Source organism: Hyla sarda, chromosome 3, assembly GCF_029499605.1.
Source record: "Hyla sarda isolate aHylSar1 chromosome 3, aHylSar1.hap1, whole genome shotgun sequence".
In the NCBI taxonomy this organism is placed as follows: domain Eukaryota; kingdom Metazoa; phylum Chordata; class Amphibia; order Anura; family Hylidae; genus Hyla; species Hyla sarda.
In genome coordinates, this window is record NC_079191.1 from 204,934,608 (window position 1) to 205,801,486 (window position 866,879).

At 42.4% G+C, this 866,879-nt stretch overlaps 2 protein-coding genes, 1 long non-coding RNA gene and 1 pseudogene across 7 annotated transcripts; 2 read left to right on the forward strand and 2 right to left on the reverse strand.

Moving 5' to 3' along the window:
* Nucleotides 1-103,565: 103,565 nt before the first annotated feature.
* Nucleotides 103,566-365,106, forward strand: MYO6 (myosin VI). 3 transcript variants are annotated; one of them, XM_056565911.1, is made up of 33 exons: nucleotides 103,566-103,703; nucleotides 166,209-166,353; nucleotides 172,636-172,705; nucleotides 176,645-176,718; nucleotides 179,904-180,033; nucleotides 181,870-181,975; nucleotides 187,844-187,899; nucleotides 191,075-191,172; nucleotides 193,177-193,341; nucleotides 200,304-200,384; nucleotides 211,349-211,529; nucleotides 214,253-214,397; nucleotides 238,556-238,713; nucleotides 250,376-250,467; nucleotides 261,433-261,505; nucleotides 263,798-263,925; nucleotides 266,313-266,408; nucleotides 271,650-271,820; nucleotides 276,188-276,226; nucleotides 278,935-279,028; nucleotides 292,225-292,355; nucleotides 292,524-292,601; nucleotides 298,787-298,916; nucleotides 306,899-306,989; nucleotides 317,520-317,670; nucleotides 326,821-327,029; nucleotides 327,131-327,209; nucleotides 331,590-331,750; nucleotides 350,294-350,397; nucleotides 354,946-355,077; nucleotides 357,216-357,242; nucleotides 361,677-361,895; nucleotides 363,562-365,106. In XM_056565911.1, the coding sequence occupies exons 2-33, from the start codon at nucleotides 166,237-166,239 to the stop codon at nucleotides 363,759-363,761; spliced, it is 3,786 nt and encodes a 1,261-aa protein (XP_056421886.1). In that variant the 5' UTR covers nucleotides 103,566-103,703; nucleotides 166,209-166,236; the 3' UTR covers nucleotides 363,762-365,106. The 3 variants fall into 3 exon arrangements, 2 of the variants coding, with proteins under 2 accessions (XP_056421886.1, XP_056421888.1); XM_056565913.1 differs by lacking the exon at nucleotides 357,216-357,242; XR_008891253.1 differs by lacking the exons at nucleotides 292,524-292,601; nucleotides 298,787-298,916; nucleotides 306,899-306,989; ... (7 more) ...; nucleotides 361,677-361,895; nucleotides 363,562-365,106 and adding an exon at nucleotides 275,927-275,963 and having other exon boundaries at nucleotides 292,225-292,270.
* Nucleotides 115,993-154,383, reverse strand: LOC130362037 (uncharacterized). Of its 2 annotated transcripts, none has more exons than XR_008891254.1 (3): nucleotides 154,356-154,383; nucleotides 124,456-124,535; nucleotides 115,993-116,110 (listed from the first exon to the last, which is right to left on the reverse strand). It is a non-coding gene; the product is annotated as an uncharacterized LOC130362037 (long non-coding RNA). The 2 variants fall into 2 exon arrangements; XR_008891255.1 differs by lacking the exon at nucleotides 115,993-116,110 and adding an exon at nucleotides 123,395-123,479 and having other exon boundaries at nucleotides 154,356-154,380.
* LOC130363272 (U2 spliceosomal RNA) lies at nucleotides 193,992-194,101 on the forward strand (annotated as a pseudogene).
* A 9,218-nt stretch (nucleotides 365,107-374,324) lies between the features above and the next one.
* On the reverse strand, nucleotides 374,325-863,687 carry IMPG1 (interphotoreceptor matrix proteoglycan 1). Of its 2 annotated transcripts, XM_056565914.1 has the most exons (18): nucleotides 863,620-863,687; nucleotides 834,651-834,739; nucleotides 703,663-703,884; nucleotides 661,406-661,572; nucleotides 657,381-657,409; nucleotides 650,477-650,547; nucleotides 635,557-635,645; nucleotides 631,038-631,187; nucleotides 615,839-615,897; nucleotides 610,059-610,079; nucleotides 607,731-607,963; nucleotides 597,845-597,927; nucleotides 553,014-553,752; nucleotides 437,636-438,621; nucleotides 433,365-433,584; nucleotides 418,083-418,293; nucleotides 391,184-391,270; nucleotides 374,325-375,744 (listed from the first exon to the last, which is right to left on the reverse strand). In XM_056565914.1, exons 1-17 carry the CDS (start codon nucleotides 863,625-863,627, stop codon nucleotides 391,225-391,227), a joined length of 3,423 nt encoding a protein of 1,140 aa, XP_056421889.1. In that variant the 5' UTR covers nucleotides 863,628-863,687; the 3' UTR covers nucleotides 374,325-375,744; nucleotides 391,184-391,224. The 2 variants fall into 2 exon arrangements, with proteins under 2 accessions (XP_056421889.1, XP_056421890.1); XM_056565915.1 differs by lacking the exons at nucleotides 834,651-834,739; nucleotides 863,620-863,687 and adding an exon at nucleotides 769,816-769,855.
* Between the last annotated feature and the right edge of the window lie 3,192 nt (nucleotides 863,688-866,879).

Below are 866,879 nucleotides of genomic sequence, written 5' to 3' on the forward strand. Positions count from 1 at the left end.
CCTTTAATGATTGGAGGCTTAAAGGGGTATTCCAGGAATAAAAAAATAAATGTATATATCGACTGGCTCCAGAAAGTTAAACAGATTTATAAAGTACTTCTATTAAAAAATCTTAATCCAATAATTATGAGCTGCTGAAGTTCAGTTGTTCTTTTCTGTTTGGCAACTGTGCTCTCTGCTGACATCTGTGCTTGTCTTGGGAACTGCACAGAGTAGAAGAGAGTTTTCTATGGGGATTTGCTTCTACCCTGGACAGTTCCCGAGACAGGTCTCATCAGAGAGCACTTAGACAGAAATGAACAACTCAACTTCAGCAGCTCATAAGTACTGAAAGGCTTAAGTTTTTTTAATAGAAGTAATTTACAAATCTGTTTAACTTACTGGAGCCATTTGTTTCTTTTTTTTTTTGAACACCTAAAGAGTAAAACTGGTTGTTCTGAGCTGCTGCAGCATCTCCTCCTCTCTTCCACTCCTGCCCTCCTTTATCTGATTCATGTATAGGGCTCAGCTTCCATCCCTGTATGTCAATCAGTTATAAAGAGTGGGGAGGTAGATAGGGGGAAGGAGGGGAGCTACTGCAGCTCAAAACCACCAGTTTTTGATTATTCAGCTGCTAATAAAAAACAGTGATCAGCACAATTAAAAGGTATGGGTCATTTTATCCTCTATCATCTATATGCTGGGATCTGCAGCTTTCTACCTGACACATTCCCTTTAAAAAGTGTTTTAGGATGAATGAAGAGTTTTGAAAACTATGATTTCTTTCAGAAACACCCTCTTATAAACCTCCAGCACCCTCTTTTTTTTTTTATTAATATATTTGAAAGAATACCTGGTGGAGAAAGAAGCTGTTCCTGCAGGTAATTTTATCTGACTAAAATTATAGTGATTTGCTGCTATATACATTTCTCTGTATGAAAAGGCACCTACTGCATGTGGATGCAATTGGCTCTATTAACAGTGCGTGTGTATAGTTTCTAGCATAGAAAGAGATTCAAATTTCATAATAAAATATCATTATAAAAACTATATGCATTTTTAAGACCTTTATGCCAAACTATGGTGTTACTGGCATGTACCAATAAGGTGGATTCTGTAACCCATAATCCATTTGGTGCTGGCTTAACTGCGGTACAGGGTCAAAGGGAATTCCTGGTCATCACATTTAAGATCTTGCAAGAAGGAATGGACTTTGCTGCATGAGGATCCCCACATGGTTTACATTATATCTATAGATCATTGGTAGGAGTGCTGATGCTGTAGTAGCATAGTTAAGTACACCGCCAAGCGTAGTCAGTAGGAGAGCAGTCGGGGTGCAACAGCCCAGAGGATAAAATGTGAGTGAAAGGATAGAGGTAAGAATAGAACAACTTTTATCAGACAAATAATCCAGCATCAAAGTAATTATTAATCAGGAGTCAAGCTAGAAGGCAAATAAGTAGGTTGCCAGGGCTAAGTTCAACTTCAGTTGCCGGTTGCCTCAGCCACCTGCTGCAGCAGAAGGCAGGAGCAGGCTTGGAGGAATCCTCAGATTTACTTTGCAACAAGACATAGTTATTAACAGAGACAGGGCCACTTCTTGGAACCAGAGTTGGGTTTTTATAAAAAAAAAAAATAGTTAATATAAAAATACCGTATTTTCCGGCTTATAAGACTACTTTTCAACCCTGGAAAATGTTCCCAAAAGTCGGGGGTCGTCTTATACGCTGGGTGCTGCAGTCGGATGGGACTGCTGGCTGCAGCACGCGCCCCGTTGCCCCCGCGCCCCGTTGATCTTTTCGGGACACAAGGATGTCCCAGTTACCTTTCTGCGGTCCCGCGTTTACTTTAAAAACGCAGGGGCCACCAGGAGGTAGCGCATGCAGGGACGTCCAGTCCGGGGAACTACTGCTATGGCCTATAGGCCATAGCAGTAGATCATGACCCCGGAATGGAGGAGCGGTGGTCGGAGCACTGAAGTGGAGCAGTACACAGACATACAGCCTCCAGTCATACACTGTATATGGCTGAAGGCTGTATGTCTGTGGGAGCCACTACCTACCAAATGTGGGGGGAACTATACTGCCAACCTAATGTGGGGGCAGAACTATGCTGAAAGCCTAATGTGGGTAGTCACTAGAGCGGTAGTCTTATACGGCGAGTATATCCCAAATTAAATATTTTATCTGTAAAAGTTGGGGTTCGTCTTATACGCCAGAAAATACGGTAGTCAACTGTAGTAAACATACAGTGGGGCAAAAAAGTATTTAGTCAGCCGCCAATTGTGCAAGTTCTTCCTCTTAAAAAGATGAGAGGCCTCAACCTCAACTATGAGAGACCTAATGGGGAAAAAAAAAATCCATAAAATCACAGCAAACCTACACCTACAAACCAGCAAGATTTCTGGCTCTCGCAGACCTGTAACTCCTTCAAGAGTCTCCTCCGTCCTCCACTTGTTACCTGTATTATTGGCACCTGTTTGAATTTATCAGTATAAAAGACACCTACCTGTCCACAACCTCAAACAGTCACACTCCAAACTCCACTATGGCCAAGACCAAAGAGCTGTTGAAGACACCAGAAACAAAATTGTAGACCTGCACCAGGCTGGGAAGACTGAATCTGCAATAGGCAAACAACTCGGTGTAAAGAAATCAACTGCGGGAGCAATTATTAGAAAATGGAAGACATACAAGACCACTGATAATCTCCCTCGATCTGGGGCTCCACGCAAGATCTCATCCCGTAGTGTCAAAATGATCACAAGAAAAGTGAGCAAAAATCCCAGACCCACACGGCAGAGAGCTGAGACCAAAGTAACAAAGGCTACCATCAATATCACACTACGCTACCAGGGACTCAAATCATGCAATGCCAGATGTGTCCCCCTACTTAAGCCAGTACATGTCCGGGCCCATCTAAAGTTTGCTAGAGAGCATTTGGATGATCCAGAAGAGTATTTGGAGAATGTCATATGGTTCAATGAAACCAAAGTAGAACTTTTTGTTAAAAACTCAACTCGTCGCGGAGGAGAAAGAATGCTGAGTTGCATCCAAAGGACACCATACCTACTGTGAAGCATGGGGGTGGAAACATCATGCTTTGGGGCTGTTTTTCTGCTAAGGGACCAGTACGACTGATCTGTGTAAAGGAAAGAATGAATGGGCCATGTATCATGAGATTTTGAGTGAAAACCTCCTTCCATCAGCAAGGGCATTGAAGATGAAACGTGGCTGGGTATTTCAGCATGACAATGCTGAAACAAACCGCCTGGGCAACGAAGAAGTGGCTTCGTAAGAAGCATTTCATGGTCCTGGAGTGGCCTAGCCAGTCTCCAGATCTCAACCCCCATAGAAAACCTTTGGAGGGAGTTAAAAGTCCGTGTTGCCCAGTGACATCCCCAAAACATCACTGCTCTAGATGATATCTGTATGGAGGAATTGGCCAAAATACCAGCAACAGTGTGTGAAAACCTTGTGAAGACTTACAGAAAAAATGTGATCTCTGTCATTACCAACAAAGTGTATATAACAAAGTATTGAGATGAACTTTTGTTATTGACCAAATATTTATTTTCCACCATAAATTTTTTATAAATCAGACAATGTGATTTTATAGTTTTTGTTTTCTTATTCTGTCTCTCATAGTTGAGGTATACCTATGATGAATTACAGGCCTCTCTCATCTTTTTAAGTGGGAGAACTTGCCCCACTGTAAACACAGTAGAAATCTCAGTAGCACCAAGCTAGTGCCAAGACACAATGGAAATACATATTGTAGATATAGAATATTTTGGAATAATTAATGCTATATTTGCTTTACATATAAACGTAAGATGTCCAGTGGAAGACAACTTATCCCCTATCTGCAGGATAAGTGTCTGATGGCGGGGGGTCAGACTGCTGGGACCCATTCCCCCCCCACCAGCGATCTCCCGTATGGGCCCCCCGGCTCTTCTCCTCTGACGTGAGCGTCGCACCCAAGGTGTAGGTCGATACACGCCCCCAGCATTCATTTCTATGGGAGAGGCAGAGACACAACTTTCCTCTGTCTCCGCATCTCCCATATAAATTAATGGAGGGAGCGTGTTTCGACCAAAGTCCGTGCTGGGTGCGAAACGTCATTTCCAGAAGCAGAGTCGGGGCCCTTGTACAAGAAATTGCGGGAGATCCCAGCAGTCGGACCCTTGCAATCAGACACTTATCCCCTATCCTGCGGATAGGGAGTAAGTTGTCTTTCACTCAACATCTTCTTTATAGTTCTTAGCGCACATTTTGTGTACCTATAGATGTTATAGTACATTCACTCATACCATATCTGCTGCAAATATGCTGCTAAATCAGTACAAATAAATAGTTGAACACAGCATGAAATCTGTAGTATCAACAGATACGGTATGTGTTAATGTACTTTTAAAGTGACCTCATTAAATAGAACCCTAAAACAGACCTATATCTTCTGGTGGTAGGCCTCCACATGAACTCGTAGAAGGTTGGATCCAGCCATATTTAACTTTAAATAAAACCAGTCTAGAATTATGCGTAGTCTCAGGCCCTTTCTCTTCTAGTGGGGATGTATGTACCACAAGGTTCCCGTTTGAGTGGCAGTCTTATGCTCCCATTTATTTGCGAGCAAAAACTTCCTTGTAATCCACATACTCTTTATAAATTCAATATCAGTCCTCTTCTAGGCTCAAATTCCCAGGAGTAAAACTCTTTGAGATCTCATTCTGTACGTCTTATCTTTATTAGCTGATCCCATTTAATAAAAATCATTGCATCCCATAGTGTTGCCTTCCCTACTATACTTGTTGCCCTCTGAGGCCCCTTCCATTCTCAAAGATAATCCACTCATATGGTGAACCATTCAGAGCTGCAGGCTTTCTCATGTACTTTGTAAACTTAATCCTAATACTTCCATATTGCTTCCTTTTCAGGGTAATACCTTGTTTTGAGGATTCTTTTACATTTCCTCTGTTGGATGGTTAACACTTTTATTATATTTAACTTAGACACTATGTAGATTCAGTATTGTGACTCATTCTGCTTAAAATCATCCCTTGGACATCGTTTCAGCCATGGCTAAACACATGTTTCCTCCATAAACTACTCCATAAACGTGATCTGAAGTTTTTATCGGTACGATTTTTGTTTTGATCGAACTTTTTGATAACTTTTTATTCATTTTTTGAATGGTATAAAAAGTGACCAAAATACGCTTTTTTGGACTTTGGAATTTTTTTGCGCGTACGCCATTGACCGTGCGGTTTAATTAATGATACATTTTTATAGTTCAGACATTTACGCACGCGGCGATACCACATATGTTTATTTTTATTTACACTGTTTTATTTTTTTTTATGGGAAAAGGGGGGTGATTCAAACTTTTATTAGGGAAGGGGTTAAATGACCTTTATTAACACTTTATTTTTACTTTTTTTTTTGCAGTGTTATAGGTCCCATAGGGACCTATAACACTGCACACACTGATCTTTTACACAGATCACTGGCGTGTATTAACACGCCTGTGATCAGTGTTATCGGCGCTTGACTGCTCCTGCCTGGATCTCAGGCACGGAGCAGTCATTCGTCGATCGGACACCGAGGAGGCAGGTAAGGGCCCTCCCGGTGTCCTGCAAGCTGTTCAGGACGCCGCGATTTCACCGCAGCGGTCCCGAACAGCCCGACTCACTAGCCGGGATACTTTCACTTTCGCTTTAGAAGCGGTGGTCAGCTTCTAAAGGGTTAATACCGCACATCGCCGCGATCGGCGATGTGTGGTATTAGCTGCGGGTCCCGGCCATTGATGAGCGCCGGGACCGACGCGATGTGACTGCGTCCTTAAAGGGTTAAAGTGGACTGCATTGCAACATCACAGATAAGGCGAGACTTACTAAGAGATTTTCCACCACATGGCCACCATATTATAATCATCTCCTTCTGTTAATGTCTGGAGAGAGTTGCTTATGGGCAGTTCTCCGATTCCTTTTTCTTGAAGGTGAGGATAATAGTGTGTATTTTGTGTATGCTCATGTTTGTCACTGACGTATTATTTACAGTGCTCCCACAAGTTACAATATTAATTGGTTCCAGGATAACCATTGTATGTTTAGACCATAACTTTATGGAAACGTGGGAATTGGTTCTAAAGCCCTGAAAATGTCATAAAAAAAAAGAGGAAAAAGGGATTACAGAAAAAAAACTAAGTAGATAACTAATGCAGATAAAGAAAGTCCTTACCTATAAAAGTAAGAAAGATCTGCTGGAAGCTGAAAATTAATCACAGTCTATGTAGAGGACAGGAGCTTCTTCAGGGTCCACACGCTGTCCAAAAAAAGTAAAATGGAGCTGCCCTCACCTGGTGTCCAAAGGAGCAGCTAACCCTGGCCCAGGTAAAGAGTAGTACAGAACATGTAATACCTCCCTGTACTGTAGGGGGCACTACCAGACATCCAGTCAGTGCATGTACTTCAGTGATACAGGTGTTTTAACATTGAAGTGCCCATTCTGATTGATAACAGTTCTCCCAGCCATTGACATGTTTTGTAAATCAGGACTGTTCGTAGCATTGTATGTTGAGCCTGGTTTCAAGTTACAATTATCCAGAAAAGACCATTGTATGTTGAAAATATTGAAACCCGAGGCCATTGTAATTTGAAGGACCACTGTTTATTGCTTTATTGGTGGCTAATATAAAAAAATAACCTAGAGAAGATGGGAGGAGTACACGACCAAGAGGGACTTTTTCGGAGGCAAAAACACCTCCAAATTTTCAATGCAAGAAAGCAGAGTTGAAACTCAAAATTTTAACCAATAATGGTATAGTCTGTACTGGTGCATGTGGTAGTGGCTGAAATGGAAAAGCATACATAAACAAAAATGACAGCAACACTCTGCTAGCACTAAGACATGAATAAACATTAAATATATTGGTTAAATTGATCCTAGCCAGATCCAACTTGCCCTGGATCCATTTTGGAGACCTATTCCCAGAGGATGTTGATCTGTTTAGTGTAGGATCATATCTGTCCTGGAATATTTGTGAGGCCTTGTGCCAAGAGAGGTTATTCAATTTTAGTTAAGTGTTCTGTCTTATGAGGCTACTGAAGCCCCCTTTTCCTCCTCACCTCTTAAAGGGGTACTCCGGTAGAAAACTATATATTTGTTTTAAATCAGCTGGTGCCAGAAAGTTAAACATATTTGTAAATTAGGAAAAAAAATGGTAGAGAGGCTCGTATTAACCTAGTGACCAATGGCTCGAGCTACCCAAATAGCACCTATACCCACGGTGCCGAAAAAGGGGAGAAATACAAATTAAAGAAATTGGGGCTCAGAGTCTTGAATATTGGATTAAATTAAAACATTTATTAAATATGATATAAAATTGTACATATAGGTATTATATACTGCGGATCACAGGGCCCTTGTGATCCCACAGTAAACTTTGTAAATATTTAATCCTTGGCAATTTAATATATAATGTTAAAATACAATAAGTATAATAAACAAATAAAAATACAACAATAAATAAGTGTCCACGTATCTATAAGGATGATCGGAATTGGTGATTTGTGAATAGTGGTAATATAACAGTTTGAGTTGCTATTTTCACAAATATTTGTATCCAGTTGGAAGAGAAAGTGGTTAAAGTCTTGAATAGAATACAGCAAAAATGAATGGTAATTGTATCAATTTGTATATACTTTTGTATCAGGTTCCAATCCTCTGTGCAGAGGGCTCGCAGCTGGAGACACTGCTGTCTCCTGATTTATGCAGCGGCAATATGACAAATGAATAATAAAGTCGCAGTGTTTTGTAATACGTTCTAATCCTCTGTGCCGAGAATTCGCTGCTGGAGACACTGCCGTCTCCTATATATGCAGCGGCAATTTTGAATGTAAAACAGCGCTCATGAGATAAATTCCGATCCTCTATGCAGAGGGCTCGCAGCTGGAGACACTGCTGTCTCCTAGAATGCAGCGGCAGTATGATGTAAGGTACAATGCTTATGTCTTATAATCAAAGTGGGTACCTTATGTGGTTAGCGCTGGTCGTCAGGCGGGTCCTGGTCCATGAATGGAGGACCTTTCTTCAGCAGCAAAGATAAATATGATCTAATGTGATGTGTGATCACATTTATCTTTGCTGTGGAGGAAAGGTCCTACGGAGGACCTGAAACACGTCCAGCTTTAACCACTTATTCTAAGTGCCACATTATCTTTATCAAAGACTACAGCTTTTTCAAAGGATTCACCATATCTGTCAATCAACCTCTGACAGTATGTGCTACTTCCCACCACGAGGAGACCGCCGGCCCAGCATTACTGCCAGCAGGACAACTGCTGCAGTACCCATAAACGGAGCCCACTTCTGCCGCTGCATACCTGAGGCTGCCGAGCCTCCAGCAGCGCACCCTCCATACAGGGACCAGGACCCGCCTGACGACCAGCGCTAACCACATAAGGTACCCACTTTGATTATAAGACATAAGCATTGTACCTTACATCGTACTGCCGCTGCATACTAGGAGACAGCAGTGTCTCCAGCTGCGAGCCCTCTGCATAGAGGATCGGAACTTATCTCATAAGCGCTTTTACATTCAAAATTGCCGCTGCATATATAGGCACAGAGGATTAGAACTTATTACAAAACACTGCAATTTTATTATTCATTTGTCATATTGCCGCTGCATAAATCAGGAGACAGCAGTGTCTCCAGCTGCGAGCCCTCTGCACAGAGGATTGGAACCTGATACAAAAGTATATACAAATTGATACAATTACCCTTTTTGCTGTATTCTATTCAAGACTTTAACCACTTTCTCTTCCAACTGGATACAAATATTTGTTAAAATAGCAACTCAAACTGTTATATTACCGCTATTTACAAATCACCAATTCCGATCATCCTTATAGATACGTGGACACTGTTACGCCTAGCGCTCCGGGTCCCCGCTCCTCCCCGGAGCGCTCACGGCGTCTTTCTCCCTGCAGCGCCCCGGTCAGTCCCGCTGACCGGGAGCGCTGCACTGTCTTGGCCGTTGGGGATGCGATTCGCACAGCGGGACGCGCCCGCTCGCGAATCGCATCCCAGGTCACTTACCCGTCCCGGTCCCCTGCTGTCATGTGCTGGCGCGCGCGGCTCCGCTCTCTAGGGCGCGCGCGCGCCAGCTCTCTGAGACTTAAAGGGCCAGTGCACCAATGATTGGTGCCTGGCCCAATTAGCTTAATTGGCTTCCACCTGCTCCCTGCCTTTATCTGACCTCCTCCCATGCACTCCCTTGCCGGATCTTGTTGCCTTGTGCCAGTGAAAGCGTTTAGTGTGTCCAAAGCCTGTGTACCTGAACTTCTGCTACCCATCCTGACTACGAACCTTGCCGCCTGCCCCCGACCTTCTGCTACGTCTGACCTTGCCTCTGCCTAGTCCTTCTGTCCCACGCCTTCTCAGCAGTCAGCGAGGTAGAGCCGTTGCTAGTGGATACGACCTGGTTGCTACTGCCGCAGCAAGACCATCCCGCTTTGCGGCGGGCTCTGGTGAATACCAGTAGCCTCTTAGAACCGGTCCACTAGCACGGTCCACGCCAATCCCTCGCTGACACAGAGGATCCACTACCTGGAAGCCGAATCGTGACAGACACTTATTTATTGTTGTACATTTTTATTTGTTTATTATAATTATAATATATTTTAACACTATATATTAAATTTCAAGGATTAAAAATTTACAAATTTTACTGTGGGATCACAAGGGCCCTGTGATCCGCAGTATATTATACCTATATGTACAATTTTATATCATATTTCATAAACGTTTTAATTTAATCCAATATTGAAGTCTATGAGCCCCAATTTCTTATATTTGTAAATTACTTCTATAAAAATTTTTTAAAAATCTTAATTCTTCCAGTACTTATCTGCTGTATGCTCCAGAGGAAGTTCCTTTCTTTTTTAATTTATTTTCTTTCTGACCACAGTGCTCTCTGCTGACACCTCTGTCCATGTCAGAAACTGTCCAGAGCAGGATAGGTTTGCTATGGGGATTTGGTCCTGCTCTGGACAGTTCCTGACATGGACAGAGGTGTCAGCAGAGAGCACTGTGGTCAGAAAAAAAATTTATTCAAAATGAAAAGAACTTCCTCTGGAGCATACAGCAGATAAGTACTGGAAGGATTGAGTTTTTTTTTTTAAATTATATGTAATTTACAAATCTATTACATTTTCTAGCACCAGTTGATTTAAAAAAAATGTTTTCCACCGGAGTACCCCTTTAAGAGCCATAACTCTTATTTTTCCATCAGTGGAACCATATGAGGGCTTGTTTTTTTGTGGGACAAATTGTACTATTTAACCCCTTAAATGTGAACTCTCATTAAATTTTTTTTTGCTATTGCACTCCTTATGGTAAATAAAAAATCTTTCTAATGTAGAACATAGAAAACTTCGCACCAGGACGTACATTTACATCCGTGGTTGTAAAGGGGTTAAACTTTTATTAATTGTTACATTTTTTTAACTCTTTATTAGTCCTCTTAAGGGACATTTAGGAAGAATCATTAGATTCCTCATACAGATCAATGTAGTTCCATAGAACTCCATTGATCTGTGTGCTCTGTGCTCGATTGATAAAGCCTAGTCCAGCCAGGCTCTATCAATTACAGAGCCACAGCAGCCACAGGAGAGGTAAGCCCTCAGACTACCTCAGCAGTGGATCGCTCCCCCACAATCACGCTTCGGAGGCAATCCACCCTTACTGTGGACAGGGACTGTTTAAAGGTCCCTTTAGACGCCACTGTCAGCTTTGATGGAGGAGATCTAAAGGGTTAATAGCTAGCCCCAGCAACTGCTGCATTTCGGCTATTAATGTGGCCCTCAGCTACAGGAATCAGTTGATGGCCACCCCAGTATGGCGCGGGTTTGAGTCAGGAGCATGCGTGTATACACATCCATGGTCGTTAACAGGTTCATTTTATCATAAAATTGCTGCAAAATAAAAACAATACTTCTGGGGTGAAATTGAAAACAAAAGGAGTACTCTGCTGAAAACATCTTATCCCCTTTCCAAAGGATAGAGGATAAAAAGTTAGATTGCGGGGGTCCCACCGCATTCATGACGTCACGCCGTGCCCCCTCCATTCATGTCTATGTACATAGCCATCACGTCTCCTTCCATAGACATGAATGGAGGGGGAGTAGCAGCTGCTCATTGCCAGACATCGGGCATGGAGCGGAGTTCGCTCTGTGCACCAAATGACAGGGGTGCTGCAGCGGAGATCGCGTGAGTCCCAAGCGGCGGGTCCCCGCAATCTAACATCTTATCCCCTATCCAAAGGATAGGGGATAAGATGTTTTCAGCAGAGTAACCCTTTAATGGATATAACCATCATAGATTTTATTCCCCTTTACTTTATCTTGAAAAACATATGTCATTAATAAATATTATTTTCCAGTGGTTTTAGGTATACTTATAAGACCAGAATAGTCAGCAATTAAACACTGTTGTTTGTCATATCTGTGATTTGTGTATTTTCTAAAAAAGTACAAAAAAAACAACAGGGTGTGCATCCTCTAACAATGGGGATTCTCAAATTTTTGCCAGGGCTTGTACAAAGTTGCCTAAAGCAACTGAGAAGAGAACTGGGTAACATGTTTTCCAAAGAACTGCATGATGGATATATGTGTAAACGTAAGGAGCAGAACAACAAAAGTGACAGTGTCGCCAGGTCCGTTAAACGATAGAAACCCTTGGCACTGCTGACAAACAATGATTTTCATGTCTACATAAAAGATGAGCATGTGCCCATTTGTTGGCTGAAAGCCGAGCAATGATCAGGACTACATTTGTGTGTAACAGTTTGTCCATTTGATCATGAGCCTGTGTAAAAGAGCCTATATTAGTCCTTAAATAAATTGGTGTTTACATAGATCTTGGCCTAATTTAAAGCAATTGTTTTCAACTATGTGGCAATGATTGATAGAACAGATAAACTTGTCTACTGTTTTAAGAAAATGCCTCCATGCAAGCCTAGACTTACACTCAAGACTGTATATAGTATAAAGTAATCTTTTTGTGTTCTTTTTTTATTCTAGTTTTTTTTCTATACATATGTTCTGTAAGTTGAGCGACAATACTTGTAAGTTGTTTTCATTTGGAAAGGCTATCACTCGTCCCAGTGGCTATCCCATTTAGAGCTTCTTGAAGATGCATGCCTTTCTGCTCAGGCAAGGCTATCAGGTAGCTGGATAATTAGATGTTCCTGTTATATTGTCTTTCACAGAAGGATAGTATAACCTTTAGCAATTCTTGTAAAAAAAAGTTTTAGATTACAATACATAAAAAATGCATGCACCTCTGGTCAACATTTGCAGAGTGCTTTCAGAAACAGAAGTGACATTTAAGAATCCCCTGAGATGCTTGACTGTTCAAATACTATATATCTGTAGATATTTTTCACAACAAAGTCAATTACGTCACGTGTTTGTTAAGGAAACTTACAATGGTTTTGTGTAAGGTCTGGGGAGGAATTTAATGCTTGGTTCTTTTCTAATTAAACCAAACGCTAGTAAAATGTATTGGTGCCAAAAGTAAGGAAGGCAGAGCTGGTTATTACAATGTAGACAACTAAAGTTTAGGGGTTAATCATAGAGAACTATAACTATATTTCTGGGATAAGTGTATAGAATATGCAAACTAAAACAATATCCAACCAGTAGTAATAGAATGGACGGCAACTCACTTTGTTCCATGGCTTCTTTATTCAGCAAGGATCGGTGCAATAACAAACAGGCCCAATGTACAGAGCGACGTTTCGCGAACGCGAAACGTCGCTCTGTACATTGTGCCTGTTTGTTATTGCACCCATCCTTGCTGAATAAAGAAGCCATGGCTCAAAGTGAGTTGCCGTTCGTTCTATTTCTACTGGTTGGACATTTCCATTTACTTGCTGTGGGACTGAGCACCGCTTTCACAGGCTGTAGAGGAGCAGCGGTAGCAGCCTAACTCTCTTGTGTAGTGCCAGCCTAACCCTCTTGTGCTAGTAAAACAATATCCAAACTGCAGATAGATTTGTATATTAAAAATTTTCTGCAAAGTTTCACTTTTTGGAAAACCGCATACTAAAGATTTTTTTATTTCTTTACTTTTTTTTTTTTTTTTATCAAAAAGCGGTCAGAAGCAACAATACATTTCTTTTTTTTAAACTGTAATTTTTATTAGGATTTACAAGTATACAAGTCCATAACTGAAAAAAAAAAAAAAAAAACAATTATATAGGAAGCAACATAAGGGCAAAGCACAAAAGAATCAACAAAATATCAGGCAGATACAGGCTAACAAGGAATGCAACCTAGTAAATATACTGTAGAGCATCCCGCCGTATGCTACGGTACCGGGGTATGAATAAGAAACAGTCATTCTTCTGCCATTAAGCGGAACTAAAAGGCTTCGCAAACCACAAACAAAGGAAGGGTAGGGTGGGAACAGAAACAACAATACATTTCTAGTCATTTTCCATGCTATTTGTTAAAGGGGTTTTCCCGTCTTAGTTTTTAGACACCAATAGCCCCCCAAAAATAAAAAACATACAAATTTGTTCCTGTTGTCTAAAGTCCTTAATTCTTGTTTGTTGTTGTCTGCTTGTTGCCTAGGTTTACGACCGTCACTGCTAACTTGCAGTGATGGCCGCGCTTGAGCAGAGCCACATAGTGCGTTGTGGCATGATGTGCGCTTCAGACCCTATCCATCCCCTTCCTTTATAGACTTTAATTAGAGGGGTCGGCATTGCTGAAGAGAGGTAAACCCAGTAATGGAAATACCCCTTTAATTTAGTTCATTGAATAAATAATATTTATCCCAAAATAAATCCCCTATTTTTTTGTGTATAGTGATGTCAAACATGTACATTGAATTATATATGACGGCTATATCACTTAAAAAATATCTCTTCCTTAGCTTTCCAAGTACAGAAAGTGTTTAGAGTAGGCACACAAGCAGATAGAGCCAAGGGAAGAGACTAAAACTGGTGCCCGGGAGTGAATATTTTATGCTTGATGCAACATACATTCTACTTGACAGGAACATATTAATGCCTGACCATCTGATGTCAATGCAAAATACATTGGGAGGAATTTGTCAATAACTGTGTAAATAAAGTTTTTTATCTTACCCTTGTTTGCCCTGGTGTGTACATCATGTGTACTTCTTCCACATTTGTTTAAGGAGGTCCCCGTTCTTCTTAAAAATAACTTAGTTGAAGTCCGGTTTCAAAGTGGCCACAAAAATTCTGGGATCAATTTAAAAAAAGACGCAGTTGATAAATCACTGACCACTACAAAACGCTAACCATGCCACAATACATTCAAGTTGTTTTCTTGAGAGTCTAAATGAGTTGCACAAAAATTTTGAGACTATTTCTCAATTTTTTTCACCCATTTGCGACAATTTACCACAAAAAAAAAAACAGTGTTAAACCTATTAAACAGCCACTCCATTCTTCGCACACAGAGTGTGGAATTTATCATTGGTTCTAGCTTGTTTTTTTTGGTTTTTTTTTTGGTAAATCTCATGCCCGCTACACTTTACAGCTAAGTTTAACTTAAGTCTAACTTTGTTATTTATGAGGAACATGCACCTATTTGATAGTTGTGGGGAAGTACACATGACATATGCCCAAGGGTAAACAATTTTTTATTTTCACAGATCCCCAGAGCTTCTTATGGGATAGTACTTCTGACACGCTGAGCGTTCGTGTACAGTAATTAGCAAGATGCAGTTTTGCTCACCTTTTGTGGTTGTGTATCAGACACAACCACCTATTGTAGCATAAATGACAGTGCAGCTGCCTGGGTGTCAGTGGTCAGAAGCTTCTCACTGATCAAAGGTTCATCTAGACGAGGGTGCAAAAGGGTCCGGGTACCATCGGTGTGATCTGTTCTCAATAAGGTTGCAGTATGCAATATGTAGTAAATCCGTACATTTATTAAATAAGTTAATATACAACAGATGCGTTTCTAGACTTGAACGGTCTCTTTCTCAACCTTTACAAAGGCGTATATTTTCAGTAAACAGTGCTCAACATATATACTTAAAAGGGCGCTAAAAACACGAAGTGATTGACAGGTCTCAAAGCTATGTCGTCACTAACTGTTTAGAGATGCAGGGTAATGACATGCAGTGTAAACAATGTTCATACAAAATACAATGCAATGTACTTCTTTTAAAAGTCCTAAGTCACAACACTGACTCTATCAAAGCAGTAAAATCTTTAGCAATCAGCGAGAAGGGAGCGCAACCAGAACAGATTCTATAGAACGAAAATCACCAATTGCATGCATGTGCCCGGTGAGAATACTTGATTCTACATAGACATAAAAATTCTTCCGGAATCTAATTGCTCATAAGTGGTGTCTCGTCAACCAAACGGTTTACACGCATTTGCCATTTATACACATGCCCCTGATGGAAATAAATGGCTTTACGAGGACATGTGACTTACTCTGCAATTTATTAGATGGTTTCTGCGCATGTGTAAATTCTAAGATGTCTAGGATTTTCTGCGGAAGGGAATAGACTACACCAGATACAGATATTTCTGCCAAAGTTGGGAGGTATTTGAATGGAATTTTAGCAAAAGTATATCTACACGGGTAATCCCCGGACTGTATTAGGCAATTAGGTTCTCCATAGATTCCCAGGAGAAGTCCATAGTGCAATAGGATGAGAGATTTTTTTACATTATTAAATAGACTGAAGTTAATACTTGTAGTTGGAACATTCAACATTAGATATTTTGAATGGGACTATTACTTATATTTTACTGTTAGTGAGTTTGAGGGCATCATGATGTTTGGATAAGGGATCCAAAAGCAATGTACTCCAATTTATAGTTTTTTTTATAATTTTCCATTCGCTACTCCTGGTGGTTCGCAAGAAGCGGGATGTTAAAGTAGAAGATGCAAAGAGTTTTCATGAATAGGTGACAACAACGATATAGGGCTAGATGTTCTCGATCCAGTCATTCAGATCATATGAATATAATTAGAGATGAGTGAATCGAATGCGAATATCGCCGCAATTCGCTTCATTAAACTCCATTTACTGCGGTGCAAGCTCCAGGGTATCTAAAATGGCGGATCCACAAGTCAGGACATGGGGCTGGGAAGGGAAGTAGGTGGTATGACCCTGAATCACATGCAGGATACAGCCTATCAGCAGCCAGTCACCCCTGGGATGTCACAGCCATATATAATCGGCAGCCATATTGCGGCCAGCCACTTCATTCATTACACTGCAGAGAGATAGGACAGACAGCCTGTGTGTGTTGCAGCAGAGAAAAGCGCATTTCAGCAGAATTAAACATCCTCCTAGTCACATCAGCGTTCTCGTGGACGGAGAGCATTGTTTTTTTCACTGAAAAGGATTTTTACTGCAGCTGCAGGCATTAACCTCCCAGTCACTTTCTTCGGCATAGTATTACAGAGAGGGGCAGATAGATTTGTGTTGCCTTACACATTTCAACAAGCTGCCTCAACTTCATAAACCTTAGCAGAGGAGGCATGAATCATTTTTCAGCGCAATTCAGTGTCTTTGTTCCACAAAAAAAATCATTTACTGGTTATACTGGTCTATAGACGGTAAAATACCCAGCAGTCCATTCCTAATAGTCTTTGACAGAGTTCAATTTTGTGTTTAGTACACAGATTTTTTTTTGCTGCAGCACTGTTGTGTACTGCTGGTGTTTTACAAAACTACGTTTTTTTAAGGGTACTGTAGCGCATTTTTCTGCCCTCATAAGTGCATACCGCATACATACATCTAAGTAATGTACTATTTTTTACCTGTTAATCTGTCAAGGGCCTACATACTGTGAAAGCACAGCCAAAAGTAATCACGGGCTGGTGTTTTACAAAAATGCTGAGTTTTTAGGAGTACCGTAGCGCATTTTTCTGCCCTCATCAGTGCATACCACATACCTACATCTAAGTGGTGTACTATTTTGTACCTGTTAATCTGTCAAGGGCCTACATACTATGAAAGGACAGACAAAAGTAATCATGGGCTGGTGTTTTACAAAAATACAGAGTTTTTAGGCGTACTGTAGCACATTTTACTGCCTTATAAGTGCATACCGCATACGTACACCTAAGTAGTGTACTATTTTTTACCTGTTAATCTGGCAAGGGCCTAGATACTGTGAAAGGCCAGACAAAAGTTCACACCTGCTGCTGTTCTAGACAAATATTGTTTTAAGCGTAGTGAAGCGTATTGTACTCCCCTCATATACGCACTAAGTATGTCAGGCAGAGAAGTGCCAGGATGTGCACAGAGGAGTGGCAGAGGCCTAAATCCTTTAGGCAGAGGTTGAAGCAGACTAGGGGTGAGTGGCAGCAGGAGTTGCAACGAGAGGCCTGAGCTCCCGTTATCAGCTAGTGTTTGTCGATTGGTCAGCCACTTCATCACAAGTGACATCTGACACCCCCAGTCAACAGTCGGTGGGTTCCTCAGACACAACCCTCAGTTGGCATGGCCCGGGAGCAGTCCCTGTCCTCCCATTGCCTCTGATCTATGCTGTTCCCTCCCCTACAGAAGTATATTATGTTGTGGGTTCAGCTCCACTATTGACTGAGGACGATCTAATAAAGGACAGTCAGCAGCTACTGCCTAGCCAAGAAGTGGAGGAGACATCTGCCACTTCCCCCGCTAGGTGGGCAAGTAGTGATGAGGAGAGTGACGTGGGAGGTGGTGTTGCCAGGGTCCTGAAGCAGACACTGTTGAGGAACCTGAGGAGGACATCAGTGACGTGCAGACACTTGTTGATGAAGATGAAGCCGGTCGCAATCGGGAGCCGGGTGCAGAAGGGGCTTCATCATCATCAGGAGGAGAGAGTTGCAGGTTGCCCATGAGGCAGCAGATGAGCCAGCAAGGCGGTAGTATGGTTGGCAGTCAGCATGGTGGCAGAAGTGGAAATTCTGGAGCCAAATGTGGCCGGAAGAAACCACCTGCTTCACATCTGCCTACCTTCCCGGGAGATAGTGGAACAGGCATTCCTGGAGACGGTGGCAATAGCAGTCAATTGCTGTGGACTGTTGGTGGGAAAATCAGCTACTCGGCAGTTTTTCATCAAGCATCCGGAGGAGGTTCACATAGCCACATGCAAGATATGTCGGCAGAAGGTGAAGCGTGGCCAGGGTCCCAATGTTAGCACCACAGCCCTGCGTCAACATATGCTTCGCCACCATAAATCGGCCTGGGAGAACCGTGGCTCCGATGAAGTGGTCCAGCCTGCTGCATCACCCAGTGGCCCTGTGTGTCATACCCTCCTTCTGTCACTCCAGATGCTCCTGCTCCTCCTACTTTTAATCATCCATTCTGCCAACAATCCATCGGCGAAACAGTATGCGCCCACTCATCTAACGGCACAGAAGCTGAATGTGCTCCTGTCTAAGTTGCTGGTGCTGCAGTCCCTCCCTTTTCAAGTGGTGGACTCTGCACTTTTCAGAGAACTGATGGCTTGGGCCGAGCTGTCATTTCTTTGCGAAGAAGGCAGTACCAGCCCTGCACAATTTTGTGGAAGAGAAAGTGGTCCAGTCCTTGAGCCTGTCAGTGTGTACCAAAGTGCACGGCAGCGCCGACATCTGGAGCTGTAACTACGGTCAGGGACAATACATGTCCTTTATGGCTCACTGGGTGAATGTGGTTCCTGCACAGCCACAACCCCAAGTTGGAGAGGTCACACCGCTTCCTCCTCCACGCTCTCAGGCCATTGGTCCTGTGACAGTGTGAGATTCCGCCTCCTCATCCTCCACCGTGTCCTCAGCATTCACTGCCCAGACAAGTCTCAGTGGCCCTTCAGCATACCATGTGTGCAGGGCACGGCGGTGTCACGCTATTCTTCACCTGGATGCCTTGGCGAAAAGAGTCACACAGGGGAGGAACTGCTAAAAGTCATTTTTAAAGAAAAACTGAAATTGGGAACCATGGTGACTGACAACGGGAAGAACATCTTGCATGCGCTGCGACTGGGAAGGCTGAGCCATACGCCCTGCCTGGCACACGTGTTCAATCTCGTTGTGAAGCAGTTCCTGAAGTGTTTCCCCAATTTTCAAGATATCCTAACAATGGGAAGGAAACTTTGCATGCACTTCAGCCACTCGTACACTGCGAAGCACACCCTCCTTAAGCTGCAGCGTCAGAACGGTATCCCCCAACATAGTCTGATTTGCCACACATTGGAATTCCACCCTCCATATATTGGACCGACTGTACGAACAGAGAAAAGTCATTACCGATCTCTAGATGATCCAAGCAGATAGGGGTACTCCCCTGTGTAACTTCAATGTGAACCAGTGGCAGCTCATATGTGACACCTGCCGTTTGCTCAGGCCCTTTGAGGAAGCCACATTATAAGTAAGTCGTCAGGATTACGAGATGAATGACGTCATTCCACTGCTTCATTTCTTACGACATGTGTTGGAAACGATGGCTGGTCAGGGCTCTGGAGACGTGGCGCTTACATTTCACAGCCACATGTGCCCTGTGGGGGCTGAACTGAAGGGGGAGGGGCACAGTGGAGCACAGTTTAGGTTACTCCATATGGGCAGTTTTTCTAGTAATCTGACAGGAGAGCAGGAGCAGCCAGAGGGGCTAGAGGGTTATAAGGAAGGCTAGACAGAGGACCCAGACACACCGTGGCAGTATGCAGTGGAGATGGAGGCAGGGAGTCCCTCCGAGTCACTGGCGCAAATGGCACAATGTATGCTCACTTGCTTGGTAGTAACAGCCGAATTGTCACCATTCGGTAGCGGGATTACTTCTGGATTTCCACCTTATTGGACCCTCGCTACCACTGAGAGGGAGGACAAAGTTACATACTACAGAGGCATCCTATGAAGTCAGTTGGCCGATGCCTAACTGCGTCATTGTCCATCCTCTCACAGGTCTGAATCGGGGGGGCCCCCTGCGCTCACCTTCCACTGCCATGGCTGCTGGGGAGAGGTGGCAGGAGCAGTACCAGCTTCATCAGCAGCAGCCTGAGTCTACAGTTGCTGATGAGTAGCTTTCTTCACCCGCATAGAGAAGCAATTCATCAGCAGCAGGTACACCTGGAGCAGGACCTGATCCAGCAGGTGGTGGCATACCCTGACATTCCCATGCCAACACACTTTGAAGATCCGCTGGACTTCTGGGCAGCCAAACTTGATTTGTGGCCACAACTAGCAGAGTTTGCCTGGGAAAAGCTTTCCTGTCCGGTCAGTAGTGTGCCATCAGAGCGGGTGTTTAGTGCGGCGGGGGCAATAGTCACCCCAAGGAGAACTCGTATGTCCACGAGAAATGTGAAAAGACTTATCTTTGTGAAGATGAATCAGGCATGAATCATCCAAGATTTCCAATCACCAATGCCTGATGCATGAGAGTAGATTAACCATGGTGCCACACCAACACTTCACAAATATGGATAATACCGAACAGATTTAAGGTGCTGCTCCCCAGTTACAAACATTCCTCCGCATCAGACCTTTTTTCACCCACCTTCGTCACCGGGTACTGGTATTGCCACCCACCGTACCACTCTGTCAACGGGTCACTATCAGGACTCCTGATGCTGTAGCCACCTCCAAGCTGTTTCATTCAGCCACTATATGGTCTCTTCTTATGCTTCAGCCACCTCCAGGCTGTGCCATTTATCCAACATATGGTTTAGGCTGGGTTCACACCACATTTTCAGCCATACGAGACCGCATACGCTGGGAGGAGCTAAAACCGGGCGCTCCCATATCCCTGCGTATGCCGCCCGTATGTAGTTCATTTCAATGAGCTGACCGGAGTGAAATGCTGACTCCGGTCGGCTCATTTTTGCCCCATATGCGGTTTTCCACCCGACCTAAAATCAGCCCCCAGCAGTATGCAGTCCTGTATGGCTGAAAACGGGGTGTGAACCCAGCCTTACTGATGCTTCAGCCAGCTCCAGTCTGTGTCATTCAGCAACTACATGGTTTAGTGATGCTGCTGGGCCTAGGACATTACCTATATTTTTGTTTATGGTGACACTAGGTACCATACATCCTTAATGGAAATTTCAAAATTCATCTTTTATTCTTAGAGATTGTGAGGCCCTATTGTCTCCTCATCTGCCACCAACTACAGGCTGTGCCATTCAGACACTATATGGTCTCCTCATGCTGCCACAAACTCCAGGCAGTCATTCAGCCACTATATGGTCTCCTCATACTTATGCCACCTACAGGCTGTCTCATTCAGCCACTATATGGTCTCTTCTCATGTTTCAGCCAACTCCAGACTGTGCCATTCAGCCACTATATGGTCTCCTCCTACTGATGCCATCTCCAGGCTCTGTCTTTGTGCTGCCCTGTGACTCCTTGTTAGATTTGGCCTTTGTACCCACATGCCAAGGCCCGGGACACTAATATTTGGGAATTAACAGTTCAATTTCAATTTAAAAATCTTACATTTACAAATCATAAATTTCAATGGTCTCCTCATGCTTCTGCCAACTCCAGGCTGTGCCATTCAGACACTATATGGTCTCCTCGTGCTTCAGCCATCTCCAGGCTGTGTCATTCAGGCAATATATGGTTTACTGAGGCCTGGGAATAAACATTTTGTTATAGTAGCACTAGCTACCCAAAATCTTCAGTTTAAATTTAAGAATTCATCTTTTAATCTTAGGGATGGTAAAGCCCTTGTGTCTACTCATGTTGCTGCTAACTCCTGGCTTGGCCATTCAGCCACTATATGGTCTCCTCCTACTGATGCCATCTCCAGGCTCTGTCTTTGTGCTGCCATGTGACATGTGACTCCTTGTTAGATTTGGCCTTTGCACCCACATGCCAAGGCCTGGGACACTAATACTTGGGATTTAAAAGTTCAATTTCAATTAAAAAATCTTAAATTTACAAATCATAAATTTCAATGGTCTCCTCATGCTTCTGCCAACTCCAGGCTGTGCCATTCAGACACTATATGGTCTCCTCATACTTCAGCCAACTCCAGGCTGTGTTATTCAGCCAATATATGGTTTACTGATGTTGCTGGGCCTGGGCCTGGACCTAAAAAAAAAATATGGTAGTGCCAGCTACCATAAATCTTCAGTTTAAATGTCAAAATTCATCTTTTAATCTTAGAGATTGTGAAGCCCTAGTGTCTACTCATGCTGCTGCCAGCTCCAGGCTGTGTTATTCAGCCACTATATGGTCTCCTCATGCTGCCAACTCATCCACACTGTATCATTCAGCCACTATATGGTCTCCTCATGCTGCCAACACCTCCATGCTGTGTCATTCAGCCACTATATGATCTCCTCATGCTTCAGCCACATCCAAGCTGTGTCATTCAGCCACAATATGGTCTCCTCATGCTGCCAACACCTCCACGCTGTGTCATTTAGCCACTATATGGTCTCCTCATGCTGCCAACACCTCCACGCTGTATAATTTAGCCACTATATGGTCTCTTCATACTGATGTCACCTCCAGGCTCTGCGGCAGTGATTCTAAAAGCGATGCCTGTAATCTGCATGTCGTACTGAATAACAGTATTATTTCACTACCCCAGCAGACTCCATATGCGTGTTAGAACACAGCAAAGTGTTCTACACCCCTATTGAGGCTTTCTGTCGGCCAGAAATAGCCGTTTTTAATATAGATTCACCGCAAATAAATTAGGATTGAACCAAATTTTTTCAAAAAATTCATCGAATCGGCCGAATCGAATTTTTCAAAAGTTCGCTCATCTCTAGATATAATGGTCCTCATTTACTAAGCTAAAACCCACTAGTTTTTGTCAGGTTTTTCCAAGTTATTTTGATGCACATGTCTCAAACACTGTGCGACAGGAAAGTCCAACTAACCCGACATTGCATTGTGAAAAGCCAAAAAGGGGGCATGGTCTGTCACAAAGTGGGTGTGGCCATCCCAAAAAGGGGCGTGGTTTCACAATCCAACCTATTTACTATTGAATTCACAGAAAATCCTGTCAATAAATGCTGGAAATTTCCACCTAGAAAAAGCTGGTCAGCATAGTTTCCCCACTTGTAAATCTGTGAATCTCCATAGTAAATAGAGAGGAACCCTACAAATCTGAAGCAACATTTCACACTAGTAAAAACCCTACCCTCTTAGTAAATGAGGCCCAATGTCTTCATCTTGAAAATCCAATATGATTCCCTTTTTTTAGGCTTTCGAAACTATCTTGTACATTTTCAGGTATCTGCTCAGGAGCTGTGACTGTGAAAGCTGTGAAGTCACTGTTGTGGGTTTCTGTGGCATGGTGTGATACACTATGCTTGGCATAATTATGGAGTACATTTTGGCGATGACTGTTCATCCTATTTCTTAGCTGCTGGGTCGTCCTTCCAATGTATTGTAGTTTACAATCACACTCTGAGGTAAATCACAATAGTGGATGTACAGTCCAGTCTGGTATTTATAGTGAAAGATTCCCCTGTGTTTTTACTTGTGTAGGATGCGGCTCCATGGTTTATGCTGCCACATAATTTGGATGGTTAAGTGCCACATTTATAGCATCCAAATGGGTTTCTTCTAGGGGCACCCCAGGTGTTCTTCAAGGAATTTTGTCTTTTCGTGGCCTTTCGTGCCTTTGTTGGAATTAGTTTACTTAGAATAGGGTTCAAATTGAGTATGTCCCAATGTTTTTCCATTGTCTTTTTAATTTCCAAATAGTCCGCTGTGTAGTTAGTAATAAAGTTGTACTTGAAACCATTGTTTTCCTGTTGTTTCTTCTCTCCTTCTTTTTCGCCATTTGTCTTTTTTCTAATGCCAGGTTCATTTGTTAGTGCTCTCCTATATGCAAATTCTATGTTTCTTGGATAGCCCTTTTTGACTAATCTCTTTTTAATAGTGTGACTTTGGCTAACGAAGTACGATGTTTTGGTGATGTTATGCCGGATACGGTGAAACTGGCAATAAGTAATGTTCTTTTTCCATTTTTGAAAATGCCAGTTCTTAAAATCTAGCAGACTATTATAGTCCACACTTTTGAAATACATTTTCGTGACAATCCTCATATTCTCCGAGAACTATTCCAGATCCAAGTATTCAATTTTCATGCTAGAGCATTTTCCCGAAAAGGATAGGTTCCAAGAGTTTATATTAAGGTAATCTGTGACCGATGCAAAATCTTCCTCGATGCCACTCCAAATAAACAGGAGATCATCTATGTATCTCTTGTAGAACACTATATGTTTCTTCCAGGGGTGTTCTGTGTACATTATTACCTTAATATAAACTCTTGGAACCTATCCTTTTCAGTAATATGCTCCCGCATGAAAATTTAATACTTTGATCTGGAATTGTCCTCAGAGAACAGGGGGATCGTCACGAAAACGTATTTTAAAAGTGTGGACTGTAATAGTCTGCTAGATTTTAAGAGCTGCCATTTTCAAAAATGGAAAAAGAACATTCCTTACGGCCTCTTTCGCCATATCTGGCGTAACTGCACCAAAACATTGGACTTTGTCAGCCAAAGTCACACTATTAAAAAGAGATTTGTCGAAAAGGGCTATCCAAGAAAAATCATAGAATCTGCATATAGGAGAGCACTAACTAATGAACCTGGCAATAGAAAAAAGACAAATGGCGAAAAAGAACAACGGGAGAAGAAACAACAGGAAAACAATGGTTTAAAGCACAACTTTATTACTAACTACACAGCGGGCTATTTGGAAATTAAAAAGATAATGGAGAAACATTGGGACATACTCCATTTAGACCCTATTCTAAGTAAACTAATTCCAACAAAACCAAGCTTCACGTACAGACGAACTAAAACTGTACAGCCGTCTAAAAGAAGGGGCACAAAAATACCTAATTCCTTGAAGAACACCTGGGGCGCCCCTAGAAGAAACTCATTTGGATGCTATAAATGTGGCACTAAAACATGCAAATTATGTGGCAACATAAACCATGGATCCGTATCCTACACAAGTAACAACACAGGGGAATCTTTCACTATAAATACCAGACTGGACTGTACATCCACTATTGTGATTTACCTCAGAGTGTGATTGCAAACTACAATACATTGGAAGGAACGACCCAGCAGCTAAGAAATAGGATGAACAGTCATCGCCAAAATGTACTCCATAATTATGCCAAGCATAGTGTATCACACCATGCCACAGAAACCCACAACAGTGAGTTCACAGCTTTCAGATACCTGAAAATGTACAAGATCGTTTTGAAAGCCTAAGAAAACGGGAATCATATTGGATTTTCAAGATGAACACATTATATCCATATGGTTTAAATGAAGGTATCAAGAATATCTAGCCCTGTATCGTCGTTGTCACCTATTCCTGACAACTCTTTGCATCTTCTACTTTAACATCCAGCTATTCGTGAACCACAAGGAGTAGCGAACAGAAAATTTATTTAAAAAATACCTTGGAGTACATTGCTTTTGGATCCCTTATCCAAACATCATGATACCCTCAAACTCACTAACAGTAAAATATAAGTAATAGTCCCATTCAAAATATCTAATGTTGAATGTGCCAGCTACAAGTATTAAAGGGGCAATCCACTGGAAAAAATTTTTTTTTAAATTAACTGAGGACAGAAAGTTGAACAGATTTGTAAATTACTTATATTAAAAAAAGCTTAATCCTTCTAGTACTTCTAAGCTTCTGTATGCTCCACAGGAAGTTTTTTTCTTTTTGAATTTCCTTTTCTGTCTGACCACAGTGCTCTCTGCTGATACCTGTGTCCATTTTAGGAACTGTCCAGAGAAGGAAAGGTTTGCTATGGGGATTTGCTCCTACTCTGGACAGTTCCTAAAATGGACAGAGGTGTCAGCAGAGAGCACAGTGATCAGACAGAAAGGAAATTCAAAAAGAAAAGAACTTCCTGTGGAGCATACAGAAGCTTAGAAGTACTAGAATGATTAAGATTTTTTTAATAGATGTACCGTATTTATCGATCAAGAACTGTAGTGTCCACTCACCGCCCAAGGCCGACCGCCCACACACCTGTGCTCTACGGACCGGCTGGTCCCGCCCCGGCTCCAACAACACAGCAGAAGTACAAAGTTGTCCGGCACCAGGTATGTTTAAGATCACTTCTTTATTCATGCCATAGCAAGGTAGCACATATACAGGGTAGAATAATCTGACGTGTTTCGCTCTCTCTTGAGCTTAAACGTAGACTAAATTCCTTAACCAAACATGCAATTAAAATAGTCACTGACTGGTCACATGATAAAATACCTACATAGGTAGTGGTTACATAAAAAACCCGACATGGAATAACATCTGTTAGTATTACAGCATGGATTAGGACTCACCAAATCACGTTTATTTCTTATTAATTTTTTGGTGCGTTACCTGTATAGTGTGAATAGGGTGAAAACAATATGCATGTAAGACATATGGCAATTATATGTAATAGATGGATATAGTATTAACAATATTAGCAATATTAGTATAGGTATCATGTGTTGTATATTATGAAGCTACGCGCATGATACATCTATTGTAAACTGTGCAATTATGAATGTGATTCCACATATCTCATAAATTGCCATATAGCAATATTATAGCTAATAGATAAATTTATGCCGCGGCAAAAATGCCAATTCCGCCATATCCCAAATCATACTTAATAAGAGATGATATACACGCACTGTAGCTATAACTATGTAGACAGTCCAACTATACATGTACACTTGTCTTATATGAATCAATGCTATTTTTATAGACATCTTCACACTATCAGGTATCTGCACATAGTAGGATCACCCTAATTCCACTCAAAACATACAAAGAGATATATACATAACATACCCTAACTTCCATATCATAATTGAGTATTTCATGATTTTAAGTTTACATCCTGTGGCCATATATGGGAATCTGGTTCTCCTTTTTTATGTACAAGTAGTAATTAAATCTAATCTCTTGTTCATTCCTCATGGGTATCTGGTATCGAGGAGGAATATCCAGTACATCTCTCTGTTGAGAAGACGTCTTTTTGAATCACCTCCTCTAATGCCTGTATTAACTTCCTCTATGCCAGATACCCGCAGGAAATCCAGATTACCTGCATGCACGTCACGAAAATGTTGTGACAACATGGATATACCTACTCCTTCACTACGGCTGTCTGAGATATGTCTCCTAATCCGTGTTTTTAGGGAGTTTGAGGTACACCCCACATATTGTATGTTGCACATAGTACATGTAACTACATAGACCACCATAGTAGTATTACAATTTAAATACTCACGAAGTTGGTATGACTTTTTTGTTACACAGGATACTATCTCTTTAGTATGATGCATATATTTGCATGTAATGCACCGGCTATGTCCACAGCCCCAGTTTCCTGTAATGTTTAGCCAAAGTGGTAACAAAGACTGTTCTTTTCTGTTCATGTTTGAAAATCTTAGTTTTATTCCTTTTCCCAGTGTAGCTAATGAGCTGATCTCTGTTAACTCCCTTCACTCTTTCTTGGGCTCTATTTAGACAGTCCTCCGTGTAACCTCTCCTCAGAAATCTGTTTTTCAGATCCCCTATCTCTTTTTCTAGCTGTACAGGATCAGAGCAATTCCTTTTGGTCCTACACATCTCCCCAAAGGGGATGTTTTGGACCACATGTTTAGGATGGCAGGAGGATGCCATGAGGACTGAATTTGTTGCTGTCTCCTTTCTATAGGGGACAACAACAATCTCTGACCCTCTGCTGGATAGGGTAATATCCAAAAAATTAATAGAGGTGTGACTAAAATGGGCCGTAAATTTAAGGTTTAGATGATTATTATTTATGTAAGAAACAAACTGAAGAAATTGTTGTTCTGAACTTCCCCAAATAATCAACAAATCATCTATATAACGCCCTACCCAGCAGATATTCTCAAAAAATGGATTACTGGGTGAGAACAAAAATAATTGTTCCCAATAAAACATAAAAATGTTTGCTAAGGAGGGTGAATATTTCACAACCATGGATGCTCCCCGGGTCTGAAGGAAAAAATCGCCATCAAACATAAAATAACTGTGGTTTAACAAGAATTCTGTGGCGATGGCGATAAATTCCTTCAGGCCCGGGGAGTAACTGCTGTATCGATCCATATGAAATGAAAGGGCTGTAAGGCCTGCCTCCCATGGGATGGAAGGATATAATCCCACTACGTCGCAGGTAGCCCAAGACATGTTATCACTCCATTTTTTCTGATTAAGGATATTGATGACATGCTTCGTGTCTTGTAGGTATGTGGGAGTGACTTTTGTGAGGGCATAATGGCAGTCTCAAAGAAAGCACCATCATTGGGCTCCTCTTTATCTCCAAGCTTATTCAGAAGAGGAACAAGGAAAAAGAAAGAACATCAGAATTGGCTAAACATTACAGGAAACTGGGGCTGTGGACATAGCCGGTGCATTACATGCAAATATATGCATCATACTAAAGAGATAGTATCCAGTGTAAGAAAAAAATCATACCAACTTTGTGAGTATTTAAATTGTAATACTACTATGGTGGTCTATGTAGCTACATGTACTATGTGCAACATACAATATGTGGGGTGTACCTCCTACTCCCTAAAAACACGGATTAGGAGACATATCTCAGACAGCCGTAGTGAAGAAGTAGGTATATCCATGTTGTCACGACATTTTCGTGACGTGCATGCAGGTAATCTGGATTTCCTGCGGGTATCTGGCATAGAGGAAGTTAATACAGGCATTAGAGGAGGTGATGCAAAAAGACGTCTTCTCGACAGAGAGATGTACTGGATATTCCTCCTCGATACCAGATACCCACGAAGAATGAACAAGAGATTAGATTTAATTACTACTTGTACATAAAAAAGGTGAACCAGATTCCCATATATGGCCACAGGATGTAAACTTAAAATCATGAAATACTCAATTATGATATGGAAGTTAGGCTATGTTATGTATATATCTCTTTGTATGTTTTGAGTGGAATTAGGGTGATCCTACTATGTGCAGATACCTGATAGTGTGAAGATGTCTATAATAATAGCATTGATTCATATAAGACAAGTGTACATGTATAATTGGACTGTCTACATAGTGATAGCTACAGTGCGTGTATATCATCTCTTATTAACCTCTTCAGGACGCAGGGCGTATGGATACGCCCTGCATTCCGAGTCCTTAAGGACCGAGGGCGTATCCATACGCCCGTGGGAAATCCGGTCCCCACCGCTAGCCGGTTGGGGACCGGAGCCGGATCCCTGCTGAAATCATTCAGCAGGCACCCTGGCACATCGCCCAGGGGGGTCCTGAGACCCCCCCATGTCGGCGATCGGAGAAAATCGCATGTCAATTCAGACATGCGATTTTCTCCAATTCCGGGCTGATGGGGTCTCTGGTGACCCGATCACCCAGAAAATAGGGCTGATCGGAGTTGTCAGCAACACCCCCGATCAGCCTAAAGGATTGGAGTGAGATCGCAAAGCTGCGATCTCTTCCTATCCCCTGCCATTACTCAGAACGGAGTTCTGACCAATGGCAGCGCAGGACAGGGGGTTGCCATGGCAACCCCCCGTTCTGCCCGCCCCTGGATGTCGAGGGGCTCTGGGAAGAAGATGGAGGCCGTACCTGCAGGAGAAGATGCCTGGGGACCTGGGATCTTCGCTGGAGCCTGCAGGATCCTGATCAGGTAGGGAATCGACAGTGGGGGGGGGGGGGGGGAATTGAAAGTGAAAGTAAATCGATCTTTACTGTGGCAACCACTAGGGGGGCCAAACTGCAACTCCCAGCATGCCCAGAGAGCCAAAGGCTGTCTGGGCATGCTGGGAGTTGTAGTTTTGCAACATCTGGAGGGTCACAGTTTGGAGACCACTGTTACAGTGGTGCCCAAACTGTAACCCTCCAGATGTTGCCAAACTACAACTCTCAGCATGCCTCGACTGCCCAGGCATGCTGGGAGTTGTAGTTCTGTAACATCTGTCCCTTCAGATTTAGCAATTTTCATGACATTTTTGAAAATTGCTGCTCTACTTTGAAGCGCTCTAATTTTTTCAAAAAGCAAAAGTATGTCCATTTTATGATGCCAACATAAAGTGGACATATTGTGTTTGTGAAGAAAAATAGAATTTATTTGGAATATCCATTTTCCTTACAAGCAGAGAGCTTCAAAGATAGAAAAATGCAAAATTGTCAAAATTTTCATGAAATTTGGGGATTTTTCACCAAAAAAGGATGCAATTAACGCCAAAAATTTACCACCAAAATAAAGTAGAATATGTCACGAAAAAACAGTCTCAGAATCAGAATATTCGGTAAAAGCGTTTTCGCGTTATTAATTTGTAAAGTGACGGTGGTCAGAATTGCGAAAAAGGGCTCAGTCCTTAAGGTGAAAAAGGGCTGCATCCTTAAGGGGTTAAGTATGATTTGGGATATGGCCGAATTGGCATTTTTGCCGCGGCATAAATTTATCTATTATCTATAATATTACTATATGGCAATTTATGAGATATGTGGAATCACATTCATAATTGCACAGTTTACAATAGATGTATCATGCGCGTAGCTTCATAATATACAACACCTAATACCTATACTAATATTGCTAATATTGTTAATACTATATCCATCTATTACATATAATTGCCATATGTCTTACATGCATATTGTTTTCACCCTATTCACACTATACAGGTAACACACCAAAAAATTAATAAGAAATAAACGTGATTTGGTGAGTCCTAATCCATGCTGTAATACTAACAGATGTTATTCCATGTCGGGTTTTTTATGTAACCACTACCTATGTAGGTATTTTATCATGTGACCAGTCAGTGACTATTTTAATTGCATGTTTGGTTAAGGAATTTAGTCTACGTTTAAGCTCAAGAGAGAGCGAAACGCGTCAGATTATTCTACCCTGTATATGTGCTACCTTGCTATGGTATGAATAAAGAAGTGATCTTAAACATACCTGGTGCCGGACAACTTTGTACTTCTACCATATTTATCAGCGTATAACACGCACTTTTAAAACTTAAATTCAAGGCAAAAATCTTTTTGTCACAGATTTAAAGTGGCCGCTGCAGCGGCTGCTTGTTAAGGATTAGCAGCCGCAAATGTTTTCCAGCGGAGTACCCCTTTAACTTCAGTCTATTTAATCATGTAAAAAAATCTCTCATCCTATTGCACTAGGAACTTCTCCTAGGAATCTATTGAGAACCTCATTGCCTAATACAGTCCGAGGATTACCCCAGTAGATATACTTTTGCTAAAACACCATTGAAATACCTCCACACTTTTGCTGAAATACCTGTATCTGGAGTAGTCTATTCCCTTCCGCAGAAATCCCTAGACATCTTAGAATTTACACATGCACAGATACCATCTAATAAATTGCAGAGTAAGTCACATGTCCTCGGAAAGCCAATTATTTCCATCAGGCACATTAATGGCAAATGCGTGTAAACCGTTTGGGTGAAGAGACACCGATTATGAGCAATTAGATTCTGGAAGAATTTTCATGTCTATGTAGAATCAAGTATTCTCACCGGGCACATGCATGCAATCGGTGATTTTTGTACCTTTTTAGTATATATGTTGCGCACTGCTTACTGAACATATACACCATTGTAACATTGAGAAAGAGACCGTTCAAGTCTCAAAACGCGTCTGTTGTATATTGGCTTATATAATACATTTACGGATTTACTACATATTGCATACTGCAGCCTTATTGAGAACAGATCATGCCGATGATACCCGGACCCAATTGCACCCATATGTGGGGATGAAGAAATGTGCACTTTGGGGAGGAGACTTTTTACAACTTTTTTCTTAATTATCTGTTATATTATTTTAAGTGTATTTATGTATTTATACATTCATTCATAAAATTATTATTATTTATTTAGTTTTCAGGAAGTACCACTGGGGCTTTGATTCCACAAGGATTCCTGGCAGAATTTCCACATGGAAATTCTGCCTGGATCTGCTTGATGTTACTAGAGTGCCATGGTTTTGCATAGAAAAATAGATGAAGTTCAGTGAGGAAATTTTACCGTGTGAACTCAGCCTTACATAAAGAATCTTTGTGATGTCATTATTGTTGTCATGGGGTTCCCTAGCATCTGTATAAATGCAGAATTAGTACTCTATTTAGGAACTCTGGGGGACATTTATCAATATGTAACTGTGTGCAGCCACTTCACTTTTGCTGTGTTTTAGGCTTATGTGCCCCAAAATTACCAAAACGGTGCACAGACTTTGATACATTTTACACAAATGAAAAATCACCTCAGAACTTGCTTGTAGGATGTCATTTTTCTAAGGCAAAGCAGAAGTGGTATGAGTTTGCGTCTTTTTTTTTTTAACGTTTGCACATTATCTTTGCGCCTTTTTAAATTAATAAATCTTGTCCACGGTCAAGAATAAACTACTGCATTTTACAGTTGTCTATTTTGAAAATATGCAAAAACTAAGTTCGCAAAAATTTTGTGCCAAATTTCAGCCAATAAAATGTCAGGAAGACAGTGATCAATCTCCCCCACAGTGCTCACTACAAGTGCCTAGTCTATTGTTTTCTGTGACAGGAAACTGATCATTCTTCTCCAGTCTCCTATACAAATGCATGCTCCGCACAACACACCCGAATGTGCATGTGTAGATAAAGGGGTATTCCGGCCTTATACATCTTATCCCCTATCGAAAGGATAGGGGATAAGATGTATGATCGCAGGGGTCCTACTGCTGGGACCCCCCACAATCTCGGTGCAGCCCCCCCACATTCTGTGCCAAGTGCTGCCTCCGAGACATGATGCCACAGCCATGCCCCCTCGTGACGTCATGTCACATTCATGTCCATTCATGTCTATGAAAGGGGGTGTTAAGGCTGTCATGCCCCATCCCACAGTAATGAATGGAGGGGGCGTGGCGTGTCATCACGAGGGGGCATAACCGTGACATCATGTCTCGGAGGCAGCGCCTGGCACAGAATGCCTGAGGCTGCACAGAGATTGCGGGGGTCCCAGAGGCGGGACCACTGTGATCAGGGCTACTCCACTGGAAAACATTTATTTTTAAATCAACTGCTGCCAGAAATTTAAACAGATTTGTAAATTACTTCAATAATAAAATCCTAATCCTTCCAGTACTTATTAGCTGCTGAATACTACAGAGGAAATGCTTTTCTTTTTGGAACACAGTGCTCTCTGCTGACATCACAAGCTTAGTGCTCTCTGCTGACATCTTTGTCCATTTTAAGAACTATCCAGAGTAGGAGAAAATTCCCATGGAAAACATATGCTGCTCTGGACAGTTCCTAAAATGGACAGAGATGTCAGTGGAGAGCACTGTTGTCAGGATGTCAGCAGAGAGCACTGTGTTCCAAAAAGAAAATAATTTCCTATGTAGTATTCAGCAGCTAATAAGTACTGGAAGGATTAATATTTTTTAATAGAAGTAATTTACAAATATGTTTAACTTTCTGGCACCAGTTGATTAAAAAGGAGTACCCCTTTAAGGTGCACATGAGAGGCCAGCAACTATATAAGCCAATTTAGGTGTGGCTTGTAGTCTGCCTCCCTCTTCCCATTGTATGTGTGCTCAGCCACGCTGGAGGGTACCTGAGAGGAGGCTGTGAGTCGGCCTAATGCTGCCGTATTTGCCCACTGGCCCCTGGTTTTGCTTATCATGCACAGGTAGGTTAGTGTTAGGTCCCGTACCACTTGATAAACCTTGGTGTTGGTGTGCGGGCTCAGGTATGTCCTTCATTCAAGGATATACTGGCTAATGTCTCAATTTTAACATCAGTGTTGAGGGATAGCCAATGTCATTGTCTACATCTACCACAGTAGTGCACCTAAATTCCTGTATTATTCTAATTGTTACACAACCACACTGTCTATCTGGTATAGGATCCTATTGTGGCACTTGTTGTTGTTGCTGGCATCCTCCATTGTATGAATTTTTATGCTGGGGATTGCCCCTAGCAACAGACCACAAGGGCAGGATCTGCTCCCCCAACATAAATGCACAACTGCACCTCCATCCATTTGAGACCACGTTTTTGTTGTTGTTTAACCCTTTAAGGACCCAGCCAATTTTCACTGTAGGACCCGGCCATTTTTTGCAATTCTGACCACTGTCACTTTAAGCATTAATAACTCTGGAATGCTTTTACCTTTCATTCTGATGCCGAGATTATTTTTTCATGACATATTCTACTTTACGTTAGAGGTAAAATTTTGTCGATACTTGCATAGTTTCTTGGTGAAAAATTAAAAAATTTGATGAAAAAATTAAAAATTTTGCATTTTTTTTTTTAACTTTGAGGCTCTCTGCTTATAAGGAAAATTTATATTCCAAATAAATTATATATTGATTCACATATACAACATGTCTACTTTATGATTGCATCATAACGTTGACATGTTTTAACTTTTGGAAGACATCAGAGGGCTTCAAAGTTCAGCAGCAATTTTCCAATTTTTCACAAAATTTTCAAAATCAAAATTTTTCAGGGACCAGTTCCGTTTTGAAGGGGATTTGAAGGGCTTTCATATTAGAAATGCCTCACAAATGACCCCATTATAAAAACTGCACCCCCCAAAGTATTCAAAATGACATTCAAAAGGTTTGCTAACCCTTTAGGTGTTTCACAGGAATAGCAGCAAATTGAAGGAGAAAATTCAAAATCTTCATTTTTTACACTGGCATGTTCTTGTAGACCCAGTTTTTGAATTTTTACAAGGGGTAAAAGGAGAGAAATCTTCCTAAAATGTGTAGCCCAATTTCTCTCGAGTAAGAAAATACCTCATATGTGTATGTCAAGTGTACGGCGGGCGCAGTAGAGGGCTCAGAAGGGAAGGAGCGACAATGGGATTTTGGAGAGTGAGTCTTTCTGAAATGGTTTTTGTGGGGCATGTCGCATTTAGGAAGCCCCTATGGTGCCAGAACAGCAAAAAAAAAACACATGGCATACTATTTTAGAAACTACACCCCTCAAGGAACACATCAAGGGGTACAGTGAGCCTTAAAACCTCACAGGTGTTTGCCGACTTTTTGCTAAAGTCGGATGTGTAAATGAAAAAAAATATTTTTTTTCACTAAATTGCTGGTTTTCCCCCACATTTTATATCTTTACAAGGGGTAATAGGAGAAAATTACCCCCAAAATTTGTAACCCCATTTCTTCTGAGTATGGAAATACTCAATGTGTGGACATCAAGTGATCTGCTGGCGCACTACAATGCTCAGAAGAGAAGGAGCGCCATTGAGCTTTTGAAGACAGAATTTGGTTGGAATAGAAGTCGGGGGCCATGTGCGTTTACAAAGCCCCCCCGTGGTGCCAGAACAGTGGACCCCCCACGTGACCCCATTTTGGAAACTACACCACCCACAGAATTTAATAAGGGGTGCAGTGAGTATTTACACCCCACTGGCGTTTGACAGATCTTTGGAACAGTGGGCTGTGCAAATGAAAAATTACATTCTTTGACATCGTTCGAGCGCCTTTGTGCTGAATCGCACCCTTCCAAGGGTCAAATTAAGATACTATACACCCTCTTTTTAGACAGCTTTGCCTCTCCCCCACTTAGATTTAGATCCTCATGGGAATCTGAATTGGGACACACGATTAGCGATACAGACTGGCACAGGGCGATATCAGTTTGTCACAAAATGATGATTTCCTGTAGAACGCAAGAGACCAACTACAAAGTGCTGACCAGATGGTATAGAGTCCCATCCTTATTGGCCCATATATATCCTGGGGTCTCGGAGATGTGTTGGAGATGTGGAGTCAACAGTGGTACTATGACCCATATTTGGTTCACCTGCCCATCACTTGACTCCTATTGGACGGACACTTTGAAACTCATGTCCAAGCTAACCTCCCACACACTCCCCAAGACCCCGGAACTGACTTTATTATCCATTCTACCCCCATCGCTTCCTAAATATTCGACCCGCCTTCTACACTACGTGTTGATGGCTGCCAGATCAGTGATCCCCAGGCTATGGAGATCTCCCAGACCTCCAACCCTCTCGTCCTTGCTCCAAGAAATATCACATATTTGTAGAATGGAGGAACTGATGGCGGTCTCGGAACAGCAGATTGACAAATACCAGCATATCTGGGGTCCTTGGCTTGCCTTTATGTCATCTGGGGAATTTGAGTCTTTTCACTTGGAGGCATAATGTGATACACCTGTGCTCAGCTGCCAATCTCTTCAGTACTACCCTGGTGGCCGCGGATCTGGAGGTGGCCGGTCCTGCCAGACTCATGAGGTACGTCCTTCTCTAGCTCGCCTGCTTCCCTATTCCCTCTTCTCCTTCTAACATTCGTCTTACCTTCTTGTTCTTGTTCTACTTTTGTCCATCTGCCCTTTCCCTTCCCTCTCTTCTCTTTTGACCTGTGTGACTGTGCTTATACCCTCCATAACTTGACGGCCCTTCCCTACACCTGGCCTACGCCCTTATTGAGATTTACATTCCAGTTATTGTTGTTTTTTTTTTTTTTTTTTTCTCATGTTCTCTCTGAATTGCATTGTTATATTGAATATAACCATTGTCATGCTGTGAGAAACTCCTCTATGATATTGAACTGGCCGTCCCACGAGCGCATCGAAGAGAGTCACTCATACCATTCTTTCTTCCTGTAAGATGCTTTTGTTGTTTTAGTGTCTTGTATGCTATTTTTGAAAATAAAAATTTTACTTTGAAAAATTACATTCTTCATTTTCACGGACCACTATTCCAAAAATCTGTCAGACACCTGTGGGGCGTAAATGCTCACTGTACCCCTTATTACATTACGTGAGGGGTGTAGTTTCCAAAATTGGGTCATATGTGGGGGATTCCATTGTTCTGGCTCTATGGGGGCTTTGTAAACACACGTAGCCTTCAATTCCGGACAAATTTTATCTTCAAAATCCCAATGGTGCTCCTTCTCTTCTGAGCATTGTAGTTCGCCTGCCGAGCACTTTACATCCACATATGGGGTATTTTCTTACTCAGAAAAAATGGGGTTACAAATTTTGAGGGGCTTTTTTCCTATGTTTCCTTGTGAAAATGAAACATTTTGGGTAACACCAGCATTTTTGTGAAAATTTTTTTTTTTCATTTTTCCATCCAAATTCGTCAAACACCTGTGGGGTGTAAAGGCTCACTATACCCCTTGTTACTTTCCGTGAGGGGTGTAGTTTCCAAAATGGGGTCACATGTGGGTATTTATTTTTTTGCGTTTATGTCAGAACCGTTGTAAAATCAGCCACCCCTGTGCAAATCACCAATGTAGGCCTCAAATGTACATGGTGCGCTCTCACTCTTGAGCCTTGTTATGCGCCCGCAGAGCATTTTACGCCCACATATGGGGTATTTCTGTACTCAGGAGAAATTGCGTTACAAATTTTGGGGGTCTTTTTTTTCCTTTTAACACTTGTGAAAATAAAAAGTAAAGGACAACACCAGCATGTTAGTGTAACATTTTAATTTTTTTTACACTGACAGGCTAGTGTAGCCCCCAACTTTTCCTTTTCATAAGGGGTAAAAGGAGAAAAAGCCCCCCAAAATTTGTAACACAATTTCTCCCGATTACGGAAATACCCCATATGTGGCCCTAAACTGTTTCCTTGAAATACGACAGGGCTCTGAAGTGAGAGCGCCATGCGCATTTGAGGACTAAATTAGGGATTGCATAGGGGTAGACATAGGGGTATTCTATGCCAGTGATTCCCAAACAGGGTGTCTCCAGCTGTTGCTAAACTCCCAGCATGCCTGGACAGTCAGTGGCTGTCCGGAAATGCTGGGAGTTGTTGTTTTGCAACAGCTGGAGGCTCCGTTTTGGAAACACTGCAGTACAATACATTTTTCATTTTTATTGGGGGGACAGTGTAAGGGGTGTATGTGTAGTGTTTTACCCTTTATTATGTGTTAGTGTAGTGTAGTGTTTTTAGGGTACATTCACACGGGCGCAGGTTTACAGTGAGCTTCCCGCTAGAAATTTGCGCTGCGGCGAAAAATTTGCCGCAGCTCATACTTGAAGCAGGAAACTTACTGTAAACCTGCCCGTGTGAATGTACCCTGTACGTTCACATGGGGGGGCAAACCTCCAGCTGTTTCAAAACTACAACTCCCAGCATGTACTGACAGACCGTGCATGCTGGGAGTTGTAGTTTTGCAACAGCTGGAGGCACACTGGTTGGAAAACCTTCAGTTAGGTTCTGTTACCTAACTCAGTATTTTCCAACCAGTGTGCCTATAGCTGTTGCAAAACTACAACTCCCAGCATGTACTGATGGCTGAAGGGCATGCTGGGAGATCTAGTTATGCAACAGCTGGAGGGATTGCAACTACAACTCCCAGCATGCCGAGACAGCTGTTTCGGCATGCTGGGATTTGCAGTTTTGCAACATCTGGAGGGCTACAGATAGAGACCACTGCACTGTGATCTCCAAACTGTGGACCTCCAGATGTTGCAAAACTACAAATTCCAGCATGCACAGACAGCAAACAGCTATGTGGGCATGCTGGGAGTTGTAGTTTTGCAAGATCTAGAGTGCTACAGTATAGAGATCACTGTGCAGTGGTCTCTAAACTGTAGACCTCCAGCTGTTGCAAAACTGCATCTCCCACCATGCCCAGCAGCTGTCTGGGCATGCTGGGAGTTGTAGTTTTGCAACATCTGGAGGGCTACAGTCTCAGACTGTAGCCCTCTAGATGTTGCTAGGCAACCTACCGGCTTCCGTCGGATCCAGGGAGCCGTCCTCTTCTGCTGCACGACATCGCCGCCCGCGCCGATCCCGTCCTGCAGCTTCCACTGACGGGTAAGTGGATCTTCGGCGTTCGGTCCCCGTCGTTTCCCCATCCTGCCCCGCCTATTGTGGGTGGGCAGAACGGGGAAAACGAAAGTAAACCCCCCCGCCCCTGATCTGCTATTGGTGGTCGCGTCTAGACCACCAATAGCAGAGATAGGAGGGGTGGCACTCTGCCACCTCACTCCTATGGCTACAGGGGGATCGTGGGTGTCTTAGACAACCGCAATCCCCCTTATATTTCGGGTCACCATAGACCCGAATGACCCAGAATCGGCGCAAATCCCAAGTGTGAATTCACTTGCGATTTGCGCCGATCGCCGACATGGGGGGGTCTGATGACCCCCCTGGGCATTTGCACAGGGTGCCTGCTGATCGATATCAGCAGTCACCCCGGCCCGGTCCCTGCCCGGCGCGCGGCGGGGACCGAAATTCCCACGGGCGTACAGGTACGCTCTGGGTCCTTAAGACACAGGTACAGAAGGCGTATCCATACGCCCTAGGTCCTGTACGGGTTAAAAACTACAACTCCCAGCATGCCCAGACAGCTGTTTGCTGTGTGGGCAACAGCTGGAGGGCTACAGTTTGGAGATTACTGTGCCGTGGTCTCTAAACTGTGGCCCTCTAGATCTTGCAAAACTACAACTTCTAGCATGCTCACACAGCAGTTTGCTGTCTGGGCATGCTGGGATTTGTAGTTTTGCAACATCTGGAGGGCCACAGTTTGCAGATCACTGTGCAGTGGTCTCTAAACTGTAGCCCTCCAGATGTTGCAAAACTGCAAATCCCAGCATGCCCAAACAGCAAACGGCTGTCTCGGCATGCTGGTAATTGTAGTTGCGTACCTCCAGCTGTTGCATAACTACATCTCCCAGCATGCCCTTCAGCGATCAGTACATGCTGAGAGTTGTAGTTTTGCAATAGCTGGAAGCACACTGGTTGGAAAATACTGAGTTAGGTAACAGAACCTAACTGAAGGTTTTCAAACCAGTGTGCCTTCAGCTGTTGCAAAAGTACAAATCCCAGCATGCACAGTCTGTCAGTACATGGTGGTAGTTGTAGTTATGAAACAGCTGGAGGTTTGCCCCCCCCCCCCCCCCCCCCCATGTGAACACGGGCGGGTTTACAGTAAGATTCCTGCTTGAAGTTTGAGCTGCGGCAAATTTTTCGCCGCAGCTCAAACTCCTAGCAGGAAACTCACCTTAAACCCCCGCCTGTGTGAATGCACCCTAAAAACACTACACTACACTACACTACACTAACACATAATAAAGGATAAAACACTACATATACACCCCTTACACCCCTTACACAGCAGCTGACTGTCCAGGCATGCTTATAGTTTAGCAACAGCTGGAGGCACCCTGTTTGGGAATCACTGGCGTAGAATACCCCTATGTCCACCCCTATGCAATCCCTGATTTAGTCCTCAAATGCGCATGGCGCTCTCTCACTTCGGAGCCCTGTCGTATTTCAAGTAACCAGTTTAGGGCTACATTTGGGGTCTTTCCGTACTCGGGAGAAATTGCACTACAAGTTTATTTTTTCCCTTATGAAAAGGAAAATTTGGGGGCTACACCAGCCTGTTAGTGTAAAAAAATAACAAAATTTACACTAACATGCTGGTGTTGCCCCATACTTTTTATTTTCACAAGAGGTAAAAAGAGAAAAAGACCCCCAAAATTTGTAACACAATTTCTCCTGAATACAGAAATACCCCCTATGTGGGCCTAAAATGCTCTGCGGGCGCACAACATGGTTCAGTGAGTGAGAGCGCACCGTGTACATTTGAGGTCCAAATTGGTGATTTGACATCGGTTCTGACATAAACGCAAAAAAAAATAAAAATACCCACATGTGACCCCATTTTGGAAACTACACCCCTCATGGAACGTAACAAGGGGTATAGTGAGCTTTAACATCCTACAGGTGTTTGATGAATTTTCATTAAATTTGGATGGGAAAATGAAAATAAAAAATTCACTAAAATGCTGGTTTTACCCTATATTTTTCATTTTCACAAGGGAAAATAGGCAAAAAGCCCCCCAAAAATTAGTAACCCAATTTCTTTCTGAGTAAAAACATACCCCATATGTGGATGTAAAGTGCTCTGCGAGCGAACTACAATGCTCAGAAGAGATGGAGCGCCATTGGGCTTTTGAAGAGAAAATTTGTCTGAAATTGAAGGGCACGTGTGTTTACAAAGCCCCCATAGTGCCAGAACAATAGACTACCTCCACATGTGACCCATTTTTCGAACCTACACCCCTCATGTAATGTAATAAGGGGTGCAGGGAGCATTTACACCCCACAGGTGTCTGACAGATTTTTGGAACAGTATGTAATATTTCATTTGCACAGCCCACTGTTCCAAAGATCTGTCAAACGCCAATGGGGTGTAAATACTCACTGCACTCCTTATTAAATTCTGTGGGTTGTAGTTTCCAAAATGGGGTCACATGTGGGGGGTTCCACTGTTCTGGCACCACAGGGGCTTTGTAAACGCACATGGCCCCTGACTTCCATTCCAAAAGCTCAATGGCGCTCCTTTTCTTTTGAGCATTGTAGTGCGCCAGCAGAGCACTTGACATCCACATATGGGGTATTTCCAAATGGGGTTACAAATTTGAGGGTCATTTTCTCCTATTACCCCTTGTAAAAATGTAAAATTTTGGGAAAAAAATTCATTTTACTGAAAAAAATATATTTTTTCATTTACACATCCAAAATTAACAAAAAGTTGTCAAACATCTGTGAGGTGTTAAGGCTCACTGTACCCCTTTTTACGTTCCTTGAGGGGTGTAGTTTCCAAAATAGTATGCCATGTGTTTTTTTTGCGACATGCCCCACAAAAACCATTTCAGCAAAATTTGCTTTCCAAAGGCCAAATGTGACTCCTTCTGTTCTGAGCATTGTAATTCAACAGCAGAGCACTTGACGTCCACACATGGGGTATTTCTATACTCAGAAGAGATGGGTTTACAAATTTTGGGGGTCATTTTCTCCTATTACCCCTTGTAAAAATTTTAAATTTGGGGGAAAATTAGTATTTTAGTGAAAAAAAAATCATTTACACATCTAACTTTAACGAAAAGTTGTCAAACACCTGTGGGGTGTTAAGGCTCACTGTACCCCTTGTTACGTTCCTTGAGGGGTGTAGTTTCCAAAATAGTATACCATGTGTTTTTTTTTTTTTTTTTTGCTGTTCTGGCACCATAGGGGCTTCTTAACATGCATTAACATGTAACATGCCACCCAAAAACCATTTCAGAAAAACTCACTCTCCAAAATCCCACTGTCGCTCCTTCCCTTCTGAGCCCTCTTGTGCACCCACAGAACACTTGACATACACATATGATGTATTTCCTTACTCAAGAGAAATTGGGTTACACATTTTAGGAAGATTTCTCTCCTTTTACAATTGGAAAAATTCAAAAACATGGTCTACAAGAACATGCCAGTGTAACAAATGAAGATTTTGAATTTTCTCCTTCAATTTGCTGCTATTCCTGTGAATCATCTAAAGGGTTAACCAACCTTTTGAATGTAATTTGAATACTTTGAGTGGTGCAGTTTTTATAATGGGGTAATTTATGGGGTATTTCTAATATGAAGGCCCTTCAAATCCACTTCAAAACTGAACTGGTCCCTGAAAAATTTAGATTTTGAAAATGTTGTGAAAAAATTGGAAAATTGCTGCTATACTTTGAAGCCCTCTGATGTCTTCCAAAAGTAAAAACATGTCAACTTTATGAAGCAAACATAAAGTAGACATATTGTATATGTGAATCAATATATAATTTATTTGGAATATTCCTTTTCCTTATAAGTAGTGTTGCTCGCGAATATTCGCAATTCGAATATTATTCGCGAATATCGCATATTCGCGAATTCGCAAATTTCGCAAATATAGCGCTATATATTCGTAATTACGAATATTCATTTTTTTTTTTTCTTCACAGTACACATCACAGTGATCATCCCTCTCTGCTTCCAGCTTGTGTGGTGTAAAGAAGGCTGTAATACTACTGTGTGAGACTGGCGTGCGAAACTTCGCGTATGCGAAAATTAGCATATGCTAATGTTCGCATATGCGAATTTTCGCGTATGCTAATTTTTGATGTGTTAATTTTCACGTATGTTAATTTTCGCATACGCGAAGTTTCGCATATTCGAAAATAAAACGAGAATATAACGAATATGCGAATATTCGCGAATATATGACGAATATTCGTCCATATATTCGCGAATATTCGCGAATTCGAATATGGCCTATGCCGCTCAACACTACTTATAAGCAGAGAGCTTTAAAGTAAAAAAAAAGCAAAATGTTAAAAACGTTATCAAATTTTGAAATTTTTGAAATTTTAGAAATTATTGACAAAGTTTTACCACTAACATTAAGTAAAATATGTCATGAAAAAACATTCTCGAAATCAGAATGAAAGGTAAAAGCATCCCAGAGTTATTAATGCTTAAAGTGACAGTGGTCAGATGTGCAAAAAATGGCCAGGTCCTACACTGAAAATTGGCTCGGTCCTTAAGGGGTCAAAAATTGTGATTCTTCCAGTACTTATCAGCAGCTGTATGCTACACAGGAAGCTATTTTCTTTTTGAATTTCCTTTCTGTCTGACCACAGTGCTCTCTGCTGACACCTCTGTCCATGCCAGGAACTGATAAGTACTGGAAGGATTAAGATTTTTAAATAGATGTAATTAAAAAATCTGTTTACCTCTTTGGCACCAGTTGATTTAAAAAACAAATGTTTTCCAGCGGAGTACCCCTTTAAAAAAGAAAGATTTTGCTGGATTGAATTAAGTACCTCATTAATTCCCCGACTTTCCACCAACATATAATGTCGGTGGTGAGAGTTGTTGGGTGCGTTTTGGATTTCTACAGCTTGACCCTATTGTTGTGGGAGAAATAAGCAGCCACAAGAGCTGTCGGGCTCTGGCTTAACCCTCCCTGTAAAGGACACATGAACATTCGACAATGCTAAACATTAATGTGTTTGAAAGAGATAACTGCCGGCCAAACAAATGCGCAAATGACAGTTATTGCAAATGTATGGTCACCTTTACCTACTTTAACCTAAAGAGTAATTTGCCCTCACTTTTTATTCAGTTTAGTGTTTTAGTTCAGCTTCCAATTATAATACCAAAATATATTTAAAGTGGTACTCTGCCCCTAGACATGTTATCCTCTATCCAAAGGACGTATAGGGGTTGGACCCCCTGCGATCTCTGGGCGGGCAGCGCGGCGTTCTGAAGGTTGACGCTTGGGCTTCTATGTTTGTGACATCACGCCCGCTCCATTCATGTCTATAGGAGGGGGCCTGATGACTGTTGAAAACAAGATGTCTAGGGGCGGAGTACCTCTTTAACCCCTAGAGAACCTGTGACGTATATGTACAGCACTGCCGTCTGGTCCATGGCACACAGCACTTTACATTTACGTTGCAGCACTGTGTCACTCTTTTCGTAGTGCTATCAGCATCTGGCCACTTACAGCTGATGACATCAACGATCATGCTGTGAAAAATGTGAAAAGAAAGATCTCACCCCATGGTGTCAAAATGATACGAAGAATAGGGAGCAAAAATCCTGGAACCACACAGGGGGACCTAGTGAATGACCTGCAGAGAGCTGGGACCAAAGTAACAAAGGCTACCATCAGTAACACACTATGCTTCCAGGGATTTAAATCATGCAGTGCCAGATGTGTCCCCCTGCTTAAGCCAGCACATGTCCGGGCCCGTCTGAAGTTTGCTAGAGAGCATTTGGATAATCCAGAAGAGGATTGGGAGAATGTCATATGGTCAGATGAAACCAAAGTAGAACTTTTTGGTAAAAACTCAACTCGTCGTGTTTGGAGGAGAAAGAATACATTCAAAGAACACAATACCTACTGTGAAGCATGGGGGTGGAAACATAATACTTTGGGACTGTTTTTCAGCAAAGGGACCAGGATGACTGATCCGTGTAAAGGAAAAAATGAATGGGGCCATGTATCTTGAGATTTTGAGTGAAAACCTCCTTCCATCAGCAAGGGCATTGAAGATGAAACATGGCTGGGTCTTTCAGCATGACAATGATCCCAAACACACCGCCCGGGCAACAGAGTGAAAGCATAAGAAGCATTTCAAGGTCTCAACCCCATAAAAAACCTTTGGAGGGAGTTGAAAGTCCGTGTTGCCCAGCAACAGCCCCAAAACATCACTGCTCTAGAGGAGATCTACATGGAGAAATGGGCCAAAATACCAGCAACAGTGTGTGCAAACCTTGTGAAGACTTGCAGAAAACGTTTGACCTCTGTGATTGCCAACAAAGGGTATATAACAAAGTATTTAGATGAACTTTTGTGATTGACCACCAGCAGCTCTGTCACGATGCCGGCTGGCAGGTAGTGGATCCTCTGTGCCAGAGAGGGATTGGCGTGGACCGTGCTAGTGGACCGGTTCTAAGTCACTACTGGTTTTCACCAGAGCCCGCCGCAAAGCGGGATGGTCTTGCTGCGGCGGTAGTGACCAGGTCGTATCCACTAGCAACGGCTCACCTCTCAGGCTGCTGAAGATAGGCGCGGTACAAGGGAGTAGACAGAAGCAAGGTCGGACGTAGCAGAAGGTCGGGGCAGGCAGCAAGGATCGTAGTCAGGGGCAACGGCAGGAGGTCTGGAACACAGGCTAGGAACACACAAGGAAACGCTTTCACTGGCACAATGGCAACAAGATCCGGCAAGGAAGTGCAGGGGAAGTGAGGTGATATAGGGAAGTGCACAGGTGAAGACACTAATTGGAATCACTGCGCCAATCAGCGGCGCAGTGGCCCTTTAAATCGCAAAGACCCGGCGCGCGCGCGCCCTAGGGAGCGGGGCCGCGCGCGCCGGGACAGGACCGAGGGAGAGCGAGTCAGGTACGGGAGCCGGGGTGCGCATCGCGAGCGGGCGCTACCCGCATCGCGAATCGCATCCCGGCTGGAAGCGGAATCGCAGCGCCCCGGGTCAGTGGATCTGACCGGAGCGCTGCAGCGGGGAGAGTGTAGCGAGCGCTCCGGGGAGGAGCGGGGACCCGGAGCGCTCGGCGTAACAGTACCCCCCCCCTTGGGTCTCCCCCTCTTCTTAGAGCCTGAGAACCTGAGGAGCAGACTTTTGTCTAGGATGTTGTCCTCAGGTTCCCAGGATCTCTCTTCAGGACCACAACCCTCCCAGTCCACTAAAAAAAAAGTTTTCCCTCTGACCTTTTTAGAGGCTAAGATCTCTTTGACAGAGAAGATGTCCGAGGAGCCGGAAACAGGAGTGGGAGGAACAGATTTGGGAGAAAAACGGTTGAGGATGAGTGGTTTAAGAAGAGAGACGTGAAAGGCATTAGGGATACGAAGAGAAGGAGGAAGAAGAAGTTTGTAAGAGACAGGATTAATTTGACACAAAACTTTGAAAGGACCAAGATAGCGTGGTCCCAACTTGTAGCTAGGGACACGGAAGCGGACATATTTAGCGGAGAGCCATACCTTGTCTCCAGGGGAAAAAACGGGAGGAGCTCTTCTTTTCTTATCTGCGAACTTCTTCATGCGTGATGAAGCCTGTAAGAGAGAATTTTGGGTCTCTCTCCATATGATGGAAAGGTCACGAGAAATTTCATCCACAGCGGGTAGACCAGAGGGCAAGGGGGTAGGGAGGGGGGGAAGAGGGTGACGGCCGTACACCACGAAAAATGGGGATTTGGAGGAAGATTCAGAGACTCTGAAGTTATACGAGAATTCGGCCCATGGAAGGAGATCTGCCCAGTCATCCTGGCGGGAGGAAACAAAATGTCGCAAATAATCACCCAAGACCTGGTTAATTCTTTCTACTTGTCCATTGGACTGGGGATGATATGCAGAAGAAAAATTTAATTTAATCTTGAGTTGTTTACAGAGAGCCCTCCAGAATTTAGACACGAATTGGACACCTCTATCCGAGACGATCTGCGTAGGCAACCCGTGAAGACGAAAAATGTGTACAAAAAATTGTTTAGCCAACTGAGGCGCTGAAGGAAGACCAGGAAGAGGGATGAAATGTGCCATTTTGGAGAATCGATCAACGACCACCCAAATAACAGTGTTGCCACGGGAAGGGGGTAAATCAGTAATAAAATCCATACCAATCAGAGACCAAGGCTGTTCGGGGACAGGCAGGGGATGAAGAAAACCAGCGGGCTTCTGGCGAGGAGTCTTATCCCGGGCACAGATAGTGCAGGCTCGCACAAAGTCCACAACATCCGTCTCCAGAGTCGGCCACCAATAGAAGCGGGAGATGAGTTGCAGAGATTTCTTGATGCCCACATGACCTGCGAGATGGGAGGAGTGACCCCATTTGAGGATTCCGAGGCGTTGGCGTGGAGAAACAAAGGTCTTTCCTGGAGGAGTTTGCCTGATGAAGGCAGGAGAAGTGGAGATCAGGCAGTCAGGTGGAATGATGTGTTGCGGAGAGAGTTCAACTTCTGAGGCATCCGAGGAACGAGAGAGAGCATCGGCCCTAATGTTCTTATCGGCAGGACGAAAGTGAATCTCAAAATTAAACCGGGCAAAGAACAGAGACCACCGGGCCTGGCGAGGATTCAGCCGTTGGGCAGACTGGAGGTAGGAGAGGTTCTTGTGGTCGGTGTAAATAATAACTGGAAATCTTGATCCCTCCAGCAGATGCCTCCATTCCTCAAGTGCTAATTTAATGGCTAGAAGCTCTCGATCCCCGATGGAGTAGTTCCTCTCCGCCGGAGAGAAGGTCCTAGAAAAAAAACCACAAGTGACGGCATGCCCGGAAGAATTTTTCTGTAGAAGAACAGCTCCAGCTCCCACTGAGGAGGCATCAACCTCCAGTAGGAAGGGTTTGGAAGGGTCAGGTCTGGAGAGCACGGGAGCCGAAGAAAAGGCAGACTTGAGTCGTTTAAAGGCGTCTTCCGCTTGAGGAGGCCAGGACTTGGGATCGGCATTTTTTTTGGTTAAAGCCACGATAGGAGCCACAAGGGTAGAAAAATGTGGAATAAATTGCCTGTAATAATTGGCGAACCCCAAAAAGCGTTGGATAGCACGGAGTCCGGAGGGGCGTGGCCAATCTAAGACGGCAGAGAGTTTGTCTGGATCCATTTGTAGTCCCTGGCCAGAGACCAAATATCCTAGAAAAGGAAGAGATTGGCATTCAAACAGACATTTCTCAATTTTAGCATAGAGTTGATTGTCACGAAGTCTCTGAAGAACCATACGGACATGCTGGCGGTGTTCTTCTAGATTGGCCGAAAAAATTAGGATATCATCCAGATATACAACAACACAGGAGTATAACAGATCACGAAAAATTTCATTAACAAAGTCTTGGAAGACAGCAGGGGCGTTGCACAGGCCAAAGGGCATGACCAGATACTCAAAGTGTCCATCTCTGGTGTTAAATGCTGTTTTCCACTCATCCCCCTCTCTGATGCGGATGAGGTTATAGGCGCCTCTTAAGTCCAATTTAGTAAAGATGTGGGCACCTTGGAGGCGATCAAAGAGTTCAGAGATGAGGGGTAGGGGGTAGCGGTTCTTAACCGTGATTTTATTAAGACCGCGGTAGTCAATGCAAGGACGTAGGGAGCCATCTTTTTTGGACACAAAGAAAAATCCGGCTCCGGCAGGAGAGGAGGATTTACGGATAAAGCCCTTTTTTAAATTTTCCTGGACGTATTCAGACATGGCAAGAGTCTCTGGGGCAGAGAGAGGATAAATTCTGCCCCGGGGTGGAGTAGTGCCCGGGAGGAGGTCGATAGGACAATCATAAGGCCTGTGAGGAGGTAGAGTCTCCGCTTGTTTTTTGCAGAAAACATCCGCGAAGTCCATATAGGCCTTAGGGAGACCGGTTACTGGAGGAACCACAGAGTCACGGCAAGGGTTACTGGGAACCGGTTTTAGACAGTCCTTGGAACAAGAGGGCCCCCAACTCTTGATCTCCCCAGTGGACCAATCCAGGGTTGGGGAATGAAGTTGAAGCCAGGGAAGTCCAAGGAGAATTTCCGAGGTGCAATTGGGGAGGACCAAAAGTTCAATCCTCTCGTGATGAGATCCGATGCTCATTAGAAGGGGCTCCGTGCGGAAACGTATGGTACAGTCCAATCTTTCATTGTTTACACAATTGATGTAAAGGGGTCTGGCGAGACTGGTCACTGGGATGTTGAACCTGTTGACGAGAGAGGCCAAAATAAAATTTCCTGCAGATCCAGAGTCCAAGAAGGCCACAGTAGAGAAGGAGAAGGCAGAGGCAGACATCCGCACAGGCACAGTAAGACGTGGAGAAGCAGAGTAGACATCAAGGATTGTCTCACCTTTGTGCGGAGTCAGCGTACGTCTTTCCAGGCGGGGAGGACGGATAGGACAATCCCTCAGGAAGTGTTCGGTACTAGCACAGTACAGGCAGAGGTTCTCCATGCGGCGTCGTGTCCTCTCTTGAGGTGTCAGGCGAGACCGGTCGACCTGCATAGCCTCCACGGCGGGAGGCACAGGAACAGATTGCAGGGGACCAGAGGAGAGAGGAGCCGAGGAGAAGAAACGCCTCGTGCGAACAGAGTCCATATCTTGGCGGAGCTCCTGACGCCTTTCGGAAAAACGCATGTCAATGCGAGTGGCTAGGTGAATAAGTTCATGAAGATTAGCAGGCATTTCTCGTGCGGCCAGAACATCTTTAATGTTGCTGGATAGGCCTTTTTTAAAGGTCGCGCAGAGGGCCTCATTGTTCCAGGATAATTCTGAAGCAAGAGTACGGAATTGTACGGCATACTCGCCAACGGAAGAATTACCCTGGACCAGGTTCAACAGGGCAGTCTCAGCAGAAGAGGCTCGGGCAGGTTCCTCAAAGACACTTCGGATTTCCGAGAAGAAGGAGTGTACGGAGGCAGTGACGGGGTCATTGCGGTCCCAGAGCGGTGTGGCCCAAGACAGGGCTTTTCCAGACAGAAGGCTGACTACGAAAGCCACCTTAGACCTTTCAGTGGGAAACAGGTCCGACATCATCTCCAGATGCAGGGAACATTGGGAAAGCCACGGCAAAACTTAGAGTCCCCATCAAATTTATCCGGCAAGGATAGGCGTAGACCAGGAGCGGCCACTCGCTGCGGAGGAGGTGCAGGAGCTGGCGGAGGAGATGACTGCTGAAGCTGTGGTAGTAACTGCTGTAGCATAACGGTCAGTTGAGACAGCTGTTGGCCTTGTTGCGCTATCTGTTGTGACTGCTGGGCGACCACCGTGGTGAGGTCAGCGACAACTGGCAGAGGAACTTCAGCGGGATCCATGGCCGGATCTACTGTCACGATGCCGGCTGGCAGGTAGTGGATCCTCTGTGCCAGAGAGGGATTGGCGTGGACCGTGCTAGTGGACCGGTTCTAAGTCACTACTGGTTTTCACCAGAGCCCGCCGCAAAGCGGGATGGTCTTGCTGCGGCGGTAGTGACCAGGTCGTATCCACTAGCAACGGCTCACCTCTCAGGCTGCTGAAGATAGGCGCGGTACAAGGGAGTAGACAGAAGCAAGGTCGGACGTAGCAGAAGGTCGGGGCAGGCAGCAAGGATCGTAGTCAGGGGCAACGGCAGGAGGTCTGGAACACAGGCTAGGAACACACAAGGAAACGCTTTCACTGGCACAATGGCAACAAGATCCGGCAAGGAAGTGCAGGGGAAGTGAGGTGATATAGGGAAGTGCACAGGTGAAGACACTAATTGGAATCACTGCGCCAATCAGCGGCGCAGTGGCCCTTTAAATCGCAAAGACCCGGCGCGCGCGCGCCCTAGGGAGCGGGGCCGCGCGCGCCGGGACAGGACCGAGGGAGAGCGAGTCAGGTACGGGAGCCGGGGTGCGCATCGCGAGCGGGCGCTACCCGCATCGCGAATCGCATCCCGGCTGGAAGCGGAATCGCAGCGCCCCGGGTCAGTGGATCTGACCGGAGCGCTGCAGCGGGGAGAGTGTAGCGAGCGCTCCGGGGAGGAGCGGGGACCCGGAGCGCTCGGCGTAACAAGCTCCCTGTGTACCTGTACCGTTGGACTTTTACTTGTTGAATAAAGTCTTCAATTTTCTACAGAGCCTGCGGTAAGTGCATACTTCTTATTTCTTCTAATAACATACCTCATATACATGGGTATTGTCTCCATCGAGCTTAGTGTACAACCTGTTTAGCCATGTGATCATTTCTCAGATCCATGGAGATCTATTAAATGATACCTAGCTCTAAAGTGTAGCGTAGCATTATGTCATTATTGACAAGTGGCTTTTAGTTAAGCGAGGTGCTTTGACCTCACAACTCTTTTTCTGTCAGGTTTGTAACTGTAACATCACAAGTGGATTTCAGTCAGGTAAACTAACAAGTGGTGTAACCTTTACTCATCCCAATACACAAGGTTATAGTGCGGGTGAATCAGATTACTATGAAGTATTATGTACCAGGCACCATGATCAGGGTGTATTAGCCGGCACTGCCAATCAGGAAATGGCTGGTGCAATGGAGGTGGGATCAGGCATACCCAACATCCCTGCCTTCATGCCCTCTACTCTGATATGCCCACCCACCTCATGAATATTAATTAATTAAAGCATGCTTACGAGCTGAGTACACTTCATATCCAGTGGGTCCCGGTTGCTATCAGCAGCCAGGACACACAGTTAATGCTGGACATTGCCAATCGGGATGATGACCAGCATTAACCCTTTAGATGCCCCAATCAAAGTTGATCGCAGTGTCTAAATGTGGGAGTTAACGGTGGCGGTTAACTCAGTGGAGCTGATATGGACATCCGCGGCAAAATCACGAGTCCAGATCTGCTGAGTGGACAGAGGGAGGGCCCTTACCTGCCTCCTCACCATCTGATTGGTGCCATTTTATTGGACTTCACTTTTTTTCGGCATGTAGGCAGCCCGAACTCCCACCCTGGACCCCCTACAAGGCACGCCCAACAGGTCAGGGTTTAGTGCAGTAGCAGGAAAAAGAGACCGCCAGAGGGAAACGTACTATAACGATAGCAGGACAGCAAAAGTTGTTAAAGGAACCCTGTGAGAACCGCTGGGTGACTGCTGGCAGAGCAAAAGTATCTGGCCTCCACCCCGCCTGATATGTTTGAGAAAGCTGGGCCAATGATACAGAGGGACAGGAGAACTAAATCACATCGTTGAAGAAAGGAAAGCAGGAACAGGGTGACATTACCAGGGTAAATTGTATACAAGAACAGTGGAACAGTATAACAGCAGAACAGTAGAGGGTCACATATACAGAACATCAAATGGCAGTAATCCCTCAAGGCAAAAAACAGAGCAATCCCTCAGGATTGTAAGAAAATAGTAATAAATTACTATATGTAAATACTACATCAACTGAAACTACCTATAAACGGTAGACCCCCCCTGCTACCGAGACAGAGGAAGACATGGAGAAAAACAAAAGCGATACTCAATCTGGAGAGGATGATCGGCTGCTTCTGCTACAGCTCCCCCACTGACTTGCGCCATTTCCTGGAGTCACCTGGAGATCTTGTATGGCTGCTTCAGTATCTTGAAGAGTGATGGGATGGGTCACCCTGGTCTCTGGGTGGTGGAGAGTGGTGAGAGGGAGAGCAGGCAAGATAAGTTGATTCTCTCAGGAGTTCCTTCAGGGCATCCTCCGCCGCAGCCGGAGTCTGATAGGAAGAGAAGGATCCATCTGGATGGAATTCCTTCAAAGTAGCTGGATACTGGAGCTGAAAATGTTGCTTTGCTTTGGACAGTTCAGTGCAGACTTTACCATTCTAATTAATTAATTGGTAAATTCCTTGGTTAAAGTATTTGGTTACCCACAAACAAGCAAGATTTGTTTGGCTCTCACAGACCTGTAACTTCTTCTTTAAGAGTCTCCTCTGTCCTCCACTCATTACCTGTATTAATGGCACATGTTTGAACTTATCAGTATAAAAGAAACCTGTCCACAACCTCAAACAGTCACACTCCAAACTCCACTATGGCCAATACCAAAGAGCTGTCGAAGGACACCAGAAACTAAATTGTAGACCTGCACCAGGCTGGGAAGAGTGAATCTGCAATAGGCAAGCAGCTTGATGTGAAGAAATCAACTGTGGGAGCAATTATTAGAAAATGGAAGACATACAAGACCACTGATAATCTCCCTTCATCTGGGGCTCAAAGCAAGATCTCACCCTGTGGTGTCAAAATGATCACAAGAATGGTGAGCAAAAATCCCAGAACCACACGGGGGGACGGACAGTGGGGGGGGGGGGCACCTAGTGAATGACCTGCAGAGAGCTGGGACCAAAGTGACAAAGGCTACCATCAGTAACACACTACGCCACCAGGGAATCATGCAGTGCCAGACGTGTCCCCCTGCTTAAGCCAGTACATGTCCGGGCCCATCTGAATTTTCATAGAGAGCATTTGGATGATCCAGAAGAGGACTGGGAGAATGTCATATAGTCAGATGAAACCAAAGTAGAACTTTTTGGTAAAAACTCAAATTGTTGTGTTTGGAGGAGAAAGAATGCTGAGTTGCATCCAAAGAACAATATACCTACGGTTAAGCATGGGGGTGGAAACATCATGCTTTGGCGCTTTTTTTAAGCCAAGGGACCAGGACGACTGATCCGTGTAAAGGACAGAATGAATGGGGCCATGTATCGTGAGATTTTGAGTGAAAACCTCCTTCCATCAGCAAGGGCATTGAAGATGAAACATGGCTGGGTATTTCAGCATGACAATGACCCCAAACACACCGCCCAGTAAACGAAGGAGTGGCTTCGTAAGAAGCATTTCAAGGTCCTGGAGTGGCCTAGCTAGTCTCCAGATCTCAACCCTATAGAAAACCTTTGGAGGGAGTTAAAAGTCTGTGTTGCCCAGCGACAGCACCAAAACATCACTGATCTAAAGGAGATAAGCATGGAGGAATGAGCCAAAATACCAGCAACAGTGTGTGAAAACCTTGTAAAGACTTACAGAAAATGTTTGACTTCTGTCATTGCCAACAAAGGGTATGTAACAAAGTATTGAGATCTAGAGAGAGGAAAAGAGGAAAAAAGGACCAAGAACGGCACCTCGTTTATTACCCTTGATATTGTGGGTACAAATTAAGTGTGGGAAACCCACGGGTCTTATAGGTGGCCGCTCACCTGAGCAATATTTGGTATGTGCATATCACCCCGTTGCAGAGGGGTGCTCACTGATGTCCAAGATGCTGCTGTGCCGTAGGTTGCAGGAAACAAGTAGCCACTTGTCCTGATAGAAATTCACAATGCAAAGGAGAAAAAAGACCTGTGGATTCAAGGCACTGCCAGCTTGGTCATCAGATACTGGATTAAGGTGAGAGAGATCCTTGGATATTCATAAACAAGGTTGTTTATTGATAAAAGGTACAGACAGATGACACATTTTGAGGGGAGTCCCCCTCTTCCTCAGATGAGGTATACATGTGCTCAGGATGGGTAACATATTTAAAGGGAAAAATTTGCACCAAAATACACAAAGGAGGCCAAAGTGGGATGGCTTACATATCATACACAAAGTACATGGAACCAAACAATAATATTAAAACAAACATTTAGCCACAAATTCTAGTCATTTAAAGAAAAGTTAGAATGATCTAAACTGTAAAATTATGTTACAGACATGTAATAATAGCTGCGATTGTCAGCATGATTGTACGCTGTATACAGATGAAGATCCTGATGCTTGTGAGCCGGCGTATCTGTCACTAACAACGCGTTGCCAAGAGAGGCCTGTCACATGTCTTGGTAAATCCAATAGTGGCACGGGACGTGTTAAGCTTCGTGCCGTGTACTGCAAGCAAACTCTGCGGTTACCGGCAGCAGGGGCGCCAGGCAGATCTTTATGCCATGCTGGACCAGAAACAAACAGAAGCCAAGATGGTAATAGCTATTTCGCGCCGCTCCTGGCGCTTCTCCAAACTACGCCTATTCAGTGACATTGGCCAGGTAAAATACCTGCTGGCCAGGTACGTCACTGGAGACATTCACCATAAGCAAAGGGAATTTAACCCTTACGTGTTTAGATACATACAGGTGCAAATAAACTTATATACAAAACATACTATAGTCCTGATACAACAGCATTTCTATTAATAAGCTAATACTGGAGCAAGGAGCAATAGGTTATATAAAAGCACTCATGTCTAAACGGTCATTTAGACCAAAACTACCCTGCGCTTTGTTCTTATAATCCATTTACCTTCCCGTTGCAATAGGGCTTTTCTCCTATCGATACCTCTTTTGAACTCAAAACTCTTGAGTTTTCTCAAGTCCCAGAAATGACATGGCCTTCACATTTCCATTATGTTCCTCTCTTATGTGGGTGATCAACCTCGGCGATTCTTTGTTTGTTCTTATAGAGTTAACGTATTCCTGATATCTTATGTTAAGAGCTCTTATCATGCACCCTATGTAGAACTGTTTGCAATCACAGACTATGGCATAAACCACATAGTTGCTTCTGCAGCACATGCCATCTTTAAATTGCACTACTCCTCCTCCTAGACTAACATTTTTGTCGGTACAGAGGTAGGAGCACCAGTTGCAGGTTCCACACCTGTAATTCCCTGGGCTCAAACTCTTCCCCAGCCATGTCTCTTTCTTAGTATTCTCTTTAAGTTTACTCATCACTAATATGTCCTTAATGTTTTTACATTTTTTGAATACTACTAGTGGGTCACTATTTGTATATTCTTTAAGGTCTGCATTGCTCTGTATTAAGAACCATTTTTTCTCTATGGATTCTTTTATTTGTTTGTCCATTGGCTGTATTTAAATGAAAAGCAAAAACTGAGATTATCTTCTTGTTTGTTACTGAACTTTTGGGTGGACCTGTTCTGATGCCTATTTTCTCTCTTCTTTGTTTGTTGTTTATTTTTCTGCAGTAATTCTCTACAATTAACTTTTCCTGCTTTTCTCATTGCTTCTTTTAGGATGTGTATTGGGTAACCTCTTACCAGTAACCTTTGTTTAAGTTTTTCTGCCTGTGTAAGGTAGTAACATTATCTACTATTTATTCTTTTTAATCTTAAAAATTGCCTTTGTATGTTCAGGATGGTAGCTATTAGTGCAGAAGTTTTGTGTATCTTAGGGAGCAAATACCAGTGGGCCTCACGTGGATTAGAAGGAAACAATTTCTCTGCCATTCTTTTTGACAAAATGCCGTTTTCTACATAGTGCCTTTGGAGGGTCTGCAACTTGGTGGTCAGCTTAGGTGTGGGGTTATTGATTAGTTTACAATAGGATTTCTTATCACTGAGTTGGCATTCTGCTTCAGCTAAATATTATTCCCTTTTCATTATAACGATGTTCCCTTTATCTGATTTTTTTATTATTCTATCTTCTTTTTTCTCAGGGTTTCTAGAGCCTTCATTTCATTCTTAGTTAGATTTGAGGGGGCGGGAGGGTATTTTAATGCTTTCATGTCTTCAAGAACTCTTCTATAGAAGACATCGATGTTATTACCTGTCTGGATAGGTGGGCATAAGGTGGAAGCCATTCCTCATGACTAACAACCGGACGGTTCGAAACGTGTCGGTGTTTCTACCCAGCTTTTAATCTCACTTTTTCTTCACCACTTGGATTTTTGCTTAATGACTTAAATTAGTTTGGACTTTTATCTATATTTTGGGAGCTGGAGTTCTGCACATCTATTTTTGCTTTTGGTCTCACTTCCTTTGGACCCTTGCCGGGTCTTTATGCCCTTGTGCCTTGGAGAAAGGAATACCTGAATTGTGTCTTGTCTTACCATGTACCATGTCTGTCTGCTTCGTTCCCTGACCACGCACCTTTGCCGCTTGCCCTCTGACCTTCTTGCTACGTATCCTGACCTTGTTGCTTTGCAACCTGCCCTGACCTTCTGCCTGTTCTTGACTACGAGTTTGTCTCATCCTTCTGTGTCATGCTTCACCTCAGCCGCCTTAGTGGACAAGACGTATCAGGGGTAGCGACCTGGGAGCCGCCTGCTGCAGCAAGTCCATCCTGCTTTGCGGTGGGCTCTGGTGAAAACCAGCGGCTCCTTAGACTCCGCTCCCTGGTATGGCTCAAGCCATCATCCACACATGGTACAGCGGATCCACATCTCCAGTTGTAACAGTAAGATCCGGTTATGGATCCCGCCAAGGTGCCACTGCATATTGTCGAGGACCATTTCTCCCATGTGGCTCAGCAGTCACAGCAGTTAGCCCAACAGGCCCAGCAACTAAATCAGCTGTTTACCATAATGCAACAGCTCCTTTCCGTTCAGCAGCAGCAGCAACAACAGCGACAACCCGCTCCTGCGGCTCCTTCAGGGAAAGCAACTCCCGGGGCATCCCATGGTCCCAGGCTTTGCCTGTCTCTGCCTACCAAGTATGAATTGGACAATAAATTGTGCAGAGGCTTCGTCACCCAGTGCTCTATGCACGTGGAACTCAAGTCTGACCTGTTCCCGTCTGAACAGGCTATAGTGGCTTCTGTCGTTAGCCTTCTTTCCGATAAGGCGCTGGCCTGGGCTACTCCTCTCTGGGACAAAGGTGATCCAGTGATGACCGATCTGCAAGCTTTCCTTTCGGAATTCTGCAGTGTCTTTGAGGAGACAGCATGTTCTTCCTCAGCTGAAACCTGAATCCTGAATCTCCATTAAGGGGATTCCTCTGTAGGTGACTTTGTGGTCCAATTCCACACTCTTGCTTCAGAATTGGATTGGAATGACGCAGCCCTGTGTGCCACCTTCAAGAAGCGACTTTCTAGCAGGGTAAAGGATGCCCTGGCCACTCGGGACCCACCATCTTCCCTGTCTGAATTGATTCTGCTGGCAACCCACATTGATGTGCATTTTGCCGAAGCAGTTTTGACTCCTTCAAGGGCAAAACAATGACTTACAGCTTCTTCTCTAAAAGATTTCTCCTGCTGAAAGGAATTACACCATTGGAGATTGGGAACTCTTGGCGATTAAGCTCACTCTGGAAGAATGGCGTTACTTGTTAGATGATACAACTAATCCTATCAATATCTATACAGACCATAAAAATCTTCTTTACTTACAGTCCGCACAACGTCTGAACCCCCGGCAGGCCAGGCGGTCACTTTTCTTTTCCCGGTTTTATTTTCTCATTCATTTTCAACCTGCACACAAGAACGTCAGAGCGGATGCCCTCTCTCGAGCTTCCGATGTGGTGGGACAGGAACCTATACCTCGTCATATTGTTCCTCCAGATCGATTGGTTTCGACAGCACCAATCAACCTTCAGCAAGTTCCCAACTCGCCTAAGGAATGAGGTGCTGAACAGGGGACATTCTTCTATATTGGCCAGTCACCCTGGAATACGGAAGTCAACTTTGTTCATCACCCATCAATACTGGTGTCCGAATATGTAGAGCGCTGTTGCTGACTATGTCCGTACCGGCGCAATTTGGGCTTGTGAAAAGACGCCTCGACGCAAACCGGTGGGTCTCTTACAGCCTTTGCCCATCCCAGAGTTTCTGTGGACCCACATTGCCATGAATTTTATCACTGATCTGCCGTCCTCCTCCAAATGCACGGTTATTTGTGTTGTCATTGAACGTTTCTCAATGATGGCTCTTTCCGTACCTCTGTCTGGACTTCCTTCGGCTCCTCAGTTGGCAGATCAATTTTTCCGACATATTTTCTGCATGGTCTACCACTTCACATTGTCTCTGACAGAGGGGTTCAATTCGTTTCCAAGTTTTGGCGGGCCCTCTGCTTTCACCTCGTACCTCGTACCTCAATTGGACTTTTCATCAGCGTACCATTCGCAAACCAACGGCCAGGTGGAGTGAGTGAATCAAGTTTTTGGAGAGTATCTTCACCATTTCATTTCTGTCTGGCAAGACGACTGGTCCAATCTGTTACCCTGGGCTGAGTTCTCTTACAATCATCATGACTCTGAGTCTACAAGTACCTCTCCATTTTTTATTGTTTACGGTCATCATCTTCATCCTCCTCTACCTCTGCCCGCTTCTTCTGGAGTACCAGCAGTTGATGTTTTGGTTCAGGACTTTCAATCTATTTGGCAAGAAACCCCATGTTTTTTAGCTTTCGCCTCCTCCTGCATGAAGTCCCAGGCTGACAAGAAGAGGAGGTCTCCACTAGTCTTTCCCCCCGGAGACAAGGTTTGGCTCTCTGCAAAGTATGTTCGTCTGAAGCTGGGCCCGCGGTTCTTGGGTCCTTTTAAAGTCCATCGCCGCATTAATCCGGTTGAGTACAAGTTACATCTACCTCCTTCTCTGCGTTTCCCGAACTCCTTACACGTCTCCCTCCTCAAGCTGTTGGTCCTTAACCAGTTCTCTTAGAAGAATATCTCTCCTACTCCTGTTACCGGGTCCTCTGATGTGTTTGAAGTTCAGGAGATTCTTGCCATCAGGGGGAAATGGTACTTCCTGGTCGATTGGAAGGGTTTTGGTCCTGAGGAGAGGTCCTGGGAACCTGAGGAGAACATCTTAGATGGGGATCTGGTGCTCAGATTTCTCCGGCCTAAAAAGAGGGGGAGACCTAAGGGGGGGTACTGTTAGGGGTCGTGCCGCGATCAGACATGCTGGCTGTGGACGCACTCCTTCTCCCCTGCCCGGCATGGTCGGTACTGCGATTCGCATCCTGCGATGCGAATCGCACTCAGCCCACTGTTCCTTACCTCCCCGGTCGTCCCCATATCTCCTCTGTGCTTCCTGCTTGCCAGCTCTGTGAAATTTAAAGGGCCAGTGCGCACTTAATTTGTTCTTGCTGATTCCTTGACCCTATAAGTGTAAGCACTTCCTTTTGACCCTTTTCGGATATTTGTGCCCTTGTGCCTTGGAGAAAGAATTACCTGAATTGAGTCTTGTCTTACCGTGTACCATTTCTGCCTGTTTCGTTCCCTGACCACTCACCTTTGCCCCCTGCCCTCTGACCTCCTTGCTACATATCCTGACCTTGTTGCTGTGCAGCCTGCCCTGACCTTTTATCTGTGCCTGACTTCGAGTTCGTCTCATCCTTCTGTGCCACGCATCATCTTGGCTGCCTTAGTGGACAAGTCGTATCGGGGGTAGCGACCTGGGAGCCGCCTGTCGCAGCAAGCCCGTCCCACATTGCAGAGGGCTCTGGTTAAAGCCAGCGGCTCCTTAGACTCCGCTCCCTGGTATGGCTCAAACCATCATCCACACAAGGTACAGTGGATCCACATCTCCAGTCATAACATCCATGTGTCTGAATTTAAATTTGTTTTAGTCTTGACAAGGCCACCTACACTGCTCATAAAAATAAACACTAAGATAACACATTATAGATCTGAATGAATGAGCTAATCGTATGAATACTTTCATCTTTACATAGTTGAATGTGCTGACAACAAAATCACACAAAAATTATCAATGGAAATCAAATTTATCAACCCATGGAGGTCTGGATATGGAATCACACTCAAAATCAAAGTGGAAAACTACACTACAGGCTGATCCAACTTTCATGTAATGTCTTTAAAACAAGTCAAAATGAGGCTCAGTAGTGTGTGTGGCCTCCACATGGCTGTATGACCTCCCTACAATGCCTAGGCATGCTCCTGATGAGATGGCGGATGGTCTCCTGAGTGATGTCCTCCCAGACCGAGACTAAAGCATCTGCCAACTACTGGACAGTCAGTGATGGAACGTGGCGGTGGTGGATGGAGCGAGACAGGATGTCCCAGATGTGCTCAATCGGAACCAGGTCAGGGAATGGGCGGGCCAGTCCATAGCATCAATGCCTTCCTCTTGCAGGAACTGCTGACACACTCCAGCCACATGAGGTCTAGTATTGTCTTGCATTAGGAGGAACCCAGGGCCAACGGCACCAGCATATGGTCTCACAAGGGGTCGGAGGATCTCATCTCAGTACCTAATGGCAGTCTTGCTACCTCTGGCAAGCACATGGAGGGCTGTGCAGCCCCCCAAATAAATGCCCACCACCAATCCGGTCATGCTGGAGGATGTTGCAGGCAGCAGAACATTCTCCACAGCATCTCCAGACTCTGTCACGTGCTCAATGTGAACCTGCTTTCATCTGTGAAAAGCACAGGGCGCCAGTGGTGAATTTGCCAATCTTGGTGTTCTCTGGCAAATGCCAAACGTCCTGCACGGTGTTGGGCTGTAAGCACAACCCCCACCTTTGGACGTTGGGCCCTCATACCACCCTCATAGAGTCTGTTTCTGACCATTTGAGTGGACACATGCACATTTGTGGCCTGCTGGAGGTCATTTTGAAGGGCTCTGGCAGTGTTCCTCCTGCTTCTCCTTGCTCAAAGGCAGAGGTAGCGGTCCTGCTGCTAGGTTGTTGCCCTCCTATGGCCTCCTCCACATCTCCTGATGTACTGGCCTGTCTCCTGGTAGTGCCCCCATGCTCTGGACACTACGCTGACAGACACAGCAAACTTTCTTGCCACAGCTCGCATTGATGTGCCATCCTGGATGAGCTGCACTACCTGTGCCACTTGTGTGGGTTGTAGACTCTGTCTCATACTACCATTAGAGTGAAAGCACTGCCAGCATTCAAAAGTGACCAAAACATCAGCCAGGAAGCATAGGAAATGAGAAGTGGTCTGTGGTCACCCTCTGCAGAACCACTCCTTTATTGGGGGTGTCTTGCTAATTGCCTATAATTTCCACATGTTGTCTGTTCCATTTGCACAAAAGTATGTGAAATTGATTGTCAATCAGTGTTGCTTCCTGAGTGGACAGTGTGATTTCACAGAAGTTTGATTGACTTAAAGTTACATTGTGTTGTTTAAGTATTCCCTTTATTTTAATTTTTTTTGAGCAGTGAATAAGACCCGCGGGTTTCCCACACTCAATTTGTACTCACAATATCAAGGGTAATACACAAGGCACCGTTCTTTTTTTCCTCTTTTTCTCTCTCTAGATACCTTTGGCCGTTTGCAATAACGTGCCATGACCGAGGTGACTTGTGTTACCCACCCTACATTTGAAACAATGGATTTGAAGAACACAAGGCTCAACAAAAGATCTATGATGTTCGACTAATACCGCCGAAAGGACCATGGGTCTCACCACAGGTACTGTTATCCCAAATGACTTTGAAAAGATGAAGAATTTATTCTTTGAATTAGAAAGACTCTCCACGGAGGAGATCCAACATCAATTGGACAGTTTTGTTCTTAAGGTTTATATTGCAGAGAAAATGATACCGAGAGGCTTGACACTGAGATCTGCTCCATCTTTTAAGGAAGATCTGTCATTTTGTAATGATTGGGAACAAGCCCTGGAATTTTGCTCTTCCACCCTTATTAATCTCCTTCTAGCAAAAAGAAATAAGGTTGTAGATGCTGTCTCTGATAAAATAGATGGTTGTATTTTTGCTTTATAGAAATTTCAACACCTACCCGAGTATAATGAATGGCATTTGGTGTACATCAGAAATTAGAACATGAAATAATGCAGAAAAAAACTCAATAAACTAAACAGGGATCGATCTGACCAATAACATCTAATTCTGGTCGAAAAATAATCAGCCAGCTTCCTCTGGGCAAAATTCACAAAGAAGGAAGCTGCATTTTCGTGTCCAGAACAATGATTCTTCCAGGGCTTTCAGATCATCCAAGACTTCCTCACACTCTCATAACCCAAACTATCACAACACACCCCAACGTAGATCTGCTAGTAAATACCATACCACTACCATTACTCCTCATCATTCCAATCGTCTTGCCACACTACAAAAACCCACTGGACCCATTTCCAACATCTCGCATAGAGCCCCAATATCCTGTCCTGCCGGTACCAGTTCATAAGGAGATCTTAGCCTTAACACCTCCATACCACACAATAACCGTATCAAACCACATACCAAGTTTGTCACTGACCCACCTACCACCACAACCCATGTTCCTCATCCACCTCAGGAACTCCTTGATTTTGTCAAACAATTTTCCAGCCATGATTCCCCCAACAGTCAGCTCCCGTCTGGCCATTTTGGTTCTGACTTCCAGTCTTTCTTTGAAGACTCTTTACTCACTGCACACCGAGTCCCCTGCCACGGTGAGTGAACGAAGCGCCGAACATCCTTTTTTCACTCCCACAGGGTCCAACCACAATGGTCCTACACTATCCCCTTCATTAGATCCATCTATTCTAGACCTAGCTACCTCACATAATGCCACCATTTTTAAAGATCTACCCTCCAACATGATAAAACAACCATCACCCCCGATAGAATCACCTACAATGGAGAAGATTTACATTGCACCCTCCTTAACAACAAAAAGAAAAAAATGCAACAAAGGGGATACAGGGGAGGAAGGGGAAGGGAGAGGAAAGACATGAAAACAAAACCCGACAGTCTAGACACTGTCAAAATATTTAACCTCTCTTCTTATGTGCTTAATTATATAGAAATTAATTATTACAGCTTTTGGCTTTTTATGTTCCTGAACCATTATATCAGAAAACTCAGTTAAAAGATTTTTTGTTCTGAAAGACCAAGAAGGGGATAAATCTAACCCAATTAATGAATAATCTAATAGCCTCTACCCCACTGCCATACATACTGACCTTAAACCTAGATCCAGTTTCTATCCAATACAATCCAAGGGTAACTTTATAGAAACATTCTCCAGCCTCGTCTCTTATGACCTGGAGACCCTTACTAAATCTAAACATAAATTCACTAATAACCTCTCTAGGTCTGAATCCGAGGCCTTAAAAAAACTATCTAATAATATGTTTCTATGTTTGATCTCGAGTCCCATTTAAAAGACACTGACTTTATTGATTCAGTTTTAAAGGCATAATCAAAGGCAGGGGGCCTACTGGTGACACTGGACATTATGTCACTATATACAGTCATCAATCATGATAATAATATTGATGCAATAGCACATTTTTCGCAAAATTATCCTAATATGCCACAAGCACAACGTAACTTTATGCTTAAAGGTCTCGGGAACATACTCACAACTACTTTTTTGAGTTTTGAGTATTTTGAGTTTCAGGGACAAATATATTCACAGCATACTGGGACCGCAATGGGGTCAAAAGTAGCACCCAGTTTTGCTAATCTGTTCGTTGGTTTATTTAAAGAAAGTATTATATATCCTCTTGTTTTATTCAAGAACTGTTTGTTTTACAAATGTTTTATCGATGATATATTTTTTACTTGGGATGGACCTCCAGATCTTTTAAATGAATTTTTACCCCATATTAACACTAACTCTTTCGGTTTACATTTTACCCATACTGTTTTTACCAACAAAAAAGTCCTGAGAAAAGGCTGTCAGCACCACTCCACTCCCACTTGTATTTCTCAGGCTCAGAATTTTAACCCTGCAGGTCTGTGCGCTCTGTAGATCCTTCGGTGCCTGTGTCTAAAGTGCAGTGTGCGCATATAACTTCTTAGAAGAAACAAATGACACGGCACCCGAACTTGCTGCTTTATTGCCACTAGCAAGGCGTACAATGAGGATGCACTACACCAACAATGCAGTTGTTTCACGCCACAAGGACGCTTTATCAAGGTATGCTGGGAAGGGGAGGGTGTTCCAACCACTTAACCCTTAGTGCAAGATATACAATCTTACATAAACATAGATAATACATATAAGTGATTGCAAGGGAGAAATCACACATTCACAATTGTTACAAAAACAGTGAAAGCATTCATCGTCACAAAAATGAAGATACATTATTCCTGTCATATAATCCTAGTACGCCAGTAGCTTCCAACCGGATAATCCATCTGGCCTCCACTTGCAGCAATCTTGTATGTCTGTCAAGGTTGCTGTCTGTGTTGTGAATCCACTGTAAACCAAAAAAATGCAATCCAATTACTTCCCCTCCATGATGTTCATTCATGTGTAAAATAAATCGTGGGGATTCCTTTCCCGTTCATAATTAATTGAAGTGTTCCCTTCTCCTATTGAAGAGTGTCCGGATGGTTTTGCCTCTGTAAAATTTCTTACAGGGATAAATTAATGAATAGACTATGAAATCTGATCTACAATCATTGACCATGTGAGTGACCGGACCTAATTGTATACATCGGGATGTATCTAGATGTTTGCAAAACGAGCAGTGTTTGCAACGATAGTTACCTTTCGGCAAGTCTTGTTGCAGTCAGTTCATATTGGGCATGGATAGGCGGTTTTTCACTACTTCATTCCGCAGGTTTCCTTTTCTCCGAAACAAAACCAGCAGGCGTTGTTACGTGAGGTCAATTAAATCCCCATCAGCCTGTAAAAGATGCCAATTTTTACTTATGGCCTGTTTCACTAATTCTGCTGCTGGACTAAACTCAAAGGAAAAAATTGCTTGTTTCAGATTCTCTTTTCTTTTTGGTCTCCTACTGGAAAAAATCAAATCCCTGCGTTCCTGTTTTATGGCCCTATCGAAAGCCTGTTGAATCGACATCTCAGGGTATCCTCGGGCTCTCAGTTTATCCATCAATTTACAGGATTGCTCAAAAAAATGCATCATCTTTATTGTTTCTCCTCAGCCGGAGGGATTGTCCATATGGGAGGGCTCTAGTTACATATGGAGGGTGATAACTAGCTGTCAGTTTTTCATACCCTTTCACATTAAAGTCCCCATTTTCTAGGATAAGCCCAATAGCCAAAAACTGGACCATATCCCCCCAAAAAATTAGCTGTGAACTGCATATTAATTTCATTTTTATTAATGTAGTTCACAAAGTCAAAGAACTGATTTTTGGTGCCTGTCCAAACTAACAGGACGTCATCTATGAACCTGGTCCAGTGCCTGATGTATTTGGCTAATTGGTTACCAGGTCCATAGATGACATGCTTCTCCTACAGTACCCATGGTCGTGCACGTCCGTTGGGCATACCAAGCGAAAGGCATTGTGGTCCAATATGAATTTCACAGCTTCGCAAATAAAACTTATACATCTCTCATCTTTCCCTGTCCAAAAACTTCTGTACTGCCAAGACAGCATCCCCATGGCGTATGTGAGTGTAAAGCCCCACAACATCAATTTTGGCTACGCTACACTCTACAGTAAGGCTTTAGTGTCCGCTAAATAGGATGGGACAGAATTCAACAAGGGTCTCAGGAACCAGTCCACAAATAGGGACAGGGGTTCAGTAACTGACCCGCGGCCAGACACAATGGGTCTGCCCGGCGGGTCCCTGAGACCCTTGTGGATTTTAGGGAGATGATACCAGTTTGGCTTTGCTGGTCGCTTGGGGAACAATTTCTCTGCTAGATGACCAGAAATGACACCATGTTCTACCCCCTTCCGCTATAGTGTTTGTAGGTGGCTCTGATACAGTGCTGTAGGGTCCTTGTTTAATTTTTCATATGTCATTGGATCGGATAATTGGCGCATAGCTTACTGGATGTATGATGACCTATCCATCACCACTATATTACCCCCTTCGTCAGTGGGCTTTACAGTTGTTTGATTGTTGTTTTTTAACCACTTCAATGCTGATTTCTCCTCAGCGGATAAATTATCACTAGCTGTAGGATAAATAAGGCTCTTCACATCAGAAATTACACTATTGTAGAAGTGGTCCAAACTGGAGCCCGGTGACAAAGGGGGAAAATAGCTGGACTTTACACCTCCCATGAACATAGATGTCCTCTCCTCCTCATGTACACACTCTTCCTCTGTAAGTAAGACAAACAAATCACACACAATGCTGCGATTCTCAATGGAATAAAGGGGGTTAGCTGTAAAGCCAAAGGGGTCAATTTTGGCTGGTGTTTCCCCTGAGAACTCTGTGTCCCTCTTATTAGGTGTTTTATTTTTAAATATCTTATGAAGATTTAATTTCCATAGGAATTTAGCTAAATCTGTTTCAAAATTGACCTAATCGAATCTATTGGTAGTACAAAATTAAGGCCCTTACCCAACAGTGATTCTGAAAGTGTAACACTTGAAATGTTGACTACATTACTTCCCACATGTGAACTAACCTGTACTGATGTCCCGGAGCTATGAGGCACAGCGTCTCCTACTGTCTCGAGGAGACCTGTTTCCTCTTGGCCCCAGCCCCGACCAGGGTATGCTCTTTTGCATTGTCCGCCCTGGCATGTCCGTCGCCTAAAGGGCCAGGTATAGTGGTGAGATTGGTACCATCTTGCACCCCTTGTTTTGATGGAATAGTTCTTCAGTCCTCTGTATTACTCTAATTTGATCCGGAATCTGTGGTCCAGTAGTCAGGTTTCTGTCTCTGTTGTCTGGCCCTGCGCCGTTGATTTCTTGGTCTCCTGGGGCGTTGCTGCTGTTGATCCTTCCAAGAGAACATTTTATCCAAATCAAAATGAAGTTTGTACCTTATGAATTTGTCCCTTTTCCTCTCCCTTAATTAATTTTGGATCGGGATCAATTTAACATCCAATTTGCGTGAGAAGTTGGTCCACTGTAATTCCGTTAAAGGCGTGAATGTAATACGGTTCTTGCTTTTTCCAAGTCAGCTTGTACCATCACATATTCCAGATTGAATCTATCCAGGACAAGCCTGAACAGGTTCATTGCATGTTTTAAATGGGCCTGTTGCCACTTAGCAATGAATGTTTTATCCTCCTGGTATTGTGAAGCCTCTTTATATGCCCTTAAACCTTGAGGTGACCTTCAACATAAGATTTTAAAGTGCTGACAGTCCAAAAAATTCAGAGCTCAAGTACTCGATACAGTAAACTCGTCGTTCAGATTGCATTGAGAAAAAAAGGTGGTGATATCCTCTCGGCCTGCATCAAGGGCACTAGCAGATGACGCGCTCGTGCCTGCTGACGGCGTTTCATCCAAACTTGAGCCTTCCATTCAGCCGGTGGGTGTGCCAGACATGAGAAGAAATCACGTTCAATAGCGTCCTGAGATATCCAGTTTTGGATATTGAGATTATCCTAGAAAATGGGGACATTAATGTGAAAGGGTATGAAAAACAGACATTAACTAATGCACGGTGGACGGTGGTTACAGGCTTCCATTATGGGTAAGTGAGGATCATTGAATTATTTATTATTGATTTACTTTGGGCTCATTCTCAATACTTATCATGTGATAGAGCAGTTAGCTTCACATTCATTATACTGGGGCCCTTTCTGGACCCCTGGTTACTTCTTATTGAATAGGAGCTATATTACATCATTTCCGTACCCCACTATATATATATATATCCATTGTGATTATTATTTTTACTGTACCTGATCCACCTACGTGTTTCTTGGTTGTATCTGAGACATCTCATTTTGTATTGCTTTATACATACACATCTGGTATTTTATCCTTATTGAAATTAGTCACAAATGTGTGACGTTTTTTAACTTTTTGGATATAATAATAAAATTTTGCATATTTATCAGTAGCAATTGCTCTATGTTTGAGTTTTTTCTCTCCTTTTGCATAAAATAGTCTATGGAGCTATACTGATTTACTACTTATAGACCCCTAGCACCTAGTACATATCATGAAAAACAGAGTCCAATTTATACCTATTTGGTGCAGTTTATTCTTTTTGTGTTTAATTACCCTTTATTCTGTGGTTTCCACAGCTGAAAAAGTTGGGTCAGAGATGGATTTTAAAGCACGTGAGTTGGTGTGGCTCACTCAGATTAATGAGGTGTTCAGTGACAACCCTGTGATTTTAAACAGGGACGGTGGTTACAGGCTTCCATCATGGGTAAGTGAGGATCATTGAATTATTTATTATTGATTTACTTTGGGCTCATTCTCAATACTAATCATGTGATAGAGCAGTTAGCTTCACATTCATTATACTGGGGCCCTTTCTGGACCCCTGGTTACTTCTTATTGAATAGGAGCTATATTACATCATTTCCTGACCTCACTATATATATATATATCCATTGTGATTATTATTTTTACTGTACCTGATCCACCTACGTGTTTCTTGGTTGTATCTGAGACATCTCATTTTGTATTGCTTTATACATACACATCTGGTATTTTATCCTCATTGAAATTAGTCACAAATGTGTGACGTTTTTTAACTTTTTGGATATAATAATAAAATGTTGCATATTTATCAGTAGCAATTGCTCTTTGTTTGAGTTTTTTCTCTCCTTTTGCATTAACTAATGCATTGCTGAAATATACTAGTTATCAACCTCCACATGTAACTAGAGCTCTCCCCTATGGACAATTCCTCCAGCTGAGGAGAAACAATTCAGATGATGTGTTTTTTTTTTTGGAGCAATCCTGTACATTGATGGATAAGCTGAAAGCCCGCGGATACCCTGAGATGTCCATTCAACAGGCTTTCAATAAGGCCATATAACAGGAACTCAGGGATTTGATTTTTTCCAGTAGGAGACCAAAAAGGAAAGACAATCTGAAACGAGCTATTTTTTACTTTGAGTTTAGTCCAGCAGCAGAGTTAGTGAAACGGGCCATAAGTAAAAATTGGCATCTTTTACAGGCTGATGGGGATTTAATTGACCTCACAAAACAATGCCCGCTGGTTTAGTTTCGGAAAACGCAAAACCTGCAGCATGAAGTAGTGAAAACCCGCCTATCCATGCCCAATATGAACTAGCTGCAACAAGACTTGCTGAAAGGCAATTACCGTTGCAAACAGTGCTCGTTTTGATTCGGCCGATATTCGATTCGGCCGATTTGCCAAATGGTTCGATCCAAATTTATTTGTGGCAAATATATATTAAAAATGGCTATTTCTGGACTACAGAGAGCCTCAACAGGGGTGTAGAATACTTTGCTTTTTCTAACACGCATATGGAGTGTGCTGGGGTAGTGAAATAACTGTTATCTAGAGATGAACAAAGGCTTGGCAAACCGAGTTACAGGAAGATGATATTTGTGGACAAAAGAAGCATCAATCACCTGCCCATCCAGAATCCAAAAATGCTGTGGCGCTAAAGGAAGACTTGGCAGAAGCGAAGACTTGTACAGAAATGGTCAAGCGAAGAGAGGTGGTATTCACACCTAGGGACGCCTCTCCTACGTGCCCTAGGTGCAAGCATCTTCCCAGATACTGTGGATGAACAGAACAGTCTTTGAGGAAGTGCTCCGGGCTAGCACAATACAAATACAAATTCTCACTGCGTCATCGTGATCTCTCCTGTTGCGTAGTCGGGAACAATCCACTTGCATAGCCTCTTTGGAAAGAGGCACAGGAAACTGTAGAGGTGGACGTTGAAACACGGGTGCCAGGCGAGGATATCTCCGTGTTCGAGCAGATTCCCTCTCTAAGCCAGTTCTTCCTGCCTCTCAGCAAAAGGCACATCAATATGTGTGGCCAGGTGGATAAGTTCAGTCAGAGAAGAAGAAGGATCACTTGCAGCCAGGGCATCTTTAATCCTGCTAGACAGTCCTTTTTTTTTATGTGGCACACAAGGCCTCATCATTCCATGCTAGTTCTGAGGCAAGAGTGCGAAATTGAACCGTGTAGTCACCAACAGAAGAATTCCCTTGACAGAGGTTCAGCAAAGCCATCTCAGTAGAAGAGGCACATGTGGGTTCCTCAGAGACACAGCAAAATTTTGCCAGAAAAGCCGTCATGTTGGAAGCTACCGGATCACCGAGGTCCCAAAGGGGTGTAGCCCAGGCCAGGGCTTTTCCAGACAGTAGGCTAATAACAAAGGTCACCTTAGCAAATTCCGTGGGAAACAGTTACGACATGAGCTCTAAATGCATGGAGCACTGTGTAACGAACTTGGAATCACCGTCATATTTAGAGGGTAATGGTAGACGTAGATGGGAGCCAGAAGACACTGCAGGAGTGGGAGGAGGGAGTGGGACAGGTTACGGTGCTGCTGCTGTTGCAAGGACAAAAGCTGTTGTATCATAGCAGACAGTTGAGTAAGTTGCTGCGCCTGTCGTGCCAGTTGCTGAGACTGACGTACCACAATGGCGGGAAGATCTGCGACTTCAGGCAGGGGTACCTCAGCGGGATCTATTGCCAGATCTTACTGTGACACTCATGTTTCAGAAGACAGGAACTCCGGTGGATGTGGATCTGCTGGACCTGTGTGGCAGATGTCTTGGACCGTACCAGGGAGCGGAGTCTAAGGTGCTGCTGGTTTTCACCAGAGCCTGCCGCAAAGCAGGATGGACTTGCTGCGGCAGGCAGCACCAAGGTTGCTACCCCTGGCATAGCTTGACCACACAGGCGGCTGAGGAGATGCGAGGCACAGAAGGGAAAAAGCACCTCATCGTCAGAAGATCAAGGCAGGCGGCACAGTAGCGTAGTCAGGACGTAGCAGGAGGTCAGTAGGCAGGCGGCAGAGAAGCAGCATCAAGTCACAGAGCAAAGGATCAGATACACGGCAAGACAATACTCAGGAATGCTTTTTGTCAGGCACAAGGCAACAAAGATCCAGTAGGGAAGTGAGGAGGGTGTAGGAATTTATCAATGAGCCACAGGTGAATTACTCTAATGAGTGCACTGGCCCTTTTAATCCTAAAGCTCACACGCCCTAGGGGATGGGGACATGCGCGCCGGAGCTGAGAGGCAGAAGTGGGGGCAGGAGAAGCACCAGGTGAGTGATGGACTGGAGCTCGCATACAGGCCCGTCCTGCGATGCGAGTCCCAGCCCCGCCGGCAGCAACAGGTAACGGGACCATGCCCTTATGGCCAGCGTGTGCGGCCGGAGCACATAACGTAACAACAGGTTTAAAATAATACACTACTTAGATGCAGGGGCGGATCCAGAGTCGAGTCTCGGGAGTGGCACTATTAGAGTATTTTGTGTTGGCGGACAGAAAAAAAGATTACAGAACTTACAATATTATTAAATGTATCATACAGTCCTAACCTTGTTTAAGACTTTTTGGCCATGCTCACATGTCAGAATAATAATCAAATATACCAATTGCCACAGAATGGGAAAGTGCTAAAGAAATTTTTACCATTTAAAACTACAGCTCCCAGTATGACCTAAGCAGTGGTGAGGGGATGCTGGGAGTTGTTGTTTCACCCATCATAACTGCAGAACTTACAAGTAACTCCAGCTCCGATGGGACATAGTGAGGAGAATACAGAATGATATCAGTGATTACAGATGACCTCTTCTCTATAGTGAGGAGAATACACAATGATATCAGTGATTACAGGTGATGTCTCCTCTATAGTGAGGAGAATACACAGTGATATCAGTGACTACAGGTGACGTCTTATCATTGTGTATTCTCCTCACTATAGAGAAGACGTCACCTGTAATCACTGATATCATTGTGTATTCTCACTATAGAGAAGACGTCACCTGTAATCACTGATATCATTGTGTATTCTCCTCACTATAAAGAAGACGTCACCTGTAATCACTGATATCATTGTGTATTCTCACTATAGAGAAGACGTCACCTGTAATCACTGATATCATTGTGTATTCTCACTATAGAGAAGATGTCACCTGTAATCAATGATATCATTGTGTATTCTCCTCACTATAGAGATCAGTGATTACAGGTGACGTCTTCTCTATAGTGAGGAGAATACACAATGATATCAGTGACTATGGGTGACGTCTTCTCTATAGTGAGGAGAATACACAATGATATCAGTGATTACAGGTGACGTCTTCTCTATAGTGAGGAGAATACACAATGATATCAGTGATTACAGGTGACGTCTTCTCTATAGTCTTTCCTTATCTAATTCAGCTGGTACATACCGCTACGATTTGTTCCAGCTAAATATTCTATCTGCAGAACTTGATGCCCAGACGTCTCCTCACTATGTCAGCGCATTCTGATCCTCTATATGAAAACGATAATTATTATAATACTGCCAAACACTGTATTCTTTGAATATAATACTGGCACACACCCTCTGAATATAATTCTGACACACTGTACCCCCTGAATATACAACACACTGTACCCTCTGAATATAATACCGCCATACACTGTACCCTCTGAATATAATACTATCACACACTGCACCCTCTGAATATAATACTATCACACACTGTGCCCTCTAAATATACTACCACACACTGCACTCTCTGAATATAATACTACAACACACTGCACCCTCTGAATATAATACTACCACACACTGTGCCCTCTAAATTTAATACTACCAAACACTGCACCCTCTGAATATAATACTATCACACACTGCACCCTCTAAATATAATACTATCACACACTGCACCCTCTAAATATAATACTATCACACACTGCACCCTCTAAATATAATACTATCACACACTGCACCCTCTAAATATAATACTATCACACACTGCACCCTCTAAATATAATACTATCACACACTGCACCCTCTAAATATAATACCATCACACACTGTACCCACTGAATATAATACTAACACACACTGTGCCCTCTAAATCTAATACTACCACACACTGCACTCTCTGAATATAACTTGCTGTGCAGTGCACCCTCTGAGTAAAATACCGTAATGTATTGTGGCCCCTAAAAAATGTACCACCCCAGAAATTCCTCATAATATACACTATACTTCTGAAAGGCAAAACACTCTGTGCCTTCACATATAGTAATAATGCCCCATCTTGTGCCCCTACATATATTAATTATGACCCGTCCTGTTCCCCCCACATAATAATGCCCCCTGTGCTGTGCCCTTCACATATAATGCCCCCATTCTTTGCCCCTCACATATAATGCCTCCATCATGCGCCCCTCATATATAAAGCCCCCATCATGCGTCCTGCACATATAATGCCCCCATCATGCGTCCCGCACATATAATGCCTCCTGTGCTGTGCCCCTCACATATAATGCCCCCATCATGCGCCCCCACATATAATGCCCCCTGTGCTGTGCCCTTCACATATAAAGCCCCATGTCCTGTCCCCTCAGGGGGCATTATATGTGAGGGGCACAGCACAGGGGGCATTATATGTTTGGAGCACATGACAGGAACATTATATGTGAGGGGCACAGCACAGGGGGCATTATATGTGAGGGGTGCATGATGGGGGCATTATGTGTGAGGGGCACAGCACAGGGGGCATTATATGTGAGGGGCGCATGATGGGGGCATTATATGTGAAGGGCACAGCACAGGGGGCATTATATATGAGGGACGCATGATGGGGGCATTATATGTGAGGGGCACAGCACAGGGGACATTATATGTGAAGGGCACAGGACAGGGGGGCATTATAAGTGTGGGGCACAGAACAGGGGGCATTATATGATATAATGCCCCCCTGTCCTGTGCCCCACACATATAATGCCCCCTGTGCTGTGCCCCACACATATAATGCCCCCTGTGCCCCACACATATAATTTATATGTGTGGCACAGCACAGGGGGCATTATATGTGAGGGGCACAGGACAGGGGGGCATTATATCATAAAATGCCCCCCCTGTGCTGTGCCCCACACATATAATGCCCCCTATGCTGTGTGCCCCACACATATAATTTACATGTGTGGCACAGCACAGGGGGCATTATGTGAGGGGCACAGCACAGGGGACATTATATGTGAAGGGCACAGGACAGGGGGCCCCCCTGTCATGTGCTCTTCACATATAATGCCCCCTGTGCTTTGCCCTGGAGACCCTCATTAAATATTCCCTTTTCTCTGACCCCCCCTCCCCCCCTCCTAACAATGGCGCATATCCTGTTTCCCTAATCCCTGAGCATACCTTTACTTACAGTATGCAGGCAGCGGGGACGGGTCCTCCAGGCGCCGGCACAATGATGTGACGTCATCGTGCCGGCCTTTAGTGGATCTCATCCCCGCAGCTCACACGCTGCTACAGTACGCTTCAAAAATTATTTGAGTAAAACACCAGCCAGTGATTACTTTTTGCTATCTTTTCACAGTATCTAGGCCCTTGACAGATACAGATTAACAGGTACAAAATAGTACACTACTTAGACGTATGTGGTATGCACTTATGAGGGCAGAAAAATGCGCTACAGTACGCTTCAAAAATTATTTGAGTAAAACACCAGCCGGTGATAACTTTTGTCTGTCCTTTCACAGTATCTAGGCTCTTGACAGATTAACAGGTACAAAATAGTACACTACTTAGATGTACGTATGTAGTATGCACTTTTGAGAGCTGAAAAATGCGCTACAGTACGCTTCAAAAATTATTTGAGTAAAACACCAGCCGGTGATTACTTTTTGCTGTCCTTTCATAGTATCTAGGCCCTTGACAGATTATCAGGTACAAAATAGTACACTACTTAGATGTACGTATGTGGTATGCACTTATGAGGGCAGAAAAATGCGGTACAGTACTTTTAAAAAAAACATATTTTTTTACACCAGCAGTACACAACAGTGCTGAAGCACAAAAAAGCTGTGTACTAAACACAAAATTGCACTCTGTCAAAGACTATTAGGAATGGATTGCTGGGTATTATGCCGTCTACAGACTAGTATAACCAGCAGATGATTTGTTGTGGAACAAAGAATTGTTGGACCTGTGTGGAAGATGACGTGGGCCGTACCAGGGAGCGGAGTCTAAGGTGCCGCTGGTTTTGACCAGAGCCCGCCGCAAAGCGGGATAGACTTGCTGTGGCAGGCGGCACCCAGGTCCCTATCCCTGATACAACTTGTCCACACAGGCTGCCGAGGTGTAGCGTGGCTCAGGAAGGATAAGGCCAGCTCGTAGTCAGGTCAGGCAAAAGGTCAGGGCTGGCAGGACAGGAGTATGGTCAGGGACATGGCAAGGTGGTCAGAGGCTGGCGGCACAGGAGCATGGTCAGGGACGTGGCAAGGTGGTCAGAGGCTGGCTTGCACGGGAGTAAGGTCAGGAACTAGCAGGAAGGTACGGTACATGGATAATCAGAACACACAGGAAAATGCTTTCTCTAAAACTCTAGGAGACACAAAGATCCGGCAGGGGTCAAGGGGAAGGCTGAGCCTTTATAGGGTCAGTGCCCGGCAATTACCAAACAGAATGCACAGGAGCGAGGAGAGGTGAGTAGGGGGAGGGGGACACGGGATTGCCTGCATAGCGGACTGCATCACCAAAGGGGGGCAGAGCCAGGCACCTGCGGCTGAGACACCGGACCACAGGAGCACCCATAACAGCAGGGGAGCACCTGCGACCGGGACACCGGACGGCAGGAGCGCTTGTAACAATATTATTGCCCCCAATAGATTGAGGTCCTCCAAAACGGGTAACTCTACTACTTTTTTATCCACTACTGGTTCTTTTAAGTGTGGTTTAACGAAGTGTAAATGTTGCAGTAGCATCAATAACAAATGTAAAATTTTTTTTCCAATAGTACAGGTGAAACGTTTAATATCAAGTCCTCTCAATATGATATATATTTGCTAGAGTGTCCATGCGGGCTACAGCATGTTGGATGTACCACCAGATGCTTAAGAGAGAGGTTAAACTAACACAGGAGTAATACAACTAATGGATTCCTTCTCACAGTGTATCTAGACACTTTACGCAGCACCATAACCAGGACTTTAGGTGTATTACTCTTACTCCTATTGAAGGTGTGCCCAGGGCCGTTTGAAGGAATTTGGGGGCCCTAAGCAAAATAGACATGGAGCCCCCCCCTCCACACCTTACCTATGCAGGACCATATAGGAGGTATATACCCCCTTCCCCCAGTAGGCAGGTAGTATCACCAGATTAGACCCCCCCAGTAGACAGGTAGTACCCCCAGATTAACCCACTCCCCCCCAGTAGGCAGGTAGTACCCCCAGATTAACCCCCTCCCCCCAGTAGGCAGGTAGCATCCCCAGATGAATCCCCTCCCCCCAGTAGGGATGTTATGCAGTATCCCCAGATTAATCCCCTCCCCCCAGTAGGCAGGTAGTACCCCTAGATTAGACCCCCCCCCCCGGCTGGTACCTCTGCTGCTGCAGTTGCCAGGAATTCAGGGCAGAACCTTCCCCAGTCCCCAGATAAGGGCTTGCAAAGCTACGCGTAACATGCGTTAATGATGTTCGCACACGTCCCGCTCTCAGAATACCTAGGACCGGCTTTAGTCTCTGCCTCCCGCTCCAGGCTCTCACACTGCTGGCCCGCCCGGCCGACAGGGCGAGCTGCCGAACCTGGATAGGGGCAGGAGAACGGCCCAGCACAACAAGCATCGGCTCTGCTCGGGGCCCCAGGCCAGCTCAGGGCCCCAAGAAATTGCTTGGTTTGCCTTTCCTGTAGCGACGGACCTGGGTGTGCCTAAAGTTAACAAACTTCGTATTAGGGAGAACTTCTGGATATATAAACTCCAGACTTTGGTACCGGTAGGGCTTATGAAATGATGGAATGTACGTTCTGATTTTTTTACATAGTATGCCTTTTTATCTGCATCTGCATTCTTTTTATATGTTTATATATTGTGGGAATCGTACTCCTTTTATGCATTTATCCTTTTTTATGTCATTCTTTTTTATGTCATTCTATTCACCTGGGACTGTTTGTTTTATGAATATTTATTGACCTCTTTAGGTATTTCCTTCTAGACAGTTTTTTATCTTTCCATTTATATACCATTTTTCCCCAATGATTTATTTCATTTTTAGACCTATTTATCCATTTTTATTCCCCTCAGATTGTAGTTATCTATTCATTTATTTAACTCCCCACTTTTATTTTCCATATCCCCGTTTTTATTGACTAGCACCTATTTATTCAGATTTATATATTATATACCGTATTTATCGGCGTATAACACACACTTTTTAGGCTAAAATTTTTTGCCTAAAGTCTATGTGCGTGTTATACGCCGATACACCCCCAGGAAAGGCAGGGGGAGAGAGGCCGTCGCTGCCCGCTTCTCTCCCCCTGCCTTTCCTGGGGTCTAGAGCCCTGCTGCCGGCCCTTCTCTCCCCCTGGCTATCGGCGCCGCTGCCTGTTCTGTCCCCCTGACTATCGGTGCCGGCGCCCCATTGCCGGCGCCGATAGCCAGGGGGAGAGAAGCGGTGCCGACAGCCAAGGGGAGAGAAGGGGCAGCGGCACCCATTGCCGGCGCCGCTGCCCCGTTGCCTCCCCCCATCCCCGGTGGCATAATTACCTGTTGCCGGGGTCGGGTCCGCGCTGCTTCAGGCCTCCGGTGTGCGTCCCCTGCGTCGTTGCTATGCGCTGCCCCTTCTCTCCCCCTGGCTGTCGGCGCAGCTTCTCTCCCCCTGGCTATCGGCGCCGGCACCGATAGTCAGGGGGACAGAACGGGCAGCAACGCCGATAGCTAGGGGGAGAGAAGGGCCGGCAGCAGGGCTCTAGACCCCAGGAAAGGCAGGGGGAGAGAAGCCGGCAGCGACGGCCTCTCTCCCCCTGCCTTTCCTGGGGGTGAATCGGGGTATACACGCGCACAAACGCACCCTCATTTTACCATGGATATTTGGGTAAAAAACTTTTTTTACCCAAATATCCTTGGTAAAATGAGGGTGCGTGTTATAGGCCGGTGCGTGGTATACCCCGATAAATACGGTAATATTAATCCCACATATTATATTTACATACTATTTATTAATACACAGCTGTCATAACAGGTTACTATTTCCTACCTATATATTATGGCCAGTACGCTATACCACTATCCATTCCTTTGTTGTAATTCCATATGTCTGCTATTGCTCCTTGTTTATACCATACAGTGAGCGATTAGCCGAACTGAGACGCTTCGGCACTGGCCCCGATACAGCTGATCGGAGTTTGCTTGCAGTACACGGCACGGAGCTTAACAAACCCCGTGCCGCTATTGGATTTAACAAGACATGTGACAGGCCTCCCTTGGCAACTCGTCGCTAGTGACTGATATGCCAGCTCACAAGCATCAGGACCTTCATCTGTATACAGCATATGATCGTGCTGACAATCGCAGCTATTATTACCTGTCTGTAACATCATTTTACAGTTTAGATCATTCTAACTGTTCTTTATCTGACTAGAATTTGTGGCTAAATGTTTTTAATATTATTGTTTGGTCCCATGTACTTTGTTTATGATATGTAAGCCATCCCACATTGGTGACCATGCCCCCTTTGTGTATATCAATGCAGAGAGGAGAAAAAATGACCCTTACAATGGTGCTGCTGGTTCAAGTAAGAAGTGAAATCCAAGCCCGGAGTATTTTCAAACACCCAGGGTGTTTGAAAATACTCCTGGCTTGGATTTCACTTCTTACTTGAACCAGCAGCGCTTTTGTAAGATTCGTTTTTTCTCCTCTCTGCATTGACTTCCATCAGGATTGGACAACTCCTTTTCCTGGGACCCGGGCTCAGCAGCTGGCTCTCTTCTTCTTCTTGGTAACCCACTGGTTGGGTTGATATGAGAATTTCCTATTCACTTAAGGTGAGCGGCCATTACCTAAGGGCGACTCTCGCTTAGTGACGGTGCCCGTCGCAACACTGCCATTTGTTTTAGCGGTAAAACACGAGGCGGCCCCCTTTGGTCCCTTTTTTCTATTTTCAGGTGCGCCCTTTGTGTATATGGGTGCCAATTTTTACCCTTTAAATATGTTACCCATCCTGAGTGCATGTATATCTGATCTGAGGAAGAGGAGGACACCTTTCGAAACAAATCCTTTGTCTGTACCTTTTATCAATAAACAACTTTGTTTATGAATATCCAAGGATCTCTCTCACCTTAATCCAGTATCTGATGACCAAGCTGGCAGTGCCTTGAATCCACAGGTCTTTTTTCTCCTTTGCATTGTGAAAGTAATGAGATTGACCAAATGAGTATAGAGGTTATTGACCAAATACTTATTTTCCACCATAATTTGCAAATAAATTCTTTAAAAATCAGACAATGTGATTTTATGGATTTTTTTTCTCATTATGTCTCTCATAGTTGAGATATACCTATGGAAATTACAGGCTTATCTCATCTTTTTAAGTAGGAGAACTTACACAATTGGTGGCTGACTAAATACTTTTTTGCCCCACTGTACTTAACCCCTTAAGGACTCAGGGTTTTTCCGTTTTTGCACTTTAGTTTTTTCCTCCTTACCTTTTAAAAATCATAACCCTTTCAATTTTCCACCTAAAAATCCATATTATGGCTTATTTTTGGCGGCGCCAATTCTACTTTGCAGTGACATTAGTCATTTTACCCAAAAATGCACGGCGAAACGGAAAAAAAATCATTGTGCGACAAAATCGAAAAAAAAACGCCATTTTGTAACTTTTGGGGGCTTCCATTTCTACGCAGTGCATATTTCGGTAAAAATTACACCTTATTATTATTCTGTAGGTCCATACGGTTAAAATGATACCCTACTTATATAGGTTTGATTTTGTCGCACTTCTGGAAAAAATCATAACTACATGCAGGAAAATTTATATGTTTAAAAATGTCATCTTCTGACCCCTATAACTTTTTTATTTTTCCACGTACAGGGCGGTATTAGGACTCATTTTTTGCACCGTGATCTGAAGTTTTTATCGGTATGATTTTTGTTTTGATCAGACTTTTTGATCACTTTTTATTCATTTTTTTAATGGTATAAAAAGTGACCAAAATACGCTTTTTTGAACGTTGAAATTTTTTGGCGCGTACGCCATTGACCGTGCGATTTAATTAATGATATATTTTTATAGTTCGGACATTTACGCACGCGGCGATACCACATATGTTTATTTATTTATGTTTTTACACTGTTTTATTTTTTTTATGGGAAAAGGGGGGTGATTCAAACTTTTATTAGGGAAGGGGTTAAATGACCTTTATTAACACTTTGTTTTTACATTTTTTTTGCAGTGTTATAGGTCCCATAGGGGGTAAGATGTCAGATCTCCAGGGTCCCGCTGCTGGGGACCCCGGGGATCGCTGCTGCAGCACCCCGCTATCATTACTGCGCAGAGCGAGATCGCTCTGCACGTAATGACGGGCAATACAGGGGCCGGAGCATCGTTACATCACGGCTCCGCCCCTCGTGACCTCAAGGCCCGCCCCCGTCAATACAAGTCTATGGGAGGGGGCGTGGCGGTCATCACGCCCCCTGCCATAGACTTGCATTAAGGGGACGGGCCGTGATGTCATGAGGGGCGGAGCCATGAACTTAATATTTGGCTGCACACCCTTTGGAAAAAAAATAACTGAAATCAGTCGCTTCCTATAACCATGAATAAGCTTCTTACACCTCTCAGCTGGAATGTTGGACCACTCTTCCTTTGCAAACTGCTCCAGGTCTCTCTTATTGGAAGGGCGCCTTTTCCCAACAGCAATTTTAAGATCTCTCCACAGGTGTTCAATGGGATTTAGATCTGGGCTCATCTGCTGGCCACTTGAGAACTCTCCTGTGCTTTGTTGCCATCCATTTCTGGGTGCTTTTTGACGTATGTTTGTGCTCATTGTCCTGCTGGAAGACCAAGATCTCGGACGCAAACCCAGCTTTCTGACACTGAGCTGTACAGTGTGACCCAAAATCCATTTGTAAACCTCAGATTTCATGATGCCTTGCACACATTCAAGGCATTCACTGCCAGAGGCTGCAAAACAACCCCAAAACATCATTGAACCTCCACCATATTTCACTGTAGGTACTGTGTTCTTTGTAGGCCTCATTCTGTTTTCGGTAAACAGCAGAATGTTGTGCTTTACCAAAAAGTCTTGGTCTCATCTGTCCACAAGACATTTTCCCAGAAAATTTTTGGCTTACTCAAGTTCCTTTTGGCAAAATGTAGTCTTGCTTTTTTATGTCTCTGTGTCAGCAGTGGGGTCCTCCTGGGTCTCCTGTCATAGTGTTTCATTTCATTTAAATGTCAACAGATAGGTCATGCTGACACTTGTTACGCCTAGCGCTCCGGGTCCCCGCTCCTCCCCGGAGCGCTTACGGCGCCTCTCTCTCCGCAGCGCCCCGGTCGGTCCCGCTGACCGGGAGCGCTGCACTGTCATGGCCGTCGGGGATGCGATTCGCACAGCGGGACGCGCCCGCTCGCGAATCGCATCCCAGGTCACTTACCCGTTCCCGTCCCCTGCTGTCATGTGCTGGCGCGCGCGGCTCCGCTCTCTAGGGCGCGCGCGCGCCAGCTCCCTGAGACTTAAAGGGCCAGTGCACCAATGATTGGTGCCTGGCCCAATTAGCTTAATTGGCTTCCACCTGCTCCCAGACTATATCCTACCTCTGCCCCTGCACTCCCCTGCCGGATCTTGTTGCCTTAGAGCCTAGTGAAAGCGTTACTGTGATTATCCATACCGTGTACTTGACCTCCTGCTTGCCTTATTGACTACGATTCTTGCTGCCTGCCCCGACCTTCTGCTACGTCCGACCTTGCTTTGTCTACTCCCTTGTACCGCGCCTATCTTCAGCAGTCAGAGAGGTTGAGCCGTTGCTAGTGGATACGACCTGGTCACTACCGCCGCAGCAAGACCATCCCGCTTTGCGGCGGGCTCTGGTGAAAACCAGTAGTGACTTAGAACCGGTCCACTAGCACGGTCCACGCCAATCCCTCTCTGGCACAGAGGATCCACCTCCTGCCAGCCGGCATCGTGACAGTAGATCCGGCCATGGATCCCGCTGAGGTTCCCCTGCCTTCTATCTCTGATCTCACCACGGTGGTCGCCCAGCAAGCCCGACAGATCGCCCATCTAACCCACCAGCTGTCGGAAGTGTCCACCATAGTGCAACAACTTCAGTCGCAACTTCTGCTACAGCAGCAACCATCTCCTCCGCCAGCTCCTGCACCCCTTCCGCAGCGAGTGGCCACTCCTAGCCTCCGCTTGTCCCTGCCGGACAAATTTGATGGGGACTCTAAGTTTTGCCGTGGCTTTCTTTCGCAATGTTCCCTGCACTTGGAGATGATGTCGGACCAGTTTCCTACTGAAAGGTCTAAGGTGGCTTTCGTAGTCAGCCTTCTGTCTGGAAAAGCCCTGTCATGGGCCACACCGCTCTGGGACCGCGATGACCCCCTCACTGCCTCTGTACACTCCTTCTTCTCGGAAATTCGAAGTGTCTTTGAGGAACCTGCCCGAGCCTCTTCTGCTGAGACTGCCCTGCTGAACCTGGTCCAGGGTAATTCTTCCGTTGGCGAGTACGCCATACAATTCCGTACTCTTGCTTCTGAACTATCCTGGAATAATGAGGCCCTCTGCGCGACCTTTAAAAAAGGCCTATCCAGCAACATTAAAGATGTTCTGGCCGCACGAGAAATTCCTGCTAACCTGCATGAACTCATTCATCTAGCCACTCGCATTGACATGCGTTTTTCTGAGAGACATCAAGAGCTCCGCCAGGAAAAAGACTTAGATCTCTGGGCACCTCTCCCACAGTCTCCGTTGCAATCTACGCCTAGGCCTCCCGCCGAGGAGGCCATGCAAGTGGATCGGTCTCGCATGACCCAGGAGGAGAGGAATCGCCGTAGGGAAGCTAATCTTTGTCTGTACTGTGCCAGTACCGAACATTTTTTGGTGGATTGCCCTATCCGTCCTCCACGTCTGGGAAACGCACGCTCGCACCCAGCTCTGGTGGGTGTGGCGTCTCTTGAGTCTAAGTCGGCTTCTCCACGTCTCACGGTGCCCGTGCGGATTTTCCCTTCAGCCAACTCCTCCCTCTCAGCCATGGCCTGCCTGGACTCTGGTGCCTCTGGGAATTTTATTCGTGAGTCCTTGGTGAATAAATTCCGCATCCCGGTGACCCGTCTCGTCAAGCCACTCTACATTTCCGCGGTCAACGGAGTCAGGTTGGATTGCACCGTGCGTTACCGCACGGAGCCCCTCCTAATGTGCATCGGACCTCATCACGAAAAAATTGAGTTTTTGGTCCTCTCCAATTGCACTTCCGAAATTCTCCTTGGATTACCCTGGCTTCAACACCATTCCCCAACCCTGGATTGGTCCACAGGGGAGATCAAGAGCTGGGGTTCCTCTTGTTTCAAGGACTGCCTTAAACCGGTTCCCAGTACTCCCTGCCGTGACCCTGTGGTTCCCCCTGTAACCGGTCTGCCGTCCTGCCATAAGAAGTGCCTCTCCCCCCCTCCCAGTCCAGTCAGGCAAGCCTCGGTGCCTCCTCATGGCCCCCGTCCTGGTGTCACACTGCCCCGTGCCAGGCCTCGCCCTCTGCCCTCCCTCCCCATTCCCACTCCTGCTGTACTGCCTGCCGTTGAGGAATCCCTCCATTCTTTCCCGGTGTCCTCATCCCAGGGGAGGCAGTTACCGGACAAAGAGAAGGGGAGACCTAAGGGGGGGGGGTACTGTTACGCCTAGCGCTCCGGGTCCCCGCTCCTCCCCGGAGCGCTTACGGCGCCTCTCTCTCCGCAGCGCCCCGGTCGGTCCCGCTGACCGGGAGCGCTGCACTGTCATGGCCGTCTGGGATGCGATTCGCACAGCGGGACGCGCCCGCTCGCGAATCGCATCCCAGGTCACTTACCCGTTCCCGTCCCCTGCTGTCATGTGCTGGCGCGCGCGGCTCCGCTCTCTAGGGCGCGCGCGCGCCAGCTCCCTGAGACTTAAAGGGCCAGTGCACCAATGATTGGTGCCTGGCCCAATTAGCTTAATTGGCTTCCACCTGCTCCCAGACTATATCCTACCTCTGCCCCTGCACTCCCCTGCCGGATCTTGTTGCCTTAGAGCCTAGTGAAAGCGTTACTGTGATTATCCATACCGTGTACTTGACCTCCTGCTTGCCTTATTGACTACGATTCTTGCTGCCTGCCCCGACCTTCTGCTACGTCCGACCTTGCTTTGTCTACTCCCTTGTACCGCGCCTATCTTCAGCAGTCAGAGAGGTTGAGCCGTTGCTAGTGGATACGACCTGGTCACTACCGCCGCAGCAAGACCATCCCGCTTTGCGGCGGGCTCTGGTGAAAACCAGTAGTGACTTAGAACCGGTCCACTAGCACGGTCCACGCCAATCCCTCTCTGGCACAGAGGATCCACCTCCTGCCAGCCGGCATCGTGACAACACTGATGCTTCCTGAGCCTGCAGGACAGCTTGAATTTCTTTGGAACTTGTTTGGGGCTGCTTATCCACCATTCGGACTATCCTGCGTTGACACCTTTCATCAGTTTTTCTCTTCCGCCCACGCCCAGGGAGATTAACTACAGTGCCATGGGTTGCAAACTTCTTGATAATGTTGCGCACTGTGGACAAAGGCCAATCTAGATCTCTGGAGATGGACTTGTAACCTTGAGATTGTTGATATTGTCAAGTCCTTAGACAGTTCTCTTCTCCTCTTTCGGTTGTCCATGCTTAGTGTGGCACACACAGACAGACAATGCAAAGACTAAGTGAACTTCTCTACTTTTTATCTTCTTTTAGGTGTGATTTTTATATTGCCCACACCTGTTACTTGCCCCAGGTGAGTTTAAAGGAGCATCACATGCTTGAAACAATCGTATGTTTCCACAATTTTGAAAGGTCAAATAATTTTATCCAGACAATTTTTGGTGTGACATTATGTCCAATTTGCTTTTTTTCCTCCCTTTTTTGGTTTAGTTCCAATGCACACAAAGGTAATAAACATGTGTATAGCAAAACATGTGTTACTGCAATCCTTTTCAGTGAGAAATACTTCATTTTCTTGAAAAATTTCAGGGGTGCCAACATTTACGGCCATGACTGTATAAGCACTAAGAACTGAAGCAAATAATTGTAAGCACATACAATATTAAATGGTTTAGTAAAATAAAAGGGCAAATATATTAACAAAAGTACACAAAGCAACAGTGTCGCGACCACACGCTCACCTTTACGCATGTTTCGGCGAAAACACACCTTTTTTCTGACATGCTTCCAAAGCAACAAGCAGTCACAATTCACTAGTAGATCATATCAATAATTATTTACAACACGTCTATATTAACAGGCAAGGGAGACCGATTTTCTAGTGAAAATAGTGACATAATGAATAGGTTGTAACCTTAACCTTAATTTATTAGCACGCAAAAATGAATAATGTTCCAGGGACAGGACCAAAGTATATATATATAAAAAAAAAGAAGAAACCTTTCAGCATATCCTATGTTTCTTTACAACAAAGTTTACCTTCAACTCCGAAAAGGGCGCATTCCTGACATCAATAACTAATCTAGCAGCTAAAGGAGACCACTGAGCCATATTCCATTAGCCATATGTGCCTATAATGTTTAAAAGAGTGGTTACTATAGTTCAGCCTTAAACCAGCTGGCTTATATGACAAAGTGTATCCTAGCACCATCACGGACATGATTGCACAGCATTTTTTTCTTCCATTCACGAAAACACCTGCTTTTTGTTGCCTGAGGGTATATCTTGCTTTACATAGGTAAGAGAATCTGAACAACTCACCTTCTGCTGGTATCAATGAAATCAACCCACACTGTGCACATTTGCATGCATTGCTGTCTTGTATCTCATTTTCTGTATAAAATCAATTAAATAATAGTTTATTTCTCTTAACTATCAATGATAATTCCACAATGTACAGACAAAGGGGATCCTATATGAATTAATATTTGCATTGACTTTTTCCCCGTCTCTCACCTTGGAGGACTGAATTCTACAGTGTGCACTTGTCTTCATATTGGTGCTATGTTTAAGGGGTACCCCAACGATCTCCCTGCTGTACTCGGCATTCATTTAGAGCGTCAGGTGCAACACCGGAGGCTCATGATGTCATGGCCATGCCCCGCTCATGACATCACGTCCATGCCCCCTCAATGCAAGTCTATGGGAGGGGGTGTGATGAATGTCACACCCCTTGCCATAGACTTGCAGTGATGGGGCGTGGTCGTGACGTCATGAGCAGGGTGTGGCCATGACGTCATGAGCCTTCGGTTCTGCACCTGACGCTCTAAATGAATGCTGGGTGCAGCAGGGAGATCGTTGGGGTACTTCTTTAAGGGTCACTGACTCTCCAAAATGTCTAAAGAAAGTGAAGGGAGAAAACATTAACCTATTATCCTTTCATATTCTTTACAACTAGCAAAAAAATGAATTTCAAACAAATTGATTCATCCAATAAATCTTAGTGACTGGCACGTTTTGGAGAGAGGTGAGCTAAACGCATTGAAAAATTGAAATAGTAAGAAAATAACAGGTAATTTTTTTCCTATTGTATTCTATAGCACATAAGAGAATCATTCAAATGGAGAAATCTATTTGCTCATCTCTGAATAGGAACTTTTAGGAATGTAACAAAAAGAAACTGGAGGAAAAAATGTCCTCATCTATATTCAAGCTAAATGCATCTTGGTTTCTATGGACTACTTGATGGTTTATTCTTGAAGTGTACCTGTATTTAACCCCATTGAGGACCAGGCCCATTTTGGCCTTAAGACCAGACCAATTTTATTTTAGCATTTTCGTTTTTTCCTCCTCGACTTCTAAAAATCATAACTCTCTTATATTTCCATCCACAGACCCATATGAGGGCTTGTTTTTTGCGTTACCAATTGTACTTTGTAATTACATCACTTATTTTACCATAAAATGTACGGTGCAACCAAACAAATATTATTTATGTGGGAAAATTGAAAAGAAAACCGCAATTTAGCAAATTTTGGAAGGTTTTGTTTTCACGGTGTACACTTTCCGGTAAAAATGATGTTTTCTTTATTCTGTGAGTCAATACGATTAAAATGATACCCATGTTATATGCTTTTCTATAATTGTACCGCATAAAAAAACATCTCAAACCATTTTAACAAAATTAGTATGTTTGAAATTGCCCTATTTTGACCACCTATAACTTTCTCATTTTTTCGTATATGGACCGGTATGAGGGCTCATTTTTTGCGCCATGATCTGTAGTTTTTATCAGTACCACTTTTGCTTAGGTTTTACTTTTTATAAATTTTTATACATTTTTTTGGGAATAAAATGTGACAAAAAAGCATCAATTTTGGACTTTTTTACATTTTTTTTACGCTTATGCCGTTCACCTTACAGGATGATTAACAATATATGTTAATAGTTCAGACTTTTATGCACGCGGCGATACCAAATATGTGTATTCATTATTTTTATTACGCTTTTTTGGGGGTAAAATGGGAAACAATGACGTTTTACTTTTTTATTGGGGGAGGGGATTTTTCAAAATTTTTTATTTGACATTTTCTTACTTTTTTTTTTTTTAGCACTGCTCAGTATATAGGTGATCTTCTGCTCTAGTCTGCTTGATCTCAGACTAGAGCAGAAGACCCTGGGAGACGGCCGGAGCCAGGTGAGGGGATCTCCAGCCGGCATGCTGGATGATCGAATCCCAGCGGCAGCGCTGTGGGCGATCAGATCATCCGTGCAAAGTACCGCACTGCCGCAGATGCCATGATCTGTATTGATCACGGCATCTGAGGGGTTAATGGCGGACATCCGCGCGATTGCGGGTCCCTGGCTGCTGGGCATGACGCGAGCACCGCTCCGGTGCTCGCGATCATGTCGGCGCGTAAATGTATGTCATGGTGCGTTAAGTACCACGTCACCATGACGTACATTTACGTCCATTGTCATTAAGGGGTTAAAAATAAACGTTTGATTTGTCACAGAGACCTGTGGAAAGTTTTGATTGGTTGGGGTCTCCACTGATGAAAAAATAAGCCGGAAGACGTGTGCGGTAGCATGTTTTACTCCCCAGCTTGCAGAGATCTCTGTCCTGCAGCCAATTTAACCCTTTAAGGACGCAGAGTTTTTCGGTTTTTGCATTTTGGTTTTTGCACCTTCTAAAAATCATAACGCTTTCAATTTTGCACATAAAATTCAATATGACGCCACCAATTCTACTTTGCAGTGACATTAGTCATGGCGAAACAGAAAAAAAATTAATTGTGTGACAAAATTGAAGAAAAAATTTTGGGGACTTCCGTTTCTACGCAGTGCATTTTTCGGTAAAAATGACACCTTATCTTTATTCTGTAGATCCATGCGGTTAAAATTATACGCTACTTATATAGGTTGGATTTAGTCGTACTTCGGAAAAAAATCATAACTACATGCAGGGGTGTGACCCAGTTTTAAACACCGGGACCGGGCGTAGGGCATACAGGTACGCGCCCTACGTCCTTAACATGTTAAAGGGGTACTCCACCCCTCAACATCTTATCCCCTCTCCAAAGGATAGGGGATAAGATGTCTGATCGCAGGGGTCCGGCTGCTGGGACCCTGCAATCTCTGGTGCGACATCCCAGTCATCCAGTGCACAGAGCAAACTCCACCCCATGACGGATGATGGGCGACCACAGCTATGCTATGTACTAGCCATCACGGCCCCTCCCATAGACATGAATGGAGCTTGGCATGATATCACAAACACGGAAGCTCCAAGCTTCCGTGTTCAGAACACCGTGGTGACGGCCCAGAGATTGCGGGGGTCTCAGTACCCAGACCCACGGCAATCAGACATCTTTTCCATTATCCTTTGGATAGGGGAAAGGATGTCTAGAGGTCGATTACCCCTTTAAGCACATGGGGCCGTGCAGAGAGGCTGGCTGGCGATTGCTGCATATATCTCTATGGGTGAGCCGAAGATAGCCGAACGGCTCTCCCATAGAGATATGGTGTAGCGGCCCTCGCTTAGGACAGGGGTTGTGATGCACTTCCCGGGGAGAGCTGGGGCTTCATACAGGAGATCGTGGGAGGCCCCAGCACTCAAACCCCCTGCAATCTAAAAATGACCCCCTAATCTGCGAATACGGGATATGTTTTTTTTTTTTGCATGAGATATCTCCTTTAAAATATCCCAGGATTGTGGAAGAATTAAGTTTTTAAAACCTTCTCCACTTGCATAGAGCTGAAAATTGTTATTGTGAACCACGCCAAACAGCTGCATTCAATTACAAAAGCGGTTTTGGCATGAAGATAGGGAAGTTAGGGGATTAGTTGAAGAAGATGTATCCATGGCTGCTGCTTCTTATTTCAGTGCAGAGTTGTCATACACAATTGCAAGTATGCTGGATTTTACCATATAAAACAAGTTTCCCTCCCAATATAAACCTATGACAGAATCCATCTTTAAATCCCCTAGATTTATCAAAATGGCTCATGCTGTTTGATATATCTTGTGTACTTATACCTCATTCTAGTAGCCCCTAGCAACCAATCAGATTGCTTCTTTAGTTTTGAAAAAGGCCTCAGATTTTTTATTTATTTTTTATATATTTTTATTAAATTGTTGTCAGGAAAAGACAACAGTAGTATTGTTTGTCGAGTGGAGACAACAAATGTAACAGTATCAACATCAGGAAATATAATACGGAAAACAGAGGTATAAGTGTCCCTCATGGTCGTACCATATCACTTAGAAGTGCCTAGATCAATCACAAGGGCGTCGTGGACAGCACTCAGCGAGCAGGCCCTCTCTGATTTTTTTTTGTTATGAAGAAGCCATATGTGAATGGACAGTACAGAGATCTTTCTGGTGATCTTTTTATACCTAGGCCGGTAACCATGACAAGGGGGCATCCTGTAAGTCTATAGGAAAGAAGGTTTCACCATCATCACAGACAGAGATTCTTTACTGTAAGAGCAGTGAGACTATGAAACTCTCTACCACATGATATTATGATGTCTGACTCAATAAACAAGTTCAAGGGGGGGGGCTGGATGTTTATCTGGAAAAATATTACAGGTTACGGATACTAGATTTATGGGGATAGAACGTTGATCAAGGGATTTATCGCGATATTGGAATCATGAAGGAATTTTTTCCTCTGTCATGGGGCAATTGGCATCAGCCTCAAAGGGGAGGGGGTTGCCTTCCTTTGGATTAACACAGTAGAGTATTTAGGTTTGAACTTGATGGACTCTTTTTTTGCTCACATAGGCACAGAAATTGTAGCTATTGTTACGCCGAGCGCTCCGGGTCCCCGCTCCTCCCCGGAGCGCTCGCTTCTCTCTCCTCGCTGCAGCGCTCCGGTCACATCCTCTGACCCGGGGCGCTGCGATTCCGCTGTCAGCCGGGATGCGATTCGCGATGCGGGTAGCGCCCGCTCGCGATGCGCACCCCGGCTCCCGTACCTGACTCGCTCCCCGTCTGTCCTGTCCCGGCGCGCGCGGCCCCGCTCCCTAGGGCGCGCGCGCGCCGGGTCTCTGCGATTTAAAGGGCCACTGCGCCGCTGATTGGCGCAGTGGTTCCAATTAGTGTGTTCACCTGTGCACTTCCCTATATCACCTCACTTCCCCTGCACTCCCTTGCCGGATCTTGTTGCCTTAGTGCCAGTGAAAGCGTTCCTTGTGTGTTCCTTGCCTGTGTTTCCAGACCTTCTGCCGTTGCCCCTGACTACGATCCTTGCTGCCTGCCCCGACCTTCCGCTACGTCCGACCTTGCTTCTGCCTACTCCCTTGTACCGCGCCTATCTTCAGCAGCCAGAGAGGTGAGCCGTTGCTAGTGGATACGACCTGGTCACTACCGCCGCAGCAAGACCATCCCGCTTTGCGGCGGGCTCTGGTGAAAACCAGTAGTGGCTTAGAACCGGTCCACTAGCACGGTCCACGCCAATCCCTCTCTGGCACAGAGGATCCACTACCTGCCAGCCGGCATCGTGACAGTAGATCCGGCCATGGATCCCGCTGAAGTTCCTCTGCCAGTTGTCGCTGACCTCACCACGGTGGTCGCCCAGCAGTCACAACAGATAGCGCAACAAGGCCAACAGCTGTCTCAACTGACCGTTATGCTACAACAGTTACTACCACAGCTACAGCAGTCATCTCCTCCGCCAGCTCCTGCACCTCCTCCGCAGCGAGTGGCCGCTCCTGGTCTACGCCTATCCTTGCCGGATAAATTTGATGGGGACTCTAAGTTTTGCCGTGGCTTTCTTTCCCAATGTTCCCTGCATCTGGAGATGATGTCGGACCTGTTTCCCACTGAAAGGTCTAAGGTGGCTTTCGTAGTCAGCCTTCTGTCCGGAAAAGCCCTGTCATGGGCCACACCGCTCTGGGACCGCAATGACCCCGTCACTGCCTCTGTACACTCCTTCTTCTCGGAAATCCGAAGTGTCTTTGAGGAACCTGCCCGAGCCTCTTCTGCTGAGACTGCCCTGTTGAACCTGGTCCAGGGTAATTCTTCCGTTGGCGAGTATGCCGTACAATTCCGTACTCTTGCTTCAGAATTGTCCTGGAATAATGAGGCCCTCTGCGCGACCTTCAAAAAAGGCCTATCCAGCAACATTAAAGATGTTCTGGCCGCACGAGAAATTCCTGCTAATCTACATGAACTTATTCACCTAGCCACTCGCATTGACATGCGTTTTTCCGAAAGGCGTCAGGAACTCCGCCAAGATATGGACTCTGTTCGCACGAGGCGTTTCTTCTCCTCGGCTCCTCTCTCCTCTGGTCCCCTGCAATCTGTTCCTGTGCCTTCCGCCGTGGAGGCTATGCAGGTCGACCGGTCTCGCCTGACACCTCAAGAGAGGACACGACGCCGTATGGAGAACCTCTGCCTGTACTGTGCTAGTACCGAACACTTCCTGAGGGATTGTCCTATCCGTCCTCCCCGCCTGGAAAGACGTACGCTGACTCCGCACAAAGGTGAGACAGTCCTTGATGTCTACTCTGCTTCTCCACGTCTTACAGTGCCTGTGCGGATGTCTGCCTCTGCCTTCTCCTTCCCTGCTGTGGCCTTCTTGGACTCTGGATCTGCAGGAAATTTTATTTTGGCCTCTCTCGTCAACAGGTTCAACATCCCAGTGACCAGTCTCGCCAGACCCCTCTACATCAATTGTGTAAATAATGAAAGATTGGACTGTACCATACGTTTCCGCACGGAGCCCCTTCTTATGAGCATCGGATCTCATCACGAGAGGATTGAACTTTTGGTCCTCCCCAATTGCACCTCGGAAATTCTCCTTGGACTTCCCTGGCTTCAACTTCATTCCCCAACCCTGGATTGGTCCACGGGGGAGATCAAGAGTTGGGGGTCCTCTTGTTCCAAGAACTGTCTAAAACCGGTTCCCAGTAACCCTTGCCGTAACTCTGTGGTTCCTCCAGTAACCGGTCTCCCTAAGGCCTATATGGATTTCGCGGATGTTTTCTGCAAAAAACAAGCTGAGACTCTACCTCCTCACAGGCCTTATGATTGTCCTATCGACCTCCTCCCGGGCACTACTCCACCCCGGGGCAGAATTTATCCTCTCTCTGCCCCAGAGACTCTTGCCATGTCTGAATACGTCCAGGAGAATCTAAAAAAGGGCTTTATCCGTAAATCCTCCTCTCCGGCCGGAGCCGGATTTTTCTTTGTGTCCAAAAAAGATGGCTCCCTACGTCCTTGCATTGACTACCGCGGTCTTAATAAAATCACGGTTAAAAACCGCTACCCCTTACCCCTCATCTCTGAACTCTTTGATCGCCTCCAAGGTGCCCACATCTTTACTAAATTGGACTTAAGAGGCGCCTATAACCTCATCCGCATCAGAGAGGGGGATGAGTGGAAAACGGCATTTAACACCAGAGATGGACACTTTGAGTATCTGGTCATGCCCTTTGGCCTGTGCAACGCCCCTGCCGTCTTCCAAGACTTTGTCAATGAAATTTTTCGTGATTTGTTATACTCCTGTGTTGTTGTATATCTGGACGATATCCTAATTTTTTCTGCCAATCTAGAAGAACACCGCCAGCATGTCCGTATGGTTCTTCAGAGACTTCGTGACAATCAACTCTATGCCAAAATTGAGAAATGTCTGTTTGAATGCCAATCTCTTCCTTTTCTAGGATATTTGGTCTCTGGCCAGGGACTACAGATGGATCCAGACAAACTCTCTGCCGTCTTAGATTGGCCACGCCCCTCCGGACTCCGTGCTATCCAACGCTTTTTGGGGTTCGCCAATTATTACAGGCAATTTATTCCACATTTTTCTACCATTGTGGCTCCTATCGTGGCTTTAACCAAAAAAAATGCTGATCCCAAGTCCTGGCCTCCTCAAGCAGAAGACGCCTTTAAACGACTCAAGTCTGCCTTTTCTTCAGCTCCCGTGCTCTCCAGACCTGACCCTTCCAAACCCTTCCTATTGGAGGTTGATGCCTCCTCAGTGGGAGCTGGAGCTGTTCTTCTACAAAAAAATTCTTCCGGGCATGCTGTCACTTGTGGTTTTTTCTCTAGGACCTTCTCTCCAGCGGAGAGGAACTACTCCATCGGGGATCGAGAGCTTCTAGCCATTAAACTAGCACTTGAGGAATGGAGGCATCTGCTGGAGGGATCAAGTTTTCCTGTTATTATCTACACCGACCACAAGAACCTCTCCTACCTCCAGTCTGCCCAACGGCTGAATCCTCGCCAGGCCCGGTGGTCTCTGTTCTTTGCCCGATTTAATTTTGAGATTCACTTTCGTCCTGCCGATAAGAACATTAGGGCCGATGCTCTCTCCCGTTCCTCGGATGCCTCAGAAGTTGAACTCTCTCCGCAACACATCATTCCACCTGACTGCCTGATCTCCACTTCTCCTGCCTCCATCAGGCAGACTCCTCCAGGAAAGACTTTTGTTTCTCCACGCCAACGCCTCGGAATCCTCAAATGGGGTCACTCCTCCCATCTCGCAGGTCATGCGGGCATCAAGAAATCTGTGCAACTCATCTCCCGCTTCTATTGGTGGCCGACTCTGGAGACGGATGTTGTGGACTTTGTGCGAGCCTGCACTATCTGTGCCCGGGATAAGACTCCTCGCCAGAAGCCCGCTGGTTTTCTTCATCCTCTGCCTGTCCCCGAACAGCCTTGGTCTCTGATTGGTATGGATTTTATTACTGATTTACCCCCTTCCCGTGGCAACACTGTTATTTGGGTGGTCGTTGATCGATTCTCCAAAATGGCACATTTCATCCCTCTTCCTGGTCTTCCTTCTGCGCCTCAGTTGGCTAAACAATTTTTTGTACACATTTTTCGTCTTCACGGGTTGCCTACGCAGATTGTCTCGGATAGAGGTGTCCAATTCGTGTCTAAATTCTGGAGGGCTCTCTGTAAACAACTCAAGATTAAATTAAATTTTTCTTCTGCATATCATCCCCAGTCCAATGGACAAGTAGAAAGAATTAACCAGATCTTGGGTGATTATTTGCGACATTTTGTTTCCTCCCGCCAGGATGACTGGGCAGATCTCCTTCCATGGGCCAAATTCTCGTATAACTTCAGGGTCTCGGAATCTTCCTCCAAATCCCCATTTTTCGTGGTGTACGGCCGTCACCCTCTTCCCCCCCTCCCTACCCCCTTGCCCTCTGGTCTGCCCGCTGTGGATGAAATTTCTCGTGACCTTTCCATTATATGGAGAGAGACCCAAAATTCTCTCTTACAGGCCTCTTCACGCATGAAGAGGTTCGCGGATAAGAAAAGAAGAGCTCCTCCCGTTTTTTCCCCTGGAGACAAGGTATGGCTCTCCGCTAAATATGTCCGCTTCCGTGTCCCTAGCTACAAGTTGGGACCACGCTATCTTGGTCCTTTCAAAATTTTGTGTCAAATCAATCCTGTCTCTTATAAACTTCTTCTTCCTCCTTCTCTTCGTATCCCTAATGCCTTTCACGTCTCTCTTCTCAAACCACTCATCCTCAACCGTTTTTCTCCCAAATCTGTTCCTCCCACTCCTGTTTCCGGCTCCTCGGACATCTTCTCTGTCAAAGAAATCCTAGCCTCCAAAAAGGTCAGAGGGAAAACTTTTTTCTTAGTGGACTGGGAGGGTTGTGGTCCTGAAGAGAGATCCTGGGAACCTGAGGACAACATCCTAGACAAAAGTCTGCTCCTCAGGTTCTCAGGCTCTAAGAAGAGGGGGAGACCCAAGGGGGGGGGGTACTGTTACGCCGAGCGCTCCGGGTCCCCGCTCCTCCCTGGAGCGCTCGCTTCTCTCTCCTCGCTGCAGCGCTCCGGTCACATCCTCTGACCCGGGGCGCTGCGATTCCGCTGTCAGCCGGGATGCGATTCGCGATGCGGGTAGCGCCCGCTCGCGATGCGCACCCCGGCTCCCGTACCTGACTCGCTCCCCGTCTGTCCTGTCCCGGCGCGCGCGGCCCCGCTCCCTAGGGCGCGCGCGCGCCGGGTCTCTGCGATTTAAAGGGCCACTGCGCCGCTGATTGGCGCAGTGGTTCCAATTAGTGTGTTCACCTGTGCACTTCCCTATATCACCTCACTTCCCCTGCACTCCCTTGCCGGATCTTGTTGCCTTAGTGCCAGTGAAAGCGTTCCTTGTGTGTTCCTTGCCTGTGTTTCCAGACCTTCTGCCGTTGCCCCTGACTACGATCCTTGCTGCCTGCCCCGACCTTCCGCTACGTCCGACCTTGCTTCTGCCTACTCCCTTGTACCGCGCCTATCTTCAGCAGCCAGAGAGGTGAGCCGTTGCTAGTGGATACGACCTGGTCACTACCGCCGCAGCAAGACCATCCCGCTTTGCGGCGGGCTCTGGTGAAAACCAGTAGTGGCTTAGAACCGGTCCACTAGCACGGTCCACGCCAATCCCTCTCTGGCACAGAGGATCCACTACCTGCCAGCCGGCATCGTGACAGCTATTAGCTTCTCTCCCCATTCATTCTAGTGATCGGTCAGGATCTTGGTGCCAGATACCATTGGATACCTTTATAGGTCTTGTGGGGTCCATGCATGTCTTAAAACCACCAAATGAAGCACGTTAAAGAATGTACACGTGACTTGTGATTTATACATTACTTAGATATCTTGAAAACTACAGTAAATGGGGAAGATTTATCAAAACCTGTCCAGGGAAAAGTTGCCCAGTTGCCCATAGCAACCAATCAGATCGCTTCTTTCATTTTGCAGGGGCCTTGTTAAAAATAAAAGAAGCAATCTGATTGGTTGCTATGGGCAACTGGGCAACTTTTTCTCTGGACGGGTTTTGATAAATCTCCCCCAATATCCTTTAAGCTGTTGGTATATCAGGAGTCAAGTATATGTTCTTAACCCAACATTCAGACAACTGAAATCAATTAAAAGATATTTAGGCTTTTCTTGAACACATCTTATTAATCTTTGCTCTGGTATTCATTTCCTGCCACAGGCAACCACAGTTCCCAGTGGACATGTCTTCTGGAGAGCTTTCTCTGTGAAATATATGACACCACATGTTGCAGGAAAACACTGTACACACTACAATGACAGCAGAAAGGGAAAACATGATTAACACAGTAGTTGTCCCATTACTTAAGATGTCCAAAAGAAATAGGAGGCTCCAGAGCTACATTTCAAGTGTCATAGCAAAGGGTCTGAATACTTAGGTCCATGTCACGATGCCGGCTGGCAGGAGGTGGATCCTCTGTACCAGAGAGGGATAGCGAGGACCGTGCTAGTGGACCGGTTCTAAGACACTACTGGTTTTCACCAGAGCCCGCCGCAAAGCGGGATGGTCTTGCTGCGGCGGTAGTGACCAGGTCGTATCCACTAGCAACGGCTCACCTCTCTGGCTGCTGAAGATAGGCGAGGTACAAGGGAGTAGGCAGAAGCAAAGTCGGACGTAGCAGAAGGTCGGGGGCAGGCGGCAAGGTTCGTAGTCAGGGGAGATAGCAGAAGTTCTGGTACACAGGCTTTAAACACACAAAACGCTTTCACTAGGCACAAGGGCAACAAGATCCGGCAAGGAAGTGCATGGGAGGAGGATAGATATAGTCAGGGACCAGGTGGAAGCCAATTAAGCTAATTGGGCCAGGCACCAATCATTGGTGCACTGGCCCTTTAAGTCTCAGGGAGCTGGCGCGCGCGCGCCCTAGAGAGCGGAGCCGCGCGCGCCAGCACATGACAGCAGGGGACGGGAACGGGTAAGTGACCTGGGATGCGATTCGCGAGCGGGCGCGTCCCGCTGTGCGAATCGCATCCCCAACGGCCATGACAGAGCAGCGCTCCCGGTCAGCGGGACTGACCGGGGAGCTGCAGGGAGAAAGACGCCGTGAGCGCTCCGGGGAGGAGCGGGGACCCGGAGCGCTAGGCGTAACAGTACCCCCCCCCTTAGGTCTCCCCTTCTCTTTATCCGGTAACTGCCTCCCCTGGGATGAGGACACCGGGAAAGGATGGAGGGATTCCTCAACGGCAGGCAGAACAGCAGGAGTAGGAATGGGGAGAGAGGGCAGAGGGCGAGACCTGGCACGGGGCAGTGTGACACCAGGACGAGGGCCATGCGGGGACACAGGGGCTTGCCTGATGGGACTGGGAGGGGGGGAGAGGCATTTCCTGTGGCAGGCAGAGTCCTTAATGACCTTAGGGGGACCGGATACAGGAGGAACCACAGGGTCACGGCAGGGAGTACTGGGAACCGGTTGAAGGCAGTCCTTGGAACAAGAGGGGCCCCAACTCTTGATCTCCCCAGTGGACCAATCCAGGGTTGGGGAATGGTGTTGAAGCCAGGGTAGTCCAAGGAGAACTTCAGAAGTGCAATTAGGAAGGACCAAAAATACAATTTCCTCGTGATGAGGTCCGATGCACATTAGGAGGGGCTCCGTGCGGAAACGCACGGTGCAATCCAACTTGGCTCCGTTGACCGCGGAAACGTGGAGTGGCTTGACAAGACGGGTCACCGGAATGCGGAATTTATTCACTAAGGACTCCCGAATAAAATTCCCAGAAGCTCCAGAGTCCAGGCAGGCCATGGCTGAGAGGGAAGAGCTGGCTGAAGTAGAAATCCGAACAGGCACCGTGAGACGTGGAGAAGCCGACTTAGCATCAAGAGACGCCACACCCACGAGAGCTGGGTGCGAGCGTGCGTTTCCCAGACGTGGAGGACGGATTGGGCAATCCACCAAAAAATGTTCAGTACTGGCACAGTACAGACAAAGATTCTCTTCCTTACGGCGATTCCTCTCTTCCAGGGTCAGGCGAGACCGATCCACTTGCATGGCCTCCTCGGCGGGAGGCCTAGGCGCAGATTGCAGTGGAGACTGTGGGAGAGGTGTCCAGAGATCTAAGTCTTTTTCCTGGCGGAGCTCTTGATGCCTCTCAGAAAAACGCATGTCAATGCGAGTGGCTAGATGAATGAGTTCATGCAGGTTAGCAGGAGTCTCTCGTGCGGCCAGAACATCTTTAATGTTGCTGGATAGGCCTTTTTTAAAGGTCGCGCAGAGAGCCTCATTATTCCAGGATAGTTCAGAGGCAAGAGTACGGAATTGTATGGCGTACTCGCCAACGGAGGAATTACCCTGGACCAGGTTCAGCAGGGCAGTCTCAGCAGAAGAGGCTCGGGCAGGTTCCTCAAAGACACTTCGAATTTCCGAGAAGAAGGAGTGTACAGAGGCAGTGACGGGGTCATTGCGGTCCCAGAGCGGTGTGGCCCATGACAGAGCTTTTCCAGACAGAAGGCTGACTACGAAAGCCACCTTAGACCTTTCAGTAGGAAACTGGTCCGACATCATCTCCATGTGCAGGGAACATTGCGAAAGAAAGCCACGGCAAAACTTAGAGTCCCCATTAAATTTGTCCGGCAAGGACAGGCGGAGGCTAGGAGTGGCCACTCGCTGCGGAAGGGGTGCAGGAGCTGGCGGAGGAGATGGTTGTTGCTGCTGTAGCTGTGACTGTACTTGCTGTAGTTGTGACTGGAGTTGCTGTGTCATGGTGGTCAAGTACGACAGCTGGTGATCTTGTTGGGCGATCTGACGAGCTTGCTGGGCGACCAGCGTAGGGAGGTCAGCGACAACTGGCAGAGGAACTTCAGCGGGATCCATGGCCGGATCTACTGTCACGATGCCGGCTGGCAGGAGGTGGATCCTCTGTGCCAGAGAGGGATAGCGAGGACCGTGCTAGTGGACCGGTTCTAAGACACTACTGGTTTTCACCAGAGCCCGCCGCAAAGCGGGATGGTCTTGCTGCGGCGGTAGTGACCAGGTCGTATCCACTAGCAACGGCTCACCTCTCTGGCTGCTGAAGATAGGCGAGGTACAAGGGAGTAGGCAGAAGCAAAGTCGGACGTAGCAGAAGGTCGGGGGCAGGCGGCAAGGTTCGTAGTCAGGGGAGATAGCAGAAGTTCTGGTACACAGGCTTTAAACACACAAAACGCTTTCACTAGGCACAAGGGCAACAAGATCCGGCAAGGAAGTGCATGGGAGGAGGATAGATATAGTCAGGGACCAGGTGGAAGCCAATTAAGCTAATTGGGCCAGGCACCAATCATTGGTGCACTGGCCCTTTAAGTCTCAGGGAGCTGGCGCGCGCGCGCCCTAGAGAGCGGAGCCGCGCGCGCCAGCACATGACAGCAGGGGACGGGAACGGGTAAGTGACCTGGGATGCGATTCGCGAGCGGGCGCGTCCCGCTGTGCGAATCGCATCCCCAACGGCCATGACAGAGCAGCGCTCCCGGTCAGCGGGACTGACCGGGGAGCTGCAGGGAGAAAGACGCCGTGAGCGCTCCGGGGAGGAGCGGGGACCCGGAGCGCTAGGCGTAACAGTCCATGTGTAATTTAGAGGAGAAGTATCATACAAAACGTGCCGCTTCCGGGGAGAGCCAAGGCTCTGCACAGGAGATCACAGGGGGCCCCATTGCTCGGACCTCCTCACGATCTAAAACTCATCCTCTATCCTGTAGATAGAGAAAAAGTTTTTTGTATGACATATCTCCTTTAAGTTTTTGTATTTTGGAAAAATTTGTAAAACTTTCTAAAATTCTATTTTTACATTCATATTGTGGGATACTAAGTGCAGAATGCTGGTAAATAAGGTTGAAAAGAAAGAAAAAGGTGTGTTAAGGTGAACTTATGACCATACTGTGTTGATCCAGAGGAAGACAGAAGACCCTTATAAGGCAGATGCCAATTGCCCTATACAAGGGGATGCATTCCTTCCTGACTCCAAAAAAGTGATGTCTCTGGATTATTTACTGTAAGACTACAGAATTCTTTGCAGGGGTGGATGAGAAACTATCAGCTCCCTACTTCCTCATTCACTTCAGGCCTGCAGCCTACACGATAGAGTTAGAGTAAATATACATTTTGGACAAATTTTGATGCAGTATCCAAAGGGACAGATTTACCAAAGAGCGTGCACCATCTTAAAGGGGTATTCCAAGAATTTTTTTTATTTGACTATGCTACAGGGGCTGTGAAGTTAGTGTAGTTCATAATATAGTGTCTGTACCTGTGTGTGACGGTTTTCTCACAATTCTTATGTGATTGTCACCCCACTATTTATTTTTTCCAGCATACAAAATGACAGTTGTCTCAGATTTTTCCCAGCTTGCAATGCGGCCGAGACCTGACATCACTAGTCAGCTGATGACAGGGAGCCTGTCTGCTTCAATGGGTAGAGCAATCAATCTGCAACTAATGCAACAGCTGGAGGCACCCTGATTGAAAACCACAGGTCTTTTGTTTCAATGGGTGGGGTGGCTTATGTGTGGCAGGGAGGAAAATTGCATTGTGGGATTTGTAGTAAAAAAAAAAGTCAAACAGGAAATACCAGTTCACATAAAGCTAGCCACAGTGTTATAGTAATCTCACAACATAGCCATTTAGCCCCAAGACTAGCGCAGATCCTTCCTAAGCATGTCCATTACTGTCTGCCAGGTACATACTAAAATCACCTTATGGTGGAGAACCCCTTTAATAAAATTAATACATCTTGAGTGTCTAAAACACCACTAATGGTGACAGTATTGGTAAATTCACATGGCTGTGACCAGATTTACCTCTATGCCCTCTTTTTTCTAAACTAAATTATCTAAAAGGGGTACTCCACCCATAGACATCTTATCCCCTATCCAAAGGATGGGGGAAAAGATGTCTGATCGTGGAGGTCCCGCTGCTGGGACCCCCGGCAATAAGACATCTTATCCCCTATTCTTTGGATAAGGTATGAGATGTCTAGGGGCGGAGTACCCCTTTAACCTCTACAGGACATTTGGTGTCCATGGTTGCCTGTGCCTTAATGCATCATGACGTATGTTTATGTCATGCAGTGTATTCTGTGCACAAAAGCTGTGCTCGTTTCACAGATGGTGAGGGACGGCTGCTATCAGCAGCCGGGACTCACTACTAATGACAGACATCAGTGATCATGCCCTAACTCCCTCCCTGCCATAAAAACATTTTCTAATAGCTTTAACCACTTAAGGACCGCCCTGACGCCCTGGAACTTAAAGACCAAGGGCGTACCTGTACGCCCGTGGGAATTCCTGTCCCCGCCGCTCGCCGTGCAAATCCTTGGCGGCAGTCAATTCAGGCCGGCGATCTGCAGCAATTCCAGGTCATACGGGTCTCCGGTGACCTGGGAAAAGGGGGAGCGGGGATGTCCAAGACACCCCCGATCCCCCTGAAGGGGGGTGCCACCCCTCTTATCCCTGCTATTGGTCCGTCAGAAACGACTGACCAATAGCAGATCGAGGGCAGGGGAGTTAAAGTTCGGATCCCCTGTTCTGTCCAACCACAGTAGTTAGGGCAGAACGGGGGAACTATGGTGTGACCGGCAGCGGTGGAGGTCCCTTACCGGCGGCGGACGGTGATCCTCTCCCTAGTGCGGCGATCCTGCTTACTACGGAAGCCGGTGATTTGTTGCCTAGCAACATCTGAAGGGCTACAGTTTGGAGACCACTATACAGTAGTCTCTAAACTGTAGCCCTCCAGATGTTTCAAAAATACAACTCCCAACATGCCCAGACAGCTGTTTCCTGTGTGGGCATGCTGTGATTTGTAATTTTGCAACAGCTGGAGGGCTACCATTTGGAGATCACTGTGCAGTGGTCTCTAAACTGTGGCCCTCTAGATCTTGCAAAAATACAACTCCCCGCATGCCCACACAGCAGTTTGCAGTCTGGGCATGCTGGGATTTGTAGTTTTGTAACATCTGGAGGGCCACAGTTTGGAGATCACTGTGCGGTGGTTTCTAAACCGTGGCCCTCTAAATCTTGCAAATCTACAACTCCCAGCATTCACAAACAGCAAATGGCTGTCTCGCCATGCTGGGAGTTGGAGTTGCGTATCTCCAGCTGTTGCATAACTACATCTCCCAGCATGCCCTTCGGCGATCCGTACATGCTGCAAGTTGTAGTTTTGCAACAGCTGGAGACACACTGGTTGGAAAATACTGCGTTAGGTAACAGAACCTAACTGAAGGTTTTCCAACCAGTGTGCCTCCAACTGTTGCAAAAGTACAACTCTCAGCATGCACGGTCTGTCAGTGCATGCTGGGAGTTGTAGTTTTGCAACAGCTGGAGGCTTGCTCCCCCCCTCCATGTGACTGTACAGGGTACATTCACACGGGCGGGTTTACAGTGAGTTTCCTCCTTCATGTTTGAGCTGCGGCAAATTTTCCGCCACAGCGCAAACTCCTAGTGGGAAACTCACCGTAAACCCCCACCACTGCGAATGTACCCTAAAAACATTACAGTTCGCTACACTAACACAAAATAAAGGGTTAATGTGAGTGGCTACTCCCTCTAAGCTGTGACCCAGCTTTCCCAGACACAGCTATGTGGGTGACTCCTCAAGCTTAGCTGTCACACAGCTTTCCCAGACACATCTATGTGGGTGACTCTTCAAGCTTAGCTGTCACACAGCTTTCCCAGACACAGCTATGTGAGTGGCTACTCCCTCTCAGCTGTGACCCAGCTTTCCCAGACACAGCTATGTGAGTGGCTACTCCACCTCAGCGTGACCCAGCTTTCCTAGACACATTTTAGTGGGTGACTCTTCAAACTCAGCTGTGATTCAGCTTTCCCAGGCACAGCTATATGGGTAACTACTCCCTCTCAGCTGTGACCCAGCTTTCCCAGACACAGCTATGTGAGTGGCTACTCCCTCTCAGCTGTGACCCAGCTTTCCCAGACACAGCTATGTGAGTGGCTACTCCCCCTCAGCTGTGACCCAGCTTTCCCAGACACAGCTATGTGAGTGGCTACTCCCCCTCAGCGTGACCCAGCTTTCCTAGACACATTTAAGTGGGTGACTCCTCAAACTCAGCTGTGACTTTAGCTTTCCCAGACACAGCTATGTGGGTGACAACTCCCTCTCAGCTGTGACCCAGCTTTCCCAGACACGGCTATACGGGTAACTACTCCCCCTCAGCTGTGACCCAGCTTTCCCTGACACATTTATGCGGGTGACAGTGTGACCGCCCGCAGGTGAGCCGCTGTCAGCCCCGTGCCCCGCCCTGAGCCCGGCCATGGAGGAGGCGGGCCGGTGACGTCACCGTGGCAGTTCTCCGGTACAGGGCGCAGAGGCTGTGCAGTGCTCCGGGGGTCAGAGTGTAAGCGGGGCGGCTCTGTGTACCTGTGCGCCCGGCCTGGTGTCCGTGTAGCAGAGCCGAGTGAGGTGAGTACCGGGATGAGAGACTTGGGTGACTGGACTGTTGACTGTGTCTTCTCCTCCATGGCCGGGGCACCCCCTCCCCACTCCCGGCTCTTTCTCCTCCCACTGTGATCCTGCCTGGACCTCTCTTCCTGGATCCCTCTTCCTTCCCTATGGGATCTGCTGGGATCTCTCCTAGCGCCATGACATCAGTGCTGGCAGTGCCCTCTGAGCCGTCCCCCACTGCCAGGGAGAAACTTAGGAAAGTGCCACCTGTTGAGTGCTGCAGAGATGGGCAAACTGTGCTCCCCTGGCACTGTCATTTAACTCTTTCAGTATTATAGTAATAGTAATGTTACCTACCTGTGGCCTTCTACTGTCAGGCCATGATTGAAGTTATAGTTTTAAGAGCCACAGGTTGGGGAACACTGAGGTTTACATGATCTACCACTGCTGAGTGCCACTTCTGTGCCCTTATAGATGCCCTCATAGATCAGATGAGTGCTAGGCATTTGCCTACAGGTCCATCAAACTTCAGAACATAATAAAAACAACCAAGCTTTAATATTTGGGTTTAATAGGGACATTGTCGACAGATTGTGATTGATCTCTCTAGTCATGTCACCCTAGATCAGTGTTTCCCAAGCAGGGTGCCTCCAGCTGTTGCAAAACTGCAACTCCCAGCATGCCCGGACAGCCTTCGGCTGTCTGGGCATGCTGGGAGTTGCAGTTTTGCAACAGCTGGAGGCACCCTGCTTGGGAAACACTGATCTATATACGCTGTGGGACATATAAGATCAGTTCTTGGCTCGCCTATGGCTGATGATACTTAACAATCCGAATTGTGGGGACATCAATGATTGACTAGAGGTATCAGAGTACAAGTGACAGCCGATGTCATTCTTCTCCACTTGTATACTAATTAACAGCCCATAGTCATCGTCCCCACCCCAAGAAGCTGGTGACGGTCCTATACATTGTGACAACTTCTCACGTATAGTTTCTAATCTCACCGGGGATCCATCATAGAACAGTATGGGCCTACATTTAAAGCCTTTATTCCATCCTAAAAAGAACTATTTATTTGCTTCTATATACTTTGTTTTCTATTGTACCGATTTGGAACATAATATTTTGGTGGGGTTTATTGTACACATCTCTACACCATAGTAGGTCCCACTGTTTTGTATTGTGTTTTTAAAGACTTTTAAGTTCTGACACGTAAACGAAGCCTTCACTGAGGGGGTTAAATTTCATCATATAGTACAAACAAGGGACACATTTTCAATAAATACAACAAATACAGATTTTCCAGGACGTCATGTACTCCCAGTGCAATTTTGTGTGGAGTCCATATGGGCAAACGTGGTATTTCTGAAGCTAAGTGTCTACAAGTAAGGGTTCACACCACGTTTTTCAAGTACGGATCCCGTGTACGTTTTCATTATAGAAAACGTATGAAACCGTATTGAAAACGTATACATAGACGAACAATGGAAAACGTATACATAGACGAACAATGGAAAACGTATACATAGACGAATAATGGAAAACGAATACATAGACGAACAATGGAAAACGTATACATAGACGAACAATTGAAAAACGGATGCATCCGGTTGCGTACAGTTTGCTTGCAATACGTTTTTTTTCCCGTACTCAAAACCGTGGTTGACTACGGTTTTGTGTCCGGGTTAAAAACCGTATTGCAACCGCATATATATATATATATATATATATATATATATATATATATATATATATTTTTTTTTTAACATGGACGTCAATGGGAAATGCACATGTATACGGTGCCATACGGAAACCGTAAACGGTTTTTACTTTGCACATTTGCATCCTAAATTTTAACATATAACATTTTTTAATTTATTTTAAATAAAATTTTCAAAAATGTATTTTTTTACATTTTTTTTAAATTATTTATTTATATTATTTATTTAATTTATATACCGCCTACCGATTCCGCAGCGCTTACAATTATGGGGTACAAACAAAGACAAGTATCAGACATAAAATTATTAAAAACGGACAGAACCGTATGCGCTTTTAAAAATAGTATACAGTTTAAAAACGCATACGGTTTACTTTTTCCAATACGTTCCCATACATTTTATTTATTTTTTTGGCCATATGGTTTTATTTAGAAAAACTTATTGAAAACAGTATGGCAAAAAACGTGGTGTGAACCCAGCATGCTTCTAGGGGTAAAGAACTCAGTGTGCAAAAAATAATAATAAAAAACCTCTCAGGGTATGTTCACACTACGGAATCTTGACGCTGAATTTCTATCGGGAGTTCTGCTGGGAGATCCCGCGGCGCTAATCTATCATTGGTGGGAAAAATTCTGCAGTGGAACTTCACACACCCAAAGAGTGAACGCGTTTATTCTTCTGGTGGAGTGGCATGTAGATTGCATAGCAGTCAGTGGTGACGGTGTAGGTCCGCGTGGTTCTAGTGCTGAAGGATTTTAGTGGCTGTCGCTTAGATGGGATCTGTGACACGGAATATCTACGGGTGGAGGGAAATTCCGTAGTGTGAACATACCCTTTTAAGTTGCAGGCATAATGATATACAAGAGGGCATCCTGCACTTCTATAGGTTTTGTGTAGCTTGGAGGGTGTAAAGTGGTTATACCGTATGTCATTTTACATGAGGCTTTTTATTATTCATAAGTCATTTGTGCCCCTTTGCTATTAAGCTGCCCAAATTTGTTGTTTATTGGATGTTGCTGTGCCCGCAGGTGGCACATAATGACCTTTCCCTGCTGTATTAGTGAGTAGCTGGTGGACTGTACCAGTGGAGACAGGGAAGATGATGGGGGGGGGGGGGTATTAATCAAAGGATTTAGACAGGTTTTTTTCCCCGTCTAAAACTGTCGCACAGAAAATCTGTCTAAATACGTGCAACTTTTTCGTGACTTTTTCTTTAGAGGATTTTTAGAACATGATGCATTCTAGGCTATTTTAGATGGAAAAATGCATTGGTGCTGAATTAAACAATAGCGACTTTTTGGCGAAAAGTTGCATCGCGCGAAAGTACGCTGAAATGTCAGACCATGCTGAAGCAGGTTTAAATACAGTCTAAACTGTAGATCACGAAGTCCGTGCGCAGGATTTACCAAGAGCCGTCCGCCTTTTGATAAACTAGGCCAGGCATAGGCAACCTTCGGTACTGCAGATGTTTTGGACTAGATCTCCCATGATGCTTTGGAAGTATTTTAGCTGTAAGAGCATCATGGGAGATGTAGTCCAAAACATCTGCAGTGCGGAAGGTTGCCTCTGCCTGAACTAGGTGCACAATAGACCAGCCTTACGCTATGTAGGTTGGTCTATATTGATGCGGAAATGAGATTTAAAGGGACACTGTCGCCATGAAAATGCTATTCAGTCTACACACAGCATGTTATGGAGAAGGAGGCCCGGTGTGGATTAATACTTAGCTTTGTTAAAGATTTAGTAGAACTTGTAACTTACTGATTTAAATCTCCTCTGGGCTTAGGAGTCCACTGGGTGGTCCTAATGAGTGATTGGCAGCTTTCCTGTTTGACACTGCCCACTGGACTCTTAAAGGGGTTGTCCATCCGAAACTAACTTATCCCCTATCCACAGGATAGGGAATAAGTAGCTGATGGTGGGCGCTCCGACTCCTGGGACCCCAACCCCCCCCTCCCCGCAATGGGATCCCGGCTCTCAGTGAAGAGAACGTGTCGTGGATAGGGGATAGGTTAGTTTTGGCTGAACAACCTCTTTAAGCATAGAATATGCAGGGATTCTAATAAATACCTTACAAAAGCTATATATCAATCTGCTCAGCTCCACCAGCTCTATACCACGCAGGTGGTAGTGTGGAGTGCATGGCCAGTGTGACAGGTTTCCATTTAGGCTTCTTTCACACTACAAACATCCGTTTTTAAACATCCGTATGAAGTTCCGTCTGAAAACGGCAGTAACAAAATCCTATACGTCCGTTAGAAAATCCCATTATAGTCTATGGGATTTTCTAATTGCCGTTTGAACCCGTTATTGATAACGGACGTTATTTTGTGACGGAAGATAGTAACGGGAGAAATAGTTCATGAACAATTTTTCCCTTCACAAAATAACGTCCGTTATCAATAATGGACTATAACGGGTTCAAACGGCAATTAGAAAATCCCATAGACTATAATGGGATTTTCTAACGGACGTATAGGATTTTGTTACTGCCGTTTTCAGCTGGTTTTCAGACGGAACTTCATACGGATGTTTAAAAACAGAGAATTTTGTAGTGTGAAAGAAGCCTTAGCACTAGTGTATAATTAACCCTTTTATGGTGCGCACATCTACTTAATGTTTTTTTTATAGCCTTATTGTGTTACAAAAGTTTTTTTTATTGGTGGGGCTAGGTGTTTAGACCCCACGTGGATGGAGGTGGGAGACACTCTTTGCACAGGCTTCTATATATAGCGATCTCTGTTGGTCTCCTGACTGCTTAAAAGTTTTGACATGTGCCCCTTAAAATGTTTTTATATATTTTATTTTATTTTTGATGACATGAGCACTACCTGCCCTTAATTCACATTTCTCTCCCAGTGAATTAAGTTTACTTTTATCAAGTGCAATATGCATGACTAATATTCATTGCTCACTTGGAAGTTATTGGCCTGAATGGGATGTGCATTTTAATACAGGATTGGTTCTTCTGCATTCTTTGTAATATCGGCCTAGCCCTGCCCTAGCTTTTACTGTTTGTTACTATCTTACTTCATTGTCACCTGCTCCCAGTACTGTAGATATGCAGCTTGTATATCTACATATGTATATACATCTATCAATTGTAGATATGCAGCTTGTATATCTACATATGTATATACATCTATATTACCGTATATACTCGAGTATAAGCCGAGTTTTTCAGCACGATTTTTCGTGCTGAAAACACCCCCCTCGGCTTATACTCGAGTGAACTCCCCCACCCGCAGTGGTCTTCAACCTGCGGACTTCCAGAGGTTTCAAAACTACAACTCCCAGCAAGCCAGGGCAGCCATCGGCTGTCCGGGCTTGCTGGGAGTTGTAGTTTTGAAACCTCCGGAGGTCCGCAGGTTGAAGACCACTGCGGCCTTCAACATCATCCAGCCCCCTCTCACCCCCTTTAGTTCTGAGTACTCACCTCCGCTCGGCGCTGGTCCGGTCCTGCAGGGCTGTCCGGTGAGGAGGTGGTCCGGTGAGGAGGTGGTCCGGGCTGCTATCTTCACCGGGGAGGCCTCTTCTAAGCGCTTCGGGCCCGGCCTCAGAATTGTCACGTTGCCTTAACAACGACGCAGATGCGTCGTTGTCTAGGCAACGGCTCTATTCCGGGCCGGAAGCGCGGAGAAGAGGCGCCCCCGGTGAAGATAGCAGCCCGGACCACCTCCTCACCGGACCACCTCCTCTCCGGACAGCCCTGCAGGACCGGACCAGCGCCGAGCGGAGGTGAGTACTCAGAACTAAAGGGGGTGAGAGGGGGCTGGATGATGTTGAAGGCCGCAGTGGTCTTCAACCTGCGGACCTCCGGAGGTTTCAAAACTACAACTCCCAGCAAGCCCGGACAGCCGATGGCTGCCCGGGCTTGCTGGGAGTTGTAGTTTTGAAACCTCTGGAGGTCCGCATGTTGAAGGCCGCAGTGGTCTTCAACCTGCGGACCTCCGGAGGTTTCAAAACTACAACTCCCAGCAAGCCCGGACAGCCGATGGCTGCCCGGGCTTGCTGGGAGTTGTAGTTTTGAAACCTCTGGAGGTCCGCAGGTTGAAGACCACTGAGGGCGAATGATGAGAAGAGGATGATGAAGGGGGGTGTGTGGGATGATGAAGGGGGGGGGTGTGGGATGATTACAAGGGGATGATGAAGGGGGGATGTGTGGGATGATAAGGGGATGTGTGGGATGATGACAAGGGGATGATGAAGGGGGGATGTGTGGGATAAGGGGATGTGTGGGATGATGACAAGGGGATGATGAAGGGGGGATGTGTGGGATGATGACAAGGGGATGATGAAGGGGGGATGTGTGGGATGATAAGGGGATGTGTGGGATGATGACAAGGGGATGATGAAGGGGGGATGTGTGGGATAAGGGGATGTGTGGGATGATGACAAGGGGATGATGAAGGGGGGATGTGTGGGATGATGACAAGGGGATGATGAAGGGGGGATGTGTGGGATGATAAGGGGATGTGTGGGATGATGACAAGGGGATGATGAAGGGGGGATGTGTGGGATGATGACAAGGGGATGTGTGGGATGATGACAAGGGGATGATGAAGGGGGGATGTGTGGGATGATGACAAGGGGATGATGAAGGGGGGATGTGTGGGATGATAAGGGGATGTGTGGGATGATGACAAGGGGATGATGAAGGGGGGATGTGTGGGATGATAAGGGGATGTGTGGGATGATGACAAGGGGATGATGAAGGGGGGATGTGTGGGATGATAAGGGGATGTGTGGGATGATGACAAGGGGATGATGAAGGGGCGATGTGTGGGATGATGAGGATGTTAATGACGGGTCTGGATGATGACAGGGGGGGATGAGGTATTTCCCACCCTAGGCTTATACTCGAGTCAATAACTTTTCCTGGGATTTTGGGTTGAAATTAGGGGTCTCGGCTTATACTCGGGTCGGCTTATACTCGAGTATATACGGTATATGTGTATATATATATGTGTATATATGTGTATATATATATATATATATATATATATATATATATATATATATATATATAGGAATATGTTACAGAATATAAAAAGCTAATCGGGATTAATGCCAAGCCAGAACTCTCTCTCCAGAAGGAAAGAGCACCCATCTGCAGACAGCTGTCTGCAGATGGGTGCTCTTTCCTTCTGGAGAAAGAGAGAGAGAGAGTTCTGGCTTGGCATTAATCCCGATTAGCTTTTTATATTCCATAACTGGAGCTAAGCTGATACCAGGGAACATCGCCTGAAAAGGTGATGTAATGAGCTGATTTGCATATTCCCCTACCCAGAATGCCTGCGGAGTGCTTAGTGGCCCTTGAAAGCTCCGTCACACCAGGAGTGGTGAACTCTCCCTGAGTTAAATACTCATCCAGTTATATATCTATCTACATATGTATATACGCTGATACTTTTTATACGCTGATCCTGCTGTTTTTTATTCTCTGTCATCTATTTGGCTTGAAAGTGAAATGACTCTCCAGTGTCACGGTATGTTTTGGAAGCAGGCGTCATTGTTTTTGGTAAAGGGGAACGGTAGGGATTCTCACTGAAATGTTTAGTACTCCTTGTACTGACAAATTATAACCAAGCCCAGGTTCTGCCAGTGACTCCTTTGCATTTTTTAGCTGCAAGGTTATGCAAAGATCACAATTATTGTAAAAATAGAAGGCATAGTCTATCCAGTTTGTGCACACCTAGTAACCTCGCCCTATTGAGATAAACTCCTCACTGCGTATCATCCCTTTACAGGTGTGACCGTGCCGGGGAGTTCTATTTTTACTCCAGGTATTAAAGGGGTATTCCAGGCCAAAACTTTTTTTTTTTTATATATCAACTGGCTCCGGAAAGTTGAACAGATTTGTAAATGACTTCTATTAAAAAATCTTAATCCTTCCAATAGTTATTAGCATCTGAAGTTGAGTTGTTGTTTTCTGTCTAACTGCTCTCTGATGACTCACGTCCCGGGAGCTGTGCAGTTCCTATGGGGATATTCTCCCATCATGCACAGCTCCCGGGACGTGACATCATCATTGAGCAGTTAGACCGAAAACTTCAGAAGCTAATAACTATTGGAAGGATTAAGATTTTTTAATAGAAGTAATTTTTAAATCTTTTTAACTTTCCGGAGCCAGTTGATATGTATAAAAAAAATGTTTTGGCCTGGAATACCCCTTTAAGCAGAAATGCCATAGTAAAGGTGGCAAGACACCCTAGCTCAATGCTTTCCAAACAGTGCCTCATGCTGCTGCAAAACTACAACTCCCAGCATGCCCGGACATGCTGGGAGTTGTAGTTTTGCAACAGCGTGAGGTACTCTGTTTAGAAAACACCTCCCTAGCTGTAAGCCAAACTAATTTTTTTTTTTGGGGGGGGGGGGGGGGCGGGAATGCATGTGAACAGCTTGATCCTTCGCTCTCCAACATTTGCCATGTGGGGAGAATCCGGACCCCCATAAACTTTATCTGTTTAACTGAAATTGGTAGATTCAGTCAACATTTCTCTACTCGTTTTAGGGTCCGATCGGCTCAATAAAAGAAGAGCAGGTCGGGTACGAACGGCAATGTGAACTTACCTTATCTGCTACCAGCACAAATCTGTAGCATTTCTTTCCCTCATGACTTTTTCACAGCTTTTTATATCTTTCCAGGGCAGATTTGATCAATTTTGGCTATTGGAATTTTTTTTTTTTATTTCAGTGCTTTCGCGGTTGACCCAGTGGGATCATAAATGTCAATATTTAATGGTTTAAACAATTCAATATGGGGCAATATTAAATATTTTTTTTATTTGAGAACGGGGAAGTGAATAGATTTTTTTTATTGAGGAGGTAACCTTTTCTTTACTTCCCTATGGGAATGTGACATAGGGGGATATGTGACAGGGGAGGGGGGGATGTGACATGGAAAAAAGATGGTGGGGGTTGATTGTGACGGGGTGAGAGAATGTGCCGGGGGGGGGGGGGGGGGAGGGGGAGGGATTGTGGCCTGGGGAGAGAATGTGATATGGGGGAGAATATGACGGGGGGGATGTGATATGGGGAAGAGAATGTGACATTGGGGGGAGAATGTGACGGGGGCTAGAATGTGATGGGGGAGGGGGGGTTGTGGTCTGGGGAGAGAATGTGATATGGGGGAGAATATGACAGGGGGGATGTGATGGGGGGAAGAATGTGACGTGGGGGGGGGGGTGAAATGTGACAATGGGGGGGGGAATGTGACAGGGGGAGATAGAAATGGGCAGTGGGCATAAAATAGATGGATAGGTGTGAAATGGGGGGGATTTCACAATTTATATCGCATCGCATATTGAAATCGCAATATTTAGGCCCATAATCGCAATGGCTCATTTTCCCCATATCGTGCAGCCCTACTTCCAGGTATGGCGCAGGCCTGGCTCCCAGGTGTGTGTCGTACTACTACATCCGACCCATGATGTAAATGTATGTCATGGGTCATGAAGGGAGAAAACCTGCTTAGGAACAATGGGCATATTGGGGGAGATTTATCAAAACCTGTGTAAAGGAAGAGAGGGGCAGTTGCCCATGGCAACCAATCAGATCTCTTCTTTCATTTTTGAAGAGGCCTGTGAAAAATGAAATCAAGCTGAATGGTTGCTATGGGCAACTGCGCCATTCTTCCTCTACACAGGTTTTGATAAATCTACCACATTGAGACCTCTGACCACTGCTTTACCTAAAATGGCCTAGGAAGATGGCTGCCTCAACTGGATGTTCTCCTCTGCTCCCTCCGCAACACAGTGTGAGGACACAGCTTCCACTCAGCCCGAGGTGCCATAACACTCCCACCTTTCTCCCAAAAGAGCTGCCTTGCGATGGGTCTGGAAGCTGCAGTGTTCTATTATTTAAAGGGGCTGATGAAAACCTAGATGCCAAGAAGAAACTCTCAATCACCATGGCGACCTGGTGTCTGGGATTTGCCGAGCCCTAGTAGTATGTTCACATGCAGCATAAGGGTATGTTCACACTACAGTGTATGAACGGAATCAGCCTGGCAGGCGGCGGGAGGACCGCACGGCACTGCGCCATCACCATTGACTGCTATGCAGTACTTGCGGACTTCCGCCCAAAGAATGAACATGTTCTTTCTTTGCACGGAACAATTTCAGCGGCGGAATTGTCCGCCGCTTAAATTCCGCAGTGTGAACGGGTCTCGCGGAGACCCATTCACACTAATGTTAAGTTCACACCGCAGAATTCCGCGGGGAATTCCGTAGTGTGAACATACCCTTACTGTTGCAGAAACTTCTGAGACTGGCATGTAGAAAACCATGTGCCTGAAGCAAAACAACCCCATTCAGATAAATGAAATGGATTTTTCAGTCCCAGAAAGCTGTGTAATGAATCTGCCACATGTAAACATACCCTTAGACTATGTTCACAAATCTTTGTTCGGGCATTCCGGGGACTACAGGCAACAGCATAACATGCAGGTGCTACGACCACACGGGAATGCGCCATCTCATAAATGGCTCTGCATTCCGTGCGAAATCTGCAGAAAGATTGGACAGTTTCATTCTTTCTGCGGACATGGAAATCAGAATTTTTGTGGCCAGAAGCATCTGGTGCATAGATTCTGCCATGCGCAGCAGAATCCCATTGAATAAAATTCCGCATGGAAATTCACGACCATGGCCTATTACTCAGCCAGTGTCCTTAAAGGGGTACTCCTGTAGAAAACAAATTTTTTTAAATCAACTGGTGCCAGAAAGTTAAACAGTAAATTACTTCTATGAAAAATCTGTCTGACCACAGTGCTCTCTGCTGACACCTTTGTCCATGTCAGGAACTGTCCAGAGTAGGAGCAAATTTGTTCAACTTTCTGGCATCCGTTGATTTAAAAAAAAAAAAAAAAAAAAAAAAAAAAATGTTTTCCACTCAAGTACCCCTTTAACCCCATGAGAAAACAGCAGGTTTGGGCCTTGTAGATACAGCCAATTTTAACTTTTTTTTTTTTTTTTTCCCACTTTTTAAAGCATACCTGTCATAGTGCAAAAAAAAAGAAAAAAGTGATATGTTACTCAGGACCCAATCCTGATCATGTGCATATAATTTTTAGGAGTCTCGGACCTATATATCCAGAGATATAAGCATTTATCTGCTGGTGAGTTACTTTTTCATTGTGCAGGCTGGAGGGGGCGTGTCAGTCTGTCTCCCTCACAGGAGCAAGCCTGTGCAGTCAGCCAATCAGTACTCTCTACTCTGTAACCCTTTCCTCTCTGGTTTTATGCTGTGTCATGTGTCAGAGGAAGATACTTGGAGCTTGCCTGCAGTAATCAGAAGACATTATGGTGAATTCATAACAGGATAAAATGTATAAATATAAGAATAGATCTTTATAAAATTAGTGCAAGGATTTTTTAGATAAAAGTACAGCATTTTTATGAATACATGTTCTATCTGTTTTATCTTCTCCTAGTAAAGCTGGATGCTAATCAGCATAGCTGTCACTATGTGTGTCATTCAACTTTCACAGACTCCTGAATGTCTGATCAACTTCTTTGTCATTCAGGAGTCCGAGAAAGCTTTGACTATTTCAGCATGCTGGGAGTTGTAGTTTAGTAACAACTGAAGCTGCAATGTTTGTAAATAACTGTGTTAGAGCAGTGTTGCCTCCAGCTGTTTTGAAACTACAGCTCCCAGCATGTCCACACATCCATTATCTGTAGTTTTGCGTACACAATAGAAATCTCCTATACAGGATACCGGTATGCTTTACGGCCGGTATCCAGTATGCTGTAAAATCTAGACTAGTCTGTCTCGCTAAAAGACAGGCGACCCCTAGTGGTGGCTATTTTGAGCTGGAATTTCAGGTGAAAATTATTTTTTTTTTTAACAGGTGTATAGTGTGAAATGTCATATTATAATGAGTCCTGCAATATATGAAAAGTTTTTAACAATGACAGTGCCCCTTTAAGAGCCGTACTGTAACTCTTATTTTCCCATCTACATACCCATATGAGGTCTACTATGAGCATTTGCTCCTGCTCTGGACAGTTCTTGACATGGACAGAGGTGTCAGCAGAGACCACTGTGGTCAGACAGAAAAGAATTTCAAAAAGAAAAGAACTTCCTCTGTATTATACAGCAGCTGAGAAGTACTGGGAGGATTAAGATTTTAAAATAGAAGTAATTTACAAGTCTGTTTTGACTTTCTGGTACCAGATGATAATAATAATAATAATAATAAAAAGTTGTTCTCCACAGGTGTACCCCTTTAGTTATGGAGGGGCATGTCCTCTTTTGTCCATATGGAGCAGTGTTTCCCAACCAGTGTGCCTCCAGCTATTGCAAAACTATAACTGCCAGCAAGACACATCCATGAAAACAACAACTGGGAGTTGTAGTTTTGTACCAGCTGGAGGCACATACGTTGGGAAACATGGAGAGGGGGTTTATAGAAATGTATCACAAGGCTGGACAAACCCTAGAAGCCAGGTAGTTAATGTGTCTGGAGATTTGCTGCCGGCATTCATCTCTGTAGGCTTTGTGTTTTGATTTAGTTCATATTATATCAACTTGACTCCTGGAGTGGACAGTGTTATAGAGTGTACAGTAATACACTGCTGGATTTCATGGTTTGTTTAGTTCCTCCTGGAAATGAATGGCGCGTATCCATTGCTTCCTGTCCCTTGCTCATCCCCAGGATCTCTGGAATTCTTGTTTCTTTGTTTCCTGTGTAGACTAAAACAAGGAAGGTACAGTATATAATTCATGAGCATTATTTACTTTATTTTGCATCTTGTAAACTGCAATGACTGCAGAAGTCGTGTATACCGCTACATAGTAACTCATTGACAGCAAGCAGTGTTCTGCATTGTCCAATCAACACTATGATCTTTAATATTTCATTATTTAATAAAGCATTTTATGAAAAGGATTTTATCATGGTATTGACAGTAAGGCTGCTTTCACACAGCCGTCTAGACCCTTCCCGTTCTTCTCCCCTAAAAAAAATAAAAACGGACAAAAAAAAACTGTCCGTAACGGATGCAAACGGATGTTATCTGTTTGTATCAGTTTGGATCCATTATTTTTCAGTTAATAAATCTCAACATTTTTTTTAAATTTTTGTTCTGAGCATGCTCAGAAGTAAAAACGGATCAAAAAATGGATTGAAAAAACAGATGCAAACGGATGACATTAAAGGCTCATCCGTTTTCCATAGACTTCAATGTTAAATTTACTGGGTTTTTTTGACGGAAGAAAAAAATGCTGCATGTGCCGTTTTTTCTGCTGTAAAAAAAAAACGAAATGAGGGCAGACAGGTACAAACGGATGTAAACGGATTGTAAAAAAATCCCATTGACGTGAATGGGATTTAAAAAAAAAACAAAAAACATTTTTAATCCGTATACGGCCTGCAAGATCGGAACCGAAACAGGGATAAAAAAAAAACGGGGACAGACAGCCATATTTTTTCTGAGAATACAGAGACAAAATAATAATATAGGCCCTTTAATGATGCAGAACGTAAATGTACGTCCTTATGAGGCGGTACTTAACCCACCAGGATGTACATATTTTTAAAATCAACTTTTGCCAGAAAGTTAAACAGATTTGTAAATTACGTCTATTAAAAATCTTAATCCTTCCAGTACTTATTAGCTGCTGAATACTACAGGGGAAATTATTTTCTATTTAGAACACAGTGCTCTCTGCTGAAATCATGACCACAGTGCTCTCTGCTTACATCTCTGTCCATTTTAAGAACTGCCCAGAGTAAAAGAAAATCCCCATAGCAAACATATGCTGCTCTGGACAGTTCCTAAAATGGACAGAGATGTGAGCAGACAGCTCTGTGTTCCAAAAATAAAATAATTTCCTCTGTAGTATTCAGCAGCTGATAAGTACTGGAAGCATTAAGATGTTTTTAATAGAAGTAATTTGCAAATCTGTTTAACTTTCTGGCGCCAGTTGATTTAACAAAAAAATAAATAAATAAAAAAGTTTTCCCCCGGAGTACCCCTTTAAGGACGCAGGGTTTTTCAGTTTTAGCATTTTTGTTTTTTCCTCATCATCTTCTAAAAATCATAAGACCTTCAATTTTTCAACGATAGACCCATATGAGGGCTTATTTTTTGCGCCACCAATTGTACTTCATAATGCCATCAATCTTTTCACCACAAAATTTACGGCGAAACCAGAAAAAAAATATTTGTAGGGCAAAATTGAAAAGGGCTTCCAATTCTATACAGTACACTTTTCGGTAAAAATTACACCATATATTTATTCTGTAGGTCCATACGGTTACAAGGATACCTAATTTATATAGGTTTTATTTTACTTTACTACTTTAAAAAAATTATATCTACATGCACCAAAATTAGTATGTGTAAAATTGTCATCTTCTGACCCCTATAACTTTTTAATTTTTCCATATATGGGGATTTATGAGGGCTCATTTTTTGCGCCATGATTGGAAGTTTTTATCGGTACCATTTTTGTTTTGATGGGACTTTTTGATCGCCTTTTATAAATATTTTTTTTTTTTTAGGGTATACAAAGTGACCAAAAATACACAATTTGGGCCTTTGGACTTTTCTTTACTTGTACGCAATTGACCGTGTGGTTTAATTAACATTATATTTTTGTAGTTCGGACATTTACGCATGCGGCGATACCACATATGTTTATTTTTATTTCAATTTTTTTTAAATAAGGAAAAGGGGGGGGGATTCAAACTTTTATTAGGGAAGGGGTTAAATCACATTTATTAACAATTTTTTTTACACTTTTTTTTTTTTTTTGCAATGTTATAGCTCCATAGGGGACTATAACTTGCAATACCTTGATTGCAGACACTGATCTATACAAAGCCATAGCATTGCATTGATCCGTGGTATCGGTGCTCGGCTGCTCCAGCCTGGATCTCAGGCACGGAGCAGCAGAGTGACGCTCGAATGGCGGGAGACAAGTTAAGAAGCCTCCCGCTGTCCTCTCAACTGTTTGAGACGCCGCAATTTCACCGCTGCAGTCCCAAACAGCCCACTATGCTAACTGGCAACGATTTTCTCCTGTTTTAGACGCTGTGGTAAACTTTGATCGCGGCGTCTAAAGGGTTAATACCGGACATCAGCCCGATCGGCGATCAAAACTGCTTGGACTAACTTTGCAACGGTACAAAGGCCTGAGGTATCCAGCGTGGCAGGACTAAGGCTGGGTTCACATCACGTTTAATGCAATACGGGACCGCATATGACTGGGGGAGCTAAAACTGGGCGCTCCCATGTCCCTGCCGCATGTGGCCCGTATGTAATGTATTTCAGTGAGCCGACCGTAGTAAAAAGCTGACTCCGGTCGGCTCATTTTTGCCCCATATGCGGTTTTCCCACCGGACCTAAAACCGTGGTCTACCGGGAGCGCCATGATTTTAGCTCCCTCAGCCGTATTCGGTCCCGTTTTGCATAAAACGTGATGTGATGTGAACCCAGCCTAATACTTGGAAAAACAAGAGGATCTGCAGGAAGAACGATGATCTGAAAAGAACACTTTCAGTGCCTGGGAAAAACTCTGGGTGGTCCCAAAGGTTTAGTTTGTTATCCAACAGACTAAACCTTTGGAACCACCCAGAGTTTTTCGTTCCATGCCAATATGGTATCTCAGTGACAAGTCTGTTTCAAATCGGCAGGCACTTTAGCCATTTTAGAAACAGTGGCGTCCACATCGGAGGATTTTGTGGCTCGTGTCTTGACAGAACTTGAGCACTGCCTAAACATCTGCTGTATCTTTAATGGGAATCCCTTCTGTTGTGTATGATAAAACTTAGATGGATAGGGCATATCTATGTCAATAATAGTGTTCTATAATTTAGCATCATCCTTTCTTAGTCTCCCTGTATATTGACACTGACGGACTGCAATGGGTATATACAGGGCTCAAGTCCTGCAGGAACGCGTGGGAATTGAGTTCCTGCACTTTTTCCACAGCAGGAACACTGTTCCCATTAGCATGAGTTCTGCTGGACCAGCCCTTCAGTGGAAATCTTGGGTGAGTTCCTGAACTTTTTTTTTTCCCAGGACTTGACCCCCTCAGTATATAGATTACTATAATGTAACATACAGAATCAGTAGAGCAGCCTCTGTACAGCCTTTTTGTCTTTTGCTTTCTGGACAGCTGTTTGTCACATATTGCTGAGTTAGCATTCCCTTAGTGTCTGCTGGGGTGTCAGTAGTGTTCTGCATCTCAACTCTTCTTTGTATTATGTTTTCCAAATAAAACAACTATAATATAGACCACTGCCCCCTCTCTTACAGCTTCCTCAAAACCACAAGATTGGCTAAGTTACAGGAGAGAAAAGAATTGGAGCATGTTCTTCGGCGCTGACTTTTCCCTCCCATAGCTTTGTATGTCACTGCCACTGTAAGCTTTCCATCTGTTATTGTGTTTTAGAATATAATTATATATTATGGCTCAGTCCTCTGCTTTGAAATCCAACATGAAATACCCAGTTCTGGCAGGTAAGTACTAAAATCACCTTATGGTGGATAACCCCTTTAATGTTCAGTAAAAGCAAAAGAGACTTTTAGGGTGCGTTGAGACGCTATTACTAGCAGCTGGTTTCACGCTGTGAGTTACGCTACCATTGATTTAAATGGGTCCGAGGACAGTCCGCAAATCTGACTACTGTATTGTGGACTTTCTGTGGACCCATTCAAATGATAGCGTAACTCGCAGCAAGTGTCCCGCAGCGTGAAACCCGCTGCTAGTAATAGCGTCTCAATGCACCCTAAAAGTCTCTTTTGCTGTTACTGAACATTAAAGGGGTTATCCACCATAAGGTGATTTTAGTACTTACCTGCCAGAACTGGGTATTTCATGTTGGATTTCATTCTCTAAACTACAAATCCCATAGTTCCATGTTTGAAAGTTTGAGGTCATTTTCCTTCTTCCCACACATCAGCCACTACACCCATTGAAACACAGTGGTTTTTCAACCAGGGGGACTACAGCTGTTGCAAAATTGAAGCAGGATAGGCTCCCTCTGATCAACTGACTAGTGATGTCAGGTCTTGACACATTGCAACCTGGGAAATCCTGAGACATGAGCAATTTTGTATGCTGTTAAAATATATTGGGGCGATAATCACAGAAGAATTGTGAGACCACCGTCACACACAGGTACAGACACTATATTATGAACTACACTAACTTTACAGCCCCTGTAGCATAATCAAATAAAAAAAATCCTGGAATACCCCTTTTAATATCTCCAGATTTCTAGGAGCAGCAATCTTTGGAATGAGCGACTGTTTCCTGAAGGTGAAACTCCGTATTCATGTCCTTCTTCCCCATTGCCCTCCTAAGTTATTTTGATGTTCCACATTTCCCCATATACTTTATTTGTTCAGTTTACAGAATTATAGTTCCCTTTTATAGGCTTTGTATAAATATAGACACCACTTGTTCTGCTCTTTAAAGAAAACCTAGTATAGCCTGGTAGAAACATACACAGCGATAAGTTAAAGGGGTACTCCAGTGGAAATTTTTTTTTCAAATCAACTGGTTCCAGAAAGTTAAACAAATTTGTAAATTTATTAAAAAATCTTAATCCTTCCAATACATATCAGCAGCTGTATACTACAGAGGAAGTTAAGTTGATCTTTTCAGTCTGACCACAGTGTTCTCTGCTGACACCTCTGTCCATATCAGGAACTGTCCAGAGCAGGAACAAATCCCCCATAGCAAACCTGTCCTGCTCCGGACAGTTCCTGGCATGAACAGGGGTGGCAGCAGAGAGCACTGTGGTCAGACAGAAAAAAAACTACTCAACTCTGGAACATACAGCCAGGGATGTGGAAATCCTGTCGCCCGAAGCCTGGAACATGCAGTTCCCGATGCCGGGCAGGTACATTTTTCATGCTTTTAGCCCTTCTTTGGGTAAGCAGTGCCGGACTTCTAATTAATAAGGCTGCGCTCAGGGTGTGTGGAGTAGGCTCCTGAATCAGGCCCATTCCATACCCGGCTTACCCCAGCTGAGTGATGCTAATTGATGTCGCCACGGCTGACTATTAACCCTTTAGATTGCCACTGACAAAGAAAACCCCCAAATTAGCAAAATTGCATTTTTATTTAATTTTTTCAATTTCACCTGACAACTTTTTTTGCTTTTTTTTTTGTTTAGGAGCATATGTTATGGAAAAATGAAAGGTGTCATTACAAAGTACAATTGGTCCCACAAAAAACAAGCCCTCATGATAAAATAGCTGAAAAAATAAGGGATATGGCGATTATTGGATGAGGAGAAAAAAACGAAAGTGCAAAATCTAAAAAAATAAAGACCTTGTTTACAGACTATTTTTGTTAAAATTATTTTGTGTACCAGGACAAGTGGATCATCATGAAGGACAAGTTGACTGTTTTTTTTTTCCCACTGCAGTACCCCTTTAAAGGGGTATTCCAGGATTTTTTTTTATTTGACTAAGCTACAGGGGCTGGGAAGTTAGTGTAGTTCATAATATAGTGTCCGTACCTGTGTGTGACAGTTTTCTCACAATTCTTATGTGATTTTCACTCCACTATTTATTTTTATCAGCAAACAAAATGACTGTTGTCTTGGATTTTTCCCAGCTTGCAGTGCGGCTGAGACCTGACCTCACTAGTCAGCTGATGACAGGGAGCCTGTCTGCTTCAATGGGTGGGGGGATCGCTTGGTGGGAGAGAGATCAATCTGCAACTAATACAACAGCTGTAGGCACCCTGATTGAAAATCGCAGGTCTTTTGTTTCAGTGGGTGGGGTGGCTGATGTGTGAGAGGGAGGAAAATAGCATTGTGGGATTTGTAGTCAAAAAACATAAGTCAAACAGGAAATACAAATTCACAGCCACAGTATTATGGTAATCTCATGACATGCCATTTAGCCCCAAGACAAGCGCAGATCCTTCCTAAGCATGTCCATTACTGTCTGCCAGGTACATACTAAAATCACCTTATGGTGGATAACCCCTTTAAGTGCTTCTGGCCCTTAGTTTCAGTGTGTGGCTGGAGTCTCAACACTTTAGTCCCCATCAATCAAAATGTCTGACGTTTTACTATGACATATCAATAATTTGTTAAAACAGTATGTATCCTTGAATAACTAAACCTCTTGTAGCTGTAGTCAGTTTGAAACAGACATTGTCTTACATGTCCGCATTATTTCAGCCATACATCTGCTACAATGTGCTGACTTCACGCCCCCTCCCATAGACTTGCATTGAGAGGGCGTAGCCTGACATCATGAGAGGACGTGGCCGACCCCCACAGTGCCTGCACAGCATTTGGAACTAAATGTTAAGAACGCAGCCAGACAGCTGGGCAGTGGAGTACCCCTTTAAGGCCTTGTCTTAAAGGGGTATTTTGGTATATCACCCATGATGTATAACTTACTGATATAGGGTCATCACAACTTGATACTGGATTCAGCATGTTTTTGCTTGAAACACCCCTGATACGACTCGTATAGTCCTTTCGTATTCACTGTAGTGGTGGTTCAGCTGCTCCCGACTCCTCCCTCCCAAAGCAATTATCTGTTGTCTCAGGAGCCTTGGCTGGATCTTGCCTCTGTCTTTTTTTTTTTTTTTTTTGGGACATTTAGGGAAGAATGAAGTGTGTTTTACAACATGCTGCCTTGTGCTGAACAGTGTCACAGGCAGAGGAGCAGTCAGGAAGTTACTACATCACCGGCTGGCAAACAATAATTCCTTTTTCTTATTTTACCTTTTTATACAAAGCAAATCAGCCGACAAACAAGCATTCACTCTTTTGTCAGCAGGGTCGGCAGGTTTATTGTACAGGGCAGTAACGGCCTATTCGACCACTAATTGCCCCATGAAATAAGACACCAGGTACAAACTGCTAATTTCCCAGGCTTACCTGCAAATGCCAGACCAGATTTTTAACATGACTTTATTTTGTGTTTGAAGATTCACTGTTATACCACATACAGTCATGCCAGTATAGTACTAGTAGGGGAGTCCAGTGGAGAAGCTGATCTGGTATCCAAGACTCTTACTAACACAACTTTGGATTTTAGACACTCTCCTTTTTCTTCTTTATATATTTGTCACCACCCTGCTTTACATAAATAGCACAAAGTTCAAGAGATTAGATTTGTTGTTGCATATTAAAGAGATCCTTTCATAATAGTGTCCTAAATCTGCTTTTAAAACAGGTCTAGAGCCAATCTGATTCCTGAAGTAGTCTAACTAGTTCTTGGGGTCTTTTATTATTTCTCTACCCTGATTTTAAAGTTGACCCTGTACCTTATTTGACAAAATTCAACCATTGTGTTAATCCTCAATTAGCGTACCATGTTATGGGGTTGCCATGTCTTCCTACCTAAATCTTCTTAAAGAGGAAAAGCAACAATGCTGCTCCTGTCCTCATATCCCGTTTCCCATGTTGTAATGAAGTGCTCGCCCATCTGACAGATTTTCAGACCGTCAGATGAAGATCCCCCCCCCCCCCATATCTCGGGATCGAGGGGACGGGGGTGGTTTGAGTAACACACTTTTTAAAAGGTGATTACCTCCCCTCCCCCCAGCCAATCTGCACTTACTAAAAACACAGCTATATTGATTTGTTCACAGGTCCACTTTAACAACATTTAGAGCTATACTTTACAGCAGGACCTGTGAGCATAGATCACAATAGACTGAACCTTTCCAAATCACATAAATTGGAAATGTTATGTGACCTTTTGAGAGGTCATTCAGCAGCAATGGGGAGGCTGAGCTCTGCTGTGAATGGTGGTGGATCCAGTGTTATCTCTCTACTCCCACTGTAAGCCTGTCTCTCATGAGAAGAAAGACTTTACTAGGAAATGATCTCTACGTAACAGAAATTCTCGACTTAGTTTTAGGCTTAGTTGTCAGTAGGAAAATTGAAAACTTTTGTGATTTTTATAAAATATAGATAGAAAAATTGAAGAAGGAAAAAAATAAAATACAAAACATCACCAAACATTCTTAAAATAATATATGGTTAACATAAAAATCTGATTTAAAAAATACATTCTTTTTTATGACATTTTTCCCATTAAGCCCACCATTTCTTTCTTCAGCTGTATCCGAACATACTGCTCAGTCGCTACGTTATACTGCTGCCTTTAACTTGCTTAGATTGGTGCTGTAAATAAACACAAGCATAACAGAAAGTTAATCCATAAAAAGATTATTTCCGTTCAACAGACAAAAAATAGTTGATGTAGAGATTTAATCCTAAAACATAGCACAGTGGTACATGCTTGTAAACATGTTATTTACCCGTTTTATTTATTTATTTTTAATATTTACCATAGATGTACAGGGAGTTTAACCAACAGATTTTTACCTTTTACTCGGAGCACATACTGTGTATTTCACACTGTGGATGCGCCAACTGCAGTCACAAGTGAGATCTCTCTTGGGATTGGGTAGCTCTGTGTGTTTGTTCATAGCAGTGGATTTCCTGCTGCGCATCTGCTAAGAGCAGCCACTGTGTCTGCAGCAGGATACATGGGCGGACACACAGGGCTACCCAAACGTAGCAGGGAGCTCACTCTTGTGTCTGCTACCAGTGCTTCCGCAGAGTGAAATATGATGCAGATGTTCTCCATGTAACCTGAACCTAAAGAAACAATAGAGCTAAAAAGTGTTCTTATAGGAAGACGGTGGATGAGTTTTGACGATTTGGAGAATATGTGTAGTTCTTGTGTTTCTCGCAGGTTTGATGATGATGTATAGAAATCCAGACAAATTACCATATACAGATAAACCATTCCAAAAGATCACCTCATTGAGATGCCCCCAATCCAGACCCAAATTTTCTGTGATGGATTATTAATCTTATATATTGGGTGATCTCTCATGAAGACTGCTGCCTTTGTTTTTCTTGACAATTGTTTGACTTTATACTCTCGTCCTGGAAAGCACCTGGCCATGAATCCTGATGATTTGTGTATTTTATCTCTGTGAATATTGTAGGAGTGAGATCACTGCCTTCACATCTGAAGAAGAGGTTCCAAAACCTCGTAACACGTAATGATGTGGCTAATAAACTGATCTTTGCTGTATAAGAAGTCTCCTGCCTGATGGAGCGCGCTGACTAACCTAGTATATTCCTGTATACTACTTTTCCTATTGTAGGGGTGAGGCATAGGCTGGTACTTAAGAAGAAAATGAAAGGAACTCATTCATCACTGAACGGTTTTGCATGGGTCACTCCCAATGGCAGGATGAGATAGGTTCACTAAACTATGTGAACCCTAACAAGCCATCATAAAAGGGGTGTGATACTCTAAGGCTATGTTCACACAGCGGAATGTCTGTGCGGAATTCGGCAAAGATATACTGGACGGATGCTTTTCTGATGCAGCAGGAGTTACATTATTATTAATGATGATAATAATAATAATATAATAATAATAAATAAATATATATATATAATTTTTTAAAAAATTTTCTTGAATTTTTCTAAACAAATAACATCACAACACAGAAATAGTGTAAAAGAAAAAAGAGAATTTCCATTTATCAAATAAGATTTTTTTGGTTCAGTTATATGCTCCATTTTGGTGTATATCACTGTTATAATTCAAATATGTCAACATTGCTGGGATACAGTGAACTAAGGAAACTAAAAAATGCAGAGTTACATTAATTTTAATGGGATTCTGCTGGACTGTGCACATGGGCGGAAATCCCAATTCCGGCGTCTGCAGAAAGAATTAACTTGTCTATTCTTTTTGTGGATTTTGCTTGGAAATACATTGCTGTCTATGAGACGGCGCATTTCCGAGCTGTCCTAGTGATCACCAGACCATTCAAATGTACGGAATGTCCATCTGTGTTTTCTGGGCGGACAGTCCGCACATTTATCACAGTCTGAACCCGACCTGAGGCTTTTTTTTTTTTCACTTGGGAGACTGTTGACCAGTGCTGATCAGTTAGATTGCCCTTTACAAGGCAAAGTTGTTACAAGAGGGGCAATTGACTGAAGATGATCCCAGCGTCACCTGACAAGTAAGCAGTTGCTGATTTGTTGGCTTAGCTCTTTTAAGAAGTTATGTAACATGTTCTATAGTTTAGTCATTTGGATCCAATATTTTTTTCCCCCCAGAAAATATGAAACCTTATCATACATTACCGGCCTGAACTGTTGACAGAAGGTAGCAAAATCCAGGGATTTATTAGTTTTTCTCCAGTCCTGGCCTGATATTCTGGTGATCATGGAACCACTGTATACTTTGTTTTCAGTTCTTTTCAGGCTGGGACATTGGTTATCTTCACACCACACTTGTATTTCTAAGCCCTAGGAGATCAGTTGTTTATAAAGCTAGCGGTCAAGGTGTTTTTCCACCTGAATAAATCTACCGTATTTTTCGTCATATAAGACGCTCCGGCATAAAAGACGCACCCAATTTTAAAGGATAAAAATAAAGATTCTGAACCAAATACAATGTAAAGTATAGGACAGTGATCTTCAACCTGCGGACCTTCAGATGTTGCAAAACTACAACCCCCAGCATGCCCGGACAGCCGTTGGCTGTCCGGGCATGCTGGGAGTTGTAGTTTTGCAACATCTGGAGGTCCGCAGGTTGAAGACCACTGGAGGAGGTAGTTCTCACGTGTCCCCCGCCACTCCGGACCCGTCACCGCTGCCCTGAATGTCGCTCCATCGCTGTCGCCGTGTCCCCGGGGTGTCCCCATTGCTCCGGAACGTCTCTGCTGCCCGGTATCCTCGCTCTCCATCGCCGCTATCACATCGCTACGCACGCCGCTCCTATTGGATGACGGGACGGCGTGCACGACGACGTGATGGCGACGAAGGAGACCACCGGCCATGCAGGGGATCCCGGCACGGAGCAGACACTGAGGAGGCAGGTAAGGTCCCTCTTGGTGTCCTGTAAGCTGTTCGGGACGCCGCAATTTTAACTGTGGCGGTCCTGAATAGCCCAACTGAGCAGGCGGGTTAGTGTCACTTTCGCTTCAGACACGGCGGTCAGCTTTGATCGCCATGTCTGAAAGGTTAATACAGGGCATCACCACGATCGGTGATGTCCTGCATTAGCCGCGGGTCCCGGCCGTTGATGACCGCAGGGACCGCCCCCCAATAGGACAGGGTTTTAATGTGTATTTGCCGTATAAGACGCACCAACTTTCCACCCCCCCCCCAGTTTTGGGGAAGAAAAAGTGCGTCTTATACGGCGAAAAATACGGTACTTCTAGAAATAATGATGTCAAGGTCTATTACTATAACAATTGATTCTAATAGAAAGCTACTTTGTTGTTTGCAAAACTTATTGTTCAGGCTTCAACATCTTTTCTCAGTGGTTAGTGTTGTAGACTTGACTTTACTATTGACCAAACTAAATAATTTACACCATTTGAACTATATTGGAAAAGCCACTGGTATTACAGGGAATTTCTTTTTGCAAATGTCACTTTGCTGCCAAATGTACAGGATTTAGGAAATAAAGCTGAATATTGTTTCTTGTGCAAATTTATACAGTTATAGGCAGCTTCAGGCAGGTTTGACATAGATGTATTACGGTCATATTTTGACCGCCATTCCCATCTTGACCTTGGGTCCAATGATCTGAAATTGAGAGGTGCCTGTCTGAGTCATCAGACCTGGAGTCAGGCCGGAGCTTGTGGCCATAATACGCCTGGATGAAACGGACCTTTGACACTCATACAACCCCATCAGGCGCAAACGCTAGAAGCCTCATAGAGTACACTTGTAGATGTTTGGACTGAAGAAGAGTAGAACTTCTTGTTTATCCAAAGAATACAAGAAGCATATATGCACTCACCGCACAGTTGGTGTCTAGGCGTTCGGATGTCTGGGATTACGGGGTCGGTGTCTAGGCGTTCAGATGTCCGGGATTACGGGGTCATCCGTGCAGACGCTTGTGTGGAGCGCTCAGAAGCAACACCGGCTGTTTGGCACGTCAGTGCATACTTCTTCTAGCCTCTAGGAGGCCGGAAGAAGTAGGCACTGATGTGAGAAACGTCCGGTGTTGCCTCGAAGCGCTCCACACAAGCGTCTGCACGGATGACCCCGTAATCCCGGACATCTGAACGCCTAGACACCAACTGTGCGGTGAGTGCATATATGCTTCTTGTATTCTTTGGATTATTGATACTTGATCTCAGTATATACACCCCGCAGGTGTCATTTGTATTGGATCGTGAGGGATACTGCTGTTGCGCTAAGAAACATATGTTTAATCAAGAGGAATTTGATTTATTACTACATAGTGGCCTTACCTTTTCTTACTATTAACTTCTTGTTTATGTTCGCATACATTGAGTGGCTACTAGATATCTGTTGTCAACAGGGTTTCCAAATGGTGGATAAGTATTGCCGATGTAAAGCTTTAACATAGCTTTAACACATTTTTTTTTATTTTTTTATTTTTTTTATTCTCAGTCTTCATAAGAAGGTTTAGCTGTTGAAAGAGAGAGAGAGAGAGTTTTGCTGCACTTTCTTAGCTTTTTATTATAGTACAGCTAGCCATGAGGAATAACTAGTCATGCTATGTGGTTATGGCTGCAGACTGCTGAATTACAAGAAACGGGCAGACAGTCTGTAATCTCGTAGAAGTAGCTGGCATTCACTACACAGCTTTCTTGTTGTACATACCAAAGCGTCCAGCTACAATTGTACTACAAACCCTTCATTGTGCTTTGGGGGTTTACTGCTGTTCAGCCCTGAAGGCAGATTACATTTCTATTTGATCATTACAATAATCATTTAAAGTATTGAAAATGACTATGTAAACTGAAGAAAGGCCGCACATAGGGGAAGACCTCATAGTTCAAGTGAGAGGGGACTGACCTTACTCATTTCGGATAATTGAGAGATTATAGAGTGAGAAACAAATGTGTGGATTGTTGTCATCTGATGTCCTGCCCTCCTCCTACCATCTTTAGTATCATTACAATACAGGGGTATGGAAATAAAAAAAAATAAAAACTAAAATGAAAATCCACTTGTCCTGGTAGACAAAATAATTTTAATCAAAATAGTACGTACATTTTGGGGTTTTCTTTTTTTTCGCTGTTCACCTTGAGTTGTTGTTTTCTGTCTAACCTTACACATTATTTTAATAGGGCCTGAATATACCAATACCAAATATTTTTTTTCTTCTTTAAAAAAAAAAAAAAAAAAAAATAATTATTCCTGAACCCCTATAACATTTTTATTTTTCCGTATACCAGGCTGTATAAGGGCTCAATTTTTGGGCCGTAATCTGCTGTGTGTATCGGTACCATTTTGATATTGATTGGATTTTTTTAACACTTTTTACTTCATTTTTACTGGGATATGATGTTCTAAATAGAGATGAGCGAATTTACAGTAAATTCGATTCGTCACGAACTTCTCGGCTCGGCAGTTGATACCTTATCCTGCATAAATTCAGCTTTCAGGTGCTCCGGTGGACTGGAAAAGGTGGATACATTCCTAGGAAAGAGTCTCCTAGGACTGTATCCACCTTTTCCAGCCCACGGGAGCACCTGAAAGCTGAACTAATTTATGCAGGAAAAGTCATCAACTGCCGAGCCGAGAAGTTCGTGACGAATCGAATTTACTGTAAATTCGCTCATCTCTAGTTATAAACATAAAAAACCTCAATTCTGTGATTTTTTTTTTTTTTTTACGTTAACGCCATTGACCGTACGGGATATAAAATATAATTTTGTAATCATTCGGACAATTATGCACATGCCAATACTAAATGTGGTTTATTTTTATTATGCTTACATATTTTTATGTGGAAAATGGGAAAAGGGGGGTGATATGAACTTTTAATATGGAAGGGGTTAATGGGTGTTTTTTTTTTTTTTTACTTTTTTTTTATGCACTTGATTAGGAGGAATCATTGATCTGTGTTCAGTTGGTTGGGCCTTCTCAAGGCAGGCTCAATCAAATGCAGATCTGTGGGAGCAGCCATGAATGCAGAGGTAAGCCCTCCGGCTACCTCAATAGTGGATCCCCGCCGCTGCGGGGGTGGAGGGATGGTTGGGGGGGGGATCTTAATCTCTGATGAGCAGTTTGCACTGTGCGATACTTGATCTTAAAGGACATCTGCAGCATGATTAACACTTATCCCCTGTCCACAGGATAAGGGATAAGTGTTTGATCGCGGGGGGGTGCGACCGCTGGGACCCCCTGTGATCTCCTGTACGGGGCCGCTGCTGTCCTGTGCAGGGGGCATAGCAGCCGCAGCATGACGTTGAAGCCAGCACGCCTCCTCCATACATCTCTATGGGAGAGGCGGGGAGGCAGCGTTCGTGCCTCCCCATCTCCCCCATAGAACTGTATGGGGACGGGGAGGAGACGGGGGCGTCACCGTCGACCTCTAGATTGACGCTACGTCACCATGAGTGCTAATGGCGGCGCCCCGTTAGGGAGATCGAGGGGGGTCCCAGCGGTCGGACCCCCACAATCAAACACTTATCTTCTTGTAGATCTAATCCTTCCAATAGTTATTAGCTTCTGAAGTTGAGTTGTTGTTTTCTGTCTAACTGCTCTCTGATGACTCACGTCCCGGGAGCTGTGCAGTTCCTATGGGGATATTCTCCCATCATGCACAGCTCCCGGGACGTGACATCATCATTGAGCAGTTAGACAGAAAACTTCATAAGCTAATAACTATTGGAAGGATTAAGATTTTTTAATAGAAGTAATTTACAAATCTGTTTAACTTTCCGGAGCCAGTTGAGATATAATATATAAAAAAAGTTTTTGCCTGGAATACACCTTTAATTATTTCAGCAAAGCAATCTATCTGAAACTTCTTCGCCCGCACTGTCCCATTGACAGAAACAGAAGTAGGACTTTGCTGCATCGGGAATTTCTTAGATGATGATGGTATGAACCCAATTTAACTCCCAGTACTGCAACTGAGCATGTGCAACCAGAAAGTGAAAACTAAACTACAGGTTTAGCTACAGTGAACTATAAACCTTACATTTTGGGACAATTAAAGAAGTTATTCAGTGCTAAGAAATGTATCCCCTATCAGGGGGTCCAAATGCTGGGACCCTCCCCTGTGATCTTCCGTACGGGGCCTGTCCCGACTGGGCTGCTGTGTCTGTGACAGACTGCAGGTCAACTGGCACAAACATGCCCTCTCCATTCATCTCTATGGGAGAGGCGGAGACACAGCGTGTCTCCGCCTCTCCAATAGAGATGAATGGAGGGCCGTGTTTCGACCAGCTGACGTGCTGGGTACGAAACACGCCCCGTACAGAAGATGGCGGGGTCCCAGTAGTCGGACCCCCCACGATCAGTCATTTATCCCCTATCCTACATTAGGGGATACATTTCTTAGCACTGGACATCTTTAATTATCATGGATTATGTGAGTATTTTTACTTTGTATAATAGGAAGTCATATATTGTATACTGATATATACCCCTTTAAATTGATTGTTCAGAAAAAGAAAACCAGAGCTAACTTTTCCAAAAACAGTGCCACCCCTGTCCTTAGATTGTGTGTGGTATTGTAGCTCAGTTCCATTAAAGCGAATGGAGACAAATCGTAGTACCACACACAACCTGAGAACAGGGGTGTCGCTGTTTTAGAAGAAATTAGCTCTGGGTCTTTATTCCTGGACAACCCTTTAAACTAATGTTTTTTTAGGGGAGCATAGACCTGTTACATGGCACTATATGGCAGCATATAAAGTACCTCTGAATTGCCTCCTTTGGCTGGCTTTACTGCATACTGTACCTGTGGTCAGCTTCCTTCTTATATACAACCCCCAATTGGGTGCACTGGTGCTTTAGGCTCCCCCCTAAATGTCAGAATGTTGGGTCATTTGCCATATTTGTGCCATTATTTTCCTGTTCTTAGTTTTGGTGTAGCAGGAATACTAAAGACTTGGATTCCGTATGAAGGGCTTTGCTGTAGCACTTCTAAGTGTATTTCTCCTCTAAATAAGGTTCTCTGCGTGTGTCGTAATTACAGTCTAAATGGAAAATGCAGTAAAGCTGCGCAGCGCTGGCCAAAGCCGAGTATTTCACACCATAATTATGTGGCATCTAGAAGAGACTCATTGTTATGTAGGAAATGTATGGCTTGTTAAGCGGAGTACTTCTGGATACGCTATAATTGTTTTCAATTGTCGCCATGAGTAATCTAGGCTATTCACTGCCTTAGCTTCAGTATATAAGAAATGCGGGGAGTGGGAAGAGTATACATTTTCTTTTTCATGCAAAGTGCTTTCATTTGGTCAAAAGATGTATTATTAGAACGAAGGTATTTTCTGGCTGTACATACCTAGAAAAATGTCATTTTCTTGCTTTTGGGTCACTTCCAATGTTTGTTTCAAATTAGCTGTTGCCAGAAAGTTATACAGGTTTGTAAATTACTTCTATTTAAAAATCTTAATCATTCCAGTACTTATCAGCTGCTGTTTGCTTCACAGGAAGTTGAGTAGTTCTTTCCATTCTGACCACAGTGCTCTCTGCTGCCACCTCTGTCCGTGTCAGGAACAGACTGGAGCAGGAGAGGTTTGCTCTAGGGATTTGCTCCTGCTCTGGACAAATCTTGACATGGACAGAGGTGGCAGCAGTGAGCACTGTGGTCAGACTGGAAAGAACTACACGACTTCCTCTGTGTGAGAGCTGCAGCTTCTTCGCGGTTTACATAAGGTCATACTTGCAATCCGTGTGCTTCTTGTAGTCATGGTGTAAAGTACTGCAACGCTGTTCCATTCAACTCAACAGGAGAACGCTACTAATAGTACAAAAACTGCTCTAGAAGCTGAAGAACCCCCACCGATCTAATATTGGTAACCTGTTCGGAGGGTTGTAAAAAGCTGTCATCTGGGTAACCCTTAAAGGGGCTATATGAGATTAGAAAAGGATGTTTTTCTTTTCACGAGTTTTCTTTTAAATTGTTTTTTTTGATTTTCAAGAAATAACATTCAATTTTACAACACAGAAAACAATGTAAATAAGATTTCTATGTATCATGTAGTAAATGAAGCTATGTACTACATTTTTAGTGCACTTTGCTTTATCTTAATATGTAGCATCCCTATTTTGGTACAAGGAGAGATAATAAAAAATAGCAATTATAAAAAAAAGGAAAGCAAACAAAAGGGTAGTAGCAATAAAGAAAAAAAAAAAAAAAAAAAAAGAATCATCCGGGCAAAGAGCAGCACCCGCATTCTATGCGGGGCTGCAACTCCAGTCTCGGCAAGCTCCTTGTTTCCGGGACTGGGGACACGTAACGCCACACCCCCCTCGTTATGTCACACCCCCTCCATTTATTTCTATGGAAGGCGGCGTGACAGACATGAATGGAGGGGGCGTGGCGTGATGTAATGAGGGGGCATGGCGTTATGTCACGTCCCCAGTACTGGAACCTAAGAGCTTTCAGAGACTGGAGGTTCAGCCCTGCATAGAATGCGGGTGCTGCACAAAGATTGCAGGGGGTCCCAGTGGTGCCCCCCCCCTCCCTTTAGATAGGGGATAAGATGTCTTTGGCTGGATAACTTTTAAGAACTGGTCTGGAACTTGCATCCATACCAGTTCTTGTCAAGGGTTTTCCTCAGATGTTTTATTTTATTATTATTATTATTATTAGTTTTTTATACCGTATATACTCGAGTATAAGCCGACCCGAATATAAGCCAAGGCCCCTAATTTTACCCCAAAAACCCAGGAAAAGTTATTGACTCGACTATAAGCCTAGGGTGGGAAATACATCATCCCGCCATGTCATCATCCAGACCCCCGTCATCATTCCCCCCCCCTTCATCACCCCCCCCCCCCTTCATCATCACCACCTGTTAATCCCTTCATCAGTGGTCTTCAACCTGCGGACCTCCAGATGTTGCAAAACTACAACTCCCAGCATGCCCGGACAGCCATTGGCTTTCCGGGCATGCTGGGAGTTGTAGCTTTGAAACCTCTGGAGATCTGCAGGTTGAAGACCACTGCAGCCTTCGTCATCATCCAGACCCCCCTTTTGTTTTCTACTCACCTCCCCTCGGTGGGAAGGAAGGATGAGCTGGCCCGGGCCATCTATGCTGCAGGGACCGTCCGGTGGGGAGGGTTAGTCGTTCCGGGCTGTCCATCTTCCCCCGGGAGGGACAGTCCCTGCAACATAGATGGCCCGGACCAGCTCACCCTTCCTTCCCATCGAGGGGAGGTGAGTAGAAAACTAAAAGGGGGGTCTGAATGATGACGAAGGCCACAGTGGTCTTCAACCTGCGGACTTCCAGAGGTTTCAAAACTACAACTCCCAGCATGCCCGGACAGCCGATGGCTGTCCGGGTATGCTGGGAGTTGTAGTTTTGCAACATCTGGAGGTCCACAGGTTGAAGACCACTGAGAAGGGATTGACAGGCGGAGAGTTCACTCGAGTATAAGCCGAGGGGGGCATTTTCAGCACGAAAACTCGGCTTATACTCGAGTATATACGGTATATAAAGAATAGTATTGAAAGAATATATAAAGTCATTTGTGACAGATTGTGGAATAAAGTGTTTCATCATTATCTGTTGTATATTATATTTTTCTTTACAACTCAACCAGTTGAATGTCAATGTCACATGTTCAAATATTTCTAAGAATAATTCCAAGATGTAGAAATTGTGAACTCTAGGAACGTATCCTGGGGGTAGAAAAACACATGATTGAAAGACCAAATCTGGGTGGGAGGAAAAAGCAAAGATCAGGAGAGAATAAACCCTACATGTGTAATCCAATACTACTGCTTTATGTAACATTTGCTGCTATTGTCTCATCTCATCACCCATTTATTTCAGGAGAGGACTGTCAAAGCAGGTTGTCTATCCTGTGGATTGTATTATGGCTATGTGATACCTGGGACACAATGGCCGCAGGCAGTATTTGCCGTGTGCTTTTACTGACAAGGACATGTCATTTTGTCATATTTGACCATATAATAGCAAAGATTAGGATTCATTGAAGGGACAGTGAGTGGCTTAAAGGGGTACTCCGGTGAAAACCTTTTTTCTTTTAAATCAACTGGCTCCGGAAAGTTAAACAGATTTTTACATTACTTCCATTAAAAAATCTTAATCCTTCCTGTACTTATTAGCTGTTGAATACTACAGAGGAAATTATTTCCTTTTTGGAATGCTCTCTGATGACATCACGAGCACAGTGCTCTTTGCTGACGTTATTATAATAGTAATAATAAGTCTTTATTTATTGTTGTCCTTAGTGGGATTTGAACCCAATTTTTTTAATAGATATAATTTACAAATATGGCCAAAAAACAGAGATATCAATGTCCGGCACAGCTGCTGACCACCGATAGGACCTGGATCTAGGATGAATAGGAGTAGTCCCCGAAGCTAAGGTAGTGCTCTGACTTGTAAGACGAGTCAAATACAATGTGCAAGGAGAAGGTGAAAAAAGTCGGCAGACTCACCAAGGCTTCTTTTTTCAGGGTTGCTTCTTTATTAAATACTCACATATAAAACTTTGTGCATAGGGGGAGAGAGGATCACATGGAGGGGGATATTCAAATGAATACCCCCCTCCATGTGATCCTCTCTCCCCCTATGCACGAAGTTTTATATGTGAGTATTTAATAAAGAAGCAACCCTGAAAAAAGAAGCCTTGGTGAGTCTGCCGACTTTTTTCACCTTCTCCTTGCACATTATAATTTACAAATATGTTTAACTTTCTGGCACCAGTTGATTTAAAAGAAAAAAGGTTTTCACCGGAGTACCCCTTTAAGCTGGTGACATGACATGAGTTGTTAGAAGTGCATGTGGCTTGAATTCAGTTCTTATTTGATTCTTTTTTGGTGTAATGTTCTGTCATTCAGTTTTGTATGAGACATGTTTTCTCCTAAATGTTTTTCCCAAATTTTCAGTAAGGAATGTACAGAATTCCAGGCAGAGACTAACCCCCACTCAGTTGTCACTGGCAATATTTTGTTTGCTCTCCTCCTACACATGGCTTGTCCAGATTATTAGCACATGCATGAGGCCTCAGTCTCTGTCAGTGACATTCCTGATGTAAATGGAAGAATATGGTTAGTACCTCTGCGGGGAGATTTTTTTCCCTTCTCCTGAGACCTTTTATAGGAAATAACACTGTTTACTGCCCACATGACATAATAATAATAATAATTTTATTTATATAGTGCCTACAGATTTATTTATATAGCGCCTACAGCCATTGGCTGTCCGGGCATGCTGGGAGTTGTAGTTTTGCAACATCTGGAGGTCTGCAGGTTGGAGACCACTGGCGCACAGTATAGAGTTCCAGCGCCCGGCGGCCCCCAACAAAGAGGAGGAGGGCAGTGCTTGCGGGTGACATATGTGAGTAGTACCCCGCTGGGCTGATCATTAATTGGGGGGGGGGGCAGAACAGTGCTGGCGGGTAACATAGGATTAGTTCCCCGATGTGGGTAACTAATACATTCCCGGGGGGAGGGGCCAAACCAGTATTGCGATATGGGGGAAAATTCATATCGTGCAGCCCAAAAAATGTGGTATTCGGTATGAACCGGTATACCGCCCAACCCTATGATCAGCTATAGTCTATATTGGAACCTGGTGGTTTTATGCCTACATGGAGGGCACCTCACACAGGCTGTAGATAGGGAGTAGAGCATGCAAAAGAGAAAAGCTACAAAGACTGTGTGTATAGAAACAAAACTGGCCCAGCAAAAGACTCTGGAAGTCTGAACCAAGGACAGGTTGCAAACTAACAGGTGAGGGTCCTCTGCACTCTCAGAATGGGTTTATAATAAGAATTTGATATCTTGACTCAAAGCTTTATAGTAACGCACATACATTTACACACACTAGACAAGCAGGAGGACATTAACCGAGATGACAGGACATGTGCCATTCTAGCTGTAACATAGAGCTGAGAGCATGCTGCAGTGACTTGAGCCAGAGAAACATTCATTCCCAGTGCGGGTTCACACAGAGTATTTTGGTCTGTTTTCTTTTAGTCAAAGCCAGGAGTGCCTATGGCGATACCACTTAGAGTACTCCTGTGGAAAACTTATTTTTTTAATTTTTTTTTAAATCAATTGGTGCCATAAAGTTAAACAGATTTGTAAATCACTTCTATTAAAAAATCTTAATCCTTCCAGTACTTATTAGCTGCTGAATACTACAGAGGAAATGGTTTTCTTTTTGGAACACTGAGCTGTTTGCTGACATCATGACCACAGTGCTCTCTGCTGACATCTCTGTCCATTTTAAGAACTGCCCAGAGTAGGAGAAAATCCCTATAGCAAACATATTCTGCTCTGGACAGTTCCTAAAATGGACAGAGATGTCAGCAGAGAGCACTGTGGTCATGATGTCAGTAAAGAGCTCTGTGTTCCAAAAAGAAAATAATTTCCTCTGTAGTATTCAGCAGCTAATAAGTACTGGAAGGATTAAGATTTTTTAATAGAAGTCATTTACAAATCTGTTTAACTTTCTTTCCATCCAGCTAATGTTTAGTTCCCTCTTTGTAATGCGTCAATATGCTATATACGGTTATATATGCTGTTTTATTGTGTACAGTTTCAGGTTATACCAGAAGATACACTCCTAAACGATAGTTCAGTAAACATTGGGAAATGGTTTTTATAGCAGCCATCGCATTCTTCATGTATTATTGGTGAGTAAAGGGTTTTCAAGTCTATACAAATAGAGTATTGTTCAGCTGGTGGGAGCACAGAGACAAGTAGTGCGAGCCCTTCTGAATCAATATGCAGGCCATTGTGCTCTACATTGTGGCCAGTAGATGGCCAGGTGCTTATTTTAGTGCTGGGGACCTTTTTGCGAATAGCATGGGACAGATAATCGGAGAACTACCGTACATCTTGTAAGCAAAATGTGAGATTTCTACCAGAATGTCTTCTTTGTCAACTCATGAGCTCAACCATCTTTCTAAAGATGTATGGCCATAGCCTATGCGTAAAATGACCGATAAATGTTCTATTTATTGGTACTTCAAGTGTAGGGTCAGAAGGAGATATATATATGTTGGGCTGAATGCTTGTCATATGTGTTTTTCAGGCCTTATACAGAAACCATTTGCGCTGTCCTTTGGTGTTCAGTCACTGGTAAACCACACTTGGTCCATTTCCTAAACATCTATTTTATTTTTGTGTGGCCTGCCATGAGTTTTCGTCTAACACTAAAAACAGTATACACAGGGGTGGTGGTGGTGGTGATGGTTGGGGGGGATGATGTGGGATATCAAAACTTGTGCAGAGGAAACATTGACCAGTTGCCTATAGCAACCAATCAGATCTCTTCTTTTATTTTTGAAAAGGCCAATGAAAGAAGCGATCTGGTTGCTCTAGGCTACTGGTCAACTGTTACTCTGCACAGGTTTCAGTACGTTCAGGAAATTGACCAAATATAGTCACTGGTAGACTGTGTTCACTGCATTAAACTCTTGCATATACTCACTGGTATAGGTTGTCATACATTTTTGCTAACATTTACACTGAATGTATTGTCTGAACGTGATGTAAAATGGGCTTTTAGATGGGTTTTTCGATTCTTACGAATGGGCCTAGAGTTGACATAGGACATGTATGTGCACTTCTGTCGTCTTCAAGTTTCTAGTGTTTTCTATGTATGCTAAGGTTGTATGGGTATGCAGAAATGAAATATGTTGCTTGACATGGCTGTATTGGTTTTCTTTAGGGAAAATAAAAGTGGTTTCCCATCTGACAAAATGATCCCCTATGTACAGGATAGAGGGATAGAGCTGGGGCCCCTGCAATCTTCAGGGCCACTCCTCCCATAAAGAAGAAATAGAGCAAAGATGCACATGATTGATCCACTGCTTTATTCCGACGCTTAACTGTGGTCTCCGTTCTCATAAATGTGGGGGCCCCTTGTGGTTGGACACCTGCAATCTAGAAAATGGGGACCCCAGTTTATCCTGTGGATCGGGGCTAACTTTGCCAGATGGGAAAACCCTTTTAAATTGTAGCAGATTTGTTGCTGAAATATTTGTTAAAAATCTGTTCCCTACATCTGAATATAGTTGCCTCGGCAGCATGGGATTTTTACCATAGTGAAGCTGTCATTTCCTCCTAAACTTTGTCCACATTAGAGATGAGCGAAGTTACAGTAATTCGATTGGTCACAAACTTCTCGGCTCGGCAGTTGATGACTTTTCCTGCATAAATGAGTTCAGCTTTCAGGTGCTCCGGTGGGCTGGAAAAGGTGGATACAGTCCTAGAAGACTCTCTCCAAGGACTGTATCCACCTTTTCCAGCGCACCGGAGTACCTGAAAGCTGAACTCATTTATGCAGGAAAAGGCAGCAAGAGAAGTTTGTGACGAATCGAATCATTGTAACTTCGCTCATCTCTAGTCCACATCGTGGAAAAATATTCCTCTAAAATTTCACTGCTGCACCGTGCACACAGAAATTTGTGTGCTGGAAGCATCTTGCACGGAAAATCAAATGCTGCAGAAAGAATGGACATGTTACTCTTTCGGCCCAATCCGCTTGGAATTACATTGCAATCTATGGATACTGCGTATATCCAAGCACCCCTAGGACATTCTGCAAAAAATTATAGCATGTGAACAGTTTAGGGTGCATTCAAACCATGTTTTCAATCTCCATAGAATTTCAAAACAGCCTACTGCCGTAATGGTACCCGGACATGTGGCATACCCCAATCAATTAATTGAGCCGAATGGTGTCCCCTAATGAATCCGGTCAGATGTTTTTCTGACAGTATCCAGTGTTTGGCCCGGGCTATTTTACATAATTTTTAATCACTTGTGAAATTCATTCTGAAACACATACATGCCTGTAGTTCGTATGCAGAGAATTTATGTATTTTTTTGTTTTTTATTTCATGCTGACTCCACAACTCATGCAGTCATGTAACCCAGCCAGGTGACTGCATCAGCCATGGTCCCAGGTGGGAGCGTGCATGGAATTTTCTAGTTCATTATCTAGATTAAAGGTCTAGTGCTGGACCAATTCCACCGAGACAGTGTATACACAAGTCATTGCAGAACAGTGACGGCAATTGTTGTGGCCATAATTCTAAAGGGAAGTCCTCTATCTTTCTAGACAAGTTCCATTTTGCTTTTATCCAACAGCCCCTCTAGTGATATGTTTAGATTTACAGCAAGTTTGTCCTTCATATATATTAGATCTACCCATCTGTATATGAAACCACTTACCGGAAAACACGTGCCATAAGAATATCCTTGTGGTTTATGTTTCAAAACCTTATGGGATTATTTTGTTCTTAGGTAACCAATAGTATAGCAAAAAGGTCTAAACTACAGTGTTATCAATAGGCAAATGCATCCAAATTGTAGGATGCCTAAACATGCATGCATTTAGCTTTTTGTTTTTTTTGTACTGATATGGACTTGAGAACATGCCCCCTATTTACAGCTGCACTTGGCTATGTTCGAAAGTCCCATAGAGTGTGAATGGAGTGATGGTCCAGTAGGCTTGCATACACTCAAGGGGTGGCAAGTGGCCTCTGTTCTTGTGAATCAACCAGTCAGACCCCCACCAGTCAACCAGCTTTTTTTCCTAGCCTTTGGATAGGGTTAACATTTTCTCTGGGGATAACCTCTTTAATTGACAATTCTAGGGAGAAATGCCATTAAAATAGAACTGCTTTTCTTATGTCCAGCATGCATAGCTATTGCTACTTTGGTAAGTCATAGTGAGGGTTAAACATTCTCGGAATTGTGTGAATTTCGTTTGAGTCATCAACATTGCCAATGTTTTTATGTCTTTATGTATTGAAAAAATGGGACCAGTAGTTGAATTGTGTTCTGATGTATTGTAACATCAATATATTACTGCATTACTGCAAATTCCAGGACCTTCTCCATTAAAGTGTCTATAAAGAAACTTTTGAGGAGCCTGTTACATAAAAATATCACCTCATTCTTCATCGTGATTAATTGTATTGACTTGGTGAGGAGTGGATTTACCATAGTTGTCATTGATTAGTTACTTTCTAGAAGGTTCCTTCATAACCATTAATCACCATAGACAGACAAACTCATTATTACTGGAAGTAAAGACGAAATTTCGTTTTTTTTTCTCCCTATTACCAAGAGATGAGAATGTGATCCAAGGTGTTTAGCGCTAATAGTCATGGGCATGCACCATCAGAAATGTGTTAAGTCATGGACTTTCTGACATTTACAAATGACTCATCTTGGGTAATTGGTTTTTTTCTACTTCGTGTTCCTCCCTTTTGTTTTATGCATCCTAGAGAGGAAAATAACTATCATCCGTACAGCTATTATCCTTTTGGTATAAGGTCACTTGTGGAATGCTGGGAATAGATAAATAACAGAACATTGCTTGTACAATATGGAATAGTTAAAGGGGTACTCCGGTGGAAAACTTTTTTTATTTATTTATTTATTTTTTTTTTTTAAATCAACTGGTGCCAGAAAGTTAAACAGATTTGTAAATTACTTCTATTATAAAAAATCTTAATCCTTCCAGTACTTATTAGCTGCGGACTACTACAGAGTAAATTATTTTCTTTTTGGAACACAGAGCTGTCTGCTGAATCACGAGCACAGTGCTCTCTGCTGACATCTCTGTGCATTTTAAGAATTGTCCAGAGCAGGAGAAAATCCCCATAGCAAACATAACCTGCTCTTGACAGTTCCTAAAATGGACAGAGATGTCAGCAGAGAGCACTGTGCTTGTGATGTCAGCAGAGAGCTCTGAGTTCCAAAAAGAAAATAATTTCCTCTGTAAAATTCAGCCCCAAAACTCTGATGGAGGTTATGGACTTTGGCTATCATCCATAAAGCTCCTTCAAGTGTGTTATGTGTTTATGGAGACTAGTGTTGCTCGCGAATATTCGCAATTCGAATATTATTCGCGAATATCGCATATTCGCGAATTCGCGAATTTCGCGAATATAGTGCTATATATTCGTAATTACGAATATTCGTTTTTTTTTTTTTTTTTTCTTCACAGTACACATCACAGTGATCATCCCTCTCTGCTTCCAGCTTGTGTGGTGTAAAGAAGGCTCTAATACTACTGTGTGAGACTGGCGTGCGAAAATTAGCATATGCTAATGTTTGCATATGCGAAATTTCACATATGTTAATTTTCGCATACGCGTATTTTCGCATAGGCGAAAATAAAACGAGAATATAACGAATATGCGAATATTCGCGAATATATGACGAATATTCGTCCATATATTCGCGAATATTCGCAAATTCGAATATGGCCTATGCCGCTCAACACTAATGGAGACCTTTGTATGCTGCCATATGGAAGAGAATAAAAGGGTTCTTCTAAAAATGTGCTTGCTTAAACAAAAAATAAATTACCTTCCTTGGTACTTGTAGCCCCCCGGTATTGCTGCTTCTTGGTGCTGGGGCCCTATTTATCGTAATGGGTCAAGTGTCATTTGTACACCACTGCTGTCATTAATCGCCAAGATCAATGCCGATCAGGCTGTCTAAAGTGAAAGTAAACAATGCTGTTTAACCTCTTCAGGACACAGGGCTGCCTCGACTGCCCAGGCATGCTGGGAGTTGTAGTTCTGTAACATCTGTCCCTTCAGATTTAGCAATTTTCATGACATTTTTGAAAATTGCTGCTCTACTTTGAAGCCCTCTAATTTTTTCAAAAAGCAAAAGTATGTCCATTTTATGATGCCAACATAAAGTGGACATATTGTGTTTGTGAAGAAAAATAAAATTTATTTGGAATATCCATTTTCCTTACAATTAGAGAGCTTCAAAGTTAGAAAAATTCAAAATTTTCATGAAATTTGGAGATTTTTCACCAAAAAATAATTAACGCCGAAAATTTACCACCAAAATAAAGTAGAATATGTCACAAAAAAACAATCTCAGAATCAGAATATTCGGTAAAAGCGTTTTCGCGTTATTAATTCGTAAAGTGACGGTGGTCATAATTGCGAAAAAGGGCTCAGTCCTTAAGGTGAAAAAGGGCTGCGTCCTTAAGGGGTTAAAGTGAAAGTAAACATTGGGGCCTGAGGAGCTAAAATGGTGGCAGTGGGTGCCCTTACCTGCCTCCGGCTGCCGGATTGACGATTCAGTGGTGCAGCCTGAGAGCTCAAGGCTGTATCAATGGAGTGCCAATCTCACTATTCGATGCTATACGAAAGCATTGAATACTGAATGCAATCTTTTATTTGCATATAATAGTCTCTTATTGGGACTTAAAAGTGTAAAAAAATAATAATAATTAAGTCCTTCTAATATATAAAAACTCTCCTAATAAAAAAATAATAATTATTAAATTACTCTTATTTTCCAATTTTACAAAAATAATAATAATAATAATAATAAACTTATTTGGTATCGCCGTGTGCATAATTATTCAAACTTTTAATATAATATTTCGTTTTTTGTATTGTATTTTTTTATGTTCACATTGTTCACCAAGCATCAAAAATTATGATTTTGGTCACATGATATATCAGAAAAATGTTATAAAAAGTGATCAAAAAGTCCAGTGAAAACAAAAATAGTACTGATTAAATCTATAAGGGATAAGATGTCCAATCACAGGAGTCCCGCCACTTGAGACCCCCACAATCTCTGGCCCAACACCCCCGTCATCCGTGCACAGAGTGAACTCCGCTCTGTGATGGATTACTGGTGACTACAGCTGTCACGTCCCCTCCATTCATGTCTATAGGAGGAGGCGTGATGACCTCCCATAGACATGAATGGAGGGGGCGTGGCGTGACGTCACGAACACTAAAGCTCCAATCCAGTGGTGGGCAGACATCTTATCCCCTACCTTTTCGATAGGGGATAAGATGTTTTTCAGCGGAGTACCCCTTTAAGGGGTTAATGGACTGCACGATAATTGAGCTGTCTATAGGCTCATTAAATAGTGCCTGTCAGCCTGATTTATGGAGGCCTGCAAGATCACCACTCAGTAATAGAATATGAAGCTCCTTATAAACAGAGATTTTTTTTTTTTCCTCTAGATACCCCTTGATACCCCTCTGGGAACAGAAACGCACACAGGATACAAAGTCCCTCCCCACCTTCTTTTCGCCAGCATTTTCTTGTCCTTACAATGCTGGGCTCTGAGGGGTTTATCCACATTTCCGCTTGTGGAATCCCGCCTTAAATTAAAGCTCATAGACTTCTATGGGATTCCGTACTCCCATTCACACTTCGCAAGCGGTGTTTCTAGTGACACTGCTGTTTTTGACAGCTTGCTTTAGCCTATTTGAGCATACCCTTAGAGGATGTCTCTAGAGCCTCCATGGAGAGGTTCAAGGCATCAGGGCCTTCTGTAGGAGCTACCAATAATTTTTGCTGCTGTGGTGTGTGTGTGTGGCACTTGGTGCTTTCTTCTAGTCCTGCTTCTGGCTGTAAAAGCTGTCAGCCCCCTCCCATAGACTTGCATTGAGGGGGTGGGGCTATGACATCACGAGCTCCCGGCGCAGCTCCAGCGTTCGGAACAGTTTGTTCCAAATGCTGAGCAGCGGAGTACCCCTTTAATACAGTATTCTAATGGCATTTTTTTTTTTTTTTTTTTTTAATTTGTCTCAAGGCACTGTAAAAGGTTCCTTTTATTGTTAGCGACTGACTGTTTACTAATCATGCATACAGACAGACGTGGAATAATGCTGGAATGGTACTGCTATTGACAAATACGTTTGGCTGTACAAGAAGCTTGGGAAAATAAACAGTGGTTAATCAGTTGGAAAAATAGGTCTTGCATGCTGAATCTTTTTCTGTGATGTACTGTGGGAGTCTGGAATTGTAAATTCTAGATGCAACCATATAGTTGTTCATGCTCCACTGGCCAACTGGTAAACAGTAGGTAGACTATTTCCATTCTTTCATTTAGCATTCTTTCATATAACATTTAGCATCTGGGCCTAACCATACTGTAATTTTATTATGTTACATCATCACGCAGCTGCATAATCTTAAAGGGGTAGTCCAGTGGGGAAAACTTATCCCCTATCCTAAGGATAGGGGATAAGTTTGAGATCGCGGGGGGTCCGACCGCTGGGGCCCCCTGCGATCTCTCTGTACGGGGACCAGGCTCTCCGGCCAGATAGCGGGTGTCGACCTCCGCACGAAGCGGCGGCCAACATGCCCCCTCAATACATCTCTATGGCAGAGCCGGTGTGAGGTGGTTTTTTGCGCCCCCGTAGATCCATGCGTCCGCTCCTCCCCCAGCTCTCCGAACATTTCCGAAGCTGGAACTGGGGGAGGGCAGAGCAAGGGGAGAGAGAAGGTTCACGCCCCCTTCCTCATCTCCCCTCCCTGAGCTCAGCTGGACGCAAATCTCCACGGCACGCCCCCTCCCCGAGGACCTAGATCGCCACGGCAGGTCCCTCCCTCATCTCCCCGAGCTGAGGACGTAAATCTCCACGGCAGGTCCCCTCCCTCATCTCCCCCAGCAGATCTCCACGGCAGGTCCCCTCAAAGGAGGACATACTGTATGGGCTAAAGGGGGACAAAGGAGGACATACTGTACGGGCTATAGACTGCACAAGCTAAAGGGAGACATACTGAGCTCTATGTGTAAAGGGGGACCTACTGTACATGCTAAAGGGGGACATTTAGCCCGTACAGTATGTCCCCCTTTATACATAGAGCTCATTGGGAGCACTGCTCTACGTCCTCAGCTCGGGGAGATGAGGGAGGAAGGGAGGGACCTGCCGTGGCGATCTATGTCCTCAGGGAGGGGGCGTGTCGTGGAGATCTGCGTCCAGCAGCCGAGCTCAGGGAGGGGGCGTGAACTTTCTCCTTCCCCTTGCTCTGCCCTCCCCCAGTTCTATCTTCGGAAATGTTCGGAGAGCTGCGGGAGGAGCGGACGCATGGATCTACGGGGCGCAAAAAACCACCTCACACCGGAGATTGCCGAAGGCAGCGCTTCGGCTCTGCCATAGAGTTGTATTGAGGGGGCGTGTCGGCCGCCGCTTCGTGCGGAGGTCGACATGCCCCCTTCCCGCAGGCTGTTGGGGCTCCGTACAGGAGATCGCAGGGGGCCCCAGCAGTCGGACCCCCCGCCATCTCAAACTTATCCCCTATCCTTAGGATAGGGGATAAGTTGTTCACCAATGGACTACTCCTTTAAATTAATTGTCCAAAAAATGTAAACATGGCCAGGCTTCCTGCTTAAACAAAAAGAACTATACTTACCTCTCTTCATCCCTTCTGCCATGTTCCACTTCCTGGTGCTTCCACTTCCATGACCTCAGAGTGCCACTCATCCAATCCCTGGCTGAGTTGGGACACTGCTGTGGCCAGCAATTTCCTGAGCAGCAATGTCTCCCTTCTACCCAAGCTCCCGGGGAACGTCACCACCTGGTGCCCAATGCTTCACATTGCTGCTAGGTCAATAACTGGTCACAGCGGACTCCTGACTCAGCGGCACTTTGGCGTCCCAGGCCTAGGACTAAGAAGTGGTATGTGGCAGAGACCGGGAGCAGCAGTACTGCAGACTCCAGGTGACAGTGGGAGGTAAGTATAGTTTGTTTATGTTTAAGCAGACAGCCATGTTGAACTAGTTGGCAAAGGCAGCTCTGAACCATCTGTGTCGGGCATGCATTGTTACAGCATATGTGGCTGGCCTAGACTGTTACAGAGTAAATCTCTGTTTCGACCAGGCTATAGCAGTTGCCATTTGAAGCTGACACATTTTGTAATGTGAGAACTCTAAGGCGGACACACCTTGTTGCCATGCTTTGTGGGATATTGGGGTCAGGAAGAAGACTTTTTGCTCCTGCATGGACTTTTGTTCTTTTTTAAGAATGGTTATCCTTATATGCTGTAGATTATTTTAGTTTCGGCTTACATATGTTTATGTAAGATGCAAGATAGCCCGCTCCAGATATGAATCTATTCCCCAACATGATTCACACTTAATTGTAATACGCACTGCAGTCTATTCAGAATAGTTCTGTGGAAGCTTAATTAATGCTTTGTGTCGTAATTTAATCGGTGTAGACAGGATATATTATAAGACACTGTACTGAGGCAACCAAACGTGTTTTGTAGCATCTATGACTGGTTCTTAACCTTGTTGGAGGTACTGAACCCCACCAGTTTCATATGCGCATTCACTGAACCCCTCTTAATTGGAAAAATAAAATATGATTTTTTCAAATTCAAAACATAGGTATATAATATATTTATACATAGGTGAACAAAACCATCAAGAAAAAAGAACAAAACCATGAAAACATGATTTTCACACAAAAACATAATGAATATTTACTGAAAATCAGTGTGATCGCTGTTGTCTTTCAGAGACCAGTTCAGAAATGCGCGGCTTTACCTTGGCAAGTGCCACTCTCATGTCATTTTCACAACAATGGCAGTGTTCCCCCACCTTAGGCGGGCAGTGTTCCCCCACCTTAGGCGGGCAGTGTTCCCCCACCTTAGGCGGGCAGTGTTCCCCCACCTTAGGCGGGCAGTGTTCCCCCACCTTAGGCGGGCAGTGTTCCCCCACCTTAGGCGGGCAGTGTTCCCCCACCTTAGGCGGGCAGTGTTCCCCCACCTTAGGCGGGCAGTGTTCCCCCACCTTAGGCGGGCAGTGTTCCCCCACCTTAGGCGGGCAGTGTTCCCCCACCTTAGGCGGGCAGTGTTCCCCCACCTTAGGCGGGCAGTGTTCCCCCACCTTAGGCGGGCAGTGTTCCCCCACCTTAGGCGGGCAGTGTTCCCCCACCTTAGGCGGGCAGTGTTCCCCCACCTTAGGCGGGCAGTGTTCCCCCACCTTAGGCGGGCAGTGTTCCCCCACCTTAGGCGGGCAGTGTTCCCCCACCTTAGGCGGGCAGTGTTCCCCCACCTTAGGCGGGCAGTGTTCCCCCACCTTAGGCGGGCAGTGTTCCCCCACCTTAGGCGGGCAGTGTTCCCCCACCTTAGGCGGGCAGTGTTCCCCCACCTTAGGCGGGCAGTGTTCCCCCACCTTAGGCGGGCAGTGTTCCCCCACCTTAGGCGGGCAGTGTTCCCCCACCTTAGGCGGGCAGTGTTCCCCCACCTTAGGCGGGCAGTGTTCCCCCACCTTAGGCGGGCAGTGTTCCCCCACCTTAGGCGGGCAGTGTTCCCCCACCTTAGGCGGGCAGTGTTCCCCCACCTTAGGCGGGCAGTGTTCCCCCACCTTAGGCGGGCAGTGTTCCCCCACCTTAGGCGGGCAGTGTTCCCCCACCTTAGGCGGGCAGTGTTCCCCCACCTTAGGCGGGCAGTGTTCCCCCACCTTAGGCGGGCAGTGTTCCCCCCCCCCCCACCTTAGGCGGGCAGTGTTTCCCCCCCCCCCACCTTAGGCGGGCAGTGTTTCCCCCCTCACCTTAGGCGGGCAGTGTTTCCCCCCCCCCCCACCTTAGGCGGGCAGTGTTTTCCCCCCCCCCCACCTTAGGCGGGCAGTGTTCGCCCAAATTATGTAGGCCAGTGGTCTTGAACCTGCGGACCTCCAAATGTTGCAAAACTACAACTCCCAGCATGCCCGGACAGTCAACGGCTGTCGGGGCATCCTGGGAGTTGTAGTTTTGCAACATCTGGAGGTCCACAGGTTGAAGACCACTGATGTAGGCAGTGTTCCCCCACAGACATTCAGCCTCCAGCCATAAACAGTGTATGGCTGGAGGCTGTATGCCTGTGTACTGCCCACTTCAGTGCTCCGACCACTGCTCCGGCTATAGCAGTAGGTCTCTGGACCGGTGGTCGGAGCACCGAAGATGACGTGCCGCTGGTCACTTACCAAGCTGGCCAGCGCATGTCTTCCTCCTCTATCCTCCGGTCCTCGTCGCCTTCGTTTCCATGGGCGCACGCACGGGACGTCAGTGACGTCCCGGCGTGCACTATGTCCCAGCGGCCCTGCGTTTTTAATCTTAAGGCGGGGCCGCAGGGAGTTAATAGTGATGGGGGGAATTGCCCCCTCGCTACAGGACGGGCAAACACCGGCTCTGCTCGGGGCCACAAGCAACTGCTTGGTTTGCCTGTCCTGTTGAAACCTCCCCCGCCGAACCCCCGAGACTGACTCACCGAACCCCTGGGGTTCGATCGAACCCAGGTTAAGAACCACTGATCTATGAGATTACTAAATCTTTCAACCTCCCAGTTTATATTTAGAATACCGTGAGATAATTTTAATTTGATATCTGACAATCCAAAGAGTCTGATAAAACTGCTCATGTTAGGCTGGGTCCACACTACGTTTTGTCCCATACGGGAGCGCATACGGCAGGAGGGAGCTAAAACCTCGCGCTCCCGTATGTGACCGTATGCGCTCCCGTATGCCATTCACTTCAATGAGCCGACCGGAGTGAAACGTTCAGTCCGGTCGGCTCATTTTTGCGCCGTATGCGCTTTTACAACCGGACCTAAAACCGTGGTTGACCACGGTTTTAGGTCCGGTTGTAAAAGCGCATACGGCGCAAAAATGAGCCGACCGGACCGAACGTTTCACTCCGGTCGGCTCATTGAAGTGAATGGCATACGGGAGCGCATACGGTCACATACGGGAGCGCGAGCTTTTAGCTCCCTCCTGCCGTATGCGCTCCCGTATGGGACAAAACGTAGTGTGGACCCAGCCTTAAATAGTTTAATACTAGAAGCAGAAGACACCTAACTGTACATCAAAGACCAAAACTGAGACATATAGGTAATAAAGACCTATTGTGCAGCATAAAAAGAACACTTCAACAACTGTTGTGACGTCTATCCATTGGTTGAGTCTAACATTGCAGCTCTATTTTATTTTATGAATCCCCCAGGTGCTGAAACTAAAAAAAACAAACCATATTTACCCATCCTTCTTCCCTGCCGACCAAAGTTGTGCCTGTCACTGGTCGAATAGGTGACCAGCCTCAGCCAATGATTGGCAGAGTGGGCATCTGCTGGTTAGTCGGTGGGACATTGAAAGCATGAAGATACACAGAGGACTGGGGTGTTTGTCCCCTGGACAACCCTTTTACAGTGACATATTGTCACAATGAATTAACCAAATATAACATAAGAGAAGGGAACCTAACCATACACATACCAGCTTTTAATTTATTATAGAATTTAAAAAATTAAAAATAAAATTATCCTCTTCTTATGTCACCCACATGGAAAAGTAACTGAGTGCTTAAAGTTGGCTAAGTTTACATGATCTTTTTTCCTCCCCACCCATTAAAACATAAATGAGCTGCATCCATACAAAAGACCTGTGGTTTTCAATCAGGGTGCCTACAGCTGTTGCATTAATTTTACACGTGTGTATTAATATGGTTGTCTCTTCATTTCAGTTGTATATAGACTGTTGAACACTTAGTAGAAGTTTTTGGGCATACTTGCGCCTTGAATTGTCTGCAAATTGTGTGTTTTCACTTTAAGTACCTAAGCAATGTTTTTTGTTTTGTTGATAGTATGACTACACTTTTTTATTTCAAGGTTTATTGTGTGTTCTCCTGAGGTGTGGCAGAGGTTGTTGTTGTATACGCCATCAAATCATAGTGTATTGTCCAGCAATAATTGTAATTTACATACTTAGGTTTCTAGAAAGCTTGCTTTATTTGCTTCTACATCATTACTGGTTAAAGGAGTTGTCCAGTAGTAAAAGGTGTTATGTCATCAATCCCCACCAGTCACTGGCTCAGCAAGCATTTCTGGTGTGCCTAAAGGGGACCAGAAAGTGGAGATCAGAAGGGACTCCATTAGTGTCGGAATAGCAGTGGCTCCTATGTTTAGTGCTTACTTATTTTTTTGAACTAGTATTGTCATTGACCAGTTTCTCACAATCATGAGAAACATTCGGATTTGAAAGCTACAGTTTTTTTTTCTTTTTATTCCAATAATTTTCATGTTTTTTCTTTTTCTTACATTGGGATTTAGTTTTGTGTAAATTTACTTTATATTATCGTAAAAGTCAAAATAGGTGTTTTTTTTTTTTCTTCTAAAATTGTTGCCATTCTGTATCTGTCAAATTATTATTATTTTTTGATCAAAGGGGATTCCCCCACTCTTATCTTGTCATTGTGATTCCAATGACCCAATCAGACACTGTCGAAACGCTCCACAGATAGCCTTGGGGACCTAGAGAGGAGTCCAGGGTTGTCCTCTTGGTCTTTTTTTCTACAAAATACTGTTATTGCATTAAAACAGGATTTATTAAGAACTACCGAAAGATTATAATTACTAAAAGTACAGTGTTCTGAATGCTTGATGGGGGCTAGCTGTGTGGCTTATTTCACTAACTAAGCCAATGTCCCCCCCCCCCCCCCCTTTTTTTCCCCGGAATAAACTATAAATATGTAGTAAACATAGATTGCAAACACAATGTGAAAATAGCCAGAGTTTTTCTTTAGGGTTACCTCCACTTCACAGACTCTACAGTGTTCACACCACCAAACTTATCAAAAGACATCAAACAATAATAATTACCCAAACAACTACAAGATCTAAAAAAAAATCTGTATTGGGAATTAACTTTATTTTTATAGGGTTTTTACATGTTGCAAAAAAAAATCTCAAATTTGTATTTTAGTATTCAGTGGTTTATCTTGAATTGTATGCATATATTTAGTGTTTTTTTCCCCAAATGTGTACCTTTTGGATGTGATTTAGAAATGTATTTATGGACTTTGTATATTTTCCCCAAAAAAAACAGGAAAGGATCATAGAAGAGGGGTAGTGTAGGAAAGTCTTCCTTTTGGAAATGCTTTTTTTACTTCCTTGCTGTGTTTCCTTTCCAGTTTTGGTGAAAACACCTGGAGGGAATTGCTTTCTTTCTTCTCTCTTCTTGGATCCAGGCCAGTTTCTGACCAAAAACATACTGGCCCTGATTTACTAAGAGTGGAGTATTTACTAAGGTTTCCCTACATTTTGCACTTTTCCCTACATTTTGCCTTTTTTACGCATGTTCTGATCTGTGGGATTTTCCTCAGCTCAAATCCAACACATATTCTGTGGAAACCTTAGTAAATATGTTGGGATTTTGTGAAAATGTCTGGGCCACGCCCCCTTTTTGGTAGCCCTTTTCCTGACTACCACGCCCCCCTCCCATAGACTTGCATTGAGGGGACGGGACGTCACAAAAAGGCGGGGCCGTGACGTCATGATACCCCGTCCCCTGTATCGCCAGTCATCAGCCACGGAGCAAACCTAGCTCCAGGCTGCCGATGTATGGGGGTGCAGCAGGAGAGATCAGGCATCTTATCCCCTATCCTATGTCTAGGGGGGGAGTACCCCTTTAACTGAGAGTCAGCCGCTTCTACACAGCTGATTTTGTGTTGAATCTGCTAATAGGGCCTATGCATATCATAAGACCACTTTTGATGGTTATATTGAAAAGAAAAAGCAGATGCCGGTGCCGATGCAAGCACCCTTGGCAATCAGCTGATTGGCACAGGGAATACACAATTTATGAAAGTAGAAGCTTTGGCTCTATATTGTTGGTAGTTATGATTCGGATAGGTGATAATAGTTTTTTTTTTTTTACATGACACTTGTCCTATTTCATGCTATATGTTGTTATATGAACAACCTCAACTAAAGAAGAGTTGTGTGAACATGCAGAAGTATCTTTTATGTGGTTTTCAAAGGAACGCATTTCAATTAATTTAACTGTGTTAAGTTATTGTTCTGTGTTTTTACACTACTTATGTCTCTTCTCACACAAGGAACACAAAGACTTTAATTGCTGTAAAAAAAACAAACAAACATTTAAAGCGTTCATCTAAACAAGCGATTGTACATGGTTAGAAAGGGCTGTGACTGCAGAAAGAGCAGCTTGAAAGAACGTGTAATTTACATCTGCATTCTGAAATCACTGCTGATGTGGAGAATGTTTTTCTGACATCATTGCCAAAATACCAGTAAAAATGTTAATAAGACAAAGGAAGTCCACTGAAAGTAGTGCTGGGCGGTATTCCGGTATGAACCGGATACGTTTTTTTTTTTTTCTCCCACGATATGGATTTTTGCCCATACCGCTATACTGGTCGGGCCCCTCCCCCACCCTCGGGAAGAATTGTAGAGCCCAGCGCGGCTAATCCATTTACTGTGTCCCTGCGAGCACGATCAATCCCCACCGCTAGCGGGGTCCCTGTGCCCACTAGCGGTGTCAAATGTGCCCCCGTGCGAGCGCTACCATCACCGCTAGCGGGGTCCCTGTGCCCACTAGCGGTGTCAAATTTGCCGCCCCCCCCCCCGTGAGTGCTACCATCACCGCTAGCGGGGTCCATGTGCCCACTAGCGGTGTCACAAGAATTCCGAACGTGGCTCTGTTCCCCGTCCCTGTCGGCTCTTAGGGTACGGGAACAGATTTACTGCACAGGCGCAGCACTACGCAAATAGCGTAGGGCTAACGTAGGCAGCGCTAGGAGCCTAGCGCTAGCCCTACGCTATTTATGTAGTACTGCGCATGCGCAATACTAAGTTAGCTGCGCGCAAGGCTTTTAAATCTGTTCCCGTACCCTAAGAGCTGACAGGGACGGGGAACAGAGCCGCGCTCGGAATTCTTGTGACACCGCTAGTGGGCACAGGGACCCCGCTAGCGGTGATGGTAGCGCTCGCGGGGGGGCACATTTGACACCGCTAGTGGGCACAGGGACCCCGCTACCGTGATATTAATTTTAGGCCATATCGCCCAGCACTAACTGAAAGTGTTTTTTCCCAACTTATAAAGTGATGGCATATTGCTAAAATGTCCTATCACTTGAACGATGCAGGTCTGAACTCCCACAATCCAGAGGACGCACTGTATGCCCCTCTGCTTTTTCTTTGTACAGCGGTGGCACCCCAACTGTGCGCTGTGGAAGAAAATGATGCCAGCTGCAGTTACCTGTACAGCTGGGATCAAGGATGTGTAGTAATGTGTGGTAAACCACACCTTTATTCTCGTCAAATTTTTAGTTGTTGCTGTATAGAAATGAGGGAACCCATATACAAAAGCGATCTGGGATTATTTATATTTGTTATTTTTTTGTTTATATAGTGCAGCAAAGCTTCACTAATGTAAAGTTTCATGTGCTTACCTGTTTAAGGCTGCTTTCACACTATGAGCATTCATCCGTTATTAAACGTCAGTTTTCTGTGTAAGAACGGACGTTTAATAACAGATTAAATAAAGGGTGCTAACGGCTGAATAAATATTCATCCGTTAAGACCCGTTATCCCTCATGTATGTCCAAACACCTCTGCCTACAGACTCCCACAGCCGGGACTACTACTACTCCCATCATCGAACAGACTTGTTTCCATGATGGAAGTAGAAATTCCCTGGCTGCAGGTGTCTGCAGTCAGCTGGGGAGGCTACATTAGTGTTTGTACTACTACCCCCATCATGGAACAGACTCTGTTCCATGATGGGGGTTGTAGTACAGGGGCTGAGGGATTGATTGCACTGGGTTTCACTTCTGAGACCCAATGCAATCAGAAGTTATTAAGCAGGGGAGCGGGCGGCATTCTCCACAACCTTGCGATGTATCAGTGTGTTTTTAACTCTCATTTTTGAATCCCCCGGGGGGAGCCCTGAATGGCCGGTACTGAGGAGCCAATCAGGGCTCTCAGCGAGAGATTGAAAAATGAACTTTGGGATTAGCAGGGGCCATATCTATATGAAAAGCTCTGTGAGGGGCAAGATATATAGCGCTGCAGAGGGGGCTGATATATAGCCTATATATCTAGCCCCCCACCAGCGCATTAGATAGGACCCCTGCCTGCGCATTAAATATATACCCCCCCGCCGGTGCATTAAATATATACCCCCGCAGCACATGTATATGCTTCTATATACCTATGCCACTGCAACGCTATATGTGAAAAGCATTCTAGCAGCAGCATCGGCCGCCCGATGCTGCTGATAGAAATACTTTTCATACATAGTGCTGTAGTGGCATATGTACCATATATACTCGAGTATAAGCCTAGTTTTTCAGCACGATTTTTCGTGCTGAAAACGCCCCCCTCGGCTTATACTCGAGTGAACAAAAAAAACGTTTTTGGCTTTAGCTGTGAGGGAATGGTCCCGGACGTCCATCTCCACCTGTCAATCCCTTATCAGTGGTCTTCAACCTTCAGATGTTGCAAAACTACAACACCCAGCATGCCCGGACAGCCATCGGCTGTCCGGGCATGCTGGGAGTTGTAGCTTTGAAACATCTGGAGGTCCGCAGGTTGAAGACCACTGAGAAGGGATTGACAGGCGGTCATGATGAAGGGGTGTTAATGACAGGGGTCTGGATGATGACAGGGGGGGGGGGGGATGATGTATTTCCCACCCTAGGCTTATAGTCGAGTCAATAACTTTTCCTGGGTTTTTGGGCTGAAATTAGGGGCCTCGGCTTAGCGCTGTGGGGGCAGATAATGCTATTCTTCTATATACATATACCCCTGCCGCCGTATGAATGAAAAGTATTTCTATTAGCAGCGCATAGAGCCGGCTCCTGGCACAATGCGCTGCTAATAAAAATTAGGCTCATTTTGACTTGTTTTAAGGACATTACATCAAAGTTGGATCAGCCTGTAGTGTGGTTTTCCACTTTGATTTTGAGTGTGACTCCATATCCAGACCTCCATGGGTTGATAAATTTGCTTTCCATTGATAATTTTTGTGTGATTTTGTTGTCATCACATTCAACTATGTAAAGACAAAAGTATTTCATACGATTAGTTCATTCATTCAGATCTAGGATGTGTTATCTTAGTGTTCCTTATATATATAATCTCAAGATCCCATATACATAGCAGGCGCAGCAGGGAATGGTATGAGAGCTAACAGTAGCAATTTGATAGGTGATGATGTCATCCTGTAGTTTGCAGGAAGTCAGCTGACTGTCAGACCGATTCCCCTGATATACATCCGGTTTTACTTTTTTCTTTTATTTTTATGGTTAGAGCATTAAAATTGAGCATTAAAATTAATGAGTTGTTCCTGGGTGAGGCACATTGGTGACTCTACATTGCTTGCTATTTTTACAGTCCTAATAAGATAACTAAATGAACAATTTTTACAGTATTTTACAGTATTTATGCCACATCCAAATCCACACGGTGACCAGTGCCAGAAGCCGTTGGCTCCAGTCACTGCATTGTGGCTGTGCCAGGGTACTGCATCCCATCTCTTGTTCAGTGCAACTACAATTTCTAAACTTTAATATTTAATTGAGGGACAACTTCTTCAAGTAGTTCTGGGGATGTCTGAGTTCTAACGCCTTCTTTTTCCTATGATAAATATGCTGATAAATAGGACTCTACATATGTACATTTGGCTCTCACATTCTGTGCGCTTGTGTCTCAGTTGGTGCGGTGATATGATCCTATTTGCTTTTTTTCACCTTGTAATGTTTCCACTTTCCTATTGACTTAATGAGTTGATTCAGCAGTGAGGAGCTCAGCTCAGTAATAGTAAGATGATCGTTCATAGATCATGTATCCCAGGCCGGTTATGTCTGCCCCTGGGCACAGTCATCACACGTACCGTAAATGGATTTGCTGAATTCAGCCTTTTTAGTTTACTTCATATTGCGTATAGTAAAATAAAGTTTAAATAGATATTCACATTTAACATTTTTCTTTTGCTGCTTTCTCCCCTTCTAATCCAGTTTACAAACTTACAACTGGAGTTTCCAGATTTAATAGTCTAAATCTATGTGTGTATGTATGTATGTATGTATATATGTATAAAATTCAATGTGTCTATGTATGTATATATGTATGTTCCATCATAACTTTTAAATGCAGCTAAAACTGTGTATAGGTAGCTGCAACCCAACAATAGGGACAATAGTATTACTGCCAGACGAGTACTAATGTGAAAAAGGTTGCGTATCCCATACAACTTGCGAACAATATATAAAGTGGGGGTACACTTTCCTCAAGTCTGGGCTTGATTGTCACCAAATAATGGGTGTATATAAAATATATGTAAAAAATGATGTAGATCCAGTGAATTAATTTAAAACAATGTATTATTACAATGATAGTGCTTGTGGTGTCCTTTTGTAGGGCCCTTACATCGGACTCACTACGATAAACAAGATAGTGAATGTATAAAATATTCATACAATGAAATAAAATAAAATAGACATAAAATATACAGGGTAAAGAAGTGCTGGTATCCCAGTGTGGCAAATAGTCTGTAGCGCTTAGATGTATGTACGGAGATCGTGCCTTGTATGGTTTATTACAAGTAGTCTGAGTAGCAATGTCTTTGTATAGCTCGTATGTGGTCAAGATACTGCATGCGGCAGCGTGTTGGTAAGGGGTTAAAATCATTGCGCTCTGCGGTGCTTGGGGTTTCCTTGTGTGTATCCTACTCTACCCTGGCTGCACAGGGATAGAGATTGGTGAGTGTGATATAGACAGTCTCTTAATTGTAATCCTGTGGGTGCATGAGACTTCGCTCTGCAGCGCTGGAGGCCCCTCAAATGTGGATCACTCTACCCCGGTGGCACAGGGAAAGTTTTGAGTGGATTTGGCACACTGTGCCTCTTACCAGCAATGTTCTGGAGCCTGGTCGCCGGAAAAAAGTTTTCCCCGGGTGAGACGTCCGCTGGCAGGTGTGATGCGTACAACCCCGGAAGCGTGCTCCGGTAAATTTCTTGTGATCCAGTCAATGATGGTAAAGATCTTCGGGTTTTCCAATACTGGGGTACAGGTGATAGAAACTAGACGTGTATCGAGGTACTCATCTACATCTTTTTTAATAGCAAATCAATTAAATCAAATCAAATTTGCTATTGAAAAAGAGGTAGATGAGTACCTCGAAACGCGTCTAGCCTCTATCACCTGTACCCCAGTATTTGCAAACCCGACGATCTTTACCATCATTCACCAGATCGCAAGAAATTTACCGGAGCACTTTTCCGGGGTTGTACGCATCACGCCTGCCAGCGGACGTCTCACCCGGGGGAAACTTTTTTCCGGCAACCAGGCTCCAGAACATTGCTGGTAAGAGGCACAGTGTGCCAAATCCCCAAATCCACTCAAAACTTTCCCTGTGCCGCAGGGTTAGAGTGGTCCACATTTGAGGGGCCTCCAGCGCTGCAGAGCTAAGCCTCCTGCACCCACAGGATTACATTTAAGAGACTATCTATATCCCACTCACCAATCTCTATCCCTGTGCCTCCAGGGTAGAGTGGGATACACACAAGGAAACCCCAGCGCCGCAGAGCGCATTGGTTTTAACCCCTTACCAACACGCTGCTGCATGCAGTATCCTGACCAGATACGAGCTATACAGAGACATCGCTACTCAGACTACTTGTAATCAACCATACAAGGCACGATCTTCGTGCACACATCTATAAGTGCTACAGACTATTTACCACACTGGGATACAAGCACTTTTTTACCCTGAATATTATATGTCTATTTTATTTTATTTCATTGTATGAATATTTTATACATTCACTGCCTTGCTTATCGTGGTGAGTCCGATGTAAGGGCCCTACACAGGACACCACAAGCACTATCAGTGTGATAATAAATTGTTTTAAATTAATTCACTGGATCTACATAATTTTTTTATATATATTTTATATAAACCCATTTGTTGGTGACAATCAAGCCCGAACTTGAGGAAAGTGTACCCCCGCTTTATACATAACTTTTGGCTTGAGATCTTTTGATGAAATTTGGTACACGTTACTTATATATCAACTACAAATCTAGCATACAGCTTCACCTGCACTATTAGCCTGTGACAACAGGTTAGCGCAGAAGACGCTGATGTCACATTCCCTTTAAGCACAACTATTTTCTCAGGTTCTAACTCGCGATCTGTTACAGTAAAAAAGTTTTTTCTTTTTTTTTTCCCTAAAGTCCCATGCAAATTTATGGGACTCCAGGAGCATCATGTAACTCAAGGGCTGTAGAGATTGCCCGGGACTTTTAAACATTCTGCCAACTGTCTGGCAGGCAGGTGCAGAGAATAGTTAGTATGTGGGTCTTGATATAAGGATGGAAGCATTATTGTTGCTTTTCCTCTCCCACTAGGACACCTCCCCTTACCACTAACCTGTGTTCTTCTTGTTCCCCTGTATATTTTTCCAAACATAGTGGCTCTGATTTACTAAGAGTGGAGTGCGCGTTTCTTTGTGGGTTTTAATTCCCTACAATTTATTTTCCATGGTATTTACTAAGGTTTCCCTACATTTTCCACTTTCCCTACATTTTTCTTTTTTTTTTACACCTGCTCTGTAGGGTTTTCCTCAGTTCAAATCCACCACATTTTATGTGGAAACCTTAGTAAATATGTTGGGTTTTTGTGAAAATGTCAGGAACACGCCCCCTTTTCCCGATGGCGCAGACAGAATTTTGGGCGCAATGTGACAGAATCTGGCTCACAACCCGACAAAACATGTCGGGTTTGCAATAGTAAATGAGGGCCAGTGTGTTACTAGGAGAGCACTTATATAGTTTGGCAGTAGCAGTTTTCCAAAAACACCAGAAAAAAACCTAGCCTAAAGCTTTTAAAACAGTTTGACAGGGTGGTAAAGAACATATTTTGTGTATTCATGCCTGCTAGTACTGGCCTTTCTGCTTTCTCATATATTCACAAATAAAAATGATGTTTAGATCAACTGCTTAAAACCAGAAACCCAAATTTCTTCTTTGATTCCTTGTGTCTTGAAATATTGTACTCAGTACTTTGTGGATTCTGGCTAGTTGGATTTCAATGCGGATTTAGTGTAAAAGGATTTAGGTATTTAGATGTTGCATATGACTTGGATAATCTCATCTGTTTAGTATTGTACTGAAATGTCTCAATTTTAATTAAGAATGCAACTTTTTTTTTTTTTTTACATATAATTCTAGTATTCAAAGTTTAGTTTCCTTTTTTATTTAAAATAATAAAAATAACAACAATAATTGATTTAATAATTGGTCTACAGTGCCAGTGCAGAGACCTATGGGGTTACAAGGTTAGAGATTACCAGATACCCTAAGATTGTGTAGTCTGATCCTGCAGTCATATTGCCATCCTCTTTTCCCTAACTTATTGCTTACCATATGTTTGTAAGAAGTAAGGGATGTGGGCAAGTGAATATGCAAAGGTGGACCTTTCTTTAAAATCAGTCTTGTTTTTTTTTTTTACATCTTCAGGTTTTTAATTGCAATAGTTTAATACACAACCAAGAATGGATTTGAAATTGAAAACCTCAATGTGTGTGAACTAGGGGTGTGAATCGGCAAGAATTTGAAGATACAATTCGAATCGCGATACCAGTGTGGCGATTCGATATATCCTGATATATCGCGATACCGTCTAGGTGACGATACATCGCGATATATCTCGATTCTGTCTCAAAAACAATGTCTTTTACACTTTTATTAAAACTTTTTATTTTTTTTTATACACTTTATTAGACTTTTAGGAGGAATCATTAGATTCCTCAGACAGATGAATAGAGTTCTATTGAACTCCATTGATCTGCGATCCATTGATAGAGCCTAGTCAAGCCACGGGACAGCAGCCACGGGACAGCAGAAAGCAGAGGTAAGTCCTCCGGCTACCTCCACAGTGGATCGCCCACCCGCGATCACACTGCGGGGGGGCGATCCACCCCACTAGCCCAACAGGGAGCATTCACAGATCCTTTTAGACGCCGCTGTTAGCTTTGACAGTGGCGATCTAAAAGGTTAATAACCAGCCGCGGCGATTACCGCATGCTGGCTATTAGCGGCGGCCCCCGGCTACTGAAAACAGCCGGGGGCTGCAGAGTATGGAGCAGGCAGGAGTCCGGAGCCCGCTCCATACAGACTGCTGAGCGCCGCATGCTTGATATTAGCGGCGGCCCCGGCTACCAAAATCAGCCGCGGGCTGCAGAGTATGGAGCGGGCACGAGTCCGGAGCCCGCTCCATACACCCCTCTGAGAGCCGCATGCCGGATATTAGCGGTGGTGATGCATCAGCACCCCCCGGCTACTGAAATCAAACGGGGGCCGCAGAGTACGGAACGGGCACAAGTCAGAGCGCCGCCGCGTCAGATCCGGCCTGCCCGGCTCCACAAATGTGGAATTTGTATCTCCTGATGCCCGGGACATACTGTTCCGGGCGTCAGAAGATACAGGTTCCACATCCCTAAAAGGATCGATTCAAAAATATTTTGAATCAATTCAGTATCGCCAAATGAAAAATCACGATAATCGCGCAAATCAATTTTTTTCTTCCATCCCTAGTGTGAACACCTTTTTAGGCCGGCTTCACTCTATGAAATTTCCTAGCAGAATTCTGCTTGGAAATTACATAGAAGCATAGAATGTGTCGGCAGATAAGAACCATTTGGCCCAGCTAGTCTGCCTAATATTGTGAATACCATGAATAGTCCGTGTCCCTATCTTATATAAAGGATAGCCTTATTCTTATCCCATGCAGGCATTAACTCCTTTACTGTATTTGCAGCTACCACTTCTGCAGGAAGGCTATTCCATGTATCCACTACTCTCTCAGTAAAGAAATACTTCCTCATATTACTTAAAAAGTACCTGTCACCAAACTTTTCCAATCTAACTCAGGCTATGTTCCCTAACTACTCCTAACACCCCTACCACCCTTAAACAAGTTTTCAGAGCTTTAAAAAGCTCTGTATCATGCCTTTGTTCTTGCTCACATAGTGCAATCTCACAGCAGGAGAAAGGGGGTGATTCCCAGCAGGCATGACATCACTGAAGCCTGCTGAGGGACCACATCCGCCCTCACATGGTTGCAGTGCTGTGATGAATAGAAAACCCCAGGCTCTGTGAATGCTTCGGTGAGACTGTATGCATGTTTCATTGCAGCTTTCAATAACGCTCTTTGCAGCTTTCAGTTAGATACTGTGCAGCTGTCAATCAAACTCAGTGCAGAGAAGCACTTTCTGAGTTTTGTCTCCTGCCAGGCCCAGAGGAGACCAAATTCACTGTATTAGGGCAGGGAACAGAACAGCACCTAGTGGCTGTTCTTTTTGTTACATTTTAAACATTTCTGTTGATAATTTTTAAAAGCAAGTGAATGGGAAAGTGTCTGCTAATTACACAAGGGACACTATATTACATGTTTTATTTGGTGACCGGTATTCTTTTACCTTTGCCCTTCTAATTTAAACCTATGTTCTCTTGTGGTAGTTTCTCTTTTTTTTAATATAATCTCCTCCTTTACTGTGTTGTTTCCCTTTATGTATATAAAAGTTTCTGTCATATCCTTTCTGTCTCTTCTTTCTTCCAAGCTATACATGTTAAGGGCCTTTAACCTTTCCTGGTAAGTTTCATCCTTCAATCCATGTACTAGTTTAGTAGCTTCTTTCTGAAATATATATTTCCTTCTGTAGATACAGTCTCTAGTACTGCATACAATACTCTGAGGTCTTACCAGTGCTCTGTACAACGGAGCACTTCCCTCTTTCTACTGCTAATACCTCTTCCTATACACCCAAGCATTCTGCTAGGATTTCCCTCTGCTCTATGACATTGTCTGCCTACCTTTAAGTCTTCTGAAATAATGACCCCTAAATCCCTTTCCTCAGATACCAAGGTTAGGGTTGTATCACATATTCTTTACTCTGCCCTTGGGGTTTTACGTCCCCAGTGCATTATCTTGCACTTATTCGCATTGAAGTTTAGCTGCTAGAGTTCTGACCATTCCTCTAGTTTACTCAAATCCTTTTCCATTTGGCATATCCCTTCAGGAACATTAACCCTGTTACATATCTTTGTGTCATCAGCTAAAAGACAAACACCAAACCATTGAGACCTTCTATAATATCACTGATAAAGATATTAAACAAAATGGGTCCCAGTTCAGATCGCTGAGGTCCCCACTGGTAACAAGACCTTGCTCTAAATATAACTCCTTTAACTACAATCCTCTGTTGTCTGTCGCTGCTTAATCCATTCTACAATGTGGGAGTCCAAGCTCAATGACTGTGCAGTTTATTGATAAGTCTTCTATGTGGGACAGTGTCAAAAGCCTTACTAAAATCTAGACATGCGATGCCTACTGCACCTCCTCCATCTATTATTTTAGTCACTTAATCAAAAAAATCAATAAGATTTGTTTGACATGATCTCCCTGAAGTAAACCCATGTTGTTTTTCATTTTGCAATCCATGGGATTTTCAATGTTCCACAATCCTATCCTTTAGTAGGGTTTCCATTAATTTCCCCACTATCAGGCTTACTTGCCTATGGTTGCCTGATTCCTCTCTATTACCTTTTTTTTATGAATGGGCACAACATTTGCTAATTTGCCATCTTCTGGGACAACTCCTGTTACAGTGATTGGTTAAATAAATCTGCCCCTGTGACTTATTTGTCTTAACTCTAGACAACTGACTTAGAACTTCTTTCTCTGTAAAGATACATGCATCAAACGATTTATTAGTCTTCCTCTCGAATTCAGAGTCCCGTTGCTGTCAGTGGGATTCCGCTGCACAGTGCACACTATGGGGGAGATTTATCTGAACATGTGCAGAGGAAAATTTGACCAGTTGCCCATACCAACCAATCAGATTGCTTCTTTCATTTTTAAAGAGGCCTGTGAAAAATTAAAGAAGGGATCTGATTTGTTGCTATTGGAAACTTGTTAACTTTTCCTCTGCACAGGTTTAATTAATCTCCCCCTATGAGTTTCATCCTTCTGGCAGAATCCAATTCATTGTTGGAAGTTCCGCTACAGACCTTCTGACTCGGGAACTAAGCAGCAGAATCCCACTAGAAGCAATTGGAGGCTGCTTCAAGAGGAATCGGCTGAGAATTTCCTCAGATTCTAAGTGGAATCTCCATATCGTAAATGAGCCTTAGAGCTCTAATGAAGCTGCAATAGTTTTATGCATGAGGCGTTAATTTGGTGCTGCAACTGTCCATAGTGGTCTGAAGATCTACCTTTAGGCTCGGGTTAACACATAGGGCTTTTTCACAAAGTAGAATTTAATTCAGGAAAAATTCCATGGGCAGTAGGCTCTAACTCATGTTCATTCTTTCTGCTGAGTCTGGAATTCGAAATTCTGTAACAGATGTTTCTGCGGCAAAAATTCTGCCGTGTGTACAGTATAGCAGAATCCAATAGAAAACAATGGGTGACCGCTGAATATTTCCTCCAGAAATTTCCTCAGAAATTCTGCCATATGAATGGGGTGATGGGATTTTCATCATGATCAATATTTTTATCCAGTGGGATAAACACGGAAAAAGTTGTACATCTCTTTTTTTCTTTTTTCTTTTTTTTTTTTTTTACTTCTGGTTTTGGCTAAAAAGATAACCTTGCTGCAGAATGACAAGTGTGACCATTGATTCTGCCTGTTCTGGTATGTTTTTCTCTTTGTTAAACACATGGGGGTGGTGTGACACGCTAGGGCTTGAGATCCTCCTGTGTTTAGCAATTATATTGTCTCTCGCAGAACCGTTGAATAAGTGAAGCCTTACATAGTCTTTGTAGGTCATGTTTAGACTTTGTAAATCTTGGCAATAAAGTATAAAAATGTGTCTGCTCTGATTAATGGAAAAGGCCAATTGGTAACTCTCTTGGCCAGGACAGTTAGTGCATAAGATATAAAATGAGAGATAAGATGTGTTATGGCCGGAGTACCCCTTTTAACATTTGTTTTTATTTATTGTGTGAATCCGGTTTGTTTATATCATAATTTGTTTCTAAGTGGCCACGTGATGACCCATAAGGCATCAACTATAAGTGACTAGAATTCCAAGTTCAACTGTTGCAGAAATGATGTTCACTCCCTGTTTTACTTAGGAGAAATGTTGTATCTACATGGTGTGATCATGGTTACTACATGTGGTGTGTTTATTGTTATGCCCTATATGGAACAGGGGGAGTCAATTTTCTTACAGCCGCCTTTCCCAAAACGGTTAAAACTGCAGCCAGGACAAGACGATATGTGTTATCTTGCAGTGTTTGCAACGTTGTAGTGCTGCAGCTCCCAATGACTGTGTTTGAGCCACACTTACACTTCTTTTGTGTGAGGGTTTAATTTCTGTTTTAGTGTATGACTCAGGGTGGCTTTTTTCACGTTTGTTTACTTTGCTTACAGTATAATAATATAGTAATAAATGTGGTTAATAATACTGAGGTGATGAAACACCTAATCATTAATCACTGTAAGTGTTGGCTTTAGTGTATGAGGTTTGTGTTTGTGAACCTCTCCCAAGTCTGGTCAGACTGAATGTGGTAACTTGGCTGTGATGTTACACTCCAGTATTCTATACACATGGTTTTTTATGATGGAGTCCTTTAAAAACCTATAAGAAAACAATGCTGTTGGGTGCATTTGGTTGCCATATCCACACAACTTTGCTGAAATCTCTTATTTCTAAAAGTGTCATTGCTGGCGATACAGGAACACTGTTAATGCCCATCCTGTAAGAGGTATCTTGCATTTTTCGCCTGGCTAACATTCTGCAGGCTCCATCTCGTACACTGCATACACACAGAAAACGGGATATTGTTCCCCTACCTCTCTGTAGCAAACCCTTAGAAACAACCGCAGCAGGGAGGACATTATAGAGCAGTACTAAAGTAGTCTAAACTGTGAATTCAACACTGGGGAGGAAGACAAGCCTGTCATATCTCTCTCTTTTCTTGTAGTTTTCTCCATGCACTCCCTCCTTTTTCCTCGCCTTCAATTGTCACTGTAACTTGATCCCTCAGTGAAACTGAAAGCCCATCTTCACTCTGTTCCGTGGTTCCCCATTAGTGTTGAATAAATAAGAGAGGGGTGGACTGGAGAGGATATTAGCCTGATAAGTAATATTTATTCATGCACAGTTGTTTGCAATGACAATTTATGGTCCTGTAATAGTATATGAACAAATAATACCACATACGTCTAGGTGTACTTACATTATCATTAATATAAGTAACTTCAATAATAGAGGTCTTGTTTTCTTTTTAGTCAACTGTGAGAGCAGTGGAACAGCACCATGGAGGACGGGAAGCCAGTTTGGGCTCCTCACCCAACTGATGGCTTTCAGCTGGGTAACATTGTGGATATTGGACCCGATTCCTTAACAATTGAACCCATAAATCAAAAGGGAAAGGTAAGATTTCTATGGATTCTGATAGTGAATGCACAGCTTTTATAGATTACATTGCTCTTAACATTTATGACTCAAAGATAATGCCAATAAAGCTTTTGTCTTGTAAGCACCCCTATTTATGCACAAGGCCTCCTAAAATCAGCATAAAGTCAGCATTAAGTAAAAGTAAGCTGGGCTTGGCTTATGACTGGGATGGCCAGCACTAGGCTGTTGTATAGGTTACCCTTAGGCTAAGTTTCCACTTGGTTTTTTTTTTCTCACAGTTTCTTTGGAAAACTGCCACTGCAGTTTTTGAGCCAAAGCCAGAAGTGTATTCAAAAGGAATGGGACATATAAAGAAAGGCCTTACACTTCTTCTCCCTTATTGATCCACTTCTGACTTTGTCTAAAAAACTGCAGTGGCGGTTTTCCAAAAACTGCCAGAAAAAACAAAGTGGAAACTTAGCCTTAAAGAGAATCTGTCAGCTCTATTTGCTGCTAAAAGCTGCAGACACCGTTGGATAGCCGTAAGGGTATAAAACCAAACTGTATCTTTCCTGGTGACATGGGGGTTGCCAAACTTTTAAAATAGCATTTTTATTTTTCAGTCAAGGAGGTGTGGCACAGCTACTCAGGGGTCACACCTGGCACATCACCTTGTTCACAGTCACCTCCAAGTCGCTCTTCAACTGATGTACAGGGCTCTTAACATCAGTCAAGGAGGGGCTGGAAGGTAAAGGCAAGTTAAGAGACATGCCAAATGTGGCACTTAAAGGGGTACTCTGGTGGAAAACATTTTTTTTTTTAAATCAACTGGTGTAAAAAAATTAACCAGATTTGTAAATCTTAATCCTTTCAGTACTTATCAACTGCTGTATGCTACAGAGGAAGTTCTTTTCTTTTTGAATTTATTTTCTGTCTGACCACAGTTCTCTCTTCTGACACCTCTGTGCATGTCAGGAACTGTCTGGAACAGGATAGGTTTGCTATGGGGATTTGCTCCCGCTCTGGACAGTTCCTGACTTAGACAGTGGTGTCAGCAGGGAGCACTGTGGTCAGACAGAAAAGAAATTAAAAAAGAATAGAACTTCCTCTGTAGTATACAGCAGCTGATAAATACTAGAAGGATTAAGATTTTTTAATAGAAGTAATTTACAAATCTGTGTAACTTTCTGGCACCAGTTGAATAAAAAAAAATAAAAATAAAAATAAAAATAGTTTTCCACCAGATTACCCCTTAACCCCTTAAGGACTCAGCCCGTTTTGGCCTTAAGGACTCAGACAATTACATTTTTACGTTTTCATTTTTTCCTCCTCGCCTTCTAAAAATCATAACTCTTTTATATTTTCATCCACAGACTAGTATGAGGGCTTGTTTTTTGCGCGACCAGTTGTCCTTTGTAATGACATCACTCATTATATCATAAAATGTATGGCGCAACCAAAAAACACTATTTTTGTGGGGAAATTAAAACGAAAAACGCAATTTTGCTAATTTTGGAAGGTTTCGTTTTCACGCCGTACAATTTATGGTAAAAATGACATGTGTTCTTTATTCTGAGGGTCAATACGATTAAAATGATACCCATTATTATATACTTTTATATTATTGTTGCGCTTAAAAAAAATCACAAACTTTTTAACCAAATTAGTACGTTTATAATCCCTTTATTTTGATGACCTCTAACTTTTTTATTTTTCCGTATAAGTGGCGGTATGGGGGCTCATTTTTTGCGCCATGATCTGTACTTTTTTTTGATACCACATTTGCATATAAAAAACTTTTAATACATTTTTTATAATTTTTTTTTTTATAAAATGTATTAAAAAAGTAGGAATTTTGGACTTTTTTGATTTTTTTTCGTTCACGCCGTTCACGGTACGGGATCATTAACATTTTATTTTAATAGTTCGGACATTTACGCACGCGGCGATACCAAATATGTCTATAAAAAATGTTTTTTACGCTTTTTGGGGGTAAAATAGGAAAAAACGGACGTTTTACTTTTTTATTGGGGGAGGGGATTTTTCACTTTTTTTTTACTTTTACTTTTACATTTTTTTACATTTTTTTTTTTACACTTGAATAGTCCCCATAGGGGACTATTCATAGCAATACCATGATTGCTAATACTGATCTGTTCTATGTATAGGACATAGAACAGATCAGTATTATCGGTCATCTCCTGCTCTGGTCTGCTCGATCACAGACCAGAGCAGGAGACGCCGGGAGCCGCACGGAGGAAGGAGAGGGGACCTCCGTGCGGCGTTATGAATGATCGGATCCCCGCAGCAGCGCTGCGGGCGATCCGATCGTTCATTTAAATCGCGAACTGCCGCAGATGCCGGGATCTGTATTGATCCCGGCACCTGAGGGGTTAATGGCGGACGCCCGCGAGATCGCGGGCGTCGGCCATTGCCGGCGGGTCCCTGGCTGCGATCAGCAGCCGGGATCAGCCGCGCATGACACGGGCATCGCTCCGATGCCCGCAGTTATGCTTAGGACGTAAATGTACGTCCTGGTGCGTTAAGTACCACCTCACCAGGACGTACATTTACGTCCTGCGTCCTTAAGGGGTTAAGGACCAAGGTACGCCTTTGGTCCCTGGTACTTAAGGACCAAGGGCGTACCTGTACGCCCGTGGGAATTTGGGTCCAATCGCGACCCTGCTGGGTGGCGATTGGGGCCGGCGGGGGTCTCTTACCTCTCCCTGGTCAGGCTGGGGTCCCCTCTGGTGCGGTGGTGGCAACAGGAGCAGCAGGATCGGTGGCAACAGCGGCAGCGGTCCCGGCATCAGGATACAGCAGGAGGTGAGGCCTGTTCACCTCCTGATGCTGCTTAGCAACAACTCTCAGCATGCAAAGCCAAAATGCATGCTGGGATTTGTAGTTTTACAACAGCTGGAGTTCCAACTACAACTCCCAGCACGCCCTTTGGTAGTCTGTGCATGCTGGGGGTTGTAGTTATGCAACAGCTGGAGGCACATTTTTTCTATGAAAAAGTGTGCATCCAGCTGTTGCATAACTACAACTCCCAACATGCACATACTACCAAAGGGCATGCTGGGAGTTGTAGCAGTGTGCCTCAAGCTGTTGCAAGACTACAACTCTCAGCATGCCCTTCGACTGTCAATGCATGTTGATTGTTGCAGTTTTGCAACAGCTGGAGACACATTGGTTGTGAAACAGAGTTTGTATCCTAACTCAGTTTTTCGCAACCAGTGTGCTTCCATCTGTTGCAAAAATACAACTCCCAGCATGCACTGAGAGATTGTACATGCTGGGAGTTCTAGTTTTGCAACAGCTCGAGGCGCACTGGTTGCGAAACAGTGAGTTAAGTAACAAACTCTCAGTGTTTCACAACCAATGTGCCTCCAGCTGTTGCATAACTACAACTCCCAGCATGTATGATCTGCCAGTGCATGATGGGAGTTGTAGTTTTGCAACAGCTGGAGGTTGGCTCCCCCCATGTGAATGTACAGGGTACATTCACATGGGAGGGTTTACAGCGAGTTTTCTGCTACAAGTTTAAGATGCAGCAAATTTTCTGCCGCAGCTCAAACTTCCAGCGAGAAACTCACTATAAAACCCCGCCTGTGTGAATGTACCCTAAAAACATGGCGCTCTCTCGCTTTGGAGCCCTGTCGTGTTTCAAGGAAACAGTTTAGGGCCACAATTGCGTTACAAATTTTGGGGGGCTTTTTCTCCCTTTAACCCTTAAAAAAAGGTAAAGTTTGGGTCTACACCAGCATGTTAGTGTAAAAAAAATATAATTTTTACACTAACATGCTTGTGTTGCCCCATACATTTAATTTTCACAAGCGGTAAAAGGAAAAAAAGACCCCCAAAATTTGTAACACAATTTCTCCTGAGTACATAACTACCTCATATGTGGGCGTAAAGTTCTCTGCAGGCGCACAACATGACTCAGGAGTTAGAGCATGCCATGTACATTTGAGGTCTAAATTGGTGATTTGCACAGGGGTGGCTGATTTTACAGCGGTTCTGACATAAACGCAAAACATTACCCAGATGTGACCCCATTTTGGAAATTGCACCCCTCACGCAACGTAACAAGGGGTATAGAGAGCCTTAACACCCCACAGGTGTTTGACGAATTTTTGTTAAATTTGGATGGGAAAATGAAAAAATGCTGGTGTTACCCTCCATTTTCCATTTTCACAAGGGAGAATAGGAAAAAAAGCCCCACAAAATTTGTAGCCCCATTTCTTCTGAGTAAATATGTTGATGTAAATTGCTCTGAGGGCGAACTACAATGCTCAGAAGAGAAGGAGTGCCATTGGCCTTTTGGAGAGAGAATGTGTCCGAAATTGAAGGCCCCTATAGTGCCAGAACAGTGCCCCCCCCCCACATGTGACCCCATTTTGGAAACTACACCCCTCATGTAATGTAATAAGGGGTACAGTGAGCATTTACACCCCACAGGTGTCCGACAGATTTTTGGAACAGTGGTCTGTGAAAATGAAAAATTTAAGTTTTCATTTGCACAGCCCACTGTTCCAAAGATCTGTCAAACGCCAGTGGGGTGGAAATGCACTCCTTATTAAATTCTGTGAGGGGTGTAGTTTCCAAAATGGGGTCATGTGGGGGGGGGTCCACTGTTCTGGCAACATGGGGGGCTTTGTAAACGCACATGGCCTCCCACTTCTATTCCAATCAAATTCTCTCACCAAAAGCTCAATGGCGCTCCTTCTCTTCTGAGCATTGTAGTGCGCCTGCAGTGGACTTGATGTCCACAAATGGGGTATTTCCATACTTAGAAGAAATGGGGTTTCTCCAATTATCCCTTGTGTATCATTCTATGCGTAGCTGCGTCTGAAGTTTTGGAAACCTCCGGGCGTCCGAGAAGGGGACGTGACGTCATGCCACGCCCCCTCCATTCATTTCTATGGGAGGGGGCGTAACGGACGCAACTCCCTCTCCCATAGACATGAAGGGAGGGGGCGTTGCGTGACGTCATGTCCCAATCTCGAAAGCCTGGAGGTTTCCGAAACTTCAGATGCAGCTAGGAATAGAATGCGGGCTGCTGCAGGGCGATCACGGGGGGTCCCAGCGGCAGGCCCCCTGTGATCAGACATCTTATCCCCTATCCTTTCGATAGGGGATAAGATGTTTTTGCCCGGAATACCCCTTTAAAGTAACAGTGGTCAGATTTGCAAAAAACGCTCTGGTCCTTAAAGGGGTTCTCTGGTGCTTAGACATCTTATCCCCCATCCAAAGGATAGGGGATAAGATGCCTGATCACGGGAATCCCGCTGCTGGGGACCCCCGTGATCTTGCACGCGGCACCCCGTTTATAATCAGTCCCCGGAGCGTGTTCGCTCCGGGTCTGATTACCGGCGACCACAGGGTCGAGGGCATGTGACGTCACACTCCGCCCCTCAATACAAGCCTATGGGAGGGGGCGTGACAGCTATCACGCCCCCTCCCACAGGCTTGCATTGAGGGGCGGAGCGTGACGTCACACGGGGGCGGAGGCGTGACGTCACACGCCGTCGGCCCTGTGGTCGCCGGTAATCAGATCCGGAGCGAACACGCTTCGGGGACTGATTATAAACGGGGTGCTGCATACAAGATCACGGGGGTCCCCAGCGGCGGGACTCCCGCGATCAGGCACCTTATCCCCTATCCTTTGGATAGGGGATAAGATATCTATGCACCGGAGAACACTTTTAAGGTGAAAATGGGCTTGGTCCTTAAAGAGTACCTATCACCTTCTAACTTTTCCCTAATCCCCCCTCCCCATCTATCCCTGACCCTGACTAACTCTATCCCTGCATTTATTCTGCTTTAAAAAAAAAATGCCCCTTTTTGGAGGTCACGTCCCCTTTTCCTGACACCCACAGCCCTTTTTTGGGTTTTCAGAGTAAAATGGAGAGTTGGATTGGATGGATATTTTGCTTGCAAATTCTGGCGCACGAAGCGTGCAACACAATTGGGATTCAAAATACGAGAAAAAACTGTCGGGATTACTTCAGTTAAAGGAGTATTCCAGGAATAAATAAAACAGGCATTTTTTTCTTTCAAAGATAGCGCCCTCCTTGTCTCCCCTTTGGGTGGGGTATTATAACTTGGCTCTATTCATTTCAATGGAACTGAGCTGCAGATCCACACCCATCCTGGAGACAAACAGCAAGAGGTCTTTGAAAGAAAAAAAGGCCTGTTTTTTGATTCCTGGAATACCCCTTTAATGACCCCATGGTGTTGAAAGTTCTAATGTGATTTGGCCTTGTATATGATATATACTAGATATGCTAACGGTGAGCATTTATGTTTTCATAGACATTTTTGGCAGCTATAAATCAGGTTTTTCCTGCTGAAGAGGACACCTCTAAACATGTGGAAGACAACTGTAAGTATACATGGTTTCTCCTTTACTTACACTTTACAAGTATATTCACACTTATTCAGTGCTTTGTTGAGGAAGTAGCTATTCTATAGCAGCTGGTTTAGCCAGTGTATGACAACATGGTCTTTTAATACATTGGTTTACTAAGGCTCTGTGTCTAAAAGATTACCTGTAAAGGGTTTGGGTTTTTGTACTGAGTCATTTGCAGTAAATTCTTGTAGAATTATTTGTGCAGACGGGGATGTTTAACGTTAATAAGCCAATGAGCTGAATAAATTGCTTAACGTTTCCTGGTTAAGTTACCTATTAACAATGAATTGGTCTTTATAACTAGTGACTCTATAACTATAATGTATCTTCATTTAAAAGGCAGATACTGTGCATATTCCTGTTCCTCTATCTACTGTATGTGACGTAGGTCACTGCAGAAGTTATTTCTCATTGAGATTATTAAAAATACCCCCCCCCCCCATATTTTACTATATAGCTTTGTGCAGTGAGGACAAGCAGGGCTCTGTACACTGAGGACAAGCAGGGCTCTGTACACTGAGGACAAGCAGGGCTCTGTACACTGAGGACAAGCAGAGCTCTGTACACTGAGGACAAGCAGGGCTGTGTACACTGAGGACAAGCAGGGCTGTGTACACTGAGGACAAGCAGGGCTGTGTACACTGAGGACAAGCAGGGCTGTGTACACTGAGGACAAGCAGGGCTGTGTACACTGAGAACAAGCAGGGCTGTGTACACTGAGGACAGGCAGGGCTGTGTACACTGAGGACAGGCAGGGCTGTGTACACTGAGGAGAGGCAGGGCTCTGTAAACTGAGGAGAGGCAGGGCTCTGTACACTGAGGAGAGGCAGGGCTCTGTACACTGAGGAGAGGCAGGGCTCTGTACACTGAGGAGAGGCAGGGCTCTGTACACTGAGGAGAGGCAGGGCTCTGTACACTGAGGGAGAGGCAGGGCTCTGTACACTGAGGGAGAGGCAGGGCTCTGTACACTGAGGACGAGGCAGGGCTCTGTACACTGAGGACGAGGCAGGGCTCTGTACACTGAGGACGAGGCAGGGCTCTGTACACTGAGGACGAGGCAGGGCTCTGTACACTGAGGACGAGGCAGGGCTCTGTACACTGAGGACGAGGCAGGGCTCTGTACACTGAGGACGAGGCAGGGCTCTGTACACTGAGGACGAGGCAGGGCTCTGTACACTGAGGACGAGGCAGGGCTCTGTGCACTGAGGACGAGGCAGGGCTCTGTGCACTGAGGACGAGGCAGGGCTCTGTGCACTGAGGACGAGGCAGGGCTCTGTGCACTGAGGACGAGGCAGGGCTCTGTGCACTGAGGACGAGGCAGGGCTCTGTGCAGTGAGCCTCTGTGACATGCTCCCAACTCACACAGCAGGATGATTGACAAGTCTGAAGACTGCACAGAGCCCTTGTCCTGTCCTCACTTTCTGTATTTGGGCTCCTTACAGAGACACACAGGCAATAGCTGCAAGGACAGAATTTTTTTCACTCAAAAATACACAAATTCTTTTAACAATATCAGTGTATTGTAACTGTACCAATATGAAAAATGTAATATTTTAAGATTTGTAGTTTTGTTTTTAGTTTTGTTTTTATTTATTTTATTTTTTCTCTAGTAAATTTTTAAAAGATTAAATATTTTATTTCAAAGATAAATTATTTGTCGTTTCCTCATGTTAGACTTTCTTTAAAGGGGTTGTCTGCCAAAATCAAATGTGTGTCTAGTAGGGCTAAACATGGGCTAAACATGACAATTGCAGGCCAGAACACAAAAGGGCTCCATTTTCTCCAAGTCCAATCTCTAAGACCTTAGATGTAGGTGGATAAAGGTAACTGCAAATAGAGCATAACACGAACTTAACCTATCAATAAACCCACTTTGAGACCATTCCTCCTGACCATGTACTACTAAGACAAATGATATGTGGTGAGAATATTATCCAAAGTATAACATTCTAAAGGGGAAGAAGGGAAGAAAAAAAAAGGGGGGGGGGGGCAAAACTCCAGGGGGGAGATTTATCAAAACCTATGCAAAGGAAAAGTTGCCCAGTTTCCTGTAGCAACCAATCCAATTGCTTCTTTCATTTTGCAGAGGCCTTGATAAAAATGAAGGAAGCGAGCTGATTGGTTGCTATGGGCAACTTGGCAACTCTTCCTCTGCATATGTTTTGATAAATCTCCCCCAAGTATCAGAAAGAAAGCAGATAGCATCAACAAGAGAAAAAGAAGACCTTGTACTCTTCGAAGCCCTTAATTATAGTCCAAAAGATTGTGTCTCTGCATTCCTAGACCCATAACTTTTTTTTTTTTTTTTTTTTCCAGTCAATGTAGGTATGCAAGGGCTTATATTTTTAAGGACAATATGTACCATTTTGGGGTACATGGGACTTATTGATGTGGAACTCGTATGATTGCATTGTGGTTGTTAAATATAACCTGGTCTGACCATGGAGAGAGTGAGCTCTTTGTTTGTATAAAAAACATAATTTTTTTGTAATCTTAAACATAAAACAAGAAATCTTCATATAAAGGTAGTCCTCAGCATAAATAATGTAGGAGGGTTATGTAGGCATGTCCATAAATCTTGTCTGACCAGCTGGGATTTCTTCATAAGTACTTCATTCAGCATGGTGGATCCATCTTGAAATGTCCATCAAAATGGCCACCTCTGTTAGCTTCCTCCAGCTGTCATCCTCCTTGTGCTGGAGGGCTGTACAGGTATTTCTGGAGACCTTCGTCCATTCCTCCGTTCATCCTCTTGGCTTTCTCTGGAGCAACTTATGCTCAAATGATGGGTGTGTCTATTATGATTGAAGGTATCCTAATTGATCAGGTGTCTACTATCCATAAATATACCTATATGGTTTATTAAAAGTATATATCTCCTAGTGGGTTGGCTGATTATATATTTAACTTGTGAGTGTATACTAGAGATGAGCGAACTTACAGTAAATTCAATTCGTTACGAACTTCTAGGCTCGGCAGTTGATGACTTTTCCTGCGTAAATTAGTTCAGCATTCAGGTGCTCCGGTGGGCTGGAAAAGGTGGAAACATTCCTAGGAAAGAGTCTCCTAGGACTGTATCCACCTTTTCCAGCCCACCGGAGCTCCTGAAAGCTGAACTAATTTATGCAGGAAAAGTCATCAACAGCCGAGAAGTTCGTGACAAATCGAATTTACTGTACGTTTGCTCATCTCTAGTGTATACATTATGTCATAGATACACTATTTCCTGATTGGATACTATGAATTTACAAATATGGTACTTCTCTGAAGTTGCAACGTGACTGTTCTCCTGCTACATATATACTGAAATAGTATATTGTGTGTCATGATGCCTTTCTATAGACATGATATCCTTTGACAACTGGTGAGCACGTGGCACATACTTAATAACCTTGGTTATTATGTGATATTGAAAAATGACATACTTTTTATCAGTGGTGTATTTATTTAACCGCAGTCCTTTTTAGAAAAGGTTTCAGTCATAAGGGACCTTCATCAGATCAAGATGGCTGCGGAGGAACGAGACCATGAGGCCCATAGCCGTGTTATTTGGCGTAAAGATGTGACCCATAGTCTCTGAGAGCCACCAAGGACTATAGGTTGTATCTTTATGCCAAATAACACGGCTATAGGCTGCATTGTCTCGTTCCTCTGCAGCAATCCTGATCTGATAAAGGGCTCTTATGACTGCAACGTTGTCTGATATAGGATTGCGGTTAAATAAATACACCACGTTGCAAGCGTACAAGTGCCAAGTTTCTTTAATATATGTTTGCATGGGGTGGGACCCTACTCTACTTTTATTTTACAGAGTAGGCCTCATTTAAGTATCATTTTTGATGTGGGTTCTTGGATGGCATTGAATGAGGAATCTGATATTAAACTAATAATTCTCTGTCTCTCTTGTTGCAGGTTCCTTGATGTACCTCAATGAAGCTACCCTTCTTCACAACATTAAAGTTAGATACAGTAAAGATAAAATATATGTAAGTCCATTTTTGACCACAAGTAATTTCAAGTGAATGCCCAGGGTGACTACAGTGTGGTTTAGGAACTGTGGGCAGGTTGCCAACCTTTTTTTTGTTTGCCTCTTGTTTACTTTACTCCACAACAGACAAGTGTCCAGCATTCAGGGAGTCTATAATACCGGTCCCTCTTGTAGAAGGGCCACGTATTCCATCTGTGGGTAAGAGAAATGTATGATGGTTATTTTTTGTATCAGAATTCTCTGGTGCTGATTTCTGACTGTAGAAAACACCATACGAAGAGTCTACTTGTTTTGACTTTTTAGGTGTTATGTTGTTCATGTGTGGATCTGCTATGAGCTCTGTGATTTTGGATAATTCAAGGTTGGTATCTAGTCTAGTGTAATCATAGAGCAGAAAATGGAATTTTCCAACCTATTCAAATCCTTAATGTCTTTAAAAGTTGTGTTGGCCAACAATAAAGTTGATATAAAATTGTCAAATGTTTTTTTAAGGTGACTGTCCAGTGTCAAATGTATACCAATGTAGTATTTTGTTTAGATGGCTTCATTCCCTTCTTCCTTGTTTCTAAGCGTACAAAAAGTCTCCTTTAACACCTCCTGGCTCAGATGACAGACTTAATCTTTTATACTACTATCAAGTTACCTAATTGTGCTTAATTAATTCTGACCAAATTACAGAAGTAATCTTGCCATCTGCCAAAACAGTGACAGCTGCAATATAGGTTTAACACTGAGCGTTTCCTAAGAGAAATAATTGTAATTGACACCTAGTGACCACGTTTTACCTTCCCTTCTCTTTGCATCTGCTTCACCTCTTGACTACAGGGTTAATAAATTGCCTAATTAAGGTCCGGTTTTACTTGTTCTTTACATTTTTGGAAATTCTGGGTTTGAAGTTCTCAAAGGGGTACTCCGGTGGAAATTATTATTTTTTTTTTTTTAATGAACTGGTGCCAGAAAGTTAAACAGATTTGTAAATTACTTCTATTAAAAAAATCTTTACCTTTCCAGTACTTATTAGCAGCTGTATGCTACAGAGGAAATTCTTTTATTTTTGAATTTCTTTTTTGTCTTGTCCACAGTGCTCTCTGCTGACACCTCCATGTCAGAAACTGTCCAGAGCAGCATAGGTTTGCTATGGGGATTTTCTCCTGCTCTGGACAGTTCCTGACATGGGAATCGGGTGTCAGCAGAGAGCACTGTGGACAAGACAAAAAAAAATTCAAAAAGAAAAGACTTTCCTCTAGAGCATACAGCTGCTAATAAGTACTGGAAGGGTAAAGATTTTTTAATAGAAGTAATTTACAAATCTGTTTTAACTTACTGGCACCAGTTGATTTAAAAAAAAAAAAAATTTCCACTGGAGTACCCCTTTAAATTGTTAGTTATTTTATAGAGATTGCATTTGTTTATTGTTACATTCATAGTTCTATACTCATATAATTTATGGCTTTCATATTGAATTAGAATTTTAGTTGTGAAATTCTAGTTTATTTTAAATTTATACCTAAAGCATACCAGTCATCATTAACAAAACAAAACGAAAAAAACTACTGCAGCTATACTTGTTAAAGATCATGTCCAGCCTTTTATCTGTCTGTTTTCCCTTTTGAGTGTAAGCACTGTTCTCCTGCATAGGCATCCTCCTGTATTTGGTGGGTGTCCCCAGGCACTGGTGATGCTTGCCCTCACTGCTGTAAACTTCCTGTCTCTTCGTTGACAGATTGACATCAGCAGCCAATCAGCCTCATCCCCCCCCCCCCCATACAGCTCTCCTCTCTGTTTACCTCTGAAGTAGCTACACAGAGAAGGAAATATAGAAGCCTGCTACACACACACAGCTCAGCCATACATACTCAGCTCTAATATACACACAACTCCACCACACACACTCGCACACACACACAGCTGAGTCCTACACACACTGAGCATTGCTGCACATATACAGCTCAGCCATACACACACTCAGCATTGCTGCATACATACAGCTCAGCCATACACACACTCAGCATTGCTGCGCACACACAGCTCAGCCATACACACACTTAGCACTGCTGCACACGCAGCTATAATACATTGCTCCAACTATCCTCCCCCCACATCTACCATGTTTTCAATAGTTATGAAGAACGGCTGGAGGGTTGTCTGTGAGGTAGATGGCAGACAATGCTCACAGCTGCTCTGCCTCTCCCCTCAGTAAAAGCAGAGCACCCTTTTCCCACACTGTGCCTCTCTGCTCAGTGCTAAGCCCGTCCCCCACTTCCTGTGTTCCGACTGTGCAGGAGCATTGCATAGAAACAGGTGGACAAGAGAAGTTTACATAGTTTGGGGACTCCTAGTGGACAGAACTTTAAGGACAGTTTTTCCCGTAAAAGTTAAATATTTAATTTGAAAAAATATAAACAAAAGCACGGACCAGAAAACAAAGTTGCATTCTTGGTATGATAGAAATAGGTACAAAAATCCAGCTCCACAAAAAATATTATAGTAAAATGTCCAAAATGTATTCAAACATGATTAAAAATATTTTAATCGTGTTGAAATAAATTTTGGACCTTTTACTATAATATTTTTCGGGGAGCTGAATTTTTGCACTTTTTTTTTATATTTTAAGCAAAAAAAATTCAAAATTGCTTCATTTTATATAGCTTATGAAAAATTTAAAAGTAGTTTATGGTGATGCTGCCCATTTAAAGGTAAAAAAAGGTAAGCATATCCTTCATTTTATTCGTAATAAAAAGGCTTGTCAGGTTGTGAACTTAGATGTTCATGGCGTTGTCCAGAGAATAAATTAAAAAAGCTCTAGTTAGGATGAAAAAGAATAGGACTTGTACTTACCTGCTGCCAATCCTTCTCCGATGCTGGTCCCCCATTGCCAAGCACTTCCTAATCGTTCTTCAAAACAGGAAATGCCCATAAGGAGGCTGAGGTGTGTCATCACCGCTAGGGGCAGTAATTGGCTTAGTGTGCATTTCCTATGTGTTAGGAGGAGAGCAAGAAGCAGAATTGCTCCAATAGGGCAATAGAGGATTGGCAACAGGCAGGTGAGTACAAGTTTATTACCCTGAACTCTAAATATACAAGCATTTCTCTGGACAGCTCCTTTAATAAAATATTAAATAAAAAATATATATATTTATTATAAAAATTTTGATTTTTCTTTTCTTTTTCTTTTTTTCTCAGACCTATGTGGCCAACATTTTAATTGCAATAAATCCATATTTTGATGTCCCAAAACTTTATACATCTGACTACATTAAAATGTACATGGGGAGATCACTGGGAGTTTTGCCACCACATGTATATGCAATAGGTATGTATTATTTTTTCTTATTAATGTTTATTTTATGTTTATGTGATATATTTGGTCATTTTGTGTAAGTATTTAGGGAAAATGTCTTCTGAAATAACCTTTTTTGATACAACCAGCTCTGGTTTACTTTGAAACACTGGAGTTGGCAGTGGGGCAAAAAGGTCAATTGGGTGGTCCCAAGTAGCTTTTCCTTTTTCCTTAAATGATTTCTTAAAACATTATTGGTTAAAGGATATCTGCAATCAGTGTCACCTGCACTAACCTGTCGGTGCAGACAGGTAGTGCATGTGACACTGAAGACAAACGTACTTACCGTATATACTCGAGTATTAGCCAACCCGAATATAAGCCGAGGCCCCTACTTTCACCCCCAAAACCTGGGAAAACGTATTGACTCGAGTATAAGCCTAGTGGGGTAAATACATCATCCCCCCCCCTGTAATCATCCAGACCCCCCCTGTCATCATCACCCCCAGTCTATATCCTCCCTGTCATCATCCAGACTGCCCCCTCCGTCATCATATAGGCCCCCCTCGTTGTCTACTCACCTCCCCAGTTCTCTCGGTCCTGTTGCTCAGTAGCTGCAGGGACCGTCCCCATTCCGGTGGGGGGGGGGGTAAGCCGGTCTGGGCCATCCATCTTCACCCTGAGGCCCTCTTCTCCGCTCCGGGCTGGCCCCAGACTAGTGACGCTGCTGGGACGTCTGTGCGCAGGGACGCCCCTGAGGTCACAGACGTCTGCTGCCCACAGACGTCTCTGTGCAGCGGCGTCAATGCAGCGTCACTAGTTGGATGGTCCCTGCAGCAAAGATGGATGGCCCAGCCAACCCCCCCACAACAGTATATTTTATGTTTTTTTCACTCTAGTATAAGCTGAGGGGGGCATTTTCAGCACGAAAAATTGTGCTGAAAAACTTGGCTTATACTCGAGTATATACGGTACCTTGCCCTGTTTCGTGCTGTCCTTTCTCTGGCAATATTGTTCGGTATCTTCAGCTCCAGGGCCGACTATGAGCATGGGCGGTGCTTAGGGACGTCACTGCTGCTGTTTGCTAGCAGCAGGACCCAGCAGATAAGTCACTAAGCTCCGCCCATGCTCCAAGTCGGGCCCGGAGCTGAAGATACTGAAGAAAATTGCCAAAGAACGACAGCACGGAACGGGACAAGGTAAGTACCGTTGTCAGTGTCACCTGCACTACCTTTCTGTACCACCAGGTTAGTGCATGTGACACTGATGACAGATTTTCTTTAAACTTTATAGGGTTCGTCTCATCAGGATAACTCTGATCAATGTGCCCTTTTAAGGAATCTAGAAGTCATTGAGCAAGAGGCAGTTTAAAGATAATGTCCAGTGCTAAGACATTTATCCTATATCCACAGGATAAGGGATAAATGTCTGATCGCGGGAGGTCTGACCGCTTGGAACCCTGCAATCTCCTGTATGGGGCCCTGGTTTGGCCTTGGCTCTGTGTTGCTCCATCCATGCCAGCAAGTCGAAACGCCCCTCCATTCATCTCTGTAAGAAAGGGGGAGGCACAGGAGCACGGTGTCTCCACCTCTCCCATAGAGATGAATGGTGGGGGCGTATTTCTACCAGCTGAACTGCTGTGCGAAATGTCACACACAGAAGCTCAGTCTGGGACCCGTACACGAGATCGCGGGGATCCTGCTGATAGAGGGTAAATTTCTTACCACTGGATGTCGTCTGTAAGGATAAAATAAAACCGCAGTGCCATTGTACCATTGTCCTTAGAAATGTACTTAATGAAAATAACTTCTGTCAGTTGGAATTGCTGAAGCATATAAGTGCTGCTTATTACAATACGTTTTGTTTCAGCTGATAAAGCCTTCAGAGACATGAAGGTTTTGAAAATGAGCCAATCAATCATCGTGTCGGGAGAGTCAGGAGCCGGCAAGACAGAAAATACAAAATTTGTGCTAAGGTCTGTGTACAGTAACTTAAATGACTATTTCAACTGTGCTTCTACTGTGCAACTGAGCTTCTAATATTTCTTATTACATTGAATATGTTATTTCATATCTTATTTCTTATTAAGTGTTTGCACATGAGCACAGTTGTCTGCTAAACTTCAACACCTTAAAGGGGTACTCCACCCCTAGTCATCTTATCCCTCTAACCAAGTATAGGGGATAAGATGTCTGATCACAGGGGTCCTGCTGCTGGGGATCCCCACGATCTCTCCTGCAGCCCCTGAGTTCATCAGCTCTCCAGAGCCACATTTGCTTCATGGCCTATGACTCACGATACAGGGACGGGTGGTTCATGACGTCATGGCTCCACCCCCTCATAATGCCCTACCCCCTTAATGCAAGTCTATGGGAGGGGGCGTGACGCCCCCTCCCATAGACTTGCATTAAGGGGGAGGGGCACAACGTCGCGAACCACCGGCACCTGTCATCAGCCACGGAGCAAACTTAGCTGCGAAGAGCTGATGACTCGGGGGGCTGCAGGAGAGATCACGGGGGTCCCCGACAACGGGACCCTGCGATCAGACATCTTGGATAAGGGGTTGAAGTTTAGCAGACAACTGTGCAAACACTTGAGGGGCTAATAAAAGTAACAATAAGAAATAATATATGAAATAACATACTCAATGTAATAAGAAATAGTACAGATTTTTTAAATAAAAAAAAAAGATTTTGCTTACAACTTTCCATAGTATTATGGAAAATGATGCAGTCTTAATGAAGATATGCAAACCCATCAGCCAAAAGCAATATATGTTAAAGGTGTTCTCTGGGTTAAAATGTCATCATAAAAAAAAAAAAATATATTGTCGCTTCCCTGGTGCCTCCGGTTTTGCGATCCTGTCGTCTGCAGCGACCCTCTTTCTGCTTTTTGTGGTCAACATGTCTGTCACTCTACGACTCAGATAATCGCCGGTCGCAGTAGTGGTCCACTTCGCCCGATGATAGGCTGAGCGACCTTATCTTGACCTAATCTTCTTCCTGGTCCCTGTGCCCAAAACCTCACAATGCCACTTGGGCAATCACCGTCCGAGGCAAGACATCGCTGCAGCTGATGATTAGCTGAGCCACAGTGTGATCGGTTGACCACAGGAAGATGTTCTCTGCGGAGAACCGGAGCGCGATCCCACAGGCACCAGTACAGTGACTGTACGTAAGTTCAGTTTGTTTGTTTGTGTTAATACCGGCCTTCTTGCCAATTTTAACTGGTTAACGACCATGGAAGTGTATACTCGCCCATGTGCCATTAACCGAGTATGGCACGGGCTCCTGACTCGAGCTTGTGTCATACCGGCCGGCCCTCAGCTGATTCTTGTAGCTGAGGGCCGGCGTTAATAGCTGACATGCGGCGATCGCCGCGGCCGGCTATTAACCCTTTAGATCACCGCTGTCAAAGTTGACAGTGGCGTCTAAAGAACCCTGTAAATGCTCTCTGGTGGTCCAGTGGGGTGGATCGCCCCCCCCCCCCCCCCCGCAGCGGTCGACCCTCTGTGGAGGTAGCAGGAGGGCTTACCTCTGCTTCTGTGCAGGTCACGGCTCTCGCATTGATAAAGCCTGGCAGGACCAGGCTTTATCAATGGAGGGCAGATCACACATCAATATGGTTCTATGGAACCACATTGATCTGTATGAGAAATCTAAGGATTCCTCCTAAAAGTCTCCTGAGGGGACTCATAAAGTGTAAAAAATGTAGTTTAGTAAAAAACAAAAAAACACATTAACCCCTTCCTTATTAAAGGTTTTTAACACCCCCTTTTCCCAAATTCTATATAGAAAATATAAAAACATAATAAAAATAAACATATGTGGTATCGTTGCGTGCGTAAACGTCCAAACTATAAAAATATAACATTAATTAAACCACACTGTCAATGGTGTAAAAATGTATAAAAAAAATTTATCAAAAAGGCCCATCAAAACAAAAATGGTACAGATGAAAACTTCAGATCATAGCGCAAAAAAATTAGCCCTCATACATCCCGTATGCAGAGAAATAAAAAAGTTATAGGGGTCAGAAGAGGACAATTTTAAATATACAAATTTAGTTGCATGTAGGGTGAGCTGGTCCGGGTCATCTATGCTGCAGGGACCGTCCGGTGGGGATGGTTAGTGGTTGCGGGCTGTCCATTTTCACAGGTGGGGGGGGGGGGGTGCCTCTTCTCTGCGCCCGGCTCCGGACTAGTGATGTTGCCTTGACGACGACGCACAGGGACGTTGCGCATGAACGTCCCTGTGCGTCGTCGTCAAGGCAACGTCTCTAGTCCGGGGCCGGGCGCGAAGAAGATGCCCCCCCTGTGAAAATGGACAGCCCAAAACGACTAATCCTGCAGCATAAATGGCCCGGACCAGCTCACCCTAACTTCCCGCCGAGGGAGGGGGGGGGGGTGAGTACAAAACAAAAGGGGGGTGAAATAGGGAAAATGGGACAATTTATGTTTTTATTGGGGGAGGGAGTTGGCCGATGTCTGTCCGGGTATGCTGGGAGTTGTAGTTTTGCAAAATATGGAGGTCCGCAGGTTGAAGACTGAGAAGGGATTGACAGGCGGAGAGTTCACTTGAGTATAAGCCAAGGGGGGCGTTTTCAGCACGAAGAATCGTGCTGAAAAACTCGGCTTATACTCGAGTATATACTGTAAGAAGGCACATAGAAAATGTTAAAGGCAAATATCTTTTTAAACACCAATATAAAATATTTATTTTATTTGAACATTTAGGCTCAACAATATTCTTAAAAAGTGAACAGTTTTTTTTTTCCCCTTGGGAGAGGGGCTCAGTCCACTACTCTCTTTAGATACCAAAAATACTTTACAGGGTGCACTGGGACTTCCTTCATACACATCTATTAATAAAGTATGCCCTTTTTATGTTTATCCTAGGTGTTTATTTCTTAGTATATTATAATGGTTTTAATTGCTTTAAACCCCCTTAATGGCGCAGGACGTAAATGTACGTCCTGGTGAGGTGGTATTTAACGCACCAGGACGTACATTTACATCCTAAGCATAACCGCGAGCATCGGAGCGATGCCCGGATCATGCGTGGCAGGTCCCGGCTGCTGATCGCAGCCAGGGCCCCGCCCGTAATGGCGGACATCCGCGATCACGCGGATGTCTGCCATTAACCCCCATTTTAATGTCCGTGATGCTGCAGATGCCGTGATCTGTATTGATCACTGCATCTGCAGCATCACGGTCATTAAAATGGATGATCGGCTCGCCCGCAGCGATCCGATCATCCAGCACGGCAGACGGAGGTCCCCTCACTGCCTTTCTGGCGTCTTCTGCCTTTCTGGCATCTTCTGCTCTGATCTGCCTTCCCTGTCCCATACATAGCACTGAACAGTATTAGCAATCGAATGATTACTATAAATAGTCCCCTATGGGGACTATTTAAGTGTAAAAATAAAAGTAAAAAAAAGTGAAAAACCCCCTCCCCCAATAAAAACGTAAATTGTTCCATTTTCCCTATTTCACCCCCAAAAAGTGTTAAAAAATATTTTTTAGACATATTTGGTATCGCCGCATGCGTAAATATCTGAACTATTAAAATAAAATGTTAATCATACTGTATGGTGAAGGGCGTGAACGTAAAAAAAAAAAAAAAAAAAAAAAAAAAGTCCAAAAAAGCAGTTTTTTTTTTTTTTATAACATTTTATTCCCAAGAAAATTTATAAAAAATGGATTAAAAGTTTTATATAAGCAAATATGGTATCAATAAAAAGTACAGTTCACGGCCCAAAAAAATGAGCCCTCATACCTCCGCTTATACGGAAAATTGAAAAAGTTATAGGTCTTCAAAATAGGGTGATTTTAAACGTACAAATTTGGTTAAAAAGTTTGCGATTTTTTTAAGCGCAATAGTAATAGAAAAGTATGTTATCATGGGTATCATTTTAATCGTATTGACCCAAAGAATAGAGAATACAGGTCATTTTTACCGTAAATTGTACGGCGTGAAAATAAAACCTTCCAAAATTCGCAAAATTGCATTTTCTTTTTCATTTCACCACTCAAATAGTATTTTTTTGGCTGCGCCATACATTTTATGGTAAAGTGAGTGATTGCATTGCAACGGACAACTGGTTGCGCAAAAAACAAGCCCTCATACTAGTCTGTGGATGAAAATATAAAAGAATTATGATTTCGTGAAGGCAAGGAGGAAAAAACGTAAACGTAAAAATAAAATTGTCTGCGTCCTTAAGGCCCAAATGGGCTGCGTCCTTAAGGGGTTAATATTATGAATAGAACTCAACAAGGGGTGCCTTCTGTCTCAGAAAATTTACTAATTGAAACATCCGCCCAAATCCTAGCACCAAATGCCCATATAACCAATATTAGGGTGACCATAAGGTTCATTCACTCTTTATATTGAGGATACGGTCATTTATTGCACATAAAAATAGTGATAAATCATTATTCAACATCTTCCTTATGTAAATTAATGAATAAAAATGCCAAATACTATGCTAATATCCTTTCATATCTGGAAACACAAGCTTACCCATGTTTTCAGTGAGATTATGAAGGTATGATCTATGGAAGCAGAATAATAGCAGATAGCCCCAGGGAGATAATCAAATTAAAGCATCCCTATTACGCTCAGTCAAAGATCAATGTAATAAATTCTCTAGACTAAATGTGTTTTTGGTACCTAAAGTTAATAAAATGCATAATCTCCATAACATTTTTACACTTACTGATGCTTTCTTTTGAATTTCTTAAACTATAGCAATCAGATTTTTTCAAAATGAAATAAGCAATCTGATTGGTTGCTATGGGCAACTCAACAACTTTTCCTCTGGACAGGTTTTGATAATCTCCCCCTTTGTCCCTAAGCCACTCCTTTTATCTTGGCTGTGTGCTTAGTTGGGTCATTGTCGTGGTGGAATATGGACCTTTGCCTAGTCTGAGGTGTAGAGCACCTTGGGTCAGGTTTTCATTAAAGGGGTACTCTGGCGGAAAACAAATTAGTTTAAATTCAACTGGTGCCACAAAGTTAAACAGATTTGTAAATGTCTTTGCTTTCAGTACTTATCAGCTGCTGTATACTACAGAGGAAGTTGTACTTCTTTCTGGAGTTCTTTTCTGTCTGACCACAGTGCTCTCTGCTCACACCTCTGTCCGTTTGAGGAACTGTCCAGAGCAGGATAGGTTTGCTGTGGGGATTTGCTTGTACTCTGGACAGTTCCTGAAATGTACAGAGGTGTCAGCAGAGAGCACTGTGGTCAGACAGAAAAGAACAACTCAACTTTCTCTGGAGCATACAGCAGCTGAAAAGTACTGGAAGGATTGCAATTTATAAATAGATGTAATGAACAAATCTGTTTAACTTTCTGGCACCAGTTGATTTAAAAAAAAAAATAAAAAAAATGTTTTTCCACCGGAGTACCCCTTTAAAGCTTGGTGAGTAGGAGAAGTGTCTGACCCTTGGTTTGGAGGAGAAGAGGCATCTCTGCTGAATGGTTAATCTCCAAAGCAGCATTTAAGTTTTTATTTTAAAAACCTTGGCCCAGATTTATCAAAAATTTAGAAATTTTCTCCAGCAACCAATTACAGCTCCGCTAATGAGCTCTGGTAAAGCGAAAGCTGACCTGTGATTGGCTGCAGTGAGAAAATCACTCCATTTTTTTCTCTCCCACATTTTGATAAATCTGAGCCCTTATGTCTTTCCCTTACTCGGTGTGAATTGGGCACTGCTGCACCCTGGCAAATGTCTATGGGGGTTTTATCACAATATTCATAGCCTTTCCACAGGAGTTTTGTCATTGTGTTTCAGTTCTTATAATTTTTGTTTTACATTTTTCAAATGATCTGGTTTTACAGGTATCTGACTGAATCCTATGGTTCTGGACAAGATATTGATGAGAGGATTGTAGAAGGTATGTTACTTGTTCTTCATTTATTGGCAGTATCCTAATAAGTCTTGTACCTATTTTGGATGTGGAAACAATGGTAATTGCCATAAGCCAACATTGTTTTTACAGACAAAGAAGTGTATAGTCCAGCTCACTCCCTCAGCCCGTCGCGCCAGGACCGGCGTGGGCAACGCCGACTGAAACTGACAAGAAGAAGCAGAATGTCCAGCGCGAATGTAAAGGAACTGGATGTTTATTCCAATAGCCAGAAAGACACGTGGAACATGACAAGGTGACGCGTTTCGGTCCTAAGGTTGGACCTTAGTCATACACAAAGGTTGGGACCGAAACGCGTCACCTTGTCATGTTCCACGTGTCTTTTTGGCTATTGGAATAAACATCCAGTTCCTTTACATTCGCGCTGGACATTCTGCTTCTTCTCAACATTGTTTTTAGTTACTTTTGTGAGGGATTTTTGGTCTCTATACCTTTGTTATAAATGAATCTGTGATGAGAAGGGTGGACTTTGAACAAGCACATGTAGATGTTTTCAAATAATACATTTGTGAGCACTTGGTCACTCAATATACAACCCCTTGTTTCATGTATGTACGATGCATTTGGAAAGTTTTCAGACTTTTTTTTTTTTTTAAATATTTTGTTATGTTGCGACCTAGTGCAAAGATAAAGACAAAATACATTTTCACCCATCTTTTAGCACTCAATACCCCATAATGAGAAAGTTAAAACAGAATGTTAAAAATATTAGCAAATTATCAAAACCTGTCCAGAGGAAAAGTTTCTGAGTTGCCCATAGCAATCAGATTGTTTCTTTGATTTTTTCAAAATGAAATAAGCGATCTGATTGGTTGCTATGGGCAACTCAACAACTTTTCCTCTGGACAGGTTTTGATAATCTCCCCCTTTATCCCTAAGCCATTCCTTTTATCTTGGCTGTGTGCTTAGTTGGGTCATTGTCGTGGTGGAATATGGACCTTTGCCCAGTCTGAGTTGTAGAGCACCTTGGGTCAGGTTTACATTAACCCCTTAACGACGCAGGACGTATATTTACGTCCTGCGCCGGCTCCCGCGATATGAAGCGGGATCGCGCCGCGATCCCGCATCATATCGCGTGGGTCCCGGCGCTAATCAACGGCCGGGACCCGCGGCTAATACCACACATCGCCGATCGCGGCGATGTGCGGTATTAACCCTTTAGAAGCGGCGGTCAAAGCTGACCGCCGCTTCTAAAGTGAAACTGAAAGTATCCCGGCTGCTCAGTCGGGCTGTTCGGGACCTCCGCCGTGAAATTGCGGCGTCCCGAACAGCTGATCGGACACCGGGAGGGCTCTTACCTGCCTCCTCGGTGTCCGATCGACGAATGACTGCTCCGTGCCTGAGATCCAGGCAGGAGCAGTCAAGCGTCGATAATGCTGATCACAGGCGTGTTAATGAGAGATACTTATCAGCTGCTGTATACTACAGAGGAAGTTGTACTTCTTTCTGGAGTTCTTTTCTGTCTGACCACAGTGCTCTCTGCTCACACCTCTGTCCGTTTGAGGAACTGTCCAGAGCAGGATAGGTTTTCTGTGGGGATTTGCTTGTACTCTGGACTGTTCCTGAAATGTACAGAGGCGTCAGCAGAGAGCACTGTGGTCAGACAGAAAAGAACAACTCAACTTTCTCTGGAACATACAGCAGCTGATAAGTTCTAAAAGGATTAATTTAAAAATCTGTAGAACTTTCTGGCACCAGTCAAAAAAAAATAAAAATAAAAAAAAAAGTGTTTTCTACTGGAGTACCCCTTTAAAGAGAACCTATGCTGGGAAGTACAGCAAAGACAGTATTGTACCCTTCTACAGTTAAGTGCTACTGTACAATCCTGTCTCAGAGTTCTACATGTATTTCTTTCCAGCTCATGGCTTAGTTTGTTCTAATATGCATTGTCAGCTGTGAGACCTTATATAAACAGGGGTGTGTGTGTCAAAATCTTGTCTAGTCCACCGAATTTACCACAGGGGACTCCGATCTACGTGTAGAAACATCTCAGAGTAATGGGAGGCCCCAGTGCTAAATTTCAAATGTCATACATAGCAAAGGGTCTGAATACTTATGTCCATGAAATCTGCAAAAATGTCTAAAAATCTTTGTGCACCATGGTCTTTCCTGGGAAATAGACAAAATAATGTTCGAATGTGAGTTTTTCTTTGCTAATTTTGACAGTGCTGATTCTCTGACAATTGCAGTCGACAGACATTCTCTGCAATTTAACTCTTGAATGTCTCTAATTTAAATCTTAACTCCCTTTCCAGAGTTTATGCATGCATGAATATAAAAGTATACAAAAAAGATTGCAACAGCACTCTTGGTCAAAAAATGGAGGCTCATAGCGCACGTTTTGATCAAAACGTGTCACCCCCCCCCCCCCCCCCCCCATCCACCACGCAGAGGTGGCCTCATTTCGGAGGGGACCCTGACACTTATTCCACTCACCTCTGCTGGGCTTATAGCCTCTGAATGGGTGACATGCTGGATCCACTATCAATAAAAAAAAACCTCCTGTGAATAGGGAGGGGTGCACGGCTTTTAAACAAAAGGCACATTTCCAGTTTCCCTAGTAAAACTTTAATATTACCCCCTATGTTACTGTTCGTGATGAACATGATCATTTCTCAAAGTGATTTTATTTGCTTCTTTTTATAAAAAGACCTTGTTGTTTTCTAATGCCCGTGGTGTTCCTTGCTAGGTTAGCAAGACACGGAAGAATCAAAGGAACTGGGTTGTAGATGCAGGGCTTAAAATTAGTCTTTGTATTGTAAGATATGCTGAGTTTCAAGCTGAACACTGACTCACCCAGTCATTTCTGTGTTCCTGCTCGCTCAAAGGTTTACACCGAGGACTCTGTAAAATACAGCTTTCTCCGTGTCTTTGCAAAATTAACTTTTGTTCTATACCGAACATTACCCCAGAAGGAAGATGAAATATTTCACTGAAAATAAGTAGTTTGGTCACTTTTCAATTTACATTATTACACAAATGTAAGTTCTAACATGATTGGGCAAATGTATAGTCCCGTATAAGGGGTTTGGGGGCTATTTTTCTATATATGTAAAATTATAAATGCAGAAATATAAAGTATGCTATCAGTTATATATTTTTCTTGCGGTTATCTGAAAAATCCTATTTTTTACCCAAACAGCTAATCCCTTATTAGAAGCCTTCGGAAATGCAAAAACTGTCCGCAACAACAACAGTAGTCGCTTTGGAAAATTTGTAGAAATTCACTTCAATGAAAAGGTAGGATTTTTTTTTTTTTTTGCTTGGATTATACTATGGTTTGCTTAGATAGGGTAACACATAAAACCTCAAAGATTTGCTGTACAAAGGCACTGCCACTTTAAGAAACTTTTGACATGTTGTAGAGGCATGATTGGGAAGGGTCTAAGTATTCAGACTGCCACCAGTAGCAAGACAAACTTACCTAAAAAAATGAACTCTTAGACCCCAACCACTTTTGTCATGTCTCTACTACATGTCAAACATTTTTAAAAAGAGACAAGTGCTGGGTCCATTTTTTATATATTTTTTATAGTAAAATTATATACACTTTTGACATTTTAGATGCCATTTATCTTTAGACTGTTTATTTGTGTCTAGAAAAAGTGCAAAAAGGCGCAAGCAGGGTTTATTTGCGACTTTTGGTTTACACATTTCTGCTGATTTTGAGTTGCAATCCACTAATTTTGGCAATACACATGATATGGAAGGGTTTTATGAACTGGCACAAAGCCACTGAAAAGTCTCTAAAACTACACCAGCCCAGACTTGGCTTAGCTTTTTGGTGTATGTGAAGAGAGAAATTTCAGAAAATGTGACCTGCACAAAATGTATCAAATGCCCTGCGACCAATTAATACATTTGGTGCTCCTACACATTACCAGCACACACACAAAAAGAAAACAAAAAAAGGTGTAGAAAAATGCTTCACTTACACATGATAAATAAATATCCCCATTGTCACACACCCCACATTGTAACAAGCTGTCTTTAAAGGGGTACTCCGCCCCTAGACATCTTATCCCATATCTAAAGGTTCCCCGCGATCTCGGCTGCAGCACCCCAGACATCCGCTGCACGGATGACTGTTGATGTGGGGCGGAGGCTCGTGAAGTCACGGCCACGCCCCACTCGTGGCGTCACGGCCACACACCCTCAATACAAGTCTGAGAGGGGGTGTGACAGCCGTCACGCCCCCTCCCATAGACTTGCATTGAGGGACGTGGCTGTGACCTCACGAACGGGGCATGGCCGTGACGTCACAAGCCTCCTGCGCTGCACCCGATTCTCTAAACGTGCAGGTGCAGCAGGGAGATCGTGGGGTCACCAGCGGTGGGACTCCCTCGATCTGACATCTTATCCCCTATCATTTGGATAGGAGATAAGATGTCTAGGATAGGAGTACCCCTTTAACATTGAAAGTTGTCTCTGTAGTACACGATTACTTTTGCAAAACTGAGGCAAATAATTGACTACAGTTTTGCTTTGTAATCCTTGGCACTGTTTAAGAGTCACTTCTTGGCTTTCACCCAGAAAGGTCGCACAGCACCTCTTGTAAAATCACCACAGTAATAAATGTAGGTTTCACGTACAACTGATAAAAATGCTGAAGAAGATGAGATTTAACTGTTTTCCACCTTTTCTGTGACCTTTGTCCTGAATTAGCTTCTGCAGTTTGAGGTGGAAAACTTTTAACATTGTCAAAACTGATCTCATGACCTACCCTTTCCCAATAAATAGAAAACAAACAATATGTATGTTCCCAAGTGTCCCATGTATAGGTTTGTAATCGGCGAAAAGGTTATCCTAGTGCTGAGTGAGCTTTTAAAAAGGAGCCAACTTTGATGAGAGTAACCTTTTTCTATAGAGCGACACCAGGCTACAGTTTTCTCTGGCATCAGTGAGCTCTGTGTACGGAGGCTAAGCCTTCCATGCTCGCTTTATTTTTCAGCTTTGATTGTTTGGACAGGATGTAGAAGAAAAATAAATTCTTTATATGTTCCATGAAATCTGGAGAAAAATAACAAACTTTTCATTGTAATGAATATATATTGTATCTCTTTTATTCGATGCATTTACATCAGTGACAGAGAGAAGTCATACTTTATTGTGACTTTTTAAATATTTATTTTTCTTAATTGTTGTAATATATATATATATATATATATATATATATATATATATATATATATATATATATATACATATATATATATATATATTTTTTTTTTTCTCTTTACCTAGTATTCCGTAGTAGGAGGATTTGTGTCTCACTATCTTCTGGAGAAGTCTCGTATCTGTGTACAAGGACAAGATGAGAGGAATTACCATATTTTCTACAGGTTGTGTGCCGGTGCACCAGAGGAGATTCGTCAGAAGCTTTTTTTGAGTTCTCCTGATAACTTTAGGGTATGTATAACATATATTACTTGTGACTTTTATTCCAGCTTTTGGAAATGCATAGGTGTAGTTGTTGTCCATAGGACCCCCAAAGCAATTCTTTGAAGTCCAGCACCTCACCTTGCGCATCTTGTACTGGTGGCTAGCATACTGAGTAGGTGGAGTGCACAGGTGAATAGCGCTGTTAGGGTATATTCACACGGCAGAATTTCAGAACATGCGCACCAGTTCCGTGTCCGCATTCATTTGGGTGGTTTCTGGCTTGTGCTGCTTTTGTGCAGAATATGTGCAAATTCAGTTGCGGAATCCATGCAGAATCAGCTTGCTGAAATTCAGAAGAGTGAATGGGAGTGTGGAATCCCATTGAAGTCTATTGGGCTTTAATTTGAGGCAGAACCTGCATGCGGAATCTGTGCGGAGTTCCGCATGTGCATTCAGCCTCAAATTAAAGCCCAATGGACTTCTATGGGATTCCACACTCCCATTCACACTTCTGAATTTCTGCATGCGGATTCCGCACCAATTCCGCAAATCCACACAAGCCAGGAACCACCCAAATGAAGATGGAAACAGAATTGGTGCGGATGTGTGGAAATTCTGCCCGTGAATAGACCCTTACTGTATGGTTATTGTGATTTTACTCCACTAAATACTTAAGTTTTGCTTCTCGGCCTTTTGGCTTAGATCAAGTGTAGTATCAGTTCTGATCAGTTTCATGCCTGTAGTCCAAACAGCACCTGTGTGGAGCTGGCGGGGATGGGTGCTGCATGGTAGGGGGCAGGTGTACTGGGCGTTCTGGGGCTAGTGCCACGAAACCAGCTCAATGGCTGCCCCGATGAGACCTGCTCCCTCCGGGTCTCGCCATGAGGCTGGGAGGGTCTAGAGCCGAGGTACTTTAGTGCCTCGGAGTGGTGACCCCGAGGTGCTGAAACTCACTGGGTGTACTGGCTCACTGAGTTGAAGCACGGGCACCATGATCTCTTCACCTTTGTGGCACTCACCTCTTGATTCCCGGCCTTCTGGCTAGGATCAGAGAATTTTTTTATAGATCCGGTCGGATGTCCAGGCAGTATATCTGTGCACATTCACTTATTTCTTTCCTTTTGTCACTGTGTCACTTTTTGCGTGTTGTGTCTCCACAGGATTGTTAGGATGCGGTATCCCTTCTGGGTGCCCCTCTTAGCGGTCTAGGGGAGGTGTGTGTGGCCATAAGGTTCCGCACCTCCCTGCAAAAACCCCGGGTACTCCTGCATGAGCAGGGTACCGACCGTTAATGGCTCCTCGGGCAGATTCCTTGGCTTACGCCAAAGGGGATGCCGGGAGCATTTGTGCTCCCTTAGTAGCGTCGGCAAAAAGGGATATTGAACCTGGAACCTCGCAGATACCTTTTGGTCTGGAGGTGAAGGGTAAGGTTTGTTGGGGCGGGGTCTCTCTCCTGTCGGAGAAGGGCTTGCGATAGACCGCATCCTTTGTGCACGTTACTTTAGTGTAAAACGTTTCGCGCTTTTTCGAGAGCACATTCCTCGGATCTTAAAAAAGTACAAGTCTCTTTAGGCAACTTTTTCATAATTGTTCATTAACTAACCATTCTATGTTCTTCAAATGGAGACATGGATTAAACAGACAGTGGTATTAAAGATATATATTACTGTTGTCAGTAGTATAGATCTAAGATGTTATATAGCAAACTGTGTTGTTTTTTCATAATGCCAGTAAGGAGGTTTGTTTTTTATGGCAGGAAAAACTGCGGAACAATAGAGTTTAGGGCTGATCAGACTTTTTCAGAAGGCTTTAACATTTTAGAGGCTCAATAAAAAATTTAAAAAATTCAGACATAAAGACATAAATCTAAGACAACTTAAAAATGACTTGGCTTTAGCTTTTTTATTGTTGGTATTTGCTACCTGCCTCCTGGTGTTTGTCCAGTCCTACAATATTGATTAAGTGATTCTATAGCCTTCCATTTCTTGTCTTTAACTTTTGATTGTTTTTCAATAGTTTCTAAAGCTGCATTTACACATAGCAATTTTTCAAAGCACTGGCCGATGTTTGTCAGTTTAATATCAGTTATGTATTCATTTGCATGCAGAAGTTTGACTATAGCAGCATATTTTACATTTAATGCCATTAAAACCATGTGGGGAAAGAGACCCGGGAGAACACCCAACTCAAGGAGAACAGCTGCAAGGCTAATACAAGCAATATTGCCCTTATTAAACATTTAAAAACTATAGTTTTTCCACTTAGTTACTGGGAATTTGTTGCTGAGGTAAGAAAACTAAAAGAAAAATCTTACTTGTTTGGTCTGCATTCTAGTTGTGTGCTTCCCAGAGGGCACTGGTTAAAAGAAGGAAAATGTAAAGTACCTTTATTCCCAAATGGCAGTTCACCGAAGTATATCAGGTCCCCATGACTATTACTGTCTACACAGAAAACAGATGTTCATTAAATCATTGCTTCTTTCTTAATTTTATTTCTACACCCAGGTCACTACTATTTCCTTTATATCACTTTTTGACTGTTGTAAAAGAGCTCTGCCTGAGCTGTCATGTTCCAGAACATCTGTTTTTGGAGTGCAGACAGCGGTAGTCAGTAGGATCAGATATACTCGTTGGGCTGGCAATTGGGCACTGTTCGATAAGTGACCCTTACATTGTCGTCCTGCTGATGGAGTTCACCACCACTGATTAGTCATCTGGAGAGCAGTCAGGTTGTATCAGCTAGGCTCAGAACGCTTGATGTGTGCTCCGAGCTCTCTGAGAACATTACTCTTACAGAAGTGTCTGATGGTGAAGGAAAAAAAACGACCTCTTAAATGATTCAAATTGAAATGAAACCTCTTTGACGTTGTGTCTCGGTGGGCCAGAGACTGAAAACAGAAATGTCAGCTCTATTGAAACTGCAATTACTTTTCAAGACAAATTGGAGCCAGGCTTATGAATGAGATGTTTTACTTTCCAGTGCAGTAGAAATCTCTGGTGATTCATAATAATCTATTCTTCTTGCATGTAGTTAAAGCCCAAAATTAGAGTTTGCTAGGTGTATCCCCAGGAATAATGTGTTGATTCCCACCTTCCATTTTATTACTGTTCTTTAACACTTGGATTCCTGCAGAACCATGCTGGCTGAGTTATGGTTTTTATTGTAGATTCTTCACTGGATTTTAAAGATTAGATCTGTTTCTGACAGCAACATCTCCAGCAGCTGCTCAACGATTAGCTAAACCTTAAACCAATTTACCTTGCTCAGTCCTTGTGAACTCCCACAAGCGTATTTCCTTGGGACTGATAAACCTGTATGAGTAGCAGCTTTCATTCTGCTGATTTCAATTGAAGCCATATCCATTGTATAAGAAAAGTTGCAATGCTGATATATTGGATTTGCAGTTTGTAAGTTTTTAGTCTTTTGACTAATTCCCAGTGCTTGTACTATTTTCTGTGTTTATTCCAATAATAGGATTATTAGAGAATTGCCATTGCTTTGCCTTCTAAGCTATAGACATAACATTACATTAGCCATTTATTGCCTGCTTGCGTGTGAAAAAATAAAGTGGTGCATCAGACAGGGACACTGCAACCAGGAGATTTAGTAGAAGCACCCATCTAAAATTAAGCAGCTCATACATGTAGGTCTACTCTTCTGAAAGCTACTGTGTCATGTTGGGCTATTAACAGTCTGGTGATGTTGGGGGAGGGTTTGACTGGTAAGTTGTCTTCTTCAACACCTTTCTTCTCTAGAGATGTGGAAATCCTCTCGGGACATGCAGTTCCAGGTGCTGCGCAGATTAATTTTTCAAGCCTTTAGCCCTGCTTCGGGCAAACAGGGCCAGACCTGAAAGCCCCCTACAAATACGGCGGCGCTTAGGGTGTATGGAGCGGGCTCCTGACTCGAGTCTGCTCCATACCCGGTGGCCCCCGGCTGATTTCAGTAGCTGGGGGCCGCCGCTAATAGTCAGCATGCTGCAAACAACCCTTTATATTGCCACTGTCAAAACTGACATCGGCGTCTAAAGGGACATGTAGATGCTCCCTGGTGGGCCATCCACTGTAGAGGTAGCCGGAGGGTTTACCTCTTGTTCCCTGGTGTCCGTTGGATTGACCAGGCTTTATCAATGGAGCGCAGAGCGCAAAGATCAATGCAGTTCAATAGAACTGCATTGATCTGTATGAGAAATCTAAGGATTCCTCCTAAAAGTTCCCTAAGGGTATGTTCACACTGAGGAATTGGGGCGGAAATCAAGCAGAAATGTTCTGCCTCAAAATATTGTTACTTTTCCACAAGAACTCGCAGAGATTTCACGTGGAATTTGGCGCGGAATTGGTGCGGAAATCGCGCGGAAATGCAGGTTTCATGCGGAGGACGAGTATCAAGTATTTCTATTCATAAATTTTTTTTTCTTTCATGCGGAAATTCTGCGCGAATTCCACGCGGAAATGCTTCTGACTCAAAAAAAATAAATAACCTTGATCTCTATGGGAGAACGACACTGATTCCGCCTGAAAGAAAGCACATGTTCTTTCTTCAAGCGGAACAGACTTCCTCGTCAGAATTCTGCTTGAGGAAATTCCTCCATGTGAACTGAGGGGCAGAAATTCTGTACAACTCTATGGGGATGTCACTGCTGAATTATTTGGAGAGGAAAAAGCGAGCAGAATTACTCGTGGAAATTCCTCTCCAATTCCTCAGTGTGAACATAAGTGTAAAAAAAAAAAAAAAAATTTAACAAAAGTGTATGACACATATTAACCCCTTCCATATTAAAAGTTCAAATCACCCCCTTTTCCTATATAAAAAAAAACATGAAAACATAAAAAAATAAACATATTTGGTATCACCGCGTGTTTAATTGTCTGAACTATTAAATTATAATGGTATATATTCCGTACGGTAAATTACATAAATGTAAGAAAAATACCAAACCCCAGAATTGCATTTTTTTTTATAACATCCCAGAAAAAAAGAAAAAAGCGATTAAACCCCTTAAGGACGCAGCCCTTTTTCACCTTAAAGACTGAGCCCTTTTTCGTAATTCTGACCACCGTCGCTTTACGAATTAATAACTCAAACGCTTTTACTGAATATTCTGATTCTGAGATAGTTTTTTCGTGACCTATTCTACTTTATTTTGGTGGTAAATTTTCGGCGTTACTTGCATCCTTTTTTGGTGAAAAATCCCAAAATTTCATGAAAATGTAAAACATTTTGCATTTTTCTAACTTTGAAGCTCTCTACTTGTAAGGAAAATGGATATTCCATATACATTTTATTTTTATTCACAAATACAATATGTCCACTCTATGTTGGCATCATAAAATGGACATATTTTTGCTTTTTGAAAAAATTAGAGGGCTTCAAAGTAGAGCAGCAATTTTCAAAAATGTCATGAAAATTGCAAAATCTGAAGGGACAGATGTTACAGAACTACAACACCCAGCATTCCTGGGCAGTCTAGGCATGCTGAGAGTTGTAGTTTGGCAACATCTGGAGGGCTACCGTTTGGGCACCACTGTAACAGTGACAAACTGTGACCTTCCAGATGTTGCAAAACTACAACTCCCAGCATGCCCAGACAGCCTTTGGCTGTCTGGGCATGCTGGGAGTTGCAGTTTGGCCTTCCTAGTGGTTGCCACAGTAAAGATCACATTACTTTCACTTTCATTCCCCCCCCCCCCCACCATAGTTTACCTACCTGAGCCAGGATCCAGCAGTTTCCAGCGATGATCCGGGGTCCCCAGGCATCTTCTCCTCCAGGTACCGGCCTCCATCTTCTTCCCACGATCCCCTCGACATCCAGGGGTGGGCAGAACGGGGGTTGCCATGGCAACCCACTGTCCTGCACTGCCATTGGTCAGAATCAGTTCTGACCAATGGCAGGGGATAGGAGGAGATCGCAGCACTGCGACCTCGCTCTTATCCCTCAGGATGATCAGGGCTGTCCCTGACAGCTCCGAGCAATCCTATTCTCCAGGTGATCGGGTCACCAGAGACCCGATCAGCACGGAATAGCAGAAAATCGCATGTCTGAATTGACATGCGATTTTCTGCGGTCGCTGACATGGAGGGGACTGAATGCTGAATGGCGTGGACCGGAATTCCCATGGGCGTATGCATACGCCCCACGTCCTTAAGGACTCGGATGCAGGGCGTATGCATACGCCCGCCGTCCTTTAAAGGTTAAGAGTCAGATCAATACAAAAATGGTACCGATACAAACAACAGATGATGGAGCACAAATTTAACCCACATACAGCCTGATATACGAAAAAATAAAAATGTTACAGGGGTCAGAAAATGGCAGTTAAAAAAAACATTTTTTTTTTTTAATTAGTAAAATGTGACAAATGTATTTGGTATTCCTGTAATCAGGCCAAACTAAAGTATTAAAATACCATGTTAGCTTGACCACAAGGAAAATTACATAAAAAGGAAAACCACTAAATTTGCTAAATTTATTTATTTTTTGTTTAATTTCAATTTCACCTCGCCAATATGTATTTATTTTTTTTGTTTTGGAGCATATATTATGAAAAAATAAAAGGTGTCATTACAAAGTACAATCAGTCCCACAAAAAAAAGCCTCATATGGGTCTGCAGATGAAAAAAATAAGAGTTATGGTTATGATTGGGCGAGGAGGAAAAATCGAGAGTGCAAAAATTTAAATTGGTCCGGACAAGTGAATTTTCATGAGGGACAAGTAGATTGTGCTCCCGTTTTAGTCCCTTGGGCAAGTAGTGTATTTATTTTTTTTAAACAATTTCCACACCCCAGCTTCTTCAACGTCCTTTTTTCTACATAGAAATCAAAATCTCAAAACCACCTTTGGCAAATAATATGTCTATTAATACTAAGTGATGATATATGCTGGGCAAACCCATCTCAATATCAACATATACAATGCATGCTGCCTGTCTTTTTGTGTGGATGTGTTGAAGAGATTTCTTTATAACTGCTTATTTTTTTATTTTCACAGTACCTGAATCGTGGATGCACCAGGTACTTCGCTTCCAAGGACACGGATAAACAGATTCTTCAAAACCGCAAGAGTCCTGAGGTATTATACATAAATATATTCTGTAATCATATGGTATACTGAAGAGTTTACTTGTAGTGACTGTCCAGTGTGTAAAATAGTCATTTATTTTAACTTTTATTGGACTGCTAACATTTGGATGGGACTTATGTCTCATTTCTAGTATAATAGTGTTTATTTTACACAATAAATAAATAGTAAGGTCATATTCATATATGTCTGGCCATCCAGCCTTGTTGCCATCCAGCATGTACAGAGGGGCAAAAAAGTATTTAGTCAGCCACCAATTTGGCTCCCACTTAAAAAGATGAGAGGCCTGTAATTTTTATCATAGGTATTCCTCAACTATGAGAGACATAATGAGGAAAAAAAATCCGTAAAATCACATTGTCTGATTTTTTAAGAATGTATTTGCAAATTATGATGGAAAATTTGTATTTGGTCAATAACAAAAGTTCATCTCAATACTTTGGTATATACTCTTTGTTGGTAATGACAGAGGTCTAACCTTTTCTGTAAGTCTTCACAAGGTTTACACACACTGTTGCTGGTATTTTGGCCCATTCCTCCATGTAGATCTCCTCTAGAGCAGTGATGTTTTGGGGCTGTTGTTGGCAACACAGACTTTCAACTCCCTCCAAAGGTTTTCTAAGGGGTTGAGATCTGGAGACTGGCTAGGCCACTCCAGGACCTTGAAATGCTTCTTATGAAGCCACTCCTTCATTGCCCGGACAGTGTGTTTGGGATCATTGTCATGCTGAAAAACCCAGCCACAAGCCACATTTAATCTTTAATGCCCTTGCTGAAGGAAGGAGGTTTTCACTCAAAATCTCACGATACATGGTCCCATTCATTCTTTCCTTTACACTAATCAGTCTTTCTGGTCCTTTAGCAGAATAACATCCCCAAAGCATGAGGTTTCCACCCCCATGCTTCACAGTAGGTATATTGTTCTTTTGATGCAGCTCAGCATTCTTTCTCCTCCAAACACAACGAGTTGAGTTTTTACCAAAAAGTTCTACTTTGGTTTCATCTGACCATATGACATTCTCCAAATCCTCTTCTGGACAAACTTCAGACTGCCCCGGACATGTACTGGCTTAAGCAGGGGGACACGTCTGTCACTGCATGATTTAAGTCCCTGGCAGCGTAGTGTGTTACTGATGGTAGCCTTTGTTACTTTGGTCCCAGCTCTTTGCAGGTCATTCACTAGGTCCCCCTGTGTGGTTCTGGGATTTTTGCTCACTGAACTTGTGATCATTTTGACACCAGGGGGGGGAGATCTTGCCTGGAGCCCCAGATCGAGGGAGATTATCAATGGTCTTGTATAGCTTCCATTTTCTAATAATTGTTCCCACAGTTAATTTCTTCACACCAAGCTGCTTGCCTATTGCAGATTCAGTCTTCCCAGCCAGGTGCAGGTCTACAATTTTGTTTCTGGTATCCTTCGACAGCTCTTTGGTCTTGGCCATTGTGGAGTTTGGAGTGTGACTGTTTGAGGTTGTGGACAGGTGTCTCTTATACTGATAACAAGTTCAAACAGGTGCCATTAATACAGGTAACGAGTGGAGGACAGAGGAGACTCTTAAAGAAGAAGTTACAGGTCTCTGAGAGCCAGAAATCTATCTTGTTTGTAGGTGACCAAATACTTATTTTCCACCATAATTTGCAAATAAATTCTTTAAAAATCAGACATTCTGATTGTATGATTTTTTTTCTCATTATGTCTCTCATAGTTGAGGTATACCTGTGATGAAAATTACAGGCTTCTCTCATCTTTTTAATTGGGAGAACTTGCACAATTGGTGGCCGACTAAATACTTTTTTGCCCCACTGTAGGTGCTGGTTCAAAAAACTGCTTGTTGCTTCTAACATTCCTATCTGTGAACCTGACCTTACTAAAGGCCTGTTTACACAGGCCAACGGGCTCCCAATGAAAAGTGCTGATTTTACCTAGCCTTCACAAGGCTTGATAATTTGTGGGGCTGGGCCGAACCAATGATCGCTACCATTTGTAAGGCCCTAAACTTCAACATTCTCAGCCTCACATCCCCTGTTCACACAGAGCAATGTGTGGCCAATGACAAGTATTTTCTTAGCTACACACAAGATCCAATCTACGAATTAGAGTTTTTTCATTTGTCGGCCCGTTGCTGGCTCTTTTACATGGGCCGATTATCAAGAATGAGTGTTCCTAGGAATGGGCCAATTGTTCGGCTGATAATTGGCTCATGTAAAGTCCAAAGTTGGGATTCTGCACTCTTCAGTTTCAGAGTTTTTAGTCACAGGTCGTGCTGGGCAATTCTGTTGCACCACTATACCATGGTATAGAAGCTCTTAATTTGATATCAGATTTTATTCATTCCTTGCTAACTATAATATATATATATTATCCTTCTTATGTAATAGTTTTTTTTCTCAGGATCAAACAGTATCTTTACAAAGGGTCTCTGAATACCTCTTAGTCATAATTCTGTTATACATGATTCAGTTTCTATACGTTTTATATAAATGTGAATAATAAAGTAAATCTATAGTAATCTCATATTTAAAGGGGTTGCCCAGTATTAAACACTGCTTCTTTTTGCAAAAACAGCTGTGCTTCTGTCCGCAGGTTATGTGTAGTACTGCAGTTTAGTCGCATTCACTTGAACAAATTGTTTTTATTGGGTTTTCAAACATAATCATTGTTAAAGGGGTTTTCCATCGTAAGGTGATTTTAGTACGTACCTGCCAGACAGTAATGGACATGCTTAGGAAGGATCTGCGCTTGTCTTGGGGCTAAATGGCTATGTTGTGAGATAACCATAACACTGTGGCTAGCTTTTTGTGAACTAGTATTACCTGTTTGACTTTTCTTTTTTGCCTACAAATCCCATAATTCCATTTTCCTCTCTCCCACACATCAGCCACCTCACCCATTGAATCACGAAAGACCTGTAGTTTTCAATCAGGGTGCCTACAGCTGTTGCATTAGTTGCAGATTGATCTCTCTCCCACCAAGCGATCGCCCCACCCATTGAGCATAGTCAAATAAAAAAAGATTCCTAGAATACCCCTGTAAGTCACAATGAATATATATATAACATAAGAGAATACAGAATAACCGAAAGGAATGGCATGGTTATTATCCATAGGTCCATTGTTGGGGAGTTATATCAGTACCATAGAGGATAAGAAAGAAAAAAATAATAGAACAAGAAATAAAATAAAATAAAAGTAACTCTTTAATTTCCAAAGCTGTAATCCATGAACTGTGCTTCCAGCTTTTGGCTAAATAACAGGGAGCTAAGCTGCAATACCAGACACAACCTGTGAACAGGAAAGGTGCTGTTCTTGCAAAAGAAAGAAGCAGTGTTTTTCTAATACTGGACAACTCCTTTAACTGCAAAGGCTAGGAGCAGAAGTCCAAAAAATAAAAGATAAGGAGATGAAGTCCTTTCATATCATGAATCTAAGCCCTTTGGTGATTGTGTTATTTATTTATTTATTTTTTTTTTTAACAATACGAAAGGTTTTAAACATGGGAGATAGCTGAAGTATATACTGCTTTTTTTTCTAGCCAACATTCTCTTGGATTGAAAAAGTAAAATTCTCATCCTTGTATGTAGAGTACACTCTGCTGGAACTCTGTTAGTGGGATTGAAAAGACTCCACGGTTTCTTTGTAGCAGCGGGGCCTTGGTACATGTGTTTCCAGTGTCAGATGTTGACATTGTGTGTTTTTCTCAGGTTGTGTTCCCAGCGCTCAGCCTATAATTAAAGTGTTGCTTTTTTCTTCTCGCACCTGATCCTTTTCCAGTTAAGAGACGTGTCAGTCATCTTTTGATGTAACTCCTATGCATTGCTTCCCTGTCGGCTGGAGATGTAAGAGAGCTTTGTATGTCCTTGACCTCCATGGCTTTCTTTGGTCCAGGAGTGTTGCCTGTGTTTTGCCTCTGAATGATAGTGACATTCAAGCTCAGTGACACAGATTCATTGATTGATCTCGGTAATATAGCTTGTAAATGGAGGCAGCAGTTGTTTTTCATCTAGTGCTTTAAGCCATTGCTGGCAGCTTAGGAACTGAATAGGCTTATAATAGGTGAATTAGTAAATTGTCAATTAAATGTTAAGGAATTTCTTCCTGGTGGGAGCTTAATACAGTATACTCATTTTAGAGCGCTTCCAGTGTCCAGGAATGAAGTCACTGTTAGAAACTAGTCTTAGGCTGGCATTGCCCCTGAACATAAAGGACGCATAATGATTTGTGCCATGGCCAACTATTGGGCTTCTCTGTTTTGTTGGTTTTCCAGTTTTTCGATTTGCAGTCTACATTTATTTTTCTAATTTTTATGTTAATGATGTGTTACAATTGAAGTAAAATGAGAAAGTTACTACCGTAAGTAGGTGACTGGAAAATGGGATGTCTTTGTTCTGCTGGAAAGAGCAACATTTTGTGACGGTGACTGGTCCAGGAAGAGATTCCTAGTACACTCATTGCACCCCTGTTATGCCAAAATGCCCCCCAGCAGTATACCAAAATGCTCCGGAGGTTAAAATAAGGGAAAACCTCACAGTAAGGTTTGTGTGACATGCTGCAGATTTTCTGCAGTGGAAAATTCACAGCAAACCATGCAGATTTTGGTGGATTTGCCACTGCAGAGATTGAAACAAATATTCTATTTTTATGTATGAATTTTTATAAGTTAAAAAAAGCACAATAAAACACACCACCTTCAAATGTGATGTGGATCTCAACTTTATCCCTTTAGAAGTCAGTAATGAAAATATCATATACATTGGGTCCACTGTAGATTTTTAAATCTTATCCACTTAGCTACTAGTGTATTTGCTTCAAATTTTCTAGATAGAATTTCTTTGTTGAAAACCTGCAGCAAATACACCATGTTTGACATTTACCCTGAGAGGTTTTCACATCTCTTGTACAGTTCTTTCTTCGATGGATTCAGGCACTGGGGTTCTATGCCAGTAAAAAGTCACAAGCCCAGTAGCCATATACACGGCCAAGCATACCTGTTGCAATGTAGATAATAACATTATATGTACATTTGTAATATACATTGGTTAACTAGAAAATACTGAGGGGCTTTGTGCACGGAGGGCAAGCGAGGCTCTGTGCACTGAGGACAAGCGGGGCTCTGTGCAGTGAGGACAAGCGGGGCTCTGTGCACGGAGGACAAGCGGGGCTCTGTGCACGGAGGGCAAGCGGGGCTCTGTGCACTGAGGGCAAGCGGGGCTCTGTGCACGGAGGGCAAGCGGGGCTCTGTGCACTGAGGGCAAGCGGGGCTCTGTGCACTGAGGGCAAGCGGGGCTCTGTGCACTGAGGGCAAGCGGGGCTCTGTGCACTGAGGGCAAGCGGGGCTCTGTGCACTGAGGGCAAGCGGGGCTCTGTGCACTGAGGGCAAGCGGGGCTCTGTGCACTGAGGGCAAGCGGGGCTCTGTGCACTGAGGGCAAGCGGGGCTCTGTGCAGCAAGGCTCTGTGACATGCCCCCAGCTCACACAGCAGGCTGATTGACAAGCCAGGAGTCTGCACAGAGCCCTGCTTGTCCCTCCCACACTTCCAATATTTTGGACACAGCTGCCGGGACAAGACAGAATCTTTTCACCCAAAAATGTTCTCTATATTTTTAACCAATGAATATAGCAAATATACATATAATGTTATTTTCTGATTTTAAACGTTTTTGCAAATGACTGGTGTGCTTTAAAGAGAATGGGGGAGATTTATGGAAAACTGTGTAGAGGAAAAGTGGAGTAGTTGCCCATAGCAACCAATCAGATTGCTTCTTTTAATTTTCAGAGGCCTTTTTATTTTTAAGAATGAAAGCAGCAATCTAGTTGCTATGGGCATCTGCTCCTCTTTTCCTCTACATAGGTTTTGATAAATCTCTCCCAGCGTGTTAAAGGAGCATTCAAGCGCAAAATAATTTATCTGCTATCCAAAGGATAGAGGATAAGTTATAGATTGCAGGGGTCCGGGCGCTGGGCCCCCCGGGATCTCCTGGACGGGTCCGCGGCAGTCTGCAGGAAGTGGATGGTAGGACACTTTTCAATATTGTGCATTTTTTTTAACTATAAACATCAAAGCTGTTTTCTTTTGACAATCCATTTGGTGCTATATATGTTGGAAAACACTTGAATAGTGGAGACATTTTCAGGTTGCAGTTTGAATTTTCCCCTGACTAATGTACATTATACTTTATGATTTAAATGCCTAAACCAATGTAACTAGGCCATGGAGCGGAGTTTCCAGAGCTCTTGCTGTTAGTTTACTTGGCAATAGGCTGAATATTGTACATGTAAACGCCTGCTCTGAAGTGAACGGTGCAATTAACTCTCCAAATTGCTTTTCTTGCCTTTCCCTTATAATATCAGGAAGACAAGGTATATGAACGTGTATCCTATCATTATTTTTAATTTAGCCTTGATGTGGTGTAGACAAGCGTGGGGTGACTTTTCCAATGCATGATGTCTATGAGGAAGCCACTTTCTATTTTTTCAATCTCTCTCTCTGTTGATTTCTAATATTCTCTGTCTTTTCCAAGACTGTTGCCTAATACAGCATGCCTAAACTATCTCATAGGAGTAGAGATGAGCCGCTCTGCATGCATATTTGTTTTATGGGTGAATAAGTTCTTGAATATACATAGAGAACAAATTAAAATGTCATTAAATCCTAGAGATTCCATATGCCCATAAAGCAAAAATCATTTAGCTGACTTAGTGCCTCTATTTTCTTATTTTTATTTCTTGTGTTACTTATTATTATTATTTTATTATATAGGTACTTGTTTCTATTGTGATGCCAAAAATGTCAACACCTATCGCTTTTGCTGGTCATAGACAAATACTTTTTCCCATCCTAATGGTCCAACCTATTCTTAGAATGTATATGATTTATTACACATTGAAAGACAATTCCCACTGTAGAATTACCGTGGATTTGTTATAATGCCTTCCCATGTTATTAAATCTTTTTTTTAGAAGTGTAACCCAAACTTTTATTTGGAAATTACCATTTAAATTAGTATTGGCAGAAGAAAGTCTATGACTAGCTTTACACATGCAAAGACAGCCATTTTCAAAGATAAAACAGTTTGTCATTTTACTAGAAATTAATAATATATCGAATCACTGCAACAACATGATGAAACTCTAGACTGTTATCCAGCTGCCTGGATGGAGGATGCTCTAACTTTAGATCTCTCCCTCTTACAGTTCCCTTAGTTCTGCTGGTATTGTTAGAAATGCATTAAATGAAACCTCTGACCATGAGAATTGTATCCAAATCTACTGGCTTCATGTTATAGGGCACTAAGAGCTGAGCTGTGTAGCTGGTCACTTAGTAGGACCGCCCACTGGACTCCTAAAAAAAAAAAAAAGTGACAGGTTTTACTGAATCTCTTACCACAATATGATATACCAATCTGCTCGACTGCTTCTGCTTTATAACATGATGCTGTTCAGTGTGACTGCTTTGCTTTAAAGTCTAACTACATTTAATGCCATGATCAAACTCCCCATAGGTATGCTTGCAGAGGTCATGGAAAGTGAGATTTGGAGAGTCATTTGGTGAGGTCCTCACACTGTATAGATCAGGGGTACTCATCTACTTTTAGTAGGGGTCCGCTTTTCCAGGTCTGCCATCCGGTAAAGGTCCGAGCTAAACGCTAAGACCTGGTTCACACCTCGCGGCCGCAGTGACGTGCCAGAAATTGGCGTTGCTTGTTGTAGAACATAATTAGAACTTACTGTGCCCCTGGTATAATACTGCCTCACACAGTGCCCCTTAATATATAACTACCACATACTGTGCCTCTGGTATAATACTGTCACACACTGTGCACCTGAACACTATACTGCCACATGCTGTATACCTAAATAGAATGCTGTCAAACACTATGCCCCTGATATAATACTGCCACACACCTGTCCATGAGTATAATACTGCCACAAATTGTGCCCCTGGTTATAATGCTGCCTCACACTGTGCCCCTGAGTCTTCCAAATACTATATTGCCGATATGCCCTGAAGCGAATTATACCTCTGTGTCCCTTAAAACAATGAATGAGGTGCCCCCCCCCCCCACATGAACTCTCCAGCTGTTGCAAAACTAAAACTGCCATCATGCAGACAGAAGAGCATGATGGGAGCTGTAGTTTTGAAACAACTGTAGAGAAAAGGTTGGGAAATTTCTGTTATACACATACTTCCAGGACCTGACTGGGAGCAAAAATAGACCCAGGCATATTGGACTATGCAGCCCATTTTTGTTTTTTAAGGTGGGTGTCGCAGAAGTCAGGCACCCATTAAAATAAAATAGGCTGCATACTCTAAAACCACCTCGGTTTAAGTGGCTCTACAGATGTTGCAAAGCCTCAGGCATTATGGGAGTTGTAGTTTTGTAACAGTTGGACAGCCACACATTGGGGTACAGTGTCACCCATCATCACTGCAGAAATTACAAGTGACTCCAGCTCTGATGGGACAGTCAGGAGAATACACAATTGTATAATGACTCACAGGAGACGTCTTCTCTGTTGTCTTTACTTTTCTTCTTCCTCTGGTCCTTGTCTTCTTTCAGCTCCATCTTCTCTGCAGAGTCTGATGCCCTGACATCATTGGTTACTTTGTTAGTAGATCCTCATCCTCTGTATAAATACAATAATCATTATAACCCTGTCAGACATCATGACCCCTAATAATAATACTGCCAGATACTGTTTCCTCTGTCAGAATCCTAACCTAGTACTCCCCCAGACCCATTTTCCCCCTCCTCCTTTAGACCCCTAAGAGCTTCTTCATACTGTAGACATTGTCGGTGGAATGTCCGCTTGCTGCAGGCGCCACCAAAGCCATTGGCAGTAGGACTGAACGGATGTGTGCTATCTCTATAGATGACAATGCAGTCTGGTTAAATTCGACCATCAGAATGGACGTCCACCCAAAGAACGAAGAAGTTTGTTTACGTCAATTCTGCTGGAGGAATTCCACTGTGGCGATTCTACAGTATGAAAACAATAGGACTCTGCTGCAAGCAGATTTCCGCTGGAGGAATGTCCTTAATGTGGATGGGCCTTAAGTCCCCCCAGACCCCTAGGTCCTCTTCCAGATCCATCTTTTCCCTCCTCCTTCAGATTCCTCCAGACTCCTCTGCCCCCCTGACACCTAAGTCCTCCTCCAGACTCATCTGCCCCCCCAAGACCCCTGCATCATCCTTCTTTACACTTTTCTGTCCCCCCAACCCCTCTATCCCCTTCTGCCCTAATACCCCCACCTCCAAACCCCTTCATCATTCTTCTTTACTTTTCTGCCCCAAGATCCCTTTATTCCCTTCTGCTCTAACACCTCCAAGACCCCTGCATCATTCTTACTTGCACGTTTATCCCCCCAAAACCCTTGCATTTTTACCTTTATGCACCCCCAGACCCCTATAACCCCTTCTAACCCTAACACCACCACCCCTGCCTCCCAAGTCCCCTGCATCATTTTTACTTTTACTTCACCTCCATCCTCTGTTATTTTTGAAAATTAACCCATCTACTTTCAAACCAAGGGGATCCTCCTTAAAGGGGTATTGTAGCAATAAATAGGTATCCTCTATTTTCAGGGTAGGGGATAAGTGATTGTAGGTGGGGCCTGACCCTTTTGTCGCCCATCCCCACCCCAGTTGATTTTTACAGTGAGACCCAACTCTTCCTGCTGGATGAAACAGTGGGTAAGCACACACTCTATTTTTTTTCTGTATGGAACTGTAGATGGCGAAGTACAACATTCAGCTATCTCTGCGGTTCCATAGAGAATAAATGTAGTAGCTGGGTGCGTGAGAGAGTAGAGCAATTGATGTGGGTCTGAATGGTTGAACTCTCTGTGATCAGACACTTATTCACTATCCTAGTGTATAGGGGATAAAGTTTTTTTTTTTCTCTGTAATAACTTTCACTTTGCATTAGTTTCTTGTAAGTTGATAGGACTGTATTCTCATGAATATACATTCACAAAATGGCTGTCTTTGATGTGTAGATGGTGAAAACATGTTTAATATTTTGTATTAAATAGTTGTCGCAAAATTTTAAGCAAAAGAAAATGTTTTCTTCTTTGTACAGAATTACTTTTGTCTATAGGCTGCCTTTGGTATCGCAGTTCTATGAAGTAGAGCTGTAATACTAGGCACAGTCCATGGGCAGGAATGGGCAAGTCACTTATTTTAGTGAGGCAAACTTTTTTTAATTTTTTTTACAGAGTGGGGATACTTTTAAAATACAAAAAAAAAAAATCCACTTTCCACTACAGCTGCCAGTTCCACTGCTCCCGGCTTCTGCTTCTCGACATATTTTTTTTTATTTTATATATTGTCTTATGTGCGCTTATTTAGTCGCAGACAGTGGTAGCCTACCTATCTAGCTAAGCTGACATTTCCTTTTCGGACTAAGCAGGGAGCAGCAGGCAAAGGTTACCCTCAAAATGGCAGCTGTGGTGGATCGCGGAGGTAAGTATGCTTTGCTCTTTATTGTGCCCCATCTCTATTAAAAAAATTAATAAATAAAAAGTTACCTCACTGGAATACCTATTTTAAAGCATCACTTTTATTTTCTGTTTCCCTTTCCCTGCTTCATTGACAACCTGCTGGAAACGGAGCCCTGTTTCCAAATCTCACATATGGGCACAATTTGTATGCACAGATCAGGAACTAGACTTGGAGGCTAAGCCCTGACTGTCAGTCAAGCAAGGACAGGGATGGGAGGGGGAGTGAAGAGGGATTCTAGGCCTCAGCATTTCAGGGGCTTGGGAACACCTCTTTGACTCTTGGTACCAGAGAATAAAAGCGTTTTTTTCTAAGTTATGAAAGTACATAATACAAATATAAGATACCGGACAGATTCCCTTTAACTCTTGCAAGTACAGTTCCCTTTTCTGTAGCACACTCTCTGATTTAGATTATATTCTTACCATAATTCTAATCTACATTTCTATTTTGTAGTACCTAAAACTTGGCTCCCTAAAGGACCCGCTCTTAGACGATCATGGAGATTTCAATCGGATGTGCGTTGCCATGAAAAAGATTGGCTTGGATGACACAGAGAAGCTTGATCTTTTCCGAGTGGTTGCCGGTGTCCTACACCTTGGAAATATTGATTTTGAAGAAACTGGGAGCACCTCTGGTTAGAAGACATTTTCTTCTATTATTCTATCAGTGTAAATGTCATCTGAAAGGCTGCGAGTTTGATTTGAGTCACAAAGCACAATGTTCTTTTAAAAAGGAAGGGAATAAAATGTTCTTTAAATTATATGCGGAAATTTCCCTCAGATAGCACACCAAGGACAAGGTCTGAAAGTGAAATGAACTTTTTTGTCTCTTCCCTCTAGAAGTAAACGGAAAGGGTGATATAATTACAAGTAAATGAAAGCGCCATCTGCACATTTGATTTGTAAAGGTCTTTAGGAAACAATAAGAATGCACTGTTGTGTGACTGCTGCAATGCAGGTGTACTGCTGAGCGGCTGCTTTCACAAGTCAGTGGTTGAGGTGACAGATGGGCACCCTTAGAAGAGTCATCTTGCAGTGTCCCTTTCATTGCTTAGATCTTAACAGATAAAAAAACACTCTCAATTCTCACAATAGAGGGTTAAATACTGCCAGTAGAGTCTGATAACACATATATATGGAGAGAGAGATTGAAATATTCATTGTTACTATGGACAGGAGAAGATCCATGACAAGGTTATGGAGTCAGGTTCTTGCCTTGTTTTGTGCAGTTTGGGTGGCAAAAGATAGATTATTTAGTTGTTACAAGAGCTAAAAGAATTATTAACCATTCTACTCAGGGACTCATAAAAAAATAAAGTTGTGTTTGATGGACGCATGCTGTAATATGCCTTCAAATGGAGTTTTTCCCCAAGTCAGATGTGTACCTCGGTGAAAGTTTTATCACTTGCTCGCTGGGGGATTTAGATGGTTTTAAGGAGAGAAGGCAAGGGCAGTGTGAAGCACAAGAAGAATATGTAATTCTATGAGAGATCCAAGTGTGAGGAGGAGGATCTTCTGAACAGCACTGAGATGATTTAAAAGCATAAGCACGTCTTGTAAGGTGCACCATGTGAAGTGTTTGTGCTGCATTTCAAATGACTCCAGGTTTCCTGTGCAATACAAATCTTATGGGCATAAAAACTTGACTTGCTTCCATTCTATCTCTAGTTAAACTGGACTTTACATAATTTAGTTTATAACTGGATTGTGCTTTCTTTTAAAGTAAGATATTTGATGTTTTTCTGCATCTTTTACTTAGTCTGCAGGGAAAAACTCATAGTATGTGAAAGCAGACCTGTCATTAAGGGTAAACATAATAGCACATCTCATCTGGAAAGTCCTTTTCAGTGCTGAGATATGAGCCTTTTCGTTAATATGTAAATAAGGCTGAAGTGCTCCAGGATCTTTCACAGAAATAGCCCAGAGTTAACCCACCCATCTCCTCTGATTTGCTACCCCCATGAGGCATGCATACGCCAACCCCCTTTTAATTGACAGTGAACAGGGAGACTATGAATAAGAGTTGGTGGTCTGGTTACCTTGGGCTCTCTGTACTGGGTAACACCTTCTGGGCACATGAGCATTGTTTATATATTAACAAAAAGGTGTATATCTTAGCACTGGAAAATACTATTAAATAAAATCCTGAGAAAAGCCCTTTTTAGCCTTGTTCTTATCCCAGAAAAACCAGAAGGTGCAATGGACTAGAGGAGCAGTTGCCCATAGCAATTGCAGCTGAAATCTTATGGGCTGTGGGCAGCTACTCCAATTTTCCTTGCCTTCCCATTTAGCTTTTTCCCCAAGCATATGTACACTGTAGTTAGTTTATTAGATCCACCAACCTAGTAGCACTTTGTTGTAGCATAGATTCCACCAGGTGTGGAGATCACTCTGTATGAATCGCTCTATATGGCCCATGTGGACTTGAGAGCCTCTCACAGTTTCTACACACTAGATGGCGGTAGTGATGAGTTCTGAACAAGCCTATTTTTCCTCTTCTCAAAGATGTTCTAGAGGATTATGATCTGGAGACTTTGAACACCAGAGAAGCAATAAACACAAAAACCATGATATAGTTGCATGGAAATCATCATATTCGCAGGTTATGAAATATTGGCCTTAACTAGTCGAGCACCAATGACCGTGTATTATTCAAAGTTGTCACTGACGCACAGACAACTTGCCTACTTGGGTGTCTCTTATAAAAATGGCCTTTTATTGTATAATGCAAGATTGTCTCCAGGCAGTTTTGCTCTTATTTAAGATGAATGACTCTAATTTTTGCTTAATATTGGTGGATCCAAATGGAATACATAGTTTACTTTGATTTTTATAAAATATAAAAATCTTTCAGGATCCCTACTAGAAAAAGCAGAGACCTGCCTTTATATTACATAGATGACCATTCATCTAGATTGTGAGCCCCATGGGGTCTATGACTGGTGGGTATAATGCACTGACATATGAGCAATAGGAAATAAATCTGATAGAAGGCAAATGCTTTCCTCTTATGCCTGCTTGTAAAGTGTTTGCTACTTTGTATGGGTGTAAAGTTTTTTTTTTCTTCCTGCTCTGTTATTCCGCGCAGTGTTGAAGCACCTCTCTGCCATTTACATACTCTATTCTTCTTCTCTCTAGAGCGCAGTACACATCTACTCATTTAGTTGTTTTCCAGCTGCTTGCTGTTTTGTGATATACAGTGTTTTTTATTTTGCTAAAAAAAAAAAAAAGATTAAAAGATCAGGCTATATAGATTGGTTCTTTTGGACAGATCCCTGTGAGCTAGGCTAGATGCCAGGCGCTGTTAACCAGTACAATCCCTGTATTTTACTGACTCTTTTATGCTATTGAACACCAGGTGGCTGTACGCTAAAGAACCAATCAAGCAAATCATTAGAATACTGCTCTGCGCTCCTCGGTCTGGATGAAGATGATCTGCGAGTCAGTCTAACCACACGGGTCATGCTCACAACAGCAGGGGGCACCAAAGGCACAGTTATCAAGTAAGATTGTTTTCCTTCTAATTCTTTTCAACCCTTCAACACAAACAATTAAGTGACTGGCAATATTTCTCCAGAACAACATCTACCTCCTGGATAAAAATGCTGTGCTCCTTGAAACCCTTCTTTTCTTATCGCTTTGCTTTGTAACAGCTGACGAAATGTGAGATACAAGGCTGGCAATATTAAATCCAATTGAAATGATGGGCTACCCTTACCTGCACCAAGCTGCACTGTATAATATGTCTGTAGAAGGTTACACTTTATTCTGTACACATGACCTAGTAATGTAACACAGTACGGTCTAGATAGCCGAATCTTCTCTTACTTTGTGGTACATGATACTGTCAGCCATTGACACTGCTATGTGGATACTACTGGAGTACGCTCTTATGCATTAACCTCTGCTGCTAAATCACAGCTAGATTTCCAAGGCTGCTTCTGAAGGTTTACAGCGTGACTGCTATAAAATGCTCAAGTCTCTAATACAAGAGTGGCGTGACTCCGTTCAGACATTGCAGTTTGATTTTGATTGCTTGTTTATTTCTCCCGTATCTTTTTATGCTTTGTTCTTTTTAGTTACTCGGATTTTCTCCTGCATAATGATTCAGATAGATGTGTTCACGTTTTATGTGTACATGTGAATATCTGCTTTCATTGGGTTCTCTTTTGAAAATGGTGTGAATTTTATGGAAATGTGTTCCCTTTTTCTAAAGAAATACTTGAGGTTTGTTTTCTTTATAGCTGTTTTGCGCTGAATAGCAAGATACATCTAAATGAGTGATTTCAAGGATGTTCTTCTAAACAAGTGTTGTTATCTTGGGCAGTGCTGACCCCTGAAATATATTACTTTGTTTTTAATGGATCCTGTTTGTAGGAGTTAGACTTAAGAGGATTTATTTTCATTGCAACCCTATTATTGCATCTCTCTCACTATTATGTGTTATGTAATTGCTACTTATGCAATTCACATATAGGCTTGTGAAAGGAGAGGTTATGCTTTAGAGTCACTGGAAAGCTCTTCTAATATATATATATATATATATATATATATATATATATATATATATATATAATATTATTTTTTATTTATTTTATATATATATATATATATATATATATATATATATATATATATATATAATATAAAGAGAGATACGCACATATTTTATATTGGTTACATAGTACAGTGGAAAAAAGATACATGTCCATCAAGTGCAACCAAGAAGGTGAATAAAAGGGAGGGGATGCGATATTATATTTATACATGCACATTATTGTTAGTTTGTATTTTACCCTATTTTGATGCCACAACTGTTCCAGCAGTGACCAGTTACTGAGGTAGACGGTTTCATAAATCTATAGTTCTTATGGTAAAGAAGGCTTGTTGCCCCCGAGAGAAGGCTTGTTGCCCCCCAGAGATTGAACCTTTTTTTTTTTCTCCAGATGGAGGCAGTCCAATCCCCCCCCCCCCTTATTTTTTGAGCGTTTTTTTACCTGGAACAGTTTTCCCCATATTTTTTGTATCAGCCATTTATTTATTAAATAAGTTGATCATATTCCCCTTAAACGTCTCTCCTCAAGACTAAACAAAATTGATTCTTTTAATCCAAAGGATCAGCTCACCTGGATCCAAGGTGCACGAAAATCCTCAATATGAAGACCATACAAGTGGAACAACAGCCAGTGCCTGTTAAAACTTGAGATTTATTGGAATCTTTAAAAATCCATGTACTGTGGGGATCGAAAGTTTAGGCACCCCAGGTAAAAATTAGTATTAATGTGCATAAAGAAGCCAAGGAAAGATGGAATAATCTCCAAAAGGCATCAAATTACAGATTAGACATTCTTATAATATGTCAACAAAAGTTAGATTTTATTTCCATCATTTACACAAAATAATAGAAAACAAAAAAATGGCGTCTGCAAAAGTTTGGACACCCTGCAGAGTTAATATCTTGTACTGCCCCCTTTGGCAAGTATCACAGCTTGTAAACACTTTTTGTAGCCAGCCAAGAGTCTTTGAATTCTTGTTTGAGGTATCTTTGCCCATTCTTCCTTACAAAAAGTCTTCCAGTTCTTTGAGATTTCTGGGCTGCTCTTTTAAGGTCTATCCATAGATTTTCAATTATGTTGAGGTCAGAAGATTGTGAAGGCCATGGCAAAACCTTCAGTTTACGCCTCTTGATGTAATCACCCATGGATTTCGAGGTGTGTTTAGGATCATTATCTATTTGTAGAAGCCATTCTCCCTTTGACTTTTTTTTGCTGAAATATTATTGAATCCATTTTCCTTCTACTCGTGAGATGTTCCCTGTGCCACTGGCTGCAATACAACCCCAAAGCATGATTGATCCACCCCCATGCTTAACAGTTGGACAGAGGTTCTTTTCATTAAATTCTGTTCCCTTCTCCAAACGTACCTTTGCTCATTCCGGCCAAAAATTTCAATTCTAACCTCATCGGTCCACAGAACTTGTTTCCAAAATGCATCAGGCTTGTCTATATGTTAATTTGCAAAGTTGAAACGCTGATTTTTGTGGTGAGGATGTAGAAGAGGTTTTCTTCTGATGACTCTTCCATGACGACCATATTTGTACAAGTATCTCTTTATAGTGGAATAGTTTACTACAACTCCAGTGTCTGCCAGATCTTTCTGGAGGGATTGTGCAGTCAAACGTGGGTTTTGAATTGTTTTTCTCACAATCCTGCGAGCTGTTCTGTCTGGTATTTTTCTTGGTCTTCCAGATCTTGCTTTAAAGGGGTACTCCGCCCCTAGACATCTTATCCCCTATCCAAAGGATAGGGGATAAGATGTTAGATCGCCGCGGTCCCGCTGCTGGGGACCCCGGGGATCGCTGCTGCAGCACCCCGCTATCATTACTGCGCAGAGCGAGATCGCTCTGCACGTAATGACGGGCAATACAGGGGCCGGAGCATTGTTACGTCACGGCTCCGCCCCTCGTGACGTCACGGCCCGCCCCCGTCAATACAAGTCTATGGGAAGGGGGCGTGGTGGTCTTCACACCCTCTGCCATAGACTTGCATTAAGGGGACGGGCCGTGATGTCATGAGGGGCGGAGCCATGACGTCACGCTGCTCCAGTCCCTGTATCGCCCGTCATTACGCACAGAGTAATATGCAGTAATGATGGCGGGGTGCCACAGCGGCGATCCCCGGAGTCCCCAGCAGCGGGACCGCGCCGATCTAACATCTTATCCCCTATCCTTTGGATAGGGGATAAGATGCCAGGGGCGGAGTACCCCTTTAACTTCCACTGTTCCTGATGACTGTAATTTCTTAATTACATTCCGAACAGATGATATTGACATCTGAAAACGTTTTGCTATCTTCTTATAGCCTTCTCCAGCTTTTTGAGCGTCAACTATTTTCAGTTTCAGATTCCTAGACAACTGCTTAGAAGAACACATGGTGCTGAATGTTGGGGCAAGGTCAGATGAGTCTGGGCATTTAAAACCTTTGAGGTTGACATCACCTGGTCTTCCCAGATGATGATTGAGAACAATCCATGACACTGGCAGGTCTCAGCTTTGCAAAGGGGGCAGTGCATGCTATAAATTCTGCAGGGTGCCCAAACTTTTGCAGACATCTTTTTTTTGTTTTCTGTTATTTTGCAAGTGTAAATGATGGAAATAAAATCTAACTTTTGTAAATCTGTAATTTGATTCCTTTTGGAGATTTCTCCATCTTTCCTTGGCTTCTTTATGCACATTAATACAAATTTTTACCTGGGGTGCCCAAACTTTTGATCCCCACTGTAGACAGCAGTGAGAGAACAAGGAACAATGAAGTCCAGACAATACGAAGTAACTCTCCAAGTTATTGTCTGGACTTCATTGTTCCTTGTTCACCCACTGCTGTCCATTTGGATTTTTAAAGATTCCAATAAGTCTCAAGTTTTAACAGGCGCTGGCTGTTGTTACACTTGTGTGATTGTTTTAATATTTGCTCTTTACTAAGATTCTCTTATTATACCTCTTATTAGTTTAGTTGTGTGTCTTTGTACCTTTTCCAGCTCCACAATGCTCAAAACTAAACAACATATTCCAGGTGAGGCCACACATTAACTTGACCCTAGAGTATGGTCATCAACGCCCAGTGGCAAAAATAATCCCATTAAATAGGGGTAATAATGGAAAGGCAGTTAAAATAATTTGCATGGAAGACAAAAAAGGTGATACAAGTATTTTAAGTGAATGTAGTTGAACTGCAGTACCATACATAGCTTAAAGAGGTGCTGTTTTAATGGAAATAAAAACATTTTTACTACTAGTGTCAAAATTAATTAAATCATCAAGACATGTATTGTTTTGTTGTCTATTTTTTTAGGGACCACTGTATCTGCCTTTAATGGTCACTGTCATTTCGAAAAACTTTTTGACATGTCAAATGTTTTGATCAGCAGTAGTCTGAGTGTTCAGACCTCCACCGATCAGGAGAATGAGCCAGGAGAATGTCGCAATCAGTGCGTCACGTTAGCAAAAACACACTTGCAATGTAAGTCTATGGATTGGTGGAAGTCTGAACACTTAGAACCCCACCGATAAAAAAGGGACAGGTACACTTTAAAGTATTGCTGTCCCTTGATCAAAACTTTTGACATGTCCATGACATGTCAAGAGTTGATTTGTAGTCAGGGTCTAGGTGATGAGAATCCCACTGATCCCTAGAAAAGTGGCGAGAAGGACTCCGCTAATCACTTCTCTGTCTGACTGGTCTATGCTGCAGGAAATAGATTATATAGAAAGTCTATGGAGCTTTCACCTGCAGTGAGCAGAGTAAGCTTATTGCCAACCTTTTTGGATTATTACTGCATTCATTCACTGAACAGTGTTATCCCACTGACATTTCCTTATGTCTTGTTCCAACCCTGCCTGTACACTAAGCATTTAGACAGGTATTTCCTGAGCAATATATCTTTCATGGTTGATCAGGTTGTCATTTTGGACTACAATGTCATAGGTTAGAACCACAATTGCCATTTAATCTCATGAGCTGGGCCTGATCTTGACTTCCATAAGTGGAATGAAGATCTGTCATTCAGCACATGTCAACTATAGCTCATTTTTGATTATCTATTATGTTTGCCCTTGTCATGAAAATGTGCTTATTGTTGAAAGACCATGGTCTGTCAACTTTCTAGCCATATATTCTAATAAGCATAAAGTTCCAACAGGACAGGGCTGATAGGCTGTCACTCCATTGCAGGAAGGTGAGGCAAGCAGCAATGTGGGCACTTGCTGCTCATTCACATATAGGAAAAAATGCAAATAGCTCGACTTACAAGCAGAAGTTCACGTCTATAGGTGTGCATTAAAGGTGCTTTTCATTTCTACCTTGTGTTTCGGTCCTGTGTGCATCTAACTTCACATTTTCAGTGTGACCTGTGGATCTCGTTGTCAATTATGTGGAGAGCAGAGATATGTATGAAGTTCTGCCTTCAGGTTTCCTTTGGAACATGTTATGCACATCTGATTTAGCCCTTAGGCAGTCTTGGATGGGTTGTCAGCGGTTGTTTGTATGTTTTCATCCAAGCTGATGGGTGAAGTGGGCTTAACATCATTCAGTTGGTCAATAAGGGGGATCATAACTTCCTACATCTTGTGTAGATGCAGAAAATAATATGTATTCTATTTGTAGTAAAATAAGGTAGGACCGGCTTAGTTAGAACCATAACATTATTTGGGACCTTGTTGGATAGATACACTGTACATAGTGCCACGTTTAATCAAAATATAACTAACTGGTGTGTGTCTCATGGCAGATTTCTCGTTCCACAGACACCATCTTTAGCTAATTCCTAAAGGAAGGTGCTATTCCTAGAACAATAAAACAGGCTGCCATGAAAAGTTTTATAGTTAGCCTTGTGGTCAGTCCATCAAATTTCCTCTACGTTAGATAAAAAAGTGACACAGCAGATAGTAGCAGCTGTATACCGTATTTTTCGCCGTATAAGATGCACTTTTTCTTCCCCAAAACTGGGGGGAAAAAGTTGGTGCCTCTTATACGGCGAATACACACCTATCGCGACGGTCCCTGCGGCCATCAATGGCCGGGACCCGGGGCTAATACAGGACATCACCGATCGCGGTGATTCCCTGTATTAACCCTTCAGACGCGGTGATCAAAGCTGACCGCCGTGTCTGAAGGGAAAGTGACACTAACCCGGCTGTTCAGTCGGGCTGTTCAGGACCGCCGCGGTGAAATCGCGGCTTCCCGAACAGCTTACAGGACACCGGGAGGGACCTTACCTGCCTCCTCGGTGTCTGCTCCGTGCCGCAATCCCCTGCATGGCCGGCGCTCTTCTTCGACGCCATCACGTTGTCGCGCACGCCGTCCCGTCGTCCAATAGGAGTGGCGTACATAGCGACGTGATGACGGCGACGTGATGACTGCGACGGAGAGCGTGGATCCTGTGGAAGAAGACTTCTGGAGCTTCGGGGACACCAGGGGGACGCGGCGACAGCGATGGAGCGACATCCCGGGCAGCGGTGACGGGTCCGGAGCGGCAGGGACACGTGAGTATTACCTCCTATACCAGTGGTCTTCAACCTGCGGACCTCATGCTGGGAGTTGTAGTTTTGCAACATCTGGAGGTCCGCAGGTTGAAGATCACTGTTGGGTTCAGAATCTTTTTTTTTTTATAGGTTTTGCACCTCTAAAGTTTGGTGCGTCTTATATGCCGGTGCGTCCTATAGGGCGAAAAATACAGTATTTATAACTTCCGAGATATATAGCTGTATTACATTTTACCATATGCAACCACTTGACTACTTTTTCTGCAGTGTTCATAGCTTGTGTGGTTAGCCTTAGTTAAATGCATTTTATATGGTCTGTATCCTTAAATCGCTTACTTGTGTCGGTCTACCATGTGAGTATAAACTATTAGCTCTGGGATATTTAAGCACAGGCTATTAAGTTTGGGATTTTGGAGTTATGTTTTCTCATGATTTCCCAGCGAAGTGTACTGGCGTTTCTTTTCTGTATCTATACTTTTTGACCCTTTTGTCATATATATTTTTTTAAATCCTGACAGCCTAAAGGGTTTATTTTGCAGTGTGAAAATATAGCTGAAATTGCTGAGCGTTAGGCATACTGTAACCTATGAAAGCTCCCTTTAATTCCCAAGCAATGATCTTCTTATAGTAGATGTTGGTTTATGTGCAGCAAAAAAAGAAACGGGTGAAATGACACTTCTGGTGCTTATCATATTCTTTTCACATTACCCGGTGTTGCCCGGTTTTTCCTACCTAATCCTTGTGGGAGGGGAAAAGCAACATTAGAAGATAACCTTTATTAACCAGACTAAACAATAAATGTGGACAATTTATTTGAGTGTAAAATTAATTGTATAAAAGTAATTAGAAGTTGTATAAGGGTATGTTCACACAGTGTAAAATTTATTTTATGCGTTCATTGTTGGCCGTTGTTGTGGTTCTGTGTTTGTAATAATGTTCACAGCTACATTTATTGTGGTAATCCGGTCGACTACACCAACCTATGTAGTTTTAAAGGGGTTATCCAGGGAAAAACCTTTTTTTTATATATCAACTGGCTCCAGAAAGTTAAACAGATATGTAAAATACTTCTATTAAAAATTCGTAATCCTTTCAGTACTTATGAGCTGCTGAAGTTGAGTTGTTCATCTCTGTCTAAGTGCTGTCTGATGACACCTGTCTCGGGAACTGTCCAGAGTAGAATCAAATCCCCATAACAAACCTCTTCTACTCTGTACAGTTCCCGAGACAAGCAGAGGTGTCAGCAGAAAGCACTGTTGCCAGACAGAAAACAACAACTCAACTTCAGAAGCTGATAATTATTGGAAGGATTAATTTTTTTTAATAGAAGTAATTTACAAATCTGTTTAACTTTCTGGAGCCAGTTGAGATATAATATATGATTTTTCCTGGAATACCCCTTTAAGAATTAGAGTGTGCAACTATGGCCTCCGATCATGTACTTTAGCAAATACCCAAAATGTCTGACAGCCATATGGTCAGTGTAAAACCAAAATGGCTGCCAAACACTTAGAACTCAGGCCAGAGGCACAGGCTAAATATTAGGGCATAAATGTGTTTTCTAACACCCCAAAACACTGATAAATTTTATACAGCTATAAGATTATTTGTACCAAGTATTTTGGCAGCAAATGTCTTGTACTAGCAGTTTAACCTCTTAATGACCACTGAGCTGTAAAGGGTGGATGGCGCGGGCTCCTGACTACAGCTCGCGCCATACTGGGTGACCCTTTGCTGATTGCTGTAGCTGAGGGCCATTGCTTATTGCCAGCATCCGGACGCATAGATATTAACCCTTTTAGATTGAAACTTTCAAAGCTGACAGTGGTGTCTAAAGTGACCTCTAATGCATCGCTGATGGTGTAGTGGGGTGGATTGCCCAAACCTGACCACCACCTCAACCCCCCAGGGCACAGTGCAAGCATGGGGAAGCGATCCACTGTTGAGGTAGCCGGGGGGGGGGGGGGAAATGTTACCTCTCCTCTCTATCCGTCCATGACTCCGGGATTGATAGAGCCTCTCTTTAGCAGGTTCTATTAATTAAGCCCAGAGCACACAGATCAATGCAGTTCTATAGAACTATATTGATCTTTGAGGAATCTAATGATTCCTTCTAAAAGTCTCCTAAAGGGACCAACAAAGAGCAAAAACAATTTTTTTATAAAGGTTTAACCCAGATACATTAACCCCTTCCATCTCAAAAGTTTAAATCACCCCCCCCCTTTTTCCAAATTCCATATAACAATATGTAAACCTAATAAAAATAAACATATTTGGTATAACTGTTAAACTTATAACTGTTAAAATGTAACATTATTTATCCCGTATGGTGAACCTTGTAAACGTAAAAAAATACCAAAACCCATGAATAGCGTTTTAGGCTTCTTTTACACTCCTGTTAGAACATGGCAGCATGACGGCTTTCTGGAGAGCCGGGCAGAATAGCGGGAGAAAAATGACTGCATGTGCCATCTTTTTCTCCTGCTATTCATAACAGCGCACGCACTGCACTCTGAATGGTGTAAAAAGGAAAAAAATAATAATAATTTGCTAAATTTCTTATATTTTTCAATTTTGTCTCACATAAATAATTAATTTTCCCTTTTGGAGCATATGTTATGGAAAAATGAACAAAGATATTACAAAGCACAATTGGTCTCGCAAAAATTAAGCTGTTATATAGGTGTGATATGGCTATTAAAGGTTAGCAATGTTCCGGTGATGAGGAGCAGCAATAGGTCTTTGTCCCCTCCTCCCCATTTCAGAAAGTCAGGAGAGTGTCTGCCTAAAGGCCTGCATTAAAATCTACTAATGCCCCCACCCAGTTGCCTAGTCTCCACCTACTCTCCCATCAAGCCAGAAGAATCTACCGTACGGATGATTATAAATGTAAAAACATAAATAATAATTTCTATATCCATAACAGCTAGAATGCACAAAAACTGTGATGGCCAAAGAAATTACGGCCGCATTTTTGCTCAGTACTATCAAAAATACACGTTTAGAATGAAATACGTCACTAAATTTTACACTGTGAGCGTAGCCTAACATGATTTGGAGTCCTGCTATAGTCCCCTATGTGTAAGCCCCATATTTGACCGCAAGAATGTCCTTTACTTATATTGTTTGTAAACAGAGTTGTCTTGAGTCGACTGAAATAACAATTTGCTGGCAGGCAACGCTTGCTTTGGGAAACATGAATGCTCACCAATGCTCTGTGCTGGTGGATGTGAACTTGCTGTGTAACTCATTAACTTGCTTTTCTGTGGGTTTCCCTTTTGTGCCTTTGGGGACAAATAGTTGTTAGAGTTGGAAGTTAATTAGCAGTTCGCCTCTTCCCTTTTGGTTTTCCTCATCTTTGCTACCCAGAGAATATTGATAATATGAATTGCAAATCTCCATAAATTCATAACATTTCAAAGCTTCATTGGCTTTTCATCAGCGATTTTGCATAGTTTTATCCGCTGCTTCACAGATTGGAGCGTGGACAGTTTGAAGTGTGAGACCAGACCGTACGAAACTTGTTTTCTTCTCCCCTCTTCTAAGACATTTGTCGTTTTCTGTGTTATAATCTGAAGAGCAGATATAAACTACATTTACCAATTCTCTTTAATCGCTGCTCTTTTATGTTGTATATTGCAGAATACAAACATACTGAATCTTGTAAATGTTTCCAGGCCACAAAAGATACAGTCCCGCTCTTTAGGGTAAAATACTGAAAATGGAAAAAGACTTAGAAGAAGCATGTAGAACCCAAGTCTCAGATAGTACTGCCAGATCCTTACATCTTGTGTGCTGCTAATTTACTTCTTAATAGATAAACTTAAAGAGAGTGCAAGAAGTTAAGTTTAGTGGGATTTAATGGTTGGTTTACGCAGGATGTAATGGGATTGCCGTAAAATGCATGAACAATAATCATTTATTTTCCCACCAGAAATCTCTTTAGTTTCTTATGTTGTCTGTTTTTGCCCTATAGTGGGCATTGCATGAGGCCAAATACAACAGAGGTGAAAGTTTATACTCACCCCTTGTAATGTCTCAGCATCTCCCAGTTGTATTTCACATTCCGCCTTATTACACTGGAAACTGCTCAATCTTTGCAGCAATTTACCCTGTAGTTTTTATTCCTCTTCTCTTTAGAAAGTTATTGCACAAAAGAAATTGAACCACAGCGTTTGATTTGCTCTTCACTCTTGTTTGCTCAGATGGTTTTCACAGTTTTGTATTTACCCTTAGTTTCAGTGAATGGAAACCTTTTAAAGCGTACCTGTCACGAGGTAAAAAAACTATTTGTTCCAGGCTTACTCTTTAACTGTTGCGGATTCCCTCTGTGTATTTAAATCCTGGTTTTGATCCTTTTATGGCTCCTTACTCCCTTGTCTTTGTTACTCACACTGCATGCGGTTCACTGAAAAGGGGGTGTTCCCGGCCTCACTTCTCAGAGCTGGCAACTGTCTGTGCTTTACACTGAGACTCGTGTCACATGCCCCCGACTCACAGAGCAGGCTGATTAAAAAGCCGGCATGAGGTGCAGAACTGCATCCTAGGGGACAGGCATAGCTGGGCAGGATGCAACTCTGCACCTCTCTCAGCTCCCTCCTCGTACCTCCCTTAGCTCCGCTCCCGTACTCAGCTCTCTCCTCTCATCAGCTCCGTTCCCCTACGCAGCTCCCCCCTGGCACTTCTTTCAGTAGGAGGGATGTAGATCTACACAACCCCGCACAGCATGACAGGACTGATGTAGATCTTCACACAGCCCTGCTCCTGTCATGGGGATGTAGATCTGCACAGCCCTGCTCCTGTCATGGGGACGTAGATCTATGTCCCCATGACAGGAGCCTGACTGTGCAGATCTACGTACCCATGACAGGAGTGGGGCTGTGTGAAGATCTACGTCCCTCCTGCTGAGGGAGGTGCAGAGTTGTGTCCTATCTAGCTCTGCCTTCCCCTCCCCTCGCTGTGTGTTTGGCAATCTCCGGACAGCTGAGGGGAGGAGCGAACACAGAATTGAATAGGACGCAAATCTGCACCTCACACCGGGAGCCTGCACAGAACCCTGCTTTCCCCGCCCCCACACTTACCAAGACATGCTGGCAATAGCTGAAGGGACAAGACAATGTTCTGGACAGTGGCCGGGACTCCTAGTGATAAGAAGTGTAGAGCATTTTTTCACCTAAAAATATACACATTTTTATCCATTGTATGGTACAAATATACATTCATTGTTATTATCTACATTATATGAAATGACATTTCCCGTTTAATGGTTTAGCATACTTTTGACATTTTGTATACAATTGTCAATTGCATGCTTCCATCTTTTGTGGAAGCGGTGTGGGTTGGCTCTTTTCTGTTCCAGCATGGCAAAACACGGTTCATAAAGGCACAGATGGGTAAGTTTGGGATGAAAGAACTTGACTGGTGCGCACAGAGCCCTGATCTCAACACTATCAAACAAATTATAGGTTGCGAGTCAGGTCCTCTCGTCCAACACAAGTGTCTGACCTCACAAATGCTATTCTGGATGAATGGCAAAAATTCCTACACACTCTCTCCGAAATCTCTTTGTGAAGTCTTCCCGAGTGGAAGCTGTTACAACAGTAAAGTGGAGACCAACTCTCTATAATATCATCTATGAATTTAAATTAGGATGTCATAAATAACCCCTGTAGGTATATTGTGTAGGTGTCCCAATATGTTTGTCCATTTAGTGTACTGTGCGCTTTATAGCACCTACAGGTATATGTGTGTGCATACATTGAAATTTGACAATGCTGATGCCTCTCTGCAGTGATTCCACCTGTAGTTTGGAAGCGGAGATGTCAATAGCTCTGCAGTTTCCATTGAGATTGTGCTGCTTTAAACACCGCACAGGCAGTATTTTCTAGTACAATTGCTTTCCCTCTTTCATGTCAGTATGACATTATCCATTTATCATACATGTTGAGCTTTTGAACACCCCCTAGAAACAGGAAAAGAAAACAGCACAGCATGCAATCCTTTATTCTCATTAAATGTACAAGATTAATTGCCAGAGTAAAATAAGTGCTGGAATGCAGGACAATGAATGTATATACGGCTATGTAGGGTTATAAAATGTTTTGGTGAAATTACTGTAGCTGCAAAGTTGTCCTCTGTGCGGTCTTAGTAACGTTTAAAGCCAGCCGTATTTCTCGTAATTCATTATGTGACAAGTATAAGTGACAGCAGCCTTATAAGTATAGAGAGGCTAGTGTACCTTGACAGTGTCTCCTGATAAGCACAGATCAGTAGGGCTAATCCCCAAGGTTTATGTTGATTCACTGAATGTCCTTTTACATAATACAGGATGACAATGTCATGCAGGTAGCTACACTATCAATAGGTGATACAGAATCCAGCAAAAAGTATGTAAGATGTTACTGCCTGTATTCCAGGGATTGTGGAGAGTGTATTCACATCATGTGCTTGTTACATTTCTGATTCATTTTGTGTTGTTTATATATTCATAGAGTTAAGCAGCTGCCTTGGCAAATATTAGCTGTGTGGATGAACTTTTCTGTCCTGTACTCGACTCGTAAATTGGCTTCATAATTATCTTATAAACGCTATACCAATAATACGCTACACAGTAGAATGGAAGCTGTCTCCTGGCACATGCCCACTAGGTCTTCACTGTGCCAGGTATGTCTGTGTCTGCTCAGCTGGGACAATGCAGTGAAAGGAAATTCCGCCACTTGGTCATTTAATTGTTTTTCTTAAATTGAATAAGAATTATTGAAGATGCCAGACAAATTGACTGGTCTGTCTGAGGTAAATGCTTGGAAGATTTTCTGACAGATACCTCTGCTCTATTCTATATTATATTAACCAAGAACACATAACAAAAATAGCGCTTCCTTGTGTAGAACTACTCGTAAAGGTGAGATTGGATATAGGAAACACTGACCTTTTTAAGTTGTGCAAATTCCAACCAAATATTGTTCAGCAATGTCCAGCCAGGCTGCTGCTCCTCCCCAAACATGCTCCAAGTAATAATGAATCCAGTAACCACCAACACCTCCTCCTCGGGGATATCTGAGCGCCACCACGTAAAAAAAATCCCCAAAATAAATCAAAGATAAAATGAAGATTAAACTTACGGTTTATGAAAAGTACAACACGTTTCAGTGCCGTTCCAGCTTCTTCCTCTGGTACCCGAGGAAGAAGCTGGACTGCCTTTAAATTTGTTGTATTTTTTTTAATAAACTGCACGTTTTATTATTTATTTATTTATTTATTTTATTATCCATTTTGTCTATTTTTACACGGTGGGACTCAGATATCCCCGAGCTGGAAGTGTTGGTGGTTACTAGATATATTAAATAAAGAAACATTTGGCCTTCATCCAGTCAATCAGGGTCTGTGGATACATATGTCAGCTGGGAACAGTATGAAAGTACGGAAGTTTAATGGTGTGTTCACACAGTCAAAAACTGCTGTGGAAAAAGCATGTCATCAGTGTTGATTTCATTGTTTGAAAACCACTTGGTTTTTTGAACATTCCCTCCTGTAGTTGGTGGGAGATGGAAAACACATAGTTTTTGGTGCCAGTTTTGGTACAAATAGATGTGTGGTAAAAAAATAAATAAATAATAATATACAGTCATGGCACCCCTGAAAGTATTTCTCACAGAAAAGGATTGCAGAAACATATGTTTTGCTTTACACATGTTTATTCACTTTGTGTGTATCGGAACTAAACCAAAATAAGGGAGGAAAAAGCAAATTGGACATAATGTCACACCAAACTCCAAAAATGGACAAAATTATTGGCACCTTTTCAAAATTGTGGAAAAATTTGGTGTGGATTTTTTCAAGCATGTGATGGTCCTTTAAACTCACCTAGGGCAAGTAACAAAACTCACACCTAAAAGCAGATAAAAAGGAGAGAAGTTCACTTAGTCTTTGCATTGTGTGTCTGTGCGTGCCACACTAAGCATGGACAACAGAAAGAGGAGAAGAGAACTGTCTGAGGACTTGACAATATCAACAATCTCAAGGTTACAAGTTCATCTCCAGAGATCTAGATTTGCCTTTGTCCACAGTGCGCAACATTATCAAGAAGTTTGCAACCCATGGCAGCTGTAGCTAAAGTCCTGCAAGCTCAGGGAGCATCTGTCGATATTTAAATGAAATTAAACGCTATGGCAGGAGACCCAGGAGGACCTCACTGCTGACACAGAGACATAAAAAAGAAAGACTACATTTTGCCAAAATGAACTTGAGTAAGCCAAAATCCTTCAGGGAAAACATCAGATGAGACCAAGATAGAGCTTTTTGGTAAAGCACATCATTCTACTGTTTACTGAAAACGGAATGAGGCCTACAAAGTAAAGAACACAGTACCTACAGTGACATATGGTGGAGGTTCAATGATGTTTTGGGGTTGTTTTGCTCCCTCTGGCACTGGGTGCCTTGAATGTGTGCAAGGCATCATGAAATCTGAGGATTACCAATGGATTTTGGGTCGCACTGTACAGCCCAGTGTCAGAAAGCTGGGTTTGTGTCCGAGATCTTGGGTCTTCCAGCAGGACAATGACCCCAAACATATGTCGAAAAGCCCCCAGAAATGGATGGCAACAAAGTGCTGGAGAGTTCTGAAGTGGTCAGCAAGGAGTCCAGATCTAAATCCCATTGAACACCTGTGGAGAGATCTTAAAATTGCTGTTGGGAAAAGGCGCCCTTCCAATAAGAGAGACCTGGAGCAGTTTGCAAAGGAAGAGTGGTCCAATATTCCGGCTGAGAGGTGTGAGAAGCTTATTGATGGTTATAGGAAGCGACTGATTTCAGTTATTTTTTCCAAAGGGTGTGCAACCAAATATTAAGTTAAGGGTGCCAATAATTTTGTCTAGACCATTTTTGGAGTTTGGTGTAACATTATGTCCAATTTGCCGTTTTTTCGCGGTTTTTGGGTTTAGTTCCAATACACACAAAGGGAATAAACATGCGTATAGCAAAACATATGTTACTGCAATCCTTTTCTGTGAGAAATACTTCATTTTCTTGAAAAATTTCGGGGGTGCCAACATTTATGGCCATGACTGTGCGCGCGCGCGCGCACACACACACACACACACACACACACACACACACATATATGTATGTATGTATTTTTCAGCCTTTTATTCATTTGTTTTTAAGTCTAAACGACTATACATGTCAGTACGAGTATTCATTAAAATGTGTATAAAGATTTTACTCTGATGTCAAAACTTGACTATTTTATGGAGAGGTTTGGTGTTATCAAAGTGTTCCTCACCTCTTCCTACAAGAGTAGTCTGTTAGGCCCTGTTTACTCTGTTATTACATATTGTTTAAAGGTACTGTTTTTCCCAAGATCAGAATAAAGGTGTCATTAAAAAGTGTTAATGTTTTCATCATGTTTTCATACACTTTATACTAAAAGCAGGAGCCATATGGATCCTGTTCTTAAACAGAACAGAAAAGTGAACCTCTATCATTTGTGTGTTATAGTTTTGTGCCTCAATTGCTGCAGAACATCACATCCTGAGACGTAGTTTACATGTGGTATTTTGGTCAGTAATCCACTTTGTCTTTTTTGCTCTTGCCTAAAAATACTGATAACTATTAAGTGTGAACCCAGCCTCACCCATCAGCTGCTGCAGACCTTCTTTATGAAAAGGATGATGATATTTTAAATTGATGAATGATGGACATGAAGCTCCTGGTTTAAAGGCTTTTTCTGGATCAGCACATGTCTGTATAATAAGGAATAATTCTCTACTTCTAATAGAAGTATTAATATTGAGTTCAGATGGTTCACCTTTTCACTAGGGATCTTATGTTTTTATTATTGGCTCAGTGTTTGTGCTATGATTTGAATAGTCTTTCAGGATTTATCAGGTAAAGCCTGTCATCTCACTGGCTGTGCTTGGTACTGTGTAATGGTATAGTGCTCTGCAGTAGGCTTGTTAAAGTAAGGCTAGATCTCGCTATTGCTACACATTTGTGTTATTTTGCCTCAAAAAAAGTATTAAAACTTAATGTCAGTACAAGATCTACAGCTTTTCAGACACCAACCTCACCAGACAGACCTCCGTTGCTTAAACGGGACCTCTAGCTTTTCGTTATAGTTTCTGAGGCTTTACTTGACAACTTAATTCTGCATGCTGTGCTTTGTCCTCCATTTAAACAAACCAAATTGCCCAGAGGTGAGGCTGAGGTAATCCTAAACAAAGCCCCAAGCCCCAAATCATCAGGAAAACCTAGACGATTGGGTTAAAAAACCCTATATATATAAAAAAAAAAAAAAACTCCCAAGTGTATTATAGTAAAACTTCACTTTTATTGAACATATATTAAAAGTGCTTCAAATTATGTGCATTAAAAATACTATATTTTTTAATATAGCGAAAAATGGAAAAAAAACTGAACAAAGGGGGCATTATCTAAGTGCCGTTACTGGGGTCAGACAGTTACTTGAAATGTGCAATCGTTAGGTGAGATTAGCACACTCACCTTTTGTTGTTGCGTAGTCACAACACGGGTGATCGCATGAAAGAGTGTGCAATGCACTCATAAAAATCTCTGTGGCCGCCGTGCATCGGTCCTGATCATCTGCAATGTCGGTCAGGTCAATAGTTGCTCTGATGCTGGAAGAGGACTACAAGGTGTCCGTTCTAGCAGGAAAAGATGATGCTGTACTGGGCGCCTGGGAGAAGGGAGCTTTGCATTCCATTAACGAGTTACTTGAGTAAAACACTTCGTCAGACGAGTATGATAAAGGTTTCCCTTTTAATAAAATGAATAAAAAGTAAAGTAATATGACAACGCATTTCGCATTCAGGTCAATGCACTTCATTTGAATCCCTTTTTATGATATCTTCAATAAAAGAGAAATTTTACTATAATACACTTGGGGAGTTTTTTTTTTCTTCCTATATAGGGTATTTTTTATTCTGTCATCTACGTTTTCCTGATGGGTTTGGTGCTTTGGCCACCATTTTAACAGAATCTGCGACAGAAGGTCCTAAATGAAGCACTGATGCAGATGTGGACCTTCCCTTAGTGTGTCAAACTGTCTGTATTACATAACTAAACATAACCGGTTGACGTGTTGCCATGAGATTACCTTAGCACAACTGTTTCAGGTCGGTAACTTCAAACTTCTGATAAGATATTGAGCCATGTTCACATATGCATTGGTCGACCGCGTTTTTGCCTACGGTCGGGAAAACGCAGCCGACCGGAGGCTGCGGTCCACTCCGGTCGGCTCATAGACATGCATTAAATACGGTTCCCCTATACGGCTGAGTGTGGGCGCCGTGATTAAGCCCCGCCCACCCCTCCTCCCAGCCGTATACGGGAGCCGTAAGTACAAAACGAGGTGTGAACCCAGCCCTCTGTTCACCTGGGAGCAGAAGAATGTAAAACAAAACTGCAGTCTGATTTGCTGCACAATAGACATCAATGGAGCTTGATAAACCCCATTGACTTTAATGGGGTTCATTGTGTTTCTGCCATGGTGTCTCTCATTTTACTAGATTTGACTGGACAAAATAATACTGCTTGCTGCTTTTTTCACTTTTTAACAGAATCTAAAACAGAGGTCCCCGTCGGACCATCACAGATGTAAACCAAGCCTTTAACTGTTTTCACCTGTGTGGGTCTTTCATAATTTCCTTTTGGTGGGTCTCTTTTTTTTATTTTTGACCAGATTGACAATGAATGCTATTTTTTAGGAGACATTTAGCTGAATTAGTGACATTATACTTGTGGTTTTGTGATTTGGTTCTATGTGATTTTGACTTTCATTTATTGCCAATCTCTCCGGCATTTGATATAACTGTATAAATATGTGTTCGGCACATTTTTGTCATACCTCTCCGACCTGTATATAAAGAACGGATGACTGTCACTTGTAAGAGTTGTTTCCATTCCTCCTGGGAACATCCTTTACAAATGTGGTAATTGTGTATCAACCAACATTGATCTATAAAGTAGTAACAGATACTCCCTGGTCTAAACAGACTATAATTTCACCTAAACGTGCCTTGAATGATAGGACCTTGTAGGCCTTCACTTCTGGAAATTAGCATTCTAAGAGGATTAGAGGATTTAAAAGGCCAGAAGCATTAAATAGCACTTTAGTTTTCTCTAACAAATAAGCTAAAAACATAAAGTAGGACACACTAGGGGTAATTTTAGCCTTCCAAGGATCTTAATCCTCCCAATAAATCAATCATAAGGTCTGTGGGGGAGATTTGTCAAAACCTGTGCAAAGGAAAAGTTGCCCATAGCAACCAATCAGATTGCTTATTTCATTTTTAACAAGGTCTCTACAAATTGAAAGAAGCGATCTGATTGGTTGCTATGGACAACTCAGCAACTTTTCCTCTGCACAGGTTTTGATCTCCCCTATGACCATAAATAAACTGGTCCATCATGTACTGCAATGGCAATTTCTATAAACTTGTCTTACATGAACAAGTGCGTAGCACTAAGGCGTTCATGAATTTCTTTCATAAAAGTCTAGTGTTATGTAATTTTTCCGGTATCTGTCTTGAACCTTGTGTTATTTATTTTTTGAAGAATATCCACAGGAGATTTAATGGAGATTATGAGAAGCACAGTTTTTCTGCTTCCATTATTAGAAAAAGACTCTTGCATGGACTGCCAAATATGCATCAGCATTGCAGCATGTTGTATGTTGTACAGCAGGCCTATCTGCTTCTTATGTTGCATGCTACACTATGACAACCTTTGGCAAGTCACAGAGAGATTTTGTGGACTTAACATATGAAACTCACTATATGTACATTCGACACCACAAATGCCAAATGTGGCTGCTGAAATAGTTTTTGGCTCAACATGCAGCTACCGAAAACCTAAAAGGTCACAAATATGTCACCTGTAATTTGAACATAGTACTTTATGTAACATGTCACACATTGACCACAGCCTTGAAGCCCCTACAGGGCATATTTAGTAGAAGTGCCAAGTGACTGCATACAGTTTTTCATAATGACTGTTTTTTATGGAACATAAAGCTGACCATACACGAGACAAAGATTGGCCAATTTTGGCCATTTTGAGGGTTTGGAAAAAATAGGGGCATGCCACTTGTTTTAGGAGCTCTTTTACCACCCATGTCATTTTTTATTTTATTTAGGTATTTTTTAGGTAGCACACTCTTTAATAATGCATCTATGGTTTGTTGTCAAAGGGTTTTTCCAAGTGGAAAAATTATCCCCTATCCACAAGATATTGGAAAACTATATGTTGACTGTTGGGTCCTACTGAGATCTCAAGAATGGTATCCAAAGTCTCCTGTTAGACTTTAATGGCACGCCACCACCACTATAGTCCTTTTCTATGGGAGCTGCTGGAGATTCTGGAGAAAGTGTTTGCCTCCCATAGATAATGAATAGAGCAGTGTTGCACATTCACAATAATTCAAACTGGAGACTTGGAACCATGTTTTCGAGATCTCCAGCATCCTCATCGGTCAGACCCTCAATGATCAGATAGATATCCTCTTTTCTGTGCATAGTGGATAACTTTGCCAGTTTAAATAAACTTTCTCAAGGGTAGCTGTTTTGAAGGAGTAAATGGGGAAAAAGAATTGGGTATTATGTCAGATTCAATGGGCCCTTTGATTTGGCAAATGTAAGAAAATCTTTTCTCACTTTAAAGTTTTATGCATTTTTGTTTCTGCTGCTTTTTCTTTTTGTATTATGAATAAAACAAAGAAAAGAAAAGTCATCTGTCTGTATAGTCTGGCATATGAGCCAAATGAATCAGGATAAGCCATGAATGTGTCATAAGCAGAGCCGCGGCTTCAGCATATAGACAGTGAACGGGTCCGGAAGCAGATGGCTCTGTTCATTGTGGGAGTTGTGCTGCAGTACCGTTGCGCCACCACACTATGAAAGAAGGCAACTGCTTTTAAGCCCACATTCATGAATATGCTGGAGATGGTGGTCTGCCAAACTGCTGAATGGTGGGGGGTGCCTGGTGTCAGCACCCTGCCGGTCACACATCGAAGGCCTATCCTGAGGATCGGACATCAATGCAAATGCTAGATAAGAAAAACATAGCTGCTTTCTTTCAAAATCACCACCACACCTGTTCTCACAGTGGCCCCTCATTTACTATTACAAACCCGACATGTTTTGTCGCGTTGTGCATCAGATTCTGTCGCATTGCGCCAGAAATTCTGTCTGTGCCAGAATTTGCGTCAAAATTTGCGCCAGAATTGAAAAAACCTTGGCGTGACCACATGACTTCCGGGAAAAGGGGGCGTGTTCCTGACATTTCCACAAAAAACCAACATTTTTACTAAGGTTTCCACATAAAATGTGGTGGATTTCAGCTGAGGAAAACCAGACAGATCAGAGCATGTGTTAAAAAAAAAAAAAAAAAAAAAAAAAAAGCAGTGTAGGGAAAAGTGGAAAATGTAGGGAAACCTTAGTAAATACCGTGGGAAATAAATTGTAGGGAATTAAAACCCACAAAGAAACGCGCACTCCACTCTTAGTAAATAAGGGCCATTATGTGTTGCATTGCAGCTCATTTTTGTTAAAGTAAAGGGAGCGAAGTTTGTTGTACCAAATACAACCTGTAGACAAGTTTTTTTTTAGAAGAACATGCCCTTATTTCTTTAATCCTGCGCATCCCTATTTAAAGTTTGTTGTTAGATCACAATATATTTAGCTACCAGTACCAGGAACATCTGGATTTAGAGGGGATAGCGGTTATTTCCCGAGCTCAAATTGATGCAGGGACATATTTATGCATAGGAAAGGTATTTAGCTTCAGCATATCTCTGTGGGGCATAATAAATCTTGTAGATTAAGAGTATAACACAAAGATTTCTCTGTACAACCACGGAACAAATGTATTATTGAAGAGAAATGCATGAAACGTGCTGAAAAGAAAGTAAACAGATCAATCAGTTACACAATGAGCATCCAAATAATAGGAGGCGCTGCCAGGGAAAACATTTGATTCTCTTCTCGGTAAAACAGTTCACAGACAGATTTAAGAAGTTTAATACTTCTCCAGAACTTTATGAACCTGTTGGCTCAGGTGAAGTATGGCCATCTGCTGAGCATTTGGACAGGTTTTCTAAATCATAATATGGGAAGATCCAATTGTAAAATGTAATACAATATGAACTTTGCAATTGGTTATATTTTTATTGCACCAGGGTTTTTTTTAAAGTAAGAAATGAAGCAACTTTGCAAATAGTCTTTATTAGAAATCAGGGCTGTGGAGTCGGTAGATAAATCTTCCAACTCCAATTCCGACTCCGGAGTTTTCTGTGCTTCCGACTCCCCGACTCCGACTCCTCTGTATTAATATGTGAATGTATTTTATACATTCCTTGAAGGAAAGAAAGGCAACATACATGTCATTACCACAGGACTACTGGCTGGGAAGCCAACAGTCTACTGTATTGAACAGTTTGTGTGCTGATCTGCTGCTGAAGGTAGGGCAGTGGGAGGATCCAGGAAGGGGCATTTATTATAAAACATGATTTCCCTAGTAGAATCCCATAGTCACGTTTAAAGGGGTACTCCGCTCCTAGACATCTTATCCCCTATCCAAAGGATAAGGGATAAGATGTCAGATCGCCGGGGTCACCACTGCGGCACCGCACTTTCATTACTACACCGAGAGAGTTCACTCTGTGCATAGTGATGGGTGATAGAGGGGATGGAGCAGCGTGACGTTATGGCTCCGCCCCTCGTGACATCACGGCCCTCCCTCTTAATGCAAGTCTATTGCAGGGAGCGTGACGACCCCCACGCCCCTTCCCATAGACTTGTATTGAGGGGGCGGGCCTGGACATCATGAGGGGCGAGCCGTGATGTAACGATGCTCCGGCCCCTGTATCGCCCGTCATTACGCACAGATTGAACAGGTTCAGTATCCACTGCGCAAAGCCACTTATTTACATATTTGCAATGGAGGTTAATAAAACGGGTATTTTAGTAACCAGACTGCGGATCCGGGTAAGTGATACCTCATTGTAATCTATAACCCTGGGTATTGGATTTAGTGTGGGAGACCCTGTTGTCAGTTTCCCTTTATTCACCCCTTGCTCCACATCTATTGTTCCCCCCGGGGAAATGTGTCATGTTTTATCTTTGTTTGAAATCTTGGATTATACAGTATGTAGTAGAACATAAAGAAAGGAGGAAGAGGAGGACAATGTTTAGTGCTGATGCTGCATCTTTTCAGCATTTTTTTTTTCTCACCATGGAAGAACAGGAAATATTGGTTTAGAATCAGAAATACACGTGTTTCTCTGCATCCCATATTTGTGGAAATGTTATTTATCTACTAAATATCTAGGACAAATTAATCTATATAGAAACAGTATTTCTTTTTTTTAAACTGTTTAACATATTTATTAAAAAATATCCTAAAAGTGATAAATTAATATATTAACAGTGTGTAGCAGCTGCAGATTTACTATATTGCGGTGGGTATAAATAGTTTGTAATGTGACAGTTTAATAATCATTGAGGACATTTTAATAAAGCGCATCTCTTGGTATTTATGTAGCTGAGAGACTTGTCATTTCTGTTCTACAAGTATAGCTTATTGGGAAAGCTGGGGATGTTTCACCACAATGTCTGTGTGTGTGTGTGTATATATATATATATATATATATATATATATGTGTGTGTGTAACACAGTCCTCTTGTCTGTTTTAGGCTTGAGGGTCTTGAGGGTCTTTCAGCTTACCTGCAGCCCTAGATCTTAAAGGGGTATTCCGGCCAAAGACATCTTGGAGATATTATCCCCTCTCCCTCCCATAGACACGCCATGCCCCTTCCTTTCATGTCTATGGGAGGGGGCGTGACGGCGGTGGGCCCCCGCGATCAGACATCTTATCCCCTATCCTTTGGATAGGGGATAGGATGTCTTTGGCCCGAATACCCCTTTAAGCTAGGTGCAGTACCCACACCCACAGAGGCTTAGGGCATATCTTGTTGATGTACCATTAGTGTCACATTTATAAAAACTCTTTTAATATTCACATTTTCTTTTTTGTGCATAGATGCTTCTCTTTCTATTAGTGCTAATGCAATAACTTCCTGTTGAGCATAGGGACAGCTTCTGGTTATACTCAGCAACCAAGAAGCCAATCTGCAGTGTATTGCATTACATATATTATTGTCTCTGAAGTTTCTAAGACTTTCCTTATGATATATGCAGTGTCCACAGAGTATTCCTTCAATCATTCATATGGCAATAATAATACACTGATTCCTAACAGTAAAAAGTTTCTTCTATATTTACCATGCAAATTTGGCACCATTGGTCACTGAAGTCCACAATCACTTGTTTTCACAAAGTGTCACCTCAATGAATGGTGATTTACTGTTGTGGTTGAGCTGAGAAACACAGTGGGAATAGTGGGTGTCATTGTACACCCAAGAAATCGATTATAAACATTTAGAAATTTTGATATACTTGCCCATTTGCCCATTAAATCAAAGGCCAAAAAAAAAAAAATTCCAATACATATTGGACTATTTATAGTTCTCTTCTCTGTCAAGCCAGTAAATTGTGATTATTAATGAGCTCTCCTCAGAAAATGAATTAATCTTTTTTTTTTTGTAGGGTGCCACTGAAAGTGGAGCAGGCAAACAATGCTCGAGATGCATTGGCAAAGGCAGTGTACAGCCGTCTCTTTGATCATGTGGTTAACAGAGTAAACCAATGCTTCCCCTTTGAGAGTTCTGCCTTCTTTATTGGTGTTTTGGACATTGCTGGCTTTGGTAAGTGGTTGTGTATTAATATGTATGAATAGCATTACATTTGTTAAACTGTTATGAAATAGGCTCTGTTTACACTGGAATTTTTTATGCGCTGTTTAGTTCCATAGTGTTTATTTTATTTTACTTTTTTTTTATTAAACTCTTTTTATTGAGAAGTGAGTAGAGGCAAATACAATGTATTCACAGGTCATCGTTACAAGCGACGGGAATAATAACCATAGCAAGAGTCACAATTGTCATAGTACATAGTCAGTTAAAACAGAACATGCAGGGATATAAAACCCAACAACGAGTTCAAACTAGAACATAAACATGAACAATAACAAAACTCCTTCACATCACTGGTGTACAGAGTCAGGATGACCTATCGGAGACGAGGCACTGCCATCCCACAGGTAAAAGGATTCCCTATAATACCACAGAACAGGGAAAAAAGGTGGAAAGGAAGGAGAAGACAGAGAAAGAGGTAGGATAGGTACAAGATTAAAAAGGGGGGGGCCAAGGGTACCTGAAGACATCAGAGGCAAATGCTGAAGGTAAGTACTAAGTAAGAGGAGATTTACACCAAGTTCCCCACACCTTATAGAATTTATCAGGATACTTCCTATGTTTGAAAACCAGTTGTTCAAAGGTTATAATGTCATTAGCCAGTTTCTTTCATTGGGAGAGAGGGAAGGGGGTCCATCAAGCGTAAGGCTATTGCCTTCCTTGCCAGGAAGAGCACTTCTTGAAGGAAGATCCTCATGTGATGTTGCCAGGATTCCTCCAGGAGGGCCCCAAAGAAACAGATCAGGTGGTCTTATGGGACCGGGATAGAAAATAAGAGGAGAATTGGGCATTGAGAGCATGGCCAAGCTGAAGGTACCTTTAAAGTGCTTTGCGGGGAACCTGAAAGTGTTGGACTTGACTTGAGTAAAATACTTCAGGGTATAGTCCAGGAACATGTTGCCCAGTTGTGTAACCCCATGGCCTGTCCAGAAGGGAGGGTCTAGAACATCAGTCAGGCGGGGGAAGCGGGGATTGTCACACAACGGAAGGTCAGCCTGAATGTCATTTAACAAAGACATGGTCTGAGACTGCCGTCAGACCTGGAAGGGCAGTAAGGATTCAAGACCCAAAAAATTAGCCAGGGGATGCTTGGCATTTGGCAAGCGATCCGTAGACACTTAATGCTGGATATAGCTTACTTGTCAGGAAATAAGCTCTAAAGTTAGGGAGTGCCATCCCGCCAGGTCTTTAGGGCATCGCAAGGTGGACCTACTTGCCCCCCAGATAAAGGAAGGGAGTCAAGAAACTTGAAAAAGGTGTCTGGAACTGGGTTAGAGGAGTGTTCCAGGAGATAGTCTTACCTAAATTCCTCTGTCATCTTAACTAAGTTTATTCTGCTGGCCAGCAGCAGGGCACTCCATACCTTGAACTTATCTTTAACATAGGAGAGGAAAGACAGAACATTAATTGGGAGATCACTGCATGCATCCCTATTCCCAGGTATTTAAATTGGGTAACAACAAACAGCCCACAGAGGACAGAGGGCCAAGGTCACAGTCATAACGGCTTATAGACTTACTTCGCCCAATTAATTCTCAGGCCTGAAAAATCCCCAAATCGATCAGTGACAGAGATGGCGTTGGTCACATGGGGTTGGAGCATAAATAATTCCATATCGTCCGCATAAAGACCAAAGCGATACTTCCTCCTGCCCAAGAAAATACCATAATTTGCCTGGTTCTGCCGGAGGAGAAGAGCCAGGGGCTCCAGCACAAAATAAAGCGGCAACAGGAGGCAACCCTAGCACGTCCACCTACCCGGGTAAAGGGTTCACTGTTACCTGGGCCTGGGGGGATGAATATAAGATTGATAACGACTTAGTAAATTTAGGGCCAAAACCAAAATGCTGAAGAACCTCTCGCAAATAATCCCACTCTACAGAATCAAAAGCTTTGGCTGCATCCAAGGAGGCCAAAGCCCAGGCAGTGCTCCTCCAATGCCACACCCATCTGAACCGCTACCTGCACCCTCCTTATATTCTTTGATGTGGGCTTACCAGGATTAAAGCCCATTTGGTCCCCATGGATAATAGAAAGAATAACCTGGTTCAGCCTACTGGCCAGCACTTTTGTTGGATTTTATAGTCTACATTAACCAATAAGATCGGCCTGTAGAAACCACACTCAAGGGGATCTTTATCTGGCTTAAGAAGAACTACATTATTAGCAGCATACCAAGTGGATGGAAGATACCCTGTTTTAAAGGCACCTCCAAATGTGGCTTTCAGGGGAGGCCTAAAGAAGGGCAGCATATTTCACATATACCTCTGCAGGGAGGCCATCAGCACCAGGCGCTTTGCCATTCTGCATTTCCGCAACCGCCTCAGAAATCTTGTCTGCAGTGATAGCGGAGTCCAACAGGGAAGGTATAATATGAAATTGAATGCCGTCTAAGTTCCATACTTAACAGAATTTTTTTTCCATTAACTTCCCCTTTGAATTTAATTGGATTTTTCTACCTGTAGACATCAGTTAGCCTCCCCTATCCATCCCTAAATATGTTGTTTTTGGAGGACAGAGTAGCATCTACTATGTTATTCTGCCCAATAGGGTAAAAAAAAGTTTATGCCTTTGTTTGAACCCAAGCTGGTACTATACCTTTTAGATAGCTTTTTGTAGAACCCTACCCTTCCCTTGACCCACGAGCTCATCCCTGATTCTCATCCATAAATATGCAGTCTAGGTCAAGCATTTTTGCTTATAAGTATGTTCCCATCTCAAGATCCCCTAGTCATAGGATAAGGTATAACAAGCTGATCAGTGTTAGTCTGACTACTGGGTCCCCACCAATCTCAAGAACAGGGACACGATTTGTCCCTGGAATTAATGCTACACTGAACTTGGGAGTTTCTGGCAGCTCCATAGAGAATAGATGGACTGCTAACTGAGTATGTGTAGTGTAAATGATATATTCTGATGACAATTGTGTCCCCCTGTGACCGATGAGGGTTGCAGCCCCACAGGTCAGCGTGTTATCCCTTGATCTAGAGATAATAGTTTGAGATGGCAATTCCCATTTAATTTGACAATAAACGTAAGTTAGCTGTCTGCTGAATGCATGTTTCCCAGGAGTCATTTTATATCCCCCTTCCCAAGACAAACAATATGTATAGGGCAGGGGGTGGATATGAGGCAGTACGTGTAGTAAAGACCAGCATATACAAAAGCTGGCTGTGCATTTTAGAGACGTGACAGCCAAACAAGGTCATCAGTTCTTTCTTAAGATCCTTCCACACACATGCATCCTCAGCTCAGTGAGGGTTTATGTAGTCTTAATGGGGAAAGTAGAAAATGTATCAACATGTTATCTCCCCTGAGAACAAAAGGATCAAGCATGTAAGAATCCAAAATGCTCAATCCTTCTTTACCGTGACATCTGCTGTTGGGTGAGGCCACCATACTCATTACATGATTGTCCTATCCTGCCAAAATTGAAATTAGTCTTTGCCTGCTACCAAATTTTAGGCCTGTCCACTTATTTTCTTCTCATTTTCTTCTTATAAAACTGAACCCAAAATCAAGTTATGTAATGTATCTCAGCTATGTAAGGGAATTTTAGGAATTCTGGTATTGATCATCTGTATTGATGAGCTAGACTAGTATAAGGGTGTGTTCTCACGTTTATAATTTTTAAAACAGTTTTGGAAGCCAGTGCCAGGAATGGACAAAAAAATGGAGGACATGTGCAAAGGAAATATGGAGGCTTTTAACCCCTTAAGGACGCAGGACGTAAATGTACGTCCTGGTGAGGTGGTACTTAACGCACCAGGACGTACATTTACGTCCTAAGCATAACCGCGGGCATCGGAGCGATGCCCGTGTCATGCGCGGCTGATCCCGGCTGCTGATCGCAGCCAGGGACCCGCCGGCAATGGCCGACGCCCGCGATCTTGCGGGCGTCCGCCATTAACCCCTCAGGTGCCGGGATCAATACAGATCCCGGCATCTGCGGGAGTTCGCGATTTAAATGAACGATCGGATCGCCCGCAGCGCTGCTGCGGGGATCCGATCATTCATAACGCCGCACGGAGGTCCCCTCTCCTTCCTCCGTGCGGCTCCCGGCGTCTCCTGCTCTGGTCTGTGATCGAGCAGACCAGAGCAGGAGATGACCGATAATACTGATCTGGTCTATGTCCTATACATAGAACAGATCAGTATTAGCAATCATGGTATTGCTATGAATAGTCCCCTATGGGGACTATTCAAGTGTAAAAAAAAAATGTAAAAAAATGTAAAAGTAAAAAAAAAAGTGAAAAATCCCCTCCCCCATTAAAAAAGTAAAACGTCCGTTTTTTCCTATTTTACCCCCAAAAAGCGTAAAAAAAACATTTTTTATAGACATATTTGGTATCGCCGCGTGCGTAAATGTCCGAACTATTAAAATAAAATGTTAATGATCCCGTACGGTGAACGGCGTGAACGAAAAAAAATAAAAAAAAGTCCAAAATTCCTACTTTTTTAATACATTTTATTTAAAAAAAATTATAAAAAGTGTATTAAAAGTTTTTTATATGCAAATGTGGTATCAAAAAAAAGTACAGATCATGGCGCAAAAAATTAGCCCCCATACCGCCGCTTATACGGAAAAATTAAAAAGTTAGAGGTCATCAAAATAAAGGGATTATAAACGTACTAATTTGGTTAAAAAGTTTGTGATTTTTTTTAAGCGCAACAATAATATAAAAGTATATAATAATGGGTATCATTTTAATCGTATTGACCCTAAGAATAAAGAACACACGTCATTTTTACCATAAATTGTACGGCGTGAAAACAAAACCTTCCAAAATTAGCAAAATTGCGTTTTTCGTTTTAATTTCCCCACAAAAATAGTGTTTTTTGGTTGCGCCATACATTTTATGATATAATGAGTGATGTCATTACAAAGGACAACTGGTCACGCAAAAAACAAGCCCTCATACTAGTCTGTGGATGAAAATATAAAAGTTATGATTTTTAGAAGGCGAGGAGGAAAAAATGAAAACGTAAAAATTAAATTGTCCTTAAGGCCAAAATGGGCTGAGTCCTTAAGGGGTTAAACAACAACACAATATTTGAGTTGCATTTGCCCCAAATGCAGGAAAGCTTAATGCCTTATTTGGGCATCAGAGTACAAAAGTGTGCAGGATGATACAACTCGGCAGATGACATTGATTTTTTGGCATTCCCTGTGGCATTCAGCAGAGTTGTATCATTCTGCAATGATTTGTGCTGTGATGTCCAAATATAGTATCAAGTTTTCACGCATTTGGATTGAGTACCATTGAAATACTGTTGCTTCTTGAAACCTACCGTATTTTTCACCCAATAGGACGCACCGGCATATAAAACCGCACACCCAATTTTAAAGGTGCAAAATCTTGAAAAAAAAAAGATTCTGAACCCAACAGTGATCTTCAACCTGCGGACCTCCAGATGTTGCAAAACTGCAACTCCCAGCATGCCCGGACAGCCGTTGGCTGTCCGGGCATGCTGGGAATTGTAAATTTGCAACATCTGGAGGTCCGCAGGTTGAAGACTACTGATATAGGAGGTAATACTCACGTGTCCCCGCCGATCCGGACCAGTCACCGTTCGTCACCACTGCCCTGGATGTCGCTCCATCGCTGTCGCCGCGTCCCTGTGGTGTCCCTGACGCTCCGGACGTCTTCTTCCCCGGGATCCACGCTCTCCGTCGTCGTCATCACGTCGCTACGCACGCCACTCCTATTGGATGATGGCGTGATGACGTAGAAGGAAAGCGCCGGCCATGCAGGGGATCCTGGCACGGAGCAGACACCGGGGAGGCAGGTAAGGTCCCCCCCCGGTGTCCCGTAAGCTGTTCGGGACGCCGCGGCGGTCCCGAACAGCCCGACTGAGCAGCCGGGTTAGTGTCACTTTCCCTTCAGACACGGCTGTCAGCTTTGATCGCCGTGTCTGAAGGGTTAATACAGGGCATCACCGCGTTCGGTGATGTCGTCTATTAGCCGTGGGTCCCGGCCATTGATGGCCGCAGGGACCGCCACGATAGGTGTGTGTATTCGCCGTATAAGACGCACCAACTTTTTCCCCCCAGTTTTGGGGAAGAAAAAGTGCATCTTATACTGCGAAAAATACGGTACTTTTCACTATGAATTGAACACCTCCCTGTTGCTTAGGTTCCTTTTGGATTAAAAAAATGTTAAATCCATTACTGGCTTGTGCTTCAAAAATTGTATAAAAAAGCCTGAATGTGAAAACACACACTTTAACATCCTTTATAAACCAATTTATTTATTAAGGATTTCTTAACACCTCTTCAGGTTGCAGCCAGTGTATATGTTTTATACCATTGTATTGTTTGGTTAGTATTTGCTAGTTCATTTTCTAAATAAGTCCACAAAATTCTACCAGCAAGTAGCCCCCCTGAGGTAAACACCCTTTTGACAAATGGCTTTCATGAGGAGGCCTTCTGATTCCTCAGCCGGTGTTGTTTCAGTGGCATCTCTTGAGTATCCTCTCTGCTTTGTGACTCATTTGTCTTCCGTCCATGTTGTATTTCCCCAAGTACATTCTCTTCCAGCTCTCATTCCTGCTCTAATGTTATGCTGCCATTTTCTCATTCATGTCATTCTTTCTATTGCATTTTTTCAGTATCTTTATTTATAGTTTCAATTTCATGAAGTGCCACCAGAATTGTATTTACCTCTCTAACAAGTTGTCCTTTTCTAGACATACCATTTAGCAGAAGCTGAGAATGAACATCTAGTTTTCTTGGTGTAATTTCGAGAACTGATATTTAGGTAGTGAAAGCTATGTTACAGAACACTGCCGCAGCTCTGGGTACTTCATCTCTAGGACAGAAAATAGTATTTTGGGTATACTCAGTAAGAGAAATCTTCTAAGGGGATTTGCATTTAACCAATACTTTTTACTGAGCATGTTTAGATATTAGAAATCTGAACATATATAATATTGTAAAGTGCTCTTTTTTTTTACGATTGCTTTGAGGGGTCTTAAATTTCTGTTGGAGGCATCCATCAAATCCGAAAGCAATGTAAGGGACTGTTTGTCACTTGCAGTAACACATTTTGCCTATGCCAGTGCCATTTGGGGTTTGAGGAAAATTTTGTTTTGTAACCAGTCTAAAATAAATAACTAGAGCAACTTTGCTGACAGCCATGATTGAGAAATATACCGTAGTTCCATGCAGACCTGTGTGTGAAACCCTGTGTGTGTAACCCACTGTCATGTGTGTTAAAGGGAACCTGCCAGAAACCACAGGCAGCATGAAACAGACATGCTTCCACATTACAGCAAACTAGGATTCAGGGCCCTGTTACATGCGTGAGGAGATCTTGTATGTTGGAGCTCAATTACAGAGCCTATTATAAGGCCTAAGGTGTACCTTAAAAAAAAAATGCATGGAGTGGGCATGTCAACCACCGTCACTCTGTTTATTTTATAATTAGATACTGGAAAGAAGGGTAAATGTAACACCCCTCAAAGACATCTAGAAGGAGATTTATCATTATCTTCTTCAAACGTATGGCTTTAATATGATAATTTGTTTTAACTTTCTTTTGCTTACATGCAACCTATTTATCAAATAGTTGTACGACCTTGATAAATCACACGCAAGCAAAACCCGAGAAACCCACATATAAAAGCATTTTTTAAAGCAGAAAAGTTGTCCCTTCTGTTAATAGCTGGATGGGGGGGGGGGGGGGGGTGGCTTACAACCTGCAGGGCACTAAATAGCTGCACTCCAACTATCCCGCAACAACCCATCCATCCTCTTCAGAAATAAAAAAAAATATTAAAAGCATACTATGCCGCACCATGAATATCCATACTCTGGAGGCTTTTTTGTTTAATTATGAGCCTCCATTTTGTGACGGTGGGCTGAGCGTCGCTGCGTTGAGGCCGGAGTTTACTTCAGGAGGGGAGACAGCGCAGCACCAACAGGCACATAAGCAATAGTGAAGCCACAAAAAAAATGAAAAAAAGCTTGGTACGTTACCCACCCCAAAATGCGCATGAAGCTATGTTACAATGGATGTTTTTTTTTTTTTTCTAAGGAAAATATTTAGTGCCACATATGGGTTATTTATGTAGTCTGTAAAAATTCTTACACAATTATTTTGTGCCTTATTCTATTTTAACACAACATTAATTTTAAAATTTAGTGGGTACGCCAGCGTGTATGTGTCCTAAAATTAACAAGGTGTGCAGTGTGTATTTTCAACCTTAAAATTAATAGTTATTAGTTATATAATACATTTTTTTCTATAATTAACATTAATGTTGTAGCTTTGTTTCATGATGCAGAACAAGAACAGTTGTTAAAGTGGGTGTTAATTTCCTTTTCTGCAGACGTATGCACTTTCTGTAAGCCAGGTTGGACCTGGAATACATATGCCACTTTTAAATGAAGATGCAACTTTTTTTCTTCATAAATAGCGACTATTGCATTTGATAAATACATGACCACTGCAAAGTAAAAAAATAAATATTACTACGTGAGCAGATTTCAGAAATGTGCTTTGGAATAAGCAAAAATCAAAAAGTCGCAGCATGTATAGAAAAGTCGCACTTGCGCAAGTACGTGCAACTATTTTACGCAAAAAAAAAATCTACTACAGAGCTTGATAAATCTCCTTCCTAGTTGTTACCTGATACACTGGGCCCCTGGGACAACCCAAACCAATAGAGCATCTAGCCAGACTCCTGCATCATTGAGTGACTCTAAGGGGGTTTTCTATTTAAGTTCCTAATTTCTAAACCAGAGAGCAACTTCAAAGAGTCTTTCTTTCTGAAGGACTTATCCTACATAGACCACACATTTGCATGCATACTTTGTAATGCTCCATTTTTCCTATGAAGGTGCTGCAGGGAAATTGAACCCTTTCTACCAGGTTTCCTGGCAGATTACAGCTCATCACTTGATCACAGCTCAGATTCCAGCAGGTTGATATTTTGTGATCAGCCCATTTTAAAGTGACCCTTCTTACAAGTGGAGAACTCCTTTAATGAATTGTGTAACAGTTGACAATGAATAATAAGTTTATTTTGATAAATCCAGAGCACGTTTCTTAAATAACATCTTCTTGCTATAAAAAAACTTTTGACATCTCCTAGAGACCTGTCACAAGTTTGATTTGGTCAGAGTCTGAGCGTTCAATCCCCAACTAATCGCAAGAACAAGTGGGGAGAGAATCATGTGGCCCAGCGCTTCTCTCACCGAACTTTATGCTCTGACTTGGGAGAAAATGTGCTTAGCCCAGTCTTCTATCATCCCGTTCTAGCAATGGGTGTGGTCTGAACACTCACACCCCAACCAATCAAAACTTTTGACATGTCTCTACAACATGTCAAAATATATATATATTTTTTAAGCTTTATCTAGAGATCATGCCCATAATTATTTTAAACTGATATAAAAAAGATCATGAATTTTAAACTTTTACAAGTGTTTTTGGTGGTATTTTTTTCTGTTGTTATGCTGGATTTAATCTGAGTTAAACAGTTTCCAACAGGCAATGGGGTTCATTAGATACACTGCTCAATAAAAATAATGGGAACACTAAGATAACACATCCTAGATCTGAATGAATGAACTAATCATATGAAATACTTTCATTTTTACATAGTTGAATGTGCTGAAAACAAAATCACACAAAAATTATCAATGGAAATCAAAGTTATCAACCCATGGAGGTCTGGATATGGAGTCACACTCAAAATCAAAGTGGAAAACCACACTACAGGCTGATCCAACTTTGATGTAATGTCCTTTAAAACAAGTCAAAATGAGGCTCAGTTGTGTGTGTGGCCTCCACATGCGCGTATGACCTCCCTACAATGCCTGGGCATGCTCCCGATGAGGTGGCCTCTGTAGTGCAACTTGGCGTTGGTGGATAGAGTGAGACATGATGTCCCAGATGTCCTCCATCGAATTCAGGTCTGCGGAACGGGTGGGCCAGTCCATAGCATCAATGCCTTCCTCTTGCATGAACTGCTGACAAACTTCAGCCACATGAGGTCTAGCATTGTCTTGCATTAGGTGGAACCCAGGGCCAACCGCACCAGCATGTGGTCTCACACGGGGTCTGAGGATCTCATCTCAGTACCTAATGGCAATCAGGCTACCTCTGGCAAGCACATGGAGGGCTGTGCGCCCCCCACCCCACACCATTACTGTCCCACTGCCAAAATTGTCATGCTGGAGCTTGTTGCAGGCAGCAGAACATTCTCCATGGTGTCTTCAGACTCTGTCACGTCTGTCACATGTGCTCGGTGTGAACCTGCTTTCATCTGTGAAGAGCACAGGGTGCCGGTGGCGAATTTGCCAATCTTGGTGTTCTCAGGCAAATGCCAAACGTCCTGTACGGTGTTGGGCTGTATGCAGGGCTCTGGCAGTGCTCCTCCTGCTCCTCCTTGCACAAAGGCAAAAGTAGCGGTCCTGCTGCTGGTTTGTTGCCCTCCTACAGCCTCCTCCATATCTCCTGATGTACTGGTCTGTCTCCGGGTAGCGCCTCCATGCTCTGAATACTACGCTGACAGACAAAGTAAACCTTCTTGCCACAGCTCGCATTAATGTGCCATCCTGGATGAGCTGCACTACCTGAGCCACTTATGTGAGTTGTAGACTCCGTCTCATGCTACCACTAGAGGGAAAGCACTGCCAGCATTCAAACGTGACCAAAATATCAGTCAAGAAGCATAGGAACTGAGAAGTGGTCTGTGGTCACCACCTGCAGAACCACTCCTTTTTTGGGGATGTCTTGCTAATTGCCTATAATTTCCACCTGTTGTCTGTTCCATTTGCACAACAGCATGTGAAATTGATTGTCAATCAGTGTTGCTTCCTGAGTGGACAGTGTGATTTCACAGAAGTGTGATTGACTTGGAGTTACATTGTGTTGTTTAAGTATTCCCTTTATGTTTTTGAGCAGTGTATATAAACCACATTTACCAGATGAATGACAGAGATCAACATTTTTGCCCATTCTGGAAGTATGTGTCATGATTTGCTGGATGGAATACTGTGGACCTCCTTTGTGTGTACTATACATTTTAATGTAAGCTGTCTACAACTACAACAAAAACACCTAGGAAAGAGACTGAAAAGTCATTAAAATGCTGTATGTGAATCCAGCCTTTAAAAGGATTGTCCCACAAAAAAGTTTATTTAATCGATGTCTCCAGGCTGTATAATAAAGAAAAAAACAGCTTCTACTCACCTCCCAATGTACCGGCTAAGTGCCGATGTGACGTGCTGTCTGCAGCTCCGGGATTACATAACATTTTCACTAGATAATACCTTTAATGTTTAACCAACTTTTTTACTGCACTTGCTAAATGCACATTTTGTGTTGTACAGGGAACAGTTACACTAGTGCCACATACAAAAAGAAAAAAATATATGATCTATTCTTAATCAAAAAGTGTTTTGTTTTCTAAGTGTGAGATATGAATAAGATTGTACAAACCTCATTCCCGGACAGGTTTTTACATTGCGTAAACTGAAGTGAAAAATGAAGCCGCTCTAGTGACGCAGAAATAATGTGCGTGCGATCGATTTGATTGTTTTTTTTCTAATTATTATGAAAAACGATCCCACAAACCTCATTGTTTCTCTTCTCGCTTTTCAGAATACTTTGAACACAACAGTTTTGAACAGTTTTGCATTAACTACTGTAATGAGAAGCTGCAGCAGTTTTTTAATGAACGGATTTTAAAAGAGGTAAGTGAATGAAATGTTACCTGGTGAACAGAACACCAGAAGCTTTTGTTAGCATTTGTTAGCTCTGGAGACGCTTCAGTTTATGGTAGAACGTGTTATGTTTGCCCAGTATATGGATAGTATTACTGTCGTTTATTACCAATAGTAAATCACTGCCATTATGTATATGCACACCATGCTTTTTCTTCTGTATCATTTATTTTTGCGCGTGTTCATTTTCTGCCTCTTTTCGCCGTCCCCTGTGAGCGCTTCTGCTTTCCTACTAGGACCTGCTTGCTTTCTTAGTGTGACACCTATCTATTACCTCACACTATTTCCCCTTTTTTATATACTCTTGATTTGTTTTTTGCTCTATTTTCCTCTTGTCTGCGTTTCTTTACCATTTTGTGCTTGCTGTCTGCTTGTCCTGCCGAACATCCTACCCTTTTTTACTTTCTGCCACTCATCCCTATTCTTTTGAGTACATTGTCTCCAACATGGTTTTTATGTACAAGGGACATGTATTATTACTTTGTCAGCACTTTGTAAGTCTCACATAATGTTCGCTGTTGTACTGGAACCTGACAGTGTCAGAATTTTCGAATCGGATCTCTTAGCTGTCATGTCTGTCTATTAAAGGGCTATTTTCAAGGCATTGCATATGTTGGGGAATGCGCATAGATTTTGATACCTTGCTGTAAACATCTTTGCCATCTTGAAATCACTGAGGCAGTGACACATTTATACAGCTGCTTTAACGGATAAATCAGACAAATGTCATGTAAGGCTTTCTAGAATTCATTCAGTTAGTCACTGCTGATGGATAGAAATCTCGGTGCGGTAGGAGTTTTAAGTCCAAAGCTAAAAGATGAATTTCTGCCTTTTAGTCAATATGACAACTTTGCTGATGAATAAAATATGAAGTAAATAGGAATTCAAATTTATGTTCAGTTTTTAACTATACTTATTTGTATGTTCAATGTCACTGCACTGCAATAACTGCTTGTATTAAAGGGGTATTCCAGGGAAAAACTTATTTATTTATTTTTTTTATATCAACTGGCTCCAGAAAGTTAAACAGATTTGTTAATTACGTCTATTAAAAAATCTTAATCCTTTCAATAATTATCAGCTGCACAGAGTAGAAGAGATTTGCTATGGGGATTTGCTTCTAAACTGGGCGGTTCCCGAGACACTCGAGACAACTTAAACAGAAAAGAACAACTCAACTTCAACAGCTCATAAATACTGAAAGGATTAAGATTTTTTAATAGAAGTAATTTACAAATCTGTTTAACTTTCTGGAGCCAGTTGATATATATATATAAAAAAAAAGTTTTTTCCTGGATAACCCCTTTAACTTGTTAATTTGTAATTAAATGAATTCCAATAATTAAATAATCAAATTAAATTAACTTGTAATAACTCCCACAGGGGGAGGCAAGAGTGGGGAACTTGTGCGCGCACCCCCCCCCCCTAAAAAAAAAACAAACAAACCTGGATGCTTCTTTTGTATACCATCGGTAATTTTGTGTCTCTATGGGTGAGTTCCTGGCAGTGCCTGAGTGACTACCTGTGCTCACTTCAACCATCTTATGCTATTGGGCTCCAGGTGAAGGGGAAGGGTGAGCTCATCCTTCATAGACAGCTTGACTTCTTTAAAAATGTTATTCTCTGTGAGAGCCTAGCGCTGGCCATGACTCAGTCTCACTCTAGCCTATAGGCTATGGTGCAGATGGCAGTGAATGATGTTTGTGCCACGCACGCCAGTGGCAGACCAGCAGGAAAATTGCAGCACCGACACCACGTCTGCCCCTCGAGTCACAGACAGTCTTACACACCGCTGATGGTCTCCACTCCAAATCTGCTTGCAACCCGCTGCCACTGCCATTTATTTTGGATTAGCCAAGCAGCCAGGCCTGCAGGAAAGTCAGTGCTCTCAGACTCTAAAGTACATAACTGGATGGATAAGGTCAAAATGATGCAAGCCTGAGCCCATATACATTTATATATTCATTCTTAGACTCATCCTCATCCTTTTCCAATGATGAACAAGATGTGTATTCATTACTGTTGACATAAAAACAGATTTCAACATATAAATCAGGCAGCTTGTTCTATTAAAGGGTACCTCTCATCAAATAAACTTTTGATATATTTTAGATTAATGAATGTTGAATAACTTTCCAATAACTTGTTAATGTAAAATATGCTTCTTTCTACTGTATTTTTCCCGATCAGTCCTGTCAGCAAGCATTTCTGACTCATGCTGGAGTCCTAAACACTCAGAGCTGCCAGCCTGCTTTGTTCACAGCCAAACAGACTGTGAACAAAGCAGGCTGGCAGCTCTGAGTGTTCTCCTTTGTGAACAAAGCAGACTGGCAGCTCGTAGTGTTTAGGACTCCAGCATGAGTCTGAAATGCTTGCTGCCAGGACTGGTAGGGAGACCCCTAGTGGTCATTTCTTCAAAGTGGAAAATTAAATAGAAAGAAGCATATTTTTTTAATAACATGCAATTGGAAAGTTATTCTGCATACATTAATCTATAATATATCAAAAGTTTTTTTTGATGAGAGGTACCCTTTAAGCTTTTGCATCAGGTTTCCCAACCCCTTGTATGCCTGCGCTTAGTGTAATCCTGACTATGCCCCTCCCCTTCATGACATTGTCAGGAAGAGGTGGAGCATGGGTGACATTAAAATTATGCCCCCCCACACCCACCCCCCTGAAAAAATGTCTGTGGATTTGGTTTTACAAAGTCTCTTTCCAGAAACCACTTCCTGTATGGGTGACTACCATTTAAGTGGCCCAGATTTACTATTGCAAATGTGCCAGAATTTGCGTATAATATGCACCAAAATGTTTTTGACACTTTCGAAAATAGGAGCATTGCCTATATGCACTAAAATGTACCAGAATTTTGGTGCAGGATTGTGGTTTGAAGTATGCCAACTAAAAGTTGGTAGAAGCTTAAACCAGGTAGTCTACAGATTTCCCAGCGTTATCAATCAGTCTGATACACTGCGATAAATCTGCCACATTTGAAATCTGTCTAAGTTTCCACTGTGAAAAGAAGAGACAGTTAAATCTGGGCCAATGTATCTGGAGTGGTTACAGGAAATTCTATTTACTGTACAGTGATCCCTCAACTTACAATGGCCTCAACATACAATCATTTCAACATACAATGATCTTTTCTGGACCATTGTAACTTGAAACCAGACTCAACATACAATGTACAGACAGTACAGATCGGTGAAACGTGTCACTGGCTGGAAGAACCGACCAATCAGAATGGGCATTTCACTGGTAAAACCCCTGTATTCCTACAGTGCATGCACTGACTGGCTGCCTGGTAGCGCTCCCCTACAGTAAAGGGAGGTATTACATGTTCTGTACTACTTTTAACCTATGCCACTGTTAGCTGGTCCTTTGGACACCAAGTAAGGGCGACTCCATTTTACTTTTTTAGGACACTGTGTGTACTGTATAGGACCCTGAAGAAGCTCCTGTCCTCTTCATGGACCAGTGTTTCCCAACTAGGGTGCCTCCAGCTGTTGCAAAACTACAACTCCCAGCATGCCCGGACAGCCAAAGGCTGTCCGGGCATGCTGGGAGTTGTAGTTTAGCAAAAGCTGGAGGCACCCTGGTTGGGAAACACTGAAATAGACAGTGATTACAGCTCCCAGCAGATCTTTCTTACTTTTATATGTAAGGATTTGCTTTATCTATATAAGTTATCTAATTATTTTTCTTTAATTCTCACTTTTTCCTATTTTTGGATGACATTTTGTGGCTTCAGAACCAAGTACCAGGTTTCCATAGCGTTCTGGTCTCAACATACGATGGTTTCAACATACAATAGTCGTCCCAGAACCAATTAATATTGTAACTTGAGGGACCACTGTATAGCATTCTGCACCATGGTTGTAGGTGTTTTCAGTATGTATGTGTTTGCTGAGAGCCTTTAAGAAGACACATGAATACATTCTCACAGGTTTCATACAGGCCTTAAAAGATGTTATGTGCCTATTTAGTACAGCTTAATCTATTATTAGAGAATATGTCTTACCTGTGTTAGCTGATGTGGCAGGCATGGGTTAGGCTGCATTTTGGATGTAAAATCACTTAAAGGGGTACTCTGCCCCTGGCATCTTATCCCCTATCCAAAGGATAGGGGATAAGGTGTTAGATCGCCGCGGTCCCGCTGCTGGGGACCCCGGGGATCGCCGCTGCGGCACTGCGCTATCATTACTGCACAGAGCGAGTTCGCTCTGTGCATAATGACGGGCGATACAGGGGCTGGAGCAGCGTGACATCATGGCTCCGCCCCTCATGACATCACGGCCCGTCCCCTTAATGCACGTCTATGGCTTGGGGCGTGACGACCGCCACGCCCCCTCCCATAGACTTGTATTGACGGGGGCGGGCCGTGACATCACGAGGGGCGGCGCCGTGACGTAATGATGCTCCGGCCCCTGTATTGCCTGTCATTATGTGCAGAGCGATCTCGCTCTGCGCAGTAATGATAGCGGGGTGCCGAAGGGCGATCCCCGGGGTCCCCAGCAGCGGGACCCGGCGATCTGACATCTTATCCCCTATCCTTTAGATAGGGGATAAGATGTCTAGGGGCGGAGTACCCCTTTAAGTGGTTCTGTAATGCTGCCTAAAGTTTCCATGAATCCTCTGGCTTTGCGTGTAGTGTTTGATCACTGCACCTAGTAATGAATTAGTCTGCTAGTGCTGGAGATCACCCAAATGAACTTATCAGACTCATAACCAGGTTGAAGTTAGTTCACTTCATAGTGTGTTTTGTTTTTTGCCATGACGAGAACAGTTTTTTTTTTTTAGAACGAAAAACACTTTCAGACATTGGTCAGCAATAAGTAATGGAGAGCTGTGCCAAGGTCACTGTGCAGTAGGAACAATTGCATATAGTTCCACCCATTGTATCGGGTGTAGTAACTGTGTGTTTTCAAATCTTAAATATAATAGAACAGATGTTCAGATTTACTGTTTGTTCAGTATGCTCATATGAAAAGTATGTACCATAAAATGTTGTTGCTTTCTCATTGTCATTCATATTTAATAGACAGTATATACATTGGATTACCTGAAGGCATATTCACTTACCAGAAAGGCAAATATTGTTCATTTCATGCTATGCCTGCTATTAGTATGATGCCTTGTGCTGATGTCTCATTTGTAACTGCTCGTGATGAATGATTATTATTAGCATATAGTCATGGGGTATGGCAATCTTATGGGAAACATGCAAAACGCATTCTGTCAAATCTAAAGACACTGTAAAAATCATGTGGCTAAAGCGGATAGTGAAATATAAGAGCTGCGGTTTGGATGGATTGCTCTGCTTTAGTTGCTTGTTTGCCTGCTGTACTTTATAGAAGCCTTAGCTGCACACACAGGCTATTTTTGCTCGCTGTATTACGTTGGGGCTTGGATATTGGGAAGCGATTGGCCACTGCACAATGCCCGGAAGCTGGTTGCAGACACAAATGTAGTTAGACAGAATCTACCTGTGCTCCAGAAACGAAACAATCTGTTCTGTGCCCATTCAGCTCAGGGCAAGAATAATACGTAAATTATTAAAATGACAATACATGGGGAGCAGCATTTCAAGAACGCTAGCCTTGAAATGATTTTATTCTAGGAGCTTATATTATACAGCAGTATTAAAATTTCATATAAACTCTATGGCATGCAAATGCAATGAAACTCTGTGTAATTTCACAAAGCAGAGGCTGGAAGTCTTGAACTCTGGTAAATGATAGAATTATATGTGTATGAAATACTGTGGATGACAAGTAGAGTTACAGCATAACCGTATGCAATATAGTTTTTTTTACAGCAGGTAAACTAGATAATATAACAATTACCATTTGTTTTGCTTTTCACATTCCATTTGTGCTTCCATTGCATGTAAATAGCTGAGCAGCCTTTATTAATATTTATTTGGTTGAATCTCTGGTATTTTTCCTCATGTCTCAGTGAAAAACAAAAAAAAAACCTACATTATTTTTTACTTTTATGCATTTATGTTGGTGAGATGACTTTCTACACATTACCATTTGCCAGTTATTACAGCATTGTTTTCACAATGCTGCCGCCACCACCAGTCTTGGTATATTAAAGGGGTATTCCAGGCCAAAACTTTTTTTTATATATCAACTGGCTCCGGAAAGTGAAACAGATTTGTAAATTACTTTGATTAAAAAATCTTAATCCTTGCAATAGTTATTATCTTCTGAAGTTGAGTTGTTTTTTTCTGTCTAACTGCTCTCTGATGACTCACGTCCCGGGACGTGACATCATCATAGAGCAGTTAGACAGAAAACTTCAGAAGCTAATAACTATTGAAAGGATTAAGATTTTTTAATAGAAGTAATTTACAAATCTGTTTAACTTTCCGTAGCCAGATGATATATAAAAAAAAAGTTTTTGCCTGGAATACCCCTTTAAATTGCTAAACAGTGTGACATCTTGACCCTGCAAGAAGAAAGGCGACTTCAGATTTTGTTTTGTCCCTTTTCAACTAGAGAATTTGCCAGCAGGACTCTCTTGTGAATCAACAAATAGGTGGTGGTCATTAGACATAATGGCCCAGATTTATCAAACTGTGTGAGAGAAAAAATAGAGTGATTTTCCCACAGCAACCAATCACAGCTCAGCTTTCACTTTACCAGAGCTTGTTAGCTGAGCTGTGATTGGTAGCTGTGGAAAATCACTAAATTTTTCTCTCACACAGTTTGATAAATCTAGGCCAATATGTTGGGTACAAGAAGTTTGTATCAGGGAAGAAGTTAACTTGTCTATAGCATACATGGCTAGTCTGTTTTTTAAAATCCAGATCACCGATGGACTTTGTCTGACCAGTGGTCTAAATTAATTGGTTCATCAGTTATTTGAAGTAAACATTAAAGCTAGGCTAATGTATTGCCATAGGTTGTAACTTCATTGTGTCTGCATGTAATTTTAATGGGGTGTTTATATCTGAGAACAAGGACTCCTTGACCGATGTGAATTTTGTGCAGCTGTTGCAGGTGCTTGTGTAGGTATAAACAGCCAAGGCTGCTCTTATGGACATTGTCCCAGATGGGGAATACCCCTTTAGGGTAGGGTCACACACAGCATATATATGCTGAAGAAAATCTACCAGGCAGCGGGAAATAAGCATTGTATTATGCTATGAGCAAACACACAGAGCTTCCCTGTGTGCATACTGAGACTTACTGCGTATTTTGTGTTGCCTGGTTGATTTTTTGCAATGTGAAATACACAGCATATAGGCTACGCGTGACCCTACCTTCAATGGTAATCTATAAGCTCTAGATTATACTCTGCAGCTGCAGACATGAGCAGATAAAAAGTAAGTCTTCAAGCTGATGGCTGTTTGCAATGTTATAAAATAAAGTTTTACTTCTAAAGTTTCAACTCGTGATATTGAGGCCAGCTTAAGCTGCAACATTATGCTTCCTCCCTCCCCCACCCCTTCTTGTCATGCTCATTGATGTACAGGGCTCAGTGCTGTAAGCCAAACTGTATACATTAATCATATTGTGCAGTAAGGGGTGGGGAATGTTACAGTTCATACTTGAGCTTGGAAGGAAAACATGATTTTATAACTTTGCAAACTGCCTTGAGCTATGAGAAAGATTTAATTTGTTTATCCTCATATCAGCTATCTGCCCTGAGCATGATATAGATCTGAGAAACTTCCCTGTAAATCTGTCCCAACATACTTTGGTGCCACTTTCACACTTCCTCAAATTAAAGGGGGTGATTGCCAAACTAGATCAGATGCATTTTATGGTAAATCTGTCATACATTGTTACCGTAGATGCTTCTTAAAAAAGGGGTTGTCTTAACATGAACATAAACAGTGTATTTGCTGGACAGTGCTGTGGATGTATATGATATTCATTTATCTAGAAACATTTTTGAGCACCAGATACATACTTTATTGCCAACATTTCTCTTTAAAGATTTTATAGTACCTGTAAAATCAATTTAGGCTTATTTCACACTGCCATTAGTGCACTGTAGTGTGACGGCCGCCGGGAGAGCCGGGCAGAATAACGGGAGAAAAATTACTGCATGTGCCGTCTGTTTCTCCCACTATTCATAACGGCACCCAGCGGCCCCCATAATAGTAAATGGGAGCCGCCGGGAGCTGTTGTTTGCCGTTGATCCCCATCATGAGAACGGACGTTAAAGTCAGGAAAAAAAAGACTTTGAAAGCCGTTCTCAGCGGGGAGCAACAGCAGTGTGTAAGGGGCATTATTTGTTTCTTATGATTGGTATAATGTCTACCATGTACTATCATTAAAATAACAAAAACCTGAGAAATTGTAGCTATTTGTCCTTCAGGAACAGATGTGCATTAAAGATTATTAAAGATGTATTAAGGGTTCTCAGCTGTGAACATGATTTTCATTTCTGCAGAGATAAAGGGGCTTTATCTTATCCCTTTATTATTGAACACATATTATTTTGACGTTTGGCACATGACTAGAGACTAGTAATATCTTTGGTGTTTATTTGCCTGTGAATGGTTCAGTTGGCTTGTTGCTAGTTGACGTAGGAACTGTCAAAGGATGATCAAGGGAACCATCCTGGACTTTTCAGTGGACAATAAGAATGCTCTCTCTAAATACAGTACTATTTATTTGTAGATTACTCCTTAGAATAAATCTCTGAAGATGCGGATACATCCAGCTGTCAAGGAGTCTTTAGGGTAATGCTTCTTGGGAAAAACGGCAAAGTAGCTCTCCTATTGATGGAAGAAAACTGTGCCTCTTATTCCACCTGTAGCAGGCTAACCTAGAAGCTATTATGTATTCATAGAATAAAACCATGAAGTTTTATATGAGATATTGTAGTGCTGGGTCTTGGTGAGAAAGAATACACATTTAAAATAGGACGCATTAACTCTCAAAACATGTACTGCTGCACCACAAATATTCTAGATCTAGTCAGCTGGAATTAAACAATGTCTTGGAAAATGTTTTCAGATACATAAGTTGTTCTGTACTGAATAATTTGCAACATTTAGTGTGAAACCTTAAAGCAGTTTACAGGATAAAATAAAAAATGTTATTGTACAGGTTGGAATATATATAAATATATATGTTTAAATGTATATATATCCCATTCGGCCCACCTAGTCTGCCCAATATCTGAATACTATGATTAGTCCCTGGACCTATCTTATATGAAAAAGCCTTATGCCTATCCCATGCAGGCTGATACTCCTTTACTGTATTTGCAGCTACCACCACTACATGAAGGCTTTTCCATTCATCCACTACTCTATACATAAACCTTTGCCCCTCTAATTTAAAACGATGTCCTCTTGTGGTAGTTTTTCTTCTTTTAAAATTTACTCCTCTCCTTTACCGTATTGATTGATTCCATATTGAGATATTTCATTTTTCCTTTAAAAAAAAAAAAAAAAATGTAAATACGTTTAAAAAAAATTAAATAAAAAGTGTAATTTAATTTCCTCCTCCTTAAACATTACACCGCATATTGAGATATATTTGTATATTCCAACCTGTTCAACATTCTTTTTCAAACCTGGAAACTTTTTTATATATTCCAAATGTTTGTTACTCCAGCGTGGCTGCACTTTGGTGTTCCCCTCCATTCTGCTGCTACAATGTTACTTACGTTTTTCACGTGCCCTTTTAGCCGGTCACAGTGACGTCTGGATCCCGCAGTCGTATGCTGGTACAGCACATATTGCCATGTAATAGCATACATGACATCATTACTGCTGGCCTGTGGGGGAACACTGAAGCGGCAACAGATTTGATGCAAATTTCATATAGCCACATATCTTCATCCTTAATCCTGGCTTGACTGCAAGTCTAATGGCCCACGCTGAAAATAGTTTTCAAGCTGTCAGGCCGGGACTCATCGCTGTAATAAAACACAGAAATAGCAGTGGTGTTATGCTCATCTGAAAGTGGCTTAAAGGGGTACACTGCCCCTAGACTTCTTATCCCCTATCCAAAGGATATGGGATAAGATGTCTGAACGCGGGGGTCCTGCCGCAGGGGACTCCCGCGATCTCCCTGCTGCACCCGGCGTTCGTTTAGAGTGTCGGGTGCAGCGCCAGAGGCTCATGACCTCACGGCCATGCCCCCTCAATGCAAGTCTATGGTAGGGGGCGTGACGGACGTCAAGCCCCCCCCCCCCCCAATAGACTGGCATTGAGGGGATGTGGCCGTGACATCACGAGCCTCTGCCCCGGATCGCCAGTCATCCGGCACGGAGCAAAGTTCGCTCCTTGCACCGGAAGTCTGGGATTCCACAGCCGAGATCGCGGGGGTCCGCAGTGGCGGGACCCCCGCAATCAGACATCTTGTCCCCTATCCTTTGGAAAGGGGATAAGATGTCTAGGGGCGGAGTACCCCCTTAAATGGAGTTCTCATTCGCCCTATTTATGTTACAAAAGCCTGAAAGACACAATAATATTGACACTTTCTTGCATGGTGGAAACAATCATGATGTTTGTACAGAATACAAGATAATGATTGTTGATTTTACTCTGCACTACAAAGCAGCATAACGGTTAATACATTTGTTCACCTTATTGTCAAGAAGAGAAGATGAATTTTAACACAACTATGTGAGGGAAGATCCCCTTTGATCAGATTAAAGTGCCTATCGGGCTCAAGACTTTTCTTTTTGCGCTGCTTGGTCTCTTGTAACGTCCGTGATCAAAAGCATTTGTGAATCTTTTCTAGAAGTGTACAGATGTGCCAGCTGTTACCAGTCTCCACTGTCTGCTAGGATTTTCAGACTCTTGGGTTTGCCTTTTCAATTATATTGTTATCAAAAAGAAAACTTGAATATAGGTTGAGAATGATGCTGTTAAACATTGGATTTCTACTTTGAAGCCTCCTTTCTCTTTTTTTCTTGACTAAAGAATAATACAGTTGTATGTGTTTCTGTGTTTAGGAGCAGGAATTATATCAGAGAGAAGGCCTTGGGGTAAATGAAGTGCACTATGTGGATAACCAAGACTGTATAGGTAAGTGCATATATTCTCCAGATTAAAGAGCTTATCCTGCAGGAGGTTTTTCCTAACTATGCCCATAGTGTGGGATTTAAAAATAATGATAATAATAAATTAACCTGTACTTACCTCCATTGCTCCCGTAAAGCCTTTGGTGTCTTGCTCCAGTCCTCCAACGCGATTGTCTTCCTTAAATGCAGCATTACTATCATCCCCAGGAAGCACCCAGACCCAATGTGTCAAACTCCTGCTCAGTGAATCGCCAGTCAAGGTGGAATATCGCTGTTGCCAGCGATTCACTGAGCTGCAGTTTTCGACACATTAGGCCTTAGTGCTTCCCAGGAATGGCAGTCATGCTGCAGTTCAGGAAGACAGTTGCATAAGGGAACCAGAGCAGGACACTGGAGGCACCATGGGAGCACTCGAAGGAACCTCTTCTTTACTAGATAACCCCCTTTTAGTCAATGACCACTCTATGTGAAATATTAGCTGGTTTATACAAAGGGACTATTGGTGGTTTAAAAAATGTGAACTTTAAGAGGATCGGTCAGCCTAATATATGCTGCTCTGTGTAAAGGCTTTACATCTAGTAGCCAAAAAGGCACAAGCAATGTGACTATTGATTAATAGGAGTACTGGAACAATGGAGTGGACTCATGAGGAGAGCACAACCTTCTGTTGTTGGTTAACAGTCAACCTAAGGACCGGTGGGATTGAGCCGCTCATGAAGTCAACAAACTCATAACTATCAGTTTGTTGTGTTTTTTTTCAATCCTTCTATTAACTAAAAGGCACTATATTTTAATGCCATTTTGGCTACCAGGAGTACAGACTTATAGCTGTAAGATTGGCATATTTGAATGGCAAATTCCCTTTGCATACTAATCAATACGTAAAATAAACAGGTAAACACAAAATGGCAAATCCCACTATAGATTCTCCTGTGTACAAATGCTCCCAATGCCATCCATATCATCAACCACATAGACAACTATACAAAAAATGGAGTCCCTTTACTGGAATCAATTTAAGATGTATATACTTTATATGCGACAGAAGTTTGAAACGTGAATAAAAAGGAGGTAACCCTTCTCAGGCGAGAAAGAGGTGGCACCCCACACTTACACAAAAGTATACATATATATATATATACAGGACCATTTGTCTCACAAAATCATAATGAGCAAATAGTGCACAGTGGCACAACTGAACAAATGCAATAACATACAATGCCAGTATTGTTTAGAACTGTAGGAGTGACCCAACCCGCATTTAGCTCTGATCCTTTGTCCTGCAGGTACTACTCAATACAACTCTAACCACAGACGCACAAACGCAGAACAGAAAGGAATCACACTCACCCTGGATGAATGAATCTTGCGGCTTTTATTAAAACTTAATATACAAGGTTCTAACATAGCAGGGAGGGACCGGGTATGGTGGGAGGGAGTGGTTAGGCAACAAGCTTGTTTCGCGCCAAGTGACGCCTCTTCCGGCCTCTTAGAGGCCGGAAGAAGCATCACTTGACGCGAAACAAGCTTGTTGCCTAACCACTCCCACGCACCATACCTTCTAAGAGGCCGGAAGAAGCGTCACTTGACATGAAACAGGCTTGTTGCCTAACCACTCCCTCGCACCATACCCGATCCCTCCCAGGGTCTGTGCTGTCATGTTGGAACCTTATATATGAAGTTTGAATAGAAGCCGCAAGATTCATTCATCCAGGGTTAGGTGATTCCTTTCTGTTCTGTATTTGTGTTTTTGAATATTGCTATAGTGGATACACACCTCCTGTACGCAGTTACAGCTCTATCAGTGCCCACAAGTGAATGGTGGATATATTACCTGGACGTTGCTCGTGCTTCTCACCTGTTGATGCAATACATCTCTAACATGACACATCTTGATAAAATGTTGTTTAAACTCACAATTCAAGCTAGAACAGTTTGGATTCCACAGCAGTATTATCCTATAATTCCAGTTGCACATCTTGTCTCTAACTTCCCTGTTTGTGTGCTAGAGGCGCTCTTAGCGTGTTCTGCCGACACGTCTTCCTCATATAGATGCTTTCAGTGTACTGACTGGAATAGTTAAATGCTGCCTTGGTTTTAATTTCCTCCCTCGGTTCCAGAGACAGATGTGCGATTCTCTTTCCAGAGATAATTATCTGGTGACAGAATTGTTAAAATCTTAGTGTTTTTTTAACATTGCTAATCCCGGTAACATAGGAACTTTGTTGCACGGCTGTGTAAAGAATGTCTTGTTTTTGTCACCTCCAAAACTGGTTGTTTTTTTTTTTTATTTCAGATCTGATTGAGTCCAAACTAGTGGGTGTCCTGGATATACTGGATGAAGAGAACAGACTCCCTCAGCCTAGTGACCAGCACTTTACATCCATGGTTCACCAGAAGCATAAAAACCACTTCCGCCTTACGGTAAGACATCCCTTTGTGCCACTGAAGCAACGTCTTTGACCCAGATCAAAACTAGATAAACGTAAATATGATGAACTATACTTATCTTCTATAAACTATAGGATCATCTTGTAACAAACTCTGCATAAAACAGGCCAAGAGTACACCAATGACGCTTTTTGGTTGTGTCATCCTAACATGCAAGTGAATAGTCTCATTTATCTGCTTTTAGTGAATTTAAAAACAGTATGATCTGGATGGTTTGTAAATTTTGGATCCAACAAGCTGCAAATTTCAAAGGTTTTCTGCGTTCTGTTTTTATTCTCATGAAGAGAAAAGGAGCTAGTGTAAAAGCGTGCAGCTTTTAAGAATGTTACAGTCTATGTGCTCTGTTATTTATTCTGGCATTTAGCTGTGCCCATTGTCACCCCACTGGTATCAAAGCATTTAGCAATAGCCGCTCGGTTGCTCCTATTATTTATGTAGAACATTACATACACTGGCCCTTATTTACTTGTTGTGTAGGTTTCTTTGTGGATTTTAATTCCCTACAATTTATTTTCCACAGTATTTACTAAGGTTTCTCTACATTTTCCACTTTCCCTACATTTTGCTTTTTTTTTACACATGCTCTTATCTGTAGGGTTTTCGTCAGCTGAAATCCACTACATTTTATGTGGAAACCTTAGTAAATATGTTGTGATTTTGTGAAAATGTCGGGAACACGCCCCTTTTCGGTGACCACGCCCCTTTCCCAGACAGTCACGCCCTTTTTTGAGGGTTTTCTTAGCAAAATGGAGAGTAAGTCGGGTTTTTTCAATTCTGGCGCAAAATCTGTCGCAGACAGAATTTGTGGCGCAAATTCTGGCGCAGACAAAATTTCTGGCGCAGTGCGCCAAAATCTGGCGCACAACCCAACAAAACAGGTTGGGTTTGCAATAGTAAATGAGGGCCATTGACTTCACTGACCTATTTCAGTTGGGCCTCCAATTTAAAGTGAACTTTCATAATTTTCATGATGCCTGAACCACAAGTCACCAGTGTGGTTCCCAGTGGATTTTCCCTCCTCCACCAGCTTAGATTGATAGATCTCTTCCTGTACCCAAACAGGGACACATCTGTCAATCAAACCTGGTGGGTGGGTAGCAGAGGACAGGGACCACCCAAGAATGTGTGGTTCAGGCAGCATGAATGTGAGGTCAGGTACCTTATAATAGTCAAGTAGCTAGGTAACATACCCTGACAGTGCTACCCTCATACAATACATGTGCCTCAAGTTAGCCCTAACCAGGGAGTCACATTTTTTAACATGCACCTTGTCCAAAGATCAGGAGCGATGTGGGTAACAAATACATATAAATATGTTATAAATAATGGTGGCCAGCATTTCCTAAGGAGCGGATATAATTACTATAATATTTACAGTTGGTATTTGCTATTTCTATTTTATTTTTGATTTATCCTATTGATTTATATAGTGCTGACCTATTTCACAGCAGTATACCAAGTTTGTTATCATTTGGGGGAAAATTTTCCCAAATTAAAGTAAATAAAAATATGCAGCTGGCATATTGACATTCACCTTTCCTTTACTTACCTTTTCAATCCATATTTAATCTGTGCTACTTAGCTTCAGGGAGCAGTCAGACAAATAAATTTCTTTTCTTTGAAATTCAAATTCTTTGTATAGGAAAGCTAAGCTGTGTTCATAAATCTGAAAGTTTTGTGCGTGGGTGAGCTGAAGTGCTTCTATTTGGTAATTTAATTGTGTGCGGTTTGTCCTTAAAATGTTCCAGTTCCTGTGTTTATGATAAACTGCTGTGTATAGATTTCCTTTTTATGCCTCTCATGAGCCTTATCTAGAGATATAAGCACTATACTGTATGTTCCGCCAACATGGCGAGCGGACATCATTGCGTTAACTTTTTATCTATGCAAAACAAATTACCCTACATTCCTGATTTTTTTCAGCATCGATAAAGAATAATTTCTAGACTTCAGTCTAAGATGCTGCTCTTTTACTAATGAAATGTTCTCAGAAAGCGCATGCTGGAAAAGCACAGGCGATTTCAATTTGAGTCTAGGCAATGAGGGATTGCACTCTCGTCATGTTAATATTGGCCAGGCACACAATTCACCTGACCATAAAGATGCATTTTAGGCCACGATCAGCCTGATAAATATGCATCAATGCTTTGTTGTTTTACCATTGTCAGTGATGAATACTAGAGCTGATACCATCTATCAGCCGTCTCCATTTTTTATGATTTGCCCATGCAGACAGCATTTCATTTTGCAACACTGTGTCACACACAATTCATGAGCATAAAGTTATCAATGTCTGTATCAAGCTGGTGATGAAACAATACAGCGCCATTCAAACATTTTTTTTCTTTTCTTTATTGCAGATTCCCCGAAAATCTAAACTAACTGTCCATCGAAATATCCGAGATGATGAGGGCTTTATTGTCCGTCATTTTGCTGGAGCTGTGTGCTATGAAACGGTAAGATATATATATATATATATATATATATATATATTTATATACACAGTATAGATTTCCTGATTCTTGTGAAGCATTGCTTAGGTGTTACAACAATATCTTAAATGGTCAACTAAGTTGCATAAATCTATAGGAAAGTGAATATAAGAATATATATATATATATATATATATATATATATATATATACACATTTATAGCATCAGTGTCCCTTTACCACTTACCAGACTCATTCCCACCTTCCTCCCCTCTACTAAACTTACTCTAAAAAAAAAAACTACTTTTTAACCCCTTAAGGACCAGGCCCATTTTGGCCTTAAGAACCAGGCCAATTTTCATTTTCGCATTTTTTTGTTTTTTCTTCCTCTCCTTTTAAAATCCGTAACTCTTTATTTTTTCACTTTGTTGTTATTATTTTGTTGTTTGCGCGAACAATTGTACTTTATGACATCTTTCATTTCGCCATAAAATGTATGGCGCAAGCAAAAAAATATTATTTGCAGGTGAAAATTTTTCAGAAAGCACAGTGCGTTTTATGGTAAAAGTATCAGGTTTCTTAGAAGTCTATGAAGAAAGGAAGGAGGTAGGGGATTTAGCTGTGGAGTAAGGCAGAAAAGACAGAAAAGACACAAAGACCCTGCTGAAAGCTATGGTTATATCTCACCCTGGGTATGCTCCATACTTCTATATAATGTCCTCCATGCTGCTGCTTTAGGCGGTGTGCTATAGAGATGTAGAAGAACAGGATCGCCTCTTTTGTGTGGGTGCAGTGTATGGGAGCCATCATAAAATCTAGCGCCACCCAATAGTTCAGGGAAAACTGAACTTTAGTCTGTAGAGCGGAAAACTGGTGAAAAATGCATTATACAAGTTATTTAATGCCTCGGCAGAAATTGTGCTACTCCTCATGTACACACACACACACAACAGCTTATTATGAAATGTTTGTTCAAAGGTTAGTGACCATTTAAGTTCAGAACCACATATTAAAGGGGTATTCCAGGAAAAAACTTTTTTTTTTATATATATCAACTGGCTCCAGAAAGTTAAACAGATTTGTAAATTACTTCTATTAAAAAATCTTAATCCTTTCAGTACTTTTGAGGTTCTGAAGTTAAGGTTTTTCTTTTCTGTCTAAATCCTCTCTGATGACACGTGTCTCGGGAAACGCCCAGTTTAGAAGCAAATCCCCACAGCAAACCTCTTCTAAACTGGGCGTTTCCCGAGACACGTGTCATCAGAGAGGATTTTAGATCTTTTAGTCACATATTTATATGGTATACTGAAGTACAGCTACAGTACAGCTACAGTACAGCTATAAGCATTTAGTAAGTTTTGTAACTACTATTGGCACACAAAGTTTATGAAAATACTGGATATCAACGTCTAGGCCAAATCCTGTCTGATGACAGCACATTCATGTCTCATCAGTGATAGGAGTTTATCATAGTTTCTGTGTTTTTGTTTGTCCACCTTGGCTTGACCATTGTTTTCAACGGGATAGATTTTTATTTTTGGTTGGGGCGGGGTGCTTGTCCTGGCCATAGATCAAGTCGCTTAATTATCACTTTTGCCTTGCAAACTTTGTGTCAGTCTTAAAACTTTTACCCATAATGCTACATGTAGGTAGTTTAAAGCATTTAAGAATATAATTAGGAGCTCAGGATTTTATATATATATATATATATATAATATAATATATGTGTGTGTATATATAGGTGTGTGTATGTATGTATATATATATATTGTCTTACCGGCTGCAATGTATATTACTGACCGCGCCATGTTTGTGTTCTACCATATATCACTAAAAAGCTATATGAAATCTGTTGTATACCCACTGATTAATGGCACAAATCCTAGTATCTACTGAATGTAATAGAGTGATAAACACTGACAACCGTAAAGGCCACAATGATCTTGTTTATTATAAAAGTGGCTAACCCTTACAGGGTTTAAATCCATACGTGTTCCACATAGAAGTGTATAGTAATTGTTATTTGCTTACCTTCACCCCTCCTCTCCCATTTTTTCCCGTCTCTTTTGAACTTCTAATAGAAGATCAGATGTAACACTTAGAATCCTGGTAAAGGAACCTGATGCATGTGATAATCTACTGGAGATCAGGGTTGGGACTTGAGCCTATACAGGCAGCATGTTTGTCACGTCTCGGACCTGAATGATTCTAGACAGAAACACTGTGTCCTGCAGAGGAGCACGTACAGCAATCATAAGAAATATTGTCATAGCTGAAAGAATCACACTCTGCAAAGAGAGTGACAGCAAAGAACATAATTTTAACTCATTTTGTTGCAGCCTAATGAAGCAGTACCTTCTGTATCAGAAAAAATTACCATAAGTTTATAATTACTTTCTTTTACCATAATATAACCAAATTACTTCCAATAGGTTATATACGTATGACTTTATATGACTACAATCAAAAATATAACATGAATGGTGCTGTAGATGTTAGATAAGGTAGAGGGTAGTGTCTAGAAATAAACCCCCTACAAAAAGGACGATTAGATGAAAGGTTCCCCTGATCTTTCTCAAAATGCTAAAAACTAAAACACATAAGCTTGATACGTTTGTATTCCTTATACAGTATGTAAATAAACCTAATCATCCCAGTGGCTGCTGTTAGGGATTGAAGTTATTTAAAGGGCTACTCCAGAGGGAAAAAAAAATCTAATTACCTGGTGGTAGAAATAATTATATTTGTAAATTACTTCTATTTAAAAATCTAAGACTTCTTTCACACTGCCGTTGTGACACGGCAGTGTGACGTCCACCATGGAACCCGGAGAGAATAGTGGGAAGAAAGATACATCATGCAACTTTTTTTCCTCCCACTACTCCTGTCAGAAAACAACAGCACCCAACTGACCCCATAATAATAAATGGGATCTGTCGGGACCCGTTGTGCCCCATTAAGATAGCGTCCGTTAAGGCACAAAAAAAAAGTGCCTGATGGACGTTTGCCGACGGGGAATAATGGCAGTGTGAAAGGGGGCTTAAATGGGCACCGTCAGATACAAATACTTTTTCTATGTTGGCAAAACATTTCTATCTTGGCAAAACATTAACCTTTCTAATATACTTCATAAGAAAATGTTATTTCTTTTTTATAGAAATTATGGCTTATAAAATTATGGCTTTGTCCATGCTGAAGCACAGGCATGGACAAAGTCCAGTAAGTGAGGGGGGGCTAGCACTCCTCTGTGCTCTCTCCTGTCTGATAGGACTCCTCTGTGCTCTCTCCTGTCTGATAGCAATCCTCTGTGCTCTCTCCTGTCTGATAGAACTCCTCTGTGCTCTCTACTGTCTGATAGTACTCCTCTGTGCTCTCTCCTGTCTGATAGTACTCCTCTGTGCTCTCTCCTGTCTGATAGTACTCCTCTGTGCTCTTTACTGTCTGATAGTACTCCTCTGTGCTCTCTCCTGTCTGATAGTACTCCTCTGTGCTCTCTTCTGCCTTATAGTACTCCTCTGTGCTCTTTCCTTTCTGATAGTTCTCCTCTGTGCTCTCTCCTGTCTGATAGGACTCCTCTGTGCTCTCTCCTGTCTGATAGGACTCCTCTGTGCTCTCTCCTGTCTGATAGTACTCCTCTGTGCTCTCTCCTGTCTGATAGCACTCCTCTGTGCTCTCTCCTGTCTGATAGTACTCCTCTGTGCTCTCTCCTGTCTGATAGCACTCCTCTGTGCTCTCTCCTGTCTGATAGTACTCCTCTGTGCTCTCTCCTGTCTGATAGCACTCCTCTGTGCTCTCTCCTGCCTGATGGCACTCCCTTGTGCTCTCTCCTGTCTGATAGTACTCCTCTGTGCTCTCTCCTGTCTGATAGTACTCCTCTGTGCTCTTTCTTGTCTGATAGTACTGCTCTGTGCACTCTCCTATCTGATAATACTCCTCTGTGTTCTCTCCTGTTTGATAGGACTCCTCTGTGCTCTCTCCTGTCTGATAGCACTCCTTTGTTCTTTCCTGTCTGATAGTACTCCTCTGTGCTCTCTCCTGTCTGTTAGGACTCCTCTGTGCTTTCTCCTCTCTGATAGTACTCCTCTGTGTCTGTGCTCTCTCCTGTCCTATCAAACAGAAGTGTTAGCCCACCTTCACTTACTGGACTTTGTCTATGCCTGTGCTTCTGCTTGGACAAAACCATGATTTTATAAGTCAATAAAATGAACTAAAATTTTCTTATGAAGTATATATTTTTGCCGAGATGTACAACATGTAAAAAGTGTTTTAATCTGACAGTGCCCATTTAAGCCTTCCTGTACACATGAGCTGTTTATGCTCCAGGAAGTTGTGTAGTTCTTTCTAGTTTGACCGCGGTGCTCTCTGCTGCCACCTGTGTACATGTCAGGAACTGTCCAGAGCAGGAACAAACCCTCATAGCAAACCTCTCCTGCTTTGGACAGTTCCTCACACAGACAAAGGTGGCCACAGACTAAAGAGAACTACACAACTTCCTCTGGAGCATACCTCTTTAAGCACTGGGGAATTAACCAGATAGTAGCAATGGGATCATTGGAGCTTTCTTGTGTGCAGTTTTCACCACCATTTAGCAAAAGGACACGTGCCATGATCCAAAAAATAAATAAATAAAATAAAATTGAAAAGAAAAGTGACAAAGATCATGCAATTCTGACATTTCACTCACATTTCCAACACAGTCTCTATGTGTTGAAAAAAAAGAGAGTGCAGGGATTTTATAAAAAAAAATAGCAATTAGCTAGGAAGCCATATTTTTTTTAATACATATATGCCATTAACCTAGAAGATCCTCCTACATAAATGGTACCAAATCTTTCAGAAGAGCACCCTTGGTCTAGACCACATATTAGGAGGGGACCACCCATCTAGACCATTTTTACTGCAGTTTTGGATGGCCATCATAGAAGGTTCACAATGTAAATGTATTTGTATTTCTGTATTTATTATATAGGTTTATTTTTTAATATATTTTAATATATCCTGTTGTTTTTTTTTGTATACTAAATAAAGCAGATCCATTGTATGCTAAATTATATAGAGATTATAGGGAATGTATATACTGTGCTATTTTACTATACTCCTTGTGTAGTATAACTGGTGGGGTTGTGAAGGAGCCTCACTACTGCATTAAATGCATTATGTATGCATATAGGTTACTCGTATACATTTTTAATGCCATCCAATTCTATCTGGATTGAATTATGGGTAAAAGGCCAGTAGTTTGAATATCTTTTCATTTCCCTCTAGACACAATTTGTGGAGAAGAATAATGATGCTCTGCACATGTCACTGGAGTCCCTCATATGCGAGTCCAAAGATAAATTTGTAGGGGAACTGTTTGAATCCGCCAATAATCACAAGGATTCCAAGCAAAAGACGGGAAAGCTCGGTTTCATCAGTGTGGGCAACAAATTTAAGGTATGTTACATAACCTAATAAGATTGTGTTACTCCAAGATTACAGATAATGAGAATCATAGTCCAATGTCCCCTCATATGAATGTAGCGGTGGTCAAGCATGCATGCTACCTGACACTTCCACTGCATCCCTAGCACATGTCACACCTCAACAAACACACTGGGGGAGACTTATCAAGACCTTTTTGTAAAGAAAAAGTTTACCAGTTGCCCATAGCAACCAATAGGCTCACTTCTTTAATTTTTGAGAGGCCCTTTTGAAAATAAAAGAAGCAATGCTATTGGTTGCTACGGGCAACTGGTCAACTTTTCCTTAGGCTGTGATTGTAAATGGGTACTCTGCTTCCATACTTACTTCCACACACACGTATGGCAATATGCCCCAAATGAGTTACGCACACCCCAAAACACACCAAACACTGCCACTACGCATCACAGCACATGGACACCACAGTCCAAACGCAAGTTCTTAATCTGTGCCCTCTCTAGCATTAAAACTGTAACATGCACAAGCCACAACTTCCAGGATTTGTAGGAGAATCAAGACAACCATATTAAAATTTTTGGCTTTATTATACAAAAGTACAATGCAAAAGAAATATAGAAAAGGATATACAGAATTGTGCAAACAGTAGTGAAATAATGGCAGTTCAATACTTTACGGTGTTTGGACCCTAGTCCTAGTCTGTCTATGGGTATGGAAGAAAACAATACTCTACAAGTCCAATTTGATTGGAGTCCCACAATGCATCACCAGTTTTGGTACTGGGCCACAATTTTATGCTTTCCAGCAGAGGGATTGGTTGGAAGGCGTTTCCACTCCCTTTTTGGTCAACCCACACGGAGGGTGCTTCATTACTTATACCAAATGTCACCTCAAGAAAAAAAAATCTGATCTGTTGTATAGCTCTCAGTGCCGAACCATTTGATGTGCTCTCTCAATGCTCAGGGTCAGATGTTATTAGGTGGCATCATGTCAAGTAGTAGATCTTCGGATTATGTAATCTTCTCTGGAGCAGGCTTTTTAGTGGTGTGCTCCTGAGTCCTTACCAGCCTCGAACCATTTTGTGGCTGGTTATCATTTTCCTCTTTTATGTCCAACTTTGTCAGGCCTTTATTTTTTCCAAAACACTTGTTTGGACTGTTCATAACAGGGACTAAGTCGGCATCATATGACATATAGACACATCTTTGCTTCTGCATTACAGCCTCAAATTCTGGCCCAAAAGCTGTCAATGTAGGTCATCATAGCTATGGTCGGACTTTGACTTGTTGCTGTATGGATGCCTGAAGGCTAGAGTCTAGAGTACAAATAGCTTTGCCTTAGAGAAGAACTGCATATAGTGTACTTAAAGGAGAACTGGCACAATAAAAATGCAGTCCGATTTGCAGGCATCATGTTAAAGAATGTGAAGAGCTGTTTAGATTGATGTATAGTTTTGTGGGAAAAGATTGTCATTGTCAATATAAATTTCTGCACCTTTTGCACTGAGTAGTCATGTAGGTAAATATATATATATATATATATATATATATATATATCTTCATCTTTAGATAAGAGCAGCACATCCCAAAATGTTCATAGGCAGGTGGTGCATGCAGTTGTAGGATGGTGGTTAGTCAATCCAGAATGAATATCCAAAATAAATGCAGCACACTGGATGAAGTCAAATGAAGTGGTGGTTTATACAAATAAATACACCTTGGAATAAATCACCACTTCATTTGACCTCATCCTGTGTATTGCATTTATCTTGAAGATATATATATTTAACAATGGGATTCTCTCATAAAGTCAGCTTACCTTTTCCAATAGAACCTATCATAGCGATCAGCTGATCACTTCAGATTTGATTTCTCACACATCCGAAGAGAAGATGTGAGCACTGGTTTACATGCTGCCCATTCAAATAAATTCCTTGCCCATGATGTTGAGCCACACTTAATAGTGTATATGGAAAGTGATTTACTCTTGAAAAGGATAGGGACTTTGGAGTACAACTCATTTTTGGCTTGGCATAGTCCTATTATGAGCCTGATCCTCTACAATGAGCCTGATCCTGTATTTCATAATTAAAGCTATGTAAAGACTATTTTTGTATTGAAAAATCAACAAACTGGCTGCATTGATAGAAGGTTTAAATAGATATTGAAAAGAGAGATTTTAGAAAAGAACATTGTATAATGTATTTTTCATAGCTATTGTGATTTTCTTGCGTTCAGAAGTGCCCAGAAGAGAAAAACCCATCTTCATACCTATTGACACGTCAATAAAACTTTCTAACCTATTCTAAATGTGGTATTTGGAGATGTGGTCTACATTTGTAACTAATGTACTTCTCATTATCTCTATGTAGCTAATATTAGATTATTGGCTATAACCGTACATTATAGCTTATTTTGGGAACGGGAAAATATCTTATATGTTTACAGTAATATCCAGTCTTGGAGATAACATTGCAATTCTAAAGCCAGGGGTTTATTGTTGTACACCATTGTGTTACTTGTACTGTGGAATAAACAATCAAAACTTAGAGGACCTGTGGCCACCCCCCCAAAAAATTTGATTACATCATCATTCAATACCTTAGGGTGCCCTGATCATACGCCTTTTTAAAATTTCTAGATGTGCCTGTTCCTGAGACATAAGGGTTTATAGTTTGTTTGATGATTCAGGGAGTCAGTCAGATGGGCATGAACTTAATAATAATGGGAATGAGCTAATGCGTGGGATTATACAGTCAGGGATGTGTATTAGGCATACATGCACCTCAATGTACAACATTTACACCGCTTGACTGTATAATTCCACCCATCACTTGATTACTAAAGTCACTCCCATTACTAAAATTAAATTCATGCCCATCTGACTGATTCCCTGAATTGTCAGACAAAGTATAAACCCTCATATCTCGGTAACAGTAGGGCATATCAAGAAACTGTAAAAAAAAATATTGTGATCAGGGCACCCTAAGTTATTTAATGACAGCAATTATTTTGGGATTGGCCATGGGTCCTCTTTAAGAGCACTGTTAAAGGGGTACTCCGGCCCTAAGACCTCTTATCCCCTAAGATGCCTGATCATGGGGGTCCCGCTGCTGGGGACCCCCAGAGTCTTTCATGCAGCACCCCGCTATCATCACCCTCCGGAGCGAACATCGCTACGTGTCTGATGAATCACGATCACGGGGCCCGAGTATTGTGACGTCATTCCCTCGCCCCTGTGTGACGGCACGCCTCGCCTCCTCAATGCAAACCTATGGGAGGGGGCATGGCAGCTGTCACGCCCCCTCCCATAGGCTTGAAGTGAGGGGACGGAGTGTAATTTCACATGGGGGCAGAGCCGTGATGGCACGATTCTCCGGCCCCATGATCGTGATTCATCAGACCCGGAGCGATGTTTGCTCCGAAGCTGATGATAGCGAGGTGCTGCATGAAAAATTGTGGGGGTCCCCAGCGGCGGGACCTCCGCGATCTGGCATCTTATCCCCTATCCTTTGTTCAGGACCTGTGGTAGTTTTATCTTTATATCCTATGCTTGTAAATGGCCATTGGATACCAGATATCTGTAAGAAATCCCCTTCTTATTCTCCTAAACTTTTCTTGTATAAAGATCGTACTGATCAAGCACACTTGCTGTTTTTAGTTCTACGTACCAAGAAGGTCAGGAATGGATTACAGCACTTTATATCCATTACATCTAAAGGAGTGCAGCAGTACATGGGGCTAGTTAGATGCTAATGGTATAGATAGATCACGACTTTTGAGAAACAATTTCTTACTGGGATCTATTGGAGTTACTGACACAAATCTTATCACGTTTGCACTACTAGCAGCTGCATCCTTTAGCAATTGTGCAATTTGCCAAATTTTTTATATTTATTTTTTTGGGCAAAGTGGCATTAAGCTGTGCAGATGTACACGGGCACCATTCACACTACAGGATGATGAATCCTAATTACTTTTAGCCATTCAGAATTCACTGGCACATAATGAGCACTATGTCCTTGTCCTCATTTCCACAGACCAGAAGCGCTGTATTTTATTGTTGCAGTTTTTCCTGTCTGTGTCTTTTTTCTGTGTAGTGATTCTATGCTTTCTTTACAGAGCATAGTTGTAAGTTCACCTATTCAGCCCTTAAATAGTGAGTAGCACATCCCGCATTCCACATCAACATTTTGTTTCTGACCAGCTTTCGTAATCTTTTGTTTTGACTGCTCGCACATATGTTTAACGCCATGTAAAAAGATGCACTGCGGACTGTTGATGCATGCAATCTGTCACCATGCTGCATGCGTGTATAGTGTATGAGGCTTCAGCCCCCATGAGCTGTATCTAATCTTTTTTCTTTTTCTTCTTTTTTAATAGACCCAGCTGAATCTGTTACTTGAAAAACTTCGAAGCACGGTAGGACGATTCAATATTTACTTGTTCTTACATTGGTTACTGTTTCTTTCAGTTCACTTGTAAAATCATCCATTTTTGTCCTTACAACCACATTTCCACCTGCCAAGTGTTACTGTGCCCTGCTAACATGGTTTGATAATGTCTTTAGAAGCCTGATAATCTGCCAGCAATGTGTCTCTATGAATACACCAGTAACACTGATAAGCAGCTGCACCGGATAAGCTTAAAGTAGGTCTGATAGCCAATGGAAGCACAAAATGGAAGAAGATAAAGACGCAAGCACTCAAAGCCCCTGCTGAACATGTTATGCCAAAGAATACCTATGCTGTTCAGGACACTGTGACCGCTGGCCTTAGCTGTGATACATGCAGTGGAGCATTACATCTGTATTCGTCTTTATATTTAACTTGTGTACTAAAAATGGAGAAGTCTTATAGTATAAGGTCATTATATATACACCGTATATACTCGAGTATAAGCCAACCCGAATATAAGCCAAGGCCCCTAATTTCACCCCAAAAACCCAGGAAAAGTTATTGACTCAACTATAAGCCTAGGGTGGGAAATAAATCATCCCCCGAGGCATCATCCAGACCCCAGTCATCATCACCATGTCATCATCACCCCCCCTTCATCATCACCTTGTCATCATCACCCCGTCATCATCACCCCCCCCCCTTCATCATCACCCCTCATCATCCCCCCCAGTGTCATAATCACCGCCTGTCAATCCCTCAGTGGTCTGCAACCCGCGGACCTCCATCGGCTGTCCGTGCATGCTGGGAGTTGTAGTTTTGAAACATCTGGAGGTCCGCAGGTTGAAGACCACTGCCTGGCCTTCGTCATCATCCAAACCCCCCTTTAGTTTTCTGCTCACCTCCCCTCGGTGGGAAGGAAGGGTGAGCTGGTCCGGGCCATCTATGCTGCAGGGACCGTCTGGTGAGGGGGGTTAGTCGTTCCGGGCTGTCCATCTGCTCCGGGCCCGGCCCCGGACTAGTGACGTTGCCTTGACGACGATGCACAGGGACGGTCCCTGCAGCATAGATGGCCCGGACCAGCTCACCCTTCCTTCCCACCGAGGAGAGGTGAGTAGAAAACTAAAGGGGGGGGGGGGTGTCTGTATGATGATGAAGGCCCGGCAGTGGTCTTCAACCTGTGGACCTCCAGATGTTTCAAAACTACAACTCCCTACAACGGATTGACAGGCGGAGAGTTCACTCGAGTATAAGCCGAGGGGAGGGGGGGGGGGCGTTTTCAGCACGAAAAATCGTGCTGAAAAACTCTGCTTATACTCGAGGATATACAGTAATGGAAGACTGTTATACATATAACGCAAAAGTTTTTTTCTTGTTCAGACGAATTTTAAACCCTCTTAGAACTTAGCAGCAAGATGCTATACATTGTAGCAAGTATCACACTTTAGGTGGCCACATGAAGCAATTTTAAATCCCATATTTTGCCAAAAGTACAATGTGTTAACCCAATTACTTTTTGCCTATTTTGTTACTGTTACTGTTACAAACTGGAACTCAAATATACTAAAATAGACTTCTACCATTTGATCAACACAACTTGCATAATACTTGTTTGGTGATCTCCTTGGTCTTCATGCTGCTGTTTGGTCAGTAATGGTTTATTTGTACTGAGATTACATTCCAGGCACGTGGAACCTTTTTTTCTAATTATGTATGACTTGGAAATGTGACTTGTAAAGGCAATTGGTCATACCAGCTCTTTGTTAGGGGTTTCACGGTAAAGAGAGTGAATATGTATGCACTTGAAATCTTTTTAATTTTTATTTGTAAATAATTTTGAAATCCCTCTGCTTTCAAAGCATTTTGTTGGAGCAGTGCATAAAATTGTAATTACATTTATTTGGATGTGTGTTTATACCATTACAAATATTAGAAAATCCAAGGGGGTGGGGGCTGAATACTCATGAGAATATGCTGTAAGTGACAACACCAATGTACTGTATTGAATCATGTACAAGGATGTTGGGGATTTTAGAAGGGTTACCAGTCTCAGACATCACTACCTGGCATGTAATTTACTATTTAAAATCAAGTAATCCTAAAATGTAATATATATATTGGCGTCATAGGGATTATTTCTTAGCCAAAGTGTTCCTTACAGTTCAATAAATTCCAGTATAATACAAAACAGCCCCGATATAATGCTTTTTAAGCGTCTTCTACAGAGGATTTTCTTGAATTCCATTTTCTACCATTGCAAGGAATCCAGAGTAAAATTTTTGGAATTGTAGAACACGCGAGTTGAAATTCCACCTTCCATTCTGTCCAAGGACATGTATTCTCTGCTTACACTGGTAACATTTTGTCAAGTAAGCATAATCAATAAGGCATTAGGATTTGAAGGACGCCCATCATTCTTTGTATTACTTGTATGCATTTAAAGTACATTTGTCTTGTTTTTATGTTCTCTTTAAACCGCTTCTTTTAAGATCATTATCAGTGTATGGGAAATTAAATAAAAGCCAAAGATTTGCATTATTAAAATGCTGAGCGGTTAAGAATCATCTGCCATCTAGATGTTTTTTTCACGTTTTATTTTAGTTACTAGTAATAATATTGCTTGTGTATACTTTCAATGTGCTGACCCAGTTCTTACTTTGTTTATTGCTTGGTGCAGTCGTAAAATAACTGTACCAGTGTTCTTATACAAATTATTTACTGGATTTCCCACAGGGATCCAGCTTCATCCGTTGTATCAAGCCCAATTTAAAAATGACAAGTCATCAGTTTGAGGGAGCGCAAATTCTGTCTCAGCTTCAGTGCTCAGGTAATGTTTTACTTTAATACTATGTTTGATATGCATGTATTTAAATAGATACCTAGAATACATATGGAGTCTAGAAACAAACTGTACTGTATATAAAGAAGAAAATAACACTAAGGCTATGTTCACTCATGGTAACATTTACTGGCATATTTTTTATACATGCACATTTTTGTCTACAAAAAATGTCCTTTAACCCCTAGAGGACGATGGGCGTACATGCACGCCCTGCTCCCCGTCAATGAAGCGCTCTCAGGAGCGGAGAGTGCTCCATACCCTGCGGGTCCCACCCGCTATTGCTAGCCAGGTCCCACAGTTAATGCCAGAGATTGCTGATGCCCGGCATTAACCTTTTAGATGCCCCAATAAAAGTTGAATGCAGCATCTAAAAGTTCTAAAAATGTTTGCTGGTTAGCGCAGAAAGCTGATCGGGACAAAAATTGCAGGGTCTTGATAGGCTGAGCGCACAGATGGAGGCCTCTTACCTGGCTTCTGTCTATGCGTTAAGAGCTCCAATAGTGCAGGCAGCCTATACTATGGCACAGTATTGCTACAGCGTTTGCAATTGAGAGACTGCATGTAATAGTCCCCTATGGGGACTAAAAAAATAGTGGGAAAAAATGTTAACCTCTTAAGGACCCAGGACGTACGGGGACGTCCCCGCACCATGGGCTTTAAGGACCCAGGACGTCCCCGTACGTCCTGGCGTTTTCCGGTCTCTTCCGCTCACCGGGCAGAGATCGGAACCGGATGCCTGCTGAAATCCTTCAGCAGGCATCCAGGGCAAACGCCGAGGGGGGCCATGTAGGCCCCCCATGTCGGCGATCGCCGCAAATCGCAAGGAAATCGCCCTTGCGATCTGCGGCGATACCGGGCTGATCGGGTCTCTGGGACCCGACCACCCGGTAATTTCGCATGATCCCGGCTGTCACAGACATCCAGGACCATGCTAAAGTATAGGAGCGAGGTGGCAAGCCTGCCACCTCCTCCTATTCCCTGCGATCCGTCGGTTAGTTAACCGACCAATCGCAGGAGGGGGGGGGTTACTTCCTCCCGCCCTGCCCGGCCTCTTGAAGTCCGGAGAGGACGGGAGGAAGACCGGAGGACGCAGCGGGGGACGGGGGAGTGCTGGGGATCGGCCCCGGTACTTACCTCGTCCCTGAAGACCCGGATCCAGACGATGAAGACGGCGGCGGCAGGTGAGTAGATCTTCAGCCGCGGTCGGGCCCTTTACAGTAATGCACATCGCCGTAAAGCGACATGCATTGCTGTATTGGGACCCTGTAAACTACAACTCCCAGCATGTCCAGACAGCCCTTGACGTCTGGGCATGCTGGGAGTTGCAGTTTTGCAACTTCTGGAGGTCCACAGTTTTTGGACCACTGTGCCCTTCCAGATGTTGCAAAACTACACATCCTCAGCATGCCCTTACTGTCCAGGCATGCTGGGAGTTGTAGTTCTGTAACATCTGGCCCTTCATATGTTGCAGAACTACAACTCCCAGCATGCCTGGACAGTTTTGGCATACTGGGAGTTGTAGTTTTGCAACATCTGGAAGGGCACAGATTGGGAACCACTGTATTAGTGGTCTGCAAACTGTAGTCCTCCAGATGTTGCAAAACTACAACTCCAAGCATGCTGGGAGTTGTAGTTAGGCAACATCTGGCTCTAAAGATGTTGCCGAACTACTACTCCCAGCATGCCTGAGAATGTTTGGTAGTTGTGGTTTTGCAACAGCTGGAGGCACACTGGTTGGGAAACATTGTTTCCTAACTCAGTGTTTCCCAACACGTGTGCCTCCAGCTGTTGCAAACTGGGAGTAGTAGTTTTGCAACAGCTGGAGGTACCCCCTGTGAATGTACAGGGTTCATTCACATGGGCAGGGGCTTACAGTGAGTATCGGGCTGCAAGTTTGCAATGCAGCAAATTTTGCGCGGCAGCTCAAACTCTCAGCGGGAAACTTGCTGTCCTGGCACCATAGGGCTTCCTAAATGCGACATGCCCCCGAGCAAAATTTGCTCTCAAAAAGCCAAATATGACTCCTTCTCTTCTGAGCATTGTAGTTCACCCATAGTACACCTCAGGTCAACTTATGGGGTACCTTCATACTCAGAAGAGATGGGGTTACAATGTTTGGGGGGTATTTTCTGCTATTAACCCTTGCAAAAATGTGAAATTTGGGGGGAAACACACATTTTAGTGAAATTTTATTTTTATTTTTTTACATATGCAAAAGTCGTGAAACCCCTGTGGGGTATTAAGGCTCACTTTATTCCTTGTTACGTACCTCAAGGGGTCTAGTTTCCAAAATGGTATGCCATGTGGGGGATTTTTGCTGTTCTGGCACCATAGGGGCTTCCTAAATGCAACATGCCCCCCAAAAAACATTTAAAAAAAACGTACTCTCCAAAATCCCCTTGTCGCTCCTTCGCTTCTGAGCCCTCTACTGCGCCCGCCGAACACTTTACATAGACATATGAGGTATGTGCTTATTCGAGAGAAATTGGGCTACAAATATAAGTATACATTTTCTCCTTTTTCCCCTTGTAAAAATTCAAAAATTGGGTCTACAAGAACATGCGAGTGTAAAAAATGGAGATTGTGAATTTTCTCCTTCACTTTGCTGTTATTCCTGTGAAACACCTAAAGGGTTAATACACTGACTGAATGTCATTTTGAATACTTTGGGGGGTGCAGTTTTTATAAAGGGGTCATTTGTGGGGTATTTCTAATATGAAGACCCTTCAAATCCACTTCAAACCTGAACTGGTCCATGAAAAATTGTGAGTTTGGAAATTTTGTGAAAAATTGGAAAATTGCTGCTGAACTTTGAAGCCCTCTGGTGTCTTCCAAAAGTAAAAACACTTAAATTTTATGATGCAAACATAAAGTAGACATATTGTATATGTGAATAAAAAAAAATATTATTTGGAATATCCATTTTCCTTACAAGCAGAGAGCTTCAAAGTTAGAAAAATGCAAAATTTTAAAATTTTTCCACAAATTTTGGGATTTTTCACCAAGAAAGGATGCAAGATACCACAAAATTTTACCACTATGTTAAAGTAGAATATGTCACGAAAAAACAGTCTCGGAATCAGAATGATAACTAAAAGCTTTCCAGAGTTATTAATGTTTAAAGTGACAGTGGTCAGATGTGCAAAAAATGGCCGGGTCCTGAGGTGTAAAATGGCTGGGTCCTTAAGGGGTTAAATGGGTATTCCAGGAAAAAACTTTTTTATATATATCAACTGGCTCCAGAAAGTTAAACAGATTTGTAAATTACTTCTATTAAAAATCTTAATCCTTTCAGTACTTATGAGCTGCTGAAGCTGAGTTGTTCTTTTCTGTGTAAGTGCTCTCTGACGACACATGTCTTGGGAACCGCCCAGTTTAGAAGCAAATCCCCATAGCAAACCTCTACTACTCTGTGCAGTTCCCGAGACAAGCAGAGATGTCAGCAGAGAGCATTGTTGCCAGACAGAAAACAACAGCTCAACTTCAGCAGCTGATAATTATTGAAAGGATTAAGATTTTTTAATAGAAGTAATTTACAAATCTGTTTAACTTTCTGGAGCCAGTTGAGATTTTTATATATAATGCTTTTTTTTCCTGGAATACCCCATTAATAAATGTGAATAAGCCCCTTCCTTAATAAAAGCTGGAATCACCCCTCTTTTCTCATTTTTCAAATAAAATATAGTAAACAAACATAAACCTATGTGGTATTGCCGTGTGCAAAAATCTCCACGCTATTACTGTTACTAGTGGGGTACCAGAGGATCAGTTTTGCGTCCTATTCTATTTAATATATTTATTAATGACCTTGTTGAGGGATTGTACTATAAAGTAGCAATCTTAGCAGATGATACTAAGTTTTGTAAAATGGTTTACACAATAGAGGACAGTGCACTGTTACACATGGATCTGGATAGGTTGGAGGTTTGGGCTGGGAAGTGGCAGATGAGGTTCAACACTGGATGCGGGTCACACTGGAGACGACTGACATGGAAAAGGACTTTGTTAATAGTAAACTTAGTTAATAGTAAATTTAACCTCTTAAGGACGCAGGGCATACCTGTACACCCTGCGCCCTGTCCCTGTCTATAATGCGGGGTCACGCTGTGACCCCACGTCATAGCGGGTCGGTCCCGGCGGCTAATGAAAGCCGAGAGCCTGGGCTAATAGCGTGCGGCAACGATCGTTGTGCTGCGCACTATTAACACTTTTGATACGGCATTCAAAGTTGATCGCCGCGTCTAAAGTAACAAGAATACACTCCCAGCAGCTAAGTTGGGCTGATCGGGACCATTGCTGTGAAATAGCGATGTTCCGATCAGCTAGAACGCGAGCAGAGGGTCCGTTACCGGCCTCTGGCGCGTCCGATCGTCGATTTATTGCTCCAAGCCTGAGATTCAGGCTTGAGCATTCGACCATTGATAACACTGATCATTGCCATGTTAATGCATGGCAGTGATCTGTGTAGAAGATCAGTGTGTGCAGGGTTATAGCCGCTAGAGGGGGCTATAACATTGCAAAAAAAAAAAAAGTTTGAAAAAAAGCTAATAAAGATCATTTAACCCTTTCCATAATAAAAGTAAGAATCACCCCCCTATTCCCATTAAAATTAAAACTGTTTAAAAATAATCATGTGGTATTTCCGTGTGCGGAAATTTCCAAACTATAAAAATATATCGTTAATTAAACCGCACGGTCAATGGCATACACGCAAAAAAATTGCGTATTTTTGGTCACATTTTGTATCATGAACAAATGAATAAAAAGCAATCAAAAAGTCTGATCAATACAAAATGGTACCACTAAAAGCATCATACCGCCCCATATGCAGAAAAATAAAAAAGTTATAGGTTATATATTAACCCCTTAACGACACTGGACGTAAATGTACGTCCTGGTGAGCTGGTACTTAACGCACCGGGACGTACATTTACGTCCTATGCATAACCATGAGCCTCGGAGCGATGCTTGGGTCATGCGTGGCAGGTCCTGGCTGCTGACATGCTCAGATGCCGTAATCAATACAGATCACGGCATCTGCAGCATCGCAGTCACTAAAATGGATGATCGGATCACCCGCAGCGCTGCCGCGGCAATCCGGTCATCCAGAACGGCTGACTGAGGTCCCCTCACCTGCCTCCACTGCCTTCCACGGGTCTTCTGCTCTGGTCTGCGATCGAGCAGACCAGAGCAGAAGATAGCCGATAACATTGATCACTGCTATGTCCTATACATAGCACTGAACAGTATTAGCAATTGAATGATTGCTATGAATAGTCCCCTATGGGGACTATTGAAGTGTAAAAATAAAAGTAAGGTTAAAAAAAAAAGTTAAAAAATTGTGAAAACCCCCCTCATTTTCATACAATAAGTTTGGTTTTACTACAAAAACACTAACAAAACCTATATAAATTGGTTATCGCTGTATTTGTATGGATCTACAGAATATTTTAAGACATTTTTCTTCAATTTTGTCCTACAAATATATTTTTTTGTTTCACCTTAGATTTTGTAGTAAAACCAGTGACATAATTACAAAGTACAAATGGTGGCACAAAAAGCAAGCCCTGAATATAGGTCTGTATGTGGAAAACCTTATGGCTATTAGGTTAGGAGGAAAAAAACTAAGTGCAAAAATGAAAAATCGCTGCGTCCTTAAGGGGTTAAAGAAAGTTGCCTGTTTTTCCTCCTATTTTTGTTAAGAAAGGCTGTCATAGGGATACTGGCAATAATGGCTTTTAAGAAACTCTGACCTAAAAAAAAAAATTTGTATTTTTTTAGATTTTTGAAAGCTGTCTAAGGGACTTTATATTGAAACTCCATCTTTCATTATTGTTTCACATTTCCTTGAGTTAATATCAGTTGGGGGTGACTGAGCAATGACCATTACTGATCACCAAAGCTTAGAGACTCACAACAATACAACTTACAGTTCTATTCCACATAATAAGATTTTCAGAAACACATACGGAATAGAGAATGCTCAGTTATATGTGATAGTGTTCAGTGAATGTCCCAAACCAGCTCTCAAACTTTACTATGTAACTCTTCTGGTCATATACCTTTTGGTCAAATGCTCATAAATTGTCAACAGTAAAATCTGTAAAACAATGCAGCGCCAAACTGAGACTTATTGTGAATTTTATTGCAAAATTTAACTTCAGTAGGGAAAGCATGCAACAAATCTACAATTTGTGGCATGAATTAATAAAATACGGATTGCAAATTCGTGTAAGGTGTAAATCCTAAAAACAACATTATCTTTGCTGCTACTGTATTACCCTGCAGATTTTTTTGTACTCCCAAAGGGGGAGATTTATCAAAATCTGTCCAGAGGAAAAGTTGCTGCATTGCCCATAGCAACCAATCAGATCGCTGCTTTCATTTTGCAGAGGCCTGTTCAGAAATGAAAGTAGGGATCTGATTGGTTGCTTTGGGCAACTCGGCAACTTTCCTCTGGACAGGTTTTGATAAATCTCCCCCAAAATGTACAGCAGGTGTGTCTAGCATGCATTTACACTTTAAGGAGTACTACACTATATATATATTATATATATTATCCTTATCTTGTCTTTCACAGAACAATAGGGTTGGGTGGAAAAAAATTTAAAACACCCAACCTTTCTTTCTAGCAAAATCATCTAACAGTGGTAGTCCACAATACACTTTAGATGCCGGTGTAGGTGTATGGGCATCTTTTTAAAAAATTACATTTAACCCTTGAATCCTGTCCAATTTTTTTTTTTTTTAAGATAAGTTATAGATCATGGGGGGTCCAACTGCTGGGACTTCCCGCGATCTCCTGAACGGGGCCATTCCGACCCCCGCATGAATCTACGGGCGACATGCCACCTCCATGTTTCTCTATGGGATACATGGAGGGGGCGTGTTGGCTGCCGCTCCATTTGGGTCGGCACGCCCCCTTCCAGCAGACTGCCGGGCCCAGCAGTCGGACCCCTGCGATCTTTAACTTATCCTCTATCCTTTGGATAGGGGATAAGTTAAGTTTTCACTACAGAACTCCTTAAAGGGGTACTCCGGTGCTTACACATCTTATCCCCTATCCAAAGGATAGGGGATAAGATGCTTGATCGCGGGAGTCCCACAGCTGGGGACGCCCGTGATCATGCACGCGGCACCCCGTTTGTAATCAGCCCCCGGAGCGTGTTCGCTCCTGATCTGATTACGCTCGACCGCAGGGCCGGCGGCGTGTGACGTCACGCCTCCGCCCCGTGTGACGTCACGCTCCGCCCCTCAATGCAAGCCTACGGGAGGGGGCGTGATGGCTATCACGCCCCCTCCCATAGGCTTGCATTGAGGGGCGGAGCGCGACGTCACACGCCGCCGGCCCTGCGGTCGACCATAATCAGACCCGGAGCGAACACGCTCCAGGGACCAATTACAAACGGGGTGCCATGTGCATGATCGCGGGCGTCCCCAGCGGCGGGACTCCCGTGATCAGGCATCTTATCCCCTATCCTTTGGATAGGGGATAAGATGTGTAAGCACCAGAGTACCCCTTTAAGGACAAGCTACCTTGGCATGCCATAATATTTGTCATAGTCCCCTAACCATAGGAAAAAAAATTTCCTCTCATATATATTATGAAAATAGGGTCTGCGCTACAAATGCTTTTTAATGTTTGTGTATAATCAGAGGTGCATAGGTGTTTTATTTATTGTGTCCATACCATTGGGACAGAGGTATAGGAGAAAAAAGCTGCGATGACGCTCCCAAGGAAATAACCCGAAGTCGTGGGTATTGGTGAAAAATAAATGAATAATTTATTCTTACAGCATAAGAAATCAAAGAAAATAATAAATATAAAGCAAGATGCGTTTCGGGAGTCACAGCTCCCTTTTTCAATTGCAGGTGGTTCACCAATACCCACGGCTTCGGGTTATTTCCTTGGGAGCGCCATCGCAGCTTTTTTCTCCACCTCTGAATTACTCTACGGACTCTCCTCTGGGCTCCGTCCTCATGCTGCTGGCCTGCATACCAAGCTACCATCACCGGCAAGGAATACGCTACCCCCACCTGGGTACCCACCTACACCGGCTAAAGACCTACACCGCACCCGGCGCTGCCTCCGCTTTTTTCCCTCCATTTATTGCTATACCAATGGGACGTCACCTGTTCCTCTAGTCAATATCTACTCCATCTTGGGTGCCTTTTGTAAATGTTTGTGTATTAACTGATACATCTCAATAAATATGTATTTTTTTTTTATGACAACTTTTCATAGAGTCTATTTTTGTAGGTAAATGTCACACAGACATGTCCGAATTACACATTGGTCGGGTTCTCGGTGAACCCAGTGCTGAAACCCCCTCTGATCCTTAGCTATAGCACAGTGGAGAGCATGGCTGTTCATTTGTGCATTCACTCCCCAGCTCGCTGTCAATCCGACTCATTGCATGAGACAGGCTCTGTTATAAGTCTGTAGAGTCCATCTCCTACAATCCGTAGGACTGGGTGGCAAGCATTAGAATGAAACCCATAGCTGTACGCTTCACTTGGCTACATCTAACAATCGGAGGAGGTCTCAGCCCTTAGACCTCAACAATTCAAAACTTTTGACATTTCTGTGCGACATGTCAAAGTTTATTTAAATGGACATAAGGCTGTAATTTATTTTTACTTCAGCTTCTCCAGCTGCAACTTTTAGCGCTAGCTTTGTGTAGTCATAAATAAGTTATATGAGGCATTAGATTCTGCTGCAAAAGGTGGCTCTACCTAGGGTGTGATTAGTTTAAATGCTTCTTCTACATTCTTTTTAACGTGCCGTTTTTGTATTTTTGCTGCAGAATGAACTAATACCTTTTCCTAAGGAGAGCTGCTTGGCATTGCAGTCAGTGTATCATGCCTCACTGTCACATTCCCTCTACAGGATTTGTTTCAGTTTAGTTAAGCTGCAGATGAGGGGATGACATCAAAAGGAATAATACTTGAGCCCCAGGCAATTTATTTCCATGCCGTTTACCTGCATTTGAATTAGAGCTTCATAGCAAAGTCATTTCTGTTGATTTTAAGCTTGCCATGAGTATTCTTTTGGCGTACCGATCACATTCACTCATTAGACTCTCCGATTCGCTTTAATTAAAATACAATTTTTCGGTGAGATGTTCTTGTGATTTCATATTACTAGTTTGATCAAGGAAACCATCCTTAATCCCAGAACTTGGGCATTTAATGTCTGAAAAGTACTTAGTTAAAGGGAATGTGTCATCAGAAAGTGACCTATTGTTTCAATCAGGTTTTCATGTGAACCATATTATTTTTAAGAATGTTTTGTGATGTTCTATCTAATTTTTCAGTTTGCTATCAATATTTTAAAATAATCCTGAAATCTTGCTGTTTACATTCTGACCACTAGACCTAAAACTACGCAGAGACTTCCTGTTCTGTACAGATTATTTCCCAGCAGGATCCCCTTTATCAACACAGACAGGATTACAATGAATGGTGACACCAGTTTATAGATAAGACACCATTCACTATAGCTAGAGCTCAGCATCCCCCTCCCTGTAGAATGACCTCTAAAAAGGTCACAGAGAATGACCAGTAATGTTCCAATTCATGTCAGTGTAAAAACTTCTGTCTGTTGCTGCCTGTGCCCATGGGGCCTACTGTAACGCATATCTTTTAATGCTTTTTAAAAACAGCTCAGGAAAGATGGAAGCCCCCTAAATAATTTGCAAAAAATGAAATAAAAGTATTGCAATCGAATAGAAGAAACAGAATGAAAAAAAAAGAACAACATGTTTCAGTAATTGGCTCCGATTACTAAAAAAAAACAAAAAACTCTGGTGATACATTACCTATTTGTATTCTACTTTAAAAGGAAATGTATCTGTTCCATTTAGTGCATTTTGTAGTCTTAGGTCATAGTATTTTGCTGAAGAGATACAAAATTATCAAATTCTGTTCACACTTGTGTTACAGGTGTTTAGTAGGCTAGAAAGAAGCTTATCTTTTAGAATGAAATAATGATGATAGTAACAATTTTAGCAGCATGTTTAAATACAGTTAGTCAGTGAGAATGAAAGTTTAACCATAGAAACATTAACTGTCAATGACATTGGATTCTCACTATCTTTGTTATGGGCACGATAAGTAAATGATGCTTCCAATGCCATCACTAAGCAACATGACTGTTCATTTGTGGTTTAAGTGACATAGATTTACTATTCCAAATGCACCAGTATTATTGGTTCATTTGCATCAAAAGCTGGAGTACAGGCACAATCTAGCAGAAAGTGGGCATGGCTTTGGGGGCAACACAATGGGGCAATATTTTGGCACAAAATATTGGCATAAATTAAGTCAGGAAAAATCTATTATAACACTACCCAAAATATAAGGTTAATAACCCCCAGTGTAATGCAATCTGAAAGTAAACCCCAAAAATGAATTCTTACACCAAAACTGTAGTCATTAAAAATATATATTAAAGCACATTAAAATAAAGAACATGATTAAAAGACATAGAGGGGGATTCATCAAGACTTGTGTAGAGGAAAAGTTGCTGAGTTGCCCATAGCAACCAATCAGATAGCTTTTTTTTATTTTTCAGATGCCTTTTCAGAAATGAAAGAAGCGATCTGATTGGTTGCCATAGGCAACTGGTCGTCTTTTCCTCAGCACCAGTCTTGATGAATTTCCCTCCTAGTACATGAATATGGCAACAAGGTATACAAATAACACAATCAAATGTGATATGGGCAGTATAGTAAGCGTGCTAAAAATACGTAGAAGTGATTCATAGGTAGGACAGACTCACAGACAGGGTCAGACAGGTAAGAGAGAGGCAACAAACCATATACACTAGCCGCAATGTAACCCAGGAAAGTAAATAGAAATAGCAAAAGAACATGCAGGACCCATATAACATAAATAGCTAAGGTAAGAGCCCACCATACACACCACTTCTCAGACCCCTGACATGTTTCGCTGACCCCTTTATCCAAGGGAGATGCCAAACCCACACAGGGTTACATTGGGGTTAGTGTATATAGTTAATTGCCTCTCTTACTTGCCTGACCCTGTCTGTGAGTCTGTCCTAGCTCACTTCTACATATTTTTAGCATGCTCACTACACTTACCATGTCACATTTGATTGTGTCATTTGTATATAGAATAAGTCAACCAATAGGTTGTGTAAAGTTACAAAATCGAGTCCAAAGATGCACCAAAATGATTAAATGTGTAACATTCTTAAATTTTATGGTATTGGTTTACAATATAAGTATTCTGTAGTTTTAGTCATTCTCAGTGTTATCCTATTCTATGTAAAGTGAGCGGTTTATGGTCCAAAGTCAGTGGGTACTGCCATATACTGTACAGGTATCCCAGGTGTCTATTCTAAGAAGTAAATATAGGTAACTAAGGGCCATATTACACAGGGGATTATACGCCGTATAGGACGTTATGACCCTGTAGGGTCAGCTGATTGTGTAAGCATTGTAATAGGCTTTGTAAACCAGAGACGAGCTACTAGTTTGGAGCTTGTTTACAAACAGGCCTGGACCATCTAATAGTGTCCTTGGTTCTGGGGTTTGAAGGGGGTTGACAGCTGCTTGCTGCATTTTTTCTCTGTAACACCTCTTACCATCACAATATTATGTATGCGTTGCCCATTTTCCATCTGCCAGGGCATTATAAAAGGTCTACAATGCATGTTACTGAGCTTCAGCCAGACTTTGTGTGACATTCCCCTTTACTGAACTCTTATCAGACTGACATTGAACAGAAGCACCGACCGCACACCTTCCTTTTTATACTCCTCGTATTCGCCTTTAGGTAGCAGTGAGAAAGAATCGGCATAGATTTCCAGTCACTTGTAAATTGCGTGCTGTCATGTCTCAGGGTAGATGGCTTTTGCTTATAGCCAAGAACTTTCTATGACATCTTTGACATCTTAACTTTTAAAAAGCACATGTAAGCAAGTAAAGCTAAAACTGCTGCTACTGCACTCATTGCTGTTAGTCAGGCATTGGATTTATTGATTATATGTCAGTTCCCCAGAGATACAGGGGACATGATACTGTGCAGGGAACAACTTCTAGATGACATTTTACTTTTTCTGTAGAATAGAATCTCAGCTGTGTGTCTTGGGTAAATAATGTATTTCAGTTATTGTTACTAATAGAATAAACGGATTCATTTTGTCAGTGCAGAGGCAACGTGAAGAACATTTAGACATCGGTGTTGGCATCACACTATGTCCTAACATGTTCCCTGTCATATAGTCTACCTAAGCACCTGTTAGATTGCCAAAATCCAACCTGTCGGATGGGAAAGCAGCTTGCTTCACTTTCAGCCAACCGTCACATATGAGATGACCTGAAGCAATGGCAACTTATTCCATCCGATTATGTGCGCTAGCATTTTTATTTGACTTGGGCTACTTCTTTCCAAATGTGCCGTATCCTACGGTTATGTACTTTAAATTCAAGATAAAAACAGATCATTTACTCTTCAGGGACTTTTACTATTAAGAGAGTCTCTGGCCTCTTCTGAACTGTCTGCTTTAGTAAATACTTGCATTCCCTGTGAAAAAAAAACATTTAAGGCCATCTTTTGTTATAGCTCTGTATTGTGCCATTCATCTTTTGTTCTTATTAGATATGTATGACTCACAGGGGTACTCCGTCCCTTCACATCTTATCCCCTATCCAAAGTATAGGGGATAAGATGTCTTATCCTGATGTCTTATGCCAGGGTGGCATGCAGGAGATCACGGGGGTTCCCAGAGGCGGGACCCACGCAATCAGACAACTTATCTCCTCTCCTTTGAATAGGGGATAAGATGTCTAGGGGTTGAGTACCCCTTGAATTGCCAAATGGGTGTTGACAGTTTGGAGCATGTTGGGAGAATTGTCCCAATATGCACACCTAGTTACAGGAGCCAATGTAACGAAAGATTTAATTTTTTTTACACATACAATATAGAAACGTTCTGGGCTGCAATTCTATATATGAGAATTTATTCCTAAATACTGTTTCATAGCAAATTACTCTTAATATTTCGAGTGGCACAATGGTTTCTTGTGTGTTTGTTTTATGATTAATCTATCTTTTTTTTTTTTTTACTGTGCAGTTTCTTCATAGTACAAGCTCAGCATAATGAACAACCAAAGAAAAAGATAATATATATGATTTTTTTCTCTCCCCCTCAGGAATGGTATCTGTGCTGGACTTAATGCAGGGTGGCTTCCCATCTCGGGCCTCATTCCATGAACTCTATAACATGTACAAGAAGTATATGCCAGAGAAGATGTCTCGTCTAGACCCCAGACTTTTCTGCAAGGTATATCTCTTAGTGCAGAGCAATTTAAATTGTAACAAAAATTCTTTTCATGCTGTGTAAGATCATCTGCTAAAAAAACCTCATGTTTTAATAATTTATTGTTCGCTTTGAAGACTATTTTAAGGGGTATAAATTCAAGCCTATTAATGTGTTTCTTTTATGTTACAGGCTCTGTTCAAAGCCTTGGGCTTAAATGAAAATGATTACAAATTTGGGTTAACTAAGGTGTTTTTCAGGCCTGGCAAGGTAAGTGTCGGAGTGAGATGATTCCAGGATAAGGGTCCACACTTGCATTCATGTGATGTATTATTAAGCTTATGTTATTAACATTTCTTTAGTTTTTACCTTTGAATATTAGAATGTTCTTGTTAATGTGTATGAAGTAGTAGTCTTCATGATGGTACTTTGAGATTTCCTTGTAGAACTAGCAGAAACAGGTGGAACTTCAACTAATTTAGTGAACAAAGTATACAAATATTCTAAAAATACAGAGTGCACTACAGAATACACCATATACCCCTTGAGAAAAATACCATTGAAATGCATATCATAGCCCTTTTGTAAAATAACCAATATTTACTAAGGGTCCTCTCTGGCTACCCTAGGATGCATCAATGGTGCCCGTCCACCTTGCTACTATTGGCATGGACATCCCTCTCCTTTAGACCCTCCCTCCATATGCAATTCCCCATTGGTCAGCTATTGATTTATATCTTCCTTTCCCCCCTATTTCATTTTCTCTTATTCCAAGATGCTTGCTACCTATCTCCCACTTAATCTAGACCCCCTCCTGGCCAAAATGTAGGCCCAGCTTCAATCCTGGTCTAAACTCCCTCTGCCCCTGACAGGTATGGTCAATATCTTTTAAGATAATTTATCTATCTAAATTATTGTATCTATTTCATGTCACTATTGGTATACCCCCAAACGTTTTTTAAACTTCTACTTGCAGCGAAAACCTCCGAGATGCAGTCTGGCTCTTCAGGTGCCAAATGCCTAGGTGGTCTAATGGACACTATCTCCAATGGAGCTACTGCCCCTTTAAGGGCCCTCATGAGATTTTCTGGGAGCTTCACTGGCTCACCATAGATCTGCCACTGCTCCCACTTTTCTTGTTCCCATTAAAATGGCAGCTGGAGTCGGGTTTGCGATGTCTAAGCAATTTCTGCATTCTGCTACCTATCCTAGAGCCCCTTTGTAGGCAAATGCACACTTGTCTTATTTATATAATTTGTACAGCAAAGTGGAGAGGTTTTGCAGCTCACAACTAGGGAGTACTGAGGTTAACTGTCGGGCTCTGTACCCAGAGTGCCTTTAGATAGACAATTAGTGTAATGACCATAGGGGTGACAGTCCTCAAGTTCTCTCTTGTGGGATGTGTGTGGTGTAGGGAAGGGAAATGGAGGGGTGGGAATGGGTTGAGGGATGTGGGTAGGAGAGGGAAGATAAAAGAAAAGACAGAGGCATAAGAGATCACTTGGCCACTAAGAAAGAGTGCAAAGATTATTTATTGTAAACTGTGGGATGGGTTAGTGTGTAGATGGACTGCAGGGCCCTTGCGGCCAAATTCCCACTATCAAATAGACTTGGAGTAATATATATAATAATATAACACTACAAGTACAAATAACACACTTGTAGGGTAATATAAAAATGTAAAAACATGTCCCCTTTAAAAAATAAAAATAAGCATGGTATAAAAAGGATATCATTTCATAAATATCCAGACAGTCTTAAAATGCGCTCAGGGCTTGTGGGGCAACCTGTAAAGGAAATGGGCATTTGGTGCCAAATAAAGAAAGTCTAGAGATGCTACACGTGTAGCAGTTATTGTATGCCTGTGGGAATAAATAAATACTAGATACAGTTCCAATAGTGCAGTAGTATATATAGGGTGCCACTATGTAGCAATTTGTACTTACCGTATTGCTGTGGAGAAAAGTATTCTGTACAGTTCCAAAATAGTGCTGTGTACTCCTATGCAAGCGGTTATAGCAAGCAGCGTGATAATGCTCTGTGATGTAATCCTGGGAGAGGTGTAATGATATAGTCATATGGGGACTATGTCCCCGCTCACCCGTCCTGTAGTGTGGTGCGATTTTTCCTTCTCTTGTTCTCGATCTGCAGTGCTACAAACTGTACGAGACAGCTGCCTGTAAGGGTAGACCGTCTCTCCCAGCGAGCGTAGGTGGAGAGCGGAGGGCTGTGTTCTCTGCAGCCTCATGGAGGAGAGGTGTGTGTGTGTTGCGGCGGGAAGCAAACTCTGGCTCACTCTGATAGCGTAGTAGATCCTCAGCTGTCTGGATATGATGTTGGTGATCTGGGGATGTTGGGTTCTCGGGCTAGACGCATTTCAGGGATATTTCCCTTTCTTCAGTAGCTCATGCTAAAGAAAAAAAAGTTTATTCTAGAGACTCAGCTAATTTTACATTATTTTTTTTTATTACTGTTAGATTGAACAAATGATCAATTCTCATAATATTATATGAAATCTGAACATTGTCGTACCATCAATAAAACCATGGTATGCAACTCACTGTTGCTAGAGTTAATCTAACCAGTATCAACAAATATAATACAGGATACAATCAAAACTAAAATAAACAGATGTAATAAACAGATGCTTTGCTCATATAGATTAAAGGCTCAAATTTTAAAGCGATTAGTAGTTTGAATAATTGTATTTATTATGACACTTTAGGAAAAAAGTAAATGTAGACCATGACTTTTCACAGGCTTTCATCATTTGATGGATCAATTATTATTTTAAATTATTTCACTAAACTCTCCCCCTTACATTGTTTGGAGTACTTCTTCCTTGTAAGTAAGTTTTTGCCAACTTTCACACAGCTGTAGTTTTGTCTGCATTTTGTATCAGCATTTGTAAAAACCAAACCAGCCAAAACAAGGAGTGAAAAACACTGTGAAAAACAATAATGGAAAGTTTTGCACCTGTTCTGTTTTGTTGACCACCTTTTAATCTTTGCATACAAATACTGATGCAAAAGGTCCAAGTTCTGGTTACCAGGAATTAAAACTAAGATACTCTGCACCAGGGGCGTACCTAGAGCATTTGGCACCCGGGGCGGACCCTTTGTTTGGCACCCCCTTCCCCCCCCCACACACACACACACACACACACGCACCCCCCCTTAATTACACCCCCTCCCTCCCCCCTTAATTACAACCTCTCCCTCCCATCCCCCCAGGGGCTGACAATGATCTGGGCCCCCGGACCAAAAGAAAAAGGCAAGGGCCCCTGCTAGTCTCTGCAGCTCGTCAATCTTCTGCCACGCTCCTATTCCACCCAAATCCCACACACAATAAACTAAAATGTATATATGTAAGAAACACTTTAACGTAGGTAAATTTCTATGACCAATAATACTGGTATACAAGGAGTAAATATATACCACCACACAATAACTGGATAATACCGCCATATTGTACTGAATAAAACCACTATACACAGACCAGTATTCTATAAAGAATCTGTATACAATATAAGGGATTATATACAGGACCATATGGCGGTAGATAACAGCTGTACACAGGATGTGTATAAGATTTAAGTGATTACAGTTACATTTTGGGACTCACAATTACGTCTTTTCTGATCAGTGGCATCCTCTTTCCTTTTCTTCTCCGTCCAGATAAGACCGCCATGTGGATCTCTTAACATCTGCAGGAAAAACATGTTAGACTCTGCATTTTTTCAGAGCCCTCTCCTCCTCTACACAATCTTTCCATCTATAGGCCCACAAACTGTAATAATGCCCTCCTTGGTGTCCTGCACAGTAAAAGGGCAGGTAGGTAGGTAGCCAGGTAACCCCCTCTTTCCCATAGGCATATGCAGAGTTACACCCCCCCCTCTTTCCCATAGGCATATGCAGAGTTACACCCTCCCCCCTCTTTCCTATAGGCATATGCAGAGTTACACCACCCCCCTCTTTCCCATAGGAATATGCAGAGTTACACCCCCCCCCTTTCCCTTAGGCATATGCAGAGTTACACCCCCCTCTTTCCCATAGGCATATGCAGAGTTACACCCCCCTCTTTCCCATAGGCATATGCAGAGTTATACCCCCCCCCTCTTTCCCATAGGAATATGCAGAGTTACACCCCCCCTCTTTCCCATTGGAATATGCAGAGTTACACCCCCCCTCTTTCCCATAGGTATATGTAGAGCTACACCCCCCTCTTTCCCATAGGTATATGTAGAGCTACACCCCCTCCCTCCCTTCCCCATTGGTATATGCAGACCTACACCCCCCTCACTACCTTCCGCCTAGGTATATGCAGACCTACACCCCCCTCCCTCCCTTCCCCATTGGTATATGCAGACCTACACCCCCCCTCCCTCCCTTCCCCATAGGTATATGCAGACCTACACCCCCCTCACTACCTTCCGCCTAGGTATATGCAGACCTACACCCCCCTCCCTCCCTTCCCCATAGGTATATGCAGACCTACACCCCCCTCGCTCCCTTCCCCATAGGTATTTGCAGACCTACACCCCCCCTCCCTCCCTCCTTTCCCCATACGTAAATGCAGACCTACACCCCCCCTCCCTCCCTTCCCCATAGGTATATGCAGACCTACACCCCCTCCCTCCCCCTTCCCCATAGGTACATGCAGACCTACACCCCCCTCCCCTCCCCATAGGTATATGCAGACCTACACCCCCCTCCCCTCCCTCCCTTCCCCATAGGTTTATGCAGACCTACACCCCGCCTCCCTCCCTTCCCCATAGGTTTATGCAGACCTACACCCCCCCTCCCCTCCCTTCCTTCCCCATAGGTATATGCAGACCTACATCCCCCTCCCTTCCCCATAGATATATGCAGACCTACACCCCCCTCCTCTCCCTCCCTTCCCCATAGATATATGCAGACCTACACCCCCCTCCCTTCCCCATCGGTATATGCAAACCTACACCCCCCCTCCACAAAGGTACATGCAGACCTACACCCCCCCTACCCTCCCCATAGGTATATGCAGACCTACACCCCCCCCTCCCTTCCCCATAGGTATATGCAGACCTACACCCCCCTCCCCTCCCCATAGGTATATGCAGACCTACACCCCCCCTCCCCTCCCCATAGGTATATGCAGACCTACACCCCCCTCCCCTTCCCTTAGGTATATGCAGACCTACACCCCCCCCTCCCCTCCCCATAGGTATATGCAGACCTACACCCCCCCTCCCCTCCCCATAGGTATATGCAGACCTACACCCCCCTCCCCTCCCCATAGGTATATGCAGACCTACACCCCCCCTCCCCTCCCCATAGGTATATGCAGCAGACCTACACCCCCCCTCCCCTCCCCATAGGTATATGCAGACCTACACCCCCCCCTTCTTAGGTATATGCAAGGTTAAGAAAAAAAGAAAAAAGGATGCTCACCTGATATCCCACACAGCGATCTCCTCAGCTGCAGGGGCCCACGTCTTCTCTCCTCCACAGTACAGGCGCCGATGAGTGACGTCACCGGGGCCTGTACTGCGTGCTGTGTGGGGGCGGAGGTCACGTCTCCTCTGTGTAGCTGCAGATGCGCCTCACACAGAGGGGACGCCTTCTCCTGTATGTGCGTGTATCGCGCATACAGAAGAAGACACCGCTGTCTGCTGGGGATCTGGGACGAGTGTCCCGTATCCTCAGTAGTGGTGGCCCCTGGCACCCCCCTTGTGAGTGGCACCCGGGGCGGGCCGCCCCCCCCCCCCCTTGGTACGCCACTGCTCTGCACCAGTGGGTTAGGGCTGAACACTGGTTTATGTGAAAAGCAAGATTTAATTACTGGTAAGGGACCTCTCTTGCTAAGTTGAGGGTATCATATAGCTACAACTAGCTTGCTAATAGTCAAGGAGCATGGTTTTTGTATAGTAGACAGACTAATGTGTCTGCTTGAGACTGCGAAGTTGGCCGGCTCTGAGTCCCACATAAAAGGCTTCTCTGCCAGCCAGCACCAGTCTGTGTACTGCCAAGGGGCAAGAACCATGACTCTGCTACAGATAGGTACTTCTCCTTTTGGAGCAGTTTCCGATTCGGATAATAATTCCTGGTCATTTAGCTGCTTCTGTTTTGACCTTGCTCAGTGCCTGCTGCTCGTCAGTTTGTAGCCAACATCTCCACACAAGTAAGTGGCAGCACAGCCAATCTCTGGCTGAGACACATCAACGTTGTGTCCAGTGATCAGCAGAGGGAATCTTACTCCTGGAAGAGAGCTATTTTATAAAGAACCGTGGTCAGATATAAGTTAATTATTCTGTTTTAGACTTCCTTTTTACTGTCAACTTGCCTAAATGTCTACTTTCCTCCATCCAGTGAGGCCTAGCAATGCAATATCTATGTAAAGGGAAATCATCATCTTCATTAAGATCTTTTTTTATTCTTGCTTTTTCCTGAGACACTTTTTTACTTTTATTTTAGTTTGCCGAATTTGATCAGATCATGAAATCTGATCCAGATCATTTAGCTGAACTAATAAAGCGTGTCAATCACTGGCTTATCTGCAGTCGTTGGAAGAAGGTCCAGTGGTGTGCACTCTCCGTCATAAAATGTAAGTGAATCATGTGTGGCAAGGCATAAATGTGCATTCATAAGGTTAACTTTTTCTATTTGTATTCAGAGGCATGGAAATGTTTAAAACCTATTTTATTTCCTAATCCCCTCTAGATTGTGTAAAGTCATGAGTGGTGCCCAGCCTAGTGCTTATATGAATGTCAGTACATATTAATTGTCTAAGTGCTTCCTTACTTTTTAGTGGAAAGGATTTGTGTTTTATATGTTAAACAAAACTAAATTGACTGAACTTATTTGAGCCTTATCTGGTTTCTCATTGATTGTGTAAGGAGTATGCATGGATTGCATGAGCCAAACACTAACGAGAGACGCACACGAACATCGCTAAAAGGCTTATTTAGTCAGTTATTTCTGCCACCATCATAACTTCATTATTCCCTTTATTTGTTTAATCTTTACACATACTTATTTTCAGGCAAAATAAGACATTCCTAAAGGGTCTTTTACATGGGGTGATCATCATATTGCACCATGTAATAGACTTGTTTTGCTAGCCGACAGATGAGCACTAGGTCTTACATTGCTGGGGTCCTAAAAATCATTGTTGGTCGGCTACACATCTGCTTGTGTAAACAAGGGATGTGTGTCTAACGGCATTCTTTAAATGATCATGTTGCCCTGATGGCACAATAATTGAGCTGTGTATAAAGCACCAATTTGCTAAATCAGCACTTATATTGCTTATGGCTCCGTCCATCTAAAAAGACAGTTATGGTGCCCATACTAAACTTGGCCAAACCGCTGCCACTCTTCACCGACATGGTGTCGGTGGAAAGCAGGGTCGGCAGCAGTAACTCCTGCACGTCCTCTGTTGGTGGAGAGTTGGGGGGCCCCCATGCTCCTTAAACAGTTGGCAGAACTCACTTGTGCCTGTAGGTTTAGCCAATATTTGTTCACTGAAAGGTAAGCCAGCACCAGAGCTGACTGGAGGCGTCTTATCCCTATACTCCATAAAGACAACACATAAACATTTGGCTGTTCCAAATCTTTATGTGTATGGGGAACTTAGAAGAGATAACTAGTACGGGGTGAAGAAGGAAGACCCTTCTGATGTCAGGCGCTGCTTATCATAAAGAAAATGGTTTTCAAGTCAGGAATAATGTTCAAATCCAAAGTGGACTTAATTTGTGGGTTCGTTTGTAGTACAATAAAATAATAAAAGGACCGATGACTCGTTTCCGGGTGCACTCTCCCCTTCCTCAGATTTGTATGAGCCCAATTTGAGGAAAGAGTGAGTGCACCCCGAAACGAGTCATTGGTCCTTTTATTATTGTACTATACTGCAAATAAATGTCAAGTCAACTTTGGATTTGAACATCCTTCCTGACTTAAAATCCATTTTCTTGTGATAAGCAGCGCCTGACATCAGAAGGGTCTTCTTCACCTCTGTACTACATTCTACAGGACAGGTTGCCCCTCTCCTGCGACTTGGGCTAAGCAGCTTTTCCACAACATTTGATATCCCATTCATAGGCACATTTTATCACATTCAAGGTGAGCAGCCATCTTACATAGGCTTCTTTTTGTGTTGAACGCCAGGGTTCAACGTGTTGTCCTCCGGTCTTTTTTTTTTTTCTATTCTCATACAGGAATAGATAACAGTCTGACAAACTGACAGTTATTGACTGCCCCCCGCGATTAAACATCTTATCCCCTGTACTTTGGATAGGGGATAAGATGTCTAGGGGCGGAGTACCCCTTTAATGCTGCCAAGACTTTAAATGGATTAAATAAATAAAAAAATTTTAAAACAAAGACTTATTTTTCAAAATTATGTAACTGGTACTTATGTCCCAAATTGCATGCAAACCTGTATTCTAAGGATGATGGTATCAATGAGAGTGTAGTGCTGCCAGTTCGGTGGCTTTTTCTCCAGAATACCTCGGAAAAGGTTAAGAAAAAGAATTGTGACCATTCGAATTGGTTTTAGTTGCCGTAGAAGACTATAGTTTATGAAGCCAGCACTAGAGATTATTGTGCAGTAGATTTTAGTTTTTTGTTATAAAGCATGGCATGCTTATTGTATTTTCCTTTTATATCATGTCATTGCAGGCAAAGCTGAGGTTGTCAAAGCTGCAGGGCTGAGGCATGATAGGTTATGAATATATGGCTTTACATAATACTGGAAGGAAACCTGTTGCATTAACTAAATGAATTATCATGTAGCAAAAATGACAAAATCAGCTCTGCTTCTTGTATATTTTATCATCTTGTATATTCACATAGAAGATTTATCCTTCTTTTCAAACGTATGGCTTTTATATGACAATTTTTTTATAACTTACTTTTGCTTACAGCGACCTATTTATCACATAGTCGCACGACCTTGATAAATAAATCGCACATAAGCAAAACCCGGGAAACCCCCTTACAAAAGCATATTTTAAAGCAGAAAAGTTTAATAGCAGAAGTTCTTTATCTACCCTTTATTACCAGTAGCGTTACTAGAGAGTGACGGGGAGTGGGGGCATAGCGCAGCGGGTGACACCCTGACTTATTCTGCCTGGCACTAAATAGCTGCACTCCAACTATCCTGCAACAACCCATCCACCCTCCTCAGAAATCAAAAAAATATTAAAAACATACTATGCCGCACCATGAATATCAGTACTCTGGAGGCTTTTTGTTTAATTTTGAGGCTGCATTTTGTAACGTTGGTGGGTGGAGTCTTGTGTCACTGCGCTGAGGCCGGAATTTACGTCAAAAAGGAAGACAGCGCAGCACCAACAGGCACATAAACAATAGTGAAGCCCCCGCCCCCCCCCCCCCCCCCCTTCAGAGAATTAAAAAAAAAAAATTGGCTCAGTATGTTACCCACCCAGATATGTTGCGTGTGGGGGGTCGATGTGACTTATGTTAGCCGTCTGTTTTGTGGTTTTTGAACCCGTCTATGGGTAGGTTCCGCTTTCATGAGGAATAGTAATGGGAGGGTGGGGTGCCGGCATAATGCACAGTAATGGAGGGTACAGTGGTGGATTAAGAGGGGGGGGGGGGGAGGTGCAATTGCACCCACTCCCTTGAGATTGCTGCCCCCACCCCCATACTCTAGCATGGTGGAACTTCACCATTCTGCTACACCATTAACCCAACTTTCTCATGCTGCTTGCACTTTGTTTGCAGAATTTGAGGTGCGGGTCGCGATCCATAGCAGAGTGGCGCAATGATGTCACATAATCGCGCCGGCGCAGGGAGATCACATCAGTATCCGAACAGTAAGCGGTTTTCTAGGCTGGCTAATTTTCGCTTTTGTAAGATCCTGCAGTAGAGTGTGTGTGTGTGTGTGTGTGTACATTAACAGAAAAAGAATCCCAGGCACAGTACAAGTAAGAAAGCTTTAGAAAACACAGGGGCACTGTATGGTACACACTGTCTTATGAAAACTTAGTGGCACATAAAAGGGGACATTTATTGTGAGGGAAACATGGCAGGGGGCATTATAAGTGGGGGGCACATGATAGGGGGCATTATATGTGAAGGGCACATGACGGGGGCATTAAATGAGAGAGGCACGTGACAGGTGGGCACCTTGTCATCTGCCTCTCTCATATAATGCCCCATGTGCTGGATCCCTCACATATAATGCCCCCGTCATGTGCCACTCATTATAATGCCCCATGTATGCCAGCATGTACGTGTCCTAAAATTAACAAGGTGTTCAGCGTGTATTTTCAACCTTAAAATTCATAGTTATTAGTTATATCATATATTTTTTCTTTAATATAGTAGCTTTGTTTCATGATGCAGAACAAGAACAGTTGTTAAAGTGGGTGATAATTTCCTTTTCTGCAGACGTATGCACTTTCTGTAAGCCAGGTTGGACCTGGAATACATATGCCACTTTTAAATGTAGATGCAACTTTTTTTCTTCATAAATAGCGACTATCACATTTGGTAAATACATGATCACTGCAAAGTAAAAAAAAAAAAAAAAACATTAGTACGAGAGCAGATTTCAGAAATGTGCTTTGGAATAAGCAAAAATCATCTACTACGGAGCTTGCTAAATCTCCTTTATAGTTCGTACTTTTATATTATGAAGAGTATGCATGCTAAATTTGGCTCTGACCCCCAGTCATCTTTTTGCATAGCTAGTGATGGGCCCTGGGGCTCTATCTATGCTGGACATTTCTCTAACACCTGAAAGAACATTTCACTTAAATTGTCTGCACAGATAAAAATCAATTTGCAAACTTTAGAGTTTTTGTAATGGATCCCCAAGAACTAATAACAAGCAGTTATATGATTTGCTCTAGGCTTAGTTGTAACTCTGTTCCAGCGCTGAGATCTTTGTCCATTTAAACACCTCCATACAGCATAGTGGATTTAATGTATATATTGACATCTATGAGTTGTTTGAAGTTTGGCCTGTATACACACATGTAGTTGAGTGACCTAGTTACAGACTTAAAGGGGTACTCCCCTGAAAAAAAATTTTTTAATCAACTGGTGGCAGAAAATGAATATTAAAAAAAATATATATATTAATCCTTCCAGTACTTATCAGCAGGAAGTTCTTTTCTTTTTGAATTTCTTTTGTCTGACCACAGTGCTCTCTGCTGACACCTCTGTCCATTTTATGAACTGTCCAAAGCAGGATCGGTTTGCTATGGGGATTTTCTCCTACTCTGGACCATTCCTAAAATGGACAGAGGTGTCAGCAGAGAGCACTGTGGTCAGACAGAAAGGAAATTCAAAAATAAAAGAACTTCCTCTGGAACATACAGCTGCTAATAAGTACTGGAAAGGTTGAGATTTTTAAATAGAAGTAATTTACAAATCTGTTTAAGGCTGGGTTCACACTACGTTTTCTCCCACACGGGAGCGCATACGGCATACACGCTCCCGTGTTTCATTCATTTCAATGAGCCGGCCGGAGTGAAACTTTCGGTCCGGTCGGCTCATTTTTGCGCCGTATGCGCTTTTTCCCCGGACCTAAAACTGTGGTCAACCACGGTTTGAGGTCCGGTCGTAAAAGAGCATACGGCGCAAAAATGAGCCGACCGGACCGAACGTTTCACTCCGGCCAGCTCATTGAAATGAATGACACATGGGAGCGCATACGAAGGCATACGGGAGCGCGAGGTTTTAGCTCCCCCCTGCCGTATGCGCTCCCGTATGGGAGAAAACGTAGTGTGAACCCACCCTAACTTTCTGGCACCAGTTGATTTAAAACATTTTTTTTTTCCAGTGGTGTACCCCGTTAGGCATTTTGTTTTAGGGTTGAATTAAGTATTCTGTATGTATCTCATTTGGGAATATCATGTGAGTTGCCTAGATTGACACAGATAGGAAGTCTCCGAAAACCTCCCATCTGCGGTTGACAACTGTCCTGTTGGTCTCCAGTACTTTTCCCCCCTTACAAATAAAGGGTGTGGAGCACTATTTTACTGAGGTGTTACAATGACATGTACATATTTACATATATATTTAAAATGTGTGTACAGATCCCGTTCTCTTGCACCTGCAAGGATAGATCTTTATAGGAAAGCAAGAACATTTCTAACCAATAGAAGCAGAATTTCACCTTCAGGTTATACCCCGGGTGATTTTATTTTTACACAATGACTTACATTTAACACTTAACTTTGATTTTAAGTCTCTTCACTTCTCTCACATGTTGTGTATAAGGAAAAGGGAACTTTTTGGGCCGATGGGCCCCAGGGTTGCACTTGAACCTCTGAACCCTTAAAGGGGTTATCCACCATAATGTGATTTTAGTACATACCTGGCAGACAGTAATGGACATTCTTAGGAAGGATCTGCGCTTGTCTTGGGGCTAAATGGTTATGTTGTGAGATTACCATAACACTGTGGCTAGCTTTTTGTGAACTGGTATCTCCTGTTTGTTTTCTTTTTTTGACTACAAATCCCATAATTCCATTTTCCTCCCTCCCACACATCAGCCACCCCACCCATTGAAACATAAATGAGCTGAATCCATTCAAAAGACCTTTGGTTTTCAATCAGGGTGCCTACAGCTGTTGCAGTAGTTCCAGATTGATCCCTCCACCCATTGAAGCAGATAGGCTCCCTGTCATCAGCTGACTTAGTGAGGTCAGGTCTCGGCCGCATTGCAACCTGAGAAAAATGCTGGTAAAAATAAATATTGGGGTGAACTACACTAACTTTACAGCCCCTGTAGCATAGTCAAATAAAAAAAAATCCTGGAATACCCCTTTAATACACAGGGTAGAAATGAAAAGGTTGGATGCCTCTTGCTTTCAAAGTGGACATTTTATTTTTTTATACCTCACAAATTTACCTGTATATAGCATTTTTGCTATATAAAAGTTATTTTAAGCTGCTTGGGGAATTTTCGAATTGTCTACTGTTAAAATGATCTTGTACCTCTGCAGTATTCACGAATACCTTTGCCAACTACTAAATATGATTAGAGTGGCTTAGACCTGTGCAGCCAAAGTGTATTATGGGCGTATGGATATGCAGGAATAGGAAGCATATTAGTGCTCTTCCCTGACAGCTGCAACCATTCAGCTCCTGTAAAAATGCTGAGCTGCTGGCATTGTCCAGAAGATGTCTGCACTGGCCATGGTTTCCTATTTTCTTCTATCATTTTACCGTATTATTAGGATTATTTTTAGCTCTAGAAATTCCACAGTAGTAATTTCATTATGCCGGACAAGAACGTGTAATTCTGTAACTAACCAAGCAGAAAATTTGTGTGGAAATGTTCTTATTTCAGCAAAGTCAATTCACTAATATGAGTTTTGTTCTGTTTGTTTAATAGATTCATAAAAACTAACCAAAAGCTGTTCCACTTCTAGGCATGTAGAATTTACACTTAGTAGACTTAGTGCTAAGATTATAGCTTTTTGTGTACACACGAACAGTGATCACTTTATTTCCCCAGTGTACCTCCTGTCATATGTAGCTACCAGCTTTCAGGAAATGTATATCTTTTCCAGGGAAAGCTGGGTGAGATATGGGCAAATACAGGTACTTGAAAGCCCTAGCATACCAAAGCTGCTAAGGGACTTTGGTAAAGAATGTTTTTGACCCTGTATTTTTATGAAATGACAGGCAGTTTGGTACAGGAGGGGGGGGGGGGGGGGGTCATTCCCTTCCTGGCAAGTCCTTGTCTTCATTATGGTCCAAATACTGTTTGTTACTGGGCTTTTAAAAGCTGTAACTAAGTCTGCATTCTCTGATGGGAGTTGGAATCCTGAGGTCTTCAGACTCAAAGGGGGACATTTTAACATGTGTGAATGAAACATTTGACTATTTTGTTGGGTGGCTGGTAGTAAGTCATTTGTATAGAAAGGGAAGATTTTTTAGTGCTTAGACGAGAAGAAAATGCACTATTTAAACTATACCTCATTGCCACTGTATCTGTCAGCTGTTTTGTCATAATTTGCTCTCCGGAGCTCATCTCCCACACTATATTTTGGTCTCATTGAACCCATCGATTGGGAGTCTAATGTGAGCTGCCTAGGTTGACACAGATTGATATTCCACAAAAACCTTCCATAGTTCCATATGGAGGTGACATCTATTGGTTTCCCTCCTGTGTGCTCACATCCTGTATGAGTTTAGAGAATACTCTTAACTAGCACCTATCGACTTGTATATAATGGAATATCAGCCCTAGTATTAGGGAGATGTCTACCCATGTTAAATGAACTTTCCAAGGGTGGGGGGGAATAGTTACTCTACTGAGAAAAGAGAGTAGAATTCTTTAGAAATGTTAGTTCAATATGAAACTGGATAGATTCTAAGGAAATGAGATTCGGGGGGGGGGGGGGGAGTTGAATTTTTTTACTGATACATATTTACTATGTCAAGTGTTCCTTCAACACATCACATGCAAAGTATGCATACATTAAATGTAAAGATAGCCTTACAGACCTTACTATAGATTATTGTTACTGTTTGTGTGCTGATGACTTCATTTGCAATAAATTCTTATTGAAAATTCTTTCCCATTTTTCCTTTTTAAAGTGAAAAACAAAATTGAATATCGGGCCTCCGCTTGCATTAAAATGCAAAAGACCATTCGCATGTGGCTCTGCAGAAAGAAACACAAACCACGGTAAGATTGAAGGCTGCATACCGAATGAATCCATTTTCTCCTTCGCCCATCACAATATATTTCTTTATTTTCACCAGCCTGATCCTCCACGTACTCACAATCACAGATTGATTTGCAGACATGTAGGACCTGAACAGGTGTTCAATACCTACGTGAAATGAGACGGCTATTAAGAATTTCTAGATTGAGCAATTCATCCCAATCAGTCGACAGAGTTTTCCTTAGGAAACAACATAAACCTAACGCTGTTATCATCTTGTTTTTACATTTTAACAACTACTTTTATTGTAGCAGATGCCATTTCTTTTGTGGCGCAGGTACTGGAACATTTCTGTTTGCATTTCTTTTATTGTGCTTCCTAAAATTAATCATGAGGATAAAGTGCCAGACATTTGTCATTTCTATAGTAATCTCTTCTCTGATTCATTTCAAAGCAGTCAATAAGCAGCCACCATAGGGGGAAAAATGGTTCCTAAGGTTGTCTTGTTTAAAGGGGTTTTCCGGCCAAATACATCTTATCCCCTATCCAAAGGATAGGGGATAAGATGTCTGATCATAGGGGGCCCGCCGCAGGGATCCCCACAATCTCCGTGCATTTTATGGGGCTGCGTCTTTGTTTCCAGGACTGGAGACGCAACGCCACGCCTTGCCCCTGATGTCACGCCTTGCCCCTCCATTCATGTCTATGGGAGGGGGCGTGACGACACACCCCCTCCCATAGACATGAATGGAAGGTGCATGGGTCATGTCTCCAGTCCCGGTAACATAGAGGTTTCCGAGACTGGAGACGGCCCCCCGTGATCAGACATCTTATCCCCTATCCTTTGGAAAGGGGATAAGATGGTTTTTGGCTGGAATATCCCTTTAAACCAATGGCTAAGGAGCTGTTGATTACTGTATGACCTGATTTCTGTGACCTTTTCGAGCTTCACTTATAAACTCAGCTTTTTACCTTATTTTTTCCTTTTCTTGTTGCTTTTCAATCCACTGACACAGTAGTGGCTTTACAGGGCAAATAGTCATAAATAGATTCTTTAAACCTGCAGAGCACGTTTTACAACCCTAGTGTAAAGACCCTTTCAACTTCAGCTTCACTGACCAATGTGAAGGGAAGCTATGGGACCTAGTTTTGAGGTTTTAAGTACAGCTACAGTGGAATTAAAGAGGTTTTCCCATCATATAGAGATGGCATCTGTTTAGATATGTGGTAACTATCTGATGGCTAGTGCACAGCCACAATGATCCCCGCAGTAGACGTTGTGGCCGCAGCACAACTTTGCTCTGCTCCAGTTCACATTTCCTATGTATTCCTAAGCTGTCAGTAGTGTTGTGCAGAGATACAGCTGACTGCACTGTACCTAATCTTGCAGCCCTAAGGATTTTTTTCTCTGCACCACCAAAGAAACATAGAATGTGTTGGCAGATAAGAACCATTTGGCCCATCTATTCTGCCCAATAATCTGAATAAAATGAATAGTCCTGGCCCTTTTGTATATAAAGGATAGCCTTATTCCTATCCCATGCATGCATAAACTCCCCTCATCTCCCCCTCCAGGTGGTCACAGGTGTGCATGAGAGAGATAGGCCACACACCCTCATCTCCCCCTCCAGGTGGTCACAGGTGTGCATGAGAGAGATAGGCCACACCCCCTCATCTCCCCCTCCAGGTGGTCACAGGTGTGCATGAGAGAGATAGGCCACACCCCCTCATCTCCCCCTCCAGGTGGTCACAGGTGTGCATGAGAGAGATAGGCCACACACCCTCATCTCCCCCTCCAGGTGGTCACAGGTGTGTATGAGAGAGATAGGCCACACCCCCTCATCTCCCCCTCCAGGTGGTCACAGGTGTGCATGAGAGAGATAGGCCACACACCCTCATCTCCCCCTCCAGGTGGTCACAGGTGTGTATGAGAGAGATAGGCCACACACCCTCATCTCCCCCTCCAGGTGGTCACAGGTGTGCATGAGAGAGATAGGCCACACACCCTCATCTCCCCCTACAGGTGGTCACATGTGTGCATGAGAGAGAGAGGCCACACCCCCTCATCTCCCCCTCCAGGTGGTCACATGTGTGCATGAGAGAGAGAGAGGCCACACCCCCTCATCTCCCCCTCCAGGTGGTCACAGGTGTGGATGAGAGCAAGAAGCTCCTACACAGCTCCTCATCTCCCCTCCCCCCTGCTTTGTCTTGTGAGGGCGCAGTTCTGCACTGAAAGAAGACAGAGAAGATGTATGTGAATGGATGACAAAGTGCACGGCTTGGGGATGTAGGGGGAGATTTATCAAAACCTGTGCAGAGGAAAACTTGCCCAGTTGCCCATAGCAACCAATCAGATCGCTTCTTTCATTTTTAGGAAGGCCTGTGAAAAATTAAACAAGGTTGCTATGGGCAACTGGACAACTTTCCCTCTGCACAGGTTTTGATGAATCTGACTGCAGGGGAATAAATCTCGGACTGGGGATGATTTCTGTGTGTGAAGGGGATGGGGGGACACTCCTGAATGATACATGCTGGGAGTTGTAGTCTCTGTTATGTGTGTGTGTGTGTATGCTAGTGTTTACAAACCAGTCTGCCTCCAGCTGTTGCAAAACTACAACTCCCAGCATGCCTGGACAGACTTTGGGCATGCTGGGAGTTGTAGTTTTGCAACAGCTGGAGGCACACTGGTTGGGAAACACTGTCCTAGCCTATTCAGCATACACATTATGTTACACCACTGTTTCCAAACCAGTGTGCCTCCAGTTGTTGTAAAACTACAACTACCAGCATTCCCTGACAGTCTTTGGGCATGCTGGGAGTTGTAGTCTTGCAACAGCTGGAGCCACACTGATTGGGAAACACTGGCCTAGCCTATTCAGTATATTACAAACAAAGTGCATTGTTTTCCAACCAGGGTGTCTTCAGCTGCATCAAAACTACAACTCCCAGCATGCCCGGACAGCTTTTGGCTGTCCAGGCATGCTGGTAGTAGTAGTTTTGCAACACCTGGAGGCACCCTGGTTGGGCAACATTGGTGTATGCCCTACAGAGGTGTGGTGAACTACAACCCCCAGGAGACTAAAGAGGCAGCATGCTGGTGTTATACCACAGACTGAAGACTCCTGAATGACACATGCTGGGTGTTGTAGTCCCTTTTGTGTGTGTATGCCAGTGTATCCCAACCAAGGCTGATTTATATTATAGTGCTGTGTATAAAGGGGCCGACCCGGGAAAATAGTAGGATGGGTAAAGGGTGGAACAAACAAAAAAAAAAAAAAAAACAGGAGCCGCCCCAAACCAGCAAGGCATTTGGCATGCTGGGATTTGTAGTTTTCAGCACAGCAAGGCACAGGAAGTAGAAGCAAACATAGGAAAACAAAGTGGGGGATAAAAAGACAACAAAGAATGGAAATAGTGTAGCCTAAACAACAAGAATAGAAATGAAACAAAACAAATAGGGTAAGTCAAAAACGGAAAAACACATTGACCACCGGAGTACCCCTTTAAATTGTATCTGTCTTTAACAAAAACTTTGTATATAATGTAGATAACACCATTATATGTATATTTGTAATATACATGGTTAATAAATGTATATATTTTTGTCCCTCTAGCTATTGCCTGTGTGTCTCTGTAAGGAGTCCAAATACAGGAAGTGTGGGTGGACAAGCGGGGCTCTGTACACTGAGGACAAGCAGGGCTCTGTGCAGTGAGGACAAGCAGGGCTCTGTGCAGTGAGGACAAGCAGGGCTCTGTGCAGTGAGGACAAGCAGGGCTCTGTGCAGTGAGGACAAGCAGGGCTCTGTGCAGTGAGGACAAGCAGGGCTCTGTGCAGTGAGGACAAGCAGGGCTCTGTGCAGTGAGGACAAGCAGGGCTCTGTGCAGTGAGGACAAGCAGGGCTCTGTGCAGTGAGGACAAGCAGGGCTCTGTGCAGTGAGGACAAGCAGGGCTCTGTGCAGTGAGGACAAGCAGGGCTCTGTGCAGTGAGGACAAGCAGGGCTCTGTGCAGTGAGGACAAGCAGGGCTCTGTGCAGTGAGGACAAGCAGGGCTCTGTGCAGTGAGGACAAGCAGGGCTCTGTGCAGTGAGGACAAGCAGGGCTCTGTGCAGTGAGGACAAGCAGGGCTCTGTGCAGTGAGGAAAAGCAGGGCTCTGTGCAGTGAGGAAAAGCAGGGCTCTGTGCAGTGAGGACAAGCAGGGCTCTGTGCAGTGAGGACAAGCAGGGCTCTGTGCAGTGAGGACAAGCAGGGCTCTGTGCAGTGAGGACAAGCAGGGCTCTGTGCAGTGAGGACAAGCAGGGCTCTGTGCAGTGAGGACAAGCAGGGCTCTGTGCAGTGAGGACAAGCAGGGCTCTGTGCAGTGAGGACAAGCAGGGCTCTGTGCAGTGAGGACAAGCAGGGCTCTGTGCAGTGAGGACAAGCAGGGCTCTGTGCAGTGAGGACAAGCAGGGCTCTGTGCAGTGAGGACAAGCAGGGCTCTGTGCAGTGAGGGACAAGCAGGGCTCTGTGCAGTGAGGGACAAGCAGGGCTCTGTGCAGTGAGGGACAAGCAGGGCTCTGTGCAGTGAGGCCCTAGCAGGGCTCTGTGCAGTGAGGACAGGCAGGGCTCTGTGCAGTGAGGACAAGCAGGGCTCTGTGCAGTGAGGACAAGCAGGGCTCTGTGCAGTGAGGACAAGCAGGGCTCTGTGCAGTGAGGACAAGCAGGGCTCTGTGCAGTGAGGACAAGCAGGGCTCTGTGCAGTGAGGACAAGCAGGGCTCTGTGCAGTGAGGACAAGCAGGGCTCTGTGCAGTGAGGACAAGCAGGGCTCTGTGCAGTGAGGACAAGCAGGGCTCTGTGCAGTGAGGACAAGCAGGGCTCTGTGCAGTGAGGACAAGCAGGGCTCTGTGCAGTGAGGGACAAGCAGGGCTCTGTGCAGTGAGGGACAAGCAGGGCTCTGTGCAGTGAGGGACAAGCAGGGCTCTGTGCAGTGAGGGACAAGCAGGGCTCTGTGCAGTGAGGCCCTAGCAGGGCTCTGTGCAGTGAGGACAGGCAGGGCTCTGTGCAGTGAGGACAGGCAGGGCTCTGTGCAGTGAGGACAGGCAGGGCTCTGTGCAGTGAGGACAGGCAGGGCTCTGTGCAGTGAGGACAGGCAGGGCTCTGTGCAGTGAGGACAATCAGGGCTCTGTGCAGTGAGGACAATCAGGGCTCTGTGCAGTGAGGGCAGGCAGGGCTCTGTGCAGTGAGGGCAGGCAGGGCTCTGTGCAGTGAGGGCAGGCAGGGCTCTGTGCAGTGAGGGCAGGCAGGGCTCTGTGCAGTGAGGGCAGGCAGGGCTCTGTGCAGTGAGGGCAGGCAGGGCTCTGTGCAGTGAGGGCAGGCAGGGCTCTGTGCAGTGAGGGCAGGCAGGGCTCTGTGCAGTGAGGGCAGGCAGGGCTCTGTGCAGTGAGGGCAGGCAGGGCTCTGTGCAGTGAGGACAATCAGGGCTCTGTGCAGTGAGGACAATCAGGGCTCTGTGCAGTGAGGACAATCAGGGCTCTGTGCAGTGAGGACAATCAGGGCTCTGTGCAGTGAGGACAGGCAGGGCTCTGTGCAGTGAGGACAGGCAGGGCTCTGTGCAGTGAGGACAGGCAGGGCTCTGTGCAGTGAGGACAGGCAGGGCTCTGTGCAGTGAGGACAGGCAGGGCTCTGTGCAGTGAGGACAGGCAGGGCTCTGTGCAGTGAGGACAGGCAGGGCTCTGTGCAGTGAGGACAGGCAGGGCTCTGTGCAGTGAGGACAGGCAGGGCTCTGTGCAGTGAGGACAGGCAGGGCTCTGTGCAGTGAGGGCAGGCAGGGCTCTGTGCAGTGAGGGCAGGAAGGGCTCTGCAGTGAGGGCAGGCAGGGCACTGCAGTGAGGGCAGGCAGGGCTCTGTGCAGTGAGGGCAGGCAGGGCTCTGTGCAGTGAGGGCAGGCAGGGCTCTGTGCAGTGAGGGCAGGCAGGGCTCTGTGCAGTGAGGGCAGGCAGGGCTCTGTGCAGTGAGGGCAGGCAGGGCTCTGTGCAGTGAGGGCAGGCAGGGCTCTGTGCAGTGAGGGCAGGCAGGGCTCTGTGCAGTGAGGACAATCAGGGCTCTGTGCAGTGAGGACAATCAGGGCTCTGTGCAGTGAGGACAGGCAGGGCTCTGTGCAGTGAGGACAGGCAGGGCTCTGTGCAGTGAGGACAGGCAGGGCTCTGTGCAGTGAGGACAGGCAGGGCTCTGTGCAGTGAGGACAGGCAGGGCTCTGTGCAGTGAGGGCAGGCAGGGCTCTGTGCAGTGAGGGCAGGCAGGGCTCTGCAGTGAGGGCAGGCAGGGCTCTGTGCAGTGAGGGCAGGCAGGGCTCTGTGCAGTGAGGGCAGGCAGGGCTCTGTGCAGTGAGGGCAGGCAGGGCTCTGTGCAGTGAGGGCAGGCAGGGCTCTGTGCAGTGAGGGCAGGCAGGGCTCTGTGCAGTGAGGGCAGGCAGGGCTCTGTGCAGTGAGGGCAGGCAGGGCTCTGTGCAGTGAGGGCAGGCAGGGCTCTGTGCAGTGAGGACAATCAGGGCTCTGTGCAGTGAGGACAATCAGGGCTCTGTGCAGTGAGGACAGGCAGGGCTCTGTGCAGTGAGGACAGGCAGGGCTCTGTGCAGTGAGGACAGGCAGGGCTCTGTGCAGTGAGGACAGGCAGGGCTCTGTGCAGTGAGGACAGGCAGGGCTCTGTGCAGTGAGGGCAGGCAGGGCTCTGTGCAGTGAGGGCAGGCAGGGCTCTGCAGTGAGGGCAGGCAGGGCACTGTGCAGTGAGGGCAGGCAGGGCTCTGTGCAGTGAGGGCAGGCAGGGCTCTGTGCAGTGAGGGCAGGCAGGGCTCTGTGCAGTGAGGGCAGGCAGGGCTCTGTGCAGTGAGGGCAGGCAGGGCTCTGTGCAGTGAGGGCAGGCAGGGCTCTGTGCAGTGAGGGCAGGCAGGGCTCTGTGCAGTGAGGGCAGGCAGGGCTCTGTGCAGTGAGGGCAGGCAGGGCTCTGTGCAGTGAGGGCAGGCAGGGCTCTGTGCAGTGAGGGCAGGCAGGGCTCTGTGCAGTGAGGGCAGGCAGGGCTCTGTGCAGTGAGGGCAGGCAGGGCTCTGTGCAGTGAGGGCAGGCAGGGCTCTGTGCAGTGAGGGCAGGCAGGGCTCTGTGCAGTGAGGGCAGGCAGGGCTCTGTGCAGTGAGGACAATCAGGGCTCTGTGCAGTGAGGACAATCAGGGCTCTGTGCAGTGAGGACAGGCAGGGCTCTGTGCAGTGAGGACAGGCAGGGCTCTGTGCAGTGAGGGCAGGCAGGGCTCTGTGCAGTGAGGGCAGGCAGGGCTCTGTGCAGTGAGGGCAGGCAGGGCTCTGTGCAGTGAGGACAATCAGGGCTCTGTGCAGTGAGGACAGGCAGGGCTCTGTGCAGTGAGGACAGGCAGGGCTCTGTGCAGTGAGGACAGGCAGGGCTCTGTGCAGTGAGGACAGGCAGGGCTCTGTGCAGTGAGGACAGGCAGGGCTCTGTGCAGTGAGGACAGGCAGGGCTCTGTGCAGTGAGGACAGGCAGGGCTCTGTGCAGTGAGGACAGGCAGGGCTCTGTGCAGTGAGGACAGGCAGGGCTCTGTGCAGTGAGGACAGGCAGGGCTCTGTGCAGTGAGGACAGGCAGGGCTCTGTGCAGTGAGGACAGGCAGGGCTCTGTGCAGTGAGGACAGGCAGGGCTCTGTGCAGTGAGGACAGGGCTCTGTGCAGTGAGGCTCTGTGACATGCTCCTGGCTCACACAGCAGGATTATTGACAAGCCAGGAGCCTGCACAGATCCCTGCTTGTCCTGCCCTCTCTTCCTGTGTTTTGACTCCTCACAGAGACACACAGGCAATAGCTGCAGGGACAGCATTTTTTTCACCCAAAATGTTCAATTTTTTTATCAATGTATATTACAAATATACATATAATAGTATTATCTACATTATATCAAAAGTTTTTGTAAATGACAGGTACACTTTAAATCAAGAAACGTTTATTATAGGGTTTATATACTGTCAGTGAACAGACCATAAAATGGACGAGGTGTCCATCTAATGGTAAATGACAAACTGAAAAAATACAGTCTTAGGGTGCGTTCACATGTGCATATTTTTGCTACAGATTTGCTGCTGCAGATTTTGCTGCCCATTGACTTTAATGGCAGTTAAATGTGCTGAAGCAAATCTGACACAGATCTGCAGCCCTTAGGGCTCGTTCACACGGGCAGATTACCTGCTACCGTTTAAGTCAACTGATTTTGCTACCGTTGACTTCAATAGGTCCAAAAGAAAATCTGCAAATCTTCCTCTATTGCGGATTTTCTGCTGACCAATTGAAGTCAATGGTAGCAAAATCTGCTGCAGATTTTCCACAGCAAATACACTGCGGAAATTCTGCACGTAATCCGCCCGTGTGAGCGAGCCCTTAGGGTGCTTTCACATGTGCGTATTTGAAGTCAATGGGCAGAAAAATATGCAACATATCTGCAGCAAAAATACGTTTGTGTGAACGTACCCTAAGGGTCCATTCACACGGGCGGATTACCTGCAGAATTTCCACAGCGTATTTGCTGCAAAAAATACGTAACTGATTTTGCTACCATTGACTTCAATAGATCCGAAGGAAAATCTGCACAGCTGCCTCTAAGGCTGGGTTCACATCACGTTTTTACCAATACGGGACTACAGTTTTAGGTGCGGTGGGAATACCACATGCGGTGGAAAAATGAGCTGACCGGAGTCTCAATGATAGAACAAGTAGCAGAAAATAAGCAGCAAGAAATAAAGAGCAGCAGATCAGCTGCGCAAAATCCGCACAATAATCCGCTAAGGGTATGTTCAGATAGGGGGATCCACAGTGTATTTTTCTCTGCGGATCCACCGACGCTGGACCTCTATAGGGTGCCTCAGATGTGCCTGCTTGGAGTGGCAATACGCCGCTACGAGCATACACTGCAATGCGCGAGTTGCCGTGCGCATGCGCAGTATACTCGCACACATTGCGGCTGCTCTCTGCCTAGCTCAGGGAGAGCGGCCGCGATGTGTGCGAGTACACCATGCATGCACGGCGACTCGCACATCGCAGCAGTGTGTCTGCTCTTAGCGGCGTGTGTCTGCTCATAGCGGCGTATTGCCGCTCCGAGCAGGCACATCTGAGGCCCCAACTAGGGGTCCATCGTCGGCGGATCCACAGCGTATTTTACCGCCCGCCTAAACGCACCCTAAGGATACATTTGCGCATACGTATTGTGCTGCAGATTTGACTTCAATGGGTAGCAAAATCTGCTACAGCAAATCTGCAGCACAACATATGCACTTGGGAACATATCTTTACTGAGCAAATGAAAAATCCCATTGACCCTATGAGACCCTTTTGTTTTAGGGATACCCCACGTATCTTACCATGGAGATAGATATGGGTGGTGTATCCTAATGATTTGCTCCAGTCCTACAGCAAACAAACCTCAAGGATTCATTGAGTCCCAGTGACTGTTGAATTGTAAGGACCTGTTGATAGAATGGAAAGCTATGGCAGTTCACATAAGGGATATGCTGTATTAAAAGGGCGTGTGTCTGGTGCATTATGTGACTGGCACAATGTTCTCGTTAACTCTGGTTGGCCATCTCTGTGTTGTTGTTCTTCCAGTGCTAGGCTTTATACTGATACTTTATGGATACATCTGGTGCTTTCCTTCTCAGGACTTACGATTTTGGCTTTGATAGGGAGACACAGCTACATGTTGCATATAAACCTGCCATCTCCAACGGTGTATATGACTCTTTACATGGAATATTTCAGCTCTATATCATGCTCAAAGCTACAGACATGGGCAGATAACTAATAGGGAGATAAAAAAAAATGATTTATGTCTCTTAAAGGGAACCTGTCATCAGATTTTACCATATTTAATGGGTAACAATGTATTATTTAAGGGGTACTCCACTGGCCAGCGTTCGGAACATTTAGTTCAGAACGCTGTGTGTGTGTGCTGCGGGGGTCAGCCACGCCCCCTCCCATAGACTTGAATTGAGGGGGCATGACCTGATGTCATGAGGGGGCGTGGTCAACCCCCACAGCGCACACACAGCGTTCGGAACTAAATGTTCCAAACGCTGGCCAGTGGAGTACCCTTTTAAGGGTAAAATAATTTTTTCACATTTGCTCAGGTCCTGCAGCCGGTCCTTTCGCATGAAGAAGGTGAAAGGGGATAACGTGTCTGATGGCGGTCCAGCCGCTGGCGAACTCCATTCTGTGCCGGATGACTGCCGTCGCCCCCCTCCGCTCATGTCTATGGTAGGAGGGGTGACGGCTATGTACTAGCCATTACGCCCCCTCTCCTAGACATGAATAGAGGGGGTGTGGGGTCCGGCCCTGAGATTGTGGGGGTCCCAGCGGCTGGACCCCTCTTTGGATAGGGGATGACATGTCTAGGAAACAGGATTTATATGGTATATAGACAGACAAATAGATAGACATATGTTAACTAAGATTCACTATTTGTGGTTTCATACGCATGCTCTAGCTTTATATTCTTCACCTTTAAAATCTGATTTCCTTTTTCGCGTGCAGAATTGATGGTATGATGAAGGTGCAAACACTGAAATCCAGGCTTATCAAATTCAATGAAGTTGTAAATGCTCTTAAGGAAGGAAAGCCAGAGATGAGCAAACAGGTGAAGGACCTGGAGTCATCCATTGACGCTCTTCTCTTTAAGATAAAGGTGAGTTTGACAGCAATAGTGGATCTGTTCTCTTCTCCCAACACTTCACATTCTGCATGCTAAAAATGTCATTATGCAAAATAGACTTGCATGAGGAAGGAAAGAAATGAGTATTTTTCACACTTCCTGCCTCAGATTCTTTGGCAGGCTACTTGCAGTCTGTAATTGTGCAAAAAGATGTAAATTTCAATGATGCTGGTAAAAAGCCTCATCACAGATAATATGCCTACTGTGCTTGGAATCATTCTTGTTGGTGTGGGTGCCTCGCAAAATTTGACGCGCTGTCACTTTGATTCCATTGCAGAAAATAGTCTTTGGTTAATCACAGCTTCTATGAGTTTATTTTGTACTAGGAAATGATATTCTTAGTGTTAGTGGTCTCCCAGTGCACCTTCAATTTTACAGACTTCTGCTCCAATGCATTTTTTTAAGAACTGAGGGAAAAGGTAAATTTGCTTTAGATGTTTAACTGTTTCATAGTAAAGAAGTTTTACGTAGTCTGGCCATTTTTTAATAAATGCCAGTATGAGCCATTTGGTCTCCTGTGTCTTACCATTGCTTGCTGTAGTAGATCTTGACACCCTGTCTATGTTAGTCTTGACTCCCCTGGTATTTGGCAAAGGTTGAACATTTCTAATCGAGGGTCCGTGATCCGGAAAGGTGTCTAACCCAGCCACAATTCAGCAGGCAGAATGCTCCACTACCGTATTGGATTTTTTTTTTACGTTTTCAACCTATAACAATTTAACATGTAACACTCCTGGGTTTGCTGTAAAAGATAAAAATCATAGATCATCATTACTGTCTGGTCCACGATGATAGATAATGAGATACAGGTTGGCAATAGTGGATAGCCATTTAGCCATTTGTGTTTTTTGTCACGAGATGAATGAGTAGACATGACTTCTTTTCTATACTCTTGGAGTGGGGTAATGCATTGCTAAGATACATCTAGTGTGCCAGATGAGGATTTATGGAATGGAAGACACAGTCATCCCTTACACAGCTGCAAGTGAAGCTGCTGGCAGATCTCTAGAACAGCTGTGCTTGTTTTCTACTTTTCATTGAAGCAACGTTACACCAAAACTGATTGCATACATGCAATTTGACATAATGCAGGATTCTAATTGCTAACGAGCCTAATCCCATTTATAAGCCTTCATCAGTGGAGAAGGAAGTAGATCGAAGTCCGCTTCCCCCTCCACCTGCACTGCTCCCATTGTCGTCTCGTCTTTTGTAATAAAAAGAAAGGTTTCTTCCTCTCATCTGCAAACTGGATTGAGGTTTTATTGCACATGTTAAAGAGGCCTTCCCAAAAAAATGTAAAACTGGCCATACTATACTGGTCATCACTGAAATGGAGACAATCAGCTGTCATTTTGTCATAATTAGAAATTAGCGAACTTACAGTAAATTCAATTCGTCACAAACTTCTCGGCTCGGCAGTTGATGACTTTTCCTGCATAAATTAGTTCAGCTTTCAGGTGCTCCGGTGGGCTGGAAAAGGTGGATACAGTCCTAGGAGACTCTTTCCTAGGAATGTATCCACCTTTTCCAGCCCACCGGAGCACCTGAAGGCTGAACTAATTTACGCAGGATAAGTCATCAACTGCCGAGCCGAGAAGTTTGTGACGAATCGAATTTACTGTAAGTTCGCTCATCTCTAGTCATAATGTTAAAGGGGTACTCCGGCACTTAGACATCTTATTCCCTATTCCGGCGACCACGGGGCAGGCGGCGTGTGACGCCACGCCTCTGCCCCCGTGTGACGTCACGTTCCGCCCCTCAATGCAAGCCTATGGGAAGGGGTGTGTACGCCCCCTCCCATAGGCTTGCATTGTGGGGCGGAGCGTGACGTCACAAGGGGGCAGAGGCGTGGCGTCACATGCCGCCTGCCCCATGGTCGCCGGTAATCAGACCCGGAGCGAACATGCTCCGGGGACTGATTTTAACTGGGGTGCTGCGTGCAAGATCACGGGGGTCCCCAGCGGCGGGACCCCCGCGATCAGGCATCTTATCCCCTATCCTTTGGATAGCGGATAAGATGTCGAAGCGCCGAAGTACCCCATTAAGTGAAATACCACATGTACTATCAAATGCAGAAACTAAAAAAATATTTTTTTAATCCAGGCTGGCTCCTGGTATTATTTTAATGACTCAGAAATTCCACTTTTTTTTTTACCCATCATAATATAAATAATTTTCTTCAAATGGAATACTAAATTTGGAAGAGTAAACAGATAATGGTTGTAGTGGCCCACCACCAACCATTATCTGCTGGGGTTAATGAAGAGGTGGGGTTTCGTGTTCCCAATGACATAACTCTTTTCGGAGGGCTTGTTCTTCATAGTTTTCATAATGATGAGAGATACAGATTGAATCTGAAATCTGACTTGAAACAAAGGATGCAAGTATGGTGGCTGGTTAAAAGACAGCAGAACTGGACTTCACCTTTGACAGTTGCCTTTTCTGGCTCCTATCAGTGGCGCCAAGTACTCAGATACCCCCAGTAGGGTCAACTTGTGTAACAATGAGATAGTCACAAGAACAAATATATCAAAGCACTGCAAGCAGTTAAAAAATAAGAATATGAACTTACCAAAAGATGACCAAATCCAAATGGATGATGGAGATTGCAGTCAAGAATGAACCAGTTGAGTAATCCCAGACTACAAAAATGGAAACCAACTAACTTTCCCTAGATCTATCTCTAAATACTGCTCTCAACACTGATACCACTGACCCCCACTGTATGTGAAAATATTCTTGATAAGAGTACTGCAAAACTAACCCGAAAACAACAAAAAAACGGGGGCCTCAAGGACCCAGAGACGACCAAAAAAATAATATAAATAAATAAACAATGCTGATCAGTACCGAATTAAAGATCAGATGCCAAAAGAACAATCTAGGTAATAAAACAGCAACTACAGATGCTGAAACAATGGCAATATTAAAGAGGACCTAGAACCAACTGGACTGACTAGGAATAAAGCTAGGCTAGAACAAAATACTAGAGTTATACTGTGATTTGCCCATAGAAATCAACTACAGCTTAAAATGTATATAGTAGTAAGCTCTTTTAACATGAAAGCTAAGCTGTGCTTGGTTACTCTAGACAAATCACTCTAGTTTTTATGTCGGACAGATTGATAAACCTGGAACCCGGTTTAAATGCACAAAGCATGCACTGTAATCCGCACCAATCTGCAAAAGCCAAGGAGAGTTTGGCTTACCAGAAACACCTACTGTAAACTAACTGAGCAGCATGATCACCTGAACCACACTAATCGATCAGCCACCGGGCAGTTAACAAGAAACTGCCCCAAACTAAATGTTTTACACAAGTAGTCGAAACAGCAGGGCAATTCCTGCTGCTGGTAACAAAGAAGAATATAAAGAGAAAAAGAGCAGAATTAAATTTTTATGTTTTGCATATTTTTTACATTTAGGCTACCTTCACAAGACATAAAGCTTTAAAAGCTTCCCTGTTCAGCAGACTGTAGTTAGTAGCTCACATTTTGAAACAAATTCATTTGGCTGGCCCGCTGGCTGGCTTGTCATTTTGGCTGATCTTGAAGGTGGTCCCTTAGCAGCGCAGGTGCACTTTGATCACATTAACAGCATCCAGCATGTGACACATAATAATGTAATCACTGAGCCATACAGAGCGGTACATGAGAACCATTCACATACTGATGTTTTATAATATGATTAAAGACAAAGCGATCCTCTCCTAGATAACATACACTAGGGAGGAGTTTGGTCACAATGCTGCTGTACTACATTACTACTTGGGAGTTTCAGTAAATACAGTTTAATTTCAAAGAGGCGAATGAAAAAAAAAAAATAATTCCAGATCTATTTGTTTTTGCATAAAGATTTAGAATTAAAAAAATTGAAATTTTTATCCCTGGATTACCCATTCAGCACTATTTCAGCACTATAGGCATCTTCTAAAAGGAGTGCAAGCTGGAGTTTCTACTGATATATGTAGCCTGCCTATGGGGAACTGGGCTGTAATCTGTTGATGAGTTATGGATGCTATGTATCTGCACTAGTTTTGGACTGCAGTCAAGTGAAAGTATATTGAAGGACTATTCCCATACTATAGTACCATGCTATGATATGCCATCATTTTATGATTGGTGGGAGTCTTCACTAATCCTGAAAATGAACAGCCCACAGTGCTGATTCAGCACTGCTATCCCTTAACCCCTTAACGACAATGGACGTAAATGTACGTCATGGTGACGTGCTACTTAGCGCACCATGATGTACGTTGACGCGCCGACATGATTGCGAGCACCGGAGCGGTGCTCGCATCATGCCCGACAGGTCCCGGCTGCTATCAGCAGCCAGGGACCCGCCGGTAATGGCGGACATCCACGATCGTGCGAATGTCCGACATTAACCCCTCCGATGCCGTGATCAATACAGATCACGGCATCTGTGGCAGTGCGGTACTTTGAATGGATGATCGGATCACCCGCAGCACTGCCACGGCGATCCGATCATCCAGCATGGCGGCCGGAGGTCCCCTCACCTTGCTCCGGCCGTCTCCCGGGGTCTTCTGCTCTGGTCTGAGATCAAGCAGACCAGAGCAGAAGATCACCGATAATACTGAGCAGTGCTGTGTCCTATACATAGCACTGCACAGTATTAGCAATCAACTGATTGCAATGAATAGTCCCCTATGGGGACATAAAAAGTGTAAAGAAAAAAAAAGTAAGAAAATGTAAAATAAAAAAGTTTAAAAATGTGGAAAATCCCCTCCCCCAATAAAAAGTAAAGCGTCCGCTTTCCCATTTTACCCCCATAAAGCGTAAAAAAAAATGAATACACATATTTGGTATCGCCGCGTGCGTAAAAGTCAGAACTATTAAAATATATTGTTAATTATTCCATACGGCGAACAGTGTAAACGTAAAAAAAAAAAAAAAAAAGGCCAAAATTGCTGCTTTTTTGTCACATTTTATTCCAAAAAAAATTAATAAGAAATTCATAAAAAGTAAAACCTAAGCAAAAGTGATACTGATAAAAACTACAGATCATGGCGCAAAAAATTAGCCCTCATATCGCCTCATATACGGAAAAATGAGAAAGTTATAGGTGGTCAAAATAGGGCAATTTCAAACATACTAATTTTGTTAAAATGGTTTGAGATTTTTTTTAAGCGGTACAATTATAGAAAAGCATATAACATGGGTATCATTTTAATCGTATTGACCCACAGAATAAAGAAAACATGTCATTTTTACCGGAAAGTGTACAGCGTGAAAACAAAACACTCCAAAATTTGCCGTACATTTTATGGTAAAATAAGTGATGTAATTACAAAGTACAATTGGTGACGCTAAAAACAAGCCCTCATATGGGTCTGTGGATGGAAATATAAGAGAGTTATGATTTTAAGAAGGCGAGGAGTTAAAAACAAAAATGCAAAAAGAAAATTGGTCTGGTCCTTAAAGGGGTACTCCGGTGAAAAACGTTTTTTTTTTAAATCAACTGGTGCCAGAAAGGTAAACAGATTTGTAAATTACTTCTATTAAAAAAACCTTAATCCTTCCTGTACTTATTAGCTGCTGAATACTACAGTGGAAATTCTTTTCCGTTCGAAACACAGAGCTGTCTGCTGACATCATGAGCACAGTGCTCTCTGCTGACATCTCTGTCCATTTTAGGAACTGTCCAGGGTAAAAGGAAATCCCCAAAGCAAACATATGCTGTTCTGGACAGTTCATAAAATGGACAGAGATGTCAGCAGAGAGCACTGTGCTCAGGATGTCAGCAGACAGCTCTGTGTTTCAAAAAGAAAATAATTTCCGCTGTAGTATTCAGCAGCAAATAAGTACAGGAAGGATTAAGGTTTTTTAATAGAAGTAATTTACAAATCTGTTTAACTTTCTGGCACCAGTTGATTTAAAAAAAAAAAAAAAAGTTTTTCACTGGAGTACCCCTTTAAGGCCAAAATGGGCCTGGTCCTTAAGGGGTTAAAGGAGACCTGTGGTCAACCCCAAAAAACAGAGATTTTACTGTCATGAAATAGCTTAGGGTGCCCTGATCACACAACTTTTTTTTTTTTTTACATGTTTTTGATATGTGCTTCAGATCTTGAAATATGATGGTTTATAGTTTGTCTAACAATTCAGGGAATCCGTCAGATAGGCGTGAACTTAATTAGCGAATATCATATGATGGGCGGGACAATACAGTTAAGGGGGTGAATGTATTACATTGCAGGGCGTAGATGCCTAATACTGTAAAATCCCGCCTATCAACTGACATATACTTTTATTTTAAGTTCACACCTGTCAGGCAAACTATAAATCCACATATCTCAGGAACAGAAGGGCATATGAAGAAACTGTAAAAGGTCAGGGCATCCTATGCTATTTAATGACATAAGATCTACATTTTTTTGAGTGTTGGCCCCAGGTACTCTTTGTCTTTCCCTATGCAGTGACTCCTGACCAACAACTGTGCAGAGGAGTTGTGGCATATCCTCATTAAAGGGGTAGTCCAGTGGTTAAAAACGTATCCCCTATACTAAGGATAGGGGATAAGTTTGAGATCGCGGGGGGTCCGACCGCTGGGGCCCCCTGCGATCTCTCTGTACGGGGGCCAGATAGCGGGTGTCGACCACCTCACGAAGCAGCAGCCGACACGCCCCCTCAATACATCTCTATCACAGAGTCGGAGATTGCCGAAGGCAGCGCTCCGGCTCTGCCATAGAGTTGTATTGAAGGGGCGTGTCGGCCGCCGCTTCGTGCGGAGGTCGACGCGCCCCCTTCCCGCGGGTTGTCGGGGTTCCGTACAGGAGATCGCGGGGGTCCGACCGACACGCCCCTTCACGCCTCCTTTAAAGAGAATGGGGCTAGCTTCAGTTCCCTGAACAGTTGGTAGCTGTCAGTTCAGCCCCTTTTATACCCATGATAACGTTAACATTTAATGAAGGTTTGTATAAAATAAAAAAAAACTTTTCTAGGTGCCCGGTTATCATGGATGGAGACCCTCCTTGGCATTCTTTCCAATTAGGGATACTAGAAAGCCAAGAGCAGCTTAAATGACTGGATCACTCCTCCATTACAGGGTCACCCATTTGTATGAAGGGACTGGTTATGTGACATCAGTTGACTTCCTCATGTTTGAGAAGCCAGACCCATCTGAGGGCAGTCCTGATGGGTCAACACCTACAATATAATGTTTTTTTTGAGCTACAAGGCTACAAAATTATATTAAAAAAACGTGATTCTTCAAACTATAGGCTTAGGTCCTGTATAATTGCCATGTACTGTACGTTTCTACAACATGGTTGTTATTAATATAAGAGTTCTCTGCAATGCGTCTTTCAGATACTCATGTCAGTTGTTTGTGTGGCCAAGATTTGTATTTTTAATTTGCTTTTGATTTTCATTTAGTTATGGAAAAATAAACCAATATTGAAGAAAGTAAATAATGGGATGTGTTTTTCTCGCACTATAATAAGCTGTCATTGCAGCTACTATAGATTTGTATGTGGCTGCAATATAACATTCTTGTCAGACGCTTCGATCTAGATTTTTGTTTTTTTTACTAGAACTAAAAAGTCTGCATACATTTATTTTCTGTATCACAATAATCCTTCACAATGTCATAAGTGTTGCAAAAAGTCAGTATTATCAACTGTAGTTAGTGAGGAGTTTTAAGTGTTTGTTTTTCCTTGATATATACTTTCCTTACTATACCTAAGGCTTGTGGCCTACTCACATTTTAGGAGGTCTCTGAGTTCACCCTTCTTACACACCATGTTTATTTAGTAGATTTATTTATAGTTTAATTTATTTACTGTCTGCAATAAGCTTGCTCTGATGTTTCGTACTTTGGGTAGTCTTTTCATTCGAATATATACAATCATCTGTGGAACAAAAACCACCTAGAATGAAGGACACTTGGGACTATAGCATTAAATAAGTTTCATCCCAGCTAGGGGCACAGGAGCCATATCTTAAAGGGGAAGTATCATGCCCAAAAACATATCACCTATCCACAGGGGGGACCCCCACAATCTCCTGTACAAGGCATGGCTCTCCCTGGGAACAGGGGTCGTCATGCTTTGTACGGGGGTCTACACGCCTGTTCCTGGAGAGAGCTGGGGCCCCGTACAGGAGATTGCAAGGGTCCCCAGCGGTCTGACCCCTTGCGATCTAAAACTTATATATATTCTGTGGATAGAGGATACATTTTTGGTTATTATAGATCTCCTTTATTGACTAGTCCCATGCTTGTGAATTACTATTTTACTGTAGGGGTATGTTCACATGTACAGGATCTGCTGCATATATATTTTTTGAAATGTTGTAGAAAATGCCTTTATAATACAGCGAGTGGCAATGGTGCTGCTGTGTTGGGCTAAAACATGCATGTCATGCTCAGGATCCATGGGTACCCAGAGATGAAAGTTCCTTTTAAAGGGGTACTCCGGTGAAAACCCTTTTCCTTTTAAATCAACTGGTGGCAGAAAGTTAAACATATTTGTAAATTACTTCTATTAAAAAATCTTAATCCTTCCAGTACTTATTAGATGCTGAATACTACAGAGGAAATTCCTTTCTTTTTGGAACACTGATGACATCACGAGCACAGTGCTCTCTGCTGACATCTCTGTCCATTTTAGCAACCATGCATAGCAGATGTATGCTAAGGGCAGCATGGTGGCTCAGTGGTTAGCACTGCTGCCTTGCAGTGCTGGGGACTTGGGTTCATATCCCACTAAGGACAACAATAAATAAAGCATTATTATTATTATAATAACGTCAGCAAAGAGCACTGTGCTCGTGATGTCATCAGAGAACATTCCAAAAAGAAAAGAATTTCCTCTGTAGTATTCAGCAGCTAATAAGTACAGGAAGGATTAAGATTTTTTAATAGAAGTAATTTACAAATATGTTTAACTTTCTGCCACCAGTTGATTTAAAAGAAAAAAGGTTTTCACCAGAGTACCCCTTTAAATATGAAGGGATGTGTATACCCCTTTAAATGCGTTTCAGTAATGAACTGAAGGAACAGCAATATCAATTGTGCCCACTGGTCAACTAAAATACCAATATAGTGTATGTCAAGTTGTATCCTACTTCTTGCCAGTCTAAATGTTCTGAAATTATTTTTTAGAACACAATAATGACCCGTGACCAGATTGAAAGAGAAAATGACGCTCTTGTGAAGAGCTCAGGCCGGCTCCTTGATGCCTTACAGAAGAAGAAGAAAGAAGAGGAAGAAGCTGAACGCTTGCGTCGTATTCAGGAAGAGATGGAGCGGGAGAGGAAAAGACGTGAGGCAGAAGATGAACTACGAAGAAAAGAGGAAAATGACAGGAGACTGTGAGTCATAGCGTTAAGCAGGCTAACAGTGACTTCTATAGTATACTTTACCTGCACTGCTCATACTCTTTACTCCATCCTATGTTTTTTTGTGAATGTAGAAAAGCTGAGATTGAGGCAAAAAGAAAACAAGATGAAGAAGACCGGAAAAAGAGGGAAGAGGAAGAAAGGAGAATCCAGGTTTGTAGGAAATCATTAATTATAATTAAAAAGTTAATAAAAAATATTACTGTCCCATCCATTACTCTTGGCTGTTCTTGAGTGGCTATGTGGTCTTGATTTTTCATTGGTATGCTTCATTTAACTATAAAACATTCTCTTCTCATTTCAGTCTTTATTGGTCCTTTAGTTATTGCTTCCGCCTCTTATCCCTATAAATAACATGCTGAATGGAGACGTAGTCCCATTCCGCATTGAGCTGTACATGCAGCCTGAATTTAGCACTGATTTTCAGATGTTCTTCATGTATATTCTGAATGCAGGCCACTCTTTATTCAATATCTTTTCTTTTTCCTTACCTTCTAACATCACTTCTCATGTTTTGCCTGCATTGATAGTGTGGGCTAACACTCTATCACATTTCAGATTCTGTTTAACAGTATCTGTGTCTAAGAAATAACAAGTATTCACTCCATGTGAATGTGCTCCGACTACACTGGTAAGAGAAAAAAAGAAGGAAGGACGAAATTATTCTATCCAGTTTTTTTTTCTATAATTCTAAAATTACCATCCATTTGGTCTATTTAAATCTATCGGTTTTTAAACACATCTCTCTTTTTTAACAAAGCATGAACCATTTTTAATTGGTCCTTTGTTTAATTCACACATGGATCATGGCAATAAAGCTTTTGCATAATCATTTGTTGTGCAAAATTCATAAATTATTCATTGGTCTTTTACTGATAGTATCATGTCATATCATATCATCATGCCATGATGTAACTTATAGATCTTGAGTCGTGATGTTGGTCTCACACCATTCCCCATTATGTCCTCAACAGTCCTGTCATATTCTCTTACTGTGTGCACTATGTTTCTGTCATTAGATATCCTATCCCACCTACCCACTCCACATACTGCTCTACCTCACCCAAACCCAGTTACAAGACGGTATCTTTGGTGTTCTTTAGGTATTGGGATAAAGCACCCATTTACCCTCCTAGATCTAGTAGCCAAATCGGATCTGTTCACATGGTCCATACTCTCTCAATAAAATACTGTCTCAAAAAAACGGTCTCCAAACCATCTAAAAAAAAAATCCACACTTTATTCTGCCCCCCTCATGCTTCATACGTACATCAAAATTACAGCACAAGCCGTTTCCAAGCTTTCTCGTCGTTCATCTCCTTCACCTTTCTTGCTGTCCTTGTGTTCTCTCATTCATTATTTCATCATCTACTGTAACTAAATTGCAGATGTCAAAGGCACTGAAGCTGACTGAATCTAGACCCTTGAGTCATCAGAACTCAGCCCTGACTTATTACTCCCCAGTTCCAGCATATGTCTTTAATCCTCTGCTGGAAGGAGACAATTGTTTCGTAGCACTTTTTCTTATCCTTTAGGCAAAGATCATTATAAACCTTCTGCTGTTTCTGTCTCATCTCTCTTCACTGTTTGGCCTTTGTCACCTACTGTCATTACGAACTTCATCTATCACCTGATCCTGTACAAATCGGTAACTTATCAGCATTTTCTTAGTCTTTAGCTGAATATAGACATGATATAACTGTTGGTTGAACTCCTGTTCAGTCGACAGCTGTATTTTCTCTGCTCACTCCCACAATAAAATCCATATATACATTCAGACTTCTTGAATGCCACTTCTGCTACTATTATTTTTTACATTTCTGTGTGAATAGCATATTTCTTCCAATAGATTATGACCAAGACATTATTAGAAATAGTGTTTACTCTTTGAATAACAGACACCATGGCTATACTGGTAGATTATCTTTAAGGTGTACTCAGTTAGAAGGGAATATTTAAAGGGGTATTCCGCCCCTAGACATTTTATCCCCAATCCAAAGGATAGGGATAAGATGTCTGATTGCGGGGGTCCTGCTGCTGGGGACCCCCGTGATCTCCGTGCTGCACCTGGCATTCGTTTAGCGTGTTGGGATCAGCGCCAGAGGCTCATGACTTCACGGCCACGTCCCGCTCGTGACGTCATAGCCATGGCCATGAAATCACGAGTAGGGCATAACCGCGACATCACGAGTATTTGCATCGCCAGTCATCCAGCATGGAGCGAAGTTTGCACTATACATTCCCTTTTTTTCTCTCTCGCTCTCTATAGATATATATTGCGTATAATGTCAGCCATTGTCATTCTGCAGCACCAGCCTACTTTACTGCTGTCTTTTATAACATGCAGGAATTCATTAATTCTTATCTACTTCCATCCATCAGCATCAGAAATAAGACATGTTCAGTAATGGTGTAGCTAGGAGTTGTCACAGTCATTTTCTGTGTGTAATCTTGGTAGAATTAACGTTTGTGCAGCGAGAGATTTCAGGTGTTTGATCAGGATAATGGTGTATGTAAAACTACTAATGTGTGATCTATGTCTTACTATACAAAGTGATACAAAATTATTTGCTTTATGTTCCTTTAAACTGCAGAAAAAGAGCAATATGCTACACATTTGAGTTTGTATCCTGTTATCATTCCAAGTAAATATATCTGATTATTTCCATTCCATAGACATTGAAAGCCAAATTGCAAACCTGAATTTTTTTATGTTTGCAACAGATCTCTTAACACAGCTTAGAAACCTTTAGCCTACGCTTGAATTTCTCTTGCTCTCATTGCTCATTCTAGTTGAGGGCTAAATTATGATATTTAAACATTTAGCCTATGGGTTATTCTTACCTGTGACTAATTTTCACTGTATTAGGTACTTGGCTGATTTTCAGCACCACCCCAAAGGGTAAAGCTATAATTAGATATGGCAGACTGTGCTGCATGATAAGCTGAGATTTATTTCACGCTGTGTCTCAGTGTCTGTATACATCGGGGGACTCTCCAATGTATACCTAGTGGCAACCATGGGTCCCATGAAAAAAAAAATTTAGTCAGGTGGCAAGTAAGTACAAACCCAACATTAAAACAAAGCATCTGTGTTTGTATGTGTGTGTGTGTGTGTGTATATATATATATATATATATATATATATATATATATTTATGTATATATTCCATAAGTACATAAGGCACTGCCACTTAAGAGAAGCTTTTAGCATGTCAAAAGTTTTGATCGGTCAGATGTTCAGACCTCCACTGATCATTAGAATGAACCAGGAGTCTATGGGTTTGTCTCAGTTTGCATGCACAGAGAGAAGGAAAAGAGCATGACTGAGCTCTTAAGAGTGAGAAGCTGAATTCAGTGTTCTCACTACTGTTATTGAGCCTCAAAGAATCCCCTCTGTGGTTGTGCACATGGTTTGCAATATGATATGTGAGCAGAAAGGACAGCAGCACAGTAAGGAAGGGGTTACACTAAGCACTGAATTGCTCTGATGATAATTATGATGACAAACCTGCAGACTTAAAGAAGGGGGGAGTGGGGATTACATTCAGGAGGTAGCACTGTCTGCATACAGCAGCAGTAACATATCTGCTACTTACAAAGGGGACAGCTGCCTAAAACATTTTGGGTAGTAGGAGATGAGAGAAAAACCTTGCTCTACCTTTCAGGTACAATGTGATTCCTATGGAGGAGGCAGACAGGCTTGCAGGGTCGTGGTATTTCTCTTACTAGATACGACTTACACCTAACAGGCGGTTTGCAGAGAAGTGAGACACAGAGGGGAACATTTATCATGCCTGCACAGTGTTTGATGGAGATTTCAGCAAAGGCTCAGACAGTCTGGGCCATCAATTCATATGGGCATTTGAGATGCCGATCTTGATAAATCCCCCACTTAGTGGCCAAGATTTTATAGCAAATTTTTTAAACTGAGGATTTGTAAATTAAGTCATTTATACGTATGTTTCTGAATTAAGGAAAGTTGTTAAAAACGCAACAATTTAAAGAGGTATATATACAGAATTAGGAGAAATGGCAAAATTGATGTTGATGGTGTATATCTGGTATTGCAGTTCAGCTCCATGAAATGAAGGCGGCTAAGCTGCTGCACCACCCCCAGTCTGTGGACAGGTTTGACACTGCTTTTTCACTATGAAATAATGAAGATGATGATGGTGAGAAATGAGGCACTACAGTTTATTATAAAAACTCTGCATTTCTGTCTATGAGGATCTTCCTATCTGTTAAAAATCCTCTTTTGATCACGTATCAGACAGATGCCATTGCTTGCCGCAGGGTATGTCTTGATTAAAACAGCAGTGGTGCTCTTGTATTGGCAAGGACATAAGCAATATGAATTGTGTTGATATCGTTCAGGCATCCTCATGCTGTGTACGCACTGATTATGTCTACTTTGTCTCAGGGTTTGTAGTATCCTATATACATGTAGATCTCGCAGGAGTGGTATAATTCTGACAGTTCATGATTATTTTGTTGACATAATGGCCTATTGTTTTATTAACTTACATACAGGCAGAGGTGGAGATGCAGCTGGCCAGAGACCGTGAGGAGGAATCTCAGCAGCAAGCTATACTCGAACAAGAGCGTAGAGATCGCGAGCTTGCTATGAGGATAGCTCAGAGTGAGGCTGAGCTCATCAATGAAGAGTTTGGTCCAGACGCGGCACTGCGCAGGTATCCACTCACATGTCATCCTGTCTTTTTTGTTGAATACTTAACACATTTTTGTGTTTTTTTGTTTTTTAATAGATTGTGACATTTTTCTCGAAAATCCACTTTTTATTTATTAAAAGCAAAATTATCTTAGCATGTGAGCAACAGTGTTAAATGTATGCCATTGCACACCACTCTTAACCTTTTTATGTTCTTGAGGCTCTTCACATGAAAGCTTTTATAAACTAGCACAATGGAAATCCAATGTTTTTTTCTTTTCTTTCATTATTATTATTATTGATTGGTGGTTATGGTCAACTCTAGTTCCTCTTTGAACTAGTCTGTATACATTGTCCTTAAGTCTTCACTCACAAAGGCTCCCCTTTCTTCTTACCCACTCTCTTAATTCTTTTTTTTATGTAACCCATATCACTTTATATGGTTTCATAAAAAAGATGAGAGAGGCCTGTAATTTTCATCATAGGTATACCTCAACTATGAGAGACATAATGAGAAAAAAAAATCCATAAAATCACTGTCTGATTTTTTTAAAAGAATTTATTTGCAAATTATGGTGGAAAATAAGTATTTGGTCACCTACAAACAAGCAAGATTTTAAGATCTTTAAGAATCTCCTCTGTCCTCCACTCGGAACCTGTATTAATGATACCTGTTTGAGGTTGTGGACAGGTGTCTTTTATACTGATAACAAGTTCAAACAGTCACACTCCAAACTCCACTATGGCCAAGACCAAAGAACTGTCGAAGGACACCAGAAACAAAATTGTAGACCCGCACCAGGCTGGGAAGACTGAATCTGCAATATTCAAGCAGCTTGGTTTGAATAAATCAACTGTGGGAGCAATTATTAGAAAATTGAAGACATACAAGACCATTGATAATCTCCCTCGATCTGGGACCCCACGCAAGATCTCACCCCGTGGTGTCAAAATGATCACAAGAATGATGAGCAAAAATCCAAGAACCACATGGGGGGACCTAGTGAATGACCTGCAGAGAGCTGGGACCAAAGTAACAAAGGCTACCATTAGTAACACATTACGCCGCCAGGGACTCAAATCATGCAGTGCCAGATGTGTCCCCCTGCTTAAGCCAGTACATGTCTGGGCCCGTTTGAAGTTTTCTTGAGAGAATTTGGATGATCCAGAGGAGTATTGGGAGAATGTCATATGGTCAGATGAAACCAAAATAGTACTTTTTGCTAAAAACTCAACTCGTCATGTTTGATGGAGAAAGAATGCTGAGTTGCATCCAAAGAACACCATACCTACTGTGAAGCATGGCGGTGGAAACATCATGCTTTGGGGCTGTTTTTCTGCTAAGGGACCAGGACGACTGATCCGTGTAAAGGAAAGAATGAATGGGGCCATGTATTCTGAGATTTTGAGTGAAAACCTCCTATCAGCAAGGGCATTGAAGATGAAACATGGCTGGGTCTTTCAGCATGACAATGATCCCAAACACACCGCCCGGGCAACAAAGGAGTTGCTTCGTAAGAAGCATTTCAAGGTCCTGGAGTGGCCTAGCCAGTCTTCAGATCGCAACCCCATAGAAAACCTTTGGAGGGAGTTGAAAGTCTGTGTTGCCTAGTGACAGCCCTAAAACATCACTGCTCTAGAGGAGATCTGCATGGAGGAATTCGCCAAAATACCAGCAACAGTGTGTGAAAACCTTGTGAAGACTTACAAAAAACATTTGACCTCTGTCATTGCCAACAAAGGGTATATAACAAAGTATTGAGATTAACTTTTGTTATTGACCCAGTACTTATTGTCCACCATAATTTGCAAATACATTCTTAAAAAATCAGGCAATGGGATTTTATGGATTTTTTTTCTCATTCTGTCTCTCATAGTTGAGGTATACCTATGTTGAAAATTACAGGCCTCATCTTTTTAAGTGGGAGAACTTGCACATATGGTGGCTGACTAAAAACTTTTTTGCCCCACTGTACACTATAGCTCGTTCGATGAGCAGTTATTCATCCACAAGGAATAAGCCACTGCTAGACCAAGCAACAGTCAAGTTACAATTTCATATCCTTGATCCTTTTTTACTTTGGCCTCTCCTGCATCTCCTCTTGGAGGGCTAGTGGGACCACGGAGAACAATTGTGCATTCAAATTAAATGTGGGTTCAGCGAGTGCGTGGGCAGTTCTCCATTCACTCTGTATGGGGCTTCTGAATATTTTAGTATTACGTGTTACATTTTATGATATTTAAATATTTCTAATGGCCCTACAAATTAAAGCTGGAATGGAGGAAGATTTCCCCCCCAAATGAATCATGGGCACAGCGGGTGCGCTGCCAGTGCTCCATTCATTTCGTACGTGTTACGTTTAATCATATTTTCACATCTCTAATGGGTCCTACAATTTAATGCTTGGCTCATTATCTAGTTCTAATACTTTTGCTTTGTATTTAGTTATGGTACTTTTGAAAGTGACTTTGTTTAACAATCATTGAAAGTTCCAGCAGTTCTGTTTGAAATCATTTCATTCACATTATACAGAGCCTGGAGCCAGTTTTTGGTGAATATATTAACCTTATAGCATTATCTACTCTGGATCTCCCAGTACAAAGCAAAGATGGTTTAATCTCTACACTTCTTAACCCCCTGCTAGTCTTGATGAAAGCACCGAAGGTATATATAAGCTTTTGCGCACCGAAGGGATTCATTTAGGTGGAATCTAGTTTAGTGAGATTCACGCTTTTCATCCTGTTCACTTTATTTCCACTTTTGACGTGATTTATATGTTACGGCTGCGTTGTTGTCCTTGGAATATATCAATTTCTCTGGGATTGGGTAGTGAACTGTAATGAGTGGAACTTGTTTCCCGGTCTGTACCTTTGTGTTTAATTAATTCGCTCTGTCACCTTATTCTTTGCTGGGGTGACGGTGCAGTGACTCATGATAGCGCATGCACAATGTTACAAATAAATAGTTATTTCTTGCTCAACGCAGGTAGCTTTCAGATAAGACTTCGGCACTCATTTGCCCAAGATGTGATGACTGCAAATTAGTTTTTCTTTTATGCTGTATAATTTTGGCTTTAATTACTCTGTTTTCACTTTTTTGTTATCATCTCTGTTTTGAGCATGAGCTTAGCAAGATGACAAGCAGGGCTGTGCAACAGATTGTATTGCCGCTCCCTTTTTCCCCCCTATAGCGCACAATACTATTTTTTCAGGTTAGAGAAGTAAAATGTCAAAAATTTGACCCTGCTTTTCCTTACAGGCTTGCTAATGTCCATTAAACACAAAATAGATGCATAATGTAGGTAAAAGGCACAGAGGTATAGTCCTTAGACGGTAATGCAGACATAGACGAAATGTATACGGCTTCAGCTTATTATCCACAGAGATAAACTTATCTGTTTGCAAATCATCCTCATAAAAGAAATCATGGCAGGAAGAACCATGTGCATATTAATGCGTCTTGTTTATGGCATGCTGCAAAGGGGAAAGTCGATTAGCAAGCCATTAATATTTATAGTTCTTAATTTGCCCGCACCTCATTAGCAACTTTTCTGAATTAACAGATCTGCTGTTCATCGTGACTTTATGAGTGATGTATATTCTGGGTCTGTACTTTCTACTATGACGTATGTGTTCTATACAGATAGTGGTTTATTAAATGCATTTCATGTGTGAGAGAACTAATCTCTTCCCAGAGGATATAAGACCTGAAAGAAATACATGTTGGCAGATGCTGCTTTAACTTAAAACAAGGTCACTGAAATTGCAGAGAACAAAGTCTTTTTTTTCTTTTGCAAGTATCCAACCATTTCCTAATATAATTCCACTATAAACTCATTTTCAACACTTATCCTAATTTGTGGCATGAATATTTGAAGCTAAAACACTAGCCATTTGTAAAGCAAATATCTGCCCTTTTAAAGATAACACAACTATGCAAAGCCTAAGACGTAAACTCAAGTCCAGTTAATTTTAACTATTTTTCTTAAGCCGTATATTTCACCAGTTACCTCCTATTGCTTTCTCCTCGGGGATTGAAACATATAGATAACAGGTCATACAGTGTGATATGCTGTCACACAAGCAATTAGTTGCGTAAAGAAATATGTTCTAAAAATACGTTCTAGCACATTGGCCCTCATTTACTAAGAGTGGAGTGTCGGTTTGTGTTTTTGCAAGTCCTTTTTTTTCTGATGCTGTTTACTAATCGGTCACCCAATTTCCCTTTCTTTCTGTCGCAGGTTTTTTTTCTGTCACACAAAATGTATTCTGTGCAACAGAAAAAAGTCTCTGCAAATTCTGACTACATTAGTGCTTGTACTACTACCCCCATCATGGAACAGGGTCTATTCCATGTTGGAGGTAGTAGTACAGGGGCTGAGGGATTGATCGCACCGGGTCTCACTTCTGAGACCCGATCCGATCAGAGGTTATTAAGCAGGGGAGCGGGCGGCATGTTCCGATCCCCTGCAATGTACAGTAAACCTTCATTTTTTTATTCACCACCAGGAGCCCTGAATGGCCAGGACCGAGGAGCCAATCATGGCTCCTGGCAGGGTTTCAATATAGAAGCGCTGTGCTGGGCAAAGATGTATAGAATCGCTGGGGGGGGTATATATCTGGCCCCTCCAGCATTTCTATATATCTTTTCCCCCTGCAGCGCTATATCAAACTTAGTGGCCGCTGCGCTTGAATAAATGTACTGCCCTCCCAGCGCTATTATATATCTATACTGACCCTCCGCTGCGCATATACTGACCGCCGCTGTGCATATTAATATTCATGCTCTCCCTCCCCTGGCTGCCAATGAATGAAAACTCTATTAGCGGCGGAGCGGATATATATGGATATATGTCTGACCCTCACATCATACATATACAAATGCTGGCTCACCGCTATGAATGACAAGTAAAGCAGTGCAGGGAGAGGAGGCTCGCGCTGCTGCTCCTAATAGTTTGTCATTCATAGCGGTGAGCCGGCATTTGTATATGTATGATGTGAGGTTCAGACATATATCCATATGTCTGACCCCCACAGCATGATATGCAGCTGCTGCTCGCTATGAATGACAAACTCTTAGCAGCGTGAGCGGGCAGAAGCCTTCCGCTCCCCCGCTAATAGAGTTTTCATTCATTGGCAGCCAGGGGAGGGAGAGCATGAATATTAATATGCGCAGCTGGGGGGGGGGGGGGTCAGTATATATACAAATATGCGCAGCGGGGGTCAGTATAGATATATAATAGCACTGGGAGGGCAGTACATTTATTCAAGCACAGCGGGCACTAAGTTTGATATAGCGCAGCATGGGGAAAGATATATAGAAATGCTGGAGGGGCCAGATATATACCCCCCCCCCCCCAACGATTCTATACATTTTTGCCCACCACAGCGCTTCTATATTAAAACCCTGCCAGGAGCCCTGATTGGCTCCTCGGTCCCGGCCATTCAGGGCTCCTGGTGGACTGGTGGGGAATTTAAAAATGAAAGTTTACTGTACATTGCAGGGGATCGGAACATGCCGCCCGCTCCCCTGCTTAATAACATCTGATCGGATCGGGTCTCAGAAGTGAGACCCGGTGCGATTAATCCCTCAGACCCTCTTCCATGCTGGGGGTAGCAGGATTCACTCCGTTTTGAGGAATTTACCGACAGCTCTGAGTCGGTTTTCTGTGAAGCAAAACTCACAGGTTTTCCTGTGAGTTTTCTTCATACTCAGAGTGTTTTTTCTATTTTTGTCAGGAACATGCCCCTTTTGTCGGGAAAAACGCCCCTTTTGTTGTTTTTTTACTTTTACTTTGTCGGGTTGTGTGCCAGATTCTGGTGCAAATTCTGGCACAGACAGAATTCTGGCACAAAACCCGACAAAAAGTATCGGGATCCTGTTAGTAAATGAGGGCCATTGTGTGTGTATATTAAAGTCCCTATAGAATCCAGAGCTAAGACTATGAATATCATGCAGCCAACAAACAGGAATAGACCTCTGTAGTGGATGCTTTTGTAAAACTTACATTAAGATTTCCGCTATGAATCCCCACCACAATAACAACTTGAATGTTCCATACATTCTTTCGACACTACAGTACTCCTGTTATTCCAGGATCTCATTGATCACATTTGTAGCATTTGTAGTTCTGTTTTTTTTGTTTTTTTTAATGCTAGTCCCAAATTTTCAAGGGCCCATGCACAAGGCTACTAGTCTTTGGTTTTGGTTCAGTAATACAGCCCCAGCAGGCTCATATGGGTTACAGTAATTCTGCAGACAATCTGCATTGTGTATTTATTCCATTAAGGTTACAATTCTACACTTTTAACAGAGGGAAAAAAAATTCTCGTCTAAACTCTGGTAAACTATTGGATCCCTAACTCACCGCATTTAAGTCAATGGGATCCGTCAGGATCGGGTGGTGACCTGGTGGTGTCAGTTGTGCACCGACCCGTTTTGGGGCTGTTCGATGGGAAAAAAAAGGAGACAAACTGAACCAGAACGGGACGGAGCACAACAGCAATGTGTATCTAACCTAAGGGGGTCTGTAACAATTATATGTTGTTTTTGTGGATTTGACATCCTACTGAAGCACTTGCCGTAGACCTCTTTGTCATTATATACTGTACCTTAATGGTTAACAACCTTTATGAAACACATAGGGAGACATTTGTCAAAACCTGTCCAGAGCAAAAATGAGTTGCCCATAGCAACCAGTCAGATCACTTCTTTCATTTTGCAGAGGCCTTGTTAAAAATTAAAGAAGCGATCTGATTGGTTGCTTTCGGGAACTGGACAACTTTTCCTTTGGATAGGTTTTGATAAATCTCCCCCCTAAATTCCCATATGCTCAGTTTAAATAGGTACTTTTCATTAACATTGTGGGGATTTGTTAATCTGATTTGCTGGCCAATTTCACTCGGAGTGATATGGCCACATGTAACCATCTGCACTATGGCTATAACTATTACACTGTATCGAACTTCCTTCTGGTCTGTACATCTACTGGAACACTTCATAACTATATCTTTATTTCTTCAGCATTAAACCAGAGCTCACTGTGCCCTGTGCCACCGATGCCAAGTAAGAGATGTCTCATACACACATTAATTTTTAATCACCTGAGACCTGCATGTGTGATTTCAACGTGTAATGGAAATTTAAAAGAAGTAAAAAAAAAAAAATCAATTCAGATGAAAAGGCAATTTGAGAATTCAGAAAGTTCCATTCACATTAAAGGCTTGGTGGGGGTTCTGGAAATAATTATTAAAGAAAGGCTTTCTTAATTATTGCTAATTTTATTTTTGCTAATCATGTTATCCTGTAAAAGACTTGAAAAGATTAAAGTGAGCTGGAAAATTATAATCCTTTGCCGAGTTCCAGCAGAGATCATTATATATTGAATCAAAGCACAAACGGCACATGAAGGGAATGATCAAATCCGAAATTGCCAAAATCTGGTCGGTAAAGCATTTAAACTAATGTCGTTTGTCTTCTGTTTTCAGGGCTGGTGGAGGAAAGACCAAAATGACAATGTATGTTTTTTATTTGAGACCCTGAGATTGAAATTTTTAGATATTTTTTGTTCACTGTGTATATTCTATAGATTTATGTATCTATATAGAAGGATATTTTTGTGAGTTATTGTTGCAGATCACGAATGTGTCATCACCTACATGTAAGGCTTCTTTCACACTGACGTTGCACCCTGTCAAGAACGTCCGTCAAACTATCTCTCTCTCTTTTTTTTTTTTTTCCTGAGTTTGACAGGAGTCATTTTGAATGGGTGCAATGGGCAACAGTGGGCCCGATGGACTCCATTCTAGTTAATGGGGTCCCTCGGGCACCGCTGTTTTTCAGCGGGAGTAGTGGGAGAAAGAGACAGCGCAAGCAGTATTTTTTCTCCTGCTATTCCCCTGGGCTCCCCCGACGGCCATCACACTTCTGACTTCTAACAGCAGTGTGAAAGAAGCCTTAAACTGTAGGCAGGTAAATCTTTTAGATTTGTATGAGAGAATCTATGATATGTAAATTAGGTTCCTAGCTGTGTCTGCTTCCCCCTCTCTCTTCTATTAAATGTATCAGCAGAGAGAGAGAGAGAGAGAGAGAGAGGAAGTTGTACATGGCAGATCAATATGAGGAAAAGCAGAAAATCATCCGAGTGTTCAGGGAGGGTAGATTACACATACTGAGTGTGAGTGTAGATTGGAAGGAAAGCACACACATAGCTGTTTGCAAAGTGAATGAGGAAATCCCAATATTCCTCACCATCACCACAAGGAAGAGGAAATCCCTCATGGTTTTTAGAAGTTGAAACAAGTATAGGGGTGTAGCAATGTTTATTCATATACTTCACTTATACTAGTGAATGTAGCAGTATCCTGAACACACAGACCTCACATCCAGTATGTACAGTATTACTAAATTAGATATACCCTAAAGAAAAAGTCTGAAACTAGGAGCAGTTTGCAGCCTGTAATGAATGCAATCTGACTCTTAGTGCCACCATTTTAAAGTAAATATAACTATCAATGTGTGTAAATATATATATATATATTTTTTTTTTTTTTTGTTAAAGGGTTTTCTCTTTTCTTATAGATGACCTATCCCTTTAATATGATATCTATATCTGTCTGGTAGGGATGTAACCATGGCATCTGCATATGCAGAGAACTGAGCTGGAAGCAGACATTTAGTGGCCATGTTAGATTACTGCAACTCAGCTTCCATTTACTTCATTAGAAGCTGATTGCAGTATCTCATAACAGTCTCTACACAATTTACAGAGCTGTCTGCTGTTCTCTGTATGTGCTGCCGCTCTGGCAACCAGCTGCTCGGTGGGTATGTCTGAACTCCACCTATTAGATATTAATGACCTATCCTGAGGTTATCTCATAATAATAAAAAAAAAAAAAAAAAGAGTCCTGAAAAAAACTTTTGGTTTCAATAGCTTTTAAAATGAAACATCCAAGGTGATGTGTAGGTCCTTAACACCGCCGGAAATGGCATTTATATGTTGCTGCACCAGAGAGGAGAAGTTGCCAAAACTAAGACCCCTTCTCAGATAACTGCTACTGCTGGACTACGTATTCTAGTGTAAACAGTGATGGCTACATCAGCTAGAAGCTTGTACGCTGTGTAGTGTCAGCATCAGGATACTGCAGCTCAGTTCCCATTAACTTCAATGGTAGCTGAGCTACAGTACCCGGCTGGCACCACCAATACACAATAAACAGAGTCAAGGCCTTTAGCTCATGTACATTGTGTATCCAGGCACTGCAGTTCACCTAAAAAGCTGAACTAATATAGGCACGCCACCGATGGCATATCTTGAGCCTAGGCCACTAATATCTGGAATTGGAGAAACCCTTTACAGAATTATGTACAGAGTGCATGCAATGGCTAAACAAATCAGGTTGTCTTTTATATGCATCCTTAAACAATAGCTGCAGAGATTTGAGTGATGTATAAAAAACAAAAAATAAAAATAGGGCAGTTGTTTTGGTAGCTTTTCTTTTACACGGAACATGTTGATATATTGCCTGTGGCTTTAGGGATTCAGAGTTAATTGTCCCAACCGGCAGCATACAGCAGGTGAAATAAGTATTTAACACGTTTTCCTCACTAAATATATTTACAAAGGTGCTATTGACATGAAATTTTCACCAGATGTTGGTAACAACCCAAGTAATCCATACATAAAAGGAAACCAAAACAAATAAACTCAGACATTTAGTTATGTGTAATACTGTGAAATGACACAGGGAAATAATATTGAACATGCTTACTGATAATTTTATAAATCATGAGATTTGTCTTGTGACACCTTGGCAATGAGACCTTTTTGTAGGCTGTCAGTTGGGATTGAACCATCTGATATTAATTTGCACTGACAAGCTGTTTTGATTGCTTTTTAATTACTGATAGATTTTAGCTGTTGTCTTTGCTTTCCATGCCTTTTACACCTCCCTCTCTTTATGCGTTTAATACTTTTTCCCTGTGTCATTTCACATTATTGCACATAACTTAATTTCTGATCTTATTTGTTTTGATTACTTTATGGATTACTCGGGATGTTACCAATATCTGGTAAAAATTTCATGTAAATAGCACCTTTGGAAATATATTAAGTGAGAAAAATGACAATGTGTTCAAAGTGCACAGCACTGTTCCTCCTGCAGAGCCATAGCTAGCTCTTTTTGCTCCCATGGCAAGAGCAGAAAAATGCTCCCCCTCAGTACTTCCAACATACGGTCCCTTGTAAAAATACATCAACCGTCTCCTCTCAGCCCCATGTAAATATACAGTCATGGCCGTAAATGTTGGCATCCCTGAAATTATTCAAGAAAATTAAGTTTCCCTCACAGAAAAGGATTGCAGTAACACATGTTTTTCTGTACACATGTTTATTCCCTTTGTGTGTATTGGAACTAAACCAAAAAAGGGAGGAAAAAAAGCAAATTGGACATAATGTCACACCAAACTCCAAAATTGGCTGGACAAAATTATTGGCACCCTTTCAAAATTGTGAAAAAATAAGATTGTTTCAAGCATGTGATGCTCCTTTAAACTGACCTGGGCCAGGTAACAGGTGTGGGCAATATAAAAATCACACCTGAAAGCAGATAAAAAGGAGAGACGTTCACTTAGTCTTTGCATTGTGTGTCTGTGTGTGCCACACTAAGCATGAACAACAGAAAGAGGAGAAGAGAACTGCCTGAAGACTTGAGAACCACAATTGTGGAAAAATATCAACAATCTCAAGGTTACAAGTCCATCTCCAGAGATCTAGATTTGCCTTTGTCCACAATGTGCAACATTACCAAGAAGACTGCAACCCATGGCACCGTAGCTAATCTCCCTGGGCATGGGCAGAAGAGAAAAATTCATGAAAGGTGTCAATGCAAGATAGTCTGGAAGGTGGATAAGCAGCCCCAAACAAGTTCCAAAGATATTCAAGCTGTCCTGCAGGCTCAGGGAGCATCAGTGTCAGTGCAAACTATCCATCGACATTTAAATGAAATAAAAAAAACGCTATGGCAGGAGACCTAGTTGGACCCCACAGCTGACACAGAGACATAAAAAAACAAGACTACATTTTGCTGAATTTAACTTGAGTAAGCCAAAAATCCTTCTAAGAAAATGATTTGTGGACAGATGAGACCAAGATAGAGCTTTTTGGTAAAGCACATCATTCTACTGTTTACCGAAAACGGAATGAGGCCTACAAAGAAAAGAACACAGTACCTACAGTGAAATATGGTGGAGGTTCAATGATGTTTTGGGGTTGTTTTGCTGCCTCTGGCATTGGGTGCCTTGAATGTGTGCAAGGCATCATGAAATCTGAGGATTACCAATGGATGTTATGTCCCACTGTACAGCCCAGTGTCAGAAAGCTGGGTCCAAGATCTTCCATCAAGACAATGACCCCAAACATACGTCAAAAAACACCCAGAAATGGATGGCAACAGAGAGAGTTGGAGAGATGGAGAGTTGGAGAGATGGAGAGTTCTGAAGTGGCAGCAATGAGTCCATATCAAAATCCCATTGAACACCTGTGGATAGATCTTAAAATTGCTGTTGGGAAAAGGCGCCCTTCCAATAAGAGAGACCTGGAACAGTTTACAAAGGAGGAGTGGTCTAACAATCCGACTGAGAGGTGTAAGAAGCTTATTCATGGTTATAGGAAGCGACTGATTTCAGTTATTTTTTCCAAAGGGTGTGCAACCAAATTTTAAGTTAAAGGAGAACTCCAGAATAGGAAAATTATGGTCCATACTGCCAGCAGTAAAAAAATAAATAGGTACATACCTTCCTTCGCTCCCCCAGTGCCTCTGGTAACCGTATCCGGCCTCCACCGCGATCCTCTTCCTGGTTGCCGGTGGTCAGCGAGTCATACTGCACTCAGCGAATCACCGGCCGCAGCGAAGTTCCGACTCGGCCGGCAATAGGCTGAGCGGCAGGGTGACGTCACGCCATTTTTGGAGTTTGGTGTGACATTACGTGCAATTTGCTTTTTTTACTGCCTTTTTTGGTTTATTTCCAATACACACAAAGGGAATAAACATGTGTATAGCAAAATGTGTTACTGCAATCCTTTTCTGTGAGAAATATAAAATTTCCTTGAAAATTTTCAGGGGTGCCAACATTTACGGCCATGACTGTATATAATTTCAACATACACTCCAATGCAAAAATACATCAGCCCCTTAAAGGGGTATTCCGCCCCTAGACATCTTATCCCCTCTCCAAAAGATAGGGGATAAAATGTCTGATTACAGGATTCCTGCCGCTGGGACCCCAGCAATCTCTGTGCAGCACTCGGCGTTCATTTAGAATGCTGGGTGAGGGAGCGTGGTGTGACGTCACGACCCCCACCGGCCGCACCCAGCGTTTGGAACAAAATGTTCTGAACGCAGGGGCAGCGGAATACCCCATTAAACATACTGTAAAAACATCACTCTACTCCCTCAGCCCCACCAATAAACAGTCCCATGTAAACAGTCACACACAAATAGCTTGTCCCTCCTCTGCTTATACGCATACCCTTGCTGCACCCCGTGGATTTTCTTCAGATGAGATTCCAATGAGCAGCGCTGAGTAAATGCTTTGTTGCAGATGTCATATTTATATGGCCGAATATCTCCCCTCAGCCCCTTCAACATACAGTCCCATGTAAAAATTGATCACCCCCTCCAAAATACAGTCCTATATTAAAATACATGACCACCTCCCCTGAGCCCCTCTGACATACAGTCCCATGTAAAAATACATCACCCATGTTTCCAAAGCAGTGATGTCATTGGTAGCCATGGATAGCACTGACACATTTTATTACAACTGGTTTTATGCCTGAAGCATTATAAATCGTTTCTATAGATAAAGACTGAATTTACCTGATCTTTTCCTAGTTGCCGCAGATAAGAGGACAATTACACAAGAAAGGAATATTTCACTGTTGAAGTGATGACCTTTTTTACTTTCCTCCAAATAACCTTTTACCAAAGTACATGCCATTGGAACTGCTGATGGCTTTTTCATCACTAGAGCCAGTCAGGCATCACGCGAGTGTAATGACAAGCCTTGAACTCTGAACTCTGATTCGGTGGATGTATTTAACATAACTTTGGGTCATATATACTGATACTGGCATAGTGCCTGTATAGTATTAGTGTAGTGTGGCTCAGCACTGTTTGAGCACCTTCTTGCACTGGAGAGGTTAATGTATTTCATGGATGGTCCTTTATACATGTAGGTCAAGATGTCAAACAGGGAGTATGAGACTGGCTCAGGAGCAGCTGCCATCTTACTACTCCCAACATACTTTACCAATGGAATAGTAATATTTGGGAGTCTATCAATATTTGATGCATTTGCTGAGGACCAATGATAGTTATTTGGGTAATTTGTATTCCTCAGTATAGATGTTGTATGTATAACTCTTTTTATTGCTATGTCGTTGTTCCATATTCTTTTTTTATTCACTTTTTGTTTTGTTAACCATTTCTTCAGGGATGAAATGGCCAAAGAAATGTCTGATATTTTGTCTAGGTTGGTAAGACTATCAATGTGGACATGATAATTATACAAATATACACATTAATTCAGTAATTTTGGCACAACTTTAATGTTACCTAATTTCTTGATTTTGATTCCGTTCACACATTGTAAAATCAAAGCCAAAAAGCGGCAGTAAAGTAGATATAAAAAGCGACCGTTTTATCTAACAATGTGAATTCAATGTGTTCCTTTAAAGTCTATGACATAGTGTCTCTCAGTGCACGAATAATATATTTAAAAAAAAAAACGTATTTTAAAACAATGTTTGCACTGGCGGCCGCTTTCTTTTAGGCTTTCTTAGAGCACATTATTGGATTATACAGTATAGTATTTCTTTTTTGTTTTCTTTTTGCACTGTGTGAACTTAGCCTTAAACATTAAAAAATACATTAAATCAATGAAACTATATGTAACCGTGCTTTGATTTGTTCATTACAAAGGAACTCAAAACCTAGAAATGAATGAGGATGTTAAACAAGAAATAATAGGTGGCATCTCTGTATGTCAGTTTTCTGCATTTTCTGGATACTCTCAAAGCAAATAGTCTTGTAGAATTCTGCAGGGACCACAGTGGTTAATCTCCGGTGGATCTGTTCCATCTTTGCCCAGTAACTGACTATGGGGCTGAACTTTACCAAGGGGGACAAGCTTACCTATCCTAGCCTATATACATCTAAAGAGTCAAAAACTACTACTTGGTTACAAGTTAAGGGGACATATAAGTGTGGCCACAGAATTTGCTGTACATGTTGTTACATAGAGAACAGTTCCACATTTAAAGTAGTATTGTGGATAGGAGATAAGTTTTAGATTGCGGGGGGTCTGAGCAATGCGGCCCCCTGCAATCTCCTGTACTGTATGGAGCCCCGGCTCTCCTCCACAGCGGCACGTCACAACCCTTCGCACGAAGCGGGGTAGCCACGCCCCCTCTATATAGCTTTATGGGAGAGCCGAAGATTGTCGAATGGATACTGCAAACAAGGGGGCTCTAGCCAGACCCAGGACAGTGAGGAGGGGGAGGGAAGCATGCCTGATTTCCTGAAACATGGAGAAGATTTCTTTATGTATACCTCAGTTTCAATTGTACTATGAAACACAATAGGTGCAAAGGAAAGGAGAAGATTAAGGGAGGAATAGCTAGGACATCTTATTATTTCTGCACATTTTCTGCGTTTAGCGTTCCTTTGAATAGCATGCTTCTAAAAAAATACATTTTAAATGAATAAAAAAATGCACCGCAAAAGCATCACTACAAATGTGAAAAATGTATGTTCGTCTTGTTTTTTCTGTTTTTTTGTTTTTTCCATTTAGAATTATTGGTGCAATTGTGTGTGTGTGTGTGTGGATATATATAGAAATTGTGTGTGTGTTATACAGAAACCTTCTAGAAACTTTGTTCTTAAAGGTAGGTTGAACATCTGTTAAACCAGGCACAAATAACTCCATACATATAAAAGCCATACATGTCTAATGACCCCAGGAAAAGGGTAACCAAGCTTTCATTGTAGAACCCTCTTTCACACTGATTGTTTATGTAATGGCCCACAGCACCATGCATGGTCAAGGACTAGCAGTTGTCAGAGGAAGCTTTATATTACACCAGACTTTCCATTGGTTGGCTGAAATGATTGATTGTTCGTTCACTCAATGTACAGTTGTTTTGGTTGAATAATCCTCTTTCATCAATTTTAATGTGTATAGCTACCTGCCGAAGATGTGCAATTTTAGTATGGTTTTGTTTATGGATAATTAATATTTTCATTAATTTAAATGAGTTTTAATATTTTAATCAAGTCATAAAATGCTTGATACCTTAATTTATTTTTTTGAAATAATAATCATAAAAAAGTTTATTACGGACTTGAATAATTGAGGCGCTTGTTGTGCCATACAGCTCTTCCTTAAAACATTGCACTATGTATGCTAATTTAATTATGTCTGTATTCCCATTTCGGTGCCATACTGCGAGATACAGAACAGAGCAGTTGTTTGGGCTAATAATAATATAACAGGATTTACATTGCTCATTATGTAGTGTTTAGCAGAGATTGTTGTTGTGTTGTGCACAAGACAGGGCATGACATTGACATGAAATATCGGAGTAAAGTTCAATTCGGTGCTACATTCAAAAAGCGCGATCTCTATGTTTTATTATTCTTAATGAGTGCATCCCATTGTGTCTTTTGTTTTAAATAATACAAATTATTATTACTGGAAAGTGTTAAAGGCAAAATGATAGCTACTGGAGATAATCATGTTAATAGATTATGTCAGCTAAACCACTGCTACCATTATTCAATAGCTGCATTAGGCAGCAAATACGGTACTTGGTAACGCTCGGGCAAATGTGGAAAATTTTATAATAGCTTATAATATATGAATTTAAAACATTCAAAATAAATGCAAAATAATTACACAAAAATATATGTAATGAATCCATATGTTGAGATGGTTTCTGGACCCTTTTAAATCTCCATTATAGGGGGACTACAAAGCTTATAGAGTAATTTATTACAGTCAGAATGACTTACAGGACATCTGTACTGCATGAATTTTACATATTCCTGTGCCCAGGCTGCAAAAATAAACTTTAACTCACCTTCCTCACGGTCCTTCATTGCGGTCCTCTTGCTGCTTCCTGGGGACGGTAACGTCACAGAGCCGTCGGTGTATCACCGGCCGCAGCGATGTCCCGCCTCGGCCGGCGATAGGCTGAGCGCACTGTCATGTAAGGAGCTGGACAGAGATCCTTACATGACAGTGCGCTCAGCCTATCACCGGCCGAGGCGGGACATCGCTGCGGCCGGTGATACACCGACGCTCTGTGACGTCACCGTCCCCAGGAAGCAGCAAGAGGATCGTAGCGGAGGACCGTGAGGCCGGTACCAGAGCAATGGGGGAACGTAGGAAGGTGAGTTAAAGGGGCACAGGATTATTTAAAATTCATGCAGTACAGATTTCCTTTAAAACAGGAATTTTATTCCGTTTGTCATAGGTAGGTAGATTTTATTGCGTTTTCAATATACTTTTGAACCTGAGGAATTGAATTTTGTTTTAGTTTTCCTCTGAAATGGGAAAAATGCTGCTTCATTTCAAAGGTTATCTTATTAGTAAATTGGACAAGGAGTGATTCTGCTACAGGTTGGCATGACATTTTCCACCAAAACACTTGAAGTCAGTTATGAATCAGGGATATGCTCAATTTGACACTTTTTTACTTGTACAGGTTTTAGCTATTCCTACTATATATAGCATGGATAGATTTAGTACACAGGATACATATAATAAGGGTAATTCTAATGACCCTTTCTTGTGATTGATGCTTAAAGAACTCTTGATTACATTTAAATGTAAATATTTTATTTTCATGGTACTAAGTAAGTTACAAGTTGCATAACCTATTAATCTCCATTTATATATATATATATATATATATATATATATTTATGTAAAACTCAACATGTGTGTGTGTATATGTTCCAGCATCACGTCCAAACCGCTGAAGATATTAACATGAAACTTGGCACACATGTTACTTATATGTCAACAACAAACATAGGATAGGTGATTTGACCCTTACTCACCCCTATTTGACAGGGTTGGGGTTTTGTTTAAAGTCCCATACAAGTCAATGGAAATATATGTTACTGCATAACTTCCAAACGGCTGGAGATATTTCGATAATACTTGGTCACATGTTACTTATATGTCCACTTAAAATATAGGATAGTTAATTTAACCCTTAACTACCCCCATTTGTGAGGGTCGGGGTTTTTGTTTAAAGTCCCATGCAAATCAATGAAAATGTATGTTCCCACATAACTTCTGTACGGCTGGAGATATTTCAATACCTGGTACACATATGACGGGTCGGGACAGGAGGTCGGGATAGGAGGACAGGATATGGGGTTGGGATATGACAACTAGAGATGAGCGAACTTACAGTAAATTTGATTCGTCACGAACTTCTCGGCTCGTTGATGACTTTTCCTGCGTAAATTAGTTCAGCCTTCAGGTGCTCCGGTGGGCTGGAAAAGGTGGATACATTCCTAGGAAAGAGTCTCCTAGGACTGTATCCACCTTTTCCAGCCCACCGGAGCACCGGAAAGCTGAACTAATTTATGCAGGAAAAGTTATCAACTGCCGAGCCGAGAAGTTCGTGACGAATCGAATTTACTGTAAGTTCGCTCATCTCTAATGACAACAATATATGAGGAAGGGATATGAAGTCAAAAGCTTCCTCTGTTGATTTTCCTCCACAACAAGGATTCGGAAGGAAAAACATGGCAACGCTGTGTACTCAGCTAGTAGTCTATATAGATAGACTATATAGGACATATATAAAGACTATATAGGACATATAGTCAGATCAATATTTTTTATATATATTTTTAATGCAGTTTTTATTTTCTTGCTCGACCTCCAATTACTCACTAATTTTACAATTTGGTTGACTATAATAATTCTTTATTTAATAATTAGTCTTTATTTATATAGCGCACACAGATTCTGCAGCGGTGTACATTCAGATTTGTCCCTGTCCCTGTTGGGGCTCACAGTCTAAATTTACCTATCAGTATGTTTTTGGAGTGTGAAACCCACACAAACACTGGGAGAACATACAAACTCATTGCAGAGGTTGTCCTTGGTCAGATTTGAACCCAAGACTCCAGCTCTGCAAGCAACAGTGCTGACCACTGAGCCACTGTGCTGCTCAATTATCAATACTTAGGTATCAGTACTTAGGTTGTCAGCGTACCTAACTAAAAAGTTAAGTAGGCTCAAGCTTTTTTGCTAAATGGGCTTGGGTGTGAATCCAAGGCTCATGGGTGTGATAAGGAGCTCTAAAACTCTAAAGTATATATTTCGGAGTACAAAGTAAATATTTGTCGTTGTACTGCATCTGCCATATTGCAGATTTCTATTCTCATGTAGTTTCCAAAAGCTTTTTATTGTTTAGCCTGTAGTTGGTATTTAGTGTCATTTATTGTATAAAATAACTTGTGTATGGTGTTGTTACAGAGGCGTGCAAGTCCAAGCTACAAAATCTGCTGCCAGCGTCAAGAAGTATGACTTAAGCAAGTGGAAATATGCAGAGCTCAGAGATGCGATCAATACTTCATGTGGTAAGTCGACAAAACCAGCTATTAAAAGAAAAGCAGCGAGCAATTAAAAGTGCGCACATGGAGTAAAGAGACGAGACGGCTGCTGTGGGGAGAGTGCACAGCTCTTAATTGTTATAATTCGGCAGGAGAACACAGCTTTAGGTGACCAAATGACCCAGTTCTCTTGCTAGAAGTTAAACAGTTACCTCCTTTAGATTATTTTCGGTTAGTAGATATATATTTTTTACAGTTAAACAGTAGCATTAAAAAAATATATACAAAACTATCCCACTAAATAAAATATCCAATTCCAAAGAACAATAAACACTATCATTCCCATTACAACTTGTACAGTCAGTTTACAAGTTGTAATGGGAATGATAACATTATTGACTAAATAGAGATTAGGTGAGAGGGAACTGTACCATACATCAGAAGGGGACTGGGACAGTGTATTGCTAGCCTTTGGATACAGTATACAGAGACGGCAGTTACCCAGGAGTAAGGTAGGTAGTTATTCTGGAATGCGCACTTTTAGGCATGAATCACTCTAATGTAGGCTTGTTGTGCCATAGTGCTTGTATAGTTTAATGACGGATAGCACACTATTGTTGTTAACTATGTTAAATGAGCGGTCAATAGAGACGTGCGATAATGGCCTTTAAATAAAAGGAATTTTATTGTCAAAAATGACCTAATCTAGTTCACAATAGAAACAAAATTCTGAAATGTTACCACTAAGTTGCGACCACTAAAACTGATAAATCCTGCTGCAATAAAGGGGTATTCTTAGATTTTTGGATCTTTGAATGTGAGCCAGCGGCAGCAAAGTTAGTCTAGTTACTAATATACTTTACATACCTGTGTTTGGTGGTTGATATCAAATTTATTTGTCTTTCTTTTTACCAGAAGTTTGCTTTCTGCAGCCTATAAAATTAGTGTTGTCTCTGACCTTTCCCAGTTTGCTGTGTGGCCTGAGACAATGCATCACAAGTCAGGTTTTAAAAGGGGGTTTGGCTGCATTGTCTGTTGTGTATAAATCCAGCCCCCTGATAATATTCCCAGCGAGCATGTGCATGTATTCATCATCAGGCCAATCCATAGTTTGTGTGTCAGATTGTGCTGTGTTGCAATGGGTGGCGCAATCCAAGTGTGGGAGGGAAAAAAGTCACCTCCAACCTTGAAACAAAGCTGAGGATTGTAGTCCGAGGGAGGCCACAGAAACAGGAAGTAGCCATTTTCAAAAACAAGTCAATTGTGTGATGGAGGACACAGAAACTGCACAAGGACTTTTCACAAAACTCTCCAAAAATTATTTTTTTAATGGCTATTTCAGGTTTGTTAGATTTACCCTGTGCAGCAAAAGAAGGATTCCCTGCAGGAACAGTCTTATATGGGACATGATGAACAGTGTAGGAGATGTGCAGCTGTGTAAAGTTGGAAGTAGAAGAAGCAAAGTACCAGTCACAACTACAGCTGTAGTACGGAACATAATGGACAAGGCTGGAGATATATGGCTATGTCAGGCTTGTTGTAGTGACAGCAGGGGTAATAGCAGCTGTACCAGCTTTACAGTATGGAACTTGTTCGACAAGGCAGGATATGTGTGCCTATGAAAAGCTAGTAGTAGCGGCAGAATTACACTATGGGACATGACGGACAAGCAGACAAAGGCAAATTCTTTTTTTCATCGGTGCAATGGGGAATGTAGGAAGGTGAGCTAAAGTTAGTTTTTTTTTTTAGTTTCTGCAGCCCGGGCACAGGGGGACTTAAAAGTTCAATATACATGCTTACAGTTCTGTATACAGATTTACTCAACTTGATAAGTGAGTAAATATTTTTTCTTTTAAAGTGAATTGTTCCGAATTGAATGTCATGGTGCAATAAATAATTTACTACGCAGTTGTACAAAACAGCTAGGAACATTCATATACACTGCTCATAAAAAAAATGGAACACTAAGATAACACATCCTAGATCTGAATGAATGAACTAATCGTATTAAATACTTTCGTCTTTACATAGTTGAATGTACTGACAACAAAATCACACAAAAATTATCAATGGAAACCAAATTTATCAACCCATGGAGGTCTGGATATGGAGTCACACTCAAAATCAAAGTGAAAAACCACACTACAGGCTGATCCAACTTTGATGTAATGTCCTAAAAACATGTCAAAATGAGGCTCGGTAGTGTGTTTGGCCTCCACAGGCCCGTATGACCTCCCTACAATACCTGGGCATGCTCCTGATGATTTGGCGGATGGTCTCCTGAGGGATGTCCTCCCAGATCAGGACTAAAGCATCTGCCAACTCCTGGACAGTCTGTGGTGCAATGTGGTGTTGGTGGATGGAGCGAGACATGATGTCCCAAATGTACTCAATTGAATTCAGGTCTGAGGAGTGGGATGGACTAGTCCATAGCATCAATGCCTTCCTCTTGCAGGAACTGCTGACACACTCCAGCCACATGAGGTCTAGCATTGTCTTGCATTAGGAGGAACCCAGGGCCAACCGCACCAGCATATGGTCTCACAAGGAGTCTGAGGATCTCATCTCAGTACCTAATGGCAATCAGGCTATCTCTTGCAAGCACATGGAGGGCTGTGCGGCCTCCCAAAGAAATGCCACCCCACACCATTACTGACCCACCACCAAACCGGTCATGCTGGAGGATGTTGCAGGCAGCAGAATGTTCTCCACGGCGTCTCCAGACTCGTCTGTCACGTCTGTCACATGTGCTCAGTGTGAACCTGCTTTCATCTGTGAAGAGCACATGGAGCCAGTGGCGAATTTGCCATTATTTGTGTTCTCTGGCAAATGCCATATGTCCTGCACGGTGTTGGGCTGTAAGCACAACCCCCACCTGTGGACGTCGGGCCCTCATACCACCCTCATGGAGTCTGTTTCTGACCGTTTGAGTGGACACATGCACATTTGTGGCCTGCTGGAGGTCATTTTGCAGGGCTCTGGCACTGCTTCTCCTGCTCCTCCTTGCACAAAGGCAGAGGTAGGGGTCCTGCTGCTGGGTTGTTGCCCTCCTACGGCCTCCTCCACGCCTCCTGATGTACTGGCCTGTCTCCTGGTAGCGCCTCCATGCTCTGGACACTACGATGACAGACACAGCAAACCTTCTTGCCACAGCTCGCATTGATGTGCCATCCTAGATGAGCTGCACCTCCTGAGCCACTTGTGTGGGTTGTAGACTCTGTCTCATGCTACCACTAGAGTGAAAGCACCGCCAGCATTCAAAAGTGACCAAAGCATCAGTGAGGAAGCATAGGAACTGAGAAGTGGTCTGTGGTCACCACCTGCAGAACCACTTCTTTATTGGGGATGTCTTGCTAATTGCCTATAATTTCCACCTGTTGTCTGTTCCATTTGCACAACAGCATGTGAAATTGATTGTCACAGTGTTGCTTCCTGAGCGGACAGTGTGATTTCACAGAAGTGTGATTGACTAGGAGTTAGATTGTGTTGTTTAAGTGTTCCCTTTATTTTTTGAGCAGTGTATATTGTGAATCGGCAATCTCTAGTGGACGTGATCTCTCAAAGGATTTCCCTTGAACTCAGTGTTGTTATCTCACCCTTTTTCTCACTTCATTTGAGAAAACACTTGACAGTAGTCTACCATGTGGGTGTGAGTCCTGTGTTGATACTTACTGTAATGAGATCATTTCAGTGGCATAGTGACTTTGCAGCCGTCTTATGGTTATACATGTGATAATTTCTTGAAAGTTACTAGTATGGTTCAGGTACAATTTATATTATTTTCACACTGCTTCTGGCATTTAAGGTAAATGTATCCATAGAGCCTCATGTAACAATAAAGTCACTGAAATTATATTGGGGAAAAATTCCATAGCTTATTTGTGAACATATTTTTTCAGATAGCATCAAATATTGTTCATCTGATACTTTTATGTGTAGCTAGCAAACAAGAAAATCCTTCAAGGAGTCATAAGATCAAACCAGAGGCTGAGAGAATGTGGACATCAGTTAAAAATAAGGCAAGTTTTATTCCCAGCATGCAATGCTTCATCAGGCGGTCTGCCACAAAACGCGTTGCATGCTGGGAATAAACTCCTTATCGCTCCTTGGAGGATTCTCTTGTTTGCTAGCTGTTCTGTATCAATGGGAAGGCAGCATTGAGGAGTTGGATTACATGTTACACATGGTCCAAAATTCTGCGTGGCCCTGCACAACCAACTGTGGTAAGGGCATGCTGTCACTGAGCATTTACCTTTGCATATGCAGTATTACACTATTGAGGGCTCTCTATTTCTGTTTAACCTCTACGTGTAGTCCTCATAAATGCATCCACAGGATAAAAGATAACAATCTGATCAGTGGGAGTTGGTATCGGACCACCGTTTTCAGTCCGGCAACAAAATCAGTTCATTCAAATGAATAGGGTGCTGCACGGGTCCAGCAGGGATAAGGCCATTTTTCAAATTCTTCCACTGGATCCAGCTGCCGTTTCCCCAAAATGTAATGTAATTAAGCCCTTATATGGTAGCATTAACCAAAATATTATCATTTTTCTCCCATAAATGTTGTAAACAGATATTGAGTTGCTAGCAGCATGCAGAGAGGAATTTCACAGGCGGCTCAAGGTTTACCATGCCTGGAAGTCCAAGAACAAGAAGCGCAATGCGGATACTGACCAGCGTGCCCCTAAGTCGGTTATGGATTACGGTAAGCCTAGACTTAGTAATTATAGTCTTTGTATATAAATATATATAAGCATAGTTACTGTTCCTACTTTATTTACACGTGCTGGGTCATGGAATTAGACTTCTACTCTGAATAAGTGTTTTCTTAATCGTTTTGTTCCACTTGTGAAAAGCCAAAATCAATTTCTGTTCTAAATACTTAATCCTTGAGGATAATACTTCTCATTTCCTTTAAACACTACTTCAAATAGTTTGTGCTTCTCATAGAAATACCTGTAACTGCTGTACGAGAGGTTTTTTCCAGGTTAAATTTCCCCAATGAAGACTTTAATCCTTACTTAAAAGATTGAGCTAATTTGTATAGATAACCATACGTAAAAAAAAAATGCCTCACATCTTCTGAACAAATTAATCTCTGCCAGCTTATGCCATGTTTGGGAAACTATTAAAGAAGTGTGATATCTTTGGGAGGGGGGGGGGGCTATGTGTATTCATGTTTGTATACACATTGGAATTGGTTATTAGCTATAAGTTCTATGCATGGACAACTGGACGACCCTGCATCAATGTTGAATGTAAATATATGCAGCATTAGTAATGAAAATTTTTAACAATTACTCCCTTAATATTGTACAGTGGTCCCTCAGGTTACAATATTTTCAACATACAATGGTCTTATCTGTACCGTGGTAACTCAACGTGCCATACTCAACATACAATGCTACGGACAGTCCAGATCTACAAAACGTTTCAATGGCTGGAACATCTGACCAATCAGAATGGGCATTCACTGGAAAAACACCTGTATTACTGAATTCCTGTCTGGTAGTGCCCCCTACAGTACAGGGAGGTATTACATGTTCTGTACTCCTCTCTATCTGTGCCAGGGTTAGCTGCTCCTTTGGACACCAGGTACAGGCGGCTCCATTTTACTTTTTTAGGACATTGCTTGTACTGTACAGGACCCTGAAGAAGCTCCTGTCCTCTACATAGACAGTGATTACAGCTTCCAGCAGATCTTTCTTACTTTTATATGTAAGGATTTGGTTTATCTGTATTAGATATCTACTTATCTTTCTTTAACCCTCACCTTTTCCTATTTTGGATGACATTTTGGGGGCTTCAGAACCAATAACCAGGTTTCCATAGAGTTATGGTCTCAACATACAATAGTCATCCTGGAACCAGTTAATATTGTTACATGAGGGACCACTGTACTGCATTTAAGACTTTAAGGAATTTAGGAAGGACTTTTCGATGTATGTCTTAGGAGATCAGCATCTACCTTTTCACAAAACGACATCTCATTGCAATGCAAGCTGGCTGCAGAAGGAGCCTCAACTCTTTGTCCTACTGTATCTGTAGTATACGTCCAGGAGTACTAAGCCCTGTCTACCAGCTAAAAATGGAACAGATCAGCAGAAAATTAACCCTTGAGTTCTCTGCAGGACTGTTTGTAGGATTTTCTGCATGTTCCTGAAGCAGATGTTGTATCTCCTGTCTGAGTAAAATTCATTTCTAGGCTTAGCATTTCTTTGAATTTGGAAAATCTCTTGTAGTTACTGGTGGTAGAAAAAACAAGAAGGCACTCAACTTGTTCATTTACCATAGTGCCCATAATAAACCCTATCATTACTTAAATAGTACTCACAGAATGCTTAATAGGGTGCCCACTTTTGGACCACTTATCATGAGCTGGGATCCAGTTGTGTGTCTATGCATCTAAAGAAGAAGATTCATGTTATTTCCCAAAAAAAAACAAAGAAGTAGAGGCGTCACCCCAAAGCTTCAGTGAAGGAACAGACTGGTTTATTCCCCCCATCAAATGAAAGTACAGTGACCATATAATCCCACAATGGGATCTTTCTGCAGCTTTAGAAATATCCTATTGAGATTGAAACTTTGCTGTACTTTCACTCGATGGAAAAATAATCCAGCAATCGGGATGCTGGCACAATTTTTTTTTTTTTTTTTATATATACCTCTCTTGGACCCTGGGTCAGGTCTTGGGAGCTGAACACCCACCATTGGACTAGAAGTCCCAGCACTGTAACTTTTTCTTCTAACTGTTGTAATACATTTTATGTGTGTTAATGTCTCCACATTATTTTATCTCATATACATAGCATGTTTTCAATTCCAAATAATATTTGTTTACAGATTTTGCTCCATTTATGAATAATGCACGTAAGTAAGGAGAAGGTGAAACGCTAACCTGAGAGGAAAAGGTGTTCATGCTTTTTGCTACTAACTAACATGGTGTTTGCTACAGTTGTGGAAATCAGTAAAACCTTAACAATATTGGCAGTGGCACATCTATTAAGTCCCATCCATGACATCAAGCCTGAGTAACCTTAGCAAATAAGATCAATGGCAACACATAAATGTTAGAATCTATTATAATACCTACATGGTGCTGAAAAACCACCCAGTGTAGTGATGTTACTTTACTATATGCAATGTACCGTATGTTGCTTATACACTGCATGTAAAGTCATAGGCAGTTAGGCGAAGGATGCCCATGTTACCCTGCAGGGCATATTTCTTTGTTTCACTACAACGAGCATAAAAATAGACCAAACATAGTGACAACGTAGACCTTGTTAGGTCAGTTAAGTTCTATTGTCGTACTGTTTTATACATCAAAATGCCCTTAAGCGGTATACAACCTATACTGGTGGCGTATGGCCAAAATGTGATGTGACGCTCCCTGCTTTGCCCCTGGTGGTGGTTCTTTTCTAGAAGCACATTATGTGCATCCTAATTCACAAGTCCATATCTTACCAGCTGCTAGGGTATTGGGATTAGTTACAATCCTAAACTGCCTAGGCTACTATTCAAGACACATAGGAATTATGTGACTTCATATGCTGATTTTTCCACTCGGGAGAATATTGTGTGCTTTTTTTTCACACTTTTAAACATTATGAAATGCAGCATTAGTATCACAAATAGTCAGTGCCATTTTACATAGTAAGAATGTCGCTTTTTCCAATAAAAGTATATACAGGACATCTGCCGGGTATGTTGTCTACAGGAAGGTCCACCCTAAAAAACCCAAATGTCAAACATTAAGAGACATAACTGTAGCAAACTGCTTTGATAAGATAAAGGTAACCATAAGGTGGTGCTAACAGTCTCGAATGGTGTTGTGGGATATAGAATGCAATCTTTCAGCCGCCATGTGACATGCTTAGAAAACTTTGCTTCTCCCTGAAACCTTTATAGAAGTTACACCCTTATTCTTCAATACGTTTCTCATATATATGTGCAGTATATCATGTTTGACTGCCATTTGGTCATTAAAGTGTACCTGCCCTAGGGACATGTCAAAAGTTTTGTTTGCTCGAGTTCTGAGTGATCAAAAGAAGAAAAAGTAGTGCTTCTCTCCTCACTCTGTGTCAGGGAGACCATGATGGCCCCATAAACTTACATAATGCGTCCATCCTGGTTATGGAACCCTAATCCTGGAGAGAATGTATTTAGTGCCCTCTTTTTCTCCTGACTCGTTCTCATGATTGAGGTCTGAACACCGACCAAAGCTTTTAGCATGTCTCTGTTTTTTTATGACAGTGCCCATTTAACAAAGATAATATATTTCCAGCCATTATACCTATGCCTGTTTGTGAATGGCATAGAGTCAGTAATCAATTGCAGATGTTTTCCTAGATCATGATCACATGGCCAATTGCATTGATATTCGTCTATAACAACTTGGCATAAAGGGTAACATCATGTGACTCTTTGGGGTGTATTATGCATTCATTATTAAAGAGAAGATGAAGATTGTTCTTTAGCGCTTATGGGAGATGGTTGCTTTTACTTTATTACAAATACTGTTTTTTTATCAAGTATCTGAAGAAAAATAGTGTTAGGGTATTATATTACATGACTGGTAAAGCTTTTTATCTAGGAAATAAGATGAAATCTTTGCAAAATGCTGAGAAATATACTCATGAGAACATGTAGTAAGATTGCATTGCTTCCTTCATGACAAGTAAGCCACTGTTTGGCTAGAGCTCCATAATGACATTTGGTCAAGCAACAGCTGCAATTTCACTATAACCAAAATTCCCAATAAAACCCTGGCTTAAATATTAGGGAAATCACAAATAAAATGTGGATAATTCTGAGAAAATTTAATAACCTGCCCCTGTCATTGAGGACTGTTTTGAACAATACTGACATCATTTACAGCAAAGAGAAGTTCTTGCAAGGTTTCTCATGAAGACCAACCACTGTGCCACTTTCCATTCATAGAATATAGGTGGCCATGATTGTTGGTAAACAGTCGTTAGGGGGAAAGGTACAGCCCACATAGCCCTTCATGGCTATATATATATATATATATATATATATATATATCTATATCTATATCCAAAAAATTGCAGCACTACTTTACCACAGTAGACAGGTGCCAGCCCCTCAGGCTCGATCATAGCCAAATGTAGATAACATCAAAAATGGTACAGCACTCCAAATATCCAAAAAAAGAACTATTTATTCCACATGTCAAACAGTGCGACGTTTTAGCCCCTCAATGGAGCTTTTTTCAAGCATGCTTGAAAAAAGCTCCATTGAGGGGCTGAAACGTCGCACTGTTTGACACGTGGAATAAATAGTTCTTTTTTTGGATATTTGGAGTGCCGTACCATTTTTGATGTTGTATATAGCTAGCAGTATATGAGGGAGTTACCATGTAGTTCCGCTTATATAATTGACGTGACTCTGAATTGGAGCTGCACTTTATCTCTATGGAAACAAAAAAAAGTTTGCAAAGTTTGTGAAAAAGCTGACATAAATCTGTCATATTCACTGTACACACAGTTTGTTCATCTTATGCTATGGGAAGATTGTCAGCCCACATTATATCTGTAGATTGAAAACTGAAGTTAAAAAAAAAAAACTTACCGACTCCCCAAAGAAAATGTAATAACTTGGTAGCAGAATTCATTACAACTCTGTCAGCAAAGTTCTGTTTTCCTTGCTTGTATACCAGCTCCTGTATCGGACACGCTGAATAAATACTAAAGAAGCTGTATATTAATATGAATGGACTGTGCTCATATCCTACACTTTAGGTAGATACTAACCAAGCCCGACCCTGCTTAGCCTCCGAGATCAGACGAGATCGGGCGTGTTCAGGGTGGTGTGGCCGTAGGCCGAGTACTTACCAGGCCTGACCCTGCTTAGCTTCCGAGGTCAGATAAGATTGGGCCTGTTCAGGGTGGTGTGGCCGTAGGCCAAGTACTAACCAGGCCCGACCCTGCTTAGCTTCCGAGATCAGATAAGATCGGGTGAGTTCAGGGTGGTTTGGCCGTAGGCCACATCACCCTGAACACGCCCGATCTCGTCTGATCTTGGAAGCCAAGCAGGGTCAGGCCTGGTTTTAGTACAGTTTTGGGTCTTCAGCATGTGTAGCTAACAGTCCCAATATGCTATGAAAGCTGCAGGTATAGCATATATGCACATCACCATCGCCACGGGCTAAACAATGGTAGATCCCAGAGGTCAGAATGCTGAAAAATGTTGTAATCTCATGTAACATGCATTCCATTTAAAAAATGGTCATACAGTAAAATATCCATTGTATTTAATGTTGATGTTTTCCAGTTTGGGTCTTGTCAAAGATACTAATACCCCAACATTTGCTGGACACTTAATATTTCCACAAGTTATTTGCATCCATGACTTGTTTCATAATGGATAACACTTCAATGTGAACTTTTTTCGACAGTTAAATTGTTTCAATATATACTATTAAATTGAGCTACATATAAATGAAGCTATATATTATATATAAATATAAAAACAAATATAATGAATACATATTAATTAAGTTATATATCAATTAAACAGTTATAATTTTTACAATTTTTTTTTTTTTTACCGAACTGCAACGAATATCAACACTACGTAACTCCTGTTTTGTAAACATTTACATATGTCTTAAAGGGACTTCTGCTTCTGATATACTCATTTCTCTATGTAAGTGAAGATCTGACATCAGGGACGAAGAAGAGATCACGGTGTCCTGTCAGTTGTCCCATTGAAGACTTTAACAGTTTCCCATCCTTAACTACTTACCGGCAGCCATTTACTATTAATGTACCTTTAAAGGGAAACATGAGCAGTTCCAATTGTCCTTTTGCAGAAACAGAATTCTATTTCACATATTCTTAAACCTCTAATTGAGCCTCATATTATTCCGGCCAATATTGTGAGGAAGTACTGAGCCATGTAATGTAATTTCAACCATTTTTAAAGTACACCATTTTTCATATTCAGACTTGAAAGGATGGCACTGCAATAAAAGTACCATAGCTGATATTCCATAATAGGACTTGCTCTGCTTTAGGCAGTAATACCTGTGAAAGGCCAAAGTGCAACGCAGGCTTATTATCCTATTTCTTTTTTTATTCCACAATGGTGGTCATTTCAGAAACAGACATTTGCTGTATGCACTGGATAAATGTATCACATATTTTAGGCTATACATTGCAGAAAAAACATCTGCACAGTAGTTGGCAGATTTAAAAAGAAACAGGACAAGTTTAATTCCTTTCAAGCAGCTACACCGCATAGGAGAAACATATGTAACTATGTATTTTATGTGTACAGCTCAGCAGAACCCAGTGGTGCAGCTGCCTGCCAGACAACAGGAAATTGAAGCAAATCGGCAGCAGCGATATTTCCGCATTCCATTTATTCGCCCAGCTGACCAGTACAAGGAGCCTCAGAACAAGAAGAAAGGATGGTGGTATGCCCATTTTGATGGTCCATGGATTGCCCGTCAGATGGAACTTCACCCAGATAAGCCACCCATCTTGCTGGTGGCTGGTATGTATTAACTATTTATATGTTCTTTTATTACTGATGAGTATTAAATATGAGTGAAGTGATATACAGTAAAGACTCACATCTATACTGGCAGTATACCGAGAGATACGTTTAAATGGTACCTAAACATATGCTTGGGTAAACTAATAGACTAACATTAAGTATAATTTATCTAGGTCTTTAATATTTAATATTAATACAGTGGTAGAATAACTGGGATTATATGATATAGAAAACAAGTACATCAATGGAATGCTTTGTATTTAATACCTGTGTAATGCTGCATCATGTGAGATACTGAAAACACTCAAGTCCCTGCTTCATACACTTTAGTAGAGCAGAATTCAGTCACACATGTTTTTGACAGCAGGAAAGCTTTTGCTTTAAAGATACAAAGGCACTCCTTTATGTGTAGAAGATATAATCTTAGTGTGCCAGCTGTTGTCAAAACTGGCTTTGGTACCACATATAAGACAGGGATCAAATAAATACAACACACAGTGGTCCACATTTACTGTACTTAAACTGTCTAATTCTTAGACAGTGTAAACTTCAACTAGACGGCTTTAAGATTCTGCCAGATTAATCATGGTGTGCACAGTGTTGCATCTGAAGCCACACCTATTTCTCTGAAGCCACACCTATTTCTCTGAAGCCACACCCATTTTGCAGAGGCCATGCCATTTTTCAGACGCTGGGGAAATGTGTCAAATAAGTATTTACAGTGTACTTGTCATGGGGGAAAAAAAGCAAATGCTCCAGACATACTCTTTAACTGGTGCTGATCCATTCTTTAATTTGGTCTTAAATCCTGGTTTTCATCCTTTCATGGCTCTTAATTCCTTTGTTTATGTTGCTCGCAGGAGGTGGACAGGGGGCCTTCCCTTGGACAAGCATGACACTTTACCTTGCATCTCATGTGGGAAATTTCTCTCTCCCTCCTCAGAGCTGACAATTGGCTGCTCTGTGCAGCAAGGCTCTGTGACAGGCCCCCAGCTCAACAAGCTAGGAGCCTGCACAGAGCCCTGCTTGTCCCTCCCACACTTTCTATATTTTGTCTTTGCACAGAGACACAAAGGCAGTAGCTGCAGGGACAAGACAATGGACCCCTGATAAGATGTATGGAGCATTTTCTCACCCAAAAAAATACAAAATTTTTGACCAATGTTTATTACTAAAAAAACATAATGTTATTGTACACATTTTAGAAAAAAAAAAAAAAAGCTTTTGCAAATTACAGTGCCCATTTAATATGTGGTGCAAGTCACATAAGACAATTTTTTGGTGCAAACTATGCCTGATTTCAGACATGTTTACAATGGAATATCTGCCCTGGTGTGTTGAAGTGCGCCATAATTATAAGTGCACTAAGCGTGCTGTTCTTCTGTATAGAAGTGAAGAGAGAAACAAACACTGAAGACACTCACAAATGGAGTGCCAATCCAGAACAAAGTAGACATTTGGCATTATAGAGCATCAAAGATATTGCTTTACAACAATTTACATGAGCCCTGAATCACAGGATTGTATTATCCCTGAATCAGTCAAGACATTTTCCCATCTGGAAATATAGTAACTTTTTTTTAAGTGAAAGCTTAACACCTGGAATTTTTTTAGACATTTTTTATTTTTTATTTTAATGATGTAAACATTTTCCTAATTTCAGGCAAAGATGACATGGAGATGTGCGAATTGAGCCTTGAAGAAACTGGTTTAACAAGAAAACGGGGAGCAGAAATTTTACCCAGACAGTTTGAAGAGATATGGGAACGCTGCGGTGGAATTCAGTACTTGAGTAACGCAATTGAAAGTAGACAAGCCCGGCCAACATATGCTACTGCAATGCTGCAAAACCTTCTTAAGTAGCTGTGCCGGTGAATTTATTGTTGCACTAAGAGATTAGTACATATGGGCTAAAGCAAAGGGAAACCAACCTCTGTCAGAGAGGATCTAGGCATTCCATAATCGTGTAATAGAGAAGTTATAATATAAAGTGAACAGGTTTTATTAATTGCGGGTTTTATTAATTCATACTTTTTGAAGTTTGATGTAGTAGCATTATAATGAAGTGGTCTGTGGCCCTAGCAGGCTCTTTTGTAGTTATATTTTTTTTATTTTATTTATCATGCATCTTGATTTGTGAGGCCTTATCTTGGATAGATGTTTATTGTCTTATCTTGATCATGGTAGTAATGTTTTCCACTCAGAGGCAAAGCACAATACCCTGTGCAACCTGATTCTAGGGCATCACATTGTTACATGCTGGTGAACCCTCCAGGATAATGGAGATTGACATAAAAACAGACACAGTGTAATGTAGGACATCTATATGTTCCGAAATACCATTCCTTGGACTGTTATTGTTTGAACTTGAAACCATGAATGTTTTTTCCCTTGATATGAAATCCACGGCCTTTAAGTCTGTTGCCTACACTACCATTTTATTCTCCTTTATTTAGAGGAACAATTAACTTAAAAGAATAATTTTATTAATATGGATATTAGTTTGTGTTTATTTTTCTGACTTGAATATGATGAATGGAGATCCTATAGGCTTGATAAATATGCACATGCATCAATGTATATGTGTATGTTTTACTGCACTGAGATTGGAAAGTAGTTGGATCACTAACTATTTAAGATTATAGATCTTAATTCTTTTTAACTATTTTAATGCACATGTGCATGTCCCCAATCCAATGTTATTCATATACCTTTATAATACATACATTGACCACTTAGCCCATTAAACTGATACACTCTGTAGACATTCCATTTTCTCAGTTGTTATGCTGAGGTCTAGATATTGCTGTATAGCAGCCATGATATGACTGTTTATTTATAAACATTTAATACTCTTTTAGTGTCTTGTCTGATAAAAGGAATAAAAATGTATTCTTGTGACTTCAAATGCATCACTGAAGTTAATTTTTGTGTTCCATGTGGTGTGAAAAATAATTTGGATTAAAACCTTTTGTTCTTACCTGTCCTCTCTCCAACAATTGCAATCTGGTCCTCTAATAAATGATAAATGTTAGTTATTTCATAGGATTCTTAGTCAGTTTCTGCATTTACATATTTCTATAAAGATTTCCGATGCTCCTTAGCCTTTTCTACTGCAAGTGCATTTAATTTTGACAACCTGAGGTTAACTGAGATCTTTCACTCTGCTTATTAAAGAAGTACTGCAGCACACATTAATTGCCACCCATATACATTAAAATAAGAAGTTATATGTGTCCCATGTACTTGTGTTGCATTCATTGCACCATTCGCCTGTACTCCGTCCCTCTGTGTCACCCGGAAGTTCAGTAATTCTGAATAGTAGCATTTGTTTCAAACCCATAGAGAAGCTGTTACGCCGAGCGCTCCGGGTCCCCGCTCCTCCCCGGAGCGCTCGCTACACTTCCCTCACTGCAGCGCCCCGGTCGGTTCCACGGACCCGGGGCGCTGCGTTACTACCTCCGGCCGGGATGCGATTCGCGATGCGGGTAGCGCCCGCTCGCGATGCGCACCCCGGCTCCCGTACCTTACTCGCTCCCCGTCAGTTCTGTCCCGGCGCGCGCGGCCCCGCTCCCTAGGGCGCGCGCGCGCCGGGTCTTTGCGATTTAAAGGGCCACTGCACCGCTGATTGGTGCAGTGGTTCCAATTAGTGTTTACACCTGTGCACTTCCCTATATCACCTCACTTCCCCTTCACTCCCTCGCCGGATCTTGTTGCCCTAGTGCCAGTGAAAGCGTTCCTTGTGTGTTCCTTGCCTGTGATTCCAGACCTTCTGCCGTTGCCCCTGACTACGATCCTTGCTGCCTGCCCCGACCTTCTGCTACGTCCGACCTTGCTTCTGTCTACTCCCTTGTACCGCGCCTATCTTCAGCAGCCAGAGAGGTTGAGCCGTTGCTAGGGGATACGACCTGGTCACTACCGCCGCAGCAAGACCATCCCGCTTTGCGGCGGGCTCTGGTGAAAACCAGTAGTGACTTAGAACCGATCCTCTAGCACGGTCCACGCCAATCCCTCTCTGGCACAGAGGATCCACTACCTGCCAGCCGGCATCGTGACAGTAGATCCGGCCATGGATCCCGCTGAAGTTCCTCTGCCAGTTGTCGCTGACCTCACCACGGTGGTCGCCCAGCAGTCACAACAGATTGCGCAACAAGGCCAACAGCTGTCTCAACTGACTGTTATGCTACAACAGTTACTACCACAGCTCCAGCAATCATCTCCTCCGCCAGCTCCTGTACCTCCTCCGCAGCGAGTGGCCGCTTCTGGAATACGACTATCCTTGCCGGATAAATTTGATGGGGACTCTAAGTTTTGCCGTGGCTTTCTTTCCCAATGTTCATTACACTTGGAGATGATGTCGGACCAGTTCCCCACTGAAAGGTCTAAGGTGGCTTTCGTAGTCAGCCTGCTGTCTGGAAAAGCCCTGGCTTGGGCCACACCGCTCTGGGACCGCAATGACCCCGTCACTGCCTCTGTACACTCCTTCTTCTCGGAAATTCGAAGTGTCTTTGAGGAACCTGCCCGAGCCTCTTCTGCTGAGACTGCCCTGTTGAACCTGGTCCAGGGTAATTCTTCCGTTGGCGAGTATGCCGTACAGTTCCGTACCCTTGCTTCAGAATTATCCTGGAATAATGAGGCACTCTGCGCGACCTTTAAAAAAGGCCTATCCAGCAACATTAAAGATGTTCTGGCCGCACGAGAAATCCCTGCTAACCTACATGAACTCATCCATCTTGCCACTCGCATTGACATGCGTTTTTCCGAACGGCGTCAGGAGCTCCGCCAGGATATGGACTCTGTTCGCACGAGGCGTTTCTTCTCCCCGGCTCCTCTCTCCTCTGGTCCCCTGCAATCTGTTCCTGTGCCTCCCGCCGTGGAGGCTATGCAGGTCGACCGGTCTCGCCTGACACCCCAAGAGAGGACACGACGCCGCATGGAGAATCTCTGCCTGTACTGTGCTAGTACCGAACACTTCCTGAAGGATTGTCCTATCCGTCCTCCCCGCCTGGAAAGACGTCCGCTGACTCCGCACAAAGGTGAGACAGTCCTTGATGTCTACTCTGCCTTCTCCTTCTCTGCTGTGGCCTTCCTGGACTCTGGATCTGCAGGAAATTTCATCTTAGCCTCTCTCGTCAACAGGTTCAACATCCCGGTGACCAGTCTCGCCAGACCCCTCTACATCAATTGTGTAAACAATGAAAGATTGGACTGTACTATACGTTTCCGCACGGAGCCCCTTCTAATGTGCATCGGATCTCATCACGAGAGGATTGAACTGTTGGTCCTCCCCAATTGCACTTCTGAAATCCTTCTTGGACTTCCCTGGCTTCAACTCCATTCCCCAATCCTGGATTGGTCCACTGGGGAGATCAAGAGTTGGGGGCCCTCTTGTTCCAAGGACTGCTTAAAACCGGTTCCCAGTAAACCTTGCCGTGTCCCTGTGCTTCCTCATGTAACCGGTCTCCCTAAGGCCTATATGGACTTTGCGGACGTTTTTTGCAAAAAACAAGCTGAGACTCTACCTCCTCACAGGCCTTATGATTGTCCCATTGACCTCCTCCCGGGCACTACTCCACCCCGGGGCAGAATCTATCCTCTGTCCGTCCCAGAGACTCTTGCCATGTCTGAATACGTCCAAGAAAATTTAAAAAAGGGCTTTATCCGTAAATCCTCCTCTCCTGCCGGAGCCGGATTTTTCTTTGTGTCCAAAAAAGATGGCTCTCTACGTCCTTGCATTGACTACCGCGGTCTTAATAAAATCACGGTTAAGAACCGCTACCCCCTACCCCTCATCTCTGAACTCTTTGATCGTCTCCAAGGTGCCCATATTTTTACCAAACTGGACTTAAGAGGTGCTTATAATCTCATCCGCATCAGAGAGGGGGATGAATGGAAAACGGCATTTAACACCAGAGATGGACACTTTGAGTATCTGGTCATGCCCTTTGGTCTATGCAACGCCCCTGCCGTCTTCCAAGACTTTGTTAATGAAATTTTTCGTGATCTACTATACTCCTGTGTTGTTGTATATCTGGACGATATCCTGATTTTTTCTGCCAATCTTGAAGAACACCGCCAGCATGTCCGTATGGTTCTTCAGAGACTTCGTGATAATCAACTCTATGCCAAAATAGAGAAATGTCTGTTTGAATGCCAATCTCTTCCTTTTCTAGGATACTTGGTCTCTGGCCAGGGACTACAAATGGACCCAGATAAACTCTCTGCCGTCTTAGATTGGCCACGCCCCTCCGGACTCCGTGCCATCCAACGTTTTTTGGGGTTCGCCAATTATTACAGGCAATTTATTCCACATTTTTCTACCATTGTGGCTCCTATTGTGGCTTTAACAAAAAAAAATGCCGATCCCAAGTCTTGGCCTCCTCAAGCGGAAGACGCCTTTAAACGACTCAAGTCTGCCTTTTCTTCGGCTCCCGTGCTCTCCAGACCTGACCCATCTAAACCCTTCCTATTGGAGGTTGATGCCTCCTCAGTGGGAGCTGGAGCTGTCCTTCTACAAAAAAACTCTTCCGGGCATGCTGTTACTTGTGGTTTTTTTTCCAGGACCTTCTCTCCGGCGGAGAGGAACTACTCCATCGGGGATCGAGAGCTTCTAGCCATTAAATTAGCACTTGAGGAATGGAGGCATCTGCTGGAGGGATCAAGATTTCCAGTTATTATTTACACCGATCACAAGAACCTCTCCTACCTCCAGTCTGCCCAACGGCTGAATCCTCGTCAGGCCAGGTGGTCTCTGTTCTTTGCCCGATTTAATTTTGAAATTCACTTTCGGCCTGCTGATAAAAACATTAGGGCCGATGCTCTCTCTCGTTCCTCAGATGCCTCTGAAATTGAACTCTCTCCTCAACACATCATTCCTCCTGACTGCCTGATTTCCACTTCTCCAGCCTCCATCGGGCAAACTCCTCCAGGAAAGACCTTTGTTTCTCCACGCCAACGCCTTGGGATCCTCAAATGGGGTCACTCCTCCCATCTCGCAGGTCATGCGGGCATCAAGAAATCTGTGCAACTCATCTCTCGCTTCTATTGGTGGCCGACTCTAGAGACTGATGTGGTGGACTTTGTGCGAGCCTGCACTATCTGTGCCCGGGATAAGACTCCTCGCCAGAAGCCCGCTGGTTTTCTTCATCCTCTACCTGTCCCCGAACAACCTTGGTCTCTGATTGGTATGGATTTTATTACTGACTTACCCCCATCCCATGGCAACACTGTTATTTGGGTGGTCGTTGATCGATTCTCCAAAATGGCACATTTCATCCCTCTTCCTGGTCTTCCTTCAGCGCCTCAGTTGGCTAAACAATTTTTTGTACACATTTTTCGTCTTCACGGGTTGCCTACACAGATCGTCTCGGATAGAGGCGTCCAATTTGTGTCTAAATTCTGGAGGGCTCTCTGTAAACAACTCAAGATTAAATTAAATTTTTCTTCTGCATACCATCCTCAATCCAATGGACAAGTAGAGAGAATTAACCAGATCTTGGGTGACTATTTACGACATTTTGTTTCCTCCCGCCAGGATGACTGGGCAGATCTTCTACCTTGGGCCGAATTCTCGTATAATTTCAGAATCTCTGAATCTTCCTCCAAATCTCCGTTTTTCGTGGTGTACGGCCGTCACCCTCTTCCCCCCCTCCCTACCCCCTTGCCCTCTGGTCTGCCCGCTGTGGATGAAATTTCTCGTGATCTTTCCACCATATGGAAAGAGACCCAAAATTCTCTCTTACAGGCTTCTTCTCGCATGAAGAGATTCGCAGATAAGAAAAGAAGAGCTCCTCCCATTTTTTCCCCTGGAGACAAGGTATGGCTCTCCGCTAAATATGTCCGTTTCCGTGTCCCGAGCTATAAGTTGGGACCACGCTATCTTGGTCCTTTTAAAGTTTTGTGTCAAATTAATCCTGTCTCTTACAAACTTCTTCTTCCTCCTTCTCTTCGTATCCCTAATGCCTTTCACGTCTCTCTTCTTAAACCTCTCATCCTCAACCGTTTTTCTCCTAAATCTGTTCCTCCCACTCCTGTTTCCGGCTCCTCGGACATCTTCTCTGTCAAAGAGATTTTGGCCTCTAAAAAGGTCAGGGGAAGAACTTTTTTTTTAGTGGATTGGGAGGGTTGTGGTCCAGAAGAGAGGTCCTGGGAACCTGAGGACAATATCCTGGACAAAAGTCTGATCCTCAGGTTCTCAGGCCCCAAGAAGAGGGGGAGACCCAAGGGGGGGGGTACTGTTACGCCGAGCGCTCCGGGTCCCCGCTCCTCCCCGGAGCGCTCGCTACACTTCCCTCACTGCAGCGCCCCGGTCGGTTCCACGGACCCGGGGCGCTGCGTTACTACCTCCGGCCGGGATGCGATTCGCGATGCGGGTAGCGCCCGCTCGCGATGCGCACCCCGGCTCCCGTACCTTACTCGCTCCCCGTCAGTTCTGTCCCGGCGCGCGCGGCCCCGCTCCCTAGGGCGCGCGCGCGCCGGGTCTTTGCGATTTAAAGGGCCACTGCACCGCTGATTGGTGCAGTGGTTCCAATTAGTGTTTACACCTGTGCACTTCCCTATATCACCTCACTTCCCCTTCACTCCCTCGCCGGATCTTGTTGCCCTAGTGCCAGTGAAAGCGTTCCTTGTGTGTTCCTTGCCTGTGATTCCAGACCTTCTGCCGTTGCCCCTGACTACGATCCTTGCTGCCTGCCCCGACCTTCTGCTACGTCCGACCTTGCTTCTGTCTACTCCCTTGTACCGCGCCTATCTTCAGCAGCCAGAGAGGTTGAGCCGTTGCTAGGGGATACGACCTGGTCACTACCGCCGCAGCAAGACCATCCCGCTTTGCGGCGGGCTCTGGTGAAAACCAGTAGTGACTTAGAACCGATCCTCTAGCACGGTCCACGCCAATCCCTCTCTGGCACAGAGGATCCACTACCTGCCAGCCGGCATCGTGACAGAAGCAATAGGCGTCCATCATAGGCTCAAATCGTCATCAGCTACCCACGATGCAATGGAAGGGTTTTCCCTCCCTGTCACCCTCCTGCTCCCTCCAGACGAACCACCCCTCAGTATAAATATGTATGAGCTCATTGAATACTCAGCTGCGATACGCTGAGTAGCAGAGCCACTGTATTGCCGCCCCCATCTCACCCTCCCGAGCAAGCGGTGGCTCTTGGGAGATGTAGTTTCTGCCACCGCTGCGCTTACTTATGTGTCCTGGATCCTTATATGCCGGTAACGGGGGAACGGCAGCAGCCAGACATGATCCGAGCACAGCGATGTGGTGGTGAGGCAGACCTGCATCGCTGGTGGGATTTCATTTTTTAAGGTAGGGATGTCACGTATCTCCTTTAATGTCTTGCATAACCATCTCATATATTTTTTACTTTATGGCAACAGCTGAACTATTTATTAAAAAAAGTGACTGCACCAATACTTTATCGTCTTATCCCTTTATACTTTAATCTTTTACAGCTATACCCTTCTTATCTTTTTGTACAGCAGTCTGGTATTGTATTTAAGGTGCCTATACACCTTATACTAAAGTGGTGGTGGTGGGTTCGGTCAACTTTCCACGATGTATGGCAGCCTACTGATTCTTCAGTGACAGAGGATGTCAGTGAAGATGAGGGTCAGATATGTTGAATTTGTATCACCCAACCCTTTTGGGGAGGAATGAGCTGGCCCTATTGGGGAAACATGAGCATTTAGCCGTACCAAACATTCATGTGTATGGGGAAGCTGGCTGACAGTTATTGAAAATATATGGCCATGTTTAGTTTATCACCAATAATGACATCCACATGTTGTTGACTTACTTAAAAGAGGTTATCCAGGAATAGAAAAACAGCTCTCTGTCTGTCTCCAAGTTGGGAGTGGTTCTGCAGCTCAGTTCCATTGAAGTGAATGGAGCAAAGTTGTAAAACCACACCCAACCTGGAAAACGAAGTGGAGCTGTTTTTGAAAGAAAATAGCTGTGTTTTTCTATTTCTGGTTAAGCCTTTTAATAGTGATTAATTCTTAAATATTATTTTTTTCACAAATGCTTAATAATGGCTTAGGTAAATCAGCTTTTAACATTTTGACACTAGTGATTGGTAGTCATAGGGTAATGATTTTGAATGTAAAGAACAGAAAAGTTCTTACAAATGTTGCTCTAGACCATAAATGGGTGTCTCATTGTGTATAGGTGACAGGTGACTCTAATGACCTTTCTAATTTACAATCCATATTTAAATGAAAGCGGAAATATTTATAAACAGTTTAGAAAATAAGACAGATGACTTTGAAGATGACCTGCACGGTTTTCAAAGGAGGGTAAAAACACTAATTAAATTGCTCCTTAACAACAGACTTCAAGGAGACGTGAACATTAAAAGGTTCTATGGACCATAAACTTGAAAGTGTGTGTCCACTGTATTTCTGGGTAAATCTAAAGCCCGACATTAAAATAGTGAGTCTGTCATCACCTAAATCAGCCTGACCTTGGAGATAATTCCTCAGCACTGGATCGCTTTTGTGTATTTTTATGTTCCAGCTGAAAAGCTTTCCTCATAAATGTAGTGAATTGTTAGAAAACACAAAGCCAAATACAAGTCACTTAGGAGAATAAAGCTGGCAAAATATTTCAGAAATGGCAAAGGGGTGAACTGGCACAAAACTGCTGTGAATCAAAGTCATTGTTCTATTTAAGAAAGCAGAATCGTTGTATGAAATGCCAGAAAACCAAAATGGCATGGCATCATTTGGAATGGTCCAGAAGTCTGGATTTTTTTAAACATCACATTTATTGAGGACAAATGGTCACATATAATAATACAAAGTAGACTTCAACCAAGAAAAATCAGATAATTCTGAACGTAATAGTCATGATTTGTAATAACAACCAATATATAGGAAAAGGGCAAACAGCAATAAATACAACAAAACGTAGACAAAGAAAATACACGCACAGAGTCCTTCCTTAATAGGAGAGCATCAGCAGGTGCAATGCAAAATGTTCTGGCTCATCGGATCATAGGTTCTGTTGATGAAAAAAATCACAGCTCTCCTGGTGCAGAATATATTACTACTTTTATTTACGCGAGTGTGAATCTGGACCTTTTTTTAAGCCTTTAGAAAAACCCAGTTGGGTAGAAACTTTTCTCATCTTATTCATATAACTAAACACATCAATTTATTCTGTATCTGGAGTGCTGTGATTTTTTATCATCATACAGACAGCAACCATTTATCAACTAAGAAGAAACTGTGACCTCTAAAACCGTATTTATTCAATCACAAAACGATAGAAAAAAGGAAAATCAAGTGAGTATACTGTGTGTGTATGCTGGGGATGGGGATTTCTACATTGGTATATTTAAGTGAATGATTCAAGAAGAATGTAAACCAATCTGATATGAAAGCATAATTATAAAGATGTTTCTAAACAGAAATAGAGGGGGTCTTTTGTACTTCTAAACACAGGCTAAACACTGTAGACTGGTGTCATAGAGTGCACAAGGGCTCACTTTTTTCATACATATTACAGCTGAAAAGTCCCAGCCTGACTGCAAATCTAATGACCTAAATTGACAGCTTTAGGCTAGGTTCACACTGTGGAATTTCTGGGCAGAATTTCTGCTGGAGATCAAGCCGGCGGCACTAGAACCGCACAGACTACACTGCAGTCCCCATATATGTCAATGCATTTCTGAGCAGACATCCCAAAATATCCACCCAGAAACGCATTGCAGTCTATGGAGGCAGCAATGCAGTCTGCTCGGTCCTAGCGCCGCCGGCTCGATTTCCGGCAGAAATTCTGCCCAGAAATTCTGCAGTGTGAACCCAGCCTTATAGACAAGTATGATGCTCTGAAAAGAAAATGCAGTTTTGCTAATTCTGGTTGACTTTGCTCTCACACAGTGGACTGTATAGTAAAACAGACATGTTAATAAAAAAAATAATTAAAAAATCACCCAATTCTGACCACTGTAAGGTTTTTAATGTTTTTCCGTATACAGTGCTGTATCGGGCTCTGGTGGAAATAGTTTTTTTTTATTTTATTTTTTTATTATCTGGTGCCAGAAAGTTAAACAGATTTGTAAATTACTTCTATTAAAAAATCGTAATCCTTCCAGTACTTCTCAGCTGCTGTATGGCTCAGAAGAAGTTATTTTCTTTTTGAATTTCTTTTTCAGTCTGATTACAGTGCTCTCTGCTGACTCCTCTGTCCATGTCAGGAACTGTCCAGAGCAGGAGAGGTTTGCTATGCAGATTTGCTTGTGCTCTGGACAGTTCCTGACATGGACAGAGGTATCAGCACTGTGGTCAGGCAAAAAAGAATAACTCAACTTCCTGTGGAGCACATAGCAGCTGATAAGTACTGGAAGGATTAAGATTTTTTGATAGAAGTAATTTACAAATCTGTTTAACTTTCTGGCACCAGTTGATTATAAAAAAAAATTGTTTTCCATCAGAGTACCCCTTTAAATTTTATAAGGGCTAATCTGTACCATTGGTACCATTTTGGTGTAGATTGGACTTTTTGATGCTTCTTCTAAAACGTTTTCTTTTGGTGTATGATGTGACCTAAAATCTGTCCCTGCATCATTTTTATAATATTTTCCCCTATCCTGAAGGCCTTCAAGTTCTCCCACAGAAAACCCCCCTCCATCCTGTCAAACACCTTAGTGGCATCCAAAGACAGAATGGAGTGGAAGACCCGCATGTCCCCAAACTACAGATTACAGTATAATCTATGAAGATTGTTTTAAGCCATCCGGTCTGGTATAAACCCATTCTGATCACTATGCACTAGTTAGGGAAAGGACCCTGGTGAAAACTTTGTTAGTATTCAGTAAGGATATCGGTCTGTACGAGTCTATTTCCAAGGGGTTCTTATCTTGTTTTAAAATGTAATATTATTCTTGCTTCTGTCATGGACATAGGAAGACTGCTTTCCTCAATGGATTACAACAAAGTCCTACACAACAAGGGAAGTAGAAATTTACCATATTACAGAATAATCTTAAAGGGCAGTCCATCGTTCCCCGATGCAGTATTTTCCTGAAGCTTTTAACATAGTTATGGGAAGATACATTGCTGAGTGCAACAGAGTCTTCAAGTGGTAACTGTTCTGACAACGCCTCCCACCTTGAGACCACCGATTGCAGCTCAGCAATACTCCAGAAAATAAAACGGATGGCTTCAGTTTCTTAAGACTTTGACCTGCATGTATTATACCGTCTGGGACCCGGATGCAGACAGTAGCATAAGATGACATAGCTGTGCCAGCACTGTGTGCTCAGCTGTTCCTTGTAGTTTCAATATCTCTAAAAAGGTTTATGCTTTCTATCTCTAGCATTTGGTAAACCTTTTTTAAGGGGATAGAGAGCATTGCGAACAGAGCGCGAGCATCTACACCTTGTGTATAGATTTAAGCTAACAATGGTATTTTATGAAATGGGGGGGGGGCTACCGGAAAATAGATTTTCTAACAAAAGAGAGCCAGGAAGATAAATAAAATATATTGAGAAAAATCCTTAAAATTCCTGTAAATTTTGTAAATAAAAATAATAATGCATAGTGACAGTTACACTTCAAGAATCTCATTTCCCACTAATAAGGAAAATACAGGCCAGGATGATGTTCTCCAGTCATATTCTTTAATACATTTCTCTTTGTCCACAGGCTCAGGATGTCATTTGCGTAGGATTGCACATTTCATTCTACATTTCACACATCTATCTTCTAATTAAGAGACATAGAAGACTAAATTCTAAGGGAATTATTCTACTCTTGGAAATGTGAGAGGGTCTTCAGTTTGGTAGCTTCACAGCACAGAAATGTTTTTCAGGCTTATTATTTCAGAAATCGATATCTGTGGACAAATTGGACACAGACAGAAAAGGTTTGTTAGGAATTAGGTGGTAAAATGACAGGTTAGACTGAGTTGTAGGAATTAATAAGGACACAATGTTCATTTGAGTTTATTTTATTTATTCAAATGTGTGAATCTCCACATTTCTGTAAAATGTTTTAGATTGGCTTTCTCTGTAGTCTGATAATGATGAATATTTTGGTGGGCACAAATGGTAGGCTAGAACAAAACATTGAATCATGGCCCAAAAAAACAAGCTCAGAAGAGCCAGCACGAGACAGTGGCACAGCACTTTCTTATTGCCCCTTTGGTTTAGCAATTAGGTTTTACAGCAGTCACAGTTAATTTGATATTGATAGCATATCTTGGCCTAATGCTACCAATGGTGTCCTATATTAATGATTAATGGCATATCGATATATTATAGGAGTATTCCATTTTTTTTTTTTTTTTACTTTTCAGTATTTTGCCCCTGATGCAAAGTTATATCTTAAGCACATTTACTTGCATTACATTTGTGGGGTGGATTAACCCCTTTGTGATTTCATGGTCCCCCCAGGTTCAGCATTCCTCTGGACTGTGGATGACGGTTTTCTCGAGCCTTTCCCGAGATCCTGTTTGACTGGAGACAACAGCTGATGACAGGGGGCTTTGCTTCTTTTCTTCTTGCTTGACAAGCCAGCCCCCCTGATGTGTGCAGTCCAGCTTTATGTGCTGCCGAGCTGGAGTTCATTGCGTTCCCCCACTGTCTACAGACTGCTGAGATCATATGACAGCTGGAGGAGCATTAAACTCCGGCTCAGGGGCACGTACAGCTGGATAGTACATGTCATCTGGGGGCTGGCTTCTAAGGCAAGAAGCCAAGGGTGGGGTATGGGTGGTGTCACATAAATAGACAAAAAAAAGGGGGGCGATCCACCCTACACATATAACGCAAATAAAATGTGCTTATCAGATACCTTCAATGTGAGAAAAATCAGAGCACTCGCCCTGAGTAGTAGCCTTTTCATTTATTTCACAGTAGCAACAGCATCAGACTGACAGAGAGAAGTGGGGGAGATTAGGCGACAGACTGTATCATACTCACAGCGCTTTGTCAGGCCTTAACAATGACGTTTGTCTGAAGCTTATTTTCTTATCGTGGAAGCACCTGTACCTGATACTGAAAAGTAAAAAAAAAAAAAAACTGGAATACCCCTTTAGATATCATTAATATGTGGGTGCAATACGAGGATAAAAAAAAATTTATTATATCCCATTGAAGTGCACCTAGGAGTGATGCCACTTTTTTTTTTTTTTTTTTTTCACATATCCCTGCCTTCCACTTGAGACAATGGGAGAGCAGTTTTGACAACTAAATCGGCTCAGGTTCCATGTCCAAAACCGTGTGGTTGTAAGCCATGGGAACATGCTATAAGAGGATACTGCTCTTCCCCAAGCATAGTGAATCTTTGATTCTTATAGCTAGTATTATTGGTTATATCAACATCTATCTCATATTAATATTGCCTAGGCATATACCATGTCTTTACTGTTAAAAAATTAAGTTAAAGGGAACCATGAGAACATAAGGAAATTGAACCAAGACATTGGAGACACTTATACTGTATGTTCATATCAGTTAATGGTCATTTTTAACAATTTGTGGCAAACAAATAAATGAATAAAATTCCCATATACCACATGGAAAGTGTCAACCTAGTTCCAGTGGTGAGTTTTTAGTGCATGAGGGTGTTGTTCAAGTTCTGCAGTACATGACCTTAGCCCAAAGTTAGAAAGATATATCATGAGAGATGCAACCACAATGGGCCCTAAGTCCCCATTTACTTTTGGTGGATTAAAAAAAAAAAAGCTCCTGATTATGTAGGATACACACAGATGTAGGACTCCGCACAGAACAAGTATAAGGTGTTGTGGAAGAAGTCCTGTACCTGTGTATTCATCTCATGTCCATAACTAAATTCACACAATGAAAGTTTCTATTAAACATCAATTGAAGACTATAAGGAAGTACATTACTTGCTGAAACGGAGGTGTGTTTCAATACTTTTGTCCATTTAGTATATCTTGTCTTGGTACTGTTATGGGCTAGGCCCCCACTGATCATCATAAGACATCCACAAGAGAATCTGTCAGCTCTTTATGGTGCATAGAGTGGACCACAGTGTTTTAGGGTATTAAATCAAAAGGGACATTTGCCTTTTTGTGCTGCATTCAGATGTCAAAGTGGAGTGCCAATTTGGTGCAGTCCCTCTGCTTGGCAGGTCTTCTTGCTCCTCCTCCACTCCCTGCCCCTCCTTGACTAACGTAAGGGCTCAGCTTACAGACAAGCCTTGTACTGAAATCACGCCCCTATGCCATGGATGCCAGTAGTGTTGCACAAGATTCCTGGCTGCAGTGGCAAAGCCCGGTGAGTGCAGAGGGTGCGGACCACATCGGGTGACACCCTGACCCAGGTGGGTCAGACCGTTCGTGTCACTTGCTGTTTCTGTGAGCTAGAAACTAGATTGAGCTCACAGAAACCATATAATTAATAATGAAATTAAATAATAATACCCACCCGAGGAAAGAAGGAAGAAAAATGCATTTTAAAAAAGCATTCCATTTTTGCCCATATATTGCTACCTCATCCTCACTATTCCTGCAGTGTAATTTGAGTCATCCTAGCTGAGCTTTATTCATACATTTCATTATAACAGCTGGGAACAACAGCATGACAGCAAAAATAACATGAATCTTAGGATTCAGAGAAAGGGGCAAAGATAAACCCCCCTCCAACCTCTTTCACTGCAAAAACCAGAGGCATCATGGGAAATGTAATCAACAGTAGAAGAGCAATATCAGAGGGGAAAAATGAAATCAAGATGACAGACAATCCAAGCATGTCACATCAACTAAACTAGGTATACACAATGCATACTCAGGAGTCTACTTTATTATTTAATAATAACCTAAAATATCCTAAAACTATTGTACTTAATCTTGCACTATTATGTCCTGCATTTTTGAAGGAATCAACAACAAAGGGGTTAGAGATGAGCGAAGTTACAGTGATTCGATTCGTCACAAACTTCTCGGCTTGGCAGTTGCTGACTTTAGCCTGCATGAATGAGTTCAGCTTTCAGGTGCTGTGGGCTGGAAAAGGTGGATACAGTCCTAGAAGACTCTCTCCTTGGACTGCATACACCTTTTCCAGCGCACCGGAGCCCCTGAGAGCTGAACTAATTTATGCAGGCTAAAGTCAGCAAATTTCCAAGCCGAGAAGTTCGTGACGAATCGAATCCCTGTTACTTTGCTCATCTCTAAAAGGGGTCCATACAGAATATGCCTAAGATCAAAGTCATGTCACTTCTAGAAAAAAAAATGTGTTGTCCACTTCCCAGTCCAAATGAACTATATCTCAAATAAGCTCAATCTTGCACATTTACTTTGGTATTAAAGAGGTAATTTTTTTTCTATAAACCTTGTTCTTTGTCCTTCCTCATATACGTGCTATATATTTTAGATGTCGGGTAATGCAAAAGTTTTAAAGTCTTTTATATGATAACTTTTTTCTTTCATCATTTCAAATTTTTGATGAATGTTTATTTTTATATCCATGAGTACCTTGTGTTGAGCTGTGGCAGTATTATCCCTTTCCTTCTTATAGATTACATTTTGATTTGTGGTATCATGATCCTTTGCCATGTGGTGTTTCTTTTGTTTTATTTCCTAAAAAGATGCTTCTGATGTGAGCGTAATACATTTTGGGATAATAGCAGTTTGCAAGCATGCAGAGCAAATGACAGTGTTCTGAAAGTCATTACTGGGCAGCTGTCATGTCAGTGCTGGGTGCTGATAATAATACTCAATGGCTAGCTATATAATATATATAATATATATAATATATAATGGCTAGCTACTGCAGTGTTTACAGTCTACCTTCAGTGCTATATAAAGTTCAACACGTGTGTGTTTCAGATAATACACAGTTCAGATAATACATGAGACTAGGATATACAAGTATATACCATTGGCCACATAGCTGGCATGGTGCCCCTGGAGAGTGGGGTTCAGCCCAGACTGTCTGCATACCCTATTTTAATGATTGATGGCAACTTGTATAAGTTTTAGCACCAAGTTTTTGCTAAACTATGCATTCAGAAAATTTTCCAACCCTTTTATCTTTTTTTTGTTATGTTACAATCCCGTGCTAAAATAAAATAAAAATATACTCCATGAAGGCACAGCTGACAATGCATTTCTTTTGTGCTAAAAGTTTCCAAGTACACAGTGGTCTCCACAATTCTTAAAGGAGAACTCCAGAATATAAAAATTGTCTCCCATACTGCAGGCAGTAAAAAAAATAAAGATGTACATACCTTCCTCCGCTCCCCCAGGGTCTCCAGTAACCGGCTCTCAGCCAATCACCAGCCGCAGTGAAGTCCCGACTCGGCCGGCGATAGGCTGAGCAGCAGTGTGAGAATGCTTCAGGACACAAAATCCTTCACTACACCGGCACCTGCTGCCGAGGCTGAAAACGCCACACTGCCGCTCAGCCTATCGCTGGCCGAGTCAGGACTTCACTGCGGCTGGTGATTTCTGGGGGCACTACCTACTGGGGGCATTACCTACATTGGTGCACTACCTACCTGGGGGCATTATTTACTACCAATTGGGAGGACATTACCTACCTGGAGGCACTACCTACCTACTTTTGGCATTACCCACTACCTACATACTGGGACATTACCTATGACCTACCTACTGGGGGAATTATCTACCACCTACAGGGGGAATTACTTTCTACATACCTAATGGGGGCATTAAAGGGGTACTCTGGTGGAAAACATATATATTTTTTTTTTATTAATTGGTGCCAGAAAGTTAACCCGATTTGTAAATGACTTCTGTTTTAAAAATGTTTATCCTTCCAGTCATAACAGCTGCTGTATAATACAGAGGAAGTTCTTTTCTTTTTTAATTTCTTTTCTGTCTGTCCATAGTGCTCTCAGCTGACACCTCTGTCCAGAGCAGGAACTATTCCCCATAGCAAACCTCTCCTACTCTGGACAGTTCCTAACAGTTCGCCTTGACTACTGTAACTCTTTACTAATAGGCCTTACTTTCTCCAAACTCTCTCCTCTCCAGTCCATCCTTAATGCCGCAGCCAGACTCATCTTCCTCTCCAGCCTCTACACCAATGCCTCCTCCCTGTGCCAGTCACTACACTGGTTACCAATTCAGTCCAGAATACAGTACAAAATCCTCAGTCTCATACACAAAGCTCTCCACAATGCTGCACCTCCCTACATCTCCTCTCTCATCTCTGTCTACCATCCTACACGTTCTCTACGATCTGCTAATGACCTCACACTAACATCTTATATAATCCGAACTTCTCACTCCCATCTCCAAGACTTCACTCGTGCTGCACCGGTTCTCTGGAATGCTATCCCTCAGACTCAACAACAACATCCATAGTTTCAAACGTGACCTAAAAACACATCTCTTCAGACAGGCCTACAACAGTCTCTAATTGGCCTCAACATATCCTCAACATATCCCCACACCTCTTGTTTGAATAGTTATTGTGTAATTTTATGTCTGATACTTGTCTTTGTTTGTACCCCATAATTGTAAGCGCTGCGGAATCTGTAGGTGCTATATAAATAAATAAAATAAAAAAAATAAACATGGACAGAGGTGTAAGCAGAGAGCACTGTGGACAGACAGAAAAGAAATTCCTCTGTATTATACAGCAGCTGATAAGTACTGGAAGGATTAAGATTTTTAAATAGAAGTAATTTACAAATCTGTTTAACTTTCTGGCATCAGTTGATTTAAAAAAAAAAATGTTTTCCACCGGAGTACCCCTAATGACCTACTGGGGGCTTCTATAGGGGGATTCCCTATCTACCTACTGAGGGAATTAACTAATATGGGTGGGAAAATTACCTACCCACCACCACCCAATCCCCCTACCCTTTCCTTCATACTATGTAGGGTGCCGGGGGGGGGGGGGGGGGCATTTTGGGGCACTGAGGGAAGGGAACAGGTATGGAGTGTGCTAAAAATTAAGTGTTGGGCCTTAGATGTTTGATGTTTGCCAGACACGTCTTGGTTGGGAAAGACTTAATCACAGTCCTTTTTTTGTACTGGTATTAATAATATTAGTAATATTGGTCTCAGTTATACAGGATATAGTCAGTAACAGTATGGTGGTAATAAGTAGGACATTTCCTCTTTCCTTCCTTCCTCACTGAACTGAAGGGCTCTTGTTTTTCTTGTCCTGTGTTTTATAGGTTTTTCATAGATAATGGGGAAAATAGAGGGAGGGCCCGGGAGGTGTACTCTGGGATGGGCTATGGGGGGGGGGGGGGTCAGGTCTTGAGCTGTGTAAGGAGCCTTAAAATTTTTGATGGCAGCCCTGGAATCCAGGTCAGACCGTGACCCTAAGCACACAGTCAAATAACACTGAAGTGGCTTACGGGCAACGCTGTTAAAGGGGTACTCTGGCTTGGTCCCAGTTGAATATTTCTGGAGAGACCTGAAAATGACTGTCCATCAATGGTCCCCATCCAACTTAACAGAGTTTGTAAGGATCTGCAGAGAAGAATAGCAGAAAATCCCCAAATCCATGTGTGCAAACAGGGGTGTGGAAATTTTATAAAAAACTACTTGTCCACGGGACTAAAATGGAGCAAAATCTACTTGTCCCTCATGACGATCCACTTGTCCGGCCAATTTTCGCTTTTACGCGCTTGTTTTTTCCTCCTCGCCCTATAATAGCCATAACTACCTAATATAATGACACCTTTTAATTTTTCAATAACATATTCTCCGAACCAAAAAATATATATATGTATTTAGGGAAGTGAAATTGAAATAGTAAAAGATAATTTTGCAGATTTGGTGTTTTTCTTTTCTGCGCCATTTACCTTGTGGTTGAGGTAACATGTTAGTTTTATACTTTAGGCGCCTGATTACAGCGATACCAGATTTGTATCGTTTACGTCATGTTTTACTAATTCTGGACTTTTTCTAAAAAATTTTTATTGCCATTTTTTAACCCCTGTAGCTTTATTTTTTTTTCCGCATACCAGGCTGTATGAGGGCTCATTTTTTGTGCCATAATCAGTTTTTTGTATCGGTACCATTTTGGCATTGATCTGACTTTTTAATCGCTTTTTAATTTTTTTTTTCTGGGATATTATAAAAATTGAAAATCTGTGGTTTGGTATTTTTTTACATTTACCGTACGGGATACATAATGTTATATTTTAATAGGTCGCACAATTACACACGAAGCGATACCAAATGTTTATTTTTATTATGTTAGCATGTTTTTATATAGGAAAAGGGGGTGATTTGAACTTTTAACATGGAAGGGGTTAATGCAGCGGTCTTCAAACTGTGGCCCTCCAGATGTTGCAAAACTACAACTCCCAGCATGCCCGGACAGCCAACGGCTGTCCGGGCATGCTGGGAATTGTAGTTTTGTAACATCTGGAGGGGCACCGTTTGAAGACCACTGGGTGTCTTTCAAACTTTTATTAAAACTTATTTTTTTTCTTTTACACTTTATTAGACTTATATGAGGAATCATTAGATTCCTCAGACAGATGAATAGAGATCTATTGAACTCTATTAATCTGTCTGCTCTGTGATCCATTGATAGAGCCTGGTCCAGCCAGGATCTATCAATGACAGAGGGACAGGAGGTAGCAGAGGTAAGTCCTCCGGCTACCTCCATAGTGACCCGCAGACAAAAGGCGTGTTCTTACCTTTATACTAATGCATCCCATCTCCATCTTAATCCCCTTGTGCTATTTTTCCCCCTCCGTCTTAGTCCCCCTGTCCCACAATTCCCACCTCCCTCTGATTCCCTTTTACCATTATTCCCCCTCCATCTTTATCCCCTTGTGCCATTATTATCCAATATGGAACAAGGGGATAAAGATGGAGGAGGGGGAATAATGATACAGGGGGATTAATATGGAGGGGGGGGGGGGCTTTGATAATTCCCCCCTCCCTCTGATCCCCTTTTGCCATATCAGATAATAATAGCACAAGGGGATTAAGATGGAGGGGGGGGGGGTAATCAACCCCCCCCCTCCTCCATATTAATCCCCTTGTGTCATTATTCCCCCCTCCCTCTGATCCCCTTTTGTCATTTTCCCCCCTCCATATTAATCCCCTTGTGCCATTATTATCGGATATGGCAAAAGGGGGATCAGAGGAAGGGGGGAATGGTGCAAGGGGATTAAGATGGAAGGGGAGAGGGGAGTAATAAAGCACAAGACATAAAATTTCAATACCTTGTGCTTTATTACTCCCCCCCCCTCCGCCATTATCCCTCTCCCCCTCCATCTTATTGCCTTGTGCTCCGTCCCATACAGTCCCCCCCCCCCCTCTGTGCCATACAGCTGTTTACCTGGCGTCCTGTGGTCCCGTTGCCTGCTGCTTCACGGGATGTTCCACAGGGCCGCACTGACGTGTGACGTCCCCCTGCGCTGTGTGGCAACTCCGCGCAACGTCAGGGGAGGCCACACGTCTCCCTGGCAACCACGCAGCTCACTCACAGTAGCCCCGGCCGCATCTCTGGCCGCGCTACTGTACAGTGAGCTGCCGCGGCGATGCGCTGACAAATACTGGCCAATGCATGGCCGGTATTTGTCAGCGTTTTCGCGTACCCCAGGTTGAGAACCCAGACTTTAGACGCCGCTGTCAGCTTTGACAGCGGCGATCTAAAGGGTTAATAGCCAGCCGCGGCGATCGCCGCATGCTGGCTATTAGCGGCGGCCCCCGGCTACTGAGAACAGCCGGGGGCTGCAGAGTATGGAGCGGGCAGGAATCCCGAGCCCGCTCCATACATACTGCAGAGCGCTGCATACAGTCTCCCCGTGCAGACGGGCCTCCTCCCCTCAGCTCTCCGAAGCTACAGCTGGGGGGAGTGAAGTCAGAGGACGCAGGTCTGCACGGGGAGAAGTAAGCCACGCCCCCTCATCTCCCCCCGCACGTCTGCAGAGCAGGGGAGAGAGAGACATACACAGCTTCTCATCTCCCCTACTCTGCTTCGGATCTGCAGTCTGTATGGAGCGGGCTCCCGACTTCACCTGCCCGGCGCTTAAAACTGCTAGTCCGGGGCGTCGGGCGATAGAAATTCCACATCCCTGGCAAACCTTGTAGCTTCCTACCCAAGAAGTCTGGACGGTGCAACCGCTGCCAAGGGTGCCTCAGCTAAGTACTGAGTAAAGGGCCTGAATACTCATGTCAATGTAATATTTTAGTTTTTCCACTTCTAATAAATTAGTAAAGGTTTTTAACATTTTCATTTTGTTATTATGGTGTGCAGTATGATGAGGGAAAAATTTTTTTTTTTTACTTTTATTAAAATTTTATCCCAAGGCCGTATCATAACAAAATGTGAAAAAAATGGATGGGTCTGAAGACTTTCTGAAAGCACTATATTAGTGTTAACCGGCAGCAGAAGGAGCCATTCCCATCTATGCCCCATATAATACAATATTTTGTATAGTATGGTGCTCATACATTTTATTACATTTTTCCTAAATTACAGTAAATTCTTATCGAGATTTAAAATACAAATATTAACTGAACCGTAACAGCAAAATGCATAGAACTTAACAATAAACCATGTAATAGCAACATAATGTGGAATGGAATTGCCCAGACTTCCCTTGTAGGAAATTGTAACACAACATACCGTAATATTTATCTAGAGCATGTGACAACCAGCCTATTTCCATTCCCATAATGGAAGCAGAAAATAGACTGATATAATCTATATTAGGGAACACATTCTTCAGTGCGGGGAACGAATAGTCTACATCCATCTAATAGCAATAACACAATAATGGCACATTATCAACCAAATGCTACAGTATTTGGGGGCAGCTATGTGGAGGTCTTGTATTTTCTTTTGACATCATCCTTAATGTTCAACTAAATATGTTTGGATCTGCGTTATTCTCAATTATATTAATTGTATTATATTTTGTATTGTATATTTTCTCAATACACTAAGCAGCAGCTTGAAATTGAGATGTAGGAGGACGGTTGTCGCTAAACTGACACTTTGGATTTTATGTGGCCACATTTAGCTTGCTCAATGTTTCGAGAGGAAGCGGAGATTTCATTAGGGAGCAATTTCAGCATCAAATACATGGCACAGCAGTTCATACTTTATGATGAGGTTCTCATTTAACTACTTATTGGTTATTAACTACTCATTTGTTAGGTCAGGAGTCAGTGGGGGAGATTAGCTAATCCTAATACTCATTGTAGACTTAGACTAGGCAATTTGAAGATGCTTAATATTTATCATGGTGGCAAATGATGTATGATTAATTTGGTGCATCCTAGTATACACCTATTGATTAGCTATTTTGAGACAATATTTTGGTGCATGTGGATGCATTTCAAGCCACACACACTTTTTGCTAAGGCGTAATCTATTTTCTCTTAAGCCATGTCAGGCACAAAAAAGTGTCTTAAACAGGACGTCATAACACAATTACCCCCAAGGGATAAGCCAGAGATTCCATGCCCATTAACCCTCCTGATGACAGCAGGGCTCTGCTAAAACATGTAGAGCGGGGCATGTTTCATGCTTTTTAAAGAATCTGTGTTATGTGTGAAGAGGACTGCAGCCTCCTCTATACAAACACCTGTATAGAGAGTATCCACATATTGATCTTGTATATGAACCAGTGCAGAAACCCTTCTTTTTAAACTATATTCAGTGATTTTAATTTTTTAACATATGCTATTAAAAGCTAAGGTTTAGGAAACTCCTATTATAAAGAATGTTGTGCCCTGGGTATTTGAAATAGTAAAGATGACTGTGGCCCAAAAAAAAATAATAATAATTTAGATATTTACTGTCATTAAAGGAGAACTAAAGGAGAATATAAAAATTGTCGCCCATACTGCCGGCAGTAAAAAAAATAAAGATGTACATACCTTCCTCCGCTCCCCCGGGGCCTTCGGTAACCGGCTCCGGCCTCCGCCGTTATCCACTTCTTGGTTGCCGGTGGTCGGAAAGTCTTACTGCGCTCAGCCAATCACTGGCCGCAGTGAAGTCCCAACTCGGCCGGCGATAGGCTGAGCGGCAGTGTGACGTTTTCGGCCCCGGCCGCAGGTGCCGGTGTAGTGAAGAATTTTGTGCCCTGAAGTGTTCTCACACTGCCGCTCAGCCTATCGCCGGCCGAGTCGGACTTCGCTGCGGCTGGTGATTGGCTGAGCGCAGTATGATTCATCCGACCACCGGCAACCAGGAAGTAGATCGCGGCGGAGACCAGAGCCGGTTACTGGAGGCCCCGGGGGAGCGGAGGAAGGTATGTACATCTTTATTTTTTTTACTGCCGGCACTATGGGCGACAATTTTTATATTCCGGAGTTCTCCTTTAAAGGAGATGTGTGGCACAGACTTTTTCTATTCCCTCCTGCCCGGGCAGCAAAAAAAAAGAAAAAACAAACTTTCACTTACCTCCATATGTTCTTACGGAGCTCTGTAACAGCTGATCGGTCGGCTGGGCTGTCTGCTTCCTACTTCCTTTAGCCCGGTACGTCACACGGCGCTTCAGCCTATCACCGGCCGCAGCGATGTCCCGCCTCAGCCGGTGATAGGCTGAAGCGCGGTGTGATGTACCGGGCTAAAGGAAGTAGAAAGCAGACAGCCCAGCCAACCGATCAGCTGTTACAGAGCTCTGGCAGAACATATGGAGGTAAGTGAAAGTTTGTTTTGTCTTTTTTTGCAGTCCGGGCAGGACGGAATAGTAAAAGTCTGCGCCGGACATCTCCTTTAAATAGCTTAGGATGCCTGGATCAGACACCTTTTAATAGTTTCTTCATATGCCCTTCCCTTCCTGAGATATGAGGCTTTATAGTTTGTCTGACAATTCAGGGAATCAGTAAAATGGACATAATCTTAATTTTAATAATGGGAGTTAATATCCAGTGAGGGGTGAGGTTATATAGTCAGGTGGTGTTATTGTTGTACATTGAGGGTCGTGTATGCTTAAACAATCCCCTCACTGTATAATCCCGCTCTTTAATCCCATTATTAAAAGTAAATTCACACCTGTCTGACTGATTCCCTAAATTGTCAGAGAAACTATAAGGCCTTATGCTCTTCTGTTCTGAGATATATCAAGAAACTCTTAAAAGGTGTCTGATCAGGGTATGCCTAACCAATTAAATTATAATATGATCTAAAAAAAATTAGGTTGGCGACAGGTCCTTTTTAAACACATTATGCATGTTTGGTACATTTAGTTTAGAGAAATCTCCTCTAGTCTGTTGTATTACTCCCACAGGATTGGGTAGAACAACTCCAGATTACAGTATGAGAGTAATCTCATGTCCATCTACTCTAAGCATTGTAAATGTTCATATATCTTTGTGGAAGATCATATAGTTGGTTTAAAGGGAAGATTGGATAGTTGGCTTAAAGGGAAAAGTTTCATGCTGCCTAAATCAGGAGCCGTATATATAACACAGACTTTCTTATGACAATGAACTATGATTTATTCCAAAATACTGTGGCATTTTAGAGAAATATTCGTTTTAGGACCATCAGAGAACAGGGTTCCAGGTGACTGGGACAGTTTCAGCTAGGTTTATATCCTGACGGGCTTGATTGACAGGTCTCTTCCTATTGAGAAGAAACTTTTAGTCTAGCCCAGCCGTGTGGAGAGTTGCTGGATTGGACTACATCGGTAACTTGGAGTCCTGTTCCTGGACATTTTTTTTTTTTTTTAAAGACTCTGAAGGAGGCATAAAACTGGTGACCGAGACCCCAAGTAAGTAAAAGATCCTAAGTAAAATGCTGCATTATTTTCCTGTATAGGAGCAACATATTAGATTAAATCACTGTTTATCACTGCAGGCAGTATTCTTGAGTTGTCGCTCCGGTCTGCCCACCCAGTATTTTGACGTATTGATCACAGACATTGGGTGGGCCTAAGAGGCAGCCCATCGATATTGCAAGCTACTGAGTATATGCTCACTCATTAGTCTGCACTGGTAAACAGTGATTTAATCACATATGCGGCACTTACACAGAAAAGCAATACAGCGTTTTAGCCAAAGTCGCTGTCACAGGGTTGTGGCTGCGCTAAGGGCTATATAAATCTGGTGACAGATTCCCTTTAAGGGTCTATTCACACGTACAGTATTCTGCGCACATTTGATGTGCAGGAATTCAAGCTGTGTTCAGTCATTCAGTATATATTGAAATCTAGCAGAAAATCCTGCGCATCAAATCTGCACAGAATACTGTACATGTGATTAGACCATAAAACTAGAAATGAAGCCAGAAATGAGGCTCGGATTTACTGGGGTAGTCTCAACTCAAGCAAGAAGGTTCAAGTTATGTCTACCACTTTTCTACAACCATTGGTGGAATAAAGGAAACACTTCAAAGGAATGGCTGGTCCCTATGGAGGTCCTATTTGGGGTTGATATACCGCCTTTTCATTAATTTATTAATGTGGAATTTAAAGTAGGACAAAGAACGGAGCACTATCCTAGAATGATCTTGCAGATACTTTTATTCCGTCTGGAACATATACGCAGCAAACAGCTCTGTGCATATTGTGCAGAAACGCCACCCCTGAACTACAGCTGTCGTATGTATTCTAGATGTATATTGGATATATCAGGTTATCCAGTATTCCAACTGGATATTGACACTCACAGGGCTGCTTGATTAAAAAACAACCACTATGCCCCCTCTGCAAGAGCTACGTCCTCAGGAGGGAAATGGCTACATTGCACTACAGTCTACTGGATAACCTGATATATCCATTATATGTCTGGGGTACATACCCAGTAATAATAAGTACCGTATTTTTCGCCATATAAGACTCACCCAATTTTAAAGGATGAAAATCTAGAAAAAAAAGATTCTGAACCAAATACAATGTAAAGTATAGGACAGTGATCTTCAACCTGCGGACATCCAGATGTTTCAAAACTACAACTCCCAGCATGCCCGGACAGCCGTCTGGGGTACATACCCAGTAATAATAAGTACCGTATTTTTCGCCATATAAGACTCACCCAATTTTAAAGGATGAAAATCTAGAAAAAAAAGATTCTGAACCAAATACAATGTAAAGTATAGGACAGTGATCTTCAACCTGCGGACATCCAGATGTTTCAAAACTACAACTCCCAGCATGCCCGGACAGCCAACGGCTGTCCGGGCATGCCAGGAGTTGTAGTTTTGCAACATCTGGAGGTCCGCAGGTTGAAGACCACTGGTATAGGAGGTATTACTCACGTGTCGCCGCCGCTCCGGACCCGTCACCGCTGCCCTGGATGTCACTGTTGTCGTGTCCCCGTTGCTCCGGAACGTATCTGCTGCCCGGTATCCTCGCTCTCCATCGCCGCCATCACGTCACTACGTGCGCCGCTCCTATTGGATGACGGGACGGCATGCGCAACGACGTGATGATGACGAAGGAGAGCGCCGGTCATGCAGGGGATCCCGGCACAGAGCAGACACCGAGGAGGCAGGTAAGGTCCCTCCCGGTGTCCTGTAAGCTGTTCGGGACGCCGCAATTTCACCGCGGTGGTCCCGAACAGCCTAACTGAGCAGCTGGGTTAGTGTCAGCTTTGAATGCCGCGTCTGAAGGGTTAATACAGGGCATCACCGCGATCAGTGATGTCCTGTATTAGCCCCGGGTCCCGGCCGTTGATGGCCACAGGGACCGCCGCAATAGGACAGGGTTTTAATGTGCATTTGCCGTATAAGACGCACCAACTTTTCCCTCCCAGTTTTGGGGAAGAAAAAGTGCGTCTTATACGGCAAAAAATACAGTAAATGTCATCTATATCGCATAGTGTCTTTGCTTTTCAGAGTGTTACTACCATTGGCTTACTATTAATAGGCTTAATAAAACCTAAGCTTTAGGGTGGAGTTCTGAATATAGGGTCTCGGGACCCTGGGCTTTATGCCTATCATCTGTTATTGGTATAAGAACCGGCTGTTAACCCTTTCTAGGGGAATTTGGATTTATATATCATTTACTGATTACCAACCTTTTTCCTAACTTTCTTGAGCAGAGAACCACGTGGACTATAAATAGAGTACATGTGTTTTATGTGTAATGTAGTTGAGTATTTCAAAGGACTCCTATTTTGCTTGCTTACATAAAACGTTTCCTTATTAACCGTGCACACCTGCAAAGTAAATGAACAAGTGCAGCTGGTTTTATTTCCCAAGGAAACCCTAGAAATATTCAGATCCCAAAGCTTAGGACCAGGCTGACGATCTGCATGGGGAATGTCTGGAAATGATGAATTAGCTTTTGTTTCTGTTGATATTATTTGACAAAATCCTATTATTATCTCCTTTGATTCACTTTTGGGAGCTGGACAGAAATGTGGACTAAATCAGAAAATCCATTGTATAACCAGCACTAACCTGTGACCACGTTCTGCAAGTGTAGGGCAAGAAAATTCTCTTCATTGTGCGCTCCTGATATTTTCTGGTATAATGGTGACTGGCAATCTGCAAGATAGAATAAGATGCAAAAGGAAAGAAAACCTTAATAGCAGCTTCAAACAGAGCAAGCAGTCATAACAAAGAGTCTGTAAAACATAGAAAGCGGCGGGGTTCCTGGAGGGAGGCCTTTCTGGCAACATGCATGTGGGATGCATTAAAGGCAAATTACCATTGTGCTATATGAATCTTAGAATGGAGGGGAATTAGCAGCGATGATGGCTAAGCTACCTATGCTCTCATATGTGATTACAACCTAGTGGAAGAAAGTAACGGCAAAGCGGTTCATCTTCTAGCTGCTTTTACCTCCGCACACTGTGCTGCGTGTGTTGAGGTGTGTGTGCTCTTCTGTGGTCAGTAGGTTTGTTGGGAGTGTTCAGATTGCCATCATGGTAAGGGTTAATTTTTCCAGGACTGAAGCTTTTCACATTAACTCTATAACAAAATAGTTCACACTTGATGAGTATGTATGGCATATGCAACCCTGGCATACTTTAATATGTGAAGTAAAATAAATCCGGCGGGCTTACTCCGACTGTGTCTTGTGGTTGGATCCTCCATACATTTTCCCAGCAAGTCTGATAGCAATAAAGGCAAGGAATATGGCACCAAATAACACAGCTACCATAAAAAGGCTTAGATTCTGAATAGCAGCTGTTGAACAGTGCCTCCCACTGTGAAACCGGGAATTACCTTTAAGACAACTGAAATGGATAACTGCTGTCAATGATAAAGCATACTTAGTGCATCCTCTATACAATATGGGTCTTAGGCTACGTTCACATGGGCGTTTACTTCTGCCCCACTTTTCTCCCATCACTGCCCCCTTAACTACATTACTACTAACAGATGCAAACTGATGCAAAAGGATGACATTCTGTGGCACTCTTAGTATGAAAAGTCAGCCACCTACGGACTCCTGCAGCCGGGACTACTACTACTCTTATCATGGAACAGACATGTTTCCATGAGGGGATAAGTAGTTCCTGGCTGCGGGTGGCTGGGGAGGCTACAATAGTGCTCGTACTACTACCTCCATCATGGAATAATGTCTGTTCCATGCTGGGGGTAGTAGTACAGGGGCTTACTTCTGAGACCTGTTGCGATCAGAAGTTATTAAGCAGGGCAGCGGGCGGCATGCTCCGCTCCCCTCCAATGTATAGAGTGTTTTTACTTTAATTCTTAAATCCCCCGCCGGGAGGCCTGTATGGCTGGTACCGAGGAGCCATTCAGGGCTCCTGGCGTGGTTTTTAAAATGAAGATTGTGAGTGCGTAGCGGAAGCAGGCCATATGTATATTAAAAGCGCTTTGGGTGGAAAGATACACTGATCAAAAAAATAAAGGTAACACTAAGATAACACATCCTAGATCTGAATGAATGAACTAATCGTATGAAATACTTTCGTCTTTACATAGTTGAATGTGCTGACAACAAAATTACACAAAAATTATCAATGGAAATCTAATTTATCAACCCATGGAGGACTGGATATGGAGTCACACTCAAAATTAAAGTGGAAAACCACACTACAGGCTGATCCAACTTTTATGTAATGTCCTTTAAACAAGTAAAAATGAGGCTCAGTAGTATGTGTGGCCTCCACGTGCCCATATGACCTCCCTACAACACCTGCGCATGCTCCTGATGAGGTGGTGGATGGTCTCCTGAGGGATGTCCCCCAGACCTGGACTAAAGCATCCGCCAACTCCTGGACAGTCGGTGGTGCAATGTGGTCTTGGTGGATGGAGCGAGACATGATGTTCCAGATGTGCTCAGTCGGATTCAGGTCTGGGGAATGAGCGGGCCAGTCCATAGCATCAATGCCTTCCTCTTGCAGGAACTGCTGACACACTCCAGCCACATGAGGTCTAGCATTGTCTTGCATTAGGAGGAACCCAGGGCCAACCACATCAGCATATGGTCTCACAAGGGGTCTGAAGATCTCATCTCAGTACCTAATGGCAGTCAGGCTACCTCTGGAAGCACAAGGAGGGCTGTGCAGCCCCCCAAAGAAATGCCACCCCACACCATTAGTGACCCACTGTCAAACCAGTCATGCTGGAGGATGTTGCAGGCAGTAGAACGTTCTCCACGGCATCTCCAGACTCACATCTGCTCAGTGTGATCCTGCTTCCATCTGTTATCAGATCTGAGGAAGAGGGGCTCTTCCCTCAAAATGTGTCCTCTGTCTTTTAACTATGTTGTACCAATAAACAAACATGTTTACAAGAACCTAAGGTATCTTTTGACCTTATTTCATCATCTGACGACCAAGCTGGCAGCGCCTGGATTGTACATATCCTCTTTATCCTTTCCTTTGTGATTTCTTCAGGACAAGTGACTACTCGTTTTCTGCAACCTCCGACTCAGCAGCTCCTTGGAAATCAGTGAGTGCCCCTGTACGGGTTGATATGAGCTATTCTCTATTTACTTAGGTGGGCAGCCACCTATAAGACTCGTGGGTTTCCCACTCTAGTTTATGCCCCATTTACCAAGGGTAATACACTAGGGGCAGTTCTCTGTCTTTTTTCCTTCCATTTCTTTCTATCTTAATCTGTGAAGAGCACAGGGCGCCAATGGCGAATTTGCTAATTTTAGTGTTCTCTGGCAAATGCCAAACATCCTGCACAGTGTTTGGCTGTAAGCACAACCCCCACCTGTGGATGTAGGGCCCTCATGGAGTCTGTTTCTGACTGTTTGAGTGGACACATGCACATTTGTGGCCTGCTGGAGGTCATTTTGCAGGGCTCTGGCAGTGCTCCTACTTGCGCCAGGGCCAGATTAAGGCTGCCTGGAAGACAGAGCACTTCATTATGATGCCCCCCCCCCCCCCCCGACAGTTCCCCCGCATTAGGTTGTAGTTCCCCCACATTAGGTGAAGTATAGTTCCCCCCCATTAGGTGCAGTATAGTTCCCCACATTAGGTGCAGTATAGTTCCCCACATAAGGTGCAGTATAGTTCCCCACATTAGGTGCAGTACAGTTCCCCCACATTAAGTTGGCAGTATAGTTCCCAACATTAGGTACAGTATAGTTCCCCCCACATTAGGTGAAGTATAGTTTTCCCCACATTAGGTGCAGTACAGTACCCTCACATTAGGTGCAGTACAGTTCCCCCACATTAGGTTGGCAGTATAGTTCCTCCACATTAGGTGCAGTATAGTTCCTCCACATTAGGTGCAGTACAGTTCCCCCACAGACATACAACCTTCAGCCATATACAGTGTATGGCTGGAGGCTGTATGGCTGTTTAATGCCCCAGTGTTCCAACCACCACCACTCCGGTCCAGGGTCACGATCTACTGCTTTGGCCTATGGGCCATAGCAGTAGGTATCGGGACCGGAGAGGAGCGGTGGTCGGAACACTGAAGATGACGTGCTGGCGAGTGGTGACTTACCATTCACGTGTCCTCCTCACTGCTCCGCTCTGCTCTTCTATGGACACACGCACGGGATGTCAGTGACGTCCCTGCATGCGCCACCTCCTGGGGGCCCCTGTATTTTTTAAGTTAACGCAGGGCCACAGAGAGGTAACAGGGACATCCTTTTGTCCTGAAAAGATTTTTCGGACACAGGGATGTCCCGATGGTGACGGGGGCCCCCTGTGGGCATGGGGCCCGGAGCAGGCGCTCCATGAGTGCCAATGATGATCTGGCCCTGACAAAGACGGAGGTAGCGGTCCTGCTGCTGGGTTGTTGTCCTCCTACAGTGTCCTCCATATCTCCTGATGTACTGGCCTGTCTCCTGGTAGCGCCTCCATGCTCTGGATACTACACTGACAGATACAGCAAACCTTCTTGCCACAGCTCGAATTGATGTGCCATCCTGGATGAGCTGCACTACCTGAGCCACTTGTATGGGTTGTAATCTACATCTCATGCTACCACTAGAGTGAAAGCACCGCCAGCATTCAAAAGTGACCAAAACATCAGCCAGGAAGTATGGGAACTGATAAGTGGTCTGTGGTCACCACCTGCAGGACCACTCCTTTATTGTGGGTGTCTTGCTAATTGCCTATAATTTCCCCCTGTTGTCTGTTCCTTTTGCACAACAGCATGTGAAATTGATTGTCAATCAGTGTTGAGTAGACATTGTGATTTCACAGTGTGATTGACATGGAGTTACCTTGTGTTATTTAAGTGTTCCCTTTATTTTTTGAGCAGTGTATATAGCGCTGCAGGGGGTCAGACATAAATAACTATATATCTAGCATCCACAGCACATTTATAATATTCCCCCCGCAGCACATTTATAAAGATATACCCCCCCGCAGCGCATTTATAATCTGCCCCCTGCAGTGCATTTATCATGATATGCCTCCGAAGAGCTATGTGTGAAAAGTATTCTATCAGCAGCACATTAAGCCAGCGGCCGACCGGTGATGTAAAGTTTTCTACGATCTGTAGATAACTAAGAACGCATGCGCAGCACTCCGCTTACAGCGTAGGGCTAACGTAGGCAGCGTTAGGAGCGTAGTGCTAGTGTAGCAAGCAGAAGTCCGTACAACACTGCCAGTGCATGCACAGTTTACTACGGACTCCGTGTGCGTAGTTAGAGTAGGTAGCATATTGTAGCTGGAAGGGATAGAGGGAGACCAGCGTAGCTAGCTTAGATTGCAGCATAGTTAGCGTACTTAGGTTTTAAAGTGAAAGGAGGTAGGTTAGGTTTTAAAGTACAGAGAGTACAACTTCCAGCATGCCCATGCAGCCGAAGGATGTCCAGACATGCTGGAAGTTGTAATTTTGCAGGTTTTAAAGTGAAGGAACTACAACTTCCAGCATGCCCAGACAGCTAAAGGCTGTCCAGGCACGATGGGAGTTGTAGTTTTACACATGTGTAGAGTAGTTAGTGTAGTGTAGCATAGTTTTAGACAGTTGTAGTTAGCGTAGCATACTGTTAGCGCAGTTTTACACAGGTGTAGCGTAGTTAGTGTAGCGTAGTGTTAGTGTAGTTTTACACATGTGTAGTGTAGTTAGCGTAGCGTAGTGTTAGTGTAGTTTTACACAGGTGTAGCGTAGTTAGTGTAGCTTAGAATTAGCATAGTTTTACACAGGTGTAGTGTAGTGTTAGTGTAGTTTTACACGTGTAGTGTAGTTAGCGTAGCAAAGCACTAGCGAAGTTTTACACTGGTGTAGCTTAGTCAGTGTAGCGTAGCATTAGCGTAGTTTTACACAGGTGTAGCATAGTTAGCAAAGCGTAGTGTTTGCACAGTTTTACACATGTGTAGTGTAGTTAGCGTAGCATTAACAAAGTTTTACACAGGTTTAGCGTAGTTAGTGTAGAGGAGCATAAGCGTAGTTTTACACAGGTGTAGCGTAGTTAGTGCACTGTAGTGTAAGCGCAGTTTTACATATGTGTAGTGTAGTTAGTGTAGCGTAGGTTAACACAGGTGTAGCATAGTTAGTGTAGCATTGGTGTAGTTTTACACAGGTGTAGCGTAGTTAGTGTAGCGTAGTGTTAGTGTAGTTTTACACAGGTGTAGCGTAGTTAGTGTAGAGTAGTGTTAGTGTAGTTTTACACATGTGTAGTGTAGTTAGCGTAGCATAGTGTTAGTGTAGTTTTACACAGGTGTAGCGTAGTTAGTGTAGCTTAGAATTAGCATAGTTTTACACAGGTGTAGTGTAGTGTTAGTGTAGTTTTACACATGTGTAGTGTAGTTAGCGTAGCAAAGCACTAGCGAAGTTTTACACTGGTGTAGCTTAGTCAGTGTAGCGTAGCATTAGCGTAGTTTTACACAGGTGTAGCATAGTTAGCAAAGCGTAGTGTTTGAACAGTTTTACACATGTGTAGTGTAGTTAGCGTAGCTTAGTTAGCGTAGCATTAACAAAGTTTTACACAAGTGTAGCGTAGTTAGTGCACTGTAGTGTAAGCGCAGTTTTACATATGTGTAGTGTAGTTAGTGTAGCGTAGGTTTACACAGGTGTAGCATAGTTAGCGTAGTGTTAGTGTAGTTTTACACAGGTGTAGCGTAGTTAGTGTAGCTTAGAATTAGCATAGTTTTACACAGGTGTAGTGTAGTGTTAGTGTAGTTTTACACGTGTAGTGTAGTTAGCGTAGCAAAGCACTAGCGAAGTTTTACACTGGTGTAGCTTAGTCAGTGTAGCGTAGCATTAGCGTAGTTTTACACAGGTGTAGCATAGTTAGCAAAGCGTAGTGTTTGCACAGTTTTACACATGTGTAGTGTAGTTAGCGTAGCATTAACAAAGTTTTACACAGGTTTAGCGTAGTTAGTGTAGAGGAGCATAAGCGTAGTTTTACACAGGTGTAGCGTAGTTAGTGCACTGTAGTGTAAGCGCAGTTTTACATATGTGTAGTGTAGTTAGTGTAGCGTAGGTTAACACAGGTGTAGCATAGTTAGTGTAGCATTGGTGTAGTTTTACACAGGTGTAGCGTAGTTAGTGTAGCGTAGTGTTAGTGTAGTTTTACACAGGTGTAGCGTAGTTAGTGTAGAGTAGTGTTAGTGTAGTTTTACACATGTGTAGTGTAGTTAGCGTAGCATAGTGTTAGTGTAGTTTTACACAGGTGTAGCGTAGTTAGTGTAGCTTAGAATTAGCATAGTTTTACACAGGTGTAGTGTAGTGTTAGTGTAGTTTTACACATGTGTAGTGTAGTTAGCGTAGCAAAGCACTAGCGAAGTTTTACACTGGTGTAGCTTAGTCAGTGTAGCGTAGCATTAGCGTAGTTTTACACAGGTGTAGCATAGTTAGCAAAGCGTAGTGTTTGAACAGTTTTACACATGTGTAGTGTAGTTAGCGTAGCTTAGTTAGCGTAGCATTAACAAAGTTTTACACAAGTGTAGCGTAGTTAGTGCACTGTAGTGTAAGCGCAGTTTTACATATGTGTAGTGTAGTTAGTGTAGCGTAGGTTTACACAGGTGTAGCATAGTTAGCGTAGCATTGGTGTAGTTTTACACAGGTGTAGCGTAGTTAGTGTAGCGTAGTGTTAGCGTAGTTTTACACAGGTGTAGTGTCGTTAGCATAGTGTAGTGTTAACGCAGTTTTACACAGGTGTAGTGCAGTTAGCATAGTGTAGATTTGACGTAGCGTAGACAGGTGTAACGTAGTTAGCGTAGCATTAGCGTAGTTTTACCCAGGTTTAGCATAGTTAGCGTAGCATTAGCGTAGTTTTACACAGGTGTAGCGTAGTTAGTGAAGTGTATTGTTAGCATAGTTTTACACAGGTGTAGTGTAGTTAGCATAGTGTTAGCACAATTTGACACCAGGGTAGCGTAGTTTTACACAGGTGAGACATAGTTAGCTTTGCGTAGGGTTACCATGGTTTTACACCAGTGTAGCATAGTTAGCGTATCGTAGTATTAGTGTAGTTTTACACAGGTGTAGCATAGTTAGCGTAGCATTAGCAACGTTTTACACAGGTGTAGCGTGGTTAGTGTAGCATAGTGTTTGCGTAGTTTTACACATGTAGTGTAGTTAGCATAGCGTAGTTTTACACAGTGTAGCGTAGTTAGTGTAGCGTAGTGTTAGCGTAGTTTTACACAGGTGCAGCGTAGTTAGCTTAGTGTAGGGTTACCGTAGTTTTACACCAGTGTATCATAGTTAGCAGTGTTAGTGTAGTTTTACACCAGTGTAGCATAGTGTTGTGTTAGCGCAGTTTTATACAGGTGTAGTGTAGTTAGCGTAGTGTAGTGTTAGCGCAGTTTTACCCAGGTGTAGCGTAGTTTTACACAGGTGTAGTGTAGTTAGTGTAGTGTAGTGTTAGCGTAGTTTTACACAGGTGTAGTGTAGTTAGCGTAGTGTAGTTTTACACCAGTGTAGCATAGTTAGCGTAACATAGTGTTAGCGTAGTTTTACACCAGTGTAGAGTAGTTAGCGTAATGTTAGCGTAGTTCTACACAGGTGTAACATAGTTAGGGTAGTGTAATGTTAACACAGTTTTACAAAGGTGTAGTGTAGCTAGCTTAGTTTTACAGGCAGATAAAAATGCAATTTACAGAGTGTAGCGTAGGGTGTAGCTTGGCTTAGTCATACAGTGAAGGGGCTACAACTCACAGCATGCACAGACAGCCAAAGGTGGTCCAGGCAACATGGGAGTTGTTGTTTTGCAACAGTAGCAGAGGCAATTGCACTCTGCAACATTAATGTAGCAGAGGCCATTACGCTCTGCTACATTAAAGTAGCAGAGGCCATTGTGCTCTGCTACGTTAACGTAGCAGACGCGAGTACGTCCTTGTACGTTAAAGTAGCAGACGTGCTGAGTGTGCCCTGAGCTGCGCTAGTTAATTCATTAGGGGTATACAGCCATCTATATAGACATGATCAGAAGGCCACTTACCCACCTCCGTTCCTGCTCCATCACTAGACGTGGAGCAACACAGGAAGATGACAGAGCTGGGACAAGGATAGTAAGTTAGGGGGGTGAACCCCCAAAAATGTAATAACCCATTTTTTTTGTGTGTTTTTCTTCTCTTCTCATTTCAGATATGCAAATGCGGAGGACTACGACGATGACCTGCAATTTTTTTTTCATAAAATGGTTAACGAGGGCTGTGGGGGGGAATGTTTTTCTTAATAAAAATGTTTTAACTTGTGTGAGTTTTTTTCTATTTACTTTTCAGGCTTAGTAGTGGAAGCCGTCTTATAGATAGAGTCCATTACTAAGCCAGGGCTTAGCATTAGCCCCAAAAACAGCTAGCACTAACCGCCAATTATTACCCCTGTACCCACCGCCACAGGGGTGCTGGGAAGAGCTGGTACTAACAGGCCCAGAGCGCCAAATATGGCGCTTCTGGGCCTAGGCGGTAACAGGCTGGTATTATTTAGGCTGGGGAGGGCCAGTAACAATGGTCCTCGCTCACCCTGGTAATGTCAGGCTGTTTGGTTGGTATCTGGCTAAGAATGAAAAGACAGGAAATCATGTCATATATAAACAAAATAAAACGTTTGTGGTTCCCTGTCTTTTCATTCTCAGCCAGATACCAACCAAACAACAGTCCGACGTTACCAGGGTGAGCGAGGACCATTGTTACTGGCCCTTCCCAGCCTAAATAACTTGTTACTGCCTGGGCCCAAGAGCGCCATATTTGGCAATCTGGGCCTTTTGGTATTGGCTCTTTCCAGTACCCCTGTGGCGGTGGGTACTGGGGTAATAATTGTGGGTTAGCGCTAGCTGTTCTTGGGGCTAACGCTAAGCCCTGGCTTAGTAATGGACTATAAGATGGCTTCCACTACTAAGCCTGAAAAGTAATTGAAAAAAAAAACCACACACACACAAGTTAAATCATTTTTATTAGGAAAAAACACTCTCCCCCCCCACACAGCCCTCGTTAACCATTTTATTAAAACAAAAAAAAATTGCAGGCCATCGTGGGAGTCCACCAAATCCTCCAACGTAGTCCTCTGCAATCACATATCTGAAACGAGAAGAGAAGAAAAACACACAAAAAAAATGGGTTAGTACATTTTTGGGGGTTCTCCCCCTGAAGAGCCTAACTTACCACCCTTGTCGCAGCTCTGTCATCTTCCTGTGTTGCTCCATGTCTAGTGACGGAGCAGGAATGGAGGTGGGTAAGTGGCCTTCTGATCATGTCTATATAGATGGCTGTATACCCCTAATGAATTAACTAGCGCAGCTCAGGGCGCACTCACCACTGCTACTGGCAGTACTCGCATCTGCTAGACTCTTTGATGTAGCAGAGTGCAATGGCCTCTGCTACTGTTGCAAAACTACAACTCCCATCATGCCTGGACATGATGGGAGTTGTAGCCTCTTCAATGTATGACTAAGCTAAGCTACACCCTACGCTACACTCTCTAAACTGCGCTTTATCTGCCTGAAAAAATAAGCTAGCTGCGCTACACCTGTGTAAAACTACGATAACACTACGCTACGGTAACTAACACTACACCTGTGTAAAACTACGCTAACTGCACTACAACTTTCCCTTATCCCCTTACACCCTTCCCTTCAACCCCCTGGTTGGACTTGATGGACGTATGTCTTTTTTCAACCATACTAACTATGTAACTATGTAAAACTATGCTAACACTATGCTACGCTATCTACGCTACACCTCTGTAAAATTACACTAACACTACGCTACAGTAACTATGCTACACCTGTATAAATCTACTCTAATTACGCTACACTGGTGAAAAACTGCGCTAACAGTACACTATGCTAACTACACTACACCTGTATAAAACTACGCTAACACTGCACTACACTAACTACTCTATAGATGTGTAAAACTACAACTCATATCCTGCCTGGACAGCTTTAAGCTGTCTGGGTATGCTGGGAGTTGTAGTCCCTTCACTGTAAAACCTGCAAAACTACAACTTCCAGCATGCCTGGACATGCTTGTAATCTCTTTACTTTAAAACCTAACCTACGCCCTTTCACTTTAAAATGTAAGCTACGCTAACTACGCTACAAACTAAGCTAGCTACTTTGTTTCGGTCCAAATTTATTCAAATCTCTATTAAAAAACGCTATTTCTTGCTTACCGAGAGCCTCAATAGGGAGTGTGCTGTGTAAGTGAAATAATACTGTTATTCAGTATGAAATGCAGATTACAGGCATCACTATGCCAGAGCATCTGGATGTGGCAGCAGAGTCGGGAGACCATATGGCATCACAACTGAAGAGATTAAAGAGATATCTGGCTAAAATATACTCGTTGCCTTCTAACTGCTGCTGGAGATGTGGTAAATAAGTAGGTACATTGATGCACATTTGGTGAACATGTGATTACATACGTCCTTTTTGGTTGAATATTAAATACCTACTTGATCAGCTCCTTTCTATCCCCTTTAGTTGGGGCCCTGAAGTAGCTTTGTTATTTTTGACCCTAGAAAATACTCCTATAGACCATTTGGTTGTCATCTACCATGTCCTTACTGTGGCAAGAATCTCCATTGCTCGGTGTTGGAAATCGGTAGACATTCCGGAGATCGCAGTTATTAAAGTTACGGCTCACCGCAATCTATGTTGGAGGGACTCATTGCGAGGCAAGGGGGCCACGATGGACAGGAATTGATAGATGGAGTAAGTGGGCTGAGCTTTGTTTTTCCTTGGTTTCTATTTGGGCTCCCTATTTTCCTCTCCAGTTTTTCTTTTCTTTAATCTTTATTTTTTCTTTCTTTTTTTCTTCTTCTCATATGCTTCCCATTAATTTGTATATTATGACTGTTATTTGCTCCTTGAAGTAGGAGTTGTAATTTTACGTTATTCTTTTTAAAAATTAAATAAAACATAAAAAGAAGAGATTTTTATGTAATTTTTATTTAATTTATTTAAAAAATGTTAAAACATTTTTTGAGGACCCATAATGGTGAGCATCCAGCTGGCGGTCTGCCGCAAGACGAGCTACCAACTGTTCCAGCCCCTTCCTCTCAGCACCCCCCCAACTGTCTTACTACATTTAATCAGTTCTGGTTCATTGTTATCGCACCAACTTGTTTCATTGGATTCTTGTGGTAATATGTTATGACAACTAGAGAGGAGTGAATTTTTAAAAAATGTGATTTGTCTGATTTGATTCACTCATCTCTATTGAGGACCCATTGGAGGGCAAGTCTGGTATCTGCAGCCGCAGGCTTGCCAATAGTGTATAATTGCTGCAGTGTATAAATTTCTGTAGTGAAAAAGCTTGTACTTGTATCTTAAAATTGAGCTGGTGTTCCGCTACGAGGCCAGCTACCGCCTTTCCCTGCCCCTGCCTCTCAGCGCACCCCCATGCTCTGAGTGTCCACTTGAAAAGGGAGAGACTGCAGTACCAGCTCCTTGGACAGGAACACATTCAGCTTCTGTGCTTTGGATAAGTGGGTGCATAAAGCTAGAAGTGGCTGCAGTGAAAAAGCTTGTATTTGCATCTTAAAATCGAGCTGGTGGTCCACCTGTTCCAGCCCCTGCCTCTCAGCAGCCCACAGACTGTGAAAGTGCGAATGTTTCATTTAATTAGATAGGGTTAATTGTTATCGCTCCAATATGTTTCGTTGGATTCTTGTGGTAATTCCACAGGTAATATATGATGTTGACAACCATAGTGCCTTAGTCTCGAATAGATTACTTTTTTTAAATATTTTTTTTTAATTTAAGATTCTGATTAGATTCAGTTTAAGATTAAGTTTAATGTCCCAGGTGCTTGAAGAGTTTACTTTGAATCAATACTGTATGACCACGAAACCCAATATAAAAAGGAGTCACATGGCGGTACAATGACAGAGCCTACAAATGGCAGCAGCCCGACAAGACCTTAGGGCCTCACAATAGAAAAGATTAAAGATATTTTGTAAAATTTTAATCAAAGATTTTTTTATTTTTTATTTAAGGTGCCAACAGCATAAGGAGACCATACACAATGACACAGCCTGGAGGTGGCAGCAGCATGAGGAGACCATAATGTGGCAGAATGACACAGCCTGGAATTGGTGGCAGCAAGAGAAGACTATATAGTGGAAGAATTACCCAGCCTGGAGGTGGCAACAGCCTGACGAGACCATAGGGCCTCATAATCGAAAAGATTATAGATATTTTTCAAAATTTAAATTGAAGATTTCAAATAGATTAACATAAAAATGTTTAATTAATGTGCCAGCAGCATGAGGAGACCACATGGCCATGGTGTGTCTGGGTCCTCTGTCTCATCATCTTCCTCATCACCCTGTAGCTCCACAGCCTGCTCCGTCTCCACCTCTCCTGTCAGATGACTATAAAAAAACACCCATTTCTCAAAACCTTGCCTGTGCTCCACTGTCCCCCACCTCCTCCAGTTCAGCCCTCACAGGGCTTATGTGGCCTCGATGTAGGCGTCACGTTTCCAGTGCCCTGACCAGCCATCGTTTCCAACACGTGTTGTAGGATATGAAGCAGTGGAATGACGTCGTTCATCCCATAATTCTGGTGACTGACTAATAATGTGGTTTCCTCAAAGGGCCTGAGCAAACGCCAGGTGTCACGTATGAGCTGCCACTGGTTGACATTGAAGTTCTACAGGGGAGTCCTCCTATCCACTTGGATCATCAAGAAATAGGTGATGACTTTTCTCTGTTCGTATAGTTGGTCCAACTTATGGAGGGTGGAATTGCAATGTGTGGAAACGTCGCAAATCAGACTATGTTGGGGGGATACCGTTCTGATGCTGCAGCTCAAGGAGGGCGTGCTTTGCGGTGTACGAGTGGCTGAAGTGCATGCAAAGTTTTCTTCCCATTGTTAGGAAGTCTTACAGATGGGGGTAACACTTCAGGAATTGCTTGACAACCAGATTGAACATGTGTGCCATGCAGGGGGCATGGCTCAGGCTTCCTTGAAGCAGCACAGACAAGATGTTCTTCCTGTTGTCGGTCACCATGGTTCCCATTTCCAGTTTTAATGGAGTAAGCCATGATTTGATTTGTTGATTAATTACTTTTAGCAGTTCCTCCCCTGTGTGACTCTGTTCGCCAAGGCAAACCATGTGAAGAACAGCGTGACCCTGCCGTGCCTTGCACACATGGTATCCTGGCGGGGCATTTATATTAAAATGATTAATTAAAATTAATCAAGTTATTTATTATTAATTTTTTTATGTAATGTGCCAGCAGCATGAGGAGACCACATGGAGGCACAATGACACAGCCTGGAGGTGGCAGGAGCATACGGAGACCATATAGTGGCAAAATGACCAAGCCTGGAGGGGGCAGCAGCAAGAGGAGACGATAGGGCCTCACAGTTGAAAAGATTAAAGCTATATTTTCAAATTTAAATTGAAGATTTTAAATAGATTACCATAAAAAATGTATGTAATGTCCCAGCAGCATAAGGAGACCATAGGGCCTCACAATTGAAAAGATTAAAGATGACTCTTCAAATTCAAATTGAAGATTTTAAATAGATTAACATAAAACATTTTATGTCATGTACCAGTAGCATGAGGAGACCACATGGTGGCACAATGACACAGCCTAGAGGTGGCACCAGCATGAGGAGATTAAAATGTGGCAGAATGACCAAGCCTGGAGGTGGTAGCAGCAAGAAGAGACCATATGGGGACATAATGACACAGCCTGGAGGTGGCAGCAGCCTGACCAGACCAAAGAGCCTCACAATTGAAAAGATTAAAGATATTTTTTTAAATTGAATGTGGCCATGTTAACATCCTCTGGTTACTTGATGAAAAACTGCCACACCACAGAGTAGCTGATTCCCCCCCCCCCCCCACAGTCCGCACTTACTGACTGCTACTGCCGCTAACTCCAGCACATCAATTATGTCCTCCTCGGGTTCCTCAACAGTGTGTGCTTCAGGAACCTGAACGTTCCCAACACTACCTACCACGCCATTCTCCTCATCACTACTTGCCCGCCTAGTGAAGGAAGCGGGGGATGTCTCCTCCACTATTTGGCTGGGCTGTAGCTGCTGACTGTCCTCTAGTAGATCATCCTGACTAAAAAGTGGAGCTGAGCCCACAGCATAGGATACATCTATAGGGGTGGGAACAGCATAGGACAGAGGCAATTGGAGGACAGGGACTGCCAACTGATGGTTGTTTCTGAGGAACCCACCGACTGTTGACTGGTGGTGTCAGATGTCACTTGTGATGAAGTGGATGACCGAGTTAACCAGTCAATGAAAGTAGATGGGTTGCTGGTCGAGACACAACCGCTAGCTGATACCAGAAGCTCAGGCCTCTCGCTGTGACTCCTGCTTCCACTTATCCCTAGGACGCTCCACTGCGCTTAGAACTTCAGCAGGTGTGTACTTTTGGCTGGCCTTTCACAGTAACTAGGCCCTTAAGACTTTAACAGGAACAAAATGTTAGACCACTTAGATGTATGTATCTTGTATGCACTTATGAGGGGAATTCAATGCGCTCCAGTACGCTATTTGTCTAGAACAGCAGATATCACTTGTGATGAAGTGGATGACCGAGTTAACCAGTCAATGTCAGCAGATGGGTTGCTGGTCGAGACACGACCACTAGCTTATACCAGGAGCTCAGGCCTCTAGCTGCGACTACTGCTGCCACTTGCCCCTTGTCTGCTGTGACCTCTGTCTGCGCCTGATGAATTTAGGCCTCTCCCACTCCTCTGTGCATGTCCTGGCACTTTTCTGCCTGACATATTTAGTGCGAATATGAGGGGAGTACAATACGCTCCACTACACTTAAAATATTTTTTCTAGAACAGCAGCAGGTGTGTACTTTTGGCTGGCCTTTCACAATAACTAGGCCCTTAGGACTTTAACAGGAACAAAATAGTGCACCGCTTAGATGTACGTATGTGGTATGCACTTATGAGGGGAGTTCAATGAGCTCAATGAGCTTAAAACTGTATTTGTATAGAACAGCAGCAGGTGTGTACTTTTGCCTGGCCTTTCACAGTAACTAGGCCCTTAAGACTTTAACAGGAACAAAATGGTACACCATACGCTTTTAGTGCTCTGCTCACCCTAACTGGCTGACTATTAGCTTTTCAATTGTTGTACACACCAGTGCTGCAGCACACAGTCACTGTGTACTACACCCAAAATTGCACTCTCTCTCTCACTCCCTTACCTATCAGTGCTTCTAGGCTGGATTTGGGCTTGAGGTAAATCACTGCTGTAATACACCCACAATTGCACTTTCTCTCTCAATCTCATTCCCTTCTCTATTAGTGCTTCTAGGCTGGATTTGGCCTTGAGGTGAATCCCTACTGTAATACACCCACAATTGCACTTTTTCTCTCAATCTCTCTCCCTTCCCTATCAGTGCTTCTAGGCTGGATTTGGCCTTGAGGTGAATCGCTGCTGTAAAAAGGCTTTTCTGTGCAACACACTGCTCTCTATCCCTCTCTCTGCAATAGAACGCTAAAGTGACTGGCCGCAAGATGGCTGCCGATTATATAGGGCTGTGACATCACAGGGGTGTCTGGCTGCTGATAGGCTGCATGCTGCATGTGATTCAAGGTTATCCCGCCTTGCCGCCTTCTCAGAGTTCCTTGCCCCATGTCCTCACATGTGGATCCACCATTTTAGATGCCCTGGAGCCTGCACCGCACTAAATGGAGTTCAATTAAGCAATTTGTGTGATTGAATCATGGCGATATTCACATTCGTTGCGAATCAGATTTTTCCTGAAATTAGTAACTAATTTGGATTTGTCAGATTCGATTAGCTCATCCTTAGTCAGAAGTAACAACGGATATTATAAACCTGGTGCAAACTAATGACATTAATGGCTCATCCGTCCGCCATAGACTTCAATGTTAAATTTATAATATCCATTTCAATTCCGTTATTTTTGATGGGAGAAAAAATACTACTTTTCCCCTGTCAAAAAAAAAAAAGGAACAGGAAGCAAACGGGTGATAAAGGATTGTAAAAAAAAATCCCATTGACATCAATGGGATTATTTTACAGCAGTTTGCAACCTATTTGAAAAATGATCAAATGGATTGATAACTGCCATTTATTAACGGGGGGAAGACGGCCGTGTGAACGAGCCCTACGGCCTGTTTCACGCAAATTTATTAGGCGAGGTTCAGACTGCGGAGTCTCCAGACGGAAAATTTCCGCCTGGAGATTCCAAGTGCGGCCAGCTAGGATTGCGCAAAGTCTATTGGGGACTGCAATGTGTTCCGTGAGTATTTTCGCCTGAAGAATGAGCAACACCAGAGTGGATTTTCTGTTCACAAATTCTGCTTCAAAAATTTCGAAGTAAGTAATTTTAGTAAGCAGAATTTCTGTCTTCAATTTCAAAGTGGAATTGTAGGAAGAAATTCCGTAGTATGAACCTAGCATTACAGGTGCATTTATAATGCTGTCATTAAATGTTAAGCTTGGACAATTGCCCATAATAGGGGCACAAAATGCACCTGCATTTTGCCTGTGTGAAACGAGCCTTAGGGGGAGTTCATGGAATGGTCAAAATTCATGCCGACATGCATTTTACTGAAAATCAGTGTGTTTCTCAAGCTGAATGTTGCTGGCTGTGTGGGTTTTGAAGGTAAAACTTTGGTTTACCTTAAAAACTGTCCAGCTATTAACAATCTGACTATACAGTAAAAGTTGTTCAATAAACTTTCAATAAACTTTTTTATATGTTATATTTCAGAATTTGATAACAATACAATAACTATGGGTTATTAATCAAGTTTATATTTCAAACAAGCTTGGCAGTATGAATGTGATCTCACCCCAATGTTTAAGTTTTGATTCTACTGTTTTGTTTTGTTTATAGTTTACTAACTAATAGGCCAGACATAGTATCCGAAGTGACCACAATATAATAAGTTTTAATGTACTGTATATATCTTATAAGAGGATGTCAACTAGTGGGGCTACAAATACATTAAACTTGTAGAAAGGCCAATTGTCACCAACTAAGGGAGGTCCTCAGTGACGTAGAGTGGGACTTTGTCCTCGATAATAAAAGTTCACAAGCTAAATGGGACATTTTAAGAGCATCCTTAATAGATCTTGTGGACGACCTATACCCTATGGGAATAAACGTGTTAGAAATAGAAGACCAATTTGGTTAACCAAAACAGGGATGTGATGAATGATAAGAGGAAAGCATTTAAACTACTAAAATAAGAAGGTAATGGAGAAGCGTTAAAAGGAACAGAATAAATTCTGTAAACTAAAAATAAAATGATAAAACATTCAGATAAATTTATACTGAAAAGGACTTTGGGGTACTCAATTGTAGTGTTTAATCTGTATAAGTCATTAGTCAGACCGCACATGGAGTATTGTGTCCACTTTTGGGCCCCTGAATATAAAAAGGACATGGCTGAACTGGAGAGGGTGCAGTGGAGGGCGACAAGGATAATTAATGGTATGGGAGGATTATAGGACCATGACATGTTATCAAGCTTGGAGTTATTCAGTTTGGAGAAAAGACATCTTAGGGGCGTTTTGATCACAATGTACAAATATATGAATGGACTGTTCTTGTGATCTTTTCATACCCAGGCTGATAACCATGACAAGGGGGCATCCTCTACATCTAGAGGAAAGAAGGTTTCACCATCATCACAGACAGAGATTCTTTACTGTAAGGGTGGGTTCACACTATGTTTGTAGTGTACGGTTGCTGGATCCGGTTGGGAGGGGTGAAAACCGGCCGCTCCCGTATCCTAGCCGGATCCAGCCCGAATCCCATTCATTCCAATGAGCCGACGCTGACTCCAGTTGTCTCATTTTTGCCCCTTATACGGTTTTCTGACCGGACCTTAAATCATGGTATACCACGGTTTTTGGTCCAGTCTGAAAACTCGCATATTCGCAAATATTGCAAATATAGCACTATATATTCGCAATTACGAATATTTGCTTTTTTTTTTTACATTACACATCACAGTGATCACTGATAATCCCTCTCTGTTTCCATTACTCCCCCTTGCTCCTATTTACTCCCCCTTGCTCCTATTAACTCCCCCTGCTCCCATTAACCCCCCCCGCTCCCATTAACGCCCCCTGCTCCCATTAATCCCGTTGCTCCCATTAACCCCTGCTCCTTCTTCCATTCACCCCCTCCTGCCCCTGCTTCCATTAAACCCCCCTGCTTCCACTAACCCCCCGCTCCTTCTTCCATTCACACACCCCCTCCCACGCTTCTGCCCCTGTGTACATTCAAACCCCCCCCTGCTTCTGCCCCTGCCCGTTTTCATTAAAGATCCCCACTCCCCACCCTCACCTGTGCGCTGTTCTGTACGTGGGCTGCCGGGAAGTGTCCCACATCACCGCTGCAGTGATATGGATGCTTCCCTACCTGACTTCCGGACACAGGATCCTCTCTTGCAGAAGCATCCAGCGCATTATGCTGACGCTTCCTCCAGGAGGGAATTTCAAATATTAAATAAAGAAAAATAAATGTTTTGGCCACCGGAGCGAGCAGTACCCCAGGCAATGCCGAATGGCACATCGTTGTGTCGGGGCACCCCGGTTGGGAATCACTGGTGGAGAGGATGTAAATGATCTGTACAGCAAAGTTATAAACAATCCCAAAAAATAGGGATCCCAGTAAATGAGGATTTACAATTTTTCTCATAATCCCCTAAAAAATTATTCAAGTCAAAGTAAGAACTGTATATACCACCAAATTGGGCCATATGGTTAGAGTGTTAAGGAAAAAACAAAACATTTAAAATAAACATATTACATGGTGATGGTCTAAAATCGACATGTAATATTTGCATAATTCCTTTGGGTGGGCCCTTAAAGTCTAACACTGAAGGGAACTAGGATAGAATGTTTTTTTTTCTTCATTTGTTCTGTATAGACAGAATAACCTGCTATGCTATTCAGTGCACCAGAATATAATTTTTTTCCTTACAAACTCAAGGGCTGATGTATTCAACTCTACAGCTTATACTATAGCATTATACGTTATAATTAAGTCGATTATACATATGACAAGAGGAAGAGCAGATAGAGATTATTTAGAGACCTAAATAATTTAAGGAAAAAAAATCTTCTTATTTAGTGCTCTTCTACTACTCATAGAATTTCATGTTTGCCTGTTCCGTGTGTAGAAAATATAACATAAAAATTTTTTTTTCAGGAATAAAACATTGATAGCCTATCCTCAGAATAAAGTTCTATAGCCCCTTTCAAATTTTCTTTAAAGGAAAACGGTCACCAGTTCCCCCGCACTATAACGCGATACATTGGGCTATATTGCGGCTGAACAGGAGACCGATGCAGGGTCTCGGACTGCTATACCTACCTGCAGTCCGGAGCCCAGATCCTTCAAAAGTCCCCCTCTTCCAGCGCTGACTTGCTCTCTGGAAGGGGGCTCGCCAGCTGGATTTAAATATTCATAAGCGCCGGTCATGTGAGCGCTCACGTGACCATCGCTTATAGAAACATAGAAACCTAGAATGTGTTGGCAGATAAGAACCATTTGGCCCATCTAGTCTGAACATTTGAATCCAGCCGGCAGGCCCGCCTCAAAGTGCATGTCAGCACTGGAAGAGTGTGACCTTTGGAGGATCGGGGCTCCGGACTGCAGGTAGGTATAGCAGTCCGAGACCCTGCATCGGTCTCCTGTTCACCCACACTATAGCAGTGTATATTATAGTTTACGTTTCTTGGATTTGATCATTTGTGAATGTCTAGTGAAGTGCTAATGACCTTTGAAGCGCCATACACCAGTAAAAGTGTTTCCGTGAGGAGAATCTTACCCCTTTTACCTAGTTGATAGGCCTTTCACAAGCTATGCCAGATCACCCTGCTCTGTACTGATGAGGAGAAACACCCCAAAACACTGTTGTCTGTGGGTGGGTACTTTCTCCTTCTGGAGAGATGTCTGTCTATATACCCTAATAAGGTAGGTAAATAAATTCAACTTTTGGAATTATTATAGTTTTTTTGCTGATCTCTACTACTGCAATCACTAATATAATCAGACTGTGCAGAATGGTCTTGAGTTGCTGTAATTCTGTAGGATTCCAGGGAGAAGTTGACCTCTGTTACCAATAAGCGTCGTGCAGTATATTTCAAAAATATATTTTGAATGCTTAACCTTAGGGAACATAATTGCCCTTTTTAAAGCCATAATAATCATGTACACAGAGCTGAAATAATAAAAGTTTTCTGCTCCCTCAAGACATTTCTTATACGATGTAAGTGGTTGGGAAAGAAATAAAAGACACGGAAGCTCTAAGACTTATTGTTCTGCTATTTTCGATAGCCTGTTCTCTATAAATCAAGCCTGTTTACTGGTAGCAGTCATTGCAATTAATGTTTAAAGAGCTGTATATGCCATTTGTTGTATTTTTATTACAGAGATTACTGGAGATTTTGAAATGAAAAAGGACAGCTGCGGAGAAAGGTCAGCAGAGGAGCCACCGTGCAAATAAATGATATAGCGCTAGATATGAGGATTTGCTTGTTCTTTCTAATATAACACTGATAGTAAGCCAATAGAAATCATTTTATTTTAATAGAGTGAAATGGTTGTGGCATACTAATGGCTCTGCTGTAGGTGTTTATCTATATATGCCGCCTTCCTTAGTTATGATGAAAAATTAGCACATTTTCTCTTATATTGTGCTTTATTGCTGTGAAACCTTTAAAGCATTAACAGGAAAGAAGTTATCTAGAAGACTGTGTGAGCTGCCAGTTAGACAGATAATGAGGAATGGGGACTCGGGAAGATTTGAGCTATGCTACCTGTTTTAATACTATTTGCAAAGACTGTGCAGACAAAATGGACAGCTAATTGATAATAGTTCCCTATGGTTGGATTTTTATTGAGTCTGAGACTTGAGACTCTTTAGAAAGAACATGATTTCTACCTTACGACTAAACTGAACCTGTCATTACTTTACCTGAACCACAAGTCATCGGAGCAGTACCTGGGGACTTCTCCTTGCCCTATTAGCCTTAATTGATTGTCTCTCTATATATCCAAATAGGGAGAAATCTATTAGTCAAGGCTGGTGGGGCGGAGGGAAGCTGCTAGGGACCACCCTGATGACTCCTTTTCCAGGCATCATGAAAGTGATGACAGGTTCATTTTAAGTCCCTGGGGTGTCCTCAATACTTTTGAGAGTGAAGGACGGAACATCAAGTGATTATATTTAGTTAAGGGGTAATTTTGTATGCCCAAGATATTTGTAGAACCGCCAAGGGTGGGCATATTATATATATATATATATATATATATATATATATATATATGTATATATATATATATATATATATATATATATGTATATGCAGCTGCACAAGGGTCCATTGCTGCTGTAATAAAAAAAAAATTCCTCCTACTGTCTGTTAAATTTGATGGAAGGGATTATAATAACTATTAGTGAATTGTGGTATACTAGTCATGAGAGTAGGTCAGGAGCTCCTGACAAATTACACTCATTGACAAAAGATAAAAATGTTGGATTGCTGCAAAACCTAGCATGCAGTTATCTCCCAGGCAGATTTGTAAAGGATTACAGGTATGGTCTGAAATGACACTGGCTTTTGCCACAAGAGGGCGTAAAAGTGCTTCACCCGCTTCCCTATAAAAAAGGACCTTGGACTCTCTTTTTCCGAGTCTCAGTGGTCTGCCCTTTGCCGTTGGGCTCATTCCTCCTCCATCTCAAGCAGGAGGCAGGTTTTAAAATCTTAACCCAATGGTACCTTGTCCTGACTCGCCTTCACAAAATGTTCCCTGCTACTTCTTCTCTTTGTTGGAGGGGTTCTGGTCAGATTGGATCCCTTCTCCATGTGTTCTGGGAGTGCACATTTCTTTCCTCTTTTTGGAGGGAAGTTTTGGAAGCTAGCCTCTTCGTTTACAGACTTTGTTCTATCTTTCACCCCTGCCTTCTTTCTCCTTCATCATTCTGACATTCCGTCTTCGACTTACCGCTTTACTGTCCTGCGTCATCTGATCAATGCTGCAAGAGCCTGTATCCCAGCCCTGCGGAAGCGTCTAGCACCCCCCTCTGTGCACCAGTAGATCCTGAAGATTCTGGACATTGAACGAATGGAGGAGCTTGCTGCACCCCTGCATCACCGGACGGAGCGTCACTCTAAGACATGGTTTTACTGGTCCTCGTTTCAAGAAACCCCAGAATGTTGCGCGACTGAGTCCTGTTTTCATGCTGTTGAGAACCCCCCCCCCTTTTTTTTCTTATACATGGTGTCTTGTTTGTTGTTGTTCATAGTCAGTGTGTTTTACTGTAGCCCTTTTGAGGGTCTTTTACTACCCACCATCCCCCTCCCCTGTCACCTATTGCTGTGACTTGTTCCCATTTCCCTGTTTCATTTGTTTCCCTCTACGTAGGGGAAGTTTTGTGATATACCGTATTTATCGGCGTATAACACGCACTTTTTAGGCTAAAATTTTTAGCCTAAAGTCTGTGTGCGTGTTATACGCCGATACACCCCCAGGAAAGGCAGGGGGAGAGAGGCCGTCACTGCCCGCTTCTCTCCCCCTGCCTTTCCTGGGGTCTAGAGCGCTGCTGTCGGCCCTTCTCTCCCCCTGGCTATCGGCGCCGCTGCCCGTTCTGTCCCCCTGACTATCGGTGCCGACAGCCAGGGGGAGAGAAGGGGCAGCGGCACCCATTGCCGGCGCCGCTGCCCCGTTGCCTCCCCCCATCCCCGGTGGCATAATTACCTGAGTCGGGTCCGCGCTGTTGCAGGCCTCCGGCGTGCGTCCCCGGCGTCGTTGCTATGCGCTGAACTGCGCGGCGCATGACGTCAGTGCGCCGCGCCGTGCATAGCAACGATGCAGGGGACGCACGCCGGAGGCCTACAGCAGCGCGGACCCGACTCAGGTAATTATGCCGCCGGGGATGGGGGGAGGCAACGGGACAGCGGCGCCGGCAATGGGTGCCGCTGCCCCTTCTCTCCCCCTGGCTGTCGGCGCCGCTTCTCTCCCCCTGGCTATCGGCGCCGGCAATGGGGCGCCGGTACCGATGTCAGGGGGACAGAACGGGCAGCGGCGCCGATAGCCAGGGGGTGAGAAGGGCCGAGAGCAGCACTCTAGACCCCCGGAAAGGCAGGGGGAGAGAAGCAGGCAGCGACGGCCTCTCTCCCCCTGCCTTTCCTGGGGGTATATCGGGGTATACACGCGCACACGCGCACACACGCACCCTCATTTTACCATGGATATTTGGGTAAAAAACTTTTTTACCCCAAATATCCTTGGTAAAATGAGGGTGCGTGTTATAGGCCGGTGCGTGGTATACCCCGATAAATACGGTACTTATGTTTGAAAATTTAAAATAAAGAATTATTTAAAAAATAAAATAAAAAAACACTCCAAAAACTAAAACTAATTACATTTTACACAGTTAACAGACCTCCACAAATTGCCCATCACCTAGGCTGTTCAGCCTAGACAGACCACAGTAGAGAGGATGGTTTGATCCCCTAACAAAATGAATAGCTCCCACAGTTTCCTTGTCCACCATCTAGAAACAGGTAGCACCTTCATTACACATCCATGTCTTTGCCTGGACCCTTTTCAGGTGCTTAGCAGAAGGACATAACTGTATAAGGGGCTCTTCTTCTGTGTCACAATGAGCTTCTTTCTATAGTTAACTAGATTTCTGGCAACTCCACTACTCCACCTCCCGGGATTTCTCCAGTTCATCTCTTGCTACCAATTCCTTCTCTTGTATTGACCTGGTATTGGGTAATGCAGCCTCCCTTACTTATACCACAGGTTAAATATTGGATATCTAGCACATAGAACATTTTTTCCCACTGCTCACTTTGGGTTCCCTGATGGGGACTTAGTGCGCTCTGGCGCAATCATCAGGATGTTAAGGCAATGTTAGACTTTGAACCTCCTGGTAATTGGGATGCTAACATGGGATATGCAGAATTTGGGACTGTCTACAAGGTCTTTAAAGCCTTCTCTAGTTGGGTTACCTTTAGAGCTATTTTGTCTTATAGGCAGGGCCTTGGCCAGTAGAAGACTCATGCAGAGGATGCCTTAACCTCCACTGAGTCAGAATACTTAAGTACGGGTGACTTAGCAGACCTATCTGTTTTTATGGAGAGACAAAGGGCATTTAGTCAATTGTATACTGAACTTACTAGGAGGATGGTTTTGTATGCTAGACAGCGGAGACAAAAGCTGTAAGACGAGAACAATATCAAAAGCAGAGGAACAGCATCAGGGCAATGTTCCAACAAAAGGAAGGTACAGTTTAGAATGAAAGACAGATGAAAGATCACGAGATGAAATGGATAACTAGCAAGAAGCTCTACAAAGAACACTGTCACACTGCCATATCTGATGGAAAGGAACAAAAATGTATTGTAAACAACATACCAATGGTTGGAAGAACAAAAAGAGAATAATCCACTAAAGATTCCAAAGTTGGTCAACTTTTAAATATAAAAGCTGTCCATTCAGAAACAGGGAAACTTATGAAGATTAAAAATTTTATCACATTAAATCCTGTGTCCATATTCGATTATAAACAGTATGACAATGAGTATACAAAAGCCTGAAAAAATGTCAGCAATTGGGTTATACTCCACTAGAAGCTAACCATGGAGTGATGTGTTTTAGCAACAGCTCAGATTTGTATTTCCGAGGGGCATGTAACTGTGGCAATTGTCACCATGTTTTTACCCTATTAGGAATTCTGTACCCTAAAATAAAGTGGCTTAAGTCATTTAAATGCATTTATTCAATTGACCATATTTTCTGCATCATATGAAAATATTAGATTTTTCAGGATTTCTGTGTATGGTAGTGAATAATTGAAACATAATAAACAGGTAACAAGTATACTGGCACAGTTCCTAAATACAAAATGTTAATATTTTCAGTACATTTCTGTGAATATTTAGTTGCAAATAAGCCATACATATAATTGAGGTTATTTTTATGTTAGGAGCAACAAATGAAGCAATCTCTTGGGGTCAAAGTCCAAAAGAAGCACGGTCATTAGCTCACCCCAGATGCAGCGCACAATGCCTGCCAAGAGCTCGCTGCATGCTCAACATAACTCTGCAATAATTATGGTAATGTAAAGATGGAGCCAAATGAGAATTTTATGCCAAATCTGCCCGTATGAGCAATAGAGGATACAGTACTTTAAGAAAACTGCACATGCTGAACAAATAGTGCAGGATATGCAATACAGAACCTAATGATGGGTCCATACTATCGTATTCTTTTGCTATAGATTCCTTGAATTGATGCTGGTAATTGCCGTTGATCCAGTTTGATTATTCACACTGCATTGTCTATTATATAATCATCTTTTGAAGATTTATTTTGACCGTAAAGAGGTACTCCGGTGGAACAACTGATGCTAGAAAGGAAAACAGATTTTTAAATAACTTCTATTAAAAAAATCTTAATCCTTTCAGTACTTATCAGCCGCTGTTATGCTCCAGATGAAGTTGTATAGCTCTTTTTAGTCTAACCACAGTGCTCTCGGCTGACATCTCTGTCCATGTCAGGAACTGTGCAGAGTAGGAACAAATCCCCATAGCAAACCTTTAAACCTTTCCTGCTCTGGACAGTTCCTGACATGGACAGAGGTAGCAGCAGAGAACACTGTGGTCAGACAGAAAAGAACTATACAGCAGCTGATAAGTACTGGAAGGATTAAGATTTTTTATTAAAAATAATTTACAAATCTGTTTAACTTTCTGGCACTAGTTGATTTAAAATAAATAAATAAATAAATGTTTTCCACCAGAGTAACCCTTCAAGACCTAAATAAATGTTTAGTTTTTGAACCATTTTTAAGGCTGTCATTTTTCTGTTCATTTACATCTTACATTTTACAATAGCTTTATTTTTCTAAGTTGTTATTATTACATATGTTTTGGGGGCTATTCTGATGTTTATTTGTGAAAATTATGCCAAATTTTCTGTGTTTTACAATACATTATTTTCCAGACATATGTTAATGCATACCAAACATTAACAGAAAGTATTTATGGTAGGTCTGGGTCGGTGGAGGACCAATGGATACACCAAATAAATGCCATTGCCAGTACAGAAGACTTCAAACCCCTCTGTCACTGTGGAGTTTTTGCTGTCAGTCTAGTACTCATACTTATGGGAGGCTAATTGTGATGGGAGCATCTGCTCTTCTGGCCCTTTGGTGGTACTTCTGTGGTTAGCATAATGGTAAGACCTCCCACTCTTGCTCTGTATCGAATTTTATGCTACGCAAAATAATGAAATAATTGCCATGGACCCTTAGGTGCTCCACGTGTAAATGAAAATGTGGTGAGCAGTGGGCTTTAAGCAATTTTTTAATTCCATATGTTGGTGGGCATCATAATCAATCTAAGGGCAATCATGTTCTTAACTTCAAGATACATCCTACAGGGTGTACACAGCTGTACTATACTGATCACAACATATAGCATTAAAAAATAATAATCGTGAACCCAAAAATTTAATTTTACCTGCAAACAGCCCCTTTTCCATCTTCAATTTGACATTCTTCACCCTCCGAGCAATAATTGGGTTCCAGCTCACAAATACTTTGGCATGGCAGTCCATCAGTACTCCTAAATCCAGGCTTACATACACAGGATGCGTCTTTTGTATGTGAGTTTACTAAGCATTCTGAAAACTCATCGCATGCCATGAACTTGCACAGGTCAGCCTGGTCAGCTGAAAAAACACAGGAAACATTGTCATAATCTTTGGGTTTTTTTTTGTATACCATCTGACAACCTTTCATTGACAACTTTGTTCTTGACTTATTGACAGTTAAAAAGTAGATTTCATAAAATGATATCAAAAAGCTACATTATAAAAGTTTAGACCATACAGTAATTATTTATGTGTTATATTGTGATATCATTGTGATATCTAAAATAATTTAAATGTGTCCCAGGGTGGATACACATTTATACAAATCACCAGATGATATAGTGAAAGGGTTTTTTCAGAGTATATATTGCCTACCCATCAATGTATGTAGGAGTCTAAGCCTTATATACTCTGCCAATCTGCATAAGTAAGGAATTGTGGTGCTCCAGCACAGTGGAACATCCATACCAGGTATGCCTAGTACTGCAGCTCAGCATCAATTGAACAGTCATTCCACATACAGTTGTTGTTCATGGATGCACATTGAAGGAGACATGAAGAGCACATTGGCCCTTGTTGAAGGGGGTAAGTCAGTCTGCCTCCAAACCTTACTGCACACACAGGGCTGCAGCAGGGAAACCCTGTGTGTTTGTTCATAGCAAAATGTGCAGCATATTTCCTGCTGCCCGCCGGATTTCTTGCAGTGTGAAATACACTCTGTATATGCTGTATGTGACCCTACCCTTAAGGTATTTGTGGTTGATGCATGCTTTTGATAAATCGGGTTATCCAGTAATAGAAAAACCAAGCTAATTCCTTTCAAAAAAAGAAAAAGAGTTGGAGAGGCTCTTGTCAAACAAACCACCAAATTAACCCGGGCTACCCAATTTTGACACCTATACCCAAGGTGTTAGATGAGTGAACTGATAAATAAAATGTAAATTGGGGCTCAGGGTTTAGGACAAATAGGACAAGGTGTATGGTATGTATAAATATATTTATTGAGGTACTAAAAATATAGATAATATAGTAGGATAGTGGCTTCTGCGTCTCACAGGGCCCTTGTGAAGGCGCAGCACCAGCTATAAGTACTTAAAATATTTAAACAAGTATAATATCTAAAATATATAAAATTGTATTATAATAAAATGTAATAAGACCACCATATAATTATCCATATAAATATTTATAACTGCTGAAGAAAGGACTGAGACCGCCCTGAAACGCGTCCAGCATCCCTAAGAATAATTAATTAGACCACCAATATACCTGCTTATACAACTCCAGTCCATTAACCAGCCGCCTGATACCGGGAAAGATAACTGTCAATCACCCGGCACCCGACACAGGAGAATCACGCGCCTCATTGCCACAAGGACACCACCGGAGTCACAGTATACACATCTACAAAACCGCTGTAGGACCACTACCTGGAGCCCACTGTCATCAAGCATTGCCACCGTGCGAGACGGCCGAGTCTCCGATGATGCGGCTTCACGCTATGAGAGCCACCCAGTGACCGCGCTACTGAAGGAGATCGCAGCATCCCCGCGAAGTCCTGCATACCTGAGCCCGGGAGTGGTGAGACACAAAGTATCTAGTGATATGACTGCATTGTAACATTGCAACAGTTACAGCATACAAGTGTGTAACTTGTCTATCATCCGCCGGCCTATTGCTATTAAGTGTGAACATATTCCAAACCTGCACAATTGTGAGGCATTGTCGCGGCTGGCTATTAATGAATGGTTGCCATGGGTTACTAATACATAACCGAACTCTGGGAAATTGGTACTATTGCCGGGCATCATCATTATATAATTACATGGTTACCAGTGGTTATTAACCTTGAATATTGACATTTGAACTAGAACTCTTTTGTGGTTGCTACTGGTTACAGCCATTTGAACTGGAAGTTGATGTATTTGCATACATTTTGGAGAGAGGAGAAGACAATTGTGGATGAACTTGTACTCTCCTATAAAGACATTCCTCCTGTACAATTAGAGACTTTATGAGAATTATGTGGTGGTCTTATTATGTTTTATTATAATACAATTTTATATATTTTAGATATTATACTTGTTTAAATATTTTAAGTACTTATAGCTGGTGCTGCGCCTTCACAAGGGCCCTGTGAGACGCAGAAGCCCCTATCCTACTATATTATCTATATTTTTAGTCCCTCAATAAATATATTTCTACATACCATACACCTTGTCCTATTTGTCCGAAACCCTGAGCCCCAATTTACATTTAATTTATCAGTTCCTTTCAAAAAAAGCTCATCGTCTGTCTTCAGGTTGGGTTTGGCATTACATCTTGGCCCCATTCACTTCAATGGAACTAAGCTGCAGGACCACACCCAACATGGAGATAGACAGGGAGTGGTTTTTGAAAGAAATTAGCTCTGTTTTCTATTGCTATGTAACCCATTTAAGTGTTATCCTAATTTCCATCATAACTACATTAGGTTACACTTATGAATGGTGAAAACAATCTTCCTTAAGGGTCTATAAGGACTTTTACTTGTCTGATAGTCTGGTGTGTATAAGCTCCTCTCTAACACAATCAGACCAAAAATACTTTACTGTTACATTCTTGTTATAGTGCCCCCTGGTGTTTATTTCCCCTCAGACACCTAACTAATGTGTCCAGTGTAGATGACAATAGGCTACTTCTAGTGCATTGATTCTTATTGACCTAGACAGTAGCAAGAATTATTCTGCTACCAATGAACAAGAAGATCTTTGCAGGGTGACTGAGCCATTATGTGTGACTACTGGCACTAGGCATATTAGGTGGATGTTCTGAGAGGTTCTGGAAGCTGTTAGGTAGCCACAGCTTGAAGACAACTGTCTTAGGTACTTTAGAGGTTTAAGGAGTCAGGGATGTATGATTCTACTTGGCCTTTATATTTCCACATAAGTCAGCTGCAAATTTTGTTTCAGATTCACCGTAGATCCCATCTCTATTGACAGAATGTGGTGGAAAGAATCACAAATCCAGAACATAGTGGGCATGCTTATGGATGCAGCAGCTACAGCAAAAGTATTTATCATTTTCTAACTCTTTTAAGTGCTGCCCCCTCCACTCTGCTGCCCAAGGCACGGGTCCACTGATGGCTAATGGTAAATACAGCCCTGCACATACAGCTGAAACTCAAAAAATTACAATATCGTGCAAAAGTTCATTGTATTTCATTAATGCAACTTAAATGGAAAGGAAGATCCAAAATCTCCTGGTAGACGGATGTGTTGACCCTGAACTTAATGAAGCACAGTAGACCAACACCAGCAGATGACATGGCTCCCCAAATCATAGTAATTGGGGGGGGGGGGGGGGGGATTTGAGGTTTTCATGAGCTGTAATCATAATCATCCCAATTATGACAAATCACGGCTTGTACTATCTTGCTTTGCATGTAATGAGTCTCTCATATATTAGTTTCACCTTTTAAGTTGCATTACTGAAATAAATGAACTTTTGTACGTTATTCTAATTTTTGGAGTTTCACCTGTAGGTAAGGAAAAGCCATCAATGTGTGATCATTGGAGGTCTGACTATCATGACCCCCACACAGCAGCAGAAAGAAGGGGCTGTGGTGCTTCATTGCATTTAGGTGTAGCAGCTCATCCATCTAAATGCCTCCTCCTGGTACTGCAGTTAAATCCCGTTCATTTACATGGTCGCTCAGGCCATTTGTTCTGCTAAACAGTTATGTTCCATGGATCAAACCCCTCATTGCTCATGCTTTAATGGGCTACTCTAACTAGCTTTAAGGGGTCCAGGGAAAGCAACTGCATGAAGGTCCTGGGGCCCAAAGCCCCCTCTGCAACAAAAAGAGACACCAATTTCATAAATGAAACATAGTAAGTATGGGGGTGGGGGTGTTATTATTTTCTTTTGGGACTCAGGAGGTTAAAGTTACATGTTTGAGCCTAAGGACAGGCCGTCAATATGTTTTCCAGGAAAATCCTTTTAGAAATGACATATCAGAAGGTTAAAATGTTGTATTGTCAGTATAATCCTTATATTTATATAAGAAAAATGTAGAATTAACAACGCTTTCGAGATATTTTTGAAGTTGCTGTGGCTCCACTTATATAAGAAAGCAATTCTGCATGCAAAGTCAAGGCCTAATACTTTATGTATGATTATTTAATATGGTTTTAAATGAATATTTAGAATTATAGTATTGCTATGAGCAAGCATAATAAAAAAATGCTATTAAGCGGCCAATTTGCCGGAAGAAACAAGGTACAGAGACAAGCGCTATTACAATGATGAATCGGATTGTGATATTCAACCTTGTTTTGAAAAAAACAGATCATCAAACAAATCCTATATAAACAATGAAAAGAACATTTTCATATTGTAAAGCTGCTGGAGGTGTCTGCGTATATTGGCATATTTATGTTGTGCTACTATAGCTGCCCAGTGATTATATTTCCCCTAAAAGGAATATCGACTTTAATTTATGATTTGTTTTGTTTTCTTCTATGTAGAAGCGTAACATAATATATGCAGCGCTGGTACTATTACTTTGTTTGGTCATCTTAAGCATTGCTGCCATCTTTAACAAATACTGTTACCCTGCTTCATTTTCCAATAAATACACTGCTCAAAAAAATAAAGGGAAACCTTAGTAACACAATGCAACTCTAAGTCAATCACACTGTCCACTCAACACTGATTGACAATCAATTTCACATGCTGTTCTGCAAATGGAACAGACAACAGGTGGAAATTATAGGTAATTAGCAAGACACCCCCAATAAAGGAATGGTTCTGCAGGTGGTGACCACAGACCACTTCTCAGTTCCTATGCTTCCTGGCTGATGTTTTGGTCAGTTTTGAATGCTGATGGTGCTTTCACTCTAGTGGTAGCATGAGACCGAGTCCTCAACTCACACAAGTGGCTCAGGTAGTGCAGCTCATCCAGGATGGCACATCAATGCGAGCTGTGGCAGGAAGGTTTGCTGTGTCTGTCAGCATAGTGTCCAGAGCATGGAGGCGCTACCAGGAGACAGGCCAGTACATCAGGAGACATGGAGGAGGCCGTAGGAGGGCAACAACCCAGCAACAGGACCGCTACCTTTGCCTTTTTGCAAGGAGGAGTAGGAGGAGCACTGCCAGAGCCCTGGAAAATGACCTCCAGCAGGCCACAAATGTGCATGTGTTCACTCAAAGGGTCAGAAACTGACTCCATGAGGGTGGTATGAGGGCCCAACGTCCACAGGAGGGGGTTGTGCCTACAGCCCAACACCATGCAGAACGTTTGCCATTTGCCAGAGAACACCAAGATTGGCAAATTCGCCACTTGCATCCTGTGCTCTTCACAGATGAAAGCAGATTCACACTGAGCACATGTGACAGACATGACAGAGTCTGGAGACACCGTGGAGAACATTCTGCTGCCTGCAGCATCCTCCAGCATGACCGTTTTGGCAGTGGGTCAGTAATGGTGTGGGGTGGCATTTCTTTTGGGGGCCACACAGTCCTCAATGTTCTTGCCAGAGGTCGCCTGACTGCCATTAGGTACCGAGATGAGATCCTCAGACCTCTTGTGAGACCATATGCTGGTGCAGTTGGCCCTGGGTTCCTCCTAATGCAAGACAATGCTAGACCTCATGTGGCTGGAATGTCAGCAGTTTCTGCTAGAAGAAGGCATTGATGCTATGGACTGGCCCACCCGTTCTCCAGACCTGAATCCGATCGAGCACATCTGGGACATCATGTCTCGCTCCATCCACCAAGGCCACGTTGCACTACAGACTGTCCAGGAGTTGGCGGATGCTTTAGCCGAGGTCTGGGAGGACATCCCTCAGGAAACCATCTGCCCTCTCATCAGGAGCATGCCTGGGAGGACATCTCATCAGGAGCATGCCCAGGTGTTGTAGGGAGGTCATACGGGCACGTGGAGGCCACACACACTACTGAGCCTCATTTTGACTTGTTTTAAGGACATTACATCAAAGTTGGATCAGCCTGTAGTGGGGTTTTCCACTTTGATTTTGAGTGTGACTCCATATCCAGACCTCCATGGGTTGATAAATTTGATTTCCATTGATCATTTTTGTGTGATTTTGTTGTCAGCACATTAAACTATGTAAAGACGAAAGTATTTCATACGATTAGTTCATTCATTCAGATCTAGGATGTTTTATTTTAGTGTTCCCTTTAGTTTTTTAACTCCTTAAGGATGAAGCCCATTTGGGCCTTAAAGGGAACCTTTCATCAAAAAAACTTTTGATATATTATAGAATAATGTATGCATAATAACTTGCCAATTGCATGTTATTAAAAAATATGCTTCTTTCTATTTAATTTTCCACTTTGAAAAAATGACCACTAGGGGTCTCCCTACCAGTCCTTTTTTTTTAAATAGATTTCAGACTCATGCAGGACAGGACTGCAGCCGGGACACAGAAAAAATCCCTGGCAGTGAGCAGTGGTGAGTTTGTCTGTGTTCCGGCTGCAGTCTGAGATTTAGGACTCCTTCATGAGTCTGAAATCTATAAAAAAAGGACTGGTAGGGAGACCCCTAGTGGTCATTTTTTCAAAGTGGAAAATTAAATAGAAAGAAGCATATTTTTTTTAATAACATGCAATTGGAAAGTTATTCTGCATACATTAATCTATAATATATCATAAGATTTCTTGATGAAAGGTACCCTTTAAGGACGCAGACAATTTTATTTTTACATTTTTGTTTTTTCCTCCTCACCTTCAAAAAATCATAACTCTTTTATATTTTCATCCACAGACTAGCATGAGGGCTTGTTTTTTGCGCGACCAGTTGTCCGTTGTAATGCCATCACTCACTTTACCATAAAATATATGGCAAAACCCCAAAAATACTATTTGTGCGGTGAAATTAAAAAGAAAACCGCAATGTTGCTAATTTTGGAAGGTTTCGTTTTCACGCTGTACAATTTACGGTAAAAATGACATGTGTTCTTTATTCCTTAAGTCAATATGATTAAAATAATACCCATGATAACATACTTTCCTATTACTGTTGCGCTTAAAAAAAATCGCAAACCTTTTAACCAAATTAGTACGTTTAAAATCCCCCTATTTTGAAGACCTATAACTTTTTCATTTTTCCGGATAAGCGGCGGTATGAGGGCTCATTTTTTGCGCCGTGATCTATACTTTTTATTGATTCCATATATGCTTATATAGAACTTTTAATCAATTTTTTATTAATATTTTGGAATAAAATGTTATAAAAAAAGCATCTATTTTGGACTTCTCTCTCTTTTTACGTTCACGCCGTTCACTGTACAGTATCATTAACATTTTATTTTAATAGTTCAGATATTTATGCATGCGGCGATACCAAATATGTATATAAAACATTTATGAACACTTTTTGGGGGTGAAATAGGGAAAATGGGACAATTTACGTTTTTATTGGGGGAGGGGGTTTTTCACATTTTTTTTTAACTTTATTTTGTTACTTTTTTTTTACTTTTATTTTTACACTTTAATAGTACCCATAGGGGACTATTTATAGCAATCATTCGATTACTAATACTGTTCAGTGCTATGTATAGGACATAGCACTGATCAGCATTATCGGTCATCTTCTGCTCTGGTCTGCGGGAAGGCAGATCAGAGCAGAAGACGCCGGGAAGGCAGCGAAGCCAGGTGAGGGGACCTCCATCTGCCGTGCTGGATGACTGAATCGCCGCGGCAGCACTGCGGGCGATCCGATCATCCATTTTAATGACCGCGATGCTGCAGATGCCGTGATCTGTATTGATCATGGCAGGGTTAATGGCGGACATCCAGGGGATTACGGGCGGGTCCCTGGCTGTGATCAGCAGCCTGGACCTGCCGCACATGATCCGGGCATCGCTCCAATGCTCGCGGTTATGCTTAGGACGTAAATGTACGTCCTGGTGAGTTAAAGGGGTACTCCGGTGAAATTTTTTTTTTTTTAATTCAACTGGTGCCAGAAAGTTAAACAGATTTGTAAATTACTTCTATTAAAAAATCTTAATCATTCCTGTACTTATTAGCTGCTGAATACTACAGTAGAAATTCTTTTCTTTTTGAAACACAGAGCTGTCTGCTGACATCACGAGCACAGTGCTCTCTACTGACATCTCTGTCCATTTTATGAACTGTCCAGAACAGCATATGTTTGCTATGGGGATTTCCTTTTACCCTGGACAGTTCCTAAAAATGGACAGAGATGTCAGCAGAGAGCACTGTGCTCGGGATTCAGCAGACAGCTCTGTGTTTCAAACGGAAAAGAATTTCCACTGTAGTATTCAGCAGCTAATAAGTACAGGAAGGATTACGAAGGATTTTTTAATAGAAGTAATTTACAAATCTGTTTAACTTTCTGGCACCAGTTGATTTAAAAAATAAAGTTTTCCACTGGAGTACCCCTTTAAGCACTTAAGGACCTAGGGCGTATGGATACGCCTTGACGTCCTGGTACTTAAGGACCCAGGACGTATCCATACGCTCCCTCCAGATGTTGCAAGACTACAACTCCCAGCACGCCCAGACAGCTGTTTGGGCATGCTGGAATATGTCGTTTTGCAACAGCTGGAGGGCTGCAGTTTGAGACCACTATACAGTGGTCTCTAAACTATATCCCTCCAGATCTTGCAAAACTACAACTTCTAGCATGCCCACATAGCTGTTTGTTGTCTGGGCATGCTGGGAGTTGTAGTTTTGCAACATCTCGAGGTCCACAGTTTGGAGATCACTGTGCATGTCCAGAAAGCAAACAGCTGTCTCGGCATGCTGGGAGTTGTAGTTGGGTACCTCCAGCTGTTGCATAACTACATCTCCCAGCATGCCCTTCGGTGATTAGTACATTCTGGGAGTTGTAGTTTTGCAACAACTGGAGGCACACTGGTTGGAAAATACTGAGTTAGGTAACAGAACCTAACTGAAGGTTTTCCAACCAGTGTGCCTCCAGCTGTTGCAAAAGTACAACTCCCAGCATGCATGGTCTGTCAGTACATGCTGGGAGTTGTAGTTTTGAAATAGCTGGAGGTTTGCCCCCCCATGTGAATGTACAGGGTACATTCACATGGACAGGTTTACAGTAAATTTCCTGCTTCAAGTTTGGGCTGCGGCAAATTTTTCGCCGCAGCGCACACTCCTAGCGGGAAATTCACCGAAACACGCCAGTGTGAATGTACCCTAAAAACACTACACTACACTAACACATAATAAAGAGTAAAACACAACATATACACCCCCTTACACTGTCCCCCTCAATAAAAATTAAAAACGTCTTGTACGGCAGGGTTTCCAAAATGGAGCCTCCAGCTGTTGCAAAACAACAACTCCCAGCATTTCTGGACAGGCACTGACTGTCCAGGCATGCTGGGAGTTTAGAAACAGCTGGAGGCACCCTGTTTGGGAATCACTGGTGTAGAATACCCTTATGTCCACCCCTATGCAATCCCTAATTTAGTCCTCAAATGCGCATGGCGCTCTCTCACTTCGGAGCCCTGTCGTATTTCAAGGAAACAGTTTAGGGCCATATATGGGGTATCGCCGTACTCGGGAGAAATTGTACTACAAATTGTAGGGGTCTTTTTCTCCTTTTACCGCTTGTGAAAAGGAAAATTTGGGGGCTACGCCAGCCTGTTAGTGTAAAAAAATAAACATTTTTACACTAACATGCTGGTCTTGCCCCATACTTTTTATTTCCACAAGCGGTAAAAGGAAAAAAAGACCCCCAAAATTTGTAATGCAATTTCTCCTGGGTACGGAAATACCCCAGATGTGGGCGTAAAATGCTCTGCGGACTCACAACAAGGCTCAGGAATGAGAGCGCACCATGTACATTTGAGGCCTAAATTGGTGATTTGCACAGAGGGTGCTGATTTTACAGCGGTTCTGACAAGCGCAAAAAAAAAAAAAAAACACATGTGACCCCATTTTGGAAACTACACCCTTCACCGAATGTGACAAGGGGTATAGTGAGCCTGAACACCCCACAGGTGTTTGACGAATTTTCATTAAATTTGGATGGGAAAATGAAAAAAAAATTATATTTTTTCACTAAAATGCTGGTGTTACCCTATATTTTTCATTTTCACAAGGGAAAATAGGAAAAAAGCCCCCCCAATTTGTAACCCCATCTCTTCTGAGTAAGAACATACCCCATGTGTGGATGTAAAGTGCTCTGCGGGCAAACTACAATGCTCAGAAGAGAAGGAGCGCCATTGGGATTTTGTAGAGAAAATTTGTCCGGAATTGAAGGCCACATGTGTTTACAAAGCCCCCATAGTGCCAGAACAATGGACCCCTGACACATGTGACCCCATTTTGGAAACTACACCCCTCACGTAATGTAATAAGTTGTACATTGAGAATTTACGCCCCACAGGTGTCTGACAGATTTTTGGAACAGTGGTCCGTAAAAATGAAAAATTTTATTTTTCATTTGCACAGCCCACTGTTCCAAAGATCTGTGGGGTGTAAATACTCACTGCACCCCTTATAAAATTATTTGAGGGGTGTAGTTTCCAAAATGGGGTCACATGTGGGGGGGGTCCACTGTTCTGGCACCACGGGGGGCTTTGTAAACGCACATGGCCCCTTACTACCATTCCGAACGAATTCTCTTTCCAAAAGCTCAATGGCGCTCCTCCTTTTCTGAGCATTGTAGTTAGCCAGCAGAGCATTTTACGTCCTAACATGGGGTATTTCCATACTCAGAAGAAATGGGGTTACAAATTTTGGGGGTCATTTTCTCCTATTATCCCTTGTAAAAATGTAAAATTTTGGGAAAAATTGCATTTTAGTAAAAAAAAAAAAAATTTCATTTACACATCCAACTTTAACGAAAAGTCGTCAAACACCTGTGGGGTGTTAAGGCTCAGCGCACCCCTTGTTACGTTCCTTGAGGGGTGTAGTTTCCAAAATAGTATGCCATGTGGGTATTTTTTGCTGTTCTGGCACCACAGGGGCTTCCTAAATGCGACATGCCCCCAAAAAACCATTTCAGCAAAAGTTACTTTCAAAAAGCCAAATGTGACTCCTTCTCTTCTGAGCATTGTAGTTCGCCCTCAAAGCATTTTACGTCCTAACATGGGGTATTTCCATACTCAGAAGAGATGGTTACAAATTTGGGGGGGCATTTTCTCCCATTACCCTTTGTAAAAATGGTAAATTTGGGGGAAAAACTGCACTTTAGTGTGAATTTTTTTCCATTTACACATCCGATTTTAACGAAACGTTGTCAAACACCTGTGGGGTGTTAAGGCTGCTGGACTCCTTGTTACGTGCCTTGAGGGGTGTAGTTTCCAAAATGGTATGCCATGTAGTGTTTTCTGCTGTTCTGGCACCATAGGGGCTTTCTAAATGTGACATGCCCCCCAAAAACCATTTCAGAAAAATTCACTCTCCAAAATCCCATTGTCGCTCCTTCCCTTCTGTGCCCTCTACTGCGCCCGCCGAACACTTGACATACACATATGAGGTATTTCCTTACTCGAGAGAAATTGGGTTAAAAATTTTGGGGGCTTTTTCTCCTATTACCACTTGTAAAAATTCTAAAACTGGGTCTACAAGAACATGTGAGTGTCAAAAATGAAGATTTTGAATTTTCTCCTTCACTTTGCTGCTATTCCTGTGAAACACCTAAAGGGTTAACACACTTACTGAATGTCATTTTGAATACTTTGAGGGGTGCAGTTTTTATAATGGGGTCATTTGTGGGGTATTTCTAATATGAAGGCCCTTCAAATCCACTTCAAAACTGAACTGGTCCCTGAAAATTTCTGATTTTGAAAATTTTGAGAAAAATTTGAAAACTGCTGCTGAACTTTGAAGCCCTCTGATGTCTTCCAAAAGTAACAACATGTCAACTTTATGATGCAAACATAAAGTAGACATATTGTATATGTGAATCAATGTATAATTTATTTGGAATATCCATTTTCTTTATAAGCAGAGAGCTTCAAAGTTAAAAAAATGCAAAATTTTCAATTCTTTCATCAAATTTTGGAATTTTTCACCAAGAAATGTATTGACAAAATTTTACCACTAACAAAAAGTAGAATATGCCACGAAAAAACAATCTCGGAATCAGAATGAAAGGTAAAAGCATCCCAGAGTTATTAATGCTTGAAGTGACAGTGGTCAGATGTTCAAAAAATGGCCGGGTCCTTAAGGTATATTTGGGCTGGGTCCTTAAGGGGTTATGTACCACCTCACCAGGACGTACATTTACGTCCTGCGTCGTTAAGAGGTTAAGCAGTGTACTTTAATAATGTGGGGGTTTTTTTTGAAGAAGAAAAAGCCTGCTCAATAAATTCGCATTTCTATGTTAGAAAGTTGTATTATTTCTAAGCAAAAGTTTTGTTTGCATTAGTGGCACATTAACCAAAAAGAACAGTTCATTGTTGAAGAATCATGTGAAAAAAGCATCAGCAATACATTCCAGATTTTTTTTTTCTTACGTGAGTTAGGATGTTATAAAAATAAAATATAAACCTTTTTAAGGCTATGTTCACACGGCCATTGTGCTCCAACCCAATCAGCGTCCGTACATCTCTTTTTTTTTTACTTTTTTACCAATTGGACCGCTGGGTCCAGACAGATCCTGTTGATTTGAATGGGGTCCATCGGTTGTCTGGTATTTTACAGGAGTTGAGCAAAGAAAAAATATTGCGTCCTTCCTATGGATTGGGAGTTGGAGCTCCCTTTATCGGAGCACAACGTCTGCATGAACAAGCCCTAATCCCAGGTCCTTTTTAAGCTGTATTTAAAAACAATTGTTAAACTACTTTCACACACATGCCTTATGGCATTTTAGCTATAACACTGTGATCTCCATTGGTTCAACTGAAGCAGATTTTGATAACCATAGAAATAGGCAGGTTTCAAAGGTGAGAATGTTGTAGCTGAAATAAATATGCTAAACTGTGCATATATTACAACAATGCTTCCAGCATAAAGGACTAAGTAATTTCGAAAATGATATTTCTATTTGCACATTTTCTACTTTCTGACATATAATAGAAAGAGATGCCATAGAGAATAATTAATTTAGAGATGGAATTTGAGCACCCAGGCTATTATAACCATATCCTATTCCTTACCATTGGGATTTGATGCATGAGAGCTGTACTGTGTACATACAATATCTTACGTAAGTGAGCCTCTCACATATTTGTAAAAATTAAGTATTAATATTTTATTATAACTTTTCGTTTGACAACACTGAAGAAATGATACTCTGCTACAATGTAAAGTAGCAAGTGCACAGCCTGTATAACAGTGTTTAATTTTGTATCCTCTTAAAATAACACAACACACAGCCATTAATGTCTAAACCTTGTCAACAAAAGTAAGTAAACCCCAAAGCGGAACTGTCCAAATTGGGCTCATTTAGCTATTTTTCCTCGCTGATGTCATGTGACTCATTAGTGTTACAATGTTACAAAGTCTCAGGTGTGAATGGAAAGCAAGTGTCTTAAATTTGGTGTTATTGCTCTTACACTCTCTAATACTGAAAGTTCAACATGGCACATCGTAGCAAAGTACAGCACAATTTATGATGCTCATAAGTGCATCATAAATTGTGGTGTGCCTAGTTTCTATAGAATTTGGATTAAAAGGAGTGGGATTCCTACTACGGCACCCCCACCGTCTAGACAAGAGAGTGACGTAATTTGTATACATCATAGCAAAGAACATAAAAATGGCCTAGGCTCTAAGAAGATTGCTAAGACCATGAAACCATGTCATGTGGTCCAAGACCACATTGAGACCAAGACCAAGAGACCAAGATAAACTTATTAGTTTCAGATGGTGTCAGTGTGGCGACAACAAGCAGTCAAGCATGATGATGGAAGTGTCATGGTCTGGGGTTGCACGAGTGCTGCTGGCACTGGGGAGCTACAGTTCATTGAGGTAACCAGGAATGCCAACATTTTCTGTGACATACTGGATCAGAGCATGATCCTGTTCCTTCATAGACTAGGCTACAGGGCAGTATTCCAACATGATAGCAACCCAAACACACCTCCAAGACAACCACTAGAATTCCAACATGGTAACAACCCAAACACACCTCCAAGACCACCACTGTCTTGCTAAAGAAGCTGAGGGGAAAAGTGATGGACTGGCCTACCATGTCTGCAGACCTAGACCCTATTGAGCATCTGTGGGGCATCCTCAAATGGAAGGTGGGGGAGCGCAAGGACTCTGTGATGTTGTCAATAAGGAGTGGAAGACTCCAGTGACAATCTGTGAAGCTCTAGTGAACTCCATGTCCAAGAGGCTGTGCTGGAAAATAATGGTGGCCACACAATACATTGACCCTTTGAGCCTAATGTGGACATTTCCACTTAGGTGTGTACTCACCTTTGTTGCCAAGGATTAGACATTATTGTCTGTGTGTTGAGTTATTTTGAGCAGACACAACATTAAACATTGTTATACAGGCTAAGCACTCACTACATTGTAGCAGAGTGTCATTTCTTCAGTGTTGTCACAGGAAAAGATATAATACAATATTTACAAAAATGTGAGGGGGGGGGGACTCACTTATGTGAGATATTGTATATATGGTACAATCTGGCTAAACCCTCAAATTTCTTTAGTATTATGTAAATGATATCATGTGTTTGCAATTGTGCCTTCAAGGCAGATGTTGGGGGAAGGAGTGGGCACATTGGATTTTGTCATGCCAGATCCTGTGTTCCCATGAGAATTAATCTACTGCCAGCGCTATCTACAGTTGCAGTTTATCCCCCCCCGACCCCCCCCCCCCCATCCCCAGCCCATCCCTAATAAAATATCAGGAGTCAGAAATAATTTCAGAGCCTTTGTTCCAACAATGAAAGTGAAGCAGACATACAGTACAGTAATTCACCTCTTATTCCAGATAGTTACAGCACATGCCATATTCCTGACTGGATTATATCTTGAAAGGCAGACATTATAGAGTTAAAAAATACCCATTGTTAAGACTTTGATAGAACTGCGGATTTTAAGCCCATTATTCCATTGTCGAGTTATTTTCAGTGTCAGCCTATAAATCTTTTATTTGCTTATTTTAAAGGCACATTGACAAGAAGGTTACTACTGTCTTTCACTTACTTCTTACCAACACGAGATTTAGGACATTTTCGGTACGTGTATTGTCTTACCTGGCTCAATGTCAAGTGAATAACTGTCAATCTGTAAATTTAGGAGCTGTGCTGCGGCATTACAAAAATCCTCCAAAACACATTGGACAGCCTTGGTGACATTATAGGGCACGGACTTGGAAAATTTCAGCTTGCTGTTAACAATCACACTCCCTTTTTTGAAGTTCAGGATTTCAAGGTTCCTAAATCCTGTGAGATTGGTTTGAAGATACGGAAGCAGCTGCAAGAAAGAAACACTTGCATTACATAAACACAGTCTACACTGTCTGTATTTTTATATTCCTTGTTGCTTGTCAGTTTAAAGGCCAATTCATTTTCTGTACTATGGTTTTGGTGCACATAGATGTACAGACGGAGAATGGCAGGATACTAGAAAATACACAGTCATTCTTGAAAATTTATTTTTAAAAAAAGCATATATACCGAATTATAAATGGGGAAAAAAGTGTGAGAAATGATTTACCAAGGCACAGTCGAGGGAAAGATTTATCAATACGATGAATCAATTTAGAAGATAAGAAAAATGGCCTTACTGACACTCTATTTATCAAGTGGTAAACTTGGTGCAAATTACTAGGAATCTTAGACACATATGTACTCCTTCTTTAACCTCATAGAAAAATAGAATAGAAACATAGAATGTGTCAAGAAGAAAGTCTGCTTAATATTCTGAATACTATGAATAGTCCCTGGCCCTATCTTATATGAAGGATAGCCTTATGCTTATCCCATGCAGGCTTAAACTCCTTCACTGTATTTGCAGCGACCACTTCTGCAGGAAGGCTATTCCATGCATTCACTACTCTCTCAGTAAAGTAATACTTCTTGATATTACGAAGCAAAAGAGAAGAGCCCGTTCGGCACTATAATTTCAGAACTGCTGGAGGTACATAGGATAGGGTGTGTAGTTGGGTCTTGTGTTAAGGTGCAGGTGGTGCTCAGGCTACTTGCAGTATTCAGTGGATACAATATTCATGAGGAGAGAGAGAAATGAAAAGCCGGCCACTCACCGATATATTCCTTCTTCAAGCTTTTATTGCAGCGACATAATACTCACATATACGGGGGTGTGTACAGACAGGAAGAGCAGGGGGGTACAGAGGCGACAAGCTCCGTTTCGCATACTCAAGTGTGTGAAACAGAGCTTGTCGCCTCTGTACCCCCTGCTCTTCCTTTCTGTACACACCCCCGTACATGTGAGTGTTATGTCGCTGCAATAAAAGCTTGAAGAAGGAATATATCGGTGAGTGGCCGGCTTTTCATTTCTCTCTCTCCTCATGAATATTGTATCTTCCTGATATTACTGCAGATACCTTTGTACCTCTAATGTAAACCTATGTCCTCTTGTGGTAGTTTTTCTTCTTTTAAATATACTCACCTTCTTTAGCATGTTGATTATATTTATGTATATAAAAGTTTCTATCATATCCCCTCTGTCTCTTCTTTCTTCCAAGCTATACATGTTAAAGGGTTACTCCGCTCCCCAGCGTCCGGAACATTGAGTTCCTGAACGCTGTGTGCGGGCTTCCGTGTTCACGCCCTCCCCCTCGAGACGTCACGGCCTGTCCCCTCAATGAAAGTCTATGGGAAGGGGGTGCGGTGGCCATCATGCCCCCTCCCATAGACTTGCATTGAGGAGGCGGGACGTGATGTCACATGATGGGCGTGACATCACGAGGGGGCGGGCGTGAACACGGAACCCCGCACACAGCATTCAGGATCTCAATGTTCCGGATGCTGGGGAGTGGATTAACCCTTTAAGCTCCTTTTACCTTTCCTGGTAAGTTTTATCCTGAAATCCAAGTACTGGTTTGGTAGCTCTTGTCTTAACTCTCTCCAATGTGTCTATATCCTTCTGGAGATACGGTCTTCAGTACTGCGCACAATACTCTGAGGTCTCACCAGTGCTCTGTACAGTGGCATCAGCACTTCCCTCTTTCTACTGCTTATACCTCTCCCCATTCATCCAAGTATTCTGCTAGAATTTCCAGCTGATCTATGACATTGTCTGCCTACCTTTGCGTATTCTGAAATAATGACCCCTAAATCCCTTTCCTCAGAAATTGAGGTTAGGGCTGTATTAAATATTCTATTCTCTACCCTTGTGTTTTTACGCCCCAGGTGCATTATCCTGCACTTTTTCCCATTAAATGTCACTTGCCGGAGTTCTGACCATTCCTCTAGTTTACACAAATCATTTTGCATATCCCTCCAGAAACATCCACCTTGTTCCAAATCTTTGTGTCATCAGCAAAAAGACACATCTTACCATCGAGACCTTCACAATATCACTGATATTAAACAAAATGGGTCTCAGTACAGATCCCTGAAGACCTTGCTCTGAATATACTCCATTGACTACAACCCTATGTTGTCTGTCCCTGAGCCACTGCCTTATCCACTCAACAATATGGGAGTCCAAGCTCAATGATTGCAGTTTATTGATAAGTCTTCTATGTGGGACAGTGTCAAAAGCCTTACTAAAATCTAGTCACCTGGATCTTGCACTCAATGTGACCAATAGTCAGGTTGGGCAGGAGTGGGGCAGTTTTAAGAGCTCAACCCGTAGTCACACACAACAAAAATACAAATCAAATAGATTCTTCCATGCTCTCTATGCCCCTCACTATTTTATTTCCCATTCCTGTGCCTTTTGTGCATACAGAGTGTGGACTTTAAATTTGTATGCTTACAAATACCCCCCCCCCCTAGGCATTTGATAAGATGTCTAATCGCGGTGAAGTACCCCATTAATACAAGAATACCCACATGACAGCCCACATAGACCTGAGGAGCAAGCAATGCAAATGCCTCCTCATAGGGTCTCTCCTAAAAGAAGTGTTACAGCCAGTCACCTTACTTAACTTCCTAAAATAACAGAAAAATAAAAGCCATGAGCTGGATGGTTTCTACTGGGCAACACTGACACTTTTTATGAAGGTAACCCATAGTGCTCTACTATAACATGTTTGATTTAGCTAAAAGAGACAGGAGACCATGCATCGTTTAATAGTAGCCAATAGATTTCATGATTTTCTAACATTAAATTAAACATTATACATTAAATTGCTACCAAAATTGGTTATATAGAGCACAGGCCATTTTTCTCTATGTTACTTATTTATCACTATTGTATTGAAGTGTCATTACATTGCAGCACTGCAGACCCCACTTTATACCTTATGTGCTATTATAAAATTGAGCCTGATAGAATAAAAGGCCTACTAAGAAATTTCACACACCATCCATAAATATGTACAATCAAAGGTCATTTTCAAATATCATATGAAAATGGATTTTTGGTCAGGCTCCTCAGAGAGAAATACTTTGATCAATAGAAAATTGTATTTAACAAAAGGAAAATTCATTCCCCTATGTAAAACAACTCTAATGTTTTAAAGAGACTATATCAGATAACATTTCATCAAGTTTTATTTATAACATTTTTTTTTCTTCATGGTTTTTATGACTGGAATCAGACTGAACTCTGAAGCCAGTTACTGAAGGCGGGTGTCAGCTGCAGATAGTAGCTGGCACCTAATGAGTATTGAGCCCACTCCTTAGGCTAGATTCACATTGCCATTCGCATCCGACCCATTAAGGGTCAGATCTGCATTTTTGTTGTTGTTGTTGAGCTCATCGGGCACTAAAACGGGTTGGATGCAAACGGCTACTATCGGGTCCCGACGGACCCCATTCTCTTGCATGGGGTCTGTTGGTGATCCAGCAATTTTACAGGAATTTACCAAAGAAAAAAATAGTGCTTCTGGCTTGATTGCCGACAGAACTCAGAATAGCGGAGTCTGACAGCAATGTGAATGAGGCCTTAAAGAGGACTTGTGTCCACTCATAAAATGAGTTGCAGTTACCAATAAATAGCTTAGGTGGGCTGTTCATATACCTGGTTAGGTTTGATGACTGGGGTAAATTAGATTTACCGATTTAATCAGTGAAAGTAAACTTAAGTTAATTCTATCTACCCTTTAAAGTATGGGGTTTTAGACTTAAAAAAAAAAAAACCTCAACCTCAAAAGTTAGTAAAGTTCATGAGTTATCATTATTCCTATATATGATTTTGTAAATGTCATTTAACATGCCATTTCATTTTATTCTTTTTACAATGCCAAACCTGGTTCTTATCAGCTCTCGGGAAGAATTCTACAAGAAAGACTTTAACTTTTCTTGATAAAAACAACTAAATTGTAGCCTAAATACATTACAATCCTGATAAGTGAATACAGTTCTCGTCCAAGTAATGAATGTTTACCCACCAGGTGAAGGAATTGCTGCTCAAGTGCTCTGTATTCTGGGGAACTTTTATTGAATAGGTCATCAGAAAATGGCATGTTAGTCACCCGGAGGCTAAAGAACACAACAAGCTCTTTTCCCTTGTCAGCAGAAGGCTCTGTGTTAGATGTTAAATGTTCTATTGGAGAGAGCACTGTAGGATTATCCCAGTGTGATGTAGAGGCTTTTTCTTCCTTTTCCTGTGCACTGTCTATGACTTCATTGTCTATCTCTTCTTCGATACTATGGACGCCACTTCCTGTCACACTCGTATGTGTGAAACTTGATTCTAGGACAGTAGAACTAGAAGAAGAAGGTGTCATTAAGTCTCTATCATTATTATACTGATAAATGCTTTGAGTAGTGCTTGGAATCAGGTCTTGTATAGTTTCTTCAGTTGTTTCAGCCATTTCAGGAGATGTGATTTCAGGTATTCCTGGTAATCCCAAAGTTGTAAGTTCAAAGGCTGATCCTGCTTCTTCTGAAGATTCAGCAACATTTGGAGTGGGTTTTCCCACAGTTCCTCCTTCTCCTACAGTAGATTCTCTAACTGCTTCAAACCTTTGAGTAGTTATGTCAAACAATTGTATTGACTCCATAGTTGTTTCTTCTATAACCCTGTCAGTTGTTTCTTCAGGTAACCCAAATGCTTCTTGAGAGGAGTCTTCAGGTAGTTTAATACTAGGGGCAGAGCTACTCTCTTCATGGATATGAGGAGCTTCAGAATGTGATCTAGTCACAATATCTGACTGCAATTCAAAAGTTGGGGAAACAAATACTATATCTGAATCTACATAAGCAGGCAAAGTTTTAATAGTACTCATGAAAGTCGGCTCTGTTGTTGAAGTTTCGTCTTCTGACAAAATGAGGTTGACATTTACTGAGGTGAAAGTGTCTGAAGTGAGGGAAGGGAAATATGTTTTGTCGGTGGGTAGAATTTTATTCATCAAATCTTCTACACCAAACGTATCTGTAATAAGGAAATACAAATATGATAAGCATGTTAAGTTTTTGCATTTAAATAAAGAAATGTTAACAAAATTAGGGACATTTTTTTGGCTCAGAATCACCATCCACATCAAGTATCAATGTACACACATTTACTCACAAAATTACCACTATGTAAATCAATAATGATGTAGACATTGATAGGGATTGTTATTAGGAAAAACTTTTATTATGCCAATATTTGCTGTTAAGTACATTAGTGAAACCCTAAACCCAATAATTACAATGTCACAAGTTCTGCTTAAAGTGTCAGGTCTGTAAAACAGGGATCAAGGAATGCGATATAACAATGGGGACCTGTTACGATTCCTGGTACTCACTACCCCAAATTATCTAAAGGAGATGGTCTTGTTTGGGAACTTAATCCTATGAGCCCTGTAATTCACCTAGGTTCTAGGGTGAGTCCTACCTAAATTGGTCTTCTAAGGCCTTCCTTAACTACCTCCTATGATTGCTCAACCCAAAAAATTGGACCAGATGAAACTATGATAGTATGTAGATCAAAGTACCTACAGATAAAAAAAAAATCACTCACGGTACCACAAAATAACCAAATGATTCATGTATAGCTATGGTCATGTGTCCTCTAGGTAGACATAGGGTTCCTTAGGAGATCTATTGAAATAAACAACCCTTAAACAAAATAAGCCACACATGCAGATGGTTGAATGTACCAATTAACTTAACTGGTAGTGATGCCACAACGGGACAAGTGTCGATCATCAGCACAGCAAGTTTGCGGTCACACAACAGGAGTTTTTATCTGTACTTGCCCCATTTATGATCTGCGCTCATCCTGTTGTGATTATAACTTGTGGATTCTGTAGATTTTGGTCAGCCTTTCGGTAGCAAACTGCATTATTTACTTTGTGGTGGTTTAACAACATTTGCTATTTTAGCAGAAGTTGAATGGAGAGGACATATTGATAATTAATTTTGCTGTCGGGATCATGGTCTAGAGCAGTGTTGCCCAACCAGTGTGTCTCCAGCTGTTGCACAACAACAATACCCAGCTTGCCCGGACAGCCAAAGGCCAGCTCTATTGTTGAAGTTTCATCCTCTGACAAAATGTTGTTAACGTTTACTGAGGTGTAATTATCTTAGGTGAATTGTGCAACAGCTGGAGGCACAATGGTTGTGAAAAGCTGCTCTAGAGGATCCAAAATCAGTGATGGTTGGAGGATTTACCTGATCAGCTCAAATTACAGTCAGAAAACTGTAAAATCTATGACGTATTGTAGTACTCATCATGAACACTAGATGTCAGTACAGTAGACACTTCTGTATTGCAAAGCAGGAATATCTTCCTTTACAGCATGCTGTAAACATTTCATCTGTCACACAGTATAAAGTTTGTGTGTGTTTGCACATTGACATTTAATATTGATTCTTAACAGTGAATATAACAAGGTTTTTTAAGGTGCTGTTAGCTCAATACTAGAAATGTATTGACTAAAAACTTTTTCTTTTTTGAATTTTCCTTGTTTCCATTAGAAAATAACCTTTTCTATCACATACAATTAGACATTTGCTGAAAATCCAGACTGTTGTCACTTTGTGTCTTTACCAGCCTAATCCACTGAGACTAAGCACAAAGACGTGTCCAAGCTATAATTTAAGATGTCCTTTTGCTTCCAAAAGTTTTCTTTTTTTTCCAGAAAAATAATGATGCAAACACCAAAATCAATCTCATGAATATTTAACATGCTGTTTGGTAATACAGGTTAACTTAAGAAATCATACAATATGTATTTAATCAAGTGGATAAGCTGAGGACAGACGGAAGCAGTTACATTTTTTTGTGAAATCCATAATTCCATAATTTCTGTTATATTGAAAAGTATAAGCACAATATCATTTGTGTTTCATAAATGCAACTGATTTTAATATGTTTGATTTCTTAAAGGGACAGAATATCAGTGATACAAAGTCAATATGGTAAAAACGTATACTAGAAATGTAAAAAAGAAACAGTGGTTGAATGGTTGGACATAGATAGCAGAAGGTCTTGTGCAAAAAAAGTATTTAATTGGGTGCTGTAAAAATGAAAAACTTGATTTATATTGTACATCTTGCCAACACATTTTTTCTAATTTACTTTATTAAAAAATCTCTCCTTTTTATAGAAATCATGGCTAATAACAAAAAGACAACTAGGGGTCCCCATACCATCCAGAACATAATCCTGTCCAGCTGCAGCATTATCTTTGTCCCAGCGTAAGTACAGGCTAAGACAAAGTTCAAAAAGTAAAGACGGGACTCGCTCTGTGCTCGCTCTGGAGCCTGAAAACAGAGATGAGGGGGTTACACACCAGCCTGCAGGGATTGGATAAAGAGACCAAGCACTGCACAGCAGACTCAGGGAGAAAATGAATGCAAAGTGAGTGAGGGCGGTCTCAGTGCTTGCATCGGTCACGTCCCTTCCTGAGCATTGGATGTCAGAATGAGTGAGCAGCAGAACAGAGCTGTTTGCGAGCCAAATACAAAATCTAGACACATGAAAAGGACATGTAAAAAATCTACATGACCTAGTAAGTAACGATATATGGTGATATAAAGGCATTATTTTCTGTGATATGACAGGTACACTTTAAATTCCTTACTGTTCAAATCCTAATTTACTTAAAGTGAGGGGGCCATGTTTCAATGTAAAGTTATTCAACACAGCATTTGGACCTATTTGAGAAAATAAATTATACAGCTCGGCAAAATTATGGAATCACCATATGTTCACTCAAGTTTTTTTTCTTATTTCGTAGCAAATACAGTATATCACAAATATGACACATAACAGTGCCTGTGTAATAGATGAACATTCTGGCTTCAGGAAACATTTTAAACAAATGAAAACTAACTATTCTGTAATGCCATATGTTTTTCCAGATCAAGTAGAGGAAAAAAAAAATAGGGAAATACTTAATACTGCGTTAAATATATGGAATCAAATTGTAAACTGCATTTGTAAACCAAATACTGGAACCACAGAAATCTTTTGGTACTTGGACTGTGCGGACGTACGCAGTCTTCATTGACAGCAATGCAGTCTGTCCTTTCTTTTGGCAGAGTCTGAAATTTGAGTTTGCTACACATAAATATATATATTTATAAATATATAAACATATGTATATGGCACATTCAAACTGAGGGGCATTGGTGGAACTATCGTTCACAACACTTTTCTACGGGGGTGGGGTATCGGTCAATGAGTTCTCACATGTATGTGTGTGTGTGTGTGGGGGGGGGGGGATTTGTTAGCTTATCTTGTCTCAGTTCTGTGGATGCCCATGCCTCTATAACACTGAGCATTGTTTACTACAACAAGAATTAACCCTTACAACACAGCAGAGATTGGTTACAGAGAAGCAGTGAGAAGGTAAATTCCCTGAGACTGCAATAAACTAGGCACTAACAATGAACAGCCCCCTTATATCCCTACTGTTTGTTGCCTGATTTTGGTTGCTGAACAAAAGGTTCTGATATTAGTGTCAGGACCTCGTGTGCTAGTGTGGGTTGTTGCCCCTTTTCCTCCTTTCCCCTAGCACCTGGGTGCAGCACACGCCATGCACCTAGCCAGGATCTGTCCTAGGCTCGATAATGTTTTGGGGCTGCTTTGCTCTGACATGTGGTCTCTCCATCCATTGAAGCAAAGACAGGCTCCCTCTAAACACCTGACTAGTGATGTAATGTACCTGGCCGCACTGTAACCTGGGAAAACCTGAGACAAAAATGATTTTGTATGCTGTCAAAAATAAACATTTGGGCAAAAATCACAGAAGAATTGCAGGACCACCATGAAACACGGGTACAGACACGATATTATGAACTACACTAACTGTACAGCCCCTGTAGCATAATCAAATAAGGAAAATCTTCAAGACCAGTTTCTTTATTTCATTCTTTTGTAATAATTGTGTTGCATCACAATTCAAAAGTAATTTCAAGGGATATTGTGGGTGTTTCAGTCTTTGAAGAGTACCAACATTTTTGTCCACGTCTATGACTGTATTTGATATAATGTATAAAAAGTTAAAGGGGTATTCCAGGATTTTTTTTTATTTGACTATGCTACAGGGGCTGTAAAGTTAGTGTAGTTCATAATATAGTGTTTGTACCTGTGTGTGACGGTTTTCTTACAATTCTTATGCGATTTTCACCCCAATATTTATTTTTATCAGCATACAAAATTACTGTTGTCTCAGATTTTTCCCTGGTTGCAATGCGGCTGGGACCTGAATCACTAGTCAGCTGATGACAGGGAGCCTGTCTGCTTCAATGGGTGGAGGGATTGCTTGGTGGGAGAGATATCGATCTGCAACAGCTGTAGGCACCCTGATTGAAAACCACAGGTCTTTGAATGGATGCAGCTCATTTATGTTTCAATGGGGGGGGGGGTGGCTGATGTGTGGGAGGGAGGAAAATGGAATTGTGGGATTTGTAGTCAAAAAAAGAAAAGTCAAACAGGAAATTCCAGTTCACAAAAAGCTATACACAGTGTTATGGTAATCTCACAACATAGCCATTTAGCCCCCAAGACAAGTGCAAATCCTTCCTAAGCATGTCCATTACTGCCTGCCAGGTACATACTAAAATCACCTTATGGTGGATAACCCCTTTAAGAAACATCTAGTCAGAGCTGGTGCAAGGATTTTTGCACCCCTAGGCAAACGCTAATTTTGCTGCCCCCTTGACTTCACCCATTGGCCCGTCCTTCGACACGCCCCGCCTTACTACTGGGGAGACACACTGTGACAAACCTCCTCCTCATGTAATATCCTTACTACTGAGCTGACACACTGTAACAAACCTCCTCCTCATGTAATTACCTTACTACTGGGGTGAAACACTATATCAAACCTCCTCCTAATGTAATTACCTTACTACTGGGGTGACACACTATAACAAACCTCTTCCTAATGTAATCACCTTACTACTAGGGTGACAAACTGTGATAAACCGCCTCCTCATGTAATCACCTTACCACTGGGGTGACACACTGTAACAAACCTCCTCCTCATGTAATCTCCTTACTACTCTGGTGACACACTGTAACAAACCTCCTCCTCATATAATCACCTTACTATTGTGGTGACACACTGTAACAAACCCCCTCCTTATGTAATTACCTTATTACTGGGGCGGCGGGGGCTGACACGGTGGTGCTTTAGGGTGAGCTGGTTGAGTAAGTGGTTCGGATGCTGGCTGTCTAACTTTATTGTGAAGGGCAGAGTGGTGCCCCCGTCAAGAGGGCATTCTAGGCAGCTGCCTATTTTGCCTATAGGCAGAGCCGGCCCTGTAGTTAGTTGTAAAGAGCCTGTACTTACAGGGAATATGCAGCAGCTCATATGGTACAGTATGTCTGCAATGCATGGTTTTTGTGTGGTTCATAGTTTATTTTGTGCCTAAACTTAATATTATTAAACTATATTCAAGTAAAATTTGGATTAATTTAGAGCAGAGAGATTTTCTGGACTATGAGATTTTCACACTCTGGTTGTCTCATCTATATTAGTTTTATAATACTTAGATTTTGTGCTTACTGTTCATGAATTATTAAGAGAAATTTTATATGAAATATCAACTACAAAATTGCTTTTCCCTAATGGCCCAATGCCAATATATAGAACTTGGCTAGTGTTTCCTTTCAAACAGTATATCGTCGTACATGTTTTGTCCTTTTCTATCTATAGTTATTTATTGAAGATTTCCTAATTTAAGCAGTTTCTATAGCAACAGCCTGCATGGGCCCTTTCCAGCACATATGGTTCCACTGACAAAACTAGGCTTACTAATAACTGTAATACTACCCCTGCTATTTTTTTGTCATGTATTCCCTCCACCCTCTTGTCTTCTCTGCCTTTTTTGCTTTTATTCTCTCTTCTCTTCTTATGTTGTTTTCTATGGCTATTGATACTTTGTTAAAGGTAATGCTAAGCGTCCTTTGTTGGGCTGACAAAACTTTAATATAAAGTGAGAACACTCCTGTATATTACTGTCAAAAATTGAGAGCAGAGCAACACAAAGAATAAAAAGTTGTTAGAGCCTTATTTACTCAAGATAGAAAAGCATTCGAACACAGTGCTCACTATAACACTACAACACATCCATTTTTCTAACTGATTTGTCATATATGTAGAGGCCTATAAAAGCACAGTACTATAGTCTTATAAGAGGCTTCCTACAGGACAAGCCCACATGAATTTATAACCAATGCACATGGCTCTGTACAACCTTTCAGACTTCTGTGGGGCCATTCTGTAACTATTGCTACTTCTAAATTCATATTGAGGTATTTGTATTTTTTCATTCTGTTTAAATTAAACGGAATAACATAGTGACATTCCCCGGGGATCTGGGGAACAGTAAAGTGGAACGTCACTATCAAACGCGTGCACGTAAAGATGGACATACAGTAAAAATCTAGGATAGAGCAATGACTCTTGCCCCCCCCCATACTAAACTGCAGACATCTGTATGCCTGTAGCCAGGACATGCCAGGAGCCACACAAGATGTCAGTGTCGGGATGTAGGTGTTCGAAATGATGTCACACATCATACAAAAATCCATCAGAATGGAAGAGGCGACAAAAAGTTTCAGCTAGTAGAGGTAATTTTTCATTTTAGCTTGAATGGCAGCATTGATATTTAGGAGGGGGGGGGGGGGAATAATACATAAAAACAGTGAGATATAATTAATCTACCAAAAATGTTGAGGTCACCCAATTCACAATAATCCCAATATCACCAGGGAACTTTTTTTTACGACAAATGAGGAAACTTCACTTTTATTTTAGGCTCTTAAAATTAAAAACTAAATTCTGCGTCAATTTCACAAACCACCACCATTACCGGAACCCCATGAGGGGAAAATTTTAATATGCCTGCTACTCACATAGGTCACATGAGCCCATATACACGTCCTGTGTACAAACAGGTGTCAGTTCATGATCAGTACACAAGTACAAAGTAAATTCACATTAGCAGGAGTATGCCTTAAGGATAGATGCATCCTACGATCTTAGTATTATTGCAATCTTAGTGCACCTGATATTGCTCTTGATGCACATTTGTCCCGATCCTGGACCAATATACGCAGCCATCCAAGTAAGAGACTGCACAGTCAAAAATTACTGTAGCAATTGCATAGTCCTAGGAGGACCAAGGTGATCAATTATGGCACTTATACTCTTCAAATGACGTACAAAAATCTTCCACAGTGTAATTCAAATGGACTCATGCAATTAATGAGGGGGGGATGTTATAACCTTATTTCTGATGTATAAGCAATCACCAATTCATATTGCACAGTCTGTAAATACTGCAATCACCACTTAACATCAGTGGCATCTCCAGCATTCATATTTTTTTTTTACATTCGGTTTATTGAACAGGGGAAAAAAGACAATAAAACAGTGAACCATAACAAACGCTCCGCACAAGCCTAGAAATTAGGTGACAAGATCCCTCGCAGGGGAGAATATAATACAATAACATCAAGGGAATGTAAAAATATCAGCTCAGAGGAAGAACATACAGTATTGGGGCACATTATTCCTGAAACATAGTACCTAGAAATACTGGTCCACAACAATACTTAAGAGTATCCTGAGCGAAGAATCATTATAAGTCACAGTAGAACGACCCGAATCAGGAGAAAAAAAAAAAAAAGAGAAGAAGTAGAAAGAAAGAGTGAGGGGAGAAAAATAAAAATGAAAACCAGGCGGGAACCAAGAGGGGGGGGGGGGGGGGGGAGAAAGCAGGGCAACAGGACGAATGAAAAGGGGGCAGTGAGGAGGGAGTGGGCATGAGTGCATCTCCAACCAGGCGCGGAGATGGGTCTGACGGCCAAGTGAGCTAGATGATGTTCCGAGTTGGGCAATGGCTCCGTCCGCACCCAAGACTGAAGCAACCGCAGCTGTCCAGCCAGGTAATACACATGAAAGTCCGGGAGGGCATAGCCCGCCCGGTCCTTCATACGCTGAAGAGTAGTAAGCTTCAACTTGGAGCGAGAGTTGGCCCAGATAAACGCTGGCAATAGAGAGTGAAGCGATTTAAAAAAGGACATAGGAACAGGAATGGCAGCATATTCTAAAACATAGAGGCACTTAGGCAATATGATCATCTTGATCAAGTTGATACGCCCGGGGACCGATAGCGGTAAAGAGCTCCATATTTTAAACTTATCTTTAAGTACAGTCAAAAGTCCCTAGTCATGTCTCTATGAATTATAATACCCAAATACTTAAACTGTTCGACCACCTGGAGGCCAGCAAAAACAGTGGGCCACCCAGAAGGTCGAAGAGGGAGCAAGAAAGACTTGGTCCAATTTATCCTAAGGCCGGAGAATGTACCGAACCTATTAATCATAGAAATAGCCATGGGAAGGGAGGATCGAGGGTCATCAAGAAAAAGGACCATGTAATCAGCATATAACCCGATGCGATCCTCCCTACCTCCATAGACCACACCCTTGATGGACACATCATGCCTAATTTGTATAGCTAGCGGCTCAGCCGCAATAGCATACACGAGGGGCGAGAGGGGGCAACCATGACGGGTGCCCCGCCCCAAAGTAAAAAATGAGGAGCAAATCCCATTAATACAAATCTGGGCCTTAGGGTTAGTATATAGGATTTCAATCCATCGAATTAAGTTAGCTCCAAAGCCGAATTTCTGCAATACAGCCAGGAGATAAGACCATTCGACTGAATCAAAGGCCTTGGCTGCATCAAGCGAAGCCAAGGCCCAATCCTCATCCAACGCACATCCCAACTGCACTGCCGTCTGAACCCTCCTAATATTATCTGAAGTGGATCTACCTGGCATCTACCCGGATTGATCTTCATGAATAATGGACCACACTCACTACCTTATTGAGACGTTGTGCCAGTATTTTGGTAAGTATTTTATAGTCAATATTCAGTAAAGAAACTGGCCTATATGACCCGCACTCCAAGGGGTCCTTGTCGGGCTTAAGGAGAACCACTATGGTGGCCTCACATAAAGAACCCAGCAACGATCCCACGGCGAATGCATGCTCATACATGGCTTTAAGACTATGCGTGATATGGGGTAGGTACCTGGAGTAGACTTCCAATGGAAGCCCATCAGGACCAGCCGTCTTCCCCCTGGTCATGGCAGCCACCGCCCCCTCTATGTCCTCAGTTGTGATGTCTCTGTCCAAGTCTGTCCTGTCCTCTAAGGAAAGTCGGGGAAACGCAATCTGAGCTAAAAAGTCAGTCAATTCGTCAGTCGAGTATGCAACCCTAGAACGGTATAGGTCAGCATAATACTCAGCAAACCTGGAGGCTATACTGTCGGACGTAACCAAAACCACACCCCTCGATGAGAGAAGCCTGAGTACAGATGGGGGCGCCCTATCCTGACGTACCAAATGGGCCAGCAGTTTGCCAGAAGAAGAATTGTTTGGAGAAAAACTATTTATGATTCATTCGCGCATTGAGATGTTGCATATATACTCTGCCCACAGCGAGCCAAGCTTCCCTATGGGCATCAGTAGGATCTTCCACGTACCTGGCCTCCAAGTCGGCACACTGCTTAGCCAGGTCCTCCTCTCTACCAGAAGCCTCTCTTTTTAGATAAGATATAGACGACCTAAGGCAGCCACGCAAATATGCTTTAAAAGTCTCCCATAGAATCCCCGAGTCGTCAGTCTGTACCCCCAGAAATACCTGCAGTTGGTCAGGGATCCGGTCTACAGGATCTAGAAGCTGCAACCAAAAGGGATGCACTTTCCATCGCCTATGGGTAGAAACGGATGGGAGAGAAATGGTTAACAACATAGGAGAATGATCTGAAATCGCCTGGGAGCGATAAGACACCTCAGAAACCAATCCCACCAATGCTGGAGAGCCATAGGCAAGGTCTATATGAGAAAGGGAGTTATGACTACTAGAATAACAGGATAGCCTTCCCAGGAGGTGACACCTGGAGGGGATCAAATGTGTTTCCTGTAGACATATGATCTGCGGTTGTAACCTCCGTACGTGTGAGTAAACTAGGACTCTCTTCTTGGGAGCACCCAAACCCCTCACATTCCAGGATAACACACAAAATTCAGCCAAAAGAGGACATAAGGAACATGTACACAGGATAAGTAAGTATCCCAGCCCCCCTCATCCCCCACCCCCACACGGATCACAATATAGAAATCCCCCATAAGAAAAGACATGTGCGGGCCAAAACCAAAAACCCATAACATAACATAACAAAACAAGTACCCGCAGATTCTCGCGGGTGGGCATAAACAAGACTCAGTCCAAAGGACAGGCGACAGTACCCAGTTCGTAGGTGGTACAAAGGTGGCTCTATATACGGGGAACAACCAGAGATGTTGTACTATGAAACGTAACCCCATCCTCACCACAGGGCAAACTCTGGACAGATAGTGAAGCAGGGAATAAAGGGGAATATGCAATAAAGGAAATAAGGGCAGCAGCATGGGACACAACAGGTAATACTCAAGCATTCAGGAGTGGGGAAGCTCCTCTCCTCCTGCGCAGCCAGTCCAGTGCTTCCACCGGGTCATTGAAGAACACTGCCCGATCCCCATCCGATACCCTCAAGCGTGCGGGGTAAGCCATCGAATAGAAAATCTGAAGCTCCCGGAGTCGTGCTTTGACATTCGCAAAAGAAGCCCTCTTTTTCTGTAGGTCTGCGGAAAAGTCTGGGAAGAAGGAAACCTTGGAGTTGTCGTAAGTAATATCTCCCAGTAATCTTGCCTGCCGAAGGAGTAAGTCCCGATCATTACAGTTCAGAATGCGTGCTAAAAACGGCCTAGGAGGGGCCCCAGGTGGAGGTGCACGGACGGGGACCCGATGGGCCCTCTCCACGGTAAACGCCACTGAGAATGGTGTTGCAGGGAACAACTCACGGAACCAACGCTCTGCAAACATGGCGGGCGACTGTCTTTCGGCCCTCTCCGGCAGCCCAATAATGCGGACGTTGTTCCGCCGCAGCCTGTTCTCCAGGTCATCATTTTTCTGCTTACAAAGGCATAATTGCGACTCTAGAGAGGACAGCGCGTTCGGGAGAGGTGAAACCGTGTCCTTCAATGTAGAGATGCGGTCCTTGGCCTGAACCAGGCGGCCGCGCACATTTTGCAGATCTTCGCGCAGCAGACCCACGTCCACTTTCACTTCTTCCAACTTTCCGGTGAGCGTCGTTTGGCAAGACGCAATGGCGTGGAGGAGTTGCTCCGAGACTTGCTTCAGGGTGAGTTCGGAATCTGCATCCTCAGAGCCCTCAGCGCCCTGAGGACTCACCTCCATCCCCTCAGAGTCCGTATTGGCGCAGGCCTCACTGCCGGCGCCATCTTGGATAGGGCCTCTGGCAAACTCCTGCAGCTTTTCTACTGCCGATTTGTCCCGTTTCGGTTCTGATCGGTCCTATTGGTCCGCACCATGTTCTGTGAGAGCCCAGAGGAATGTTCTGGGGACAGGATACTGGTCAGGATAAGGAAATCTCCGGTTCAGAGCGCGAGCTGCCTCTACATGCGACAGCTCATTCCGCTGCTCAAGCCACGCCCCCTCCAGCTTTCATATTTAGGGGGGGCACATGGGGGGGCAGTGACAAAAGTGTGTGTGGGGGGAGGATTTTAAAATCTGTGTGTGTGTGTATAAATGTATATATATATATATATATATATATATATACACACACACACACCTTGCAGAACATGTTTAATAAAAAAATAAAAAAATAAGTTTTTTGCAGACTCCCTCTGCAAACTGCACTCTCAGGTAGGTAAGGTGAAGCCGCACTGTCCGCTTGCTCTGCTCCCCCTTTCTTGCTCAGGTCCCCCTTACTTGCTCTGCTCTCAGGTCCCCCTTACTTGCTCTGCTCTCTGCTCCCCTCTACTTGCTCTGCTCCCCTTACTTGCTCAGCCCCCTCCTTACCTGCTCAGCCCCCACCTTACTTGATCCGCTCCCCCTTACTTGATCAGCCCCCTGCTGCTCCTTACTTGCTCAGCCTCCTTTGTTTGCTCAATCCCCCTTACTTGCTAAGCACCCCCTTATTTGATCAGCCCCCCTATTAGTTCAGCCCCCTTAATTGCTCAGCCTCCCCTGTTTGCTCAACCGCCCCTTACTAGCTCAGTCCCCCCTTACTTCCTCTGCTCCTCCTTACTTGCTCTGCTCCCCCTTGCTTGCACAGCCCAATTACTTGCTCAGCCCACTATTAGCTAAGCCTCCTCTTCCAGCTCAGCCCCCCTTATTTGCTCAGTCCCCCCCTTATTAGCTCAGCCCTCCTTACTTGTTCAGCTCCCCCTTACCTTACTTGCTCATCCCTCTTATTTGCTCAGCCTTCCCCCCTTATATACTCAGCCCCCTCTTATTAGCTCATCCCCCCCTATTTGCTCATCCCCCTCTTACAGCTTCCCCTTATTTGTTCAGCTCCCTCTTACCTTAATTGCTCAGCCTCCCTATCTTATTTGCTCAACCTCCCTCCTTTATTTGTTAATCTCCCTTTACTTGCTCAGCTCCCCCTTAGCTTACTTGCTCATTCCCCCTTGTTAGCTCAGCCCCCTTAAGTTATTTGCTTAGTTCTCCTTTATTAGCTCAGCCCCCCCTTACTTGCTCAGCTTTACCTTACCGTACTTGCTCAGCCCCCCTTATTAGCTCTGCCCCCCTTATTTGCTCAACCTCCCACCTTATTTGTTCAGCCCCCCTTTAGTTATTTTTCTCAGACCCCCCTTATTTGCTCAGACCCCCAAGACCCCCTTACTTGCTCTTCCTAACTGCTCATTACTGTCCTAACCGCTCTTGGCTCTTCTCACTCTACTCCCCTTTCCTTGCTCAGTTCTCCTTACTTTACTTACTGCTCTTGCTGTGTTTTGATCTTCAGGTTCTAACTTCTTCTCACTGCTTACACTCTATCTCTTCGCCGTCCAGAATTTGCACTCCCGCTCCTCTTCCTCTATTTCTTTCCGCTGAGTCCAACTGCCAGAATGCACGGGTTGCGCGAACGTGACCCTGGCGCCGCTCAGCCACATCAAAATAATCAACCGCGAGGTGAGAGGGAGAGGAAAAGGAAGCAGTGCTCCCTAGCCGCACCGGTGTGGCTGCAAGAATCAGGGGCAGACTGACAACACTCAGGGCCTCCGGACCAAAAAATGCAAGGGCCCCCATATATATATATATATATATGTTAACGTAGGTAAGATCATTTTCAGTGGCCAATAATACCAGTATACAAGGAATAAATGTACTACCATACAATAACTGGATAATACCATCATACTGTACCAAATAAAACCACTATATACAATCCAGTATTCCCCTATACAGTGCCCATTTAGCGGTAGATACCAGCTGTATACAGGATCTGGATACCATATAAGTGATTATATACAGGACCATATAGAGGTATATACCAGCTGTATACAGATCTGTATACCACATTACAATTACATTCATGGACTCACAATTATGTCTTTTCTGATCAGCGGCATCCTCTTTCTGTTTCTTCTTCATCCAGCTCAGACTGCCATGATATCTTATTTCAGCCAAAACTTCATTTCTTCAGCATCTGCGGGTCAAACATGTTAGACTCTGCAGTATTTCCAGTGTTCTCCATTGCCGATCCCCCTTTGCCATTTCAATTTCCAACTCCCCCCCCCCCCTTCGATAACATTTCAATTCCCCCTCTGATCCCCTCTGTGCTATTTCAATCCCCCCCTTTTTGATAGGGGATTAGAAGGGGGGGGGGGAGGGATTGGGAATTGAAATGGCACAGGGGGATCAGCGGGGGGATTGGAAATTTAGGTGACCCCTCTGATCCCCCTGTGCCATTCTAATTACTTCCCCATCCCCCTGTGCTATATCATTAAACCCCCATGGGCCAATTAATTAATTCCCCCTCCCCTTCCTCATGGGCCAATTCATTAATAACCCCTCCCCCATGTGCCAATTCATTAATCCGCCCCTCCCCTCCCCCATGTGCCAATTCATTATTCCCTTCCTCCCTTCCCCATGTGCCGATTCATTAATCCCCCCTCTCCTCCCCCATGTGCCAATTCATTATTCCCTTCCTCCCCTCCCCATGTGCCGATTCATTAATCCCCCCTCCCCTCCCCCATGTGCCAATTCATTAATCCTCCCTCCCCTCCCCATGTGTGAAATTCATTAATCCCCCCTCCCCAATGTGCCAATTCATTAATCCCCCTCCCCTCTCCAATGTGCCAATTCATTAATCCCTCCCCTCCCCAATGTGCCAATTCATTTATCCCCCCTTCCCTCCCCAATGTGCCAATTCATTAATCCCCCTACCCAATGTGCCAATTCATTCATTCCCCCCTCCCCTCCCCAATGTGCTAATTCATTAATCCCCCTCCCCTCCCCAATGTGCCAATTCATTATTCCCTCCTCCCCTCCCCCATGTGCCAATTCATTATTCCCTTCCTCCCCTCCCCATATGCCAATTCATTATTCCCTTCCTCCCCTCCCCATATGCCAATTCATTAATCCCCCCTCCCCTCCCCCATGTGCCAATTAATGAATCCCCCCTCCCAACCCCAATGTGCCAATTCATTAATCCCTCCCCTCCCCAATGTGCCAATTCATTAATCCCCCCTCCCCTCCCCAATGTGCCAATTCATTAATCCCCCCTCCCCAATATGCCAATTCATTAATCCCCCTCCCCAATGTGCCAATTCATTAATCCCCCCTCCCTAATGTGCCAATTCATTCAACCCCTCTCCCCTCCCCATGTGCCAATTCATTATTCCCTTCCTCCCCTCCCCATGTGCCGATTCATTAATCCCCCCTCCCAACCCCATGTGCCAATTCATTAATCCCCCTCCCCAATGTGCCAATTCATTAATCCCCCCTCCCCAATATGCCAATTCATTAATCCCCCTCCCCAATGTGCCAATTCATTAATCCCCCCTCCCTAATGTGCCAATTCATTCAACCCCTCTCCCCTCCCCATGTGCCAATTCATTATTCCCTTCCTCCCCTCCCCATGTGCCGATTCATTAATCACCCCTCCCCTCCCCCATGTGCCAATTCATTAATCCTCCCTCCCCTCCCCCATGTGTGAAATTCATTAATCCCCCCCTCCCCAATGTGCCAATTCATTAATCCCCCTCCCCTCTCCAATGTGCCAATTCATTAATCCCTCCCCTCCCCAATGTGCCAATTCATTTATCCCCCCTTCCCTCCCCAATGTGCCAATTCATTAATCCCCCTACCCAATGTGCCAATTCATTCATTCCCCCTCCCCTCCCCTATGTGCTAATTAATTAATCCCCCTCCCCAATGTGCCAATTCATTATTCCCTCCTCCCCTCCCCCATGTGCCAATTCATTATTCCCTTCCTCCCCTCCCCATATGCCAATTCATTAATCCCCCCTCCCCTCCCCCATGTGCCAATTCATGAATCCCCCCTCCCAACTTCCATGTGCCAATTCATTAATCCCCCCCTCCCCTCCCCCATGTGTGAAATTCATTAATCCCCCCCTCCCCAATGTGCCAATTCATTAATCCCTCCCCTCCCCAATGTGCCAATTCATTAATCCCCCCTCCCTAATGTGCCAATTCATTCAATCCCTCTCCCCTCCCCATGTGCCAATTCATTATTCCCTTCCTCCTCTCCCCATGTGCCAATTCATTAATCCCCCCTCCCAACCCCATGTGCCAATTCATTAATACCCCTCCCCTCCCCAATGTGCCAATTCATTAATCCCCCCTCCCCAATATGCCAATTCATTAATCCCCCTCCCCAATGTGCCAATTCATTAATCCCCCCTCCCCTCCCCAATGTGCCAATTCATTAATCCCCCCTCCCCAATGTGCCAATTCATTAATCCCCCTCCCCAATGTGCCAATTCATTAATCCCCCCTCCCCAATGTGCTAATTCATTAATCCCCCCTCCCCAATGTGCCAATTCATTAATCCCCCCTCCCCTCCCCAATGTGCCAATTCATAAATCCCCCCTCCCCAATGTGCCAATTCATTAATCCCCCTCCCCAATGTGCCAATTCATTAATCCCCCCTCCCCAATGTGCTAATTCATTAATCCCCCCTCCCCAATGTGCCAATTCATTAATCCCCCCTCCCCTCCCCAATGTGCCAATTCATAAATCCCCCCTCCCCATGTGCCAATTCATTAATCCCTTCCCCCATGTGCCAATTAATTAACCTCCCCCTCCCCTCTCCATGTGCCAATTAATTTATCTCCCCCTCCGCTCCCCCATGTGCCAATTCATTAATCCCCCCCTCTCCCCCATGTGCCAATTCATTAACCCCCCCCTCCCCCATGTGCCAATTCATTAACATCCCCCCTCCCCTCTGTGCCATTTCATAAAAAACTCACCTATAGCTTCTGCACCTCAGCTGGTTCTTTTTCCTGCTGAATGCTTGTAAAGGGCGCGCGTGCTGATGAGTGACGTCATTGCGCGCGCCGACGCAGTGACCCTGACGTCCTGCGCATCTCGGCTTCCTCTAGAACAGAGCATACAGGTACGGTTGTCATAAATTTCAGCTGTATGTGCGGAAAGCCATGCATACAGCTTAGAGATGTTCTGCAGTCCCGGGTACCAGGGCATCAGTTCTAAACTCTTCTGCCTCAGATCCCCAGTTGGACATGCTGTGGATGGGGGCCCTGGGCAACTGCCTGCCTGGGGATCCGGGACAAGTGTCCTAGAACCCCAGTAGCAGCAATGGGCCCTTAACCCGGCCAGGCCCTCGGACAACTAAGTTTTATTCTAATTAACAATATAACTTAGTTTATTTTAAATTGGGGGGGGGGCATGGCCTGATCTAGGGGGGGCCCTGGCCCCCTCTGGCCCTCCCCTAGCGACGCCAGTGCTTAACATTGCACTGTCCATATTGCACAATCCATTTAGAATATTTGTGTGGTAGTTGCACACTCCACTATACATTATCACAGGGGCGGACACAGACGGCAGAGGGCCCCTGTGCAAAGAATGTGCCTGCCCCCCCCCATATGTCTATTGTTCAGGAACACCCCCCCCACTGTTATTAACCCCCCCGCTCTCATTACCCCCCCCTGCTTCCATTAACCCCTGCTCCTTGCATTCACCTTATCCTGCCCCTCCTTCTATTACCCCCCTCATGCTTCCATTCCCCCCTCACTGCTTCCATTGACCTCCCTGCTTTTTCTTCTATTCACCCCTCCTGCCTCTGCTTCCATTCACCCCCATTGCTTCCATTCACCCCCCCACTTCCATTACTTCCATTACCCCCTGCTCCTTCCATTCTCCCCATCCTGCCCCTCCTTCCATTCACCACCATGCTTCCACTACCCCCCTGCACCCATTAACCCCTCCTGCTCCTTCCATTCCCCCCCACTGCACTTCCATTAACCCCCCCTGCTTCTTTCATTCACCCCATCCTGCCCCTCATTCCATTACCCTCCCTGCTTGCATTAACCACCCCCCTGCTTCCATTAACCCTCCTCCGCTTCCATTAACCCCCTGCTTCCAGTAACCCCCTCCCCCTGCTTCCATTAACCCCCTCCCCATGCTTCCATTACACATACACCCCCACTTCCCTTAACCCCCTGCTTCCATTAACTCCCCCCCCTGCTCGTTCCATTCACCACATCCTGCCCCTCTTTCCATTCTCTCCCCCTGCGCTTCCAATATACACACACACACACACACACACACATTTCCATTAACCCCCCCCCCTGCTTTCATTACAATCCCCCCCTAATTCCATTAACCCCCTGCTCCTATAATTTAGGTAGATAGATAAATAAATAGATATGAGAGATATATAGATAGATAGATAGAAAGATATTGGATAGATAGATAGATAGATAGATAGGACATAGATCAGTGTTTTCCAACCAGGGTGCCTCCAGCTGTTGCATAACTACAACTCCCAGCATGTCTGGACTATAGTTTTGAAACAGCTGGAGGCACCATGGTAGGGAAACACTGATCTATGCCTAGTCTACCCATCTATCTATATATCACAGTGCTTACCAACCAGTGCGTCTCCAGCTGTTGCAAAACTACAACTCCTGGCATGCTGGGAGTTGTAGTTTTGCAACATGTATGCAAGTTTGCAGTGTTTTTCAACAAAAGTGCCAAGTCCTAACCCGCTCATCTTTATAAAGTTACCTACTGTTCACACAGCCCACGGCCCTCAATTCACCGGGATGCAGTGTAATCAGAGACAGGGGACACATGATGCCAGGGGTGAAGAGGAGCCGAGGCAGTTGTTCCTCATGAAGTTATCGGGGGATGAAGCACGGCCTGATGCAGGGACAGGTCTGAGGGCTTGGAGCTGACTTCCTGCCTGTGCAGGGCGCGTCTACTCCCACCAGCCCCTCTGCTCTTAAAGCGACAGTTACACTAATGGGGGGGCCTCCCTCTCAAGGCCCGGGCCCAGCGTACAGATACCTCTATAGCTATGCCACTGACGGTGGGCCCCCTTACTTGCTGGGCCCTTGTGCAGTTGAACCTGCTGCACATATGGTTTGTCCGCCCCTGCATTATCACTCCGCTATACATTCTGTTCTGTTAATCCTTGATTCATTCAGTAGTACTTTATCAGAATGTGTAGTAGTCCACAATGCTTGAATAAAATGATTATAGTTATGTATCCTTGAGATATTCTGGAGGTCCTACGCATTTCCTTTGCCATCAGTCATCAGGGACCATTCATCTTGGCATTTAATTATTTTATCTGTACTGCAACTATGTGTGCGTGCAGCTTTAGCGGTGGCCGTACACTAGACTAAGAGCCCGTGCTCTTTTTTAAAGGACAAACCCGCCCCACATGACATACCTGATCACCTCTGACCCCATCTAAAGCGCTGTCAGTTTTGGGGTTTAGGTGTTCGCAATGATGTCACACATCATGCGTAAATCCATCAGAATGGAAGAGGCAGACAAAAAGTCTCAGCTAGGGGAGGTACTTTTTAATTTTAGCTTGAATGGTAGCATTGTTATTGGGGGGGGGGGGGGGGGATTACTCATTTTGTCAGCCAAAACATTATAATTTTTTTGTCAGCCAAAACATTGCTGACATATTTCTATAAATGACAGATTAAACCCCCAAAGAACTCTTTATAGGACTCAATCAGAACTACGATTTAGTGAAGAGAAAGGAACATTCAAACCCACCTATGACTAGGGGATATCCCATTGCTAGGCCTTGACCACTCAACACCTTTCCCCAGAAAAAACGACACACACTTGTTGCTGGTATAAGGCCACAGCAGACCAAATCTATTGAACAGTAACAATTTAAAACATTGTCACAATAAAAACCCCTGTATGAACATCATACACCCAAATAACCAATTAACCAAACTAGTCATAACATTTTACACCTGCCAGGAGAAGGACTTGAAGGCATGGCTAAAACCAGGGGCATCCTACTTTACCCCTCACTTACATCACCAGGCCCAGGAGCACCAGTTTCCGAGAGCCACACCCATCCCTGGGGCCCCCTGTGCCTGCAGGGAATTCACCACCAGGCTGGGTGCCATCCCCCGCCCACCTCAAAAACACCTTCCCAGCAGTCACAATGTCCCCTCGTGCCTCTAAATCCCTCCCTGTTACCTCTGCTGCAACAACGAGCAAAACAACCCAAGACAGGGTGGGCGGAACTTCTCCTATGGCCACGTTCCAACTGACCCTTCCTTCCCCCTTTCACTGCTCTTTATACCCCCTCTCTCGCTCCTCCCCCTTTCTCACCCTTGACCCTCCTATTTGCCTGCTCGTCTCCCTCTTTCGTGTGCCCCTCCACTCTGATTCTCGGCGTTACAGGGCTCCATGTTGTTTTCATTGAGAATTTCTAGCCCTGGGCCATGTACTCTTTTCAAAGATTCATCTCTTGCTCCAAAAAGTAACCCAAAAGTGTATCCATACATTATGGTTCCCTTTGTACAACCATCACTGCAATCTGATAACAACACTGCAAAACATATTCCTTTACAATTACTTTGTGATTCTGGTGCTATGAAAAGTAATACACTATAAATAAGTAGTGCAGCTCTCTGGACGAAAAGATCCAATATATACATATATATGTCTGCAGCAGCAGTGAGCCAAGCAAAATTGCAGTATACTCAACAACATAAAACACCAGTCCCTGTCGAATCCTATTTCAACCAAGGAAGGCTTAGAAAGCAAATTCTTCTTGCAGCATCAGTTTGAATTAGCAATGCAATGTACCATATGTTAAAGACAAGAATAAAGAGAATATTTATGGACGTGTTATAGATAACAGAATGGATTACGTTTTTCCAGTGTTTTTTACTTTTTACGTTTAATACTCATATTCATTCTGCTTTTATTTTTTGTGTGAAAACTCAACGAAATGAGACTAACAAAATAAACTAAGTGTAGATATAACATTCAGAAAACAGCAAGGGGCATGTGTGGGTGATAATGAATACGGAGATAATCATAATTTCAACAATGCCCTTTAGGAATACATTATTATAATTCTTGTGAGACCTTAGCCATGCAAATATGTTTTGTGTAAGAAATTAGGAATGCTGCTGAATATTTCATTTATATTCTGAGATGTGAGTGGGATTCATTGTGTTGTATTAATTGGTTTACAGGTTCAATATTAAATAATATTCTGATGATCTTTTTAGGTGCAGCCATTCCTTTATAGGTGTAGCCTGAGAGTAACAGCACAATGCAGTGTACTAAATAAATTGTATGGAAAATATGGTCTCATAGCCATCATCTATTTAAAGGGGTACTCTGGTGGAAAACAAATGTTTTTATATCAAATGGTGTCAGAAAGTTAAATAGATTTGTGTATTACTTCTATTTAAAATCTTAATCCTCCCAGTACTTATCAGCTGCTGTATACTCCAGAGGAAGTTATGTAGTTCTTTCCAGGCTGACCACAGGGCTCTCTGCTGACACCTCTGTCCCTGTCAGGAACTGTCCAGAGCAGGAGCAAATCCCCATAGCAAACCTCTCCTGCTCTGGAAAGAACTACACAACTTTCTCTGGAGCATACAGCAGCTAATAAATACTGGAAGCATTAAGGTTTTTAAAAAGGAGTAAGTTACAAATCTGTTTAACTTTCTGGCACCAGTGGATTTGAAAATATTTATTTCCACTGGAGTGCCCCTTTAGTTTGCTATTGCAGTTTAAGCCCTTGCACACAGGGCCTTCAACCCTACTTGTGTCCTTTTTGGGGAGCAAATTGAACGGAGCAAATGTGTGTATACTTTCCAGTTTTAAGGATTGTAAAGCCAAGACTATGTTGTTATATACAAAGATTTTATTTTATGGGATATTGTTGAGTGTCAGGACTATAAGGCTTGAAACGATCACTGGGAATGATGATCAAATATTATGGCAGCTATGTTGTTGTCAGTATTAGTGTTGAGCGGCATAGGCCATATTCGAATTCGCGAATATTCGCGAATATATGGACGAATATTCGTCATATTCGCGAATATTCGCATATTCGTAATGTTCCCGTGTTTCTCATGTGCGAAAATTAGCTTATGCGGAAATTTGCATATACAAAAATAACATAAGCGAAAATTCGCATATGCAAAAACTATCATATGCAAATTTTCGCATATGCGAACATTCGCACGCCAGTCTCACACAGTAGTATTAGAGCCTTCTTACACCACATAAGCTGGAAGCAGAGAGGGATGATCACTGTGATGTGTACTGTGAAAAAAAAAAAAAATACGAATATTCGTAATTACGAATATATAGCGCTATAATCGCGAATATTCGCGAATTCGCGAATATGCTATATTCGCGAATAAAATTCGAATTGCGAATATTCGCGAGCAACACTAGTCAGTATGCATAGTGGTCAGCCATATTAGCTAAAAGGTTTGGTTAAGCTCACATCTTCACGAGCCTTCTTAACATGTGTTTCTGTTCAGACTTTGCAAGTTTGAGAGGCACCTTTTGTCATCTTGGATATTTACGATCGGTAGATAAGACAAGGGGGATTAATTGGGAATTGAGAAACGCAATCATTAACCCCTTAAGGACCAGGCCATTTTACACCTTAAGGACCAGAGCGTTTTTTGCAAATCTGACCACTGTCACTTTAAACATTAATAACTCTGGAATGCTTTTAGTTATCATTCTGATTCCGAGATTGTTTTTTCATGACATATTCTACTTTAACTTAGTGGTAAAATTTTATGGTAACGTGCATCCTTTCTTGGTGAAAAATCCCCAAATTTGATGAAAAAATGAAAATTTTGCATTTTTCTAACTTTGAAGCTCTCTGCTTGTAAGGAAAATGGATATTCAAAATATATTTTTTTGGGTTCACATTTTTCACAAAATTTTCAAACTCACTATTTTTCAGGGACCAGTTCAGTTTTGAAGTGGATTTGAAGGGTCTTCATATTAGAAATACCCCATAAAAGACCCCATTATAAAAACTACACCCCCCAAAGTATTCAAAATGACATTCAGTAAGTGTATTAACCCTTTAGGTGTTTCACAGGAATAGCAGCAAAGTGAAGGAGAAAATTCAAAATCTTCATTTTTTACACTCGCATGTTCTTGTGGACCCAATTTTTGCATTTTTGCAAGGGGTAAAAAGGAGAAAATGTTTACTTGTATTTGAAACCCAATTTCTCTCGAGTAAGCACATACTCATATGTCTATGTTAATTGTTCAGCGGGCGCAGTAGAGGGCTCAGAAGGGAAGGAGCGACAAATGGTTTTTGGGGGGCATATCACCTTTAGGAAGCCCCTATGGTGCCAGGACAGCAAAAAAAAAAACACATGGCATACCATTTTGGAAACTAGACCCCTCAGGGAACGTAACAAGGGGTAAAGTGAACCTTAATACCCCACAGGTGATTCACGACTTTTGCATATGTAAAAAATATATATATTTTTTTTACCCAAAATGCTTGGTTTCCCAAAATTTTGCTCTGGGGGCATGCCGCATTTAGGAAGCCCCTATGGTGCCAGAACAGCAAAAAAAAAAAAACACATGGCATACCATTTTGGAAACTAGACCCCTCGGGGAACGTAACAAGGGGTAATGTGAACCTTAATACCCTACAGGTGTTTCACGACTTTTGCATATGTAAAAAAATATATATATTTTTTTACCTAAAATGCTTGGTTTCCCAAAATTTTTACAATTTTAAAAAGGGTAATAGTAGAAAATACCCCCCAAAATTTGAAGCCCAATTTCTCCCGATTCAGAAAACACCCCATATGGGGGTGAAAAGTGCTCTGCTGGCGCACTACAGGTCTCAGAAGAGAAGGAGTCACATTTGGCTTTATGTAAGCAAATTTTGCTCTGGGGGCATGCCGCATTTAGGAAGCCCCTATGGTGCCAGGACAGCAAAAAAAAAAAACCACATGGCATACCATTTTGGAAACTAGACCCCTCGGGGAACGTAACAAGGGGTAATTTGAACCTTAATACCCTACAGGTGTTTCACGACTTTTGCATATGTAAAAAAATATATATATTTTTTACCTAAAATGCTTGTTTTCCCAAAAATTTTACATTTTTAAAAAGGGTAATAGCAGAAAATACCCCCCAAAATTTGTAACACAATTTCTCCCGAGTACGGCGATACCCCATATGTGACCCTAAACTGTTGCCTTGAAATACGACAGGGCTCCAAAGTGAGAGCGCCATGCGCATTTGAGGCCTGAATTAGGGACTTGCATAGGGGTGGACATAGGGGTATTCTACACCAGTGATTCCCAAACAGGGTGCCTCCAGCTGTTGTAAAACTCCCAGCATGCCTAGACAGTCAACGGCTATCTGGCAATACTGGGAGTAGTTGTTTTGCAACAGCTGGAGGCTCCGTTTTGGAAACATTTTTATTGGGGAGGGGGGTTGTATAGGGGTATGTGTATATGTATTGTTTTTTACTTTTTACTTAATTTTGTTTTAGTGTAGTGTAGTGTTTTTAGGGTACAGTCGCATGGGCGGGGGTTCACAGTAGTTTCTCGCTGGCAGTTTGAGCTGCGGCAGAAAATTTGCCGCAGCTCAAACTTGCAGCCGGATACTTACTGTAATCCTCCGCCCATGTGAGTGTACCCTGTACGTTCACATTGGGGGGGGGACATCCAGCTGCTGCAAAACTACAACTCCCAGCATGTACGGTCTATCAGTGCATGCTGGGAGTTGTAGTTTTGCAACCGCTGGAGGCTCCGTTTTGGAAACAGTGGCATACCAGACGTTTTTCATTTTTATTGGGGAGGGGGGCTGTGTAGGGGTATGTGAATACGTAGAGTTTTTAACTTTTTATTTTATTGTGTGTTAGTGTAGTGTAGTGTAGTGTTTTTAGGGTACAGTCGCACGGGCGGGGGTTCACAGTAGTTTCTCGGCAGCAGTTTGAGCTGCGGCAGAAAATTTGCCGCCGCTCAAACTTGCAGCCGGATACTTACTGTAATCCTCTGCCCATGTGAGTGTACCCTGTACCCTGGGGGGGGGGGGGGGGGCGGAACATCCAGCTGTTGCAAAACTACAACTCCCAGCATGTACGGTCTATCAGTGCATGCTGGGAGTTGTAGTTTTGCAGCAACTGGAGGCACACTGGTTGTGAAACACCGAGTTTGGTAACAAACTCAGTGTTTTGCAACCAGTGTGCCTTCAGCTGTTGCGAAAGCTACAACCCCCAGCATGTACGGACAGCGGAAGGGCATGCTGGGTCTTGTAGTTATGCAACAGCTGGAGGCATACTACTTTTGCTGGGGATGCTGGGGATTGTAGTTATGCAACAGCTGGAGACACACTGGTTTGCTACTTAACTCAGTGTGCCTTCAGCTGTTGCAATACTACAACTCTCAGCAGTCATACAGCCAACGGGCATGCTGGGAGTTGTAGTTATGCAACCACCAGATTCACCAATACAACTCCCAGCATGCACTTTAGCTGATTGTGCAAGCTGGGAGTTGTAGTTATACAACAGCTGAAGGTACACTTTTCCATAGAAAGAATGTGCCTCCAGCTGTTGCAAAACTACAAGTCCCAGCATGCCCATAAGGGAATGCTGGGAGTTGTGGTGGTCTGCCTCCTGCTGTTGCATAAGTACAGCTCCCAGCATGCCCTTTTTGCATGCTGGGAGCTGTTGCTAAGCAACAGCAGGAGGCTGTCACTCACCTCCAACGATCCAGCCGCATCAGGTCAGTCCCTCGTTGCCGCCGCCGCCACTGCTCCTGGGGCCCCGATCCCAACAGGGACGTCGGGGATCGGGGTCCCCAGCACCCGGGGTGCACGTCCCGCACCCGCTCACGTCCTCCGGAAGAGGGGGGAGCGGGTTGCGGGAGTGACACCCGCAGCAGGCGCCCTGATTGGTCAGCCGGTAATCTGGCCGACGAATCAGGGCGATCGTGAGGTGGCACCAGTGCCACCTCACCCCTGCTGGCTCTGGCTGTTCAGCCAATAATTCCGGGTCACCGGGTCACTGGAGACCCGATTGACCCGGAATCCGCCGCAGATCGCTGGACTGAATTGTCCAGCGATCTGCGGCCATCGTCGACATGGGGGGTCATCATGACCCCCCTGGGCGATATGCCCCGATGCCTGCTGAACGATTTCAGCAGGCATCGGGCACCGGCTCCGCTCCAGATGGTTGCGGGGGGCCGGTAAAACACATGACGTTCTCATACGTCATGTGTCCTTAAGGACTCGGAAATGGAGACATATGAGAACGTCATGTGTCCTTAAGGGGTTAAAGGCCAAGGAAAAATCTTCCACAATGAAGCCAGGCCTTATCTGGGATGCCCATATGGTGACAAGACAATGACTACCCATGACGACACCCAGATTTCCCGGTTGCTGCAGAAGCTAATTCTCACATAAACTCGGTAAGACACAAAACATTGTTTTCCAGTTGAATAATTATCATGTGGATCAAATGATAATATTTTAAATTTGGCGATTTGTTTTCCCTGGAGATTGTAGTCTTAGGATGAGGGGGATTTCATATTCTACCTGCAGAAGAATCTTTAATCCTCATCTATAATAAAGCACTGCATTATTGCTTAGGGGGGATTTATCAAAGTTGTCTATTTCCCGCATCAATATAGACCCATCTACAGAGCGTTATTTATCAAAAGTCGCACAGCTCTAATACTTTCCACTTTGAACGATGGTATCCAAATAGGATCTAGCACGATTAAGTTAACTATGTTTGCGGATGACATCTTGATATTTATGAATGCTCCGGGCCGATTGCTGGAAAGGGTTCTACGTTTCCTTGACTTCTTTGGGAGCTTTTCTGGTTACAAAACTAACATTCACAAATCCAAACTGCTTCCACTGGACATTTCTCCTCCAAGATGGCTGCCGCTAGTTGTAGATCTGGGAATCAAGATAGCTTCATCCTTGATCACTTATTTGGGCATTCATGTAGGCAAAACCCCTGATATTCTTTATCCGCCCCTATTTAATAAAATATTAGCGGAACTGAGAAAATGGATGAATTTACCTCTTACTTTTATGGGACGCTGTCATTTGCTCAAAAGGATTAGCTTTGCTCGTCTCCTATATCCCCTTCAAACTTTGCGCCTCCTGCTACGTCATAATGATGTTCGTATGTTGAACTCAGCCTTTACCAAATTTATATGGGCGCATTGCGCTTCAAAAACTCATGTTAGGTAAATTGGAGGGGGGGTCTAAATTTCCCGAACCTGAGGGGTTACAACCTAGCATGCTTATTTAGGTTTGTTGCGCATTGGCTTCATGGCACTTCCTTCCATGCTATTACTGACATAGAGGGCGAGTTGGCATCTCCCTGGAAGTTGTCAGCTCTGCTTCATACTCCATATGCTGAGCTACCCCTTGTTGTGAAGCGATCGGCCTTGTTGAAAGACACAGTGGTGGTATGGAAGGAGGTTTGTAAACTTTATCACCTCCCGTTCCGGATGTCTAAACATTTTCCCCTTTTAGGACACCCCCATATCCCAACAGGTATCTCCAGAGACACATTGATGCATTGGAAAGACAAGGGCCTGTGTACAGCGGGTGACCTCATGGACAGTACCACTAAAAGTTGGATTCCCCCGTCGACACTCCTAGTCAAATTTCAACTCCCATCGACACACATTCCCTCTCAACCAAATTCATTCCTTCTGTAAATCCAGACTGCGCATTCTGGATAAGGAAGCCCCTACACATGAAATAGATACGCTTATTGGCACATCACCCAGGAAGTTGTCCATTTCCTCCATTTACCCGATGTTAAAAAGAGTCCTTTTAAAATTCAGCCCTGACACCCTCTTTTCCTTCTGGCACAAATTGATACCTGATGAGGGCATTTCGGAGTGTATATTACAGGGATGGCATAAGGTACGCAAATGTGTCATCAATTAGAGGTGGCGAGAAACGTATTTCAAATTGGCCCATAGGGCATTATGTGGCTTTAATAAACTTCCCACTCCGAATTTCCCCATCAGGATCACGGCCTGCCCGAAATGCTCGACACCACTCTCTGACACCTGGCATGGAGTATGGACTTGCTCTTTCACACAAACTTATTGGCGTATGGTTCTTGACTATGTACATACTATATGGGACATCACTCTTCCCTTTCACACCTCGATCCTTGTTGTTCCATCAATTCAGACCACCGGAAGAGGTATCACCCTCTCTCCCGAACATACCCCAACTAGTTCATGTTACATTGTTAGTGGCACTTAAGTGCCTATTCGCATCCTGGCTGTCCTCCTCGACACCTACCCACGATATGCTATTATCCCAGCGAAAATTATTCTGCAATGTTGACAGGTTAGATACAGAGCGACATAAGACTACACACACACAAGTTCTTTGAGAAGTGGGAAAGGTTTATTACGACTGCTTACTCAGCGACAGAAATAGAGGACATAGTGAGGCCGTTCAGACACACGGAATGCCTTGGGGTATTGGGAGACTCTCTAGGGGCTTTATGACTTCCAGATTGATACTCACCGGGGCATGACCAGTTTACAGGACTTGTTTTTCGTATAAATTCATCTATATTTTGTCGACCTGTTGCTCAGACATTGCTAATTAATCCATGACAAGTAGTATTGTTGCTCGGACGACAGGCTGCATTCGGGTGGGAATGCTCTTAGTTCCCTGTGCTGCATAGTATCTGTGTCACACTCAGCCTTCTTTTGTAACTGATTCTCTTGCTATCATGTATTTGAGTTCTCTTTTTGTACACTGTTTAGTTATGAAAATAAAAACTTCTGCACACAGACTTCGGGATCTACAGTTTAGACTGTATTTAAACCTGCTTCAGCATGGTCTGACATTTCAGCGTACTTTCGAACAACGTGACTTTTTGCCGAAAAGTCGCTATTGATAAATTCAGCACCAATGCATTTTTCTGTCTAAAGTAGCCTAGAATGCATCATGTACTAAAAATCCTCTAAAGCAAAAGTTGCTAAAAAGTCACACATATTTATACTGCGACTTTCTGTGAGACAATCTTAGATGGGGGGAAAAACAGTGTAAATCCTTTGATAAATAACCCCCATAGACTTTTGAGAGCTTCTGAGCTTTCCTTTCAAAATATAGTGTACAGTACAGATCCTGTACTATGTCTTAGGATGGAGTTTAATTTATACTTTCATTATATATATACATATATATATATATACATACTATATATATAGCTATTTGACCGAGGGCGGAGACAAATTTGCGAGCTAAGTGCCTCACTATTTCATAGTTTCACATTTGCATCTATTACACCATAGCTGTACAGCTCTCCATGTTTTAACTGCATATTCATGTTGCACCTATATCCTTGTGCTGGCAGTGTGCTGCTGCATTCTTCTGTTGCTGTATATCTAGCCTAGTAGCGTGCACCTGTAGGCCAGGTCCATATAATAGTTTGGTATCAACTAAAGTGCTGGCTGACATATTCTTTGTCTGTATTGCACATACGGGGGAGTGGCTACCTCCATGTTGGCCTTGCACCCCACCCACCTCTATCAGGTGTGTATATAAGGTGTCTTGGATGTTCCAGATCCTGCCATGCTTACTGAACTGTTCACACAGAGGCATATTCACAGTGTAGGGTCCGTCCCAAGGAGGCCACCTTATCGTGGTGGGACGGTCCAAGCTATTTGACCGCCGGCGGAGACAAATTTGCGAGCTAAGTGCCTCACTATTTCATAGTTTCACATTTGCATCTATTACACCATAGCTGTATAGCTCTCCATGTTTTAACTGCATATTCATGTTGCACCTATATCTTTGTGCTGGCAGTGTGCTGCTGCATTCTTCTGTTGCTGTATATATATACATATATATAAATTAGATATTACCCATTCCAGGTATCATATGATGTGAGGTTCTCGATTCCAGAGTAATTTACCTATTGTCTGTATAATATCCGAACTAACCTTGTCACTTATTTTATATTGTGACATAGTTGCTAACTTCTGATTTGTTGTTCTGTTATGCAGTTAACTAACATTAGCTTATCATTTTTATTATTAACAATCTTTATATCTAATTGATATTCATTTATCACACTATTAATCAGTGTGTTTAATATTTACTCATTAATGTTTATTATTTATAACCAATAAATCTACATATTTTTATAATACCTGTGTATTATATTACATTGCAAAACTACCTTCCTAGGGTAATAGGCCTCAAAAGAACTTAATATATCTGAGGAATAGTTGACTCAGATGTGCACTGCATTGGTTATTTTTTTTGGCAACCAGGTCATAATATTTATAAATTTTGTTGACCTTCGGCCATAGGTCATTAATAGAGTTATAGCTACCCGCTAAGTGCATTTGCCCAATATTTGGGCTAGAAAAGACCAAACTTGATCTGGGTTTATGTAACATATATGGGAAGATATTATTTCATTATGGTCCCTCATGCAATTTCTAAAGTGCCCTGTAAACCATAAGCTTTGACATCACATGTAATTCACATGTAATAAAAAAATGGGTGTTGGGGGTGGTAGGGAAATTAAATTATCGGTATAATGTTGGCTTGTATATAAAATCATATTTCATTTTAGTTATCTGTGCATATGAAACATTGGCTACTATGAAGACTGCTATTTTACGAATTAATGAATATATTTCTTTGTACAATGTTGTATATTATGGAGATACTGTTATGTATTGTCTGTTATGTATGTTTGGTGCCACTAGATGGCTCTGTAGCCGAGAGTTCTGAAGTAGTGTAGCAGTGTCAGTTATTATCTTGTTTGTCTAATATGTTAAAATCTCTTTGGTTTCTTGTTCAGTCCTAATTTTGTTTTGACCAGGAAAAGACATAAACTAATGCTGTTGGTTTGTATGAATTATCAACAATAATTAAGTACAAAATATAGCAATTGGCGACAAGGATGGGATCACTGTGTGTAATAGGATTATACAGAGTTCATTTGGATCAGAAAAATACTTGATTTCAGTTACTATCCTGCTTAGTTTATACAATACTACAACTATAACATGGCTGTCATTGGTCATTTGGAGGAATTTGATGTTTCCAACCCATCTTTCATGTTGTATTTAGAAGCAAATAAGGTATCTAATGCTATTCAGAAGCAAGCCATGTTGCTGAGCGTCATAGGCTCCAAGACATATGATATCGCTTGTTCTCTGATGTCCCCTAATAAACCCAGTGACTATTCTTATGAGGAGATTATTACTTTGTTAAAGAATGATTTTGCTGCTACCCCATATAAAACTGTGAGGCGTATCCATTTCAACAAAAGGAATCAGTTTCCCGATGAAGGCGTCGCAGCTTATATCGCTGAACTGCGCAAATGATTAGAAAACTGCAATTTTAAAACAGTTTAGAGTCACTATTAAGAAACCGACTTGTGTGGGGAGAGATGAGGCCTTTCATTACTAGCCAAGCCAAACCTAACCTTCACTACAGCGCAAGAGGAGGCGTTGACTTATGAGGCTGTACATAATTCACATGTAAATCTGCTGCATAATAAAGAGCGCAGTGTTACATCAGCTCCAAAAAAGGGTTACTGATTCAGCTGTGGTGGAAATCACAGGCGAGATCAATGCCATTTTAAAAATGCCATCTACCACCAATGTAAACAGTGAGTGTGTAGCCAGGGGCAACCGATACCAAGATACAAACATGTAAAAGAGAAGTAATCACACAATTCAGCCCATAAGGTTCATATATCTGGTGATGTTCCTGAATTAGATGACAGTGACAGTGAATTTCCATGACTTTAGATGACTCTGAATTTGTCAATATTATAGAAACTCCAAAAAGGTGACATAAGAAACATACTGAAGTAACATTGACTGGAGTAAAATGCTAAATGGAGGTGGATTTTGGATGCCAATTTTCATTTTGTACATTATGGCCAACAAATAGTCTTTCTATAGTATTGTGTGATCATAGACTTACAGAATATAATAGTCAGGAAGTGGAAATAAAAGCAGGTGTTATGTCAATGTGTACTATGGAAAATAGAAAGGAAATATGCGATTGTTTTACTAGGAGTAGATTGGTTTGAACCTCTACGTATTCTGTTAACAGGAATACACCACGTGAAAGTGGACTATCTGCAGGATATCATTAAAGGCGTTTATGTTGTGTTTGAAGAAGGTCTTGGAGAATTCAAAGGACCACCAATATATTTTAAACTAGATCCAAATGTAACACCGATACGCGTGAAACCATGACCTGTTGCATTTGCTCTACATGCAAAAATAGATGCAGAAATTGATTGCTTGGTGACACAAGGTTTATTAATTGGAATTACACACCCTACTTAGGCCACACCTATTGTCCCTGTACTAAAACCAAATGGTGAAGTCAGAATTTGTGCCGATTATAAATGTACAATAAATAAAGCTCTACAAGATCACACATACCAGATCCCTGCTGTCAGTGAGATACTTAGTACCTTAGCTAAAGGAAGAATATTTGCTAAATTGGATCTAGCACAAGCTTAACAGCAACTAGTTGTAGATGATTTGGGCTGCTGATATAACAATTATTATATACAAAGGAGCATTTAAGGCCACCCGCCTGCAGTTTGGAGTTTGTATTGCTCCAGGACTTTTTCAAAGTTTAATGGACGACCTACTAGCTGGACTTTCAGGAATTGTTCCCTATTTTGATGATGTCCTAATTGCAGCAGATTCAATAGAAGTATTAGCTGATCAGGTAAGGACAGTATTACAGAAATGTAAAGATGTTGGATTAAAACATAAAAAAGAAAAATGTGTGTTTGGAGTTACTTGTGTCAAATTCATTAGATACAAGGTTGATGAAATCTGGAATTTATCCAACAGACAAAAATGTCAAAGCAATTCGTGAAGCCCCAATTCCCAGAAATAAAACATAATTACAAGCATTTTTGGGTCCTGAGTTTTTATCATTCATTTCTAAAAGATAAAGCTGTTGCTGGACATTTTCATAGATTGCTGGACAGGGGCATTGCTAGTGGGAGGGCTAACAGGACTATAGCCACGGGTCTTAAAGGCATATGATGCTTAGCTCCAGTACCGGCCAGGAAGAGGCATCAACAATGCTGATGCTCTGAGCCGCTTACAAATACAAACTGCTGATTTTTCAGCACCTGCCATGTCTGAAATTCTTACACTGGAATCACGATCAAACCCACCATTACAAGCTATTGAAATTGCTCGTTTGACTGCTATAGATCCAATTTTGGCAAGAGTATTGAACTGGGTTTGGAAAGGGTAGCCACATTCAAAACTAAATGAATTGAAACCTTTTGAATAAAAGCAGCATGAACGCTCTGCCTACAAAGGTTGCCTCCACTTGGGTAACAAAGTGGTAATTCCCAGAGCTGGTGAAACCCATTTTAATAAAGCTCAGCATGAAGGACATGCTGGAATTGATAACGTGAAGGCTTGTTAAGGCTCTAGCTAGAAGTTATGTATGGTGGCATAAAAATATAGAGCAATGGGTAAAGAAATGTACTGCTTGTCAAACCACATGCCATTCTGCAACAAAAAAGCCGCGTCACGTTCTTGGGAAGTGACCAGAAGCCCATGGTCTAGATTGCATATAAACCCTGCAGGTTCAGTTGAAGGACAGACATTTTTTCTTGTTGATTCCTTTTCCAAATGGGTAGCAGTTGTGCCAGTATCCTCTGCCACCGCGAATACTGTCATACAAGTTTTAAGAAGGTTGTTCGCAACACATGGATTACCTGATACAATTGTGTCAGACAATGGGCCACAATTTAAATATTTAGAGTTCAGAGTATTTATGGAAAACAATCTTATTCACCATGGTACAACTGCTCCATTTCATCCATCTTCAAATGGACAAGCAGAGCACATGGTTCAGACTACTAAAGATGGTTTAAAGATAATTGTTATGAGATTGGAATCACAGACTGTCAAATTTTCTACTACAACAACATTATGTGACCCCATGCTCCAGTACAGTATGCAGCCTTGTAGAAATACTGATGAACAGGAGGATCCAAACTTGTCTGGGCAGACTTCATCATGATCTCACATCTGAATTGCAAAACAAGCAGGATGCCAGACTATCTCAAAAATGCAACTCCTCATCCATGCAGTGTTTTCAGGAGGGGGATAGTGTCTATGCTAGAAACTATGCAATGAGACCAAGATGGATACCAGCAACTGTAGGAAAAACTGCAGGATCTGTGACTTACAAAGATAGAACTACTGATTGCCATATTCTATGGTGGCACATAGACCAACTAAGAAGCAATGAGGACAAGTGTGTCTCACCTGCTACTGAAGGGGAGCCAGCACATAGGGCACCAGCAGTTCGGAGTGATGGCCTGCACCCCACTGACCCTCCCCTTGTCCAACAAGAAGAATGGGTGGAGCAGTCTTCTCCACCATCAGATGAGCCTGAGGATAGTGAACCACTTGTGATTGACACTTCAAAAGAGACTTCTTCTTCATGTTCATCGGACCGTCCAAAACGGGTTATTAAGAGGGGAGTATTGGTATGTATTATCTGTTGATTATTGTCTGTTATGTATGTCCAATGCCACTAGATAGAAAAATAGAAAATGGCTGTACAATAAAGAAACTGCTGAACAACCCTTATAAGCTTAACCACACAGACTTTTTCTCTGCAGAAGTTGATCTCAAAGATCAACAACTTGGAGGACCCAAACCAGCAGATCATGTCAAACTAATCTCGCAAAAGTACTAGATGAAGTTGGGGCTGTAGATATTGCCATTCTGGACTTCAGCAAAGCTTTTTATACAGTTTCCCATAAAGAACTGATAGATAAGTAAGTGAAATGTATTCTTAATCCCTGGACAGTTCAGTGGTTTTGCAGTTGGCTAAAGACAGCAGAGGGTTGCTATTAATGGTGTGTATTCTGAGCAGTTAATGGTGTGTATTCTGAGCGGTTAATGGTGTGTATTCTGGAGTGCGACTGGGGTCTGTTCCGGTTGCTTTTCTTATGAATATGTTTAGAATTGATGTAGGAGAATATTTGGTTGATAAATTCAGTTTTTTGATGACACAAATGTCTACAATAGGTTCATATTTCAGGGGGTGTCTGACATGTCAAATCCTTCTGCGGAGTCTGCTCGGAAATGCATTGTCGTCTTTGGAGACGGTGCACATTTTCCTAAAAATTTATGCTGTGTGAACGAAGCCTTAGGGAAAGAGACATATGTTCATTATTAGGGGGTTAGAAAAATAATTCAAATGATAATGACAATTATCAATAAACTATTTATTGCTGCTTGTTTATAGTGTTGCTCGCGAATATTCGAAAGCGAATTTTATTCGCGAATATCGCATATTCGCGAATTTGCGAATATTCGCAAATATCGCACTATATATTCGTAATTACGAATATTCGTTTTTTTTTTTCTTGTTTTTTTTTCACAGTACACATCACAGTGATCATCCCTCTCTACTTCCAGCTTGTGTGGTGTAAAGATTAGGCTCTAATACCACTGTGTGAGACTGGCGTGCAAATTTTCGCATATGCGAAAATTAGCATATGCTAATGTTTCGCATATGGGAATTTGTGTTTATGCTAATTTTCGCATGGGTGAATTTTCGCGTATGCGAAAATAAAACGAGGGTATTACGAATATGCGAATATTCGCGAATATATGACGAATATTCGTCCATATATTCGTGAATATTCGCGAATTCGAATATGGCCTATGCTGCTCAACACTACTTGTTTAGTGATAGCAAGGACCTGTCTGGTCATCTAATCACTGGCTACAGATATGTCCCATCTTGCCCATTGACTGGCTGAGCAGGATGGTCCTACTTAAAATTTAAATACTGAAATATCACTTTAACTCCTTACACTCCATGGGCTGGATGCTCTGCACTTGGCCTAGCAAGAGTAGGAGAAATTTGAATTGCATTGAGTCTGAAATGATTTTGACAGCCAAATCCAAACAAAACCTCTCTAAATGAATCTTAGGAGGCTCACTTGTCTTTTTATCCCTCATGTCATTAGGTGCCATTCTAAATTCTGATATTCTGTACATGAATCTTTAGCAAATCATTCGAAAAACATATATCAGTAAACCTGACAGATGTTGCCTTGAATGGCTCCTTTAAAGGGGTACTCCGGTGGAAATCTTTTTTTTTTTTTTAAATCAACTGGTGTCAGAAAGTTAAACAGATTTGTAAATTACTTCTATTAAAAAAATCTTAACCCTTCCAGTACTTATTAGCAGCTGTATGAATTTCTTTTTTGTCTTGTCCACAGTGCTCTCTGCTGACACCTGATGCCCGTATCAGGAACTGTCTGTCCAGAGCAGGAGAAAATCCCCATAGCAAACCTATGCTGCTCTCGACAGTTTCTGACATGGTCAGAGGTGTCAGCAGGGAGTACTGTGGACAAGACAAAAAAGAAATTCAAAAAGAAAATAATTTCCTCTGTAGCATACAGCTGCTGATAAGTACTGAAAGGATTGAGATTTTTAAATAGAAGTAATTCACTAATCTGTTTAACTTTCTGGCACCAGTTCATTTAAAAAAAAAAGTTTTCTACCGGATTACCCCTTTATTGGGATTTATCTTATTTTTGTTATATAAAAAGAAAACAAAGAAGAAAAAAAAAAGAATCCAAACTGTTCCTTTGGTCTAAGAAATACAATATTTTAATGGAATTTTGGATTTCAAGAGTTGTTAATTTCAGTATCGGATAAATATACTTGTTTGTTGCCGGTAATTGATATATACTGTTTAAGCAGCGGAGACAAAACACCAGCTGTCTCATGGGAATCAGGAAGACAAAGAAAAGCTGCTGAGCTTATAAAGCTGCAAACACTTAGCAATGTGTGAAAGTAACAGACTCTATTTCATGTATATGGGAAATGCATTATTTACAACAACAATGAACAGTTGGAGAAGCATTGTTTGTGTCAGTAATTGGTTAAAGGATGACAATGTAAAAAATACAACCATTTAACCCATTTGTTTCATTTTAAACATGTTGTTTTGTAATAAATTATGTGCAGTATTATAGGTACCTGTTATATTTATGTAAATAAAGCTATATTTTGACACGTTTAAACTAGTGTTGCGTGCGAATTTTCTAAATGCAAATTTTTACTGTGAATATCGGCACTATGCGATTTTGCGAATATTTAGAATATAGCACTATATAGCGATATATTATGACGAATATTTGTTTTTTATTTTTCTTAAGAGTACACATCACAACAATGATGAGTACTGTGTAAAAAAAGTGATAGTTAGTGTTAGCTAGGGTAGGTTAGTTTAGCAGATAGGTTCTAGTGTAGGGTATAGTGTTAATTAGTTGAAAGATATAATCGCGCATGCTCACTATACGAATTTCATTACGATTTTCGCATAGGAAATAAAAGTCAACGGACATAGAGAATATGCAAATTTCGCGGATATAGGACGAATATTCATCCATATATTTGCGAAATAACGCAAATTCGAATATGGCCCCTACCGCTCACTAGTTTTAACACCATACAGCTTTAAAGCGTATCTGTCATATCATAGAATTTTTTTTATATATGTTACTTATTAGGTCATGCAGATGCTCTACATGTCTTTTTTATGTGTCTGGTAACTGTATTTAGCTCACAAATCCCTCTGTTCTGCTACTGACTCATTCTGACACCCACTGCTCAGGAAGGGACATTTCCAAAGCAGCACCGAGCCCCCCCTCAACCACCATGTATTCACTTCCTCCCTGAGTCTGCTGTGCAGTGTTGGGTCTCTTCATCCAATCACTACAGGCTGCTCTGTAACCCCCTCCTTTCTGTTTTCATGCTGCATTCTGATAGGACAGGAGTGAGCACAGTGGAGTGCTAGTCCCACCCTCACTTCCCAGACTTTGTCCCAGCCTGAGCATCAGTTAGGACAAAGATGATGCTACAGCCGGTCTTTTTTTTTTATGAAACATATTAGAAAGGTTAATGTTTGGCATGATGTACAACATCTAAAAATTTTTTGATTCTGACAATGCCCATTTAGGGTAGGGTCACACATTTTGCTGCATATTTGCTTCTATGTATTTTCCTATCCATTGAAGTCAATGGGTAGCAAAATCAGCTTCAGAAAATTTTGACTATATGACTAAAATAAAATAATAAATATGGCTCAAATGTATCAATCTGTCATAGACAAAGACTAGAGTGATTTGCCCATTACAACCAATCACAGCCTTTTATATCTTAACAAGCCCTGGTAAACTGAAAGCTGAGCTGTGGAAAATTCCAGAAGTTTTTGTCTCGGACACTTTGATAAATATGTTTAAATATCAGCGGTTGAATATTTTGGCTTCCCCATAAAAACAAATGGGAAAATCTGCAATAAATCTGCAGTGTTTTCAAAACCGACATGCTGTGGACTTAAAATCCACACCACAGGTCAATTTTAGTAGTTATTTGTGCTTTATATCTAGCAGTGTGTGGATGGGATTTTTCACATCTTACCCACCATGCTGCTACTGTACCTGTGGTGGATTTTCTGAATGAACATTTCTTTAAAATCTGTAGAAGATATGCTAACCTGTGTAGGGGACCTGTTATTCATTTATTCCTGTCACTTGGCAGATTTTATTCCTCCATCCTGATAATGCAGTAGGGGGGTCAGGAGTAGATAGGAATGCAACTAGAAGGAGGGGGCACAGGAGGCACAGCACAGGGAGCACTGCAGAGAAGATTCCAGGTCATGACTTGCTGATGGACCTCTGCAGGCTACTGTGCAATGAGTCTTCCCCTTCTCTGAGACCTAAAAGCTGCAGAAGAAAGTAGGAATGGAGAATGTGCAGAATTTAAACAGTACCTATCATCAACTAAACTGGGGGCGTGGCCCGGCAGGCGCGACATCATCAGAAGCCTGGCGGAGTACAATACTATAAATTATGCTTCTACCTTGAAGAGCTGCGCTCCACAGACTCTCGGCCAGCACACGCTGGCTCTCCTTGTCAGGAGGATCCTGAAGACGCTGCTGGCCGGCTGAGTCAGGAGCGCGCCCTGCAGGGATGCGCGCACAGCACTCGCTCCTGCCTGTCTGATTGACAGGCAGGGAGCTGCGCTGAGTATGTGATTTCAGACTCAGCCGCCAGGCCGCCATGAGTCCGAAATCACTAAAACGGGAACTCCTAGGGAGACCCCTAGTGGCCAAAAGTTCAAACACAAAAAACACAATAAAAGGATAAAAAAAAATTTAAATAGAACCCAAATGGAAAAATAATCTATATTTATTAAACTATAAAATAAAAAAATAAAATTTGATGAGAGGTACTCTTTAATTGAATTCTTTCATGTCCTCCATTCATAGCTGTATGAGATGGCCGGGTTCCCCTGAAATTGCTTCCCCTGAAATTACCCTGCTCACAAACTATAGAAAATATTTGCTGATTTTTAGCAGTGTCATGACGGATGTTAACACGGATTTCATTAGCATGTATGTTTTTTGATATGGAAAACCCACAGATTAAAGGAGTACTCCAGGATATAAAAAATTATTCCCCATCCTAAGGAAAGGGAATAGGTGTCCGATCGTGGGTGGTCCGACCGCTGGGACCCCCGCAATCTCCCGTACAACACCCTGTCTCTCCTCTGCATGAAGCTGCTGTGGCCGACACACCCCCTCCATGCATCTCTATGGGAGAGCCAGAGCGCTGCACTCAGGTATCTTCAGATCTCCCATAGAGCTGCATAGAGGGGGCATGTCAGCCACAGGTTCATGCAGTGGTCAACACAGCTTTTTTTATGCAGAGAGCCTGGGCGCTGCGCGGGACCCCCTACAATCTGACACTTATCCCCTATCCTTAGGATAGGGATACATTTTTCTATTCCGGAGAACCGCTTTAACTCCACTGAATGACAATCAGGAATAGAAGAAGATATGGATAGCTCACCTGTGCAAAGCTTGGACAGGAGCTATATGCAAAAACAGATGACGATCCAGTGCACCACGGAATTAATAAAATTCTTGTTTTTACTGGATTTTTTTTAAAGGACAGAACAAAAGTCTTAAGAAAATGAGTAAAAATCTTGACACATTTTGGGGGTTTGCCTCACAGTCATAAACTTATGACGTTTAAAAAAATCCCAATAAAGACAAGAATTTAATGAATTCGGAGGAGTGCTGGATCTTTCTGTTTTCACTGAGTGAATGACAATGGAGATAATTAACATGAGGATCTGCTGCATATCCAGAATATAAACTCAGATTAAAGCCTTAGATATCTCTTGTGGATTTTGTAGTAAAATATGCGTCAGATTTATGATTCTAACATATAGAAACATAACCTTATGGTATCCAATTTTAGAGTAACACTGGGAAAAAGGGAAAAACTTGTTTACTGTTTGGCAAGACTGACAACTTTCCCCATTAACAAACGAATACAAGATCACCCTTTGTGGCAGGACAAAGCAGAACTTATGTATGGAGCAGGCTTAGCCCCTATGTCCAACACACATCCTTCGTACATATATAACAGATGTCCCCAAGGGGTTAGGTAAAAAATAATAAATACAAAAAAATGGGCCTCAAAATCAACCTCAAACGAGATGCCTAAATACAGAAACATGACCCCAAAATTAAGTTAGACCACATCACATCAAAAGATACCCCCATCTTTCTCCCCCATACTTACCCTATAGCCTTCTTCTCCCTCTCAGACTGTTCTTTATGGGCACCCCTCTTTTCCCCGCAGATTGTTATCATATCTTATTGTTAATTATGCTTTTATTTCCCTCTACAACAGCTCTCCTCCTCCTCCTGTCTGATGCATTCAAGGAACCTTGTGTCACCAAAGGCCCTGCAGGCCAGTTACAACTGTAGAGTAGGATCCCCACAAAGCTATTATTATTAGCCGATCCTATGAAAAGACTATCAATAAGTTCTGGAAAATCAATTGTGTACTACTACTTATAACAACAATAATAATAACAACTAAAACAGTATATTAAGACACCCAGAAGAGGGATATTAGGTTAAAAAAAAAAAAACGTGAAAACCCAATTATGACAAAAAAATATCCAGCTTTCTATATCATTATTATAGTATTGGATACTTTATAAATAAAATACTGTAAGGTAATTTGACCTTCTGGATAAAGTATATTATAGAAAAATGTGGAAAAAGTAGCGTAAAATTAGGAAAGTGGGCTGATTATAAGATAAGGATACCGTGAAACAAAGAATATAATCCATAACATCATCAAATCATGAGATGTGCTGGTAGTCCTATATGGTACATTACCTACCGTAAATATTTTTTTTAACCAAAAGAAGATATCAAATTCAATGAAGACAGAAGTAGCAGACTTTAGTAAAATTGAATTGAATATACTATTATAAAAATCAATTTCTTATATGGACATCTAAAATATATCCAAAAGGCTTAGACCTGAGGGCACATATTGCACCAGACATTCCAAAACAGCATTTCAGGGACTAATCGCTGCTGAGAATTGGATTCAATTTATCAAGTCCAGCAGCTTCTTTAGCCATTACTGAGCTGGTAACACAGATTAAATAGTCTTCTCAATATAGGAAATCCTTATAACATTCCCTATAGGAGGTACTGAAAATATAAAACACTGTAAACCCATTTTGACCTAGTCCTTCATTTAAGAGGAATACCTGGACAGATACATGAAAACGTTTCTAACAAGCTGCATCGCTCTCTTTATGGACAGATTTTTTAACCGAAAGATTACAGAAACTGACAGTTTGTTCACCCACACTTAACCTAATATATTGGGTTATAGTGCGGGTGAACAGCTTTAAAGAGTACCTGTCATCAAAACATATTTTCTAAACCAACTCAAATGATATTCCCTAACTCCTCCTAACACTCCTCCTGCCCTAAAAAAAATTTCCAAGCTTTTAACCCCTTAGGGACTCAGCCTATTTTCTTTTCAATTAAGTTTTATTGAAAATTAAACATGTAATATCAGGGAGATGTACAATTCAAGATATCATTTTAAGAAACTGTGTAGAACAAGAGAAAACAATAGGAACACAAGTTCCTGAGAGACTGGACATAATAAGATTATAAAGAGGTTAAATGTTGAAATAGCATACAATACTGTAGAATATGTGTGGAATATGGATATATTCAGAGCTAAAGTATGTCGAGTCTGGTCAGCAATGCTATAGATATACCGGTTAAAACATTTTTTATTTGTGGGGTGAAATAATAAAATAAAAAAACGCCATTTTGTAATTTTGGGGGCTTCCGTTTCTACGCAGTGAATATTTGGTAAAAATGACACCTTATCTTTATTCTGTAGGTCCATACGGTTATAAGGATACCCAATTTATGTAGGTTTTATTTTATTTTAATACCTAAAAAAATGTTAAACTACATGCACCAAAATTAGTATATTTAACCCCTTAAGGACCAAGCCCATTATAACCTTAAGGACCAGGCAAATTTCATTTTTGCGTTTTCGTTTTTTCCTCCTCGCCTTCTAAAATCCATAACTCTTTTATATTTCCATCTACAGACCCATATAAACGCTTTTTTTGTGTGCCCAATTGTACTTTGTAATAAAACCTCTCATTTTACCATAAAATGTATGTCAAACCCAAAAAAATATTTTTTTAGGGAAGAAATTTAAATGAAAACCACAATTTTGCACATTTTGGAGGGTTTCGTTTTCAAACTGTAGACTTTACAGTAAAAAAGGACATGCGTTCTTTATTCTGTGGGTCAATATGATTAAATATACACATGGCTAGATACTTTTATATTTTTGTACCGTTTAAAAAAAATCTAAAACTTTTTGTACAAAATCAGTAATCTAAAATCGCCATACTTTGACCTCCTATAACTTTTTCAGTTTTCCGTATATAGGGAGGTATGAGGGCTCATTTTTTGCGCTATCATCTGTACTTTTTATTGATACCCCATTTGCATATATAAAACTTTTAGATCATTTTTTATAAAAATTTTTTGGAATAAAATGTGACAAAAAATCAGCATTTTTGGACCTTTTTTTTTTTTACGTTTATGCCGTTCACCATACGGGATCATTAACATTATATTCTGATAGTTAGGACATTTACGCACGCGACGATACCAAATATATTTATTTAAAAAAATGTTTATGCTTTTTGGGGGTAAAATGGGAAAAACTGACAATTTTCATTTTTAATTGGGGAGGGGATTTTTAACTCTTTTTTTTACTTTTTATTTTTAAATTTTTTAACTTTTTTTTACACTTTTTATGTCTCCATAGGGGTCTATCTATAGCAATCATTTGATTGCTAATACTGTTTAGTGCTATGTACTGATCAGTATTATCGGCTATCTTCTGCTCTGGTCTGCTCGATCTCAGGCCAGAGCAGGAGACGGACGGAGGGAGGTGAGGGGACCTCCGTCCGCCACTACAGATGATCGGATCACCGCGGCAGCGCTGCGAGCGATCTGATCATCTATTTTAACTTGCGCATTGCCGCAGATGCCGTGATCTGTACTGATCACGCCATCTGAGGGGTTAATGGCAGACATCTTAATGATCAGGGATGTCGGCCATAACCGGCGGGTCTCCGGCTGCTGCTAGCAGCCAGAACCAGCTGTGTATGACGTGAGCACCGCTCCGATGCTCGCACTCATACACAAGACATAAATGCGAAGTACCGCCAAACCAGGATGTACATTTACGTCCGTGGTCGTTAAGGAGTTAAAATTTGCATCTTATGACCCCTATAACTTTTTTATTTTTACGTGTACGGGGTGGTATGAGGGCTCATTTTCCGTGCCGTGATCTGTAGTTTTTATAGGTACCATATTTGTTTTTATGGGACTTTTTGATCGCTTTTTCTTAAAATTTTTATGGTATATGAAGTGACAAAAAATGCACAATTTTGGACTTTGATATTTTTTTACATGTACGCCATCGACCATGTGGTAAGCTGATGGGGACAACGCGATTTTGTCGTAATAGTCATGATCAGCTCCGCTGAGCTGCCTGGATTCCTTTACTTTCGTTTTAGACGCCGCAATCAAATTTGATTGCAGCGTCTAAAGGGTTAATGCCAGGCATTGGCCCAATCGGCCGTGCCCGGCATTAGCTGTGGGTCCTGGTTGCCTGTAGCAACCGGGACCAACCGGGTTTAATCAGTTCTCTGCTGCTGAGAACGGTTTAAACCCTGTGAATGGGGCCAGGGTGTACAGGTATGCCCTGAGTCCTTAAGGATCGGGGATGCAGGGCGTATGCATACGCCCTGTGTCCCCAAGAGGTTAAAAGCTGTGTATCATACCTTTCCCCTTGCTCACACTGTGTGAGCTCCCAGCAAGAGAAAGTTGGAGTTCCCCAGCAGGCGCAACGTCATTGAAGCCTGCGAGAGCTGTGCCATGCCGCGCACGCACTTGAGTTTGGTCTCCTGCCAGGCCGAGAGGAGACCAAACTGTTTGACTTGTGGCAGGGAACAGAACAGAGCCACCTAGTGGCCGTTTTTTTCAATCACATTAGAAACATATAAAAGTTGAGAATTTTAATAGCAAGTAAATAGCAAAGTTTCTTATAATTACATAAGGAACAATATATTTAAAGTTTAGTTTGGTGACAGGTACTCTTTAAAAAGAGGAGTTACTTACAATGATCTCTGTAGTACTTGCAGAGTTCTGGTCATTTATATATCCATTCCTATTGCGCTGCTGTGCACAATGGAGACAAGGAGCTGGCTTGCCAAGCTTCCCTGCCTCCTCAATATTCCCCTCCTGTCTCACCCCCCTTGCTTAATATGCAAATGTCTTCACTCTCACATCACAAGGATGAGAGAATTTGCCGGTTGGGGTGAGCACTCTGCTCTCTGAGCATAGCACAGGTGTCATTGCCTCGCTACACCAAAAAGGCAGCAGTGCCAGCACTCTGCTCAGAGAGCAGAGCACTCTCCCATGGCAGACATTTGCATATTAATCACAGGGGCAGGCCGTATGGGGAATATAGAGGAGGCAAGGTAGCTCGGCGAGTTGGCTCCTTGCCTCCATTGCCCACAGCAGCACAACAGGAAAGTATATTGAAATGTCCCGAACTCTGCAAGTACTACAGCGACTAATGTAAGAAGCACCTCTTTTTAAAGCTGTTCACTCGTACTATAACCCAGTATAATGGGTTTAGTGCAGTTGAACAAGCTGACAGTTTCTCTTTAAATAATTTATTTAGGATTAGAAAAAATATATCTACTTTATGTAATGACTTATCCTAGTTTTGTCTGAAGGGTTAAAGTTTTCTAGCTTCTGGCCTAGCTTGTGTTAGGTTGCTGTGGTTACACCCTGACCTATCCATAGTTCAGTCTCGCTTGCCTGTCAGATACCTTGTATGACCACACCTGCCACACTGGCCAAGTGTACAAGCCAGTAAAGGCTTAAATAAGCCTTTACTGGCTTGTACACTTGGCCAGTAAAATAATTCTGTTTCTGTAGCTTGAATCTGTGTCCTCCTTTTTGCATTTTTTGCTTACTATATATTTTGTGACCCTGGCATTTGTCTTTGGATATTCTATTTGGTTTGTGTCTTGACGCTTATCTGTTCACTTGGTTCCGACTCGGCTAGTTGACAATCCTGTTTGTTTGTCTCCCGTGAAGTATTGTGTAGTGTGTATTTACCTTTTTGTATTCCTGATAATTCCCTGACCTGTGACTGAGTTTTCTGTAGTTTGTTATTTGGACAAGACACTCCAGGCACTTAGTCAGGCAGGGACCGATATGCAATAGGAAGGGACAGGGGCTGTGGGAATAGGGCCTCACTATTTCCATATGTGACACTTTCCTTTTTTTTTTTTTTTTTTTTTTTAAATGGTGCCATACCTGTCCTGAAGATATGTTTGGTATTACAACTTTACTCCATTCAATGAAATTGACCAGCATCACCACTAACAAACTGCAGCTATCCTTTCCTAATCCTGCAGGATCTGATTGACTTCTTATTAAATACTGTACTGTGCTGAAATTTCCCTTACAAATAACATAAAGTACCTTTAATCCACATGTGCATTGTAACCTGTTATAGTACTCATTTGTTTGGTTATGTAATGTTGCCAAGAAATCTGCCTTGACAAAATGATTCTAACAAGGAAGTCATTTAATGGGGTGAACAGTGTCACCATTATCTGTTCTACAACATTTACACAAATATTTTATTTTTTTGATTACAAACAGCAACTGTAGAAAAAAAGTGTATAAGACTAAACACTGCTATGTTACAAGATGAGTTATATAAAAAGGGTTGATCATTTTCAATTGTTCTGTTGTTGTGTAGTTCATGAATTCATGAAAGTAAAATGATGAGAAAATATAATAGAAAAAACTGCTAAAAACAAGGAATAAAATGTTTAACCAAGTCATGACCGAACAAATCAGCTTTTCTCTCCATATTTTTTACCATTCCAGACAGGAAAAATTCAATCTGAAAAACCCATCATTCTCTCAGTCCTATATTATTATAATATACACGTAGCAATGACATGAGTAATAGTGATTTCTGGAAACAATGCAATTCCTCCAGACTTCTGCAGCTTGAGGAGACAAAGCATCAAACATAATAATATATGCAAAAAGAAAATGAGAAGATGGAAATAACTGTCTTACACGCAAACGCTTATAGCAGACAATGAGATGGAGCCCCCGTTTTCCTGACACTTCATTTGTTCCTTCCAGAAGTGCAATGAACTCTCTTGTATTGTATTGTATAATAATAAAATACTCACAATACAAGTCATGCTACTGGTGGGGTCAATATCCTGTCTACAGCTGAATTGCTTCAAGCACAACTTCCTAAAAATGATATTGTAACAAGACCACCGGCTACACACAGCTACATTACAGTTCTTGACTGAAGATCTGGTCTCCACAATGTAAATAAAACTAAAAAGTGACAAAGGAGAACTGTAGTGCAATATAACATCACCTATCCGAAGGATTGGGATAAATGATAGATCGCAGGGGGTCCGACCGCTGTCCCCCCTCGCGATCTCCTGTATGGGGCCCACAGCAGTCTGCAGGAGGAATCCGCAACAGACACGCCCCTTCATGAATCTCTATGGGATATATGAAGGGGCGTTCGGGTGCCGCATCATGCGGGGACGGAACACCCCCTTCCAGCAAACTGCTGCGGGGGTTCAGGGGTTCCCAGTGGTCGGACCCCCTGCTATCTAGAACTTATCCCCTATCCTTCGGATATAGGACAAGTTATATTGCACTACAGTTCTCCTTTAACCTACTACTGCTCTTGAATGGAAATATGAAGTACAAAGTACACATTATATCATGACTGTGAATGTTCAGCACAAGAACCAATCATACACAGTGGGACGTTGCCAAATGCTGCAAATACAATATGCAATATACAATTTATACAGCCTGTTAGCTGCACAATGAAAATAATCCCTACCGTATAAATGATCTCTAAGGTTGTACCACATAAGCGGCAAATCATTTTTAATATCATGTTGATACAATGTTCCTGGGGATTTGATTATAGGACTTTGAGAAAGAAGTGATTAATATACAAATATCCTAAATTATATAGTCTCTTACCATCACAAAACAAGTTGTATGAAGCATTTCATAATCTTATCACTTGGGTAGGAGGCGGCTTTAGTAATCCTATGTAATACTTAAACAGTGTAAATGTAAATAAGTCAGTGTGAGGATGATTAAAATAGGCACTTACAGAAAAACTTTTGATGTGTTGTAAAGCATGCAAAAACAATAGGTTTAGCCATTGCTTTCATTAGAAAATTTTCAGTATTTCATAGTGAAAAAGCCAGTCAAACTGCCCCCTCTGCCTCCTGGAATGCATTCAGTGCTTTTGTCTACACTGCTTCGTCCTGGACTCCGGGACGTTTTGTAGGGGGGAGGAGCTGTACACACTGCAGAGACTCATGTGAAGAGAAGCGGAGGGAGAGGGGCAGGAAGCCTGCTGCCGACTTTCACACAGCAGACATCAATGAGAGAGGCAGAAACATGCATTGCAGATGAAAAAGTAAGTGTCCAAGCATGTGTGTGTGTGTGTGTGGATATATATATATATGTGTATGTGTGTATATCAGTGTGTCTCTCTAATGTGTATGTGTAAGAATATATGAAGCCAGTGTGTGTGTGTGTGTATAATAAAGGGGGACTACAATCATATCCTCCAGCTATTTCAAAACTAAAACTCCCAGCATGCCTGCACAGCCAAATGATGTGTGGGCATGCTGGGAGCTGTAGTTTTGCAACAGCTGGAGGCACCCTGGTTGGGAAGCACTGGACTGAGGAGAGGGAGGGGGAGTGGTTATCACAGTGAGTACCCGCCCCCCCGCTTCTGGTAGATAAAATTAAGGTATTTCAGAAATAAAGCTAATTCTGGGAGAAATGTAGGTCACAGACACATACAAAGTACATGTACATGATCAGGATGAGATACTGAGCAACATATAACAGTTTAGTTTTTTTGAGTGATTTGACGGGTACGCTTTAAATATATCTGTTGCTCAGACCCAAGCCTGATGTATGTGTCTGTCTAGTAGATTAGCGCTCATTTCATTTCTTTTAATGCTTACCTGTCGTTTCAACTCAGTTTACATAGATAAATTGTACAAGCCAGGGGTCTCAAACTGTGGACCTCCAGATATGCAACATCTGAAGGGCCACAATTTGAGACCACTGGTACAAGCAAATATAGAGAAAACTTTGTAATGCATCTTATGAGACAAAAAAATAGTAAATAAATGTTTCCCCTCTACCCCCCCCCTCCTGCCAGAATGCATTTATTTCACTATTAATACCAGAAACTCTACATCGTCTGTCTCCATCCTAGTACATTCAGGGATCAAATTACAAGCAATAAAAGGCTATGGAAAGGAGGGGAGAGATGGTAGAGGAAAGTGCCTGTGAACATACCTAGCAGCATGGCAGAAAGACAGAGAGGGGCATATTTAAAGGACTTACTTAACTCAAGCAGTCTAAAATTGTGCCATATTTTTAACAGTGACTTGAAAATGTGGTACATTTTACACGGTGAGCTCAGTCTACACCACCTCTAAGGTGGTACAAGGAATGTCTGTTTTTTTTTTTATGAGGCCATGCCCTTTAAAAATTTGGGGTGTAGGGTGCAACAAAACAGCATTCTTTGGAAAATGTGTTCCGCACTGGGGAGTGAAAGACAGATCAGAGTCAAGTATAACTCCAAGACAGCGAGCCTGCTGCCCGGGAGTTATGGTAGTACCACATACCGAGATGGAAATGTCAGGGTTAGGTACAGTATCAGTTGATAGAGAAAAAACAAAAAGTTCTGTTTTAGAAAGATTTAGTTTCAGATATAAAGAGGACATGATGTCTGAGACGGCAGAGAGACAGTCATTGGTATTCTGTAGAAGTGCAGGGGTGATGTTGGAGGAAGAGGTATAGAGTTGGGTGTCGTCAGCATAGAGGTGGTACTGGAAACCAAATCTACTGATTATTTTTCCAATGGGGGATGTGTAGAGTCAAAAGAGTAGAGGACCCAGGACCGATCCCTGGGGAACCCCGACAGCAAGGGGAAGAGGAGAAGAAGTAGAGCCAGAAAACGAGACGCTAAAGGAGCGGCCAGAGAGATAGGTGGAAAACCAGGCGAGAACAGAGTCCTTGAGACCGATGGAGCGGAGACTACTGAGGAGGAGCTGGTGATCCACAGTGTCAAAAGCCGCAGACATATCCAAGAGAATCAGTAAAGAGAAATTGCCATTTGATTTGGCCGTCAGAAGATCGTTAGTGACTTTGGTTAAGGCCGTTTCTGTGGAGTGAAGGGAGCGGAAACCAGACTGTAAGGGGTCAAGGAGAGAGTTCTCGGAGAGATAGCGGATAAGGCGGGAGTAGACCAAGTTTTCCAGGAGTTTGGAGATAAAGTGGAGATTTGAGACGGGTCGATAGTTGGCTGCACAGGACGGGTCCAGAGATGGTTTTTTCAATAGTGGGGTTATGATAGAGTGTTTGAAGGAGGAGGGAAAGACCCCAGAAGAGAGGGAGAGGTTAAAGATTTTAGTTAGGTGGCAGCTGATAGCAGGAGAGAGAGACTGGATGAGGTGTGAAGGCATGGGGTCACTAGAGCAGGTAGTGGGGCGGGCGGAGGAGAGGAGCCTTGAAACCTTCACCTCCGTTACAGGCTCAAAAACTGAGAGTGATGAAGATGAGACGTGGCTGGGAATTGGAAACTAGTACTGCTTCTCATGTACACAGGACAGCTTATCCTGAAAAGTCACCTGAAATGACAGGTAGGTTTTATTAAAGAATGGACATTTCCATTCTTGGAGCAGAATACGTCCTGGCTAATACTGGACATCACCGATTGCAGTGATGCCCGGCATTAACCCTTCAAACACGGAGATCAAAGTTGATCGCCGTGTCTAAAGTGAAAGTAAACGTTGTCGGTTAGCTCAGTGGTGCTGTTCGGGACCGCCGCAGTGAAATCGAATTTCACCGCGGCGTCCCGAACAGCTTGCAGGACAGTAGGACCTGCCTCCTCGCTGTCCGATCGCCGAATGACTGCTCCGTGCCTGAGATCAATGCAGGAGCAGTCGAGTGGCGATAACTGATCAATGCCATGCTATTGCCTGGCAGTGATCAGTGTAGGAAATCAGTGCGTGCATGGGGGCTATAACATTGCAAAAAAAAAAAAAAAATGAAAATAAAGTGTTAAAGGTTAGTGCTTCTGCAAATTTACTGATTAGCTGCTGGGTACTACAGAGGAAATTCTTTTCTTTTTGGAACACCATGCTCTCTGCTGAATCACGAGCACAGTGCTCTCTGATGACATCTCTGTCCATATTAGGAACTGACCAGAGCAGCATATGTTTGCTATGGGGATTTTCTCCTACTCTGGACAGTTCTTAAAATGGACAGAGATGTCAGCAGAGAGCACTGTTCTCATGATGTCAGCAGAGAGCTCTGTGTTCCAAAAAGAAAAGAATTTATTCTGCAGTATTCAGCAGCTAATAAGTACTGGAAGGATTAAGATTTTTTAATAGAAGTGATTCACAAATCTTTTTAACTTTCTGGCACCAGTTGATTAAAAAAAAAAAGTTTTCCACCGGTGTACCCCTTTAATAAACGTGATTTAACCCCTTCCCTAATAAAAGTCAGCCCCCTTTTCCCATAAAAAACTATGTAAATAAAAATAAATATAAACATATGTGATATCGCTACGTGCGTAAATATCCATGCTATTAAAATATATCATTAATTAAACCGCACGGTCAATGGCGTACACGTAAAAAATTCCAAAATAAAGTGACCAAAAAGTCCAAAATAGCGTATTTTTGGTCACTTTATACCATAAAAAAATAAAATAAATAGCGATCAAAAAGTCCAATCACAACAAAAATGGTACCAATAAAATGGTACCAATTCCTCATATGTGAAAAAATAAAAAAGTTATAGGGGTCAGAAGAGGACATTTTTAAACATATACATTTTCCTGCATGTAGTTATGATTTTTTCCAGATGTACGACAAAATACAACCTATATAAGTAGGGTAACGTTTTAATCATATGGACCTACAGAATAAAGATAAGGTGTTACTTTTACCGAAAAATGCACTACGTAGAAATGGAATCCCCCAAAAGTTACAAAATGGTATTTTTTCTTCAATTTTGTTGCACAATGATTTTTTTTCCATTTTGCCATGGATTTTTGGGTAAAATGACTAATGTCACTGCAAAGTAGAATTAATGGCGCAAAAAATAAGCCATAATATGGATTTTTAGGTGGCAAATTGAAAGGGTTATGATTTTTAAAAGGTAAGGAAAAAAAACTAAAGTGGAAAAACGCTATGTCCTTAAAAGGTTAAGGACTAACAGAAAGCAACTCCATCTGATGGGTTTGGACTTTAACACCACTTGATCCCACTCATCTCAGCAACTTGGCTCCTGGGCTACCTTCAGCTCATGTATTGCATTCATGCTATCTGCTGCCTGCAACTACTTGCTCTGCCCATAGGGTGCAGATGCATTCTTACATGAAATAATTTGGGATCAACCAGGACTCTCCAAGAACCAACTTTCAGAAGGTCATCAATCACCACAGCACTCCACAATTTGGACTTTTTAACAGAGTAGCAAGAAAAAAGCCTTAGTAAGACACACATGAAAGCCCAACTGGATTTAGCAAAAAAACACCAAAAAATTTCGGACTGTGAGAAACAGTATTCTTTGGTCAGGTGAAACACAGATTGGAAGAAACCAGGCACTGCTCATCACCTACCCAATACCATCCCTACAGTGAAGCATGGTGGTGGCAGCATTATTCTGTGGGGGTGTTTTTTAGTGGCTAACACAGGGAGACTGCTCGGAGTTGAGGGAAAGGGGAATGGAGTATTGAGATTCCAAATAAAAACCTGATCTAGAGTGATTTGTACCTCAGACTGGGCCAACGGTTTATATTTCAACAAAACAATATCCCAAAACACCCTGCCAAGACAAAACAGGAGTGGATTAGGGACAACCAGAGCCCTTAGTTAAACCCAGTTGAACATCTCTGTAAAGACCTGAAAATGGTCCCCCATGCAACCTGAGAGAGCTTGAAAGGATCTGCCAACAAGAATGGCAGAAATTCCCCAAATGTAGGTGATGAAACCTTAAAGGATATTAACCTTCCATGCCCGGGCTGAAAAATGAAACAAAACAAACTGTAACTCACCTGCCTACGTTCCCCCTGCGGCTGGTGATATGCTGAGAGCAGCGTGACTCACCGACCCGCAGGAAGTGGAAGAAGACAGGGATCAGAGAACGAGACACCAACATCGGGGCAATGGGGGAATGTAGGCAGGTGAGTTACAGTTTGTTTTGTTTCATTTTGCAGCCTGGGTAAGGGTGGGTTCACACTACGTTTTCTCCCATACGGGAGCGCATACGGCAGGGGGGAGCTAAAACCTCGCGCTCCCGTTTGTCACCGTATGCGCTCCCGTATGTCATTCATTTCAATGAGCCGGCCGGAGTGAAACGTTCGGTCCGGTCGGCTCATTTTTGCGCCGTATGCGCTTTTACAACCGGACCTAAAACCGTGGTTGACCACAGTTTTAGGTCCGGTTGTAAAAGCGCATACGGCGCAAAAATGAGCTGACCGGACCGAACGTTTCACTCCGGCCGGCTCATTGAAATGAATGACATACGGGAGGGCAAGGTTTTAGCTCCCCACTGCCGTATGCCCTCCCGTATGGGAGAAAACATGGTGTGAACCCAGCCTAAGGAGGGTTAACAAAAAAAAGCGTCATAGTACTCCTTTAAATCATCATACCCAAGAAGACTGAAGGCTGTAGTTGATGCAATATTTTAGTTTTCCCTCCTCAATAATATACCAAAGATGTCTAACATTCTATCTTCACTTGTCATTAAAGGACAGTGAGTGCAGAATGATTATTTTATTTTTTTGGCACAAGGCCGCAACATAACAAAATTTGAAAAAATATACAGTCTGAAGACTTTCCAAATGCATTGTATTTAAAAAGGAATATCAAAGATTCTAAATGTTCTTTGCACTGTCATTGCAAACTTCCTCACTAAACGGCAAACATTTGATTTCTTGCTTTTTTTTTTTTTTATATATAATATCCAATTGACTATTGTGTAGTAGCACAAGGCTAGCTGTGGGGTAGAATAATTCACAAGGACACTTTTAGAACTGATTGGATAACTACTGTACAATAATGTAAGTTTTCAGCAGGTTTACTATCAACTTTTTCTGCCCTGTTGTTTGTAAAGATCTAAATACATAGAATATTATGTTACACGGATCGCAGAGAAAAAAAACAACAACAAAAAAAACAGATCCTTAAAGTGTCCCTGTGAATTAACAAAACTTTTGACTACTCACAGGGAAATGTCAAATGTTTTGATCCGTCGGGGTCTGGGTGCTCACATTAACATTGTGAGAAGCAATAACAATTACTGCATGAAAACGAAACCTTTCAAAATGTGAAAAATTGCATTTTTTTAAAATTTTCCCACACAAATAATATTTTTTTGTTTGCACCGTATATTTTATGGTAAAATGAGTGATGTCATTACAAAGGACAACTGGTTGCACAAAAAACAAGCCCTCATATGGGACTGTTGATGAAAATATAAAAGGGTTATGATTTTTAGAAGGCGAGGAGGAAAAAACAAATATGCAAAAATAAAATTCCATGTGTCCTTAAGGGGTAAATGTCTGGCTTGCTGCAATCTCCATCTATGGAGCCTGTCTCCTGCAGGAGATTAGAGCAAGACAAGGAGTGAAGCGCACACCAGAGTGCTTCTCCCCAATCATTCTAGAGATTGATGGGGGTCTAAACACATAGAAACATAAACTGTGTCAGCAGAAAAGAACCATTTGGCCCATCTAGTCTGCCCAATAATCTGAATACTATGAATAGTCCCTGGCCCTATCTTATATGAAGGATAGCCTTATGCCTATCTCTATCTTATATGAAGGATAGCCTTATGCTTATCCCATGCATGTTTAAACTCCTTCACTGTATTTGCAGCGACCACTTCTGCAGGAACGCTATTCCATGCATCCACTACTCTCTCAGTAAAGTAATACTTCCTGATATTACTGCAGAAACCTTTGCCCTTCTAATTTAAAACTATGTCCTCTTTTGGTAGTTTTTCTTCTTTTAAATATGCTCTCCTCCTTTACTGTGTTAATTCCCTTTATGTATATAAAAGTCTCTATCATATTCCCTCTGTCTCTTCTTTCTTCCAAGCTATACATGTTAAGGTCCTTTAACCTTTCCTGGTAAGTTTTATCCTGCAATCCATGTAGTAGTTTAACACCAAACCCCATCTCTCAAAAGTTTTGTGAAATAACAGAGACATTTTCTTATTTTAAAACAAGTGAAGGACAGCTCCCGAGCCCAACCGAGAGACACCAAGGTTTACCACTTTGACACCAATACCCAATGTGCCCAAAAAATGTAGACAAGAGGATTGTGGTCCTGTAGGTGGTTCTCGGGAAAGCATAGAATGTAAAAATGCTTATTAAAAAAATAAACTTGTAATTTGTCCAAACACAAGTTACCCTATTAATCTTGTGTTTGGACTAATTAAAACTTAAATTTATATATATGTATTTTTTTTTACATTCCATGCTTTCCTAAGAACCACCTAAAGGACCACAAACCTCATTTTGTACGTTTACATTTTAATATTTGCTGGTGAACATGCAGTGCATACAATTTTACAATAAGTGGGGGTCCCAGAGGTCAGACCTCCACCAAACATAAAGTGAAAGCATATCCTAAAGTGCCCCTTGAGGGTGCAGTGCTGTTTAGTATCCGCGCCCCATCACCTCCTGACAGCTCATTTTGCTGTTAGTAAGTTCTAGATTATTTTGTAGTTATTGCTTGCCAATTCCATCACCTCAACGCAATGCAACACTTTTTACTAATTCTAGGCACATACATAGAAGCAGAAACATGTTCCAATCTTTAATCCATTGACTTCAATTCTCTCCCCTTGTCAATCTCGTGTTAATCTCCCATGATGTAGAAACAGTAATTACATTTTCCACTTTATATTTCATTGCAAACGTTATACATTCAATAAACTCCTATCTGGGTTTCATTTACAGTATCTTGTGCTTAAATTGACATATTTAAGGTTCTTTCTCTTCAGCAGGCATTTATTATCTCTGTAGATATATCACCCACTGCTTTTTCTATAAAGTACTTCTTATTCATCTACATCATTTAGATAGCAATCCAAATAGGAAATGTATACAACAGTTCAACAAAGAGTCAAGGATGGAAATTAGGTATATACTGTACTGACCGATTTTTACTGTTGATCCAGGTTTTTTCCCCTCTTAAGTCAATGTGATAAAAAAGTAGTTACAGAAATGTACATATCAATTCCCTTTATGACTCCTGACACCGTTTGCCAATCTCAAATAAGGAAAAACACACTGAAACCATATGGACATGTTTGCAAATCTCTCACTACAATAAACTGCACACTGATAATACTGTACACCACAAAGCACATTAATGCAGGATTTCATATTGACTATTTCAATGCTTTTGTATTTCCAGATGTCTAAAATGTAACCATCAACAGTTTAGACAATAATGTTCTCAATATGTAAATAGAACCTCCGTCTTTAACTCTAGAGATATCAACGAGGGACAATGAGAGAAGTAATAATAATGCAGTTTCCTTTCTAATGTGATGTTTGCAATAAGAAAGGCATATTCTAGTATGCGCAAATAAATGTTACTTTCAATTCAATGAACAGTGATTCCGTTTTCTCACTCTGCTTGCTGACCTTTAATAGGAATCTGCACGGCTGGTTCAAGGATTTTTCCCACCCAGGTGAAAGCTAATTTTGCCACCCCTTGACCCTGCCCCGCCTAATGGGGTGACACATTGTAACAAACCTCCTCCTCATATAATCTCCTTACTACTGAGGTGACACATTGTAACAAACCTCCTCCTCATGGAATCACCTTACTACTGGGGTGACACACTATAACAACTTCCTTCTCATGTACAGGTGACACACTGTTACAACCCTCCTCCTCATGTAATTCCCTACCTGGGTGACACACTGTAACAAACCTCCTCCTCTTGCAATCTCCTTACTACTGGGGTGACACACTGTAACAAACCTCCTCCTCATGTAATCTCCTTATTACTGGGGTGACACACTGTAACATGCCCCCTCCTCATGTAATTACCATACTACTGGGGTGACAAGTTGTAACAAACATAAATAAAGAAGCCGCACACCAGCCCCCATTAGCTGTCAGTAGTGCCATCATTGTCCTCTATAGCCCGAGCAGTGGCGAATAGTGAAGATAGGGTTGTGATGTCATGAGGAAAAAGACATCAGCAATCATGCCTGTCTGCCTCTGAGGAGAACATCGCAGCTGAAAGCAGTACTCCTCCGTGGTGGACAGATGTGATTGCTCTGGAGCGGGAGGGGGTAGGGGCGGATGTATGGAGGTGCGTGCGCTGTCAGGATGCTGGTTGGACCTGACCTGTCTGTCTGCCTCAAAGGTGGCACTGCGCTCCTCCAGCAGGCTGAAGAATGTAGATTATTATGGTACTGGGGCGGCAACGGGGGTGCTGGCTGGGCGGGTGCTTCTGATGCTGGCTGGCTACTAACTTTCTTGCAGAGGGCAGAGCTGCGCCCCCATCAAGAGGGCGCTCTAGGTGGCTGCCCATTTTTCCTATAGGGATAATCAGCCCTGGGAACCTGCATCATTGACATCCGGTAGATAAAAATCTGACTTGGTCACATGATCAAACAAGTGTGTGGCTCATTAGAAGACATAACTTTAATAACTGTACTGTAATCACGCCTATAACTTTGTATGCATCACATGACGAAGTAAACAATATAGGTCCAAATGAAATAACAGCTGGGGACCGCCTCTAATGGCAGACATCAGTGATCACGCTGACGTAAGCTATTAACCCCTAGATGCTGTGATCAAAAGTGATCAAAACGAGAATAATAAAAACAAAAATGCTAATATGAAAATTAGCTGTGTTCTCAAGGCCAAAATGGTCTGTGTCCTTAAAGGGGTACTGCACCCATAGACATGTTAGCTGTCACGCCTCCTCCCATAGACATGAATGGAAGGGCCTGGCATGATGTCACGAACAGGGACACTCCAGGCTTCCATGTTAATGAACGCCGCAGGGCCAGCCCGGAGATTGGGGAGGTCCCAATGGCTGGACCCCCCCCCCCCCTGCAATCAGACATGTTATCCCCTATCTAAAGGATAGGGGAAAACATGCCTAGGGGTGGTGTACCCCTTTAAAGGGTTATAAACACTTTTCTGTTTTGTTTTTTTGTATATGTATCATCTAAAGAAAATTTATGTGCTACAGTTTTGACTGGCAAATTTGCCTCTTCCGATATCAGAGCTGAGAATATATCTCTGCACAAGTAGGAAACTTAGAGTTCAATAATCTAGAAGAGTTGGAGGACAATCTCTGTGTCAGCTATCTCTGCCCTTTTTTCAATTTTTCCCTCATATAAACATGTTGTGAAACTTTGTTGGTTTCCAAAACAGGGTGAATAATTTCACAAATCACTCCTATTGTAAACACATTGAAAACCACACCCACTGTAGGGAAAATGAGCTGAAAATGGTCAAAAGGGTAGAAAACAGGAAGAATATTAATGAATAAATTAAAATGCATAGTACATGAGGCCCTATGAGTCCCCTCAGATGCTTGGTACTAGCTATCCTCAATAGTTCTCAGTAGATACTTTTTCACTGTTGTTACTTAGCCACTTTTAGATACTTGCTGTGAAGTCAAGTTTGTGACAAAAGCAAAATTCCCTTTAGTTACACAGGACAAAATGGTGTTGTATAACTTTACTGTACAATGTTCAAAGCTTCTGTGTGCTATGGAATAAAAGAGGTAGACATGGCTTTGTCACACAATGGAACCATAGGCCTCTCACTCATGCAGTTCTTTAGGGCTGGATTTCCGAACTAAGCAAAAGTAATTGCTGAACGAATTTGGGCAAAATAAAGAGGCAACAATAGGCTGTCTAAAGTCCGGATTCATAGATTATTTTGCAGAAAATCAAATAGAAGAGTTTTCAATAGTCTAGTCAATGTGTAATGGCTGTTAAAAGAAATTGCCAGATAAAAGCCACTGTTAAAAGCTGACACCAATTTGATAGAAGGTCTTGTTATTGGGATGTTGTAAGTCAAATTTTTTTTTCTACATTTAAAGTAATTGTCATGTTGTAGGAGATCTCCAGCTAAAATCTTCCAAATAAAAAAAAGATTACTATTCAACATTGGCATTTGTAAGCTTTCACCTCTGCTGCTTATCGGAAGCTAGCTTTCTTTTGCTCTACATTTATTTCATAATTCCCAGTCTAAACCAAGTATATACTCGAGTATAAGCCGACCCGAATATAAGCCGAGGCACCTAATTTTACCCCAAAAACCCATGAAAAGTTATTGACTCGACTATAAGCCTAGGGTGGGAAATACATCATCCCCCCATGTAATCATCCAGACCACCGTCATCATCCCCCCCCTTCATCATCACCGCCTGTCAATCCCTTCATCACTGGTCTTCAACCTGCGGACCTCCAGATGTTGAAAAACTACAACTCCCAGCATGCCCAGACAGCCATCGGCTGTCCGGGCATGCTGGGTGTTGTAGTTTTGAAACCTCTGGAGGTCCACAGGTTGAAGACCACTGTGGCCTTCGTCATAATCCAGCCCCCCTTTTGTTTTGTACTCACCTCCCCTCGGCGGAAAGTAAGGGTGAGCTGGTCCTTGCCATCTATGCTGCAGGGACCGTTCAGTGGGGATGGTTAGTCGTTGCGGGCTGTCCATTTTCACCGGGGGGGGGGGCCTCTTCTCCGCGCTTTCGGGCCCGGACTAGTGATGTTGCCTTGACCACGATGCACAGGGACGTTACGCATGAACGTCCATGTGCGTCGTCATCAAGGCAATGTCACTACTCCGGGGCCGGGCCCGAAGCGCGGAGAAGAGGCCCCCCCCCCCCCGGTGAAAATGAACAGCTCGCAACGACTAACCATCCCCACCGGACGGTCCCTGCAGCATAGATGGCCCGGACCAGCTCACCCTAACTTTCCGCTGAGGGGATGTGAGTACAAAACAAAAGGGGGGCTGGATGATGACGAAGGCCACAGTGGTTTTTAACCTGCGGACCTCCAGAGGTTTCAAAACTACAACACCCAGCATGCCCGGACAGCCGATGGCTGTCCGGGCTTGCTGGGAGTTGTAGTTTTGCAACATCTGGAGGTCCAGGTTGAAGACCACTGATGAAGGGATTGACAGGCGGAAAGTTCACTCGAGTATAAGCCGAGGGGGGCGTTTTCAGCACGAAAAATTGGGCTGAAAAACTCGGCTTATACTCGAGCATATACGGTATAAGTGCAGCCTGACTTGTGACTATCTATTAGCTAACTCTATTGATTCTGAAAAAAGTGGTCCCTGTATTTATAGTGCTGAAAAGGGGCCCATTTCACCTCAACACCAGAAGGACCAGATAACAGATCTCATTTTATGAATTTTATTTCCAATCATAGAATTTGTGTGGTTATAGTATACTAATATTATAAATTTAAAGCATACTTGTTATTTCAAAAGATTTTTTTTTAACTGGTATTCTTGGCCTTGGGGACACCGGAACTTTTCGTGTTTACGTTTTTTCCTCCTCGCCATAACACTTTTATTTTTTCAACCAGTCCAGTAAAGCCAGCACTGCACAGACCAGCTGAGGACACACTGCAAATGCACGAGTACGAGAACCCACGGCAACTGTCTCGCAGTAAGTGGTGCTCAGTCCAGGACAGCAGAACAGAACTGTATGTAAAGTAGATGTGAAAAGATGGCACTCACCAAAAAACGAAGTCTTTATTCTTCAGTTGCAGAGGATACACATAAGGTTAGGGGGTCATCTTCCGCAACTGAAGAATAAAGACCTAGTGTTTTGGTGAGTCTTTTCACATCCACTTTACATACTTTTATTTTTTCAGCGACAGCGGCGGGACCCCCACGATCAGACATCTTATCCCCTAGTCTAGGGCCCGAGAACCCCTTTAACTATAACATCTACGGCGCAACCAAAAGCACATTATTTATGATGGAAAATTGGTAAGAAATCTACAATGTTACAATTTTTAGGGTTTTTTGTTTTTGCACAGTACACTTTATGGTAAAACTCTTTATTCTATGGGTCATTATGACTAAAATGATGCTCCTCGTTACACACATTTCTGCTATTGTACTGCTTTAAAAAAAAATTGTATGTTTCAAATTTCCCTATTCTGACCCCCTATAACTTTTTTATTTTTTCGTATACGGGGCGATCTGTAGTTTTATCAGTACCCACTTTTGCCTACATGTGACTTTTTTGATTTTTATTATTTTTTCTCTGGGATGTGATATGACCTTAAATCAGCAATTTTGGACTTTGGTATTTTTATATGTTAATGCCGTTCACCGTATGGGATCATTAACATAATATTTTAATACATTGGATATTTCCGCACGTGGCGATACCAAGTATGTTGATCTATTTTTTCCTTTTTTTTAATTTCTACTCATGTGACAATATCAGCTACAAGGGTTCTATTGATCACGTAAGCCAACATGTTGACGGTATCAACAGTGTATGAAAAAAACACAACTGTATTGCTATACATACTAATGCAGGGCTCTCATGCTGACAATTAGGTTTATGATATAAAGTAGGGTTATATATACCCCAACAATTAGGCTTATTTGTACACCTGTGAAATTTAAAAAGAGATAGGTGGCCCAACCAGAGAGAAAAATAGAGATAGTGCCAAATGTGTACTGGTGACAGTAAGGTTGTGTATCCTATACAACCCATAGGATAAATGGATTGAAAAAAGAGGGTACACTGCCCTCAAGTATAGATATATATATACACTGTTCTCTATTATTACTATAAACATCAGTAAAAAGATTTAACCATTATTTCGTTATGTATTATACTAAAGAACAGTATACATAAAAGACCAAACTTCAGGACAGTGTACCCTCTTTTTTCATTTTATTTGTACACCTATAAACACTCACAGTACTGTTGTGCACCACAGTCAGGAGTGAATGATTATGCTTGATATAACACAATTCCTGATTAGTGTACTTCCATTGTGTAGGAGACCTAGGAGCTGCAATCTAAAACTGTCACACTCCAACATGTTTCACCACTAACACTGTGGCTTCCTCAAGAACAAGCTGGCAACATGTTAAATATTCTATTTAGTCATTTATTAGGGCTGATGCATGAGTCATATGTGCACTCCCGGTAGGTTGGCATACAGAGTCTCTATAAGTCTTATAAAGCCATAGATACAAAGTATGTTGCTTTAGGTTTCCTCCATGCAGCATCACATAACAATGCTTTTAGAGTAGAGTATTTCTATTAACCACATGCCTTGTTTATTTTATTCACAGATTCAGATAGAATCTGTGAGAAAACACCTCTTTGTTTCTATGCAGGGCCAGCTCTTGCCATAGGCAAAATAGGCCGCTGCCTAGAGCGATCCCTTGATGAGGGCGCTGCCTGTGTCCACAGTTTTTTTCTGTCAAGTCGGTGTCACTGCAGTTGCTCCTCTATCCGGCTGTCAGGAATTCAGCACTGTCACATCACATACACAGTCATTATTATCACATACACATAATTATTATCACATACACAGTAATTATCACTGTGTATGTGATGTGATAGCGCTGTGCGCCTGATGGCCGAATAGAGAAAACAGAGCAGCGCCACTACTGCACGCCTCTCCATTATTATTCAGGGCTCAGTCCTGCAGGACTGACCCTAGAATTCTGCTTACTCCTCCCTCTGTCTCCTCCCCCCAGGCCGGGTTGACTTAAAGAGGTACTCCAGTGGACAACGTTTTTTTTTTTTTTTTTTTTAAATCAACTGATGCCAGAAAGTTAAACAGATTTGTAAATTACTTCTATTTAAAATTCTTAATCCTTCCAGTACTTATTAGCTGCTGTATACTACAGAGGGAATTATTTTCATTTTGGATTTCTTTTCTGTCACGACCACAGTGCTCTCTGCTGACACATATGTCCATTTTAGGAACTTTCCAGAGCAGGAGAAAATCCCCATAGCACACATATGCTGCTCTGGAGAGTTCCTAAAATGGACAGAGATGTCAGCAGAGAGCACTGTGGTGGTGACAAAAAATATATCCGAAAAGAAAAGAGAAAAACATATAAATATCAACACAAGATATCCATAGGAAATATATATATATATTATTTCTGCTTTTTATATATCTTCCTATGGATATCTTGTGTTGATATTTATATGTTTTTCTCGGTCTCTCCAGCACATGTGACAATCTGTAACTCCACCCACTGATGCCTTGGAGCCATTTTGTCAGTGTATATAAGAGAGACTGAGATGTATGTATGTCAATCTGTGGACGAGGGATTTTATCCTCGAAACGTGTTATTTTATGCTTAGTGTCAATAAACTAAATTGATACTTTTACCAATATACAAGACTTCAGAAATTTCTTCTGGGAACTCCAGCTGGACCAGCACCATATCCAGTGCATTTCTCTTTCTTCTTGTGGATCGCCTTTACAGGTTCTCACCGTGGATGCCAGTTTAAGCACTGAGGGGCATCATCTAGAGCTCTCCCCACGCCAGGGGTGATACATATGAACCCAAGCTACTACTAAGGTGAGAGTCCATTTGTTACTTGTGACTTGCCATCTGGACTCAAACCCACGGAGTTACAGTGTGTCACCCCAGTAGTAAAGAGATTACATGAGGAGGAGGTTTGTTACAGTGTGTCACCCCAGTAGTAAGGAGATTACATGAGGAGGAGGTTTATTACAGTGTGTCACCCCAATAGTAAGCTGATTACATGAGGAGGGGGTTTGTTACAGCGTGCCCCCCCCCACTAGTAAGGCGATAAAATGAGGAGGTGGTTTGTTACTGTGTGTCACCTCAGTAGTAAGGGAATTACATAAGGAGGGGGTTTGTTACAGTGTGTCACCCCAGTAGTAATCTGATTACATGAGGAGAAGGCTTGTTACAGTGTCTCCCTCCCAGTAGTAAGGTAATTACATGAGGAGGAGGTTTGTTATAGTGTGTCACCCCAGTAGTAAGGAGATTACATAAGAGGGAGGTTTGTTACAGTGTGTCACCCCAGTAGTAAGGTAATTACATGAGGAGGAGGTTTGTTATAGTGTGTCACCCCAGTAGTAAGGTAATTACATAAGGAGGGGGTTTGTTACAGTGTGTCACCACAGTAGTAAGGTAATTACATGAAGAGGGTTTTTTTTACAGTGTGTCACCTTAGTAGTAAGGTAATTACATGAAGAGGGGGTTTGTTACAGTGTGTCACCCCAATAGTAAGGTCATTACATGAAGATGGGGTTTGTTACAGTGTGTCACCCCAGTAGTAAGGTAATTACATGAAGAGGGGGTTTGTTACAGTGTGTCACCCCAGTAGTAAGGTGGGGCATGTCAAAGGGCGGGGTCAAGGAGAGGTAAAATTAGCTTCTGTCTAGGATGGCAAAATTCCTTGCACCAGCCCTGTTTCTATGTATAAAGTTGCAGGCACATGTAGGTACAGTATGTGCACAATTAGATATAACTGCTCCACTCCCCATCTTTTTTCCGATCCCGAGGACAAGAAAGAGCAGCAAGAAATAGTGCCCATTGTCCAAATAGATGGATCCTGCCTGAATGATGCCGGTTATATGAGCTGCTGAGGAATGATTAAAAGCAGATCCTAAGGATGGACCTTTGTTTTCTGAACCTCCCATAATAATTCAAAAAAAAAAGGTAAAACTATTGGGGAGAAAACAGGACAGCAAACCTTTATATCATCCCGCAGCAATGGGACATTTGCATGTTTATCTTGTGTTAAAGGGGTACTCCACTGGCCAGCGTTCGGAACATTTAGTTCCGAACGCTGTGCCCGTGCTGCGGGGTCGGTCGTGCCCCCTTGTGCCATCACACCACGCCTCCTAAATGCAAGACTATGGGAGGAGGCGTGATGGCCGACCTCCGCAGTGTGCGCACAGCATTTGGAACTAATGTTCCAAACGCTGGCCAGTGGAGTACCCCTTTAACTGCAATAATATCATAAAAGATAATTTGATTTATCACCCATTAAAAGGACACACAAATAGTGTAAAAGGATTTTTACCTGTCATATGTTAAAAAGGGTATGTCAGTAGAACGTGATTGTCTGAGTATAAATCGGCAATTAAACACATGTTGGCTAGTATAACACAAGTTATAACAGAAGGTACTGGTACCAAATATGGCGAAACTCTCATTGCACAACACTTTAATGAACATGGACATAACATCACAGATCTTATATGGCAGGTTGGGTTATAGAACATCAGACACCTTAGTAACTCGAGGTAGGAATGAGAATTGTAGTTTCAGATTATACTTTAAAAAAAAATTTCTATTGTTCCGCAATTTTTTTGAGAATTTATAAAAGTAATATGCGCAAGTACTTGTAAGTAAAATCTACTGGTTTGTTTCAGATGATGTATTCTTAGTAAATGTCTCATGATCCCAGTTGTCAGTGTGCATCTGGTGCAAAACAACTTTTTTTCATATCAACTGGCTCCACAAAGTTAAACAGATTTGTAAATTACTTCTATTAAAAAATCTTAATCCTTCCAGTTTTTATCAGCTGCTGTTATGCTCCAAGTTTTTTTCTTATCAGCTGCTGTTATGCTGTTATGCTCCAAGTTCTTTTCTTTTTGAATTTCTTTTCTGTCTGACCACAGTGCTCTCTCCTGACACCTCTGTCCATGTCAGGAACTGTCCAGAGTAGGAGCAAATCCCCATAGCAAACCTCTCCTGCTCCGGACAGTTTCTGAAATGGAGAGAGGTTTCAGCAGAGAGCACTGTGGTCAGACAGAAAAGAAATTCAAAAAGAAAAGAACTTCCTTTGGAGCATACAGCAGATGATAGAAGTAATTTAAAAATCTGTTTAACTTTCTGGCACTAGTTGATTTGATAGGAAAGAACACCAAGGTCATACAATTACGCTTTATTGGTATACATTAAAATCACTAGTGGCCCCTATAACTTTACACTGCTTACATACCAATGATAGTCACATTAAAGCAAAATCCAACGCGTTTCATTGTATCGCATAAACAAGTGGCACAACTCATCAGGGACTAATGCCAAGTGGCAATTTTATAAATTCATGTCACTTATCTCACAGACAAAAATTATCATGTTAAGAAAGCAAGGAGGTACTGATAAACATCAGGTATATTGTAATAACGTGACCCAAGGTAAATGTCCGTATTATTGGTAGTTTGGACAAAGTATTTTATCCCACTAATGGATAGGCCGTGGTATTGCTGTATTAGGTGCAGGTCAGTTGCAGACAAGGAACTTAATATTTAAACCTCTATTTTTAGGAGATAATGTTCCAGTATGATCCGATCAGGGGTCTCAATAAAGGATGATAACCTCAGTGCCATCCAGTATAGGGTATTGGAGCCCAAAGGTAGCGTGGCCAGAGTGATGGTGATTTACATGGTGTCCAGTGGTAAGTGGCTCCTAGCTGGTGATTTGAATTTTTTTTACCCACGGAGTACTCCTTTAACCCCTTAAGGACCGGAGGTTTTTCCGTTTTTGCATTTTCGTTTTTTGCTCCTTGCCTTTAAAAAATCATAACTCTTTCAAATTTACACCTAAAAATCCATATGATGGCTTATTTTTTGCGCCACCAATTCTACTTTGTAATGATGTCAGTCATTTTGCCCAAAAATCTATGGTGAAGCGGGAAAAAAAATCATTGTGCAACAAAATTGAAAAAAAAAACGCTGTTTTGTAACTTTTGGGGGCTTCCGTTTCTACGTAGTACATTTTTCGGTAAAAATGACACCTGATATGTATTCTGTAGGTCCATACAATTAAAATGAAACCCTACTTATATAGGTTTGATTTTGTCGGACTTCTGGAAAAAATCATAACTACATGCAGGAAAATTAATACGTTTAAAATTGTCATCTTCTGACCCCTATAACTTTTTTATTTTTCTGTGTATGGGGCGGTATGAGTGCTCATTTTTTGCGCCGTGATCTGAAGTTTTTAACGGTACCATTTTTGCATTGATAGGACTTATTGATCAATTAAATGATATAAAAAGTGACCAAAAATGCACTATTTTGGACTTTGGAATTTTTTTGCGCGCACGCCATTGACCAAGCAGTTTAATTAATTATATATTTTTATAATTCGGACATTTCCACACGCGGTGATACCATATATGTTTATTTTTATTTTTATTTACACTGTGTTTTTTTTTTATTGGAAAAGGGGGGTGATTCAAACTTTTAATAGGGGAGGAGTTAAATGATCTTTATTCACTTTTTTTTTTCACTTTTTTTTTGCAGTGTTATAGGTTCCATAGGGACCTATAACACTGCACACACTGATCTTCTATGTTGATCACTGGTTTCTCATAAGAAACCAGTGATCAACGATTCTGCCGGATGACTGCTCATGCCTGGATCTCAGGCACTGAGCAGTCATTCGGCGATCGGACAGCGAGGAGGCAGGAAGGGTCCCTCCCGCTGTCCTGTCAGCTGTTCGGGATGCCGCGATTAGCCGCGGCTATCCCGAACAGCCCGACTGAGCTAGCCGGGAACTTTCACTTTCACTTTTGGCCGCGCGGCTCAGCTTTGAGCGCGCGGCTAAAGGGTTAATAGCGCGCGGCGCCGCGATCGGCGCTGCGCGCTATTAGAGGCGGGTCCCGGCTTCACTATGACGCCGGGCCCGCCATGATATGACGCGGGGTTACTGTGTAACCACGCGTTATATCAGAAGAGCAGGACCAAGGACGTACCGGTACGTCCTTGGTCCTTAAGGGGTTAAGGGGGGCAGTCACTGAAAGGCTGTGCCATGACCTGGCAACAACAGTTTATGTAGAAGCTTCTGCTAACTATGCTTTAATCACTTTATCAGTCTTTGAAGATGATTTCAAATTGATAGAGAGGAATAAAGGGGAAGAAGAAAGTTTGAAAAACATTGGAACTGTACAGCGTACAGCTGAATGAGATAGCCCTTGCATGTGTGGTAGCTTGGGAGTGTAGGGAAGGTAGGGTTTAGCTGTGCAGTGATGAAAGGGTGTTGGATTAACCCTTATCTGTCGTGATGCCAGGGTGAGGGTTCCTCTCTGTATATATATTCTACCGCCACCACTCCCAGGAACGATAGGGAGAAATGAAGGATTGTCCACAACCGGAGTTTTAGTAAACTAAAGATAACTTTACTGCAGATTTTATGCAGGTTAAACGTAGTTTACAGAGGACCGGACAGGTTTGGTTTGGACCTTTTAGGGAATAAGCTTGAAGGATTTGCTTTACGCTGTTCCACTGGATTTAGTGGTATTGTTTAGGTCCAGTAGTCACGTAGGATTAGGATTGCGTTAGACTGAACTCATGGTTTTGTATTCGGCTGAAGTTAGCAGGCTTCAGGCCTAGATTTGTCTTAAAGGTATACACGGAGGTTCTCTCTCTCTGCTAGTCCGGAACCCAAGAGAGCGAGGATTGGATAGCAGCGCCCTTATATCTAAAGGGGCAGGTTTCAAGCTTATTGGTCCCCCAGACCTGTCAGTCCTAATACAAAGCATTGTGGTACATCACGTGACATGAACACCTGACCTGGAAGGTCCTTAACCTTAGCAGAACAATACAATTATTAATCATGTGACCTAAGGTCCTGGAAGTAACGTTTACACTATACAATATATATAATATATACATAAAATTAAAGAAGGAAGAGGCGACTAATGGTTATCCCACTAAGAGCATCCTATCAGTACGGAGGACTTATTATACAAGGTACAGTATGCATACAGTATCGGGACACCACACAGGTGTATTTCCTTATTAGAATTATGTATGACATGTAAAATGCCACAATGGTGGGCGGACATTGCTGCTATCTGTACCTCTGTGCTGAGTATTTTAATAAAAGCTAAGCTTTAAATACATATTGTGCCTTGGACTTTTCAACAGTATGTACTGTATACCAGCATTGGTCCTGCAATGTCCTCACATGCCTTGGGTATGGTAGTGGGAATGCAGAATCTTAGCAGCCAAGCGATAAATAGGAAAAGAACATAGTTCTCTACAAGTGAGATATCAAATTGAATCCCAACCAGCAGAAAACAAGGTGAGATGTGTGCGAAGCCACATGAAACCAAGGTAATTGCATGTGCATGTTTGTTAATCTGGAGAGACGCTCGGGGGTTATTAACTATGGAGCTGTTGCACTAGGTCAGAAAATGAAAATAAAACATTAGTAATATCTGACATCTAGTTGCTGAACATTGCCCATTGCACTGAAAAACACAGTTGAGGACTACTTAGGTATTGTGTCTACTGCCCAGCAGCTTCTGAAAATTTCATTTTTTTTCTATTCTTTTTACTTAAACAAAAACCGGGGAATTACTTTCAGCAGGTGATTAACGGTACCCGTGGGGATATTTTCCTATTTCCATTTTAGGGAATTTGTTTATGTTTTCATTTTAAAATGGATAAAAAAAACAGATGGTGTGAGCAAGCACCTAATAAAAAATAAATATGTTTATGCACCATTCACAGCAAAAAATTCTGCATTACTGACTCCAGTCTACAATATTTATTGTCAGCAGAGCCTTAAAAGGTTTCCATGCCTCAGTGCACACAATTTAACTGGTCCCCCATCTAATACACTGGCTTCTCAATACCGTATTGGAATACCAGTATGTTTCTGTACATTGTTACCTTTGCATAAAAAATGCATAGGTATCTGCTGGGGAATACTAAGAGGCATTCTCAAATAGCCAAGAACTTACTTAGGCTCTTGACAGTATAAAACCTTGACTCCTAGTAAAGAATAATGTGGAAAAACAAAGAATTTCCTCCCTTTGTTTATATTTTTAAATTCCCTTATCAGTATAGAATAGTTTGTGGTACCCATTGGGTTAATTAGCCAAGGTCCGAGTTTTACAGTGAAAGAACAATCCCCCTCCAATGGGAGATTTTATACATCACCCCTGCTCCATTCTCAAGACTCTATTGACACCTAGAATTAAGTGCAAGCAGAATCTACAGGTCGTTGACTAGGTGGCCTTGACGTGGCGAGTGGGCCTGTACTTTTTGATCAAAATGTATACTAGCAACCTGTTCGTTTTTTAAATTATGCTGAGAAGCAAGTAGATCAAAATACAAATGGTGGATGTGCGGCTATGTTTCTCTATTTGTATTGTACATTTGTAGTCTCTCCCTTCTTCCATGGCCAGCACTCCGCTCCACCCATTTGGCCCAGGCATTTTTAATTAGCAGGAGACTGCATAAGGGTTTCCTCCTAGCATTCTCCCAGCCCTCTGGCAGGGAGTACATGGTAGGTTTCACACTGGTGTGGTTCTCTTTGAAGGCCATTGTTTCTGTGATGCTTTGTCTGTGGGGTGGTGCAGCCCAGAGCCAGGGGCTTGGTTGGGCAGCAGTGGGGCATCCTGGCCACTGGGTCGTCCCCCTGTGGGCATGGTGTCTCAGAGGCCACCCGGCGCCACGCCAGTGTTAGGTTAGGGACCTACTCTGACTAGGTGGCCTTGATGTGGCGAGTGGGCTTGTACTTTTTGATCAAAATGTATACTAACAACCTGTTAGTTTTCTAAATTATGCTGAGAAGCAAGTAGATCAAAATACAAATGGTGGATGTGTGGCTATGTTTCTCTATTTGAATTGTAGAATCTACAGGTCCCCCCTCTCTCCATATTTTAATATATAGCTGTTACTACTACGATTATGGATCAAGCTCATTGTTAGGGCTGAGTTGATCATTTTATGAAATGGGGCCCTTTTAGTGAATTATCGCTTTAACCAAGCTTTATGTATGGAGAGGTGTTTTGAGTCATTAGTTAGTATAAACCAAGCAAGGTATCAAGATACAAAAACAAAATGAAATATTTAAAATGAATCTGCTTATCAACTTCATGTACACTGAGTGTTCTGTATACAATACAAAATGATAATTGGGAGAAAATTTTACATTTACTTACCAAAATCACTTCTTTCCAAGAGTCCTATGGCTGCACAGATAACATATGGGTTAAATTGATATCTCGTTTTTCCAGGCAGAAGAAACAAAATGAATGGGCAATTAATCAATTAAGACAATTAACTCCCCTTTAGCTACCTTATAAATCTCCCCTTAACACATAGTATACCGTGAATGCATGCAGCAATACATTTTATTAGGGTGGGGTTCTGTGCTGCCTATGGACTCATGGAATGAAGAGATTTCAGTAAGTAAATCTAAACTTTCCATTTCGTCCTACAGCAGCACAAATAATATATGGGATATGCAAGCAATAATTAACAGGGTAGGTAAATTTGGATGCTATTGATCTGACTCTGAGAACGTATTAATAGCTGTTCTACCTTGCACTATTGGCACCAATTGACTAATATGGACATAACTTTCTGAAATTTTACTGCGCTGCAACTATATTTCAACTTGAATGTCATAATGACAATTATATATCTCAACAGTATATTCACTATATTTTATTCATCATTCTGAGTAATTTAATATTGATCCAACATTTTAAGAGATTTTATTCAGATGTACATATTGTTTTATAATATACCATCTAGTGTACCGTCCCTGTAGCAACGGCCCTGCTCAGAGACTTGGTTACATCTCAACATTGCATATTTTACAAATAAAGCATTCAATATACCAGCTATATCTCCTGTTCTTACCCTTGTCACAATATTCCCAATATATTTACCAACAACCACATATTTTATATTCTAAATGTAATATTTATATTAATTTGGCCATCTATGCCTTGAGGTCTGATCCTTTTAACTTCATTGGCACTACGGGTATAGTGTAACTCAGTACCTCGGCAAAGATTGTGCAAAACTATTAAACTATTTAGTGTGTAGCTTCCCAACCTTTTATACCAAGTTCCAAGAGGCCACTGGTAACTTGACTGGGGGACACAAATTCTTTATAGCTCTGAAGAAGCGTCCGGGGATCAGGCTGTTGGAGAATCTTCCGTCAAAGAGGTAGTTGATTGCTGAGAAATGGACTTTAAGTGTGTTAAACTTCAGACCCTTGTTAAAACCTTCTTGTAAGAATTTAAGGAGATCTGGCAAGGAAGGTGTAGAGATCTCCCTTTGTGAACAGCATGAGGTTCGCCAATCTTGTATAGACCTTGATTGATGGAAAGTCTCAGAGAGGAAATTAAAAAATTCAAACCTCATCCGAAAATTCCCTTTCTTTTAGGGTTCTCCTGTCAGCCTCCAGGCTGTTAGGTGGAATTTCTGCGGGTTCGGATGCAGAATGTCATTTTGGCTGAGCAGATCCGAGTGCATTAGAATTGCTATGTATGAGCCCTTCGATAGTTCAAATGCATGCTGAAACCAAGCCCTCCTGAGCCAGAAGGGCAGCATGACTATGGCTGTAGCCCGCTGCAGCTGGATTTTCTTCAGGACTTGAGGGACTAATGGAAACAGAGGGAATACATAGACAAGTCTGTTCCTCCACCTGATGGACAGCCCATCCAGAAACTCTAAGCAATCCCTTTGCACCAGTTTCTGCTCTGCCTGGGCAATCATGGATCTGCATTCCTCCATCAACATTGTGTTCCCCTGTAACATCTGGCTCTGGCCGTACATGAAAAATTAAATGACTCTAGTTGGGCTGGAGCTGCTTGGAGCTTACCTGTCATCTGGGTGTGGTTCTTAGCTCTTCTACCTATCACGAAGCTGTATCCCTCATCACCTTTCTATATAAACTAGGAGCAGTGATCAGTCCAGCATCCATCAAAGGTTATACCTTAGCTGAAACCTCCTGCTTACTCAATACCTACTTGTTTATTGATCTTTGGCTTTTCCCTTGACTCCTCTCTTGCTCTGTGTTCCTGTACTCTGCTATCTCCTGGTACCGACCTTGGCTAAACTGACATTGATTTGACCATGTGTGTCTTAGTGTATCTCTGTTAGTTTGTGTGCCTCCAACTGTTTTTTTATTTTATTATTTTGACAACGCTGCCCCAGCACTTAGCAGGGAGGGTTTGTCATCATGGTTTTCAATCTGTCACTTAGGGCAGATAGGCAATAGGTAGGGACAGTGGCTGTGTGTGAGTTAGGGCCCATATGTGACATCCCCCTGTTTGTTCATATAAAAAACCATGGAAAGATTGTCCGACTGTACCAGAATCTTCTGGCCCTGGATCAGGCATGAAAAGTAAACCAGGGCTTAGTACTGTGTGTTTAGGGAAGATTTATGAGGTAGCTAAGGGGAGTTAATTGTCTGAATTAATAAATTAGCCATTCATTTTGTTTCTTTTGCCTGGTAGAAGGAGATATTAAGTTAACCCATATGTTATGGGTGATGCCATAGGACAAAATGGAATTGTAAATATTATTCAAATAGTAATCATATAAATTGGGTCCTCAACCTAAAACAGTAACAATCATGTAAGACAGACACAACCATTTAAGCCAAAAATGACACTGTTAATGTGACTTAAATATAAAAAGTTATTATAAGGAATAAAAATGTTATCACAGTGTCACAATCTATACTTGCCAGTAATATACCTCCCAAGTAACAATGTGACCGATATTAAATGTATGAATATCTGTGGTTTTAAGCATGTAACAGGCAATGAGTGTGGACCTTTTATATCACCACACCAGTTTGGCTTTGGGCTACTTTCAAGGGCATTGTAGTTTTTAGGTTTTCATCTTTCACAGGGTTGTGACCTACTGTCATTTTTAATGAAAAACATTCTAATCATTACTTTACTTCTGCTCTGTTGTGAATAACAATTAGGCTCTGTCGCCGAATGCACCAGCCATCCTTACCATTACTGCTCCGTCCATTACATGTCTGCCCCTATAGAAACATGTGACCATATACACAACTCTGGCTCCTCCATAGGCATCCACTGTGGGCAAAAAACTAGCGCAGGCATAGGAGAAAGCAGAATGCATATGCTCACAAGCTCTTCCATAAGAAGACATTCATTACTAGGGACTACCAGGCAGCTCACTCTAAAAGTGGTCCCAGTGTTGGTGGCGGCTGGCCAGGGAACCAGAAGACACCAGTTGTATCCATGGAGTGGTCAGGCAGAAAAAAGTCTAAGTTCAGGCCAAGGTTGTAGGCAGGCAGCATGTCAGAGACCGGCAGAATGGTCATGGCAGGAAGCTCAGGTTCATGGTTAACAGTCTAGTTCATATACATAAAAATCAATACAATATAGATGGTCATACAGAGGTTCAATCAGGATGACAGACATCAAAATTAGAGTACACAAACAGACAAGAACAACGTCACTACTCTGCTAAGGAATCTGTTACTCTGGCAAGGTGTACAAACTGGGGCTGCCTTTTATAGATAGCACTGAGCAGTGAATGGCAGGGAACTGGCTTTAGGTGTGTTTGCTGGCCCTTTAAAAAGCTGAGCCAACCCATCACACCCTATGAGTGACTGTGACATGTGAGCCACTGGCTGTGTCTTCTGGGATGTGCCGCACCTCAAAAGGGATAAGCTGCTGGCATTACAAAGCATTTTGCCAGTCCATGACACTCTTACCACTGAAAAAGTGTGTGTGTGTGTGTGTGTGTGTGTGTGGGGGGGGGGGTGCAGTTAACAACTAACTTTGGGGTGAAACGGATCAAAGTTAACTGCCTGGCACTTATACCCTAAGTGCCAGTTAAATTAAATACAAGAATGGAAGAAGAAGTGCAGTCCTCAGGTGTTCACCGGGGGATATCTGTGTATGATGAGGGTAATGTGTAAGCATAAAAGGGGGGGGGGGGGGATGGATAGGAAGAATAGGGGGAGGGGGAAAAAAAGAAAGGGGAGGGGAATAGGAAAAGAGCAGAGGAAGAGGGATATTGTGTGGGGAAAGAAGAGATGAAAAGTGAAAAGGCTCAAGTAAAGTGAAATTAAATTATTTATTTAAATGAACGTTTGTAGTGAAATATTTTGGGAGCTTCGCTGGGCCCTAGCGACCACCCACCTAGTCACCTGTTACAATAAAAAACAAAATTGCTCAAGAAAAGATAAAAGACATGCAAATGTCCCCCCCCCCCCATGTTGCCAGAAGTATGGGAGTCAGGTTGTCACCAATTAACAATACAGTCAATGTTAAGTAGGCAAAGATTCCTCCTCTATTAAATAGATGGATCTCTCGGCTGGCCGGGAATGGAGTGCAGTGCCACCTGCATCCCCGGCTAATTATTCACAATCACAGCAGGTCTCATGAGTGAGACCCAGTGCGATCAACAACTTTTGACATGTCTGATTGATATGTCAAAAGTTTGTTTTAATGACAGTAATGTTTTAAAGGGGTACTCCGCCGCCAAACATCTTATCCCCTATCCAAAGGATAAGCTGCAGCACCCCAGACATCTGGTGCAGAGGCTCGTGATGTCATGGTCACGCCCTGCATGTGACGTCACGGCCATGCCCCGCAATGCAAGTCTACAGGAGGGGGCGTGGCCGTGATATCAAGAGCAGGCACGGCCGTGACGTAACAAGCCTCCAACACAGAACCTGATGATCTAAACGAACGCCGTGTGGAGCACGAAGATTGCGGGGGTCCCCAGCAGCGGGACCCCCGTGATCAGGCATCTTATCCCCTATCCTTTGGATAGGGGATACGATTTCTAGGGGCGGAGTACCCCTTTAAGCCTATGAGTGTCACCCATGTATCATTCCTTCTCATCAGGATAATGTTGGGAAGCATGAGTGTTTTTTTCTGTAATGTTAAATTCTATTACCTATGCTTTTTAAATGTGGAATGTAGAGTAGAAAATGATTCCTATAAATGCACTGCATACCTAGCACATTAGCCGGTTTACATACACAGCTTCCAATGTTTTGTGACATCTTTTCACTCAAGTAGATTTTTCCTCCCAAGCTTGCATACCCTGACAGATCATTCTGTCAGACACAAAATACAGTCTGTCAGTTTGTATCTTGCTTATAGGTTTGATGAATGTAATAAAACTCATCATTTTCTTCAACATGCTATCGAAGCCAACATTGCATATTCTCATTTAATTCTGGAGTCGAATGAGATTGTTGCTCTATGCATTTCTCATGCAGCTAAAGTGACTGGTCTTGTGGCAAGGAGAATATTCCTACAGTTTGTTTACCATGGCTGCTGTTACACAATATTGAATTCTCTGAATTTGTATTATCTCCAGGCTCTTATCTTGCTCAGGTAATCTACAAATTTATACAAAGTTTATTTATTACATATTTTAGGGCACTGATTCAACAAATACATTCCCATTCATAAAAAAGATGGATATGCTGTAAGGCACACTTAAATGAGTCCAGCACCTTTTTTTTGGTTTAAAGACTATGGTCGCCTATGAAAAACATTTTTTTATTCTTGCTTTGTGCTTATGGTGCAAAAAGAAAAACACTTTTTATATGGGTCTTTGGTGGCAGAACTTTTGTTTTTGTGAAAACCTTATAGGAGCCTTTTCATATATTTATATGGGGCTTTCATGGGCTTATGGATGCCAGCATTAATCTGCATCTGTGTGGATTTATAAATGATACACACTTCACATTTGAAGCGAATTGAGAAATTAAAAACATTCATTCTCTGCAGCTCCGCTCAAAGTACTTAAAGGGGTACTCCGCCCCTAGACATCTTATCCCCTATCCAAAGGATAGGGGATAAGATGTTAGATTGCCACGGTCCCACTGCTGGGGACCCCGGAGATCGCTGCTGCAGCACCCCACTATCATTACTGCGCAGAGCGAGATCGCTTTACACGTAATGACGGGCAATACAGAGGCCGGAGCATCGTGACGTCACGGCCCGCCCCGTCAATACAAGTCTATGGGAGGGGGCGTGGCACGCCCCCTGCCATAGACTTGCATTAAGGGGAGGGGCCATGATGGCATGAGGGGCGGAGCAATGACATCACGCTTCTCCGGCCCCTGTATCGCCCGTCATTACGTACAGAGCGAACTCGCTCTGTGCAGTAATGATAGTGGGGTGAAGCAGCGGCGATCCCCGGGGTCCCCAGCAGCGGGACCGCGGCGATATAACATCTTATCCCCCATACTTTGGATAGGGGATAAGATGCCTGGGGCGGAGTACCCCTTTAAGCAGCTATGGACCCGATCAGCCCTGAGCATGCTGGGAGGTGTAGTTTTGCAACATCTGGAGGTCCGCAGGTTGAAGACCACTGGTATAGGAAGTAATACTCACGTGTCCCCGCCACTCCGGACCCGTCACCGCTCGTCACCGCTGCCCTGGATGTCGCCCTCCATTGCTGTCGCCACGTCCCGGGGTGTCCCCGTCGCTCCGGAATGTCTCTGCTGCCCGGTATCCTCGCTCTCCGTCGCCGCCATCACGTCGCTACGCATGCCGCTCCTATTGGTTGACGGGACGGCGTGCGCGACGACGTGATGAAGATGAAGGAGAGCGCCCGCCATGCAGGGGATCCCGGCACGGAGCAGACACCGAGGAGGCAGGTAAGGTCCCTCTTGGTGTCCTGTAAGCTGTTTGGGATGCCGCGATTTCACTGCGGTGGTACCGAACAGCCCGACTGATCAGCCGGGTTAGTGTCACTTTCGCTTCAGATGCAGCGGTCAGCTTTTATTGCCGCGTCTGAAGGGTTAATACAGGGCATCACCGCGATCGGTGATGTCCTGTATTAGCCGCGGGTCCTGGCCATTGATGGCCACAGGGAACCGCGATATGACAGGGTTTTAATGTGTATTTGCAGTATAAGACGCACCAACTTTTCTTTTTTTGGTGAAGAAAAAGTGCGTCTTATACGGCAAAAAATACGGTAATTGGATATTGAGTGCAGAATGATAGGGGAAAACTTTTTTTTAACTTTAGCACAAGGTCACAACATACCAAAATGTGTTAAATAAGTAGAGGTTAACTTAATTAAGTTAACCTGATTTGTGGGAGTAGTCTGGCCTTTATATACCCACCTGATCCACACAGGTGCTGTCAGCAGCGTGCAGGACGTCCCCACCCTCCCTTCCCCTTTTTTCTACAGTCACTATCTGGGTATCCCCTTCTTTAGAATGCCCTTCACGGCAGGCCAGGCACACCCCAGGCCTAATTATTCCCCCAAGTGGTACTCTACTCATGGTACATGTGACTTGACCACAAATAGAGGTAGATAATATATATGTAGAGTGAAGCAGCACTCTGAAATCTCAATATACTTGACTGGGTGCACAACATTCTCAAGACCCTGGTCAGAGGCTCAAAAGACCAGATGGCAAACAGAAATACTTGCAGCACTACCAGATAGGTGAAGAAAAATCAAACCATGCACTTTATTCCATGTAGAAATGTTTTTGTGATGATCAACTGGATCTCCCCGTCTTTCTCAAGCAGTCTTAAGATAGATAGATACAATAGATAGATAGATAGACAGACAGAGAGATATACCCAGTGACTTACTATATAACAGGGTCCTCAGATTATGCTGGGGTGTCTGCTGTTTTAATATGATAATATTTAATATTATAAGTATAATAGTCCTGCATGTAGTGCTATTCTTCCGATCATGTATTGTACCCTATTTAAAAAAATCCCCCCCCAAAATTTTTTTGTCTCAATCCCATCTTTCATAGACTGTAAACTCTTGCGAGCACCTATTTGAATATTTAGTTGAATATTTACTTGTGTGTAATATTGTAATGATACTGATACATCTCTTTATTTGTACCCCCAAAACTGTAAACTGTTTTGGAATCTGTTGGTGCTATATACATTAACAAATAAATAAACAACTGAACATTATTATTATCGTCAACACCAGCGTCAAAAATTACAAAATTTGGGAAAGAGGCTGGTAATGGTACCTCCCTTTTATTTATGCACACAACCTGAATATAACAAAAGTGACTAGAGAACATAAAATAGAATCTCTGCCATATTTCACAAACTTAAACAGTTAACAATAAGTGGAAAGAAGCCATGTCAGTATGGATTCTCTACTTATTTACAGGCTTTATGGAGATGATTCATGTAACTGCGGAGTAAAGCGGCACACAGTAATTATGTTTACTACTGGACCCAAAGGAAGGATTAGCATGAGGGCCTCCTAACGGTACTTAGTACTTTCTTTTAGGCAAACTAACAAAGGTGAAGTATAGCTTAGTTATTTCCAGTTAAAGGCAGTTGCCTTTATTCCTTCATGAAAATATGAAAGCAGCATTTACCATGCAAATTAATGCGTTTAGATCTGCTCAGTGCTCAGAGACTGTAGCCGAATCTACTGTTAATCCAATATAACTCCCATGGACAGTGTAGCTTAATTTCATCTTCACAGCCAAAAGGTTCCTACCCAGAGAAATGCTAAGTGGGGAAGATCCATCATCTACATAAGATGCACGGCATGTCATTGTAAGGAAAAAGTTCAAGGCGTATTAATCTACAAGTGTAAAGTATAATGTATGCAGAAATAGAGTGTTGAGGCAAGTTTATTGACTGTAGCTTTGACAATATAAAGAGTTCTAAGAAGAGATTGATAGCACATTGATTTTATATTTCATCAACGCTTGATCAACGGAGGTCTGGCAACCACTAGATTTCCTCTGTTTAAAGGAAAATTCCAGCCAAAACTAACTTTCTCCACAGGATAGGGGATAGAGGAGTTCTCCTTTAATAGACTGGAACCCTCTGCTAAATAGGGGTTATACTGCTATTACAGTGGTCTCCAACCTGCCAACGGCTGTCCGGCATGCTGGGAGTTGTAGTTTTGCAACATCTGGAGGTCCGCAGGTTGGAGACCACTACCCTATTACTTCAAGTGACACATAAGGTGGGGATCAAAAGATTGGGCAGGTAAAAATTTGTATTTATGTGCATAAAGAAGCCACGGAAAGATGGAAAAATCTCCAAAAGGCATCAAATTACAGATTAGACATTCTTATAATATGTCAACAAAAGTTAGATTTTATTTCCATCATTTACACTTTCAAAATAACAGAAAACAAAAAAAATGGCGTCTGCAAAAGTTTGGGCATCCTGCAGAGTTAATATCTTGTACTGCCCCCTTTGGCAAGTATCACAGCTTGTAAACGCTTTTTGTAGCCAGCCAAGAGTCTTTCAATTCTTGTTTGAGGTATCTTTGCCCATTCTTCCTTACAAAAGTCTTCCAGTTCTTTGAGATTTCTGCGCTTTCTGTCATGCACTGCTCTTTTAAGGTCTATCCATAGATTTTCAGTTATGTTGAGGTCAGGAGATTGTGAAGGCCATGGCAAAACCTTCAGTTTACGCCTCAGGATGTAATCCCCCATTGATTTCAAGGTGTGTTTAGGATCATTATCCATTTGTGGAAGCCATCCTCTCTATAACTTCAGCTTTTTCCCAGATGGCATCAAGTTAGCATCCAAAATTTGCTAAAATTTTATTGAATCAATTTTCCTTCTTCTCGTGAGATGTTCTCTGTGCCACTGGCTGCAATACAACCCCAAAGGATGATTGATCCACCCCCATGCTTAACAGTTGGACAGAGGTTCTTTTCATTAAATTCTGTTCCCCTTCTTCTTTAAACGCACCTTTGCTTATTCTGGCCAAAAAGTTACATTTTAACCTCATCGGTCCACAGAACTTGTTTCCAAAATGCATCAGGCTTGTCTATATGTTCATTTGCAAAGTTCAAACGCTGATTTTTCTGGTGAGGACGTAGAAGAAGTTTTCTTCTGATGACTCTTCCATGAAGACCATATTTGTACAAGCATCTCTTTATAGTGGAAAAGTGTACCACAACTCCAGTGTCTGCCAGATTTTTCTGGAGGGATTGTGCAGTCAAACGCGGGTTTTGAATTGTTTTTCTCACAATCCTGCAAGCTGTTCTGTCTGATATTTTTCTTGGTCGTCCAGATCTTGCTTTAACTTCCACTGTTCCTGATGACTGCCATTTCTTAATTACATTACGAACGAAGGATATTGACATCTGAAAACGTTTTGCTATCTTCTTATAGCCTTCTCCAACTTTGTGAGCGCCAACTATTTTCAGTTTCAGATTTCTAGACAACTGCTTAGAAGAACCCATGGTGCTGATTGTTGGGGCAAGATCAGATGAGTCAGGGCATTTAAAACCTTTGAGATTGACATCACCTGGTCTTCCAAGATGATGATTGAGAACAATCCATGACACTGGCAGGTCTCAGCTTTGCAAAGGGGGCAGTGGGTGCTATAAATTCTGCAGGGTGCCCAAACTTTTGCACATGCCATTTTTTGTTTTCTGTTATTTTGAAAATGTAAATGATGGAAATAAAATCTAACTTTTGTTGACATATTATAAGAATGTCTAATCTGTAATTTGATGCCTTTTGGAGATTTTTCCATCTTTCCTTGGCTTCTTTATGCACATTAATACAAATTTTTACCATGGGTGCCCAAACTTTTGATCCCCACTGTACAGCCAGCTGGCATATGGATAATGAACAGAACATTGTTGTCACGATGCCGGCTGGCAGGTAGTGGATCCTCTGTGCCAGAGAGGGATGGCGAGGACCGCGCTAGTGGACCGGTTCTAAGCCACTACAGGTTTTCACCAGAGCCCGCCGCAAAGCGGGATGGTCTTGCTGCGGCGGTAGTGACCAGGTCGTATCCACTAGCAACGGCTCACCTCTCTGGCTGCTGAAGATGCTGAAGATAGGCGCGGTACAAGGGAGTAGGCAGAAGCAAGGTCGGACGTAGCAGAAGGTCGGGGGCAGGCGGCAAGGATCGTAGTCAGGGGCAACGGCAGGAGGTCAGGAACACGGACTAGGAACAGACAAGGGAACGCTTTCACTAGGCACAAGTGCAACAAGATCCGGCCAGGGAGTGCAGGGGAAGTGAGGTGATATAGGGAAGTGCACAGGTGGGAGCCAATTAAGCTAATTGGGAAGATTGGGCCAGGCACCATCATTGGTGCACTGGCCCTTTAAATCGCAGAGACCCGGCGCGCGCGCGCCCTAGGGAGCGGGGCCGCGCGCGCCGGGACAGGACCGAGGGAGAGCGAGTCAGGTACGGGGGCCGGGGTGCGCATCGCGAGCGGGCGCTATCCGCATCGCGAATCGCATCCCGGCTGAAGGCGGGACCGCAGCGCACCCGGTCAGTGGATCTGACCGGGGCGCTGCAACAACGAAGATGAGGCGAGCGCTCCGGGGAGGAACGGGGACCCGGAGCGCTCGGCGTAACAGTACCCCCCCCCTTGGGTCTCCCCCTCTTCTTGGGGCCAAAGAACCTGAGGAAAAAAAACTCAATTTTTCCGTGATGAGGTCCGATGCAAATTAGGAGGGGTTCTGTGTGGAAACGTACGAGACAGTCCAATCTTTTATTGTAAAAACAATAGATGTAGAGGGGTCTGGCGAGACTGGTCACAGGAACGTAGAACCTGTTGATGAGAGAGGCCAAAAAAAATTTTCCTGCAGATCCGGAATCCAAGAAGAGCATAGTAGAGAAGGAGAAGGTAGAGGCAGATATCCGCACAGGCACAGTAAGGCGTGGAGAAGCAGAGTTGACATCAAGAACTGTGTCACCTTTGTGCGGAGTCAGCGTACGTCTTTCCAGGCGGGGAGGACGGATAGGACAATCCTTCAGGAAGTGTTCGGTACCGGCATAGTACAGGCAAAGATTCTCCATGCGGCGTCGTGTCCTCTCTTGAGGTGTCAAGCAAGACCGGTCAACTTGCATAGCCTCCGCGGCGGGAAGCACAGGAACAGATTGCAGAGGACCAGAGGAGAGAGGAGCCGGAGAGAAAAAACGCTTCGTGCGAACAAAGTCCATATCCAGGCGGAGCTCCAGACGCCATCCGGAAGAACGCATGTCAATGCGAGTGGCTAGATGAATGAGTTCATGTAGGTCAGCAGGAGTCTCTCGTGCGGCCAGAACATCTTTAATGTTGCTGGATAGGCCTTTTTTAAAGGTCGCGCAGAGAATCTCACTATTCCAGGACAACTCGTAAGCAAGAGCACGGAACTGAATGGCGTACTCGCCAACGGAAGAAACACCCTGGGCCAGGTTCAGCAGGGCAATCTCGGCTGAAGAAGCTCGGGCAGGTTCCTCAAAGACACTTCGAATTTCCGAGAAGAAGGAGTGTACAGAGGCAGTGACGGGGTCATTGCGGTCCCAGAGCGGTGCGGCCCATGACAGGGCTTTTCCAGACAGAAGGCAGAACACGAAAGCCACCTTAGACCTTTCAGTAGGAAACTGGTCCGACATCATCTCCAAGTGCTGGGAACATTGCGAAAGAAAGCCACGGCAATACTTAGAGTCCCCATTAAATTTGTCCGGCAAGGACAGGCGGAGGCTAGGAGTGGCCACTCGCTGCGGAGGAGGTGCAGGAGCTGGCGGAGGAGAAGATTGCTGGAGAAGTTGCGACTGAAGTTGGTGCGAAATGGTGGACATTTCCGACAGCTGACGGGTTAGAAGGGCGATCTGTCGGGCTTGCTGGGCGGCCACCGTGGTGAGGTCAGCGACAACTGGCAGAGGAACTTCAGCGGGATCCATGGCCGGATCTACTGTCACGATGCCGGCTGGCAGGTAGTGGATCCTCTGTGCCAGAGAGGGATGGCGAGGACCGCGCTAGTGGACCGGTTCTAAGCCACTACAGGTTTTCACCAGAGCCCGCCGCAAAGCGGGATGGTCTTGCTGCGGCGGTAGTGACCAGGTCGTATCCACTAGCAACGGCTCACCTCTCTGGCTGCTGAAGATGCTGAAGATAGGCGCGGTACAAGGGAGTAGGCAGAAGCAAGGTCGGACGTAGCAGAAGGTCGGGGGCAGGCGGCAAGGATCGTAGTCAGGGGCAACGGCAGGAGGTCAGGAACACGGACTAGGAACAGACAAGGGAACGCTTTCACTAGGCACAAGTGCAACAAGATCCGGCCAGGGAGTGCAGGGGAAGTGAGGTGATATAGGGAAGTGCACAGGTGGGAGCCAATTAAGCTAATTGGGAAGATTGGGCCAGGCACCATCATTGGTGCACTGGCCCTTTAAATCGCAGAGACCCGGCGCGCGCGCGCCCTAGGGAGCGGGGCCGCGCGCGCCGGGACAGGACCGAGGGAGAGCGAGTCAGGTACGGGGGCCGGGGTGCGCATCGCGAGCGGGCGCTATCCGCATCGCGAATCGCATCCCGGCTGAAGGCGGGACCGCAGCGCACCCGGTCAGTGGATCTGACCGGGGCGCTGCAACAACGAAGATGAGGCGAGCGCTCCGGGGAGGAACGGGGACCCGGAGCGCTCGGCGTAACAATTGTAATGTGACAGAGGGTACACACATGTTTTAAAGTGTGCATTTTTCTTTTTGAAATACACTTTAATAAAGCTTGTGGGATTCTTTTATCCTTAGACACTTATTGTTTCATTGTGGGAGGCAGCTTATGGTTGACAGATACATCATGTCAATTTAGGTTAGAATCTAGGTGGGAGACTTATCAAAAACCGGGTAGAGGAAAAGTTCACCGGTTGCCCATAGCAACCAATCAGTTTGCTCTTTTTAAAAATGAAAGAAGCAAGCTTATTGGTTGGTAAGGGCAACTGGGCAAATTTTCCTCTGCAAAGGTTTTGATAAATCTCCCTCTAGGTATTTTTTTTTTTTAATTAGCACTAGTTGATGCATGATGGATTAAGATTATCTGGGAGCCAAATCTGTTCAGTGCATTGTAGAATTTATCATTTCATCATATTTTGCCTGTCAGTACTATCCAGAAGCTAGCCTTGACTGCCCCTATAATGTGCCTGGACACAGAAGGGTGTCCAGTGCGGAAGTGCGGAAAAGTCATGCATAAAACCTCAGGTTTATTGAAACAGAGTTAATACAGATAGCGTGATTTTGGTTACACGTTTCAGGTGTTACCACTCTTAGTCATACTGATAAAGTGCCTGCTATGTAAAATGGGCCTTGGTTAAAATAAGTTGCTTAGAACATCTAACATTGCTTAACTTCAGGAGAAATGTAAGTATGAAAAGGTAACATCAACATCTGAACCATGAAAATCCTGGCTTAGCCTAGGAGAAGCTCTGTTATGAAGTGCCGCGTTAGATTGGTGAATGATCTAGTTAAGGTCTTTTGGCAGCTTAAGTAATGGAGTCTTCAACTCTCAGCTACCTCACTAAGTAAATATGCCACATTGTAGGGATGCATTGTCTAGTATTAGAACCATTTTTTTGGTCTCTATGCTAGCAACACCTCTTCGTGTAATGTTGAAGCTCACATTTATTATCAAGATGTCAGACTAATTGGGACATAAAATTGGTATCAGCTATCGCAGATCAGTTGTATATTTTACAAATCCTTAGGCTTTGATATCTAATAACATAGAGGGTTTGTGTGTATTTATAAATTAGAAATTTATGGCTGAAATTTGAATTGAAGCACTAGATATGTCTAGATATGTCATTTGTAATAACTAATAAAACCCATTTCTATGTGAACAGGTGGAATGGCAGATTTAAAGATACACCATAATAAATTGATGTAAATCTTCCATCTCGAAGCAGTGAAATTCAATCTTTGTTCTAGTGACAGTAACATCCAATAAATATAAACCATAGCTGCAGCTGTCCTCATAATCAGATAGTCCTACAGGTCATACACTGGACATATTACTGCTTTTAGAGCATTTCACATCTTTAGACCTTTGCTGCTCACTCTTACTCAGTGACAAATTAAATCCAACTTAATCCATCGTTGTCACTGGTGCTCCATAAAAAAGTATTATGCTATCTTTAGGGTCTTAATAGTGATCTGATGCTGGAGATTGTATGTATCTTAAAGGGCAAGTTGCTTTAGCTATAGTACATCTAGTCACTTGGCAGACTTGTTATTCATTACCAGTTTAGAGCCATTTTGAAACATTGGAAAGATCTATGGTGAGCCAAAGGTCACATGGTTTGTCATTGATTAAAAAGAAGGATGTTTGCTGTCCTAGTAGATGTTAGAGGTAACATGACCACAGACAAGGAAACAATTTAAAATTTTCTACTAAAATAACAAGATTGGGTATTAATAATGTAAATTAAATATATTCCAACACCACGTAAAAAAAACTAAACAAGAAAACAATTAAAGCATTTTTTTATTCAGTGGAATTGCTACACAGCCTAAAATGCTGTAATTATAAACTTATGGTGCTGTTTAGACAAGTGTGAGAAAAGGTGACCAGCTATCTAAGGTTTATGGGAGTCTCTCGACACTCACCTGATGATAGGCGTTAAGGGACACAAATGACAGAGCATGTTGAATTCTAATATTTCTTATCCCTTGTTTACATGAGAGATAAGCCAGCGTATAAGTAGCGTATATCTACCTCAATGTTAAGGGGCACAAAATGTCATATATGTTTGTCCCAAAGCATTAGAATATTTTTTTTCCTAAAGGATAAAGATGTTAGCTTTCGAATGGCCAATTTTAAATTCACATTTATGTTTTAAATTCCTTTGAGTAAACTATAGTATTAAATTGATATTAATTTCTATGGCAATCTTGCTGTATGTATTTCCATCATAACGTCACTTATAATCAACACAGCGGCAGAAAAACAGAAATAATAATGTTATGTCTCTTCAAATGTAGTGATGCAAAATGGAGGAACAGGCCAAGTCATACAACCAGCTGTGTATCAACCCAAACTTTATGATTTGTTAGGCCCTGCAGGTTGACCTCTATAGAGGCAGTACACATGATGATGCTTTGGGACGATATGTTGCCAAGTTAGACAATAATTAAGCAAGAATATTATGTACAATATCATTGTCTACATGGTCATTTGCTTACCAAGGTGATGTGGTACTTAACCCCTTCCTGCAAATGGAAATATATTTACGTCCATTGCGGGCTCCCGCTGTATGACACGCACTCAGCAGGTGAGCTTGCATCATACCCAGTGGGTCCCAGTTGCTATCAGAAACCGGGACCCACAGCTAATGACGGACATTGACGATCAGGCTGATGTCTGGAATTAACCCTTTAGACACTGTAATCAAAGTTGATCGCGGCGTCTAAAAACGGTTAACTCCATCCCCAGCTAGCTCAGTGGGCTGAACGGGACTGCCGCAGCAAAACAGCAGCATCCCGATCAGCTGAGAGGACGAGGGGAGTTGGCTTACTTTTCTCCCAGCCATCCAATCGGTGCTCCAGGTTTTCAGCCAGCTTTGCTAGGCTGAAGCAATGTAGCACTGATAACAATGACCAATGCTCTCCTATGGAGAAGCATTGATCAGTGTATGCAAATCTATTTCTAGAAATTTTTCTAGAAAATGAAGTATTTCTCACAGAAAGGGATTGCAGTAACACATGTTTTGCTATGCACATGTTTATTCCATTTGTGTGTATTGGAACCAAACCAAAAAAGGGAGGAAAAAAGCAAACTGGACATAATGTCACACCAAACTCCAAGAATGGGCTAGACAAAATTATTGGCACCCTTTCAAAATTGTGGAAAAATAAGATTGTAACAAGCATGTGATGATCCTTTAAACTCACCTGGGGCAATTAACAAGTGTGGGCAATATAAAAATTACACCTGAAAGTAGATAAAAAGGAGAGAAGTTCACTTTGTCTTTAAACTGTGCGTCTGTGTGCCACACTAATTATGGACAACAGAAAGAGGAGAAGAGAATGAGGACTTCAGAACTAAAATTGTGGAAAAATATCAACAATCTCAAGGTTACAAGTCCATCTCCAGAGATCTAGATTTGCCTTTGTCCAAAGTATGCAACATTATCAAGAAGTTTGCAACCCATGGCACCGTAGCTAATCTCACTGGGCATAGACAGAAGAGAAAAATTGATGAAAGTTGTCAACGCAGGATAGTCCAGATGGTGGATAAGCAGCCCCAAACAAGTTCCAAAGATATTCAAGCTGTCCTGTAGGCTCAGGGAGCATCAGTGTCAGCGCAAACTATCCGTCGACATTTAAATGAAATGAAACTCTATGGCACGAGACCCAGAAAGACCCCACTGCTGAGACAGAGACATAAAAAACTAGACTACATTTTGCCAAAATGAACTTGAGTAAGCCAAAATCCTTCTGGAAAAATGTCTTGTGGACAGATGAGAGCAAGATAGAGCTTTTTGGTAAAGCACATCATTCTACTGTTTACTGAAAATGGAATGAGGCCTACAAAGAAAAGAACGCAGTACTTACAGTGAAATATGGTGGAGGTTCAATGATGTTTTGGGGTTGTTTTGCTACCTCTGGCACTGGGTGCCTTGAGTGTGTGTAAGGCATCATGAAATCTGAGGATTACCAACGGATTTTGGGTCGCACTGTACAGCTCAGTGTCAGAAAGCTGGGTTTGCTTCCGAGATCTTGGGTCTTCCGGCAGGACAATGACCCCAAACAAACGTCAAAAAGCACCCAGAAATGGATGGCAACAAAGCGCAGGAGAGTTCTGAAGTGGCCAGCAATGAGTCCAGATCTAAATCCCATTGAACACCTGTGGAGAGATCTTAAAATTGCTGTTGGGAAAAGGTGCCGTTCCAATAAGAGAGACCTGGAGAAGTTTGCAAAGGAAGAGTGGTCGAACATTACGGCTGAGAGGTGTAAGAAGCTTATTGATGGTTGTAGGTAGCGACTGATTTCAGTTATTTTTTCCAAAGGGTGTGCAACCAAACATTAAGCTAAGGGTGCCAATAATTTTGTCCAGACCATTTTTGGAGTTTGGTGTGACATTATGTCCAATTTGCTTTTTTTCCTCCCTTTTTGGGTTTAGTTCCAATACACACAAAGGGAATATACACGTGTATAGCAAAACATGTGTTACTGCAATCCTTTTCTGTGAGAAATACTTCATTTTCTTGAAAAATTTCAGGGGTGCCAACATTTACGGCCATGACTGTATGACCCCCTGTCTAAAATCAGACAAGTACTTGATCATATTAGCCAAGATACCCTAAAGGGTGTAGTTTTAAACATTAGTTTCTTTGCAAAGGCGACATGGTGCCAAAAAAACATTCCAGTAAAATCTACTGACACGTGCCATGTACCCAAATAGCAGTTAATGTTCACGATCACAAAAGCCACTTCTTAACCTGACAGAACGAGTTGTCCTTGGTTCCACAAGCTGGGCACCACACATTGGACTTTAAAATGACATATCTGTAGAAAATTGCAGTCTTCTCTGCAGTTTGCTGCAAAATAATATCTGGAACAAACCAGTGAGCTCAAAATATTTACTATATTTCTGTATAAATACCTTTGTGAGTTTAGTGTCACTTATGAGGGTTTCTGTTATTATTTAATATCAAATAACTGCAATTATGTGTCATTATAAATCACCATATAAGGCCTTAAAATTGATATCGGCAGTCTGATATTGATTATTTTATTATCTACACACAAGATCCAATAAGCCAATGACCACTGGCCATTTTCCAAGGGACAATTGCTGCAAATAAGCATGTAAAAGGGCCTTTAGGTGTTTCTAAATTTAGGGCACACAGCACAATAGCTGTATTTTCACTCTGGCACATGTTTGGCAAAACATATTTGACAATGAGATGAGATATCTGTGGCACAGTTACAGTGTATTGCTGTTCTTTGAAGACAAATCATTGGGTTCTTTTTCTCCTACTACCTTGTGTGAAAGTGAGAAACAAGCTGTTAAAAAAAATAAATCTAAGAAACACCTGAACGGTCAAAATGCTCATAACGCACATGGATCAATACTTTTAGGGGTGTAGTCTTCAAAAAAGGGTTACTTCTAGGAGGTTTTCACTGTATCCACCCACTGCAACAATTCCAAAACTAAAAATGATAATTTTAATAATTGTGATCTAGACTACGGGGGATGGAAAATCTTGTAAAGTCTGCTTGTGTTTTGTGCTGTCCCCAGTAACTTGATCTTTGAACGTGTAATTGTTTTGTTTGTTTTCCCTGCAGCAAAAAGTACTTATTTGTGTTCCAAAAATGCCCCTCTTCTGCGCCAAGAAAAGCTGGCTTTTCTTAAAAAAAAATAGCATAGGTTTAGGTCAGGGGTAGGCAACCTTTTGGTAGTGCTGTGCCCACTGAAGGCATTGAAGTTGCTTGCTGTGCTGTCAATATGGGTGTGGCTTCCTGTGGGGGGGGGGGGGGTGGCTTTTCACAGGGTGTTTTTTTTCCCCAGAATTGTCCCTATATATTGTTTTAGCTGTAAGGACCTTTCAGTGAGAACAACCATTTTAACTCAGACCTATATAATATCAGACCTCAAAATCAGTCCTCACCATAGTACAGACTCCAGAATCACCACCCACTATAATACAGACCCCAGAATCAGTCCCCACCATAGTACAGACCCCAGAATCACCACCCACTATAATACAGACTCCAGAATCCCCACCCACAATAATACAGACTCCAGAATCAGACCCCACCAAAATGCAAACCCCAGAACCAGACCTCACCATAATACAGACCCCCCCCAAATCAGACCCCACCATAATACAGACCCCCAAAATCAGACCCCAACATAGTATAGTCCCCAGAATCAGACTCCACCATAATACAGACCCCAGTATCAGACCCTAGTCGTGTTGTGCAATAATATATATACAGTTACATTAACTGACTCACAATTCACATCTTTTATGATTGGTTTCGGCCTCTTTCCTTCTGTTCTCCTTCTGGCTCAGGCCACCATAAGGACTTCTTCCTGCCAAAACCCATCACTGCAGCATCTGCATGACAAACATCTTAGTTTCTGCATTTTTCCAGTTTACTTCACAGAAGTGCAGAATTCAGTGGAGTTTATTTCATTCCAAACAGTGTTACAGAGAAGGCTACATTTCAGCTATCTGTCCTTACCTTTGTCAAGCACGAGAGGGGAGGAAATGTGGTCTGCTCTGTAACACTGTTTTAAATGGAATAAACTCCACTGAATTCTGCACTTTATACTTTGGTGAGCTACAATTTTCCTTGGATATAGGTAGGTAGGTAGCCAAGTAGGTAGGTAGCTATGCAGGTAGGTAAGTAGATAAGAAGGTATGTTCATAGGTAGGCATAGATATGGAGGTAAGTTCATAGGTAGGTAGCATGGTAGGTAAATGGGTAGCTATGTATTTATGTAGGTAGGTACCTGGGTAGATAAGTAGGTAGCAAGTAGGTAGCTAGGTAATTAGGTTGCTATGTAGGTAAGTAGCTATGTAGGTAGGTAGCAAGGTGGCTAAGTAGGTGGGTATGTAGCCAGGAAATTAATAAGGTAGGTAGCCAGGCAGGTAATTGTGTAGGTAGCCAGGTAAGGAGGTAGCAAGTGCTCCTCCACATCCAAATCATCACCTCCCTCCCCATCACCTGCACCCCCGCTCCCCATCACCTGAACCCCTCTCCCCATCACCTGAACCCCCTCCTCATCACCTGAACCCCCCTCCCCGTCAACTGCACCCCGCCTCCCCCCCTCCATGTCACCTGCACCCCCCTTCCCGTAACCTGATACCAGAATCCTGGGCCCAAAGGCCCAAAGCATAAAAATCCCCATAGAAAACTGTCCCTAAAACTTTTATCATAACTCTATATAAAATAATGAATGGTAGAGTGACAAAAAAGTGATCTAAAAACTAGCTGTCATCACAGTTTTGTATCGATATAATAGATCCAAACTACACAATGTGAAATTGTAGGATATAAACATTGGAGTCTGCAGTACACCAATGTTATTGACTGTGATGGCTGCTTTAAAAACACTTGCCCAGCCCCCCCCCCCCCCCCATGCCTCAACGTCTTCAGGAGGATCATGAGGCAAACACTTCTAAAACATGGCCGAATGCCGTGTTTATGAATTTCTATCCAATGCCAACAGTGAGCATCCCATTAAGGATTGCCAATCAAGATTCTTATGACAACTCACCTATGTGTATGTTGGAACCTGAGGGTTAAAGGTTTACCTGTTCAAGACATTCAATAAAAATTGCACATCCATCATACACCATCTGGGTCTGGCTATTACGAAATCAAGGTGCGCCACGCAGGTCTGCAAACTTTAACTAATATCGATCAAGGTGGAAGCTCTGCACATGTCCACAAATTTGTTCTCATTGCGGTTGCTAAATCGCTATAGTGCACAGGCGGAGCTTCCTGGCATGCGCATTAGAGTGATTCAGCAATCAATATTAGCTCAAGTCTGCGGACATGCGCAGCACACCTTGATTTCATAATAGCCAGACCCAGATGGTGTATGATAGATGTAACATTTTCTTTGGATGTCTTGAACGGGGATTATGGGTAGAATATCATGGTTACACATGCCAAGAAACACATTTGACCTATTTCTGATAAGAAGATGGCTATAAAAAATTTTTTACATGGTGATTATGGCTGAAATATCATTGTTACACATGCCATGTGTCAGGATCCGGACTGGTATGCAGCAAGGACACTGGAGGTGGATCCTCTGTGTCAGTGAGGTGATGGCGTGGGCCGTACCAGGGAAATGGAATCTAAGGGGTTACTGGTTTACACCAGAGCCCGCCGCAAAGCGGGATGGACTTGCAGCGGCGGGTAACCCCCAGGTCGTTCCACCCGATAGCGACTCAACCCCACTGACAATTGAGACAGATGCGGTACACAGGGACAAGGCAAGTGCAAGGTCGGACGTAGCAGAAGGTCAGGGCAGGCAGCAAGAGTCGTAGTCAGGGGCAACAGCAGAAGGTCTGGGTACACAGGCTTGGGAACACACTAAACGCTTTCTCAGGGCACTAAGGCAACAAGATCCGGCAGGGACAGGAAGGGGAAGTGGGTTTATATACAATGGGATTGACACTGATTGGGCGCGTCTTGCTACGCGGATCGCATCCCCGCCGGCAGAGACAGTATAGCGATCCCGGTCAGCGGGTCTGACCGAGGCGTCGCGAGCGCTCCGGGGAGGAGCAGGGACCCGGAGCGCTCGGCGTAACACCATGTAATACACTTGACCTGTTTCTAATAAGAATTTGGCTATAAATATTTTTTTACATAGGGATTATGGGAGGAATATCATGGTCACACATGCTAAAGATCACATTTGACCTGTTTCTGATAAGAATATGGCTATAAATATGTTTTTACATGGGAATTATGGGAGAAATATCATGGTTACACATGCCAAGTAACACACTTGACCTGTTTCTGATAAGAATATGGCTATAAATATTTTTTTTTACATGGGGATTATGGGTGGAATATCGTGGTTACACATGCCAAGTAACACACTTGACCTGTTTCTGATAAGAATATGGCTATAAATATTTTTTTTTCAATGGGGATTATGGGTGGAATATCGTGGTTACACATGCCAAGTAACACACACGACCCATTTCTGAGAAGCATATCGGTATATTTTTTTACATGGAGATTATGGTAGGAATATCATGGTTACACATGCTAAGGAACACATTTGACCTATTTCTGATGGGAATAGGGTTTTAAATATTTTTATAGGTGGATTATAGGTGGAATATCATGGTTACACATTTTAACACCTTAATAACCATGGACGTGTATACACATCCAGGCAGAATGCACATTCGCGCACCAGGATGAGTATACACGTCCATGGTTCTTGTGGGTGCTGCCCAGTGCACCCACGAGATAGCGGCAGTTTAACCCTTACAGCTGTGGTCGGAAGTGACCACGGGCTGTAAGTGTTTTGACATAGGGAAGGAGCTCCCTCTGTCCCCCCTGCAGCACCCTGCAGCGCAATCGCGGGGTGCTGTGTGTGATCCCCGGCCGCACTGCCGGGACCGAAGTAAACTTCAGAAGCGACCATGAGCTGTAAGAAGGGGGGCTCCCTCTGTCCTCTGTCTCTCTCCTGTAGTACCCTGCAACGATCGCAGGGTGCTGCTAGTTACCTGGGCAGCCGAGGGTCTTTACAAGAACCCCCCGGTCTGCCACGGTTATTGCCTGTCAGGACATGCTAGAGGCACATCCTTATATGCTGCCTGCTAGTGTAAAACTGTCCGGCAGCATATAACTGCAATGCTTTGGAATACTAATTCCAAAGCATTAAAAAAAAGTGTAAAAAAATAATCTAAAATAAATAAAAGTGTAAAAGAAAAAAAAGTGTAAAAACAATAAGTGTAAAAAAATGTTAAAAGAAATGTTAAAATAAATGTTAAAAAGTGTAAAAAAAAAAAAAAAATAAATAAATAAAAAGACATTTATTAAATAAATATAATGAAAAAAAAAAGCATAATGTGTAGGATCACACGGCACACTTCCGCAGCATATTACATGCTGTGGATGGCTGGCAGGAGTCACAATTATGAGCTTCCTACTGCGGCTGGGTAGCTTTGTGTGTCCACTCATAATGGCGGATTTCCTGCCGGCAGTCATGAGTGGACACACTGAGCTACCCATCTGCAGCAGTGATCTTGCCCTTGTGACTGCTGGGGGTAATCGCGGTGTCAAATATGCTGCGGATGCGCTCTATGTGACCCTATACTGCATCTCGTTCATACTGCGTTTCAGCAGTATGTTAGAGGTATCCGTCAGCATCACGTCTGCTCTATCTAGTGATAGTTATGAGAACTGCAGTCAATAATCCCATCATCCCACTATACTGTTTAGTATGTCCCCATGGGCCTTTGTGCCCAGGGTTTTGGTATTTGATCATAAGTAGAATCCCTGGTGATCTTGGGAATTTTGTTTGTGGAATTCCTTGTAACCATACCCCTCCCTCTCACCTGCACCCCCCTTCCGCCATCACCAACCCTTTCCTGCTGATGCCAGAATGATTAAATTTTTTTTTACTTTTGCTCACCTATATCGCAGGCCAGGATCTCCTCGGCAGCACAAGCTGGCTGCATTCTTCTCCCACTACAGTGCAGGGACTGATGAGTGATGTCATCGGCACCTGCGCTGCATGGGGGCAGAGTTCACAGGTCTCCTCTCAGTGAAGCCACATGTCTTGCGGCTCACCTTGAGAGCAGGCTTTAGCTGTCTGTGCGTATGCACACACAGCTAAAAGCGTCACTCGCTCGCCTGGGAATCCGGGACAAGTGTCCTGGATCCCCATTAGAAGAGTGAGCGCATCTCTGCACAGAGCCAGCTCCGTGTGCCACTCAAAAGCACCCCATGTGCCATGAGTGGCACGCGTGCCAGGGGTTGCCGACCCTGGGTTTAGGTTTTCTGAGGGTAATGTCAGGTTTCTTGACACAAATTTTCAATAAAAACTATACACATGTGCTGTGTGCCACAAAATTGGCGCAAACCATAGCAAAAAGTTCCATGAAAAAGCTTTATTTATTCTCCCTTATAATTGCAAACCCTTTTTCCCAGGAGTCCAAAGTCCCATGCCATATGTCTATACCATATGACTCTATGTATGTTTGCTCACACTTCATATGTTTTGCCTTTGGGCAAGTCAGCTGTAAGTTTGCATGCTTTTTTTTTCTAACCTAATGTATTTTGCTGGGAGACTAATGTTAGAGATGACATAAGATGCTGTAGGGACTGTGATGGGAAAAAGGAATAAAATATAGTAGTTCATTGTACATTCTATTCTATAGCTGGGAAAAAAAATGTTCTTACTTACTGAGTTTATGAATCAGCCCCTATATATAGATATTGGGTTGATAACATTAACAGTTGGAACTTTGGAAAGAAGTGGTCTAATAATATGATGATGCCAATGGCTACAGTAGAGAAAGGTATAGAGATGTCACAACCAATTTAAATAGTAGGGAGAATTGTCAATTAGCGCAGAGACTGTCAGGAGGCATTCTAATAAACAAGAGGCTGTTAAAGAAACTTCCAGAAGAAGTAAAAGGGATGGTGGTAGAAAATATGAGGGTGGGAAAGTAAAGCAGGAAAACAGAAAGTAATTGTTTATATAAAATTGTAATCTGGATTATTATATTAATAATAATGATTATTATTATTATTCAAAAATGTCAACTAAATAATATTATGAAAACAGCTGATATTGCTTGAAAACTGCATAAGCCTTAAAGTAAATCAATGCACTGTACTGTACAGTTAGTATTGTAGGAATGTTAAAACATAATAAGAAATAAGAAAGTTATACATTTTAAGTAGAATTCTTTTAATCTAACTTTAGTGGGACCTGAATAATAGATAATAGCATAGCACTGAAAAGTCATAACAAAATATATGGTGACTAGTAAAAGTACAAAACACTTAAAAACAAAGATAAAAATTAAATGTTAAAACATAATCAGGTACTTTAACATTTCTTTTTTAACAAAATTGATTTTTCGAGGTTTTTCCTAGTCTTCTGCTTTTGGTGGTTTAAAATTGCATATTTTTTTAAGCTCTGTGTTGAAAACAAGAGTAATTCTATCATATGCTGGATTAAAGGCATTTTGCTTTATATTGTAAAACTGTTGTATAGAAATACTGCATGTTCTATCAGAGTGCACATCTGCACTGTGGCTTCAGCTTATTGTGGAGTGAAGGATCCAGTGTATGACTAAAACTAGAGATGAGCAAATTTTTTGAAAATTCAATTCGGCCTATGAAAAACGGGGCTACATAGAGCCTCAGTAGGGGTGTAGAACACTTTGCCTTGTTGTAACATGCATAGAGAGCGAAAAGGCTTGTACTTGTATCTTAAAATCGAGCTGAGGCCGCGAGGCCAGCTACTGCCTGTCCCAGCCCCTGCCTTTCACCCCACCCCCATGCTTATGACTGAGTGTCCCGGGTGCCCGAAGCATTTACAAAATACTGTCAAACTACAAGATCAATATAACAAGGATATCACATGGTGGCAGAATGACAGAGCCTAGAGGTGGCAGCAGCATGACTAGACCATAGGGCAGCACTATGATGGAGCCTGGATGTGGTAGCAGTATGAGGAGAACATATGGTGGCAGAATGACACAGCCTGGAGGTGGCATCAGCAGCATCAGGAGTCCTTAAAGTTACCAGGTGACAGAGTGGGATGGTGGGTGTTAATACCAGGGACGAAGGTGGGTGAAAGAAGGAGAACTTGGCATCAGATGTGTGATGTGAGGTGGGTGGCAGGATCAGAATAGTAGCTTAAGCAGGTAGGCAGAAGAAAACGGTCTATTTTGTTAGTATTGGTGTTCACAAGTAAGTATTGAGGATATGCATTACGTAAAACTTTTAATATTATTCTTAGGAAAAAATATATGGACCCATATTTTTTTTTAAATCTAACAAAAGGAAAGGTGTGCAAAAAACACCATGTGCCACCTACACCACCAAGTATTGATGCAATGCAAAGACTTCCAAAAGGTGAAAGGGAACAACGTATGGTGCATTGTAACTGGTGTGGGTAAAAACTTCTCCTGTAAGGCGCTACTCTCGCACTATTAATTCCCTTCTTGGCAAGTGTTACTCGCCCTCTCCCTATTTCCCCCTAAAAACCCTGCATTTCCCAGGGTTTTTAGTTGGAAATGGGGAGAGGTTCATGTGTGGGAATGCCTTTTTTAGGATGAGGAACCCACCCCACTGTTGACTGGAGGTGTCGGATGTCACTTGGGATGAAGTGGATGACCGAGTGGACCAATTAATCACGGCTGCTGGGTTGCTGGTCGAGGCACGACTGCTAGCTGACACCGGAAGCTCAGACCTCTGAAGCTGTGACTCCTGCTGCCACATGCCCCTACTCTGCTGCGACCTCTGCCTGCGTCTGATGAATTTTGGCCTCTGCCACTCCTCTGTGCACGTCCTAGCACTTCTCTCTCTGACATACTTACACACCAGCTGAGTGCGTATATGTTTCCCTTATGAGAGGAGGACAATACGCTCCACTACACTTAAAACTGTATTATACTACAAAAACAAGTGTGTAGCTTTGGCTGGCCTTTCACAGCAACTAGGCCCTCATAACTTTAACAGGAACAAAATCGTACACCATGTAGGTGTACGTACAGTTTACACCTATGAGAGGAGGACTATATGCTTCGTTACAAACTGTATAAGGCTACAAAAACAAGTGTGTAACTTTGGCTGGCCTTTCACAGTAACTAGGCCCAAATTAGTTTAACAGGAAAATATATAAAGGGCACCACGTAGGTGTAAGTACAGTTTACACTTATGAGAGGAGGACTATGCGCTCCACTACGCTTAAGATTTTATTAGACTACAGAAACAAGTGAGTAGCTTTGGCTGGCCTTTCACAGTAAGGAGGCCCAAATTAGTTTGACAGGAAACAAAAAAAACATAGACCACCTATGTACACACAGGTTACATTTATGAGAGGACAATACGCTCTGCTACGCAACCTGTATTAGGCACTGAAATCAGGTGACTATGGCTTTTTATGCTCACCCTAATTGGCCCCTGTTAGCTTTAGAGTTGTAGTACACACCAGTGCTGCAGCGCAGAGTCGCTGTGTAGTAAAGCCCAGTACAGTATTATTATGCACTAATAGCAGATGACAATGACTTTTAGTGCTCAGCCTAACTGGCCCCTATTAGCTTTAGAGTTGTTGTACACCCCACTGCAGCAGTACAGAGTGGCTGTGTAGTACACCTAAAAGTGTACTTTCTTTCTCTCCCTTCCCTGTCCCTTTTCTGCAGTGATTTGGGCCTGTGGTGAATCGCTGCTGTGAAGCTGTTTTTCTGTGCAACACTCACACACTGCTCTATCTCTCTCTGCAATAAAACGCTCTCTCTGACATAAAACGCTGGAATGGCTGGCCGCAAGATGGCTGCCGATTATATAGTGCTGTGACATCACAGGGGTGGCTGGCTGCTGATAGGCTGCATGCTGCATGTAATTCAGGGTCATCCTGCTACCTTTGTTCCCTCCTTCCCAGGATTCCTTGCCCCATGTCCTCACATGTGAATCTGCCATTTTAGATGCCCTGGAGCCTGGACCGCACTAAATGGAGTTTAATGAAGCAATTTGCGCAATCGAATCGTGGCGATATTCGCATTCGTTGTGAATCGAATTCTTCCTGAAATTTGTAAAGAATTTGGATTCGTCAGATTCAATTCGCTCATCCCTAATCACAATATAATGAAGTGTAATGTGAGCTAACTAGTGAGAAAGCTGTGGCTAGTGATGTCATGAACAAAACATTTCTGGCAAACCGGGCAAACCGCCATTGACTTCAATGGGCAGGCGAATTTTAAAACCCACAGGGACTCTTTCTGGTTACAATAGTGATTTAAAAGTTGTTTCAAGCGGATTAATACCTGGACCGTGGCGTGCTGGAGGGGGATCCATGGCAAAACTCCCATGGAAAATTACATAGTTGATGCAGAGTCTGGTTTCAATCCATAAAGGGCATACATCACCTATTATTCCTAAATTCTTTGGAATAACGTGCTTTAGCCCCCTTTAGGCAGCACATAGAGCCCCCCTTTAGGCATCACATAGTTAGATCCCCCCCCCCTTAGGCAGCACATAGATTTCCCCATATTAGGCAGCACATAGTTAGAGCCCCCAATCAAGCAGCACATAGGTAGAGCCTCCCTTTGGGCAGCACATAGAGCCCCCTTTAGGCAGCACATAGTTAGATCCCCCCTTTAGCCATCACATAGTTAGATCCCCCTATAGGCAGTACATAGATTCCCCCATGTTAGGCAGCACATAGTTAGAGCCCCCTTTTGGGCAGCACATAGAGCCCCCCTTTAGGCATCACATAGTTAGATCCCCCCTTTAGGCAGCATATAGATTTCCCCATATTAGGCAGCACATAGTTAGAGCACCCTTGCCCCAACACTGTGTGCTGCTGTAGCAGCAGCCAGAAAAATTTCTGTTTGTTTCCCAGCCAGAAAGTGCCCTAAAACATTGCGGCTTGAACCATAGTTGGTGGCGGATAAATCATGCAAGTCATCCTTGGTCGCCATCTTACCCAGACGGAACGTGATTGGTCAGATTCTTCAAAAAAGAGTTGCCGCCGATGCCTCTTGGAATCCTCCAAAGGGAAATACACGTCTCATCCCTGATTGGTCGCCGCCCGGACCTGCCCAGCAGTAATTGGTCGAATTCTTCAAAAAAGATTTGCCGCCGATGCCTCTAGGTATCCCCCAAAGAGGAATTATACGTCTTTAACCTGATTGGTCGCCGCCCGGACCTGCCCAGCAGCGATTGGCTGAAAGATTTGAAAGACATCCTGCCGCCACCAGCGGCAAAGACTTGCAACCTGAACTCATACGTGCCCTCTCTGATTGGCTCACTCGAAATCCCGAACAGCCAATCATAGTTAAGCCTACCATCCCCATGCCCATGTTTGGATGACATCCCTTCACCGACTATTTCCTATGACAGCGTAACTGTACACAGCCATGTACGGCACGTTCCTGATTGGTCGCCCTCATACCATCCAGCAGCGAGCGACCAATCAGCTTCAAGAGGCCCCTCTTCATTCAAAATCCACCGCGGCAACCCTGCACAGCGTCACCAGGTTTACCCAATGCGCAGTGGAAGTGATATACCTGCCCTGACCATGCTTTGCAGACCAGGTATCAGTGGTCAGATGGACCCTTGCCCCAACACTGTGTGCCAGACATGCCATTACTTCCTGTTGCACAATCGAGTACCGGTTGGGGATTGCCTTTTGCGCAAAGAAATTTTGGCCGGGTACCTTCCACTGCGGTGTCCCAATAGCTAAAAAAAAAAAAATTAGCTATTTTTTTTTTATTTCTTTAAATTTTTTTAACATTTAAAAAAAAAAAAAAAAGTAAATTTTTTAAAAGCTAGCGGGCTATGAGTTCAGACAAGCCAGCTGTCAGGCGCCGGGCTAGGGGGTGACCTTGTGACATTGGCATCTTACGCTCAAACGTGTCCTTGACAGACGTAGAGTAGACGCTGTAGGCCTGACACACACGCTTGCAGACAACTAACTGCTATTCAATCTATTACAGTCAAAATTTATTTTTTTTAGTTAAATTTACACAACTTTCACACCACATATGATTTGCACTAGTGTGACAATGAGCCCAGCAGGCCCAAAAACTCCCAAGTGTGAAGTGAACTGACTGATTTAATTTCACAGCCAAAAAAGGTATATTTTTTTCAAAATTACACTACGGTCACCCCAAAAATGATTTGCACTAGTGTGACAATGAGCCCAGCAGGCCCAAAAACTCCCAAGTGTGAAGGGAACTGACTGATTTTATTTCACAGCCAAAAAAGGTTTATTTTTTTTCTAATTTACACTACGGTCACACCACATATGATTTGCACTAGTGTGACAATGAGCCCAGCAGGCCCAAAAACTACCAAGTGTGAAGTGAACTGACTGATTTTATTTCACAGCCAAAAAAAAGTATTTTTTTTTCAAATTTAAACTACGGTCACACCACATATGATTTGCACTAGTGTGACAATTAGCCCAGCAGGCCCCAAAACTCCCAAATGTGAAGTGAACTGACTGATTTTATTTCACAGCCAAAAAAAGGATTTTTTTTTTTTAATTTACACTATGGTCAGTCACCCCAAAGATGATTTGCAATAGTGTGACAATGAGCCCTAAGGGCCAAAAGACTCCCAAGTGTGAAGTGAAGTGACTGATTTTATTTCACAGCCCAAAAAGTTTTTTTTTTTTTTTTTACACATTTTACACAAGTGTCACACCAAATGTGATTTGCACTAGGGTGACACAATTTGCCCTGCAGGCAAAAAAACTGGCAACTGTGACTTGAACTGACAGTGACTTGTTTTATTTAACAGCCAAAAAAGGTATTTTTTTTAATTTGCACAACTGCACACCAAATATGATTTGCACTAGTGTGACAATGAGCAAAAAAGCTTGCCAGCGGAGTTCCCCTTTTAAGCAGTGGTCCCCAACCAGGGTGCCTCCAGCTGTTGCAAAACACACGGACTGATATATTTCAGCCCTTTGAATACTGTAGTAGTTAGTTGCTTTAAAGAAAAAAAGCTTGCCAGCGGAGTTCCCCTCCCCAACCAGGGTGCCTCCAGCTGTTGCAAAACACACGGACTGATATATTTCAGCCCTTTAAATACTGTAGTAGTTAGTTTCTTTAAAGAAAAAAAGCTTGCCAGCGGAGTTCCCCTTTTAAGCAGTGGTCCTCAACCAGGGTGCCTCCAGCTGTTGCAAAACACACGGACTGATATCTTTCAGCCCTTTGAATACTGTAGTAGTTAGTTGCATGAAGGAACTTAAGTTTTATTCTGGAGTACCCCTTTTAACCAGCGGTTCTCTCCCAACCAGGGTGCCTCCAGCTGTTGCAAGGACTGATATTTGAGCCCTATAAATGGCTTTTTTGGGTGCTGTCCTTAAAGCAGATGTTACACTAGTGCTTAAGGAGTAAACTGGACCCTGAATACACCAACTAGCAGCAACCTAGCTATCGCTTTCCCTATACATTAGGAGCAGCTTCTCTGACCCTCCACTTCCTAAGCCTGCAGCATGCCGAATGAGGGTAAAATGGTGTCCGTGCAAGAGGTAGGAGGGTCTGGAAGGGAGGGACTGCGGCTGATTGGCTGTAATGTGTCTGCTGACTCTGACTCACAGGGTCAAAGTTTACCGCAATGTTAAAGTATAGGGGGCGGATCAAACTTGACATATGTTCACCCGGCGAGGCGAACGCGTACATGCTAAATTTGCCGGGAACTGTTCGCCGGCAGACAATTCGCTACATTTCTAGGGCTGACTTCTGTCCCCTGCTCTGTCACGACACAAGCAATTTGCTGTGTGCTAAAACATTGCCCCCTAGACAAAACAAGCAAGAATAAAAAAATTATTTAGCAAAAACCTTTTTTTTCTAACACCAATGGATTTTTATTACATTTTTTATTCAGTTCCTGGAAAATCTCTTTCAAGTATGGGGATTGAGATCTATAGGGATGTGCATGACATACAGCACAGCTATATTCTATGACTGACCGAATTTCAGCATCCATTAACACGGAAATACAATTCAAGGTATTGTTCTTTGTAAATGTTGCAAAATGTTATTGAAAGAGAAAAATAGTAATACGTTATATGAATCTATATGTATGTTTAACAGTCAGCTTATTTTCCAACTGCTTATTACATTTGAAGGCTTATTATTTGTTGTATCTTGTTATGCTTTTTTCAATGTCTTTTTATACTTTGCTTTATGTTGCATTTTTCTATTTTCTTTTATCGTCCTTTGAATATCTGAAGAATTGTATTTTAAAAGTCTTACACACACTCATACATTCCCAAGAGATTTGGCAAACTTATTATAAGAGTCAGGCTGACCATTGATGACACCTTTTGACTCTGATAACATAATTCAAAGCAATATCTGCTGTGAACCTCTGCACTTCTGGGAAAGTGGAGGTCATGCACAGTACTTCTTGCACAATACATTTGTTTGGAACACTTTAATGTCAAAAGTTTTTTTTCTTTATGAACTGTGCATGAAATGGGTTACTTCCCTTGACTCTGCACATCTTCTGCTCTTTCATTTCACATACAGCATTGTTATATATTACTAGCTGAGTATCTGGCGTTGCCCGGTTTTTCCTTCCTAATCGTTGTTGGGGAGGAAAATCAACAAAGGAGGAAGCTTTTGACTTCATATCCCATCCTCATATATTGTTGTCATATCCCAACCCCATATCCCGTCCTCATATCTCAACCTCATATCTCGACCTCATATCCTGTCCTCATATCTCGACTTCCTATCTTGGCCTCATATCTCGTCCTCATATCCCAACCTCCTATCCCATCCTCCTATCTCGACCTCATATGATGTCCTCATATCTTGACTTCCTATCCTGACCTCCTATCCCAACCTCCTATCCCGACTTCCTATCCCTTCCTCATATCCTGACCTCCTATCCCGTCCTCCTATCCCTTCCTCATATCCCTACCTCATATCCCATCCTCATATCCCGACCTCCTATCTCGACCTCATTTCCCATCCTTCTATCTCAACCTCATATCCCGTTCTCATATCCCGACATCATATCCTGTCCTCATATCCCGTCCTCACATCCCGTCCTCACATCCCGTTCTCACATGCCGTCTTCATATCCCGTCCTTATATCCTGACCTCATATCCCGTCCTTATATCCTGACCTCATATCCTATCCTTATGTCCCATCCTCATATCCTGTCCTCAGGTGGGACTGATTTGTGATAAAGATATTGTAAGCTGAAAATAGAAGGGGACATGGCTTTGTGGGACTGGGCGTGATTTGCAAGCCAGACCGATGCACAAAAAGGGTTGATAATAAAAGGGATGGGGCTTAAAAAGTGGCTGTGTCTTTGTGAGATGGGGTGTGGCTTGCAAGCCGGATTTACACATTCACCAGGAGATGCAGAGCGGAGCTTGTGGAGTAAGGTACCAGAAGTCTCATATACTTGCATGGGACTTGAAACAAAAACCCATCTTTTATATAAGGGTGTATGTAAGGGTTAATTTAATGATCATATCTTTTTATTTGACATATAAGTAATATGTTTACCAGGTATTATTGAAATATCTCCAGCTGTACAGAAGTTATGTGGAAACATAAATTTCCCATTTATTTGCATGGGACTTTTAACAAAAACTCTGACCCTCACAAATGGGGGTAGTTAAGGGTTAAATTAACTATCCTATATTTTAATTGGACTTATAAGTAACATGTGACCAAGTATTATAAAAATATCTCCAGCCATTTGGAAGTTATGCAGTAACATATATTTCCCATAGACTTATATGGGACCTTAAGCAAGAACCCCGACCCTGGCAAATGGGGGTGAGTAAGTGTTAAATCACCTATCAAATGTTTGTTGCTGACATATAAATAACATGTGTGCCAAGTTTCATGTTAACATCTTTAGCCGTTTGGACGTGATACTAGAACATACACATACACACATACATATACACACATGTACACACACACATACACACACATTGAGTTTCATATATATAGATTATGCTGCTTGCTCTTACAACATTTTATGTTACATTTGTGGCCTTCTCTGTTAACATTTCAATTCTTGGCACTTTAAAACAAAAATCATTGTACTATGAACCTTTGATTTCTTTTTTTTTTTATATTATCGTGATATAAACTCTTTGACTAAAATGAAGCAATTAAATAAAAATTCGGTACTTCATAACATAGGGACCCATAACACTTTATAAACAGCCTATTCCATCTTCCTCCTCGTATCCAAGCCTTATTTCATCTGAGCTTATTTCACCTTTGTTAAGTTTCTATCTTTATTAACTCACTCCTCCCGATCTATGGCCACAACTTCCCTTTTGCTATTAGACAATTCTTCAGACACTCCTATCTATCACACATACAAAAATCTACATGTCACCAATACTTGGTATTTTATAGACAGTCTATAGCCTACTTTGTCATCAGTTTCATCACTCTTCTGTCCCAATTTGCCTGCCAAATGTTAATATAAGATTCTCAAAAGTGCCCTGGATAAAGCAGTGCCTCTTACACTCTAAACCCTCTAAAGAGATGGTGGCAGCCGTGGCACATCCCTCAAACCTGTTTTCCTCAACAAAGCTTTATGCGTGCTGAATGACTATGGGGTAAAATTTCAATGACCCTTTCATACTTTGCACTTCCTCATTAGTTTGAAAGTGCAGGCATCTATCACAGATCTCTGTACAGAACACCAGTTCACTTATTTAAAAGGTAAAAGGGTACTACCATCAAAGTTATTCCCTAATCACAGGATAGGGGGAAATAAGCTGATTGGTGAGGGTCCGACCACTGGCCCACCACAATCATGAGAATGGAGAAAAATTGTTCTCCAAATAAATGAAACATGACACGAATATTATTATTATTTATTTGTTTATTTATTTACATAACTCCCTTGGTTTCTCGTTTCAATCTCCATAGGGCTTCATGACAAAGAACTGCCTCATAGAAAAAGAACTAGATAGAGAATGAAACTTCTTGTTTCAGCATCTACTTAACTACTTAACCCTAATATTCTATCTAAGTGTTTTGTACCCCTTTCTGGTCAAACATGAATTCAGCAGAAAGGCCCACCTAGAATACAATTTAAGCTCCTCCTTCTTACCCAAAAAGTTCTCAATTTACATTTTTAACTCCTAAACCTCTTAAGGACCCATGAAGTAAATGTCCGTCCTGAGTCCGCTCCCATTCTATAACGCGGGGCCACGCGGGGCCCGTGGCTTATAGTGCGCGGCACTGTTCTATTAACCCTTTAGACGTGGCGTTCAAAGTTGAATGCCGCGTCTAAAGTGAAAGTAAATCGTTGCCGATTAGCTCAGGGGGCTGTTCGGGATGTCCGTGGTGAAATCGCGGCATCCTGAACAGCTGTAAGACAGCAGGAGGGTCCCTTACCTTGCCTCCTGGTGTCCGATCGCCGAATGACTGCTCAGTGCCTGAGATCCAGGCATGAGCAGTCAAGCGGCAGAATCATTGATCAATGGTTTCCTATGAGAAACCATTTATCAATGTAAAAGATCAGTGTGTGCAGTGTTATAGCCCCTCTATGTGGGCTATAACATTGCAAAAAAAAGTGAATAAAGATCATTTAACCCCTTCCCTAATAAAAGTTTGAATCACCCCCCCTTTTCCCAATGAAAAACTGTGTAAATAAAAATAAACATATGTGGTATCACCGCATGTGGAAATGCTCGAATTATAAAAATATTTAGTTAATTAAACCGAACGGTCAATGGCGTACGTGCAAAAAAATTCAAAAGTCCAAAATAGTGTATTTTGGTCACTTTTTGTATCATGAAAAAATGAATAAAAAGCGATCAATAAGTCCTATCAATACAAAAATGGTACCACTAAAAACTTCAGACCACGGAGCAAAAAATCAGCCCTTATACCGTCCCATATGCGGAAAAATAAAAAAGTTATAGGGGTCAGAAGATGACAATTTTAACTCCTTAACGACGCAGGACGTATATTTACGTCCTGCGCCGGCTCCCGCGATATGAAGCGGGATCGCGCCACAATCCTGCATCATATCGCGTCGGTCCCGGCGCTCATCAACGGCCGGGACCCGCGGCTAATACCACACATCGCCGATCGCCGATGTGCGGTATTAACCCTTTAGAAGCGGCGGTCAAAGCTGACCGCCGCTTCTAAAGTGAAACTGAAAGTGACCCGGCTGCTCAGTCGGGCTGTTCGGGACCGCCGCGGTGAAATCGTGGCATCCCGAACAGCTGATCGGACACCGGGAGGGCCCTTACCTGCCTCCTCGGTGTCCGATCAACGAATGACTGCTCCGTGCCTGAGATCCAGGCAGGAGCAGTCAAGCTCCGATAATTCTGATCACAGGCGTGTTAATACACACCAGTGATCAGCATAGGAGATCAGTGTGTGCAGTGTTATAGGTCCCTATGGGACCTATAACACTGCAAAAATTTTTTTTTAAAAAAGTGTTAATAAAGGTCATTTAACCCCTTCCCTAATAAAAGTTTGAATCACCCCCCTTTTCCCATAAAAAAAAGTTACAAAATGGCGCTTTTTTTTTCGATTTTGTCGCACAATGATTTTTTTTTCCGTTTCTCCGTGAATTTTTGGGTAAAATTACTAATGTCACTGCAAAGTAGAATTGGCGACACAAAAAATAAGCCATTATATGGATTTTAGGTGGAAAATTGAAAGGGTTATGATTTTTAAAAGGTAAGGAGGAAAAAACGAAAGTGCAAAAACAAAAAACACTGAGTCCTTAAGGGGTTAAAGGTATACATTTTCCTGCATGAAGTTATGATTTTTTCCAGAAGTACGACAAAATGAAACCTACATAAGTAGGGTATCATTTTAATCGTATGGACCTACAGAATAAAGAGAAGGTGTAATTGTACCGAAAAGTGTACGGTGTAGAAAAGGAAGCCCCCAAAATTACAAAATGGTGTTTTTTCAATTTTGTCTCACAATGATTTTTTTCCTGTTTCGCCGTATATTTTTGGATAAAATGACTGACGTCATTACAAAGTAGAATTGGTGGCACAAAAAATAAGCCATCATATGGATTTTTAGGTGCAAAATTGAAAGAGCTATGATTTTTTAAAGGTAAGGAGGAAAAAACGAAAATGCAAAAACGGAAAAACCCCAGGTCCTTAAGGGGTTAAGGATCAAGCCCATTTTCACCTTAAGGACCAGGCCAATTTTTGTTTTTGCACTTTCGTTTTTTTCCTCTTCTCCTTCTAAAAATCATCAGCTTTCAATTTTGCACCTACAGACCCATACGTTAACCACCTAAAATAGCTACTCAGCAACACAAAAATATGCAAACAATCTATAAAGCTTTATTGAAAGTACAGTTTAAAAACAATGTAAACATATGTATGCACAATTACACTAACAGAGAGCGCACTGAAGAGGGTGTATATAAACCCTAACAAAGAAATAGTTCAAGATGTAAAAGCATACAGTACACATGAATGAGGAATAATCACTAATGTAGAGCCATGTACCACCTGCATTTACCCCAAGGTACGTTTCACGCTATTTCGTTGGGGTACGTTGGGGTAAGTGCAGGTGGTATATGGCTCTACATTGGTGAATATTCCTCATTCATGTGTACCGTATGCTTTTACATCTTGAGCTATTTCTTTGTTAGGGTTTATATACACCCTCTTCAGTGTGCTCTCTGTTAGTGTAAGTGTGCATACATATGCACTTGTTTGCATCTATGCTCCCAATGTGTGTATCTGTATCCCCTGCTTTTTACTCAGTTCTATGCACTGTGTCTATGCATTGTTTTTAAAAGGATGTTTTTCTATGTACTTTCAATAAAGCTTTATCGATTTTTTGCATATTTTTGTGTTGCTGAGTATCAACAGTATTTTAGGTGGTTAACGTTTTGGTTGTCCCAGCAACCTACAACATATTGGTTCATGTTTTGGTGATTACCTACAGACCACCAATTGTACTTGGTGTGACACCAATTGTATTTTGTAATGACAAAAAGCATTTATTAACAAAATCTAGTGCAAAACAAAAACATATATATTTGTGGGGTGAAATTGAAAAAAAAAAGTCATTTTGTAACTTTTGGGGGCTTCCGTTTCTACACAGTGCAATTTTCAGCAAAAATGACACCTTATCTTTATTCTGTAGGTCCATATGGTTACAACAATACCCAATTTATGTAGGTTTTATTTTATTTTACTACTATAAAAAAAAAATCCTAACTACATGCACCAAAATTAGTATGTTTAAAATTGTCATCTTCTGACTCCTATAACTTTTTATTTTTCTGCATACGGTGCTATATGAGGGCTGCTCTTTTGCCCCGTGGTATGTAGTTTTTATCAGTACCATTTTTGTTTTGATGGGACCTTTTGGTCCCTTTTTATTAATATTTTTATGGTATATGAAGTGACCAAAAATGAACAATTTTGGACTTTAGTATTTTTTTTTTTACATGTATGTCATCGACCGTGCGGATTAGCTAATCTTATATTTTAATATAATATTTTATATTTTAATAGTTCAGACATTTACCCATGCGGCGGTACTACATTAGATTATTTGTATTTTTTATAACATTATTTTATTTAAAAGACGGGAAAAGGGGGGTGATTTAAACTTTTAATAGGGAAGGGGTTAATTCACTTTTATAAACTTACATTTTTTACAAATTTTTTTTTTTGCCCCAACACGTGGACTAAAACATGCAATCTTTTGATAGCATACATTGATCAATGCTATGCCATAGCATAGCATTGATTAGTGTTACAGGCGATTTGCTGCTCTAGTCTGCTGCACAGGTTTGGAGCAGCAGATCACCGAACAGATGACAAAGCGGCAGGTGAGGACCCTCTAGTCGTCCAGTAAGCTGATTGGGACATTGCGATTATGTCGCGATAGTCCAGATAAGCTCCGCTGAGCTGCCGGGACAGTTTCACTTTAATTTTAGACGCTGCAATCAACTTTGATCGTGGTGTCTAAAGGGTTAATGTCAGGCATCGGCCCGATCGGCGGTGCACAGCATTAGCCGTGGGTCCTTGCTGCCCATAGCAACTGGGACCCAACGGGGTTTAACCCGTTCTCTGCTGGTGAAAACGGCTTAAACCCCGCAAACGGGACCAGGGAGAACAGGTATACCCTGTGTCCTTAATAGTGTTGCTCGCGAACATTCGCAATTCGAATTTTAATCGCGAATATCACAGAGTTAATGCACTAGTCATAATTCTCTATACCATTAAAAAAGGGAGGGCTCAATTTTCACATATGCGGAAAACCAATGTAGAGGAAGAGTTGTGCAGCTGCCCATAGCAACCAATCAGATTGCTTCCTTCATTTTTGAAAAGGCCTCTGAAAAATTAAAGAAGCGATCTGATTGGTTGCTATGGGCAACTTAGAAACTTTTCCTCTGGACAGGTTTTGATATATCTCCCTCTATGGGGGAGATTCATGAAGACCAGTGTAGAGGAAGAGTAGTGCAGTTGCCCATAGCAACCGATCAGATTGCTTCTTTCAATTTTTGAAAAGGCCTCTGAAAAATGAAGGAAGCAATCTGATTGGTTGCTATGGTTTTGATAAATCTCCCTCTATGGGGGGAGATTCATCAAAACCTGTGTAGAGGAAGAGTTGTGCAGTTGCCCATAGCAACCAATCAGATCGCTTCTTTCATTTTGCAGAGGCCTTGTGAAAGAAGCAATCTGATTGGTTGCTATGGGCAACTCAGCAGCTTTTCCAGGAAAGTAAAGTTAAACCACAGCACTGTAACACTCTGCCCCACCCAGGGACTCAAACCTGTGCTGTGGTCTCCCATTCCACTGTGCTGCCAAGACGGTACTGCTTATCTTACATGCCGCGAGATCCCCATAGACCACAATGGGCCTATTGGTTTCAGTGGACAAAAAATCACAGAGTTAATGCACTAATCATAAATTTCCCTATACCATTAAAGAAGGGAGGGCTCAATATTCGCTAATATGCGCATATATTTTCGCATATGCGCAAAAAAAAGCAAATATAACGAATATGCAAATTTCACAAATATATGACGAATTTTCGTCCATATATTTGCGAAATATCGCGAATTCGAATATGGCCTATGCCACTCATCACTAGTCCTTAAATGCCAGAACATCAGGGCGTAAGGTACCCCAAACACACATCTTTATATTCAGGCCTACCACATTCCTTTCTCTAACTCTTCATTTCACTCAATTCCCCAGAACTTGATACTGTTATTTAACAGTATATTGCTCAATCATGCATTTCACATCTGTACATACAGATGTGAAAAGGTAGTAGTGTCCCAAAGGTAGTAATATCCTTACTAGCTTTCCTTACTACTATCTTTATAAAAGATTTCTGACCAATTGTATAAAAAAAAGGTGCCTTGGGGCATATATTTTGTTTTCATTTAGTATTAACACACTAATTAAGTTCATAAACCATCTTATCCTCAATAGAGGCCAAAATGTTTCCAAACAAAGGTTTGGAATAATGTGGTAGACTGCACTATTTTATATTATGCTATTGTATCATGCAGAAATAGAAAAGGCAGACATAATGCATTTTTTTTTTTTATCATAGCAGCCAACTGGTGATGGATCACAAGCACATATTAAGCTTATGCATAAAGAGCTTTTTAGTTGATTTTCAAGACTTATATGTTAATCGTATGCAATAATAGCATTTGGGTGACAGAATGTAAAGTGTTATCTGTCACCATAGATTATAATGGCACCAAATTTAACATATTTCTCTTATAAAGCTGCTAAAAAGCTCATGACATATACATTACACAAAAGCCATTAAAGTCTATGGGTGATGAATACCAATGTTCGGCATCCATCACAGCCTTCATCAGCAGTATTTCTTGGGTTAAACACTTAACCTAAACAGAAACATGATGTGAACAGAGCTTTATAGGGCTCAATAGCATGTATAAGTGCATGTTTGGTAAAGAACTGGCACTTAAATTGTTAAATACAAAAATTGTATAAAGGATCAAGGTACAATCCCTACATGTCAATAAAAAGTGACTAATGAAATGACCAATGGCAATGAGTGTTCTAAGGAAGAGTTTATCCAACTAAAAAAAAAAGCCCTTATCTACAGATTAGGAGATAAAAAGTAGATTTTAAGGGATTGACCTCTGGAACCCCCAATGACCACAAGAAAAGAGCAATGAAGTGCAGCAGGTGTACGTGGCCATTGCTCCATTTTATTTTATGGAGCTCCCAAACATTGATGAGTTCATAAATAGTGGGGTTCCCAGAGGTCAGACCCCCACCAATCAGTTTGATACCCCACTATGCTATGCAAAAAGGAAGAACTTTTTGAGTTGGGAATACCACTTTAGCTAAACAATGAATGATATATAGAGCATTTGACAAAGGCAGAGCTTGATGGATTTTTTTTAACTATATCACAGGGATGCTAGGACATTAGAAAATAATTGTTTTTGTATAGTTATAGTCAGGTTGGTGACCAAGTGACCAGAAGATTAAGCTACCTGGATCCAGAATGACTGCCTTTAGTTGAATTATAAGAGTGGATGTGGACTTCAAAAGGTCAGTGGGTTACCGCAGCACTGACCAGGGATAGGCACGTCAGGTGAGTAGAAAGAAGGATTTTATTTAAAACAATGCAGCGCGTTTCACCGCACTTGAGCAGCTTCATCAGGCATTGGTCAGCGCTGCGGTAACCCACTGTCCTTTGGAAGTCCACATCCACTACTGCTTGTTTGGTTGGGAGGCTGCAGACCGGGCCCTACTACTCACTCATGCTGACCATTGTTGTGTGTGAGTTCACACAACCGCCTGTGGTAAGGGTCTTTTCCATTTAATTGTTACCCTCACCCGGGCGGTTTTACGCTATGGAGCGCTCTCTTTTCTTTTTATGGTTGAATTATGTCATTCAACAGATCAAGCAATACTAATAGGTCTGTCAGAGCTTGCATGCCATATGCTGTATATGTTGTTACGAGGAATTAAATAACTGTTTTAATTTTGATTTAAATACTTTCATTTGAAGCTTCAAACATAAGTTATTTAGAGAGCCCTGGCATCTTACAACTAGAAATATCTGTTTTTGAACCAGAATGGCAAGTATTTATTCTCCCTTTTTGTTTCTCCTTAATGTTGACTTATTTGCCACATTAAACATAAAGATGTGTAGAAAAATATATACAATCTCATGAGTAGTCACAATAAAAATGATATGTCTCCAGATAATGATATACTCCTACCACTAAACATTTAATAACATTCATATTGGTTTCTATAATCCATCATGTAATATAACTATTTAAGATGGCAGGTTGTCATTAACTTTTAATTCTTTTTAACTTTTATATCTATCATTTACATGTGCGCGCTGTGTTGTGCATTCGATAAACGTGCACAGGGTTGATGCGAGCAGCAGAACATTTCAGATTTATTTGCTATTTGGAACAATCAACCAGATGCACAATACCAAAAACAGTATGTCAGCTGAATACTATAAAAGTCAGTGAACGTGTATGGAATCTTAACTAAAAGAAGCCAAATGCATCTTTTCACATTGTGTCCTTAACCCCTTCTTATTGTATATAGTTTATGATTATTTTATTAATAAACTATTTCAAAATGTGATTCCCTTGGTGAAAAGATGTTTATGGAGAAAATAATTACTCCACAGGAGTCCTATAGAACAGTCTGGAGAACTTTAATGAAGCTAAAATAAGAAGTATTTCAGCAACAATGCATAACTAAGGTGAATGGACACAATAAGGTAGAAAATCTCTAGAAAAGACGGTAGATAACATCACGTAGGGAATTGGGTGGCTGAAGAGAATGAATTGCTTAAAGTGGTTATCCAGGATTAGAAAAACAAGAGCAAATTTCTTCTAAAGGCAGCACCATACCTCTTCTCAGCTTGTGTGTGGTATTATAGCTTGGTTCCATTCACTTCAATGGAACTGAGCTGCAATACCACACACAACCTGAGGACAAGCGTGGTGTTGTTTTTTAAGGAAATATACTTTGTTTTTCTAATCCTGGATAACCCCTTTAATTCTAACTGATTTTTTTGGACACATAAGGCACCCCTTTAAAGTTTAACATTATTTTCCATACCATGGAACAATTTATTTTTGAAAGAGCAGTTCCTGTGCTCGGAGCATACTGTTGTATATTTGGGAGGCCATCAATTGTACATGGGCATCTCTGTGGGTTATGTAAACAGCATACTGCATGGTGCTATGCTGTTTACGCAACTCCTATTAAAGTCAATTGGAGTTGCACAAAATGTATAAAACAGCCTGTTCAGCTGTTTTCAACATCCTGCTCACCTCTGGTAGCTGCAAGGGGGTTAGACAGGGACATGTGGTCCCTTAATCTCAGGATAGACCTGCATCTATCAGAAATTTAGAACATTACTGTCATTAAAAAGAATTTTGACATGTCAATGAGATGTCAAATGTTGTTGATCGCACTGGGTCTCACTCTTGAGACCTGCTACCATTATTAGTTGAGTAAGCAGGTGACATTGAGCTCCACTCCCAGGTCAGGAGATCCTTACATTTCTCTCCATAGAAGTCTATGAAGGGAAATGTTCAGATCTCTTGCCTGCAAAGGGAGCAAAGCGCAATGCCCCTGCTTTCCTGGCTAATAACTCATATGAGGGCTTGTGTTTTGCGGGACAAGTTAATCTTTTTAATGGCATATATCTATAAAAAAAAAATTTGATGGTAAAATGGAAAAATGTGATTCTGTCATTTCTCGTTTACATTTTATGTGTACACCGTTCACCATACAGTAAAAATAACATTATTGATTTATTCTGTGGATCGGTTCGATTATAGAAGTACCAAATTTAGATTTTTACTATATTGCCATAATGGAAACATAAAAAAAAAATGATAATTAATGTCACCACATTGCAATATCTATAACTTTTTAATTTTTTTATGGGAAAACGTATTGTTTTTATTGGTAACATTTTAGCATATGTATAACTTTTTGCTAATTTTCCTGCCTTTTTGGGACATAGCTTACCAAAATACCGCAATTATGATGTGTTTTTGGTGTCCAACTTGTGGGATTAATAATAAATAAATTCTATTGATCGGGTCCTTACGGACATGGATATACCAACATTTTTTATTTTATATATTTTTTTCCTAATCCCTCAAGGGGACTGACAGCAATCACCAGATCCCTACCGTAATACACTGCATAGTATACTAGTGTAGTGTATTATGCCTTTCAGCATATATACCTGGCCATGCTGCACTGCATGGCCCATTACACAGACACCCATGGCAGGCCTGGGGACTTTTACAAGACCCCCGGCTGCCATAGCTGAAGAACAGGGCACTAGGGATTACCAGAATTGTGATTCAGGAGGTAAGCTGTGCAGGCGACCTTCACATGCACAGTCATGATGTGTCCTTAGTAAGTTAAGGGTTACAGTAGGAGCCCTACTATAATACTTGCAGCTGAACCCCTGCATTAGGCACAAGGAAGTGATGCACAAGCTTTTTCTAGCCTGCTATGAAAACAAAGCTCGCTCGAATAAGTACCCTAACGACTGCCATAAAAAGGTGTAATGGTGGTCATAAAGAGGTTAAGAATCACAAATTCATTTTCTTCAACCTGCAGACATTTGCAATATTATGACTATTTATTTGGGTTTCTAGAAACAAAACAATAAGATCCATCTCATTTTTACTTACCGTCTTCTGGAAGACCTTCTGTAAAGTATGATTCTGTAGAAATATAGGAATCTTCAATCTTTTCCAACACGCGCTGACCTGGAGGTTCCATAGTCAGTTCCACCTTCTCAGTAGAAAATTGATCTTGGCCATCCCCTGACGTGTCTATGAGATTGTCTGTATTGAATATGTGTATAGTGGTTGTATTATATACATATGCATTAGTAGTTGCTAGACTTTCCTCACTCCCTTTGAAGAGATCATCTATCAATCGACCTTCTGTATCAGGTATAAAAGTAGAAAAGGGTATAACACGATTGTTTGTCTCCACAGATGAGGGTAAAAGGCCAGTCCATATATCGGATGTTTTCTCACTTGATGTGTCTTTGACATTATTTTCTAGCATTGATTTTAGTTCATCTTGACTTTCTTTACCATTGGCATGTGGAGTATCAAAAGGCACGTTAAAACCTTCATTGACTTTATTGTCAATATCTTTATTAAACTCCTCCAGTGATTGAGTTTGAAGATCGACATCTGCTTCATATTGGAATGAAGTAGGTGAAATATCATATTCTTCTAAGGAAGATACAGTCCTAGGTATACTAACATGGTCCGTAGGAGCTTCTCCTGCATCCTCATCTGTACTGGTCCCTTTGACTGGTATGAATGTAGTTACAGTGAATCCATAGTCTGTTTCCTGTAGCACAACTTCTGTGGTGGGATTATCAGCTTCAACTTTAGGAATTAAATCATTGTCCTAAGAAAAGAAAAAAAGATTAACCTGAATAGTAAACCTTCAAAATAATGTAACATTTACAGTTATTACTTCTCTTAATACTGTAATCTGTTACTTCACAGTTTTCATATTCCAGATTTTTTTGGGGGGGATTTCACTCGCTCCATTTTTTTCCCATGATCAAATGTTCCTGAGGCTGAAAAAGGATTACAAGACTAAAAATAGGTTGAACTTTTGGATACGTACACAAGAATATAGCTTTTTTTTTTTTTTAGAAACTATTACACAATATGATATTTTTTTGCTACAAATATATTGTAGACAGTGAGTCTACTAGAGTCTTATGAAATGCTTAGACTGTATAACTGATGAAGCCTAAATAAGCAGTATAACAGTATTTAGTAATAATGCTGATAAATGGACTAGAGCAAGTGGAAGGCTCTATAGGAAAGGTGGACTTGGATGAGTCAGTATCAATGAATTGCTGTGTTGTGGAGCTGTCTTGTGCATCAGGAATATAAACATTTTCTATACCATGGTGCAGTATATTTGTAAAAGAGCAGTTCCTGTTAATGGAGCAGGGTTATCAAAACACAATATGGTCATTAGAGATGAGCGAATTTTTGAAAAATTTGATACAGCCACTTTGCCGAATTTTTATAAAAAAAAAAAAGATTTGATCCGAATAAATTCTCGGCAAATTTTTATTAGTGATGTATTTTAATGATGTGTTTAATAAAGTGTGTGTGTGTTTCACTTTTTTTCTCTTTTTTTTAACATTTTATAGGTAGTACTACTACTCCCAGCATGGAACAGACTGTTCCATGATGGGAGTAGTAGTACCTGTGCTAATAGACAGATCGCCCTGGGTGTCACTCCTGACACCCACTGCGATTGTCCTGTACAATGTATAGATGCAGGCGGCTTTCTCGCATCTATATAGGACAATCGCATCGGGTGTCAGGAGTGACACCTGCTGTGATCTGTCTATTAGTACAAGTACTACATCTCCCATCATGGAACAGTCTGTGAGTAGTAGTACTACTTAAAAAAATTTACAAATAGAGAAAAAAAGGGAAACACACATATACACACACTTTATTAAACACAATATTAAAATACATTACTAGTTAAAAAAAAATTATTATAAAAAATATATTATTTTAAGATTTAAATGGCCCCTTTCTACATTTTTATTATTGCCGGCTACATTTTTAGGTCCCTGCTTGCCCACATGAATTGATCCCTGTTTAAAAATGAACATTAACTTTTTATTTTTTATTTTTTTTGTGGCTTTATAATTTTTTATGCACCCAAGAATGGAGTGTACGTGTTACGCCGAGCGCTCCGGGTCCCCGTTCCTCCCCGGAGCGCTCGCCTCATCTTCATTGTTGCAGCGCCCCGGTCAGATCCACTGACCGGGTGCGCTGCGGTCCCGCCTTCAGCCGGGATGCGATTCGCGATGCGGGTAGCGCCCGCTCGCGATGCGCACCCCGGTCCCCCTACCTGACTCGCTCCCCGTCTGTTCTGTCCCGGCGCGCGCGGCCCCGCTCCCTAGGGCGCGCGCGCGCCGGGTCTCTGCGATTTAAAGGGCCAGTGCACCAATGATGGTGCCTGGCCCAATCTTCCCAATTAGCTTAATTGGCTCCCACCTGTGCACTTCCCTATATCTCCTCACTTCCCCTGCACTCCCTGGCCGGATCTTGTTGCACTTGTGCCTAGTGAAAGCGTTCCCTTGTCTGTTCCTAGTCCGTGTTCCTGACCTCCTGCCGTTGCCCCTGACTACGATCCTTGCCGCCTGCCCCCGACCTTCTGCTACGTCCGACCTTGCTTCTGCCTACTCCCTTGTACCGCGCCTATCTTCAGCATCTTCAGCAGCCAGAGAGGTGAGCCGTTGCTAGTGGATACGACCTGGTCACTACCGCCGCAGCAAGACCATCCCGCTTTGCGGCGGGCTCTGGTGAAAACCTGTAGTGGCTTAGAACCGGTCCACTAGCGCGGTCCTCGCCATCCCTCTCTGGCACAGAGGATCCACTACCTGCCAGCCGGCATCGTGACAGTAGATCCGGCCATGGATCCCGCTGAAGTTCCTCTGCCAGTTGTCGCTGACCTCACCACGGTGGCCGCCCAGCAAGCCCGACAGATCGCCCTTCTAACCCGTCAGCTGTCGGAAATGTCCACCATTTCGCACCAACTTCAGTCGCAACTTCTCCAGCAATCTTCTCCTCCGCCAGCTCCTGCACCTCCTCCGCAGCGAGTGGCCACTCCTAGCCTCCGCCTGTCCTTGCCGGACAAATTTAATGGGGACTCTAAGTATTGCCGTGGCTTTCTTTCGCAATGTTCCCAGCACTTGGAGATGATGTCGGACCAGTTTCCTACTGAAAGGTCTAAGGTGGCTTTCGTGTTCTGCCTTCTGTCTGGAAAAGCCCTGTCATGGGCCGCACCGCTCTGGGACCGCAATGACCCCGTCACTGCCTCTGTACACTCCTTCTTCTCGGAAATTCGAAGTGTCTTTGAGGAACCTGCCCGAGCTTCTTCAGCCGAGATTGCCCTGCTGAACCTGGCCCAGGGTGTTTCTTCCGTTGGCGAGTACGCCATTCAGTTCCGTGCTCTTGCTTACGAGTTGTCCTGGAATAGTGAGATTCTCTGCGCGACCTTTAAAAAAGGCCTATCCAGCAACATTAAAGATGTTCTGGCCGCACGAGAGACTCCTGCTGACCTACATGAACTCATTCATCTAGCCACTCGCATTGACATGCGTTCTTCCGGATGGCGTCTGGAGCTCCGCCTGGATATGGACTTTGTTCGCACGAAGCGTTTTTTCTCTCCGGCTCCTCTCTCCTCTGGTCCTCTGCAATCTGTTCCTGTGCTTCCCGCCGCGGAGGCTATGCAAGTTGACCGGTCTTGCTTGACACCACAAGAGAGGACACAACGCCGCATGGAGAATCTTTGCCTGTACTATGCCGGTACCGAACACTTCCTGAAGGATTGTCCTATCCGTCCTCCCCGCCTGGAAAGACGTACGCTGACTCCGCACAAAGGTGACACAGTTCTTGATGTCAACTCTGCTTCTCCACGCCTTACTGTGCCTGTGCGGATATCTGCCTCTACCTTCTCCTTCTCTACTATGCTCTTCTTGGATTCCGGATCTGCAGGAAAATTTTTTTTGGCCTCTCTCATCAACAGGTTCTACGTTCCTGTGACCAGTCTCGCCAGACCCCTCTACATCTATTGTTTTTACAATAAAAGATTGGACTGTCTCGTACGTTTCCACACAGAACCCCTCCTAATTTGCATCGGACCTCATCACGGAAAAATTGAGTTTTTTTTCCTCAGGTTCTTTGGCCCCAAGAAGAGGGGGAGACCCAAGGGGGGGGGTACTGTTACGCCGAGCGCTCCGGGTCCCCGTTCCTCCCCGGAGCGCTCGCCTCATCTTCATTGTTGCAGCGCCCCGGTCAGATCCACTGACCGGGTGCGCTGCGGTCCCGCCTTCAGCCGGGATGCGATTCGCGATGCGGGTAGCGCCCGCTCGCGATGCGCACCCCGGTCCCCCTACCTGACTCGCTCCCCGTCTGTTCTGTCCCGGCGCGCGCGGCCCCGCTCCCTAGGGCGCGCGCGCGCCGGGTCTCTGCGATTTAAAGGGCCAGTGCACCAATGATGGTGCCTGGCCCAATCTTCCCAATTAGCTTAATTGGCTCCCACCTGTGCACTTCCCTATATCTCCTCACTTCCCCTGCACTCCCTGGCCGGATCTTGTTGCACTTGTGCCTAGTGAAAGCGTTCCCTTGTCTGTTCCTAGTCCGTGTTCCTGACCTCCTGCCGTTGCCCCTGACTACGATCCTTGCCGCCTGCCCCCGACTTTCTGCTACGTCCGACCTTGCTTCTGCCTACTCCCTTGTACCGCGCCTATCTTCAGCATCTTCAGCAGCCAGAGAGGTGAGCCGTTGCTAGTGGATACGACCTGGTCACTACCGCCGCAGCAAGACCATCCCGCTTTGCGGCGGGCTCTGGTGAAAACCTGTAGTGGCTTAGAACCGGTCCACTAGCGCGGTCCTCGCCATCCCTCTCTGGCACAGAGGATCCACTACCTGCCAGCCGGCATCGTGACAGTACGTTTTATACTATTCTGCCAGAGCAGAGAAAATCATTAGCTGCAATGGTCACAGGTTAAATAGGTGGATATCCACAATTAATTTGCATAATAAGTAGGGCAATTGACTGTGCTCATGTGGTTTACCACATATTTAACCTGTGACCTTTGTAGCTACTGTTTATTGATAATGATTATTTCAGCTCTGCTTAAAAAAAGGCTGTGTGAAGTCCCAGTACAGGATATCATTCCACAGTCCTATCAGCTTGAGTGCCTGTACATCCTCAGGGCTCACCTGCAGTGTTCCCCCATAATGTAATTAGTTGTACATTGAATGTGAAAGACCTTTCATATGGTCACATAGTTATTAGTCACATGATAATGGTGGTCACATGTTACAGTCACATGTTTTGTTACCCAGAGAGCACCAGGTGACCATATGACCTGCAGCTAGCCTATGAGCTCCTTGCACAGCCTCCCTTTATAAGAGGGGGAGGTACTACAATCTCTCTCTCTTGTGTTTAACTTTTTGCTGAGGTCAAGTCCCGTCCAGACATCTCAGAGCCAGTGTCCAGTACATCTGGAGGCCTCAAGGCTAAATTGCAGCCACAGACCTTTAAGTCAAGTCCTCTTTGTCTGCTGTCACTATCTTCAGTCAAGTCAAGTCAGTTATAGTCAGCGGGGCTGGGCTAGAGTCTGTCAAGTCACTGCAAGTCCCAGCAAGCTATGAGGTCCCTCATGTTACTGGTCACCTCTCTGGGAAACTTACTACCCTGTAAAGACTGTTATACTTGTACAACTTCAGTAAAGCTACCGTTAACCTTAACCTGGCCTTGGACTATTATTTGCCCCTGCCTAACCTAGGTGTAACGGGATTACCTTCGGGTGGTTACATAGGCAAATAGTGCCCTGGTGTCACGAACACTTAGGGGTTAACACCATCTACCCCTAGGCAACACCACCTGCCCCTCCGTGGCTCACAACATCTGCTTTGTGGATTTCAATAATTTACTTATGCATCACAAAAATAAAGAAATAAAAGATAAATAAAACTGATACTGAGGCCATGCCTGAATTTGTAGGCAACACAATTTAAATGTTTTCAAAATGAAATAATTTTTTATTAAAAAGCAGTGAAAATTTTTGTGAGCCGGACAGGGAACTGAGAGCCCCCGCCAGCTGATATTAACATAAAAAGCAGACTGTGAAAATGAATAGAATACTGTACTATAATATAGTATTACAGTAAAGGTTGTGGAAACAAAAGGGCAAAAAGAGGGGTGCACACCTTGTGAAGAATGCAAAGACAGTGACAAACGTGGATGAATAAAAATGGCCTCTAACCATAAGGTGTTATGCTCAGGGCACAACACCTCGGAGAGACATAGGTAAAAATGCGGACAGTAAGCAGCCCAGGTCCCTACGGTGATCTCAGCAGTCCACTGGTCAGCAATTCAACATACTTGGTCCAATGTTAGGACACAGGACAAATGGGACATCTGGATCAGGTGTTTCACTGTAATCTTTTATTGTTAAAAACATGCAATGCAACAATACAGCATTTCCAGCCAGAACCGGGCTCTTCATTAGGCATAAACGAAAGAAACAACGTACTTGGTTTATATATGTTACAGAATATTCATTCTGGGTTAACTTCAAAAAAGGGTGAATGCAAACAGATAGTTGTTGCAAAACGCCATTAGATGAACCAATTAGTAAAATCAGTAAAAGCAACAAATAAAAATGCAATTTAAAGGACTCCCATAGTTGTAACATTAAAGGGGTACTCCGGTGGTTGAGATTTTTGGCTATATTGCATCTTCTTTTTTAATGGTCATGTTTTTTGCAATGGACATGTATTATATTTTTGTGTAGCATGTGTTTTTTTTTCTTACCTGTTTGTGGGCCAGGAAGTTTATAGTTCTGTGTTGGATTTCTTACTGTCGTCCACAGCGTTGGCCATGTTAGGATTAGGCTGTGGACAACGCGTCAGAGATTTTTTTCTCTGTTCTTTCAGAGCCCAGAGGACGGTGGTCTGCATGAGAGAAAGAAGCCACGCCCCCTCATCTCCCCCTCCCAGAGGATGCAGGTCTGCATGAGAGAAATAGGCCATGCCCCCTCATCTCCCCCTCCTGGAGGACGGAGGTCTGCATGAGAGAATGAAGCTAGAGCAGGGGGAGAGAGAGGACGTACACAGCTCCTCATCTCATCTCCCACTGCTCTGTCTTCTGAGGATGCAGGTCTGCACTGAAAGAAGACAGAGAAGATAAGAGTGTTATCTGAAGGGGAAGATAACAAAGTGCACGGGCTGGGGATGTATAGACTGCAGGGGAATAAATCTCGGACTGGGGATGATTTCTATGTGTGAAGGGGGGGGACTCCTGAATGACACATGCTGGGAGCTGTAGTCCCTTTTATGTGTGTGTATGCTAGTGTTTACAAACCAGTGTGCCTCCAGCTGTTGCAAAACTCCCAGCATGCCCTGACAGCCATTCAGCATGCTGGGAGTTGTAGTTTTGCAACAGCTGGAGGCACACTGGTTGGGAAACACTGGTGTGTGCCCTATAGAGGTGTGTTGAACTACAACCCCCAGGAGACTACAGAGGCAACATGCTGGTGTTATACCAAAGACTGAAGACTCCTGAATGACACATTCTGGAAGTTGTAGTCCCTTTTGTGTGTGTATCCCAGTGTATCCCAACCAGGGCTGATTATATTAGTGTGCTGTGTATAAGGGGGCCGACCCAGGAAAATAGTAGGATGGGTAAAGGGCGGAACAAACAAACAAAAAAAAAGGAGCCGCCCCAAACCAGCAAGGCATGTGGCATGCTGGGATTTGTAGTTTTCAGCACAGCAAGAAACAGGAAATAGAAGCAAATATATGAAAACAAAGTGGGGATAAAAAGACAACAAAGAACGGAAATAGAGTAGCCTCAACAACAAGATTAGAAATGAAACAAAACAAATAGGGTAAGTCAAAAATGGAAAAATACGTTGACCCCCAGAGTACCCCTTTAACCTCTTCAGGAAGCAGGGCGTATGGATATGCCCTGCATTCCGAGTCCTTAAGGACGCAGGGCGTATCCATACGCCTGTGGGAATTCTGGTCCCCACCGCTTGCCGGTTAGGGACCGGAGCCGGATGCCTGCTGAAATCGTTCAGCAGGCATCCCGGCATATCGCCCAGGGGGGTCATTATATCCCCCCATGTCGGCGATGGCCGCAGATCGCTGGACAATTCAGTCCAGCGATCTGCGGCGATTCCGGGTCAATCGGGTCTCCAGTGACCCGGAATTACTGGCTGATCGGGGCCGTCTCTGACAGCCCCGAACAGCCATAGCCAGCAGGGGTGAGGTGGCACTGGTGCCACCTCACGATCGCCCTGATTCGTCGACCAGTTTACCGGCCGACCATTCAGGGCACCTACTGCGGGTGTCACTCCCGCAACCCGCACCGCCCCTCTTCCGGAGGACGTGAGCGGGTGCGGGAAGAAGACCCCGGGTGCTGGGGCCCCAGGAGCGTCGGCCGCGGCGAGGGACTGACCTGCAGCGGAGCAGCAGCAGGAGGTGAGTGACAGCCTCCTGCTGTTGCTTAGCAACAGCTCCCAGCATGCAAAAAGGGCATGCTGGGAGCTGTAGTTATGCAACAGCAGGAGACAGACCACCACAACTCCCAACATTCCCTTATGGGCATGCTGGGACTCATAGTTTTGCAACAGCTGGAGGCACATTTTTTCTATGGAAAAGTGTACCTTCAGCTGTTGTATAACTACAACTCCCAGCTTGCACAAACAGCTAAAGTGCATGCTGGGAGTTGTAGTGGTGCATCTGCTGGTTGCTTAACTACAACTCCCAGCATGCCCATTGGCTGTTGAGAGTTGTAGTTTTGCAACAGCTGAAGGCACACTGGTTGTGAAACTCAGAGTTTTTTTTACCTAACTCAGTGTTTCACGACCGGTGTGCCTCCAGCTGTTGCAAACTACAACTCCCAGCATGCACCGTATATGCTGGGAGTTGTAGTTTTGCAACAGCTGGAGGCACACTGGTTGTGAAACACTGAGTAACGTCACAAACTCAGTGATACATAACCAGTGTGCCTACAGCTGTTGCAAAACTAAAACTCTCAGCATGTACAGTCTGTCAGCGCATGCTGGGAGTTGTTGTTTTGCAACAGCTGGATGCCCCCCCCCCAATGTGAATGTACAGGGTACACTCACATGGGCGGAGGTTTACAGTAAGTATCCGGCTGCAAGTTTGAGCTGCGGCAAATTTTCTGCCGCAGCTCAAACTGCCAGCGAGAAACTACTGTGAATCCCCGCCCGTGTGACTGTACCCTAAAAACACTACACTACACTAACACAAAATAAATTAAGAAGTAAAAAACACTACATATACACATACCCCTACACAGCCCCCCTCCCCTCCCCAATAAAAATGAAAAACGTCTGGTATGCCACTGTTTCCAAATGGAGCCTCCAGCTGTTGCAAAACAACTACTGTCACGATGCCGGCTGGCAGGAGGTGGATCCTCTGTGCCAGAGAGGGATAGCGAGGACCGTGCTAGTGGACCGGTTCTAAGACACTACAGGTTTTCACCAGAGCCCGCCGCAAAGCGGGATGGTCTTGCTGCGGCGGTAGTGACCAGGTCGTATCCACTAGCAACGGCTCACCTCTCTGGCTGCTGAAGATAGGCGAGGTACAAGGGAGTAGGCAGAAGCAAAGTCGGACGTAGCAGAAGGTCGGGGGCAGGCGGCAAGGTTCGTAGTCAGGGGAGATAGCAAAGTTCTGGTACACAGGGTATAAACACACAAAAACGCTTTCACTAGGCTCTAGGGCAACAAGATCCGGCAAGGAAGTGCAAGGGAGTAGACTAGATATAGCCAGGAAACAGATGGGAACCAATTAAGCTAATTGGGCCAGGCACCAATCATTGGTGCACTGGCCCTTTAAGTCTCAGGGAGCTGGCGCGCGCGCGCCCTAGAGAGCGGAGCCGCGCGCGCCAGCACATGACCGCAGGAGACGGGAACGGGTAAGTGACCTGGGATGCGATTCGCGAGCGGGCGCGTCCCGCTGTGCGAATCGCATCCCCAACGGCCATGACAGGGCAGCGCTCCCGGTCAGCGCTGACCGGGGAGCTGCAGGGAGAAAGGCGCCGTGAGCGCTCCGGGGAGGAGCGGGGACCCGGAGCGCTAGGCGTAACAGTACCCCCCCCCCCCTTAGGTCTCCCCTTCTCTTTATCGGGTAACTGCCTCCCCTGGGATGAGGACACCGGGAAAGGAAGGAGGGATTCCTCAACGGCAGGCAGAACCGCAGGAGTAGGAATGGGGAGAGAGGGCAGGGGGCGAGACCTGGCACGGGGCAGTGTGACACCAGGACGAGGGCCATGAGGGGACACAGAAGCTTGCCTGGGAGGGGGGGAGGGGCATTTCCTGTGGCAGGCAGAGTCCTTAATGACCTTAGGGGGACCGGATACAGGAGGAACCACAGAGTTACGGCAAGGGTTACTGGGAACCGGTTTTAGACAGTTCTTGGCACAAGAGGACCCCCAACTCTTGATCTCCCCAGTGGACCAATCCAGGGTTGGGGAATGAAGTTGAAGCCAGGGAAGTCCAAGGAGAATTTCCGAGGTGCAATTGGGGAGGACCAAAAGTTCAATCCTCTCGTGATGAGATCCGATGCTCATAAGAAGGGGCTCCGTGCGGAAACGTATGGTACAGTCCAACCTGGCTCCGTTGACCGCGGAGATGCGGAGTGGCTTGACAAGACGGGTCACCGGAATATGGAATTTATTCACAAAGGACTCCCAAATAAAATTCCCAGAAGCTCCAGAGTCCAGACAGGCCACGGCTGAGAGGGGAGAGCTGGCTGAAGTGGAAATCCGAACAGGTACCGTGAGACGTGGAGAAGCCGACTTGGCATCAAGAGACGCCACACCCACGAGAGCTGAGTGTGAGCGTGCGTTTCCCAGACGTGGAGGACGGATTGGGCAATCCACCAGAAAATGTTCAGTACTGGCACAGTACAAACAAAGATTCTCTTCCTTACGGCGATTCCTCTCTTCCAGGGTCAGGCGAGACCGATCCACTTGCATGGCCTCCTCGGCGGGAGGCCTAGGCGCAGATTGCAGTGGAGACTGTGGGAGAGGTGGCCAGAGATCTAAGTCTTTTTCCTGGCGGAGCTCTTGATGCCTCTCAGAAAAACGCATGTCAATGCGAGTGGCTAGATGAATGAGTTCATGCAGGCTAGCAGGAGTCTCTCGTGCGGCCAGAACATCTTTAATGTTGCTGGATAGGCCTTTTTTAAAGGTCGCGCAGAGAGCCTCATTATTCCAGGAAAGTTCAGAAGCAAGAGTACGGAATTGTATGGCGTACTCGCCAACGGAGGAATTACCCTGGACCAGGTTCAGCAGGGCAGTCTCAGCAGAAGAGGCTCGGGCAGGTTCCTCAAAGACACTTCGAATTTCCGAGAAGAAGGAGTGTACAGAGGCAGTGACGGGGTCATCACGGTCCCAGAGCGGTGTGGCCCATGACAGGGCTTTTCCAGACAGAAGGCTGACTACGAAAGCCACCTTAGACCTTTCAGTAGGAAACTGATCCGACATCATCTCCAGATGCAGGGAACATTGGGAAAGAAAGCCACGGCAAAACTTAGAGTCCCCATTAAATTTGTCCGGCAAAGACAGGCGGAGGCTAGGAGTGGCCACTCGCTGCGGAAGAGGTGCAGGAGCTGGCGGAGGAGATGGTTGCTGCTGCTGTAGCTGAGACTGAATCTGCTGTAGCTGAGACTGGAGTTGCTGAGTCATGGTGGTCAAGTACGACAGCTGGTGATCTTGTTGGGCAATCTGTCGGGCTTGCTGGGCGACCAGTGTGGGGAGGTCGGCGACAACAGGCAGAGGAACTTCAGCGGGATCCATGGCCGGATCTACTGTCACGATGCCGGCTGGCAGGAGGTGGATCCTCTGTGCCAGAGAGGGATAGCGAGGACCGTGCTAGTGGACCGGTTCTAAGACACTACAGGTTTTCACCAGAGCCCGCCGCAAAGCGGGATGGTCTTGCTGCGGCGGTAGTGACCAGGTCGTATCCACTAGCAACGGCTCACCTCTCTGGCTGCTGAAGATAGGCGAGGTACAAGGGAGTAGGCAGAAGCAAAGTCGGACGTAGCAGAAGGTCGGGGGCAGGCGGCAAGGTTCGTAGTCAGGGGAGATAGCAAAGTTCTGGTACACAGGGTATAAACACACAAAAACGCTTTCACTAGGCTCTAGGGCAACAAGATCCGGCAAGGAAGTGCAAGGGAGTAGACTAGATATAGCCAGGAAACAGATGGGAACCAATTAAGCTAATTGGGCCAGGCACCAATCATTGGTGCACTGGCCCTTTAACCCCTTAAGGACACAGCCCATTTTCACCTCTAGGACGCAGCCCTTTTTTGCACATCTGACCACTGTCACTTTAAACATTAATAACTCTGGAATGCTTTTACTTATCAATCTGATTCCGAGATTGTTTTTTCGTGACATATTCTACTTTAACATAGTGGTAAATTTTTGTGGTAACTTGCATCCTTTCTTGGTGAAAAATCCCAAAATTTGATGAAAAAATTGAAAATTTTGCATTTTTCTAACTTTGAAGCTCTCTGTTTGTAAGGAAAATTGATATTCCAAATATTATTTTTTTTGGATTCACATATACAATATGTCTACTTTATATTTTAATCATAAAATTGACATGTTTTTACTTTTGGAAGACACCAGAGGGCTTCAAAGTTCAGCAGCAATTTTACAATTTTTCACAAAATTTTCAAACTCGCTATTTTTCATGGACCAGTTCAGGTTTGAAGTGGATTTGAAGGGTCTTAATATTAGAAATACCCCATAAATGACCCCATTACAAAAACTGCACCCCCCAAAGTATTCAAAATGACATTCAGTAAGTGTTTTAACCCTTTAGGTGTTTCACGGTAAAAGCAGCAAAGTGAAGGAGAAAATTCAAAATCTTCATTTTTTACACTTGCATGTTCTTGTATACCCAATTTTTGAATTTTTACAAGGGGTAAAAGGATAAAATTTATACTTGAATTTGTAGCCCAATTTCTCTCGAGTAAGCACATACCTCATATGTCTATGTAAATTGTTCGGCGGGCGCAGTAGAGGGCTCAGAAGCGAAGGAGCGACAAGGGGATTTTGGAGAGTACGTTTTTCTGAAATGGTTTTTTGGGGGCATGTTGCATTTAGGAAGCCCCTATGGTGCCAAAACAGCAAATAAAAAAAACATGGCATACCATTTTGGAAACTAGACCCCTTGAGGAACGTAAAAAGGAATAAAGTGAGCCTTAATACCCCACAGGTGTTTCATGACTTTTGCATATGTAAAAAAAAAAAAAAAAATTTCACTAAAATGTGTGTTTCCCCCTAAAATTTCACATTTTTGCAAGGGTTAATAGCAGAAAATACCCCCCAAAATTTGTAACCCCATCTCTTCTGAGTATGGAGGTACCCCATAAGTTGACCTGAAGTGCATTACGGGCGAACTACAATGCTCAGAAGAGAAGGAGTCATATTTGGCTTTTTGAGAGCAAATTTTGCTCGGGGGGCATGTCGCATTTAGGAAGCCCCTATGGTGCCAGGACAGCAAAAAAAAACGACATGGCATACCATTTTGGAAACTAGACTCCTTGAGGAACGTAACAAGGGATAAAGTGAACCTTAATACCCCACAGGTGTTTCACGACTTTTGCATATGTAAAAAAAATAATTTTTTTTTTACCAAAAATGCTTGGTTTAGCAAAAATTTTACATTTTTAAAAAAGGTAATAGCAGAAAATACCCCCCAACATTTGAAGCCCAATTTCTCCCGATTCAGAAGACACCCAATATGGGGATGAAAAGTGCTCTGCTGGCGCACTACAGGTCTCAGAAGAGAAGGAGTCACATTTGGCTTTTTGGAAGCAAATTTTGCTCTGGGGGCATGCCGCATTTAGGAAGCACCTATGGTGCCAGGACAGAAAAAAAAAACACATGGCATACCATTTTGGAAACTAGACCCCTTGGGGAACGTAACAAGGGGTAAAGTGAACCTTAATACCCCACAGGTGTTTCACGACTTTTGCATATGTAAAAAAAAATATTTTTTTTTTACACTAAAATGCTTGTTTTCCCCCAAATTTTACATTTTTACAAGGGATAATAGCAGAAAATACCCCCCAAAATTTGTAACCCCATCTCTTCTGAGTATGGAAATACCCAATAAGTGGACGTGAAGTGCACTGGGGGCGAACTACAATGCTCAGAAGAGAAGGAGCATCATTGAGCTTTTGGAGAGAGAATTTGGCCATGTGCATTTCCAAAGCCCCCCGTGGTGCCAGAACAGTGGACCCCCCACATGTGACCCCATTTTTAAAACTACACCCCTCACGGAAGGTAATAAGGGGTGCAGGGAGAATTTACACCCCACTGGCATTTGACGTATCTTTGGAACAGTGGGCTGTGTAAATTAAAAATTTTATTTTTCATTTTCACAGACCCGTTTCAAAGATCTGTCAGACACCTGTGGGGTGTAAATGCTCACTGTACCCCTTGTTACATTCCGTGAGGGTGTAGTTTCCAAAATGGGGTCATATGTGGGTATTTATTGTTTTGCACTTATGTCAGAACCACTGTAAAATCAGCCACCCCTGTGCAAATCACCAATTTAGACCTCAAATTTACATGGTGCACTCTCCCTTCTGAGCCTTGTTGTGCGTCCCCAGAACACTTTGCGCCCACATATGGGGTATCTCCGTCCTCAGGAGAAAATGCGTTACAAACTTTGGAGGCTTTTTTTCTTTTACCGCTTGTGAAATTTTAAAGTATGGGGCAACACCAGCATGTTAGTGTACAAAAATGTTTTTTTTTTTACACTAACATGCTGGTGTAGACCCCAACTTTACCTTTTCATAAGGGGTAAAAGGAGAAAAAGCCCCCCAAAATTTGTTAGGCAATTTCTCCCGAGTACGGCGATACCCCATATGTGGCCCTAAACTGTTGCCTTGAAATACGCCAGGGCTCCAAAGTGAGAGCGCCATGTGCATTTGAGGCCCAAATTAGGGATTTGCATAGGGGTGGACATAGGGGTATTCTAAGCCAGTGATTCCCAAACAGGGTGCCTCCAGCTGTTGCTAAACTCCCAGCATGCTTGGACAGTCAATGGCTGTCCGGAAATGCTGGGAGTTTTTGTTTTGCAACAGCTGGAGGTTCCGTTTTGGAAACACTGCTGTAGGATACGTTTTTCATTTTTATTGGGGGGGAAGGGGTGGTGGTGGGGGGGGGGGGGCAGTGTACGTGTGTATATGTAGTGTTTTACTCTTTATTTTATGTTAGTGTAGTGTAGTGTTTTTAGGTTACATTCACACTGACGGCGGATTACACTGAGTCTCCCGCTAGGAGTTTGAGCTGCGGCTGCTGCAGCTCAAACCTGAAGCAGGGAACTCACTGTAATCCGCCGCCAGTGTGAATGTAACCTGTACATTCACATGGGAGGGGGGGGGGGGCAAAACTACAACTCCCAGCATGCACTGACAGAACGTGCATGCTGGGAGTTGTAGTTTTGCAACAGCTGGAGGCACACTGGAAAATACTGAGTTGGGTAATAGAACCTATTACCTAACTCGGTATTTCCCAACCAGTGTGCCTCCAGCTGTTGCAGAACTACAACTCTCAGCATGTACTGATTGCCAAAGAGAATGCTGGGAGATGTAGTTATGCAACAGCTGGATGCACGCAAGTACAACTCCCAGCATGCCGAGACAGCCATTTGCTGTTCCTGAATGCTGGGAGTTGTAGTTTTGCAAGATTTAGAGGGGTTCAGTATGGAGATCACTGACAATGGTCTCTAAACTGTGGCCCTCCAGATGTTGCAAAACTACAAATCTCAGCATGCTAAGACAGCAAACTGCTGTCTGAGCATGCTGGGAGTTGTAGTTTTGTAATATCTGGAGGGCTACAGTTTAGAGACCACTGTCAGTGATCTCTAGCCTGAACCCCTCTAAATTTTGCAAAACTACAACTCCCAGCATGCCAACACAGCAAACAGCTGTCAAGGCATGGTGGGAGTTGTAGTTTTGCAACATCTGGAGGGCGACAGTTTAGAGACCACTCTCTAAACTGTCGCCCTGCAGATGTTGCTAGGCAACAGACTCTGCACACGCGGCGTCATACTCACCTCCACCGCCGCCGTGATCACAGCCGCCGCCGGGTAAGTGATCGCCGCCGCCGCCGCTACTGCACGGTTCCCCCCGCTGTGCCCGGACACCGATGGGCGGGCATAGCGCGGGGAACCGAACTTTAACCCCCCCGCCCCCAGTCTGCTATTGGTCGGCCGCTCCGCCGATCAATAGCAGGGATAGGAGGGGTGGCAACCCTGCCACCTCACTCCTATCTCTTCAAGGGGGATCGAGGGTGTCTTGGACACCCCCGATCCCCCTTATTTTATCGCGGCGCCGCGATTGATGGGCAGGGGGAGAGCGCTCCCCCTGCAAACACCATAGATGCCGTGATCAGACTGATCACGGCATCTATGGGGTTAATGCTGCCGGGACCGGCGCGATCACGGCCCCGACAGCTGCGGTGGGACTCCGGCTGTGATTGACAGCTGAGTCCCACCCGCGATCTCCTGCGCTGCCCGCGGCAGAGCAGGAGATCGCTTGGACGTATGCATACGTCCATTTGCGCGAACGTGTAATTCGCCTGGACGTATGCATACGTCCAATAGCGGGAAGGGGTTAAGTCTCAGGGAGCTGGCGCGCGCGCGCCCTAGAGAGCGGAGCCGCGCGCGCCAGCACATGACCGCAGGAGACGGGAACGGGTAAGTGACCTGGGATGCGATTCGCGAGCGGGCGCGCCCCGCTGTGCGAATCGCATCCCCAACGGCCATGACAGGGCAGCGCTCCCGGTCAGCGCTGACCGGGGAGCTGCAGGGAGAAAGGCGCCGTGAGCGCTCCGGGGAGGAGCGGGGACCCGGAGCGCTAGGCGTAACAACTACTTCCAGTATTGCCGGACAGCCGTTGACTGTCCAAGCATGCTGGGAGTTTTACAGCTGGAGGCACCCTGTTTGGGAATCACTGGTGTAGAATACCCCTATGTCCACCCCTATGCAATCCCTAATTTAGGCCTCAAATGGGCATGGCGCTCTCACTTTGGAGCCCTGTCGTATTTCAAGGCAACAGTTTAGGGTCACATATGGGGTATCGCCGTACTCGGGATAAATTGCGTTACAAATTTTGGGGGGTATTTTCTGCTTTTACCCTTTTTAAAAATCTAAAATTTTGGGGAAAACAAGCATTTTAGGAGAAAAAAATGAAACACGTGTGGGGTATAAAGGTTCACTTAACACCTTGTTATGTTCACCGAGGGGTCTAGTTTCCAAAATGGTATGCCATGTGTTTTTTTTTGCTGTCCTGGCACCATAGGGGCTTCCTAAATGCGACATGCCCCCCGAGCAAAATTTGGTCTCAAAAAGCCAAATATGACTCCTTCTCTTCTGAGCATTGTAGTTCGCCCGTAGTGCACTTCAGGCTAACTTATGGGGTACCTCCATACTCAGAAGAGATGGGGTTACAAATTTTGGGGGGTATTTTCTGCTATTAACCCTTGCAAAAATGTGAAATTTGGGGGGAAACACATTTTTGTGAAATTTTTTTTATTTATTTTTTTACATATGCAAAAGTCGTGAAACACCTGTGGGGTATTAAGGCTCACTTTATTCCTTATTACGTTCCTCAAGGGGTATAGTTTCCAAAATTGTATGCCATGTGTTTTTTTTGCTGTTCTGGCACCATAGGGGCTTCCTAAATGCAACATGCCCCCCAAAAACCATTTCAGAAAAACTCTCCAAAATCCCCTTGTCGCTCCTTTGCTTCTGAGCCCTCTACTGCGCCCGACGAACACTTTACATAGACATATGAGGTATGTGCTTACTCAAGAGAAATTGAGCTACAAATTCAAGTATAAATTTTCTCCTTTTACCCCTTGTAAAAATTCTAAAATTGGGTCTACGAGAACATGCGAGTGTAAAAAATGAAGATTGTGAATTTTCTCCTTTACTTTGCTGCTATTCCTGTGAAACACCTAAAGTATTAAAACACTGACTGAATCTCATTTTGAATACTTTGGGGGTTTAGTTTTTATAATGGGGTAATTTGTGGGGTATTTCTAATATGAAGACCCTTCAAATCCACTTCAAACCTGAACTGGTCCCTGAAAAAAAGCGAGTTTCAAAATTTTGTGAAAAATTGGAAAATTGCTGCTGAACTTTGAAGCCCTCTGGTGTCTTCCAAAAGTAAAAACATGTCAATTTTATGATGCCAACATAAAGTAGACATATTGGAAATGTGAATAATAAAAAAAAAAATATTTGGAATATCCATTTTCCTTACAAGCAGAGAGCTTCAAAGTTAGAAAAATGCTAAATTTTAAAATTTTTCATCAAATTTTGGGATTTTTCACCAAGAAAGGATGCAAGTTACCACAAAATTTTACCACTATGTTAAAAAAGAATATGTCACGAAAAAACAATCTCGGAATCAGAATCATAACTAAAAGCATTCCAGAGTTATTAATGTTTAAAGTGACAGTGGTTAGAATTGCAAAAAACGTCCGAGTCCTTAAGGTGAAAAAGGGCTAAGTCCTTAAGCGGTTAAAAACACAAATCAAAATAACAGTTCCCATAAATATATCTATCTGAAAACAAACAGAAATGTAAAAACAAAGTGGGCTCTGCTAAAAGACACAGAATGGGTCGAGATGACAATTTATTGCCTAATAGGTTAATATCAACAAAAGACAAATTGTTGTAGAGTTGAAGGCAAAAATGTAGTAACGGGACCGCAAGGATAGCGAAGCTCCGCTATAGTATGCAAGTGATCGTGCTGCAGAAGGTTGCACCCTTAACCCAGAGGATGTTCTATGTATCAGTATTTGGAAGCAGAGCATCTCCGCCATGATCAATGCAAAGAAGAAAAAGACGCGGAGCAAGATGCTCTGCTGGATAAAAAAGGTAATGGAAGGGAATAACGACTGCTGGAGAATCCAAAACGGCCCCTAAAGGATCGTCTTAGATATACAATATTGAATTACAGGACAGAAAGAAATTGATATCCTTATGACGGGCAGGGGATATGAGGGAGAAGCAACTAAAAGATAGTGACAACGAATTGGCGATACTAGATCAAAACAACTAAACATAGATCAGATAGCCAATAGGTTAGTACTTATCTTGAATTTGTGTGAAAAGTATTAATGAGAAAATGTATATATAAGATAAAAGAAATCTATAGGAAAAAATTTGGAAAAATCACAATCTGACATAAATGAATGCATGGTAAATAAGGGAATATACATGGTAAAAAAGGACCAACAATATACATATAAGCCAAAAACCATGAGAAAAACGGGGCATTAGAAGTCGATATGTATTAGCAGGCCAATATAAAACTTATATGGTAATCCATAGATAAGTAAGTAGTAAATGGGAAAAGGGGAAAAAAATCCTATATAAGGTCTACAGTCTTGAAATAGATGCAGCAAATGGATAAAACAATTATAATTTTTATTATTATTATGTCCACCCCATTTATTAACATTACTTAATATCTCTTATAATTATTTTATCCATTTGCTGCATCTATACATATATATATATATATATATATATATATATATATATATATATATACGCATATTTTCTCAGTAATCATTTTTTCACACACATTCGTATTAAGGTACTAACCTATTGGCTATCTGATCTATGTTTAGTTGTTTTTATCTAGTATCGCCCATTCGCTATTACTATCTTCTCCCTCATTTCCCCTGCCCGTCATAAGGATGTCAATTTCTTTCTGTCCTCTGTCATTCAATACTGTGAATCTAAGACGATCCTTTAGTGGCCGTTTTGGATTCTCCAGCAGCCATCATTCCCTCTGCAGTACATTGCACATTCCATTACCTTTTTTTATCCAGCAGAGCATCTTGCTCCCCGGCTTTTTCTTCTTTGCATTGATCACGGCGGAGATGCTCTGCTTCCAAATACTGATACATTGAGCATCCTCTAGCTTAAGGGTGCAACCTTCTGCAGCACGATCACTTGCATACTATATCGGAGCTTCGCTATCCTTGCGGTCCCGTTACTACATTTTTGCCTTCAACTCTAGAACAATTTGTCTTTTGTTGATATTAACCTATTAGGCAATAAATTGTTATCTTGACCCATTCTGTGTCTTTTAGCAAAGCCCACTTGTTTCTGTTTCTTTTCAGTAAATATTATAGGAACTGTTATTTTAATTTGTGTTTTTAATGTTACAACTATGGGAGACACTCATTTAAATGCATTTTTATTAGTTGCTTTTACTGATTTTACTAATTGGTTCACTAATGGTGTTTTGCAACAGCTAGCTGTTTGTGTTCACCCTTGAATGAGGTTAACACGGAATGAATATTCTGTAACATATATAAACCAAGCACGTTGTTTCCTTCGTTTATGCCTGATGAAGAGCCCGGTTCGGGCTGGAAGCGCTGTATTGTTGCATTGCTGTTTTTATCAATAAAAGATTACAATGAAGCGCCTGATGCAAATGTCCCATTTTTCCTGTGTCCTAACATTGGACCACGTATGTTGAACTGCTGACCGGTGGACTGCTGAGATCACCGTAGGGACCTGGGCTGCTGACTGTCCGCATTATTACCTATGTGCTCCGAGGTGCTGTGCCCTGAGCATAACACCTTCTGGTTAGAGGCCATTTTTATCCATCCACATTTGTCACTGTCTGTGCATTCTTCACGAGGTGTGCACCCCTCTTTTTGCCCTTTTGTTTCCACAACCTTTACTGTAATACTATAGTACAGTATTCTATAAATTTTCACAGGCTGCTTTTCATGTTAATATCGGCTGGCCAGGGCTCTCAGTTCCCTGCACCGCTCACAAAAATTGTTCACTGCTTTTTAATAAAAAATAATTTTGTTTTAAAACATTTAAATTGTGTTGCCTGCAAATTCAGGCATGGCCACAGTATCAGGTTTACTTCTTTTAGTTCTTTATTTTTGTGATATATAAGGAAATTATTGAAATCCACATAGCAGACTTTTATTAAGCTGAAATAATCATTATCAATAACCGGAAGCTACAAAGGTCACAGGTTAAATATGTGGTAAACCACAAGAGCACAGTCAATTGACCTATTTATTATGCAAATTAATTGTGGTTAACCACATATTTAACCTGTAACCTTTGCAGTTAATGATTTTCTCTGCTCTGGCAGAATATAATAAAATGTAGACTCCATTCTTGGGTGTATAAAAAATTATAAAGCCACCCAAAAAAAATAAAAATAAAAATGTTAATGTTAATCTTTATACAGGGATCAATTTATGTGGACGGGCAGTGAGCTAAAAATGTGGCCGACAATAATAAAAATGTAGAAAGGGGACATTTAACCCCTTAAGGACCCGGGGTTTTTCCGTTTTTGCATTGTCATTTTTTACTCCTTACCTTTAAAAAATCATAACACTTTCAATTTTGCACCTAAAAATCCATGTGATGGCTTAATATTTGCACCACCAATTCTACTTTGTAATGACATCAGTCATTTTACCCAAAAATTTATGGCAAAACAAAAAAAAAATCATTGTGAGACAAAATAGAAAAAAAAAAAAAAACGCTATTTTGTAACTTTTGGGGCCTTCCGTTTCTACACAGTACATTTTTCAGTAAAAATTACACCTTCTCTTTATTCTGTAGGTCTATACAATTAAAATGATACCCTACTTATATAGGTTTTATTTTGTCGTACTTCTGGAAAAAATCATAACTACATGCAGGAAAATTTATACATTTAAAATTGTCATCTTATGACCCCTATAACTTTTATAATTTTTCCGCGTATGGGGCGGTGTGAGGGCTAATTTTTTGCGCTGTGATCTGAAGTTTTTATTGGTACCATTTTTGTATTGATCGGACTTATTGATAATTTTTTCATGATATAAAAAGTTACTAAAAATACACTATTTTGGACTTTGGAATTGTTTTTGCATTGACCATGCGGTTTAATTAATGATATATTTTTATAATTTAGACATTTCCACACGTGGCGATACCACATATGTTTATTTTTATTTACACAAACTTTTATTAGGGGAGGGGTGAAAGGATCTTTATTCACTTTTTCAAAAGTTTCTCATAGGAAACCGTTGATCAATGAATCTGACACTTGACTGCCCATGCCTGGATCTCAGGCACTGAGCAGTCATTCTGCAATCAGACAGGGAGGAGGCAGGTAGGGACCCTCCGGCTGTCCTGTAAGCTGTTCGGGATGCCACAATTTCGCCGCGGCGATCCTGAACAGCTCCCTGAGCTAAACGGCAATGATTTACTTTCACTTTAGACGCGGCGTTCAACTTTGAATGCGTGTCTAAAGGGTTAATAGAGCACGGCACAGCGATCAGTGCCGCGCGCTATTAGCCATGGGTCCCGGCCATGGCCCCGCGTTATAGAACGGGAGCGGACTCAGGACGTACAGGTACACCCTGGGTCCTTAACAGGTTAAATGTAAAAATAATATATTTTTTACAATTAATTTACATTTTTTTTTCTATTAGTAATGTATTTTAATTTTGTGCTTAATAAAGTGTGTGTGTATGTGTGTTTCACTTTTATTTCTCTATTTGTAATTTTTTTAGGTAGTACTACTACTCCCAGCATGGAACAGACTTCCATGATTGGAGCTGTAGTACCTGTACTAATAGACAAATCACAGCAGGTGTCACTCCTAACACCTGATGCGATTGTTCTTTCTATTACAGAGATGGAACGACTTTCTTCTGCGCTCGCATCTCTTCACTATACTCCAGCCGGCCAGTGATGTGAATAGAATTCACATCACTTATTCATATTTCCCGCAGAGAGCTGTGATTGACCAGTTGGCTGGAACCAATCACAGCTCTCTGAGGGAAATATGAATAATAGGTATAAAGTATATGCGGCATATACTACAGTGGGACCAGATAAGAGTGGCTGGCCGCTCGCATCTATACATTATACAGGACAATTGCATCGGGTGTCAGAAGTAACACCCACTGCGATCTGTCTATTAATGCAAGTACTACAGCTCCCATCATGGAGCAGAGTGTGCTTCATGTTGGGAGCATTAGTACCTGCAGTTGAGGACAGATCACAGCAAGTGTCACTCCTGACACTCAGTGCGATCATTCTATCTATTGCAGAGATACGAGCGCAAGAGAAAGCCGCTCGCATCTATACATTATACAGGACGATCACAGGGGTGTCGCTAATGAAGAAATTCGTTATTTCGAATTGAGTCGAATTTCGGATTCGGTCCGAATCAAATTTTCATGAAATTTGGAATGAATTCGACTTCGTCAGATTCGATTCGCTCATCTCTAAATGCCATCAAGTCATACAAGGGCAAGACTTTATAAAGCTGCTTCAAGGACATTTTTCTTTTGTTCTTTTGAAACTGAATAGTTTTATAAGTCAGACATATATTGTTTTGTAAGTCAGACTGGGTGAACATCTGAAGAGTGATTCTATTCATACATTCATACAAAACATAACATTTTATTATGACAGAATCAATTCTCACCTTCCCCATCTTCCTTATATTTTTTAAATGTTTGTAGAATTAAACCTTCTTGTTTGTTATAATGCAATTGTCTAGATGTCTTTCAGATGAGCTTTACATGTAAGAATGTTTAGATGAAAACCTTGATGGAATCCTGACAAACTCCATTATAAATTAATAGCTCCCATCAGTCACTACTGTATTTGTTGTATGAAATAAATGGAAGCCATCATGCTAGTGTGAACATAGCCTAAGGAGATCTCCTTTTCAATCAAAACCAGTTAAAGAATAGGTAATATTACTTGAGGGAGTTGTGTGTTGCTGTATCTTTGCACATAGATAATATTACATAAGAACTATTCAAATACATTTCCGACCACATAATGCTGAGCGAGGATCAATTTATTTTAGTAGTTCTTTTCTCTGGCTAATAGAAGTTAACCTTACCAGGGATGCCCTGCTTTATACAGTGAAGTAGAACTGCAACCCGTGTGCCCCTTCAACAGCACTATCCCGTCATGTCTTCCTGGTGGCCACATCATATTGTTAGTCAACCACTTTACTGTCAGGATGATCAGTCACAGTGGCAAATAGATGCTATTTGAGCCCAGTTGCAATTTTAAGATTATTCTCTTCCTCTCCTAAATGTCAGCTACAGACACGTTTGGTTTCAGCTATATGCATGCTATCGTGTTATATTTCTGTATACTGACTTATACTGTCTTGTTTCTTTCCATTCCATGTCTGATCCTAGTCCTTATTTCTGGTCTTATTAGTGGTCATACTTTTCTTGTCCTCTTTGTTCCAACGTGGCCTGCTCCTGGATTCTATATTGCTGTGTTCTCCTAGTTCTGGTCTGCCACATCCTGACTACATTTTAGTTCTGACCTTCTGATTCTGACAAGAAGATCCCTGTTTGTCAATGCTCAAGTCCATGTTCCAGTTTGTGACCATATTTCAGTCCTTTAACTGCCCATATCTTCCTTTTTGGTTCAGTTCTACCTCCACATCCAGTCTTGTTTTTGTCTTGTTATTGATGCTTTATGTGGCTGCCAACTGTTGACTATTCTGAGTCCACAAAAGGGATCCCTTAGATTATGCAATCGAGTCTAGCCAGTGCACAACTGGTTGTGACCTCAAGTACATAATAGTACACAGAGGTCATTAATCCAAGCAATGTTATGTGAGCAAATTCTCTGCCTGTAAACCACCATGATCTTGCTGAACTGGTTATGAAACGAGTCAGTTATGTATTTATTTCTGCCTCATTGCTCTCTAGGTGCAGTAGTTATTTCCACAGTTATTTTGCTTCTGTTTTGATCCTGAGGTGTCTGTGCAAGTAATTGAACTAGTACTGCTCTACTTATTCATCTGACTACTATCTAGAAAATCCTGTTCATGTTGAATCTGTATGTCAAGTCTTGTTGGATCCCCTGCTGATTGTCTTATATGCCCACAACTCCCACACTTATCAACTTCTGCAAAAACACTCTGCATTTATTTGTGGGTTCCAGAAAGACACACTTCCAATCCTTGTCTCACGAAAAGTTGTCTCAAGAAGGAACTAGTCTCAAGAAGGAACTAGTGTTGAGCGGCATAGGCCATATTCGAATTCCCGATATTTTGCGAATATATGGGCGAATATTCGTCATATATTCGCATATTCGTAATATTTGCGTTTTATTTTCGCAAAAATTAGCATAGACAAAAATTTGCATATGCGAAAATTTGTATATGCAAAAATTTGCACGCCTGTCTCACACAGTAGTATTAGAGCCTTCTTTACACCACACAAGCTGGAAGCAGAGAGGGTTGATCACTGTGATGTGTACTGTGAAAAAAAAAAATTATATTCGTAATTGCAAATATATAGTGCTGTATTCGCGAATTCGTGAATATGCGGTATTCACGAATAAAATTTACATTGCGAAAATTCGTGAGCAAAACTAGAAGGAACCCAAGGGAAAGGATTGTTGATAAGGGGCTACTCATGGCTTTGGTCTTAAGGTACAGGACATGTGGTAAATAGAGATGAGCACATTTTTGAAAAATTCGATTCGGCCTATTGGTTTGATCTGAATTTATTTGCGGCGAATTGCTATTAAAAACAGCTATTTTGGGGCAACAGAGAGCTTCAATAGGGGTGTAGAACACTTTGCCTTGTCGTAACACGCATAAGGAGTGTGCTGTGTTAGTGAAATAATACTGTTATTCAGTATCAAATGCAGACTACAGGCATCACTTTTAGAATCACTGCCACACAGTTGCACAATGACAGAGCCTGGTAATCGGAATGAGCAAACTTTAAATCATTTTGTGAGGACCCCTTGGAGGGCAAGTCTGGTGCCAGCAGCTGCGGTAATTCCAGCTCCAATAGTGTATAATTGCTGCAGTGTATAAGTTGCTTCAGTGAAAAAGCTCGTACTTGTATCTTAACATCGAGCAGGCCAGCTACCGCCTGTCCCAGCCTCTGCCTCTAAGCGCACCCCTATGCTCATGACTGAGTGTCCATTTGAAAAGGGAGGGACTACAGCACCAGCAACTTGGACAGGAGCACATTCAGCTTCTGCGCCATTGGATGAGTGGGCACATACTGCTATTAGTTACTGCAGTGAAAAAGCTCATACTTGAACCTTAAAATTGAGATGGCAGTCTGCCGCAAGGTCAGCTACCACCTGTCCCAGTCCCTGCCTCTCAGTGCCCTCTCAGACTCTCTCCTAGGACTGTATCCATTTTTTCCAGACCCCCGGAGCACCTGAAAGCTGAACTAATTTATGCAGGCTAAAGTCAGCAACTGCCAAGCCGAGAAGTTCACGGCGAATCGAATTACTGTAGCTTCGCTCATCTCTAATCATATGATTCTCTAAAATATTAAGCCATGCACGTGTACACGGCTGGTACTGAGAAACACGGCTGGTACTGAGAAACTGCATATGAAACTGTGAATGGGGCATTCAATCAGTTATGGTTTAATTTTCTCGCTCCAACCTGTTTCTTTGGAAATAATATATGACGACTAGAGATGAGTGAATTTTTGAAAAACTTTGATTTGTCCAATTAGCCGAATTTTCCGAAAAAAATTGATCCCTGGATCAATCTTCTGTCCCTATAGATCTAGAATCCATAACCTGTAATGTTATTATTCTCCAAAAATGCATCCAGCCCGCTTTTAAATTATTTTACCGAGTTCACCATGACCCCCTCCTCAGGCAGAGAATCCCACCTTCTCACTGCTCTTACAGTAAAGAACCCCTGTCTGTGCTGGTGTAGAAACCTTCTTTCCTCTAACTGTAGACAATGCCCCCTTGTAATAGATACAGTCCTGGGTATAAATAGGTCATGGGAGAGATCTCTGTAAGGTCCCCTGATATATTTATGCATAGTTATTAGGTCTCCCCTAAGCCTTCTTTTTTCTAAAATAAATAACCCTAATTCTTAAAATCTTTCTGGGTACTGTTGTCCTCCCATTCCCCATATTACTCTGGTTGCCCGTCTTTGATCCCTCTCCACCTCCACCATATCTTTCTTGTACACTGGTGCCCAGTACTGTACACAGTATTCTATGTGTGGTCTGACTAGTGATTTGTACAGTGATAGAATCATTTCCTTGTCATGGGCCCCTATTGATGCACCCCATGATTTTATTTGCCTTGGCAGCAGCTGCCTTACAATGGTCACTACAGATACATTTACTGTTAACTAAGACTCCTAAGTCCTTTTCCATATCAGTTGTCCCAAGTGTGCTCCCATTTAATACATAATGCCAGCCCAGATTTTTCTTCTCCATGTACATAACTTTTCATTTATCAATGTTGAACCTCATGTGCCACTTCTCAGCCCAAACCTCCAACCTATCCGGATCCATTGGGAACAGTGCACTGTCCTCTATAGTGTTTACCACTTTACAAAGTTTAGTATCATCTGCAAAGATTGCTTCTTTACAATTCAACCCCTCAACAAGGTCATTAATGAATATATTAAACAGAACAGGACCCAAGACTGACTCCTGTGGTACACCACTAGTAACAGTCACCCAATCAGAATAAGTACTATTAATAACCACCCTCTATTTCCTATCACTGAGCCAGTTACTTACCCACTTGCACACATTTCCCCCAGCCCAATACCTCTAATTTTATGCACCAACCTTTTATGTGGCACCGAATCAAATGCTTTGGAAAAATCCAGATATGCGTCATCCAGCGATTCCCCCTGTCCCAGTCTCCAGCTCACCTCCTCATAAAAGCTGATCAGGTTAGTTTGACAGGACCGATCTCTCATAAAGCCATGCTGATATGGAGTCATACATTTATTTTTATCAAGATATTTCAAAATAGCATCTCTTAGAAAACACTCAATTTACACACAATGGGGGTTGAACTAACAAGCCTATAATTCCCGGGGTCACCTTTTGACCCCTTTTTAAATATTGGCACCACATTTGCCATGCACCAGACCTGGGGAACAGTCCCTGTTACTATAAAGTCCCTGAATACTAAAAATATGGGTCTGTCTATTACATTACTTAAAGGGGTGGAAAACTTTTTTATAAAAAATCAACTGGTGCCAGAAAGTTAAACAGATTTGCAAATTACTTCTATTAAAAAAAATCTTCATCCTTCTAGTACTTAATAGCTGCTGAATACTACAGAGGAAATTCTTTTCTTTTTGGAACACAGAGCTCTCTGCTGACATCATGACCACAGTGCTCTCTGCTGACATATCTGTCCATTTTAGGAACTGAAATAATCTCCTCTGTAGTATTCAGCAGCTAATAAATACTAGAAGGATTATGATTTTTTTAATAGAAGTAATTTACAAATCTGTTTAACTTTCTGGCACCAGTTGATTTAAAAAAAAAAAAAAGTTTTCCACTGGAGTACCCCTTTAATTCCTTTAGAACACGGGGGTAAATGCCATCTGGACCTGGCATTTTGTCTATTTTGATTTTTTGTAGGCGGCACTGTACTTCTTCCTGGGTTTGACAGGTGACCTGTACTGGGGAGTTTACCTTATCTCACTGTGTTTAACCTGGCATTTAATTTTCCTCTATGAATACAGTGGAGAAGTGTTTGGAGAAGTGTTTAATATATTTGCTTTATCCTGATCCCTGTCTATAATTTCTTCCTCAAGGGCCTACACTTTCATGTTTAACCTTTTTGCTATTTATATAGTTAAAAAACATTTTGGGGTTAGTTTTACTCTCTTTGGCAATGAGTCTTTCTGTCTCTATTTTTTCGGCTTTTATCAGTTTTTTTTAACATATTTTACATTTTTTCTCTATAGCTTTCTAATACTTCTTAACTACCGCCCTGTTTTAGTAGTTTAACCCCTTAGGGACTAAGGCAATTTTCATCTCAAGGACTCAGCCTATTTTCGTTTTTACATTTTTGTTTTTCCCTTCTTCCTTTTTAAAAATCACAACGCTTTAAATTTTGCACCTACAGACCCATATAATGGCTTGTTTTTGCATCACCAATTGCACTTTGTAATGACATCACTTATTTTATAATAAAACCAAAGAAATATATATTTGTGGCGGTAAATAAAAAAAGGAAACGCCATTTTGTAAATTTTGGAGGTTCCCGTTTATACGCAGTGCACTTATTGGTAAAAATGACACCTTATCTTTATTCTGTAGGTCCATACAGTTACAAGGATATCCAATTTATATAGGTTTTATTTTATTTCAATACTTAAAAAAATTATAAACTACATGCACCAAAATTAGCATGTTCAAAATTGGCATCTTCTGACCCCTATAACTTTTTTATTTTTCTGTGTACGGGGTGATATGAGGGCTCATTTTTTTGTGCCGTCATTTTTAGTTTTTATTGGTACCATTTTTGTTTTGATGGGACTTTTTGATTGCTTTTTATTAATATTTTTATGGTATATGAAGTGACCAAAAATGCACAATTTTTTTACGTGTACGCCACTGTGTGGTTTAGCTAACCTAATATTTTAATAGTTCGGACAGTTACGGATGTGGCGGTACCTCATATGATTATTTTTATTCTTTATTACATTATTGTATTAAAAAAATATGAGATTTAAACTTTTAATAGGGAATGGGTTGATGAACTTTTATAAAAACATGCAATCTTCTGATTGCATACACTGATCAATGTTATGCCATTGCAAAGCACTGATCAGTGTAACCGGCAATCTGCTGTTCTAGCCTGCTGCTCAGGCATGGAGCAGTAGATCACCAATCGGACAACAGAGAAGCAGGTGAGGACCCTCCCACCATCCAGTTAGCTGATCGGGACATCACGATTTTGTTGCGATAGTCCAGATCAGCTCCTCTGAGCTGCCTGGATTCTTTTATCTTACAGTGTGAATTTAAGATATTTTAAAAAGTCTCCCATTTAGTGTCAGTATCCTTGTTTTTGAGGACATAATCCCAATTTACATCATTAAGGGCTTCTCTGAGTTGATCAAACTTTGCCTTCCTAAAGTTCATTGTTTTGTGGCCCCTTGAGAGATTTCCTTATTGAAGAACAAGTTATAATGTATTACATTATGATCACTATTTCCTATGTGTCCTTCTACTTGCACATTAGTTACTCTGTCAGGTCTGTTGGCTAATATTAAGTCCAGTAGGGTGCCCCCTCTGGTCGGGCCCTGCACCATGTGGGACAGATAATTGACTTTAGCTATAGTCAGAAACCTGTTTCCTTTATGAGATTCACAGGTCTCAGTCTCCTATATAAGGATAGTTAAAGTCCCCATTATTATCACTTCATTCTGATTTGCTGCCTTGTTTATTTGCCTCAATAATTAATCTTCTGCTTCTTCCATTGTGTTTGGTGGCCAAATTTCTTATATTTCTACCCATAATGACTCCACATTATTGTTTCCCTCCCAAATATCCTCCCGCAGTGCAGCCTTCAGACTCGATTTTACATATAGACAAACTCCTCCCCCTTTGTTTTGTCCGATCCTTCCTGAATAGACAATAACTCTGTATGGTGACCGCCCAGCTATCATCCAACCAAATCTCTGTTATTCCCACAATGTCATAATTTTCCTTAGACATCAACCACTCCAGTTCCGATGTTTTATTGGACATACTTTTGGCAGTAGTCAACATGCAATTCAAAGGTGTATGTTTTTTACTATTCTAACCCCTCCCTCTGCTCCATCCCCAGGTACATTAATAATTCCCCCCTCTCTATCTACACTATCTCCACCTCTACATTGTAGCTTCCCTCTTCAGTCCCTAGTTTAAACACTGGGGTAGTGATGCAATACTGTTAATCAGTATGACATGCAGATTACAGGTGTCGCTTACAATCACTGCCAAACAGCGGCACAATAACAGAGCCTGGTCATTGGAATGAGCAAAATCCTTTTTTGAGGACCCATTGGAGGACAAGTCTGGTGCCAGCAGCAGCAGTAATTCCCACTCCAAGAGTGTATAATTGCTGCAGTGTATAAGTTGCTGCAATGAAAAAGCTCATACTTGTATCTTAAAATCAAGCTGGTGGTCCGCTGCAAGGCCAGCTACCACCTATCCCAGCCCCTGCCTCTCAGCACACCCCTATGCTCATGACTGAGTGTCTAGAAAAGGGAGTGTCTAGAAAAGGGAGGGACTGCACCAGCAACTTAGACAGGAGTGGGTGCATACTGCTATAAGTTGCTGCAGTTAAAAAGCTCATACTTGTATCTTAAATCGAGCTGGCGGTCTGCTGCGAAGCCAGCTACCGCCTGTCCCAGCCCCTTCCTCTCAGCGCCCACCCCCTGCTCATGACTGAGTGTCCCGGGTGCCCGAAGCGTTTACTTAGAAAAAATACTGCCTAACTACAAGATCAATATAACAAGGGGATCACATGGAGGCGCAATGACAGAGCCTAGAGGGGGTAGCAGCCTGACGAGACTATAGGGCCTCACAATTGAAAAGATTAAAGATATTTAAAAAAAAATGTAATTGAAGATTTTAAATAGATGATGAACATAAAAAATTTAATTTAATGTGCCAGCAGCATGAGGAAACCAAATTGCGGCAGAATGAAACAGCCTGAAGGTGGCGGCAGCATGAGGAGACCATATAGTGGCTGAATGACACAGCTTAGAGATGGTGGCAGCATGAGGAGACCATAAAGTGGCTGAATTACACAGCCTGGTGGTGGCAGCAGCATAAGGAGACCAAAGGGCGGCAGAATGACACATCCTAGAGGTGGCGGTAGCATGAGGAGACCATATAGGGGCTTAATGACACAGTCTGGAATTGGCAGCAGCATGATGAGACCATACAGTGGCTGAATGACACAGCCTTGAGGTTGCGGAAGCATGAGGAGACCATATAGTGGCAGAATGACACAGCTTGGAGATGGAGGAAGCATGTGGAGACCAAATGGCGGCAGAATGTCACAGCCTGGAGGTGGCACCAGCATGAGGAGACCAAATGGCATCAACATGAGGAGACCAAATGGCGGCAGAATGACACAGCCTGGAGGTATCACCAGCATGAGTAGACCAAATAGTGGCTGAAAGACAGCCTTGAGGTGGTGGCAGCATAAGGAAACCGTATAGTGGCTGAATGACAAATCCTGGAGGTGGTGACAGCATGAGGAGACCTTATAGTGGCTGAATAACACAGCCTGGAGGTGGCAGCAGCATGAGGAGAGCATATTGTGGCTGAATGACACAGCCTGGAGGTGGCAGAAGCATGAGGAGACCATATAACGGCTGAATGGCACAGCCTGGAGGTAGGGGAAGCATGTGGAGACCAAATGGTGACAGAATGTCACCGCCTAGAGGTGGCACCACCATGAGGAGACGATATGGCGGCAGAATGACACATCCTGGAGATGGCAGCAGCATAAGGAGACCATATAGTGGCTGAATGACACAGCCTGTGTCAGGATCCAGACCGGAGTGCAGGGTATGTAGGGGTTGTGGATCCCCTGTGTCAGGGAGGTGATGACGTGGGCCGTACCAGGGGAACGGAGTCTAAGGGGTTACTGGTCTTCACCAGAGCCCACCACAAAGCAGGATGGATTTGCAGTGGCAGGTAACCCCCAGGTCGTTTCCCCTGGTAACGACTCAACCTCCCTGACAGCTGAGGCAGGCATGATACAAGGGGATGAGACAGAGGCGAGGTCAGACGTAGCAGAAGGTCAGGGCAGGCGGCAATGGTTCGTAGTCGAGGGCAACGGCAGAAGGTCTGGAAACACAGGTTATGGCACACACAAAAACACTTTCACTAGGCACTAGGCAACAAGATCCGGCAAGGACAGGAAGGGGAAGTGGGTTTTTATATGTTTTCACTAAAGAAACAGATGGGAGGTGATTAGCACTGATTTGGAACAGATTGGGCCAGGCACCAATTAATGGTGCACTGTCCCTTTAAATCTGAGAGACCCGGCGGCTGAGACAGAGGACGGGGCAGGTAATCAGAACGGGATGCGACCCGCAAGCGGACTAGTGCCGCCATGCGAATCGCATCCCCACCGGCAGCATTGTAGCAGAGTGAGAAACCGGGGCGGACGCCTTGAGCGCTCCGGGATGGATGCGGGACCCGGAGTGCTCAGCGTTACAGCCTGGAGGTGGCGGAAGCATGTGGAGACCATATAGTGGCAGAATGACACAGCCTGGAGATGGCAGAAGCATGAGGAGACCATATGGCGGCAGAATGACACAGCCTGGAGATGGCAGCAGCTGCATCAGGAGTCCTGAAAGTGAGCTGGTGACAGAGAGGGGTGATGGGTGGCAATACCAGTACCCGCTGACGAAGGTGGGTGAAAGAAGGAGCATCAGATGTGTTGCATCAGGCGGAGGGCAGGATCAGAATTGTAGATGAGGCAGGTAGGCAGAAGAAACCGGTCTCTGTTGTCAAAGTGTTGGTGTGCACAAGTAAGTATTGAGTATATGCATTAGCTAAAACTTAAGTTTTAATAATATTCATATGCTCCGTTGTAACAGGTGGGGGTAAAAACTTCCCCTGTAAGGCCCTACTCTCACCCTATCAATTCCCTTCTTGGCAAGTGTTACTCGCCCTACAGAGGGAGGTCTCACACAGGAACCTCTCCCTATTTCCACCTAAAAAACACTGCCATTTGGTAGTGAGGAATTGGAACGAATGGACTTCAATGGAAATAATTGGCTCACACAGCGCTGATTGACCAGGACACGATGTGGAGGATAAAAGTGGACTTTAATAACCAAGATGCAAAGCGCTTCGCTGCGTATGGTCAGCTTCCTCAGGCATGACATGATAGACACAACAACACAATTATAAAGGTAAAAGTTAACCCATTAACTGATCAGAATAAAAGAAAAGGAGAATTAATGCCTTATATGACTAATCCAATAGATCTAGGAAATTGCCATAAAAGAAGTGAAAACATGCTGCATACAATAAAAATACTAAAAATGATACTGGAAATGACAATCTATACCAATACTATAGAATACAATAAAATGAAGGCTGTATTCAGCATGTTTTCACTTCATTTATGGCAATTTTCTAGATCTATTGGATTAGTCATATAAGGGATTGATTCTCCTTTTCTTTTATTCTGATCAATTAATGGGTTAACTTTTACCTTTATAAGTGTGTTGTTGTGCTTATATTGTCATGCCTATGGAAGTTGCGCAGTGAAACACGTTGCATTTTGGTTATTAAAGTCCACTTTTATCCTCCACATCGTGTCCTGGTTGATCAGCGCCATGTGAGCCGGCTATTTCCATTTAAGTCTATCCATTCCAATTTCTTGTCATTATTCACCGGAGGGCAGCAGATGACCTAGCAGCTTTTGTGCCTTCATCATTGTTGTGTATTAATCTACACAACCACCCAGGGTGAGCAGTTACCATTCTTTTGCTCACACTGGGTATCATCAATATTACCCAATGGAGCGCTTGTTCTTTTACTTCTAGAGATTTGGTAGCGAGGGTCCAACAAGGTGGAGAGCCAGAAGTCATCCCACTGCCGAATGGTGACAACTCGGCGGTCACTAAGCAAGCAAGCAAGCATGCACCGTGACATTTGTGCAAGTGACTTTGAGGGACTCCCTGCCTCAATCTTCACTGCATACTGACACGGTGTGTCTGGTTCCTCTGTCTCGTCTCCTTCATTACCCTGTAGCTCCTCTGGCTGCTCCTGCTCCTCCTCTCCTGTCAGATGACTATAAAAACCACCCATTTCGCTACACATTGCCTATGCTCCGCTGTCTCCCTTCTCCTCTTCCAGTTCAGCCCCCACATGGCTTATGTGACCGTAAGATGTAGGAGCCACGTCTCCAGTGCCCTGACCAGCCATTGTTTCCACCATCTGTTGTAGGAAATGAAGCAGTGGAATGGCGTCGTTTATCCCGTAATTCTGGCAACTGACTAATAATGTGGCTTCCTCAAAGGGTCTGAGCAAACGGCAGGTGTCACATATGAGCTGCCACTAGTTGACATTGAAATTACACAGTGAAGTAGTCCTATCTGCTTGGATCATTAAGAAATCGTTGATGGCCTTTCTCTGTTCGTATAGTTGGTCCAACATATGGAGGGTACAATTCCAACGTGTGGAAATCTCGCATATCAGACTATGTTGGGGGATGCCGTTCTGACACTACAGCTCAAGGAGGGTGTGCTTTGCGGTGTACGAGTGGCTGAAGTGCATGCAAAGTTTCCTTCCCATTGCTAGAATGTCTTGCAGATGGGGGGAACACTTCAGGAACTGCTTGACAACCAGATTGAACACATGTGCTATGCAGGGTGCATGGCTCAGGCTTCCTTGACAGCACAGACAAGATGTTCTTCCGATTGTTGGTCACCATGGTACCCATTTCCAGTTTTTGTGGAGAAAGCCACGATTCCATTTCTTGATGAATCACTTTTAGCAGTTTCTACCTTGTGTGACTCATTTCGCCAAGGCAAACCATGTGAAGAACAGCGTGACACCACCGTGACCTTCACACATGGTATGTGGAGGGGCACTGAGACTTGTCTGTGCTGTAAAGGCTGAGGACACGGTGGAGGATGAGGAGGCAGAGTCGCAGGACCAACGGCGAAGAGCCACTGTCGAAGGAACAACGGCCAAAGAGCAAGGAGGCGGAAGCGGCGTGACCTGCCCAAGTTGCTGGTGTGGCTGTGTAGGAACCACGTTCACCCAGTGGGCCATAAACGGCATGTATTGTCCCTGACCATAGTTAGAGCTCCACACGTTGGCACTGCCACGCACTTTGGTACACACCGACAGGCTCAAGGACTGGCCCACCTTCTGTTCAACATATTTGTGCAGGGCTGGTATTGCCTTTTTCGCAAAGAAATGACAGCTTGGGACACCTTGGCTAGGCACAAGCCATCAGTTCTCTGAAAGGTGCAGAGTCCAACACTTGAAAAGGGAGGGACTGCAGCACCAGCAACTTGGACAGGAGCACATTCAGCTTCTGCGCCGTTGGATGAGTGGGCGCATACTGCTGTCTCTTGGACATCGCTTTGCTGATTGCTGCCAGAATGACTGACGAGAAGTAGGAGGAGCAGGAGCATCTGGACCGACAGAAGATGTGTATGACAGACAGCTCCCTTCGGCTGAAGTGGTGGAGCCTTGGCTGGCAGAAACAGGAACCAGCATGCCCACCGGCAGGACCACCGCATCGGAGCCAGGGTTATCCCAGGCCACTTTATAGTAACACTGCATATGTTGATGCAGGGCCGTGGTGCCAACATTGGGATCCTACAAAAAAAAACGAGAAGAGGGGTCTCAACCCATTGACCCAATTATGATATACGGCTGCTACTCAGTGATAGAAAAGCCAAACTTAAAAAGAACAAAGAAACAATGAAATATGGCAGCACATCAGAATTATGATAGTAAACAATGTTTTATTATTACAAAGCACATTCTGTAAACAATACATTTATTGCACTCATAGAAGGAAAGCATAAAAACTATTAAAATTGGCTCACTGAAAGCCTAAGAACAACCCTAGGGAGGGGCCATGAACCCCCTCTCCTAGATAATGGCTCCCGCCCTCTAAGAATTTATTAAGTAGCCATACTCCATGCAGGAATATACATAATATATCATAAAGGTGGTACACACACTATAGGAGTGAGAAAGTGGGGAACACAATAATGAAATGCAAATAACTATTACAAAAAAGTCAGACAGTATAAATCACAACTCCTTATCCCCACTATACAACCACATTTCTATTAATACTTGCGGTGATGTGAGTGCATTGAGGCAGCAAGTATCCCAGACTGAATGGGGCAATCACATGACAGTGGGAAAGGCAAGGACGGGGCCACAAGGAACCCCACGCGTTCCGTTGCTACCAAGGTTACTTCCTATGGGGTGTATAACATTGGGACCCTAGCCACGCTTCTCCTTCTGCTGACACATCTTACATGTGGCCATGTTAACATCCTCCGGATGCTTGCTAAAAAAAACTGCCACACCGCCGAGTAGCTGATTTTCCCTCAAACAGTCTGTACTGATTGACTGCTACTGCTGCCGACTCCAGGAACCCCTGTTCCACTACCTCCCCAATCATGCTACCACCTTGCTGGCTCAGCTGCTGCCTCACGGGCAACCTGCAACCCTCTTCTTCTAATGATGATGAAGCCCCTTCGGCACCTGGGTCCCAAGTGCGATCGGCTTCATCATCATCGAGTTATGTCTTCACATCACTGATGTCCTCCTCAGGTTCCTCAACAGTGTCTGTTTCTGGAGCTAGAATGCTCGCAACACCACCTCCCATGCCACTCTCCTCATCACTACTTGCTCGCCTAGCGAAGGAAGCAGCGGATGTACTTACAGGTTACATATGAGAGGAGGACAATACGCTCCACTATGCTTACAACCAGTATAAGGCACTAATAGCAAGTGACTATGGCTTTTAGTGCTCACCCTAACTGGCCCCTATTAGCTTTAGAGTTGTAGTACACTGCAGTGCAGCAGTACAGAGTCATTGTGTAGTACACCCAAAAGTGTATTTTCTCTCTCTATTTCTCTCTCTCCCCTGTCACTGCTTGTCTGCAGTGACTTTGGCTTGTGGTGAATCGCTGCTGTAAAGCTTTTCTTTTTATCTGGAACACACATACTGTCTGCTCTCTCTGCAAAAAAAATGCTGAAATGCCTGTCTGCAGCAATGGCTGCCAATAATATAGGGCTGTGACATCACAGGGGCTGGCTGCATGCCACCATGTGATTCAGGGTCATCCCTCCATCACACCTTCCCAGAATTCCTTGCCCCATGTCCTCACATATGGATCCACCATTTTAGCCCCCAAGCCTGCAGAAAATGGAGTCCATGGAGCAATTCTTTAAAACGAATCACGGCAATATTCAAATTCTTTACGGATAGCATTTTTTATTAAATTCGTAATGAATTTGGATTCGTCTTATTTGATTTGCTCATCTCTAGTAGTAAACTAGATTTGAGAAACAAAATGTTAAAGGCACTGCAAGGGTTAATGCATCAAAGTGGAATGCGTGAGGAGCCACTGGAATCAATATCAGTCTATTAGTACAGGTCAAGGAGGGTGCTCAATGTCTATTATAGTCAGGCAATAAATGTCCAGCAAAGACAGGAAAAGAAAGACACGGCAACTCACCCGGTAGACGTCTGTAAATGTATGATGTATTCTGGCATCGGACCAAAATCAAAGCAAATAAGACACGCTACAGCATAGGAAGGGGGAGAGTGGCAACATCCGTTTCACGTCAAATTACGCTTCTTTCGGCCTCTCCTTCTCCTTGATCTACGTGGGTTTATCTACCTTTGTGATGGAGGTGAAAGTGGGAGGGACAACTAACATCGGGACACCAGGTGAGTGGACAATGATCAAACTAACAGCAATGATACATAGATCAAAGGTGCAATTCAAAGAATCATAAGAAGGCACTTAAGTCATTGCGTTCGTCAAGCTCTAATGGACCTAAAGCACAGCATCTACTAATCCAATAATTTTCTTGTAGAAAACGAACTTCGACAGGTGCAGAACTTCTCTTGTTCTCTAGCCTTTCAATGCCTGCAAATTTGAGGCATGAGGGGTCAGAACTATGGACTTCCCTCATATGTGTTATAAAACGATTTACGCCTTTGATGTTTTTGAAAAGATGTCTTTTGGTATTGCCGATGTAAAAAAAAGCCGCAAGGGAAGATGATACAATAAACGACATGTGTGCTACGACATGTAATAAATTGTCTGACAGAGATAGAGAAACCGCCCAGTCTGAATGAGGGTATAGCAATATTCTGTTTGCAGAACAAACAATTCCCACAAGAGAAATTGCCGATAGGTGATACTTTATTATGCCAAGTCGAAATACTTCTATTATGTATTTATTTATTTTTCTTGCGTTTAATAAAATCTCCAATTGTGATGTTTTTTTTATATGTAATAATTGGTTTATTCATGGCTGTCTTGTGGAGGTCTTCATCCTGTTCTAAAATGTACCAATTATTTAAAATGGCATTTTTTATTGCAAAATTCATTGGGGTGTTATCAAATGAGAAAATGAACCATTTGTTCTCTTCATGAGTATGATGTACTTTTTGTTTTAATAATGACGAGCGATCGATGGATTCAGCTTTTTCATATGCCTTCTCAATTACTATATTTGGGTATTTTCTACGGCAAAATCTAGATTTTAATTTAGAAGCTTGTTGAATATAAAGCTGGTGATTGTTATTGACTCTTTTAAGATGTAGGAATTGGCTGCATGGAATACCATCTCGTACATGACGAGGATGAGAACTATAATAATGTCATAAAGAGTTCTTGACAATTTCTTTGTGGTAACAATTCCATTATGTTCTATGCCAATTTGTACGTCTAAAAAGTCCAACTGCTGATCTCCAAAAACAGAAGTAAAAAGCACAGTGAATTTATTGTTATTCAAGTAATCAATGAAGTCATCAAATTAATTTTTTGCACCTTCCCAAACTATAAAAATGTCATCCACGTAACGCAAAAACATTTTAATATTCGCGGAGAATGGGTTAGTGGTGGAAAAAATTAAATGACCTTCAAAAGTGGGCAAAAAAATATTTGCGTAGGTGCAGGAGACGGGCGTACCCATCGCCGTCCTCTGCACCTGTCTGTACCATACTTTGTCATGGCAAAAGGTGTTCTGAGACCGCACGAAATGTAGGGAGTTGGTGACAAAAGTGACAAAATCAAGACTCTTGTCTGTTTTAGACAGGAAAGTGTGCATAGCCTCTACACCTGCATTGTGTGGGATACGGGTGTAGAGACTTTCAACATCAATCAAGGCCAAATGGTAATTTCGGCCCCTGTCCTGCCAGTGGAAGTCATCAAGGGCCGAAATTAGCTCTTCTGTATTTTGAAGGTATGAGGGGATACCAGGAAGTAAGGGGGACACTAGCCATTCTAGGTAACTAGATAAATATTCCGTAATAGACCCGATTCCTGCCACAATGGGGCACCCAGGAGGATTATCGAGGGATTTGTGGACTTTAGGTAGTATGTACCACTTGGCAGGAACTTGGGCCATCGGAATAAGTTTTAAAGCAGTTTTTTCATTTATTAGACCTTTCTCAACCTGTTTGTACAGGAGAGCGCGAAATGAACTTAAGATTTTAGCAGTAGGTTTCTCTTTTAATTTTTCATAGACAGTATTATCAGTAAGATGTTTTTGAACCTCAAGATTGTAAGCTTGTTGGGTCCAAATGGCATTAGCCCCCCCCTTATCAGATTTAAGAACCAACAATTCCTCGTGGGCAGCCAACCAATCTAACGCCTGTCTTTCAGGTAAAGATAAATTAGGATGTACTTTAGGATAAATTAGCAACTTAACATCACGCAATACAGCATGAGAGAATAGATCAATAGAACCTCCTGAAGCTATTGGAGGGTTAGTGAACATTTATATTTCATCAAAACAGGCAAAGTCGTAAATCGTTTTATAACACATATGAGAGAAGTCCATAGTTCTGACCCCTCATGCCTCAAATTTGCAGGCATTGAAAGGCTAGAGAATAATAGAAGTTCTGCACCTGTTGAAGTTCGTTTGCAACAGGTCCATTAATGCTTAACGAATGCAATGACTTAAGTGCCTCTTATGATTCTTTGAATTGCATCTTTGATCTATGTATTATTGCTGTTGGTTTTAATCATTGTCCACTCACCTGGTGTCCCGGTGTTAGTTGTCCCTCCCACTTTCACCTCCGTCACAAAGGTAGATAAATCCACGTAGATTGAGGAGAAGGAGAGGCCGGAAGAAGCGTCATTTGACGTGAAACGGCCGTTGCCTCGTCCCTGCACCTGCTCCACTCTCCCCCCTTCCTTTGCTGTAGCATGTCTTATCTGCTTTGATTTTGCTCTGATGTCGGAATAAATCATACATTTACAGACGTCTACCAGGTGAGTTGCCGTGTCTTTCTTTTCCTGCCTTTGCTGGACATTTATTGCCTTACTATATTAGACACTGAGCACCCCCCCTGACCTGTACTAATAGACTGCTATAGACTCCAGTGGCTCCTCATGCATTCCACTTTGATGCATTAACCTTTGCAGTCCCTGGAACATTTTCTTTCTCAAATCTGGTTATATCTGCTGGTTTTATTGACCATGACCATGCAAGCACAACAAGATCTGCTTAGATCTATGGAATTTGAGCAATCTATAGCCACCATGGACACTGCCATCTCAGCGGGGAGAGTGGATGCAGGGACATTTTTTCTTTCTTGCAATTCAAAAGATGAATTACAACTCTTGAGCCCTAAAGCTCTACAAAATTTCCACCTTAGCCGAGAAAGAAGTCATTTGGACAATTAAATCGCTGACTGCTTACAGTGAATGTAACCGCATTCCTAGGGGATTGAGGTCATACAAACCTCCTTCTCAGTTTGCAGACGATCTGTTTCTGAAAGAATGGCAAGATGCACATCTTGTTCACTCTGCGGTTGCAACAAATAGTTCTTGATAAAAATTGACGAGATTACGAAAGAATCACTACTGAACTCTGTAAAGCCAAGCTGGAATTGCGTACGCGCCTTAATGAAGAAGACTGTAATCATTTTTCTACCCAGATTGCTAAGAACATTTCTAAACTCCAAGCCGAAATCAGAGACTAAAAAAGATAAATTTGTCCGTGACAAAAAGGATTTTGAAAAAAATTTCGTCTTTAATTGGTCCAGGGCAAGCCAGAGGAAGCCAAACTTGTCTAATAGAAGAAAAATTCTACCCAAGAAAAAACGCACTACCGATTTTTTAACAACTGAGCCAGACAGCAGAATGTCGGATGATGCCCCTGAATCTACAGGACTTCCTATTCCCCCACCTACTCCTGTCCCTTTAGGAATTGCATTAGGCGTGGATGGGGCAGGTCCAAGTCACCCAAAACCTTGTTATCCCAAGAAACGAAAAATGTGTCTTGGCAGAACCTTTAGATTTTTCTAATGTGATTAATTTAACTAATATTTCTTTGTCACTAGCCTGCTTATCTGTATTATCTAAGGGTTTAAACTTTGGTATAAAAGAAGAATTTGCATTTGAGAGATTTGAAATTGATTTACACAAAGCTTTACGTAAGATTAACCTCCATAAGATTTTTACACATGTTCACAAAAATAATGAACATAAATCTGAAGGTGAAACCCCATGTGATGTTGCCTCTTTGGGGTTCCATCCAGTTCACCCCACAGGATAATGCCTGTGTCCAAATGTTAGGTGAATTACTTATGGAGAAAGATTTTGTTCCCCCCCACACACATATAGAACAGAAACCGTTCTCTGGTGGGAATCCTTCAAAATGTATCCCTCCAATAGCTTCAGGAGGTTCTATTGATCTATTCTCTCATGCTGTATTGCGTGACGTTAAGTCGCTAATTTATCCTAATGTACATCCTAATTTATCTTTACCTGAAAGACAGGCGTTAGATTGGTTGGCTGCCTACTATGAATAATTGGTTCTTAAATCTGATAAAGGTGGAGCTATTGTCATTTGGACCCAACAAGCTTGCAATCTTGAAGTTCAAAAAACATCTTACTTATCTTTTTTGCCCACTTTTGAAGATCATTTTATTTTTTCCACCACTAACCCATTCTCCACGAATATTAAAATGTTTTTACGTTACGTGGACGACATTTTTATAGTTTGGGAAGGTGCAAAAAATAAATTTGATGACTTCATTGATTATTTGAATAACATAAATTTGATGACTTCATTGATTATTTGAATAACAATAAATTCAATATGCTTTTAACTTCTGCTTTTGGAGATCAGCAGTTGGACTTTTTAGACATACGAATAGGCATAGAAAGTAATGAAATTGTTACTACTGGTTACCGCAAAGAAATTGCTAAGAACTCTTTATTATATTATTATAGTTCTCCTCCTCGTCATGTACGAGATGGTCTTCCGTACAGCCAATTGCTATGTCTTAAAAGAGTCAATAACAATCACCAGCTTTATATTCAACAAGCTTCTGAATTAAAATCTAGATTTTGCAGTAGAAAATACCTGAATACAGTAATCGAGAAGGCATAGGAAAAAGCTGAATCCATCGATCGCTCATCATTATTAAAACAAAAAGTACATCATACTCATGAACAGAACAAACGTTTTTTTTTTCTCGTTTCATAACTCCCCAATGAATTTTGCTATAAAAAAAATGCCATTTTAAATAATTGGTACTTTTTAGAACATGATGAAGACCTCCACAAGACAGCCATCAATAAACCAATTATTACATATAAAAAAAAAAACATCACAATTGGAGATTTTATTAAACGGAAGAAAAATAAATACATACATAATAGAAGTATTTCAACTTGGCTTAATAAAGTATCACCTATCGGCAATTTCTCTTGTGGGAATTGTTTGTTCTGCAAACAGAATATTGCTATGCCCTCATTCAGACTACACGGTTTCACTATCTCTGTCAGACAATTTATTACATGTCGTAGCACACATGTCGTTTATTGTATCATCTGCCCTTGTGGCTTTTTTTTTACATAAGCAAGACCAAAAGACATCTTTTCAAACGTTTTAGGGAACATTGATATTCTATAAAAACAGGCAAAGGCGTAAATCGTTTTATAACACATATGATGGAAGTCCATAGTTCTGACCCCTCATGCCTCATATTTGCAGGCATTGAAAGGCTAGAGAATAATTGAAGTTCCTAACCTGTTGAAGTTCGTTTTCTACAACAAGAATATAAATGGATTAGTAGATGCTGTGCTTTAGGTCCATTTGAGCTTAACGAACGCAATGACTTAAAGAGGTACTGCGGGTAACTAAATCCATAGCCCATTCTTTCCCTCTCACCAACCTATGTATTTGTCTAAATATCATTCATTAGCTATATACAACAGTTTTCCTCTTTCAGCTGTCACTTACATGCAGGAAGTGTGAGAAAAATTCATTTTTTAGATCCACGTTGTCTCCTCAGTGAGAGCAGCCCCTCCCATCAAGACAACACCACCTGATCTATGTCTGATTTCTGATTGGGCTAGAGCTCTGGCTGTACAGCCACCCCTCCCCTCCCTGTGTGAGGAGCTTGTGAGAGGAAAGATTCCTAGTCACAACTGAGCACATAGCTGCTGTTTTTCTTTTGAATATGCTGCCATTCAGAACACAGAAAAACTCATAGCAGGAGGCATTGTTTAAAAGAAAAGACATGTACAGTGGCCCAGATTTATCAGACTGTGTGAGAGAAAAAGTGGAGAGATTTCCCCATATGCAGCCAATCACAGCTCGGCTTTCACTTTACCTCAGCTTGTTAGCTGATTGCTGTGGGAAAATCCCTCCACTTTTCTCTCACACAGTTTGATAAATCTCCCCCAGTGTGTGTGTGTGTGTGTGTGTGATCTGCATTGTAAGCCTGCACACAGATAGTGAAAGCAGTTGGCTGGCAGCCATTACACAGAACTCCACTGAATTCTGGGAGTTGTAGTTTGTGCTGCCGGTAAGGAAAAAAGTATTTAGGAGACAACAATTGCCACAGGAGCTGCCAAAACCACATGAATAACTACAGGGGACAAAGAACAGGTATTGTGGTGGCTTTGGGGCATTTTAATTTTTCTTAACTTCCCTGGAGTAACCCTTTAAGTGCGTTCTTATGATTCTTTGAATTGCACCTTTGATCTATGTATTATTGCTGTTCGTTTTAATCATTGCCCACTCACCTGGTGTCCCGGTATTAGCTGTCCCTCCCACTTTCACCTCTGTCACAAAGGTAGATAAACCCACGTAGATCGAGGAGAAGGAGAAGCCGGAAGAAGCGTCATTTGACGTGAAACGGATGTTGCCTTGTCCCTGCACCTGCTCCACTCTCCCCCTTCCTATGGTGTAGCGTGTCTTATCTGCTTTGATTTTGCTCTGATGCCGAAATAAATCATACATTTACAGATGTCTACCAGGTGAGTTGCAGTGTCTTTCTTTTCCTGTCTTTGCTGGACATCTAGTAGTAAACTATTATGTATTAAAATCATGCACTTACCAATTTAGTCTTAATATTGGATGTTACCACTGTGGTTGGAGGAAGAATGTCACTTTCTGCCGGATCTAATGACAAATCAGGGTCTATTGAAAGAAAACAGATTTATAGTATGCAAAAGATTATTCATTCAGTTTACATATGAATACAACTAAACTTATCACTGGAGGAATTTAAATAATTACAGTATTACAATATATTATTAAAAATGTATAACTGTTGGAAAAGTTGTATCTACTATATATACTCTATGTACACACCAATCAACTATAACATTAAACCAGGTCAAGTGAATAACAGTTCAAGACAATAGCACCTGTCAATGAATGGGGTATATTAGTCAAGAAGTTAATTGTCAATTCTTAAAGTTAATGTGTTAGAGGCATGAAAATAGGTCAGCAAAGAGATTTAAAGGGATACATCGGTGGAAATTTTTTTTTTTCTTAAATCAACTGGATTTGTAAATTACTTCTATTTAACAATCTTAATCCTTCCAGTCCTTCAGCTGCTGTATACTGTCACGATGCCGGCTGGCAGGTAGTGGATCCTCTGTGTCAGAGAGGGATGGCGAGGACCGCGCTAGTGGACCGGTTCTAAGCCACTACTGGTTTTCACCAGAGCCCGCCGCAAAGCGGGATGGTCTTGCTGCGGCGGTAGTGACCAGGTCGTATCCACTAGCAACGGGTCACCTCTCTGACTGCTGAAGATAGGCGAGGTACAAGGGAGTAGGCAGAAGCAAAGTCGGACGTAGCAGAAGGTCGGGGGCAGGCGGCAAGGTTCGTAGTCAGGGGAGATAGCAGAAGTTCTGGTACACAGGCTTTAAACACACAAAACGCTTTCACTAGGCACAAGGGCAACAAGATCCGGCAAGGAAGTGCATGGGAGGAGGTTAGATATAGTCAGGGACCAGGTGGAAGCCAATTAAGCTAATTGGGCCAGGCACCAATCATTGGTGCACTGGCCCTTTAAGTCTCAGGGAGCTGGCGCGCGCGCGCCCTAGAGATCGGAGCCGCGCGCGCCAGCACATGACAGCAGGGGACGGGAACGGGTAAGTGACCTGGGATGCGATTCGCGAGCGGGCGCGTCCCGCTGTGCGAATCGCATCCCCAACGGCCATGACAGAGCAGCGCTCCCGGTCAGCGGGACTGACCGGGGAGCTGCAGGGAGAAAGACGCCGTGAGCGCTCCGGGGAGGAGCGGGGGCCCGGAGCGCTAGGCGTAACAGTACCCCCCCCCTTAGGTCTCCCCTTCTCTTTGTCCGGTAACTGCCTCCCCTGGGATGAGGACACCGGGAAAGGATGGAGGGATTCCTCAACGGCAGGCAGAACAGCAGGAGTAGGAATGGGGAGAGAGGGCAGAGGGCGAGACCTGGCACGGGGCAGTGTGACACCAGGACGAGGGCCATGAGGGGACACAGAGGCTTGCCTGATGGGACTGGGAGGGGGGGAGAGGCATTTCCTGTGGCAGGCAGAGTCCTTAATGACCTTAGGGGGACCGGATACAGGAGGAACCACAGGGTCACGGCAGGGAGTACTGGGAACCGGTTGAAGGCAGTCCTTGGAACAAGAGGGACCCCAACTCTTGATCTCCCCAGTGGACCAATCCAGGGTTGGGGAATGGTGTTGAAGCCAGGGTAGTCCAAGGAGAACTTCAGAAGTGCAATTAGGAAGGACAAAAAATACAATTTCCTCATGATGAGGTCCGATGCACATTAGGAGGGGCTCCGTGCGGTAACGCACGGTGCAGTCCAACCTGGCTCCGTTGACCGCGGAAATGTGGAGTGGCTTGACAAGACGGGTCACCGGAATGCGGAATTTATTCACTAAGGACTCCCGAATAAAATTCCCAGAAGCTCCAGAGTCCAGGCAGGCCACGGCTGAGAGGGGAGAGCTGGCTGAAGTAGAAATCCGAACAGGCACCGTGAGACGTGGAGAAGCCGACTTAGCATCAAGAGACGCCACACCCACGAGAGCTGGGTGCGAGCGTGCGTTTCCCAGACGTGGAGGACGGATTGGGCAATCCACCAAAAAATGTTCAGTACTGGCACAGTACAGACAAAGATTCTCTTCCTTACGGCGATTCCTCTCTTCCAGGGTCAGGCGAGACCGATCCACTTGCATGGCCTCCTCGGCGGGAGGCCTAGGCGCAGATTGCAGTGGAGACTGTGGGAGAGGTGTCCAGAGATCTAAGTCTTTTTCCTGGCGGAGTTCTTGATGCCTCTCAGAAAAACGCATGTCAATGCGAGTGGCTAGATGAATGAGTTCATGCAGGTTAGCATGAGTCTCTCGTGCGGCCAGAACATCTTTAATGTTGCTGGATAGGCCTTTTTTAAAGGTCGCGCAGAGAGCCTCATTATTCCAGGATAGTTCAGAAGCAAGAGTACGGAATTGTATGGCGTACTCGCCAACGGAAGAATTACCCTGGACCAGGTTCAGCAGGGCAGTCTCAGCAGAAGAGGCTCGGGCAGGTTCCTCAAAGACACTTCGAATTTCCGAGAAGAAGGAGTGTACAGAGGCAGTGACGGGGTCATTGCGGTCCCAGAGCGGTGTGGCCCATGACAGAGCTTTTCCAGACAGAAGGCTGACTACGAAAGCCACCTTAGACCTTTCAGTAGGAAACTGGTCCGACATCATCTCCAAGTGCAGAGAACATTGCGAAAGGAAGCCACGGCAAAACTTAGAGTCCCCATTAAATTTGTCCGGCAAGGACAGGCGGAGGCTAGGAGTGGCCACTCGCTGCGGAAGGGGTGCAGGAGCTGGCGGAGGAGATGATTGCTGCTGAAGTTGCGACACAATGGTGAATACTTCCGACAGCTGGTGGGTTAGATGGGCGATCTGTCGGGATTGCTGGGCGACCACCGTGGTGATATCAGAGATGTAAGGCAGAGGGACGTCAGCGGGATCCATGGCCGGATCTACTGTCACGATGCCGGCTGGCAGGTAGTGGATCCTCTGTGTCAGAGAGGGATGGCGAGGACCGCGCTAGTGGACCGGTTCTAAGCCACTACTGGTTTTCACCAGAGCCCGCCGCAAAGCGGGATGGTCTTGCTGCGGCGGTAGTGACCAGGTCGTATCCACTAGCAACGGGTCACCTCTCTGACTGCTGAAGATAGGCGAGGTACAAGGGAGTAGGCAGAAGCAAAGTCGGACGTAGCAGAAGGTCGGGGGCAGGCGGCAAGGTTCGTAGTCAGGGGAGATAGCAGAAGTTCTGGTACACAGGCTTTAAACACACAAAACGCTTTCACTAGGCACAAGGGCAACAAGATCCGGCAAGGAAGTGCATGGGAGGAGGTTAGATATAGTCAGGGACCAGGTGGAAGCCAATTAAGCTAATTGGGCCAGGCACCAATCATTGGTGCACTGGCCCTTTAAGTCTCAGGGAGCTGGCGCGCGCGCGCCCTAGAGAGCGGAGCCGCGCGCGCCAGCACATGACAGCAGGGGACGGGAACGGGTAAGTGACCTGGGATGCGATTCGCGAGCGGGCGCGTCCCGCTGTGCGAATCGCATCCCCAACGGCCATGACAGAGCAGCGCTCCCGGTCAGCGGGACTGACCGGGGAGCTGCAGGGAGAAAGACGCCGTGAGCGCTCCGGGGAGGAGCGGGGGCCCGGAGCGCTAGGCGTAACATATACTACAGGGAAAGTTATTTTCTTTTTTAATTTCTTTTCTGTCTTTCCACCATGCTTTCTGTTGACACATCTGTCCATTTCAGAGACAGAGACTGTCCAAAGCAAGATAGGTTTGCTATAGGGTTTGCTCCTGCTCTGGACAGTTCCTGACATGGACAGAGGTGTCAGCAGAGAGCACTGCGGTCAGACAGAAAATAACTACTCAACTTCCTCTCTAATATACAGCAGCTGATAATTACTGGACGATTAAGATTTTTAAGTAGAAGTAATTTACAAATCTGTTTATCTTTCTGGCACCAGATGATTTAAAAAGCAAATGTTTTCCACCATTTAAGTGACCCCTTTAAGTGACTTTACCAAGAGCCAAATAGTAATTGCTTGTTTAATGGGACAGAGAATCTCCAAATACCTGTGGAAAAAATTGTTAAATAATGCTCTATGGGTGGAAGGGAAGTCAGAATCAGGAACTGGGCAATGTTCTGCTGGGAAACCATAGGTCCTGGTATTTATGTGAATGTTACTTTAGCATGTACCCCCTACCTAACATTAGCCAGATATGCCCCTTAATGGCAACATTATTCTCTGATGTCAATGGCCTCTTTGATCAGTATAACGCGCCCTATGCGCATAAACTTTACAGGAATGGTTTGAGGACCCTGACATATAGTTCAATGTGTCGACTTGACGTCTTAATATATGGCTTAAATACCTAAACTGAGTGTATTTTGTAGGTCCAAGGGTGAGAAAGAAGTCCCCTGTTGAAGGAGGTTGCATTGTTGTGGCAGGATGGGGTATCAAACAATTGTAATAATATTAGTACTGGGGACCTTGTGATTAAATATAGGAGTAATAATGTCGAAAATTATGAAAAATGTCTTTATGTGTATATAACTATGGTATATATGTTTCTTTGCCTATGCATTGCAGATAGATAGATAGATAGATAGAAAGAGATAGATAGATAGATAGGTTTCTACTTCATATGTATTGAGTTTCCTGATTTTATTTCTTTATTTATTTTTATTGAAATCATTGAAAGTACATAGAAACTAACACAATCTGTGCAATCTGAATGGGTATGGTCATCAGGGATCGCTATATTTCCTCAAGGTACCTGTAATAACTGTTCACCAGGTTTCAGGAAGTGCATATGCTATTTAGAAAAAGTTGGGTGAGATTTTAGGAATCAAGGAAATTGTTAAAATCCCTGTTGAGATTTAGCTTGCTAGGGAATTTAGTAAATCCTGTTAGAGGGCCAGGATTTTTATGGAATGAAAGGCAGGTTTCCTGGGCCAGTCCAGATTTTCAGGTTGGCCTTAAATTAACACAATGTCTAGGCCGATTAATACAAGGCTAACAAAAGATGTAACCAGGTCTGCACTGAAGGGCTGTCTGATGAGAGTTTTTTCCTGAGAAGAGAAGACTCAATATGGAAGATTTATTTTGTGTGAGTAGCACAATTTTAATGACCATTTTGTTGGGTGGCTCGTAGTAAGCCACCTGTACAGAGAGGAAACATTTTGTGTAGTTAGCGTTGTACAGGCAGGATTAGTTTCATATTCAGCTGGCAGAATTCCCATTGTTTTCACTATGATTCTTCTTCTCTGTGCACACTGTGGAATTTCCACAGTAGACTTCTGATTGCGGAACAGTTGTCACCAAAAGAATTAACATGTTTATTCTTTTGCCAGAATTCCATTTAACTGCATTGCCGTCTAGGGAAACAGCGCACATCCACACAGTGCTATCATCGATGATTTCGGCAGAGCCAGCTCCAGACAGAATCTCTGCCCGGAATATATCCCGCTCTCCTACTGCGGTTTATGTTGCACTCCTCTTCCTGCTTTCCCGTGGTCAATACATCATGCAGTGGCTCAGCGATGTTTCTCCTCGGCCAATGTTTGGCTGAGCAGCAATGTGACGTACTGAGCCCCAGGACCGGTCTTCCTTAATTCAGGAGTAAATATGTCACATTGCTGCTCAGCCAATCACTATCAGTGGCGGGGCATTGCTGCGGCCAGCGATTTGCTCAGTGCAAGATTTTGACAACAGGGAACCAGGAAGAGGAGCGCATTTGTAAGTAGATGTTTATTTATTTATTTTTTTAAACAAACAGAATGGGAATGTTGCTTTGCTTGGGAGCATAATTCAATCCAATTCTACCCTGAAATATTATTCACAATGCGAACACATTTTCCATGCCATATAAAATTGAGAATGGAAGACTGAATTTACAAGATCATTCTAAATAAATATCGGAATTAAGGTAAGAGTATTCTTTTATTGATACTTATCCTAGATATCCAGGAGGTTTGGAATTCGAGTAGTTTTGAGCAATCTTGTTTAAATGGACACCTTCATTTGCAAAAAATGTGTCATATAATAGAGATAAAAACATTATACGGTAGATTTATCAAAACTTGCGTAGAGGAAGAGTGGTGCAGTTGCCCATAGCAAACAATCAGAATGCTTCTTTAATTGTTAAAAAGGGCAACCAGATTTTAATAATTTCCTCCCTATATGTATATTTGTAATATATTTTAGTTAAAAAAAATTGTTAATTTTTGGGTGAAAAAAAAGGCTCCAAACTATCCAGTACACTTTCTTGTCCCTGTAGCTATTGCTTGTGTGTTTTGCCAGGCAGCTGTACCTAGGAAAAATACAGGGAGTGTGGGTGGGACAAGCAGTAATTTGTACATGCACCTGGCTTGTAAGTCAGCCTGCTGTGTGAGCCAGGGGCTTGTCACAGGAGCCTCAGTGCACAGAGCAACCAATTGTCAGCTCTAAGAAGTGATTGAGAAAGCTCCAACGTGAGATGTGAGGAAAAGCAAAGAAATGCCCCTGCCGACAGGACCAGCACCAAGTAAAGGGGGGAGTTTTAATTTATTTTTATTTCGTGACACAAGATGTAGTAGATTAGTGTTGTTTGTTTGTAACATTAGTGAACATATTGTTAGCAATTTGATGCCCAAATATGTAAAAGGTTCATATATTTTCAATCTTAAATCTTCTTGCATCAGTCAAATATGCATTCTTTATACTTATAAATGTATACTGTTTGCATGTCATAATGGACTAGCAACATAATGGGTGCAAGAGTTACTGACAATTCATGTCCTGGGATTATTTTAATCAGCAATGACTTTAATCTGTTGTATTTTCATAAAACTGACTACTTAGGATAATATGTAAGTGCTGGTAATGCTTACAATAATTCAACAATTGTTTATATTCACATTATGTGTGTGTGGATGCTAGATAACTAAATGTTTAAACAGATCCAAGTTTTATTGTATAAAAATAAGAAAACTATTTTTAAAGGTCAACTATTTTATGAGAAATTCTCTCTGGAAAGAAAACTTTTGTTTTCTTAGAGGATGATTTAAGAATTAGGTTATTTTTGTAATAGTTATAGTATTGCTACCAATACAATTTGTGTTAGTAGTCTTAAGTGTTTAGAATTATATTCGGTCTGTTTAATTAGTAAACAGTCAGATGTATTATGTTAATAGACTGACCTCTACAATCACCAGGTTTACTTCAAGAAGTGACTGCAAAAGGTCAGTATGACTATAAATACTTAATAAGGAGTTGTTGACAAAAGGTTAGTTTGAAGAACTAAATACAGAGATTTAACAAAACCTATGTAGAGGAAGAGTGGTACAGTTGCCCCAATTTTTTTTTTTAAGTATTTAAAATATAGAAATATGAATAAAGTTGATGTTAATAAGTTTCTATGGGCAACTGAACTGCTCTTTCTCTACAAAGGTTTTGAGAAACCCCCCCCCCCCCCCCTTAAATTTTGGTCAAGTATTCCAGGCAAAAACTTTTTTTATATATATATCAACTGGCTCCGGAAAGTTAAACAGATTTGTAAATTACTTCTATTAAAAAATCTTAATCCTTCCAATAGTTATTAGCTTCTGAAGTTTTCTGTCTAACTACTCATTGATGATGTCACGTCCCGGGACGTGCATCATCAGAGAGCAGTTAGACAGAAAACAACAACTCAACTTCAGAAGCTAATAACTATTGGAAGGATTAAGATTTTTTAATCAAAGTAATTTACAAATCTGTTTAACTTTCCGGAGCCAGTTTATATATAAAAAAAAAGTTTTGGCCTGTAATACCCCTTTAATTTTACATAAAAAAAATGTATATATATGTCACGCCGAGCGCTCCGGGTGCCGCTGCCTTCCCGGAGCGCTCACGGTGTTCCTCTGGCTGCAGCGCTCCGGTCGGCATTGCTGACTGCGAGCGCTGCTCTCTGGTCCCCGGAGGGGACGCGATCCGAGGCACGGCTCGTGTCCGCCCTCGGATTGCGCCCCGTCTCTCTCACCTCTTGCCCCCGTCTGCTTCCTCCCGGCGTGCGCGGTCTCGCTCCCTAGGGCGCGCGCGTGCCGACTTGCTTAAATTTAAAGGGCCAGTGCACCACTAATTGGTGCCTGGCCCAATCACTCCCTAACGTATAAAAACCCACTTCCCCTTCCTCTCCTCGCCGGATCTTGTTGCCTTGTGCCCTGAGAAAGCGTTTTACTGTGTCCCAAGCCTGTGTACCTAGACCTTCTGCTGTTGCCCCTGAATACGAACCTCGCTGCCTGCCCTGACCTTCTGCTACGTCTGACCTCGCCTCTGTCTAGTCCTTGTGTACCGCGCCAGTCTCAGCTGCCAGAGAGGTCGAGTCGCTACTGGGGAACACGACCTGGTAGTTACTGCCGCAGCAAGTCCATCCTGCTTTGCGGCGGGCTCTGGTGAACACCAGTAACTGCTTAGAACCAATTCCCCAGTACGACCCGCGTCATCGCCTCTCTGGTACAGGGAATCCACCTCCAGTGTCATCACCAGCCGCTAGCCCGGATCCTGACAATATATATATATATATATATATATATATATAACTCAATGTGTGTGTGTGTGTGTGTATGTATGTTCCAGCATCACATCCAAACGGCTAAAGATGTTAACATGAAACTTGGCACATGTTACTTATATGTCAAAAACAAACAAAGGATATGTGATTTAACCCTTACTCACCCCATTTGGCAAGGGCGGGGTTTTTGTTTAAAGTCCCATACAAGTCTATGAGAAATACAGTATATGTTACTGCATAATACTTGATCACATGTTACTTATATGTCCACTTAAAATATAGGATAGTTAATTTAACCCTCAACTATCCCCATTTGTGAGGGTCGGGGTTTTTGTTTAAAGTCCCATGCAAATCAATGGGAAATGTATGTTCCCCCATAACTTACAAATGGCTGGAGATATTTTAATACCTGGTACACATATTACAGGTCAGCATATGAGGACAGGAAGGGAGGTGGGGATGGAGGTTGAGATAGGAAAACAGGATATGAGGACGGGATAGGAGGATGGGATAGGAGGTCGGGATAGGAGGACGGGATAGGAGGTCGGGATCGATAGTCGCGATAGGAGGTCGGGATAGGAGGTCGGGATAGGAGGACGGGATAGGAGGTCGGGATAGATAGTCGCGATAGGAGGTCGGGATAGGAGGTCGGGATAGGAGGTCAAGATAGGAGGTCGAAATAGGAGGTCGAGATAGGAGGTCAAGATATGAAGGCAGGATATGAGGAAGGAATAGGAGGTCGGATAGGAGGTCAAGATAGGAGGTCAAGATAGGGGGACGGGATAGGAGGAAGGGATAGGAGGTCGGGATAGGAGGACGGGATAGGAGGATGGGATAGGAGGTCGGGATAGGAGGTCGGGATATGGCAACAATATATGAGGACGGGATATGAAGTCAAAAGCTTCTTCCTTTGTTTATTTTCCTCCCCAACAAGGATTAGGAAGGAAAGACCGGGCAACGCTGGGTACTCAGCTAGTATATATATATATATATATATATATATATATATATATATATATAATTTTTTATTGTAATTTTTTTTAAATTATATTAAAAGCACTTATTGTATGCCTTATAAGATATTGTGGCTCCCAAAGATTACAGTCATCACATTATCACTTTGTTACATTTTAAAATTAACCTGTCTTCTGATTATATGGCTTCTGGAAATATATGTCATGTAGTTGTTTTATGTCGATCATTTATATTATATATGAGGAACTTTTTTAATTTGTTTTTATTTTATTTAAGATTTTGGTTTTACATAAAATACAATAAACACACTTTAATATACACATTTATTAAAACCGGATCCTGGGAACCTTTTTTTCCTTAAGGAACTCATTACATATTCTACAGACAGGAAAAGATCTCAATCTGTCTGTTTACTCACCATCTGAAAACATGAGCGTTTGTAGGTCCACAGCCAGAGATCGATCATCTTTCAGTGCTATGGCAACCATCTGCTGTAGTTCTATCACAGAGTATGACATTTCTTCTGCCTTTTCATTGTTACCATTTTCAACTTTGTTAGATGCGATAGTAGGTGTCTCATCAATTTTATTTTTAGATTCTGAGTTACCTCTTTCAAAGACCACAGCATAGCGCACTACAATGCTATCAGATCTGCAGCATGGAGAAAAGCAAGTATATTGAGTATACGGAGTTGGCTTTACATTCAATTGCTCTTATCTCTCTTCCCCAAATGTTCGAGTGTAGCGATACAACAAAGAGTGGACTCAAATGCAGACATTACATATTCTAAATAGCAACCACAGCACAAACAATTATGGCATTGTTACAAACTCTTCAAATGACACAATAACTATTTCATTTTCCTGCAGGTCTTGTGTGACTGTGAAAACTTCTAATTGATTTACCATACAAAAGTGTCTGTAAAGTTTTACTTTCTTACTTTTCATAGTTATTCTCTGAGCTACTGGAGAATCTGTTTAAAAATGACTAGAAATTTTGAAGTATTCATTTATATTGCCCATATATTAGTAAATGAGAGGTGAAAATTAAATGAAAGTTTTACAGTACAGTAATTTATCAAATGGTGAATGGGGGTATAAAGTTGCAAATTATTGTGCGATGGTGCTTTTGATAAAAAATTTCTGACTTTTTGGTCCCTTTGCACCAATTATTAAATCAAGTAGCATATGTTTTCGTATTACAACCCACATATCCATAAAATATACACAAAAAAAATTAAATATAGACAATATCTGTTAACCTGTTTTGAGTATATTTGTTTATTTACCTGCACAAGATCTTTTTTAATGACAGATGGTTTAATTAATTTATAATAAGATTATTAGACAAGGTTTCTACACAAATTTTTTTTTTTTGCCACTACAGTTTTTGAGCCAAAGCCAGAAGTGTATTTAAAAGGAAAGGACAATATAACGAAAGGACTTATACTTCTCCTTCCTACTGGATCCTCTTCTGACTTTGGCTAAAAAACTGGAGTGGCAGTATTCCAAAAAACGCCAGAAAAAAAACCTGTGTGGAAACCTAGCCTAATGGAGGCATGAATTATTCTACAAATCTGTGCTGACTGTGTCAGATGTATAAGTGGCCTGTTGGTCAATAACGTGTCCACTATAATTGGTTTACTTTGTGAGAATGAACTGATAATCTCTCTTCCCTGTACAGACCAATTTTGTGGTTACATGACCCTATCCTATTGTTTAAACGTGTTGTTATATTATAGTGGTGATTAATGCAAACTGGGTTCAATTTTTTTATTTAATAATTTCAGTTAGGATTTTTTTTGACTATATCACATGTAATTCATTTGCAGTTTACTGTGAGTCAATGGGTAGCAATTGGCTCTGGATTTCACACAACTATATCTGTGTTGTGAAATCTCATGTGAACATTACAATTAATTTGCGGCATCTCTTCTGCTGCTTTTCACAAATGACCACACACACTGTGTGAGACGCCTGTCTTGATAAATACCCCCCTTACTCTTGAAATGTACATATTCTTGGTAGTGTCTATTTTTGTAGTCCTCAATTCTGTATGCATCTTAAACAGGGCAGTAATATTAATGAGGTGACTATATGCAAATCCTTCACAAATTTTTTGTTGAGAACATTTAAATGTGGGGAATGTAATTCCACATAACTGCTCAACTATTTCTCTAGAGGACAACCTTAGAAGCAGCAGTATAGAGGAAATTACAGAGCAGAATGTAATTCCACATATCTGCTCAACTATGTCTCTAGAGGGCATCCTTAGAAGCAGCAGTATAGAGGAAATTACAGAGCACCACTAAGCAATGGCAGTGGAATCTGTGAATCCAGCACTGGGGACATAGGTATATGATTTTCTAGAGCCTTCAGCAATGTATTCGTGTGTGTGTGCCTCACCCTCTTGTCTGCAGCTAACTCCCTTTCCCCTCTTCACAGACTTCTATGGGCCGCATGTAAATGACCCCTCAGTTGGTATTGATTTAATTCTAGCAGTTCTTCAGAGATAATAATGAGTTTAGGTAGGGAAAGGAACCTTCTTAAGTGAGAAACAAGCACACCATGATATGTTACAAAGTTTGCTGAAAAGGTAGTTACTATTTTATAAAAAAAAGAAATCTAGTGTTTGGTTTATGTGCATCTGTGTATCTAAAAAGGGTTCTGGGACCTCGATAAAAAGTAATATTTGAATACATTTTATAACCAAAAAAAAATTGAAAGATTATGTCAAATAAATTTACCCATCCTTCTGATTCTTCTGTCTTGATTTTCCAGCAAGAAAAAGAAGAAAAAAAACATTTGTGAAATTCCCTTTGCTACTACTGGGTCACATTTTGTAAAGCTAGGCTCACATCATATTTATCCTTTACATCACCGGTATCCGCTGGCATCCAACCAAGAACAGGACACTGATGTATACTGTGGCATACTTCAGTGGATCCCATTAATTTCAATGGCACGAACATAGCTACGCGCCACATTAATGTCCCTTTAAACTAGCATTTAGAAGCCTCCAGCTGTGCCTTCCTGCTCGTAGCAGCAATCCGCCGCTACGAGCAGACACACAGTGTTCTACGAGTTACTGTGCGCATGCGTAGGGTACTCACATGCATTGTGGCTGCTCTTGGTCTAGCTCAGTAGCAGGGGGAGCGGCCGTGATGTCTGCGAATACCCTGTGCATGCACATGGCGACTCTCAGATTGCTGTGTGTCTGCTTGTAGCGGAGGATTGTCGCTATGAGTAGGAAGTCACAGCTGGAGGCAAACTGTAGGGTTCGTCATTGGTGGATCAGCATCGTAAAATACGCTGTGGATCAGTTCTGTGTGACCCTACACTAAAGCTAGGTTTCTACACAGTTTTGTTCTGTTGTTGTTTTTTTTTTTTTGTGGAAATGTACCACTGCTGTTTATGAGCCAATAAGTGGACCCATGAGGAAGGAGAAGTAGAAGAAGTAATTCCTTTACATTTCCCTTCCTTTTGAATACACTTCTGACTTTGGCACAAAAACTGCAGTAGTAGTTTACCATAAAACACCACAATAAAATCCTGTGTGGAAACCTAGCCTCATAGTGAAATATCCCACACAGTGCAGCACTTCTTACATTAAGCAGGTGTAGGTGTTCTTCCTAATAAAAAGACCTTTCTAAAAGCTTTATGTCCATTACAGTTACCTTCACACAAGTCACAGAGCATGCCTCATCTGCAGACTCCTGTTCTCTTATATGAAACCCCATGCAGAGGGACAGTGAAGCAGTTGCCATAGCAACCAATCAGATTGCTTATTTTATTTTTAAAAAGATCTCTTAAAAATTAAAGCGAGAATCTGAGTGGTTGCTATTGGCAATTATACCACTCTTCCTCTTTAAAAGGTTTTTATTAATATCCCAAAATGTATCTATCTACTTTACATCTCTACATACATATTAATGTAATGTTCTTTAATGTGAAGAACCTCACATATAGGATGATTAAGTTTCTGTTATACCGCATGCTGCAAGTGGAAATTATTGCTATATGTGTATCATTACATTAAACCCAACCCTACTGAACTGTGACACCTGCCTATTTGTGTCTGTTTGTTTGCTCGAAGACTGTTGAAGGGTCCCATTACTAACAAAATATAGGTGAAACATTCCCTTTAATACCATGTTTAGGGACACAATGTTCTGTGCACATACTGTATCCCCTGCAGTTGTAATGCTGTGGATTTGATGCTGCATTCATCTATTCAATTTGTATAAATTTTACAGCACGGAATCTGCAGCAGCAAATCCACAGCATTTACAATGTGGGCAAATGTTCAGTACCCTTAAAGGGGTTATAAACCTATTAAAAACATATCCCCTTGTCACTGGATAGAGGATACATGTAGAATCGCAGGGGACCCCTGCAGTCTCCAGAGCGGGTCTCAAATCTCCCGACTAAAAGCTTTGGCCCCGACCTCCAGTAGTGCCCAGTCTTCGTATGTCTCAGAAGGTGAAGGCCAGAAAGTTCAGCGGGAAGAGTCAAGTTCAACTCTGGAGATAGTTAGGAGCCCCAGAAGGCCGCAATAAGACAATTATTCTGTCAAAATAAAGCATTACAAACTTTCTAGAGCAAGACGCTATCTGAGCAACCATTATCCTTTCTGGGTCATACATGAAGATGAAAGTAAATAGGACTCTCCTCACCTTCTTTGGGGATTTACAATTTAAACAACCCCTTTTAGTTTCTAATGCAACACCTATGTGCAAGAATATTTGTGTATAGTGTGATATGCCCCTCTCCTTATTTTTACTATACTTTTCAGACCCAACATTTGCAATCGGCCATAGATTAGAAAAGCTTCTCATCATTACTGTAATAATTCCATCCGTTTCAGTAAAACCAGTAAAAACCAGGCTGTACAGTCCTAACACTTGCAAAATAGCTGCCACAACAAAATAGAAAATGGCAATATCTGTGTAAGTAAATAAATACAGAATGACAAAATGTTTGCTCTCACTCTGAATCCCTAGTATATAGCTGGTATTATTGTTTTATAATTTTTTTTGGGTGAAAGTCATCTAATACTTAAGCAGATTAAGCTGTAATGAAGCCAGTTACACATAATACCGTATTTTTCGCCGTATAAGATGCACTTTTTCTTCCCCAAAACTGGGGGGAAAAAGTTGGTGCGTCTTATACGGTGAATACACACCTATGGCGGCGGTCCCTGCGGCCATCAACCGCCGGGACCCGCGGCTAATACAGGACATCACCGATCGCGGTGATGCTCTGTATTAACCCTTCAGACGCGGCGATCAAAGCTGACCGCCGCGTCTGAAGCGAAAGTGACAGTAACCCGACTGCATCGGGAGGGACCTTACCTGCCTTCTTGGTGTCTGCTCCGTGTCGGGATCCCCTGCATGGCCGGCGCTCTCCTTCGTCATCATCACGTCGTCACGCATGCCGCCCCATTATCCAATAGGCGACATGATGGCGGCGACGGAGAGCAAGGATACTGGGCAGCAGAGATGTTCCGGAGCGACGGGGACACCCCAGGGACACGGCGACAGCGATGGAGGGCGACATCCAGGGTATTGCCTCCTAAAGTAGTGGTCTTTAACCTACGGACCTCCAGATGTTGCAAAACTACAACTCCTGGCATGCCCGGACAGCCAACGGCTGTCCGGGTATGCTGGGAGTTGTAGTTTTGCAACATCTGGAGGTCCGCTGGTTGAAGATCACTGTGACCTATACTTTACATTGTATTCTAGATTTTCCTCATTTAAAATTGGGTGAGTCTTATATGCCGGAGCGTCCTATAGGGCGAAAAATACGGTACTTCTCTGAGTTTTTACATTATTGTATAAGAGACCATAACACAACTAGGAAAGAAAGCAAGTGCAGGCTTTATCACCCATGTATTTATAAAGCTATAATGAGAGGGTACTACTAGATGTCATACCGGTACAAGATATTAATTCATTACCATATTACTGGCCAGGAGACAAATCACTCAGACATGCATATTAATGTTCCCTTGAAACAGGACATCTACTTTCCCATGGGATGTTAAGTACATCGAACATTTTTTATGAGGTGTAGGTCACATTTTGATTCGGGAGCTCATTAAAATTGCCCTGAAATCACAATGACCTAAATAATTTAACATAGCTTGTTAGTTATTTTATGGGCGGCCTTTTACACAGACTATTAACATTGTGAGAATACAATTTAGCTTTATTTGCTTATGTAATCTTTAGCAATTAATTGGTTCATAGGAGATGCACACTTTGTGTTTGTTGTCAGTACTGGATGCCGGTGGGAAGGTTAGTAGAACTTCTGAATACTATATAGTAAGCAGGTCAAAGAATAAGGGTAAATAACCAGTTGTAGCTCAGAGGTTTATTTAAAGGGGTTCTCCACCATAAGGTGATTTTAGTATGTACCTGGAAGACAGTAATGGACATGCTTAGGAAGGATCTGCACTTGTCTTGGGGCTAAATGCCTATGTTGTGAGACTACCATAACACTGTGGCTAGCTTTTTTTGAACTAGTATTTCCTGTATGACTTTAATTTTTTTTTTACTACAAATCCCACAATTCCATTTTCCTCCCTCCCACACATCAGCCACCCCACCCATTGAAACATAAATGAGCTGCATCCATTCAAAAGACCTGTGGTTTTCAATCAGGGTGCCTACAGCTGTTGCATTAGTTGCAGATTGATCTCTCTCCCACCAAGCGATCGCTCCACCCATTGAAGCAGACAGGTTCCCTGTCATCAGCTGACTAGTGAGTCAGGTCTCGGCTGCATTGCAACCTGGGAAAAATCTGAGACAACTGTCATTTTGTATGCTGTTAAAAATAAATATTGGGGTGAAAATCACATAAGAATTGTGAGAAAACCGTCACACACAGGTACAGACACTATATTATGAACTACACTAACTTTACAGACCCTGTGGCATAGTCAAATAAAAAAAAATCCTGGAATACCCCTTTAAGTGTACCTGTCATTTTCAAAAGCTTTTTATATAGTGTATAACATTGAGAGGAATTTATCAAATCTGGTGTGAGTTTGGGCCATTATTCGTCGGCAAATGTCACAGAGAAGTGGCAGCCGTGCGCAAATTGTTGCAAATGTTGCATGGACCTTATTTCAGTTGTCGCATAGAGCCATTTCGATAGTTCTATAGGGTAGGGTTGACCTGCCCTGTGATAACTTCTAAATCTGTCGCACGTGATAAATTAGAGACCACTGCACAAAGTGCTCTAAATAAGAATACATCATGGTCATGAAATTTAAGTGTTTTAAATAAAATGATGCAGAAAATGTCACACAGGGCCAGCCTGTGACTTTTCATGCGACAAATTTAGATGAAAAAGAGGGTTAAAGAGAACGGGAACCTGTCACCATTTTTATTCTGCCAAAACTTAGGGCAGCATAAAATTGGTGCACGCAACATGATCCTGGAATGCTATGATTTACTCGGTTATTTCAGGAAATCATAGTTTAAGGCTACGTTCACACTTGGGTATTTTTGTTGCAGATCTGCTGCAGAATTTGCTGCCAATTGACTTCAATGGATAGTAAAAATCTGCTAAGGCAAATCTGCAGCAGAAAATATGCACATGTGATCGCACCCTAAAAATGCCAAAGGGCCCACATGCACGGAATGGCGCATGTCTTTCTATCTTTGTATAGGAAGATATGTGCCAGGCAATGCTGGTGGGGTGGAAAGCAGCCACTGGGACCCACCTCAATTACTAGTTACCTAGGTCCAGGCAGAATTTTTAAACTATGATTTTTCTGAAAGGCCACAAGCTTTTATGATTAAAGGGGTACTTCGGCGGAATTTTTTTTTTCAAATCAACTGGTGCCAGAAAGTTAAACAGATTCGCAAATGACTTCAATTAAAAAAATCTTAATCCTTCAAGCACTTATCAGCTGCTGTATGCTCCAGAGGAAGTTGTGTATTTCTTTCCAGTCTGACCACAGTGCTCTCTGCTGAAACTTCTGCCCATGTCAGGAACTGTCGGGAGCAGGAAAGGTTTGCTATGGGGTTCGCTCCTACTCTGTACAGTTCCTGAGATGGACAAAGGTGACAGCAGAGAGCACTGTGGTCAGACTGGAAAGAAATACACAACTTCCTCTGGAGCATACAGCAGCTGATAGTACTGGAAGGATTAAGATTTTTAAATAGAGATAATTTACAAATTTCTATAACTTTCTGGCACCAGTTGATTTGAAAACAGTTGTTTTCTAACGGAGTAACCCTTTAAATCATGGTATACTGTTTTCATGCTACGTTTCAGCAGCCTCTCGCCGCCATTTTCAAGCATGAAAATGGCAGCGAGAGGCTGCTGAAACGTAGCACTATTTTTGTAACACTGGGAATGGAATAAACCACCTTCTCTTTTTTTGGAAAAACTCCTGTGTGCTGTGGAATCATTGGATGTTAGATAGATAGATATATAGATAGATTATACACACATACACGTATGCACACATATGCATATATTGTTATAGTGGGTATTAATATATTTTACTTACCTAAACCGTAGAACCTGTATTTCCTTAAACCCTGGAAGCTTCTTAAATACATTTTCCATCTTAAAAACAAAAACAAATATGTCTGTTTAATAAACTAGTATCAGTAATGTAACATCAACATTAGAGGTATGGTTCACACATCAGTGGTTTATATATTTTATTAATGCACCATTTTTTTCCACTATATGAAAGTGCAATAGTTTATCAGCTTTTCAGTAGCTGAAGAACTATCTTATATTTGATGCGCTGTCCATGTAGTCATTAAAACTAAGTAATACAGAGCGCCAGACGATCAATAAAATGTGAGACAGGGCAGGGGTCAAGAGTCATGACAACACATTATAGAGACTGGTATCTGCCAAAGTAAATGTACTAGTATGTTTATTGTAGTCATTGATTTCTGTGCTTCTATTGATTTCTAGCATATTCTATATCATTATTGTTCTATATGTAAAACTTATTTTTCTCTATGTAAAGTTAAGTAAACATAATTATACTAGGAAAGTTGAAAAGAGCATTGGATTTCACATTTTTGTAGGTGGTTTTCTAACATTTCGCAATCAAATTATAGGTCATGCAAATCTGCTGTATAAGGTACCGGAAAGTCATTCACTGTTTGCTATTTATATATTAAAGAAGCATTCCGGGAAATCATTTTATTTTTTTATAGTTTAGCATAGGCTATTATTAGAGTATAATGTAAAGGATCTTGTGTTTACCTCTTTTAGCTGATGTGGCAGGCATGAGTTTTCAGACATGTTTGTATAGCTTTACAAAGAAATGGGGTGGAGTGTAATCTCTCAGGTTCCCCAACTGAGTCGCCTGGTTAGACTCCTGAAACCAGAAGCCTTAAAGGGGTACTACGGTGAAAAACTTTTTTTATTTTTTATTTATGAACTGGTACCAGAAAGTTAAACAGATTTGTAAATTACTTCTATTAAAAAGTCTTAATCCTTTAAGTACTTTTTAGCAGCTTTTTGCTACAGAGGAAAATCTTTATTTTTTTTATTTCTTTTTTGTGTTGTCCACAGTGCTCTCTGCTGACACCTGATGCCCGCATCAGGAACTGTCCAGAGCAGGAGAAAATCCCCATAGCAAACCTACGCTGCTCTGGACAGTTCCTGACACGGACAGAGGTGTCAGCAGAGAGCACAAAAAAGAAATTCAAAAAGTAAAGAATTTCCTCTGTAGCATACAGCTGCTAAAAAGTACTAAAAAGATTAAGATTTTTATATATAAGTAATTTACAAATGTTTAACTTTCTGGGACCAGTTCATTTAACCCCTTAAGGACCAAGGACGTACCGGTACGTCCTGAGTCCTTTCCCTTTATATAACGCGGGGCCACGACGTGGCTAATAGCGCGCGGCAGGGATGCCGTGTGCTATTAACCCTTTAGACGCAGCGTTCAAAGTTGAACACTGCGTCTAAAGTGAAAGTGAAACCATGCCGGTTAGCTCAGGGAGCTGTTCGGGATCGCCGTGGCGAAATCGCGGGGTCCCGAACAGCTGTTAGACACGAGGAGGGTCTCCTACCTTACCTCCTGGTGTCCGATCGCCGGATGACTGCTCAGTGCCTGAGATCCAGGCATGAGCAAGCAAGCTGCAGAATCATCGATCACTGGTTTCCTATGAGAAACCAGTGATCAATGTTAAAGATCAGTGTGTGCAGTGTTATAGGTTCCTATGGGAGCTATAACACTGCAAAAAAAAAAGTGTAAAAAAAAGTGAATAAAGATCATTTAACCCCTCCCCTATTAAATGTTTGAATCACCCCCCTTTTTCCATTAAAAAAAAAAACAGTGTAGATAAAAATAAAAATAAACATATGTGGTATTGACGCATGTGGAAATGTCTGAATTATAAAAATATATCATTAATTAAACCGCATGGTCAATGGCGTTCGCGCAAAAAAATTCCTAAGTCCAAAATAGTGAATTTTTGGCCACTTTTTATATCATGAAAAAATTAATAAAAAGTGATCAACAAGTCCGATCAATACAAAAATGGTACCGCTAAAAACTTCAGATCACGGTGCAAAAAAATTAGCCCTGATACTGAACCATATGCGGTAAAATAGAAAAGTAATAGGGGCCAGAAGATGACAATTTTAAACATATAAATATTCCTGCATGTAGTTATGATTTTTTTCAGAAGTACGAAAAAATCAAACTGATATAAGTAGGGTATCATTTTAATCATATGGATCTACAGAATCAAGAGAATGTGTCATTTTTACCGAAAAATTTACTGCGTAGAAACAGAAGCCCCCAAAATTTACAAATTGGTGTTTTTTATTCAATTTTGTCTCACAATGATTTTTCTTTCCATTACGCCGTAGATTTTTGGGTAAAATGACTGATGTCATTACAAAGTAGAATTGGTAGCGCAAAAAATAAGCCATCATATGGATTTTTAGGTGCAAAATTGAAAGGGTTATGATTTTTTAAAGGTAAGGAGGAAAAAACAAAAGTGCAAAAACGGAAAACCCCTTGGTCCTTAAGGGGTTAAAAAAAAAGTTTTCCACCGGAGTACCCCTTTAACAGCTGAGACTCATAAGTGGGTCGGTGTCAGTTTACACAGCATGCACTTTTGATGCGTTTTCTTTTTCGAGGAGAAAGTGCAAGATAGTCCAGCGCAGATCTTGTGCAACAAGTAGATTTATTGTTTAAAAGCCAAAGACAGGAGACATGTAGTAATGCGTTTGAGGTGCCTTAGCTGCACCCTCAGTCGTGCATGTATGATAAATCTACTCGTTGAACAAGATCTGCACTGAACTATTTCGCACTTTCTCCCTGTTGTGCATGTGCTGCCTCGCACCGAGTCCGGGTTGCGGATAGGCCGTGGGGGTGAGCTGAAGCATCCGTTCCTGTATGCATTTTCTTTTTCAAAGTGCATTAAAAAAATATATATATTATTCCAATGAGAAGAAAGTAATTTGACCTGTAATCACAACTGAGGCGTTTTATAAATATCTGATCTGATTTTCAGAAAATTCTGAAATAATTCACACATTCAATTTAATGAGCACACTTTTTGCAGTAAATTTTGAAAAATCCCAGCAAAAATTGAAAAAACACAGGAAGAAATTTAACCTCAGGAAAGGGCTATATCTACTTTATATCTGGATTCCATAGAGATAACAGCAGTATACAGATCTGGGTGGGAGGGGATGGAGTCTGTGAGCTAGCAGAAATGATCTGATAAGGGAAGATGTCATCCTGTAGTTCAGCTGACCCAAGACTATTGACAGTAAGCTAAGAAACTTTGTATGAGTCAAACTGGTGATCACATGATCAAGTTGGAGTAATGAATCACATGGATGCAGCTGTGTTGGAATGGTAAAAATTGCGCTGCATGACTAGTGATGGTGAGTGAGCATGATATCGGCAAAAAAGAAAAAGCTCAGAGTGCTTCTTTAAACATGAGAGGAGAAATAGGTTACATATGGATTCAAGTCTAAGTATAAATAGTTGTCTTTCTAGTGCCTAATCCGTAGCTAAACAGTAGTATTACATATTTTTCTTATGATATTCAGTAGAGAGAAGGGTATGGGTTAATATGGCAGACTCATAACATAACTATGGTCATTTCATGCGGGGACGCTCAGACCGTGCTTCTGTTAAAGGCATTGTGGTTAAGTTAAAGGGATTGCCCAATGACGGCCAAGCACTCAGCGTGTCACTGTGGATATGACTTATCCAAACCCCAACATGCAGTTGTTGGCCATACATTTCCCTGTAATAGCCACTAAATGTGAGAGGTAGGATCACTTTCTGGCCATTCCAAGAAGCATGTAATAGGCAGCTTGGGACACCAAAGTGAAGGCTGTTCTCCGTTTACAGCTCTCTGCCCTCGTCTTAGTGGGGACCTCCTTCTATGAAATCCTTCAGTCAGCATATAAGGCAGTTTGCAGGAAATGTATAGTGAGCTATAGCTTTCTCCAATAAATTCATCTGCTCAACTGACGGCTTCTGCATGATAAAATTCATCAATTATTTATTAGATTCTATTGTCTTGAGACAAATGTCTTAAATATTAAGTGAAGCACTGCTTCGAGTGATGTAAAAGCACTGCAGAATATGTTGGTGCTATGCAACTAAAGAACTATTATTAAAACATAGGCAGTTATGGTTTGTTTCCTATGGTTGCCTTATACAGTATATCCTTCTTTCATCTACCAAAATAGTGTCTTATGTTTGGCAATTTGATCTGTTTAAAGAAGTAAAGTATTGATCCTGGTTCAATATATAGTAAGAGGGTACAGAGATCATGCCCAGCAAACACAGCTGGGGACCCCTGTGATCTCAGCTGTGGCACCCCAGACATCCGGTGCTCAGAGCGAACTTCGCTCCATGCCTGCCAGATGACTGGCGATGCAGGGGGGGCAGAGGCTCATGACGTCACGGTCATGCCCCGCTCATGATATCACGGCCCTGCCCCCTCAATGCAGGTATAGGGGATGGGGCATGACGGCCGCCACGCCCCCTCCCATGGACTTTCATTTAGGGGGCGTGGCTGTGATGTCACAAAAGGGGTGCGGCTGTGATGTCACAAGCCTCTGGCACTCCTGCGCTGCACCCGATGCTCTAAACAAACGCTGGGTGTAGCAGGGAGATCACAAGGTACCCAGCGGCTGGACCCCCCGATCAGACATCTTATCCCCTATCCTTTGCATAGGGGATAAGATGTCTAGGGGCGGAGTACCCCTTTAAAGTTTCAAACACTGTCCTCTGTTGTTAGGCTTGGTTCACAATGCACACTGACTCCATTTAAAGGGGTTGTGCGCTGCCCTGCAGTTCAGAGCTCCGCTCACAGCGTCCGGAAGTTCATTACTCCAAACGCTGTGTGCAGGCTTCCGTGTTCGCGGCCGGCGGGCGTGACGTCACGCCCGGCCCCTTTGTGACGTCTCGCCCGCCCCCTTGTGACATCTCGCCCACCCCTCAACGAAAGTCTATAGACTTTGGTAGAGGGGGCAGGCGAGACATCACGAAGGGGTCGGGCGTGACGTCACGCCCGGCGGCCGCGAACACGGAAGCCCGCACACAGTGTTCGGAGTAATGAACTCCGGACGCTGTGATCTGAGCTCCGAACTGCAGGGCAGCGCACAACCCCTTTAAAGCAAGCACCAGGAAAGCTTTGGCACATGGCCTCCCTTCTTGACTTAAAAATTGACACCATGCAGTATACATGTTATTAACATGACATGCTTCATAGCTATATGTCAGACATACACAATAGCCATGTGTCTACTATATTACTATATGTTGGACATATACTATAGGTATATATTGTAGCGACTGTATTACTACTATATGTTAAACATGCACTATATGTTGATCCAATGTAAGAGGACATCTAATGGACACTGCTAACGCGGTGTGAACCTAGACGTGGTAATAACAGGTACACGAAAGTGCACACGCTATGATTTTACCTTGTAGACATCTGTGATGGATATTTGTTTCAATTCATTTTTAGAACAGAATCCTAAATAGTGTTTTGTTTGTTTGTCTAGCAAATGCTAAATTTAGAATGAATAGTTTTCCGACATTGTACGCAACCTGTTACCCAGGAGAATTATTCTGTAAGCAAATAGTAAGAAAAAATATCCTCTTTGGTCCAAATACTTCCCTCTAATATGCAAATATTTTCCAGCAGATGCCTGCTAATGAACTACAGTAGCATGTCATTAAAAGAGCTGAAAGTTAACAAGAAGGTTTGTATAAATATTTACATAAATAATTTATATAAGGTATTATTTATGCAAAATCAAGTTTACTTTCTTATGAGTTACAGACATACTGAAAAACAAACATAATCTTAGATAGGTTTGACAAACAAAAGTATTAGGGTGTATTCAGACATGGCGAACTTATGCTGTGGAGTTGTACTGAATTCTTAATTAAAAAGTTAGGTGGAAACTTTTATTTAAAAATGGGGCTGCATATCTGTTTCCAGTTGTAGGACAAACAATGTCCTAGATACAGTGAACAACTGCCTGTGAGCACGACTGCACCGGGATCTGCCAGTAAACGGCACAGCTCATAACTGGTCCATTTTTTTTTAAACAATTTATGTATATTATGATTAAAACTCAGCAGAATGTAAATATTTCTACCTTGTTGTATTGATGTGTTCTTCCTTTGAGTCTGTTTTAGGCTGCGTTCACACGGCCGTCTAGACCCGTCTCGTTCTTCTCCCGTCAAAATAAAAAACGGACTTAAAAAAAAAACGGACAGTAACGGATTAAAACGGATGTTATCCGTTTGTATCCGTTTTTGTTCAGTTAATGAACCCAAAAATTTTTTTTTGTTCTGAGCATGCTCAAAAGAAAAAACGGATGCAAACAGTTGACATTAAAGGCTCATCCGTTTTCCATAGACTTCAATGTTAAATTTACTGTATCCGTTTTTTCTTCCATTTGTGTGCCTTTTTTGCGCCGTCAAAAAAAAAAATACGGAAATGAGTGCAGACGGGTGCAGACGGGTGCAAACGGATTGTAAAAAAATCCCATTGACATGAATGGAATTTTTTTTAAACCTATTTAAATCCATTTACAGCCTGCAAAAAAGGAAACAAAACGGGGTTAAAAAAAACGTGGACTGACAGCCGTGTGAACGCACCCTTAAGTGGGCATGTGCTTTTTTATCTGGTATGTTTATTTTTCCTTGCCATGCGCAGTATTACCAACTTGCTGGGAAACAAAATTTTCTGGTTATCAGTTTGCCGGATGACATTGTTGGGCCCATTCAATAATTGATGCTGACAATAGGACAAAATCTGCAGGTATGGGATAGCATCAGGCTGTTATTATCATATTGAGAGAAGCCAATGGGCTGGTACCAGTGATTGATTGATGTGGGCAGAACTAACTAAGCAGCGGACAATGTAAAATAGAGCCTGCTAACAAGGTACAGTATTTCCTCCTCTTATATTCTCATTGCAGCCAATTCTGAGTGGACACAAAAAAGGTGGTACCTCTTAACAAAGGACTATTGTGTTATTGACTTCCAGGTGGAGACTCTGTCTGAAGCAGGTGCCAATGAAATCCATCAGCGTTGGGACTGCACAGTCATGCGCCATCATCACCATTAATAGCAATGCAGTCATGTCAGAATTCCACCCAACAAATGAACATGTCTGAAATTCTGAATTTCCTAAAATCCTGCAGTGTGAATAGTGCAGTAGAAACCCATTCAAAACAATGGAATTCTGCAGCAGAACTTTCCAGATGGAAATTTAGCAGTGTGGACAAGCCCCTAGTAGTAAGCAGATTCTGTTGCAAAGTTGCAATCAGAGAAAGTCAGACATGAAAACTAGTAATGTTCTGACCAAGAAGACCCACAAAGGCGCGAAGCATTTCTCACTAGGTGAGTGCACTCCGATTCTTAATTGAAAGGCAAACTGTGGTAAAGGGTAGCCTTTCTGGAGATTGAGAGTTCCAGGTAGGGACTGCTGTATAAGTCTGTACCACTTGTTAATACAGCATTGTATTTAACTGCAGATTTACGGTAAGTCATTCCAGGGTTCCCATTTTATAGGCAAAGATGGACACAGATAGCAGACCTGGAGCCTATTTATAGGCGCTCGGCAGCCATGGACATCTACCGTCACCCCATGATATTGCTAAAAGGGCATCCCCGGGGTGACAGAGGGAGCTCCCTCCATTTGTCTAATCTCTTAGATGCCATAGTTGCTAATGATCACAGTATATTAGTGGTTAAATAGCTCAGATCCAAGTTATCTCTAAGGGAAAACTTGGGAGTGCACACCAACGCTATATCACCATTTTTGAAAGTGGGGGTTCATTGATCAGATGATGACATATCCTTCTAATATGGCATTACACACAAAATGTGAAAATCGTTTTAGATTATAATAAATGGTAGAAAACAGAAGATTGCATTGACCCATCGGAGATAAAAATGATATCTTATTCGATGCTTGTTAAAACATGTAGAGTTGGGGGTAGAGAGATGCGGTCAGCGTGAGCTGACTGACCGGCCTCGGCCGGTCAGTCAGCTCATGCTGACCGCCACTCTCTACCCCCAACTCTACATGTTTTAACAAGCATCGAATAAGATATTGTTTTTACCTCCGATGGGTCAGTGCGATCTTCTGTTTTCTACCATTTATTGTACTCAATATTTCTGGACTTATGATTAGTACCCCCAGGAGTCTTTCCATTCTCAGCGCCTTCCTACTCCACACATCAGTTTATTAACCCCCACCTATCTGCATTGGTGCCTGCCCAGTTTTTCTCAGCCACAGTAATCGTTTTAGATTATAATAGACTAATCTCACTGTGAACCTCACACCTTGTGTACATGGTATGTTGTGTGCTTGAAGCCTTTTATGGCCGTTTACAGAGACTTCCAGCCTAATATAGAGGCACACTGCTTCTTTGCACTGCCATACAGGCTCTGTCATATGCTGTATGTACCAACATATTCTCCCCCAGAAGTATTACTGATGAAACATGGCAAATTTTTTCCCTGGTGGACTAGAACTAAATTTAACTTATCTCTAAGGGAAAACTTGGGAGTGCACACCAACGCTATATCACCATTTTTGAAAGTGGGGGTTCATTGATCAGATGATGACATATCCTTCTAATATGGCATTACACACAAAATGTGAAAATCGTTTTAGATTATAATAAATGGTAGAAAACAGAAGATTGCATTGACCCATCGGAGATAAAAATGATATCTTATTCGATGCTTGTTAAAACATGTAGAGTTGGGGGTAGAGAGATGCGGTCAGCGTGAGCTGACTGACCGGCCTCGGCCGGTCAGTCAGCTCATGCTGACCGCCACTCTCTACCCCCAACTCTACATGTTTTAACAAGCATCGAATAAGATATTGTTTTTACCTCCGATGGGTCAGTGCGATCTTCTGTTTTCTACCATTTATTGTACTCAATATTTCTGGACTTATGATTAGTACCCCCAGGAGTCTTTCCATTCTCAGCGCCTTCCTACTCCACACATCAGTTTATTAACCCCCACCTATCTGCATTGGTGCCTGCCCAGTTTTTCTCAGCCACAGTAATCGTTTTAGATTATAATAGACTAATCTCACTGTGAACCTCACACCTTGTGTACATGGTATGTTGTGTGCTTGAAGCCTTTTATGGCCGTTTACAGAGACTTCCAGCCTAATATAGAGGCACACTGCTTCTTTGCACTGCCATACAGGCTCTGTCATATGCTGCATGTACCAACATATTCTCCCCCAGAAGTATTACTGATGAAACATGGCACATTTTTTCCCTGGTGGACTAGAACTAAATTTAACAGAAAACCTTGCAAATTTGTGGTAATGGAGTTTATGGAGACAGAGTTCCCATATTGGAGCTACCGCAGATATACAGATCTGTCCTTCCTTATCTTAGCTCTTGGCTCAACATATCCCAAGGTGAATGACTTTGTTTATATTATTTGAGTCTCTAAAAGACCATCTAGAGGTGATGTGTTTTGCAGCTTGTAAAGGGTTTTGTTGGAATGTTGCGATAATGTATTGAATTTGTATCACAACATATTGTAGTCTAATGTTTGTTTCATCTGTACAGTATGTACACACAGGTGTCATTATCTACCTTATTTTTGGCATAGAGTGCCACTTCAGATTTGTATGGTATATTCCCGGGATAATGGCAAAAATATTTTATGTATATGTGTCTCACCATTACAAACCCATTTGTTGGGATGAAGCAGAGAGTTTGTGTGGCTCTCCATTAAAGTTTATGGATGTTTTGAAAAGCGGATCCCAGACATTAACGGCATTTCTTTTAACTATGCCATATATGTCCTAAGAAGAAATACCCTTCATAAATATATTTGGTCTTAACTTAGCCATAACTGTCCAGGCACCGATGGTAACTACAGTAAAATCTCCCTTAGCAGATACCTCCGTTTTTTTATTCCCCGACAGAGTCCTATAAGACTTAAAGGGGTATTCTGGTGGAAAACTTTTTTTTTTTTAAATCAACTGGTGCCAGAAAGTTAAACAGATTTGTAAATTACTTCTATTAAAATTTTTTAATCCTTCTAGTACTTATTAGCTGCTGAATACTACAGAGGAAATGGTTATCTTTTTGGAACACAGTGCTCTCTGCTGACATCACGAGCACAGTGCTCTCGGCTGACATCTCTGTCCATTTTAACAACTGTCCAGAGTAGGAGAAAACCCCCATAGCAAACATATGCTGCTCTGGACAGTTCCTAAAATGGACAGAGATGTCAGCCGAGAGCACTGTGCTCGTGATGTCAGCAGAGAGCTCTGTGTTCCAAAAAGAAAACCATTTCCTCTGTAGTATTCAGCCACTAATAAGTACTAGAAGGATTAAGATTTTTTAAGTAATTTACAAATCAGTTTAACTTTCTGGCACCAGTTGATTTAAAAAAAAAAAAAAAAAGTTTTCCACCGTAGTACCCCTTTAATGTTTTGGCACCCTCCGAATAGGGGACACTCCCAACAGTGGATGCTTGCACACCTAATAGGGGACAAAACACTCCCAATAGGGCACAAAACACTCCCAATAGGGCACAAAACACTGCCAATAGGGGACAAAGCACACCCAATAGGGGACAACCAGGCTTACAGGGCTGCTGTCAGAGGGACACAGCCAAAACCCCAGTACGGAGCCTAGGCTCAGGGAGCCCTGGCCCCTGCTTCACTCCCCTGCAGCAACCCCAGCATAGAAGCTGTTTAAACAGTGGTCCGCTGTTTGAACAGTCCACCAGCCACATCATTCGCCACCCCCCCCCCAGATTCCCCTGCACTACTTTATTCCCCCTGTGCCAAATCATGCCCCCTTTATTACCCTCTGTGCAAATTCATCACCCCCTCTTTACCACTCCCTGTGCCATTTCATCCCCCCTGTGCCATTTCTTTCCCACCCTTTTCTCAGCTGTACCATTTTATCCCCCCTGTGCCATTTCATTACCCCTTTATCCTCCTTTGCCACTTTTCCCCCTGTGCCAAATCATCCCCCCCCCACCCCTTGTGCCACATTACTTTTCCCCTTACCTCCTCCCCCTGTTGTTCTTCTTACCTAGTCAGCCGGAACAGAACCTACAGAAGATAGCGGGACAACAGACATTAAACGGGATCCAGTAAGTATGGTTGCCACCAGTGTCACCCGCACTACACACATGTACCAGCAGGTTAGTGTGGGTAACACTGATGACAGTTTTCCTTTAACAATAAGATAATTTTATGTTGCACTAATCTCCTAATCAAAGTGATTTTTATAAGGAAACACTGTCAAGAATGCATGCATCGAAATAGTCCACATGCAAAGTGCCAATCCATGTCTCCTGCACAATTGATTCTTAAGCTCACTTAAGACCATTAGGAATGGCAGTGATATTTTCAGAAAGGAAATTCTGGTTGATTTACATCAAGGTAAAAACTAGCAGTTACAGTTTTGCATGCAATACATTAGGTTGTTAATGGACCAATAATTCCAGATGGCTTTTAGGCCCTCTGGAATAAGTACTACAATCTGCAGAAGTGAAAATATTCTAATGGGTAAAAAGACTGAAGGCTTGTTGTGCAGATTTATAAATGACATTCTGCAAGAGAGAGTTTGTTTTTTTCATCAATCATTTCAATAGCACGCATCTGTCTTACTGCTTTACATGTCGCCTTTCTATTGCCCTGTATACAGAGCTATCACTCATCGCTGCTTGTTATCATTCACAAAAAAATAAAAATCATCAGCGTGACTGGTGGAATGCGGCCAAGTCTTATCATGTGGCCTACGCTGGAACCACTGGTAACCACTGAGGCAATAAGAGATAACAGTGCATTTATGACTTTGGGATAATTCTTTTTATGAGTGTAATTATACAATCTTAGAATAATATAACCTGATTTATTAGCTATTGTGATATTTTTATCGTATTAAAACATGTGAAGTGACCTATGCTGTGTAGAGATATTCACAGTGTAGAGGATAACCAGAGAAGCTAATGGAATCTCCCCAAAACAATACAGAATTTATACAAATATTGCCCTTGGTTAGACTTCAACCATGACCTCCAGTGCGTCAAAACACAATGTTGACCACTACTTTAAGCACACAGCTTTGGTTTGACCTTAATGACGCAGCGATTTTTTATTTATTTTGTATTTATTTTTTTCTTCCTTGCCTTTTAAAATCTATATCCCTTAAAAAATGTTACCTACTGGACCATGTGAGGGCATTTTTTATGTAGGAACAATTGTACTTTTTTAAGGCATCACTCCTTTTACCATAACATCTATAATGAGGCCCCAATAAAATTATTAGTGAATTTGAAATATTTGAAAATAAATAAAATAAAATTTGCTACTTTTAAAATGACATGTTATCTATAATCTGTAGGACGATAAGATTACAGAGATACCATATTTGTATTGGTTTTGTATTATTTTACTGCTTTAAAAAAAATGATAACTTTTTGTAAGAAAATGAGTATGCTTAATATTGTCCTGTTCTGATGCCTCTAACTTTTATATTTTTCCTTATAAGTCGGTGTATAAGAGCTCATTTTTTGTGGTGTGGTCTGTTGTTTTTGTTGGTATTATTTTTGTGTAGATAGGACTTTTTTATCCCCCTTTATTTTCTGGTATAAAGTGAACAAAAATCAGCAATTCTGGACTTTTTTTTTTTATACATTTACGCCACGTATCACTAACATTATTTTTTAATAGTATGGACATTTCTGCACATTCATTGATACAATTTAGTTATACGCCGACGCGTTTCAGGCCACAAGGCCTTTAGTCATGGCATGCCATGACTAAAGGCCTTGTGCCCTGAAACGCGTCGGTGTTTGAGGACTTCCAGCTATGCAGTCTTGCACTATTGTCCTTGTGTTACATTGTTTGCCTGCCATAGAATTTTTACTTGGATCAAAATAAGGATACTTTTATTCAGTGCTGGCTCCACCCTTCTTCTGAAATCTGCTTTGCTTCAGAGGCTGGCCGTGCACGTGTGGGATCAGGTGAGCTGATACAAACTCTTTTCTAACCTCTAATTTACAAATCTGTTTAACTTTCTGGAGCCAGTTGATATAAAACATTTTTTTTCCCTGGAATACCCCTTTAACCCCTTAATGACAATGGATGTAAATGTTCATCATGGTGACGTGGTACTTAACGCATCATGACGTACATTTATGCGCCACCATGACCGTGAGCAGCGGACCGGTGCTCGTGTCATGCACAGCAGGTCCCGGCTGCTTTCAGCAGCCAGAGACGTGCTGATAATGGTGGACATTCGCGATCGCGCGGATATCCGCCATTAACCCCTCAGATGCCGTCATCAATACAGATCACGGCATCTGCGGCAGAGCGGTACTTTGAATGCATGATCGGATCACCCGCTGCACTGTGGCGGGGATCCGATCATCCAGCATGGCAGCCGGTGGTCCCCTCACCTGTCTCCTGCTGTCTCCTGGGGTCTTATGCTCTGGTCTACAATTGAGCAGACCAGAGCAGAAGATCACCAATAACACTGATCAGTGCTATGCTCTATGCACAGCACTGAACAGTGTTAGCAATCAAATGATTGCTATAAATAGTCCCCTATGGGGACTCTTAAAGTGTAAAAAACTAAGTAAAAAAATTTAAACTAAAAAAGTAAAAAAAAATGGAAAAATCCCCTCCCCAAATAAAAAGTTAAATGTCAGTTTTTCCCATTTTACCCCCAAAAAAGAAGTAAAAAAATAATTAATACACATATTTGGTATCGTCGTGTGCGTAAATATCTGGACAATTAAAATATATTGTTAATTATCCCATATGGTGAACGGCGTAAATGTAAAAAAATAAAAAAGGCTAAAATTGCAGCTTTTTTTGTCACATTTTATTCAAAAAAAATAATTTATCAAAAAATGTATAAAAAGTTAAACCTAAGCAAAAGTGGTACTGATAAAAACTACAGATCACGGCACAAAAAATTTGCCTTCATACCGCCCCATATATGGAAAAATGATAAAGTTATAGGTGGTCAAAATAGGGCAATTTCAAACATACTAATTTTGTGAAAATGGTTTGAGATTTTTTTAAAGCGGTACAATTATAGAAAAGCATATAACATGGGTATCATTTTAATTGTATTGACCCACAGAATAAAGAATACATGTAATTTTTACCAGAAAGTGTACAGCGTGAAAACAATACCTTCCAAAATTTGCTAAATTGCGATTTTCTTTTCAATTTTCCCTCATAAATAATATTTGTTTGGTTGCGCCGTACATTTTAAGGTAAAATAAGTGATGTAATTACAAAGTACAATTGGTGACTCAAAAACAAGCCTCATATGGGTCTGTGGATGGAAATATAAAAGAGTTATGATTTTTAGAAGGCTAGGAGGAAAAAAACGAAAATGCAAAAATAAAATTGGTCTGGTCCTTAAAGGGGTACTCCGCCCCTAGACATCTTATCACCTATCCAAAGGATAGGGGATAAGATGTCAGATTGCCGGGGTCCCGCTGCTGGGGACCCCCGGGATCTCGGCTGCGGCACCCCGCTATCATTACTGCACAGAGCAAACTCGCTCCGTGCGTAATGACCAGTGATACAGGGGCCAGAGCATCATGACATCATGGCTCCGCCCCTCGTGACATCACGGCCAGGCCCCTTAATAATGCAAGTCTATGGGAGGGGGCATGATGGCCGCCACACCCCCTCCCATAGACTTGTATTGAGGGGACGGGCTGTTACGTCACAAGGGGGTGGAGCCCTGACATAATGATGCTCCGGCCCCTCTATTGCCCGTCATTACGCACGGAGCAAGTCTGCTCTGTGCAGTAATGAAAGCGGGGTGCCGCAGCCGAGATCCCGGGGGTCCCCAGCAGCGGGACTCTGGTGATCTGACATCTTATCCCCTATCCTTTGGATAGGGGATAAGATGTCTAGGGGTGGAGTACCCCTTTAAGGCCAAAATGGGCCTGGTTCTTAAGTGGTTAAGTCAAGAACACCATCATTTTTGTTCAGACCAGTTTCATTATTTTGTGTTCTAAATCGATTTAGAATGTCTGATTTTCATCAGTTAATTTTCAGTAAATTTTTATTCCTTATTACTTTTGTTAGTTTCATGTTATTTTAGGGAGCATTGTTGGTTATTCTGTCTTTAATGGAAAGGTACCAACAATTTTGTCCCCGTCTGTAAAACATGAAGTGAAGAAAAACAACACTTACCTGAAGCTGAAAATCTTTGGCAAGTTCTTGATACTGAGGTGAGCTTGGATCACTTAGTTCAGTTGTAAATTCTTGGTTCTTGAGGGTAACTGTGAACTCTACAATCTGCTGCTTTGGCTGTTCCGGTACTAAGTTAGTGACTTCTGTTTCCTAAAAATGAAAAGTGTTTATAGTTTATTTAAAAATATCATTCCTCATAGTGTTAATATTCATGAATTTATTTATGTGCTTAGTGTAAACGGGAGAGATAGAGAATTCTTACAAATAAAGAGGAACGCTTAAAAACCTTCAGTGATCTGGGCTCCACTTTTCTAATCAATCAGTTGGGTATTTTGTCCATCAAATTTTGGGACACTTGCTGCAGGTGCCCCCATAGGACAGGTGAAAAATATTTGATTACTGAGTGTCCCACCAATGAACCCTCAATGATCATTCGAATGTAGAATATTAGTCCAAAGTGCCTTATTCCTCTTATACTATGTAACCACGGTCTACATGGCTGGTGGACCATAAAACCTTTGGTGTCTAACGCAAACTTCAGGACAAGAATACTGTTTGTCTATAAATACTTAAAGGGGTACTCCAGTGGAAAAACATTTTTTTTAAATCAACTGGTGCCAGAAAGTTAAACAGATTTGGAAATTACTTCTATTAAAAAATCTTTACCCTTCCATTTTTTTTAGCAGCTGTATGCTACAGAGGAAATTCTTTTCTTTTTGACTTTCTTTTTTGTGTTGTCCACAGTGCTCTCTAATGACACCTGTTGCCCATATCAGGAACTGTCCAGAGCAGGAGAAAATCCCCATAGCAAACCTATGCTGCTCTGGACAGTTCCTGACACGGACAGAGGTGTCTGTGGACAAGACAAAAAAGAAATTCAAAAAGAAAAGAATTTCCTCTGTAGCATACAGCTGCAAAAAAGTACTGAAGGGTAAAGATTTTTCAATAGAAGTATTTTACAAATATGTTTAACTTTCTGGCACCAGTTGATTTAAAAAATTCCCAACTGATTTAAAAAAAAAAAATTCCCAACTGAGTACTTTAAGCAACAAACAGTGACACCTGGGGAAATTTGCTATGGAGGCAAAGATAGAGATATTTATCCAGAAAACAAAAACTAGAAACAGCATTTCACTAGAAGAACCCGATACCACCTTGCCACCATAGATCATACTATGAATTCCACTTTGTACCAGTGGTGCCAGAGGATAATGTTAGGCCATCTGTCAGAAGATTGAAGTTTAAAGGGGTACTCTGGTGGAAACAAGTAGGAAACAAATGTTTTCAAATCAACTGGTGCCTGAAAGTTAAACAGATTTGGAAATTATTTCTATTAAAAATGTTAATCCTTCCAGTACTTACCAGCTGCTTTATAAAACAGAGAAATGTGTGAATTTCTTTTCTGTCTGACAACAGTGCTCTCTGCTGACACCTCAGTCCATGTCAGGAACTATCCAGATTAGAATCATATCCCCATAGAAAACCTCTCCTGCTCTGGACAGTTCCTGACACAGACAGAGATGTCAGCAGAGAGCACTCTGGTCAGACTGGAAATAACTTTCCAAATTTCTCTGTAGTATACAGCAGCTGATAAGTATTGGAAGGCTTCAGATTTTTAAATAGAAGTGATTTACAAATCAGTTTGATTTGAAAACATTTTTTTTCCCCCTCCGGAGTTCCCCTTTAAACAAAGCTGGAAGTTGTAACATGACAATAATTCCTAAATGTATCACTAAAAGGAATCTTCCAACAAAATACATTGAAGATTCTTGAATCACCATGTCAAATCTTGGATCTAGGTCCAGTCAAGATTTATGGGAGATTTACTATTCCGCACATAAATTCTACTTCTCCCAGTTCCTTTTTGCTGGATTTCCTGAGAGGCACACGCTTTTCAGTAAATCCATTGGCTCAGTGGCTGCCGTTACACCTAAAGCAGAAATAGATACCAGCTCTGAGCTGGTGTGAATTTCTATGACTTTTGGTGTCACAAATTGGCATTAAGCTGTTTCCACTTTTATTTATTTTTTGTTGTTGTAAAAATGCCCCAAAAACCTCCAGATTGGTCACATGGCATTTTGTATGGGCAAAAACACTGTAGCCAGATGTTAGCTGCAATTCAATAGGAAATTGCAAAATGCTATAGTTTTGTTTGTTTTTTTTTTGTTTTTTTTAAACACAGAATGTTGATGCTATGGCCCTTTTCCAGCAAAATCTTGGCATTTTTCTCCCATAGAAGTCAATGGGAGTGAAAAACCTCCATATAAAAAGCCATGCGGGTTTTGCATTGGCATTTTTTCTGGCATTTTTTTCTTCTTTTTTGTATTTCTCTTCTCTTTTGTACTTAATAGGTAAAAAAAAAATGGGCACAGGCATCTTATGATAATTTTGTTGGGCACTATGAAAAAACCCCAGAAATGGTACCTAAGACCCTAAGATTCATTGATAGCTAGGGAACAAATTCTGTATGTAGAAAAAGGAAATTTTATTTTAGGTGGAACATAAGAAGGGTTTTTGTGAGCGGGCAATTGTGAAATTTCTTTAGATTTCTTAAGATATAAAAATAATAAATGATTAAAGCTTTATGTGTTTTTAATGTTTAATTAATTCTATGATGTTCATTCTGGGATTGTAAACCTAGGGTATAGGTTTGCGGAATGTGGGTGGTTGTATATATTTTTTATTGTTTCAATAGACACAGACTAAGTGGAGTCAGATCCACTTGTGTAGGTGTGACAATGGAACCCAATGTAGCAGATCGTACCAGTATGGGGTGCTCTTTTTTGGGAAATGCAGTCCACCAACAATAAAATAGAAGAAGACAAGAAAGGCACTCCGCCGTCTGGCAAAGAATCGATGTTGTTTATTGTGCGACCAAAAACATACAGGAAGGCAGCATCGTGGGAGAGGGACGCAGTCCCTCTCCCACGATGCTGCCTTCCTGTATGTTTTTGATCGCACAATAAATGACACCAATTCTTTGCCAGATGGGTGAGTGCCTTTCTTGTCTTCTTCTATTTTATTTTTTATTGTTTAATTTCTTGTAAAACATTTTTTGTACATTTATTAGTTATTTTCCCCTATTTTGTACATGTCATTGTTAATTTTTTATTTAATCGGGATGCAGGTATTGTGGTTGCGATGGGAGAAGGACAATAAGAAGGGATAGGTACTGGGCAATAAAAGGACTAAAGGAAGGATATAATAATAATAATAATAATAATAATAATTATGTAAGGACATAATAATAGTATGAATGTTCCCTGTACCTGAAACCACAAAAAAATGGCTAAAATGCAATTATTATACAAACAAACAAAATATGATAATAGTATGATTTTTTCCCTTTTTTTATGTCTTTACATATAATTATTATTATGATATTCTTCCTTTAATCCTCTCCTGCATCTTTTTTTTTTCTTGTGGTATCCAACAAAATTCGAAAAAGCCACCTCCCAAAGGAGGAAAAAAGGCGTAAAACCCCAGAAAAAACTCCAAAAGGCAGGAAAATTTAGCGGCAGTTTTTATGGCTTTTTGGAGACTGCTTCTTTCAATGAAAATAATAGCAAATATTAAAGACTAGAATGCACATTTTCCACCACTGCATAGTTTATTGTCTTCAGTTTAAGTTCCACCTTTAAAGCATTGTATAGTATATTCTATTAATTCATCCTTGCTATTCCTTGGAAAGTTCATATCTGAAATAGGACGGTATCTATACAGTTCATACTAATATTAACAAATAACTATACAAGGCTCTGTTCATACTACTGAGGGCAGTTCTGTCATATTTGATGGGAAGACTCATTGAGCATGCAAACATTATTATTTTTCCTGACAAAACAATGAACACCAGAGTGAAGGCGTCGGTGTTCAGCTCCCGGATGCCCTCATTTCTGTTTTTCTGATCTCATGATAACACATAGAAATTGGAAGCTTCACAGTAGTGTCTACTGAGCCTTATAGACAGAGAGGGAGATTTATCTAAACCTGTCCAGAGGAAAGGTTGCCCAGTTGCCCATAGCAAACAATCAGATTGCTTCTTTCATTTTAACCGGTTGCCGACAAAGGACATACCACGCGGCCCCAGCTGATTCCTGTAGCTAGGGGTCGGCGTTAATACCCGACACGCCGTGATTTCCGTGGCTGGCTATTAACCCTTTAGATCGCCGCTGTCAAAGTTGACAGCAGAGTCTAAAGGGACATTTAAATGCTCCCTGGTGGTCCAGTGGGGTGGATCGCCCCACCCCGCAGTGCGATCTCGGGGGGACGATCCACTTCTGCGGTATTCGGAGGGCTTACCTCTCCCTTCCCTGCTGGCTCCTGCGCTCTGAATGATAAAGCCTGGCAGGGCCAGGCTTTATCAATCGAGCACAGAGCACACAGATCAGTAGCCATAATAAAAATAAACATATGTGGTATCACCGAGTGCAGAAATGTCTGAACTATAAAAATATGTCATGAATTAAACTGCACGATCAATGGCGTACGCGCAAAAAATTAAACCACAAAGGAATACCTTTAAGAAAGGCTTGGTGTCATTTATGATTTCATTCAATAGTGTATCATTTGTAGTAACAAAGAAAGTTGGTTCAGACGGAGGGAAACCTGTAATGTAAAAGAGATAAGGTCACAATTCTTCTGTGTTCTCTTTGGTGTAAACATTTCATAAACTTATTAAAAAAATCAGCTTTATGCCTTCTTTACATGTTTTTTACTTGTAAAAAATGGTTTGAAAAAAGGGCAAGAAAATGATGCTATACCTAGAGTCTGTAGTGTTTTCAAAATCATACAGAAAGGCCAACATGCGTCCCAGGAATAAAGAATACCTACCTTTATGGTGAGTTTTATATATTACTAATGATTTTAATAGAAAAAAATACTGGAAGAGCAGCACAACCCAGGAAAAGTGCAAAAAATAGGAGGGTGCAGGCAACTAGTTGGGCCCGGTTAGAGACCCCAATCCAGATACAGCAACAAGAGATAGTCGCAGCACTCCAAAACGTTGAAAAAATATAAAGTGGCTTTATTCCATCATCACAAACACAGGTGCATAAAACTGTATAATTGTATTATATCAACCAGATATTGTATAAGCTGGGATAGTCAATACGTTTTCAGGGATGTAACAATGAGTTATGATAATTAATGGTAAAATCATATGGTATTGTATAGTCATACCTCATCACATTAGCAATGAATGCTTTAATACAATTATACAGTTTTATGTTATAACCGAGTGATACTCTCTTGAAGGCATATGCAATATTAATATGTACTTCTGTATTACCTTTTTTTTTTTTATTTTGGTCCTTGTGTTAAGTTGGGGAAACTTTCTGTTTGTAATAATTCTGAAAAATTTCAATAAAAATCATTTGAACCACAAATACAGGTGCAACGTTTCGGATGCTAGTGCAGCCTTTTTCAAGCATGCTTGAAAAAGGCTGCACTGGCAGCCGAAACGTTGCACCTGTATTTGTGATGATGGAATAAAGCCACTTTATATTTTTCTACTTTTTGGAGTGCTGTGACTATCTCTTGTTGCTCTATTGATTTTAATAGATTTAATCTAATGTGTGGCTGTGACTTTTTTGAGTAAAAAAAGGCTGCAATAAAAGCATTTCTTTTTTGGGTGTTTTTCCCCCAAAAAATGCTGCAGCCAGATCATTGCTGTAAATGGGTACTCCGGTGGAAAACACTTTTTTCTCTAATCAACGGGTGCCAGAAAGTTAAACAGATTTGTAAATTACTTCTATTTGAAAATCTTAATCCTTCCATTATATATCAGCTGCTGTATGCTTTAGAGGAAGTTGTGTAGATTTTTCTATTTGACAACAGTGCTCTCTGCTGACATCTTTGTCCACATCATTAACTGTCCAGAGCAGGAGAGGTTTGCTATGGGGATTAACCCCTTAAGGACCTAGGGCATACAGGTACACCCTGGCTCCCTGGTACTTAAAGACCAAGGGCGTACCTGTATGACCATGGGAATTATGGTCCCTGCCGTGCCCCGTGCCGTCTTAAGACCCACCATGTTGGCGATCGTGCAAATCGACTATTAATTCAGACTGGCGATTTGCGATTCCGGGCTGATCGGGTCTCTGGTACCCAATCGCCCAGAAAATAGGGATGATCGGAGCTGTCAGAGACAGCTCCAACCATCCTAAGGGATAGGAGCAAGTTGGCAGGGGTGCCACCTCCTCCTATCCCCTGCAATTAGCCGGTTAATGACTAACTGGCGAATCGCAGGGCAGGTGCAGGGGATGACAGTTCATTTCCCCTGCTCTGCCCACCCCTGGAAGTCCGGGCAGAGCAGGGAAAGATGGCAGCGACAGCTGCGGGGGCCAGCATGGCAGGGGGAGCGGCGGCAGTTACCTGATCACCGGCGCAGGCAAGTGGCTGCAGCGGCAGCGGTGTCAGATGCAGCAGTGAAGATCGCCGTAAAGGGATTTTCACTGCTGCTTCTAGGTGTTTCAAATCTACAACTCCAAGCATGCCCAGACAGCCTTTGGCTGTCTGGTCATGCTGGGAGTTGTAGTTTTTCCTCATCTGGAGGGCCACAGTTTGGAGACCACTGTGCAGTTGTCTCCAAACTGCCCTTCTAGATGTTGCAAAACTACAACTCTCAGCATGCTCAGACAGTCCAGGCATACTGGGAGTTGTAGTTCTGTAACATGTGGGACTTCAGATGTTGTAGAACTACAACTCCCAGCATGCCTAGATAGTCTCAGCATGCTGGGAACTGTAGTTTTGCAACATCTCTAAGGCTACAGTTTGGAGACTACTATACAGAGGTGTCCAAACTGTAGCCCTCCAGATGTTACAAAATTACAATTCAATGCATGCCGAGACTGTCCAGGAGTGCTGGGAGTTGTAGTTCGGCAACATCTGGCCCTTCAGATGTTGCTGAACTACAACTCCCAGCATGCCTGGAGTTGAAGTTTTGCAACATCTTGAGGGCTATAGTTTGGACACCACTATAAAGTGGTCTCCAAACTGTTCTCCTCCAGTTGTTGCATAACTATAACTCCCAACATGCCATTTGGCTGTCTGTGCATGCTAGGAGTTGTAGTTTTGCAGCAACTGGAGGCACACTGGTTGGGAAACTTTGTCTGTTACCTAACTCAGTGTTTCACAACCAGTGTGCCTCCAGCTGTTGCAAACTAAAACTCCCAGCATGCACTGACAGACCGTACATGCTGGGAGTTTTAGTTTTGAAACAGCTGGAGGCACACTGGTTGTGAAACACTGAGATAAGTAACAAACTGTCAGTGTTTTGCAACCAGTGTTCTTCCAGCTGTTGCATAAATACAACCCCCAGCATGAACGGACAGCCAAAGGGCATGCTGGGAGTCGTAGTTCTGTGACAGCTGGAGGTTCCCCCCCCCCCCCATGTGAATTTACAGGGTACATTCACACGGGAGGGTTTAGAATGAGTTTCTCGCTGCAAGTTTGAGCTGTGGAAAATTTTCCGCTGCAGCTCAAACTCCCAAAGTAAACTCACTGTAAAGCCTCGCCCATGTGAATGTACCCTAAAAACACTACATCTACACAAAATAAAGGGTTAAACACTAAATATACACATACCCCTACCAGTTACCTCCCCCCTCAATAAAAATAAAAATGAAAAACATATTGTACGGCACGGTTTCCAAAGTGGAGCCTCTAGCTGTTGCAAAACAACAACTCCAATTTTTGCCGGACAGCTATTGACTGTCCAGGCATGCTGGGAGTTTTGCAAAAGCTGGAGGCACCCTGTTTGGGAAACACTACCGTAGGGAAATTTTGGTATTGGAAGAAAGTCTAATTCTTGCATCCGGGTATGTCCCTATGCAAATTCCAAATGTAGGTGTCACGATGCCGGCTGGCAGGTAGTGGACCCTCTGTGCCAGAGAGGGATTGGCGTGGACCGTGCTAGTGGACCGGTTCTAAGCCACTACTGGTTTTCACCAGAGCCCGCCGCAAAGCGGGATGGTCTTGCTGCGGCGGTAGTGACCAGGTCGTATCCACTAGCAACGGCTCACCTCTCTGGCTGCTGAAGATAGGCGCGGTACAAGGGAGTAGGCAGAAGCAAGGTCGGACGTAGCAGAAGGTCGGGGCAGGCAGCAAGGATCGTAGTCAGGGGCAACGGCAGAAGGTCTGGAAACACTGGCAAGGGACACACAAGGAACGCTTTCACTGGCACTAAGGCAACAAGATCCGGCAAGGGAGTGCAAGGGAAGTGAGGTAATATAGGGAGTGCACAGGTGATAACTCTAATTGGAACCACTGCGCCAATCAGCGGCGCAGTGGCCCTTTAAATCGCAGAGACCCGGCGCGCGCGCGCCCTAGGGAGCGGGGCCGCGCGCGCCGGGACAGAACAGACGGGGAGCGAGTCAGGTAGGAGAGCCGGGGTGCGCATCGCGAGCGGGCGCTACCCGCATCGCGAATCGCATCCCGGCTAGCAGCAGGATCGCAGCGCCCCGGGTCAGAGGACGTGACCGGGGCGCTGCAGCGGAGGAGGTGAAGCGAGCGCTCCGGGGAGGAGCGGGAACCCGGAGCGCTCGGCGTAACAGTACCCCCCCCCTTGGGTCTCCCCCTCTTCTTGGAGCCTGAGAACCTGAGGAGCAGACTTTTGTCAAGGATGTTGTCCTCAGGTTCCCAGGATCTCTCTTCAGGACCACAACCCTCCCAGTCTACTAAAAAAAAATTTTTTCCTCTGACCTTTTTGGCAGCCAAAATCTCCTTGACCGAGAAGACGTCCGAGGAGCCGGAAACAGGAGTGGGAGGAACAGATTTGGGAGAAAAACGGTTGAGGATGAGTGGTTTGAGAAGAGAGACGTGAAAGGCATTAGGGATACGAAGAGAAGGAGGAAGAAGAAGTTTATAAGAGACAGGATTAATTTGACACAGAATTTTGAAAGGACCAAGATAGCGTGGTCCCAACTTGTAGCTAGGGACACGGAAGCGGACATATTTAGCGGAGAGCCATACCTTGTCTCCAGGGGAAAAAACGGGGGGAGCTCTTCTTTTCTTATCCGCGAACCTCTTCATGCGTGAAGAAGCCTGTAAGAGAGAATTTTGGGTCTCTCTCCATATAATGGAAAGGTCACGAGAAATTTCATCCACAGCGGGCAGACCAGAGGGCAAGGGGGTAGGGAGGGGGGGAAGAGGGTGACGGCCGTACACCACGAAAAATGGGGATTTGGAGGAAGATTCAGAGACCCTGAAGTTATACGAGAATTCGGCCCATGGAAGGAGATCTGCCCAGTCATCCTGGCGGGAGGAAACAAAATGTCGCAAATAATCACCCAGGATCTGGTTAATTCTTTCTACTTGTCCATTGGACTGGGGATGATATGCAGAGGAAAAATTTAATTTAATCTTGAGTTGTTTACAGAGAGCTCTCCAGAATTTAGACACGAATTGGACCCCTCTATCCGAGACAATCTGCGTAGGCAACCCGTGAAGACGAAAAATGTGTACAAAAAATTGTTTAGCCAACTGAGGCGCAGAAGGAAGACCAGGAAGAGGAATGAAATGTGCCATTTTGGAGAATCGATCAACGACCACCCAAATAACGGTGTTGCCACGGGAAGGGGGTAAATCAGTAATAAAATCCATACCAATCAGAGACCAAGGCTGTTCGGGGACAGGCAGAGGATGAAGAAAACCAGCGGGCTTCTGGCGAGGAGTCTTATCCCGGGCACAGATAGTGCAGGCTCGCACAAAGTCCCCAACATCCGTCTCCAGAGTTGGCCACCAATAGAAGCGGGAGATGAGTTGCACAGATTTCTTGATGCCCGCATGACCTGCGAGATGGGAGGAGTGACCCCATTTGAGGATTCCGAGGCGTTGGCGTGGAGAAACAAAGGTCTTTCCTGGAGGAGTCTGTCTGATGGAGGCAGGAGAAGTGGAGATCAGGCAGTCAGGTGGAATGATGTGTTGCGGAGGGAGATCAACTTCTGAGGCATCCGAGGAACGAGAGAGAGCATCGGCTCTAATGTTCTTATCGGCAGGACGAAAGTGAATCTCAAAATTAAATCGGGCAAAGAACAGAGACCACCGGGCCTGGCGAGGATTCAGCCGTTGGGCCGACTGGAGGTAGGAGAGGTTCTTGTGGTCGGTGTAGATAATAACAGGAAATCTTGATCCCTCCAGCAGATGCCTCCATTCCTCAAGTGCTAATTTAATGGCTAGAAGTTCTCGATCCCCGATGGAGTAGTTCCTCTCCGCTGGAGAGAAGGTCCTAGAGAAAAAACCACAAGTGACAGCATGCCCGGAAGGATTTTTTTGTAGAAGAACAGCTCCAGCTCCTACTGAGGAGGCATCAACCTCCAATAGGAAGGGTTTGGAAGGGTCAGGTCTGGAGAGCACGGGAGCCGAAGAAAAGGCAGACTTGAGTTGTTTAAAGGAGTCTTCTGCTTGAGGAGGCCAGGACTTGGGATCAGCATTTTTCTTGGTTAAAGCCACGATAGGAGCCACAATGGTAGAAAAATGTGGAATAAATTGCCTGTAATAATTGGCGAACCCCAAAAAGCGTTGGATAGCACGGAGTCCGGAGGGGCGTGGCCAATTTAAGACGGCAGAGAGTTTGTCTGGATCCATCTGTAGTCCCTGGCCAGAGACCAAATATCCTAGAAAAGGAAGAGATTGGCATTCAAACAGACATTTCTCAATTTTGGCATAGAGTTGGTTGTCACGAAGTCTCTGAAGAACCATACGGACATGCCGGCGGTGTTCCTCTAGATTGGCAGAAAAAATTAGGATATCGTCCAGATATACCACAACACAGGAGTATAATAGATCACGAAAAATTTCATTGACAAAGTCTTGGAAGACGGCAGGGGCATTGCACAGTCCAAAGGGCATGACCAGATACTCAAAGTGTCCATCTCTGGTGTTAAATGCCGTTTTCCACTCGTCCCCCTCTCTGATGCGGATGAGGTTATAGGCGCCTCTTAAGTCCAATTTAGTGAAGATGTGGGCACCTTGGAGGCGATCAAAGAGTTCAGAGATGAGGGGTAAGGGGTAGCGGTTCTTAACCGTGATTTTATTAAGACCGCGGTAGTCAATGCAGGGACGTAGGGAGCCATCTTTTTTGGAGACAAAGAAAAATCCGGCTCCGGCAGGAGAGGAGGATTTACGGATAAAGCCCCTTTTTAGATTCTCCTGGACGTATTCGGACATGGCAAGAGTCTCTGGGGCAGAGAGAGGATAAATTCTGCCCCGGGGTGGAGTAGTACCCGGGAGGAGGTCGATAGGGCAATCATAAGGCCTGTGAGGAGGTAGAGTCTCAGCTTGTTTTTTGCAGAAAACATCCGCGAAGTCCATATAGGCCTTGGGGAGACCGGTTACTGGAGGAACCACAGAGTTACGGCAAGGGTTACTGGGAACCGGTTTTAGACAGTTCTTGGAACAAGAGGACCCCCAACTCTTGATCTCCCCAGTGGACCAATCCAGGGTTGGGGAATGAAGTTGAAGCCAGGGAAGTCCAAGGAGAATCTCCGAGGTGCAATTGGGGAGGACCAAAAGTTCAATCCTCTCATGATGAGATCCGATGCTCATAAGAAGGGGCTCCGTGCGGAAACGTATGGTACAGTCCAATCTTTCATTATTTACACAATTGATGTAGAGGGGTCTGGCGAGACTGGTCACTGGGATGTTGAACCTGTTGACGAGAGAGGCCAAAATAAAATTTCCTGCAGAACCAGAGTCCAAGAAGGCCACTGTAGCGAAGGAGAAGGCAGAAGCAGACATCCGCACAGGCACAGTAAGACGTGGAGAAGCAGAGTAGACATCAAGGACTGTCTCCCCTTTGAGCGGAGTCAGCGTACGTCTTTCCAGGCGGGGAGGACGGATAGGACAATCCCTCAGGAAGTGTTCGGTACTAGCACAGTACAGGCAGAGGTTCTCCATACGGCGTCGTGTCCTCTCTTGAGGTGTCAGGCGAGACCGGTCGACCTGCATAGCCTCCACGGCGGGAGGCACAGGAACAGATTGCAGGGGACCAGAGGAGAGAGGAGCCGAGGAGACGAAACGCCTCGTGCGAACAGAGTCCATATCTTGGCGGAGTTCCTGACGCCTTTCAGAAAAACGCATGTCAATGCGAGTGGCTAGGTGAATAAGTTCATGTAGATTAGCAGGAATTTCTCGTGCGGCCAGAACATCTTTAATGTTGCTGGATAGGCCTTTTTTGAAGGTCGCGCAGAGGGCCTCATTATTCCAGGACAATTCAGAAGCAAGTGTACGGAATTGTACGGCATACTCGCCAACGGAAGAATTACCCTGGACCAGGTTCAACAGGGCAGTCTCAGCAGAAGAGGCTCGGGCAGGTTCCTCAAAGACACTTCGGATTTCCGAGAAGAAGGAGTGTACTGAGGCAGTGACGGGGTCATTGCGGTCCCAGAGCGGTGTGGCCCATGACAGGGCTTTTCCGGACAGAAGACTGACTACGAAAGCCACCTTAGACCTTTCAGTGGGAAACAGGTCCGACATCATCTCCAGATGCAGGGAACATTGGGAAAGGAAGCCACGGCAAAACTTAGAGTCCCCATCAAACTTATCCGGCAAGGATAAGCGTATCCCAGGAGCGGCCACTCGCTGCGGAGGAGGTGCAGGAGCTGGCGGAGGAGATGACTGCTGAAGCTGTGGTAGCAACTGTTGTAGCATAACGGTCAGTTGAGACAGCTGTTGGCCTTGTTGCGCAATCTGTTGTGACTGCTGGGCGACCACCGTGGTGAGGTCAGCGACAACTGGCAGAGGAACTTCAGCGGGATCCATGGCCGGATCTACTGTCACGATGCCGGCTGGCAGGTAGTGGACCCTCTGTGCCAGAGAGGGATTGGCGTGGACCGTGCTAGTGGACCGGTTCTAAGCCACTACTGGTTTTCACCAGAGCCCGCCGCAAAGCGGGATGGTCTTGCTGCGGCGGTAGTGACCAGGTCGTATCCACTAGCAACGGCTCACCTCTCTGGCTGCTGAAGATAGGCGCGGTACAAGGGAGTAGGCAGAAGCAAGGTCGGACGTAGCAGAAGGTCGGGGCAGGCAGCAAGGATCGTAGTCAGGGGCAACGGCAGAAGGTCTGGAAACACTGGCAAGGGACACACAAGGAACGCTTTCACTGGCACTAAGGCAACAAGATCCGGCAAGGGAGTGCAAGGGAAGTGAGGTAATATAGGGAGTGCACAGGTGATAACTCTAATTGGAACCACTGCGCCAATCAGCGGCGCAGTGGCCCTTTAAATCGCAGAGACCCGGCGCGCGCGCGCCCTAGGGAGCGGGGCCGCGCGCGCCGGGACAGAACAGACGGGGAGCGAGTCAGGTAGGAGAGCCGGGGTGCGCATCGCGAGCGGGCGCTACCCGCATCGCGAATCGCATCCCGGCTAGCAGCAGGATCGCAGCGCCCCGGGTCAGAGGACGTGACCGGGGCGCTGCAGCGGAGGAGGTGAAGCGAGCGCTCCGGGGAGGAGCGGGAACCCGGAGCGCTCGGCGTAACAGTAGGTCTCAAATGCCATGGTGCTCTCTCACTTCGAAGCCCTGTTGTATTTCAAGGCAACAGTTAAGGGCCACATATGGGGTATTTTCGTAGTCAGGAAAAATTGCCCAACAAATTTTGGGGGGCTTTTTCTCCTTTTACCCTTTATGAAAAGGTAAAGTTGGGGTCTACACCAACCTGTTAGTGTAAAAAAAAGAAAAATTATTACACTTACATGCTGGTGTTGGCCCATACTTTTTATTTTCACAAGAAGGAAAAGGAAAAAAAGACATACAGACAGAGTACAGAAATACCCCATATGTGGACTTAAATGCTCTGCGGACGCACAACAAGGCTCAGGAGTGAGAGCGCACTATGTACAGTTGAGGCCTAAATTGGTGATTTGCACAGGGTTGGCTGATTTTACAGCGGTTCTGACATAAATGCAAAAATATAAATACCCACATGTGACCCCATTTTGGAAACGACACCCCTCACGGAACTTAACAAGGGGTATAGTGAGCCTTAACACCACACAGGTGTTTGAAGAATTTTCGTTAAAGTTGGACGTGAAAATGAAAATTTTTTATTTTTTCACTAAAATGCTGGTGGTATCCCAATTTTTTCATTTTCACAAGGGCTAATAGGAAAAAGGTCCCCCAAAATTTCTAACACCATTTTCTTAATATAAATACCCCATATGTGGATGTAAAGTGCTCTGCGGGTGAACTACAATGCTCAGAAGGAGAAGAGTGCCATTGGGCTTTTGGAGAGATAATGTGTCTGGAATTGAAGGCCATATGTTTTTACAATGCCCCCATGGTGCCAGAACAGTAGACCCCCCTCCCCACATGTGACCCCATTTTGGAAACTACACTCCTCATGTAATGTAATAAGGGGTGCAGTGAGCATTTATACCCCAAAGGTGTTTGACAGATTTTTTGAACAGTAGTCCATGAAAATTAAAAATATTTCATTTGCACAGCCCACTGTTCCAAAGATCTGTCAAATGCCAGTGGAGTGTAAATGCTCACTGCACCCATTATTAAATTCTGTGAGGGATGCAGTTTCCGAAATAGGATCACGTGGGGATCCACTTTTCCGGCAACATGGGGGCTTTGTAAACGCATATGGCCCCCCCACTTTCATTCCAAACAAATTCTCTCTCCAAAAGCCCAATGGCGCTCCTTCTCTTCTGAGCATTGTAGTTCACCCACAGAGCACTTTACATCCACATATGGAGTATCTTACTCAGAAGAAATGGGGTTACAAATTTTGGGAGGATTTTTCTCCTATTACACCCTGTGAAAATGAAAAATTTTGGGTAACAAATAAGGCTCACTGGACCCCATGTTACATTCCTTGAGGGGTGTAGTTTCCAAAACATTATGCCATGTGTTTTTTTTTTTTTTTTGCTGTTCTTGCACAATAGGGGCTTCCTAAATGCAACATGCCCCCCCCCCCCCCCATTTCAGCAAAATTTGCAAATGTGACTCCTTCTCTTCTGAGTAGAAGTGCACTTGACGTCCATACATGGGGTATTGCCATACTCAGAAGAGATATGGTTAAAAATTTGGGGGGGCATTTTCTCCCATTACCCCTTGTAAAAATTAGGGGGAAAAAACTGCATTTTAGTCAAAAAGAAACAATTCATTTACACCTCCAACTTTAATGAAAAGTCATCACACACCTGTGGGGTGTTAAGGCTCACTGTACCCCTTGTTACGTTCCTTGAGTGGTGTAGTTTCCAAAATAGTATGCCATGTGTTTTTTTTTTTTTTTTTTTTTTTTTGCTGTTCTTCCTAAATGTGACATTCCCCAAAAAAAACATTTCAGAAAAACTCACTCTCCAAAATCCCATTGTGGCTCCTTCCCTTCTGAGCCCTCTGGTGCACCCACAGAGCACTTGACATACACATATGAGATATTTCCTTACTCGAGAGAAATTGGGATACAAATTTTAGGGAGATTTCTCTCCTTTTACCCCTTGTAAAAAAATGTGACATTCTGGGTCTACAAGAACATGCGAGTGTAAAAAATGAAGATTTTAAATTTTCTCCTTCACTTTGCTGCTATTCCTGTGAAACACCTAAAGGGTTAACACACTTTCTGAATGTCTTTTTGAATATGTATGGAGTATTTCTAATATGAAAGCCCTTCAAATCCACTTGAAATCTGAACTGTTCCCAAAAAAATTCAGATTTTTAAAATGTTGCTGAACTTTGAAGCCCTCTGATGTTTTCCAAAAGTAAAAACACGCCAATTTTATGATGCAAACATAAAGTAGACATATTGTATATGTGAATCTAAATATAATTTATTTGGAATATCCATTTCCTTTATAAGCAGAGAGTTTCAAAGTAAAAAAAAATGCTGAATTTTCAAATTTTTTTATCAAATTTTGGAATTTTTCACCAAGAAATGATGCAAATATCGACAAAATTTTACCACTAACATAAAGTAGAATCTGTCACGAAAAAACTATCTCGGAATCAGAATGAAAGGTAAAAGCATCCCAGAGTTATTAATGCTTAAATTGACAGTGGTCAGATGTGCAAAAAATGCTCAGGTCCTTAAGGTGAAAATGGGCTTGGTCCTTAAGTGGTTAGAGGGGAACTCCGGTGGAAACAAGTAGAAAACAAATTTTCAAATCAACTGGTGCCTGAAAGTTAAACAGATTAGTAAATTACTTCTATAAAAAAAATCTTGACCCTTCCAGTACTTATTAGCTGCTATATAAAACAGAGAAATTTGTGAATTTCTTTTTTGTCTGACAACAGTGCTCTCTGCTGACACCTCTGTCCATATCAGGGACTGTCCAAAGTAGAATAAGATCCCCATAGAAATCCTCTCCGGCTCTGGACAGTACCCGACACGGACAGAGGTGTCAGTAGAGAGCACTGTTGTCAGGCTGGAAAGAACTTCACAAATTCTCTGTAGTATATCTGTAGTATGCAGCAGCTGATAAGTACTGGAAGGATTAAGATTTTTAAACAGAAGTGATTTACAAATCTGTTTAACTTTCTGGCACCAGTTGATTTGAAAACCTTTTTTCCCCCACCGGAGTTCCCCTTTAATTCCTGCTCTGGACAGTTCTAACACTGACAGAGGTGGCAGCAGAGAGCACTGTGGTCAGACTGGAAGGAACTACACAACTTCCTCTGTACTATGCTGCAGCTGACACGTATTGGAAGGATTAAGATTTTTAAATAGAAGCAATTTACAAATCTGTTAAACTTTTTGGCACCAGTTGATTAAAAAAAAAAAAAATGTTTCCCAGAATTCCCCCTTCAAGCCAATAGTGAATAGAGAATATACTACAAACGAAGCTGTTGGTGTGGGCTTTTTGGGGACTTTAGGGAAGATTTATCAAAAACCAGCGTAGAGGAAGAGAAGTGCAGTTGCCCATAGCAACCAATCAGATTTTTTCTTTCATTCCTAAAGAGACCTGTGAAAAATGAAAGAATAGATCTGATTCGTTGTTCTGGGCACCTGCACCTCTCTTCCTCTACACTGGTTTGACAAATCTCCACCTTTGTGTTTTTGCGAAGTGCAGCCTGCTCTATATGCAGTGATTTTTTTTTTACTTTTCAGATTATAATTTATAACGCAAGTTAAAAATGAATAAAAAAAATCCCTTAAAAAAATGATTTGTAAAAACAAAACAAAAAACTGCTGTGTAATGATTTTGAGGTGATCCTTTCAGCTGGGTGTTATGACTGAGAAAACGGTGGATAGCATCAAATTTCATCTGCCCAATGTTCATTCCACTCTCAGGCCATGTTCACACATAGAAAAAAAAGAGGCTAAAACCGGTTCATGCGATCAGGACCTCAAGTACATGTGGCTGTTTTGTTGCAGAGATTTCCATGACTATTACATTCGTGTGAATATGGCTAGCTGAAATCCATGCCTAGAAACAGCCACTGCGGAAATAACACCCTTCAGATGGATGGAAGGACTTTTCAGTCATATACATTTCTGCAGCGAATCTGCCACATGTGAACATTCCCAACCCTGTGATGGTGCGTGAGTTCAGATCCCTTCTGTCATTTTAGAAAGGAAATGACAATTCGTAGACATACACATTGACAAAATAATACATGATATTACGGTAGATCGCCCTGTTAGAGGGTTGAAGCTATTTTATTTGACTTTAGTGTATTGTGTTTAATAATAGCAATTTTCTATGATATATTTGTCCGATGACAGGTTCCTCATTTCTGTTATTCATTGCAGTAAACATTGGTGCCTGATCAAAAGAAGCCAAAAAAGGATAAATAAAAAGATGATATAGCTGACGTGCCAAAATGCTTCACATTGCAAAATATGGAATTACTACATTTTAGTGGCAATATTAATGGCCCATCGACATGAGAGCGAAGAATTTTAAATGTCTATTACAGGGGCGGGCTAGAGCGGGGAATATTGAGGAGCTGTCAATACAACTAGAAGACTAAAGACCTATAACTTCATTAATTCAAGTAAGTGACCCCTCATTTTAAAGGGGTACTCTGGTGGAAAACTTTTTTTTTTTTTGACTGGTGCCAGAAAGTTAAACAGATTTGTAAATTACTTCTATAAAAAAAAATCTTAATCCTTCCAGTACTTGTGAGCTGCTGAATACTACAGAGGAAATTATTTTCTTTTTGGAACACAGAGCTCTCTGCTGACATCACAATCACAGCGCTCTCTGCTGACATATCTGTCCATTTTAAGAACTGTTCAGAGTAGGAGAAAATACCCAAAGAAAACATATGCTGCTCTGGACAGTTCCTAAAATGGACAGAGATGTCAGCAGAGAGCATTGTGGTCATAATGTCAGCAGAGAGCACTGTGCTCCAAAAAGAAAATAATTTCCTCTGTAGTATTCAGCAGCTAATAAGTGCTGGAAGGATTAAGATTTTTTAATAGAAGTAATTTACAAATCTGTATAACTTTCTGGCACCAGTTGATGAAAAAAAAAAAAAAAGTTTTCCACCGGAGTACCCCTTTAATGCTATTCACCAGCACTATAATCCAGTATCACAGTGGCTGTTTTTTTGCTGTGATTTTCCAAAATTGTGGTAAAAATGTTGTGCATTTTTACTGTGATTTGTGCAATTGCAGTGAAACTGTGACTTTTTGAGATTTCATGAAGACCACAGCAAAAATGCTAAAAAAAAAAGCGCTGCAAAAACATATTGTGTGAACACAACTTCAGGGAGTGGCATAGCCACTATATATCCTGAACTCACTGAGATAGCAACAGCAGTATACAGAAAGGGGCTAGATGGGGAGGGGTCTGTGAGCAGCCAAAAGAGAGGTTCTGATGTCATCTTTTATTTTACAAGAAGCCAACTGACCCAGACCCAGGACAGACCACTTCCTCTAACACATCAAACATTGTGATTTTCTGTTGTCAATCTGGTAATCACATGACCCAGTTACAGTAATGAAACCTATGGATGCAGCTTTACAGAAGGGCCTGTACGACTAGTGATGGTGAGTGTGCATGATATGGCCAAAAACAAAACCTAGAGTGCTTTTTTAGCTATAGTAGCAAATTAAGATTAGAAAATGTTATTTCCTAATTGCTATATTAGAGCTAAGGGTATGTTCACATGTCCAGGTTTTTAATTTAAAATATTGAATTCAAAAGATTTTTCAATAAAATGTAACACTTTTATAAGGTACCATATTTATCTAAGAGCTTTGTACGGTGAACAACTGTCCTGACCTGGCGCATGCTGTCCAAGAATGTCCTGCTCTGGAAATATCCCAAGTGTTTTATCAATTTGGCAACTGGGACATTTTTTAGAATCACGCCCTAGTGATCCATCAATATAATGGACTGTGCTTAAATAAGCAATATTTCCAATTGTCATTAAGTATTCTACAGTAGTAGCTGACAGCTGCCATAGATTATCTTGGTTCAAGAGGTAATTAGTCGTAATTGCATAATCATGAACATTAGTACTGTAAATGGTTTAAGAAGACTTACCAGTCGTGGATACGGGAGGGTCCTCAATTACTACTGGAGAGAAAGTGGCTTCTGTGTTCCTCTCATCCTTCCTAGATAATAAGGTGCAATGTCAATCAGTTCTGGGAAACCTAAAAGAACCACACACGGGACTCTAATCTATTGCGAGGGATAAACCTTGATTGGAGAAAAAAGTGTCCTTTCCTCATGTATAGGATGTTTATTTATCCTACTGTGAACATTAGGTGGATGAATTACTCCTACTTCAGACACCACTAGGGCTCTGTCCTGGGAACTCTACTCTTTTCCAGACAACTCATAGAATCCCATGGCTTTTAATACTTCTTTTATTCTAATGATGCTAAAATATACCACTCTGTCCCGAATGTTACCTCTCTTCTTTTTCTCCAATGTTCCAATGCTCATTATTTATCCCCCATCACAGTTGATGGCTACACCCTTTTCTCAGTCCCACAAGTCCTCAGCCTTGGGATAACTTTGTCATGTGTTTGATGCCACATCCAAACCCCTAGGACTTCCTGCCACCTTTACTTCAAATACATTTCTAAAGTCCGCTCTTAACTCAAAGGATATATATCTTGCCTAAAACAATTCCTCTTTCTGCCAGATAAGGGATAAGTGTTAGATCTCCTGCACGGGCCCTCTGCTCCCCCTCTGTAACAGGGCGTGCCGACCCCCGCACAAAGCCGACATGGAAACTGCATCCCTCATGTAATGTAATAAGTAGTGTTGAGCGGCATAGGCCATATTCGAATTCGCGATATTCGTCATATATTCGCTAAGTTCGCATTTTCGTAATATACAAAAAGTATCATAAGCGAAAATTTGCATATGCGAAAATTTGCATATGCAAATATTAGCACAAGCGAAAATTCGCATATGGGAAAATTAGCATATTCAAATTTTCGCATATGCGAAAATTCGTACGCCAGTCTCACACAGTAGTATTAGAGCCTTCTTTACACCACACAAGCTGGAAGCAGAGAGGGATGATCACTGTGATGTGTACTGTGAAAAAAAAATATTCTTAATTGCGAATATATAGTGCTATATTCACAAATATTCGCGAATAAAATTCACATTGCGAATATTCACGAGCAACACTAGTAATAAGGGCTGCAGTGACCATTTACGCCCCACAGGTGTCTGACAGACTTTTGGAACAGTGGTCCATGAAAATGAAAAATAAAATTTTTCATTTGCTCAGCCCACTGTTCCAAAAATCTGACAAACGCCAGTTGGGTGTAAATGTTCACTGCACCCCTTATTAAATTCTGTGAGGGATGTAGTTTCCAAAATGGGGTCACATGTGGGGGGGGGGTCCACTGTTCTGGCACCATAGGGGCTTCCTAAATGCGACATGCCCCCCAAAAACCATTTCAGAAAAATTTGCTTTCCAAAAGCCAAATGTGACTCCCTCTCTTCTGAGCCATGTAGTTCACCCGCGGAGCATTTTACGTCCTAACATGGGGTATGTTCATACTCAGAAGAGATGGGGTTACAAATTTTGGGAGGCATTTTCTCCTATTACCCCTTGTAAAAATGTAAAAATTGGGGAAAAAACTGCATTTTAGTGAAATTTTTTTTTCATTTACCCATCCGACTTTAACGAAAAGTTGGCAAACACCTGTGGGGTGTTAAAGGGGTACTCCAGTGAAAAACCTTTTTTTTTAAATCAACTGGTGCCAGAAAGTTAAACAGATTTGTAAATTACTTCTATTAAAAAATCTTAATCCTTCCTGCACTTATCAGCTGCCGAATACTACAGTGGAAATTATTTTCCATTTGAAACGCAGAGCTCTCTGCTGACATCATGAGCACATTGCTCTCTGCTGACATCTCTGTCCGTTCTAGAAACTGTCCAGAGTAAAAGGAAATCCCCATAGCAAACATATGCTGTTCCGGACAGTTCCTAAAATGGTCAGAGATGTCAGCAGAGAGCACTGTGCTCTTGATGTCAGCAGAGAGCTCTGTGTTTCAAAAATAAAAGAATTTCCGCTGTAGTATTCAGCAGCTAATAATTACTAGAAGAATTAAGATTTTTTCATAGAAGTAATTTACAAATCTGTTTAACTTTCTGGCACCAGTTGATTTAAAAAAAAAAAACGTTTTTCACCGGAGTACCGCTTTAAGGCTCAATGGACCCCTTCTTACGTGCCTTGAGGGGTGTAGTTTCCAAAATAGCATGCCAGTTTTTTTTTATAATGCTCTGGCACCATAGGGGCTTCCTTAATGAGACATGCCCCCAAAAACCATTTCAGCTAAATTCACTCTCCAAAATCCCATTGTCGCTTCCTTCCCTTCTGAGCCCTCTAGTGCACCCACAGAGCATTTTACATCCACATATGAGGTATTTCCTTACTCGAGAGAAATGGGGTTACAAATTTTGGGGGGATTTCTCTCCTTTTACCCCTTTTAAAATTTCCAAAAAATGGCTCTACAAGAACAGTGTAAAAAATGAAGATTTTGAATTTCCTCAGTTTGTGAGCTGGCAGCGCGGCGTGCTGGTCAAAGAGTTTTAAGGGGTTAAATCAGATACCCAGTTATTGTTAGCCACTAATAGGTTAAGTTGTAGGTTTCCTTTGTCAATTTGACAGAACTCAATAATAGGAATAATAGGAAATGATACTCAATATTGCTGAGCATGCTACAATTGAATAAAAATGTTTCAATAATATCAACCATGACCTCCTGTACATTATAGACCAATATACAATAAATCAATACAATATGTAATCACTGTGTTCCTAATAATTACATATGCCATCCATGTGTTTTGCAGCAAAGGTAAAACTACATTATAACCTTTAAAGCTTTGGTGACTGTCCCAATATTTTTTTAAAGGGTCTCAGTTATTACCTAATCAATCATATGGGAGGTGGTAAGTGACAGCACAAGAGGGAAGGAAAAAAACTAAAACGGAGATTGTGCATGCTTGGACACTGCCTTTATATAGTAATAAAATTATAACAATGTTATCCCTTTTTGGTAGACAGCATGGGTAGATACTATATGCGGTGACCGAATAACCTATGAGACTTCTGCTCCTGCCAATGACTTCACAGGTAACCCGCCTGCTGCTACACATGTATACTGCTGAGCATAGGAGCGCTCAGCAGGTGCAGTCAACCTAAAATGGTGAGGAGGACCTCTGGAACTCTGCGACACCTATTGCTACACCATTGGATTCTACACTAAACATCAGCTAAGCAGAAATGTATTTATAAAAACATAACCTATCATTTTGAAATCAGCCGTTGGCTGTCCGGTATCCTGAGAGTTAAAGTTTTGCAACACCTTTAGGGCCACAGTTTGAGACTAGAGACTTAGAATTTTAAAGGGGTGCTCCACTGGAAAAAATTTTTTTGTTTTTTAATCAACTGTTGCCTGAAAAGTTAAACAGATTTGTAAATTACTTTTATTTAAAAATCTTAACCCTTCCACTACTTATCAGCTGCTGTATGCTCCACAGGAAGTTATTTTCTTTTTGAATTTCCTTTCTGTCTGACTACAGTGCTCTCTGGTGACACTATCCATTATAACAGTGATGGAGAACCTATGGCACTCGTGCCACAGGTGGCACGCCAAGCCCCCTCTGTGGGCACGCGACCATAGTTCGCTATCAGCCTATTCGGGACATCCCTGTGTCCCGAAAGATCTTTTCAGGACACAAGGATGTCCCTGTCTACCTCTCTGTGGCTCTGCGTTAACTTTAAAAATGCAGGGGCCGCTGGGAGGTAGCGTATGCAGGGACGTCACTGACGTCCTGTTCGTGCGCCCATAGCAACAGCAGAGCGGTGCAGCGAGGAGGAGGACATGCGCGCACGCATGGTAAGTTACATGTATGTTGTACGTCATCTTCAGTGTTCCGACCACCACCAGACCGGAGGAGCGGTGGTCGGAACACTGAAATGGGGCAGTACACAGGCAGACAGCCTACAGCCATACACTGTATATGGCTGAAAGCTGTATGTCTGTGGGGAACTATACTGCACCTAATGTGGGGAACTACACTGCACCTAATGTGGGGAACTATGCTGCACCTAATGTGGGGAACTATACTGCACCTAATGTGGTGGAACTATACTACACCTAATGTGGGGGAACTATACTGCACCTAATGTGGGGAACTATACTGCACCTAATGTGGGGGAACTATACTGCACCTAATCTGAGGGACTATACTGCACCTAATGTGGGGAACTATGCTGCACCTAGTGTGGGGGAACTATACTGCACCTAAAGTGGGGGAACTATACTGTACCTAATGTGGGGAACTATACTGCCCCTAATATGGGAGAACTATACTGCACCTAATGTGGGGAACTATACTGCGCCTAATGTGAGGAACTATACTGCACCTAATGTGGGGCATTATACTGCACCTAATGTGGGGAACTATACTGCAACTAATGTGGGGAACTATACTCCAACTAATGTGGGGGAACTATACTGCACCTAATGTGGGGGAACTATACTGCACCTAATGTGGGGGAACTATACTGCACCTTATGTGGGGGGACTATACTGCACCTAATGTGGGGCAACTATACAGCACCTAATGTGGGGAACTAAACTGCACCTAATGTGGGGGAACTAAACTGCACCTAATGTGGGGTAACTAAACTGCACCTAATGTGGGGGAACTATACTACACCTAATGTGGGGGAACTATACTGCACCTAATGTGGGGGAACTATACAGCACCTAATGTGGGGAACTAAACTGCACCTAATGTGGGGGAACTAAACTGCACCTAATGTGGGGGAACTAAACTGCACCTAATGTGGGGGAACTATACTACACCTAATGTGGGGGAACTATACTGCACCTAATGTGGTGGGAACTGCAACCTAATGTGGGGGGACTTATACTGCCAACCCAATGTGGGGGAACTGTGCTGCCAATCTAATGTGGGGGAACTAAAACCTAATGTGGGGGAACTATACCTAATCAATTTAAAAAAAAAGTTTGGATCATTAAACCTCAGTATTCTGATTTAATTGCTGTGCTGGCACTTTGAGGGAAAAAAGTTGGCGTGCATTACGGTTTGGGCACTTGGGCTGTAAAATGTTCGCCATCACTGCATTATAGGAACTGTCCAGAGTAGAAGCAAATCCACATAGCAAACCTATCCTGCTCCAGACAGTTCCTGACAGGGACAGAGGTGTCAGCAGAGAGCACTGTGGTCAGAGAGCACTGAGGAGCATATAGCAGCTGATAAGTACTGGAAGGATTAATATTTTTAAATTTAAGTGATTTACAAATCTCTTTAACTTTCTGGCACCAGTTGATTAAAAAAAAAAAAAAAAATCCCATGGGAGTACCTCTTTAACCCCTTAAGGACTCAGCCCATTTTGGCCTTAAGGACTCAGACAATTTAATTTTTACGTTTTCATTTTTTCCTCCTCGCCTTCTAAAAATCATAACTCTTTTATATTTTCATCCACAGACTAGAATGAGGGCTTGTTTTTTGCGCGACCAGTTGTCCTTTGTAATGACATCACTCATTATATCATAAAATGTATGGCGCAACCAAAAAACACTATTTTTGTGGGGAAATTAAAACGAAAAACGCAATTTTGCTAATTTTGGAAGGTTTTGTTTTCACGCCGTACAATTTCTGGTAAAAATGACATGTGTTCTTTATTGTGAGGGTCAATACGATTAAAATGATACCCATTATTACATACTTTTATATTATTGTTGCGCTTAAAAAAAATCACAAACTTTTTAACCAAATTAGTACGTTTATAATCCCTTTATTTTGATGACCTATCACTTTTTTATTTTTCAGTATAAGTGGTGGTATTGGGGCTCATTTTATGCGCCATGATCTGTACTTTTTTTTGATACCACATTTGTATATAAAAAACTTTTAATACATTTTTTATAATTTTTTTTAAATAAAATGTATTAAAAAAGTAGGAATTTTGGACTTTTTAAAATTTTTTTCGTTGACGCCGTTCACCGTACGGGATCATTAACATTTTATTTTAATAGTTCGGACATTTACGCACGCGGCGATACCAAATATGTCTATAAAAAATGTTTTTTACGCTTTTTGGGGGTAAAATAGGAAAAAACGGACGTTTTACTTTTTTATTGGGGGAGGGGATTTTTCACTTTTTTTTTACTTTTACTTTTACATTTTTTTACATTTTTTTTTACACTTGAATAGTCCCCATAGGGGACTATTCATAGCAATACCATGATTGCTAATACTGATCTGTTCTATGTATAGGACAGAGAACAGATCAGTATTATCGGTCATCTCCTGCTCTGGTCTGCTCGATCACAGACCAGAGCAGGAGACGGCGGGAGCCGCACGGAGGAAGGTGAGGGGACCTCCGTGCGGCGTTATGAATGATCGGATCCCCGCAGCAGCGCTGCGGGCGATCCGATCGTTCATTTTAATCGCGAACTCCCGCAGATGCCGGGATCTGTATTGATCCCGGCACCTGAGGGGTTAATGGCGGACGCCCGCGAGATCGCGGGCGTCGGCCATTGCCGGCGGGTCCCTGGCTGCGATCAGCAGCCGGGATCAGCCGCGCATGACACGGGCATCGCTCCGATGCCCGCGGTTATGCTTAGGACGTAAATGTACGTCCTGGTGCGTTAAGTACCACCTCACCAGGACGTACATTTACGTCCTGCGTCCTTAAGGGGTTAAAGCTTTGGCTCTTCGGGGGATGCGGTGGATAAAGACTGTGCATCATCTAAATTCACTGAGTGAATGGGAACAACTCTTGTCACTACCAACCCACAACATTCTGACATCTATGGCCACATGCTTTTATTGAACTATTCTTTTAATCAATTCTAAATTCGATTAGTTTCTTGCAGTATTTATCAATTGTATAGTAATCAGCTGTTAGGTATCTTAGTTGTGCCGATTACTTACTTTTCAGGGATTTTCTTCTCTTTAACTCTCTAGACAAGAAGAAAATATATGTTAGTCTTCATTTTACCGAAATTCTTACCAAACCACACCACTTGATGACAGGAAGTAGGAGTGTTTGCGCTAGACATGAATTTTACCTTTAAACATTGGAATAACCTTTTATTGTGCTTACTTTGGAAATGATAGAATTTTGTTTACTTAAACTAAGCAAATTCCTGCTGGTAATGTTGTGGATTACAGGTTGCTGCCTGAAATATTACACAACATTCTCATTTGAAGAATAACGTATCCATGCAGTAAAAATATTATTACAGAGCTGTAAAGTGGTCAGCATTTTCCCCGCTGTGCTTTAAGAACTTTCCCTTTTTGCATTTATGTGCAATTATTCATTGTAATACTTAAAGTGGATTGTTTTTCCTGAAAAGGTCCAGCATTAATAATATGTATGTGATGGATGAAAATGGTGTACTTTCTACTAAGCTGAAAAGAGTATAATTTCACTCAGCAGATGTTTACAATAATAACTGAAAAAGGGAAAAATCTGTAGCGTAAAGGCAGTATGCTCTTGTCGCTTGTCAAATAAATAAGGGGTACTCCACCGGAAAACATCTTATCCTCTATCCAAAGGATAGGGGATAAGGTGTCTGATCATGGGGGTCTCGCCACGGGGGTTATCTCATGAACAGTAGCCGTGTTTGTGACGCCATGCCACGCTCCCTCCCTTCATGTCTGTGGGAGGGGGTGTGATAGCTAGTACACCTCCTCCCATAGACATGAATGGAGGGGGCATGGTGGCTGTAGTTGCCAGTCATCTGGCATAGAGTGGAGTTCGCTCCATGCACCAGATGACAGGGGTGCTCCAGCGGCGATCACGGGGGTCCCCAGCGATTAGACATTTTATCCCTTGGATAGGGGATAAGATGTTTTCTGGCAGAGTACCCTTTTAAGAACATGTGCCCTAGTGTGTTGTGTAAGTCATCAAAGGTAGGCTTCGATCCTCAATGGGTAGAAATGTTTGGACATTTCATATACACAATGGGGGACATTTATCATTGTAGGTGTAGGTGAAGCTTTTTTTCACACCTTTTTTATGTGTGCTGATAATGTGTAGGTGTACCAAATTTATTAAATGAATACATTTTGTGCAGATACATATTTCCTGGAATTTCTCTGGTCTATTCATTGTGGAAAATAGAAGAAGCGCACGGCTGTGCACGAAAACGGCTGTTAGCTTCTGAGCACCCTCATCCATTCGTCTCCCAGCACAACGGATAATCCGGAACACTGATTCCCACTAAACCGGTGAGTGCAAGTGATTTTTCTTTTCAGTCTATGCACAATTGTATTAGCAATCTGACCCACTTAGCACCCCGCAGGGAAATAAAAATGTAGCAGCTACGGCCACTGACACCACATCTAACGCTCCAACATCCAGCAATACATTAACATAAGGAAATAAAAGCAGTGCCCTCCAGATGTTCTACAAATCTATATATATATATATATATATATATATATATATATATATATATTTACTGTATATATGGTAATTTGAAGAGGTTCGCAGGGGGTTCCACAGAGCTGTATTGTGTTCCCTTTGAAAATCCTTTTTATAGAGGTGTAAAAACCTTCTTATGTAAATGACCTCTGATCATACAGTATGCACAGAAGAGAATTATTATCAGTGACAAGCTACAATAACTGCATGGACATAAACAATCGAGAGATGTCAATGTGAAGTATCCTGCTACGCACAATAATTGGATACATACGGTACATACTGGAGTATTTATGAGTCATTGTTTGCTGCTGTGTTTACAAAAAAGTCACAATCTCACTGTCACTAAAGATGTGTTCAAAGATGATTAGTAAATCTACTGTATATTCACATGGTTAATTTTGCTCAACGCTATGCAATGCTATGCATAAACTAAACAAAATATCAAAGGACACCAAATCACTTTATGGATAAAAAAAAAAAATATATAACTTTAGCTTCATAGCCAAAAATGGTTGCAGTTATTGTTCTTCCTAGTATTAATGAGGTATTAGGGAGAAAACCAAAACAATTTAGGCCGATGCTACATAAGGAGCCTGGAGGACAGCATAGAGTAAAGTATCTCAGAGTGGCTTGGTTTCAGGTCACCTGCATTCCTTCCAAAATATTACAGGATATGTAGAAATAGCAACCGGAAGGGGCGTAAACTGAAGCTCCTATGCCAAAACTGTTTCAGAGTCCTCCACCTACCATGTGCCATATACAATTCTTTGGAGAATGGGTAGATAAAGATGGGGAATTGTGTAGAGTGCTCCTGCTGTCAAAGGACGGACTCAAAACGGCACGGTAGCACAGGACAATTTATTGAAATGTTTTTAAAGGACAACACATTTCGGCTCACATGCGCCTTCATCAGGTCCACAAGAGAATACTAGCAATGCGTCCTGAAGTGCCGGCTGTGCTGGAGTGGCTATCCCACTCCAGCACAGCTGGCACTTCAGGAAGCATTGCTAGTATTCTCTTGTGGACCTGAAGAAGGCGCATGTGAGCACTGAAACGCGTTGTCCTGTAAAAACCTTTCAATAAATTGTCCTGTGCTACAGTGGCATTTTGAGTCCGTCCTTTGACAGCAGGAGCGCTCTACACAATTCCCCATCTTTATCTACCCATTCTCCGTCTATCATTCCGTACCCTAAGGGACACGGATAGGGGAGATAGAGCTGCACACTGCATCCACTCATCTCTACCCACACCTCCCAACAGTGTTGGACTTACACTGTTGCATCCCCTCAGCAGGTCGGTACAGCACATTAGGTGAGGTGGTGGGTCCCCCCCCCCATTCATTTCCTCACAAACAGCATACGAGAGAGCGCCCCGCTGTTATTTCTTTTCTTCTGTCATATACAATTTGTGTGTCCTCTAATGTGAATTAGGGGTCTGTGGGCTCCAAGGTAACATGGCCTCAGCTACAATTGCTTCCTTTGCACCTGTTATAGCTACACACCAAGCAACCAGTTGTGTGACTTAAGTTTGGCTAAACTCTAACGTTAGACACAGTCCATAGATAACAGCGATTCTGTGTCTTGAAAAAAGGTATACTCTTATTTCCTATTACCAAAGAACCTCTTAGTATTATCACTACTATACTAACAGTAGAAAAGGAGGAACAGTGCATAGTAGTCTCTGTGCCATTCCCTATCTCATTCACAACCATTAATCATAATTTTCTATTATCTGGAGAACCTTCTTAAGTAGTTTCTTAAATGAACAATCCCCATGTGTACTTTATCTATTCCTCTCTCAGTAGTAAATGGATTAAATAAAAAAGATTTGTCGGTATTATCTCCTGAAGCATGAATGCTGGTTAAGTGATTGTTGACAAACATTGTTTTCACATTTTCTGTAAAATTAAATTCTGAAATTGTCTCAGTCGTAATGCAAAATGAAAAATCCCCATTGGCTGTAGCTTTTAGCCCTTTTAGAACTCTGCCCATAGGCTTCTAAGCTTGAGTGGACATTGTTCTATAATCCGAACTTCTCACTCCCGTCTCCAAGACTTCACTCGTGCTGCACCGGTTCTCTGGAATGATATCCCTCAATCCCTCAGACTCAACAACAACATCCATAGTTTCAAACGTGGCCTAAAAACACATCTCTTCAGACAGGCCTATACTATTCTTTAATTGGCCTCAAAATATCCTCAATATATCCCCACACCTCTTGTTTGAATAGTTATTGTGTAATTTTATGTCTGATACTTGTCTTTGTACCCCATAATTGTAAGCGCTGTGGAATCTGTAGGCGCTATATAAATAAAATAAAATAAATAATAAATAAATAAATAAATTGTTTATTTTTTACACCATCTTATTTGCTTTCATTTACAAAAGAATGTTGGATGAAATAGAATGCAATAGAGTGGCACTATATCCTTTGCCCTACAAATACAACATGAAAATGCTTAACAGGGGCTTCTAGGCTCCAACAATGTAAATCCACCCAGTGATAATTGCTACATGTACTATACCTGTTGAATAATATCCAGATGTTCTTGAGAATTGCTAAAGTTCTTTCCAATGTCAGATATGCAAAAGGATTCTTGTTGACATGCATCAACCCAGGTCTGGTATTCTTTAGTTTGAGGAATTCGATCCATGAAGATTCGAAAAGCTTCCCATACTGCTTCCTGGCAGACTAAAATAAAAAAAAGCACTGTTATGGCTTTATATCACAATTTATTATTATCTTAGTTAGGAAGCATAAACAGACATATCCGCACTCATCACTGGGTTCAGCACAAGACGTTCCTACGTGGAGACGGCCACGGGATCAGAGCGACGGCATAGTTTTGTGCGCTCAGAGGCGATAACCGGCTATTTCGCGCACTTGCGCTTCATCCGGCCTCATGAGGCCGGATGAAGCGCAAGTGCGCGAAATAGCCGGTTATCGCCTCTGAGCGCACAAAACAATGGTGTCGCTCTGATCCCGTGGTCATCTCCATGTAGGATCGTCTCGTGCCGAACCCGGTGGTGAGTGCGGATATGTCTGTTTATGCTTCCTACCTATGATATTGCTAGCTATCCTTTCCATTTATCCTAGCACCACTACCCGGCCAGAGTCTGTTTGATTGGCTCAGCTGTGCTTTTCTACCTTGCTAGATACTTTGTTCCTTTGACTCGGTGTTATCGTTTGGCGGCGTCCACATTTTCTCTACCTACACGTATGTATTATTATTATTATTATGCGTATTAAGGTTAAAGAAATCTGACAAGTAAATAAAGCAGGAATTTCAATATAAGTGGACTTTCCATGATTGAACCTATAGCAGCTGGTATGGAACATTTCATATGAGTAAACCGATTCAGATTCTTTTGATCAGACTGACCCGCACCCTGAGGAGAACTGTTGATGAGGAATAAGTCCTAAAGCTTATACAACCATAATAAAGCAGCTGTAGAATGGGCTGCCAGATGCATCTTTAAGATGTACACCCAATAGTGCACTGTTCCTTGGGGGTGAAACCATGGGGCAACATTTTTGAAGATAAAGACTACATTCTACAGTTTTGCCACTTCAGAAGGGCAATGGTAACATTGTATGTGTAAATACCTTAAAGGGGTATTCCAGGAAAAAAACTTTTTTTTTTATATATCAACTGGCTCCAGAAAGTTAAACACATTTGTAAATTACTTCTATTAAAAAAATCTTAACCCTTTCAATAATTATCAGCTGCTGAAGTTGAGTTGTTTTCTGTCTGGCAACAGTGCTTTCTGCTGACATCTCTGCTTGTCTTGGGAACTGCACAGAACAGAAGAGGTTTGCTATGGGGATTTGCTTCTAAACTGGGAGGTTTCCGAGACACGTGTCATCAGAGAGCACTTAGACAGAAAAGAACAACTCAACTTCAGCAGCTCATAAGTACTGAAATGATTAAGATTTTTTAATAGAAGTCATTTACAAATCTGTTTAACTTTCTGGAGCCAGTTAATATATATATATATATATATATATATATATATATATATATATATATACATAAAAGTTTTTTTCCTGGATAACCCCTTTAACAGGGGTTATTACATTTTTTGGGGAATTTAACAACAGCATAATTGCTATTATGTGCCTGACTTCTGGCTCAATTTACACTAAAACAAGCACCTGGTGTACATGCCTTGCAACCCACATTTGTTATGTATGTATAGATATTTTTTGCACTTCTGTTAATGAGGCATGTCTTAGCGCAAAAGGGTGGGTTGATAAACTTGGTGCATCTGTAAGGTGGTTTACATAAACACCAAGTTTATCAAACAACCTTTATCAAACAACCTATGCCACTCTTTATTTCTAGACTGCCTTGTCTAATTTTGCAATACTGTCTAAATATTATACAGTGTTAGTAAATCTGACTCAAGCTGGTTTTACACAGGAGTATTATGAATGCGTTTTGTCGTCTGTATGACTCTGTTCTTAAAGGGGGTTTCTGGAGAAACATAAAACTTCCTTTACTTTCCCCCTCTTACATTTACACAATATGGTGTTGCAGTCTTCCCCTGAGATCTGTGATTGACTGAGCAGGGATCAGGAAATAATTGGAAGCTGCCAGAATGGGAGCAGAGCTGGACCAGAAAATGTGACAGTGGGTGTAGCGGACCAAGAGGGAGGTAAGTATGCAATATTTCATTTTTGGGAAGAGAGGAAGGAAATAACATTCTTTTAATGTGTATTTGTTCTACAGACTTACTTCAGCTGTATATAATGCAATTCAACAAAATAAGTCCTAGAGTATTAAAGTTGTTATAAGTAAGCACTTTCAACACTCTTGTTTGGTTTCATAGACATTAAAGTAGTGTTCCCATTGTGTCCTTGAATGAATGGAACATATTGCTTGCACATTGCTAGCTATCCGTTCATTTCCTATGGGATGTCCGAACATTGCTCAGCTCAGCTGTGAATGGGGATAACTATGGGAGATGGGGATATTCCTTTAGGGCCTCTTCACACTACAGAATTTCTGTGCTGAATTTCCATGAGGAAATTGTGTGCAGATTCTGATTCTGATCTCAATGGGATTCTGCTGCTTAGTTTACACTATGGAAATTTTTATTGGGGAACTTCTGGCACAGAATTGGATTCTGCCAGAAGATTGAACATGTTTAAAGGGGTATTCGAGGGAAAAAGCTTTTTTTTTTTTTTTTATATCCACTGGCTCCAAAAAGTTAAACAGATTTGTAAATTACTTCTATAAAAAAATCTTAATCCTTCCAATAATTATCAGCTGCTGAAGTTGAGTTGTTCTTTTCTGTCTGGCAACAGTGCTCTCTGCTGACATCTCTGCTTGTCTCAGGAACTGCACAGAGTAGAAGAGGTTTGTTATGTGGATTTTCTTTTACTCTGGACAGTTCCCGAGACAGGTATCATCAGAGAGCACTTAGACAGAAAAGAACAACTCAACTTCAGCAGCTCATAAGTACTGAAAGGATTACGATTTTTTAATGGAAGTAATTTACAAATCCATTTAACTTTCTGGAGCCAGTTGATATATATAAAAAAAGTTTTTTTCCTGGAATACCCCTTTAATACTCTGTTGAAATCTGCACCAGAGTGAATAGGATGACGCGGCATATTGTGGATTCTGGAGAAGGCTGACACTTTTTTTTTTTAAAGGGGTTCTCCGGTGTTTAAACATCTTATCCCCTATCCAAAGGATAGGGAATGAGATGCCTGATCGCGGGAGTCCCGCCGCTGGGGAGCCCCGGGATCATGCACGCGGCACCCCGTTTGTAATCAGTCCCCGGAGTGTGTTCGCTCTGGGAGTGATTACCGGCGACCACAGGGCGGCGTGTGACGTCACGCCTGTGCCGGCGTGTGACGTCACGCTCCGCCCCTCAATGCAAGCCTACGGGAGGGGGAGTGATAGCTATCACACACCGCCCACCCTGTAGTCACCGACTGATTACAAACGGGGTGCCGTGTGCAAGATCACGGGGCTCCCCAGCGGCGGGACTCCCGCAGTCAGGCATCTTATCCCCTATCCTTTGGATAGGGGATAAGATGTTTAAGCACCGGAGAACCCCTTTAAATATGGAAGAAGAAATCAAAGCAACTTTCAGACAAGAATTGAGAGTCAGAATAGTCCTGAGGTAATTAAAAAAACACAGTTCTGGTTATTCTCATTTATTTGAGAGAGAACTTTAACTCGGATAAGTAAGAATTCTACAATAAAAAGTTAAAAAGCTATTTTCTTAAAATTATATTATATCTCACAATCTTATTATTTTTTACTTGGATCCATACTGGGAAAACCACAAGTGGATTATTAGTGAAGAAAAATAATTTTTTTTTTCTGCTTTAACAATTTTTCCTGTCTGTTTGTATAAAGTATAGTTGCAATAGATAGTTGCTATGTATCAATACAAAATACATTCATGTCTCAAAGGCCTATTTGATGCAACTGCAATGGTTATGAAATGAATACATTATACACTGCATCATTAAAGGGATACTGTAGGAATAAAAGTAAAACATTCCAATGATACTGGAGGGAGTCTTTAAGAATCTAAAAGCAATGATTTCTTGTCTGCTCTATTTGTTTATTCCAGTTGCTTCTTAGTGATGGACAATGTGGCCCTTGAGAGTTAATTCTAGATCTCCACATTCAGCAGTATCACTCCAGTGCTGGTAATGTGTATTAATATGTGGTGCCGTCACTTCTGCTTCCAGCTATTGAAGAGTAGAAGATGGCTGGAGACAGTACAGGAAGGTGGATTATAAGTAACATATTTAATAATTCATTACTGTGTAAGACAGGGGGCGGGGGGATCAGCAGGGGACGTGTTGTTTTTCTATATAGAATGATCTCTCGAGTACACTGGCGATAAAGGTACGGACCAGTTTATAATTAAGAAATCAAGTGCAACTAACCCTTCCAAATTGTCTCAGTCTTCAAACACGTTGTCATTCTATTCAAAACAAATTGAACTTTATCAATGTGATCAACAATACAGTTCTCCCATAACAAAGGCTTGACAAGTTTCAGCTCACTTTCTCAACTTAAAACTGAAACAATTGTCAAGAAAGAGAGATTTGGACGTCATGACTTCCCGTTTTCAGTTCAGTACACAGAACAAAGCTAAATTGTAAGCTATCAGCTCAAACTATAAACAATCCCAGTCATATCAAGAACTGAAAGGGTCCATTTGCCTTCAGAAAATAAAGCCTATACATGTCATTGTGCACATTTTTTTTAATTTACTTTATGTATTTATTTCTTGTGGTTTTCCCAAGAAGATTAATAAAAAAAAATGGTCAGCATATACTAAACAACAGTTCTAAAATGTAGGTGCATGCTGCCATGACTGCAACAAAATGTACATACACAAAAACTACAGCAGCACACTACAAACACAGATATATGTGTATAATATGAAACATGTGAATTGCATTTGTGCTATAGGAAAAATTAGTGCACTATTTGATCAAATATAATAATAAGGGGACCTCATCAGGATGAACCTTATTATGTGTAGGGTCCATCTTAATGAGGTCACCTTACCATGGAAGATGGTACAATATTTGATCTAAGAACTTTTTTTTTTTATAGCAGTAATGCTATGATAATTGATTTATATTATACATATACCTTAGCTGACAAATTTGGGCCATTTCTGCAAAAGTGTTCAGTCCATCCATGTTCCTAGAATGGCATGTGAGCACAGGCCTCTTTAGCTCACCCTACAGTATTTTTCTGTTACCCTTGGGTTTTTCCTTTAAGGGGTACTCTGCCCCTAGACATCTTATCCCCTATCCAAAGGATAGGACATAAGATGTCTGATCGTGGGGGTCCCCAGGCACCTCGGACATCTGATGCACAGAGCGAACTTCACTCCGTGCTGGATGACTGGCGATGCGGGACGGAGGCTCATGATGCCACGGTCATGCCCCCTCAATGCAAATCTATGGGAGGGGGCGTGCCGGCCGTCGTGCCCCCTCCCATAGACTTGCATTGAGGGGGCTTGGCCATGACATCACGAGCAGGGCGCAGCCGTGACGTCAAGAGTCTCCGGTGCTGCAGCTGATGCTCTAAACACCGCCGGGTGCAACACCGGGTGCAGCAGGGAGATCAGACATAGGATAGGGGATAAGATGTCTAGGGGTGGAGTACCACTTTAACTTCTTCAGGATTGTATGTTGTGCTCTTAATATCATTTTAAGTAGATGCCCCCTCCTAGGGAGAATAGCAAAGGTCCTGAATTTTCAATTTTTTGTTTCTTTTATCATGGATTGATATACACCCAGATTTGTAGCAAATGTAGCAATTTCCAGCTTTAAGGCTTATTTACACGAGCGGATTTTGCTACGTATATTAGTGTGGATTTTGCTGCAGATTTCCACCTGCTTATATTATACAGCTTTTTTTTCTGCTGCTTATTTTTTGCTGGTAATTCAATGATAAAATAAGTAGCAGAAAATAAAAAACAGCAGATCAGCTGCGGAAAATCCGCACAAAAATCTGCTCTTCTGAATGAGACCAATGAATTTTCTGAAAGTTGTTTACTACCAGGCATAGTTGGGACTAATGTTCTTAGAGAAGAACAGACATGTTATGCTGGGTTGACAAATATCAGGCGTCCGGCATAGTTTCCTTCCAGCGTGTTAGAACAGACTAGGCCAAAGCGAATTCCACAAAAATATGACTTCGACAAAACCGGAAATTTGGACCAGAATATCACTTATTGCTGTGAATAATAAATTGGAACCCCATGATGTCTTTAGTGTTAAAAAAAAAAAAAGGCCATAATACACCCAGTTCACCAAGCCTAGATAATTTTTTGTTTAAGGAAAAATTCTAAGTTTAAATAACTCCAAATTCAAGTTGATATGTGCATTAACATACGCTCTAAGGTGAGCGCTAGACATTCGCTAGACTTTCCCCACAGTACATAAGTACTAAGGCTGAAACACAAGGCACTACTCTCCGTTTTTTATTAAGTTATTGATTTTGTCATTATTATCTCTTGTGGCGGGATATTCAGCACTGGTATTAAATGTTCTCCACTGCCGCTTTAATGTTAACATATATTTAGTTTACTTCACTGATGGGAATCCATTGTGCAAATTCTTTCTGGGCTAATTATTTTTTTATGGATTCTCTGCCACATTTCTCTACTAAGTCTTATTGTAGCAGAACAATGCGCAAAAGGATGTAATATTTACAAGTTAGAATTACAAGAATGTTACACTGACATGTCTAGCTTAAAGTAAATCAGGGCGGGCACCTTATGACCCACTCATGAAACATCTTTTATTAGGGTATGTTCCCACCTACTGCTTATGCAGCGTATTTCACGGTGTGCAAAATGGTCTGCGCTGCGTGAAATACGCTGTGTAAGCAGTCGGTGGGAACGTACCCTCAAGGTGGGTTATTTTGGACGTACTTGGTTGGATTGTAGAAACTATGCTCCATCTCTTTTATTTTCTTTCTACATGCCAGTTTTATATTGTTGGCAGCTCATATTAACCCCTTCATGACCCAGCCCATTTTCACCTTCAGGACCTGGGCATTTTTTGAAAATCTGACCACTGTCACTTTAAACATTAATAACTCTGGAATGCTTTTACTTATCGTTCTGTTTCCGAGATTGTTTTTTCGTGACATATTCTACTTTATGTTATTGGTAAAATTTCACTGATATTTGCATCCTTTCTTGGTAAAAAAATCTAAAAATGTCATGAAAATTTTGAAAATTTAGCATTTTTCTAACTTTGAAAGTCTCTGCTTGAAAGGAAAATGGATATTTCAAATTAATTACATATTGATTCACATATACAATATGTCTACTTTGTGTTTGCATAAAAAAAATGACAAGTTTTTACTTTTGGAAGACACCAGAGGGCTTCAAAGTTCCGCAGCAATTTTCCAATTTTTCTCAAGATTTTCAAAATCGTAATTTTTCAGGGCCCAGTTCAGGTTGGAAGTAGATTTTAAGGGTCTTCATATTAGCAATACCCCATAAATGAACCCATTATAAAAACTGCACCCCCCAAAGTATTCAAAATGACATTCAGTAAGTGTTTTAACCCTTTAAGTGTTTCACAGGAATAGCAGCAAAGTGAAGGAGAAAATTCTAAATCTTCATTTTTTACACTCGCATGTTCTTGTAGACCCAATTTTTGAATTTTTACAAGGGGTAAAAGGAGAAAAATCACCCTAAAATTTGTAACCCAATTTCTCTCGAGTAAGGAAATACCTCATATGCGTATGTAAAGTGTTCGGCGGGCGCAGTAGAGGGCTCAGAAGGGAAGGAGCGACAGTGGGATTTTGGAGAGTGAGTTTTTCTGAAAGGGTTTTTGGGGGGCATGTCCCATTTAGGAAGCCCCTATGGTGCCAGAACAGTGGACCTCCCCACATGTGACCCCATTTTGGAAACTATACCCCTCATGGAATTTAACAAGGGGTGCAGTGAGCATTTACACCCCACTGGCGTTTGACAGATATTTGAAACAGTGGACTGTGCAAATCAAAAATTTTATTTTTCATTTTCACAGACCACTGTTCCAAAAATCTGTCATACACCAGTGGGGTGAAACTTCTCACTGCACCCCTTATTACATTCCGTGAGGGGTTTAGTTTCCAAAATGGGGTCAAATATGGATATTTATTGTTTTGCGTTTGTCAGAACTGCTGTAACAATCAGCCACCCCTGTGCAAATCACCTCAAATGTACATGGTGCACTCTCCCTTCTGGGCCTTGTTGTGCGCCCCCAGAGCACTTTGCGCCCACATATGGGGTATCTCCGTACTCGGGAGAAATTGCATTACAAATTTAGAGGGTCTTTTTTCCCCTTTTACCTCTTTTGAAAATGAAAAGTATAGGGCAACACCAGCATGTCAGTGTAAAAAATTTCTTTTTTTTACACTAACATGCTGGTGTAGACCCCAACTTCACCTTTTCATAAGGGGTTAAAGAAGAAAAAGCCCCCCAAAATTTGTAAGGCAATTTCTCCCGAGTACGGAGATACCCCATATGTGTCCCAAAACTGTTGCCCTGAAATACGACAGGGCTCCAAAGTGAGAGCGCCATGTGCGTTTGAGGCCTGAATTAGGGATTTGCATAGGGGTGGACATAGGGGTATTCTATGCCAATGATTCCCAAACAGGGTGCCTCCAGCTGTTGCAAAACTCCCAGCATGCCTGGACAGTCAATGGCTGTCCGGCAATACTGGGAGTTATTATTTTGCAACAGCTGGAGGCTCCGTTTTGGAAACAGTAGCGTACCAGACGTTTTTCATTTTTTTGGGGGAGGGGGGCTGTGTAGGGGTATGTGTATATGTAGTGTTTTTTACTTTTTATTTTAGGTTAGTGTTAGTGTAGTGCAGTGTTTTTAGGGTACAGTCACATGGGCAGAGGTTCACAGCAAGATTGCCGCTGGGAGTTTGAGCTGCAGCGCAAAATTTGCACCATCTCAAACTTGCAGCACTCACTGTAAACCTCCGCCCATGTGAGTGTACCCTGTACATTCACATTGGGGGAGGGGGCAAACATCCAGCTGTTGCAAACTCCGAGCATGCCCTTTGGCTGTCCTTGCATGCTGGGACTTGTAGTTTTGCAACAGCTGGAGGCACACTGGTTTGGAAACACTAAGTTAAGTAATAAACTTTCAAGTGTTTTGCAACCAAACTTAGTGTTTCCAAACCAGTGTGCCTCCAGCTGTTGCAAAACTACAAGTCCCAGCATGCATGGTCTGTCAGTGCATGGTGGGAGTTATAGTTTTGCAACAATTGCAACAGCTGGAGGCACTGAGGTAGGAAACGGACAATGTTTCCCTACTAGTGTGCCCCCAGTTGTTGCAAAACTACAACTCCCAGCATGCCCAGACTGCCCAGGCATGCTGGAAGTTGTAGTTCGGCAATATCTGAAGGATCAGATGTTGCCGAACTACAACTTTCAGCATGCTTGGGCAGTCTGGGCATGCTGGGAGTTGTAGTTTTGCAACATCTGGAGGTCCACAGTTTGGAGACCACTGTATAATGGTCTCCAATCAGTGCTCTTCCAGATGTTAGAGAACTACAACTCCCAGCATGCCTGGACAGACTGAGCATGCTGGGAGTTGTAGTTTTGCAAGATCTGGAAGAGCACAGATTGGAGACCATTATACAGTGGTCTCCAAACTGTGGACCTCCAGATGTTGCAAAACTACAACTCCCAGCATGCCCAGAAAGCCAAAGGCTGTCTGGGCATGCTGGGAGTTGCAGTTTTGAAACTCCCAGAGGCAGCAGTGAGATCGCTTTACGGTGATCTCACTGCTGCCAATGAAGATGCCGCCCTGCTGCCGGAAACTCACCTCCGGGACGCAACACCGCCGGGACCGCCTGGAGGACGTCGCTCCCGCCGGGACCGCTCGGGACACCGCATGGACGGGTAAGTGACGCCGGGGGACGGGTCAGGGACACTTAGCAGAGCGGTGTGTGTCCCGATCCCCGTGATCGGGACACACACACCGCACTGCTAAGTATTCTGATAGCAAAACTCTGCTATCAGCTAGTCAGATTTGACCAGCTGATAGCAGCGATCGCTGGGGGGGGGGGATGAAACCCCCCGTGGTCACATGGTAAGATGGCTGACTATCAGTGATAGTCACCATCTTACCGGGCGCTGTGGGATGCCGCGAGTAGTGGCAAAAATGTTCATGACATACCTGTATGTCATGGGTCGGGAACACCTTGCCACCCATGACGTACAGGTATGTCATAGGTCGGGAAGGGGTTAAAATAGCTTCACAGTGGAAATTCCCTCATCTACGTGTATTGGGAGCCCCTACCATTAAAGTCAACGCCATCCTAATAAATAAGAAACTTTCTTCAATGTGTGTGAATACCAGTTTGATAAGGTTTAACAATATGGAATACTTTTTCCTATGCTCCTGATTTTTCTTGCTATATATCACTATAGCATTAGGATTACATTGTAATTTCCTTTACAATTTAATGAGCAGGATGGTCTTTTTGTACCTTTATATTGTGTTAAGTGTATTATATTTTTATTGTTATATTAAATTATATTAAATAATAATATTATATATATTATATTGTATTATCTCTATATATTTTCTGTATGTATATTACTATATTGCTAATTTTGTACATGTAATTAGCACCTACTGCTATATGTTTTTTTTAGCAAGGCAGCGTCATGGACGAAGGCTTGAACGTGCCGAAATGCGCGTGGGGGTGACACTGCCTTGGACCCTGTGAGCTGTCTGCTGTCCATATCTTGCACTTGCACACTGCACTTTTTTTGGGTTGGTATTCTTTTTATGTTTACTCTAGCACTTCTTGCATTTAATTTGCACACCACTTCCAGTCCACCTTACAGTGCGACTTATGTATATCTTGCCATCTAATTACAGGGGTTAGTGCAACATTAACTATAGTTACCTTCCCTAGTGCAATAATTTCATCACATTTTGCCTTTACTTTAATCCATGTGACAGCGCAGGTTCCAGGGCAGTGTTTTGCTTTTTCCCATGTGTTGTTATGTTCCTCCTTTGCACATTATGTGCCTGTTTTTATGAATTTTTGTAATAAAGTTTATAATTAATTTGATATGACTCCAATTTTGTTTTTGGGTGTATAGTTTCAGTGGGAGTCTTAGCACATGCTGCTACACTTTGGGGGTCAATACAGTAATTAAAGAGATAGTGTATGAGGGTTTATATGTCACCCCCCTATTTCTTTCCCCCTATTTATTAAGTGTTTGTTGGTTTATAAATATTTTTTAGTTCGTAAAATAAAAGGAAACCTATATAAATTGGATATCCTTGCAACTGTATGGACCTACATAATAAAGATAAGGTGTCATTTTTACTGCAAAGTGCACTGTGTAGAAACGGAAACCCCCAAAATTTACTAAATGGTCTTTTGTTTTTTTCAATTTCATCACATAAATATTATTTTTTTTGTTTCGCAGTAGATTTTGGTATGAAATGATTGGTGGTATTACAAAGGAGACACAAAAAACAAGCCCAAATATGGGCCTGAGGGTGCAAAATTAAGAGTGTTATGATTTGTAAAAGGGAAGGAGGAAACAATAAAAGTGCAAAAAACAAAATTGGCCTAGTACTCAAGGACTAATGTTCTGGCACCTGTTGATTTGACATTTTTTCCACTGAATTACCCCTTTAAATAATGTTCGTCTGAAGCTAAAACTACTTTTATGAGACTACTGTGTGCACAGACTGTACAATCGCTTCTACTCCACCTTTAGGAGTAAAACCTTTCGCGGTAATCATTACATCCTCATATTTCTTTCTCTTACATCTGATTATAAGACATATATCATTTTTGCATTGCATTTCTTATGTTATATTCAGCAGAAAACTTTCTAGTTGTCAAACTAAATCTATTGTCTTGTCACTTGTAGCATTTTACACTATTTACACTTGGGAGATCTGATGTTTTACTCATCCCCTCACATCACATCATTGTATATGACTCTAAAGAGCTTATCTGTCCTTGTCAAAACAGAACTCTTGAGAGGGCAAGACAAGTCACCATTGATAAGTGATCTACATGCATTTTAGAAAGTCACCATGGAACGGCAGGCTGACTAAATGAGAGATGCTGCTACCAACACAACACTGCACTGAGATTTACTATATATGAAGAAAAAAGTCTTGAAAGTTAAAATGCAAACCAGTTCTAAAAGAAAAAGAATTTCGATTGAAGCCTATCTGTTATGTTGACCATTAAAGGTGTATTCCACTGGAAAAAAATTTTTTTAATCAACTAGTGCCAAGTTAAACAGATTTGTAAATTATTTCTATTTAAAATTCCTAATCCTTCCAGTACTTATCAGCTGCTCTGTTTCACAGGAAGTTCTTTTCTTTTTGAATTTCCTTTCTCTCTCACCACAGTGCTCTCTGCTGATACCTCTGTCCATTTTAGGAACTGTCCAGAGTAGGAGCAAATCCCCATAGAAAACCTTTCCTGCTCCGGACAGTTCCTAAAATGGACAGAGGTATCAGCAGAGAAAGCACTTTGATCAGACAGAAAGGAAATTAAAAAAAGAAAATCACTTCTTGTGGAGCATACAGCAACTGATAGGTACTGGAAGGATTAAGATTTTTTAATAGAAGTAATTTACAAATCTATAAGGAAAAAAAGGGGGGGTACCAAATGCCTCTAGACTAATACCATAAAATGGTACATGATGATGAAATTACAGAAAAAATAATAAATGATAAATCGGACTGTGCTTCACTTTAAATGATGTACAAATTTAATATAAAAATACAAATAGGACATAAAATAAATAATACAAATCTAATACAAAAATGCCTCCTACCACAGGGCCCTTGTGGGGAGGTGAGATAATTAAATACAAAACATATATTAAAAATATTTTTGTAAAAATTATAGCATGTGAATTACGTTCTACCGCTATCTCAATATATTGTAAACCGACATAGTATACTTTTGTGCGGTATACTCCGTTCCCATGTGATTTAGAACAGTTCACAAAGTGATATAGTTACCAACTCCTCAAGGTGGTTTTGGCTGGACGTCCGAGAGATAAATATATGAGGACTGTATTTAGCGCTAGCGTGCGCTTACGGTGACGGGCCCGGATGCCACAGGCCAAAAAGGTCACCGGTCACGGAGTAATGGCAGGCTCGATGGCAGATGCAATGGAGGCTTTATCCAGCGCTGGCATGCACTTGCGATGACGGGCCCGGTTGCCGCAGGCCAAGGAGAAGTCACCGATCACGGAGTGGCTCCGGAGATGTAGATATACTCGGAGATATATGGATCTTGCTCCGGAAACAGGGAAAGGAAAGCCTCGTGGAAGATCTCTCGGCGTCTGGTGGAATGGCGGATAAGTTGTAGCCAGGTGTACAATCAGCAGGTGATGGAGTTGTATCGGAGATAGATGATGGCGGTTTGTAGATTGCGGTAGTCATGCGATAAGTATTTCTTTCTCTAGACGCGTTTCAGGGTACTTTATATATGACCCTTTCCTCAGTAGAGATATCTTTAACAGTGAAGCTCAAAGTCCTTTTATACATGTTACCTGTCTAATTGTTACAGGTGTGTTTCTGTTTAGATCTTCCGCAAATAGCGGAGTGGAGTGGGAAAACATGGAGTTGTTTCATCTTAATAAAGCAGTGTTCACATTTAGAATCAGTATATATGCGTTCTTATTTAAATATAGTGTCATATATATTGTAAACATTGGAACAATACATATAACATGCAGTAAAGTGTACAGATAAAGTGTATAGTACTGAGATAGAAAACAAAAAGATAATAAAAATAAAAATAAATAAAAACGAAAATAAGAATAAAAATAAAACTAAAATAAAAATAAAAATAAAAAAATAAAAATAAAAAATAAAAAGTAATAATTAAATAAATAAAGAAAGATAAAAAAGAAAATAAAAATACGAAAAAGAAAAATAAAAAGATATAAAATAAATGTAAAATAGGTGTATAGATAAAATAAAATGCTATAGATTTACATGGAAGTAATTAGTGTACAAGAAGGTTGAAGGATGGCCAGTCACGCAGAGCAAAAATAGAGTGGGTCCGACCTCTCCATGGGGGCTCCCAAGTTTGAAAAAGGGGGGGCCTCCATGGGGAGAGCGGGACACACTCTACAGAAATCCAAAAAGTTCAAAATTCGAGTTCAGGCCATTCGGCTCTAGAGAATTAAATTCATAAATCTTCTGACTTTCAGCCTTAGACATTTTAACGATGAAGCTGCCTCCTCTCCAATCTTTCTTAATAGTTTGTAAGCCTGTATAGAAAAAAGTGGTAATTTCTTTATTGTGAAATTTTGCAAAATGGGCTGATAAAGGGTGTTTTAGGTTTCCATTTTTTATATTTGTTAGATGTTCAGCAATTCTAGTTTTTAATGGTCTTTTAGTTCTCCCAATGTATTGTTTCATACATCCACACTGTATCAAATATAGTACTCCACTTGTGTGGCACGAGATGTGTTCTTTAATGATCCATTTAAAGTCAGTAGTACATGATGAAATTTCTGTAGTTTTTTTAGGGCCCTTCACTTTCATACAGTTGGGGCATATTCCACATCTGAAAAAGCCTTTTGTGTTTAGCCACGTCTCAGACATATTGTGAATTTTTATGGGTGGTTTTATACTTGGTGCAATCGTTATCCCCAAATTGGGGGCCTTTTTATATACAATGGGGGCTCGGTCTGGCAGCAATCCTCCTATATCTTTATCTTGTTTAACCATATGCCAGTGCTTATTGATAATTTGTTCAATTTTTTTATATTCATAATTATAAGGTAAAATTAATTTAATTGAATGTTCAGTGGATATAGTGTCTTTATCTTTTGGTGCAAAAAATTTGGTTCTATCTAGAAGTTTAACATGATTAAGGGACTGGGTTAGAAGTGTGTCCGGATAGTTTTTATCCTTGAAAAGAGAAGTCATATCTTCTGCTTCTTCCAAAAAAGTATTGTTCGATGTACAGTTACGTTTTAAACGGCGAAACTGTCCTTTAGGGATATTTGTAAGCCAACTAGACAGATGGCAGCTTGTATAGTCGATATAACTATTTTTCGTAGTAGGTTTCTTATAAGTATTGCAATTTAATCTGGTTTTATCCGGGCTCACTTTAATCTCTAAATCAAGGAAGGTGATGGATTGTGTACTAATGTGTGAAGTAAAATTGAGAAAGTGACTATTAGTGTTTAGATTGTTAATAAATAAATCTAAATCTGTGATAGACCCATCCCAAATTAAAATAATATCGTCAATGTAACGTCTCCAGAGCACCAGATTTGCGCCAAGGTGGGGGGTGATGGTGTCCTCTTCCCAAGATGCCATAAACAAATTAGCATAACTTGGCGCAAATCTGGTGCCCATCGCGGTACCGATTAACTGTAAATAATAATCACCATTAAAATAAAAATAATTGTGAGTAAGAATAAAATTAATAGCTGTGAGAATAAATTCAATCTGTGAAGGTTTGTGATTGTGTTTAAGTAAAAATTTCTGAGTTGCTGCCAGACCTAAATTGTGACGTATATTTGTGTAGAGGGATGATACATCCAAAGTGGCTAAAATATGATTGTCAGACCAGTTGAATGATTCAATAATTTTGACAATTTGGGTGGTATCTTTAATATAAGATTTGGTGCTTTGTACCATATCTTGTAAAAATTTGTCTACATATTGGGACAGGTTTGAAGTCATAGACCCGATCCCAGATATGATAGGTCTACCCGGAGGGCTAATTAAGCTCTTATGTGTCTTGGGTAGACAGTAGAAAACAGGAAGTCTCTCATGAGTGCTCAAGATGAATTTATATTCGTTGTCATTGAGGATATCTTCCTCTAAAGCTTTTTTACAGATATTTAATAATTGAGCACTGTATTCTGCTGTGGGATCCTTTGTTAATTTTTTATATATCATATCATCATTCAACTGTCTTTGACATTCATTTATATAGTCTTTTGTATTTAAAATCACAATACCTCCCCCCTTGTCGGCGGGACGTATTGTGATTTCGTTATTGGCCTGTAGTTCTTGAATTGCTTTCTTTTCTGCAGAATTGATATTAGATTTTTGTTTGTGGCTATATTTTAGTTGCCTAATATCTTTTTCTACTAGATTTTTGAAAGTCACAATATCTGGACCCATCATATTTTTTGGATAGAACCAAGATTGTGGTTTAAGATTCGTGTGTACAAATTCCGTAGGTTTGGGTTCATATTGAAAAGGGTGTTTGATAAAGTATTTTTTTAAACAAATAGTTCTAATAAATTTTTCAAGACCGACATATGTGTCGAATTTTTTTAAGGGATAAGATGGAGCAAATTTTAAGCCCTTATTCAACAATTTAGTCTGGGCAGGAGTTAAAGTATGATTGCTTAAATTGATAATGACATTGTCTATTGGTGTGGATGTGTCTTTCCTATTTTCTGAGGTGGTTGTGATAGATTTTCTATTTCTAAATTTTCTTCGTGTCCTCTTTTTTTGGGGGGGTTCGGTGTTGCAATTGGTTCTATGTGGTTTTTCCCAGGTATGGGATGCATCTCCACTGTTACAGTCTGTGTTCTCTGTGTTGGTCCTGTTGGTTGTGATCGGTGTGTTTGATACTGGTTGTGTCTGTATGGAGATTGTGGATATTTTCTCCACTTGGGGGAGTAGTGTTGTGTTTGGTATGTGTAGTGAGATTGGTGATGGTTGGTATAAGGAGGATATTTTTTCCTGGTGTATGGAGATGGGTTTTGTGTGTAATTGAGATTGGTCTGAGGGTGTTCTTCCCCAAAAAAATGTTTTTTATCTGTCAAGGGGCATATCTGTTCTGAGTATTGATATTATAAGTGGTTACTTTCTCAGATGTGGCTGATCTAGAAGGTTTAATCGTGGTTTGCCATAGGAGTTTTTTTGTTTTTCTGCTGATAATTTCTTCTTCTAATCTATCCAATTTTTTACATAAATGTTCTTGTTGTTTAAGATATTCCGGGGATTGGTCATATTGGTCTAGTAGTATTTTAATTTGATTGATTTCATTATCTTGGGTAACTATAAGTTCTTTTCTTCTTTCTATGACCAATCTGACCAGTCCCTTAGAATACTCTTTGAGGGTTTTATCCCATTTAGAATTAAACTGTTCGCTTTCTAGGTCCCCCGCAGGGGTTTTGTTTAGATATAAACCCTTTGGGATGTGGTCTATCTCTAGTAAGTGGGACAAACTTTTAATTTCCCACTGGTTTCTTAATCTGCGTGACAAGACATTCTCCAACCTTTTGAAATTTTGAATTGTCTGTAAATCTATACCTTCATCTGGTTTTATAGAATTTTTGTCAATATTTGAAAATGTAAAATTATCTATTGATTTTTTCTTATTCTCTAAATGTGACCAAATGTTCATCATGAAATAGTGGAGCACGTTCACAAAGGTGTAATAAGATTAAATCGAAAAAAATGGGGTATGTGCAGCTCACAATATAAATTAATCGAGGCTAAATGGAAAGTATTTACACCAAAAAATACTAGTACAGAATAATATATAAGGAAAAAAAGGGGGGGTACCAAATGCCTCTAGACTAATACCATAAAATGGTACATGATGATGAAATTACAGAAAAAATAATAAATGATAAATCGGACTGTGCTTCACTTTAAATGATGTACAAATTTAATATAAAAATACAAATAGGACATAAAATAAATAATACAAATCTAATACAAAAATGCCTCCTACCACAGGGCCCTTGTGGGGAGGTGAGATAATTAAATACAAAACATATATTAAAAATATTTTTGTAAAAATTATAGCATGTGAATTACGTTCTACCGCTATCTCAATATATTGTAAACCGACATAGTATACTTTTGTGCGGTATACTCCGTTCCCATGTGATTTAGAACAGTTCACAAAGTGATATAGTTACCAACTCCTCAAGGTGGTTTTGGCTGGACGTCCGAGAGATAAATATATGAGGACTGTATTTAGCGCTAGCGTGCGCTTACGGTGACGGGCCCGGATGCCACAGGCCAAAAAGGTCACCGGTCACGGAGTAATGGCAGGCTCGATGGCAGATGCAATGGAGGCTTTATCCAGCGCTGGCATGCACTTGCGATGACGGGCCCGGTTGCCGCAGGCCAAGGAGAAGTCACCGATCACGGAGTGGCTCCGGAGATGTAGATATACTCGGAGATATATGGATCTTGCTCCGGAAACAGGGAAAGGAAAGCCTCGTGGAAGATCTCTCGGCGTCTGGTGGAATGGCGGATAAGTTGTAGCCAGGTGTACAATCAGCAGGTGATGGAGTTGTATCGGAGATAGATGATGGCGGTTTGTAGATTGCGGTAGTCATGCGATAAGTATTTCTTTCTCTAGACGCGTTTCAGAGTACTTTATATATGACCCTTTCCTCAGTAGAGATATCTTTAACAGTGAAGCTCAAAGTCCTTTTATACATGTTACCTGTCTAATTGTTACAGGTGTGTTTCTGTTTAGATCTTCCGCAAATAGCGGAGTGGAGTGGGAAAACATGGAGTTGTTTCATCTTAATAAAGCAGTGTTCACATTTAGAATCAGTATATATGCGTTCTTATTTAAATATAGTGTCATATATATTGTAAACATTGGAACAATACATATAACATGCAGTAAAGTGTACAGATAAAGTGTATAGTACTGAGATAGAAAACAAAAAGATAATAAAAATAAAAATAAATAAAAACGAAAATAAGAATAAAAATAAAACTAAAATAAAAATAAAAATAAAAAAATAAAAATAAAAAATAAAAAGTAATAATTAAATAAATAAAGAAAGATAAAAAAGAAAATAAAAATACGAAAAAGAAAAATAAAAAGATATAAAATAAATGTAAAATAGGTGTATAGATAAAATAAAATGCTATAGATTTACATGGAAGTAATTAGTGTACAAGAAGGTTGAAGGATGGCCAGTCACGCAGAGCAAAAATAGAGTGGGTCCGACCTCTCCATGGGGGCTCCCAAGTTTGAAAAAGGGGGGGCCTCCATGGGGAGAGCGGGACACACTCTACAGAAATCCAAAAAGTTCAAAATTCGAGTTCAGGCCATTCGGCTCTAGAGAATTAAATTCATAAATCTTCTGACTTTCAGCCTTAGACATTTTAACGATGAAGCTGCCTCCTCTCCAATCTTTCTTAATAGTTTGTAAGCCTGTATAGAAAAAAGTGGTAATTTCTTTATTGTGAAATTTTGCAAAATGGGCTGATAAAGGGTGTTTTAGGTTTCCATTTTTTATATTTGTTAGATGTTCAGCAATTCTAGTTTTTAATGGTCTTTTAGTTCTCCCAATGTATTGTTTCATACATCCACACTGTATCAAATATAGTACTCCACTTGTGTGGCACGAGATGTGTTCTTTAATGATCCATTTAAAGTCAGTAGTACATGATGAAATTTCTGTAGTTTTTTTAGGGCCCTTCACTTTCATACAGTTGGGGCATATTCCACATCTGAAAAAGCCTTTTGTGTTTAGCCACGTCTCAGACATATTGTGAATTTTTATGGGTGGTTTTATACTTGGTGCAATCGTTATCCCCAAATTGGGGGCCTTTTTATATACAATGGGGGCTCGGTCTGGCAGCAATCCTCCTATATCTTTATCTTGTTTAACCATATGCCAGTGCTTATTGATAATTTGTTCAATTTTTTTATATTCATAATTATAAGGTAAAATTAATTTAATTGAATGTTCAGTGGATATAGTGTCTTTATCTTTTGGTGCAAAAAATGTGGTTCTATCTAGAAGTTTAACATGATTAAGGGACTGGGTTAGAAGTGTGTCCGGATAGTTTTTATCCTTGAAAAGAGAAGTCATATCTTCTGCTTCTTCCAAAAAAGTATTGTTCGATGTACAGTTACGTTTTAAACGGCGAAACTGTCCTTTAGGGATATTTGTAAGCCAACTAGACAGATGGCAGCTTGTATAGTCGATATAACTATTTTTCGTAGTAGGTTTCTTATAAGTATTGCAATGTAATCTGGTTTTATCCGGGCTCACTTTAATCTCTAAATCAAGGAAGGTGATGGATTGTGTACTAATGTGTGAAGTAAAATTGAGAAAGTGACTATTAGTGTTTAGATTGTTAATAAATAAATCTAAATCTGTGATAGACCCATCCCAAATTAAAATAATATCGTCAATGTAACGTCTCCAGAGCACCAGATTTGCGCCAAGGTGGGGGGTGATGGTGTCCTCTTCCCAAGATGCCATAAACAAATTAGCATAACTTGGCACAAATCTGGTGCCCATCGCGGTACCGATTAACTGTAAATAATAATCACCATTAAAATAAAAATAATTGTGAGTAAGAATAAAATTAATAGCTGTGAGAATAAATTCAATCTGTGAAGGTTTGTGATTGTGTTTAAGTAAAAATTTCTGAGTTGCTGCCAGACCTAAATTGTGACGTATATTTGTGTAGAGGGATGATACATCCAAAGTGGCTAAAATATGATTGTCAGACCAGTTGAATGATTCAATAATTTTGACAATTTGGGTGGTATCTTTAATATAAGATTTGGTGCTTTGTACCATATCTTGTAAAAATTTGTCTACATATTGGGACAGGTTTGAAGTCATAGACCCGATCCCAGATATGATAGGTCTACCCGGAGGGCTAATTAAGCTCTTATGTGTCTTGGGTAGACAGTAGAAAACAGGAAGTCTCTCATGAGTGCTCAAGATGAATTTATATTCGTTGTCATTGAGGATATCTTCCTCTAAAGCTTTTTTACAGATATTTAATAATTGAGCACTGTATTCTGCTGTGGGATCCTTTGTTAATTTTTTATATATCATATCATCATTCAACTGTCTTTGACATTCATTTATATAGTCTTTTGTATTTAAAATCACAATACCTCCCCCCTTGTCGGCGGGACGTATTGTGATTTCGTTATTGGCCTGTAGTTCTTGAATTGCTTTCTTTTCTGCAGAATTGATATTAGATTTTTGTTTGTGGCTATATTTTAGTTGCCTAATATCTTTTTCTACTAGATTTTTGAAAGTCACAATATCTGGACCCATCATATTTTTTGGATAGAACCAAGATTGTGGTTTAAGATTCGTGTGTACAAATTCCGTAGGTTTGGGTTCATATTGAAAAGGGTGTTTGATAAAGTATTTTTTTAAACAAATAGTTCTAATAAATTTTTCAAGACCGACATATGTGTCGAATTTTTTTAAGGGATAAGATGGAGCAAATTTTAAGCCCTTATTCAACAATTTAGTCTGGGCAGGAGTTAAAGTATGATTGCTTAAATTGATAATGACATTGTCTATTGGTGTGGATGTGTCTTTCCTATTTTCTGAGGTGGTTGTGATAGATTTTCTATTTCTAAATTTTCTTCGTGTCCTCTTTTTTTGGGGGGGTTCGGTGTTGCAATTGGTTCTATGTGGTTTTTCCCAGGTATGGGATGCATCTCCACTGTTACAGTCTGTGTTCTCTGTGTTGGTCCTGTTGGTTGTGATCGGTGTGTTTGATACTGGTTGTGTCTGTATGGAGATTGTGGATATTTTCTCCACTTGGGGGAGTAGTGTTGTGTTTGGTATGTGTAGTGAGATTGGTGATGGTTGGTATAAGGAGGATATTTTTTCCTGGTGTATGGAGATGGGTTTTGTGTGTAATTGAGATTGGTCTGAGGGTGTTCTTCCCCAAAAAAATGTTTTTTATCTGTCAAGGGGCATATCTGTTCTGAGTATTGATATTATAAGTGGTTACTTTCTCAGATGTGGCTGATCTAGAAGGTTTAATCGTGGTTTGCCATAGGAGTTTTTTTGTTTTTCTGCTGATAATTTCTTCTTCTAATCTATCCAATTTTTTACATAAATGTTCTTGTTGTTTAAGATATTCCGGGGATTGGTCATATTGGTCTAGTAGTATTTTAATTTGATTGATTTCATTATCTTGGGTAACTATAAGTTCTTTTCTTCTTTCTATGACCAATCTGACCAGTCCCTTAGAATACTCTTTGAGGGTTTTATCCCATTTAGAATTAAACTGTTCGCTTTCTAGGTCCCCCGCAGGGGTTTTGTTTAGATATAAACCCTTTGGGATGTGGTCTATCTCTAGTAAGTGGGACAAACTTTTAATTTCCCACTGGTTTCTTAATCTGCGTGACAAGACATTCTCCAACCTTTTGAAATTTTGAATTGTCTGTAAATCTATACCTTCATCTGGTTTTATAGAATTTTTGTCAATATTTGAAAATGTAAAATTATCTATTGATTTTTTCTTATTCTCTAAATGTGACCAAATGTTCATCATGAAATAGTGGAGCACGTTCACAAAGGTGTAATAAGATTAAATCGAAAAAAATGGGGTATGTGCAGCTCACAATATAAATTAATCGAGGCTAAATGGAAAGTATTTACACCAAAAAATACTAGTACAGAATAATATATAAGGAAAAAAAGGGGGGGTACCAAATGCCTCTAGACTAATACCATAAAATGGTACATGATGATGAAATTACAGAAAAAATAATAAATGATAAATCGGACTGTGCTTCACTTTAAATGATGTACAAATTTAATATAAAAATACAAATAGGACATAAAATAAATAATACAAATCTAATACAAAAATGCCTCCTACCACAGGGCCCTTGTGGGGAGGTGAGATAATTAAATACAAAACATATATTAAAAATATTTTTGTAAAAATTATAGCATGTGAATTACGTTCTACCGCTATCTCAATATATTGTAAACCGACATAGTATACTTTTGTGCGGTATACTCCGTTCCCATGTGATTTAGAACAGTTCACAAAGTGATATAGTTACCAACTCCTCAAGGTGGTTTTGGCTGGACGTCCGAGAGATAAATATATGAGGACTGTATTTAGCGCTAGCGTGCGCTTACGGTGACGGGCCCGGATGCCACAGGCCAAAAAGGTCACCGGTCACGGAGTAATGGCAGGCTCGATGGCAGATGCAATGGAGGCTTTATCCAGCGCTGGCATGCACTTGCGATGACGGGCCCGGTTGCCGCAGGCCAAGGAGAAGTCACCGATCACGGAGTGGCTCCGGAGATGTAGATATACTCGGAGATATATGGATCTTGCTCCGGAAACAGGGAAAGGAAAGCCTCGTGGAAGATCTCTCGGCGTCTGGTGGAATGGCGGATAAGTTGTAGCCAGGTGTACAATCAGCAGGTGATGGAGTTGTATCGGAGATAGATGATGGCGGTTTGTAGATTGCGGTAGTCATGCGATAAGTATTTCTTTCTCTAGACGCGTTTCAGAGTACTTTATATATGACCCTTTCCTCAGTAGAGATATCTTTAACAGTGAAGCTCAAAGTCCTTTTATACATGTTACCTGTCTAATTGTTACAGGTGTGTTTCTGTTTAGATCTTCCGCAAATAGCGGAGTGGAGTGGGAAAACATGGAGTTGTTTCATCTTAATAAAGCAGTGTTCACATTTAGAATCAGTATATATGCGTTCTTATTTAAATATAGTGTCATATATATTGTAAACATTGGAACAATACATATAACATGCAGTAAAGTGTACAGATAAAGTGTATAGTACTGAGATAGAAAACAAAAAGATAATAAAAATAAAAATAAATAAAAACGAAAATAAGAATAAAAATAAAACTAAAATAAAAATAAAAATAAAAATAAAAATAAAAAAATAAAAATAAAAAATAAAAAGTAATAATTAAATAAATAAAGAAAGATAAAAAAGAAAATAAAAATACGAAAAAGAAAAATAAAAAGATATAAAATAAATGTAAAATAGGTGTATAGATAAAATAAAATGCTATAGATTTACATGGAAGTAATTAGTGTACAAGAAGGTTGAAGGATGGCCAGTCACGCAGAGCAAAAATAGAGTGGGTCCGACCTCTCCATGGGGGCTCCCAAGTTTGAAAAAGGGGGGGCCTCCATGGGGAGAGCGGGACACACTCTACAGAAATCCAAAAAGTTCAAAATTCGAGTTCAGGCCATTCGGCTCTAGAGAATTAAATTCATAAATCTTCTGACTTTCAGCCTTAGACATTTTAACGATGAAGCTGCCTCCTCTCCAATCTTTCTTAATAGTTTGTAAGCCTGTATAGAAAAAAGTGGTAATTTCTTTATTGTGAAATTTTGCAAAATGGGCTGATAAAGGGTGTTTTAGGTTTCCATTTTTTATATTTGTTAGATGTTCAGCAATTCTAGTTTTTAATGGTCTTTTAGTTCTCCCAATGTATTGTTTCATACATCCACACTGTATCAAATATAGTACTCCACTTGTGTGGCACGAGATGTGTTCTTTAATGATCCATTTAAAGTCAGTAGTACATGATGAAATTTCTGTAGTTTTTTTAGGGCCCTTCACTTTCATACAGTTGGGGCATATTCCACATCTGAAAAAGCCTTTTGTGTTTAGCCACGTCTCAGACATATTGTGAGTTTTTATGGGTGGTTTTATACTTGGTGCAATCGTTATCCCCAAATTGGGGGCCTTTTTATATACAATGGGGGCTCGGTCTGGCAGCAATCCTCCTATATCTTTATCTTGTTTAACCATATGCCAGTGCTTATTGATAATTTGTTCAATTTTTTTATATTCATAATTATAAGGTAAAATTAATTTAATTGAATGTTCAGTGGATATAGTGTCTTTATCTTTTGGTGCAAAAAATGTGGTTCTATCTAGAAGTTTAACATGATTAAGGGACTGGGTTAGAAGTGTGTCCGGATAGTTTTTATCCTTGAAAAGAGAAGTCATATCTTCTGCTTCTTCCAAAAAAGTATTGTTCGATGTACAGTTACGTTTTAAACGGCGAAACTGTCCTTTAGGGATATTTGTAAGCCAACTAGACAGATGGCAGCTTGTATAGTCGATATAACTATTTTTCGTAGTAGGTTTCTTATAAGTATTGCAATTTAATCTGGTTTTATCCGGGCTCACTTTAATCTCTAAATCAAGGAAGGTGATGGATTGTGTACTAATGTGTGAAGTAAAATTGAGAAAGTGACTATTAGTGTTTAGATTGTTAATAAATAAATCTAAATCTGTGATAGACCCATCCCTTAATCATGTTAAACTTCTAGATAGAACCACATTTTTTGCACCAAAAGATAAAGACACTATATCCACTGAACATTCAATTAAATTAATTTTACCTTATAATTATGAATATAAAAAAATTGAACAAATTATCAATAAGCACTGGCATATGGTTAAACAAGATAAAGATATAGGAGGATTGCTGCCAGACCGAGCCCCCATTGTATATAAAAAGGCCCCCAATTTGGGGATAACGATTGCACCAAGTATAAAACCACCCATAAAAATTCACAATATGTCTGAGACGTGGCTAAACACAAAAGGCTTTTTCAGATGTGGAATATGCCCCAACTGTATGAAAGTGAAGGGCCCTAAAAAAACTACAGAAGTTTCATCATGTACTACTGACTTTAAATGGATCATTAAAGAACACATCTCGTGCCACACAAGTGGAGTACTATATTTGATACAGTGTGGATGTATGAAACAATACATTGGGAGAACTAAAAGACCATTAAAAACTAGAATTGCTGAACATCTAACAAATATAAAAAATGGAAACCTAAAACACCCTTTATCAGCCCATTTTGCAAAATTTCACAATAAAGAAATTACCACTTTTTTCTATACAGGCTTACAAACTATTAAGAAAGATTGGAGAGGAGGCAGCTTCATCGTTAAAATGTCTAAGGCTGAAAGTCAGAAGATTTATGAATTTAATTCTCTAGAGCCGAATGGCCTGAACTCGAATTTTGAACTTTTTGGATTTCTGTAGAGTGTGTCCCGCTCTCCCCATGGAGGCCCCCCCTTTTTCAAACTTGGGAGCCCCCATGGAGAGGTCGGACCCACTCTATTTTTGCTCTGCGTGACTGGCCATCCTTCAACCTTCTTGTACACTAATTACTTCCATGTAAATCTATAGCATTTTATTTTATCTATACACCTATTTTACATTTATTTTATATCTTTTTATTTTTATTTTTCGTATTTTTATTTTCTTTTTTATCTTTCTTTATTTATTTAATTATTACTTTTTATTTTTTATTTTTATTTTTTTATTTTTATTTTTATTTTAGTTTTATTTTTATTCTTATTTTCGTTTTTATTTATTTTTATTTTTATTATCTTTTTGTTTTCTATCTCAGTACTATACACTTTATCTGTACACTTTACTGCATGTTATATGTATTGTTCCAATGTTTACAATATATATGACACTATATTTAAATAAGAACGCATATATACTGATTCTAAATGTGAACACTGCTTTATTAAGATGAAACAACTCCATGTTTTCCCACTCCACTCCGCTATTTGCGGAAGATCTAAACAGAAACACACCTGTAACAATTAGACAGGTAACATGTATAAAAGGACTTTGAGCTTCACTGTTAAAGATATCTCTACTGAGGAAAGGGTCATATATAAAGTACCCTGAAACGCGTCTAGAGAAAGAAATACTTATCGCATGACTACCGCAATCTACAAACCGCCATCATCTATCTCCGATACAACTCCATCACCTGCTGATTGTACACCTGGCTACAACTTATCCGCCATTCCACCAGACGCCGAGAGATCTTCCACGAGGCTTTCCTTTCCCTGTTTCCGGAGCAAGATCCATATATCTCCGAGTATATCTACATCTCCGGAGCCACTCCGTGATCGGTGACTTCTCCTTGGCCTGCGGCAACCGGGCCCGTCATCGCAAGTGCATGCCAGCGCTGGATAAAGCCTCCATTGCATCTGCCATCGAGCCTGCCATTACTCCGTGACCGGTGACCTTTTTGGCCTGTGGCATCCGGGCCCGTCACCGTAAGCGCACGCTAGCGCTAAATACAGTCCTCATATATTTATCTCTCGGACGTCCAGCCAAAACCACCTTGAGGAGTTGGTAACTATATCACTTTGTGAACTGTTCTAAATCACATGGGAACGGAGTATACCGCACAAAAGTATACTATGTCGGTTTACAATATATTGAGATAGCGGTAGAACGTAATTCACATGCTATAATTTTTACAAAAATATTTTTAATATATGTTTTGTATTTAATTATCTCACCTCCCCACAAGGGCCCTGTGGTAGGAGGCATTTTTGTATTAGGTTTGTATTATTTATTTTATGTCCTATTTGTATTTTTATATTAAATTTGTACATCATTTAAAGTGAAGCACAGTCCGATTTATCATTTATTATTTTTTCTGTAATTTCATCATCATGTACCATTTTATGGTATTAGTCTAGAGGCATTTGGTACCCCCCCTTTTTTTCCTTATATATTATTCTGTACTAGTATTTTTTGGTGTAAATACTTTCCATTTAGCCTCGATTAATTTATATTGTGAGCTGCACATACCCCATTTTTTTCGATTTAATCTTATTACACCTTTGTGAACGTGCTCCACTATTTCATGATGAACATTTGGTCACATTTAGAGAATAAGAAAAAATCAATAGATAATTTTACATTTTCAAATATTGACAAAAATTCTATAAAACCAGATGAAGGTATAGATTTACAGACAATTCAAAATTTCAAAAGGTTGGAGAATGTCTTGTCACGCAGATTAAGAAACCAGTGGGAAATTAAAAGTTTGTCCCACTTACTAGAGATAGACCACATCCCAAAGGGTTTATATCTAAACAAAACCCCTGCGGGGGACCTAGAAAGCGAACAGTTTAATTCTAAATGGGATAAAACCCTCAAAGAGTATTCTAAGGGACTGGTCAGATTGGTCATAGAAAGAAGAAAAGAACTTATAGTTACCCAAGATAATGAAATCAATCAAATTAAAATACTACTAGACCAATATGACCAATCCCCGGAATATCTTAAACAACAAGAACATTTATGTAAAAAATTGGATAGATTAGAAGAAGAAATTATCAGCAGAAAAACAAAAAAACTCCTATGGCAAACCACGATTAAACCTTCTAGATCAGCCACATCTGAGAAAGTAACCACTTATAATATCAATACTCAGAACAGATATGCCCCCTTGACAGATAAAAAACATTTTTTTGAGGAAGAACACCCTCAGACCAATCTCAATTACACACAAAACCCATCTCCATACACCAGGAAAAAATATCCTCCTTATACCAACCATCACCAATCTCACTACACATACCAAACACAACACTACTCCCCCAAGTGGAGAAAATATCCACAATCTCCATACAGACACAACCAGTATCAAACACACCGATCACAACCAACAGGACCAACACAGAGAACACAGACTGTAACAGTGGAGATGCATCCCATACCTGGGAAAAACCACATAGAACCAATTGCAACACCGAACCCCCCCAAAAAAAGAGGACACGAAGAAAATTTAGAAATAGAAAATCTATCACAACCACCTCAGAAAATAGGAAAGACACATCCACACCAATAGACAATGTCATTATCAATTTAAGCAATCATACTTTAACTCCTGCCCAGACTAAATTGTTGAATAAGGGCTTAAAATTTGCTCCATCTTATCCCTTAAAAAAATTCGACACATATGTCGGTCTTGAAAAATTTATTAGAACTATTTGTTTAAAAAAATACTTTATCAAACACCCTTTTCAATATGAACCCAAACCTACGGAATTTGTACACACGAATCTTAAACCACAATCTTGGTTCTATCCAAAAAATATGATGGGTCCAGATATTGTGACTTTCAAAAATCTAGTAGAAAAAGATATTAGGCAACTAAAATATAGCCACAAACAAAAATCTAATATCAATTCTGCAGAAAAGAAAGCAATTCAAGAACTACAGGCCAATAACGAAATCACAATACGTCCCGCCGACAAGGGGGGAGGTATTGTGATTTTAAATACAAAAGACTATATAAATGAATGTCAAAGACAGTTGAATGATGATATGACATATAAAAAATTAACAAAGGATCCCACTGCAGAATACAGTGCTCAATTATTAAATATCTGTAAAAAAGCTTTAGAGGAAGATATCCTCAATGACAACGAATATAAATTCATCTTGAGCACTCATGAGAGACTTCCTGTTTTCTTCTGTCTACCCAAGACACATAAGAGCTTAATTAGCCCTCCGGGTAGACCTATCATATCTGGGATCGGGTCTATGACTTCAAACCTGTCCCAATATGTAGACAAATTTTTACAAGATATGGTACAAAGCACCAAATCTTATATTAAAGATACCACCCAAATTGTCAAAATTATTGAATCATTCAACTGGTCTGACAATCATATTTTAGCCACTTTGGATGTATCATCCCTCTACACAAATATACGTCACAATTTAGGTCTGGCAGCAACTCAGAAATTTTTACTTAAACACAATCACAAACCTTCACAGATTGAATTTATTCTCACAGCTATTAATTTTATTCTTACTCACAATTATTTTTATTTTAATGGTGATTATTATTTACAGTTAATCGGTACCGCGATGGGCACCAGATTTGCACCAAGTTATGCTAATTTGTTTATGGCATCTTGGGAAGAGGACACCATCACCCCCCACCTTGGCGCAAATCTGGTGCTCTGGAGACGTTACATTGACGATATTATTTTAATTTGGGATGGGTCTATCACAGATTTAGATTTATTTATTAACAATCTAAACACTAATAGTCACTTTCTCAATTTTACTTCACACATTAGTACACAATCCATCACCTTCCTTGATTTAGAGATTAAAGTGAGCCCGGATAAAACCAGATTAAATTGCAATACTTATAAGAAACCTACTACGAAAAATAGTTATATCGACTATACAAGCTGCCATCTGTCTAGTTGGCTTACAAATATCCCTAAAGGACAGTTTCGCCGTTTAAAACGTAACTGTACATCGAACAATACTTTTTTGGAAGAAGCAGAAGATATGACTTCTCTTTTCAAGGATAAAAACTATCCGGACACACTTCTAACCCAGTCCCTTAATCATGTTAAACTTCTAGATAGAACCACATTTTTTGCACCAAAAGATAAAGACACTATATCCACTGAACATTCAATTAAATTAATTTTACCTTATAATTATGAATATAAAAAAATTGAACAAATTATCAATAAGCACTGGCATATGGTTAAACAAGATAAAGATATAGGAGGATTGCTGCCAGACCGAGCCCCCATTGTATATAAAAAGGCCCCCAATTTGGGGATAACGATTGCACCAAGTATAAAACCACCCATAAAAATTCACAATATGTCTGAGACGTGGCTAAACACAAAAGGCTTTTTCAGATGTGGAATATGCCCCAACTGTATGAAAGTGAAGGGCCCTAAAAAAACTACAGAAATTTCATCATGTACTACTGACTTTAAATGGATCATTAAAGAACACATCTCGTGCCACACAAGTGGAGTACTATATTTGATACAGTGTGGATGTATGAAACAATACATTGGGAGAACTAAAAGACCATTAAAAACTAGAATTGCTGAACATCTAACAAATATAAAAAATGGAAACCTAAAACACCCTTTATCAGCCCATTTTGCAAAATTTCACAATAAAGAAATTACCACTTTTTTCTATACAGGCTTACAAACTATTAAGAAAGATTGGAGAGGAGGCAGCTTCATCGTTAAAATGTCTAAGGCTGAAAGTCAGAAGATTTATGAATTTAATTCTCTAGAGCCGAATGGCCTGAACTCGAATTTTGAACTTTTTGGATTTCTGTAGAGTGTGTCCCGCTCTCCCCATGGAGGCCCCCCCTTTTTCAAACTTGGGAGCCCCCATGGAGAGGTCGGACCCACTCTATTTTTGCTCTGCGTGACTGGCCATCCTTCAACCTTCTTGTACACTAATTACTTCCATGTAAATCTATAGCATTTTATTTTATCTATACACCTATTTTACATTTATTTTATATCTTTTTATTTTTCTTTTTCGTATTTTTATTTTCTTTTTTATCTTTCTTTATTTATTTAATTATTACTTTTTATTTTTTATTTTTATTTTTTTATTTTTATTTTTATTTTTATTTTAGTTTTATTTTTATTCTTATTTTCGTTTTTATTTATTTTTATTTTTATTATCTTTTTGTTTTCTATCTCAGTACTATACACTTTATCTGTACACTTTACTGCATGTTATATGTATTGTTCCAATGTTTACAATATATATGACACTATATTTAAATAAGAACGCATATATACTGATTCTAAATGTGAACACTGCTTTATTAAGATGAAACAACTCCATGTTTTCCCACTCCACTCCGCTATTTGCGGAAGATCTAAACAGAAACACACCTGTAACAATTAGACAGGTAACATGTATAAAAGGACTTTGAGCTTCACTGTTAAAGATATCTCTACTGAGGAAAGGGTCATATATAAAGTACCCTGAAACGCGTCTAGAGAAAGAAATACTTATCGCATGACTACCGCAATCTACAAACCGCCATCATCTATCTCCGATACAACTCCATCACCTGCTGATTGTACACCTGGCTACAACTTATCCGCCATTCCACCAGACGCCGAGAGATCTTCCACGAGGCTTTCCTTTCCCTGTTTCCGGAGCAAGATCCATATATCTCCGAGTATATCTACATCTCCGGAGCCACTCCGTGATCGGTGACTTCTCCTTGGCCTGCGGCAACCGGGCCCGTCATCGCAAGTGCATGCCAGCGCTGGATAAAGCCTCCATTGCATCTGCCATCGAGCCTGCCATTACTCCGTGACCAGTGACCTTTTTGACCTGTGGCATCCGGGCCCGTCACCGTAAGCGCACGCTAGCGCTAAATACAGTCCTCATATATTTATCTCTCGGACGTCCAGCCAAAACCACCTTGAGGAGTTGGTAACTATATCACTTTGTGAACTGTTCTAAATCACATGGGAACGGAGTATACCGCACAAAAGTATACTATGTCGGTTTACAATATATTGAGATAGCGGTAGAACGTAATTCACATGCTATAATTTTTACAAAAATATTTTTAATATATGTTTTGTATTTAATTATCTCACCTCCCCACAAGGGCCCTGTGGTAGGAGGCATTTTTGTATTAGATTTGTATTATTTATTTTATGTCCTATTTGTATTTTTATATTAAATTTGTACATCATTTAAAGTGAAGCACAGTCCGATTTATCATTTATTATTTTTTCTGTAATTTCATCATCATGTACCATTTTATGGTATTAGTCTAGAGGCATTTGGTACCCCCCCTTTTTTTCCTTATATATTATTCTGTACTAGTATTTTTTGGTGTAAATACTTTCCATTTAGCCTCGATTAATTTATATTGTGAGCTGCACATACCCCATTTTTTAATTTACAAATCTGTTTAACTTTCTGGCACCAGTTGATAAAAAAAAAAAAAAAAAAAAAAAAAAAAGGTTTTCCAGGGGATAACCCCTTTAAAAGATTGAGTTTTGTATTTCTCATGAATGTATTCTGCATATTCAGTAATCAGGGTCAGACTGGCCTTCTGGATGGGCATCGGCTGTGGGCCACTCTCTTATTCCCTCCCTGGAAGGCTATTGTACTTCTCTCCCCCTCTTTCCTGACCTCTCTTTGCATGCCGCAGGGTCTTAAAGTGCTTTAGTGTTTCAGTGTGTATGCATGAATATGTGATTCTGGTACAGAAGTATGAAAATGTGTCATTGTTTATGTATTACTATATTATGTTTGGAGTTTGTTGTGTCTAGGTGTTCCAGTGTGTATACATTAAAGGGGTACACCGCTCCTAGACATCTTATCCCCTATTCAAAGGATAGGGCATAAGATGTCTGATTGTGGGGGTCCCGCCGCTGGGGACCCTGCAATCTCCCTGCGGCCCCTCCCACAGACTTGCATTGAAGGGGCATGGTCATGACATCATGAGTGGGGCGTGGTCGTGACATCATGAGCCTGTGCCCTGCATTGCCAGTCATTTGGCATGCCCTAGATGTCTGTGGTGCTACAGCCGAGATCACGGGACCCACGGGATCAGACATCTTATCCCCTATCCTTTGGAGTATCCCTTTAATATATTATGCTGGCACTAAAGAATGCTTCTTTGTTTATTTAATACTATGTTATACTGGGACTTGTAGTGCCATGGTGTTCCAGTGTGTATGCATTCATATATTATGCTGGAACTGTAGCATGAAAATGTTCCAATATTTATTTATTACTTGATTATGCTGGGACTTGCAGTGTCTTTATGTTACAGGGTGTATACATAATTATATATTATGCTAGTACTAAAGTATAAAAAGGCTCTATTGTATATTTTGACTTGGTTATGCTGGGACTTGTAGTGCCTTGGTGTATGCAGTCATATGCAAAAGTGTAAGAACCCCTGACAATTTCCATGATTTTCATTTATAAATAATTGGGTGTTTGGATCAACAATTCAGATCAGCAGGTATGCAAATGCACATTTGGATAAGCCAGCTTCATATTGAAAGAAGGCGCTTGGACTGATGAAACAAAGATAGAGTTATTTGGTCATAACAAGGAGCGTTATGCATGGTGTCAAAACAACACAGTGTTCCAAGACTTCCTACCCACAGTAACATTTGGGGAAAGTTCCATCATGCTGTAGGACTGTGGGGCCAGTGCCGGTACTGGGACTCTTGTTATAGTTGAGGGTCTCAATGGTACTGGGAGTCTTGTTATAGTTGACGGTCTCAATGGTACTGGGAGTCTTGTTATAGTTGAGGGTCTCAATGGTACTAGGAGTCTTGTTATAGTTGAGGGTCTCAATTGTACTGGGAGTCTTGTTATAGTTGAGGGTCTCAATGGTACTGGGAGTCTTGTTATAGTTGAGGGTCTCAATGGTACTGGGAGTCTTGTTATAGTTGAGGGTCTCAATGGTACTAGGAGTTTTGTTATAGTTGAGGGTCTCAATGGTAATGGGAGTCTTGTTATAGTTGAGGGTCTCTATGGTACTGGGAGTCTTGTTATAGTTGAGGGCCGCATGAATTCCTCTCAATATCAGCAAATACTTGAGAATAATGTAGAGGAATCAGTCACAAAGTTGAAATTACGCCAGGGCTGTATACTTCAACAGGACAAAAACATTAAAAAAACACTGCGCAAAATCTACTCTGTCATTTATGCAGAGAACAAGAACAATGTTCTGGAAAGACTATCCCAGTCCCCAAACCTAAATATCATTGTCAATCTGTGGTGTGATGTGAAGCTGCTGTCCATGCTCAGCAACCAAGAAACCTAACTTAACTGGAGATGAAAGGAGGAATGGTCCAAAATCTCTTTATCCAGAATAAAAAAAAATACAGGAGTATTTTATTCCTATTTTAGGGACGTATTTTGCTTTTCATTTTACAATGTTTAAACATATTCATCCATAGTGCACTGCTTTGTAAAGGAAAGAGACACAGTTTTTTTCAGGCAAGGTGATATATATGGTCGTGTCAGCAGTCAATGTCATGTGTGATATAAATGAATATAAGATATATAGTCAGGCTACATTCCCCACATCTACTTCTAACCTCCAAGCGAAGAAACATATTTCACATTCAACACATAACATGTGGGTACAAGGGTTCTGAAATGTCAGGGCTGAATTGCAAGAACATTTTCTGAATCTCTCCAATAATGGTTTCAACAAGGACTGCATAAAATTACAATTATGTACAACTAAATATAACATATAAACTGGATTTTTAGTAATACCATATGGTAAATATTCAAATGTCTGAGAACAACTATAATATTAAAGACTTGAAGGGGTACTCTGGCCTTAAGACATATTATCCCCTATCCAAAGGATAGAGGATAAGATGTCTGATCGTGGGGGGCCTGCCGCTGGGGACCCCTGTAATCTCTCATGCAGCACCCACCTGTCTCAGCTGCAAGGAGCGATGATCGCTCTGTGTCTGAAGATTTACGACCACAGGGCCAGAGTATCGTGACGTCACGACTTTACCCCCTTGTGAAGTCACACCCCCTCAATGCAAGCCTATGGGAGGGGGCGTGACGGCGGTCCCTAGGGGGTATAGTAAGTATTTTAACACCATAGTTTTTTGGCACAAATTATTACAACGTCAGAGTTAAAAATGATAAATTTGCTTTTTTTCACCATTGCATCATTTGTGGGACACATTTTTTTGTACATCGCTTCTGAAATGGAGGAAATGCACCCTAAATTTTATCACACTGTTCGTCCACCTTAGGCCATATTTGGTTGCCTGACCATCTGATAGGACCCAGAAAAAGAGGAGCGCCCTTTGGCTTTCAGGACATCCTTATATGAATTATAGATCCCACTCCAAGCTTGCAAAGGATCGGAGCTGGCATAACAATACCACACCCCCACAAATGACCCCATGTGGACCGCAAGATTTTTGTCTCAGGAATAAAAATGGATTAGCTGGACCAGGGACCACGCTGATTGGTCGTAGTCCCTAGTCATACTGCATTTCTGCAGTATGTAGGAGGTGTCCATTGGAGTCATGTCAAAAAAGGCATGCCAATGTATATTGTAGCAGTCTCATTTGGAAATGAATGGGGCTGCTACTGTATATGTCGGCATCACTTTTTTGACATGATGCTGAAGGGTACCTCTAACGTACTGCAGAAACGCAGTATGTAGAGCGCATCTGCAGTGTATTTTACACTGCGAATGGCCCACCAGCAGTCACAAGAGCGAGCTCACTGCTGCAGATGGGTAGTTCAGTGTGTCTGCTCATAAGTGCCGGCAGCAAATCTGCTGCTATGAGTGGACACACAAATTTACCCAGCCACAGCAGTGAGAGAACTGTTGTTACTATCGGTGGGGCATTCGCAGCATGTTATACGCTGTAGATGTGCTCCGCATGACCCTACACATTATGTATTTAATTTTTTTATTATTTTAATTTATTTACTTATTTCATAAATGTATTTTTATTTTTTTACACTTTTTTTTTTTTACACTTTCTTTTTTGAACACTTATTTTTTCAACCTTTTTTAATGCTTTGGAATACTTAGTGTTCCGAAGCATTGCAGTAATATGCTGCCTGTCAGTTCTATGTCCTCAGACAGGCAGTTACCAAGGCAGACCTAGGGGTCTTTGTCAGACCCCGGCTGTCCAGGTAAGCAGCACCCAGCAATTATTGCGGGGTGCTGCTGGAGAGACAGAGGGAGCCCCTCTGTCGGGACCGAAGTTTACTTCAGCCCTCACCTGCCGAGGATCACACACATGCCAGGGATCCCGGGGTGTTGCAGGGGTGACAGAGGGAGCTCCCTCCCTCTGTCAAACCACTTACAGCTTGGGGTCGCTTCCGACTGCGGCTATAAGGGTTAAAACTACCGGGACCAAAGTTAACTTTGGTCCCGGCAGTGTGGCAGGGTCCAGGCTGTGTGTTACAGCCATGGACATGTATATTCGTCCTGGTGCGGGAACGTGCATCCCCCCCCCCCCCCCCCCGGACGTGGCCATGGTCGTTAACGGGTTAAAGCATTTGACAGGGATAGATTTATTTATTTATTTATTTTATTTTTCGCAGTATAGTTGCATAAAGCTATAATTTTAAAGCAAATGAAACATCAATCCTGAGTTAAATGTAGTCTTTGCTGTTGATTAATGTTCTATGCTCCTATTTCTGTTGTACGTAACCTTTTTATTGTGGTAAATGGTCCCATCTGTGTATGGGGCCTATTTTATTATCAAATACCTCCTGACACAATAACATTTTACACAGTAGTAAAAGTAAACAGAGGTTCTTTGATAATGCTGCACTGCAGTAAATATGTCAAGGTTGTACAAGAAACCATGCTATTATGTAAGGGGGAAGAGGGGCTTCTGGAATGATGCAGACCTTTTGTAGTTAAATAAATGTTATTTTCTTCAAAAGTGACATGTAAGGAGACTGAAGTGGGGAATTATAAAAATAATATGTGCCTTTTGGCCAACAGTTGTTTTTATATCTTTATACACCTAATGTGTTATCTTGCAGTAGAGAGTGAAACATCTATATACAGTGGGGAAATAAGTATTGAACCATTTTTCTCATTAAATATATTTCCAAAGATGCTACTGACATTAAAGGGGTTCTCCACCATAAGGTGATTTTAGTATGTACCTGGCAGACAGTAATGGACATGCTTAGGACGGATCTGCGCTTGTCTTGGGGCTAAATGGCTATGTTGTGAGATTACCATAACACTGTGGCTAGCTTTTTGTGAACTAGTATTTCCTGTTTGACTTATGTTTTTTTTACTACAAATCCTAAAATGCCATTTTCCTCCCTCTCACACATCAGCCACCCCACCCATTGAAACAAAAGACCTGTGGTTTTCAATCAGGGTTCCTACAGCTGTTGCATTAGTTGCAGATTGATCCCGCCACCCATTGAAGCAGACAGGCTCCCTGTCATCAGCTAGTGATGTCAGGTCTCAGCTGCATTGCAAGCTGGGAAAAATCTGAGACAACAGTCATTTTGTATGCTGGTAAAAATAAATAGTGGGGTGAAAATCACAGAAGAATTGTGAGAAAACCGTCACACACAGGTACAGACACTATATTATGAACTACACTAACTTCACAGCCCCTGTAGCACAGTCAAATAAAAAAAAAAAAAATCCTGGAATACCCCTTTAAATTTTTCACCAGATGTTTGTAACAACCCAGGTAATCCATACATACAAAGAAACCAAAACATATAAGATTGAAATTAAGTTACGTGTAATTATAGGAAATGGAACAGGGAAAAAGTATTGAATACATGGGAGAGGCAAAAAGACATGGAAAGCCAAGACAACAGCTGAAATCTATGAGCAATTAAAAGGCATTCAAGCATGCTGGGAGTTGTAGTTTTGCAATATCTGGAGGTCTGCAGGTTGAAGACCACTGTTAAGAGGTAATACTCACGTGTCCCCGCTGCTCCGGACCCGTCACCGCTCGTCACTGCTGCCCTAGATGTTGCTCCTTTGCAGTCGCTGCGTCCCCGTGGTGTCCCCGACGCTCCGGACGTCTTCTTCCCCGGGATCCACGCTCTCCGTCGCCGTCATCACGTCACCGTCATCACGTCGCTACGCACACCGCTCCTATTGGATGACGGGACGGCGTGCGCGACGACGTGATGACGTCAAAGGAGAGCGCCGGTCATGCAGGGTATCCCGGCAGGTAAGGCAGGTAAGGTCCCTTCCGGTGTCCTGTAAGCTGTACGGGACGCCGCAATTTCACCTTGGCGGTCCCAAACAGCCCGACTGAGCAGCCGGGTTAGTGTCACTTTCGCTTCAGACGCGGCGGTCACCTTTGATCACCGCGTCTGAAGGGTTAATACAGAGCGTCGCCGCGATCGGTGATGTCCTGTATTAGCTGCAGGTCCTGGCCGTTGACGGCCGCCGGGACCGCCGCGATAGGTGTGTATTCGCCGTATTAGACGCACCAAGAAATGCGTCTTATACAGCAAAAAATATGGTACTTGTCTTAATGGCGAAGAGATCTATCTTCGGGGCATTTCACAGGCCAGCTTACAGACTCTGAGCTACACGACCTTGTTGGGGATGGTTGAGGCCCACTTCTGCTATAGCACCAACAGGCTGGCCTCATTGACTCTATTTCCTACCTTGTCTCACAGAGAATCAATAAATAAAATCACCTATTATAAGAAGTGAAATTACTTTTCCCCTTATAACTAACAAAACATAAAATAAATGTTTTTTTATTGTGCGTAACTGAGGTCACCATTGCTAACAGTAAACCATGAGAATTATCAGTCCAGCATCCAAGGGAAACATAGAGAATCGCTGCTGCTATTTATCACGTTTTTCCTTAACATCATTCTCTCTTACATCATTATATAGAACTTTGTTTGGAACATTATACCTCATTTTTGTTTCATTTATTAAATACTTTTTAGCTAGGTGCTTTGCTTGGTCACTAAAATGTGATATTGCATCAATTGGTCACTGAATCGTAATGAAAGGCAACCTGTTCTATTTGTGGAGGGCTCATTGGTTTTCATGTGTCGTAATAAAAGGAAAAGTGGCTTTATTGTGTATTGCGCTCAATCAATCAGCTGTTTAGTATAGAAAATCAATTGTTTGTGTAATTCTGTCATTTCTTTATGGTTTGACTGTGTGGAATAAATAACATTTTGTTTTATTAGTTTAGACATTTATAGATTCTACAATAGCAGTTCTGTTTATTATTTCAAATGTTTGTTTACATGGTAAATGGGAAAATGGAATGTTTAATAATTTATATATATTTCTTAAATGTTATTACATTTGGTTTTCTTTCTTTCTTTCATTTACAATGTACAGTACACTGCAGTATATTGTGCCTAAGTACATCTTACTCCTACTCCATGTCCTTGAGCCTAATAGAAGTACTAAAATGGAGTACCTACATGAAGGCTATCAGGCTTCCAGTTCCAATGACTAGCGCCCCCAGCTTATGTTACGGTTAGAGGTGAAAGTGATCATGTAAAGGCTCCTCCTCCCTCTAGCTTTGAGAAAATGCCTGGAATCGGGGTATTTAAGCTATTTAGCTATTTAAGATAGGAATAAGTTCTCATCATCTTGTCCCCCTCAGGCGGTTAATGAATTTGTGTTTTGCAGACAAATATCTGTGTTTTTCTAATAGAACACAGTTTCTAATCTTTTAACAATATGGTAGAGACACCAGAGTTTTTTGTGCCACCTATTTATTATTTTTTTAAATATTTTGATATTAGAAAAGTAGCCTGAAGTCATTTGATTTTAATACTTAAATGGGTACTCCACCCAAAGGATAGGGGATAAGATGTCTGATCGCGGGGTCCCGCCAATGAGACCCCCGTGATTTCCGTGCAGCACCCGGCATTCTAAACAGTATGTTTAGAACACTGAGTTCCCACGGCGGGAGACGTGACATCATACCGTGCCTCCTCGTGATGTCATGTCACGCCCCCCTCCATTTATGTCTATGGAGATCGCGGGGGGTCCCAGCTGCGGGACACCTGCTATCAGACATCTTATCCACTATCCTATGGATAGGGGATTAGATGTCTGTGGGCGGAGTACCCATTTAATATATTCTTATGGAATGTGTTTACAGCCCCTGGCATTAAGCCTCCTACATATAACTTCGGTATATTATGGTTCTATACAACTTTAGAGATTATATAATATGGCACTCATAAAGTTTTCACAGTCTATGTACCTTCAATTTCACTGTACCTTGTTCCACTGTGCTATGTTACATCTGATGCAGTATTATTTACCTATTTAGTATTAGTGCTTTGTTACATATGATGTTTTATTTATCTTCAGTATTAGTGTCCTGTTATATCTGATGCAGTATTATTTATTATTATTATTATTAGTAGTAGTAGTAGTATTAATGCAATGTTACATGTGATATAATATTATTCATCTTTAGTATTAGTGTTCTGTTACATCTCATGCAGTATTGCTTTGTTACATCTGATGTGGTATTATTAGTAGAGGTGCACCGAAATGGAAATTTCAGAACCGAAACGAAACCGAAATTAAAAAAAATGTCCGACCGAAACCGATACCGAAAATGACTTCTCCCCGTCTTCTGGTAAAATGCAGCGCTCCGCTCATTAGATTAGATTAGATTCCCCCACATTAGATTGCCAGTTCCCCCACATTAGGTCGGGAGTTCCCCCACATTAATAGGCAGCTCCCCCACAATAGTAGGCAGCTCCCCCACATTAATAGGCAGCTCCCCCACAATATTAGGCAGCTCCCCCACAATAGTAGGCAGCTCCCCCACAATAGTAGGCAGCTCCCCAACATTAGGTCAGCATTTCCCCAACAATAGTAGGCAGGTTCCCCACAATAGTAGGCAGTTCCCCCACAATATTAGGCAGCTCCCCCCAACAATATTAGGCAGCTCCCCCCACATTTGTAGGCAGCTCCCCCCCACAATAGTAGGCAGTTCCCCCACAATATTAGGCAGCTCCCCCCACATTTGTAGGCAGCTCCCCCCCACAATATTAGGCAGCTCCCCCCCCCATTTGTAGGCAGCCCCCCCCACATTAGGTCAGCAGTTCCCCCACAATAGTAGGCAGCTTCCCCCCACCCCACAGACATACAGCTTCCAGCCATATACAGTGTATGGCTGGAGGCTGTATGTCTGTACTGCTGCCCCCACAGTGTTTCGGTCACCGCTCCTCCGGCCCAGGGTCACATCTACTGCTATGGCCTATGGACCATAGCAGTAGGTGCCGGGACCGGAGGAGCGGTGACCGGAACACTCAAGAAGATGACGCGCCGCCAGTCACTTACCAGGCCCCGGCCAGCGCGCGTTCTCCTGCGACGATCCTGCGGTCCTCCTGCGTCTCTATGGTTGTATGCACGGGACGTCAGTGACGTCCCGTGCGTACGACCATAGAGGCGGAGAAGTGAGGGACCGAAGGAGGATCGCAGGAGGACGCTGGGGAATGGTGAGTGACCGGTGGACATCCTTATGTCCCGAAAAGATTTTTCGGGACACAGGGATGTCCGGGATAGGAATACTTCTTTTCATGTGCCCGGGCCGGCTCCCGTGTGTGGCTGCTGGCGGGGGCCGACCAGAGCATATAAAAACTAATACTGTATACTAAAAACCAGGGGGCCTCCAGCTGTTGTGAAACTACAACTCCCAGCATGCCCAGACAGACTTTGCCGGTCTGGGCATGCTGGGAGTTGTAGTTTCACAACAGCTGGAGGCCCCCTGGTTTTTAGTATACAGTATTAGGTTTTACATGCTCTGGCTGGCCCCCACCTGCAGCCACACACGGGAGCCGGCCGGGCACAAAAAAAGAAGTATTCCTATCCCGGAGAGCGCGCGCCCCCAGATGTTGCGCCTGGTGCGGCAGCCCCCCCCCCCTGCACCCCCCACGTTACACCTCTGCCACTGGCAGTGTTTGTAACTTGTGCTGTGGGCGGGCAGGGGAGGTGGGTCATTATCGGCACATTTTTAGTTGTTTCGGCATTTCCCCGAAATAGCAATTTTTTGGCCGATATGTATCGGCCGCCGATATATCGGTGCATCCCTAATTATTAGCTTTAGTATTAATGCTATGTTACATCTGATGTGGTATTATTAGCTTTAGTATTAATGCTATGTTACATCTGATATAGTATTATTTATCTTTAGTATTAGTATTATTGCTATATTACATCTAATGCAGTATTGCTCAGCTTTGGTATTAGTTCATCCTTTAATATTGTTTCTAGGGGAGAATAATGCCTTTCCTTTTGACCATACGTCAGCAAACAATGAGTTCTGTCTGTAGTATGGAGCCATTGTGTCTCTGTCTGGTTCCTTCATGAGGCTAAGGAAGGTGTTTGTATTTACCTCGGAGTCTGTAATACGCCAGGTGACTTGCAATGATTTGCTTCACTGATTCTTGAGGACAAACTTTAACTCCCATTGGAAAAACTATTGATCTTTTTGTCCTCAGTCTCTTCAAGTCAACTAGCCGTTTCATTGTTGAAGCTCGAGACATCTTCTTAAATATATCTGGTTGTAAAGGAGCTGATGCAGCACTATTTTCATGTTCAGATTTCTTCGCAATTTCTGCAAAAAAAGATATATTTGTTATTGTTACTTTCAGAGATAGATTGAAAAGCAATCAATATAATAGTTTTCCAACATTTAATCTTTGTTCACACATAGTTTGTTGTAATGTATTTTGAGTCGTAAAAAAGCTATAATTTTTCCACTGAATTACAGTGAATTCAGTGGGAAATTGCTGCGCATTTATCTGTCTATAATACAAGTATATTTTTGAGCCTCAAAATACAACAACATGGCCTTATTGAACATTAGGAGAGGTAATACTTTTTGCTGACGTGTTAATATTCTTTCACCAAACTTTTGACATTTTTTGGTTACATTTTAGAACTTTAGAAGTGACCAGTTCTTAAATATTCATGTTTAACTGGAATGGTGGTTCACATGCACCAAGAAGATCTTGTCCTAAGAGAGGCCTTTAGTGGCGTACAAGCCTTAGACTTTCTATGAACAGAAAAACATGAAGTAGTACAGCACACAGCTATCAAACTTCTGCCTCTTCGCTCGAGCATCAAACAAAAGAATGGACCAGGTTTACTATTGTTGTAGGATTTTTCCCTATTTGGAGTTTAGCCAACTGTGTTTTTTCACCAAATGTATTAATTTGGTGCACATCTCGGAATCATTTGGGTGCCCTGATAAAAGTGGCTTCAGTCGGGTTTAAAAAATCCGATAAAAAAATAATAATAATTCTACAAAAAAAATAAAAAATCAGCAATTTCCCTTTCCTACATAATTCTGTTTGATTTTTCTATCCACTAAGATTTATTTCCTCAGTGATTACCGTATTTTTCGCCCTATAGGACGCACCGGCATATAAGACGCACCCAATTTATAGGTGCAAAATCTAAAAAAATAAAGATTTTGAACTCAATAGTGGTCTTCAACCTGCGGACCTCCAGATGTTGCAAAACTACAACTTCCAGCATGCCCGGACAGCCGTTGGCTGTCCGGGCATGCTGGGAGTTGTAGTTTTGCAACATCTGGAGGTCCGCAGATTGAAGACCACTGCATAGAAGGTAATACTCACGTGTCCCCGCCGCTCCGGACCCGTCACCGCTGCCCTGGATGTTGCTCCATCGCTGTTGCCGTGTCCCCGTCGCTCCGGAACGTCTCTGCTGCCGGCCGGGTATCCTCGCTCTCCGTCGCCGTCATCACGTCGTTATGCACGCCGACGCACATACGCGACGACGTGATGACGAGGAAGGAGAGCGCCGGCCATACACGGGATCCCTGAAGGGAGAAGACACAGAGGAGGCAGGTAAGATCCCTTCCGGTGTCCTGTAAGCACTAACTCGGCTATTCAGTCGGGCTGTTCGGGACCGCGGCGGTCCCGAACAGCCCGACTGAACTGCCGGGTCAGTGTCACTTTCCCTTCAGATGCGGCAGTCAGCTTTGATCGCCGCGTCTGAAGGGTTAATACAGGGCATCACCGTGGTCGGTGATGTCCTGTATTAGCCGCGGGTCCCGGCAGCTGATGGCCGCAGGGACCGCCGCGATAGGGGTGTATTCGCCGTATAAGACGCACCGACTTTTCCCCCCCAGTTTTGGGAAACAAAAAGTGCGTTTTATACGGCGAAAATTACGGTAAATATGTTTTGGCATTGATCAATATTGAATTGTTTTTAGACCATCTCACCATCATGCACTTGGGCACTTGTCTAGGTTCTCTGGCAAATTACCCCTAATGATAGTAGTCTGTACTTGGAGCTAAAACTAGGCCAAGCTGTAAAGTTTTTAATGTCTACATTTTTTTGCCTTTAGTAATAAAAATAAACAGAGTATATTTGCTGTCACCAAGAAGAATTGCTCCAAAAGAAAATGAGCAAAACATCACCTCCCCCTATGGTGCCACAACATAAGGAAACCTATGACTAAGGACTTTTTGTCTGAAACACGTCAGTTGTTTTTATGATCGTTGCACTTTTTTGTATCCTGTGCTTGAATAAGTATATTTTTTATACTTTGGACTATATCCTCGTGGAGCTGAATGCTTTGCTTTTCTTCTCTAGAAAGAAACCTCCATCCAGTTTCTAAAGGTTTAAGTGTATGTTTATTAAATGTATTATCTAGTTGAGGCTAAAAAGTGTTAGCTTTTATTGGAAACAATCTAGAAATGCCGTAAGCAGGTAGTATAATATTTTAATTTATATGATATTTTCTGGTACGTTGCTCTTCTGTCATTGGGGCTTGAAGCACTTCAAAACTGGCATACAATGCAAGGCATGGTGGGATAGATAATTTTACAAGCTGCCAAGAATAATAACAGTTTGCTGCCTGAGGTACAAGAAAATAAATAGTATTTTAAATCTTCTGTTTTAAACATCAGTGTTATTTGATATGAATGTTGTGACTTTATGAAGTCTTTCTTTGCTATCACGCTCAATTCTTCAGGACTTCTTTATCAAGTTATCAAGTAAGGAAGCAAAAACTTCTATTTGTCCCCCTCGCCTACTTGCATATCTAAGGTGCACTGATGTGAACGAGCTTATTTATTATAATTTTTTTACATTTTCCTCTTGTATTGTTTGGTCATTGTGATAAATACTTTTTGCACCACATAAAACCGAATATATCACACTCTCCTTATTGAATGTTGTGAGAATGACATCATGGTGCTGGGCGGTATACCAGTTCATACCAATTACCGAATTTTTTTTCCTGCACGATATGAATTTTTCCCATACCGCAATATCGGTTAGACCCCTCCCCCTCAAATGAATGAATTATCAGCCGCAGCACGCTGTCCCCACATCGGGGAACTAATCATATTTAGCCCTCCAGCGCTCCTTCTCTACACCCAATCATATGTGACCCACGAGAGCTCCTTCTCTACCCCCCACTCATTCGTGACCCGGGAGCGCTCCTTCTCTCCCTCCCCCAATGAATTATCAGCCGCTGCCCTGTACTGTACTCTGCATTCCTGTGCCCGGGCTGCAAATATTAAAAACATACTTTCACTCACCTTCACCTACGTTCCCCTGTTGCTCCGGTAACGGCCTCATGCTCTTCCTGGGTATGGGAATGTCGCAGAGCCGTCAGCCTATCACCGGCCACAGCGATGTCCCGCCTACTCCGGTGGTAGGCTGGCTTATTACATGACAGTGCGCTCAGCCTATCACCGGCCGAGGCGGGACATCACTGCAGCCAATGATAGGCTGACGGCTCTGTGGCGTTCCGATCACCAGAAAGAAGCAAGAGGATCGCAGCAGGGGACCGTGAGGCCGGTACCGGAGCAATGGGGGAATGTAGGAAGAAGGTGAGTTAAAGTTTGTTTTTTAATATTTGCAGCTCGGGCACAGGAATACAGAGTACAGTACAGTGCAACGGTCACATATGATTGGGGGGGTAGAGAGGAGGGGGGATACCGTTAAATACCGTGGAACCGCCATAACTTACAAAAATACTGCAATACACATTTTGGGTCATACCGCCCAGCACTTTGACATCAGCTAAAAACAAGTCACACTGGTCCAGGATCTTACACAATACAGAAGATAACTCTATTTTGAACCTTTCGCCTAGGATCTTTTTCTTATGGATTGATTTACAAATAACATATTTGATGTTTTTGATGATATGTCCTGTGTGTGCAATGATAACAACATTTTTAAATTATGGATCTATCTTTTGAGGCCGTATCGACTGGTGTCTACAGTGAGTAACCCATGATCCATGGGTAAGTAGCAAGAAATATAGTGGAACACTTAGGGACCAAGTTTGGGATGAGTATGAAGTGGAGGGCACTACAGTGTAGATGACATCCCCATCTTGACTGGTGTATTTTAATAACCTTCTTAAATCACAGAAAATTGTATCCATCATATGTTTACATCAACATTAAATAAATGCTTTAAACCTGTTACCTAAGTACTCAAAGCAGAGCCAGAATGTAGGTAACACCATTGAAACACATTTGCATCTCCTAAATGTCAATGTTTTTAACTATATAAAAATATATATTGGTGATTTTATGTGAAAATAATGCATGCTGGATCTTTTCCCTGTGATTTTCTAAATAAGTTGACCCATGGGTTCTTCTCTGTGCACTGTTTTATCACGTGGATGAAAATAATCAAGATTGTGTGAGCTGGGCTTTCTTATTGTTTAGTTTCAGCATTATGATGTCCCATTATGTATTGTCAATACACAGTCAGATGGGAAATAAGAACATACAACATCACTATCTATAATTTCTCTGTGCCGGGAAAGTGGTCCCTGGGGTTCTAGACATTAGAATTGTGTCCGACACTTGAGTCTCAACCATGCTCTCCAGGAGAATGCAAGCCATCCCGAAGGCAGTCTAATCATAAGTGAAATTTAGATTTTATTTTATTTCATTTTATTTTCTAGCTGGAAAATATTTGTGTGAAACTACTGTAATATTTCTGATGGGAAGCCCTGCCTTAACCCCTTAAGGACCAAAGGTTTTTCCGTTTTTGCACTTTCGTTTTTTCCTCCTCACCTTTTAAAAATCATAACCCTTTCAATTTTGCACCTAAAAATTCATATGATGGCTTATTTTTTGCACCACCAATTCTACTTTGCAGTGACATTAGTCATTTTACCCAAAAATCTACGGCGAAAGGGAAAAAAATCATTGTGCGACGAAATTGAAGAAAAAACGCAATTTTGTAACTTTTGGGGGCTTCTGTTTCTACGCAGTAATTTTTCGTTAAAAATGACACCTAATCTTTATTCTGTAGGTCCATACGGTTAAAATGATACCCTACTTATTTTTTGCTTGATTTTGTCTTACTTATGGAAAAATCATAACTACATGTAGGAAAATGTATACGTTTAAAATTGTAATTTTCTGATGAAATGTATATGTTTAAAAATGTCCTCTTCTGACCCCTATAACTTTTTTATTTTTCCACGTACAGAGTGGTATGAGGGCTCATTTATTTGCACCGTGATATGTAGTTTATATCGGTACCATTTTTGTTTTGATCGCACTTTTTGATCACTTTTTATTCATTTTTTAATGGTATAAAAAGTGACCAAAAATCAGCTTTTTTGGACTTTGGAAATTTTTTGCGCGTACGCCATTGAACGTGCGGTTTAATTAATGATATATTTTTATAGTTCGGACATTTACGCACGCGGCGATACCACATATGTTTATATTAATTTTTATATGTTTTTTTTTTATGCAGTGTTCACTGCACACACTGATCTTTTACACTGATCACTGCAAAGCCATAGCTTTGCATTGATCAGTGTTATCGGTGGTCGATTGCTCAAGACTGCTTCTCAGCTTACATGCCTGGACCGACCCGATATGACACGGGGTCACCGCGTGACCCCGCGTTATATCGCGGGAGCCAGCCAAGGACATAAATATACGTGCTTGGTCGTTAAGGGGTTAAACTACCCATAACAAACTCAGTATATATTGGTTAATCAAACCAATGTTTTGTCAACAAGCTGTGATATACAGTATGGGCGCCTGCTGTCCATTGTTGTTGAGGAACATTATTTAAATTGTTTTCCAGTATGCCCTATACTTTATCCTGTAAAGAGATATTGGTGTCTTTCTCTCCTCTATCACATGTACGGTATAACAAATAATATTTAACAGCACATATCTTACATATCATTTTAGTAGAAATTTTTTAGAAACTAAGAACGAGATAGTGTTAACCAGGCTCTATATTTAAAGGAGTACTCCATTGGAAAACATTTTTCTTTAAATCAACTGGTGCCAGTAAGTTAAACAGATTTGTAAATTACTTCTATTTAAAAATATAAATCCTTCCAGTACTTATCAGCTGCTATTTGCTCCACAGGAAGTTCTTTTCTTTTTGAATTTTCTTTCTGCCTGACCACAGTGCTCTCTGCTGACACCTTTGTCCATGTCAGGCACTGTCCATAGCAGGATAGGTTTGCTATGGGGATTTGCTCCTATTCTGGACAGTTCCTGACATGGTTAGATTTGTCAGCAGAGAGCACTGTGGTCAGATAGAAAGGATATTCAAAAAGAAAAGAACTTACAAATTTACAAATCTGTTTAGCTTTCTGGTACTAGTTAATTTAAATAAAAATGTTTTCCGGTGGAGTAACCCTTTAAAGAGGTTTTCCAGAGAAAATAACTCAATAAACAGGTTCAAGGGGGCCTGAATATTATTATGGAAAAATATAATATTACAAGTTATAAATACTAGATTTATGTGGATGGAACAGTGATCCAGGGTTTTATTCGGATCGCCATATTGGAGTCAGGAAGGAATTTTTCCACTGTCATGGGGCAATTGGCATCAGTCTAGGTTTTTTTTTGCCTTCCTCTAAGATCAACATAGTAGGGTTTTAGGTTGAACTTGATGGACTTTTGTCTTTTTTTTTACCTTAAAAAACCATATATGTTTTTTTTTAGAAGTTGCTCATAGTGGCAGTAAAAAAATAAAACATGTACTCATCTGTAGGTTCTGTTCTGATGAGGATGCAGCTTACTTCTGTGGCCAGTGATTGGCTAAGCAAGCACTTCCTATGTTTTAAAGGGGTACTCCGCCCCTAGACATCTTATCCCCTATCCAGTACCCCTTTAAGGCAGAGAACTGGCACCACACTGGCAGAAAAAAGCATCAGTAGGGGATCAATGTCAGCTCATATACATTTTTTTTAAATTTCTTTTCAATGCCACCCTGAGAACTTTGTATGTTAAAGGGGTACTCTGCCCCTAGAGCCTCTAGACATCTTCCTTTGGGTAGAAGATAAGAATGCTGATCATGGGGGGTCTGGCCGCTCCCATTGACATGAATGGTCATGACCACGGCCACCCAAAGCTGGCGTGAACATATTGTTTAGAACACCGGGGTGCCGGCTCAGAGATTGTGAGGGGTCCCAGAGGCTGGACCCTCATGATCAGACATCTTATCCCCTGTCCTTTAGATAGAGAATAAGATGTCTAGGGGCAAAGGACTCCTTTAAGGGTTATGATATGTTTTTAATACATTAAACTTTAAATGGAGATTTTCAAAAAGTGTTATCTAGTGACTTGGGCTGTTTCAAAATCTGGCACATCCTTCACTGTCTTCTGTAAGCTCGGTGCACCTCATCATAGGGGAGTCTATTGGGAACTGATTCTGCGTGTTAGGAAAATAACACTGGGCTCTCCCCGATTGTGCATTGCCTGTTTATGTCTTTGTTTCTTACTGCCTTATTCTTTATCAGTTAAGTAAATATATCTTTCTTCTTAGCTATAGTGTGAGGACCTATTTGTTCTTCCAATCTTTGAATCCTTTTAGAAGTATTTTTTTCTAGAGATATTCCCATTTAATACGGTAGTAGAGATCGTAAAGGATAAACTAAAACATGGTCGAAACCCGCAATAAACATTTGTTTTCAAATGAAGTGATATACTGAGTAAGAGGAAGAGATTGTGCATGTAAAAAATAGATGGACAAAGAAGACAGATACATGAAGATAAAGGAATTAGGAAGATGGAGAGAGAATGAATCCCAGGCTACTGCAGCTAGATAGTGATGGATGACAAAGGAACGGATGAGAATGGCTTTAGCGAATGAGAAAAGATTAACACACAGTTAAGTTATTTCAAAGACATTCTCTCCAAATGCTTAAAGGGTTCAACAGATAAATGCAGGTTATAGTCATGTGATGTACAGGTTTTTATTTGGCTACACTAAACTGAAGGTAATGAAATGCAATTTTTTTTTTTATAAAAGAGGTAGAGAAAATCATTAAATGGGGGTTTCTTATTTTCAATTTAATTTTGTTTTACCCACAAAGCAAATTTTTGTTTTTTGTTTTTTTAATTAAATAAATACAAGCTTCATTAAAAATATATATACACCCCCTTCTCTCTTTTCTTACCCCCAGGTCCCCACTTCTTGACTCCACAGTCTCAGTCCTTATTCCTTCTGGCGTTGGGTAAGCAGTACCATTCCTGTCTGTAAGGTATCTGGCAGGAGGTACTGTGTTGGACAGTACTGCTTGTGTATACTCCCTTTAACTCCTCCTTCCCATCCCCTGTGGTTTCTAGTACAGTGTCCTCTCCCTCTTATCACCTGTTTAGTGTTCCCCTTTAGGACTGTGACACATGCCTGAATGATGTCTTAAAGGGGTGCTCTGCCCCTAGACATCTTATCCCCTATCCAAAGGATAGGGGATAAGATGTCAGATCGCCGGGGTCCCGCCGCTAGGGACCCCCGCAATATAGCAAGCTGCACCCACCTGTAACTGCTTCCGGAAATGCTGGAGGCTCTCAGGCTAATTCCTCCCGACCATGGGGACGGAAGATCGTGATGTCACGACTCCGCCCCCGCGTGATGTCACGCCCAGCCCCCTCAATGTAAGTCTATGGGAGGGTGCAGCTTGCTATATTGCAGGGGGTCCCCAGTGGCGGGACCCCGGCGATCTGACATCTTATCCCCTATCCTTTGGATAGGGGATAAGATGTCCAGGGGCGGAGTACCCCTTTAAATACTTCTATTGAAATGTGAGATGTAACCAACTGGGAGCTGCAGTGCACCCATAAACAACACAATCTCCCAATAGCCTATGCATTCACACAGTAAACAATAGAGGGGCATCAATGGAAAAGTTATTTAAAGAAGAGGAAATAGTATAGAGGTGTGGAAATATAAATAAAAAAAAATGAAAGTTACCTGCAATCATCACTAACTTTACATAATGGGCTAGCGTTGAGAGATTACGCGATATATTGTTAAAGGGGTATTCCAGGCAAAACCTTTTTATATATATATCAACTGGCTCCGGAAAGTTAAACAGATTTATAAATTACTTCTATTAAAAAATCTTAATCCTTCCAATAGTTATTAGCTTCTGAAGTTTTCTGTCTAACTGCTCAATGATGATGTCACGTCCTGGGAGCTGTGCATGATGGGAGAATATCCCCATAGGAACTGTACAGCTCCCGGGACGTGAGTCATCAGAAAGCAGTTAGACAGAAAACAGCAACTCAACTTCAGAAGCTAATAACTATTGGAAGGATTAAGATTTTTTAATAGAAGAAATTTACAATCTGTTTAACTTTCCGGAGCCAGTTGAAATATAAAAAAAAGGTTTTGGCCTGGAATACCCCTTTAATAGTGGTACATTTCTTTTTACTTCTTAAAACAGAAATTTTAATGTAATTGTTCTTCCTTTAATACATTTAATACACTTATTCATCTTTCATCCTCAAATATTTATTCATTCAACTTTCTCTTCAAAGTGGTTATCCCAGATTAAAAAACAGTTGATTTCTTAGAAAAACTACACCACAATTGTCTGCTGGTTGTGTGTGGTATTGAAGCTAAGTTCCATTGAAGTGAATGGAGCCAAGTTGTAATACCACCCACAACCTGCGGACGGGAGTGGTGCTGTTTTTGAGAGAAATTAACTATTACTGGACAACTTATTTCATCATTTTGCATCATTTTAAAGATATGTTAAATTTATGTATAGTTCAGAAACTGTAGCTTTCAATAGGGTACTGTACCTGCTCCTAAAACTGATAGTGTCTCCCATTCTTTATACACCACTGTGCCATATTAATAATCAGTACACTTTTCAGATGAGTCTGCACATAGCTACATTGGTACAGACAACATTTAAACAACTCTACAACCTTAGCAGCATCTGTTGTTAAAACAAATGTCAGCAAAGGTTTTACCACTTGACTAGGTTCACACCTTTGTTCACACCTTGTTTGGTGTGAAGCTTTAACATACAGTCTGGGTAAGCTAGATCTCCTTTTAACAATCGTTTAGCGTGAATGCACTTTTGCCTTAGTTATATGAAAAAAATGTAGCTGGCAGTTGACAAATACACAGCAAGTGAATGGAAGATAAACCTACATCTATCTGAAGATACAAATATTAAAATAGATACATTTTTTAAGACTTAAAACTATACTCTGAAAAGGCTGCTTTCACACTATAAAATTCATTCGTTAAAAGATCCGTTATAAACGTCCATTAGAAAAGCTTTAAAAATGGATGTTAACCCCTTAAGGACCAACCCCATTTTCCCCTTAAAGGGGTTATCCAGGAAAAAAATAACTTTTTTATATATATCAACTGGCTCCAGAAAGTTAAACAGATTTGTAAATTACTTCTATTAAAAAATCTTCATCCTTTCAGTACTTATGAGCTGCTGAAGTTGAATTGTTCTTTTCTGTCTAAGTGCTCTCTGATGACACATGTCTCGGGAGCTGTCCAGAGTAGAAGCAAATTCCTATAGGAACTGCACAGAGCAGAATAGGTTTGCTATGGGAATTTGCTTCTACGCTGGACAGCTCCCGAGACACGTGTCATCAGAGAGCACTTAGACAGAACAACTCAACTTCAGCAGCTGATAATTATTGGAAGGATTAAGATTTTTTAATAGAAGTAATTTACAAATCTGTTTAACTTTCTGGAGCCAGTTGATCTAAAAAAAAGTATTTTTCCTGGAATACCCCTTTAACCCCTTAAGGGCCCAGGACGTACTGGAACGTCCTGGCACCCTGGGCTTTAAGGACCCAGGACGTACTAGTACGTCCCGGTGTTTCTCCGGTCTCTGCCGCGCCCCGGGCAGAGATCGGAACGGCTGGCCGGCTGAAATCTTTCAGCAGGCTTGCTGTGCATATGCCGAGGGGGGTCCCGGGACCCCCGGATGTCGGCGATCGCCGGAGATCGCTTGCGAATTCACGCAAGCGATCTTCGGCGATTCGGGTCATTCGGGTCACTTGTGACCCGATGACGGCGAAATACAGGGTGATCAGGGGTGTACCATACACCACCAATCACCTGCCGTTGCTGGGGAGCGGTGACAATACTGTCACCGCCCCAGCAACGCTACTATTGGCCAGCGATCGTCTGGCCAATAGTAGCGCGGCAGAGGAGGGGTTAACGGTCCTTCCCGCCGCTGTACCCGCTCGCTGCGTTCAGTCAGCGGGTACAGCAGCGCAGAGAGGACCGTGGATCCCCCCTCAGAGCTCCGGAAGCACAGGTAGGTTAAAAAAGTGTCAATAAAAGTTATTAAAAGTAAAAAAAAAGAAAAAAAAAAGTAACCCCCCCTCCCCCCCTGACCCCCTAATAGGTCCCCAAGGGTCCTATTAGGGTCTGATCCCTGACCCCGGGCCCTATTAGGGGTTCAGGTAGCTGCATGTGCCATCCGTTTTTTTTTTTTGGCGGCAGCTTTTTTTTTTTTTTTATTAAAAAAAAATCCCCCAGGGTCCTATTAGGGTCTAATCCCTTACCCCGGGTCCTATTAGGGGTTCAGGGAGCTGCATTTGCCACCCCTTTTTTTTTGGCTGCAGCTTTTTTTTTGTTTCTAATAACGGTGTGTGGTTGTAAATCACACACCGTTATTATATAAAGTTTACACCAAGCACCACATACACACTTCCCCGCCCTCCCCCCCCCGCCACTGTTCCCCCCTCCACTGTAGAAAAAAGGCGATGGCCCGCCGGGCATTTTCGGTAGCGGAGGCTTACGCTTTTTTAGCCTCCGACTCCGAATCTGCCAGTGAGGACGATGAAGATCCAACTTTTTTGTGTTCTTCATCGCCCTCCTCATCATCTAGTAGTGATGATGAGCCCCCTGCACGGCGGCGGAGACGCCGCCAGGCGAGGCCACGCACCCCCCATGAGAGTGACCCAGTGGCTGACACTAGTACGAGTGGCAATGCCGCTCGTAATAGGAGTCCAGCCCCCCAGACATGTGCACCGGAGCCCCCTTCCGATGACCCTGTCTGGAGCCCCCCAGAGGATTATCAGCCACGGATTCCTGAGTTTGTTGGCGACTCAGGAATCCGGATTGACTCGGCTGGCTTCACTGATCTGGACTTTTTAAAGTTTTTTTTCAGTGACAGCCTGGTCAATCTAATGGTGGAGCAAACAAACTTGTACGCCCAGCAGTTCATTGCCCACCACCCCGATTCCTTTTTGGCCAGGTCCAATGAATGGTGCGCCATTGATGCAGCGGAAATGAGGACATTTTGGGGCCTCTCGCTGCATATGGGCCTGGTCAAAAAACCAAGTGCTCGTCATTACTGGAGCGGGGACCCCGCTTTACAGTATGGCGATGACACGGAAGCGATACGAGGCAATTCGGAAATGCCTGCATTATGCAGATAATGAGGCATGTCCGCCCCAAGGTGATCCCACCCATGACCGGCTTTACAAAGTGAGGCCGGTCATCGATCACTTTGGGGCCAAATTTTTGGAGGCCTACGTACCGCTCAGGGACCTCTCGGTAGATGAGTCTCTCATCAGTTTTAAGGGGAGACTCATCTTCCGCCAGTATATTCCCTCGAAGCGGGCGCGGTATGGCGTGAAGCTCTATAAACTCTGCGAGAGTACCTCCGGGTACACTTGCAGGTTTAGAGTGTATGAGGGACGAGATTCCCGTATTGAACCTCCAGATTGTTTCCCCACTCTGGGTGTTAGCGGGAAACTCGTTTGGGACCTTTTGCACCCATTGCTGGATAAGGGTTTCCACGTATACGTGGATAACTTTTATACCAGCATCCCTCTCTTCACATCCCTTTCCGCCAGATCCACGTCCGCTTGTGGGACCGTGCGGAAGAACCAGAGAGGCCTCCCTCTAAATTTGGTCCAGATGCCTATCCCCAAGGGTGAGTCCCGTGCCCTGACCCATGATAACCTGTTGTTGGTGAAGTATAAGGATAAGAGGGATGTCCTTATGCTCACCACTATTCATGGGAATGGCAGCACCCCTGTCTCTGTGCGAGGTACCGTGAGACCGGTCCTCAAGCCCGATTGTATTCTGGACTACAATCGGTATATGGGGGTAGTTGATCTCTCAGATCAAGTCCTCAAGCCATATAACACCATGCGGAAAACACGGGCATGGTACAAAAAAGTTGCGGTCTACTTGGTACAGGTTGCCATGTACAACGCTTTTGTACTATCCCAGTACGCTGGCAACACAGGGACATTGCTCCAGTACCAAGAAGAAGTCCTAAGGTTCCTGATCTTTGCTGACCGGGAAAGATCAGGCCGGACTTCCCAAGGGTCTGGAGTTATAGGCGCCAGGATCGTCCCAGGCCAACACTTTCCAGGTGTGATCCCCAACACAGGAAGGACGGGACGATCCCAGAAAAAATGCAGAGTGTGTCACAGGAAGGGGAGACGGAAGGACACCACGTATCAATGTGACACTTGCCCAGATAATCCGGGCCTCTGCATAGGCTGCTTCAGGGAGTATCACACTTCCATGGAGCCCTAAATTTTCCCTTTTCATTTGAATTTTCCATAATTTGACCAATGTACCAAGTCCAGAGTACATTCCAAAATTTAACCCCCATAAACCACTAAATTGTCCCAAAAAACCTGAGAAAAAAAAACCTGATAAGACCTCTGGGGGAGTTTTTTTCAGAAATGGGTCATGGGTCACTGAGTCACTATCATCCAGGACTTTTTATGTTGCCTGAAATGCGCAGCGCTCTCTCTCTACCTGAGCGGGTGCACATTTGAGGCAACAGATTAGGGACGGCCACACACATCACATTCCCAGAATGATGATTCAGAGCATGGGGTTTGGGGCGGGCATATTTTTTTTAGTTTTGGCTATGCTCTGGGTCATCATTCTGGGAATATATCCTTTTTTTAAATTATGATTTATAATTTTCTGGCCCACTGTACCCCATATTTACGGGCCTCTGTACCCCACCTGTCTACCCCAGCTATGGCCCGTTGTCCCCCATAATGTTCCCCTATTTTAGGGCTCAGTGCTCCCCCCCATTAATGCTCTTTGAGGGGGGGGGGTCCCACATCCTGGCTCCATATCAAGCTCCAGGTCCCTGACTGCGCTCCCACTCAAGCAAGACCTGCTGTGCACCCGCCATGCCAAGTTCATCAAAAAATAAGGTATGTCCTTACTCCAAATAAATGTATTTACAAATTGTGGGGGGTCTTTTCTGCTATTAACCCTTGTAAAAATGTAAAATTTTGGGAAAAACCCACATTTTAGTGAAAAAAACTTAAAAATGTTGACATATGCAAAAGTCGTGAAACCCCTGTGGGGTATTAAGGCTCACTTTACCCCTTGTTATGTTCCTCAAGGGGTCTAGTTTCCAAAAAGGTATGCCATGTGTTTTTTTTTTTTGCTGTCCTGGCACCATAGGGGCTTCCTAAATGTGACATGCCCCCCTAGCAAAATTTGCTCTCAAAAAGCCAAATATTACTCCTTCTCTTCTGAGCATTGTAGTTCACCCATAGTGCACTTCAGGTCAACTTATGGGGTACCGTCATACTCAGAAGAGATGGGGTTACAAATTTTGGGGGGTCTTTTCTGCTATTAACCCTTGCAAAAATGTGAAATTTGAGGGGAAACACACATTTTTGTGAAATTGTTTTATTTATTTTTTACATATGCAGAAGTCGTGAAACACCTGTGGGGTATTAAGGCTCACTTAATTCCTTGTTATGTTCCTCAAGGGGTCTAGTTTCCAAAATGGTATGCCATGTGTTTTTTTTTTTTGCTGTCCTGGCACCATAGGGGCTTCCTAAATGCGACATGCCCCCCTAGCAAAATTTGCTCTCAAAAAGCCAAATATTACTCCTTCTCTTCTGAGCATTGTAGTTCGCCCATAGTGCCCTTCAGGTCAACTTATGGGGTACCGCCATACTCAGAAGAAATGGGGTTACAAATTTTTTTTATTTTTTCTGCTATTAACCCTTGCAAAAATGTGAAATTTGAGGGGAAACACACATTTTAGTGACATTTTTTTATTTTTTTTTTACATATGCAGAAGTCGTGAAACACCTGTGGGGTATTAAGGCTCACTTAATTCCTTGTTACGTTCCTCAAGGGGTCTAGTTTCCAAAATGGTATAGCATGTGTTTTTTTTTTTTTTTTTTGCTGTTCTGGCATCATAGGGGCTTCCTAAAAGCAACATGCCCCCCAAAAACCATTTTAGAAAAACGTACTCTCCAAAATCCCCTTGTCGCTCCTTTGGTTCTGAGCCCTCTACTGCGCCCGCCGAACACTTTACATAGACATTTGAGGTATGTCCTTACTCGAGAGAAATTGGGCTACAAATATGAGTATACATTTTCTCCTTTTACCCCTTGTAAAAATAAAAAATTGGATCTACAAGAACATGCGAGTGTAAAAATGAAGATTGTGAATTTTCTCCTTCACTTTGCTGCTATTCCTGTGAAACACCTAAAGGGTTAAAATGCTGACTGAATGTCATTTTGAATACTTTGGGGGGTGCAGTTTTTATAATGGGGTCATTTGTGGGATATTTCTAATATGAAGACCCTTCAAATCCACTTCAAACCTGAACTGGTCCCTGAAAAAAAGTGAGTTTGAAAATTTTGTGAAAAATTTTAAAATTGCTGTTGAACTTTGAAGCCTCTGGTGTCTTCCAAAAGTAAAAACCCGCCAATTTTATGATGCAAACATAAATTAGACATATTTTATATGTGAATCAAAATTTTTTTTATTTTAAATATCCATTTTCCTTACAAGCAGAGAGCTTCAAAGTTAGAAAAATGCTAATTTTTCAAATTTTTCATCAAATTTGGGGATTTTTCACCAAAAAAGGATGCAAGTTACCACAAAATTTTACCACTATGTTAAAGTAGAATATGTCACGAAAAAACAATCTCGGAATCAGAATGATAACTAAAAGCATTCCAGAGTTATTAATGTTTAAAGTGGTCAGATGTTCAAAAAATGGCCGGGTCCTAAGGTGTAAAATGGCTGGGTCCTTAACCTCCTGAGCGGTATTCCCGAGCGTGACTCGGGGTTAATTTTCCCTGCCAGGATCGGTAACCCCGAGTCACGCTCGGGGTAGAATTGCAGAGTTCCCGGCCGGGCTGCATGATATATCGCAAAAGCAATGCGATATAGTGATGCAGCCCCCGGGAAAACATGCGATTATCTGCTCTGGTCGGCTCCCGTTGCGGGGGCCAGCCAGAGCAGGTAAAGAAAAATACTAAAAATCAGTGTTTCCCTACCAGGGGGCCTCCAGCTGTTGCAAAACTACAACTCTCAGCATGCCCGAACAGCCAAAGGCTGTCCGGGCATGCTGGGAGTAGTAGTTTCACAACAGCTGGAGGCCCCCTGGTAGAAAAACACTGAGCTAAGTGTAAAAGGAAGAAGTAGCAAAATAAAAAAACCTTTTGCTCACCTAGTCCCGGTCCCTGCAGATGCCGTTCCCCTCCGTGCGGTCCGGGGTGTCCTCTCTTCACTATTCATCTTCTAGGACCTTTCACTTTTCAGCCAATCACCGGCCGCAGTGGTGTAAAGCCTGTGATTGGCTGAAGGGGAAAGGGCTTGTTCTGCAGGAAATACACTAGGTTTGAAATCTACCGGCAAACCTAGTGTATTAGCTGCAGGACAAGGTGACAAGGGGGGGAAGAATGTGACAAAGGGGGGAATGTGACAAGGGGGGAATGTGACAGGGGGGGAATGTGACAAGGGGGGAATGTGACAGGGGGGGAATGTGACAAGGGGGGAATGTGACAAGGGGGGAATGTGACAAGGGGGGAATGTGACAAGGGGGAGAATGTGACAAGGGGGGAATGTGACAAGGGGGAGAATGTGACTGGGGGGGGAATGTGACAGAGGGGGATGTGACGGGGGGAGGGGAATGTGACATGAAGGGGGGATGTGACAGGGGGAGGGGAATGTGACATGAAGGGGGGATGTGACAAGGGGGGGGGATGTGACAGGGGGAGGGGAATGTAACATGAAGGGGGAGAATGTGACAAGGGGGGGGAATGTGACAAGGGGGGAAGAATGTGACAAGGAGGGGGGAGAATGTGACAAGGAGGGGGGAGAATGTGACGGGGGAGATGTGAAATGGGCGGAGGGAGATGTGAAATTCAGTTAAAAAAAATTGTACCGCTTTTGGTACACATTTCCAGACAGAATCATACCGCCAGGGAGGTTAAGGGGTTAAAGACCAGGCCAATTTTATTTTTGCATATTTGTTTTTTCCTCCTCGCCCTCTAAAATCCATATCTTTTATATTTCCATCTACAGACTCATATAAGGGCTTGTTGTTTGCGTGACCAATTGTACTTTGTAATGAAACTTCTCATTTTACCATAAAATGTTCGGCGAACTAAAAAAAAAAAATTTTAGGTAGGAAATTTAAATGAAAACCAAAATTTTGCACATTTTGGAGGGTTTCATTTTCACACTGTACAATTAATGGTAAAAATGTCATGTGTTCTTTATTCTGTGGGTCAATATGATTAAAATGATGCCCATGGCTAGATACTTTTATATTTTTGTATCACTTAAAAAAAATCTAAAACTTTTTGTACAAAATCAGTAATCTAAAACCGCCCTATTTTGACCACCTATAACTTTTTCATTTTTCCGTATATAGGGCAGTATGAGGGCTCATTTTTTGCGCCATCATCAGTACTTTTTATCAATACCACAATTGCATATATAAAACTTTTATATAATTTTTTATACATTTTTTTTTATATAAAATGTGACAAAAAAGCTGCATTTTTTGACTTTTTTATTTTTTACATTTACGCTGTTCACTGTACAGGATCATTAACATTATATTTTGATAGTTCAGAAATTTACGAACGCGGCAATACCAAATATGTTAATAAAAAAAATATGTTACGCTTTTTGGGGATAAAATGGGAAAAACTGGCAATTTTCAATTTTTATTGGGGGAGGGGATTTGTTTTTTTACACTTTTTATGTCCCCATAGGGGACTATCTATAACAATCATTTGATTGCTAATACTGTTCAGTGCTATGCATAGGACATAGCACTAATCAGTATTATCAGCTATCTCCTGCTCTGGTCTGCTCAATCTCAGACCAGAACAGGAGACTCCGGGGGCAGGGGAGGGGACATCCGTACGCCATTACAGAGGATCACATCGCAGCAGCGCTGTGAGCGATTCGATCATCTATTTTATCATGCGCATTGCCACAGATGCCATGATCTGTACAGATGACGGCATCTGAGGGGTTAATGGTGGACATGTGGCCATTACCAGCAGATCCCCGGTTGCTGATAGCAGCCATAACCTGCTGTGTATGACCCAAACACCGCTCCGATGCTCGCAGTCATACACAAGACGTAAATGTACGTCCTGGTGCACGAAGTACCGCAAAACCAGGACATACATTTACATCCGTGTTTGTTAAGGGGATAAACTTCCATTACAAAATCCCATTCAAGTCTATGGGATTTTTGATTATCCATTATGACCCGTCATTAATAACGGATGTTAATTGTGACGGAAGAAAAAACAGCACATGCACTAATTTTTCTTCCGTCACAAGAAACGGGCAGATTAACGGCCCTAATTTTTTACATTGAAGTCTATGGCAAAGGGATGAGCCTTTATGTCATCTGTTTGCACCTGGTTTATAATAGCCGTTATTACTTCTGAGCATGCTTAGAAGAGGTGACATCAGCAGACTCCTGCAGTGCTGAGGGACTACTATTACTCCCATCAGGGAACAGACTTCTTTCCATGATGGGAGTACTAGTTTCCCTGCTGCACCAGTCTGCGGGTGGCTGGGGAGTCGACATTAGTGTTTGTACTACTACCCCCATCATGGAACAGGCTCTGTTCCATGATGGGGGTTGTAGTACAGGGGCTGAGGGATTGATCGCACCAGGTCTCACTTCTGAGACCTGATGCAATTAGAAGATATTAAACAGGGGAGCGGGCGGCATGCTGTGCTCTCCTGCAATGTACGATGTATTTACTTTCATTTTTAATTCCCCACCGGGAACCCTGAATGGCGGGTACTGAGGAGCCATTCAGGGCTCCCAGCGGGGTTTTCAAATAGAAGCGCTGCAGTGGGGAAAGATATATAAAATCGCTGGGGGTTATATATATGGCCCCCACAGCGCTTCTATATATTTTGCCCCCTGGAATGCATTCCCCCTGCAGCGCATATATATGTTCCCCCCGCAGCACATTTATATATGTACCCCTCCGCAGCGCATGTATATGTTCCCCCGGCAACGCATTTATATATGTTACCCCCCGCAGCGCATTTATATGTTCCCCCTGCAGCACATATATATGTTCCCCCCGCAGCGTATATATATATATGTTCCCCCCGCAGCGCTATCATATAGCCCCCGGGTGTGCTATGAATGAAAAGTATTCTACAGCAGGCATCGGGCCGGCGGGATGTGCTGCTGAAAGAATACTTTTCATTCATATTAGCACTGCGGCGGCATTTGATTATAGAAGTGCTGTGAGGGCCAGACATATGGATATATGTCTGACCCCTGCAGCGCATCTATATACAGATGCCGCTGCAGCGCAAACGGCAAGTATTCTTTCAGCAGGACATCACGCCGGCCCAATGCGCTGCTGTAGAATACTTTTCATTCATAGTGCTGTGGCAGCATTTGATTATAGAATCGCTGTGGGGGTCAGACATATGGATATATGTCTGACCCCTGCAGTGCATCTATATACAGATGGTGCTGCAGCGCTATGAATGACAAGTATTCTTTCAGCAGTACATGGCGCTGTAGAATACTTTTCATTCATAGCGCTGACAGGGGCTTATGATAGCGCTGCGGGGGAACATATATATGCACTGCGGGGGGAACATATATATATGCACTGCGGAGGGAACATATATTAACGTGCTGCGGGGGGGAACATATATAAGTGTGCTGCGGAGGGGCAAGATATATAGAAGGGCTGTGGGGGCCAGATATACCCCCTGCGATTCTATATATCTTTCCCCACCGCAGCGCTTCTTTTCGAAAACCCCCTCTGGGAGCCCTGAATGGCTCCTCATTACTGGCAATTCAGGGTTCCCGGTGGGAAATTTCAAAATAAAATAAAAGTCCTTGTACATCGCAGGGGAGCACAGCATGCTGCCCAGCTCCCCTGTTTAATAACTTCTAAGCGCATCGGGTCTCAGAAGTGAGACCTGGTGCGCTCGATCCCTCAGCCCCTGTACTACAACCCCCATCATGGAACAGAGGCTGTTCCATGATGGAGGTAGTAGTACAAACACTAATGTAGCCTCCCCAGCCACCCGCAGACTCACGCAGCTGGGGAACTAGTACTCCCATCATGGAAATAAGTCGGGTTCATGATGGGAGTAGTAGTAGTCCCAGCTGTGGGAGTCTGTAGGCAGAGGTGTTAAAATGGCATACATGAGGGATGTTATAACGGGTCTTAACGGATGAATATTTATTCAGCCGTTAGCCCACATTATTTCATCCGTTATTATACATCTGTTTTTACACAGAAAACGGATGTGTAATAATGGATGAATTCTCATAGTGTGAAAGGAGCCAAAGATTCTTTTTTTTTATTTTCCAATTGTGTAATTTTTCTTCTTTTTTTCTTCTACATGTTTATGGGGTGACCATTTTGCCTGAGCTGCTTCCCTAACTGTGAACATTACTGCTGTCAGAACTTGGCTCATAGACATCTATGTTGTGGCTGTGATATGCATTAGTTATTATTCCAAAAATAGGAGGAAGCTAGTTGTCTCTGGCTGAGTTCCAGTGGTATCTGCTGCCAATTTATTATACAGTACCATTCATTGTATTTTTGTCAGTAATAATTATGACTGCTGTAAAATTTGAGAGACAAGTGTGAAAACTGCAATATTAAAAAGAATAAAAAATAATAATTAAATTTATTTTAACAATAAGTAATTTTCCTATAACATAGCTCAAGAAATTCTTAGCTTCTGTCTCCTGGGGGCTTCTCAGCTTAGTTTCTGCCTTTCTTTTTCTAACAATTTTATTTTATTTTTATTATTATTATTTTATCAAAGCATAAAATAAACAAAAAAGCAATGAGAGAAGTCAGGAGTTGCAAGATGAAGTAAAGAACACAACCAAAAATCTTGTACAGATTTCACCCACAAAATCTAAACTGTAGATATTAGAGGCTAGGGACGCTGTCAGGCACCATGGGGAAAAAATGAAGCCATAACAGCATCCAACATACGCAGTGCCACACCAAGGCCATTCTGGTGGGCCTATAGTGCGCCAAACTAAGTCTCTGGCATGGAAGCCATGTTCATCATGGAGGGAATGCAGAGCCCTAACATCAAGTAGAAAAACATAAGCACACATGTAAAAGAACCCTTCAGACAAAAATCAGACTAAAAGACAGGAAACTGTTGTTTCTGGATTTTAAAGTTTTGCAGTGTTTATCTGGGCATTTTTAACCATGTTTTTTTTATTTTATTTTTTACTTTTGATCAAAATACAACCATATGTTATGTTTAAAGTCTATGTTGACATAAAAAATTAAAAAATATACAGTATCCATGATGGGTGGTATTATATAGTCACGGGTGGGGGTGTGTCTGGCATACTTGCCCCTCAATGTAAAACATTCCTACCCCTGACTGTATAATCTCGCCCATCACCTGATAATAACTTTCTTATTAAAATTAAGTGCACGCTCCTCTGACTAATTCCAGAATTGTCTGACAAACTATAAATCCTCATGTCTCAAGAATGAAAGGGAATATCAAGAAACTGTAAAATGGTGTCTGATCAGACCACCCTTTAATGTCAGTAAAATAATAATTTTATAGGCTGACTACAGGTCCGCAGGTCCTCTTTAATGTGGGAAATTAACCTCTTAAGGACTCAGGGCGTACCTGTACGCCCTGAGTCCGCTCCCTTTCTATAACGCGGGGCCATGACCGTGATCAGTGCCGCGCTATTAACCCTTTAGACATGCCGTTCAAAGTTGATTATCATGTCTAAAATGAAAGTAAACTACTCCCGGCTAGCTCAGTGGGCTGTTCTGGATCGCTGTAGCGTAATCGCGGCGTCCCGAACAGCTGGAGCACACAAGGAGGGTTCCTACCTTCCTCCTGTGTGTCCGATTGCCGAATAACTGCTCAGTGCCTGAGATCCAAGTATGAGCAGTCAAGCGGCAGAATCATTGATCAATTTTATCCTTTGGGATAACAATGATCAATGTAAAAGATCAGTGTGTTTAGTGTTCTAGCCCCCTATGGGGGCTATCAAAAAGCAGCTAGAGCTGATTTAAAGGGGAAAAAAACAGCTGTAAAATTAACAGCATTTTTGCCTGTTTTTTTTCCAGATAAGTTAGTGTGTAGCTCCTACCATGCAACTATGTCAGACCCTTCAAGTCTATTCACACGTATGGTATCCTGCGCAGATTCAAATATGCAGCATCAAATATATGCAGGCTACTATAAGTGTGAATAGACTCTTAATAAATCTTTCTTTGCAGGTTACCATTGACACTTAAATTTGTGTGGTCATTGGGGACATAAGTAAACCACCATCGGTATAGCATAGTGAGGTAACATGATACAGGAATACATTTCTGTATATTCTAGTCATTCTTTCATACATTTCTGCATAGTAATAGAAATGAAAAAAAAATTCACAACATAATTTGATCATAAACAACCAGTAAATGGGGACTTCCCAGAGGAGTGGTGTAGTGAAGATGTTTTTTGTTCTCAAGGCAGCTTTTCTCCTTTTGCTTCAGGCAGTGTAGGTGAAGAGTTTTTATCGCTACTGAAATTAATTAATAAAACTATCTCCAGACAATATTCACAACAACTCAGAAAACATTGATTGCACATTGAACACATTGTTTCTTTTCAGCTATATAATGTTTATGACTGATCTGAAAAAGCCCAGTAGAAAAATTTTACACAAATCAATATATAGTATTTGGTTTGTTAATTGAAAGCAATTTTCAATTTATTTACAAATTTTTGATACTGTACTTGCTTGTTTCGTTATTAAGAGTATAAGACATGAGTCCTTCCATTAACTTTCCACCTCAATCTGGCAGACTGCTGCCTCACCAGACAGGACTTTGATCGGGGAACCCCTGTTCTTGACATACATTTCAGAGTGGTTTTAGGAAAAGACGAGTGATTTGGGCTAAATATAGGGAACATAACCCTTTTCCCGAAAACAACGCCCGTTTTGTAGTTTTTTTTTTCACTCTGAGTGATTCAGATTCTGTCGAGTATCAGTGCTTTGATTGGCTGCTATGGGCAACTGGTCAAATTTTTCCTATGCACAGATTTTAATCTCCCCCATAGTGTGGTCTGATAAGAGAAAACTTTTACAGTTTTTATGCCATAATACACACAGTGGGGGAGATTTATCAAAACCTGTCCAGAGGAAAAGTTGCTGAGTTGCCCATAGCAACCAATCAGATTGCTTCTTTAATTTTTCACAGGCCTTTTCAGAAATGAAAGAAGCAATATGATTGGTTGCTATGGGCAGCTCATCAACTTTTCCTTCTTTGATAAATCTCCCCTCCCCCCCAGTGTTTGGTGGAGAAATGGCACTGCACATCTGTAATGACTCATCCATGTTTGACGTGGAGGGTTAAACTTTCTTTAGCTCTGACTTGGTTGGGTTGCTATGACTATGCAGTTTACACCTGTCTTGCTGGCTATTTAAACCTGCAGTATGTTTTCAGACACTGCCAGTGAAAGACTTTATTTTAGTAGCTAGCAATGTGTTTGTTATTCAACTTTCTGGTTTTGATCTTTGGCTTGGCTTTTGACTATTCTCCTGTTATTTGCTTGTTACAGCGTCATCTCCTGGTATAGACTTAGGCTTGTTGATACTGACTTTATGTTTGTTGTCAGTGTTTTTTGTTAGTCTTGTCTATTCCTACTGTTTATTTTTTTGACCTATTCTGGACCAGCATGTAGCAGGCAAAGAAATATCTTTGTGGTTGTGGACCTGTTACCTAGGACAGGTACACGGTAGGAAGAGATAGATGCTGTGGGTAAGCTAGGGCTTCACTTATTCCTTGCCCAAAACATGACATTACCTTAAAAACACCATATCAAGTGAAGTTTAAGAGTTTGATGGAAACATTATTGTGTGGAGCTGCTTTTCAGCAAATAATACTGGCAAACTTTACATCAGGAAGGAGGAATGGGCAAATTTCCTGAGACATTCTTAACAAAAATTTGCTGCCATCTACAAGGAGGATGAAGAAGAAAGGAGGGTGGATATTTCAGCAAGACATTGATCACAAACACAGAGCTAAGGAAACTTTCAAATAGTAAAGAAAGAAGATAAAGCTGCTACAATGTCTCCAATCACCTGGCTTATAGGGGTAGTCCAGTGTAAAAAAAAATTTTATCGACTGGTGCCAGAAAGTAAAACAGATTTGTAAATTGCTTCTATTGAAAAATCCCAAAGGGGTACTCTGTCCCTAGTCATCTTATCCATTATCATTTGCCTGATCGCAAGGGAAGAAGTCCAGCCACTAAGACCCTCTGCGATCTTCGTGCTGGCACACTGGTGTTCTGAACATTTACCGGCTGTAGGTGGCCGTGGTCATGATGTCACGACATGCCCCCTCCATTCATGTCTATGACCACTTGACCACAGCTGTCACACCCCCTCTGGCCGCTGAGACCACCGCAATCTCCAGGCCGGCACCCCTGTGTTCTGAACATTAAGTTCAGAACACCAGCTATAGGTTACGACACGCCCCATAAGAAGTCTAGGGGTGGAGTACCCTTTTAAGCCTTCCAGTACTTTTCAGCTGCTTTTTTTTATTTCAATAGTCCTCTCCATTGGAATAAGCTAGAGATGAGCGAATTGAATTGGACGAATCAGAATTCATTCCGAATTTCATGAAAAATTTGATTCGGACTGAATCCGAATTTTCACTCGATTTGAAATAACAAATTTCTTCATTCACTCAATTTTGTTATTACTCTAAGGCTAGGATTCCACTGAGTTTTTACAGTAAAAACATGTTTTTAACAAAATTTTTATTTTCTATAACAACATTTTTATTAATGTTTAAACAGGGACCAATTTATGTGGGAGGGCAGGGACTTAAAAATGTAGACGACAATAATAAAATGTAGAAAGGGACCATTTAAATGTAAAAATAATATATTTTTTTAGAATTCATTTTGTTAAACTTATTAGTAATGTATTTAAATAATTGTTTAATAAAGTGTGTGTGTTTCACTTTATTTTCCTTTATTTTTTTTATTTTTTAGGTGGCACTACTACTCCCAGCATGGAACAGACTATTCCATGATGGGAGTAGTAGTACCTGTACTGATAGACAGATCGCCCCGGAAGTAACTTCTGACACTCGTTGCAATCCTCCTGTATAATGTATAGATGTGGACGGACGGACGCTCTTCTGCTCGATCCTGCACTATGTTCATGCAAAGTTCTTCACATCAAAGATTCATATTTCCCGCAGAGAGCTGTGATTGGCCAAATGGATCCAGCCAATCACAGCGCTCTGTGGGAAATATGAATAATAGGTGCATATACGGCAGTGCAGGGGCACCTGCTGTGATCTTTCCTTTACTGCAGGTACTACTGCTCCCAACATGGAACACACTCTACTCCCTGCTGGGAGCTGTAGTACGTGCATTAATAGGCAGATCGCAACAGGTGTCACTTCTTACACCTGTTCTGATCTGTCTATTAATGCAGACACAACAGGGACTAATTATCAAGAGGGATATTATACAGTATATATTTTCACTTTACTTTTTTAGCCCCATTTATTTTATAATTTTTTGGGGGGCATTTAGATGTGCTGGCGTGATTAATTTCTGGGGTCAGAGATGAGACATGGACATTGACATCAGTAATATGTATAATACAGTGGGCAAAAAAAAAGATTTACCAAAAATCCATACATTTACAGAGGTCTTCTATCAGAAATTAAAGATCCTTTAAATTGTTGTTTGCGTGGGGCAGACGTCTGGGACAATAATGTATGTATGTAGTTAATGTAATTGGAAAAGACAATGTTATTGTCATTATACAGTATGAGCTGGTTTTAATTGACAAATTACTGAAAATCTTTTCTTTCAATTCAAATGTCTCTGCTCTGTATGTGAAAAATCTTTTATGTAGGGGATGATGGGAGTTGTAATTCCTGAATTCCAGTAAAGTAGTTGCAGCAGGACCGGCAGGGAGTCTATGGCCATCCTGGGGCTGTATGAATGAATGAAAGAAATAAAGTTTTGAAATATACAGTAGCTGCTCTAATTAGAGAAAATTAAGATTAATTGAATAATGAGACCACGTCCAATTAAGATCAAATAGGTAATAGAACATCAAAGGACTGTAGGTCAAGTGGTTTAACCTTCATTGGCTGTTTAATTATTCACTTAAGGTCTTTCCCTCCGACTTCCTGTTTTTCATTCATCTGTCTGCTGTGTGAGCGAAAAAATAATATATATATACATATGTGATTTATTTATATATATATATATATATATATAGACATATATATATATATATATATATATATATATGTGACAAATACATTTTTATATATATATATATATATATATATATATATATATATGATCTAAAGTGAAAGTTTACATCTTCATATATCTACAGTATATATTATTACATATTATCCATATCCATACATATATGCTGGGTCCTGCATCAGTATTGAGATGCTCTGTGGGACCCACCGACAGTCAGTTTGTAAACAGTCCGTGGGTACCACCGATCCTGCAGCATATCTGACCTGGGTTGAAGGAAGGAGACCCGTACCCACAGACAGTTTGCAAACATATATTTTGCACTGTTTGCAAATTGACTGTCGGTGGATCCCGCAGCATATCTCAATACTGTTGCAGGACCCAGCATATCCATATTCCATGCACCATATGGATAATATGTAATAATATATACTGTAGATGTATGTAGATGTAAACTTTCACATTAGATCATAAATATATATATATTTTTCCATATATGTATATATATATATATATATATATATATATACACATATAGCTATCCATATATCTCTATCTCTCTCTCTCTCTCTCTCTCTCTCTCTCTCTCTCTCTCTCTCTCTCTCTATATATATATATATATATTTATATAACTATATATATATATATATATATATATATATATATATGAATATATATATATTGTCACGATGCCGGCTGGCAGGAGGTGGATCCTCTGTGCCAGAGAGGGATTGGCGTGGACCGTGCTAGTGGACCGGTTCTAAGTCACTACTGATATTCACCAGAGCCCGCCGCAAAGCGGGATGGTCTTGCTGCGGCGGTAGTGACCAGGTCGTATCCACTAGCAACGGCTCAACCTCTCTGACTGCTGAAGATAGGCGCGGTACAAGGGAGTAGACAGAAGCAAGGTCGGACGTAGCAGAAGGTCGGGGCAGGCAGCAAGGATCGTAGTCAGGGGCAACGGCAGGAGGTCTGGAACACAGGCTAGGAACACACAAGGGAACGCTTTCACTGGCACAGTGGCAACAAGATCCGGCGAGGGAGTGCAGGGGAAGTGAGGTATACATAGGGAGTGCACAGGTGAACACACTGATTAGAACCACTGCGCCAATCAGCGGCGCAGTGGCCCTTTAAATCGCAGAGACCCGGCGCGCGCGCGCCCTAGGGAGCCGGGCCGCGCGCGCCGGGACAGGACCGACGGAGAGCGAGTTAGGTACGGGAGCCGGGGTGCGCATCGCGAGCGGGCGCCACCCGCATCGCGAATCGCATCCCGGCTGGAGGCGGTATCGCAGCGCACCCGGTCAGTGGATCTGACCGGGACGCTGCGGGAGCGAGAGTGTAGCGAGCGCTCCGGGGAGGAGCGGGAACCCGGAGCGCTCGGCGTAACATATATATATATATATATATATATATATATATATATAGAGAGAGAGAGAGAGAGAGAGAGAGAGATTTATATATCATATATGTATATATACTATTTATTTTTATCGCTCACACAGCAGACAGATGAATGAAGAACAGGAAATAGGAGGGAAAGTCCTTCATTGAATAATAAAACCACAGCCAATTTAGGTCAAACCACTTGAACTACATCCCTTTGATGTTCTATTACTTATTTGACCTTAATTGGATGTGGTCTAATTATTCAATTAACCTTAATTTGCTCTAATTAGAGCAGCTACTGTATATTTCAAAACTTTATTTCTTCCATTCATACGGCCCTAGGACAGCTATAGACTCCCTGGTGGTCCCACTGCAACTACTGTACTGGAATTCAGGAATTACAACTCCCACCATCCCCTACATAAAATATAAAAGATTGTTTGCATACAGAGCAATACAGAGACATTGGGATTGCAAGAAGAGTTTTTCAGTAATTTGTCAATTAAAACCAGCTCATACTGTATAATTACAATGGCATCTTCTTTCCAAATTACATTAAATATATACATACATTATTGTGACACCTGTTGCGATCTGTCTATTAATGCAGGTACTACAGCTCCCATCATGGAGCAGAATGTGCTCCATGTTGGGAGCAGTAGTACTGGCAGTAAAGTAAAGATCACAGCGGGTGTCACTCCTTACACCCGCTGCGAACATCCTGTATAATGTACAAATGCGGGGCATGGCCTCTCTTCTCTGGTCCCCTGCACTGCCGTTTATATACCTATTATTCGTATTTCCTGCAGAGAGTTGTGATTGGCTGGAACCATTTGGCCAATCACAGCTCTCTGCGGGAAATATGAATCTGTGATGTGAAGAACTTTACATCGCAGAACATAGTGGAGGTTCGAGCAAAAGAGCAGCTGTCTGCCCGCATCTATACATTATACAGGAGGATCGCAACAGGTGTCAGAAGTGACATCCGTGCGATCTGTCTATTAGTACAGGTACTACTACTCCCATCATGGAACATTATGTTCCATGCTGGGAGTAGTAATATTACCTAAAAGATGTAAAAAATAAAGTAAATGTCACGATGCCGGCTGGCAGGTAGTGGACCCTCTGTGCCAGAGAGGGATTGGCGTGGACCGTGCTAGTGGACCGGTTCTAAGCCACTACTGGTTTTCACCAGAGCCCGCCGCAAAGCGGGATGGTCTTGCTGCGGCGGTAGTGACCAGGTCGTATCCACTAGCAACGGCTCACCTCTCTGGCTGCTGAAGATAGGCGCGGTACAAGGGAGTAGGCAGAAGCAAGGTCGGACGTAGCAGAAGGTCGGGGCAGGCAGCAAGGATCGTAGTCAGGGGCAACGGCAGAAGGTCTGGAAACACAGGCAAGGAACACACAAGGAACGCTTTCACTGGCACTAAGGCAACAAGATCCGGCAAGGGAGTGCAAGGGAAGTGAGGTAATATAGGGAAGTGCACAGGTGAAAACCCTAATTGGAACCACTGCGCCAATCAGCGGCGCAGTGGCCCTTTAAATCGCAGAGACCCGGCGCGCGCGCGCCCTAGGGAGCGGGGCCGCGCGCGCCGGGACAGAACAGACGGGGAGCGAGTCAGGTAGGGGAGCCGGGGTGCGCATCGCGAGCGGGCGCTACCCGCATCGCGAATCGCATCCCGGCTGGCAGCGGGATCGCAGCGCCCCGGGTCAGAGGACGTGACCGGAGCGCTGCAGCGGAGGGAGTGAAGCGAGCGCTCCGGGGAGGAGCGGGGACCCGGAGCGCTCGGCGTAACAGTACCCCCCCCTTGGGTCTCCCCCTCTTCTTGGAGCCTGAGAACCTGAGGAGCAGACTTTTGTCAAGGATGTTGTCCTCAGGTTCCCAGGATCTCTCTTCAGGACCACAACCCTCCCAGTCTACTAAAAAAAAATTTTTCCCTCTGACCTTTTTGGCAGCCAAAATTTCCTTGACCGAGAAGACGTCCGAGGAGCCGGAAACAGGAGTGGGAGGAACAGATTTGGGAGAAAAACGGTTGAGGATGAGTGGTTTGAGAAGAGAGACGTGAAAGGCATTAGGGATACGAAGAGAAGGAGGAAGAAGAAGTTTATAAGAGACAGGATTAATTTGACACAAAATTTTGAAAGGACCAAGATAGCGTGGTCCCAACTTGTAGCTAGGGACACGGAAGCGGACATATTTAGCGGAGAGCCATACCTTGTCTCCAGGGGAAAAAACGGGGGGAGCTCTTCTTTTCTTATCCGCGAACCTCTTCATGCGTGAAGAAGCCTGTAAGAGAGAATTTTGGGTCTCTCTCCATATAATGGAAAGGTCACGAGAAATTTCATCCACAGCGGGCAGACCAGAGGGCAAGGGGGTAGGGAGGGGGGGAAGAGGGTGACGGCCGTACACCACGAAAAATGGGGATTTGGAGGAAGATTCAGAGACCCTGAAGTTATACGAGAATTCGGCCCATGGAAGGAGATCTGCCCAGTCATCCTGGCGGGAGGAAACAAAATGTCGCAAATAATCACCCAGGATCTGGTTAATTCTTTCTACTTGTCCATTGGACTGGGGATGATATGCAGAGGAAAAATTTAATTTAATCTTGAGTTGTTTACAGAGAGCCCTCCAGAATTTAGACACGAATTGGACCCCTCTATCCGAGACAATCTGCGTAGGCAACCCGTGAAGACGAAAAATGTGTACAAAAAATTGTTTAGCCAACTGAGGCGCAGAAGGAAGACCAGGAAGAGGGATGAAATGTGCCATTTTGGAGAATCGATCAACGACCACCCAAATAACGGTGTTGCCACGGGAAGGGGGTAAATCAGTAATAAAATCCATACCAATCAGAGACCAAGGCTGTTCGGGGACAGGCAGAGGATGAAGAAAACCAGCGGGCTTCTGGCGAGGAGTCTTATCCCGGGCACAGATAGTGCAGGCTCGCACAAAGTCCCCAACATCCGTCTCCAGAGTCGGCCACCAATAGAAGCGGGAGATGAGTTGCACAGATTTCTTGATGCCCGCATGACCTGCGAGATGGGAGGAGTGACCCCATTTGAGGATTCCGAGGCGTTGGCGTGGAGAAACAAAGGTCTTTCCTGGAGGAGTCTGCCTGATGGAGGCAGGAGAAGTGGAGATCAGGCAGTCAGGTGGAATGATGTGTTGCGGAGGGAGATCAACTTCTGAGGCATCCGAGGAACGAGAGAGAGCATCGGCCCTAATGTTCTTATCGGCAGGACGAAAGTGAATCTCAAAATTAAATCGGGCAAAGAACAGAGACCACCGGGCCTGGCGAGGATTCAGCCGTTGGGCAGACTGGAGGTAGGAGAGGTTCTTGTGGTCGGTGTAGATAATAACAGGAAATCTTGATCCCTCCAGCAGATGCCTCCATTCCTCAAGTGCTAATTTAATGGCTAGAAGCTCTCGATCCCCGATGGAGTAGTTCCTCTCCGCTGGAGAGAAGGTCCTAGAGAAAAAACCACAAGTGACAGCATGCCCGGAAGAATTTTTTTGTAGAAGAACAGCTCCAGCTCCCACTGAGGAGGCATCAACCTCCAATAGGAAGGGTTTGGAAGGGTCAGGTCTGGAGAGCACGGGAGCCGAAGAAAAGGCAGACTTGAGTCGTTTAAAGGAGTCTTCTGCTTGAGGAGGCCAGGACTTGGGATCAGCATTTTTTTTGGTTAAAGCCACGATAGGAGCCACAATGGTAGAAAAATGTGGAATAAATTGCCTGTAATAATTGGCGAACCCCAAAAAGCGTTGGATAGCACGGAGTCCGGAGGGGCGTGGCCAATCTAAGACGGCAGAGAGTTTGTCTGGATCCATCTGTAGTCCCTGGCCAGAGACCAAATATCCTAGAAAAGGAAGAGATTGGCATTCAAACAGACATTTCTCAATTTTGGCATAGAGTTGGTTGTCACGAAGTCTCTGAAGAACCATACGGACATGCTGGCGGTGTTCTTCTAGATTGGCAGAAAAAATTAGGATATCGTCCAGATATACAACAACACAGGAGTATAACAGATCACGAAAAATTTCATTGACAAAGTCTTGGAAGACGGCAGGGGCATTGCACAGTCCAAAGGGCATGACCAGATACTCAAAGTGTCCATCTCTGGTGTTAAATGCCGTTTTCCACTCGTCCCCCTCTCTGATGCGGATGAGGTTATAGGCGCCTCTTAAGTCCAATTTAGTGAAGATGTGGGCACCTTGGAGGCGATCAAAGAGTTCAGAGATGAGGGGTAAGGGGTAGCGGTTCTTAACCGTGATTTTATTAAGACCGCGGTAGTCAATGCAAGGACGTAGGGAGCCATCTTTTTTGGACACAAAGAAAAATCCGGCTCCGGCAGGAGAGGAGGATTTACGGATAAAGCCCTTTTTTAGATTCTCCTGGACGTATTCGGACATGGCAAGAGTCTCTGGGGCAGAGAGAGGATAAATTCTGCCCCGGGGTGGAGTAGTACCCGGGAGGAGGTCGATAGGGCAATCATAAGGCCTGTGAGGAGGTAGAGTCTCAGCTTGTTTTTTGCAGAAAACATCCGCGAAGTCCATATAGGCCTTAGGGAGACCGGTTACTGGAGGAACCACAGAGTTACGGCAAGGGTTACTGGGAACCGGTTTTAGACAGTTCTTGGAACAAGAGGACCCCCAACTCTTGATCTCCCCAGTGGACCAATCCAGGGTTGGGGAATGAAGTTGAAGCCAGGGAAGTCCAAGGAGAATCTCCGAGGTGCAATTGGGGAGGACCAAAAGTTCAATCCTCTCATGATGAGATCCGATGCTCATAAGAAGGGGCTCCGTGCGGAAACGTATGGTACAGTCCAATCTTTCATTATTTACACAATTGATGTAGAGGGGTCTGGCGAGACTGGTCACTGGGATGTTGAACCTGTTGACGAGAGAGGCCAAAATAAAATTTCCTGCAGATCCAGAGTCCAAGAAGGCCACTGTAGAGAAGGAGAAGGCAGAGGCAGACATCCGCACAGGCACAGTAAGACGTGGAGAAGCAGAGTAGACATCAAGGACTGTCTCACCTTTGTGCGGAGTCAGCGTACGTCTTTCCAGGCGGGGAGGACGGATAGGACAATCCCTCAGGAAGTGTTCGGTACTAGCACAGTACAGGCAGAGGTTCTCCATACGGCGTCGTGTCCTCTCTTGAGGTGTCAGGCGAGACCGGTCGACCTGCATAGCCTCCACGGCGGGAGGCACAGGAACAGATTGCAGGGGACCAGAGGAGAGAGGAGCCGAGGAGACGAAACGCCTCGTGCGAACAGAGTCCATATCTTGGCGGAGTTCCTGACGCCTTTCAGAAAAACGCATGTCAATGCGAGTGGCTAGGTGAATAAGTTCATGTAGATTAGCAGGAATTTCTCGTGCGGCCAGAACATCTTTAATGTTGCTGGATAGGCCTTTTTTGAAGGTCGCGCAGAGGGCCTCATTATTCCAGGACAATTCTGAAGCAAGTGTACGGAATTGTACGGCATACTCGCCAACGGAAGAATTACCCTGGACCAGGTTCAACAGGGCAGTCTCAGCAGAAGAGGCTCGGGCAGGTTCCTCAAAGACACTTCGGATTTCCGAGAAGAAGGAGTGTACAGAGGCAGTGACGGGGTCATTGCGGTCCCAGAGCGGTGTGGCCCATGACAGGGCTTTTCCGGACAGAAGACTGACTACGAAAGCCACCTTAGACCTTTCAGTGGGAAACAGGTCCGACATCATCTCCAGATGCAGGGAACATTGGGAAAGAAAGCCACGGCAAAACTTAGAGTCCCCATCAAATTTATCCGGCAAGGATAAGCGTATCCCAGGAGCGGCCACTCGCTGCGGAGGAGGTGCAGGAGCTGGCGGAGGAGATGACTGCTGAAGCTGTGGTAGCAACTGTTGTAGCATAACGGTCAGTTGAGACAGCTGTTGGCCTTGTTGCGCTATCTGTTGTGACTGCTGGGCGACCACCGTGGTGAGGTCAGCGACAACTGGCAGAGGAACTTCAGCGGGATCCATGGCCGGATCTACTGTCACGATGCCGGCTGGCAGGTAGTGGACCCTCTGTGCCAGAGAGGGATTGGCGTGGACCGTGCTAGTGGACCGGTTCTAAGCCACTACTGGTTTTCACCAGAGCCCGCCGCAAAGCGGGATGGTCTTGCTGCGGCGGTAGTGACCAGGTCGTATCCACTAGCAACGGCTCACCTCTCTGGCTGCTGAAGATAGGCGCGGTACAAGGGAGTAGGCAGAAGCAAGGTCGGACGTAGCAGAAGGTCGGGGCAGGCAGCAAGGATCGTAGTCAGGGGCAACGGCAGAAGGTCTGGAAACACAGGCAAGGAACACACAAGGAACGCTTTCACTGGCACTAAGGCAACAAGATCCGGCAAGGGAGTGCAAGGGAAGTGAGGTAATATAGGGAAGTGCACAGGTGAAAACCCTAATTGGAACCACTGCGCCAATCAGCGGCGCAGTGGCCCTTTAAATCGCAGAGACCCGGCGCGCGCGCGCCCTAGGGAGCGGGGCCGCGCGCGCCGGGACAGAACAGACGGGGAGCGAGTCAGGTAGGGGAGCCGGGGTGCGCATCCCGAGCGGGCGCTACCCGCATCGCGAATCGCATCCCGGCTGGCAGCGGGATCGCAGCGCCCCGGGTCAGAGGACGTGACCGGAGCGCTGCAGCGGAGGGAGTGAAGCGAGCGCTCCGGGGAGGAGCGGGGACCCGGAGCGCTCGGCGTAACAGTAAATAAAAGTGAAAAAAACTCACACACATTTTATTGTATCAATTTGCCACAAATTTATTCTGATCGAATCAAATTTTTTCAAAAATTTGGCTAATCAGCCGAATCAAATTTTTCAAAAAATTCGCTCAGCTCCAGTATAAGCCTTTTTATTATGTAAATTAAGCTTTAGTGTCCAAGGTTAGTTAGTTTTAAACAATGGCATAGTTCAGTAATTTGAAGGTCAGGTAAGTATTATTGTTGATAAAAATAAGGATAAAACATAATCTAAGAGAGGTAAACATTATGATGGCAAGAAAAGGGACACAGAATAAGCACAAGTGTGGTAGGCCTCTGGGGTAGGGGTAGTGTAGTCAGGGTTTTGCTTCAGTATATCAGGGGTTAAGGTTAACCCTATTGCTCGTGATGCCAGGCTGGGGGCTAGTATGCTGAGGTAATTATCTGGCCTATTGCCGCCCTTCCCAGTAACGATAGATGCATGCAAATAATGACTGAAGGTCCACAAGGTAGCTGAACTTGAACTTGGGTAAACTTTACTTAAAGGCTTGCGGTACATCCAATGAACAGTAACAGTCTCATTCAAACAGTCTATATACACTTCAGTGACTGACAGTTGTTTTGGACCTTGACTTTTGTTATAAGTCTCAGAATTTAGGGTTAATTTGCGAAGATCCTTCCGGATTTAGGGGATAGATGAGGTCCGGTGATCTTGCAGAGTGCTTAGGGATTGATACACTCATGGTTTTGTAATGATCAGCCGTCGCCGCAAGGCTCGGGCCGAATCTCACGGATGACAGCAGCGCAGATCCTTCTCTAACAACAGCCCACGAGGAAAGAGAGCTAACAATGGCCGCTGCTCCCTTATATGGGCAGGGGCAGGGCCGCTTTGATTGGTCTGAATAACTGTCACTCGCCGTTACAAGGAATGATGGGTGCAATACGTCCAAAGGTCTTTTAACAAAAACCATAGAGTTTACCTGATCACGTGACCCACAGGTCCTGCTACGCTCTGTACAGGTAATTAACCAATTATATACATTTGTACAATTATATTTATATAAATCCTGAATAAACTGTTAGATTACTAATACCTAGATTAGAGGTGACAAGGGGTGGACTAGATAAGAAGGACCCTGACGTCCAAGGGACTCTGGCTATGGGGACCTCTATACAGGTACCGTATAGGATGCGGTACCGGGACACCACAAACCCACTTACTTAAAATAAGTCGACCTCAACGCCTGTCCCCTAAGGCAGAGGAACTAGGACTAGACCAGGATGATACTTATACATTAACTATACATCCTAAGTAAACATTGAACACATTTACATTCCCTGATACTCTTACTAGTATCTGGACTAGACAATAGAAATCTATCTAGACATTGGTACTATCTAGACATTAATACTATCTAGACATGAATGCTATCTAGACATTAATGAAGCTATCTAACCTTTAGTTTCTAACTTCTTCGACATTTTATTAAACTTACTATACATTTTAAAGCTTACTAGACAATTAGGCAGCTATCTAACATGTAGTTTCTAGACATTTTAGACATTTTATTAGCTCTCTACACATCTTTATGAGGCTAACTAGACATTAATACAGCTCTATATACCTTTAGCGTCAAGCTGACATTTTTATTATCGCACACATTTTTTTTGCCAGCAATGAGTTACCTGTTAGTACACGAAAGTTATACTGGCTAGCCAGAAGCTAAGCCACAGTAAGGATGGCTGCTAGGGTCTATCGGCTACACGCTACTTACCCCTAGAGCACTTCACATAACCTACCTAGATTACTTTAGGAATTACGTGTTTCATTTGTTAGCTCGCAAGAGCACCTACTGGCAAGGTAGAGCATCTCACACATGCAAAGAAGGTACCTAACAGTGGCAGGAATTGAATTTCAATAGGCTACAATGCCTAAAGTGTTTTCTTAAGTGAGATATTTATTTTGAAGTATGTACTAGAGAAACTTGAAGTAGTACATTTAAGTGAGTAGTCTAGAGTACTATGTGTGCAAGTACTATTTTAAGGGCAATCTTCCCTATTATTTTTGTTGAGACAGGTGCTAGCGATGGGCGACAGCAATAATACTACCCTCGGAGGAGCCGGGGTGTCACCTATTTAGCAATTACTAAACACCTTTAAAACTTTTTATACATTTTTTATTTACAAGAATCATTTATGTTTTTAGTGTTGAGTGCACACGTGCAGGACACCGACATTTTTCGTGTACAGCTCTGACTCACTTTTTATGTACATAGACATGTACAACCCTTACCTATTTTTTTGATGTACACAGACACGAGGATACCTTCCTGTGTACAAGAACCATATACATATTTACTATACAGACTTACACAATTATCAACACTTCAACATGGTTCAGGCGCATTCACCTGATAAGTGCAACATTTAGCATAAGAGTTCTTATGAAGCTGCTGGTATATACATAAAACAGACGTGTAAGGATCAGCAGTCCACCTACACTAGGAGTCCAATTAAAGGGAAATATACAAAGTGGCGTGTAAGGATCAGCAGTCCACCTACACTATGAGTCCAATTAAAGGGAAAGGTAAACACGGCTTTAACCACAACTCAGCCGGGTACAGTCCTTAATGAATCTCCTACTGGCTAGGAGTCTCTTGACTTAATAGTCAGGCACAAAGCTTAGTGGTTACGTTGCTGAACTTTAAACTGAAAAAATCTTAGCACAGTCCTGCTAGGCACAATTCTTGAACTTGGTTGCTGCAAAATAAAAGTGGTTAACACAAGAAACAATCTGACATTACTTAAGAGTCTCTTCAGAGATTATTCTTCTTCACTCTTCTAGTGCCTCTCTGGGTTCCTCTGTATCTGCCAACATCAGGGGCAGGATTGGAATTGACATAGCTTTGCCACACCACATTGCTGAGGATGGAGTGGTGGATGGCAGCATTAGAAGAGGACACAGGCTTTCTAGCCGGGATCAAAGTGGGGTAATAGGGCTTGAGCACCATCTCCAAACTAGGATGGACCCATTACTCTTTTGTTGGTACCCTGGAAGCCGCCAAACTTTCCATGTCAGAAGAGGGCCTTGGTACATACATTGGTACCTGTGCAGGAGGCAAACTCTCATTGCTCCGAGAGGGCCTAGGTACGTGCGTTGGTACCTCTGGAACAGACAAACTCTCATTGCTCCGAGAGGGTCTAGGTACGGTCTTTGGTGCCCGCAATTTGGGCTTACTTTCTTGAACTTGAGCAGGACTTGACTCTCGACGATATGTAGAAGATGAAGAACTTGACTCTTTGTGTACATAGAAGATGATGAACTTGACTCTTTGCTGTACATAGAAGATGATGAACTTGGCTGTTGAGGCTCCTCCTCCTTGGGTACGCTGGTGGAGGCTTTAGGAGCAGACCTTTTCGGCCTCAAGTTGAAGGTATCGGACTCCCAATCAGTTGACGGAAAATATTTGAAGGGAAGCTGTGTTGGGGCTGTTGGTCTGGTGACCGCTGCAGCCCATTCTCCACGAAGGCTCTGAACGGGGGTGTACTCTACAATTTCACCCACCTCCAAGGTGTAGAACTTCTTATGGAGATATGGCCTTTGCACTGCTTGCCGGTTTACGAGGATGGTCTGCCCAGTGTGGCAGTCAAGGAGTGTCCCATAACCTCTGACCTTGTCGAACTTCGCCACAGTTGCTCTTCTTCTTTCTAATGGCTCCTCCCCTTCTCGGGGGTGATCCCATTTACGAATGTACAATGCCTCCATTTCTTTTGTGTTTTCTTGCCACCGTACTTTCTCTTTATGGGGCAAATGCACGTGCTTGGGGGCATAGAGTTCTTTGTGTCAGGCCTTTAGCTTTTCCATCAATTCGGCCAGCTCTGCTTCTTGACGGGCCCTTTCTTTTTCTGCAGTTGGGATTGGTGGGAGTGGCTTCCCAGGTAATGGTTGAAGTACTCGATCAGCTCCGGCTCATCTCCGAACACCCATTGCTGCAATTTTGGTGAGCACGGTCGTGCACTTGGCAAGCTTGATCGAGGTATGACCTGTCACGCCGAGCGCTTGGGGTCCCGCTGCCTCCCCGGAACGCTCGCGGCGTGCCTCTGTATGCAGCGCTCTGGTCAGCACCGCTGACCGCGAGCGCAGCTTCCATGTCACCGGAGGGGACGCGATCCGAGGCACGGGACGTACCCGCTCTCGGATCGCGCCCCGTGTCTCTCACCTGCCCCGTCCTCCTGCTCAGTCCCGGTGGTGCCTGACCCAATTGGTGCCTGACCCAATTAGTTCCAAGCACTCCCTACACTATATAAACCCCCTTCCCCTTCCTGTCCCTGCCGGATCTTGTTGCCTTCTGCCCTGAGAAAGCATTTCTGTGTGTTCCATTGGCTTTGTATCCAGACCCTTGCCGTTGCCCCTGACTACGAACCATTGCTGCCTGCCCTGACCTTCTGCTACATCCGACCTTGCTCTTGCCTTGTCCTTGTGTACAGCGCCTGTCTCAGCTGTCAGTGAGGTTGAGTCGCTATCGGGTGGAACGACCTGGGGGTTACCTGCCGCTGCAAGTCCATCCCGCTTTGCGGCGGGCTCTGGTGAAAACCAGTAACCCCTTAGATTCCGTTCCCCTGGTACAGCCCACGCCATCGCCTCACTGACACAGAGGATCCACTACCCGTGTCCTCCCCGCATACCAGTCCGGATCCTGACATGACCTCAGGGCTGGAGGAGGAAGGATAGGCCGCCTCTGGTGGGGTACTCACTGCAGACTCCTCCGATGGGATCTCGGCCCCCGAGCCCCACGTTCTGTGGTGAGGGGACAGTCTCACCGGCGATGCACCTCCAGGTGTCCCTGCGCTCTCCGCTGGAGGTGTGTCTGACCAATTGTCGTCATCATCAGGCAATGGGGGAGGATTGCAGGCCCCCTCTTTGTCTAATGACAACCGCTGCAGACGGTCAGCAAGTTCTTGGAAAAGTCGGGCTGCGACTGCCACAACTTTCCGCTTTTCCGGCGCCATTTTGCCAACTTCACCACGTGGAACGCTGCTCTCCGCCATGTCTGTACTCTCCGGCTCTCTGTGCAGACTGAAGAGGTCGCTGTGCGTGGCGTCTTTTATAGTGGGCTTCCCCAAAATGGCGGCCGGCAGGAAGGACATTATCGGTGCAGCCCCGACTTCCAGTCCCTCCAGAGACGACTCCTGCATTTCCAAGTTCCCTTTCGGCTGTTACACAGCAACTTGGCAGCCATGCCCAGGGGCGGGGGGTGGCGCAGTGCGGGCTTTCTTTGCACGCTTTTCCGGCAGCAGTTCGGCTCCACCTGTGCCGACCGGACCAGAGGATCGCAGCATGAACTCATTGCACAGTTTACACATCTTAGTTGTAGATGAATTTTCACCTCCCCCTTACTTTTCTCGTGGCCCCCTTGTATGGTGCACCAAAAACACCGCTCCCGTACACAGCAACACGGTTTACAGCACATGAATAAAGTTCGCTTTCTGGGGGGGAGTACACTTTCACTAGTGGCAACTGTAGTAGGCACACACCCAAATCCTGTTCGTGATGCCAAAAAGGCTTTGTGGTAGGCCTCTGGGGTAGGGGTAGTGTAGTCAGGGTTTTGCTTCAGTATATCAGGGGTTAAGGTTAACCCTATTGTTCGTGATGCCAGGCTGAGGACTAGTATGCTGAGGTAATTCTCTGGCCTTTCGCCGCCCTTCCCAGTAACGATAGGTGCATGCAAATAATGACTGAAGGTCCACAAGGTAGCTGAACTTGAACTTGGGTAAACTTTACTTAAAGGCTTGCGGTACATCCAATGAATAGTAACAGTCTAATTCAAACAGTCTCCATACACTTCAGTGACTGACAGTTGTTGCGGACCTTGACTTTTGTTATAAGTCTCAGAATTTGGGGTTAATTTGCTAAGATCTGTCCAGATTTAGGGGATAGATAAGGTCCGGTGATCTTGCAGAGTGCTTAGGGATTGATACATTCACGGTTTTGTAATGATCAGCCGTCTCCGCAAGGCTCGGGCCGAAACTCACGGATGACAGCAGCGCAGATCCTTCTCTAACAACAGCCCACGAGGAAAGAGAGCTAACAATGGCCGCCGCTCCCTTATATGGGCAGGGACAGGGCCGCTTTGATTGGTTCGAATAACTGTCACTCACCATTACAAGAAATGATGGGTGCAATACGTCATAGGGACCTCCAAAGGTCTTAAGCAAAAACCATAGAGTTTACCTGATCACGTGACCCGCAGGTCCTACTACGCTCCGTACAGGTAATTAACCAATTATATACATTTGTACAATTATATTTATATAAATCCTGAATAAACTGTTAGATTACTAATACCTAGATGAGAGGTGACAAGGGGCAGACTAGATAAGAAGGACCCTGACGTCCTAGGGACTCTGGCTATGGGGACCTCTATACAGGTACCATATAGGATGCGGTACCGGGACACCACACAAACACATTTCCATTCTAACCTTATTGAATTCATTTTTCAAAATGACTATGAATCAATATAAATACAGTAGTTGACATTTAACCTGCATGCAAAAATAAAGTTTCAGCTTTAACCCCTTAAAGGGGTTATCCACCATAAGGTGATTTTAGTATGTACCTGACAGACAGTAATGGACATGCTTAGGAAGGATCTGCGCTTGTCTTGGGGCTAAATGGCTAAGTTGTGAGATTACCATAACACTGTGGCTAGCTGTTTGTAAACTGGTATTTCCTGTTTGACTTTTCTTTTTTTTTACAACAAATCCCACAATTCCATCTTCTTCCCTCCCACACATCAGCCACCCCACCCATTGAAACATAAATTATTTGCAACCATTCAAATCAGTGTGGTTTTCAATCAGGGTGCCTACAGCTGTTGCAGATTGATCTCTCTCCCACCAAGCGATCCCTCCACCCATTGAATCAGACAGGCTCCCTGTCATCAGCTGACTAGTGAGGTCAGGTCTTGGCTGCATTGCAAGCTGGGAAAAATTCGAGACAAAAATAAATATTGGAGTGAAAATCACAGAAGAATTGTGAGAAACCCATCAAACACAGGTACAGACACTATATTATGAACTACACTAACTTTACAGCCCCTGTAGCATAGTCAAATAAAAAAAAAATCCTTGAATACCTCTTTAAGGACTAATTTTCACCTTAAGGACACAGCCAATTTTATTTTTGCAGTTTTGTTTTTTCCTCCTCGCCTTCTAAAATTCATAACTCTTTCATTTCCATTCCCAGACCCATATGATGGCTTGTTTTTTGTGTGACCAGTTGTACTTTGTGATGACATCACTCATTTTACCCTAAAATGTATGGTAAACCCAAAAAAATGATTTATTGTGTAAGGAAATTTAAATGAAAATCATAATTTAGCAAATTTGGGGGGGGGGGTTTCCTTTCACGCTGTTCCTTTCGCGGTAAAAATGTTTTTTTTATTCTCTGGGTGAACAAGATTAAAATGATGCCCATGGTTACATATATTTCTATTATTGCACTGCTTTTAAAAAATCTCAAACTTTTTTATTTGTTTAAAATCGCCCTATTTTGACCACCTCTAACTTTCTTATTTTTCTGTATTCAGGGATGCGCTTGCATATATGTGACTTTTTGATCGCTATTTATAAAATTATTTTTTGCAGTTTGATGTAACAAAAAAGCTGAAATGTTTGCCTTTTTTTACGTTTACGCTGTTCGCCGTAGGGGATCATTAACATTATATTTTTACAGTTCGGACATTTACGCACGCAACAATACCAAATATGTTTATTATTTATCATTTTTTTATGCTCTTTTGTATTAAAGGGGTACTCCGGTGGAAAACTTTTTTTTTTTAATCAACTGGTGCCAGAAAGTTAAACAGATTTGTAAATTACTTCTGTAAAAAAAATCTTAATCCTTCCAGTACTTATTAGCTGCTGAATACTACATAGGAAATTATTTTCTTTTTGGAACACAGAGCTCTCTGCTGACATCACGACCACAGTGCTCTCTGCTGACATCTCTGTCCATTTTAGTAACTGTCCAGAGTTGGAGAAAATCCCCATAGCAAACATATGCTGCTCTGGACAGTTCCTAAAATGGACAGAGATGTCAGCAGAGAGTACTGTGGTCATGATGTCAGCAGAGAGCTGTGTGTTCCAAAAAGAAAACCATTTCCTCTGTAGTATTCAGCAGCTAATAAGTACTGGAAAGATTAATATTTTTTAATAGGAGTAATGTGCAAATCTGTTTAACTTTTTGGCACCAGTTGATTAAAAAAAAAAAAAAGTTTTCCACCGGAGTACCCCTTTAATATGGGGAAAAGGGGTGATTTAAAACTTTATTGGGGAGGGGATTTTTCACATATTTTTTTAACTTTTTTTTAAATTTATTTTACACTTTTTTAGTCCCCATAGGGGACTATTTATAGCAATCATTAGATTGCTAATACTGTTCAGTGCTATGCATAGGGCATAGCACTGATCAGTGTTATTGGCGATCTTCTGCTATGGTCTGCTGGAATGGCAGATCAGTGCAGAAGACCCTGGGAGACGGACTGAGGCAGATGAGGGGACCTTCGCCCACCATCAATGGGAACTGTAGAGAACCGTATGTGTGTATGGTTCCATTCCGGTTTTCACCATACGGTTTTTGACTTTGCACAGTTTTTTTTACTTGGAATTTCAATCAAACAAGTGAAACTTTATTCATAATAGAGTGAAAAGTTAAAAACTTATACGTTTTTTTCTTAAAAATCGGATGCAACTGGACATAATTTTTCAAACCGTATACGGTTTATAACCGTATACAGGCTGAAATTTGTACACATGTTCTGATACAGTTTACTACAGTTTTGAGGAATCACTTTTTCATCAAAAACCTGATACTGGAACTGTATTGCAAAAACGTGGTGTGAATGCAGCCTAAGAAAGGTCCATACTCCGAAGAAATATAAGTAACAATAGTGAGTATATTGATAGAGAGGCTATGACATTACTAACTATGGAACCCCCAAAGCATATTCCACCCTTGCTTCTTCAGGGGGATCCGTTCTGTTTTTAGAAAACCATGCTGGCTATCACCTAATACTTTTCTGCCCGATTCTTCTGTATGTAGCCCTCGATGAGGCCTTTAGTCCAATAAGGACACAGACCATTTTGGCCATGAGGATACAGTAAATTAAAATGTAATACTTTTATTTTTCTATCCACAGGGCAATATGAGGGCTTTGTTTTCACGTGATGAAGTTTAATTTGTAATGACACCTTTCTTTTTATCATAGCTTGTACAGCGCAATCCAAAAACTATCATTTGTGTGGGAAAATTGAATAGAAAATTGCAATTTGGAAACTTTTTGGGAGATTCATTTTTTCACAGTGCCCTTTACGATAAAATTGACAGGGTTTCTTCCTTCTGTGGGTCAATACGATTAAATTGATATCCATGTTTTTTTTCTATTATTGTACTACTTTTAACAAAATAAGAACTGTATGCTTCAAATTGTCCTATTCTGACCCCTATACCTTTCTTATTTTTCTGTATGTGGAGCTATTTGAGGGCCGACAGAGACAGATCTATCTGCAATTAAAGTAAAGTTAAAGTGGTTTCCCTAACCTTGCATTGGAGGTATTTCTTACCCCCACTTGGCACCAGCAACCGCTTATCCTTGATAGTGTGCTGGTTAACACTCCTGGTTCAGGCAGCTTGAAAGTGATTGCAGGTTCCATTTAACATAAGATAAAGTTGCCAATCCGATTTTTTTCTTCTAGACAACTTGTCTACCTTTTTTTAATGGATACATTGACAATTCACAATGAATGAAATAAAGATTATAAATTTATATATATATATATATATATATATATATATATATATATATGTGTCTAGAAAATCCAGGAAAAGGGTTCTAGCATCCATGAATAGTAAAGTTCAAGCTCTTTCTAGTTTTTCATGAGAGATTTCGCTCACACATTTCCAGCCAATATGGCTCGTATCTTTACATATTTAGCTACGCTGCATGTAAGTCATCATTGTAAAATTGTATAACAATAGATAAAAAATAAAATCTGAATTTTAGAGTATTTTAAGTGTTTATGGACAGAATTTTTTTTTTTAATATGACTGAGAATGCTAGTAAAATAAAGACAAGTGATACTCACCTTCCCACAATACCCAGTTTGGATGGCTCCTGCTCCTTTGTTGTCACTCCTTCTTCCTTTATCCTGTGAGGTCTCATCCCCAAAGGGACTGCCCACTGCCAATCATTCGCTGCAGCAGTTCCTCGTCTCAACTTGTGATTGGCTAAACAGGGCAATGCCTATGTTGACCACGCTTCACAGAAACCAGAAAGTAACAGCGAGAAATAGAGATGGCAAATGGCAGCTATGGAGGATTGGGGGAGATGAGTATAATTTATTTTATATTTTTATAGCGCCCCCAGCCCTATAGAATTTTTAAATGCCCATACAACTTCATAAACTATTGTATAAAACAATTGACCATGTTTACTTATAGTAAAAAACTAGGCATATATCAAGTATAATGAAATAAACCTATATTATCAAAATCAAAATCTGTGAAGGATCCTAATAAATGATATTTGTTATAACTGTGCATTTATGCATAGATCTAGCCATTGTTTTCTAACATGTTTTAAAAGTGTGTCTTATTACTGTTGTTAATATCAGTAAGTAATAATTCTATATCACAATATGGAAGTACTTGAGCAATAAAATAAAACTAGACATCAATTTGCATTGGAAATGTAAATATTTAGTCATAAATTGAATATTAGAGTGCATATATAAACATGTGGTTAAAGGGGTATTCCAGAATTTTTTTTTTAGTTGACTATGCTACAAGGGCTGTAAAGTTAATGTAGTTCATAATATAGTGTCTGTACCTGTGTATGACAGTTTTCTCACAATTCTTATGTGATTTTCACCCCAATATTTATTTTTAACAGCATACAAAAAGACTGTTGACTCAGATTTTTCCCAGGTTGCAATGTGGCCGAGACCTGACATCACTAGTCAGCTGATGACAGGGAGCCTATCTGCTTCAATGGGTGGAGGGATCAATCTGCAACTAATGCAACAGCTGTAGGCACCCTGATTGAAAACCACAGGCCTTCGAATGGATGCAGCTCATTTATGTTTCAATGGGTGAGGTGGTTGATGTGTGAGAGGGAAGAAAATGGAATTATGGGATTTATAGTAAAAAAAAGAAAAAAAGAATAGTCAAACAGGAAATACCAGTTCACAAGCTAGCCACGGTGTTATGGTAATCTCACAACATAGCCATTTAGGCCCAAGACAAGTGCAGATCCTTCCTAAGCATGTCCATTACCGAATGCCAGGTACATACTAAAATCACCTTATCGTGGATAACCCCTTTAAGAGGTGGCTAAGTCAATACTTGAAAAGGTTGGAAAGTTCAGAAAAATAAAGCACATATAATTTACAACACATAAAAGAAAGTCTAAATTACAGCCCGAGCAATGTGAAAAAAAGATCAAGGTCACAATGGTACCTTGAGTAATTTAATGTAACTTGTCAGAAGTGAATTATATGACCTGCTGATTTCTCTTCAAAATTCCTGCCTTGGAGGAAGAACAAGCTAACTAAAATATGACTGAAAACTATCAAATGATACAATAACATAGTGGATATTATTCTCCAAGGAAGTGATCTTTATATGAGAAGGTTTAAACTTTGGTTTAACCTTTGGTAAAACTGCTCTAAAGCTATGTTCACACAGCATAAAGGTGTATTTTTTAACTTGAGTTTTTTTCAGCCTTTTTGTCCCAGTAAAATGTCTGCAAAAACGTGCGTAAATGCATCTGATTTTTTATGCAGGTCGAATGTAGCCTAAATGATGGAATTGCAAAAATGCTACTTCTCCAACCTAGATCTTTAATCAGAATCTCTTGGGTAGGTTCCCTCACCCAAAACTGCAGTGATCATACTTTAGAAGTGTTTAAATTGATGGTGCATATATGAATTACAAATAGTATGTTATGATACCTTAACTATCTCAACCCCTTGATCTACTATTACATAAAAGTTTTTAAACAGTGGCATACAGATATATCTTATAAGGAAGTAGGACTGGTGCTTTAAATGGGCATTCTCATTAAAATAAACTTATTATTTTAGTTATAGCTTACTAAAAAATAAAAATATTTCTAATATATTTGCTTTAAAAAAAAATGTAGTTATCACACATTTTTTTTTATCTTTGAAATGCTGGCCACTAGGGGTCTCCCTACTGGGTCCAGGATGCATTTTCTCCCTCTCACACGCATCTCGTTTGGACCACTGCTGGCCAAGCAGTGGTCCCGTCCCAGGAAATTGCATCAGTCACAGCTCGCTCTCTGCATGTATATGAAACAGGCAGAGAGCAAGCGCAGTGCTCGAGCGCACGGGGCATGCACCTAATTTATATATCCCTGCCCCCTGCATCTCCCACTTATTCTCCAGTAATATTGATCCCGTTGCGCGTAACCTCAGTGCAGCACGAGCGAAGAGGAAATACCCAGTATAGAGGAGGAAGGGTGGAAGTTTGCCCAGCCAGGCTTCATGTGGCATCACGCCTGCTGGGCCACTCCCCATTCCTCTCCCACAGACGGTCGGCAGCATGATCATCAGAGCTCACAGGAAATAAGGTATTTTTAAGCTGTTTTTAGTGGGGGGAAAAACAGGGATAGTGTCAGCAAGAGTCAGGGACAGCTGGGGGGGGGGGGGGGGGGTTAGGGAATGTTTAGTTTATGATAGATACTCTTTAAATCAGGGCAATAGCTACAAGAGGCAGAAGGACCTGAGGCTGCAGAGGTGCAGTTGGACTTGCGCAAGAGGGACACTTGTGCAGTGAAAGGCACGTCTCTGAAAGAGAAGCTGCTTTGCCAAGTAGGGTCTGTTCTTAAGAGAACAGATGGGGAGCTGGTATTACTATCTTGGGACTAAGAAAAGACTGAGTGTGGAGATGGGTGGCTTGCAGTGTTCCTTGTGGACCACTATCAGTCTGGGAGTAGCTAGCCCTAGGGAGGCTGCTGGGGAAGTCAACCCAGTTGTCACTCTGGCAGGGAGAAGTGCAGCTTTGAATGGACTCCCACCCTCTGTCCCGGCCTTTTGGGGTGCCCACTACCTTTAAAAGTGTCGCCACAACACTGTGTCGATCCCTACGCTACCTAAATACAGGGAGCAGCAAAGTCAAAGAAACAAACAAACACAGTACAGAAGTCAGGGAACAGGTCAGGGCACAAGAGGGTTAACCAACATTAGCCCATCAAAAAGGCAGACAGGGAAATCACATACAAATGTATAATCAGAGTCAAACAAGCCAAGTCAGTAATGAAGAGAGTGTTGCAGTACAGATACAATAAGCAATAGAGTAGTCAGAGAACGAGCTAAGAAAATAGATCCACAGAATATAGGAAAAATCAGAGCCAGGGACAAGGAAAAATTATTTATTCCAGGCAAGTATCTGGAAGCAGAGTGTTAGCTGAAATAGACCAGTTTAGGAGGATGTGGTCGCTAAGGCTGCACACAATTGGCTAGTTGTCCACTCCTCTTGATTGGCCATGTTGTCATAGCAAAGGGCAATGCCGCAGCTCAACAAGAGGGGCTGGAGCTGCTGTCTGAGAATTACACACTTTTTGTGCCCTATTTTGCCCTATTACATGTTACTGGGTATGAATTGTATTTATTTGAATTGGGTCTCTGATTGTCTTTTTTGAGTGGATCACATGAACTGTTATAGGTAGTGTTGAGCACGAATATTCGAAATGCAAATTTTTACCATGAATATCGGCACTTCACGATTTTGCCAATATTTAGAATATAGTGATTTATATTCGTAATGACCAATATTCATTTTTTTGTATGCAAATTTATGCCAATATTGGCACTTCCAGACTGGACACCGATCCCTCCCTTCTTTTAGGTGAAATATATAATCGCACATACGCACTATGTGAATTTCATTGCGTATTTTCGCATTAAAAAAAGAGAACGAACATAGCAAATATGCAAATTTTTTGAACAGAGGACAAATATTCGTCCATATAGTTGCAAAATATCGCAAATTCGAATATGGCCCCTGCTGCTCATCACTAGTCATTGGTACAGATTATAAAGTGCGTTGCTCATATAAAACTCAAGTACGTATATATACATTCTTCTAGATGCTTTCAGAATAGGAGGTGAGTGAAATACAGTAGTGCTTATAGAGGCAGGGTTCTATTAAAGCCAACATGAATTACATACTTTAATGGAAAAAGATTTTCCTCTTTTAATCACCTTATTACTACTTTAGATACAATTCCAATGCTTTACTTTATTCTCCTCTTTGAGGGAAAGGTACAGCTAGCTCCACACAAGATCTTTACCAATGTGTTAGGATCTACCTATGTCAGTAAGAGAGATTTTCTGGAGAATAGGAAATCTGTTTACTTCTTTTGTAGTTAATAATAGAACACAAGTCAGCCCGTAAAGACCATTAACAAGAACAGTAATCACGTTCTTAATGTGGACTTGTCACCTAAGCATAATAGAGGCATCCATTTTGTGGGTTGAACAAGTAAGTAGCTTTACTAATAATTTGTTCCAGTTACATCACATTGTCTGACTAATATTCATGTGACTTAACTTACTGAGTATTATTCAGGGAACACACTGATGGAAATTGACAGACTTAGGAGCTAACCAAAGCTGATTGGACAGCTGAAGCATTTTTTTCCATTGTATATTAACATTAATGTAAAAATAAAGAAATAAAAGGAATGTAATGACTGGAATGTAGAGCTATTATGTACTGTAAAAATATCAGTTTTTATTGATGACTATTTTTTGTTTTTGTTACATAACTGTCTACGGACAATAGATTATATGACCGATATAAGCAATAGCATGAACCAAACAAGACATGTATCAAATATCAAATAGCAAAAAGCAAAAAACCCATATAAGGATTTATTTTCTTACCTAAGAGGTTCCCTCATTTAGGCTGTACACTTCCCACTGAATCTCTTTGTGATTAGGGCTGGTTTTAGAGGGTGGAAGAATTGACCATTGTGAATTTTAGCAAAGTATTATTTAAATGCTGTATATTATTTGGTCCCTAAATGGAATCAGACCACATTTCTCATTAGGCACCCGTGGGCCTTTACCTTGGGCAGCAGTCTTGAGCAGAATCGAGGAAGTAAAAAACAAAGATAAATACTTTTTCTTTAGCTGCTAAGAACCCCCCCCCCCTTGATTTCCCCCCTTGATTGAACCCACATGGGTTAGAACTCCTAAGAAAATGACCTGCAGATTTGCAGCTGCAAAATACTCACAACATTCAGTGTATAGGGATAAGATATAAAGTATATCTGTAGAAACATTTATATGTAACACATACATTTGCGGTGTATTTGTTGTACCTGAGGAAGAGGAGAGTCTTCTACCACTAACGGCTTTTTTTTAAATATATTTCTATATACACCTTGTCCATGATTGTTTATTTGTATCACACAAACTGCTAAGACACTAGAGGGTTTGTGCATGGATTACCATTATTTCACAGATTTTTTACTTGAAAAATTCTGAAGTATGTGGGATCATCCTATAATAGGGGTTATTCAGTCTGAGTGCCTAGGGCAGCACAAGCTGAAACTATAGCCCTTTATGGTGGTACTAAGAGGGCTGTGGTAATATCATCTCAGTGCTATGTAGGGGTATGGTCTTATTATGTAAGTGGAAATTATAACAATATAGTCTAAAATATGAAAAGCAAGGTTGAATTTGAATCTGGAAGCTGTAGATCATGTTAAGAACTACATAAATGGGCAGATAGCTGATTGGTAGATAAAACAGATAATACTTGTCTCTTAGGTAATGGCTGTTTCCAAACTTATGATATCATGTTTTCTTTCTAAGCAAATGTCACAGAGGTGGTGCTCAGCTGCACTAACCAATAACTTTTACCCCAGAATGGGTTAGGGTCAATTGACATAAACACCTCTGACCTAGGAACAAGTCCTAAGTCACTAATACCCTTTTTAAGTCCACCCCCTAAAACTTAACTTTTATTTAAATTGCACTTAGTAACAAAATAATGTAGTGATCAAAAAATGGTTAAAATCTAGCCTCCTTGTGTGTATTAACCATATCAGTAGTAATCTAGAAGCTGACCGCTATCTTGGTATCTAAATCAAAACCAGTGATCTGCAGTGTCACTGGTTAGTGTGACACACAGGAGGTTAAATAAAAGCTAAATATACCCCCTCTACATGTTTCGTTGCTACAGCAACATCTTCAGGAGGGAAACGGGCAACAACCAGTGTAGCCAACACACTGACTATTTATGGACCAAGTCTGTTGATTTGCACCGCCCCAGGTATCGTTCTGACCAATCAGTGTACATTTTCCTTATCATGATGTCACCCACACCTGCAAATTCTGATGGCTCATTAGTGTGAAAAATAGTATAAAGGCTTACCTGGTGTCTCATCTATGCGCGCCTCCTGACACCTCATCTATGCGCGCCTCCTGCCGTGTTCACCTGTTTTCCTCGGCGCGTCTGTTTACTTTCATTTTGTTTCAACGCATGCGCATTGTTATCTGCCTGTCTTCCGTCCCTGCGCGTGCGCACCGGGTCCCAGACGGCACTTAAGAATCATCCTCTAATGTTCTAAATGGCACATGCGTAAATATCCATCTTCACCTTACTGCTGACAAATTAAACTCTTTACCATTCCTGTAATGTATTGTTTATATAGTTTTTATTAATTATGCAGCATATCTTATTCTCATTGTGTTCATTATGTTGTCAACAGATGATGATATCTCCATGTACTAATAGTGTAAGTCCGTATGTTATAAAAACATCTTGGCATATCTATAGAATGACAGTATAAATGTGTAACCAGATCTTTATTATCATAATGGGTGAATGGCATCACATTGTAAATATAGATCTATTGCACATAGTGAATATCAGTTACCATACAACCATAATCATGGAGTACTATCATCATCTGCCACATAAATAATTCGGGTTAGCATGTGATACTGGTATGCCTACATTATCATGACTGTCCCATGGGATTTGGCTTTTGGTCATTTTACTGTTGGGGCCAATCCCGGTCAGGTAGAGGTGATAGTAATGTTGTTCATAAGCCGTAAATGTACAGATTTAATAATATAAGTCACCTGAGGACCACTATATATCTTATCCCGGGATCATCTCATATCTGGTCTGGTCGATGCCAGATATAAAGGTTGACTACCTAGGTATAGATCTACAATTCTAACTCAATAACAAAGGTCATGCTAATAACAGTATCGCAACGAATCATAGAAAAGCTGTGAAGGAAAAGCCTTCATTCAGACCATTAGGGGACAGACTTTTCAACCTATATATCCATTTAGCTTCCTCCCTAAGGAGGATTTTATCAATGTTGCCCTTTCTTGGGTCCAATATCAACTGGCACATTCCCCAAAACTTCAGATCCTGTAATCTACCTCCATGCATCGCATGCATGTGTCTTGCCAGGGGTGTATCTGTTCCAAACCGGATGTTACTTAACTGTTGACAAATCCGTCTTCTAAATTCCTGTGTGGTTTTACCCACATACAACTTGGGGCATCCAGAGCTGGCAATGTATATAATGTTCCTAGACCTGCAATTAATAAATTGCCTGATTTCATATTCCCGATTATCCACTGAGTTGACAAATTTCTTAACCCTGGGTAGATATGGGCAAAAACTACACTTGCCACAGCTGAAGGAGCCGGGGATTTTACTCCTAAACCAACTGTGGGGTTCACTCTCCTGTGAGAAATGACTCTTCACTAGGAGTTCTTTCAGATTGAGTCCCTGGCGAAAGGTTACACTTGGTTTTTTACCAATTGCATTTGCTAAATCAGAATCCCCTGATAGCATATGCCAAGGGCGACGTAGTATCTGCATGCATATCTGTATATCCATCATATACAATGGATCCTCTGTTGGGAGGAGCCATTATTACTTCCATGTCCACTTGGTTTGTCATCCAGGAGAGATTTCCTCTCACTCCCTAATGCTCTATGGTAAGCCGACTTCAAATGTCTTTTCGGGTATCCCCTCTGTCGGAAACGATTGTACAATTCTCGGCTTTCTTTTTGTAATGTGATCTCCTCCGAGCAATTTCGTTTGGCCCTCAAATACTGGCCAACGGGTATGCTCCTCTTTAGGGATCCTGGGTGCCAGCTCTCCCAGTGCAATAGTGCGTTAACTGATATTGGCTTCCTATAGATCTGCTTTTGCAGCTGCAATATGCACAACTCTTCCCTACCCTTTCCTGTCCTACATGATTGATATACAAATACTCGTGCTGGATGCCAAGCAAGAAGAAAACTTTCATGCTGCCGCTTAACACCACCTCAATGACACAGGCTTAGAAGTAGTACATGATTTTATAACTTTGTAAACAGCCATCAGCTAAGGGACATTTTTTATCTTCCCATCAGCTATCTGTCTATGTCTGTGGCTCTGAGCATAATATATCATTTACTTTACCAGTTTCTTTTAAAACTGGCCCTGTATGGGACCATATGTCTCAAGTTGTACATAGAGGTACACTATAGGTCTAAACAGTATGTCAATTTCCTATTAGAGATCCATACAACTTTAATCTGTAGATTTGCTATGTACATCAGCTGCAATTGGTATGTTATTATAAAATGTAGCTATTTTATGGACAATTATTTAGCTTGATCTTTTTTGCCAATGTAACTATTGATCATATCGCTTGGCATTTCAGCAATTATATAAGAATTCTTTTTTTAAATTGTGTTCAGTTGTTTAGATTCTTTGATTTCCCCAAAGATGTTTATTGACTAGTATGCTGTATATTGTTAGTTGTTTTCTAAACAGCTCTATAACATATTAACACTGTACCGACTTAATGTAATACATCTAGAAAAACTGCAGATAAGACTTTAGCTTATTACGTGTAATAAGCTTCCAGTAACAACATCTCTTTCTCAGTTCTTTCTCTTTTATGTGATTGCAAAAAAAATTGTAGTTTTCCCAAGTGTCACGGTTCTATTTTTTCTGTTTTCTTTGTTCTTTATTGACTTGTGTTGCTAGAATTTCTTTGCCTTTGGTAAACTAAGAACTGCTCAATCAGTTCTGAAAATGACTGTGTGAAGTCAATTGTTCTTTCATTTATAATTAGCAGTGGGCTAGTTGTTTAGAGCAATTCTTGGAAGCTTGAGAATATGTTTTACAAGACATAATTCATACACCTGTAGAGTTTATCCACCTGAAAGCTGCTCAGTCAGTTACTTCTGATTTTGCCACACTGGAATGCAGATTGTACTCTAGCAAATATGCATGGCTATTGGCGCCAACACAATGTTTATTGGCAAGTTGTAAAATGATTTTCTTATCATATAAAATTATTCTCCCCTAAAGATAAATTTATGTTAAGAACTTGTAGAGGAGGGAAGAAAAATATAATAATTTCCAGATATGACCTTGTTTTAACTACAGTTTTTTCTTGACAACTGTCTGAAACAGAACTGCGAGTCAGTTAGGATATTACTAGGTTTGATCTACTTTATTTGAATATCATTTTTAAATATGTTGCCCAAAATTCCTAAAACAAATGTTTTCCATTGTAACATGTGTAGCTATTCTAGATCTCTTAGGAATGCAAATCACCTTGAGAATGTTTCTTTAGAATGCATGGTTATGATAAACAAGATTATGTTAGCAATAACTAAAATATGAAAAATAAAGATTAAATATCCACATACAGAAGCCAGAACATATTTCATGCTGGCTGTGATCCATTGCCTGTGATCACGTATACAACACATAGGTAAGCAAGAACATATTTCATGCTGGCCGTGATCCATTGCTTGTGATCACTTATACACCACATAGGGAAGCAAGAACATATTTCATGCTGGCTGTGATCCATTGCCTGTGATCACGTATACACCACATAGGGAAGCAAGAACATATTTCATGCTGGCCTTGATCCATTGCCTGTGATCACGTATACACCACATAGGGAAACAAGAACATATTTCATGCTGGCTGTGATCCATTGCCTGTGATCACTTATACACCACATATGGAGGCAAGAACATATTTTATGCTGGCTGTGATCCATTGCCTGTGATCACGTATACAACACATAGGGAAGCAAGAACATATTTCATGCTGGCCGTGATCCATTGCCTGTGATCACTTATACACCACATAGGGAAGCAAGAACATATTTCATGCTGGCTGTGATCCATTGCCTGTGATCACGTATACACCACATAGGGAAGCAAGAACATATTTCATGCTGGCTGTGATCCATTGCCTGTGATCATGTATACACCACATAGGGAAGCAAGAACATATTTCATGCTGGCTGTGATCCATTGCCTGTGATCACGTATACACCACATAGGGAAGCAAGAACATATTTCATGCTGGCTGTGATCCATTGCCTGTGATCACGTATATACCACATAGGGAAGCAAGAACATATTTCATGCTGGCCGTGATCCATTGCCTTTGATCACTTACACACCACATATTGAGGCAAGGACATATTTTATGCTGGCTCTGATCCATTGCCAGTGATCACTTCTACATTTGATAATGGTGTGAACTAAATGTTAAATAAGTAATACAGAGAATATATCTATCTATATATATATATATTTTTTTTTCTGTACCATTACAATGGTAATCACTTATTCCTCCTACCCTACCTTTTTGCACCGTGTTGGAAAAAAATTAAATAAAAACATAATAATTAATTACAGTTAGTTCTGTTTATATTAGTTTACCATTGTACCCTTCATTTTTTTTATTTCCCAATTCTACTTCTTTAACATTTTTTAATTCTCATTGAAAGCCATAAACAATCTGATCACCAATTCATTTGGAATACAAAATTCTACTACGTCACCCATTATCGCCCCTTTTAAAGAAAGATCTATGGGGCACTTGTATTTATCTTGAATAAATTTATAAATTTCCGCCCAAAACCCTCCCACCACCTTATAGCGCCATAACAAATGTGTAAAATTTACCTTAGGATCTCCACATTTGAGCAGTTTGAATTTGCTCTACATTGCATTTTCCACAGAAATAATGGTGAATAATATAGACAATATCACTCTTAATTGAGCTAGTTGAAATTTCTTATTGCTTGAGCAATTTACCACATTTCTCAAGATTCTACTCCATGTTACCTCATTTATTTCCCCAATATCTCTCTCCCACTTTCCTTTCATGGAAGCCTGTAAGGATTTCATCAAACTCCAATATATTCATCTTATAATGTCCCCAAATTGGGGTATATTCCAAACTATCCTTAATATTACACATTGACTTCAGACTATTCCAGACTTTATAATATAATTAAAAAAATATTTTTTTAAGTGCTTCTTTACACGCTGTGCCACCATCAACTCTAATACATTACCATATACACCTAAATTACAGTGTATTCTAACACACAATTTCTCTTCCCCCTTTTAATTTCTTGGGCCTTTGCTTTCAAGAAAAAACATTTCAAATTGTGAAGACCTCAACCTCCTTCACCTTCAAACAAACTGTGAAAATTTCCTACAAACTCTTTACCTTCCCCAAATGAATTTACTTAATATAGCTTCCAGTTCTCGAAACCCTCTTTCTGGGATCCATACCGGCGTAGCTTTAAAAAAATACAGTAGCTGCGGGAGGACAACTGTTTTTACAAGTGCCACCCTAACTGCTTGAGAGAGTAGTAATTTGCCCCATATACTAGTCTTCAACTTTTTTTTTTTTTGACAAGTGGTTTCAGATTTAATTCCAAGAAATCCCTCTACCCATTATTAATTTCTATTCCCAAATATTTCAATGACTCCCTCACCCCTTCTATCCTAACTCCTGCCACCCTAGGGGGTCACCCCCCCTCAACCGCTGGCAACAAAGGGGACTTTTTCCAATTAATTCTTGTCCTTGAGAGTGCCCCAAATGCTTTAACAATTTTCTTGACTTTGGTAACATCACCTCAGAAATAATAAAAGATCATCTACATATAGCAATATTTTGTCTATGTCACCTCTTAAAGGGGTACTCCGGTGCTTACACATCTTATCCCCTATCCAAAGGATAGGGGATAAGATGTCTGATTGCGGGAGTCCCGCAGCTGGGGATGCCCGGGATCATGCACGGTGCACCCCGTTTGTAATCAGTCCCCGGAGCATGTTCGCTCCGGGTCTGATTACTGTCGACCGCTATCACACCCCCTCCCGTAGGCTTGCATTGAGGGGCGGAGCGTGACGTCACACGGGGACGGAGGCGTGACGTCACACGCCTCCGGCTCTGCAGTCGCCGGTTATCAGACCCGGAGCGAACACGCTCCGGGGACTGATTACAAACGGGGTGCCGCGTGCATGATCCCGGGCGTCCCTAGCTGCGGGACTCCCGCGGTCAGGCATCTTGTCCCCTATCCAAAGGATAAGATGTGTAAGCACCAGAGTACCCCTTTAAGCCAAATCCTAACACGCTGATTTTCTTATTGCAACCGCTTAGGGTTCTATATATACCACAAATATGGTAGGGGAAAGGGGCCAGCCTCGGTTCGTTCTCCGGATAACTGAAAAATTTTAGTTAATTCACCATTTAATAACACCCTGGCTATGGGATTTTTATACGTTTGCTTTATCCACTTTATGATACCTCCCATTCCACCCTGTCAAAGGCTTTCATTGTGTCCAATGACAGGATGGAACAATGCTCTGGTCAAGTTATCCTGAATTGCTTGACCCAAAATAAATCCCGGATGAGCTTCATGCATTAAGTTTGTAATTGTTAAGAGAAATGAAGAGTTCGCAAACTGCACTCACGGTACAGCAGGAAGTTTTATTCGGGAATGCTGGTACACGCAACAAGAACGCCAGGTAAGTCGACCGGTTTCGCGAAGCACAGAGCGCTTACACGTGACCCCTTTGAGAGGTCACGTGTAAGCGCTCTGTGCAGCGCGAAACCGCGACTTACCTGGCGTTCTTGTTGCGTGTACCAGCATTCCCGAATAAAACTTCCTGCTGTACCGTGAGTGCCGTTTGCGAACTCTTCATTTCTCTGAACATGACGCTTGTGCTGAAAGCAGACTGAGCACCGGGAGTGAGGCAGCACAGGACCTGTTTGTGGTGGTGAACCAGTAAGCTCCATCCCTATGTGAGTGCAGCAGTTCCGACTTTTTCCTTTCTACATATGTATTTGTAATTGTTAAGTCTACATTAAGTAGCAAAATTGGTCTAAATGATGCCTAGTCCATTACTTCTTTGTCTTTATTAGGTATTAATATAATATTCGCCTCTAACATTGATAGAGGTAAGACATTACTTTCCAAGGATTCATTCAAGACTAAAAGTAATATCTGTACCAACACCTCCCCCTATGCTCTGAACACCTAAAAAGGGATACCATCTGGTCCCAGAGCAGAGGAACCAGAAAATGAGAACGCCAATTGTATTTCGTCAAGAGTTATAGGTCTATCTAGCACCTGTTTCTGCTGCTCATGAAGATTTGGTAGCTCCAACTGATTCAAAAAGTTTTTAATTTTATTTTCTTATAGTTGTTCCAGATTTATATAAATTTGAGAAAGAACACACTACATTCTCTTGGACCTCATTAATCTTGGAGATTATTTTATCCTCTGTAGTATGAATAACATGTATCTCATTATTCCCTTTTTGAGCCTTTATGGTATATTCTAACAGACTACTAACTCTGCCCCCTCCACAAAATCTCTTTGTCCCATAAAGAAGGCCTTCTGCTGTGCTTTTCCAATTAGAATCTCTGAATACTCATCCTGCCATTTCTTCATTAAATCGTAGTTTTGCTTAGCTCTATCTACTAATTCCTTTTCTTTTTTGTCGAAATATTTTCTTTTTAAAGGCCACCAAGCCAGAAAGCACCAAAATTAATGCGGAAGCGGAATTGGTGCAGATGTGCGGAAATTCTGCCATGTGAATAGGCCCTTATATGTTACTCAGTAAATCATCCTCATCATGTACATGTAATTTTTATGTATTTCACTAAAAGATGGTATATTACAGCTGCTCATTTCCATCTTATCAAATGAAGGGGGGGGGGGGGGGCGGGGGTATCCCTCTCTTGCCTGCACTGTGATGACTCCTCCCTCTCCCTCACTTTCTGGAGAGCAAGCCTGGCAGCCCTGCTCTGTAACCCTTTCCTCTCTGGATTTATGCTGTACACACACACACACACACACACACAATGATTATTGGAGATTGCTGTATTCTACCACCAACACCAATGACAATATGGTGAGTGTATAGATCTTTCTATGTCATTCATGTTTGTCATCCTTAGACAGTCCTGTAATGCTTGGACTTGTAGTTTTGGAATAGTTTGAGGTACAGTCTTTATATACTGTAACTCTTTTTACAGCAGTGTTGCGTTCAGCTGTGTGCCTACAGCTTTTGCAAAACTACAACTCCCGGCATGCCCAAACATCCTTTGACTGTCCAGGCATGCTTGGAGTTGGAGTTTTGCAACAGCTGGAGGCACATGATTGGTAAAACTCGGTGTTACAACAGTGCTGCGTCAGACTGTGTTCCTCCTGCAGCCTTGTCAATCAGCCATCTTGTGTCCTTGACCCTTGGACACGCTCATGCTCAGTTTATCAGGAGGTAGGGGTACCCCTTCTTTAATAAAATGTGAAAAATGTTTAAACTGTTAAGGACCCAGGGCATACCTGTACGCCCTGAGTCCGCTCCCGTTCTAAAACGTGGGGCCATAGTGGGTCAGGCCCGGCCTCTAACAATGGCTGGGACCCGTGGTGAATTGCGCGCAGCACTGATCGCGGTGCAACGCACTATTAACCCTTTAGACGCGGCGTGCAAAGTTGAACGCCGCGTCTAAAGTGAAAGTAAAACAATGCCGGTTAGCTCAGGGGAACAGCTTACAGGACAGCCGGAGGGTCCCTACCTGCCTTCTCGCTGATCCAATCACCGAATGACTGCTCAGTGCCTGAGATCCAGGCATGAGCAGTCAAGCGGCAGAATCATTGATCAATGGTTTCCTATGAGAAACCATTGAACAATGTAAAAGATCAGTGTGTGCAGTGTTATAGCCCCCTTTGGGAGCTAAAACACTGCAAAAAAAAGTGAAAAAAAAATCATGAATAAAGATCATTTAACCCCTCCCCTAATAAAAGTTTGAATCACCCCCCTTTTCCCATTTAAAAAAAAACCTGTGTAAATAAAAATAAAACTAAACATATGTGGTATCGCCGCATGCGAAAATGTCCGAATTATAAAAATATATCATGAATTAAACCGCACGGTGAATGGCGCTATATAAGTAGGGTATCATTTTATTCATATGGACCTACAGAATAAAGAGAAGGTGTTTTGTACCGAAAAATGTACTGTGTAGAAACGGAAGCCCCCAAAAGTTACAAAATAGCGTTTTTCTTTTTCAATTTTGTCTCACAATTATTTTTTTCTGGTTCGCTGTAAATTTTTGGGTAAAATGACTGATGTCATTACAAAGTAGAATTGGTGGCACAAAAAATAAGCCATCATATGGATTTTTAGGTGCAAAATTGAAAGAGTTATGATTTTTTAAAGGTAAGGAGGAAAAAATGAAAATGCAAAAATGGAAAAACCCCGGGTCCTTAAGGGGTTAAAGAAGTACATTAGAAAAACTATTGTTTTGCCAAGATGTAAAACATATAAAAAGTTTTTTATATTAGACAGTGCCCATTTCATGGAGACGTCATAATGTGAGGATGTGCTCACAGCTCACCTCCTCCTTCCTCCTCACTCCCACTCCATTGGGATTGAACACTATGTCCGTGGGGTGCAGGGTGCCTTTGACCTGGACGTCGATACATTAGATGGAAGGCGAAGTGTTGCTGTGAAGATGTCCAGTTTCCTGGAGATGTCCGCCGAAGATGAGGAACAGCCAGGACATGTTGAGGGGTTCCCTCACAAGGAACATTTGGGTGAAGGAGGTAATTCTCCCCCTTGCACTGGAAATAAGGGCACGGTGGCAAGCCCTGTGACATCAGTCTGGGTTCACATGAGGTCAAGAACGATGCACAGCGGAGTTTATTTTTCCACCCCTTACATGCAAATAAGTTAACTCAATGTAATACTATGAGCCCATATAGGTGCTGGCAGCTGTAAGTGGGTCTCAGTTGCAGGATAACACGAAATATATATGACCATCTGAGGCTCGATCGATATAATGTGTGAGCTCTAAAAGGACTGTTGTGGCTTGGAGAGGAACGCTATGGAATGGGGCTTATATCAAGGGCAGGTGCTGACACAATGGAATTGGATATATGAAGAATGGCGGTGCCTCCGCAAGTTTAGATGTGAGGGGTTGGAAGGTAGTGCATGATGAACTTGCACCCTATGTTTTATGTTTTATATTTTTATATTTTTCTTTGCTGTTAAAAAGTCCAACTAAACAAGACTCATAAGCCTTATTTCATTGCTTAGCAGACTGCCCAGAGGTAACAGAGACTGTTGGACCTTTAACCATGAGTAAGGCATATGAAATACTAGTGGAGTGGTTGATGTTTAATAGAAGGGTATCATGGAGAACGGTAGGAAATTTTGTTATTTATTATTTACATGTAAGTGATTTTACATTATTCTAGAGAAGTGAGCATATAGTTCCCACTGGAACACGCTGTTTTGAGAAAATGCCCTCTAAAATAACTCAGAGATGATCGGGAGGAACTAGCTCTGCAAAAAATTCTGCCCCATCTTAGAGGATAGAAAAATATTGGAAAACCCCACCAGCAATGCCTAAAACCTGCAGTAAATAAATTCATGGCCTCTCATAATAACTCGCCATCTGTAGTAATTGATTCACGTTACTCTGTGTTGCAAGAAAGTGAAGGTCCAGGGGAGGAGGGGATACATGCACAAAACACCCAAGTCATATCTAAAATATTGAAGGATATACAACAGTGCAATCACTCCCTGGGGAGTCTGAATATACAAGTCGGCACTATAATGTCTGAAATGATGTTATTGTGAGATGAGCTTAATAAAATAAGAGAAAATACTTTATCAATGGAAAAGAAAAACTCTGCCAGAAATGGGGAATGTGCAATCCAAGTTTTAAGTGGGATGGAGAAAGGAGCTGGATGATCTTCAAAATAAATTATCTGTTATTGAGGATCGTGCTAGGAAAAATAATGTTCTCATTATGGAGTTTCCCGAGGAGCAGAAATGGGTGACATTTCTGCCTTCATTTTAAAATGGGTATCAGATACATTCTGTGCTCAAGAGTTCCATAAAAAAAATGCTGCCAGATGACCCCCAAAGACAATATTAACAAAAATCTTGTGCTCTAGTGACAGGAACTCCCTTCCTACCTTCCTAGACGAGCAAGATAAGTCAGACCAGTATAATATAATGACTAAAAAATGATCCTGTTTCTGGACTTCTCCAGGACTATACATCTACTGCGTGCATCGTAGAGAGAGAGATTAGGAGGAGATTTTTCCTGCTAAGCTTAGAGTCACTTATAAAGAGAAAGTGTTGTTTTTTAAGATGTGTAATGAAACTCGAGACTGGTTAAATGGGGAAGGCTTATGAAAACAAAATATTGTTCTTAGAGCTATGGTTGTGGGGGGTAGAGAAGGGTTGGGGAAGGTTGTGGGGGAGGGCAGATGAAGAATGACGTAGTGGAGAGATCTGAGGTGATTGCCACAGATTATTGGAGCTGGGGGAAGGGGATGTGGTGGAGGTGTAAGTATGCACCATGTTGGTATTTTTCTTTAGTCTTTTTTTTTTTGAGGAATATCAATTAAACTGTTAGTGTGGAATGTGAGGGGAATGGGGAATAGAGGTAAGAGATTAGTTACTAGATTGCTACTCAAGATACATTAATTAAGCTGAGGAAAATTTGGGACCAGATTGTTTAACATTCTAATTTCTCCAGGTACTAATCCAGGGTTTCGGTATAGATCCACATGAATATTCATTTGAAAGGTTATAGCAAAAAAGGTAGATACAGGGGTGAAATATATCTTTCTACAGATTAAAGTCAGAGATCACGAGTTGATCCTGACTTTCTTTTATATCCCTCCTCCATTCTCCTCACAACCAATAGAAGCTATAATTAATTTTATTAAAGGGAATTTTTTTTTTACCTATGATAATGTGTGGGGTCTTCAATTGTGTCATGAACCCAGTCACTGACCAGAAAAAAGTGAACCAGAGTAAGGCATGGACTGTATATGAGACGTACCGTATTTTTTGCCATATAGGACGCTCCGGCATATAAAACGCACCCAATTTTAAAGGAGGAAAATCTAGAAAAAAAAAGATTCTGAACCAAATACAATGTAAAGTATAAGACAGTGATCTTCAACCTGCGGACCTCCAGATGTTGCAAAACTACAACTCACAGCTTGCCCGAACAGCCGTTGGCTATCTGGGCATGCCAGGAGTTGTAGTTTTGCAACATCTGGATGTCCGCAGGTTGAAGACCACTGGTATAGGAGGTAATACTCACGTGTCCCCGCCGCTCCGGACCAGTCACCGCTGCCCTGGATGTCGCCCTCCATCGCTGTCGCCGCATCCCCGGGGTGTCCCCGTCGCTCCGGAACGTCTCTGCTGCCCGGTATCCTCGCTCTTCGTCGCCGCCATCACGTCGCTATGCACGCCGCTACGCACGCAGCTCCTATTGGATGACGGGACGGCATGCGCGACGACGTGAAGACGACAAAGGAGAGCGCCAGCCATGCAGGGGATCCCGGCACAGAGCAGACACCGAGGAGGCAGGTAAGGTCCCTCCCAGTGTCCTGTAAGCTGTTCGGGACACCGTGATTTCACCGCGGCAGTCCCAAACAGCCTGACTGTGCAGCTGGGTTAGTGTCACTTTTGCTTCAGACGTGGCGGTCAGCTTTGATCACCGCATCTGAAGGGTTAATACAGGGCATCACCGCGATCTGTGATGTCTTGTATTAGCTGCGGGTCCCGGCCGTTGATGGCCACAGGGACCGCCGCGATAGGACAGGGTTTTAATGTGTATTTCCCGTATAAGATGCACCAACTTTCCCCCCCCCCCAAGAAAAAGTGCGTCTTATACGGCGAAAAATACGGTACTTGGCAAAATTGATTAGGGAAATGAATTGGAAGGATGCTTGGAGTGCAATGTATCCCGATAGAGAGGTTATTCAACAATGTGCCAAACAAGAATTGATTTGACAATATTGTAATAGGGAACGTTTTTGTAGGATTAAAAAGATCAGTTATGAACCAAAATCAATTTCAGACCACTGCCCGATAGTTATCGAGGTAAATTAGGGAATAGGGAAATTGGGGAGAGGTAGACATTTTCAATTTAATCCATATTGGTTAAACATTATTGTTAGGAAAGCCTTGATTATAAAGCAGATAATATTTGTAATGAAGATTTAGGCTCAGGCCTCTGTATAGTGGAAAGAAAACATATACTTTTCTTATTTGCTTCCCTGCCATGGCATCGGTCACCACTGCAAAGACCTTCTTTGTGCAAGTTCCTGCCCAAGAAATTTCCCACTCAACCAATGACTGGCCCCAGCTATGTTTCGCAACAACCACTGATTGGTTGAGTGAGAACGTTCTTGTGCAGACACCAGCACAACAAAAAGTTGTGCAGTGAAGACCAACACTGCGGTAGAGTGGGTAAGTATATGGTTTTTTCTCCATTTTACAGAGGCCGAAGCCTGACTCTTCATAAAAGATATAACATTTTAAACATACATCTTTGTTTATCTGATTAATATTTGAAATGCCAAAAAACTTTCTGGATTAGATGTTAAACCTGAAATTAGATTGTTCAACAAACGTGGCTTACAAGAATCTCAGATCCTCTGAATTTCCTCAGTCCTTGAAAAACTTACACTTAAGTCTGGGCTTTGATATGATTCTGTGATGTTTGGCTATCTCCAGCTAAGGACTGCAGCATTTGCATCTAGCTGACTTTGAACTATTCATTGATCACAACTTGTTAAATGCAAAACTGTCTGTGGTGTAAAAAGGGAACCCTGCTCCAGCCTATTCTTGTTTCTTCTTTCTCTTTCAATTTTTCTTTTGCACCAAGGTAAGATGCTTGTTTTGAATGAAGCATGCAAACATTAAGATAGGAATGAATAATTCAGTTTGTAAAGTGAATTTGTTTTCCTTTATACGTCTTCCATTCTGTTATTCCAACATTTTATATTGAGTACCTTTTCCTATCAATAGTAAACCTTTATTTCTTTGGCCTCAAATAGACATTACAAATGAGACATTGCAAAAATAAAAAAATTAAAAATACACCTTAAATAATTTGGTCATTACAAGCCATTATAGAGCAGTCATGAACAGTCTAAGATGTGAATCAAGCACTGGGGTGAATTTTAGTACCATTCTACTCTCTCTCTTTGCCTCTTAGTTCTGTACTTACTGTCCCTTCATATTACTTCTGAACTGTCCTCTCTCCTTAAATGGTATCAGCAGCATATAACCTGATCTCTGAGGGATTTGCTAGGCAATCTCATAAGCATAAAATTTAATTGAGCATTTTTTTTTTTGAGTAAATACAATTTTAGCAGAGAGGAAGAGAATAGAAACTTGATAAGAAGATAAAGAAACATTTTGTTTGTGGTAAAATGTAATGCAAAGTTTTTATATTCACTTATACTATTGATTTTTGCTAAATATATTGAAATTACAGTAACCATTTAAAGCTAAAAATTGTTAATTCCTTAAAAGAAGTAAATTAATTTATTATTATTATTTTTTATATAACTGTTAATTTATTGACATTTTTACACTTTTCCTGTGAGATTGATGGAGTCAAAACCACATACATAACATTTCTAAGTTGTACTATATGAGAAAGAATCAAAAATTACAATGCAATCTCAAGACTGAAACTCCTGGGTATCGCAGTTCAGCGCTTCCATGTTGGACAGGCATGTAGTGTGGTGATAGTCGCAGATGTCTGTACAAATAGCTACAATGATCCACAACGAGTCAGTGGGGGAAACAAATTTAGTACATAAACCACACAAGTATGTTTGAGGGGGCTCATAAATGTAGTTCAAAATACCATTTGAAACAGAGCACCATCTATTAATGGAGTTACCTACTGGTCTCCAGAATAATTCAGGTGTTCAAATAACATGCATGGATGTAGTGGGAAGCATCTAATAATATGTACTAGCTTACTAAAAGTAATATAGTAAAGAAAAATGTTATGATCAATTCTACAAAACAATCCCTTCTACATTATTTATCATTAGCATCTTCTCCTGTGGACCCATGGTTGGACAAGTGACTAAATAAGGCTGCCATCTTGTTTCAGAAACTAGAGGCTTTGATATCATGCACGTAGGCATGGCGGAGGGGCACCAACCCAACCCACTGGCCACTGCCATGGATTTAAAATGACCCAATTTCAGTGTAGCATTGCAGTGGAAAGATTTGAGTGACAGATGCACTTTAATGCCTATTGGCAGTATATAGAGGGAGATGTAGCTCACGGAACGTGCCAGAAAAATTAGTTTTGCACATTACCCCACCTCAGCCGTGACGTAATCAGTGCCAAAAAGATAGATATCGCTGGTGGACAGATAAATTATGAAGTTACCTTTACACAACAATAGTAATCCTGCGGTTGTTTATCAGGCTTACAGGACGTGTACAGATTTGCAGAAAAATCATGGTTTTTCATAGCTGATCCTCTATTACCTCACAGAAAGTTCACAAAGCCAACAGAGAGATATGTCAGTACAAACAGCACAACTGTCTGATAAATAAACTATGTATTTTATATGAAATCTGACAAGGCCTGAGTGAATAGGATGTTAACAAAGGAACAATTGTTCATCATACCAATTAAATATGATACATAACCCAAACATCCCACAGCCTATGTTAAACACAATGGGGGGGATTTATCATCCTTGCACTTTGCATATTTGAAAAATAAATATAAAAATCATTTTTTTTCACACTTTAAGCCACACATTCACGAAGTGGGTGGATCATGGCACAAAGTGGATGTGACATCTCATACAAAAAGGTCGTGACATCACACACATGCCAAAATGATTACAATTTATGCTTGCCAATAGCTGCAAATTTTAGAGCAGGCTTAGTTTCAGTGGGCCTCAAATGCAAAGGGATTTATGTAGAATTGTGTGCCTCTACATAAACTCAGGGATAGGAGGGATTCCTGAAGGGATAGGAGTGAGGTGGCAGGGGTGCCACCCCTCCTATCCCTGCTATTGGTCATCTAGAAGTGACAACCAATAGCAGATCGGGGCTGGGGGGGGGGGGGGTTAACTTTTGGTTTCCCTGTTCTGTCCACCCACAATAGGTGGGGCAGAACAGGGAAACCGAAGGGGACCGGCACCGGAGGTCCACTTACCCATCGGCGGCGGAGGCGACGATCAGCGGTAGCAGAGGACGGCGATACGGCTCCCTGGATCCTACGGAAGCCGGTGAGTTGCCTAGCAACATCTGGAGGGCTACAGTTTGAGTCCACTATACAGTGGTCTCTAAACTGTGGCCCTCTAGATCTTGCAAAACTACCACTCCTAGTATGCCCACACAGCAGTTTGCTCTCTGGGCATGCTGGGATTTGTAGTTTTGCAACATCTGGAGGGCCACAGTTTGGAGATCACTGTGCAGTGGTCTCTAAACTGTAGCCCTCCAGATGTTGCAAAACTGCAAATCCCAGCATGCCCAAACAGAAAACAGCTGTCTCGGCATGCTGGGGGTGGTAGTTGCGTACCTCCAGCTGTTGCATAACTACATCTCCCAGCATGCCCTTCGGCGATCAGTACATGCTGGGAATTGTAGTTTTGCAACAGCTGGATGCACACTGGTTGGAAAATACTGAGTTAGGTAACAGAACCTAACTGAAAGTTTTCCAACCAGTGTGCCTCCAGCTATTGCAAAAGTACAACTCGCAGCATGCACAATCTGTCAATGCATGCTGGGAGTTGAAGTTTTAAAACAGCTGGAGGTTTGCCCCCCCATGTGAATGTACAGGGTATATTCCCATGGGCGGGTTTACAGTAAGTTTCCTGCTTGAAGTTCGAGCTGCAGCAAATTTTTCACCGCAGCGCAAACTCCTAGCGGGAAACTCACTGTAAACCTCTGCCAGTGCAAATGTACCCTAAAAACACTACACTACACTACAATAACACATAATAATGGATAAAACACTACATATACACCCCCTTACACTGTCCCCCCCCCCAATAAAAATGAAAAACGTATTGTACGACAGTGTTTTCGAAATGGAGCCTCCAGCTGTTGCAAAACAACAACTCCCAGCATTTCCAGACAGCCACTGACTGTGCAGGCATGCTGGGAGTTTAGCAACAGCTGGAGGCACCCTGTTTGGGAATCACTGGCATAGAATACCCCTATGTCCACCCCTATGCAATCTCTAATTTAGTCCTCAAATGCACATGGCGCTCTCTTTCTTCGGAGCCTTGTTGTATTTCAAGGAAACAGTTTAGGACCACATATGGGATATTTCTGTACTTGGGAGAAATTGCACTACAAATTTTGTGGGGCTTTTTCTCCTTTTACCCCTTATGAAAGGGAAAAGTTGGGGGCTACACCAGCCAGTTAGTGTAAAAAAATAAACAAAAAAATTACACTAACATGCTGGTGTTGCCCCATACTTTTTATTTTCACAAGCGATAAAAGGGAAAAAACACCCCCAAAATTTGTAACGCAATTTCTCCTGAGTACCCCATATGTGGGCATAAAATGCTCTGCAGGCGCACAACAAGGCTCAGGAGTGAGAGTGCACTATGTACATTTGAGGCCTAAATTGGTAATTTGCACAGGGGTGGCTGATTTTACAGCGGTTCTGACATAAATGCAAAAAAATTAATACCCACATGTGACCCCATGTTGGAAACTACATCCCTCACGGAATGTAACAAGGGCTATAGTGAGCCTTAACACCCCAAAGGTGTTTAATGAAAATTCTTCAAAGTTGGATGGAAAAATGAAAAAAAATAATGTTTCACTAAAATGCCGGTGTTACCCTAAATTTTTCATTTTCATAAGGGAAAATAGAAAAAAAGCCCCCAAAATTTGTAACCCCATTTCTTCTGAGTAAGAACATACCCCATATGTGGATGTAAAGTGCTCTGCAGGCGAACTACAATGCTCAGAAGAGAAGGAGCGGAATTTAAGGCCACGTGTGTTTACAAAGCCTTCATAGTGCCAGAACAATGGACCCCCCACATGTGACCCCATTTTGGAAACTACACCCCTCACGGAATGTAATAAGGGGTACAGTGAGCATTTACGACCCACAGGTGTCTGACAGATTTTTGGAAAAATGGTCTGTGAAAATGAAAAAAGTAATTTTTTATTTGCACAGCCCACTGTTCCAAAGATCTGTCAAACGCCAGTGGGGTGTAAATGCTCACTGCACCCCTTATTAAATTATTTGAGGGGTGTAGTTTCCAAAATGGGTTAACATGTGTGTGTGGGGGGGGGGGGGGTCCACTGTTCTGGCACCACTGGGGGCTTTGTAAATGCACATGTTCCCTGACTTCCATTCCAAACTAATTTTCTTTCCAAAAGCTCAATGGCGCTCCTCATCTTTTGAGCATAGTAGTGCACCAGCAGAGCACTTGACATCCACTCATGGGGTATTTCCATACTCACTGTACCCCTTGTTACGTCCCTTGAGGGGTGTAGCTTCCAAAATAGTATGCCATGTGTTTTTTTTTTTTTTTTTTGCTGTTCTGGCACCATAGGGGCTTCCTAAATGTTACATGCCCCCCAAAATCCATTTCAGCAAAATTTGCTTTCCAAAAGCCAAATGTGACTCCTTCTCTGCTGAGCATTGCAGTTTGCCCGCAGAGCATTTTACATCCTAACATGGAGTATTTCCATACTCAGAAGAAATGGGGTTACAAATTTTGGGGGTCATTTTCTCCTATTACCCCTTTTAAAAATTTAAAATTTGGGGAAAAACCAGCATTTTAGTGAACATTTTTTTTTTCATTTACACATCCAAATTTAACAAAAAGTCATCAAACACCTGTGAGGTGTTAAGGCTCACTATACCCCTTGTTACGTTCCTTGAGGGGTGTAGTTTCCAAAATAGTATGCCATATGGGTTTTTTTTTTTTTTTTTTTTGCTTTTCTGGCACCATAGGGGCTTCCTAAATGCGACATGCCCCCTAAAAAACCATTTCAGCAAAATTTGCTTTCCAAAGCCAAATGTGACTCCTTCTCTTCTGAGCATTGTAGTGCACCAGCAGAGCACTTGATGCCCACACATGGGGTATTTTCATACTCAGAAGAGATGGGGTTAAAAATTTTGGGGGGCATTTTCTCCTATTACCCCTTGTAAAAATTTTAAATTTGGGGGAAAACTAGCATTTTAGTGAAAAAAAAAATCATTCACACATCCAAATTTAACGAAAAGTCGTCAAACACCTGTGGGGTGTTAAGGCTCACTGTACCCCTTGTTATGTTCCTTGAGGGGTGTAGTTTCCAAAATAGTATGCCATGTGTTGTTTTGTTTGCTGTTCTTACACCATAGGGGCTTCCTAAATGTGACATGCCCCCCAAAAACTATTTCAGAAAAACTCCCTCTGTTGCTCCTTCCCTTCTGAGCCCTCTAGTTCGCCCATCGAACACTTTGCATACACATATGAGGTATTTCCTTACTCGAGAGGAATTGGGTTACACATTTTAGGAAGATTTCTCTCCTTTTACCCCTTGTAAAAATTCAAAAACTGGGTCTACAAGAACATGCCAGTGTAAAAAATGAATATTTTGAATTTTTTGCTCAATTTGCTGCTATTCCTGTGAAACACCTAAAGGGTTAAGAAACCTTTTGAATGTAATTTTGAATGCTTTGAGGGGTACAGTTTTTATAATGGGGTCATTTATGGGGTATTTCTAATATGAAGGCCCTTCAAATCCACTTCAAATCTGAACTGGTCCTGAAAATTTTGTGAAAAATGTGAAAATTGCTGCTATACTTTGAAGCCCTCTGATGTCTTACGAAAGTAAAATCATGTCAAATTTATGATGCAAAGATAAAGTAGACATATTGTATATGTGAATCAATATATAATTTATTTGGAATATTCATTTTCCTCATAAGCAGAGAGCTTCAAAATTAAAAAATTCCAAATTTTTCACCAAGAAATGATGCAAGTATCGACAAAAGTATCGACCACTAACATAAAGCAGAATATGTCAGAGAAAAACAATCTCGGAATCAGAATGAAAGGTAAAAGAATCCCAGAGTTATTAATGCTTAAAGTGACAGTGGTCAGATGTGCAAAAAATGGCCGGGTCCTACACTGATAATTGGCTGGGTCCTTAAGGGGTTAACAGTAAAGAAATCCCAAAATGCACAGCTAACCAAAAATGACTGGATATATGAAGCTAAATATATGTTATTAGGTGTATTATCCTAACATTAAAAATTCATAAGTGCAAAAGAGCAAAAGCGGTATAACCAACTGATTAGGGGAGTCCAACTCTTTACTGATCATAAGAATAGAAACACTGTTTCCTCCTGGTGATTGGAGCAGCAGCACACATGCTTGGTCTTTGGGCCATTCCCTTATTGTGGGACTTGCAAAGATAGCCAAACATTGCTGTCATCAGAAATCCTGTAGGAAATGTATAGAGCAGAACAGTTGCACATGTGTACTGCCACTCCATTCACTCAAAGACAAGGGGCCTCTATTCTTTTGTGGTACCTTATTATTAAAGATTACCAGTCATGGTCTTGTTAAATTTTATAATCCTTCCAGTTCACTGTCCCCATCATGATAAACCACCCCCTGCCTTTATTTTTGTTTTTTTGTTATTTTTCTACCTTGATATTGCTCTGTATTTTCTGCTCAGTCAGATTCACAGACTGGGAAGAGGAAATCCCCAGCAGGTGTGGCATCATCTGAAGCCATACGGGGGATAACTTCCTCCCTCACTCTGCTACACACAGCCTAGAGCAGTTCAGTGTGAGATAAGCTGTGATTGGCTAAGGCTGTACCCCCCCTCCCTTAGTACTCCAGACTGAATTTCCTGATTTTGGACGTCTGCCAGGCCAACAGGAATCCAAAGTCTATGAAAGAGATGTTCTGGACAAAGGCGTAACTAGTAGCTTTTGGGCCCAGATGCAAAATCTTCAACAGGGCCCCATGTGCCAATTATAACACTGGACTCTTAAGGAGCAGGTGGGCTTTGGGGCCTTCTTAGAAACCAGGGCTTGGGTGTGACTGCTACCCCTGCACCCACTTATAGCTATGCTCCTGTACTCTAGTTATATACCTTGTGTGGCAAATCAACACTTTCAGCTATTTATCTGAAACACAGGTGTGGCTTTCTACTTATTCACATTTCAAGTTATTTAATACATTTTCTGCCTTGAATTTGTGATAAATAAGGCCATTATGTATCATTTTAATCAGTTTATATCAGTTACAGAGAAAACTGAGGATCCAGACTTTCATCAATAAAGCTATACAAACATTATTTACTATTTCTGTTGTATACTTATAGGCTTCTTAGTATGTCAGAATGAAGAAAAGCCTTTAGATACTAGTCACTTCTACAGTTATCACTTGGCATTCTTAAGCAGATTTATTTTTAGTCAACACTGGGAATACATCCAAAAAACAGATAAACATATTCAATAGCATGTATCAATATAAGGTAACATGTTCAGGAGAATTGTGTTTACTGTAGATTGTAGGGCTTTAGTAGATACCTCTGAGATGGTTGACTGTAAATGGTTCTTGTGAGTAACAAATAGGATGTTAAAAGAGTGAAATAAGTCAGCTTATTTATTAGTTGTTCCTGATCCGCAAAACCCTTCTATGAGGGGATGTTGGGGGTTGGCGGGACTACTATTAGCCAGAGTGACTAGTCTTTGTAAAGAATACATCCTGCTCTGCAGAGTCTTTGCTGTCATACACTAAATTCAAATGGGTATTATATAAGGCTTTATCAAACTACATTTTCTATAAAGGTTACCAACGTTTGACAGTAGACAAAGTATCAAATTTAGATAATTTTACTTACTACCACTGCACTGCACTTTAACTGGGTTAGTTTAAGTTTCCTTTCATTTACATTACTTGTAACAGCATAAATCTAGCCTGAAATAATCTGAGCAATAGCTACAAATAGACTGTACATTAGGCTTCTTTTTTATAGACATGAAAAACAATATGCGCCAAACAATTTATCTTTATTTTCTAAGTTATTCATCTAGTGTATGTACTGGGGGAGGTTGAGCATAGATGAAAAGGCTGCTCAACCTGAAAACGTATACCAGCGATGTATATTTATATACTATATCAATGTAACAAAACCAAATACAATGAAGACATTCATACAAACATGTCATATTCACTTACCTTTACTGTCATGACACTGAATAAATATGATTGTAATAACCAACAGTATTCCGCTCTTATAGTTCATTTTTGTAGTGTTAGCTTCATAGATTGGGAATCCAGAGAATATAAAAAAAATAATCTTGTTGCTACAACAAAACCCTGATCACAGCTTCAATAACAAAAATAAAGGGGCATGTGGTTAGGGTCGCAGGTACTTCTTTTAATTGTTCTGCTGTATTTGCAAGTAAAGTGACAACATTACAAAACACTGCCTATCTTGCATAATCTATTTATCTACTGCTCAGACCTAATCCTCCTTATGGGACAGCTGGAAGGGTTGTCTGCATCTCATTAACCTGCTGCAGTGACATGTGTTACTCCTAATCAAAGAACGCTAGCTACTGGTAAAGGCCATATTGAGTTATCGTGGCTTTTACGTACTCCATTGTCCTGTGTAGTGTAGCAAGTGCACGTCGAAAAGCATATGCTAATGGTTCGTGACTGACTAGAATTACTGTAAAGCATTAACTCCGTTCTCAGAGTTGACAGGTCGCCCTAACCAATAACCTATCTTACTTAACTGCTTAGGATAAATCTAATTTGAAGAAATATAATCAGGTTTAACAACCCAACGTTTCTGGTAATGAGGTTTACGCGACTTAAGGTAAACAACATGTTATTATTTTATTACCTCCCTTTGTAAGTTTAATGAGAAAGCCTCATAAATACCTTTATGTATCACACAGTATTGTAACAATTCAATTATATAGAGATCTGTAGTTATACTTTCTAAGTTATCCTATATACAGCTAAGGGATAGTTAAAAATAGTCCTTCATCCACCATGTATAGCAACACTATCTAATATTCACATTCACACTAATTGTTTCCCGTTTTGGAACCTTCTGAATCCCATAAAATTTTTGATATGATATTTTATAGCATTAGGGTACAAGTATGGTGTGTTCCCTAAAATATACCAGAAACTGAAAAAAATATTGGGAATCTGACAAAATGTTAAAACATGTTAATGCATTTATGTTGGTTAGAATTTAGATAGTAGGGGATTCTTGTCATCCCCTGAAATCCCTGATAAACTCGCTGGCCCTGCTAGCAAAATGCAGCACTACCAACCTTGTAAGAGTGCTTTCAGGCCAGGACCACCTAGATCACCTTAGTATTTATTTCGTGCAGGAAACAATTAACTGAGGTACCTAAACAAAACAACAAATATAGGTTCTAAAAGACTGGTCAACTCCTAAGAGATACAAAAATACACTTGTATGCAATTATCAATATAGGGTATCTTACTTATCCTAATAACAAACAACTGAAAATTCAACCCTTTCTGTCCCCATAACAGAGACAGAAAACACAACTGTGGTGACCTTGCACAGCGGTTCCAGCTGGTACCGAGTAGAATAGTTGGGTGGCTGTGTAGAAAAAAAGTATTGATGGATGTTACTTTTGTATTTTAGGTACTGAAAGCTCAAAGGGGTACTCCGCCCCTAGACATGTTATTCCCCTATCCAAAGGATAGGGGAGGACATGTCTGATCACAGGGGGTCCAGCCACTGGGACCCCCATGATCTCTGTGCCGCGGTGTGGCATTCGTGAACATGGAAGCCTGGGGCTAGTACACAGATGTAATGCCTCCTCTCATAGACATGAATAGAGGTGGCCTGTCATGACATCAAAAACACGGAAGCCCCTGGTTCATGAACGCCGCAGCGCCGGCCTGTAGATTGCGGGGGGGGGGGGAGGGAGGTAGGGGGGATAACCCTTTAAACTATATAAAAATACTCTTTAGTCAGAGCTCTATTGGACTCTGAGTGCACATTGATACAGTCCGCAGGGAAGAGATTGTTGTAGCATTTTCACAGACTAGAAGAATATTTCTTTGAATCCAGATGTCTTGATAATCGTTTTTTATAGCAATTTTTTTTAGTAATAACTTTAACAATTCAGGCATATCATTGCTGCAGTTGAATTTAAAATAATGTTTTGGGGAGAGTATCTTTAAAAGAAGAAAAACCTGCACAAAAAGACATCATTTTAAATTAGAGGAGCAATGGTTTCTGAAGTAATATCAGCAAAAATTACTTTACTGAGAGAGTAGTGGATACATGGAATAGCCTTCCTGCAGAAGTGGTAGCTACAAATACAGTGAAGGAGTTTAAGCCTGCATGGGATATGCATACGGCTATCCTTCATGTAAGATAGGGCCAGGGACTATTCATAGTATTCAGAATATTGGGCAGACAAGATGGGTCAAATGGTTTTCATCTACCAATACATTTTATGTTTCTACATAGTGATATGTTATTGACACAATTCGTATTTCTTTAATAGGGAAATCAGATTATAAACCTCATTGGGGCCAGAGAATGGCTGCAGTGATGATAAGTTATACTGTAAATGCAGGTCATACCCTCTTGTTTCAAGTTTTGCGGCTTTTCCTACTGCACTTGTATTCTAGAATGCCTTAATTTGTCTTGTACATGGTACATGTGTTGTACATGGTGCAGGCCCTCTAGCTCTTGGTCTATCAGAAAATAACTTTACATCCTTGTTCTGAAATCACAGCTCAACTCTTAAGTGTTTCATCCTTCTGCCCTTTATCTTTTCCACAATCATTGTTCCCTGGTGCACTTTATATGGATCAATGCTTGCACAGATACATTTTGGGTGACTGCTTCATGCTGCATTATTTAGAAATCACTATCGTAATCACATATGCCCGGTCCACTGAACAAGATGTGAACTTCTTTCGACTGAGAGCTCTAACAAGCCGAATTTTCTCAGCTTTTTTAAACTGCTTGTTGCAGCATTTGTCAATTTTTCTTTATCACGCTTGTCATTTTTAATTGTGTGTATAGTGCTATCGCAATAGGACATCTATGGAGGATAAGCCAGTGGTGCTAAATAAATCAAACAGGATAGTAATGACAATGAAATCCAGTGATGTAATAGAGACTCAGCAGCAATAAATGTGCTTAAAATGTATCAGCATATTTATTGTAGGACCATCCATACAAATAGATTGTAAAACGATATTCAATGTCCATATGCCATATCATAGATCAAGGACTGTTAGCACAAGGCAAGAAGCAGACTGTAACACCATATTGGTTTTCTGTTCACGTCCAGACCAAATAGATATCTCTATGTTATAAATCTTGTATTTAACATTTTTCCTCACTGCATGGAGCATTAAAATTGTATCATGTTTTTCCTGTAATACAGCACAATATAGAAACTATTTGGAAGCACTATTAGTCACAATAGCCTATGAAAAGACTGCAGCAGGGAGCTCACATGTTCCAAGCAATCTTTTAAGTCATGAATAATTTAAAATGATTATTCTCTCACCAGACATATTCATTCTAAATATTTCTTTTTTCTTCTTTCCGTTCTTTGCACTAACTTTGATAAAAAAAGATATTGAAAACTATTCATCATAAACACTCATTATGGTCAACAAAGAATTATCAAGAGACGAGGCCTTTCACAGTTCTTTGCATCTAATTATAGGTTACATTTAATTAAACCAAAAGAGCATGGTTGTCATAAACAATTGGATCCCACCAAATATTAATCTGCAGAATAAAAGGGAAAGGTAATTGAAACTGGATCCTTACTTAGTTTAAGGGGGTGCACCCCCGCCTCCAAAATAAAAGCTTTGGAATAAAAGGGAGGATATGGAATCTAGAATAATGGGACACAAATGACAAAACACGGGGTCTATATCGAGCACTGCTGTGTCAGTGGTTGCAGAAACACTTCAGTATTGTCATACTTATTGTAAGCCCCAAAAATGAATCACTATGTTTAATAGAATAATAGTATGAAGTGTCTGCCATGTTGTATCTATTCTCAGAAGGCCCCAAGTAATAGGCCTAAGTGGAATTCATTGAAAGACCAAAGTATCTCTCTAGAAATGTGTATTCCTGTCAATGTTTGAAAAGGTGTCATCTCTTCTAAGAGACATGTAAATAGGAACTAGGGGTTTGACAAACAAGTTGGACAATGGTTTATTGACAGTGCTTTCTAAAAACAATGACAAAAGTCTTGAGCGAAACAAATACTTAAGATTTTCTATCTTAACTGTGTTAGTTAAGATTTAAACACAATAGCTTTCATATAGACTAAGCTGGAGATACCGGGGGACTGTAAACAAAAGACATGTCCCTGAGAGTCAGTCAACATGAGCAGATTCAGCCAGCCAAAGGTGACATACAGGTTAATGTCTTTTTATAAAACATTCCTATATATGATCTTAAAATATGATCTCTGTAGCATGAATTTGCTATCTTGCCCTATTATACAACATTGATATATTTCATATATATATATATATATATATATATATATATATATATATATATATTACTGATAGTGTCATTATAACGTTTAGTATTATTGTGTATACAGCTATGTAGCTAAATGCTGTTGTTTAAATAATGTGTGGGATGTCCAATCATGTAGTTTGAGTTACCTGACAAGTTATTCAGGAATAGTATATTATATAATGATAAATATAATAGCCATGATACATGATATAGATATATATATCACTTATGGTGAATGTAATCACACATAGAATATACAGGTTATAATTAATGATTAGCTGTGATGACAGGTGACTAGCCCTGATCTCCATACACACACCCACCAGTCATCATTGAATGATCTGATATTTGTTGGGTAGATCTTTAGGTCAGAAAACAAGCTAAAAGCAGGTGTAAGGAGGACCGAAGGGGAAAACGGAAACTAGGGGGAACTGAGGAACACAGAAAGAGGGACTCCATCCTCATCACAGAAGTTTCTAGAGGCTACCTGAAGGGATGGAGCCAAGAAGAGTCAGGGAGAAAACTTGATCCACTAAGCCCATCCTTCTCTGCTAACCGGTTATGACTTTAGGCGTTTCCATGGACCCCAGGCAGCCATCTTTCTTTCATCCAGAAGTACTCTTGGTAAGATACACAGGTTTCTTATTTGATTAAGTTACCTCATTTTAATGTGGACAGAATTATGTTATGTATAGGAGCAGACCTGGCTCATATATATAACCTCAATTATGAGATGTAATAGTAGTTTATAAGCCACACACCCCTTCTACTGCAGATGAATGTGTCTTATGGGGATCAATGCAATGATCATATTGTATATTAGAATAGTCTGATGGATCTTCCTCTGCTCCAACACATGACATAATAATAATTTCAACGAGTAAACTTAATTTAAGTTTTCCTAATTAGAAGCGTACTATAAATTATATATTTAGTACCGTATCTTACCAGAGATAGTTATGGTTAGAACTGGGCTGGGTTTACTCCCATTTTTATACATGTAAAATGCCCACTAGATATCATGTAATGTAATGATCTCTACACAAAGTAATATATTGATATCTGAACTATCCTACTTCTGTGACTAAGTTTAATATAATTAAATAACTTACTAATGTATCATTGATTTATATCTGACATTATATTATTGATATTCTTTATATATTTTCATTTATATTATGGTCTGTTTTATTACTCAATTGATTATTACTTAATCAATTGTAACCATATAAATGTACATATAATTTTTAATAATAACTGTGTTATTTTATTATATTGCAAAAGTTACTTCTACCACTACTTCAAAGAACTCACATCTGGGAACATAGTTGGGCCCAGATATGGTGAATTGCATTATTTGTATATTTTTGGCAATTCATAACGGTCATAATTTTTTTTATATTTTTGTTGACCATAATTAATAATTCATAATTCATAAATGAGTTATTAACCCCAACAATATGCCAACAGGTACACAGGAATATGTTTTATTCAAGGATGTAAATAACAGGACAATGCATTTTGGAGCATTCCTGTTACGCCGAGCGCTCCGGGTCCCCGCTCCTCCCCGGAGCGCTCGCTACACTCTCCCCACTGCAGCGCTCCGGTCAGATCCACTGACCCGGGGCGCTGCGATTCCGCTTCCAGCCGGGATGCGATTCGCGATGCGGGTAGCGCCCGCTCGCGATGCGCACCCCGGCTCCCGTACCTGACTCGCTCTCCCTCGGTCCTGTCCCGGCGCGCGCGGCCCCGCTCCCTAGGGCGCGCCGGGTCTTTGCGATTTAAAGGGCCACTGCGCCGCTGATTGGCGCAGTGATTCCAATTAGTGTGTTCACCTGTGCACTTCCCTATATCACCTCACTTCCCCTGCACTCCCTTGCCGGATCTTGTTGCCATCGTGCCAGTGAAAGCGTTTCCTTGTGTGTTCCTAGCCTGTGTTCCAGACCTCCTGCCGTTGCCCCTGACTACGATCCTTGCTGCCTGCCCCGACCTTCTGCTACGTCCGACCTTGCTTCTGTCTACTCCCTTGTACCGCGCCTATCTTCAGCAGCCAGAGAGGTGAGCCGTTGCTAGTGGATACGACCTGGTCACTACCGCCGCAGCAAGACCATCCCGCTTTGCGGCGGGCTCTGGTGAAAACCAGTAGTGACTTAGAACCGATCCACTAGCACGGTCCACGCCAATCCCTCTCTGGCACAGAGGATCCACTACCTGCCAGCCGGCACCGTGACAGTAGATCCGGCCATGGATCCCGCTGAAGTTCCTCTGCCAGTTGTCGCTGACCTCACCACGGTGGTCGCCCAGCAGTCACAACAGATAGCGCAACAAGGCCAACAGCTGTCTCAACTGACCGTTATGCTACAGCAGTTACTACCACAGCTTCAGCAGTCATCTCCTCCGCCAGCTCCTGCACCTCCTCCGCAGCGAGTGGCCGCTCCTGGTCTACGCCTATCCTTGCCGGATAAATTTGATGGGGACTCTAAGTTTTGCCGTGGCTTTCTTTCCCAATGTTCCCTGCATCTGGAGATGATGTCGGACCAGTTTCCCACTGAAAGGTCTAAGGTGGCTTTCGTAGTCAGCCTTCTGTCTGGAAAAGCCCTGTCTTGGGCCACACCGCTCTGGGACCGCAATGACCCCGTCACTGCCTCTGTACACTCCTTCTTCTCGGAAATCCGAAGTGTCTTTGAGGAACCTGCCCGAGCCTCTTCTGCTGAGACTGCCCTGTTGAACCTGGTCCAGGGTAATTCTTCCGTTGGCGAGTATGCCGTACAATTCCGTACTCTTGCTTCAGAATTATCCTGGAATAATGAGGCCCTCTGCGCGACCTTTAAAAAAGGCCTATCCAGCAACATTAAAGATGTTCTGGCCGCACGAGAAATTCCTGCTAATCTACATGAACTCATTCACCTAGCCACTCGCATTGACATGCGTTTTTCCGAAAGGCGTCAGGAGCTCCGCCAAGATATGGACTCTGTTCGCACGAGGCGTTTCTTCTCCTCGGCTCCTCTCTCCTCTGGTCCCCTGCAATCCGTTCCTGTGCCTCCCGCCGTGGAGGCTATGCAGGTCGACCGGTCTCGCCTGACACCTCAAGAGAGGACACGACGCCGCATGGAGAACCTCTGCCTGTACTGTGCTAGTACCGAACACTTCCTGAGGGATTGTCCTATCCGTCCTCCCCGCCTGGAAAGACGTACGCTGACTCCGCACAAAGGTGAGACAGTCCTTGATGTCTACTCTGCTTCTCCACGTCTTACTGTGCCTGTGCGGATGTCTGCCTCTGCCTTCTCCTTCTCTACTGTGGCCTTCTTGGACTCTGGATCTGCAGGAAATTTTATTTTGGCCTCTCTCGTCAACAGGTTCAACATCCCAGTGACCAGTCTCGCCAGACCCCTTTACATCAATTGTGTAAACAATGAAAGATTGGACTGTACCATACGTTTCCGCACGGAGCCCCTTCTAATGAGCATCGGATCTCATCACGAGAGGATTGAACTTTTGGTCCTCCCCAATTGCACTTCGGAAATTCTCCTTGGACTTCCCTGGCTTCAACTTCATTCCCCAACCCTGGATTGGTCCACTGGGGAGATCAAGAGTTGGGGGCCCTCTTGTTCCAAGGACTGTCTAAAACCGGTTCCCAGTAACCCTTGCCGTGACTCTGTGGTTCCTCCAGTAACCGGTCTCCCTAAGGCCTATATGGACTTCGCGGATGTTTTCTGCAAAAAACAAGCTGAGACTCTACCTCCTCACAGGCCTTATGATTGTCCTATCGACCTCCTCCCGGGCACTACTCCACCCCGGGGCAGAATTTATCCTCTCTCTGCCCCAGAGACTCTTGCCATGTCTGAATACGTCCAGGAAAATTTAAAAAAGGGCTTTATCCGTAAATCCTCCTCTCCTGCCGGAGCCGGATTTTTCTTTGTGTCCAAAAAAGATGGCTCCCTACGTCCTTGCATTGACTACCGCGGTCTTAATAAAATCACGGTTAAGAACCGCTACCCCCTACCCCTCATCTCTGAACTCTTTGATCGCCTCCAAGGTGCCCACATCTTTACTAAACTGGACTTAAGAGGTGCTTATAACCTCATCCGCATCAGAGAGGGGGATGAGTGGAAAACGGCATTTAACACCAGAGATGGACACTTTGAGTATCTGGTCATGCCCTTTGGCCTGTGCAACGCCCCTGCTGTCTTCCAAGACTTTGTTAATGAAATTTTTCGTGATCTTTTATACTCCTGTGTTGTTGTATATCTGGACGATATCCTAATTTTTTCTGCCAATCTAGAAGAACACCGCCAGCATGTCCGTATGGTTCTTCAGAGACTTCGTGACAATCAACTCTATGCTAAAATTGAGAAATGTCTGTTTGAATGCCAATCTCTTCCTTTTCTAGGATACTTGGTCTCTGGCCAGGGACTACAAATGGATCCAGACAAACTCTCTGCCGTCTTAGATTGGCCACGCCCCTCCGGACTCCGTGCTATCCAACGCTTTTTGGGGTTCGCCAATTATTACAGGCAATTTATTCCACATTTTTCTACCGTTGTGGCTCCTATCGTGGCTTTAACCAAAAAAAATGCCGATCCCAAGTCTTGGCCTCCTCAAGCGGAAGACGCCTTTAAACGACTCAAGTCTGCCTTTTCTTCGGCTCCCGTGCTCTCCAGACCTGACCCTTCCAAACCCTTCCTACTGGAGGTTGATGCCTCCTCAGTGGGAGCTGGAGCTGTTCTTCTACAAAAAAATTCTTCCGGGCATGCTGTCACTTGTGGTTTTTTTTCTAGGACCTTCTCTCCGGCGGAGAGGAACTACTCCATCGGGGATCGAGAGCTTCTAGCCATCAAATTAGCACTTGAGGAATGGAGGCATCTGCTGGAGGGATCAAGATTTCCAGTTATTATTTACACCGATCACAAGAACCTCTCCTACCTCCAGTCTGCCCAACGGCTGAATCCTCGCCAGGCCCGGTGGTCTCTGTTCTTTGCCCGATTTAATTTTGAAATTCACTTTCGGCCTGCCAATAAGAACATTAGGGCCGATGCTCTCTCTCGTTCCTCGGATGCCTCAGAAGTTGAACTCTCTCCGCAACACATCATTCCACCTGACTGCCTGATCTCCACTTCTCCAGCCTCCATCAGGCAAACTCCTCCAGGAAAGACCTTTGTTTCTCCACGCCAACGCCTCGGAATCCTCAAATGGGGTCACTCCTCCCATCTCGCAGGTCATGTGGGCATCAAGAAATCTGTGCAACTCATCTCCCGCTTCTATTGGTGGCCGACTCTGGAGACGGATGTTGTGGACTTTGTGCGAGCCTGCACTATCTGTGCCCGGGATAAGACTCCTCGCCAGAAGCCCGCTGGTTTTCTTCATCCCCTGCCTGTCCCCGAACAGCCTTGGTCTCTGATTGGTATGGATTTTATTACTGATTTACCCCCTTCCCGTGGCAACACTGTTATTTGGGTGGTCGTTGATCGATTCTCCAAAATGGCACATTTCATCCCTCTTCCTGGTCTTCCTTCAGCGCCTCAGTTGGCTAAACAATTTTTGTACACATTTTTCGTCTTCACGGGTTGCCTACGCAGATCGTCTCGGATAGAGGCGTCCAATTCGTGTCTAAATTCTGGAGGGCTCTCTGTAAACAACTCAAGATTAAATTAAATTTTTCTTCTGCATATCATCCCCAATCCAATGGACAAGTAGAAAGAATTAACCAGGTCTTGGGTGATTATTTACGACATTTTGTTTCCTCCCGCCAGGATGACTGGGCAGATCTCCTTCCATGGGCCGAATTCTCGTATAACTTCAGAGTCTCTGAATCTTCCTCCAAATCCCCATTTTTCGTGGTGTACGGCCGTCACCCTCTTCCCCCCCTCCCTACCCCCTTGCCCTCTGGTCTGCCCGCTGTGGATGAAATTTCTCGTGACCTTTCCATCATATGGAGAGAGACCCAAAATTCTCTCTTACAGGCTTCATCACGCATGAAGAAGTTCGCGGATAAGAAAAGAAGAGCTCCTCCCATTTTTTCCCCTGGAGACAAGGTATGGCTCTCCGCTAAATATGTCCGCTTCCGTGTCCCTAGCTACAAGTTGGGACCACGCTATCTTGGTCCTTTCAAAATTTTGTGTCAGATTAATCCTGTCTCTTACAAACTTCTTCTTCCTCCTTCTCTTCGTATCCCTAATGCCTTTCACGTTTCTCTTCTTAAACCACTCATCATCAACCGTTTCTCTCCCAAATCTGTTCCTCCCACTCCTGTTTCCGGCTCCTCGGACATCTTCTCCGTCAAAGAGATCCTAGCTTCTAAAAAGGTCAGAGGGAAAACCTTTTTTTTAGTGGATTGGGAGGGTTGTGGTCCAGAAGAGAGATCCTGGGAACCTGAGGAAAACATCCTAGACAAAAGTCTGCTCCTCAGGTTCTCAGGCTCTAAGAAGAGGGGGAGACCCAAGGGGGGGGGGTACTGTTACGCCGAGCGCTCCGGGTCCCCGCTCCTCCCCGGAGCGCTCGCTACACTCTCCCCACTGCAGCGCTCCGGTCAGATCCACTGACCCGGGGCGCTGCGATTCCGCTTCCAGCCGGGATGCGATTCGCGATGCGGGTAGCGCCCGCTCGCGATGCGCACCCCGGCTCCCGTACCTGACTCGCTCTCCCTCGGTCCTGTCCCGGCGCGCGCGGCCCCGCTCCCTAGGGCGCGCGCGCGCCGGGTCTTTGCGATTTAAAGGGCCACTGCGCCGCTGATTGGCGCAGTGATTCCAATTAGTGTGTTCACCTGTGCACTTCCCTATATCACCTCACTTCCCCTGCACTCCCTTGCCGGATCTTGTTGCCATCGTGCCAGTGAAAGCGTTTCCTTGTGTGTTCCTAGCCTGTGTTCCAGACCTCCTGCCGTTGCCCCTGACTACGATCCTTGCTGCCTGCCCCGACCTTCTGCTACGTCCGACCTTGCTTCTGTCTACTCCCTTGTACCGCGCCTATCTTCAGCAGCCAGAGAGGTGAGCCGTTGCTAGTGGATACGACCTGGTCACTACCGCCGCAGCAAGACCATCCCGCTTTGCGGCGGGCTCTGGTGAAAACCAGTAGTGACTTAGAACCGATCCACTAGCACGGTCCACGCCAATCCCTCTCTGGCACAGAGGATCCACTACCTGCCAGCCGGCACCGTGACAATTCCTCAATAATTATTTTAAGCTGTCCTGACCGGGCTCCCTGTATAGTGGCATGTAGTGAACTATAAAGAAATGGAAGCGTAAAACCGCCAATGTGTAGATCAATAGTAAATTTTAGGAACTCTTACCAAAGGTGGTTGTGTGAGCTCACACACAACAATGGTCAGCGTGAGTGAGTACAAAACCCGGTCTGCAGCCTCCCCAATCATAAGAGCAATACCAGGTGAAGACTTCCAAGAAGCGATGGTTTTCAGCGGCGCTGACCAGGGATGGACACGTCAGGTTTATTTAAAACAATGCAACGCGTTTCACCACGCTTGCTCGGTTTCATCAGGCATGACAAGCAAAGTAAGGTAGGATCTTATGTACTAGATGATATTAACTCTTTCATAGCTTTTGTTGCATCTTAAAATATTTAAAATGTTTGGAATAACATCGCAAATATACTTATCATTCTATTTATGCAGGAAACATATATCCATATGAATAACATATATCGAATGGCAAGGATCCAAAATGCATGCAAAAAATAAAAAGATGTAACCACATATAAAAATTTTCACAATGACAGCGATATGTATAGCCACATCACTGCTAAGTAAAATATGTGTGTGATAGAGGTGCAAACATATGCACACAAGGGATACAGAATATTCCTTATCCCTAGTATTACCTATTTCTATGATTATTTCCAACTGGAGATCCCATAACAATGGGTCACTCCTAAGACTACAAACATATTTAAATAAACCTTTTCTACTCACCTGATGTGTCCATCCCTGGTCAGCGCCACAGAAACCCATTGCTTCTAGTGGCATGTAGTGGCAGGTGCCACTACAAAGGTAGCCTGTGTTTGTCATTTGTGTCCTATTATGTTTGACAGTGTGGATGTTGTTCTTTGTTTCATAGGCAGCTTTCCTTCGCCTTCAAACATGGCGACTCGAGTTGATGCCAAACAGCTAGATTTTGGTCTCATCTGACCACAGCTCTTTCAACCCAGTACTCCTCTGAATCCAGTCGGCTCATTGAAATAAATAGGATATTGTTTTCTTATTAACTATGGTCCCAGCTGCCCTGATAATATTGACAAGATTATCATGTGTAGTTTTGAACAGATTCCTTCATTTTCATGATCAATAAAACTCCAAGGTGAGAGTTTGCATGGAGCCATTGACCGAGAGACAGTTACTTTGTGTTTCTTTCATTGGCAAATAACCGCACAAACTGTAAACTTCAAACTAGGGATGTCACAATACCGATACTAGTATCGGTCTCGGGGCCGATACCAGGTATCTGCATGGTATCGGGGACTCGTCTAATGTCCCCGATACCAAATCCGATACTTGGTGTAGTGCTTCGCTGCCCCGTCCTCCGGTTCACTGCCGCAGCCCCATTCTCATCACCACTGCTGCCCTGTTCTGTTGTTCGCATTATAGCGTGTCTTATGGAGGAGCATGTGACATACACGACACTCCTCTGCGCCCAGCGTAACGCTACGGAGGAAGCAGAGTGACGTGTATGTCACATGCTCCTCCATAAGACGCCACAATGCGGGCGGCAGAACGGGGCAGTGACAGTGATGAGAACGGGGCTGCAGAGCGGCAACACTGGACAGTGAGCAACTACAAAGGGGGGCTGCTGTCTACAGGGGGGTCATGCTGGCTACAAAGGCAGGCTGCTGTCTACAGGGGTGGTCCTTCTGGCTACAAAGGGGGACTGCTGTCTACAGGTGGGACCTGCTGGCTACAAAGGGGGGGCTGATATCTACAGGGGGTCTTGCTGGCTACAAAGGCAGGCTGCTGTCTACAGGGAAGTTCCTGCTGGCTAAAAAGGGGGGCTGCTGTCTACAGGTGGAGGTCCATAGCCACCCCCCCCCCCCCCCCGATGATAATAAAAAAAAAACGTCTTGTGCGACACTGTTTCCAAAACAGAGCCTCCAGCTGTTGCAAAGCAACAACTCCAAGTACTGCCGGACAGCCATTGACTGTCCAGGCATGTTGGGAGTTTTGCAACAGCCGGTGGCACCCTGTTTGGGAAACACTGCCATAGGGTAATTTTGGTATCAGAGGCAAGTGTAATTCTTGCATCTGGGTCCGTCCCATGCAAATCCCTAATTTAGGTCTCAAATGCACATGACGCTCTCACTTCGGAGCCCTGTCGTATTTCAAGGAAATAGTTTAGGGTCACACAGTGGCGTAGCTATAGTGGTCGCAAGGGTTGCAATCGCGACTGGGCCCGTAGCCCCCTGCCACTTCACTATACTATGCTATGCTTTGCTACAGCAACAGGTCCTGGGCCCGCCGCTGCCAGCAAGTCGCCCGGGCCCGCCGCTGCAAGCCGCTCTGCCTCCAGCTTTCATTCATTGTGCCGACCTGGCGTCCCCAGATTAAATACCTTTCACTGCTGCGCAGAGGCTCCTCCCCCAGCTTACGAGTGGTGCGCGGCCGTACAGATATGGTGGCTGCGTAATGACGTTCCCAAAATCACGGCAAGGGGGCGTCACTAAGCTCTACGTCATTACGCGGCCGCCGTTTCTGTATGGCCGCGCACTGCTCGTCATCTGGTGGAGCTGCGCGGTGTCTTTTGCTTCCGAATCCTACAGCAGCATCATCATCGATGAAATGTGGTGCACTGCTGGATGCAGCCACCTGGTAAGTGAAGGGGACTGTCTACTGCAGTGTTTCCCAACCAGGGTGCCTCCAGCTGTTGCAAAACTACAACTCCCAGCATGCCCGGACAGCCAACGGCTGTCTGGGCATGCTGGGAGTTGTAGTTTTGCAACAGCTGGAGGCACCCTGGTTGGGAAACAATGGTCTACTGGAGGGGAGGGGGGGGGGGGGGGCACGTCCTAATATAAAATTCTGAGGAGACTACCTGACTACTGGGGGGGGGGGGGGTGATATGAGATATGGGGCCCAGATGAGGAGGGGGGAGGGATGATATGAGATATGGGGTCCAGAGGAGGGGGGGGGGATGATATGAGATATGGGGTCCAGAGGAGGGGGGGGTGATATGAGATATGAGGTCCAGAGAGGGGGGGGTGATATGAGATATGGAGTCCAGAGGAGGGGGGGGGCTGATATGAGATATGAGGTCCAGAGGAGGGGGGGGGTGATATGAGATATGGGGTCCAGAGGAGGGGGGGTGATATGAGATATGGGGTCCAGAGGTAGGGGGGAGGGATGATATGAGATATGGGGTCCAGAGGAGGGGGGGAGGAGGGATGATATGAGATTTGGGGTACAGAGGAGGGGGGGAATTTGGGGTCTGGAGGTAGCGTGTGTATGAATGATGTGTGCGTATATACTGTATTTATGTTGTATGAATGATAAATGTTGTGTGTAAGCTAGAAGGATATATGTATGACGTGTGGACATGTATTTTGTTGGGGGATCTGGAGGCGGCTGGTGTATGTATATGTATGATGTGTATGTATTATGCATGTGTGGGGGGTCCAGAGGCGGCGTGTGTATGAATGATGTATGTGTACTGTATGTATGATGTGTGTGTATAAATGATAGATGTGTGTAAGCAAGATGTATATGTATGATATGTGGACATGTATTATGTTGGGGGGGGATCTGGAGGCGTACGTATGTATTATGTATGTGTGGGGGGTCCAGAGGCAGCGTGTGTATAAATTATGTATGTGTATGTACTGTATGTATGATGTATGAATGATGTGTGTGTATAAATGATAAATGTGTGTAAGCAAGATGTATATGTATGATGTGTGGAGATGTGTGTAAGCTAGAAGGATGTATGTATGATGTGTGGAGATGAATTATGCAGAGGGATCTGCAGGCGGAGGGTGAATGTATGATGTATGTGTATGCAAGATGTGTGTGTATGTATGTATTATGCATGTGTTGGGGGGGGGTTCGGAGGTGGCATGTGTATGAATGATGCGTTTATGTACTGTATGTATGATGTGTGTATGAATGATGTGTGTGTATGAATGATGTGTGTGTATGAAAGATAGATGTGTGTAAGCAAGATATATGTATGTATGTATGTATGATGTGTGGGAGGGTACAGTGTATAGCATGGTTATTTTTGAGGGTTTATATTCAGGGGCACAGTGTGTGGAAGTATTATACTCAGGGGCACAGTGTGTGACAGTATTATATTCAGGGGCACAGTGTGTGGCAGTATTATATTCAGGGGCACGATGTGGGGCAGTATTATATTCAGGGGCATGATGTGGGGCAGTATTATATTCAGGGGTACAGTGTGTGGCAAGATTATATTCAGGGGTACAGTGTGTGGCAGGATTATATTCAGGGGCACAGTGCGTGGAAGGATTATATTCAGGGGCACAGTGTGTGGCAGGATTATATTCAGGGGCTCAGTGTGTGGCAGAATTATATTCAGGGGGGACGGTAGGGGGCAGTATTATATTTTGGGTACAGTAGGTGGCAGTATTATATTCAGGGAGTGCAGTGGGTGGCAGTATTATATTCAAGGGGTACAGTGGATGGTAATTTTATATTCAGGGGATACAGTGGGTGGCAATATTATATTCAGGGGTACAGAAGGAGGCAGTATTATATTCAGGGGGTACAGTAGATGGCAGTATTATATTCAGGGGTACAGTAGATGGCAGTATTATATTCAGGGGTACAGTAGATGGCAGTATAATAATCAGGGGGTACAGTGGATGGTAATTTTATATTCAGGGGATACAGTGTGTGGCAGTATTATATTCAGGGGTACAGTGGATGGTAATTTTATATTCAGGGGATACAGTGTGTGGCAGTATTATATTCAGGGGTACAGTGGATGGTAATTTTATATTCAGGGGATACAGTGTGTGGCAGTATTATATTCAGGGTGTACAGTAGGTGACAGTATTATATTCAGGGGATACAGTGTGTGGCAGTATTATATTCAGGGGATACAGTGTGTGGCAGGATTATATTCAGGGGGTACAGTATTTAGCAGAATAATAATGATTATTGTCTTGATACAGAGGGTGAGGATCTACTGACAAAGTGAGAACCTATGATGTCCGGGTGTCAGACTCTGCAGAGAAGATGGAGCTGGAAGACGTCCTGACGTCTGGATCAGATGGAGAAGGAAAGAAAAGACAACAGAGAAGACGTCACTCAGGTCAGTGATATCATTGTGTTTTCTCCTGACTGTCCCATCAGAGCTGGAGTCACTTGTAAGTTCTGCAGGGATGATGGGTGATGCTGTACCCTAATCTATGGCTCTTCAGCTGTTGAAAAACTACAACTCCTATAATGCTGAGGCTCTCTAGACATGATGGGAGTTATAGCTTTACAACAGCTGATTGGTGATTGGTGGGGGTCCCAGCAGTTGGACCCACCAGAAAAATGGGCGTATTATTCTTCAATGCCTGTTTTGTCTGCCTGGCCCTGCCTGTTAGTCACTTAGTCAGGAGAATACACAACTATATAAGTGACTAACAGGCAGGGCCACCCCTTATTCGGCTGCACAAAGATATCAGTGACTACAGCACTGATGGGACACAGTCAGGAGAATACACAAGTATATGTGTCCCATCAGTGCTGTAGTCTCTGATATCTTTGTGCAGCCGAGTAAGGGGTTGTCCGGGATTGGGGAAGAGGGTCAACAGGTGGTAGGGGAGCCCAGGGCAATTTTTCGCACCGGGGCCCCGTGGTTTCTAGCTACGCCCCTGGGGTCACATATGGGGTAGTTCTGTACGCGGGAGAAATTGCCTAACACATTTTGGTGGGCTTTTTCTCCTTTTACCCCTTATGAAAAGGTAAAGTTGGTGTCTACTCCAGCATGTTATTGTAAAAAAATAAAAAATTTTACACTAACATGCTGGTGTTGCCCCATACTTTTCATTTTCACAAGCGGTAAAAGAAAAAAAAGACCCCCAAAATTTGTAACGCAATTTCTCTTGTATGAAAATGCCCCATATGTGGACGTAAAATGCTCTGCAAGGGCACAACAAGGCTCAGGAGTTAGAGCACCATGCACATTTGAGGTGATTTGCACAGGGGTGGCTGAACATTACAGCGGTTCTGACATAAACGCAAAAAAAAAACACCCACATGTGACCACATTTTGGAAATGACACCCCTCACGGAAAGTAACAAGTGGTATAGTGAGCCTTAACACCCCACAGAATTTTCGTAAAAGTTGGACGTGAAAATGAAAATTTTTATTTTTTCACTAAAATGCTGGTGTTATCCCAAATTTTTCATTTTCACAAGGGGTAATAGGAAAAAAGCCCCCCAAAATTTGTAACACCATTTCTTCTGAGTATATAAATACCACATATGTGGATGTAAAGTACAATGCTCAGAAGAGAAGGAGCACCATTGGGCTTTTGGAGAGAGAATGTGTCTGGAATTGAAGGCCATGTGCATTTACAAAGCACCCATGGTGCCAGAACAGTGCTCCCCCACACATGTGACCCCATTTTGGAAACTACACCCCTCACGGAACGTAATAAGGGGTTCAGTGAGCATTTACACCCCACAGGTGTCTGATAGATTTTTGTTAACAGTTGTCCGTGGAAATGAAAAATTAAATTTTTCATTTGCACAGCCCACTGTTCAAAAGATCTGTTAAACGCCAGTGGGGTGTAAATGCTCAGTGCACCCCTTATTACATTCCGTGAGGGGTGCAGTTTACAAAATGGGGTCACATGTGGGGGGGGGTCCACTCTTTTGGCACCAAGGGGGCTTTGTAAACGCACATGGTCCCCGACTTCCTTTCCAAACAAATTCTCTCTCCAAGAGCTCAATGGTGCTCCTTCTCTTCTGAGCATTGTAATTCGCTGGGAGAGCACTTTACATCCACATATGGGGATAAAATTTTGGGCGGCTTTTTCTCCTATTACCCCTTGTGAAAATGAAAAATTTGGGGTAACCAGCATTTTAGTGAAAATATTTTTTTCCATTTTCACGTCCAAATTTTGCAGAAATGTATCAACCACCTGTGTGGTGTAAAAGCTCACTGCCCCCCTTGTTACATTCCTTGAGAGGTGTTGTTTCCAAAATAGTATGCCATGTGGGGCTTTTTTTTGCTGTTCTAGCACCACAGGGGATTTCTAAATGCAACATGCCCCCCAAAAACCATTTCAGCAAAATTTGCTTTCCAAAAGCCAAATGTGACTCGTTCTCTTCTGAGCATTGTAGTGCGCCAGCAGTGCACTTGATGTCAACACATGGGGTAACAAATACAAAACCCAGCATTTAGTGAAAAAAATTCATTTACACATCCAACTTTAACGAAAAGTCGTCAAACACCTGTGGGGTGTTACGGCTCACAGTACCCCTTGTTATTTTCCTTGAGGGGTCCCAAATAGTTGACATGAGAGGCTTTTTTTCTGTTCTGGCACCATAGGGGCTTCCTAAATGTGACATGCCCCCCAAAAACCATTTCAGAAAAACTCACTCTCCAAAATCCTATTGTTGCTCCTTCCCTTCTGAGCCATCTACTGCACCCACAGAGCACTTAACATCTTCATATTACGTATTTCCTTAGTCGAGAGAAATTGGGTTATGGATTTTAAGATTATTTCTCTCCTTTTACCCCTGGTAAAAATTCAAAAACTTGGTATACAAGAACATGAGAGAACATGTAAAAAAATGAAGATTTTGAATTTTCTCCTTCACTTTGCTGCTATTCCTGTGAAACACCTAAAGGGTTAACACACTTTCTGAATGTCATTTTGAATACTTTGAGGGGTGCTGATTTTTTAGTTGGGTCATTTATGGGGTATTTCTAATATGAAGGCCCTTCAAATCCACTTCAAATCTGAACTGGTCCCTGAAAAATTCAGATTTTGAAAATTTTGTGAAAAGTTGGAAAATTGCTGCTGAACTTTGAAGCCCTCTGATGTCTTCCGAAAGTCAATTCATACAGGAGCAGGATGCGGGAGATCCCACACGGGGATTTATCCCAGAAAAAACCTCGGCGTGTGAAAGCGCTTCTCCGTTGCAAAAAATTTGGTTGCTGTAAACTTCTTGGATAAGAAGGGGGGATTTATTGACGGTTGGGTTTACAGAAATAAAGAACACAAAAAGTAAAAAAGTAAAAAATAGAAAATAAAAAAATATAAAGCATAAAGCAAACAGGATTGGACAACGCGTTTCAAAAGGGTATCCCTTTCTTCTTCAGGTCTGCTGGCTTAATGTAACAAGTGTGCTTATATACACAGTGTGAGGGGTGTGGTCACAGGGGGCTGGGCTGTGACGTCCGTCCCTCCAGGCTTCTGGGGGGAGTGTCTGGAGACTAGAACTGAGGTCCCTTTAACATAACTGAAATCTCTCCATTAGAACCAATAGACTAGTGTGGGTCTATGGTAGATGCTGTGGGCTGGGAAACAAGCTAAGCAGTACTTGTGATGGTTTGAGGCTGTATGGGAGATGTCTGGGAGCTACCTAAATAGAGGTATTTTCTTTAATTGAAAATTACACTTAGGGTTAATTGGTATGTGGCTCCTGTGTAGTAATGGTTACATTTATAACATTGTGGTGAGCATGATTGACAAGTGAGGAAGTAATTCATAAACAATGTTACATGGTAATCGATAGTGGATGGATATGGTTGACATTATAACATTGCAACAGATGTATGAGTATGATGGACATGACTGGGATATAGTCAATAAAGTTTTGGTTTGAACTATTGTGGTAAGTGCTGTTGGTTAACAAAGAGCTGCAGAGGCTAGGTTAGCCCTTTTAGGCGGTGCTAAAAGGTCTGGAATTGGATGGCAGGAGAAAAAAGATTTTTTTGCATGGATTCAGGTTTCCTTTTTATGTGATCAGTTCTGTGGCCTCATTAAGCCCATATGGCTGCAAAGTTTCAAGGCGGTAGATCCAGAACATCTCTCGTTTTTTTAAAGTGGAAAATCTATCATTTTGGTGTGGTGGGATATGGTCTATGGGGCAGATTTTAATTGGTTTTTTTTCTTCTCTATGCATTTCGGAGCAGTGTTTGGAGAGACTGTGCAGAGCGAAGTTCCGTTTGATGTTATTCCTGTGTTGGTTTAGTCTGATGTGGAGTTCTTGGGTGGTCCGACCGACATACTGTTTGTTGCAAGTGCAGGTGATTAAGTAGATAACGAAACTGGATTTGCAGGTGAGTGGATATTTGATGTTATGTTTTTCGTTGGTTCTTAGATTTAAGAAGGTGGTTTGCTTGTGGTCAATTGTGGCACAGCAGAGGCACCTTTTGGTTCCACATCTGGAAGCACCTTTGGTTTTTGTACTGGAGTGGTTGGTGTGGCAATTGGTATGTCGCTTGAGTCTGCTGGGGGCGATTAGATTTTTGATGTTTGGTGCTCTCCTGAAAGTTACTCCTGGATTCCTCGGTAGGGATTTTTGTAGGATGGTGTCATTTTGAAGGATGTGCCAATGTTTTTGGAGTATGGTTCTGATTGCATTGTGAGATGAGTTGTAGGTAGTGATAAAGTTCAGTTTGATTTGGTTGTCTGGGTTTTCTGGGTTTTTCTTTGGTTGTAAGCAGTCATCTTGCGTTAGGGTTTTGGTCTTGTTGTAGGCTTCGTTCAGAATTTGTTTTGGGTATCCTTTTGAGAGAAAGCGTTTTTGTAGAATCTTCGCTTGGGATTTGAAGGTGTAATCTGAGGTACAGTTTTTCCGGATACGTTTGTACTGGTTGAATGGGATATTGAGTTTCCACTTTTTGTAGTGTCCACTGTTGTAAGGGAGGTAGCTGTTGGAATCAACTTTTTTGAAATGTGTTGCAGTGATGATGCTGTTGTCCGTATGAGAGATTTCGAGGTCCAGAAAGTCTATGGTTTCTGCAGATATGTTTGATGTGAGTATGATCCCCCAGTCGTTTTTATTGATGCTGTTGATGAGTTCTTGGATGAGTTGGGGAGGTCCATTCCATAGCATGAACAGATCATCTATATATCGACGGTACAGTACCGTGTGTTGTTGGAAGAGTGGATGTGATGTTATGAAGGTTTTCTCAAAGGTGCCCATCACTAGATTTGCATACGATGGTGCCACCCGAGTCCCCATCGCAGTGCCCCGCGTCTGGTGGTAGGTGGCACCATCGTATGTGAAGAAATTGTTGTTTAGGATGATGTCCAGACATTTGAGCAGAAAGGTACATTGTTGTTGTGGAATGTTGGGGTCCTCTTCTAGAGTGCTTCTGACGCAATCCAGTCCTATGTTGTGTTTGATGTTGGAGTATAATGCTGTGACATCCATTGTGACAAAAATGAGGTTGTTGTGCCAGGGGATTGGGCGTAGTAGATTAATGAGGTCGTCTGAGCTTTTCAGATAGCTTGGGAGAGATTGGACATAGTCCTGTAGTATCAGATCCAGATAGTGAGAGATTTGGGATGTGTGGCTATTGATGCCGGAGATGATTGGTCTCCCTGGGGGCTGTGTTTGGTTTTTGTGGATCTTGGGTAAGTGGTAGTAGAATGGAACGGAAGGATTGTCGATGTAGAGGAATTTCTTTTCTGCTTTGGTGATTACGTTGTCAGTAAATGCTTTATTGAGTGTTTCTTTGATCCTTTCTTGTAATTGAGGGTATGGGTTATGGGTGAGCTTTTGGTAGTAGTCCTTATCTTGTAGGATTTTCAGAGCTTCTGCATGATAGTCCTCATAATCTTGTAGAACTATACCTCCTCCTTTGTCGGCGGATCTTATGACCAGGTTTGTGTTGTCTTTAAGTTTTTTCAGAGCTTCTTTCTCTTTCCTAGTTAGGGATCCGTTTTTAGTTTTTTTGCTGTGGTTGATAGGAAGTTTTTTGAGGTCTTGTGCCACAAGGTCATGAAAGGTTTTGATTAGATGTCCTTGGCTGTGGATGGGGTAAAATTGAGATTTATTTTTAACAAGAGGATGCTTTCCTTCAAGGGGATTTGCTTCCTTGGATTCAGTTTTTTTAAACCATTCTTGGTTGGGTAACGAGAAATGTCTCTGCAAGGTGAGTTTCCTTGTAAATTTATGCAAGTCCAGGAATAAAGTGAAATCGTCTGGTTTATTGACTGGGCAATAGGATAGCCCTTTCTTTAGAAGAGATAGTTCATATGGATTGAGAGTTTGTTTGGATAAATTGAAGATTTTTATGGTTGTTTCCGTATCTTAAAGTCAATTCATAACTTATTTGAAATGTGTTTTTCTGAATTTTTGGTTGTTTTTCTGTCTCTCACTGTTCAAATAAAGCTACTAAGTATATAAAGTTATAAACTGATCATTTCTTTTGGCACATGGACCTATGTAAAATTGACTGTGGAAGTAAGATATTTTTGAAAGGTAAGTTGACAGAACTTTCCACATGATATACTGACATGTTAGTAGTTTTATTCGGTGGTATTGTAACCGGTAAGCCAGGTTGTATCAAAGATGTCAGACATGAACTGAAAACCACACAGTCTACTGTAGTTTGTTCTAAGCAGTCTACTTTACTTACAACTGGCTTGGTGATATTGGCTACAAGGTACATGTCTCACGTATAGGCGCAGTACTCAGTTACAGCAGTTGTATCGGCTGTGGTTGTGTTTGCAGAAAAGTTCTTAAGTTTCTGACTGGAACATGTCATGGATTGTTACTTGTTATTCCACCTGCTTTGGTCATTGCAGGTGGAATGACAAGTTTAAGTATAGCCTTTCAATATTACAAAGAGTTTAATAAAATCTGTAATTAAGGTAATAAAGGCAGCAAACATTAACAATTAAAGGGCAATGTACTAAAAAAATGTTTCAATTTTTTTAACAAGAAACATGAAAAAATTAATAAATAAAAGTTAGAGCAAATAATGATAATGAGGAGGGGGCCACAAGGAATCGAGAGAAGACAGAGTTACTGAATGGGTTCTTTAGCTCTGTATATACAAAAGATGTAGGAACTGATGTAGGTCAGCCCAGTGCTGGTAACATATGTAATGTACTGAACTGGCTTTATATTGATATGGTCTGAAATAAATGAAATACTTTTCTTTTTATGTAGAGGTGAGTAGAAGCCTTGATAGGGGGGCAGTTGTGGATATCGTGTTTTTGGAGTTTGCTAATACATTTGACACTGTCCCTTATAAACTTCTGATAGGTAAATTAAGGTCTTTAGGTATAGAAAGTTTAGTCTGTAACTAATTCATAACTGACTGAAGGACCCTGGTTAGAAGTGGTGGTCAATGATTCCTTCTCTGATTGGTTCCCGGTTATTAGTGGTGTACCCCAAGGTTGAGTACTAGGTCCACTTTTGTTTGACTTATTTTTAATAATATAGAATATGGCTGCAAGAGACATGTGGCCATTCACCAGCTCTTACAGTTGTAAACTGTTAACCGTTGGTCAGCAGTTAAAGTGATAGTATGCAGATAACACTGAAAAACACAATGAAATACATTCTTATATCAAATCTACATTAGGACTCAGACCTATAATAGAGACAGACACCCAAATCACCCAAACAGAGTTCAAGTAGCAAAGGTGTTACTGCTCTGGGACGTGACTGATAGATAGATAGATACAGTGGGCCAAAAAAGTATTTAGTCAGCCACCAATTGTGCAAGTTCTCCCACTTAAAAAAATGATACTGGAAGCAAGTTAAACAAATCCGGGAGTCCTCGGCGCATAACATCAGTAAGCAGACTGGATCTGCATAGTAAAATAAAATGTATATTTATTTCAAATGGCCAATAAACAAACACATTTCGAGACACTTGCGGTCTAGGCTCATACATTTGTTAAAACCATACACTATTTATATGCTAAAAGGGCGCAAAAACACAACATGCTTAATGAGTCGCAATGTACAACGTAGCACGGTGAAGGAAGCGCAGGGAGATGATGTCCAGTGTAAACAAGTCCTAATTCATTTATGAAAAAGGGGATGGAATAAAAGTAATGGAGCAAAACAATATATTACTTAAAACAGAGTGGGCAAAATCAGTGGAATACCTAGATGTAAAACTTACTTGGATGAAGGTACCAGTGTGGCCAATTAATACAAATGTAGATCACGATATGTCGGAATCACAATAGACATATGTGTAAGGCTAAGCGCATGCGCCAAATAGCGCTACATAAAGGTCTTGTGAAACTGGGCGCATGCGCAAATAGCGATGGACGCTGTACTGTGATCTCTAAGGGGGTAGGTGGGCAGGACCTCGCACAAGCGCAAACTCATGCTAAACGGCAGACTGAATACATGGAATTAGGGGATATTTTAGTATAATAAGAAGCTTATATGGACTTAAAGTAGTACGGAATAGGATATACATTAGAGATGGGACACATATTACTGCAATAAAGAGTGTGAAATGGGGCATAATAGGTTTATAATTTACATTAGAACAAATAGGAGAGGAACCGAGGGGAAATTATTTGTATGTTATTAATGCAGGGGACAGATATAAATGGTGTATCAAGGTTTTAGAGGAAATGGATAACATAGTATAGATATAATATACCAAGATTTTGGGAAAGCTAAATAACATTGTGTTCCTCAATGTACTCATGATGGATCCGTAATTGCTTGCTGAGGGCTATGAACTGGGGAGTTATATGTTCTGTATCCCTTCATTAAGCCCATATGGATGCAATATATTCATCCGAAAGATCCAGTATAACTCCCTTTTTCATAGATTCTCAAAGCTGCCATGTACATCCTCCGAGATCTGTTTCAAAGCTATTACGGTGAAGGTAAGGAAATCACTATTATGATGTTCTGTGGCATGGCGAGAAACACTATGCTTTGCAAAGTTATGATTTATGTTATCTCGGTGATTGTTCATTCTATTACATATTGCTGTGTGGTCCTCCCTATGTATGCACTTCAGCATGTAGATCACATAAGTGGAGGTACAATCCATCTTAGATTTTATCAGAAAGATCTCTCCTGTATTATTGCTCCTACATGAGGATGCACCATGGTTCAGATTGTCACATAATTTGCATCTCTTAATGCATCTGAAAAAGCCCACTATTTTCTTTTTTGTTTTGTGTTCTTTGTTGCTCTTCCAAGTGAGTTCTCTGTTTCTTTTCCTAGGCGGCTCAGAGCCACAATGCTCTTGATAGTACAAGCATGTCTAAAGGTGAAACTCGGTTTCTTTGTTCAGGATAGGGTCCAATAGAAGTAGATCCTAATGTTCCTCAATGGATTTTCTAATTTTCATATGTCCTGCCATATAATTAGTTAGAAAGTTGTATTTAAAACTATTTTCCTCCTGTTCTACTTTTTTATTTTTCTTTACCACCTGTTCTGGTTTGTTGGTTAATGCTTTTGGTATGCTGCCTCAATGATCGTTTTTGGATAACCTTTATCCATGAGTCTTCTTTTTATTGTTTGACTTTGATTGATGTTATCTGATGTTTTAGTACAATTTCATTGGATGCAGGGAAATTGTCCATACGGAATGTTTTTCTTCCATTGCTTAAAATGGCAGCTCCCAGAGTCTAGCAAACTGTTACAATCCACACTCTTAAAGCATGTCTTTGTAATGATTTTTCTGTTCTCTGAGGATAATTTTAAATCAAAGTACTCGATCTTCTCTTCAGAGCATTTGCCTGAGAACAATAAGTTCCATACATTTGTGTTTAAATAATCTGTAAAAACTTCTCCATCAATATGATGCAACAACTGTGCAGCATAAGAGAAGATCTATGCAAGGAATTGGATGAAAATATCCGAACCACGATTGCCCAATTAGATCCATACAAACACAATTGGTAGTTCACCAAAATGGATAGACTCCTAACAGTCAGGATACTAAATCTTAAAAAAAAAAAAACGCTTGAGAAGAAATCACAGAAACTGAGCAGAGACAAAAAGGATTATGCCACTAATAATATAAAATATTGGAAGAAAGAAAAGGTTGATGTTGATAAACCTGGGACTATAGAAACAGTACGGAACATGAACCCTCATCAGAACACCGTAGAGGATAATCAACAGGTCCCAACATCACGGAGGAGACCTCAGTATAATAACAACAACAGAAATAACAATAGAACTACAGACACCAATAACAGGGCGAATACCCCTAATATCCATAGGGACAATGGGAGATCATTTTTGAACAGTAAATATAAGAAATTCACAACAACAACAAAAAATATATACAGATAGAAAGCCAGTCTCACACAAGGACACATACAATGTCCTACAATATGAATCAGAAAAGAGGGGACATTCCATTAGATGTTCTTTTACAACAGACCCCTAGAAAAAGTTAATTACAATGACAGGACTCATCAAATACACCGGGATTGAAGGATGAATGTCACTAATTGATCGATGAGGCATTCGATCTAGGAGTTGTAACCAAAAAAGAAAGGGACTACCTAAAAATTAAGAACCCAAGGATCCCGGTATACTACCATCTGCCGAAAGTCCATAAGGACTGTAAAAATCCACCGGGACATCCAATAATTTCGGGGGTAAATCCCTTACTAGCAGCTTTTCGCATTACGTTGACGTTTTGTTGCAGAAACAGATGACTGCTTGTTACGCCGAGCGCTCCGGGTCCCTGCTCCTCCCCGGAGCGCTCACGGCGTCTCTCTCCCTGCAGCGCCCCGGTCAGACCCGCTGACCGGGAGCGCTGCACTGACATTGCCGGCGGGGATGTGATTCGCACAGCGGGGCGCGCCCGCTCGCGAATCGCATCCCAAGTCACTTACCCGTCCCGGTCCCCGACTGTCATGTGCTGGCGCGCGCGGCTACGCTCTCTAGGGCGCGCGCGCCAGCTCTCTGAGACTTAAAGGGCCAGTGCACCAATGATTGGTGCCTGGCCCAATTAGCTTAATTGGCTTCCACCTGCTCCCTGGCTATATCACATCACTTCCCCTGCACTCCCTGGCCGGATTTTGTTGCCTTGTGCCAGTGAAAGCGTTTAGTGTTGTCCAAAGCCTGTGTTACCTGAACTCCTGCTATCCATCTTGACTACGAACCTTGCCGCCTGCCCCGACCTTCTGCTACGTCTGACCTTGCCTCTGCCTAGTCCTTCTGTCCCACGCCTTCTCAGCAGTCAGCGAGGTTGAGCCGTTGCTAGTGGATACGACCTGGTTGCTACTGCCGCAGCAAGACCATCCCGCTTTGCGGCGGGCTCTGGTGAACACCAGTAGCCTCTTAGAACCGGTCCACCAGCACGGTCCACGCCAATCCCTCGCTGACACAGTGGATCCACAACCTGTAAGCCTAATCGTGACACTGCTCTTTCATCCTATGTAAAGGATACACCCGCCTTGATCCAACTTCTCAAAGACCATAATTGGGAAGAGTACAAATGGGCTACTCTAGATGTTATAGCCCTGTACTCGAACATCCCACACCAAAAAGTTATAGATTCTATTACAGCTGTATTGGATGTGGACCACATCATATCACCTGAACAGAAAATATAAAATTTAAAAAGCATCTAATTTATATTGGGCCACAGTTATTATTATTTCCAGTCCAAGATGTACCTACAGTCCACCAGCATAGTGATGGGAATGAAATTCACCCCTTCATTCGCTAATTTGTATGTTGGAGAATATGAAAAACAGTACATTTATAATGATCATCCATGGAGGAAATACATAGTGCTCCATAAAAGATTTACTGATGGCCTCTTATTCATATGGAGTGGATCAAAAGAAGATTTTAAGCTTTTTACAGATTATTTAAACACAAATGTATGGAACTTATCATTCTCAGGCAAATGCTCTGAAGAGAAGATTGAGTACCTTGATTTAGAATTATATTCAGAGAACAGAACAATCATTACAAAGACAAACTTTAAGAGTGTGGATTGTAACAGTTTGCTAGACTATGGGAGCTGCCATTTTAAGAAATTGAAGAAAAACATTCGGTATGGCCAATCTGACTGCATCCGATGAAAATGTACTAAAACATCAGATAACATCAATCAAAGTAATACAATAAAAAGAAGACACAATGATAAAGGCTATCCAAAAATGATCATTGAAGCAGCATACCAAAGAGCATTAACCAACAAACCAGAACAGGAGGTAAAGAAAAATAAAAAAGTAGAACAGGAGGAAGATAGTTTTAAATACAACTTTCTAACTAATTATACGGCAGGACATATGAAAATGAGAAAATCCATTGAGGAACATTAGGATCTACTTCTAATGGACCCTATCCTGAACAAAGTGATTGCACTGAAACCGAGTTTCACCTTTAGACGTGCTTGTACCATCAAGAGCATTGTAGCTCTGAGCCGCCTAGGAAAAGAAACACTTGGAACTCACTTGGAAGAACAACAACGAACACAATAACAAAAAATAAAATAGTGGGCTGTTTCAGATGCAGTAAGAGATGCAAATTATGTGACAATCTGAACCATGGTGCATCCTCATGTAGGAGCAATAATACAGGAGAGATCTTTCCGATAAAATCTAAGATGGATTGTACCTCCACTTATGTGATCTACATGTTGGAGTACAGCTGTAGATTACAATACATAGGGAGGACCAAACAACAATTATGTAATAGAATGAACAATCACCAATATAACATAAATCATAACTTTTGCAAAGTATAGTGTCTCTCGCCATGCCACAGAACATCATAATAGTGATTTCCTTACCTTCACAGTAACAGCATTGGAACAGATCTGAGGATGTACATGACCACTTTGAGAACCTATGAAAAAGGGAGTCATTCTGGATCTTTTGGATGAATACGTTGCATACATATGGGCTTAATGAAGGGATAGAGAACATATAACTCCACAGTTCATACCCCTCAGCAAGCAATTTCGGATCCATCATGAGTACAGTGAGGAGTAATTTAGCTTTCCCAAGATCTTGTTATATTATATCTATACTATGTTATCCATCTCCTCTAAAACCTTGATACACCATATCTTCTAAAATGTATATTATGTCCTCTTCATTAATAACATACCAATAATTTCCCCTCAGTTCCTCTCCTATATGTTCTAAACTAAATTATAAACCTAGCATGCCCAATTCCACACTCTATGTAGCAGTAATATGTGTCCCATCTCTAATGCATATCCTATTAAATACTACTTTAAGTCTTTATAAGCTTCTTTTTATACTAAAATATCCCTGCAATAGGTATTGAATGATGGCTTTAATGTCCATTTCTTCCGTCTGCCATTTAACATGAGTTTGCACATGCACAAGATCCTACCCACCTACCTCCATAGAGGTCACAGTACAACGTCCATAGCTATTTGCGCATACACTAAGCTTCACAAGACCTTTATGTAGCACTATTTGGGGCATGCGCTTAGCCTTACACATATGTCTATTGCGATTCCGACATATTGTGACATTTGTATTAATTGGCCACACTGGTACCTTCATCCAAGTAAGTTTTACATCTAGGTATTCCACTGATTTTGACCACTCTGTTTTAAGTAATATATTGTTTTTCTCTATTTCTTTTATTCAATCCCCTTTTTCATGAATGAATCAGGACTTGTTCACGCTGGACATCATCTCCCTGCGCTTCCTTCATTGTGCTACGTTGTACATTGCGACTCATTAAGCATGTTCTGGCGCACAATCCCCAAAGTTGAGAGCAATTGCCCCTGTTTTATGCTTATCTACCCCCAGTGATAACATACTATCCCATCAGAAGCTCTGCTGTGCTTTTTACCCAGACAGATTTACTTAAAAAGATGAGAGAGGCCTGTAATTTTCATCATAGGTATAACTCAACTATGAGAGACATAATAAGAAAAATAAATACATAAAATCACATTGTATGATTTTTAAAGAATTTATTTGCAAATTATGGTGGAAAATAAGTATTTGGTCAATAACAAAAAAGTTCATCTCAATACTTTGTTATATACCCTTTGTTGGCAATGACATTTTCTGTAAGTCTTCACAAGGTTTTCATACACTGTTGCATATTTCCTCTAGAGCAGTGATGTTTTGGAGTTGTCGCTAGGCAACACGAACTTTCAACTCCCTCCAAAGGTTTTCTATTGGGTTGAGATCTGGAAACTGATTAAGCCACTCCAGGTCATTGAAATGCTTCTTACGAAGCCACTCCTGTTGTTGCCCAGGTGGGGTGTTTGGGATCATTGTCATGCTGAAAGATCCAGTCACGTTTCATCTTCAATGCCCTTGCTGATGGAAGGAGGTTTTCACTCAAAATCTCACACTACTTGGCCCCGTTCATTCTTTCCTTTACACAGATCAGCCATCCTGGTCCCTTAGCAGCAAAAGGGCCCCAAGGCAGGATGTTTCCATACCCATGCTTCACAGTAGGTATGATGTTCTTTGGATGCAACTCAGCATTCTTTCTCCTCCAAACACGACGAGTTGAGTGCTTACCAAAAAGTTATACTTTGGTTTCATCTGACCGTATGACATTCTCCTAATACTCTTCTGGATCATCCAAATGCTTCAGTCGGGCCCAGACATGTACTGCCTTAAGCAGGGGGGCATGTCTGGCACTTTTGATTTGAGTCCCTGGCAGTGTAGTGTGTTACTGATGGTTGCCTTTGTTACTTTGGTCTCAGCTCTCTGCAGGTCATTTACTAGGTCGCCCAGGTGTGGTCCTGGGATTTTTGCTCACTGTTCTTGGGATCATTTTGACACCATGGGGGAGATCTTGCATGGAGTCCCAGATCAAGGGAGATTATCAGTGGCCTTGTATGTCTTCCATTTTCTAATAATTGCTCCCACAGTTGATTTCTTCACACCAAGCTGCTTGCCTATTGCAGATTCAGTCTTCCCAGCCTAGGGCAGGTCTACCATTTTGTTTCTGGTGTCCTTCGACAGCTCTTTGGTCTTGGCCATAGTGGAGTTTGGATTGTGACTGTTTGAGATTGTGGACAGGTATCTTTTATACTGATAGCAAGTTCAAACAGGTGCCATAAATACAGGTAATGAGTGGAGGACAGAGGAGACTCTTAAAGAAGAAGTTACAGGTCTGTGAGAGCCAGAAATCTTGCTTGTTTGTAAGTGACTAAATACTTATTTTCCACCATAATTTACAAATAAATTCTTTAAAAATCAGACAATGTCATTTGATGGATTTTTTTTCTCATTATGTCTCTCATAGTTGAGGTATACCTTTGATGAAATTTGCAGGCCTCTCTTATCTTTTTAAGTGGGAGAACTTGCACAATTGGTGGCTGACTAAATACTCTTTTGCCCCACTGTAGATAGATCTTTTTAAGGGTGTATGCACACGGGATTGCATCTGCAGAATGGTGGCACCGTGAATGCGCTGCAGAGTAACGGCAGAGCGAGCTACCTGCTGCTGCCGTAGCTCTGTGTCCGCTCAATACTGCCAGTGGGAAATCAACAGTCATGAGCAGACACACACAGAGATATGGCAGTAGCAGCAGGGAGCTCACTGAGCCATAACTCTGTGTGTGCTGGCAGTGCATCCGCTGCGGATGCACTCCTGTGTAAATACACCCTAAAGCAGGTTTTTGTCTTTCCTGACGTCAATGTAGTGTTTTCTGTAAAAAACATAATGGTGTTATCCAAATAAACATACACAAGCATGTATCTCACATACATATAACACATAAAAGTAGGATGAAGAAAAAATCAAGGGAGTAAACGCTGACGCGTTTCAAGCTGTTGCCATGACTAAGAGCAACAGCTCGAAATTCGTCGGCGTTGACTCCTGATTTTAGAGTGACATGTCACTTGCCACCTGTCATGACATTCCCCTTTTTTAATGTGCATGATTAAAAGTTAAGTTTTAGGATTCTTCTATTCGCCAGAAGCTGGATTTTTTTCCCTTGATTTTTTCTTCATTGTCTACAGGGAGTGGCGGCTCCCTGCATCCGTGCTCCAGGACTTATATTTCGGAGGTGTGCTATCTATGAAGAGTGGGTGAGCTGATCTACTTTTGCTTTTTACATAAAAGTAGGGCTTGATGAAGCGCTTGTTGCGCGATATGGATTGTCGCCCTTCTTCCTCCCCCATGCCACCTTCCCTCTCCGCTCCCCTGCTGCTAGAGTAATACAAAAATAAAGATGATTGATAAGAGAAGTCCTGGTAAGTGCTCTGTGCTTTCTATTTCTATTACCTGTGTTTACATACAAAAAACTGATGGCTGGAGCAAATGCACAGAATAGCAAGGTTGTTAGTGTAAAGGCTTTAGAATTTCTACAAGTTCAACTGCTAATGAGAGCAGAAGGGACAGGTTGGTCAATGGTTGATGACCAGTACCCAGATCACCACCAATACAAAAGAAAAACTTTGCACTGAAAGGTTAGACTTTAACTGCAAGAAAAATACAGAATGCTTTCATTATGTAAGAATCAAAGGAATGTGACATTTTCACTACTAATGTTTTCACTTTTCCTTAAAGAAATTGTAATAGAGAAAAGTTGAGATCGGCTGAATTTTGGGCTTCTTTTTCACGGGTCCTTTGGATAGTACCTTTGGAATCTTTCAAGTCTAAGGGCATATTTACAAAAATAGCATGAAAAATGTCATTAAAAAATTATATGGTTTTACAAAAAAAAAAAAAAAAAAGGAATCATTTATTGATATAAAATGGAGAATTGGAACAAATCCTTCCAGATTCCAGCGCTATCTCCACCACCTCCTCCGGCACTCAGCTGCATCTCCGATTGCCATGGTATCAGCCCAGCATATCACATTGCCACTCATCACACAGGGACTTGATCGGTTAGGCCAATGTGAAGGTGTGATATCTGGGCAAATCAGCATCAGTTCTAGTGTACACAGCCTTCAGGCCTTGCTCGTGATTGCACCTTATACTTCTTAGTCTCATTTACTTGCCCATTTACTATGTTTATATGACTTCGGTTGGCTCTTGACTATTCTTTGCCTTATTTTCTGTATCTTGTAGTCCTCCAGGTTATGACCTTGGCTTGCCTGACCCAGCTTTTTTGTTCGTTTGCATACTTTGCTGTCTTTCTGGTTTTGTACCCTGGCCTGTTTCCTGATTTACCCTTGGTATCTTGACTTAGCCTGCCTGACCTCTCTTTATCTGTCTATGTGTTCATTTCCTTTGTTGTGTGATTACTCCTTGGTCTGTGTCTGTTTGACCTATTGTGTCCTGACCTGCTCCCTTACTTCTGAACTGCATTTGTTTCATTGTTTTTTTCATTGCAAAGCACTGAACCTTACTTCGAGTAGGAATCGTTGCCCAGTTGGGGGTCCATCACTAAGGGTAGACTGGGAAAGTGGTTGTGGGAAGCAATTATTAATTATTATTAACAAGAATGTAAAAAAAAATGTGGAAAAAAGAAGTGACACGTTGCCTTTCAGTGCAGGATCCCATATAAGGTTCCATTAAATAACGGCTTAAAGAAAACAAAAACAAAAAAAAACACATGAATTATGCAGAAATGTGATAAAGGGGCCGGTATGTGTTGATAGTGACAAGTTCCCTTTAAATCCATAGCTCTATATACTAACATATACTGTCATTACTTAGGTGATTTGATATAAAATGTCTAAAATATAATTTCATCAATCAATGGATTACAACAGTACAACTGTGGTTTTTATAAAACTACCACACAAAGGTTTAATCTGTAATTTTCAAAAAGAATTCTATGAAGTCGTGTGTAATTTAGGAATCAATACACATTGCTATCCTTTCTTCTATCATGTTCATTTACTTTGTAGAATAATATATGTAACAAATCCTGTGATTGTGAAACTTCAGTTGCAGCTTTGAGGAGGACGTGATTTCTAACTAGAAAACCAAAATACTTCTGGGCTATGAACTTCTGTAAACATCAAAGTTTTTCATGGGTTTTTAAAAGTAATTACTTTTAGTGTTTTATTATGGTGAATTGGAAACAACTATGTTCCAGTGCTATTTTATCATTTTCATGGTTATCGAGTGCATAAAACAAGGCTATCAAATTGCTGAACAAGGTTTCCTGAAATTAATTCTGGTCTGTTACCAACTTTAAATCAACTGTAGCTTGCAAATGAATTTATGTGTGATATTTACAGATGGAAAAAAAATCTGAAAGATTAACAGATGAAATAAAAGATAGTTTTCATCTGTAATGCAGACATTGTGCCATAGCTATATTACATATGAGAACAGTCCATGAACTGAATTTACATACACCTGTCTTTAAATATTAGAGTATTACCGTATTTTTCGCCGTATAAGACGCACTTTTTTTTCCCCAAAACTGGGGGGAAAAAGTCGGTGCGTCTTATACGGCGAATACACCCCTATCGCGGCGGTCCCTGCGGCCATCAACAGCCCGATCGCGGTGATGCCCTGTATTAACCCTTCAGACGCAGCGATCAAAGCTGACCGCCGCGTCTGAAGGGAAAGTGACACTAACCCGGCTGTTCAGTCGGGCTGTTCGGGACCGCCGCGATCTCACCTCGGCGGTCCCGAACAGCCCGACTGAATAGCCGGGTTAGTGCTTACAGGACACCGGGAGGGACCTTACCTGCCTCCTCGGTGTCTTCTCCGTTCAGGGATCCCCTGTATGGCCGGCGCTCTCCTTCCTCATCATCACGTCGTCGCGTACGTGCGTCGGCGTGCGTAACGACGTGATGGCGGCGACAGAGAGCAAGGATACCCGGCCGGCAGCAGAGATGTTCCGGAGCAACGGGGACACGGCGACAGCGATGGAGCGACATCCAGGGCAGCGGTGACGGGTCCGGAGCGGCGGTGACACGTGAGTATTACCTCCTATGCAGTGGTCTTCAATCTGCAGACCTCCAGATGTTGCAAAACTACAACTCCCAGCATGGGGTCCGGGCATGCTGGGAGTTGTAGTTTTGCAACATCTGGAGGTCCGCAGGTTGAAGACCACTATTGGGTTCAAAATCTTAATTTTTTTAGATTTTGCCCCTAAAAATTGGGTGCGTCTTATACGCCGGTGCGTCCTATAGGACGAAAAATACGGTAGTTATATTACTTTATATTTGTTTTATATTACCCCTTAAGGACTTAAGGACTGATTTTTAAAAGGTGAGGAGGAAAAAATGCAAGTGCAAAAATGGAAAAACCCTAACGATTTCAGTTTTCCACAAGCAGACCTATATGAGGGCTTGTTTTATGCACTACCAATTTTACTTTGTAACAACATTAGTAATTTCACCACAAAATCTACGGCGAAACAAAAACAAAAATTATTTGTGGGACAAAAAAAAATGACATTTTGCAATTTTAAGTGCCTTTTCTTTCAATGCATTGCACTTTTCGGTAAAAATGACACCTTATCTTTATTCTGGTCCGTACGATTAAAATGATACCCAACTTATATAGGCTTAATTTTGTTTTGCTTCTGTTAAAAAAATTATAACTTTGTGTATGAAAATTAGTACATTTAAAATTGTCATATTCTGACCCCTATAACTTTTTTATTTTTATGTATACGGGCATTTGTGAGAGCTCGTTCTTTTGCGCCGTGAGCTGTAGTTTTTATTGGTACCATGGGACTTTTTCATTGCTTTTGATACTTTTTTTTAGGGTAAACAAGGTGACCAAAAATACGTAAATTTTTTACTTTTTACGTAAATACTATTGAATGTGTGGTTTAAGTAATGTTATATTTTTATAGGGCGGACATTTACGCACGTGGCTAGGGATGGGCGTATCGAATCTGACAAATCCGAATTTAAGGAAAAATTTTAATCTCAACGACTGTGAATATCGGCACGATTCGATAGCGCAAATCGCTTCATTAAAATCCATTTATTGCAGTCCAGGCTCTAGGGCATCTAAAATGTCAGGTCCACATGTGAGGACATGGGGCAAAGAATCCTGGGAAGGCTGGAACAAGGGTTGTAGGGATGACCCTGAATCACATGTGTTGCACAGAACAGCAGCGATTCAGCTCAAGCACAAATCCTGCCTAGAAGCACTGATAGCAAAGGGAGCGAGATTGAGAGAGAGTACAATTTTGGGTGTAGTACACTTCGACTGTTTGCTGCAGCACTGGTGTGTACTGCTTGTGTTGTACACAAATACTTTTTTAAGCGTACTGGAGCCCATTGTCCTCCCCTCATAAGTGCATACCACATATGTACATCTAACTGGTGTACTATTTTGTTCCTGTTAAAGTCTTAAGAGCCTAGACACTGTGATAGGCCAGCCAAAAGTACTCACTGGCTGGTGTTGTACACAAATACTTTTTCAAGCATAGTGGAGTGTATAGTACTCCCCTCATATACGCACTAAGTATGTCAGACAGAGAAGTGCCATGACCTGCACAGAGGAGTGGAAGAAGTCGCAGCAGACTAGGGTCGAGTGGCAGAAGGAGTTGCAGCGAGAGGCCTTAGCTCCTGGTATCAGCTAGCGGTCGTTTCTCGACCAGCAACCCATCTGCCATCATCGATTGGTTAACACGGTCATCCACTTCAAGTGACATCTGACACCCCCAGTCAACAGTCAGTGGGTCCCTCAGACACAATCCACAGTTGGCATGGCACGGGAGCAGTCCCTGTCCTCCCATTGCCTCTGTCCAATGATATTCCCTCCCCCACAGAAGTATCTTATGCTGTGGGTTCAGCTCCACGAGGACAATCTAGTGGACAGTCAGCAGCTACTGCCCAGCCACGAAGTGGAGGAGACATCCATCGCTTCCTCCGCTAGGCGGCAAAGTAGTGGTGAGGAGAGTGGCATGGGAGATGGTGTTGCGAGCATTCAGGGTCCTGATGCAGACACTGTTGAGGAACCTGATGAGCACATCAGTGACGTGCAGACACAACTCGATGATGATGATGAAGCTGATCGCACTTGGAAGCTGGGTGCAGAAGGGGCATCATCATCATCAGGAGAAGAGGATTGCAGGTTGCCAGTGAAGCAGCAGCTGAGCCAGCAAGGTGGTAGCATGGTCGGCAGTCAGCATGGTGGCAGAAGAGGAAAGTCTGGAGCCAAACATGCCCGAGGTAGACCACCTGCTTCACGGCAGCATACTTTCCTGGGAGGGAGTGAAATAGGGGTTCCTGGAGTCGGCGGCAGTAGCAGTCAATCAGTGCGGACCCTTGGTGGGAAAATCAGCTACTCAGCGGTGTGGCAGTTTTTCATCAAGCATCAGGAGGAGGTTAACATGGTCACATGCAAGATGTGTCAGCAGAAGGTGAAGCGTGGCTAGGGTCTCAATGTTGGCACCATGGCCCTGCATCAAAATATGCAGTGTCACCATAAAGCAGCCTGGGAGAACCATAGCTCTGATGTGGTGGTCCAGACTGCTGCATCACCCAGTGGCACGCTGCTCCCTGTTTCAGCCAGCCAAGGCTCCACCACTTCAGCCGAAGGGAGCTGTGTGTCATACCCATCTTCTGTCGCTCCAGATGCTCCTGCTCCTCCTACTTCTAGTCAGTCATTCCACCAGCAATCCAACAGCAAAGCCATGTCTGAGAGAGAACAGTATGCACCCATTCATCCAACGAAATGACAGAAACTGAATGTGCTCCTGTCTAAGTTGCTGGCGCTGCAGTCCTTCCCTTTCCAAGTGGTGGGCTCTGCCCCTTTCAGAGAACTGATGGCTTGTGCCTACCCGAGGTGGAGAGTCTCGAGCCGCCATTTCTTTGCGAAGAAGGCAGTACCAGCTCTGCACAATTTTGTGGAACAGAAGGTGGGCCAGTCCTTGAGCCTGTCGGTGTGTACCAAAATGCACGGCTCCGACGTTTGGCGCTGTAACTACGGTCAGGGACAATACATGTCCTTTACAGCTCACTGGGTGAATGTGGTTTCTGCACAGCCACAACAGCAACTTGGACAGGTTACGCCGCTTCTGCCTCCACACTCTCAGGCCGTTAGTCCTGTGACAGTGAGCGACTCCACCTCCTCATCTTCCACTGTATCCTCAGCCTCCACTGCACGGACAAGTCTCAGTGCCCCTCCAGCATACCATGTGTGCAGGGCACGGTGGTGTCACGCTGTTCTTCACATGGTTTGCCTTGGCGAACGGAGTCACACAGGGGAGGAACTGCTAAAAGTCATTCATAAAGAAATCGAATCATGGCTTCCACGTAAACTGGAAATGGGAACCATGGTGACAGACAATGGGAAGAACATCTTGTCTGCGCTGCGACAAGGAAGCCTGAGCATGCGTCCTGCAAAGCACACCCTCCTTGAGCTGCAGCATTAGACTGGCATCCCCTAACATAGTCTGATTTGCGACGTTTATACACAATGGAATTCAACCCTCAATATGTTGGACCAAATATACGAACAGAGAAAAGCCATCACCAATTTTTTTGATGATCCAAGCGGATAGGGGGACTCCAGTGGCAGCTCATACGTGACACCTGCCATTTGCTCAGGCCCTTTAAGGAAGCCACATTATTAGTCAGTCGCCAGGATTACAGGATGAACGACACCATTCCACTGCTTCATCTACTACAGCACATGTTGGAAACAATGGCTGGTCAGGGCACTGGAGATGTGGCACCTACATCTGACAGCCACATGAGCCCTGTGGGGGCTGAACTGGAGGAGGAGGAGGGGGAGAGGCACAGTGTAGCACAGTTCAGGTTTCGCAAGATGTGAGGTTTTTCTAGTCATCTGACAGAAGAGAAGGAGCAGGAGCAGCTAGAGGAGCTAGAGGTTATGAGACAGAGGACCCAGACACACCATGGCAGTATGCAGTGGAGATGGAGGCAGGGAGTCCCTCTGAGTAACTTGCACAAATGGCATGATGCATGCTTAATTAATTGTCACCATTCGGCAGCAGGATGACTTCTGGCTCTCCACCTTATTGGACCTTCGCTACCGGCACAAAATGGGGACCTATTTTACATCAACTGAGAGGGAGGACAAACTGACCTACTACAGAGACATCCTACGTAGTCAGTTGCCATCGTCCATCCTCTCGCAGATCTGACTCGGGGGGCCCTCTGCGCTCACCTTCCACTGCCATGGCTGCTGGGGAGGGGTGGGGTGGCAGGGGCAGTGACAGCTCCATCAGCTGTAGCCTGAGTCTACAGTTGCTGATGAGTAGCTTTCTTCACCCGCATAGTGAAGCAACTCATCAGCAGCAGGTAGACCTGGAGCAGGACCTGAACCAGCAGGTGATGGAATACCTTGACATGACCATGCCAACACACCTAGAAGATCCGCTGGACTTCTGGACAGCCAAATTTGATTTGTGGCTGCAACTAGCAGAGTTTGCCCTGGAAAAGTCACGAGCGGGGTGACGTCACGAGCGGGGTGTGACCATGATGTCATGAGCTTCCGCCCCGCATCGCCAGTCATCCAGCACAGAGCAAAGTTTGCTCTTTGCACCAGATATCTGGGGTGCCACAGCTAAGATCGCGGGGGTCCCCAGTGGCGGGACCCCCACAATCAGACATCTTATCCCCTATTATTTGGATAGGGGATAAGATGTCTAGGGGTGGAGTACCCCTTTAAGGTCAGTTAGGTTGTAGATATTAGATAATACAATAAGTGTGATTTTGTGTAGTTATATTTAGTATTTTATGTTTGTGACAATTTTTTTTTATTTGTTTAGAGATATTTTTGTGGTGGGTCAATGTCACTGGTAGGAACTGAAGTGTGTTTACAATTGGTATAGTCATGACTACGGTCACCCTATGCATGTTTGAAGGTTAAAGCAACTGTAATACAAAGCTAGACACAAGTCCTTCGAGCAGCTATTACGGGTGTATTCACACTTACAGTATCCTGCGCATATTTGAGGCTGGAGTCTGGAAGCTGAATAGTCTCTTAATAGAAATTTGGATATCCACTTTATTCATCTGGATGCATGATCATGCTGAGAGAAGATGCCCTTTGGACAAGTCAGAATCCCTGACTATAAGAACCACATAAGAAATATGTATTATAACGATAAGCATGGAATTAGGGCAGCATGTGAAGTTGTTTTGCATTTTGCTTACAGTATATAAATAATTTTTTTTCTTTTTATCATAAAGTTATATAGAATCTACATTCCTTTGAATTTATTGGGCACATTCACAGATGGACTATCAGGAGTTACTGTGGACAATTTCGTTTTGCCAGCTTTTTTTTTTTTTTTACAAGCAAATGCAATAAACTGATAATTACACCAATTTGCCGGCATATTTCCCCGACCATAAGGGAAATTTCCATTTTTTATCTTCATTACAGCCGCAATCAGCATTTCAGCTTTAACTATGCTCAGGTCTAAAATAACATCCACAAAAGTTTTATGAAGTTACTGGAACACTGAAATTCTTATTTTCAGGATATGCAAGTTTAACTCTGGTTGGCTAGTGCTAGAATATTGGGAATATGAACAATAACAGCTGCCAGACGAAACCTATTATTTTCCCTAGCACTTATCATCACCTCTAATGCAGTATTTCTGTAATGTTCCCAAACCTGTATAATGTTTAGCTGTAGCATATGTCTGTTTTACTGTCAAGTGGAGACATTTATAGAGAGAGGTTTCACTTGTTCAAAGTTTATTCTACAATTATCTAGAGTGTCAGATAGATGGCTGGATACTGTATATAAAAATTTAAGCTAATTACTTTTCATCATCCTTATTATTTTTATTATTAACCCCTTAACAACTGGCTTATAATATGTTTATGGTTGTCATTCCGGGGACCACTTCTCATGTGCTCTCTTTTTTTATTGGTGCTTTAGATGAACACTTCAGCACTAAGCTCTATACTATCCTGATGCAGGACCTGTTATTAAGAGCATCAATACAATTATTCTCCAAATGTGTACCCTATAGATGTTGTGGTCAATATCAATGGCAGCATTTAAGCCATTGCATAGAGATCATGTCTTGGTGCCACCAAGAAATGATCATTCTGGTAGGGAGGGGGGGGGGTGCTTTGCTATTCAGGCTCCTTTAGATGGCAACCAGGTCTGCCATAAATATCTGCCTATTACAGCACTTCTTACTGGTGAGGTGCGGCTCACTGTCCGGTCTCGATCGGGCTATTTGCAGAGACTGCGCTAAAAAATCCTGGCTCTGAAGTATAGGTTCCATGTTTAGAATGGATAAAAGATTTTAAACTCACTGATCATTTAGCCACTCACTGTGTGTGGAGATCTGCTTACAATATATTTTGGGGCTGGGAATGGGTAAAGGGGTGTGGGGGAGAATGAGGTGAGGGAGGGAGGGCAGCTGTCATATAAGTGAGTAAAGGGGTGGGAATGGGGACAGGACTGCTGCAGATGGGAGTAGTATTTGTTGCTGCACAGTGGTGTTGGCTTACTACAGATGGAACAATATGTATTGCTGCACCATGTCAGTTTTTCACTGGTGGAGAAGTATTTATTGCTGCACAGTGGTGTTGGCTTTACTACAGATGGAACAATATGTATTGCTGCACCATGTCAGTTTTTCACTGGTGGAGAAGTATTTATTGCTGCACTGTGGTGTTGGCTTACTACAGATGGAACAATATGTATTGCTGCACCATGTCAGTTTTTCACTGGTGGAGAAGTATTTATTGCTGCACAGTGGTGTTGGCTTTACTACAGATGGAACAATATGTATTGCTGCACCATGTCAGTTTTTCACTGGTGGAGAAGTATTTTTTGCTGCACAGTGGTGTTGGCTTTACTACAGATGGAACAATATGTATTGCTGCACCATGTCAGTTTTTAACTGGTGGAGAAGTATTTATTGCTGCACAGTGGTGTTGGCTTTACTACAGATGGAACAATATGTATTGCTGCACCATGTCAGTTTTTCACTGGTGGAGAAGTATTTATTGCTGCACAGTGGTGTTGGCTTACTACAGATGGAACAATATGTATTGCTGCACCATTTCAGTTTTTCACTGGTGCAGAAGTATTTATTGCTGCACTGTGGTGTTGGCTGCAGGTGAAAAAGTATTTATTGCTGCACTGTTCTGCTGGTTTTCTACATGTGGAGAAGAATTTATTGCTGCACTGTGTTTTTAGTTGTTTTGCTAGTAGGGAATTATTTATTGCTACACTGTGGTGTTTGTTAAATACAGTGGAGAAATATTTATTGCTACACTGTGGTGTTTATTAAATTCAGGTGGAGAAGTGTTTATTGCTACACTTACTGTAGGTGTTGGTTTGTAGATGGTATTTAATTGAAGCTCTTTGAAGTAATGTGGGTGCTGGTGAGGTACGAGAAAGTTTAAGAAGCCCTGGCCTTTTAGGTCATGCTAGAGACATATCGGAGTAACACTAAGAGGCAATAATGCTTTGAATACTATGGCTTTGTTCTGCTTGGAAGCCTTGGGTTCTGACATTCATGGGGATGTTATTTTGACAAGTACCACCTACTTAAACATGTTGCATACCACAGCAATTGTATCATTGTAGCTAGAGATAAATGAAGTTATAGTGATTCGATTTGTCATGAACTTCTCGGCTCAGCAGTTGCTGACTTTAGCCTGCATAAATTAGTTCAGCTTTCAGGTGCTCCAGTTGGCTGGAAAAGGTGAACACAGTCCAAGGAGACTCTCTCCTAGGACTGTATCCACCTTTTCCAGCCCACAGCACCTGAAAGCTAAACTAATTTATGCAGGCTAAAGTCAGCAACTGCCGAGCTGAGAAGTTTGTGATGAATCGAATTACTGTAAATTCGCTCATCTCTAATTGTAGCCTTCCCTAATGCTTTGTTTCAGAAGGTTATGCACAAAACTTTGGAGGAATGTTGTGAATTGCTCATTTAGATTAGAATACACTAAATCTCAATCCGATTGAGGTCTTGTAGAGTTAATGCCTCAATGGCTCAGATGTAGAGCTGAGTAAATTTATTAGTTTGCAATTTAATTAGTTCCACATTTCCCCCCAAAATTTGATTTGTCCAATTTTGTGACTTTTTTGAAACTGCCTTCACCATAATTGAGAAAAGTAGGTGGAACTTAGCAGGATGACTGGATCTTCCCATTGCCTGTCAAACTAAATATAGGGGACACCAGAAATCCACTCCAGTTTTTAGTGTAAGGACAATAAGAAAGGTCAGATTTGCATACTTTAACTGAAGACTGGAGTGTATATACTGTAGTTAAAATTACATTCCCCTGTAGTTTTTGCACAAGAAACATAGGATAATTGCACTTTTATGGTTACTGTAATTATGCCTATTAGTATAGAAAAAAGCTATTAGAAAGCACAATGGAATGCAAAATAATAATAATAATAATAATAAAAATTATGATGAAAAAATTAAAAAACAGCAGATATATTTAAAAGGATTCAAATATTTCTTCTTAAACTCCAGTTCAAAGAAAACTAAAAATTGAGCAGTAACTTAAATTTTCACCTTAAAGGGGTACTCCAGCCCTAAGACATCTTATCCCATATCCAAAGGATGGGGACCCCCGAAATCTCTCATGCAGCACCCACCTGCGTCAGCTGCACACAGAACTGGATGCTCCGAGTCTGAAGCCTCACGACCACGGGGCCAGAGTATCGTGATGTCATGCCCCACCCCCTCAATGCAAGTCTATGGGAGGGGGCGTTCACTTTCATTTTAGATGTTGCAATCAACTTTGATTGTGAAGTCTAAAGGGTTCATGCTGGGCACCAGCCCGATCGGTGATGCCCGGCATTAACCCTTGGTCCTGGCTGCTGATAGCAGTCAGGACAAACCGGGTTTAACACATGCTCAGCCCGTGAGGGTGTTTTAAACATTGGTAACGGGACCAGGGCGTACAGGTACTCAGTGTGTCCTTAAGGATTCGGGTACTCATACGCCCTGTGTCCGTAACAGGTTTAAGAAAAGAAATATCTTTTAACCCTTCTCTCTGGGGCCACACCTTTAATCACTGGTGACCTTTTCTCCTCCTTTTTGGTTGCAACTTATCAAAACAAACTTGAATAACAACTTTGCTGTCCCTCTGGGATCTATTAAACAGATGAAAAAGAAAACATCCCTATTGGTGTCTTCACTAATAATTTATTGATATAGACTGAATGAATTGTTTAATTACTCTGCTGTAAAGATAAATCCATTCTCCTCTATAGCATTAATAGCATCTACACAATTATTTGTACTGCGCAGGCAGCTCTCTCATTTTATTAAGTTCCGAAGATCTTTAACCTGCAATAGCCACATCTACAAATCATATCACTTCATCAACAAATTAGACAAAAGGTTTATTAAACCTAAAACAGCTTCTCCACCTCTATTTACTTTAAGAATAATCTGTTTAACTAAACTGTCTGAGATGGAGATTAGTATAATATAAACATTATTGAGCTACTTTTCAGCTTCCAAGCTGCCTGCAGGGCTGAGTTTCTAATATATGTGCTTAAAGGGGTACTCCGGTACTAGACATCTTATGCACAGGATAAGGAATAAGATGTCTGATCGTGGGGGTCCGACCACTAAGACCCCCGCAATCACTTGCCCGACACTCCGGTGTTCTGAACATAAATGTGGGAGGATTAGGACAACACTTCCCCTCCATTCATGATTATAGCAGAGATAAAGATACAGCGTTTATGTATCTCGGCCACAGCTTTAGACGGTGGTCGATAGTAATCAGGCTCAGAGTGTAGATCGCTCTGCGCATGCGGATTACCAGGGTGTCAGGCAGGAGGTCGCAGGAGGACCCAGTGGCCGGAACCCCCGCAGTTAGACACTAATCCCCTATCCTGTGGATAGGGGATAAGATGTCTATTACCAGAGTATCAATTTAATGTCCTGTTCCTAAGGCAGCTGACATGGCTAGCAGCACCAAGGTGTTATTTTTTTTTTTGTTTATTAATAGATTCTCAGCTAATAGACATTTGGTACCAAATATAGGAACTATAGAGGTATAAGAGAAATTTAGGAACCATAGCAACACAGCCATTAAGGGACAGACCATGTACAGCAAGTCACAGTGTAGGCAGACTCATACCTAGTACACGTACTTATTAAAAGGGGTACATCCTAGAGATGAAAATGATGTCTTGGTGTGAGCATATGTGGTATCATGTTCATCTCCAGGCTGTAACCCTTATAATTTTTTGATTTTTGATGCCTACACTTAGACTTATTTTTGTAATGTATTATTACAAAAGCATTATTACTGCTTTATTATAGCCAGTAGTGGTGTTTTATTTTTATTTTTTGCACTCGTTTCCACTTCATTCTTGAGCTTTAATATAGACAGAAGATTTAATATAGACATTTTTTAGTGTGTTTAAGCAGCTTTTCCTATATTTTGCACATTGACTACATCATGTAATAGAGTCGGTCTGCATTGTTTATTCATTACTGTACACATGTGCTCCTTGAGGGTGTGTGTCATGCCCTCACATTTTTTTCTGTAGTGTGCTCTCAAATGAGCTTTTCAAATGTTTTTAAATGTGTGTCTTTTTGTATTCGTGTGCAATAAAAATGTAATTACCTTTTTATAGTTTTTTGATGTGCAACCATATTATAGTGGTTTGCTTTGTACTATATAACTCACATGACCTCACACAGTAATATACATCTAGCATACACCATATAATATTCTAAAATATAAAAAAGAAACAAACAACGAACGGGGAATACACCACCAGAAAGAAAGGAGAGTAGATACAAGGCAACCTGCAAAGCAAAATCACTGTGGAGTATATAGAAGCAAAAATAATGAAGTACTAAGGAGAATATGTTTAGAATCATCATAAGTACAAAGCAAGAATGCAAAGCAATATTGCTTTTTAAACTATAATTCTGCTACTTATTATTGTCATTATTATTATTTTTATATTGCACAACATTAATTTTGCTATAGGACTATATTGTATGTTTGCTTACAAGCAGGGGTCAAGTCCTGGGAAAAAAGTGTGGGAACTTACCCTAGATTTCCACTTAAAGGGTTACTAGACATCTTATACCCTATCCAAAGGATAGGGGATAAGATGTCTGATCCCGGGGGTCCCACCGCTGGGGACCTCCACGTTCTCCTTGCTGCTCCCGGCATTCATTTAGAGCATTCGGTGCAGCGCCAGAGGCTCATGACATCACGGACACGGCTCCACAAAGCAAGTCTATGGGAGGGGGCGTGATGGCCGTCATGCCCCCTCCCATAGACTTGCATTGAGGGGGCATTACTGTGATGTCACGAGCCTCTGCCTTGCATCACCAGTCATCCGGCACGGAGCAAAGTTTGCTCCGTGCACCAGATGTCTGGGGTGCCGCAGCCGCTATCAGACATCTTATCCCCTATCCTTTGGATAGGGCATAACATGTCTAGGGGCGGAGTAACCCTTTAAGGGCTGGTCCTGCAGGACCCCTGCTAATGGCAACTGCGTTCCTGCTGTGGAAAAAAAGCCGGAACTCCGTTCCCATGAGTTCCTGCAGGACTTGAGCCCTGCTTACAGGTATAAAAAATATTTTTGTGTTACCAAGTATCAAATAATAGTTCAATACAGTTAAAGCTGTCATGAGAAATGATTAAGAATAATACTTTCTTCAAGTCAGAAAAAATCATATTTTATATGGTGTCTGTCATTTTATGCCTTGCAGGTTATAGTTATGTATGCAGCAAATTTGGTTTCAATCAGACGGCTATGATATAGCATAAGCTGCGTGGATGGCAATAAGCCTTACAGCGCCGCAGACTAATGTAGCATTTTACTGTTCATTTCATATTTCTCCTCCTTTGCAGTGAAAAAAAAAAGGATAGCAATATATTTTGTTGTCATGTTTACGACTTTGGTAAATTATCTTGCTGGTCTGGTATTTTGTAAAGTTGCCAGAGTTACTAGAAGGTCATCAGAATCCAGTTGTCTTTTGATATATAGTTCTCGAAGCAATATGGCAAAAGTGTTTCCCTCTATGTAAATTGGATAATGTCTTTCATAGTCCATTATATGACTGCATACTATGTTAAAGGGTACCTCTCATCAAACAAACTTTTGATATATTTTAGATTAATGAATGTTGAATAACTTTCCAATAACATGTTAATGAAAAATATGCTTCTTTCTATTGTATTTTTCCCGATCAGTCCTGTCAGCAAGCATTTCTGACTCATGCTGGAGTCCTAAACACTCAGAGCTGCCAGCCTGCTTTGTTCACAGCCAAACATGCTGTGAACAAAGCAGGCTGGCAGCTCTGAGTGTTCTCCTTTGTGAACAAAGCAGACTGGCAGCTCGTAGTGTTTAGGACTCCAGCATGAGTCTGAAATGCTTGCTGCCAGGACTGGTAGGGAGACCCCTAGTGGTCATTTCTTCAAAGTGGAAAATTAAATAGAAAGAAGCATATTTTTTAATAACATACAATTGTAAAGTTATTCTGCATTCATTAATCTATAATATATCAAAAGTTTTTTTGATGAGAGGTACCCTTTAAAGGGAGACTTGCTGGAAAACACTTCCCAATGGCAGGCAGAGTCCCAGTTCTTGATCTCCCCGGTGGTCCAATCAAGGGTGGGGGAATGAAGCCGGAGCCATGGCAGACCGAGGAGGACCTCAGAGGTACAGCCGGGGAGAACGAAGAGCTCAATCCTCTCGAGGTGGGGTCCAATAGACATCAGGAGGGGTTCTGTGCGGAAACGCACGGTGCAGTCCAATCTGGCTCCGTTGACCGCGGAAATGTAGAGCGGCTTGACGAGACGGGTCACCGGGATGCTGAATTTATTCACAAAGGACTCCAATATAAAATTTCCAGAGGCACCAGAGTCCAAGCAGGCCACGGCTGAGAGGGAGGAGTTGGCTGAAGGAGAAATCCGCACGGGCACCGTGAGACATGGAGAAGCAGACTTAGAACCAAGAGACGCCACACCCACGTGAGCTGGGTGCGTGCGTGCGTTTCCCAGGCGTGGAGGACGGATAGGGCAATCCACCAAGAAATGCTCGGTACTGGCACAGTACAGACAGAGATTTTCTTCTCTACGGCGATTCCTCTCTTCCAGGGTCAGGCGAGACCGATCCACTTGCATGGCCTCCTCGGCGGGAGGCCCAGGCGTAGACTGCAAAGGATGCTGTGGGAGAGGTGCCCAGAGATCTAAGTCTTTTTCCTGGCGGAGCTCTTGGTGTCGCTCAGAAAAACGCATGTCAATGCGGGTAGCCAAATGGATGAGTTCTTGGAGGTTGGCAGGAATCTCTCGTGCGGCCAGCACATCCTTGATGCGACTGGATAGGCCTTTTTTAAAGGTCGCGCAGAGAGCCTCGTTATTCCAGGATAGTTCAGAAGCAAGAGTACGGAATTGTATGGCGTACTCGCCAACGGAAGAATTACCCTGGACCAGGTTCAGCAAGGCAGTCTCAGCAGAAGAGGCTCGGGCAGGTTCCTCAAAGACACTTCGGACTTCAGCAAAGAAGGACTGGACTGTGGTTGTGGCAGGATCATTGCGGTCCCAGAGCGGTGTGGCCCAAGACAAGGCCTTTCCTGAAAGAAGGCTTACTACGAACGCCACCTTAGACCGTTCTGTAGGAAACAAGTCCGACAACATCTCCATATGCAGGGAACACTGAGACAAAAATCCACGGCAGAGTCTGGAGTCCCCATCAAATTTGTCCGGCAGGGACAAGCGGAGGCTAGGAGCGGCCACTCGCTGCGGAGGAGGTGCAGGAGCTGGCGGAGGAGATGGTTGTTGCTGTAGCAGAGGCAGAAGTTGCTGTAACGTGGCGGTCAACTGCGACAGCTGCTGTCCTTGTTGGGCAATTTGCTGCGATTGCTGAGCGACCACCGTGGTAAGGTCAGCGAGACTTGGCAGCGGCACCTCAGCGGGATCCATGGCCGGATCTACTGTCACGATTCGGCTTACGGGTTGTGGATCCGCTGTGTCAGCGAGGGATTGGCGTGGACCGTGCTAGTGGACCGGTTCTAAGAGGCTACTGGTTTTCACCAGAGCCCGCCGCAAAGCGGGATGGTCTTGCTGCGGCAGTAGCAACCAGGTCGTATCCACTAGCAACGGCTCAACCTCGCTGACTGCTGAGAAGGCGTGGGACAGAAGGACAAGGCAGAGGCAAGGTCAGACGTAGCAGAAGGTCGGGGGCAGGCGGCAAGGTTCGTAGTCAGGATGGATAGCAGAAGTTCAGGTACACAGGCTTTGGACACACTAAACGCTTTCACTGGCACAAGGCAACAAGATCCGGCAAGGGAGTGCAGGGGAGGAGATCAGATATAGCCAGGGAGCAGGTGGAAGCCAATTAAGCTAATTGGGCCAGGCACCAATCATTGGTGCACTGGCCCTTTAAGTCTCAGAGAGCTGGCGCGCGCGCGCCGTAGAGAGCGGAGCCGCGCGCGCCAGCACATGACAGCAGGGGACCGGGACGGGTAAGTGACCTGGGATGCGATTCGCGAGCGGGCGCGTCCCGCTGTGCGAATCGCATCCCCGACGGCCATGACAGTGCAGCGCTCCCGGTCAGCGGGACTGACCGGGGCGCTGCGGGGAGAGAGACGCCGTGAGCGCTCCGGGGAGGAGCGGGGACCCGGAGCGCTAGGCGTAACAATTCCCATAGCAAACCTCTCCTGCTCCAGACAGTTCCCGACATGGACAGAGGTGTCAGCAGAGAGCACTGTGGTCAGACAGAAAGGAAATTCAAAAAGAAAAGAACTTCCTCTTTAGCATACAGCAGCTGATAAGTACTGGAAGGATTCAATTTTTTTAAATAGAAGTAATTTACAAATCTGTTTAACATGTTCTGCATCAGTTGATTTAAAAAAATTTTTTCCAGCAGAGTACCCCTTTAAATAAACTACACAAAACCAGTTTAACAAATAAAATACGTATTATAAAGTAAAATAGGAATAAGAAATTCTTTAACATTTATTCGAGTTCTCTACCACTGCCTCCAAATGTAATTTATGGTAACGCTGTTCTTTTAAATGGGTATTCCCATCTCAGATGTTTATATCTTGTCTATAGTATATCAATGGAATATGTTATATAGATGTGGTTCACAGTCCTGGGACCCACATAAATATGGAGAGCAGGTATCCCCCTGTTCCTTCAGATGTAAGCAGAAGCTGTGTAAAGAAATGTTGTCACATAACCAGTCTATGTGGGTCCTCGGGTCAGATCAAGCACTTGTGCAGGGTAGTTACTGGGCACAATGGTGCGTGTGGTGTTTGGAGCACCAGACCAGCCTCAATGAGAGTAAGGGCTTATTCACACGGCAAAATTCTGCCTCAAATTAAAGCCCATAGACTTTTATGGGACTCTGCACTCCCATCCAGACTTCTGAACTTCCGCTTGCGGAATTGTGAATGGGAGTGCGGAATCCCATAGAAGTTTATGGGCTTTAATTTTAGGTGGATTTCCTCAAATGGAAATTCCGCCATGTGAATTGACCCTAAGACAGCCTGCTGCAAGAACTGTAGGCAGAGAAATGGCTTAAAGGGGTATTGCGGGAAAAAAACTTTTTTTTATATCAACTGACTCCAGAAAGTTAAACAGATTTGTAAATTACTGCTATAAAAAAAATCTTAATCCTTTCAATAATTATCAGCTGCTGAAATTGAGTTGTTGTTTTCTGTCTGGCAACAGTGCTCTCTGCTGACATCTCTGCTTGTCTCGGGAACTACACAGAGTAGAAGAGGTTTGCTATGGGGATTTGCTTCTAAACCGGACGGTTCCCGAGACACGTGTCATCAGAGAGCACTTAGACAGAAAAGAACAACTCAACTTCAGCAGCTCTTAACTACTGAAAGGATTAAGATTTTTTAATAGAAGTAATTTACAAATCTGTTTAATTTTCTGGAGCCAGTTGATATGTAAAAAAAAAAGTATTTTCCTGGATAACCCCTTTAATAAAGAACTTGAATCTCAGAGGAAGACATGGTCTGATACCAAAAGGCCCCAAAAGGAGATAGGCGTCAGCTTGAGACCCTGGAACAAAACAAAGAGCAGCATATACTAGGGACAGAAACACTGAACAAAGCAATGAATTCCCACATCATTCTGTCCAGCTGTCCTCCTGATATGCAAGAGAACGGGCTCCATGCTGCACCGCTTGTTCCACTCACTGGCTGCTGATCGACAGCTGTTTACCTCTACACAGTATAGTAAACTTATCAAAGTACACAGGACATATCGAGCATTTATAAATTCACTGCCAATTTTTGAAAAATCACGCAAATAAAAACCTAAGAGAAGCAACAATAATTAGACTAAGAAGGATCACTGTAAGGGTAGAAGTGAGTTATAGAGCGGTCTCAAAAAGTAAATGCATGCCAATATCACTGCAATACACAACAAATAAATAAATAATAGACGCACTACGAGTTCAGGCATACATTTAGAGTACCAGTATGCGACAACACTGGTAAAAACATGCATAAAAAAATCACTAGGAAAGAGACACAAACATAAGGAGAGAAGTAAATCAAGTGTGTGACCTATTGCCAAGTGCAAATGTATGGACTTAAACCAGAATAACTCACACCCGGCTAACAGCACACGTGACTAAACTCGGGTAGTCCGGCATCAGAAGCCACGCATGTGCAATAAGCCGCTCCTATACACTGGAGCAATATAACTATGAACAGTATGGTAGTTTATACCAACAACAGTTTAAAGCAGACAATGGTCTTGATTTACTATTGTAAACTAGACCTGTTTTGTTGGGTTGTGCGCCAGAATTTCTGTCTGCGCCAAAATGTGCGCCAGAATTTCTGTCTACACCAGAATTTGCACCAAAAAATCTAAAAAGCGTCCAAAACTCAAAAAAAAAAAAGGCGTGGCTGGTGGGGAAAGGGGTGTGGTAACCAAAAGGGGGCCTGTCCCAGACATTTAAAAAAAATACAAACATATATACTAAGGTTTCCACAGAAAATGTGGTGGATTTGAGTTGAGGAACAGCCCACAGCTCAGAGCATGTGTAAAAAAAGCAAAATGTAGGGAAAAGTGTAAAATGTAGGGAAACCTTAGTAAATACCATTGAAAAATATCTGTTGGGAAAAACCTCCCACAAAGAAAACTACAGTTCACTCTTAGTAAACAAGGACCAGTATGTACAGTGGGGAGAACAAGTATTTGATACACTGCCGATTTTAGGTTTTCCTACTTACAAAGCATGTAGAGGTCTTTCATTTTTATCATAGGTACGGAATCGATATAGGAGACGGAATCTAAAACAAAAATCAAGAAAATGGTGGATTTGCAATTTAATAAAATTTTTTTACTTCTGTAGTACAGAAAGAAGACATTTCTCAAGTCTGAACAACTTTTCAGTTATGGATGGAGTACTGGGTATTTATCCATTCATTGACTATGTTTGAGACATAGTGGATGTATCTTGGTCTTTTGACAATATTCTTCCCTACCTCCTTGGGCACTATAGTGGTAACAATGTTTACACATATAGACTATATAAGGCCAGAATCATGTGTTATTTATTGTATATTTGTGTTTTTATGACACTATTTTGCTCGTTTTAGTGGCACAACGTACTTTGCACTTTTGCTTCGTAACACACTTGTACTTGTCTTCCTTATTACACTTATGCAATATGTGGCAAGATACTAGCTTGCAGTGGGAAGCCGGCAGTGGGCGTTTTACTCTGTATTCCTTATTCAGGTACATTTTGTTTAAAGGGGTTATCCAGGAATAGAAAAACACAGCTACTTTCTTTCAAAAGCCACTCCCCGTCTGTCTCCAGGTAGGGGTGTGGTTCTGCAGCTCCGTTCCATTGAAGTCAATGGAGTCAAGTTGTAAAGCCACCCCCAATCTGGGGACAGACTTGGAGCTGTTTTTGAAAGATAGAAGTTGGGTTTTTCTATTCCTGGATAACCCCTCTAACTTATTTTATTGGCTAGGATTCATATAAAAAATGTACTGTGTATTACCAAGAAGTTTCTAGCAAAACAGTCTAGGGGACGCTTCATTGTGAGTGGGTATGTGGTTGGGATGCATTACATGGATAGGGAGATTCATTGACAATTTGATCTTTGTTTGGAGGGGGACGTAAGAGGAGGAGTTTTATGATTTCGTACAGTACATTCATTACAATGACCAAAAATTGTCCTTCACATCAACTTTTTCTAACGTTAGCACTTCAATTTTGGATGTCCGCTTCTCTACAGATAATAGTCAGGTTGTGGTAAACCCCTATAGGAAAGAAAAAGCAGGCAATTCAATACTGAAAGCATTTTCATGTCCCCCGAGCCATAATGTACAAAACATACCATACGGGGAATGGTGTAGACTCATATGCAATTGCACACAAGAAAACATTTGTTGAGGAATCTAAAATGCTCTTTGATAGACTTAGTGCTAGGGGATATTCTACACAGATCTTAGAGAGAGCTAGAGATCGGGTCAGCACTTTGGTAAGATGGGAATTCATTACACAAGACATTGTTTAAAAGAAAAAACAATACAACTACAAAATTAATGATGCACCTTTTTTGTCACACAATACAAGGTCCTCAACTTAAGACAGGATTTAATTTTAACGTATTAATGCATTTACAGTAGTACTTCTCATAATCATGTACATTGATTCTGTATGGGAAACCTGTTTTCCCCTGTACCTGAGATGTTTGGTAATATAGTATAGAATATTAAGTATTTATATATATATATATATATATATATATATATATAATTTTTTTTTTATGTATTGAAGTTTATTAGTTTTCAGATAAAACACAAAGAACAAAATGAAGTAGAAGTCTGGGACATTAAACGGAATCCCCCAATTTCCATCAAGCACATTCAAACAACAGAGTCTGTTTTACAGTCAACAATCACAGATGATGCAAAAACAAAGTAGGAAGACGTATAGCATTGACATAGCATAACACCCGCCAGTTCTCACAAGAGGGAGCGTATAGCTTCTGGTACGCAAAAATAAATGCCTGGGGGTCATTGGAGCAATCATATCGGAGCGTGGACAATGCTGTCATCAAGATTGTAATGTACAGCTGTCAAGCAAACCGGGGGGTCAGCAGGGGAGACAAGGTGCAGAAGAGAAGGAGGGTTGGGAGAGGGAGGAGGGAAAGATAGTAGGATAGGCAGGAAGTAGCTGTAAAGTAGGGCATGGCGAGAATTTATTTTATTTTATACTGTCTACAAATGTGTTCTTCCATATGCAATAAGTTTATGTGCACTAACTATGTATAGTTGCAGAATACATTTTGCTTGGATATCTCATGTGTTTTAATTAGATGTATATACTTCGGGATTCCATGTCACATTTTTAAGATTTTCTTGATTGCAGTATCATGTGATGCTACTATGCTCTGCCTGTACGTTATTATCGATATGCTTTAATAAAGTGCACTTTTACCTGCTGCCTTGGTGCCAGACTACTTTGTTTCTATGTGGTTGGGATGAATGTGTGGTTGATTTTTAAACAAGACAGGCTAAATTTCAGCCCTGGTGCTGTGACTACATGAGTTTAGTCAGATGGGCTGTTTAGTCCATAGATATGTCAGTTGGCAGTAGACTACCCACTTGATTTACTTTTCTCCTTATTAGACTACCCACTTGATTTACCTTTCTCCTTATGGTTGTGTCTCTTTCCTAGTGTTTTATTATGCATGTTTTTTTTTTTTTTTTTTTTACCAGTATTGTCATATACCAGTATTCTGAATGTATGCTTGCAATTGTAGTGTGGCTAGGGTTGGGCGGTATGACCAAATTTGCTTATCACGGTATTTTTGTAACTTTCGGCGGTTCCACTGTATATAACGGTATTTTATCCCCCCCCCCCAAATTAATTATCAGCCCAGCGCTGTGCTATTCTGCCCCCCCAACAAAAATTAATTATCCGCACTGCGCTATTCTGCCCCCCCAACAAAAATGTATTATCAGCCCAGCACTGCGCTATTCTGCACTCCAAACAAAAATTAATTATCAGCCCAGAGCTACCCCTATCGGGGTAAATACTCACATGTTACCCGCTGCCCTCCCCGTGCTGTTTGTTGCCGCCGCCGGCACAGACACAAGGTAAACAAAATAAACTAACGCATGTACCGACGTTGGCCTTACGCTAGGGACGGGAACGTCGGACAGCAGTCAGCCTATCACCGGCCGCAGCGATGTTCCACCTCTGCCGCTGATAGGCTGAGCCCACTGTCATGTAAGAAGCTCTGGGAGGCTTCTTACATGACAGTGGGCTCAGCCTATCAGCGGCCGAGGCGGAACATCGCTGCGGCCGGTGATAGGCTGACGGCTGTCTGACGTTCCATTCACTAGGAAGCAGATGAGGCCAGTACCGGACTAATGGGAGGTGAGTTAAAGTTTATTTTGTTTATTTTTTGCAGCCCGGGCATAGGGATACAACACAATATAGAGCAGTGGTCTTCAATCTGACGACCTCCAGATGTTGCAAAACTACAACTCCCAGCATGCCCGGACAGCCAACGGCTGTCCGGGCATGCTGAGAGTTGTAGTTTTGCAACATCTGGAGGTCGGCAGGTTGAAGACCACTGGTATAGAGGGTCAGTGCCGGCGGCCGCAACAAACATGAGGATGAGGAGGGCAGCGCATGCGGGTGACATATCAGTATTTACCCCGATGGGGACAGCGCTGGGCTGATAATTAATTGGGGGGCCGAACAGCGCTCGCGGGTGACTTGTGATTAGTTCCCCGATGTGGGGACAATGCAGCGCTGGGCTCATTCATTCATTCCCGAGGGGGAGGTACCCAACCGGTTTTGCGGTATGGGTTAAAATTCATATCGTGCAGCACAAAAATGTCGGTGTTCGGTATGAACCGATATACCGCCCAGCCCTAAGTGTGGCTCTATTTATTTTTCATCTACTGCAGTGATATTGACATTAATGTATTTATTGAGACCTCTCTGAAGCCCACTTCTACCCTTACTCACTTTATTGAGCCTTTCTAGTTTAATTGCTGTAGCTCTTTTGACGTGTTTTTATTTGAGTAATTTCTAACTAAAGATTGTAAATTTATAAATGTTTGATGTGTCTGGTGTAATAGGTAATAGGTTTATTGTTTCCAGAGTTATCATGCTGGACTATGACTTACATAGTATAGGCAGAAATCTAAAAGTCAGTGGCAAGAACAGGTCCACATGAATATCAAGGTCTACTGAGTGCAGGCACATAATGGCGCGGACAGTCTCTATAAAGTGAATCAGTTGTCTGCAATTTATGTTCTAACGGCTGACATTGTTAGCTGTTAGGGCAAGGAGACACATGCTACATTTTCCTTAATATATTTGTCAGTGTTTCCATCATGTGGAAACAATGCTTTTATTCTCTGGTGCCAAATGTCAGAGAGGTGTTCCCAAGCCCCTAAAAATGCTGAGTACTGGAACCACTCCTTGCTATTCCTCTCTTGCCCCTGTCTGATTGATAGTCAGGCTCACATTCTAGTGCTGAACCCTGTTTTCATATTGTGTACCTGCACACAATTTATATGCACACAGTAGTTATGGCTTCAGGAAACAGAGTCGTCTCCTAGCTGATTGTTAATCAAGAAGAGACAGAGGAGGGGGAGCGCGGAGGCATTTTCAGCCTTTAGCACTTGGGAACAACTCTTTGCACTACAGAATGAAAACATTTTTCATTGCTATGGAAGCACAGGCACATATTAAAGTTACCATGTGTCTTCCCGTCCAACTGTTTGGAACTTAAATTGCAACTGAAAGATTCCCTTTAATGATTTGCAAATACATAGCAAAAGCATACACTGCCAGATGTAGCACACAATGGACGTTTGAATACTGGCTTCTATCGGTCTGTGAGTTTGTATGTATATTATTAGTGATGTATGTATATTAGTGATGTATGTATATTAGTGATGTATGCATATCCGTCCAATATTCGCGAATTTTGCATATTTGTTCACTTTTTTCCCATGCAAAATTCCTAATTAAATTTGTATAGTGCGCATGCGTAATTGTATCTTTCAACTATCAATTTGTGGACAATTTTCCTATTGGTTGCTAGGATTGTTTTTAACCTCTGATAACTGTATGTGCATCCTTCTCATTGACCCACAAGCTAAAAGAAGAGAGGGATCAGTGTCCTCTGGAAGTGCCGATATTCGTGAATATTCGCATATACAAAATATTCACGCTCCACACAGACATAAACAGTAAATAATATGGTAGCCTTCTTTGGACCACAAGCTGGAAGCAGGGAGGGATGATAATTTTTTTTTTTTTTACACAGTACACATTGTTGGGATGTGTACTGTGAAGAAAAAAAAATAATAATATTCGTCATTACGAATATATATCGCTATATATTCTAAATATTCACGAAATCATGAAGTGCTGATATTAGCTGTAAAAATTTGCAATTCTAATATTTGCTCTCAACACTAATGTATTTTTGTTATGTGTGTCATGAGTTAGCATTTATGTGTACAGTATTTATACATACAGTATATTATGTTATTTTTTTTCCCAATAATAAAGTTTTATTAAAGTTTACAATAAGCAAGCAAGTAGATAAACAGGCAACAGTCAATTAGATATCTGGCATAACAAATCGAAGTGGACGTAGCCACATTGGCAATATCCCTCAGCGGATAGTATAAAACTCACACGGCTCACAACAAACAAAACTAACAGGCATAGAGGCACTTGGTACCGTATAGATGAGATGAGAGCCAGAAGGGCGGGAGGAACAGGTAAACAGCATGGTTGGATAGAAGAGAGAGGAATGCCAATGGGCATGAGGAGATTGACTGTCTAACATGAGGGTTAAGGAGGGAGGGGCAAGGGAGAGGGAAGTAGGAGCTAGATGGAAATAGGATAAAAAAGAAGAAAGGGAAATAAAGGGGGGGAGGGAGAGAGGAAAGCATGGGGGAAAAGGAGAGGGGAGAAAAGGAGAGGAAGGAAAAGTGAACAAAGGGAGGACCTAGAGAGGATGACAACAAGCTTACCCCATATCCTGGACCACCATGGAGTCCCCACGGCACCCAGGCATAACATAGCTCTCCAAGGGGCATAGCTCTCCAAGTCAGTCAAACACCTGGGGAGGGAAGCGTTGAGGGAGCGTACTTAAATAAATAATACATCAATTAGGGAGGTACAGGCTCTCATAATCTTTTGAAGACACAAAGTTCACCCGGAGGGACCAGATCATGCCCTATTTTGCCAATTGCCAGGTGGAATCCACCAATAGGTCCTCCATTCTATGTAAGTGGGAGGTGGGGGGGGGGGTAGGTGACTTCCAAAGCCACGGTATAACCTTTCTAGCCACTAGAAGAGTGAACGATATCAGAAGGGAGGTACCTTTGGAAATAGATGTGGGTAGGGTGGAGATTAGGAGCAGTTCAGGGGAGTTTTGCAAGCGCACCAATGTAATGCGCCTAATGATGTCCAGTACACATGACCAAAAGGCTGACAGAGAGTGAGTGAAGTGAGCCATATATGGAGCATAGTCCCCTGCCAGTGCCACACCTCCAGCAGATATCCGGGACTCCAGGGTAGAAAGTAGCAAGCAGAGGTTTGGAACTCTGTACCATCATGTCATTATTTTGTAATTGATCTCCTGAGTCTTACAAGAGATGGAGGTGTGGTGGCATTGGGTAATTGCCTTATTCCAATCAGTATCTGAGATCGCGTGACCTATGTCCTTCTCCCACCCATCCTTAAAGGGCAAGGGTATAGTCGTGTGCGCCTCTAGGGCTTAGGGATAGAGTACACTAATGGCGCAGTCTATCGGAGTGGTGGACAAGGTGTATTGGAAAAGGTGTGTGGGAGAAGGAGAGGCCCCTTTTAGAAGGTCTGAGAGGGGTTTCAAAGTTAATGGTGTCAAAAAAAGGTACAAAGGTTGTGTAGTCTTCCCTATGGAGAGGCAGGAAGGGGCCCTGGGAGAGTGTTGGGGGAAAGGCAGGATTGTCAAATAGTGGTATAAGAGTTCCATCTGGTTCAAATAGTGAAATTTGGGACATATGCGTTCTTTTGGCTCAAATGATAGAGGACAAGACTGGTGGAAGATCTCGTACTATCATAGAGTGGGCACCAACAGAAGGGTTCCACAGCAGCGCTCTAGGGTCACAGCCTACTACAAGGCTTTCAAGTTAGGTAGGGCTAATCCCCCATCCAACTTTTGTCTGATCAGAACATGTCTCGCTAGTCTGGAGTGTTTGTGAGCCCAGACAAAACCAGACTGGAGTGCAGAGAGTTCCCCAAAGAAGGCGTGGGGAAGAAGAGGTATGCAGGAGAAGAGATAAAGTAGCTGGGGTAGTATGATCAGTTTGAGAATATTTATCCTGCCTAGCCAGGAAAATTCTCTGCGCTTCCATCTATCCAAGTCAGCCCGCAAGGGGTGTAGGGGGAGAGTTAACACCAGGGACGTGCACACATAGGGTTCAAAGGGGGCTTCAGCCTCTGCCCTGCCTAGCCCCTGCCCTGACCCTGCCCTTTAGCCGAGCATCTCTCTGCCCTTCATTTAGAAGTGAGCCTCTCTGCAGGGGGTCACTGGTATAGCGCTGGCACTCTTGGAGATGCTCGGTTCCTTTAACAACCCCCCACCCACCCCCTCCCCCCAGCTCCTCCATCTTCCTCCTCCTGTTGCTGAACGATCTCGCACAGTGCAACTTCCTGTCTGCCGATGAGTGAACGAGTCTGCAGGCAGCAGGAAGCACAGAGTCCTGCCTGAACATCCATTTACTGAAGTATTCCCTGCGCCCAGCCAGCTTCCTATAAAAGTGAGTGCAGATGTATTGTGTGAACATGTGTGTGTAATGTGTATGCAGATGTATTGTGTGAACATGTGTGTGTAATGTGTATGCAGATGTATTGTGTGAACATGTGTGTGTAATGTGTATGCAGATGTATTGTGTGAACATGTGTGTGTAATGTGTATGCAGATGTATTGTGTGAACATGTGTGTGTAATGTGTATGCAGATGTATGGTGTGAACATGTCTGTGTAATGTGTATGCAGATGTATTGTGTGAACATGTGTGTGTAATGTGTATGCAGATGTATGGTGTGAACATGTCTGTGTAATGTGTATGCAGATGTATGGTGTGAACATGTGTGTGTAATGTGTATGCAGATGTATTGTGTGAACATGTGTGTGTAATGTGTATGCAGATGTATTGTGTGAACATGTGTGTGTAATGTGTATGCAGATGTATTGTGTGAACATGTGTGTGTAATGTGTATGCAGATGTATTGTGTGAACATGTGTGTGTAATGTGTATGCAGATGTATTGTCTGAACATGTGTGTGTAATGTGTATGCAAATGTATTGTGTGAACATGTCTGTGTAATGTGTATGCAGATGTATTGTGTGAACATGTGTGTGTAATGTATATGCAGATATATTGTGTGGGCATGTGTGTGTAATGTGTATGCAGATGTATTGTGTGAACATGTGTGTGTAATGTGTATGCAGATGTATTGTGTGAACATGTGTGTGTAATGTGTATGCAGATGTATTGTGTGAACATGTGTGTGTAATGTGTATGCAGATGTATTGTGTGAACTTGTGTGTGTAATGTGTATGCAGATGTATTGTGTGAACATGTCTGTGTAATGTGTATGCAAATGTATTGTGTGAACATGTCTGTGTAATGTGTATGTAGTTGTATTGTGTGAACATGTGTATGTAATGTATATGCAGATGTATTGTATGAACATGTGTGTGTAATGTGTATGCAGATGTATTGTGTCAACATGTGTGTGTAATGTGTATGCAGATGTACTGTGTGAACATGTGTGTGTAATGTGTATGCAAATGTATTGTGTGAACATGTCTGTGTAATGTGTATGCAGATGTATTGTGTGTAATGTGTATGCAGATGTATTGTGTGAACATGTGTGTGTAATGTGTATGCAGATGTATTGTGTGAACATGTGTGTGTAATGTGTATGCAGATTTATTGTGTGAACATGTGTGTGTAATGTGTATGCAGATTTATTGTGTGAACATGTGTGTGTAATGTGTATGCAGATGTATTGTGTGAACATGTGTGTGTAATGTGTATGCAGATGTATTGTGTGAACATGTGTGTGTAATGTGTATGCAGATGTATTGTGTGAACATGTGTGTGCAATGTGTATGCAGATATATTGTGTGAACATGTCTGTGTAATGTGTATGCAGATGTATTGTGTGAACATGTGTGTGTAATGTGTATGCAGATGTATTGTGTGAACATGTGTGTGTAATGTGTATGCAGATGTATTGTGTGAACATGTGTGTGTAATGTGTATGCAGATGTATTGTGTGAACATGTCTGTGTAATGTCTGTTACTTACTAGCCTTTGTATATAGTGTGGTGTGTACGTACTGCATGCATATACACATGTATGGTATATGTGTGAGTATGTGTATGTAAGTGTGTGTATGTATAGTATTTTATGTATGTTATATGCAGGGCTGTTTCTGTCACTAGGCCAACAAGGCACAGGATTGATACAGCCATACAAAGACCAATATGTGGCGGGTTAATGCTCAATATAAATTCTTATAGATCACCTGGAAAAAACAATTTCCCATATATCCCAAAGCTTTATTATTAATTATTAACACACATAATGTTAATAATTAATAATAAAGCTTTGGGATAAATGGGAATTTTTTTTTTTGATCACCCAGGTGATCTAAAGGAATTGATATTCAGTGGTGGTGGCAAATCGCATGGCGCCCCTGAAGTACACTTATGTTTGTATATAAGTTTTTATATTTGTCTGTAATCAGTGTTTCCCAACCAGGGTGCGGCCAGCTGTATAGGCTGTCCGGGCATGCTGGGAGTTGTAGTTTTGCAACAGCTAGAGTCACCCTGGTTGTGAAACACTGATTTATGCATGTATGTGTATTTATCATTGTCTCACAACCAGAGTGCCTGTAGTAGAGCTATGTCCCTTTACATACTGGTGGTTAGAGCTATGTTCCTTTAAATACTGGTGGTTGTAGTAGTGCTATGTTCCTTTATGTACTGGTGGTTGTAGTAGAGCTATGTTCCTTAACATACTGGTGGTTGTAGTAGAGCTATGTTCATTTACATACTGGTGGTTGTAGTAGTTCTATGTTCCTTTACATACTGGTGGTTGTAGTAGTTCTATGTTCCTTTACATACTGGTGCCTGTAGTCGTGCTATGTTCCTTTACATACTGGTGGTTGTAGTAGAGCTATGTTCCTTTACATACTGGTGGTTGTAGTAGTGCTATGTTCCTTTAAATACTGGTGGTTGTAGTAGAGCTATGTTCCTTTACATACTGGTGGTTGTAGTAGAGCTATGTTCCTTTACATACTGGTGGTTGTAGTAGAGCTATGTTCCTTTACATACTGGTGGTTGTAGTAGTGCTATGTTCCTTTACATACTGGTGGTTGTAGTCGTGCTATGTTCCTTTACATACTGGTGGTTGTAGTAGAGCTATGTTCATTTACATACTGGTGGATGTAGTAGAGCTATGTTCCTTTGCATACTGGTGGTTGTAGTAGAGCTATGTTCCTTTACATACTGGTGATTGTAGTAGAGCTATGTTCCTTTACATACTGGTGGTTGTAGTGGAGCTTTGTTCCTTTACATACTGGTGGTTGTAGTAGTGCTATGTTCCTTTACATACTGGTGGTTGTAGTAGAGCTATGTTCCTTTACATACTGGTGGTTGTAATAGAGCTATGTTCCTTTACATACTGGTGGTTGTAGTAGTGCTATGTTCCTTTACATACTGGTGGTTGTAGTTGAGCTATTTTTGGGTGGAGCAGGGGAGGGAGGGGTTTGGTTTTGAGGAGATCAAGCATATAATGGCCTTTAACCAAACCAGTGTTTCCCAACCAGGGTGTCTCCAGCTGTTGCAAAACTATAACTCCCAGCATGCCCAGACAACCATTGTCTGTTTGGGCATGCTGGGAGTTTTGCAACAGCTGAAGGCACCCTGGTTGGGAAACTCTGAATCAAACATTCCCAGAAGAAAATAAAAGAAGAATAGAACTACAGAAGTTATTTTTTTCACGTTCGTGTTTTCCTCCTCACATTCTAAAAATCATAAAGTTTTCAATTTTCCACCTATATACCCATATAAGGGCTTGTTTTTTGCATCAGAAATTGTACTTTCTAATGACTTCAATCATTTCACCACAACAAACTGTATGGCAAAACCAGAAAAATATTTGTGGGGCAAAATTGAAACAACAAGACAGCAATTTTGTACATTTTTGGGGCTTCTGATTCTACACAGTGCACTATTCAGTAAAAATGACACTTTATTTTTATTCTGTAGGTCCATACGGTTACAAGGATACCTAATTTATATAGGTTTTATTTTATTTTTCTACTTTGAAAAAATTATATCTACATGCACCAAAATTTGTGTTTAAAATTGTCATCTTCTGACCCCTATAACTTTAAATTTTTCTGCACACGGGTGGTATGAGGGCTCATTTTTTGCACCGTGATCTGAAGTTTTTATCGGTACCATTTTTTGTTTTGATCGCTTTTAAAAAAAATGTTTATGGTATAAAAAATACGCTATTTTTTATTGTGCCCTTTTTTTTATTTGAGCCCCTGCCCTGCAAAATGTCTGTTCACGTCCCTGGTTAACACGGTAGGTATCAGAGAGGACCGCAGGTACTTGAATTCCCAAATATTTGAGCAAACTTGGCTGCCATCTAAAGTGGTAGGAAGATTTCAATAGCTGTAAAGTATGGAGAAGGAGGGAGATAATAAGTGCCTCACACTTGGTCGGAATTAACTTATAATTGCTATAATCAGCAAAGTGTCGGATGGTGGACAAAATGGAGGGTAGAGAGGTAAGAGGGGAGGAGATATAAGTAAGAGGTCGTCCGCAAATGCAGAACATTTGTAGTGCCACGGGGGAGCGAGTAGCCCCTCTATGTCAGGGTTCTGACGGACAGCTACCAGAAGATGTTCCATGCAGAGTACGTACAATAGGGGGGACAAGGGGCCTCCCTGCCGCGTGCCATTGCATATTTTCAACGGTGCGGATAATTGCCCATTTATCCTAATCTGAGGCCTGGGGTTGTGTATGGAGTGCTAGAATTCTTGACAACATTTTCGAGCCCACACCTATTTGAGACAGTGTGGCTCCTAAGAAGTCCCAGTCCACCAGATCAAAAGCTTTCTCTGCATCCAGAGACAGAAGAAATAAGGGAACTTTTTGCTTATGAGCATAGTGTACAACAGAGAACATGCGGAGGGTGTTATCCCTTGCCTAATGGCCTCGGATAATACCCACTTGATCTGGGTGGACTAGAGCCCTCATGTGTGGGGACCAGTCTATTAGCAATTAATTTGGCAAACAACTTAGTATCGGAATTAGGTAGGGAAATAGGGCGATAGCTGGGGAACAATCCTTGCCCTCTTTAGGGATGACTGTAATAAAAACCTGTAGGAAACATTGAGGGGTGGGGGAGAGAGGTAGTAGAGATGTCATTAAAAGCATCAAGCAAAGGAGGTGCAATCTCCGTTTGGAGGGCTTTATAGAATTTAGAGGTGTAACGTTCGGGTCCCTGGGTTTTGCCTGTTTGCAATATTATGTTATTTATGTGAAGTATGAAACTCCCTTTCCCCTCACTATGAAAGTTCTTACTACAGCCCTGCCTCTGACAAATTTACATGGAAGAGGGGTTTGTCAGATGTGAAGATATCTACTGCTCTGTCATAAGACCCAGTCTGAAGCTGCTACCATTCTTTTGTCATGTTTTTTTTTTGTTGGGCATTTTGCTTGAAATTAAGCATTATCTATATAACTTTGATTAGTTGTGATCTGACCTCACCTATCTTTATAGTGGGCAAGGAATAATGGGATCTCCTTTACAATTTTATTGACAAAGTAGACCAGATCATGTCTGAGAACAATTATAAGTATTAGAGACATTGATCACTGCAATGGGACATTGTTAAAATAAGTTGCTTTCTCACAGCCATTATATGTTTTATTATTATCTTCAATCTATATCTCATTTGTATTCTACATATAAGCTGAGTACCCGGCATTGCCCGGTTTTTCCTTCCTCATGCTTGTTGAGGAGGAAAATCAACAGAGGAGGAAGCTTTTGACTTCATATCCCATCCCCATATATTGTTGTCATATCCCAACCCCATATACCCTGACCTCCTATCCCGACCTCCTATCCCATCCTCCTATCTCAACCTCCTGTCCAGACCTCCTATCCCATCCTCCTATCTCGAACTCCTATCTCCACCTCATATCCTGACCTCCTAACTCGACCTCCTATCCCACCCTCCAATCCCAACCTCCTATCCCATCCTCCTATCCCCTCCTCCTATCTCGACCTCCTATCCCGACCTCCTATCCCGTCCTCCTATCCCGTCCTCCTATCCCGACCTCCTATCCCGACCTCCTATCCCGTCCTCTTATCCCGTCCTCCTATCTCCACCTCCTATATCCCCCTCCTATCCCGTCCTCCTATTCCGTCCTCCTATCCCGTCCTCCTATCCCGTCCTCCTATCCCGAACTCCTATCCCGACCTCCTATCCCGACCTCCTATCCCGTCCGCCTATCCCGACCTCCTTACCCGTCCTCCTATCCCGACCTCCTATCCTGTCCTCCTATCTCCACCTCCTATCCCGTCCTCTTAACCCGTCCTCCTATCTCGACTTCCTAACTTGACCTCCTAACTCGACCTCCTAACCCGACCTCCTATCCCGTCCTCCTTACTCGTCCTCATATCCCGACCTCCTATCCTGTCCTCCTATCTCCACCTCCTATCCCGTCCTCTTAACCCGTCCTCCTATCTCGACTTCCTAACTTGACCTCCTAACTCGACCTCCTAACCCGAACTCCTATCCCGACCTCCTATCCCGACCTCCTATCCCGTCCGCCTATCCCGACCTCCTTACCCGTCCTCCTATCCCGACCTCCTATCCTGTCCTCCTATCTCCACCTCCTATCCCGTCCTCTTAACCCGTCCTCCTATCTCGACTTCCTAACTTGACCTCCTAACTCGACCTCCTAACCCGACCTCCTATCCCGTCCTCCTTACTCGTCCTCATATCCCGACCTCCTATCCTGTCCTCCTATCTCCACCTCCTATCTTGTACTCTTATCCCGTCCTCCTATCTCGACCTCCTATCTCGACCTCCTATCCTGTCATCCCATCCCGTCCTCATATCCCGTCTCGTAATATGTGCACCAGGTATTGAAATATCTCCAGCCGTACGGAAGTTATGTGGGAACATACATTTCCCATTGATTTTCATGGGACTTTAAACAAAAACCCCGACCCTCACAAATGGGGGTAGTTAAGGGTTAAATTAACTATCCTATATTTTAAGTGGACATATAAGTAACATGTGACCAAGTATTATCAAAATATCTCCAGCCGTTTGGAAGTTATGCAATAACATATATTTCCCATAGAGTTGTATGGGACTTTAAACATAAACCCTGCCCCTGGCAAATGGGGGTGAGTAAGGGTTAAATCACCTATCTTATGTTTGTTGTTTAAAGTTTCCCTTTACAAATGCGTATGTGCAGTGTCCTACTCTGTGTGTGTTTCTAACTCCATTGTGATGCCTATATTTGCATTTTATTGTGTTTGCAATTTGCAGTCTTGCTCTTATTTACATTGCCTATGTATAACTTATGTACTGTGTATTATGCTGCCACCTAAAAGGTTATTTGTGTTATTGTCAAAACTAGTGACACGTTGCTGCAGTTAGATGTGCAAACAGTCCCTGCTCAGTTTTCATTCCACTCTTAAAGGTGTACTCTGGTGGGAAACTTTTTTTTTTTTAATTAACTGGTGCCAGAAAGTTAAACAGATTTGTAAATTACTTCTATTAAAAAATCTTAATCCTTTTAGTAATTTTTAGCAGTTGTTTGCTTCAGAGGAAATTCTTTACTTTTTGAATTTCTTTTTTGTGTTGTCCACAGAGCTCTTTGTTGACACCTCTATAACATAGGTTTGCTATGGGAATTTTCTCCTGCTCTGGACAGTTCCTGATACGGACATCAGCAGAGAGCACTGAGTACGAATGTCAGCAGAGAGCACTATGGACAACACAAAAAAGAAATTCAAAAAGTAAAGAATTTCCTCTGTAGCAAACAGCTGCTAAAAAGTACTGAAAGGATTAAGATTTTTTAATAGAAGTAATTTACAAATCTGTTTAACTTTCTGGCACCAGTTATTTAAAAAAAAAAAAAAAGTTTTCCACCAGAGTACCCCTTTAAGGCTTTCTATGTGTAGTAGGAGTAATTTAGTCTAGAGTAATGCAACAGAGTGTGAGGTGGCAAAGTGACCCAGCATTCCCTCCTTAGGCCTAGTCTGATAAAACCACCCTGGGTTACATTAGACCACATTCCAGTGGAAATTATAGCTTACCCAGGAGCACCACTCCCCAATGTACCCAAGGTCATATTTGGATACTAGGTTTCAGAAAGCCCAAATCTCATCCAGGAACAGCTGGAAGAGATATGGGGAATCCAGGAATAATTACAGAGTACCTGTCATCAATCTATAGTTTCTAAACTAACTCAGATTATATTCCTAAACTACTCCTAACACCCCTCCTGCCCTTTAAAAAGCTCTGTATTTAACCTTTCCCCTTGCTCATACTGTGTGAGCTCCTGGCAGGAGAAAGTGGGCATTCCCCAGCAGGCATGACGTCACTGAAGCCTGTGAGAGCTGTGACTCTTCATGCCCCACACGCACTTCCTGAGCTTGGTCTACTGACAGGCCAGGAGAAGACCAAACTAACTGTTTGACTTGAGCAAGGAACAGAACAGAGCAACCTAGTGAATGTTTTTTCAATCACATTAAAAACATATAAAGGTTGAGAATTTTAAGAGCAAGTAAATAGCAGTGTCTTATAATTACATAAGGAACAATATATTAAAAGTTTAGTTTGGTGACAGGTAGTCTGGCGAGTCCTAGCTTGCTAGAGACTTTGGTTAGTCATGTTATCGGGCCTGGAATTTTTTGGTGTTGAAAAGCAGATTGTTAGTGGGGCTTCCTGGGCAACTCCAGGTATTTAAAATAGCTGTGATCATCACAGGTGCTGAATACAGCTTGTCATTGGGTTTTAAACATAGGTGAGAGTCAGTCTGCAAGTGGACATTATAACCTGTGTGAGTAACACAATTGTTGACGGTTGTATTAGGTGGCTGTTAGAAAGCCACCTGTATCGACAGGGACAATTTATATTACAGTAAGCACTGGACAAGCAGGATCTATTTTGTGAAATGCCTGAGCATGTTTGTTGTAATTTTTTTTGTTATTAAAACATAACGATAGGAGAAGCCCTGTTGAAATGTTACTTTCTTGTTCCTGTTTCTTTTGTCTTGACACTATTTGACTGGTGCTACGGAGCTAATCTCCCACATCATACTGGTTCTACGGAGCTAATCTCCCACATCATACATGTCTTTGTAACTTTGACATTAACTTAGCTTTAAAGGCAGTTCAAAAGTATTTGCATAAACTACTAGGTGTTCTAGCCATTTAATACAGGGCTTTTAGGGCTCGAAAACAATGTTATACACAAGTTTTATGATACTGTTGAGGTTCAGGTTCGCCTCAAACTAATTTAAAGTTATCTCCTCTCTTATTCTATGATATAGCTGTTAATAACTGACCAGTGTATTACATGATTGAGCCACCCAATGTATCACTGTGACTATTCATCTTATTTGCCAATCTTTGACAAGAAGTCTTACCTGAGGTGCAGAAAGTCTTTGACAAGAGGAACTGAAGCTACTTACAGCATGTAATTCCATTACAACCTAGGGGACATCAAGTGTCCCTGTGTCTGCAGGATTAACTCATAAGAGCCTGATCCAGACTGCTGTGTGAAGGATAAACTTTCGATTTGAGTGAAATCATTATAATAATTACACAGTATATTAGGCAAAATATTTCAGTATTGCTCTTATTACCAAGACTGCCACTGTTAAATGGTCCCTTCTCTGCCCAGCAAGTGTAATTTAAAATATTCATCATATAACACGTTATATTTTCAGCAGAAAATGTCCTCATTACTGCTTGTAGTGTCATAATAGATGGGAAATGTACAGTACAATGGTAATCGAAAACTCAGCATTAGTTCCATAATTGTTCTATATATATAGAATGCTGCAATGAATACATAATTGGCCAAAGCCCTCAAGTTTTATTAAAAATGCTTAGGTCATTGGAAAAGAAATCTCACCAAAACATTTAGGTAACGTTTTATGTTGTAGAAACTTTGGGTGGAAAATGTAGAGTGTACTTAACCCCTTAAGGACTATGGATATAAATGTAAACCCTGATGTCCTTGTACTTTATGCAACAGGACTTACATTTACATTCTGAACATTAAGGGAGAGCAGGAGCTGCATGGTGCGTCCTGTCAGGACCGTCGCACATGTCTATTTTTCTTGGGGCCCCCAAATTCCTTCAAATGGCCCTTGGTCCCGTTGGTAATGGAGGATATTAGCGATCACACTGATGCCGTCCATTAATCCATAGATGTTATGATCATTAATGATCGTGGCATTTGAGGCATTGTGGGGGGGTTTGTACAGCTCATTGGGCCACCCACGGCATGATCGAAGGGATTTGATGAGCCAACATGGCAGCCGGAGGTCTCCTCACCTGCCTCCTGCTGCTCTCAGGGATCTTCTTTCTGGTCTGTCATCTGGCAGACTAGTAGATTACGGATTATACTGATCAGCACTATGCCTATGCATGAAAACCTAAAAAATATGCAAAATTGCAGTTTTCAATTTCCTCAATTAAATAATATTTTTTTTGTTTCGCTATATATTTTAGATGTATGATGAGAGATGTACCGTATTTATCGGGGTATACCACGCACCGGCCTATAACACGCACCCTCATTTTACCAAGGATATTTAGGTAAAAAAAGTTTTTTACCCAAATATCCATGATAAAATGAGGGTGCGTGTGTGCGCGTGTATACCCCGATATACCCCCAGGAAAGGCAGGGGGAGAGAGGCCGTCGCTGCCCGCTTCTCTCCCCCTGCCTTTCCTGGGGTCTAGAGCGCTGCTGTCGGCCCTTTTCACCCCCTGGTTATCGGCGCCGCTGCCCGTTCTGTCCCCCTGACTATCGGTGCCGGCGCCGATAGCCAGGGGGAGAGAAGCGGCGCCGACAGCCAGGGGGAGAGAAGGGGCAGCGGCACCCATTGCCGGCGCCGCTGCCCCGTTGCCTCCCCCCATCCCCGGTGGCATAATTACCTGAGTCGGGTCCGCGCTGCTCCAGGCCTGAGTCGGGTCCGCGCTGCTCGGGTCCGCGCTGCTCCGCTGCTCCAGGCCTCCGCCGTTGCTATGCGCTGAACGGCGCGGCGCATGACGTCAGAGGGGTGAACCAGGGGGTGAAACGGCGATAACCAGGGGGTGAAAAGGGCCGATAGCAGCGCTCTAGACCCCAGGAAAGGCAGGGGGAGAGAAGCGGGCAGCGACGGCCTCTCTCCCCCTGCCTTTCCTGGGGGGGGTATCGGCGTATAACACGCACACAGACTTTAGGCTAAAAATTTTAGCTTAAAAAGTGTGTGTGTTATACGCCGATAAATACGGTAATTACAAAGTACAATTGGTCGCAAAAAAAATAAACAAGACCCAATATGGTCTAAAGATTAAAAAAAAAAGAGTTATGGCACTTAGAAGGCAGGGAAGAAAAAACTAAATGCAAAAGTTATCTGGCCGTGTCTTTAAGAGGGCACTCTCATTAAAACTAATTTTTGCTACTGCACTCCTTATGGTAAATAAACAATATTTCTAATATACTTTGTTTAAAAAAAATAGTTTTCTGTTTTATTTGTGCTTAAAATAGCTAAAGAGCACATTTTTCCCCCGTCTCCTACACAGACTTTGGACCGAAGCCCAAACACAGGAAGTGCAGCCTAGAGTGCTGAGGGTGTGTGTCCAACCAACAGCATATGGCAGTTAAGTGTGATAGGAGCTATGATTGTATGAGGTTGTATGAGGCTGGACACACTCCCCTCAGCACTCCAGGCGGCACTTCCTGTGTTTGGGCTTCGGTCCAAAGTCTGTGTATAAGATGGGGGAAAATGTGCTCTTGAGCTTCTTTAAGCACAAACAAAACATCGAAAACTTCATTTAAAAAAAAAAGTATATTAGAAATATTTTTTATTTACCATAAGGAGTGCAATAGCAAAAATTAGTTTTAATGAGAGTTACCCTTTAAGGCCCAAATGGGGTGTGTCCTTAAAGGGTACTTCACTGGCCAGTGTTCCGGCTGCGTTCAGAAGGCAACAGATAATTGCAATAGACATGTCAGTAAAAGCAGACAAAGGAAGAGGAGACCACTGTGGTACTCAGCAGAAATGGCCAAAATCATAAAAAACTAAATTTAGTAATTATAAAAAAAAAAAAAAAAACAGAGCAATGAAGATAGGAAAATCTACAAGATTAGGCAGAAAGAGGCCAAGCAAGTTATAAGAACTTCTAAAGTGCAGTCAGAAGAAAAACTAGCTCAGTCTGTGAAAAAAAGGGATAAGACATTCTTCAGATATATAAATGAAAAATGGAATAACTAAATTAAAAACAAAGGAAGGAAGGTAAGTAGAAGAGAATAAAGGGCTAGTGGACTGCCTTAAAGGGGTACTCCGTTGGAAAACCTTTTTTTTTTTTTTTTTTTAATTAACTGCTGCCAAATATTTTTACAGATTTGTAAATGCCTTCTATTTAAAAATCTTTACCCTTCCAGTACTTTTTAGCAGCTGTATGCTGCAGAGGAATTTCTTTTCATTTTGAATTTCTTTTTTGTTTTGTCCACAATGCTCCCTGCTGACACTGGATGCACATATCAGGAACTGTCCAGAGCAGGAGAAAATTTCCATAGCAAACCTATGCTGCTATGGACAATTCCTGACACTGACAGAGGTGTCAGCAGAGAGCACTATGGACAACACAAAAAATACATTCAAAAAGAAAATAATTTTCTCTGTAGCATACAGCTGCTAAAAAGTACTGGAAGGGTAAATATTTTTTAATAGAAGTAATTTCAAATCTGTTTAACTTTCTGGTATTTCTGGAATACTTCTATTCAGTTTTTACAAAAGAAAAGGATGGAAAAGGACCTCAATAAGGGAGGAAGACTAATGAATCGTTTGAAGCATGTGTCTTTACAGAAGAAAATGTTCTACGTTTGCTGTCTAAAGTTAAGACAAATAAGTCACAGGGGCCTGATGGGATACACCCAAAATTATTAAAAGAGTTTAGCGGTGAACTAGCAAAACCGTCAAAAGATTTATTTAACCAATCACTCGTTACAGGAGTCGTCCCGGAAGATTGGAAATTAGTAAATGTCGTGGCCATTCACAAGAAAGGTAGTAGGGAGGAATCAAGCAACTATAAACCAGTAAGTCTGACATCAATAGTGGAGAAATTAATGGAAACCCTACTAAAGGATAGGATTGTGGAACATCTAAAATCCCATGGATTACAAGATGAAAAATAACATGGGTTCACTTTAGGGAGATCATGTCAAACAAATCTTATTGGGTGACTAAAATAATAGATGGCGGAAGGGCAGTAGACATTGCATATCTAGATCTTAGTAAGGCTTTTGACACTGTCCCACATAGAATACTTATCAATAAACTACGATCTTTGAGCTTGGACTCCCATATTGTTGAGTGGATTAGGCAGTGGCTGAGTGACAGGCAACAGAGGGTTGTAGTCAATGGAGTATATTCAGAGCAAGGTCTTTTTACCAGTGGGGTACCTCAGGGATCTGTACTGGGGCCAATTTTGTTTAATATCTTCATTAGTGATATTGCAAAAGGTCTCGATGGTAAGTTATGTCTTTTTGCTGAAGACACAAAGATATGTAACAGGGTTGATGTTCCTGGAGGGATATGTCAAATGGAAAAGGATTTAGGCAAACTAGAAGAATGTGCAGAACTCTGGCAACTAAAATGTAATGTAGATAAATGCAAGATAATGCACCTGGGGTGTAAAAACACAAGGGCAGAATATAGAATATTTGACACAGTCCTGACCTCAGTATCTAAGGAAAGGGATTTAGGAGTAATAATTTTAGAAGACTTAAAGGTAGGCAGAGAGTGTAATAGAGCAGCAGGAAATGCATGGCACCAATATTTTTGGGGGGAGTTTTTGCCTAAAGCGGATATGAACTTAAAATGCTCCATGTTTTGGGATTCTAGGGTTCTAATGTTTGAAGGTTTGGGGTAAATGCCTGCTTTCTAAAAAGTCTTAAAGGGGTGCTCCGGGGAAGTTAAGAAAAATAAAAATGCCCAAAGCAACCACAATGCCTGTTCTGTTTCCCCTGTAGTTATCCCTGTTGTCTCCTGAATATTCTTTTTTCTTGCTTTCAGCCCAGACTACAACTCCCAGCAGTCAGTGCAGCTCTGAGTTATGGCTGCTAGCCAATTGCTTTTGCTACCTGTGTGCATGCTGTGTTGTTGTAAATAAAGTGTACAAGTCTTTTCTTTCAAACTATCCTTACCCCCAGCAATAAATCATGATATTCTCTGAATGGCAGCAGCCAGTTATTAGATCTACAGCAGGAAAAGAGCATCATTATGTGCTAAGGAGACTTCTCTGCCGGCAAAATCCTCACACAGGGAGGGGAGGGGGAGGTGGGGCTGTGATGCCAGAAATCACATGGTGCTTTTCTTCCAGGAGGGTGGGGGCTAGTTTCATTTAGGGGGTTGCACAAAAAAAGGTGGATCTGAGAATTACATCTTTCTCTCACTCCCTGCATGTAAGTGACAGCTGAAAGAGGGAAACTTCTCTATATAGCACATGAATGATATTTAGACAAATAAATAGGTTGGTGAGAGGGAAAGGATGGACTTTGGGTTTGATTCCCCGGAGTACCCCATTAAGTGTAGTGAAGTGGTTAATAGCTACTTCATTGTTGCTCTTGGTTAGTGGATAGGCTAATGGCCATTTACTAAGTCTTGAATAATAGAGGAGCTAAACCCAACTTCTAAGGGGCTAATGACCATTCTGCTAGTGGTCTAGGCTCTTGGTTTTCAACACATGGTTTACATACACCTTAGCCATATTCATTAACCCCTTAAGGACCAGGCCATTTTACACCTTAGGACCAGAGCAATTTTTGCACATCTGACCACTGTCACTTTAAACATTAATAACTCTGGAATGCTTTTAGTTATCATTCTGTTCCCGAGATTTTTTTTTCGTGACATATTCTACTTTAACATAGTGGTCAAATTTTGTGGTAACTTGCATCCTTTCTTGGTGAAAAATCCCAAAATTTGATGAAAAATTTGAAAATTTTGCATTTTTCTAACTTTGAAGCTTTCTGCTTGTAAGGAAAATGGATATTCCCCAAAAAAAATTTTTAATTCACATTTCAAATATGTCTACTTTATGTTTGCATCATAAAAATGACATGTTTTTATTTTTGGAAGACACCAAAGGGCTTCAAAGTTCAGCAGCAATTTTCCAATTTTTCACAAAATTTTGAAACTTGCTTTTTTTCAGGGACCAGTTCAGGTTTGAATTGGATTTGAAGGGTCTTCATATTAGAAATACCCCACAAATGACCCCATTAAAAAAATACACCCCCAAAGTATTCAAAATGACAATCAGTAAGTGTTTTAACCCTTTAGGTGTTTCACAGGAATAGCAGCAAAGTGAAGGAGAAAATTCACAATGTTAATTTTTTACACTCGCATGTTCTTGTAAACCCAATTTTAGAATTTTTATAAGGGGTAAAAGGAGAAAATGTATACTTATATGTGTAGCCCAATTTCTCTCGAGTAAGAACATACCTGATATGTCTATGTAAATTGTTCGGCGGGCGCAGTAGAGGGCTCAGAAGCGAAGGAGCAACAAGGGGATTTTTGAGAGTACGTTTTTCAGAAATGGTTTTTTGGGGGCATGTTGCATTTAGGAAGCCCCTATGGTGCCAGAACAGCAAAAAAAAAAAACACATGGCATACCATTTTGGAAACTAGACCCCTTGGGGAACGCAACAAGGAATAAAGTGAGCCTTAATACCCCACAGGTGTTTCACGGCTTTTGCATATGTAAAAAAAAAAAAAAAAAATTCACTAAAATGTGTGTTTCCCCCCAAATTTCACATTTTTGCAAGGGTTAATAGCAGAAAATACCCCCCAAAATTTGTAACCCCATCTCTTCTGAGTATGGAGGTACCCCATAAGTTGGCCTGAAGTGCACTACGGGTGAACTACAATGCTCAGAAGAGAAGGAGTGATATTTGGCTTTTTGAGAGCAAATTTTGCTCGGGGGGCATGTCGCATTTAGAAAGCCCCTATGGTGCCAGAACAGCAAAAAAAAACACATGGCATACCATTTTGGAAACTAGACCCCTTGAGGAACGTAACAAGGAATAAAGTGAGCCTTAATACCCCACAGGGGTTTCACGACTTTTGCATATGTAAAAATATGTAACCCCATCTCTTCTGAGTATGGAGGTACCCCATAAGTTGACCTGAAGTGCACTACGGGCAAACTACAATGCTCAGAAGAGGAGGAGCACCATTGAGCTTTTGGAAAGAGAATTCGTTTGGAATGGTATTCAGGGGCGATGTGCATTTACAAAGCCCCCCGTGGTGCCAGAACAGTGGACCCCCCCACATGTGACCCTATTTTGGAAACTACACCCCTCACAGAATTTAATAAGTGGTGCAGTGAGCATTTACACCCCACTGGCGTTTGACAGATCTTTGGAACAGTGGGCTGTGCAAATAGAAAATTAAATTTTTTATTTTCACGGATCACTGTTCCAAAAATCTGTCAGACACCTGTGGGGCATAAATGCTCACTGTACCCCTTATTACATTACGTGAGGGGTTTAGTTTCCAAAATGGGGTCACATATGGGGGGGGTCCATTGTTCTGGTACCATGTGGGCTTTGTAAACACAAGTGGCCTTCAATTTCGGACAAATTTTCTCTTCAAAATCCCAATGGCGCTCCTTCTCTTCTGAGCATTGTAGTGCACCCATAGAGCACTTTACATCCACATATGGGGTATGTTCTTACTCAGAAGAAATGGGGTTACAAATTTTGGGGGGCTTTTTTTTATTTTCCCTTGTGAAAATGAAAAATTTAGGGTGACACCAGCATTTTAGTTAAACATTTTTTTTTTCATTTTCCCATCCAACTTTAATGAAAATTTGTGGGGTGTTAAGGCTCACTATACCCCTTGTTACGTTCCATGAGGGGTGTCGTTTCCAAAATGGGGTCACATGTGGGTATTTATATTTTTGGGTTTATGTCAGAACCGCTGTAAAATCAGCCACCCCTGTGCAAATCGCCAATTTAGGCCTCAAATGTACATGGTGCGCTCTCACTCCTGAGCCTTGTTGTGCATCCGCAGAGCATTTTATGCCCACATATGGGGTATTTCCGTACTCAGGAGAAATTGCGTTACAAATTTTGGGGGTCTTTTTTTCCTTTTACCTCCCGTGAAAATAAAAAGTAAAGGACAACACCAACATGTTAGTGTGAAAAAAAAAAATTTTTTTACACTGACAGGCTGGTATAGACCCCAACTTTTCTTTTTCATAAGGGGTAAAAGGAGAAAAAGCCCCCAAAATTTGTAGTGCAATTTCTCCCGAGTACGGAGATACCCCATATGTGGCACTAAACTGTTTCCTTGAAATACGACAGGGCTCTGAAGTGAGAGAGCGCCATGCGCATTTGAGGACTAAATTAGGGATTGCACAGGGGTGGACATAGGGGTATTCTACGCCAGTGATTCCCAAACAGGGTGCCTCCAGCTGTTACTAAACTCCCAGCATGCCTGGACAGTCAGTGCCTGTCCTGAAATGCTGTGAGTTGTTGTTTTGCAACAGCTGGAGGCTCTGTTTTGGAAACACTGCTGTACAATACGTTTTTTATTTTTATTGGGGGGACAGTGTAAGAGGGTGTATATGTAGGGTTTTACTCTTTATTATGTGGTAGTGTAGTGTAGTGTTTTTAGGGTACGTTCACACTGGCGGAGGTTTACAATGAATTTACCGCTAGGAGTTTGCGCTGCGGCGAAAAATTTACCGCAGCTCATACTTGAAGCAGAAAACTTACTGTAAACCCGCCAGTGTGAATGTACCCTGTACATTCACATGGGGGGGGGGGGCAAACCTCCAGCTGTTTTAAAACTACAACTCCCAGCATGTACTGACAGACCGTGCATGCTGGGAGTTGTACTTTTGCAGCAGCTGGAGGCACACTGGTTGGAAAACCTTCAGTTAGGTTCTGTTACCTAACTCAGTATTTTCCAACCAGTGTGCCTCCAGCTGTTGCAAAACCAGCATGTACTGATCGCCGAAAGGCATGCTGGGAGATGTAGTTATGCAACAGCTGAAGGTACACAACTACAACTCCCAGCATGCAGAGACAGCTGTTTGCTGTTTAGGCATGCTGGGAGTTGCCGTTTTGCAACATCTGGAGAGCTATAGTTTAGAGACCACTGCACAGTGGTCTCCAAACTGTGGACCTCCAGATGTTGCAAAACTACAACTCCCAGCATGCCCAGACAGCAAACTGCTGTGTGGACATGCTGGGAGTTGTAGTTTTGCAAGATCTGGAGGTGCACAGTATAGAGATCACTGTGCAGTGGTCTCAAACTGTAGACCTCCAGCTGTTGCAAAACTGCAACTCCCAGCAAACCAAAACAGCTCTCTGGGCATGCTGGGAGTTGTAGTTTTGCAACATCTGGAGGGTTACAGTTTAGAGACCACTATAGTGGTCTCAGACTGTTGCCCTCCAGATGTTGCTAAGTAACTCACCGGCTTCCGTCGGATCCAGGGAGCTGCGTCACGGTCCTCTTCTTCAGCCGATCGTCGCCCGCTGCCGCCGCTGATCGTCGCCCGCTGCCGTCGCCGATGGGTAAGTGGATCTTCGGCGCCGGTCCCTGTCGGTTTCCCCGTCCTGCCCCGCCTATTGTGGGTGGGTAGAACGGGGAAACCGAAAGTAAACCCCTCTGCCCCCGATCTGCTATTGGTGGTCGCGTCTAGACCACCAATAGCAGAGATAGGAGGGGTGGCACCTCTGCCACCTTACTCCTATTGCTTCAAGGGGATCGTGGGTGTCTAGGACATCCACGATCCCCCTTTATTTTCCGGGTCACGGGGTCACTATAGACCCGTATGACCCGGAATAGCCGCAAATCGCAAGTGTGAATTCACTTGCGATTTGCGGCGATCGCCGACATGGGAGGGTCTGATGACCCCCCTGGGCATTTGCGTGGGGTGCCTGCAGATAGATATCAGCAGTCACCCCGGCCCGGTCAGTCCGGCGCGCGGCGGGGACTGAAATTCCCACGGGCGTACAGGTACGCCCTTGGTCCTTAAGTACCAGGGAGCAAAGGCGTACCTGTACGCCCTTGGTCCTTAAGGGGTTAAAGGAAACCATTCATCATTTTTATTCTGCCTGAACTACAGGCACCATAAAGGGACTCTGAGCCATAGTTATTATACCATCCAGAATGGGGCTCCAAATCATCAGGCCAATCCCTGACGACTTCTTCTTGCCCTGATGGTATTTCTTGATCGATCTCTCTCTATTCCCCAATTCCCAACAGGTCTCTTGGCCTTCATGCTCACACACACCTTTTTCATTTCTGCCCCCAAAAAAATTGTGCAGTTGAGGTCAGTTGGTTTGTGTTGGTCACTCCATTACCTTTATTTTGTTGTCCTTAAAGGGGTTCTCATGTGACAGAAACAACCTGTGTATAATGTTAAAATGCATAATAAATTACCTACTAATATAGTGTCATTATCCATATTGCACAGATCATTAATTTCTTCTGTGCTTTCTTTGTTTGATCACATTGTAAGTTTCAACATCAAGTCCCATCATCCCCTTTAAGCCAATTTATCACAACTTTGCTTTGGGTCATTGTCCATTTGGAAGACCCTTATATACCCAAGCTTTAGCTCCTTGCTGATGTCTTGAGATGTTGCTGCAATATCTTAACATCTTCCTACCTCAGAATGCTCTCTATTTTCGGAAGTGCATCAGTCCCGTCCGCAGCAAAACACCTCTACCATATGATGCTTCTACCTCTGTGTTTTACAATAGGAATGGTGCTCTTGTAACACTCATGTTCCACATACACTCATGTGTATGTGGATCCATTGGACCTGTGTGGCAGATGACTCGGAACGTACCAGGGAGCGGAGTCTAAGGTGTTGCTGGTTTTCACCAGAGCCCGCCGCAAAGCGGGATGGGCTTGCAGCTGCAGGCGACACCCAGGTCGCTACCCCTGGCACGGCTCGACCACACAGGCGGCTGAGGAGATGCGAGGCACTGGAGGGATGAGACAACTCGTAGTCTGGATAGCAGAAGGTCAGGGCAGGTAGCGCAGCAGCATAGTCTGGACATAGCAGGAGTTCGGTAGGCAGGCAGCAGAGGAGCAAGGTCAAGTCACAAAAGCAGGAGATCTGGTACATGGCAAGGCAATATAATGGAACGCTTTCTCTATGGCACAAGGCAACAAAGATCCGGCAGAGAACTGAGGAGGGTGGAGGAATTTATAAACAAGCCACAAATGGATTAAACTAATGAGCGCACTGGCCCTTTAAATCTTAAAGCTCCGGTGCGCGCACGCCCTAAGGGACAGGGAAACGAGTGCCAGAGCAGAGAGGCAGAGGCAGGAGAAATACCCGGAGTGTGACGGACTGGGGCTCGCACACGGGCGTGTCCTGCAATGCGAGTCCCAGTCCCGTCGGCAGCAGAAGGTAAGGGGAACATGCGCTCACGGCCAGCGTGTGTGGCCAGAGCACAAAGCGTAACAGTACCCTCCCCCCCCTTGGTCTCCCCTCCTTTTACGAGAGAGAAAACTCCTGAGAAGATCACGGTCCAGGATATTCTCAGGTTCCCAAGATCTCTCCTCAGGACCGTAACCCTGCAAGTTGACCCAAAAAAATTGTTTACCTCTCACAGCCTTTGCGGCAAGAATCTGTTTAACTTTGTAGATGTCAGATTCTTCTGAGACAAGATTCTTCTGAGAGAACCGGTTTACGATAAGGGGCTTGAGGAGAGAGACCTGGAAGGAATTGGGAATACGTAATGTAGCAGGTAGACGGAGTTTGTAAGAGACAGGATTGATCTTTTGTAAAATCTGGAAGGGACCAAGGTAGCGGGGACCGAGCTTGTAACGGGATCTTGAAGCGGATGTATTTGGATGAAAGCCACACCATGTCACTAGGAGAAAAGGACGGAGGAGGTCTTCTACCTTTATTTGCTTGTGCCTTCATGCGCAAAGAACCCTGGGACAACGCCTGTCGGGTTGGTTGCCAGATGGTGGAGAAGTCACTGACCAGCTCATTAACAGTAGGCACACCGGAGGAGACTGGAAGAGGAAGAGGAGAATGGAGATGGCATCCGTATACAGCAAAAAAGGGAGACGATCTCGTGAACTCGGAATCTTTAAGATTATATGAGAATTCAGCCCAGGGGAGAAGGTCGACCCAACCATCTTGGCGAGCTGAAACAAAATGCAGAAGATAAGTATCAAGGATTTGATTAACCCTCTCCACCTGACTGTTGGACTGAGGGTGGTAGGCCGAGGAGAAGTCCAGATTGATGTCCAGACAGTTAAAAAGGGCTCGCCAGAACTTAGAGACAAACTGCACACCACGATCTGAAACAATATGCTGAGCTAGAATGATGTAGACGAAAGACATGCAACAAGAAGTACTTTGCCAGCTGCGGGGCAGATCTACCACGACCCAGATGACAGTGTTATTATGAGAAGGTGGCAAATCGTTGAAGCTCTTGTGGTAGCCCTTGGGGGGGAATATAATACAGTGGGGGTGTTGCTTAGGTATATGAGGGGTTACTTTAACCCCTGTCACTCGTGACGCCAGGGTTAGGGTTAATACGGTGAGATAAATCTTCGGCCTATTGCCACCCTTCCCAGAAACGATAGGTGCGCGTTTAAATGAAGGTCCACAATAGGGATGAATTTGAACTTGCATAAACTTTACTGAAGTACTTGCGTTACATCCAATTAACAGCAACAGTCTCAGTAATACAGTCTCTATACAGCTCAGCAATGATTGACAGATGCTGCGGACCGTTGACTTATCCAAGGGTTAATAGAATTAGGAGTTGTGCCGAGATCCTTCCGGATTTAGGGTCTATTTAGGTCCGGTGATCCCGCAAAGTTAACAGGGATTAAGATAACTCACAGTTCTGTATGGATGGCCGTTGCCGCAAGGCTTGGGCCTGGTCACTGCTGAAGATAGCTGCACAGATCCTCCTCTATCAGCAGCCCACCAGGAAAGAGAACACTTAATGGCCCCGCTCCCTTATATGGGCAGGGGCAGGGCCGTTTTGGATTGGTCCGTGTCAGCTGTCACTCACCGTTACATTGCATGGGGGGAGAACACGTCACTGGGACCTCCTAAGGTTCTAAAGCAAAACCATAGAGTTTACCCGATCACATGACCCACAGGTCCTGTTACGTTACAAACAGGTAGATAATTCACTATATACACTTTCTACACTTATAACTGTATAAGTATCAGATAGAACTATTAAATATCTAGTGGCTAAGTGAGAGGCAACAAGGGGAAAACTAGAAAAGAGGGACCCCGACATCCTAGGGACTAGGGGGACTATGGGGACCTCTGCACAGGTAACGTATAGGATACGGTACCGGGACACCACACTCTGTAAGGAGCAAAACAGTGCTGTAGCCTGTAGCCTCCCGTCCTGTATTTATATGGGAGTATATCTCAATAAAAGAAGAAAGAAGAACTTGGTGAGTGCTGACCTTTTCATTTCTACTGGAAGAATATTACATTGAACTGAACTGTATATGGTTTAGGCACCACACCATTCTCTATCAAGCATTAGCTGCGATCCTAGGCTTAATGGTAACCCTCCCTAAGCAGTGCCAGGTTAATTTGTCTTACCTGTACTTGTGAGAACTTAGAGACAAACTGCACACCTCTACCCGAAACAATATGCTGAGCTAGAATGATGTAAACGAAAGACAAGAAGTACTTTGCCACCTGCGGGGCAGAAGGAAGACCTGGTAGAGAAATGAAATGAGCCATCTTGGAAAACCGATCTACCACGACCCAGATGACAGTGTTATTATGAGAAGGTGGCAAATCGGTGATGAAATTCATGGCGATATGGGACCAGGGAGTCTCTGGGATGGGTAAAGGCTGTAAGAACCCTGCAGGTCTTTGTCGAGGAGTTTTGTCACGGGCACATGTTACACAGGACCGAACAAAATCAGAAACATCACATTCAAGATGGGGCCACCAGTAGTGCTGGGAAATAAGAAGTAGGGTCTTGCGTATTCCAGGATGTCCTGCTGTCAAGGAAGAATGACCCCATTTCAGGACCTTGCGTCTCAGTCTGGCAGGCACAAAGGATTTTCCCGGAGGAACTTGCTGAATCTTGGCAGGAGCGGCAGGAATCAAACGGTCAGGAGGAATAATATGCCTAGGCGTGGGGTCCAAACCAATTACGTAAGAGGACATGGAGAGAGCATCAGCTCTGATGTTCTTGTCTGCTGGACGGAAGTGAATGAAGAAGTTGAACCTGGAAAAGAACAGTGACCATCTTGCCTGGCGGGGGTTTAAACGCTGAGCAGACTGAAGGTATAGAAGATTCTTATGATCGGAGTAGATACTGACCAGATGAGAAGAACCTTCCAATAAATGTCGCCATTCTTCCAAAGCTAGCTTGATAGTGAGAAGTTCACAATCTCCAATGGAGTAACTCCTCTCAGCAGGAGAGAAAGTCTTGGAGAAGAACCCACAAGTTACAGTCTTGCCCTTGGTGTTTTTCTGAGTGAGAACGGCACCCGCTCCAATAGATGAGGCATCAATCTCCAAAGCAAAGGGCCTCTCTGGATCAGGTCTTGAAAGCATGGGAGCCGAGGCAAATGCAGACATTAGAAGGGAGAAGGCCTCTTCAGCCTCTCGAGGCCAAGACTTAGCAAGAGCCACAATAGGAACAACCAAGGAAGAAAAATGTGTGATAAACTGACTATAATAGTTAGCGAATCCCAGAAAGTGTTGAATAGCACGTAGGCCCAACGGACGAGGCCAATCCAATACTGCAGACAACTTATCTGGATCCATCTGCAGGCCCTGATGAGAGACAATGTAGCCAAGAAACAAAGACTAGATTTCTCGAACAGGCATTTCTCCAGTTTGTTAACCTACAACACTAGCAGCACAGTCTCTATCCTTCAGTGTTAGATACTGATACACGTATTAACCTACAACCAACACTGTATAAAAAAAATCTTTATACCACTTTATTAATCATATGCATAACTTTATTATTATTCAAATATCAGCAGATGAGACCCACCCACTAAAAACAACCCACCCTTAAAACACAATAACCCACAAAAAAGGCAGGGGACAGCCTAACTACAACGGTCCTAGCAGTATCATATACTATTACACCATATTAGCAAACAATTATAACATCACAGGTATTTACCTGAAGTAGTCATGCTGGACTCAGGAAGGCTGCTCCCCCACCACCGCCTCGACACGTGTTTCGCTGTCTTCTTCAGAGGTCCTGAGGTAAAGGAGGTAAAGGAGGAAGACGAGAAACAACTTTACGCAGAACAGGTTGGAGGCAAAAATTTTGACAGGATTATCCCCAGCGAATTATTTCTCCAGTTCTCCAATCCAGTTGTAGGGAATGGCGTTACAGCCAAGGAAGACCAAGAAGAATCTCCGAAGTACAGTGTGGTAGAACATAGAATTCAATCTTTTCTTTATGCGATACTCCCACTTGCATGACGAGAGATTCAGTACAAAGTCAACCTTACAGTCCAGATTTGTCCATTAACAGAGGAGATGATCAAGGGCTTGGCAAGCCGAGTAAGGGGAAGAGGATACTTGTGGACTAAAGCCGCATCAATAAAGTCACCTGCTGATCCGGAATCCAAAAATGCTGTAGCGCTGAAGGAATACTTGGCTGAAGCGAAGACTTGTACAGGATTAGTTAAGCGTGGAGAGGTAGTATTCACACCCAGGGACGCCTCTCTCACGTACCCTAGGTGCGGGCGAACTGTACAGTCCTTGAGAAAGTGCTCTGGGCTAGCACAGTACAAACACAAATTCTCTGCTGCTGTTGCAAGGCCAAAAACTGTTGCATCATGGCTGAAAGTTGAGAAAATTGCAGCGCCTGTCAGGCTAACTGCTGCGACTGGCGTATCACAACGGAGGAAAGATCTGCTACTTCAGGCAGGGGTACCTCAGTTGGCTCCATGGCAGGATCTTACTGTAACACTCACGTTTCTGAAAACAGGAACTCCGGTGTACGTGGATCCGCTGGATGTGTGTGGCAGATTACTCAGACCATACCAGGGAGCAGAATCTAAGGTGCCGCTGGTTTTCACCAGAGCCCGCCGCAAAGCGGGATAGGCTTGCAGCGGCAGGCAACACCCAGGTCACTACCCCTGGCACGGCTTGACCACACAGGTGGCTGAGGAGATGCAAGGCACTGGAGGGATGAGGCAACTCGTAGTCTGAATAGCAGAAGGTCAGGGCAGGCGGCACATTAGCGTAGTCAGGATGTAGCAGGAGTTCGGTAGGCAGGCGACAGAGGAGCAAGGTCAAGTAACAAAAGCAGGAGACCTGGTACATGGCAAGGCAATACAACACTTTCTCTAGGGCACAAGGCAACAAAGATCCGGCAGAGAACTGAGGAGGGTGGAGGAATATATAAACAAGCCACAGGTGGATTACACTAATGAGCGTACTGGCCCTTTAAATCTTAAAGCCCCGTTGCGTGCACTCCCTAAGGGACAGGGACGCGCGCGCCGGAGAGGAGAGGCAGAGGCAGGAGAAACAACCAGGAGAGTGATGGACTGGGGCTCACACGCGGGCGCGTCCTGCAATATGAGTCCCAGCCCCATCGGCAGCAGAAGGTAAGGGGACCATGCGCTCACGGCCAGCGCGTGTGGCCTGAGCACATAGCGTAACAGCTCTTCAATTGATTTTTTGAGATTTTTGTTCTCACACTGTAGTTCCTGTGCTACCCAACACTACCAACTTACAGCGCCCTAGAAACTCCATAAGTGGAAAAGAGACCCCTGTTAAAACCCTGACAGAAGTCCCCTTCTCCACCTACAAAACAACAAGCCAGATATTGTTTATGCATCTCAGGCTTATTAGTTGGAATTTTATACACTGCAAATAGGTTATCCAGACTGGTTTATATATGGTTTATATCATCTTACTGTGTCTACTTAATGCCACATGTTTTCTCTGTTTTTATTCTCTATTGTGGCACAATCTAGTAGATCTTCTGCTCTTTCCCAGTAAACCCTGTGTCCGTAAAGCAGAGGCTTTGCTGGACCTAGGATTTTTTCCATAGCTTTCCATTCCTAAGCAGGGGCTTAGGCTTACCCTACAAAATGGCTAAGACAAACCCCCTTAGTATTACCCTGGTACACACCGCCACCAGATGTACCCCAAGGAGCCAGGTACCATCAGGTCTATAGCCTGGGGCTGCCCTACACTGTTATTGTTAGGAAGGAAAGGGCATGGACCTTTCCACACTTTCACCAGGCTGCTGCTGCTGCCTGGTTTGTATCTGGCTGGTCATGAGAACACAGGGGATTTGCATACTCTTTTATAAAAAATAAAAAAAATAAGCAAAAGAAAAGAATTTGCAGTCCCCATGCAAATAAAAAGGAAAATAATACTGTATAAGCGTAGTGTAGATGGTTCAGGTATTTTGCTGCGTACAATCTGTTTCTATGTTTAATAAGATGCTCACATCTTGTAATAGAGTATACAATTGTTCTTGGGCCACAGGACTTGATTTATGCTTCTTTGATTCCCTGATGAAGTCATGCATATGACAGGAAAAATGCATTGAAACCTTTTATTTGATTTACTATACCTGTTATGCAATCTCTGATTGCTTTTGTAGTAATAGTTATTTTGATCTAATAAAATACATAGTTTAACTGTTCGATTACTGTTGAACATATCTTGCAGTGAACACGCAGGTACACTATTCTTTGCAAAGTTCCAATTTTTGTTTACAATTAACTTTGTCAGACTTTAGCAGTCTTGGGTCTTTCTCTCCCTTTTTTTTATATCTACCGTGGGTTAGTATTCTGGGACAAATATAGGAGAGGATTAGTCTACAGGTTAGGTATGCCCTTATCAGCAGGGCTGCCATCAGAAATTTTGGGGCCCCTTACACAGCTCAGGCCTGGGCCCCCTGGATACCCCTCACAGTACCGTCAATTGCACATATCATGTTGCGCGTCCTACGACGTACGAAATTATACCAGTATCAGCATTACAAATCGGGCTGCATCCCCCATGCACTTTTATCCCCCCCCCCCTTGATCAACCCATTGCGCTATATATATCATTTGCCCCCCCCCTGATCCCCCCTGTGCCACTTTATATCCCCCCTCCGATCCCCCTCTGTGCCACTTAATTCCGTTTCTACCCAGTGCACTTTTCATTAAAAATGATATTATCTTTATTCTGTAATTCCATAGGATTACACCAATAACCAATTTTAATAGGCTTTGTTTTATTGAACTTTTTTTTTAAAAATAACTTTTTGTACAAAAATTTGTATACTTAAAATCATCCTCTTCTGACTCCTATGAATTTAGAATTTTTCCATATACTGGAATGTGTGGGGGCGCACCTTTTGCGCTTTGAACTGTACCATTTTTTTTTTGATGGGACTTTTCGATCGCTTTTTATAATTTTTTTTTATCTCATATGAAATGACATAAAATTAGTAATTGCAGACTTATATTGTAATAGTTTGGACATTTACGCAGGCGACGATCCCACGTTTGGATTCTTAAATTATTTTATTTTAAAAAAAATGGGAAAAGGGTGTGTGTATCTCCAGCTGTTGCAAAAGTACAACTCCCAGCATGCCCAGACATGTGAAAAACACAGATATACGGTAGTTATTTGTGTGTGAGTGTGAATGTACTATAGGTTACCTTATCATGATAAACACATTCCCCTATACAGCAACTTCTTTCTGGGCCTCCACAGCACTGCAGTCAGGCTCCTCCCACCCATGTGACTGATCACATGGTAATGACATCATCTAAGGTCCTCTACCATCCCATACACAGCCCGATGTTCGGCAGCAAATCACTCCGCTGTGCACTGTGCTGCTGCTGCCTGAAACCTCTGCTCCTACAGGAAGGAGAGGACAGATGCAGTTAGTATTGGGTCGCAGCTGCCAGTGGAAGCAGAAGACTGTTGTTTTAACAGCAATCTTCTGCTTCTGGGCTGGGGCTGCTGCAGGGGTGCAGCGGGGGCCCGGGCCAGCTGGGAGCCAGGGCCCCTTACTGGAGTACTGGTTGTACCTACCAGATGGCGGCCCTGCTTATCAGGGTGGAAACTATTGAAAACAAAAACAGTAAATCACATTTTCAATAGTTTGCTATAGACTTTAACCCCTAGACTACAATGGATGTACGTGTACGCCCTGGCTGCCTGGTCCTTAGTGCACCAGGATGTACATCCTGAGATGCATTTTTACTATGAAGCAGTCGCTTCACACACTGCAATTAACCCTTCTCATGCCATAATCAATTTTTCAAAACATCCCAGTAAAAAAATGAATAAAAAGTGATCAAAAAGTGACATATTTGCAAAAGTGGTACCGATAAAAACTTAACGATCACAATGCAAGAAATAAGCACTCATACAGCCCTGTGTTTGGACCAATAAGAAAGTTATAGGGGTTAGAATAGGGAAATTCTAAACATACGTATTTGGCTCTTTTATTTAAATTTTACTGTAAAGTACACTGTGTGAAAACAAACCCCTCCAACACCCCTCCCCCCCCCCCATTTTTATTTTATTTTTTCAATTTCTTCTCTCACACAAACAATATCTTTTTGGTTTCACCATACATTTTTTGGAAACATGAAAAAAGTGTCATTTCAAATTACAAATGGTCACATAAAAATAAATTCCTCAAGTGGATGGAAAAAAAAAAGTTATGGCTCTTAAAGGAGGAAAAAAATGAAAATGCTAAACTGAAAATGACCTGTGTGCTCAAGGCCAAAATGGATTGTGTCCTTAAGGGGTTAAAATCTGTTGAAGCCTACAGGATGTTTAAGGGTACATTCACACGAGCGTATTTACAGCATATTTTACGCTGTGGATCCGCTGGTGAAGGCCCGCTCTATGCTCTCTTTACATGTGCCTGCTCGTAGCGGCAATATGCTGTTACGAGCAGACACAATGCGATGAGCGAGTCGCAGTATAATCGCACATCGCGGGAGCTCTCTGCCTAGCTCAGAGCAGGGTGAGTGGCCACAATGTGCGAGGGACGCCGCGCACATCACTGCAGTGTGTCTGCTCGTCTCGGCAGCATAGAGTGGGCCTTCATCAGCAGATTTGCAGCGTAAAATACGCTGTAAATCTGCTCGTGTGAACGTACCCTAAAGCTGACATTTCCAGTTCTTTCTCCATCTAGCACCCATTACTAGGTAACAGTAAGGCTAGGTTCACACTGCGGAATCTCCAGGCAGAAAGTTTCCGCCCGGAGATTCCGAGTGCAGCCAGCACCAACTGAAACAGTTGCTGCTAGGACCGTGCGGACATTGCAGTCTCCAATAGATTGCAATGTGTCCCACGAGTATTTCCGCCTGAAGAATGAGCAACACCATTCTTCAGGTGGAAATTTCCAAGCTGATTTTCCGTTCACAAATTCCGAAGTGTGAATTTGTGAACGGAAACCCATTCAATACACTATACATTTTAGTAAGCGGAATTTCTGCCTGCAATTTCAAAGCGGAATTGCAGGCGAAAATTCCATAGTGTGAACCTAGCCTAATATCGAAATTGCTGACTTTCATGTACTATGTGTAAATAGATTTGGGAATTGCTTGTAAATATAAGTACATACTGTACATACATGTATTTATTATTTACCTTTAAATCTTTCCTAACTTAAAATTTCAATAACTGTTCATAGACAACTGACACTTAACTAGAAGAGGTCAATACATTTAAACAGTATGAATAAATGGAGATCTTCCCTTATTTCCTTCCCCCTCTTCACTAAACTCACTGCCTGCTGAGTAGAAAGAAGCAAGGGCTCAAGAATTTAAATTGTTTCTTTTTTGGTAGTTTATAAACTTGTGGCAGTGATATGAATAAAATATACATGAAATGTTGCCTGCAATGTAAGTGGCATAACAAGGTTGCAGATTTTACTACAGAATCACGTACAACAGTAAATAAAAATATGGAAAACATGAAATTGGAAGCTTCTTTTGATGTTTTGGAATGCTGCTTCAAACTGAATCCAAAATGTATTAAAATGCAAAGAGCTAGAGGACTAAACTGGATGATATTACTGATTGTAACATATGTGGCAGCTAGTTCACAAATCACTTTTCCTTAACCCGTTAGTGACTAAGAATTGAAATACTGTATTCAAAGAAATGAAAATGCTAGTTTTTTTAAAATAAAAAATGTTTATGTTTTTTTTTCATGTAAAATACACATCACAAGGCATATTAAAGCAACACATAATAGCTAATAGTGGCCTACATTTTATGGACGATTCCCAAAGAAAATTAAAAATCTTAAAAATTACTGCAATAACTGCATAGCAAAAAAAATCACTACATAAAAAGCAAGCAAAAGCAAAGAAAATATAACCCACTACTTATCCCTTAACCCCTTAAGGACGAGCGCTGTAAATGTACGGCACTGCTAAGTGACACTTTAGTGGCACTCAACCTTAAGGGGTTAAGGGATCGGGCCTGGATGGCTGCTGTTATCTAACAGCAGCCATCCCGGCATATCGCCCAGGGAGGTCCTGAGACCGGCGAATTACAGCGTTTCTGGGCCAATTGGGTCTCTGGTGACCTGATAGCTCTGAAAATCAAGGGTGATTTGCATTTTCTGAGACAGCGACAATCACCCTAAAGGATAGGAGTGAGGTGGCAGGGGTGCCACCTTCTCCTATCACCTGCCATTGGTCGGTCAAGACTAACCGACCAATTGCAGATGGGGGGTGGGGGGGGTTAAAGGTTAATCCCCGCTCTGCCCAAAGGTGGACAGAGCAGGGGGATTAGTGAGCGGTGGTTGGTGGTTACCGGGCAGCAGGCGGGGGATACAGGGTGGCGATCACGGCTCCTGTGTGATGGGCGGCAGAGGGCTCCTGTGTGGTGGCTCCTGTCCGGCAGCGATCAATGGTAAGTATGCTAGGGATTTCAAAACTGCAATC

What these genes read in the sequence shown, in the direction of transcription:
- MYO6 (XM_056565911.1), top strand. Translation starts at nt 166,237, where the DNA reads ATGGAGGACGGGAAGCCAGTTTGGGCTCCTCACCCAACTGATGGCTTT. An exon ending in TTGAAAAACTTCGAAGCACG is followed by an intron (nt 276,227 to 278,934) that starts GTAGGACGATTC and finishes GATTTCCCACAG; the next exon opens with GGATCCAGCTTCATCCGTTG. An exon ending in CTCTTCTCTTTAAGATAAAG is followed by an intron (nt 317,671 to 326,820) that starts GTGAGTTTGACA and finishes ATTATTTTTTAG; the next exon opens with AACACAATAATGACCCGTGA.
- IMPG1 (XM_056565914.1), bottom strand. An exon ending in ATCTGGATATTATTCAACAG is followed by an intron (nt 657,410 to 661,405) that starts GTATAGTACATG and finishes CTTCTTGTCTAG; the next exon opens with AGAGTTAAAGAGAAGAAAAT. An exon ending in TTCACTTGACATTGAGCCAG is followed by an intron (nt 418,294 to 433,364) that starts GTAAGACAATAC and finishes GTGTTTTTTCAG; the next exon opens with CTGACCAGGCTGACCTGTGC.